Below are 1153433 nucleotides of genomic sequence, written 5' to 3' on the forward strand. Positions count from 1 at the left end.
TTTCTTGTTACTGTTTTGCTCAAATATAGCAAAACATAAAGTGTTTATCAACTTGGTTGCTTCAGACGAAATGTTCCTCGGCTTATTTCACTTCAAATAGATTATAAAAAAGAAAGTCTGTACTGTTTTAAGTGACAGTTTATAATAAAAAATTAGCAAAAATATACTTTTTTCACATTTAGACTAAGCAAAACATATGACGGACACACTTTAGTAACCAAAAGATTATCTCTTTTATTTGAAAAGTTATGGCTAGTTTTTCTGAAAAATATTACTTATTTTTTAAATTCAATTAAATTCTTTAAACAGAAAAAGTTTTTACAGTTTTTTTTTACCAAAAATGAAGAAAAACGATGTTTCCAATGAAATTAAATGTTTGAAAATCAGTATGCTCCATTTTGTGATATTGACAATTGAAAAGAAACATTTTTTCTAATCAAAAAAGATAGTAACCTAGTTTCTTGAGTATTCATCAAAAGCGTCATCAAAAGTTCTAAATGTAATCAGAACAATTATTAACGAGAAATTAACACAAAAAAAGATATTCAAAGAAAACCGATTTTAGTGGCCACCCTAACCTGCTTGTTTAAAAAAATCATAAATCATGAACGTTGTGTCTTCAACAAAGTTGCTTTGAATTAATTGTTTTACAACTGTTTAGAACACTGCTTTGGTCTATCTCAAATAATAAAAAAAGTTTGTTTGGTTTGGTGAATTAAAAACCAATTTTATGGACCACCCTAATTTTACGAACATAAAAAGATTTAACAAAAAATATGAAGCAACTTTCCCTAAAAAACCAACTGACGGTTTGGGCGCAAACATTTTTGTCTTCCTAAATACAGCTTTGGGAGCATTGTGCATTGGTTTTGGTTCTACTATACTCCTTTTTGTTACGCCTTGATTGTCAAGTTATCTTCGTACAGCTAAAAAACATCTATTTGAACTGTTTTTTTTTGCATATGTGCAACAATTTTGAGGTTTTGGCCAACTTTTGTTCTAAGGTGAACCACTGTGCAGTGGTGTCACTCACACAACATAGCCAATTGCTTCCATTGAACAGTAATAACCATAATGCGTGGTCACGAGGAGAATCGTGGAAAAGTGTGCATGTTGTGCTTTAAAAAGGCAATACAGCCGAAATCCATTCATCAAACCCTGAAGTCAGTGATCGTTGCCAATTTTTTACCAGATTACAGTGAAAATAATGAGATTTATCCTAAACTTCTTTGCGGAAGATGTTATATTGCTGTGTATAGATGTTCAAAAGGTAATAGGTAATTGTCTGTCAATAATTGTAATCTAATAGTTATCTGCTTTGAAGGTGTGGCCTTCAAACAAGTTGTTGTCCATGATTTTTCAAAGGACCACATGGTGAGAATCCGTACAGATACGAACCACGATTCCTGCCATCTTTGTCAGGTTACCAGAGAGACGTTGAACTCACTGAAACCCCTGAGCAGTAAAGAACCTGAACGGAAAAAGAAAACTAATGTGTTGAAAGTATGTTCATCGTGCCTCACCAGTGCTGAGATTTGTCATTGTCATTGACAGACTTTCGCGCGATATTGACAAAATTGTTCGTCACATAGTCACTGACAGACTTGATCCTCAAAAAAACCTTCGTCAAAATCTCATACATTTTTTCGTCAATGACAAAGATTCACCTGGTAACAAATCGTGTAATTTAGTACATTCTGTGTCACATTGTTGTTATCCAAGTAGTTCAGGACGTAGATGCTTGTTCACTAAAATAGCTCCATGTAATTGTTTTGCTCAAGTCATATAATTTCGTTACAAATTTAGTTAATATAAAAATCTACACATGTTCCTCACTGACAGCATTGTCATTGACAATTGACATGGTTTGCCTTGACTATGACTGTTAGCTCAAATGAGTGACCAAAGCAGAATTGTCAATATCACCGTGTACTGTCGAGATTTTGCAGCACTGTGCCTCACTGAAATCTCTCCTGGAAAAAGACATGCTTGTTCAAAGGTCACCAAAATTCAAAACCTTTTGAATATTTCCGGAGATGTCAAATAGCAATTTTTTGCTAGTGCAATTCGAAACACGAACTCTATTTCAAAAAAATGCTGTACAGCTGTCAAATTGTCACGGAAGAAAAACAAGCGCATCAGTGGGAAATAAGCCTTCGACTACAGATAATAGGATCTCCCATCAAGACATCATGAAATGGAAAGCAGATTTGAATCTGAGTCTTACTAAGGTTTGGGATGTTATTATGAATTCGAAAACTTGAATTGGCTCTCTATTAGACATTACGATTAGCGAATAACATACGACGAGGAAAACGTTCAATCATTCAGCCACGGTTACAGTCAGTGCTTCAAACTATGGTGCACGAATTGGACGATTTCTTTGAGGTGATAGCACTGGATGTTACCTTATCATCTGGATCAAACAAATTGTATCCAATAGTTGTTTGTAAAAACTGTGAATGAATTGATTCACTATCTAAAAGCCAGACGAAACGTGGACGATTGCCGATTCAAAATCGGCATAGATGGAGGCCAAGGATCATTCAAAATATGCTAAAATATTGAAGAAAGTAATGATCAATCCACTGACTTCAAGGATTCAGGAGTACGACGATCGATTATTCTGGCACTTGCCCTTAACGTGACCGAAAATTATGATAATGTTTCGAAGATCTGGACACATCTTCAGCTTCAATCCCTGGAAGCCGTTGTAGCTGGTAACATCATACAACCCATTTTTGTTTATAATCATGTTTTATTTATCAGATTTTATTACAGGTGATCTCAAAATTATAAATATTTTCGCTGGTGTCATGGCAAATAGTGCTACCTATCCTTGTGCATGTTGCACGTCACGCAAACCTAGCTTGGGAAGTAACAAGGGAGCATCACGCACAATCGGTTCGATAAGAAGAAATGCTGAGCTATGGAATAAAAGTGGTGAACACAAGAAGAACGCCAAAATTTATTTCAATTATGTACATAACCCTCTTCTAAAAGGAGACGATGATGAAACAATTCTGAGCAATTGTCCGCCTCCTTATTTCTAGGATTAATTAACCGTATTTTTGACGCTGTTGCGAAGGATTTTGCGGAAGAATCAGGAGATTTGGCATCCGCGACCAATGCAACCCGCCACGCGCAATTCGGCTTTGCTGGACGTCACTGCCAAAATCTGCTGGCCAAAAGGCAAATTTTGAAAGGAGGAAAAGGAGATGAATATTTTATCGTGTTGAAAAATCTACAACGCGTTGTTGAGTAATGTTTTGGTGTAACTCTGTTGGACTACTACCCAGACAACCAGTAGTCGTATAACAATGTGCAGACAGTATCGTAAATTGCTACAGTTAAAGTCAAAATCGCATATAAGAATGGCATACATCGCATTATGTTTAAGTTAAATCGTATAGAATGCAAATTTCCGACCTATATGCGATGATTCATTTTTCCGTCGTACGGTATCATAAATCAAATCGGGTTACATCGTAAGACTTTTCAAAGTGAATTTGTTATTACAGATTAAATCGTATATGATGTTAAATCAACTCGTTTAAAATTAAATTTAAATTTGCACGTATATGGCCTCCACTTTTGTACGTATAAGCCATTTCTTTGTATTTTATACAATTTGTTGGCTTGTATATATGTTTGTATATCACGAAAATATACGTGCATTCTGGTTGTCTGGGTACTCAGAAGCCATTGGAACATTTTGTGACAGTTGGGCGGCCGGTTTATCTATCACTCCAAAATTCCACATTTTGATTTTTTTTAATTCTTTATTTAAGAGATTTTTAGCCATAGGCTAGTTCATCTCTCACATTTTGAAATTTCATGTCCTGTAATTCACGAACACTATGCAAGTAAAATGTATTCAGCTGTTGTAGCATACAACAATAGTCACATAATGTAAGGGGTCAATCAATTTAATTTATTGATTGCGCTGATGCATCGATATTATAGTTTCTCAACAGCTTGAAACTATCGTAGTTGATGTAGAATAAAAGAGCTCCAGTAAAAGAAAAGATATTTTTAATTATTAACTGAAAAGTACGTCACAATATCTACCAATACAACTTAGATTTGCCGTAGTAATATAGGGATAAAGGTTGATTTTTTAGGTTTTTTAGTCCAACTTTTTGCGATGACGACACAGAATAAATGTTTTTACACGTAAATTTTTCTTAAAATTAGAGGAAAAAACTGTTGTTTTTAGATTAACGATATTTCGTTTGAATATTTTTTTTTTTCAAATCAAAACGATTTTTTTGCGATAAAAAAAAAACAAATGAAACTAGAGGTCCCAAACTATCATCTTATGAAATAAAATTTTAGGTACATTCACTTTGAATAAAAGTCGCCTTTAAACATAGCGTGGCTCCAGGATACTTCGCACCAGGGTTGAAAGTTCTCTGAGGAGAATCACCCAGGTGCGAGAGATATCATTCTCTGGGGTGAATCTCTGCTTGCCTCCTCGGAGATTTTTCCTGGCACCACTGAAGAGATTGTTAGACACAGCACGAGAGAGTGAGAGAATTAACAGTTCACTTCACTGCTTGTCTGTTTATACACTCACTTCCGTGAGATGCAGCGCAAATGAGTTATTGTGTCTCCAATAATTTCGGCAGAGATTGACGTGAGTGAGTGAAAACATCAGTAAAAATGGCTGAAAACGCATACAAGAGGACAAAGCGTGAAGTTTTTACACGATAAAAAAACGCGGTTTGACGACGGTACTGTTTCTATGCACCATGTATAGGTACAGAAAGAGGTGAAGTAGATCGTGAAATATGGTTTTATTAGTAATCCAAACAGCTCATTGGAGTGCGCTAGGGGACCGTTTGTGTACATCAAAATTACTTATTAACTACAAATTAACACATATTAAAATTCTACTTCTGAATTTAAACAAGAGTTGAAACAGATAAGAATAAAACGATCAAACATTTAAGACAAATGTTTTGAACTATCTGAATTTTTTAAATTGGTTTTCATAGAACTTTGAAAGAATTAGTCATTGAATTATGGATGCAAAGTCTGTTCATGTCGAGGTTCATGTACTGCTACCAGTATCAGAAGGTCATCATATCATCGTTATGGCAATACTCTAGGCATTGCAACTATGCCACCAGCACGAAAACTGGTTCACTTACTCTACCTGAAATCAGGGTTACTTCCACTCACTTGCTGTAAAAAGTTGTTTTTAGCCATATGAAAACAATGGAGAAAACAAGAACAAGAAAAAGTAACCTTTCAAAAATCTTTGTATGCCACAAACTAACAACCAAAGTCTTCACTGGGGTGATTCTCCCTGATGAAGCAAACGAACTCTCTACGGTGCTCCCTAGTGATCACTCATACGCTCCGGTGTGTTGGATTGGTGGAGGTGCGAACGACAGAAACTGTGTTTGTTTGCGAAGTGCACACTTAGATTTTTCTACCGAGATCGGCTGTGCAAATCTCGGCAAAAAAAGTTTTACTGAGATATCAGCAAACATTTCATTTGTTTGCTGAGATCCAGCTAAAGCATTATCCGAGACTCAACAATCAAATGTCACTTTTGCTGAGATCTCAGTGAAACTTATTTTGCCGAGATTTGCACAGCCGAGCTCGGTAGAAAAAACTAAGTGTGTGGGAGAAACGGTAGAAAGTGAAAACAAAATAAAGATCTCTGGGGTGAGTTAGTTTTTGGCATAGTGCGAGGTGTATTTTCAGCTCATCACCCTGCTTACACTGGAGAGAATGGCATCCCTGCAGTTCGCACTAACGAACAGTATAATGTTTTGATGGCGTAAACATAGGAAGTAAAATCTGAAGCATGTCGACGAATAAATCCGAGTGAAGAAAATGCTTTGGCAGTTGAAACAAGCTAGGTAGGGTGGGTGAGCCAGTTGTGGAGGTACTAAGCTAATTTATCAATTTAAAAATAAATATACGATGCACACAATTGTTATACGTCAATCTATAGCTTTCAACCTCTATTTTGATAGAAAAATATTACATTGTAATAAAATTGCATAAAATTTTAGAAAGATCGTCCTCCATTAATAGGAACACTGTTCCAGTAGTTGTGGTAGTTGCTAACTTTGGTTCCTATAATAGTGGAATGCGTTGGTTTCTTATGGGTTCCACTATTATAGCAACACTACAGCAACTATAGGTGCAAAGGAGTGAAAATCTTAAGGAAAATGAATTATTTTCCGTTTTAAGTTTGAAATATGCAAATATGCTTTATTTTAGGAGAGCTACCGATGAAAAATAATTTTATCCGGATCCTCCTCACTATTCCAGCACAACTTCCATACCGCAACTATAGGTACACCGCTATTACTGGAACACCTACCCTAAATGTTCGTTGAACCTAAATTTTGATTCAATTGAAGTCAGTTGAATTCAGTAGGCTTGAAATATTGAGCCTGGTTCAAATTTTTTCAATTCAAGTGAGTCGATCAAGTCAGTTCAATGGCATAGTTTACACGTTCAATTCGCGTGCAAATCAGTTGAATTCAACTGACTTGATCAATTGACTTGCCCTGTCTAAACCCAGCTTTATCTTTCGGCTCGTTGATCGCTTATCACTTTGTCATTTAGAGATATTTTCGATTCCTCGAGCATAACGTTTATGTCCTCTTGCAATGCCATGCAATCTTCTGTGATGACACGAGAAATCTTTGAGTTGTCGGCAAAAGAGAGTTTAAATGAAGAGAGCATTATACACAAGTCTTTCACGAAGATATTTAACAATAGCGGCCCGAGATTAGAAGCATTAGGTTCCTATAGCTGTGTATGAAGACTCCGTACACAACTATAAGAACCTAACACTTCTAACGTACCGCGACTATAGGAGCGTTTACCCTACAGTGTCGAAGGCCTTAGCGAAATCGATATAAATCGAATCAACTTTCCGTCCATGTTCGGCTTCGCGAGACAGAGTGTTGACATAACACATCAGATTTGTAGTCGTGTAACATTGTTTCATGAAACCATGTTGGCTGTCGGAGATTAATGAAAATGCGAAGGCAGAAGTAAACCAGGCTTGCTGAAACTCTTCAAACTCACTGGAGGTTTTAAAACACTCTTGTCCTGCGAGTTTAGCCAGTCATCACCTCGAGTGAGTGGTGGCAGGAATATGGAAGAAGTAAACAAAAACTCCTCGTGAGAGAGGGAGATGACTTTTTTGTTCGACGCAAGAAGTTCAGAGTTCACCCAGAGTGAGAGTAAAGGCCCACGCACATTATATCCGGATCGGACGCGTTGCGGCAAAGTGACAGCTAAATCTATTGCCTAACTGTCAAATTTACGTCAACGCAACGCAAACGCAACCCCCCCCCCCCCCCCCCTCGAAGCTCGAGGTGGAAGGACTGTCTCCATTCAGGACCTCTTGTAATTTTGTACATCTTTAACACCTCGTACCGTACAATAAAACGGTCGCATACACGGCTCGGCTTGGAAGTCAAGATGGCTTTCGAGCCTAATCGCTAATGATCCTTGATCGTCCATCAGCTCAATTGCCAAGAAGGGCCCCGTCTCGGCTCGACCAAGGTGGCCATGCCGCGGTCAGCCGATGTCGTCAACGACGGAAGACGCCCGCCAGCCAAACGAGCCAGCAACGCCTGCTGAGCCGTATATCGCTGATGAACGCCACCAGATCCGCTGTTTGCAGCCCGCGCCGCAAGTTTCAGGCCACACGGTAGTGCAGAAGCAGCCGTGTTGGCCAAAGCCAGCGTCGTGACGCCGTAGGAGATACCGCTGCAGCAGTGAGCACAGTGCCAATTTTAATCCCTCCCATACACGCCACATACATGGAAAACCCACACCCACACGCCACATAAAAGGGCAATAAATGTTTTAGAAAATGTGAATGTTCCTGTGTTTTCATACTTTGTCCGCGTAGCCCCTCCGAATACCCAGTAACATGCCGGCCCTGCGACACAGTTCAGGGGTCTCATGCTACTGAGCTAGCTATCCGGGAGTGTTTGGTCACAACAGAACGTTACGCACCAGTTTTTCGAAAATTTTGCACAAGCAATCCCAAGACAGAAACACCACGATAGTTCGTGACTTGATTGCAGTTGCCGGATTTGTAGATCGGACTGATAGAAGCTGATTTCGCAGCCACTTGGAACATCCTGTCAGCGAACTAACGATTGAATAAAGATATTATGGGAGATACAAGTGCGGTGGAGTTAAATGGGTGGTATACCGTCCATTCCAGGGCCTTTATCAAGGTCTAGTTCTTCGATGGCTTTCAGTACTTCGGTGACGGAAAACTGAACGTCGGGAAGATTTATGTCATGTGAAGCAACATGGTCAAAGCGGTTGAAACGAGGAACAGGCGAAAAGGCTTGCCGCTTCCGAATTAGAGCTAGCGGTGGTATCGTCGTATTTTACGTTTGTTGGAATGCGAGATGCCGATTTTTGGTTTCCTACAAAATTTCAGAAACATGAAGGATTTTGCTTAACATCTGATTCAATCTTAGCCATGTAATCCAAGCAACACCATTTGTTGCTCAGCGAGTAACAACAACATTAGTGTGACTAAATGAAGGTCCAAATTATGGATAACACATCGAATACAAAACTTCATTGTACCTTAAAAAGCGCAGAAGGTGGAGTCTCTTTGCAACTTATGATTGTTGCAAAAGATTTTGCAATTCAGTTGCAAGTAACATGATATTTTGATGACAAAAGTTGCAAATGAGGTTTTGACTGACTTAACTGTAATGTTCTACTGAAGTGTTTAAAACAGTACAGTGATGTTTTAGAATACTTGTGATCGACATTCCTGTTTACCAAATAAATGCATATTTTTGAGTGGAAATACGGAAAAGGAATACGAGTGTTTTTATCTGGACTGAAAAATCGTCCACAGAGTTGTCACTCATAAAAACTGCATCAGTTTCTGAGATGCATTATTGCCGATGTCGCGATTACTACGGATTCCACAAGACCTCGATTATCCATAATCGCATAACAGGCCCATATGGATAGGAGATCCAGCAAAGATGGTACTGATTCATCATCGCTTCTGTCTGGTAATGAGCCGTTCGTTGAAACAGAACTTCCATCCACTTAACCTACACACATTCAATATTACGCGTCTTTGCTTTGGACACGCTTTGATTAGTACCTTCAAGCTTCACTGGTGGGACATATCGGAAGCATGGATGGCTCCGGCGAGACTAACCTCAACATATTTTTGATGATCATGAAAATATGCTAAAAGGCTGAAGCTGACGCGTCGTCTCGCCTTCCCTTTTTTTTCCATAATTCGCTGGGTGCACGTTCATGCGGAAGCCAAGTTCATCCGCTTGTCGCAAAATGTAGCACGTTTGATCGATTACCTATTACATTGGTTTTCTCTTTCAAAAATGATTGTGTTTTAGATTTTGCTTTCGTTTAATTTAAACATAAGTATTCATATCGTTCCATAGAAGTATTGAAACGAAAAAGTGTTTCAAGTTCAACGCAGTGCCCTACTGCACTTGATTACAGCAGTATTCGATACACAACAACACTGGATCAAGCCTTCGAACATTGCCAGCAAGCGATTGGATTGTAAACAAGCAAGAGCAAGACTTTGGTTTTCTTTGTTATGCAGATGACTTTTAAGCGCAGGTAAAAAAAAAATTATGCCTTTCGATGACGCACCCGGATTGTTATGTAAATGTTAAACTTCCCTGGTAAGGGCACTGGCTTGTGAGATTGGTGGTTCCTTGCACTGAAAAAATCAACGATCAGTTGGGCGCTGTCCACGAAACAGGTGGACAATTTTTGAGAGATTTTAGAACCACACCCCTCCCCCTTGCACTCCGCGTTCACGATCATCCATACAAATTTGCAAATAAATGTATGTGTCGTCGATATTCGCCGAGCCCCTCAGTTTTACACGTTGTACATGGATGGCCCCTTGGTTATTTCGAATGATACTTCCACCGGCAAAACATCCAGATAGGATGAAAGGGAATGGCTTATGACGGTACATTCGGTATTTGTGGTGTAAGGTATGATAGTTTTTGCAGCTTTGTGTGAATATCTTTTCCCAGGCATATTACGGCTCTACTGGAATATCTTCTACTTCATTATGGTTGTTACATCCCTGCTGGAACTTAGCGGTTATCGGACTCGGAAGATGACTGTATTAACTCAATTTTTTTGTGTGCGATACGTGACATGAATTCCGAATATATTCAAATTTTATACAGACCGTTTCTGAAATATTTCACTTGATAAGAAGATAGGGCTATTATGCCACCCAGGTCAAATCGCCAAAAACAGGAGCACGTGATGTGATCTCTATCCAAATGATTGCTGAAATACTGAATTGCTGTGGATTGACAAATCGAAATGGTTTATATGTCATATTAAAAAAAATTGTCTAATATTAAATTTTAAGGAGCACATTTTTCGAAATTGTAATCCAAACGGCATGGCAATCTCGGTTGTTTAGTTACTACTCTTAATGTAATTTCCAGAATTGTTGAAATTTGTGCGATCGTTCATGGATTAAAATGCTTATGTATTATTCACCAATATGTGATAATATAGATCCCTCACTAAAGTTGTGGTTTCTTTTCTTGATGATGATGCATTTGCACAAAAAATTAGCAATGTATTAACCAACGAACGAACATAACAAAGTTTGATAGAAATTTGTTCATGAAAATAAATTAATTGATTAATTGATAATTGCTTGATAAATGAATAAATAAATAAATAAATAAATAAATAAATAAATAAATAAATAAATAAATAAATAAATAAATAAATAAATAAATAAATAAATAAATAAATAAATAAATAAATAAATAAATAAATAAATAAATAAATAAATAAATAAATAAATAAATAAATAAATAAATAAATAAATAAATAAATAAATAAATAAATAAATAAATAAATAAATAAATAAATAAATAAATAAATAAATAAATAAATAAATAAATAAATAAATAAATAAATAAATAAATAAATAAATAAATAAATAAATAAATAAATAAATAAATAAATAAATAAATAAATAAATAAATAAATAAATAAATAAATAAATAAATAAATAAATAAATAAATAAATAAATAAATAAATAAATAAATAAATAAATAAATAAATAAATAAATAAATAAATAAATAAATAAATAAATAAATAAATAAATAAATAAATAAATAAATAAATAAATAAATAAATAAATAAATAAATAAATAAATAAATAAATAAATAAATAAATAAATAAATAAATAAATAAATAAATAAATAAATAAATAAATAAATAAATAAATAAATAAATAAATAAATAAATAAATAAATAAATAAATAAATAAATAAATAAATAAATAAATAAATAAATAAATAAATAAATAAATAAATAAATAAATAAATAAATAAATAAATAAATAAATAAATAAATAAATAAATAAATAAATAAATAAATAAATAAATAAATAAATAAATAAATAAATAAATAAATAAATAAATAAATAAATAAATAAATAAATAAATAAATAAATAAATAAATAAATAAATAAATAAATAAATAAATAAATAAATAAATAAATAAATAAATAAATAAATAAATAAATAAATAAATAAATAAATAAATAAATAAATAAATAAATAAATAAATAAATAAATAAATAAATAAATAAATAAATAAATAAATAAATAAATAAATAAATAAATAAATAAATAAATAAATAAATAAATAAATACATAAATAAATAAATAAATAAATAAATAAATAAATAAATAAATAAATAAATAAATAAATAAATAAATAAATAAATAAATAAATAAATAAATAAATAAATAAATAAATAAATAAATAAATAAATAAATAAATAAATAAATAAACTTGCCACACAGTATACAGTCATTTCTTCTTTTTTTTTCTACAGTCATTTCTTATATTTCTTCCTATCTCGATGATTTGAGCAGTCCATACAGAATGTAACAATTTTGGATGCCAAGCGGGGAAGGAATAGGTAGTGTAATAAACTCTACAACACTACCGTGAGTCGGTCTTCATTTTCCTCTTGATTCCCACCGACGACGTGCTCTTTTCGTAGTAGTATCAGCAATATATAAGTCAGCAGCATGCACGCAAATTACAATTTCAAATGCAACCGTCACAGCACCACGTACGAATTCATTAAAGGAAAATTACTGTTGCTAACATTCAAAATCGATTCCAATACAGTGATTCGTGCCCGTAGCTATTGTACGCACCAGAAATAAGTGTTGACCGAGTGCCTGGTGGACAATTATCGACACAATATGCCTCAACGAGCATCCATCGTTGCGGTCGAGATTCGATGTATGATGCGTGCGGGAACTAATTGCTGTTGTTTTAGCTATGGGAGTGGGGAGTGGAATGAACCAGAGTGTTGTGATGGTTGTAGTTTGGTTATTGGGTTGATTCGAACTGGTTTGTGATTCATTTGAAATTAGACTCGTTCAGTTGGTTCATTCAGTAGAATTTGCATTCAGCAAGACATATTCATCTCATGACGAAGGCCTTCAATCTTTTGAAAGATGCTAACGGTAATACGTGCACCTCAACTTTTAATCAATGGACTGACGGACAGATTTTTTGAACCCAGTCTTGTTTTCAGAAATGAGCAGTATAGGGTTACGGTATGTAATGTGGGTCTAGTCCTTTCATTCGGCCTATCACGCAAATAAATAATTAATTAAGGAATATTACACAAAAAATAAGGAAAATATTGATCACTGATGGTTGATAAATGTGTACCACACACAAATCAATTTATATCACAACATTTCAATACATTTTCAGCTCTCGTAAGTAATAAAACTGGTTGAGAATATCACAATGTTCGGAGTTTTTAGCCGCCATGACTTATAAGGTTAAGATGGGAAGGTTGACTGACGATCATCAAATGGCCTGATTATGGCATTTATTGATTGGAATTACCTGATAATACACACTAGACGTAAAACTTACAGTTGCTGTTTGAATATTTTATGTTTATTTTAATTGTTTAACAACGTTTTCACAAGTAAAACATGGACCCAACTTTAGGGACACATTTCTTTTCTATGTTCCTAACTATGGCCCATGAAATTCATTTGACAGCATATAGCAATAAGAGTAACGTCAACAATGTTGTTTTGCATTTGGATGATAAGGAACGAACAGGAAGGGAGATTTTTTCTGTCAAACCTGTATAATGAACATCACAATGTTCTGATTTAGATATTCTGCGGTCAAAAGACGATAAGCGAAATTTTTAATTTTTAATTTTTAAATTGAGTGATTTAATGTAGTTTTCGTAAAATTTTCTCTAAGAAATGTTTTGAGGAATGAAGAGCATTAAGTTAACAGTGATAGTGATAAAAAAAAATACATCAGAAAACGTTACCAAGAGCGTTTTTTTGAGGATCAAACAAGATAGGACGAAGTTGCATCCATAAATAGACCCAATTTGGGGACAATAGACCCATATTACATACATTTCCCTCGTGAGTTATTGTCTTAAAAAAAGTAAGTTTTTCAACTTTTCGTGGTTTCTGATAGCAAACGACATGATAAGCATATCTAAGCATACCATTTAGCAGTAGAATATCGTTTGCAGGTAAATTCATTGATGAGTTATGATTAAAAACGTAATCGATGGCTGCATATTAGACCGAGGTTAGGGACGTATACCCTATCTTCAAACTCTTCAAGGAATTTTAAAGCTCTTCAATTAGCTTGCATTCGATCGTTCTCTACTACCAATCAGGCGCCCTTATGAGGGGAATACTGTATTTCGCGGTTCCCAATGAATTCCATCCAACACAGCTTCGCTACCCACAATTGCACCTTGCTCAAAAGTTCATTTCAAGTTGTTTACAATTTTCCCTTCACGTCCATGTCTATCCGCGCAATATGTGTTCACCGCCGCCAATGTTCAACTGAACCGAGGTTGGTTAGCGCGCGCGGTCGCGTCGTTGTTGTTTTGTGCTGCGACGGATCGTGGCTTTCCACACGGCGGGATCCAATTCAGTCGCCATTCAAACGCCAGTCAGTTCGAACGTGTTTCTCTCAACACCCACTATAAGTCGCGTCGCCTTTTTCCACTATAGTTCACCCCGTGGGAAAATCCACAGTCTATCTAAGTGCTATTGTTTTGAACGCGTGTACGCATTTGCGATTCAAATTTTGGCCAGCGTGTCTATCAAAAATTGCGCCAGTTCGGAAACTTTGGAAAGAACCGTGAAAGTTGTCACCGTGAAGCTGCTCAGAGTGCGAATGTGAATGTTTTGAATTTCCGTTCAAAACAAAATATTCAAAAATAGTCTGCTCTCGAGAGTGCACCATCTATAACAGTCGATTGACTCTGCTAGCGTAAAAGTGAAGCCAAAAAAGATTGGCCAATCATATTATCTTCGTGGATCTGGTTTGGAATTCAGTGACACCGTTTGAAGATCTGTGCATTTGTTTTATTGTTTTCAAGTGACGCGTAAATCCAGCAAAGAAGTATTCAACGATGGCCAAGTACGGAATCCTGCTATTCGCGTCGGCGTTCCTGCTGGCTGCTACATTCCAACAAGGTAGGAGTAATGGCATTCGAGGGAGTGCGCCTAGGGTCATTTATGTTGTGCAGTAAATTACTCATTTGCGAATGACAGTTTTGGAGGGCATGGTCGTTAATTTTTGCTTCGGGTATGGAAATGGCGAACATGATGATGATGTCTACTGTGTGTCTGTGGTGGAGATTGAGCAGTTTCAGTGTGGAAAGGTGATGAAGATGCATGAATATTTAGTTACGGTTAACGACTTCTCAGACAATATTAATTGTTTATGAGAAACTTAGAAGATGCTGAGAGATAAGCACATATCCTCGGTAAGAGACATGTGTGTGAGAAAATTTGCAAAAAAGTCTAAGGGCTCCGGTGCTCTTAGATTTTTTCGCAAAATTTTCATACACGCGTCTCTTACCGATGATATGTGCTTACCTCTCAGTATCTTCTAGCTTGCTCATAAACATGAATATTTAAGATATCTAGATGGGAATTGGATTTCTTGTTTGAATTAGTAGCTGAAGTTGACCTTTGTTGCACCAGTAAATTGGAATAAAGGGACTTAGTCCGTTGAAGTTGTGTGGATTTAACTTAGCAGCAGTACAGACATTGCAGAACATACCAATTCATGTGTTGTTAAGGTGATATTCTAAGGATGCCCTAGGGTGAAACTTCAAAAACACAAATATTATCTTCCACAAAATATACAAATATAAAATTGCTACTCCTTATTTGCAGCGCTACTACAAGTGCAGAATACCAGTTTAATAATTCTAGATAGAGTTGGAATTAGGGCCTAACAGCTTTTGAAAACAATGACTTCTCTTACTGATTTCTAGAAATTCAAGGCTCGCTCACGGAAACCAACATCCTCATCGGGTAGGGAAAGACTTCCCCTATCCGATGATTAGGTTGGTCTGCGTGGACGTGACTTGATTCCTAGAAATCATCGATAGAAGTCATTGTTTACAAAAGTTGTCACGCCCTAATTCCAGCTCTATCTAGAATTGTTTGTTTTGTGGAAGCTGAAATTCGTGTTTTTGAAGTTTCACGCTCATTAGAGTATCGTAGTTAACGTAGGTATTTAAAAAAGAGGAAATAACGTTTATCAGGTTCATGGATTTCACGAGTTAAGCGATTTTCGTGGATTTGCAGCTGTGCAGTAATGCCAATTAGTCTGAATTCTTTTAATTTTAACATGGACGATATGTAATATATATGCCCCTTCTGGTGTACAAAACTACTCTACACGTGAATCTTTGTTCAAAAACTCTCTTCCCTTTTACCTACAGAACTCAACCGAACACCTGATCATAGATGGCGACTTTAATTTCGTCGTGTACAATAAAGATGCAACTGTCGCAAACAGCAATAGCAACAATCAATAAGAAACTTACGATTTGAAATTGGCTCAGTACTTGACTGGCCTATTGCTCCCAAGGAAATTGATTACGTACCCCATTCTAGTAAAAATTCTAGTACTACACTATGTTTGTTTTGATTCGCTATGAAAGTTTGACAGATAAAACGAGGGGTTCGTGGATGTTCATATGTTTTGAGGGGTGAATCGATTAGCTTGGGACCAAAGATAGTACCAGAGCTGAGCCAAAAAGTTGAGCTCGTTTCTTCGGGACCTACTAGTCTTAGAGTTACCTCTATGGCAATAGCTTGTATCTCAAAAGTTTTGTTTATGGTATGTTTCTCATTGATTCCTGGGATGTTCTGCATGCTAATCAAAATGAGTTTAGTTTTAATCGTCCTAATTCCGCTTCTCGACTTGATAGAGTGTACGTCTCGTCGGTCCTTGTTCCGCATTTCCGTTCGTCAGAATATCTGGTTACGTCCTTCTCTGATCACAAAGCTTTCAAAACAAGGTGTTGCTTGCCTGATTTGGGAAAACCGTTTGGAAACGGTTATTGGTCTATTCGTGCACATGTACTCACAGAAGAGGTCTTGGAGGAGTTTTCAAGCAAATGGAATCGATGGTTGCGCGAAAGAAGGAACTATGACAGCTGGGTGACGTGGTGGATTTACTTTGCAAAGCCGAAAATACGGGGCTTTTTTCGCTGGAAAACTAACGAAAATTTTCGTGAGTTTCATGCAACAAAGGAGCAACTATATTGTCAATTGAAAGTTGCTTATGACAATTGTCTTCAAAATCCAAACGGAAGAATCGAGGTAAACCAGGTGAATGCAAAAATGTTGCAGCTGCAAAGTCAATTTTCAAAGGCGTTTGAGCGGTTAAATGAAAAGTTTATTGCTGGCGAAAAAGTTTCAACCTTTAAACTTAGTGACAGAATTCAAAAAAAGAAGAAAATCACCATTAGTCTATCCTACATCAAGACCAATTGCTGACTTATTCATCTAATGTGGAGAATCATGTTATTGAATATTTCAAGAACCTCTAATCCGCAGTGATTATACAGCCTTATACGGATTTCCCATGCAATCGGAAAATTCCTGCTGACTCGGAATCGAACAACCATTTGATGGATGAAATTACAACATCCGACATATTCTTTGCCATCAAGTCAAGCGCATCGAAGAAATCGCTTGGAAGTGTCGGCCTGCCAAAGGAGTTTTACCTCAAGGCCTTCCACATCATACACCTTCAATTGAACTTGATTTTGAATGAATCATTACAAGAGAACGTGCACGAAAAATTCGTGCAAGGAGTCGTGGTTCTTTTTAAGAAAAAAAAAAATACCGAGGAGTCAATCAAAGCGTATCGCCCAAGGATCTTGAAACATAGATTAAGTAAAGTAATGGAGGATAAAAGGTTGTTAAACCTTAAAAGGTTAAAGGTTGGAAAACTTTGCAAGCGTATTTGACGAACATATGGTGGACGAAGATCAAATAAGAATTGCTCTTTCGGATGTTCCAGCGATTCAGTTCACATCTAGCTGCCTTCTAAGTATGCACGATGGCCATCAAATGGATTCCATTTATACGGACTTAAAAGCCGCATTTGATCGTGTCAATCACCGAATCCTGCTCGTAAAACTCGAACGCTTAGGAGTTGAAACTCGGTTTATCAAATGGATGGAATCTTACCTTGTGAACCGTCGTCTTTGCGTGAAACTTGGCACTTTTGAGTCGCACACTTTTAGCAACAGCTCAGGAGTTCCACAAGGAACCAATCTTGGACCACTGTTATTTTCCCTGTTTTTCAACGATGTCTGCTCTCTCCTACCAGACGGGTGTAAAATCTTGTATGCAGATGATCTAATATTGTACTTGATAATACGATCTATAGAAGACTGCCAGAAGCTTCAACAGTATATTGGTCTCTTCGAAGGCTGGTGTGACAGGAATCATCTCGTTATAAGTGTGAAAAAATGTGCCGTGATATCTTTCACCCGCAAGAAATCTCCAATCTGCTGGCCATACACGATTCGTGGAGAAGCATTGGAAAGAGTCACAAGCATCAGGGATCTTGGAGTGGAGCTTGATTGCAAAATGACGTTTCGGGATCATTACTCCAACATCACCGCTAAGGCTAACAGAAATCTGGGATTCATCTTCCGCGACCCGTACTGCTTACGATCACTGTACTACTCCCTTGTACGTTCCGGGTTAGAATCTGCTTCTGTCGTGTGGAGTCCTCACCACGAGGTTTGGATAAAAAGGATAGAGGCAGTTCAATCACGATTCGTAAGATACGCGCTCCGGTTCCTGCCTTGGAATAATCCAAACGATTTACCACCGTACGAGAGTCGCTGTCGCCTGCTAGGAATGACAACTCTGGAAAGCAGGCGAAGCCAACAGAAAGCAGTATTTGTTGCGAAGCTGCTGTTAGGAGAAATTGACGCTCCCTACATACTCTCTCGAATAAACCTTGGTATTACACCCAGACAACTCCGTCAACGGCAGATCTTGAGGCTTAACTTTCAGAGGACCGATTATGCTCAGAATGAACCTATTAGGGCAATGTGTGTTGAATTCAACCAAGTTTTTTTTATCTATTTGATTTCAATGTTAGTATTAATGTTTTCATTCAACGACTTCGATCAATGCTATAGTGTGAAGGGTGCCTAGTGTAATTTAATTCATGTAGACCGTGGTTTGTCAGATGAATAATAATAATAATAATAATAATAATAATAATAATAATAATAATAATAATAAAAAAAATCAGGCAAGTTAATATCCTTTGATCTAGACCGTTCTTTTGATCGTGTTGATCACGGTTTTATCTTGGTTGTGATGTGAAGCATGTGTTTAAAACCCTCATTGATTTCACTTCTCGGGAAGATTATGTCCACCTCGTGTTCAAGTTTACTTATTAACGGAAATCTCTCTCCCTATCCTTAAATCCGTACGCCAAGTTGACCCCTTTAGTATGTACCTTTTTGTACTATTCCTACATCCCCTCCTGGAAAAACTATCTTCTATCTGCAATGACCCTATGGAGCTTGTAGTCGCCTATGCGGACGACATTTCGATTATCATCGCCGATGATAACAAATTGGATCGTGTTAAACAAGCTTTTTTGGATTTCGTTGCCTGCTCAGGAGCAGTTTAAACGCCAGCAAGACGGTAGCAGTAAATATTGAAAGACAACGAGGAGAACATCAACCAGCGTGGCCGGTCAGCAAGGAATCAGTTAAGGTTCTTGGTGTTACCTACTTTAACTCGTTAAAGAAAACTATCGATTTCAACTAGGGAAAAGCTATTCGAAAAACATCGCATCTTATGTGGTTGTTCAAATCAAGAAACCTGACTCTTGCACCAGAAGGCAATTGTTTTAAACACGTATATTACGTCACGTTTGTGGTATTTGGCTTCAGTTCTTAGTATGCCTAACTCTGCAATTGCGAGAATATCATCGCAAATAGGATACTTCTTATAGAGTCATTTCCCTACAAGAGTTCCTATGGAGCAACTTACATTGCCTCTCAATTGTGGTGGCTTAAATCTTGATCTGTCCATGCACAAAAGCAAATCACTTCTGGTGAACAGATTCTGCTCTAGTCTTGAACACACACCGTTCGCACGAGATCTTTCAGTACACATAGCAAATCCACCAAAAACTGCGGCCATACCAGCGCTCTATTTCTGTTTAAAATATTTAGGGAAAATAGTGCCCTATATACCAGAGCAGATCATAAGAAACCCATCATCTGATTGACTACATAATTTCTACCGCTACAAGATGAAGCGCCCTAAAATTGTTGAAGAAAACCCAAGCATCGCATGGAGCAAAGTATGGAATAATATCAACAACATCGGCTAAAAGATCAACATTCTTCCTGTTGGTCAACCTGAGAATACCTCATGCAGACTTACTGCACCGTACTAACCGACAAGACAGTCCTATGTGCCAGTTCTGTCCAAACGTTCCTGAAGATTTAGAACATAAGTTTTCCATTTGTTTTCGTGTTCGAGATTTATGGATCTTTCTTCGTCTGAAATTGGAGACAATCTTAGATAAAAAAGTAGGGTTTAGGGACTTTTTGATTCTGGAATTAATTAATGTTCGAAGAAGTAGTAGGAGAAAGGCTCTAAAATTGTTTATATGTAACGTAGACTTTGTGTTAGATGCCGAAAATGTTTTTTTTCTGTTCAAGCTCTAGACTTTGTTTCAAATTGTGAAAATGTAAGCGTGTAAAAAAGTGTTTCAAAAAAGTCTAATAAATGTGTTAAAAAATAAATAAATAAATTACCAACTGTTCTGTTCAAATACATGCAAAGGATGGAAGGAAACTACATTAATTTATTTATTGTAAGGAGCAGAAAATTGAGTATGCACTATGTGACAGAATATATTTTTCACGGTGTGGTTGAAATGATTTTGTAAACGGACGGTTCGTTAATCCAGACATTTAATTTTTATTTAATATTATATTCACTGTGATGAACAATAATATATTTCCTCTTAAGGTAAGTGTGCAAATGTTGGCATTGGTGCTCCAGATTTAAGCTTTTAAATAAATTTTCAATTTTAATTTTGTTTGCCTAGATAGGTGGCAAAATATATGTTGTAACTCTTGTACCGAAATAAATTTAGTAAAGAATGAAAAAAGTGAGATTTAAGATAGGGGCAAATAGAGGACAGCTAGGGTTAACCATTGGCACACTTACCCTACGATCTTAACATGAATTCAAGTGGAATGCAACTTGTTTAAAAAAAATCAGAAAGTATCGGTTTTGGCATGGCATCATTAATGGTACAATTCCATATGCGATTCCAGTTGAATCACTTAGGCCATGGCTACCCTTATAGAAAACAGCCTTACGAAGTGATTAACAACTTACTATGGTTATCATTACAATCATACAGGGGTTGGGCAAAATATTAGGGACTAGCAAAATTATATCCAGCTTTAAAGTTCCACAATTCCATGAATAATTGACCGATTTGGATGAACCTGGAATCATTCGACGGAAAAATTATATAAGTTTTCGTATTGACATTTCAGGAAAAAAAAAACATTAAAGTAACTGACAACCGCAACATGCTATTGAAACAGCGGTTGTCAAATATTCTGTCTCCAAATCCTAACTTTTTCTCTGTAATGGAGATATATTGCGCCATACATGGCACTGACTACCGGACATGTCCCGGATGTCCCGAATGTTTTGAGGTTATACCAAACGTGCCTTTTTCATGTTCCGATCTTTTTTCAGGGATTCCCTGGGGGCACCCGCAACAACTTGGAATATGTCCGGCTGTGACCAAATGTACCTTAAGATTTTAAATGACCATGAATGGATGTTGATTTTATAGCTGATATTGTTTGCTGTGTCGTATGACCGGTTTAGGTATTTCGACGTAGGACTACGTCTGTGATTTCTATATGGGGGTACACTTTGTGAAAACCGAAAATGGAACATTTAACAACATTATGAAAGATTTTGAACGTTAATAACTCAGCTACCCCTGGACCAATTTCAATGATTCTATCCCTAATCGATCAGAAATATTCCTAAGCATCTGTTAAATTTAAGACTTAATCATTTTTCTATATGTCATTATTGAAAATTGCACGAATGTGCAATTGTTGCTTTGTAAATTAAAATTATCACCGATTGCCTGCGAAAAGCGATTTCCCTAGCACAGAACTCAAAGTTGAATTCCATCCGGTCTCACCAAACGATGTTTATTCAATCACCGCGTGGTGAGTGGTGGTGTTCTCCAGTACACAACGAAAGGCTCCCCGCAAGCAGCTAGCTATCAAGGCTGGCCTGAACCGCTGATTGGATTCAGTTCCAATCACTGTGTGTGGTGGTGTCCGGTCATCGGCATCAACAGCAGTACTTTCGGCGCGTGGCGTTGAACTTTGTTCTCCAGTACACAACGAAAGGCTGCCTGCACGCAGCGAGCTGCAGCCCACATGAGCATTCATAGAAGGATGAATAAGCCGCACCGCTATTGATCGGAATCAATAGCTCTTCGTGAGTTGCTGTGGGCAATCTATGTCGAGCGCGTCATACTGAAGTACTCTTCAAACAGAGAGAACCCCGCTCAAATTCCTATTCCTACACAAAACACAAGCTCCTGCTGCAGTTAACAAATAAGATTTATTATAAAAGACCACGTAGTCCTACGTCACCATTGCGTACAACCCCATGGGCTGCCCTTGTAGTTTTTTTTTTAAATTCTAGCCACTTTCCCGAGGATATCCGGCATAGAGTGACTAAAGCAATAACACCTTACACACCTTAAACATAATCAAGAAGTTTGAAATTTAGAAAGAGGGCTTTGGGAAAAAACCGATACGGACAACTTTGCTAGAACAAATTCTAGGATAATTTTTATGAACCGATTTTACAACTTCAACCTGCTGTAGACTTGAAGTAGAACCCAATTTTTTAGAAAAGTATAATATTTCAGATTTTCAACCTACATTCCCAAATTATCAGCGGAAAAAAATTGCACGATTAATATAACCTCAAAGCATCCAGAACATTCCGGTATCCACTAACCGCTGCAATGTTTGTCCAATTTCTGAAAACTAAAATTATTTTCGCGATGAATGCTTCCAGGTTCTTCAAGATCGGTTAATTATTCATGGAAATAGGGCATTTTCGGCTTCGTTCATGAATGGTACTCGTTTATTAGGGCGGTACATGCCAACACAATTTGCACCATTATTGCACCAGCTGCTGGGAGAACCACCACTATGCTGGGCTGAGCACGTCATAAGAATGTCGGACGATGGGTGACGAAAATGGTTCTTGAAAGTAACTCGACCGGAACAAGATGAAGAGGTGCGCAGCGGGCAAGGTGGATCTAGCAGGTGGAAGGTAACCTGCGGATCCTCTCAATCACGTTTCAATGTGGTTGGACGGAATTGAAACTCGTAAGATGGAAATGGAATCATTGAACAGTGTTAGATATTTAACAATATCTCATCAATTTGTGATTCTCTATCAAATCTAACGGCTCGTATGGAAAGGTAAATAAATTTGCAAGTCGTCTTTGATAGAAACACACTATTTTTGGCTTAATTCAGTGTTCCTGAATTAAAGTGTGGGTTGTGCTTCTTTTCATACTCCTCTGTCTTCTTCTTCTTCTCGTTCTTCTTCTTCGTATTTCAAGCTCATTGCTTATCGCATATTAACTTAGTGTTCTAGATGCATTTCCTCAGCTTTCGATGCTTATACCGTTTTTGAATTAGTATAATTGTGTGGCAAGTACAATGATACTTCTATGTTCAGGGTTATACTAGGTGCTATTGAGGCCATTACCACTTGTTAGAAAACCTCTAGTGTTACATGCATTCCACATTCAATATATACAATTCCTGTACATGTAATAAGAGTAATTACAGATTATCGAAAATAAGCGTACTTGTTGCATAACATTGGAAATGGATGTAATGTCGGCCTAAATGGCCCTAATTTGGGCCCATACATAAATTCAGCAATCGACTAAATTTTCAATTGCGACCAAAAATAGCCATTAGCACCGTCTCAATGACGCGTTCAGTTAGATACAATTGATAAATAGCAGATTTTTAGCCATGGGCCCAATCTTAGATCCATTAAACCAACATTAGAGCCATTTCCCCTATTTGAATTCATAAACCGGAAAAAGTCATCTTGGATTCCAAAATGACGTCAACCATCGATTTACGGCTTCTAAACGCCGCTCCCGTTCCGAAAATACTTATACTCCGCCTTCTTTCCAATTGATTAAACTTCATTGTCATGCACTTTTTATGTTTTTCCCTGAAATTCACCCTTTTGGATCACTGTGCAATGGTGGAAGGAGGGATTGACATTTTCTTAAATAAAATTTAATAGTTAGAAAAAATATTTTAACAAATTCGTTTTTAAACCAAAAAAATGAACCTAAATTTTTTGAAATCTTACATCTTAGGGGGGAGAGGGGTTAACTGAAATTTTTGCAGTGTATTACAATGGGAGGAGGGGGTCTGATAATCTCTCTAAAACCCTTACATAATTTGTGCATGACTCATTAGTTCAACTTTGGCAGAATGCATAAAATACAATTGCTTCTTATCAAAATAGGGGAAATGGATGTAATGTCGGCCTAACTGCCCTTAATTTGGGCCCATACATAAATTCAGCAATCGACTGAATTTTCTATAGCGACCAAAAATATCCATCAGTACCGACCCAATGACGCGTTCATCTAGATAAAATTGATAAATAGGCCCAATCTTAGATCCATAGGCCAACATTAGAGCCATTTCCCCTATAACTCAAATTTTCGAGCAATTAATCGATTCCAAAAGTTTCCCCGTTAAATTTTTAATGTGCATTTGTATTAGGGGCGGAACATATCGATTTGGCAGAAAATTAGTTCTCAATTTGTGACTAAAATTAATCTCAGCTGAAATTTCATAAGCGGCTTCACATGCCATTTCAAAAGTTGGTAAATGTACCATATTGCGCTTCGGCTTCACATACTATGGTTGGAAAATCGAACACGAACAATTAATCTCGGTACAATTGATTTTTCGGTGTCATGTGGCGCTAATGGAATGCGACTTTTAATAGCAATGCGGGTGTTATCCTGCTTCGATCACTACCACTGGGCGAGGAGAACAGCAGTTACTATCCCATAGGCAGTATATTTAATATCGTTGTCACCATTGTTAATGTACTTGTGTTTGCTCCAATGCCGCGGTGTCGGACACTATCAACTTTAATCGACTCTTTCGTGACCTGGGTGGGGAGGTGTGCCTGCATGTTGCTTACGAATATGAACATACATTCCGCCCTCGCTTTTCCCTGTTCTGTGGAACTACGACGCAACAGTGGCACTGGTGGGTGCTCGGATTCGAATAATTAAAGGGCAACCAGTATACATGTGTATTAGGGTGGTTCGAAATATCGAATTTGCGAATATGAATCGATTCTAAATCAGGTACTGATCATTCTCCCTAAATTTGAGCTCGTTATACTGCCCTCCCAAGTAACATTGCAAGCTTTACCGAAGTTTTAAAGCAATCTACAAGTCTACATCAGAATGCTCATAAAACCAAAATTGTTACTTGAGCTGGCTCGTTGAAGTTTATATGGGATTTACTTTGAGAAAAGTAAACTTTTTGTTCTCATCGCCCTAGCTTTTACCCCCACTGATTTACGGGTAAGTTTTCTATACGTTCTTATGTGAAATTTAATCAACTACAACTTTGCTCTAGACCACTTTGGATTGAACTTCATGATAATTAGTTATTAATCGATTTCGACACCGATAACTTTCTGGGATTATTAATCGACTGCTTTCAGGGCAATATTGCTTCTGGTAGTAGGACATAGTAGCCGGGATTTTTCCCTATGCTTCACGCCATTTACACCAATGTTGCCAGCTGAACAGTTGATGGATCATTTCCGAAGAAAATCATCTTCCTATTAAAATAACTATCCTGACGTTAAATTAAAAAGTGGTGTTCAGCAAAGCTGTAGCTGAAAAAATCGTATCATTATGGTGATAGGCTAGGACGTTTACTTTGCCCATAGTAATTCCCAGGTAAACTTCGAAGGGCCAGTGCAGTATGACATCGCTACCAACTGAACTCAAATTTTGGGAGCATGATCAGGATCTGATTTGGAAACGATTGAGAAGGCAGCCCTAAGTTTGCACCTTTAGAATTGATAAAACGATCCATAAAATATTGAAAAACGTTCCATTAAAAACATCCAAATGATCCATAAAACATCGGAGAAAATCCCTAAAAAAGTGTGGATGATCCATAAAAAATATCAATATTATCAATATTTTATGTGAAATTTAGCAACACAATTGTAAAAATATACCACTAAATTTCTAAATAATGAGCATTGGAATTGTACGAATTACCCATAAACATATTGCAATTGATCCATAAAACATTCAGCAATGAACCTTAAACTAAAAAAAGTGATCCATAAAAAATCAAGTTTGCACACTTAAAAATATAGGCATGATCCATAAATTAGACGTATATTATTCATGTTTAGGACACTATTTTTTTTTAAATTATGATCCATAAACCTTGAAAAATTGCTCCACTGCTTATCTACTTAGATTTACTGTCCTACCCGTGTATTTAAGGTAGATGTGCGAAGTGACGGGCAAGCGTCTAGAATTACCTTTCAAAAGAAGATTCTATAATAATATTCTTAAGACGTTTCCTATGGAAGCTTCATTTAGAAACCTTTTAAGAAGCTTATTCTAGACGCTCGCTCATCGTTCTGCTCTTCTGACAAAAAAAAAAAAACACGGGCAGAACAGTAAATCTGAGTAGCTACGCAGTTATGTAGCAAATTTCCAAGGTTTATTTTGATCAAATTAAAAAACATATGTATATAGACCGAGATATAGACTATAATTGGGACACACCAAAATAAGCACGTCTACCAACAACTGGAACACCTACCCTAGGTATGATCCATAAAATTAACATTTTTTTTCATTTTTTCTTAAGAAGATTATTATAGAATCTTCTTTTGGAAGCTAATTCTAGACGCTTGACCATCGCTCCGCACATCTACCTAAAAACACGGCAGGACAGTAAATCTAAGCAGTTAAGTAGTAATGGAGCAATTTTTCATGGTTTATGGATCAAAATTAATAAAACAGTGTCCAAAACGTGAATAATATACGTCTAATTTATGGATCATGGCTGTTCGGAATATCGGGATATCCCTGTACCGCCAAGCCCAGTGACAACCCTGTGGAGGATTCAGAGAGCTACGGTAACGGTCGCTGTCAGAAATGACAGACATCAGGTTTGGTTCAACGGAACTGTGAACTCACAGTTCCGTTGAACCAAACCTTAGATAGGTCGGAGTATGAACGAGAAAAAAAGAGGAAAACAAGATACAATTCCAAACCATCTAAAAAACGTTTTACAGCTAAATTATTTTAATTGCCTAAATTTATTATTATACCTATCGTTTAATTAAATTGTAGTTATTTGTAGTGAACTAGCTACCAACAATCAATACGAAACTAACGATTTTAAATTGGCTCACTACTTGACTTGCCTATTGGTCCCAAGCAAATCGATTAACGTACCCCATTCTAGTCAAAATTCTAGTACTACACAATGTTTGTTTTGATTCGCTATGAAAGTTTGACAGGTAAAATGAGGGGCTCGTGGATTTTCTCGTGTTTTTTAGGGGTGCATCGATAAGCTTGGGACCGAAGATAGTACCAGAGCTTAGCCAAAAAGTTGAGCACATTTCTTCGGGACCTTCTGGTCTTAAAGTTACCTCTATGTAGCTACTGAAGTAGGTTAGTTGGAGGTGGAATTCGTGCAAATATTGAATTTAATAACCCTATATTTGCTTAATCTAGATACTACAATTTGATCCTAAAATCTGGTAACCTACAATTTGTTCCTAAACGCTATATACATAATTTACCCTAAGTAACTAGTAAGTAGCTCATTCTACATCGTTTGCGTGCTTAACTAAAATAATAATTGAATCCCTAAATGCTAAATCTAGCCAAATCTTTGTTGAAAGAGTGACGGAAGATAACTCTCGGTTTTAAAATCTCCCGTTCAGCCTCCTATCGCTTTTCATGGAGGAATTTCTCTTCCTCCAGCGCTTTCTTATTTGCGCTTTTCTCCTGCAGCAACTGGTCTAAGGATTCTTCCAGGCTGACCTCATTGGTACTTCCTTTTCCAGATTCGGTTGCGGCATCACTCCTCACTCTATTATTTCTGCTAGATGGTTTCTTTGGGACAGACTTCTTGGTTCCTTTTGCCACCTTATAAGCATTAAGATTGGTTTTGATTTTATATTAGTTTAATAAAACCTATTTCAGCTTAAAGCTGTCCAAAACGAGACTGCTCTGAGGAAGTTGCTTTCATTAATACGAACATGGCTATATTTTTAAGTGCGCAAACATGATTTTCTATGGATCACTTTCTTTAGTTTAAGGTTCACTGCTGAATGTATTATGGATCAATTGCAATATGTTTATGGGAAATTCGTACAATTTCAATGCTCATTCCTTAGAAATTTAGCGGTACATTTTTACAATTGTGTTGCTAAATTTTACATTAAATATGGATCATATTGATATTTTTTATGGATCATTCACACTTTTTTAAGGATTTTCTCCGAAGTTTTATGGATCATTTGTATGTTTTTTATGGAACGTTTTCCAATATTGTATGGATCATTTATTGGATTTTATGTTCAAAAGTATGTTTGCCGATTGAGGAGGGTGGAGAAACATCAATATTTTGAACCACCCTAATGTATATACACAGCCTGTGCATGTAGAACAAGGGGGACATAATTTATTTATTAAACAAATTATCACCTCGTTCGTATCGCTGCGCTGGAGGGTTTTGTTTTTCTACCATGTTGACATGATTGACGGCTGCTGTTGTTCGGAAACCCAAAATCTCATTTGTTGAATGCGAAAACTGATTAATTTGACTTATTGAGCTGTATTTGAAACCACTCCAAACATAATTAATACAGATTATATATTAACTTCTTCTGGTGTTATTCAATTTAAAAATACTGAAAAAGCTTTCAAACGATTAGAACGATATTTAAAACCAAAAACATGTGTTTGCATTTGAATTCAACCGAGGGCTTTTCGTAAAATGACATAAGCCCAAGTCCAAGCAAGGTTAATGGGTTAGGCGTAACGCCGTTTGCTACACCATCACAATGCACGTTCACCTAATTGTCTTTCAGACTATTAATATTCACGTCAATGATTCATGCTGCATTGAGTTTTCTCGTACCTACTCATCTCACGGAGGCTGGTGGCAAGGGAGTGGAAGGGGCTCGGCATACCCGAACCATTTAACCAACCTTGTTGCACCCGCCGTCGTCGTCACCACTATCCACCAAGCCACGACAACATACGCGTATGAAAATTGTACGTTTCAACTGTCCATCCATTCACATCATCCCCTTAATGACCACTTGTATTATTGTGAGTCTGCCCGCTGCTGTCCGTAACCGTCAGCCTTTCGGTAGAGTTGATCTTTTGATCTTGAATTCTAAGCTAATTCAATTCAGTAGTCAGCTTCATCAATAAACATGCCAGTCGGTGGCATTATTTCTGTGACGTGGCAGTAATTTTTATGGATTAATCGCTGTTGAAACGTGACTACTAACGAGGTTTTTTTTTGAAATTTTCTTTTTATAAAGGACAGGAATGCAATACTGGTGTGATACCATTCATATCAAAATTCTCATAATTCAGAATTAAACAATAAATTCTCCCTGATAAAATGGAAAGCTCGACAGCTCCATCTAAACGTACTCGATAAACAAGGTTGCAAATTCTCATTTCGTATATACTATGTTTTTTTGGAATTATGAAATCATTAGCTGTTGTGATCACTTGTTTTACTTGTACAGGGTGATTCGGAACAACTGTCACTTTTAAAAAATGGTCATAACGCTTGAACGCAGATATACTACATATATAGCCTTCAACTTAGCATACTTTATTTCAAATCTCTCTCCCTTTACCGGCCACATTTGTCACGAACATTAACTACAGCTGGCACGCACGCTTTAGTCCCGTCGTTAAAACACTACTGCCATCTGTTGAGTAAACTATGATGGGTAGTACGCTGAACAGATGGCGGTAGTGTGTAAACGTCAAACACAAAGGTTATAGACTATACTACCAACTAGAAGCATTAAAATAGACCATTAAATGCGTGTTCGATGAACAAATTGCCAGTGTTATGTCTGTTTGCCTGTGATCCTACTATCAATACAAGCTGATATTTGTATAGGCTTTAAAACTAAAATACTTGAACATATACCGATTTTACCCATTGAGAATTGCAAATTTGTGAAATCGGTGACAGTTATTCTGAATCACCCTGTAAGTTAAACGAATACGTTGCAAAGTATGTGTTTGACACATCAAATCAGTATTTTTTGCTTCCTGAGAGTCGTATTCAACGATTTTATAATTTTTCATTCGCGCACTCATTCAGTAATAAAAAAAGAAAAATTTACAGGTTTTATGTGTCAAACACAAACCACAGAGAACAGACGTCCAAGCTCGGTCAGAAACTTATGTAAAGTTAAGTGGAAACGTCGCCGTTACGTAGCGCTAGCAACTCCTGACTTCCTCAATAAATTTATCACTTTCGACCAATTTGGCGCTAGTATTGATAAATTATCAGCTGAAAATTGCCACTTGGCGCTACCAGCACTTAGTGTCTAGTGTAAGTTTTGCAACGCCAGCGCCATCATGTTGTCAAAGAGGGTTTTTAAGTGGGGATATCACCGTTAGTGGCGCTTAAGTCGAATAGGAATCTTTACACAAAGTTTTTAGAGAAATTTTGTTCGAGCCTCAACGTCTGTTCTCTGTGCACATACTGTGCAACAACTTTTTTGTTACTTACTACTAAATCATGTGTTCATAACACCTGACTTCATTATAAAAAAAAAAACATTTTTTATACGAAATGAGTATTTGCAACCTTAATTGATTCTTGAAATTACCTCGGTAACTTCCCAAACACGATGATTTCTTCAATATTGAGTTAAGGGAAGTTTACTGCACCAACATTTTCAACTAACGAATCGTTAAATGTAGAAGAGAAGCGGACGAACAGCGGCAGAACAGATTCAATTTACCATTAATTAATGTCACACATTCTCTTGACACAAATTACTACAATCCGGTTATGCTTCTTTTCCAGCTACATATGAGCAGCCTATGATGTTCGCTAGAATTAATTGCCGTTCAAGTGCTGGAGTGTGCGATCTGGAATGTGTTTCGTTTTCGTTTGTCAGCGCCCTATCTGTATTGTAGTTCTTGGTTATCGAAAGTGACAAATCGTTCTCTTATTTTAAGAGATACTTTCACTCTGTATATGATGCATTATTTGGTGTCTCTCGATAGATTGATCGGCATACCATGCTGGAGGCGGTAGGATTGATTCCAGTGTGGTCTAGGATTTGAATTGGATTGGATTTTTAATTTGTTCCGTATTTTCTCGAGAAAGTGGCTCAAAATTGCATGTCATTTCCGGACGTCAAATGGAAAGGCCTGATAGACCTGATATCGAGAAATACCTCACCAAATGCAGGGTGATCAGTGAACCGCAAAATCAGGAAAACCGAATTCTCAATCAGGGATTTTAGAATGAAATCAGTAGATAGCATTAATGTTAACGGTGTCCCACATCAAATTGCATCACGGAAAAAACGCTGTGGAAAATTACCTACCTTATTACCGTTCAACTTCAATACCATAACCGTACGCTCGCACCTTACGCTTAACTCCACTCATTAGATTCTGTACAACATCTGGCTGCAGCTTCTTCTGTACGGAAACCCACTTTTTCTTCATGTCTTCCTCAGATTTGACCTCCTTGGGATGCTTTCCAAGGATTTTTTCGAGTATTTTTCGATGGGTCTTAGTTCCGGTACGTGGGGGGGAGGGGTTCTTGTCATTGGGTACGAAAGTGACCCCCTTGGCTTCATACCACTCCAGGACAACATTTGAATAGTGGCACGAAACTAGATCCGGCCAGAAGATCGTAGGGCCCTCGTGTTGCTTCAACAGAGGAAGCAGACGCTTTTGTAGACACTCCTTGAGGTACATCTCCCCGTTTACAGTCCCGGTACCCTAGCAAAGTTAGAGATCAAATTGAAATCAGAATTTGCTGTTATGATGTAACTTATTTTGAATACTTAATTTGATTTCATTTTGGTTGACTTAACCGTTAAGTCAACCAAAATGAAATCAAATTAAGTATTCAAAATAAGTTACATCATAACAGCAAATTCTGATTTCAATTTGATCTCTAACTTTGCTAGGGTACCGGGACTGTAAACGGGGAGATGTACCTCAAGGAGTGTCTACCTCAAGGAGTGTGAGAGCAACATTTTACACTGTTGAATCAAACGGAAAACTAATCCTGCTTTCAATGAAATCAATTTAATTGCTGATTTTGCATTCATAATGTTTAACTGAATACGGTCCTGGCGTAAATCGTAAGCATCCATGCTTTTCACGCTGAAAGACTTGAGCTCAAATCTCATCCCGGGCAAGTAATGAATGATTTAAAATGTATTAAACAATACAAATAAACAATAAGCGTTAGTTCAACGACAGATGAGCTTAAATTAAATATTAAACAGACGTAACAGCAGAACTTCAAGTTAAGTTGCTTTCATTTAAAAAGTCTTGACTGCATAATGAAAGCACAATCTGATATCAGAATAATGTCGTGACAATTGAAATCACAATGAGTTTTTATTATGATAGGAACAGCAAACTTTAATATCGATTTGTTTTCATTTTGTTAACCGACTTTGCTCGGGTAGTCACGAACGGCGCACTCCGTTTGCCACATGAGCAGATCGCTTACCTTGTGCTGGGCGGTGAAGAACAGTAGCCCCGGAGGCTGCCGGAAGTCCGCCTTGACGTAAGTCTCATCATCCATGATGAGACAATGAGGCTTCGTCAGCATCTGGGTGTAAAGTTTCGAGGCCCGTGACTTTCCCACCATATTTTGCCGTTCGTCACGATTTGAAGCCTTCTGCACTTTGTACGTATCCAGTCCCTCCTGGTCCTTGGCTCTCTGAACGAAAGGCTTGGCCATATTCAACTTTTTGGCCACATCCCTGACCGAAACATTGAGGAGATCGAAGTAGGTCGCGCTGGAAAGTTGACACGTTTTTAATTCTGCTGCTGATTTTCATTTGGTGATCTTAACCATTTTAATCATGTTAACAAACTTCCGATTGTTCAATTGTTCAAAATCTCATGGACGGGATCGAAATAGATCAGACCATGGCGCATGATAAGTGAAAAAGGAAGATCCAGGAGCGGTGTTTGTTGGGAGCTGTCTTAGCTGATGGGCAACGAAGATCCCAAGATGATTATTTATTTTATTTTAACTTTATTAAGGAGGCTTTCAGCCTTGGGCTGGTTCGCCTCCACCTTCCCAAGATGATCACGATGGTGTGAATCCAGCAGGCTTATAGTGATACCGAGAGATACTGGACTGTTGCATTTGATGCATCTCTTCCCGAGGACTGGCAACGAGTAGCGGTTTTCCAAAATCAAGATCCAAGAAACTTTTCTGAACTTTATTCGGGAGCTTCAAGGATTATTTGGGTGAGATCCTTAATTTTTATTTATTTAGCTCGTAACATTATGTTCCATATAAATTTCACTAATACAGTACTAAGAAAACAAATTGAGGAACTTGGCTAGCTTACCGGCTGCTGGGTTTGCTTACTGTGCATTAGATCGTGGGTTTATTATCATATTCCTAAAAAACAATCATATGCTTTTGGTTGTATCGCCTGGTTGAGGCGTATCCTGACCTAATACCGTACCCCAACTCCGTAGTACTTATGAGGGTGTCACTAATAAGTACTACATCAACATTTCCTTTCCTAACCCTAGCTACGGTCAATATAGGCACACAAAAGGAAAAGTTCGTGAGTCATTGTGAGTTTTACCGAACTTTTCCTGTAGATTGATTAGAGACCCGTTTTTTTTAGTTTATACACATTTTCTTTTCGAAAGCGAAGTAATGGCGCTATAACCATAAGCCATGTAGGACTAAGACAAGAGCTAGTGCTCATGTCCCAACGAATCGAGGAAAATGGAGCATCATTTAACTTTTTTTAGATTAGATGCTCCCAACGACCAATCATTTATAACAACGGAACGTACGGTACGAGATGTTCACGTTTCATCCATTTATTGGATTCTGAAGCATCGTGTTTAAATCTTTGATTTAAACAGGCCCGATATTTCTGAATCATCTTGCCCCTTAAATGCTGTACAGTATGCTTGGCCGTTTTGATATATGTTGCGCATCTCTGATGTATAAAATATACCAAATAGACAAGAAAAAGGATGGAGGTATATCTATCATTTTCCAGGATGCTTTCATGAACTGGCTGTGTTGGTGTTAGATTAGATTAGATTAGACATCCCTGACCGAAACATTGGGATTCCGCTTAAAAGCTTTCACGACACGTTTGTGATCCTCATCACTAATAGAACATCCATGCTGACTGCATTTCTCTTTCCGTTCGATGCTCATAGTTTCGTAGGAACGTTTAATCACACGAATCACCGTTGACTGCACGATTCCGAGATGTTTTCCGATGTCCCGATTAGAGATTTGAGGATTTTCCAGGTGCTTGCGCAAAATCAATTCGCGACGTTGCTTTTCGGGTGACGCCATTTTTTCCAACTTTTGAAAAACTGACAGCGATTAAAATACAATATAAACAATACACTCTAAAGTACTTCAACCCAAATTTTCAAGAAAAACTACCCAATGGGTAATTTTCTACAGCGTTTTTTCCGTGATGCAATTTGATTTGGGACACCCTTTATTTCATAGAACAATACCAAGAATTTTTTTTAAGAATTATAAGGGAGCCTAGAACTACAAGTTAATAGTGTTCGTTCAGAGTAGAATCTTAAGGTAGTTCTGCGGGAAATTTCAATATAATTATGACCAGGAATCCAATTCTATTGAATATTCCAAATAAGTTTGTGAAGAACTTTAAAAGTCCAAGGAAATTCCGAGAGTATTGAAATGCAAGAAAGTTTGGAAGATAATATAAAGTGAATTCTAAAGAGAGTTTCAAGGAAATCCAGCTACAAATACCAAGAGGCTCAAATTGCAAAGGAATTCTGGGGAGAGTTTTATGTGAATTCCGAACGTAATTCCAAGGGCATCTCGTGAAGAATTTCTAGAAAATTCTAAGGATGGTTTTAGAGAATTTTCATTTAAAAGTTAAGGGAGAGCTCTAGGATAATTATGAGCGAGAATTGTAAGACAATTCTGAGGTGAACTACATGGCAATTTTAAGGAGGAATCAGGCTAATTTTAAACAAAATTATGAAAGGAAGCTTCAGTGAAGTCTTCGTCGGCAGAAATTCCTTGCATATTTTGAAGTGTTCTGAAATGTTACAAATGAATGTTCAAGGTACTCTCAGAGAGAATCTCAAATTAATTTTAGAGAATGTCTGAAAATAATTCTATGGAGGGAAATGATTCTAAAGGAAATTTTAGAACATTTTATTAAACTCCTGTAAAGAGGTCTGAGCGATATTTTATAAGGTATCGTAAGTTAAACATTCACATTTCAGCAAGAAACACAACGTTAAGTATGAGAATATATTTTGAAATTGATTTCTAATTTTACTGAGCATGAGTATGATTGACCGCCCGAGGATGCAACTCCGTTATTACCAGATCAGCTGTAATTACACAAAGAACCAATAGACGTTGCTTGGGACTAGCAATCATCCTCAATGTGTAAATACTGGTGATCTAAAACTAAGCAATACCAGCGCCGGCCACGTCCAAATGCTGGTTAAGAAAGGAATGGGTAGGAATATTTTTTTTATGTAATTACTTTATTTGTACAGGCTCAATCGAATAAACTTTACAGAGCCGAGTTATTCTTTGCGTTATACATTATTACTGTCTTAAATTTAAAGTTAAAGGAACTGGACCGAGTACTCGCGGTTGTATCGAGGTTAGTGGAGATTTACAATTTTTTGGATGGGAACAGGGAAGAAGGAGGTTTGAAATGTGGTTTACGATACAACTATTTAATTAATCCTAAAGCATGAAATTATTTCTATTCATCTTGAAAACAAACATTGAAAAAAAAAAACCCACACGTACAAAATACAAACTAAACACAAGGTTAATCAAACTTACAATCTAAGGTTAATATCCTTAAAGTAAACATTATATGAGTTTCATAGATTACAGATCGCGTCTAGCTAAAATATCCCGAACTGGAACATGAGGATGTCTACCTCGAGCCCGAAGGGAATCATAAAAATGTGATCTGACTCCACGATACTCCGCACAAGACCAAAGGATGTGATCAGCGTCCTGGTAACCTTGTCCACATTCACAGAGATTGCTGTCTCCCAACCCCACACGGAACAAGTGAGCGTTTAGACAATACTGATTGGACATGAGACGAGATATCACGCGTATGAAGTCTCGGCCCAAGTCCAACCCTTCGACACCTTAGGGATAATTGAATGTAGCCATCGTCCCAAGCTCCCTTCACTCCATTGATGTAGCCAGCTAACGAGCGACTGATGAAGATAAATAGAGAAAAATTCACTATAGGCGATTTGTCGATCATAAATGTGGCCTTATCTGTGGGCGCTGTCTTCGCAAGTGAATCCGCCTTCTCATTGCCCAAAATTGAGCAATGCGAAGGGACCCACGCGAAGGTGATGATGAAAGAGCGCACGGATTCTGCACTAAGCAGTGCAGAAGTGCTTTACCGGCCTAATGGAACGGATAGCCTCGACAGAACTGAGACTATCCGTAAAAATAAAGTAGTGGTCTGGAAGAAGTGAAGCAATAGTTTCCAAAGTGTAGTGAATTGCTGCCAGTTCAGCCACATACACAGAACAAGGAGCTTCAAGTTTTCGAGAGGCGCTATGAAATTCATTAAATACACCAAAACCAGCGGACTCCTCTATTAGAGATCCATCTGTGAAAAACGTTCTTGCAGAATCAACATGGCCAAACTTTGCAGCGTATAATGACGGAGCAATCATAGGACGATGATGCTCTGGAATCATCATGCTCCGCGGATTTCCTGCGTCATAGATAAATCAAAATTCACTGAATTGCCGAAATCGGAGAAGACTACACGATTGGGAATATTTCTTGAAGGGCTGACATCCTGTGTTAAATATAGGTAGTACAAAGTCATAAAACATGTTTGAGGATTTAGCTCCAGAAGCTTCTCAAAGTTTTCGATCACCAGTGGGTTCATTACTTCGCAACGGGTGAGGAGCCTCAGAGATAACTATGAAAAAAACGGACGGATAGTGGCAACATGCCCGCCAGCACTTCGAGACTCATAGTATGAGTCGAGTGCATGCATCCTAACGCGATACGAAGACAACGATACTGGATCCGTTATAAGTTGAGTTTTGGAAGCGTTGGGTTGAAATCTTCCAATTGTGTAAATAAGAAGAGATAATATCTAAACTTTTCTGTAGTCTGCTGCAAATAATACGAAGACTTCTTCCAAAAGCGGAAATGCCTGTGTCATCATAGAACAAAGATTTGTGGCAACCCTGAGGCAAATCAGGGAGGTTCGAAGTCCCAATATAGTCCCAAGAATGCTACCCTGAGGAACTCCTGCTCTAACAGGTAGGCGTTCAGATTTGGAATTTTGATAATTTACCTGCAGAGTTCTGTCAGTTAAATAATTTTGAACTAATTTTTGTATTATGAACTTCTTCAATTTAGCAACCAAACCGTCATGCCAAACACGGTCGAGTGCTTTTTCTATGTCTAGAAGAGCAACTGCAGTTGAGTAGCCTTCAGATTTGTTTGAATGAATTAAATTGGTAACTCTTAAGAGTTGATGGGTAGTTGAATGCTCATGGCGGCAGTAGAACGTTTCTCTAAATCTATTTCCAAGTAGAGTACTTTAAGAATCCGAAGGATCGTAAAGGAATTTTAATTTATTGTTAAATTACGGTTTTGAGAATCTACTAAAGTCTCCTTTTTTTGTTGTGTTTGTCAACTTTTTCCCACCAGTGTACCTTTCTAGAATCTGCTTACTGCGGCCAGTAGATTTTAAATTAAGATATTCATAATTGGTTCATTAACCCCATAAATGTAATCCCACGTTTCTGTAATATCACACTGTCGGTCGCATATTTCGAATTCCTTACGTAATAATGTAAATAAATTCGGAACAGAAACTCTTGTGATTGGCATGCGATAATGTAAACTGCTTCAAGAGCATAAGCCAATAACAGTTCCATTGTTTGTCTCTATAAACAACATGTCTATTTGGCACATGTTTTGCCGGGATCTCAGGCGTAAACAACTCATCGCACATTAGCCACCAGCCATATTCAAATTTGATACGCTCCGAGCAGAAACAATTTAACCAACCATAAAAAAAAAACCATGTACCATTTATGCATCCCGCTCGGTTGTTTGTCAGCTCGAATTAAGTAGTGCCTACTCTACGCACCTACATCGAAATTGTTGTGCCTTAGTCTTAACAACCGGGGCATCTTTATAGAATGATGTCATCTTGTCTGCTTCGCACCACTACTGCAAATAGACGACACTGACAGGGGATGTCGTTGGTCCCATCGTTTGTCATCTTGTCAATACCGGTGGAAGAGTATCGTCACTGAACCACTCCCGCACATGTTGGACCGCCAGCCGGGGGCGTTTACTGGTGGGAAGGGTTGGTTTTTTTTAAGGAAGTTGAATGACGTTTTTCTGAGGGAACAATGGGTCAGCGCTGGAGCTCAATTTGGTCTAATGATACTAATCGTATTCATTTGATGCGCTACTGCGTGCGCCGCAGACTTTATTAGACATTAACTCTTTTTTTTCCTCATGTGGACGCCGGGTAATTTTCGAGGAAGTGGGAAGACACTGCAAATCATTGTCACCGAGTGAGCGCAGCGCTGTGAGATTGTAATAGGAAGGCAAATTCTATTGTTTGCCGCTTAATGACAATTGTCACACGTGAGTGTGATTGAATGAAGGGAAAAAAAATGGTCTCGAAGGTTAAATTGAGGAATTGAGTTGGTGTTAATTTTCACCTTCCGATTCAATCGCATCGCGCCATGTATTGTTCAAGTTTATTTTTATAAGAAATGTGGATGTATTTTAGTAATGAGGTAGCGATGAATTCACTTTCGTGTGACCTTCGTACTGGTGGCTGGCGATTCCATCACCGTTTCGTTCGTAAAAATGAATTATCAGTGTTGATTGCTTTGAATTCCGGGGATAGTCGCATGTTTTTATGACTCATTGTATCGAGGGGGTGCTTACGCCATATTGCACGTGTATTGAATCGGAGGCGCACATTCATTCCGTTTGATGTCTCGCTCGGTGCTCTAGGGCGGCAATAGCGCTTAATTGGCACTGATCCGTGTAAATCGGCGATGATCGCCACAATGTCTGAGAAGTTGATCATTGCACTGGTGCGGCGGTTCGATCATTCACTTACTTCTATTACCATCCAGTAGATTGCGGTGAAGTGTAGAAAAATGATATCATAGATACAATCTTACCATTCTGCAGCGCGTGCCAATCGGTAGCTTCGCTCAGGTGTTGATTTCATTGTAAACATGTAATTGATAAACTGTTTTCTTTCTACTTACAGGTAAATGGGATCTAATGGTGCAATTAGATGACTAAACTACATGGCTTCTGAATGAGGTTGGATTCTTGGAGTTGGGATCAATTAAATCTGGAAAGGGATTGGTGAGTTGTCGGTGAGTCGCTAAAAATGAGTAACAATAATATGAAAAAAGCATCCCATAAATCCTATGAAGCCAGTGAACTTTTAAGTTAAGTACACGCGAAAAAATCGACATATACATACATTCAATCTAAATATGGATTCCTTGATTCACAAGACATGATAATTTCATAGGTTCGGTGTATTGGAGGAACTTAATTTGACTCGTAAAATAATCTATCATCAATTTAAAAAAAATAAATTGAAAATCCTTCAGGACATAATTTTACAGAATCTGCATATGCGGTGATTCATTTAATTTATCTTTTTCAAAAAAAAGCTATAGTTTCATTTTACATTTCTCGTTGAGGTGTAAAGATGTTTTGAATATGGATGCTTCTTTTTCGAGTATTATGCTATCTTGAATTTTACTCATGCTTTCAACTAAGCGTTCTTCGGAAAGATCAAACACGTCAGCTTCTTCCTTTTTTTTCCATAAATGATACAAAAAAATTATCCAGTTAGAGCAAATCGATCCGGATAAAGCTACTAGATATACTTTAATAAACAAATAGTGTGAGCTTTGCATCAAACAAGCAGACCATTTTGACCTTTATAATTGTAAATAAACAGGAAACCCATTTTTGTTGACTTCAATTATCCACAAATATCAACTAGCCCAAGGCCTTGTTAGCTTTTAAAATAGGAGAGGGGTATATCTTTTGCATATGGGTCATTACATTGAGAGTCAACGACAATGTCAAATGGGCCACTATTGATGCAATAAAAAAAAACGGTATATAAAATAATGTAAATGCATAATTACCGTGAAGGCAGGTTAATCCACGTGGGTTACAAATTTGATATTATTTGTACAAAGCGGTACCAATATCTCTAATTTGTTGACAGATATACAGCAAACACTGGGGGTTCGGGGGGAGAGTGCCAGTGGTTTTGCTCGTGCTCGTCCTATTGTGGACACTGGAGATTTTGTTTTTCATCAATGACAATCACCTTTTGTCTATTATATTAACTTGACCACTTTGTGCTAAGTAGATTTTTCCAGACTTTTAATTAAGTCATAATATTTGGATAATTTTTTTATATCCACGATGTATTTTCTCTAATATTTTAAAGTTTACTGAGTTACAAAATCAGCCATTAGGTTGAATTTAAAAAGAAAAAAAAATTGGACTTTGAAACTGTTCTAGAAATTTTTAACTTGAATTAATGGAGATCTGGGACCATTTTTTGAGATATTAAATTAAGATTCCACAAAGGGTAAATAATTTGTTTACTTCTTCTTGTTTAAATATTCTTCGATCATCAGTTTCTAAATGTATCGGTAAAATTCATTGGAAGTGCATGTCACCACGCCAACATTGTCCATATTTCATAAATATCAACTGGAATGGTGAGGAAGGCTTAACTATCTCTTTTCTTCCTTCATTTAAATACAACAGAAAATTTGTGATATAGAACTTGTGTCTTTAAAAACAAAATGCTGGGAAGATTAAAATATATTGGATGATCAGCGAGATCAGTGTTGCCAGAATGTTCTAAAGCTTATCGGTATCAAAGGTTTTAAAAAATTGGTATTTGCTATTTTAATTAATTTTATATTTTTGTCGTTTTTGAAAGCGAAAATTTTAACTTTTGGACTATGATCGGAAAATTCCGGAAGAAAACTTCTGTTTGAATTAGCTTCTGGAGGAAGCTGGAAACAACATCCAGCGAAAAAAGAAAGAAGCTCTCCTGGAAGAAAGTTTCTGAGAGAAGTCGGAAAAACATCCGCGGAACTTCCAAGATTGAGAAACTTCTGGCTAAAATTTTTAAGAAACTTTTAGAAAAAAACGGATTTCACATTCAAAGGAAGGCATAATTTTTTCGGAAATCGGAAGTAAATTCCAGAAGTACCCATTTGCAGAGGAAGGCAGAAGAAGCTCGGAAAAACCTTCCAATAGAAGTAAAAAAAAAAACAAATAAGATGAAATTCCAGAACTAGACGAAAGAAATTTCTGGGAGAAGTTTAATTGAACTTCCTGGAGAAGACGGAAGAAACTTCCTGGAGACGCTGGCAGAAACTTCTTAAGGTAGATTAAAAAAAAAACTGGAGAAAGTCGGAAGTCAGAGCGCTTACGAAACAGTCGAAAGAAACAAGGACATAATTCCGGAAGAAAAAGCTCTTGGGGGATGTTCCAATGATCCAGAAATTTTTTCAAATGGTCATAAACATCCCTGAAGAGCCCGCAATGCCCCTGAAGTTTTTGGAACATTCTTGAAATGTACTTAAGAATATTCCATATTGCCTCGGAATTCCTTAAAAGTTCTTGTAATTTTCCTTATGTTAATAGGGCTGTTTAGGGGTACTGTGATCATTTTTGAAATACTTGGAATTTCCCTGATTATAAACTTATTTTCCGTGCTGAGTACCAATGTTAAAGACGCCAGGGAGTTAACGACTACGCCGGGGTCACCTCCAGGGAGGCATCTTCCAAACCTGGACCCTACCTATTGACTCATCAACTCATGAACCGGGGACCAACGGCTTTACTTCCCTTATGCCTCAGAACATCCCGGCGGCGCCGACTGGGTACTTGTGAAGTATCCAACATATTTATGACGTTTCCTTAAGTTGACTGGAGTTCACTGGACTTTCCTGAAATTTCCGGGTTTTAGAATTTTAACAGAAGTTATTGAAAAGTCGGAACTTTTCTGAAGTTTCAGAACTTCTTAAAAGTTCCTGCAGCTAGTGTGGATCCGCAATCAAAATCTTGAAGCATACCTGAATACACTTGTATGATTAACTATGAGCATGAGCATTATTTGTATAATAAATTACGAGCACATCCATGGTCACACTTGAATAGTTTTTAGATTTGCTCATAGTTTATTATACAAATAATGCTTATTTTCAAAGATTGTCTTGCAAGTATATCTGCTTCATTACAATTATACTAAAGCAAAAAAGGTAATCGGATTAGAAATCATAATGAAATCAGTTTCAAGTAGGAGAATTTACGTATTTTCGTCAATCTAAGCAGCGTCCGCACTTCTATTAGCATTTTCTCAGTGTCACGCACATATATGACGTGTCTGTTTGTTTAATTTTTTCAAAACGGTTTGAATGCGTTTTTATAACGCTCCAAACTTCTCAGGTGAGTGTGACTATTGTCGGCAGCCTCTTTTTCTTCGGCAACCTTCCCATTAGAACTGCGTGTTAAACAGCTGTTCTATTATCGGCAACTCGAAATCAACCCCATTTTTTAGTGCGTATGCTTCATTTGAAGAAAAATCCGGCATTACAGGATTGCTCGGTCGTACAAATATAATCAGATTGAAGCTGAAAGACTAAATAATCGTTTGGATACATTCAGGGAAGTGTATATTGAAAACATAGTGAAATTAACGTTTAAATTTTGGTTGCCGAAAACAGTCAATAGTTGCCGAAGCCAACATATACACTACTTAGAAGGAGTAGTCCTACAATTGATATAACTATCCATTAGAGCGATGCAAAATTTGAAATTTTCGCTCCACAATACTTAAACGATTCCAAATCGGATCCTGACTAACCTCTCAAAATTTGAACCCATTTGGTGAGAAACTGAGATGGCACAAACCATTTGAAGTTTGTATGGGAATTACTATGGGAAAACTAAGATTTTTGTTCATGTCGATCTAATAATTCACCATATCGGTCTGCTTCAAAAACTTTCAAAAATTTTCCCAGCTACAACTTTGCTGAAGACCACTTTTTGATTAAATGCAAGGATCGAAAGTTATCAATGGTTCAATGCGCTGATGTCTTATGATCATGCTCCATCAACTGCTCAGCAGGCAACCAGTGATGGGCAACTGAACCAACCGGTGCGCACCGTGTGCTGGTTCCTGTTCAAAAAATACTCCTGTGTTTATGTAAGGGTACCCTGGTTCGGTTGAGTTTTAGTGTACCAGTGTGTTCTAAATCAAAACCGTGTGCCGGTTTTCGAGTTGATGTTCAGAACCGCAGCTTGAAAACCGAAAACCGGTGTGCTAGAATTTTGGTTTTGGTACACGAGATATAAACCGTGTGCAGGGTTCAATTATATGTTACCAAAACCGGGTATATCGTTCTTGGTTCGGAACATTGGCAAGAATTAAATAGCAGTGCTCCCAAAAAGGTGAGTAAAATATTTGTACCAAGCGACAGTTATTAATTCAATTGCCAAATATTTTGATAGACAATATTGGTAGCGAAGAAACTAGAAATCATTTTGAAGTCTGACAAATACCCTTCGATATGGGTATTTTTGGAGTCCGCGTGACGCCTATAGTCTGGAAATCGATAACCGATACCTTCTTGAAATCCAGAAGGCGGCATCCTGTTGCAGATAAACTGAGAAATCCTGTCAAATACCTACCCTTCGATATGGGTATTTCTGGAATCAGGATGACGTATAAATACCGGAAATCAATGTCTGACGCCATTTTGAAATCCAAGATGGCGGCTTACGGTTGTAGGAAAACTGGGAAATACTAGCAAATACCCTTCAATATGGGTATTTTCGGAATCGGGATGACGTATATAGACCGGATATCAATGTCAGACATCATTTTGAAATCCAATATGACGGCTTCTGGGTATAGAAAAACTGGGAAATAATGTCAAATACCCTTCAATATGGGTATTTTCGGAATCGGGGTGATGTCTAGAGACTGGAAATCAATTTCTGACGCCATTTTGAAATCCAAGATGGGGGCTTCTGGTTGTAGAAAAACTGGGAAATACTGTCAAATACCCTTCAATATGGGTATTTTTGGTATCGGGATGACGTATAAAGACCGGAAATCATTGCCAGACACCATCTTGAAATCCAAGATGGCGGCTTCCGGTTGTAGGAAAACTGGAAAATACTAGCAAATACGCTTCAATATGGGTATTTTCGGAATGGGGATGACCAATTTAGACCGGATATCAATGTCAGACACCATCTTGAAATCCAATATGGCAACTATAAAGGGAAGCCGCCATCTTGGATTTAAAAATGGCGTCAGACATTGATTTCTGGAATATATACGTTATCCTGATTCCAAAAACACCCATATTGGAGGATATTTGGCATTATTTCCCAGTTTTTATCCAACCAGAAGCCACAATCTTGGATTTTAAAATGGCGTCAGACCTTGATTTTCGGTATTTATACGTCATCCAGATTCCAAAATTACCCATATTGAAGGATATTTGGCATTATTTCCCAGTTTTTCTTTAAATCGAAGCCACCATCTTGGATTTAAAAATGGCGTCAGACATTGATTTCCGGTATATATACGTAATCCTGATTCCAAAAATACCCATATTGGAGGATATTTGGCATTATTTCCAAGTTTTAATCTAACCAGAAGCCGCCATCTTGGATTTCAAAATGGCGTCAGACATTGATTTCTGGTCTCAAGACGTCATCCTGATTCCAAAATTACCCATATTGAAGGATATTTGGCATTATTTCCCAGTTTTTCTATAAAGCGAAGCCACCATCTTGGATTTAAAAATGGCGTCAGACATTGATTTCCGGTATATATACGTAATCCTGATTCCAAAAATACCCATATTGGAGGATATTTGGCATTATTTCCCAGTTTTAATCTAACCAGAAGCCGCCATCTTGGATTTTAAAATGGCGTCAGACATTGATTTCTGGTCTCAAGACGTCATCCTGATTCCAAAAATACCCATATTGAAGGATATTTGGCATTATTTCCCAGTTTTTCTATAAAGGGAAGCCGCCATCTTGGATTTTAAAATGGCGTAAGACCTTGATTTCCGATATTTATACATCATCCAGATTCCAAAAATACCCATATTGAAGGATATTTGGCATTATTTCCCAGTTTTTATCTAACCAGAAGCCACCATATTGGATTTAAAAATTGCGTCCGACATTGATTTCCGGTATATATGCGTCATCCTGATTCCAAAAACACCCATATTGAATTATATTTGGTATTATTTCCCAGCTTTTAATGTTTTTATATAACCGGAAGCCGCCATCTTGGATTTTAAAATGGCGTCAGACATTGATTTCCGGTATTTATACGTCATCCAGATTCCAAAAATACCCATATTGAAGGATATTTGGCATTATTTCCCAGTTTTTCGATAACCGGAAGCCGCCATCTTGAATTTAAAAATGGCGTCAGACTTTGATATCCGGTATATATACGTCATCCTGATTTCAAAAATATCCATAGTGAAGGATATTTGGCATTATTTCCCAGTTTTAATCTAACCAGAAGACGCCATCTTGGATTTAAAAATGGCGTCAGACATTGATTTCCGGTCTCAAGACATCATCCTGATTCCAAAAATAGACATATTGGAGGATATTTGGCTTTATATCCCAGCTTTCCTACAACCAGAAGCCGCCATCTTGGATTTCAAAATGGCGTCAGACATTGATTTCTGGTATATATACGTCACCCTGATTCCAAAAATATCCATATTGAAGGATATTTGGCATTATTTCCCAGTTTTAATATAACCGGAAGCCACTATCTTGGATTTCAAGGTGGCGTTGGTTGACGATTTCCGATCTCCACGTCACACCGATTCTGGAAATACCCACATTGCCTAATACATCATTTGAATTCACAGTTTTTCTGTATTCAAAAACCGCTATTTCGACTTGACACTGCATAATATTATTCATTAAATACAATTTCTGTTTAGTTATCTGCCATCACTGGCAATTCTGAATAATGCGCACCACGCACATAAACACACACACACATAAACAAACACGACCATTCCTGTTTAAGAAAGTAAGAGCATGAGATATTATTTTTTATAGAATTAATCAAAGGTATTTTTTTCTAAAAAAGAATATTGCTTCCTTGTGTCAACTTTACTTACCAAGCGTTCGAATCACGACTTTTTCCCCGCTGATAAAATTAATGTTGATTCCTAGAACATGCCTTCCATGCCTGGATGCTGAATCAATTTGCACACATATTAACTTTCCACGCACTTTACCTGCCAGCTGCCGTTTTAGGATTTTGGAAACATCGTTGATGTGCGCCATTAGGCTTCTCCTGTTAATCTGGATATTCAATGCTTCGCACATAGGGTCAAGCAACATCCGAAATCCTTTCCACTCCACAGCTTGAAGTGGCAAGTTGTGGACAGTCACTAACTGGGTGAGCGCTTCCATAAATGTGACTTTGTCCATAGGCACCGATATTTTGGGCACCCTGCGTTTTTTCGGAGGTTGTATTGGCTGGTGCTGATCTTTAAATAAACCGCGAGCGACCCGGAAATGTCTAATGAAATTACCTATAAAAAAAAGTTTTCAATTATGTATTTCATATGTAAATTTAACCTTCATCCAGTCAAAATGTCGGCAATTAAATCGACCAATCAAATAAAAAATGTAATGACGCCTTTATTTTTCCGCCAAATGAGCTGAAATCAAAAATGCCTCCTCGTTTTAGTTCACGCATAAAGATTCTCACATGCTTACAGAGATATTACATGCACAGCAACAAATAAATTTTAATATTACAATCAAGAGGATGCATTTCAATCATGTCAAAAATCTCATGAAATGTTTATGGCCACAAAAATAAACAAATGCAGTAAAAGCAGCGTAATGTCCCCATTTGAAATGTTGTATCGATTTTTTGACCAATACGTTGGCTGAATGAAGGTTTGATGCCTCACCTGAATCATATTTCTTCCAGTCCTGATGGTAGCGACAGTTGTAGCCTGGCCCGGCGATGTTGCACACATAATAATGTGCAGTTTCTTTCATGCACTCTAGCGCAATTTCTCTGAATTTTCTTTTCTGCACTTGTGATGCAGTCAGTCCATCCGCTGGTTCGGAGGCTGCTATTTTCGCTGGTCCGGCTTCTACTGATCCCACTGGTCCACTGGTTGACATGAAACCGACTGATCCCGCTGATCCGGATGCTGCTGATCTTGCTGGGTCAAGTGATGCTGATCCTGCTGCCGTTGATGTTGATGCTGTAGCCTCTGCCTCAGTTGTTGTCGGTGCTTCAAATTCACCCGACACTACAGATGCCGGTAGTTCCATTTCCAAAACACTTACTTTTAACCACTTTTATCACACTTACTTTTAATCACTTCTATCACACGGCACTGTGCACGGTAAATAAATAATATAAGAATGAATTTTCAAATAGCCGCATCCGCTTTTATAAACAAAGATTCAAACGTCAATCCGTCCACACTCTTAGCTTGCCCACGCAAACTAACACCACTATAATTATAGGGAATCTTTACCCTACCTGTTGGTGGTGTTAGTTTGCGTGGGTGAGCTAAGAGTTTTGACAAATGGACGTTTGAATCTTTGTTTATAAAAGCAGATACGGCTATTTGAAAATTCACTCTTGAATATTGTGTTTTACCAGATTGACGTTTTGGTCTTGCAACACACGCTTACTAGAAAGTACCCATTAATCAGTAAGATTTAAACCTACTTTGATGTAGAGAGGATTTTATTTTTATCCTCTAAATGAGTATCTGGTATTCATTGTTGATATTTTATGGGTAACAGTAACTTATTAATTGGGGAACAGATACTCATTAAATGGGTAAATAATTCACGTATTGATAAGTTAAGCCTTTTAACTTTAAAATGGGCTAAATTTTTCTCGTTTATGGGTTCTTTGAAGTGAGCGTGCACGCATGCAAACAAAAAACAAAGGTGTGTCTCTTCAATACCAACATTTCATTAGAGCGAATATGATTTTGTGAAAAATAACTTCTACCACCAATTTTTCGCAAATAAAAAGCGCAGTCCTGAGAACCTGCTTTGTTAGCTGGTATAAAACAATATTATGTGTGGTTAGTTTGCATTGTGAGTTTTTATTCGCAAGAAGTCGATGGTAAAAGCTTTTATTTACAAAATACGTTTCACCCCTTTGAAATAATGATAGTGTCTTGTCGTCTTGTGGCTGATGGTGAAAATCTGTGAACATACACCACTAAAGAAATGCAAAAAATATATAACGAAAACCATCGGAGAAAGAGAAGTAATGCGATTGGTTGTGTGTCTGGACCAGGGCGTCACAATATCAGCTTCAATCGACCAAATCGATGCGACGAAGAGACTGCTGGCTTTCTTTTTCTGTTAAAGTCGAACAGCTTCGCAGCATTCTAGAACCTCAGTCGGCGTGCACAAACAAATGTTCAATCGCTTGTCTCTCTTTCTCCCGTCGCTCCATTGGTCTTCCTTTCAAGCTTCGTCGAAATGGATGAGCGAAAGAGCGCTCGACTTTGATAGTTTTCTCTTTCATGAAACACATCAACAGAGGTTTCATGACGTATATGACGGAAAATGAAATAACACATTTAAAGCATTTCTCACGTCAAAACACTTGAAGATTACACGTCATATTTCTAATTTATCTTCCATCGATATATTTATCTAAAAAAAATGATCGAAAACGGGACATAACGCATTTTAAACAAATTGAAAGAGCGGCGATAGAGTGTTCGTGAAAGGGGATTGAAAGCCATAATGAAGTTCGTTTAACTAGAAAATCGACGTTATTTACATTGAAAGCGATGAGCAAAGCAACGACGAGAAGTTCCACAGCCAGCCTTTCCTTCCAAGCGTCCTTCTTTTTTATTTTCGTTTCTTGCTGATAGTCTAGCTAGGCGTTATAGAAATGAAGCGTCGAACACGTATGTATGAGAGAAACAAAACGCGAGTTCATTTTAGAGCTTCGAAATTGTAGAGCCCTGGTCTGGACAGTTCAATGTGATGAAAAAATGTTTTCGAATGTGCGGATGGTTTTGTCGGTGCGGATTTTTTTTTTTTTAATGTCATGACATTTTTTATTGCTGCAGTTTATTATTTTTGTTTGCTCACTATGGTCATAATGGAAAGCGGCAAATGTTACCAAAAAAATGTTAAAATCCAGGACTCGTGCCACCACTGCACACAACAGTACCGGATCGGTTCTTGAATTCAAAACATCATCCTTGTGAACACAGAACACCGGTACTGGAAAATCAGAACCGCACCGTGTGCAGCGAACTGGTGAACACGGTGCGGTGTTACTTGCAACTACCAAACCGAACCGACAGCAGCACCATACACTCGGTACAACAGATCAGCACATTGGTTATGCTTTAGAAAACCGTACAGGTGCTGTACCGGTGTTTTGCCCATCACTGCAGGCAACATTGGTGTTTCTGGGGCGTTGAATAGGACACAAAAATCATGGCTACTATGTCACACTGCAAAATACAGTGTTGCCTACAGAGCAGCTGCTTGATCATGTCATAAGTTTACTAATCTCTTAAATAATTAATAACTTTTTCCTGTCTCGTTCTACATAGAAACAATCTTCAGCAAAGTTGTAGCTATGAAAATTTTCTTGAACAATAGCTATCGAACTGTTTCGCAGCTCAATATGGAAAAATACTAGAAGGCAATGAACAAAAAGTTGAGATTGCCTATAGTAATTTACATGTAACTTCAAATGGCTAGTGCGAAGTCTGTTTCTAACCAAATGAGTTGTAACTTTGGGAGGCTTATCAGGACACGATTTGAAACCATTTAAGCACTGTGGAGCGAATATTTCAAATTTTGCATCAGTCTACTATCCATAAAATGTTGAAAAAACTTTCCTTATAAAACATCCAAATGATCCATAAAACACCAGAGAAAATCCCTTAAAAAATGTAGATGATCTCTTAGACATATTAATATGATCCCTATTTTATGTAAAATTTAGCAACGCAATTGTAAAGATTTACCCTTAATTACCCATTAAACCCCGGTGAAAATATCTAAAAAGCGTGACTGATCTATAAAAAATATTCATATCTATATTTTAAATAAAATTAAGTAACACAATTGTAAACATGTACCGTTAAATTACATATTGTTATTATTACATATTGCAAAAAATTCACACGAAACGAAAATCAATTAATTTATTCATGTGTTTCACTTATACATTTTTGCCAAAACATCAGCCTTATACTTTCCATAAGACAAACCACATAGGTCCTATAAGAATGCATGACCGCTTATACATTTCATTTGACACATGATCTTCATTAACTTTTTGCAAGGTGTCTGCTTATTATATTAGTTGACTTATACATTTTATGAATTAGCAGGAATAGAAATTTGCCAAAAGGTATAAGGAGATTTCTATCCGTGCATTAAACATTCAGCAATGAACCTTAATCTGAAGAAAGTAATCTATAGAAATCCAAGTTTGCGCACTTAAAAATATTAGCATGATCCATTAATAATATATCATTCATGTCTAAACACTATTGTTTTAATTTTGATCCATACGTCTTGAAAAATTGCTCCAGTAGTAGCTACTTAGATTTACTGTCCTGTCAATGTTTTTAGGCAGTGATGCGGAGTGACGGGCAAGCGTTTAGAATTAGCTTCCAAAGAACTTCTATAATAATCTTCTTTAGAAGCTTCATATTGAACAAATTTTCAAGGTTTATGGATCAAAATAAAAAAAAAATAGTTTTCAAAACATGAATAAAATACATCTAATTTATGGAACATGCCTATTTTTTTAAGTGCGCAAACTTGATTTTCTATTGATCACTTTCTTTAGTTGAAGGTTCTTTGCTGATTTTTATGGATCATTTGCAACATGTGTATGGGTAATTTGTACAATTTAAATGCCCATTCTTCAGAAATTTAACGGTACATGTTTACAATTGTGTTACTTAATTTTATTTAAAATATAGATCATATAGATATTTTTTATAGATCATTCACGCTTTTTAGATATTTTAACCGGGGTTTAATGGATCATTTAGGTGTTTTTTTTTAAATATTTTTAATTTATGGATGGATCTTTCATTGCACAGTGGTACAGAATGCAGATTAAGGTGGAATGATATGTTTTGAGCCTGAAATTGAAACTTTAGACTAAAAGTCTCTTGTACAAAGTTGTTCCTTATAGTTAGGCCCTCATTTTTATGACAATGAATTCTAGGGTGGTTCCTATTATCATTAAAATCAAAAATCTTACTTTTTTGTTGGAATAAATTAAGGTATACATTCTTCGGCAAAATTATAGCTGAGCTAATTTCAAGCAACTTTGTTGAAAATAACTTTTTTGTATATTTTAAATTGGCCGATTTAGAGCTATTTTCTTGAATTGAGTTAGGGTGGTAGGTTATTTAAAAATTCTCATGAAAGTTATCTTCTAGAGACTTTTAAAACTCTTTAAGACGAATGTTTTATAGCTGAATTTGTTGCCTGTATCTCTTCTAATAAAAATATATACTCAAATATATTAAAAAATATGAATAAATTCAAATAAATTTTATACGAGTTTAAAAAAATAACATACCTCCAATTTTATCACATTAATGAGAATAACATACCCGCTTTCAAATGCTGCAATAAAACTTTTTTTTTGTTTGCCCCAAACAGAGATATTAACATTTGAAAAGTGCATATTTTTAGTATAAAAACGTCAATAACTCTTGATCGGCGAAAGATATTGACAAGCTTTGTGCAGCAAAAATTTGCGCCTTCTTAAGATCTAAAAGTTATCTCAAGACACCTTTGCTGAGAAATTCGAAATAAGAAAAATAGAGCAAAAAAAAAACTGTTTATTTAAGAGCCACCCTAACTCAATTCAAGAAAATAGCTCTAAATCGGCCAATTTAAGATATACAAAAAAGTTATTTTCAACAAAGTTGCTTGAAATTAGCTCAGCTATAATTTTGCCCAAGAATGTATACCGTAATTTATTTAAACAAAAAAGTTAGATTTTTGATTTTAATGATAATAGGAACCACCCTAGAATTCATTGTCATAAAAATGAGGGCCTTACTATAAGGAACAACTTTGCGCAAGAGACTTTTAGTCTAAAGTTCCAATGTCAGGCTCAAAACATATCATTCCACCTAAATCTGCATTCTGGACCACTGTGCATTGGTTTTTATATTCAAAAGTATTTTTGCCTTTAGAAGGTTTGGATAACTTAATTGTTGGAAATATTGATCCACTATACAGCATTATAATTAAATAATTAAAAATAGCTCAAAACTGTACTGTGTTTACTTCCCATAATTATATAATCAGTCTCATATGGAAAATTGCAGTTCTCTAGACACCTGAATTGTAGAATGGATCGCACAAGAAGCCGAAAAATTTCAATAGATCTAGTTCCTCAGCAAACAGCCTTCAATGGTCAAGATGATTATGTAAGCCAAACTTCCTTACAAAATGCGTAAAAAATGACACTTGTTTGTGAGCTTTGATATGCATCAGGGATTTTAGATTACCATGACACCAAGCTAGAATTTACTGCGAAAGTGACATGTACATAGTCACCACTGACCATAAATGTTTGATTTATTGCAGTGTAGTCAGTAAACTGATGAAAACACAAAAACGTCTTTCCTGCCTATATGATACAACGCGATTTTCAAATACTCATTAAATCTACCACAGTTTTCACAAGCATCAACATTTCTGCATTTGACTAATCAAATTAATGGTTAGCATGCCTCACGAATCGTATCGCTGCCCATAGTAAAACCTCAACCAAAGTTATTCGTTGACACCTTGTACCGTAAATAATAGATGTAGCACCATCACCGCACGAACAATGCGAAATGTAAAACATAAATCAACCGTCTGAGGAACGCGTTTTATTTTCAGGCCCGGTTCTAACAACAAACGCACAGTCAAGTCGGTCGGTGTTGTATCCGAATGTTTGATTCTCCTGATACAAATGGTCTGATGGCCTGTATCGTATCAAACTCATCAAAGAAAGCTTCAATTAACTCGTTGAAGTCGTATCTCACCGGTGATGCTACTCAGATGTAACCAAAGTCAACCGAAGGAACCTTAGAATTCCGTGCACAGCTGTGCGTTCACAAATCTCACAAAACATGGATCATAAAAACGGGCTTGCTGGGAATTGCGATCCAAAACAAATACCTATCCAGGGCAAGCTGCCAAAACAATCAACAGTGCGTGACCGCACCGACGAAAACATCCGTGCGTCCGTCGTCCGATCGGTATAGATATAGGGCTAGGTAGGCAACGAGTACGTAGGTTGTCCGACTTGCAAATGGGTATCATTTCCATCAAATTCAATTAAGTACTCACCGAGGAACCGTATGGTAGGTTGCGCGTTCTATTTCGCTTGGTATTATGTAATTGGAGCATATTATGCGAATTTAGCTGCACTGTACTTGTAATGTGCAATGCGTCAATTAAGATGGCGGAGTTTAAGTTTGTCCAGATTGTTCACGGAGATGTTAAAATTTTGTTGTTAATTGCATTGGAAGTAGCTGGGTCACTAAGTACCAGCAAAAAAGTGGGTGTCCCTCAATGGGTCAAAGAACGAAACCAACCACCGACGGATATTTGTACATCCAAGTCTAATGAATAACATTAAACTATTAAGAGATTTATTCTAACTATCATTGTTTCTTTACGTGTCCATATAGTGTAGTGGTAAGCGTGATTACATCTCACTCCAGCAAGCATGGGTTCAATTCCAGTCGGCGCCGCCGGGATGTTCTGAAGCATAACATCTCTGATCACGCCTTCCTTCGGAAGGGAAGTAAAGCCGTTGGTCCCCGGTTCATGAGTTGATGGGTCGATAGGTAGGATCCAGGTGTGGGAGCTGCCCCCTGGCGTCTGTAGCATTGGTGCTCAGCCCGGAAATTAAGATTGACGTAAAACAAATCAAAGAAAAAAAAATGTTAAAATTTTAAAAAGTTCCTGAAAAATCGAGATTTCTCAATTAATAATTAATATTAATACTAGTATTAGACTCAATTAAACACTATGCGAAATAAGTGTCCCTTACATCCTTAAACAAGCCTCATCAAAACTGACAATCACTGCCCAGGGAACAATTTGATGCATAACAATGGTTCTTTCAATGATTTTAATTCTGCCTTATTTTGAATAATTATTGAACATAGCACGATAACCTTTGTTCAGCTTTTAAACATCAAAATCTGGTGAGTTAATTAGCTGAACGCTGAACAGTAATATACACTGTAAGCTTTTTAAGACATTACATAACAGCCTTTTTCAGAAGACCGCTTCATACCTTATATTTTGTATGGGATTGCTTTACCTTTTTTTTTGCTGAATAATTGGATTAACATATTTATATTGTTGTTATAAGTCTAAAAACTACCCTTGCCTTTCACTTACAGGCGTCAACCATACCTACTGTACCACCAATTGTCTAAAAATCGTAATTGCTTTTGTAAACAATCACTTCAAATATCAAATTGTCGAAACTGCTAGCCCATATACGCAAACTAACTCCATCATTACACACTAAGATTATTTTACCGAAATCTGTGAAATTTTACCGAAATCTCAACAGCTGAACGTTCGGTAAACAGTTCGGTGGTTTTTCACAGGTTTCCTGTAATTTTTCAACGAATATCTGTGAAAAATCACAGAAAATCTGATAAAAATCACCGAACTGTTTACCGAACGTTCAGCTGTTGAGATTTCCGTAAAATATCACAGATTTCGGTAAAATATCACAGATTTCGGTAAAATAACCTTAGTGTGTAGATTGAGCAAAATTTATGAAACCTGATGTTGGTTCAAATTGTCATTTGAAGTGATTAATTTCATTCCTTTGCTCGTTTTAAAATTTTGGGTTTGCTTAACTATTTTGAATTTTAATACTATTTTATCGCTTTAAGCTGTATTGTTTTATGATTATTTTGGTGTTTTCAGCCTTTTTACACGCATGACGTATTTGTTTAGCTGTATCATGAAAAAAAGCTGCTTCATCGAATTTCAAACCACTTTGTATAAAAGTTTTTCCATGCAGAGTCGTTTTTCAAGTCACACTTTGTATTTTCAAAAGCACAAATCTCAAGATTCACGAGGTTTATAGATATGTAAGTTTCAGAAATTACATAGCTTGCTTCTTCACAGAAAACAACCATTTTTAGTTACAAAAATCCAATATACACACTTAGAAATACCTAATTTTACACGTGACGGAATCCATCTTTGACATAAAGGATGAGACGTAAACAAACATGTCATGTAAAATTAAGTACTCCGAGACGGAAAAGTTCGGTACTCGACGAAAAGTACGTTTGATTGAGCTGAGTTTTGCGTCTATTACGACTCAATTTTATGTCAAAAATGACGCTCGCATATGTCAGTCTCAGAGCACCTAAATTTACATGATTTTTTTTAAGTGTGTATTTACTTGTGAAATTGCGATGTTTAATGAGAAAATTGACTTAGAAGGAATCACCTGGAGCTCATCATGGTTTTGTTCTTGCTATTTTGTCGTTTTAAACCTATTTTGAGGGTTTTAGATTTTGCAGTCCACTATGTGTGTTCAAAGGGCATTCAACGCGTTTCTAAGACCATTTTGGCTTTACAATATCTGCTTTCAGCCGTCGTGAATCGCAAGATTATGAAATTTCTCAATATATCGCTTTGTGGAATCTAACCTGAAAAGGGAGAAAGTGAGGTTTGCTGTTGCGTGCACTGATCTATCTGGGTAGCAACAGCTAGAGTCTGTGTATAAGAGTTACGTCAAGAGAAATACAGTGGAACTCGCGTCATGGTTTTTGAAAGATGCCCTTCCCTTTCACTTGGTGACAGAGGATTTCTGCATTAACAATGACTTCTAACGAGAAAACAAATGAGCGGCTGTAGTAAATCATTATATCAGTGATTTTGTCCATTTATCTTAACAACAAATATTTCAAATTAGCATTACTGATCATTACCAAACGTATCCCAAGAAAAATTAAAGCTCCCTGCGTGTTTACGATCATTATATTTAATAATATATTGAAACACCTTTCGAGGAGCTTTCATAGTATCGTAATGTTTGTTTATTGTACACGGTAGGTAACCGGTTTGACAGTTCAATAAGTAGACTTGGCTTCACTCTTGGCGTGACTCATTATACACCGACTCTAACAATAGCAATCAATCAAAGTTTGAGAACCGCTGAAAATAAGGTCTGTCAAATTTCATAAAAGTTTCTACATTCTAGCTCCATTCCATCCATGCTTCCACTCACTTGTTATAAAAAAAGGAGAAGGGTCTGTGCCTAGGAGCACGAACGGAGGATTGACGTAGGACCGCTAGTGGACGGAACGAATATGTTGATTTGTGGAATTGGTGGCCGGTTGATTTTCCAATGGTGGTCACACCAGTGCAAGTCGATGTGGGTGCTTTTGTCGTCGTCTAAGTGATGTCACATATACTGATTTTTCTCTAAATTTTGATACAGATATCTGTATTTACAGATCACAGATTTTGTAATATACAGATTTTTCAGATTTTCAAATAAGTGGGATATATGTTTAGCTCTGGATTGTATTTATTAATATCCATAAATAATTCTTTCTTCCTTTTGAGTAGGTACGAACACTCAACCAATTACCAATTTTTCATTTTTTATTTTATTATCTTCGTTAATTTTGAACGGACTTCTGATGCTCAGATGTTCTGATTTCTGATTGCTCTTTAGATGGGATGAAGGGAGAATGAAAATTTAACTTCTTATCGTTTAATTAACCATATCACATGATGACAGGTACTATGATTAGTTTTTTTTTTAATTTTTCGAGCCGGTAAACCAGCCCTTTTAACACCCCACAAGCTGATTGCAGTTTGTAGTTTATGAGTCGAAGAGTCAACTAGATATGTTGACATTTGACTAGCGTAATATCAGAAATAAAGAATATTCTATGCAATTCTACTAAATATCCAAATAAAAGTTATGTGTTGTGACGAAATACAATAAACTTGATAAAACATATGAACACGATTGCAAATAGAGAAATACAGATGAAACCATCCCAAAGTTTATCACAAAAATACTGAGTACACTTAGGTATATAGGTTCGAGCAACAGCTAGCGAATGCAATATCCTTTTAATCTGTCAAATGAGTAGATAAAGTTGAAATTTTTTTTGATTAGAAGAATTTGAGAAAATGAAACATCGAGCATAACATTTTACAACTAATACTTCATAAAATTATAATGTTGAGTAGATAAAAATAAATGACCGGGCAAAGATATCTCGGATATAAAAAAAAAGTTTTACGAATATGTGACTGTTACTTCATTAATTTTTTTTTCAGTATTATCTCTCATTACTGGGACTTGATTTTTTGTATTTTAAACTTTTAAATAAGATGCAAATTACTCAAAAAAAATCAAGATTAAGGATTTCGAGATCTTTTAAAGGGTGTCCACGATGAAATTGCCACACTATGAAATTGCTCTAACTTTTTAACCGTTGGGTAGAATTTAATGAAAATTTGGGTGAATTTAGTTCATAGTGCATTATTTACATCCTGCAAGTTTTAAAGTCCTGTGATCAAAACTCGCGGAAATGGAGTCGAAAGAACAGCTCGTGCGTGATAAAATCTTGCGCATTCATCACGAGAACAAGGATCTCTCGCATCGTTCCATCGCTAAAACGTTGGGAATCGCGAATTCCACGGTGTCGCGAGTGATTAAGCGGTTCGAGGAACGGTTGACCACCGATCGGAAGCCCAGAAGTGAAGGAAAAAGTATTCCGTACAACACCAAAAATCACAACCGCGTAGTTGGGGCCTTCAACCGAAATCCGAACGCCTCCGTTAGGGATGTGGCTAAGAAGCTGCACCTAAGCCGAAGTTTTGTCCAGAAGGCCAAAACTAAGGCTGGGCTTCGAACGTTCAAGGTACAAAAGGCCCCTAATCGCGACGAGAAGCAGAACAAGTCCGCCAAAACCCGTGCCAGGAAGTTGTACCTCAACATGCTGACGAAAGTTGATTGCTGCATCATGGACGACGAAACATATGTGAAGGCCGGCTTCAAACAGATCCCCGGCAACCAGTTTTTCACGGCCAAGGATAAGTTCAGCGTTCCGGAGCATGTCCGCACTCAGAAGATGTCCAAATTTGCGAAGAAATTCCTGGTTTGGCAAGCCATCTGCACGTGCGGGAAGCAGAGTGCACCTTTCGTGACCCAGGACACGATGAACGGACAGGTGTACATAAAAGAGTGCCTCCAGAAGCGGCTGCTTCCTCTCCTGAAGGCCCACAACGTCCCAACAATCTTCTGGCCGGATTTGGCCTCATGCCACTACTCCAAGGACGTGCTGAAGTGGTATGTGGACAATAAGGTCAATTTCGTGCCGAAAATGTTCAACCCTCCCAACACTCTGGAGCTCCGCCCCATCGAGAAGTACTGGGCGATTATGAAGCAGCACCTTCTTAAACGACCTAAGGTAGTGAAGACAGTCGAGGAACTGAAGAAAGTATGGGTTTACATACAAAAAACGGTTGATTCACAGGTTGTGCAGAATCTTATGGCCGGGGTTAATTCCAAGGTGCGGGCATTTGCGTATGGACTGTAAATAAAATACGAGTAAAATGGTAAAATGAAGTTTAATAGTTATTTCTCAATCCCTGAAAATTTGATGGCAATCGGATGAAAACTCGAATTTTGCGAATCAATTTTGTGTGTGGCAATTTCATCGTGGACAGATTATTTTTTTAGAAAGCAAACTAAGTCATTCTTCAAGATTCTAAACTATAAAAACACTATTTCTGAACTTCAAATGAACTCAAAGTATATTTACTACGATCTGCAATAAGATCCACTATAAAATTTATACAGGTTTTGTCAGCCAGAAACAGATTAAAAAGATTTTTCACGGTGAAAATACAGATTGAAAATGGAAATAATGTGGCAACACTGCGTCGTCTTCGTATTGGTGCGATGCGTGCTGTTCCACTCTTACGTTGTGTCCGACACTTATCCCTCCATTGCTTGTCGGCAAATGACAAAGAAAACGATTTGGCAAGAGTTTTTATTATCGCTTCTTTTCTCCTCCCTTCCTTTCATCGGTGAAATGGTGAGCGATCAACCGAGCATTGAGCTCGCTCAGGTGAGCATGTGCAATGTGTCGTGTGTTCGATTTGCGCTCTATCGTTGCGACCGTGTTTGGGATTTTTCGTTACATGTCTGAATTTTTTTTTTTTTTTTTTTTTAAGTGACCCCCAGTATAGAAATTAAAGACGTAGTCCTACGTCAAAATGTTTTTTTCTCGGAATTATGAAATCAATAGCGGAAGGAATTATGAAATCAAAACCTGTCAATTTCCCTTTGAAAGCGTAATTGCCTCTCACCCCAAAAGGCCTGGGTTCAATCCCAGTCGGCGCTGCCGGGATTTTCTGAGACATAAAATCTCTGATCACGCCTTCCTAAGGGAAGCAAAGCCGTTGGTCCCCGGTCTATGAGTTGATGGGTCGATGGATAACCCGAACTGGTAAGCCGTTTCATCTACTAAACGTTCACGAACTTTGTCGATGTTATTCATTTCGACCGGTTAAACAGAGTAAAGATATGGATACTTGTTTTGATTATAATTCCCCAGCAGACGGTCGTGGACGGAAAAAACTTACCACGATTTGAAAGCTCTTTTAATATAGTTTTAGATGAATTTGACTTCATCTGCAACTTCTTGCACATAAGAAATATACGCAAGTCCAAAATATGAAGAAAATAGAAGAAATTTATCAATAGCTCATCCTATTTAAAATAATGCAGGTATAGTTTGTTCTAGAAAGATGTGTATTTTAGTATACCAATCAACTTTGTTCAACATAGTGAAGACCTAAAATTAATGGAAATATGTGTTTTGATGAAAAAAGTGGTTTTGGGGGTCCGTCCTCAAACAACGGTCTCTATCTCGATTTGAGTGAAATTTACGACTTTTATGTCTTCAGCAAAGATGTTTTCAATCATGTTTGCTTCAACTTTGTTGAAGACGTCTACCATTTATCTCAACATTGTGAAAAATACATTTTTCATTTCACTTTTAGGGGGATTAATAACGAAACCCATGTTTTCAAAAGATGAAGCATGTCACACCCATCTACTTTCCTCAAGACGTCATTGCTCCAAATCCACAGAATCTGAGCCTACCGGACGGTACCTACGTTTATGCTTTTTGATGCAAATTTCAAGTCCCTTCTAATGAGATAATTCTGCAAATATTTGGCATGATTCTATTAATAGGAGGGGCTTAAAATTTGCATCAAAAGGCATAACGATAGGTACCGTCTGGCATGTTCAGTGCTCGGTATCAATATTCGGTGACTATGTTTGGGAAACCACTTTTCCCATCACGGAAATGTCTCGTTTTCTGATGACGCATTTTCGTGCACAAAACGCACGGAATTTTTGGCTTATTCAATAGATAATAAAAAAGCAAAAATTGTTTGGAGGAATTTCTTTGCTAAATTTTTCCCATCGCGAGATATTCGCGATCAACCATATAAATTCGAGATTTTCTTTTGCTTTTTACTAGGGTCCTAGATAAAGCCTAACCTTAATTTGAAGGGTTTCTGGCTAATTGACATTGTCATGTGGTATTCGTTCATTGCGAGAATTTGTATGTACCACTTCAATACTTGACGAATTTGACCACAAACGTTTGGTTGCTGGGTACATTATCAAAGAGATTTGGGCATGATGTGGCTGGCAGCAAGGCGAGCAAACGGTCAATGGAAATTAACTCTTAAACAACAATAATTTATGGTGGTCTTGAAAAGAACCGTTTTGTCGTCATGGTTGAGTAATGCTGAGCTAATAGGGTGTTCAACACGGATGAGGCTGGCGAGCTGTATGTTATTTGAAACGAGGGTGACACACTTGGCATAGATGGCCAACAGCGACACACCATACGAAGAGCTACTGAATCCGATCAGTGGTTGATGGCAGCCTTGATAGCTAACTGTTTGCGGGGCGCCTTTCGTTGTGTACTGGAGAACATCACCGCTCACCACACGTGGTGATTGAACGAAGAATGTTTGGTGAGACCGGATGGAATTAATTTTTGAAATCTATGTTAGGGAAAGCGCTTTTCACAGGCAATCGGTGATAATGTTTGATTTTTGAAATTGCACCCCCAATGTTGCCTTAAAAATACATGGTATGTTAGATTTAAACTTATGGGAACTGACATCCGGTTGATGACCTTGACAAGTCTCGCGTCACTTTTCAACTAGACCAATCTACATTGATCGATTATCTTCGTCGACCCTCTTTTCCGTTGATACCTTGGCTGCATTCATATTTCGGGCTAATTTGTCTACATAGATAATTAACAGAAACTATTATTAAGCGTATTAGACGATAACATAAGCTGAAAATGTTTTTGTAGCCGAGTCATTAACGAAAGAGAGAGTCGATGAAGAGAATCGATCAATGTAGATTAATCTATTTGAAAGTTAACGCAAGAAGTGTCCAGAAAATACTCGTTAACAAATTTATGGTGGTTCTGAAAAGGACCGTTTTGTCGTGATGGTTGAGTAATTCTGACTTATTAAGGGGTTTTACACAAGTAAAGTCGTTCGGTGAGACCGGAGTGAATGCGATTTTGAAATCTTTGTTAGGGAAGTCGCGTTTTTTTCAGTCAATCGGTGATAATTTTCAGTATTATAACAACAGTTGAATATTCGTGCAATTTTCAATAGTGACTTTTTTAAAATTGATAAAGTGTTCATTTTTGCAGATTCGTAGATGATATTCCAATCGATTGACTTGTTTAGAATTAATATCCATCCGCTGTTGACAGAATTATAAGTGGTCAAATCTTGACCACTTTTCGTAACGCGGTCGATTTTGTTTTTTTGAAATTGCACCCCCAATATGTTGCCGAAAGACGTAATTCGAAGTAAAAAAAAAACCTCTTCTTGTAACTTACAACTACTGATTATTATTATAACATCTAATCCCATTCACATTGTTTTATTGAATGACACTTATCCCCCAAAAAAAACACCATAATAGGGGTGTTTAAAAACGAATATGAATTGCATGGAAAATCCTACCGAGAAGGAATGCTAATATTGAAAACTCACTTTAAAATTCAAACGATGAAGTGGTTGTACACGAAACCTCAAGAGCTACATGCAATATATGCAATATATCTTCTGAACACTGCAAATCGATTCGGTTCACCCCTTAAAAGTAAACAAGAATCTCCTGATCGAACTGACGTTATCGTATACGACATCCACTTGAGCAGTTACATTTTACATCAGATTCATAGAAGCTTGCTTTCGTGCATCCGATGCATCCCACCCGGCAGGTTACATCACTCAATTACGCTGCCCGGAGTCTAATTGTAATAAATTTCAGATAGAGACAGTTTTTACTTAACTATAAGGCCACATCAGTCAGGTTCGCGTGAGAATATCTGCGTTTTAGCACAGCAACACGGAAAGTTACAGCAATTTACAAATTGCACCTACCGCCACAGCACAATTTGCGTCCGAGCTGCATCGTTTGAGTGCGAAGCGCTTAGAATTTTCCCGCATGTTAGACATAATGTAAAGTCGCAAGCTCAAGTGTTAGTCAATAGCCAGGATAGGAGAGCGATGATTCACGTGAGAATCGGAAGGGCCGATTTGAGAGCAACAATCTATCCAGAACAGATTTATAGGTTAACCTGAGTTCGGCACTGTGTGGCAACCAGCGTCTTGGTTGTTTTGCACTATTAATATTGAAGAATAGAGTTCTCTGTTTTCTCACACGACGACAGGCAGCTGCCAACCGATTGGATTTGCGCTCGAGCACGTTGATGGAAATCTACGTATGCATCCCACATCCATAAATCAATAGGGTATGAATTGCTGTTATTACTATTATAACACCGGAGACTGGATGCGATGAATGCAGTCCAATATATATTGAAAATGCAGTTAACCGCGAACTTGTTAGGTCACGACGACAGCCATCAGTAAACAGGAGGTTTTAATTCATTCTGTCACATCAGTTCGGAGATGATGCGAAGCGTTGTTATTCTGAGTGCAGTTGCAAGCGTTTAAAAGAGTATTACGAAATCGTGGCATCAATGGGACTGGTTGTTGAGAAAACTAATTCTGACACCTTGAGGTTCGGGAAACGTGATTGGCCTAGAATTTTCACAAATATTTCGAGATCATCTGAGATAAAATTTTATCATATCACCTATATTCATTACACTGAAATGATCCAACGGCGGTAAATATCAAGACATTTCCAGCTTCTGCTCAACCTTAGATCTAGCGATACCTGCTCAGAATATATATCTGCAATTATTCATTGCGTAATTACTGCAAGATCGCGATTTTATCAGCCCCACTCACACAGAAGCGCTGAATTGAAATTGTTCACTGCATCAGCAGCGGTTGCCAATCCAGGAATTCTTAATCGCACTTCTGAACGTGACTGGCGGCATTGGATTACTGCAATACTACTATAATCGCTGCACTGCCACCCAGCCCCTTTTGCAAATAGTTGACACAACTGTCGGTCGGTGGCGTGAATAATTAATGGCAAAGCGATTAAAACGGAATTACTCATAATCTATGATGCGAATGATTAACTACTAGCACAACATTGGCCAACAGTACGACGATGATCCACGCGGCTTTGGAAAATGGGGACGTCTGGTAGTTTCTCAGATGTGTGCTGTTGAAAAATACGGCCTGTTCGTTGTGATTGGAATTCCTAAATCGTAATATTTTCCCGCCATGCAGCGCACGACCATCTGTAACTGAAGAAGAAAACACAAACCCAAACCGCGTTCCGTGAACAGATGATGCCAAAAATATGCGTCAGTACTGTTATTTTTTGTTTGGTTAAAAATACACTTTTTAACAGATGGCGAAGCATAACGACCACGACCATGGGCGGGCGGGCGGTGACGCTGTGTGTGCAAATGATGCAAAGTCAATGTCACGATGCGATGCTACGAATGCTTCGGACGAATCATTGCGGAAAAAAGCAAAAACGATAACGCACTCCAGCCCCACGGTGGCGGGCGCTGCGGAGGTCTTGCAGAGTAGGTACCCGCAGCAGACTGATGGTTCTTTCGAGCTCGGTTCGATTTGGAGTAAGCAGAAGAGTCATGTCTGTATGGGTCGTAAATTTTGCGCTTGAAACTAATGAGGGTTAGTGGCGTACGCAGAGTAGGTCACCTTTTTGACGAGAGAAGGTTAAATTATGATCGATTGCATATTGAGCGGATTCTTGATTTCGGATTTGGGTATGTTACATAAGCTGTAATTTTTTTCCATGGAATTACCGTCGGAATAAGGTTTTTGAGACTTGAAGGACATGTCTCTGGAATATCTGGCGAATATTCTCATATCCACCCAGGACCAGATAGTTTCGAAAGAAAATTTCGGAATAAGTTCGAGGAACTTGGCAAGCGTGAATATTTCGTGAAGACGGTAGTTCGATAGTAAGTAAGACGAATTGAGGCCAGGTTTGAAAGACTTCCAGGCTACATCCTAGGAATTTCTGAAACATGCATCCAATGCCAAATGAACTGTTCGAACCACTCAGAGTCGACTGTAGTAAACCCCCGTCTGATGATGATGATGATGACAGTTTGCGCGGGGCGAATTAGGAAACGTTAGTTCTACTACTACTACTACTACTACTACTACTACTACTACTACTACTACTACTACTACTACTACTACTACTACTACTACTACTACTACTACTACTACTACTACTACTACTACTACTACTACTACTACTACTACCATGGCAAAAACAATAAAATGTCTGACCAAAGCACAGTACTGACATCTGGCGTCGTGTTCGCGGGAAATATTTAGCTAAGCCATGAACCCGCATGCATAAGTTATGAATTGGTTCGGGTCTGATGTATGCTGGACAAATTATTTTTATCTAGATCAAAATATCCTATGGTTTTGACAGTTTGGATCACTTCACATTTAAATCAGCCGTTTACGATTTTCGGGCATAAGTCAGAAATAAGTGTCATGTCGGCTTGTCGGTGCTTAGCTGTCAAGATGAGTACAAAATACTTATTACTACTACTACTACTACTACTTCTACTTCTACTTCTACTTCTACTTCTACTTCTACTTCTACTTCTACTTCTACTTCTACTTCTACTTCTACTTCTACTTCTACTTCTACTTCTACTTCTACTTCTACTTCTACTTCTACTTCTACTTCTACTTCTACTTCTACTTCTACTATTACAATTCTACTCGTTGCTGGTATTTGGTAAGGATTCATATTATCACCACTACTGTTCTTCACTGTAATTGACGTGGTTATGTTACATGGTGCATTGATTTTAGTGACCTCATCGACCTAGCAGATCGCTCTTCTGCGGCGGGTCTCACTATCAACTTCAACTAGACCAAATCGTTGAATGTGAATACTGACAACCCTTCCAACTTTACGGTAGCTGTGGAGAACGTCGATAGTTTACAGTATATTGACAGATGAAAAGGTGAATGAATCGCGAATTACACCAGCTGCTGGGAGAACTACTCTTCGTCCACCCACAGCAAACATCAGATGACTATGGTGGGCTGTGCACGTCGCAAGAATATCGGACGACAAACAGGTGAAAAACGACTCGACTGGAACTAGCCGAAGAGGCGTGCTGCGGGAATAGTGGGTCGACCAGGTGGAAGGTGACCTGCTGAGCCTCCGTAGACAGCGTGACATAAACTTAAAACATATTTAAAACACAGTAATTTTTTCAAGTGTAGATCTCAGGATCTTAGTCAGTATTCCTTTCTCGTTGGATTAATTGTAATCCGTTCAGAAAAAAAAGAGTTACAACCATATGTCGATTTTAGAGTTTTGTTACAATACATCCAAAGCTTATGTGAAACGCGTTCAAAGGGGCTGTTCATTTACCATGTGGACAGTTTTTGGGAGGTTTCAACAAAGCATTTCAAGTTTATATGGAAATTGACATTTGGCTTAAAAACCGAGGGGGGTGTCAATTCTAGATGCGTGAAAAATTTCACACTAGCGAATAAATCTACGAAAAATCTTTTTTTATTTACCGCATCTACTTGCATCGTCATCAATTTTCTTTCTATCTACTCAGCGTGCGCGCAGCTAACCACAGCAAAAGAAAATCTTTCCTGCATCGTAGATAGAGTTAGCCAACTCGTGAAAAACGACCTTTTGCAAAGTTGTACCTGTTAAAATTTCCTCTGAGAATGGCTATACAATCACTTAACAGCAAGGTTGCAAAGACTCATTTCAGCTAAAACAATGTTTTTCTAATTATGAAATAATTAGATGCCATGGGAAGAAGTTCTGTTCTGTTCAAATAAGTTCAGGGAACTTACGAGAAGTTAAAGAAAAATAAACACAGAATTTCAGAGAAGTTGCTGAAATTTCAAAAATGATCGTTCTATACTGAGACATTGAATTCTAGATAACCTTATAGATGTTTTAATATATCTATAGAATTACCAAGCGCTTCAGAGACGCTCACGGAACTTCTAAGGCCTATTCTTCACTAGTGACAACGAGTCACCTCACCTCACTTGCGGCGCAGTATAAGGGGTCTGTAAAGTTTTGAAAAGTTCAAATAATTCTAGAAAAACTTATTAAATTTTTGTGAGATTTATATGAGTTCTCGGACAGTTATAAAAGTTCACTGCACTTCCGAAAAGTTTACGGAACTTCGGAGAAGTTCACGGCGCTTTCGAGAGGTGCATGGAACATCAGTGAAGCTCACAAAATGTACTTCCAAGAAGTGCACGGAACACGGCATATCATGATTCTTCATAGAATTCTAGGCAGCTAATTCTATAGTGCTCTCTTAATTTCCAAAAAAAATTACACATAAGCTCACAGAACTTAAAAAAACTTGAGGACAATGTGTACAGCAAGACATTTAATTGACTCCTCAAGGTGGTGTCGTTGCCCGAAGAGAATGAAGTGCACACAAGCGAGAGGCAGTAAAGTCTGGAAGGCGCAAAAATTGGTCAACTTCAAGTTGGTATATTTCTGTTAAAAATACACCTGAAATACTGCATTTGGAAGTATGGTTGCTATGATGAGTTTTCACCGTTGGCTCTCCAATTTTCAAAATGACGTCCAAGCAAAAGGAGCAGCGTGTCAAAATTTTGCTCGCGCAGCAAGAGAATCTGACGTTCTCATACGCCAAGTTGGCAACATTGCTGGATGTGGCCAAATCGACCGTGACAAACGTTTTAAAAGTGTTCGGAGAGCGTCTGTCAACCGCCAGGAAGCATGGAAGCGGCGGCAATCATAAAGAAGGTAGCGGTGAAATATAAGCGGAATCCTAACCTCTCCATCCGGGACGTTGCTGGCAATCTCAATGTCTCCATTACTACTGTGCAGCGGGCCGAGTTGTCGACGTTTAAGAAGGTGAAGGTGGCGAACCGAGATTACAAACAAATCACTTCGGCAAAGCAGCTGTCCCGAAAGTTGTATACGAATCTTCTCACAAAGTTCGACTGTGTCGTCATGAACGACGAAACTTATGTGAAGGCGGATTTCAAGCAGCTTCCGATACAGGAGTTCTATACCGCATCAGAAAAAGGGTATGTGGCTGAAATTTTAAAAACCATCAAATTATCTAAGTTTTCGGAAAAAATATCTCGTTTGGCAGGCCATATGCACGTGTGGTCTAAAAAGCGACATTTTAATTACTACGGGAACCATCAATCAAGAGATCTACGTCCAGGAGTGCCTGGAAAAGCGACTGTTAGCATTCCTAAAGCTGTGCTGTTCTGGTCGAGTGGTACGATGCGAACAATTTGATTGTGGAACCCAAAACCACAACCCTCCTAACAGCCCAAAACTCCGCCCTATAACGGTATTGGGCCTTGGTCAAACGGAATCTTAAAAAACTAATAAATGCATGGAAAACGAGCAGCAGTTTAAATCTAACTGGCGTTCGGCGGCGAATAAGGTCGATGAGACCACTGTGCAAAATTTAATGGAAGGGGTTAAGCGGAAGACACGGCAGTTCGGATTTGGCAAACCAAAAGAATAAACGAACATTTTTTTCTTTTAATATCTGAATTGAACTACCAAAAGAAAAATAAGATGATTTTTGTGACATGAATTTTGACTAAAAGAAACGATTTTTTGTCGGCCAATTTTTTCGCGTTCCAGTCTTTAATAACATCCTTTTGCCTACGTCGTTAGGAAACCTTATCGAAACTTTGATAAATTAAAAGAAGATTACAAAGTTTCAAGAAGAACACGGAGCTTATCAGAAGTGCATGGACATCCGGAAAGTCACGGATCTTCATGGATTCAGAAAGAACCTTCTGGACTTTTCGAAACTTCCGATCTCAAACTGATCTTATGAGTGGTGCACGTAACTTCTGAGACGAATACGGAATTTTCGGCAAGATCCCACAAAGATTGCTACTGGAATTTCAGGTCAAATTCTTACGATTCTTGATGAGCTTTGATGAGTAGCTCGTCGAAGTTATGGGTATTATTCTGCCACCGTCTTTTCACCTCAGATGACACCGTCTTCTCGCCTTGTTCCCGCGGGTCAGCCTCAGGTTTGTTTGTGGAACGCTAGCAGTGCGGCACTTGATATGGCAAAATCTAAACTTAGCTAATAATCCCGGACGGAAAGCATCTCGATGTTTGTCGAAGAGGTCGAAGCAAATTTATTGCTGGAGCTGAAGCAAAACAAAAATTCTGGAGCAATAATAGAAAAGGGCCCATCAGCATTTGTAAAAAAAAACATTCTAAAGCCCTTTCATCACAAAGCAAAGGGCGCCCACGCAAACCAACAACTTTCCCCTACCCCTGGTGCTGTTGGTTTGCGCGGGTGGCCTTCGATTCGTGAGGAAAGGACGGTTTGTTTACAAATGCCGATGGATACTTTTCTATTGTTGTAGCAGAAATAATTTGAAAAAAATAACGACTATTTTGCCGGCACTGAATACACTCACACATAGACACTCTATAATATGGAAAAGAATGGTTGCGTGCTTCCCGAATGGAGGATTGAGATTTGAGCCAGATTCACGTATTATCCTCGATTGAGCTTACCGCGATTAGTAAAAACTGTTTGTACACATGATAAAATTCATCTTTGACGTAAATCATGAAACGTAAACAAACATGGAATTAGGTGTTCTTAAAGTTGTCTTAAAGTATTCTTAAAGTATTACGCAACCAGAAACAAGGCGTTTGATTGAATTGAATTTCAACCGCATGCATGTGTCGATCATGGGTATCAACATTTACATGACTTTTCATAGTGTGTGTCAAATCCTATTCACGAGTGACCTTTAGGGTGAGAAGCATGGATGCTTATATCTACGCCTGGCCCGTCTCCTGATTAGGTATATGTATTTGCTTCCCATGGTCTTAGCGAAACATTGATGTTTAAATTTTAATTAATTGATAAAGTCGTACACTCGTTCGCTGAATTCAAGAATAATTGACAGTTTTGTAATAGATCTTTAGAGATTCAATAAATCACCGCATATCCAGATTCCGTAATGTAGTCGCTGAAAAACTTGTCACTGAATTACATACAATAATTGATGATAGGGTAAACGCACCAATAGTGGAGGTACGTTAGTGCAATGTGTTCCTATAGTGGCTTATGAAGTCTCCATAAGCCACTATAGGAACACATTACACTAACGTACTTCCACTTTTGGGTGCGTTTACCCTATTACAAATTTTCACCAATGCTTTGATGGACATAATTCATTGTCTTGTGAAGATTTTCTAACGGAAATAATGGTCCAGCATAAAATGGCTTGTTCGTCACAACCTTTTGGGATTACAGTTCTCGTAAAGGTTGAAAGAGGCTCATTCTTACATGTGACGTATTTGCCGTTCGTTATGCAACCATGACTGTTATGAAATTTTTCAATCAACAAGTCAACAGAGGTCATCTTGCCAAAAAAGGCTCTGATGATTCCAAGAAATCACATCTGGTCAACCAAAAACCGTCGAATGAAACCGCACCAACCACAACACCAGCAACTTCAAAACAACAAAAGCAACTTAAGCTATAAATATCGTGTGAGGGGAATGCAGGCAGCCTCCAAACCGGTTTTCCCACTATTGGGCTTGTCTTGCAATGCCCAACCAATATTAAGAGTTTAGCTTCATTGCGAGGGAAGGATTTGATTTCAGTTTGTTGAATTCACGCTAACCTACATACGGATTCGAATGATTCATTTTTGCTTATTCATTTCATCTTCCATCCTGCTCGGAAGCTTCCCCATTCGGGAGTTAATGGCTCACTCGGGCGGTCAGATCTCAATGGAAACGCAATATGACCATGTTGTCATTATCACAGGGCGTGTAAGTTTGAATAATTGAATTAGCACCTCCCGTCTCGGAATTTCAATATCGTAATCATTCTAACCCCGGTAACCTTCACTGGGCGGGTTATGCGTATTCGCCAAGACCTTTACGATGATGATCGCTTGCTCGGGTAGATATCTGTTTTCCTTTCCGCGCCCGCACACGTCGTTTTCCATGAGCGTTCGTCATCGTTCGTTTGGTTGGCTTATGTTTATATCCGCCAACAATGATGTAACCATTAGATCCAGCATAAAAGTGTCGTTCCTCATCCACCCGCAGCACAGTGGATGGGCGTGCGTAGCACCTTCTTGGGTTCGCATGAAATGGAATGTAAACATATGCATATGAGCTCGTTTCAAGAAGTAAATCAACATCAGTAGCGTCATCCGGGAGATACCGCGGAAGGTGGAATATGTATACGGTATAAAACTATAACGTGTTGTTTTTCCTTTTACGACATCGGAATAAGAATGGGATTTGTGCTTAGCAGTTGAAGACGATGGTGGAAATTTCTTTTGACGTTTCGATGATTTTTTTTTTATTATTGTAGTCACTTTAAGACTCTTGGGGCATTGGGCACTAATCTGGGAATAAGATTTGAACTCGTGACTTTGGCGTGAGAAGTATGGATGTGAACCGCTACACCGGGTCCGTCCCCAAAGAAGATAATATGTTTTGTACATACATCATTTCGCAATTTAAAACACTCCTTCAAAGCAATCATTCTATATTTGTTAATTCATTCACGGAAAATATCGTATTGTCGTCCGGTGTTCATATTCATTATAGATGTTTACCTTTTTAATAGTGTGTTTATATTATCAAATAGTAAACAACTGCTAAATGTTGTCATTGTAGAATGCTAACCATCCTGTTTACGTGTTTCATTTTTGCGTTACAGCTATTTGGCGTTCATTATATTAATCGAACTTTTCATATCTATCACATGATTCCAAAACATAGCTGACCGTTGACCTATTTCTTAATTCACATTGACCGTATTGGATTGAAGTTGTTTATAATTCCCGAAGTGAAAGGCAAACCAAAACGGACCAGGGAACTATTTCCGGTGAGTTTCCCTTATATCAAGGTGCCACTCCCGGTCTATTATGGGGCCCCCCTAATGGGGTTCATTCGTCCTGGCTTTCATTTTCTTATAATAGAAAGGGAAGATAAGATTTCACTGCAACAAAAGGTGTGTCGCTGCTGGAGCACTTCCCAGGCAACATTTGCTAGTCTGATAGGAAAGAATGACCCTCTGGATAGCATTCATTATGTGTGATGTGCGTTTATCTACTTAACCGTTTGGAACTTTCTTAATACAAAATGTAATTTTATGGACACGATTTCAGAAATTAATATAATAGTGATATACATCACACTAAATAGGCAATATACCTGTTACAGTGATTTTTGAGTTGCCTAAATTACCTAACTGAACACTTAAGAGAAGCAGCGTGGTTTTTAATATTTCAATCAAATTTATTTGGCATTTGAGCAGTTCCAGGCAAAATAACAAAAAAAAATTGTAATCGACCTTCTCCAAATTGTATGAAACTTTGCTTAATTGGGTTGTTTAGGGGTATTGAGATAAATACATATTCGTTATCTGCATTAAAAATGGAACCGAAATCCAAAATTTCATCAATTTTGGTACACTGGAACTATTTTAAATAAGTACGATTACATTAGCAAAAATCACCATCATAGCGCCCCTTGGTGGGACTTTGTATGGGAACGAGCTGTCAACGAATAGATTTAGTGTCAACGATCAAAAATTTAAATCTTGCTTTAAAAATCGAGATGAATGTCTGCGGGATTGATAAAAATATCGTTGTGCTTAGAAAACGAAGCTCTATCAGATGATGTATAAAAATCTATATATTTTTCTAAGCTAAACAACCCAATTGTTTGTTTTGGCCAATGATTCACCTTTTTCTAAAATTCAGCTTTTTGGATATTGTAAAAGTTCAAAATGGCATCGTTGAATATTATCAAAAAAAAATAAAGGGTTGTGTCCTAGACACGACCGCAGTATGACGTAGAACCACACAAAATTGATGTTTTTCATGCATTTTTGACTATTATACTTTATCTTAAAATTTTCAAGTATTTCAATGTTTCGGTTATGGTTGACTCAAAACAATTTACACATTTTTCTTGACAAATATCCATGTGAAATTCCACATGATTTTCATTTGACCACACATAAACAGAATCCACTCAGAAGTACACACAAAGATTAATACTAAGATGAAACTGTCGGAAGAAAAACTTTCTATTTTAGTGTCCTCTTTCACGGTCCCTTTCATCCAATGAATACCCCCCGTATTCAAGGTAATTTTGCGGTTTTGCTGCCCCTTTGGTAGATATGAAATTTTGCGCTCATTTTTATCAAAACAAACACACCAAAATCAGAGATGTCCCATTTTTTAATTACTCGATTAACAACTAATCGATTATTTTTTGTTCGCTGTACTGCCATTTTTCAACCAATAAGAGTGCAGCACATGTTTGAAACGATCGGTGGTGATGATCCTATGAAGATGTTAATGCTTATATCGGCACGATATAACCGGTTACATATATTTTACTTTTCGGTTCGTTAATCGATTTATCAATTATTCGAATGAAAATCGGCCATCCCTTGATGAATGTGAAACGTCATTTCAAATATAAGGACCGTACATAAATAATGATACAATTTGAAAGGGACCGGGGCTAATCACAAATTACGTCCCCACGGTAACTGAAATAAACACGAGTGTTCACCGGTTGGTACACATGAAATTTATACGCAAATGAATAGTATGTGTGGTCACGCATGGTTTTTATATGTACATTAGACTGATGCAAAATTTTAAATTTTCGCTCCACAGTGTTCAAACGGTTTCAAATCGGGTCCTGATTAGCCTCCGAAAGTTTAAACTTATTTGATAAGAAACTGACTTGGCACAAACCATTTGAAGTTTATATGGAAATCACTATGGGAAAACAAAACTTTTTTTTTCATTGCCTTCTATTCTTTTTACATATTGTACTGTTAACAAATTCTATTGCTATTCTTATGGGAAATTTTATCAGCTACAACTTTGCAGAAAATTACTTTTCAGCCAAACGTCAAATTAAATAGTTATTAATTATTTAAGAGATTGATAATCTTATGGCAAGATTAAGCAACTGTATCGTGGGCAACACTGTATTCTGCAGTGTGACATAGTAGCCATGATTTTTGTCCTCTATTCTACGCGCCATAAACACCAATGTTGCCTGCTGAACAGTTGATTGAGCATAATCATAAGACATCAGTGACTTGAAGCATTAATAATTTTTGTTCCTTACATTTGATCGAAAAGTGGTCTCCAACAAAGTTGTAGCTGAGAAAATTTTCAACAAACTCAGTTATCATTTTTTAAAGTAAAATGAACTGGTGAATTTTGAAATAGATATGAACCAAAATTATGGTTTCTTCATAGTAATTTCCATATAAACTTCAAATGGCTTGTGCCAAGTCAGTTTTTTACTAAATTAGTTCAAATTTTGGGAGGCTAATCAGGGCCCAATTTGGAACCGTTTAAGAACTGTGGAGCGAAAACTTCAAATTTTGCATCAGTCTAACGTACATATATTAAGTATGTGGCCAACACATAGATATTGATTTGTTGATCACGTTGCAACAACTCATGTGTGGGATTTGAGGGGGGGGGGGGTGGTTAGGAGAGGTTTTTGATGAGTGGGGGGGGGGGAGGGTTAAGAAAGTTTGTTGATGAGTGGGGGGGGGGGGGTAGGAGAGGTTGTTGAGGGGTGGGGAGATTGCTGTGAAGGGAAAGGGAGAGAGGTTGTTGTGAAAGGAAGAGGGGGTTTACATCATTACATTTCCTCATTGTGGTCACGCTGTGATCCACCTTTAGCCGCTGACCTAGTCCTGCTTGATGCAGGACCTAGTGCCACGCCGTCCGAAGCGGTAATGAGCAGAGGCATGAGAGCAGCGCTGATTTATATCTTTTCAGGTTCAAGCAGAATGATGTGCAACCAAGTGGTATTCGTTTGTGATGACTGGGTTTGCGAAAAAGTCCTATTTCATGAAATCAGTGATAAAATTATCATTTGTACATTTTCAATTGTTTAATTACAGAAAAATTGGAAAAATATTTATTTCAACAGGTTCGTAATGTAATATCCTATCGATTGGCGTATTTGGATTTTAATTTCATCTATAAATGACAAAGTTACAAGCGTTCAAAACCTAACACTCCTTTACCACACATATTTTTTGATTTGCACCCCAGTATAGTCGACAAAGACGTAGTTCTACGTCAAAAAAAAAGTGCTTGGAAACGGCATTTTTGATCAAAGTGACGTCTGAGACAAAGTTTTAAATATAAAAAAAATCTTTTAGGAAGAAAAATATACAATTTTTTTTAAAGCAAAAACCCAAAATCCCAATCATCTCTAAATATCCTTCCCTGATTTTATTTTTTTTTTCAAGCAAAAGCTTATGAAAAATGTGAAATTTTTAAATGTTCAAAACCATGTACACTTAAAAACATCAAAATTTGATCAACATGAACTTTTCGTGATCGTAATCATACAAAATATTTCAATTTTTTATTAAGGAACATCATGTGTAAGACAATCGCACCATCAGTTAGGTGCAGAAAACATAAATTCTAGTAGACTACATTAGAGTCAAACAGTTTTCATCAATTCACTCCCTCTCCTACTAGACATAGAATTAAGTGAATTTTGTTACAATCAAAGAACAATGAATTATCGGCTCCGTAAAGCTAACGCGATTGAGCCTTACAAATAAACGAACTAGATAAAAAATCAATTCACTCCCCAAGTAACCAAAAGTTCCGCATTCAACGCTTAAAATCACTTGCAAGTTCCATAAAGTTCGAATAAAGTCCCGGCAGAACTTTCAAGTCACATGAAGCAATCCGCACAAGTCTTTATTAGTAACAACATTTAATGTACGTAAATATAAAATGATCAGTGGCCCGAAAAAATCATAATTCTCATATTTATGCAGTGCATCAACATTCTATCCACACATAAAAAATCAATAAAGAGTAATTTCCTGGAAATCGAACCCGTGTATACTGGCATGCGATCTACGATTGCTAACCACTACGCCACAAGTGTGTTGGAATACCTTGCGGGCAAACACCAATTTAAAGTTCATCAAGGTGTTGTGTTTCGTATTCAAGTCAGTCAGCTGGCACTGAAAACTCCAACAGTAGGCGGGACAACAGCTCACTTTAATATATCTCACGCAGAAGGACTGGGTTTAATTCTTCATAAAGCTCAAATTCTACTAATAATGCTGATAAATCAATACACATTAAAGGGTGATACGGTCAAAATTTGGTCAAGGGAAAACGCGTGTAAATCGGTGAAATCGTTTATTTAAAAAATCAAATTAAATTTCTTTTTCAAGTTCAATTAGTATAAAATTCAGGAAAAATATTCAGTTAGGCTTCCGCTTTTCCAAATCCGAATTGCCGAAATTACGCTTGACCCCTGCCATCAGATTTTGTACAGCCACCTTGTCCACCTTCTTCGCCGCAGAAAGCCAGTATGCCTTGAACTGCTGCTCGCCCTTAGCAGTTTTTTTGGTCTTCTTTAGGTTCCGCTTGACAATAGCCCAGTATTTCTCAATTGGGCGGAGCTCTGGCGTGTTGGGAGGGTTCTTGTCCTTGGGAACCACCTGCACGTTGTTGGCGGCGTACCACTCCATGGCCTTTTTACCGTAATGGCAAGATGCCAAATCCGACCAAAACAGTACGGAACAACCGTGTTTCTTCAGGAAAGGCAGCAGACGTTTATTCAAACACTCTTTCACGTAAATTTCTTGGTTGACAGTCCCGGAAGCTATGAAAATGCTGCTTTTCAAGCCACAGGTACAGATGGCTTGCCAAACCAGATATTTCTTTGCGAACTTTGACAGTTTCATGTGCTTGAAAACATCTGCTACCTTTCCCCTTCCTTTTGCCGTATAAAACTCCTGTCCCGGAAGCTGCTTGTAGTCGGCTTTGACGTAGGTTTCGTCGTCCATTACCACGCAGTCAAACTTCGTCAGCATCGTCGTGTACAGCCTCCGGGATCGCGCTTTGGCCGTCGTATTTTGTTTATCATCGCGATTTGGAGTCACTACCTTCTTGTAAGTCGATAGTCCGGCTCGTTTTTTGGCTCGATGCACGGTTGTAGACGGTACACCCAGCTTATTTGCGGCATCTCGGAGAGAGAGGTTAGGGTTTCGCTTGAAACTACCAGCAACTCTCTTTGTCGTCTCAGCGGCTTCCGGTTTTCGATTTCCCCCCGATCCAGACTTCCTGGCTGTCGACAAACGTTCCCCAAACACTTTAATTACATTTGTAACGGTTGATTTGGCAACTTTTAGCGATTTTGCCAACTTTGCGTGCGAGTAGCTCGGATTTTCGCGATGCGCGAGCAAAATTTTGAAACACTGCTCTTCTTGCTTGGACGGCATTTTGACAACTGAAGAGTGAATTCCAAAATCAAAATAGGAGCAACATTCTACACACACACACCTTCAAAATGAGGGGTGTTCAGGTTTTTTAAATGCAAAATTGAAAGAAATACGTCAAATTGATATTGACCAAATTTTGACCGTATCACCCTTTAATATCTGCCTTTAGAAATAAATTTCATAAATGTTCGAACTTCAATATATAATTGGTGTATTCTTAACTTCAATATATAATTGTTTTATTCTCTTAAAGTTCCGCTAAGTTCCACCAGAAGCTGCTTAGAATGCTCTTCAACTATGGTACCGGAACTTTCAAGGTCTTATAACGACTTAAAAATGAGGCTGCTTATTCTAATTCTATAGACCACCTTCAACCAAGCTGCTTAAGCCACAAATAGCCTTTTATCAGAACTTTTGGTTACTTGGGTCAACTCCCTACTTTAGTAAAGAGAGCATCGAATTGTCGTTCTGACCGAGGGGGGCGACACATCTAAAGCTCACTTCTAGATACTCGAAAAATCTTGTACAAGCGAATGAATCTTCGAACAATCTTCTACCATTTTTCGCATCTACTTGCATCGCGTATCATTTTTTTGCAGGAAATCTTCAGAATCGTCATAAATCTGCTTTCTATCTACTCCTTCCTATTTTTCCTACATCGTAGATAGAGTCGCTTCCTCGGTTCTGACTCAAATTCCAGTCAGTTTCAAATTATCGAACATTCATCTTTGAGTTAACTTTTATAGTTATAGTTTTAACACTTTCCTCATCTTCTGATAATTTTACTGAACTAAGGCTAGTTGACTTGAGTTCCGTCTGGTTACGATAAGTCACCCAATATCACAGTGTTTTTGGCCTGTATAAAGTAACGTGATTTTCCGGAAGCCTTGATCGGGTTGTGTTGGAGATTATGATACGGAAGAGTAACTCATGGTCACAGCGGTCTGGAGAATTTTAGAAAATCCGTATTGAAAAATAATTGACCTCGGTTGGGGCCGGTTAAAAGTCATCGTCGGCACCGAATTTCATTTGGAGATAATCTCACGATCAAGTGATCGTAGCACGGGGGCACCAATCACAAATTTCGGCGGAGCTCACATCAATGTGATGAATATAGTGAGTGAAGATGACTGCAACCTACTACCATAGAGGTCACTCTAAGACTAGAAGGTCCCGAAGAAACGTGCTCAACTTTTTGGCTCAGCTCTGGTACTCTTCTCGGTTCCAAGCTAATCGATGCACCCTTCGAAACATAGGAAAATCCACTAGCCCCTCAATTTTTTCTGTCAAACTTTCATAGCGAATCAAAACAAACATAGTGTAGTACTAGAATCTCGACTAGTATAGAGTATGTTAATCGATTTGCTTGGGACCAATAGGCTAGTCAAGTAGTGAGCCAATTTAAAATCGTTAGTTGCCACCGGTTGATACAACTCTTTTTTAGCTACCACACTGCTAACTAAAAAATACAAAGTTTTGTGCCAATCGGCCAACCCCTTGGCTTTTGCCAATTTTTATTTAACACCAATTTTAATTTTTGCAGATCTCTGAAACCATACAACAAACGACATTGGGTGTCCTTTTTTTAAAGCATTTCAAAAGTGCAATCAAATTTTTTGATTTATTTTTAGATAGGATAGAAATCTCCTTATACCTTTTGGCAAATTTCTATTGTTGATTATTCATAAATTTATACAATCAATAAATAAGCAGACGCTTCGCAAAAATTTAATGCAGATCATGTGTCAAATGAAATGTATAAGCGGTCACACATACCTTTTATGCATTCTTATAGGACCTATGCGGTTTGTCTAATGGAATCTATAAGTCTGAAGTTTTGACAAAAATGTATAAGTGAAACAGTGTTGCCAAATCTCCGATTTTTTATTTCAAAACTTTAAATGAAAATATCTCAAAGTTTATGATCCTGCAGGAGATCTACAGTTGTGGCTGCAAAACCCATAGTTATGTGACGAATAAGACGATAAACTACAGTGAACCCGTGATTTCATAGTGATGTTTTTGTGAACTGATCCATCACAGCCAACTGTCCACAATTCTTTCCGATTGAACAGTATTGGGCGATTGTCATGCGAAAGGTCAAGAGGACCGGTAAAGTGACGCGGTATGCTGTCATGGTAAGGTGCTGGAATAAACTGGATAAACTGGTCGCTGAGGACGATCAGGCTTTTGTGCTGCGGATGATGGCGTTCATCAATAAGAATGCTTGTTGGTAACAGCCGAAATGAATCAAATTCTATAAACTTTATTCACCAACCAATGTATTTCAGCGAATGAAAGTTATAAAATTCCTGTGGAATACTCAGTTAAGTTAGGCTAATTTAGGATAATTTTCATGTAATGCTTACATTTAGTGATTCTCGCTGTATGGCAATATAATCGCTTGAGAGATCCAACAACTCTCGTAGGTTTAGGAAATCTGTAGGTTTAAGTTTAGTTTACTAATGTGTGCCTTGGCTCTAGATATAAAGTCTCACCTATCAACGGTAACAGAGCAGCCGAATTTGCTGGTAGTTATAAGTAATCGTTTAGCCGTAGGTACCTAGTTAGATGTTTGTGTTTAGGATCATGTTTTAGGTTTAAATTCTTTTTACCTCACCTTTTTCCGGGCCACATATAACTTATTCAGAAGGCAAGTAGAAGTTCTAGTGGTTCATCGATACCTTAATAATAGCACATAATAGGTTAAGAATCTTCCTGTCATACTATTTCATATTCTCACCTCTAGATTAAGAATCAATAATTTGCAACTAATATTTAGCACTCAAGTTCACTAGGTTTAGTTCACTAGGTTTAGTTCACTAGGTTTAAGCAGTAGATTTAGTGTATATAATAAGTATATATATAAGTAGTTTTAATTTTCGCAATTGGCAGGGCAATTTCACTTTTGTTTTGTCTTCTTTCCATAGTTTGATTTGTTTACATCCTGACCACTTTTTCCTCTCACCGCGTGACAATCCCTCGTATAGCGATGGGTGTGGTTGCACTCACTCGTCAGTGGCGTAGATCAGCGGTGGGAGTACACACATCTGGAGCGGGCGTAACCAACAATGCTTGTGCTTTCATTAGAAACCCATCGGAATAATTATTGAATATTTGGTGCATTAATTATGCTTCATTTTGATTCCTTAAAATTTTTCAAACCAATCCCGAGATAGAGCTGGTTGGTTGCTTACTTCCGGATTCTAACTGAAGCACACTTTATTCAAGTAGCTGACATTATTTTCTGATCTCAGACGTAGACGCGTTTCCAATACCATGGGGGAAGGATTTTAAAATTGTTTTCTTAATCTGTAGCTTGAATAAATTGTTACGACCGTAGACTTGGAAGAATATTCATTCAAGTTCCTTGGCACTTTGTTTTTAAAACTCGTGATGCGTATTACTCATTGAGTAATACTCAATGAGTATACTACTACCTACTGTATTTTCATTTCATGCATCGTGATAAAAAAAATACATCTTTTTTCTTCAGATATAAATAAGCGTCCCGAGCGTTGTGATTCCCATCTGCGTGCAGGAATTTGAAGAGCGGACAAAATTTTTAACGCACTCCGGTTCAAAGCAAATAAACACACTGATACAAAGTGCGGCTTCACCAGAATTCTTACTTTTGTGTCTGCTTCATTCACGATCGATGACCTAGTTCTGTAATTTTAATATGTTTCAAAACGATCGATATTTATGCGTTCTGTGCGAATCACATATCAATGTATCATTTTCTGGTAAATTATTTTTAGCCGGTAGCTTATTTGATGGTTTTCCTCGCAACATTATCTTCGGTCCGCAATTTCCTCACGTATTATTATTATTATCTGGAGCTGGTCGGAAATCATGTTGTACTGTAAACAAAGAAGCAAGCATGCATGCTACATCGTCATCATTTCACTTCCCGTCTATTCAAACGACTTTGATTCCTTTTTTTCTTTCTTGTTGGTAGGTAGGGGATTGTGGGGCAAGATGGCAGTTCGTGTGTTTCTGGGGTGTTTTTTGATAATATTTTCGTGTTCCTAAGGTGGTCTGTGGGATTGTTAGTGATTTGCATTGTTATGAATCATCCCTTATACTAGGAATATATTATGTAAAGCGGATTGATGTCCATATATCAGGATGACTGTCTTGCCGCACTTTACCCTACCCACGTTACGCGATTTACATTTCAGTCCAAAGTCGTTGCAAGAGCAGTAGCAACAGCTGTAGATTGATATTTATAACCTTTTACTACCGGTTAGGTGTGTGTGGCCCTCTTCCGTCGAGCGACGAACGGTGGGAAAATTTCACACCTTTTTCCGAAACGCGACCGTGCTGTCGTGGTACGTGGGAGGTGAGATTTTTATTGCCTTCCAAGTTCAGTTACGATTGGGGGTGTTTTGATTCTTGCAAGAAAACGAACGTCAGTGAATGGAATTTGATGATTAACTCTGGCGGTTGTCGAATTCGATGCAGAGCTTTTCGCATTAAATATGTTTTAGAGTTTTAGAAATGGAATGCCGTAAACACTTTTACAAAATTGAACACCGCTTTGCCTGGATCTTTTCGTGAACATTGATTTCTTCTTTCGCTTACTGCACTTGCAATCTTGCAACCAAGTAGACTTGCCGTCTGTCACCCGCTGAGATTGAACATCCGATATAAATAGATAGAACGTAGGGAAGAAAATGTTGAAAATTGAACCCTCATCTGATCCCTGCACCTTCACCCACCAACAGATTGTCAACCAGAGTGGCAAATTTGAATCCCTTTGTTATGCTCTTCCGTCTCTGCTGATGTGTCTCAGAATTTACGTCTGGTGCTTTGTCTCCGCTCAATTGCTTTCCCTTTCTTCCAACATTAGCGTCATCGTCTGCCTAGTTAAACACGGTCCGTTGTTCTGCCCAGTGATTGAATCCAATCTAATTAAATTTAGAATTTTCGACCGGCGGCGCACACTTAATCAATGAAACTAATTTTTGTCTTTCCTTTGTTATCTCATTGCAGCCGATGCTCTGCGATGCTGGCGGTGTTCGTCGGATGCTTCGACGGCGGCCTTCTGCGATGACCCATTCACCCAGGACATCATCACCGAACAGCAGCGGCGTTGGAGCTTCGTCGACTGCAGCTATCCACCCGGAACGGGATCGTATCCGTTCAACCAGCAGCAGTCCCAGACGCGTGCCGTGTGCAAGAAGATGAAGCAGATCAGTAAGTAGAACAACGTACCTGTGGATATATGATATTTTAATGCCATGCTGGCGAAAGCAAAACAGCGAAATCGCAGCGAAGATTATCGTGGAATGTAATTAAAACATAATCTACCTTCCGCGCAACCTTCACCCTTCATGGTGTGACGAGCGCATAAAAGGTAGCGTGGCAAAATCAATTAGCTAATGATACCATTATCACTTTCATAGGAACCGTGAAAATGGGATTGTGCATGATATCGGACTCATTACATTATGGAACCTTTCGAAGGGTGCTACGATGGTCAGCCATTAGTGCACTGCGTTGATTAATTAGATTTCACGTGGTACATACCAAATTTTGTGTGTGCTTTGAATGAGCACGGGTCTGAAATTTGATTTTCCTTGAATGAGTGACAAATACTACTGAAAAGTTGGCAAAAAATCAGGCCAAAGTCGAACCATCACGCTACAAAAATTAACCTTGTTTAAACTCATGACATGCAAATCTACGCATTTCTACGCCAAACGCTATGCATGAAGTAGGCTTGTGGTACCCGTAGTGCGAAAACAAGTTTTACCAATATAACCGGGTGATTTTCGAGTGCCGAAATACCGGGACTAGCAAGTGAAACCACCGGTATATGCAGTATTAGTCATTTAATAAAATGTATGTCATTTTATAAATCAAATTGCTAATTTTAAAGCTTAAGATATATTAAGGATGGTGACGACTGAGACAGAATTGCTTGGTTTAACGACTTGCTCAGTCTTTAATACTCGAACGACTACGATGTGATATGCCCAACGTTTCGGCCATGGGTTGTGGTCTTTTTTAAGGGAAAATATTGTCTGTCGTTATTGTCAATAATTTAGTCGTTGGTGTGGTCGGTTTCACATATTTTGGTTTAATTTAATGATGCGCTTACTCAAGTTTTTTTTCACACGGTTTTTTAGACGCTATTTTTAAGATGATTTTCGAAATAAATCGTTTTTTTTAAACAGTTTTTTTTAAGAACATGGACTTTTTACACGTTTTTTTCAATAGGGTTCAAGAGCCATCATATTCTAAGTGTTTTCTGAGAAATTGACTTGGCCAAAAACAAACTTCGAAGTGCAATTCGAGTGGGCTCTCCGGACAATATGGGGACATATTTTCGAAACGGGGACGACGTGTAGAGGCCGGAACTCCATTATTGACGCCATTTTGCAATCCAAGACATCGATTTCCGGTTTACTTACTTACCTTACCAGTCGTCTCCACTCTACTCGATCCATGGCCACAGCTCGCCAGCCTCGTAGTCTGCGAAGGGTCCGCATGTCACCTTTTACTTGGTCGATCCACCTTGCCCGCTGCGCGCCTCTTCTTCTTGTTCCTGTTGGGTCGCTTTCTAGAACCATTTTCACTGGGTCGTCGTGCGGCATTCTGACAACGTGACCAGCCCACCGTAGTCGCTAAATTTTTGCAATGTGGACGATGGATGGTTCTCCCAGCAGCTGGTGCAATTCGTGGTTCATTCGCCTCCTCCACGTTCCGTCATCCATCTGCACTCCACCGTAGATGGTACGCAACACCTTCCGTTCGAAAACACCAAGGGTGCGTTGGTCCTCCACGAGCATAGTCCAGGTCTCGTGACCGTAGAGGACCACCGGTCTAATCAGCGTCTTGTAGACAGTCAACTTCGTGCGGCGGCGAATTTTATTCGACCGGAGCGTCCTCCGAAGTCCAAAGAAGGCACGATTCCCTGCCGTAATGCGTCTTTGAATTTCTCTGCTGGTATCATTTTCGGCGGTCACCAGTGAGCCCAAATACAGGAACTCATCGACCACCTCGATTTCATCACCGTCAATCTGAACTCGGGGTGGGAGGCTAACATTGTCTTCTCTAGAACCTCTTCCTTTCATGTATTTTGTCTTTGATCCGTTGATGGCAAGTCCAATCCGTCTAGCTTCAGCCTTCAGTCTGATGTACGTTTCCGCCAACATCTCAAAGTTCCGTGCCATAATGTCAATGTCGGCGAAGCCAAGGAGCTGGATGGATTTCCTGAATATCGTGCCACTCGTGTCTATCCCAGCTCTTCTGATCACACCTTCTAACGCTATGTTGAACAGCAGACACGAAAGTCCATCACCTTGCCGTAACGCCCTTCGAGATTCAAAGGGATTCGAGAGTGTCCCCGATACTTGAACAACGCACATCACTCGATCCATCGTCACCTTGACCAATCGCGGCAGTTTATCCGGAAATCCGTACCCGTGCATAATCTGCCATAGCTGATCTCGATCGATTGTGTCGTATGCGGATTTGAAATCGATTAACAAATGATGTGTGGGCACGTTGTATTCGCGACATTTCTGCAGAACCTGCCGAATCGCGAAAATTTGGTCCGTGGTAGCGCGGGCACCCATGAATCCCGCCTGGTATTGCCCCACGAACTCTCTTGCAAATGGTGACAGGCGGCGGCATAGAATTTGGGAGAGTACCTTGTAGGCGGCGCTCAGCAGTGTGATCGCGCGGTAGTTGCAGCAATCCAACTTGTCGCCCTTTTTGTAGATTGGGCATACGACACCTTCCATGCACTCCTCCGGTAATATCCCCTCGTCCCAAATCTTGGCAATTACCCAGTGCAGCGCTCTAGCCTGTGCTTCACCACCGTATTTTAAAAGCTCACTTGGTTGTTGATCTACACCAGATGCTTTGTTGTTCTTCAAACGACCGATCTCCTCCTCAACTTCTTGAAGATCAGAGGCCGGTAGCCTGTCGTCTTCTGCGCGTGCTCCAAGGTCTGTTGCTGTGCCACCTTCGTTTTCTGCTGCTTCACCGTTGAGGTGCACGTCATAGTACTGCTTCCACTTCTTAATCACCTCACACTCGTTCGTAAAAAGGTTACCGTTTTTAAATGACGTTTATTTTCGATAATCTGTCAATCTTTTAGAGGACTGACTTCTGAAGCAACGTGAGGATTCTACTTGGAAAAACAAAGCTCGGTCATATCTCAAGCTTACTCGTCTTTGTATCGAGGAAAATTATTTCATTTTTAGAGGAACAAACTAAAGGTAGTCCTATGGACAATCCACTTGCTCCATTTTTATTTAAATTGTTCATGGTTATCCTAGGATAGGAAGTGTTGGTACGTGGATGACATTTTTAGCATTGTCAAAAGGGAAGATTCATCAACAATTTTGGAGGCCATAAGCAACGTTTAAAAGAACATCAAAATTACTCACGAAGAAAGACGGCAAACTCCCCTTCTTAGATCTTCTAATCAAAAGGGAAACGTCTTCGTTAAATTTCAAAATCTAGAAGAAACCAACAAATAGGGGAAATGGATGTAATTTTAGCCTAAATGTTCCTAATTTGGGCCCATACATGAATTCAGCAATCGACTAAATTTTCAATAGTGACCTAAAATATCCATTAGTACCGGCCCAATGACGCGTTAATCTAGATGAAATTGATAAATAGCAGATTTTTAGCGATGGGCCCTATCTTAGATCCATAGGCCAACATTAGAGCCATTTCCTCTACAAATAGAGTAATACCAAGCTCTTCAAACCATTCTCACCAACACTAAATAGCCTTTTCACAACATGGCTCACATGATTTTAGTAGTAAAATTACGTTTATTTCTGTTAATTATAATTTTACATTGTTTTAACATTTTAATTGATTAGCCTATCAGGCTCTTCATTTTTGTTTAATTTGTTATTGTAATTTAATATTTGCGTTTTTCAACTAGTTAACAGAATACCCCTTTGGGGTGTGTTTTGATTGAATTGGAAAAAAATAGTGAAAGCCTACCTAACTACGAGTATAACTTAACCTAACGTGCTAGATCACGTATGATCTGATGATTTGATCTTAGATAGGTGTCTCTGAATCTTTCCAGGATAAAAACTCTCCTTTCTTCTAATGTCTGAATTCCAGCCAGGATCTCAGAATTTCTAGTTTGCGGGGGACTGTTTAGGATTATCCTAAGGATCTTGTTCTGGATCCTTTGTAGTTTAAGGTGATGGCATTTGGCGCAACTCTCTTAGATTGGCATGCCGTACTAGTCCAGGAGATTTAGAGTGTGGAAAGCTGATGACCTGGGTCTTTGCCGCGTTAATACGGATCTTCCAGCTGTTGAAATATCCAGACAGGTCGTCCAGGCCTCTCTGAAGTTTGGCAGTCAGAGCTCCGATGACCCTACCCTTGTAGACGATGGATGTGTCATATGCGAACAGAGACAACGATCCACCAACAGGGAGAGCCAGCACATCGGAGGTGAACAGGTTGAATAGGATGGGGCCAAGGATGCTTCCTTGTGGAACCCCGGCACCGATATTGAAAGCATCCGATGTGATGCCATTCAGAGATACTCGGAACGTCCTGTTCGATAGATAGTTGTTAAAAAGTTGACCGTAGTGCTGCAATTTGAACACCAGGCCATCATGCCAGACATTGTCGAACGCTATTTCAACGTCCAACAACGCCATGGCAGATGTTTTCGAAACAGATTTGTTCCGTCTGAGAATGTTTGTTACTCGGGTCAGCTGGTGGACGGTTGAACGACCTTTCCGAAAACCAAACTGTTCCTCGAGTAACAAGTTGTTTTCATCGGCAGATTTCAGGAGCCGGTGCGGTAGTAGACTGCTCTTTCGAACAGTTTTGATAACCCTAAGAGAAGGCTGATTGGTCGATAACTTGAAGGAGAGGACGGATCCTTCCCAGGTTTCCGGATGGGTATGACTTTAGCTGACTTCAACACGAGGGGAAGTAGCCAAGTTGGAGGCACAGATTGAAAATTAGTGCCAGATGGTTGTAGAATGAGGAACTCAAGTGAATCTGAATCCACTGACAGGCAAATCAAAGGAAATTGCTCAGATTTTTGAAACCGCAAGACTTAATGGGTATCAAGAAAAAACAAATTCAGGCAGTACTCGATAAAAGAACAAGGGTTCATTTTAGGCGTAATTGTACAACTCTTACACGAGTAACTGAGAGGGTTTAAAACGGGTAGCCATTGAGTTCGTAGATAAGAAGTTTTGGCTTAGATTTAGTATTCAGCAGCAGGATAAATCAACTGAAGTCATTGTTAGGATCAACAAAAGATTCAATAAATGTCTTGGAAAAGCCGGTGTCAACAAAATCTCTAAAAAATCTAAAATGAATTCTACATTAAGAAAAATACTTTGGAAACAAGGTTTAAGGAACACATCGCAGAGATAAAAAAGGCTAACAAAGAGATGGATAAAGGACTTCATTGCGAATTAAAAACCAAGGTTGCAGAACCTATCTTTACAAAGGGGCACACACAATTTGACAAAGGATAATATGTATATCCTACGGAGTGTTTCTTTGCCTTGGAAACTAGACGAAGCAGAAAGTTTAGAAATATGTAAACATAATCTATCCACATTGCTTAGTGGAGATTAAGGAAACGGATAGTAGAGACTCTTTAACATGCTACCTTAAACCACACATCATACTAAATTTATGTACCGTAAAGCGGGGTATCTTTGATAATGCGAGTAACTTTGATAGTAGAATATAATTATTAAATTTACCTTCTGCACTATTTCCCAATTGGAATCATTGGTTCCATATTTTAGCTTAGATAACGTAATACAATTTTTATATAGTATGTGTTACCTATTTTCGAAATATCAGAAAAAGAATAAATTTTTTTGATTTTCGCCGTTTGAAAAGTCACTCAAACAATCACTTATCAATTTTATTCCTCAACGGCGCCGGTGGTGTAGTGGGAAGCGTGATTACCTCTCACCCCAGCAGGCCTGGGTTCAATCCCAGTCGGCGCCGCCGGGATGTTCTGAGGCATAACATCTCTGATCACGCCTTCCTTCGGATGGGAAGTAAAGCCGTTGGTCCCCGGTTCATGAGTTGATGGGTCGATAGGTAGGGTCCAGGTGTGGAAGCTGCCTTCCTGGCACGTCAGTAGCATTGGTGCTCAGCACGGAAAACAAGATCGACGGAAAAAACAAACCAAAGGAAAAAAAAAAATTATTCCTGATATGGCCATTCCAAATTCAATGTCGTTTTTTTTTTTTTTTTTTTTTCTTTATTATAGAGATTTTTAGCCTGAGGCTAGTTCATCTCTTAATTCAATGTTGTTTTTATTGCTAATGATGGTTTTGATTAAATACTCTTTCAAAGATTCATATTTCTTGACCTAAATTGTTTCAGTTTCACGTAAATTTCTACAACATTAATCGAGTATTATCAAAACAACCCCGAAACAAAAAACTGATGTTCAGTCACAAAAAAAAAAAAAAAAATGCAAATGCTATAATTTCCGTTCAACATTACTAACGAATTGCCTCTAGGATCCTTAGTACTTGTTTGAAAAAAAAAAAATGAAATTTGAAAAACATTCATTGTTTTAAAAAATATTTAGAATATACTCGAGGGAGGCGACTCTATCTGGGATGCAGGAAATTTTTTGCTTTGCTGTTGTGATAACTCGCGCTTAATAGATAGAAACGCGATTGATTATGATTTTTAAGATTTCCTGCAAAAAGGTGGAGAGCGATGCGAGTAGATGGGTTTAGATCCAAGAGATGAAAAAAGATTTTTCGTAGATTGATTCGCTAGTGTGAGATTTTTCGAACATTTAAAATCGAGATTTAGATGTGTCGCACCCCACGAATATACTTAATAAAACTTTTAAAGTTACCCCATTTTACGTTACCAACCATGACATGGCAGTTGGATACCTGCTGATTTATGGTACCTATTGGTTAGTATATAAGTCGTCGGTAAAAGATGGAGGATTCTTCAGTGGTGTTGAGTACTTGGCACTGATGAGGTTTGCAAGTAGTAGACGAAATACGCGTATCTGTCAAAATATAAGCAATTATAACGGAATTAAATGGAAATAAATCAACACACTCAAAAAGCTCTAGATAATCTGTTATTAATCTTATTACATTTACAGGAATTGTATAGGGTAAACGGTCCTATAGTTGCGGTACGTTAGAAACATTAGGTTCCTATAGTTGTGTATTGAGTCTCAATGCACAACTCTAGGAACCAAACACTTCTAACGTACCAAAAATATAGGAGCGTTTCCCCTACATTGAATTCTGAAAAACATGTAGTACCAGCGACTTGGTTGTGGAATTCATGTAGCACTAGAGGTTTTCTAACAAGTGGTAATGGCCTTACTAGTACATGCATTCCACAACCAAGTCACTGGTTTCATATGTTGTTAAACATTCACTGTATGATATGATACTCCATGGTAAAATGTAGCAAATATTAATATTTATTGGACTGAGCGACTACAATTCTGATGAATTATTTTCAGCGCAGGTCATCCCACTGCGTCCTAGCAAGAAGTACGGTCGACTTGTTTCGCGCTCCGTTGTTTTGGAAGTTTTTCGGTATTCGCTTGATATAATTTATCAGTTTTTTCTCACTAAGTGACTCCTGGCATAGTTCCCGGTAAATTGATCGAAAAGTGAGTTTTTTTTAGTAGAAAGTGTCATTTTCGGAAAGATTAATCCGTGCTATTGGAAATTCGCAAACAAATTTGGGCATCATCGTTGCGTGGTCACGCATACGCGCTTACGCATACCCGCTCACGTATCATCATCATCGAGTGTGAGCACCCGTTTCTACATCTATATCGTTCATCATTCATCGTGCGCCTGTGTGCGCTGAGTGCCGCGCCTCGATCAAGTGCACCACAGCGAAGGTCATCCACGCTGCGCGTCGCTTCCCAGCCATCGGTGTAAACGCCTACACATATAACGCTCGGTGGTAGTAGTATAGGATTATCAGATAAGTTTTTGTTTTTTTCTTGTTTCTTTTACTCCCCCATTAGTTAAATTTTCATTTTGTATTTCTGTGTTTGTAGTGTTTTCTGTGTATTGTGTCTGTGCGTTCAGTGGGAGAGCGTTTTGCGCTCCCACTAGTTGAACAAAATGGATGTTTTGTCAGAAGACGACATGGATGACCATTCATCTCAGAATAATGATGATGTCATCCCTGGTTCGTCGTCTCAGTCTGTCAATGGGCAGGATGAGAAAAGCACCAGATTGCGGGCCTACCCGAATGACTCGACTGGCCCATGGGTTGTCTATTTTCAGCCCAAAAACAAACCCTTGAATGTTGTTCAGATATCTGATGATCTGACAAAGCGATTCTCTGCCGTGACCGAAATAACGAAGGTTAGGCACAACAAGCTTCGTGTGACCGTCGCTAACCTGAAACAGGCCAATGAAATTGCTGTTTCCCAATTTTTCACACTGGAATATAGGGTGTACATTCCAGCCTCTGATGTGGAGATCGAAGGCGTGGTCACTGAGGCGAGTCTGAACCCCGAGATACTGGAGAAGCAAGCGGTTGGCCGATTCAAGAACCCCTTGCTTCCTCCGGTAAAGATACTGGCCGTTCATAGAATGAAGTCAGTATCGCTCAGCGAGGGTAAAAAGAGTTTTACCCCCACAGACTCGTTTCGGGTGACCTTTTCTGGATCTGCCCTTCCTCAATACATCGAGCTGGGAAAACTTCGTCTTCCTGTGCGGTTGTTTGTACCTCGGGTCATGAACTGCCAGCATTGTAAGCGGTTGGGACATACGGCCTCCCACTGCGGCAACAAGGCACGCTGCTCCAAATGCGGGGAGAAGCATGAGGATGGCACCTGCGCAGCTACTGCACCAAAATGCGTGTACTGCAATGGAACTCCTCCTCATGCTCTCTCGTCGTGCCCGGCGTACAAACAGCTCGGGGACAAAATGAAACGCTCCCTTAAGGAACGTTCCAGGCGGTCTTTTGCAGAAATGCTTAAGACAGCCACGCCATCGACCAATGACAAAAATCCCTTTTCTCTTTTGTCAGATGACGAGACTGACTCTGACTTGGCTGAGGAGGGAACTTCTTTCAGTTTTCCGGAAGGTTCTGCACGGAAACGAAAGCGCATCCGTTCGCGGATTGTTGCAAATAAAGAACCCCAAATCAGCTTGCCTAAATCAAGGAGTGGTGGAAAAAAGGAGACTTCTACTCCTCCTGGATTCCGCAGAACTGACTATACCCAGGATTTTCCACCTCTTCCGGGGACATCCAAAACCCCTGATGCCCCAATTTTAAGAACAGAAACCCCTTCTTCATCTGGGTTGTTCTCATTTGATGACATTGTGGACGGTATTCTCAAATACCTCAACATTTCTGATCCTCTGAAAAGCATTGTCCTCACATTGCTTCCCACTGTGAAATCCTTCTTGAAGCAATTGACTTCAAAATGGCCCCTTCTTGCAGCTATCATCTCCTTCGATGGATAATTTTCCAAACGAGGTCGGGGATTTGATCACTGTTCTACAGTGGAATTGTCGAAGTCTTATTCCGAAATTAGATTCGTTCAAGTATTTAGTCCATAACAATAATTGCGATGCATTTGCCCTCTGTGAAACATGGCTCTCTTCAGAAATTGATCTCCCTTTTTTTGATTTTAACATTATTCGATTGGATCGTGAGGATTCACGTGGAGGAGGGGTACTTTTGGGGATCAAAAAGTGCCATTCCTTCTATAGAGTGAATCTTCCCGAATTCCCCGGTATTGAAGTTGTCGCATGTCAGGCTACCATTAAAGGTAAGAGCCTTTGTATTGCTTCTGTATATATTGCTCCTAGAGTCTCTATTAATCGCAAACAACTTTTCGACATATGTGCGGTACTTCCCGCTCCATGGTTGATCATGGGAGATTTTAACTCCCACGGTACAGGCTGGGGGGAGCTGTACGATGATAACCGTTCTACTTTGATTTATGATCTCTGTGACAACTTCAACATGACAATCCTTAACAATGGAGAAGTAACACGTTTGGCTGGTCCATCCTCGAATGGTAGCAGATTAGACCTCACCTTTTGCTCCAATTCACTATCGTTGGATTGCACTTGGCATGTAATCCAGGATCCGCACGGTAGTGATCATTTGCCGATCAAAATTTCGATTGCCAGTGGGTTCAACTCGTCAGAATCCGTTAACGTCGCGTATGATCTAACCCGTAACATCGATTGGACTAAGTTCCAATCCGCGATAGACGATACAGTATCGTCAGTGGAAGAGCTTCCGCCGTTGGAGGAATATAATTTCCTCTCTAATCTCATCGTCGACAGCGCACTTCAAGCTCAAACACGACCGGTGCCGCGATCGTCTATTCGTAAGAAAACACCATCGCTCTGGTGGGATCAACAATGCACGGAGGTTTACCGTAAAAAGTCCGACGCGTTTAAACTTTTTCGGAAACGCGGAACACGCGAGCATTTCAACGCATACACATCTCTTGAACGCGAACTCAAGAGCCTCATCAAGGCCAAAAAACGGGGTTACTGGCGGCAGTTTGTAGACGGATTGTCGCGCGAAACGTCTATGAATACGCTTTGGAGTACGGCGCGAAGAATGCGTAACCGGTCTACTAACAACGAAAGCGAGGAATGCTCGGATCAATGGATTCTTAAATTCGCGCGAAAAGTGTGTCCGGATTCCGTGCCGTCGCAGTTGATTCCTCGCGAAACCGCGAATTCGGTAGACGAAATCAGTCAGCCTTTTTCAATGGTGGAACTTTCACTCGCTCTCCTTTCGTGTGGCAATTCTGCCCCAGGATCTGATAGAATCAAGTTCAACTTGCTGAAAAACCTCCCAGACGTCGCTAAGAGGCGCATGTTGAACTTGTACAATCAGTTCTTGGAGCTCAATATTGTTCCCGACGATTGGAGACGAGTGAGGGTGATAGCCATTAAAAAGCCTGATAAACCCGCGTCGGATCACAATTCGTATCGGCCCATCGCGATGCTGTCGTGTATTCGGAAATTGATGGAGAAAATGATCCTTTTTCGCCTCGACAAATGGGTTGAGACGAACCACCTTCTTTCAGATACTCAATTTGGTTTCCGTAGGGGTAAGGGAACGAACGACTGTCTCGCGTTGCTTTCCTCGGAAATTCAGTTAGCTTTTGCTAAGAAAGAGCAAATGGCTTCTGTGTTCTTGGATATCAAGGGGGCTTTTGATTCAGTATCCGTTGAAGTTCTTTCAGAGAAACTCCACGTTTGTGGATTGTCTCCATTAATTAATAATTTTTTGTACAATTTGCTGTCAGAAAAACATATGAGCTTTTCTCATGGAAACTCTACAGCTTTTCGATTTAGCTACATGGGTCTCCCCCAAGGCTCATGTTTAAGCCCCCTTTTGTACAATTTCTACGTTAGAGAAATTGACAATTGTCTTAGTGACAATTGCACGTTGAGACAACTTGCAGATGATGGCGTAGTGTCTATCACAGGGCCAAAAGAGGTTGACCTGCAAGGACCCTTACAGGATACCTTGGACAATTTGTCTACTTGGGCTATTCAGCTAGGTATCGAATTCTCCACGGAGAAAACTGAGTTGGTAGTTTTTTTTTGGAAGCATAGCCCAGCACAACCGAAGCTTCAACTTTTGGGTAAACCGATCACTCATTCCATGTCTTTTAAATATCTCGGGGTCTGGTTCGATTCCAAATGCACCTGGAGATCCCACATTGAGTATCTGAGAAGAAAATGCCAACTAAGGATCAATTTCCTTCGATCAATTACCGGAACGTGGTGGGGAGCCCATCCACAAGATCTTCTGACGTTGTACCGGACAACGATTTTATCGGTTCTAGAATATGGTAGTTTTTGCTTCCAGTCGGCAGCTAAAACGCACATCATCAAGCTGGAACGGATCCAGTATCGTTGTCTTCGTATCGCGTTAGGATGCATGCACTCGACTCATACTATGAGTCTCGAAGTGCTGGCGGGCATGTTGCCACTATCCGTCCGTTTTTCAGAGTTATCTCTGAGGCTTCTCACCCGTTGCGAAGTAATGAACCCACTGGTGATTGCAAATTTTGAGAAGCTTCTGGAGCTAAATCCTCAAACATGTTTTATGACTTTGTACTACCTATATTTAACACAGGATGTCAGCCCTTCAAGAAATATTCCCAATCGTGTAGTCTTCTCCGATTTCGGCAATTCAGTGAATTTTGATTTATCTATGACGCAGGAAATCCGCGGAATTCCAGAGCATCATCGTCCTATGATTGCTCCGTCATTATACGCTGCAAAGTTTGGCCATGTTGATTCTGCAAGAACGTTTTTCACAGATGGATCTCTAATAGAGGAGTCCGCTGGTTTTGGTGTATTTAATGAATTTCATAGCGCCTCTCGAAAACTTGAAGCTCCTTGTTCTGTGTATGTGGCTGAACTGGCAGCAATTCACTACACTTTGGAAACTATTGCTTCACTTCTTCCAGACCACTATTTTATTTTTACGGATAGTCTCAGTTCTGTCGAGGCTATCCGTTCCATTAGGCCGGTAAAGCACTTCTCGTATTTTCTCTTGAAAATACGAGAACTGCTTAGTGCTTTATCCGTGCGCTCTTTCATCATCACCTTCGCGTGGGTCCCTTCGCATTGCTCAATTTTGGGCAATGAGAAGGCGGATTCACTTGCGAAGGTGGGCGCTATGGAAGGCGACATTTATGATCGACAGATCGCCTATAGTGAATTTTTCTCTATTTATCGTCAGCAGTCGCTCGTTAGCTGGCAACATCAATGGAGTGAAGGGAGCTTGGGACGATGGCTACATTCAATTATCCCTAAGGTGTCGAAGTTTGCATGGTTCAAAGGGTTGAACTTGAGTCGAGACTTCATACGCGTGATGTCTCGTCTCATGTCCAATCACTATTGTCTAAACGCTCACTTGTTCCGTGTGGGGTTGGGAGACAGCAATCTCTGTGAATGTGGACAAGGTTACCAGGACGCTGATCACATCCTTTGGTCTTGTGTGGAGTATCGTGGAGTCAGATCACATTTTTATGATTCCCTTCGGGCTCGAGGTAGACAACCTAATGTTCCAGTTCGGGATATTTTGGCTAGACGCGATCTGGAGTTTATGAAACTCATATATGTTTACTTTAAGGATATTAACCTTAGATTGTAAGTTTGATTAACCTTGTGTTTAGTTTGTGTTTTGTACGTCTGTGGGGTTTTTTTTTCAATGTTTGTTTTCAAGATGAATAGAAATAATTTCATGCTTTAGGATTAATTAAATAGTTATATCGTAAACCACATTTAAAACCTTCTTCTTCCCTTTTCCCATCCAAAAAATTGTAAATCTCCACTAACCTCGAGACGACCGCGAGTACTCGGTCCAGTTCCTTTAACTTTAAATATAAGACAGTAACAATGTATAACGCAAAGGATAACTCGGCTCTGTAAAGTTTATTCAATTGAGCCTGTACAAATAAAGTAATTACAAAAAAAAAAAAAAATTTCAGCGCAGGAGTCTACTTTGGTGTAGAATGCGCAACACAGATTATCTAAAATAATCGTTATTTAAAAACTTAAAATTTTCTGAAGTCTTGACGTTTTTTGGTTTCAGCAGTTAATTTTAATCCTGCTCAAAAATAATAGGCTGCTCAGTTTTTTTTAACGATTTAGAAGCGACGCTTTCACTGCGTGCATATTTTTTGAAACAACGCAGTTTTTTTTAAATTTAATTTTTCTTTTAAACGGTTTTTAACACGATATTTTTTTACACACTGTGGAATGGTACGAAGCAAACTTGGCACGCGTTTGTCTAGGCTTGCTGATTTGTACTATAGGCCGGACGTGTTATTGAACTCGATGGTGAAGTCTTGAATTCGTTGCCGTTGGTCCCCGGTTCATGAGTTGATGGGTCGATAGGTAGGGTTCAGATGTGGGAGCTGCCTCCCTGGCGTCGGTAGCATTGGTGCTCAAGATCGATGGAAAACAAATCAAGGAAAAAAAAAATACCGGTACTGAACCTGTTAGTACCGAAGTACCGGTAATTGCAAACCCTAGTCTGCAAGTTGTTTTTAATTCTGTTTTCTTTCACAGAAAGTTGGTATTAGTCATAATAATCAAATCTGTGAAGGTTTCAACATATATAATCTTGGGTTTTTTTTGTTGAGAAAAATGTTTTGAAGCTTGCTATGATTTTGGTATTCACAATGTCGCTTGACGATTATTTTTGGGTCCCAAGTGACAACCACATCTATTATGTTCGCTTTACGCAACACAAAATTATAGGGAATTTGATTTTGGTGCGAAAATTTGCAAAACTTTTTTTATGCATAAAAACTTCTTCAAATGAAACGCTCCCGCCCCTGTTTGTCCTAAAATCATTATAATTCTATAATTATAGAGTTTTTTTTGTCAAATAGAGGTGGTTTAATATTGTTTAGCTAGTTAGAATATAAAAATACCCCACTGTGTGTCGCTTAGGGGTAGGGTTGGCAATACTGGAGGCTTATATCTAAAATCGGTTTTCTGGTATTGAACAATCTAATACCGGTAAAATCGATATTAAGAGGAACTATAAAAAAAACTGCATAATTGTAAGAAAATGTGTTTATTGGTAAATGATTCAGTTAAAAATGCGCTCATCAAAGCTAGGCTTGTTCGTTAAAGTAAAATTTAAGAATGCAAAGATCGATTATCGTATTATCTTCCAAACGAGAACGGATCTTACTTTCGAAGTAAGTAGGACGTACAATACAAAGGGCATCGTAAATCATCTTCATATATTTGCCTTAATAACCCTCAGCATCGTTGTAGGCAAACTCTTGTTTAATGACTTTTTTCAAACAGTCAAACCATCGTTCTCTACATCAGCTGTATCATCCAGTCGATTCAGCTCATCTCTTCGCTCGGCTTATGCATGTTTTCTGTTGCATTCCAAATCAATCAAACGAGGTGAATTCTAGCAACACTTCCAATGCAATCAAGATTGGCGCTGCTCGATTGGCTCTGGCTTTGACAGTTCGTTTGGCTCAAAACCAGCCAGTCCGCTCCTCTCTTATACTAAACCCTCTCTACTCCAAAGTAATTTGTCATTGTGTGTCTATTATATTATTCTTTTGTTTTTTTTTTTTTTTTAATATTACAAACATGCATTTATTTATATTTCAGCCACTATGGTAAACATGTAACAAAATTTGAAATGTGCTGGAAAAAATCCAACAAAAATACCAAAAATACCGTTTTTTTTTATCGTACAAACCGGTATTTCGTACAAACCGTTATCGGTGAAACCGGTTTCGGTAAAATCGGTTAATCAACCCTGCTTAGGGGCAACTCCCATCATATTGATTGTATATGATGTACAACAGACCATTTAGTGCGACATAAAACGGTCTTATGTCAATCATGCACTGTCGCTAGAATAAACAAGTTTTGAGCATAGGATAGGTACATTGAAATAATGCAGTCAGAATTAGAAGCATAGGCCGCGAACAACCAGACGGTGCAACTTCCGCAAACTGTTGCTGGGCTGTGCAACAGGCGGACACATTCGGCCGTTGCCTATCATAATCTTGGGCATGGTTCCATTCTATAAAAGCCCGTCAGGTGCAGTAGAATGGCACTTCCGTATAATGTGTCGTTCGCCGTTACGCGCGTTTTGCTGGAAAACCTCTATTTTGTGCGGGTAATCATTGCACTGCGGTCTGTTTATGCAAATTAGCATTTGTAACGTGGATGGGAGGCAATTTGCTGCAATTAGGCGTATTTTGCTTTTGTATGAAAATCGTTACAGGCGGGTGTAATTATGGCAGAACTGCTGATACATTTTCTTTGGAGGATTTTTATTGATAAGTCAAATTTAGGACACACATATCTTTTGATAAAAAAAACACCTAAATGTATCACAAACAAAAATACACAACATTTGCAGTTGAAATTAATTTATCAATTCTAATTAGACTTCGTGGTCACCCTATGGGATTGCAATTATTATGATTCATATGACGTTGTCGTCATTATTCCCATACCATACGACACAAATATGACGATGTTGATGAGTTTACAACGGTTATGATGATGATGATGATTATAATGGATTAAGTAATCGTCAGTAATGGTTTAAAGTGGTGACCTTGAAAAACTGTAATTTACTCTACTACATTTTTTAAGGTCAATGCGGGAACTAACACTTCTCGCGGGTAAGATACTTCCATTTCAACTGTTCAGAATTCAGATCACGCTTACAGCTGTTCGTTCATAGGAACACATTACACCCCAGCGTAAAACCGTAACACGATGCAAATGGGTTGCAACTAGAATCAAACTCTATTAAAGCAATTAATCAATGGGTATAACGACACTGACTGCAAAGCCGGGTTCTTTGTTATACATCCAAGAAACAACAAGCGGACCGACAATAAATGGTGATTTATGGATGTGATATTGTTTTATCGGTTTGATTGCTAACGAAGTAGGTAATTCAACTCTGCCGGGTGATGGACTTTTAAACACTTTTTTTTTGCCAGTTACGTTGTTCACGTGGCGCCGCGAACTGACAGATCCCTGGACAGATCTAACAAAAGTTAACTGATGATTATGGTATAGTGCGCCCATAAATAAATGTACGTTAACTTTTGCAAAAGTAACCAACATGAGGTTATTTTAAATGTTATATTTGCGCTATCATGTGATGAAACTACCTATCATGAGATATCGTCTCATTTATCATTTAATGATGGGGAAGATGGCAGGACCAGTGCTGCAAAATCTCGGCTATATGCGGCGATATTGACTAAATAGCTTTCGTCACTCACTCTTATAATGATAAAGTATTCATTGACGAAGATGCGCAGTTTTTTTTTAATTCATTTATTTTTCAATGCTCAATTGCCTTTGCTTTGCGGAGCCGTAATTCGATGTACATATATTAACAATATTGATTATGACTAAATTTAGTAGAACGCGGCCCGAATTCTCGCGACTTACTCGAGTTTAAGGACTACCATTTTTAAACAGTTTGGACGTGGACTTGGGACAAAGTACATCGGGGTGAATTCTGGATCAAAAATAGAAAAGGGCCCAACAGCATTTGTAAATAAACCGTTCCAAAGCCCTTTACTCACAAAGCGAAGGCTACCCACGCAAACCATCACCATTATCGGACAGGGGAAACTTCTACCTACACGATGATGGTTTTGGTTTGTGTGAGCGGCCTTCGATTTGTGAGGAATGAGCTTTGGAACGGTTTGCTTACAAATGCTGACGGGTTTTTTTTCTTCTATTGTTGATCCAGAATTGTCGTTTTAGTCTCCATCGCCGTTGCATTGGTTAATGAACGTGGAAGAAGCATTGCAGTGGCAGGCAAGTGCACTGAATCTCGAAAGGCGAACGAATGATTAATGTGAGAACTGAAACTAAATTATGTGCAGTTTTTGTTATTAGCTAAATTTGTAACTAAATGAAATTAATTCAGGAAAATAAAACCATGAAGCCGTCAAAGTGAGCACCGAAGTCCTTAACTACCTACATAACAATAATGTTAAAAATAAGGCACGCCATTACAATTTTTGGAACCAGGTCAGAATCTTTGCCATTGACCTAAAAAGAATGAGATGTTGACGAAGCTTTATGCACAGACAAACATACGTAACTTTTTCGAATGAGTTTCTCTTGAAAACATGGTTCCTCAATAAATAAGAAATCAGTAACACGAGATCTCTCGAGCGTCTCGCGGAAAGCAAGTTAGTTAGCTAAGTCACAAATAATGTTGCATCTAAGGTAAACAGGACATATAGAAACGTCAAAGTAATCCAATGCCAGCGAAGCGGTGAGTAGTTCGCGGAAATGATAATATTCAAATCAATCATCAAATGCGTGGGCGATGATTCAGAATGAATTCTAACGTCTGTTTGTCTGTTATTTTTTCCAGTGACAATGTCAACAATGATTTTGTCAATATCGTGTAAAATCTGAAATGGAAAAAAAAAAGTTTCCGAAGATCCAGAATTCACATTTGTTTTCAAAGATTCTTCAAGATTTCCAAAGATATTTTAAATTTTATGTTTAGATTTTCTTCAAGATAAAAGACTGAGAAAAACCTTCAAAATTATGGGACTTGAAAGAATTTTTTACAAAATGAGACTTACACAAAGTTTTGAGATATTAAGACTATGGCATTTTAGATCTTAGTTTTTTTTTATTTATTCAAAGGGGGGATGTTTTTCGAGTCTTAAACTATGTTAATTATCGATCGAGTTTCCACTTGCTGCAATTACGGCCTTCACACGCTTCCGGAATGCACGACAGCTTCTAATAATGTAGTCTGGATCCATTTATCTCCAGGTACGGGTCAATGTTTGTCTGAGGCTTGCTGTACTCGGGTGGCGTTTAGAACAGGCCTTGACCTTCACGACGTGCCATATTGAGTAATCCAGAGGATTAAGATCGGGGCGGGATGGTGGCCACATATCCTTCGCCCAGAACGGAAGATGTTCCTGCAACCACTTCTGAGCGCGGTTCTAGGTGTGGCACGGAGCCACATCTTGTTGAAATACAACATTTGGCTTTGGACCGTACTGTTCTTTGATTCACGGAAGAACATACTTACTTAAAATGCCGATGTAGACCTCCGTGTTGACCTTGTCGCCTTCTGGAATGAACACCGGGTTCATTTTTTTGCCATCGGAAGCCACCAATCCAAACACCATAACGCTAGCAGGATGCTTGGTCAGATACACGTTCTTGTGCTCGTCGGCCACGTCTTTTACCGGAAGAGAACTAATATACGGGTCGGTTCTGGAATTTGATATGTGATCGACGGTAAACATGCTCTCGTCGGTGAACAGGATTACCGGATATATTCGTTTGAGGAAGTTCAAAATTTTCTTATATCGTTCGACTTGTAGCTCCCGGATGCGGTTAGTAATCATGTGAGTTTTTTTCCGTGCCCTCGACTTCGCCCCGCAATCTTCCTTTACGATCTTCCGTGCCGTAAAGTCACTGATCCCGTGTTCCTTTACCATTTTCCTTATTGAATGCACTGGATTCACCCGAATCTTCCTTTTGATAACAACGATAACCCTCGGACGACCTGTGGCCACCTTCGCGAATAGTTGTCCTATCTTTTCTCGGTCTAAAACCCTTTTGACGGTCCACCAGGACACTCCCACGACGATTGAAATGTCTTTTTACGAAATTTGCGCGTGGAACAAATCATGAATACGCTGCCATTTTGTCATGGTGCAACTGTCAAACTAAGTAAATCATTTTCATTTATACACAGCTATAGGTTACGTGCATGCAAAGAAAACCAAGGCATTGTATGTACAGGTGAAACGGCAACCTTATTTGTACGATGGTGCAAACCTTATCACGCAAACGGTAGTGGAAAGTAGCAATTGAAAATTAAGTTGACATAGCAAATATCATTGTCCCCGTAAATCCGCAAAACAAGCAACAAGAAATTGAAAAGCGGCATCAGAAAATTTAAAAGTGGCAATAGAAAACATTTGTTTGAGTAAATAATAATAAATCTGGAATGTTTTGAACAATTGGCAATTAAAGTTCTTAACGTAGCAACAGAAAAATAAAAATGAGCACCTAATAAATTGCCAATAAAAATCTAAATAAACTCAGTGGTCAATTTGGAGCTGGGTACTCAATGATTTTTCATATGTGCGCCACTTTAAGTAGCGATCGTATTTATAATTTCGGAATGTACACACAATTTAGTTCGCTCTAATTAAAACTAGGGCACGAGTAAACTTGCCTTTTTGGATATTGGCTTTTCGGTTTAACGGTGGACCAAAACGGCAGTATATTTTATGTCTAACGTTTCGGTCTTTGGGCCGAATCTTGGCCTTCTCGAGAGTATATAAAGTTGTACCGTCTTTCGTACAGCTCAACTAAATTACCGTCTTAAACTAAAACTAGCCCTGTTGAAGATCCCTGATCGAAATGTTGACAATGATAAAAGGGTAAAACTTTGCCTTGAAGACTGAAAGCGTGACCTGTAAACTTCTCCGATTGTCTAGACTTTTCTAATGTTTTCGAAGCTTTCCTGACATATTTGGAATTGCCCTAAAGATCTCTGAACTTCAACAATGTTATATAGACCAGAATTTATCAGAAGTTTTTAAAGGTAGACGCAATTTTCCTGAAAATAATTGAACTGCCCTGAACTTCTTTGATCTATCCTATTGCTATTTCCGTTTCTCTTACGATTCCCAATTTTAAAAGTAGTTCTCGGAATTTGTCTAGCATCCATATCCATGGAATTTTCCTGAATACCCCACATATTTACAGAAATTTTGAGACCACTCCTGAAATTCTAGGAATATTGCATAATTCCTCGAAACTTCTTGAAAGTTCCTGAAATTATTTAATGGAATTGTGCTGAAGATCTCTGATCTTCTTTGAAATACTTGAAAAATCTGTGAAAATTAAATATTAAACTACTCTGAAGATCTTTGATATCTATCCGATATCTAGGAACTTTGCTGAAGTATTCGGAAATTCATTGAATATCTTGGAACTTCTGTAAACTTCCTGTAATTTATTTAAAGTTAGTTGAACTATCCTGACGTTCTCGAAGTCATCCTGAAGTTTTTGCAATTCTCCTGAAGTTTTTTGTAACTGCCCTGAAATAAATGAAACAGTCATACAAATCTTTAAACTTCCCTGAAAATCTCTGACCTTCTGTGAAATTCACAAAATATACCTTATTACGTTCCCATGATGAATCCTGATGAATTCGGGCATCTTAGTGGAATACCTGTATATCGAGAGAGAGAGAGAGAAGGATTCGCAATTGCCATTTAATTCCACTACCTTATTAAGGTAGTGGAATTAAATGGAAGTAGTGGAATTAAATGGAAATTACTAATCCTTCTCTCTCTATCTCATTATACCTTATTACGTTGTTTTTCCTTTTAATTCTAATACTACTATAGTATACAATTATTATACTTAAACGCTCATCAATCAATTTAGATCAAAAAATATGTCTAGAGATTTCTAAAATTTTCAGGACTTTTTTAGACTTCGATGAAATTCGTTGAATTTCTTAAAGTTTCTCAAAATTTTCCTAACGTTCATGGTGCTTTCCTCAGTTCATTGAAACTAACGTCCAAGGTTTTTAAACTTGCCCGAAAGTCTGGATGTGAAAACCTTAAGATCAATAAGCTACCCTGATCCCTAGACCTAACTTCCTTCCAGTTTTCCTCAAATTTTCAGAACTTCTCTGAAGTTTTCTTGACTTTCCTGATGCGCTCTGGATATCTCTGATCTTTAAAGCTCCTTTAGTATAACTGAATCCGATGCAACCACCATAAAGTTCTCGAAGCTTGTTTGAAGTGCCTAACATTTTACAGAAGTTTCCTTACTATACCGCAGTCTGTTCACGCAGTATGTTCTATATCAATATCCTTGGTATTTTATTTCATTCCTCAGAACTTCTTTAAAGTTTTTATAAGTTTTGTTGACTGCCCTGAAATTCTTTTATCTTTCCTGGAGTTCACACTACTCTTCTGATGATGTTCTTGGAATTTCCCTGAAATTAATAAAACTGCCCTAAAGACCTCTAAACTTCGCGACGTTTTCTGCAGTAAATAGTAAATAGCAAGTAGTTCTCGGAGCTTTTTTAGCATACCATATTCATGGTGCTTTCCTAAAGACCCCACATATTTACAGAATTTTTCATATCATTCCTGAAATTCTCGGAATTTTGCATAATGCTTCGAAATTTCTTGAAATACTCGCAGCAACAAATTAATGTTGATATCACATTAAAGTGGATGCACTTCAATCGTGTCAAAAATATGGTGAAATATTACTTGCCAAAATGGACAAAATTATCGTTAATACTGTACATGAACTGACATTACGTTGCTCTTACTGCATTTGTTTATTTTTGTGGCCATAAAAATTACTTGAGATTTTCGACACGATTGCTTTTGGAGGTATTAAAATTTATATTTTGCTGTGCTGAAGTGCCTGAAATTTTACAGAAGTTTCCTTCCCATCCCGCGTTTTGTTCATGGAACTTCTTCAATTTTCTCGGTATTTTCTTTCATTCCTCAGAACTTCTTCAAAGTTCTTATAATTTTTGTTAACTACCCTGAAATTCTTTTATCTTTCCAGGAGTTTACACTACTCTTCTTATATTCTTCTTCTTCTTCGAATTTCTAGCTTATTGCATTTCGCATATTAGCTAATTCCGTGCTCTCAATTTAGTATTCTAGATGCACTTCCACAGTTATTAATTGACAGGTTTCGATGCCTGTACTATTTTTGCATTAGTATAATTATGTGGCAAGTACAATCATACTCTATACCCAAGGAAGTCATGAAATTTTGCAACCCGAAAAATTCCTGGACCGGACCGGAAATTGAATCCAGTCACCTCCAGCATGGTCTTGGTTTGTAACTGCGCCTTCACCGACTGAGCTAACGGAGGCCCGATGATGCTCCTGGAATTTTCCTGAAATTAATAAAACTGCTCTAAAGACCTCTAAACTTCGCGATTGTTTTTTTAATTATTTCTGTGATATTCTCGGAATCTTTATTGTTCTCTTAACTTCCTAATGTTCTCTAAGCTGTCATTTAGTTTTGGAACTTTTTGGAGGTTCTCGTTATTTTCCAGAATTTAATGGAACTGCCCAAAGAATTCAAAATTCCCCTTAAGCTCTCGGATCTCCTATGAAGTTAGCATGATTTTCCCGATAAACTGCTCTAGATTATCAGAACTGCCCGAAATAACGCAACTTGCCGTAAGATATTCAAACTCAACTTAAGTTCTTGCAACGGAAGCTGCTGAAGTTCCTGCAATTTTCCTGAATTTAATAGAACTGCTTTGAAGCTCCTGGATCTTCACTGAAGTTCTCGACATTTTCCTGACATCTATGGAAGTGCCTTGGAGCTAGCAGAACCTACGATAAAGATCTTAAAACCTCCATGTTGTTCTGAACGTTTTGGACGTTCATGATGTTTTCGGAATTTCCTTTAAAATGTTGGAATTTCCATGAAATCCTTAGATCTTCTTGAAGTATCTCGCAATTTTTCTGATGTTAATGGATCTGACATAAAGTTTTCAGAAATTTCCAAAAGTTATTGGAACTTCATTTAAGTTTTCGCTATTTTTATGACGTTCATGGGACTCATAACTTTTATGAAGTGTTCTGTACTTTGCTTCTGGGACATGTGTAAGGTTCCTGCAATTATTATGAAGTTAATCGAACGCACTGGCATGAAACTGCCGTGAATTTCTCAGAACTTTCCAAAAGCTCTCTGTATTTTCCTCAAGAACTATGATCGTTCTGAAGTTTTCTGAAGTTAAGCTTCTAGAATTTTCTTGAAATTAATGGAAGTGTCACAAAGTTCTTTGATCTTCATCTAAGTTCATGGAAAAACCCTGCAGTTCATAGATCTAAACTGAATTTCTCGGATCCAACCCATTAAAATTTAAATCTGAAGATTTTTCAACTTAAAAATAATAAAAAATAAATGTTTTAATTTCTTCTTCAAGTCAGAGTCTGAGAGAAAGACCTCAGATAGGACAACGATTCAAAGTAAATCTGGACGCACGGTTTAATACACCACCGCGCTCCTGGTGGTTGGAACAAAAAAACGTTTGACAGGCATTTGTTGATGTCTCATTGACGAAGATATTGGTGAAAAGTTTTTCTTGATTGATGGACGCATCCCGAAATTACGGATCATGAAACTTGAGAAAAGAAAATTAATTGTGCACAAACATCTAGAGAACCCTTCGTGGTCTGCCTCAAAAATAGCAAAAGTAAACATCTGAATCGCAGTCCGCATCGTGCTCTCTTGCCGTGCGGATCTATTTGCTTTTTGCTGAAGGAAGTGTTACTACTACCTAAAGCTACAACAAATTTAAACAGCACTTTTCAGTGCTCAACCTGTAAAATTTCTACCTTGTTCAACTTTATTCCTCTTCGATCCTTGTTTGGACCCTACCCGAGGTAATCCTTCTTGGATATCGATTTGGAAAATTCCTCTTCGATCCTTCAGATTCTTATAGTAATCTGCTTGGAAGTCGATTTGGGTAAAAATTTACTGCCGCCATGGCGCCTAAACGTCAAAGAAAGGGGCAAACTCTTGACCCCCCTTCTGATGAAATTGATTTGAGTAATCAATTTGATTTGCTCACGGATGATGAGAATGATCCATCATCCAAGAAAAATTCTAGTAAACTTTCCCGGCTTAATGCCAAGAAGGAAAAGATTCCCCTATTGTGATAACCACTTCCGATTTCCATGCTCTTCGCATGGAACTTTTGAACTTCGTGAAAGTTAAGTTTTCTCTACAAATTGGACGTCGGGGTGAATGCCGTGTATTGGCTGAAACCTTGGACGGATTCAAATGTCTTCTCAAGTATCTTACTGAGAAGAAGCACAAATTTTTTACTTACGACACCAAAACTGAACGTGTGTTCAAGGTTGTCATGAAAGAACTGCCCAGTGGTGAATCCCTGGATCAGATCAAAGATGAACTGGCAAAATTACTTGGAGTTGTGCCACTCCAAGTAATCAAAATGAAAATGAAATCCCGTCCTGGCGATTCACGCAACGGGATTTCTAATGATTTTTATTTAGTTCACTTCAAGTCTAGTGAACTAAACAACCTTAAGGCCTTGGAAAAAGCTAGCCTTATGCTCCATGTCCGAGTGAAGTGGGAACACTTCAGGAAGACTGGAGGAAATTTCCAAAACCTCACTCAGTGCCGTAAGTGCCAGGGATGGGGTCACGGAACTAAAAAAATTGCTACATGCCAGCTAAATGCATGAATTGTGGTGATTCCTCTCACGCAAAGGACGACTGTCCTGTGAAGGAAGATCCTAAGAAATTTAAATGTTCAAATTGTGGTGAAAACCACAAATCCAATTTTTGGGAATGTAAGACTCGCAAAGCGATCTTACAATCTCGTTCTAACCGACAGGTAAGAAACGCTCCACGTTTCCGACCAGGTACAAATTCCTCTGCTGTTAACAACGGTCAGCGAGGAACAAATTCTACATTCGTACCCGTAGGTACAAATATCACCCCTGCTTCAAATTTTTCATCTGTACCTACTCCCCTTGCTGCTAACAATGTTCAACGAGTTAATGGAGCTACCTATGCTGCTATTGCAGCGGGTAGAAATCAAAATACTAACCAAAGTAATTCTAACGGAAATTTTGACAATTTTAACTTAGGAAGCATTACTGCCCCTAAAATGGAATTTTTACAGAAATCATTAATTGACATGATTTCTGATATGCTTAAATCTAACTCCATGTTTGATGCTATTCAAACTGGAGTAAAATTTGCAAATAATATTGTCATGACTTTAAAATTCAGTAATGGATTTTAAAGCATTAAACATTTTGAATTGGAATGCTCGATCTCTTAAAGATAATGAAGACGAGCTATTTAACTTTTTGGGAGTTCATAACGTGCATATTGCCGTTATAACTGAAACGTTCCTTAAACCTGACCATAAGGTTAAAAAGGACGCAAATTACTTGATTTATAGAAATGATCGTCTTGATGGACCCTGTGGTGGCGTTGCCATCATTATTCAAAGACGAATCAGTCCGCATCGTGCTCTCTTGCCGTGCGGATCTATTTGCTTTTTGCTGAAGGAAGTGTTACTACTACCTAAAGCTACAACAAATTTAAACAGCACTTTTCAGTGCTCAACCTGTAAAATTTCTACCTTGTTCAACTTTATTCCTCTTCGATCCTTGTTTGGACCCTACCCGAGGTAATCCTTCTTGGATATCGATTTGGAAAATTCCTCTTCGATCCTTCAGATTCTTATAGTAATCTGCTTGGAAGTCGATTTGGATAATCGCATAATCGCACTTTTCAGTGCTCAACCTGTAAAATTTTTCTACCTTGTTCAACTCCTCTTATTCCTCTTCGATCCTTGTTTGGACCCTACCCGAGGTAATCCTTCTTGGATATCGATTTGGAAAATTCCTCTTCGATCCTTCAGATTCTTATAGTAATCTGCTTGGAAGTCGATTTGGATAAAAATTTACTGCCGCCATGGCGCCTAAACGCAAAAGAAAGGGGCAAACTCTTGACCCCCCTTCTGAAGAAATTAATTTGAGTAATCAATTTGATTTGCTCACGGATGATGAGAATGATCCATCATCCAAGAAAAATTCTAGTAAACTTTCCCGGCTTAATGCCAAGAAAGAAAAGATTCCCCCTATTGTGATAACCACTTCCGATTTCCATGCTCTTCGCATGGAACTTTTGAATTTCGTGAAAGTTGAGTTTTCACTACAAATTGGACGTCGGGGTGAATGCCGTGTATTGGCTGAAACCTTGGACGGATTTAAATGTCTTCTCAAGTATCTTACTGAGAAGAAGCACAAATTTTTTACTTACGACACCAAAACTGAACGTGTGTTCAAGGTTGTCATGAAAGGACTGCCCAGTGGTGAATCCCTGGATCAGATCAAAGATGAACTGGCAAAATTACTTGGAGTTGTGCCACTCCAAGTAATCAAAATGAAAATGAAATCCCGTCCTGGCGATTCGCGCAACGGGATTTCTAATGATTTTTATTTAGTTCACTTCAAGTCTAGTGAACTAAACAACCTTAAGGCCTTAGAAAAAGCTAGCCTTATGCTCCATGTCCGAGTGAAGTGGGAACACTTCAGGAAGACTGGAGGAAATTTCCAAAACCTCACCCAGTGCCGTAAATGCCAGGGATGGGGTCACGGAACTAAAAATTGCTACATGCCAGCTAAATGCATGAATTGTGGTGATTCCTCTCACGCAAAGGACGACTGTCCTGTGAAGGAAGATCCTAAGAAATTTAAATGTACAAATTGTGGTGAAAACCACAAATCCAATTTCTGGGAATGTAAGACTCGCAAAGCGATCCTACAATCTCGTTCTAACCGACAGGTAAGAAACGCTCCACGTTTCCGACCAGGTACAAATTCCTCTGCTGTTAACAACGGTCAGCGAGGAACAAATTCTACATTCGTACCCGTAGGTACAAATATCACCCCTGCTTCAAATGTTTCATCTGTACCTACTCCCCTCGCTGCTAACAATGTTCAGCAAGTTAATGGAGCTACCTATGCTGCTATTGCAGCGGGTAGAAATCAAAATACTAGCCAAAGTAATTCTAACGGAAATTTTGACAATTTTGATTTAGGAAGCATTACTGCCCCTAAAATGGAATTTTTACAGAAATCATTAATTGACATGATTTCTGATATGCTTAAATCTAACTCCATGTTTGATGCTATTCAAACTGGAGTAAAATTTGCAAATAATATTGTCATGACTTTAAAATTCAGTAATGGATTTTAAAGCATTAAATATTGTAAATTGGAATGCTCGATCTCTTAAAGATAATGAAGACGAGCTATTTAACTTTTTGCGAGTTCATAACGTGCATATTGCCGTTATAACTGAAACGTTCCTTAAACCTGACCATAAGGTTAAGAAGGACGCAAATTACTTGATTTATAGAAATGATCGTCTTGATGGACCCTGTGGTGGCGTTGCCATCATTATTCATAGACGAATCAAACATAAAATTCTTTCTTCATTTGAAACCAAAGTTTTTGAAACTTTGGGAGTTTCTGTTGAAACAAAATTTGGACAACTTACGTTTATAGCTGCCTATTTGCCATTCCAATGCGTAGGCCAGAAAAAGAATTTTCTCAAGGGCGACCTCCAGAAACTTACCCGTCATAGGTCTAAATTCTTTATTATTGGTGATTTTAATGCAAAACACCGCTCATGGAATAATGCTCAAAGCAATTCTAATGGTAATATTCTGTTTGATGATTGTTCTGCAGGTTATTACACTATTCAATATCCAAACAGCCCAACATGCTTTTCTTCTGCAAGAAATCCCTCCACTATTGATTTGGTCTTAACTGATTCATGTCAACTTTGTAGCCAATTGGTTACCCATGCTGACTTCGGTTCTGATCACCTTCCAGTAACTTTTGAAATATCCCAAGAAATAATTTGTAATCCCAACAGCTCTACTTTCAATTACCATAGAGCTAATTGGGAGCAATATCGAACATTTATGGAATATAACTTCGATCCAAACATTCCTTTGCAAACCAAAGATGAAATTAATTATGCTCTTGAATCTCTGACTACTTCTATAGTTGCAGCAAGAGCTGCCTCAGTACCAAAATGCGAGGTTAAATTCGATTCAATTATAATAGACGACGATCTTCAGCTCTTGATCCGTCTTAAAAATGTTCGTAGGAGACAATATCAAAGAACACGCGATCCTGCCATGAAGGTTATCTGGCGGGATTTGCAAAAACAAATTAAAAAGCGATTCTCTGCCCTGAGGAACAAAACTTTTGAAAATAATATTTCTAAATTAGACCCGAGTTCCAAACCTTTTTGGAAACTCACAAAAATTTTGAAAAAACCTCAAAAGCCTATTCCAGCGCTTAAAGAAGGTGGTAAAATTTTGATCACAAATTTGGAAAAAGCTCAGAAACTTGCTAAGCAATTCGAGAGTTCCCATAATTTCAGTTTGGGTCTTACTAGTCCTATTGAGAATCAGGTTGCTCGGGATTTTCTGAATATTTTCTCTCGGGAAAATATTTTTGATGATTCCTGGGGGACTGATTTGGACGAAGTAAGGTCTATAACTAAAAAGTTTCAAAATATGAAAGCTCCAGGTGATGATGGAATTTTCTATATCCTCATCAAAAAACTCCCAGAGAGTACCTTGTCTTTCCTGGTAAAATTATTTAACAGATGTTTCCATTTGGCATACTTTCCTGATAAATGGAAAAATGCAAAAGTTGTTCCAATTTTGAAGCCGGATAAAAATCCAGCTGAAGCTTCTAGCTACCGCCCAATAAGTTTGCTTTCTTCAATAAGTAAACTTTTTGAAAAGATAATTTTGAATAGAATGATGCTTCACATCAATACGAACTCAATTTTTGCAGATGAGCAGTTTGGATTTCGCCATGGGCATTCAACTACTCATCAACTCTTAAAAGTTACCAATTTAATTCGTTCAAACAAATCGGAAGGCCACTCAACTGGAGTTGCTCTTCTAGACATAGAAAAAGCATTCGACAGTGTTTGGCATGAAGGTTTGATTGCTAAATTGAAAAAGTTTAATTTTCCACTTTATATTATGAAATTAGTTCAAAATTATTTAACTGAAAGAACTCTGCAGGTAAATTATCAAAATTCCAAATCTAATCGACTACCTGTTAGAGCAGGAGTTCCTCAGGGTAGCATTCTTGGGCCTATATTGTATAACATTTTCACTTCGGACCTCCCTGATTTGCCTCAGGGTTGCCACAAATCTTTGTTCGCTGATGACACAGGCATTTCCGCTGAAGGAAAAAGTCTTCGTGTTATTTGCAGCAGACTGCAGAAAAGTTTAGATATTTTCTCTTCTTATTTACAAAAATGGAAGATTTCTCCCAACGCTTCCAAAACTCAACTTATAATATTTCCACACAAGCCTAGAGCTTCGTTTTTGAAACCTAGTAGTAGTCACATAGTCACTATGAACGGAGTTCCAATTTCCTGGTCAAACCAAGTGAAATATCTTGGATTAATACTTGACCAAAAATTAACTTTTAAAGATCACATTGAGGGCATTCAAGCCAAATGTAACAAATATATTAAATGTTTGTATCCTCTTATAAACAGGAAATCCAAACTTTGCCTGACGAATAAACTTCTAATATTTAAACAAGTTTTTAGACCGGCCATGCTTTACGCTGTGCCAATATGGTCTAGTTGTTGCACTACCAGGAAAAAAGCACTTCAAAGGATTCAGAACAAAGTTCTGAAAATGATTTTGAAGTTGCCTCCCTGGTACAGTACTACTGAGGTACATAGAATTTCGAATGTTGAGACTTTAGAACAAATGTCCAACAAAATAATTAATAATTTCAGGCAAAAATCGTTGCAATCCTCAATTGCAACGATTAATTCCCTTTATACTTAGATAAGATTTAGTTTTAGTTTTTAGTTTTAAGATTTCAATTGTTATACTGACATGCAGGTTTAAAAAACCTGTTTAAAATACTTAATTGCCAAGACATGAACAATGTAAAAACACTTAGATATATATCATAACAATTAAGGCTGGTACGTTACTGCAGTAACTGGAGCACCTAGGTTAAAAATGAAATGTAATTTATTTTGAATTTAGAACAAATAAAGAGTTAAAAAAAAAAAAAAAAAAAAAAAAAAAAAAAAAAAAAAAAAAAAAAAAAATTCAAAGACGAATCAAACATAAAATTCTTTCTTCATTTGAAACCAAAGTTTTTGAAACTTTGGGAGTTTCTGTTGAAACAAAATTTGGACAACTTACGTTTATAGCTGCCTATTTGCCATTCCAATGCGTAGGCAAGCAAAAGAATTTTCTCAAGGGTGACCTCCAGAAACTTACCCGTCATAGGTCTAAATTCTTCATTATTGGTGATTTTAATGCAAAACACCGCTCATGGAATAATGCTCAAAGCAATTCCAATGGTAATATTCTGTTTGATGATTGTTCTGCAGGTTATTACACTATTCAATATCCAAACAGCCCAACATGCTTTTCTTCTGCAAGAAATCCCTCAACTATTGATTTGGTCTTAACTGATTCATGTCAACTTTGTAGCCAATTGGTTACCCATGCTGACTTCGGTTCTGATCACCTTCCAGTAACTTTTGAAATATCCCAAGAAATAATTTCTAATCCCAACAGCTCTACTTTCAATTACCATAGGGCTGATTGGGAGCAATATCGAACATTTATGGAATATAACTTCGATCCAAACATTTCTTTGCAAACCAAAGATGAAATTAATTATGCTCATGAAACTCTGACTACTTCTATACTTGCAGCAAGAGCTGCCTCAGTACCAAAATGCGAGGTTAAATTCAATTCAATTATAATACACGACGATCTTCAGCTCTCGATCCGTCTTAAAATGTCCGTAGGAGACAATATCAAAGAACACGCGATCCTGCCATGAAGGTTATCTGGCGGAATTTGCAAAAACAAATTAAAAAGCGATTCTCTGCCCTGAGGAACAAAAGTTTTGAAAATAATATTTCTAAATTAGACCCGAGTTCCAAACCCTTTTGGAAACTCACAAAAATTTTGAAAAAACCTCAAAAGCCTATTCCAGCGCTTAAAGAAGGTGGTAAAATTTTGATCACAAATTTGGAAAAAGCTCAGAAACTTGCTAAGCAATTTGAGAGTTCCCATAATTTCAGTTTGGGTCTTACTAGTCCTATTGAGAATCAGGTTGCTCGGGATTTTCTGAATATTTTCTCTCGGGAAAATATTTTTGATGATTCCTGGGGGACTGATTTGGACGAAGTAAGGCCTATAACTAAAAAGTTTCAAAATATGAAAGCTCCAGGTGATGATGGAATTTTCTATATCCTCATCAAAAAACTCCCAGAGAGTACCTTGTCTTTCTTGGTAAAATTATTTAACAGATGTTTCCATTTGGCATACTTTCCTGATAAATGGAAAAATGCAAAAGTTGTTCCAATTTTGAAGCCGGATAAAAATCCAGCTGAAGCTTCTAGCTACCGCCCAATAAGTTTGCTTTCTTCAATAAGTAAACTTTTTGAAAAGATAATTTTGAATAGAATGATGCTTCACATCAATACGAACTCAATTTTTGCAGATGAGCAGTTTGGATTTCGCCATGGGCATTCAACTACTCATCAACTCTTAAGAGTTAACAATTTAATTCGTTCAAACAAATCTGAAGGCCACTCAACTGGAGTTGCTCTTCTAGACATAGAAAAAGCATTCGACAGTGTTTGGCATGAAGGTTTGATTGCTAAATTGAAAAAGTTTAATTTTCCACTTTATATTATGAAATTAGTTCAAAATTATTTAACTGACAGAACTCTGCAGGTAAATTATCAAAATTCCAAATCTAATCGACTACCTGTTAGAGCAGGAGTTCCTCAGGGTAGCATTCTTGGGCCTATATTGTATAACATTTTCACTTCGGACCTCCCTGATTTGCCTCAGGGTTGCCACAAATCTTTGTTCGCTGATGACACAGGCATTTTCGCTAAAGGAAGAAGTCTTCGTGTTATTTGCAGCAGACTGCAGAAAAGTTTAGATATTTTCTCTTCTTATTTACAAAAATGGAAGATTTCTCCCAACGCTTCCAAAACTCAACTTATAATATTTCCACATAAGCCTAGAGCTTCGTTTTTGAAACCTAGTAGTAGTCACATAGTCACTATGAACGGAGTTCCAATTTCCTGGTCAAACCAAGTGAAATATCTTGGATTAATACTTGACCAAAAATTAACTTTTAAAGATCACATTGAGGGCATTCAAGCCAAATGTAACAAATATATTAAATGTTTGTATCCTCTTTTAAACAGGAAATCCAAACTTTGCCTGACGAATAAACTTCTAATATTTAAACAAGTTTTTAGACCGGCCATGCTTTACGCTGTGCCAATATGGTCTAGTTGCTGCACTACCAGGAAAAAAGCACTTCAAAGGATTCAGAACAAAATTCTGAAAATGATTTTGAAGTTGCCTCCCTGGTACAGTACAACCGAAGTACATAGAATTTCGAATGTTGAGACTTTAGCACAAATGTCCAACAAAATAATTAATAATTTCAGGCAAAAATCGTTGCAATCCTCAATTGCAACGATTAATTCCCTTTATACTTAGATAAGATTTAGTTTTAGTTTTTAGTTTTAAGATATCAATTGTTATACTGACATGCAGGTTAAAAAACCTGTTTAAAATACTGAATTGCCAAGACATGAACAATGTAAAAACACTTAGATATATATCATAACAATTAAGGCTGGTACGTTACTGCAGTAACTGGAGCACCTAGGTTAAAATGAAATGTAATTTATTTTGAATTTGGAACAAATAAAGAGTTAAAAAAAAAAAAAAAAAAAAAAAAAATTCTATTCGATTCGAAAGCTATCTTTTGATGTATAAATATCCCGCTGGATATCGGCATTTTGAGATATTGAATTAAATGTCTTTAAAAAAAACCATTGTGCAGTGTTTTCAGTCTGTCAAGCATTCTTTCCACTATTTGGCATCTGGTTAAGTGGTCTTCGTCTTCACAACCAAGTTTACCACCATTCGGTCTTTTGTCCCTTTTTGAGTCATTCGCTATTTTTTTTCATTCAAATATTGTCCCCCTTTGCATATTTCGAACTGCTGTCCTGCTTTCATTCGAGCATTAGTATATTCGACCTGTTATCATCTGACGTTTTTGCCATTCGACCTTTTTATTTTGTTCCTTTTTTGAATCATTCGACCTTTTGCTCATTCGTTTTTGTACTTTTTCATTGTTAAAAAAGTAGTAGTAGTGCGAGAACCGATAATATGCTCTATGGACGAATGAAACTTCAAGCTATCATTAAAATATTCATGTCATGGCTAATGTGATGACCATGTAAACAACGGGTACCATTTCGCAAATGGATCGTATTCCATTACTGGTTCACATATTTCAAGCGTTTTCTAATGGAAATCTTCCAATACTTAGAGAAATTATTAAACGGAGATCTGTAATTCTCATCTATGGTTTCTACGGTTTTAGTTAAACACATGATTTTCAAAAACAAGGAAATTATTGTCCAGGAAATCGGTGGAAAACCTGTAATTTAAGAATGAAAATGTATTTTTCCAATAGGATTCCATTGCAGCAGTTGCTTTCATGTGAACTCTAACTCATGCATCACCAATGCACTTTGATGCACCGAAGAGACGCCCCTAAGTAAGCACTGTATTTGTCACTCTGATCTCTCTTCAATTGTCGAATAAATCTTTCGCCTTTTACTAAAGATTTCCGTGGAGAGGGATACTCTAATGAGTCTGAAGTGAATTTTTGTACAGACTCGATCCTTAGTTGGATCGAGCATTATGATTCCGAAAGCGATATGCCCTTGGCTTTGTGAATGCACATTCCACGTTAGCATCACTGACCCAGAGACTAATCAGCGCAAACCATTTAATAGCGGTGCACCATTTGCTATATCACCTCGCGGTGCACAAGTTTAGTATTTCATGCGCATCATCCGAGCTATTCGCATTCAAGAAGTGCATTCAACGACCCTATGCAGGGGAATTACGTTACGCTATTGGATACGCTTGTACGTTCTGTACGCATACCGGTTCGATTTTACGTTGTTCTATTCAAATTCCCCTGGCCTAGCCGGGCGGGCGAGGTTGTATGCACAATCAAGTTCACTGCTAAAATCATTGGACACGGCTCATTGGAGGCCGATGACAGATTGTTCTACCCATGCATGCTGTCTTAATAGACTAAGCATCTTTAGTATCAGCCACTAATATTCCACTTTTGTATCATTACAGTTAACGACCGAGTAGTGGTTTCCCGCTCGTGTGCCTGGGAAGACGTCAATGCTACACCGAACAGCTGTGTCAACGCCCAAACGCCGTCCTACATCCGAACTGATTTCTGCGAAACCTGTACGACCGATGGTTGCAACGGAGCGTCCCAGTATGGCCCTGCCGTGGCCATGGTGCTACTGATGGCCCTGGTAGCAAAGCTGCTTGCCTGGTAAACGCAGAACCCGGCCCGATACCCCAACCAATTTTACCCTTTGTCCATAAGCTTTAAATATAGATCAGATCGGAAGACGCACGTTATGAATCAAATCAAACCGATACCATCGTTGCCTTAATTGTTTTTCGAAAGACTTTTTATGAATAGTAACTATTTATTGCATCTCGATCCCATTTGAAACTGAACAGAACAACCTTCCCCGTAATTAAACATGACGCACTATGAAAACGATCAAACTAACCCGGTCTCGTAGTTTCAATAGAGCTTTCCAAACAGCAATTACCAGCTGTGAATGCGCTTACACCATAGACATACCAAATACGAATAAAAATGTACAAATGTAACGTTTACATCACTTACGATTTCATAAACGGTTAAATTAGTTGCACCTGCTTGCAGCAACAAGAAAAGGCAGCAGAGTTGGAGATGAAAAGAATCTGTTATTTGTTGTTACTACATACTAGAAGTGCTCGGCGCACATTTGGATATCTACTATCATCCATCTTAAACAATGAAGCACCAGTTTTCGGGATAACTGTAAACGTAATCAAAAAGTTTTACACTACACTGTTTTTTTTTCTTGATCGTCCACTGGTTATCTAGGATAAGGCCTTTCCATGTACATAATAATTATAATTGATAACGGTAAATCAAATAAAGCGAATCTGTTTCTAAAAGACCAACTGGAAGTGGTGTTCTTATTGGAGAAAGAAAATTCTTGCTACCTGTATTATTCCAGTATTATCCCCTAATGCAGGTAAGTGCAATGGGCTTTGAAGATGTGGTCATCGCTAAGAAAACGATTCATAGTCCAGAGACCTCCCCAGAGCATCACCGTGTTCGTCACTCTGATCTCTCTTCAATTGTCGAATAAATCTTTCGCCTTTTACTAAAGATTTCCGTGGAGAGGGATACTCTAATGAGTCTATAGAGAATTTTTGTCGTGACTCGATCCTTAGTTGGATCGAGCATAATCCATTAAAAAAAATAGCTTCGCTTTGCGATTATAAGCGCTTTTCTAAATTAGAACAACGCATTTAATTTGATCTTCTAACGTACTGTATTTAAGAAATTCCATGAAAAAAAGTTCCACCGAAAACAAAAATTTGCTTCCAAATCTTGTATATTTGTTCCTCATGCTTTAACATATTGTTCGACTTGTATGTAGGAAGATTCATTTTTATAGCTTTCTCAGTCTAGGGTAATCAAAACGATAAGTTATGCATTGCCCGACGTTTTCGGCCGTTTATTGTGGCTTTTTCAAGGGTAAAATTGTCTACCTGCTTCCTCAAAATAACCGTTGTATAGTGTAGTGTCGTATAGTGTCCAATTTTAATTGAAATCAAACTAAATGAACCATATAGTAAGCTCCTCCAAGCTAAACACGCTTATCGTGGCAACATACACAATTTAACGACAAGTCGTAGACAGTTTTACCATTGAAAAAGACCACAATGAGCGGCTGAAATGTCTTCTTCTTCGTCGCATTTCAAGCTTATTGCTTATCGCATATTAGCTTATTGCGTGATCTTAACGTGATCCAGAGCTTTCGATGCCTGTTCGATTTTTGCATTAGTATAATTGTGTGGCAAGTACAATCATACTCTATGCCCAGGGAAGTCGAGAAATTTTCCAACCCGAACAATTCCTAGATCAGACCGGGAATCGAACCCAGGTGGCTCCAGTATGGTCTTGCTTTGTAACTGCGCCTTTTTACTGACTGACTAAGGGAGGCCCCGAACGTCGGGCAATACATAACTGACCGTTTGGATTACCCTTGGCTGATAAAGTCAGAAAAAAAAAACTTTGTTCCTTATCAAAAAAAATGTAGACCCGTATTTTTCATTTCGCCCTTAGAGTGCACCTTCCTGAGTTAGGGAGGTCTAAAAAAAATCGACATTTTTGCCTCTATTCTCAACTGTTAGAATTCATAACTTTTGAACTACTGGACCGATTTTGGATCTTTTTTCAGCAAATAAATGATATTTGAAAATGATCTCTAGAAAAAACAAAAACAAAACAAAAATGATCAAAAATTGTGTTTATGGATTTTATACTGCAATGACCAAAGACACCCTAGGGTTATATATAATAGAGTGGGTCATCGTTATATGGAAAAACGCAAACTTTACCTCATCAATCGAGAACAACCTTTTTTTGGTTCCATTTGGAGCTCCAAACAGCTGTGCAAAATTTGAGGACGATTGGTTGTAATTCGGCTTTCCGCATTGCGATTGAAATTTGTATGGGAAAAACAACTTTTTTGCATTTTTATCCCTAGAGACCACAATTTAGCATGAACAGTGCAACTAAGTATGTAGTATTAAACTGATGCAAAATTTGACTTTTTCGCTCCACAGTGCTTAAATGGTTACAAATCGGGTCCTGATTAGCCTTCCAAAGTTACAACTCATTTGGTTAGAAACAGACTTCGCACAAGCCATTTGAAGTTTACATGTAAATTTGTCTTTTTCCATATTAAGCAGCGAAACAGTTTGATAGCCATTCTTAGAGAAAATTTTCTCAGCTACAACTTTGCTCAAGATCGTTTCTATGTAAAACGAGACAGGAAAATGTTTTTAATTATTTAAGAGATTGGTAAACTTACGACATGATCAAGCAGCTGCTCTGTAGGCAACACTGTATTTTGCAGTGTGACATAGTAGCCATGATTTTTGTGCTCTATTCTAAGCACCAGAAAAACCAATGCTGCCTGCTGAGCAGTTGAATGAGCATGATCATAAGACATCAGCGCATTGAACCATTGATAACTTTCGACCCTTGCATTTAATCAAAAACTGAGCAAAGTTGTAGCTGGGAAAATTTCTTACAAGTAAAGTTGAAAGTTTTTGAGGCATACCGATATGGTGAATTATTAGATAGGCAAGAACAACAATCTTGGTTATACCATAGTAATTCCCATACAAACTTCAAATGGTTTGTGCCATCACAGTTTCTCACCAAATGGGTTCAAATTTTGAGAGGTTAGTCAGGATCCGATTTGGAATCGTTTAAGTACTGTGGAGCGAAAATTTCAAATTGTGCATCACTCTCTTGTAGTATATATATATTCGAGGAAGTGTCTAACACTTTTGCCAAAGAAAGTATGGTGCTAGAATGTATCTAAAAAAAGTTATAACAATTCAAATATTTATGGTTTGAATTAAACACCAAAAATCCCTTTTTTCTGCCAACACTGTGCCAACATATGTGTAGTTGGAGAGGGGGGGGGGGGTAATAATATACCCCGTCCCCCTCACTCATATCAATAGTTTCAAACTGAAATAACTTCGGAGTTTCTTATCTTAACGATTTGGAATTATTCAAAAACATTTGCGTAGTTAGAGAGCGGGGGAAGGGGGCAAACTATATGCAGTTTTTAAAACAAAAAATGTTGTTTATTTATTTTCATCAACCGATGTAGACTAGTACAAATACATATACAAATTTGTTTTTCTTAAGAACATATAAAAAAATTGTCTGCTATTCTATTTAAACTTCTTACGGGTTATGATTCCGTATGGAGTTAAAATATTGTTTTAGTTTATGCCGAGACATTGAAAAGTCAATGGTTTCGCAGTTGATTGTAAGACGCCATCACGTTGTAGTGTAAATATTTAATATCCACTTGTCCGTTCATTTGTTAGTGAGGAGATCCAGGGATGAACTAGCCTTCGGATAAAAATCTCTATAATAAAGATTAAAAAAAAAAGTGAGGAGATGTATTTTTGGATTATTAGCAGTTGGAAAATTTTAAATTTCTATATAAAGCTTTTATTTGAAATACTAAACTGCCATTAGGGCCACCCGCACCCAATACAGAAGTAGTCGTACCTACATCAGAAATCAAAAAAAAAAAAACAGGAGAAAACGAAAACTGTCTTTACCAGTTTCGTCTCAGACACAGGTACAGTTGGATTTCGCTTGTTGGGCTATCTTTAAGTGAGCTACGTTTCAGTTGGGCTACCAAGTCAAACGTCATTTCTAACAGTGCTGATTCCTTTTCGAAATTTCGACCGTCTTCATGCAAAAACCGGCAAACGAGTGGAGTAATGATACAGATTATGTCAATGCGATACAACGGGTTACTTCCTTGATGGTCGTCAACGATATGACTGAATGAGGGGTGAAGCTAATTTTTGACTTATCAAGAAATCCACCAGAGACCTAGTTCAACAGCAATATTTGCTTCAGGGGATAGAAAAGCATCGAAAAAAGTACCCTGAGAAATGGTAGAATATATTAAAATGAAATATAACCGTTACAATCCAATGACATTTGTGTGAATATATCTGACGTTGTACATTGCACCAAAAGAGTAGGGAAGGAACTGGGGGTACTCGCTTTACAACTACTCTTATGAGATTGAGCAAATGTTTTTGAATAACCCATCCAATTCGAGAGATGTTTTTCTCCTTTAGCTTACTTAAATCTTTGGTTTTAATTAGTTAGGTAGGTTCCGATTCAACACATTGTAGTTTCATTTATATACCTGTGATCTTGACTTTTATACCTAGGGGATGAGTACTTAAGGGGGTTAGATTCTGATAAGTTCTTTAGTGGGAATGACACTGATGAAGACTGCACATTGTAGTCGAAATACGTATCTGTCATGGATACCAAAATTAATTAAGTGGAATTAAATGGAAGATAACCTTTTTTGCTGTTTTATTAAAGCATTCCGCTAACAACCCAATTTCATTACTTCATTATGATGGCTACCAAGCCTTTGGGATTTTCCTTATTAGAGAGTTGAATAAATTTTTCTCCTTTAGCTTACTTAAATCTTTGGTTTTAATTAGTTAGGTAGGTTCCGATTCAACACATTGTAGTTTCATTTATATACCTGTGATCTTGACTTTTATACCTAGGGGATGAGTACTTAAGGGGGTTAGATTCTGATAAGTTCTTTAGTGGGAATGACACTGATGAAGACTGCACATTGTAGTCGAAATACGTATGGATACCAAAATTAATTAAGTGGAATTAAATGGAAGATAACCTTTTTTGCTGTTTTATTAAAGCATTCCGCTAACAACCCAATTTCATTACTTCATTATGATGGCTACCAAGCCTTTGGGATTTTCCTTATTAGAGAGTTGAATAAATTTTTCTCCTTTAGCTTACTTAAATCTTTGGTTTTAATTAGTTAGGTAGGTTCCGATTCAACACATTGTAGTTTCATTTATATACCTGTGATCTTGACTTTTATACCTAGGGGATGAGTACTTAAGGGGGTTAGATTCTGATAAGTTCTTTAGTGGGAATGACACTGATGAAGACTGCACATTGTAGTCGAAATACGTATGGATACCAAAATTAATTAAGTGGAATTAAATGGAAGATAACCTTTTTTGCTGTTTTATTAAAGCATTCCGCTAACAACCCAATTTCATTACTTCATTATGATGGCTACCAAGCCTTTGGGATTTTCCTTATTAGAGAGTTGAATAAATTTTTCTCCTTTAGCTTACTTAAATCTTTGGTTTTAATTAGTTAGGTAGGTTCCGATTCAACACATTGTAGTTTCATTTATATACCTGTGATCTTGACTTTTATACCTAGGGAATGAGTACTTAAGGGGGTTAGATTCTGATAAGTTCTTTAGTGGGAATGACACTGATGAAGACTGCACATTGTAGTCGAAATACGTATCTGTCATGGATACCAAAATTAATTAAGTGGAATTAAATGGAAGATAACATTTTTTGCTGTGTTTTTGAATAATTCATCTCAGCATACCAAATCGATAAGATAAGAAGCTCCGAATTTATTTCAGTTTGAAGTCTGACTTTCATTGGTACACCGGCAGTGTTGGCAGAAAAAGGGATTTTTGGCATATAATTCGGAACATTGATCTTTGAACAGCTACAACTTTTTTTTAGATACATTCTAGCACCATACATCCTTTAGCAAAGTTATTAGGCACTTTCTGGGCTATACTTTAACGTATTTTGAGTATTATTAAGATGCGTGGTGTGTACAAAATTGTGGTCCCTAGTTATAAAGATGCAAAAAAGTAGGTTTTCCAATACTAATTTCCATACAAATTTCAAACGCAATGCGGAAGCCGGGTCACAACCAATCGTCCCCAAATTTTGCACAGTTGTTTGAGACCCCAAATGGAACCAATGCAGCAATGGACGCAAAACATGGTCAGCACTCACACACTCATCACGAAAAGGTTGCTTTCCAAAGTCAATGACGCATCGACCGAAAGAACTGCTGATGAAGAACAATATAAATAATGTTAAATATCCCAAGTAACAATTCAGTAACCATTTAGCATCCACTCTGATTTATGATGGTTTTATAACGACAATGAACAATCCATTTAGTTTAAATATAACATTTTAAAGTGTAAAACATTCCTGCTTAGTAATTCAGCTTTTTGCTGTTTTAAAAACCTTTTATAGTCTGGCAAGAAGGTCAAAAACTGTCTTGTTTAAAAAATAAATTTAAAACAGTTATCAATCCTTCCTTAAAACTGTTCTGTAATTCAAGCATAAACGTCATTAGCAACTGTTTATTAATGTCATGATAAAATACTTTATAAACGTGTTCTATCATTATAAAAGCAACCATAAAACAATTAGGTTTTGCATTAGAGAAAAAAGCATTTATTGTTGCTTTTTAGCCTTTTTAAAGTGCATCATTACTTTGTTTACAAATTGAGCTTAAAAGATGGTTCCTCATAGTTAATAAATGCCAAATTTATGACAAAGAAATCTCGAAGGATAGACGGAGTAGGATGAAAAATTCAAGTCAATTTCAGATAAATTTACTTTTTTAGAAGAACCAGCACAGCACCAACGACTGACCATCTGTCGGAGAAGAGTAAAGTGAGCGAGGCCCTCAAACTAATAAAACATTGTCTAAAGTTGAAAAATATACCAGCCTTCTCCAGATCTTACGATGACAATCGAAATAACAACCGACAGCAAACCACTGAAACTGTTAGTTAGCGGAGATTAGCTGGTTTCCTATCCAAAGCAGCGATTTTATTCGGCGAAAGACTCTTCGAAAATTTCATTCAACCGTACATCTCTGCATCATTGGATGGTGCACTTCTGTCACCATCCGGAAGAAGGGGATCTTTTTCGGGAACGATTGCGCTTCCAGCTGTTCGAAATGCGAAATGTTGTAAAACAGTATCGCAAACTATCTGAGTAACTGCTCCCAATCCATCGGGAGAAAACCGCCTGGAAGAATCCTGGATCTCACAGCGCAACTATCGAAAGATAAACAAACTTTGACGTTTAACTTTTTGCAGGCAACTTCGCCTCCATAAATGCTGCCATAAATCTGAGCGGGTTAGGATCAAGCAAAATGGCTTTAGATAAATACAATTCAGCCTGCAAGTTTTCTTCACAAAAGCCATTTTAAAACCTTATTAATTTGTTAAGGAGTTCTTGAAAGCAAAACAACTTTTTCACAAATGACCCATGAAAATCAACTTTTATGCCACCGCCATGTTACAATTAGTTTGCTTGTTTTTAACAATCTTCGATTTTCAATCAATATTTCCTTAGATATAACTATATTTTGGTAAATTTAGCAATGAGCAAACATTTAAATGCGAAAATAATAATAAAAAATCTCGGCCAAGCTCGATCTGAAGAATATATATTTTTTTTCATTCTTAAATAATTAGTCAAATCGACATTTTACGAGGGTGGGCTTAATTTTTTCGATATTTTCACGTACATTTCACATAAAATTTGATATGGCACTTAAAACTAGACCACTTAATGAGAACTATTGTAATACATTTGGATATTCAACAAGATTTTTATACCATCAGTTTCTATTTTAATTATTTTGATAAGATCGGATTCATAAATCCTTTTCTATCTTGATTGATGCTTTCCTACTGGATTTAGCATTCAGCTAGGGGAAATAATTCGGAAAGGGTTTTTATTGTTGCTAAATAGCTTTTATTGTAGCTTTCAAATGGTTCTCAATTCGTTCGTCATACAACCTTTTGCAGTAAATCAATCTTGAAGAGCTTCGAGAATACACCCTTCATAACCTTCTTCAGGTTGGGCCATCTAGACATATTCTAGTCTAAATGAGGTTTTGGTGGATGCATTGATGACAAAATAGCCTTTATCAGGGTTTTATGAATGTTGTTTTATAGTTGCTTTGTAGTATTTCATAAAACTTAAAATGTTACTTGGGATGATCATACAAAAATTAAAAAAATCTGGAATGCTAGCGCCCCTGGTAAACCATTTTAGGTAAAATTTATAAAAATCTTCAAATTTGCAGTGGCTATTGGCAGACAAAAGTTGGCGCTACTTAGTGACGTAAGATAGAAATTTCGACATGATGATGCTTTCAACATTATTTCACGGTGAGCAGTGTTCGGAAAATCATTCTCAAATCTCATTCATTGCGCCTTCCTGCGAGAATAAACTCGCGTGCGAATGCGGCAAACAAAATTCACGCTTGAGATTCTCATGCATATTCACGCACTCACACTCACAACGCCGAAAAATTATTCCAGCTTTAAACTCATAAAAACCACTCAAACGTCAATTTATATCATGTCTATGCATGTTGTGTTAGTTTTCCAACCCCTGATGCACAAACAATAGTAATAATAATGAATAACGCAAAAATATAAAGCAATGAATTTTTGAACCTGAAAAATCATCGGTGATTTTTGCAAGGCAAAACTCATAGGCGGTTAAACTCATGCATGAGATTTGAGTTTTTGAGTTTTTCCGAACACCGACGGTTAGGTATAGGAGAGAAGTTTGGAATCATATAAAAAAGCTCGAAATCACTTCGAGAACGAGAATTATTCGGAATCACTTTGAAAAGTAGTTAATCACTTCATAAAAGTTCGGAATCACTTCGAAAAGAACTGAATCACTTCAGACAAATACGGAATCACTCCAGAAAGTACTGAATCACTTCAGGAATGTTGTTTGGAATCAGTCCGAAAAGTACTAATGACCGCTCGCGGTTGCTAATCCGTTACTACCAGATCACATGTATTATACAGATTAGCAACAGACGATGCGTGGGACTAGCATCTGCAATGTGTAAAAAATGGTGATCTCATACTTTACGATGGGCAATAACAGCGCCGGCCGCGTCCATATGTAGGTCAATTAAGGAATGGATAGGAATGTGTTGACGTCATTCTAGCTTTGTTGGAAACCGAGAAATCCTCCTCACTTCCACGAATTTTTCAATAGTTTTCAACAAGATTCACTTAAGGGAGTTTTGATTCTTATCGCTAAGCCATATTAGTACTCAATTGTGACGCAAAAAGGTAGATGAAGTATAGTCAACTCTCCATAACGCGATGTCCACTAACTCGATAGGGGTTTTGATCTAATTTCCGTTCTACTAAGCACAACCCGCGCTTTAACTCTCTTTTATGAACGAGAACTAAAACTGAATATTTCTGTCAAAGATGGCTTCTAAATTTATTCACTTCTTGATTCTAAATTCGTTCTACGAGTTTCAATTCCGTCCAAATGCATTGAAACGCCATTAGATTTTCTTCGTCCTAGGGATAAACGTAGAAAAAGGGGATTCGCTAGGAGCGCTTCTTTTGTTTTGAGAACAATGAGCGTAAATATTGATACTATGCGCACTAACAGGATTTATCTTGTAGCTAATGAACTAACGCATGGGAACAAACCTATTATTGATTTGTGCACGGTGAAATCATTGATATTATTGATCTTTTCTGATCGATAGAACGGAAATGGGCGATTACGACGAAGTAGCGCTCTACCCTATCTAGTTATAGAACCATAGTAAAAATGAATGTCATGGCTACTGCGATAGCTTGAGTTCAGTAGGGGAAATGTTGAATCGCTCAAGGATGGCTAACTTCCGAAAGTGTTAAATTTTCTTTACTGATTTAACACTTTCGGCTGTAATACCAAGAGCTCTTGGGAACGTTTGAAGCAAGAACCAGATATAAACGTAAAAACCTGGTGACTACTCAAGATATCACAAATTCACCACATCCAGAATAAATTGAACAGCAACGTAGAAACCAAATTGATAATGATTTGTAAATCGCCAGAGGTATTCTGAGGGCGACCGAGTGCCTCGGAAAAACACAAGTGCTTTGCGCCATTGATTTAGTTAGCGTAGTAAGGGTTTCATACTGTGGAGGTTTTGATTTGGTAACTTATTGGTAGTTTTGGGAACTTTGTTTTGCCAGAGTTTCGCCCACGAATGTTAAGGAAAATTTCTAGAAATTGTTCAAGGGTTTTCCTGAAATGTAGTGAAAGCTGAGTAGGATAAGCGATAAAAAAAAATACAAATTAACCAAAAAAACCTCATTTTGTATTGAACACCCGTTACTTAGCTCAAATTTTAGGAACACAGCACTGAACATAATTGAATGTCTTGTTCAGTTGAAAATAGTGATACAGAACCAAATTACAGGTACCTTTAAAACTATGAAGTCTAAGTTTTAATTTAGTAGCCATAAAATAGTGTTACAAACAACCTGACGGCCTGATTGTATGACAACCACACAAAACCGTTATACAACCACAAACTGCAAGGGATGCTATTATAAAACAATGATAAAATAATAATAAATCTTCCAAGCATTTAGATTGTTACTTGGGATATAAATATGTTTGATTTTCCCCATTATGCTAGTGTTTTTAAAAGTCGTAGTTATTTGATTTTTCCTTAATTTCTCGTGCCATCTCTGAATGGATGTTCTCATTGAAGTGATTTTTTCAGTAGGGTAGAACAGGCCAAAATGCACCCCGGGGCAAAATCTCCCATGCGGTTTTTCATAGCTTTTCCATTCCTAATTGTCCTGAATTAGAAACGGGAAGGCTTTAAAAAGCATTTCGGGCATTTTGCCCCGTGTGCATTTTGGGCTGTCTTCCCCTACAATAGATTATATTCTAGTGCAATAAGAAAGCACCGTACATTCATATAAGAATATGAACGAATAATATGTATGCAGATCCTTACCTTATGTACCTATTCAAGGTAGGAGCTTACGTGTAAGAGCAGGTAAATCTTCTTATGCGATCATCGCTATAAGAACATTTGATTGCTGGGGGACCTCTCTGAGCATATAATAGTTCATCACTCTGATCTATCTTCAACTGTCGAATAAATCTTTCGCCTTTTACTAAAGATTTCCGTGGAGAGGGATACTCTAATGAGTCTGAAGTGATTTTTGTCCAGACTCGATCCTTAGTTGGGTCGAGCATACACTACAATATTAAATGATGGCTTCTCCTTAGCCTATAGCTATAGCCAGTAGATGCACTCCTAGACCATGATGGTGGAGGAAACACTAATTGCCGATACGGTTGTGAATTTTAAATGGGATAGGAAATTTCTCAACTTCCCTGGATATAGAGTAGCATTGCGCTTGCCAAGCTCTCAATTGACAAGGAGCATCCTCAAAAAATACTTATTTGTGGTTGGGGCATAAGAAACATAATATGGACATTAGACTGATTTTTTTTCTCTCTGTTCGGATCATAATCACTGAACGGCGCCGGTGGTGTATTGGTAAGCGTGATTACCTCTCACCCCAGCAGGCCTGGGTTCAATCCCAGTCGGCGCCGCCGGGATGTTCTGAGGCATAACATCTCTGATCACGCCTTCCTTCGAATGGGAAGTAAAGCCGTTGGTCCCCGGTTCATGAGTTGGTGGGTCGATAGGTATGGTCCAGGTGTGGGAGCTGCCTTCCTGGCGCGTCGGTAGCATTGGTGCTCAGCACGGAAAACAAGATCAACGGAAAACAAACCAAAGGAAAAAAAAAGAAAAAATCATAATCACTGTGACCAATACATTGATATTTTGTGATGTGTCCGTGTCCTTTGTTTAGTGCATGTCGTAGTAGTTCATTACTATGGAAAAGTAATGAGGTATTCGCTTTTGATACAGTTAAATCATACATACTTGATCTTCTCACAAGAATCATTCTAGGACCTTTCCAAAGACGCGCTTTCTCATCAATCAAAATGTGTCTTACAAGAATCCTCATTCAATTGTGATGTTCGGTATCATTTGAAAAATTCTGGGATCTCTTCAAATATTCATCTTCTCAGCAATCAAAATAGGTCTTCTTAGTGAGAAAATCCAGCGATGATACTGATATTTGACAATGCATCGGAACCCTGGTCCGAACTTTTTCTTCTATCCAATTACCAGACCTCAACGGCGCCGGTGGTATAGTGGTAAGCGTGATTACCTCTCACCCCAGCAGGCCTGGGTTCAATCCCAGTCGCCGCCACCGGGATGTTCTGAGGCATAACATCTCTGATCACGCCTTCCTTCGGATGGGAAGTAAAGCCGTTGGTCCCCGGTTCATGAGTTGATGGGTCGATAGGTATGGTCCAGGTGTGGGAGCTGCCTTCCTGGCGCGTCGGTAGCATTGGTGCTCAGCACGGAAAACAAGATCAACGGAAAACAAACCAAAGGAAAAAAAAAGAAAAAATCATAATCACTGTGACCAATACATTGATATTTTGTGATGTGTCCGTGTCCTTTGTTTAGTGCATGTCGTAGTAGTTCATTACTATGGAAAAGAGAGAGAAGCTCATTCGTTTCTCGGACAACAAATTAAACAGGAAATTGTTGATAATCGGAGAAAGCCCACTCGCATTGAGTTTTTCCGAAAGGATGTCGATGCAAACAGAATCAAACGCCCCTTTAATGTCCAAGAAAACTGAACCCATCTGCTGTTTTTCAGCATAGGCTAATTGGATTTCAGTTGAAAGCAACGCAAGGCAGTCGTTCGTCCCTTTGCCCCTACGGAATCCAAATTGCGTATCTGAGAGTAAGCCATTCGCCTCGACCCACTTGTCCAGACGAAGAAGAATCATTTTTTCTAACAGCTTCCGAATACACGACAGCATCGCGATGGGACGGTACGAATTATGATCTGAAGCGGGTTTACCGGGCTTCTGGATGGCGATAACTCTCACTTGTCTCCAATCATCCGGAACAACGTTGAGCTCAAGGAATCGATTGAACAAGTTCAACAATCGCCTCTTTGTGACTTCTGGGAGGTTCTTGAGCAGGTTGAACTTGATTCGATCAATTCCCGGAGCTGAGTTATTGCATGAAAGAAGAGCAATTGAGAATTCTACCATCGAAAACGGGGAGTCCATGTCATCGTTTTCCAGCGGCGGATCGCGAGTGTTGCATCGGACCGGAACCGAATCGGGACAAACCTTACGCGCGAAGTCGAAAATCCACTTGTTAGAGTACTCCTTGCCCTCGTTGACCGACGATGCCGCGTTACGCATTCTCCTGCCGACATTCCAGAGCGTTTGCATGGAAGTCTCTCGCGATAGCCCTTCGACGAACCGACGCCAGTAACCGCGTTTTTTGGCCCTGACCAAGCTCTTAAACTTTTCCTCTAGCTCCGTATACCGCTCAAAGTATTCGCGGGAACCGTATTTACGAAACTGTTTAAACGCGGTAGACTTCTCTTTATTCACGTCGGTGCATTCCTGGTCCCACCACACAGTGGGAGGACGTTTGCGAATGGTAGTGCCAGGAACAGGCTTCGTTTGTGCTTGAAGCGCGCAATCCACTATGAGCCGCGATAGGAAGGAGTACTCATCCAATGGAGAGAGAACGTCGACCGATTCTGAACCGTCACGGACCGCGTTCGCGTATTCTTCCCAATTGATGTTTCTCGTGAGATCGTACGCGATGTTGATTGGACACTGTGAAGATGAACCGTTGGAAATCGAAATTTTGATGGGCAAATGATCACTACCATAGGGGTCTTGGATTACCTCCCACATGCAATCCAATGATAGTGAGTTCGAACAGAGTGACAAGTCTAGTCTGCTCTCTCTTGCTGGAGGTTTGGCTATTCGAGTTACTTCACCGGTGTTTAGAATGGTCATATTGAAATCGTCGCATACGTCATAGATGATGGTTGAACGGTTGTCATCGTACAGCTCTCCCCAGCCTGTACCGTGGGAATTAAAATCCCCTAAGATCAACCGCGGCTCAGGTAGCACTGAGCAGATGTCAGATAGCGCTCGCCGAGAAACAGCCGTTCTCGGAGGGATGTATAACGAGGCAATACTGAAGGTTTTACCTCTAATATTCACCTGACATGCGACAATTTCAATACCTGACACTGGAGGAAGGTCGATTCTGTAGAATGAGTGTTGTTTGTTGACCCCTAGGAGCACCCCACCGTACGAATCTGCACGATCGAGACGGATAATGTTGCAGTCGTGAAGAGAAAGGTTAACATCTGGAGAGAGCCATGTTTCGCAGAGAGCAAACGCATCACAGTGTATGTTATGCAGTAAAAATTTGAATATGTCTAGTTTTGGTAAAATGCTTCTACAATTCGATTGAAGGAGAGATACCGTATCATTTTTTGGAAAATTATCCATCGAAGGATACGAATGAAGCAAGGAGGGGCCACTTGGAAGCAAATTGCTTCAGAAAAGGTTTCACGATTGGAAGCATCATGTTAATGATGCTCCGAAGAGGGTCAGTGATGTTGAACAGATCGAGAATGCTGTCCACAATTCCAGAAAGCGTGAACATGGCGTTCTGCTGTTCTGGTTGCAAAACTGGGACATCTGGGGTTTTAGATGTTCCCGGAAGCCCCGGAAATTCTTTGTCATAATCGACAGGCTTAAAACCCGGTGGATTGGGTTTCGGTTTATTTCCGTGACCTCTTGATTTATCCAAGGGGGCTTGAGAGTCAGTTTTTTTAGTTTTCTGCGAGTCATTCTTGGATCGCTTCCTTGAAGGACCTTTGAAAACAAAAGGACTTCCGTCATTGCCCTCTGAGTCAGTGTCGTCCTCGTCAACTGGGAGAAGATTGAACGGATTATTGTTTTCTTTTTCCGGAGTGATTTTGGGAGGAGGATTGAAAGTCTTCAAGATCTCCGCAAAGGAACGCTGAGAGCGCGCCTTCAGAGACCGTTCAAGTTTTTTTCCTTGCTGTTTATACTTCGGGCAATCTGCGAGAGGATGCGGAGGTGCCAAACAATAAACACATTTAGGAGGAGCACCACAAGCACCCTCCGCATGCTTCTCGCCGCACTGATCGCATCGTGGCTTGTTGCCGCAGAAGGCGGCGGTGTGGCCTAATTGTTTGCACTTGGTGCAGTTCATCACCCTTGGTATAAACAACCGCACAGGAAGTCGAATCCTCCCAATTCGGACGTAATCCGGCAGAGTCGATCCGGAGAAAGTCACTCGAAACGAGTCAGTCAGCGAGTAGATTTTTTTTGTCCCGTCGAGGGATGCTGACTGCATTTGGGTGCAGTCAAGAATCTTGACTTCTGGAAGAACGGCGTTCTTGAAGACACCAACCCCCCTCTTCAAGAAGTCATCGCAGGTCAAACTCGCTTCGGTGACCACTCCTTCGATTTCCACGTCACGACTGGGAATGTAAACGCGGTACTCTAACGTAAAAAGCTCGCAGGCAACAATCTCATTCGCCTGCTTGCGGTTACCAACAGTGACGCGCAGTTTGTCTGGCCTCACCTTCAAAATGTCGGTCACTGACGAGAAACGTTTGAATAGATCTTTTTCGATCTGGTTAACGTTAAGCGGTTTTTGTTTGGGTCGGAAAAAAACAACCCATGGGCCTGTCGAGGCGTCTGGGTATGACTTATGGCGGGGGGCAGTTTTTGTTTTCTTGGCGGGGTTAGGCGGAGTACTTGGCGGGGAGACGGTTTTGTCGGTGTGGGGGGAGAGGGATTAGGCGGGGTAGGGGGAAACGGGTTTGGTGGTGCGGGGGGTGACGGTGCTGGTGGTGTTGGTGGCGATGGATTAGGCGGGGTAGGAGGAGATGGGGTAGGCGGTACGGGATGGTTCCGGTGTACTTCTTCACCGTGGCTGTCGTTTCCACGTCGGACAGTTCGTCTTCAGTGGGAAGGGCAGGAAGGGTATTCCCCCCGCCATCACTATTACCATCCATTGCGGGGCAACTGCCACCGCAATAGATACAAAACAACTACACACAGGGAACACACAGGGACAAGAGAAAAAGAAGAAGAAGAAGAAAATATTTGCGTGGGATGGGAGAAAGGGGAAACTAAAACAAAGGGGCAATAAATAAAACTTATTCGCTACTTAACTACACCGGCACAAAGCGTGTGTGTGGAAACGCTGCTATCACGTGGTGCGTTGGTGTTGGTCCACGCTGCTATCCGGTGGTGATGGTTGGTGTTGGTGGGTCGGCAAGCTGGTGATACGACACGCTTCACTATCACTTGCACACCCTCGCGACGGCGTGAAAAAATGATGGACTTGACGACGCCGTTAACTCCGGTGATGGATTACCGGGATAAATTAAAGCTGGATGGTAACTCCAAGGGGCTCGGCCGATGGAATTCCACTTCCTCTGTTGGACACTGGTCACTTGGGGCACCCAATGGGGGGGTGAAAAAAACCGCTCGGGCGGAAAAAATACCGAAAAAAACTAGATGCCGCGCAACTGAAACCGGGACGATATTAACCGACTGAATGCTCAACTAGGAATGTCCATGGAAGTTGGAAACAGATAGATCTGAAGAACTTCAGAGAAATCCGTAGACCTTAAGAGATGTTTTTAGAACTTCAGAACGACAACTTTCAGAATTTTATGGAAGTCCAAGAAATTTACAGAACTTTAGAGAAGTTCGGAGATCTACTGAGAAATTTATTGAACTTCAGGGCAGTTCGTAGATCTTCAGAGCAGAAATACAACTTTACATAATTTTTAAGACATTTAAGGAACTTAAGAAAAGTTTAGAAGGATGATGGCAAAACTACTGAAAAATGTGCAGATGTTTAAATAAATTTTCAGAATTTTATTGAGGTTCTTGGATTTTAAGAGAAATTTACAGAACTTGAGGGAAATTCGCTAACCATTAGATTTTATTTTCTTCCTTTATTTAGGAGATTTTAAGCCGTAGGCTAGTTAATTTCCGGCTGATCTTTAGAGATATTTGCACAACTTCAGAAAAAAATATTGATCTTCAGAGAACTTCCTTGCAGATATTTATTAAATCATGAAAATCTACGGAGAAAATTACGGAACTCTGAAGGAGTTCGTAGATTATTAGAAATTAAGTGAAGATCAGAGATATTTAAAGATCTTAAATCTGCATGGCGTCAGGAACTTTGTAGATTTTTAGAGAATTTTACAGAACTTCTGAAGAACACACAGGACTTCTAAGAAATCTGCAGAACTACCGAGAAATTTGCAGATCTTCAGGAAGGTTTTTTGATCTTCAAAGATATTTTTCCAGAGAACAGAAACAAAACTTCAGTAACGTCCGAAGGTCTTCAGAGAAATATGTAGAATGGAGATCTTAACATAAATTTTCAGAACTCAAGGAACCATGTGGATTTATAGAGAACTTTTCCCACTAGTTTGTCGAAAGTTGGTATCCACATCCTGGCGAAGTTTTGAAATCCTTTTTCGTCTTCAAATCGCAATTCTTGAAGGACAAGATGAGCCAGATCCCTGCCGGTGTTCCCCCTGAGCAACCATTTCCTACTCCACAAAGTTTACCTTCTCCTTCTCATTTTATTTAAAATAATAAAAGCAAATGCGCCTTTGCGGAAGTATTTACTTTTGATTTCTGATACAATTTTGTTTTGAAATTTAAATTAACAGTTCTTTCGACATGTGCAAGCAGTGTGAACGCCAACAAACAAGGAGGTTCGACAAAGTGTGTCGAAAGTAAAATCGAGCAGATTTTTCATTATGGCGGCGATCAAAATCAGACCAAGAAATCAGACAGTCTAAACGGACCTTTACAATTGTTAGCATAATCTTATTCTATGGCTACGAGTCGAGTTGGAGGTGGCTACAATGATTCTAATTTTTTTGTGATGCACCCTAAAAGCACACCAACTCAACCGTTTCTTGCAGTTCGATCATAAAGGGCCTTTTCCAGAATTTTGCACCCTAGACGTAAACCTCTACCCGAGGGGTCAGCAAAAGAAACAACAAATCAAACTGGAACCCACCTACCTGTTGCATATTAGTGGATGGGTGCGGTTTCAGTATTGAACACAAACAAACAAACTTTGAAGCGGGTTTGACGTTTTGTTTATGGCATTCGTCTGATGCCTCGCATGAAGCTTAATGGCTTAATGGATATGATCATTAATACATCCAAAGACAAGAAGTGGAAGCACGGTAGAAGCAGCGTTCGTCGCTTCTTCTTAGATGTAAAGTTTGATTTGTGCATAGTTTTACATTAAATAATCGAACTCAAATATCGCTTATTGATAAATAGTGTAATTGGTGTCGAAAAGTTACACAAAACGTGAGAAAATGGCAATAAAATCAACGTATTTGATCACTTTTGGAATAGTGTTTATCACCGTCGCTGTACAAATGGGTGTGTATGCTGCGATGATCAATTGATCATGTCCTGTTCCGAAGCGGTTAGCAAAAGATGGCTCATACAAAATATTCTACCTATAACGATTAGGCCGCAAAAAATGTTTCATTTTTATTTTCCGTTACCAATCGTAGGATTGTCTTCAAGTTATTTTAACACTTCCTTATTTTGTGAATGATCAGTTAGGTTATATTGATACTGTAGCAGGCAGCCACATAATGAAGCATTGATCGAGGCAATTGTCACAATGGGCTGAATAATGATCGTGTGTTTCCACAATTTCAGGCTACAGCATAAAATGTTGGGAATGTCGTTCGGATTCCGATCCGAAATGTGCCGACCCATTCGACAACAGCACCCTCTCGATCACGGACTGCAGGCAGGTCGAATCGAAGGAACATCTTCCCGGAGTGAGGGCAACCATGTGCCGAAAGATCCGGCAAAAAGGTGCGGCGTTTGATCGGTCGGTTTGTGATAGTTCAAGTCTAATTCTGTTTGATTTTCTAGTCCATGGAGAATGGCGTTACTTCCGCAGTTGTGCTTTCATGGGTGAGCCTGGCATCGAAGGAGACGAACGCTTCTGTCTGATGCGGAGTGGAACCTACAATATCTTCATGGAATATTGCACCTGCAACAGCAAGGATGGATGTAACAGTGCTCCAATGTTTGCCCCAAAGCAGTGGAGTTTGGCGGCGCTTGCGGTGCTGAGTATTTTTTTGTATCGTTTGATTTAGTACCTCTCCTCAACAGTACTGTCCGAGCACCTTTTTATAGATTTTGAGCAAAAAAGCATTCTATTTTTAAATACCTCTTAATTTTATTTTTTAGATTCTTATGATCTGTTTACGATCGTTAGCCATTTTTCGAAACTATTCTAGTATTTTCTAGGTATCGTTTCAATCGTTTAAAGATATTCTCAAAAGTTACGAATCCGTCCAGAAGTGAACTTAAGAACGTTTCTTATACACAAAAAAAAAAAATCGACATAGATTTATACATATTAAAAAAATAGAAGCTAAATTTTTAGGTCCAGCAGCAAGTGTAAATATTAAAAGTATTGTGCATTTACAGTAGTGCCTAATAAATCGAGTATTTTCGTAGTTGACAAATGTTAATTGAAACATGTAGGAAAAGAAATTCCAGTTCACCATGCTTTCATTTTCGAATCTGTTTACAAACAGGAATAGCTCCTATAAACACACTTGTTGCTCTTTGTAGAAAAAGGGGGTTGGATTATGGTGGTTTAATTTATTGAAACAGATCTGACATTCCGTTTATAGCATTTACTTGCAGAAAATCTATTTGTTTGGAACAAAGTGGTTTTCAAGTGATACAGAAATGCTTTATTTGGTAATATTTACATTGATGTTGAATATTTAACTCATTAGTGAACGTTTAAAATGTTCCTGGTGCTTAGAATAGCTCTTGGAGTATTTTTTATCAGCATATTTATCCATACAGGTGCGTATACTTGTCGAATTACATATTTTATTTAATGTATAGAACAAGACTAATCTCTTGTATGAAATGCACTTTATTTCTAACAATTTCTATACACAGTCCAAGCTAGAAATAAGGCGAAGAAATCATATAATTGATTGGGAATTGACTTGCAGCGTTAAAAAATAAGTGATTCATTCTGCAACTCAGCATTTCAAACGTAGCCGGCGATAAAGGGCTCTAGCAAAATCAGAACGAGAGCTGAGCACGCAGTGGAACAATATTTCTCTTTCAAAGCAATACATGGTAAGAAGTCTAAACTAGAACTACATGCACAGTAGAGGTTCTTCAACGCATAAACATGTCAGAAGCCCTAAGAGTTGCGTTGGATAACTCCAAGGACAGCAAATACCTTGGTAGAATTCATATAGACGAATTGGTCGAATCCAAGTATCTGATGTACAAAGTGCGCTCCCGACCAGTTGAATAATCTGCTAAAAGTTATTCTCTTTACCCTTACTCGTGTTACCTCCATGTCATTTGGGTGGCTGACACCAGTTAAGTACTGCTGTCGGGATGCACAATCGAACAGGGAAGAATCAATTCTAAATTGATACTTTGTTTGCACCGGTGTTCAGATTGTCATATTGATTTGGCTAAGATGTTGTTGTAAGAGGTGACGCAATGTTTCTAAAATTCATTTGGTAGATTTCATTTGAGATTGCTTCTAAGATTTCTCTTGAGAAAGTTAAGTTGGGTCCATCGGTAAGAAATTTGCATCGTAGTTAATATTTTAGATCGTAGATGTGGTTCATTCTTTTAATTCTTGATTTTGTTTTCCGCCGATCTTGTTTTCCGTATTGAGTACTAATGCTACCGACGCCAGGGAGGCAGATCCCCCACACCTGGAGCCTACCTATCGACCCATCAACTCATGAACCGGGGATCAATGGCTTTACTTCCCTTCCGAAGGAAGGCGTGATCAGAGGTTTTATGCCTCAGAACATCCCGGCGGCGCCGACTGGGATTGAACCCAGGCCTTTTGGGGGTGAGAGGCAAACACGCTTACCACTACACCACCGGCGCCGCAGATGTGCATCATAACACACGTTGTTATATGCAAACTTTCCGTATATTGACTGACAATAACTCTTATCCTGAAAATTTCTCGCCACTGGCGATGGGATTTCAATTCTGGAAAAGGCGCTTTCAAATAAAGGGTTTTATGATCAAAATTAGGTCAAACAAGAATGCGTGTACCTAGACAATCTCTCCTTCTGGGGCAGAAATTTAAGGATCGAGATATCAGCGCAAAAAACTACAAGGGACAGCCCTATGGGGTTGTGCGCAATGGTAACGTAGGACTACGTGGTCTTATATAATAAATCTTATTTGTTAACTGCAGCAGGAGCTTGTGTAGGAATAGGAATTTGAGCGGGGTTCTTTCTGTTTATACTCTTTAGTATGACCACAGCGCTTCACAAAGAGCTACTGATTCCGATCAATAGCGGTTCGGTTTCTTCCTCCTTCTATGGATGCTAATGTGGGCCGCAGCTCGCTGTTTGCAGGCAGCCTTTCGTTGTGTACTGGAGAATAATGTTCTACGCCACGCGCCGAAAGCACTGCTGCTGCTGACGCCGGCGACCAGACACCACCACACACGGTGATTGGAACTGAATCCGATCAGCGGTTGAGGTTAGCCTGGATAGCTATCTGCTTGCGGGGAGCCTTTCGTCGTGTACTGGAGAACACCGCCACTCACCACGCGATGATTGAATAAACACCGTTTGGTGAGACTGGATGGAATTTCACTTTGAAATCTGTGTTAGGGAAATCGCTTTTCGCAGGCAATTGGTGATAATTAATAATTATCATGGCTGGGTTCGATTCCCGGTCCGGTCTAGGAATTTTTCGGGTTGGAAAATTTCTCGACTTCCCTGGGCATAGAAGTATGATTGGACTTGCCACACAATTATACTAATGCAAAAATGGTACAGGCATCGAAAGCTCTCAATTAATAACTGTGGAAGTGCATCTAGAACACTAAGTTGAGAGCACGCGATAAGCTAATATGCGATATGCAATAAGCTTGAAATGCGAAGAAGAAGAAGAAGAAGATCATCAATTTTCAATAGTGATATTTTGAAAAATGGTAAAGTCTTAAATCTAGCAGATACGTAGAAATTTTTTTGATCGATTGGTGATAAAAAATTATTGAAACTGGTCCAGGGGCAGCTAAGTTATTAACGTTCGAAATCTTTCATAATTTTGTTACATGTTCCAATTTCGGTTTTCACAAAGTGTACCCCCATATAGAAATCATAGACGTAGCCCTACGTCAAAACTGAACTGGTAGTGTTTACAAGAAAGCGGTTTCCAGCCCAACTGTGACTAAATCTTTTGGGTAGAGACATTACCCAATCTTTGCCCTTCAAATACCTTGGAGTCTGGTTTGATTCAAAAACAAAACAAAAGTGTCAACAAAGGATCAACTTTCTACGATTAATTTCCGGGACATGGTGAGGTGATTACCCAAGACCTTACTAAACTATATAAAACAACTATTTCTTCAGTTCTTGAGTATGCCTCGCGGCAAGAAAAAGCCACCTAATCAAATTGGAACGTATTCAATATCGTTGTTTACATAATGCCCTTGGCTGTATGCATTAAACACACAATATGAGGCTAGACGTTCTAATGGGCATAAAACTCCTGCAGAACCGTATCTGGGAGCTCTCATTAAGACTATTGATCAAATGTAGTGTCAGTAACAACCTTGTGATTGAAAACTTCGAAGCAATGCTCGGATTGAGCACCCAGTCTAGATTCGTGCGAATCTACCTTAATTATATGTCATCGGACAATAGCCTTCCGTGCTCTATAGCCCCCCTCGTGTACGCTTTACTAGCTACAGTTCCGCCTTTGACTATGATCTCTCCATGAAACAGACTAGATGGATCCACTGGCTTCGGTGTCTTTAATGAATACTCAATCGCCTTCCGGAAACTTCAGGAACCTTGTTCCGTTTATGTTGCTGAGCTAGCAGCAATCAACTTCGCATTGGGGATGATTTCCGACATGCCCACAGACCACTGGACAGACTGGAACATTAGGTTGTCTACCTCGAGCCCGAAGGGAATCATATAGCTCAGACCTGACTCCACGATGCTCAGCACAAGACCAAATAATGTGATCTGCGTCTTGGTAACCTTGTCCACATTCACAGAGATTGCCGTCCCCCAGCCCAACACGGAACAAGTGAGCATTTAACGAATAGTGATTGGACATGAGGCGAGACATCACACGAATGAAGTCTCAACCCACCTCCAATCCTTTGAACCAAGAACTCTTCGACACCTTAGGGATGATCAAATATAGCCATTAGAGTGATGCAAAATTTAAAATTTTCGCTCCACACTACTTAAACGATTCCAAATCGGATTCTGACTTACCTCTCAACATTTGAACCCATTTGGTGAGAAACTGAGATGGCACAAACCATTTGAAGTTTGTATGAGAATTACTATGGTAAACTCAAGATTTTTGTTTATGTCTATCTAATAATTCACCATATCGATCTGCTTCAAAAACTCTCAACTGTACTTGTAGGAAATTTTCCAGCTACAACTTTGCTGAAGACCACTTTCTGATTAAATGCAAGGATCGAAAGTTATCAATGGTTCAATGCGCTAATGTCTTATGATTATGCTCAATCAACTGCTCAGCAGGCAACATTGGTGTTTCTGGGGCATTGAATAGGACACACAAATCATGGCTACTATGTCACACTGCAAAATACAGTGTTGCCTACAGAGCAGCTGCTTGATCATGTCATAAGTTTACCAATCGCTTAAATAATTAATAACTTTTTCATGTCTCATTTTACATAGAAACGATCTTGGGCAAAGTTGTAGCTGAGAAAATTTTCTATAAGAATGGCTATCAAACTGTTTCGCAGCTCAATATGGAAAAAGACTAGAAGGCAATGAACAAAAAGTTGAGATTTCCCATAGTAATTTACATGTAAACTTCAAATGGCTTGTGCGAAGTCTGTTTCCAACCAAATGAGTTGTAACTTTGGGAGGCTAATCAGGACCCGATTTGAAACCATTTGAGCACTGTGGAGCGAAAAACTCAAATTTTGCATCAGTCTAATAGCCATCGTCCCAAACTCCCTTCACTCCATTTATTTTGCCAGCTGGCGAGTGACTGTTGACGATAAATGAGGAAAAATTCGTTATTGGCGATTTGTTGATGTAAATATCGCCTTCCATAGCGCCCACCTTTGCAAGCGAGTCCGCCTTCTCATTACCCGGAATCGAAAAATGAGATGGGACCCATGCAAAGGTGATGACAAAGGATCTTAAAGATAAAGCAGTTAGAAGCTCTCGTATTTTCATGAGAAAATACGAGGAGTGCTTCACCAGCCTTATGGAGCGAATAGCCTCGACAGAACTGAGACTATCCGTAAAAATAAAATAATGATCTGGTGCAAGTGAGGCGATTCGTGTAGTGGTAAGCGTGATTACCTCTCACCCCAGCAGGCCTGGGTTCAATCCCAGTAGGCGCCGCCGGGATGTTCTGAGGCATAACATCTCTGATCACGCCTTCCTTCGGATGGGAAGTTAAGCCGTTGGTCCCCGGTTCATGAGTTGATGGGTCGATAGGTAGGGTCCAGGTGTGGGAGCTGCCTTCCTGGCACGTCGGTAGCATTGGTGCTCAGCACGGAAAACAAGATCGACGGAAAACAAATCAAAGGAAAAAAAAAGTGAGGCGATAGTTTCTAGCTTAGATTTGCCAACGATTAATTCCCACGAAATCTTCATTTTCATTCCAGTTTTCGGCATTAAATGCTGGGAATGTCGCTCGGATTTGGATCCAAAATGTAGCGATCCATTCGACAATAAATCAGTTCCATTATCGGACTGCAGCAGGAAATCGTTGGACCATTTACCCGGTGTGAAGGCCTCACTGTGTCGTAAGGTTCGGCAGAAAGGTACACTGTATTTTACATTTTATGTATTTTTTTAATTTGTTGCTTACTTATTTACACAGTTAAAATTATTTTGTAATTTTACACGAATTTCAATGCACATAAAACGAGCATGCATATTCATGTAAAATTAAATTGGTTTTTACATTTACACGACTTGAAATGTACATGTATGTAAAATTAAACGTCTCTTGAATTTTACATGGATCGCTTTAGATGGGCTCACTTTGTAATTCTACAGGACATTTAGAATTACACGCATTTGGGTTATTGAACGAATTTGCATAAAATCGAACTGATTGTCAAGTACGCGGAATTATCACCCACGTAGAATAACCCGCCTTTACGGCACAGTACATACCCTACACTTCCACCGCTGCATCAAAACGATCAGTCAGGAGAAAAAAAGAACCACGAGCGCATTGTTGAATGTTATTCTATTTTTCCATATCCAAATGTTTGATTTTCTGCACGAACTAAAAGTGCTCTCTGTATAAAACCGCTGTAATCACTATTTTGTCTGTCATCCATTTTCTATTTGTGGATGCGCGTATGCACGATAAATCGTTCCACATAACCAAAATATAGCGCACAAAACAAAACAAACCGAGTGGAGAAAAAACTGATGGAATAATCGGTCCGTCCGCCATATTAGCTTTCTCAATGTTTGTTGATTTAAATTTACACGAGCATGTAAATTTATAGGTTTTATCGTTGAAAATCCGATGTTCTCCGATAAGTTTTTACATCGCGTGGTGATATTACACTGCAAGAGAAAATTAATCGAATAAACGTGTAATTTTATGAGTTTCATCATGTTTTTATTATGTGCATGATTTTTAATGTAAAATTAAACTAAAACATAGTTTGAAGCGATGTAATTTTAAAATGGTTTTGGTTTACACGTCATGTAATATTCATTATTTTTTGCTGTGTATAGTTTATGGTTTATTTCAATAGATTTTGAGTATTCATTCGGTAATTCTGTAAGTTTTTCATAATTCCCAACGTTGTGCTACGATTTAGTCTAACGTTTATAATTGATTGCAGTTCACGGTGAATGGCGCTACATTCGCAGTTGTGCCTTTATCGGAGAGCCGGGCATCGGAGGAGACGAACGCTATTGTTTAATGCGTAGTGGAACGTACAACATCTTTGTGGAGTACTGCACCTGCAACAGTAAGGATGGCTGCAATGGTGGCTGGGAACATGTGCCTTCGGTAGTTCTAGTGCCCAGCATGGTAGCTTTACTGCTTTTGCTGATTTCAATAAAATCAAAAGTTATTTTAAATAAGAAATAAACAATCATAATTGCCCGGATCGATGCCTACCACGGGTTAAAACCAGGCTTGCTGGAGCAAGCTTGAAATCAGGCGAGCGTAGCATTTTTCTGAGGAGTATAATTCCTACTCACACTCACTCCACCGAGCCTCACAGCTTGTGAGCGAAGGGGGATATAAACGGGAGTGAGGTTTGCTGCCATTAATTTCCATGTTTTCTTTCACACGCTCTCATCCTGAGTGAACTCTGAGCTCCTTGTTTTGAACAAACAAGTAATCCAGAGCCTCGAAAGTAATCCGGAGCCTCATCATCTCTCTTTCGGAGAGTTTTCGTTTACTTCTTCCATATTCCTGCCGCCACTCACTCAAGGCAAGGACAGCCTTAACTCGCAGGGCGAGAGTATTTTAAAACCTCCTCTGAGTTTGAGGAGTTTCATCAAGCCTGGTTATTACTCAACTCAATCCCTTCACTATTAGCTAAACCTTTAAACAAACAAACTAATGCATATCACTATCATAATAGAATACATTTGTATCATGAAAAACTAAATCGTTTCTAGTTGATTTATTTTATTTGCTTCTAGCAAGAATACGCTTAGGTATACAATGATTGCGGTATAAAAATACACTTTAAAAGCGGAATAAAGTAACGGCCATCCGAACTGCTATAATAACAGTAGGCCAATCGGTCGAATAAGAAGCTAATATTTGCACTGGATAGGCCTTTTCCTCTGCCCATAATTATGGCAATCGATGACATAGCCGTCAGTTGATCTTTGTTTGACATTTTACTTCAGTACGACTACAAACATTCATGGCGACGCATTGCATTTTGTTTTGATCCTGCTGGAGCATTCCAAATTCCTTAAGAATCTCACCGTCCTTATAATATTAATGTTTCGAAAATGAACCCTTTGCTATCATTCGTTACTCTGACTGCGTTATTCAGCTCAGGTAAGTAATATATTGTCATCGAAAAACTGGGAAATTAGTCATCGCGGGCACCTTAATGACAATGGCAAACAGGTAGCGTCAACCGTAAATAGTATCACTAACATCAACAATCGCAGCGTAGGTGCCACTCCCATCATACTTGCACTGAAGGAGTGCAAGTTTCAATTTCCTGGGTTTCCAGTTAATTTAAATTCATTCGGCTAAATTGAACCTGTTTTTGTTTTCCTATACATTCAGCGCTCGCCATACGTTGCTATCAGTGTTCCTCGCAGACGGATCCCAAGGGGGTGGACAACTGCGGTGCCTACAAAGCGTTCAACCGAACGCAGAACATTGCCATCGAGTGCAACAGCGATGAATCGCATATGCCCGGATCGTTCTGCATGAAGGTGGTCCAGCAGAGTCCGCGAGGGTTTATTTGTGAGTATAATTGTTTTGTTGTTGTTCGGGTACCGTTATTTGCGAGTAAATTGTTCACTTACTATTATTTTAAAGGCTCAATCGCTTCAGCTTAACGGGCCGATAATTAAATATTACAGATCTTACATAAATCAAAATTAGCAGGGAGGAAATATGGTAAAACATTTCATCATAAGGAAGATTAGGAGTATGTTCGTTGTCGCTTATTTAGAGCTTTATGAAATTTTCGATTCCTCAAAACTGGAAATGTTGCTTTGATAAACTAAATTTACTAATTAAGTTTGGACGCAGATGCAAATGCCCAAGAAGAGTAAAATCTCTATACATTAAAACAAAGATTAAGTTTAAACTACTTGAATCTAGATGCTGAAGTCCTTGTCGAAGGACTTTGAGTAAACATTTAAAAAAAGCTATTCTTCTGTTTGACAAGGAAGCATTAAAATCAGTTCAACTTTTGGTAAACACATTTATTCCATAAAATGCTAATATTAGCTAGTACAATGAATCGCTAAAGTCCAGCGATCGTCTGTTTATTTATACTATTCAAAACAATTAAAAAAAATAGACAAGACTAGCTATCAATAACCATTTCTTAAAGAAATGCTTTGAAAATTTTAGTTATTTGATCGCTGAAAATGTTTATATGTGGCAGCAAAAAACGCGTCACACAACCATCAAATTTACCCGAATCTGCTGCACATCATCCCAGCAAAGTCACACTGTTAATTGGTCAATTAAGAAAAATTAAACTGTTTGATTAGTGAGAATTCTACCTTGTACATATGAGAGACAAAAGGAGATTGTTTTCTAGGTTTCCCATATAATTGTGGAATTTTCTGAATATAATAAGATATCAAAGATACATGAAACGTCGAGGGCTGATGCTATCTCGATTTGTTTTTGCCAGGAATCGACTTTCTGGGATTTTTTTTTCGTGACTGGGATACGTATATGGAACCAAGCTGGCAAATGCTCATTACAGCTAAACTGCTATTTTTCGGATTTATGAAGCTATGAAATATTTTAATGATAATTCTTATTGGCAAGATGCATGAAGAGAAGGTAAAGTATTTATAAGATACATAAAACTTGTTAATTTAGTTTTCAGAGGACCACAATAGTGATTAGCTGTAACGATGAGCAACGCAATGAGCGAGCAATTAGAGATCATAAAATCGCTAGTTGTGACCTTCTGAAAGCAAAATTGATAAATTGTGTATGTCATACACAAACTTTACCACCCATGCTTGCTTCTTGCAAATAAAAATTATCATTAAAGTATCTCATAGTTCCATCATTCCGAAAAATAGGATTTTAGCTGTAATGAGCAATTGCAAGCCTGTATGGAACATTGATGAATTGGATTCTAAAACTGTTCACAACTATCTCCAATCTACTTGTATATAATTTTAAACCACCACTTGCATCTTGCTGCTTCACTACGGTATTTTTTACCTTAATTTGTTTTCCGTCGATATTGTTTTCTGTACTGGGGCTGGGGATCAACGGCTTTACTTCCTGATCAGAGATCTTATGCCTCACAAAATCCCGGCGGCACCGACTGGGATTGAACTTTGGTGTTCTGCGATTTGAGTCAATTACGCCCTACCGCTACACCACCGGTGCCACTGGGCTAGGGTGGTTCAATTATATTTCATTAGCGTGATCCTTTTATATTAAAATTTTCAAAATACACGCAAAAATTATAAGTTTCCACTGAATGCATCTATAATAGCCCAGAAAATGAAATATTCACTCTTCATACGAGTATTTAACACTGAAACGTTATATACATTCATCACTGGATTACGTTGTGAAATACTTCTATTGCACAGTGTTGCTTTTTGCCGTTTTCGTGCGCTTTTTTAATAGCTTCTCAAACATTGATTTTAGGGGTATAGTTTGTTTAAAGATGTTTTTGCATATGTTAATCCGCTTCTTTTGATGTAGACGGTTTGTTGATTAATCTACCTAAAAGTGTGATCAAAAAATTATTTTTTTTATCTGATTCAGATAGATACTTAACGTTTTCAATAAAGTTGTAGCAAATGTTGTTTTAAGCAACTTTGCTGAACACCCAAAATTTCTAGCTCTTATAAATTGCGAGATATGTATAATTTTTCGTGAAAGGCCCCTTTACATCAGGTTTTTTTTAGTATAACTGATTTTTTAGGCATCCTACAATTTTGGTTCCTTGTACAACTATATTTTGCATGTTTAAACACATGCTTTTGCTGAACATTGTAACTAAAGGGCGAACACGAAATTATTGCGACACATTCAACAGGACATAACTTTTTTACCATTGGGTAAAAATCAACCAAATTTTGCACACTTTCTCATTGATGTGTATTGTGTACATGCTGTCAAACTCGAAGTCGTGTTTTTCGATTCAACGAAAAAGGAAGTGAACCAACGCGAGTTGAGAGAACAAATTCTTTCCAAACACCTGGAATTTCCTGACCTGTCGCACCGGCAGTTGGGAAAAATGTTGAACATTCACCATTCAACCGTCTCCAGAGTGTTGAAGCGGTTCCAGGAGCGGTTGACGTAGGACCACGGCAAAGGAGCTGGAAGAAAACCGGGACCGTAGAACAAAAAGACGGAGGGAAAGGTGAAGCGGATGATTAAAACAAATCCCAACGGCTCAAGCCGTGATTTGGCTAAAAAGATCGGCATGTCGCAGAGCTACGTCCAGAATGCAAAGAAGAGAGCTGGACTACATACATACAAGGTACAGAACTTCAAAAACCGCGATGAGTGGCAACAATCGACGGCTAAAACTCGGGCTCGGAAGCTCTACGAGAAGATGCTGACAAAATATGGCTGCTGTGTGATGGACGACGAAACGTATATAAAAGCCGATTTTAAGCAAATTCCGGGGTTGGAGTTTTTCACCGGCAAGAGCAAGTTCGATGTGGACGACAAATTAAAGAAAAAGAAAATGTCGAAGTTCGCCTCCAAATATCTCATTTGGCAGGCCATCTGCTCTTGCGGACTGAGGAGTGAGCCTTTCGTGACAAAGGGCACAGTAAATGGCGAGATCTACAAATCTGAGTGCCTCGAGAAGCGCCTTTTGCCGTTCTTGCAGCAGCACGACAAAGCTCCGCTATTTTGGCCAGATTTGGCATCATGCCTCTATTCTAAAAGTGTCCTGGAGTGGTATGAGGCCAATTCTGTCCATTTTGTTCCAAAGGACATGAATCCGCCAAACTGTCCGGAGCTGTGCCCGGTGGAGCAGTATTGGGCAATAATGAAGCGGGAACTTCGGAAGAGCAAGAAGACAGTCAAAGACGAGAAGGACATGTTAAGAAAATGGAAAAAAAACTGAGAAACTAGTACCGGATGACACTGTAAAGACTTTGATGGAGGGCATCAAGCGAAAATGCGTTCAATTTTACACTCAAGGCTCCATCGATTAACTTTTCTTTTGATTTTTGAAGTAAATATATGTATAAAACTACCCTAAAATTTTGGTTTGATTCTAAACATTATAAGAAAATTGGCATGACATTTTCGGTGTCGCAATAATTTCGTGTTCGCCCTTTAGTTATCTCTTGAAACAAAAAAGTTATTCTTAAATAATCGATATTTTTAGGGGTATTTGCTCCTCAAATAACTATTTCTGGCGCAAATTGGCGCAAAATTTTAGGAAGGATTCAGAATCTTTACTTAGTTTACTGCCGAAGAGTTATAAAAACATGTGGCAGCACGCGATCTTTTAGGTGTTTTTAATAACTAAAAAACTCCTGCAAATGTCTAATTTTTTAATATATATTTTAATTTTAAGAGATAGCATGTTACAATGTTCAGCAAAAATATGTATTTTTGTACGGCAAACAACTTTGTACAAATATCGAAAATCTAGGAAAAAAGTTATACTTAAAACAATGATTTGAAGGAGTATACTCTCTGATTTTTTCCAAGAATCGCTGATTCTGGTTGCTCGTGAAGGTTTTATTTGAGTAACTTTTTTTAATTATTTCTGTCGCATCCTTTTGCTTTGCCTCTCGAAGCTTTATTTGCGTTGCAAATGCCAGCTGATTCGGTTGGTATCGATTTCTAATACAAGCTGATTATTTCCTTTTCGTTGCATTGCAATCTTCGAAAGGAACTGCTCTTCGACCGATGCTTACATCTATCGGAGCTGATAAAACATTTGAAAGGTTTTTTGAAGTATTCGGAGCAACGTCCTAAAACCCCCTGCTTTGAGCGTCCATGTGCATTCCATTTTTATTTTTTCAAGTAGATACAAAGATTTCCAGCATGTTTTTTTTATATATTTTACAAGGAACTACCAGAGACATCGGAATTGATTGCGTACACTTCGATAACGTGCTTGTGAACATTTTGAAATTTCACCGTTGGCATGCCCTTCAATTCAAAGCGAGAAGAGACCAAGTTTATCAAATTCCATGGTAAAGAACAAGAGGCAACCAAAACATTATTATCAGCATATTAATTTAACAAAAGGAAATCACTTCTTTGCATTCCGGTTCTTGAAATAATCACATACGCCTACCTGAAGTTGATGATTTCACCATTTTTCAACGGTTTGCTGCAGTTCACCTCTTCCGTTTCTACTCTTATAGAATTTGACAGCTTACTACCAATAAAACGCATACATTTGTTTACTCAAGATAAAGTAAAATTTAATACTCCTTCAAATAATTGTTTTGAGTGTAACTTTTTTTCGTAGATTTTGAATATATTTAACATATTCTACAAAGTTGTTAGCCGTACAGAAAATACATATTTTTGCTGAACACTGTAACATGCTATCTCTTAAAATTAAAACATATATTCAAAAAATAGACATTTGCAGGAGTTTTTTAGTGATTAAAAACACCTAAAAGATCGCGTGCTGCCACATGTTTTTATAATTTTTCGGCAGTAAAATAAGTATAGATCTAGAATCTTTCCTAGAATTTTGCACCAATTTGCGCAGGAAATAGTTATTTGAGGTGCAAATACCCCTAAAAATATTGATTTTATAAGAATAACTTTTTTGTTTCAAGAGATAATTAGCTACAATGTTCAGAAAAAGCATGTGTTTAAACATACAAAATATAGTTGTAGAAGAAACCAAAATTATAGGATGCCTAAAAAATCAGTTATACTATGAACATGATGTAAAGGGGCCTTTTACAAAAAATGGTACATTTCTCGCAATTTATAAGAGCTAGAAATTTTGAATGAGATAAAAAATTATTTTTTTGATCTCACTTTTAGGTAGATTAATCAACAAACCGTCTACATCAAAAGAAGCGGATTAACATATGCAAAAACATCTTTAAACAAACTATACCCCTAAAATCAATGTTTGAGAAGCTATTAAAAAAGCACACGAAAACGGCAAAAAGCAACACTGTGCATTGGCTGGTTTATTTATTTTTAATTGTGCAGTTATAGTTAATAAATACTTCGAAAAAATCGTACAAATAGTTATGTTTGTAAAGTAGATAAGAGATAGCTGTGAGCGGTTATAGAAGCCAATTCAACAATGTTCCTTATCCCGCTTCCCACTCTTAAACAAATCTAAGTCCAAGAAAGTCGATTAGTAATTCTTTTTCCGAGATAGGGTTAACGCACCAATAGTGGAGGTACGTTAGTTTGATGTGTTCCTATAGTGGCTTATGGAGACTATATATTCCACTATATGAACACATTGCATTAACGTATCTCCATTATTGGTGCGTTTGCCCTAACACAATATCTCGATGTTTTATGCATTTTCAAGTCATTTGACTTAATTTTTTTATTTGACTACCTGTATTTCATGTACCCCTCCTCTCTCCCTTTGGTGAATTATAGGATTTCAAAAAATTAAGAATTTGACGATATTGTGCCACCCTAAATCTTGGCCGATTGTCCCCAAATTTTGCGTAAGGTTTTTCTAAGACAATACACATTTTTCACCAGGCTTGCTTCCACTCAAATGCTATAAAAAAAATATTTTCGGAATTTTGAAATCATTAAATATTATAATGATATTTTGTACTTGCTAAATACAAGAAGGTGTTGAAAAGTAAGTGTTTGACACATAAAACCTGTCAAATTCGCTTTCAGATAGTCTTCTTCTTCTTCTTATTCGCATTTCAAGCTTATTGTATATCGCATATTAGCTTATTGCGTGCTCTCAGCTTAGTGTTCTAGATGCACTTCCACAGTTATTAATTGAGAGCTTTCAATGCCTGTACCATATTTGCATTGGTAAAATTGTGTGGCAAGTCCACTCATACTTCTAGGCCCAGATTAGAGATCAACTAGCCTAAGGCTAAAAATCTCTTTAATAAAAAATTAAAAAAAAAAACTTATATGCCCAGGGAAGTCGAGAAATTTTCCAACCCGAAAAATACCTAGGCCAGACCGGGAATTGAACCCAGCCACCTCCAGTATGGTCTTGCTTTGTAGCTGCGGCTTTACCGACTGAGCTAAGGGAGGCCCCATAGATAGTCACAATCTGCGATTTTACGACTCGCGAGTGCTCACTCTGAGCACATAACGGACCTTATTACGGGTGTCACTACACGGTGATAAGGAAGTGATGCTCAGAATAAGAACTGTGATTGCCGTACAAGTTAAATGGGAATCATTTCACCGTGACGACAAGTGACAAGTTTTCACCGTGAAGTGACATCCGTAATGATCCCCAACATATGTGGAACTCGATCAAATCAAAAATCGACCCTACTTCAGCAAGCATGGGAAAAGTCGTTTCATTTTGCAATTTACTACTCACGCACACGCATACAATATCAGAAACAAACAGCAGCTTGTGCAAAAACTCACCCGTCATAGGTCTAAATTTTTCATTATTGGTGATTTTAATGCAAAACACCGCTAATAGAATAACGCTCAAAGCAATTCCAATGGTAATATTCTGTTTGATGATTGTTCTGCAGGTTATTACACTATTCAATATCCAAACAGCCCAACATGCTTTTCTTCTGCAAGAAATCCCTCAACTATTGATTTTGCCTTAACTGATTCATGTCAACTTTGTATAAAATTGGTTACCCATGTTGACTTCGGTTCTGATCAGCTTCCAGTAACTTTGAAATATCCCAAGAAATAATTTCTAATCCCAACAGCTCTACTTTCAATTACCATAGAACTGATTGGGAGCAATATCGAACATTTATGGAATATAACTTTGATCCAAACATTCCTTTGCAAACCAAAGACGAAATTAATTATGTTCTTGAATCTATGACTTCTTATATAGTTAAAGCAAGAGCAGCCTCAGTACCAAAATGCGAGGTTAAATTCGATTCAATTATAATAGACGACGATCTTCAGCTCTTGATCCGTCTTAAAAATGTCCATAGGAGACAATATCAAAGAACACGCGATCCTGCCATGAATGTTATCTGGCGGGATTTGCAAAAACAAATTAAAAAGCGATTCTCTGCCCTGAGGAACAAAACTTTTGAAAATAATGGTTCTAAATTAGACCCGAGTTCCAAACCCTTTTGGAAACTCACAAAAATTTTGAAAAAACCTCAAAAGCCTATTCCAGCGCTTAAAGAAGGTGGTAAAATTTTGATCACAAATTTGGAAAAAGCTCAGAAACTTGCTAAGCAATTCGAGAGTTCTCACAATTTCAGTTTGGGTCTTACTAGTCCTATTGAGAATCAGGTTGCTCGGGATTATCTGAATATTTTCTCTCGGGAAAATATTTTTGATGATTCTTGGGGGACTGATTTGGATGAAGTAAGGTCTATAACTAAAAAGTTTCAAAATGTGAAAGCTCCAGGTGATGATGGAATTTTCTATATCCTCATCAAAAAACTCCCACCGAGTACCTTGTCTTTCCTGGTAAAATTATTTAACAGATGTTTCCATTTGGCATACTTTCCTGATAAATGGAAAAATGCAAAAGTTGTTCCAATTTTGAAGCCGGATAAAAATCCAGCTGAAGCTTCTAGCTACCGTCCAATAAGTTTGCTTTCTTCAATAAGTAAACTTTTTGAAAAGATAATTTTAAATAGAATGATGCTTCACATCAATACGAACTCAATTTTTGCAGATGAGCAGTTTGGATTTCGCCATGGGCATTCAACTACTCATCAACTCTTAAGAGTTACCAATTTAATTCGTTCAAACAAATCTGAAGGCCACTCAACTGGAGTTGCTCTTCTAGACATAGAAAAAGCATTCGACAGTGTTTGGCATGAAGGTTTGATTGCTAAATTGAAAAAGTTTAATTTTCCACTTTATATTATGAAATTAGTTCAAAATTATTTAACTGACAGAAGTCTGCAGGTACATTATCAAAATTCCAAATCTAATCGACTACCAATTACAGCAGGCGTTCCTCAGGGTAGCATTCTAGGGCTTATATTGTATAACATTTTCACTTCGGACCTCCCTGATTTGCCTCAGGGTTGCCACTTACCTTTGTTCGCCGATGACACAGGCATTTCCGCTAAAGGAAGAAGTCTTCGTGTTATTTGCAGTAGACTGCAAAAAAGTTTAGATATTTCCTCTTCTTATTTACAAAAATGGAAGATTTCTCCCAACGCTTCCAAAACTCAACTTATAATATTTCCACATAAGCTAGAGCTTCCTTTTTGAAACCTAGTAGTAGTCACATAGTCACTATGAACGGAGTTCCAATTTCCTGGTCAAACCAAGTGAAATATCTTGGATTAATACTTGACCAAAAATTAACTTTTAAAGATCACATTGAGGGCATTCAAGCCAAATGTAACAAATATATAAAATGTTTGTATCCTCTTATAAACAGGAAATCCAAACTTTGCCTGACGAATAAACTTCTAATATTTAAACAAGTTTTTAGATCGGCCATGCTTCACGCTGTGCCAATATGGTCTAATTGTTGCACAACCAGGAAAAAAGCACTTCAAAGGATTCAGAACAAAGTTCTGAAGATGATTTTGAAGACATTTAGGTCGAAATTAGTAAGTTCGTTAGTGTCAACATTTGAGTCACCTCCAGGAAGATTTGAAGAACTTTTAATACTTCGTTTCTTCTGCACAGGTCTTTCGTATTGATATATGCTTTTCCGACACACCAAAACAAGATTTAGGCTCATTCAGGCAAACATCGAAAAACTTATCGATGTTATATTTGAATCGCCCCTAAGCCTCCAATCCCCGATTATTTCGTACAATATGGGGACGATTGCACCCATAAGTATACATCCTAAATACCCCAGACAACCAGAATGCAGGTATATTCAACGTTGTTTTCGTGACATACAAACATATATACAAACAAACAACTCGTGTAAAATGTAAAGAAATTGCTTATACATACAAAAGTGGAGGCCATATACGTGCATATTTTAATTTAATTTTGAACGAGTTTATTTAACATCATACGCGGTTCAATCTGTAATAACAAATATATTTGAAAAGTCTTACGATGTAATCCAATTTAATTTGTGATACAGCACGACGGAAAAATGAGTAATCGCATATAAGTCGGAAATCTGCATTCTATGCGATTTAACTTCAACATAAGGCGAGGTATGCCATTCTTATATGCGATTTTGCCTTAAACTGTAGCAATTTACGATACTGTCTGTACATTGTTATACGACTTCTGGTTGTCTGGGACGTAGCCTCATCCGTTCGTGGTGCCCGATTTCCGCAATTTCATAAAGCGCACAACGGAGAAATGAAGGGAAACGTGCTAGATTTTGCGATCTCTTGCTGCATGCTACGAAGTTCTACTTGGAAGCATTTGTGATGCTAGACGAGAACAGGCGATGGGGAAGAATCGGAAGAATACAAATTTATTCGTGGCACTCGAGAGGATCGTTTTTGTCAGTTTTAATGTTGTGGTTTATGTACTACGTGCTGAACAGTGTGCCATGCTGTGTTTCGGCACAGTGTGCAGAGTTGATTACCCCTTGTGAAAAGGTGTACTTTTCGACACTGTTGTTTTAGTTATGAAAAGGAGCTCATTATGTTATTCAAAACAGTGTCGAAAGGTGTCACTTTTCAGTAATGAATGCTATATCTCCAATCACCAACTTAAATATTCATTTATTTTTTTTTACAAGGGGACGGCAGGTGGCGTCAGGTGATCAGACAGTGCGCTTCAGTGTCGGAGACTGGTGTCACCGGTGTCTGCAACTGGGGCGTCTACGAAAATGGCGTCTACTGGGAGGAGTGCTACTGCGCGGAGGATGGCTGCAACCATGCGGCAAGGTCTGTCTCCGTTTCCACTGTCAGCTTGATGTGCCTTCTAGGTTTAAGTTTGATGTACAAGCGGTTCTGCAATTAGGAGAATCTCGTTTACTCGTTTCGAATATTGTCGGAGCCTTTTTAAAGCAACATACATCATTCCATTTTAGTGAGTAGAAGAAAAACTGTAGAATCCGTCCAGATTGATTGTTTTTTTTTATGGGTAGAAGAGACTATTTTTTACTGTATATTTCCGACTCCAGGTAGGAATAAAAGACTTTACTAAGAAAATCTTGTGTTGTTTCGGATGAAAGAAAATCTTCCCGTTTTATTGTGTTTTCAGGTATTTTATTGTACAAATATATCTTCGCACAGTTTCCATGAATTAAACACTTGTACATTTATTCTACCACCGCTATTGGTAGCTTAACAGGGTTTTAGAGGTTTTTTTCCTTGTTTATTATTTTACCAACGAGTTGCTTTTTACTTCGAGTTAGATTAGTCTTATCCTAGATGTTTGCGTTTACCTCTGTCCTAAGGTCTATACGTTAATATGCATACGATAACAGATGAGTTGTATTGAACTATATGCATTCTTCAATTTTCTAACACGTCAATAAAATCTATCTTTCCAATGCATGAGAAAAACGCGTGAGGCTTCATTAAACTGATATTTATATCCATTCAATATATAATGATTCACAGATAATCTATCAACACACCTTTCAGGCATTAGAAGATTGTTAAAACATGAAACACATTTTTGCTCTTTGCTCCAGCTTAAATATTATTATCGGAATTAGTTTCATATCCATTGCCCCCTCCACAGTCTGTTCTTTCGTGATCTTTTCTGCTGCCTCTCTCTCTCTCTCTCTCTCTGTTCTTCTCAAGGCATTTGTCACTTGCTTTGATCTACTTCGGCTTCTCCCGTGGGAGGGGTGAGACAAATCGCAAGCGGGGAGACGGATTACTTTGGCGAAATACTTGATAGCTTCATAAAAGTTGTCACGGATTAATGTGTTTTGGGTGCAAAAATAAAAGAAAGTGGACGAAAAGTTGAGAAATTTGCTTTTGGTGACTGGTGGAGTAAATGGTCTTTTGCGGTTGGTAGAGTTCAGTGAGATCAGTGGGATTTGTCATAATTTACAATTCAAATTTTCAGAAACATGAGCCAATCGAACGAAAAGAAACTTTTTGGTTGCTAGAATAATAAAGTTTGACGGTTCTGGACGACTAGCAATGTGTATCAATTTTTGTTTGGCAGCATTAGGTTGAGTATAGTTGAATATCATAATTTCAAATTAGAAGATCTCACCATTTCATTATTATACAAATGTTAAGGACGGTTCCAAATTGGGTTCTGATTATCCTCCCAAAATTTGAACTCATTTGGTAAGAAACTGACTTGGCACAAACCATTTGAAATTAATATGGAAATTACTGTAGAAAAACCATTTTTTTCATTACCTTCTATGAAAAGCTTTGAGTGTGTTGGTTTATTTCTTATAAATTCCTTTGTAATTGCTTATCTTTTGACAGATGAGCGTATTTCGTCTACTACTTACAGACTTCATCAGTTCCAAGTACTTCATAAAGGGATTCCGTTAAGAGGTTCGACAAATTTAAAATATTGCCTTCTAGCGAAGACAAGAAATCAAGGAGACTGGCAACTCTTCCATTTTCTTATACGAACGCTATGAGACAGGTACAATCGCGTCATCTGCCGTTCAAAGGTAAATGCTTCGAACGAATTTGATAGCAAAGATTACATCCTCAGAAGAAAGGTTTGTGTATTTGCTCATTTTTCTATACGTTGCTTCCACCTTCACTCAAGCGCAGCGCTATTGTATCTGTTGCTTGAATTCTGGCAAAGTTGACAGTCTTCTTGATATGATGTCTTCGCTTCTAGCCTATTTCAATATTGCACTGTTATTAGTTCTATAGCTATTCTTATTGGACATTTTCTCAGTTACAGCTTTGCTGAAGATTGTTAACCAGCCAAACTTTAAATTAAACAGTAGTATCAATTCTTTAGGAGATTGATAATCTTATGGCATGATCAAGCAGCTTTTTGTGGGCAACACTGTATACATAGTAGCCATGATTTTTGTGCTCTATTCTACGCGCTAGAAACATCAATGTTGCCTACTGAACTGCCGATTGAGCATAATTATACTACATCAGCGATTTGAATAATTAATAACTGTTGTTCCTTATATTTAACGGAAGGTGGTCTTCAACAAGAATGCAAAGCTATTATTTTTAAAGCAGAGCGATATGGTGAATTGTTAAATAGATATGGTTTAAAAAAATTGGTTTCTAATAGTAATTTCCATATAAACGTCAAACGATTTGTGTCAAGTCAGTTTCATACTAAATAAGTTCAAATTTTGGGAGTCAGGCTTATTTTTCATGCAGTGTGGTGTATTACATCAAACACATTCGATCATGCAGCGTTTGAGCATGCCCGAGTAAAAATTTAAGCTGAACAGTAAGAACAGATGCGGATTATTGGTTGATTTAAGGTGTACAATGCTGATTAACATCAGGCTGAATATGTAGCTGATTAGTAGTGCATACAGCTAATTATATACCCATAATTCAACCTCAATAAGCTAGCTGATCTAAAGATTGAACAAGCCTTATTTTAGCTTAACAGTACTCCACAAATCAGCAATGCACTACAAATATTTTGATAGCCTGATTTGTTAAATGTAGTCACTCGTTGCATTTCTGAAATTTTAGTTCGGCTAAATTCACGACCTACCTTTCGAAGAGACAAAGTAGATGAGCTTTTTAGAAATAGCTACAGGTAGAAGTGGACTGCGACGTCGTCGGAAGTATTTCTGTGTTTTGACTGCTATATTGCATTGAATTTTCAGACAGAATTCCAAAAATATAGGTCAATTATGGCACTAAAATAGCTTCCACATGACCATTGAAATAAATCGCGTACTTGTGTTGACTATTCTTGAATTTCGGGTACTGTTTCATCTCCGTGTAGGTAGCTTAAAGGTTACCGTTTCTACTTACTGTGCAGAAGGTCGGGAGTTTAATCCCCATAATTCACTCCCCTTCCTTGCAATTTTTCAGTATGGCTTATCCTCTATCCCCACTAGATTTGAAATAAAAACAGTCTGATGCTAAGTGATCGCAGTGACCACAGTGAATCCTGATTAAAAAATAACCGGATCCACTGGCACAACTATCCTTCCCGCACCAATTGGCGAATCACAGAAAAGCCAAAACTGGTCATGGAACACCTAGTTTAAGATCCGCAATTACAAAAATGATTCGGAGTGATTTGAGATTTGGGCGTAATTGATTTTGTAAACAAACGCTTCAATTGACGATTTTTCGCGAATAAAAGCTCAGCCTAGAAAATTAGCAACACCAACAGGTGGAGGAATAATTCATCTAGCATGTGGTATTATTTGATCCCGAGATTGAGCATTTATTCGTGAGAAACCGGCGATTCACGTGTTTGTTTACAAAAGCAATTACGCCCAAATCTCGAAATTCTCCGAAGATATCAAAACGTCTTTACCATTTTCACCCACTAGCCATCTTTGATTCTTCAATTGTCGAGATGCTCACTCTAGTAGCAACGATTGTCAAACTAATAATCCTTCCCCTCCCCAAAGTTCGTGAGGACGTGGCCGACATCGGTATTGATCAATAGCGAACCCCTGACATATCAATATATTGAAGCGTTATGTGAATACGATTATTGTCAATAAAAGCAATCGTGTAGGTCTTATAAATAGAATTAATCAGTGACCTCTTCCGAAACATTGAAGATAGAAATCTAATCCCATGCTCCATCTATGTGGAAACATGTGCAATTTTATTGGTTCTGATAAGTAACGGAGTAGCAACTGGAATTCGCACCTGGACATCGATTATAGTTTAGTGAGTTTATTCCGATCCGAAAAATGATATTGATTCCCGTTTACTATCACCAGCAAACTGAAATTATAATTTGATTTCAGTTTACGCAATTGACAAATTTTACAACCAATTTTGTTTTCATTTTGCCACAGACAAACAGACATAACACATTGAATATTTCTCAATGGAAAACATCGTCGCTATAACATTATCGCCATCTGTTGAGTACACTGTGGTGGGTAGTACGCTGAAAAGATGGCGGTAGTGTGTAAAACGTCAGACGCAAGGAAATTGACTATGTGCGCCACAAGTGGCGGTACTACCAACTACGATACTTTTAAATTGACCGTTAAATGCTTGTTCGATGATCAACTTGCGACTGTTATGTCTGTTTGTCTGTGATTTTGCTGTACATTTGCTCTTCAAAAATATGTTGTTGCGGTTTTGTTATCGGTGTCATCTCCAGTACGAAGACAATCTCTAGTGAAATAGCACTTGGTCGAAACAGTGCGATTTATCGGCCAAATATGACGTATGGTTGATACCTGAAATTGATAGGACATCATTTCATTTGAATATTTTCATGTCACCGGGAATGAACAATCGTCGTTGGTAATGTAATGTAATACAATATATTGGGGAAATGAATGTGATGTCGGCCTAAATGTCCCTAATTTAGGCCCATACATAAATTCAGCAATCGACACAATTTTCAATAGCTAACAAAAATATCCATTAGTACCGTCGCAATGACGTGTTCATCTGGATAACATTGATAAATATCAGATTTTTAGCGATGGGCCCAATCTTAGATCCATAGGCCAACATTGGAGTCATTTACCCTATTATTCGTGTTTACAAATACATTCTTCGAACAGTTAAACACTGGAATAACCCACTAGCGAAAATCGATTTTACTCTCGTTCTATACGTTATACATAATATCGCAAGTAGTGCGCTGTGATCGCACAATGATGCGCTATACAGCGCACTACTTCCGTCACAATCTTCCTTATTCTGCGTCGCGAATGAGGTGAGGTGACTCGCTGTCACTAGTGAGGTGACAGAAGTCACCACGAGTGATGTGACTCTTCGTACAAATCAAATCGAGAGTAATCTCACTCGCGAGTTTGGTCACTCACTAGTGACAGCTAGTCAGCTCACCTCACTCGCTGCGTAGAATAAGGGGGAATGTATGACGTATAGAACGAGAGTAAAATCGATTTTCGCTAATGGGTTATTCCAGTTTTCAGCTTTAGCAGCAAATTCAAAACTATCGCATCACTTATCAAGGTAAATTCAGATCCAGCGAATCCAACCTACTAAACAAATTTCCTCTCCTGTGACTTTTGTGGGGACGCAGAGGTAAATATGGTCCCCAAAACAAAAAGGCCACTCCAATATTCTTTTCCTACTTCCTCCTGATTGCAAGGACGTGGCCAATGCCGTTATTGATTTTAAATATGGAGTCACTGAAACTTGTACATTGAGTATGGATGGTCACTCCCAGACCCATTCTGTTGATTCAGTGGCAATTTAACTGATTCTGATCAATCAGCCGGGGGATCAATCCCAGGACTCCTTGAGGAGTTTCAGAATAACATAGTCACATGCTTATCGTGAGAAACTCGTCGTCGTTGTCGGTACTGGTTTGAATGGTTACAACAGCAGTTCGATCATAAGTGGTGGTGTGATATGAGAAGCTTGATGACGTTAGAGCGACCGTTTTTGCTTACAGAGCAGAACATTATGTGATTAATCTCATGCCCCTTCACAGTCAAGATTCGTTTAGTCGCTTTTTTTTTCCTGAACTCAAACAAGTAGAATATCTCCAGTTTTTACACATTGAGGATGATAGCTAGCCCCAAGCACCATCTGTTCGTTCTCTGTGTGATCACAGTTAATCTTAATCTATAACTATGTAGCAACTACGGTTGGTTAATCATGCTCCTGCTCATCTGTGACCTGTCTGGGGATGAGACGGTGGTCCGGACCTTAGATGAGATGGAACAGCTAGCTTCGGGCCTTATTACGGGAGTCACTACACGGTGATAAGGAAGTAATATTCGCAATAAGACCCGTGATTGCCGTACAAATCAAATGGGAATCCCTTCATCGTGACGGCAAGTGACAAGTTTTCACCGTGAAGTGACATCCATAATAAGCCTTCTTGTTCTTAATTCACTTCCGTATTGAAAGTAATCATACTGAAATCAAAGCTATTTGATGGTAATTTTGCACATACTCGTAAATTTCAAAATCATCCAATCAGCGACTGGATCACAAATTGGAACCAAATGAATGCCCTGTTGTCTGCGTTTCAGAAAGGAAAGTCTCTGGCTAAACGAGCCCAAGTTGCTTCGCCTTCCGGTTCAACGATGGTCTCAAAAGACTGCGGACGAACAGGAGGGGCAGTTGTTTCTTCTTACCCAGGACAGCTACGTACATGTGTAGAGCAAGACAGTTCAAGCAGAACGGTAATATCCGGAGAAAGCTGTCTACGGAAGAATTTGGTGAAGCGGAGAACTTATTGTGGTGACATGTGCAGATGATGGTCCTTACTACGGGTGTCACTTCACGTGGAATACGAAGTTAAGTGACAACTTTTTACTCACGATGAAGTGATTTCAATCTGAATTACCCGTAAATCACTTCACCGTTAATGGCAACTTGTCACTTCACTTCTTTTTCACCGTGAAGTGACTCACTTCACGGTGAAAAAGAAGTGAAGTGACAAGTTGTCATTAACGGTGAAGTGATTCGCGGGTAGGATTGGGCGATTTTCAGAGAAAGATCGATATTGATGGATCGATCTTATATTTGGCTCTAGAATCGATCCACTGATTAAATCGGTACCAAAGAGTCGATCTTTGGTAGATCGTTCTTTTGATTTTTTTTTTTTAATTCGCATGTTTAGGTTGGTACGTTGGAAATTATATCCTTTATAATATTCAATTAAATCACCGGCTAGAAATTTTTCTTTTAATAAAATGCGCGCAAAGCAACGAGCAAACGAGAACAAAGGAAAAATGAACGTCACACTTGCTCACTGTCAATGTGTGTGTCAATTCAGCTCGATAATAAATTTTTACCATTTTTGGGAAGTTTTCAATCAATAATGGTTAATCAATCAAAATATAGCATTCTGTTTCTCCGTGTTGACAAAATGTGTCGGTAAGGAGCAATGAAAAACCTTTCAAATGTTGCTGTATTCGTCAATATTGGAAATGCAAATAGTGACGTCATTGTAATCCAGCTAATAACATATGAAGTGACGTTGACGTTATGTCCGTTAAATTTACCACGCAGGCTGAGATGAGATGAGTTAATCATTTTTTCGATGTAAATACACTTAAAAAATTTAACACCTATTTTTTTTTGAAAAAATCGGGATGAAAAAGATCGATCTTCCAAAGATCGATCCAAGATCGCCCAATCCTAGAAGTGACACTCGACACTCAGAATAGGGTGCGGTACCATCTCACATCAGTTCGGCACACTCCTCTCAAATCAGCTTTTAGACTGCCCTATACAATTTTTGTTTTACAACATTCGAAATTTACCTCTTCAGCAAAGAATTCATTGCATAAATGTTGGATGTAGCTGTTTTTCTTCATTTTTTTTTGACGCGTATAACGGAAATGGGTCCCATATGCCGAAGTAGTGCCATACTCTATTTTATACTAAAACCCAAATGGCGCGAAGAAGCCATTGCATTGTGCAGAACAATCCTGCTTAGTACTGATGTCAGCCTAAACTCAAAAAGTTCCCCACGTCATCATCATGTGTCTCGCACTTAATCTAGCACTTAGGGGCGATCCATTTATTATGTCACGCTAAATTGTGGAAAATTTAACCCCTTTCCCGCATTTCGTTACGTTTTTCCTATACCTAATGCATTACTTGTCACAAAATCATAAACCCCCACTCCCCCTTAAAGTGTGACATAATATATGCATTACATATGTGAAACACATCCATTTCATGTGTGAATCTAATGCTGTGAACCATGCCTCACCTCAACACTATTGGTTCGAATTGTGACACACTTGGAGTCGTCTATGGGCCTCACATGGTGATATCAATAGCTTTGCACATCATACTTCTATGTTGTACAATATTCTACTTATCGACTTCTAATTTACCGACTCCAAAATTGAATCGACAAATAGGTATATAAACAAATCTGCCATTAAGTCTGATTTGGGAATTGATCCTGCACTTTTGGGTGTGCTACTGCCGTTGTCTTCGTTCGATCTTACTGGGCCACAATTCTTCTCATATATGAGGTTGGTTGATAAGGATGACGTCACAACTCATGTTTTCGATGTTTACCTTGCAGAACAAGCAATTCACATCGCATTGAAATGCAAAACACTTTAAATCTGTTTTGAACAGTAGTGTGATTCAATGTGCAGTACAATTGATAGAGAAAGATTATCACGCAAAACACTTTAAATCTGTTTTGTACAGCAGTGTGATTCAATGTGCAATACAATTGATAGAGAAAGATTTTCAGAATTTAAAAAGTTTCAAACACTAGAAATCATCGTGTAGAATACAACCAAGAGAGGGTCTGGTATAAAAGAGGTGCGGGACTGGCTAGTTCTGAACCAAATGAACTGTCAAAGCCAGAGCCAATCGAGCAACGCCTTCAACGGCTACAAAACCTTCACAAGAGCATTTTCTTGCTCTTTGTATTGATGAGAATCAAATCATTCCAGTGATTTATCGCAAAACTGTAATCTGATTGAGCGTCAAATGTGACAGACAACACCTAAATAGCTTCGAGGCACAGCACGGCCATTGTTCAAACAACGGTGTTCAAGTATGTTTCTACTTTGACCACGAAGCATCTGCCCACCAATGTTCAAAAGCGGTTGATCCTAAACAAAATCCATCTCCGGCGAATCTTTCCAACCGTATCGCCAACAAAAGCACCCTCCAAAATCTGACATCAACAACGGTTAGCGGACCTTTGTTCGTTCCTTTTTAATAAAGTTAAAACTTCCAAACCCACATCATCGCGCACCCCTTTCGATGAATTGTGGGGTGATTGGGTGCCATCAGTCGCGAACGAAATATGTTTCCGAATTTTCACACTTTTCGCCGAATCCTGGACGACGGTCTCACGGAAGAAGCCGTTTCATTCCACCCTGCTGCACCACGTGCCTGTCACAGAGCTCGCACGTGCCTGCTCTCCTGCTTACAATATTGGTTAAATAGAGATATAGATAGAGTTTAGTTAAATTTACGTTGCTACTGAGCTGAAAGCATGCTGTGAGGGAGGAGAGCCCGGCCGTGCGAGGGTGGTGGAGCAGAGGATCTTTTGAGAACTGAAATAGCTTCGTCCACGCCAATTTCTCCACCTTCAGCCCGTTTTGCGGTCACCGAATCGGTTCGGTTTGGTGTATCTTCTGTACAGCCGGATGGGAACGGTTGTGGGTTTTTTTTTTGGGGACGGATACTGGCTTATGCCGGCATCCGAAAGAGTTCATGGAAAAAATGGGGAGAAAACGAGGTGAACATGAGAAATTGCTCATTTGATACTCTTTGTGTCGAGCGGAGCCTGTCGAAAGTTAGCAAGTTTGATGTCGAGCTGAACTTTTCCGTAGGACAATCGGGGGAGTGAAAAGTGATTAAAATTTAAAAACTTGAGCCCGTTGATGTTTCGCTGGTGGTGGCACGTCCAGTGGAGATAGCGACGATGCCATGGCCGGGTGCAGTTTTGTGCCCGAAAGTTCGCTGTTGTTTTGTCAGTTGGTGCTGTTGCCGCAAGGGGATTGGAGTGAGCTTCGTTCGGAAAAAGTTGGATCTCGTTTCAGGATCAGTTTGTGCTCCTACTCTCCGGGGGTGACAATTTGTCATTTTTAGAAGGTTTGATAAAACTTTGCTGGCCGAGATTGAAACTATGCAGGGAGAATGGTGATGTTTGGCAAATAATTAATTGGTTCGTGATTGGGTGTTGGAAAAGTGGAATGATATGGCACTGAATATTTCAGACAATGCTGACGCTCAGGAAGAGTGGTTCTTATCATTGAGGACTTGTCACTTGCCAAATTTTAAAAGTTCTGCGTATCCTTGAGTGGCTGCAACAGTCCCTGAGACTTAGGTGTTATAGATTGTGTTAATGTCCTAAAGTCCACTACACTTTTTCATGACTGCCTAAGCAAGTGGTAAATTATGAACGATTTTTCAATTATTTGTTGTTCTGTCATACTAAAAACCGTTTATATTATCCATAGAAATTAAAATCTGAATCAAATAATGTAATTAGTGTTTCCATTTCCCGACCTATTTTGGTTTCCCGGGAAACGGGAAAAAGCTGATGACTCTACTTGGAAATTCCCGGGAATCAGGTTCGAAGTCCAGAAAGGTGAATAAGACTTCATGCCCGTCCTTCATCAGAATGTTTAGTTTTTAGCTTCTGTAGAGAATAGTTCAATAGCTGCTCACGATTTTTTTTTCCAACTTCTAGATTTTATTTCCCGACTACCAACGGGAGTATTTTATTTTGTCCCAGAAGATATTACCGAATCATCTCAGATGTCTTTTCTTAGCCTTCGGTGGCTTCTTCCAGAAGTCCTTCAGGCTTCTACGATAGCTTCTTTTGCCTTCCGCTTGGAGGTTCATCCATCTTCTACAGCAAGCTTCTTAAAATTTTCGTTTTTAACTGCTCCATCTGCGGAAGTTTTTCCCGAATTTAATAAGCCTTTTTGGCTTCGCATGGAAATGAAATTCTGATTTTCTCAGAAGTTTTTCCTGAATTCCCGAGAAGTTTCTTCTAGCTTCCCTCAGTAAATACTTCTGACTTCTCCTCAAGCATGCTTGGCATGCACAGGTCTCAAACTGCTCATTTGCTAATAACTTTGCACACAGTTAACAATTAAACCTGTCAAATTCGTTTTCAGATAGTCACAATCAGCAATTTTACGACTCGCGAGCGCTCACTCTGAGTGAACGCTCACGAATCATAAAATCGCTTATTGTAACACTCTGGTAGCGAAATTGACATGTTTTATGAGTCAAACACTTGCCTTCCATCCGCTTCTTGTATCTAACAAGTACAAAATATCATTATAACATCGAATGATTTCAAAATTCAGAAAATCATTTTTTTATTCTGTAACTATTGAGGGGGGCGACACATCTTAATCTCAATTCTAGATGCTCAGCAAATCTCACTCTAGCGAATCAAACTTCGAAAAATATTCTTTAATTTCTCTCATCTACTTGCATCGCGCATCATCTTTTTGCAGGAAACCTTCATAATCGACATCAATCTTCTTTCTATCTACTCAGCGTGCGCGCAGCTAACCACAGCAAAACACATTTTTCCTGCATCGTAGATAGTGTCGGCCCCCTCCGTCACTATCATCGTATGAGAAAACGATCTCATCGATATTTTTGTCATGACAGAACGTGACAGTGTTGATAACATCGCAATTACTAGCTCATTTATTGATATTACTGTTACTTGTACCATGGAAATATTAAACATATATTCACTCCACCGATCACAAACTGTTGCTTGCCTAAATTTATCTAAATCAGTTGAAAATGTTGATGTCAAAACCGTATGACAATTATACTCATGAATTGATAGGTAGTTTCATCTCGTGATAGTGAGAGAACCTATTTTCTCATTGTCACATGACAGCTGGGATATTTACCAGCTCTGACATCAGTATTATCAGAAAGACATATCATACTGGAAACATAAACTGGACAAACGTGATAAAACAAGTTATCCAGATCATCTTGAAAATTTTATCTTGAAGTTCTGAAGGTTCAAAAAAATAATATACGATTTGCATAAGTAGTACACAATATCCCGACCGAATTTCGGATCCCATAGAGCTACATGAAGCCTAAAAGCAGTCTGTAGAATACAAAGGTATGTTGACACAATATCTCTGGTTCTACAAATCATCCTGAAGTTTAGATTTTCAAGTTCTACAGGCTGAGCAGTGATTTGTACGATGTACCAACAGACTTTTTGAACCTAACCCGCATTATAGAGCCCCATCACACCATGTGAGGCATATAACAGTGTTAACACAAAATATTCAATTCTCCAAATCATCCTGGCGCTCATATCTTGATGTTTTAAAGATGCTACGAGGTATTGTATGATGTCTTGACTAAATTTGTGAACCCAAAAAGCGTTGTGGAGCCCCAATACATCATGCGGAATATGTAGTGGTAACGTAGGTAGATCACCTTTTCGTGGTACGTTACGGGATGTAAGATCTACCACCGATTCCTAGTCCTGACTAATTCAAACTAGAGGCACAGGATTTTTAAGTAATCAAAGGAACACATCTTAGTCCTTGTTACTTTTTATGCCTTGTTGATAGTGACAAAACTCGGCTTTGTCCACCGAGGATGATCTTGAAACAAGGAAAAAATTAGTTAGTTAGTCTTCATCTATGTGATTCCTGATCTTCTATACGTTGTTCCCTAGTTTGAAGTGGTTAAGACTAGGGTTCTGATGCATGGTCATTATCGATGTCATTCCTTAACTTTGTTGCTAAGGAATCCAATTTTGACTGACAAAGGGGCGCGCCTTTTGAAGGGTGTTCCAACACTCCGAAGGGTATACATAGCGGGATTTCAATTAGAATCGATTTCCTGCGATGAAGGCAAGAATGACTGTATCAAAACCGAATACTTTATCATTGTTTAATAGTGATGGAGTAATACGACATGCACTAAACTAAGGACACGGGATATACTACAAAAGATCAAATTACTGGTCGCAGTGGTGTTATGTCCCGAATGGAGGAAAATAAATGTAGTGGTAATGACAAAATATGTTGGGGTCTCAAAGTTATTCTGATGATGTATTATACAAATCCATGAGGCTCCGTGGGACTTCTCCAAATCAAGTGATACATGAAGTTGTATGTAGTTGTAATGACAAAACATTTTGGGTTCTCTAAATTATCCTGAAGGTTGGGTCTTGATGTTCTACAGGATAAACAAAATGATGTATGATGTCCAGATTTATTATACGAATCCATTAAGCTCCGTGAGACTTCATCACATCAAGGGAGATAAAAAGATGTATTAACAGAATATGTTCCGTTATCCAAATTGTCCTGAAGATCAGATATTGATGTTCCTCAGATTCAACGTCGTGACTATATTTGTGAGCTCGAAAAGCTTCGTGGATTCCCATTACATCATGTGGAATATGTAGTTATTAACACAACATATATTGAGGTTTCCAAGGTATGAGGTCTTGATGATTCCATGATAGTTTAGAATATCATTCGAATGTTAGTAGTCTGTCTTAACAACAATATGTCATACATGATGTAATAAGTTCTCACATTGCTCTACAAACTCAAAAGGTCCGTTGAAACGGCATACAAGACTTCGATGAACCTGTAGAACATTAAGATCGTACAAGAATCCCCCAAATAGCGCGGTGGGTGGTACCGTCCATCGACCGCAATATCTCGGCTGTCCTCCATCCGATTGAACTGATGTGTGCTGTATGTGATGTGGACTAACCATAAACTTGTAATCTTCAGAAAATCAGCTAATTTGCTTGGAAAACAGCCGAGAAATAACGATGGGTGGACGGCACAACCCACCGCGCTATTCGGGGGATTCCTGTATATTACGATTTGGATACTATTTTTTTTAATACAACTATTATAATGATGGAATAAAATTTGAAATAATGTTTTTAAATCTTCCAGTAAATCGTCGTACTTCAGTAGGACTGTAGAGCTTCTTGATATGAAATTGGATTTGTATAATAAATTATGATAATTTACAAGAATTAATTAAACGTATAGAACATAAATATCTACGCTTCATTACAACCATAAATCATACATGATATATATGAGCTCTACGAGGCTCTAGGACTGCAACAAATTAGTCGGAACATTGTGCAATATCTCGTTGAGTCTATAGAATCTCAAAATCTGAACTACAAGATGAATCTTTGATATTTTTATAACACATCTATTATAAGACTTACAGAACATTGGGTGGATCTTGCGGCACATAAATCGATGGAGAAGAACAGGTGGTTGGAAGAGAAGATAAATAGAGTGACGAAAAAACCTAGATGTTAATTGTATTGATAAAAAAATATGAGTCCCAAGGCTCCATTTAGCTCCAAGAGGCAGGCTCATTACTAAATAATTATTATGGAAAAAAAGGCTCACATAATGCGATGATGTTCTAGTAAAAATTCAAAAAATTGTAAATGATTGAGCCTGTAGATCTTCAGGATGATTTGGTGGACTTGAGTTATTTTGTCTTTTTAACTATATATTCTACATGATATAAGGGGGCTCCTCGAGACTCTATGAATGCAAAAAGTTAGTCGGAATATCGTACACCTATTTTGGCGGAATTCTGAAATAAAACAGCAAAAGGTTGTCTTCCATTAATTCCACGTAATTAATATTGGTAGCCATAACAGATACGCATACGTATTACGCACTCATTCCCTAAGAATAAATCTACGGTCCTTATTCCGAGTGTCACTTCACGGATGATCAACCAATAATTTGTGTGATGTTAGAGAGTTTCTACCGGTTGGATCTGCATATAACTTTTCAGAAATAAAGTTTTGCGATTATTCGAACTAACTGTTTGAATATTTTGGTGCCACAATTATTGTTGACATGCTAAATAATGTTTCGAAAATGACCAATTTCCCATACATTTCCCATACAATTTATTTCTCCTACTTACATGATGCAATTGGTTCTTTCTTAGGCTCATGTTGTAGCATGATAATGTGGCTTCAAAACACACATGATATAGAATTCCTCTGATTCTTAGATTTGGGAGGAGCCATGGTTTTTAAAGTGTCCTTCTATTAATTTCCACTAGTGTAGAACGCTGACGATGCATCTTTGACTGAATCGATGGCTTTCAGTTTCCTCAGATGATGCACGCTCGCTCCGTCTACTTACCACCGTCACCAGTGGTTCATCCGAGTCCTCATCATACTCAAATCCAGTAGAAGTTGTTGTTCTGTCGGAAATTGAAAATGCCTCCTCCGGAGAACGTTCTCGCTCGGAGCTTCGATTCAGTAGCCGAGGCTGTTGCTTATTAGGTTAAGTGTAGTCTTTTTCCGAGAGAATTTGGGAGCAACGAACCGAGAATCTCAGATGCCAGATTTTTTTCTATGCAATTGCGTAGACTTATTCAAATCTACCGATTTCTACGGATTTTTTTTTAGTCGAAGGTGATATATATTTTTTAGTTCTAAGGTGATATCTTACGTAAAATGATAAATCGATGAAAGAACTTTTGAAAAACTACTAGGGACAGTCCGCTGGGGTTATACGCAATGGTGCCGTCGGATTACGTTATCTTATATAATAAATGATATTTCTTAACTGTAGCAGGACTTGTGTTTTGTGTAGGAATAGGAATTTGAGCGGGGTTCTCTCTGTTTATACTCTTTAGTATGACTATGATTGCCATTAAAAGAAGCTATTGATATAAATTTTAGTTGGGCCATGTTCAGAAATTTAACTCTATTTTTCAAAAAATCTTGGTGGACCTGAAAAGGGCCGATGGTAGTACAGGCATGAATACCAAGATACTGTTGCACCTGTAGTTTTTGGCATACTTTCACTGATTGCTTCCCGGGGATCCTTGTTCAGCCATAGCAAGATGTGCGCGTGAGAACTTCCACGGTGCTGAGATTCAGTCGTGTCAACCAGCTTGTTGAAGTACACACAGCACGTGACTGGATCATGATTGACCAGAGTTGCTCTTTGTAGTGCAGTCAATTCCTGGATAGGATCTGTTAAGTCATTGCCATTGTGTCCTTCTGACAATCGATAAGATTCAACAAATGGGGCCACTTCATCTCATTTGCATTGAGTGTGACGAACATCGTAAGCTTTCCCAATTGTCGCATTATGGTGAACGCATTTCTCTTCCTTTGTTGCCAATACTGTACTGTATTCGGTATTGATTTGAGGAAGGATATATTTCGCTCAATGCACTGCTCCATGAATAAGGCGGTCCTTAAGGTTGACCCGTGTAATGTTTGCGGTCCCCGTGCACTTAAAAGTGCATTGCAAGCCTTCGGAAACTGTAAGGCGATGAACTTTCATTGTCATTGTACAACAAATGTTGTGGTTTGGCCCAGTGTTGGGAAAATATCAAAAAATCAAATCTCACCAACGCCCAAGATCACGCTTGATTTTCGTAGACAAAAATTAACAAGCAAATAACTGCGGTTGATTTTGCAAGCTGTGATATCGCAGCTCTGAATATCAAGCTAACAAAACTCACCAGTTGCAAATCTCAACAAACTGTGGTGAGATTGAGTTTCATGATTTTTGTTTTACACCCGAATGCAACTGAAACTTCCATAACGGCTGGCAGCAGTCACTTCGTGTCTGCCATGGGTGAAGAGTAAAAAGAGATAGCAAACTATACTTTCTCTTTCTAAGAAAACGATGTGCAACGGTATCATTTTTGTGTTGAGTCAACTCTCAGCTTGATTTTTGCACGTTGTGAGTAGTCTCGCAATATCAAAGGAGCTTGTAAAATCAATATTAAGTATGTTGTAATCTAATAATAAAGCCACGCTTTAACCGTACTTTCTTATGGATTACGTGCTTTTTGATGAAAACGTTGAAGGCCTGATCATCATCGAGTTGACGGGGAAGAGAGCGTCGTCTCTCTTACACAACGCAAACGGTAGAACTAGAGTCGGTGTATAATGAGTCACGCCAAGAGTGAAGCCAAGTCTACCTATTGAACTGTCAAACCGGCTACCTATCGTGCAAAGTAAATAAGCATTACGATGCTATGAAAGGTCCACGAAAGGTATTGCAATTAAATATAAAATATAATCGAACAAATGATCATAAACACACAGTGAGCATTACATTTTTCATGCGATACGTTTTGTAATGGTCAGTAGTGAGAATTTCTACTATTTTTCGTTAAGATAAATTGACAAAATCACTAATTTAATGATTTACTACAGCCGTTACTTTTTTTCCTCGCTAGAAGTCATTTGAAGTTGATGTAGAAGTCCTCTGTTGCCAAGTGAAAAGAAAGGGAATCTTTCGAAAACCGTGATGCGAGTTCAACTGTTTTTCTCTTGGCGTGACTCATTATACACCGACTCTAAGTAGAACAACATACGAGAAAAAAGAAAATTATCAAATAACTATAATATGACATATGTGATTTCGTTCTAATTCCTCAATTTGGTGTAAATTAAACCATTTCTGATCAGAAATGTTATTACTAAGACATCGTTGCTTGCTATTTTCAGAATTCACACAAGCACAACATCAGCAGCTCTTATTATGAGAAAAAATAAAATACATACATTCGTGACGGCTTTCGGCAACAGTGTCGTATGACAGAGCCTGTCGTATGACATTTTAGTTTGGTACTGTAATTGGAAAGCTTGTTTTGCAAGTTTCGCAAGCAAGGGCAGTCGATTATAACAGAAAATGTGTCGACTACGGTGACCGCTTACAAGACTGGTCTCGACACGACTTTTATTCGCCTTCACATGGCACCGTCAAAAATTTTTCTCTTCAAGCAAAGATTGACAGTATATTATGGTAACTTTCGGCGGAGTGAAGAGATAGTACGAAGGCCACCATGTTTCACGCACAGTCTGATGTTTGCTTAGGGAGCATCCATAAATGACGTAGCATATTTTTGATCAATTTTAGACCCCTCCTCCCCCCTCGTAGCGTATTTGGCTATATCCAATACATGGCCGGTCACAAATTCTGAAACCCCCACCTCCCCCCTCAAATGCTACGTCATTTATGCATGTTCCCTTACGGGATATTTCATATGAGGGAAGAGCTATAGAGTCACCGCCAACGCCAATTCTATCAAAAAGCGGATAAGTGAGCAAGAAAACGGTTGAAAAGCAGCAGTGTATTTTACTTTATGCTTCTTTGCCTTCAGAATCAGATTATACTTGTAAAATTCGATTCTGAAGGGAGACGTACACTGAAGAAAAAATCCGTAGATACTGTACCGAATTCCGTAGATTTTGCCTACGGATCTGTAAAAAATCACGGATCTGTAATTGCCTACGGATCTGTAATGACACACGTGAGGCACACTGCGAAAAAAGTTGACGCAAAATAAAAGTGGCCAAAACCATTTGTGACGAAGGAGACGATGAGCACTGAAATTTACGTTTGGGAGTGTTTGACTCGGCGTCTGCGGCCCATAATCCGCACTATTTTGGTCAGATTTGGTGTCAATGCACTACCCGAAAGACACGGTAGCTTGGTACAAAGCAAGCAATGTATAATACGTGCCAAAAGAGATGAATCCTGCGAATTGTCCGGAGCCCCTGTCAATCAAAACTTTTAGGGCCCTTTCCTAGAACCGGAAAAACTTTAAGACTGTGAATTCAATCGAAGAAATTGAAAAAGCCTGGACAAAAGTGATCAAAATAATCGCTAAAGCTCATGGGCAGCGTCAGATCAAAAGTTCGCTCCTTGGAATACGATTAAAGGAACTGCGGATTATTTTCATCCAATTGAAAAAAAAAATTGTATAGAGAACATATAGGGTGGGTGAGCCAGTAGTGGAGGTACTAAGCCAATTTATGAATTAAAAAAAAAAAAAAATTGATGTACACACAATTGTTATACGTCAATCAATAGCTTTCAACCTCTATTTTGATTGAAAAATATTGCATTGTAATAAAATTGCATAAAATTTTAGAAAGATCGTCCTCCATTAATAGGAACACTGTTCCAGTAGTTGTGGTAGGGGAAACAGCCCTATTGTTGCGGTACGTTAGCAGCGTTAGAAGCCTATTGTTGTGTATGGAGGCTTCTAACGCTGCTAACGTACCGCAACAATAGGGCTCTTTCCCCTAGTTGCTAACTTTAGTTTCTTTAATAGTGGAATGCGTTGGTTTCTTATGGGTTCCACTATTTTAGGAACACTACCGCAACTATAGGTGCAAAGGAGTGAAATTTTTAAGGAAAATTAATTATTTTCCGTCACTTTTGGGCATATTTTAAGTTTGAAATATGCAAATATGCTTTATTTTAGGTGAGCTACCGATGAAAAATAATATTATCCGGATCCTCTTCACTATTCCGGCACAACCTCCATATCGCAACTATAGGTACACTACTATTACTGGAACACCTACCCTTTATGAAATAAAAATTTGAGTTCATTAACAGAACGTTGTTTTATTCCAATAAAAAAGGGCTTATACTATCTGGGACACCCTATACTCATATGAAAATGCGTTTACTGATCATGAGAATGGTTTCAATAATTAAATTCAAAATCTTCCAGAATATCAGTTATCTTGCAAAATAGGATGGTTGCCTTTTTCTCTAGATGATGATATAAGCTGTTGCATATACATCTGATTACATGACATCCCTGGGAGCACTTGACATTAAAGCCCTTAATCAAACGATTGGGAGTGTGCCAAGAGCAGTTCCAATCGAACTGTCAATAAGCATTGCTTTGCTAGATTGGAACAACATTTCTCAGTTCTCTGAAGACTGTCGTTCACACGTTTTCTAGAGGGCTTTACTCAACACAACTCACTCTGACTCTGACGGGACATGAACATATCAACATTAGAACCTTGGGCTGAATCCGTCTCAATCTCAAAACAAATTTGTCTACCTATGAAGAAAATAATCGCTTTATCAAAACCCAAGTACACTGATCCCACCCAAAGCTATAGTCATATATAATGCTCAATCATCTTTTGTAAGCTTTATATCGTCAGCTCCCGCTCACTACGTCATGCAACCTTCCACCATTTGACACCTTCGAGCAGTTCCATACCAAATGACGAATCGATCAAACTTTACCTTCTCCGATTTGCATGAAACTTTGATTGAACAATTTTTTTTTATGGGCAATCATACAAATTTGTGCTAAAATTGGCCACTTCGAACCTTTCAATTTTCTTTTCTAAATGGCGTAGTGGAAATGTCAGCCCATACATAAATTCAGCAATCGGCTTAATTTTCAATAGCGACCAAAATATCCATGAGTTCATCTAGATGAAATTGATAAATAGCAGATTTTTAGCGATGGACCCAATTTTAGATCCATAGGCCAACATTAGAGCCATTTACCCTATCTCACAAATTGACGAGCACCGTAAAACAAAAACTTTTGGTAAAATATTTGAACTTCTTTTCTATGCAATATTTGTGTTAATTTTGCTCAGAAAACGATTAATAAGGTTTGAAATATTGTTTCCTGTGCAAAACTAACAAAAAAAAAACTTACGAACAAAAATTTTAAACATTTTACAGGGGATTTTTCTTATGATTTTGGTTAATTTTTATGCGTTCAAAGATATAAATATTTCAAAAGTTTGTATTTTGTACAAGCAATTTTAAAAGTATACAAATGTGTTTTCTTGTTATAACACTTTTAAAATTTTATTTTTCCAAAAAATTACTAAGAAAAATTAACCGTGTATATGTGTCCCAACAACTTTGTCTCACAACGTGAATTCAATTGGAAATAATGTTTTCATGCTATAATTTATTTAAAAATTATAAAAATGCAATTCTGAAAAAAAAAACTTTCAAATTAACCGAATTTTAACACATATGCGAATGATTGCTCATAACAAACAATTATACAAAGTTTCATGCAAATCGGAGAAGGTCGAGTCAAACATATTTTTGTTTTGTACTTTGCCCTGGAACTACTCCTTTCACCTTCACCCTCCACCCCTCGGAAACCCACTCATCTCGTTTACTATCGCTTCTTGTTTCAGCTTTTCGCAATCGGCTTACAGAGAGTGATAATAGCTGCCAAAAGTAAATGTGTTTACGTTACAACTTACCATCCGCTGGCCCTTGATGAGGCCAAAAGAGTTTTGCTATCCTTCCTATTTCTGCGACGAAGTGAAAGTTTTGTGTCAATTTTTATCACTGAAAGACTTACCTAGGCGTGCTCTTGCTTCAGGACTTCCGTGAAAAATAAATCTTTTGAGGGTATAAAAAAGTTTGATCCTTTCGAGGAAGAAGCATTCATATCGAAAGTAGACCAAAGCACAGTGCTTATGCCTGGTTATCACATCAATTTGCTTCATTTCGTGTTTTTTTTTTTACTTATTGTGCTCCTTTGATATAGGCAATGTCTTGTTTGCTTTTTCTGCTTTTTACCATCTTTTGTTTAAGGCTACACATATGAGATTCTGTTAATGTTAAATTAAAAAAAAAGGATTTGATTCTATCGAGTCTTCTGTTTCGCTATAACACTTTGTTTTCAATCGTTTTTGTGAATTTAAACATTTGTTATGCCTATTTTTTTCAGTGACATCGAACATCATTTTGTGCTAACATTTTCTTAGTCTTGTTTTTAGTATTTATACAATTAGTTTAATTTATCTATTTAGTTAGTAGATCGTCATCTTGATAGCGTTTTTTTCTCTCAGGGTGGGTTTAATTTGACTGTTTTTGTTTGGCTAGGATATTAATAAGTTTTAAATTGTTATGTGATTGATTGATTCGTTCTTGTGGATTTATTTTGATAAATTAAACGAATGTGTGCTTGAAAATTTGTACGAATGATAGAAAAGTTTGGCATACTGATTTGTCGTTTGATTGATTATTGTTAAAGCTAAATGGCAACACTTTTCATTTGGTTCAGTAACCATTTTGTAATTTAAAAAAGCGGCCTCTCTCAATCGTTCGTAATTACTGCTCGAATTGCTGGCGAATAAGCTTCATGATTTCTGGCTGCCAATCTCCGTGATAACCAATACAATCTTGATTATTCCAGGGGGTGCCTTTCTTGAATGCATTACGGGGGTTATCCGCAACATCAATACCTACAAAATGCTGAATTTCCTGATGTCCTGATGTCAGTATCAATTCACACAATTAGAATACCAATATCATTCGCCTTGACATTGACATCGTAAAGGGACCACTGATATTCAAAGTTCTGCCGCAAATGCTTCTTATATACACCAGCTAATCGAGTACCGATCTTTAGAAAATTCCTCCGTAATATTAAAACAATGCATCGGTTATACAAAAAAGTTAATTTATTGAAACAAATGTAAGATTTCCAACTTTTCCTTAGTGATATTAATATGGATAGCAATAGCTTGACCGCCTGATATTATGCTTACCAAGAATATCAGTGTAGAAAGTGAAATGCAATGTTAGACCAATATCTTACGTCAATTGACATTGTTGGCAGCACGCAGCACTGCATATGACAGCTCATGAACCATTTGTTAAAAAATTAAAGTTTGTTTAGGGTGTCTTATGAAGTTGTTTGTTTCGGTATCGATAATTGGTCCCCTCCATACCCCTACGGAGGTGGCCAATACTGTTTATGTCATATCTAGCACAACTACAAAGCCTGTCAGATGAGGTATTCCTTGCTTTGAATATTGTATTACATAGCCTTATCGAAGATCGTTTCCATCAATCGTACAAACTTACAAGATCTTCCGATTCAAAAAATTACTCAACCATAACCAAATTAACAAAAGTTCAGTTTTCCTACTTCATCACTGGATCATCTACCAACTGATTTGTATCATGTTCGCTACTTTCTTCTTATTTATGTTTTACGAATCTACCCTACAGATCTCTACCACACAAACAATTTGAATTTATGTTCTCACTTTTCGTTTCAAATGTTGACATTAGCCTTTTTCTTCTCGTAAAGAATGACCCGTTCTTTCCAACTTTGCTGTATCTTCCGATATCTCCGATGTCTCATGCGTGGTTTCATGAAACAGTGTGTGATTTCATTTGGTGCACATTTTTATTGTCATCACACCAAGTCAGCGTCCATCAATGATTACCTGTTCATACATTCCGATCGGCAACCAAGGTGAACTTTCCGCTCTTCAAAAGAATCACTACGGCCACCAATTCTGTCCGTTACGATTTTTAATTCGCATAGCCATTAGCCAGTAATGGATGACACATCGACTCCGCCGACGCCACATCGATTTAAATTAATTAAATTGGCAAAAGGTATAATGGTAAAAAAATGTTTCCCAATAATTAGTACACATAGAACACTCATGTGGCGCCCTCTCTCGAGTGGTTACCGGTATAACGCAGAAAAATCCGGTGATGAAAGCTTCATTGTCTTGCTTCCGCTCGTGTAGAGTGATTTTGCGTTGCTGGTGGTTCTGGTTGGGCTGTCGGTAAAATATAATTCAATTTCAATTTTATTTAATTACCGCCAGGGTAAATGTTGAGCTGTATGGGTTCATTGTTGACACTTTTGGGCTTGTTCCGGGGGATGGATGGCTGCACTCGGGTTAAACGCTGGGGATGGCAAAGAAAGAGATAAAGCTGATGCTATTCATTTCCGGCACATGATTTATTTTCTACTGGCATGGGCTTGATTAATGATATTGGCTTTCGAGTGACGAGTGGTGCGAGCGGCGTTATAATAATTAAATTTTGATAAAGTAAATCAATATTTCACGCTGATGATAGCGCTATTCAATTATATATTTTCATATTCCCAAATCATATCGAATTGGAAGAGTCTGCTAGAGGACATATGTATAAAGGGCTTATGGATAGAGTCAACAAATGACCGTCATTACGTTGGTCGATTTTGCACCACCCAGCTCAGATCAGGTCCTGATAATTCTCCCAAATTTTTGAGCTCATTTGCAGCTCAGATATAAAACTGAACTGGCCATGTGAACTTTATGTAAATTAAAATTACTATGAAAAACTGCCCCCTCGTCCTAGCATTTCGCCATAATTGGTGTTAAAATACAATCTGGGGCATCACGGGAAATTTGACACATATTTCATTTCCCGATTCTCTGGTATCGGCGTTAGTTTCCCGGAAAATATGTATTTGTTTACAAACGGTTTGCGGATTATCTAATCTAATCTAATACAAACGCAGCCTAGGTTGGATAAAGGCTAATACATTTTCTTTTGAATATTGATGTTTGCAGCATATCTGAGATATGACGCTGTTGAATCGCGTCATCGGACCACAGTGTCAAATACCAATTAGAATGTTATAAAGAGAGAGAGAGAGAGAGAGAGAGGGGAGGATTAGTAATTTCCATTTAATCCCACTACCTTATTTGATAATCCTTGGCAGATATGCGTATTTCGTCTAAAATGTGCAGACTTCTTCAGTGTCTTGTACTAATACAGTGTCTTGTACTAATACGAGTCGAGACGTAGTCAATTCGAAATATCGCGAATTTTTTAAAAAAATTTCATTTTCAGGCAGGTTCCCGGAAAAAAAGCTTTATCTGACCACAACACGGAGTGATGAACTCAGTAAATACAAGTTTGTTCTCGTCGATACATTCTTCCGGAAACTGATGACCTACCAAAGAACCACCAACAAAACGATGAAATTGAAGTTGTATAAGCAAGAGTGCCTGAAGAAATGAATACTACCTCTCATTAAGGCTCACAAAGGATCAGTGAAGTTCTGGCTAGATTTGACAAGTGGCCACTACAGTCGGCAGAAGCTACAGTGGTACCGCAACATTAACGTGGATTTCGTCGACAAGAATATCAATCCACTCAACTGCCCGTAATTCCGTCTAATCGAAAAGTATTGTGTAACTATCAAGCGGAAGATAAAGAAAACTGAAAAAACGACTCGGCACGCTGCACAGATGGCTCGATGTTGAAAAAAAAAAAAAAAAAATGGCAGCTGAGGTTGACCAGTCCAGTGTGCGGCAGATGATGGCGGGAATTCTTAAGAAAACCGTCGGAGTAATTTTGCAATATTTGTTTTATGAGAGTACAATAAAATACCTTCATTTTGACTAAACTAAATTTTTCTTACGTCAAATCAATCCCGAGAAACACCTGGTTTTATGTGTCCGGATTCTAAGTGGACCGGACTTTATAATGAACTCATTTGTTCGTTTCAGTTGTATGTGACAGCAAAAATTAAAAAAAAAAAGTTATTCTGCTACACTGGTTTGAAGCGATAGTTATTGCGTGTGAGGGTAAATGGTAAAAACAGACCCTGTCACGAATAGTGTGATTTATTTCGACATTACAAGAAAAAAGTTGAGGTTTGTGTCCAAAGCACGACCGCATTGTTGACGTAGAACTACGAGATTATTTTGCTGTTCCGTTCAATAATATTTACATGACAAAATAAATGGTTTAGAAATTTATAATAAAATTCGAAACCCTTGATATTTTTCACGGATGTCCCTTGGAACTTTCATTAGAATTCTTTTTTAATTATCTTTCTAATTCACTCAGAATTCAATACTCTCGGAATTTCTTTAAAGTTCTCATAAGAAATCTGTTTACATTCTTCTCGGAATTTCTATAGATTATTCATTAGAATTTAAGCTGTAATCCTCTTGAGAATCGTCATGCTATTTCACACAGAACCACCTAATAATTCTACTTTGAACTTAAACAATTGACTTGGCGTTGTAGTCAAAACTTTATAAAAATAACTTCCAAAAACTCCATTGGAATTTGTATTTTACATACAATTTCCTCCAAATTTCTTTGGAATTTTCATCAAAATTATAGAAAAAGTTCTTCAAAGTGATTGTATCCGGAAAATCTAGTAGTTGAGAAGATTATTATTTTCCAAAGAGAGGACGATGTATATTTTCCCGGTTCATCATCGAAATTCACGGACTTCTCTCGGTGATTTAGAATTTCCGGATTTTTCCCGATTTCCCAGTTCACTGGTCATCCTGTGTCCAGTATACCGTATGCGTGATAATGTTTTTACCATTGAGCAATGTAAAAATTAAAAAAATTCTCAAGAATTTCGTTTGCGAGTTTTTTTTTATTTATTTAAAGGGGGATGTTTCTCAGAGATTACGGCCTCCACACGCTTCCGGAATGCACGGCAGGTTCTAATAATGTAGTCTGGATCCATTTCTCTCCAGGTACGGGTCAATGTTTGTCTGAGGCTTGCTGTACTCGGGTGGCGTTTAGAACAGGCTGATTGATGTTGAACTAAATTTAAGCTAAATTAATCCTAACTGAACTTAAACCTACTTAACCGAAATGAACTAACTAAATCCTAAACCTAAACTTAAAGTTAAATCATAATTCTATAAATTGAAACGAATCTAAAACTAAAACGGTATCACCCTAATCCTAAACCAGAGATGATAAGAGAAGAGAGTTGGAAACTGCGCGCATGCGCTACACACTGATGCCCACTTGTAGTGGTCACTAAGTACATTGCAAATAGGTAGGATAGAGGAGACAATTGTAAATATAGATATTACAAAATATACCGTCGGAAGCGATACATCCATTTTTCTGTCCGGTTGTCCGGTCGTGGAAGAAAAGGAAACAAGTGCAGTATTGCATTCAATTAAGTGGAACTGTGTTTTAAGCACAGCTTGCAATTCACTTATCTCCGATATCTCCCGAAAAAAATTAGTGCAATACAAGTGCATAAGGCACGACTTGTGGAAACACTGTTTCGACATACATCGACCAAATCTACGTTGGTGTTTTCAGCACAACAATCTTCTGGGCCATCGATATTTCACGACGGTGGAAAATCCTTCGAAAAGGAACGGGTAAGCCCCATCACAGGCCTTGGCCTTCATGACGCACCATATTGAGTAATCCAGCGGATTAAGATCGGGGCTGGATGGCGGCCACATATTCTTCGCCCAAAACGGAAGATATTTCTGCAACCACTTCTGAGTGCGGTTCGAGGTGTGGCACGGAGCTACATTGTTGTTGAAATACAACGACCGTACTGTTATTTGATCCACGGAAGAACATACTTACTTAAAATCCCGATGTAGACCTTCGTGTTGACCTTGTCGCCTTCGGGAATGAACACCGGGTCCATTTTTTTTTGCAATCGGAAGCCACCAATCCAAACACCATAACGCTAGCAGGATCAGGGCTCTACATTTTCGAAGCTCTAAAATGAACTCGTGTTTTTTTTCTCATTTTCGTGTTTTCACGTGAGAAATGTTTTAAATGTGTTATTTCATTTTCCGTCATATACGTCATGAAACCTCTGTTGATGTGTTTCATGAAAGAGAAAACTATCAAAGTCGAGCGCTCTTTCGCTCATCCGTTTCACCGAAGCTTGAAAGGAAGACCAATGGAGCGACGGGAGAAAGAGAGACAAGCGATTGAACATTTGTTTGTGCACGCCGACTGAGGTTCTAGAATGCTGCGAAGCTGTTCGACTTTAACAGAAAAAGAAAGCCAGCAGTCTCTTCGTCGCATCGATTTGGTCGATTGAAGCTGATATTGTGACACCCTGAGCAGGATGCTTGGTCAGATACACGTTCTTGAGCTCGTCGGCCACGTCTTTTACAGGAAAAGAACTAATATACCGGTAGGTTCTGGAATTTGATACGGGATCGACGGTAAACATGCTCTCGTCGGTGAACAGGATTACCGGATTTTTTCGCTTAAGGAAGTTCAAGATTTTCTTGCATCGTTCGACTCGTAGCTCCTGGATGCGATTGGTAATCATGTGAGTTTTTTTTCCGTGCCCTCGACTTCGCCCCGCAATCTTCCTTTACAATCTTCCGTGCCATAAAGTCACTGAATCTTCCTTTTGATAGCAGCGATAACCCTCGGAACCCGAGCTGACCTCGGATGACCTGTGGCCACCTTCGCGGATAGTTGTCCTTTCTTTTTTCGGTCTAAAACCCTTTTGACGGTCCACCGGGACACTTCCATGGCGATTGAAATGTCTTTTTGCGACATTTGAGCGTGGGACAAATCACGAATTCGCTGCCACTTTGTCCTGGTGCAACTGTCAAACTAAGTAAATCATTTTCTTTTATACACAGCCTACTACGGTATGAGCTATAGGTTACGTGCATGCAAAGAAAACCAAGGCATTGTATGCACAGGTGAAACGGGAACCTTATTTGTACGATGGTGCAAATATTATCACGAATACGGTACAATAGGTCTTATCCATTTAAATAACAATACTATAGATAGCAATCTCCTAGTCGAAAACGAAACTAGCTCAACGAGTAAGTAACTTTTTCTCATTCGTAAGGATACATTCCTCAAAGCGTTGGTAACTCAGCGCATGAGTAACCTACGTAAAAGCGACTCACTCTCTGAATAAGATTCGTTTACAGTGAATGTAGACTGCTTGAGCAAGCCTTTTGAATCAAATGTTACTAGCGCTGCATGGTAAGTGAATTCTGAACTAAGAGGCCAATCATGCGATTGTCAATCCGAATAATTTCACTTAAAACAGAAACCTGCTTTCTGGCCGTGCCAATATCCAATTTCGAGCTGAGATGGAAAGCTAAATACATTGAAAACGAAATTTACTTCGTTTGGAGATTTTTTTTTTAAATGGAGGTTACTCATGCGTTGAATGACCTACACTCAAAGAAAAAAAATCATACGAATGAGTAAAAGTGACACACACGTGAGTACAAGTTATTCACTCTCTGAGTTAGTTTCGTTTTCAGTGTGCAACGCAACGAACACCCCTGTTTTTCACTCGGCAGCCAAACGATGACTGCAGTCAAACTTTTTTTTTCAATAGTAAAATTTACGTTTATTTTCTAGGTTTTTATGTTTCAACATTTGATTTAACATTTCAATTGGTTAGCCTTTGGCTCTTCATCTTTGTTCTAGTTAATTGGTAATTCTAATATGATGATTGTGTTTAGCGCTAATTTACAAGATACCCTTTGTGGGATTGTTTTGGTTTGAATTTAAAAATTTGATAACCTACCTAATTGAGCAACTAACTACTTAAACTAGGTTGCCAAATCACGAATGATCTGGAGGTTTGATCGCAGACAGGTGACCCTGAACCTTTCGAGCGTGGAAGTCTTTCAGTCCTCGAGTGTTTGAAGACCGGCCAGGTGGTGAATCTCAGAATTACGAGTTCGCGGTGGACTGTTAAGGATCATTCTGAGGATCTTGTTTTGGATCCTCTGAAGCTTTAAGTGGTGGCACTTAGCACAACTCTCCCAGATTGGCATACCATACTCAATAGCCGGCAGAATGATCTGCTTGTGGACAGCAAGCTTGTTTTTGAGGGACAGGGTGGACTTCCTTTTTATCAGAGGGTAGAGCGACCTGATCAAGATGTTACACTTGGTGGATGTCTTGTCTACATGGGATCGGAATAGCAATTTGCTATCGAGGGTGATACCAAGGTAGACTACTTCACTCGACCATTCAATGGGAGTGCTATCAAGATGGATCTTGACGTTAGCAGGCGGAACAAGCCGAGGTGAATACGAATGTGGAAACAGAATGGTTTGTGTTTTAGCTGCATTGATACAAATCTTCCAGCTCTTAAAATAGTCGGACAAAACATCCAGGCCAGATTGTAGTTTACTCGCCAGAGCACGGATCACTCGACCCTTATAGATGATGGAGGTGTCATCTGCGAACATAGACAGGATACCACCACCCGGCAGGGGAGGAACGTCTGACGTGAAAATGTTGAATAGGATAGGCCCAAGCAGGCTGCCTTGAGGGACCCCTGCATCTACGTTGAACGTATCAGAGGGGACATTGTTCAAGTAGACCCGGAATGATCTGCCCGACAAGAAGTTTTTTATGATCTTCACGAGGTATATCGGAAAGTTGTATCGATGCTGCTTGTACTCTAGACCATCATGCCAGACATTGTCGAACGCCTTCTCGACGTCCAACAATGCCATGGCAGATGTTTTGGAAACGGACTTATTCCGTTTGATGATGTTAGTAACCCGTGCGAGTTGGTGGATGGTAGAGTGGCCTTTCCTAAACCCGAATTGCCCTTTAAGAAAGATGTTGTTGTCATTTGAAAACACCAGTAAACGGCTGAGTATCAACTTTTCGAATAGCTTCGAGGTGGAGGACAAGAGGCTGATGGGGCGATAGCTTTTGGCACTGGTAGGATCTTTGCCAGGCTTGTGTATTGGAATCACTTTGGCTAACTTCCAGCATGCAGGGAAGTAGTCAAGCTCTAAACATTTGTTGAAGATAACGGTAAGATGGTTGAAGAAGTCAATACTCAAGTTTTTCAACTCGAGGTTGACTACCATTTTCTTCCGGGAGTTGCCATTTTCTTCCGGGAGTACTGCATACTGGCTGGCTTGCAGTACTCGTTTTACGGCGTCATCCTGCGACGCGCTGGGCTTGATTAGCACCTTCTTTGAAGGGCCCGCTGCTGACTCATTGGCACGTTTACGCACCATTTGTTTCGTGTTTGCAAGTTCAAGTAATCTTGCCAGAACGTGAGAAGGTGGCGACACTTCCACGGCGCAACGCGACAGCACAAAACGAAACAAAATCGAAACGAGATCTCGAGCGAAAAATACGGACTGAACAGCTCAAAAGTCGAGCAAAGAATGACACACCTGCAATCAAACTTTCTACGTTTCCCTTACTTAAGCACTTGGATTATCATTCTATGCCACTCCTTTTTTTCTGTATTCAGTTGATGTAGGTGAATGAATAGAAAAAACTCTACGATGTCCACGCGAACAAGTTCTAGGTCTACCCGTCCAACGTGCAACGCTGAATGATTATGCGGCTTCGGCTTGTGTTTTTTCCTTGCTTTGTTATCCGGCGATCTTGTTTTCCGTGCTGAGCACAAATGCTACCGACGCCAGGGAGGCAGCTACCACACCTGGGCCACATAACATATGTGGAACTCGATCATCAAAAATCGACCCCATTTCAGTGATTTTAAGTGGTATAGAAGGACATCAATCTGTCAAATTGATTATACCAGCTTCAAAATGAGTAAGGGGATCAAGGGGGCAGTCAATTTTATTAAAATAATTCTAACGTTGTTAAACATGATATGTCTTCTTAGAACTCCTGAACTCATGTTAGTATTAGTATTTCCTTAACTATTTACGTTCTTTATTTATAATTATATAGCTAGCTTTAACAAACTTAACATTTTTACATCACCTTGCTTCACACAGCAGACATTATTTGCCGATTTTTTATGCGATGACCTGCCATCGAATTATTTTCAACACCATTTTGATACCAAAACGTGCAATTTTCTGTAATTATGGTCAAAAAAGGGGGGAAACTCTAAATTTGCGCGGATTAATTTATTCAATCTTTTCTCTTTGGTAAACTAGTGAAAATATCCTTCGAAAAGCCCCCTTTAGAGTTAGTCGAAAAAAATAATGGCCGCATTATCAAATGAGCTGTAAACAGCAAGCTCCGTCAACAATTTAAACAGCGGAGTAACAAAAGAGACGATGAATTCTCTGGGCCTCACCTTTTTACACTCATTGCGCATTACCTTGACAATTGTCAATTCGCCTTTCGTTAACTCTGTAACTCTTTACTCCTATGGTAAAATCCGTAAAATCAAATTAGCAAACTTCAGTCTGTGCGTGAAACATGGTGAACATATTTTTCTTACCCTTTTACTCCTATGAAAATCCCATGAGATCATTGTCACTCTTCCCGTGAAAAGACGGTGGCTTGCTGGTACCATGGTGGAATGAAGAGATACAACAAAGGCCGTTAGATCAGTCCGCATCGTGCTCTCTTGCCGTGCAGATCTATTTGCTTTTTGCTGAAGGAAGTGTTAGTACTACCTAAAGCTACAACAAATTTAAACAGCACTTTTCAGTGCTCAACCTGTAAAAATTTTCTACCTTGTTCAACTCTTATTCCTCTTCGATCCTTGTTTGGACCCTACCCGAGGTAATCCTTCTTGGATATCGATTTGGAAAATTCCTCTTCGATCCTTCAGATTCTTATAGTAATCTGCTTGGAAGTCGATTTGGATAAAAATTTACTGCCGCCATGGCGCCTAAACGCAAAAGAAAGGGGCAAACTCTTGACCCCCCTTCTGAAGAAATTAATTTGAGTAATCAATTTGATTTGCTCACGGATGATGAGAATGATCCATCATCCAAGAAAAATTCTAGTAAACTTTCCCGGCTTAATGCCAAGAAGGAAAAGATTCCCCCTATTGTGATAACCACTACCGATTTCCATGCTCTTCGCATGGAACTTTTGAATTTCGTGAAAGTTAAGTTTTCACTACAAATTGGACGTCGGGGTGAATGCCGTGTATTGGCTGAAACCTTGGACGGATTTAAATGTCTTCTCAAGTATCTTACTGAGAAGAAGCACAAATTTTTTACTTACGACACCAAAACTGAACGTGTGTTCAAGGTTGTCATGAAAGGACTGCCCAGTGGTGAATCCCTGGATCAGATCAAAGATGAACTGGCAAAATTACTTGGAGTTGTGCCACTCCAAGTAATCAAAATGAAAATGAAATCCCGTCCTGGCGATTCGCGCAACGGGATTTCTAATGATTTTTATTTAGTTCACTTCAAGTCTAGTGAACTAAACAACCTTAAGGCCTTAGAAAAAGCTAGCCTTATGCTCCATGTCCGAGTGAAGTGGGAACACTTCAGGAAGACTGGAGGAAATTTCCAAAACCTCACCCAGTGCCGTAAGTGCCAGGGATGGGGTCACGGAACTAAAAATTGCTACATGCCAGCTAAATGCATGAATTGTGGTGATTCCTCTCACGCAAAGGACGACTGTCCTGTGAAGGAAGATCCTAAGAAATTTAAATGTTCAAATTGTGGTGAAAACCACAAATCCAATTTTTGGGAATGTAAGACTCGCAAAGCGATCCTACAATCTCGTTCTAACCGTCAGGTAGGAAACGCTCCACGTTTCCGACCAGGTACAAATTCCTCTGCTGTTAACAACAGTCAGCGAGGAACAAATTCTACATTCGTACCCGTAGGTACAAATATCTCCCCTGCTTCAAATGTTTCATCTGTACCTACTCCCCTCACTGCTAACAATGTTCAGCGAGTTAATGGAGCTACCTATGCTGCTATTGCAGCGGGTAGAAATCAAAATACTAACCAACGTTCTAACGGAAATTTTGACTTAGGAAGCATTACTGCCCCTAAAATGGAATTTTTACAGAATTCATTAATTGACATGATTTCTGATATGCTTAAATCTAACTCCATGTTTGATGCTATTCAAACTGGAGTAAAATTTGCAAATAATATTGTCATGACTTTAAAATTCAGTAATGGATTTTAAAGCATTAAATATTGTAAATTGGAATGCTCGATCTCTTAAAGATAATGAAGACGAGCTATTTAACTTTTTGAGAGTTCATAACGTGCATATTGCCGTTATAACTGAAACGTTCCTTAAACCTGCCCATAAGGTTAAGAAGGACGCAAATTACTTGATTTATAGAAATGATCGTCTTGATGGACCCTGTGGTGGCGTTGCCATCATTATTCATAGACGAATCAAACCTAAAATTCTTTTTTCATTTGAAACCAAAGTTTTTGAAACTTTGGGAGTTTCTGTTGAAACAAAATTTGGACAACTTACGTTTATAGCTGCCTATTTGCCATTCCAATGCGTAGGCCAGCAAAAGAATTTTCTCAAGGGTGACCTCCAGAAACTTACCCGTCATAGGTCTAAATTCTTCATTATTGGTGATTTTAATGCAAAACACCGCTCATGGAATAATGCTCAAAGCAATTCCAATGGTAATATTCTGTTTGATGATTGTTCTGCACTATTCAATATCCAAACAGCCCAACATGCTTTTCTTCTGCAAGAAATCCCTCCACTATTGATTTGGTCTTAACTGATTCATGTCAACTTTGTAGCCAATTGGTTACCCATGCTGACTTCGGTTCTGATCACCTTCCAGTAACTTTTGAAATATCCCAAGAAATAATTTGTAATCCCAACAGCTCTACTTTCAATTACCATAGAGCTGATTGGGAGCACTATCGAACATTTATGGAATATAACTTCGATCCAAACATTCCTTTGCAAACCAAAGATGAAATTAATTATGCTCTTGAATCTCTGACTACTTCTATAGTTGAAGCAAGAGCTGCCTCAGTACCAAAATGCGAGGTTAAATTCGATTCAATTATAATAGACGATGATCTTCAGCTCTTGATCCGTCTTAAAAATGTCCGTAGGAGACAATATCAAAGAACACGCGATCCTGCCATGAAAGTTATCTGGCGGGATTTGCAAAAACAAATTAAAAAGCGATTCTCTGCCCTGAGGAACAAAACTTTTGAAAATAATATTTCTAAATTAGACCCGAGTTCCAAACCCTTTGGAAACTCAAAAAAATTTTGAAAAAACCTCAAAAGCCTATTCCAGCGCTTAAAGAAGGTGGTAAAATTTTGATCACAAATTTGGAAAAAGCTCAGAAACTTGCTAAGCAATTCGAGAGTTCCCATAATTTCAGTTTGGGTCTTACTAGTCCTATTGAGAATCAGGTTGCTCGGGATTATCTGAATATTTTCTCTCGAAAAAGTATTTTTGATGATTCCTGGGGTACTGACTTGACATAACTAAAAAGTTTCATAATGTGAAAGCTCCAAGTGATGATGGAATTTTCTATATCCTCATCAAAAAACTCCCAGAGAGTACCTTGTCTTTCTTGGTAAAATTATTTAACAGATGTTTCCATTTGGCATACTTTCCTGATAAATGGAAAAATGCAAAAGTTGTTCCAATTTTGAAGCCGGATAAAAATCCAGCTGAAGCTTCTAGCTACCGTCCAATAAGTTTGCTTTCTTCAATAAGTAAACTTTTTGAAAAGATAATTTTGAATAGAATGATGCTTCACATCAATACGAACTCAATTTTTGCAGATGAGCAGTTTGGATTTCGCCATGGGCATTCAACTACTCATCAACTCTTAAGAGTTACCAATTTAATTCGTTCAAACAAATCTGAAGGCCACTCAACTGGAGTTGCTCTTCTAGACATAGAAAAAGCATTCGACAGTGTTTGGCATGAAGGTTTGATTGCTAAATTGAAAAAGTTTAATTTTCCACTTTATATTATGAAATTAGTTCAAAATTATTTAACTGACAGAACTCTTCAAGTAAATTATCAAAATTCCAAATCTAATCGACTACCTGTTAGGGCAGGAGTTCCTCAGGGTAGCATTCGTGGGCCTATATTGTATAACATTTTCACTTCGGACCTCCCTGATTTGCCTCAGGGTTGCCACAAATCTTTGTTCGCTGATGACACAGGCATTTCCGCTAAAGGAAGAAGTCTTCGTGTTATTTGCAGCAGACTGCAGAAAAGTTTAGATATTTTCTCTTCTTATTTACAAAACTGGAAGATTTCTCCCAACGCTTCCAAAACTCAACTTATAATATTTCCACACAAGCCTAGAGCTTCGTTTTTGAAACCTAGTAGTAGTCACATAGTCACTATGAACGGAGTTCCAATTTCCTGGTCAAACCAAGTGAAATATCTTGGATTAATACTTGACCAAAAATTAACTTTTAAAGATCACATTGAGGGCATTCAAGCCAAATGTAACAAATATATACCTTGTTTGTATCCTCTTATAAACAGGAAATCCAAACTTTGCCTGACGAATAAACTTCTAATATTTAAACAAGTTTTTAGACCGGCCATGCTTTACGCTGTGCCAATATGGTCTAGTTGCTGCACTACCAGGAAAAAAGCACTTCAAAGGATTCAGAACAAAATTCTGAAAATGATTTTGAAGTTGCCTCCCTGGTACAGTACAACCGAAGTACATAGAATTTCGAATGTTGAGACTTTAGCACAAATGTCCAACAAAATAATTAATAATTTCAGGCAAAAATCGTTGCAATCCTCAATTGCAACGATTAATTCCCTTTATACTTAGATAAGATTTAGTTTTAGTTTTTAGTTTTAAGATATCAATTGTTATACTGACATGCAGGTTTAAAAAATCTGTTTAAAATACTGAATTGCCAAGACAGGAACAATGTAAAAACACTTAGATATATATCATAACAATTAAGGCTGGTAAGTTACTGTAGTAACTGGAGCACCTAGGTTAAAATGAAATGTAATTTATTTTGAATTTGGAACAAATAAAGAGTTAAAAAAAAAAAAAAAAAAAAGGCCGTTAGATTTCAAGCATAGATTGTCAGATGCTTATGAGATTTTACCATAGGAGTAAAGAGTTGCAGAGTCGCCGTCAATATCAATGCTTATTGAGCATGCAACCATATATCTGCCATATATATTACTTTTTCGGCGAATTTCTCGAGAATGAAAACTCACTCAAGTAAACCACAACGATGATTGTGTAAAGCGAGAGTCCTCCTATCCGATGGAATTGGTGGCTTACATTGATTGACTTTGAATTACGAGAAATTTACGAAAGAAGACATTTTTTACGTTTTTGACATTGGTCCTTTAAACGCTCAGTGTCGATATCACGAATATTTTGGTTTGACACATCGATGTCCAACTATGTCAGTTATACCACTGAGGTAACACAAAAAAGGTGTCAACTTTTAGTCAGTTATTTTGCATGAAGTTCCACATATGTTATGTGCCTGGACCCTACCTATCGACCCATCAACTCATGAACCGGGGACCAACGGCTTTACTTCCCTTCCGAAGGAAGGCGTGAACAGAGATGTTATGCCTAAGAACATCCCGGCAGCGCCGGCTGAGATTGAAGCCAGGTCTGCTGGGGTGAGAGATAATCACGCTTACCACTACACCACCGGTGCCGCTTCTTCGGTTTGTGTTGTTAGGGACCAACTTTCTGATGGCTGTGTTAGGGGTGAGCACCTTGCCGTCGAAGAAAATGTATAAGAAATTTAAATGATTCCATGTTTCTTAATTCTTTTACTATTTAAATATTTTTACATTTATAATGTGTAACATACTACACAAATGCTATGAGACTTTTGAATGGATCGACTCACAAATCATCAAAATTGTGTGTGTGTGTGTGAGTACAATCCATCGCCCTCTGTACCGGCAGAGTTTTTATGGAAGAAACTTATCTGCATTTTCTGTATGTCGAATGTGCAAATATTTTTAGCCCTGGAGATGGAAGGTGACAGCTCTATCGTACATCAAACGACCCATTTCAAGAATGCCTGTTTCTGCACGTACATTCTGAGGTCATTTTCTGATACAATAAGCCCCGCAAAAATACGCAAGTGTATTCTCACTTTCAGAAAAAAAAACTTTTTATTCTGGCACGTATTTAGTTATAAAATGATTGGGATATATGTGTAGAATAAAATAAAAAGCAAGTGTACTTATCTGGTTGTTCCAATGTGATGAGTGAGTCTCCATCGTACCTTGATGTTCACGTCTCCTTTCCCGTTTCCTTGTTTCTTGTGCTTAAATGTAAATTTGTTTTATGCATCTAAATTACCTTTGTTGTGATACATCCTTCAACGAAAACAAATTTTATTGTATTTCCCTGCTTTTCTGGGAGGACATTCGCGTCCCATGTCACTGGTCATCTTTAGGTCACCCAGCACTTGGAATGTGCACTCCGTCGGTGTTATATGCAAATTGCAAAAGAAAGAAAGAAAGAAATACATACAACCGGGATTAGTTTCAAGAAGTGATTATTTTCATCGGATTCCCCAACTAACCATATTATCGCAAAGTGAGTATATACAAAGCTTTATTGCGACTATATGGTTACTTGGGTACCCATAGGCCATCAGAATGGTTCATCGGTTGCAAATTCAGGCATTAAAAAAAAAAATATGCGTTATGTTTCTCAATGTTTTGACTGTATCCTATTTTAGTTCAAAATTATACCTTCACTACCCAAACAGCATTGTACACCTTATGAAAGTTTCAAAACCTTCTATAAGTTTAAATACTGGTGTAAACAACTCTTACAAAGTCAAAGTTGCTGCTTGGGTATTGCAACTACGGGTAATCATTGAAAGTACTTGCATTTTGCTCAGGCACTTTTGAGCAAACTGTAACCACCTTCTCATACTCGAAATGTGCCTCGACCAATCTGGCACAACGATGCCCTATACGCTCTCTGACCAAAGCGCAGGGACTCAAAAATCATTAAAATTCATTGATTATTGGCCATGCTATTAGCATTTAAAGTCTAACCAATTTTCGTTGCATTTCTCTGGATTGGCACTCTTCCCGAAAGACGTAGTCCTACGTAAATAAAAAATAATTGACACATTGTCTTCAACCAGATGTTACACAGACTGAACACTTAACACTAGACAATGGACAACACACAACCCAAGTAGACCACCAAGGAAATTTCCGGGTTACGACAAGCTCCACCGACTGGAGCGGGAATCGAACCCTCACTTCGGTTACGCTGCTATTTTCATATCCTGGAAATGTGAACCCCTCGACCTGAGAAAATGTGAGTTCTATTCTATCAATCTATGTTTTGACTATAAATGAGCAAACATTCAGCTGGACAGTTGGAGAGTTCGGTGATTCAGTACGCCAAGTATCTTCCCACCGAAAAAAAGATCATGCGTTCGATCCCCCTTACCTTGGCTTACCTTCCCTACTTAGCAAATTCTGCCCATCCAGTGACACTCATGAGGAATTGTAACAGTTATCTGCATTTTTATTGAGTATGTTTCCAACTCCACCAGCTGAAAAGGCATGACCACCCAAGCAGGAGAAAATAACTAATGAATACCTTATTTTGATCTGATATCAACATTTGATGTTGATCAGCATGACATAAGAGGTAAAATACCAAAGAATAATACCAAAAAATTGCATGCATATTTGGATTGCAAAAGAATACCTGTGTGATATTGTTATGGTATTGCATTTGCAAAATTTGGTATTGGAATGATATGTATTGTGGGAATTTTTGTTGTTGGTATTTTACTTCTAATGTCAGGCCAATACCAAGTTAAGGTATCGAGATATTCGTTCCTGCTCGGGCAGATTAGTACTATAAGAAACAACTATTTTAATTTTTTACCTGGTACTGTATCTGTACAGCATGTGGTATGAAACATCTTGCTTGTGCTTAGATAGGATAAGTCTTATGCAAATTAAGCAGCTCATTGTGCCTCGCCATTCATCACAGCCATTATTGAATACCGCTGAGAGAAGCTTGCATTGACATTGCATTGCCACCAACAGGCACTTTATCGTCGTTTGGTTTCAACCATCACGATATTTTCCATTCTCATCCATCCTGTATCCTTCACCAATGGTACATGAATGTAGGGGGAAATGGTCCAAAATACATCTTTGGGGTAAAATGGTTCAACGGTGTCCTTCGCTGTCTACAATTTTACTTCACGGCAAAATGCACATTTTGGAATGTCTCCCCCCATACCTACATTAGCTCCCATGAAGACAAATGAGTAGTTCCACGATAAATGACGAATCGATCAGACTCGACCTTCGTCGATATGTATGAAACTTTGCTTAATTGTTTGCTATGGACAGTAATTCATATTTTTGCTAAAATTCGGCCATTTTGAATCTTGAATTTTTTTTTAAAAAATGGCGTCTGTATTTTTCAATAAATTATAGAACGAAACCGCCGCTTCTGATCGAAATATTGTGTGACACAAAGTTGATGAGAAAAATTATACCCGGTATCATTAACTCGACCGTCGATAAGTTCGGACGTACTTTTATTTGGCTCCGCGTTTTTAATTGGCGCGATTTTTTTTTTTACCTTCTGTGATTCAGTTATTTTTACTTGCATACATCATGGTTTGCGAAATTTGTGCTTGCGACACTTCTGTCGACTCGGTCATGTGAACGTGTGCAGGTTGCCCAAGAATGTTCCACGCTACCTGCATTGGGGTAACTGTACAACGGAACTCACTTCGCAGGAAGGACAGGAAGGTATCGGACTTTACATCTTACATACTACCATGATGCGAGTCCTGTCAAGATTTTTTTTTTTAAATTCTTTATTAAAGAGATTTTTAGCCTTAGGCTAGTTCATCTCTAGTCCTGTCAAGAGCTTTTACAGGCAAAACTCGATTTTAAAAGCATTGCTGAACAGCAAAAATCGATCGAAAAGCAACTGAATGGCAATGCGGAGGTGATGCACCGGCTCACGTTTCAACAAGAAAAAACGTGAGCCGGTGCATCACAAGAAAAACCGAACCTCGTTCATGAAGCGATCGATGGCATAGAAATTTTGCTGACTGGTATGAAAAATGAGTTGGTCGCAATTAATAAAAGTAACAGTTTAGCTGGCAGTGTCGTTGCCATAAAAAACCACATTACCTTGCTACTTGATACTGCAACGATGTCAACAAAGGAGAATGTTAATGTGGCGGTCAAATCAGTGTCGTCAGAGCTATCAACTGACCTACGTAACTTAAATGATGAGGTTAGCCATCTCACCCAGCTCTCTTTAGATACCGCGGCAAGTTGCACAATGCAAACAAATTCAATGTTGGAGCTTGAAATACTCGATGAGGTGAAGGCGCTGTCTGCCAACATAGCACACCATACTGCATGGCTACCATCTTCTCCCGACTTACACCCCAGTTTGGAGGTAGAATTGAACAAGGAAAAGGACGCTGATAGCTCCGGGTGGCGTCTTATAGGTACAAGGAGAGTATGGAAGGCCGATTGGTCTGAATACGATGCGCGGAAATTAAGACGTTCGAATCAGCAAAAACAGGCTGATAATGCAAAAAGGCGACGCAAGCGACAAAGCAGAAGGTATCAAAACATCAACAACTTTAGCTTGCGAAATCACCGCAACAATCACAACAACAATAACAACAACAGTAACAACAACAATCGGAGGACAATTTTCGGCTTCAACAATAACCACGGCGACAATAATTACAATAGATCCAATTTGCTCCCCACTGATCGAGAGCTTCTAACTGTGGCAAAGGATCGCTTCTCCAAACCTCCGGTTAACTTTACACCGTCGATGCGATTTGAAAAAGGTGAAATATTAAACCCTTACCCGGTCAGCGGTACTGCGAATTCACATTGGCTGGCTAACCCCTCTACATCGACCGAAGCGTGTCTATGTAGACATTCGTGTTTTCGTCGAAATTGACGCTCTCTCCAGAGGAAGTAGATGACAACAGTGTTGCAGAACCGACCGATTTTCAAGATTTGACGACCTCTCAGGACCAAGAAGAAGAGGTAATTAATTTTAATAGTTTTAAGTGTTCAGGGAATACAACATCGCAATGTACAAATGAAAGCAAGGAGCTACTCGTCTATTGCCAAAATTTTAACAGAATGAAAAGTGCTTTCAAAGTGAACGAAATTTATAAACAAGTATCAGCATGCAATTTTCATGCAATTTTAGCAACGGAAACCAGCTGGGATGCTGGAGTAAAGAACGAAGAAGTTTTCGGTGATCGATTCAATGTTTCTAGGGATGATCGTGATAAAACGTTATCCAACAAAAAAAGTGGTGGTAGTGTCATAGTAGCAGTTAGTGTTGACTATGAATCTGAACAAATATCATCTTGTAAGTGTAAGGAGTTTGATCACGTTTGGGTCAAATGTTTCATTGGAGATCAAGTTCATATTTTTGCGACAGTATATTTTCCTCCAGGATATGCAAAGCAAGATTCATACGAAATTTTTTTTAAACTAGCTGAAAATATTATTTCGAAATGTGAGGCGGAAGCAAATGTTCACATATACGGAGATTTTAACCAACGCTCAGTGAATTTTATTGTTGATGACGACAACGAATCTTTGTTGATACCGATTATAGGAGAAAATGAAACACTTCGTACTCTGTTCGACAAAAGTGCAGAAATTGGACTCAACCAAATAAATCACACAAAATAACTGCTACTTAGATTTGTTATTCACTAATATGACTGATGATTTCTGGGTATCAGAGTCACCCACCCCTCTTTGGAAAAACGAAGTGTTCCACACTGCTATTGAATACTCCATATTCATACATGAAAAAACGGTAACGTTGGATAGCAATTTATCTGAAACATACTTCGACTTTCATAAAGCAAACTATGTACTTCTCAAAGAAAAATTAGCCTGTATTGACTGGCAAACTACAATACGTAATCTTGACATAGAACAGGCAGTGGACACATTTTATCAAATTATTTATAAAATTCTGCAACAGACGGTACCCTTGAAGCAGAGGAAACCCACAAAGTCCAAGACACCAGTTTGGTACAATAAAAAGGTTATCAATCTTAAAAATAGGAAACAGAAAGCACATAAGATTTATAAAAGAAATCATAGTGAAGAAAATCTTACATTTTATCTAGAAGTCTGCGATCAACTGAATGAAGAAATGAAAAATGCATATGAAGAACATAATACCAAGGTAGAAAATAATATTAAAACAGATCCAAAATCATTTTTTAACTATGTTAAAGAGATACAAAAATCGAAGAACTTTCCTTCTAAAATACAGTTAGATAACAGAACCGGGAACACATCTGGTGAGATCAGTAATTTATTTGCGGACTTTTTTCAGAACATTTACACAACTCATGACGAGAATGATTGCGATTATGAATATTTTTCATACCTTCCGGAGCCAATGACGGATATTACAGTTAACAATTTATCCCTCAAAGAAATCTTGCATGCTCTTGAGTCCTTGGATACGTCAAAAGGCGCTGGTCCAGATGGTTTACCACCTATTCTTCTAAAAACACTTTCAAATGAATTAGTAAAGCCTTTATTTTGGTTGTTTAATTCATCGTTAAACGCCAGTATGCTGCCTCCAATTTGGAAGGAATCTTTCTTAATCCCTATTTTTAAAAACGGGAAAAAATCGGATATCACAAACTATCGCGGGATTGCTATATTATCTACTATTCCTAAACTTTTCGAGTCCATCATTAATGCCAACATATTTTCCCAAGTTAAATCTCTCATTACTAGTAAACAACATGGATTTGTTAAAGGTCGATCTACAGCCACTAATTTGATACATTTTGTAACATATGCTTTAAATGTAATGGATAAGGGAAATTACGTAGAAACATTATATACTGATTTTAGTAAAGCATTCGATAGAGTGGATATACCACTGTTGATTTTCAAGTTGTCCAAGTTAGGTTTTAATACCAGGCTACTGCAATGGATCGAGTCATACTTGTCAAGGAGAACGCAAAGAGTAAGATTTGAAGCTGCTTCATGTTTCAATATATGCAGACGACATGAAACTTTTCATGGAAATATCTAAAGCATCTGATATGCAGCTATTTCAGCAAGAAGTTGACATTTTTTACACTTGGTGTAAGAAGAATTTGTTAGAGATTAACGTTAGTAAATGTAATTCTATATCGTTTACAAGAAAGCATGCTATAGTAAATGACACAATTTCCCTTGGTGAGAAAACAGTTGAAAGGTGTAATCAAGTAAGGGACTTAGACATTATTCTCGACTCTAAGTTGTCATTTGTTGATCACTACAATAACATTATATATAAAGCAAGTAACATGCTAGGGTTTATCAAAAGATTTAGTCTGCACTTCAATGATCCTTACACTATTAAAACATTGTATGTGGCCTATGTGAGACCTCTTCTTGAATACTGTAGCGTAGTGTGGGCTCCGTATCAGGATACATATATAAACCGCATTGAGTCTGTTCAAAAACAGTTTTTGTTGTTTGCCCTTCGAAAATTAGGTTGGACGAGATTACCACTTCCATCTTATGAATCGCGATGTTTGTTAATAAGTTTAGATGGACTGAAAAAACGAAGAGACTTTGCCATGGTAACATTTATAAACGATGTTATTGCTCAAAGAGTTAATGTTCCGGAAATTTTAGAAAATATAAATTTTTATGCTCCCACTCGCTCTCTGAGGATTAGGAATTTGTTTTACATTAACAATCAAAGAACAAACTATGCTAAAAATGGGCCTTTGAATAGAATTATTACCTGCTATAATGCATATTCCCAATCAATTGATGTAACAATGAATAAAATAACACTAAAAAAAGCATTCTTTTCAAGGTAAGCCAGGCAATAATATTTAAGACATTGTTAATAAGCATTCATTGTAATTGGTCTACGATTGATTGACGACATAAATAAATTTGTTTTGATTTTCTAAGTAAAATACAGGTATACCTCGATACACCGTAACTGTCACGTCGATCATTCAAAAAAGCAAAGTAACAACACCATCGGACAGCTGAGATAATACCTCATCTATTGGTAATCTTAATATGTATGATTCAATTGTTATTAGGGAGATATTGACGATGGAAGTCAAAAGTGACAGTTACGTTATATCGAGGTACCTCAAAATGTCACTGTCAAACATTTTTACTGTTTTATTTTAAAATGAAAAATGCAAAAAAATTAAATATTGAATTCATGGACACTTGAAAATATCCCAACAAACAATTTGAGCTTATTGAAAGCTGAATAAGCCATTTTTTAGCGGAAGAAGCAAATATTTACCTGTATAAGCTCTTATTCAGCTTTAAATGTTTGTTGGGATACTTGTCGATAGCTAAAACCTAACTAGATCTCAGAGACTTGAAAATTGACAATAATCATTAGAACAAGAACTTTCGTTCAAATTTTCGAACTTTTATAAGTGCGATTTTTTTGAGGACACAATATCTAAGATGCTATCATTTTCTGTGCAAAAACTACATAAAAAGTGTAGTAACAAAAAGGTTTGAAAATTTGACCAAAAGTTGTTGTTCTGTCTGAGATCAAGTTCGCTCTTAGCTGTTGACACAAGCAGCTGTGCGGTGCAAGTCACTATATTGTCGATTCGTTGCCCCGTTGGAAATAAACAACAGGGGATGTCCGTTGAAATAAAGCTGACGATTAGGGTTAGCTTCGCACATGGCTCGGCGATACCATCTATGGATGAAATTACAAATTTCGTTAAAGCGCTGGACGCGAATCTCGTGCAGATGATCGCTACATATCACATAGCGGAGGAAAAAAATGTTTATCAAGTTCAAATCAGAAGATGCCATGGCTCATTGCTTGCTGAACAATCGTGAACAATTAACTTTTCATTATGCCGATGGGAAGTCAGTCGAGATACGCATATCAATTACTGGTGAAGTTCCGGATAGCGATCTTGCATTGCAATGCATTGGTGCTAGGGAAATACGATGATGTAAAGCGAGTAGTTGCGAGAAATTTCCAGCTGCCTGGGGCCTCGATATGCATACAGGTGTGCGGGGTCTATTTATTGATGTTAAAAAAGAGCTGCACTTCCTCAATCGAAAGGGGAACATAGGTATTAGCAACAATCAATACGAAACTATCGATTTTAAATTGGCTCACTACTTGACTAGCCTATTGGTCCCAAGCAAATCGATTAACGTACCCCATTCTAGTCGAAATTATAGTACTACACAATGTTTGTTTTGATTTGCTATGAAAGTTTGACAGATAAAATGAGGGGTTCGTGGATTTTCCTATGTTTCGAGGGATTCATCGATTAGCTTGGGACCAAAGACAGTACCAGAGCTGAGCCAAAAAGTTGAGCACGTTTCTTCGGGACCTACTAGTCTTAGAGTTACCTCTATGGTATTAGCAACAATCAATACGAAACTAACGATTTTAGATTGGCTCACTACTTGACTAGCCTATTGGTACCAAGCAAACGATTAGCGTACCCCATTCTAGTCGAAATTCTAGTACTACGCAATGTTTGTTTTGATTCGTTATGAAAGTTTGACAGATAAAATGAGGGGTTATTGGTTTTTCTAATGTTTAGAGGGGTGAATCGATTAGCTTGGGACCGAAGAGAGTACCAGAGCTGAGCCAAAAAGTTGAGCACGTTATTTCGGGACCTTCTAGTCTTAGAGTTACCTCTATGGTATTAGCATCTCTAAGACTAGAAGCTCCCGAAGAAACGTGCTTAACTTTGCTCAGCTCTGGTACTCTCTTCGGTTCCAAGCTAATCGATGCACCTCTCGAAACATAGGAAAATCCACGAACCTCTCGTTTTATCTGTCAAACTTTCATACCGAATCTAACATAGTGTAGTACTAGAATTCCGACTAGAATGGGATACCTTAATCGATTTGCTTGGGACCAATAGGCTAGTCAAGAAGTTAGCCTATTTAAAATCGTTAGTTTCCACCGGTTGATATTAGGGCGGATAAAAGACGAAGAGAAGGCCAAGCGGTGGATGCTGCTGAAGTAAATACAATTGGAAGAAGCAAGGGAGTAAAGAGCACGGATGAAAGTGGGAGCTAAACTCAAATCGCCTCCATGGAAGAGTAAAAAAACTCATAAACTATGTCTCTCTTAATATTTTCATGTTATTATTCAATTATTTAGTGGTTATCGCCTCCGTCGAGTCTTTTTGGATCTTCGATCCTAACAAATACACTATAGGAAAAAAAGAGTTTTGTCAACCACTTTCTCTCAGACGTCATTTCGATCAGAAGTGACTTTTCATGCTACATTGAAAAATGTCAAAGGCGCCATTTTGAAACAAATTACATGATACAAAATGGCAACATTTAAGCAAAAATTGGATTGATTGCCCATAGCAAACAATTATGCCAAATTTCATGCAAATCAGGCAAGGTCAAGCCAACTTTTTTTTTTTGCTTTTTGGTCTGGAATTGCTCAATTGACAAACTGAAAAGGGAGGTATATGGTGGATCATGTTTGATGAGATTTTAGTCAAAGTGATCCTTGATGAAAATCCCATCGCTGTATTACTCGCACCACCATTTTCTCGCCGCCATTAGTATATGTAAATTAGGGCGGTTCAAATTATTTTGCTCATATTGTACTCAGTATCAGATTGCAAACAAGTAATTTCAAATTTTGGAAAGATGATCAAGAATTTGTTTGACATCAATGGCCCTGTGTGTAGCTATATGGATAATTTGAACCACCCTTGTGTAATGTATGGGACTGGTAATTTGAGTTTTAATTGCATTGATGAATGATAGGACTAAGTACTTACCAGGCTGTAGAGCGACAGTAAATAGTAGCAGCGGATGATGACAGGGGGACAAAAATACTGTATGGTTTTCATCATCAAAACGAGACTGGGTAACTTCCGACCGTGCGTTGACAAATTGTTTTTCAGCTTTCTTCCACCCACGGATCGGGCGAACCGGCGGGATAGTATCTGAAATTGGAACGATGTGCCTTTTAGAGTGGTTCATTTTCTCTTATCTATTATTACTTGTTTTTCGATTGCGTTTGCATAAATATCTTGCAGGTATGTTCTTGGATATTGTGATTTGTAAAGACACGCACAAATACATTAAGAGCTACAAGTACAGAACAAAGAGTCACAGAATTTACGTTCCGTCTATGATACTATTTATTAAAGGCAATTTTCGCCTGCCTTTTCGTATTCTTGAAAACTTGGCTTTGTATATAGGGCAAACTCAGAAGCGTAGACTGAAATTGCAGCTCCTTACCCTATTCACCAGAGAATATCCTTGGAAAAGCAGAGTCATGTTTTATGTTCAATATCATACTTCAAATCCCATTGGATGCCATTATAGGCGAGTATGACTTCAATAACCGAGCTGAGAAAAGATGATGGCATCGACCGACACCGATAAGTTGAACGCTATCTACCAAAGTAGAGGGCGGCACAGATGTTGACCTTTCCTCAATCTGGTTCTATATGGTTCCCTATTCTCGCCAGTGGAGAAGTGTGAGATTTGTTAAATCCCAATCCAACAGAATTGTACACGTGTTTTATGACGTTATGTTTGATTGGATTCCTGTGAAGATTCGATTTCCATTGGGAATGATGTTGGTGCGAGTAGGAAGTTATCGTTAGTGGAAGCCATAAATGGTCTGCTGTAACAACGGTTTTGCATTTCTGCAGAAGAACCATGATTCTCTATTTTTTTAAACTGAGCTGGTTGAATTAAATGTAAAAGTTTAAAGTGTATGATTTAGCAAGTCTTCAGCCTCAGTAGTGTGGCCTGGTCGCAACGAATGGGGTGGCCTCATAGAATGAAAATATCCCAAAGAATAAATTGTGCCTGTTTCTCATTTGATGAATTAGCAACTTTATATTAGGCCATTTTGATTTTTGCAAAAATCTGAATTTGCATAAGATTTAATTAGAAAAGGTGTAAAATTACTATTAATTTTGATCTGCGCTGGTCATATATCCACTGCGACCAGTTATTTGATCTATTGTGGTATATCCCGTGACCTTAGTTTAGTGTGTGCCGTATTACTACATCACTATTGAAAAAAAATGATGAAGTATTCGGTTTTGATACAGTTGTCATTCTAGCCTTCTTTGCAAGGAACCGATTCTAATTGAAATGTTTACTATTTACACCCTCCGAAGAGTTTGGATTCCTTGGCTACATAATCGAGCAGCGGCACTAATATTAAGCCATTTATCAGAACCCTAATCAAAGCCACTCCAAACTAGAAAACAACGAATAGAAGATTAGGAATCCTATAGAAGACTAGACCAATTTTCATTGCTTCAAGATCATCCTCGGAATCGACGGAAAAACAATTCAAGGAAAAAAAATTCCAAAATTTGGATTTATCTTTAAAAAAAAAGAAAGAAAAATCGTTCAAACACACTATGGGATTTTAAAATATTTTTTACATAAATTAATTAAAAATAAACTATTTCTGTTCATTTTTCCCAGAGAGATATAATTTTTCTCTACAACTCAGCCTCAGTCGTCATTTCGATCAGAAATGCCTTTTCCATGTAATCATTTTTTTATTTTAAAGGCGTGATTTTGAAAATATTTCTTGATCCAAAATGGCCGAATTAAAGCAAAAATATGAATCATTCCTTGCAAACAATTTCTCAAAATCCCATACAAATCCGAGAAGGTCGATACGAAATTTTTTTCACCATTTTGCCTATCGCAACAATATCTATACTCATGGATCATATAGAAAAGTTATTTCTGATCATGTTTGCTCAAGACAGTACTTCAATTGAGTCTAAAATAAGATAGTTAAACTATTCTGAAGTCCCTGTTATTAATTATGGATGATTTCTTTTATATTGATTTCGGAACACTGAATTTACCTAGTGGTGAAATTCAATAACTTCACCATCCCCCAAGCCGATATATGCAAGGACTTCTCACGAACGAGTGTGAGGTGATTGAGAATTGGAAGCAGTACTATATTACGAGCACCTCAATGGTGAAGCAGCAGAAAACGAAGGTGGCACGGCAACAGACCTTGGAGCACGCGCAGAAGATGACAGGCTGCCGGCCCCGATCTTCAAGAAGTTGAGGAGGAGATCGGTCGGCTGAAGAATAACAAAGCAACTGGTGTAGATCAACTACCAAGTGAGCTATTCAAATACGGTGGTGAAGCACTGGCTAGAGCGCTGCACTGGGTAATTGCCATGATTTGGGAGGAGGAGATATTACCGGAGGAGTGGATGGAAGGTGTCGTATGCCCAATCTACAAAAAGGGCGACAAGTTGGATTGCTGCAACTACCGCGCGATCACACTACTGAGCGCTGCCTACAAGGTACTCTCTCAAATTCTATGCCGCCGCCTGTCACCATTTGCAAGAGAATTTGTGGGGCAATACCAGGCGGGATTCATGGGTGTCCGCGCTACCACGGACCAAATTTTCACGGTTCGGCAGGTTCTGCAGAAATGCCGCGAATACAACGTGCCCACACATCATTTGTTCATCGATTTCCGCATACGACACAATCGATCGATATATGCACGAGTACGGATTTCCGGATAAACTGCCGCGATTGGTCAAGGCGACGATGGATCGAGTGATGTGCGTTGTTCGAGTATCGGGGACACTCTCAAGTCCCTTTGAATCTCGAAGGGGGTTACGGCAAGGTGATGGACTTTCGTGTCTGCTATTCAACATCGCGTTAGAAGGTGTGATAAGAAGAGCTGGGATAGACACAAGTGGCACGTTCTTCAGAAAGTCCATCCAGCTTCTTGGCTTCGCCGATGACATTGACATCATGGCACGGAACTTTGAGACGATGGCGGAAACGTACATCAGACTGAAGGCTGAAGCTAGACGGATTGGACTTGCCATCAACGCATCAAAGACAAAATACATGAAAGGAAGAGGTTCTAGGGAAAACAATGTTAGCCTCCCACCCCGAGTTCAGATTGACGGTGACGAGGTGGTAGAGGAGTTCGTGTATTTGGGCTCACTGGTGACCGTCGAAAATGATACCAGCAGAGAAATTCAAAGACGCATTATGGCAGGGAATTGTGCCTACTTTGGACGCCGGAGAACGCTTCGGTCGAATAAAATTCGCCGTCGCACGAAGTTGACTGTCTACAAGACGCTGATTAGACCGGTGATCCTCTACGGTCACGAGACCTGGACTTTGCTCGTTGAGGACCAGCGTGCCCTTGGTGTTTTCGGACGGAAGGTGTTGCGAACCATCTACGGTGGAGTGCAGATGGATGACGGAACGTGGAGGAGGCAAATGAACCACGAATCGCCCCAGCTACTGGGAGAACCATCCATCGTCCACACTGCAAAAACTGGGCGACTACGGTGGGCTGGGCACGTCGTAAGAATGCCGCACGACGATCCACTGAAAATGGTTCACGTAGCGAGCCAACAGGAACAAGAAGAAGAGGCGCGCAGTGGGCAAGGTGGATCGACCAAGTAGGAGGCGACCTGCGGACCCTTCGCAGATTACGAGGCTCGAGTAAAGTGGAGACGACTTCTTCGGACGGCAGAGGTGGTAAGGTAAGTACCCATATAAACTTAATGTTCCCCGATGAGCAGCTGCGAAATCCTACAGCTATGGGGCTGTTCATAAACTACGTAGACAGTTTGGGGGGGGGGGGGGGGGTTGAGAATTATCCACAGCCCATACAAATTTTAAAAAATTTGTACGGACAATTGTCTACGCAGGGGAGGGGGGGGGGTCAAGAATCCCAAAAAACTGTCTACGTAGTTTATGAACAGACCCTATCCCCGACGAACGTTACCCACTGATTTCTACCCACAACTTTTTCTCGGTGGGTATCCAACCAGTCGGTCTCATTTTTTTGCATGTGAGTAGTTGCAATGGAGAAACCAAACCTAACCTAACCTAAATAGTCACAAAAAATCAAAGCGCAGAAAATCAAAGCGATTGGTTGAAAACCCGCATATAAACGCATTTTTATTCGGGCGGTAATCTTCCCGTTAAATGCATTCAGCGAAGAGTTCTGTTGGGAAAATACAGTGGATTTTTTTTAATTGTGGTTGTCGAAATAGTCTAATCGTCCGAAGCCCATGTAATTAAAGTTACATAATCAGGACAATGGAATATCTTCTTCTTCTTCTTCGCATTTCAAGCTTATTGCATATCGCATATTAGCTTATTGCGTGCTCTCAACTTAGTGTTCTAGATGCACTTCCACAGTTATTAATTGAGAGCTTTCGATGCCTGTTCCATTTTTGCATTGGTATAATTGTGTGGCAAGTCCAATCATACTTCTATGCCCAGGGAAGTCGAGAAATTTTCCAACCCGAAAAATTCCTAGACCGGACCGGGAATCGAACCCAGCCACCTTCAGCATGGTCTTGCTTTGTAGCTGCGCCTTTACCGACTGAGCTAAGGGAGGCCCCGGACAATGGAATATATCGTTGCCTATATACATATATACATTAGAGTGGTTCAACCTATCGATTTTACTCCACCAAGATCAATCGACTTCAGGCCTATTAGTGTCCTGCCTGCAGGGTTACTTCCACTCACTTGCTATAAAAAATGTTTTTCAGAATTATGAAATCATGAGATGGTATAGTGACAATTAGAACTTGTAAGCTACAAGAAGAGGTCGTGAAGTATGTGTTTGACACACAAAATCTGTCAATATTGCTTTCAGTGCGCCACAATCAGCAATTTTACGATTCGTGAGCGCTCACTCTGAGTGAACGCTCACTCTGAGTGAACGATCACAAATCATAAGATCGCTTATTGTGACGCTCTGAAAGCGAAATAGACGGGTTTTATGAGTCGAACACATACTTTACACCCTCTTCTCGATACTTACAAGTACAACATATCATTATATGATCTAATGATTGCATAATTCCAAACAATATGTTTTTATAGCAAGTGAGTGGAAGCAACCCTGCCTGCCTGCTGTGTCTAAGGTCTTGAAGAAGGTTCTGCTGTCGCAAATAACAGATCATCTCGATACATCCACACCCTCTTATCTTGCCCACCAACAGCCAACAGTACCACGACGGCGCTAGTCAAGATTGCTCACGATATCCTCAACAACTTTGATGAGAACGGGTGAACAGTAATGGTCCTTGTCGAATTTTCGTTGACATTATACTGTGTCAGACATGGTTTATTGGAAGCGAAATTGAGGAGAGAATTTGTGTTATTTGATATCATCTTTCTTGGAGCAGCGAAGCCAGGTTGTTGACCTGGGTGGTACTCCCTCGAATCCCCGGAATCTCATCGACGGTACGCCACAAGGATCTTGTTTAAGTGCCCTGTTGTTTAGCTTATGCATCAACAGCCTACCCAGTGTGTTAAAATGTGGATGACCGCCAAATCTACATATCTGGCCCTGTAAACGAAATTATCAAGCTCGTCGATACAATCAACGGTGATCTCCTCGCTATTGAACACTGGACTAATGAAAATCGTATATTTCCTAAACCAAAGATGGCGCAAGCTATAGTATTTTGTAAAAATGGGACCATAATCCCTTTAAATGACATCCGTTTCTGTGGTCAGACTATTGCTTTGTCGAACAAAATAACCACCCAAGTAACAAGCTCGACCGAATTACGTATCACTTCTGCGTAAGCTCCATAGACGTAGGCGCGTTGAATCCGACAGCCACGAAAAGTTAAACATGCATCAATACCACATAAGACGGATTTCACGCCAACTCATCCAGTGGTTGGCAGCACCCTCTCAGAACCTTATGGAACTTTGTGGGTGTGGAGACTTAGCAATTTTAAGCAACTTTGCGTACTTATTTTTTTCAAAATTTATCTCGCCTAACATTTGATAAGGGTCAAAGTTTTTTGTCGATTTTTTTTTTCAAATCGATATAGCTTAAAAATGACAAGCCCTACAAAAAAGTGATGTATGGCGAACTTTTAGCAAATAATCTGAAATTTTATAAAAAAATTTAAATAAAATAAAAAATCGGTTTCTACACTCTAAAAAAATATATTTAAAAATTAAAAGTCATTTTCCCAAAAATTGTACCCCTCAGATTTGCTTGATATTTTTTCTCATGAAAGGCAATATAATTACCTAACTTTTCTTCATACATCGCAAAGTGGGCGCTTTTAAGGAAAAATAGTTGTTCGAACAACAACTTTTTCATGTTAATTTTTTTTTAGCGTGTTTCACTCAAAGTCGAATAGTAATACGCGCACAACCTTATTAAAATTCGATTAAACTTTATGGGTATACTTTTCGATAATCTGGGCGAAATCTAGCCTAACATTTGAAAAGGGTACAGAGAAGTTACCTGCAAATCGTCCAATAAGAGTTCAGAACAAAACGTTCTAATGAGGAACAGCCATCTCAGCATGGTTTGCACTTTCCTGTGATGGATTGTATTATAATATATGCATACACTCTATCCAACTTCTATAAAACCACCCTCAAATTGTTCCAAATCAACAGGTAAACTAAGTAAAAATCACTTAGTATGTTTTATTCATGAAAAGATTTCAATTCATGTATTTGTGATTAATTTAATTAGAAAAATAATCATTCATTTATTTTTATGTATTAGGTGTGTCCATTAGTAAGCAATATGCATATATGTTTATACCTCATCTCTCAAGTGAATACATATAATAGCGCAGGTAACTTAACGATTATTTAAGGCATGCCTAAAATAATCGTTAAGTTACCTGCTATAATAGCAGTTATATAACAACGCAGGTAGTCACATGAGAGATATAAGGTATAAACTTAAAGCACCGCAGTCTGTTTCTACCGACATAATCTAATATTTAAGTTTGGTGATATCACAACAATGCTCATAGTTGCTGTAGTGCATAGTTGTTGAAAGTGTAGTGCTGCATAGTTGTTGAAACGAAAAAGTGTTTATATATACAACAATGGAAAAATCTGCTGAATTGATTATTAAAAGGGTGCAGATGTAGTGCCAACATAAACAATCCCAATTGCAGCCGCAATAATTTACGTAATTTATCATCAAGTCTCATAGAGAAAATACATTCATGGGGCTTTGATCATCAATTGGATGTAACAATGCGTATTTGTGAATCGTGTCGTGGAATTTTAGTGCACAATAGGACACCTCTCCCGAAAAAGAGGCGATCGGATGGAAAAGAATCAAGCCATGCTCGGAAGTTTGAAGAGCCGCAACCATCAACAAGTCATCAGCAGTCAGAACATCAGGAATTTGATGATACACTAGGTAAATAATAATAACTTTAACTGTTTCAGCTGTGTGGTTTAAAGATTGTACATCGAAGATACAACTTCATTTTCAACATTTTTTTAGAGCACGAGCTGGATGAACCGCTTATCGTACAAATTTGATCGATTGGTAGGCCAACCTCGGTGAACAATCTATCAAATTTTCACGACTGTACGATATGCGGTTTATGCAGCTCGTGCTCCACAAACATGGGGAAAATTCAGATGCGGCTTCGATGTACCGTAAACGGGGATGTCTTTGATAATGGAGGTAACTTTGATAATGCAGCTAATCCAAAAAGTTATGACTTAATGCTTCATATCAAATGATCAATACACAAAGATGTCCGATGAACTCAAGGAGCTGTTCAGTCATGTAAAAACTATACCTGGTACACAAAAATTTCATTGTTTTGTACCTATTTCTCAAAACATAATTTCTACTAAGCGATTTTCACATTCAAAGGAAACTCCGAAAAATTTCACTCTGTTTCCGATAGACTAATAATCAATGAAAAACTCAAATTATGTATGGTGAATTATAGGAAAATAAATTATGCACTAAACAAAAACACTAGAGTTTTCATTTATTAAAACACCATTCGAAATGCAGGAAAATCCTCTGTATTAGGCCCTTTCAAATGTTAGGCTAGATTTTTGTTTTAAGCACGCCCAGATTATAAAAAAGGTCAAAATCTTTATGCTCATTAAGTTTCAACGGATTTTAATAAGGTTGTGCGCGTATTACTATTCGACTTTGAGTGAAACACGCTAAAAAAAATTAACATGAAAAAGTTGTTGTTCGAACAACTTTTTTTCCTTAAAAGCGCCCACTTTGCGATGTATGAAGAAAAGTTAGGTAATTATATTGCCTTTCATGAGAAAAATATCAAGCAAATCTGAGGGGTACCATTTTTGGGAAAATGACTTTTAATTTTTAAATATATTTTTTTAGAGTGTAGAAACCAATTTTTTAATTTATTTAAATTTTTTTATAAAATTTCAGATTATTTGCTAAAAGTTCGCCATACATCACTATTTTGTAGGGCTTGTCATTTTTAAGCTATATCGATTTGAAAAAAAAAAAATCGACAAAAAACTTTGACCCTTATCAAATGTTAGGCGAGATAAATTTTGAAAAAAATAAGTACTCAAAGTTGCTTAAAATTGCTAAGTCTCCACACCCACAAAGTTTCATAAGGTTCTGAGAGGGTGCTGCCAACTCCGAAGACGAGTTGGCGTGAAATCCGTCATAAGGAAAGATCAATTTTACGTAGGGTTTAGTTCATAGATTAACATTGACTGCTGTTTACAAATGTAAGTACTTGAACACTAAGAAATAAGTTAACTCAAATGTTTTAACCCCATATATCAGAGCTTTCGCGTATTGAGAGAATAATATAATAATCGAGATCAATAAACTCAGGGGAAAACAATACCTTCAAAAGATTAAAAGTTATTAATTGTCACATACCTCTAATTTTACATATTTTCTAAACTTTTCCTCTCTTTGTTAATCTGCTTAATGCTATTAATCTGCTTGCGTTTTCTTATTGAAGTTCAAAACTAAATAAGAAGATTTTTTCAGCAAATTTAAAGGTTAGTTGTTAATCTACTTAATGTTATTAGACTTTCTGAATTTTCTTGTATAAGTTCATTTGATGATTATGATTAGTCATTAGTCTAATTTAATAAATCATTGAAATCTCTAATTCACCTAATCAATCATAACCCATGCTTTATAAAGTACCTGCACTTGTGCTTGTAATCTCAAATTAAACGTGTTTCAATTACTTATGACTTTGAACTATATTTATTATATCTTAGTTCGACCCAGGTGACACCTTCAAGTGACTAAAATGCTTCACTTTGAACTTAGTTTCCTTGCTGATTTTTAAATTTTATAGGGTTTATGCACCAGCTATGCTCACAACCTTAGACTATGTTGCACCACAAAAATATGTATGGGTATATCACAATAGAAGCACGCCACAGTGAAAATCCCGAGCCATACTTCAAACACTTTTTTTTCCTTGATTTGTTTTCCATCGATCTTGTTTTTCGTGCTGAGCACCAATGCTACTGACGCCAGGGAGGCAGCTCCCACACCTGGACCCTATCCTATCGACCCATCAACTCATGAACCGGGGATCAACGGTTTTACTTACCTTCCGAAGTAAGGCGTGATCAGAGATGTTATGCCTCAGAACATCCCGGCAGCGCCGACTGGGATTGAACCCAGGCCTGCTGGGGTGAGAGGTAATCACGCTTACAACTACACCACCGGCGCCGCTATAGTTCAAACACTTATCCCAAATCAAAATGAAGCACACATAATATTAGTTACAATACCATGTACAAAAATGGTGTTTAACATTGTTCGCTGAGCAATGATTCAATGAAAACTACAATGAAAGCTTGTCAAGCAAATAGAAAGAGTACTGTTGGGCACTTTCTGAAATATTTCAATAGTATAATTCGCTTGCAAACCCAAATAAATCTATCTGTGTAAAAATAAATAAAATACGAGTGATTTGCGGTAGTATCGCCACCCAACATCAGTGCCTATACGTAAGCGTACTACGACACGGCTCTCAAACAAAGGAGTAACAAGTGTGATACTATCACTGCTGGACTAGATCTTTGGTTCTCTCATGCAGTGGTTCATCGGAGAGGGGTAGCTTAGTAATCCCCAGAGTAGAAAGCGAGCAAGGACAACTTTTATGAAGGTACAAATCAATTTAATCATCTCTCTTTACCAAAATCCCCCATTGGAGAGGGATGTTTGGTAATGAGAGATGAAAAAACCGATTTGTACCTTCCTTAAAAGTTGTCCTTGCTCGCTTTCTACTCTCTATATATTTATACTATTTCACACTGCCGTACTCTAACGGAACTATCAACTCTATACTTTCATCTCCTCATCTATTGTATACAAATTACCACTCTAGTCTGTTCTTTGAAATAAGCCTGTTCAACTATGTAAATCGTTAACTTCACGCAGAAGTAATATAAAACAAATAGTTAAAGTTAAAGTAGTTAAAGTTAAACTGATTATTGTTTCCTTGGTCTGATGTATGGTCCTGTAACAGAAAGGTTTTCGTTATAGTAACAATAAATTACAAACTAGAAATCGATATCAAATCAGATCCTGATAATTCTCTCAAAATTTGAGCAAATTTTAATATTGAACCATGACGCACTGGCCTTTTGAAGTTTATATGGGAATTACTATGGAAAAATTGAACTTTATGTTCTCATCGTTCTAGCCCGTCACTGTAATGATCTACGAAAAAATTTGCTAACTGTACTAATGAGAAATTTTCCCAGCTACAATTTGACCGCAGTCAGTTAGTGATTAATTTATTACGAAGATGATGTTCTTCTGACATGCTCCGTCAACTGCTCAGCAGGCAACATTGGTGTGCTTGGCGCAATTAATAGGGCAAAAATCCAGGCTACTATGGCTGCAAGATGCAATGTTGCCCTGACAGCGTTTGATTAATCATATCAGAAATTTATCGGCTTCGAAATCAATTAATAACTAACTACCGTGAAGTCAAATAAAAAATTGTAGCTGATAAACTTTTACAAAAGAGCAGATAGTAAGGTAGATAGATAAAAGATAGAAGGGCTTGGACCTAGGCGGGTAATACAAAGGTGACAAAGTAGGAAGAAGTGTTATTTTTTTTTTTTATTAAAATGAACTGTGCCCATTTTGTTATGGCAAGTTTTGCTATAAGAAATGCTCCTCGTGTTTATTAGCGAAATTCACATCAAAGGTTGATGAATTGCGTGGGAAATCAGTTTGGCACGGCAATTGTGACCAGCATACACCTTCCGGTCGTATGAAGAAGGTCTAAAACTGTCCAAATCAGCCGATAATTTTTTATTTGAATTTCTGTACATACATATGGCAAAATAGTGAACTTTTCGGGAACGTTAACGGCAAAGAACTCACCAACACTGGGAGACCGTAAGCTCTTGCCCACCTGTGATATTACCCGCCTAGGTCTAGGACGTTGAGAACAAAAAGTTCACTTTCGCATATAAACTTCAAAAGACCAGTGCAGTATAAGTTCATATCCAAATAAATTAAAATGTTGGGAAAATTATCAGAATCTGCTTTGAGTGGGTTGGTTTATTTCCTTTAAATTCCGTTTTAATTGCTTATCTTTTGACAGATACGCGTATTTCGTCTACTACTTGCAGACTTCATCAGTGCCAAGTACTCAACACAACTGAGTACTTGGCACTGATGAAGTCTGCAAGTAGTAGACGAAATACGCGTATCTGTCAAAAGATAAGCAATTATAACGGAATTTAAAGGAAATAAACCAACCCACTCAAAGCTCTTCATAAAGGGATTCCGTTAAGAGGTTCGACAAATTTAAAAGATTGATCCGAACCTGATTAAGAATCGATGGAGCTTGGTTGCACCACGATATTTTGGACCACTCTAATATACATGTATCATTTTAATTAACAAATAATTCAATCAATCATGAACCGTTCATCTCTGGGTGCACGAAAAACACTAACGGTTGGAAGGTTAATTGATGACCACGCAGCAGTTTGTCCCAATGAAAGGGACAGATGAGGGTGAAACCCATTTTATTAAAATTGACAGCTTTCCAGGGCTGAAAGACCGCTTCTTCAGAGAGCTGTCTCCTATACGCTTCATCAACCGCAACTGGGTGAGCTATAATGATGATAATAATAATAACCATCATCATCATCATCATCATCAGCACTGTCACCATCCCTGCAGTAGAACCAACCTTATTACAAGGCTCCGTGTAACGTCGAAGACAAGTATCTAGCTGCTACACATGTTTAAGGGTGACCACCGACTATGAAGGGGAGCGGTAAGGATATGTAACGCTGATGCTATTGTTGAGTCGAGCGGTCCCGGCAGAACGAGCGTGTTGATAAAGTAATTCCCCTCTGCTACCGTCGTCAATCGATGTGCACGATACATTTTGTGTATATATTTTTTCATTATCACGCAAAATGGTTGCCACCCACCACTAGAACGGTACACAACTGGAAGGTCGTCCGACCGTGGAAAGGAAAGGAATGATTTTTTATGCGTTACATTACTTGCTGAGTTTTCAAGTAAGTGCGTTAACAAATGTGTTCGGTCACTGAGATTAATTTATGATTGATTGAAGTTAGCGCGTTAGCATCACTGTTTAACTCAGACTATTTTCTCGACTTCTCTTGACAAAAGGGGTAATGGTACAACCTAGAAAAACGCGTAATTAACAACTGTGCAAGTGGTCGAATAACTCTTGTATGATGATGAACTTAAAGTTCCAGCTGCTTTATAAAATCCAAGATTAGGATTAGACGAAGCTTACATCAGCAATGCATTTGAATCAATAGTATTGTCAAAGTTTTAAAATTAAAATGTCCAACCGTATGTCAGAATGGAAAGCTTTTACCTTTGTCCTTTAAGATAAGAAATTTTTAGAAATTTGTCTCTTTCGTTTTTTAGCATGTTTCAGGATCTCGCCATCGGGGTTTCTTCCACTCACATGCTTTACAAAATACATATCATTATAACATGCAATGATTTCATCATTCTGAAAAACATTTTTTTATAGCAAGTGAGTGGCAGCAAGCATGCTCGCCATAATGTTAAACAAAAAGGGAAATTGAAAAAAAAAACTCACCTATTTTTCTTCATGGTGCATCATTTGAATGATTTAACTTGCAGTGAAAGAGGATCTGAAGTGATTGAAGTTATCTTAATAATCGCAACCAAAATTCTCCACCTCAATCAAGCTGCGATAACAAAAATCAGATGGCTCACGAGCCATAAAAAAACGCACATCGCTATCATTGGTTAGTGATCTCCCGCTGCCGGTTTTTATGGCTCATGAAAGCACACTGCCGATGATGGGTAGTGATGAGAGTCAGGTCAAAGAATTGTGCTCTTAACGGGGGTCAGCCTCGAGCTCGATCGGGAAGAGGGCTGAACCATCCACTGCGAAATCTTGCTATCATACATAAACCGGGATTCTGGTGTCGACGGTTTTGCTGGGTGATTCATTGCTACTGTCGGCCGTTGGGGTGTCGGTCGGATTCGGGATGGAATTAGGTTCTGAACCATCACCTGCCACCGTTGCCGTCGAAGTACTTGGTTCGTATTCGTCTAACCCGGTGGCTTCATCAATTACATGGTTGTTGTTGATCCGGTTATAATGCTGCTCCTGTGGGTCGGCTGTACGTGAGGATGCTGAATATTCCTGTTCGGATTGGTTATTGTTACTGCTACTGCTACTGCTGCTCTGGATGTCGGTGCCAAGGGGGGCATTTCCGCTGCTGCGCCGACGAAGGTTGTAATTCATGTTGACGCTATCGTTATGGTTGGTGCTGTCAGTCGCTGTGTACGTTTGGGAAGATGACGACGGGCAGGAGGGGGAACCACCGTTGGCCGGTGGTTCTTTGCGGGGGATGGTGCTGGGTGGGGTTGTGATTATGACGACGACGGGTGCAGCTGGGCAATCTCGTTCACCTCGGTAGCCATGTCATACCCTTTCGGTTCCGTTAGATTGTTGTTGCTGGGACTGTTGCTGTAGCTGCTGCTGTTGGCCGGTGTGGGTTGTTGATGAATAGCTGAATGTAGGACGACATGCGGAATGGAAACAAAATGGTACATTTTAGTGGGAGGTAGAACGGAAATCACAATTAATTGCTGGGGTTTTCTCGTTATCGAGATTGATGCCTACAATAACTTAATCACCGGGGGATGGACCATAAAGATGTGTGGTTATATGTGTAGGTATGTTCACGATTTTGCTGCCATGGTGTAGAAGAGCTTTGAGCTTTGATACTGAAATTATATTTAAATATAGGATCCAGAGACAAAAAAATATGTTTTATCTAGAAGAAATATGTTTTCCGTTTTAATTAATTGATGTGGAATAAAGCTTTTGAAGTAACATTTCAATCAAATTAATTAATTAAATAAGAAATGCAGCACCAGTTCCATATTACATGGGTCCAATCTGGGATGCTAAATACTCTGAACTACAGCACTCTGGGGAGCGATTCATTTTCACTGCAGCGATTATCATTGAAGAGATCTTAGAAACTAGGGTGGGTCAACTTTACAATTTTTTGCTCCCCATTTCTCTTTCGATATGTATAGAGGTCTCCAAAAATGGTGCCAAAATTGAACGAACCAAAATCGTAGAACATCAACTATTAGTACACATTATTAATTTTTTCCGCAAAGAATTGATTATTGATTTTTATGCAGAAAACATATTTTTAGTAAAAAAAAAAACACACATAAATATAGCGTAGATTTTCTAAGAAGAAAATCTTATGTGACAATGTCTCAGACGTCATTTCGATTAGATGAGCCACTTTTGGGCTAAGATTTATAAGTCAAAATGGCCAAAGTACGTTTCAAAATTGTTCCACTGCCACTAGCGACCAATTACGCATGGGATTCTGTGGGATTTTTCATGGGTTTCATGGGATTCTGTGGGAAAATCTATAATTTGTTTTTTTTTTGCTATTTGGACTGGAACTGCTCAGGAGTAGAAACAGAGGCTGATTCAGAAAAGAAATGAGTTGCGAGCACTGGAGAAAGCCGTAATCAAGTCGCCTCACAGACAGAAAAAAAAACTAATAAGAAGTTTTTTTTTTCTGATTTTCAAATTTATGATACATATTTATTATTCGGCTCCGTTAAGTTGCTTATGAAATTTGAGCCTCAAAACGCCTAAATGAAGTGAAAAAAAAAACACACTTCTCTTCAGTAGAGCTCTTCAATGATAATTGATGCCATCATTAGGAGCTGATGTGGTGAGTATGCTTCACTAAGCGCTTGTCTAACTTTTCCAGTGAGGAAGCTGTTTACTAGACTGATGCAAAATCTGAAATTTCCGCTCCACAGTGCTCAAACGGTTCCAAATTGGGCCCTGATTAGTCTCTCAAAATTTGAACTCATTTAGTGAGAAACTGACTTGGCACAAACCATTTGAAGTTTATATGGGAATTACTATGAAGAAACCATAATTTCGGTTCATATCTATCTCAAAATTCACCAGTTCACTCTACTTTAGAAAATGATAGCTGAACTTGTTAAATATTTTTCGAGCTACAACTTTGTTCAAGACTACTTTTCGATCAAATGTAAGGAACAAAAATTATTAATGATTCAAGTCACTGACGTCTTATGATTATGCTCAATCAACTGCAGGCAACATTGGTGTTTATAGCGCGTAGAATAGAAGACAAAAATCATGGCTACTATGTTACACTGCAGAATACAGTGTTGCCCACCACACAGTTGCTTAATTATGCCATTAGATTATCAATCTCTTAGACAATTAATAACTATTTAATTTTACGTTTTGCTGAAAAACGATGTTCTGCAAAGTTTTAGCTGATTAAAATTCTCATATCAATAGCAAGAGAATTTGTTAACAGTACAATATGAAGACAATGAATAAAAGTTTTGTTTCCTCATAGTAATTTCCATATAAACTTCAAATGGTTTGTGCCAAGTCAGTTTCTTATCAAATGAGTTTAAACTTTCGGAGGCTTATCAGGACACGATTTGAAACCGTTTGAACAATGTGGAGCAAAAATTTCAAATTTTGCATCAGTCTACCGTTTACGCTAGTGCAAAGCATTTCTAATCTGTCTACTTTGCATACACTAAAGATAATAACAACTCTCAAATCTTGAATGCATATTTGTTGGATATGCAACAAGTAGTGGGTGGATTGAACCACCCACTGTGCTCTTTGAGAGATTCCTATACCTGAGTTAAGCTTCAGTTAAAGCTCAACTGAACATAAATTCCAGGTAGCCATTACAGATAATGGTTAGCTGTGAATTTGAAACAATGTTCCAATAACTACGCATCTGCCTGGAGATCTAAAGATCTACTATCCAACCAACAAATTCTACAGCAATTTATATGGATTCTTCGAAAACTGCAGAAGCAAATCCAAACTTCTTGGAATTAAATCATAATTTAGCAGATCATCAGTCAAGTTAAAAGCTGACCATTTTACTTATCGTACGGTCTATCTGTTTTCCATTTCCGCGAACCACCTTGATGGGCCATCAGCAGCCGTAAACATATTTTATGTCCATTTCATGGCTTATTTTTACCCACGCCGATTAAATGGTAAAGTTTCTCGTCAAATTGCGAACGGAGGTATAGCAATTCTTCGCTTGCAAAGCTTTGCTCCTTGCGTTTCGCTTGTTTATTACGAAACGTAATAAAATTTCATGCGACAGTCAAATGTCGCTTAGCAGATTTGAAGAATGATTTTGCCAGGGCGGATGCGGAGGAAAATTGACCATTTATTTTTTGATTAAATTTCAGGTTATAATTTTGTGTGCTATTGGTGGTAGGGATCAGAACAATTGCAAAGCCCTAATGATTGATGGTCTGTTGATTTGTTCATGTACCCTTCCCTTTGTGCTGGCGCACAAACGAGACAATCAATTAAATTCCAAGTTTGTTATGATCGTTTCATTGTCGTTTAATGTCTGTCAAACGAACCATTTCCTTTAAAAATATATGTGCGAAAACATGAAGCCAATTTGACGATGTCCTTGACATGGTGAATCGTTTCGAAGGAAACTCAGCTAGTTCATGATTTACATTGTATGAGGATCATAACGTTCATCGTTTCGTCAGAAGGGCACAAGCTGCTACTTTGTTTTTACGCAGGATTACGTATTTCGGGAAGGGTTCCAAGCCAGGGAAATGCAACGAAAATTTGTTGAGAAGGTCACAAATTATAAATGTAAGATATTTAAATAGCTAAAAATTAAGAAATATGGAAACATTCAAAATTCTCAAAGATATTTTTCGACCGCTAGGTGCTCACCCCTAACACAGCCATCAGAAAGTTGGTCACTAACAACACAAGCCGAAGCCACATAATCATTCAGTGTTGCCCTTTGGACGGGTTGACCTGGAACTTGTTCGCTGCAGCGTGGACATTGTAGCCTTTTTTCTATTCATTCACCTACTTCAGCTAAATACAGAAAAAAAAGGAGGGACATAGAATGATAATCCAAATGCTTGAGTAAGCGAAACGTAGAAAGTTTGACTGCAGACATTGTTTAGCTGCCGAGTGATAAACAGGGGTGTTCGTTGCGTTGCACACTAAAAACGAATCTTACTTAGAGACTTTTCCTCAGTTGTGTGTCACTTTTACTCATACGTATGAAATTTTTTCTTTAAGCGTAGGTCATTCAGCGCATGAGTACGAATCAGTAAAAGAGACTCATTCTCTGAGTAATATTCGTTTTCAATGCATTTAGCTTGCCATCTAGACTAGAAATTGGATATTGGAAAGCTTAGTGTGCATTGTGCATCAAATTCCACGGCCAGAAAGCAGGTTTATGTGTTCAGTGAAGTTATACAGATGGAAAATACCTATCGCATGTTTAGCCTCTTAGTTCAAAATTCACTCACCATGCAGCGCTAGTAACATTTGATTCAAAAGGCTTGCTTAAGCAGTCTACATTCACTAAAAACGAATCTTATTCAGAGAGTGAGTAACTTTTACGTAGGTTACTCATGCGCTGAGTGACCAACGCTTTTAGAAATGTATCCTTACGAAAGAGCAAAAGTTAACCCAAGTAATCACCAAGCCCGCTAACTACCCGATAATCGCCTGTTGGTTACTTGAGAATCACTTTCTGAGTTAGTTTAGTTTTTTGTTTTACGACTAGTTAATGTGGGCCATACATAAATCAGCAATCAATTAAATTTTCAATAGCGACCAAAAATATCCCTTAGTACCATCCTAATGAGGTATTCATCTAGGTAAAATTGATAAATAGAAGATTTTTAGCGATGGGCCCAATCCTAGATCCAAAGGCCAACATTAGAGCCATTTCCCCTACCTCATTTTTAAATATTTTTAGGCAACCAAAAAGTAGAAAAATGTAAAATTGCAAGGGACTTAGGCGTAATCCTAGACTCCAAACTCACTTTTGTAGAACATTATAATACCATCATAACGGAATCAAATAGTATGTTGGGCTTCATTAAAAGGATCAGCTATAATGGTCAAGACCCATGCACTATTATACATTACATAGGAGAAATGTCGGCTTCGGAAATACCTCAACCTATTATCGTCGGGGGGTACACAAAGTCCTAGAGCACTCAAATTTGGCCCATAGATGCTCTGAAGCACAATGTATCCACCTATCAAAATTGAGCTCTCAAGGACGTTGTTTACCCTCCTGATGGTAATAAAATAAGGTATTGCCGAAGCCGTCATTTACCTTACGTAAGGCCTATTCTGGAATACTGTGTTACCTAGTATGGTATCCGTACATTCCCATACACGTGGAATGGGAAGAATCCGTCCAAAAACAATTCCGTTTATATGCTCTTCGCAAATTGAATTCGACCACATTTCCTATTCCATCATCTGAAACACACTGCATGTTCATCAACTTACATACACTCAAAGAACGCCGCGAATTTGCAATGCTTTTCTTCAACAATGACATTATTTTACATCGCATAGAATCATCAGAATTACTGATGATGATGATGATGATGATGATGGTCCCACCTCTTACCCCTACAAAGGTTTGAGCTGGACGATTTATCTTTAAGATAATTAAATATGACATTTTAACCAGGTTGGCAAACAAAATCGAACTGGTTTCAGTTACAGATATAAATTCCCTCTAGAGTTTACAGTTGCTTCACAGCGATATAAATGTGGAAAAGCTCAGGCGTCCACCTTTTTGTCCACCTTAAATATTCATAAGCATTACAAGCAATCAAGAGTTAATGAACAATCAACAAAGCATCCTATTACACTAGTAACCCCGCAATCTGATGCTATCATAATTTTCGGCAATGTCAGGAATGCTCACGAACCCCCAAAATTTGCCAGAAAACTTACTACTAACTCAAGTTATCTTCCAAATAAGCTTCAAAATTGCTTTTTTTTATCAAATGTTAAATTCAGTCCTCTATATCCATAATACGCGCGCGAGGCTCAAAACCTTTGTAGACTACATTTTTTTTAATTAATCTACTATTAAATCAAATACTAAAAATCCATCATCACCATCGTGGCGAACAAAATAGTTTTGGCAGTGCTACAATAATTATTAAAAAGTCGTTATAACAGCTATCCATACAAAATAATCCGTTAAAAATAACTTCGTCAAGATACATAATTTGTCAATTCATAAAAAAAATCACTGGATAACCGTTCAAAAGACAGTTTTAACGTGTGAAATGCAATGTCTCTTAAATTCTGCTAATGTTGTTGAACGTTTAATGTGTCTAGGCATCGAATTGAAAACATTTATTCCTTTAAAAAATGATGAATTCTGTGAAGCGCAAGTCAAGAAATGTGGTGTTCTTATTTCATCCGCGTTTCTTGTATTATATCTATGATAGTCACTTCCTTTTTCAATTCGATCACACAAATATCGAGGCAGCAAACCGTTAACTACTTTAAAAATGGACACCATAGTCAAATATACAATTCTTAGCTTCACCGACAACCATTGTAAGGCGTCTAGCTTCAAAGTTGAGGAAGTGAATCTATTACATCTCAAAATCAAACGCATTATTTTACTCTGCAAGCGCTGTTATCTCGATATTTGTGTTGCATTGGCCAGAAATAAAATGGAAGGGCAAAAGTCAAGATGAGGAGAGATGATTGATTTGTATAGCTGTATTTTACTGGCAATAGTTAAATCGTTTTTCAATCGACATAGAATTCCATACTTCTTGGCAATTTTCTTGATGACATTGTCAATGTGAGAGTTGAACTTAAGTTTGTCATCAATAATCACGCCAAGATATTTAATCTCCTGAACGCGATCAATAGTCTCATCATCAATTACAACAGAGACGTTCTCATTTAATCGATTCCGCGAAATCACCATAAATTTAGTTTTACTTGTATTCAATTTTAACTGCTTACACTTCAACCATCTACTTAGATACTGCAAATTTTCATTCAAGTGTGAGACGGCAACTTCTAAATCCTTAGCTACAATGAATAACACAGTATCATCTGCAAAAAGATTAATGTCGCAAAACCGTAAAACACGTCGCAAGTCATTAATATACATAATAAATAAAAGGGGCCCAAATACACTTCCCTGGGGCACTCCAAGGTTGTTCCCCACGGGACTGGAAACAGAATCATTAAAAACAGTCCGTTGAGTTCTGTCAGACAAATAGCTTTCAAACCATTTATATGCAGTACTCGTAATTCCAAAGCGCTTGATTGTACTTAACAGTAAGGGCCTAGAAATTGTTTCAAAAGCGCGTTTCAGATCAAAAAAAAAAACTGCAACAATCGTATCTTCACGCTCCAAGTTGTCTTTCCACTTTGCTAACACCAAATTCAATGCAGTTTCACAAGAACGACCTTCCCGATATCCCGATTGTTCTGGTATCAACAAAGAGTTGCTATTCAAATACTCCAACAGCTGGCATTTAACAACAAGTTCTAAGATTTTCTCTAATGTGTGCAACATGTTGATGGGACGAAACTCTTCGGCTTTAATCGTTCCAGCAACTTTTTGAATAGGAACCACTAAGGATTCCTTCCAAATTTGTGGAACAAGTCCTGTTTGTAATGATTCATTAATAAGGTCCAGCAAGATGTGGCCAATGACATGAAAGCAATCTTGAATAACTCTAGCATTAACATTATCTACTTCAGCCGATTTTCCTAATGAAAAACAAAGTTCATCTAATGTAATTTGGTAAAAAACTTCAAATCTGCAACTACTATTAACTGGCTATTTTATTTCGTCAGGTTCATCGACCAATTCAATAGATTGATTAATCAATGAAACACTGTCTACGAAATAATCATTAAACTTAGATGCAATTACTTGTTCTGACTGTTCTAATGTGCCATTAAAAGGTATGGACCGCGGTTTGCAATTACTAGGTTTTAATAAAGATTTCAAAATTTTCCATAACTCCTTGCTGTTGTTTTGATGCTGATCAATCTTCCTTTGAACATATTCACAACGAGTTTTCTTTATCGATTGTGAATACTTATTACGCGCGATTGTGTACCTAGTCCAATGATTGTCATTATTAGATCTACAAAACTTTTTGTACCATTTGTCCCTTTTCCGTTTAAGACGCAAAAGATCCAAATTGTACCAGCTGTTCGAGTTTTTCAAAGAAACAAACTTTTGCTCAACTAGTTGATTGGTACACGTTTTCAAAGCGTTATTAAGAACAGCTGTAGATTCATCTAAGTTACCGTCCGCGAATGGAAAATCCAGGCTTCTCTCAACAAGATTCGAAACAGCTTGCTTCGAATATTTCCTCCAGCACTTCAATTTTACAAAATTATCGTTATCGTTAACATGGTCTAAGACATTAATCACTAAAGTCTCATGATCGGTTATTTTCAAATCAGTATCCGTAACTGAACAAATGGAATCAAAATTGGAATAAACGTGGTCAATTAAAGTTCTACTGTGCCTGGAAATACGCGTATATTCATTTACCGTTTGCTTTAAATTAAAAAACTCAGCTAAACGCTTCAAATGATTCGAATTATGGTTATCATGCCAATTAAAATTAAAATCACCAGCCAACATATTTAATTTACTAGAATCAAGGAATGTCTCGAGCCAGTTCTCTAAAACTTCAACAAAACGCTGGTCACTAGAACTGGGAGAATGATACAAAACACCATAATTACCCATCTTCATGCCACGTACAAATGTAATGCCCAAGAACCAGTTGCCATCAATAACTTTGTTGGTACGAAGGTTGAATTGAACTGATTCTTTGACATAAATAGCAACACCGCCAGTGTGTCTAGAATGTGATAAACAAGCAGCAACAATATATCCCGGAATACTATACTGATCAAAAGCTTCAGTTTCTACAATATGAGTTTCAGATAATAAAACTAAAAGAGGACGTTTTTCCTCAACAATCTGACGTAATGCCGCGTAGTTTGTTGACAACCCCGCAATATTCAAGTATAAAAAATCGAATTGATTCACATTCCTGGAACTTGGCTGCTATTTATTGAAACGCAAGCTGCTTTTCTTCTGATCAAAAAGTCTTTTATAGAGCAAACATTCCGAGCTAAATGCGGCATGGTTGACGTCCAAGTTCATTTTTCGTTCTTTATTCATTTTCAAACAATTAATACATTTCAATACAGTTGACGTACACTCCGACGTTTTGTGTTGTTGGCTGCACCTAGAGCATCTATCACAATTTTTTCAATCCATGCTTTTGTGCCCAAATTCTCCACATTTGAAGCATCTCAACACATTAATCGCGGGAACTATCGAGCACCGATCAAACCCTACATTTACTTTTTTCGCACATAACAAACATTTATAAGTATCGACATCGACTTCAATTACAACACTAAACTTGTTATAAGTGAAGCGTGGATTTTCAAACATGTTCACTACTTTTACATCATTAATAGCGATGTCTTCATTTTGACTTTTTAAGTAGTCAATAAAGACATCGGAGGAAAACTGATCGCTCATGCCCACTATTTTCAATGTTGGCACCGAAGTGGGAACAAAAGCACTATATTTTTCACCCAGATTGCTTTCAATACCATTTTTTACATCACTTACGTTTGCTCCTGTTGCACACTCAACAATAATGGAGCGATCTTTACCATTCCTAAAATTACTGATTTTGTGTGTTTTTGGATCCAACTGAGTTTTCAAAAACTTACGAGTATCTTCGCAAGGTTGTTTGGACTCTTTCGGTTTAATCACAATGACCGGACGAGTTTTACGATTATCTGGTTTGTTACTTTTACTGTTACTATTAGTTTTACTTTGACTAGCACGACTATGTCTTTTTACAACATCCGCAAAACTCGCATTTTCTTGAAAAACAACATCATCATCATGATCACTATTACTAATTACTAATTTACGTGTTTTGGTCCGATTCTGACTGAATCGTCTTAGATGAACTGCGATGATCATTCTTTACAGCTAATTGGTTTTCCGCATCAATTTAAAAAAATTAACTTTTCATATTATCCAATTTCTTACAAATTAAATTTTCAATCCCATTTACATTTATTCTACCATCCCGCTTTTAACCGCGATGTCCACCTGAGCAGCAATGTGATCTCGCATGTCAGTGATCGAGTCCGAGAGTTGAAAAACCTTTTTCATCTCTTCCTCTATCCTTTTGACGCGCGAGATCAGATCATTCTGCTCGTCACAACTCTGATCTGATAGACAACTATCACACTTGAACAGAACATTTGCATTATCTGCTATAAGCCTCGCCGCAGTCTTAGTGAGTGCCGCACAAGTGAAATGGAACGTTCCATTGCACGGACCTACACATGTAACTGGGAGCCCACTAATAGCAATAGACTGCTCGCATACATTACACACATCCATTTTACCAAATTAAACGCTAACACTGTTAGCAGCAGACATATACAGGGGAGGAGAACACAACATAAAATTTTACCGCCACAGCTCACTACACAAAAGCAATAGCGCGCCGGGGGGAAAATACAAAATTAAACAAAAACTAGTTGCTAGGCAACCTTTCCTCTACTTATCTTGTTAGAAAAATACCACGGGCACGCGTTGGAATAATCCTTTTGCGGCACACGCCACTATTTCACACGAAATTATTAATTTATTTTCACAGCACAACTCAACAAAAACACTACTTTGTACGCCATACTACGCAGAAGGTTTACTCTCACATTTAAACTTGTACACACATTATTCTCAGAAAAATCTCACTGAACAAATTACGCAAAAATTGGCCCCATCAATCGAATGATGCCTTAGATTAAACAAACTAGGGGAAATGGATGTAATGTAGGCCTAAATGTCCCTAATTTGGGCCCATACATAAATTCAGCAATCGACTAAATTTTCAATAGCAACCAAAAATACCCATTTGTACCGTCCCAATGACGCGTTCATCTAGATAAAATTGATAAATAGCGGATTTTTAGCGATGGGCCCAATCTTAGATCCATAGGCCAACATTAGAGTAATGTCCCCTATGTAGAATAACTTTGAAACCAGCCACGACGAACTTTAGGGACATTTTACATACTGAATCGTTAATGGGGTCACACAAGTTTTATTGATAATTATCAACAAACAATCATTTTTCACTGGGGTTGTTTTTTTACGCAGGGTTATACGTGCCAAGTAGAAATAAACCACGTGAATAAACCACATAAATGCTTACATCCGCGTAAAAAATCCTCGAAAATAAAATCAAACGCGTTTCTGATCCAATCTAAGCGAATAAAGACAACCGCGTAAATTCCAAAAACCGTGTAAACCGTGCTTGAAATTCACTCACCCTATCGAATTGGCCGTGCCGGAATAACAGCTGTTGGTACCACCACTATGGCCGTCCTCGGTGATGCCGCTGGTCTCCTTGAGCGAGTCCTCTTTCGGATGTTTGTGCTTGTGCGACGAATGCAGCCCACTGCCTCCGATGCACTTACCGAGTGGACTCTTCAGCGTGAAATAGCTCCCCGGTTTCGGCTTCAGGTGCCGATTGTTCATCTCCATGTGAACAATCTTCATGAATTCAATTTGAGCAGCGAGTTTCTGAATTTCTTCCTTGGGAGAAAAATTGCGATAGAGAGGGGATCAAAAGTGTTTCAATGGTTTGATTTGAATGTCTCCGGAAACCTACCTTAAGTTCTTCGTTTTCCTGGTACAGGTCTGCGGTTTCCTCCGGAACCAGCCCAATGCCATTGAGGGAGAACGACGCGGTTATGCCTCGTTTCCGGGCTCGTTGGTCCCACTGGTCACCCTGACCACGCAGTATTCGCAGAATTTTCGGTCCGAAAACCAGTGCTATCGTCACGGATGTGCTCAGCTGTGTCCGGATAAAGCCTAGCAGATATTTTATATCCGGACCGGCTTGGGGGAAGAAGAATAAACTGCACGGGTGGGAGAGAAGATTTAAGCGGTGATTAGTTAGCCACATGGTGCCGAAAGGAAGTGGGTGTAAATTTGGTCTGTATTTCCTGAGACTAGACGGCATTAAACGGAAGTGATCAAATTTAACTTTTAATGGCGACATTTTTGGAAAGATCAACTTGAATTTACTCTAACTTACTTTGGAGAATCTGAGCCGTGAGCTGGAACTTAATTAGTCTAGCAGTTGTTGAACGACCTTTTACCAGAAATTTTACGAAAATGAGGAAATAAATTCGTGAAAATCATCAGTGGCAAAGTTCAAGTGGCAGAAATCGTGATTTTAAACTGCTCGAATAATACGATCCATTCAAAGTAGAAAAGATTTTCGACGAATGAAGCGCGTGATGGTAATTCAAACTGATTTAATGAAATTTACATTGTTCCTGGCGTGTAAAGGACTACATACAAAGCGAATAGATTAGCAAACCAAATATACTCACTGGAACGCAACCATCGTGGTGTTGACGAGCGCTATGTTGTAAATGGCGTACGAGATGAGTCGGGCCTCGTTGTACAGCGACTCGGCATTTCGGACGTTGTAGCAAACACGGATGCCCCATGCCAGGAATAGCACCTCGCCGATGGCCAGACTGTGATCCCACCAGTTGTAGGAGCACTGTTTGAATATTAGTCCGTTCTGATCGACTATCTGTGGGCGGAGAAAATAGCACAACATCGGACGGTGGTTAGATCTGCTTGGAATTGTGTACCGAGTAGAAACATAATTAGTTGAACGTTTGCGCGTTTTCCATGGATTCATGTTATGTGCCACCCGCACAGATATCCCTCTTGCCACAAGGCAGCTATTTCTTTCATCCGGAGATTGTGTATTTGTGGTTAATCTTGATGGGGTATTCACAGAGGAGTTAATTAAGCTGTGTTTGTACTGAGATTGATTAAAATCGAGAAAATGTTATTTGCATTCGTGTCACAAATTGGAGAGCTAGAAGCAGTCAGCCAGCTCAAAATATCGATTTTATTCCCTTCCTGATGTTTTTCGAATCGGTTGCGCTCGTACCGACAGGTATTGTCGGTACAGTTGGAAACCGAAAAACTCCGCTAGCGACAATCGATTTTACTTTCGTTCTGTACATTATGCAAAGTGTCGGAAAAAGTGCGCTGTATAGCGCATAATTGTGAGAATACAATGTACACTATCTATAACGCATAGAACGAGAGTAATATCGATTGTCGCTGGTGAGGTTTTCCGTGTATATATAATAATGAGTTTTCACCGTTTGATCTCCAGTTTTCAAAATGACGTCCAAGCTAGAAGAGCAGCGTGTCAAAATTTTGCTCGCGCAGCAAGATAATCCGACGTTCTCACACGCCAAGTTGGCAAAATTGCTGGATGTGGCCAAATCGACCGTGACAAACGTTTTAAAAGTGTTCGAGGAGCGTCTGTCGACTGCCAGGAAGCCTGGAAGCGGCGGCAATCGTAATCCGGACGTGACAGCAACGACGAAGAAGGTGGTGGTGAAATATAAGCGGAATCCTAACCTCCCCATCCGGGACGTCGCTGGCAAACTCAATGTATCCCATACTACTGTGCAGCGGGTCAAGAAACGAGCCGGGTTGTTGACGTTTAAGAAGGTGAAGGTGGCGAACCGAGATTACAACCAAAACACGTCGGCAAAGCAGCGGTCCTGAAAGCTGTATACGAATCTGCTCACAAAGTTCGACTGTGTCGTCATGGACGACGAAACTTTGAAACAAAAGGATTTTCTACTCCGCTCTGACCTGCGGTCAAACACCACAGCTAGCTTTCTCAGGGCAAACTAGGGCAAAAAACGATATATCGGCACTTACCTTATCCAAATACACCTCACAGTATTCGGGTTCTTAACGATAAGCGAAACAAATGATTTACGAGTTCATGAATGTATTAAGGAAAAAAAAAACGTGGTGGAATTCAACTATTCATTATTTGTATAGCGTTAGCGTTGTTATGATATACTTCGTAGATTGGATACTAGCGACACTCACGTCTCTTCTGAAATTCTCAGTTAGACTACTTTCAGGAATAATGCTGAGGAGTAAACATTGGTTCCAATCTAAACAAGAGTAACAGAAGCATGACTGTCGCTATTCCCGGCCACGCCCATCTTTACCATAACTAGGGATAGGTAAGGAAATGTTGATGTAGTACTTACTTAACGAGAGGCCACCGACTTAGCGACACCCTCATAAGTGCTACGGAGTTGGAGGGTTGGGTAGGGTATTCGGTTAGGATTCACCTCAAGTTGGCGATGCAACCAAAAGTATGCATTGTTTATTTGTTGTTTATTTAATCTCTCGATAGCCGGCTATCGAAAGAACATATTAATTTTGTTTAGTGATAATGAATTTCAACAGTCATGATGGAGAGCTTGGGATTAAACCCATGATTTTCTGCTCAGTAAACAAAAACGATCCCTCCAGGGTCATCGAGCATCTCAGAACCATAACGCTTCGCGACAATACAGGACTACGTTTTCGCTTGATATGCAAATAGTTTCCGAGGTTAATGTTCAATATCAAATATACAAATGATGGTGGCGATTTATTGTGCTGTGGAAGAGCTTGGGGTTAAATCCATGATTTTCTGCTCAGTAAGCAAAATCGATCCCTCGAGGGTCATCGAGCATCTTATAATCCACAGCGCTTTGAATAACTATTATTTACGATAATTACATGAAAGAAATAACATATAAACTACAAACAAAACGTGACTACTAAAATCTCAAAAAGATATTCTCACAAGTATATTTCACGCAACCAGGAATCTCAAAACCATTAGACGCTATAATGATACTCTGCACATGTTAGACACAAGAAAAGGCCAAAAAGCAAGCGTCCGACACACAAAACCCGCCAAATCCACTGGCAGTCACAATCAACGATTCTACGAATCGCGAGCGCTCACGAATCATAAAACCGCTGACTGCGACACTCTGAAAGCGAAATTGACAGGCTCTATGCGCCAAACACCCGCCCTCCAATCTCCTCCCGCATCCAACAGCACAAATCTCCATTACAACATCTAACGAATTCAAAACTCCGAAAATCACTTATCTATAGCAAGTGAGTGGAAGCAACCCTGCATGCAACCATTCTTCATGATACACTTTTTCTGCCTATCTTTTTATTAGCCCTGTGGACATGCGTTAGCTTCGAAACTTCTAACCAAACTGGGTAAATTTTCAGATCACAAAAAAAAAAACTTTCAAAGGTAATTACAAGTAAAATAAATATTGATTATTTTACGCAAAAACGAGCAAGTAATATTAAATCTCTTGTATCATATGCTAATGCAAATTGACTGTAACAAAAATAATATGCTTAAATAAAATAAAATATTAATAAAATTATATGCAAAATTAACTAGAAGATCATTACTTTATTGGTGAGAAGTTCTCCCAGTTCCTCTGTATACAGAACAAATCTGATACTATAATTAGAATTGCTCAGTCTGCATGAAGCAGCCGATTTCATCAAGGAAGTTCAATTAACAACCAAGAATTAATCGTTTGAGGTATACTGAAGCATTAAGAAGGTGATATGTGTCACTATGGGAAATCATCATCGTTGTAAATATAAAGAAATTAAACATAACCCTTTGCTTCAGTACCGTCAACCTCCATGTCCATGGGGAGGGTCAACTATTCATTATTTGTATAATTTCACATACTGTTACGATGTGCGCAAATATATTTTCGTTGGCTAGCATTCGTTGCGGCCGTCGGACGGGTGGGCGCCTTGAAGATCTCGGTCGGACTGATGGACCGTGCGTTAGACATGGGTGGACATACCTTAGCGTGTGACTCGCCGGTCACGATCAGAGATGCCAGGCTTATTTTGAAAAAATCTGGCAAAAGCCGAAAAAATGTCTGGCAAAAATCTGGCACAGCAAATTAACATAGGAAGCTGCCAGATTTCTCAAAAAAATTGTCTGGCAGAGCTTAAATTTCTCTGGCTGTGCCAGATAAATCTGGCAACCTGGCAACGCTGGTCACGATGGTGGTGGTACAGCTGCTTCGAACTTGATCATCTCGTGGTTACGGTGGTAGTGAGCGATGAACTTACGAGTACGATTCGCCGATCGCACCTGTACTGGTGAGCGGTCTCGTGAACGCTGGGGTGGTGGTGGCTTCGGGGCGGATCCGGTGGGGAATTGCCGGTGGTGGAGAGCACTGGAACGTCTGGACTTTATCACTCTTCGTCGATGATAGCACGTCCGACGAGGTATCGTCACCCCCGTGGGATGATCGACGACAGGGTAGCGGGACCGTATGTTGACGGACGGTCGTGGCGGACTCAAGCGGACACTAGTTTTTTGTATCACTGGTGCACAAGGAGTGGGTTTTTACGAGGGGAAGTCGCACACAAACTGAATCGGGCATGCGTCACGCTACCGGACCTCTAACGGTACCAGACAATCACTGCCGGTCCAAGTAGCCGCACTTTTGGTCCAAAGGACACCACTCCGCGAGCTTGCGCCTCACCAATTCGCTATCAGCGGATTCTGATACACTTCACTTTTTTTCGCCCGATTGTAACTTATCGGTTTATAAAAATACTTTTAATAAACCTCGCTCGAGTTTAACCGCGTATCCGTCACACTAGTGTCTTTTCTATGTTTGGTAGTTCCCAAAAGAGACCTCCCCACATGTGTGGCACTCCTTTTATATCCGCGACTCTCCCACTCACATCCAGCCAATCTCTCTCACCATACAACGCATCTAGTCCATTTCCTCGAAATCGGGTATTCAGCAAACGCACGGTCCCGTTGGTAGCGATCAACCTCGTACGTATTCAGCGGTGAATTTCGTAGTGACGGGTATTCTACCCTAGCTAGTTTCTTTTCTTGAGAGTGATTTTTGTATGGCGCGTTAGGATTACCTAGTTGTTTTCCTAGCTATAAGGAACAGAAATTAAAAGTAAATTTACTTGTGGCATCCACCGCCGTCTTTTATCACAAATTATTTTAATTTCTGTTGGGGTTTTTAGTAGTAAAATAAATCTGTGTATATAATTCAAATAGTTTAATAATTCAGTTTGCCCAATAAATTTTTTTTTCATCATCGATTGTGCAAACGGTTACAGTCATCAGGACCCGAGAATCCAGCCGTGCTACATCACTAGCATTGGAAACGCGTCCTGTTGTCGGTCGGCGACAACATTCGCCTGTATTGTACAATCGACCATGGGATTCCATTGGAATGGTTGCTTGAAAGGAGAAAAGGAGCGAAACAAAACATGTTTCTTTTTTATGTCTTCGGGTCTATCTGGAAAGGATTGGAACCCGTTGGTTACAACTTATGTGAAGGCGGATTTCAAGCAGTTTCCGGGACAGGAGTTTTATACCGCATCAGGAAAAGGGAAGGTGGCTGAAATTTTCAAAACCATCAAACTATCGAAGCTCCCGAAAAAAATATCTCGTCTGGCAGGCCATATGCACGTTTGTTCAAAAAAGAGGCAATTTCCTTACTACGGGAATCATCAATCAAGAGATTTACGTCCAGAAGTGTCTGGAAAAGCGGCTGCTACTGTGCTGTTCTGGCCGAGCTTAGCAAGCTGCCACTATGGGAAAAAGGCAATCGAGTGCTACGATGCGAACAACGTGGTAGTTGTAGACCACAACCCTCCCAACAGCCCAGAACTCCGCCCTATCGAACGGTATTGGGCCTTGGTCAAACGGAATCTAAAAAAAACGAATAAATCCATGGTAAACGAGCAGCAGTTTAAACCCAACTGGCGTTCTGCGGCGAATAAGGTCTATGATACCACTGTGCAAAATTTAATGAAAGGAGTTAAGCGAAAGGCAAGGCAGTTCGGATTAAGCAAACCAAAAGAATAAACGAACATTTTTAACGTAGGACTACGTCTGTGATTTCTATATGGGAGTACATTTTGTAAAAATCGAAAATGGAAGATGTAACAAAATTACGAAAGATTTTGAATGTTAATAACTTAGCTGCCTCTGGACCAATTTCAATAATTTTAACAACAATCGATCAGAAATACTAATATGCATCTGTTTAATTTAAGACTTCATCATTTTTCAAAATTTCAGAATTGACAATTGTACGAATGTGTAACTGTTGCTATGATAATTAAAATTATCACCGATTGCCTGTAAAAAGTGATTTCCCTAACACAGATTTCAAAGTTGAATTCCGTCCGGTCTCACCATACGGTGTTTTTTTTTTTCAATCACCGCGGTGTGAGTGGTGGTCTTCTCTAGTACGCAACGAAAGGCTGCCTGCAAGCAGGTAGCTATCAAGGCTGCCCACAACCGCTGGTCGAATTCAGTTTCAATCACCTTTGTGGTGGTGTCTGGTCGTCGCCATCAGCAGCAGCAGCAGTGCTTCCGGCACGTGGCGTTGACATTTTTCTCCAGTACACAACGAAAGGCTGCAGACCACATGAGCATCCATAGAAGGAGAAAGAAGCCGCACCGCTATTGATCGGGAACAGTAGCTCTTCGTGAGTCGCTGTGGGTCATCTATGGGGGTTATTCCGAGAGTCGAAGTGACTTTTGTCACTAGTGAAGTGAGAAAAGTCACGTCGTGGTGACGTGACTCTCTGTGCAAATCAAATGAAGAGTCACGTCACCACGACGTGACTTTTCTCACTTCACTAGTGAGGTTTATTATATAAGACCACGTAGTCCAACGGCACCATTGCGTACAACCCCATAGGGCTGTCCCTTGTAGTTTTTCCTTTAAATATATGAATTGAACTACCAAAAGAAAAATAAGAAGATTTTTGTGATATGAATTTTGACTGAAAGAGACGATTTTTTTACCGACCAATTTTTACGCGTTCCAGTCTTTAAGTAGTAGGTGATACAGCAAAATACGTGTTCAAACAGCAACCTTTTAAAGATTGAATGTTTCCAGTTTAACTAAACTGTCATCAGACTTGATGATTTTAGTGTCTAACCCTGAGAAAAGATCCCATGACAGGGCCAAAACTTAGGCGATGTACTAATGGTAGGTAATTAAAGCCAGACAATTTGTTGACTTCTCGACACCGTTGTTGTCGCTCAAAGCAGTAACTTGTATTCGATTTTTTGCACATATTCTCAGTGGTCCATTTCTATTATGTTGCATGGAATTTCGAGAGATTTTATTAATTTTCACTAGGGTTGCTTCTACTCACTTGCTATAAAACAATGACTTTCGTTACTATGAAATCGTTAGATATGATATGATGTACTTGTGAGTTCGAAGAAGAGGTTGTAAAATATGTGTTTAACTCATAAAACCTGCCATTTTCGCTTTCAGAGCGTCACAATCAGCAATTTTTTGACGTAGGACTACGTCTTTGCTTTCTATATGGGGGTACACTTTGTGAAAACCGAAAATGGAACATGTAACAAATTAAGAAAGATTTTGAACGTTAATAACTCAGCTGCCCCTGGTCCAATTTTAATAATTTTATCACCAATCGATCAGAAATATGGCTACGCATCGATAACAATGCTTTTGAATGTTGATTTTCAACAAGAAACTATTGAAAAACTGGTAAATGTCCAGCATTGTCCAAAAGCGTCGAATTAACTAACAAATCCATCAATTACCTACATGCATATGCTGCTTCCCAAGCACAGTCGTCAGAGAGTAGTAAGTAGACGAAACAAGTCGAAGTGGCATTCGCCTCCGATCCTCGGGCGCGTGCGAATAGGGAGGATGGAATTGCGTAATATTTTGCACACTCATCGCCATATTCAGAACCAAACGCAAATTCTTCGAGATAACCACCATCCGTCGTCTGGCTCGCCGTGGCGGTGTCTGACGTATCTCCGGTCTGATTTACGAGGTGTGCTGAAGGTGTTCCTGAAAAATGAGATCCGTGATGCTGTCACCTACACTAAACACGCCAAGCGTAAGCGGCCATCGTTGTCATCTACGTTTTGAAGTGACAGAGACGCACTCTGTTTGGTTTCGGAGGTTAAATCATCACCAACTTTGGCAACAAAACGACTTTTTCCAGGGCCACCAAGCTATTTACAGTAAAGAGTAGGAATAGAATTCATCTGCCTGTTTGTCCATATTCAGAACCAACGATCACACAAAATTCACATGTAATCAAACTGGAAGCAGGGGTACAAATTATTTTGATCAACCTTGATCAACATTGAATCGCCACGGCCGGATATTTTCGATGGAAGAAGCAACAATCTAGCATCTAATTCGACGAAGACGGCAGGAAACATTTGTGAAGCCGAGTTATTTACGAAAGAGAGTGTCGATGAAAAGAATCGATCAATGTAGATAGGACCTATTGAAAAGTGACGCGTAATTTGTTTTCCGTACTGAGCTCCAATGCTACCGACACCAGGGAGGCAGCTCCCACACCTGGACCCTACCAATCGACCCATCAACTCAACCAGGGACCAACGGCTTTACTTCCCGAAGGAAGGCGTGATCAGAGATGTTATGCCTTAGAACATGCCGGTGGCGCCGACTGAGATTGGACTCAGGCCTGCTGGGGTGAGAGGTAATCACGCTAACCACCAGCGCCGATATCTTTCAAGGTGATATCACGGCGAATGAGATCGACCCAAATTTGTGTTTAGTTATCTCAGAAATAAGAAATAAAGTGCAGGAACTCAGCGATGAGTAAATTCACCTCATGTTTTCCCAGGTTTTTCCAGGATTTTCCAGGGAAAAATTCCCGAATTTGAGAAAAGTAAAGATCGGATTCACTCAGTCAATTGGTACTACTCCGAGACTGAATAAAATTTTCGTCAATTTCCTCATTTTCTTTCACATGAAACCATGAGACAAATTTACTCATCGCTGAGTTCCTGCAGTTTTGGCGATTACGAGTGAACTAAACTAAAATTTGGGTCGTTCTCATTCGCCGTGTACGCAAAAGGAAAAGAGCCAGTGTCGCTACTTGATAGCAAACTACTCATAATGGGAGGAGTCTTTGTAGCTTTTTTACCACTTGTGCACATCATTCTGCTTTAACCTGAAAAGATATAAAAGAGCGCTGCTGTATGGCATTAGCTTTTTTTTTTTTTTTAACTCTTTATTTGTTCCAAATTCAAAATAAATTACTTTTCATTTTTAACCTAGGTGCTCCAGTTACTACAGTAACTTACCAGCCTTAATTGTTATGATATATATCTAAGTGTTTTTACATTGTTCCTGTCTTGGCAATTCAGTATTTTAAACAGGTTTTTTAAACCTGCATGTCAGTATAACAATTGATAGCTTAAAACTAAATAACTAAAACTAAATCTTATCTAAGTATAAAGGGAATTAATCGTTGCAATTGAGGATTGTAACGATTTTTTCCGGAAATTATTAATTATTTTGTTGGACATTTGTGCTAAATTCTCAACATTCGAAATTCTATGTACTTCGGTAGTACTGTACCAGGGAGGCAACTTCAAAATCATCTTCAGAATTTTGTTCTGAATCCTTTGAAGTGCTTTTTTCCTGGTAGTGCAACAACTAGACCATATTGGCACAGCGTAAAGCATGGCCGGTCTAAAAACTTGTTTAAATATTAGAAGTTTATTCGTCAGGCAAAGTTTGGATTTCCTGTTTATAAGAGGATACAAACATTTTATATATTTGTTACATTTGGCTTGAATGCCCTCAATGTGATCTTTAAAAGTTAATTTTTGGTCAAGTATTAATCCAAGATATTTCACTTGGTTTGACCAGGAAATTGGAACTCCGTTCATAGTGACTATGTGACTACTACTAGGTTTCAAAAACGAAGCTCTAGGCTTATGTGGAAATATTATAAGTTGAGTTTTGGAAGCGTTGGGAGAAATCTTCCATTTTTGTAAATAAGAAGAGAAAATATCTAAACTTTTCTGAAGTCTGCTGCAAATAACACGAAGACTTCTTCCTTTAGCGGAAATGCCTGTGTCATCAGCGAACAAAGATTTGTGGCAACCCTGAGGCAAATCAGGGAGGTCCGAAGTGAAAATGTTATACAATATAGGCCCAAGAATGCTACCCTGAGGAACTCCTGCTCTAACAGGTAGTCGATTAGATTTGGAATTTTGATAATTTACCTGCAGAGTTCTGTCAGTTAAATAATTTTGAACTAATTTCATAATGTAAAGTGGAAAATTAAACTTTTTCAATTTAGCAATCAAACCTTCATGCCAAACACTGTCGAATGCTTTTTCTATGTCTAGAAGAGCAACTCCTGTTGAGTGGCCTTCAGATTTGTTTGAACGAATTAAATTGGTAACTCTCAAGAGTTGATGAGTAGTTGAATGCCCATGGCGAAATCCAAACTGCTCATCTGCAAAAATTGAGTTCGTATTGATGTGAAGCATCATTCTATTCAAAATTATTTTTTCAAAAAGTTTACTTATTGAAGAAAGCAAACTTATTGGACGGTAGCTAGAAGCTTCAGCTGGATTTTTATCCGGCTTCAAAATTGGAACAACTTTTGCATTTTTCCATTTATCAGGAAAGTATGCCAAATGGAAACATCTGTTAAATAATTTTACCAGGAAAGACAAGGTACTCTCTGGGAGTTTTTTGATGAGGATATAGAAAATTCCATCATCACCTGGAGCTTTCATATTTTGAAATTTTTTAGTTATAGACCTTACTTCGTCCAAATCAGTCCCCCAGGAATCATCAAAAATATTTTCCCGAGAGAAAATATTACGAAAATCCCGAGCAACCTGATTCTCAATAGGACTAGTAAGACCCAAACTGAAATTATGGGAACTCTCGAATTGCTTAGCAAGTTTCTGAGCTTTTTCCAAATTTGTGATCAAAATTTTACCACCTTCTTTAAGCGCTGGAATTGGCTTTTGAGGTTTTTTCAAAATTTTTGTGAGTTTCCAAAAGGGTTTGGAACTCGGGTCTAATTTAGAAACATTATTTTCAAAAGTTTTGTTCCTCAGGGCAGAGAATCGCTTTTTAATTTGTTTTTGCAAATCCCGCCAGATAACTTTCATGGCAGGATCGCGTGTTCTTTGAAATTGTCTCCTACGGACATTTTTAAGACGGATCAAGAGCTGAAGATCATCGTCTATTATAATTGAATCGAATTTAACCTCGCATTTTGGTACTGAGGCAGCTCTTGCTTCAACTATGGAAGTAGTCAGAGATTCAAGAGCATAATTAATTTCATCTTTGGTTTGCAAAGGAATGTTTGGATCGAAGTTATATTCCATAAATGTTCGATATTGCTCCCAATCAGCCCTATGGTAATTGAAAGTAAAGCTGTTGGGATTGGAAATTATTTCTTGGGATATTTCAAAAGTTACTGGAAGGTGATCAGAACCGAAGTCAGCATGGGTAACCAATTGGCTACAAAGATGACATGAATCAGTTAAGACCAAATCAATAGTTGAGGGATTTCTTGCAGAAGAAAAGCATGTTGGGCTGTTTGGATATTGAATAGTGTAATAACCTGCAGAACAATCATCAAACAGAATATTACCATTGGAATTGCTTTGAGCATTATTCCATGAGCGGTGTTTTGCATTAAAATCACCAATAATGAAGAATTTAGACCTATGACGGGTAAGTTTCTGGAGGTCACCCTTGAGAAAATTCTTTTGCTGGCCTACGCATTGGAATGGCAAATAGGCAGCTATAAACGTAAGTTGTCCAAATTTTGTTTCAACAGAAACTCCCAAAGTTTCAAAAACTTTGGTTTCAAATGAAGAAAGAATTTTATGTTTGATTCGTCTTTGAATAATGATGGCAACGCCACCACAGGGTCCATCAAGACGATCATTTCTATAAATCAAGTAATTTGCGTCCTTCTTAACCTTATGGTCAGGTTTAAGGAACGTTTCAGTTATACCGGCAATATGCACGTTATGAACTCTCAAAAAATTAAATAGCTCGTCTTCATTATCTTTAAGAGATCGAGCATTCCAATTCAAAATGTTTAATGCTTTAAAATCCATTACTGAATTTTAAAGTCATGACAATATTATTAGCAAATTTTACTCCAGTTTGAATAGCATCAAACATGGAGTTAGATTTAAGCATATCAGAAATCATGTCAATTAATGAATTCTGTAAAAATTCCATTTTAGGGGCAGTAATGCTTCCTAAGTCAAAATTGTCAAAATTTCCGTTAGAACGTTGGTTAGTATTTTGATTTCTACCCGCTGCAATAGCAGCATAGGTAGCTCCATTAACTCGCTGAACATTGTTAGCAGCGAGGGGAGTAGGTACAGATGAAACATTTGAAGCAGGGGTGATATTTGTACCTACGGGTACGAATGTAGAATTTGTTCCTCGCTGACCGTTGTTAACAGCAGAGGAATTTGTACCTGGTCGGAAACGTGGAGCGTTTCCTACCTGTCGGTTAGAACGAGATTGTAGGATCGCTTTGCGAGTCTTACATTCCCAAAAATTGGATTTGTGGTTTTCACCACAATTTGAACATTTAAATTTCTTAGGATCTTCCTTCACAGGACAGTCGTCCTTTGCGTGAGAGGAATCACCACAATTCATGCATTTAGCTGGCATGCAGCAAATTTTTTGTTCCGTGACCCCATCCCTGGCACTTACGGCACTGAGTGAGGTTTTGGAAATTTCCTCCAGTCTTCCTGAAGTGTTCCCACTTCACTCGGACATGGAGCATAAGGCTAGCTTTTTCCTAGGCCTTAAGGTTGTTTAGTTTACTAGACTTGAAGTGAACTAAATAAAATTCATTAGAAATCCCGTTGCGTGAATCGCCAGGCCGGGATTTCATTTTCATTTTGATTACTTGGAGTGGCACAACTCCAAGTAATTTTGCCAGTTCATCTTTGATCTGATCCAGGCATTCACCACTGGGCAGTCCTTTCATGACAACCTTGAACACACGTTCAGTTTTGGTGTCGTAAGTAAAAAATTTGTGCTTCTTCTCAGTAAGATACTTGAGAAGACATTTAAATCCGTCCAAGGTTTCAGCCAATACACGGCATTCACCCCGACGTCCAATTTGTAGTGAAAACTTAACTTTCACGAAATTCAAAAGTTCCATGCGAAGAGCATGGAAATCGGTAGTGGTTATCACAATAGGGGGAATCTTTTCCTTCTTGGCATTAAGCCGGGAAAGTTTACTAGAATTTTTCTTGGATGATGGATCATTCTCATCATCCGTGAGCAAATCAAATTGATTACTCAAATTAATTTCTTCAGAAGGGAGGTCAAGAGTTTGCCCCTTTCTTTTGCGTTTAGGCGCCATGGCGGCAGTAAATTTTTTATCCAAATCGACTTCCAAGCAGATTACTATAAGAATCTGAAGGATCGAAGAGGAATTTTCCAAATCGATATCCAAGAAGGATTACCTCGGGTAGGGTCCAAACAAGGATCGAAGAGGAATAAGAGGAGTTGAACAAGGTAGAAAATTTGTACAGGTTGAGCACTGAAAAGTGCTGTTTAAATTTGTTGTAGCTTTAGGTAGTAGTAACACTTCCTTAAGCAAAAAGCAAATAGATCCGCACGGCAAGAGAGCACGATGCGGACTGTATGGCATTAGCTCATTTTCGCTTCGCACGGCGTGGTGAACAGCAATAGCAGCAGTAGAAAGGTGGTGGCTAGTCCACTCCTTCATACCTAACAAGCAACAATTGACTGGTCGCGGCAAAGGAGGAAAAGGTCTGGTAAAGGAGGCGCCAAGCGTCATCGCAAAGTTCTTCGAGATAACCGCCATCGATCGTCTGGCTCACCGTGGTGGTGTCAAACGTATCTCCGGTCTGATCTACGAGGTGTGCTGAAGGTGTTCCTGGAAAATGAGGTCCGTGATGCTGTCACCTACACTAAACACGCCAAGCGTAAGTGGCCATAGATGTCTTCTTCAATAAAACGGCCCTTTTCAGGGCCATCAAGCTTACATCAGTAAAGAGTTGGAATAGAATTTATCTGTGCTTGTTTGTCCATATTCAGAACCACAAGCCCCCAACGACCAAACAAAATGCTCTCCAGAGTTGTAATCTTGTAACCAAACTTGGAAGCAGGGGTGCAAGTGATTTTGATTGATTATCTTAATCAACTTTCTCTTTGAAAAAAATTACTACAAATTTGGTACGCCTACAATTCAAAAAAGGAAAGAGTTGAGATAATAGACAATCGATCAATTAAAAGAACTAAATGCTCTTCACATTTATTCCGTCCACTAGCGGTTCTACGTAAAGCTTCCGTTCGTGCCCCTAGGCACAGACCCTTCTACTTTTTTTTACCGAATCGTTCGGTTCGGCTGTATTACATATCATCAGACACATCTGTTCTCTGCTCAGCGTTGAAAAATTGGGGCCCGGGAAGTGTACTGGTATCCAATTTGACGTACGTCTCGTCGTCCATCAAAAGTCACCGGTTCGGCTTTTGAAGGAGAACGTCGTACAAGTTCCGTGACCGTAATTTTGAAGAAGATTTCTGTGAATCTGTCCTTTTGGGTGCTTTTTGTTTCTTGAAGGTTTTGATACAGTTACGTTTTATGATATTCTGCACAGTTCCGACGCTAAAATCCAATTTTTTTAGCCATTTCACGAACGGAACACGGGTAATGCGATTTCAAAAGGCGTAATGCTGCCAGTTCCTTTTTCTGGTCCGATTCCTCCTTTTTGCGCCCAGATTTCGGTAAATTTTCAAGAGAACACGTTTCTCTAAACTTCTTAACAATTTTGAACAATAGATTTACTGCACTTCACGCTCTTTGCCAATTTTCGAAACGACAACTTTTCGGAAAACCATTTGTGCAGAATCAATCTGCGAGTTTATAAGCTAATCCGATCCATCGTTCGAAATTTCTCACGTTTTATTTTTTGTTATATTTCAGTTGTGTTGCCAAAATAAACAATATTTTACACACTGAGTGAAAATGCACAATTTTTCGATACATTTTAACCCTAAACCATTGATAAACAGGTGTCCACTTTCTTTAATGAATAGTCCTTAGTAGTATGTACAAAGCATACGTGTAGTAACTGCTCAAACGATTCTACACTAGGGATACGGTGGTATATAGAAACCTACGTCCAAATTTACTTGTAACCAGATTTTCCAACCAGATTTACCAAGCCACTGAAAAAGTTTGCACATTGTCCATGAAATACGCGTATCTGCCAATGTAGGTAGTGGAATGAAAAGCAAATTACTAATACTTCTCTCTTTATTAGTACAAGTCTCCAACATTCATCAGCAGGCATAAAGTAGATTGACCGTGGTTCCGTGCCAACCAATGGATAATTATTGTATCTTAGGAAAAACATTCATATCGCTCCAGAACACTTGTGATACTCTTTTATGAACTCTTAAGTGCTTTAATATTCATATGTTCGCAAAGTATGAGCTATGAAATGAAATAAATTTACAACCTCAATCCTTTTTCCGCCTGAAAATAAACTCCATGTGTCGACTTTCGCTAAAGTTTACGATTCATGACCTACATGGTTATTTTCTTCTTCCTCATCCTCTTTATTCATCTCACTGAAAGTGAACTCCCACACTCGATTGCCATGGAAAGTTTTTGCTCGTGAAATTGCTAAGAGTTGCTGGCACCCACCCGCAGAGCCGTACTCAGGATTATTTTATTAGATGGCCTACTCTAATTTTTGTGCCCTTCTTCCTTGCTCTTTCATTTTAACGAGCGTAAAAGAGAAAGAAATATCGCAACAAATTCTCATAACCATTCATGTTTTCTTGAAGATGGAGTGGAAGTTGTTCAGCCTCTAATGGTGGTAAGTTCCAACTGGTATTATCCTCGGATTTAATTCCGATCTCGAATGTCGGGTTGCTTTGATGTCGATGTTAATCAGTACGATCCAAAACAAGCATTTGGCAGGTCCTCCAACCAGAGCCAGTACAAGGAGTAAGACAACTTAGATACATTTGAAAATATCATAAATATCAACGCAAATATTTAATTATTTTCAAAAAATTGAGAGATAGATAGAGCTTGTTGTGCTGAGCAATGTCTGTTCTACTACTTTATAAGTAAAAAAAAATAAAATCATTAAAAAATATTTTAATATATTCAGCTAAGGTGTCCCGCCTCCTGGGCCAGTATTAAAAGTTAAGCTGAAATGGAGCTTATCGCTATCACTGTACCAAAACATCATACTCTATTCGAATGAAAGCTCAGACCTTCTAAATTGAAACATCGAAATAGCTTTTTCGAATGATAGCTGCATCTGGATGGTGGTTGTTTTGTTATCAAATGATGCTCCTCTCGAATACAGGATTGAATTTCAGTATACAGAATATCAGGCATTCTAGTGCCCAATATTTTAATTAGATAAATTGAGAAAACGTTGAGATGGTTATCAGGCGGATAGTAACTATCCGGATATCCGGATAGTGAAATTTCAAATTTATTCTCTCTATAACAGTTTTATTTTTCCTGTTCTAAATATTTGTCAAAAATTTGATTTTGAGCTATCCATGTGACCTGATGTGAAATGACAGATCTGTTGATTGCCAAAATTTAAAAAAAAAATTAAAAATATCCGGATAATCCGAGTCCCAGCACTTATTTCAACGCGGTTGCAGTTTGCACGTGACGCAAATAAGAAAGGTGAGATCCAGTTCGTCTATTGCCCATCCGAGCAAATGATTACTGATCTGCTGACGAAACCGATAGGAGGGATCCAGATGGCCTAGCTTCGGGTAATGAGCGGATTGGAAGTCCAGTGTTGAGAAAAAGTGTTGGCGGATCGTAGTAGACCTAAACTAGATCGAATCAATCCATTTGTTTCTTTGTAACTTTCAAACTTCATTCTCAATCAAATCGTTCGCAACTAAAGACGTGTTTCCTTCAAGTTTCCAAAATTACCATCAGTAAAGACATTGCCAGGTATTTTCAGTACACAGATCGATAAAATAAGATTCTATTTAACAAATAATACGACAAAAACAACACACTTAGAAATAGCTACTTTTACACGAGACGTAATCCATATTGAACGTAAATCATGGAACGTAAACCGTCATTTCATGTAAAATTAAGTGTTATCAAACCGAAACATACGGAAGTCGACGAAGAGAACGTTTGATTGAATTGATTTTCTCGTTTCTTTCAACTGATTCTTATGTCAAAAAGGCCGCTTACATGTGTCGGTCTCAGGGAACCAAAATTTACATGAAATTTTCGCAGTGTGAATAAGAAACGGCTATGTGCTCAAGTTATTTACTAAAGAGAAAGTCGACGGAGAGAATCGATTAATTTTACTTAGGATCTACTGCAATGTTCAGCTTGATTTGAATGCCAGTATAATAAATAATTGTACTCAGTTGTGTATGAAAAGTCAATGATTTGAAATAAACTATCAGTTAACTTTCGAATATCCGAGCAGGAATGCTGCCTCTCGGAGTGCAGTAAATTAAATTTATTATTTTCCTAGACCCATCCAGAAAAAGTATTCTCGTTCGCTGTCGTCATTCCACTGGTGGTACTTTATAAGCCAAGAAAGCACAACGTAGGGCTCTAGTCACGCCCTGGGCGCTTTTGCGTAGCGACTTGTTCTTAGAAGTTTATTGAACTATTGTTAGATCTTCTACAAAATACCCTAAGCTTTTTCAAAATCCCTTACACTCATATGAAGTTTTGCTCAGCTCCACAATATACTACAAAATTTGCAAAACTTCTACAAAGGGGTGATTTTTGCACATTGGATGTTTCTCGTTGATTTTCCGCGAAGTTCCACAAACGAAATTTTTTGAATTAGTACGTAATTTCTAAAATTATCCCAAGTCAATGAAGTTTCAAAAAAGTACCTTGAAATTTTATGGAGGATTCCGATCAATAATGAGCTTTTTTCAAAATATTGGTTCCTTAAATTCTACGAAGTTCCTCAAACTTTTTTTTTTAGTGATCACAGTGGCAGCATACACTTGCTTAAACTCTACACTGGACCCCTTATATTGATTAATTTTGCTTCTATGAGCCTTTATTTTAAATCAACACACATACGTTCCTAGGCTATGGTGCCCGTTTGGTCACCGTTGTTTTTTTTAAACTACTACTACTACTACTACTACTACTACTACTACTACTACTACTACTACTACTACTACTACTACTACTACTACTACTACTACTACTACTACTACTACTACTACTACTACTACTACTACTACTACTACTACTACTACTACTACTACTACTACTACTACTACTACTACTACTACTACTACTACTACTACTACTACTACTACTACTACTACTACTACTACTAACTACGAGTATTCCTCAAAAAACTTGTTTTGATCTAAACAAGCTAAACTTTGATTATAGTCAACACATAAAAAATGCGGACAATAGGGAAAACTGTTACCACACTACGTGGGATTTGACTTAATTGATAACAACATGGAATATATCGAGATCCTCTATACATGTGAAATTCTCGCATGTGATATATATCGAGATCCTGACCAGATAGAAAGTAACTGTTTTTCACAAAGTTTTTCAGGAGGTGCTCAATATTTCAGGATTTGCTCACTACGCAACGCTAGTATACACGTGAAATTCTCATATAAAATATCTCGAGTTCCCTTCCAGATAGAATGGTACTATCTTCGGCATAGTTGTTCAGGAGGTCAAGGCTTTTTCGCAGGTGGACAGTAGTTCAGAGTTTTCTCACTTTGCATCGCTATTATATATGTGAAACTCTTTCATATAAAATATCTCTAGATCCTGACCAGATAGAATGTTAATGTTTTCGGCAAAGTTTTTCAGGAAGTCAAGATCTTTTTGTTGCCTGACAATAGTTCAGAATTTTCTCACTATGCGGTGCTAGTATATACGTGCCTTTCTCGCATATTCAATAGCTCGATATCTTGATCAGCTAGAAAGTTGCTGTCTTCGGCAAAGTTGCTTAGGAGGTCAAGACTTTTTGGCTGGTAAACAGTAGTTAATAATTTTCTCACCACGTGGCGTTGGTATACATGTACACTTCTCGCATATGCTATATCTCGAGATCCTGATCAGATAGAAAGTTTCTGTCTACGACAAAGTTGTTCAGGAGGTCAAGGTTTTTTGGCTGGTGGACAGTATTTCAGAATTTTCTCACTTCATGGTGCTAGTATACATGTGAAATTCTCGCATATAAAATATCTCACGTTCTTGACCAGATAGAAAATTACTGTCGCCGGCAAAGTTGTTAAGGATATCACAAAATTTTTGCTCGTGGACAGTTGTTCAAAATTTTCTCACTAAGTAGTGCAAGTGAAATGCGAAATTCTCGCCTGTGATATATCTCGAGATCCTGACCGAATAGAAAGTTATTGTCTTTAACAAAGTTGTTCTGGAGGTTAAGATATCGGGTTAAGATGGTCAGGATCTCGAAACTAACCACAAGCGAGAATTTCACGTGTATTCTAGCGCTACGTAGTGAGAAAATTTTGAACTACTGTCCACTAGTGAAATCTATCTGATCCGAATCTCGAGATATTTTACATGCGAGAATTTCGCGTATATACTAACGCAACGTAGTGTGAAAATTCTGAACTATTGTGCACCAAGCAATATGCATTGACCTCATGAACAACTTTTTCGAAGCCAGTAATTTTTTACCTGTTTAGAATCTCGAGCTTAGCATACGCGAGAATTGTACACGTTTACTAGCGCCATGTGGTGAAAAATTCCTAGGCTACTGTCCACCAGCCAAAAAGTCTTGACCCCCTGAACAAGTTTGCCTCAAACAGTAACTTTCTATCTGCTCAGGATCTCGAGATGCGATGTATATGTGAGAGTTGCATGTGTATACTAGCACCGAGTAGGGAGAAAATTCTGAACAACTGTCCACTAACGAAAAGATCTTGACTTCCTGAAAAACTTTGCCAAAGACATTTACTCTTTATCTGGTCAGGATCTACTGATGTATTACATGCGAGAACTTAACATGTATACGAGCACTACCTAGTAAGAAGATTCTTAACTACTGTTAATCAGCAAAAAGGCTATGATCTCCTGAACAGCTTTGCCTAAGACAGTAACTTTCTATCTGGTCAGGATCTAGAGATATTTTAGATGAGAATTTCACATTTATACTAGCGCCGTGTAGTGAGAAAATTCTGAACTACTGTCCACCAGCCAAAAATACTTGACACCCTGAACAAGTTTGCCGAAGACAGTAGCTATCTGCTCAGGATCTCGAGCTATTGTATATGCGAAAATTGCCCGTGTATACTAGCGCCACGTAGTCAGAATTTCCTGAACTGCTCCACCAACGAAAAGATCTTGACTTCCTGAAAAACTTTGCCGAAGACAGTAACTTTTTATATGGTAAGGATCTAGAGATATTTTATATATGCGAGAATTTTACATGTATACTAGCGCCACGAAGAAAAAAAAACTCTGAACTACTGTCCACCAGACTTGGAAAAACACCCACCGGCACTGCGAGCCGTGCAATAATATTGCTCCCCGTTCAAAGCTAACACGCACTCGGTTTCGGTACCTCTTGTCGGCTCGCCACCGATACGAACAAGAAACCTGAACGCGGAGCCGTTTTATTCGGCTTGGTGCCGTGCTATGGTTATTCGGTGCGCTCCGTGCGGCTCCGAGCCAGGGTCCGGTGCCAGACAGAATACCGTGCTTCTTCTTTTTCTTTGTTTCCATTATCGCAGTCTACCTGTAGCTAATTTTTTTTTCGTTCCTTTTCTGATTGACCTTTCCGGCGATACTGTACCTCTTTACTCCTATGGGAAAACCCCACAAACAACTGTCATTCTGTGCGTGAAGCATGGCGGGCTGTTCCGTACTCTGTCGCTCAAATGAAAAATCTCAAAGGGGCTGTTCATTAACTACGTATACAGTTTTTTGGGATTCTTGACCACCCCTAAAATTTTAAAATTTGTATGGACCGTGGACAATTGCCAACCCCCCCCCCCTCCAACCTGTCTACGTAGTTTATGAACAGCACCTAAGAAACTATCACACTATGAAGAGCCAATGCCGTCAATGCGAATTAATGCAACAGCGATTTCCACCATGTAACATTAATGTGGCAAATATAATTGCCTTAAAACCATAGTTTTTTTTTTCCGCAAAGATCAATTACAAGTTAATTGTTTTGTTCTTATTTTCACCGGCGAATACAATTTGCTTCACTATAACGTTAGGGGCTGTTCATTAACTACGTAGACAGTTTTTTGGGATTCTTGACCCCCCTCCCCCTGCGTAGACAATTGTCCATACAAAAAATTTAAAATTTGTATGTGCCGTGGATAATTACCAGGGGGGGGGCCTCTAAACTGTCTACGTAGTTTATGAACAGCCTCTTATTTAGAAAATTTTCTTTAGTTAACGCAGCGCGGCACAACATGTACCAAACATAATCGTAGACGAGAATGATGAGTGGTAAAATTAGCACCAGAGCACCAAAGAAGTTCTGTATTAACAATAGAAAAGGGCCCTTCAGCATTTGTAAACAAACCGTTCTAAAGACCTTTCCTCACTAAGCGAAGGCCACCCACGCAAACCAACGCCATATCATGTAGGGGAAACTTTCCCTTATCCGATGATGGTGTTGGTTTGCGTAGGCGGCCTTTGCTATGTTAGAGGGCTTTAGAACGATTTGTTTACAAATGCTGATGGGTCCTTTCCTATGGTTGATCTAGACATTTTGCTTCACCCGGTTATTCAAAATTTTCAACATTTCGAAAATGGCCAACACATCCGTATCCGAACGGACCCTGTTCCTGTCGAGAGAAATGACGGACGCAATTAAGAACGCGTTTTAAGTTTGCTTCGCACCATGGATTTTTATGTAAAGGGAAAACCTACTTGCCCATTTTTCTAAACTATTTCAGAACAAATTTCTTGAGTTCATCGAGTATAATTAAACTATGAGCTACTTGCTACCACTTCCATTGAAAAACTCAGTTTTGACAAAAACGCAAATGGGACCGAGTATAGCGCATCACCAACAACGAACGATACGAAATCATGAGCGGTTCGTTGGCTCCGTGCCGCACGGTAGCAAGCCGAAGCCCGTAGCACCGCGTTCGGGTTTCTCTTTTGGTTCGGTGGCGTGCCAACATGTTGCACCGACACCGGGTGCTTTATCGAAGAAACCCAGTGCTGTGCATACATGAGTAGGTTGCCACCGAGCCGCACCGAGCGGTGTTTTTACCAAGTCTGCTGTCCACCAACGAAAAGGCCTTGACCTTCTCAACAACTTTGTCGACGACAGTAACTTACTATCTACCGTGCCGATTCAAATTTCGGACACTTAAACTCGAATTTCGGACACTTTTAAAAGTTGATTATCTCGGTCGAATATGATCCACATGTCTTGTAAATTTTAATTTTTTTGACTAGTGCCCTCCACGATCATCTAACATTATTACTTTGTTTCTAACTGGATGTAATATTTAATTAAAAATGAAAGTGTCCGAAATTTGAATCGTCCGAAATTTGAATCGGAACGGTATTCATGATCTCGAGATATATCACATGCGATAATTTCACATGTATTCTAGCGCTACGTAGTGAGAAAATTCTGAATTACTCTCCACCAGCAAAAAGATTATGATCTGTAGAATAACTTTGTCAGAGACAGTAACTTTCTATCTGGTCAGGATCTCGATAGATTCCATGTTGTAACCAATTAAGTCAAATCCCACGTAGTACGGACACCGTTTACACGGTTTCCATTCACATTTTCTCTATTATCCGCATTTTTTGGGGGTTAACTGTGATAAAAGCTTTAGCTTGTTTAGTTAAAAACAAGTTTTTAAATAATTACCCGTTGGTTTCATATCGATTGGTAGCTCGGCTGCAAAATGGCAATGGAAAACTAACACTGTTGTACAAAGAACAACGCGAGAGTACTCGTGTTACAAAAGTTGGCGCGAGTAACGAATGGTTAATAAATCTAGATAGAGCTGGAATTAGGGCGTAACAGCTTTTGTAAACAATGACTTCAAACGATGATTTCTAGAAATTCAAGGCACGCCCACGCATACCAACATAACCATCGGATAGGGAAAGTGTTTCCCTACTCGACGAGCAGGTTGGTTTGCGTGGGCGAGCCTTGAATTTCTAGAAATCATCGATAGAAGTCATTGTTTACAAAAGCTGTTAGGCCCTAATTCCAGCTCTATCTAGAAATAACTGAAATCTCGAATCTACACACTTAGAAAAAATCACCGACTTCGGTAATTCATTTACCGAATTCTCAACAGCTGAACGGTCGGTAATGTTTTCGGTAATCGAGAACATTACCGAAAAATCTGTAAACTGGATCAGCAAAATTAGCTGTCAAATTTACCGAACGATCGGTAACGTTTACCGATGTGCATTGCTTGATTTGTAGTCGACTTTACCGGAGAACTGTAATTTTGAGGACGATATGCGAATCGAAAATTACCGAGAGATCTGTAATTTTTAAAAAAGGTAACCGACTCAACTGTAATTTGCTTTAATATTGTTTCAAGGTGGCGGTCACTGCAACCCATGTAAACATTTGGCTGCTGTCGTGATCAATAAGTTAGTGTTGCAAATTGCACCACCAATGAACAAAACCGTTTTTAACGGAAGGATTCGGCGCTACACTGAAAACAAGGAAGCTTTGGAAGAATATTCCAAATGCTGTTTTCAGATCGTCGCCAACGGGAATGGAACTTGGACCGACAGAAAAAAACAAGCAACAACATCGGCCATCTGTAATCGGTATTTATTTAGATAACGAAAATGAATTATTTACGGAAAATATCTACGATTCACTCATTTTGGTGTTGTATAACAGCCTCCATAATTTCACCATTTTATTTTTCACAAGCACGAACGCTTTTAAAGTTGATCGAAAATAACAATATGGTGGATTTGACGTTTACCTAGACCATTACCGAACTCAGAAATGGAACGCTTTGTTTACCGAAACTTCAGTAAAATATTTCACCGAAGTCAGTGATGAAGCTGATTTACAGACCTGCCGGTAAAAATGTTTACCGTTTTCGGTAAATTAAAATTAAATTACCGAAATTCGGTCATTTCATTTACAGTTTTCAGCAATAAAGCGAGAAAATACCGAAACATCTGTAATTTTTAGCATTACCGATCTAAGACGGCAATTTTTTTTACCGAACTCAGGGTCTCTGTTTAAGTGTGTACCCACACAATCATAACCCATGCTTGTAAACTAAAATTTAACGTGTTTCAAGTACTTCTGGCTTTGACCTATATTTATTTCACACTGGAACCTCCATTTACGAACCAAAACGGGGGTTCGTAAATCGAATTAGTGCGTAAAAAAAACCTCGTTTTTTGGGATTTACTTCTTAAAAAGAAAACTCGTTATTTGGGATTTACTTCGTAAAAAGAGGTTTTTGAAAATATTGTCAAATGCCCCACAAAATGGGTATTTTTGGAATCAGGGTGACGTGTAGGGAGTGGAAATCGATGTCTGACGCCATTTTGAAATCCAAGATGGCGGCTTCCGGTTACAGAAAAACTTGAAAATTCTGCCAAATACCCCACAGTATTGGTATTGGGGGTATTTGGCAGAATTTCCAAGTTTTTATGTAACCCGAAGTTGCCATCTTGGATTTAAAAATGGCGTCAGACATTGATTTTCGGTTCCTAAACCTCACTCCGATTCCAAAAATACTCATATTGTGGGGTATTTGGCAGAATGAGCAAGTTTTTCTGTAACTGGAAGCCGCCATCTTGGATTTCAAAACGGCGACAGACATCGATTTCTGGTCCTTAAACGTCACTCCGATTCCAAAAATACCCATATTGTGGGGGTATTTGGCAGAATTTCCAAGTTTGTCTGTAACCGGAAGTCGCCATCTTGGATTTCAAAATAGCGTCAGACATTGATTTCCGGTCCCTACACGTCACTCCGATTCCAAAAATACCCATATTGTGGGGTATTTGGCAGAATGACTAAGTTTTTCTGTAACTGAAAGCCGCCATCTTGGATTTCAAAATGGCGACAGACATCGATTTCTGGTCCCTAAACGTCACTCCGATTCCAAAAATACCCATATTGTGGGGTATATGACAAAATTTCCAGGTTTTTATGTAACTTGAAGCCACCATCTTGGATTTCAAAACGGCGTCAGACATAGATTTTCGGTCCCTACACGTCACTCCGATTTCAAAAATACCCGTATTGTGGGGTATTTCACAGTAGGGGAATTTACGTATTCTCGGCAACCTAAGCAGCGACCTTCGTTCTATAGCCTTTTTCTCTATGGAACGCACACATATGCAGTATTGGTTTGTTTAAAATCTTTTGCTGCCAGCTGCTCTAACAATTTCAGTCGAAAGAATTGTCAAAAACTGTTTTGAAACGCTTTTACAAAGCTCCAATCTTCTCTAGTGAGAGCGAGTATTGTCGGCAATCAGTTTTTCTTCGGCAACCGTTCCATTTGAACTGCATGTAAATCTGCTGTTCTATTATCGGCAACTCGAAATCAGCTACAATTTGTAGTGCGTGTGTTTCATTTCAAGAAAACCCTGCTAGATTGCTTTTTCTCAGTGGTAAAAATATAGCCAAATTGAAGCTGAAAGCATAAAGAATCGTTTGCATGCATTCAGCGAAGTGTTTTCGTAAGAAAATCCAGTGAAAATAGTGTTTCAATTTGGGTTGCCGAAAATAGTCTATCATGCCGAAGCCGTCATTTCCCCTATATCCCAGTTCACAAATCACAAAAAATAAGCTCGTTATTTAGAATTCACTTCGTAAAAAGAAAACTCGTTATTTAGGATTTACTTCGTAAAAAAAACTTCGTTATTTGGGATTTAATTCGTAAAAAGAGGGACGTAAATAGAATACTGCGTAAAAAAAGACTTCGTAAACGTAAGGTTTCAGTGTATCTTTATTCGTCCCAGGTGACACCTTCAAGTGACTAAAATGCTTGACTTTGAAGTTAGTTTCCTAGCTGATTTTAAATTGAATATTGTATAGCGCTCTCACGTTTCCACTATGTCGCACCACAAAAATACATATGGGTATATCACAATAGAAACACACCACAGTGGAAATCCCGAGTCAAAGTTCAAACACTTATCCCAAATCAAAATTAGTTACAATTACAATAGTTACATTAGTTACAATACCATGTACAAAAATGGTGTTTAACATTGTTCCCTGAGTAATACCTCAATGAAAACAACAATGAAAGCTTGTCACGCAAATAGAAGGAGCACTGTTGGGCACATTCTGAAATATTTCAATACTATAATTCCCTTGCAAACCCAAATTTATCTGCAAATAAAATAAGAGTGATTTGCGGCAAAACCCGCCAGTATCGCACCCAACGTCAGTGCCTATACGTAAGCGTACTACGACGCGGCTCTCAATCAAAGGAGTAACAAGTGTGATACTATCACTGCTAGACTAGATCTTTGGTTCTCTCATGCAGTGGTTTATCAGAGAGGGGAAGCTTAGTTATCCCCATTGCCTGCCCATGGCGCCATTCTATCGCGGCATGAGCCAGCAACGCCGGCCGTAAACCCACCGTCTCCAACACTCAACTAAAAAGCATGAAATTAAGCCCGCCCACCAGCAACAAGGTGCAAAAACTAGCCAAGGGGAGGGCTTCTACGAACTTCCTCAAACTTAAATAAATATTCCACTTCTACGCAGTTTTATAACTTTTCCATGTTCCTTGTTTCTACCATTTGTAAATGAAGATCTAAGAAGTTCCCAGAATTTAATCTAAGTTTTCTCAATTTCTACGATGTTCCCTGAACATCTTAGAAATCTTTGAAGTTTTACGAAGTTCCCATAAGTTAAAAAAAAATTTCTGGTCTCATGGCCAATTTGTAGAGCCTGAAGACCTCTTATTATGCTATTGATTAAATAACGATACAATATAATTTCTCAAAATTGCTTCTTCTCGTCTAGAACGTATGAAAAGTAGTCAACATAAAGGACTTTGAAAAAAATCGTTGTTTGTTATCCAACTTTATTCATCACTGACAAGCTTGACAAAATACCAGTGAGTCAAAAAAAGAAGACTATAATCTCTGGAGGGCCTAGAGAATTATGGCAGCCTAATTAACAACGCCAATGCCTGGACGTTGCCCTCACAAACATTGCATTTATTTTAAATAGGTTAGCTAACAGGTTGACGTACAAGTCTAAGAGCAGATTGGATTGTGCGAAAGCTTTTGCTCGGTTGAAAGGTGATCCGACCGGAAACCCATTTTTGTGGAAACACATTTCGCGGAAACCCATTTCGCAGAAACCTATTTCGCAGAAACAAATTTCACGGAAGTACATTTCACGGAATCCCAATTTCGCGCCAATTTCGTAGAGTGCTCCATTTCGCACAAAATCCTGAATTAAATTTTAATATCGTACTTACTTTTTCGTCAGCTGACAATTTTCCAAAATTTCAGAATGTACATGCAGGATACCTCAGAAGAACTGGCCATGTTTAAAAAAAGGAAAACACTCCTAGGATTATGCATTGAATTCAGATTTCGCATTTATCATTCTAAGCCAGAAACTCACAAGTTTACCAAAGTTTAGAATTACAGGAAAGTTAAAAAGAGCTACTCATGATTAAAAGAAGTAAAATTCCCCTAAAATTTTATTAATTAAAACATTCCGCCAAATGGGATTCTGCGAAAAAGGTTATTTCGCCAAATGGAACTCCGCGAAATTTACTTACACCGAATGGGTCTTTCCGCGAAATAGATTTCCGTGCAATTGGTTATTCTGCGAAATGTACTGCCGCAAAATGGGTTTCCACGAAATGGGCTTCCACGAAATGTCGTATAACCCCGACAACCATTCGAAGAACCAAGTTTACAACCAGATTGCAGTGTGCAAGTGGCACATCAAGCGATTTTCGATCAAAAAGTGGTTGCCAGCATTTATTTTCGATCTCGCCATCAAATAAAAAAACTCTACTTCGTTTCGCAAACTCCAAGCAATTTTTGCGCCCCTCGGAAAGTTTTTTACCGCAAATAAGCCACCATTGCCACCTGCTGAGTACGGTGCTGAAAAATTTATGGCATACAATTTCTGCTAACTAGTTAGTTGCCAACACCCCCCAAAGCTACCTAGTTCCAATTTGTCGGATTCCGAAAAAAAGTGTTATTCATTTGAATAATTTGTCCCTCCGGCGTACCGTCACCGTGCTAGTAGCAGTGGCAATAGTAAACTTTAACACCTTCTCTGGTGCCCTGATGACGACGACGACGACGGTAGAAACGGTTGTTGGGAAAAAGCTCACGTGCAACCTGAAATGGTACAATGATTGTCGCTCTGGGCAACTTTTATTGTCCTCTGTTCATCGACCATCCCGGAAATTTGTTACAACTACGGACCTGTTGGTGCTGTGATTCTCGTTTGAAGCAATCAAATCAAATGCCATCATAAAATATTTATAAGCTTCTGCCACCCTTCAATGGCGGTGGGAAGACCGTTGAAAACATGATTCCATCAGACGAAGTTAATTTTCCCCTGGGGAACACATTTAAGCTTAGCAAACAATTTTGCTCGGTTGAATTTTGAATGGGCTTTTGATAGGTGGTGCTTACCTTTTCGGCCGTCGGTGGTGCTGACAGTGTCCACGTTCCCAAGTAGATGAACATTACCAGCAGTATCGGCACCATCCACTGCAGAAGCTGTTTGTCGGTAAGTTTGACCTTGTGTGCCGATTTGACTCGGTAGGTCAGCGAAACGCGCCACGTTTTCATCAGCAGGGCCGTGTAGGTGACGCAGAAACCCATGTGGCGGGTCCACTTGGTGGCTATGCAGGAGTAGGTGTCCAGGATCGGGAAGATGGCGGCCATCTCCAGATACATGAAGGCACAACCCAGCAGGGTAATGGTGAGAAAGATCGGGCTGGCCACCTTGAAGACCTTTATCTTGCGGTGCTGGTACATGTACAGTGCAAGAACAATGGTGAATCCGGCGCACATTACCGAAAATGTGAGAAGAGTTGTTCTTTAAGGGAGGTATAGGAGAATGGACAGAGTCATTAATGTTCATGATTTTGTATAAATGGTTAGAAAGACTTACCGAAACACCCAGTTGTAGCTGGCCAGGCACGGTTCCGGCCCGGTACAGGTCGCACAGCCAGGAGCACACCGTATACACACAAACACATCCATGTAATAGGTGCTAATGTTATCCCTGTACTCCTGGTAGGCGACTTCCATGATGCTTCCGTTGAACCCCCGAGGATGCGGTCCCGAGTAGAATCCATCTCTACATTTGCACTCGTACGCACCTCGGGTCCATCCGTTGATAACCCTTAGGTTCTTGCTGATGATTGCCAAACTCCCACTACTGCTAGCATTGGTGAAACTACTTGTATTACTGTAGTGATTGTAGTTCAAATTGACTGCCGTTGCCACGTTCGTCGCCACCGGTCGGTAAACGCAACGCATGCTGTGAACGTGACATTTGTGTGACCCGTGGAATGCTTCGATCTGGCTGTATTGCTCCTCTTCGGAGAGCTTGATGTTCCGCACGAAGGGGTAGTATTGTCTCAGGTGGTGATGGTAGCTTATGACATCCAGTTTGTTTGGATTGTCGCACTGGTTGACCTGCAGATCCGAGATGTCGATGTCGATGCTTAGGAAACCACGCAGTCTGTGGAAAACATTTTCAATCAAGGCAAATTGGTTTGAAGAATATTTGGGACATTTATTACCCATGCCGTCCCATAGGAGGTATGGCAACACTGTAGGACAAGATCCACCGTTTATGGTTACAGGAATAGTACGGATACGTCCACCAGCCTTTGAAGGATATGTTTAGCGGGGAGGGAGCGAACTTGGGTGATCGTAGTCCCGGTGAGGATGATTCGTCTTCGAACCTATGCAAAAACAGTTGAATGTGTATTTGTTAATTTTCTTTTAAGACAATTCTGGAACTTACCATGGATAGCCGGGGTCGGGAGTCTTCCCAACGGCAACTCCAGCCTCTTCTATCCGAACTGGTCCGGCCATGCCGGAGGTGGGTTTATTCCACCAAACCGAATTGGTGACCATTCCGTCGGAGATGTTTATCGACAGAATGCGTGCACTCGTAACGTGTACGTCCGAGAGTAATCCCTTCGCAAGGGCATCCAGCAGACCTGTTGATGTTATGAATTCGTGGTTAATCGATATGCTCATGATTGAATGTTATGATGTTAACTTAGATTATATCCCTGGAACCTTCAAGCAATCGTTCGATTAACCCGATCAAAATCCCTAAATTGCGAAGCGACACTTCGCCATGGCAATATTGCTCCATCATCTCTCTGATAATCATATTTGGCTAATCCCCTCTAGAGCACATATTTAGGGGTGATTTGAGCCTCTCGACTTTGCTGTCAGACTCCATCCATAAATTGACACGACGTATAAATGGCACGTATCAGTCGGCTTATGGCAGATGTGCGTATACGAGCAAATCGATATTCTCTCACAATTAATTTACTTGCGACATTCTTCGACTCGTACGACGGCAAATGCTGGTGATGATGCTGCTGCTGATGATGATGATGATGAATATGAGGTCGACGGTATTTGAGCACGGTACGAGGGTGTAAGCCCATGGCTTAGGATTGGCCATTCCCAACCCCTTTGTCACATTGATGAGAGATTTTCCTTATCATTGTAGTGAAATACTCTCAATGTTTTAATGAATTCTCGCATGAGTGGTTCTGAACTGTACGCATTGATACGGCATTTGCACTGATTGTGTGTTAATTATTTGCTTGCTGAAAACTTTCACATACTAATAAACACCTCACAATTAACGGTTGGGATGATGAAATATGATCAAATTGATTGATAGCTTCTGTTAATGATGCACAGATTGTTTAATTGCCTTCCCGGCATTTTGGGTTATTTTCGACACAGCGTTCGATTAGAGGAGCTATTTTCAAACAATTAATATGACAACCACGACAGAAGACGTTTTTGTAACCGTGTTAATAAAAAAAAAGATAAAAATTAAAGCTTCGTCATTTGTGCACCAATTTTAGATCTTGACGTGGTTTTGAGGTTATTCTTAGTTGAAAAAGTGTATATTTTATCCGGAGGTTAAGAATAATAGCCAATCAAATCTAATAACTTTTGAATAAAATTACAAGATAACCTATCTTAAAAGCATATGTTTACAGATCTGCCCTGAAGTTATGAGTACTTATAAAAAAAACCCTAAGGTTCACAATACTTCCCTGAAGTTCATAATCAAAGTTCCCTGTTCGACAAAAAGTGTAGAGATCTTCCAACAAGAAGTTCAGAGAACTTCTGATGAGAAGTACAGAGATCTTCCGACGAGAAACTCAGAGAACTTCCGACGAAAAGCTCAAAGAACTTCCAACGAGAAGTTCAGAGGTTTTACGAAGATCAGTTCCGAGAAGTTCACAGTTCTCTGAACTTCCGACGGGCCTCACTTAGCTCAGTTGGTAAAGGCACAGCTACAAAGCAAGAACATGCTGGAGGTGGCTGGGTTGGATTCAGGGTCTGGTCTAGTAACTGTTCGGGTTGAAAAATTTCTCGACTTCCATGGGCATATAGTATGATTGTATTTGCCACACAATTATACTAGTGCATACATGGTACAGGCATCGAAAGTTCTCAATTAATAACTGTGGAAGTGCATCTAGGAAACTAAGTTGAGAGCTGACAATAAGCTAATATGCGATAAGCAATAAGCTTGAAATGCGAAGAAAAAGCTCCGACGAGAAGTTCAGAGAGCATTTGACGAGAAGTTTAGAGAACTTCCGAAAAGACGCTCAGATGCTCAGAAGATGTTCATAGTACGCCCGACGAAAAGTTCAGAGAACTTCCGAGAAGAAGTTCAGAGAACTTCCGAGAAGAAGTTCAGAGAATTTCCGAAAAGAAGTGCAGAGAACTACCGAGAAGAAGTTCACAAATCTTCCGAGAAGAGAAGTTCACAGAATTTTGGACAAGCAGTTCAGAGAACTTCCGAGGAGGAGTCCAAACTATCAAGGAGAGGTTCAGAGAACTTCCGGCGAGAAGTTCAAATATCTTCCTGCTTTCGGGTGTTATGACGTTCCTTTCGAGTGTTATGACGTCATCACCATCGTCTCCCGCAATGTTTGAATTTTTCCCTCTACATACTTGAGGACTAGATCTCCACACATTGTATAGATTGGGGCCAAGCTGTAACTAATTTTCTGATAGCTACAGTCGGAACTGTAGCAGTTAATCGGATTCCACAAACATAAACAGAAAAATGTCATTTGATGCTGTGTGTGTGAGCAGATTTTGATTTGGATGCGTTCTTTTTGGAAAATCCGTATTAGAGTTTTTTCCTTTATTTGTTTTCCGTACTGAGTACTAATGCTAGGCAGATCCGACACTTGAACCCTACCTATCGACCCATCAACTCATGGACCGGGGACCAACGGCTTTACTTCTCCTCCCCTTCCAAAGAAAGGCATAATCTGAGATTTTATGCTTCAGAAAATCTCGGCGCCGGCCGAATTTGATTGAACCCAGGCCCTTTGGGGTGATAAGCAATCACGCTTACCACAACACCAACGGCACCGCTAACTTTCATTTCTCTTTTGTTGGCGGATATTTTTTCAACCGATTATTTTCTGAATTTGATTAAATCTGATTTAAAATTTAATATTTCTCATGATCTTTTCATAAATGCAATTTTACTCATATAAACGCTTATTAATCTGTATAAGCAACCAAACATTTCCTCATGCATTTTTATGTCTAACTTTGATCAGAAGAGCGCGTGAAGATCGAAATGTCTACGCCCACTTAGTGTTGATTTGCTTTCGGAACTGGTTACTCATGGTGTTGTGTTGCAAACGTAAACTAGCGGTAATCGCTAACGAAAATGTTAGCTCAGCTAATTAGCTGTTAGTGGATGAGAAGAATGGTGCCCAGCTCTGCTATTTGGTAAATTCACAAGTACGCTAGACTAATATGTCAACCATTTGGGATACTTTGGCCATCTGAACAAATTTGCTGATTATTCGAAAAAGAGCATCAATACAGATAGGACCTTTTGAAATTTTTGTCTAGATTTACCGCACAGTATAACATCATATGCGAATGTCACCTTCTACCTAAGCTGTCGAATTTCTCACGCCCAGTCGAATGTCAACGCGTAGCATCATGAAATCAAAAAAATAAAGATTTAGTATGATTTCGATTCAATATTCGGAACTATCCTTGCAGTAGAATAGACAATGAAAAGCAATACTATCCACATCAGTTCTAATTTCAATGTGCCTTCTGATTACACTGTAAATCATAGTAATTTCAGGATAAATGAGATTAATTCCAACAGCTAATTATCACTACGTTTGGAATCGATTTCATACTGCTGCCAATTTCAAAAGAACTTATTTGCACTCAAATGCGTTGTTAACTTCAGCAACTCCTACCTTCCCATGCTCTCTGTCCTGAATTACAAATGGAATGAAACCACACAGGCTGCCATCTACGCTCTCATTTGCATTACACATTCGAGCCACGTTTTGTATGACATCGCATTTGAACGCGACAAAGGAGTTGGAAAAATTCAATTACAGTTCTCATTTCAAATTCCACCTGACAATGGTGGTGTTTGCATTTCCGGTCACCGCTGCTGGTGGAATTGTACGGGCTATCGAATAGTCATCTGAGTCTGACGGTATCATTTAACTTAAACGCGGTTCATTCTCAAACCGAAACAGTGTGGGCGTATTCCGGTAGATCAGAAAAGTTTATCTGCTTCGTCTTATCACCTGTGCAACGACACCACCGGCTGCCATCCGGTCGATGGTTTAATTCGAAAGGAGAATTTCCACTTCGTTGCAGTTGAAATTATCATATGCCCGGCAGTTACTTCCTGGAAATACAGCTGCCAGGAATGGCTAGTCGGTTTCTGCGTAGTTCCTTCCAGGAAAAAAATTCAACCTTCACCACTCCCACGCACGCACAGTAATGAACTTACCGTTGTGACGGGCAACTCCGACATCCTGAAGCACAACGGCTGCCAGGTCCGCTTTCTGTCGTGCACCCGAGTAGCGTTCCGGGTTCAAGGTTATCTGTAGGGGCCGAAATCGCTTGGTGAGGCAGAGCGTGCCCAAATTTTCCGTCGCAATGTCATGGATCGTCTGCAGCGAGTCGTCGATGGCTTCCTGAGGGGGAGAATGTTATGAGAGGAATTAGAATTTCAGTGCATTATAATCGTGATGGAAATACTTGTTTGTGGTAGATGTACAACATATATTTTTTAAATCTTTTTTTGGTATGTTCTTATTATCTTAGATTTAAAAAAAAATACATTATTAGAATATATTGAAAACCATTGTAGCAGTTAACTTTTGGCAAGAATATAAATGATGCCTGAAATATTTGCATCTTGCACTTAAAATGTTTATAATTACCAATAAATCTACTTGGTCAGGACCAATAAACAATTGAAAATGAGCAAAAGGCAAGTGGAAAGTAGTAACAAAAAATCAGTTATAGGAAAATAAAAAAAAATTTGAGCAATAAAAAAGCTTAAATGAACCATAAATAACTGATGAGTTTCCAATTTTAAATCTAGAAGTAGCCATAAAAAACCGAAAATGAGTACTAAAAAAGTGCCTACAAAATATCAACAATCATAAAAATTAAAAAATGAGCATCAATAAATTGAGAGAGATCAATAAAACCTAACAATAAAAAAAACAATGAAAATAAAAAGCAAAATTACCTATTGAGGAATCATTCGAGGATTTATATTGCTCAAACATATGAATTTTATTGCTATTTCTGTTGCAACTTTTTAATTTTATCTACTGCTACCTTTCACATGTTGCACGAAAAAATCCGGACTTGAAAATCCAATGTTACCGACGCCAGGGAGGCAGCTCCTACACCTGGATTATCGACCCATCAACTCATGAACCGGGCACCAACGGCTTTACTTCCCGGTGGTGAAAACTGGGATTGAACCCATGCCTGCTGGGGTGAGACGCAATCACGCTTACCACACCACCGGAACCACTATGACTCGAAAATTTTGTTGGGGTTTAAAAATGCGTTTTATTTTTCATAGTTCAATGTTAAAGCTATACATTAGTAGGTATTATGCTTATTGTAAGATCATTGTTTCAGTCTTCCTTCTTACCATACACTGAACTAATGTCGAAAATCTCATGTAATTGTTATGGCTACAACAATAAAAAAATGCAGTGGGTGATATTTTTTTTTTTCATTTTGGCAAGTAATATTACACCATATTTTCGACACGATTGAAGTGCATCCACTTTGATAGGATATTAAAATTATTTTTTTGCTGTGTAGGCCATTGCTCAAACTTTTCTTCGTGCACGGCCAATCATCTTTTGCACGAGCCCTGGTCCCACTTGTTTGGCTGCCAAATTCCATTTCCGCTTGAAATCTTTCCCAACACCCTTTTTATTCAGTATGTGCTTCACAATTGACCAGTATTCCTCAATTGACCTTAGCTCCGGAGTATTGGCCGAATTCATCTAGTTGGGAACCACTGTGACGCCATTTTCGCTGTACCACTGTTTGGTGAAATTTGAGTAGTGGCAACTTGTCAAGTCCAGCCAGAATAGGCAATCCACCTCATGCTGCTCCAGAAAAGGCAGAAGTCTCTTCCGTAGGCACTTCTCCCCGTAAATTTGCTGGTTCATGGTTCCAGAAGCAGGGTTGCGTCCATTCACTAAATGATTTTCTGAATTTTACTTACTACTTTGTACTAGTTAGATACAAGAAGAGGTTGAAAGGCAAGTGTTTGACACATAAAATCTGTCGGTTTCACTTCCAGAGTGGTACAATCAGCGATTTTATGATTCGTGAGCGCTCGCGAGTTGTAAAATCGCTAATTGTGACTGTCGGAAAGGGAATTTGACAGGTTTTATGTGTCAAACACTTGCCTTTCAATCTCTTCTTGTATGTAACAAGTACAGAATATCATTATAACATCTAATGATTTCAAAAATCAGAAAACCATTTTTTATAATAGCAAGTGCGTGGAAGCAAGCCTAGAAGTAACGAAAGTTTCGCTTTTCATCCCACAACTGCAGACTGCTTGCCAGGCAAGGAACTTTTTGGGGAATTTCGACTTCTTTTTGATTTTACATTCTTCCGGGCACTCTTACGGTCTACCGAGGTGTAACATTTCTGCCCAGGAATTTGATCGAAAACTGCCAGGAGCGTATAGACCGGGATTTTCGTTTTAGATCGTGCAGGGTCGAACCGCGACGTGCTTGCTCCGGTGAAGCCATGATGTAAACTCATGAACTTATCCTGACAACCAATGCCTACTGTGATGCTATACACTCTTAGCTTAATTCAGAGAAGAAAAAAAAATGCTCTAATGGCAGTGTTTTTAATGTTTCCGGATTCTTTCATGTTCAACCTTTAACAAAAATTACATAATAAAGCTATTTAACAAGAGGTTTAAAAAAATGACCAAATATTTAAGTTCTTCGATTTTGGTCAATTTTTAAGTGTCCATGATTTTAGATGCCTCAAAAGTGGATTTTTTTTCTCAAAATGACTATGAAAAAAATTAACCGTTTATATTTTTCCCAGAAAGACTTCGATTAGAAATTATGGTTTTATGCTACAATTTATTGAAAAATGTCAATAATGCCATTTTGGAAAAAGTTACAACACCAATGGTCGAGCTTCTGCAAACATGTGAACAATTGCCTATAACACACAATTATGCAAAAATCGCCTGCAACTGCTCGATATAATATGATTTGTAATATACTTGGGAACAACTACTTTATATATAAAAAAAAAATACAGACTCTTCAAGATGACTTTTATGCGTCCTGGGAGTTCGCATTTATTTTTATCTTCTACCATTTCTTTCACCAAATTTCAATGACTTTATGCCTTTCTTTCAAAGTTTTTAGTTGTTTGAAAAAAGGAAAGATAATTCCTTTCGACAAAAGTTTTGTATTTCAATACGGATCATTTAAGCATAAAAAACATGTGTGAATTAGCTAGAATGTTTGAGAAATTTGACTTGAAAGTTGCAAAATATTCATACAAATTTACATCAATTCCTAAACTGGGAGACAATGCTTGTGATAATCCTTTGACATTTTCTCTGAGTAGAAGAGAGAATGGACCCTATACCACAGTCGAGCAAATCCTGTGTTCCTAGGGGAATGCTATGTTAATTTTTTTTTTATCTTTTTGATGATCCACAATTATACTCTAAATGCAGCAGCATCAGAATCTTTTCGAGTTTGTGATCAATAAACAAAATACACTCAAAAACATTTTATCGAACCATTTTGGAAAAAAATATATATATATATATATATGTTAATGAGAAAGTTTAAATAAATATAATCCCTCGGTTACATATTACTGCCAAAGGCGCATACATAAATCAACATCCAATACGAATTGGCAACTTGAAGTAGGGAACAACTATTTATGCGGTGCGTTTAGTACTGCAGAAAACACAAGGAGAAAATTGCTCGATTTTTTATTTCTAAGATACATAGCAAGTGTCGGTATTTTTTGCATTTAAATGATCTTTATTTCTTGTGATTGTGTGGTTTACATGTATGAATTTGTTAAGTGACACAGATTCGTCTTTTCAACTTTGGTACATTTGAGATTTTAATTATTATTTACAGTTCCTAGTCCTATCAGGCCTATTTTAAAGTATGACCACCTTGGTGGGATTGGTTTGATTTGAATTGGAAAAAGGAGACTACTTATAACTACTATTTACAACTACAACTAACCTACAACTACTATGTACACCTAACCTACTATATACAAATTGCTTATCAAAGCATGTTCTGATAAATTACATTTTTGTGTAAATTTAGTCTTAATTTCGTTAATTTTGGAATCTATTTTGGCAATGCCTGCCTCTTCATGTAAATTTGTTATTCTAGTGTCGAAAGGACGATCAAGAACCATCCTCAGCACTCTATTCTGAGCGACATGAATTTTGTTCCTGTGAGTCTGTGCACATGATTCCCACACCGGAGCTGCGTAGAGGATCGCAGGTGCTACGATTTGTTTGTAGACGGCCAGTTTGTTCACCCTTGAGAGGCGGGATCTGCGGCAAATCAGCGGGTACAGACTCCTAACCAAGGCGGAACACTTGACTACGGTTTTCTCCACATGCGAGCGGAATAGGAGCTTTTCGTCAAACAACATCCCGAGATATGTTACTTCGGCGGACCACTCAACCCTTGTGCCATCCATGATTACAGTACAAGAGGGAGCCGGTTTTAGTTTGGGTGATTGCCGATGGAGGAACATGATTGTTTGTGTTTTGGAAGCATTGATTTTGATTTTCCACGTGGTGGCATAATCAGCAAAGGCGTTAAGGCATCGTTGAAGTTTGTTCGTTATTTCGCGAGGCATCCTTCCTTTGACGGCTATTGCGGTATCATCTGCGAACAGGAAAAACACGCAACCGTCTCCAAGGGGAGGAATGTCGGAAGTGTAAATGCTGTAAAGCAAGGGTCCCAGCAGACTGCCTTGCGGGACTCCTGCTGGGATGGAAAACGTGTCTGAAAGACAACCATTCAACGATACCCTAAACGACCTTTGCTGAAGGTAGTTACGGGTGATTTTAACAAGATGCAAAGGGAAATTGAAGTTAAAAAGCTTGTATACAAGCCCATTGTGCCAGACATTGTCAAACGCTTTCTCAACGTCTAACAATGCCATGGCCGTGGACTTGGATACAGCCTTGTTACTTCGGATGTTATTCATCACCTGTACTAGCTGATGATTTGTGGAGTGCCCCTTCCTGAACCCGAGCTGTTCCGGTAGGAGAATGTTTTGCTCCTCGAAAAACTTGAGCAAACGATTGATAATAAGTTTCTCGAACAATTTGCTCAGCGCTGAAAGGAGGCTGATTGGTCTGTAGCTTGAAGCTAGCGTTGGGTCCTTCCCGGGTTTGCGGATAGGTATAATTTTCGCTGTCTTCCAGATACTTGGAAAGTAGTGCTGTTCCAAGCATCTGTTGAAGACAGCAGCCAGCAGAGAGTGAACCTTCATGCTGAGATTTTTCAACACTAGGTTGAATATTCCGTCAAACCCGGGGCCTTCATGTTTTTGGTGCATTTCAGCGATGAGCAAATCTGTTCCCCTGTGATTCTATCCTCCGGAGGGATGGCACAAGGGGAGGAATCAAGGTTGAGTACGCATTGCTCAACCTGAGCTTCGAGCGGACTTTGGATGTTGGAGCCAAGCAAGTGCGATTTGGAAATATAACACCAATCGCATTTGCTTTTTCCTGAGGGGTGATAATGAGCCGATCGTCATCATTTTCATCTTTGAGTGGTGGAATAGGTTTAGGGTGCGTCTTTAAGACCTTGGCAACTTTCCAGAATGATCTGGAGCGGTCGTCCAGATTCTGGACAAGCCGTTCGAAACTTTCGTTCTGGAGTTAGACCATTCTGGAAGCAATCTCCTTGTTCAGATCGGCCATTTCACGTTTCCTCGCTAGATCTCCAGTCCTCTGAAACTGGCGTTTACGAACATTTCTCAGGCGAATTAAGAGTTGGGTGTGGGAATCAATGGCAATAAACTTACCCCTCACAGAAACTCGACGGACGCACGCCTCGTCAGCCACGGTTATGGCTTGGTGGAGTCCCTCCAACGCTCGGTCGATGTCCTCCACGGTGTCAAGCGGCGGGTTGTCGATGATGTGCCTGTCTACCACGCGTCCAAACTGGGCCCAGTTTACGCGATGGTAGTCCTTGCGCAGGCTTGAAGCAGGAGCCACGTTGCAGCCCAGTTCAGCCACCACCGGTTGGTGGTCGGAGCTGAGTTCGTTCAAGGCTACCGGCTTGGACAAGCCGATATTTGTCAGGAACAGGTCTAGCGTCGATGGGTTGCCCGCCGGTGAGATAAATGTTGGCTCATCCGAAAACCAAATGAAGTACAGCCCATGCTGCGAGTGGTCGAACAGCAGACGACCGTTCTGGTTCTGCTGGTAGTTCCGCCAGGCCTCATGGCGAGCTTTTAGATCTCCTCCGACTACGAAGCGGGAACCGGTACGGGTGATGGTGGTTGCACCCGCGAATTCGCTTGCCTTTGCTGGGGAGCACGAAGAGGCGGAAAATCCTCGATCCTGAATGCTGGGGTTTTGTCCTTCTTGCATCCTGGTTGATTGTTGCTTGACGCCTGCTTTCGGATGCGCTTGAAGTCCTCGCGTTTGGAGCACTGTCTGTCGGAACCTTGATGTGCACCACCACAGTTAGCGCATTTTATCGCCACGGCTCCATCCGCAGGGCAGTTGGAAGTGGCGTGTTCTTGAGCGCAGTTGCTGCAGCGTGGCCTGATGTTGCAGTTGCGGGTACCGTGTCCAAAATTGAGGCGCCGCTGACACTGCGTTACGTCACGATGGCCGCCACGGTATGGCTCCCACCGTACGATGATGGAGAAGATCGATCGGATGGCTTGCAGCGCATTGAGCGTCACCGTCCCTTTCTGGAAGTGCACCAGGAAAAGACAATCAGCGATTGGGGCTAGCTTGTACCGGTTGATTTCAGCTTCGACCATCTTGGGGTCGAAGTTTCTTAGACCCCTGATGACTACCTTGAAGGGCTTCTCACCGGGGATGTCGTGCGTGAAGAATTCCGCCTTGGTATCCTTCAGATATTTCACGGCCATTTCGTACTCCGCTTTCGTTCGCAGCCTCACCTTGGTGTCGATCCTGCCGAGCATAAACTCAGCTGCAACGCCCAGCGATGAGAGATCGCCAATCAGCGTGTTGAGTGGGACTTGCTTCACCACCAGTGGAGGAAGCTTCATTTTTGCTGCACTCGGGCTGGCAGCAGTTTCGTTGTCGACGGCGTCGCCGAAATCACCAATGACGCTGACGTTCGTCGCGGTGGCATCGTCCCGTCCACTCGCACCATCGGACTGGCCTTGATTTTTCTTCCTCTTCTTAGACCGCTTCACCGTGGCTGAGGTGGGATTCCCTACATCGGTGGGAAGAGTAGCGTACCTATTCGAAATAGGTACACTCAAGCTACCCTCACTGCTGTTCTTCTTCTCCGTTTTCTCTCGGAGCCTGCTCCGGGAGCGCTGTCTTCCCATCACACGAAGCGACCGACACTACTGACGACGCGATTAAACTGCGAATGTAGGTCGTATGATTAGTTTTGACTCAAACAAGATTTTTATCACGTCCTCGAAGGCACTGGGAACATGTCGGATGAGGTCATTGTGATCTCGGCTTTCCCAATCTCTCTTTGAATATAATTATTTTAATGGTTGACTATTTTACCATTATATTGGCAACACTTCCAGTGCTTCCAGACTCTCTGAAAGAGGAAACACGTGGTTATTCAACGAATAAACGTGGTAATTTTGAATTAAATCGTTGGAAACTTGACCTCAGACCTTAACTACAACTTTTTAAGCTCAAAATCTTCACCTAACTCCTTAAACCTAAACATTAAAACAAAAGTTCTAGGACTACTCTCGTGCTAAATTCCCAACTTGACTGGTTTACACCAATTATTGTCATCAGCATTATCAACCAGCTCTAGTGTAAACCGCGCATAAACCAAATTCTGCAAAAAAAAATATGCGTGCTTTTAGGTTGGTAAACACCCACTCTTCTCCCTTGTACGCGATTCCACTTCAAGATTTCGTTACCGCTCTCCTTCCAGAGATCTGCCTCATCTTTTCTTTACAGATTTGTCGGAGTGTGATTGGGCTTGTTAGTCGGCGATACTCCGATAATGGAGGGAGCGTGCTTGTTGTTAGCTGCTTTTCCTTTTTCGTTTTCACGCAAAAATAATAATCCTTTTAGCTTTCTTCTCACTGCTGTTGAATGGATCGTGTGGAATTTTGCTGTTGTGTGTGGCTGCCACTTTCTAACTTTCTAGCGTGTTTTTTCTTCTTCATGCTATCAGGCGGCCAATGCGATTGCCGATTGACTGCTTCGTGATGAGGGTTGACAGCAAACAAGATTATGATTTACCAAAGAAGCAGTAAACAATGGAGGTGACTTTAAGAAAATTTAGATACGCTGCAGGCTGGCAGGCGACTGAACATTCTTTTAACGCGGAAGTTAAATATGGACAAACATTGACATTTGTGTTTTCTGTAAAGATTTTGATCCACGGGGTGTATAATAAACTTTCGAGAAATCATCGAGAGAAGTAATTGTTTACAAAAACTGTTACGCCCTAATTCCAGCTCTATCTAGAAATTTCCGACCAACTAAGCACAACCCACAATCCCCGGATGTCCATCGTCCAGTAGCCTGGACCCTATCCTTCAAATTGGTACCAATTGTTTCTGTAAATATATGCCAACGCAATAAGCAGAATAATTTTAATAATGCATACTTTTTGGGCCTCCCTTAGCTCAATCGGTAAAGGCGCAGTTATAAAGCAAGACTATTCTGGAGGTGGCTGGGTTTGATTCCCGGTGCGTTATAGGAATTTTTCTGGTTGGAAAATTTCTCGACTTCCCTGGGCATTAGAGTGATGCAAAATTTGAAATTTTTGCTCCACAATACTTAAACGATTCCAAATCGGATCCTGACTAACCTCTCAAAATTTGAACCCATTTGGTGAGAAACTGAGATGGCACAAACCATTTGAAGTTTGTATGGGAATTACTATGGTAAAACCAAGATTTTTGTTCATGTCTATATAATAATTCACCATATCGGTCTGCTTCAAAAACTTTCAACTGTTCTTGTAGGAAATTTTCCCAGCTAGGGGAAACGCTCCTATACTTGCGGTACGTTAGAAGCGTTAGGTTCCTATAGTTGTGCATGGAGACTCAATACACAACTATAGGAACCTAACGCTTCTAACGTACCGCAACTATAGGAGCGTTTACCCTACAACTTTGCTGAAGACTACTTTTTGATTAAATGCAAGGATCGAAAGTTATCAATGGTTCAATGCGCTGATGTCTTATGATCATGCACAATCAACTGCTCAGCAGGCAACATTGGTGTTTCTGGGGCGTTGAATGGCAAAATACAGTGTTGCCTACAGAGCAGCTGCTTGATCATGTGATAAGTTTACCAATCTCTTAAATAATTGATAACTTTTTCCTGTCTCGTTTTACATAGAAACAATCTTGAGCAAAGTTGTAGCTGAGAAAATTTTCTATAAGAATGGTTATCGAACTGTTTCGCAGCTCAATATGGAAAAAGACTAGAAGGCAATGAACAAAAAGTTGAGATTTCCCATAGTAATTTACATGTAAACTTCAAATGGCTTGTGCGAAGTCTGTTTCTAACCAAATGAGTTTTAACTTTGCGAGGCTAATCAGGACCCGATTTGAAACCATTTAGGCACTGTGGAGCAAAAAAGTCAAATTTTGCATCAGTCTACTGGGCATATAGAGTATGATTGCCACACAATTGTACTAATGCAAAAATGGAATAGGCATCGAAGGCTCTCAATTAATAACTGTGGAAGTTCATCTAAATCACCAAGTTGAGAGCATGCAATTAGCTAATATGCGATAAGCTTTAAATGCGAAGAAGAAGCAGAAGAAGAGATGAAGCTCATAGCTTGTTGCTCTTGCTTTACCGTTGAAAACTGTTGTTTAAGATCGAGGAAAATTAAAAAAATATCATTACGTAATTCTGCTAGTGCTTCATCATCATCATACATCGCCGAGAAATTAACATCAACCATTAGAAATCTGAAGATTGTAATACCATCGCTGTCGATCTGAGGATTCCATTGTCATTGAATCAAAAAATACCGTGCAAAAAGTGCTCTCATCCCATGGACGCAAAAAACGATATATTCACTGTCTGTCAAGGAAGATGCAGTAAAGCTTTTCACGCACACTGCGTAGGTCTCACAACAGATACAGTACGTGCTCTTTGCAGAAACGTCATTTGCCTTTGCGATGATTGTTTGGTAGAATTTGGATCGGTCGAGATACAAATTAATGTATGCAACAACAGCAACCACTGCAGATTATCAAGGAGGTGACGGAATTGAAGGCTCAAGTTGCTGAAATGATCCAAATGTTGTCTGGAGGTAATCAGATGCTGGCCACAGAAAAATCATTCTTGATGCAACATTCAACGCCAGTGTCGTCGTCTAAGCCTTCAGATTCTACGAACATGTCCAGCCATGGTTTCATTGGTGCTCTCAAATATCGATAACCGAGTAAAAGAGCATGACATCGACCTGCTGGTGCCTCAATTTCTTGGTATAAAATAAGCGGATAGTGTTAGAGTGGCCAAACTTGTGTCTAGATGGAAGGTTTGTGAAGATATGGACTACATTTCGTTTAAAGTTGTTCTTGATAAAAAGTGGAAGCACGCAGCTTTGAGAACTTCTACATGGCCTCATCAAATTAAATATCGTGAATTTGTCAATCGACGTGCCGTCGCGTTGTACCCTATCGAGTAACATGTATATGTTTGTATGACATTGTTTCTCATTATTGTACTCAACTAATTTTAAGTCATCTTTGGGGCTATATCAAGCCTTTTGATGTAACAAACAAATAAATAAATATGTGAATAGCAGCTCCTATAAAATCTTTAAATTTCCCTAAAGCTCCCAAAAATTTCAAAAAGTTCTTGGAACTTTTCTTATGTTCACAGATTTTCCTGAACTTTCCTGAAGACCCACAAATTTCTAGAAATGTTTGGAATATTCATGAAACTCTTGGAGTATTCCATGATTTCTCCGATTAAACTAACGATATTCATGAAACTCTCGGAATATTCCATGATTCTCTTGATAGTTTCTGAAACTATTTAATGGAATTGTTCGGAAGTTCTCTGATATTCTTCGAAATATTAGGAATATCCCTGAAAATAAGGAAACTGCTTAAAAATCATTAAACTTCTTTGTAGTTTTATGGACTATCCTGAAGATCTCAGAACATTGCTAAAGCTTTTGTAGATTCCCAGAGAATCTTGGAGCTTGGTTAGAGTTCCTTCAATTTTCTTGAAGTAATTGAACTGCTCTGAGAAATAGGGGCGACCACGGCGTTGTGGTTAGCATCCATACCACTCACGCTAAAGTCACGAGTTCAAATCTCACCCTCGGACAAGTCACGAATGACCCAAGAACATTAATGTGACTATAAAAAAAAACAGCTCTGAGGTTGATTGATCATCTCTGATGTTCTCGAACCTATCCTAAAGTTCTCACAAGTCTCCTAAAGTCCCTGAAATTAATTGAACTGTTCAAAAAATCTTCAAACATCCGGACATTACAGATGATGTTCCTATAAAATGTGTTAAGTTTTCTGAAATTTTCAAACGTTCCTATAATACTTGGAACTTCTTAAAATTTCTCAAAAATCTGCTAGCGTTCATGGTGCTGTCCTGAATTTATCGGAACTAACCTTCAAATATATATGATCGTGTCCGATAGTCACAACGTTTCTGGAGTTATTGTGACTGCCCTGAAGATCTCTGAGCCTAGCGGAAGCATTCTAGACCTAGTTTCTCTGAGGTTCAGGGATCTTCTTGAAAGTTATCACCTTTTTTTTTCCTAGTTCTCTGGATTTATCTGAAGTTTTCTTGACTTCGTTGAAGTTCTCTGGATATCGATGAAGTTCCTAGAACTTCTCAAAAGTTTCTGAAGTTTCCCTGAAGCAAATGCTGAATGCTGAAGTATATAAGGGAGAACAGACCATAATGCACTACAGGGGTAAAATGCCCTCTTATAGAAAAACAACGATAACTTTTCCTCATATGCATTTTCCGGGTAATTAATTGTGTTTGTTTTCAACTGAAGTTTTCACAAATAATTCCTGATCATAAAATCATCTGACTAACTGATTCCTTAAAAAAATTGTATTTTGTGCTAAACATGACGCAGTTCTTAAAATCATCGACTACAAAATAAGCACATATCACAAAAGAATGGAAACAATTCACTTTTCGTATATTTTGATAGATGTTTTACTTCATGAATCACAGTTGAACTGTGTTGAGGAGTAATAATTTGAAATACCTCATGCCTTTGCATTCTTTACTTGCAAGGTGTAATTTACTCCAATGTTGTCGTGCACCATGAATCAGGCGTTTTGCCCCGCTATTAGTTTGGAATCGATTTAAAAAATGCCTTGAAAATCATGAAAAATCATTGTTTTGTAGTCCGAAAACACTCGATCTTCGTAGAAAACATGGTAATGAATCATACACCATTACTTTCTCCTTGATTTATAAACGGTGCGTTTTGCACCATCCTACCTTACATATTCAATTTCATCAGAGTTTAGAGATGAACCAGCCTAAGGCTGAAAGTCTCGTTAAAAAGGAAAAATTTTTTTATCAGAAGCCAATATGAACCAAAATTCGAGAACGTAAGTGAAAGTAGATTGTCCACGCACTACGAAGTGGCAGAAACGAAATCTGTGTTAGAACCTAGAAGGACATCGCAGCAGTGGTAGCTCATCAAATAAATCAAGAAAGTCGGCGGATTTCTTTCTCGTTGGTCCGATGTATCCCTGGAGGTGGTCAGGATACTTTAATATTTCAGTTGAAATTGTAATTTTGATTCTAGCAAAGATGCTATCTTCTGTTCTTCTTAAAGTCTATCCCGCTACGCCCCAAATAAAACTCATCGCCAACTCTCATCTTGATGTTCTATAAGCATTTTCACAGTCGAATTAAGAGCTAAGCCAGTGCCACAGTTGCATTCGAATTTTGTGTGGCAAACACAATGCTACCCTATGCCCAAGGAACCATCCGGCATATGTTGCTGGAAAGGAATTAGTTCAAATCCCATAAGGTGAAACATTTCTTACCATCATGATTTTCACTCCACACAATCACAAGCAGTCCGAGAACCACAAAACCTATGTTTGGTAGTTCTGCTTCATCCGGACATCACCATTCGAGGGCATTGTTTTTCGTCATACAAGAAAAACTCCGTTTCTTTTTCGCCGGTCCTAGGGTAAATGCTGGCTTCGGCACCCGTTGACTGTTTTCGACAACCAAAATTTGAACATCATCCTCGCTGTATTTTCTCACCAAAACACTTCACTGAATGTATTAAACGATTCCTTATTCTTTCCACTTAAATCTGATACATGCTAACGACTGAGCAAACCTGTTTTGCCAGGTTTTTCTTCAAATGAAACATACGCACTACAAAATGCGGCTGATTTCGAGTTGCCGATAATAGAACAGTTGGTCAACATGCAGTTCAAATGGAAAGGTTGCCGACAACAGTCACACTCACCTGAGAAGTTTGGAGCGTTGCGGACGCTGCTTAGATTGACGAGAATACGCAAATTCCCCTAAATCACTTCCATGTAAAACAACCGTATAACAATCACCACCGCACTATGGGGAAAGTGGTGGCCAAAAATCGAAAAATTGACTTGCTTTGAATGACGTATCTTGTAAACCATTTGATAGCCAGATAGTTCAAACCTAGATGCCCAAAATTTCAGCCTCTGTGATGAAAACTCATTGCGCCACAGACATCAGACTTAGGAAAATTTTGAAAATTGTAGAAAAAATGCATTTGAAACAAATGCAATTTTCTCAGTGAATAACGGTCTAAACAATGAATTTAATACACCGTTGGAAAGCTAATTGTCTAAACTTTAAAATGGGTATGTTGATAAAGTTACACGGTTAATTAAAATTGGTTAAAAATGGGCAATTATTGAAAAAAAAATGTTTTTTTTGCCTAAGTTGGACTATATCTAACGAGCAGGGCCGAGCAGTCTCAAGAAACCACCACTACGTTTTAGTTTAGGGTCTATACTATCTGTGGAACAAGGATCCTGCTGCGTATAGCTGCGTATGGGCGTCATTTTGGCACAAAGTCGTAAAAATGATTTTTTAAATGTTTTTTTTTGTTAATTACATATATCGATTATACGAGCATTAACCAAAAAAATCGTACAAATTAAACACTGGTTGAAAAGTGGAACTGTTAAATGTCAACTTTGGTCTTAAAAATGTTACACACTTAATTATTATAGTTGTTAAAAAATGGGTAAAAACAGACCGAAAATTATCATTACATATAGAAACCGTATCTACCCAACTGGACTAAAAAGTTTTCAATGTTTTCACGATAACCTTTTGATATTTTCAATACATAATAACCAACGGAAAAAGAAAGACCACTACCAGGCATGGAAAATCATTTGCATTCATTTCGTGCATTCATTTACATTCATTTGTCCCTAACTTTTTTCAACAACAGAATTCCGCAAAAGAATGTATGGAGTTTTTGTAGGCTTCGTTATTAACTACAACTTGTTGCATAAGAGATACAGATTTGAGTTATGAACAAAAGTTGTAGCTAATAACAAAACCTACAAAAGCTCCATACATCATTTTGTGGAATGCTGTTGATGAAAAAAGTTAGAGGCAAATGAATGTAAATGAATGCATGAAATGAATGTAAATTATTTTCCATGCCTGACCACTACCAAAAGGAAATTACCTGTTCGAGTGCCATTTTACAATTTCTACCCACTAAACTTAGGTAAAACTATTATTGATGTTACCTACTTGCATTTAAAAGACGAGGACAATATTTTCAAATCATGAGTTTGTTTTCGGCTTTAACGCTAACAACGTGTGTGTGCTAACAACAATATTGTGCAGTAGTTTAATCGAAAATCTGAAAACAATTGTTTGTGATAATATGGATCATAGGAGCATCGTGTTACTTTTTGATCCAAAAGTATCTCAAGTAGTCAATGCAACAAAAGCATTTGAATATATCAAGAAAAAATATAATATTGATCTTGCCAAAGAAGAACAACTTCTTAAAAAGTTGAAGTACGTAGCACAACATTTTTACAATGCGTGGCAAAAGGCTCACCGCCTACAAGAGCGCTTTGAGAAATACAATAAGGATTGGCTCGATAGTCATTTGGAACTTGCAGAGTACATCGCAAGTACGTCAACTGGCCATGATGGACGCGGACGTCCACAAAAACAGTTTGATGAGCTTAGTGATAGAAGTAAGCGAAGGAAAACCGATGAAATATTTGGCGGTAATGTTGGTACTATAGAAAGGGCTCTTTTACTCACAAGACAAATTGCGTATAGACATGGGGATTCAAATATGGTGAATTTGATTGGCCATGTTCTCAAAAATCGAGAAAGTGCATTTAAAATGTTTACGACTCTCAAAGATTCGCATGGAATGATGTCACCTGAAGAGGCGTTCGAATATTTTTTAGACTGCGATTTTTCTAAATATGCATATGAGCAAACAGTGAAAAAGAACCCATCAAGATTTCCGAGCTACAATGTAATTAAGAGTATGAAAAAAGTATGCTCACCTTCAGCCGAGTCAATCGAAGAGTCATCATCAAAAATTCATGTAGACATAAATATCCACATATTTTTCCAGTACACCAACTTTAAATGTTTCTTTCTTTTCAGGTCAAATTACAGGCACTCATGAATTATACAACAGAAAGAATCATTCAAATCATCGATGCGGAAATCGTCCAACAAATGAATATGAACGATGACACAGAGCTAGTGCTTTTAAGCAGCTGGGGTATGGATGGCTCAACAGGCTATTCACAATACAACCAAGCGCTATCAACGCCAAATCAAAAAGATGACAGTGACGTCTTTTCAGTGACAACTACTCCTATACAACTTTATTATAAGAACAACAAGAAAAACATTTTGTGGCATAATTTAACACCCCAAAGCATTCGGTTCTGTAGGCCAATTATGCTGGAATTTATCAAAGAGTCAAAAGAGATGGTGCTTAACACCAAGAGATGTATTGAAAATCAAATAAGTCAGCTTGTTCCAGTAAAAATCCAATTATCGAATGGTGAATATGTTTTGGTTGATTTTATTTACTCATATGATCGACGGCAAAGTTCTTAATTATGTAACTGATACTTCTTCCATGTCCAATTGTCCAATTTGTGGAGCTACTCTGAATGCAATGAGTGATATAGAGGTAATATTTTTTTTTCAAATTTTAAGGGCCATAAAAATAACAATGTTTTTTTTTTTACTTTACAGAAGTTTGAAGCAGGATACGATTCGAACGAAGATGCTCTGCATTACGGCATATCTCCACTGCACGCTTGGATGCGATTTTTTGAGTGTTTATTACATATTTCCCATAGGATGGAAATTAAAACGTGGAAGATCACGAAGGATTTAAAGGCCAAATATCTTGAACGGAAAAAACTCGTTACTCAAAAAATGTACGAAGCGTTCGGAGTACGAGTTGATCAACCCAGGGCAGGCGGAGCTGGGACCAGTACAACAGGAAATATGTGTCGAAAAGCATTTTCAACTCCTGAATTACTTTCCAAAGTTTTGGATATCGACGAAGAGCTTATTATTAGATTTCGTAATATTTTAATAGTAATCAATTGCCAAGACCCGATCAATCCTAAAAAAATGGATGACTATTGTAAGGAAATATATCGGCGGTATCTTAATTTGTATGATTGGTATAAAATTCCAGCAACAGTGCATAAAGTACTCGCTCACGCTGGAAGCATAATAATTCATTCACCTGCTCCTCTTGGCATGTTAGCTGAGGAAGCAGCAGAGTGCCAACATAAACTACTAAAAAAATGTCGTACCCATCATGCCACGAGTTGATAATCTACATGACGTCTTTATTCGAGCTATGAACTCATCTGATCCTTTGATAAGTTCAATAAATCTAGGTAATAGAATCCGAAAGCAGGTATCACTTGAATATCCAGATGTTGTGAAATCACTTTTAGTATTCGAAGATCTTGACAGCTCTGAAAATATAAACACTGAAGGCAATGCACTAGATGCATTAATGGATGATGTTGAACAACTGGATGATGATTTTGGTCTTGATGAAAATGTAGAAAATGAGTAGAATTGCTTGTGAATTTAATTTAGTTTTAAGAAAAAGTTATTGAATAAATTTTATTATGACAATTAGTCAAAGAAAATTATGTTTTATTTTGTAGTATATTCATCCCTGCAGTATAAAAAATGTAGTTCAACTTAGTTAACGATGTTGATATGTGTTCAGTAAAAATAATGGAAACATAGTAAAAAAAAATAATCCTTTCGACTAGCTTTAATGATTTATTTCTCGCCTTGAGTATCATAACGGCATAACTGCATTGATCGATTTGTCTTCATCGATTTTCTCTTTTGTTAATAACTTGACCAAATTGAAGCCGATCGACGTGATTTTTTTACTGACGGAAAAGGATCATAACCAGTGTTGCAAAATTTCGACATTAAAAACTGATAATAACAAAACAACCCTGGTCTCTCATTTCAGCAGAGAGTCACCATCAGTAGCAATCAATATCAATTGTCAGTGATATTACTATCTAGTTTTGATTTGCATTTGAACTGTCCCTAAAATTAAAAACAAACTTTCAAGTTTATTGTTCAGGAATAAGTAGCTCATTACTGGGTTTAATACTAGTTACACCTTCCGGATGCGATGAAAGGACATAAATATGACTAATTTTATGCTTAACTTACTATAATACCATCAAAAAGTGCGGAAAAACCAATAAAATATTTTTGGCCACCACTTTGTATGGAGCCGCCCCATAGTGCACCGGGCAGGCTCAACAGTGCAAACACGAAAAGAAAAAGAAGCGCAGCACAAGGCTGACGTTTGCTGAGTCGGTATTGCGAATGCCCCGAGAAGGGAAAACATGATTTGCAATCTAATTTACACCCCTTTTTGCAGCCTTCTTATTAGATCAGCCTCTCCCATCCCCTGCTCCATCAGTTTGATGATTTGTGTGAATTTGAACGAGATCGGAGAAAACAGAGTCGGAGATTTGATTATTGATTAACTTTGGAAAGATTGACTTCTCGGCTTGTTTTCTGGCTGTATGTTGGCGAGAATCTTGTGGTTAAGGGGTAATTTGTGGTTGTCTTTTACCATATTATAGAAGGATGTGATGAACGTCGACTGCTACTGACTATCTTTTAGCATCTGTCGTCTTTACTATTATGATGTTAGTTGAAGTCCAGATATGATCTACAGGACGTTTGACTGCAAATACTTACACTTTTTATATGGGAAAAGTTCAGCAGCTATAAGTAGCGATATTATTTACAATTTTTTTGCTGCGTGACATCATTTAATGTTACTAATAAAGGAAAATCATAATAATTTAAAACACGTTTAAAATGTGATACGATTTTTAGAAAGTTCGTACAGCTTCACCGTTCACATTGATATCATGGCACGGAATATTAAGACACTGGCGGCAGAGCATCAGACTAAAGGCTGATGCCAAACGGATTATGCTTGTTATTAATACATTGAAGACGAAATACATAAAGAGGTTTAAGAGAAGAAATAGTTAGGCTTCCACTACAAGTTCGGATTGACGTTGATGAAATAGAGGCGATCGATGAGTTCATGTATTTAACCGCCGATAATGATACCTATACAGTCAGTTTTCGCTCGTTGGGCTATGTTTAGGTGGGCTTCGTTTTAGTTGGGCTCCCGTTAGTTGGGCTGTAGCCCACTTAAATCGAAGTCAAACGTCATTTTTGACAGCTTGAAAGCTCAGCCCAACTAACGAAAGTCTTTCATTAAGTGGGCTACAGGTTTAGCCCAATGAGCGAAAGTTGACTGTATATGGTTAATGACTTATGTTCACCTAACTATTTTTGTATTTCCTGATACCTGCAGATATATGCTTGCATGAAGAGATGTGTTGCGTGTTGGAGAACCACCCATCGCTAAGTGGGTAATTCCCAACTAAATAAGCTTTATAAGCCAACTTTTCCAGCGTTGTACTGTAAAGTAGCTGAAAAGAAGCTGCAGATACAGCTACAAGCAGAAGCTAGCAAAATAGTTTTGGAGAGCGTTTACTCAACTTTTTCACAACCATTATTCTCTAATGTCTCTTTTATACACATACTAATCAACTTTCAACTTGTTACACTGCAAAACAAAGCTAATAAAGTGAATATATTATTTGATGGCTTCTACACAACCAACCACTCTTGCTGAATAACATAAAAATCAAAAGTGCTTTTTCAACAACTAAACATCTTGTACTCAGCTAATAAACTGTGTTAGAGCTACGTTGGAAGCATTTCCACAGTCAACTAGGTTTATTTTTAGACGTGTGCAGTTTTACAACTTTTACTCTGCTCCTTTACAAAGCTGAAGTAACTAGTCGAGAAAAATGATTCATGTGCACTATTATAAAGCCTACCCAAGTAACATTGCAGGTTTTATCGCGGTTTTATAGCATTCTACTAGTGTAAATCATGGCCTACAGAACCCTCATAAAACCAAAATTGTTGCTTGGGTATACTTAGCGATTTTGTTGTAGAAGGGCATGTTGAATTGTTTACAGCAGTTCAAAGTGTTGGCGTAGCACAGTTGGTAGTATCAAGGTTTGCCAATGCGGTCGTCTCGAGTTCGAATGCAGGTTCCGGTGCAGGATAAATAATTTGGTGATGACTTGTAACTAATTTCGATTAATATGATTCACAGCAAAATAAACTCAATAAATTCGTCCATAAAAAAGCGTAAACAGTATTTAACCCGGCTTTAAGAGAAAGCTGTGTAGTGATTATTGGATAACCGGGAAAAGGTTGAATAAGCGACTTTCAAGTTGACACACAACTAAACAGCAGGATAACAGCTGTATAGAAGCGTTAATGAATACGCAATAAGAGCTTGTCCCAACAACCATAATTAGCTGACTAAGTTCGCCAGATTTGCTTGTATAGAGGTTGAGTAAAGGTTTCCTCATATCGTATAACGTTTGAATACAGGTTGAGGCTGTATAAATGAAATGAGTAAAGCGTTTACATTGTGAAAATTGTTACTTGGGTTGTTACATTCTAGCTGGCCAAAAATTTTAATCGACCCCAACTTGTCAAAAACGCTCTTTTATTATTTAGTTATAATCAGAGTTGATAACAGAGAAGTTACGCAGACTGAAACCAAAATCTACTTATCGAACTGTCATATCGTCTACCTATCGAGCACACCGAAGTAACATTTTAAGTTTTATGAAATACTACAAAGCAACTATGAAACAACATTCATAAAACTCTGGTCAAGGCTATTTGGTCATTAATTCATCTTCCAAAACCCCATTAAGACTAGAATATTTCTAGTTGGCCCACCCTGGAGAAGGTTCTGAAGGGTGTATTCTCGAAGCTCTTCAAGATTGATTTACTGAAAAAGGTTGTATGACGAACGCATTGATAACCATTTGAAAGCTACAATAAAAGCTATTTAGCAACAATAAAACCCTTTTTTGTAGTGAGCGCTCAACTTCCGAGCTGAACAGATGTATTTTTGCTACAGTTCTGTGGAAGTCGAACACAAGCTAATTACCAGTGCCAACTGTGTTTTTTTTCTCTTTCTGCGCATCGCTGAGCCGTTACGTGTCGCTGCGCGTCCAAACGACTTCGCGATGGGCCGTCGAGAAAACACCTTTCACATAGATTTTGCGAACGTGCCGAAGAAACCGGACAATGCCAAAGTTCACAAATTCTGTGCGACCATATTGGGTCTGAAGCAAGGTGAAGTGCTACGGATTCAGAACAGCAGAACCTTCGGAGTTTCTTTAGTGAAAGTCGTCGACCTAGCGTTGGCGCAACGAATCTGTGAGGAACATGACAACAAACACGAAATTACGGTCGACGGGAAAAAATATCCGTTGAAAATCACACTGGAGGAGGGAGCAGTGGAGGTGAGGCTCTACGATTTATCCGAGGACGTGTCGGATCAAAAAATCACTGATTTTCTAGGAAGATACGGTGACGTAATCGCAATACGAGAACAACGATGCGGAACCGATATCGATTTCCCTTGCATTTCGACCGGCGTTCTTGTAGCAAAAATGACGGTGAAACGAAACATCGAGTCGTGGGTCACGATCGACGGCGAAGTGACGAATGTATCGTATTTCGGGCAGCTACAAACATGCCGACACTGCCGCGAATACATGCACATCGGGGCTACTTGCGTGCAAAATAAAAAACTGCTCGTGCAAAAATCATACGCCGATGCCGCAAAGCAGACGCCGTCGCAAAAAACGAGTCCAGTCGACTATAGTGCGAACCAAACCAACACAAACTCAAATCAAACCGCTCCCAATGCGAACCTAACTAAAACGACCACGAACCAAGCTTCCCGGCCTCGGTTCGAACCAATCTCGGCCAAAGCTGTTACCATGCCACCACCGAAACAAATTCCCCAACGTCAACAACAGAAGCTGTTACCACCAGTTCTGACCGAACAGAATTCCCCCACGTTAGCCCCTACCTCGGCTTCGATTCTCCTATCGGACAGCGGGTCGTTAACTCCCTATACAAGTCAACAACCCCCCGCTAGCGGCGGAGTGGATCGCAAAACTGCTAGTGGTAAGTCCGATGGAAACGAAACAGATTCGTCTGTAGGGTCATCCAGCTCCAGAAGACACCTCCGCACTCGACCACCAGGCAAGAAGCCTCGCGTGGATGACGACTGCGACGACAAGCGAGATGGGAGTAACCAACCGTCCTAATGGCTGAGTTCTCCAGTTACAACCTCACCACCATCAACATCAACAATATTACGAACGCAACGAAGATTGACGCTCTTCGAACCTTTGTACGAACACTGGAACTGGATATCGTTTTCCTCCAGGAGGTGGAGAATGAGCAACTCTCTATCCCTGGCTTCAACGTTATCTGCAATGTGGACCGAGCAAGGCGGGGAACGGCAATCGCGCTGAAAGACCACATACAATTCTCGCATGTGGAGAAGAGCCTGGATGGTCGTCTCATCGCTTTGAGGGTGCAAAACACGACGCTCTGCAACGTATATGCGCCATCGGGGACAGTTGTTCGTGCGGAAAGAGAAAGATTTTTCAACGGCACGATCGCGTACTACCTTCGGTACAACACTCAAAACGTCATCCTCGCTGGAGATTTTAACTGCGTGCTACGTCCGAGCGACTCAACGAGTTCCAACACAAGCCCAGCTCTCCAAGCGACCGTACGGCAGCTACAGCTTCACGATCTGTGGCTGAAATTGTACCCCACAACCCCCGCACCCACGTACATCACACACAATGCGGCAACCAGGCTCGACTGCATGTATATCAGCGCTGGGCTTTGCGAGCATCTGCGGAGTGCTGCCACGCACGTATGCTTATTCACGGATCACAAAGCGCTAACAGCGCGCATTTGCCTTCCCCACCTTGGCCGCGAACAAGGACGCGGTTACTGGTCCCTCCGCCCTCACCTCTTAACCGCCGAGAACTTAGAGGAATTCCAAGTGCGATGGCAGTTTTGGACCCGCCAACGGAGAAATTTCCCCAGCTGGATGACATGGTGGCTCTCATGCACGAAGCCAAAAATAAAATCTTTTTTTTCCGATGGAAGTCAAGTGAAGTTTTCAGGACTTTCAACGCAGAACAACAACGACTCTACGAGCAATTACGACTCGCATATGATGGCTATTACCAGAATCCCACCATGCTGGTGACCATCAACCGCGTAAAAGCACAAATGCTCACGTTGCAGCGGCAGTTTGCGCAAAACTTCATCTGCATCAACGAGACGTTTATAGCCGGCGAGAGCATATCCTTCCAGTCAGTGCTGAGATTTGTCATTGTCATTGACAGACTTTCGCGCGATATTGACAAAATTGTTCGTCACATAGTCACTGACAGACTTGATCCTCAAATAAACCTTCGTCAAAATCTCATTCATTTTTTCGTCAATGACAAAGATTCACCTGGTAACAAAAAGTGTAATTTCATACATTCTGTGTCACATTATTGTTAACCAAGTAGTTCAGAAGGTAGATGCTTGTTCACATTAACGGCTTCATGTAATTGTGTTGCTCAAGTCAGTAAATTTCGTTACAAATTTAGTTAATATAAAAATCTACACATGTTCGTCACTGACAGCATTGTCATTGACAATTGACATGGTTTGCCTTGACTATGACTGTTGGCTCAAATGAGTGACCAAAGTAGAATTGTCAATATCACCGTGTATTGTCGAGATTTTGCAGCACTGCTTCCAGTTGGTGATAGACGACATAAAAAAACAACCATAACAGGACTGCAGAACGAACGAGGAGAGCAAATACAAGGCTCTCTGGAGATCGAGCAACACATGTTTCGATACTTCAGGGACCTGTATGCGGCGGAAGAGACGAGGCAGGTGGGGGAAGAAATGTTCGAAACTGAGAGAGCTGTACCCGAGAACGACGAAGCCAACGCAGCTCTAAAGTGGACCCTACACGTTTGTTTTTATTGACTATAATTGTATTGTCAATACATTCTATATTGACGTCAATACATCGTTATTGACAATATTTCTGTGTTCACATCATCAATATTATTGTCAATAATTCCCCTTCTCGTCAATATATTGATACGTGTGGGGTTTGCTTAATGGCAGAGATCAGCATTGACGAGTTGAAAAACTCCATCCGAACGTCGCAAAAACGTAAATCACCGGGGATCGATGGTTTGCCGGTAGAGTTCTACCTACGAACTTTCGACGTCATCTATCGAGAGCTCTACTTCGTTATTAAAGGTGTATTCATATCTGAGCGTACATTAGCGGAGTGGAGCAAAATGAAATGAGAGAGACAACAAGTACTTTTCTCCCTCTCGTACCTTCGCAAAATCTCGCTCCGCGCGTGAAATATCGCTTAGATCTGAATACACCTTAATGAAGCTATGACGAATGAGCTCCCATCTGAATTCGCCGATGGCACTATTGTGTTGGTTAAAAAGCGAGGTGGGGATGGGACAGCAAGAGCATACCGTCCGATCAGCCTGCTCAACGTCGATTTTAAAATCCTCTCCCGCGTGATAAAGGCCCGCCTGGAACGAGTACTGCGGATCCATCGAGTCCTGAGCGACTCTCAAAAATGCGCAAATACCGACCGTTCTATTTTCCAAGCTACACTCTCGCTCAAAGATCGTATTGCGCAGCTAATCGCGAGGAAGCAGAAGGGGAAGTTGACCTCGTTCGATCTTGACCACGCGTTCGATCGGGTCTCTCATGAGTTCCTGCATCGGACCTTGCTCTCTCTGGGCTTCGACCAGGGTTTCGTCTGTTGGCTCTCTCGAGTCGCTGCTGCCTCTTCATCACGGCTGCTAGTGAATGGGTGCCTCTCAGAGCCGTTCCGTATAGAACTTCGGAAGCTTCGAGATCGTATCCGAGGCAAAGCTAAATCCGCTGAAAACAGTGGCGATCAATGTTGGTTTCATCAATGGAGATCCACTGACGATACCAGGGCTGCAGACAAAGGAGAATGTCAAGGTACTGGGCGTTATTTTCACCAACTCAGTGTGATGGTTAAACTAAACTGGGACGCTTTAGTATCGAGGATCTCGCAACTCATATGGCTGCATAACATGCGCTCCCTTTCCCTGCAGCAGAAAGTGCTACTGCTGAACATCTTCATTACAGCGAAGGTGTGGTACCTCTCGTCTGTTATTCCACCGCAATGTGCTCACACGGCGAAGCTGACATCAACGATGGGGACTTTCCTTTTTCGTGGGCTACCCGCACGAGTCCCAATGCAGCAGTTGGCGCGCAGCAGAGAGCAGGGTGGATTGAAACTGCAACTGCCGATGATCAAATGCAAAGCACTTCTAGTCAATCGTCACCTGCAGGAGATCGTTTCCCTTCCCTATTATCAGTCCCTTCTCGCCCAAAATATTCCTCCCCCCGCCGATCTTCCTTGCCTAAAACTTCTCTCACAGCAAATTCCCTTATTTCCACACCACATCCAACAAAACCCCTCCAGCGATCAAATCCATCGTTTCTACTTGGAACAAACTGAGCTACCCAGAGTGGAACGAAACCATCCAGGCATCAATTGGAAAAAGATCTGGATGAACATATCATCGAGAAGGCTATCGTCGAGCCAGCGTACTGATCTCTACCTGCTAGTGAACGAGAAAATGGAGCACCGTAGACTGATGAACGTCATCGGCCGTGCAAACGACCCAAACTGTCAGCACTGCGCGGTAGGAATCGAGACTTTGCAACATAAGTTTTGCGAATGCCCTCGAGTTGCTGCAGCTTGGGCACACATCCAGCGAAAATTGACGACGACGCTCGGCGGCTGGCAGAGGCTGAGCTTCGACGATCTTGTACGGCCAATCTTGGGTAACATGACAACAGCGAGAAGAAATCATATTTTAAAAACGTTCATTAAGTACATCAACTTTGTCAATGTGAATATTATTAATAGAATAGATGTAGGCGAGCTAGATTTCATTTTGACTCTAGAAGATTGATATATTTTTTTAAATATCTTGAATATGTTATTTAAGACCTAAATAAACAATATTTTACAAAAAAAAAAAAAAAAAAAAAAAATCATAGTGAATAATGAGACCAGTGTGGACGCATGAAAATGGTGCAATTCAAGGCAAGACTCGAAACAAAGTTGCGGGACAAGGTGATTCTGTCCTGCAATATTTAATGCAACAATGTGTGCTGGCCTTTAATTGCCAAGGGTAATCATAGTTATGACCTAAATGGCCGACAGTCCCAGCCAGGTGACAATATTATCAACTGAACTGTTCACGACCACGGTCGTTGAATCTGATTCATATTTGAGTTCCGAGCACTCAAAATCACAAAACTTAGGTCACTAATAGATTGAGTAAAATTTTCGTCGATTTTCCTCATATTCGAGCAAATATTTGAGGAAAGCCGAGAAATTTTTTACTCGGTCTATGGTTTTATGTTTTTGCGATTTTGAGTGAAAAACATCTTAATTTTGAGTCAATCTCATTGGCCCTGTTGAAATTGGTTTTGAACAACTATGTCGAAGACAGCATCCTTCTATCTAGTTTTACCCCTCCGTGCTGTTCAATTCAAACATGAACATAAAAGTCAAGTGACGTACAATCGCCACGACACCTGATGATGGAGCTCTGACCTGAGCTGTCTTATTCATCTGATCAACGTTGCCAAAGACAGCAACCATTAATATTCTCGGAATCGCAATTTTGGACATTTTGGTGTCTACCATCACATCGATAAATCAACTGCAACAAAAAAAAAATGATTTATTTTACATAAAATAGACTTCATTTTCATTCGATTTGAAGAAAATTGCTTCTAAAAACCTCCCATCTACGAACTCTAGTAGCACGGATTTCCGAGGTCGGTAACGGATAATAATTTGTGCCATCGTGCTTTAAAATCCTTCACTGAAGAAACTTCCCCTTGCTTCATGAATTTTTAAGCACCTCATTTCAATGAAAATCCATCATCATCTCCTCGAGCAAAGGTGATTGAAAAGTCCTGGAGCCCCAGGTGTGCTACTTTAGATCCAGTATGTTGGTTCGGCAGTCACGATTCATGCCATCAATAGGACACGTTTTCACTTTAATGATGGTTTTCCGACGCTATTCATCGCACGATGTCAGTTCACATGGTGTGGATTGGGGAACTTAATCAACGACCCCAACGTCATGCATATTTTTCAAGCTCGCTCCTCAATGCCGCAATTGCTGTCAAATATTTCCACAGACGTACACATACACATACATATACTCCAGAGTGTTTAATAATTCATAAAGAGTGACGATTTACCACTTGGGTCTCTGTGGCTGCGATTGTCGTGTGTATCCACATAAATGCCGTAGCCAGTAGTTGTTTTATTTTTCGATGAACCGAGAACGAGAAAAAGTCAACGTACTCTGGAATCATATTTCATTCGCAAACAAGTCGGTATGTTTAGCGCCATACGAGCTAGCTTCCATTTGATAAATGATACATTCAACGGTACAAATGTGCACAGTCGGTTTATTTACCCTGAGCAATGGAAATCTTGATTAACTTTCATACGACATTGACGATGCCCTCAGATCAAAATAAAACGAGACCTTCACAGACTGAGGAATCATTTCGCCATTTCGTGAATTGCCTCTGCAGATCTATTGAAAGAATGTTCTCACATTATCAGTATTTGAAGCAACTTTCCTGACACCATCCATGTTATCCCTTTTCTGAATATGTGCATATTTCCATCAACTCGAAACCGGTGCTGATCCACTTTCCAGTTACAGTCAACCCACAGCAATTTACCTCAAATTTGAATACAGCTACATTTCGAGTATAGCCATAATCTTTATGCAGTAGTACACTGATGGAGAGAACGAGCGAGCTTATCCTACTATATCACACTTTACGTACAAACCAGAAAGCATGCAATCAAGCGGTGAAGTGGATCGAATTTGCCAGAATGCGTTTCCCGATAATCCTGGCGTGCGGAACTATGGATCCCTCCGATCCCTCAGACGCTCGTGGTTTCCATTGATGCAGGTGTGTAAAGAGAATGGAATTTTCCCTATTGAGCGTGTGCACGAGCAGGAAGATTAATCATGAGGATATGCTTCGCCACAGAATCTCATTATAACAACTTGATTACGGCAGTACCTGTACTCAACACATTGCAAACATTTGGGGCCCTCCGATAGTCTGCATAGATTTACTTCATTATTTGTGATGCAAACTTTCATTAGATATTTGAAAAAGGGGAAATGAATGTAATGTCGGCCTATTTACCCCTAATTCGGGCCCATACATAAATTTAGCAATCAACTAAATTTTCAATAGCGACCAAAAATATCCATTACTACCGTCTCAATGGAGCGTTCATCTAGATAAAATTGATAAATAGTATATTTTTAGCGATGGGCCCAATCTTAGATCCATAGGCCAGCATTAGAGCCATTTCCCCTATTTCATGAAATTTCTTATATATGTTAATTGTGACTTTCTGTTATGTGTGGTTCAGTAATAATCCGTAAGCAGATCCAACACTCTGCTTACGGATTATTACTGAACCACACATATAGATAGAACTAAAACAGATAGACTGACCCTACCGTAAGCCTACCACACAATACCTTACACATAGGCGAGAGAGTAGGTAACAAGAGAGCGCATGCGCAAATAGCATCTGTCCAACACTCGCATATAACCAATCGTGGACTGAACAGAAGATCCCACTCAAACCCCCCAGTGTACATATTGTAAATAACCCCAAACAATAGTTGATAATAACAATTTCTACGAAACGGACGTGCGGTCGGGATCTCTGTGTCAATCATATCACCGTCTCCTTGGTGTACTATCTCTTAAGTGAGAATAGTACAAGTTCCCCGCGACAAAGGGACTTGGTCGTGAACGTTGCCGTGCGGTGGCATTAAAAGGCATTTTTCGGTGGCTGCCTAACAGCAGTGAAGAAAGCCCTTCGGTGGCCAGCAATAGTTCGTTATGCGAACATTTGGTACTTCGAGCCGGATCAAGAGTTGAAACTGCTGGCTCATCTTGTAGGTCGTGTAGAGGTTTAAGCGCCACATCTTCCGGTGGAACGTCCTGGAGAACCTCAGGAGTATTTGATGTCCACTTCTTGATTGGAAATCCAGCAGCACTGAGCATCTCTGTTACCCGGTTTGCGAAGCTGGATGGCAGATTCTACATCGTCGGCACCAGATAGAAAATCGTCGACGTAGAAATCGTCGATGACCGCTTCTACAGCAGCTGGCAATTGGTCTCCATTATCTAGAGCGATTTGTTGAAGAGTCCTCGTGGCCAAGAACGGAGCAGACGCAGTACCGTAGGTGACTGTCTGAAGTTCGTAGGTGGAAATCGGATCGGTGGGGCTCTTCCTGAAGCGGATTCGTAGGAATCTTCGGTCGCTGGCGAAATGAAGCATTTGGCGATACATTTTCTCCACGTCGGCAGCCATAGCAACGAAGCGAATGCGAAACCTCAGCACCAATGCTTGAAGATCTTCCTGAACGACTGGACCAACCAATAACGTGTCGTTCAGTGAATATCCCGACGACTTCTTGTACGACGCGTCGAATACGACCCTGACCTTCGTTGTTGTACTCGACTCCTTGAAGACAGCGTGTTCGTCAAGCTTCTTCAAGTGTCCTAATTCGAGGTACTCGTCAATGAAGCCGTGGTATGCATCCTTGGTAGCAGGATCACGTTCGAGTCGCTGCTCGATGCTTTGAAGACGACGATTTGCGATTTCCCGGGAGCTTCCTAGGACAACTTCGGGATTGTCGGTTCGAGGAAGACTGACGATGTACCTCCCAGGTGGATCACGAGTAGTGGTCGCTGCGTAGTGTTGCTCACAGCGATTTTCTGCCACAGATAGTGGTGAACCATCGGAGATGGTTTCGATTTCCCAGAACTTCAGGAGTTCGGTTTTTAGAGGATCATCCTTTGTCGAAAGATTGCAGATCCGAGGAATGCATTTTGACTGACTGAATGCAGTTCCAGTGACAGCCATTCCAAATGGTGTTTCAGTCAACCATGCAGGCATGGAAAATCATTTGCATTCATTTCGTGCATTCATTTCCATTCATTTGCCTCTAACTTTTTTCATCAACAAAATTCTTCAAAATGATGTATGGAACTTTTGTAGGTTTTGCTATTACCTACAACTTTTGTCAAAAACTTAAATCCGTTTTTCTTACGCATGACGAACCAGAGCGAACAGAAGCCACTATTGTTTTTCAGTGAATGTATTTTACATTCACTGAAGAATAGGAACAAGTTCTGCGCGCTCTTATTCATGAGGTATAAGAGATACAGATTCGAGTTGTGGAAAAAAGTTGTAGCTAATCAAAAAACCTACAAAAGCTCTATACATCATTTTGCGGAATGCTGTTGATGAAAAAAGTTAGAGGCAAATGAATGTAAATGAATGCATGAAATGAATGTAAATGATTTTCCATGCCTGCAGCCATGGAAGATCATTTCCTAATGACATCTTCCGACCAGTATGGAGTTCCCAGAAGGCTTCACTGCCGATGACGAGTTCTATCCTTCCTGGGACGTAGAACTGTGGATCTGTAAGTGCAACTTCCAGCAAATTCCACGACGAAATGCTGATCGGCATTGTCAGTAGCTCCGCTGACGGATTCTTGAGGACTATGAGAAGCTTCGTGGAGAATTCCTCGATTGAACCGTTGCGGTGATAGCACTTTTTACGTTCTGCGACCGATTCCTGCTATCGATATGTCCACCTTCGACCGAGGGTTGAATACCAGCTTCGTCAGTGGTTTCGAAATGAAGTTGGACATTGACGCTGAGTCCAGTAAGGCCCTTGCCTGATGCCTGCGACCCTGATTATCGATGACGTTCAGAACAACCGTTTCCAGCAAAACCATGTTACATGCAGTTTGAACTGCCATGCTAACGTTCGGTGGACCGGAGCTCGCACTGGAAGAACCTACACTTGTGGATGGAATCGATTGCTGTACAGAAGAGGATAAAGATCATGTAGAACTCGACGATATCTTGGATGGACCAGAACCATGCAGCAGAGAATGATGCCGTTCGTGACACGTTCGACACGTGAACTTTGAGTCACACTTCTTTGACTGATGTCCGCTTCCCAGACAGTTCCAGCACAACCGTTTCTGCGTCAAAAATTTTCGGCGATGGTGTACATCCATCCCGAGGAATACTGGGCAGTTGCGTAGGACGTGGTTGTCAGAACAGGAAAGCGGACAAGAAGCATTCGAGCTGGAGGATGCAGTGGCGTTTGCTGCGAACTTGAACTTGGTGGGCTTCGGAACGTTGCCGGCCACCTTTGAAGATGCCGGTTGCTGCTGTTGATCGTAGCCACCGGAGTTTAACACTCGAACACGCTGTTAAAGCAACTCTACCAATTTGTCATACCTGACGTCATCCTTCTCACTAGTCTTCTCTTCCCATGAGCTCAAAGTGGATTGCTCCAGCTTGTATGACAACATGTTTACCAACGGAGTAGCTCAATGTTCCACAGGCTCGTTCAATTTCGCGAGTGCCCGTGCATGGCGCTGGAAATCGCCGACCAGGCTGTGGATGCGCTTAACAGCCTCCTGCCTCACCGCTGGCAAATCATAGAGTGCCCGGAACAGCTGACGTTTAAGGAAACGGCGATTATCGTACCTCTTGATGAGAGCGTCCCATGTAGAGGCGTAATTATCGGCTCCGACATCGACAGACTCGAAGGGCTTTTTTTGCATCCCCTTCGAGTGACTGCAAAAGGTATTGCAGCTTGGCGACCGTTGGTATGTCAGCATTGGAGTCAACCATGGACGAGAAGGCGTCTCGGAATGACAACCAACGTGAGAAGTCACCATTAAAACGTGGCATGTCGATCTGCGGTAAACGTAGGTGGAAGGTGGTTGGAGGAGCGGCAAATGAGTTGTTCAGCTGTGTCTGATTAGCATCAACCGGACGTTTCGACAGGAGGCCCTCGCCTGATGCCTGCGTGGACATTTTATAGCAACGGGTCGAAATAGTGAAAGTGAATAGTGAAAGTGAATAGTGAAAGTGAATAATGAAAGTGAATAGTGAAAGTGAATAGTGAAAGTGAATAGTGAAAGTGAATAGTGAAAGTGAATAGTGAAAGTGAATAGTGAAAGTGAATAGTGAAAGTAAATAGTGAAAGTGAATAGTGAAAGCGAATAGTGAAAGTGAATAGTGGAAGGTAATAGTGAAAGTGAATAGTGAAAGTTAATAGTGAAAGTGAATAGTGAATAGTGAAAGTGAATAGTAAAAGTGAATAATGAAAGTGAATAGTGAAAGTGAATAGTGAAAGTGATGTTCAGGGAATTTGATAAAACATTTAAAATTGGAAATGGCAAACATTAAAATAAAATGCTAGCACCCCTGGTAGACATGTTCAGGGGGGAAATAAATAAATTTGAAATTAATTGCGCCCCTGGTAAATCTTTTCAGGTTAAAATTGATAAACATTTTTTTAATTTTAAGTGCTTAGCTAACGGCACGTTGCATTTTCGCATTTTTTTTTTAACATTTGGGTGTGCTAAGCAAATTCAGAGAATATTTAAAAATATGTTAAATTTGAAAAGGCTTGCACTACTGGCAAACATGGACAGGTAAAAATTGATCGTTAAATTGGAAATGGCTAGTGCCTTTGATGTGTTCAGGGAAACGTTGAAAAAATGTTAAATTTTAAATGGCTGCGCCCATGATAAACATGTCAAGAAAAAAAAATTAATCAAAAATGGTAAGTATCTCCTGATCAGGGAAAAAAAAATTAAATAGTACCACTAAACTGTAAAAAAGTTTATCCGAGTAAAGTTAACCTCTAAATTTTGACATAATAATGCTTTCAAAATTCTTTCAGCTATGGGTGAGAAGTTTAGAATCATAAAATACTGTATTACTTGAGAATAGTTCAGAACAACTTCGAAAAGTACTGAATCGCGTAAGAACATAACTAACTAATTTCGAAAAGCAGTTAATCTCTGCTGAAAAGTTTGGTATCACTTCGAAACATACTGAATCACTTCAGCAATGTTCGGCATTACTTCGAAATAGACTGCATCATCAATAGACTGAACAACTTATAAAAATTCGAAATCACTTCAGAAAGTACTGAATTACTTCAGAAAAGTTTGGACTCACCACGGAAAGTACTGAGTCACTCCAGAAACGTTTTCAATCACTTCGGAAAATACTGAATAACTTCAGGAAAGATCGGTAACTCTTCAGAAACATTTGAAATCACTTTGGGAAGTACTTAATCATTGCGGAAAGTCCACTTCGGGTAAAGAGCTAGAAATCTTGCTAATGAAGTCTTAAAAATAAAAAAAATAAATTTCGGCAATAATTGAATTACGTAGGAATGCGCTGAATCACTTCGGAAGTACTAATCGTTTCAGAAAGTTCATAATCACTTCAGAAAAATTCGAAACTCCAGAAAGTTCTGAATCATTTCAAGAAAGAACGGAATCACTTTTGAAAAGTTTGAAATCACTTCTGTGGGAACTCAATCACTTCAGAAAAAGCTCGGAAATTCTTCGGATAGTATTGAATGCCTTGATAAAATTTCTGAATCTCTTTGGAAAATACTTAATCTTTCCAGAAAGTTTGAAATCGCTTCCGTAAGAACTTAATAATGTCGGATAATGCAGAAAAGCTTAAACTCACTTCCGAAGGTACTGAGTAACTTCGGATAGTACAGACATAATTGAGCATGAAGATGATCAACCGCTCGCGATGATTATTACCGGATCACCTGTATTGCACAGAGAAGCAATAAACGATGCATGGGACTAGCATGCATCTAAAATGTGTAAAAACTGGTGATCGTCCAAATGCAGGTCAAATAGGGAATAGATAGGAATATTTTGACGTGATTCTCGCTTTGTTGGAAATCAAGAAATCCTTCTCACTTCCACGAATTTTTCAATAGTTTTTTTTTTAATAGGATTCACTTAAGAGAGTTTTGATTCTTATCGCTAAGCCATATTAGCACTCAATTGTGACACATCGAAAAAGGTCAACGCTCCACAACTAGATATCCGCTAACTCGATATCGAGTTATAGATCCATAGTAAAAATGAATGTCATGGCTACTGCGATAGCGAATTTGTATGAAATTGTTATTCTATAACTCGACGGTCGCGGAAATATCGAGTTGTAGAGAGTGCACTGTAGTTATGTTTCCAAAACCGAGATCTATCTGTACTGACATTACATTACATTTGGAAAGTTTGGAATCACGTTGAAAAAGTTCAGAATCACTTCATAAAGTACTAAATAAATTGATAACAGCTTCGGATTACTTTGGAAAGTAATGAACTATTTCAGAAAAGCTTAGCACGTACAGAATCTCTTCGAACAGTACTGAACTTTACAAAAGTTTTAAATCATTTCGAAAAAGCTCAAAAAATACTTAAGAAATTTAGAAAAGCTTGAATTCAGTAGAGAAAATGTTAATTCGCTCAACGATAGACTCAGTCCTGAATGTGTTAAATTTTAAATTTTGTAGACTGGCACTGAAATAGTAAACGTATTAAGAGTTGGTTGGAAATGCTAACATGAAGCTTTAGTGTGATAATTTATTAGCTAGAGAATGATCTTTAGAAGAGGGTACAGACTAAGAAAAATTCATGTAAATTTAGTGACATATATGACATATATGAGACATAAATTTGAGTCATAACAGACGCGAAATATAGCTTAATCAAACGTAATTTTCGTCGAGCAACGAACTTTTCAGGCTCGGAGCACTTAAAATTACATGAAATGTTTGTTTACGTATCATCTTTTATGTCAATGATGGATTCCGTCACGTGTAAAATTAGTTATTTCTAAGTGTGTAGGTCTCTTTTTCTAAAGATCATTCTCTAGCTAATAAATTATCACACTAAAGCTTCATGTTAGCATTTCCAACCAACTCTGAAAATCGCTATCTTCGCGTATGAAGCAACATAAAAAAACACTTTGAAAGTAAACGTATTGTTTATTAAGGTTTCCAACTGGTTGTCATTTTAAAAATTTGGCTAGCGACAATTGCGTTATTGATACGCACACATGCTTGAGGAGTTTGGCATTCCACTTTTACTAAAAGTAGCAAAAGGTGGGTTCACGAGGTTTCCTAGATAAAAGTTTCCTTTGCGAAAATACGGTTCTTGTACCAGAGCCACATGGGATGGGTCATTTCGCATTACAATGATTTATCGTAGCTGTTCTTTTATGCAGTAGATTGATTTATGCTATCTTAACAGTAGTCATAACTCATAACAAATCCACCACCTCCAGCATAAATTAAAATGATTTGTAAAACGCCAGAGGTATTCTGAGTAAAATTCATCATATCCATAATCCCGCCCTTATTTAGCCTCGTACTTCCCTAATAAAAATAACCATAAAAGAGAGTTTAACGACTTGCTTCAAACCATTTGTGGGATAGTTTACCCATCCGGGATACAGTTTGTTTATGGTATTTTTTATTAGGGTTGAGACTTAAGAAGGGCGACCGAGTGCCTCGGAGAAACAGCTTTGGCTAGCGCAGTAATCCCAGATAACCAAAAGTTCCGCATTCTTAAATCACTTCCAAGTTCCATAAAGTTCAAATAAAGTGCTGACAGAACTTTCAAGTTCCATAAAGTTCAAATAAAGTTCCGACAGAACTTTCAAGTTCCATTAAGTTCAAATAAAGTTCCGACAGAACTTTCAAGCCACGTGGAGCGATCCCGCACAAGTCTTTATTAGTAACACAATTTAATGTACGTAAATATGAAATGATCAGTGGCCCGAATAAATCATAATTCTTATATTTATGCAGTGCATCAACATTCTAACCAAAATTTCTTGGATTCGAACCCGTGTATTCGGCATGCGATCTACGATTGCTAACCACTGCGCCACAAGTGTGTTGGAATACCATGCGGGCAAACACCAATTTAAATTCATCAAGGTGTTGTGTTTCGTATTCAAGTCAGTCAGCTGGCACTGAAAACTCCAACAGTAGGCGGGACAACAGCTCACTTTATTATATCTCAGATGAGTTTAGAATCCACCGCTCATATCATTGACAGACACGTTCCGAAAAAGATTCATCATCATACGACCCATCCACCATGGCATACGAGCGATATTCGTCGACTGAAATCCAGAAAGAGAGCCGCTCTTAGGAAGTTCACCAAGCACCGCACACTATCCCTTCAACGTCACTATGTCAGGATCAATCACGCATACAAACGAGTTGCGAAACGGTGCTTTCTTCAGTATCGACGTGGATTGCAGAGAAAGCTTAAGTCACGTCCCAAGCAGTTTTCGAAGTTTGTCAACGAACAACGTCATGAAGCTGGTCTGCCGTCGTCTATGACACATAATGGTAACGTGGCCTCATCTACGCAAGATATCTGTCAGCTGTTATCTGAAAAATTTGCTAGTGTCTTCACGGACGAGAGACTGAGTGACGACCATGTCCGACTGGCTGCCAAACCATGAGCAGAATTGACATCAATCCCGAGATGTTTTTCAGGGCTTCCTCGAAACTCAAGTCGTCGTACAATCCGGGTCCTGACGGAATTCCATCGGCGTTCCTCAAAACGCACTTGGACAGTTTGTTGTCTCCACTGCTGCACGTTTTTCAACGGTCTGTGGACGTCGGTGTTTTCCCATCCTGTTGGAAGCTAGTGCACATGTTTCCAGTACATAAAAAAGGCAACAAACAGGACGTTGGCAACTACCGTGGCATCACTTCGCTTAGCGCTGTTGCTAAATTGTTCGAACTCGTTGTTATGGAACCGTTACTCGCTCACTGTAAGCCGTATATTAGCATCGACCAGCATGGTTTCATGGCTGGTCGCTCCACTGCCACTAACTTGCTGTGCCTTACTTCCTACATCTCTAACAGTATGTCGGATCGTGCTCAGACGGATGTCATTTATTCTGACTTATCTGCTGCCTTCGATAAATTGCTTCACCGCATATCAATCGCTAAACTGGACAGGCTTGGTATCCACAGCTGCCTTTTGCAATGGTTTCAGTCGTACCTCACCGATCGCTATCTTACTGTTGTCATTGGTGATCACCAGTCCCGTACGTTCACTGCCACATCCGGCATACCCCAGGGTAGTCACCTGGGACCGCTGAATTTCCTGATTTATTTCAACGACGTGAATCTGGTAATTGAGGGACCACGATTATCTTACGCAGATGACCTTAAACTCTACCTACCTACCCTAAATGACCTTCACTCAATTGAAGACTGTTGCTTCCTTCAACGTCAGCTGAATGCTTTTGCTGATTGGTGTATTCTGAATCGTATGGAGGTTAATCCGTCCAAATGCTCGGTTATCTCTTTTTCGCGCAAGAAAGAGACTATTATGTTCCAGTATGTTTTGTTAGGCACTGAAATTGAGCGCGTCAGCCAAATTAAGGACCTAGGCGTGATTCTGGATACAAAACTCTCTTTCAAGCAGCACATCTCGCACGCCGTCGACAAAGCTTCCAGAATTCTAGGGTTTATCTTCAGGATTGCCAAAGACTTCACGGATATCTACTGCCTTAAATCGTTGTACTGCTCTTTGTCTCGCTCCATATTAAAATACTGCTCGGTTGTCTGGACTCCTCACTACAACAACGGTGTCGAAAGAGTTGAGTCTGTTCAGCGACGGTTCCTGAGATATGCGCTACGTAAACTGCCGTGGACGGATCCCTTCCGATTGCCTAGCTACGAAAGTCGTTTGCAACTGATCCATCTGGAGCGCCTGTCGGTCCGAAGAGATACAGCAAGGGCATTGCTAATTGCGGATATTTTGCAAGGACGCACCGATTGCCCTGTCCTCCTTGAGCAAATTGACATCAATGTTCAACCCCGAGCCCTACGGAATAATTCAATGCTGCGCCTGCCCATACAGCGAACTAATTATAGCATGTTCGGTGCAATCGGTGGTTTACAGAGACTCTTCAATAGGGTCTCCGCACTGTTTGATTTTGACCTGACTCGCCAGCTGCTTCGCCGGAGGTTTAGTTCGTTTTTTTTTCTAGATCAGTTTAGTTTTTTTTAGTAATGTTCCTTTTTTTTATGAGATGACTATCTATGTACTTATTGATGTTTTGTTTTAGCACTTTTCATGTTTAGTTTAAGTAACATCATTGGAGCAAATAACGCCTGTTGATGTTCAGCCATATAAATAAACAAATAAATAAATAAATGACGTAGCGGTTCATGCTGGAGCTCTCACGAAGAAGGATTCGGTTGAATTCTTCAAACAGCTCCAATTCTATTAATAATGATGATAAATCAATACACATTAATAACTTGCATAAAAGTGCGGTGTAGAGGACAAAAACCTCAGCTACTACTTAGAATGCTCTTCAATTATCGTACCGGAACTTTCAAGTTTCTACACAGAACAAAATATATTTTGATATCACATCAAAGTGGATGCACTTCAATCGTGTCAAATATATGGTGTAATATTACTTACCAAAAAGGACAAAATTATCATTAATACAGTGCATGAACTGATATTTTGCTGCTTTCACTGCATTTGTTTATATTTGTGGCCATAAAAATAACATGAGATTTTCGACATGATTAAAGTGCATCCTCTTGGATGTAATATTAAAATTAATTTTTTGCTGTGTACGTACACCCAACCGGAAGGGATGTAAGATTCGCTTACACTTATGTGGGATTTCATCATCAGAGGATGTTAGTGGAGACCGCATGGACCGCGAGGTTGCGATATACCTAGCTGCGGTCCAATGCAAGAAAATTGGAGAGCGAAAAATGTAGAGTGCATTAGTGAGATAAATTAGTTATGTCGAAAAAAATAGGAAACAGATTACCAACTGAACCACGAACGTTGCGATTATCAGACCTGTGCTTTCTCCACTGCTTTCTCCATGCTTCTGAATATGGATAGCCTAAAAGCAAACATGAAGCGCTCATTTTCTCGCATACTCGACTTCGTATGCTTTTTCTGCTGGAAAGATTCGAGGCAAGTGTGTGCGTCGTTCTACAATGTTCTACAATGTGCGTCGTTCTACAAGCTTACTGGTATGGTCGAAAGAGTAGATAGAACACGAAATAAAAAAGAAAAAGAAAAAAACATTACATCGCCTGCATGGTCAATTTCTAACATTCGTTGCGATGTTCATGAACAGAGGATGGTAGGAAACGGAACTAACATTCATTGTAATAGATTTTTGGTTTGCGTGTATAACGACTTAAAAATGAGGCTGCTTAGAATTCTATAGACAACCTTCAACCAAGCTGCTTAAGCCACAAATAGCATTTTATCATAACTTTTGGTTTCTTTGGAGGGCTTCGTACTGTGAAGGTTTTAATTTTGTAACTTACTGGTAGTCTTGGAAACTTTGGTTTACCCGAGGTTTTGCCTACAAATGTTTAGGAAATTTTTTAGAAATTGTTCAAATTTTTTCCTGAAATTTGGAGAAAATCAAGTATGATACCTTAAATGATACATAAAAAAGAAAAAAAAAATTCTGGTGTTTGGAAAATTTTGACGGAACATTAGAGCGATTTTTCACCCCTCGTGTTTTGTTGTGTGGCAAATGCCTCCTTCGCCACCTGTACACAGATAAAAATTCTGAATTTTAATAGTGATGTAAACATTCATTCACGTAAACTTGAATTTCAAAAACGCAACCGAGTAACTTGAAAACAATGTTGTTAACAACAATGGGCTTTTGTATACAATATTTGCTAGATTGCATGAAATCTCTCAAAACTTTACATGATATATAATGTAAACTTATATGATATGTGACGCTCCATTTATGTGCATCATACTGAACAGAAACTTACACTACTTTTTCGAACTGTGTAGAGTACGGCGTTGCTCATCATGCAGCAGCGATAAAGTGCAAATGTTATGCAACGTACCATATCAACTAGATAATACACTGTTTTAAACAACGCCATAAACGTCAGGGGCGGACGCATCGTTATGTTAGGCAGATTTACATTTTAAGGGTGCAGGTCAATATTGGGTGCGACTACTTAGCTCAAATTTTAAGAACACACCACTGTCTATAGTTGAAAAATAAAGGTGTAAAATGTTGGTTGACTTTATTGTGGAAATCGAAAGAGAAATTCGATGGAGAGAATCGACCACCGCAGTTAAAATAGGTCCTTTTGATTCTGAACGCAAGAACTATTTTCGTCGCAAATTTCCATTCTTCCGATGAGTATTTGTCAGTGCCAACTTCGCTTAAAATGAAATCCAAACTAAATTGTACGACACGTAGCACATTCCATTGTTGTCGTAATAAACTTTCAAACCAATTAAGTAAATTTTCTCTAGTAGCTGCGGTGATTCTATTGCCTTCGAAAGACACCGCGCACTTCATCATCGCCATACTCGCTCCGAGTGACAATGGATGGAATGTTCACAGAATGTGATTGTCCTTCAAACAAACACCCCCACAAATTGTGAAGGAAATTCCGCTCCGTCGCCCGGGATTGAAATTGATAACAACTATCTTTAGCTGCCAGCATACCGAGCCCCAGAGAGTTAGTTGCCAGAATTCCTCTCACGTCCGTTGCATACGTATGGTCCTATCTCACCACGTCACTACCAGTCACTACTACTTACCATGCTGAACTTGCTTGCTCCAAGAGAGAAACTGCTTCCACTTCCACTCGGTACCACGTTGCCTCCTGTGCCTCCGGTTCCGGTGCTAGTTCCAGGATTTCCATCGTTTGTTCTTAAACCACTTAACTGAGCGGGACTGACGCAACAGATTTGCAACAACAGGGTCCATGCTATGGCTAACCAGGGCCATAATGGAATTTTACACATTGCGAACGGTCATGTGACCTGTCGGGGAAACGGAAGAGAGAAAAATACAGGCAAATTAGCTATGAGATGGTGAGGTGACAACATTAAACAACTTAATAGCTGACAAACGGAAACGGCACCCACTGCTGACTTACAACAACCGTAACACGTATAAAAACAAACTGCGACTGGTACGTGGCTACAAAACCGGGAAAAGAAAGGCAGAAAAGTTTAATCAAAATTTATGGTTCTGGCCTCCGTCCGAGTAATCGGAACGAGAGATTGTGGCGAGAGAAAATATTAATTAAAAACATTACTCATTATGCAATCAGACAGGAAGCGACAGCCGCGGGACAGCCCTATGAGCGCCGTTTGTTTTTATGAACTATGCTGGATGGGATATGAAAAGTTTATTACCCTGCGGAAGTGTGACCAAAACCAGACGATGAATATATTTAGTGTAGGTACCTACTAACATTTATGTGGTGGAACAATTTTTTATCACAAACACGAGAAGGCATAAACTGCTAACATAAAATATATGCCCTTTGTTTAAGATGCAATTAATAAAAACAATTATGAAACACCGCATTGAAACACACGGTTTTTCTGGTGTCAACATGATCGCGCATAGACTGACATGACATTTATACATTGTGTTGGATAAATAAAATACACGACCGATTGTTTTGCCAACCTGCCATGGCATGTGGACTTCGATATTATCGTCGTAATACGAGTCATACTATTGTATATGTACAGTGAGTAGGGTAGTTACACACAGTGGTGTAAGCGTTCACCGCAGTCGACCCATTTTCTATGATAATCGCTGATAATGATTGCTTCCCACACTTGCAAAACAAGCTATCAAAGTACAGCACCAAACTAAAATATCATATGACATCATATCATCTGTCATACGACAGACCATCACGTATTTACGTTTTTTTTTCTTACAATGCTGCTAATGTTGTGCTTGTGTGAATTCTAAAAATAGCATGCAGTGATGTGCTAATAATAAATTTTCTGATCAAAAATGGTTTGATTAACACAAAATTGAGGAATTTGAACGGGATCACACATTGTCATATGATAGTTATTTATTTGAAAAAAAAAAAAAAAAATCTGCTCGAATGTTCTTCTACCGTTTGTGTTGTGTGAGAAAGACGACGGTAGAGCATGAGTGTACGAATACAAACAGACTGTTTCTCATAAGAACGAAGCGAGCCGGCGCCGGTGGTGTAGTGGTAAGCGTGACTGCTTTCTCATCCCAATGGGTCCATGCTCAATCCCAGCCGAGGTTGGTGGGATTTTTCTGAGGCAGAAAAATCTCTGATCACGTCTTCCTTCGGAAGGGAAGTAATGCCGTTGGTCCTGGCCCATGTGTGTTGTTGAATGGGTGCGATATACTACGCAGGTATGGAAGCTGCCGTCTGAACATTCGATGGCAATTGCACAATGGATGGCAATCGATGTCTGTCGGTGATTGGCACTAGATTGCGGAACAGAGACGTTAAATAAAGGAATGAAGAAGAAGAAGAGAACGAAGCGAGTGTAGTAAAACGTCAACCGTTTAAGCCCTTGGTAACACATATAAACAGCGATGCACAAAAAGATCAATAATAAAAAAAAAAATCAGAATCGCTGAAACACCCACCAAACGAAATCATCTTTCATTTGATGTTAGTTTGAAAATGTCACATCGGGGGTCATTTTTCCATGGTTCCATGTTCTACACACTTAGAAAAAATCACCGACTTCGGTAATTCATTTACCGAATTCTCAACAGCTGAACGGTCGGTAATGTTTTCGGAATCGAGAACATTACCGAAAAATCTGTAAACTGGATCAGCAAAATTAGCTGTCAAATTTACCGAACGATCGGTAACGATTACCGATGTGCATTGCTTGATTTGTAGTCGACTTTACCGGAGAACTGTAATTTTGAGGACGATATGCAAATCGAAAATTACTTAACTTTAACTTAACTTTAACTTAACTTTAACTGAACTTTAACTTAATTTTAACTTAACTTAAACTTAACTTTAACTTCCCTGCGCTTTGGTCAGAGAGCGTATAGGGCATCGTTGTGCCAGATTGGTCGAGGCACATTTCGAGTATGAGAAGGTGGTTACAGTTTGCTCAAAAGTGCCTGAGTAAAATGCAAGTACTTTCAATGATTACCCGTAGTTGCAATACCCAAGCAGCAACTTTGACTTTGTAAGAGTTGTTTACACCAGTATTTAAACTTAAAGAAGGTTTTGAAACTTTCATAAGGTGTACAATGCTGTTTGGGTAGTGAAGGTATAATTTTGAACTAAAATAGGATACAGTCAAAACATTGAGAAACATAACGCATAATTAAAAAAAAAAAAATGCCTAAATTTGCAACTGATGAACCATTCTGATGGCCTATGGGTACCCAAGTAACCATATAGTCGCAATAAAGCTTTGTATATACTCACTTTGCGATAATATGGTTAGTTGGGGAATCCGATGAAAATAATCACTTCTTGAAACTAATCCCGGTTGTATGTATTTCTTTCTTTCTTTCTTTGCAATTTGCATATAACACCGACGGAGTGCACATTCCAAGTGCTGGGTGACCTAAAGATGACCAGTGACATGGGACGCGAATGTCCTCCCAGAAAAGCAGGGGAATACAATAAAATTTGTTTTCGTTGAAGGATGTATCACAACAAAGGTAATTTAGATGCATAAAACAAATTTACGAGTTGCGGAGCGATGGAGACTCACTCATCACATTAGAACAACCAGATAAGTACACTTGCTTTTTATTTTATTCTACACATATATCCCAATCATTTTATAACTAAATACGTGCCAGAATAAAAAGTTTTTTTTCTGGAAGTGAGAATACACTTGTGTATTTTTGCGGGGCTTATTGTATCAGAAAATGACCTCAGAATGTACGTGCAGAAACAGACATTCTTGAAATGGGTCGTTTGATGTACGATAGAGCTGTCACCTTCCATCTCCAGGGCTAAAAATATTTGCATATTCGACATACAGAAAATGCAGATAAGTTTCTTCCATAAAAACTCTGCCGGTGCAGAGGGCGATGGATTGTACTCACACACACACACACACACACACGATATGCAAATCGAAAATTACCGAGAGATCTGATTTTTTTTAAAAAGGTCATCGACTCAACTGTAATTTGCTTTAATATTGTTTCAAGGTGGCGTTCACTGCAACTTATGCAAACATTTGGCTGCTGTCGTGATCAATAAGTTTGTGTTGCAAATCGTACCACCAATGTACAAAACTGTTGGCGACGATCTGAAAACTTAAGAGAAGGATTAGTATTTTCCAAATGGAAAATACTAATCCTTCTCTCTCTCATTTTACAGGTATTCCACTAAGACGCTCAAATTCATCAGGATTAAAAACTTATGTTTTTGTCGGAAAGATTTGGCGCTACACTGAAAACAAGGAAGCATTGGAAGAAGATTCCAAATGTTGTTTTCAGATCGTTGCCAACGGGAATGGAACTTGGACCGACAGAAAAAAACAAGCCTCAACATCGGCCATCTTTTTTTTTTTTTAATTACTTTATTTGTACAGGCTCAATCGAATAAACTTTACAGAGCCGAGTTATCCTTTGCGTTATACATTATTACTGTCTTAAATTTAAAGTTAAAGGAACTGGACCGAGTACTCGCGGTTGTCTCGAGGTTAGTGGAGATTTACAATTTTTTGGATGGGAAAAGGGAAGAAGGAGGTTTGAAATGTGGTTTACGATACAACTATTTAATTAATCCTAAAGCATGAAATTATTTCTATTCATGTTGAAAACAAACATTGAAAAAAAAACCCACACGTACAAAATACAAACTAAACACAAGGTTAATCAAACTTACAATCTAAGGTTAATATCCTTAAAGTAAACATATATGAGTTTCATAAACTCCAGATCGCGTCTAGCCAAAATATCCCGAACTGGAACATTAGGTTGTCTACCTCGAGCCCGAAGGGAATCATAAAAATGTGATCTGACTTCACGATACTCCGCACAAGACCAAAGGATGTGATCAGCGTCCTGGTAACCTTGTCCACATTCACAGAGATTGCTGTCTCCCAACCCCACACGGAACAAGTGAGCGTTTAGACAATAGTGATTGGACATGAGACGAGACATCACGCGTATGAAGTCTCGACTCAAGTTCAACCCTTTGAACCATGCAAACTTCGACACCTTAGGGATAATTGAATGTAGCCATCGTCCCAAGCTCCCTTCACTCCATTGATGTTGCCAGCTAACGAGCGACTGCTGACGATAAATAGAGAAAAATTCACTATAGGCGATTTGTCGATCATAAATGTCGCCTTCCATAGCGCCCACCTTCGCAAGTGAATCCGCCTTCTCATTGCCCAAAATTGAGCAATGCGAAGGGACCCACGCGAAGGTGATGATGAAAGAGCGCACGGATAAAGTACTAAGCAGTTCTCGTATTTTCAAGAGAAAATACGAGAAGTGCTTTACCGGCCAAATGGAACGGATAGCCTCGACAGAACTGAGACTATCCGTAAAAATAAAGTAGTGGTCTGGAAGAAGTGAAGCAATAGTTTCCAAAGTGTAGTGAATTGCTGCCAGTTCAGCCACATACACAGAACAAGGAGCTTCAAGTTTTCGAGAGGCGCTATGAAATTCATTAAATACACCAAAACCAGCGGACTCCTCTATTAGAGATCCATCTGTGAAAAACGTTCTTGCAGAATCAACATGGCCAAACTTTGCAGCGTATAATGACGGAGCAATCATAGGACGATGATGCTCTGGAATTCCGCGGATTTCCTGCGTCATAGATAAATCAAAATTCACTGAATTGCCGAAATCGGAGAAGACTACACGATTGGGAATATTTCTTGAAGGGCTGACATCCTGTGTTAAATATAGGTAGTACAAAGTCATAAAACATGTTTGAGGATTTAGCTCCAAAAGCTTCTCAAAGTTTTCGATCACCAGTGGATTCATTACTTCGCAACGGGTGAGGAGCCTCAGAGATAACTCTGAAAAACGGACGGATAGTGGCAACATGCCCGCCAGCACTTCGAGACTCATAGTATGAGTCGAGTGCATGCATCCTAACGCGATACGAAGACAACGATACTGGATCCGTTCCAGCTTGATGATGTGCGTTTTAGCTGCCGACTGGAAGCAAAAACTACCGTACTCTAAAACCGATAAAATCGTTGTCCGGTACAACATCAGAAGATCTTGTGGATGGGCTCCCCACCAAGTTCCGGTAATTGATCGAAGGAAATTGATCCTTAGTTGGCATTTTCGTCTCAGATACTCAATGTGGGATCTCCAGGTGCATTTGGAATCGAACCAGACCCCGAGATATTTAAAAGACATGGAATGAGTGACCGGTTTACCCAAAAGTTGAAGCTTCGGTTGTGCTGGGCTATGCTTCCTAGAAAAAACGACCAACTCAGTTTTCTCCGTGGAGAATTCGATACCTAGCTGAATAGCCCAAGTAGACAAATTGTCCAAGGTATCCTGTAAGGGTCCTTGCAGGTCAACCTCTTTTGGCACTGTGATAGACACTACGCCGTCATCTGCAAGTTGTCTCAACGTGCAATTGTCACTAAGACAATTGTCAATTTCTCTAACGTAGAAATTGTACAAAAGGGGGCTTAAACATGAGCCTTGGGGTAGACCCATGTAGCTAAATCGAAAAGCTGTAGAGTTTCCATGAGAAAAGCTCATATGTTTTTCTGACAGCAAATTGTACAAAAAATTATTCATTAATGGAGACAATCCACAAGCGTGGAGTTTCTCTGAAAGAACTTCAACGGATACTGAATCAAAAGCCCCCTTGATATCCAAGAACACAGAAGCCATTTGCTCTTTCTTAGCAAATGCTAACTGAATTTCCGAGGAAAGCAACGCGAGACAGTCGTTCGTTCCCTTACCCCTACGGAAACCAAATTGAGTATCTGAAAGAAGGTGGTTGGTCTCAACCCATTTGTCGAGGCGAAAAAGGATAATTTTCTCCATCAATTTCCAAATACACGACAGCATCGCGATGGGCCGATACGAATTGTGATCCGACACGGGTTTATCAGGTTTTTTAATGGCTATCACCCTTACTCGTCTCCAAACGTCGGGAACAATATTGAGCTCCAAGAACTGATTGTACAAGTTCAACATGCGCCTCTTAGCGACGTCTGGGAGGTTTTTCAGCAAGTTGAACTTGATTCTATCAGATCCCGGGGCAGAATTGCCACACGAAAGGAGAGCGAGTGAAAGTTCCACCATTGAAAAAGGCTGACTGATTTCGTCTACCGAATTCGCGGTTTCGCGAGGAATCAACTGCGACGGCACGGAATCCGGACACACTTTTCGCGCGAATTTAAGAATCCATTGATCCGAGCATTCCTCGCTTTCGTTGTTAGTAGACCGGTTACGCATTCTTCGCGCCGTACTCCAAAGCGTATTCATAGACGTTTTGCGCGACAATCCGTCTACAAACTGCCGCCAGTAACCTCGTTTTTTGGCCTTGATGAGGCTCTTGAGTTCGCGTTCAAGAGATGTGTATGCGGCGAAATGCTTGCGTGTTCCGCGTTTCCGAAAAAGTTTAAACGCGTCGGACTTTTTACGGTAAACCTCCGTGCATTGTTGATCCCACCAGAGCGATGGTGTTTTCTTACGGATTGACGATCCCGGCACCGGTCGTGTTTGAGCTTGAAGTGCGCTGTCGACGATGAGATTAGAGAGGAAATTATATTCCTCCAACGGCGGAAGCTCTTCCACTGACGATACTGTATCGCCTATCGCGGATTGGAACTTAGTCCAATCGATGTTACGGGTTAGATCATACGCGACGTTAACGGATTCTGACGTTTTGAACCCACTGGCAATCGAAATTTTGATCGGCAAATGATCACTACCGTGCGGATCCTGGATTACATGCCAAGTGCAATCCAATGATAGTGAATTGGAGCAAAAGGTGAGGTCTAATCTGCTACCATTCGAGGATGGACCAGCCAAACGTGTTACTTCTCCATTGTTAAGTATTGTCATGTTAAAGTTGTCGCAGAGATCATAAATCAAAGTAGAACGGTTATCATCGTACAGCTCCCCCCCGCCTGTACCGTGGGAGTTAAAATCTCCCATGATCAACCATGGAGCGGGAAGTACCGCAAATATGTCGAAAAGTTGTTTGCGATTAACAGAGACTCTAGGAGCAATATATACAGAAGCAGTACAAAGGCTCTTACCTTTAATGGTAGCCTGACATGCGACAACTTCAATACCGGGGAATTCGGGAAGATTCACTCTATAGAAGGAATGGCACTTTTTGATCCCCAAAAGTACCCCTTCTCCACGTGAATCCTCACGATCCAATCGAATAATGTTAAAATCATAAAAAGGGAGATCAATTTCTGAAGAGAGCCATGTTTCACAGAGGGCAAATGCATCGCAATTATTGTTATGGACTAAATACTTGAACGAATCTAATTTCGGAATAAGACTTCGACAATTCCACTGTAGAACAGTGATCAAATCCCCGACCTCGTTTGGAAAATTATCCATCGAAGGAGATGATAGCTGCAAGAAGGGGCCATTTTGAAGTCAATTGCTTCAAGAAGGATTTCACATTGGGAAGCAATGTAAGGACAATGCTTTTCAGAGGATCCATTTCTGCAAAAGACCGCCTGGAACGTTCCTTAAGGTAGCGTTTCATTTTGTCCCCGAGCTGTTTGTACGCCGGGCACGACGAGAGAGCATGAGGAGGAGTTCCGTTGCAGTACACGCATTTTGGTGCAGTAGCTGCGCAGGCGCCATCCTCATGCTTCTCCCCGCATGTGGAGCAGCGTGCCTTGTTGCCGCAGTGGGAGGCCGTATGTCCCAACCGCTTACAATTCTGGCAGTTCATGACCCGAGGTACAAACAACCGCACAGGAAGACGAAGTTTTCCCAGCTCGATGTATTGAGGAAGGGCAGATCCAGAAAAGGTCACGAAACGAGTCTGTGGGGGTAAAACTCTTTTTACCCTCGCTGAGCGATACTGACTTCATTCTATGAACGGCCAGTATCTTTACCGGAGGAAGCAAGGGGTTCTTGAATCGGCCAACCGCTTGCTTCTTCAGTATCTCGGGGTTCAGGCTCGCCTCAGTGACCACGCCTTCGATCTCCACATCAGAGGCTGGAATGTACACCCTATATTCCAGTGTGAAAAACTGGGAAACAGCAATCTCATTGGCCTGTTTCAGGTTAGCGACGGTCACACGAAGTTTGTTGTGCCTAACCTTCGTTATTTCGGTCACGGCAGAGAATCGCTTTGTCAGATCATCAGATATCTGAACAACATTCAAGGGTTTGTTTTTGGGCTGAAAATAGACAACCCATGGGCCAGTCGAGTCATTCGGGTAGGCCCGCAATCTGGAGCTTTTCTCAGCCTGCCCATTGACAGACTGAGACGACGAACCATGGATGACATCATCATTTTTCTGAGATGAATGGTCATCCATGTCGTCTTCTGACAAAACATCCATTTTGTTCAACTAGTGGGAGCGCAAAACGCTCTCCCACTGAACGCACAGACACAATACACAGAAAACACTACAAACACAGAAATACAAAATGAAAATTTAACTAATGGGGGAGGAAAAGAAACAAAAAAAAAAAACAAAAACTTATCTGATAATTCTATACTACTACCACCGAGCGTTATATGTGTAGGCGTTTACACAGATGGCTGGAAGAGACGCGCTGCGTGGATGACCTTCGTTGTGGTGCACTTGATCGAGGCTCGGTACTCAGCGCACACAGGCGCACGATGATTGATGAACGATGAAGATGTAGAAACGGGTGCTCACACTCGATGATGATGATACGTAAGCGGGTATGCGTGAGCGCGTATGCGTGACCACGCAACGATGATGCCCAAATTGGTTTGCGAATTACCAATAGCACGGATTAATCGTTCCGAAAATGACACTTTCTACTTAAAAAAAAACTCACTTTTCGATCAATTTACCGGGAACTATGCCAGGAGTCACTTAGTGAGAAAAAAACTGATAATTTATATCAAGCGAATACCGAGAAAACTTCCAAAACAACGGAGCGCGAAACAAGTCGACCGTACTTCTTGCTAGGACGCAGTGAGATGTCATCGGCCATCTGTAATCGGTATTTATTTAGATAACGAAAATATCTACGATTCGGTCCAATCGAATGCGCAGAAGGCAGCTTCCACACCTGCGTAGGATATCGCACCCATTCATCAACACACATAGGCCGGGACCAACGGCTTTACTTCCCTTCCGAAGGAAGACGTGACCAGAGATTTTTATGCCTCAGAAAAATCCCACCAACCTCGGCTGGGATTGAACCCAGACCCATTGGGGTGAGAAAGCAGTTATTCTTACCACTACACCACCGGCGCCGGACCCCAATACTCCCCACGCTTTTCTTCGTGAAACGCTCGTGTTTATTTACGTTGCTCGATTGGAACCGCATTTGACGGTTCGATTGGAACTTTTGGTTTCAGTCTTCGCACGTCTCTCAGCAGAACAAAAACACGCCACGGAGAAATAACAAGCGAAGCACAAAGAAGACTCTATTATTTCAACGTTTGGTTTGCAAAGTCTAAGCCCATTGCCATAGGGAAGCACCAAATCGAGTGTAAAGAATAATATCAATAGCAAAAATTCTTTTGCAAGCGCGACGCAACACTTCGCTTTCCGCGTCAGTATGGCATCGGCCCAAGATACATGGTTTGAACTGCCATCGGCTTTTTTGGACAGCCCCTTTGTGTGTGTTTGATAAACGTCAGCAAAGTCTGTAAGCGCAGCTTAAATGGCAGATCAATTAAGTAAAGCTCAACAATTTATCTTTGCCAATTTGTGGAAAACCCACCCTTCCATTTAATCGTAAATCAGGTGTTTGGTCGGATAATCAAAACATGAAATCGCTTTCCTTTTCAAAATGTTTCACTGAAAGGTGGAATCCATTCAGATAACAAAAGGTAGCTGATGCTTTCGCTTGCTTACCATCCTCTCTCCCATCGCTGTTCGCACGGGAAATGGCTGAAAAGCGGTAAAATTATAGGGTGGATGAGCCAGTAGTCGATGAACTAAGACAATCTATTTATTAAAAGCATACAATTCAATTTGTATACGTCAATCCATATCTTTTCACCTCTATTTTGCTGGAAAATATTACATTGTGTATAAATTGCATAGCTTTTTGGAACACTGTTCTAGTAGTTGGGGCCTCCCTTAGCTCAGTCGGTAAAGGCGCAGCTACAAAGCAAGACCATGCTGGAGGTGGCTGGGTTCAATTCCCGGGCCGGTCTAGGAATTTTTCGGGTTGGAAAATTTCTCGACTTCCCTGGGCATAGAAGTATGATTGGACTTGCCACACAATTATACCAATGCAAAAATGGTACAGGCATCGAAAGCTCTCAATTAATAACTGTGGAAGTGCATCTAGAACACTAAGTTGAGAGAGAGTACGCAATAAGCTAATATGCGATATGCAATAAGCTTGAAATGCGAAAAAGAAGAAGAAGTCTAGTAGTTGTGGTATTAGCGCCTACCTTTGATTTCTATAATAGTTGAACGCATTGGTTTCTAATGGATTCCATATTTATAGGAATGCTACCGTACACATTGCACAAAGTGCAGGTACTCTGCGATGAGTAAATTTACCTCATGTTTTCCTGTGGAAAACCTCAAAAATCTGCCGGAAAATAAGGAAAATTTACGAAAATTTTACTCAGTCTAGGAGTAGTACCAATGAATTCAGTATTTACTTTACTCATATTCGGAATTATTTTCCTAGACAAACCTGGAAAATCATGGAAGAACATGAGGCAAATTTACTCATCGCTGAGTTCCTGCACTTTATACGATTTATGAGTAAACTAAACTCAAATTTGGGTCGTTTACATTGTCATAGGTGGAAGTCAAGATCTTAAGGAAAACTATTTGTGTTCCGTCATTTTTGAGCACGTTTTAAATTTGAAACATGCAAACCTATGTACGTTATTTTAGGAGAGTGCACCTAAAGATACACCACCATTACTGGAACACCTACCCTATACTGAATCCGGGAGTTTATGAATTTCTTTTTCATCCGCTTCTTTACTTTCCTACTATCAGACAGATGGCTTCCACCCACGCATGTGGAATGGAAGGAAGCTTCTTTCCGAGGCTGTTGTTTAGTTTTGTGTGTTTGCATGCGTCCTTGGGAGATATTTGCGTTCTTCCATTTCCGCAAGGGTGGTTTCGGTCCATATTTTCATCGCTTGCCGTAGGGCGGAAGAAAACTGTTGACGACAGCGGAATTCGCATCGTTTCCGATCATCTTTGGCCATATCCTCTGCCTGATGCTCACATGCGAATCTTGCGGCTGCTCTTGTTGTTAACGCTGCCATTGGTTTGGGTAAGACTAAAAGTTGAAAAACGAATTCACCGACGCAGATTTTCGGTTTGTGTTGCTACATTATGCATTCAACCGACGTTTCCAAGCTTAGGGAAATTTGAGGGAAATGTGATTTCACTGATTTGGTTGTGTTATATGAGCATTATGGAAGATAAGTGTGCTGAAGCACATCGGATTTTGAACGCAAATTTGTGCTTGACTGTTCTTGAAAAAAGAGATCCGTATGAAAATTTCACAAATTTCTCTCAAAGCCTTAAAAAGCTGTGAACAACAAAACTTCGTATGGATTGAATGTATTGCATGTTTCTATAAATTCAAACCACTTCAATGACAAGCTTTTTGAATGTTGAATGAAATTTAAATTTTCTCAGAAAATTCCACGGCTGAATCCAGACCATGATTCGATAGTCTATGGTGAATGTGCCCCACTTGAATGCTGCGACATCGGTAAGCATCAATGCCAATGAAACGAACGAAGCCGGAGTTGGCAAATCCTTTTACCAACAACAAATCACTTTCTTGTTGGAGCGGATTCCATTCCTTCGTTTTCTCCATCCCGTGATGTTCGAGTGGAATGTTTGCTCTTTATTCACCAGTAGGAAGACCTTGGTGCAGTGTGGTTAGAAATCCGTAGTTTGTTCACGAAACAAGTGGACACCTGGTTTAGCTTTATCAATACGACATGAAAACAGATTTTGTTCAGACTTGATGCAAACAATAGCTAATTTTTCAAGTCTTTGTTTAACTGAGCAACTCGTAAAAAGTGATATTATTATCAAAGTTACAAGGAAATCTTCAAGCGGGAGTAAATTTTTTTCATATCCAATAGTCCGTAGAGTTAACAACACTGCTTCGGTGTGGCAGTACGGGACCTTGATTTTGTTCGGATAGTGAAGAACGAGAGTGCATTCCGGGAGCAACGTGCGCAAAAGTGCCAGCCATATTCTGCTATCTCATCGCTTAGTAGATATGAGATTGTCCATGTGCAAGGTTGTCGACAATCGGTACACAAATCAATCTTGTTATGTGACCTGTTTGCCGCTCTGCTGGTGCTAGTGTGTCACATTTCCGCTACTTTCTTTGATCTTAAAGATCATTATGGATTGTGACAATAGCGTCTCTCAAGAAGCTATTCAATCACGATTCCAAATTGATGACTTTGTGCACCTCCCGATAGCCTAGTCTGCAAAACAAACAGGAGGTGGCTGGTTTGATTTTAGGTTCCAACTAGGATTTTTTCAAGTTGCTGAGCAGGTGTACTTGTTTCCCAATTAAATCGACAAATTTTATTTTCTATCATTAAATGGGGTGAATAGAAATAAGTCTGTACACGTTCGGAATAAATTTTATCATGTTATCACAGATTTTTAAACTTTTACCGAACAATTCCGAAATTCAAAATCCCAGTAAAACCATACTGACTGGATTAGTGTGTACCATTGTGAAAATGGAACAAATTTAGAAAGCTCTCAATTAATAACGGTGGCAGTGCTCAAGCCACGCTAGGTTGAGAGCAGGCGTTAGGTTGCAGTTGGGATGTAGCTTATTGGAAGAAGAGAAATATTGTGCATCATTGGGGTTTGACCATTTTTTTTAAATACGGAAATAGCCATAGTTCACAGTCACAAACGTTGGATAACTGTCCTCAAACATCCCCTGCGAATGAAAAACAAATTTTAAAATTTTCGTCTTGCTTGGTCGATATTACTTTTCTAACTTTTGAGGTGTCTAATGGATCACCTTATCGGAACGGTGCATCGTTGGAAAGCTTAGACTACCATTGAATATAACTCAATCACTCAACAGAAAAGTTTGGACTCCCTAAGGAAGGCATTGAACCACTTCAAAAAAGGTTGGACTCCGTTTGGAAAATTTAAGCTCAAAAAAGTGTCGGTTCACTTCGGACAACTTTCTACACTTTTAGGAAAGCTAGATGACCTAAACAAGATTATGTTCTTGCCAAAACTTAGGAAAATGTCAAACCCTTTCTGAACTTTTGAATGGACAACCTTGAGATTTGTTCCGACCTTATCAGTACAAAATAACGCCTCGTTAAATATACTTACTTCAGAATAATTCTTCTTTTATCTTCAGAGAATCTCTCCAGCGCTAGATCCTCAAATCTTGAACGATCATTTTTTATCGTCTGGCGATAAGCAAGGGATCATTCGAAGACATTCTGGACCTCAGCCAGGTTTTCACCCGACGCAATGTGCTGAACGAACGTTCGATGGTGCATGTTGTGTATGGTTGGGCCGTTGATTGCTTTCGCAGTGGCAGAGAAGAATGGGTGGGCTTCAGCAAGAGGATCTATAAGATCAAGCTCTTCGATATTTTTTCCTTCTGAGTTCATGCTGCTACAATGCTAGTACCATAACTCCGCCTCTCTTGGTTTCACGCCAAATGTCATTTTCAACATGTTTGCAGGATGCAACAGTGTCAATGAATAAGCAGGAGTATTATCTTCGCCAAACCGTGTTTCCAATGATATTATAAGGGTATCGAGGTAAGGAATCGTCAATGCCCGGTTCGAATATTCATTGTCTGAGGATGCAGGTGGGTTTGCCCTGTGTTTTTGTTGCTGCGTGGTTCTTGGTTGAGTCCGCTTTCTCAGCTTTTCCAGAGCTTCAATTCTGGCATCGATATGCAGGTTGAAAGCCGAAATGTTTTCATATTTTGCGACCAGCGAATCTCGCAGAGGCTGGGAATGTTCGGATTGTATTTCCTGCGAATCTTTGAAAAAAAAACTTGATGACATTTGGTTCAACTCATTGGCTACATTGAGTAAGTTTATGACTGGCACAGTGCACGAAGATAGCTTTCGGAAATTGTTCTCTCAAACGTTTTTGTACGTCATTGTGTTGTCCAGCTATTGTTGAACACCCGTCATAACCCTGGCCCACACTTTTCACAGAGTCCAGACCAGTTCCTTCGATGAATTTGGCAATGCTGGTAGTAATCGTATGAGCGTCCATTGCATCTAGCTCAACGAATCCCAAAAATTCTTCACGGATTTAATTTTTTTTCATATCAAGAAAACAAACCCCAATCAATAGCTGATCTTTCCCAGAAATATCGGAAGATTTATCAGCCAGAATGCTGTATGCCACAGCCTGTAGTACATCTGTGATTAGCTCATCACGAACGACGTCACCACAGATGGAAATGAGCTGGTTTGGGTGTGTGGCGAGAGATATGTAACGTTCTGTTCTTTAAAGCAAACCGTTAACTCCGTTCAAATACCCGGCATGAGACTACTTCAGTTGGTTCTCACGTAATAATCTTGGTGATGCAGCATTGGATACTCCGAGATCTACAAACTAAGCGGCTTGGTTGTCAACGACAATCGAATTGACCGTTGGACTACGAGGTGCTTTCTCAGCCATCTGTCTCAGGTACCTTTGAATATACCCCTCTATCTCCAATACATGAAGAAACTCATCATTTCCCATTCTCCCAGTCAAATTCGGTCGAGTCACGGGAGTGAAGGCTGTGTCCGATTGACGTACGTCCTCCCTCGATATGCTATCTGGAGATCCTCGAGCTAACGAAAGCTGTGGCCACCCTGGCGGATGATCCTGTGTCTCCAACGGATTGGTCTTATGCTGACTTGATACAAAAGGTCTATAGTGTCCGCATACTGCGCCGAACGACGGATCGTGTCCAACACTGGAACGCGGATCACGTGGCATACTACTGAACCTGTTGTTTTGTTGGTCCAACGAATCCTTGTGGACCTCGGAACTACGATGACGTTGATTTTCTACCGAACTTCGGTACAGTGGTGTTCCCAGAACGTAGCTCTCATTAGCGTATGTCTGACCGTTTGGTGACGGCATCGGAGGCAGGAATAACTGCTTCAGTGGAAACGGATTCTCAAAACTGATGTGCCTGGACCGGATACGTTTGAGGACGTGCTTCTATCTTCTCTGCATCAGCTGGTACTGGAGAAAACATTAGCAGGTCCTCGCTCATGGTCCTTTGCTTGACACCGAAGTACCTCTTCGAAATCCGATTCATCGCATCCAACAACATCTTCTGGCGAAAACCGCGTAAAAAAACCGTGTAAAAAAAGACTTCAGTGTATTTAGCTTATTGCGTGCTCTCAACTTAGTGTTCTAGATGCACTTCCACAGTTATTAATTGAAAGCTTTCGATGCCTGTACCATGTTTGCATTGGTATAATTGTGTGGCAAGTCCAATCATACTTTTATACCCAGGGAAGTCGAGAAATTTTCCAACCCGAAAAATTCCTAGACCGGACCGGGAATTGAACCTAGCCACCTCCAGCATGGTTTTGCTTTGTAGCTGCGCCTTTACCGACTGAGCTAAGGGAGGCCCCAACCAAACATGTTAAAAGAATAAAATAAAGCATCAGACTGGAATCGATCCAAGAAACCTTGAGATCATTAAGTCCATACTTTGACCAACAGACTATCAGTACTCGTATAAGATGGAAGACAAAAGGCGCATAAGAGATACCTATGTAGTGTGGTTTATGAACATGGTTTGCCAAGTACGTGTAACGCTTGTAGCGGTCTTGATTCCGCTGCATTATGAAATCATGAATTTCCATGACAAAATCATGAATCATTGTTACGATTTCATGGGATGGCAAGTTTTTTTTCTTTTCATGATTTTTTATTCATGAAAATCGAATCGAATTTGTTTCCGTGTACTCTCCGTAATGTTTTTAAGCCGCGATTTCAACGATCTACTGACCGGATATTCACGAATACTCAGTTCACAATTTACTTCCTCTTCATCAAGTGTATTTGCGTTAATATGATAAAATGCCATTTTGAATTTTTTCAAAGAAACACGATTCGCGAAATTATATGATTATTTTGGTTAACTACTCAATGCACGATTGACAGTTGACTTATATTAAGAAAAAAAAAATTCAAAATTTAAGAGTGATAAAACACAAAATATACAAATTTCAAAATCAAATAAACACATAACTGAAAATCTAATAAGGCAGTTACAAGCACTAAACAACTTCAGAACTTTCCAACTCATACTAAACCCAAAAATTCCTAATCCTACCGAACCTAAGACTAAACCCATTTTAATTCTAACTTATGAGTATTTCCAATAAAAATATTAAAATTCAAAATCCAATTCATTTTAGTGCTTAAACTAAAGAAACGTAATGCTGTTGAAATACGGAGACTAATTCAAATTCTATTCAAATATATTATCCTGTTTTTTTCGGGACCCACGTTGAGCGTCGAAATGTAACGTTCTGTTCTGTTCCTTAAAACAAACGGCTTCCCAAAAGAAGGACCATTAACTCCGTTCAAATACCCGTCATGAGACTACTCCTTCAGGGCAGGCCAAACAGTAATCTCAGAACTGATGTTTCACTTGAACCCAACCGATACGAGCAAACTAACAAAACTATTGACGGATTTCACGTCAACTCGTCTTCGAAGTTGGCAGCACCCTCTCAGAACCTTATGAAACTTTGTGGGTGTGGAGACTTAGCAATTTTAAGCAACTTTGAGTACTTATTTTTTTCAAAATTTATCTCGCCTAACATTTGATAAGGGTCAAAGTTTTTTGTCGATTTTTTTTTCAAATCGATATAGCTTAAAAATGACAAGCCCTACAAAATAGTGATGTATGGCGAACTTTTAGCAAATAATCTGAAATTTATAAAAAAATTTAAATAAATTAAAAAATTGGTTTCTACACTCTAAAAAAATATATTTAAAAATTAAAAGTCATTTTCCCAAAAATGGTACCCCTCAGATTTGCTTGATATTTTTTCTCATGAAAGGCAATATAATTACCTAACTTTTCTTCATACATCGCAAAGTGGGTGCTTTTAAGGAAAAAAAGTTGTTCGAACAACAACTTTTTCATGTTAATTTTTTTTTAGCGTGTTTCACTCAAAGTCGAATAGTAATACGCGCACAACCTTATTAAAATCCGTTGAAACTTAATGAGCATAAAGATTTTGACCTTTTGATAATCTGGGCGTGCTTAAAACAAAAATCTAGCCTAACATTTGAAAGGGCCTAATACAGAGGATTTTCCTGCATTTCGAATGGTGTTTTAATAAATGAAAACTCTAGTGTTTTTGTTTAGTGCATAATTTATTTTCCTATAATTCTCCATACATAATTTGAGTTTTTCATTGATTATTAGTCTATCGGAAACAGAGTGAAATTTTTCGGAGTTTCCTTTGAATGTGAAAATCGCTAGTAGAAATTATGTTTTGAGAAATAGGTACAAAACAATGAAATTTTTGTGTACCAGGTATAGTTTTTACATGACTGAACAGCTCCTTGAGTTCATCGAACATCTTTGTGTATTGATCATTTGATATGAAGCAGAAGTTCAATTTTGTTATGCTTGTATCTGTTTGTTTAACTGCCCAGTCATACAGTTCTTGTGGAGTTGTGATTGTGTTTCCATAATCTCGAGCAAGACTTGCTCTCTTTGCCATTCGTTTGAGAGTTCCTCCAATTGCGTCACATGGGCCTTTCCCATGAGACGTTGCGAAGAAATGCCATTCTGCTTCCAATCCATACTTGGACTTGAAGTTGCACAAACTGGCAAAATTCTTTTTATTTTTGTAATGAGCCGCTGCTCCATCTGACATGAAAGTAATTTTTGTGAAACTAATAGATTGTTTAATGAAATCTAACAATTTTGATATAAATAATTGAACTGCTATTGTATCATGGGTCAATACTTCTGAAATAATAATAAAGCTTAAATTTTCCAACTTGTTTTCTTTTATTCCAAAATAATGAATACGAAGAGCATTAAGTCATAACTTTTTGGATTAGCTGCATTATCAAAGTTACCTCCATTATCAAAGACATCCCCGTTTACGGTACATCGAAGCCGCATCTGAATTTTCCCCATGTTTGTGGAGCACGAGCTGCATAAACCGCATATCGTACAGTCGTGAAAATTTGATAGATTGTTCACCGAGGTTGGCCTACCAATCGATCAAATTTGTACGATAAGCGGTTCATCCAGCTCGTGCTCTAAAAAAATGTTGAAAATGAAGTTGTATCTTCGATGTACAATCCTTAAACCACACAGTTGAAACAGTTAAAGTTATTATTATTTACCTAGTGTATCATCAAATTCCTGATGTTCTGATTGCTGATGACTTGTTGATGGTTGCGGCTCTTCAAACTTCCGAGCATGGCTTGATTCTTTTCCATCCGATCGCCTCTTTTTCGGGAGAGGTGTCCTATTGTGCACTAAAATTCCACGACACGATTCACAAATACGCATTGTTACATCCAATTGATGATCAAAGCCCCATGAATGTATTTTCTCTATGAGACTTGATGATAAATTACGTAAATTATTGCGGCTGCAATTGGGATTGTTTATGTTGGCACTACATTGCACCCTTTTAATAATCAATTCAGCAGATTTTTCCATTGTTGTATATATAAACACTTTTTCGTTTCAACAACTATGCAGCACTACACTTTCAACAACTATGCACTACAGCAACTATGAGCATTGTTGTGATATCACCAAACTTAAATATTAGATTATGTCGGTAGAAACAGACTGCGGTGCTTTAAGTTTATACCTTATATCTCTCATGTGACTACCTGCGTTGTTATATAACTGCTATATAGCAGGTAACTTAACGATTATTTTAGGCATGCCTTAAATAATCGTTAAGTTACCTGCGCTATTATATGTATTCACTTGAGAGATGAGGTATAAACATATATGCATATTGCTTACTAATGGACACACCTAATACATAAAAATAAATGAATGATTATTTTTCTAATTAAATTAATCACAAATACATGAATTGAAATCTTTTCATGAATAAAACATACTAAGTGATTTTTACTTAGTTTACCTGTTGATTTGGAACAATTTGAGGGTGGTTTTATAGAAGTTGGATAGAGTGTATGCATATATTATAATACAATCCATCACAGGAAAGTGCAAACCATGCTGAGATGGCTGTTCCTCATTAGAACGTTTTGTTCTGAACTCTTATTGGACGATTTGCAGGTAACTTCTCTGTACCCTTTTCAAATGTTAGGCTAGATTTCGCCCAGATTATCGAAAAGTATACCCATAAAGTTTAATCGAATTTTAATAAGGTTGTGCGCGTATTACTATTCGACTTTGAGTGAAACACGCTAAAAAAAAATTAACATGAAAAAGTTGTTGTTCGAACAACTTTTTTTCCTTAAAAACGCCCACTTTGCGATGTATGAAGAAAAGTTAGGTAATTATATTGCCTTTCATGAGAAAAAATATCAAGCAAATCTGAGGGGTACCATTTTTGGGAAAATGACTTTTAATTTTTAAATATATTTTTTTAGAGTGTAGAAACCGATTTTTTATTTTATTTAAATTTTTTTAAAAAATTTCAGATTATTTGCTAAAAGTTCGCCATACATCACTTTTTTGTAGGGCTTGTCATTTTTAAGCTATATCGATTTGAAAAAAAAATCGACAAAAAACTTTGACCCTTATCAAATGTTAGGCGAGATAAATTTTGAAAAAAATAAGTACGCAAAGTTGCTTAAAATTGCTAAGTCTCCACACCCACAAAGTTCCATAAGGTTCTGAGAGGGTGCTGCCAACCACTGGATGAGTTGGCGTGAAATCCGTCTATTGTAAAGGCAAACTAACTCCAAAATTGTTCAGCATTTGACGACCACGATCTGGTAAAGCCAAAACTAAACTGGAAATATTAAAAAGGTTCAAAAAACTTATTCACAACAAAAGAAATCGATGAAAAAGTTGAATTTAAGGAGTTGCACAAAGGCCTAATAATTAAAAATTCATTCAAAGTTTGATTCCTAATTTTATTGATCAGGGCAAACCTAGCTTTTGAATTTAGCTAATTGAGCTACAATTGTCCTAAGGACTTTAACAAACAAGGACCAATAACTTCTGACATTATTCTTCCAGGCGTTGGTCCAACGGCGGTTGTTCGCGGGCGTCCTTCCAGCGTTGGAAGATGTTCCTCGACGAACAGACAGGCTTCAGGCAGCGAAATCGGTATCATCGTCATCGATATTATGTCCCAACGGTAACACTACCATCTCCTCCCTCTCTAAAATTAATCAAAACAAAGTTTCGATTAATTTTCCCAATGTTAAATTCATTTAAATCAACCCAGGGTTGAGTCGCACTTTTCATGCTTTCGACTTCAGGCGAAAATCAACATAGATTGCGTCAAAACAACAAATTTGTATCTCAAACACATTTGAGAATTATTTGCTAACGTAGCTAAATCCACAAAATGGTTACTCAATCTTATCTTCTTCCCAACTCCGAAACAGTGTATTGTTTCGAGAAAGAGTAAAATTGCTCTTCTTAATCAAAACGAATTCATCATGATGATCTGGTAATCGAATGTTGTTTTTGTCGAATCAATTAATGGTTTTAAGTTAAGCGGACGAACGATAATTGCACATATTATTAAATTTTTGTGGGTTCTATGATTGTTTCTATAATCAAAATCTGGAAACGTAGGGCAAAAAACTGGATCCATAGCTACTGCTCATCGCGAGTTAGAAATTTTTCATTTGTTGTTGTTTTTCGTTGATCGGTCAAATTTCCCTGTCGCTTCTACTTTAACAGACAATGATAGACTACTGGGCAATCAAGTTCAATTTATGAAAAAAGGGGACAGCTAACGATAAACAATTAAATCGGCATAACATTCGCAAATTAAGATTCGTTTGCTCACTCTAACAATATTTGCTATACGACTCACAAAAGACGATGAGTATCTATTTCACAAAAGACGCGTACGCTACTTGACTTACAAAGGCTCTACAAAGTTGGACAAATTCCAGTGAATTCTAGATAATTTCATCTTAGAAGTTCCACCCGACATACGACGAAGCTGGAGGAACTCAATTCTCATCAGGACACCAGGCTTAAGGTCCGCGGACGAGAATATTCCGAGATTTTTACCTCGCTCATCAACAAGCTCGTAGGAGCTAGTACCTCGACGTGAAACAATAATGCACGGAGTATATGCTGGACCTAATTTTGCATTATAGAATTCCCCAGCTGAAGATAGTGTGAAATTTCGCTTATATACCTTCTGTCCCACTTGGTATACTGGAGCAGGTTTCCGAAACCGAAGGTTATAAGCTTTGGCACTCTTCTCGTGTGCTTTTTCTAAGTTTTTGTTAACTATGTTTAGAATTTTCTGGTCCATTTTAATTTTCGTTCTGCTCTTCCAGTTTCGGATACATCAGAAGTGTCGGGATCACGATGATGCTCTTCACCGTTGGCAACGATCTCGTGGCCAAATAAAATCATGTAAGGCGTAAGGCCAGTTGACGTATGCGAAGTGTTATTAAGAGTGATCCTCGAGATCCTCGTATCCCTAAACTTTGGTCAGTCTTGACATACGTTCGAATACATGCGTTTATGCTTCGGTTCAAACGCTCGACCGGATTAGCCTGGCTGTGGTGTCGGGAGTTAGCCCAGTGTTTCACCTGATACCGGCTCAAGAAATCTTTGAAAGCCTTACTGAGGAAACTCGTCGCATTATCGCTAATCAAGATCTCAGGAACGGAAAAACGACGAAACCATTGTTCCTGCAGAATATTTATAATAAGATCTGTTGAGATCTTCCTCACTGGAACTAAAATGGTCCATTTTGAATAGACGTCCAGGAGTACAAGGAAGTGGACATGGCCAGATTTTGATCGAGGCAACGATTGAATGAAATCGATCGCCAGAATTTGGAAAGGCTTCGTGGGAACTCGTGGGTTACCCATTGTGGGATGCTGTGAGATAGTGGATGGCTTACACTCTTTGCAGGTTCGGCACCGTTCAACGTATCTCCGAATTGAGGTGGCCATCTTCGGCCAGAAGTACCTCGTTCGTATTTCGTCCAGTGGCTTCTCATACCCCATATGGAATGCTTCATCGTGCTCTTTTCGGAGAACCTCATCGCGAGACTTCTCCGGTACACAAAGTTTCCATTCGAAACGAAAGTCGAGTACTTCGGTTTTACTCGGTACAAATTTGTATAATTTACCCTCTTCTACTTTATAGTCGACGTAATCATCGGGTGATGAAAGTACATTGTTGTACTGATTAGAGTACCATGCGTCTCCCTCATCTAGTGCTGCTGTCACCATAGAACGCGATAGTGCATCCGGGATTATATTATCCCTCCCTCTACGGTGTCGAATCTCAAAGTCGTAAACCTGTAATTCTATACTCCATCGACTGAGTCTAGATGAAGTACGCCACTTTCCTTTCATTATATGGGTAAGTGCAGAGGCATCGGTTATGACCATGAACCTTGTACCTTCTATGTATGGACGATATATGTCTATGGCAGTCAGCACGGCTAATCCTCCCTTTTCTGAGGCTGCATAAGCTTGTTGGGCTGAAGAGAGCTTTTGGAGAAATATGCTACAATCTTCTCTCTCAATCTTGCATTTCAGGGGACGTTGGATAGGGGTTGATCCTAACAGCTGGTGAATTTTGGAACTCCTCTTTGAGTTCGATTTTGTGAGAGAGAAGAAGAGTGACATCTAGGACTTCTCCCTCTATTGCTACTTTGAAAAGCTTTTTCATCTCTTCCAGTTTAGTTTTCTGTTCTACTATGAGAATTTCCCTGGCCTTATCACCCTCGCCTACTTGAAATTCTTCAACCCCTGTTCCTTCGTTATGCATCTATTCAATCAATTCACTGTGCTCGAATTGTGCAGTGGGTTCAATGCTAAGTTTTCTCCAAAAATCATATCCTAAAATCAATCTCCGTTTCAGATTGGGAGCAACCAGAGCTGGGATGAGCTTATTTTCATTAATGAAGGTCACTGGTAGATTCACGTAACTTTCAACTTCCATAGGTGATCCTGAAGCCGCTTTCAGCGAAACATCTGTAGGGAAAATTTTCAATTATAGCGACTTTATTAATTTTCTGCATCCAATCCCAAGAACTGTCCTCTGAGCTCCACTATCTAGTAAACCAATTATTTCTGTTCCCATTATATAAATTTTTGCGAACGGTCGGTTATCTCCTTTGATCTTCACAAAAAGCTCATCAACTTCCATATCGGAGACATAATCGTCATCCGAGAATGGCTCGAAACCATTCGTCAAAAGGTCGGTGTGTAATCTATCTTCTGAGAGAGGTTTTGTAGGTGACGATTCAGCTTGCCTCCTCAAGCTGAATTCTGCTCGTTTTTTTTTTGACAGATAGGACATCCAGGAGTTATGACGTCTGAAAAGCCACACAGTCTTCAGAACTTTCGCCTCTTATCTGAACAATCACCATAATGGTGCCCTCTGTTCCTGCAGTTATAGCAAGTGCCAATCGGTGGACGATCATACTGCTGAGCTAAAGTTTTCAAAGTTCCCTTTGCTGAACCTTCCATCGGTCCTCCATCTTTTTTTTCCTCCTTGATATTCATGTTGCTTGTTTTGATCATTCTCATATTTAATTTTAGGTTGGCTCTTGGAGAAAGTTTGCGAATTCTCGAAACTTGGTTTTGATTTCGAATCATTGGCCGGTAAAATTTCATTTATCTTGGTTCTCATTATTTTCATCGATAATGTGACCATATTTCTTTAACTTGGACACATATTTAATCCCCGCCCCAGTCAAAGCGTTTTTATAGTCATGTTTCATCAGATGATTTCAAACTTCCGATGCTCCGAAATTGGTTTAATCATCGACTGAAAAAACTTCTGCATGTCATGCAGGTAATCGACAAACTTCTCTCCGCGAGTTCCTTTTTTAATTCTGACCAGCTACGGATGTCTCGATTTTCAAAACCTTCCATAAACCAGTCCTTGGCACGCCCAGAAAATAAATGGATCGCACTACGAAAAAGTTCTCTGTCGGAAATATCTTCCGATTTACACCGCATCTTGGCTTCTTTAATAAATTCCGCCAACCGTCGTCCCTGATCTTTACCGTCATATTTTAATTTCCACTCAGAAACTGGAATTCTCTTCAAACTGCTCCTAGTTTTTCTCTCAATTCCATGTTTTCTCCTACTACGTTTTTCAGCTACACTCGAACTCGACGAGCTTTCCGAGTTTGAAAAGCTTGAGCTTTCGGACCTACTACTTGTGAGTGAGCTACTCGTAGAAACTGACGAAAAACTTACCTTCCGGTGACGCTTTTTCCTATGTTTTTTTGAAGACAAACGTTCGAATTTCTCCCTTTTCCCCTCCTTCCTTTTCTTCTTTTCCATATTTTTCAACAATTTTCGCTTCTCTGACTCGTCTTCTATACTCTCAGTAGAGCTTTCCTCTGACAACTGCTTTTTCAGTTTACCCCTTTGTGAGTCTTCGTTCTCTGAATTTGAATCTACTTTCCCATCATCTTTTTTAACTGGGTTGGATAAATCAACCCTTATCCCTTGTTCCTGTTTAAGTTTTTGCTCCAGCTCGGCTTCGATTCTCTCCTGATTTTCCTTCAATTGATCAATCAGATTGGTCAAAAGTTTCTCCAACTTCCTTTTTCGCTCAATGTTTTCCTCTGCCTCTTTTATCCTATTCTCCTTTATAGCTATTTCCTTTTCCCTCATAAATTTTTGCTGTGCTGAAGATTGCAGCACAAACGTCTTGAAATGCTTGATTACCTACTTTACATCCTCATATCCTGTTAAAACCTCCAATATCTCATCATTTCGCTTCATTGATGCTTCCAAGTCCTGCTTTTTGGATGTCAATGACTTCCTCTTTACACCTCCACTTGCTTCATCTTGTAAGGTTGCCTCATTAAGCTCATTTCCTGTAGCTGTTACATTTAGGATTTCAATCTCACTTCTAACTTCCTCCAAAACCTTTTCAATTTCCGATCCTAGTTGTGTGGGTTCCATTGGGAGGTCATTGTTTGTCTCCATTTCAGGAAAATAAATTTGAAACAGCTGTCTAGCATGCTTTCCTAGATCTGAAATTTCACCTTAATGTTTTTCTGAACCTTTAGCTTTACCGAGCATGAAAATTCGCTCACGATAGTGCACTAGTCGAGTACTAAGATTTTCTCTCTGACGAGCATCAGCTTTCGAATTGTTGAGCTTGGCAACTATGATGTCAGTCTCTTCGGAAACAGCTCTCCAACTGGGTGAAACAACAAAAGTGTTGGTTTCCCGCTCAATTTTCATCTGATCCTTCAACTTTCTCCGCTTAATGCTTTCGTGTTCGTCCTGTCCGAACAGAATGTTTCTTATGAGAAGCTCGTGTTCAACCTCATAAATTGATAGATGAGATACGTTCATCCCTCTGTAGAGCATTTGTAAATCCATTACGAATGAAAATCCTAATAAAGAAATCAAAATCCGAAATTTTACTCTTGACGAAAACCATTCATCCAATCAAACACAATAAATCTTTTGATCCGAAACAAAACTCTGCTCAGGTCTATTAGTCGAATCAAGACCCAATAACCATCAAATTCACTCAATTTAACGCACCATTACTCCCGCTATTTGGTGTAGAAACGACAAAAAATGCAGACTTTCGAAAGTGTACACGCACTAGTAAGATGATTTAATGAATTTCAGAACTCCCTAGAGATTGATTAAACGATCGCGTTACCATTGAAACATTCTATCCTTTTTGCTTGTCAGAACCTAACCTCCCTTGCTTCCCTTGCACACTCTTGGATTGGTAGATCTATCGGTTTCTTGAACTCTTGATAAGCTTTGATTTTTAGTTGGGCGCCAATTGTTAATAGGGGATCAGACGGACCCTCCTACAATGCCTTCGATCCCTGGTCTAGCCACGGGGACCATTGAAGGTGGGCTTTCAAGGCCTCTTTTGATTGCTCCCGGCAAGCTCGAGCTTGAGGCACTTTTGCGCTCAGGGTCGGCTTTTATCAAGGGAATCTGCTTAATAAGAGTCGAGTCACCAGATAAAAAAAACTATACAACGCAAACTAAAGTTAAACACATTTTTATTCTAACTTACATCAATGGTATGTGTGTTTGTGGGTATGATGGGTTGGCCGGCTGCTGCTGCGGAAGAGCGTGGTGGGACGTCGTAGGTTCGCGATCGGTTGTTGATCATGCGGACCGAAAAGCACCTGATCGGCTGCGTTCAGTAATCTGCTGGCTGGATACGACGGCGTCGGTACTCCTGGCCTAACCTCTGCGGACGGCGGCCAGGTGGGCTGTGGGTCTATCCGTGAACCTGCGATCACAATGGACCTTTGGCTGGTCGAGGTTGGGGTTTGGTTATGGACCTCGCACGGGACTTTTATTCCAGGTCAGCTGCCTTAGCTAACCGGTAACGGAACGACTTCAACCGGAATACAGTATGACCCATAAAAAAATGCGACATGGGACATTTTTTCCAATTTAATGTGATTCCTTCTAAACTGCTGATTGAAACAAATATATGTTTGCTTTCCCATGTTTATTTGACATGTTTTGAATACATTTATTCAATGTGTCCTCCCTGGTTCTCGATCACCTGCTCCAGGCGGGGTCGAAATCTGGAACACACGGTCGTAATATATGACGCTGGCATCGAGTTCCATGCCTTGCGAATGGATGACTTGAGCGAATCCACACTGGGATGGGGGGTTTCACAGGCCTTAGCCTGAACATAGGCCCATATTGAATAATCCAATGGATTCAAGTCCGGGCTGCTGGGGGGCCAAAGCTCCTTCGACCAAAAATTCAGGTTCTCGGTGAGCCAAGCTTGGGTCCTGTTAGAAGTATGGCAGGGCGCTCCATCCTGCTGGAAAACGACTAATTGGTCTTCTCCAAAGTTGACCTTAATCCATGGCATCAGATGGTCCTTCAAAATGCCGATGTAGACCTCCGTATTCACTTTTAGACCCTCTTTGATGAATACCGGAGGCATTTTCAAGCCGTTGGACGCGACTGCTCCGAAAACCATAACTCCTGCAGGATGCTTGGTGGTAAACTTAAATTTTATGTTCTCAGGAACCTCCTCGATCTTCTTCGGCGAAATAAACCGGTCAGTGCGCGTGTTGGACACCGGATCGATGTTGAAAAGTTTTTCGTCAGAGAACACGATTTTTTCTTCTTCAAGATGGAGAGAAGCCGCTTAGATCTCTCAAGCCGCAGTCCCTTAATCCGGTTCGTTATCAGGTGGCGCTTCACTCTAGCCCTAGACGAAGCCTTCAAGTCATCTTTGACCAACCGTTGCATCGAGGTGTTGGAGATATTGGCTTGTTTTGCCAATTTCCGGATCGATCTTACCGGATTCACCGTTATTTTTCTTTTGACCGATCTGATGACCCCTGGAGTGCGTGCCGATCGCGGACGTCCACTTCCTGGCTTCCGTGGATGTGGTCCAGCAAGGAGAGAACGTTTAATTCGATGAACAGTGGACCGGTGGCATCCTACGATCTTTGTTATCTCTTTCACTGACTTTTGGGCGAGAAGCAAACTGGTAACAATTTCTTTTGCGTACATTTTTGCAAACTTTTAAAACGAAAATCACTGTTTTGTTTACATCACTTGACAGTAGAGATTCTAACGAATACACGCATATAAAATAGTGGTAAAAACAGTTTTAAAATAAACCCAAAAATAAGCTGTAATCAATGTCGCATTTTTTTATGGGTCATACTGTACAATGGGTCCTGGTTCGACTGTCTCCAATTTAACAATATAAATTGAGATTATAGTCACTTTTCCACTTACAACTGGTCTAGTTTCGAGATGTTTCTCACTTCAGGTGTTACTTGGAAAAGAACATTCCCTTTCAGATATACCATATTTCATCGTAGTCCTTTGTCTCCTTTGTGGTAATGCATTTAGCTCTGCATCAGCTTTTTCCAAGGGTATCGGTTTTCGTGTAGTGTAGTGTAACAAATTGTGTTCTTAGGTTATCAATTTGAATTTGTTTCTTGAGTGTGCATGCATTTAATTTAATCCTAGCTAGGCTTTTATTTATGAATTATTTAATAAAGTTGCATATAATATTCAATATGTAAATAAATAAACAATAAACTTTTAGCAACAATAAAAGTTTTACAATTGAACTACTTTTTGACTGACTCACAAGGGATATTATGTCCCAACGGTAACAAATTTTAAAAGATTCTAAGGATTACTCCAAGATATATTAGAGAAGAATACCAAAGTACAGACTACGAAAGTCTCATTTAAAATTAAGTGCTCTGAGGACCGATTTCTTCATCTCCGCTTAAATCTTAAGCCAGGTTTACCTATATAGTTTAACTTGGCTTAACACATACGAGCGTTGCTTTTGATTGTTGCTTAAATTATTAGAGTTGCAAAATTCAGCGCCGAAACAATTTTGGAAATAATTCCATTCTAATTGAGAGTGCATTTTAACGAGAGTTCTGAGAAGAATTCTATGATGATTGGATGAGGATTCTAAGTCCAATTCTACTAACAATTCAAAATTAGTTCAGAAATTTTTCTTAAGGGAGCTTTGACGAAAATCCCGTCAACTCCAAAGATAGTCTCTGCGGATAGTTCTAAAAGAATTCTGGGTGATGTCTGAAGATACTTCCAAGAGAATTTTAAAGAGTTCGAAATAAATTCCGAGAAGAATTTCAATAGAATCGAATTTTGAGGGTTCTATCTCAAAGGAATTCTGAGAAGAGTTTCAAAGTTATTCTGTGATGGATTTTTGCTTCATTCTCAGGAAATATTATGAGAATTCTAAGGGGAATACGAATTGAATTTTCAATTGAATGCAGGGAAGAAATCCATAATTATTCTAGGCAGAAATTTATGAAATTTCTAAGGTTAATAGGAAATTCTAAGGAGAATTCAAATAAATTTAAAATGGAGCCTTCAGAAAGTTCCCAGAAGAATCAATAAAAAATCGAAAATACTTCATGCGTGAATTTAACGATTACATAATTTATAATTAACATAGTCGGAGATGCTTAACGTCAAATATCGGATTTAAAGTGGAAGTTTTCTACGATAGATGAGGAGATTAAATTATAGAGTTGATAGTTCCGTTATAGTACGGCAGTGTGAAAACTGTATATACACAACGTTGACAGCGAGCAAAGGACAACCCAAGCAGCACATATCTGTCAAACAAAGCTGCAGCAACTTGATTGTGACTTAAATGTGTCGTATCACAACCGGTTTGTGACAAGTGTGCTACTCGGGAATTTTGAGGAAGGTACGAATCGGGTAGTTGTTTACGTCAGATGGCGACTTGAGTGTGAAACAATCGATAGAACTGTTTCCGCACATCGGAGGTACATGAGCAAATCGGGGATCATTCCTTTTGACGGTGGCGGGGGGAAACACCCCTCACCATCCCTCATTAACAGATGAGCTTGGTAAAGGAGATGCTCTACCCGATTCGTAGCTTCCTCAAAATAGTCCTTTGTTCGCTTTCTACTCTCTATACACAAATTTCACACTGCCGTACTTCATCTATCGTAGAAAATGTCCACTTTAATTCTGATATTTTATGTCAAGCATTTCCAACTATGAAAATAATCTATTTCCAAGAATTATGTTGATTGTTCTGCAGAGAATTTCAAGAATGCAATATTATATTTGTAAAAGCTTATATTCCTCAAAGGGGAAGAGGGAGAAGGGGAATTATTCTTAAAAAGTTCCCAGTCCGCATCGTGCTCTCTTGCCGTGCGGATCTATTTGCTTTTTGCTGAAGGAAGTGTTACTACTACCTAAAGCTACAACAAATTTAAACAGCACTTTTCAGTGCTCAACCTGTAAAAATTTTTCTACCTTGTTCCAACTCTTATTCCTCTTCGATCCTTGTTTGGACCCTACCCGAGGTAATCCTTCTTGGATATCGATTTGGAAAATTCCTCTTCGATCCTTCAGATTCTTATAGTAATCTGCTTGGAAGTCGAATTGGATAAAAATTTACTGCCGCCATGGCGCCTAAACGCAAAAGAAAGGGGCAAACTCTTGACGCCCCTTCTGATGAAATTAATTTGAGTAATCAATTTGATTTGCTCACGGATGATGAGAATGATCCATCATCCAAGAAAAATTCTAGTAAACTTTCCCGGCTTAATGCCAAGAAGGAAAAGATTCCCCCTATTGTGATAACCACTACCGATTTCCATGCTCTTCGCATGGAACTTTTGAATTTCGTGAAAGTTAAGTTTTCACTACAAATTGGACGTCGGGGTGAATGCCGTGTATTGGCTGAAACCTTGGACGGATTTAAATGTCTTCTCAAGTATCTTACTGAGAAGAAGCACAAATTTTTTACTTACGACACCAAAACTGAACGTGTGTTCAAGGTTGTCATGAAAGGACTGCCCAGTGGTGAATCCCTGGATCAGATCAAAGATGAACTGGCAAAATTACTTGGAGTTGTGCCACTCCAAGTAATCAAAATGAAAATGAAATCCCGTCCTGGCGATTCGCGCAACGGGATTTCTAATGATTTTTATTTAGTTCACTTCAAGTCTAGTGAACTAAACAACCTTAAGGCCTTAGAAAAAGCTAGCCTTATGCTCCATGTCCGAGTGAAGTGGGAACACTTCAGGAAGACTGGAGGAAATTTCCAAAACCTCACCCAGTGCCGTAAGTGCCAGGGATGGGGTCACGGAACTAAAAATTGCTACATGCCAGCTAAATGCATGAATTGTGGTGATTCCTCTCACGCAAAGGACGACTGTCCTGTGAAGGAAGATCCTAAGAAATTTAAATGTTCAAATTGTGGTGAAAACCACAAATCCAATTTTTGGGAATGTAAGACTCGCAAAGCGATCCTACAATCTCGTTCTAACCGTCAGGTAGGAAACGCTCCACGTTTCCGACCAGGTACAAATTCTTCTGCTGTTAACAACGGTCAGCGAGGAACAAATTCTACATTCGTACCCGTAGGTACAAATATCTCCCCTGCTTCAAATGTTTCATCTGTACCTACTCCCCTCGCTGCTAACAATGTTCAGCGAGTTAATGGAGCTACCTATGCTGCTATTGCAGCGGGTAGAAATCAAAATACTCACCAACGTTCTAACGGAAATTTTGACAATTTTGACTTAGGAAGCATTACTGCCCCCAAAATGGAATTTTTACAGAATTCATTAATTGACATGATTTCTGATATGCTTAAATCTAACTCCATGTTTGATGCTATTCAAACTGGAGTAAAATTTGCAAATAATATTGTCATGACTTTAAAATTCAGTAATGGATTTTAAAGCATTAAATATTGTAAATTGGAATGCTCGATCTCTTAAAGATAATGAAGATGAGCTATTTAACTTTTTAAGAGTTCATAACGTGCATATTGCCGTTATAACTGAAACGTTCCTTAAACCTGCCCATAAGGTTAAGAAGGACGCAAACTACTTGATTTATAGAAATGATCGTCTTGATGGACCCTGTGGTGGCGTTGCCATCATTATTCATAGACGAATCAAACACAAAATTCTTTCTTCATTTGAAACCAAAGTTTTTGAAACTTTGGGAGTTTCTGTTGAAACAAAATTTGGACAACTTACGTTTATAGCTGCCTATTTGCCATTCCAATGCGTAGGCCAGCAAAAGAATTTTCTCAAGGGTGACCTCCAGAAACTTACCCGTCATAGGTCTAAATTCTTCATTATTGGTGATTTTAATGCAAAACACCGCTCATGGAATAATGCTCAAAGCAATTCCAATGGTAATATTCTGTTTGATGATTGTTCTGCAGGTTATTACACTATTCAATATCCAAACAGCCCAACATGCTTTTCTTCTATAAGAAATCCCTCCACTATTGATTTGGTCTTAACTGATTCATGTCATCTTTGTAGCCAATTGGTTACCCATGCTGACTTCGGTTCTGATCACCTTCCAGTAACTTTTGAAATATCCCAAGAAATAATTTGTAATCCCAACAGCTCTACTTTCAATTACCATAGAGCTGATTGGGAGCAGTATCGAACATTTATGGAATATAACTTCGATCCAAACATTCCTTTGCAAACCAAAGATGAAATTAATTATGCTCTTGAATCTCTGACTACTTCTATAGTTGAAGCAAGAGCTGCCTCAGTACCAAAATGCGAGGTTAAATTCGATTCAATTATAATAGACGATGATCTTCAGCTCTTGATCCGTCTTAAAAATGTCCGTAGGAGACAATATCAAAGAACACGCGATCCTGCCATGAAAGTTATCTGGCGGGATTTGCAAAAACAAATTAAAAAGCGATTCTCTGCCCTGAGGAACAAAACTTTTGAAAATAATATTTCTAAATTAGACCCGAGTTCCAAACCCTTTTGGAAACTCACAAAAATTTTGAAAAAACCTCAAAAGCCTATTCCAGCGCTTAAAGAAGGTGGTAAAATTTTGATCACAAATTTGGAAAAAGCTCAGAAACTTGCTAAGCAATTCGAGAGTTCCCATAATTTCAGTTTGGGTCTTACTAGTCCTATTGAGAATCAGGTTGCTCGGGATTTTCTGAATATTTTCTCTCGGGAAAATATTTTTGATGATTCCTGGGGGACTGATTTGGACGAAGTAAGGTCTATAACTAAAAATTTTCAAAATATGAAAGCTCCAGGTGATGATGGAATTTTCTATATCCTCATCAAAAAACTCCCAGAGAGTACCTTGTCTTTCTTGGTAAAATTATTTAACAGATGTTTCCATTTGGCATACTTTCCTGATAAATGGAAAAATGCAAAAGTTGTTCCAATTTTGAAGCCGGATAAAAATCCAGCTGAAGCTTCTAGCTACCGCCCAATAAGTTTGCTTTCTTCAATAAGTAAACTTTTTGAAAAGATAATTTTGAATAGAATGATGCTTCACATCAATACGAACTCAATTTTTGCAGATGAGCAGTTTGGATTTCGCCATGGGCATTCAACTACTCATCAACTCTTAAGAGTTAACAATTTTATTCGTTCAAACAAATCTGAAGGCCACTCAACTGGAGTTGCTCTTCTAGACATAGAAAAAGCATTCGACAGTGTTTGGCATGAAGGTTTGATTGCTAAATTGAAAAAGTTTAATTTTCCACTTTATATTATGAAATTAGTTCAAAATTATTTAACTGACAGAACTCTTCAAGTAAATTATCAAAATTCCAAATCTAATCGACTACCTGTTAGGGCAGGAGTTCCTCAGGGTAGCATTCTTGGGCCTATATTGTATAACATTTTCACTTCGGACCTCCCTGATTTGCCTCAGGGTTGCCACAAATCTTTGTTCGCTGATGACACAGGCATTTCCGCTAAAGGAAGAAGTCTTCGTGTTATTTGCAGCAGACTGCAGAAAAGTTTAGATATTTTCTCTTCTTATTTACAAAAATGGAAGATTTCTCCCAACGCTTCCAAAACTCAACTTATAATATTTCCACATAAGCCTAGAGCTTCGTTTTTGAAACCTAGTAGTAGTCACATAGTCACTATGAACGGAGTTCCAATTTCCTGGTCAAACCAAGTGAAATATCTTGGATTAATACTTGACCAAAAATTAACTTTTAAAGATCACATTGAGGGCATTCAAGCCAAATGTAACAAATATATAAAATGTTTGTATCCTCTTATAAACAGGAAATCCAAACTTTGCCTGACGAATAAACTTCTAATATTTAAACAAGTTTTTAGACCGGCCATGCTTTACGCTGTGCCAATATGGTCTAGTTGCTGCACTACCAGGAAAAAAGCACTTCAAAGGATTCAGAACAAAATTCTAAAAATGATTTTGAAGTTGCCTCCCTGGTACAGTACAACCGAAGTACATAGAATTTCGAATGTTGAGACTTTAGCACAAATATCCAACAAAATAATTAATAATTTCAGGCAAAAATCGTTGCAATCCTCAATTGCAACGATAAATTCCCTTTATACTTAGATAAGATTTAGTTTTAGTATTTAGTTTTAAGATATCAATTGTTATACTGACATGCAGGTTAAAAAACCTGTTTAAAATACTGAATTGCCAAGACATGAACAATGTAAAAACACTTAGATATATATCATAACAATTAAGGCTGGTACGTTACTGCAGTAACTGGAGCACCTAGGTTAAAATGAAATGTAATTTATTTTGAATTTGGAACAAATAAAGAGTTAAAAAAAAAAAAAAAAAAAAAATTCTTAAAAAGTTCTTGAGATCATTCTGAAGAAATTCTGTGAAAAGTTCTCAGCGAATTATCAAAGTTTTCTACCTCGATGTATCCAAATTTTAAAGATTTCGAACTCAGTATCAAATTCAAGATTAAAAAAAAAGGAAATTACTATTACTATCATGTATAACGTAAGCAAAAGTAAGTTATACAAATCACTTCAAATGCTCTTCACAGGAGACTCCGTTGTGAAATTCGATTAAATTAGAGGAATTCATGAAATTTGATTCTAAGTTCAATGACATAAAAAGTTTATTTCAATATCAAACCGTATTTCAATTTTTTAGTTACCATATAAATGGTTACTTATTTAGTATTAACAAGTCACTATTTGGTCACTATTTCCGTAATTTTAGTCACTAAAGTCACTACAATTACATCGCATCAGCACTACCAATCCTGTAGTCAAGTGTTGAGCCAATTTAAAATCGTTAGTTTCCACCGGTTGCCATAACCTTTTTGCAGTAGCAGCGCATTCTGGCAGTACATATCAAAGTTTGAGATCTACAAGTTTTCTTTGTATCCTAAAACTTCACACTCGGGAAAAAAATCTTCAAGAATCATGCGAATTGCTTGAAGACTGAGATTTCTAAGGAATTTGAGTTCTTGCGTTTGAATCAATTAATGAAGGGAAAAAAAGCTTAGCTAACTGATATAACGTGTGAGGAAAAAAATCCTAACAAAGCTATAAGCGCTATATTTTTAATGCTGCAATATTTATTCATACATAACTGTGCAACTGTGCAGAGGTTGAAAGGCAAGTATTTGACACATTAAACCTGTCAAATTCGCTTTCAGATAGTCACAATCAGCGATTTTACGACTCACGAGCGCTCACTCTGAGTGAACGCTCACGAATCATAAAACCGCTTATTGTAACACTCTGGTAGCGAAATTGACAGGTTTTATGAGTCAAACACATGCCTTTCATCCTTTTCTTGTATCTAACAAGTACAAATATCATTATAACTTCGAATGATTTCAAAATTCAGAAAATCATTTTTTTAAAGCAAGTGAGTGGAAGCAACCCTGCCAGCAAAACATTATTTTTCTCTACAACTTTGTCTCAGACGTCATTTTTATCAGAAGTGCCGTTTTCATGCTACAATTTATTGAAAAATATTAAAATCGCTATTCGAATATTTTACAAGATCTTAAATGGACAAGTTTTAGCAAAAATTTGAATGGTTGCCCATAACAAACAATCGTAGATGGTCGAGTTTTCCGATTCTTCATTTGTCGTGGAACTGCTCTGATGGAGGAATTTGATTTTGATGGTTCTAGTAATTTTGTTTTGAAGCTTTTTGGCTGCGAAGATATTTCTTAAGACAGTTGAGTCTTGCCAAATAATCAAATAACAAAAATGGAAATTAATCTTCCCACCTTTCTTCAGTGTTGGAACTTTTCAAATGCCATGCGTTGTGCTCAACGGAATAAAAAAAAATTCCACCGACGTTGATTTCTGTTTTTAAAATACCTTCATCAAACCTAATCAATTCATTTCCAGCGATATGCAATGGTACATCAAAACGATGGAAGCTTCCATGAAATCCATTGTATTATTTCTTATCTGTGAGGCTTAACGAACGCTTGATTTCACCACAAAGTTCGCCATTGTATTGGCAGGGCTTAACAGCGCCAGGAAAATGGATAAAAGTCAAAACAATATCCTTGAGCATCTCATTCACGCTTCAAGAAGCCGGAATTAATTAGCTTCCATTTGATGTCTGACATTTGAAACACGTGCTTCAATCGTTTTACGTGCAACCAGCATCATCTTTTCCTTGCAATGGCTGTAGTGCTCAGCAGCTTCCCGCCAGGACTGGCAGATTGTGAGAAATTCTTGGAAATCGTTAAATTCCAAGAGAAAAACGCTAGTTTCTGGCATTTCTCTGTTTCTGCCGCGGGAAACCCCCTCGTATCACAGGGTGGCAGAATATTTTCTCGCGAGAATCCGATGCAAAGAACATTTTAGTATTTGTGTGTTCGTGGGTCTTTATAATGCATCTAGATCTTAAACCCACTCTCAACTTGATATTCCTTGATTGGAGGCAAACCAGCCCAAGGCTGAAAGCCTCCCTAATAAAGATAAATTAATTAATTAATATTCCTTGACCACTTCCGCAGAGCCCAGGGAAGTCGAGAAAAAGTCCAACCCAAAAAGCAGTCGAACCCGCCATCCCCAGTATGGTACACTGACTTATTTTCTGTGCTACTGGGAGGCCCTAAACTAACTGAATAAATTAAATTTGCGTTCGTTTGCAAATTACTCCCGTTTACACGGAATAAAAGGTTTATGCTCTTCTACTGCAAACATTCCGACAGAGATGTCAGCAATTATTTCTTCCTTTTCTGACGCAGGAAATTTAAATTTCAACGCTTTTCGTGCAAGTTGATGCAATTACAGTCAGTAGCCGACGTGCACGGAGAAGCTTTGGGATGCAAAGAATATAGCCCCAACAAAATCGTGTGCTGATTACGTGACAAAATGAAAGATAATCCGCTTTTTGGGAAATGTTTTATTTTTTTCCGCCCATAGAGTGATGTTTTGCTTGAAATAGGTTATTGGTTTGCTTCACGATAATCTGTTGTGCCGATTTCTCAGTGATTTAAAATCGAAAGCTCGGGATTTAAAGCAGGGCATTATGTATATCTTCCCGATACATACATAGGTATATACTAATACTGTATTCACTTTGAGAGGTAACTTCAATTAAATTATTGGCACAGTGCATGCAATCATTTCTTTGCTTTTATTGTTAGTTGATAGTTATATAGTTGATATTAGGTTATTGTTGAATAAAGATTGCGAATATTTTCGATTATAATAAAATACAAAATATTAATGGGATGCTGACACAAATTAAATTGATCTGAAAACAAATATTTTTTACCATCTCAAAGGAAACACTAGAAAATAGTGATGTTGTGCAACATGTAAAACCCATCAAAATATTGATTATGATTTGTTGTAACGACACCACCGTATATTCTGAACGTGTAGCGAGATGCACTTTTCCCGCTCAAGAACAGGATGTTCGTCCTCTATCCGGGTTGTAATTCCCTGTTGAAATTTTATATATCAACTCTAGGTACTAGTAGGGGAACATGGGGTTAAATTTATTTGTTTATTTATTTATTTATTTATTATAATTATAGTCTGACTTGGGAGTGTCAATGAAACACTTAAATCTAAATGTAGTCTCTCATCAAAAAATTAAAATTGGTCGACAGCAAACGATGACGAAATCTGGAGGCATTTATGTCAAAGACAAATAAAGGGTGATACGGTCAAAATTTGGTCAAGGGAAAACGCGTGTAAATCGGTGAAATCGTTTATTTAAAAAATCAAATTAAATTTCTTTTTCAAGTTCAATTAGTATAAAATTCAGGAAAAATATTCAGTTAGGCTTCCGCTTTTCCAAATCCGAATTGCCGGGCCTTACGCTTGACCCCTGCCATCAGATTTTGTACAGCCACCTTGTCCACCTTCTTTGCCGCAGAAAGCCAGTTTGCCTTGAACTGCTGCTCGCCCTTAGCAGTTTTTTTGGTCTTCTTTAGGTTCCGCTTGACAATAGCCCAGTATTTCTCAATTGGGCGGAGCTCTGGCGTGTTGGGAGGGTTCTTGTCCTTGGGAACCACCTGCACGTTGTTGGCGGCGTACCACTCCATGGCCTTTTTACCGTAATGGCAAGATGCCAAATCCGGCCAAAACAGTACGGAACAACCGTGTTTCTTCAGGAAAGGCAGCAGACGTTTATTCAAACACTCTTTCACGTAAATTTCTTGGTTGACAGTCCCGGAAGCTATGAAAATGCTGCTTTTCAAGCCACAGGTACAGATGGCTTGCCAAACCAGATATTTCTTTGCGAACTTTGACAGTTTCATGTGCTTGAAAACATCTGCTACCTTTCCCCTTCCTTTTGCCGTATAAAACTCCTGTCACGGAAGCTGCTTGTAGTCGGCTTTGACGTAGGTTTCGTCGTCCATTACCACGCAGTCAAACTTCGTCAGCATCGTCGTGTTTATCATCGCGATTTGGAGTCAGTACCTTCTTGTAAGTCGATAGTCCGGCTCGTTTTTTGGCTCGATGCACGGTTGTAGACGATACACCCAGCTTATTTGCGGCATCTCGGAGAGAGAGGTTAGGGTTTCGCTTGAAACTACCGGCAACTCTCTTTGTCGTCTCAGCGGCTTCCGGTTTTCGATTTCCCACCGATCCAGACTTCCTGGCTGTCGACAAACGTTCCCCAAACACTTTAATTACATTTGTAACGGTTGATTTGGCAACTTTTAGCGATTTTGCCAACTTTGCGTGCGAGTAGCTCGGATTTTCGCGATGCGCGAGCAAAATTTTGATACGCAGCTCTTCTTGCTTGGACGGCATTTTGACAACTGAAGAGTGAATTCCAAAATCAAAATAGGAGCAACATTCTACACACACACACACACACCTTCAAAATGAGGGGTGTTCAGGTTTTTTAAATGCAAAATTGAAAGAAATACGTCAAGTTGATATTGACCCAATTTTGACCGTATCACCCTTTAGGTCAGATACTTCGTTGAATTGATGAATCATGGCGGCAAAGGAACTGATTGCAGAATAGTTGGTTGCATGTACTACTTCATGTAACAAGGTTTTCGGACGGAGTGTTCGGGCAGGAGCATACAGATTAATTTTGGTCAGTAGCTCAGGAACATCATATTCAGCGAGTAAGACTTTAGCAAGGACGACGGCCTGCGGTACATTTCGTCGTCCAGCAAGAGTATCCAAACCCAGCATACGACAGCGGTCAGCATACGGTGGTAAATTCAGCGGGTCACTCCCAGAAAGATAGCGCAGTGCGAACCTGACGAATTTGCGTTGAACAGCTTCGAATCGTCCACTCCATACTGCTTGGTAGGGATTCTACACACACACACACACACGCACACACACACACACACACACACACACACACACACACACACACACACACACACACACACACACACACACACACACACACACACACACAAAAACACACACACACACACACACACACACACACACACATACACACACACACACACACACACGCACACACACACACACACACACACACACACACAGACACACACACACACACACACACACACACACACACACACACACACACACACACACACACACACACACACACACACACACACAAACACACACACACACAAACACATACACACACACACACACACACACACACACACACACACTGAGCTTTTCATCCAACACACTGGCGTGCACAGGGTGGGGCAAAGGTGGGGGCAAATGCCCCTCCTTTTATATATAAGATGCTTATTTCCCCATTTCCAAATTATGATATAACTTGATTTCTTCATAACTTGATTTGAAGGTAAATAACTTCATTTCATAATATAATGGCACTGAAAACCTTTTATTGAGTCAATTCCTTTGAGATGGTGTCTGAAAATTGCACCACAAAGGTGCATGAATGGACAAACTTCAATAAAATTTGTTGGTCAAAAAATTGCACCACAGTATAAAAAAATTCTGGTGTAATTTGTTTTTTCAAAGTGGTTCATGGAGAGTTAAAAGAAGAGGGTAAATTTAAGGTTGAAAAAAATTCACCTTCGTGGTGGTAAATTGTAGAAAAAGCTTTTTATTGAATAATTCTGGTTTAAAAATATCATCAATGAATAATTCTGGTGGAAAAATTGAATCACGCAAAAAATTTGGAGGTGTACATTTAACTGAAAATTTCTGGTGGAACGTTCGCAACACTGTGGTGAATGTAGAAGCAAGGGTTATTCATGTTTCTGGTGCATAATTTGCATCGTTCTGATGAATGCAAGCTTCATTGAAAATTTATGGTGGAAAATTTGCACCATTCTGGTGCATGAAGAGACAAAGCCTGAAAATTGCACCACAAAGGTGCATGGTGAAACAAACTTAACTGACAATTTTTGGTGCACCGTTCTGGTGAATGGAGGAACATGCTTTATTGAAAATTTCTGGTGCAAAATTTGTAACGCACTGATAAATGAAATGAACAGAAAATTTCTGGTGGAAAACTTGCACTGGTCTGGTAAATGAAGGCACAAGCTTTATTTAAATTAAGCTATATTGAAAACTACTGGAAGAAAATCTGCACCGTTCTGGTGAACGGATGTGCAAGCCCTTCGGAAAATGTTTGGTCTCAAATTTACATCCTTTTGCTCAATAGAGGAACAAACTTTAATAATAATTTCTGGTGTAAAATTTGCACCATTCTGATGATTGGAGGGAAGCTGCTTTACTGAAAATTTATGCTGAAAAATCTGAAAATAGGAGCAAGCTTTATTTGGTGGAAAACCTGCAACATTCTGATGATAGGAGAAGCAAGCTATATTGAAAATGTTTGGTGGAAAATGGAAAAAGGATATCTACACCAATAAGAAGATTGGAGAACAATTTTTATTGAACATTAACGGTGGAAAATTTGCATCGTTCTGGTCAATTGAAATTTTCTGGTGTAGAATTTTCTGGGGGCAAGTTGTATTGAAAATTTCTGGTGCAAGATTTGCAACTATCTGCTGCATGGAGGCGATAGTTGAATTGAAAATTCCTGATGTAAACATTGCACAGTTCTGGTGAATGGAGGGGCAAGCTTTATTGAACATTTCTGGTAGAAAAAACTACAACGTTTTGGTGAATGGACGGACAACTTAAACTTGACTTCCGAGACGAACCTCAAGGGTATTGAATTCTGAAGATAAGTTCCAAAAAAATGATTTCTGAGGATGATTCCATGAAAATTTTGCGAATAATTACTAGTTTATAATTCAGATAGTCCCAAGATAATTTCGAAAAGAATACCGAGAGAATCCAAATTTCAAGTAAATTCCGAGGATAATTTTTTGCTCATTTTGGGAAGAATTTCAGGAGAATACAGAGGAAATTCTTCTGAAAATTAAGGGGAGTTTCAGTTCCAAGGTGTTCTGAGAAAAAAAGTTCTAAAATATTCCGAGAAGAACCTTAATGATATTGAATTCTTAGGACAGTTCCAAAATATTTCTGGAGAAAATTCAAAGAGTATTCTGCGGATAATTTCCAGTACATCCTGCAGATAGTTCCAAGATAATTTCGAAAAGAAAAACGCAAAAATCAAATTTTGAGTGAAATTCCAAAGGGATTTTAAGCAAAATTTCAAGCGAATCCGAGGAAAATTTCTAGCGCATTCAGTTCTATAGTGTTCTGAGAAAAAATCATAAAGAGTTCTAAATATAATTCCAGTGGACTTCTGAGAAGAATTTCAAAAGAGCTCTTAGGAGAGTTCTAAAAAGATCCGAGAAGATCCTCAAGGATATTGAATTCTGAGGACAGTCCCAAAGAATTTCTGGGGAATATTCCAAAAAAAATCTGCGAATAATTTCTAGTGAATCCTGTTTTATTTCCAAGATAATTCCGAAAAGAATAACGAGAAAATTAAATTTTGAGTGAAATTCCAAAGAGATTTTGTTTGTTTGTTCACTGCTATGTGCATTGTTTGAACCTTGTACTTGTCGACGCAGTGTGCATGCGAAAGGGGAATGCGATTCTTATTGGTCATTCATCTCGGTTTGTCGATGCTATCACCACCAACTGACGTGACTTCAGCTGAATTCAACCACCAAGGCAACAACATTGCAGCAAATGTAAAATTTCGGATAGAGCCCTACTATCGCAACCATTTCACGGACTGATCATCATCGACATCTCGATGGAATTAAATTGCCAATTTCCATTGGCTGTCTGAAAGCAGTTAGCATTGAAGAAGATGAACCACCACCGGAGCAAAAAATAAGTAAAATTAGCTAAATTGAACAGTATGGAAAAAGTGGGAGGAGGACAGCACCATCTACGACGTACTTTGGAGTACTCCCCATCCCCAGATTAAATGAACCAAAGAAAAAAAATGCCCCTTCTTAACAAGATTCCTGTGCACGCTAGTGATCCAACATGACACCGAGGTCTTTAACGTGATCGACACGTTAAAGTGCAGTCCCAGAAACGTAATAATCAAACAAAACGTCAGTTCTAGTTCGACGGAAACTAATTACGCATAAAATTACGTTCACACCAATCATTAAAGATTTACGGAAGGTTTTGTAGTTCTAAACAGTCAGCTTAGCCTCGAACAACTAGGTAAATCTTCAAGTCATCGGCGAAAAACAATTAACCTCCACGTAGTAGAATAAACGTTACATCGTTCACAAATAAAGAGAAGAGCATTGGTCCCAAAGTGCTACCCTGTGGAACTCCTGATCTGTTCGAGAAACAGTACGATGAGTAGTTTCCAATGCATATTTTTTTATTTTTTATTATTTTATGTAAGAGGATTTAAATTTTAACAAATTCAATCGCCCCTAATGGATAGGACATATAAAAGGTACTACGTTCAGTTCGAGGTCGAATATCGAATATAAAAGGTACTACGTTCAGTTCGAGGTCGCCAGAGGCTCGACGTATGTCCAACTCAATCGGGATGAGATCCTTTGTTCTTTCCGCTTTTTTCTGTCGTTACATTTCTCTATGTTTCCTTTCACTTTTCTCAAAAAATAGTTCGGTTTCGTTTGACCACGTAATGTTCCAGGTATATTTTATAGATGACACTATGTGTTTTCGAGTATCGCCGTCGGGAACATTAGTCCTTTGTCGCTGACTGGTTCTACCGTAAGCTGCAAGTTTATCGGCTTCTTCGTTGCCGGTTATTCCCTTGTGCCCAGGAATCCAGCAGAATGTTACGTTAGGGTTATTATGCATATCTATAGACTGTATCTAAGGGAGCTGCGATTTTCCACTTTCAATAGATTTCAGAGCACTAGCGGAATCGGTGGAAATCACTGCGGTGGTATTCAACGGGGATATTGATTCTAGCGCTATTTTCAATGCGGCTGTTTCTGCAGAGAAAACAGTACATCGGTTGGGTAGTCGGAGTGATATGCTTATGTCTGGACCATGTAGGCCAAAAACCCACTCTGTTTCCGGCTATTGAGCCATCTGTATATATTTTAATGTGGGATCCGTAGTTTCTCGCAACAAGTGAATTAAATTCAGCTTGTATTTTCGATGGGGGATCAGCCGTTGAAAGTATGTGCTTAAGTCGTCAATCAATTTGGGGGATTGGGTCATTCCATCTGCTATCACTTACTCGCATCAATGGTAAGACTGTTGCGAGTTGATTTCCAGTAAGAGTGTGGAACAGATTTTTAACTACCGTAATTAAAAGGTTTTTTGAAGGTTCGGAATTTCGCTTATTGTAGAATATTAATGACGAGTGTAACCAGATAATCGAATGGCAGGACTCCTGCATCGGCGCACGCTGATCTTGATAGTAATGATGGAAGAAAACCAGAGGCTTCACGAACCATTTTGTTGTAAAATGGTGCAAGCGACTTAATCAATTGGGTGGAATTTCGGCATGTGATACACCATAGAAGATTTTTGCCAAAATTAAGCTACTTCTGGTGGACTGGCATCTACCAATAGCTTGCAGTAAGCAAGTTCTCTTTTTTAAATCGGCTCTTAGCTGTTCAAAGTGATTAAGCGAAAGATGTCGATCGAGATACACGCCAAGTATTTTAACGACTTTTCGGTACGGGATGCGCACGTTGTCCACCGTGACTACACGTTACCAAGGGATATGTCTATGGTTACATGTATGGGAGATTGAGCATTTCTCTGCTGCCATTTCGAATCCGCTAGCCCAGAGTTAGCCCATCTAGCAACTGCTCTAATAGCTGCTTGCAGTTTAATACGGACTCGGGTAGCATTTGTCCCCACAATGACTAAGACTATGTCGTATGCATATACGAATATCTGAACATCTTTGGGAAGACATTTGAAGAGGGGCTCAAGAAACAGTGATACGGCCAAAACCGATCCTTGAGGGACTTCATTTTCCTCTATATAAGAGCACGATGTCTGATTTCCGACAGCAACTTGGAAAGTACGATCGGACAAAAAGAATTGGATGAACTTAGGTAAGCTACCATTGAATCCCCATTCCTTAAGCTGGCGGAGAACGCCTTCACGCCACACCCGATTGTAAGCTTTTGAAAGATCGAGAGTCGCTATGTCGATGTGCATGTTTTCACTCATAAAGGGTGATACGGTCAAAATTTGGTCAATATCAACTTGACGTATTTCTTTCAATTTTGCATTTAAAAAACCTGAACACCCCTCATTTTGAAGGTGTGTGTGTGTAGAATGTTGTTCCTATTTTGATTTTGGAATTCACTCTTCAGTTGTCAAAATGCCGTCCAAGCAAGAAGAGCAGCGTATCAAAATTTTGCTCGCGCATCGCGAAAATCCGAGCTACTCGCACGCAAAGTTGGCAAAATCGCTAAAAGTTGCCAAATCAACCGTTACAAATGTAATTAAAGTGTTTGGGGAACGTTTGTCGACAGCCAGGAAGTCTGGATCGGGGGGAAATCGAAAACCGGAAGCCGCTGAGACGACAAAGAGAGTTGCCGGTAGTTTCAAGCGAAACCCTAACCTCTCTCTCCGAGATGCCGCAAATAAGCTGGGTGTATCGTCTACAACCGTGCATCGAGCCAAAAAACGAGCCGGACTATCGACTTACAAGAAGGTAGTGACTCCAAATCGCGATGATAAACAAAATACGACGGCCAAAGCGCGATTCCGGAGGCTGTACACGACGATGCTGACGAAGTTTGACTGCGTGGTAATGGACGACGAAACCTACGTCAAAGCCAACTACAAGCAGCTTCCGGGACAGGAGTTTTATACGGCAAAAGGAAGGGGAAAGGTAGCAGATGTTTTCAAGCACATGAAACTGTCAAAGTTCGCAAAGAAATATCTGGTTTGGCAAGCCATCTGTACCTGTGGCTTGAAAAGCAGCATTTTCATAGCTTCCGGGACTGTCAACCAAGAAATTTACGTGAAAGAGTGTTTGAATAAACGTCTGCTGCCTTTCCTGAAGAAACACGGTTGTTCCGTACTGTTTTGGCCGGATTTGGCATCTTGCCATTACGGTAAAAAGGCCATGGAGTGGTACGCCGCCAACAACGTGCAGGTGGTTCCTAAGGACAAGAACCCTCCCAACACGCCAGAGCTCCGCCCAATTGAGAAATACTGGGCTATTGTCAAGCGGAACCTAAAGAAGACCAAAAAAACTGCTAAGGGCGAGCAGCAGTTCAAGGCAAACTGGCTTTCTGCGGCGAAGAAGGTGGACAAGGTGGCTGTACAAAATCTGATGGCAGGGGTCAAGCGTAAGGCCCGGCAATTCGGATTTGGAAAAGCGGAAGCCTTACTGAACATTTTTCCTGAATTTTATACTAATTGAACTTGAAAAAGAAATTTAATTTGATTTTTTAAATAAACGATTTCACCGATTTACACGCGTTTTCCCTTGACCAAATTTTGACCGTATCACCCTTTAGCTTGGTCGAGTGCACTTCCTAGGTTCGCCAAGTATGATGATAGTGACGACCTCGGCGAAAAGCATGCTGACCGGGATTTAGGAGGTTTTTAACTTCAAGGTATGTTATCAAACAACGATTCACCATTCGTTCCATAATTTTTCCGTTGCAGCTAGTTAAGCTGATTGGTCGAAAATCACGTGGTTCTTTGCACCTTGCTCCAGCTTTTGGAATTGGGATAGCGGTACTATGTTTCCATTCTTCCGGGAAGAGTCCGGTGACCCAAAGCTGATTATAGCTGTTAAGAAGTTTTCGTTTCACATGAACAGGAAGTCTCTTTAGCATTGGGTATGCAACCAGGTCTGGGCCACAGGATTTTCCTGTGGCGTGGTCTAGAGCCCACAGTAGTTCTGGCATAGAGAATGTCGTGTTGTATGATTCATTAGTGGTCGATGAGGTGAGCGAAAAGTTTGTTGGATGTTGTTCTACTTTTGCTTTTTTGATCAAACAGTATTCAGAAGGCTGATGACGAAATAGAGCTGAAATATTTTCCAAGTTAATTGGCAATAAGCTCAGGGTCATAAGTTTGATTTGATCCAAGTGTAAGTTGAAATCCGGAGAGGCGTCATTTTCCTCTTAGTGCATTCAATCGCTGCCAGACTTCTCGAGTGGTTGACTGTGGCCTAATGCCATCGACGAATTGCTGCCACGAGGTCTGCCGTATTGTTGATCTACATTCTCTTATTGCTGCTCGCCATTGTTCCATTTTTGATTTCCGATTCGGGTCATCTGGTGTTGTACGCTTCCACGCTCGTAAAGCCTTCCGCCGTGATTTTATTGCTTTTTTAACCTCATCGTTCCACCACGAGACAGCTAGCTGCCCTGGTGTGCTTGAAGTTCTTGGTATATGTTGCGGTAATGATCTTTCCCAACTCCACGGCTGTGTATTCACAATCGATAAATAGGCGACTGTCGATATCTGCCTCGAAAGCTGACCAATTTGCACGATCGAATAACCAGCGTCGTCTTTGTCCTGTCCTTGGAGGGCTGTCATTTCCTAGAATAGCGATAGGATAATGATCGCTAGCAGCTGGGTCGCGATGAACATGCCAACGGAGTTGATCGATAATACTACTCGAACATAGTGACAAATCTATAGCTGTGTTCCTCTGCCCACTGGTTTAGGTGTCGCTCCCATCGTTCAGAACTATGAGATCGTATTTTGCGCAAATACGAATGATAACCGTACCTCTCGAGTCATCACGGGGTGACCCCTAAGCAACATGATGTGCATTGAAGTCGCCTAGAATCATGAAAGGTGGTTCTAACTAGGAGATTAAATGATCGATGTCATGTTCCAGATTTGGGTAGGGTTGTACTGGAATATGAAGCCTGACGACTGTTCACCGAATTTGTTGCTCAAGCCTAGTTGCCAGTGCAAGCATTGGTGTGTCTAGCGGTACGTCAACATGCTGTGCATCTACTTGTACAGCGAGGACCGATCCTTGGTATTTGTTGCTACCGGTCAGCGTACGCCGGAGCAAAAAAGCCAGATTACGTGTAGCGTGCTGTCGAAGGTGGTGTTCTTGTATGGTCAAGAATGTTGGTGCATTAACGCCGTTGATCATGATGTCCAAGTCACTCAGGTTTCGGTATAAGCCATTGATATTCCACTGAAAAGAAATTCGGCGGCGATTTTCTGGTATTCCATCGGAAGTATTGTGCGTATATACTGGAGATAATGATAATGGAGGTCTTCTATCTTGTGGAAAGATGTCACATGTTCGGGACGCGTTCTTGTGAGGACTTGCCATGTCGGAGTTTCGGAAAGTTTAGATTTTTTCCGGGGAGGAGTTGTCTCGGTAAGATAGGTTTAGATTGGTATCTGTAAGGTGGAATTTTCGAGTAGGTTGCAATTGATAACAGCTTATTACATGTAGAGAAATACTTGCCCTTGGTAAGGGGTGATCCACGTCGACTGCCGCCAGAGGCTCGTCGAGCAGTCTCGAAACATCCCTTGTCAGGGTCGACGTGGAAGGCCTTGCGCTTGGCGAAGCAGATGTTTCGGCAACGGTTCCGTTTGATAACGGTTGAGCTTTGTGGTGGTATTTTGATCGTAAGTGGTTGAATAAGCTACAACTGCTATCAGCGGTACAGTTTTTGCCCTTAATGAGGGGCTGTCCACGTCGACTGCCGCCAGAGGCTCGACGTAGAGAGCCTCGCTCTTGGCGAATCCGGTGTTTCAGTGACTGTTCCTTTTGACGACGTATCAGGTTCCACTTGTTGATTATTCAGTTGATCATAGAAGGTAGAATAAGTCAATGCTGCGATTGGTAAAGATTTCCTTGAGAAAGAATCGGAAGAATTTTTTTCTATCCAGTCCTGCTTCCTTTTCTGAGGGTTGACATCGATGATCGATACTCCGAGGATGAGTAATTGCTGGTGCTGAGATGCTTTGATGGGGCTCCAAATCATTTTGCACTCTTTGGTTCATTGTAGAGCGAGTTCTGTTTAGCCTGGCGTAGCTACGGTTTCGTTGGGTGTCCATTGTCTTGTCCGTGTGCATTGCAGGGTCAGCCATGTTGAAATACCTTTTGAAGGAAGGTATACAATTGGTCAAAGGTTGGGCAGGTCAATTGGTCACTCGTCCCAATCAATCGTATGTGTTTCAGCATCGGGTGGCAAAGAAGGACGTTTGACATGACTATGACTGGAATCTGTTAAAGATATTTCCATCGCGTGTTTCCTGTTTTTGCTGCGCGTTCGCATATCGTACTCGTTGAATGAATTGTTCGCATTTTTCATCATGTTGCTACGTGTTACTTATGGGACATTGCTGGTTCGGTCTTTCCGCGACAGTCGTTGTGAATTCTGGCATGATCCTGACGAGTTTTCTGTTGGAGTCACTGGTTTCAACGGTCTTTCCTGCTGAGCTTTCCTTTGAGAATCGCTATGAGTCTGCAATCCTTTAATCCTGACTGTTCACCGACGAGAGCATGTTTACCGTCGATCCCATATCAAATTCCAGAACCAACCGGTATATTAGTTATCTTCCGGTAAAATACGTGGCCGACGAGCACAAGAACGTGTATCTGACCAAGCATCCTGCTAGCGTTATGGTATTTGGATTGGTGGCTTCCGATGGTAAAAAAAATGGACCCGGTGTTCATTCCAGAAGGCGACAAGGTCAACACGGAGGTCTACATCGGGATTTTAAGTAAGTATATTCTTCCGTGGATCAAAGAACAGTACGGTCCGAAGCCAAATGTTGTATTTCAACAAGATGGGGCTCCGTGCCACACCTCGAACCGCACTCAGAAGTGTTTGCAGGAACATCTTCCGTTCTGGGCGAAGGACATGTGGCCGCCATCCAGCCCTGATCTTAAACGGTATTCTTCGAGTGGCTGTATGTTTGGAACTATAATAAACTATTTTTGCCATGATTTCGCTACCTGGTCATTTTGCACCCAGTTCTCCTAATACATTTTTCACTACATCCAAGGAAGCTCTGCACTCGACGTCTAACCAGGAACGTGATCAATTTAAATTCTGTATGCTTCAAAGATGTGATTCAATACGAACGTGAATTGAATATTGGGAACGTGTCGGCTAAAGCTCATGGTACTATTTATTATACATTTTATTAATTTTTACACCCCCTTGTACATTTGACGGTGAAGAAAAATCCACCACAAAGCTCACCGATACGAACCTGTTTACTTATTGGTAGCACGGATCATCATAAAATTTACATATCGCTGATAAAGCAACCTTCCTACGCAACGTTGACACTTTGTCTTCTGTGTTCCCAACCCAGATCCCCCCGGTAAAATGAGTTTCTTGTTATCAAGGTCCCTCATGCCGCCCTTCTGTATCTATCAACAACTTTCTTCGACAGGGAGTCTACTTGTTCCTTACACTAAATAATTGTGGGCAGAATATAAAGCATAACCATGAAAGTCATCCCTTGACGATGACAAAAAAAAAAAGACTAGCATCGCAAAGTTGTGCAACTTTTCAAGCGTAGGTAAAAAAAGCAAACAGCAGAAATCTTTTTTGACCCAGCCTTTTTGCTTCATACCTGTACGACGGTAAACTTTACGCACTGGTGAATAACATAAAAGGTAAGGTTCCTGCAAGCCAGTAAGGCTGAAAAGGTCTTCACCCGATAAAGAGCTGACGGAAGTACATACGAGTAGAATCTTTGATGACACTAAAAAGGTGAAAAATAAACAATGTAAAAATCAGTGTCGACACTGGAGTTTCTTTCAGTGACGCCAGCAGGTGTAACTCTACAAAAACATGATTTAAAGAATCTGAGCAGTACGTTGGCCGAAAATTGCACTTTGTCAGGAACCCTAGGGGCTCACCCTGCACATGATAGCTAAGGTTATTAGAAACAATATTTTGTATGACGACAGCTTAGGAAAATGTTGTTTAGAGGTCGCACCTAAGAGATTTTTGAAAAAAAGCCCATTTTTCGAAAAAATATTTTGAATTATTGATCAAGCCTTGAAAGGAAATCTCCTTTGCAGTTATGGCTGTCGTTTGGCGATGACAGAGTTATCCTTTACGAATTAGGCACGGAAACCATTCCTGGTTTCACGGGCCGAGCCGTGTGCCCGCGGCTGACTGCTTAGGCCAAAAACAAAGAGGTCCTATTGGACTAATGCGTAATTAAATTACAATTTGAGGTGCAGGGTGGGGTAATTAATTACCTGAACGATAATTATCCCTTGCTGCCCACCCACTTGCTCCTGCTGAGGGGTCACGTTCAACTTTCCCCACTGCACTAGTTAATTAAAATACGTCGTAGCACACCGACGCCTGATATTCGAGGAGGCCGAATTTAGGCGATGGCCGTTCATTTTTCAAACCTCCTTCATTCCGTCATCTTAGTTTAGCCATAATGTATTTTGCTTATGCTGCTACGGTGGACATCACGTAACGGCACAACATTTTTTTTTTGCACAAGAAACGTGAAGGTTCTGAATATAAAACATAAACGACAAAAACCTATTTATGTATAGTCTAGTGGATAGAATTTCTAGAAAAAAGCAGAACCAATTCAATATATTGTCGACGAACAATTGAAAAGGTACTATCAACATTTATAAACAGAACATTAATTGTTATTTTCTCACCAACCGAACGCATATCAACAGCATCATCGGATGGGGAAAACTTTTTTCAAACCAATGTTGCTTAGCGGCGCCGGTTGTGTAGTGGTAAGCGTGATTGCGTCTCACTCCAAAGGGCCTGAGTTTAATTCCAGTCGGCGCCGCCGGGGCATGAGTTGATGATGGGTCGATAGGTAGGGTCCAGGTGGTTTGAGCTGCCTTCCTGGCATCGGTACCATTAGTATAGCACGGAAAATAAGATCGACGGAAAACAAGAAAAAAAAAGTAAGAGGTTGTATCCAAGACACGACCGTAGATTTGACGTAGGATTACGAAAGGTAGTTATGATGTCACAGCAAAAGTATTGTAAATATTAAATTGATTTCTTAACTCTTTATCAGTGAAAAATTTTGATAGGTTGAAATTCGAAAACAATTTGAGAGTTCTGTTTGTGAGGTGCTTTGTCGATGTTCATGCAGTACAAGCCAATCCTGAACGATGTGTCTTGGATTCAAGCTCTCTTACTCTTTAGTTTACTCTTTTATTAGTCATTTGTGGTCCTGAAAAGGACCGTTGAGTTGAAAGCTTAGAGAAAAATTTATAATAGAGAGCTCACTTAATCATTTCCCGAACAAAATAATTTAAACATTGTCATGAGCGCAATCTATTGATAAACGGGTGAAGCTTTTTGATCCTGCCCTGTTAATTTTGTGTTCGTACCGTGCACAAGCATATTAATTACCGGCGCATTTTCTTTGACAATGAAAAGCGAGATGACAGCTTGATCAGCTGGAAGTTAAACTCGATTGATTTTAGAATAGGTGTTATCTTCATTTATCGATCCGATTATTTGATCCGATGATACCGATGTCACTTCACGGTGAAGTGACAAAGATGTCACTCACGGTGAAGTGATTCCCATTTGATTTACACGACAATCACTTCACCGTGAGTGACAACTGATCACTTCACTTCGTTTTCATCGTGAAGTGACACCCATAATAAGGGCCTTTATTCACCTTCTACCGCGATCCGAGCGATGGAATTGCAATACTGATACATGCAATCAACAGTTCAAGGCTTGAGCTTTTGATTGCGTTAGTCAATATTGCATTGATGGCTCATCGCGGACCTATTTTAAAATCATTCTAGCTATCACGTCCATACAGCTTTTTGCACTAATGCACTATTTAAACTGAAGGAGTGTGAGCAAGAGAGAAACAGATTGGTGGGAAAACAAACCAACCGTTCATCCCTGTGTGCTGGATAGAGAAAGACGATTAAACGTCAAAAAGGTCTATACAACAATAATAAAAACAACCTCAATTTTTTATGCTTTACTCATTTTTGATTAATTCTAGATAACCATTTCAAAGGGTGCTATCTGCATTAATCGTTTCTCTTCATCGACTCCCTCTTTCATTAATAGCTCAGATGCAAAACTTTTCCCTGTTGTTTTTGACGTTTTGAACGTTAGTAAGAACCTTCTTTGTCAAATTATGTGGAGAGTTGAAGCAATATAAGGTTTTTGCTGCACTAAAAAGACTGAAAGAGCCGTAAAACCTTTTAATCAATATGTGGTAAAATTAGCTCAAAATCTGTTTGCAGAGCAATGTTTATAGAAAGTCGATGACGAGAATCGATCAAAGCAGATAGGACCATTTAAAATGTTGATCGAGAATTATGTGGAAATTATTTTGATACAAAAAGATCTTTGCTTCTACGGAAAAAAAGTGTGTTTGAATGCATTTTTTAGCATTTTTTAAATTAAGATTTTTAAGCTATATCCTGGTACTTTCATTCCTTCGGTGTTGAACAGCTCAGTGGCAGGCGCGTAGGCAACATGTCATACAGTGACAGCGGGCCCAGCACAGCAAAATAAATTATTTGAGCCCGGGACATACTGCCTACTGTGAAACGCTGCTGTTAGTATAGGCCTTGTCACTAGCCTGGTGTTGAACCAGCTTCGAACGGATTTTGGAATTCTTCGTCACTGTGCACTGAAATTGAATCACAATGTTTAGTATTCAATTAAGAACTAAGGCGATACAATACGGTCTTCTTTTTACGATCTATTTTAATTGACGACGAGGGTTCATTCCTCATCAGGTCTGAGAGTCTGGAGATGTTAAGTTTCTTAGCTGTATCAGATTTTCTGCATTTTTCCTTCTCGTCGCTTAAATGATGGAATTCACTATTCATTGGAGCCAGCCAGGGTTGCTTCCACTCACTTGCTATAAAAAAATGATTTTCTGAATTTTGAAATCATTAGATGTTATAATGATATTTTGTGCTTGTTAGATACAAGAAGATGTTGAAAGGCAAGTATCTGACGCATAAAACTTGTCAATTTCACTTCCAGAGTGTTACAATCAGCAATTTTATGATTCGTGAGCGTTCACTCAGAGTGAGCACTCACGAGTCGTAAAATTGCTGATTGTGACGCACTGGAAGCAATATTGACAGATTTTATGTATCAAACACATACTTCACGTCCTCATCTAGTAACTTACAAGTTGTAACGCTTAAACGTGGAGAGATACGCATGCTTCTGGGACACATTTTCGCTACCAGAGGTCCGTTGCAGACACGCTTCGTGTTTTATTTTGCTGCACGTCCATGCGGTACACGGTAACCGCGAAATACCCAATAATGACTACAAAGTAAGAATTTTCGAGGGAAACTTGGACTACCCATTAAATGAGTAAAATTTTACCCATTTATGAGTAAATATAACTACAAAAACAAATGGTAAGTATGCATCTTTGAGTAACAAATACTCATAAATGGGTAATATTTTTACTCATTTAATGGGTAGTCCCAGTCTCCCTCGAAAATGCTTACTTTGTAGTCATTATTGGGTGTTTTGCGGCTACCGTGTAGTTCAATGTACACTCGATATCTGACTTTCGTCGAATGTATAATCTTCACAAGTTTCCTCAGGCCTTTCAATCTTGAAGCGTATATCAATAAATAATCACTTGTTTGGTAAGTTGACAGCTGGTAGTTCACGTACAATGCACACGCTTGCTGTGAATTAGTTCACCCGTTGGCTGTTATAATTGAAAGAGGCGCTGTTTCAGTGATGCGAAGTTTCTTTCGAAATGAGCTCTCTATTATAATTATTTCTCTAAGTTGAAAGCTAGTTACGAACGATACTGTGGAAATTTTCCCTCGGTGTTTTTGGAAATGGTAGCGGTGCGGATGTAATGTTGGCCTAAATGGCCCTAATTTGGGCTTCTACATAAATTCAGCAATCGACTAAATTTTCAATGACGACCAAAAATATCCATAAGTACCGTCCCAATGACGCGTTCATCTAAAAATTTATAAAAAGCAGATTTTTGCGGTGGGCCCAATCTTAGATCCATAGGCCAACATTAGAGCCATTTCCCCTATTAGGGAAAACTCATCAATCACAGAATCTGAGCCTACCGGACGGTACCTACGTTTATACTTTTTGATGCAAATTTTAAGCCCCTTCTATTTAGAGAATTTGGCAAGGTTTTTTTTTTGCATAATACTCTTAAAAGGAGGGGCTTAAAATTTACACCAAAAGGTATAAAGATCGGTACCGTCTGGCATGCTCAGTGCATGGTATCAATATTCGGCGACTGTGTTAGGGAAACCACTTTTCCCATCATGGAAACGCCTCGTTTTCTGATGACAAAATTACGCATTTGCGTGTACAAAACGCACGGATTTTTGTTTATTGATTGGAGGAATTTCTTGCTCAATTTTTTCCAATCGCGATCAATTAGTGTAAATTATGGCTTCGGCACCCATTGACTGTTTTCGGCAACCGAAATTGAAACGTTAATTTCGCAGTATTTTCCCATCAAAACTCTTCGCTGAATGTATTAAGCCGATTCCTTAACTTTTCAGCTTCAGTCAGATTACATTTTTACGACTGTGCAATCCTGTTATGCCATATTTTTCTTTAAATTACATATACACACTACAAAATACGGCTGATTTCGAGTTGCCGATAATAGAACAGCTGGTTACCACGCAGTTCAAATGGAAAGGGTGCCGAAGAAAAAGAGACTGCCGACAATAGTCACACTCACCTGAGAAGTTTGGAGCGTTGTAAAAACATGTTCAACCCGTTTTTAACAATTCTGTCGATTGGAATGGGTAGAACAGCAAGCAGCAGATAAATGTCAACAAACAAACCTGTCATGTATGTATGTGACGCTGAGAAATCGCTAATAGAAGTTCGGACGCTGCTTAGACTGACGAGAATACGAAAATTCCCCTATATAAATTCGAGATTTTTTTGATTTTTCTAGCGTCCTGGAGAAAACCTTAAGAAATGTCTCTGGTTAATTGACATGGTCATGTGGTATTCGATCATTGCGAGAATTTGTATGTACCACTTCAATACTGGCATTTTACGCATTTGGCGACAAACGTTTGATTGTTGGGTACATTATCAAAGAGCTTTGGGCGTGATGTGGCTGGCAGAGTGCTGAGCGAACGTTCAATGAAAATGAACTCTTAAACAACAATAATTTATGGTGATCCTAAAAAGGACCGTTTTGTCGTGATGGTTGAGTAATGCTGAGCTATTGGGGTGTTCGAGGCTGGCTGAGGGAGGCTGGCAAGATGTACGTTGTTTGAAGCAAGATGTATGTTGTTTGGAGCAAGGGTGACGCGCTTGGCATAGATGAGCCGCAGCGACTCACGAAGAAACTGATTCCGATCCATAGCGGTGCGGCTTCTTCCTACTTCTATGGATGCTCATATGGGTATGCTTGGCATAAACAGTTTTGGTCACGAACTGCTCATGTGCTTATAACTTTGCACACAGTTGACGAAAGATAGTTCTTTTTGAAGCAGTAGTTAAGATAGAGTTTAAGCGTTTTATAGATACGTTACAAAAGTGGGTTTTAATTATACTAATAAACTGTATTTGTTTTTGCGTAGTAAAAATGAAGTGAGAAAAGCTCGCTGCACACCTGGGACTTTGAGTGTAAAAATTCATTGGTACTCTTTGAATATCTGTAGTAAACTATGATCCTAATCTATCAATTACATTAAAGAAAAACAAATTTAAACAACTGAGTGAAAAGTTATTAACAAATGAGCAGTTTGTGTGTACGACTGTGCATGCCAAGAATGCATGTGGGCTCTGCAGCTCGCTGCTTGCAGGCTGCCTTTAGTTGTGTACTGGAGAACAATGTTCAACGCCATTCGCTGAAAGCACTGCTACTGCTGCTGCTGACACCGATGACCGGACACAACCACACACGGTGATTGAAATGAGACAGGATCGAATTCGATTTTTAAATCTGTGTTAGGGAATGCGCTGTTTGCAGGCAAACGGTGATAATTTTGATCACCATTGCAATAGTTGGACGTTTGTGTATTTTTCAAAAGTGACCTATCGAAAATTAATAAAGTGTTTATTTTAGCAGATTGGTGGATAAATTTCCAATCGTTTGGCTTGTTCAGAATTAAAATCCATCTGCTATTGACATAGTTATATGTGGTCAAAACCTGACCTCTTTTCGTAACGCTGTCGATTTTGGATTTTTGAAATTGCACCCCCAATTTGTTGCCGAAAGACATAATCCTACGTCAAAAACCCCGATGATGGCGTTGGTTTGCGTATGCGAGCCTTGAGTCATGAAAAAAGGATTTTTGAAATTTTGTACGCAAAATCTGTTGTGCTCTTTTCTGTTGTGGTCGCGATATGCTCGATTGGTTCCAATATTTGACAATTCAATTGATTCCCAATAATATATCCAGAGTATACAAATAGCGACTATAGTGCTGCCAATATGTCTTGCCAATGTGAACAACCTGACCGAATACAGCAACCTTTTATCTCCTCGGCTATCATGTTAAGGTGAATCGGTACGTCAAGCAACAATGGCTGTCCTCACAATCGTTAAAAAAACATATATCACACATGCGTAAGAAAGATATCTTCCTACAAACATAGTAAATTACCGATTACATACAAGATTTGGATACATATTCTAACATTTGTCCACCGTCAATTTGTCAATTTATTCACGCATTCGTAATGTTTGCATAACATAATCGATCAGTCCATTTTGTTCTGCTCAGGGCATCATCTTTCAATACATGTTTTCACTAGTTTTAACTTCTCGGAACTGCAGTTAAAACTATAATGACACATGCTTCTAGATAGACTTTAAAACTTATTCACTTTTAAAAATGATATATTCCTAGTTAATATCATTTCCATAGTTAAAAACGCGAGCCGCGAGATAAAATGGTTATGCTTACCTTTTTTCTACACACACATGATGAAAGTGTGAGTACGAATCATCAATCATCGAACCCAATGTTTCCGATTTAATTGCAACAGATTGTGTAAAAATAATGTTTTAATTGATTTTAAAGGTGCTCTCACCATAAAGGTAACTCTAAGACCAGAAGGTCCCGAAGAAACGTGCTCAACTTTTTGGCTCAGCTCTGGTACTCTTTTCGGTCCCAAGCTAATCGATGCACCCCTCGAAACATAGGAATCAACGAACCCCTCATTTTATCTGTCAAACTACCATAGCGAATCAAAACAAACATGGGGTAGTACTAGAATTTCGACTAGAATGGGGTACATTCATCGGTGTACTTGGGATGGGACCGATAGGCTAGTCCAGTGTGAACCAATTTAAAATCGTTAGTTTTCACCGGTTGCTTGTTCTGTGTTCAACTTAGAAACTAAATATCAATCATAAATGGTATAAACAATTCTTATTTTGCTTTTCAAAAATAAAAATTTAAAGTCAATTAACGTTCAAATCTTTTATATAAAACAAATGCATAGTTCTAGTTGCACTGGTCGAAACCATCAGCTGATACGAAAAAGCAGCAAAAGGATGATTAGAAAACTTTTGAAGATGAAGCGACTGAAGACTCCAGCAAACCATGAATTAGTTGCTAAGAGCGTGTTTAATTGGTTTCAATAATTGTTTCATTCTGTTCTAGACCGTCGATGAAACAAGTTCATTTCATTCTTCGGTCCGACCTACGGCATATTCCCATAGGTTATGGGCCTTTGTAAAGAAAATTCAAGAAGCTGTTCAAGCGAAAGTATTTTCCACCGTATAATCAAGATTTGTTCACGTTTCCGGTAGGGACGGAAGCAAGTTCGGTCTGCAAAAGAGTGGCGGATACGAATGTTGGCAATTCAAGGTGGAAATTCTTTTTTTTTTTTTTTCCTTTGGTTTGTTTTTTCCGTCGATCTTGTTTTCCGTGCTGAGCACCAATGCTACCGACGTGCCAGGAAGGCAGCTCCCACACCTGGACCCTACCTATCGACCCATCAACTCATGAACCGGGGACCAACGGCTTTACTTCCCATCCGAAGGAAGGCGTGATCAGAGATGTTATGCCTCAGAACATCCCGGCGGCGCCGACTGGGATTGAACCCAGGCCTGCTGGGGTGAGAGGTAATCACGCTTACCACTACACCACCGGCGCCGTTTAAGGTGGAAATTCTGTTGGCAAGAAAAAATCTCTGGAAGCACGTTACGGAGGCCGCCCCTGAACCTCTAACGAACGCGTGGAAAGAAGGAGATGCCAAAGCACGGGCCACCATCGTTTTGCTCATAGACGACAGTCAGCACCCGCTGATCCGGAACTGCAAGACCGCCATGGAGACCTGGGACGAGTTGAAGAAGCATCATGTGCTGCAACCGTTTGTTTTTCGATGAGCTGAAGCCAAGCTCGGGGATTTCCATCATGCTGGCCGATGGAAACGAGACGTTGGTGAAAGGCATCGGATCTGGCCGCTTGTTTTGCCAAAATGAGGAAGGAGAACAGCAAGAAGTTATCCTGTCCGACGTGTACTACGTTCCAAATTTGCGTGCGTGAGCATTTGGCGACAGGCGTGCCCATCCACAAGTGTGAAGTGCTCAAGACATGTGAGTGCTGTGTCGCAGGCAAGCTAACTCGACTACCGTTCCCAAAAAAACTCGATCGGCAATCAGCAAGGATCCTGGATATAGTGCACAGGGATATCTGCGGTAAAATGAACACGCTATCGCCTGGCGGTGCATGATATTTCCTTACGATGATCTACGATTTCAGTCGATATCCCATGGTGTATTTCCTCAATAGAAATTGGGAAGCTGCGGAAATAATAGAGGATTACGTGAGTATGGTGCACAATCGATTTGGAAGAAATCCAACGGTTATTTGCTCGGATCAGGGAGGCAAATATAAATCGAAGCGTTTGGGACGATTCTACAGGGAGAATGGAATACCGCCCCAGTATACACCGGGATATGCACCGGAGAAAACGAGGGTTCAATGTCACCGAGTATTGTGGAATACTAGTCCGAAGTACCGCAGCCCTTGACTCCAGAAGAGGAAGAAGAATCGGATGATGACGAGTCGGTTCAGGAGGAGTGTGAGTCAGATACCTCGTACTATGACTCAACATGCGACGGCATCGATGAGGGCAACGAATATGAAAGCGATACTGCAGCTGTGGAAACGCCACTCCGGCGTTCGACCAGAAATACGAGGGGACATATACCGGTTCGTTATCCAGAAGGAACATGGTACCTGGAAGCTAGCGAAACTGCCCGCAGACCGCAAAACAGGCGGCAGTAAATGAATATTCAAGCACAAACTCGATGAGGACGGCAACATTGTGCGGTACAAGGCGCGTCTGGTTGCGCAAGGATTTTCCCATAAGTGTGAAACGGACTTCGACAAAGTGTTCGCCCCGGTGGTGCAGCAGGTAACATTTAGGACACTGCTGACGATTGCCAGTGAACGGAACATGCTGGTGAAACATGCGGACGTGAAGATTGCCTGTCCCCACGGCGATCTGAACGAAATGATTTTCATGCGGCAACCGCCAGGCTACGAAGCTGGTGGTGTGGATGTGGTATGTCTTTTGCAGAAAATCTTGTACGGCCTCAAACAAGCGGGACATGTTTGGAACAAGAGACTGGACGGCGTATTAAAGCATCTTGGTTTCACACAGTCAGCAAATGATCCATCGCTTGCCACACCGAAGAGGACTACAACGAGTTCAAGAGCCCTTAACCGTAGCTTTACGGTAACACCGTTGGGAGACATCCGCCATTTACTCCACCAGCGGGCTTACATCCAGAAGTTGTTGGAGCGTTTTGGGTTGACTGACGCAAAGTCATCGAAGATTCCTTTGGACCCTGGTAAGTTCATTCCATTCTTCGGTCCGACCTACGGCATATTCCCATAAAAACAAAAGCTTTAATTGCTTTTGTAAACTGACACTTCAATCGATGATTTCTATAGCCCTCTTTTTGCACTCTTTTGCCTGTGGATTTGAAGAAATAATTTAAGTTAAGTATGCGTGTGTTTGACTAGTACTGTCGCATTGATGCCCTTTACTCAATTTCTACTTCTATTCAATTTTGACACTGCCGTACTCTAACAAAACTATCAGCCTGTCCTCTTCTGAACTTTCTCTGGTTAATAAATTATCACACTAAAAAAACATGTTTATATTAGTATAGCATTTCCAACCAAATCTGAAAATGTAAACATACTTTGATATATATGGTTACAATTAAGACTGGTGAGTTACTGTAGGTACTGGAGCACCTAGATTAAAACGAAATGTAATTTAATTTAGAACAAATAAAATATGTTCTACAAAGCCCTCATAAAACCAAAATTTTGATTTGTTATGACTCATAATCCTCACTGTATTCGTTGGCACGCCTTTAATTTGCATTAAAGGCGTTTTCGAAGATGAAGACGCTAACAACCCTCTTTCCAATCATGCATGTTCCATCCGTACTTATTTCGATGGAGAAGACTATTTCAAAACGATTTCCTTTGCCGGGTTCAATCAAAATCTCCCTTCAATTGAAGCTCGATGAAATGCGATAATCGAATTCGGTTGCCATTCAAAGGAACCATCGATCGGGATCATTTCTCTGTAAGAAAGAAAAAGCAAAGACCGCCAATTGAGTGTACGGCTTGTGCGATATTGATTCACCAGCTAATTGACTGTTAGCTTGATTGCTTCGAATGGAATTTGATATGAGATAAATCGGTTAGTGATTGTCTTCATATTTAAGGGATACTTCAGTACTGGTGAGTTGATTTCTTTGATTTTGTTGTTGTTTAGAGTTCTGAATATAGCTCGAATTTATGAGCTAAAGAAGTATGTAAAATTACTAATCTACATTTATATCTAAGATTTTTGTTCAAGTCAGCAGTAGTACCATCAATTTATGTTTGCAAAACGACCTGAATGAGATCTGAATGAGGAATAACCATGATCCGCCGTAGCCTAAAAGTTGAACAAAGGAGCTACGTAAAATTTGCATTCCTTCGCATCCACCTCGACATTGACTTTTAATTGCGCTAAGAGGATTTCGTTTTTAACGCATGAGCCTGCTATTGAGATGATATTTTGTGGAAACGAAAACCAATACAACCGTACCAGAAATGGTTGGTACGTGATGAGGAGGTGGGGGGTGGGGGTGGCTGAGGATTTGCGATGTCCATTAGAGTGGGAAAATGCTCAATCAAAAATTGATGGGCTTATAGGTGGACCATCGTAGCAATTCCACCATGCGTGGGAGGAATCAACGTGATGGGAAGGAAGTGTATTGTTTAGAATGGTCCTGAATTGAAATACTACGTAGATTGTATCAGCGCTGGTAAATTAGATTTTTTTTACTCATTTGTTTTATTTTATCTAATTAGCTACGTATATCATTTGCTACTGTGTGTAGGGTAGTCAGTCGAGGTAAATAAACCTCGTGAAGAAATATAAGGGTCATTTCCTTAGCTGGAAATTAGGATTTTTTGATTTATGAATTCATAAATTACTGTATTCTCTTGCTACGCGTTACTGCTAAGCTTCTTTACATCGGAGATATTTCACCTATTCTTGTATTTATGTTTGACATCGGCAACGCGGCAAGCGGAAGAGAGTCTTCAATTTTTCTTCCAAGAAACGGATTGATTCTCTCTCATGTGACAAACTTACTGACACTTGATAGAAATTCTTTCCATTTCCTCACTCAGGGAACTAAAGAAAACGTGGGAGCATGAACACTTACCATTTCATTCAACGCAGAATTTCGCATCGATTTTCCAGGAATCGAGGGATAAGAAAAGCAATCATAATGCCCTCCGACATTCCCGGAATGATGCTGGACTTCAACTCAAATCAGATGAAAGTTCGTATCCCTTTCCACTCGGACTATTCAACTGTTTGGTAAAGTTCCCAGCTCTAGTCACTGGCCCCGTTTCTGATCTGGAGTGTTTATCAGGACCAAAAATACTGAACCCACTCCTTCATAAGCTGATTCGCAGGGCTCAACGTAGGGTTGTCCAAGTTCGTGTAATAATCCTACTCTGTTATCTGATGTTCAAGAATGCCAACTGAACCATCAAGAGAATCTCTGAGTCAATTCACCTATCGGTTTTTGTGGCTATGTTCAGAAAGCTGATACTAACTATTATTGGGATGAGGCAAATACCCTTCTTTTCCAGAAGAGTAAAAAAATAAATTTATGACGCCTGGTCAGTTTGGTCTGCTGATAGCCAGGTGGGGGAATTTTCCAGGAAGTTATTTCAATTTTCCATCACTGTGAGTTTCTGAAAAGAAGAAAACCTTATCTTAGTTTGGCGTTGCTTTGAGAGTTTTACTTTTTGCTTGCTCTCCGATGAAAACAAAAGCAAAGGAAGTCAAACGGTGGTGGGGGAGGGGGCGGTCTGCTTTGGTGAAGAATGAGGATGGAATATTGCCGATTGATTGCTACAAATCATCGACGATGTCTGCGTGTGGAGGCGTAAGGGGTCATACACAAATGATGTATTGGGGTAGGGAAACCCAGGGGATTTTCCATATTCCTTACAGTTTTTTACGATAGGGGGAAATTTTATTACATAATATATAATGGTTAGAAAAAAATAATTTGTTCGATTTCACCTAATGCCAAAAGACCTGAACATAAATTAAATGAATATGTGAATAATATAATAAGTTTTTATAAAAAATATTCAACGGCATCCGTGGCAACGAAGAAGCAGATCGACTCGCCGGCGAAGCACGTAACAGTCCGTCACTCAACGTCGACATCCCGAGGAAGGATGCCATCAAGGTATTGAACCATGCCATTCGTCTGCTATGGGAAGAACGCTGGGCGCAATTAACGGAAGTCAAGTTCAAGGAGGTTAAGCGCGAAACCAAAAAGTAAACTGACCAGCAAAGTTCCACCTACCAGCGAGTGCCCACTCGACTGCGCATCGGCCAAACAAGGCTTAAACACGAGTTTTTGCTGAAAAAATCATCACCACCGGTTTGCGAATGCTGTGGGACTGTCGTGAATGTCCGCCACGCGATTTTACACTGAGAATACGATGAAGAGAAAACAAAAGACGGAACGGATGAAACGTGGTGAAGAAGACGAAAGAAGACGGAAGAAGATATAAAGGAAAACAGGATGGAAGCTGACAAAGAAGATAGCCAGAGAAAATGTAGAAACTGAGAAGATGATGGAGAGGAAACATAAGAAGACCGAGCAGAAGAAGATTACTGTGCATGTAACTGAGCAAAAATCAATGAAAAAAGGCAAAGATGCGGATAAAGAAGGCGAACCAGAAGAATGTCTGCAGAAGACAAGAAGAAGACACGGATTCAAAGCGAAGCAAGAAAATTACGCAGAAGGTGTTAAGAAGAGAGAAGAAATTGAAGAAAAACAAGCAAAAGAAGACGAGAAGAGGATTATAAGAATGCAGACGAAGCGAAGCGGAACCGCAATTGGAGCAAACCGAAAACATGGCGGTTAGTAAGAAACACATGAAGGCTATGGAGAAAACAAAGATGATGAAAAAAGAAGATGATGAAAAGATAGAAGAAGTAAAGGTGAAATTAATAGAGAAAAAGACGTGTAAACAAGAGATGAAGTGTAATTATCAAGCAGACGATGAACCAGAACCATAAGGAGAGGAAACGAGCGAAGGAGACAAAAGCAAGGCAATATTTGAACTATATTATAAACACTTACACTCACACACACACACTATTACATTCAAACACTGAAACATACACGAATGCATCCGCTGGGTGTAAAATGTCTTAAATAAAGAACAACAACAACAAATCATTTAAGATTCCATCTGATTCAATTAGCAGGAAAACTTATGAATATTTCCTGAACAACCTACAGTCTTGAAGGAACATTGAATTTTTAAGCAGTTGGAGATCCTCAGAACTTGATCAACCTAAAGTTTTGAAAATATATCCAAAAAATTTTACTTATATATTAGCCTGTATGAAATTTTTTGAATATTTTCTGCTGTCTAGAACGAATGTCTGAAAGAATATCCTGTAACTTGTGCAACGTTTCCTGAACAGCTACAAAACTCCCTTAAGTTTTACAAAATTTCCTCGACTTTTTCAAAAAAGTTCTCTGACTTTATTCCATCTTCCATATTTTTTTCAATCTCTCTTAATTTTACGAAGATCTCTGAACATCTTTGCACTTTTGGAAAGACACCTATCATCTACAATTATGAACATCTGGAATGTTCCTTAAATTTAAACGCAGTTCCAAAACCTCCAAGAAGTTTATTGAGCTTTTTTGGAGTAAAATTGTTAACACACTGCAGCGAAGTTCCCTAAGCTGAACCAAGGATCCCTGAAGTTCTTAAAAGTTTATTGATCCATTTTTAGATCTTTTTTAAATTTCCCTGGACTTTTTCAAAATTCCTCACACTTATATGAAGTTTTACGCAACTCCTCAAAATGCTACTTAATTCGTTAAACTTCTGCAAAATTTGCTAAGCTTCTACGTTTCTCGTTGATTTTCCGCGAAGTTCCACTGACGAAATTTCTTGAATTTGTCCGTACATAGATATGAGTGCATGATATTTAAAATACGTCGTAGTAATTTAAATACTGTCTGTATTAATTTGAATTTAAATATTTTAAGTGGTATTGAAAGTAATTTAAAAATAATTAATGATGATTTATGTCAAGGCAAATAATTTAACTTTATTGAAAATAGCGGCGCCGGTGGTGTAGTGGTAAGCGTGATTACCTCTCACCCCAGAAGGCCTGGGTTCAATCCCAGTCGGCGCCGCCGGGATGTTCTGAGGCATAACATCTCTGATCACGCCTTCCTTCGGAAGGGAAGTAAAGCCGTTGGTCCCCGGTTCATGAGTTGATGGATCGATAGGTAGGATCCAGGCGTGGTAGCTGCCTCCCTGGCGTCGGTAGCATTGGTGCTCAGCACGGAAAACAAGATCGACGCAATCAAGGAAAAAAAAAAACTTTATTGAAAATAATTGAGATATGAAAATTTGTGAGTAATTAAAGTATTTATTGAAATTAAGAGTGTCGTTAAAGTATTTAATGCAGTAATGGCAAGATTTTAAATATTTGGTCAGCAGACTGAAAGACTAGTGCTTGCCTCTCGATTCCAAGTTCATGAGGCTTAGAAAAATGCCCTGAAATTATACAGAGGCTCTCGATTAACCAGGGGCTTCCTTGAAATAAAAAAAATGTGCCCTGAACTTCTAAGAAGCTCATCAAACTTAAATAAATTTTCAATTTCTTCGCAGTTTCCAGTACAGTCCCAGTTCCTTGTTTCTACGAATTTTTCTGAAGATCTTTAAAGTTCCCAATTTCTAAGATGCTCCCTAAACTTTTTGAAAGTCCTTGAAGTTTAACGAAGTTCCCAGAAGTAAAAGAAAAATACCTCGGCTGCTGGCCAATTTGTAGAGCCTGAATACATCTTATTATGTTATCGATTACATATCGATATAATATAATCTCTCAAAATTGCTTCTTCTATTCCAGAACATTAGAAAAGTAATCAACATAAATTAAAAAAAAAAAGGTTTTTTGTAGTAACATCGAACTTGACTAGCTTGACAAAATACCGATAGGGTTGCTAGATTATTCTCGAGAGGGCCTGGTTCCCTTGGCACCCCTATTAGCCACGCCAGTGTATGTAATATAAACTTAAATTTCCTGGTTGGGTGTAGTGGGGATAGAATACCCAACCAGGAGAAATAAGCTTATGAATACCAAATTCTGCTATGATAACTGGCAACCTAAATATAGTATTGACGAGCCTGACATGAAAAATACCAGGTCTGAAGAAAAATACCAAGAATAATTCATCAAAAAAGATGAACCAGCCGATGGCTGAAAGTCTCTTTAATAAAGAAAGATAAAGATAAGATACATCAAAAATGTTCAACGAATAATTAACTAATAAATAATTTAGTTACTGATTACTGATAGATATAATCGTCGATTTTTTATGCAAGATATCATAATTAGTTATTTTAAAGGTCTTCTCATAGCAAACCAATAACTTTTTTAGATTTTTTTTCCTTTGGTTTATTTGCCGTGCTGAGCACCAATGGAAAGATCTGAAGTTTTGTTATTTTGATATTCATTTTTTATTTTACTAAATATTTCGATAACTGCATATTAGCAAAACAAAGTTTTATTTAATTATTTATTTATTTACTCGTATTTGTATAAACAACGAACAACGCACAGACAGCTTAATTCCATTATATAGAGCTAATCTAATACTATAAAATCGTAGTTGTCACGAGACTCGTTAAATCGTGGCAACAATCATCAAGCGAATTATTTCACCCGTAGAGTGTTCGTTCCTAGAACGCCATATTCCAGTATGCTTCACACCAGAGAAAAATACAATGATTTAAGGCAATAGACATCCTCGAACTGTTGCGTGTTGCGTTTGATAAATCTAAGTATCGCGAGGCTTTGGCGGTTGTTGCTGCTATGTGACCGGCAAATGTCAGCTTGCTGTCAAGAATTACATCCAGATCCTTGATTGATGACACTCGTTTAACATAACATCGTTTATTAAAAAATTGCAGTTGCCCTCGATCAGTTGAATGAAATAACGTTAGGTGATTATACGAAAGAATTTCAGGTCATCAGGGAACATTCGGTGATTTGATGAGTACGCAAAGATCGTTCACAAGCCTCCCTTGAAGCACTCCGGAAGTAATAGAGAACATTTCAGAGCAGGATCCACCAAGGCGCACAAAAGCACTGCGGTCAGATAAGTATGATTCACTCCACCGAGTAAGCCGCTCCGGGAGTCCCATACGTTTGAGTTTTTCCTCAGCCAATGCGTGTGGAACTTTGTCGAATGCTTTGGAGATGTCAACATATACTGCATCGACCTGTTGACACTTTTCCAAACTATTCACGAGCGAATTGACGTAGCACATCAAGTTGGTTGTTGGGGACCGCTTCCTTACGAACTCGTGTTGACTCTCTGATATCACATGATGGACGTTACGGTACAGCGAATCATGGAGTCTGCAGTATTCCATACACTAGGAAAAATGCCCTCCCTCTGAAAAGCATACTTGCAGGTGAAGCAACTGACTCACTCCGCAGATAGTTTAATAAAGATTGAAGGTAAACGATCTGCTCCCTTCGAAGTGCCTATGGACTCAAGTTTAGTGCGAACATCGTGAGGAGATAAGTTGTAAACTGTCATGTTCAACTCGTAATGCGGCAAACTGGTGAAGTACGATTCAGTCGAAGGTGATCGGTTATTACTTTGCACAATCCGAAAGAACGACGGGAACAGGTTTGCAGAGTATGATGGTGATTCAGCTGTTTCTCCCTGGTAAAGAAAATGTTGAGGAAGACCACTGGTCCGCTTCCGATTTTTCACATAAGCCCAAAACAGATTCGGGACCTGTTTCAGACTTGCAGCATTTCGCATGCATATAGTTATTTGCTCTCTAAAGCACGCAGCTCAGCCTTGTGCTGTTCATTTGTCGACCGAAAGTAACGTTTCCTTGCCCTGCGTAAGTGATTACGGAGCCTTTGGAGCTCATTGTTAAACCAAGGTTGCCTTTTTCTGTGGACGTCGACCCACTGCTTCAAAGGCACGACTTCACTGATGAACCCATACAGCTTGTTGTAGAAGATCGAAACGGCTTCATCAATACTGCAATCAACTGGAAGGTTCTTTGAATTCAAAATAGCTCACGTCGATTGAAGTCAAAGTCGAATGGATCCGCTACACCTAATTAAGATATTCATATGTCATCGGTTAGTTATCAACTCGAGTAGGCAAAGACACAAATTTAATAGAAGGGGCCGGGCCTGGGATTGACCACTCACTCTCCTTAGCATTAGCATTAGCATTATTGAACGCCCACGGTTGCTACTCTGTTATTGCCAGATCAGCTGCAATTACACAGAGAACCAACAGATGATGTTTGGGACTAACATTCATCCTCAATGTGTAAAAACTGAAGATCTAATATTTAGCAATACCAGCGCCGGCCGTGTCCGAATGCAGGTCCAATAGGGAATGGGAAGGAATGTGTTGACGTGATACTCGCTGTGAAGGAAACCGAGAAATCCTCTGCGCTTCCACGAGAAATCACTGGGATGTTGGATGTGGGGAAAGGTTTGCAGCAGCAGGGATCGTTTTTGGTAAACTAATGCTGATTGTAGTGATTAATGATAGGTACACAAACACAAAAACACACACACGCACACACGCACTCGTGAGTATAAACAGAATATAAAATGATATTTAACTGAACTTTAACTTAACTTTAATTTTAACTTAACTTTAACTTAACTTTAACTTACCCTTAACTTAACTTTAACTTAACTTTAACTTAACTTTAACTTAACTTTAATTTAACTTTAACTTTACTTTACTTAACTTTAACTTAACTTTAACTTAACATTAACTTAACTTTAACTTAACTTTAACTTAACGTTATCTTAACTTTAACTTAACTTAACTTTAACTTAACTTAACTTTAACTTAACTTTAACTTAACTTTAACTTGACTTTAACTTAACTTTAACTTAACTTTAACTTAACTTTAACTTAACTTTAACTTAACTTTTAATTAACTTTAACTTAACTTTAACTTAACTTTAACATAACTTTAACTTAACTTTAACTTAACTTTAACTTAACTTTAACTTAACTTTAACTTAACTTTAACTTAACTTTAACTTAACTTTAACTTAACTTTAACTTAACTTTAACTTAACTTTAACTTAACTTTTACTTAACTTTAACTTAACTTTAACTTAACTTTAACTTAACTTTAACTTAACTTTAACTTAACTTTAACTTAACTTTAACTTAACTTTAACTTAACTTTAACTTAACTTTAACTTAGCTTTAATTTTAGTGTAACTTTAAGTTCTGAAAGCTAGTTCATCTCTAAGCTGAAAAAGTTAATATTTATAATATAAAATAAATGCAAAGTTCAATAATATAAATGAATTATTATAATATAATCCTAGAGGTGTTTCATCATCGAAGAGCTGAAAGCAAGCATAGATAATTAAAATCCATACATCCCGCATGAATGAAAACTGAAAAAAATGTATTATTATTATGTAAATCTAATGATGTCACATATTCAAATATTCAACGAGCTGAAAATAAACTTAAGTTTATTAAAAAATGGATCTAACTTGAGTGAAGGCTATGAAAAAATAATCATTACGTTATAAATCCAAAGATGTGCCGTCATCAACGAACTCAAAAGATGTTTCATAATTGAAGAGCTATTTTTTAAATAATAATATTTCTTCAAGTGTTCGTCGAGTGGTTGCATACGCAACAAAGCTATGCAAATAAAACGGCGTCCCCGAAAGCTGTTTATAATTTGAGGTCATCTTGGTTTGAACGGTCATACTCCCCCATCACGTTGCGCTTCGACTGACTGCACATATCAATGGTTGCTACTCCGTGATTGATCAGAATCAGTGAAATTGTACAATGAATCAGCTGAATGGGGCTGGGAGTGACCGTCCATTCTCATTGTACAAGTTTCAGTGACTCCATATTTTGTAAATCAATAACGGCGCCGGCCACGTCCTTGCAATCAGGTGGGAGTAGGGAAGGAATATTAGAGTGACCTTTGTTTTTTGTGGGCCGTGTTTACCTCTGCACCCCAACAAACACACAGGAAAGGAGATTTTGTTAGTAAGTTGGATTCGTTGGGTCAGGATTCACCTTGATAAGTTATGAGACCATGGTTTTAAATGAATCAGTGTTTTCATGCATTTGGATTGGATTTGCCTGAAGCCTAAACAAAATGGTGGATCATCGTTTTAATATAAATCTGAAGACTCCATCATCGAAAAGCTGAAAATAAACTTAGAGCATGAGCATCAGCAAAATTGACCGCCCGTGACTGCCAACACCAAGGAGCTGAAAACCAATTCAAACAAATCAAATCAACATACAAAACCAGGGTGAAAGCTGTAATAGTGAATCATTACAGTATAAATCTAATGATGTTCCGTTATCGAAGAGCTGGAAGAAAACTCAAAAAATTTAAATCAATAGATCCAGTCTAAATGAAGGCTGAAAAAAGAGAATAATTATACAGCAATGACCAGCTAGCAAAATATGTGTATCTTAAACATCCATCTTGAAGGAGGAAGTGAATCAAAAATAACATTGAACTTTAAGTGCTATCATGCATTAGAATATTCTTGAATTAACCTGAAAGAATGCTGAAAAAAGAATGAATCATTACACTGCCAATCTAAAGATGTTTCTCCTTTGAAGAGCTGAAAGAAGTTGAAAAAGCTGAAAAAAAGCTAAAAGTTTGGTTAACGTAAAGCTAGATTTGGGTAATCCGCTTTTAGCGTGTACGGAGGACATCCGCACATCTATCATATAAGTTTTTATCATGAACTACTCTTCAAAATTAATAGCACCATCATCAAAAGTGCAAATTGAACACCGACGCAGCGAGACAGCACCGATGCGCGGTAGATACTAAGAGGTGAGGAGAAAGGAAACCAGCGGACTCCCCCATCCCGACAGTGTTCTTATGCAGCAGCAGACGTGACGTCACGTCTATTGTTGCGCAAGTAACCGCGAGAACGAAATAGCCCACCAGTCCCCCCCCCCCCCCCCACCACCAAGCACCGCGCATCGAGACAGTACAACTGCATCGTTGCCTATAAACTTACTCGTTTTCAGCATCGACCCATAGCCCATAGGGGAAGTGCACCAGAATTGGCCACTCTCTCACTTCGGCCACTTCTGAACGACACTTCACGTTCCACTACTTCGAGATGTTAAGCTGCGTTCATTTTGTGGGCACAAACAATACCCGCCAGTGTATACAAACATTTCGATCACAAAACGCACGAACACTGCGATTCTATCGGTTTTCTAAGGGCCATGTAGGATTTATGAAATACATTAATTAGCGTTCAAATCCTCTTACCTTATCACTCAGGTCGATACCTGATTTACCTGATCTCCCTTCCTCCGCCTTTCACTTGCTTTGTTTTGTTGTTTTTTTTTGTTTCCGCCCCTCACTTATACGTGGGACAACAACGCGACGATCACTCGCAGGTTGACAGCTGTCGAGCCATCCGCACACACATTCATCATTCGAACCCCTCACTTGGGGGAGCTCACAAAACCATCTTACTCTCTCGCTTAAAGTGCACCCCACACGACAGAAGTTTTGTCAATGTTTCCATCAATAATTTCATGTCAATATTTTCTACAAGATTTTCGGGGGTTCATCAATACAGGGTCGCTCCTCACTAACATTTATGTATCCGATGGAATATTGCGAGTCAAATCACAACCACCTTGACAAAAGTTGCCAAGAAACAGGCACCATCTGCTGCTGTATTCAAACAGAAGGAGAAAATGAGGGGATACTTTTGAGTATTGACAATATTTTTGCCCGTGTGGTGCTTGCTTAACACATTTTCTCCTTTATCCTACAAATTCACCACCGTTTACCACCTCGATCCAACACAAACACAAACATAGGCTAGATATTTATTTTGGTTGAATGAACCATCTCGCGCGTGTGTGTTCGTTGCACTACGGCTAATACATCGCACTCGGGTATCGCGAACTAGAAACATCGCCATATCAATGACGCAGCATTATGCAAATAATAACTAATAAAACAACGATAAAACATTCGACTTTCAGGCATCCTCGGTAATATTTCGGACTACCGTACAGAAATTCACACCTATCACTCGCGAATTTCACCTCTAGAGATCTATTTTCAATAAAAAATCGATAAAAATATAAGCACCGATTTACACACGACACGACGCGTGGCCAGGGTTGCCAGCATTTTTTTCCCTGGGATTGACCACTCACTCTCCTGATCAGTAAGTAAAAACGGTAACCAATAAGGTAACGAAACTCGTCATGGCCTGATCTCGTGACTAATCATTTCGGTAAAGTTACGTGAAAATTATATAAATCCAACAACGTTTTAGTTGCAGCCAGAAACTAGAACCCATCAAGATCATCATATTGCGGCTATTAAAAAAAATTAACAACAATGACCGAAAGGAAGGGTCCAGAATAATGTGGTACTATAAATAAAATCAAAACAAAATGGCGTTCATTCCCAAGTAACATAGCAAATTTTATCAAGGTTTTAAAGCATGCTACAAGTCTAAATCGTAGTCTGCAGAACCCTCATGACAGTGTTCACTCGGCTGTCAACAGAAGCAGACCACTCTCAATGTGTGTCACGCGATCGTCTGTTTACTCGGCAGCAACCATTGTGTGGTCCTCCTCATTGTTCTACATCAGCAGTTCTTTCAGTCGATGCATCGTCGACTTTGCAAAGCAACCGTTTTGTGATGAATGTCTGAGTGCTGACCACGTTTTGCGTCCATTGCTACAATGGAAGTGCTCTGACCCTCGTTGGCGAATCTGCCATACAAGTAAACCACTGGAAGCGGCTCCCGTACCCTCATGGATTCATTATTGTTACTTGGGTTGCCAAATGTAATTGAACATTGCAATAGGATTTGGTTAGAAATGCTAGCTAACATGAAGCTTTAGTGTGATAATTTATTAGCTAGAGAATGGTCTTAGAAGAGGGTAGGTAGATAGTTCTCCGGAATAGAATTTGAAAATAAGTGAAGGACCTTTAATGCGACAGTACTAGTCAAACGCACACTTCTTTGCATAACCCGTACGATGTACGCGGAGATTTGAAATATCTCTACCCTTACAATTGATCAATGTAATGTTCTTAGAACCTTAATAACATTGCATGTTTTATTGAGATTTTAAAGCAATCTAAATAAATCATGGTCCACAGAACCCTCATAAAATCAATATTGTTACTTGGGAAGGCAATCCATGGCATTTGCTCGAGAGGAGTGGGTCATTTCTGATTATGTTTCTCTATGTTACCCCGTCTCTAAAATGTTGCCTCGTTAGCTTTAATAACCCAGCACGTGCCCCCACATCCAGCTAAATGTCAAATGAACAGAGTGATAACAGTTATTCCACTGCACTTCAAGTGATCCTTGATTAAACTTCCGGCACCTTTATTATCCGGAAAATGCACTCATCTAAAGTCATGGCATTTATCTTTTGTGTTCAACCGTAAAGAGCACAACAACACAAACACTGCACATTCGTCATAATGAAAACAATGAAACCACTCGCAACGGTGAAAAGAAAAACTTAATGCAATTCAACCGAACCTTCAGCCACTTCTCGACAAGTGGCGAGTGCACATAACAGTTTCATTCTTTCTAGTTTCCCCAACCCCCATCCAACTATATGCCACCTACAATCGCATACAGGTCACACAGTGCAAGAATCTACACTGCCGTTTCCGGCTGAATTTCAAAACATGGCAAAAGAAAATAAAAACATCACCCATCCCCCCATGGACCATTTCAACTCTTCCATCCAAGTTTGAGCACTCTCGAGCAAGGGCTTTACAGTTGCAGGATCTTTGTTCTGCCACTTCACGTTGTCGTCGTTGTCATCGTCATCGCAAACGGGTTCTTCCACCGAATTCCACCACACAGGTGGCTTGCTTTACAGCCCTTTCCGTCCTTCAGGGGATTCCTGTTTTCGCTTCCAGTTAAAGATTTAATCGTGCCAAAATAATCTTAACAGGATTTGCTTGTCGTTCTCGATTTCATAATTTGTTCACACCACGCGTTTTTGTACACCGTTTGAAATATTCATACACATTTCCGCAATGTATAGCGCACATGTTACTTTATGTTATGTTCACGGAAGTGTTGTTTTGTAATGTTTGTACTGTGTTGTTAAAATACATGTGGTTTTTATGGCAGCTAAAGTGGCTTTTCCTCATCACATTATTTAACCAAAAAGTCAAATGAATAACGATGATAAATAAATATTAAAAAAATTATAATGTATATTTAAGCGTATTTTGCTTAAGTCAGTTTCGTTGTTTATGCCAACCATAGCGCCAATTAAACAAGAGGAAATTTTACGTGATGGGTGTAATTCAGTTTTTGTTTTCAGTGTACAAGGCAGCCCACCCCGCCCTCACCCCGAAAAATAAACCATTTCTACACATGTCTATACCCACGTAGAACAACTCCACAAGTTGACGTTGGGGTTTGTGACATTTACACCTACCGTTTGGCCCAGACAGATTCACAACCAGCAAGAGAAAAACGGTTTATGGTCGCGTGGTACTGTTACGTAGGTATGTAGGTAGGCACTTGTGATACGAACCCAGACTGGGTCTTACCGAGAAAAAGGGTTTTAATCAATTTGTACCGGTATTCGTTGTGTTGACAGGTAGAGTGCGCGGCTCTCGAGTGTGATGTGTGGCGGCGTTCTGTGCCGACCCGGGGCGTGCCACAGTGATTTCAGCACTTTTACCTTGCATGATGACAGCTTCCTCCAGGGCTAAAGAGCATACTTGATAGAGGACGAAGCGCTTTGACGTGCTCGCGTATGATGGATGGAGTATTGGTTTACCACTGATATGGGACGATATAATATATGTAATATGTAATATATTACAACACTAGTGTAGATTTAGTGTCATCAACGGATGTTTTGATGTCTGGTAAACTTCAATCATACAATAAAAGTACAAACCGGCATAATTAGAAACTATTAATGGAGTAGTAGTTATTATACAAATGAATTAAACCGTTCCGTTACTATTTGAGTTTTTTTTTCATTTTTACTAGTATCGTACACTCTCATTGATCATGGATGATAAAAAATTTTGAGCTAATTATATTTCGTATTATTAAAATATGGTATTATATTTCATATTATTAAAATATGGTATAAAGGGTGTATTCGATAAAATTGGCACACCGAAAATCTTCTGTAACTTTTGAATCGTATGAGTGAAAAATCTGAAAATTTGGGTAAATTTTATTCATCGTGTTTATTTACATCTGTTCATGCAGTAGTTCCAGTCATGTCGTCGAAACATGAAATTGCCCGTGAAAAAAATGTGTGCACTTACAATAAAAATCCAGAGGCGTCCCACCGATAGATTGTTTGGAATTGCAAATACAACTGTGTCTCGTGTGATAAGAACCTTCAAGGGGATCTGAGTGCTTTCTATCAAAAATGACTTTAGACGAAAAAGTAGGAAATAGTTCAGAAGATATATGTAATCTTTTTGCAACATTTTTTCAAGAGACGTACTCCAATTTCTCGGATAATGATCGTGATTATGAATATTTTTCATACTTTCCTGACTTTTCGAGTAATGTTAGTGTTAGAAATATTTATGTTCACGATATTTTGACTGGTCTAAAAGATTTGGACGCCACTAAAGGCTCAGGACCAGATGAAATCCCACCAGCCTTCATGAAAAATTTAGCAATTGAGCTCACAACCCCTTTAAACTGGCTGTTTAATATGTCACTTGACTCTGGTACATTCCCGCAGGAATGGAAAAAATCTTTTTTAATACCCATTTATTAATCTGGTAAAAAATCTGATATCCGAAATTATCGTGGGATTGCCATCATCTCGTGCATTCCTAAACCATTCGAATCAATCATAAACAAAAATATCTTTAACCAAATAAAACATAGAATAACACATGCACAACACGGCTTTTTTAAAGGTCGTTCTACCACAACAAACCTCCTGGAATTTGTTGATTACTCATTAACTGCAATGGACAAGGGAAACCAAATAGAAGCTCTTTACACTGACTTCAGTAAAGCGTTCGATAGACTTGACATTCCAATGTTGATTTTTAAATTAGAAAAAATGGGAATTGAGATAAAACTCCTCACCTGGATTAAGTCATATTTAACGGGCCGTCGGCAAATTGTAAGATTCAGCGAGAAAAAATCCAACCCAATTCAAGTCACGTCAGGAGTTCCACAGGGCTCGCACATGGGACCTCTTCTTTTCATTTTGTACGTTAACGATATCTTCTTTATTTTGAAAAATCTCAGAGTGCTTATTTATGCTGATGACATGAAACTATTTTTAGAGATAAGAAATGATGATGATATGAATAGGTTTCAGAATGAAGTTCATGTTTTTTATACGTGGTGTTGTAAAAGTTTGTTGGAACTAAATGTTAAAAAATGTAATCTTATAACTTTCAGTAGAAAACTAATAAAGCCAGATATTCGTATTACATTAGGTAATCAAATTGTTCAAAGTTGTGATAAAATAAGAGATTTAGGAGTTATTCTAGTCTAGTCTAGTCTAGTCTACACATACACAGCCAGTACTTGAAAGAATCCTGGAAAATGATACATCTATCATTTTTCTTGTCATTATTAATGCTTGCTGCACATCAAGGATGTGAAACAAACAATAAAGCGGCCAGGCCTACTGTGTAGCGTTAAGTTAATTTTTGTGGAAGTGAATGTTTACCATGTCTACTTAATAAGTATAGACAGTGGTTAACATTTAATCCACAGGTAATCAAAGAGCGGGGACATACCGTACCAACCGCTCCGTATGCAGGATTTGAAAATAGGCTATATAAATCGTTGGGAGTGACAGAGCTAAGAAAGTTAATGTACACTCCTTGATTGTCCGATCTCCTGGGATGGAACACAGGTATTTACCCCTTGTGTTCGAGCGTACAGTCCTCCCTCCGTACAAGCGTGGACGGCACCGCCAACCCACTGCCATCCCTCAATCGATCCAGCCGACCTCAGTCGAAGGACAACAGAGAGCGGTGTGCGGACGTAACCTATACGGAGGGAATGCTGTATTCGCCTAGGTTATAGCGCCCTTGCTCGCTACCATTTTCTTCTAGCGGTTGGGACCTGAGCACTAACTCTTGTCCTAGCCCTATATGGCATATGGTTATAGCGCCATTACTCGCTTTCTGAAAAGAGAAGAAGGGAAGGGAAGGAGAGGAAAAGGACTTGGGAAAAGGAAATGCGGAATTCCTTTCCTCATTAGTATTTGTATCGTCAACTTTTATGAAAACTATATAAATCATTCTTCCTTGGTCAGAGGTATTATTACGACATTTGAATAAGATTGTCTTATCATTTCCCTAATAAAAATAACCATAAAAGAGAGCTTAACGACGTGTTCGGGGTATCATCCAAACCCTATGTGGGATGGTTTACCTATCCGAGATACAGTTCGTTTATGGTATTTGTTTATTAGGGTTGTTATTCAAAATTTAATGTTATAATGATCAACATAGCTTTGGATTATCCAATATAAATCGGTAACACTGTCCTGCAACCGATGTAGGAAGCACCAAAGAATATATATAGACAAATCTCAAAAACACAGTTTTAACTGATAGTACTTTATAAACATCAAACTGTCCAATATTGGATCCTGCCAATTATAAGCACCAGAATAAATTGCAACGGACTCACCAAATTGATCCATGAACGATGTCCTGTTACAGTGATCTCCATACTCAAGGGTTGGTTGACTGGGCTCGAAAATAGGTTTTCCTATTCTTAGTATCGGACAAGCGAACCAAAAATCCTGTATGGCCAATCAGTTGATTAGTCAGATGATGAAAGCACAATTGTGGCTGAATGGATTCAGGCTGCTAAACGGAGAATCTGACCCACTTGTAAGGAACACAAAGAGCCACAAAGAACAACCAATGGTGCTAGGTTCCGAGATGATCAGTGGTTTAAGAACTCTGGGGTGGCAAATAGTTGAAGGAACACTAATTACAACTTCACAAAAGTCTAGAAAAAACGGAGCAAAAATTGACGGCTGAAAATTTTCTAAGTCTCTCTTCGAGCACAGCTCACTACGATCTTTTCACACAATGTAAGAGATTTAGGAGTTATTCTAGATTCTAAACTAACATAATTTTATAAAGCGTTTTGGTTTACACTTTAATGATCCTTACACAATTAAAACACTATATGTAGCCTATGTGAGGCCAATATTAGAATTGTTTGGTCACCTTATATGAAAAGGCATGAAGAACGAATAGAGTCAACCCAAAGGCAATGTTTATTATATGCACTACATAAATTGGGATGGACAGAATTTCCTCTCCCATCTTATGAAGCTCGTTGCTTGTTAATCAACATTCAGCAAGAGCGTCGAGATTATGCTATGGTCTCTTCCGTGACGAATATTACTTCGCAACGCATTGACTCAGCTTATTTATTAACAAGACTTAATTTTTATGTACCTTCTTCGTCAATTGCGTAATCGACACTTGTTCGCGGTAGATCGTCACCGCACTAACTACGCGAAATATGGACCGATAAATCGGATGATGTCTGTTTATAATCTACACTGTGAAATGATAGACCTAAATATATCGCCTCTAAAACTGAAAAAAATATTTCCAAACACTGCGAAATCATAGATCATAAGTTATAATGTTACTATGTAGTCTACGTTTTTGATTGTAAATTAATAAGAAAGGAAGAGAGTGGTCATAATAGTGGTCCAATGGACAGTAAAATATTCAGGAAAGTTGTGCAACAGAACCGTCCAAACATGTCAATTCAAGATGTCGCTAAAAAGTCCAAGGTGTCAGACGGTTTTGTGCAGAAAACCATGAAGCCCCAAACCGGAATAAAAAGCAAAACATCACTGCGAAAACCCGCGCCCGGAAACTTTACACGAAGCTGCTCTCCAAATCGTGTTGCATCGTAATGGATGACGAAACTTACGTAAAATCCGACTTCCGTCAACTTCCTGGGCAAGAATATTTCGTTTCCAAGTCTAAGTTCCATGTTCTGGAGGATGTTCGAAAGAAGAAATTATCAAAATTTGCAAAGAAGTTCCTGATCTGGCAGGCGATTTGAGGATGTGGTGAAGTAAGCGCTTCCTTCATCACTTCCGGAGCAATTAACAGTTAGATTTACACGGAAGAGTGCCTTAAGAAGCGTCTCTTGCCATTCATAAGAAAGCACAAAGGATCAACTCTGTTTTGACCTGATCTAGCATTCTGCCACTACGCTCGAAACGTGTTGGAGTGGTATTTTTTTTTTCCTTTGGTTTGTTTTTTTCCGTCGATCTTGTTTTCCGTGCTGAGCACCAATGCTACCGATGTGCCAGGAAGGCAGCTCCCACACCTGGACCCTACCTATCGACCCATCAACTCATGAACCGGGGACCAACGGCTTTACTTCCCATCCGAAGGAAGGCGTGATCAGAGATGTTATGCCTCAGAACATCCCGGCGGCGCCGACTGGGATTGAACCTAGGCCTGCTGGGGTGAGAGGTAATCACGCTTACCACTACACCACCGGCGCCGTTGTGTTGGAGTGGTACCGACTGTGCCAAAAAATATGAACCCACCAACTTCACAGGAACTTCGCCCAATTGAAAAATTCTGGGCAATTGTGAAGACAAAAACACTGGGAAAATCGGTTGTACAAAATTTGATGGGTGGAGTGAAAAGGAAGGTGCAGGCATTCGGTATGGGAGACGAAATTGAATAAAACAAATTTTGTAAATCATAACTCATTACATAGTAGTTTTTCATTGCCTGAAAATTTCAAGTAAATCCGATAGTCGGTTTGATTTTGGTTACTAAATATGTGTGTGCAATTTTTATCGAATACACCCTTTATCATCCTATGATAATTCTTTATTTTCCCTTCGAGGAAATCCTTTTTCAAAAAATACTAAAATTCCCTTCCTGTACCTTTATACATGTGATTATAATATGGCAAATAATCCATATAAAGGGTGATACGGTCAAAATTTGGTCAAGGGAAAACGCGTGTAAATCGGTGAAATCGTTTATTTAAAAAATCAAATTAAATTTCTTTTTCAAGTTCAATTAGTATAAAATTCAGGAAAAATATTCAGTTAGGCTTCCGCTTTTCCAAATCCGAATTGCCGGGCCTTACGCTTGACCCCTGCCATCAGATTTTGTACAGCCACCTTGTCCACCTTCTTCGCCGCAGAAAGCCAGTTTGCCTTGAACTGCTGCTCGCCCTTAGCAGTTTTTTTGGTCTTCTTTAGGTTCCGCTTGACAATAGCCCAGTATTTCTCAATTGGGCGGAGCTCTGGCGTGTTGGGAGGGTTCTTGTCCTTGGGAACCACCTGCACGTTGTTGCCGGCGTACCACTCCATGGCCTTTTTACCGTAATGGCAAGATGCCAAATCCGGCCAAAACAGTACAGTACGGATTGGTTGACAGTCCCGGAAGCTATGAAAATGCTGCTTTTCAAGCCACAGGTACAGATTGCTTGCCAAACCAGATATTTTTTGCGAACTTTGACAGTTTCATGTGCTTGAAAACATCTGCTACGTTTCCCCTTCCTTTTGCCGTATAAAACTCCTGTCCCGGAAGCTGCTTGTAGTCGGCTTTGACGTAGGTTTCGTCGTCCATTACCACGCAGTCAAACTTCGTCAGCATCGTCGTGTACAGCCTCCGGGATCGCGCTTTGGCCGTCGTATTTTGTTTATCATCGCGATTTGGAGTCACTACCTTCTTGTAAGTCGATAGTCCGGCTCGTTTTTTGGCTCGATGCACGGTTGTAGACGATACACCCAGCTTATTTGCGGCATCTCGGAGAGAGAGGTTAGGGTTTCGCTTGAAACTACCGGCAACTCTCTTTGTCGTCTCAGCGGCTTCCGGTTTTCGATTTCCCCCCGATCCAGACTTCCTGGCTGTCGACAAACGTTCCCCAAACACTTTAATTACATTTGTAACGGTTGATTTGGCAACTTTTAGCGATTTTGCCAACTTTGCGTGCGAGTAGCTCGGATTTTCGCGATGCGCGAGCAAAATTTTGATACGCTGCTCTTCTTGCTTGGACGGCATTTTGAAAACTGAAGAGTGAATTCCAAAATCAAAATAGGAGCAACATTCTACACACACACACACACACCTTCAAAATGAGGGGTGTTCAGGTTTTTTAAATGCAAAATTGAAAGAAATACGTCAAGTTGATATTGACCAAATTTTGACCGTATCACCCTTTATAGTCTGTTGTTGTCTTCCACCGAACAAAGCAGATCAAGATTACATGCATACTTTGATCTATTGAATCCTAGTGTGATGATAGGATGATAAGTGGAATAATTTGCGTGCATCATTAAGGTCTGAGGTCACGATCCACCATTTTTGATGGTTTTTTCGAAAAACTGGTGTTTAAACCCAATTATCTCGAATATGGTAAAGATTATCGCAAAATCCAACTGACAATCGTTTCTAATTATGCCAAAGAATATTCTGTGGAATTTTCAAAGTTCTGGGAGTTCTCAAATTTAAACTTTGATAACTTTTTGTTACCATTTCTGGAACCGTTTTTTAGTGACTTTATGCCTTTCTCTCAAAGTTTTTAGTTGTTAGAGAAATAGGATCGATAATTCCTCCTGACAAAAGTTTTGTTTTTCCCTACGGATCATTTTAGAACAAAAAAAAATGTGTGCACTCGCTATAATTTTTGAGAAACTCGGCTTCAAAGTTGCAAAATATTCATTGAAATTTACTTGAATTCCTAAATTGGGAGAGAATCCTTGAGATAATCCTCTGCCATTCTCTCTGAGCAGAAGAGAGAATGGAGCATATACCATAGTCGAGCAAGTACTGTGTTGCCAGTGGAAGGCTTTGTTTCTTTTTCACACTTTGATGACCCGCAATAATGCTGTAAATGCAGCAGCATTAGAATCGTTTCGAGTATGTGATCAATGCATAATATGCAATTTATCAAACCATTTTATTAAATTGCGTTTATGTGAAAGTAAAATAGATATTATCCCTCGGTCATTTATTACTGCCAAAAGCAGATACATAAATAAACATCCTATACGAGTTGGCCACATGGCTGAGCCTGATCCTTGAACCAGAGAGAATCTAAATAGAAAAGAATGGGAAATCTATGCGGCGCGTTTAGTACTGTAAAAAAAGCAAGGAAAAAACTACTCGAATTTTTATTCCAAAGTTACGTAGCAAGTGTTTGGTCTCGGGTCATTTAATTTTTTTGCAAAATGGTTTTTTTTAAGAAAAAATCTGCTGTCCGTCAAGTGAAAAGGTATCAACGAGAATGCCAAGATACACAGCCAGTAGAAACGCCGTCACCAAAGCGTCAGAGACAGACATCTTCGGATGGTGAAATAAGGTAAGGTATACTGATAAATTAAACTATTCCCATTTTGCTTGAAATTTCATCAATTTGTCATTAAACTCAGATTAATCATATCGAATGATTAAACAATAATACTCTCTATCTAAAAAATAAGCATCTGATATTAATCCCAGTTTAATCATGGTTGATTAGATTGTAGATTATCTTTTTTTGAATAAATTAATCATTTTAGATTCTATTTTAATATTTTTTGATTTAATTTTAATCTTTTTTGATTATATATCAGTATTGAAAAAGAATAAAATTTAATACTGGAAAAAATATTTCGATTTTAATTATGCATAACTACTGCCGAAGTAATCATGGCTCGGACTCAATAAGGTGAAGCGGGAATCTGCTTACTTTTTAAGCTTTTTTGATTTAATTTATCTTTGAGTGTAGTATGATGATAATTCAACCAAGGTATGTCCAATTTCTTCAGTAACGCGACTCTGCTATCTCTAATAAAGTGTGTATGGTTATTTTGCTTAACGTCATGTTCTGGGTATCATCCAAACGATTTGTGGAATAGTTAAATTAGTTGAGTTATCGTTCGGGTATGGTATTTTTTTAATTGGGGATGTTGGTTTATGCAACGATTTATATTTTTCCAAGACAATAGGTCTATGACCTGATTTGGAGTCTATTTTTATTTACACAAGATGATCAAATCGTCTTAGAGTTTTTTTTTACTATTGTCACATGGGTGACAGGCTAAAGCCACGGGTGGTCCATCTCGTCTAATCGTTAAGATCACTCGATCTACTTGATCAACCACGACTGAGATAATTGCCATATCAGTGAAGCATGTTCAAGGAGTCATTCTATAATTTCGTAAGAAGTTAGGAGGAAGGCAGTGTTGGAAATTAGCTTGCGTTGTCTTACATGGGAGGGAAAGGGTCTCAGAAATATCTTACACATTTATTTTTTTGCCGAGATTGGCACCACCGAGTAGGTCGTCATTTTATTTTGCTGGATCTCAGTAAAAATAAATGCCGAGGTTGCTCAGCAGTGCCAATCTCGGGAAAAAAGCTAAGTGTGTAGACTTTCATGTTCCAAGGTATTTTTTTAAAAAAGTTATGCTATTTTAATTATTTTCGCGATCTCCCAGCTTTTCCATTTCTGACTGAAATAATAATATGTTAAATGGAATTTTAATTCTCATGATTTGTTCCAAATTATCGAATAGTTTTGTTAATATTTCAGGAGAACAAACTAAACAACTTATTTTTTTCACTTTGGCAACCACCCAGCTTTGCAATTTTAAATATTTATGAGTTAAAGTGAACACCAATTCTCATGAAATGTTCAAAAAGTATTTGAGGTTATTCTGTGAAGATTTCAGCACGTTTAAACCAACAACATCATCGGATAGGGGCAACTATCAACTTTCTGAAAGTGGTATTGGTTTGCGTGAACGTACTTTGGTTCACGTGTAAAGGGCCTTAGAATGTTTGTTTACAAATGCTTTTGTGCCGGTATCAAATGTTATGCCTGAAATGTTAATTTTTTATTTGTATTTAGTTTATTAGTAATTAGTTCCCCTTTGTGTCATAAATTGTATCATGCTGTCATTTCTATTATGCGTATTGTAATGTACATAGTAGAATTGACTGCGTAGTTAAAATTATTTTTATTATGTTGTTCAAACCAGATATACCATGGCAAATGTTTTACGAGTATACAATTTTTACTAATGTGACTGTACTTGGTCAGCGCAACCATGAAAATTGTAACGTTCAATTGAATGCTTGCTGTTGAAATAATAACAGTAATTGATCAATTGGGCTATTGGATTTTTGATATGAGCATGGTAATTTTAAAAACATTACGTTGAGGGTTGCATAGTTTTCTTCTCAGACCTACAAGATATTTATTTTCAATGTTTGCACAGTCTTGTAAAGATTGCTTCTGATTCAATTAAAATTGCGTTAACATGTTACTGAGATTATGCTCAAAATAACCAAATATATGAAATTTCTGATTTTTATGTTTTCACTATTTTGTTCTGGATACTCTGTGATCAAACATGATCTTCTTTTGAAGTCTTATAGGTCATATGATTAGTTTTGACTCAAACAACATTCTGACCACGTCCTCGAAGGCACTTGGAACATGTCGGATGAGGTCATTGGGATCTTGGCTTTCCCAATCTCTCTTTGAATGTAATTATTATAATGGTTGATCTTTTTACCATCATATTGGCAACACTGCCAGCGCTATCTCGCAACATGCTTTGTTACTCTCTGAGAGAGGCAACACGTGGTTCTTAAACAATTAAACGTGGCTATTTTGTATTAAACCGTTGGAAGCTTGACCTCAGACCTTAATAGAGATAGCTAAAGTGTGATTGTGTCAGTGATTTGTTTAAATCAGGAAAAATTTTCGCTATGAAGTTTTTTTTCCTGATGAAAACATTTTGGGTATACGTTTACGTGACGTAGTGTGCGTACGATAAACGTTAGCAATTTCTATGAATTCGCACCCTAATACGAACACAAGTAACAAAGTACAAAGTGGGTGTGACCGGCATGTACCAGTGTAGTAAGGAACGAATAAATGGTTTAAAATGGATTAGAAGTAAGTGTGCTAAACCAGATTAATAAAGTTTCTATGAATGTAGCAAATGTTTTTTTTTTACGTTGGACTTCGTCTGTGATTTCTATATGGAGGTACCCTTTGTGGAAACCGAAAATGAAACATGTAACGGAATTATGAAAGATTTTGAACGTTAATAACTCAGCTGCCCCTGGACTAACTTCAATAATTTTATCACCAGTCGATCGGAAATATTTCTACGCATCGATAGCAATGCTTCCGACTGTTGATTTTTTTTAACAAGATTAAAATGTGGTAAATGCATTGTTCAAAAGCGTCGAAATAACTAACAAATCAACCAATTACGTACATGCATATACTGCTTTCCCAGCACAGTCATCAGAGAATCGTTAGTAGATGAAACCAAGGTTGCAAAGACTCATTTCAGCTAAAATAATGTTTTTCGGAATAATAAAACCAAAAGATGGTATGATGGCATGTTTTACTTGTAACTTACAAGAAGATGTTACAAAGTATGCGTTGGAATCATAAAACCTGTAAATTTTGCTTTCTATGAGTCACAATCAGCGATTTTCTGATCGCTGAGTGAGTGAGTGAGTGAGTGAGTGAGTTTGTGAAAAATCGCTGATTGTGACTCTCATGAAGTGAAATAAACAGGTTTAATATGTCAAACACATTCTTTGCAACCTCTTCTTGTATCCTACTAATTCAAAATTTGATCATGACATCTAATTATTTCATAATTTAGAAAAACATTGTTTTAGCTGAAATGAGTCTTTGCAACCTTGGATGAAACAAATCGACTTGTCGACACTCATCACCACATTCAAAACCACACACCCCCCACGACCACACAACATGCTCTTCAGAGTTGTAACCAAACTTGGAAGCAGGGGTTCAAGTGATTTTGATCGATTCTTTTCCTCGACTTTCTGTTTCGTTAATAATTCGACGGCAAACACATTCATTGATACGTTTGTTGTTCTGGATGGTAGAAGAGCATAGCAGAAATAGTGCGAAATAGGTTAGTGAAGCCATGGTCATCAAAAGAGGAAATCGATGAAGAGAATTGACTTTCACCCCTCTGCTTCTAAGCCCCTTAATTCAGTCGTCGGCGTAGCAATGAAAACTAGCATCGCACCACTTTTGGTTCTTGGGTTACACTTGCTGGTTGCAATTCTTTTTTTTTTTCCTTTATTTTTAACGTCGGTCTCTGTTCCGCAATCTAGTGCCAATCACCGACGGACATCGATTGCCATCTATTGACGGCAATCGAATGTGCATGAAGGCAACTTCCACACCTGCATAGGAAATCGCACCCATTCACAACACACATGGGCCGGGACCAACGGCTTTACTTCCCTTCCGAAGGAAGACGTGACCAGAGATTTTTGTGCCTCAGAAAAATCCCACCGACCTCGGCTGGGGATTGAACCCAGACCCAATGGGGTGTTAGAAAGCAGTCACGCTTACCACTACACCACCGGCGCCGGCGGTTGCAATTCTGCTGTTCGACATTTTCGAAGGACCTCCAAAAAACATGAAATAACACTTTTTTCTAGGGATGCTCAAAAGTCCAATTATTCGATTAACGATTAATCGTTAAGATGTTTTCAGCTTTTCGATTAAATATTTATCGAATTTTTAATTATTCGAAGGCGTAACCGACATCCCTTCTAATTTCTACTCGTTTGATTTAGCGCATTAGAGAAAATAAATAAAAGTACTAATTTATCTGAACAGGCATAGAGAATAACCATGGTGTGAAAAAGGATCTTAAATTTTCCAAAAAAGTGTTAAGCGTCTTTATTCCAAAGGCAAAGATTTACCAACTTGTTGAGAGGAGGAATTTAATGAGAAAAACTAAAAAGGGGAGGAGCTTTAGAAGAATATGGGATGTCCGGTCCGATTTGCTGATCCAGCTGCCTACACGTCATCTTCAAAAGGCTTTAGGTTTGTACTACCATCGGCCCTTTTTAGGGCCACCAAGATTTTCCAGAAGAGTTAAATTTCTGAACATATCCCAACTAAAATCCATATCAAAAGGTTCTATTCAGTCATACTGAAGAGTATAAACAGATAGAACACCGCTCAAATTCCTATTCTACACAAAAACACAAGCTCCTGATGTAGTTAACATATACCATTTATTGTATAAGACCACGCAGTCCTACGTCACCATTGCGTGCAACCCCATAGGGCTGTGCCTTGTAGTTTTTCATATTTGAAGTTACCCAGCTATTCTTTGAATATCAAAACAATAAGGGGTACAGTACAGCGTTCGAATATTTTTTGTCGTTTAACCATATATGGAAATTGAAGCATACAGTTTTACCTGCAACAAGTGGATTAAAACCAACCCGAATAATCAAAAACTATGTGCAGTATAATAGAAACTATATTGACGACATATTCAGTATCGTGATGATTCGGCTAATCTTCGTTTTATACTAAAATTATAAACATTCACTTAAAACGCATTATAAACAATTTAATTGGGATGACATATCAAACAATGTTCATGTTGCTTATCATTGCAAAATCATATTTTGTTGATATATATAATTTTAAAAAATAAACAAAATTAGACGATCAGACAAGTAGTAATGATCTTATATAGTCAGGGATGGAAAATCATTTATATTCATTTCGTGCATTTATTTACATTCTTTTGCCTCTAAGTTTTATCATCAACAGAATACCGTTAAATGATACATGAAGCATTTGTAGCTTTTGATATTAACTACAACTTTTGTTTATAACTAAAATCTGAATCTCTTGAATCTTACATTCACTGAAAAACAATGGTGGGTTCTTATCGCTCTGGTTCATCATGCATAAGAGATACAGTTTTTAATTTTTTTTTTACAAAAGATGTAGCCAATATTAAAAGCTACACATGCTTCATACATCATTTTACGGTATTCTGTTGATGAAAAAAGTTACAGACAAATGAATGTAAATGATTTTCTATCCCTGCTCCTAGTAAAGGTATTTATTCTCCATTTTTAATAAAACATAGAGCAAGATGACACACAAACACTAACATTTGGTGTCTCCGGTTCTGGGTCATTCGACCGAATACCGTTTGACTGAATGCCGCTTGCCCGAATGCCGTTTGGCAAAATACCATTAGACCAAATGGGTCGTTTGAACAAATACCGTTTGGCCGAATGCCGTTTGGCCGAATACTGAGTGGTTTAAATCGATAATTGATTTGACGATTGTTAAACGAAGATTTATGCTCAGCGAATCCAAACACATAGAGCAACCAACGATACAGGCAAAATAGTTGCTACGACTACCATGACAAACTCGCTCTGTAACATAGCTCGATCGGACTGGTGGAAGGATAATGATATATTTCTTGCCTGCTTTGTTGCAATATACACGGATAAGGACATAGCATGATCTGAATCGAGAAAAGACATAAAAAAAATCCCCATTAACACACGTGTGTCATCTTCGGCTTTACTACGTGAAACAGCTGGCCAACAATTTGCTCGTTTCCTTCACACCCTTTACCGCCCAGAGTTAGCTGTGTTGCACGGGCTGCTTGTCATGAAAAAAAGGAAGAAGATTATATACAATCCTCTGCCAAGAAGGAGGGTTGCTAAAGCCACCACCATTGGTGGTGTCAGCACTGTAGCCTACATTAATGAAGCTTGAATTTTTCATGATAAGCTTGCCTAATAAAAAAATAATACAATACATATTTAATTCCTTCAAGTATGCGCTTGTGAACAATTAGCACGATTATTTTGCCGTGCAACAAATCAAACATATATGTGAACGGAGCATAATTTATCAATGTTTGTATCAGCTGTCTTAGATTGGCAGATAATCGTGCCAAAGAACCAACAACTTTGGCTTCAAGCAAAATGTTCGTGGATGACGTTTCTGCCACCGGAGTGATTATATCATTATTGCTTTCCACTTCTGACATTATGTGACTTTATTTCGTCACATCCTTAGTGCCTTGAGTAACTGGTATTATCCTCAGATTATATCCCGATCAAGAATATCCGGCTGCTTTGATGTCAACATCAGAGTTTGTCAATGCAACTCTAAACAAACTTTTAACAGATCATCCAAACAGGAACGGGATTCAATGAAGGATTTTTTATTATTTTTTTTTAAATTCTGATCTGTTTTAATTTTATGGCAAGTTGCATTTACTGTGCAAAAAATAACAATAACATCAAAACTTTGGGCTACACAATGGTAAGTTGAGCTGCTGAAACATGGACACAGATCGGTGGAGTAGCCTGGGCAATGTTGCCAGTCCGGCAATAGCAAAGTGAAGAGGTGCGACGCGAACACTGGCACGGTAACCATAGTACGGTGATAGAGGAAATGCTTCACCCAACCCGTCTGTTCACCATGGAGGTGCGGCTCAAAACGGCGTCTGTTCTCCATGTTAGGAGCGGCTGATCACCGTCCTAGTGCCAGCGTAGGACTCTAAACAGAGCTGTGCACGATGGTCCACCGGTGAGACAGGGGGTTGGGGCAGGCCCAACAAGCCGCCCTGGAAAAAAACATAAAGTTGCAAATACTGAAGAAAGAAATACGGATCGGAACAATCGGACTACGCGATGAAATAAGGACTACGATTGGAAACTCGGAACATGGAACTGCAAATCGATCGGCTTCCCGGGCTGCGATAAGTTAATCTATGACGAACTTCAACCACGCAGCTTCGAAGTCGGTAGCACTGCAGGATCTTTGCTGGACGGGACAAAAGGTATGGAAAAGCGGGCATCGAGCGGCTACTTTCTACCAGAGCTGTGGCACCAACGAGCTGGGAACCGACTTTGTAGTGCTGGGTAAGATGCGACAACGCGTGATTGGTTGGCAGCCAATCAACGCGGGGATGTGCAAGTTGAGGATTAAGGGCCGTTTTTTCAACTACAGCATCATCAACGTGCACTGCCCACACAAAGGGAGACCCGACAACGAGAAAGAAGCGTTCTATGCGCAGCTAGAGCAGGTGTACGGCGGCTGTTCGCAACGGGACGTCAAAATCGTTATCGGCGACATGAACGCTCAGGCCTCTCGGGGTATGGTGGTTCAAAGTACCTTTTTCCCCCCCCCCACAAGGATATCCACAAAGCCACCTGGTGATCATCTGACCAACATACAGAAAACCAAATCGATCACGTTCTAATCGACGGGAAATTCATCTTTGACATTATTATCGTCCGCACGTACCGCAGTGCGAACATAGATCCGGACCACTACCTAGTTGCAGTATGCATGCGCTCAAAACTCTCGACGGTGCATAACACACGTCGAAGTCGAACGCCGCGACCCAACATTGAGCAACTACGGGACGCCGGAGTTGCCCAGGACTACACGCAGCAGATGGAAGTTGCACTACCCACGGAAGAGCAGCTTGGCGCAGCTTGGCTCAATCATGGCTGGAGGAACATCCGTTCCGCCATAGGTAGTACTGCCATAGAGGTAACTCTAAGACCAGAAGGTCCCGAAGAAACGAGCTCAACTTTTTGGCTCAGGTCTGGTACTCTCTTCGGTCCCAAGCTAATCCATTCAACCCTCGAAACATAGGAAAATCCACTAACCCCTCATTTTATCTGTCAAACTTTCATAGCGAATCAAAACAAATATTGTGTAGTACTAGAATTTCGACTAGAATGGGGTACGTTAATCGTTTGCTTGGGACCAATAGGCTAGTCAAGTAGTGAGCCAATTTAAAATCGTTAGTTTCGAATTGATTGTTGGTACTGCTGCAGCGGCACTTGGTACTGCAATCCCGGACCGAAGACGACGGCGAATGCAAACTGTTAGCAGAGGAGAAGAATGCAGAACGGGCGAGAATGCTGCAATACCGCACGAGATTGAATGTGGAGCGATACAGACATGCGCGGAACAGACAAAACTCGGTTTTCCGAAGGAAGAAGCGTCAGCAGGAAGACCGAGATCGTGAGGCGATGGAAAATCTGTACCGCGTAAACGACACACGGTAGTTCTACGAGAAGCTTAATAGTTCGCGCAAAGGCTACGTGCCGCAAGCCGATATGTGCAAGGACTTGGACGGTAACCTTCTCACGAACGAGTGTGAGGTGATTTTTTTTTTTTTTTTTTGTTGAAAAAGTTTAAAATTAAAATTACAAACAATTTTCCGTTATTTCTTCTTCAGGTACCTGCAGTCCGTTTTCCTGTACCGGCATTTCTTTTTTTTTCATTTTTTTTCCTTTCACGTTTCTTAAACTAACTTAAAACCTACGTTAAACTTGGGAAACCGATTACCCGCGGCGTACTCGGGGTTAACACATTCACTCATGTACACTCATTCATATTCACTCACTCTATTTCATCCATACATATATAACCGAACACACGACCACAAGGGAAGGGAAACTTAGCCTAACTTAACCTATCTAAACCTAACATTTTGTTCATTGCTTTCTTTACTTTCTTCACTGTTTTCATTGATTTTCCTAGCAAATATTTACACAATTTCCGAAATGTCGTCTAAAGAAATCTTTATGTTTCCACCTCATTTCTCTTATTTCTTTTTTGAAAACATACAGACTGGGATTAGGGTAACATTTCAAACAGAAGGAAATTCCTCGTATAGCTAACCATAATGCTGCTTTTTCACGGTGGCTCTTGGTATCAATTTCAAATGCTAGCATATCTTCCAAGCTGTTTAAAACTATTTTACATTTGGTTTGAATAACATTTTTTGTCCAATTTGAAATTATTCTGGCCGACGGACACTCTTCGATTCTGTGTTTATTATTATCCGGTCGTGAGCATGTGTCGCAATTGCTATCATTTAGCCTTCCAATATTATAAGCTAAATACTAGCTTTTCTTTATTAGCTATTATATTGTTACAAAATGCAAATATCCTCGATCTATCCTCAGATGCTATGAAATTGTAGTTGAAGTTTTTCCAGATTATATCCCACTCAATTTGAGGGAAATCGATTTTAACTTTAGGAATAATGTTTTTCTGTGATATTAAAAATCTGTAAATAGATGCTGTTGAATGTAAATCAGTTTCTTCTTCAATGTTAATGGCAACACCAATCCAGTTCTTGAAATTGAATGGTAGACTTTGCGTTCTGCAATATTCCAATAGATAAATCTCTGAAGAGTTGCCATTGTCATTACTCAAAATGTTTTTAATGAAGAGCGCCTTCATTTTGGATTCCGGGTCAACTAATTGAATTCCTCCCTTATCGTAATCTAAGTAAAGCTGTTCACGGTTTGTTTTGAAAATATATTTGGCCCATAAAAACTGTCCTACAGCAGATTTGATTTCACCTAGCTGTTTATGATTTGGTGGAACTATCTGCGCTAGATACCTAAATTTTTATAAAATAAAAGCATTTATCAACCAGCTTCTTTCTATCAAATTTAGGTTCCTCATACTATGCATTTTTAACACCTGTTTGGCGTTGCGAATTATCCTGTCGGAGTTTAAACTTACTATTGAAGAAACTTTGCTTGTTATTTCAATTCCCAATATTTTTGTAGCGTCAACCTCATGAATTAGTTGTGGTCCTAAAGTACACCTATTCAGCCTGATAAAAACCGATTTGTTGAAATTTAATTTAATTTTACCCCACTTTTCAAAGGAATGTAAGATTTGCATGAGCAAATCAAATTCCTCATCGTTTTTAACAAATACATTAATGTCATCAGCATAAGCAATAGTTTTGATAAACTTATCGTAGATAAGTACACCTGAAATGCTATTATTAATTTTTTTAATCAATGGCTCTATGTACAATACGAACAGGATCATGCTTAAAGGGCATCCTTGGCGAACCGAGCAGCCAATTTCAAACTCGTTAGTGAAAAATCCGTTAAAAAGCACGCGAGAAGTGGCAACACTGTAAAGATTCCTAATACACTGGATTAAACTATCTGGAAACCTAAAATGCCTAAGTAATTTCCACAGGTACTCATGATCAACTTTGTCGAAAGCTTTCTGGAGGTCTAAGCTAACGAGAGCTCCTTTAAATCTTACTGATTCTTTAGCACGCAAAATTACTCTTCGAATGTCTTTAAGGTTGTCTATGCAAGAATGCTTGGGTTTACAAGCGGTTTGTTCCGGTCCTAACAGATTTCCTAAGACCGCTTGGATGCGGAGAGCTATGATTTTAGTAAAAAGTTTGTAGTCGCAATTCAAGAGACTGATTGGCCTGTATTGATCTAGTTCATGTCTGCTGCCTTGTTTGTGAATTAAAGTTATTATTCCTGAGGAAAACTCTTTGGGGGGACAATTGTTACCGGATAAATAACTATTGAAAATTAAAACTAAATCTTCTTTTATAAGCTCAAAATGTTTCAAATAAAATTCGTAATTTAGTCCATCAGGACCCGGACATTTCTTTTTAGTGAACAGTTTAAGTGTATCAAAAATTTCATCGATCGTTATAGGTTCTATTAATACTCTTTGCTGCTCAGAGGTTAAAAACTTCGTTAGGTGATTAATTGGATTGTCATTTGCGTTATGTACCAAAAAGTTGTTAGTCGCTTGAAATTGAGTAGAATAAAAATCAAAGATGATGTCTTTCAATCTTGCTGTTTCTCCTGTAACTACATTTCCATCTAATAGCTTTAAATTGTTTGATTTTGAGTGCCTTTGTATTTGCGCAGATACTTGGAAAATACTGATTGTTTCCTCTTGAGCAAATGAAAAGCTGTTCAATTTGCTGCAGTAGTATTTTAATCTATCATTTTCTATTTCCATCAAACGTGATTTTACTATACCGATGTCTTTGTGAACGTCTTCTCCTGAGCGCAATCTGATGTGTAAGTTAATCAATACTGAATGAAAATAACTTTTCTCTTGAGCTATTCTAAGATTGTTAGACCAACTTTCTGCTTTATAGAACTGTTTTGTTTTATTTTTAGCCAGATAGTTCCACCAACTGCTGCGATTTGTGCAATACATGGATCGAGATTTCCAAGAAATATAACTGTTAGCAAAATCTTCTACAACGCGTTCATTTTCTAAAATTGTGGAGTTTATTTTCCAATAGCCACGACCTTTGGTAGGTAAGCAATCTGGATCAATCTTAACCTTCAACACTACAGCACAATGATCTGAGAATGGAACTGGAACTGTTTCAACTAACAGAACTGAGTTTGAAAATTCTTTTGGTCCATAGAAACGATCCAGACGGGACGCTGAACCTAATCTAAAAAAAGTGAACTCATTCTTTTTGAGCTCCCACAAGATATCTTTCCATTGGAAAGATTCAACAACTCGCTGAAGACCGGATGACATATTTTTAGAATTCCCAAGAGTGTCCGATGAATTTAAAATACAATTGAAATCTCCTCCTAGTACAGAGTACTTAATTACTGGCTTGTTTATATGAACAGAAAGGTTATTCAAAAACAAATCCTCCCTTTCTTTCTTCTTATTTGTTCCTGAAAATGCATAAATATTTATGTAATTAATATCATTCACAATAATCGAAATTATTCGGCCATTGGGATAAAGAATAACATCCCTGTACTCAAACATTTTCCTCAACAACATACCAGTACCCATTCCTTTGTCGTTCAGATTCACAAATGCATGATGAGATGGGATAAAGGCGAAGTTTTCGTAACATAGTTCTTGCAAGAAAACCAAATCAATCTCATGATTCCATACGAAATCCCTGAGTAAATTTTGATTAAGTACCGTCTTAGTACTGTTCAAGTTCACCGTCGCGATTTTCATTACATGATTATTTTTTAAAAATTAAATGCTATTACATAGATTGAACTATCTGAAAAAAAACTAAGAGGCTCCATAAAGAAAACATCAGAGTTGAACGTGTTACTTATCTTTCGAATTCGCTTCAATATTTTTGATATCCGATGTGGCTCCGTCGTTGTTGAGAACGATCAGTTTAGACCTACCTCGAGTAAGCACGCTTTGTGATTCTCCAATACCTTTAGTCACTCCGGTAACCACCTTTACGCGCTCGGATTCGATGGAGCCATCAGATGACGATTCAGCATTAGCTTTACGCGATCGACGTGCTCGTTTACGGTCCTTGACCGTTTGAAACTCTTCCTCCCTGTCTTCCTCCAATGCTTCTGATCCCGATGAAAGATCATCATCGACTTTTGCTTTAGACAACGATCCAGAAAGTTGATCACCCGTTGGGATGTCCTTCAGCTGCTCTGCTTCGCCAACAGCCTTGGCGTCTACCTCCATAGAATTCTCACCTGTCTCTGCAATGGCGGTCGAGCCACCATCTTCCTTAACATTCTTCTCTTTTTCCGGTATGGTTTTGTTCAACACAACCATTCCATTGTTTTCCACGACTTTAGGTTTCGGAGTGGGTCTTCCCGATCAACGGCCGGCTGCCATATCACTGAACAATGGATTGGATGAACCTGAACCTGATGCCCCTGGTTTCGTTTTGTTTGCCCCACTTGGCCCCGCTTGCCCCGATGTGTCTGGTTTCGGTGAACCAGCCGTGTCCGTTTCATCGTTCTGCACTAGGCGCTGATTGATGTTGCTACGTTTAGGGCAGTTAACCTTCAAATGCTCCATGCTTCCACAAACAAAGCATTTATTCTGTAGACCCTCATAAAACACCCGTGCTTGAAAATTCCGTACATGGATCATCGCAGGAATGTCATATTTGATTTCCATATGGACTCCGCGGACCGATGTCCAAATAGGGTATCCTGTCTCTGCGCCGTACTTTTCACGTACCATCCTTTGAATGATACCGTACTTCGAAAGCACGGTGGATATTTCTTTGTCCTCAATCTCTGGTGGGAGATTGAAGATCCGGACATACCTGAACACCGCAGAAGCAGCGGAGAACGTAACCTTGGTCGACTCATACTTGCTGTAGTCAAAATCCATTGACGAGGGAAGACGTAGCAGTGCTCCCTTCAATTGTTCTTCCGTCTTAAACTTGATGATAATACAATGTTCCCTGGGATCTTTGTACATGGACAGGAGACCTGCTGCGTTCAGCCCCATCTTCACCCTCATGAATTGGAATATTTCATGATCCGTTGGCTCCTTTTTTCCAAGTCCGAAGTGAACTCGCATCGAGTTGGCACGAGCTTCCGCCATTTTTCTCCTTTGTTTCCACAACGGTTCCGATTTATATATTATTCTATTGTCCCACGAGGAACAATAGACCTAACACGCTAACAGTAGCCTCAGCTACAAACCGCAAACGAACTAATATTGCTCCGCAATAGACAAACACGACCGGTCGGTTGAAAGTCTAGAGATGAACTCGATTGAGATGTGGAAGCAGTACTATGACGAGCACCTCAACGGTGAAGCAACAGAAAACGAAGGTGGCACGGCAATAGACCTTGGAGCACGCGTAGAAGATGACAGGCTACCGGCCCCTGATCTTCAAGAAATTCAGGAAGAGATCGGTCGGCTGAAGAACAACAAAGCAACTGGTGTAGATAAACTACCAAGTGAGCTATTAAAATACGATAGTGAAGCACTGGTTAGAGTGCTGCACTGGGTAATTTCCAGGATTTGGGAGGAGGAGATATTACCGGAGGAGTGGATGGAAGGTGTCGTCAACTATCGTTAACCATCGTTAACTTCACGTATGGAGTAATACAAACATAATTAATCAAAGTACTTTAAGATCTTAAGATCTTTTTAACCCTTAGTCCAGATATTAACACTTGTGTTTACAAACATTTTTTTGGTCTATGACGCGTTTTGCATAAGGGCTCCCTCTAACCATAACTTTGAAAACAAAAAAACATAGTTACTTTTTCTAAATTTGGTCCAATCTGATACTCAAGATGTCCGATCATATGTTACCAACCTGAAATGAGACAAATTGGAAAAAATTACTGATAAAATAGTACGCATGCTGGATGAAAGGAAGTGGCGAATGAGTCTTTAGTATACAGGTGAATCTCCTTCGCAAACTATAAATGCTGCAAAGATGTCAACTCAGCAGCTCGGTTTATAACGGAAAAAAGTACCTGTATATGGGGGAACTCGATGTAAAAGGACGAGGTAGCATAATCCCGGAAAAAATAGTTAAATTTTAATCCAAATCAACTGACACTCTTTTCGAAGAGTATTTCAAACTCTTTAAAACATCATGTATCAGTAGCTGTTAAATTTTTATGAAATGTAAATAAAAATAAATGGATGCGCTCGACTCTAATTGTGATACTAATTTCTGCACGCAGTGCATAAGCTTTTCAGGGATGATATATCAAAATGCAATAAAGTCAATCCATTAGTAATTAATAATACGTCGTATTGCTGAGGATTTTTCCAATATTCCAAGTATTTTCAATAATGATTCGATTTAAAATAAGCGTTTGAAAACAATTGATGCTTTGGGGTTAAATTAGCAGCTCACAAAAGGGGTAAAATGAACAGTGTGTATAGAGTTCTTCTGATTCCCAGCTTCGTTTCAAACAAACCCCACTGTAACATCATTTTGCCCCCAGTGTTTGGTTTAATTACTCCCATTGTATGTTAATTTTCAACATGTTCATTTTACTCGCATGCATAAAATAAATCTTGTATTGTCCCGTAACGTGGTTAGATCACCTTTTCGTGGTACGTTACGGAATGTAAGATCTACTACTGAGACTGGATACAAGAAATCTTTTGTACCAGCGTATCAGCATCATCGCTTGTTTTTTTCGCTAAGAATACCTATTTTGATTGCTGAGAAGGCGCATATGTGAAGAGTTCCCAGAATTTTCCAAAGATACTGAACATCAGAATTGAGTGAGGCTAATGTGAGACAAATTTTGATTGATGAGAGTGCGCTTTTTGAAAAAGTTCTCAGAATGCTTCGAATGATGTGGAACATCACAATTGAATGAGGCTTTTTGTGAGAAGAGCAATGCTTAAACTGTATTGAATTCGATACTAATGCTATTGCTGTTGTCTACTGAATATGAATGGAAGCTTTGCTTTATGTGTAACGTTCAACATTTAATTGGATTATGAAAGACAAAACGGTGAAATTTCTTAGGATGTTCATTTTACCCCCAGTACAAGGGTAAGCCCCGGATGCATGTCGTTCACGTCTTTTACAATGAAATATGTACATTTCTTGGAAAACGTTCGTAAGGAGAGCAACAAACAAAAGATAATAGGTAGGTACATAATGTATATGACACAAGCACCCCATTCGATGTGAATATTATCGTTGCGTATGCATTTCTTTATTTGTTTATACCCCACACCACCCCTGGAGTTTTCGGAGATGGTAGCCATAATGGGTGTAGTTAGCAGGTGAATTCCTCACAATTATGAATCGTCGTTTGATTTTGATACATTTTTGAAAGCGATGAAAACATGTAAAGGGAATTTGAACACTAGCGTGCATTAGGGGGGACTCTAGATTACTTTTAGACTTATAAATAAAACCCATGAATATCAATTTATGGTGCTCCAAGGCCCAAAACAGCTATCGAATGATTGAAATAACTAACGGAATCAGTATGGCAGTTGTTTGCCACCCCTGCGGCACAAGGTGGTAGATTTTTCTAAAGTTAATTTAAGTAATCAATTCAATTATATCATAGTCATTTCAAGTTGAAAATATTACGAAAGAATTGAGGAAGTTCAAAGTCGCAGCGTGCAACTGTTCAAATTGATAAGCTTTGTTTCAATATTTGCTTTAATTCATATAGTCATACTTCAAACGATTCCTGTGTAGGCTCCCTCAGGGCAGGGCCGCTCACTCGTTCTGAGCAACGACCATTGCACTGAATATAAGCTCACAAGACAGTGCGCTTCAGTTGAAGTAAATTTGTTGGCAATCGGTGATCAAAGAGAGTGCAGAAACAAGTTCGACATTTGAGAGGAGTGTTTTTATTTTGGCGACAAGAACAACGCATTGTGATTGAGAAAAAAGATGAAGCAGCAAACAGTTTGTATTTTGTTGGCAATGATCTTAGTTTCCGCGACGTATGCGGATGCCCTGGTGTTTGTTTATGTAAGGAATGGTTGCATGTGTTATTTATTTTTCACCAATATATAGTATAAAATAATCGATGCAGCGTGATTAAAAAAAAAAGACTATTTTGGTTATTGAATTATCAACCATTTTAGATTTTGTCTCGATTGGCTGAGTAATGTTCTTTTTCTAATGTGGTTAACCGAAAGCCTTGGCAATAAAAGCTAAGCATAATTGGTCGAAGAGAGTGAGTTTGATCTCCAGACTGACAAAGAATTTTTTGGGCTTAAAATACCATTGCGTTTGACTTTTTTTTTTTACTTAATACGATATACCGAGCTGCAGTCCAGTTTTTTTTTTTTTTCTCGATTTCGTATACTATCTTTTGCTGAACGGGAATTGTAGAGCTTTAAATGACTCGATCATTTTTGACTAGGGGCATCCCACTCTAAACTTTGAATTTCTCGCATTGTACACAGAAAGTCCTTACTAATATCTAAGATACCTGGAAATACTTAAAAAAAACTTAAGAAATATTTAACGTTGGTTTATTGCCACCTAGACTACCACCGTTGCTATACAAATTAAATTTGTTTGCTTATCTAATATCGTCTAGCATTTTTCAGTGAATATTTTTAGAGTACCTAGCAAGAAATTCAATCATTATAATGCCTTAGATGAAGTGACGGAATATTATTCCGATTATGGCTTCTATTTTGAGAACAAATTAAATGATGCCGCGCTACAAGCACTCAAGCATTTCACGTTATGGTATAAACCTAACTCTGTCTAGCTGATAGTCGAGGGAATCTTCCACCCGTTCCCCATTGATTTGAATTCCATCATTGTGTAGCTATTGACAGTGTGACACTAACTTAAATAATTTAGGCTGATCGGAGCTGAATCAGAAGTTGAAGAGGATTCCCACACCATTACCTTGCTTTCTGCATCCTGAGAATCACATCTCATAGCTTCCCGCTGAATGTGTTTATCTGAAAGTGGACAATAATTTCTCGTATTTGGAACCTTCGACGCTCTTATTCTAAACCATCGATCTTCAACCCGGGTTTCGCGAACCCCCATGGAACGAAGAGGACACAAAAGGAATTAAGCAATGTAGGCCAAGCTGATCGGTAGAGCAACGTTGGGAATCGATGTTCTAAACGTTGGAAAACGATTATCAAGTCTGGACAAGATTGAAATGGCATATCCCCTTTTGATAATGTTGGAATAGTTTAATCACTACTTCTATAAGCCCTAGGTTTTCAAATCGTGTACCGCGTATATTTATTGTGAGAATTGCACAAATTATTATTTCACAATATTGACAAGCTTGGCAGACATCTTTTTCATTTCATCGTGTCGCACGAGTCATCTGGTTGCCTCTATAGAACATAAAGGTAACAAAGCGAGTGTATTGCAATCCTCAATCATCAGCTTGTCATTATCGGTTCCGAAACCTAAAACCACGAAATCTATGTAGAATTTTTAAGTAGGATACTATCTTAACTTTCTCGCCTGTACGGTGTAATCCAGCAATGTATGCTCCTCAAACTGTGGGACTGTGGGGAGGTCCATTCAGGCTTACTTGCAAATGAGCAGCATAGCTTTGAGAAGAACTTATACAATGCTCAGCATAAATAATATGAAGTAAACTCTTGGCCTAAGACCTAGATGATTTGATTGGACAGGTCAGAATAATGCCAGTTTGGCGTCCTTTAATGCCTCCGGAATCTGAATGTTTGGAAGCACATGGAACAGTCAGTTAGAATAAATCAGTAATTATAATAGGATGAATGAAAACAGTCCAATGAATATTGTGCCTGCTCCAAATGGTTTGCTGAAAAATGGTTTGCTTTGTTACACTATTTCATAAATAAATTTAAAATACTTACCCATTAACATGATTACACATATAATTTCAATTAAAAGAGACGAAAAGTCATAAATCGTTCAAGCTACAACAAAAATCAACTACACAAGCAACGGTCACTATGATGAACATTATCCAGGATTGAAAATACTTTAAAATACTTAAGAATACTTACGACAGCGGATTAGAAACTCAGAAACGACGTGTTCCAAGTGCATGCCTCAAAAGAAGACCCACCACCCCTGTATGGGATGACGAATGCACAAAGTTGTATCTTGAGAAATCCGATGTCTTTAAAGATTATCGTAGACATGAATGATCTGAGCTTTTTGAAAAGTATCTAAAGCTTGAAAAAAAGCTTAAAAACTTACTAAAAGCAAAGAAACGAAATTACTGGTGTACTTTTATCGAGGGACTTTCTAGAGAAACCTCGATGACAACGCTTTGGAAAAAGGCTCGCTATATGCGAAACCGCTCATCTTTCAATGATAGTGAAGAATAGTCCTCACAATGGATATTCGAATTCGCTAAAAAGGTTTGTCCAGATTCTGTTCCAGCACAACCAACTTTACGGGATACAGCCCAAAGTAACGGTTCTCTGGATGAACCATTCACAATACTGGAATTCTCAATGGCACTTCTTTCATCGAATAACTCTGCTCCGGGAAGCGATATGATCAAATTCTACCTTCTAAAAAGCCTCCCCGATATCGCTAAAAGACGATTACTTAACCTATATAATTCATTTATGGAATTCAATATAGTTCCACCAGCATGGTGACAGGTTAAAGTAACAGATATTCTAAAGCCTGGGAAACCAGCGTCTGATCACAATTCTTACCGTCCGATCTCTATGTTATCATGCCTAAGGAAATGATAAGAAACAATGATCCTATCAAGACTTGACCATTGGGTTGAATCAAACAACCTACTTTCAAATACGCAGTTTGGTTTCCGAAAGAGTAAAGGAACAAACGATTGTCTAGCGATGCTTTCATCTGATATTCAACTGGCCTTTGCGCACAAGGAGCAATTGGCTTCAGTCTTTCTGGATATTACGGGCGCATTTGATTCGGTTTCCATAGACATACTGTCAGACAATTTGCACAGTAGTGGATTACCCGGTATTTTGAATAATTTCTTGTATAATTTGCTGTCAGAAAAACAAAAGACAAACAACTTCTAGAATTAGCTACATGGGCTTACCACAAGGTTCATGTTTAAGTCCCTTACTTTATAATTTCTATGTCAAAGATATTGATAACTGCTTAGATAATCTATGCACGCTTAGACAGCTTGCAGAAGGAAGGACCTCATTAAACTATATAAAAGACTATTCTTTCAGTTCTTGAGTATGGCTCTTTTTGCTTCCTCTCGGGAAGAAAAACCCACCTTATTAAATTGGAACGCATTCAATATCGTTGTTTACGTATTGCCCTTGGCTGTATGCATTCAACACACAGTATGAGCCTAAAGGTCCTAGCGGGCGTAAAACCCCTGCAGAACCGTTTCTGGGAGCTCTCATTAAGAATATTGATTAAATGTAGTGTCAGTAACAACCTTGTGATTGAAAACTTCGAAGAAATGCTCGAATTGAGCATCCAGTCTAGATTCGTGCGAGTCTATCTTAATTATATGTCATCGGATATTAGCCTTCCTTGCTACAACCCCTCTCGTGTATGCTTTACTAACTACAGTTCCCCCATTGACTATGATCTCTCCATGAAACAGGCTATTCAAGGAGTTCCAGATCAACTTCGACCTATTTCAATTCCCCTCATTTTTGCTGAAAAGTACCAACAAATCAATTGCAATAGAAAATTTTTCACTGATGGATCACGAATTGATGGATCCACTGGCTTCGGCGTCTTCAATGAATACTCAACCGCCTTTCGGAAAATTCAGAATCCTTGTTTCGTTTATGTTGCTGAGCTAGCAGCAATCAACTTCGTATTGGGGATGATTTCCGATATGCCCATAGACCATTACTTCATCTTCTCGGATAGTCTCAGTTCTATTGAGGCTATTCGGTCGATGAAACAAGGTAGGCACTCATCTTATTTCCTTTCAAAGGTAAGGGAGCAGATGAGTGTGCTGGTCGAAAGATCATATATGATTACCTTTGTATGGGTCCCTTCACATTGCTCAATCCCAGGCAATGAGAAGGCAGACTCTCTCGCAAAGGTGGGCGTACAACAAAACGAGATTTATGATAGAAGAATTTCACATGATGAATTTTTCCCATTAGTACGTCAGAGTTCTCTTTTAAGTTGGTAAAACGATTGGACAAGTAATTCTCTTGGGCGGTGGTTAAATTCCAATATTCCAAATGTTTCTTCGAGAGCGTGGTTCAAAGGTCTGGATGTAAGTCGGGGATTCATTCAAGTGATGTCAAGACTTATGTCCAACCACTACTCGCTAGACGCACATCTCTTTAGAATAAACCTCGTTGACAGCAATGTATGTAGGTGCAGAACCGGTTATGATGACATCGATCACGCAGTTTGGTATTTCCCGAGTAATGACGCCTCCAGAGCACGACTATTGGATACTAGAGTGATGCAAAATTTGAAATTTTCACTCCACAATACTTAAACGATTCCAAATCGGATCCTGACTAACCTCTCAAAATTTGAGCCCATTTGGTGAGAAACTGAGATGGCACAAACCATTTGAAGTTTGTATGGGAATTACTATGGTAAAACCAAGATTTTTGTTCATGTCTATCTAATAATTCACCATATCAGTCTGCTTCAAAAGCTTTCAACTGCAAGAATCGAAAGTTATCAATGGTTCAATGCGCTGATGTCTTATGATCATGCTCAATCAACTGCTCAGCAGGCAACATTGGTGTTTCTGGGGCGTTGAATAGGAAACAAAAATCATGGCTACTATGTAATACAGTGTTGCCTACATAGCAGCTGCTTGATCATGTCATAAGTTTACCAATCTCTTAAATAATTAATAACTTTTTCCTGTCTCGTTTTACATAGAAACGATCTTGAGCAAAGTTGTAGCTGAGAAAATTTTCTATAAGAATGGCTATCGAACTGTTTCGCATCTTAATATGGAAAAAGACTAGCAGGCAATGAACAAAAAGTTGAGATTTCCCATAGTAATTTACATGTAAACTTTAAATGGCTTGTGCGAAGTCTGTTTCTAACCAAATGAGTTGTAACTTTGGGAGGCTAATCAGGACCCGATTTGAAGCCATTTAAGCACTGTGGAGCGAAAAAGTCAAAATTTGCATCAGTCTATTGGATACCCTAGTGGCCCGAGGTAGACAACCCTTCCGTGAAGTAAGAGATGTAGTGGGAACACGTGATCTTCTCTACATGCAAGCGATCTACGAATTCCTTTGTTTGTCTGATGTTAGAGTTTGATGTGACCCTCCCCTCCTTTCCAAACAATTTCCCGCCATTATGTCCCAGTGTTATTATCTTCCTGTTCCTGTGCTACTTGCCCCTGCCCAGCCAGGATTTGGTCAACCGTCCGAGAGTAGTATCTGAAGGAGGCTTCAAAATCCAGTTTCCTACCTAGCTCCTTCCAATCGAAATTGTTACCCATTAACCTCGAGCCCGCCACGAGTAATTGGTACCCAATACTAGCCTAGAATTACTGCTATTTCAAATGTAAATTCAATCATTACTGATTTTGGCTCCGCAAAGTGTCACACACGACTGAGCCTAGTAAATAAACGAACTAGTAAAAAAAAAACTTACGACGGCTTTAAAAACATTTAATTGATATTAGAACTTAAGTTTAATATGGGTTGCCTGGGTTGTTTTTGATGATATTAAACTGGATGCAATTTCCACATTTTTTTCGGGCGGCTTTCGGTAAATGGTCAAAACCTTTCATGAACCAGAACCTTTCATGAGACAAATTGAATTTCAAGAATTCGCAGTCTTATTGCATACTTTTGTTCATATTGGGAAAAAATATTATGGCTTAACTTCTCAGAATTTGCGTAAATGAATTCTTGAACAATTTTGCGAATTCAAATCAGCGAATAAGGCAAATATTACAGTCGATAGAAAATTTCAAAAATTAGTTATTTTAAAATTATGGACGAACAATTTTATTTTAAAGTATGGGTCAAAAATTACACAACTTGATTGTACCTTCAATATCGAGTATTTAAATAAACTATACAAATAAGTTCAAAATGTTCTTACTGCGCAATGCTACCCAACAAATTATATGAGCTGATTAAAGACTGAGTAAACAATTGTTTAACTGTTGAAGAAGCATATGTTTGCCTGAATAAACTCTTATTAGTTAATGTTTTTTGGGTAGGCTGTATATGAATTTAAATTTGTGCTATGTCACGAGATCCTAATCATCTTAGAAATAGTTGTCTTAGATAAAGTTGTTCAGATGCCCAAATCCTTCATGATGGTGTATACTAGGGTGCCAACGAAAACGATCATCTTGATTTACCCAAATCGACCATATACAACATTATTATTGCTTTTATGGGGATGAGAAAGTTAATTGTAGCTAGCGGAACTGGCATCTGGCATATTCAGGTTAGATCAAATGAAGAAAGAAACCATAAATGGGCCTCAGTAAGGTATTGATTTCTCTTTGTTAATGACGTATCGGCCCTGTGGCAAAGCCTGAATTCATTTGGCATTGAGCCCTTGTGGCCAATCGTGTCAAAACCGGTTTGGTATACCAAAACTCTACGTTCAGACTCTGACAAACAATTTAGCTATAAAACATGTAGATCTGATTGCGAAAACCTTATCAAGAAGCATTTATGTACCCCTTCAGAAACGTCAAAATAAAATGATTTCGATGTAAAAATGTAAGGCTTCAGAAAGTAGGAAAAGTCAAGAAATTCAGATCTTTAGATACTCACCGTAAAAAGTTATTCCGTTTTTAAACTTCATTTTGTGTCATATTGACTCCAACACCTAAATAAGGTTAAAGTAAAAGTAGAAATAAACCAATTTTGTAAAGCTGTTCACACTGAAATTATAAGTGATACAAATGTATTTACTAAACCAATTCATATCAAGTGATTTTCGATTAACATTCGTTAATATTCTTTTAAATTTGTCGAACCTCTTAACGGAATCCCTTTATTAAGTGAGAGTGTGCTCAAAGCTCTTCATATTCGTTAATAGTTTGATAGAACGCTTGGGAATTTGCAAAACTGTTTCGATAGAAAATTTAATCTTTCCTTATTATTGACCACTTTGTTAGGGTTTCTCTTCAAAAGCTGATCTCTGGTTACAGGAACTAATGAAAACCTACGGCATAATGTTTCACTTACTATCTGATCCCTTTGCATAGTTCATAGCTCATTTCATTCCACACCATACCACGCGGCTGCATCCAAATAGCAACCCTTTCCACTGAACTGTCTTGGGGTTAATTGGAAAATAACTGAATCCATACTAATATCCCATACCACTGATTCGGCACATGGGTTGTAACTAATGCTTTTCCTTTTTCCCATCTGGTGTTCACCATCAACCACACCAATAACCATCTGCAGGCAAAGACCTGCTCCTCCTGCAAGGCTTACGGAGCCAAGTCCTGCGGTTATGGCTACATCCACTCCAAGGGTTATGTTTCCTGTGACGGAGTAGTAAGTACCACACATATGAAGGCTGTGGATGATCACGGGAGAAGCTTTGTACCCATACGAGTGTTCCCGTTATGATTCCGTTTTTCCGACCTACTTCTTTCACAGACTGCAATAAGAAGCTGTTCCGACTGTCAGAGACGTTTGGGAAGATGTCGTTCCAGTGCCATTACCGAATGCTACATCGGCTGAGATATGGTGCCGGAGGTGACGGTGCTAGCTAGAAGCAATTATCCACAGGAATAGATTCATACCTATTGATTGGTGGTCACAAAATGTGTAGTGTTCATGAGACTCGTTGAAGCATAAATCCGATTGCCTGCAGGCAGCAATAGAAGTGGTTTATTTATTGAGCTAGGAAATAGTTCTGAGAAATCCTATCATCTTGTCATTTATTGGGAATGTTAATTGATGAAAAGTGGTAGTTATAGTCCCTATTTTAATAGTCAGGTGGAGATAAAAACCAAAAAAAAAAAATGGTGACGTAAGTTTTCAAACCAAAAACAAAATGCACCCTGCTTATAGAGATAGCAGATATACAGAAATTATGGCTGAATTAAAATAATAAGACTGCAAAATTCAGCACTGCTTAATTGGTTCTGCACTTTGCCAGCTAAAATTGGTTCCCGAAATACTAACCGCCAGACTATAAATAAAGCGACTACAGGAACTTGTTCGGGCGGCAAATATTTTGTTTTATCTTGACTCTAAATACAAATACTTCTATACGTTTTCATGGCATTGAAAAAACTAAATTATAGAATCAAATTAAACCTTCCTGGAAATGTATACCTTAATTATTATCACAGAGTCGAATTTAAGCATTTTTCATACAGAGGCAGCAAAAAATAACACCACCGTTTCCTCAGTTCCGAAAATGTAGGTCTTCATAAAAATTTCCTGGGATTTTTTTCACCAATTCCATTCATTTTTCCGTTCACTCGCTATCTTGAATAAAGTCGAACCTGTATAAAGCACCTAACAAAAATAAGCCACTACCCCAAATTCCAGAGAGGTTAGTACGTAGAATCACTAGGATTCTTCTTCCGAAAGCATCGCTGAAAATACCTCTGGTAACTAAAAAAGAGGACAAATTAGAGAAATCCAGCAACAAATTCCACCCAACCTTAAACAGCGATGTAGCTCTCGTAGTCCGCTCGTTTCGAGAGTCTGTTTTGTCAATGAATTCTTTGCTCTCACAATAACAGTAATCTGGCTTGAACCTGGGTGGCGTCTGCTCATGTTAAATTTTAAGACCAATTTAATGTCAAACGGAGACCGCTTTCTGATTGGCTGAACATAACACAAGCCAGCCTCGATGAAATTACTACAGAGTTTTTTGTAATCGTTTTGGCCGTGTTGCTGGTATGATACACATCTGGATCAACAATAGAAAAGGGCCCATCAGCATTTGTAAACAAACCGTTCCAAAGCGCATTCACTGTACACAAACATCATCCTCTGATCGAATGAAACCTCAGACCATTCAAAACAAAAGACCGAAATCGCTTTTTCGAATGATAGCTGCAACCGGATGACGGTTGTTTTGAAATCAGATGATTTTCCTCTCGAATACTGGATGAAACTTGTTATGAGAAGGATAGGACCTTCAGTTGAAATGCGTAATGCTCTCTGCAAAATGGCTGTCATACTAAATGGAAATGCATATGGTATTGGTTCAGCCCCATAACGCAAATCATTCAAAACGATGATGTAAATAATTCTATCGAACGTCATTTGCTGATCTGAGCTGACAAACGAGGTGGAAGCATATGCATCGCTATCAGAGCTATTACGAACAAAGGTAAAGGATGAAAACCAATGTTTGGCTAATTCGTGGTGGAGGAGGTTTTCTCCACCCCGAAATTTTTTTGTATCCATGATGGAATGGCTTATTATGGCTATTCAGTATGGAATTGTACATAATAAAATTATAATCTAATTAAAAGCACTTGCATGTCACACTATTCTTAAATGTTTGTCCTCTGAGTGCCGTATGTTTTATAGCTAATTTTCAAACGAAAATCATCCTGTATTTGGATGACAGTCATATGGATGTTCATCATCTGACGACGAATTCAACCATAAGAAAATCATCCGAAATTCGAATGCATATTGTTAAAGGGCTCGAGCAATGCAATAATCATTCGGAGTATTGCGGATGTTTTGGTACAGTGTTCCTGACAAATCGAAAACAACCAACACAAACCAACACCATCATCGTGTAGGGGGAAGTTTCCCCTATCCGATGATGGTGTTGGCTTGCGTGGGCAACCTTCGCTTTGTGAGTAAAGGGCTTTGGAACGGTTTGTTTACAAATGCTGATGGGCCGTTTTCTATTGTTGATCAAGACATAATTGGCATAGCAACAATAGTGGTTCCATTCAGTCATTTTCATTTTGTTCAAATCTGCTCTATTTTGTTTCGGTAATCGGATGTAGAAGAAACGATAAAGCGAATCCAGGGCTTAATTTCTACCGTTTTTCAAAGGACCCAATTACCGCCGGCAATGGATACGTGCGTGCGTTTTTAACCCTCCGTTACTTGCACCAACTTTTGCAACACGAGTACTCGCGCGTTGTACTTTGTACAACAGTGTGAGTTTTCCATTGCCATTTTGCAGCCGAGCTACCAATCAATATGAAACCAACGGGTATTCCTTAAAGAACTTTTTTCTAACTAAACAAGCTAAACTTTTATCACAGTTAACCCCAAAAAATGCGCATAATTGGGAAAATGTGAATGGAAACCGCGTAAACGGTGTCTGTCCAACGTGGGATTTGACTTAATTGGTTACAACATAGAAAATCTCGAGATCCTGACCAGATAGAAAGTTACTGTCTTCGGCAAAGTTTTTCAGGATCTTTTCGTTGGTGGAGTGGTTCAGAAAATTTTCACTACGTGGCGCTAGTATATACGTGCAATTTTCGCATATACAATAGCTCGAGATCCTTAGCAGATAGAAAGCTACTGTCTTCGGCAAAGCTGTTCAGGAGATCGGAGATAACCTTTTCGCTGGTGAACAGTAGTTCAGAATCTTCTCACTAGGTAGTGCTCGTATGCATGTTAAGTTCTCGCATGTGATGCATCACTAGATCCTGACCATTAGAGTGATGCAAAATTTGAAGTTTTCGCTCCACAATACTTAAACGATTCCAAATCGGATCCTGACTAACCTCTCAAAATTTGAGCTCATTTGGTGAGAACTGAGATGGCACAAACCATTTGAAGTTTGTATGGGAATTACTAAACAAGATTTTTGTTCATGTCGATCTAATAACTCACCATATCGGTCTGATTCAAAAACTTTCAACTGTACTTGTAAGAAATTTTCTCAGCTACAACTTTGCTGAAGACCACTTTTTGATTAAATGCAAGGATCGAAAGTTATCAATGGTTTAATGCGCTGATGTCTTTTGATCATGCTCAATCAACTGCTCAGCAGGCAACATTGGTGTTTCTAGGGCGTTGAATAGGACACAAAAATCATGGCTACTATGTCACACTGCAAAATACAGTGTTGCCTACAGAGCAGCTGCTTGATCATGTCATAAGTTTACTTATCTCTTAAATAATTAATAACTTTTTCCTGTCTTGTTTTACACAGAAACGATCTTGAGCAAAGTTGTAGCTGAGAAAATTTTCTATAAGAATGGCTATAGAACTGTTTCGCAGCTCAATATGGAAAAAGACTAGAAGGCAATGAACAAAAAGTTGAGATTTCCCACACTAGTTTACATGTAAACTTCAAATGGCTTGTGCGAAGCGTGAACATTTCTAACCAAATGAGTTGTAACTTTGGGAGGCTAATCAGGACCCGATTTGAAACCATTTAAGCACTGTGGAGCGAAAAAGTCAAATTTTGCATCAGTCTACTGACCATATATAGAGTAAATGTCTTTGGCAAAGTTGGTCAGAAAGTCAAGATCTTTTCGTTTGTAGACAGTTGTTCAGAATTTTCTCACTACGTGGTGCTAGTATACACATGCAATTTTCGCATATACAATAGCTCCAGATCCAGAGCAAATAGAAAGTAACTGTTTTCGGCAAACTTGTTCAGGGGGTCAAGACTTTTTGGCTGGTGGACAGTAGCCCAGAATTTTCTCGCGGGCTCCCGTGTGTGGGTGTGTGTCCCGCGGGCGCTGCAGTCATCACCAAACAGTCAATTCAGAACTGGCACGGCTGAGGGAATCCGACTGTCTAATTAAAACAAAGCATTGTGATGGCCTCAACCCGTACTCGAGATTTCTGATCAGATAGAAAGTTACTGTCGTCGACAAAGTTGTTCAAGAGGTCATAACTTTGTCGCTAGTGGAGAGTAATTCAAATTTGTTTCACTACGTAGCGCAAGTATACACGTGAAATTTTCGCATGTTGTTTGTTTCGAGATCTTGACCAGATAGAAAGTTACTGTCTTCAACAAAGTTGTTTAGGCGGTCAAAGCCTATTGCTTGGTGTACAATAGTTGAAAATTTCCTAAGCGGCGCTTGTACACCCGTGAAATTTTCACATATAAAATATCACGAGATTCTGACAAAATAGAATATTACTGTCTTCGGCAAAGTTGTTCAGGGGGCCAAGGTCTTTTGGCTGGTGGACAAACATTCATTTTTTTACATCATACACGTGTAATTCTCTCCTTAGATATATTTCGAGACCTGCTAAACTGTCATCGGCAAAGTTGTCCAGGAAATCAAAACTTTTTCGTTGGTCAACAGTACAGAATTTTCTCACTACGCGGCGCAAGGATATACGTGAAATCTTCGCATATACAATATCTCGAGATCCTGAACAGCTAGAAATTTACTGTATTTGGCAAAGCTGTTAAGGAGATAAAGCTCCTTTGGCTGATGAACAGTAGTTCAGAAATTTTTCATAACTTGGCGGGCAATTCTCGCATATCAAATATCATAAAATAAAAATACAATTTACATCAGCCTAAGTGGGATATTTAAGACAAATATATTCTGGATTTTTTTTACTGGTGAAGGGTTTCATGCAGATTTGTGGATACATAAATTGGGGTGAGTCGTTCCACTTGTATACCTCTGATAAATTAGTGGTAACACGTACCTCAGATATAAAACATTAGCTTAAAAGATCAATATCGCTGAAGCTTCCACCAAATGAATGTTTAAAGTCTCCTTTTCTTTTTAGGATAATTTCAAAATGTCTTTTATATTCCATGTTGTAATCAATTAAGTCAAATCCCACGTAGTATAGTCAAAGTCTACGCGGTTTTCGTTTACATTTTCCCTATTATCCGCATTGTTAAGGTGTTTACTGTAATCAAAGTTTACCTTGTTTAAATCAAAACAAGTTTTTTGAGGAATACTCGTTGATTTCAGATCGATTGGTAACTCAGCAAAAAAAAAAACGACAATGGAAAACTTATGTGTGTTGTACAAAGTACAACAGCGCGAGTAACGGAGGGTAAATGAGAAAGAAGTGCGGTTGTTCGAAGATCGTCCCCACATTAGACTATGCAGCGTAAGTAAATACTAAAAAATAAAGAAATAAATACAATATTGTTAAAGTGTAGCCAATAATTTTAGATCAATTTCTCGAATAGAAAAATAAATCCGGATAAAACGTGGAGTACCCCGGTGATTGTTGAATAAATAGACGAAGAGTGTAAGCGCAATGACGGCTGAAGCGGAACGGCAGCGGCAGCGTAAAAGCTCGATCTGAGTAAGCTTACTTTTCGGATTGAACACTAGTTAGAATCAAATCGACTTCGGTAAGGCATCTTTGTGTCATTTGTGACAACTGTCAAACTTTTCGTTTCCGTTCCGCCTCCGCCCACATTGCGTTTGGGCCTTGAGTAGCTCACGTTGCTCAAAATCATATACACATATCAACCTGACTGTTGTGTTGAAGCTTGTCAAGCAAAGCAAAGTTACGTATTTTAAACGGTGCGCTTTCAATGCTTAAGCGTGATCGCGAACATCTGTGAGGCTCCCTGAGACGCAAAGCAGTCCCGGATAAAATCGGCAACCCCATCGAAGCACAGTACGAGGTTTTCACAAGTAGAGTCCTGCATAACGGAGCCTTGTCCGACCCTAAACGGGTAGTCGCAGGTGTGGGGCAGTGGTGTACACACTACGATTATTTTACCGAAATCTGTGAAATTTTACCGAAATCTCAACAGCTGAACGTTCGGTAAACAGTTCGGTGATTTTTCACAGTTTTCCTGTAATTTTTCAACGAATATCTGTGAAAAATCACAGAAAATCTATGAAAAATCACCGAACTGTTTCCCGAACGTTCAGCTGTTGAGATTTCGGTAAAATTTTACAGATTTCGGTAAAATAATCTCAGTGTGTATACTATCAATCAACAGTAGCGGTGTTCCCCATCATAATCGACGCGGTAGGTCAATAAAGGGTGATACGGTCAAAATTTGGTCAATATCAACTTGACGTATTTCTTTCAATTTTGCATTTAAAAAACCTGAACACCCCTCATTTTGAAGGTGTGTGTGTGTAGAATGTTGCTCCTATTTTGATTTTGGAATTCACTCTTCAGTTGTCAAAATGCCGTCCAAGCAAGAAGAGCAGCGTATCAAAATTTTGCTCGCGCATCGCGAAAATCCGAGCTACTCGCACGCAAAGTTGGCAAAATCGCTAAAAGTTGCCAAATCAACCGTTACAAATGTAATTAAAGTGTTTGGGGAACGTTTGTCGACAGCCAGGAAGTCTGGATCGGGGGGAAATCGAAAACCGGAAGCCGCTGAGACGACAATGAGAGTTGCTGGTAGTTTCAAGCGAAACCCGAACCTCTCTCTCCGAGATGCCGCAAATAAGCTGGGTGTATCGTCTACAACCGTGCATCGAGCCAAAAAACGAGCCGGACTATCGACTTACAAGAAGGTAGTGACTCCAAATCGCGATGATAAACAAAATACGACGGCCAAAGCGCGATCCCGGAGGCTGTACACGACGATGCTGACGAAGTTTGACTGCGTGGTAATGGACGACGAAACCTACGTCAAAGCCGACTACAAGCAGCTTCCGGGACAGGAGTTTTATACGGCAAAAGGAAGGGGAAAGGTAGCAGATGTTTTCAAAAACATGAAACTGTCAAAGTTCGCAAAGAAATACCTGGTTTGGCAAGCCATCTGTACCTGTGGCTTGAAAAGCAGCATTTTCATAGCTTCCGGGACTGTCAACCAAGAAATTTACGTGAAAGAGTGTTTGAATAAACGTCTGCTGCCTTTCCTGAAGAAACACGGTTGTTCCGTACTGTTTTGGCCGGATTTGGCATCTTGCCATTACGGTAAAAAGGCCATGGAGTGGTACGCCGCCAACAACGTGCAGGTGGTTCCCAAGGACAAGAACCCTCCCAACACGCCAGAGCTCCGCCCAATTGAGAAATACTGGGCTATTGTCAAGCGGAACCTAAAGAAGACCAAAAAAACTGCTAAGGGCGAGCAGCAGTTCAAGGCAAACTGGCTTTCTGCGGCGAAGAAGGTGGACAAGGTGGCTGTTCAAAATCTGATGGCAGGGGTCAAGCGTAAGGCCCGGCAATTCGGATTTGGAAAAGCGGAAGCCTAACTGAATATTTTTCCTGAATTTTATACTAATTGAACTTGAAAAAGAAATTTAATTTGATTTTTTAAATAAACGATTTCACCGATTTACACGCGTTTTCCCTTGACCAAATTTTGACCGTATCACCCTTTAGACCGTGTACCAAACCGTGGGCTGTTTTGGCACCAAAACGACTTCGATTTGGCTGATAATGTTGCGCTATTTGCTCAACGGCCATCTGATATGCAGAGTAAGCTCAAAAACCTAGCCAAACGCTCCGGTGACGGGTCTCACCATTAACATAAATGAAACCAAATTGTTCAACACGGACTACTTTGCGGTAGCGGGGCAAGCAATGGAGAAAGTCGAAACTTTCCAATATCTTGGCAGCCAGATAGCGTCACACGGTGGGACCAAAAGAAACATAGATGCACGAATCAAGAAGACTAGGGCTGCTTTTGCGAGTTTTACGAAAATCGTGAAAAATGAGTTACATTGTAGGTGGCAATCTTGTCAAGGTTTACACTACATACAATTGCCGGAAAATTGATTTGCTTGGAGAAATTAAATGGCTTATGTGCAATAAAGGGTGTCCCACATCAAATTGAATCACGGAAAAAAACGCTGTAGAAAATTTGCCCATTGGGTATTTTCTCTTGAAAATTTGGATAGAAGTTGTTTAGAGTGTTTTGTTTACACTGTTTTTTATCGCTGTCAGTTGGAAAAAATGGCGTCACCCGAAAAACAACGTCGCGAATTGATTTTACGCAAGCACCTGGAAAATCCTCAACTCTCTCATCGGGACATCAGAAAACAACTCGGAATAGTGTAGTCAACGGTGAGTCGTGTGATTAAACGTTACTACGAAACTCTGAGTATCGAACGGAAGGAGAAATGCGGTCGGAATTGATATTCTATTAGTGATCAGGATCACAAACGTGTCGTGAAAGCGTTGAATCGGAATCTCAATGCTTCGGTCAGAGATATGGTCAAAAAGTTGAATCTGTCTAAGTATTGCGTTCAGAGAGCCAAGGACCGGGAGAGACTGCATACTTACAAAGTGCAGAAAGATTTAAATCGAGACAAACGGCAAATTACGGCGGGAAAATCACGGGCCCGGAAACTGTATACCCAGATGCTGACGAAGCCCCATTGTCTCATCATGGACGATGAGACTTACTTCAAGAAGGACTTCCGGCAATTCCGGGGCTACTGTTCTTCACTGCCCAGCACAAGTTCGATGTTCCGGAGGAAGTAAGGAAGCAGACACTTTCAAAGTTTGCCAAGAAATACATGATTTGGCAAGCGATCTGCTGATGTGACAAATGGAGTGCGCCGTTCGTGACTACCGGGTCTGTAAACGGGGAGATCTACCCCAAGGAATGTCTACAGAAGCGTCTGCTGCGTCTGTTGAAGCAACACGAGGGCCCTACGGTCTTCTGGCCAGACAATTCAAATGTTGTCCTGGAGTGGTACGAAGCCAACGGGGTCACTTTCGTACCCAAGGACATGAACCCACCCCCCTTTCCCACCAACGCACTGGAACTAAGGCCCATCGAAACATACTGGGCTATTATAAAGCAGGCACTACGGAAGCATCCCAAGGTTAAAATCTGAGAAAGGCATGAAGAAAAAGTGGGTTTCCGTACAGAAGAAGCTGCATCCTGTACAGAACCTAATGAGTGGAGTTAAGCGTAAGGTGTGAGCGTATGGTTATGGTATTGAAGTTGAATGAAGGCACATTAGCCATATTCTCATTTCTTCCATTCCTTAATAAAGCATTTAAAAAAATCCTCATTTATGGGCAGATAAGTCATCGCACCACAATCGGAATTTTCATCTCAAACATGAAAACTGTTTTGTTATAACCCTGCGCAACGTGGTGTTTATCAGCGGAGAACACGCAAAAGCTGCAGGTCTTGATCAACTGATGCCTGCGGTAAATAATTCTTGCCTGGTGCTTTCCAAGAACGTAATTGTTGGTGGGTCGGCCACACACTACGATCAAATAAGCTGAGCTCTTGGTCGATTTGGAAAATCTAAAACATATTTTTATTATTCTTCTTCGCATATCAAGCTTATTGCATATCGCTCATATTAGTTTGTTGCGTGCTCTCAACTTGGTGTTCAAGATGCACTTCCACAGTTATTATTTGAAAACTTTCGATGCCTGTACCATTTTTGCATTAGTAAAATTGTGTGACAAGTACAATAATACCCTATGGCAAGGGAACTCGAGAAATTTTCCAACCCGACAAATTCCTAGACCAGATCGGGAATCGAAACCAGCCACCTCCAGCATGGTCTTGCTATGTAGCTGCGCATCTGCGGACTAAGCTAAGGGAGGCCCCACCTAGAAAATCTTATACACATGAAATTTAATCCAAAATGATGTGTATAATCTCTATAAACGTATTGGAGTAATTTCGTAACTAAGAGTATTGTATCAGTCATTTTTGATCTGGTAGCTAATTCGATCTGAACTCCAGGATAATTTGGAGAATCATGAGCATCTTATGAACATCAGAATAGATTATAAGTGATGCACAAAAACTCTATGGACATGCTTGGGCAGGTTTCGTCACTGAGGGAATCGTGCAGGCCTTGGTTGATCCAGTAGATCAAATAGTTTGAACTCCAGGACAATTTGGCGAACCGAGAATATCTTAAACACATGGAGTATGCTAATGATGAGCATAATCTCAATGAACCTGTTTGGAGTTGTTTCGTTACTAAAGGTCTTGTATCAGTTATAGTTGATCTGGTAGATCATTTGATCTGAACTTCAGGGTAATTTGAAGATCATTTAGCATCTTACATACTTCAAAATATATAATAAGTGATGTGCAAAAACTCTAAGCACGTGTTTGGGTAGTGTTGTGGAAGTTAATTTTTAAAATATGAATTGAATTTTTGTGAGCCCTATTGGCAGATTTGAATGTTGAATTAATCACTGCAGGCGTAATGTAGCTGTCGATTGGCAAGCAATATTAAGAACTGCAGGAAATGTTGAATGTGCAGTTGACGTATTCTACAATGTGTTGCTTGAAATAATACTTGAAGAAGTACCAACTAAAAGAAGAAGACGCCAGAGTCATGCAAAACATCCAGTTTGGTACAACAGGGAACTGAAAAATTTAAAAAATCGAAAGCAAAAAGCGCACAAATTTTATAAAAAATATGATAGTGAAGAAACTTTGGCATACTATTTAGACATTTGCGATCAGTTAAATTTGGCATTTGAGGAGTTTAATTTAAAAACTGAACTTGAAATAAAATCTTGTCCTAGAAACTTCTTTAATTATGTGAAAACCAAATTAAAATCTGATAATTTTCCCTCAAAGATGCATTTGGACGATAGGATAAGTGAGAACACGGATGATATATGCAATTTGTTTGCAAATTTCTTCCAAGAAATGTATACTACGTTTTCAGAAAAGGACCGTGACCATGAATATTTTGAATCTTATCCAGAATTTTCAAGTGACTTCAGCGTAAGTCAAATCAAGGTTCATGATATCTTAAAGGGTTTAAACAATTTAGATGCATCTAAAGGTCCTGGCCCTGACGGTGTTCTGCCAGTTTTTATGAAAACTTTAGCAATTGAACTTACTGCTCCATTATATTGGATTTTCAATATGTCACTGGAATCCGGAAACTTCCCTAAAATATGGAAAAACTCGTTTTTAGTGCCTATCTTTAAATCGGGTACAAAATCCGACATACGTAATTATCGTGGTATAGCTATTATCTCTTGCATTCCGAAACTTTTCGAGGCGATTGTAAATGAAAAACTCTTTCTTCAAATTAAAACAGAATAACTATGCAACATGGCTTCTTTAAAGGCCGTTCAACAACTACGAATTTGCTCGAATTAATTAATCATTCCTTGAATGCAATGGATAACGGAAACCATGTAGAAGTGTTGTATACAGATTTCAGCAAAGCCTTTGATCGAATTGACATACCCATGCTTCTTTATAAACTTCCAAAAATGGGAGTTCATTACGCACTCCTCAAGTGGCTTGAATCATATTTAACTGACCGTCATCAAATAGTAAAAAACAAAGGAAAGATATCAAATCCCGTTGATGTCATTTCAGGAGTTCCTCAAGGTTCCCATTTATGACCACTTTTATTTATTCTCTTCGTCAATGACATATCTTTCATTATTAAGAAATTGAAAGTTTTAATATATGCTGACGACATTAAACTTTTTTTGGAAATAAAAGATGCCAAAGACATCATCACATTCAAAGAGGAAATTCAAATATTCTATACTTGGTTCAAAAAAGCCAGCTACAATTAAATATAAAAAAAATGTAACTCCATTACCATTAGTAGAAAACAAAAGCTACCTGATATAACAGTCACTTTAGGAAACCAGATCGTAGAAAAGTGTGATAGAGTCAGGGATCTAGGTGTTATTTTGGACTCAAAACTTACTTTCACCGATCATTATAACACAATTATTAACAGAGCTAACAACATGCTTGGTTTCATAAAACGTTTCTGCTATAACTTTCACGATCCGTATACGATAAAGACATTGTACATTGCTTATGTAAGATCGATATTAGAATATTGCAGCACAGTTTGGTCACCTTTTTCAATCACACACGATGAAAGAATAGAGTCCGTTCAAAAGCAGTTTCTATTGTATGCACTCCGCAAGTTAGGTTGGACTGTATTTCCTCTGCCATCTTACACAGCTCGGTGTATGCTCATAAATATCCAAACATTAAAAAAGCGTCGTGAATTTGCTATGATTTCTTTCGTAAACGATATCGTATCACAACGAATTGATTCAATAAAACTATTGTCATCCTTAAATTTATATACACCATCTAGGCATTTACGAAATAGAAATATATTTGCTACAAATCGTCATCGTACGATTTATGCCAAATTTGGACCCTTGAACCAAATGATGGATACATATAATAAGCACTGCGATAACATTGACTTTACAATGACAAAAACCAAATTAAAGCAATATTTTAATTTGTCGCATAACGTCAACTAGAAGTAATGTTTTAACTTGTTCTTAAGACATATTATAAAAAATATAAACAAAGACAAAATTGTAAAAATAGCACTTAAGACAACAATTGTAAAACGGTCTACAGTGGTTGACGACAAATAAATAAATAAATAAAATTAGACAATTAGCGAAGACGGCATATCAAGAAGACTGGCAACTTTGTCTGAATCCAAACTACAGACACAGTAGCGCTGCGCTCGAGCAAAGGTGGAAGCAACGCACAGAAAAATGAGCAACTAAACAAACCTTTATTATGAGGATGGAACCTTTGCTATCCAATTCGTTCGGAGTATTTACCTTTGAGCGGCAGATGACGCGGTACTGCCTGTCTCATACCGGACGTATGAGAAAATGGAAGAGTTGCCAGTCTTCTTGATAAGTTGTCTATTAGGTACCCATTCTCTTTACTCTATTTCAATCGTAGGTAGGAAATGCGTGTTACTCAACCAAATGATAATGATTATGCGGCAGAAGATCGTCTGTAGTTTGGTGTCAGTATCAGTCTAATAAATCCTAGTAGTGTAGCCACAAGTGCACTCGAAGAGGCCCTCGTTTATTTTCTTTGGATGTGGTTGAGGTGTTTTTTTAGTTTTTACCCTTTGTCACCTACGGTACACAGGATCTTGGTGCATGGACCGACCATCATAAGCCATTGTGATATTCCGATTGGTTTATTATCCGAAGAGGAACAAGAGCGACGAAACAAATCCATCAGAACATATCGGGAGCACCATTCTCGACATCTTGCATCTTATCTTATCTTATCTTTCTTTATTAAAGAGACTTTCAGAGTCATCTTGTAAACATCGAGGACGTATTCCATCGACTTTAGCTGACCTCTGACCCGGTGATGAAAGTGCAGAAACAGTTTCCTCAAAGCAAGAAAAAGCAATTTCCAGAACCCGTGCAAATGCTGTTGCAATAATCGACTATGAAAGATAACAGGTAGTTTTAAGAATTAAATAAAAATATATTGAATCTAGATATCTCATCACACAAGCACACATGTTCGAGAATATACATGAAGAAGCTTTGTGCATACATTAGTACAACGTTCGCGAACGTGCAGCTAGCGAAGCATATTCCATCGTTTCCATCGCATGCAGACAGCAAGCCGCACGTTGGCGAACGCTGCTTGAATAAATATTGTAGTCTATGAATTCAGATATCACAAATATATAAAATTATATGTCCGGCAAACTTTTACCTTTGATTGATGATAAATGGTACATTTCAGAAAATAAATTACTTTTTGCTAATACTTGCTACTTTTCGAAAAACTGGATTATGAAAATCATGGTAATTTTCACTCACCCAAAACATTGGGAACTCTTCCTTAAAAGTTGCAAATTATCCAACTTAAAAGATACACGGCGTTGAAAATGAAGGATTTGTCGTTTGTATGGAAAATAGTACAATAGCTAAATTTTACAATATTCACTTTATCTTTGTTATTTGAAGACCTAGAACTTTGCGTCCTTCGGCATTTTTTTTATAAATTTTTATGTTCTACAACTTTGCTAAAAACATAAAACGTTTATCATGTGAAATAAGAAAATTAGCAGCACCATCTATGCGGAGAAAATTTGAACTAATTTCCACAACCAGATGAAGTCGCATGTTAAACCGAGAAACTTTGCCAAAGACACCATTTCAATATAATGCAAACCCAATGCGCTAGAGGTTTTGTCTGGCTAATTTCGGTTCCTGGCCCAGTGTGCACTGTGTAGTAACTGAACGGACCAGACCCGCTCAGTAAGATGAGCTACTATATCCACACCTAGTGTTTATTGGCTCAGCACTCGATTTCAAGTGTATGTATGAGTCGATATTTAATTATGTCAAGAAATTTTGTTGTCTTAATTCATTATGATGCCTTATTTAGTCGATTTTCTACAGAATTTGATTGAGTGAATTAATTGATTTGTTAATGGTCTCACAAATAAAGATGTTTGCTTATTTTGATAACTGTCCGCCGCACTGAATAGCTTTTATATATTTCATCAAACCCTCTCAGAGCTAGAAAGTGTTCTAAATGGATTTTCAATGTTAACTCAGCCATGCATAGCCTGGGTGTTAGGGGTGGCAATGTCGCTCTAGGTTACTCTCAGATTAATTTAAGTCGTGTGTATCCACTCAAGGAACAACAATTCATTTAAGGTGTCCCAAAATCTCATAAACAGCTCTCATATGGACAAAACGACTGATGGTATCAGTTTGCGACTTGTTTGCAACCCCTTTCGCATGTAAGTGAATGTTTGATAAATAAATGATGCTTAATTCATTGGCCATTTCCACGAGATCATGTATCGTATCATTTCAAATGAAATTCGATGTAATCGTGAAGCCTATAAAAATTCATTCAATGCCCTCGCCTAACACAACGTTCCACCTACATTATAGCCTCGACACACCCCACACAAATACAATGCTGCCAAATGCTGCCCTCCATCAATCACCCCCTCCCAAGCACGCATCATAGAGAGAGAGAGAGACAGAAAAACGTTTGTTTTCCTATTATCTAGCATCCCCACCGCGGTCGACAGAAGCCCCGTTGTAGGGGGGCAGGCTGGGTCGTCCCGGAGATAAATACTTGCACAAATATTGATTGGCTTCGTTCTTGTTACTCCTCACTCTCTTTATCCATAGTTATTTTTTTGTCCTCGATAAAGAACCGTCGCTTGTTGCCTCACTGCTGGCTGTTGCTACAGGAAATGAGGGCTACCGAAGCTAATAAAATGGTCATCTTTATGAACGAAGATGTCACAAAACCATCTTCGCCAGCCAACCGCGCGCGAGGTGAAGAGAGCCGTTTCTGTCAAGTACACACGCGACCGGAATAACATTTTCCGGCCCGGGAGGCATTATTGGAAGCTTTCCACCCACAAACTGTACACCAACCATCAGCGAAAGTAATTAAAAATTTATAATGAAGAGCTGGGTACACAGTTGCGAGCCCGACGTCCGGAATGGATAGGTATAGCAACGAAACAAAAAAGGTCACACTGATATCCTTGTTGACGGAGTGACACTGATCCGGATTTAGAATTCAACGGAGACGCTTGGTTGTTTTTGGAGTTACAGGTACAGGAATGTCCCGAATAGCGCGGTGGGTGGTGCTGTCCACCCTTCGCTCGGAAGTCCTCCAACAAAGTGAACTGATTATTTGTACAGTCAGGAATCCTTATTGCCGGAATCCTTAATGCCGGTATCTCTTATTGCCGGATCCTGATTGCCGGGCTATCCACAAATAAGGATACCCACGGAAATACCCATATTGTAGGGTATTTGACAGTTTTTATTGAACCAATGGCCGTCATCTTGAATTTCAAAATGGCACCTGGCATCGATTTTCGGCCTCTACACGTCGTTTTCTTTCCGGAAATACTCATATTGTAGAGTATTTGACAATTTTTCTTGACCCGATGGTCGCCATCTTGGATTCCAAAATGGCGTCTGGCATCGATTTATGGCTTCTACACGTCGTTCTCTATCCGGAAATACCCATATGGTAGGGTATTTGACAGTTCTTCTTGACCCGATGGTCGCCATCTTGGATTCCTAAATGGCGTCTGGCATCGATTTCTGGCCTCTACACGTCGTTCCCTTTCCGGAAATACCCGTATTATAGGGTATTTGACAGTTTTTCTTGACCCGATGGCCGCCATATTGGATTCCAAAATGACGTCTGGCAACGATTTCCGGCCTCTACACGTCATCCTTTTTCCGGTTCCTGTTCTCACATTGCACAGGACAATATATATAATATATATGGACAAGCTTTGAAGTCATAACATATTAAGAAAGTTCATGTGCACACTAGCGCCGCGTAGTGTGAGGTTTCTGAAATAATATGACCATCATCCGAAAGGACTTAGTGACCTGAACAACTTTTCTCAAGACAGTAACCTTCTATATGGCCAGGTTCTCGAGATACACACACTCAGAAATTTTGACCGTACTCGGTAATTTTTTACCGAACTTTCAACAGCTGAACGTTCGGTAATCAGTTCGGTAAACGAAATGCCTACCGAACGTTCGGTTAACCAATTTTTTGAAGAGCTGTCAAAATTACCGAACGATTCGGTACTTTTTTGCGAAGCGAATCGGTAATTTTTTACCGAACTGTTCTGTTAAACTGATTTTCCCACTATTTTTTTTAATTTTACTACCGTTTTCAGTTAATTTGAATTAAAAAGTCTTGAAATAATATTTATCAGTTTTTATTTAATTTTAAAACCGTCACTGCACTTGTGATACCTGCAATAAAAAATGTATTTGACGCCGAAATGTGTTAAAGCCCGATGTTATGCGATGCAGTCCTGATAAATAACCTGCAATCAAATCATGCTATCGCTGAAAATGCCTGGAAAATAATTGGATTTGCTAAATAAACAGTTAATCACGAAATATGTCGGTGATCCATCGATCGTGGTCAAGAATTTTTATCCTTACCTGTTGCACTTGATTCCGGATGCACTATTTACCATTCACTAGTAAATAAAGCCTCTCCAGATTTGACAGTTTGATAGTACAAAATTTCGATAAAATTACTTGTGATTTACGGTTTGTTCGGTAATTTTTTACCGAATTAGGCGTTTTGGCTTATTTTACAGATCGTTCGGTATTTTTTACAGAGTTCATCAAATTTATAATCAAACTACCGAAACTTCGTTAAAATTTTACCGAATATTGGTGAAATTATTTTTGTTTACCGAAAAATCTGTAATAAAGGGTGATACGGTCAAAATTTGGTCAATATCAACTTGACGTATTTCTTTCAATTTTGCATTTAAAAAACCTGAACACCCCTCATTTTGAAGGTGTGTGTGTGTAGAATGTTGCTCCTATTTTGATTTCGGAATTCACTCTTCAGTTGTCAAAATGCCGTCCAAGCAAGAAGAGCAGCGTATCAAAATTTTGCTCGCGCATCGCGAAAATCCGAGCTACTCGCACGCAAAGTTGGCAAAATCGCTAAAAGTTGCCAAATCAACCGTTACAAATGTAATTAAAGTGTTTGGGGAACGTTTGTCGACAGCCAGGAAGTCTGGATCGGGGGGAAATCGAAAACCGGAAGCCGCTGAGACGACAAAGAGAGTTGCCGGTAGTTTCAAGCGAAACCCTAACCTCTCTCTCCGAGATGCCGCAAATAAGCTGGGTGTATCGTCTACAACCGTGCATCGAGCCAAAAAACGAGCCGGACTATCGACTAACAAGAAGGTAGTGACTCCAAATCGCGATGATAAACAAAATACGACGGCCAAAGCGCGATCCCGGAGGCTGTACACGACGATGCTGACGAAGTTTGACTGCGTGGTAATGGACGACGAAACCTACGTCAAAGCCGACTACAAGCAGCTTCCGGGACAGGAGTTTTATACGGCAAAAGGAAGGGGAAAGGTAGCAGATGTTTTCAAGCACATGAAACTGTCAAAGTTCGCAAAGAAATATCTGGTTTGGCAAGCCATCTGTACCTGTGGCTTGAAAAGCAGCATTTTCATAGCTTCCGGGACTGTCAACCAAGAAATTTACGTGAAAGAGTGTTTGAATAAACGTCTGCTGCCTTTCCTGAAGAAACACGGTTGTTCCGTACTGTTTTGGCCGGATTTGGCATCTTGCCATTACGGTAAAAAGGCCATGGAGTGGTACGCCGCCAACAACGTGCAGGTGGTTCCCAAAGACAAGAACCCTCCCAACACGCCAGAGCTCCGCCCAATTGAGAAATACTGGGCTATTGTCAAGCGGAACCTAAAGAAGACCAAAAAAAACTGCTAAGGGCGAGCAGCAGTTCAAGGCAAACTGGCTTTCTGCGGCGAAGAAGGTGGACAAGGTGGCTGTACAAAATCTGATGGCAGGGGTCAAGCGTAAGGCCCGGCAATTCGGATTTGGAAAAGCGGAAGCCTAACTGAATATTTTTCCTGAATTTTATACTAATTGAACTTGAAAAAGAAATTTAATTTGATTTTTTAAATAAACGATTTCACCGATTTACACGCGTTTTCCCTTGACCAAATTTTGACCGTATCACCCTTTATACTAAATTTACCGATTATTTCCGGTAAAAAATTACCGAACAAGCAAAACGTAGCTGAGTGTAGCTGCAGCTTATACAGGAAATTCACTTGCACACTAGCGCTGCGTAGTGAGCGTGTTCTGAACTAATATGAACATCATCCGAAAGGACTTGATCACCTGCACAACTTTGCTGAAAACAGCAACTTTCTATATGGCCAGGCTCTCGAGATACAGTTTATATAGGAATTGCACATGCACACTAGCGCCACGTAGTGTGAGGGTTCTGAAATAATATGACCATCATCCGAAAGGACTTAGTGACCTGCACAACTTTGCTGAAAACAGCAACTTTCTATATGGCCATGCTCTCGAGATACCGTTTATATAGGAATTGCACATGCACACTAGCGCTGCGTAGTGAGAGAGTTCTGAACTAATATGGCCACCATCCGAAAGGACTTGGTCACCTGAACAACTTTGCTCAAGACAGTAACTTTCTATATGGTCAGGATCACGAAATATTCTATGTTGGAAATATGATCCATATATTATAGCGCCCGTCATAAGTAACATAAAAGTGAAGCGCCTCTAGTGGCGTAGTTCTCAATTTAACCCGAATCCAATGGCACAGGCTTGTTGGTCTAACCCAGTACAGCAACTTTGTCCAAGACAGTATAGCTTTATGTATTGAAACAAATGAGATAATCCACTACAGCCCCCATTAGTGAAAATCCCATAAGCTGTGGGTATCCTTATTCGCGGTTCCTTATTCACGCCCCCGTTACCCCGGCAATAAGGATTCCTGACTGTATGTGATTAGTTTCAATCATATACTAGTCACCTGGAGAAAATCAGCTCGATTGGTTGGATTACTGCACCACCCACCGCCGCAATCCGGGGGATTCCTGTACATGGTAATAGCTTGTGTTTTTGTTTTCATTATTTGATTGGAGAAATCCATCGATCAGCATAAGCAGATTATCCTGACACTTCAAATGAAATTACGATGATCAACGTTCAGTAAAAACAAAAAAGAAGACGTAATTTGACGAAATTTAATTAATGCTAGCCCACCATCATCGCACTTTTGTGTCGGAAGTCAACAACCGAACGCGAGCGTAACTTGACGAGGATGATTCATGGATTTTTCCTCTTTAGTGGTACAAACATCTCCGCCGAGGCCGAATCAAGACAACACTCAATTTTGTACGCCTCCAACCATTATAATCCACCACACAATCTCATCTTGGCTACACATTCCATCGAGTGAACGTCTGTAATTATGAGTGATGATTTTGATGAAGTCTAACGGCAACTGTACCCTACTTTGTACCTCGTTAGGCGGATGCTACGGAAAACCGAACAAAGCGAAGTCGTTTCCGTTTCATTTTCCTTTTTTTTTTCTTCCTATCGCGATAGGAAATGGAGTGGGTGCTCATTCGTGACATGTTCTCGTTGACCAAGAAAATGTTTCCGAAAGAGTGAGTCCAGAAGTTTCCGTCGTTAAAGCTGCCGGAGGGAGGGTGATCTACTTGTTGATCGATAACGTACAATGGCATATATTGTAGCCAGTGAGGAATGGGTGGTGTTGTTCCAAAATAGACTTTCAGCTGTCGAAGCATGCGTTCATTAAATATGTATTTGAAGCGTTGAAAGCGATGAAGGTTTGAGGAAAATGGGTGAGGATGTGAATGAAATGCGGTACGGTCTGCCAACGAACAGAGTTCACTTCGAAATTTATCGTAAAACGGGGTCAATTCGATCACGGATTTTTCTCGTTATTAATGTTAAAATGCAATATGTTTGTTGTTTCAGGGCATAAGTGTCATGTATGGCGAACAAAGTAGCGTATTTGTTGAGTTGTGCTGTGATAATTAATACATAATTTCGTGTGGAATAGTGCCGTGTGCCGCGAAAGGATTATTAAAACGCGTACCGTTGTGTTTATTAACAGGCTAAGTAGAAGAAAGGTCGCCCTAGCAGTTTGTTCTCGTTTTTTTTTTAACTCTTTAGTTGTTCTTAATTCAAAATAAATTGAATTTCATTTTAACCTAGGTGCTCCAGTTACTGCAGTAACGTACCAGCCTTAATTGTTATGATATATATCTAAGTGTTTTTACATTGTTCATGTCTTGGCAATTCAGTATTTTAAACAGGTTTTTTGACCTGCATGTCAGTATAACAATTGATATCTTAAAACTAAAAACTAAAACTAAATCTTAGCTAAGTATAAAGGGAATTAATCGTTGCAATTGAGGATTGCAACGATTTTTGCCTGAAATTATTAAATATTTTGTTCGACATTTGTTCTTAAGTCTCAACATTCGAAATTCTATGTACTTCGGTAGTACTGTACCAGGGAGGCAACTTCAAAATCGTCTTCAAAATTTTGTTCTGAATCCTTTGAAGTGCTTTTTTCCTGGTAGTGCAACAACAAGACCATATTGGCACAGCGTAAAGCATGGCCGGTCTAAAAACTTGTTTAAATATTAGAAGTTTATTCGTCAGGCAAAGTTTGGATTTCCTGTTTATAAGAGGATACAAACATTTTATATATTTGTTACATTTGGCTTGAATGCCCTCAATGTGATCTTTAAGAGTTAATTTTTGGTCAAGTATTAATCCAAGATATTTCACTTGGTTTGACCAGGAAATTGGAACTCCGTTCATAGTGACTATGTGACTACTACTAGGTTTCAATAAGGAAGCTCTAGGCTTGTGTGGAAATATTATAAGTTGAGTTTTGGAAGCGTTGGGAGAAATCTTCCATTTTTGTAAATAAGAAGAGAAAATATCTAAACTTTTCTGCAGTCTGCTGCAAATAACACGAAGACTTCTTCCTTTAGCGGAAATGCGAACAAAGATTTGTGGCAACCCTGAGGCAAATCGACCTCCCTGAAGTGAAAATGTTATATAATATAGGCCCAAGAATGCTACCCTGAGGAACTCCTGCTCTAACAGGTAGTCGATTAGATTTGGAATTTATAATTTTGAACTTATTTCATAATGTAAAGTGGAAAATTAAACTTTTTCAATTTAGCAATCAAACCTTCATGCCAAACACTGTCGAATGCTTTTTCTGTGTCTAGAAGAGCAACTCCAGTTGAGTGGCCTTCAGATTTGTTTGAACGAATTAAATTGTACATCGTACGGGCTAGGCAAAAATGTGCGTCTATCTTGTAAACTGTCGCTTTAATGGCCCTTCGCTCATTTTCAACTTCTATTCAATTTTCATACTGCCGTACTCTAACGGAACTATCCACCTACCCTCTTCTAAAGATCATTCTCTAGCTAATAAATCATCACACTAAAGCTTCATGTTAGCATTTCCAACCAACTCTGAAAATCGTTAACTTCGCGTATGAAGTAACATAAAAAACACTTAGAATGTAACAACTCAAGGCGGGAGTAGCCGTCAACAATGCTGATGATGGTACAGCACGCAACAACCACCCTACTGCTTTCTCTCTGAGATGATCACGTTGGTCATGACGAGAGGAGCAACACAATAGTTGGGTAAAGAAGAACTGCATTATAACACACCATCGACTGGAAATGCTCTCGCAACGTGGGGCTTTAGGTAGTGATGAAAACGCCGCTAGAGCTATTCCACAGCCGCAGTCAGTTTATGAGCAAAAAGAGGGACGCACATTTTTGCCTGTGGACTTGGAGACATACTTCAAGTCCCCGCGTACATCGTACGGGCTAGGCAAAAATGTGCGTCTATCTTGTAAACTGTCGCTTTAATGGCCCTTCGCTCATTTTCAACTTCTATTCAATTTTCATACTGCCGTACTCTAACGGAACTATCCACCTACCCTCTTCTAAAGATCATTCTCTAGCTAATAAATCATCACACTAAAGCTTCATGTTAGCATTTCCAACCAACTCTGAATTAAATTGGTAACTCTCAAGAGTTGATGAGTAGTTGAATGCCCATGGCGAAATCCAAACTGCTCATCTGCAAAAATTGAGTTCGTATTGATGTGAAGCATCATTCTATTCAAAATTATTTTTTTCAAAAAGTTTACTTATTGAAGAAAGCAAACTTATTGGACGGTAGCTAGAAGCTTCAGCTGGATTTTTATCCGGCTTCAAAATTGGAACAACTTTTGCATTTTTCCATTTATCAGGAAAGTATGCCAAATGGAAACATCTGTTAAATAATTTTACCAGGAAAGACAAGGTACTCTCTGGGAGTTTTTTGATGAGGATATAGAAAATTCCATCATCACCTGGAGCTTTCATATTTTGAAATTTTTTAGTTATAGACCTTACTTCGTCCAAATCAGTCCCCCAGGAATCATCAAAAATATTTTCCCGAGAGAAAATATTCAGAAAATCCCGAGCAACCTGATTCTCAATAGGACTAGTAAGACCCAAACTGAAATTATGGGAACTCTCGAATTGCTTAGCAAGTTTCTGAGCTTTTTCCAAATTTGTGATCAAAATTTTACCACCTTCTTTAAGCGCTGGAATTGGCTTTTGAGGTTTTTTCAAAAGTTTTGTGAGTTTCCAAAAGGGTTTGGAACTCGGGTCTAATTTAGAAACATTATTTTCAAAAGTTTTGTTCCTCAGGGCAGAGAATCGCTTTTTAATTTGTTTTTGCAAATCCCGCCAGATAACTTTCATGGCAGGATCGCGTGTTCTTTGATATTGTCTCCTACGGACATTTTTAAGACGGATCAAGAGCTGAAGATCATCGTCTATTATAATTGAATCGAATTTAACTTCGCATTTTGGTACTGAGGCAGATCTTGCTTCAACTATAGAAGTAGTCAGAGATTCAAGAGCATAATTAATTTCATCTTTGGTTTGCAAAGGAATGTTTGGATCGAAGTTATATTCCATAAATGTTCGATATTGCTCCCAATCAGCCCTATGGTAATTGAAAGTAAAGCTGTTGGGATTAGAAATTATTTCTTGGGATATTTCAAAAGTTACTGGAAGGTGATCAGAACCGAAGTCAGCATGGGTAACCAATTGGCTACAAAGTTGACATGAATCAGTTAAGACCAAATCAATAGTTGAGGGATTTCTTGCAGAAGAAAAGCATGTTGGGCTGTTTGGATATTGAATAGTGTAATAACCTGTAGAACAATCATCAAACAGAATATTACCATTGGAATTGCTTTGAGCATTATTCCATGAGCGGTGTTTTGCATTAAAATCACCAATAATGAAGAATTTAGACCTATGACGGGTAAGTTTCTGGAGGTCACCCTTGAGAAAATTCTTTTGCTGGCCTACGCATTGGAATGGCAAATAGGCAGCTATAAACGTAAGTTGTCCAAATTTTGTTTCAAAAGAAACTCCCAAAGTTTCAAAAACTTTGGTTTCAAATGAAGAAAGTATTTTGTGTTTGATTCGTCTATGAATAATGATGGCAACGCCACCACAGGGTCCATAAAGAAGATCATTTTTATAAATGAAATAATTTGCGTCCTTCTTAACCTTATGGTCAGGTTTAAGGAACGTTTCAGTTATAACGGCAATATGCACGTTATGAACTCTCAAAAAGTTGAATAGCTCGTCTTTATTATCTTTAAGAGATCGAGCATTCCAATTTAAAATATTTAATGCTTTAAAATCCATTACTGAATTTTAAAGTCATGACAATATTGTTTGCCAGTTTTACTCCAGTTTGAATAGCATCAAACATGGAGTTAGATTTAAGCATATCAGAAATCATATCAATTAATGATTTCTGTAAAAAATCCATTTTAGGGGCAGTAATGCTTCCTAAGTCAAAATTGTCAAAATTTCCGTTAGAATTACTTTGGTTAGTATTTTGATTTCTACCCGCTGCAATAGCAGCATAGGTAGCTCCATTAACTCGCTGAACATTGTTAGCAGCGAGAGGAGTAGGTACAGATGAAAAATTTGAAGCAGGGGTGATATTTGTACCTACGGGTACGAATGTAGAATTTGTTCCTCGCTGACGGTTGTTAACAGCAGAGGAATTTGTACCTGGTCGGAAACGTGGAGCGTTTTCTACCTGTCGCTTAGAACGAGATTGTAGGATCACTTTGCGAGTCTTACATTCCCAAAAATTGGATTTGTGGTCAGGGGTTGAAACAGTTGACGTTTTTTACTACACTCGCTCCGTTGTCGTGAGCGACAGTCTGTTTGTATTCGAACACTCATGCTCTACCGTCGTCTCTCTCACACAACACGAGCGGTAGAATAACATTCGAGCTAAAAGAAAATTATCAAAATAGCTATCATATGACATGTGTGATTTCGTTGTAATTCCTCAATTTGGTGTAAATCAAACCATTTCTGATCAGAAATATTATTACTAGGACATCATTGCTTGCTATTTTCAGAATTCACACAAGCACACCATCAGCAGCCCTAATTATGAGGAAAACTAAAATACATACATTCGTGACGGTCTTCGGCGACGGTGTCGTATGACAGAGCCTGTCATACGACATTTTAGTTTGGTACTGTACTATGATAGCTTGTTTTGCAAGTGTCGGAGGCAAAGGCAGTCAATTATCACAGAAAATGTGTCGACTACCGTGACCGCTTACAAGACTATTTGTGGTTTTCACCACAATTTGAACATTTAAATTTCTTAGGATCTTCCTTCACAGGACAGTCGTCCTTTGCGTGAGAGGAATCACCACAATTCATGCATTTAGCTGGCATGTAGCAATTTTTAGTTCCGTGACCCCATCTCTGGCACTTACGGCACTGAGTGAGGTTTTGGAAATTTCCTCCAGTCTTCCTGAAGTGTTCCCACTTCACTCGGACATGGAGCATAAGGCTAGCTTTTTCTAAGGCCTTAAGGTTGTTTAGTTCACTAGACTTGAAGTGAACTAAATAAAAATCATTAGAAATCCTGTTGCGCGAATCGCCAGGACGGGATTTCATTTTCAGCAGTGGCACAACTCCAAGTAATTTTGCCAATTTTTGGCATTAAGCCGGGAAAGTTTACTAGAATTTTTCTTGGATGATGGATCATTCTCATCATCCGTAAGCAAATCAAATTGATTACTCAAATTAATTTCATCAGAAGGGGTCAAGAGGTGGCCCCTTTCTTTTGCGTTTAGGCGCCATGGCGGCAGTAAATTTTTATCCAAATCGACTTCCAAGCAGATTACTATAAGAATCAGAAGGATCGAAGAGGAATTTTCCAAATCGATATCCAAGAAGGATTACCTCGGGTAGGGTCCAAACAAGGATCGAAGTGGAATAAGAGTTGAACAAGGTAGAAAATTTTTACAGTTGAGCACTGAAAAGTGCTGTTTAAATTTGTTGTTGCTTTAGGTAGTAGTAACACTTCCTTCAGCAAAAAGCAAATAGATCCGCACGGCAAGATAGCATGATGCGGACTGAGTTTGTTCTCGTTTAATTTTGCATTTTCCCCTCGCCGTGCTATTGATTTAGTAGAAACTGAAGCTTTTGATCAGTATAGTTTTCCGGGATATATTGATGCCACTTGCCACAGTGTTGATATTTATTTTAAAGAATCTTTAATTCTTTAATTACGTGAAACACAAATTAAAATCTGACAATTTTCCTTCAATAATGAAAAAAAAAAAACTGCACTCTATTTGCAAATTTTTTTCAAGAAATCTATACGACATTTTCTGAAGAAGATCGTGACCGCGATTATTTTGCATTTTTCCAGAATTTTCAAGGGACTTTGGCCTCAATCAACTTCAAGTGCAGGATATTTTACAGGCTTTAACAAATTTAGATGCCTCAAAAGGTCCTAGACCTGACAGAATTCCTCCAGTATTCATTAAATGTCTAGCAATGGAACTCACTGCTCCATTGTTTTGGCTTTTTAATATGTCCCTGGAATCTGGAACCTTCCCAAAAATTTGGAAAATCTCATTCCTAGTGCCTATCTTTAAATCTGGCCGAAAATCTGACGTACGTAATTATCGTGGTATAGCCATTATCTCTTGCATTCCTAATCTTTTCGAGGCAAATTAAAAATAGAATTACTGACATGCAACACGGCTTTTCAAGGGTCGCTCGACCTCGACAAATTTACTTGAATTTATAGACTACTAGCTGAGTGTGCCCGGTCTTGCTCTGGATTCAATATTAGCTTGAGTTTATGCGCCGATTTAAACAAAAGCATGCTATGTTGTACGTAACCCCCCCCCCCCTATTATCTAAGGGGCTACCCCCTATAATTATCTCCTTATACCTCCACACTCGCCCCCACATGCCTAATTTGGTTCCATTTGCTTGATTAGTTCTCGAGTTATGCAGAAATTTCTGTTTCATTTGTATGGGAGCCCCCCTTACAGAAGGGGGAGGGGTCTCGAACCATCATAAGAACCTTCCACGGCCCCAAAAACTCCTGTATACACATTTTCACGCCAATCGGTTCTGTAGTTTCCGAGTCTATAAGGGTCAGACAGACAGACAGACAGACAGACAGACAGACAGACAGAAATTCATTTTTATAAATATAGATAGATAGATTAATTGATTGCAATGGATAATGGAAACCACGTAGAAGCTCTCTATACAGAATTTAGCAAGGCATTTGACCGCATAGACATACCAATGCTACTTTTTAAATCGCAAGAAATTGGAATTATGTCAGGGCTCCTAAAATGGCTTTAATCATATTCAACTAACCGCAAACAAATAATTAAATTCAACGGAAAGAAATCGAGTCCAATTCACGTCACTTCAGGCGTCCCCCAAGGCTCTCATTTGGGACCTCTTCTTCTTATTATATACGTAAACGACATATCTTTCTCAAAAAACTTAAATTGCTTATTTATGCCGACGACATGAAGCTTGGGAATAAGAAATAAAGAAGACATCAATATATTCCGGAATGAAATACACATGTTCTACATATGGTGCAAAAAAGTTTACTAGAATTTAATGTAAAAAAATGCAACTTAATATCATTTAGCAGGAAAAGAACAACTTCAAATATTTCAATTGCACTAGGAAATCAAAATGAAGAAAAATGTGAAAGAGTTAGGGATTTAGAAATTATCTTAGACTCTAAACTAACTTTCATAGACCATTACAACACAATTATTCACAGGGCAAATAACATGCTAGGCTTTATCAAACGCTTTTGTTATAACTTTCAGGACCCATACACAATTAAAACACTATATATCGCCTATGTGAGGTCAATACTGGAATATTGCAGCATTGTATGGTCACCTTTTTCAATCACGCACGAAGAAAGATTAGAATCCGTACAAAAACAATTTCTATTATACGCTTTTCGTGAATTAGGTTGGACATCCTTTCCTCTTCCATCATATGAAGCACGCTGCATGCTTATAAACATGCAAACATTAAAAGAGCGTCGTGAATATGCAATGGTTTCATTTGTAAACGATATCGTTTTGCAGCGCATCTGACTCAACTGAACTTTTATCAAAATTAAATTTCCATGCTCCTACTCGGCAACTCCGAAATCAAAATTATTCAAAATATGGACCATTAAACCGCATGATGGCCTCTTACAATCAATACTGCGAAACCAGTGACTTTACAATGTCTCGGCGTAAACTAAAACAATATTTTTACTCCATAAGGCATTGTAACTCATTAAAAAATAGGAAAGCTGACACTGCTTAATTTTTATTAAAGACAAAATTATACTTTTAACCTCTTTTCCAAAGTTGACGAAATGAATAAATAAATAAATTAAAAAAAAACAAAACTGTATTCGAATATGTACTAGTCTACGTTGGTTGATGAAATAAATAAATAAAATAAATAGAATCAATTCAATTCGACCTTCTCATCAACAAAGTTATTGATAGTAACTTGGGCATTACAGTTGTCCGTGGCATGAAGATGGGTAATTGTGGTGTTTTGTTTCATTCTCCCAGTTTATTAGCTGGTGATTTTAATATTAAGTGGCGTGACCACTATAATTCGAATCATGTTGCGGCGTTCAGTTGATTTCTTCAATTTAAAACAAACGGTAGATAAATAAACGCGTATTTTCAGGCACAGTAAAACTTTAATTGACCATGTTTATTCCAATCAGTTACTGATTCAAAAATAACCGAACATGTCAGTGGCCTCTAAGTAAGTACTAGGCATCAACATTTCCTTCTCTATCCCTAGTTATGGTAAAGATGGGCGTGGCCGGGAAAAGCGACAGTCATGCTTCTGATACTCTTGTTTAGATTGGAACCAATGTTTACTCCCCAGCATTATTCCTGAAAGTAGTCCAACTGAGGATTTCAGAACAGACGTGAGTGTCGCTAGTATCCAATCTACGAAGTATATTATAACAACGCTAACGCTAATGCAAAAATAACCGATCATGAAACATTAGTGATTAATGTATTAGATTACCGTATTCGTGATAATATTTGCACCATCGTACAAATAAGGTTCCCGTTTCACCTGTGCATACAATGCCTTGGTTTTCTTTGCATGCACGTAATCTATAGCTCATACCGTAGTAGGCTGTGTATAAAAGAAAATGATGTACTTAGTTTGACAGTTGAACCATAACGAAGTGGCAGCGTATTTGTGATTTGTCCCACGCGCAAATGTCTCAAAAAGTGAAATCGCCGTGGAAGTGTCCCTGTGGACCGTTAAAGGGGTTTTAGACAGAGAAAAGAAAGGACAACTATCCGCAAAGGTGGCCATAGGTCGTCCGAGGTCAGCTCGGGTTCCGAGGGTTATCGCTGCTATCAAAATGAAGATTCGGGTGAATCCAGTGCGTTCAATAAGGAAAATGGCATAGGAACACGGGGTCAATTACTTTACGGGACGGAAGATCGTAAAAGAAGATTGCGGGGCGAAGTCGAGGGTACGGAAAAAAAAAATCACATGATTACCAACCGCATCCGGGAGCTACGAGAAAATCTTGAACTTCCTTAAGCGAAAAAATCCGGTAATCCTGTTCACCGAAAAGAGCATGTTTACCGTCGATCCCGTATAAAATTCCAGAACCGACCGGTATATTAGTTCTCTTCCGGTAAAAGACGTGGCCGACGAGCACAAGAACGTGTATCTGACCAAGCATCCTGCTAGCGTTATGGTGTTTGGATTGGTGACTTCCGACGGCAAAAAAATAGACCCGGTGTTCATTCCAGAAGGCGACAAAGTCAACACGGAGGTCTACATCGGGATTTTATGTAAGTATGTTCTTCCGTGGATCAAAGAACAGTACGGTCCGAAGCCAAATGTTGTATTTCAACAAGATGGGGCTCCGTGCCACACCTCGAACCACACTCAGAAGTGGTTGCAGGAGCATCTTCCGTTTTGGGCGAAGGATATGTGGCCGCAATCCAGCCCCGATCTTAATCCGCTGGATTACTCAATATGGCGCTTCATGAAGGCCAAGGCCTGTTCTAAACGCCACCCGAGTACAGCAAGCCTCAGACAAACATTGACCCATACCTGGAGAGAAATGGATCCAGACTACATTATTAGAACCTGCCGTGCATTCCGGAAGCGTGTGGAGGCCGTTATTGCAGCAAGTGGAAACTCGATCGATGATTAACATAGTTTAAGACTCCGAGAAACATCCCTTCTTTGAATAAATAAAAAAAAGACTCGAAAACGAAACCTTTGAGATTTTTTTTAATTTTGACATTGCTTAATGGTGCAAACATAATCACGCATACGGTATATCTTAAATAACGATTACATAGTATAATTTAAGTGCTGGAGAAAATAATCTAAACAGGCTGTTTCGAATCTTGTTTAGAGAAGCGTAGATTTTCCATTTGCGACCGGTAATTTAGATGAATCTACAGCTATTCTTAATAACGGTTTGAAAACGTCTACCAATCAATAAGTTGAGCAAAATTTTGTTTCTTTAGGAAACTCGAACAGCTGGTACAGCTACTTGAATCTTCTGCGTCTTAAACGTAAGAGGTAATGGTACCAAAATATGTGTTGATCAAATTGTGATAATCATTGGAATAGGTACACAATCGCGCGTAATAAGTATTCACAATTGATAAAGAAAACTCGTTGTGAAGGTTGATCAGCATCAAAACAACAAAGAGTTAAGGTAAATTTTGAAATCTTTATTAAAACCTTGTAATTGCAAACCGCGGTCCTAATCTTTTAAAAGCACATTAGAACAGTCAGGACAAGTAATTGCATCTAACTTTAATGATTATTTTGTAGACAGTGTTTCATTGATTAATCAATCCATTGAATTGGTCGATGAACCTGACGAAATAAAACAACCAGTTAATAGTAGTTGTAGATTGGAAGATTTTCACCCAATTACGTTAGATGAACTAAGAGTTATTTGCTTTTCATTAGGAAAATCAGCTGGAGTAGATAATGTTAATGTTTGAGTTATTCAAGATTGCTTTCGTGTCATTGGCCACATCTTGCTGGACCTTATTAACGAATCATTGCAAACTGGACATGTGCCACAAATTTGGAAGGAATCCTTAGTGATTCCTATTCAAAAAGTTTCTGGAACGATTAAAGCCGAAGAGTTTCGTCCCATTAACATGTTGCATACATTAGAGAAAATTTTAGAACTTGTTGTTAAAAACCAGCTGTTGGAGTATTTAAATAGTAATAGTTTGTTGATACCAGAACAATCGGGATATCGAGAAGGTCATTCTTGTGAGACTGCGTTGAATTTGGTGATAGCGAAGTGGAAAGACAACTTGTAGCGTAAAGATACGACTGCTGTTGTTTTTTTTGGATCTGAAACAGTTCGGCTTTAGACTTCGTGCGAATAACACGTATAAATTGAGAGTGCTACAACTGATAGTATTGAAAGCAAGTGTATGGGTTTCGGCCCAGTTGAATTTTTTTGTGAAGTAGTGTGACGGTATTTATACCGCGGAAAAATGTCGGAAACAGAACTGAGAAAGAACTCGCTCCGGGTTCGTTTCGAACGAGGAAGTCCAGAACCAACGGATGCGGAAATATTCAGATTTATGACGACAAAGATGATGCTGAAATGTGAGAAATTGGTGTCTATGTACAAGGACAGAAGTGAACGCTCTGTGATCATAAAGTTCAAAATGGAGGAAGACTTGAAACTGAGGAATTTGCCTGGTGCAGTTGAATTCCAGTACAACAAATACGAAAGCACCACAGTTAAGTTGTCTGCGGCGAATGCTGTTGTGAAGCACGTGCGGTTGTTTAATCTGCCACCCGAAATAGCGAATCAGGAGATATCTGCTGTGATGGATGGGTTTGGAAAAATCCAAAGGGTAAGGGAAAAATATGCGGAAAATACGGGTTTCCCAATTTGGAATTCTGTTAGAGGAATCTACATCGAGGTCAAGGAAGGAGTCGAAATACCCGCCATGCTGCAAGTGCGTAATTTGCGTTCGCGGGTGTTTTATGAAGGGCTAATCAACAAGTGTTTCATTTGTGGAAGCGTCGAACATCTCAAGGCGGCGTGCCCTCAGAAAAAGTCGGTCAACGAGAGGTTGCAGCCATCCGAGCAGGAATTTGGGGAGTCGTCCGAGCAGTCGTCCGAGCAGTCGTCCGAGCAGTCGTCCGAGCAGTCGTCCGGGCAGTCGTCCGGGAAATCGTCCGGGCAGTCAACGTACAGCGGTATGCTGAAAACAGATGGGTCAAGCAACAAAGATCGAATGTGGAAAAATCAACGGAAAATAAAGCTATGGAAACGGATAAGAATAAGGGGCAGTAAGGAGAAGGGAGCGGAATGGTTAATCTGAACCTTTGGTTCCCAAGGGCACCACCGCTACAAAAACCAATCGTTTCTGGAGAAGAGGGTCACAAGGATGGGGAAACAAGTTGGGAAATTGTGGTTGTGGAGCATACAACTACAGTTGCAGATCAACCTCAAACTTCGGAGATCGCTAAGCTAACCACAACGGATGAAACGCAACTCACCGATTCGGTGGCTCTCACTCAAGATACAAGCGGGGAAGGGGTGAGTTCTGGTAAACAACCAGAGGTGCTGTTCACTAAGGTCACGACGAAAAGAGGGAGAAAGCAGACAAAGCAGAGGGGCGATAAACCGAATGAGCGCTCGGATTCGGAGCAATCGACTACAGAGTCTGACCACCAAGACATCCGTACCTTGGTGGTACCATCGTTTAAAGAGCCGATTAGTGATGCACTGGATCGGTTCACTAGAAGCAAGACGAAACACATCAAGTTGAGCCAATCAGGTGAGTCCAAACCAACTACCGATGCAGACATAGAGATGCCAGACCATGACAATGATCCGAAGCAGCAGACTATTGATTTGAAATAAGATAATTTAAAATGAACTATGTTTTGAAAATTGGTAGTGTGAATCTTAACAGTAGCATAACAACAGTCAACAAGTTTTTATTGAGGGATTTTATTACTAACAATGATATTGATATACTTTTCTTACAAGAATTATGCTATACCAACTTCTCGTTTATTCCATCTCATAATGCTCTGATAAATATAGCTGACTATGGCTCTGGGACCGCCATTTTGATAAGGAATACCTTTACTGTATCTGAGCCGTTATTTGATGCGAATGGTGGAATTTCTTCAGCCGTCGTAAACAGTATCAACTACGTTAACGTGTATGCGTATTCGGGTTCGAACAAAAGAAAAGAGAGAGATAATTTGTTTTTGAATGATCTGTCTATACATCTCAGTAAACCATGCATCTCCACTAATATAGTGGGAGGAGATTTACACTGTATTTTGAATTCATTTGATTGTATTAGTGAAAATAAGAACGATAGTGCAGGGTTCCAGCAGATCGTGAATCTGATGAAATGGAAAGATGTAGCTTTGTTTCGGAAACAGAATGTTTTAACCTTTTTCAGGGCAGGCAGTGCTTCTAGACTTGACAGGTTTTATGTACCAGCTACTTTTATCGGTAGTGTGCTCGATTTCAATACCGTTGCGGTTCCCTTTTCGGATCACTGTGGGATTTTGATGAAGATTCAAGTTTCAAAAGATGACGTCACAGGTAGGGGTAGAGGGTATTGGAAAATAAATACAACGATACTTGCAGATGAAGATGTTTCTATCCAATACACATTCGCGTATTAATCGTGGAAGGCTAGGCATGTCTATGTGGCCGATGTTAATAAATGGTGGAATGGGGTTTTTAAACTTAAAAGTCGCCAGTTTTACAAAAATAAAAGCTGGGAGCTTAATTCACAAATTTCGAGTGAAAAAAGTTATTTCTACTCTAAATGTATCGAATGAATGGAAAAAACTTTATTGGATATTCGTGTAATTAAATCAAGATTAATTGAAGTGGAAACAAACAGGCTCAGACACTTGAGTAATCAGATAAGCGATAGTAATATTTTAACAGGTGAATTGATAATTATGTATCAAGTAGCCGCACAGGTAAAAAAAAAGTCTAAAACAAACATGCTCAAAGTTCATCATGAAGGTTCAGATGTTACTGATCCCAATCAACTTAAATCGAAAGTACATAATTATTTCTCAGCCTGTTTCTGTCCTATAGATCAAATTAATAATGCTAACGAAGAAGAGGATCCAATTAAATATTTGTCAAAAAAATTAAGTCATGATGAAGGTGCCAGACTAGTACAGCCCATTACTATTGAAGAGTTCAAAACAGTCCTGGAAGAATGTTCCAAAAAGAAGTCTCCAGGTCGGGATGGATTGACATATTAATTTTATATGAAACATTTTGAAGTGATAAAAGATGACTTGCTGAAATTGTATAATTCATATCTTTCCGGTGCCTTTAGGCCAAGCAAAGATTTTGCGGATGGGATAATTACATTAGTTTCCAAAAAAGGAACTTCTTCAACTTCTTTGGATGATTTTCGACCAATTTCGCAGTTAAATTGTGATCATAAAATATTTACGAAAATCATTGCCAATAGGATCATGAATTGCCTTAGTAGTTTATTAGGGAGCGGCCAAACAGCCTGTTTAGCTAATGCATCTTGCGTTAATAATTTGAAAGATTTAAGGAAAATTCTAACGAGAGCATGCGAGACCATAAGATTTAAAGCTTGTTTGGTAAGCATTGATCTCAATAAAGCGTTTGATCGTGTTAATCATGCATATTTGTGGAAAGTTCTGAGAAGTTTCAATTTTCCTCAGCAGTTAATTGATTGTATAAGAAATTTATATGAAATAGCTTACTCTCGAGTATTAGTAAACGGTTTTCTTACAGATGAAATTAAAATAATCTGTTCGACAGGGTTGCCCTCTAAGTATGGCACTGTTTGTACTCTATATTGAACCATTGATTAGAGAACTAAATGAAAATATTTCAGGATTTTTTATTTATGATAGATTAATAAAAGTGATTGTTTACGCCGATGATTTTAATATTGTTATCCGTACGGATCAGGAGTTTGACTTAATGCTTACCATTTTTAAAAACTTCTCAAAGTATGCAAAAATCAAAATTTATTTGGTTAAATCAGGATGCATGAGATTAAACAACGTAAAACTTGGACCACAGCTGATAAAAGAGGTTGATTATTTGAAAATATTGGGTATCCAAATACATAAAGCTTGCTTCATTTAGAATTGGAACAAACTTTTGCTCATATTGTGGTGCTCCTGGTGGCCGGATTTGGAAGTTCTTGATGCCCACGTGTCGAGAATTTTGTCAGCTTCACGTATGTATTTTTGACATTCCGCAAATCGACTGTACTTTGTAAACAATCAAGATGGAAGCCGAAAGAAGGGAAAAAATTGTGCACAGTTATTTGGAAAATCCATCGTGGTCTGCATCTAGGCTAGGCTGCACGAAAATTTATGATTTGGCAGGGCATTTGCAGCTGTGGCAAAAAAACGAATGTTTTCGTTACAAATAAGGGCCTGTTCATAAACTACGTAGACAGTTTTTTTTTTGGATTCTTGACCCCCCCTCCCCCTGTGTAGACAATTATCCATACAAAATTTTTTAAATTTGTATGGGCCGTGGATAATTGTCAACCCCCCCCCCCCCCTAAACTGTCTACGTAGTTGATGGACAGCCCCTAAGACAATGACGTCGGAACTATACCAAAAAGAGTGTCTCCAAAAACGAATTTTGCCGTTCATTCAATCCCACGACCATCCCGTAATGTTTTGGCCAGATTTGGCAAGCTGTCATTACAGCAAAGTCGTTCAAGAATGATATGCAGAGAAAGGGGTCCAGTTTGTTCCGAAAAACCTTAACCCACCCAATTGCCCCCAGTTCCGCCCTATTGAGAAATACTGGGCAATCATGAAGAGGAGACTCAAGGCAAAGAGAAAGGTTGTCAAAGACATCAATCAGATGAAGACCTGGTGGAATAAGATAGCTAAAACGATGGACAAAGAAGGTGTGCGCTGCCTAATGAGCCGTGTTACAGGAAAAATTCGAAAATTCGAAACCGTGACGAATAATTTTATCCGTATTTTTTCTTAAAAGTATGAAGAAAACGCTACATTTGTATAAAAAAGGTCTTGAATTCAATAATAAATAACTGAAATACAGACAATTGTTTTTGCTCCAATTCTATTTGAAGCAAGCTTTAGAAGTTGGTACATTACTGTAAATACCAATTACAATGCAATTATTAATGATATTAAACGCACTCTTCAAATGCATTCAGGTAGAAATTTAAATATATATGAAAGATGCAGAGTGCTGAATGATTCTCTGCTTGATCGTCAAGCAGTTCAGTTCGGTGTTAGCTCGCTCTCTCGAGTTGTTTGAAAAGTTCATTGCGATAGTGTTCGTGTTCTCTCTTTCGCGGTTTGTCGTGCGTGTGTGTGTGCCCCGTAATGGGGAAGCATCGGTCGCGAAGCCCGGCGAAGGTCCAGAACCCCGGCGAAGGAAGCTCCGGTGTGCCTACCTCGAACAGGTTTGCTGTTCTCCCCATGGATGGGAATATCCAGCCAGCTGTGTTGGAAAAACGCAGTAAGAAGAGGAAGAAGAATCGAGGCCAGTCCGATGTCACTGCGACGAACAACAGCTTGTTCGTCGTTGGAGATTTCGGTGACGCTGCCGAAACCGTGAATACTGCCGAAATGAGCACGGCAAAAGTGAAGCTACCTCCATTGGTAGTGAAAAATGCCCATCTTAATGTGCTCATTGCGGATCTAGCGACGCTGGGTGTTAAAGCCGAATACAAGTTGGGCAGAGTCGGCACTAAAGTAATGCTCCGTACCAAAACGGAGTTTGACGTGGTCGTCGCCCACCTGAGGACTTCCAAGGTGGAATTCTTTACCCACGACATTCCCGGTGAGAAGCCGTTCAAGGTCGTCATCAGGGGCCTACCAAACTTCGACCCGAAGTTTATCGAATCAGAAATCAGGGACCGGTACAAGCTGGCCCCAAGTGCCGTGTATCGAATGACAAGAAGAGACGAGAATGTGAAGGCGTATCCGGATAGCCTTTTCCTGTTACACTTCCAGAAGGGAACGGTGACGCTCAACGCGCTGAAAGCCATCCGCTCCATCAATTCCATCATCGTCCGCTGGGAGCCATACCGTGGCGGCCATCGTGATGTGACTCAGTGCCAACGGTGTCTGAACTTCGGACACGGTACCCGCAACTGCAACATTAAACCACGCTGCGGAAATTGCGCTCAAGACCATGCCACCTCCGAATGTGCTGCGGATGAAGCTGTGGCGTCCAAATGCGCCAACTGTGGTGGTGCTCACCAAGGATCCAACAAGCAGTGCCCTAAACGCGAGGATTTCAAGCGCATCCGAAATCAAGCGTCCACCAACAATCAACCAGCACGAAGGAAGGATAAGGCCCCGGCTTTCAGGACAGAGGACTTTCCACCTCTTCGTGGACAAGCGAATCCCAGGGTGCGATCCGCGCCCCCTCAAGAAACGTCTGGATCTTTTGCTGGACAAAGCTCTCCATCCCCCCCTGGATTCTGGAGGCAACCAACAGCTCAAACAAACAATCCCGATCTGTTCTCAGCAGACGAACTGATGGAGATTTTTATCAACATGACCGGTGCTCTACGTAAGTGCCGCAATAAGCCCGAACAGATCCAAGTGCTCGGTAAGTTCATCATCCAATATGGTGTCTAAACCGCTAACCATCGCTACCTGGAACGCTTGCTCTGTAAGAGCTAAACAGATTGAGCTTGCCGACTTCCTCCGCAAGCATAGCATCGACGTGGGTCTTCTAACCGAAACCCACCTAAAGTTCGGTGACAGCTTCTGGTTGCCTGACCACAACATTATCCGGCTTGATCGCACCAGCTCCAGGGGGGGTGGTGTAGCGGTCATCGTCAGAAAGGGAATCAAGTTTTGCACTCTGCCCCACATCCGCACTTCTATCATCGAGGCCATTAGTGTGGAGGTGGAATCACCAACTGGAAACGTCCGGTTCATCGCTGTTTACTGCCCACGCCAGTGTACCGCAAGCAACGGATTAGGAATCCAATTCAAGAAGGACCTGACCGCCATCACCCGTACTAGCTCCCGATTCATCGTTGGGGGCGACCTGAACGCCCGCCATGAAGCTTGGAGGAACTATCAGAGGAACCGGAACGGATGTCTATTGTTCGACCACGCACAACATGGTCTGTACACTGTGCAATTTCCGGACGAACCAACTTTCATCTCTCCGGCGGGAAATCCCTCCACGCTGGACTTTTTCCTGTCAAACATCGGACTATCCAAGCCGGAGGCGCACAACGATCTCAGCTTCGACCACCAACCGGTGGTGACTGAAGTCGGTGTCAATGTGGTTCCTGCTAGAAGCTGCCTGCGTAAAGACTACCACCATGTCAACTGGGTGCAGTACGGACGAATGGTGGACAGCAACATCGATGAAAATCCACTACTCAACACCGTAGATGACATCGACCGGACGTTGGAAGGGCTCCAACAGGCCATATCCATGGCTGACGAGGCATACGTTCGACAAGTTCCTGTGAGGGGTAAGTTTGTTGCTATTGATTCCCACACCCAATTACTGATTCGGTTGAGAAATGTTCGTAGACGCCAGTTTCAGAGGACTGGAGATCTGGGCAAAAAACGTGAAATGGCCGATCTGAATAGGCAGATTGCTTCCAGAATGGACTCACTCCGAAATGAAAGTTTCGGGCGTGTTGTCCAGAATCTGGATGACCGCTCCAGACCATTCTGGAAGGTAGCCAAGGTCCTGAAAAATCATCCCAAACCCGTTCCACCTCTCAAAGTCGAAAATGATGACGATCGGCTTTTAATCACCCCACAGGAGAAAGCAAATGCGATCGGCAAGCATGTCGCTTCATCGCATTTGCTTGGCTCGACTATCCAAAGTCCGCTCGATGATCAGGTTGCGCAATGCGTTCAAACCCTAGATACCTCCCCTTGTGTCGTGCCTCCGGCGAATATGATTACAGTACAACAAATTTACTCAGCGCTGAAATGCACCAAGAACATGAAGGCTCCCGGGTTTGACGGTATATTCAACTTGATCTTGAAGAGACTCAGCATGAAAGTGCAGTCTCTTCTAACCGCTATCTTCAACAGATGTTTGGAACTGCACTACTTTCCAAGCATCTGGAAAGTAGCAAAAATCATACCGATCCGCAAACCCGGTAAGGATCCAACATTGTCTTCAAACTACAGACCCATCAGCCTCCTTTCAGCGCTGAGCAAATTGTTCGAGAAACTCATTCTCAATCGTTTGCTCAAGTTTGTCGAGGAAAGCAACATTCTCCTTCCGGAACAGTTTGGATTCAGAAAGGGGCACTCCACCAATCATCAGCTAGTACGGGTGATGAATAACATCCGAAGTAACAAAGCTGTATCCAAGTCCACAGCCATGGCCTTGTTAGACGTTGAAAAGGCGTTTGACAATGTTTGGCATGATGGACTTGTGTACAAGCTTTGTAACTTCAACTTTCCTTTACATCTTATTAAAATCACCCGTAACTACCTCCAGCAAAGGTCGTTTAAGGTATCGTTGAATGGTTGTCTCTCAGACACGTTTTCGATCCCAGCAGGAGTCCCGCAAGGTAGTCTGCTGGGCCCCTTGCTTTACAGCATTTACACTTCCGACATTCCTCCCCTTGGAGACGGTTGCGTGTTTTTCCTGTTCGCAGATGATACCGCAATAGCCGTCAAAGGAAGGATGCCTCGCGAAATAACGAACAAACTTCAACGATGCCTTAACGCCTTTGCTGATTATGCCACCACGTGGAAAATCAAAATCAATGCCACCAAAACACAAGCGATCATGTTCCTCCATCGGCAATCGCCCAAACTGAAACCGGCTCCATCTTGTACTGTAATCATGGATGGCACAAGGGTTGAGTGGTCTACCGAAGTTACCTATCTCGGGATGTTGTTCGATGAAAAGCTCCTCTTCCGTTCGCATGTAGAGAAAACTGTAGTCAAGTGTTCTACCTTGGTTAGGTGTCTGTATCCGCTGATTTGCCGCAGATCCCGCCTCTCAAGGGTGAACAAACTGGCCGTCTACAAACAAATCATAGCACCTGCGATCCTCTACGCAGCTCCGGTGTGGGAATCATGTGCACAGACTCACAGGAACAAAATCCAGGTCGCTCAGAATAGAGTGCTGAGGATGGTTCTTGATCGTCCTTTCGACACTAGAATAACAAATTTACATGAAGAGGCAGGCATTGCCAAAATAGATTCCAAAATTAACGAAATTAAGACTAAATTTGCACAAAAATGTAATTTATCAGAACATGCTTTGATAAGCAATTTGTATATAGTTGGTTAGGTGTACATAGTAGTTGTAGGTTAGTTGTAGTTGTAAATAGTAGTTATAAGTAGTCTCCTTTTTCAAATTTTCAAACAAACCAATCCCACCAAGGTGGTCATTCTCTAAAACAGGCCTGATAGGACTAGGAACTGTAATTAATAATAATTGAAATTTCACAGGAACTAAAGTTGAAAAGACGCATCTGTGTCACTTGATAAGTTATACATGTAAACCACACAAATTCAAGAAATATAGATCATTTAAGTCAAAAGTCAGAGTGCTGAATACATTCATTCTATCAAAGCTCTGGTATCTTGGTCAAGTTTTTCCTCCATTGAACCGTCATATAGCATAGATAAAATCCGCTTGTGGTAAATTTATTTGACATGGATACATTTTTAAAGTAGAGCGTAACCAACTGTACTTGGATTTTTCGAAAGCTTTAGACAAGAACAATATATACTCGAACTCAAAACACCGATGAAAATTACCAAAAATGCAAGAGAATGGATTGTTGAGGCAAAAGAACAGTGGCATGTCGGTTCGTCGGTGGCTCAGTTTTAATTAAAATAGAACTGATTGAGAGCAATGTAAAACATTGATGGAAAATAAATTTGATCCAAATCAGGGTTGTTAATCGATAACTCGATAACGTCTTTTCGTTAACGTCTGCAATTGGAAATTCTCATTGCAGGCGTTATCTAACAGACGTTATCGACCCTGATCCAAATATACCTTTGCAAACTAAAAATGATTTTAATTACCCAACAAACAATTTAAGCTGCAGCTCAGCTTATACAGGCAAAAACTAACTGGTATAAGGTAATCTTTGGCTGTATAAGCTAGTCTTCAGCTAAAATTGTTAGTTGGGTATGCTCTTGAATCGCTGACTACTTCTATAGTGGAAGCTAGATCTGCCTTAGTATCAAAATAAATGCTATGTTAAATTCGATTCAATTATAACAGACGACGATCTTCAGCTCTTGATCCATCTGAAAAATGTCCGCAGGCGGCAATATCAAAGAACACGCAAAATTGGACCCGAGCTCCAAACCGTTTTGGAAGCTCACAAAAATTTTGAAAAGCCTATTCAAGCGCCTAATGAAGGTAGTAAATTTTGATCACAAATTGACCACTTTGTCAAGCAGTTTTGGCGTGACTTTCTACCAGCGATTTCACAAAACTGGACCAACTAATTTCTATTTTTTTGTGAAACGCACAAATGTTGGCTATTTTTTTCGAGGTTCTATAAGAAAAAATCTCAAAATAATGTTTCATTTCAAAGTTCGAGTGGTAGTAAACGTCATTTTATCTGCTCGAATGAAGTGGTTAATTCGCAAAAAGCTCATAAACTTGCTAGGAAATCCATGAGTCTCAATAATTTCAGTTTGGATGTTACTAGTCTTATTGATAATCAGGTTGCTCGGGATTATCTGAATATTTTCTCTTGGGAAAATATGTTTGATCATTCCTGAACGAAGTAAGATCTAAAACTAATAAGTTTCAATATATGAAAGCTGCAGGTGACGATGCAATTTTCTATATCCTCATAAAAACATTCCCGGAGGCTAAATTGCGAAGCGATCAGGACCTAATCCAAGTTCGGTTTAATATATTTTACCAGTTTTTTATACGGCAAGCACCTTTCATCCATTGCTTCCTGTGCATCCTTTAATCTTTCGTGAAAGGTTCTTTTTTTTTGTGAAAAACACGCATCCGGGGCTGATGGCGATACGAAATACCCATGTTTTTCCTTTCTGTCACATACCAGCGTTCGTCCAATTACGTGCCCTTTAAGAGGACCGTATCCGGGACCGATGGTTGCCGTATTTATCTTCTCTGACGCTAAAACAAACGTGAAGCGAAAGGGAGGGGGAGGGGCAGACGTGTCACGGCAGAAATTTCAAAGTTGGTCCATAACTGAAAAGTACACGCAGACTCGACCGATCCAAGGGTTAGCAAACGGCAGCAGCATCGGAGCAGACTACATAGCATGAACGACAACAATTTTCTACACACTACCAACAATATGCGCGACCAGTTGGAAACTAAACTGCTAAGGACGGGATAGCATTCAAATGGATGTAAATTGACTGCGACGGAAAGGTCAATAGAAGGACAGCACACTAAATATCTACTTGAATTGGGCGTCTCACATCGAAACCGATAAATGTATTTAGGTTCACCATGTGAATGAGGACACAGGATAACACCACTTGGGTACAATCAAAACGGAAGTAATTTAGTTTCTGCGTCTCTGTAGGACGTGTTTGCGTTTTAGTGAGTAGTTTTGTAGCCGACGTTGTATTGGTAAATTTCATACAAAATTATGAATTTTCCAAAATTTTCTTCAATATCGATATTTATTGTAAGAAACTACCATTTAGTGGAATTTGATCCCGTTCGAAGCAGCAACTAACCATTCCTGTAAGCCAATTTGTAGTTCACTCCACCATCCATTAGCGACAATTGCAAGCAAAAATCTTCAAAATTGGATTTATTGTTCTCGAAACAAAAAGCGCAGCCGTTTGCCACCGTAATAGTTACAATAGCGACTAGGACAAGAATAACAGCAAGCACGAAGACCAACCAGTTCTCCAAGGACCAGTGAAGCGTCATCGTCAAATGAGAGGAATCAAACTGAAAATGTTGACAATCTACCTATTTAGGTAGTCCTATTCATTGCTGACTCATCTCTACGCTCATCATTCTCATTTTTGTCATCATCGTCAGTCATTGAAAAGAGCTTTTGCTCTTCCTCATTGGCTGTTACGTCCTTGCTGGGACATATTTTTTTTTTGCTTGCCCTCATTTTAGTGTTCTTTGAGTACTTCCATAGTTCTAAACCTGTTTACATTTTTTGCATGTTCGTATATATTGAGTGGCAAGCACCGAACCGACTAGGCTATCGGAACACCTCTCGAAAGGAGCTATTACCAGGATTGAAAAAGCAACCGCTTCATTGTTTCTGACGTTAGCCGGAATTGCAATTGTGTACTACCTAGTAGGAATAGGAGGAAAAGCACTTCGCTTGTCCCGGTTTGATTCCATCAGCCAGAGTCGTGTTACATCAAAAAGGTACAAGCCGTCATCATCAGGAACCATCAGCTCCTGCTGGGGTGGTGCATCCTGGCGAGGAAATCTATTTGCTATCACCCAACATCATGGCAGTGCCTGGATGGGTGCAGTGACATGATACAAGCCGATAGTTTGCCCATTGTGTACGGGTGCGCACTAGGGTGGTTCGATAATCAGTTTTGCTCCACTAAACTAAATCAAGTCCATACATTTCTTCCAAAATTTGAGCTCATTTGGTGAAGTGTGTTGCTCACAGAGTACTGACTCTTTGAAGTTTAAATGGGAATTACTAACGGAAATGTACACTTCTTGTTTTCCTCGTCCTATTCGTCCGCCATATGATTATGTAGTGTTTACATCTGTGCTTTTTTGCTAGCGCTAGTACTTGTTACTTCTGTAGGAGCAGAGCACGGCAATGCCCCAGGTCCCTGGTCTAGAGCCACGGGGACCAACGGGTTGGGCTATCCACCAGCCTCTTTTGTTGGCTTAGCTCACGACTCTTCCCCAGGTCGACTCTCGACAAAGGGTTGGATGGTGAGGCTGATCAGGGCGCAAATAACACTCTACTCGGTCTTCTTCTATACGAATTTGGTTATGTGTGTGGGTGTGTAACGGCGTAATGGATCATTGGGCGGATGACCTGGCGAATGCTCTGCTGCTGGCTTCGTCACTCAGGATGATGAATGTCATGGAATGACCGTACAGAACCTCGTGCTGGTCACTGGGTATCACCAGTATTGAGGGTTGACCGCTCCGACGGTCTAGACAGCGATCGGTGGCTCGACACTGAACAGCGAAGACTTAAATTAAGGACAATGGGGCCTATAGTTTAACTTACTAGTCACTATGACTGTTGATGACACTTGTGTAAACCATTTATTTATCTTCTATGATCTGATCCTGTTTGTGGTGTCTGTATGTGTAAATAAATAGAAAAATAAAGCGAATAATTTCAATAGCATATTGATAGCCACAGACGGCCTTGCTCGTTCATAATGAGCCAGCAGTATGAATTGCCGATACCTACACTCAATGACTTTTATATAAGGTCTGGGCCAAAGGGCTTATTGATGTTAGTGAAATGTGCAAATGGCTAGTGGTGTTCGTATTATATTGCAATGTTTATCTTTTTACACGAAACAGCTGTTGGCAGTGACGTATTTCTATCTGTTCTCAGTATGTTGGCAGTGACGTATATCTATCTGTTCGCAGATGTTCAGCAATGTTTACAACATTTTTGCTTCTAACACCAGCAAGCTGCCTGTTGGCCCAGACCTTATATAAATGTCATTGACCTACACTCACTCTCATCGTTCAGTGCTGGTGATATCAGGGGTGGACTGTGCTGTCAAATCTGCCTACTGAACATCTATCAATCAGATGTAAATATCTTAATAGAGCTGGAATTAAGGCGTAACAGCTTTTGTAAACAATGACTTCTAACGATGATTTCTAGGAACTCAAGGCACGCCCACACAGACCAACCTAACCTTCGGAAGTCTTTCCCTACCCGATGAGGATGTTGGTTTCCGTGGGCGAGCCTTGAATTTCTAGAAATCATCGATAGAAGTAATTGTTTACAAAAGCTGTTAGGCCCTAATTCCAGCTCTATCTAGATATGTAAGGCTAAGTGAATTTGTCATCTCTTTCATTCTCCCGCTGTTTAAACGGTTGAAGGAGTGTGACATCAAACTCCGGCATTCATTTAATCAGCCATGACGGCATTAATGGTGGCAAAGTTGCCTGGAAAAACTTAAACGTCAAAATTTGTTAATCTTTCGATAGTTTAGTTGTGCGATCATTGCAACGATTATGATTAGGGGATCTTCAGAGAAAGATCGATCTTGACGGATCGATCTTATATTTGGCTCTAGAATCGATTCACTGATTAAATTGGTACTGAAGAATCGATCTTTAGCAGATCGATCTTTTGATTTTTTAATAAGCTTGTCTACGTTGGTACCACAAGAAATTCTTTCCTTTATAATATTCAGTTAAATGTTATCGTTTTAAATGATATAACAAAAATAACATATTTTATTTTTATGTTCTGGGCTTGAACAAAAGATTTTATTGTATTTCCAAAGAAGTATTTGAGAACTACTGGTGCAACATTAAAACCTTTAGAAAAAATCTGTATTATTGCAAAGAGTACTGGACAAATCGAAATTAAATGTAGTACGAAATATTGAAAATGTATGGAATCGAACGAAATTGCATAATCAAACAAACAATCAACAACTGGTACTTGCCAAAACTCGAAACTGATTAATCATTATGAATCATTAATAAACTACACAAAAATGGTTAAAATTTATTCTTCATTAAGAGTTGTTCCGTTTTTCTTGAAAAAGATTCAACTTGACTCATAAATGTATCATTATAGGGTATACGTCCCTAACCTCGGTCTAATATGCAGCCATAGATTACGTTTTTAATCATAACTCATCAATTAATTTACCTGCAAACGATATTCTACTGCTAAATGGTATGCTTAGATATGCTTATCATGTCGTTTGCTATCAGGAACCGCAAAAAGTTGAAAAACTTACTTTTTTTAAGACAAAAACTCACCAGGGAAATGTATGTAATATCGGTCTATTGTCCCCAAATTGGGTCTATTTATGGATGCAACTTCGTCCTATCCTGTTTGATTCTCAAAAAAAACGCTCTTGGTAACGTTTTCTTATGTATTTTTTTTTATCACTATCACTGTTAACTTAATACTCTTCATTCCTCAAAACATTTCTTAGAGAAAATTTTAAGAAAACTACATTAAATCACTCAAGTTAAAAATTAAAAATTAAAAATTTCGCTTATCGTCTTTCGACCGCAGAATATCTAAATCAAAACATTGTGATGTTCATTATACAGATTTGGCAGAAAAAATCTCCCTTCCTGTTCGTTCCTTATCATCCAAATGCAAACCACATTGTTGACGTTACTCTTATTGCTATATGCTGTCAAATGAATTTCATGGGCCAAAGTTAGGAACATAGAAAAGAAATGTGTCCCTAAAGTTGGGTCCATGATTTACTTGTGAAAACGTTGTTAAACAATTAAAATAAACATAAAATATTCAAACAGTAACTGTGAGTTTTACGTCTAGTGTGTATTATCAGGTAATTCCATTCAATAAATGCCATAATCAGGCCATTTGATGATCGTCAGTGCAACCTTCCCATCTTAACCTTAGAAGTCATGGCGGCTAAAAACTCCGAACAGAGTGATATTCTCAACCAGTTTTATTACTTACGAGAGCTGAAAATGTATTGAAATGTTGTGATATAAATTGATTTGTGTGTGGTACACATTTATCAATCATCAGTGATCAATATTTTCCTTATTTTTTGTGTAATATTCCTTAATTAATTATTTATTTGCGTGATAGGCCGAATGAAAGGACTAGACCCACATTACATACCGTAACCCTATTTCTCTGTTCAGACAAAATGTGACGGCAAGCAGCAATGAGCACAGGAGGGAGGTTGTGCAAACCTTCAAATGTGGCTGTATTCTTAAATATCGGAAACGCAAATAGTAACATCTATTTTTTTAGAAGATCGAAAAGATCGAGAGAAAAGATCGATTTTTTCGATCTTTTCGTGGACAAAGAATCGATCCGAAAAATCGGAAATCGGGATGAAAAAGATCGATCTTCCAAAGATCGATCCAAGATCGCCCAATCCTAGCAACGATGTTCTACTCCAGTGTTGGATCAACAAGTTGCGTGACATCCTTGATAAGGGCAATTCTCGATGAACATTTCAAATGGTCCTATCTGCTTTGATCGATTCTCTTCATCGACTTTCTCTTTTCATAACCACTGCTATGCAAACAGATTTCGCGCTAATTCTACCACATAGTTTGATAAAGGAGGTTCTTATCTAGCGTCCAAAACGTCAAATACAACAGGGAAAGGTTTTGCAGCTGAGTTATTAACGAAAGAGAAAGTCGATGAAGAGAATCGATCAAAGCAGATAGGATCATTTGAAATGTTCATCGAATGTTCATCTATTGGAAGCAGTTACATCAGGAAGTTTTCATTCTTCCGTATGATGCGATGAAGTTTATATGCGCTTGCTTGGAATTTTTGGAACAGTTAACCCTTTCGCCGAACGAAATCGGTGCTATGGTTCGGGAGGCAGCCAATTTCCAGCTGAAGGACAGCTTCTGAAGTTTCCTGTCAGCAGTTTGCCATAGTCCCAGTTTGGCACTGATGCTATACGGATTATCATCGCAACGTTATTTCCGAAGAAGGCTGCTATTGAAAATGAGCTGTGTATTCTCATCAATTTTAAGCGTCTAATTTGACGGCTTCCAGTGTTTGTAAACCGCATTCACTTCGCTCCTCTCAGTTGGCTGCTCTGTTGTGTCGGAGCTGCGGAGCCTCCCAGAAAGTACTGGAATTGGATTCCTTTTCTCTTCCGTCGACAGCATTGGTACAATTATCACTCGAATATCCTTGGGCATTTCCTTGTGATTCTGCGTTTGAAAGCCCCACTCGATTATGTTTTTCTCTGTCTCTAGGCGGATTCATCTTTTAAGTTTTATTTGTAGACAGTGGGAGGTTTTATGATATACTTCAGTGACACCAAAACGCATAAATATTTGCTTTTTGATCCTGTTTGAAACCGAACGGTTTTATACTTGCTTTTTTAATGCTAAAAAACCTTGATGGAGTAATTTGTTTCGTGACATCACTAAAACAAATACCGATCCATTTACAGAACAGTTTTATAAAGGGATAGAATGCTGCATTAAATTCATTTTTAAAACCAGACACTTTCTGATTTTCTCGTCAGGCTTTAAAAGGTTTTTAAAACAGCATAAAGCAGAACTACTAATCAAGAATGTTTTGCACTTTTAAATGCTGTATTTAAACTAAAAATATTGCTCATTGCCGTTATAAAACCACAATAAATCAGACTGAAAGCCAAAAGGCTGTTGAATTGTTACTTGGGATGTACCCTCCATTAAGTATCTTCCTCAAGATTATATATTATCGTACCTGCCTGGCATATTGGCTAGTATCCAGACTTCTCTCGCTAAAGGTCGCAAGTTCAAAGCTCATCCACGGACAAATCACGAATTACCTACAATGTGTTAAAGTGACTAGGGTGGATGTTCCAGCTATGGCTATATGCTCCTATTATGGTGTGTTCCAGTTATGGCCTATATAATTCCCATAGACCATAATTGACGAATTTCACGCTAACTCGACAAATGGTTGGCAGCACCATCTCAGATGTCAATGAAACTTTGTAAGAGTATAGATTTTGTTTACTTAAGCAACTTTGCATACATATTTAAAAAAAATAGACCAACATTTAGAAAGGGCAGAACTTTTTTGTCATCATATTTTTCAAAAAATTATAACTCAATGATGTCAAGTGCTACAAAAATGTTGCCAGAGGATGATTTGTAAAGCAGACAAATTAAAGTCTTTTTCTGCACTGAAAAAAAAAATAATTTTTTAAACTTAAAAATGAGATTTCTCAAAAACACCATTTATTTTTTTAATCTGAAACTTTTTCTAAAGATAGACGTATCTTTATCTACAACTCGTTGATATATCCCAATATGAGTGCTTTTAAAGGAAAAAAGTCATTCAACATAATTTTTTTCGTGTTCGCACTGAAAAAAATCTTTGATTTTTTTTCAAGGTGAGAACGACAAATTTAAAAATTTTGAAAGACGTGTTTCACGTCTACCACTAAATAAGATTGAGTTAAACTCCAATTGAAAAATAAAATTATCCTTCATAAAGCTTTTGAATATTAAGGAAGGGTCAACTAGTTTCGGAGATATGGACGGAACATGTTATGGTTAATATGGGTGTCGATATATCAAATCACATAAATCGCAAACAAGATATTTTTAACGAGTGAGAAAACCAGTTTCAATGTCACAAAATGTACCTAGAAAATATATATTATTTCCCGTTTAAGATGTAGGTACAAAAAAGGTACGATGTAGGTACGACCACAAACCTGTCTGTAGGTATACATTATTTGCTATTTAAGTGAAGATTTAGATACGAACCTATTCAACTTAGTGTAGAAACAGTGACAGTGAGAAAGTAAATTACTGTACCGTTTGATAACAATTATTCTGTGTTTTAAAATGCAGTGCTGCTATTTCGAATCCCAAGTGCAACCGAAACAAACTACGTTACTTAACACCAGCATCAATTCAAAAAATGCAACCTATGGGATATACTCACCAACTGAATGTACAGATGCGCATTTGTGAGTCATGCCGTGCATTGATTCAGCACAATAGATATAAATCCAGAAAACCGCACTCGGATCTGTGCGATCCACAATCATCCACAAGTGAGTATGAACCACCAACAAGTGATGAACAACCATCAACAAGTGGCCACCAACCTGATGATATACCATTTGCACCATATTTGTAGGTGTAAAATTTGGAATTTTGGAACCACGCCGTGGCTAAGGCGGTGAGTTTGATTACTGGTCCAGTCGAGGAAATATTTTAGGCTGGATATTGTTGCGAGTCGAGACTCTCGACTTCCTTGGGCATAGAGTATCATTGTGCTTGGCACACAATATACAAATCCATGCTTTGGTTGGCATAAAAAGCTCGTACACGGTAGGACCCTAACTTGTGGGTGATTATATGGAACGAATAAAAACACGGGATGTGGCACGGGATGTGGAATGGAACCATCAGCCAATGGCGGTGGCTGAAGTCGAAGTGGTGTTTATTGATGTTCATACATTCAAAATAATTACATTACATTCTAAACAAGTGACAATCACATATAGATACAAATGGTAGCATCTATTGATGAATGTAGAAACTATGTGAGTACTAAGGTAAATACAGTAAATGTCGCTTACAAGCGACCCACCAAAACCAACGGTTTTGATTCAATTTAGTGACTTCCAAGAATAATTTGCTGCTGATTATCTCTATTGCATGTGTCCCACAAACTGTAGAGTGGTTTGACAAATAACTAGCTAGTAATTTTTCATTGTCCTTTGGACGACTGGACTTATGGGCTTCCGATATAAACACTTGTCCGTTGTAACTGGGTATCCACTTCTAGCTAAATACTGAGCCGTTTACCGCAGCATCGAAGGTTGAGCTGGGACTCGAGTGGAATGCCCTGCTAGATGGCTACTCTAAAAGTCACATCATCGTAGCTGGTAGTGCTATGGATTCCTCAATAGTGTTTTTTTATAATTACTTTATTTGTACAGGCTCAATTGAATAAAATTTAAAGAGCCGAGTTATCCTTTCCGTTATACATTATTACTGTCTTATATATAAAGTTAGAGGAACTGGACCGAGTACACGCGGTTGTCTCGAGGTTAGTGGATATTTACAATTTTTTGGATGGGAAAAGGGAGAAGGAGGTTGGAAATGTGGTTTACGATACAACTATTTAATTAATCCTAAAGCATGAAATTATTTCTATTCATCTTGAAAACAAACATTGAAAAAAAACCCCAGACGTACAAAACACAAACTAAACACAAGGTTAATCAAACTTACAATCTAAGGTTAATATTCTTAAGGTAAGCATATATGAGTTTCATAAACTCTAGATCGCGTCTAGCCAAAATATCCCGAACTGGAACATTAGGTTGTCTACCTCGAGCCCGAAGGGAATCATAAAAATGTGATCTGACTCCACGATACTCCGCACAAGACCAAAGGATGTGATCAGCGTCCTGGTAACCTTGTCCACATTCACAGAGATTGCTGTCTCCCAACCCCACACGGAACAAGTGAGCGTTTAGACAATAGTGATTGGACATGAGACGAGACATCACGCGTATGAAGTCTCGACCCAAGTCCAACCCTTTGAACCATGTAAACTTCGACACCTTAGGGATAATTGAATGTAGCCATCGTCCCAAGCTCCTTTCACTCCATTGATGTTGCCAGCTAACGAGCGACTTCTGCCGATAAATAGAGAAAAAAATCACTATAGGCCATTTGTCGATCATAAATGTCACCTTCCATAGCGCTCACCTTCACAAGTGAATCCACCTTCTCATTGCCCAATGTTAAGCAATGCGAAGGGACCCACCCGAAGGTGATGATGAAAGAGCGCACGGATAAAGCACTAAGCAGCTGTCGTATTTTCAAGAGAAAGTGCTTCACCGGCCTAAAGGAACGGATAGCCTCGACAGAACTATGAAGTAGTGGTCTGGAAGAAGTGAAGCAATAGTTTCCAAAGTGTAGTGAAATGCTGCCAGTTCAGCCACATACACAGAACAAGGAGCTTCAAGTTTTCGAGAGGCGCTATGAAATTCATTAAATACACCAAAACCAGCGGACTCCTCTATTAGAGATCCATCTGTGGAAAACGTTCTTGCAGAATCTACATGGCCAAACTTTGCAGAGTATAATGGCGGAGCAATCATAGGACGATGATGTTCTGGAATTCCGCGAATTTCCTGCGTCATAGATAAATCAAAATTCACTGAATTGCCGAAATCGGAGAAGACTACACGATTGGGAATATTTCTTGAAGGGCTGACATCCTATGTTAAATATAGGTAGTACAAAGTCATAAAACATGTTTGAGGATTTAGCTCCAGAAGCTTCTCAAAGTTTTCGATCACCAGTGGGTTCATTACTTCGCAACGGGTGAGGAGCCTCAGAGATAACTCTGAAAAACGGACGGATAGTGGCAACATGCCCGCCAGCACTTCGAGACTCATAAATAGTATGAGTCGAGTGCATGCATCCTAACGCGATACGAAGACAACGATACTGGATCCGTTCTAGCTTGATGATGTGCGTTTTAGCTGGAAACAAAAACTACCATATTTTAGAACCGATAAAATCGTTGTCCGGTACAACGTCAGAAGCTCTTGTGGATAGGCTCCCCACCACGTTCCGGTAATTGATCGAAGGAAATTGGTCCTTAGTTGGCATTTTCGTCTCAAATACTCAATGTTGGATCTCCAGCAGCACTTGGAATCGAGCCAGACCCCAAGATATTTAAAACATTTCGTTTGTGCTGGGCTACGCTTCCTAGAAAATACGACCAACTAAGTTTTCTCCGTGGAGAATAGCCCAAGTAGACAAATTGTCCAAGGTATCCTGTAATAGACACTAAGCCATCATCTGCAAGTTGTCTCAACGTGCAATTGTCACTAAGACAGTCATCAATTTCTCTAACGTAGAAATTGTACAAAAGGGGGCTTTAATATGAGCCTTGGGGGAGCCCCAGTGCTGAGTTGCATCACGGTACTGAAAGCCTTTAGATTAGCAAATGAGATTCCTACGGTTAATAATCAAAACAACTGAGAACCCTCTCTCCGTAAAACTTCTCCCCAGTATGATACAACAACCGTGAGATATCGTTGTTTTGCTTTTCTCACTCATTCGCAATATCACTATCATCTGCCATGTGTTACCATCATATCACCGAGGAAAAATAAACAGACATATACATTGACGGTCATCTCATTTCGAGCATACATACGGTTATGACGGTCATTCCCCTTCCAAAATCACGGCGATAGCTGTGATGTATCAAGGAAAAAGTCTTATCCTGCGTTATACAATCGTATCATAACCAGTAATTATTATTGTGATAATTCATATCTGCATGAACACGTATTACCTGCAGTCACGAATGCTTATTCATGGATGGCGATTTTGTAGCTATTCATTTTTTTGGATACCGTGACGCTTGAGCTCAAAGAATAAGGATGCTGACCGCATAGCGTATCCACATTACCGAAGCCCAAGTATCAAGGGATCCGTAAAAAGCAAAACCAATAAAAAAAAATCCTTGCGTAAATAGGAATTCCCCTCTAAATATTGGAATTGTGGCTAGGAATCAAAGCAACCATTGGTATCCATCAACAAAACAACTTCAATTCGTTACTTTGAAGTCCGTAAGGAAACGCAATGTATTTCAATATATCTTCGCTAAAATTAACAGCAAATTTATTTATTATTCAGTTCCAACCTGGATCGGGTGTCAAGATTGGATCTGCATGTTTTCGGACAAACGTCAGTTTGATCGTTTGCTTTTAAAACCCAGCTCAGGTTGATGTTTACACTTACAAAAAGTTCGGGTTCGCACTGATTTGTCGAAGCTCCACCTGTTGGTTCCATGATGGTCCTTGCAATTTTTCGAAGCAATTCAAAAATTTAAGATTTTACGTTTCACTTTTCGCATTAAACGTAATAACGTTGAAAAGATATTTGTTTTGACAGTAAAATTCTCGTGAGCTTATCAATTGTGAGTTGTGCCAGTTTTGAGATTTATTAAGCATCGTAAACAATGACGCGTACGTAAAAGAAAATTGATATAAGGTGATCTAAGAGACGTTTCTCAGTGGAACTGACAGCTAGAAATCTAGAGTGTGTGCGTGATCTGGTGTTAATGGTGCTGAATGTAATCATAAACAAAGCAGAAATTCATATGAGAATAAACTGCCAGTTCTACTGTGATGTGTCAAAAGGGAACAGGGAAGGTAAACAAAAAAGTCAGCTGATCGCAAGTGTCTCGTGGACAGCCTTATTGCCGATGGATCATAAAAAAAAAGTGAAAGTGGCCTTAATTTCATGTTAAAAAATGGAATTTTTGAAGATAAACGGATATTTTTCGACATTGTAACGTAATAGCACCCACATATTTATTTGTTGCAAGGGAAATTAAAATCTAACGTTTTCTTCAAAATGTTTCGTATGTTCTAAACTCAACAACTTTTAGCAAGAACAGGAAAATGAGGGAGCATTATTCTCACTTCCCACTTATAAATGCCCAACAGAGATGATCAGTGAGCGAATTATTTTGCTACTCTCTCCTTGTCATTTAATCTCACTGTCATGGATGGCTTTTATGAAGACGGTCTAGTGAGGTAGAGGTGTTTCTAAGTGATGTGCTAGTTGACCGTCATTTCTGAGATGTGACGGTTATGCGAGGATGACCGTCAAGGAACAATAACCGTTATGATAATGCACAGCGCTGGGATACACAGGTAGCTAAATCGAAAAGCTGTAGAGTTTCCATGAGAAGAAGCTCATATGTTTTTCTGACAGCAAATTGTACAAAAAATTATTCATTCATGGAGACAATCCACAAGCGTGGAGTTTCTCTGAAAGAACTTCAACGGATACTGAATCAAAAGCCCCCTTGATATCCAAGAGCACAGAAGCCATTTGCTCTTTCTTAGCAAAAGCCAACTGAATTTCCGAGGAAAGCAACGCGAGACAGTCGTTCGTTCCCTTACCCCTACGGAAACCAAATTGAGTATCTGAAAGAAGGTGGTTCGTCTCAACCCATTTGTCGAGGCGAAAAAGGATCATTTTCTCCATCAATTTCCAAATGCACGATAGCACGAGCTCCAAGAACTGATTGTACAAGTTCAACATGCGCCTCTTAGCGACGTCTGGGAGGTTTTTCAGCAAGTTGAACTTGATTCTATCAGATCCCGGGGCAGAATTCCCTCACGAAAGGAGAGCGAGTGAAAGTTCGACCATTGAAAAAGGCTGACTGATTTTGTCTACCGAATTCGTGGTTTCGCGAGGAATCAACTGCGACGGCACGGAATCCGGACACACTTTTCGCGCAAATTTAAGAATCCATCCATCCGAGTATTCCTTGCTTTCGTTGTTAGTAGACCGGTTACGCATTCTTCGCACCGTACTCCAAAGCGCATTCATAGACGTTTCGCGCGACAATCCGTCTACAAACTGCCGCCAGTAACCCCGTTTGTTTGGCCTTGATGAGGCTCTTGAGTTCGCGTTCAAGAGATGTGTATGCGTCGAAATGCTCGCGTGTTCCGCGTTTCCGAAAAAGTTTAAACGCGTCGGACTTTTTACGGTAAACCTCCGTGCATTGTTGATCCCACCAGAGCGATGGTGTTTGCTTACGAATTAATCATTTTGTCAAGCTTCTGCATTCATGTTCCATCAGATGTCACTGCTGTTGTTTGCGGTGACATCTATCGGAAACTAGACACAATCTGTTTTCCTATAATTGTTCACAGAGGACACGGCAGTGCAAAACATGTCTGGTACCTCTATACATGCATTTAGATTAACATTCGAAGTCCCTCCTTGTTTACATATTCTGCACTCAAAATAGCTCACCCCTCACAGAATTTCCCGCTGAATTTTATGTATCGGGCGGGGCATAAAGTATCTTTTGTGCAGAATATGTAAAAAAGGAGGGGCTTCAAATGTTAAAGCAAATGCATATATAGAGGTACCAGACATGTTTTGCAGTATCAGGTACTTTTTTTTGTAATCTGTGAAAGGGAAATCACAAATCGAGTGTCAACAAAATACATGGCATGTTGAGAGATTGAGCTCGTGAGAGAGAATTTCTCTCTCAAATTTGAATTTTTTGGTTCTCTGGGGACTGGTAGTAAAGCCGGTAAAATTGTATAGGGAAAATCATTTTTATTTAATTGTAGCTTGTTTAGCATTGATTTCCGGGAAAAAACTGAACGACAAAGCCCCTGAATAATTTGTTTAGGTTGTCGTTCACTTTTTTTGACCTGAATATGCACCGAAAGCAAATTATTCCCACTTCTCTCAATTTCTATATGGGGATTTTTATCACTTCCTACCAGCGGAACAGCGCCATCTCTGTGGAAAATGGTCGAACAAAATGATTAATTGACGATCGCGGCACCAGTCGTGTTTGAGCTTGAAGTGCGCTGTCGACGATGAGATTAGAGAGAGAGAGAGTGTTTTGAAACCGTAGCAAGCTGATAATGACATCACAACGATTTGTGACGATTTGGATGAACTTACATCCAGCTCTCATCCGTCACCGTTTCCCTACGTCGTGTTTTCAGGTGTAAAGCAGCATGCTGTGTGTTGCGTTATTTCTATATCGCCAGTATCTATTAAGGTGAATCGCTGTGACATACTTATTCTCGGAACCACTTCGAAACTTTAAGTGCACAAATATCAGTTTCTACAACACGTGCAATATTTAAATTGTTACTCCACGTTTGCTGCACTGCAATTTCAGGTAAAATGGGGCACCGATTTCCGAGATTTGTGTAAAAAATTCTTTGTGAAAGTGCATGTATAGCCTAGGAGCGTGGCGGCCATTTGTGGACTCTACAAGAAATCACCTTAATAATTGTGAAAGTGCAACACTAAGCTGGGAGCCGGCAGAACGCTCGTTCTGAAGCATAAAAATCCTAGAAGAATAAGAAGATTGTAAACATGCTTTATTTATCTAGGAAAATTTTAAATCCATACTCAAGTAAAAATTCAAGATGAACAGTAAGAACAGAAGCTGATTATTGGTTGCTTTAATGTGTACAAAGCTGATTAACGCCAGGCTGAATATTTACCGTGGACACCCGTTAATCTGAACGCCGTTTCTAATCTGAACTGCTAGTAGCCCTACGACCATCAGAAAAGCGAGTTTCTCGTAGCCCTATTTGCTGTTTTGTTTTGATCCTGCGTTCCGTTTCACATCGTTCCATTTCACTTTACTGTATTCAGGCATGGAAAATCATTTGCATTCATTTCGTGCATTCATTTACATTCATTTGCCTTTTTCTTCAACAACATTCCGAGAAATGATGTATGAAGCTTTTGTAGGTTTTGTTATTAGCTACAACTTTTGTTAACAAGTCAAATCCGTATCTCTTATGCATGACGAAGCAGAGCGAACAGAAGCCACTACTGTTTTTCAGTGAATGAATTTTACATTCGGTTATCAAATCTTGATAACCGGGTAGCAGAACTTCTTATCAATCTGGTATAATCCTTTACTCGGGTATATACCCAAGTAACATTTCAAGTTTTATGGAGGTTTTAAAGCATGCTACTAGTCTAAATCATGGTCTACAGAACCCTTATAAAACCGAAATTGTTACTTGGGATAGTTCACTGCATACCTTTCAAATTCCACGCAGCGCCTGCAGTAGAGACAAGGAAGAGGAGCTTTTTAGGAATAGCACCAGGTAGAAGTGGACTGCGACGACGTTGGAAGTATGAACATTTGTATTCCTGTGTTTTGACCAGTGATGGAAAAGTTCGCGAAAACTCACTATGACTTGCGAAGTTTTCCCTTGGTGAACTTCGTGAAATATCGCGAACTTTTCCAACACTGGTTTTGACTATTCACCACTTTGTGATACACTCAATGCACTGAATTTTTAAACCGCATTCGAAAAATATGTTAATATATAGGGTAGAGCACTACTTCGTTCTATCTATCAGAAAAGATTAATAATATAAATGATTTTACCGCGCACAAATCAATAATAGGTTTGTTCCGATGCGTTAGTTAATTATCTACAACATAAATCCTGTTAGAGCACATTGTATTAATATTTACGCCCATTGTTATCAAAACAAGATAAGCGCTCATAGCGAATCACCTTTTTTACGTTTATCCGTAGGACGAAGAAAATCTAATGGCGTTTCAATACGTTTGGACGGAATTTAGAATCAAGCAGCAGTATTAGATTTTAAACAATATCTCAACAATTTGTGAATCCTTATCAAATCCAACGGTACGTATGGAAAGATGTCATCTTTGACATAAATATTCCATTTTTTGTTTAAACTCGTTCAAAGAAGAGAGGTAAAGCACGGGTTGTTCTTAGTAGGACGGAAATTAGATCAAAAACCCTATTCAAATTATGGCTCCAAATGATAATAGAAATAAATCGCACACTTGTAACATACTTGTACTTGAAATCGAGAAACAAACGATAGATTTTGGCTTGAATTCCAAAAAAGGTGTGACTGATAATTTTGACAATTTGCAAGCAACGGGGAATTATGGAAGCGTCGAGGAGGAGCATACCACGGAATCAGTTCCAGGAGTTCGGGACAGTCCACGTTGCCTGTTATGAGGTGGAAGATAAACAGTCGTTGCAATTTAAGACGCATGGCAGAGAGGGATTCTAAATCAATCAGCTTGCATCGGTCGGGAAAACTTGGAAGATTGATTGGATCATTCCAGGGGAGATGACGCAAGGCAAACCTTATAAAACTTTTCCGAATCCTTTCAACCGCAAGGATATGCGTAACGTAAAATGGAGACCAAACCGGGGAAGCATATTCTAAAATGCTGCAAACCAGCGAGAAGAATAGCGTCTTGTGACAATAAACATCGAATATGTTTGCTCAAATGATTTGTTCTATAAACGAAAATCTATTGTAGACCAAATGATAGCTCTGATTTATGATCAACCAACGAGGTTAAATATTTATAGGGCAAAAATGTAAAAAAAAAGAATAATCTCAACGGTGAAAAATATCAAAATCCAGTTTGCAGTTTACAGTGCAATTTTGACGATTCAGATGTTGGTTTAAATAACATGGCGGCGTATAAGCCACCTGTTAAAATGGCTCGAATGTTATCCTACCAAGGTATGAATTTGATGCTTAAAAAGTGTCCTGTTGACAAACTATAAGCTGTCAGTGTAGTCCAGTTACTTATTTGCTACGTTAATCAACCTACTAACTACTCCACGCTAATTTATCGCAGCAAAGCAGTCATGTTTCAACATCAATGATTAGCTTCCAATAGCACCAGACACGCGATTGACACTTGTTGTTGTTGAGGTGGTTTGTTTTTTAGAAATTCTGGAAATTCTATCCACCATAGTTCACCATCTAGATGGAATTAAGGTAAACGCTCCTATAGTTGCGGTAGGCTAGAACCGTTAGGTTCCTATTATTGCTTCTTAACGTATCGCAACTACAGGAGCGTTTACCCTAATTTGCATGAACAGCTTAGTGCAGGTTCATCCGGTGCTCAATATTTGAATGTTTCCATCGAGTGTTACCTCAAGGTGGTGATGGTGGTGGTGGTGGTGTTCAAACAGGAAACCGGACAAGGGAACTAATTTAACAGCTTTTTCCACAAGACATGGCAGACAAGGAGGGTCATCAATAATTCAGTGCGGTAGCATTAGCAAACGAAACGAATTATTGCCTTATTTTGAAGAAATGGAATCGACCTACCTTCAACAAGTCATAGAGTCAAATTGTTTCGTTAAAGCTTGATCTTGCGTTGAAATACCTACTAGACAGCGCGCACAGGCATGTACATTGCAAATGAATTAGGTACACGCATTGGAATAGGGCACCACTTTTGCACGATGAGTAGGAGCTTATGCATTATTAAGCGCTTAATTGCCGGGACAATAGTGGGTGCTCTCATTGTTCCAATTGAGCTCTGAATCCCCAAGCAATCGGACTTGTGTGGGTGGAGATCCATCACCAGCTTGGGACTAAAGTGCGTGGATGTTTCATTGAAACTGGCAAAATAATGAGCTTTTCCGGTGCAGGTAAACTGGCTGTGACGGTTGCCAAGAGACTGGCGTTTGAATAATTAAATTGAGTGAATAGTTTAAATGGTGGCTGGTGGTTTGGAATTGTTTGCATAATTAATGCGTGGCTTAAGGACGATGAATGGACGTTTATTTTTGGAGGAATTGAAATGAAAAAGAGTGGATCGGTGCGTTTAGTAGAAAGTTCTTCGCTGATAAACAAAAGACATTAACAATTATGCATCAATCGTCTCAACTTGAGGTTGCTTTTCTAAAAACCTTGAAATGTTTATCGGTCTCCAAATCTCATATAAATAGGAGATATTCAAAATAAACGAGACAGGAAAAATTGTGTCCAACTTTGAAGGGGCCCAGTTCCGTGAATAATTAACCGATTTATATGTGCCTGAATGCAGAGCCGTATGCGGCAAGAGCTTTTTTTTAAAGTTGATACCGCGATATCACCTTATATGACGCAGTTAAGGAAGGAATAAAAATGTAATAAATTCAATAATCTATGATGTATTGTTGATGATTCCGTTAAATACGTAGCGGGTACATAGCCTTATAGTATATTAATGAATTTGGCCTTCCAGGAACATATTTAGACCATGTCGTAGACATACATTTATCAACAAAGCTAAACTGAAGAGCTTTGAGTGTGTTGGTTTATTTCCTTTAAATTCCGTTATAATTGCTTATCTTTTGACAGATACGCGTATATCGTCTTCTACTTGCAGACTTCATCAGTGCCAAGTACTCAACATCACTAAATAATGCATATTTTATCTAAGAGTTATATACTAATCAATAGGTACTAAGCGGGTATGGTGATGTTGAGTACTTAGCACTGATGAAGTCTGCAAGTAGTAGACGATATACTCGTAGAGTGCTGGAAAATATCCCTGGGTATTTTAAATAGCAATATTGAAAAACGTGGGTACAAAACGAAACAGCGACACCGCCGAAAATTCCGCTCTGTCGAGTGTACACAGACACAGGGAAGCAAGAAATGTTTACCGCAAACCATCGATAATTTTGTAGTAAATTTCTCATCTACGCAATTCTCTCAGGCAGAGCTCGATCTGCTCAACAAAGGGTTAAATTTTGCTGTTGCCCCCCAGTGTGCTCCCCTTTCCGACATTGTGAACAATATTGAAAGTGCCATTCAATATGATCAACATGCCTAGAAATCGGCAACCCGTCACAATGTCAAGCAATGTATTTTGCGAACGGTCAGCAAACAATACCAAACAGTACGCCCCAATTTCAATACTTGGTGTACGATCCGACTATTGAAAACCCGTGACGTGATCTACTCTCGAGCGGATAAGAGAAACGCCGTGGTTATCATGGACAGGGAGGACTATGACACACGTATCCGTGATATGATTAGCATCGGCCCGTACGAAGAATGCAAATTCAAGAATGGCAAGTCTAAAGATCCTCTCAATGCAATGATCGAGGAAGCAAATTTTGCACGGCACAATGTAGCGCGTCTGATGGAACAAGATAAGTTTGTCAGAATGTTCAACGTCCCCAATCCGATGGGGGCATCGCTATACTGTCTACCGAAGATCCATAAATATCCGGCTGGAATGAGACCCATTTCGTCAAATATCTGCACACCCACCGAGAAAATGGCAGCTTGCCTAGTGGATGAAATGAAGAACTACCCCGTAACGCATGGAAAAAGCGTTAAAAATTCGGTAGATCTGGTTGAGCAGCTAGAAGGGTTCAAGTTGAGACGAGGTGTGATATTGGTATCGTTTGATGTTGCAGCACTATTCCCAAGCGTACCAATCACCGATGCTTTAAGTAGCCTGCGTCGACATCTGGAACATCGTCGAGCGCCACACAATCACATTGAGGTTTATTTGCTTGTGGCTGAGGTATGCATGAATCAGAGTTTTTTTCACTTTTAGAGGGAAATTTTATAAGCAAACGTTTGGTCGAAGCATGGGCAGCAAATTTTCGCCTCTCCTGGCTCTTCATGAGCGACTTTGAAGTCGATGCTGAAAAACAAAAGTTTTTCTCACGTGTGTGGAGGCGCTATGTAGACGATGTTTTTGCACTAGTTAATGAACGCTACCTATAACAAACCCTTAACCTGCTTAACTCCCGGCACAGTTCAATAAAATTCAAGGTAGAAAAAGAAGTGGATGGGAAATTTGCCTTTCTGGATCTAATGATCACCAGACAATTCGATATTTATCGGAAACCTACGTACACCGATCGCTACATTTTTTTCGATTCCAACCACTTTGGCGCTCAAAAGCAAGCTGCTTTTCACTCCATGGCACACCGTCTTTACAACGTACCCATGGAGGATGACGAGTTTGCAGACGAAAGAAACCGTATCTTCAAAGCGGTGGGTACAAAAAGGAGTTCGTGAACGAAATTCCCCGAAAACACAAACGGAAGAAGCACCGACAAAACATAACCACACTAGAACCGATGGGAGAAGAAGTAAAAAGAATCAGTCTGTCCTTCTATACCAAAATCACAATCCCAATCAAATCCACACTCAAGCGACAAGGACTTCAGGTAGTACACAAGAACGACAACAACTGTAACCTGAAAGATAAGGTTCCGCTGGATGAACAGTCTGGAATTTATCAAGGACTGTCTTTCGGTCTATATCGGACAAACGCGCCGCAAAGTAAAAGTTCGCCTAAAAGAACATAAACATGTTGTAGACAACAAAAAACCCAATGAATCAGCCGTTGCGGTACACACAATTAGCTTAGACCATAACATTGACTGGAAAGGTGCAAAATTCATCAAAACCGTCAGAAAAGCTTCAAATCTAAATGCATTTTTTTTTCCTTTGGTTTCTTTTTTCCGTCGATCTTGTTTTCCGTGCTGAGCAGCAATGCTACCGACGTGCCAGGAAGACAGCTCCCACACCTGGACCCTACCTATCGACCCATCAACTCATGAACCGGGGACCAACGGCTTTACTTCCCATCCGAAGGAAGGCGTGATCAGAGATGTTATGCCTCAGAACATCCAGGCGGCGCCGACAGGGATTGAACCCAGACCTGCTGAGGTGAGAGGTAATCACGCTTACCACTACACCACCGGCGCCGTTGAATCTAAATGCATGGGAATCATCATTTATCACCAAGTAGGAAGTATTACAAAGGTGCAAGGTTGCAAATTTTCATTTCAGCTAAAACAATGTTTTTTTTTTAATTATGAAATAATTAGATGCCATGATCATATTTGAATTGGTAGGATACAAGAAGAGGTTGCAAAGAATGTGTTGGGCATATTAAACCTGTTTATCTCACTTCATGAGAGTCACAATCAGCGATTTTTCAATCACTCACTCACTCATTCACTTACTCACTCACTCACTCACTCACTCACTCACTCACTAACTCACTCACTCACTCACTCACTCACTCAGCGATCAGAAAATCGCTGATTGTGACTCATAGAAAGCAAAATTTACAGGTTTTATGTTTCAAACGCATACTTTGTAACCTCTTCTTGTAGGTTGCAAGTAAAACATGCCATCATACCATCTTCTGGTTTTATTATTCCGAAAAACATTATTTTAGCTGAAATCAGTATTTGCAATCTTGATGCAAAGCTTAGAGCAAATCAAAATTACGGAACTCATGGATTGGAGGATCAAATTGACATGGTGAGACCAGTCCAAATACATTTAACAATTTAAAAAAAAAACATAAACTAAATACTTGCCAGGTTTAAAAAGAATATTTTCGAACCTGGAAGCGTGTAGGTAAGACCAATATCCATTTGATAACGGTGATGCATACCTACATGCGGGGATTATTGTAAGTGAAAGTAACCTCGGAATGGGCGTGACTCTCCAGACATTCTGAAATGGGTTGCTGGATCTGCAATAGAGCTTTCACTTTCTAACTCCCGGACTAAAGCCGTCTACAATGACCATAAATGCGACATTGTAGAGAAAGTTGTTCCATAATACCACTGCCGGCCAGGGGGGGTTAAAGGGAATATACACACACACCCGCTTTACCTAAAACATTAACTGGGTATTTAGTGGATCCTGGTGAAAACTAAATCTAATCTGAATTGTTTTAACTGTAATCTTAGCTTACAAGTAATATCTTGATCAAATGGAACGGACACTCGTTTCAAGGGTTCAGGTGCTACGGTGAGGGTTGTTAATAATCTCATTACCTGGATTGTGGTCTCCTTGCATCCGTTGAGTCTCGCTGTTTCGAAGATGTACTGTAATTCCTTAACCTTTTCTGTATATCTGAGTGGAAGAGTCTGCATCCGATGAATCATGTGGTGGAAGGCGACCATTTTCTGCTGGAACGAATGGTTGGAAGTATGGGGGATAACTTTTTTGGTGCTTGTTGGTTTCCTGTAAATTTTGATGACGATTTCCTGATGACTAAAAGATCGAGAAATGCGAGTTTCCCGTCTTTTTCTACCTCGTGAGTGAATTGGATATCCTAGTGAATTCTGTTGATCTCATCTAAAATTTGTGGAACTACACTACACTGCACTGAAGATATCGTCAAAAAACCTCCACCAACGGTTTGGTAATAGCCCTTTTTCCTTCAGGATTGTCTCCAAGTTGGCCATGAAAAGTTCACACAGGAAGGAGAATAGGGGGTTTCCCATTGGGGCTCCTTTCGTCTGCTTGTAGAAGTTACCTCGGAAAGAGAAGTAGTTCTCCTCCATACAAAGGCGGGTCAGCTTAAGGTACGTCCGAACCATGTTTCTCCATGCTGCATCCTCTCGTTGTATTAATAGCCAGTCCTGAAATATTGCATTTGGAATTTGAGTGTATAAACAATGGTTGAGTTTTCACCGTTTGCTCTCCAGTTTTCAAAATGACGTCCAAGCAAGAGGAGCAGCGTGTCAAAATTTTGCTCGCGCAGCAAGAGAATCCGACGTTCTCACACGCCAAATTGTCAAAATTGCTGGATGTAGTCAAATCGACCGTGACGTTTTAAAAGTGTTTGGGGAGCGTCTGTCGACCGCCAGGAAGCCTGGAAGAGGCGGCAATCGTAATCCGGACGTGGCAGCGACGACAAAGAAGGTGGTGGTGAAATATAAGCTGAATCCTAACCTCTCCATCCGGAACGTCGCTGGCAAGCTCAATGCCTTCCATACTACTGTGCAGCGGTCCAAGAAACGAGCCGCGTTGTTGACGTGCAGGTGAAGGTGGCGAACCGAGATTACAAACAAAACACGTCGGCAAAGCAGCGGTCCCGAAAGCTGTATACGCTGCTCACAAAATTCGACTGTGTCGTCATGGACGACGAAACTTATGTGAATGCGGATTTGAAGCAGCTTCCGGGACATGATTATTATACCGCATCAGGAAAAGGGAAGGTGGCTGAAATTTGCAAAAACTATCAAACTATCGAAGTTCCCGAAAAAATCTAAAAAGCGGCATTTTCATTACAACGGGAACCACAAATTAAGAGATCTACGTCCAGGAGTGCCTGGAAAAGCGGCTGCTACAATTCGTAAAGCAACAAAATTAATTAATTTAGCTTTATTTAGGAGGCTTTCAGAAAAAGCAACATAATAGACCTGTGCTGTTCCGGCCGGACTTGGCGAGCTGCCACTATGGGAAAGAGGCAATCGAGTGGTACGATGCGAACAACGTGGTTGTGGTACAAAAAGCCCACAACCCTCCCAACCGCTCAGAACTCCGCCCTATTGAACGGTATTGGACCTTGGTCAAACGGAATAAAAAAAAAACTAATAAATGCATGAAAACGAGCAGCAATTTAAATCTAACTGGCGTTCGGTGGCGTATAAGGTCGATGAGACCACTGTGCAAAATGTAACGGAAGGGGTTAGGCGGAAGGCATGGCAGCTCGGATTTGGCAAACCAAAAGAATAAACGAACATTTTTTCCTTTAAATATATGAATTGAACTACCATAAGAAAAGTAAAAGATTTTTGTGTTATGGATTTTGGTGCGTTCCAGTCTTTAAACGGTCCGTTGTTAGTCTTCGTTGTCATCTGATTGTCGTACTCGTCCCTGCCCATGATAACAACCGCGTTGCCCTTGCCTGCTTTCACATAGTAAACTGCTTTACTTTTCAGCTCCTTTACAATCCGAATTTCCTTTTCGTTGGTACGACTTTGTTCCTGTTCGATATGATAGTCCGGACCGTATTCTGTGATGATATTGGAAGTGTCTTGGTAATCGCTGTCTTTACGTCAATGATGATCTGCTCCACGTCTAGCCCCTTGTTGAGGTGTGTCAATTGTTCTTCCGTGAATGCGGTCGTCGATCGGGTGACAACCAACTCATCAATGGAGTGAACCCTCAGCGTCGTGGTGATGGTGGATGGGATCTGCTCACCCGTTCGGTGTATCGTCCGTCTCCGTTGAGACTCGTGTCGTAGTCTGTTTAGCTTCCGTTTTCTATTCGATACACATTCCTCCAGGAAACTCCAGGAATTTAATTGCATACTCCTTGCCCAATTTAAGATGCAGAGAATAACATTCCAAAATCTTCATGCCCAGTTTGCTACATAGTCGTCTGATGCTATCCTTGATGAACTCTGCTTCCATCCTCTTTACTACGCTGGGTGGGGTGGGTGTCCGGACCGTAATCCCATGACATTTCTTCAGAAATGCTACGTCCTTACGAAGCGATGCGATGGTTTTCTTCAATCCGATGAAAACGGAAAAATGAATCAAAATGCATTAACTATTGTTCACGCTGAAGGAACTCAATCGAATATACTCGCTCTTACAGTAAAAGAAAATGCTAGGAATCGATTGGAACTGGTTTCGTCTTGGGCAGAATAGTAGAAGTTGAAGGTGAAGGTGATTTTCACAGAAAACCCCAAATTTTGTATAACTCTCATCATTTTTATTCTTGATGATAAAAATGATCATTATTTGGGTTTCAATAGAAACAAATCTCAAGAATCCAATAAAAATAGTTTCAATTTGAGCAGATATTAGCTAGCTGCCATTTTGACTTGTTTTGCCCGAATTTTCGTATTCTCTATTAAATAAGAATTTAAAGTCTTGTTTTCAATGAGAGAATATTATAAAATAAAGTTATTCTTGAGGAACAATTCTAGTATGTATAGGAAAGAACCGTATAAGGTATAACGATTAAAAAAATAGTATATTTTTTTTCATAATCCAGGATTCTTGAACCTAAGCCCCGACTATATTTGATCAATTTCCTTCAGTGCGAACAGGAGTTATTGAATGATGATACATGTTTATGTGTTTGTCCCCAGTGTGCACTGTTTCCTGCCTCGACTAGTCATTAGTGATTTTTCGACGAGCTCTTGATCGAAGGATCATTCTTCAGCTCGATCGCCTTGCTGAGGTGTGCCTCAAAACATTCTACTCTAGTTCCTTAAATGGAGGCGAACCAGCCCAAGGCTGAAAGCCTCCCTAATAAAGATAAATAATAATAATAGTTCCTTAAGCTTCGGATCATTTCTCACCTTCCGAAGGAGTGCGGTTTATGTGTACATAGGGGAAATGACGGCTTCGGCATGACAGACTATTTTCGGCAACCCAAATTGAAACACTGTTTTCACTGGATTTTCTTACGAAAACACTTCGCTGAATGCATGCAAACGATTCTTTATGCTTTCAGCTTTTTTTTTTTCCTTTGGTTTGTTTTTTCCGTCGATCTTGTTTTCCGTGCTGAGCACCAATGCTACCGACGTGCCAGGAAGGCAGCTCCCACACCTGGACCCTACCTATCGACCCATCAACTCATGAACCGGGGACCAACGGCTTTACTTCCCATCCGAAGGAAGGCGTGATCAGAGATGTTAAGCCTCAGAACATTCCGGCGGCACCGACTGGGATTGAACCCAGGCCTGCTGGGGTGAGAGGTAATCACGCTTACCACTGCACCACCGGCGCCGTTATGCTTTCAGCTTCAATTTGACTATATTTTTACCACTGGGAAAAGCAATCTAGCAGGGTTTTCTTGAAATGAAACACACGCACTACAAATTGTAGCTGATTTCGAGTTGCCGATAATAGAACAGCAGATTTACATGCAGTTCAAATGGAACGGTTGCCGAAGAAAAACTGGTTGCCGACAATACTCGCTCTCACTAGAGAAGATTGGAGCTTTGTAAAAGCATTTCAAAACAGTTTTTGACAATTCTTTTGATTGAAATTGTTAGAGCAGCTGGCAGCAAAAGATTGTAAACAAACCAATACTGCATATGTGTGCGTTCCATAGAGAAAAAGGCTATAGAAAGAAGGTCGCTGCTTAGGTTGCCGAGAATACGTACATTCCCCTATCAACTTCTAAGTTGTGACCACAGAACAGATAGGTAACATGGGAATCAGAAACGGAGCCATTTAAATTTCAATTGGTAGTGACACCTAGCGGTGGAGAGAACGCTTTTTACACTCAAAATTTATTTAAACTTATACCACTTTTTACCATTTATACCAAACATACCCAATATTCATATATTGAAAGGTATGTACACTTCTGTTGGTGCTTATGTATAGAGTGTCTTTAGGAAAGATGAGAAAATCTTATTTATTTTTTAGATTATATGATTGTTTTGAATTCTTCTTCTTCTTCTTCTTCGAATTTAAACTTATTGCTTATTGCATATAAGCTTATTGCATGCTCTGAGCTTATGTCGTTTTCGTTTTTGCGGTGCAGCACTGGTGTAGTGTAAGCAGGAATAAGCACGAGTCTTTGACAGCTCAGATCACTTCCTACCCACAGATTTCATCAATGCTTCCTGCAAAAGCAAAGGGTAAGTAAAATGCGATCACATAAAAGAAAAACTGTATTTATGATTGTTTTGCTAATTCTAGTACGATTATCATAATTCCGTACACTTTGATATTCAAAAACACAATTAGAATAAGACATATCCAAAGTTTAACGATAGGAAATATTATCATCAGCGGGTATTTATTTGCATCATGTTCCAATGTATTGTTCTGCAAACAATTAACACTCTAAGACTTCATTTAACCCCGTTGCGATAAAGGGGAAAGAAGTGCCGAAGCTGACATTCCCCCTAATTAAAAAATATCCAATCTTTCTTTCATCCTGAATTCTCAAAACTATATTCAATACACATGCAGATCGCTCTACCTATAGGATTAGAAAATATCTTGGGTTGTGAGGGGATATGTCGAAGGAATGGCAGGGAAACTCTCTTTACTCCAATGGCATTTCTCATGGCCGTGTGCGTTTGTGTTAAAAAGCAAAACATCTTCCGTCTTTCACTTTTTATGCGTAAAAACCGTCGTCCAGAAAAAGTGAAATCTAGTGTAACATTTGAAATGGGCCTATGTCCAAAACGTAAACAAACCAGAAAATGAATTTTAAATTTTGGCCGCCTCTATTCAATTCATATTTAAGAAAATTGAAGTATTTTAGGCATTTATATTGTTCACAATAACAATAGTAACTGTATCTCAGTATACAACATCCAAAATATGCGAAAACCTTTCAAAAATATATGAAAATCGATAACAATACAATTTCATAAATTAATAACCCTTTTTTGTAAATCTTTCAATGGATTGGCCCTTTTTGTTAAGCCGTTGTGCTTGTCATCAGAAATGGTAGGCCCTTTGCTAAGCCTTTTCGCAACGTCAAATAAATTCAAAACAAATCATCGGCCCTGCCTCAAGCAGTAGGGCCTAGCTTTGGTTTAAAATTTTTCAATCATCGGCCTTTCTACGTCACTAGGCTTAACAATGAAATGAAATAAATGAATGGTTGGCCGTTTTAGCGTGCGGGCCTATAAATGAATCGAAAAATTTCGTTGATCGGCCGTTTCGAAAATCGAGTTATTTTTAATGATTTTTCTCGATTAGGCGGAACTTTCTTACACGATTAGTAGCTATCAAGCGGTGTTAAAGAATGGTATCAAAACCCGATTTGTTTACGTTTTGGACATAGGCCCATTTCAAATGTTACTCTAGAAATCATAATGCATTTCGTCGTAGAAAAAAATCGTTACATTCACGACGGATGACCCCATTGTTTAGGATTTATGAGAGGGAAAGCGAATACGAGCCTATCAGTCATGTAGCATACACGGAGAAAAAATACTACCCAAAATTTGAGTTCTTTTTACTTAATATTGACTTCAGCCTCTCACTTGCACTCGTTATTGTTGTCAAAAAAGGAACGAGAGATTCGACCCAACGATATAGTTCAGCCCAATAAGTTACTTGAGAATTGCATATTCTTAAATTTGCGTGAATTAAACTTAATTTTGGGTAGAATATACTTAAGAGTAGGTAATTTTTTTGCTGGTGTTAAATAGAAAATACTACATGCGATTTACTCAAATTTGGGTTATTGGGCTGAACCCCGGAATTGAGGGAAAAGTACTTAATTTTGGGTTGTTTTTCATCTCCGTGTATAGTAACATGCCGTCTCTTTTGTTCTTTCAGTCCTCCTGGTAGCAGTTAGTGGGACACTACACTCGATATAGGCAACTCAGTGGCCCCTTGTTGCTAGTTTTCCCAGACTTTTCGATTCGTTGCGTGTGTAATAATATTTTTTGCATTCCTTTGCTTAACGCCTTTGATGTTTTGATCGAATAATTCAATGAAATAATTAAATAAATGTTGTCATGTTTCTTTTACATGTAACATTTGAATGCTCATCAGTACATAGTGGCTTTAGCATTTTTGAATCCAAGGTTAGTTGTGTACTAGAATTTAATGTTTTTCTTTCAATCTGGCATTGCTGGTACTAGTATAATGGACAACAAGAATCGTACAGTACTATCCTAATATTTTGATCGTGTGAATTAAATGAAAACTTTACCGTTTTATTAAAGTACGTTAAATTATTTTTTTACTAAAGATTGCTAGTAGGGGAAACGCTCCTATAGTTGCGGTACGTTAGAAGCGTTAGGTTCCTATAGTTGTGTATGGAGTCTCCATACACAACTATAGGAACCTAACGCTTCTAACGTACCGCAACTATAGGAGCGTTTACCCTATTGAAAAGCAAAATGCAACGGATTATAATTATATTATGCATGGACAGCTTATTTGACACATGATCTTTATTAGCATATTTGTATAGCTTTAGCTTATTAGTGGACATAAAACATTTGTTTCATGCGAAATTAATGGAACGCACCCTAATTACACGCAACAGAACAACGGCTCTCTAAACAAATCTTTACACTTTTAACATTGAAATCAGTGGTTATGTAAGGAAATTGGTTTAGTTTTGTTGCTATTGATTCGTGGAGCTTTGCTTATTTCTTAGACAAATATTGCATTTTTTTAATGTGCTATGAAACTTTCAGAAATTTTGGTTGCGAAATAAGAAAGTTATTTAATTTTTTGAGTTTGTGGTTGAAGCAAAATAAACCGTTGAGAATTGTCTCCGAAAAAAGTGCACACACAATAACAGTTGTAACTTTTTAATCATCGTTTTCAGAGAAGATTATTGTGTACATAGTGCAATTTTTTGACGATCTAGAAGGTTTTATACCAAATTACAATGGAGTGAACACACTTCTATTAGAAAAAAAAACGTGCAAACTATTCCAGGCCTCCGCTGTTCGGTAAATTTTTGAACTACGGTTTGTTTAGTAAAAGTTTAAAAATCAGTGAAAAATTCAAAAAATAATAAATTTATACGGAACATATACAAACATACAGACTTCGTTTAGTTAACCCCATTTAATAATAAAAAATAAAAATAAAACTTGTCAATTTGACTGATTACTCACCTGTAACGGAAATTTGAATATTTTATCGACTTATTTAGATGTTCAAAAATTCAGTAAAATTCTACCGGTCTCATATATAAAATCAGCGGTTGCAAGAAAATTAGTGGATCATTGATGCTTTTGATTTGGGTCTTACCTATTTTTGCAGGTGAATGAGATGTAATTCAAAATATTGTGCAGTTTCTTTTATGTTTTATAGTTTTATAATCTGTTACTTGAACAAAGAACATACCGAATTAATAAAACATAGTAAAATGTACTATTTTGCACTTGTAATGGGAATGTGTTATGGTCAAAATCTAGGGGTGAAAATTATCTCAGAAATTCATAAAAATATAATTTGAAAAATATTTTCCATGAAAATTGAGAAAAGTTGCAAAGAAAACCGAAAGAACCATTTTCTAAGTAATCAATTTTTTTCAATATTTTTTCGAAGGATAAGTGTGACAGTTTTTAACCCTAGTTGTCATCTAATTGGCCCTATTTTGAATTTCAGATTTTTTCATTCATTATATTATTTATTTCGCTACAATGTTAGAGCACAAAACTGGAGCATTAGTTTTAAAACTGACACACTTACCCTACTTGAAGATTTCTTATCTTTCACTGGTGAAAACTTCAGGATGGATTCTCTTATTTTTTTGTGTTAAGATCAAAAATCTAACTAATTGAAAATTTGAATATAAAACATTATTTTTACAATGCCACCCTCAAGGCAAAATTGCAAAGCAAGTGACGAATGTAAACATCCGAAAACTTGTGGGCAAAGTTTCTAAAAAAAAATCTGAGACTCCTCTTTGGCACAAACCTGCAGACAGATCTTTTGAACCATATCATTTTGTCCGCGCACGGACTTTAAACTTTTACGTTGCGTTTTCGTTGTTGTGTAGTTGAATTGAACAAATAATACACCAATTGTTTGACCATACCTTGACCGAACCTTATTATTATTATCATACAGAGTCAGAACAGTAAGTAGCATAGTTGTACATACATACATAGTTGTTACACAAACACATTTGCAATCACCTTAATTAAAAACGAGACATTTCACCAACATCCCATCAAATATGTTTTTAATTGGTTCAAACAAATTGTGATACTAATAGTAATTTTATGCAAAGCAATGTAATACCCTATTCACGTATTCCAACAAAACCGCTAGAATTGCGTCAATAAAGATTATTTTTGCCAAGCATTGATAAAAAGAAAATTTAATTTTTGCATGTTCAAACAATTAGGAGCGTACTGTAAGCAAAATGTTTTAACGGTAATTAAACCAATTTATACAAGATTTGAAATCATCATGTGCACTGCGAAATGAAAATAGAAAGGAATAGCAAAAATTACATGAAAAGCATGAGCTCAGTTTCAGATGAAACCGTTTGCTCTGAGTTACCTATCTGTTCTGTGTTGTGACCCTTGATTGCAAAACAAAAATCAGCTCAAATTTTGGAAGAATAATCAGGAATCCAAGCCGATATTGCAAATCACTCTAATATCAATCATCGCTTTCCATCAGTGACAAATCCTGGCTCATGTATTCATCCCAGCAAACCAGCATTGATATAAACATTTCAATTTCAACCACATCATACTTTATCCCCTAAGGGCATCATTCTAAATCATTAATTATTAATGGAGGGTAACGCACGTTTCAAAAATAATCCCAACTCCAACCAGGTTTTTCACACCACCTCGAACGATATAAATATAAAGGGCAGACGGCAAGAAGACCAGAGGAATGAGAAATAATCAACTTTGAAGACGACAAGCTAGGGACCCATGGGACGAAAGGTGATTCTCTTCCATTTCCTTTGGGGACGGAGGAGCGCGAGGCGTAGAAAATGGGTCTATTTCCACTTCCTTTCTGTCATCTGTCGTTGTGGTGCCACCATCATCATTATCTACGCTTTCCAGTCACACGGAGTAGAGTTTCCCATTAGTCTCCATGTTGCGTAGAAGCTCTTTTATTATTATTTTTTGCTTTGCTGAGCTTTACAGAAGGTTTATCATGGATCGAAAATGTCTATAGCCGTGTCAGTCAGAGATATCGTGTTGTTTTTTATCTTGCTGCAGTGACTAGAAATCATAAAACTTCACTGTACCCGCTGTGAAATTGAAATTTTCTGTTGTGTAATAAAATTTCAAATTTTAATTTTTCGGATTATATGGGGATGTTATTCATGTTGTTATGTAATTCAGGGAAAAAATGATGACCAAATGATACTGGTTCTAGAGTGCCAGTAGGAAGAGTGAAAACATCTCTGCCATTTGACAGGTCTTCTGCTCGATAGAAATGGCGTCTTCTGAGCCGTTGATAGATAATCGGCTGTCCCAAATTTAACATGCCTTCACTATAAAGTGCAGGCACGCTAACTGGTTCAGTTACTGCAAACATTATATCTTTTGCCAGCAGCATTGTTTACTCCAAAACAACTTTTTATGTGCTAGCGATATATATTTAAATTAAAATAAAAGCTAAAACATTGACCCTCATTGCTAGTTTCAAAGTATCTGTTACCAATGCTACAATTTCAGCCTTTTCTTTTTGACAATTGCTTTTATTTATGCGAAAACGGGTTGTTTTAGACATACTGTTTTTTAGGAGGAGTTTGTGTACATGATTAGCGCGGTCTTTTAAACTTGTTAAGAAATTTTCTGCATCTCTCGCTTCACCTGTGTCGATTATCTTCAATCGTTCGCTAGTTAGTGGTGTTTTCCCCACAATGTGGAAGGTTGCGTCCATCACACCTATTCACAAAGCTGGAAACATCCACAACGTTGAAAATTATCGCGGAATTTCGATTCTAAGCTGCCTCCCAAAAGCTCTGGAGAAGATCGTATATGAGGTCGTATATCAAGCGGTTAGGCCAATAATTACCGAACATCAGCACGGCTTCGTGAGGAAACGCTCTACAACAACCAACTTAATGGTGTTTGTCAACTCGCTGATCAACTCCATTGAAAAACGACGACAAGTTGATGCGATCTACGTGGACTTCAGTAAGGAATTCGATAGGGTTCCACATGTGCTTGCAGTGGACAAAATGAGGTGTATGGGATTACCTAATTAGGCCACGAAGTGGCTACAGTGTTACTCAACTGACCGCTCAGACTATGTGAGCATTAACGGTGTTAATTCGCCTAGTTTCGAGATACCGTCTGGTGTTCCCCAAGGTAGCCATTTGGGGCCTTTAATTTTCATCCTGTTCGTGAACGATCTGTGTAGTCGACTGTGTTCTTCGAAACTTATGTTCGCCGATGACTTAAAGATCTTTCGTACAATTAAGTCAAGACTTGACTGTTGCACACTCCAAATGGATATTGATTCCCTTTTGCGCTGGTGTACATTGAACGGTATGCAGGTTAATGTCACAAAATGCTGCGCAATATCTTTTAGCCGTTCACGCGAGCCCTTACGACATGACTATAGGATAGGACTCAGTAGTTTGCTCTTCGTTTCTTCAGTTAAGGATTTGGGTGTTATCATCGACTCTAAAGTCAGATTCAATGAGCACATCTCCATGATAACTGCTAAAGCATTCGCCACATTAGGTTTCTTGAAACGAAACGCGAACGCATTCCAGGACATCTACGCGCTGAAATCACTATACTGTGCTCTCGTCCGCAGTCTTCTAGAGTATGCTGTTGTTGTGTGGGCACCCTTTCACGCTATTCAAGCTAACAGAATCGAAGCCATTCAGCGAAACTTGGTAAGATACGCTTTACGTGTTCTGCCCTGGAACGATTCTTAACGGTGACGTGGATTGCAACTCTCTTGTGAGCCAAATCTACATCAATGCTCCTCAAAGAGTTCTACGTAGTTACACGCTTCTGTGGCAACCTACCCATCGGACCAACTATGGATTCAACGAACCGTGGACTTTGTGCTGTCGTGTGTTTAATGAAACATTTGATGTATATGATTTTAACATTAGTAAGTCTACTTTTAGACATAGAATTCGACACCTAGCCTAGAAAATATCTGTGCAACATTATGTTGAAGAATTAATTAAATACATTAAATTAAAATTAAAATTAAATTATACTTTTCGCAATTAATGAAAGATGGAAAACTTTTTTTTTAATTGTATATCGAGATAGCCAAATAGTGTCTTCGGCAAAATTTTAGATGATATTAAAACAAGCATTTTTGCAAAAGGTTCTATCTCAATTTTTTTAGAAACATTGCATTTTTGTATGGACAATTCTAAAATCAATTTTTTGCCAATAGCTTTTCTGGTACCAATTTCACGTCACCGACATGTTCGTTTTGTGGTAAACCCCGATAAATTGGTAAAAATCTTCTAGATGGTACTGTTGCCACATATCTGTAAGAATTGTCTTGATATGATTGTGTGATTATGACAGACTTCAATTCATTCCTTTTCGTTAGCAAGCCACGCTACCCAACCTTAAAAAATACTTATGTCGGGCTTAGGTAATTCAATTTAGCGTTCAACTCACTTGAACTAAAAAATGAACATGCAGAAATTTAGCCGATGTCAGACGGTAGCGGGAAATTTTGCCGATGGTCATTTCGCCGAATGGGTCATTTCGCCGAATGGGTCATTTCGCCGAATGGGTCATTTCGCCGAATGGATCATTTCGCCGAATGGGTCATTTCACCGAATGGATCATTTCGCCGAATGGGTCATTTCGCCGAATGGGTCATTTCGCCGAATGTGTCATTTCGCCGAAGAGCAAACTATTTTCTACGGATTTGATCTTTTTTCGTAGCTCAGTAAATGTTGAAATCAGTCTCGAAAAAAGAGCGCTTCGCCACACTGGCTGGCACATCCTAGAATCCGCTGAAGATATTGATATTACTGTAGAGTACTTCACCAGTGCACACTGGGCCAGAAATGCAATCTAGCGGAGCAAAATTAATCACTCTGAAACGAAGCATTTCAGCGACTTGGTGTTCTGGGTAAAGTTTCTCCTCATAATAAGGACCATCTATTGGCATAAACAAATAGTTCAAAACTCTTCCGCAAAGATGGCGCCACAATCTAACTTCTTTCACTGACGTTTTTTTTTTTTTATTGTAGTCACTTTAACACTCTTGGGTCATTCGTGACTTGTCCGGAGGTGAGATTTGATCTCGTGACTTTGGCGTGAGAGGTATGGATGTTAACCACTACGCCGAGGTCACCCTCCTTTCTCTGACGTTTTGGAGATTTGATGTCTTGCGCAAAGTCGTTTGCCTTGACAAAATAAACAACTCTTTTGAAAACGTAAAATTTTCACAGCCTACTGGTTCCGAGTTATATGGAGTTAAAGAAAAACATGTCAAAAACATGTTTTTTTCTTTCTGTTTCGGTTTTTTTTCTGACAACCATAAAATGTTATATTTTTCTCTTATGCAAATGCATTAAAAAAATAACATTTGTAAGAAACATACTGGTTTAAGTTCAAATTTTAAAGACATTGTTGAAAAACCGAAAAAAACAACAATTTTTGAATTTTAATGTTTCCCAAAGCGCAAAAAATCGCAACCTGAAATTTTCAGCAAAAATTAAGCAATACTCGATAAACAAAAAATCAAAATTTGAGAGAGGTATATTTTGCCGTTTTAGAGATTTCATCAGTTTGGTGGAGCATGTATTTTTTTTTTCTATAACTTTTTCAATGCATTGAAATAGCGTTTTGAAAACTTGATGACTTCGGCAAAGTTGTTTATCTTGATTTGAAAAAAACAACTCTTTTAAAGAAGTCAAAACTCTACAGCCTTTTGTTTTCGAGTTATATGAAATTACAGAAAAAAAATGTGAAAATAAGTGTTTTAATTTTAAATATATTGTTTCAATGCATATAACTCAAAAACAGTAGGCTGTGCAGTTTTGACTTCTTTAGAAGTGTTGTTTTTTTTTTTAAATCAAGATAAACAACTTTGCCGAAGTCATCAAGTTTTCAAAACGCTATTTCAATGCATTGAAAAAGTTATAGAAAAAAAATACATGCTCCACTAAAATGATGAAATCTCAAAAATACCAAAATATACCTCTCTCAAATTTTGATATTTTGTTTATCGAGTATTGCTTAATTTTTGCTGAAAATGTCAGGTTGCGATTTTTTTTGCGATTTGGGAGATATTAAAATTTAAAAATTGTTGTTTTTTTCGGTTTTTCAACAATATCTTTAAAATTTGAAGCTTAAACCAGTATGTTTCTTGACAATAGATATTTATTTAATGCATTTGCATAAGAAAAAAACATAACATTATATGGTTGTCAGCAAAAAACCAAAACAGAAAAAAAAACATATTTTCGACATTTTTTTTCTTCTTTAACTCCATATAACTCGGAACCAGTAGGCTGTGGAAATTTTACGTCTTGAAAAGAGTTGTTTATTTTGTCAAGACAAACAACTCTGCGCAAGACATCAAGTCTCCAAAACGTCAGAGAAAGAAGTTAGATTGTGGCGCCATCTTTGCGGAAGAGTTTTGAACAATTTGTTTATGTCAATGGATGGTCCTTATTATGAGGAGAAACTTTATCCAAGACACCAAATCGTGGAAATGGTTCATTTCGGAGTTATTAATTTTGCTTCGCTAGATTGCATTTCTGGCCCAGTGTGCAGTGTGTTGAAGAGTTACTTGGTTGATTTTGTTCCACTGCTTAGCTCAGGGCCTCTTTGAAACCACCTTGGGGAACTACACATTTACGACGACTCAAACGTCTAGCATCCAAAGCACTCAGAACTGCCAGTCTCGTTGTCCTTTTGCCAAGCAACATTTCGCACGTGCTAGTAACAATTATCGCACGTAGGGGAAATGACGGCTTCGGCATGACAGACTATTTTCGGCAACACAAATTGAAACACTATTTTCACTGGATTTTCTTACGAAAACACTTCACTGAATGCATGCAAACGATTCTTTAGGCTTTCAGCTTCAATTTGACTATATTTTTACTACTGAGAAAAAGCAATCTAGCAATTTTTTCTTGAAATGAAACACACGCACTACAAATTGTAGCTGATTTCGAGTTGCCGATAATAGAACAGCAGATTTACATGCAGTTCAAATGGAACGGTTGCCGAAGAAAAACTGGTTGCCGACAATACTCGCTCTCACTAGAGAAGATTGGAGCTTTGTAAAAGCGTTTCAAAACAGTTTTTCACAATTCTTTCGACTGAAATTGTTAGAGCAGCTGGCAGCAAAAGATTGTAAACAAACCAATACTGCATATGTGTGCGTTCCTTAGAGAAAAAGGCTATAGAAAGAAGGTCGCTGCTTAGGTTGCCGAGAATACGTAAATTCCCCTATAACCCTTATCTGTTCAAACGCTACTGCAAACGAACTCATTAAAATCTACGTAGACATCCCCAACATTATTGGAAATTTGTCAACTATAAATGGACGGAGAATGGGTTACCCGTTGAGAAGTTTCTGGGCAATTTGTTTGCCACTCACTTTAGAAGGGCATTCAATGAGTCTACGTTATATGCACGTAAAATCACAGAAGCTTGTAAAGATACACCTTGTGGTGTCTGTTCACTGAGAAGCTTTACGATCACGTCGAATCAGGTGGACTCCGCAATAAACAAATTGAAATACTCTGTGTCCAGTCCAGATATGGCATACCGTCATGCAGTATGAAATAATGCGACGAAGAGTTGATTTTCCCTCTTATGACCATTACGGAAGCGTAGTTTTCCCACAAGCTGGAAAACGTCATTCATGTTCCCCGTGAATTACATTTCTACGGATCTGCACGGTTTCTACCCCAAAAGATCAACATCTACATATCTCGTCCAATTTGCTGGGATTTGAATCTTCGGAACCATTTTCAAACTTATCTGGTGTTCCACAAGGTAGCAACCTGGATCCTTTGTTATTCTCACTCTTCGTCAACGAGTTTTCCCTCGTACTACCATCTGGCAGCAGTGTGTTTTACGCTGATGACGTCAAAATATACATGATCATCAAAAGTATCGGGCACTGCTATGCTCTACAACTGTTGCTGAGTAATTTTGCTGATTGGTGCACCCGGAACATGCTGACGTTGAGCATCCACAAATGTCACATTATTTAATTTCATGAGCTTGCGATTACGTACGATTATTCAATTAATGGTCAGTCCATTGAGCGTGATCTTCAAGTTCGTGATCTTGGTGTCATCCTAGATTCAGCGCTAACCTTCTAATCGCACTACAACGGTATTGTGCGCACCTCCGAGCACTATGGACACATCTTGCGACGTACTCTACCAGAACCTCAAACGACGTTGATACGAAACGTCAGTGAAGGATCGAGCGGAAACTAACCAACTGTGCGGGTGTGTGAGAATGGTCAGAATACGTATGAAACGGAGAAGAACGATAATTAATTGAATGTAAACAAAGGCATTGGAGCAAAAGTGTAGTTGCATCGTTGCATTAAAGTGAAATTTAGTGAATATTAGCATATTAGGAGTTTAAATACTTATTCCAAAGCGGAACTTAGTGGGAATTTTTATAAAGTACAATCGGATTCAGTCGTAAGTGAAATTTAGTAAATTTATCATGAATTATATTGTAAATTTATTCAACTATTGTAGTGTTGGAAAACTTCCCAGAAAAAACGTAACCTGTAAGAGAAAGAAGCGGATTAGATAAACCATAAATGTAAGTTGAAATGAATATTGTTAAAATTATTGATAGCTAACGCAAATATACTTAGTTTTAAGCTGTTCACAACACAAAAGTGAAGTGCTGCTGTGGAAATTCGGTTTTCATTAGGCTGGTCCGAACAGGTATTATCTGTAGAGCCAACCGACAGCTGGGATTTATGTTCAAAATATCCTGCGAAATTACAGATCCTCTCTGCCCAACTAACAATTTTAGCTGCAACTCAGCTTATACAGCCAAAAATTAGCTGCATAAGGCAAATTTTGGCAGTATAAGCTAATCTGCAGCTAAAATTGTTTGTTGGGTGCCTCCGATCTCTGTACTGCGCTCTGATGTGATCGATTCTGCAATCCAACTCTATGGTATGGTGCCCGTACCAGTCCAGCTGGGCAGGTAGGATCGAAGAAATTCGGAGAAAATTTGTGAGATATGCCCTACGGCGCCTTCCGTGGCGAGATCCGATGACCTTACCACAATATGGAGATTGATGCAGATTATTGGAACTGCAGACGATTGAACGGAGACGTAATGATGCCCAAGCGAAGCTTATTGCTAAAATTTTCACAGGAGAAACGGACGCACCAGAAATACTGGGTCAACTTAACCTTTATGTTCCTGACCGATAGCTTCGCCAACGAAACTTGTTGCTGCTTGAGTCCAGGAACTCCTTGTAAGGCCTTCATGATCCTGTCCCCTTCATGTCGGCTAGATTCAACGAAGTGTACATCCTCTTCGACTCAATATCAATCATTTTTTTTTTATTTTAGGAATGCTTCCTTCATGTTTAAATGAACAGTTCAATGGAGTTGAACGGATTTCGGAAATTTTTAAACAATCAATATTTTAGAAATGACCCATTCGGTGAAATGTTCTTCGGCAAAACGTCCTTCGGCGCAATGACACAGCCCTATGTCAGACCACAGACGGTATAGTAAACACAGACTGGCGAAGACAAGCCCAGCGAAGCCAAACAGACTGTCAAAAAGTGGAGCCAAGCGATCAAACGTTTCGATTGTGAAGAGTATTAAGACCATTAAACATTATTCTAGTTTGAAAAAATAGAGATTTGTATATTATGTTTTCAGGAGGGCTATTCAATAAATAAATAATTCAAAGGCAATCTGTTGATTAACACGTATTTCTAAACTAAATGGAGAATCGATTTAAGTTTGTCTTATTTTTCAAAAGCATAATCATATGACAGGCCGTTGCAGGTAATGAATGTTAAAATATCAGTGTTGCTGTTCCGTTTTTGTCGCTGAGCTGGCAGCAATCAACTTCGTATTGGGGATTATTTTCCACCACATCTTCAAGGATAGTATCAGTTCGATAGAGGCTATTCGGTCGAAGAAACTAGGTAGGTACTCATCTTAATTCCTTTCAAAGGTAAAGGAGCAGATGAGTGTGCTAATCGGAAGATCAAATATGATTACCTTTGTATGGGTCCGCTTACATTGCTCAATCCCAAGCAATGTGCAGGCGGACGCAAAAATGGGCGAGCAAGAAGGCGAATGGTATGACAGGCAAATTGCACACGATGCATTTTACCATTTAGTGCGTCAGAGTACCATTTCGATTTGCCGAACCGATTGGGATACTGGAAATCTTGAACGGTGGTTACATTCTATTATTCCTAATGATTCTTCAAGAGCGTGGTCTAAAGGCTTGGATTTAAGTCGTGACTTCATTCGCGTGATGAGTAGACTTATGTCCAACCACTACTCGCTAGATGCGCATCTCAATATAATAAATCTCGTGGACAGCAACATCTGTCGGTGTAGAAACAGTTACGATAACTTCGATCACGCAGGTTGGCAATGTACGGATAATGACGCCGCCAGAGAGAGAGAGACTTTTGAATATCCTCAAGGCCCAAGGAAGACAACCCTATATCCCTTTAAGAGCCGTGTTGGGAATCTGCGATATCTGTTATATGCAGTCGATTTATGTGTTTCTGCAAATGTCTAGTATAATAATTTAATTCCTTTGTCTTTTGTCTATCTTTATTGGCTTTTGTTTGTCTTGTTTCCCCGTCTCGATGAGTCTCATCGTCGCTCACATGTCACCAAAGCCGGTCGAACTCAAGAGTAATCTAGAACCGCACTTCTGTTCATACTGGCGACAACGCTCTTATGAGACAACGAAACCCCACCCCCAAGCTCCGCCCCTGATGCTTGGACAATGTACACCTCTAACCTCGGGTAAGCCGCGAGTATTCGGCCCAACTTTTACTAGACAAAGAATTAAGTGAATTTTGTTACAAACAAAGCTCCGTAAAGCTACTGCGATTGAGCCTTCCAAATAACCGAACTAGATAAACAAAATCAGTGCTGCTAGTTTCACGGAATTTCTATTCGCCAGACTGTGCTTACTATACCGTCTGTATGTCAGACTTGCTCTATTCGATATCAACTCACTTGAACGCCGACCACCATATCTGGGTGAGTTGAATTTAACCCAGACAACCAGAAGTCGTACAGTAATGTACAGATAGTATCGTAAAATGCTACAGTTTATGTCAAAATCGCATATAATAATGACGTACATCGCATAATGTTTAGGTTAAATAGTATAGAATGTAAATTAACGACTTATAAACGGTGAAACATTTTTCCATCGTACTGTATCAAAAATTAAATCGGATTACATCGTAAGGTAAGACTTTTCCAAATGAATTTGTTACAGATTAAGTCGTACACTACCGATCATAAGTTTAAGGACACCCCCAAAAAACCATGCAAATATGTTTTGTTCAATGATCTCTCATTTTACGTTCAATTTTCGATCTCCAAAGGTTATTTGAATGGTATGAATGGTATAGCATAAGTTTTCTACTACTTCTTTGATTTCAAAATTTGGCCAACCCAGTTCTGAGAAAATCAGTCACGATTCTTCGGAGTAAATTTTGAAAAATATTGTGATTTTAGGTGAACTTTTAGCACACAAAATATGAAAATTATATTGAATTGCCTGCGAGAAAAGTTCCATTCAATACCTTTCAAATGATCTAAAGAGAACGAAAATTTGACGTAACATGACAGAGATATGAACATAACAAATTTGTCATGTTTTTTTGGGAGTGTCCTTAAATTTATGACCGGGAGTGTATATACTGTCAAATCAACTCGTTTAAAAAGAAATTAAAATATGCACGTATATGGCCTCCAGTTTTGTACGTATAAGCCATTTTTTTTTTTGCATTCTATACGATTTGTTTGTTTGTATATACGTTTGTAAATCACAGAAACAACTTTGAATATACGTACATTGTGGTTGTCTGGGAACTCACTTGCCTCATCTAAACCCAGCATTAAGGAAAGCTGAGGTTGTATTCAGATTTTCTGCAAACAGTAGATATGCTTTGCAAAGCTGAATGATGAGGAACCAAAGTTCATTTCAGCTATACTATTAATTTTAAAGCCTAAAAAGTGAACATTGATGGACAGACGGTATAGCAAATACATACTGGTGAACAGAAATTCCACGAAACTGGCAGCACAGGCAAATAGACATAACTCTCAGCAGAAAATTCTTCAAAAAATACCGTCAAGCGTATTTCGCATGCACACTAGCACTCTCTATCATGCACATTCCCAACCTTTTTTTTGGAAGTGGAGCATCCCTCGTTAAAGCAATTTTACCACTAGTTGATTTTCCCTCGTTCTGTCAACGTGTCAGCTGTGTTGAATAAAACAAAACAGGTGGAAGTCAGTGATGTCGGTTCAACGAGTTTTTCCGTAGATGTAGAGACTTGATTGAATTTTGCAGAAATACGGATTCGTAGAAGAAGTTCACAGAAGATCACTTATTTTTAGGGATTCATTTTGATTGTTTAGTGTGATTTTTCATTTGCTGGAAACAAGTTTTTAAACGTGGAAATGCATCACTAATGAGCAAGGAATCAAAAATATCTCCAAATGACAAAATGATAAGCGATCAACGAACCGAATAAAAACGCTGTGTCAGAAGTGGAAAGCAATAATGATATAATCTTCATCCTTTTTTTTCTCATGACAAGCAGCCCGTGCGATACTGCTCACTCGGGGCGGTCGAAGGAAACGAGCAAATTGTTGGCAAGCTGCTTCACGTAGTAAAGCCGAAGATGATACATGTGTTTCAATAAGATTTTTTTGATTATGTCTTTTCTCGATTCAGATCAAGCTATGTCCTCATCCGTGTATATTGCAACAAAGCAGGCAAGCAATATATCTTATCTATATCTTTATCCTTCTTCCACTCCGATCGAGCTATGTTACAGAGCGAGTTTGTCATGGTAGTCGTAGCTACCGTTTTGTCTGTATCGTTGGTTGCATTATGTGTTTGGATTCACTGCTAATGAGTGCCCTTTCTATCACCGCTCATCACTTTAATGTGAACATAGCAAACAATTTATATCAATCATTGTGATTCATGATGTATTGAATACCATTAACTAAAAGTGGATACAATATTACACTCATTAAATGATTTGTTAACAAATTCTGTGTACATCGTACAGCGTAATATTACAGCGGAATGACCAATCAACTGTTCGGGTGTAACATTGAACAACTTTTGACGTAAGACTACGTCTTTGATTTCTATATGGGGGTACACTATGCGAAAACCGAAAATTCAACATGTAGCAAAATTATGAAAGATTTTGAACGTTAATAACTCAGCTGCCCCTAGACCAATTTCAATAATTTTATCACCAATCGATCAGAAATATTTCTACGCATCGATTATAATTAAGACTTCATCATTTTTTAAAAATGTCACTTTTGAAAAATGCATGAATGTGCAACTGTTGCTATGATAACTAAGATTATCACCGATTGCCTGCGAAAAGCGATTTCCCTAACACAGATTTCAAAATTGAATTCCATCCGGTCTCACCAAACAATGTTTATTCAATCACCGCGTGGTGAGTGGTGGTGTTCTCCGGTTCACAACGAAAGGCTTCCCGCAAGCAGCTAGCGATCAAGGCTGACCTCAACCGTTGATCGGATTCAGTTCCAATTATCGTGTGTGGTGACGTCCAGTCGTCGGCATCAGCAGCAGCAGTAGCAGCAGTGCTTTCGGCGTGTGGCGTTGAAAATTGTTCTCAAGTAACAACGAAAGGCTGCCTGCAAGCAGTGAGCTGCAGCCCACATGAGCATCCATAGACGGAAGAAGAAGCCGCACCTCTATTGATCGGAATCAGTAGCTCGTTGTGAGTCTCTGTGGGCCATCTTTGTCATACTAAAGAGTAGAAACAGAGAGAACCCTGCTCAAACTTCTATTCCTACGCAAAACACAAGCTCCTGCTGCAGTTAAAAAATAAGATTTATTATATAAGACCAGTGTTGTGAAAATATCAAAAAATCAAATCTCATTAAAGAACAAGATCACGCTTGATTTTCGTAGACAAATATCAACAAACAAACAACTGCAAATCTCACCAAACCAAACACCAATTTTATCATTAAATAATGTCATAAAATCATAACTCCAAATCATTCTCATGCACCTTCACTTCAAGATGGGTGGTTAAGGTATATTTCGTAAAACTTTAGAAAAGATTTTCAAAAAGGGGGCTGACAAAATCGGGTTATAACTGTACATGTCTCTAGTAAGATGCCTTCACGGAGAAAAAATACTACCCAAAATTTTAGTTTTTTTTTACTTATTATTGAGTTCAGCCTCTCACTTTCACTCTTTATTGTTGTCAAAAAAAGTTACTTTGAGTTAATAGAATATTCTCAAATTTACGTGAATGAAACTTAATTTTGGGTAGAATATACTTAAGAGTAGGTATTTTTTTTTTCTGTTGTTAAAAGGAAAGTACTATATGCGATTTACTTAAATTTAGGTTATTGGGCTGAACCCCGGAGTTGCGGGAAAAGTACTTGATTTTGGGTAGTTTTTGGTCTCCGTGTTGGTCCCTTTACCATTCTCAAGAGCTGACATCTAATAAATTGACCTGAAAAAGAACTGGCATCACTGATAAGTACGAAATGTAGGGGCTTCCCGAGCAAAGTCTGAGATCAAATTGAAATCTAAATTTGATGTTTTGATTCCGCTGATAATGATTACTCAGGTTGCTGTTGTTTTGGTCGTTTTAACAGTTAAAATATCAAAATTTGAGAGCAACAAAAATCCAACGGTACGTATGGAAAGGTGAAAAACTTAAAAGTCATCTTTGGAAGAAATACTCCATTTTTTATTAAACTCTTTCAGAAAAGAGAGGTAAAGCGCGGATTGTGCTTAGTAGGACGGACATTAGATCAAAAACCCTACCTCTTGAATTCCTAGGGTCTGTAGATTATTTCGATTTAAAAAAGTTTTAAAATAGGGTCGTCTACGTTTTTAAACATAGAAAAGAGACGTTACACGTTTTTTTACAGGTGATTTTGAAGAGTTTTGCAACTGGCTTAAGATCTAGGCAATTGTCAACCCTCCCCCTCCCATAAACTGGCTACGTAGTTAATGAACAGCCTCCTAGAGCTCCACATTTTTTTCGAAAACATTTGGAACTGTGGTCGTGACATAATCATGGATCTGGGTGGCCATGGGATCGTCCTCCGAAAGATCCTGGAACATCGGTAAAAGAGGTCAATCCACTGATCCGTGGTTTTTTTTTCAAAAACACTTGGAACTGTGATGATAGAATAAACTTGGGGACGTGACATAAACATGGACTCTGATGACCATGGAATTGTCTTCTGGAAGATCCAGAACATCCGTAAAAATGGTTGATCCACAAAACTGGTTGATCCACAAAACTGATCCTAGAGCTCCGTTTTTTTTTTTTTTTTTTTTTTTGCAAACATTAGGAACTGTGATATAAGAAATAATGTGGGGTCGTGACATAAACATGGTCCCGGATGGATAATGAGATGATAATTAGTACTTGTAAGTTACATGAAGAGGTCGTGAAGTATGTGTTTGATACATAAAATCTGTCAATATTGCTTTCAGAGGGTCACAATCAGTAATTTTACGACTCGTGAGCGCTCACTCTGACTGAACACTCACGAATCATAAGATCGCTGATTGTGTAGCTCTGAAAGCGAAATTGCCCCTTATATCACAGTTCCAAATTTTTTCGAAAAAACTGTAGTAGTCTAGGATCAGTTTCATGGATTGACCACTATTACGGTTGTTCTGGATCTTCCGACAGACGGTCCCATGGCCATTCAGGTCCATGTTTTCGTCACAAACCCTATTTCTTTCTTATAACACATTTCCTAATGTTTTCGAAAAACTGCGGAGCTCTAGGATCAGTTTCGTGAAATGACTTTTATGGATGTTCCGGATCGTCCGGGGGACCGTTCCGTTGTCTCTAGGATTCAGTATGTATTGTTGCTAATTTTGAACATTTGCATCCATTAATCCAAATTATAGACCTCAAGCCACTTGTTGATTTATCGCAATGGCATATTGTGACAGCGAATCAACTTGAGGCTACTACCCGAGCAGAGAATTTTTGATGTAAGCGTTTGTGATACGAAATTTTGCCTACCGTGTAGTCGAGTTAACAGTAATCACAACAAACAATAGATTTTAATGGTATATGAAGGATATTAAAAAGAAAACAAATCATGTTTTATTGAAAACAAAACCATGTATACGTTTTGATATCAGTAATTTCATTAATAATAAACCAAATAAGTAATAAATATGCCATAAAAAAATAAAATAAACTTAATTAGTTATAACTGTGATATCATGATACCAAATTTAATAATCTGAATGTTTTGAAATCTATTGGTTGATATCAAGATTCAAAATCTAAAAATATTATCAATAGGTTTTCATCTATTCAAAATAAAATCAAACCTATATTTCAATCAGTTCTACCGATATCTATCAGTGATTTTTTTTTTTTTTTTAGTGCGTTTATTTTTCCAGGCTCATTTGCTATAGCTTGCGGAGCCAATATTCATTGATTAGATTACAAAATTACTTAAAACTAACGTTAGTAAAGCGGGGGCCGATTACTCGCGGCTATCTCGAGGTTAGGGGTAACAAATTGTAACAAATGGATGGCAGGGTAGGGATTGTGAACACAAGGTTTGGAGAGCAATGTGCTCTTGATCTCGAACTAGGCGACACTCTGATGAAAAAAACAAACATGGGGGTACACCGATGGGTAGCTAACAACTTGGGAGAACACAAGATGACACTAACTTCTAAATCCTCAAATCTATCCGTTTTAAAAACACATAAATTAAATTCAAATAGTCGAGATCTCGGCTCGCCAAGACATCTCTAACGGGTATCGCGGGTTGTTTTCCTCGGGCCCTGAGGGATGTGGATAAATCAGATCTGGCAACACGGTGTAGGGTACACGACCAAACAACATGCTCGATATCGTGATAATAATGATTGCTGTCTGAGAGCCCAATTCGATAGAAGTGCGAGTCTAACGAGCAGTGATTGGACATAAGCCTTGATATAACGCGTATAAAGTCGCGGCTCATGTCCAACCCTTTGAACCATGGTTTGTTCGACACCTGTGGGAGAATAGAATGTAACCATCTTCCCAATTCACCATCATTCCATTTGTGTTGCCAACTGATGAGGACTTGCTGACGAGCAATGGAGAAAAATTCGTTGAAGGCGATTTGTCGCTCAAAAATATCGCCTTCCATAGCGCCCACCTTAGCCAACGAGTCCGCTTTCTCATTACCCGGAATTGAGCAATGAGATGGGACCCAAGCTAAGGTGATAGTATAGGAGCAGTTAGATAAAGGACTCAGTTTAGATCGTATTTCAGGCAGGAAATACGAGGAGTGCTTCATCGGCCTCATTGAACAAATAGCCTCCAATGAGCTATCCGTAAAAATGAAATAATAGTCAGAAGGTAGTGAGGTAATTCGTTCTACTGCGTAAAATATAACTGCGAGTTCCGCAACGTATACTGAGCATGGTTTCTGCAGTTTAAAAGAGGTGCTATGAAATTGATTAAATACACCAAATCCAGTGGAAGCATTTATGGTTGACCCATCTGTGAAAAATCTTTTATCGTTACTTACATGGTGGTACTTGATTGCAAAAATTGAGGGAACAACCATGGACCGATGGTGATCTGGTATTCCATGGATTTCTTGCATCATGGTCAGATCAAAATTTACAGAGGAACTATAGAAGGCTTGAAAGCAATCACGATTGGAGATTAATGAAGAAGGGCCAACCTCCAGCATCATGTACTCATAGTACAAACTCATGAATCTTGTTTGAGGATTTTGGTCGAGCAGCTTCTCAAAGTGTTCTATTACCAAAGGATTCAATACTTCACAACGGATGAGGAACCGGAAATACAGCTCAGCGAAACGATCTGTCAGTGGGAGAACACCCGCGAGTACTTCGAGGCTCATCGTATGCGTCGAGTGCATACAGCCAAGCGCGATTCGGAGGCAACGGTATTGAACCCGTTGTAGCTTCAGGATGTGTGTTTTTGCCGCGGATTGAAAGCAGAAGCTACCGTACTCTAGGACCGACAAGATGGTTGTTCGATACAACCTGATCAGATCTTCCGGGTGTGCTCCCCACCAAGTTGCAGTAATTGTACGAAGAAAATTGATTCTTTGTTGGCATTTTTGTTTCACATACGCAATATGTTTTCCCCACGTGCTTTTGGAATCGAACCAGACACCTAAATACTTGAAAGATATACTTTGAGTGATTGTTCTACCCTTTAGTTGAAGCTGTAACTGTGCAGGATGATGCTTCCTAGAAAAAACAACCAACTCAGTTTTCTCCGGAGAGAATTCGATACCCAGCTTCATAGCCCAAGTAGACAAATTGTCTAAGGTATCTTGCAATGGTCCTTGCAGGTCCGGTGCACTTGGCCCTATAACGGACACAACGCCGTCATCTGCAAGCTGCCTTAGCGAGCAATTTTCATCAAGACAACCATCAATGTCTTTTACATAAAAATTATAAAGAAGGGGGCTTAAACATGAGCCCTGGGGGAGACCCATGTAACTAATTCGTGAAGTTGTCGAGTTTCCATGAGAAAAGCTCATATATTTCTCAGACAACAAGTTGCTCAAATAGTTGTTCATAATTGGTGAAAGCCCACTATCGTGGAGTTTATCCGAAAGGACATCGATACAAACAGAATCAAAAGCCCCCTTAATATCCAAGAAAACTGAACCAATTTGCTGTTTTTGCGCATAGGCCAGTTGAATTTCAGTTGAAAGCAACGCAAGACAGTCGCTCGTTCCTTTGCCTCTTCGAAATCCAAATTGCGTATCTGAAAGTAAACCATTCGACTCGACCCATTGGTCTAGACGAAAATGAATCATTTTCTCCAACAATTTCCGTATACAGGACAGCATCGCGATGGGACGGTACGAGTTATAATCCGATGCGGGTTTACCGGGTTTTTGAATGGCGATAACTCTTACTTGCCTCCAGTCATCCGGAACAATGTTGTGCTCCAGAAATTGATTGAATAAGTTCAACAAGCGTCTCTTCGCGACGTCTGGGAGATTTTTAAGCAAGTTGAACTTGATTCTATCCATTCCTGGAGCTGAGTTGTTACATGAGAGGAGAGCAAGTGAGAATTCCACCATCGAAAACGGGGAATCTCTTTCGTTACTACCCGACGGACGATCACGAACGTTGGTTTGAACCGACACCGAATCCGGGCAAACTTTCCGCGCGAAGCTGAATATCCAACTGTCTGAGTACTCCTTGTCTTCGTTGACCGGTGATGACGCGTTTCGCATTCTCCTGCCGACATTCCAGAGCGTTCTCATGGAAGTCTCGCGCGACAAACCATCGACGAACCGACGCCAGTAACCGCGTTTTTTTGGCTTTAATCAAGCCCTTAAAAGTGTTCTCGAGGTCGGTGTACCGCTCGAAATCCTCGACCTTACCGTGTTTGCGGAAGCGTTTAAACGCGGCGGACTTCTCGCTGTTCGCGTCGGTGCAATCCTTATCCCACCACGGAGTGAGAGTTTGTTTGCGAACGAAAACACCCGGAACGCGTTTCGTCTGTGCTTGAAGAGCACAGTCAACGATAAGTCGCGATAAAAAGGAGTACTCATCCAGCGGAGGGAGTATCTCAACCGAATCAGTACCACCGAGAACCGCGGACGCAAATTTTTGCCAGTCGATGTTTTTCGTGAGGTCGTACGCGATGTCAACCGAGCGAGTGGAAGATGAACCATTGGTAATAGAAATTTTGATTGGCAAGTGGTCACTACCGTAGGGATCTTGAATTACTTTCCACGAGCAATCCAACGATAGTGAACTCGAACTGAGGGAGAGGTCTAATCTACTTTCTCTTGCTGGAGGTTTGGCCACTCGTGTTACTTCCCCAGTGTTTAGAATTGTCATATTGAAGTTATCGCAAAGGTCGTATATCAGGGTTGAGCGGTTGTCGTCGTACAGTTCCCCCCAGCCTGTACCGTGGGAGTTAAAATCTCCTAAGATCAACCGAGGCTCAGATAAAGCTGAGCAGATATCAGAGAAACCTTGGCGAGAAATCGCAGTTCTTGGAGGAAGATATACTGAGGCAATACTGAGGCTTTTACCTCGAATATTTACCTGACATGCGACAACTTCAATGCCTGTCACGGAAGGCAGATCGATTCTATAAAAGGAATGGAGCTTATTAATCCCGAGAAGCACCCCTCCATACGAATCTGCTCGATCAAGGCGAATAATGTTAATATCAGTGATATCGATTTGTAAATTCAATTCTTATGTAGATTAATATCAATAAATGTTGTAAACTATATCTGTAAAATTCATAATTGTATTTGTGATCTTTCGTAAAGAAAACAGCAAGCATCCTGATTGACTTTGTTTTTAAATATATTTTTTAGAAATATCGAAATATGAATTCAACCGAAATTAAAAATTAGCATATCAAAATATGTTATCAACATGATTTCAAAAACATAATTTGATATCATTTTGATAGTATTTTGATATTCGGCTTTGCTCGGGTAGAGTATCCTATTTAGAAATATATCTGAAAAATTCAAATTTGGCCAACGCCCACCAAGCTTCTGTTAAGAGCTTTTAATTAGTATTAGAAAAACTCAATACCTTTGACCAAGTTGTCTGAATTCCTGCGACTACCTAAGGACAGCTCACGATCCATAGATTTAGAAACGCTGCTGTAGAACAACCCCTACCGGGAAGATGTCTCTTGTAATGAAACATGTTCAATTAGCTTTATTAAGTCGATGCTCATTTTTTACGACCGATTTCCATGTTACAGGTTTTGAAAATCGTCTATGAGTTCAGCTTAAATGACTTACTTGATCAACAACGGCTGGGATAATTTTCTAAACTACCGAATCATATCCAAACAAGGCGTCTTTGCGGATCATTAACGTTAACGCTGATTTTGCACCTGATTAGACTCCTGCGCTAAATATGCGTGCATAGTATTATTTTCGCACTGGAAAGATTCTTAAAGTTTTCTAGAGCTCGAATGCATTAGTGTAACTTTCCAGTACCGTTCTAAACTTGCAGCTGCTTTCAAATAAGTCGATTTTTAAATTTTCTGGCCTTTCACAAATATTACTGTGCAATTATTGTTCCCACAGTAGTCGAAAATGCGTGATACATGTATGTTTAAATGTGCCTTTTTCTCGGAAATGGTTGGCCAAATTAATTTCCTCTTCTATCATCAAACAACAACTCGAACCAAATACCTATCATCATCATCATATCAATCCTTCTGAAGTATCATTCCACTGCTACAGAACGCAACAAAGAAAACTCAATTTCATTCAATGGATCTAAGTCGTCCTCACTCGTAAGGAGACGAGTAATGGCCTAAACACTTGAACAAAACAATTTTTCCAAACTCCAATAAAAATCCTAGCCCAAATTTACGATCCAGGGGAGCACAGTCGCATCTGTGAACGAAATCTTTCGCTTTGATTCATTTGAACTCATTCCGCCATACCACCCCAACGCAACGAGAGTGGATCTGAGAAAAGTATCAAGGTCTCGCAATTAATCACACCATTGTTATTCCTGATCACGTAACTCGTGACGAGCTGTGATCCAACTGTTTACCTACCTTTCCACGGATGGAAGTCCACGGGTTTCCTGGCCCGTTTCTAGTTAGTTGGACTGTCTCGGTGGGTGGACCAAGCGCTTCAACGTCTTGCACCACTGTTAGATAATCCTTGCTTCGTCATCCCGGTTTGTTCCAGCTCCCAAAGGCAACCCAACATTCACCACTAGCACTTATTGCACTTTTGCCTTTTACATCTATCCAAAACAACGCACTCACACAAACCTAGCAACTCCCGTCGAGGAGAAGCAGCAATAGGGAGGTGGGTTGGGCGAATGTTACACAATTTATCTGCCCAATTGATTACTCTTTTTATCGGCTAGCTTTCTACCTTTTCTTTTTGTAAACGTACCCTTTTTTTTAGTATCACCTGCCAAAAAAACTAGATCCTTTTTTATGCGACTCCCCCATTCACTTTCTGATTAACGCAGACATCCTGCCTTTTCTAGGGCCAATCTATGTGCCTAAGGGAAATTCGAAACGCTTCTTCTCGGCCTGCCTGCGCCTCTATAAATAGCACTTGAACGCTGTTGCACTGTTGCACTGGTTTTCATAAACAGTAGCTTCTCCGTTGGTTCCTGTTGCAGCATTGGCAACGACGACGATGACGACGCTCGGTGCCTGAATCACCATCGCACCACCACCCAATCACAGGAAAAACTGAGGCTAGCCAACCAAGCACACGTGGGAAGGCATGTGGAGTGGAAGCTGGGTGTTTCTGTGGGTCCTGACACCAAACTCACTCTCCGCCTTACGCGACCAATGTACGCACACTCACGGACCCACTCTCGCACACACGGCTTGTTCGGCACACGGAACGGACAGGAGACCTGTAAATGCTTCTTCCTTCTGTAACCAGTTAGGTAGGCAGCGCCAGGTGCTGTGCAGAGACTCTATGTAGAACAACCGGGGACGGTTGACCAAACAGCCAACGCTCGGGATGGTCCAAACTCGACTGAATCCATGTCACGGCGAATCCTTGTCGGGATGTTTGGAATGCGATTGTTTGCAGAGCGCGGATAGAGAGCGGGAGAAAAATTCCTAAAGCAGAGCAGATTTTACATGAACAGAGCGACAGATAACGTAGGAAGGAGGAAGGAAGTGAGGGAAGCTTCCTTGGCTCGGTGTTTGAATGCAAGATGCTTGAGACGGATGTGGGCGAACGAAAACGTATTCCCCACAGTTGAAACAGAAGTCGCACTGTGGGTTGCGTGTTCTACCTAATGGCTGGTTATGTATGCTTAATGTCTACCTAACCTGAACAAACAATTAAATGGTTGTATGTTTAGGACATTTTGTAAATATGGGAAATTAAAAATACCTAGGATTGAAATTCTGATGCAATTTGATTCATTTGGATCATTTCAAGGTCAAATAATTGTTTCCTACGATTAAACATTTTGTGCAACAGATTGGTCATTTCAACCATGCAAAACAATTATTCAAAAAGTCGTCTTTTTTTCAATAAATCATAACTCGAAAACGCCACTTTCAATCAAAATGATGTCTGAGTCAAAGCTGTAAGAAATAATAATTCCTTTAAATCGTATAGGAGTATTAAGCGTATTAAACTTGGAAACTTCAAAAAATATAACTAAAAAACAAAAAAAAAAACATCGCTGATTTTTTTAATGATTCATGGAAAAAATTAATCTTGTTTTCCGTGCTGAGCACCAACCTATCGACCCATCAACTTATGATCCGGGGACCAACGGCTTTACTCGAAGGAAGGGTTAATCAGAGATTGTATACGTCATAATATCCCGGTGGCGCCGACTGGGATTGAACACAGAACTGCTGAGGTGAGAAGCAATCACGCTTACCACTACACCACCGGTGCCGCTAGTCTAAGAACCATGAAAACCTTGAAAAAAAAATCAATGTTTTCAATACAGATTTCCAATTTTTTAATATCATTATATTATCACTAAAAAGTATTTTTAACAACCTTTCATTTGATATTTTGATCTTTGAAATCGGCCAGTGGTTCAAAAGTTATAAACTAAAAAAAGACACCCTAACTTGCAAACGGTCACCCTAATGACAAAATAAAAAAAATTCGGCAAAAAAAGAAGTGGATCTCGTGTAGAAAACCAGTTCTTCCTACTTTCACGAACAGTAGCGACGCATGGCGGTAGCGGGCAAACTTTTTACAAGGAAATATATATAATGTTTGTTAGTTTTACACAAACCAACTCGTATAATTTATGCGTCGACTTTTAAACAGAGATGCCAAGAATTATTTCCGAATATCACTACAACAAATCGGCCATACCGATAAGCGAAATATTCAGTACTATTGGGTAATACTTTCCTCCATCAAATTCGAAAGATGTGGATAAACAACACTCTGAAAATTTGACACATTATATCCGTGTAAAATTCTACAAACTTCAAATCATTTTCGCGACTTCTAATTCTTTATCAATATTTACCATTTTTTGCACAGGCTTTTGCTTTGGGATTATGAATTGAACTGGAGGGTGGAATATAAGAAATCCATCACTTTTTTTGCAAATAGATGCACAACGAGAGAATCCAAAAACGCTTTGTCTAAATTGCATGTCAGCGGCTGAAAACTTACCTCCACACGAACAAAGATGCGCGCTTATCGGACGTCAAACCTCAAACTTCAAACTTAAAACTTTCCGTTGTTTTTATCGTGTGGGGTGCACTTATCGATTGCAGTAGCAGGGCTGAAAAAAATCACTAAAATTCATCAATGTTCACTATGGATGAAACATTCATTTCATAGTGACTGCTAGTGATATTTTCAACCCTGATTATAACACCATTATCCATACTCCAATCCATCATTTCCGCAAATCTTAACTTTCTGTTGGCACCACATTGCTTACATAACAATCATTTGAATACATTTTGGTTATTGATGACGTGTATGGGAATATCGATTTTTTCATCAGAACACTAGTTTTTAAGAATATAATGAACAATGTTTAAACAGTCTAAATGCAGCCATTCCATAGCCAAACGATAAAGTGGTTCTCAGAATTTCCTAAAAATCAGTAGTTTTGTTCCTTATTGCAAAATATTAGACCTGTATTTTTATTTTGTCATTAGGGTGATCATTTCCATGTTAGGGTGGTCCAAAAAATCATATTTTTTCAAAAATGACTTCGTGATCATGTTACAGTCGCTATAAATCATTGGAGACGCATGATGGACTAGTCGCATAGGAGTATCGAGCGAAAACCCAAAACTTAATAACTTCAGAAAAATATAACTCAAAATCGAATAATTTGCAATAAAGAACAGAAGTACCAATTTTTACGAAATTCTGAGAACCACTATATCGTTTTGCTATGGAATGCACCGCCACTTATCTTACAATTCATCCGAGATAGGTTCGTCCCAGTCGGTACCGGATCTCCAGATCTGCTGCATTAAGATTTTCCCGTGCACGACGAAATGCGAAACCAGTCCCAGTGGGTCAAATAACGACATCACAGTGCGCAGAACCTGCCGTTTGGTTGGGACCGTTGAGCCGATGATCAACGTTTTGATCTCTTCCTTGAGACTGCTCATATCAAAGGTGAAGACGTCCTCTTTTGGCCTCCAGACCAGACCCAGTATACGCTCTGAGTCTGTCGATTTATCCAAGTTCATGGATACTTCCTGTGGTGTTCCGCATTCCCCGATGCTTGCCAGCACTTCGGCCGAATTGGAGCAGAAGTTTCGGATTTCAAACCCCGCTTGAGAGTGGATGTGTTTCACCTCGTTGATCAACGTCACGGCTTCCTCTTCCGTGTCCACGCTATCCAAGAAATCTTCAACGTAGTGGTTATCCGTTATTGCATTCGCCGCCCTGGGAAATGTCTCGGCGAATTCCTTCGCGTTCACGTTCTTCACGAATTGTGCCAGACTAGGCGAGCAGGTCGCACCGAAAGTGGCGACATCCATTACGTAGATTTGTGGACTCGATCCTGGTTCGAGGCAGAATAGGAAACGCTGTGATTGTTTGTCTTCGTCCCGGATGCGGAGCTGGTGAAACATCTCCTTTATGTCGCCGACGATAGCAATGTCCCTCTGCCTGAAACGCAACAGTACTACTACCAGCGCCACCAAAAGATCCGGACCCTTCATCAACATATCGTTGAAAGACACTCCTCCAGCTCGAGCCTTGGCATCCCAGATCAGCCGTAACTTGGCCGGTTTCTTCGGGTTCTGCACAATACCCAGAGGTAGATACCAGACCTTGCTGGGATCCGTAGACTGCAGCTCGTCTGTCGTGATACGATGTGCATACCCTTTCGCTTCATACTCTGTAATCTGCTCCCTCACCTTCGCTTCGAGGATTGGGTCCTTTCGCAATCGCTTGTCCAGTGCGTTCAGCCGACTTAGCGCCATTGGGTAGCTATCAGGAAAGCAGATGTGATCGTACTTCCATAAAAGTCCCGTCTCGAAAGCGCCATTCACCCTTCGGGTTGTAGCTTCCATTATCTTCCGCGCTCGCTTATCTTCTTCAGCTTCCGGTTTTATGGTGACGCTGGACTCTTTGACTGCTAAGAATTGCTTCATCCACAGATGTAGTTCACGATTATCGGGATCACCATCAGGTGCAGATTCAATTGTTCCAGCACGGAATCATTGCCGGAGTTCTTTCCGAAAATGCACCATCCGAGGCGCGTCTTCGTCGCCACAGGTTCGTTGTCTTTACCTTCTCTTACTCGCAACGAAGTTAGAAGTCGAACGTGTTCTAGTCCGATAATGCGTAGCTTCCGTATAGCTGCGAACTGGCAGACCCTTCAGGTGCGGGTAGGTCTGCTGCAACTCTTCATACTGCATTGTTTGACTTGGAAGTTGTAGCTCTTGCACTGTCCGAACGTTGCTGAGTTTGAACTTCTCTCTAACGCCAGAAATAACCACGGTCACACGTTGAGATCCTTTCTCCTCCCTCGAAATATTTCCGATCCAACTCAAACAAAAGTTGTCGGTTGGCCCCGTGATACCCAGCACCGATGCAATACTGGATTCAAGGAGGGTAGACGACGAACCATCATCCAGAAAAGCATAGGTGTTGATTTGCTGACCGTTACCATGGATAGTCACGGGTAAATATCGAAACAAAGAGTATGCAACCGAAGAGTGGAGATTTTGGTGCACAACGTTATTCGTAGACCGCGACGAGCTTCCTGCTTCCACTCTGTTTTGCGAGGGATTCCTAGTTGAATGCAGTAGCTTGTGATGATGAACTCTGCATCCATCGACGCCGCACTCCTTGTTGGAACGGCAGGGCCACTTCCGATGTGGTATGAGACAGCTTCTGCACAAATTCTTTTGTTTGATCGCCTTCCATCTCTCATCCAGATCGAGTCCCTTAAACTGTACGCAGTTCACGATTTCATGATTCGCACAGGCACAGTACGTGCAGGTCTTCTTCATCGACTCCACTGACGGCTTCTTGTCGTAGTCCACTGCTTGTCCAGTTTTCGTTTCCTCGGAGTGTACGTACAGCTTCGGTTTTCCCTTCCCCGGTTTGATGGATCTCGCGTTCATGGTGAGAGCGTCTATTGGAAGCGTAACGTCCGAAGCCATCACCACTAGTTCGGACATGAAAGCGCTGAAGGTCGCGCATCTGCTCTTGTAATAGGACCACTGCATTTTGAGCTGAGATGGCAGTTTCTCTATTAGCTCATGAAGCAGTGTCGGATTCCACAGATGGTCATGAAGATTGGCGATAGACATATGGTCCACAACGTTTTGCACCACGAGACCGAAGGTTATCTGTGACTGCAAGTTATCGGTCTTCGGAGAGGGAACTGAACGCAATTTTTGGAGGAGAGAATGTATCAGAATTTCCGGTCGACCATACAACCTCCGTAATATATCAACTACAGAGGGCACCGACTGTGGCATCAGCAATCGGCTTTTAACTGCTTCCAATGCATTCCCCTTCAAACAGCGCTGCAATCGCGCCAAGTTTTCGGAGTCAGTGTACCCGCATGTTTCCGTAGAGTTACAAAACGAGCTATAGAACAGCGGCCAATCTTGAGGATCTCCTGAAAAGTTCGGCAACTCTCGTGGCATCACCTGTCTCGCTGCCAGTTGTCCACTAGATGGCCCACTTCTAGCTGGATCGACAGGATGCTGATGTTGTGGATGTTGCGGTTGAGATGGTGGTTGTTGGCTAAACCAGGGAATGCGGGAATCTCTTGAGCCCGCCGCTGATTGCGTCACCGGAATCTCGAACTGAAGTGGATCAACGATGTATGCAGGTGGCACCGTCCCATTAGAAGTTACTGGGGCCCCCTCATTGTTGACAAACATTCTTTCACGCTGCGATGGAACTGGGATGTGACTTACATTTCCCGATTGTATCCCACCGACATCCGTACTGACCAGATTGTTATTAATCCACGTTGATTGACAACCGGAACTTAACACTGGTCGGGAGTGTACCAGTGGTACTGATGATACGGGATTCTGGGATGACCCTTGACCCCCGGTGACTAATGGATTAGTACCAACGTTTTGAAAGGCGACGCTACGACTATAGTTTTGTGCCGGAATGCTTGTAGCGCACGGTTGACTCTGCCCTGAAACTGCGGTCGGAAATGCGGAATTGTAGCTAACAATTGGCGTACACCCATAGTTTATGGAAGAGACTTGTGGTACGCTTGTAATTACTATGCTATCCTGCAATATTGGCCTACTACTTGAGGGAAATGTGACGGCATAATCACCACATCCCGATGCCCTACTCCCACTAATTGGTACTTTATTAACTCGTGGGTAATGACTACTGGACATAGGGTGAATTTCTATATTCGGAGGCGGAGCACTACTGTTGACTTTCCGCGGACCATCCATCGTAGCTGAAGTGTCGATCCCGACAGTAGAATTGCATCTCGTAAGCAAGAAGGAACTTACCAGAGGCCGTTGGGGAACGTCGAATGTGATTTCGGTGCGTGATACGAAGCTGCCGTCTGACTTCACTGGAATCGGAATTTGAGGTACCATCGTTGCCAATGAACGCTTCACGCTTCTGGAACCATCCACTGAATTTGGCGTGGAAGTTGACGCTGGATCCGAAGTTACTATGGCGGGAACGTTTGACGTGATCGGATTTGATCTGATGGAAGCTGGAATTGTAGACTGTTGAACTGCTTCTGTGGCTACGACCGTTGACTTCATGCTACTGGGGGGCACTACTGTCACTTGCTGTGCTGTGCTGCCTTCCTGTCTGCTAAGCCACGACCGAACCTTCTCTCGACTAGTTCGACTGCTCAGTCTTGTTTTCCTACTGGCTCCTTCTTCCGCATCATCCGCTTCGGTCATGAGCAGATCGTACTTCTGCCTCAAAAACCGCAACGCTTTCTGCTCTTCAATCATCTGCAGGCTTAGCTCTACTCGGGTCGAGCGTTTATTCATAGACGAGCGACTGACGGACGTCCTCGAATAGTAAACAACATCATCTTCCAGCGATCGGCATCGATCACACTTCCAAGTGCGATCCGGATCGGCGATGGAGTCCGTAACACCCGCGCAGTTGAAGTGCACCCACGTCTCACACATATCGCATCCAACGAGATGGTTTGCTGTGTCCAGCCGATCGCATTTGGCACAGTGTTTTGCATTACTGTCGCTCATTTTTCGGTTCGACTAGAACCTCCAGAAAATCTTTGAAGATTGTTCGGATAGATTTTCGGGCAGACGTAAACACGTTTTGATTGCAGCATAAGCAGCTTCAAAGCTGTAATTGTATATTTGTTTGAGTTTTAATGGAATTTAAATAAAGGTTTTCACTTACATTTTCGTGTTGTTCTTCCTGTTCAAACCCGAAACTCTATGTGAACGTGAATTATCGCTAGCAACAAATTGCCCTAGGTTTTATAAATTAATCAATATTTTTTTTTTGCCCTAGGTTTTACAAATTTCGCATGTTAGGATAAGTTTAATTAAGTACTTACTCTAAGGTTTGTAATATTAAGCAATTGGTATAACTCCAGCCGTACTAATAGTAGAACTAGTTATCTATAATAAATTTAGGGTTAGGATTTTCTTTGCGCCTAAATAGGCAATAAATGTATATAATTTTACCTAGGTTGATGATTTCATTAAATTCACTTGACAATAGCTCACAAAATCTAGATTTAGAAGCTTTAGGTAGGATTTACTTATTATTATATTCAATTTTATTGACCTTTAATTTACTCTCGAATTTACTCCACTTTCACGATCACATTGTTGTTTTTTGCTGTAAGTGACGTTTGAGTGACACGTCACCGGCTATGCTCTGTTTGACGTTTGCTGGTTGCCAGATCTTGGGTGGTACGGAACTCACCTCGCTACCAATGAGCCTGCCCTGTGGTATCGTAACAATATATCGTAACAGGCGTGATCAGAGATGTTATGCCTCAGAACATCCCGGCGGCGTCGACTGGGATTGAACCCAGGCCTGCTGGGGTGAGAGGTAATCACGCTTACCACTACACTACCGGCACCGCTATTAATTGAATGATTGTAATGATTCACCTTCAATCGAATGATATGAAAATTAACAGCACTGGTTAATGAACATTCACCCGAAGCCTCAGCCCACAGGCACGGAGTCATGTGATCATGCTCTTATGCTAATGGTCCAAAAGGAACACGTGAACCGCAAGTAACAATGAGCCGAAAACCTGCGTAGGCGTGCAGTCGTTTTCTCCCACTGCTACTCTCTTAAAGGGTCGCCTACTCCTGGCTGCAGGAGATGAACGTCCTTGATTCGTGAGAGCGTCCGGATGCGAACTGCTCTGAGCGCAATCAAACAAACTCTTCGGTTAACTTTTCCGGAGAGCAGAGAAAGCGGGAGGATATTTAGCAACTCAACAAACAAACTGCAACTAATATTTGAATAGATCGGGAGGGGGTCAGTGGAGGAGCTTCCGTTCACGAGTCACATGAGATGCAGGCGGCAGTGCCATGACGATTCAATCAACAAGTTAGAAACCTGATGATAATGGAATATTGGTGAGCATGCGTAGTGTGTGTGTGTGTGGGGGGGGGGGGGGGGTTTGGTTTGGCAGCTCCTTACGGCGAATGGTGAAACGAGACAAGACACTTACACGGATGATGAGATCGACTCAAAATTTAACGGAATTCGAATCTATTTAGTCGAAAATGGATTGTCTCACAAAATGAATAAATATTTCCGAACTATTACTCCTGGATTGAGACAAAATGTAATCGATTTTCCTCATATTCAAGAAGTTTTTCCTGGAAAATATCGAAACATTTTGCTCACTTTTGACAAAATTGAGTCGAATTCAATTCAATTTCTAGTCGTAAGTGTACACGGCCGCTGAATCTGACTCATATTTTTTTTTCCGTTTACTCAAATTCGCAAAAAGCAGGTCCCTCATAGTCTGAGTAAATTTTTACTCAAATAAGTGTAAATATAACTCATATGTGAGTAAATGTCACCCAAATGTTCGTGACATTTACTCAGATTTGACCACAACTTTACTCAGTCTATGAGCCTACATTTTTGCGAATTTGAATGAATGGAACTCAAATATGAGTTAGTTTCAACGGGCGTGTAGGAATGAGCTTTGGTGGTGGAATTTGGGTGCCAAAGCTTTGAGTCAACAAACAGCAAATTTTATACACATGGAGACGCATGGTCAATTGATTGTTTATGGAATGTTCTTTTGTCGTTCCTGTTGGGAAAACACGATGCTTCAAATATAGGAAATATTTAATTTAGGACTGATCATCTCTTGCGTTCATGCTACACAAATCTTATCACTCTACAAGAAAGGAATCAGAAGTTAAACTACCTCAAGTAACGTTGATCAACATCTCCATATAATATATTAACGTAATAATATAAGTTGATTCATGATTCTGGTTCTTGCTTTTTATTGTTTTCGTTTCGCTTTAGCCATTCAAGCCACTCGACGTCTACACTTTCGGTCACTCAAGCACACACGCAGCCGGGACTCGTTCCTACACTTTCAATAATTAACCTAGTTTTTACTCTATGAAACTACGAAAGGACTTATAAATTAAGATTATTAATCTGCTGACTAGTGCTGCTTCTTTTGATATTTTATATTCTTCACAATAAGCATCGGTGCAAACTTACACCGACTGATGTCCATCTTCGAGTTGAAAATTGATCAAATTCCAAGATGTTTGTTCCCAAATAAGCTACAGCTAATTTATGTACGTAAGTTAGTTGTAGGATGCCGGTGGCATTCGCCTATAGAGCCGTAGCGTTTCAGGATGGGATGGACGATTAATTCTGCTCAAAACAGAGTGACAATTTTGAAACCGATAGTATTTCTTGATGCGCATGCAGTAAAAGAAATCATCCGCACGTAAATGGAAACCAGCTTCCATTAGTGTAATAACAGTACACAGGAAAAAGAGAGCATTATGGCATTAGAATAAAACTACTGTATTTTAATTTAAAAAAAGTCGAATCACTACATAAGTAAAACTGAAAACTATCCTTACGAGTCACACCACATAGGAAGTTGGTAGTACTAGTAAATCGTCCAAAGGATAAATTCGTATGTATGTGGCTGAATACTTGTTGCACGATCAGTATAAGGGGGTATATTTGTAGCCCTTTGTTTTGTTTTTGGTTTATTGGTCCAGTAGAAGTTACTCACTGTCAGTGGTTTTACCTTCCACGGATGATAACCGGAGAAGTCGTAGTTTTTCGCTCCCGGGACTGACCCAGCCGTTTTCCTTCTTGCCTATCAGGTAGGATGGAACCTCCGAGAAGGCAGTCGTCGTTGACGTCAAATCCACCCCGAGCCGGCCAACGATCTTTTCCGCAATGTTAGTGCTGGTATTGCTGGTTTCGTTAGTACCTATACTATGGTTATCATTATCAGTGTCAACCGTACTGTTTGCATTACTACATTGGACATTACTTGTGGGTGATCCTAATGTAGGTCGTAGGTTGTTGTCACTGGACTCTTCTTCCTTCTCCTCCTCCTCCGCCTCCTCCTGCACATCCTCTTCCTCCTCGCCATCCTCGGTAATCGTGTTGGTGCTGCTGTTCTTGTTTTGACTGCACATGTTATTGTTATTGTTGGCAAATTTCTCTTTGGAACTCTGCGCCACATCAAGCCAATGGTTCTTGTTATCCTTGACACCGTCAACCAGAGGAACCAACGTGTCGGAAAGAGAGGCGAATGCCTGGAACGAAATGCCATAAAATCATACATAAAAAATACGGTTGGAGTTAGATGTTGACATCTGAATCAATCTTAGAGTTCACTTTAATCTGGAGCAAATTTGTATTCGTTGCAAGCCTCACGCACGATAAGTTCTCGACTAACAATAGAAAGGGCCTATGAGCTTTTGTAAACCAAATTATTAATGCACTTCCCGAAGGTACCGACGTTCGCCTACGCAAATCAACAACACTATTAGGATGGAGAAATTTCCTCTATCCGATGGAGTTGTTGGTTTGCATAAGGGTCATTCCAGATCAAGTATATATACTATATCTGCCATTCCATAGCAAACCGATGTATAGTAGTGTTACTCCTAATTGTAAAATATTTGATTCGTATTTTTATTTCGTCTACAGGGTAACCATTTCTATGTTAGGGTGATCCATAAAATCAATTTTCATCAAAAATGTACATGGGTTCATTTCATACAATACACTCGGGCGTATCGATGTGCACAAGTGTATTCGCAGATGTTTGCACACGGGTACATTGCACATGGGTTTGTGCACGGAACAAAATTATAAAATAACGAAAACAAAAACGCTGTAGATCGGGACTTGAATCATGAATTTTATAATCATCAGGCCTGAGTCTTGACCACTCGTCTATTTTAATGCGCGAGTAATGTTAAGGTTAAAGACATATAAGAAGTGCTCATAGTAGGTAAGGGAACTATTTATTCTGCCCTTTGTGCAAGCCGGCTCCCATATGAGCACAAGCATGACTTTGCACTCGAGTACAAACGTGTGTTCAAATGGGCTTGTACACATTCGAACATAGCAAGCGGAGAACAAGTGAGTGCATAACATTCGTGTACTTTAAAACACATGTTGTACCGTGAAGACTTTTTTCCCTTGATTTGTTTTTCCTCGATCTTGTTTTCCGTGCTGACCACCAATGCTACCGACGCCAGGGAAACAGCTCCCACACCTGGACCCTACCTATCGACCCATCAACTCATGAACCGGGGACCAACAGCTTTTACTTCCCTTTCGAAGGAAGGCGTGATCAGAGATGTTATGCCTCAGAACATCCCAGCGGCGCCGACTGGTATTGAACCCAGGCCTACTGGGGTGAGAGGTAATCACGTTTACCCCTACACCACCGGCGCTGCTACCGTGAAGACTGAAATTGACTTATATAAAAAAAAAATAGCTTTTGAACCGATTTCCAAGATCAAAATAGAAGAGCAATAGTTTGTATCGAGTAACTCGATTTGCTAACATTTGCTACGTAGGACTTTTTGAAAAGTTACGCGAAAATTATATATTGGCGTTGACGGCACCGTCGAAAAATCGCCTCTTCTAGCAAAGATAGACAGTTTCGTATGGGAACTTTCGGTGGAGTGAAAGGATAGTACAAAGCCCGCCATGTTTTACGTACAGTCTGACGATTGCTTATGAATCTTACCATAGGAGTAAAGACCGATAGAGTCACCGTCAACGCCAATTGCTTGTCTTCTTTGTTCATGGGGCAACAATTAAGAATTTCATCGTAGCTCACATCAATGTTGCTCTGCGATGCAAGTGTGAAGGAGTAAGATGTTTTGTTCTGTCATAACTCGGTCAGTTGTATCGCTGTCAGTTTTAGCGTTGCCAGATTGTTTTCATCATTATCGGTATCGAATGATTAAAAAATCGGTGTTTATTGGTATTCACTATTTTAATTACTTTTAATTTTTTCTTTAAAACTTTTGGACTAAAATCGAAGGATGTACTTTCCATGTAAGTCGGAAGAAATTTCTGGGAAATATTTGAATTAGTCTCTTAATGGTACCGACAAAATTCCAGAGGAAAAATAAAGAAGATCTCGTGGAGGAAGTTTGAAGGAAGTTCTAAAAGATGTCGAAAAAACATCTGATGGGGATCTTCCAAGACAAATATTGAGAATCTTCTGGTAATATTTTTTTTAAACTTTCGGAAAAAATCTAGGAGCCAGAAAGTTTGGAAATCGGAAGCCAAAGCCGGAGGCGCTATTTCCAGGGGAAGTTAGGAGAAGCTAAAAAACCCACAATAAGTCGGAAAAACCTACGGAGAGTGACTTATGGAGAAACTTCCAGAGGAAGACAAAAGAATCTTCTAGGGGAACTCGATAGATACATCCGGTAGAACTTTAATTGAACTTCCTGGAGAAGACGGAAGAAACTTCCAGGAGACACTGGGACATAAAGGGCGAACACGAATTTATTGCGACACATTCAACAGGGCATAACTTTTTTACCATTGGGTAAAAAACAACCAAATTTTGCACACTTTCTCATTGATGTGTATTGTGTACATACTGTCAAACTCGAAGTCGTGTTTTTCAATTCAACGAAAATGGAGGTGAACCAACGCGAGTTGAGAGAACAAATTCTTTCCAAACACCTGGAATTTCCTGACCTGTCGCACCGGCAGTTGGGAAAAATGTTGAACGTTGGACCACGGCAAAGGAGCTGGAAGAAAACCGGGACCGGAAAACAAAAAGACGGAGGGAAAGGTGAAGCGGATGATTAAAGCAAATCCCAACGTCTCAAGCCGTGATTTGGCTAAAAAGATCGGCATGTCGCAGAGCTACGTCCAGAATGCAAAGAAGAGAGCTGGACTAAAGGGTGATACGGTCAAAATTTGGTCAAGGGAAAACGCGTGTAAATCGGTGAAATCGTTTATTTAAAAAATCAAATTAAATTTCTTTTTCAAGTTCAATTAGTATAAAATTCAGGAAAAATATTCAGTTAGGCTTCCGCTTTTCCAAATCCGAATTGCCGGGCCTTACGCTTGACCCCTGCCATCAGATTTTGTACAGCCACCTTTTCCACCTTCTTCGCCGCAGAAAGCCAGTTTGCCTTGAACTGCTGCTCGCTCTTAGCAGTTTTTTTTTTAATCTTCTTTAGGTTCCGCTTGACAATAGCCCAGTATTTCTCAATTGGGCGGAGCTCTGGCGTGTTGGGAGGGTTCTTGTCCTTGGGAACCACCTGCACGTTGTTGGCGGCGTACCACTCCATGGCCTTTTTACCGTAATGGCAAGATGCCAAATCCGGCCAAAACAGTACGGAACAACCGTGTTTCTTCAGGAAAGGCAGCAGACGTTTATTCAAACACTCTTTCACGTAAATTTCTTGGTTGACAGTCCCGGAAGATATGAAAATGCTGCTTTTCAAGCCACAGGTACAGATGGCTTGCCAAACCAGATATTTCTTTGCGAACTTTGACAGTTTCATGTGCTTGAAAACATCTGCTACCTTTCCCCTTCCTTTTGCCTGTCCCGGAAGCTGCTTGTAGTCGGCTTTGACGTAGGTTTCGTCGTCCATTACCACGCAGTCAAACTTCGTCAGCATCGTCGTGTACAGCCTCCGGGATCGCGCTTTGGCCGTCGTATTTTGTTTATCATCGCGATTTGGAGTCACTACCTTCTTGTAAGTCGATAGTCCGGCTCGTTTTTTGGCTCGATGCACGGTTGTAGACGATACACCCAGCTTATTTGCGGCATCTCTGAGAGAGAAGTTAGGGTTTCGCTTGAAACTACCGGCAACTCTCTTTGTCGTCTCAGCGGCTTCCGGTTTTCAATTTGCCCTCGATCCAGACTTCCTGGCTGTCGAAAAACGCTCCCCAAACACTTTAATTACATTTGTAACGGTTGATTTGGCAACTTTTAGCGATTTTGCCAACTTTGCGTGCGAGTAGCTCGGATTTTCGCGATGCGCGAGCAAAATTTTGATACGCTGCTCTTCTTGCTTGGACGGCATTTTGACAACTGAAGAGTGAATTCCAAAATCAAAATAGGAGCAACATTCTACACACACACACCTTCAAAATGAGGGGTGTTCAGGTTTTTTAAATGCAAAATTGAAAGAAATACGTCAAGTTGATATTGACCAAATTTTGACCGTATCACCCTTTACATACATACAAGGTACAGAACTTCCCAAACCGCGATGAGCGGCAACAATCGACGGCTAAAACTCGGGCACGGAAGCTCTACGAGAAGATGCTGACAAAATATGGCTGCTGTGTGATGGACGACGAAACGTATATAAAAGCCGATTTTAAGCAAATTCCGGGGTTGGAGTTTTTCACCGGCAAGAGCAAGTTCGATGTGGACGACAAATTTAAGAAGAAGAAAATGTCGAAGTTCGCCTCCAAATATCTCATTTGGCAGGCCATCTGCTCTTGCGGACTGAGGAGTGAGCCTTTCGTGACAAAGGGCACAGTAAATGGCGAGATCTACAAATCTGAGTGCCTCGAGAAGCGCCTTTTGCCGTTCTTGCAGCAGCAGCTCCGCTATTTTGGCCAGATTTGGCATCATGCCACTATTCTAAAAGTGTCCTGGAGTGGTATGAGGCCAATTATGTCCATTTTGTTCCAAAGGACATGAATCCGCCAAACTGTCCGGAGCTGCGCTCGGTGGAGCAGTACTGGGCAATAATGAAGCGGGAACTTCGGAAGAGCAAGAAGGCAGTCAAAGACGAGAAGGACATGTTAAGAAAATGGAAAAAAAAAACTGAGAAACTGGTACCGGATGACACTGTAAAGACTTTGATGGAGGGCATCAAGTGAAAATGCGTTCAATTTTACACTCAAGGCTCCATCGATTAACTTTTCTTTTAATTTTTGAAGTAAATATATGTATAAAACTACCCTAAAATTTTGGTTTGATTCTAAACATTATAAGAAAATTGGCATGACATTTTCGGTGTCGCAATAATTTCGTGTTCGCCCTTTACTTCCTACGGTAGATTGGAAGACACTTCTGGAAAAATTCGGACGCCAGAGGGCTTACGTAACAGTCGAAAGATACTTCAAAGAGAAGATGGGATAATATCTGGACGAAATAGATTCCTGAGTTCGCTGAACTTCCGATTTTTTATTTTTTTTAAAGTTCTCGAAACTGCCGATAGAAAATACAGAGCTTCCACAATTCTCACACTTTTCTAATGTTCATGTAACTTCCCTTACGTTCAAAAATTTACGTTTTTATGGGCCTATTTTCCACAGAATAAAAGTGTTTCCCGATTTGCAGGAATTATTTGGATAAAACATCAGCTGTTTATCGACTCCTTGGTAACCAAAAACGCGAGGAAATGTAAGCATTAGTCGAAAGATTATCAAGCATAAGATATTTTTGAAGAGGTTTTTTTTAGAGCAGGCTCAAAAATTTTAATTATTCAAGAGATAAAATTCTCGCACAAAAGTTTCCTCCGACAATTCAGTGCGGCCAGACAGTAATCATTTTGACTATTAATAAAAAAAATCGGTACAAATCGGTATTAAAACTCAAAAATCGGTATTCTGAGAAACCTTATCTGTATTGATGAATCTACGCGAAACTGCACCAGTGCATGCGACACTTAGGTTTGAAATCCAAAACCACAAAAGGGATGATGTACTAAAAAATATTTCATACGATTTGACAGGTAACAAAACGTGATTTTATTTTTCTCATCATTTCCATCTGCTGGTCGACCGTAGTGTAGATTCATCAATATCGGTATCAAGTTTGAAAATCGGTATATCTGGTAACGCTGGTCAGTTTGTCCAAAAATGTCAAAATCATGTGAACTAAGGTGCATCTATATGCGGTTGATAGAGATAGAGTCCCCCTGGCTCTGTTGCAATACACTAAGGGTTACCATATGGTATCCTAAAGGAGGACATGTCCTCCTTTTTCAATTTTTTTCTTCATCCTCCTTTTGCCCGAAAATGTCATACTTTTTAATCCTTGCATTTTTTCCAGTAACATATTCATAAAATTGTTTTCAAAGAGGGTTGTTTGAAGAGCTTATTTGTTTAATTATGTCACAACCTCATCTTATCCAGCAAATGCCATTCGATGGTGGGACTAGGAGTATACTACAGATGTCAACCCCAGATGGAACATTTTCAAATAAACCTGCTATTCTAACAGACTTATTTCAGGCAAACCAGAAATCAATTTTGAAAAACAATTCCTCGAAAATCGGACGATCAACAACAGAGGGATTATCGAACATTATAATTTATTTTCGAAGTGTCAGTGAAAATTCATCAATTTTTCTGAATTTTTACATAAATTTGACATTTTGAAAATAAATTATATTGTTCGAAAATCTCTCTGTTGTTGATCGTGTGATTTTCGAGGTGTTTGTCAAAATTGATTTCTGGGCTGCCAGAAATAAGACTGTACAATAACAGATTTATTTGGAAATTTTCTAACTGTAAAATTTAAGTTAAAATTCACCCAATGGAACACAGCCACACAGATTCAATCCAACATTTGTTCGATTTTGACATTCTGGTTATTTTTTTTTTTAATTTTGTCTAGGCCGCTACCATACTGAGAGCGAAGAGGCACGCGAATTATGAGATCGAATGTGGAAGCGGCCTTAGAGTCCTATGTTGAATCAAGTGTAAAATTAACAGGTTGCTCAGATGTTCCATTTTGGTTTCAATCAGCGATGACATTTATCCTGATTTATGAGCATGGTAAAAGTTGGGATGGTTTTAAGGCTGTAAAGCTGTAATTTTCATGCAAATCAGCTAGACTAGATCATTTCCAAGTATCAAAAATGACTTATGAAGACTAGTTTGATGCATTTTTTAGAAGTATAACGAGAAGATGAACTGAATTGGTAACAATTACAAGGAGAGAGAGAAGGATTAGTAATTTCCATTTAATTCCCCTATATTATTTTCTTATCCTTGACAGATACGCGTATTTCGTCTACAATGTGCAGACTTCTTCAGTGTCTTGTACTAATACTCGAGTATTCCACTAAGACGCCCATTTTCATCAGGAACCATTACAAGTTATGAACAATCTCAATTGAATCTTTGCAAATCATGAATTTTGTTATTGATGAATTTACACGAAACTGCACCAGTGCATGCGACACCTAGGTTTGAATTTCAAAACCATAAAAGTGATGATGTACTAAAAAATATGCCATACAATTCGACAGGTAGCAAAACATCATTATCATTTTCACATCATTTCCATTTGCCGGTCGACCATAACGTAAATTCATCAATAGCGCACATATTATTAAAACGTTTGATAAATACTCATTGTCCTCCTTTAATGTTAAGAAAGGGAATCATTGTCCTCCTTAATCTTCAAAATGAAATGTCCTCCTTTTCAAGTTTTTGATATGGTAACCCTAAAAACACATGGTTCACGGCTTACATATACCAGGCTAGCTACTCCACTCCTTTCCTGTGTGTGACGTCATCAGAATCGGTGAAATGAACAAAAAAGTTTTCATTGTCAATATACATAAATTTTCATACTTTTCTAATGAAAATTATGCATCTGTGATCTAAACATCAGATAGAATTCATGATAACCAAATTAAATGCAATGGAAAATGCAACAATAATGTCGTCGGTTTAAAAAGCTGTTCCGGTATCCACCGTATACCGTATGCTGGCTTCCATGGCAGTAATCCGGAAGAGTGGTAGCGGCTGTCTAACGAAGATAATGAATAAGAAGACGCTCCGCTCGCTACACAACATGTTCAACAACAAGGATTCGGTGAGTCAATAGGAAGCGGCCAGAAAGTACCGTTGTTCGAAGTCACATTTGCAATTAGAGTCTTGCAGAAAGAGGGAATAGTGTGTAGAAAGAAAACAATATCCCTAGAGTACACTGACGGGCAAATCCAAACCGCGCGATCCCAATGCCGCTGAATGACCCTGGTGATGATGATGATGATGGTCCCACCTCTTACCCCTTCAAAGGTTTGAGCTGGACGATTTATCTTTAAGATAATTATATATGAAATTTTACCCAGGTTAACAAACAAAATCGAACTGGTTTCAGTTACAGATATAAATTTCCTCTAGAGTTTACAGTTGCTTCACAGCGATATAAATGTGGGAAAACGCAGGCGTCCACCTCTTAGTTCAACTTTGTGTCCACCTAAAATATTCATAAGTATTACAAGCAATCAAGAGTTAATGAACAATCATCAAAGCATCCTATTACACTAGCAACCCCGCAATCTAATGCGATCATAATTGTCAGCAATGTCAGGAATGCTTACGAACCCCCAACATTTGCCAGAAAACTTACTACTAACTCAAGGTATCTTCCAAATAAGCTTCAAAATTTTATTTTTTTTAATCAAATTCTAAATTTAGTCCTCTATATCCGTAATACGAGCGCGAGGCTCAAACCTTTGTAGACAACTTTTTTTAAATTAATATACTACTATTGAATCAAATATTAAAAATCCATCATCACCAAGTACGGCGGAAAGCCAAAATATACCATATGTGCCAAAAGACCGGAATCCGACAAATCTGCCTATCGAGGATTTTTTGGTCTATTGAGCTCCATGGTATACAAGGATAATTAGAAGGCCAAGAACACCAAGCAACTCACAAACAGGATCAAAAGCTACATCCGGAAAATCGATGAGGCAGCCGTCCAACGGTCGTCTTCCAATATCATGACTAAGCGGCGACGCACGGCGGATCACGAACCCAAAATGCCATAATCCGCTAAGCTTAGTTTGAAGACTAAAGTTAACCCTTTGTATAAAATAAATCAGTTTAAACTTAACTTCACGGATGTTTTTTTCTTGACCCATTCTTTTCATTCTCATTTTTTAGTGCACACTTGTTATAAAACAGTTGTATAAGTGGGGTCTATCCGGTCACAATGTACGTTTGCTCCAGTACTTCTTTAGGCACCCAATGCTTTTAATTTACTACGATCAGAGTTTTTGAGGTCATTCTTAAAAATATATAGGAGATCTTCGTTTTTTTACGAACGACATTGTGCTCTTTGCTGTTGGGCATAGACCAGTCTCACTTCGCAGAATACTTCAGGTGGCTACCAACACCGTAAACGCATGGGTCAAATAAGTATGGTGGGGTAGGATATGCTTGGCCCCGTAACGTGGGTAGATCACCTTTTCGTGGTACGTTACGGGATGTAAGATCTACCACCGATTCCTAGTCCTGACTACTTCAAACTAGGCGAACAGGATTTTTCAGTAATCCAATGAACACATCTTAATCCTTGTTACTTTTTATGCCTTGTTGATAGTGAAAAGACTCGGCTTTGTCCACCGAGGATGATCGTGAAACAAGGAAAAACAGTCTTCATCTATTTGGTCCTAATCTTCTATTCGTTGTTCTCTAGTTAGTGGCTAAGACTACCCGAGCAAAGTCCAGCATCAAAATGACAGCAAATTGAAATCAAGTTTTGATATCAACATCAAACTGAAATTATAATTTAATTTCAGTTTACGCAATTGACAAATTTGATAACAAATTTTGTTTTCATTTTGCTGTACATTTGCTCTTCAAAAATATGTTGTTGCGGGTTTGTTTTCATTGCCTTAGCATAACATCAAATTGAATACATGTTTTGTTATCAACAGAAAAATTGATATCAAATTAAGTTTTCAGTTTGCTTTCACTGATAGCTGAAATAGTTTTCGATGTGATGTCACAGGAAGATTTGTTTGCTCTCAATTTTGATATTTTAACCGTTAAAACGACCACAACGACAGCATCCTGAGTAATCATTATCAGCGAAATCACAACATCAAATTTAGATTTCAATTTGATCTCAGACTTTGCTCGGGTAGGGTTCTGATGCATGGTCATTATCGGTGTCATACCTTGATTTTGATGCTAAGGAATCCAGGAATCCAATTTTGACTAACAAAGGGGCGCGCCTTTGGAGGGTGTTTCAACACTCCGAAGGGTATAAATAGCGAGACCTTTCAATTAGAGTCGGATCCTTGCGATAAACGCAAGAGTGGCAACTGTAAAAAAAAATCGAATACTTCATCATTTCTCAATAGTGATGGAGTAATACGACACGAGATATACTACAATAGATCAATTTTCTGTTCGCAGTAGTGTTAGGTTCCGAACAGAGGAAAAAAAATGGATGTGCCTGTAAATAGCAACTTCTGACATATTAGCAATAGCTGAAAATCGGGTCCTGATTAACCTTCCAAATTTTAAACACATTTGGTAAGAAACTGACTTGGCATAACCATTTGCAGTTTATATGGAAATTACTATGGGAAAGTCAAACTTTTTGTTCATTGCATTTTTGTACAGCGCTGTTAAAAAGTTTAATAGCTATTCTTATGAAAAAAAAAAATCAGCTACAACTTCACAGAAAATCATTTTTCAGCCAGACGTCAAATTAAATAGTTATTAGTTGTTTAAGAGATTGATAATCTAATGGCATGATCATGCAGCTGTTTTGTGGGCAACACTGTATTCTGCAGTGTGACATAGTAACCATGATTGTTGTGCTCTATTCTACATGTCATAAGACATGAGCGACATGAATCATTATTAACTTTTGTTCCTTACATTCAATCGAAAAGTAATATTTGTCAAAGTTGTAGCTTAGAAGCACAGTTATTAAGAGCAGAGTGAACTGGTGTATTTTGAGATAGATATGAACAAAACAGTTGGTTTTCCGATATTAATTTCCGTATAAACTTCATAACGTTTGTGACAAGGCTGTTTCGTAATGAATTAGTTCAACGAATGGGAGACAAATCATGACCCAATTTGGAACCGTTTGAACATCGTTCAAATTTTGCATCAGTCTACTGGTTCACCCTGGTGCCCATCATGTCTGTACAATACTAGTTTTTTTTTTTTAAAAAGAAATCAATAAAGCTATTAAATTGGGTCAGTTGATTAAATTTAATAAGAAACAAACAACGAGCATAAATCATATTGTTCTTTGTTCCGAGCATATTTTTTAAAACCACAGGACTTTCAGCACCAACTACTGATTGAAATGACTCACCTCATAGATTGGTAGGCAAATTGAATCGATAAATCCCACTTGCATAATTGGTAATTGGTCCTCTTTCTCGCGGTTCATAATGTCCTAAAAACCAAGAGAAAAAACATCCATTAGAGACCCAAATACAGCCACTTCTCCACCTCAGCAGAACTTACGATTGGAGTGATGTTCAGCTCCTGTCGTTCCATGTCGCCCTGTTCGAAAAACTCCGAACTCACCAGTTCGGCGACCCGTTTCTCGATTTCCCATGGCTTGGTGATGGCCGCCAGGTCACAAACGGTCATACTCATCGCTCGCAGCAGCGAGCGAGGTACCTCCGCTTGCCACACTTCAATCTGCGTATTTGGTTTCACTAGACTCAAAAATGGGCCACGTTTCCTGAGAGGTAAATACAAATTTGTTAACCTACACTTCGAACATGAGTTTAGTGCTGTTTGTGTCACCTAAAGTACACCGCCAGGTCGGTGGATAGGATCGCATCCTCTAATACTTTTATCACCCGGCTGTAGTCCTCGGAGGACATGTTCGATAGGATCTGGTTTCCGGGGCTGTTGATGATCATCAAGCACTGATCGAAGTGGTGATGCTCCATCGTCGATGTGGAGTACAGTTGAGCTAGGGGTGCTGAGGCTCTGTGGGAAGAGGAATTTCTCCGATTAGGATCAATCAAACTCGAGCCGGTAGCTGGCACAAACTTGATCTGGAAGGAATTGTTGGTCCCACGGTGGTCCAGATCATGGCACAGACAAGCGATGATCAACGCAAGGCACTCAATCTCGCCGAAGATCTTCCACCACTGCGTGGACGTCAGGATGGCAAACATCATCTGCGTAACGTTGAACGCGTGCCGCCAGTTGTGATAGGTGACGTTGCGATAGTTCTTCTTCACCGAACACAACCACCGGCAGAGAACTTCGTAGTCGATGTGAAACCTCTCGACCAGATCCAGATCCAGGAACATCCGCAGGCAAGCCTTCAACGTATCGTCGTCCTCCATGAAAAGGTCGTCGAATTTGAAATCATGCAGCTGGTAGAACGCTGCGGATGGAACTTTGAGTTGCTGAAGAATTAAAATAGTGGCAATTTGTGTTGGATTGGAAGGAACCGAGCAGGATGACTGATCTTACCCGTAACCGGCACGCGTCATCGATGGTGGCCGAGGCATGATAGCTGAGCACCTCCAGTGTGACGCTCTGCTTGGCCATTGCCACGATTGCTTTTTCGTACATATGGGTATTGTGGATGCCCATGCCGCAGAAGATGGCGAATGCTTCCACGAAGTTTTCGTCGTTTTTGGTAAAGGTCTGGAAAAATCTACGCTACAGTTTGATGAGAACTTACAACATTTCATGGGTACTTACAAGTTCGTCAAACTTGTTGATCAACTGTATTACTCCTATAATTTGACCTAGAGAATTCTTGATCGCCATACAGAGGATGGTTTTGTGCTGGAAGCTCTGCCCCTCGTCTACGCTGGGATCAAATCGATCGTCCTCGTAGGCGTTGCCGATATTCACCGTCTGGAACCAAGTGCATTGTTCTCATTCAGATTGACACGCAACATACATGTGGATGAACATCAGTTACCTCTCCGGTTGTGGCCACATAGCCGGTGATGCCTATGTTGATGGGAAAACGGGACTCGAACGGACTGGTCCGCGCATCACCCTCGTCCTCGCTGAGATCATTTGCTTCAAAATCGAACACACGCGAGAAGCTTCCCTTGGATGCCTCGTGCACTAGTAGGATCTAAATCGTCGGAAATTACTCAAATAAGCTGGAGTGAAATTTTTCTAAGCGAGTTCTGCAGATACTCACTTGAACTCTTTGGCATTGAATTAAGCTCTGCATGTGGGTCAATATTCGGAACACCATATGCTCGATTGTGCTCTGCTCCTCGAAAATCATTCGCGCCAAATCCAGCAGAACCTGGTTCCGTTTTACTTCCAGCTGGGACTTTTCGTACAGTTGAGCGTTTCGCAGCCCGATGCCACAGAACTGCAGATAGGACGCAAATACCTAGAATCGGAGAAAATTGAAAAATGAAATCATAATAATATCCTGGTAACTCAATATCCTCCGGATAATTCAAACTGCACGGTATCGCTCCCGGTCGGGATGCTGCATTGCTTTTACGAGTTGGATGCTCTCCATCTCCATCATACCGATATTGCATCAATTTTACCATAAAAGCAAACAATGTTTGCATTGTGCTAAAAATAGTAACAAGCCACCCCCGAAACACTCTCACCCTATTCTATGCTGCTACACATTACAGATTCAATTTTCAACCTTTTTTGAATCCATTCTCGTGTGATGTCCCATGGATCGAATGAGCAAACGAAATTTCGTTCGACATTTCTGAAATATTAAAAGTAGATCAAATGGTGGCATCTGCGGACACACAGTGGACGGATTTTTTTTCTGGTGCTGACCCTTTTCCACTCACGTAGTTCGAAAGGTGACGGGTGTTATTAAAATTGGATTCGTCATATTTTTGTGCGTATCGCGAAGCGGTAAATAGCGTTAAAAGATTTTCGGTGTTCGATTAAAAATGCAACATATACGCAGAGCCGACCAGTTACATGCTGTTTTATTCATGCAAGTGGCAAGCAGTTTTGATGTTTTATTTTTAATTAAGACCAATTGGCTTGTGGAAATGCATTCACGGTGCTGTGGCTACCATAAAACATGAATAAAATAGGCGGAATGTGATTGGCTGGTATGAACATTTCGCACTTTCATTCCGTACGTCACATTTAAAGGGACGCTTTGTTAATGTTGGTTGGTATTGCAAAATTAAACAGAAATACATTGAATTGGTTTATGACCAGAATTTAAGTACTGCCTTTGTAACTTTGATTCAAAAGCTTCACCGTCTGGTTTTCATCAGTTTCAATATCAATGCAATTGATAAAAATATCTCAGTCATACAAAATATTGATCTTGATAGCACAAAATGATATGCATTTGCACGATATTTAAGAGGCAAAATATCAAGAAATAATATCTGAAATTTGTATCATCTCTATTGGTTCTCTGTGTTATTACAGTTGATCTGGCTATTACGGAGTAGCATTCGCAGGCGGTCAATCATGCTCGTGCTCATGCTCACGCAATTATGGCTTTAAAATCGGTATTTCTTCGGCATTGTTTTCATTTGAGTTTTAAATTGCATTGTGTACAATCTTCAGCAAAGTTGCGTTAATTTATGCAATTAAAAACTTGTCCAAACATATAATGTTATTACAATCTCGAATGAAAGTGTTGTTGAAGAAATACCGATTTAAAAGCCATAATTAAACTGAAAATCTTGATGTTTTTAACTCCTATGCAATACTCCACAACTTCCCTTCGAGTATTTTTACTTCAAAATGTTCATCGCGGTATTAGTTTTTGAAAATATTTGCCACATTTTGAGATTTGACTTATGTAAAATATCATGTTTTTAACGCGGAGAGCGACACATCTAAATCTCAATTATAGATGCTCAAAAAATCTTACACTAACGAATCAATCTTCGAACAATCTTCTTTCATTTATCGCATCTTCTCGCATCTACTTGCAGAAAATCTTCAGAATCGTCATCAATCTTCTTTCTGTCTACTCAGCATGCGCGCAGTTAGCGGTTCCTGTGGTGTAGTGGTAAGCGTGATGACCTCTCACCCCAGCAGGCCTGGGTTCAATCCCAGTCGGCGCCGACGGGATGTTCTGAGGCAAAACATCTCTGATCACGCCTTCCTTCGGAGTAACCGGAAGGAAGTAAAGCCGTTGGTCCCCGGTTCATGAGTTGATGGGTCGATAGGTAGGGTCCAGGTGTGGGAGCTGCCTTCCTGGCGTCGCACACTGGGGCACATCAGTGATTTTCTCGGAAAAAATTAATAACTTTTGAACAAAGCATCCAATCAGAATACTGTCTTGAGTAAAGTTGTTTGTTTTAGTTAAGCGCTTCTTTTGAATAAATTAATTAGTTCGCAACTTGGTCGTAGAGATGGCGCGCGAATCTAACTTTTGAATAAAGCATCCTAGACGTATGGTGTTTTCAACAAAGTTTTTTATCTATTAAAATGAAGACATAAAACTTCCATAATCTTTAGTTTCGGAGATATAGGGTGTATTGAAAAATATGATGCCAACATTCTTATTTGTAATTTTTTTGTATATTTTCATATGTTTGCTCTGGTTTCTGCATTTATTCCAACGAAAACAAACTAGGTGCAAATTTTCATTGCACTATTTGTGGAATTTATAGTGGTTTTAGTGAAATATTCTCGAAAAACATTATATTTTGCCTCTATTTTAGGTGGGTGGGATTCTCGTAGGGGCAGCTAAGGGCAGCTGGACTTTGTCTCTTTTGCTAGCTCATGTCATTGTCTAACATATACCAGAAAAGTGAAGACATGATATTCGATGATTTTTTTTAATTTCACCTTTTGTAAGCCGTTACAAATATCTCTACTAATAAGGAAACCTGTCAGTTATGTATACTTTTTATTCGTTTGCAAAAGCAGTAATGGTTTAAAGATTAAACTATCTCTTAAGTTGAAGTATTTAAAAATCAGTTGTCCTTAATTGTCACTATTTGTCAAATGAATCCGGTGGTTGTAATAATGCCAATACCTCGCTAATTTTTTTTTTATTAATTGGGCTGAATTTTTCTTTGGTCTTTTTCGCAGACTTGTTATTAATGGATCTGGTTGTAAAAATAGTTTGATGTGCTTGTGTGATCTATTATCTTTACTAAAATTAATTTTGAGACATGCATGTTGAGCATATGGCATAGAATAAACAACTGTTGAAAATTTACATTGAAGGTGAATCCATTATTGCTCAACACCGGAAATTGATCACTGAACTGAGACGAGAAAAAAATTCACGCATATGGATACCAACTACTGAAACATTGACGCACATTAATTATTGCTCAACACCGGTCTCTTCGAAAAAGTAATCGATAATTGTACGTTGTACACGATCACGTTGGCACGGCAGCACACAGCTTGTACGATGATGTCACATATACAACTTTACCTGGATAATGCAGCTGATTGAGCTGACGTATACATGGTGGAAAGGGACGGATAATCGTGTGGTAAGCAGAGAGTCAAAAGCAGATGATAGCATCAAAAACATGGCCGCCAGCCAGGCCCCTGGTTCGCTGGCAGCTCATAATAAGTAAACAATCTCAATATTCAGCACAGCATTTAAAAATGGTGACATGTCAAAAATTTATATAATGTTTTTCATTATGTGAAACAGTTCATTTCAATGTAAAGGATGTTTTTATCGGTATATATAAAGTGAAATTTAAAAAAATCATCGAATATCATATCTTCAGTTTTCTGGTATATGTTAGACAATGACATGAGCTAGCAAAAGAGACAAAGTCCAGTTGCCCTTAGCTGCCCTTTCGAGAATCCCACCCACCTAAAATAGAGGCAAAATATCATGTTTTTCGAGAATATTTCACTAAAACCACTATAAATTCCACAAATAGTTCAATGAAAATTCGCACCTAGTTTGTTTTCGTTGGAATAAATGCGGAAACCAGAGCAAACATATGAAAATATACAAAAAAAATTACAAATAAGAATTTTGGCATCATATTTTTCAATACACCCTATATCTCCGAAACTAAAGATTATGAAAGTTTTATGTCTTCTGCAACTTTCCTTCATTTTAATAGATAAAAAACTTTGTTGAAAACACCATACGTCTAGGATGCTTTATTCAAAAGTTAGATTCGCGCGCCATCTCTACGACCAAGTTGCGAACTAATTGATTTATTCAGAAGAAGCGCTTCACTAATACAAACAACTTTACCCAAGACAGTATTCTGATTGGATGCTTTGTTCAAAAGTTATTATTTTTTCCGAGAAAATCACTGATCTACCCCAGTGTGCGTCGCTTCGTCGTGACTGTAAGCAGTTCGTCACACAGTGTATCCCCTGCCAAAAATCAAAAACACAGCGATATAACAAGACGCCATTTTCCAGGATCCCAACACCTGAAAGCCGATTCGCTCACATCCACATGGATCTGATCGGCCCGCTCCCACCGTCGGAAGGTAATATGTATTGCTTGACCATCATCGACAAATTCACCCGATGGCCTGAAGTCTTCCCACTACCGAACATGACGGCACTCACCTTAGCTCGTACCTTCATCAACGGCTGGATCGCACGGTTCGGGGTGTCTACAAACGTGACAACAGATTGTGGTAGGCAGTTCGAATCTGAACTGTTTGGCACACTGACAAGACTGCTCGGAATCACACACTTGCGTACAACCCCGTATCACCCCCAAGCCAACGGTCAGATCGAGCGAACACATCGTCAGCTCAAAACAGCGATCAGCTGCCATCAACACTCTCGTTGGACCGAAGTTCTTCCCATCGTGCTCCTCGGAATACGCTCGTCATTGAAAGAGGATCTACAAGCAACCGCAGCTGAGCTTACCTTCGGTCACAGGAGTGGAACTTTGGATCAGAAAGTGGCTCCACTTGTCATTTGCGAACACTAGCGCACCTAGCGGTAGAAGGCATCTTCTGCCTGCAGTTAAGATAGGCAGCATGCTATGATAGTGTGAGTGCACATAGAAAGCCCTGTGGAACGCTACCACAACACATCGCTTGTTGAGCAGAAAAACGAACACTTTTTGATTCACCGATTTGTTTGCACTTCTCCTTCTGTTCTGTGCTTCGGTACATCGCTTCGGTTGCCCGGCGAATTTTTCATCTCGGGTGATAGTAACAAGCCGACACCCGAATTCGTAACTGATTTGTAAGCCACCATGTCAACGTTGCGACCAACACCAACCAGCAATCACTCTACAAGGAAAACTACCTTCGTGCAGAAACACTTGTCCACGTGCAGCCATGCTTTGTGAAGGTAGGAACAATCAAACCACCTCTTTCGCAGCCGTACGATGAACCATACCCAGTGATCCGTTGGAAAAAAAAGGTTTTCGTTGTGGATATAAAGGGTAAACCCACGGCGATTTCAATCGATCGTCTGAAGGCTGATTTCAAGCAGGCAGATCAACCGACCACCGATACCGACGCACAACAGCAAACAGTTACTATGACGGAGCCAACTACCTACCGAACACGATCTGGACGCCGCGTGAAGATCCCTTGCCGCTATTGGTAAATCTATGGGGGTGTAGTGTGGCGTATCAAATCAGTTATGTAACTTGTATTTCCACAAACACTACATCATACACTATCCATTCGTCTCACGACACCCGATCTTTGTTAATATAATTTTAGTATAGTATAGACAACCAAACGCGATAGTTTACTATCTGTCCGAAAGAACCCCCACTAAAACCGTCGGCCTACGTTCCTACAGTATCTTACTCCCAGTCGTTGGGGATAATGAAACATTGCAGTTCATTTTCGACAAAACTGCAAATTTAGGATTGAACCAAATCAATCACATTAAGAACCAACTAAATTGCTATTTAGACTTCTTGCTTACGAAGATTTCTGTGTGACCGAACCATTAAACCCATTGTGAAAAAACGAAGCGTTTCACTTAGCAATTGAATATTCTTTATTTGTGCACGAATACATCAATGAATACAAATTAGCAGACTACGAAAAAATCAAACATAAATTAAACACCGTCAATTGGCAAATAATTCTAAGGAATGAAGGAAATGTCGAAACTGCTGTAGACATATTTTATCAAATTTTATCAGGATTAATTTCGGAAGAAATACCTTTAAAGAAAAAAAGACGCTTCAGAAGCACTATAAATCCAGTCTAGTATAACAGAGAAATAAAACAAATTAAAAAAATCGAAAACAGAAAATACATAAACATTACAAAAAAAAACACAATAATAGTGAAAATTTGGCTATCTATTTGGACATATGCGATCAACTGGATTAAGCCATCAGTAATGCATTTGAAGAATTTAATCCAAAACTGAACTTGAAATAAAGTCCAGTCCAAAGAACTTCTTCGATTGCGTAAAAACCAAATTAAAATCTGACAATTTTCCATCAATAATGCATCTTGATGAACGTGTCGGGGATAGCTCGGAAAATATTGTAATCTTTTTGCAATTTTTTTGACGTAGGACTACGTCTGTGATTTCTATATGGGGGTACACTTTGTGAAAACTGAAAATGGAACATGTAACAAAATGATGAAAGATTTTGAACGTTAATAACTCAGCTGCCCCTGGACCAATTTCAATAATTTTACCACCCATTACCTGCGACAAGCGATTTCCCCAAAACAGATTTCAAAGTTGAATTCCATCCGGTCTTACCAAACGGTGTTTACCCGAGCAAAGTCTGAGATCAAATTGAAATCTAAATTTGATGTTGTGATTTCGCTGATAATGATTGCTCAAGTTGCTGTCGTTTTGACCGTTTTAACGGTTAAAATATCAAAATTGAGAGCAAACAAATCTTCCTGTGACATCACATTGAAAACTATTTCTGCTATCAGTGAAAGCAAACTGAAAATTAAATTTGTTATCAATTTTTCCGGTTGATAACAAAACACGTAATCAATTTTATTATGCTAAGGCAATGAAAACAAACCCGCAACAACATATTTTTGAAGAAAAAATGTACAGCAACATGAAAACAAAATTTGATATCAAATTTGTCAATTGCGTAAACTGAAATCAAATCATGATCTCAGTTTGATGTTGATATCAAAACTTGATTTCAATTTGCTGTCATTTTGATGCTGGACTTTGCTCGAGTAGTGAGTGGTGGTGTTCTCCAGGACACAACAGAAAGCTCCCCGCAAGCAGCTAGCTATCAAGACTGGCCTCAACCGCTGATCGGATTCAGTTCCATTCACCGTGTGTGGTGGTGTGTTGTCGTCGGCATCAGCAGCAGTGCTTCCGGCGCGTGGCGTTGAACATTGTTCTCCAGTACACAACGAAAGACTGCTAGCAAGCAGTGAGCTGCAGCCCACATGTGCATGCATAGAAGGAGGAAGAAACCGCAACCGTCATTGATCGGAATCAGTAGCTCTTCGTGAGTCACTGTGGGCCATCTATGCCAAGCGTGAAACCATCATTCCAAACAACATACAGCTCACCAGACTCATATGTGTTTAACACCCTAATAGCTAAGCATTACTCAACCATCACGACAAAACGACCACCATAAATTTGTAAAAGAGTATTTTTGGACGTTTGTCAAGGTCATCAATCGTATGACAGTTCCTAAATCAAGATAGAACTGGAATTAGGGCGTAAAAGCTTTCGTAAACAATGACTTCTTTCGATGATGTCTTGAAAGTTATGTCTCGCCCACGCAAATCAACATCACCATCAGGTAGAGTAAGACTTCCCCTACCCGACGGTAATGTCGACGTACGTGGGTGTTCCTTGAGTTCCTAAAAATCATCGAGAGAAGTCATTGTTTACAAAAGCTGATACGCCTATTTCCAGCTCTATCTAGATATGTTTAAATCTAACAAACCATGTTCTTGAAGGCAAAATTGGGGTCGCGGCCTGAAAGTGGTCTGTACGCCAATCGAATAGATTTTTTCTACGATTCTGTTAAAATTAAGACTTTATCATTTTTCAAAATGTCACTATTGAAAATTGCACGAATGTGCAACTGTTGCTATGATAATTAAAATTATCACCGATTGCCTGCGAAAAGCGATTTCCCTAACACAGATTTCAAAGTTGAATTCCATCCGGTCTCACCAAACGGTGTTTATTCAATCACCGCGTGGTGAGTTGTGGTGTTCTCCAGTACACAACGAAAGGCTGCCTGCAAGCAGCGAACTGCAGCCCACATGAGCATCCATAGAAGGAGGAAGAAGCCGCACCGCTTTTGATCGCAATCAGTAGCTCTTCGTGAGTCACTGTGGGCCATCTATGTCAAGCGCGTCATACTAAAGAGTATATACAGAGAGAACCCCGCTCAAATTCCTATTCCTACACAAAACACAAACTCCTGCTGCAGTTAACAAAAAAGATTTTTTTTTTTATATCTTTATTAAGGAGACGTCACCATTATGTACAACCCCATAAGGCTGTCCCTTGTAGTTTTTCAAGAAATCAAGACCGCGATTATTTTGCATTTTATCCAGAATTTTCAAGACACATTGGTGTCAATCAACTTCAATAATTTGGCAGGCTTCAAAGAATTTAGACACCTCAAAAAGTCCTGGACCGGACGGAATTCCTCCAGTATTTTTAAAGAGTCTAGCAATGGAACTCACTACTACATTGTTTTGGCTTTTAAATATGTCACTGGAATCCGGAACCTTTCCAAAAATATGGAAAAGCTCATTTTAGAACCTATTTTCAAATCTGGTCGGAAGCTGACGTACGTAATTATCGTGGAATAGCCATTATCTCTTGAATTCCAAAGCTTTTCGAGGCAATTGTAAATGAAAAGTTATTCCTTCAAAAAAAAAAAAAAAAAAAAATACTGACATGGCTTCATTAAAGGACGTTCGACCTCGACAAATTATAGACAATACATTAAATGCAATGGATAATGAAAACCACGTAGAAGTCCTCTATACGGCCTTTAGCAAGGCATTTAACCGAATTGACATATCAATGCTACTCCTCAAATTGAAAAAAAAAAAATGAATCGAGCCAGGACTCCTGAAATGGCTTGAATCATATTAAACTAACCGCCAACAAATAATTAAATTCAATGGAAAGAAATCGACCTCAATTCAAGTCACCTCAGGAGTCCCTCAAGGCTCTCATTTGGGACCTCTTCTTTATATTCTGTATGTAAAAGACATTTCCTTCATTCTCAAAAAAAAAAATGCTTATCTATGCCGATGAATTCTGTAAAAATTCCATTTTAGTAGCAGTAATGCTACCTAAGTCGAAATTTCCGTTAGAACTATTTTTACTAGTATTTTGATTTTTACTCGCACCATTTACTCGCTGAACATTGTTTGCAGCGAGGTGAGCAGGTATAGATGAAGAATTAGTAGCAGGGGTGATATTTGTACCTGTAGAATTTGTTCGTCGCTGACCGTTGTTAAAAGCAGAGGAATTTGTACCAGGTCGGGAACGTGGAGTGTTTCCTACCTGTCGCTTAGAACGAGATTGTAGGATCGCTTTGCGAGTCGTGACCCCATCCCTGGCACTTACGGCACTGGATGAGGTTTTGGAAATGTCCTCAAGTGTTCCCACTTTACTCGGACATGGAGCATAAGGCTACATAGCTTTTTCCAAGGCCTTAAGGTTGTTTAGTTCACTAGACTTGAAGTGAACTAAATTAAAATCATTAGAAATCCCGTTGCATGAATCGCCAGGACGGGATTTAATTTTCATTTTGATTACTTGGAGTGGCACAACTCCAAGTAATTTTTCCAGTTCAACTTTGATCTGATCCAGGGATTCACCACTGGGCAGACCTTTCATGACAACCTTGAACATTCGTTCAGTTTTGGTGTCGTAAGTAAACAATTTGTGCTGCTTCTCAGTAAGATACTTGAGAAGACGTTTGAATCCGTCCAAGGTTTCAGCCAATACACGGCATTCACCCCGGCCGCCAATTTACAGGGAAAACTTGAATTTCAAGAAGTTCAAAAGTTCCGTGCGAAGAGCACGGAAATCGGAAGTGGTTATCACAATAGGGGGAATCTTTTCATTTTTGGCATTAAGCCGGGAAAGTTAACTAGATTTTTTCCTGAATGATGGATCATTCTCATCATCCATGACCAAATCAAATTGATTGCTCAAATTAATTTCGTCAGAAGGGAGATCAAGAGATTGCCCTTTCCTTTTGCGCTTAGGCGCCATAGTGGCAGTAAAACATTTATCCAAATCGACTTCCAAGCGGATTACTATAAGAATCCGATAGATCAAAGAAGAAATTAATCGATTTCCAAGCAGGATCACCTTGAGTAGGGTCCAAACAAGGATCGAAGCGAGGATCGAAGAGGAATAAGAGTCGAACAAGGTAGAAAATGTACAGGTATATTGAGCTGTCAAAAATATCAAGATTCAACATGACCGAATTTTAGCACAAACGTGAATGATTGCCCGTATCAATTATGCAAAGCTTCATGAAAATCGTATATAGTCGTGTCATAAATTCTATTTTTTTGCCTGGAACTGCTCACCGATTAACCAAACAGACGAACCAGCCTACGGCTGAAAGTCTCTAGAATAAAGGCAAAACAAAAAAAAAAATACCACCACTCAACTTACCTTCTCATCGGCCACGGAAAAGCGCTGGTCTCCGTGCTTGTTGATAACCTGGGCAACCCCGACCACATCGCCGGACGCGTCCTTGATGGGCATGCAGAGCAGTGCCTTTGTACGGTAACCAGTTTGAACGTCGATTTCCCGGTTGAACCGTCCATCCTGGTCGTCATTGATCCGACGGGAGCGCATATGAAATGAAATTAATACTTTTTTTTTAATGGATTATTCGATTGACGGCGAGTAAAAATGTTATTAAATTTTGGTAGGTTCAATTTTGATCAATTCAAGTATTAACCGCCTATTTAGAGAATATTAGCGTTTGGTGTCAGATTATTTGACAACCGCAGCTTTAATAGCATGCTACGGCTGTCAGTTTCTTTTAAAAAGTTTCCCTGAAATGGTAATATTTCTTACTAATGGGTCGGACGGCGGATGGGTGTTTTCATGTTAGCGCCTTCTAATTGAATGCACGACGCCATCGAAATTTTCCCGGAGCTATGACAAGACAAATGATCGACGTCTAATTTGGCAATGAAATATTCCGTCCGAAGTGGGAAGGGACAGACTGCGAACTGCGACGCAACAGGCTTGTTTTTGTTTGTCTTGGGAAGGATAAGCCATAGTAGCTTTCACTAGGATGATTTTGCATTCTGCTACGCTTGGTTGAACAAATGATGCCGCATATATCAATTTTTGTTAAATTGGTTTCACGAGAGGGGCTGTTAGCAGTTTAGAAGCGCATTGAAAAAAAAACAAAAGGTTTTGTATTTGTGGTGCAATATCTATGAAGCAACGAAAAATGGATCCCCAGTGGGAGTGTTGAAGAAGTGCGATGAATTTTACATGAAATTTCATTTCGTCTGTCCCCACATAAAAAATATATAGCATGTTTCAGTGTCACAGTAGTACAGGAAAATGACAGCTGAAGCTTACATGATAAATTATGCAGCTAGTTGCTGATAGTTGTAGGCAAGTTTAGTGCTAATGGGAGCTGTTTTCGTCTAACTAACACCGTAACAGAATAGATGAGAGAGAGAGAGAAAGCTGAGTCAGGTGCCCTTTCCGAAATACAACCATCAGAACCATGTTATGAAGTTGGGAAAGCCGGCTTATAATTCAACTTTTTAATCTCGTTAAATATAACGTTTTCCGTTCCCTTTCGGCACCGACAAAGCTCACCAAGCTTGCACCCACTGTTTCGGAACAAAAGTACTCGGCTATCATCCTTTCCATTGGGTGCGTTTTCAGTCGGTAGGGCGTTGTAAGTTAATAAACAGTTTATAAAATTAAGAAATTCTGCTTTCCGCAACAAGATACGCTTCTGAACAAATTGTCGTCGCAGGGAAATCGGATCCAGAACGTAGTGAAGCGCAGCAAGATGAGCTGCTTTTAATTTTTGACTGGAAACACAACTCACCCCCTACCACCCTCATTATCTCCATCGGTGGCTAATCTTCAGTCAACTGCTGACAACATCGAAGAGCAGGTTCGGGTTCCAGCCTGTCTCTTGGCCCAGACTAATTACTTTTATTGTCTTCGCTCAAAGTGGCGTAGCTGCTGATTATACCTTCAACGCCGGTTTCCTGGGCTGTGTTTGCAAAATGAGGCGATTGTTTTAATTTTTCACGGAAGGTGGCGGAGGCCTTTGAAAAATGATCCAATTAGCAAAAAAGTTGGCGCTTAGAGAAAATTCCGGGAAAATCTCTTCATCAATTTTGCACAAAATAATAACACTGCTACATTTCGTTGAAAATACTAGAATATTCAACAGCACATAAACCGAGCACAAATGAACTTCTTCTACCGACATTGCTTTCTTTACAAGCATGGTGTTTTATGAGCACTCGAAAAAAAAAAACTGAAAAACTCCTCGCATGTACTCACCTGGTAAGCATCCGGTATGTTGACGGGTTCTCCGCTTTCGGCCACGTGGCCCGCGATTCCCATTCCCCACGCCACCTTCACCTCGTCCTGCTGTTCCATCTCCTCCAGCGTGCTGCTCGAGCAGACGTCGAATAATTTAGATACTAAACATCTGTGGGTGGAGGAAAACAAAGAGCGGGATTTATAAAAGGAACATAATCACATTCAAGCACAGTAACAATAGCAACAGTGTTCAAAGTTCAACACACATCAAAGACAAAGCAAAAAGTGTCCAAGGCACGACCGCATTGTTGACGTAGAACTACGGCTGTCCATAAACTACGTATACAGTTAAGGGGGGGTTGAGAATTATCCACGGCCCATACAAATTTTAAAAAAATGTTTGGACAATTGTCTACGCAATGGGGGGGGGGGGCAAGAATAAAAAAAAGCTGTCTACGTAGTTAATGAAATGAACAATTCATTTTAATTTGGTATTCGAATAAATCCTCAAATTAAGGTTCCAAATATACTTTTGCCTATATAAATTAATAAATGATCCATAAAAATTATAAAATTATCAAATAAAAAAAAACCTTACCCATAAACACATTACGAATGATCCATAGAAAGTTCAAAAATGAACATAAATTAATTAAATTGATCCATAGATTTTCAATTTTGCGCACTTAAAAATAAAGGAATGATCCAAAAAAAAAAAATGGGATTGAATCCACAATATTATGCTCAGTAAGCAAAATCGGCAGCTGCTAGGCCATCGAGCTTCTTTCATCACAGTGACTCACGATCGCTAAAGCCTGGTAACATAAAGCTATTCAAATGGAATCAATATTTCCCGGGTGCTCATCACGTTTTTATTTGGATTTATATAAACAGCAAAATTTGATAAAGCATGATTGATTTCAGCAATACATGTTGTTGTAAAAAAGGAGCGTCATTTTTTCTAAAGATACACAACTGGAAAACATCTCAGATGAAGAAAATAGATTGTGATTTAGATAAATTTTTGAAGCCCGAAATTTTAAATATTTTTATTGTCGCATTCCTAATTTTGAATATTGCAAGGCGAATGGGTAATTGGACAGAATATTATACAATGAATGAATAAACTCAGAAATTTTTATAATAAGAAAACAATAGGACTCTTCTGAAATCCTCTTCCACATAGGACTTTTGAGATCCAGGACAAAGATTGCTTTAATCATTTGAAAAATTTTACCGCCTTGCGATAGAAAACTTATCAAAACTCTAGGGCATTGCTATTTTTTTGGATCTAAATTTTATGTTTTGGATCTAACTTTTATGAAAAATTTGAAACAATTTTACCAAAACTTGTTTCATGCAGTTTGTTGTCTCGATTTTTTCTGCCACCTACTCGTATTGTTTATTTTCTGTCCTTGATAATCTTGCCTTGAATTCCGAATCTGTTCTACTGGATTAACGAACTGGACGCCTCAACACAAATGATAATTTGATAAACACTTGAAAGTAAATTAACAAATTTAAAGCAAACAAATCAGTGTCAATATTTCAACGGGGCGTAATTGCTTTGGTAAACAATGGCTTAGCCGTCGATTTCTCGCGAATAAAATCTCACACATGAAAATTAATGAAACCAAAAAATAGAAGAATGTTTCCTCTACCAGCTAGCATTGTTAATTTGGAGGGATGAGCTTTAATTTGCGAGAAATTGACGGTTATAGCCACTGTTTACAAAAGCAATAACGTCCAGGTTTGCAATTGCTCGTTACAGCTAAAATGTTATTTTTCGTAATTATGAAACAATGAAATACTATAATGATAATTTTTATTTGAAAGATGCAAGAAGAGGTGGTAAAGTTTGTGTATGACATATAAAATTTGTCAATTTTGCTTTCAGAAGGTCACAACTTGGGAGCTGCCTTCCTGGCACGTCGGTAGCATTGGTGGTCAGCACGGAAAACAAGATCGACGGAAAAAACAAACCAAAGGAAAAAAAAAACAAAAAAAAATTGAATACAATTTGACAAGCGCGTAAGTGGAAAATAATCAAAACAAATAAAAAAAAAACCCAAATTTATCCACCTATGGTGTGATCAGACCCTTCTTACTTATTCAAGTTTATTTATTTTATTGTCATTATCAGTGACCAAGCCCCCCAGCCCCGTGTCATCCAGTGACGTTACGCCACTGTCTGGGGGTACCCGGAATATATCCGGGTGTAGTCTATTTGGTGAGGCTACCAATCACCTTATCATCGTATTTTAATGTGATTTAATGGGTTTTAATTCAATTCATTTTCAAGCAACTTCTCCGGGGTACCCGGAACAAGTCCAAGTGTGTCCAATGTGGTCTGGAACACTTAACACGACTTGCATTGATCTTATTTTTGAATTCTGTAGTAATTTGATGTGTCGCATGATGGTGTTGATACGTTTTCCGTTAAATCCAGCGTGAAGACCCATATTCACCGGATCTTATTCCGGCCATATCTCCGGAACCGGTTCACCGATTCCAAAACCGTTCAATAGCGTTCAATGGGACCCCAAGACCTATCATTTGGCGCCGAGTTTGTCCAAATCGGTTGAGCGGTTGCTGAGAAACGTGAGCGCATTCACTTCGTTACATACACACACACATACACACATACACACGTACACACACACACACACACACATACATACATGTTCCGATCTCGTCGAGCTGAGTCGAATGGTATATGACACTCGGCCCTCCGGGCCTCGGATCGATAGTCGGGTTTTCAAGTGATATCTATACCCTTCTTTGTAAGAAGGGTAAAAACGATCAAAGCATGCACGCCTGTGGGTGAGATGAGGGATCGTGACTGAGAAAATAATTTCAACTCAGGAGTCTACTAAGGTGCAAAATGCGCAGTACAATGTTTTAGAATTTTGATCAAACATGTAGGGTTGCTCCATTTCTGGCCTATTAAGCACAACCCGCACTTAGTCTTCCTTTATCTCCCGCAGCTTAGCACCAAACGGAATGTTATTACACTGGAACCTCCATTTACGAACCAAAACGGGGGTTCGTAAATCGAATTAGTTCGTAAAAAAAAACCACGTTATTTGGGATTTACTTCGTAAAAAGAAAACTCGTTAACTTCGTAAAATGAGGTTTTTGCCAATATTGTCAAATACCCCACATATGGGTATTTTTGGAATCAGGGTGACGTATAGGGACCGGAAATCGATGTCTGAAGCCATTTTGAAATCCAAGATGGTGGCTTCCGGTTACAGAAAAACTTGGAAATTCTGTTAAATACCCCACAATATGGGTATTTTTGGAATCGGAGTGACGTGTAGGGATCGGAAATCGATGTCTGACGCCATTTTGAAATCCAAAATGGCGGCTTCCGGTTACAGGAAAACAGAAAAATACCGTTAAATACACGACAATATGGATATTTTTGGAATCGAGGTGACCTGTGAGAACCGGGAAACCATGACCGACGCCATTTCGAAATCCAAGATGGTGACATCCGGTTACAGAAACACTGGAAAATACTGTCAAATACTCCACAATATGGGTTTTTTGGAATCGGGGTGACTTATTAGGACTGAAAACCCATGTCTCACGCCATTTTTAAATTCAATATGGCGACTTCCCATTAAATAAAATATAAAAAGTAAATTTAAATAACCTGCAATATGGGTATTTTAAGAATCGGGGTGATGTGGTGGTATTCGCCAATTTTTCTGTAACTGAAAGCCACCATCTTGGATTTCGAAATGGCGTCAGACATAAATTTCCGGTTCTTACACGGCACTCCAATTTAAAAAAAAAACACATATTGTGGGGTATGTGACAGAATTTCCAAGCTTTTCTCTTACCGGAAGCCGCCATCTTGGATTTAAAAATGGTGTCAGACATCGATTTCCGGCCCCTAAACGTTACTCCGATTCCAAAAATACCCATATTCTGGGGTATTGGGCAGAATTTCCAAGTTCTTATGTAACCGGAAGTTACCATCTTGGATTTAAAAATGGCATCAGACATTGATTTCCGGTCTCTACACGTCACTCCGATTCCAAAAATACCCATATTGTGGGGTATTTCACAGTATATCCCAGTTTCTCAAAATCAAAAAAAAAACTCGTTATTTGGGATTTACTTCGTAAAAAGAGGGACGTAAATTGAATACTGCGTAAAAAAGACTTCGTAAACGAAGGTTTCAGTGTATTACTAATGGCTTTCAAATTTATTTAACTTACCGTACGTACCATAAGATTTGATAAAGAGAAACCAATCGTTGAGATATTGCCAAAAGTCCAACAGTCTTCTTGACGCCAAACTCGGCCTACGGATTCTAAACTTGGCCTAACGCATTGAAACGCCAATGAATTCACTTCGGTCTATCGGATGAAGATAAGAATTGATTCGGTCGGAGCGCTTCTTTTGTTTTTGGGAATAATAGGTGCAAACCTTCATATCACGCGTTCTCATTGACTTCGTTCGGTAGCTTATTAACTAAAGTATCGGACCAAACGCATAATTGACTTGTTAACTCTGAAATCATGGATTTATTTGAAGTTTTCTGCTCGATAGGCCCAAAATGGGCGATTAGGTCGAAGTAGTTCTCTACCCTACATACGAACTAAAGATTTCGTTAAGAGGGTATTCCCAATCTTTTGCCTTTTTTCGGCCTGTTTTTCAATTAATTTTTTTTAAAGGAAAATGAATAGTAATGCGCCTAACTCTTTGGGATTCTTGTCTATTGAACATTAAAGTTTACAAATAAATTTTTTTCGACATAAAAAAAAAAAAATTATTGACGTCACAAAATGGCGACAAACAGACCCATGTTCGCCGCAAACGCCTGGACGGGCGAAGACTTTTCTCTGGAACGGCTTCATCTGAAACAGATTTCGTGATGAAATTAATAATCTGCATAAGATTCTCTGGAGCTTCTCCCGTTGGCAGCAAAAAATCTTGCAAATTAACAAAATGGCGGCAATATGAAAAAACAGGCGATTTTTAGCCCGCTTTTTTGCAACTTTAAGGTGCTTCAAACAATGTTAAATGTTAATATTTTTGGCTGAAAGTGGGAGAAAATCCAAAGAATTTAATAAGGAACAAAATGCGCAAAGATTCAAGTCAATATCTCTTATAGTTTCTGAGAAAAATCTTCGCCCGATAAAAAAAATGTGGTTTCGAGAAAAACGCGTTTAAAGTTTTGACTTTAGTTAAAACCATTTGGGGGTTCTTACCATTAGTCAGCTATGCCTGGACACCGAATTCGCTGATCGGAAAACGGCTTGGGGGGATGAAAGTATATAGTCTAAAGTACAAAAAAACGTGAAAAAAAAATTTTGATTTTTTGAAAAAAAAGATCGGGAATACCCCCTTAAAATAAATTTCATCCTTGGACATGTCATGACAGCTTCACTTGTATTCACAATGAAAACATATTTATGTGTGCCTTATGCATTCAATGATATTTATATAAGGTCTGGGCCAACAGGCAGCTTGCTGGTGTTAGAAGCAAAAATGTTGTAAAGATTGCTGAACATCTGCGAACAGACAGAAATACGTCTCTGCCAACATACTGAGAACAGATAGAAATACGTCACTGCCAACAGCTCCCAACAAACATTGGAAGCATAATAAGAGCTTATTCAGTCAAAAATATGCTTTTTCACCTAAAAAATGGCTTATTCAGCTTTCAACCAGCTCAAATTGTTTGTTGGGCTGTTTCGTGTAAAAAGATAAACATTGCAATAAAATACGAACACCACTAAACATTTGCACATTTCACTAACACCAATAAGCCCTTTGGCCCAGACCTTATATAAACGTCATTGTTATGAATTGGCTTGGACACGGTAATAATCAATCAATTATGATCGGAAATGTGGCAGCGATAACGATAAATTATAAAATGAAAAGAGCCAACTCGTATGGCGCTCGACACATTTTTTTTTGCACGTCTACATACATGAAGTAAAACATCACTTGTAACATAAAGACTCCTCACTGACGAATTGAACTTGAAAAAAATTCAATTAGTTGTTAACATTTCAGATAGTGTTAAATTTTCGGTGATAATTTATCGATTATTACTTTGTTTTTTTTTTTTTTCATTCCTTGTCGGGTATTTTCATAACTGCGACCATTTTTCTGAGCTTTTGTGATAGAGAAAATGGATGTAATGTCGACCTAAATGTCCCTAATTTAGGCCCATACATAAATTCGACAATCGACTAAATAATACTAGATAATATTGATATATAGCATATTTTTAGCGATGGGTCCAATCTTAGACCCAAAGGCCAACATAAGAGCCATTTCCCCTATATACCCCATTTTTTTCCAACTATACCAAGATGCCGTGTCACTATTATTTGGAATGATCACCATTGTTTGACTAATAGCATTTTCCCAGTACAGCATTACATTTCGAATAAAGTGCACTGCCGTACTGGGAGGTTCCCGTTTCACCTGTGCATACAATGCCTTGGTTTTCTTTGCAGACACGTAGCCTGTAGCTCATACCATAGTAGGCTGTGAATAAAAGAAAACGATTTACTTAGTTTGACAGTTGCACCATGACGAAGTGGCAGCGTAATCGTGAATTGTTCCACGCGCAAATGTCGCAAAAAGACATTTCAATCGCCGTGGGAATGTCCCGGTGGACCTTTGACGGTCAGCTCGGGTTCCGAAGGTTATCGCTGCTATCAAAAGGAAGATTCGGGTAAATCCAGTGCGTTCAATAAGGAAAATCGCAAAGGAACACGGGATCAGTGACTTTACGGCACGGAAGATCGTAAAGGATTGCGGGGCGAAGTCGAGGGCACGGAAAAAACTCACATGATTACCAACCGCTTCCGGGAGATACGAGTCGAACGATGCAAGAAAATCTTCAACTTCCTTAAGCGAACAAATCCGGTAATCCTGTTCACCGACGAGAGCATGTTTACCGTCGATCCCGTATCAAATTCCAGAACCGACCGGTATATTAGTTCTCTTCCGATAAAAGACGTGGCCGACGAGCACAAGAACGTGTATCTGACCAAGCATTATGGTGTTTGGATTGGCGGCTTCCGATGGCAAAAAAATGGACCCGGTGTTCATTCCAGAAGACGACAAGGTCAACACGGAGGTCTACATCGGGATTTTAAGTAAGTATGTTCTTCCGTGGATCAAATATCCGAAGCCAAATGTTGTAATTCAACAAGATAGGGCTCCACGCAACACCTCAAACTGCACTCAGAAGTGGTTGCAGGAACATCTTCCGTTCTGGGCGAAGGATATGTGGCCGCCATCCAGCCCCGATCTTTATATTACTCAATATGGCGCGTCATAAAGGCCAAGACCTGTTCTAAATGCCACCCGAGTACAGCAAGCCTCAGACAAACATTGACCCGTACCTGGAGAGAAATGGATCCAGACTACATTATTAGAACCTGCCGTGCATTCCAGAAGCGTGCGGAGGCCGTAATTGCAGCAAGTGGAAACTCGATCAATGATTAACATAGTTTAAGACTCTGAGAAGCATCTCCCTTTTTGGAAAAATAAAACAAGACTCGAAAACGAAATTTTTGAGATTTTTTTTTTTTAATTTTGACATTACTTAATGGTGCAAACATTATCACGCATACGGTACATTTCAAAATTATTAATTTGAAGGTATGCGAGCTCCCTGCTATTTTAAAAGCATCTTCAGCACCGGTTTTGTAAAATCCTCTCAGAAGCGGTTCTTGCACGATGCCTATTATTATTTCACTCATTCTTAATTTATAGCCTCATAATCTGCCCCCACTGCGTCCCAGCTGAGATCCTCGGTGCGTGTTTCGTGAGTTACTTCGAGAGATTAATAAGTAGAAAATGAATGATGGGTCGAGTCGAAAAGTGGACTTACGAAATCAATTGCCAGCCCCAGTAATTTGCAAAAATAATAATAAAATTCGGGGAAACCAACCTCGAGCTGATCAAGAATTTTCTGCTTTGTGCTTTTTCTTGGATATTTTTGCAGCTAACTGTGAACGGTACTCAATGGTTTCCCTTGCATTAATTGGCAAAAATATTATATACCTTTCAGACTAGATATTTCCCACTGGACGCTGTTTTTTTTTTATTAATTCCCATTTAAAATCATTTCTTTCGAATTTCTTGCAAGCTCGACGGTGCTGACCTTAGATTGGAACCTTGTTCTGAATATCAGTAAAACAAGAGTTGATTGGTCCATGAATGAGCTTTGCGAATAGATTTCTTTGTACTGTAAATAGGTTCCGAGAAATGTTTCTCACAAAATTCATTCCTTAACTTCCCACGCGCAGTGCCAAGAGATTGTAACAGATTGGAATTATTCATCCAATTCTTCGAAAAATATGGAACAAAAAACTGCTGCAATTCCCGCTGAGTAAAAACGCTAATCCAACTCAATTTGGCTAATGAAAATTTATTCATTTCGTCGCCAGTTTTCCCTGGTTTGTCTTTTCTCCATCGAACCATATTTTCGATGACTCCCACTACCTCGGATGGCTGCTATCACGTCAGGATAGTTTTTGTTCGACCTCCGCCGAGTGCCACAACGACAATCAGCACAAAAAATCTCCATATACGACTAGAAACATTTGCGGTGACTCCGTCGTCATCCTCTTCGTTGTCCAATTTGTATGCGAAGGTTCTCGCGAGGACGACGCATGCCATCTCACCCACTCCCAGCCCAACTGAGGTCATTCCTATGTACTCTGCTGTGTACAAACTTTCCCTAAACTAAAATGTCCCTCAAGGGCACTTTGTTCAAAGTTTCGCTGTACAAAGTGTTGTTCCCCATCGAATTCAATGGAGCAGCAGTGCCCATTCGAACGAGTGGTTGGTGCGCGTACACACACTCACATAGTCGAAAGAAACCTGGAAGCGATGTTGGCATCAACATGTACATTATCTGGCCGAGATGGGTCGGACGGACGGTACATTACTTTGTAGCCCCAGTCCAGCCTCGTCATGTTCTGTCGGTGGCGATGGTATCATCAATTTCCATTAAAGGTACCATACACACACAGACACATTTCCCGGAAAATTCCTACACCATATGCGTGTGCAACGGCGGCGGAAAACGGATCGCTTCGGGATGCGAAAGTGACGGATGTCATGTGATAATTCGATTGAGGTGCCGTCTGGTCTAGTCATGTGACTGATAACGGCGGAGGGACTGTTTTCTTCTGCGATAGTTGGTGCCCTTATTTATCAGTCATAGATTCTACCAGTGCCGAAAATAAAATTGAGTGGAGGAGGCGAAGGAAGAGGATTTCCCCGAGAGTTACTCATTAAATAGTGGGCGGGCATGTAAGGCACGATCGACATAATTCATAATAGAATACAAAATCTCAAAATGTTGCATTATTTGTCCCATGAACTGTTCTTTGAGAATAATACAACAAATCTAGATATAAATTTCAAAAGGTCCTATCTGCATTGTTAGATTCTCTTCATCGACTTTATCTTTCCTCAATAACTCACCTGAAAAACCTTTTCCTGTTGTATTTGAAGTTTTGAACGCTAGATAAGAACCTCCTTTATCAAACTATGTGGTAGAATTAGCGCGAAATCTGTTTGCATAGCAGTGGTTATGAAAAGAGAAAGTCGATGAAGAGAATCGATCAAAGCAGATAGGACCATTTAAAATTTTCATCAAGAAATATGTACAAACGATGATACGTTAAGATCAAGGAATCAAAAATATCTCCAAATGACAAAATGACAAGCGATCAACGAACCGAATGATAACGCTATGTCAGAAGTGGAAAGCAATAATGATATAATCTTCTTCCTTTTGTCATGACACGAAGCCCGTGCGACACAGCTCTCTCGGGGCGGTAGAAGGGAACGAGTAAATTGTTGGCAAGCTGCTTCACGAAGTAAAGCCAAAGATGATACACGTATGGTAATGGGAATTTTTTTTGTTATGGCTTTTCTCGATTCAGATCAAGCTATGTCCTCATCCATGTATATTCCAACAAAGTAGGCGAGCAATATGTCATTATCCTTCTACCTCTCCGATCGAGCTATGTTGCAGAAACAGTTTGTCGTGGTAGTCGTAGCAAGAGTTTTGTCTGTATCGTTGGTTGTTTTATGTGTTTGGATTCGCTGGTTAAGATACAGTCGAATCCCAAGTAACAATGTAACAGCCTTTGGCTTTCATGCTGATTTATTGTGGTTTTATGACGGCAAACGCAATCTTTTTGGTTTAAATAAAGCATTCAATAGTGCAACATATTCTTGTTAAGCAGTTCAGAATTTTGGTGTTTTGAAAACCTTTTTAAGTCTGACGATAAAGTCAAAACGGGTCTGGTTTTAAAAATGAATTTAATGCATCACTCTATCCCTTTATAAAACTATGAAGTTAGTCAATCATAAACCTACTGGGTATTTTTTTTTTATTGATGTCATGACAAAATGCTCCATAAAGGTGCTTTATCATTATAAAAGCAATTATAAAACCGTTCGGTTTAAAACGAGAACAAAAAGCATACATTGTTGCTCTTTGATGTTAATAAAGTGTATCACAAAATCCACCAATGTTTACAAATTAATATATATTTATTTATATAGATCCATCTAGAGACAGAGAAAAAATAAATAGAGTGGGGCTTATAAATGCTGAATCACAAGTAAATGCCGATCGATAGTCGAGTACTAGCGATAGAAGGAAGAATAATTCTAGCGATACTGTCGACGGAAGGGAAAAATAATCCAGTCCCAGAACTTCCAGCATGTCCAGCAGCTCCGTCAAAACCGGTCAAAAACAACAAAGCAGCCGACTGAGAAGAGTGAAGTGAATGCGGTTCACGAAGCACTGGTTGCCGGCTTCCAGTGACACTTAATATTGATGGGAATACACAAAATATTGTCAATGGCGTTTGTGTCGCGTTCTGAATAAAAACAGACCAGCCTTCTCCAGAAATTGCGTTGCCGAAGTGTAAAACTGGGACTGCGGAAAACCAACAATCAATACGAAACTAACGATTTTAAATTGGCTCACTACTTGACTAGCCTATTGGTCCCAAGCAAACGATTAACGTACCCCATTCTAGTCGAAATTCTAGTACTACGCAATGTTTGTTTTGATTCGCTATGAAAGTTTGACAGATAAAATTAGGGGTTATTGGTTTTTCTTATGTTTCGAGGGGTGAATCGATTAGCTTGGGACCGAAGAGAGTACCAGAGCTTAGCCAAAAAGTTGAGTACGTTATTTCTAGTCTTAGAGTTACCTCTATAGACTTTTTTGACGTTTAATCATCTTTCTCTATCTAGCACCCATGGATGAATGGACGGTTTGTTTTCCCACTAATCTGTTTCCCTCTTGCTCGCACTCGTTCGCTTTAAATGGTACAGTAGTGTGCGCCGATTAAACGTCAAAAAGCTCTATGGGAAAACTGCCAACGGAAACTTCAGAATCTGTCAGTTAGCTAGAAATTGATCGCCTTCCGAACCTAACCAGCAGTTTCATTCGGCGAAAGAGTTGACCCATCGAAAAAACCCAAGCAAGCACACATAAAATTCTTCGCAATATCCGGAGAAGGGAAACTTTTCGGGAACGATTGAGGTTTCACCTGTTCCAAGTTACGTCGATACACTTCCTGATTTACTGCTTCCGATGGATGATATTTGCCCTTATCGAGGATGCACAAGTTTATCAGGAAGCAGTTTATCAGGAAGTGTATCGACGTAACTCCAATGCTGGAGAAGAAGCTAGTTGCAATGATCGCACAAAAAACTATCGAAAAATAAGCAAATTTTGACGTTTAAGTTTTTCCAGGCAACTTTGCCATCATTAATGCCGTCATTAAACTAAACGGAATAGGATCAAGCAAAATGTCTTCAGATAAAAACAATTCAGTCTGCAAATTAGCGTCACAAAAGCAATATTAAAATATTTTGCATTTGTTAGGGATTTCATCAAAGAAAAACAGCTTTTTCACAAATCAAGAGCCACATCTGAAAAGGGCATACAAGCTTTTTGTAAACAATACTTTGTAGGCCCTTTTTTCGCCAACCGAGTGTCACCCACGCAAACCAACAACATCATCAGGAATGGTAAAGTTTCCCCTACCCTGTGATGATGATGGTTTACGTTGGTGTCATATGGGTGGCGAGAAAAGGGCAGAAGAAGGTTTGTTTACAAAAAGCTCGTATGCCCTTTTCGTATGTTGTTCTTGAAAAGGATTATGGAAAATCAATGCTTATGCAATCGCCATGTTGTTATTATTCCATTTGTTTGTTTACTATCTTCATTTTTCAAGATGGTTTTCCTTAAAAATAACTTTATTCTCATCAATTTCATCAATGAGCAGTAATAGAGATTAAAAAAAAACATCAAATTATCTCGACTGGGCGTAATGATTAACATAAAAAATAACTATATTCTGTTTCCTAAATTAAAAATAATTAGTCAAATCAACGTTTTTCGAAGGCGGACTTATATTTTTCGATCCTCCGAAGCTCATTTCACATTAGATTTAATTTGTAAAGTAAAAATAGTCCATGATATGAGTTTCGATAATTTTGGTAATTATTTCAATTTAATGATGAGCGGATGATATTAATGTATCCCATTTTATCTTGATTGATGCTTTATTTTTAGTGCGCTTATCAAACGTCAATGGCAAATGGTACGAGTATTGATGCCAAATGGCTTTTATCGTAGTTTTAATAAAGATTTCAAATGGTTCTCATTCGTGGTATAACCTTTTTGCAGCAAATCAATCTTGAAGTGCCTCGATAATATGCCCTTCAAAACCTTCTCCAGGGTGGGCCAACTAGACTAGTCTTAATGAGGTTTTGGGGGATGTTATAAAAGCAAAGCTGTCTTGACCAGGGTTTTAAGAATGTTGTTTTATAGTAGCCTTGTAGTTCTGCATAAAACGTAAAATGTTACTTGGGATGCTTCTTTCCTTCACCAATTGAACAATTATTTTTTTAGTTATAGTCACTTTAACGCTCTTGGGTCATTGGTGATTTGTCCGGGGATGAGAGTTGATTTCGTGACTTTAGCGTGTATGGATGCTAACCACTACGCCGGTTTCGCCCCCAATTGAACAAATTGAAATTATCATAATTTACAAGAATCTTGAAAAATGGTCTCAGTATGCAATCGAGTATTTGTGTTGTAGCCTGAGATTAAAACTGTTTGCTCAAGTTTCGGAATGTAAATAATTTTACTGAGCAAGAGATTAAAAAAAACACATTTAATAATTTTAAAGTTAGCTAAGGAACGTCTGTCTTGAAAGTTGTCTGAACTGAACACCTTCAGTTGTGCTTAGGGCCAACTAAAAAGATTTCCATCCTGAGAAGCTGCTTGCTTTTGCCTTGACCTTGGGCCTGGTTGTTAAATGGCAAAACCCTAAGGCTGCAATCAGCGAGTCGATGCATGCAGACATGGCTGGTTCTCGGCAATGCGATGATAAATTGATTCAGTCACCACTCGAAAGGTCTATCTACTTTTATTTGGAACAGGTAGAAACTCGAACGGAACAAACAACGGTTTGAAGTGGTTGACCAACCGGAACGGAATATCCCAGGAAAGTCCAGAGCATACTGCATGTCAATTCATGTTGACATGACTGATTGCCAAATTTTAAGATTGTGCCATGACAATTTATTTTCGAACAGAACAGACAGGGAACCGATTGGACCTGTGGAAGAATTATGCAAAAAAATCGTCGGTCTTCAGGTCTACTTTCAGAAATTTCCCTGGTGATTCCAGATATGTATCCACAGGACAGTTTTATGGTCGCCCGGTAGCAGAATCAATATGGTCATGACATAATACCTCTAATACGTGGATTTCTAGGTCTTCTTTCAGGAATTGACCATTTTCGCGGTTGATCTGAATGTTAGCAGAGCCACCTCTCATGGACTTTCTCGTTCCGACAGGCCAAATTTCGGTCCAATCGGTTCCCTGTTTGTTCCGTTCGAAAATAGATAGTCATACCTTTCAAAAAATGGTTCATTCTTAAAATTTGGCAACCAAATTACTGGCAACCAGTAATGTTAATATGAATCTACACGCATTTTGCTCGAGACTTTTCCGGGTTATTCCGTTTCTGTTCGTCAACCACAAGTCCAATCGTACCTGTTCGAAATAAAAGTAGATAGCCATACCTTTCGAGTGGTGGCTGAATCATAATGATTGATAATCGTATTGTCGAGAACCAGCCATGAATCGACACGATGTTTGCAGCCTTGGTACTTTGAGAAAGTTTTGATGGCTCGGTGGCTAAAGGCTCCATTAGATCATGGATGTACCTCTGTTGCGATGTTCTGCCAGGTTCCAATCCAGAGCTTGAATGCAGATTAAGTTTTCGCCCCTCCGTAGTGTGTAGCCGATGCACATTCACTTACATTCCAGAATTTCCGTGGTTGCGGGTCAAATGGTCGAAAGACAGAAGGTCGAACGTACAAAAGGTTTAATGTACAAAAGGCAAGGGGTAAGTCACTCAGCACATTGTGTCGGAATCATATTCTACACAGCTTGGGCACATCTATCGGCACATTTTCAGCATACCTTCGGCACAATCTCGTAGGCGTTAGATTGGTGTAAATAAAATGGGAGCACTGTTGGACAACTGTCATTGAAGTTGTTCAGAACATTACGTGCTGATTGACTGTATGTTCAGGAACATCTTCTAATTCAATATACCAGAGAAACTCAGACCAGCAGTTCACTTATAGATCTAAATACGAGATGTAGGTTCTAGGCAGTTAATCAGACCTCATTAGTACCCTTAATTCAAATACTGCTGCAACTCACACAAAACAAACTAAAGAAGTCTATTACCCTCTATAGTCCCCACCAGTTCCAACTCTTTCCGGCCGAAAGGCTAGGTTTCTGGTCTACCTTTGAGGGCATTATAAAACACTAAAACACACACACTTAGATTTTTCTTACGAGATCGGCTGTGCAAATCTCGGCAAAAAAAGTTTTACTGAGATATCAGCAAACATTTCATTTGTTTGCTGAGATTCAGCTAAGCATTATCCGAGACTCAGCAATCAAATGTCACCTTTGCTGAGATCTCAGTGAAACTTATTTTGCCGAGATTTGCACAGCCGAGCTCGGTAGAAAAAACTAAGTGTGCAGGACTTTTATTACCCTATGGAACACAAAACACCGAAATGTCGCACACCTGCCACTTCCCGCGTGATCCTCAATCCGATTTATCCTTGCGATTTCAAACCAAAACATTCAAGGTGTCAGAAATACCGGGTTGCCGGGATGGGTATTTTACAAACAATCGCAGCTTGCTCTAATACCGGCACAATCAGCATACTTGCGACACACTGACAAAAAATATTACCCAAAATGGATGTGTGGAGTAACCTACCCCTTGACAAAAGGTTTAATGTACAAAAGGTTGAATGTACGAAAGGTTTAATGTTCAAAAGGTCGAAATGATAAAAGATCGAAAGTACAAAAGGTCGACGGAACAAAAAATCGAACGGACAAAGGGTCGAATGATGAGAAGGGGTCAAAAAGTTAAATGATGCGAAGGGGGACAAAAAGTCGAATGGTCAGAAGGTCGGATGATTCAAAGGGGGACTAAAGTTCTAATGTTTCAAAAAGGGACAAAACCGTTCAAACTTTTGTCCCCCTTTTCATCATTCAAGCTTTAGTCCCCCTTCTCACCATTCGAACTTTTGTCCACCTTCTCATAATTCATTCAACCTTTTGTCCCTCTTCTTAGACCTTTTTCCATTCGACCGTTTGACACGCTTCTCATAATTCTACTGTTTCGCAGTGGTGCGAAAGGCCAAAACCATGAACTCTTTCATTAGCACCTTTTACAGTGGTTTTTTAAATAGGGTGTCTACGGAATAGTTTTTGTAAATGACAAGACCCATTGAATGAAGTTAAGTTTAAGTTCAAAACTTCACCACAGGTAGCGCTACAAAATCTAACTTTTTAGTTTGGCCAGATAGAGATATAGAGCATTCCGCAAAATTGTAGGCTGCTTCATTACTAAAAACTTTGTAGAAGACGCTATGCCTCTATCTGCTTGTGATTTTGAATTATGAAACGATTTTTTTATAGAAGGACCTTAAAAATCAGATTTTTGTAACACCCTGAAAACTTCAAACATTTCAATTGCATTAGGAAATCAAACTGTAGACAAATGTGAAAGAGTTAGGGATTTAGGAATTATGTTAGACTCTTAGCTAACTTTCATAGACCATTACAATACAATTATTCACAGGGAAAATAACATGCTACGCTTTATCAAGCGCTTTTGCTATAACTTTCAGGACCCTTACACAATTACAACACTATATATTGCCTATGTGAGGTCAATACTGGAATATTGCAGCATTGTATGGTCTCCATTTTCAATCACGCACGAAGAAAGATTAGAATCAGTACAAAAACAATTTCTATTATACGCTCTTCGTAAATTAGGTTGGACTTCATTTCCTCTTCCATCATATGAAGCACGCTGCATGCTTATAAATATACAAACATTAAAAGAGCGTCGTGAATATGCAATGGTTTCATTTGTAAATGATATCGTTTCGCAGCGAATTGACTCAACAGAACTTTTATCAAAATTAAATTTCCATGCACCCACTCGGCAACTCCGAAATCGAAATTTATTTGCCATAAAACATCATCGCACAAATTATGCAAATATGGGCCATTAAACCGCATGATGGCCTCTTACAATAAACACTGCGAAACCATTGACTTTACAATGTCTCGGCATAAACTAAAGCAATATTTTTATTCCATAAGAAATAACAACTCATAAATGAAAAAACAAGAAAGCTGACACTACTTTTTTTATATAAATATATATTTAAGAAAACAAAACTGTATTAGTTGTACTAGTCTACGTTGGTTGACGAAATAAATAAAAATAACACTCATGCGAAAAAAAATATATTTAAGATTTTTTTAAATCAAATTACATTGGAAGTCACAATTCAATTGAATATTCCTTTTGAATTTGTCTCAGTTTTTTTATAAATTTTCTTCAAAAACTTCGATTTAATTATTTCTTGAATTACGTTCGATTTCTGCTAAGAAATTCTTCAAAATCTTCCACATAATTCTCAAGGAATTTTGCTTTGAGTTCTACTATGTACCTCAGTGCTCGCCTTTTTTTTCATTGGAATTCTCCTCAGTATTCCTTACAATTTTATAGGAACAATCCCTCATATTTCAAACGAGTTCTTCTCATAATTATTCTGAATTTCTACTCCGCACTATCTTCGAATTCTACTTGGAACATTGTTAGGGTTTCATAGTCAAAACTTTCTTGGCAATTCAAAATTTCCTCATAATTTCCATTCCACTTTTCCTAGCATTTCCTGTTTCTCATCAGAATTAATTAAGATTTATCCTTATAATTCACTTACGAAATTCTAATTGAATTTATTGTTGATAAAGCCACGGATAAAGTTTCTATCTTCCTTGATTTTGTTTTAAATCATTTTGATGTTTGTTTTCAAATCGTGTGTCATGGAAAATTCTCAAAATTGAACATCAGAATCTCTTGTTTCAGAATCTTTTAAATTTCACCGAGCTTAGATTATTATTTTTTTCAAGGCCCTGTTTTCAAATACAAATTCAAACATTTCAAAGTGTTTTAGAATGTGGAATAATTTAACTTCGGATTTGATTTTTCAAGATTAATCTAAGTTGGAATCTAAGGTCCGAAATCCTTTCGTGATCTTAATTTATTTCAGTTTACCATTTCTGAAATAATTCCACATGGTTAAACAAAAATTACCGATGTAGTAGACGCATGGTTTGCTTCCATATCTCTCACGATAAATGTCATGAATTTAAATCACTTCTCCGGATATGAATACGAATACGAATACGAATGACCTGAAATGTGTTAAAGTGACTATAATGAAATTAAAAAAAAAAAACTGATTCCTAAGTACAATTTTTTCTGAACTCAGTCAGTTTGTTTTGCACAAAAATAGACTTTTGCGCTAAAAATAATAGCTTAAAATTTCAAAATTCTATGCACGTTAGTATATGTCGATATGCTATTCTATTCTCAAACGTGGCACTAGGTTTGAATCACAACGATATATTTTTATTACGAGAGTTGCTCGATAAATTTTGAGATATAGCAACACTTTTTTCAATACGTCAAATCCTAAATGAGCATCGTTTCAATAAGTGTTTTTAATTGTATGCGTGCTCAGAAACTTTGTCATTCGAGTCTACTTGTGCTATTTATAGTGAGTTACAAAATTCAGTTCGGCGGAAAATGGAATCATCTCGAGAAAATGTTCGTGCTCGATTCAACTTTTGGTGATGGGCCACCGTGTTTCGATGGTTTTCCGAATTCAATCGTGGTCATCGTGCGCTCCAGGACGAATTTCGTGAGGGACGTCCAAAATCAGCTGTTGTGCTGTGCGTGACCTGATTTCAAAAGATCGGCATGTGACTTACCCTGATATTGAGGCATTCCTGGGCATTAGTTCCACTTCCATACATTTAATACTGCATGAAAATTTGCCCGCCAAAAAGATTTGTTCTCGTTAGATACCGCATAATTTGACAAATTTAGATAGAGCTGGAATTAGGGCGTAACAGCTTTTGTAAACAATGACTTCTATCGACGATTTCTAGGAACTCAAGGCACGCCCTCGCAAACCAACATACCCGTCGGCTAGGGGAAGTCTTCCTCTACCCGATGGTGTTGTTGATATGCGTTGGCGAGCCTAAACTTTCTAGAAATCATCGAAAGAAGTCATTGTTTACAAAAGCTGTAACGCCCTAATTCCAGCTCTATCTAGAAATGATCAAAAAAGGCAAGTGTCGATTGGTCCACGGAAATGTTGAGAAAATTCGATCGCGGTGCTTCAAAAGACGTATTAAGATCGTGACGGGCGACGAATCATGGATCTATGCATATGAGCCTTATACAAAACAACAGTCGACTGTATGGGTGTTTCAAGAAAAGCCAAATCCAACAAAAGTATTCCGCGCACGGAGCACTTCGTAGAACGTAGAACCGTCAACTCTGAATGGTACATAACAATTTATTTACCAGAAGTTTTCGGAAAAATGAGGAAAACGAACCGCTCAAGAAGAATCATTCTCCATCACGACTGCGACAAATTGCGTGGTTAACGTTTTTAATTGTTTATCTCAAAGGTTATCTAGCACCCTTTTTGTTTGATTGTATTTTTTACCCAACTGGGTATTTTTCATTTTTAGTTATATGATTCTTATTGAAATTTGAGCATATTGAAGCTATAACTTCTCGAATTTCCGATTCAATATTACACCAAATAACGAAACAACAGTCATATCTAATGTTTAATCCGATTGACAGATATTGCTAACTACTGGCCAACATATAAATATTTACATTCCCTTTGTTCATGACATAATTTTCGAAGGAACGACAATTTCAAAAACTTTCCATAAATACTAAAAATTGAACAAGTCATCTGAAAAATAATTTAGACAAAGAAAACTAATTGTTTCTTTAGTGAACAGCAAACCACATCCGTCCTTTAAGCGTCCAATGTTCAACCAATGAACCAAAGAAACCAACATATTTCCAATGGAGTGTGTGCTTTCCCCCCGCAGCATCCGGGAAACAGAGGTAAACCTGAATAGTGAGCAGATTGTGTGCTCTATTGTGCTTTCTCCGTTCCTACTTCCGAAGAATCCTTCACTGTGGACATGAACGTCAAACAGACGGACCGGATGACAGTGCGGGCTCGCGAGTTTGACTATTTCATTCGTCAATCAATCAAGCCACACCGTCGACATCAGCACCTATCAACAACGCAATCGTAGTTTGGATGAAGGTAGAGTGTCCTTCACATAAATTTTCCACTGTCCATATGGCAACGGCTGACGCTAAAAGGGTCCTCATATATTAGTCCACGTCCATCCCTAGTGGTTTTTGATGAAATATTACACTGCCATCTAATTAAATCCGCTCGATCAGCCGGATCCTGACAGGTGCGACATTGATGCGAGGTCTCATTGTTTATCATCATTAGCTGTGCAATCACTGACTGCTGGCTAGTTTATGGCACAGATTGTGTACTTACTTTTTGGTATTATCACTGCCACAGGTACTTTTGCCTTGCACCAGAAATAGTGATCCCCGGTCGGCATTCAGTAGAATTGACACGTTTTGCAGAATTTTGTGGCACAACGACCGCACGTCCAGATCGTTGCAGATGTCCTTCACCTGCGGAAATCATAAAATTGAATTATTGAACGACTCATAAATCATAATTGCTGTGCTGCTCCATACCAGTTCAAATATCAGCTCCCGCTCGTCCAGCTGTCGAAGTTCATTCCGAGATAACCGCTGAGGACGTTGGCTTCCGCTTGGTCCACCCCACGCTCCTCCGTTCTGATGGCTTTGATGGCCTCCGCCGGACAGCAAACACTCGTTCTGCAGCCCAATACTGAGAAAGGTGGGTGTCCCGTCGATGGTATTCACGATAGGCTTCAGCAGACCGCCGCGCTCGAACTCGTGGGCGGAAATTTTCCTGGAATCAATGCAATAGAAATATATAACAATTAGATACGGTTGGCAATACCCATGGAACGGGGGGGGGGGGGGGGGGGGGGGGTGACACGTGAAAGACTGAAGGGTTTGGAGTGACGTTAGATTGCCGCAATAGGATAAGTAGCGAATCTGTGGAAACCACGCTTAATTTGAATTGAAGTGTATACCCGTTCGCATGCAGGATTAATGCGGAGAGCCAATTTGGAATTCGTCAGGCGGTGGCAAAATCCTGTAATCTGGTATCAACATCAGAGTGATGGCGGATGGCTTGCAGCACGCGCCTATGTCGTCAAATATTTAAATGGAGCGGAGTTAGAGTGTGTGATATAGCGACCGGCGAGGAATGAAAGCCTGTTAGATTAACTTAACTACAGCTGTACGTCCGTTGAATCAATTTATCATGGGTGGCTTTAAATTTCAGTTGTTGGCAGACTATTATCAATAATGCATTAATAAGAGCGGTTTGGGGTGATTTATTTAATAGATAATTGAATCCAGATTTTCAAAAGCACATTCTGAATTCATGTACAGATTTGAATTTAAGTTCTCAATTGCATCACAGTGATATAAGTGCGGTCATGTAATGATTAATTAAGCATTTAGGGTGAGGGTCAAATATATAAATCAAATGCAGAGTGATTGATAAAAAAAAACCACACGCTAATATTAGAAGAAAAAAAACCATAGGTATATACAATAAGTTTACTTTTTACGCCCAAAGGGGACAAACAAAACAAAGGGTAGATTTAAGACAAGTTTGCATAAAACTAACTCATATATGGACCAATTTGGGATAAGAATTTTTTTTTCATATTTTGGTTTGTCCGCTATACACCCGATCTCGTCAATCACTTAAGGCAACTGATCTTAGCGTGTACAGTAGACTGATGCAAAATTTAAAATTTTCACTCCACGGTTCACAAACGGTTCCAAATCAGTTAAAATTGTGGGAGGCTAATCAGGACCTGATTTGAATCCGTTTGAGCATTGTGGAGCGATTATTTCAAATTTTTCCTCAGTCTAGTGTACAGATGCACTGTGATACAAAATGGAAAAATGCGGATATTTTTTTCCTAGAGCCTGACCTTTTTTTTTTTGTTTTAGCCTCCAGAAGATTTGTTTGTATGAACATCTTCCACAATTTGAACGATACAAAAATTATTCATGATTATGTTTATGATGAACATAGAAAAACTAACTTTTGTCTTTGAAAATAAAGAGTAATGATGTCTTCAGCAAAGCTCCAGAAAATGTCAAAACAAGCAACTTTTCTCAAGAAATCAACATTCTAAGACCAGTAGCGATCTAGCTGGATGGATTTCCTGGATTCAATCGGCGAATCCCAATCGTCGAGTGAATTGTAGAATCGCGTCAACGCTCTGAGTGGCAAGCGCGTCAAACCTTTCACAAGCAGCATTCGCGACTTGCGAATTCCACCCGATGTTCCTGCTCTCCAGATCAACGAAGCTCTTACCTTCCGGGAGCTTCAATATGCCCTCGGCAGCAGTAGTGGTAAATCTGCCGGGCCGGACGAGATTGGATACTCACTTCCTCGACAGAAAAAAAAACCAGGCTACTCGCCCTCTTCAACGATCTATGGCTCACTGACTCATATCCGGACCTTTAGAAACAAAGCTTGGTTGTGCTCATTCCGAAGAACAACACGGCGAGTGATGAAGCCTCCTCCTTTAGGCCGATTGCGCTCACTTGCTGCGCGGCAAAAGTGATGGAGAGAATGGTAAATCGTCGTCTTAAGCAGTTCCTGGAGTCAAACGGCATCCTTGACGAACGGCAGCATGCGTTCCGGCAAGGACACGGCTCTTTCACTTATTTTGCAGCCCTCAGGAAAGTACACACTTGGAAATACCTAATTTTACACGTGACGGAATCCATCTTTGACATAAATGATGAGACGTAAACAAACATGCCATGTAAAATTAGGTGCTCCGAGACTGAAAAGTTTGTTACTCGACGAAAAGTACGTTTGATTGAGCTGAATTTCACTTCAATTATGACTCAATTTTATGTCAAAATTGACGCTCGTATATGTCAGTCTCAGAGCACCTAAATTTACGTGGATTTTTCTAAGTGTGTACTTAAGGAAGCCCTGGACAAAGGTCACCATGCGGAGTTAGTCTCCCTTGATATTTCAAAGGCGTTCAACAGGACATGGACACCAAGTGTCATCAGGCAGCTCATCGGCTGAGGGCTGGAAGGTCACATCACACATTTTGTACGGAATTTCCTCCTTGATCGTACCTTCCAGGTGACTGTCGGGAATACTCGCTCGAATCCGTTACCCGAGGAAACAGGAGTGCCCCAGGCATCCGTCATAGCGTGCACGTAATCATTAATGCCGACGACATACTCATCGTCGTAACGGGACGAACGACTAAGCGGATCAGGAACAGTCTCCGCCGTCAGCAGGTGGGCGCTTTCGGTTGGTTTCCAGCTCTCAGCGCTGAAGAGTGTACGGTGCCATTTCTGTCACTCGGGCCATCTGATTCGAGGGCCACCGATCACCATCCAAGATCAACCGATTCCGCTCAAGAAAACAGTGCGTGTTCTGAGGGTAGTACTGGATCGCACCCTAAGCTTCAACCAGCACTTCAGGATGGTGAAAGAAAACTCTCGTAACCGCATCGACATAGTCAGGACAATCTCCCGCCCGTATCGCTCCAGCAACCGCGCTCGGGCTGTTATCGACAGTCGACTTTTCTACGGCCTCGAAATAACCTGCTTAGCCACCGAGAAGCTCAACTACATCTTCGCTCCGGTATACAATATCTACGTACGCATCGTATCCGGCCTTCTCCCTTCCACGCCTGCAGAAGCCACATGTGTGGAAATCGGAATCCTCCCATTCCGCTATCGATCTGCTGCAGTCATTGCTACGAAAGCCGCTGCCCTCGCTGCTAAGACATCCGGGAACGAAAGGGTCTTTCTCCTCAACGAGGGCAACAGAGCCCTCCACACGGCAGCCAACCGTGACCAGAGTCCACTAGCATGGAGAAAAGAGTTGGCGATCAAACGTCGTCAAAATAGATAAGCGGATTAAGAGTGGATTCCAAGCCGGAGATAACTCTGTGGTTTTAAGACGCACTGTTGCAGAGCTTCTCGGGTCGGTTTATCCGGGGCACTTTCATCGCTTTACGGATGGATCGCGGTCGCGGGCTGGAGTTGGACTCGGAGTGGCAGGACCGAACACTGCAACGAGTCAAAGTCTACCGGAGGAGTGTTCCGTCTTCTCCACTGAAGCCACAGCTATTCTAGACGCAGCCATCACTCCGGCAGATCAACCGATCCTCGTGTTAACTGACTCATACAGCGTCAGCCCCGAGCCACCCCATAATACAAGCCATTACACGGTACGCCCTACTTTCAACCGTTTTTACGTGGATCCCCGGACACTGCGGTGTTCCCGAAAACGAGGCTGTGGACAGACTGGCGGGATCTGGTACATCCCGTCCCGCTACACCAGGAACGTACCCCTCCTAGACGTCAGGCGTTAGATTGTGAATACTATTATGGAAGCCTGGCAGCAGGAATGGTTTCAGTCGCAGACCACTTTCCTGAAGAAGATCAAGGAAACCTGGACAGCCAAAAGTACAAGGACCAGCGGATCATCTTAAGACTCCGGACCGGCCATGCGAGGATTTCCTGTAATTTCGGTGGGACACCTTTCCACAAGGTTTGTTCAATTTGCAGCATCCCCGTCTCGGTGGAACACGTACTGTGTGTCTGTCTGGAGTTCCAGAAGCTACGCGAACAACATGGACTCCCGGAGAACGTCAGTAATCTGCTTGGTTACGATCCCTCGACGTTGGCTGCGCTGATCGCCTTTCTGAAGGACGCCCACTTGTATGATCAAATCTAGCCCCGCGTCGGTGGCTGCACTGATCGTGTGTTCCTCATTGTTTCTCTTTTTCTGCCACCGGGCTTTCTCTGCCAGACCGAGCACTGTCTCCTACGGTGGAGCTCTACCTTGTTCGCGCATCCAGTGCTCACCACAGCCCCGATCTAATCCTCATTTGACATTAAGATTTTAAAATGTTGTCTGTCTCATTCGTTGGGTAATCAGAGCCAGTTAAACGGGACGGACTTGCCATGAGCGGCAGTATAATGCTATGAAGGTTTGATTTTTCGCCTTCAAACCATAATTGAGATTGATGCTGAGAAGTATCAAAATTTTGACTGTATTCGTAAACACAATATTATTGTATAGTTATAATAATTGTACTACTGGAATGACAACTTCAATTCAAAGATTCCAAGTTCAGGAAAGTCCTGTTAATGCTCAGGGAAGTCTTGCCGTAGTTCAGTGTTGAACTTCAGCGAAGTCCTGATGAAGTTCAGGGAAGCCCTGCCGAAAGTTCTTCCAAAGTTCAGGAAAGTCCTACCGAAGTTCAGGGAAGTCTTACCGAAATTCAGGAAAGTACTGCTGAAGTTCAGGGAAGTTCTGCCGAAGTTCAGGAAAGTTTTTCAGAACTTCAGGGAAGGGCTACTGAAGTTCAGGGAAGTCCTTTCATTTCAATTCTTGGAAATCAGGGAAGTCCTTATGAAGTTCAGAGAACCCATGCCGAAGTTCAGCGAAGGCCAGCCGAACCTCAGGAAAGTCCTGCCGTAGTTCAGGAAAGGCCTGTCAAAGTTCAGGGAACTTCTGCTGAAGTTCAGTGAAGTCCTGCCGAAGTTCAGGGAAGTTCTGACGGGTTTAAAAATAGGTCAAATCTGCGTAACATAATGGACCTTCCCCTATCTGTATTCAAACCAAAATCTATAAAATAGCGATACCTTTAATTCAATAAGTTTAACGTCCATTAAATTGTTTTTGTTAGTTTGAACCTGATCTATCTTTGTTTACACTAGGCATAGGGCTGTATATAAATTTGCAAACATATTCTTCTTCTTCTTCTCTTTCGCATCGCAAGATTATTGCTTATCGCATATTAGCTTATTGCGTGCGCTCAACTTAGTGTTCTAGATGCACTTCCACAGTTATTAATTAAGAGCTTTCGATGCCTGTACCATTTTTGCATTGGTATAATTGTGTGGCAAGTCCAATCATACTTCTATGCCCAGGGAAGTCGAGACATTTTCCAACCCGAAAAATTCCTAGACCGGACCGGGAATCGAACCCAACCACCTCCAGCATGGTCTTGCTTTGTAGCTGCGCCTTTACCGACTGAGCTAAGGGAGGCCCCTAACAATGATGGTACCATTTTGATAAGTCTTTGCCTGGCTTTGTTTCGCTGATGTATGCCATGAAAGCTGCATATCTTATACTGACAAATCAATACGTTCAATTCAAAATCAATTCGTGTAATCTCCATTTCACAAGTAACAACGGCAGTCTCAAAAGAGCAGATGAAATGACAGTTGAAGACAAAAGCAAAGTTCCAGTTGGGACGTAATAACTATGAAGAATAAGAAGAAATAGTCAAAATTTCTATTTAAAGAATTATTATTTCAAAGGCACCTTTACATCCCTGGCGAAAGAATTCTGAACTAAACTGTGCACCATCCAACTCGGCCAAAGATAGTAAGTCAGTTCGTACACTGATGAAGAAATTTTCAACTAAACTGCCCACCATACAACAGGTCTTTCAGATCAACTTTGTCAAAAACAGCAACCATCTATCTAGTTGAAATTTCAAGATAAAGCAAGTATTTATAAGTCAAATCGTATACTCGCCGGGCCTGGTGTGAAAATTGATAACTGATCTGTCTACTATACAATATGTCGTGTTGACAGTAACCTTCTATCTAGTCGAGATGTCGACATAAGCAAGCCATTGGTATCAAATGGCACTAGTGGTTCGTTATTTTTTCGAGTGAGATACGATAGGTCTTGTCATTAAGAACTGAAGACTGTAAACTTCTGTCTAGCCGTACTGTCAAGTTAAGGCAAGCAATAAGATATCAAATTGCACACTAGCGTCACATGGTGAGTGATTTCGGAACTGAGGCCTTATTCATTCAGATCAACTTTGTTCAAGACCGCTACCTTCTATCTAGTGAAGTGGCAAGTTAAAGCAATAAGAAGTAAAATGGTATTCTAGCAATAAGAAGTTATAAAGCATACTAAATAGTGCGATGTACACTATCCAATAAGTCGCTTTGACTTGAAAAACTTGTCCAAACACAGACCTTCTATCTATTCAAGATGTCAAGCTAAGCAAATAATGTATTAGTGCCATCTGGAAGACGAATTCTGAACTCAACTGTTCACTTTAAAATAAGCATTATGCATCTGAGCAACTTTTATTAAGACCGCAACCCAGTGATGTCATGATAAATTTGGAACTGGTTATTTATTTAGAATTACCCTTTGCGCCATTGTAGAAAAAATAGATATATTTTTTTGAATAACTGGTTATCCTGGAGGGTCACCAGTTCTTACCATCATGATATCACTGAACATTTCTCTTTAAATCGCGAAAGTGGGGTTAAGCACTGAGTGGATTAAATTTTCCTCAAAACTCTGCTCGAATATGACAAAAATCGAGAAAAAATTTACCCCGATAAAAGTAATACCTGAGTCGAATTCTACTTGCAATTGCATTGCACAATAGCGCCCGTTAAAAAAATCGAAGGGAGTGCCGTTTAAATGCAATTTTAGTTATTCAACGGGGTTCTACGGTATTCAAGATTTTTTTTTAGAAAATCGTTGAAAAATTTACTCATTCACTAAGTAACGTTTTTTTGCAAATTTGGAGTCAAATTCCACTCAATTTAGAGGTAAGCTCATTGGCCATGTACTAGTTTACTCATAGACTAAAAATACGTTATTGTTTTTTTTTTATTTTCAAACCGGTTTTTTTTTTTAATTTTAACTTACTTTCCACTATTTTGAGAAAAAATCTTACTCAATTTTGAGTTAGTTTCATCAACCGTGCATGGCATCTAACGATCCCCAGACTATCTTAAGCAAAACGTACAGGTAAGCTCTTTTATACCCTCGCAATCGATCGTCTCTCTTTGTCTCTCGCTAGTCACGTGATTGGATGATTGCGGCCTCAAAGTTTGATCAATGTTCAATAGTTTACTAGTGATAGTTAAATTACTATAATCTTTATTTCAAACAAATTTTACATCAATTCTTAATCAAAGAATCTGAAAAGAATTTAAATCCATCAATATATGGCCAAGTTATAAGCGTTTAAAACCTAACACTATTTCGTTACTCGTTTATTAGCACCTCAGTATAGTTCAAAAAAACGTTAAAATGTCTGCAACAAGAATACAAAGTCTGCACATCCGCAGGCATGTCTGCAAATCAGGCATCTCTGCTTCCGTGCTTCCGTCTATTAACGTCTCTTTAAACTGTTCCCCTGGTAGAGGAGAATTAAGTTCTAGGCGAGTAAGAGAGGTGACACAGTCGGAAGAAGTGTTAGTTTGTTTACTAAAATGAATCGCCCATATTGTTATGGCAAGTTTTGCTATAAGAAATGCTCCTCGTGTTTATTAGCGAAATTCACATCATTGTTTAATTGCGTGGGAAATCAATATGGCACGGCATTTGTGACCAGCATAAACCTTCCGGTCGTATGAAACAGGTCATAAAACTGTCCAAATCCGCAGATAAAAATTTTTGTTTTGAATTTCTGTATGGCGAAATAGTGAACTTTTCGTGGACATTAACGGCAAAGAACTCACCAACACTGGGAGACCGTGAGTTCCTGCCCACCTGACAGATCCCATCTCGAATTTAGTTCATTTAGGCATCTCTGGTTGTAACCACAACAAGAAATCAAAAGTACGGAAACATAGGAGCAATTCCCTATGAATTTGCAAATCTGTTTATTTTTGTATTTTTTTTAATTGGTTGAAAATTTTTCAGAAACGTTTCTTTATGCCATTTAACATCTTCATATCGCCATTTTGAATTCAGCCTTATTTTTGAAAAGTACATTTAGAAAAATATCAAGCTTATCTTCAGAAAATTTATACTCGAAAACTGTTAGCCCGATTGGTTAGGTGTCTTTGGCAATATTTCAGATAATGGATGAGACATTTTATTTCAGATAAAATCTTTAAAACTTTTTTTTCTCAAAAAAGGTTTTTTATATTTTTATTTTTATTTTTTAATGTTTTAGAGGACAAAAAATGCCATCTATTGCACTATAGTCCATCTTGAACTATGATGGAAATTATGAAAAAAAAGTTGGAGGGTGGTGTACATGACACAACCGCATTGTTGACGTAGGACTACGAAATTTTTGTTCGATTTTCTAGTTTGTTGCTTCGGATATTGTTTTGGAATTAAGAGAATTTCATAACTCAACTCTTTTGTAGAAAGTTGTGGTGGCCCTGAAAAGGGCCGATTGTTTTTGGGTGGTTTTGTATAACCAGTTGATGGTTGATGAAATGCCTTCCGAGATTGATGTTGTCCTCGGAGTGTTAGGCCTTGGGCAATATGGAGGCCCTGCAATACGGTCGAGAACATGACACGATATTGGTTTAATGATTCACCTTAGGCATGGTGGATGGCGTCGATGATACAGCAGTAAATAATCAAGATGCTCTTTGATTATGATGTCTGTGTTTGGGAAACAATCAAAAAATGAAATTTTGATTGCCTTTCTTTTTTAACACGCCGGTAAAGTACACAGACTCCTCCCATCATGAGTAGTTTGCTATCAATTAGCGACACTGGCTCCTCTCCTTTTGTACTCACTGTTATCTGTAGTTATTTACGGTTCGGACGTTTTCGAAGATGTCACGCAGCAGGAAAATGCATACAATGAGAATTTCTCAGTTGATGAAAGTGAAACGAAAAAAAAAAACTAATGCACCGATATGAACATAATTTATTTCCCGAACAAATTATTTGATTTTTGAATCATACATGAATTGATGTATTTAGTGACAATTGGGTTCTTAAATTTTGAAAAAATTATCGGTTTTTATGTATCATCTGAAAAAGCTCCGTTTTCTGAGCACAGCGATATTTGTTCGAACCCCCACACTTTCATCACGATTTTTAAATCAAGATTTAAAGCAAAATAATAACTTCGCTGTTTGAAACTGACAGCTCGCTCCCATACAAAGTGACACCGAGGGGTGCTAATAAGGTGATTTTTGCGAATGTAATCGTTCTTATTTAAAATAGTTACAGTGTACCAAAATTGATGAAATGATGATTTTAATGCAGATTACGAATATGCATTTCCTCAATACCCTTAAAGAACCCAATGGGTGAATTATGGGTTACTCTATATATATTATATTCTAACTCTTTACTGAAATGAACTTGGTGGCCCTGAAAAGGGCCGTTTTTTTACGTTGGTGAAAAGTTTTAACCTCTGAACCCGTTGACGACATCCATGGCCGGTTTTGCGCTTGGCGTGTTCAGTGTATTTTCAGCACATGTCGGGTTTCCTCGAAGATCAGACAGGAGACGCTTGACATAACCACGTCGAGCCAGACGACAAATGGCGGGCTTGGCAGTACCCTTGATTTCCACCTAGAACCTTCCGATGACGCTTGGCCTTGGTGCCTCCTTTACTGAGCCTAAAGCATTTTTTTTTTTTTTCGCCATTTAAATGATTTTTATTTCTTGTGATTGTGTGGTTTACATGTATGAATTTTCAAATGACACAGATGCGTCTTTTCAACTTTAGTACATTTGAGATTTTAATTATTATTTACAGTTTCTAGTCCTATCAGGCCTATTTTAAAGTATGACCACCTTGGTGGGATTGGTTTGATTTGAATTGGAAAAATGAGACTACTTATAACTACTATTTACAACTACAACTTACCTACAACTACTATGTACACCTAACCTACTATATACAAATTGCTTATCAAAGCATGTTCTGATAAATTACATTTTTGTTCAAATTTAGTCTTAATTTCGTTAATTTTGGAATCTATTTTGGCAATGCCTGCCTCTTCATGTAAATTTGTTATTCTAGTGTCGAATGGACGATCAAGAACCATCCTCAGCACTCTATTTTGTGTGACCTGAATTTTGTTCCTGTGGGTCTGTGCACATGATTCCCACACCGGAGCAGCGTAGAGGATCGCAGGTGCTATGATTTGTTTGTAGACGGCCAGTTTGTTCACCCTTGAGAGGCGGGATCTGCGGCAAATCAGCGGATACAGACACCTAACCAAGACAGAACACTTGACTACTGTTTTCTCTACATGCGAACGGAAGAGGAGCTTTTCATCGAACAGCATCCCGAGATAGGTTACTTCGGCGGACCACTCAACCCTTGTGCCATCCATGATTACAGTACAAGATGGAGCCGGTTTCAGTTTGGGCGATTGCCGATGTAGGAACATGATCGCTTGTGTTTTGGAGGCATCGATTTTGATTTTCCATGTGGTGGCATAATCAGCAAAGGCGTTAAGGCATCGTTGAAGTTTGTTCGTTATTTCGCGAGGCATCCTTCCTTTGACGGCTATTGCGGTATCATCTGCGAACAGGAAAAACACGCAACCGTCTCCAAGGGGAGGAATGTCGGAAGTGTAAATGCTGTAAAGCAAGGGGCCCAGCAGACTGCCTTGCGGGACTCCTGCTGGGATGGAAAACGTGTCTGAAAGACAGCCATTCAACGATACCTTAAACGACCTTTGCTGGAGGTAGCTACGGGTGATTTTAACCAGATGTAATGGAAAGTTGAAGTTACAAAGCTTGTATACAAGCCCATTGTGCCAGACATTATCAAACGCTTTCTCAACGTCTAACAAGGCCATGGCTGTGGACTTGGATACAGCTTTGTTACTTCGGATGTTATTCATCACCCGTACTAGCTGGTGATTGGTGGAGTGCCCCTTTCTGAACCCAAACTGTTCCAGAAGGAGAATGTTATTTTCCTCGACAAACTTGAGCAAACGATTGAGAATGAGTTTCTCGAACAATTTGCTCAGCGCTGAAAGGAGGCTGATTGGTCTGTAGCTTGAAGCTAGCGTTGGGTCCTTCCCGGGTTTGCGGATAGGTATGATTTTCGCTGTCTTCCAGATGCTTGGAAAGTAGTGCAGTTCCAAGCATCTGTTGAACACAGCAGCCAGCAGAGAATGAACCTTCATGCTGAGATTTTTCAACACTAGGTTGAATATTCCGTCAAACCCGGGGGCCTTCATGTTTTTGGTGCATTTCAGCGCTGAGCAAATCTGTTCCACTGTGATTCTATCCTCCGGAGGGATGGCACAAGGGGAGGAATCAAGGTTGAGTACGCATTGCTCAACCTGAACTTCGAGCGGACTTTGGATGTTGGAGCCAAGCATGTGCGATTTGGCAATATGCTCACCAATCGCATTTGCTTTCTCCTGAGGGGTGATTATGAGCCGATCGTCATCATTTTCATCTTTTAGTGGCGGAATGGGTTTAGGGTGCGTCTTTAAGACCTTGGCAACTTTCCAGAATGGTCTGGAGCGGTCGTCCAGATTCTGGACAAGCCACCCGAAACTTTCGTTCCGGAGTGAGACCATTCTGGAAGCAATCTCCTTGTTCAGATCGGCCATTTCACGTTTCCTCGCTTGATCTCAAGTCCTCTGAAACTGGCGTCTACGAACATTTCTCAGGCGAATTAAGAGTTGGGTGTGGGAATCAATAGCAATAAACTTACCCCTCACAGGAACTCGTCGGACGCACGTCTCGTCAGCCACGGTTATGGCTTGGTGGAGTCCCTCCAACGCTCGGTCGATGTCCTCCACGGTGTCGAGCGGCGGGTTGTCGATGATGTGCCTGTCTACCACGCGTCCAAACTGGGCCCAGTTTACGTGATGATAGTCCTTGCGCAGGCTTGAAGCAGGAGCCACGTTGCAGCCCAGCTCAGACACCACCGGTTGGTGGTCGGAGCTGAGTTCGTTCAAGGCTACCGGCTTGGACAAGCCGATATTTGCCAGGAACAGGTCTAGCGTCGATGGGTTGCCCGCCGGTGAGATGAATGTTGGTTCATCCGAAAACCAAACGGAGTACAGCCCATGCTGTGAGTGGTCGACCGTTCTGGTTCTGCTGGTAGTTCCGCCAGGCCTCATGGCGAGCATTCAGATCTCCTCCAACTACGAAGCGGGAACCGGTACGGGTGATGGTGGACAGGTCCTTCTTAAATTTAGCCGCTAGTCCACTGCTGGCGGCACACTGTCGAGGGCAGTAGACGGCGATGAACTGGACGTATCCAGTCGACGACTCCACCTCCACACCAAGGGCCTCGATGATAGAGGTGCGGATATGGGACAGAGTGTGGTATTTTATTCCTTTCTTGACGACGACAGCAACACCACCCCCCCTGGAGCTGGTGCGATCAAGCCGGATAATGTTGTGGTCAGGCAACCAGAAGCTGTCGCCGGACTTTAGATGGGTCTCGGTTAGAAGGCCCACGTCGATGCTGTGCTTGCGGAGGAAGTCGGCAAGCTCAATCCTTTTTGCTCTTACGGAGCAAGCATTCCAGGTGACGATAGTTAGCGGTTTAGACGCCATACTGGATGATGAACTTACCGAGCACTTGGATCTGTTCGGGCTTATTGCGGCACTTACGAAGAGCACCGGACATCTTGACGAAAATTTCCATCAGTTCATCCGCTGAGAACAGATCGGGGTTGTTGTTTTGTGTTGTTGGTTGTCTCCAGAATCCAGGGGGGATGGAGAGCTTTGGCCAGCAGAATCACCGGAAGCTTCTTGAGGAGGGGCGGGTTGCACCCGCGAATTCGCTTGCCTTTGCTGGGGAGCACGAAGAGGCGGAAAATCCTCCGTCCTGAATGCTGGGGTTTTGTCCTTCTTGCGTCCTGGTTGATTGTTGCTTGACGCCTGCTTTCGGATGCGTTTGAAGTCCTCGCGTTTGGAGCACTGTCTGTCGGAACCTTGATGTGCACCACCACAGTTGGCACATTTTAACGCCACGGCTCCATCCGCAGGGCAGTTGGAAGTGGCCTGTTCTTGAGCGCAGTTGCTGCAGCGTGGCTTGATGTTGCAGTTGCGGGTACCGTGACCAAAATTGAGGCACCGCTGGCACTGCGTTACGTCACGATGGCCGCCACGGTATGGCTCCCATCGTACGATGATGGAGTAGATCGATCGGATGGCTTGCAGCGCATTGAGAGTCACCGTCCCTTTCTGGAAGTGCACCAGGAAGAGGCAATCCGGGTACGTCTTCACGTTTTCGTCTCTCCTTGTCATTCGGAATACAGCGATTGGGGCTAGCTTGTACCGGTTGATTTCAGCTTCGACCATCTTGGGGTCGAAATTTGGTAGACCCCTGATGACTACCTTGAAGGGCTTCTCACCGGGGATGTCGTGCGTGAAGAATTCCGCCTTGGAATCCTTCAGATATTTCACGGCCACTTCGTACTCTGCTTTTGTTCGCAGCATCACCTTGGTGCCGATCCTGCCGAGCTTAAACTCAGCGGCAACGCCCAGCGATGAGAGATCGCCAATCAGCGTGTTGAGTGGTACTTGCTTCACCACCAGTGGAGGAAGCTTGATTTTCACCGCACTCGGGCCGGCAGAATTCTCGGTTTCGACGGCGTCGCCGAAATCACCGATGTCGCTGGCGTTCGTCGCGGTAACATCGTCGCGTCCGCTCGTACCATCGGACTGTCCTTGATTCTTCTTCCTCTTTTTCGTCCGCTTCACCGGGACTGGGTTGGTATTTCCAACATCGGTGGGCAGAGTAGCGTACCTATTTGAGGTAGGTACCGAGCTACCCTCACCACTGTTCTTCTTCCCCGCTTGGTCACTGCTTGGTCTGCTCCGAGAGCGCTGTCTTCCCATCACGCTATGCGACCGACACTACTGACGACGCGACGTGCAGTATATCTGCGAACGTTTGTAACAAACTATAGGTTAATCGAACAACTGGACAGAGCGAGCACACATAGCAATCTGTTATATAGACAACCAGCTCTGCCGGTACCATATTTTCTCGCTTCCAATTGGCTATATAATATAGCCAATGGGAAGTGAGAATATATGGTACCGGCAGAGCTGGTTGTCTATATAAGAGGTTGCTATCTACGCTTTAGGCTCAGTTTCGATTCACCCGTCCAACGAGAAACAAGTGTTAAGTGCTCGGAAAAGGAGGCACCAAGCGTCATCGGAAGTTTCTAGGTGAAAAATCAAGGGTACTGCTAAGCCTGTCATTCGTCGTCTGGCTCGACGTGGTTATGTCAAGCGTCTCCGGTCTGATCTTCGAGGAAACCCGAGATGTGCTGACAATATGCGCGATGCCGTCACCTATACTGAACACGCCAAGCACAAAACCGTCACGGCCATGGATGTCGTCTACGCTCTGAAGCGACAGGGACGTTTTCTGTACGGTTTCGGAGGTGAAAACATATCACCAATGCAACAAAACGGCCCTTTTCAGGGCTACCAAGTACATTTCAGAAAAGAGTTAGAGTTAGAGTTTTCTGTACGGTTTCGGAGGAGAAAACTTATCACCAATGCAACAAAACGGCCCTTTTCAGGGCCACCAAGTACATTTCAGAAAAGAGAATAGAATTTATATAGACTATCCCCTGCTTCCATGTTTGGTTACCAGATGACAACTCTGAGAGCAGCGGCGCCCGTGGTGTAGTGGCAAGCGTCCCAGCAGGCGTGGGTTCAATCCCAGTCTATATGTATGCCGGGAAGTTCTGAGGCATAACATCTCTGATCACGCCTTCCTTCGGGGTTCCCGGTTCATGAGTTGATGGGTCGATAGGTAGGGTCCAGGTGTGGGCATGCACAGTTGAATACACCCAACTGCTCATTTGGTAATAATAACTTTCCACTCAAATGTTGAAATTTATTTTTCTTTAAAGTAATTGATAGATTAGGCTCATAGTTTACTATAGATATGCGAAGATTAAACATTAAAGCCAATCAACACTTATCAATTTAACACTTAAATTCCGAGATGTGTAGTGAGCATTTCTCACCTCATTTTTACAACGCAAAAACAAATACAGTTTACTACTAGCATTAAAATCTACTTTATTTTACATATCTTCAACAAGCTTACACTCTATTCTATCTACTGCTTCAAAAAGAACTATATTCCGTCAACTGTGTGCAAAGTTATTAGCAAATGAGCAGTTCGTGACCAAAACTGTGTATGCCAAGCATGGGTGTGGGTAGCATTGGTGCTCAGCACGGAAAACAAATCCTAGGAAAAAAACCGCATTTTGTGTGGTCGTTGCGGGCGTGTGGTTCTGAATTGGCAACAAAATGCTCCGCAATTGTATCCTCCCTATTCGTACACACCCGAAGATCGGAGGCGAATGTCACTTCGACTTGTTTCATCTAGGAACCATTATCTGATGACTGTGTTGAGGAAGCAGCACATGCATGTACGTAAATGGTGGATTTGTTAGTTATTTTGACGCTTTTGGACAATGTTTGACATATACCACTTTTTCAATAGTTTCAATTTGAAAATCAACAGTCAGTTATCGATGCGTAGAAATGTTTCTGATCGATTGGTGATAAAATAATTGAAATTGGTCCAGGGGCAGCTAAGTTATTAACGTTCAAAATCTTTCATAATTTCATTTTTCGCTTTTCATAAATTGTACCCCCATCTTCCCGAAAGACGTAGTCCTACGTCAGATTTCTCCGTGGAGAATTCGATACCTAGCTGGATAGCCCAAGTAGAAAAATTTTCTAAGGTATCCTGTAAGGGTCCCCATTTGGACGCTGTGACAGATACTACGCCCGTCATCTGCAAGTTGTCTCAACGTGTAGTTGTCACTAAGACGATCTGAAGTAGCAATTGATAGAATTTTCCAAAGCTGTTTCAAAACTTTTTTACAACGCTCCAAACTTCTAAGGTAAGTGAGAATATTGTCTGCAACCTCTTTTTCTTCGGCAACCTTGCCATTTGAACTGCATGTTTTTTTTTTCCTTTGGTTTGTTTTTTCCGTCGATCTTGTTTTCCGTGCTGAGCACCAATGCTACCGACGTGCCAGGAAGGCAGCTCCCATACCTGGACCCTACCTATCGACCCATCAACTCATGAACCGGGGACCAACGGCTTTACTTCCCATCCGAAGGAAGGCGTGATCAGAGATGTTATGCCTCAGAACATCCCGGCGGCGCCGACTGGTATTGAACCCAGGCCTGCTGGGGTGAGAGGTAATCACGCTTACCACTACACCACCGGCGCCGTTGAACTGCGTGTTAACCAGCTTTTCTATTGTCGGCAACTTGAAATCAATAACATTTTGTAGTGCGTATGTTGGCAAATGCGTTTGCTCAGTCGTAAAAACTAATCAGATTGAAGCTGAAAGACTAAAGAATTACCGTTTAAATTGTTGTTGTTGAAAACAGTCAATGGGTAACGACAGTAACCCTACCTCGTATGAATTGAATAATTAAAAAAAACTTGGAAAAAATCAATAATTCATATTTGAAAAAGTAGGGGAAATAGCTCTAATCTTGGCCTATGGATCTAAGATTGGGCCCATCGATAAAAATCTGCTATTTATCAATTTTATCTAGATGAACGGCTTCAATGGGACGGTACAAATGGATATTTTGGGTCGCTATTGAAAATTTATGTATGGCCGACATTACATCCATTTCCCCTATCATCTTTTCGTTCCCACTTCAACTTTAGCGCATTTCCTTCCCAAATCTCATCATTATGCCTGACATGATCGCACGCAGCAATAGCATGTCCACTTTCATTGAATCCAAATGAAATGAATTCAACCGGAATGAGAACGAAGTCTCTTTATTAACTCGACGGATTAATTGCCACCATTACAGGATTGACTCATCCGAGCTCATTCTAGACTCAATCCGCTATTTACCTTTATTGCAATGAATATTAGAACTTTCATCAGGCGGGGTACGAACATAGTTACTGTGGGTGGTGCCTTTTTCTGAGGATGGTCCAGAAGATTACATGCTACAACGATAACAACTCTCTGGGCTCTGGGCTCGGGCTCGACGGGTCGGGACGATAGTCATTAAGGTGGAAATAATTGGCAAATAAAATAGAAAATGAAGTCCCTCTCTTTCCGATCGCCTTAGCAATGCCGCCAAAAGCCCCGAAGGATGATGCTCAGGGAGAATGGAACGGCAATCTAATGTTGAATGTCGTCGTTTGGTTCTGGATGATATAGAACGTGGCACATATTGTGATCATCAGCAAAGCGCATATATTCGACTCCCAGACGAAAAGAAACCTCGTTCCAAACATGCAATGAATGTTAAGCGTGGCAGGGTTGTTATTTGGGAAAATCCCCGAGTGGCGACTCCGAGTGGTCGTGTAAATGGAATTGGATACAGCTTGATGCACACAATGGGACTTTCCTCGTTCTGTCCATCGTTTAGGAGGAATGATTATCGCGTCGAAGGGTAATGAATATTCATTTCACACATGACCGTCGGCCTGTCTGACGACGATGACGACGATGGGTCTCGAGTGGCCCGGCATCGGACCATAACAGAAGATTACTGACACGTGAGCCATTGGGTCAAGGTTAAATTGAGTGGAGTGTGTCGTTAAGTGTCTTAAGGGGATACATACCTCACTGGTGTGGTCGCTCCGGAGCCTGCCCGCGAGGAACTAGCCTGAGCTCCTACGCCATGAGTCGGTGAGTCCATGTTACTCCCGCTGCCCGTCGTCACCGGTGTGGCATGCGAAACCATCCACCCGTCGACCATGTTTCTGGTGGCCTTCCGGATGAAGTAGTCCTGCATGAACTCCGGATTCTCATCAAGCCAGGACTCCATCCGTGCGAATTCGGCATCATAGCTGGCGGTAGATCCAGAGCTACCCGCTCCACCGGTGGTGACACTGCTGCTTCCGCTGCCCACATGATGCTGGTGCAGCGGATGGTGATGGTGATGATGATGCGGGTGATGGTGATTGTTCAGGGCCAGCTGGTGATGATTCTGACCCGAGGTACTGTTCGGAGCGGATTGCGAAGCTGGCTGTAGCTGAAGCGGCAGGGGGACACCAGAACGAGAGCCCAACGAAGTATCGAGCCCCACTGTGCCCCCCTGCTCGGCGGGCATTCTGCTCTGAGGCTCCTCTATACTGCGCAAGTGCAGGCCTATAATTAGAAGCAGGATAAAAAGTGAGAACATTAATTAAATTTCGATTCGAATCGACAGCGGGCAACTACTGGAGGATTTATTGGGTGGTTGCGGTTTGTCGCCGGACACGTGCCTCGGCAGTATTTTGAAATGGGTTTTTGAATTAGAGAGGCGAGATGAATGCGAAAAATGAATTTAATTTAATTTACATTTTGATAAACAAGTATTGCAAAGCAGACTGCTGCAATGTGAATGAAAATCTGTTATGTCCATGCCTATAGAGCGTGGAATTTTATTTTCGTCATCATGGGTTGAACTTTCAGTTGGACCAATCAATATTTAATCATAAAGGTATAACAATAGAATTCAATTAGATGTCGTTTGCCTTTCTGTACACGTGGATTCTGAACACTGTTGTTGAATAAAATCTACTTTGTTATCATGCTGAAAGGAGCCAACTTTGGATTTAGGTCTAGACAGATCGGAGAATTCTATTGAAAAATTCTACCCATTTTTGGATAGGATTAGTTTTGGCCAAACTTCATAGTTCTCAAACAGAGTGCAAGGAGCCTCATCCCAACCATCTCCCAATTACCTTGCTTGTTTTTCTTGTAACGGCAACCATTGAAGCGGCACATGCTAGCGCTCTGGCCCATCAGGGTCCAACGGTAACGTTGCTAGTGTAAAAGTCCACTTCCTTCCGTCGAGTTCCGGCTTTGATTTATTTCATTCAAACTGGTTACACTTGTTTCACTGCTACAACTACTGCTGCTGCTACTACTACAACTATAAGTTCCATTTCTTGTACCGTCCCTCCATATCCGGCGTTTGCCTACCAGAAGTAGTAGCTGGTTCAACGACAACGACGACGATGACCAGTCGGTGAAAGGTTGGTCGCTACAACGCTTCATATCGTAAAATTCACATCGCCTACCACAATAAAGTCACAATGTTCAACACATCCGGTTCCGGTACGTTCGGACGACGGTGGAGGTGGCTCATTTTTTCCACCAGCTGTTCGCCGCTCAGCTGCTCATTTTTCTCCCGTTGAAAGTCCAATCGTCAGCATCGTAGTATTCTTTTACCATTTGAGCACTTTTTCTCAGTTCTGTCTTCTGTGTTGGATGACACTATTTTTTATCACGAGTTGCACCTGACATTAGATGGCACATTATTCGATTGTGATGTTTCTAGGGAAAAGTACTGTTTTTATAAGCCATTCTTTTATTTTAGACCGTGAACAATGGATTCAGAAGTTTGCGCTTGGTAGTTACTTAGTCAGCTTGTTGGATTCCTTCAATTTCCTTCACTGTTAATTAACATCAACCCCAACAAGAGAGCGGGAAGACAATCAAGTTGTTGAAGGGAAAATAATACTAATTAACGCATAAGACCTTTAAGTGTATCACATTTCAATGAAGCAGCCCACACGCTTCAATACTGTGAAGAGTGAGATTCCATAAAGTAGAACGTATCCGATATTTGCTGACCTAGCCAATTTATCGTGAAAAAGGATTTCTTAAAGCAATACGCTCCCGACCGCAGAACACTCATCTGTTTATGCAGTCCACACTATCTTTCCCTTGTGGTTTGTATTTGTATTTATTATGTCATATTATTTGGCATCTAGGACTTTGCGAAGTAGTTGCAATTCTAAGTAAAAAGAGTCCATGGAACTTCAACGTTGTCGAAATGTTCAATTTGAGAAATTAAAATCAAACGCATCATATGCTTCATGAAATCTTCTACAAACAGAATTAATGGATCCTGATGAATGTGGGCGTCTTAGTGGAATACCTGTATAATGAAAGAGAGAAGGATTAGTATTTTCCATTTAATTCCACTACTTTATTTGCTTATCCTTGACAGATACGCGTATTTCGTCTACAATGTGCAGACTTCTTCAGTGTCTTGTACTAATACTCGACTGAAGAAAAACATCGCATTTACCGAATATATATTAACAAAGGTACATTTTCACTTAGAAACTAGGTAAACTTAAATTTAATTTTCTATAGGAACAAGTACTCCGCTGCTTACTCGTTGATGTGTCCTAGGTAGTAACTTGAAAAGCCATGTGTGTCCGTTTCCTTGATCCCTGTTGAGTAAAGTTGAATTACGTTGTTTGTTGATCTCGAGGCTTTCTGCAACATCCAATTTCCATGGTGTAGATACGGTTCGTAAAATCGTGATGTCCTCCGTCGATAGTTGGTGGTCCTCTGTGAAGATGTGTTCTGCAACCTTTGATTTGAAATCATATGTTAGGCCTTTTTCCTTTTGCTTTTTGGCCTTATTAACCTCCGCTATATGTTCTTGAAATCTAGTTGCTACAGTTCTCTTGGTTTGTCCTACATATATTTTGTTACAATGATTACAGCTTATTTAATATACACCTGCTTTACCTACAACATTAACTGGGTCTTTAGTGGATCCTAACAATGATTTCAACTGGTTATGTCTACTGGTGAAAACTAAATCTAATCCGAATTGTTTTAACTGTGGTCTTAGTTTACAAGTAATATCTTGATCAAATGGAACGGACACTCGTTTCAATGTTTCAGGTGCTGTGTATTTACAACCCTCACCACAGCACCTGAACCATTGAAACGAGTGTCCGTTCCATTTGATCAAGATATTACTTGTAAACTAAGACCACAGTTAAAACAATTCGGATTAGATTTAGTTTTCACCAATAGACATAACCGGTTGAAATCATTGTTAGGATCCACTAAAGACCCAGTTAATGTTTAAGGTAAAGCAAGTATATATAAAATAAGCTGTAATCATTGTAACAAAGTATATGTAGGACAAACCAAGAGAATTTTAGCAACTAGATTTAAAGAACATATAGCGGAGGTTAATAAGGCCAAAAACCAAGAGGAAAAAGGCCTAACATATGATTTCAAATCAAAGGTTGCAGAACACATCTTCACAGAGGACCACCAACTATCGACGGAGGACATCACGATTTTACGAACCGTATATACACCATGGAAATTGGAAGTTGCAGAAAGGCTCGTGATCAACAAACAACGTAATTCAACTTTACTCAACAGGAATCAAGGAAACGGACACACATGGCTTTTCAAGTTACTACCTAGGACACATCAACGAGTAAGCAGCGGAGTACCTGTTCCTATAGAAAATTAAATTTAAGTTTACCTAGTTTCTAAGTGAAAATGTACCTGTGTTAATATATATTCGGTAAATGCGATGTTTTTCTTCAGTCGAGTATTAGTACAAGACACTGAAGAAGTCTGCACATTGTAGACGAAATACGCGTATCTGTCAAGGATAAGCAAATAAAGTAGTGAAATTAAATGGAAAATACTAATTCTTCTCTCTCTCTAGAATTAATGGGCCATATATGGGGTTGAATTAATTGCCTAGACTACAAAACTTATTCGGGGACATAAATCCGCATACGTCCCAGCAACTGTCAATTTCAGCGCGGAGTATCATCGATCTAAATGCAGCATGATTAATTACACACCGAATTTGAAGTGGTTCGATGTGCTTGAGATGAGTAAGAACTTTCAAAGAGTGGATAGTTTAGTTCCAAAATGCCTTACTAAGTGGCACTAATAAGCTAAACGTCGACGTATACGATACAATAAAATTTAAACTGTACAAATAAAGTAATTATAAAAAAAAAAATTTAAATCACTTTAAAATTCTCGTGTTTGACAAAGCTATTCAGGTGAGTATGGACTATCTGGTGATATAACAGTGTATCTCAAAATTGAAACACTGCGAATAGGTAGATTTTTGAAATCTTGGCTGGTCAGCCTACAAATGTTTATTGATTTATCAATATAATTTTTGATTTTATTGGAAGAGCCTGTATGAATATTGAGTAATTTTGGTAAAACGCTTGATTTTCATCTGTTTGACGTAGACCACCACAAAAAGGTGTTAGGTTTTATTGGCTTATAAGTTTTTCATTGATAGATGAAATTGAAATCCAAATATACCAATCGATATAAAATTATTTTAAAAATCTATTGAAATCAAAACTTTTTTAGTTTTCCATAAAAACTATTGAAAAATGTAAAAATAAAAGTTATCATACCACTGTTTTCTTGTTAAAATAACGTTTTCTCTAACCCAGTCGTCTTAATCGAGTACAACTTGTTTGCACATCGTTGTGCTTGAACCTGTCGGGCTTTCGCTTTTTTTTCGCATCGAGTGATATAACAGTGCAATAAAAAAAATAACAGTGTATCTCAAAATAGAACGAACACCTCATTCTCTGCTTGACCATCAAGCAGTTCAGTTCGGTTTTTGCTCGCTAAACGCTAACTCTAGAGTACCCATTAAATGAGCATCTTGTACTAATTTTTAGAACTATTTCTAAAATGTCAAAAAATGAGTATTTTCGTAATATTGAAAAATGGGTACTTTTCCCCTTCTTTGAAAACCTGTACTGGAATAAAAATGACTAAAAGAGATTAATTGTGGAGTCAGTGCGAAAGTGACGGTATTTTTAAAACCGTAGAAGCAAGCGCAGCGAAGTGCAAATCAGTTATATGATTGGTGCATGTGCCTGCGAATATGATTTATTTTCTGACGATCGAGAAAATAGAAGCCCTAAAAGACCAACTAAACCCAGAAGAGTATGGAAAACTGAAAGGTAGAATATTTTTCGTTTATTTGGATTTTTCTGTAATACTTTCAGCAATATCTTGTTTTGTTTCCGGATGCACTGTGTTAGTTTCAGGTTATCTGACTCCTGTTCAATTACGGTGCTGGTGTGGCTCAATACAGCTTTCATTTAAAGCTTTGAGGGCCCACATCCTGTATTGTCACCCCCAGAAAGCTGGACCATTCACCGGATGTTAAGCCGATGAAAGTAGAGCAAGTGCAGGAGGCGGATAGGGTGGACGAGTATCCCATAAAAAAAATCCCTTCTATTACCGCAGCAAACTGACAAAAGCAGAGCTTGGGGAACTTGCATCGACAGCTATTTATCTAGATAGAGCTGGAATTAAGGCCTAACAGCTTTTGTAAACAATGACTTCTTTTGATGATTTCTTGAAATCCAAGGCTCGCTCACGCAAACCAACATCCTCATCGGGTAGGGAAAGACTTTCCCTATGCGATGGTTTTGTTGGTCTGTGTGGACGTGCCTTGAATTCCTAGAAATCATCGATAGAATTTATTGTTTACAAAAGCTGTTACGCCCTAATTCCAGCTCTATCTAGTTATGATCTATAGATCAAATATTTCATTGATTTTTACTTGATTTGTACAAATAAAGAAAGTGATTTGTTTGATGATTTTAAGTTGAGCTTTGTGTGATGGTTTTAAGATGAATTTTGACGATTTTATTAGTGATGGTAATGAGCCCTATAAAGGCTTGTTTTTTTTCTAAAAAATGGGTACTTTTTCCCCATTATCAAAAACCATCATATTTGAAGTACTCAAATACTCATTAATGAGTAAAGTTGGTTTTACTCATTTCATGATTAAATGGGTACTTTTTTACTCATTAATGGGTGGGGTTAGCGTGTATCTCGAGTTATTCGCATAGTTCGTTGCGATTGTGTTCACGTTTTTCTTTCGTGGAGCTTAGTGCAGCATCGTGCGAACCAAGCATGGGGAAGCCGCCGCGTGGTGACGCTGCTGCCATTCCGATCGGAAAACGGACAGTTGGCATCGAAGAAGCTGCTGGCGGACAACCGCTACGCCGTCCTGGAAAAATGGCGATGAACCGCCGGTGGAAAAGAAAGAGAAGTTTCCGCTTCGTGCAGGGGTTCCCGCCCGGATTGATGGAGAAAATAGAGCATTACATCGGTAAAGGTCTCAAATGGGCCATCCACCTTTGCACTGAAGGCTTAAAGCTGATGGTTCTTTAAATGAAACACTACAAGCATAGAGGTAATTCTAAAACCAGAAGGTCCCGAAGAAACGTGCTAAACTTTTTGGCTCAGCTCTGGTACTCTCTTCGCTAATCGATGCACCCCTCGAAACATAGGAAAATCCACGAACCCCTCATTTTATCCGTCAAACTTTCATAGCGAATCAAATCAAATATAGTGTAGTACTAGAATTTCGACTAGAAGGCGGTACGCTTATAGATGTACTTGGGACCAATAGGCTAGTCAAGTAGTGAGCCAATTTAAAATCGTCAGTTACAACCCGTTGCTACAAGGCCGTTGATAAGCTGCTGAAGAAAGAAAACGTGGAGTACTTCTCCCACGATATTGAGGCCGTTCAAGGTTCACTTCCTACATGGACTTCCGGATATGACAACCGACTTACTGTCGGATGAATTGAAGGTGAACGTACTCAAGCCAGTCCATGTTTTCAAGATGAATCGACATGAAAACACTCGCAAGTATCGTGACCAGCTGTATCTGGTCCACCTTGAGAAAAATTCAACGTGCCTCAAGGATCTGCAGAATATTCGAGCCCTGTTCCACAGCGTGGTGAAATGGAATGAGTACAACAATGCACGAACTGACTCCTGTTCGATCATGGCACAAAAAATTGTCCTACCGATGCAACGATGCCTATGAGATGATGGAGAACGCCGACCCAACATGCGTCAATCGCAAGTCGTCCCCAAAACGTGCGGAGTTCATTGCAATCTGCAAAAGGGCCTGCACGCAGAGCCAACCAGGCCGCAAAAGGTTACCGGAAAACAATGGGCAGAACTTTCCTGCCATCCACCAACGGCGTTAAATTCCGGTGCATCCGCCGCTTCCAATCAACAACCGCCTTGCTGTTGTCAAACGTATGCGGCAACCATTGCATCCCATTTCGGGACTATCCAGGCGTCAGGATGATGCACCATTATCGAACGAAAACACAGATGCTCTGTTCACAGTAGAGCAACTGATTCCCGGGGCTTACTGCCCCAAACAAATCAACATCAGGGACGGATCGGCAGCAGACCTGCGACAAAATATTGTCAAGCTAACACGACGGCGGGAAAATGTCATCGTCACTGGTGACCTTAACGCCAAACATCAAGCTTGAGGCCACAGTCGGCGCAATCAAAACAGCACCATCCTGAACAACGACATACAAGAAGCGCAGTACAACAACTTGAGTCCGAACACTACCACCCGGTTGATTCGGTCTGGTGCTCACGCCACCATCGACATCTACATCAGCAACATGGCCCACATCTCACAACCGGTTGTCTACCAAGAACTCAGCTTGGTCACAATCCGGTGATGGCCGAAGTAGGTTCCTCCGTGAACAGATTCGAAGCTTCCTGGCGCACTACCATCGTGTCAACTGGGCTCAATAGCAACACTGCATTGACACAACCATCGACTACGATGTCCAACCGGAGACGTCCGAAGATGTTGACCGGTGTCTACATACTATCGAGGAGGCGATTTCCCGGGCCAGGGAACAATACACTGGCATCCAGACAGGTGAGTAACATTCTGAACCTTGACAGCTCTACTAAAGACCTCATTAGACCACGTAACACAGCTCTTGAAGATAAATTGTAATCGATTAACAAAGATTATTCAGGGCCAATAGGATCCGGTCTCTCCCAGATTGTGCAAAGCCTTACTGATGATGATGATGATGGTGATGATGATGATGATTATGATGATGATGATCTAATAACTCCTATTGAGAAGGCTAGTGAGATTAGTCCACATGAGGCTACTGTTGCTGAAAACGCAGCCAACCTCCATTTGGTTCCTAACAACTTCCCCGAAGATTCAGAGATTTCAGCTAACGAGCTGTTGACCTATACCGGATCTTCCAAAACAAGAAGGCCCCAGGTTTCGATAACATCTTGCCAACATATCAGCCTTCTCTCAGGGTTATCAAAGCTTATTGAGAAAAGTATTTTATCGGCGTCTTTCAACATCTGCCGACAAAAATAACGTCTTACTCGAGGAGCAGTTTGGTTTTCGAGAAGGCCGGTCGACTACTCCCCAACTGACTTGAGTAAGCAATATTCTTAGGCGGAACAAGTCGGTATCTAACACATCTGCCATGGCATTGTTATGGTCTTAAATCTTCCTCGTGAAGGTCATTCAAAATTACCTCTCAGACAGGTCTCTCTCAATGTAGGCTTGATGGAGTCTTACCGTAGCCTTTTTCTGAGGAGTAGAATGCCTACTGCCAAATCATTCCACTGAGCTTCAGAACTTGTGAGCGAAGGGGAAAAAATGAGAGTGAGGTTTGCTGCCATTTATGTTCATGTTTTCTATTACACATTCTTACTCTCATTCTGGGTAAACTCTGAGCTTCTTGCGTCGTGTAAAAAGTCATCCGGAGTCTCGAAAAGCGTCAAATCATCCCCTCGCTGAAGTTCACTCTCTCTCTTTCTCTCGAGGAGTTTTTGTTTACTTCTTCCATATTCCTACCGCCACTCACTCGAGGTGAGGGCTGGCTTAACTCACAGAACAAGTGTGTTTTAAAACCTCCAGAGAGTTTGAGGAGTTTCACTAAGCCTGTCTGAATGGGATCACTGCTGATGCTTTAATCATTGGTGCGGACGTTCCGCAAGGAAGTATCTTTGGGCCCATCTTCAGCTTGTTCACCTCCGACATTCTGGCTCTCCCAGATGGTGGAACGTTGTCTCTGTTTGCAGATGCCGCATCCATCGTCTACAAGGGAAATGCCATCGGAGCTCTTACTGCCAAACTTCAGAGAAGCTTGGATGTCTTGCTGAGTATTTTAATAATTAGAAGATCTGTATCAACGTGGAAATAATAAGATCGGCTTGAACGGCTCAGTAGTGGACAACTAATCCTACATGTCAGGGACGGCATAATCATTAGCAAATTGATATTTTTCCACTCTCATACGCTCTCAATATCACGCGTGATATTGGAGCAAAATATCATGTTGGATATTGATTTTACATAGCCGGCGCCGGTGGTGTAGAGGTAAGCGTGACTGCTTTCTAACACCCCGATGGGTCTGGGTTCAATCCCAGCCGAGGTCGGTGGGATTTTTCTGAGGCATAAAAATCTCTGGTCACGTCTTCCTTCGGAAGGGAAGTAAAGCCGTTGGTTCCGGCCCATGTGTGTTGAATGGGTGCGATATCCTACGCAGGTGTGGAAGCTGCCTTCCTGCACATTCGATTGCCGTCAATGGATGGCAATCGATGTCCGTCGGTGATTGGTACTAGATTGCGGAACAGAGACCGACGTTAAATAAAGGAAAGAATTGATTTTACATGCTCTTTTGATATTGCGAGACTATTCACAACGTATAAAGTTGAAGCTGCGAGTTGAATCGACGCAAAAATGATTCCGTTGCGCCTCGTTTTCTTAGAAAAGAGAAGGTATAATAATGCTATCTTTTTTCTCTTCATCGATGGCAACGAAGAGACTGCTGCCATCTGTTATGGAAGTTTCGGTTATGTTCGGGTGTAAAGCAAAAATCACAGTTTGGTGAGATTTGCAGCTGGTGAACAGGGTTGCCAGGTCATTTTCAGAAAAATCTGGACCAGTTAAAATATAAAATCTGGAAAAATCTGGAATGCTCCAAAATATCCTGTTTTTAACATAATGCTAATGAAATCAAAGTGATGTGCCAATCTCCCGTAAAAATTGGTCAGTATGATCATCTGGAGTGAGCATGAACATGGTCAGTATGATCATCTGGAGTTTATTTAAAGTACTAAGGCCTGTACTCGAAAATAATGCACCAGACAAAAGTGTTCGCCAAAATTTATTTTGAGTCGGATTTTCTTGAAACTTTCAGGAAATGAACTAATACATATGGATTATGTTTCGGCATAATTACTTTATTCAATTTCATTTCCATCGCTGAAAGCCCGCACCTTTCCCTTAAGACCCCTCATTACATTTTGTGCAATGGTGGAGCCGACCTTTTTTGATCACTTTCATCCATTCTTTCTTCAACTCCAGCTCGTTCTTAAACACCTTGGACAATTTTCAAACTTTGGCCTTCATTATGGCCCAAAATATTTCCACCGGACGAATCTCTGGTGAATTTGGGGGGTTGGCGGTTTTTGGTACAAAAACAACTTTATTGTCTCTGTACCAATCCAACGTCGATCGCGTGTAATGGCATGATGCCAGGTCCGGCCAAAATAATGTCTCGCATCCGTGGGACCGCAGGAAGGGCAACAGACGCTTCTGGAGGCACTCGGTGCGGTAAATTTCGCTGTTGATGGTACCCATTGTGATGTGCGGTTTACTCAGTTTACCGCATTGGCATATGGCCTGCCAGAGCAAGTATTTTTTGGCGAATTTGTGCATTTTCTACTTCCTTATGTCTTCCGGAACATCAAACCGTGATTTGGCAACGTAGAACTCAAGCCCCGGTATCTGCTTTGCGTCTGCCTTGATGTAGATTTCGTCATCCATAACCACACAAATCGGTTTCGTTAACCACTCTCGATACAGCTTCCTTGCGCGGGATTTGGCCGCCGTGTTTTAATGATCAGGCCGGTTTGGTGCCTTCCGGACCTTGAATACACGAAGCCCAGATCGTTTCATGGTTTGCTGAACGAACCAGGCGGAACACTTTGCCTTCAGAGCCGCGTCGCGAATCGAAAGGTTCGGATTACGCTTGAAATAATCCTACACCTTCCGGGCCTTCACAGGGTAAGCTGTCTTCGATTTTCTTCCACTTCCAGCCCGCCGCTCGGTCGTCTGGGACTCCTTAAACGATTTTACCACCCGATACACAGTTGTATGGGTGATTCCCAGTTGTCTTCCGATCCATCTCATAATCGCAGTCAGATTTTCCATGACGGCGCGCAAAATTCTCCGGCGATTTTCTTCTTGTTTCGATGACATCTCAATAACCACGGAACCGATTGTTATAAAATGTTGCACATATAAACAATTCACTCCAAACCAGTTATACCCAGATTTTCATCAATTTTTACCCACAGATAAAAAAGTTACACACGGATAAAAATGGTGCATTTTTTTCGAGTACAAGCCTAAGAATGATTATGAGTAACTAGTTGAAATAAATTATATGAAGCAAATAACTTGTTACCATTGCTAAATCATCCAGAAGTTTAAAAGTATTGACACAGTGTGCCCAAAAAGTTTAAATATTCAATACGCAGCAGTTCAAAAATTGAATCAAATATGGGTAAAATACTGCGAAAATATTTTTAGTATTGTTTTTTTAAAGATATAACTTTTTTAAAAAGAATTAGAAGCAAATAATTTGATGGGTTGAATTTTTTAAGACTTATAGTCGATGTAGTCCTTACTATTTGATGCAGTACCAGAATAAACAGATTTTATTAGTTCTAAATAATTCAAATATTACCCTGATATTGATCAGATTTACAATTGATGTAGACCAATAGGCAATTTTATTTTGAAGCAAAATTCACCTGGCTGAAGTGAGAATCAAAGCCAAGCATCGTGGTATTCACACAAAGTTTACCTAAACTACGGGTAATTTGACAGTGAGCATTCATAAGGGCGAATACGCGATGATCGATTCCCTTCATCGATTTCCTCTTTGCATTGCTACAGCTAGGCGAAACAATGTTCTAGAATTTGTTCAATGCAGAGTAGTAACAGGTTGTATTGGCTATCAAAAGCAACAGCAAACGCATCGAGGAACGTTAAATCTAGCAACTTATTAACAAAAGAGAAAATCGACGAATAGAATCGATCATCGCGTATAGGCCCTTATGCATGCTCACTGTCGAATTGCACTTTTTGCGCATGACCATTGCGAATAATTTTATGCCAAAGAATAATTTTATTATATTACTAAAATGAAAGTCTGATAGCGTAATTTTTGAAGTCTCAGGATCTTGAAATGATTATACATTCCGGAATTTCTATTTTCCTTGGTCTCAGATCATGAATTTTTTTGTTGGTCTGAATTTACTTGGAACTCTTCACATGATACCTTCGCCCTATTTTTTTAGTTCAATTTGAATGATCCTAAAATTTTTGTTAGTCTGAATTTACTTGGAACTCTTCACAGGATATCTTCGCCCTTTTTTCAAGTAACATTCATAGCAGAATTCAAAGCATTACCTCTTTTAATCTCTTATACTCCCTGTGTTCAGTTTTCTCTATGGAATTCTTAAAATAGTCTTAATAATTTCCTTGATGCACTCTTCAGAATGACCGTCACACTCTTCTCAGGCCTATTAGATAATTCCATTTGAACTGCTTTGTAGGTAAGGTCAGAATTATGTTGAAATCCTCTTCATTATTTCCTAAGTACTCAAGTACTTTGCCAAAATGGCCTTGAAAGTTTCCCAGAAATTACGCATAATTCCGTTAAAATGTCTTAAAATTTTATTAAAATGAATCTTCATAGAAACATTGGACAGAATTCCATTGAAATTATTCTTACGATTCGTATCAGCATACTCCTTAAGTTTCATCATAAGAATTTTCTATGATTTCTCTTCCGGATTGTATTTCCTATATTCACACAATCTCCACGCAATTTTCATCAGAGTTGACAAGCCAATTGACACCGTCTTCAACCAGAGGTTGCACAGACTGAGTATTTAACACTAAACAACGGACAACACACCACACCCAGTAGATCAGTAGGGAAATTTTCAGGTTGTCAAATTTTGCACCGGCTGGAGCGGGAATCGAACCCTTACTTTGTGGCACTCACAATACACCTGAACGACGGGTGACGCCGCACGAACACGAAGGCCAAAAAGATGGATGGAACTCTACTCAGAATCAGCTTGAAGTTCTCCTTTGATTACACAAGGCATTCGGCTCACACTTCACTGTGAACTATTTTCAGAATTACCTTAAAATTCCAATAATGTCCAACGTTGATGGCCTTTAATAATTAAAGTAGCAAATTTGGATTTATATTTTTTTTTATTAGAGGGCAAAAATCAGGGAAAATCTGAAACATATTTAAAAAATCTGGAAACATACGTGGTCTGTCTGTGTAGCTGGCAAGACGACTAAGAATCTGGAAAATCCAGTTAAATCTGGAATACTGGCAACGCTGCTGGTGAGTTTTGTTAGCTTGATACTTTGAGCTGCGATATCAGAGCTTGCAATATCATCCGCAGTTGTTTGCATTTTGATTTTTGTTTACGATAATCAAGCGTGATCTTGCTCTTTGTTGAGATTTTATGATTTGATATTTTCTAAACACTGCTACCTGTTACTGAGTATGGTATGCCAATTAGGGAGAGTTGTTCCAAATGCCATCCCCTTAAACTGCGAAGGATCCGGAACAAGATCCTTAGAATGATCCTAAACACTCCACCGCAGACTCGCATTTCTGAGATCCACCCTAGCTGAAATTCAAACATTAGAAGAACGGAGAGTATTCATCCTGGTAAAGGTTCAAAGACACCTGTTTGAGATCATATCATCAGATCATACGTGATCTAGCATGTTAAGTTAAGTCATACTCGTAGTTATCACATTTTGCAATTTAAACAAAACACACCCCTCAAAGGGGTATTTTGTAAAATACTTGAAAAACGCAAATATTAAATTAGAATATCCAATGAAACATAGCTGAAGTTAAACAGGTAGGCTAATTAATTAAAATGTTAAATCAATGTACAATCATAATCAAGAGAAATAAACGTAATTTTACTACTAAATCAATAAATCAGTCTTGTTCTAGTTAGCCAAATTCCTCTTTTATTGGGCCCCTCGGGCTACACGACAACAAGAAATACTCTTGCCTTTGCGCCTTTGACTTAGCCAGAATTACGATCTCCCTTATAGACTTGGCCATGCGCCTCTGATCCGTCAGAGCTACGCTTGCGTCTGGACTTAATTTATTGGCAAAAGAACGTCGGCGTCGTGATGATTTCCTCCTCGTTATCATTGAAGAGTAAGCGGCGGCGGTGGTGTAGTGGTAAGCGTGATTACCTCTCACCCCAGCAGGTCTGGGTTCAATACCAGTCGGCGCCACCGGGATGTTCTTAGGCATAACATCTCTGATCACGCCTTCCTTCGGAAGGGAAGTAAAGCCGTTGGTCCCCGGTTCATGAGTTGATGGGTCGATAGGTAGGGTCCAGGTGTGGGAGCTGCCTTCCATTGGTGGTCAGCACGGAAAACAAGATCGACGGAAAAAACAAACCAAAGGAAAAAAAAAGGTAGGGTCCAGGTGTGGTAGCTGCCTCTCTGGCGTCGGTAGCATTGGTGCTCAGCACGGAAAACAAGATCGACGGAAAACAAATCAAAGAAAAAAAAATCATTGAAGAGTCCGCGCTGAGACTTAGTATGAAATGACCAAGCAAGTAAAAGGTAATAGAGTTGATTGCGTAGTGCTTTATAAATAATTGGATATAATTATCCAATAATGTTAGCTGTTAATCCCAATAATTTATATGATGCCCTTATTGAACGAAACGGGAGGCATAAAAATACGCCCCCAAGGAGCAGGGACATGGAAGCGACAGCACCGATGCCTTTGAGTGTAGGTTGGGAACATGGGAAAGACGTAGCTCATTACCATTTAGTTAAAGTTCTACAGGCTGAGGCAAATTAGTAAAAGGTTTTGATTGGTTATTAGTTCCTCTGCTTTCATGGGTGTTTTAACAGCACAACTGAAATGTAGAGCAACATGTGAAAGTGGCCTATGTGCCAAATTCCTCTACCAGAAGTTGCTGTTGATTTTCCTGAATGAGTATTAGTCCGCGAGACATCGATGTTGAAAGTCATTTTATAGATCTGGTTCATAGGTCCATTTCAAATGATGCTCTCGAAAAACTCAAGACTTTCAAAATTGTTCCACTTACAATCTGTTTATCGTTAAACATATTCATAGCGAATCAGCTCCATCGATGTGCTTTCAACCCCATAAAAAGAACTTCTCAACAACAACAGACATAACTTCAATGCGGAATAGGCTGCTACGGAGCTCCGAATGTTCCGTTCTTTCATCGCCTGCATCTGCTACTCCACATTCATCCACCGAGCGTGAATTGGAAAACTTTTGTTCTTCCTTCCGATTCTCCCAAAACTTCCCAAATTCTGCCTGTTGTCTCGTGCTATATAAATTCATAAATTTCCACAAGATTTAGCAATCTATATTCAATGAAATATCCTTTCAACTTTTACTCTATTACACTCTCATGTGCTCATCTGCCATGCCATTGAGCCCATAAAGTGTCAGTGTCGGGCAAAACTTTCCCTGCTCCCAGCTCCAAGACGAGACGAGATACCGCATGTGGCCATTTCACTGCCACAGCGAGGACAACGACGTGCACGCCGGGGCTCTCCGGAATGAAGCTTTGGGAAACTTTTTCAATCAACGAGAATATGTGGAATCTCTGCTACTGCTGGCTGGTGGTGACTCGTGCTTGTCTCGCGATCGGATTGAATTTTCGGTCCCAGTTCGAACTTTTCATCGACGACATCATCCTCATCATCATCATCATCATCATCGATGTCGTCAATTTCAGTATCATCGCCAATGGCAATCTTTTCAAATGGGAGCTGAACATTTTCCGATCGAAGGAGTTTGCTTCTGATATCGATAAAGCGCTTGTACCTACCATACAGAATACGCTAATATCCTCTATCGGTTTAACAACTCATTGTTCGCTCGCATCACGTTTAACGTTCTGTACGAGCAAAATCGTATGTATCGACGTGATGCAGAGATACATTAGGAAATAATTTTCATAATGTGTTTTTTTACGATGTCGATCATCAAAGCATGGAAATCTGCCTTTCTCAAAGAAAAACTAATGCTTGTTTCCATAATAATTTCACCAGAAAACCAATCCCATTCCTCTTCAGTGAAACCACTGATGTTTCCTGCCATAGAAGTTCAGTAGTTCAGAAGTTCTGAAAATTGTGGTTTGTGGTTTCTGGTTCTACCGAACTCCACTAACCGGAGATGGTAACGATGATGATAGTGCTAATGATACCAATGCCTGTGGTCATCGTTGATCTGTTGGCGATGACTATGATGATGATAATAATGATGATGATGATAATGATGATGATGATGATGAGAAACAGCGGTATAAAATTTCAAAGCCGATTGCTTAAGTATCCTACTGGGGTGGGATAACGCTATAATTTATCATTCTTTCCGTGACTACCGACTCGTGGCTTTACGCGCGTTCTAACCTTATCTTGAATCCCTTTGGCATTAGCGTAATGTAGAATTAGTTGTGTGGTAACGAATTAAATGGAGGACGAGTGGCGCTGTCGTCAATTTGAAATAAATTACACAATGGCAAACGCTATTATTCCATCAACGATAGAGATTAGTGGGTGGCTTACAGTACAGCAATAATAACGCTAACAAATTAATGTAATTCAAAGCTGTCAGTGGCACGTTGCTGAATCTTCAATATATGACAAAAAAAACTTTTTCGATTGGACTCATTAAACATTCCGCGGATTAACGACGGAACCGCAAACGATTATTCCAACCTTGCAAATTTTATCAACATTACACAAGCAACCCACAAACAAAACAATTAAATCAATTTTTGGCAATCGTCAAACTTGTACCCGGCAGAAACGGACGGCTGCCATAAAGTCAGGTAGGCGAGCATGTAGAGTACACCCGAAACTGCTACCAGTGAGTGGTCGTAAATGTCGTTCCACCTGCAGTCATTCCTAAATGGGGCTCCAGAAAATGTGACGAGACCCGTGTCGTAAACCAAAAAGCGATAAAATTGGACAATTAATTTTTCATAACAACGACCAGATAATTGAAATCAAAAATATACGCACAGTGCATGAATGGTCACACCATATCGATACGTATGCGAGTGGTGACGTTTGGTGGGCATGACGCTGGGAATTTTATAGTATTCTGGTTTTTCCAAAAAGATATAGCGAAATGTAAATCAAGGTCTGTGACGGTCGATAAAGTTTGAAGGTGAATGATGTTGTGAAATTATTCCTTTTTTATTGCACTGTCATAAAATTGTAACATAATTATTCCATTGGTTTCACGAACGTTTCATGAAATTCCCACCATTATTTTTTGTACACTCTGCTGGTCAACCTCAACAAGCCTCAGCGGAGAGTTTTGTATTAAATATGGTCACCTCTGCATGATCCCGAGTCACCTTGCCAGTCTTCTTCAATTTCCACTTGAATTTTTCAATCGGACGGATTTGGAGCCAATTGGATGAATTAATGGCCTTTTCGATGAAATCCACTCCGTAGTCATGGTACCACTAAATTACCTCCTAGCCATAGTGACAGCCAAATCTTCTCAGCCCCTCCCAACTAACAATTATCATAATGTAAACGCTTTACTCATTTCATTTATACAGCTTCAAGCGTTATAGGATATGAAGCAACCTTTACTCAACCTCTATACAAGCAAATCTGGCTAACTTAGTCAGCTACTTATGGCTGTCGGGACGGTTGAAACAAGCTCTTATTGCATTTCCATTTACGCTTTCTAAACAGCTGTTATCCTGCTGGTTAGTTGTGTGCGAACTTGAAAGCGCTTATTTAACTTTTCCCTGGTTATCCAATAATCACTACACAGTTGTCTTTTGAAGCCTGGTTAAATTAATTTACGCTTTTTTGTTGGAGGAATCGATTGAGTTTATTTTGCTGTGAGAATCCAATTAATCAAAATTAGTTATAAGCACAACACCCTGCAATCGAACTCGAGACGACCGCATTGGTGAACCTGGATACTACCAACTTCGCTACGCCAACACTTTGAAATTACGTAAACAAATTTACATGCCCTTCTACAATAATGCCGTGTAGTATAAGCTTTATAATAGTGCACATGAGTCACTCGTAGTTCCTTCAGCTTTGTAAAGGAGCAGAGTAAAAGCTATAAAACTGCACACGTCTAAAAATAAACCTAGTTGACTGTAAAAATGCTTCCAAAGTAGCGCTAACACAGTGTATTAGCTGAATAGAGGTTGTTTAGTTGTTGAAAAAGCACTTTTGATGTTTATGTTATTCAGCAAGAGTGGTTGGTTGTATTGAAGCCATCAAATGAACAATATATTCACATTATTAGCAGTGTTTTGCAACTACAAGCTGAAAGTTGATTAATATTTGCATAGAAGTGACATTAGCGTTAATTGGCTGCTGTTATTCAGTGCGACTGACAAATTGAATAATGGTTGTGAAAAAGTTTAGTAAACGCTCTCCAAAACTATTTTGGTAGCCTCTGCTTAAAGCTGTATCTACAGCTTTTTTCAGCTTCTTTACAGCACAACGCTGAAAAAGTTAGCTTATAAAGCTGAAAATGTTAGTTGGGAAATGTGTGTCTTAATAAATAGTAGAAACCACTAATAGTCTATCATCTTCATTGATGTTCAAAAAAAGTTAAATTTCAACGTGTTCTCGATTTATGGAGCTGACCAAGTCAGATTTTCAATCAATTCTCTCAACATACATTTTTTAAATCGGTGCAAACAGTGATAAAGCATTCCGCACTTCATGAGGAACACTTTCAAAATAAACTGCTACCAACAATCCTGAACTGATTACTAGGGGCTCTGCTACAAAATAAAATCCGTGCCCATGTTTTAGCTGGACCAAGCGAAAAGGTGATCACATCAATGTTTCTGGTCATTTGTAATCTCAAAAAAGGAAAGGGCGAGCCCTACGAACGATGGCATATCTCGGGGATAGAAGTGCGCGTTTATGTGATTAAAAATGTATTTTCCTTCTTAATCATTTTATGACAGCGTCAACAGTCAGTCAATAACGCCTGCTCAAGTAGAGATAGCCATTAGAGTGATGCAAAATTTGAAATTTTCGCTCCACAATACTTAAACGATTCCAAATCCGATCCTGAATAACCTCTCAAAATTTGAACCCATTTGGTGAGAAACTGAGATGGCACAAACCATTTGAAGTTTGTATGGGAATTACTATGGTAAAACCAAGATTTTTGTTCATGTCGTTCTAATAATTCACCATATCGGTCTGCTTCAAAAGCTTTCAACTGTACTTGTAGGAAAATTTCCCAGCTACAACTTTGCTCAACACACTTTTTGATTAAATGCAAGGATCGAAAGTTATCAATGGTTTAATGCGCTGATGTCTTATGATCATGCTCAATCAACTGCTCAGCAGGCAACATTGGTGTTTCTGGGGCGTTGAATAGAACACAAAAATCATGGCTACTATGTCACACTGCAAAATACAGTGATGCCTACAGAGCAGCTGCTTGATCATGTCATAAGTTTACCAATCTCTTAAATAATTAATAACTTTTTCCTGTCTCGTTTTACATAGAAACAATCTTCAGCAAAGTTGTAGCTGAAAAAAATTTCTATAAGAATGGCTAGCGAACTGTTTCGCAGCTAAATATGGAAAAAGACTAGAAGGCAATGAATAAAAAGTTGGGATTTCCTATAGTAATTTACATGTAAACTTCAAATGGCTTGTGCGAAGTCTGTTTCTAACCAAATGAGTTGTTACTTTGAGAGGCTAATCAGGACCCGATTTGAAACCATTTAAGCACTATGGAGCGAAAAAGTCAAATTTTGCATCAGTCTAATAGCCATGCAAAGGACACCAAGAAATTTTTTGATCATCGTCTATTCCAAGTAACTGAAAGTTTTGTTGTTGTTGCATGCGGTAAACTGAAATTCTCTTCAGCTGTTGGACCGGACCAGGTGGCTGATACGCTACCATGAAACGTTATAATTCCAGTGTGAACTAAATGAAAACAAAGAAAGGAATAGCTGCTTCGAAAAGAGAAAAAAAAAACTATGTACTTCAGAGCGCCACCTAGCTGTGGAAAGTACGCTTTTTACACAGAAAATATTAGTAGCATTATACCAGTTATAATGACAGGTACAAGTACAACTTAACTGCTTTAAAGCGGTTTTATAAAAAATGAAACATTTTTCTACTAATACAATTCATTCGTATAGTAACGTATATGGTAAAATAGAATACCGAAAATTCCGGCACGAGCCAGTTGATTTTACTCTCGATCGAACATATCGTCGGACAAAATGCGCTGTATTCGCACAACGCACAATTCGCACAACGTTGCAACGTTGTAAAGGGATTTCCTAACTTTGACAGTTCATTGCGGCCATATTGTGGAAGCTTCAAGTGTCAAATAAACTGTTATTTATTTAGTGTGTCTTGCCATATTACCATGGAAAGTTATAGTTTCCAAAAGCACGTGCAAATGTTTTTTGACGTAGGACTGCGTCTGTGATTTCTATATGGGGGTACACTTTGTGAAAACCGAAAATGGAACATGTAACAAATTAAGAAAGATTTTGAACGTTAATAACTCAGCTGACCCTGGTTCAATTTCAATAATTTTACCACCAATCGATCAGAAATATGGCTACGCATTGATAAAAATGCTTCCGAATGTTGATTTTCAACAAGAAACTATTGAAAAACTGTTAAAAAAATCCACCAATTACCTACATGCACATGCTGCTTCCCCAGCACAGTCGTCAGAGAGTAGTAAGTAGACGAAACAAGTCGAAGTGGCATTCTTCTCCAATCCTCGGGCGCATGCGAATAGGGAGGATGGAATTGCGTAATATTTTGCACACTCATCACCATATTCAGAACCAAACGCAAATTCTTCGAGATAACCACCATCCGTCATCTGGCTATCCGTGGCGGTGTCTGACGTATCTCCGGTCTGATTTACGAGGTGTGCTGAAGGTGTTCCTGAAAAATGAGATCCGTGATGCTGTCACCTACACTATAAACACGCCAAGCGTAAGCGGCCATGGATGTCATCTACGTTTTGAAGTGACAGAGACGCACTCTGTTTGGATTCGGAGGTTAAATCATCACCAACTTTGGCAACAAAACGGCTCTTTTCAGGGCCACCAAGCTTATTACAGTAAAGAGTAGGAATAGAATTCATCTGCCAGTTTGTCCATATTCAGAACCAACGATCACACAAAATGCTCATGTAATCAAACTGGAAGCAGGGGTACAAATTATCTTGATCAACCTTGATCAACTTTGAATCGCCACGGCCGGATATTTTCGATGGAAGAAGCAATAATCTAGCATCTAATTCGACGAAGACGGCAGGAAACATGTGTGAAGCCGAGTTATTTACGAAAGAGAGTGTCGATGAAGCTAATCGATCAATGTAGATAGGACCTATTGAAAAGTGACGCGAGATTTGTTTTCCGTACTGAGCTCCAATGCTACCGACGCCAGGGAGGCAGCTCCCACACCTGGACCCTACCAATCGACCCATCAACTCAACCGGGGACCAACGGCTTTACTTCCCGAAGGAAGGCGTGATCAGAGATGTTATGCCTTGGAACATGCCGGTGGCGCCGACTGAGATTGGACCCAGGCCTGCTGGAGTGAGAGGTAATCACGCTAACCTCACGCTAATTTGAGTTTAGTTATCTCAGAAATAAGAAATAAAGTGCAGGAACTCAGCGATGAATAAATTTGCCTCATGTTTTCCCAGGTTTTTCCAGGATTTTCCAGGGAAAAATTCCCGAATTTGAGAAAATTAAAGATTGGATTCACTCAGTCTACTGGTACTACTCCGAGACTGAATAAAATTTTCGTCAATTTCCTCATTTTCTGGCAGATTTTTTAGGTTTTCCACAGGAAACCACGAGACAAATTTTACTCATTGCTGAGTTCCTGCACTTTTGGCGATTATGAGTGAACTAAACTCAAATTTGGGTCGTTCTCATTTGCCGTATACGCAAAAGGAAAAGAGCCAGTGTCTACGTTACAGATCGTGTAGATGTATGAGACATTTCATAAAATATTCCAAATCTTGTATGCAACCGTCTATCTTTCTAAGCAATTCATACAAGTGACTAATTTACGTGAAAAGGATATTTAGATGCATGAATGTTTGCATGCATAGATGTTTACATCACCCTTAAATATTTTTTCCTGCGTACGTATATCAGTTGTTTGAAGATGTACAGATTGTATGACTTCAGCAACTCCTCATAAAATGTTGCGTTCTTAAGGGGTTAGGCCCCTGTATCGGGTTCAAACATGACTTCCGGTATAAAATTTAAATCCAAGGTTGCAGAACATATCTTTACAAAGGGGCATAATTTGACAAAGGATAATATTAATATTCTGTGGCGTATATCTTCGCCTTGGAAACTGGACGCACCGATAAGTTTAGAAATATTTAAACATAACCGTGATAAAAAATACTGTTCACGCCGAACGTGAACTGCTTAAGATTATACTTATTTTGGCCACCATGGGCACCCACCCATAGCCCATAGTGCAGAAAGGCAGATTCTCTCCTTGCTACCTTACTTGAGATTCCACTGTTATTGTATCATGTACAATAGTTTTTTGACTATTTTGAGCTTCTCCACTATTCTTCACAGATCTCATATGATCATACGGGCAGACTGGAGGCTATTGTCCTATCTATACCCACAGGATCGATGGAAATATATACAGATAGTGTAAACTTCCAACTGCTCTCCACCCCCCCCCCCCCCCCCTTCCTGAACAGCAACAGCAGCACCTCAGTAGTAGTAGCAAATCAAACCAGCAGTTAGTTTGTTGACCGCCGAAGCAAACGGTCCTCTTCTGCACGGACAAACTCCGTGCATCGCGCGCGCTCGCTCGACCTGTCGCACCTCTCGCCCACAGACTGGGAAGGGTGTAGTAAGAATTTTATAAAATTGACTCCGCTGGCTCCGTGCCACTCCAACACGTTTCGAGCGTAGTGGCAGGATCAGGTCAAAACAGAGTTGATCCTTTGTGCTTCCTTATAAATGAACGTGTAAATCGCACCGTTGATTATTCTAGAAGTGATTAAGGGAGCGCTTATTTCACCTTATTTCGCCAGATCAGGAACTTCTATGCAAATTTCGATAGTTTCTTCTATAGAACCTCCTCCGGACCATCGAACTTAGACTTGGCAACGAAATATTATTGCCCAGGAAGTTGACGGAAGTTGGCCTTGTCTACCTTCGTGTAAAGTTTCCGGGCGCGGGTTTTCGCAGTGATTTTTTGCTTTTCCTTCCGGTTTGGGGCTCTTTGCACCTTGTAAACATGTAAAACAATAGATTCATGGTTTTCTGCACAAAACCGACTGACACCTTGGAATTTTTAGCGACATCTCGAATTGACATGTTTGGACGGTTCTTGAACTGTTGCACCACTTTCCTGGCCATTTTACTGCCATTGGACCACTTTTACGAACACTCCCTTCCTTTTTTCCGGCACTCAGACGCTCTTTGAAGGTTCTTATCACACGAGATACAGTTATTCCAAGCTTTTTAGCGATCCATCGGTGGGACACCTCTGGATTTTGATGATAAGTGCACAACATTTGTTCACGGACAATTTCTTGTTTTGATGCCATGACTGAAACCACTGTATGAATAACAATACACTATGAAAAAGATTTACTCAAATTTTCAGGTTTTTTCCTCATACGGTTCATAAGTTACAGAAGATTTTCGGTATGCAATTTTTATCGAACACACTCTTTAGTAGACGAAATGCGCATATCTGTCAAAAGCTAAGCAATTTTAACGAAATTATAAGGAAATAAATCAACTCAGTTTTTATCTTTATCTTTAAAAGTTTTTTTTTTATATAATTAACGATTATATTTGATATTTTCACCTGAAAATTAGACCACTTTTTTCAAACGCGCGCCATTTTGTCTACCTAAAATCAATATTTTTACAATTGTCCAGGTACTTCACTAGTTTAACCATTCTTGTTTATGAAACTTTTATACATTTTTTTCTAGAACTACCTCCGGCTCCAAATCGTATCAGGCCGCAAACCACTTCAAGCCGGAGATGTCATCACTTAGACGACTGCAGCGCCACCTCACTGCACATTTCAGAAACCAAAATTTGGGAATACATATGTTATTTAAAATATTTTCAATAAAATGCTGAAAACCGCATTCTCAGTGTTTCTGTTTGCCAAAAAAAAAAATCACGAAATTGACCCTTTTTTTGGATTTTTCTATCGCTGCGTCATCTTTGCGACAAAAACTTGAACTACTTTATGCACCAAATTGAAGGCCTATCTAAACCAAGCAGTGCTGAAAAATCTCGACAATACACGGTGATATTGACAATTCTGTTTTGGTCACTCATTTGAGCTAACAGTCCCAGTCAAGGCAAACCATGTCAATTGTCAATTGCATTGCTGTCAGTGACGAATATGTGTATATTTTTTAATTAATTTAATATGTAACGAAATTAAAACACTTGACCAACACAGTTATATGGAGCCGTTAATGTGAACAAGCTTCTACATTTTAAACTGCTTGAATAACAATAATGTGACACAGAATGCACGAAATTATACTTTTTGTTACCAGTTGAATCTTTTTCATTTACGAAAAAATTAATGAGATTTTGACGAAAGTGTTTTTTAGGATCAAGCCTGTCAGTGACTATGTGAAGAACAATTTGTTCAATATTGCGCGTAAGTCTGTCAATGACAATGACAAATCTCAGCACTGAAACCAAGAGACTTTGCTGAAGATCGCAGTTAAATTAGCCGCAATCCCGCGTTTTTATTTTTTTTTCCTGCTAGAGTTTATTCCTAACCCACTGCACACTGGGGACAAAATCGAAACAATGTGTTAAAATTTAATATCTTCGGTGCTCGCTGGAACAAGAGGCTAAAAAATAGTCATTCTTTTAGAAAAAGTCTCAGAAATCGATTGGAGTGGGTTTCATCTTGGGCACGATAGGGTAAGTTGGGGTTTTCCACAGTTTTGCCCTAAAATCTCCTATTTTGCATGATTTGAATGCTGTATCTCAAGATACCGAAGATATAGACGGATGATTTCTTCGGCAAAGTTGATCAGGAGGTCAAGAACTGTTGGATGATGGACAGAACATTTCGGAATTCTTCCGCTAGGCGGCGCTAGTGAGCATTCGAAGTGTATATGTTTGTGCTGCTGTATGTCAAGATCCTGACTATTTAGACGGATGATTTCTTCGGCAATGTTGATCAGGAGACCAAGGACTGTTGGATCATGGACAGAACGGTTAAGAATTCCTCCACTAGGTGGCGCTAGTGATTATTGCAAGTGAATATATTTGTGCTGCTGTATGTCAAGATCCTGACTATTTAGACGGATGATTTCTTCGGCAAAGTTGATCAGGAGGTCAAGGACTGTTGGATGATGGACAGAAAAATTCGGAATTCTTTTGCTAGGCGGCGCTAGTGAGCATTCTATGTGTATATGTTTGTGCTGCTGTATCTCAAGATCCTGACTATTTAGACGGATGATTTCTTCGACAAAGTTGATCAGGAGGTCAAGGACTGTTGGATGATGGACAGAACAATTCGGAATTCTTCCGCTAGGCGGCACTAGTGATTATTGAAAGTGAATAAATTTGTGCTGCTGTATGTCAAGATCCTGACTATTCTCAAGATTCCTGACTAGATCCTGATCTTCTCTGGCTATTACGTCCCAACTGTAACTTAACGCCTGCTCTCAACTTAGTGCTCTAGATGCACTTCCACAGTTGTTAATTGAAAGCTTTCCAAGCCTGTTCGATTTTACATGTGTATATTGTGTGGCAAGTACAATAATATACTATGCCCAAGGATGTCGAGAAATTTTCCAATCTGAAATCCTAGACCAACCGGGATTCGAACCCAGCCACCTGCAGCATGGTTTGCTTTATAGTCACAGGCTCTACCGACCGAGCTTATGGAAGCCCCCTGATCTATGAATGTAATCAAACTAAAATGCGAGATGGTAGCCTAATTAACAAGTTTTGAGGACAATTTGGTGAACCTAGAACGTCTTAAACATATCAAATTCAAACGTAAATAAAGTGCATGATATGTTTAACCCTGTTTGGAGATGTTTTAATACAAAGGGCTTTGAATCAGTGAACCTGGATGAGAATTTGATCTGAACTCAAGGACAATTTGGAGAACCGTGAGTATCTTATACACCTCAAAATCAACTATAAACGAACAGCAGAAACTGTATAAACGTGTTTCGGAAGTTTTGTCGGTGAGATCATCGTGCAGATTTTAGTTGATCCAGTAGATCAAATAATCTGACCTCTAGAACAATTTGAAGAACCTAGAACTTCTAATATACCTTAAATTGATGTTGTTTGGAGGTGTTTAGTTGCTTAGGACCTTGTATCAGTTATGATTGATCAGGTAAATCATTTGATCTGAGCTCAAGACAATTTGGAGAACCTTGATTATAAATCAAAATAAATCAAAAACGATCCGCAGAAACTTTATGAACATGTCTTTGTAGGTTTTGTCGCTGAGGACATCGTGCAGTTCATGGTTGAGCCAGTAGATCAAATAATCTGAACTCCAAAGCAACTTGGAGAACCTAGAACATCTCATACGCCATCAATTACAACGAAAATGATGTCCATATAGTCATGGACCTGGGTGCATAAACAGGCAATAATTATAAAAATTTGCCAAAAAAAAATTTCATTCTGTTAAAAAATGTCAAAATTAAGCGGAAAATATGAACCTTACTGCTTAAAATTTCTTTTGAATTTTCAACATTCTTATATGGTGGACGTCACTTATCCGTAGAAAGAGTGAAAACATATTACTCTTTCTCCGAAAATGTATGGTTACGTCACTTTGTCTCCAGGCTTCCAAAACACATTTTTATCACGAAGAGACTGTTTTCTGATGTATCTTAGGGTATAGATTATGAATATGATGAAAAGTGAAAATTGACCATGGTGGCGTTTACGTCACTTTGTCATTTAACGGCAGTAAGGGCCATGTACCGGTTATGACTGACCTGGTACATTGTTTGTTCTGAGATCAAGGACAATTTGGTAACCTTGAGCATCATATATACATCAAACTGATCATGAGCGATGTACAGATGTTTCGACGCTGAGGACATTGTGCAGGCCTTGGTTGTCAAATGTTCTTAACTACAGAATGCTTTGGATGACCAAGAACGTCACTTGAGCTTCTTATATACATCCAAATAGAGCAAGAACGATGCGCAGTAACTCCTTGAACATGTTTGGGAAGGTTTCGCAGCTGAGGTATTTTGAAGGACATTATCAAAAAGTGATGACCGGGTCATAGAACTTGTTATCAATTTGATATTTTACTTTGCTCGGGATTATGATTACATAGATCGCTACGGAATAGTTTCAAAATTGGTCATACAATTCCGGAGATACGGCCAGAACAAGTTCTTAGTGTTTCAGGGAAAATAACCAGCTTATGAGTAAGTTCAAACCCCATCAAAACCCATTGATCGATGTTTACGGTAAACTTTGGTGCAATAAAACCATTGAAATAGCGCATGGGTTTCGTAGAAAATTAAAAAATATTTTCAAAAAGTAGGCTGATAAAATCGGGTCATTATTGTATATATTATATCTTTATAAAAAATTCCACCGGCTGGAGCGGGAATCAAACCCTCACTCCATGGCACACGCAAAATAGCTGTTAGACGGGTGACGCCGCTAACCACTCGACCACGAAGACCACTTTGACGCGAAAATTTAAAATGTCGTCATCGAAACCCAATCCAAAAGAATTATTTGTTTACTCTTGTTTCTTGCGTGACAGTAGCTCAGTGTAGTGCAGTTCTTACGTGGTGTTAAGTGTGTTCCACTGAATTTCATTAAGCAAAATTCTGTCAAATAAAATTATCGTTGAGGAATATTTTGCGTCTGGTCGAGATAAAAACCGTTTACTTGACTTTGTGTCTAGAGCACTGTCGAAAGCACCTGCGGCTGTTGCGCAAGGTGTTAAAAACTGGATTGGTCAATTTAATCGGCGATGGTTCAAAACGTACAGTAAGGATCGATTCTTTAAGAAGAATGCCGAGTGGCTTGAAAGCATATTCGAGGTAAGAATCCCTGGGCGTGCCTAATTTTTGAAAACAGCATAAATTAACGAAGAAACGTTAAAGCAATATTTTTATCTAAAGCAATATTTTTATTCCATAAGAAATAACAACTCATAAAAGAAAAGACAAGAAAGCTGACACTACTTTTTTATATAAATATATATTTAAGAAATCAAAACTGTATTAGTTGTACTAGTCTACGTTGGTTGACGAAATAAATAAACGATAAACGATAAACGAAACGTAAACGAATACGATACCGTCGAACATTAAAAAAAATTACCAGTTCGGAAAAATTGTACCTGTTGAGCGAAGTGCTAAATTTTCAAAAAACCAGCGGATTCCAAACCAATTTAAATTGAACTTGAATGAAAATTAGTAAAAGCGTGGAAATGCGTTAATAAAAAGCAAGACATACTACTGATGAAATCTGTTTTTGTTCATGTTACTAAATAGTAAATAGCATCAACCGCGATTAGAAGAAGATTTGGCTTTGATATTTGTATGAATAATTTTAAAAAATCTTAAACAAAAACTACCGACAGCAGCGCAAACATATTCACTTCGAATGCTCACAAGCGCCACCTAGCGGAAGAATTCCGAATTGTTCTGTCCATCATCCAACAGTCCTTGACCTCCTGATCAACATTGCCGAAGAAATCATCCGTCTAAATAGTCAGGATCTTGAGATACAGCAGCACAAATATATTCACTTGCAATAATCACTAGCGCCACCTAGTGGAGGAATTCTTAATTGTTCTGTCCATCATCCAACAGTCCTTGACCTCCTGATCAACTTTGCCGAAGAAATAATCCGTCTAAATAGTCAGGATCTTGAGATACAGCAGCACAAACATATACACATCGAATGCTCACTAGCGCCGCCTAGCAAAAGAATTCCGAATTTTTCTGTCCATCATCGAACAGTCCTTGACCTCCTGATCAACTTTGCCGAAGAAATCATCCGTCTAAATAGTCAGGATCTTGACATACAGCAGCACAAACATATACGCTTTGAATGCTCATAAGCGCCGCCTAGCGGAAGAATTCCGAATTTTTCTGTCCATGATCCAACAGTCCTTGACCTCCTGATCAACATTGCCGAAGAAATCATCCGTCTAAATAGTCAGGATCTTGAGATACAGCAGCACAAATATATTCACTTGCAATAATCACTAGCGCCACCTAGTGGAGGAATTCTTAATTGTTCTGTCCATCATCCAACAGTCCTTGACCTCCTGATCAACTTTGCCGAAGAAATCATCCGTCTAAATAGTCAGGATCTTGAGATACAGCAGCACAAACATATACACATCGAATGCTCACTAGCGCTGCCTAGCAAAAGAATTCCGAATTTTTCTGTCCATCATCCAACAGTCCTTGACCTCCTGATCAACTTTGCCGAAGAAATCATCCGTCTAAATAGTCAGGATCTTGACATACAGCAGCACAAACATATACGCTTTGAATGCTCACAAGCGCCGCCTAGCGGAAGAATTCCGAATTTTTCTGTCCATGATCCAACAGTCCTGGACCTCCTGATCAACATTGCCGAAGAAATCATCCGTCTAAATAGTCAGGATCTTGAGATACAGCAGCACAAATATATTCACTTGCAATAATCACTAGTGCCACCTAGTGGAGGAATTCTTAATCGTTCTGTCCATCATCCAACAGTCCTTGACCTCCTGATCAAGTTTGCCCAAGAAATCATCCGTCTAAATAGACAGGATCTTGAGATACAGCAGCACAAACATATACACTTCGAATGCTCACTAGCGCCGCCTAGCGGAAGAATTCCGAATTGTTCTGTCCATCATCGAACAGTTCTTGACCTCCTGATTAACTTTGCCGAAGAAATCATCCGTCTATATCATCGGTACAGCATTCAAATCATGCAAAATAGGAGATTTTAGGGCAAAACTGTGGAAAACCCCAACTTACCCTATCGTGCCCAAGATGAAACCCACTCCAATCGATTCCTGAGACTTTTTTCTATAAGAATGACTATTCTTTAGTCTCTTGTTCCAGCGAGCACCGAAGTTATTGAATTTTAACACATTGTTTCGATTTTGTCCCCATTTTGTTGCGATGGAGTTCACACATTCCTTAATGCTATTTCTGAGATTTCTAACGCACATGTAGCTATTATGCTATGTTTCACACATTTAAATGAGATGATTTATGTTAAGGGAATTTACTCTTTAATAGACAATATTTTTACAAACTGGCTAACACTTGAGTTGTTTTTGCTAAGTATGGCTCAATGATACCCAAGGGATAATTTACACAACAATTACAATAAAACAGCAAAAAAGGTTATCTTCCATTTAATTCCACTAAATTAATTTTGGTATCCATGACAGATACGTATTTCGACTACAATGTGCAGTCTTCATCAGTGTCATTCCCACTAAAGAACTTATCAAAATCTAACCCCCTTAAGTACTCATCCCCTGTAAAAAAAAGTCAAGATCAAAGGTATAAAAATGAAACTACAATGTGTTGAATCGGAACCTACCTAACTAATAAAAACCAAAGATTTAAGTAAGCTAAAGGAGAAAAATCTGTGGGAATGACACTGATGAAGACTGCACATAGTAGTCGAAATACGTATCTGTCATGGATACCAAAATTAATTAAGTGGAATTAAATGGAAGATAACCTTTTTTGCTGTTTTATTTAGCATTCCGCTAACAACCCAATTTCATTACTTCACAACAATTACAGTTCATGTACTGTTTCTGCGTAGAAAATCCATAACAACTAAAAAATATACAAGCTGTGGGCAGTGCTATAACTGTCTACGATTTTGTACTGCCTCTTAATTGCACAGATGAATCGGCACAACAGCTTCAGGGCAAAAACACAATTCTTATCGCAACACAAAGTTGTTTTTTTTTACCAGCGAAGAATTCAACATCTACAGTAATTGACATTGAAAAGTTTTCCTTGGCTGCCGTAGAGAATAGAGAAACAGCAACTTTTCCCGCAAGGCATGATTATTCATGCCAACGCGGTTCAACTTTTCCGGGCAAACTTACCACTTCTGCCCTTGCTCACTGAGAGTGGTCGCATCTTCCGTCACGATAAACCACAAAAAAAAAATAACAAAAACGCTCCGTCGTTGGTCTGCATGTCAGTTAACTTCTGAAAGCTAAGATGCCAAAGTGACTTTACCCATCATCACCCAGCGGCAGTCGTCAGGCTTCGTCATCGTTGCTTCGGTTCGCAAAAGTCGGGCAGCCAACGAGAATGGATTTAGGCAAATGAGTTTCCACTTTGAAACTTGGCGCATGGCAGGGCAGGAAGAAGCTTCTGGGAAAGCGCGATTGGTGACCTAACAGTAGGTGGTTGAGAGAGGAAGTTTTCTCCTCACGCTGGTAGCTGGTAAACAGCGCACTCTTTTGCAGAGGATATAATGTTCGATGCAAGACAGGACCATAAACAAGCTTGCCTTATCGTCGTTGGCCCTGACGGTGGGTAGCGCTCGACAGGATGCTTCTCCGGAAAAGTTTCTCCTCCTAAGCCGAAGTGTTGCTCGGTAGATGTAGGACTTTTCAAATATCAACCCGATTTGCATAACATTATGAAAAGTCGTTTTATCTGGCGGTAATTTCCCGAAACAGGGCAAGTTATTGAGAGTTAAGCTGTGATGGGTATATGCGAGAACAGGTAATATCGTCGGTAAGTTTGTGCATCGGATATCAATCCTACTCTAACTGGAACAGGATTTCAAGAGCATTATTTTCATCATAGTTGTTGTCAAGGGTGTGAGAGAGCACGTGCCATTTCTAGCAGGAACATGGGCTACTACGAATCAGACAAACATCGTTATCCGTAAATTGAAGCTTGAGTGTCGACAGGCGATGCCAGTTGATGGTGACGATGCTAACGGTTGTACCGAGAAGCAATGATTCGGATTTGAAGGGTGTTTGTGAGGCTATGATGATTATGATGATGTGGCGACGAAAACAATATCACATCCGGAAAAACAAAACAAATCTTTGCATATCTGTAAGCATACCCTTTCAATTTCTTCAATATGGTTTCATACGTTTCCCTACCAGCTTGAGGTTGTTGTGGCCAATAATGTGAATTGCAATTTTCGCAAAAAATCTGTCGAGAATAAGCACATTGATTTTTTCGTAAAGCGTTTTGCTTTTGGGAGTACAATATGTGTTTTGCAAAAAAACATGAGCAAACTCGACAATATTCAACCCTGAACGCTTGTTTCTTCAGTACATTTTCTTCATAGCTCACACTGAAAAACTGAAAATCTCCATAAAAACGCTGCAGGCAAAGCAAATCTCCGCTCTATTCTGAATGTTCTTTACAATAAAGAGAAGCTGAAGAAAAAAATGTAGCTCTTCTAAAAAAAACCTAAATTGAAATCCGTCCTCCGTGTACACCCAAGTCGCTGAAACTGACGGGAGCAAAAAGGTCCTGCATACCGAAGAAAAGTGGAAAAAATGCTACCAATCTCCAGAGTGACAGTGCAAAGTGAGTTGCAAAAATCGACTCACTACAACCCACCGACACACTATGGGGATTCAGGTGGCCAATAAGAAGAAGACCAAGTCAATTTGGATTCTCAAATCTGATATAGAAAGAAGATAAATAGATGCATTAAATCCCCTTAAAAGAATTTTAAAAACCTACTCTATTACTGCAATACAAGGAATAGAGTTGGTCACCCGCCATTTTTTGTGAAAAACAGTCATATATTTGAAACTTGATTTCTCTAAGCTGCAACAACCTAGTGCTTAGAAATAAGATGTAACTGAAAGCTGAAATCTTAAGATTTCAAATGGTATATATTTTTTTCTAAACGATTAGAAAATGCATGCTATACAGGGTGTTTGGTTCCGGGTTTTACATATTTTCAGGGTAGATAGGGCTCCTAAAGTTATGCAAAAATCCCCCTGAAACAAAGGGTCGGAAATGACTGCGAAGTGAGTTATTCAACATTTTATGTTTTTTTTGTATTGCCAAATTTGGGTAGCTATATTTTTTTAATCTTAATGTGGTTTTCTGATTTCAACATACCAAATGAAAGATTAAAGTCTTAGCTATCAATGCTTTCTAGAAAATAACTCGATTAAAGTTAATTATCATACATTAAAATTGAAAAGTATGTTGAAAGTACCGAAAAAACTGGTGAAGTTTCATACATTTTAGTGTTTTTAAGTCGAAAATTTTCATTTCTGTTTATTTAGTTGTTCTACAAAACATTTTCCATGCAGTTCCCTAGATTTGTGTCTTTGGTAGTAACCTTGTAGGCTTTATGGTTTCTTCGTAATTATTGATTTAAAACAGCCATAAAAACTTGTCTGGCTATAGTCACCCTATTCGTTCGTACGTTCGGCTGTTGCAGTGGACTACGCACATGAAAATTTGGTAGAATGTTATTGTAAATGTTTAGCAACATTCTTAACTTTTGATTACCGCACATCTCCTGCGCCGAAAGAAAACATAACTGCGGAGATGTTTCGCGGTATCGAATATTGCTCAGTCTCAGCAGAAAACAACGAGAGACACCGAATCGGCGAATTCTGAGAGCGGAAGGGAGAGAAGTAGGTAGTGGCAGTGATGCCACATATACAGATTTATCTGTAATCATACAGATTTTTTACAATATTTTGATACAGATATCTGTATACACAGATTACACATTTTTTGGAAACCTACAGATTTTTCAGAATTTTAACATCAGCTGAATGTATTTTTAACTCTTTATTATATTTATTCATTCCGATAAATAATCGTTTCTTCCTTTTCTGTAGCAACGAGCACCAAACCCAAATAGCAATTGTGCAGTAAATAAAATATTATTTTAATATCTTCGTTAATTTTGAACTGACTACTGATGTTCAGAAGTTCTGATTTCGGATTGCTCAGTAGAAGCAATGTTAGTATTTCTTTCTTATTGTTTAATCAACCGTATCACATAGTGACAAGTACTATGGTTAATTCAATTTTTGGATTTGTCGAATCGGTAAACAAGCCGATTTAACAACCCATAAGCTGATTGATTACAGTTTGTGACTCAAAGGGTCTACTGTCTATTTCGCCATTTGAATAGGGTAATATCAGAAATAAATAATATTCCATGCAATTCGACTGAACATCTAATAAAAGTTTTGTTTTGTGACAAAATACAAGAAAGTTGATAAAGCAGATGAACACGATTACCCATCTAGAAATACAGATTGGTTAATTGGTTGTCTTTATTAAGTAGATTTTCAGCCAGACGCTGGTTCATCTCCGGAACAAATACAGATGGAACTATCTCAAACTTTATTAACTGACAAAATAATACTGAGTAATTTAGGTTCGAGCAACAACAAGTGAATTCAATATCCATTCAATCTTCCAAAAGCTTAATAAAGTTGAAATTTGGTTTGATTAGAAGTATGTGAGAAAATGAATCATCGAACAATAAAATTTAATCAGTAATACTTCATAAATTATTAATTTTCTCAAATGACCAGACAAAGATTTTTGTTATCTCGGACATAAAAAAATTAAATTCTAGCAAAATCTGATTGTTACTTCATTAAAGAAATTTTTAGGTTTATCTCTCACTACTGGTACATGATTTATTTATTTGTATTTTAAGACTTGTAGAAAGATAGAAATCACCACATAAATTCATGGTCCAGGATTTCACGATATTTTAAATAGTTTAATTCTTTATAAAGCATACTTAAATCTTTTTTCAACATTCTGAACTTTGGACAGACTGTTTCTGAAGTTCAATGAACTCAAAGGAGATTTGGAAAGATCCGCACTATGATCATAGTAAAGAAATTATACAGATTTTTTTTTTACAGATTTTTGACAGTCAGATACAGATTAAAAAGATTTTTTTACGGTGAAAATACAGATTGAAATTGGAAAAATGCGGCAACACTGGGTAGTGGTAATAAGTCGATGTCCTTATTATTTCATAGCACTCGCAGCTCAGCTGCGGTGCTGTTTCGATGGAGGAGTGTGGAGCTCCGCTGCTTCTGTATACACACTCAGATTTTTTTACAAGAGTTAGTATTTTTACTGGATTTTTGGATTACTGACTCGGTTAAAATTCAAATGACTGTTATTCGTAAAGATTGGATAAAATCGTTTTTTTTTTATATTTCATCATTACACGAGGTTAACAGAAGTTAGTCTGTAAATTTTGGTAACACATTTCTCAACTTTGAATTTTTCACAGATTTTTTAAATTTTACCGAAGAGTTCCGCAATTCAAAAACTCGGTAAAAATTACTGACTCGATAAGAGTGTACTGATGTATGGTTGGTGAAGAGGCTAGCATGTGGAGGGTATTCTCCGGATAGTGAATGCCACCCATCCCCACTTATACTGGTTGCCGACAATACTCGGTCTCGCTAGAGAAGATTGAAGCTTTGTAAAGGCGTTTCAATACTAGACACATATTGCAAAGAAACGTATTTTCTATATCTACAATTATATAGTTGGTATAAAATTCCAGCTACAGTGCATAAAGTACTCGCTCATGCAGGAGATATAGTGATCCATTCTCTAGCACCACTTGGAATACAAGCCGAAGAAGCAGCCGAATGATAGCAAAAACACTTGAAAAAAGTTCAACCTAGCATGCTAAGAAAAGACCAAGAGTGGAAAATTTACATGATGTTTTCATAAGAGCCATGAATGCCTTTCATAAGTTCGCTTTATTTTAGTAATCGATTGCATAAAAAATCAATTCATGCATGTCCCACAGTTGTACATACATTTATTGTACTTAAGAATAATAACATTTCAACAGAAACAACTTCAGAGATATCAGCATTAGAAGAATTATTGAGTGACGTTGATGAAATTGACGATGACTTTGTTGAAGATGCAAATGTAGAAAATGCGTGAATAAATATAACAGCTAACAATACATTAAACACTTTACTAAGAAAGAAAAGCTTTAATAAGATTCAACTGTGATTGATTAACATTAAAACAATGACTTTAATCAATTAAAAAATATTGTGGATCTTTTTCAAAGATAGTCAACATATTTACCCCAATTCAACGTATCGCATCGTTTCTCTTTCACTTACGAGACAGTAAAAGTCACTTTGTGAGGTGACTCTCCATGCAAATCAAATGTAGAGTCTTCTCACAAGGCGTGACTTTCATTGCCTCACAAATGACAGAAGGTTAACCCGATGTACAGAATAGGGGTGATTGTTTAAGGCCTTGATCTTGACTTGTAAAGTTCCATCATCTTTTTGCTCCAGAATAGTGAGGATAACCAGAACTTCTTGAACTGATAAATATTTTCGGGACATTGTTTACGACATTATTTAACCTTACTCAATGAACATAACTCCAGAATAGTTTGGAAGCAATTAATATTTGATACGGGGCTGCTCAGAAGCCACGTGGTCCTTTTTTATTGATTTGAACATATCTTCACAACGTGGTCAAACGTCCATAAAAATATCTGAAAATTTGTATGGATCGTGGTCTTTCGTCCCTCTACCCCCTAAATTGACTACGTGGTTTCTTCATGGCCCCTAGGATGCATATTGCGTTAAACATAATATTTTTTTATTTTTATTTTTTCCGTGTTGGGTCTTTTGACCACTGCGACCAGTACTTAGATCTATTGTGATATATTCCCCGTTTTAATATTACTTTATCAGCATGTCGTAACACCATTTTATGAGGCGACCGACATAGACTGACCGAAAGTATTTTCCCAGTCAGGTATTACATTTCGAATGAATTGCACTACTTGGCTGGGAACTGAATTCCAAATATCAAAGGGTTCTGTCAGCCCCTTATCCAGAAAAATACGCCTCTTATTGAAGATTGCTGTACACGAGCATAGCAGGTGTTTAGAGTCTTCTTTTTCTATGCCACATAATCGACACATGTCATCTTGAAGTTTTCATATTAGCTTCAAGTGATATTTACATGGACAGTGCCCTGTTATTAAACCAGTGTACATACTGAGATCTTTCTTCGATAGTAAAAGAATTTTGCTAGTCATTGAAATGTTCGGATTAATAAACCTTTTCGACTGCCTAGCAATGAGAGTGTTGTTCCAATTGGTCTCCACTTTCATTTTTTCCCACTTCTTGAACTCCATTCTAAGAGAGCAAGCAGAAACTCCACAGAATGGTTCTGGTCCTATAAATTGTTGAGATGATCCAAGTCTAGCTAGTGTGTTGGTTTTCTCATTCCCTTGAATTCCACAGTGACCAGGAACCCAAAATAGGATCACTTGGTTTTGGCAAGCCAATTTTTGGAGTGACATTGCACATTCCCATACAAGTTTAGAATTACATGTTGCTGATTTCAAAGCATTTAGTGCTGCTTGGCTATCAGACATAATGCAGATATTCGAATGTCTATAATTTCTACGCAAGCAAATTTTAGAACATTAAAGAACTGCTTGGACTTCTGCATGGAACACGGTAGGCCAGTAGCCCATAGATATTGAGATATTTATACCAGGACCTGTTACTGCTTACGATTATCCAATCTAGAGCCGTCTGTATAAAAGACAATTGATCCTGAACGAATGTTTGGTCCCCCATTGTCCCACAAATCGCGATCCTCATCTGCTACACTGTAAAGACGATCGAAGTGATATTTTTTTTTCATCCAATCCTCATTTTGTAACACAATAGAATCAATATTGAACATTTTTAGGATGCTCATATGTCCTCTAAGATCACCTTCAAGGAAATGCTGTGACCGTCGGATCCTTAATGCACTCCTTTCGGCTTCTAATTGAATAAATTGATGCAACGGAAGCAGATAAAGTAGAGCATCTAGTGCCATACTTGGTGTGCTACCCATTGCACCAGTTATTGAAAGAGTAGCTAGTCTTTGCAGCCTCCCCAGCTTTTTCTGAGCTGATTTTTCCTTGGTGTTAGGCCACCAAACCAATGATGCATAGGTTATTCTGGGTCTCACAATCGTCAAATAAATCCAGTGGATCATTTTAGGTTTTAATCTCCATTTCCTACCAAAAGTTTTTACTTATCCAAAGAGCATTTGTTGCTTTACTAATGACTTGCTCTAGATGCGAATTCCAATTAAGTTTGCTGTCAAGAGTAACTCCCAGATACTTGACTGTGTTTGAAAGTTCTAAAATTATTCATCACTAGTAGGTTCCTGATGGCATGTCAAATACGTCGAAAATTTACGATCTAGATCTCAACTTGATAACGTTTTGTGGACCTTATAACCTTGACTTCAAAAACATCTTGAAGCTAATAATTCATACCCATACCCATCATAAATCAAGACAAAAATGCATAAAAAGCACGACAATATTTTTGGCCACCTTCTTGTATGGAGATTCCCCACTGTGCGAGAGTGGCCGACGCGGGCTGCGTGGAAACGAGACCAGGAGTCAATTCTTTGTTGGTGCTACCTAACAGCAGCGGAAGTCTTGCGTCGAGTAGCAAAAGGTTGCCGATCCTTTAGACCTACTCCCCCCTCTCCAGCCGTTTACATGAGAAGGGAAAGGATCAAATTTCCTTCCATTTCATCAGCTGGAGATTAAACGAATTTTTCACTGGAAAACGAGCGCTTAGGAGATTTGTTTTTGCCGGAGTTGAAACGTTCTGATGTGCTGGCTGGTGCCGGGGCTGGTGGATTAGTGTCGTTTGTAAAGATGAGTTTTGGAACGGTTCGCTGTTGCTGTTGGGGGGTGGTCTGATGTTTCGGTGTGTATGTATTTAAATTATACACACTTAGAAATAACTAGTTCTACACGTGACGTCTTTGACACAAATCATGGAACGTAAATGAACAGGTCATGTAAAATCAAGAAGTGTTCCGAAATCGAAACGGCTCGCCGAAAAATGTGATTGATTGAATTGGACTGCTTGCATGTGGCCGCAGTCAGTTTATGAGCAAAAGAAGGATGCACATTTTTTGCCTGTAGACTTGGAGACATACTTCAAGTCTCCGCGTACATCGTACGGGTTAGGCAATAGATGTGCGTCTAACTTTAAAAACTGTCGCATTAATGGCCCTTCGCTCATTTTCAACTTCTATTCAATTTTCATACTGCCGTACTCTAACGGAACTATCCACCTACCCTCTTCTAAAGATCATTCTCTAGCTAATAAATTATCACACTAAAGCTTCATGTTACCATTTCCAACCAACTCTGATGTCATTTAATATTAAGTGCTCCGAGGCTGAAAAGTTCGTTGCTCGACAAAAAGTCCGTTTGATTGAGCTATATTTCACGTCTGTTATGAATCAAATTTATGTCAAAATTGACGCTCGTATATGGGTCATTCCAGCTCAAGTGGGTACACCACCTGTGATCGATGTCACCGATTTGAGTCAAATTTGGCCAAAACGCTTATTTTGGCATTTTGAACAAATACCTTTTTTATTTTGCTCTGAAGTGCCTAGATCTCTCTCGGCTACAACCCTGGATTTTCAAATTAAAAAAAATCATCTTTCAGAAGACATTACTCCACAACCAAATAAGCTATTCGTGATATTAGAACGTAAATTTGAAGTTTTTTTTTTATGTAGATTCTTATAGGTGTACTCACATTTTATTTTTGTTATAGTAACTACAGTAAACAGGTATCCAAATTGTCAAAAAATGGCCTATTTTTACCATGGCGAGATTTTTAATTTATTAATATTTTGGGTTAAAAATTTCACCACACTTTGAAAAACTCTTCTACTTGATATGATTCCAAGGGCAAATGATTTGGGCAAATGGTGAGATGGTAGTTTTGAGATGAGTGAGTGGTAGTTTTGAGCTTTTCTGGTGGAAAATCAATGCCATTTAGTTTTTTTTTTATTTTTCTTGAATTCCTTCACACCGATGGCACAATAATATTTTTATGATATTTTTCACGTGTTCTGGGCAGGATTCTCATTATATGAAATCATAACTAGCTCATTTATTTACCTCTGTCCATAATTTAATTGAGGTCCTAAAAGTGAAAAATACGTTCCTATGGGATACAGCCAAAACTATGTGCTTTAGAAGTACGATGAAATCAGATAGATTAGCAGGTACATATATAAAATTTCAGTTGTGGATGACAGCTGCTACTTGAATAATACCCTTCAATTTATTTAATTAGATACAATCTCACGAGCAAGAATGCTTTTTTATTATAGTAATATAGAAAAATAAACGTTGAACCTTTATTTTTCATTTGTTGAAAAAACACTTTCCATTCATGAAAATAACTGTCACGTTCTTCTTCTACGCATTTGAAGCTACGCACAGGAAACAGTTGCAGACTTATATTTATGCCTGAGTATTAGTAAAGATTTTTACGCTTGCACGCACACAAGTGGACAGTTAACTCATGCATTGATGTTGGCATCGAAAGCGATGACAGAGCTGAAAGTCTCCTTAATAAAGATATAAAAAAAATATGGCATAAGCAATAAGCTTCAAATGTGTAGCCTAGAATAAAAAAAAATACAAAATCCCGCCCATGATGAAAATTGGCAATTTTTTACAATTTTGATACACGCTGGTAATCAGTCTGTTTACTGTAGTTAATATAACAAAAACAAAATGTGGGTACACCTATAGGAATCTACATTAAAAAAAAAGTTCAAATTGACGTTCTAAGACGAATGGCTTATTTGGTTGTGGAGTAATCTCTTCTGAAAGTTGAAATTTTTAAAAATCTCGAAAATCCAGCCCAGAAAGATCTAGGCCCTTTAGAGTAAAATAAAAAAAGGTGTTTGTTCAGAATGCCAAAATAAGCGTTTTGGCCAAGGTTGGCTCAAGTCGGTGACATCGATCACAACTTTTTTTTAAATTCTGTACCCACTTTAGCTGGAATGACCCATATGCCACCTAAATTTATTTGATTTTTTCTATGTGTCTAGTGTGTAGGTCTTCAAGCGTTGATTCAATTTTTCTTTCTTAAATAGAAAAGGTATACACACCACTTGAAAAACCGGATGGCCGAGTGTCATACACCAATCGAATCAGCTCGACTAGATTGGAAAATGCCTGTGGTGTGTGTGTGGGCAACGAAATGTTGTGACTCAGTTTTCTCAACAACCACTGCACTGAATTGAACGCAACAAGAGCTAAATGAAAGGTACAATGGTTCCATCCGTTGCTAGATGCATGACTGGAACCCAGCTGGATCATTGCCTACCGATCATGCGACACATCAAATTAGATTAGAATTCAGAAACAAGACAAATTTTAGTCAAATACAGTGGCCCCAGGGAAGAGGCCAGGTACGAACTTGGTCCAAAGCCCATCATGCGACACTTAAAATCTCATTTGAATTTGAAAACTAGGCCAATAAAGTATCATCAAATATGGGTGATAAACCAAACCATCCTAATTTTATTGTTCTTGACCCAAGATTCAATCTGATAGGTAGTTTTTGTGTCTCCACTTATCCCAATAATTAAAAATACATAAAATGTGCTATAACTCTAAAAGCGACTTACATTCTTCGACAAAAACGTGTGAGCTGAACAAATGAATGACTATAAAATTAAAATCGAAAATTATGTTTAATAGACTTACCCAGAAAACAATTTGATGCTTAACAAGTGTTTTTCAACGATTTTAATTCAGCATTTGTTGAATAATTGATGTGCATTGACCACGTTAACCTTTCTTCAGCTTTTAAACATCTAAAATTGGTGATTTTAAGCAGCCGAAAGCTTAACATTAATATAAATTATAAGCTGTTTAAGGCATTAAATAACAGTCTTTTCCAACCCTTGTTCAGCCTTCTAGTTTTATTAAAAAAGAGAAGACCGCTTCATATCTTTGAATCCTTTGTTTTTTGCTATCGCCAAAACTTTAACAATTTAATAATGCACAGTGTTAGCATGGAATCCCAGTAAAAAGCACACGTGAACAAAAATACCCTAGTAGCACGCTTGTCACAAATCAATTGTAGAAACTTATTTCAGTCATAAACAAGTTGCTGTAACTAATTGTGATGAAAGTGTGCTACTCGGGCAACTTACAAGAATTCAAATTATCATCCATGATCGTCATCCGCATCACCTATCTAAAAGAGTGTGCTGTATATGTCCGTCTCCGATCGCAAAAAGTACTCCCTCAGCCGTCAAATTCTCATGCTCGAGATCCTGGCTCAAACCAGTTAAGCCCTCTCAAATCCATCCCAAACGCATTCCAGTCGCAATCAAGCCCTGAAAACCCAGCCGGGCATGCTCCTTTCTAAGAAATCTCTGGTTCTAAATTTCGCAAAGAATATGAACTTTTTTGTGAGCAGCAGTTAGTAGGACGAATTTCTTTGATTTGGTATTGTGTATATGGAATGACTACCAAATTAGATAGAAATATCTCTCTTCAGCTATCAGTCAACAATTGACGTGATAATTATTATCCGCTTCTTCATTCATACACAGTTGCAGCTAGTTCTAGAGGCTCAATTGTCTGTTTTTTCAATGTCCCAATTGTTACTTCCATGTCCCGACCTGTTTTCTGTGGAATCTTCGGTGGAATCCTATCGATTGCTGAAGGGAGATGTCTCCTTCAGAAAAAAAAATCAACAAAAACAAAAAGGACACCAAACGAATGTAAACATTCTTGGCTCTAGGCAGTGCTGCCAGAAAAGATCGATAAATTGGTTCTCATGGTGGTTGAAGGGTGTTTCAGTGTGCCGAAGAGTGTTTTTGATGTGTTTAACACAAGGTGGCAGAGTGACTTACCCCTGACTTTAGCATACAGCTGTGTTCGATAAAATAGCAGCGCATGCCGATTTTCATACAAAATGATCAACTTTAATATGATGTAACTTTGTTAACTTATGATCAATTAGGCTGAAACGTTCGCCAAAGAACTACAAATATGTTCAATTTTACGATTACAAAATATTTAAGTTTTGGAAGCACCTGCCGGAAAGTGAGACGCCAGGTAAAATTGTTCGTAAAATCGATTCTCGTTTAAAATTACGCATCCAGCTTTTGATGCTCGGTAATGGCGGCCTGTTTGTATGAATAAATGTATCCTTCACTGTGCTTTTTGCTTTTTGTTGTTCCATTTTCTTCTGTTCCTGGGAGAGGGAAAGGAAGGGGTCAAAATCCGAACATCCAGATAGTGTGAAAAAGCACTGTGAAGGATACATTTATTCATACAAACAGGCCACCGTTACCGAGCATGGAAATCTGGATAGTTGGCATAAACATAGTATTGTATATCACAGTGCTGATGCGATATTGCTCTTAAAGTTGCATGAAATATCGTGTACATTTATGCCAAATCTAGCAAATCAATTCGTTTTTATTTTTCTAAAAATAGGGGAAATGGATGCCTTAATGCCCCTAATTTGGGCCCATACATAAATTCAGCAATCGACTAAAATTTCAACGGCGAGCAACAATATCCATTAGTACCAAATGACGCGTTCATCTACATAAAATTGATAAATAGCTGATTTATAGCGATCGGCTCCATCGGCCGACAACGCATCTGTTGCAGTTAGCGCTGTAAACGTAGTTCATCTCCTGCGCATATTCTACCAGAATGTTCGAGGACTACGGACCAAGGTAGATTCGTTCTTTTTGTCCGCTAGCGAGTGCGATTATGATGTCATTGTATTGACGGAAACATGGCTCGATGACCGTTTATACAGTGCTCAACTGTTCGGAAATCCCTTTACGGTTTATCGAACAGACCGCAATGCCTCCAACAGTGCAAAAACCCAGGGTGGAGGTGTCCTAATCGCTGTTTCATCTCGTTGGAACAGTTATATTGATCCGACACCTGTTTCCGATGCTCTATAACAGCTGTGAGTTAGAATCACTACGCCAAGTCGAGTTATTATTGTAGGCGTGATCTATTTACCTCCTGACCGCCGCAACGATGTCATTGGTATTCATTCATGGCCTCACGCAGATCAATGGTGTATTGAATAGGAACGCTCGCTTTCTAGACCTTGTTCTGTCTAACGAAGCTGCAACTCTGGCATGCACCGTTTCGGATCTTTCTTGATGCAGACCACCCTGCTTAAGTCGTCCTGATGAACCTCCCAGCGCAAATAGTTTTTCAGGAGTGTTCCGAAAATAAACGTACACTGGATTTTTCGAATAGTGCTGCTATTTTCGGTATCGATTGGCGACCATTAAAATTAACTGGATGTGTTGACTGCCGTTGAATATTTCATTCAAATGATTTGGGATATCATGGCTGAATTTGTACATATTGCCCGCCCCGCACCAAAGCCACCGTGGTCTAACGGTCACTTGCGTCGACTGAAACGGTATAGGGCTAAATCGCTACGAAGATACTGCCAAAATCGTTCGTACATTACGAAGCAGGAGTTCAACCGCACAAGGAAATGCAACAAATTTCTGTATAGACTATATGTCTTCCGTACGCAATCATCTCTTCGCAGAAATCCCAAGCGATTCTGGTCGTTTGTAAACTCTAAAAAGAACGAAGTCGGTTTGCCATTGTCAGTTCATCTCGGTGAGCAAACCGCTGAATCTGAACCGGAGAAATGCCGCCTTTTTGCTCAACAGTTCATGAGTTCGTTCAATGAATCTTCGGTCTCACCAAATCAAGTCACGATTGCTAGAGCGCTGTTGGAGAATAGATGCATTTGAGCTCCGTCCGTTTCACATCAGTGAACATACCGTCAATCTAGCTCTTGAGAGGTTGAAATTCTCGTTTGCTACCGGGGCAGACGACATTCCTGCGTCCGTTTTGAAGCTGTGTTCAAACCGTTGCGCACTCCATTGGTGAAATTATTTAATCTCTCACTACAGGAGAGTAAATTTCCTGAGGTGTGGAAATTTTCGTATATGTTCCCCGTCCACAAGAAAGGTGATAAAAGGAATGTCCAGAATTACAGAGGAATCACATCCAGTGCTGTAAATTCTCAAAATCATTTGAACATTTTTGATGAAAATGAGAAAAGTAGCTATTCGCTATCAAAGGGGACCTCCTCCGAATGGGTGATATCAGTTGCTTAGTCATTTGACAAAGGCATGGATCATTCTCATTTGAGAAACGCTATATATCATTCGATTGAGTGTAACCTACACACAAACGGAGCTCTGGTCGACATTCCGGCGAAAAAGCTAAGCCAACCCGACACCAACCTGACTTCTATCAAACCCCAACCCGATGTTGACCCGACATTGACCCGACATTGACCCGACATTGACCCGAGATTGACCCGACATCAACTCGACATTGACCCGACATAAACCCAAAATTGACCCGACGTTAACACGACATTGGGTCGACATCGACCTTAAATTAGCCTTACATTGATCCGACATCGGGGCGACTTGTCTGTTCGGGACCATTTTCCTGGATTTCTTCCATACTCCACTGTCGTATATCAAATGATGCTGAGTGACTCAATTGACAGTGACAATGAGCTTCGAATGAGAGAGGGGCTCTTCAAATTATGGTCATGTGTTATCGTTGACTGTGCTCTTCAAGCACAGACGAAACGCGTTCCGGGTGTTTTCGTTCGCAAACGACCTCTCACTCCGTGGTGGGATAAGGATTGCACCGACGCGAACAGCGAGAAGTCCGCCGCGTTTAAACGCTTCCGCAAACACGGTAAGGTCGAGGATTTCGAGCGGTACACCGACCTCGAGAACACTTTTAAGGGCTTGATTAAAGCCAAAAAACGCGGTTACTGGCGTCGGTTCGTCGATGGTTTGTCGCGCGAGACTTCCATGAGAACGCTCTGGAATGTCGGCAGGAGAATGCGAAACGCGTCATCACCGGTCAACGAAGACAAGGAGTACTCAGACAGTTGGATATTCAGCTTCGCGCGGAAAGTTTGCCCGGATTCGGTGTCGGTTCAAACCAACGTTCGTGATCGTCCGTCGGGTAGTAACGAAATAGATTCCCCGTTTTCGATGGTGGAATTCTCACTTGCTCTCCTCTCATGTAACAACTCAGCTCCAGGAATGGATAGAATCAAGTTCAACTTGCTTAAAAATCTCCCAGACGTCGCGAAGAGACGCTTGTTGAACTTATTCAATCAATTTCTGGAGCACAACATTGTTCCGGATGACTGGAGGCAAGTAAGAGTTATCGCCATTCGAAAACCCGGTAAACCCGCATCGGATTATAACTCGTACCGTCCCATCGCGATGCTGTCCTGTATACGGAAATTGTTGGAGAAAATGATTCATTTTCGTCTAGACAAATGGGTCGAGTCGAATGGTTTACTTTCAGATACGCAATTTGGATTTCGAAGAGGCAAAGGAACGAGCGACTGTCTTGCGTTGCTTTCAACTGAAATTCAACTGGCCTATGCGCAAAAACAGCAAATGGGTTCAGTTTTCTTGGATATTAAGGGGGCTTTTGATTCTGTTTGTATCGATGTCCTTTCGGATAAACTCCACGATAGTGGGCTTTCACCAATTATGAACAACTATTTGAGCAACTTGTTGTCTGAGAAATATATGAGCTTTTCTCATGGAAACTCGACAACTTCACGAATTAGTTACATGGGTCTCCCCCAGGGCTCATGTTTAAGCCCCCTTCTTTATAATTTTTATGTAAAAGACATTGATGGTTGTCTTGATGAAAATTGCTCGCTAAGGCAGCTTGCAGATGACGGCGTTGTGTCCGTTATAGGGCCAAGTGCACCGGACCTGCAAGGACCATTGCAAGATACCTTAGACAATTTGTCTACTTGGGCTATGAAGCTGGGTATCGAATTCTCTCCGGAGAAAACTGAGTTGGTTGTTTTTTCTAGGAAGCATCATCCTGCACAGTTACAGCTTCAACTAAAGGGTAGAACAATCACTCAAAGTATATCTTTCAAGTATTTAGGTGTCTGGTTCGATTCCAAAAGCACGTGGGGAAAACATATTGCGTATGTGAAACAAAAATGCCAACAAAGAATCAATTTTCTTCGTACAATTACTGGAACTTGGTGGGGAGCACACCCGGAAGATCTGATCAGGTTGTATCGAACAACCATCTTGTCGGTCCTAGAGTACGGTAGCTTCTGCTTTCAATCCGCGGCAAAAACACACATCCTGAAGCTACAACGGGTTCAATACCGTTGCCTCCGAATCGCGCTTGGCTGTATGCACTCGACGCATACGATGAGCCTCGAAGTACTCGCGGGTGTTCTCCCACTGACAGATCGTTTCACGGAACTGTCCTTCCGGTTTCTTATCCGTTGTGAGGTAATGAACCCATTGGTAATAGAAAATTTTGAGAAGCTGCTCGACAGAAATCCTCAAACAAGATTCATGAGTTTGTACTATGAGTACATGACGCTGGAGGTTGGTCCTTCTTCATTAATCTCCAATCGTGATTGCTTTCAAGCCTTCTATAGTTCCTCTGTAAATTTTGATCTGACCATGATGCAAGAAATCCATGGAATACCAGATCACCATCGGTCGATGGTTGTTCCCTCAATTTTTGCAATCAAGTACCACCATGTAAGTAACGATAAAAGATTTTTCACAGATGGGTCAACCATAAATGCTTCCACTGGATTTGGTGTATTTAATCAATTTCATAGCGCCTCTTTTAAACTGCAGAAACCATGCTCAGTATACGTTGCGGAACTCGCAGCTATATTTTACGCAGTAGAGCGAATTGCCTCACTACCTTCTGACCATTATTTCATTTTTACGGATAGCCTTAGCTCATTGGAGGCTATTCGTTCAATGAGGCCGATGAAGCACTCCTCGTATTTCCTGCCTGAAATACGATCTAAACTGAGTGCTTTATCTAACTGCTCCTATACTATCACCTTAGCTTGGGTCCCATCTCATTGCTCAATTCCGGGTAATGAGAAAGCGGACTCGTTGGCTAAGGTGGGCGCTATGGAAGGCGATATTTTTGAGCGACAAATCGCCTTCAACGAATTTTTCTCCATTGCTCGTCAGCAAGTCCTCATCAGTTGGCAACACAAATGGAATGATGGTGAATTGGGAAGATGGTTACATTCTATTCTCCCACAGGTGTCGAACAAACCATGGTTCAAAGGGTTGGACATGAGCCGCGACTTTATAAGCGTTATATCAAGGCTTATGTCCAATCACTGCTCGTTAGACTCGCACTTCTATCGAATTGGGCTCTCAGGCAGCAATTTATGTGCGTGTGGCAGTGGTTATCTGATATCGAGCATGTTGTTTGGTCGTGTACCTTACACCGTGTTGCCAGATCTGAGTTATCCACATCCCTCAGGGCCCGAGGAAAACAACCCGCGATACCCGTTAGAGATGTCTTGGCGAGCCGAGACCTTGACTATTTGAATTTAATTTATGTGTTTTTAAAGCGGATAGATTTGAGGATTTAGAAGTTAGTGTCATCTTGTGTTCTCCCAAGTTGTTAGCTACCCATCGGTGTACCCCCATGTTTGTCTTTTTCATCAGAGTGTCGCTTAGTTCGAGATCAAGAGCACATTGCTCTCCAAACCTTGTGTTCACAATCCTTACCCTGCCATCCATTTGTTACAATTTGTCACCCTTAACCTCGAGATAGCCGCGAGTAATCGGCCCCCGCTTTACTAACGTTAGTTTTAAGTAATTTTGTAATCTAATCAATGAATATTGGCTCCGCAAAGCTATAGCAAATGAGCCTGGAAAAATAAACGCATTATAAAAAAAAAAAAAAAAAAAATTATGGTCATGTGAGAATTCGTTTACACAGAATTTATTGAATGGTTGTAGTGGTTCATCTTCAATCGAATGATATGAAAATTTACAGCACTGATCACATCACTATGTTGCTGCTCCAAAGTATTCGAGATCATCATCAATGCTCTTGTAAAAATTACACCACGGCTCAGCATGAATTCTACCCAAAACGGTCAGTTACAACCAATTCGTGTCGCTCTGCGTTCGGACAATGGACTCTGGCGGACAAATCGACGCGGTTTACACTGATCTGAACATTTGACCGAGTAGACCTCAACATTCTTTTGAGCAAGCTTGAGAAACTAGGAGTGTCTGGATCCTTCATCTCGTGGTCCATATCTTACCTTACGAACCATTCGCTTTGCGTTAAAATTGGAGCTTCACGTTCTGAAGTATACACCAACGTTTCAGGCGTTCCAAAAAGAAGTAATCTGGGACCCCTTCTGTTTTCGCTTTTCGTCAACGAGCTTTCGTGTCTACTGCCACCTGGGTTCCGGCTATTCTACGCTGACGATGTCAAAATGTATGTGGTTACCAATTGCATCGCTGATTGTGAGGAGTTGCAGCTGATTGTGGACTGTATGCAGAGTTGGTGCTTCCGTAATTTCTTGACGCTCAGCATCAACAAGTCAAAGCTAACAGGCAGCTTGGCTTTATGTTCAAAATATCTGAATACTTTCGCGATCCGCTTTGCCTGTGGGCGCTGTATTGTTCATTAGTACGCTCAATCTTAGACTATAGTGCTGTCGTCTGGTGCCCGTACCAAGCATGCTGGATAGCCAAATTTGAGAGTGTTCAGAGAAAGTTTGTTCGCTACGCGCTTCGTCATCTGCCTTGGCGTGACACGGCTAACTTGCTGTCTTACGTGGATCGCTGTCGTCTGCTTGGAATTGACACCTTGGAACAAAGAAGACGGAACGCTCAAGCTGTGTTTGCTGCTAAAATCATTACCAACGAGAGTGATTCCCCCGAATTACTTCGGCAGCTTATCTTTTACGCACCTGAGAGACTGATTAGACAGCGTAATTTTGTACATCTCGCAGCTCGTAATCAGCAATATGGGTTGAATGAACCTATCCGAGCCGTCGCTAATGCGTTTAATGACGTCTATGCATTGTTTGACTTGAATGTGCCGTTAACTGTTTTATTATAAGACTGTCCTGAATTATACCGTGCCCTGCTTTTGTTTTAATTATACTTTTTTAATTCATTAAGACAACCATATTATGTCAAAACATAAAATAAACAAAAAATAAATAAATTAGAGCCATTTCCCAAACATGGAAGAGATAAAATTTGAACAAAATCCACAGACTCCAAAATCTATAAAAAAAATCGACCTTTCGCTTTTGAAGAGAGTCAAATTTTTTCACGATGTGGTAGAAAAAATATAAATAAATAGGGGAAATGGATGTAATGTCGGTCTAAATGCCCCTAATTTGGGCCCATACATAAATTTAGCAATCGACTAAATTCTCAATAGCGACCAAAAATATCCATTAGTACCGTACCAATGAAGCGTTCATCTAGATAACATTGATAAATAGCAGATTTTTAACGATAGGCGCAATCTTACATCCATAGGCCAACATTAGAACCATTTCCCCTACAGTGAAATATTTTCAGGAATGTTAGGAAAAAACGGATGTTCTTGCATTTTTTATAGAATTGAATGATCATAGATGATACTACCACCATCATAATATTTACGTGCTATTCTGAGTTTTAAAAGTATCCTGAATTGAGATCTAAGTGTCCGGACTTCGATGCTTTACGGTAACAGCATCGTTCCAATATTCTTTAAGTTTTAAGGCCATAATTGGCCTATTTCGACATTTTTAACGCTCCTACACAGCGCAGGATTTTTAAATTTATACTGTCGCGAAAGTAATCCTCTCGTTTAATTAAAAGCTACCAGGTATAGTTAGCACAAACAACGAAAATGTGCTTAAATTTACCTGAAACATTTTGTAAATTTACGCCAAATCTAGCGTTAATAATGTGTGCAGAATTTTACACGGTTTCTTCGTACGGTGTAGGTGGGTTAGTTTTTGCAATGTTTTAGTTATTATCGCGTTTTAAAACTATTTCAATGCTCGAAGTTTCAGATCACTATGTATTTTGAAGACTTTGTGGCGTTCTCAGGCCCCTTTAGCTTTTTTAAAAAAAATCTTTTTTGGGGCTTCTGGGCTAGTTCATCACCAGGCCATTTTTGCGGTTTTGAGATTAGCTTGATCTTTCAATAACTTTCGTCAATACCCGAGCAGGAGAAAATAACTAACGAATACCTAATTCTGATCTTGATACAAAAATTTGGTATTGACCAGCATGACATAAGAGGTAAAATACCAAAGAATAATACCAAAAAAATACATGGAAAATACTTTGTAACTACCAAAAATTGATATTTGGATACCACAAGAATACCAGGGTGGTATTGTTTTGGTATTGCATTATCATAATTTGGTATTGGAATGTTATTGTGGGAACATTTTTTTGGTATTATTTTTTGGTATTTTACCTCTTATGTCAGGCTCATCCATACCAATTTAAGGTATCGAGATATTCGTTCCTGCTCGGGTAATGGACGCTCGCGAGTTTATAGAAATTTACCAAAATGTCGAACCACTACCGTTCCATTGTCCTTTTTGAATTCCGGAAAAACTTCTCAGTGTCACCTCCTCTTCACCGGGGAATCATAAACCCAATCCACCGTACACGTTAAACGTAATGTAGGTTTTTCTTCCAACCCGTTAGAGTGCCTTCGGAAATGTGATTTTCATGCAATTTACTTGTCATTCTCCATTGCTTGGAAAACAATAAATTTTTATTGTTTTAGACCAACCGCTGCACTGACAGTTGTCAGCCGAGACGACCAACCAACCGACCGACCTCGTCTGAATGCGACTGAGAGCATTTCCGTGCATCCGTCCGTCCTCTCGCCGTCATAAAGTTTACGGTTTTAAATTTTATGTGTATGCCACATACATAACTGCACATTTGCAAACGCGCTTTCTGCCTTTACTGGGCGTTGGATTATTGGAACGATGTACGTACTCCAGGGAAAATGTTTTACAAAACCTCGACTCGAAGCCAGATTGAATCACTCCGCTCACTCACCCGGAACGCACACGGGGTTGGAATTCTTTCGGTAGGTGGCTGTTTGGAATTCGATAGGTATACGGGAGTTCCCCGAATAGCGCGGTGAGTGATGCAAACCACCCACCGTTATTTCTCGGATTTCTTGAAGGTGCCTAATATATGATTGACACTAACAAGATACAAAGAAAAACCAGCTCAATTGATTGGAGGACATCCGATTGTACCACCCACCACGCTATTCGGAGGGTTCCTGTACGAGTGTCTGTAATGTGCGATGATGTGATGGACTGCTGGGGGAGAGGAAGGAGCTGACCAAGTTACTGTGGGAATATTTCCCATCGATGATTTATGCGGCGAAGGGTGATTTATGATCTCCACCAGCAAATGGGACACACGTGGCGGCAGCAGCTGCCGAAAGGGATGGAGTTTTATTTTTATTTTGCTGTGATTTTTCGTGATCGATTGGGAGTACTTCCACAATTTATGGGATGCACTTTGGAGGGTTACGAAATGATATCACAGCCGGGTGCTAAGTGTGGTTGCTGACAAGCAGTGGATGTTCTATAAATAATTCTAATCTGATTATCTCCAACAATCTCAGGTCCAGAGATGAACGGAAAGTTTCCAACACATTTTCCACAATAAATAACTACTCACACAGCACACACAAACAACGGCAGGCACCCCGAGATAAATAATCAGCGTCGTCATTTTCGACGACGTTGGCTGAATAACGACAACGAGCCAGCGATGCGATGGTCCCCTGCCGTTAGAAAATTTTCCACAATTGACTTGATAGAGAGATATAAAAAGAGCAGCAGGATTGGCGATGCTTGAATAATTTCTCCATTCCGATTTAGACAGATCAGTTCGGTTCGGTTCATGTCGATAATAAGGGTTCAAGGCTCGTTGTTTGCTTTCTGGAAGTACCTTTTTCATTATCTCTGTTTAGGTTGATTGATCACGGAAGGCACGAAAGAACGCATTCCCAGAAGTGATCCGTCTGATGTCTAGGGTGGAAAAATGTTTTCTTTTGCTGGGCTCAAACGGAAGACCTGCTGGATTCGTGCTTAGAATATTATGATGTTCAAAGACCCTCAGGGGCCGTGATTGTTTGTCTCTCCATAAAAGTTCAAAGAGCTGTTACTTTTCGGTATGCGTGTCAAAATTTCGGATATGTTGGCTGCTGGTTGAAATAATATTCAAAGCACATCGGTAAACCAAAGCAACACACAATAGTTCAATATCAGTTTATATAACCGTCATATGACTGGTTTTGGTCGTAAAGAAGTTTTCTCAACATAGTTTGTGATTTGATTGAATGATTCAGTTGGAGTAATTCTTGTTAATCGCTGATTGGACTGTTCAGTACATTGTCCTTTTCAGCAAAGTTGATTCGTTAAAACAGCAAGCATAGATAAACGCTGTTGAACATTATTTTTTTCCCGATGAACTCAACATAGTTCATTGGTATTTTTGCAATAGTTCATAAACAATGTAGGAAGTTAGATGGTACTTAACAATCGATTCCAATGTATAACTCATTTTCACCAAAGTGAGACTGTTATGCCGCACAGGGCAGAAAAAATGTGTGTGTAGTGTATCTTAGGAATCTTCTGGTTTTCAGGAAAGTTTTAAATATGTACACTATAATAGGAGTACTGTACTACCGAGCTGTACGCCGCAAAAATAAAAAAATAAATAAACGAGGCGACTTAATTGCAAATGTATCCATTTTTAATGCATGATGAATTAAACATCAAATCGTTGTAAATGTTTTTGTCGTTGATGGATTTTAATAAATTTGATAATAAATGTTTTGAATACAGTAATGACCCGATTGTGACATTTATCTTTCAATAATTTCACATAACCGTAATTCCAAATCCTTCTCATTCATCTTCAAGATGGATGTTTAAGGTATTCTTTGGTGCAATAAGACCACTTAAAAAACTCATGGGTTTCGTAAAACATTAGAAAATATTGTCAAATAGGGGGCTGACAAAATTGGTTTATGACTGTATAAATAAAATCGGATCATTTGGTTCATTGTACTTCAACAAATAACAGTTTGAAAAAATACAGTCGTATAAGAAGCAATTTATTAAAACTGCTCAAACGTCATAAAGACTCAACCAACATGCAAACTAAACCGAAAAACCGTGAATATTTGCTTAACCAGCAGCCAACAGTTCAGAAGGTTTGTTGCGCATGCTGAAAAGTAACAGCTCTTTTTCCTTTTACGGAGAGATAATAAAACCCCGGTGTAAACTTGTTATGACCAGTACTGTAGTGACTTATTCACTGTGTCAAAATCTTATGTTAGCATCAGTGTTGTGAAAATCACTTGCATTACACATTTCACGCCAACCAAATATCAGCACTGATTAAAACTTATTTGATATTATTAAATACGCCACTCATTCGAGTTATTGACAACCCAAGCAATGCAAGTTTACAACTCAGCACTCACTTATTCTTGTCTTCTTTCACTCTCAAAGGATTATAGGGGAAACGCTCCGATAGTTGCGATACGTTAAAAGCGTTAGGTTCCTATAGTTGTGTACGGAGTCTTCATACACAACTATAGGAACCTAACGCTTCTATCGTACCGCAACTATAGGAACGTTTACCCTACCCATGTACTTTCCATTCAATGAAACGTAATACACAAACGTTTCCTTTTGAGTGGTATCTTCGATGGTATCACTGTGCGCCAGCTACCACTTAGCCAATAGTCCATTCTATATGTTTATTGACTTATGGACTAGAAATAAATAAATAAATAAACTTATATGCGCTAGTATTGATGTTCAGAAAGTGAGGATAACAATAACAAACCAATATTTTTGGCTGCAGCGAAAGTGAGGATAACAAACTTCTCACTTGAAAATAGGATTACTAAAGTGTGCGTATTATAAACGTCAGAAAGATCAATGAAAAACAAACTGTCAAAACGACCAGCTGCAAGCATCTTTAAAGCGCCTAGCGCAGGGCTGGTAGTGGATATGTAAAATAATAGTAGTGACTTAAAAAAGTGACTAATAGTGACATTTATTGATCGGAAAAAATGGTTACAATATTTCGTTAGCCCACTGCAACCCACTTTTAGAAATTTTATAATTTCACAATCACAACCCATCCTGAGCATTTTTCATGCTCCTTTAAAATAAAACAAATAATGGTTAACCAATCCCATAATTTGTCCCGAAAAATTAATATTTATTTGTTTTACAGTGAACCAGCAAAACAGGAAAACCGGGAAAAAGGCGCGAATTCGAAATCGCCGGGAAAAAATCGAGAAATGCCCGTGGATTTCGATGACAAACCGGGAAAAATAAGATTCTTGACCCTTAAACAATTAACCACTTCATTCGAGCACTTGAAATGACGTTTACTACCACTCGAACTTTGAAATAAAACATTATTTTGAGATTTTTTCTTCTAGAACCTCGAGAAAAGTAGCCAAAATTTGTGCGTTTCATAAAAAAATAAAAATTATTTGGTCCAGTTTTGTGAAATCGCTGGTAGAAAGTCACGCCAAAACTGCTTGACAAAGTGGTCAATTGCAAGACCCCTGGACTGGAAAATGTTTTCAGGATACAATCACTTTAAAGAACTAAATAGGGGAAATGTAGGTAATGTCGGCTTACATGTCCCTAATTTGGGCCCATCGCTAAAAATCTGCTATTTATCAATTTTATCTAGATGAACGCGTTATTGGGATGTTACTAATGGATATTTTTGGTTGCTATTGAAAAGATTTTAGGATGAATTCTGCAGATAACAACAATGTTTTTTTTTTTTTAGAGAAAAATACCAACAGATCTTTTTTCAAGAACTCTAAGAGAGATTTAACTAGAACTCCCAGTTATTTGTTGGACTTCAGACGTTCAGAGTAGAATCTTCTGGTAGTTCATGACGATTGTGAAGCGTATTCCAGGTCCATTTCAATGAATATTCAAAATAAGTTCTTAGAAAAATTGTGATGACAATTCGAAGGAAATTCTTAGCAGAATTGAATGACAATTCTAAGGAGAATTGCATGAAAATTATAAGGAATATTCAGACTTATTCTAAAAAAAATGCAAGGAGTATGTAAGGAAGTTTCAGTAGGTTTTTTCAAAACGAATCTTAGGATGAATTCTTCGATCTCAAAACAACCGGAAAAACCACTAAAATTAGGGGAAAACTCCGGGAAATTACAAATTGGGATTTGCTGGTCACCATGATTATGGCTAATGAAAATTTGATTTTTGTTTAATGCCACCCAAAATTTGAAAATTGAGTTCTTTTCAAAATCGATTTCCACTCGACGCTTTATCCTAAAAGTACATAAAATATTGTTTACATTATTAATTTATGAATTTATCTTTAAATGAGTTGCTTATACGTAAATTTCTTTCTTCTTTGTAATTTAATATTTGCCCCTCCTCGACCTATTTGAGTGATGTCGGACATAAAATGAATATATTATTTGCATCATCTTTTTGCCTTATGATTACCCAATAAAATCAAATAATATTAACAAGACTAATATTGACAATTTTCAGACAATCAATTTTAAGCCCTCGGATATATAAACTTTTGAAACACTTCAAATTTTCATGACTTTAGGACCTGCACAATTTTTCTAGATAGGGCTTCTAGAACGATGAAAATTTTCCAAGATGGAAAGATCGTGAATACACCGAGGAATGCACACGGCAAGTTAATCTTACTAATATTTGAGTCAAGTTCACTTAAATTTGCAAAAACGCATGTCACAAGAATGAGTCAATTTTTACTCAAAGATGCGTAAATGTCACTCATATATACAGGGTGCGTGACGAATGTTTGCAGTAAATGACATATTTTAGAAAAATTACACCAGTTAGCTATTCTAGCAATGAATGTTATGTGATTTATTTTCTTTCGCAAAATATGGAAGTTGTAACTAATTTTATTGAAAAAAATCGCCTTCCCTTTCGACGACTGTAGCTAGACGCTTCCGGAAACTGCCATATGCACGTTTGACAATGTTTTAATCCATAGATGTCATCACTACCTTGATTTTAGCTTTTAGGGACTTAAGTGTGGTGTTAGGGGTTCTATTGGTATTCCGTTCGACGATGCCCCGTACAAAATAATCCAACGGATTGATATCGGGACTGCTTGGGGCCAAATTTCTTTCTCCCAAAATTCCGAAATATTTTCCGCAAGCCATTTCTGTGTTTTATTAGCAGTATGAGCAGGTTCTCCATTTTATCACTTTCCCAGGCCTTTTTTTATATTATACACTGTTCTTTCAGACACATTTATCCACCGAATTATTTCTATTACGCTTACTCCGGCGCGCAACAAAGCGACAGCGGCTGACCGATTGCTCTTTTGTTTCGACATCTTTGCGTTTACTCACCACTGTTTGTTTACATCTTACACCTAACAGTATGAGCAATTCAGTGCTGCCAAATATATCTAAATCATGATCCGCAAGCATGAGAAATTACTATTTGAAATTTACTGCAAAAATTCGTCACGCCCCTGTAGATAAATGTCATTCAAATATGAGTGACATTTGCTCACATTTGGGTAAAAATGTACTCAAATTCGACTTTTAGTGAACGGGACTCACATATGAGCCAGATTTATTTGTCGTGTAGAATATTTTCCATGCGTCTCGGACTTAACCTCTGGAAATCGAAAAAAAAAATTGAAAGATTCCGGGATACATTTTAGAGATTTTCGACCCATTTTTCAATTCTGGGGCTTAAACATTCGAAATCTTTAAGACCAACACAGGGCTTGAAGAGGGAACGCATTCTGCCTGTGACTGCATGAACTTGTACATTTTCCGCATTCATCATTCGCAGTGATCGGCATTCACTGAACCTGATGAAAAAACAGTCGCACTGAATGGGATCTAAAAACAGTCAGATTTCCTTTCTACGCTGCATTGTGCTTTATGCAGTTGCTTTGCAGATGCCGATTTTTAAATTCATTCCTTCTGCTCTGGTCAAGTTGATTGCCAACTGCGGGAGCTGTAAATTCAGACGGATTACCTATCGGCTACCGCACGGAAGCATTTCGCACACACATTATTTTCCTTTCCAGTGTGAGATAGGAGCGCTTGGAATATATACGTATGATACGATTCATCTCGATGATATCTTTTTTTATATATCGGCAGTCATATTAAGCGGGTTAAGCGTTGGAAAACAGCGATCCGCGACGCGGATTTCGCGTAAATGAAGGACTCCCGCACGATTAGGCAAACAATTAAACTTGTCAAATACCACACAATATGAGTATTTTTTGAACCGGTGTGACATGTAGATGCAGGAAATGGAAGTTTGACGCCATTTTGGAATCCAAGATGGCGACCTATGTTTGCTATAAAACTGTGAAAACTCGTCAAACATTATGCAATATGGGTATTTCCGGAACTGGTGCGGAATGTAGATGCCAGAAATGTATGTTCGACGCCATTTTGGAATTCAAGATGGCGACTTCCGATATTCTAGAATACTATGAATACTGGATAAATACCATACAATATGGATATTTCCGGAACCGGTGCGGAATTTAGATGCCAGAAATGGGTGTTTGACGCCATTTTGGAATCCAAGATGGCGACTTCAGGTATGCTAGAATACTATAAATACTCGTCAAAAACCTTACAATATGGATATTTCCGGAACCGGTGTGGAATGTAGATGCCAGAAATGGATTTTTTTTTTCTTTGGTTTATTTTTTCCGTCGATCTTGTTTTCCGTGCTGAGCACCAATGCTACCGACGTGCCAGGAAGGCAGCTCCCACACCTGAACCCTACCTATCGACCCATCAACTCATGAACCGGGGACCAACGGCTTTACTTCCCATCCGAAGGAAGGCGTGATCAGAGATGTTATGCCTCAGAACATCCCGACGGTGCCGACTGGGATTGAACCCAGGCCTGCTGGGGTGAGAGGTAATTACGCTTACCACTACACCACCGGCGCCGTTTGCCAGAAATGGATGTTCGATGCCATTTTGAAATCCAAGATGGTGACCTCCGATATGCTAGAACACTATGAATACTCGTCAAATACCATACAATATGGATATTTTCGGAACCGGTGCAGAATGTAGATGCTAGAAATGGATCTTTGACGCCATTTTGGAATACAAGATAACGACTTCCGATGTACTAGAACACTATGAATCTGCAAATACCATACAATATGGATATTTCCGGAAACAGCGTAACTTGTAGAAGTCGGAAATGGATGTTTGATACCATTTTAGAACTCAGGAAATCTATTAAAATATTAATATTTACGGAGCTAACGTGACTAAACTCGTCAAATGTCATACGATGAAGATATATAAGAACTCGGCATGACATTAATAAGTCAAAAAATATACAAACATCTACTCTTCTTCTTCTTCGCATTTCAAGCTTATTACTTATCGCATATTAGCTTATTGCGTGCTCTCAACTTAGTGTTCTAGATGCACTTCCACAGTTATTAATTGAGCGCTTCCGATGCTTGTACCATTTTTGCAGTAGTATAATTGTGTGGCAAGTCTAATCATACTCTATGCCCAGGGAAGTCGAGAAATTTTCCAACCCGAATAATTCCTAGACCACCAGACCGGGAATCGAACCCAGCCACCTCCAGCATGATCTTGCTTTGTAGCTGCTCCTTTACCGACTGAGCTAAGGGAGGCCCCAAACATCTACTCTACTACTTGTTTCAAATAACAGAAGTAATGGAAGGGTGATGATTTAATGAACTTCAAGGCAACGTGCAATCATTTTTAACAAGCAGAGAAATAAAAACCTAAGTAGAGTAGACTTAGGTTTTTATTTCTCTGCTTGTTAAAAAATCATTGCACGTTGCCTTGAAGTTCATTAAATCATCACCCTTCCATTAATTCTATTATTTGAGTCAACAACAATATCTTGTCAAGAACTGGTTGGTTTATTTTGATAGTGAGCAAATCTTCTAGGGTGTTTTCACCCAAGGATGTGCGCTGATCTAAAATCGTTAACGCCAGAGCAATGAAAGCACGTTCCACTGATACTTGCGTCGATGGAACGGCGTAAATTACAGCAGCTGTACCCAGTACTCCCAAACGTTGACATGGTGTGGTTGTCGCAATCCAACATCCAACACACTTAACTGTTCTGGAAGCGTTTTGTTTGGGATACATTTCAGGTCTCCGCTTGAACCTGCTAGACAGCCTCCAAACATGTCCGCTAAAAAACTGTCCAATTCATCCTGTTGAACAGCTGGCTCAGTAAACGTGGCATGCTGAGTGAAAGGTCTGAAATCCGTGCAAATGTATTTATGATGAATTTCTAAAAGGTAGAAGTTAATAGGTTGACAATTTAATAAAAAAAATATATTATACAATCCTATATGAAAATGCACTATAGATTCATTCAAATACTCTCATTCTGATAAACAAAAATCATATTGATTCTTGAATGTTGTTATTCAAAAACCAAACATTGTTCTTTCAAACCAACATATGTGCTCCTGTCATCGTCGACTTGTCCCCTCGAGATCGTCAAGTCGACGATGACAGGAGCACATATCGTGGTAGGGGTAAACAATAGTTGCAATTTCCAAACCTACGACTGGATGCCTTCCTTCAAATAACAACTGAAGTGCGGTAAAAAATCGGTAGAATTGTTTCAAACACACAGTTGGTACTTGAGCGGGTCGGTTTTCATCTCTTTTTGCCAGTGGTGGCGGGGGGGACACCCCTCACCATCCCTCTCCAAAGGGGGAGTTTGGTAAAGAGAGATGAAAAAACCGATTTGTACCTTCCTTAAAAGTTGTTCTAGCTCGCTATTCTAATATCTAGGGGAATTTACGTATTCTCGGCAACCTAAGCAGCGACCTTCTTTCTATAGCCTTTTTCTCTAAGGAACGCACACATATGCAGTATTGGTTTGTTTACAATCTTTTGCTGCCAGCTGCTCTAACAATTTCAGTTGAAAGAATTGTCAAAAACTGTTTTGAAACGCTTTAACAAAGCTTCAATCTTCTCTAGTGAGAGCGAGTATTGTCGGCAACCAGTTTTTCTTCGGCAACCGTTCCATTTGAACTGCATGTAAATCTGCTTTTCTATTATCGGCAACTCGAAATCAGCTACAATTTGTAGTGCGTGTGTTGCATTTCAAGAAAACCTTGCTAGATTGCTTGTTCTCAGTGGTAAACATATAGTCAAATTGAAGCTGAAAGCATAAAGAATCGTTTGCATGCATTCAGCGAAGTGTTTTCGTAAGAAAATCCATTGAAAATAGTGTTTCAATTTGTGTTGCCGAAAATAGTCTGTCATGCCGAAGCCGTCATTTCCCCTATATGCAATCTTCACACTGCCGTACTCTAACGGAACTATCAACTCTATGCTTTCATCTACTCCATCTATCGTATAAAAATTACCACTACAGTCTGTTATTTGAAATTAGCATCTTCAACTATGTAAATCGTTGACTTCACGTAGAAGTAATACTAAAAACATATAGTCAAAGACGGTAAAATTGTTTAAGAAATTTAAATTCTTGCTCTCAGAAAACACCAAGGTTGAACTTTAAATACTAACAACAACTGTATAGCGGTTAAAACCCTTAACCTAAATACAAACAAAAGCAAGTTGACAAATAATAAGAGGTTCGATGGCCTAGTGGCGACTGTTTTTGAAAACAGAGCAGAAGATCATGGGTTTAAACTTTAGCGTGCTCCCACGCTGGAATCATATAACTTCGATATCGACGCAAGTTGTCTCTTTTCCATACATTTTGGTTGACTGCTGCGTCGTTTGAGCTGAAGCTACATGATTGCTGAAAGACGCGTCGAAGTTACATGATTGCTAACATGAACGACGCGCGTCTGACTTTAAGTTTACATTTATGATATATATATGAGATGACTAAATAGAACATTGCACAGTCCCTGCCCTGTGGTTCAGTTAGAGTTAGGCCGCGTTCTGCCAGGTTGGTCGAGGTAGATTTCATGAGTGAGTAAGTGATTACACTGGACATTGTTCACACTTCGAAAGGTGCTTTTCATATTTCATCAAATGTAGTTCCAAAGAGCCTGAACGAAATGTGGCGCTTGCGAAGATCACTTGAAGATACGATATGACGCAACATTGATACTAATTGTATAAAACACAAGTAAATTCTTCCAGAAATAAGTTAAGACAACATATAGAAAAATGTGTTAATTGTTATGTTAATGTGTTAAATTTAAACGTTCTCTCATTTCACGTCCATTGAACCATTCTGAACGGCCTTCGCGTTGTGTTTATATCACATCATTGCTAATAATATATACATCTATATCTTTTTCGGTACCATGGAGTCAACAAAGTAAAAGTAAAAGAAGAGCTGCAAATTGGAGCACATGCGATACGACAATGGAGTGATGCTCGTTAAGAAAATTCCCGGAGACACTGTCCATTTTCTGCATTGGTGTTACGGTGTTATAAGACGCAACTAGGAACTCAACATCATCATACAAAGATAATGGACGTCGAAATGTCGTAGAACACATCATAAATAACAAGGGAGACTTTCGGGAGACTAGCAGCGACTAGCAGTGATGTAGAGTAGAGCAATGAGTTCACAAATACGCACAAACATTGGACAGAAGGGTGCAGAAACAGCGAAAGTTAGTGAAATCATTTTAAATTTTTAATTTTCATTATTGCTCTCTAATACAAAACAATGCTGGGATTGGGAGGGATCATTAGGGCACCCGATTGAAACGATTTGGATGGGGAGAGTGAAGCAGTCAACATTGTTAACTTTTGTTAACACCTCGTGGAAAATGGGCGGACTCTTCTCCACACTCATTGGGGTATCCTTCTGTCGGACGGCTCGTTTTTTTACCAATTGTATGAACATGTGGCTGGAAGGAGATTCTCCATCATACCGTGGAGGCGTATAGGTGAATTTACCTATCGATCCACTAAAAGCGTTTTTGGCCCTTCATACAGTGACATGTTGAGGACAGTCAGAGCTTTTTAAGCTAGATCAAATCAAGCAGTCAGGAGAGCCCAGTTCTATCGGACTTGGTTTCCGTGCTACAATGAGTGGTAGACAATTAGATATAACATTGCGCAGTGGCCCAGGAATTAAATCTAGTAGGAAACAAATTATAACTCCGAAGAACTTCGAGATAAGGGCGTAGTTCGCGCGAAAAAATTTATGAAAAGTTGCTGAAGGCATAAGAGCTGCATATTTTCAAATAACAGATGAACGATATTTTGTAAAATTTGTCTGAAATTCCCTTTTTCAGTATTAAGTTTTACAAATTTATACTTTTTTTTTATCCTAAGTCGATCGCTTTTGAAACCGCCAATCTTTTCCAAAATAATAGTTTTATTTTTGAGTACCAAAAAAGTGCAGGGGAACGCAAAATGTTAGCTGCTATTCAAAATTAATATCAAACCGACTATCATTCTTGAAAAAACCCGGAGGTATATTGAGATATACTACCCATAATCGCACATCAGTCCCATCTTTGCTTGATTCCCTATCCATATGGGACTGATTTGCGATTATGAGCAGTATATTTGAGATATTTGGATTTGAATCAAAGAATATATTTTATGTAAAAAATCATATTATTCTATTATCTTAATTTTTCCACTGTTTATTCGATGTGTATTGAGATCACAACTGTGACAAATCTTAACAAATTTGGTTACGATCTAGAGCTGTAGGAGAACTTTAAAATTTGAATGGAAAAATGTATGCGAAAAGAAACAAAACTATTCATTTGCATGTCAAAAATTCAAAACTTGATAATTTTTATCAAACCTATAGGGTGGAACGGTGATAAATTGGTCGATTAAAATTTGGTGTATTTTTTTAAGTGCATTTAAAAAACTTGAACACCTCTCATGTTGTGGGTGTGTGCATACGAAAGGTTGGCTCTGTTTTGTTTTAGTAATTTTTCAAGCAAGAAGAACAGCGTATAAAATTTGGCTCGCACATAAGCAACATCCAAATTATTCACACGCAGACTTGGAAAAATAGCTGAGAGTGGCCAAAACGACCAAGAATTTTCCACGACTACGGAAAAAGGAAAGATTAAAGATAAATTTAAACAGAAAAAGTTGTCTGAATTTCCGAACAAAAAAAAATTGACTGGACCGCCACATCGACTTAGAAAATATAAGAGAATTAATTTCAACGAATTTATAAAACTTAATGTAAACCACATGAATTTCAGACAAATTTTACAATATTCCATCTTCAGCAACTTTTCATAAAGATTTATATCCTACAACTTTGCCAGCAAATCTATAGCATGCGAAAAAACGAATCTAGTATCGCTGCACCATCTGTGCGGCAAAAACTTGAACTATTTTTATCCCCCAAATTAAAGTCCTTACTAATTTAGGAAACTTTGATGCAGATGTCAACTCAATTGAATGCAATCCCAGAGCGTTATTAATTTTTCCTGCTGGATTTCATTCCTGACCCACTGTGCACGGGAATGAGCTAGGGGAAATGTCGGCTTCGGCAATACCTAAACCTATTATCGTCAGGGGATAAAAAAGTCCTTGAGCACTCAAATATGGCAAATAGATGCTCTCAAACACAATGTATCCAAATGCCAAAATTGAGCTCTCAAGGACATTGTTTACCCTGAAGATATTAGGTTAAGGTATTACCGGAGTCGTCATTTACCCTACCAAGTTTTCAGTTAAACTATTACTTATCTTTTGATTACATAAATAAGCCAAATTCCACCACTGGGTTTCGCTAGTGTTGCTAAAACACAAGCACAAGCAAACGACGCAGCAGGAAATGCTTTTATCTTAGAAATATGGCGCGATAGAATCCTGGAATGTACTACAAAGTAAAACTAAATAGTTTTCAGATGTTCTAAGAAGTGCACGCATCTTTTAAGAATCTGTCGGAAACTCTGGGAAGTTGCCAAAAATTGTGCGTAGTTATCGTAACTTTTGAGAATTTCTAGTAAGTTCTCGGATCTTCTGGGAAATTCACAAATCTTCTAAGAGGTTCTCGGTGTTTTTGGCAAGTTTTCTAAAATTCTGGAAAGCTTTCGGAACTTATGGGAAGTTTTCAAAATCTTTGGGTAGTTCTCACAACTTCTGGGGAAGTTCTTGGAAACTCTGGGAAGATCCCGAAATTTCTGCCGATTTCTTGCATCTTCTGAAAATTTTTCGGAACTTTTGGAAACCTTACGGAATATTCGAGAAGTTTTCGGGATTTGTTGTAATTGCATGGTTTTTTTTTTGGGAAATTCTCAGATCTTTTGAGAAATTCTCGGAACTTATGGGAGGTTCTCGAAAATTCTGGATCGCTCGTAGAATTTATGGCAAGCACTCGAATCTTCTAGGAAGTTCTCGGAACATATGGGAAGCTCTCTAAAATTCTGGATCTCTCTCATAATTTCCGGCAAGTACTCGGATCTTCTAGGAAGTTTATAGAATTTCTGAGAAATTCTGAGATCTTCTGGGAAATTCTAGGATTTTTTGGAAAGTTGTATTAATTTCTGGGAAGTTCTCGGATCTACTAGAAAGATCAAGGGTCTTCTGGAAATTTCTGGGACGTTCCAAGATCTGAAAGATCTAGGTCTAGTAGTACTCGAATTTTTTGAGAATTACACAGAAGTTCTAGAAAGTTGAAGTATCTTCTGTGGAGTTTTCAAAATTTATGCGAAGACCCCGGTACTGCCGTGCAGTTCACAGAACTTCTGAATGGTTACCGGAACTTCTGGAAAATTCTGTGAATTATCATTTTGAAATTCCCGGGTTTTTCTCGGTTTTCCCGGTTTATATCTTTAAAAATTCCCGGTTTTTAATATTCAACAAAAACGTAATTGAACCCAATTTTAAGAACGGCCTGGAAGGAGTTCACTGAAAGGATAAAAAAAGGGTTTTAAGAAAATTCTCAAAATTCTGGGGCTTTAAAATTTGTGGAGTCTGAAACTAGAACTTTTTTTTTAAAATTTGTGATTAATTACAATGTTCGTGATGCAAAATTTGAAGTAAAAATAATTAAAATGTGAGATTTTGAAAAAAATTTCAAGATCACAGAGTTGAAAAAATATCACACTTATGAGTCGTGGAGTCATAATTGTCACGCTCTGAGACTTGGAAGCTTTTTAATGGTTATAACAAATTACATAACAATCTATAGAATCTAGCGGACAAAACCTGGCATTTTTAGAAATTTTTTAAAGAATAACAAATATTGAGAATGATACCCACACAGTTTTCGAAGGAAACGTTCTGACCAGATTTCCAGAATAATTCTGACATGAAATCCTCTGAAATTGTTAGATTAATTTGGATGGATTTCTGTGGAGAAGAATGCAAGTTCTAAATTAAATTGTTAGGTAATTTTAGAAGATTTAAAAAGGAGTTGTGAAAAACAAAACTTTGCGGACAATTCCTACGTGATTCTGAGACGATTTGCATGGGGATCGCGAGGAAAATGACAGATGAATTTTAAGAAGAATTTTCAGAGAATTATGATCAGAATCCAACAAGAAACAGAGTGCTTAGAGTGTTCTGGCAATAATTTCAATCCTAGTGCGAAAGATTCATTACAGAACTCCTACAAAATTGATTGCAAAAAATTTGCTGATAATTATAAAAAAAATCTTTAAAATACTCCAAGGAGTTTCTTAATAACATTTCGAAAGATTTCTGCTGTTTTAAATAGAGTTAAAAGAAATTTTCGAAAATATTTTCAAATGAATCAAAGTCTCCGGATAGGTTCAAAGGAATTCTAAGAAGGATTCCAATTAAATTCTTAGAAGGGGTTGCAAAAAAATTCCAAAAAGAATTCAACGTTAATTATTACGCGGAGTGTTTTCTGGTTTATTTCAGAACAATTTCAAGATAATTCTGAACAGAATTTAAAGTTCATTCTGGAATTTATTTCATGAGAATTTTGAACAACGTAAAATTTAAACCCCGGAAAAGATTAATTCATTTTCATTTTTTACAAATATTTGTTTTCAAAGTCCAGCATATTTTCGTGTAAGGACTATGCACTGTACATCTGAAATTGAGACGACTAAAATCAATTTGCAATATTGCTGAGTGATTAAGTTCTAAAACAGTATGACGGGAAATAGTGCAAGACATTATTTTTTTGTTTATTCTGAAATTCCGGTATATAAATTTGTTCCTATGGTATGGTTAATTTATTTTTCCCGTTTCTCACGCTGAATTCCCGGGTTTTCCCGGTTACTTTCCGAATTCCCGGATATTTCCCGGTATTCCCGATTTTCCCGGTTTGCTGGCCACCCTGACTGTAATGTTTTTGGAATTTTTGAGAAGTTTTTGGAATTTCTGATAAGTTGAAGTTCCCGGAAATTGTGGAGTTCCTATGAATTTTCAGAAAATGTTCGGAATTTCATGTAATTTCACGGAATGTTTTGAGAAATTCTCGGATATTTTGAAAACCTGAAATTTCTAGATGGGTTCTGGGATGGTCCGAGAATTCTTTAATTATTCTTAGATTTTCAGGGAAGTTCTGAGAGTTTTTCTTAGATTTCTAAATTTTCCACGAAGTTTCGGGAATTGCCTAGAGTTTTAGGGCAGCGTCAAGAAAGTTCCGTATATTTGAGGAATGTTATGGAAACATTCCTGTGACATAAAATTGCAAATTTATTCTGCTATTAGTGAGAGCACACTAAAAACTTAATTTGATGTACATTTTTCCAACACGAGTCTTCAATTTTATGTTCTGCCAAGGCTACAACCTTTTCAGATCAGAGGGTTCTTAACCCATTCCTTCTCCTGGTAGTTAACAATTACAAACATAAAGAATAGTGATTTGGATGCTTGACTACAAGTGGCTGATGATTCTGAAAGATGCTTACTCACACGCATACAACATCAGTAATGAGCAGTAGCTTGTGCGAGCCGCACTGATTTCGTTCGTATTCTCAAAAAAGACAGCTGAGCGTAACTTGAATGATTTTGAGTATAGTTGTGTGCAGTGTAGAAAAATATCAAAAAAGCAAATCTCACCAAAGCCCAAGATCACGCTTGATTTTTGTAGACAAAAATCAACAAGCACACAACTGTGGTTGATATTGCAAGCTGTGATGTCGCAGCTCGGAATATCAAGCTAACAAAACTCACCAGCTGCAAATCTCTCCAAACTTTGGTAAGATTAAGTTTCATGATTTTTGCTTTACGCCCGAACGCTACCGAAGCTTCCAAAACGGCTAGCAGCAGTCGCTCGTGTCTGCCATCGTGAAGATAAAAAAGAGATAGCATTATTATGCCTTCTCTTTCAAAGAAAACGAGATGCAATGAAATCATTTTTGCTTCGATTCAACTCTCTGCTTCAATCGAGGCTTCAACTTAACAAATAGTGAATAGTTTCGCAATATCAAAGGAGCTTGTAAAATCTATATCAAGCATTATATTTTGCTCCAATATCACGTGTGATACTGAGAGCGTATCAGAGCGGAAAAATATCAATTTGCTAATGATCGTGCCAGCACTGGTTGTGTGCATGATTCCTCACTTACTATTTTTGCATGCTAAGCCATTTACGATTGCATTCTGCTGAGTGAGCTGTGGGAGAATTTTGCAGAAAGAATTACTTTTTCTAGCTTTAAACATACAATGACACATTTTCTTCATGTCTTCCTCAAATTTGACCTCCTTGGGATGCTTCCGTAGTGCCTGCTTCATAATAGCCCAGTATTTTTCGATGGGCCTTAGTTCTGGTGCGTTGAAGAGGTTCATGTCATTGGGTACGAAAGTGACCCCGTTGGCTTTCTACCACTCGAGGACAATATTTGAAGAGTGACACGAAGCTAGATCCGGCCAGAAGATCGTTGGGCCCTCGTGTTGCTTCAACAGAGGAAGCAGACGTTTCTGTAGACACGCCTTGAGGTAGATCTCCCCGTTTACAGTCACGAACGGCGCTCTCCGTTTGCCACATGAGCAGATCGCTTGCCATCATGTATTTCTTGGCAAACATTGAAAGTGTCTGCTTCCTTACTTCCTCCGGAACATCAAACTTGTGCTGGGCGGCGAAGAACAGTAGTCCCGGAAGCTGACGTAAGTCTCATCATCCATGATGAGACAATGAGGCTTCGTCAGCATCTGGGTGTACAGTTTCCGGGCCCGTGACTTTCCCACCGTTCGTCACGATTTGGAGTCTTCCGCACTTTGTACGTATGCAGTCCCTCACGGTCCTTGGCTCTCTGAACGAAAGACTTGGACAGATTCAACTTTTTGGCCACATCCCTGACCGAAGCATAGGATTCCGTTTAAACGCTTTCACGACAGACTTGTGATCCTGATCACTAATAGAACGTACATTCTGACCGCATATCTCCTTCCATTCGATGCTCAGAATTTCGTAAGAACGTTTCATCACATGACTCACCGTTGACTGCATGCTTCCGAGTTGTTTTCCGATGTCCCGATGAGAGATTTGAGGATTTTCCAGGTGCTTACGCAAAATCAATTCGCGACGTTGCTTTTCGGGTGACGCCAATTTTTCCAACTTTTGAAAAACTGACAACGATAAAAATACAGTGTAAACAATGCACTCTTAACTACTTCTACCCAAATTTTCAAGAGAAAATACCAAATGGGTAATTTTCTGCAGCGTTTTTTTTTTCGTGATCAATTTGATGCGGGACACCCTTTACTGTAACACATACACATAAAGGGTGATACGGTCAAAATTTGGTCAATATCAACTTGACGTATTTCTTTCAATTTTGGATTTAAAAAACCTGAACACCCCTCATTTTGAAGGTGTGTGTGTGTAGAATGTTGCTCCTATTTTGATTTTGGAATTCACTCTTCAGTTGTCAAAATGCCGTCCAAGCAAGAAGAGCAGCGTATCAAAATTTGTACAGCCACCTTGTCCACCTTCTTCGCCGCAGAAAGCCAGTTTGCCTTGAACTGCTGCTCGCCCTTAGCAGTTTTTTTGGTCTTCTTTAGGTTCCGCTTGACAATAGCCCAGTATTTCTCAATTGGGCGGAGCTCTGGCATGTTGGGAGGGTTCTTGTCCTTGGGAACCACCTGCACGTTGTTGGCGGAGTACCACTCCATGGCCTTTTTACCGTAATGGCAAGATGCCAAATCCGGCCAAAACAGTACGGAACAACCGTGTTTCTTCAGGAAAGGCAGCAGACGTTTATTCAAACACTCTTTCACGTAAATTTCTTGGTTGACAACAGATGGCTTGCCAAACCAGATATTTCTTTGCGAACTTTGACAGTTTCATGTGCTTGAAAACATCTGCTACCTTTCCCCTTCCTTTTGCCGTATAAAACTCCTGTCCCGGAAGCTGCTTGTAGTCGGCTTTGACGTAGGTTTCGTCGTCCATTACCACGCAGTCAAACTTCGTCAGCATCGTCGTGTACAGCCTCCGGGATCGCGCTTTGGCCGTCGTATTTTGTTTATCATCGCGATTTGGAGTCACTACCTTCTTGTAAGTCGATAGTCCGGCTCGTTTTTTGGCTCGATGCACGGTTGTAGACGATACACCCAGCTTATTTGCGGCATCTCGGAGAGAGAGGTTAGGGTTTCGCTTGAAACTACCGGCAACTCTCTTTGTCGTCTCAGCGGCTTCCGGTTTTCGATTTCCCCCCGATCCAGACTTCCTGACTGTCGACAGACGTTCCCCAAACACTTTAATTACATTTGTAACGGTTGATTTGGCAACTTTTAGCGATTTTGCCAACTTTGCGTGCGAGTAGCTCGGATTTTCGCGATGCGCGAGCAAAATTTTGATACGCTGCTCTTCTTGCTTGGACGGCATTTTGACAACTGAAGAGTGAATTCCAAAATCAAAATAGGAGCAACATTCTACACACACACACTTTCAAAATGAGGAGTGTTCAGGTTTTTTAAATGCAAAATTGAAAGAAATACGTCAAGTTGATATTGACCAAATTTTGACCGTATCACCCTTTAAGCGTCATGCAAATACTGTAAAACATCTGTGGCCGATTCAACTTTTAAATCTGTTCACTGATCCAAAAAACATCTCATTCGGCTATTTAAATCGTTAGCGTTTGGGTTTTACGCATTCAATCGGGCTCTTCCTCGGTACACTTGTTCGGTAATCTGTTTGTAGGTGAGGATGGCAATTTTGTTTCTGTGGTACTCGTGTGAGTGAATGAATTTTCCCATGCTTGCTCATGGTCACACCGAATGTAGGATTTTCTTCGAAGTCCTAATAGATAAACTAATTAAAACAAAACTCTACATTCTTCATTCAATCCTGTAGATAATTTCAAATGAACAATAAAGTCAATTTTCATTAAAAAAATTAAAACCAATGCCCTGATGAATCTAATGAAAAAATAAAAAGAAGAAGAAACAACTTTCCGTTGAAAATGCATTAAAGTTTAGTGATCAATTTCTAATTTATAATAGTTTCCGATGAAACTTCGAAACAAAGATCTTCTCCGCTGCTGTACCTCCTAACCTCCTCTCATGATAAACTTCGACATATACTATGCGAAAAGCTGCATTCCAATGCATTCTGCATTTTTCTTTAAACTTTATTGCACCTAATGCTGTTCCGATGCCATGGCGACTTTTACCTCCGGGGCCGATTCAAAGAATACCTGAAGAATGTTTCTTACCGACAAAACTTCACCATCCGTCCAACAACAAAGACTCCGTGAGACTTGGACAGTGATACCTCCCTTCCGCTTCCGCCCGAACACAACTCAGAAGTTTTTTTTTTTGTTATCCTATTTCCACTTCTAACAACAAATGCCACCAACACCGGCGAGTCCGAAAGGCATATGAATGCTCCTGTTGCAAGACAGCTGCAGCATCGTCATCATCATCATCATCATGTAGAAGAGAGACTTTTGCAGAGCCCGCTATTGTTTGCCAACTTGAACAGCAAAAGTTTCCCCTTTTCACCTCAGTGCACGCAATCCCCGGTCATATACAAACCCTGGGTGATGCGAAGATGGACCTTAAAATCAAGCTGTCAAATTTTTTCTCTCCTGGTATGAAGAAACGAATATACAAATATTGCAGTCCATCAATATAAAAATATTCTAATTCACCTCGAATCATTCTGCATTTTCAATTGGCCGTATCTTTTTTTTATAAACAAATATTCAAACGTCAATTTTTCGAAACTCTTATCGCACCTGACCTCACTCAAACTACCCAACAAACAATTTGTGATGATTAAAGGCTGAATAAGCTTATTTTTGCCTGAATAAGCTCTTATTCAGCTTTCAATGTTTGTTGGATAACCCCAGCATAATGTTGGGAAAAGTTTACCGTACCTCAATGTTTTTTTTTTTTTTTTACAAAAGCAGTTACGACTATATGAGAATTCACTCGTGATTTATAAACGGATGCAGTAGGAATTTAAGCCTCACTATAAACATGTTCATCAAAAAAATGTTCATTATGATTCTACCTTCTGTTTCCTGAGTTTACGCATGTAAACTAAAAATGGTGATGAATCGATTATTTCAGCGCTACCAACATTGAAGCAAAAACCACTCCGCATCACCCAGTACAGAACATATTTTGCTTTCCACCTGTGTACTCGGTGCTTTCCAAACAGGGAAAGGAAATGGCGCGAAAAGCATAAAGTTTCCATCCGCCTGTAAAGTGTGCACCACCGCATCCTGTCCGTCACTACCGCGCACCGTGGCAAATATGACGGAATGCGGGTTGTAAAGTAGAAAGTGAAGAATAAGTACCCTGCGTGAAGAAGGCGGAAAAGCTGAACTGCTGGTTTCGGTGTGCTTGCGGAAAGTTTTATGACTCTTAACAGGTTGCTACAGAAAGGTAATTACTCACGCTGGCTGACACTGAAGATACTGCTGAAGTTGGGAAGCTGCTGTGCGGGTAACGATTTGCAAATAGATAACAATGTACGGTGAAATTTCTTTGATGGGCGGTAATTTTTTAAAACAAGTACTACATTTTATTCTAAGTTTGACCTGCAACGTGTTCACGGATAATGCTCGTGAGATGTGATAATAATTGTTCGCACCCTTTCATGGCTTGGAAGCGGAATCGATCGTTACGCATTCGCACCACGAGGTACTCGTTAAATGACTACTTGACCAACAATTGAAATAGGCGGAACAACCAAACTTAAACAATGACTTTAAACGCAAATTTCTCGAGAATCTTAACACATCTACGCACACTAACAATGCCATTAGATAAAGGGAGTTTGCTTTTTGAGATGCTGGTATTAGATTGCCGATTAATTTTCGAGAAATTTGCATTTAAATCCATTTTTTACGTTTGGTTGTTCCGCCTACTGCAATTGTTGGTCTAGACTATATCGGCTCCAAGAATCGGGTTCAATCGAACACATTTTCCCTACTCAATAACAATACCATATAAAAGTCCCTGAAGCAATAAGCCATCAAATAAAACGATTCAATGCCCACCCACAGTTCACCTCCCCTGAGAAGCTTGGGATCATAAAATGTAAGCGAAAGTTTTGTCAAAAATGTTTCTTCACTTTTATATTTCCTTTCACGCGTCAAGTGAACGGCAACTCAAGTTCAGTTGGTACCCCAACTCGTCCCTGTCCAAGTGACACAAAGCTTTGACTCCATTACTTCTGCCATTAACATTAATATATCACACACTAATCTCGCAAAACGGTTCGTCTAGTCCAGCCCTGGAGGTGAACCGCCCTACCATAAAGAAGACGAGGTTTTTGTAACCGTTTGGTGGAGCTAATCTTTTGGATGGAATCGAAAATGGTCGAGTTTTAGTCAGATCGAAAAGAGAAAAAAAAACCGAATGCCACCAAGTGGGCATTTATAACGTTTTTTCTGACAGAGGATGGAATAGCCCCATGATGAATATCTAAACATTGTAGCTTCGGCGCCATCCTAGACTTGCGTGGGCAGGGAGAACTGATTCTTGGATAGGTTAGCATTGAAAGCTTTCAATTATTAACTGAGCAAGAAATCAAAGAACACTAAGTAAAGAGCAGACACAACCTCGTGTGAAGTGTGAAAGTCAGGTTGAAGACTCTGCCTTTAACACTTCACTCTGTTTTAATTTTTTTATTACTCTTGTTGATCGAGTTAACAAAACAACTTTCTAAAATTAGAATGTTTGGCTCTTTGGGAAGTGGTAATAAAACGGGTAAAAATGTACGTAATGTAATCATTTGTATTTAATTGTAGCTTGTTTAACAATAATTTCCAGGAAATAAGTGAACGACAATGTCCATGAATTATTTCTTTAGACTGCCGTTCACTGTTTTGACCTGAATATGCATCGAAAGCGAATTATTCCCGCTTCTCTCAATTATATATGCAGATTTTCATTACTTCCTACCAGCGGAACAGCGCCACCTCTGTGGAAAATGGCCAGACGATATGATTAACTAATCGATTAGTGACATCCTTATAAATAGGGGAAATGGCTCTAATGTTGGCCTATGGATCTAAGATTGGGCCCATCGCTAAAAATCTGCTGTTTATCAATTTAATCTACCGGTGCCGTCATTGGGACGATACTAATGGATATTTTTGGTCGCTTTCGAAAATTTAGTCGATTGCTGAATTTAAGTATGGACCCAAATTAGGGGCATTTGGGCCACCATTACATCCATTTCCCCTATTAAAAAAAAATACTACTGGTCGTAATTTGATCCAGCCCCATACAACTAGAGGGATGACTGTTTTTAATATTATATTTCGATTGAGGTATGAAATTTTAATCAAACCGGACCATTATTCACAATGTAAACTTTTCATTGATCCTAAGCATACACGTTTTAATCAGCAGCCAGAGTATTCATCTCACAAGGGAACATCCATAAATGACGTAGGTTTTTTAACCAAATTTGGACCCCCTCCCCCTTTCACCCTTAAATGCTTCGTCATTTTTGCATGTCCCCTAAGGAGAGCATTGGTAACTAAATATAGCATCACCAATTTTTTTTTTTTTTTTTTATATAATTACTTTATTTGTACAGGCTCAATCGAATAAACTTTACAGAGCCGAGTTATCCTTTGCGTTATACATTATTACTGTCTTAAATTTAAAGTTAAAGGAACTGGACCGAGTACTCGCGGTTGTCTCGAGGTTAGTAGAGATTTACAATTTTTTGGATGGGAAAAGGGAAGAAGGAGGTTTGAAATATGGTTTACGATACAACTATTTAATTAATCCTAAAGCATGAAATTATTTCTATTCATCTTGAAAACAAACATTGAAAAAAAACCCCACATTTACAAAATACAAACTAAACACAAGGTTAATCAAACTTACAATCTAAGGTTAATATCCTTAAAGTAAACATATATGAGTTTCATAAACTCCAGATCGCGTCTAGCCAAAATATCCCGAACTGGAACATTAGGTTGTCTACCTCGAGCCCGAAGGGAATCATAAAAATGTGATCTGACTCCACGATACTCCGCACAAGACCAAAGGATGTGATCAGCGTCCTGGTAACCTTGTCCACATTCACAGAGATTGCTGTCTCCCAACCCCACACGGAACAAGTGAGCGTTTAGACAATAGTGATTGGACATGAGACGAGACATCACGCGTATGAAGTCTCGACCCAAGTCCAACCCTTTGAACCATGCAAACTTCGACACCTTAGGGATAATTGAATGTAGCCATCGTCCCATGCTCCCTTCACTCCATTGATGTTGCCAGCTAACGAGCGACTGCTGACGATAAATAGAGAAAAATTCACTATAGGCGATTTGTCGACCATTAATGTCGCCTTCCATAGCGCAGCATCACCAATTTACAGCTGTTGCTTTTCGATTAGACAACGTATAATCTTCAAAGAACGTGCTACGAAGGCAATTAGCGTGCGCACCTAATCCTCGGATTCATTAGGATTCATTTCATGTGCACGTGAGCGGATACTCACAAAAATCGACATCGAAATACCTCACTTTTCGTATCCAAGCACTGAGCAGAATAAATCCTATAGTCCATGATCCATATTTCGCTGGGTAAATCACAACAATCCACTATAGCTTATCTAATTAGCGCCAATTTGTTGTCTAATCCATCAGATGTTGAGGGGGCGCCAATTGTGTGCGAAAATGTCTGCCGGATAGAAATGAACATTTGTGATGCTGCAAGCATTTAATCAGCAAACAGTTCGTTGAGAATTATCTTCTTCAGAAAAAAAAAAACGGAGCAAAATCTTTAGTCATCTTTCGAGCCACCCAACCGGGCGTTGATTGATCAAGATTGACGCCTTTTTTGACAGGCAGAAGTCGACCAAGGGGAAAGAGACCAACTTTCCTCTCAGTTATATTGCGGTCGTATCTTCGCATCGCAGCGTTCTGATTTCCGGCCCTTCCTTGATCGAAATTGAAAAATGATGCTGCATTAATGGGTCACTAATCCTGAGTTGGGAAATGACGTAAGCTTCGTCGGGGAAGAGACAAAATTCTGGGCAGCTTTCTAATTAAATGTCAACAAGCTTGATGAGCTTCAACACTCTACACTGCTGACCTTGGAATTGTTGCGTCAACTGAACAGCGCTGGCTCAGTTAGTTAATTTTGAAGTAGCACTTTCTTAAAATTTTAATAAAGTTTCACTGCACCTCAGATTACACAACGCAACTGTTTTTACTAGAACCACATTCATTCTCCAAACATGACCGAAAATGTTTGCCATCCGAACGCAACAGTGCGCCTATCGCACGTTCCACTCGTTTGTCTTATTTTCTATTGTCTTTAGCAAGGTTTAAATACGGTCTCCCGCATCGGCACTCACTCAGTTCCCGTATTCACCTTTCCCCCGAACAGAACCTGCACAGTAGTCGAGTGTCGTCATCATGCGAACCTTCGCAACCATCCTAGCCCTCACTCTGTGTGCCATATCGACATCGTACGTCACAGGCACATTTACTCACTACGCCTTATTCAAGAGCTTCGACACTGCTTACCGGGAGTGTGCCGTATACTATGAAGTACCCAACTGCACCGTCGAGGAATACATTGTCAACGCATACCCAAACGATCCCGAAAACCAAAAACTGATGCACTGTGCCTGTATCAACATAGCTGCTTGGCGGGATGAATCAGGGGTCGTCGAAAGTGTAATGGGTAATTTCTTTAACCCTGCTCCCGAGGACACGTGCTACGCCGATCGAACCCGTGATTGCATTGCAGACTCCCGAACGCCATGCAGTGACAACCAAACGCTTGCCTACAATGCCTTCCAATGCTATTACCGCCAGTACGGGAATTTGAACCAAAGTGAGCAATTCATTGCCTACTCCGAACTGGAACAGCAACAACTTGTCCGGGATTCTTTCGCTATCGTGAACGTTCCCCAAAATGAACTGATCAACTTCAGCAATGGACTCATTTTGGATCAACAACACATTACTGAACTTATCTACGTGCTCTTTGTACGCGGTTACTTCTACAGTCCCGAACAGGGGATCCGACTGGATATTCTATACACCCAGTTCGGCAACCCGGAGCTGTTGACTCCAGAAACACAGCAGTGCATCGATGCAGCGAAAGCTGCATGGGACGGAAAAAGGCAGAAGGATCTGGTGTTGGCCATCTTTAAAAACTGTCTGCAAAAAATCACTCCTTGGCTGGACCTGATCCAGAGTGTCGCCACCGCAGTGCTGACCGTTCCACCACCACCGTGTCCGGAACCACCGACCACTACTACGACTACGACGACGACCACCACAACGACTCCTGCGCCTCCCAGTACGGCTCAACCGTGCTACAATTTGAAGAACTAGTATCCAGCGATTGAGTCGGGAACTCTTATACGTAAATCGTGTCCGTATGTTGTTTTAATTGACTTTATCGAAATAAAGGTGAAATGTGCAAAACAGGTTGCTTTGGAAGGTGAAGTATAAATGTGGATGTGTCTAGATCAGCGCATCTCAATCCATAGGTCGTGGGTTGCCGAAATTCACGCAACTTGACAATGTCATTTTGAAAGTAAAGGGGCTATTTTTAATATTTTTTTTTTTCTTATTTTTTAGCATTCTGTTTTATTAAAAGGGAAATGGGGGTAAAATGACAAAGCGGGCAAAATACGCCCTCTGAACGCTACCAATTTTAACGATTGGCGTTGTTGGTGATTCCCTTTAGCGTACTTTTTCGTGTTACACTTCGCAATTTCACATGTAAAAATAATAAGGTTTCTGTGAATGCACGTAGCTGAAACTACTATGTACTTGTTGTTTGGTGCGGAGAAGCAAGCAATGTCTGAAATTTGCAGATGTTTGAACCTCGTAGATCTTGAGTTGTGTGCTCTTAAAATTGCGAGGTGTGATGGCAAAATGATCGCAGAGATTCGTGATTATTTTTTTTCCACAATACCTAGCCATGAAGACTGAATATTGTAGGTTAAGATCCAACTAAAGACCAAGTGGCTTAAGAAACTGTCCTCCGGAAGATCCAAAACATCCGCAAAGGTTGTCAATTCGTGAAAAAGATCCTATAGCCCAACGATTTTTTTTTTAAACTCACTTGTTGTGATGCTACATGAATGTATTTGAAGCTGGGACCAGAATGTATACACTGATGGTCATAGAATGGTTCTCTGGAAGATCCGCAATATCCGTAAAAGTGTTCAATTCGTAAAAATGATTCTAGAGCACCGTTATTAAATCGCTTGTTGTGAAGCTACATGAATTAATTTGGATTTAAGACCAACATGTGCACTCCGCTGGTCACGGAACGGTCCTTCTGAAGATCTGGAATATTTGTAAAAGTGGTCAATTCGTTTAAAAGATTTTAGAACTCTGTTGCCTTATATGGTACTTTTTGTCATGCTGCATGAATAATTTGGGATCTGAAACCAGCAAAAAAAATTGTAAGGGGCGGAAGAACCAAAATGTTACAAACCATATTTTGCAACAAAACGAGAGAAAAATTCACAATTTACTCGAATAAACGCGAAGAAGTAGAAGAAAACATCATTGAAAATTATCAAAACCGGTTCCTTTTACATGGCGTATTTCCAATTTTCAACTCTATGATGCATCTGGTTGTTACGGCTTACACCAAAACTACGAATTATATTGTTTTAATATGCAAAACGAACTGATTCTGAAGTATCTAGTCACTCCCGATTCATTTGGAATATATACAATTGAACAAAAAGAAGACCGAAAAAATCTCCGGGCGTAATTCCACTCTCGCCAAATTTGTTGATGATAAATCTTTTAAAAACAAATTTACTCAAACATTTAACAAAGAACTGATCAGTGCTCAATAGACATTATTTTGGCCACCTCATGAATGATCAAGCGCATCTATGAAGATAGTTCACCTCCAAATTAATTATGTAATTTATGGTTTTCAATAGGAACCTTTAGGTAAATACGGCTCCATCTCTTGTGATAAATATAATCAAACTTTAGAAAAAATGAGTAAATTACACGAGAAAACATAATATAATCCATAATTAAGCCAGTGAGTGTATCAATTTGGTCGGGTTTAATACGGTAGATCCATTAATATCAGAAAAAAATGTTGGAACCTTTAATAAGATCTGATTGCTAGAGCTTTGAGGAAGTTAGAAGATCGCTAAGAGTAAGTTTTGACAGCTTCAGGATAATCTCATAAAATTTCAGGAAAACTTATTGCAGTGAAGATCAAAGAGCATTAGAGCAGTTCCATTAAATCCAGGAAAATTACAATAAATTAACAATAGTTGCCAAAACTTCAGTTAAGTTTAAAGATTTATAGGTAAGTTACGTGAAATTCAGGTAAATTCTCAAAATGACAGATACGTATTTCGACTACAATGTGCAGTCTTTATCAGTGTCATTCCCACTAAAGAATTTATCAAAATCTATCCCCCTTAAGTGCTCATCCCCTAGGTATAAGAGTCAAGAATTTGATAAGTTTTTTAGTGGGAATGACACTGATAAAGACTGCAAATTGTAGTCGAAATACGTATCTGTCATGGATACCAAAATTAATTAATTGGAATTAAATGGAAGATAACCTTTTTTGCTGTTTTAATCAAGTAGTTCCAAAAATATAATGAGAGTCCAAAAAATTGCTGGAAAATTTAATAAACGTAAACAAATAATAAAGGCACACAGAAGTTTTAAGAACTTCACGGTAATTCAGGGAAGTTCAAAAAGTTGCTGGGCAGCTCCATTGATTTCTGGACAATTCCAGGAACGTCATCAGAAGAACAGCGAGAACATTAGTTAGTTCCGTGAACCTCAGGAAACATTAGACATCTCCAGGAGAGGCTGAGGAATGAAAATAAATACTAAGAATTTCAGTGCAGTTTACTAAGCAGACTCCGGGAACATAAGGGAAGTTCCGAAAACTTTTCAAAATGTTTGTGTTTCAGGAAAGCTTCAGGAATTTAAAAGTGGTTCCAATAGTTTTAGGAAATATTCAGGAACATTAAAGAAAGTCTGATAAATTTAGGGATCCTGAGAACTTTACCGTACCGTACGTGTACTGTTTAAAATTCGCACACACTCAAATTGCTCTAACTTTTTATCCGTTGGGTAGAATTAATTGAAATTTGTTTGTTGTGGACTTAGTTTAATGTGAATTGTTCTCTGTGAGTTGATTTCATCAGGTGCGCAAAAGTTTTCAAAATAGCGACGAAAGAACAGTGCGTGCGCGAAAAAGTTTTGCACGTGTACTTTGAGAACAAGGATCTATCGCATAGTGCCATCGGAAAAAGTTTGGAATCGTGAATTCCACGGTGTCTGGTATCATAACACGGTTCGAAGAACGTCTGACTGTTGATCAGAAGAGAAGATCCGGAAAAAACGCAGTCAGGTCAACGAGAACGATCACATCACATCACATGCGTGATTGGGGCCTTTAAACGGAAACCGAACGCCTCAGTTCGAGATGTGACTAAAAAGTTGCATGTGAGCAAGACTTTCGTGCATAATACCGAAACTCGAGCTGGACTACGTACGTTTGAGGTTCATAAGTTCCCAAACCGCGACGAGAAACAGAATACGGTCGCAAAAAGCCGTGCCCGGAAGTTGTACAACCAGAATTTAACGAAACCACACTGCTGCGTAATGGATGACGAGACATATGTGAAGGCGGACTTCAAACAAATTCCAGGAAACCTGTATGTGACTGCCAAGCATAAGTGTTATGTTCCCGAGAACCTCCGGACACAGAAGATGACACGAAGTTTGTCAAGAAGTCCTAATTTGGCAAGCGATTTGTACTTGCGGAAAGCGGAGTACACCTTTCGTTGCCGCAAGCACCATAAATGGACAAGTGTATTTGGAAGAGTGTCTCCGAAATCAGCTTCTCACTCCTGAAGGCTCACGACGGTCCGACGATCTTCTGGCCGGATTTGGCATCATGCCACTACACGAAGGACGTGCTAGACTGGTATAAGGCGACTGATGTCGATTTCGTGCCGAAATATCTGAACCCCCCAAACACTCCGGAACTGCGCCCAATAGAAAAATACTGGGCCATTATGAAGGAGCACCTCCAAAAACGACCTAAAGTGGTGAAGAATGTAGAAGAAATGAAGAAAGCATGGGTGAATATGAAAAAAAACTGTCGATTCTGAGGTCGTGCAGAACCTTATGGCTAGGGTTAAGGCCAAGGTTCGCGCATTCGGATATAAAGGCGAAATAAATTAAATGAATGATGCCAAAACTGACTTTGTAAAGAAGATCCAAGTATCTCAAAGAAGCTAGGCCTAAACAGTGCAGTTCCGAGAACTTCAAGGAAGGCCAGGCTTTCAGGGAAGCTTGAAGATCTGTAAGAGTAAGTCCGATAAATTCAGGTGAAATCCATAAACTTCATAAAAGCCTCGAGAGCTCTTAAGAAGATCTGAAAATTTCAGGGATCCGAGGGAAGTTCAGAGAGCTCCATAGAACTTAAGAAAACTTCATAAATATTTCGGTAAATTCAAAGAAATTTAAAGGTTAAAGGAAGTTTCGAGAAACTCAGGGAATTTCCGAAACTTTATCAAAGTACCGGACTGTCATTTTAAATAAGTAAACGTAAGGGGAACTACAAAAGCATAACGAATATGTGAGAACATTTAAATGGTGTTCCATGATTTTCATGGCAGTTTAGGGATCTGCAAATAATTACAGCAACTTCTGCGAAGATCAGAGTAGTTCCATTATGTTCAAGAAAATTGCGAGATCTTTTAAAATGATCAGAATTTTTTTAAGACGTCTAGAGACCTTCAGATGAGTATTTAGAATTTTGACAACCACATATTTAAAGATTGTCAAGATCTCCAGAAAACTTATCTCTTGCCAATGTGAATATCTCGGCAACTGCTTAGACTTAGTATGTAGGTCACCACTTCAAAATTAATTAAAAATCTCCTTTTCAAATCTTATCAAAAAACCCATGGAGCATTTGGATCAGTTTTTACGAATTTGCCATTTTTTCAAATGTATTGGATCTTCCGCAAAACTTATGCCTTGTTCAGACTTCAAAGTAATAACATATTGCAAGGGTGTTATAATAATTATCAATAAGAAAAACCTCATCTAGATAGCCTTCTAATATGTTATGGCTCTGTAGTGCGAAGATAGCATTAGACTAGGGTTCAATCATGTAGCTTCACAATATGTGATTTCAAACAAATCGTGAAGAGCAAGGATTTTTGGGGGCCTCCCTTAGCTCAGTCGGTAAAAGCGCGGCTACGAAGCAAATCCATGCTGGAGGTGGCTAAGTTAGATTCCCGGTCCGGTCTAGGAATTTTAGGGTTGGAAAATATCTCGACTTCCCTGTGCATAGAGTATGATTTTACTTGCCACACAATTATACTAATGTAAAAATGGTACAGGCATCAAAAACTCTCAATTAATAATGAAGAAGTGCATCTAGAACACTAAGAGCATTCTTCTTTTTCATATATGCATTTCAAGTTTATTGCTTAGCGCATATTAGCTTATTGCGTGCTCTAAACTTAGTGTTCAACTAAATGCACTTCCACAGTTATTAATTGAGAGCTTTCAATGCCAATACCAATGCATGAATTTGTATATTGTGTGGCAAGCACAATGATACTTTATGCCCAGAAAAGCCTATAAAAATCCAACCAGAAAGATTCCCTCGACGGGACAGGGAATCGCATCCGCTGCCTCGGTAATACACTGACTAGGCTATGAGGCCCCTGCGCTAAGAGCATGCAATAAGTTAATATGTGATAAGCAATAAACTTGATATGCGAGGAGGAAGAAGAAAAGAAGGATCTCGAATCACTTTTACGTACGTTTCATTGTCCACGTATGATCAAAATTCATTCATTAAGCTTCACAACAACTGATTTAGAAAAAGATCGCATCTCTAGGATCTGTTATGCGAATTGACTACTTTTGTGGATGTTCCAGATCTTCTGGAGGACCACTCCGTGGCTACCTGATTGCACTTGTTGGTCCTAGATGGTAATTCATACATGAAGCATCAGAACATCCGCGGAACTCTTGGATCTTCTTTATGAATTAATCAGTTTTACGGATAGTCAGGAGCCGGTGCCTGTAATGGGTCTGGGTTCAATCCCAGCCGAGGTCGGTAGGATTTTTCTGAGGCATAAAAATCTCTGGTCACGTCTTCCTTCGGAAGGGAAGTAAAGCCGTTGGTCCCGGCCCATGTGTGTTTGAATATGTGCGATATCCTATGCAGGTGTGGAAGCTACCTTCCTGCACATTCGATTGCCGTCAATGGATGGCAATCGATGTCCGTCGGCACTAGATTGCGGAACAGAGACCGACGTTAAATAAAGGAATGAAAGATGGTCCGGACCTCTCGAAGGTCGGCTGTCGACTCAATGAAGAAAACAAAACTCCATGATATTCCCAGATTTTCCAAAAAATTTCAAAAAAATTCCATGTGCAGTGTCCACCCGATTTTGGCAACACAACCCCATCAGCTAACCCAGCACTGCAACTATCTAAAATATAAATATACAAAAAGGCTTGCTTGATCGCTTAAAGTTTTCATCAAGGTCATCAAAGGTTTCCTACCTCGATTTACTCACTGATACGAGAAGAGTTCCTTCGCATGGCAATTTTCTCACCATTAGAAATTATTTTCTGATTGCTTCCGAACTCAACCCAGGGGTTGAAATTCATCCAGATCTCCTCCATCTTCATGGTGACCAGTAAATCTGGATTAGCAATTTCCCGTTTTTTCCCGTTTTTGGAAATTTTCCCGGCCTAACGATATACATTTGAATTAAGCATACAACTGAATGCGATTGAGCAGAAGGTTCAGTGAGTCATTTTTAAGACAGTCACGTTCAAAGTCTTCGCTCAAAACTTTACAGGCTTTTATTTGATTAATAGTTCTGTCCAGAATTCTTCTAAAACAAATTTGAAATTCTCACTGGAAGTCCTTTGAAAATGTTTTCATATGTCTATACAAAAATTGTAAGTAGAAAACTCAAAAAAGTTTTTAAAATTCATCCTTAGATTCTCTTCGAATTTTAAACTCTTTCTAAAAATGCACAGAAGCTTCCATTTTTTTTAAAGATTTGCTTGAAATTCTCCGTAGAGATCCCATGCCATTCACATCAGATTCTCGACCAACAATTGAAAAGGGCCTATTAGCTTTTATGAGCAAAACTTGTAATCTCCCTTCCCTGCCAATACCATTGGCAGAGGAAATTTTCCCACTGAGAATTGTCTTCAAATTTTGCTTAGAATTATCTTGGAGTTCTGATTTAAATTCACCTGGAAATTGCATGGAATTCTTGTTAAAATTCGTTTGAAATCCCATTAGAAATGTGCTTGGAATTCTTCTCCTTATCGATATTTGCAGAATAATTTTGGAATTTTACTCCCAACATTCAATTCCCTTGATATTCTTCACAACTCATAGAATCCTCTTTACTCTTGGGAGGTCTAGTAAAAACTCTCTTAGACATTTTACTTAAGCTCCATAGAAAATATTGTCTTGAATACCTTGGTGTTTTCTCTAGAATTAATTCTAATCCCTGCTCGAATTTGTATTGAAAAAATAAATCTACATTCCTTTAATACTCTTCAAAGTGACTGTATTCTGAAAATTTAGGTCAGTCTAAGGGTTTTGAAATCTGTATGTTTTCGAAAAGATGACAAGGTATTTATATTTTTTTTTTCAGATTAGTCATCTTTCGGTTTTTTCCCGGTGACTTCAATTTCCCAGCTTTTATCCGGTTTCCGCGGTACACTGGTCACTCTGCATTTTACATACGAAACACTTGTTTTTAATCCCGTTATATTTGTTTTGCCTCCAGTGGGAAATTGTAAAACAGCGCTTTCACCTCCAAAATTGTGTCATTTGATTCCATCTTACTTGCAATAGCAGCAACTTTACAATACTAAAACTTCATTGAGTAGCTAATTTTACGAGTTAACCAGGATTTCAATGAAGACATAGAATACTCAATAAAGCCACTCTATGCTGTCAAGGCACCGCTTGTTTACGTATATTTGAATTATTCTTCAATCATAAATGTCTTCTCTTAAAGCCGACAAGGCAATTGATCAACTCAATGGAAACCATGCCATAAAACTTTTTTTAATGAACTCACTCGAATTGAAATAAGTTGAACCAGGTTCAACACTTCAAGCCAATTGAATTCAACTGAGTTGATCAATGACTAGCCTTGTCTAAGCCCAGCTTAACTCTTTACCATTCTTGCATTTACCATCAAAGGCGCTCCAATACGCTCAAGGGATTGATTTGTGTTGAACACAACTGGATCGAGCAGACTCACCAATCTACTCGAAGGCTAAATTTTGCAATTAGTTGTAACATCTATTAAGAGAAACACATACCCATTACCAGCATAAATGTTGCAACAACTAACAGCGTCTAGCGTCTAAGGTAATGGATTTTTATCTCAGTTCAACTCAGGAATGTTAAAACATTTAGTGGGAACTGAAATAATAATAGATAATCATTGAAATACCCTTTAATTTGAGTAAATTTGGCTCGACTGGAAGCAATCCATCAGCAAGCACAACCACAAGTTTGCAACTCTATTTAAAATTTGAAATTTTAAATTAAACACCATCCTTAATCGACACTGATTAATTAAATTGTTTGAAACTAGGGAAGTAAATCATACTTATTAATCAGTTTCTTTTTTTTTTTTTTGTTTATTAAGAGGGGAGTACACTTTGATTTTTCAAAAAAAATGCATTTTTTTTGGCTTAAAATGTTTCTTGGGATGTATACTTTATATTCCTTACCGCTTTACGAAGCGATTTCCTAAAACATGTACCGGCGCGCTGAGAGAGCAATTTTATCTTTTAACGCGTTTATCTCGAAACGGGGTTTTTCAAACTGGCGTAACCAGTTATCATCAAATTTGGATATCGCCTAGGTTTTCTTGTTCAGAATTAAATTCTGCTTAGAAATACGTAAGCATTTTTAGGGTGAAAAAATGGACTTTTTTTTTCCTACAACTCTTGAAAAAATTAATTTAAAAAAATCGGAATACGTATTTCTAACCCAAATTTCATTTCTAATCAGGATTTTTGTTCGATTTAAGTTCCAGGATCACATGGAAAGGAGTATTTTCCCACGCCGTTTTCCGACTTCCATGCGACCTGGTGCAACAAATTAACGAAAATGCCTTACTTTTTGGACGTTCAAAGTGTACTACCCCCTTAATTTATTTGATAAGGCTCAACCGAATGAACTTTACTGAGCCGAGGATTCTTGTTCAGTATAAAATACATCTTAAAACTATAGTCAAAAGATACAACATAATAAACATTTTATCTTCCGCTGTCCAATAAGCCTCTTCCACCAGAACGGGAGCCGCTTCCAGTGGTTTCATTCTATGGCAGATTCGCCAACGAGGTTCAGAGCGCTTCCATTGCAGCTATGCACAGTGGTCCAGAATGCAGATTTAGGTGGAATGATATGTTTTGAGCCTGAAATTGAAACATTAGACTAAAAGTCTCTTCTACAAAGTTGTTCCTTATAGTTAGGCCCTCATTTTTATGACACTGAATTCTAGGGTGGTTCCTATTATCATTAAAATCAAAAATCTAACTCTTTTGTTTGAATAAATTAAGGTATACATTCTTCAGCAAAGTTATAGCTGAGCTAATTTCAAGCAACTTTAATGAAAATAACTTTTTTGTATCTCTTAAATTGGCCGATTTAGAGCTATTTTCTTGAATTGAGTTAGGGTGGCTCTTAAAAAAACAGTTTTTTTGCTCTAGTTTTCTTATTTAGAATTTCTCAGCAAAGGTGTCTTTAGATAACTTTTAGATCTTAAAAAGACTTTTTTATTTGAAATTTATCATAAAAGTCATCTCATAGAGACTTTTAAAACTCTTTAAGACGAATGTTTTAAAGCTGAATTTGTTGAATGTATCTCTTCTAATAAAAAAGATATACCCAAATATTGTAAAAAATATGCATAAATTCAAATTGATTTTATACGAGTTTAAAAAATAATATACCTCCAATTTTGTCATATTATTGAGAATAACATACGCCCTTTCAAATGCCGTAAAAAAACTTTTTTTTTGTTTGCCCCAACCAGAGATATTAACATTTGAAAAGTGCATATTTTTAGTATAAAAACGTCAATAACTCTTGATCGACGAAAGATATTGACAAACTTTGTGCGCCTTTTTAAGATCTAAAAGTTATCTAAAGACACCTTTGCTGAGAAATTCTAAATAAGAAAACTAGAGCAAAAAAAACTGTTTTTTTAAGAGCCACCCTAACTCAATTCAAGAAAATAGCTCTAAATCGGCCAATTTAAGAGATACAAAAAAGTTATTTTCATTAAAGTTGCTTGAAATTAGCTCAGCTATAACTTTGCTGAAGAATGTATACCTTAATTTATTCAAACAAAAAAGTTAGATTTTTGATTTTAATGATAATAGGAACCACCCTAGAATTCATTGTCATAAAAATGAGGGCCTAACTATAAGGAACAACTTTGTAGAAGAGACTTTTAGTCTAATGTTTCAATTTCAGGCTCAAAACATATCATTCCACCTAAATCTGCATTCTGGACCACTGTGCAATGGACGCAAAACGTGGTCAGTACTCACACATTCATCACGAAACGGTTGCTTTTCAAAGTCGACGACACATCGACTGTAAGAACTGCTGATGAAGAACAATGAGGAGGACCACACAATAGTTACTGCCGAGTAAACAGCCGATCGCGTAATACACATCGAGAGTGGTCTGCTTCTGTCGACAGCCGAATGAACACTGATTAATAAGTTTCTGTTGTAAAGAAATATTTCCCTGAATTGAATAAATTTCCCTGAGGCTCCCTGATTGTCCAAGTTCAAACATAAATTCCCTGGTAGTCCCTGATTTTCCAAGTTTTTTTCTTCAGGTTTGTCCAGGTAGTCTACACCCTGCCAGCGTAGCGGTTAGCGGTTTTGTTGAAGTGACTATAAATACAAAAAAATAACATGTTCAGCATAGGGGAAATGCCACTAATTTGGGCCCATTCATAAATTCAGCAATCGACTATATTTTCAATAATGACCAAAAATATCCATCAGTACCGTCCCAATGACGCGTTCATGTAGATAAAATTGATAAATAGAAAATTTTTAGCGATGGGCCCAATCTAAGATCCATGGTCAACATTGGAGCCATTTCCGCTACAATCTGAATTATCTAGACATTTTTACAGGACCCAGCACTGACAAATTGCCAACAACTCGTTTTCTAGGCTTTCAGTATCTGATTAAGCCGATCACTACCTTATTTAATTATAAATGAGTCGCAAATATGTGAAATTTCACAGAGTGGGTCACAATCATCAAAAGTTTGAGAGCCACTTTTTTAACTCATAAATAACAAGTGCAAGATTGGTCAGACGAAAAAAAACTAATCAAAATGTGACATTTTCCACCAAAGAACACATCTTTCTAACAAATAAATGCAGCTTGGAAGCAATAAAAAAACGTTACCTTTCCACATGTAGAACGTTACATTCAAATATAGTCTAACTGGTTTTCGGTTGTTGCAGCACGAATTGCTTACCAACATCCATCGCAGACATGGCGTCATAATAATGCTCCAAAATATTATGACTCTTATTTCCACATCGAGCGATCACATTTCCTGCTCTCCGCACGCTTAAATATACCGGTTCGGGAGTGCAACTCTTCAGTGCAGTCATATTCCAACGTTGCAATGCAAGCTTTTATCGCTACCTTACTGCTTACGTTGTATACCGTTTCGGCAGGAGACGTCCCCACAAACTATCCTCAGTATGCAGTGTACAAGAGCTTCCCCACGGCACTGGCCGAGTGTGCCGAGTACTACGAAGTATCCAACTGTTCCTTGGACCGCATAGTCCGGACTTCCTTCCCAAATGAACGAGAAGTGAAGCAAGTAGTTCGCTGTGCTTTCCTCTGTTTGCGCTGCTGGAACGATACCACCGGGGTGCAGGAGCAGGTCATGCACTATTTCTTCAATCCGACTCCGGAGGATTCCTGCTTTCTTAATCGAACCCGAGAATGTATCAACAAGTCTCAGTTGCGGCCCGAAAGCAGTAGCGACGTTGAAACGCAAGCTTACAATGCATTCATATGCTACTATCGTCAGTATGGTAATTTGAACGACAAAAATCAATTCTTGCCGCTCTCACCGAAGGAACTGGACCAGCTGGTCCTGACATCGCTTTCCCTTGCAAGTGTGTCCAACGAAGTGCTGAAGCAGTTTTGCCGAGGAAACATTCTGAACAATCCCAAATTTCCCGACCTTCTATTGATCATCTTCATCCGAGGAGGCTTGTTCCAAAATGGTTTGCTGCGAGAACATCTCTACATCCAGTTCGGTAATCCTGAAATTCTGACCCCACAAACGGAGCAGTGTGTTGATGCGACTTACAACATGCTGCCGTGTCACGCCGATGAGAAAGAACAGCTGTATAGGATTTTCCGAAACTGTCTTCAGGACATTACGGACACGCTAAGTTTGGTGCAGCGATTGGCCAAGCAATTACTAGGGAGTGATACCTGTTGCAGTGAAGACAGTTCCGGGAGTTCAACTACTACGCCCAGTACAACCAACAGTCAAGCTCCCTGTTACAACGTTGGTCCAAGATGAGGAGGTTTGCCACAAGTTGCTGGTGACAATTCAAAAGACTCTCAGTTTGCTATTTTCTGGAGATGATTAATGCAGTGAAATAAAGTCCAGGAACGTAAAGAATCCTTCCCTATATCCAGACGGGTAACTGTAATTTCCTACCGCCAGCCATCCACCCATTCTTGTTGCGGTAAATTCAATTTCCAACTGGCGTAAATTGTCCGCACCACTGCACTGCCCTCTGAAATTCCAACATGAACATGAAGCAAATGGAACAGCACTAAACTTGGCCCGTAGCTGTCATTTGGCGCAACGTTCGGTTGGCAGTCGAATTATGTTACACCATCTAAAATTGTAGATGAAAATTGCTTTCTTGGAAATGTGCCCACTTGTTTAAATTGTACGCTCTTGTTCTCCCCTCATATGCGGTGCATTTGAAGTGTATTTAGAGCAAAGATCTCCTGGAGTCGATGAACCGTTTTTTCCCTATTACTATCCGTGGGAACTGTCAAGCAGCAGTCTCTAATGTAGGTATTCCCCATTGCATGATGGTCAAAGTTTGAAGCGGAAAAGCTAACAGGAAAAAGAAATGTACCAAGGTCGGGGGGAACCATTGTCGATGGCCAGTACTGAAAAAGACGGGGGAAATTATTTTCCTGCTTTTCGCTCACCAGTCATAAGAATAGATTATTTACTCAGCTCTAGCAGCGCAGAATGATGCTGGTGAAATAATTTTGACCGTACTTGCACGTTTTTCATGGTTCCATTCTTTGATGTGGTTGAGCACTTAATTCTTCCTCTAGCTTTGATTGCTTAAGCAACTAAAGAGAAATTATAATGGTCTGAATCTTTTTTTTTGTTTTGTTCGTGTCAATGATGGTTGTGAGACATTTTTCTTCCCTTATTACGTTCGGTCTGAAATGTTGTGCCTACCCTCAACCAAGGTCTTTGAGCACTTCTACAGTTACAGTGTGTGACAAGCTGGAATTTTTATTTGACGACAGAAAAATGTTACCATATCTGACTTTATTGTGTTCTTTGAAATACCAGATGTCCCTATACGACACATTTTTAGGTACCATCCTCTTTATGAATTAGGATACCGTAGGGGCAGTTCATATGCTACGTAGACCGATTTTGAGAGGTTTTAGACCTTCACCGTAGACAATCCTCCATACAAATGTTGAACCGGAATCATGGATTTTTTTTTGAGCCGTAGACACTCGCCCAACCCCCACGTCACAGTGCACACTGGGCAAAAATTGACAAAACTACGACTAAATTGATCTCGGCAGCCAAACGGTTTCAGTCAACATGTTATACATATTCTCAAAGGAAAACACTCTGCTGAATCGATTGGTGGTGGTCTCATTGGCCGGAGACTTATGCGTACCGAGATAAAGGGCCAGGATCAACCCGAGTTCCCGGTAAAGTAGGAAATGCCACTATCTATCGACATAATTTTACACTTTACTTAACGTATGTTACTGAAAATTGATAGTACTAAGTATGTATGGCGTAAAGATACCATAGACGCCCTCAGAAAAACTCCACTGGCCTAAATGTGGATCCGGAACGACCGATAAAGTGGTTAAATTATAAAAAAATGCACTAGTACCTTGTGATGTTTTTCTATGTTGTTCAGAATCAAGAGATCAAAGCGTATTGAATATGGAAACTATATTTTGGGGTATAGTGGCTATGGTCATTTGTTCCCAAACTATAAATTCCATATTCAATACGCTTTCATCTCGTGATTCTGAACAAACAACAGTTCAAGAACAATTTTTATAATGTTGCTACTTTATCCGTCAATCCAGATTATCCGGAGAACCAGGATATGGCCACTTTACCCCAAAATTTAAATTATTTATTAAATTCGCTTTGATCTCATAATTATGATAAAACAAAGAAAAATCGCAAGGTTCTATGACAATTTTTAGAATGTGGCCACTTTATCGGTCAATCCAGATTATCCGGAGAACCCACTTTCATAAAGTGCATATAAAGTTCCAACACAACTTTCTGGCAACTTTAGAAGCTATTGAAAGCACACGAGGAACTTCAGGCTCCAAAAAGTTCCGATGTGTACTCCTAGCAACTGAAGTTCAAAAAAAGTTCCAAAAAGCATCCCTAAACACTTCTTAGGAACTTCAGGGAAGGCTGAAAACATTGTCGCAACAAAGTTCCGAACAAGTTCCCAGTGGAACTTTCTAGCAACTTTAAAGTATCTTAGAAGTTTCCTGCAAGACTTCGTAACAACTTGTAAGTTTCTTAAGAGGTCCGTTATAGCTCATATAACAACATTTAATGTAAGTAAATATTAAATGATCAGTGGCTCAAATAAATTCATAATTCTTATTCATCAAGCCATTTCCTGGATTCGAACCCGTGTATTTGGATTTGAATCTGCAAACGCTACCCACTGTGCTACAAGTGTGTTGGAATGCCATGCGGGATAACACCAATTTGAAATTCATCATGGTGTTGTATTTCGTGTTCAAGTAAGCCAGCCTTCACTGAAAACTCCAACAGTACGCGGGACAACCGCTCACTTTAATATATCTCAGATGACGTAGTTCAAGTTCCGCCAGAAGCACCTTAGAATGCTCTTCCATTATGGTATCGGAACTTTCAAGTTCTTATAACGACTTAAAAATGAGGCTGCTTAAAATTATATTGACCACCTTCGTCTAAGCTGCTTAAGCCTCACTTACCTTACCAATCAGGCTAAGGCCTTGTTGTCCTCTGCTGTCCGAAGAAGTCGTCTCCACTCGAATCGATCTATGGCCACACTTCGCCAGCCTCGTAGTCTGCGAAGGGTCCACAGGTCGCCTTCTACTTGGTCGATCCACCTTGCCCGCTGCTCGCTTCTTCTTCTTGTTGCTGTTGGAACAATTTTCACTGGGTCGTCGTGCGGCATTCTAACGACGTGCCCAGCCCACCGTAGTCGCCCAATTTTTGCAATGTGGACGATGGATGGTTCTCCCAGCAGCTGGTGCAATTCGTGGTTCATTCGCCTCCTCCACGTTCCGTCGTTCATCTGCACTCCACCGTAGATGGTACGTAACACCTTCCGTTCGAAAACACCAAGGGCGCGTTGGTCCTACATGAGCATAGTCTAGGTCTCGTGGCCGTAGCGGACCACCGGTCTAATCAGCGTCTTGTAGACAGTCAATTTCGTTTTATTCGACCGAAGCGTCCTCCGGAGTCCAAAGCAGGCACGGTTCCCTGCCATAATGCGTCTTTGAATTTCTCTGCTGGTATCATTTTTGGTGGTCACCAGTGAGTCCACATACACGAACTCATCGCCCACCTCGATTTCGTCACCGTCAATCTGAACTCGAGGTGGGAGGCTAACATTGTCTTCCCTAGAACCTCTTCCTTTCATGTATTTTGTCTTTGATGCGTTGATGGCAAGTCCAATCCGCCTAGTTTCAGCCTTCAATCTGATGTACGTTTTCGCCATCGTCGCAAAGTTCCGTGCCATGATGTCAATGTCATCGGGGAAGGCAAGAAGCTGGATGGACTTCCTGAAGATCGTGCTAATCGTGTCTATCCCTGCTCTTCTGATCACACCTTCTAACACGATGTTGAATAGCAGGCACGAAAGTCCATCACCTTGCCGCAACCCCCTTCGAGATTCAAAGGGACTCGAGAGTGTCCCCGATACTCGAACAACGCACATCACTCGATCCATCGTCACCTTGACCAATCGCGTCAGTTTATCCGGAAATCCGTACTCGTGCATAATCTGCCATAGCTGATCTTGAACAAATGATGTGTGGGCACGTTGTATTCGCGGCATTTCTGCTGAACCTGCCGAATCGCGAAAATTTGGTCCGCGGGCACCCATGAATCCCACCTGGTATTGACCCACGAACTCTCTTGCAAATGGTGACAGGCGGCGGCATAGAATTTATGAGAGTACCTTGTAGGTGGCGCTCAGCAGTGTGATCGCGCGGTAGTTGCAGCAATCCAACTTGTCGCCCTTTTTGTAGATTGGGCATACGATACCTTCCATCCACTCCTCCGGTAATTTCTCCTCCTCCCAAGTCCTGGCAATTACCCAGTGCAGCGCTATAGCCAGTGCTTCACCACCGTATTTTAATAGCTCACTTGGTAGTTGATCTACACCAGTTGCTTTGTTGTTCTTCAGCCGGGCGATATCCTCCTCAACTTCTTGAAGATCAGGGGCCGGTAGCCTGTCGTCTTCTGCGCGTGCTCCAAGGTCTGTTGCCGTGCCACCTTCGTTTTCTGCTGCTTCACCGTTGAGGTGCTCGTCATAGTACTGCTTCCACCTCTCAATCACCACACACTCGTTCGTGAGAAGGATACCGTCCAAGTTCTTGCACATATCGGCTTGCGGCACGTAACCTTTGCTCGAACTATTTAGCTTCTCGTAGAACTTCCGTGTGTCGTTTACGCGGTACAGATTTTCCATCGTCTCTGCTGCTTAAGCCACAAATAGCCTTTTATCAGAAATTTTGGTTACTTGGGTAGTATCCGTTATTATTCTGGACGCTGAAGTGGGGCTTAGTATACACAGAAAAAAAAAAGTTTTGAATATTACATCCCAACTGCTGGAACCAGGTCAATCCATCGGTTGTGCAATATAACGTTGTACGATGTACATCGTTTTTGCGAACAAAATTACATCCATTGATGTAATATTGTATGTGCTTTTTGCTATTACATAATTATTTCATACATCAGCTTGAATTACATTGATCGATATTACATTTTTTTTTTGCTGTGTACATGGAATAAATATTTTTTATGGCACTATTTGGGTAAAACTAATATGTTCATTACTTGCAGCATGTAAAAGCGCCTTCCATTCATTTTGGCTAAGAAAATGTTTTATGAAATTATGGAATAATAAGATTATATGATAATATTTTGTTTGTGTAAGCAACAAGAAAATATTGTGAAGTTTGTGTCTGACGCATAATACCTGCCAATTTGGCTACATTAGCGTCGTTACAGGGACTTTAGGTACAAAAACAAAGTTATACTTAGTAAGGTAACCTTATCTTTTTTTGTATTGTAAGCAAATCATAAAAGGACAACTAAATTAAATTCAAGAATTGTGCTAAAATTTAAAAACATAAAATAATGAAGATTGGAAAACAAATTATTGCGAAAACGCTTGACAAATACCTTTTCTCATATGGTTTGTTTAAAAACTTCGCAAATTGTTTGGGCTCACATCTAGAAATCTTCTTGATGTATGAAGGTAAAAATACAGTTCAGTGTTACTACAGAGAAGCATGCAACAAATTCCATGAACATCAAACAATAAATATTCCATTATTAAATAATGGAAATGGTCACCAAACTACCAATTTTAAAGAAATTCTGAGAACCACTAAATAGTTTTGTTTTAAATAAATATGGCTCTTTTTACTCAAACGGTCACCCTTTGAAATATTTAAAGAGTTTTAAGTTTATAGATTTCAAACAACTAAAAGAACCAAGCACGAAAAAATTGTAGCGGCCAATCGCGGTCCTACATCAACCTTCCGTTCGTGCCCCTAGGCACAGACTCTTCAACTTTGTTTGCAACTTTATCTAGAAAGACGACCAAATGTAACCATCTTCAACCCTATAATTCAGAAGCAAACTGACGTAAATAAACTTTAAAAAAGAGATGAACGCAATCGAACAATTTACACGCTTTTCGGAAATCATCCAATTTGGCGATGACGTCCCATCATTGAAAAAGTTCGATCCAATTAACAATCCTCCCCCGTCCCAACCGTGCGTTCAATCCAATCGCACCGAACCACCCAACGGAATCCCGCTGCAATTTGAACCTCCGGTTTTACCTAGTTTTTGAGCAACCTTCCAATTGGTCCTGAGCTGTGAGACCGCGTCATTCGTCCTCCAGAGCCGGTGCTGCTGGAGACTGTGATAGTAAAAGTGATGCTGTCGGTACGCCGCCGACTGGTAAAGACCCTGGTCAGCACCAGGAGGGCGGTCCTGGTCGAGCGGGCGCGGGTGGCCTCTGCCGCCCGGCTGCTGGCGTTGTGAATCTAGAAATACACAAACAGAGACGGAAGACGGGGAAAATCGGGTGTGTCTCGCTCTTATTTGCGGCTCGAAAGCTCGGAAAAATCTAATTATAAAATAGTCGTTGGTCAACCACCACACTCAGTCAGTTTGCAAGGAGAGACGGAGTTAAAAAAAAAAATATGTTTGAAAGGACACAGGAAACGTTTTCCATCAAGTGCCACGACCGGGAAAGTTCACACTAGCTCGGTGGTGGTGCCGTCGTCGGTGAGGAACATGAAACGAACAAGGATGCGATGCGTTATGAATGCGGCTGTGAATGAACCAACGTCAACCAAATAGACGGACAGGCTTTGAACCGGGCTACGAACGGATGGTGGTGGGTGGCACGTATTAGAAGCAAATGTGTGAATGGTCACCGTGGTGAGCATGACGACGGAAGCACTAAACCAACACGGAACATGTGATGTTTATTAACGAGAAGGGGTTTTCATGCACAGAGAGCAGCGTGGGATGTGTGTGTGTGTTTGTGTGTGGGTGTGAGAGAGTGTATGTTCATTGTTCATGGTATGATGGTGTTAGGAATAATTCTGATGATTATCATACGCTCCTTTACGCACGAACTTCAGGTCAAATCATAAGGGAATAACATAACATTTTGCATAGTTATTGCGTAAAGACAAAGAACTGTCATGCTCTGCCACCAACATCCATATGAATGCAGAACATGTGGGACGTAATTAATCAATTTCTCATCCATATCCTGTTTTCAATAATAGTATACGCGGATCTATCCGGCTGTGGTGTGCTCACTGGAAAATTTCATCCCTGCCAGATGGTATGCATCCATATCTTGCGTGCATGTGCTGCATGCTATGCTCGATCCACAGCCAGAACATCAAAGCAAAAACCCATCTTCTGTGTCCTAGTGCTATTGGAATGTGAGAGATTCTACCATTGGAACTACGCCAACGAGATTACTACATCATGCAGAGGATATTGAAAATGCATATTGCACTAGAGAATACTTTAGAATAGTACTTGTTTTGTTCATTACCAAAGAATGTGCACCGCAAAAGTAGGCCGATGTTAAACTCGATTGAACAAAATAATTGTTCAAGCTCTTCTGAAACTGTATTTCCATTCGCAATTACGAACATTTTATATTGGTCTTCCGATTCGTGGAGTGCTTGGTGCACCATCAAACCTTTGCTAGTGTGCCTTGAAGGTTTTATAAGGCATGTGAATTATTTTAGTGAAATAAAGATTTCTATCAATAATGTACCTGCTTATGATTATAACATTTATGGTGCATTACTGAATTAATGTGACCAAGCTAAACATTTTTCCCCAGTTACTAGATATATTTACGTACAACGGTTTTCTGGCTCTGGCAGTCTTAATAACAGCTAAAATGGTTTCGTTTCTATATCCGACGGGTTTAGATTATATACAACAAAATGTAGGGTATTGGATCAAATTATCGATAAAACTTGCCTCTAATCCTTTTGGAAGGACGAATATAAAACCGAAACCGTCGGATGTAGAAGCGGAACCGTTTTAGCTGTTATTAAATCTGCCAGAGCCGAAAAACCGGTGTACCCAAAAATTCGAACCCCGTCGTTAAACAACCACCGTAAATATATTTCCTATTTACTCCTCAACCGTCGTTACGTCTTCCACCTTGATTGATAGCAAAAATTAAGCTGTCAAGCCATAAAAAAAAAACAACGTAAAACAAATTGTTGCGTCCAGAAAAACATGGGAATTTCAGACATTCCCGACCAAGGGGCATCCCACCGTAAACTTTAGTACTCTAGTACATTTTTTAATCTTGCATAATTTCCATCGTAGTTACCGGTTGCTAGTGTTGTTGTTTGTCGTTGTAAGCTCTGCCAATTTTATAGTTTTCGTAACTTATTAAATGAAATTATTTCTTGTTTTAATCTATTTTAATTGCACTTAAATCGTGCTAATTGGTATATGTATTTCAAGTATGCTTATCTAAAAGTGTAAAAAATCGTGTGTTATTCGAATTACTGATGAATTAGAGTAGAGAGGTTCTAGAACCTCTCTAGTTTTGAGCAGATTTTCCAGTGCGGTATCATGAATTTGGACTCCTTTACAGAGCTGTTCCAGATTCCCAAGAAAATAATGAACCGTTGATTGACATGGCGGACCCAAGAATGAAACCAAGAGTGTTAACCAAATATATCATATTAACAATATGATCCATTCATGGCTTTTCCAAATGTTGCAAGCGTTTAAAAAGGTCAGCAACAATCATTCAATTACAACCGAGGGGTGCAAATATAGCACTTATTACAAAAGTAAGCGTCAAATTATTTTCATTAATTACATTGTGTATATTGCTTTAAAATTTGTCTGACATGTCTTTGTTGTCATCAAATAAAATAAAATGCTGAAATACATACTTTTGAAATATTAATCAAATTTTCATTTGACTTACCCCTCGTGACAATAAACAAATACATTGGTAGCATTTTTGGCCACAGAGGTGCTTTCATCGCTGAAAATTCGGGTCGCCAGCTAAGCGAAAGAGTGGATCATATTGTTAATAGCACAAGCTGTGCAAGTATGAAGAAGAATAAGTTCTTGGCTATGCATATACAGGTCAAGGATACCAAGGTTACGCTGCGCATTTGCCTGTCGAACTACGAGGATGAAGCGAACCTTTTACAGTAGGAAATTGTACTGATTGCAATACGCTTTTCGGGGAACAAAAATCGGAAAACATAAATTTCCCTGTTTTACTAATTGGAACCACCAACGACAAGGTGTTGGTGATTGAGGATTTCAAAACCACTAGCATCGTTATCATTCTGATCCGTAGTGGCAAATAGATTATCCCGGTGTAATCGAAGCGTTTCATGCAAGACTTATATAGCTCGATCGTTCCAAAACGCGACACGTGAAAGAAGTTGATTGGTTGGTTGTTTTTAATTTAAAAGTTTGAACAATCGATACTTATTTATTCACATGTCATATGTTAAAATAAATTGATGAAATTTAAGTTTAACAATCGTTGCCGTTAGCTGATAGAATCAATGAAAAAATGGATTCGACATCAACACATAGCAGATATGGCTTTTCAATGATGTCCAGCTCTAATAATGGTTCAACAGATGATAATTGACGATTCCAAATCAGAAGAAATATAGTTCATATTTACAACATGTTCACTTTGTACGGCAAAGGGGCATAATTGTGCGCAGCACTAATTCCGTGTACTTCGTTAAATTTTGCAGTATTTAACAGTTTTATCTAAATTTTTTACCATGCACAAGTAGTTAATACCTGCCATCATGTTCAATTCAATTCAACTGCGCAGAATTATGGCACTTTACGGCAGAATAAACACGTTCGGTGGGAAGCTACAAGATGCGACTCTCCAGATGCCACAAGCTCGACAACAAGTACAATGCGAATGGTGTGGTAAACCTTCACAACTTCTTGTTGAGATTCGATACTCCTAAGAGTCTTAAGTTAGTGTTACATGGCCAAGTCATAACAGTCGAATGGTACCTAATCTTATAACGCAACTATCGATAAAACCATACGAACAACGGGGGGAAGGGTTTTATGATTGTCAACCTGACTTCTTCCAGTAACATGTCGAATGGATCATGCAAAATTCGCATCAAAGTGTGACATATTTGATAATGCAGGTATAATGCGGAAATGATGCAATTGGTTTCTAAATTGGCGAAACAATCAGCCACTGTTTGTTCCACCGTTGACGATTCTTCTCCACTTTGCTATAATTTATAGTTGAATAATTTTTGCAACGTTCTTCTCTTATTCGAAGACCATATCTTGATGCAAATAAAACAAAAAGAAACATTTAAAATAGCTGTTAAAGCTTAAAATATTAACACTGAAGTTTTCAAATATTCACACAAAATCCTGGACGACATCCGATAAATAAACAACTAAAATGTGTTTAGCAACGGTGGCAACAGCCTAATACAAACTATAGGTTAAGTTTTTCCAGGTACCTTAGGTATTCGTAAGAACATTCTGAGTATAACGCGAGAAATATAGAGTTTAGAGTGGGATGCCCCTAGTTCCCGACGAATATTCCAGACGCCAATTTCAGACTTCGTAGACAAAGTAACCAGACATTCTCGAAACACAACCCGAGCAAATTCTGAAATCAAATTGAAAACTAATTTTGATGTTGTGGTGCCGCTGATAATGATTACTTAGGTTGCTGTCGCTTTGGTCGTTTTAACGCATCAAATATCAAAGTTGAGAGCAAACAAATCTTACTGTGACATAACACTGAAAACAAATTCTGCTGCCAGTGAGAGCAAACTGAAAACTCATCAAATTGGCACAGGTACAAAACAATAAACACCTTATCTTTCGCTATCCAATAAACCACCTTTACCAGGACGGGAGTCGCTTCCAGTGGTTTCATTGTATGGCAGTAGCGCCAACGGGCGTTTCCATTGCAGCAAAGGACGTAAAACGTGGTCAGCACTCACACACTCATCACCAAATGGTTGCTTTCCAAAGTCGACGACGAGATTCCGCATCGAACGTTCGACTGTTTCGGTCTAGTGTTGCTTGCACTCCGTTATCAGTACTAGTTTTTTTTTCCCTATTGAGGTTTTTTTTCAATCCGCTTTCACACTAAGTGGTGTTATAGTATACACAAGTGTAGTGAGCATCGCGGAATTGCATCTGCCGCACAACCGTTCGAGAAAGGAAGCAGTCATTTCCGGCCGAGTCCGGCAGATGAGCTGTTCATCTTTAGCCAACAAATTTCATCGCATCACGCCACTGCAACATCAAGGTCATCGAGTTCACCAGCCGGCGAGCCAGCCGGTGCTTTGTTGCAAACACTCGAGGGCAACAATAGAACGATCATCACCATCATCCTCACATCAGTAGATCATCGTCATCAGCCGCACTCCGTGCGCTTGTGTGGAGAATTAAGTAACAAACGGTTATCTTCCGTTCTCCGCAACCTGATTAATCTCCATACAGCGTTGATTAACTTTTCTGACACCTTTTTGTTTTTCCTGAAAAAGTTTTCATTTTTTTTTTCTTTTTTTTGCACTTACTGTTTTTTTTTGCAGTCTGATTAATCTCCCTATAGTGTTGATTAACTTTCCTGGCCCTTTTTTTTTTTTTTTTGCTTTGTTGGATTAAGTATTATTTTTACCGTATATTTCTGGATAAGTTTTTTTTCTCATATATATATATTTTTTTTATTATTATTTTATTTTATTTTTTTTTTGTTTTCCTTACGCATTTTTTTTTTCTTCTTGTTTATGTCGAAATCTGTTGCGGAGGTACTTAAGACCCCGCAATGGATGAAACAAATGATGGCGGGGGTATTTCGCTAGCAGATATCTCCGATGATGAGTCTGTTGAATCTCCATCATTCGAAAATCTGCTTCTCACTGAAGAGAAAATGGATACCTCAGGGGACTCTACTTCGGACCCCAAAACGAGCACTGGAGCTTACCCAAAGGTGATGTCTAAACAACAACCTCCTTCACCCCCTGCCCCCCCTTCTCCACCATCGCCCCTTCGTCCACTTGTTCCCCCTACTCCAACCGTTCCCTTAAAAATTTCTGCGACCCCCCGCCATAAAGCTTACCCAAGCGACTCAAAAGGTCCGTGGGTTGTTTTTTTCCGGCCCAAACAAAAACCTTTGAATATTTCTCGGATTTCGAAGGATCTGACAAAACATTTTTCGGCCGTAACCGATATATTTAAGGTGACGCCAAACAAACTGCGCGTTACCGTTGATGACCTGAAACAGGCAAACCGGATTGTTGCCTATGAGCTTTTTACGATGGAATATCGAGTCTACATCCCCAGTTGCGACGTAGAAATCGAAGGAGTGGTCACCGAAGCGAGTCTAACTTGCGAAGATTTCCTTCATGCCGAATCCTTCGGTATTTTTAAAAACCGTGCCCTTCCGAAAGTGAAGATTCTGGATTGCATCCAAATGCAATCAGTGTCTCTCATTGGCACGAACAAAAACGTACTCTCTGTCAGACTCGTTCCGTGTGACCTTTTCAGGATCGGCGCTACCTGACTACGTCGTAATTGGGAAGGTTCGACTGCCTGTACGCTTGTTTGTACCGCGGGTAATGAACTGCTCAAAATGCAAGCAACTTGGTCACACCGCTGACTTCTGCTCCAACAAACCGAGCTGTGATCAATGTGGCGAGCTGCATGCAGATGGTCCTTGCCGGGCTACCCCAAAATGTGTTTACTGCAAGGATACTCTGCATGCTTTGGTTGATTGCCCGAAGTACAAACAGCAGGGAGAAAAACTTAAGCGGTCTTTGCAAGCTCGCTCCAAGAGGTCACTTGCAGAACTCTTAAAAAACACCGCTTCATCTTCCCAAACCACCCCAAAAACCAAAAACACATACTCCATTTTGCCAGATGATGATCAGGGCTCTGACTCAGAGGTTGGTGAAGGTAGTCCCTTTGTCTTTAATGGCAACACGAGAAAGCGATTAAAAAAAAACGTCACTCAAAATCCGCGTAAGACCTCTCGTATGGACTACCAACCTACCTTGACAAATTTAAGAGGTAGCGGAAATGTACCGAAACCCCCTCCACCGGAATTTAAATCTTGTAATTTTAACAAGGACTTTCCGCCACTTCCGGGATCATCTAAAACCCCAGATATCCCAGTTTTTCAGCCAGAAAAACAGCTGAATAATCAGCAAGAACATGATGCCATGTTCACGTTTTCTGGAATTGTGGAGAGCATCTTCAATATATCCAACGTCTCTGACTCAACTAGGAACATTATTAATTTAGTGCTTCCATTTGTGAAAACTCTTTTGAAGCAACTAGCTTCTAGGTGGTCCTTCCTTGCATCGATCATATCCTTTGATGGATAATTTTCCGAATGAGGTCGGGGATATGATCTCTGTTCTTCAGTGGAACTGTAGAAGTCTTATACCGAAACTTGACACATTCAAATTTTTAGTTCACAACTCACTTTGTGATGCATTTGCTCTTTGTGAAACATGGCTTTCTTCAGACACCGATCTCCCTTTCCACGATTTAAACATTATTCGCCTTGATCGAGCAGATTCGTATGGAGGGGTGCTTCTCGGGATTAATAAGCTCCATTCCTTTCATAGAATCGATCTGCCTTCCGTGACAGGCATTGAAGTTGTCGCATGTCAGGTAAATATTCGAGGTAAAAGCCTCAGTATTGCCTCAGTATATCTTCCTCCAAGAACTGCGATTTCTCGCCAAGGTCTCTCAGATATCTGCTCAGCTTTATCTGAGCCTCGGTTGATATTAGGAGATTTTAACTCCCACGGTACAGGCTGGGGGGAACTGTACGATGACAACCGCTCAACCCTGATATACGACCTTTGCGATAACTTCAATATGACAATTCTAAACACTGGGGAAGTAACACGAGTGGCCAAACCTCCAGCAAGAGAAAGTAGATTAGACCTCTCCCTCAGTTCGAGTTCACTATCGTTGGATTGCTCGTGGAAAGTAATTCAAGATCCCTACGGTAGTGACCACTTGCCAATCAAAATTTCTATTACCAATGGTTCATCTTCCACTCGCTCGGTTGACATCGCGTACGACCTCACGAAAAACATCGACTGGCAAAAATTTGCGTCCGCGGTTCTCGGTGGTACTGATTCGGTTGAGATACTCCCTCCGCTGGATGAGTACTCCTTTTTATCGCGACTTATCGTTGACTGCGCTCTTCAAGCACAGACGAAACGCGTTCCGGGTGTTTTCGTTCGCAAACGACCTCTCACTCCGTGGTGGGATAAGGATTGCACCGACGCGAACAGCGAGAAGTCCGCCGCGTTTAAACGCTTCCGCAAACACGGTAAGGTCGAGGATTTCGAGCGGTACACCGACCTCGAGAAAACTTTTAAGAGCTTGATTAAAGCCAAAAAACGCGGTTACTGGCGTCGGTTCGTCGATGGTTTGTCGCGCGAGACTTCCATGAGAACACTCTGGAATGTCGGCAGGAGAATGCGCAACGCGTCATCACCGGTCAACGAAGACAAGGAGTACTCAGACAGTTGGATATTCAGCTTCGCGCAGAAAGTTTGCCCGGATTCGGTGTCGGTTCAAACCAACGTTCGTGATAGTCCGTCGGGTAGTAACGAAATAGATTCTCCGTTTTCGATGGTGGAATTCTCACTTGCTCTCCTCTCATGTAACAACTCAGCTCCAGGAATGGATAGAATCAAGTTCAACTTGCTCAAAAATCTCCCAGACGTCGCGAAGAGACGCTTGTTGAACTTATTCAATCAATTTCTGGAGCACAACATTGTTCCGGATGATTGGAGGCAAGTAAGAGTTATCGCCATTCGAAAACCCGGTAAACCCGCGTCGGATTATAACTCGTACCGTCCCATCGCGATGATGTCCTGTATACGGAAATTGTTGGAGAAAATGATTCTTTTTCGTCTAGACAAATGGGTCGAGTCGAATGGTTTACTTTCAGATACGCAATTTGGATTTCGGAGAGGCAAAGGAACGAGCGACTGTCTTGCGTAGCTTTCAACTGAAATTCAACTGGCCTATGCGCAAAAACAGCAAATGGGTTCAGTTTTCTTGGATATTAAGGGGGCTTTTGATTCTGTTTGTATCGATGTCCTTTCGGATAAAATCCACGATAGTGGGCTTTCACCAATTATGAACAACTATTTGAGCAACTTGTTGTCTGAGAAATATATGACCTTTTCTCATGGAAACTCGACAACTTCACGAATTAGTTACATGGGTCTCCCCCAGGGCTCATGTTTAAGCCCCCTTTTTTATAATTTTTGTCTTGAGAGTCAAAATTCCTGAAGTGGACCACTGATTTTTCACAAATCATTGGATTCTGTTCAAAATACGTCTATATATTGCTCTTACCACGACAAACATTAACCCAAAATATTTCGGCAAAATGCGCATTTAAACAAAAGTTATAAACAATTAAGTTTTTTGGACCCTTTTTCGAAAAAAAAATCTTATCTCTAGATCGGGCCAATGAATTTATCTCCAGTTTTGATATAATCACAAGAAGACATGTTTCTTCCAAAATCACTAAAATTTATTCATCAAAAATGTAATTTGTTTATAATAATTACAATTTTTTATAAACAAATGCAATTTTTTTGGTGTTCCCCGCGCGATTTAAGATTGTTTTTTTTTTAGAATTGTTCCCTGACTTTTTTCCCATACAGAACCGTTTCAACATTTTTGTCACCAGTATTGGGAGCCGAGTTATAGCAATTTTTGTAACGCGCTGCACCAAGCGCACGGCGCCGCGTCGCGCCGCTCGCGCGTTCACGCATCGGGAAAGACACGGGAAAGACGAAACGAGGAAACGACCTAGTAATATACGCTTGTCTCAAAGGTTAAGCCATGCATGTCTAAGTACAAACAGATTTAATGTGAAACCGCATAAGGCTCAGTATAACAGCTATAATTTACAAGATCATTTACCTAGTTAAGTTAACGGTGACGACCTGACGTGGCTGACCTAGATTAGATATATTCCACATGGAGATTCTAGAACTAGAATGAATTTAATGGTAAATCTAAATGTATCTTAGTTGATAAAACCACCACCTGTGACACGCATGCACAAATGGATTTGAGTTCATTCACTCTAGAAAAGTGGTACCAGCTGCTTACAATGTTTACTAATCATGAACACTAAATGTTACAACTAATCAAACATTGGTCAAATAATGTTTAAAACATAGAGAAAATAGGTTGAATTGACCTATTATGGACCCTGTTGAAGCTGTTTTAGCCTTTTACGCTATATTCATTACCTTTTAATTATTGTTTCTGCAATTTTTTTCAATAAGGTGCAAATTTATCCATTACTTAGTGTGATTGATATGTAAAATACATTGTTTCAGTCTGTATCTTTACTTTCATTGATATAATTGAGGGGGTCAAACGGATACTATCTAAGCAAATATTTTTGAATAACACATCATAACATACCAACTCGACAAGATAAGAAACACCGAGGTTATTTCAGTTGTAAACTTCACTTCTATTGATATGAGTGAGAAGGGTGTGGAGGATATAGTAAGCCCCCTCCCCACCTGTGCATATGAGATAGAGTTATTGTTTTTTTTTTTTTTATAATTCATCTAAACATACTAAATCGATAAGATAAAAAACTCCGAAGTTATTTCTGCTTGGAATCTGACTTCGATTGGTACCCCGGCAGTGTTGGCAGAAAAAGTGATTTTTGGCATTTAATTAAATCCATAAATATTTAAATCCATCAATATTCCAGGAGTTTTACTTAAATTACTCGAAATGATTGGGTAACAAATAACAGAGATACAATGTTTTTAATGACAATCAGATTTAAAGTGGCTCAATTGTTCTCACACGCCTCGTCCCTAACCGAAATTGGCTTGAAGGTATGTCTCGGCGATGCCTAATTTACTCCTTCATTTCACGTTTTCAGAAGCACAAATCTCATCATCCGAACAAACCGAACCAATTGGAAAAATCAACTCAAAGCTTGCTTCTCTACACCATATTCTGCGTGACAATTTCAGTTTAATTCACTAGCTTGATCGCCCGAAAAAATGTTATGTGCTGGAACAAATTGATTGAACAATGGTTTCCGTACTGTTAACCAACTTTGAGCAAATATTTGAATGACCCAAGAGTGTTAAAGTGACTATAATAAAAAAAAAGTGTGTTAGTAATTTCTCCAAGTTTGATCAATTTGATCCTTCCAAATCGCATTAAATCGTCATATATATTAGGATGTGTCATCATGATCATTTTTTCAGAACAATGTTTTTTTTTGGTTCCATTTGGCCACCAAACAACTGTGCAAAATTTGGGGACGATTGGTTGTAGCCCGGTTTTCCGCATTGCGTTTGAAATTTGTATGGAAATTAGTATTGGAAAACCAACTTTTTTGCATCTTTATTACTAGGAATTTTGCACAAACCACGCATCTAAATACGTTTAAGCATAGCCCAAAAAGTGCCTGAAAACTTTGCTGAAGGATGTATTGTGCTACAATAGCCCTTAAAAAAGTTATAGCTGTTCAAAAATCAATGTTTCGAATTTAATGCCAAAAATCCCTTTTTCTGCCAACACTGCCGGTGTACCAATGAAAGTTAGACTCCAAACTGAAATAATTTCGAAGTTGATTATTTTTATCGGTATGTCGGTATGGTATGTTCAGATGAAATTTTCAACAACAATAGATCTAACTCATATGCGTAGTCAGAGGGGGGGGGGGGGAGGGGGGTTACTCATATCAATAGAAGTAAAGTTTCAAACTGAAATAACTTCGGAGTTTATTATCTTATCGATTTGGTATGTTTAGATGAATTTTTCAAAAACAATTTTTCAATCTCCTAGGCATATTAAGAAATGATGGGGGGCTAACTATTCCCCACCCCCTCACTAATATAAATGGAAGTAATGCTTCAAACTGCAATAACTTCGGTGTTTCTGTTCTTGTCAAGTTGGTATGTTCAGATGTTTTCAAAAACATGTGCTCCATTTAATAGGTGTAGTTAGCGGTGGGGGGGCTTCTTTCCGCCCCTCACTTATATCAATGAAATTATTGCTCAATACTATAAGAGCGAGTAGAGATATATTGACACAAATGTCATTGGATTGTAATGATTATATTTCATTTTAATATAGGTATTCTACGATTTCTCATGGTACTTTTTTCAATGCTGTTCTATCCCCTGAAGCAAATATTGCTGTTGAACTCGGTCTCGGGTGGATCTCTTGGTAAGTCAGAAATAAGCTTCACCTCTCATATCGCTGGCAACTATCGAGGAAGCAACTCGTTGTATCGCATTGAAATAATCTGTATCATTACTCCACTCGTTTTCCGGTTTTGCATGAAGCCGGTCGAAATTTCGAAAAGGAATCAGCACTCTTAGAAATGACGTTTGACTTGGAAGCCTAACTGAAACGTAGCCCACTTAAAGTTAGCCCAACAAGCCAAATCCGTCTGTACCTGTGTCTGAGACGAAACTGGTGAAGCCAGTTTTCGTTTTCTCCTGTTTTTGGTGTTTGGCGAACGACTACTTCTGTGTTTTCTTTATGCGGGTGGCCCAAATGGCAGTTTAATATTTCAAATAAAAGCTTTGTATAGAATTTTAAAATTTTTCAACTGCTAATAATTCAAACAACATCTGCTCCTGAATAATTCATCCTGAACATACCAAATAGATAAGATAAGAAACTCTGAACTTATTTCAGTTTGAAACTTCACTTCTATGAGTGAAGGGGCGGGGTATATTGTTACATCCCTCCTATACGACTACACATATGAGATAGAGCAATGGTTTTGACGTTGGATAACGTCTTTCGGCCACATACGGGGGTACAAAATTGAAAACAGTCATTTTGAATGCGTTACGAAAAATTAAAATATTTTGAACGATAATAACTCAACCGTCTCTCTATAGATTTACGAGATAATGGCATCAATCGATTGGAAATATTTCTAGCAATTTGCTGAATGCTTCAAAACTATTGATTTCATTCTGTAAACTATTGAAAAATGGTTAAAAGTAAACCATTGTCTAAAGATGGTGAAAATCGATTGATTTTTTTATATTCTCATACTTTCTCCAACCGAGACCTCAGATGCGAGGATCTGACACCTCTGATATTTTCTGTTCTACTATATAAGCGTCCAACAAGGTCGCCCGTTCCATCATTGTAAACAACATAACGGCCCTTTTCAGGGCCACCAAACTTTCGCAAAAGAGTTATTAAGGAATATTCCTAAGATATAATATACACAATTAAGTACAACACATAACAGACGTTATCCAATGCCAACCCTGCGGTCGTATCTAGTATACAACCCTTCCAAGATCCGGCAAGATAAGAAGCTCCGAGAATATTTCAGTTTGGAATCTGACTCCGATTGGTACACCGGCAGTGTTGGCAGAAAAGGGGATTTTCAATATTTAATTCAAACCATAAATATTTGAATAGTTATAATTTTTTTTAGATACAATGGTAATTCTAGCACCGAACTTTTTTTAGGTTAGTTGTTAGGCACTTCCTGGACTATATTTGTACATACTTAGTTGCATTGTTCATGCAATATTGTGGTCTCTAGGGATAAAAATGCAAAAAAAGTTGGTTTTCCCACTCTAATTTCCATACAAATTCCAAACGCAATGCGGAAAGCCGAGTTAAAACCAACCGCCCCCAAATTTTGCGCAGTTTTTTGGGACTCCAAATGGAACCAAAAAAGGGTTGTTCTCGATTGGTGAGGTAATGTTTGCATTTTTCCATATAACGATGACCCACTCTAATATATATAGTCACGAATGACACTGTTTCAACTGACTGAAGCGTTTCAGTAAGAAATCCAAAACGCCACATGCTTAGGTGATAATAACCCTTAATGCACCCCTGGGGTAAATGCCCACTTGCAGAAAAATATCGATCACTTTTCTTCAGATGCTTTTTCCAGGTAACGGATTGGGCTTGTTTTCTCTAGAGGCTTGACAAAAAATTCCTGATCATGAAATCATATATTAGCCATCCGATTCTTTTAAAAAAATGTATTGCCGTTATCTCCTCTGCTTGCAGGTTATGGTTTGTCTCTATCAAGTGGTGCAATATGCACCCCAAATCAGGTGTTTTACCTCGCTATCATTTTGGAATCGATTTAAAAAATGCCTTGAAAATCATGAAAAATCATCGTTTTGAAGTTTGAAATCTCTCGATCTTCGTGGAAAACATTGTAATGATCAAAACTTAATTGCTTTCTTTTTGATTTTAGCTTCCATATGTAAGCAATTGACGATTTTGCTTAAACGGAGCGTTTTTCACCATCCTACCCTACTCTCTCTTATTCTCCTCTCTAGTTTCCATACAGCATTTGACACAGTAATTGGCTCTAAAGCCACATGCACTCTCAGTGAAAGCGCTGCTGGCATGTTCGTAGATCGTCTGTAAACGGTCTGTGTCCGTTTACTCTAATTTTCAAAAACGTAGATCACACATAGATTGAGTAAATTTATACTCAAATATGAATAACTGTTCCTCATAGGGTTTTTGATCTAATTTCCGTCCTACTAAGCACAACCCGCGCTTTACCTCTCTTTTCTAAACGAGTTTAAACAAAAAATGGAATATTTCTTTCACAGATGACTTCCAAATTCATTGACCTTTCCATACGTACCGTTGGATTTGATAAAGAGTCACAAATTGTTGAGATATTGTCTAAAATCTAACACTGCTTCTTGATTCTAAATCCGTTCTACGAGTTTCAATTCCGTTCTAACGCATTGAAACGCCATTAGATTTTCTTCGTCCTACGGATAAACGTAGAAAAAGGGGATTCGCTAGGAGCGCTTCTTTTGTTTTGAGAACAATGAGCGTAAATATTCATATAATGCGCTCTAACAGGATTTATGTTGTAGGTAATGAACTTACGCATCAGAACAAACCTATTATTGATTTGTGCACCGTGAAATCATTGATATATTTGATCTTTTCTGATCGATAGAACGGAAATGGGCGATTACGACGAAGTAGTGCTCTACCCTACATGAGCAAATGTCACTCAAATGTGAGTCATATTTGAATAAAATTTTACTCAGACTATGTCCTTAAAAAATAAATAGGTATTGTAACCAGACAACAGAATTAACCCTTGAATTATTATTTACACAATAGAATCTATGGTAAAGGGAGAAATCTGCAATAAAACAAAGGGATTTTTATGTATTTAACCTACTTCTCTTTTTTGTCAAACAATCTGGAGTCATTTGCCATTAATTGTGTTGTTTTTCTGTTGTCGAAAATTCTTCATATTTGGGACGTTTTCGACCGCTCATTGCAAGTCGGTCCCGATTTCGTTTTTGTCAAAACTGTGATTTTCAAAGGAAACGGTAGGTTATCACCGATATTTTCATAATACTGGATGAACACAGCAACTTTGTTCTGAAAAAGTTTGAAAAAACAGCCAAACTGGTCGTCCCATCACATAAGAAGCAATGGTGCGAAGCAAACTTGAAACGCGTTTTCCTCGGCTTGCTGATTTGTGCTATGGGACGGCCCTGCCATGAGCATACTACCGCGTAGATCTATTGTAATAACAATATGCTAATTTTACATGTATGATAAACGTGCAATAAGATCGATTGTTGACAATAGATTTTGTAGTAGGTAGTTATAGTTAATTCTATCGTTATTGTATGGTTATTTTGTCCGGGTAGGTGGCCTACGTTCATGCGAATTTTAGAAAACGGATCCCAAATATGAGTCAGATTCAACGGCCGTGTAGGCACATGACTCACGATTTTCGCAACGTTTCCTCTGGCTTTTGACTGACGATCTCGGTCGTAATGGTCTAGCTTGAGTTACAAATTTTTGTTCCCATCCAATTCAGCGAAGGCAAGTGGATACAATGTTATATTTTTATATTCCCTCAGAAAGTATTTGTTTGTTCTGGTGATTACGTTCGCAACACTGCATCCATTCCCACAAATGTGTATTTTCATTCAATTTATTTCAGACCGAAATAAAAGTACATCATCGGAAAAAGTTTCACATTTCCCATCCGGAACGTGTTTCTGCCCTGCCCTGCACACTCGTATTTTCATTTCTACTCGAATTCGTTCGAATAAATCTCTTCTCAACCACGTCAGGAAAAGCCATCCGTACGGCGGCTTGATGGCCTAGCTAGCGTTATGACGATGATGATGCTGATGGACAGAGACTGCTGTCGGAATCGGAAAGCAGCCAGCACCACAGCAGCAAAGCACGGATGAGAAGGATAAACAAACGCTGCCGGCAATTTTGTCGGTGGAAAAGTATTGCCCTGTACTATACCTCCGCTCAACCGCTTCCCGTTTGCATCGAATGAAATGCCATTCGAGATTGGCTGAACGAATTAGGGTTTTTTTTTTGTCATTAGATAGATATTCTTATGTTTCATTCGTTGAACGACATGTGGAATCAAAGAAGAATTTGCTTCCATTTGCATACTGAAACCAGTGAATGTCTGAATTTAGATCGGCTATGATAAGCTTGATGTGCTGTGGCACTTTTCTATGCAAACTCTCCACTCATTTGAAATACGTTTTTTTTTTTTATTTCTTCATCTGCATTCGGAGTGTAGTGCAGTGCATTTCATGTACGATTCTAATAAGAACATTCAAGGTGGGAATATTTAGATTTTAATTATAACATATCATGTCATTTCCAACCAATTCAAACATTATTCCACAGACAAACAGACGTAACTCTTTGAAAAAGTTTTTCTTGAAAACATAGTATCTCAAAACATAGGACCTCAGTAGCGACATCTTTCAGGCTTCTCGCGGAAAACAAACTTGCCCGCTAACTCGCAAACAATATTGCATAAAAGTTCTACAGAATGTATAGAAACGTCAAAGTGATCCGATGCCAGCGCTGCGGCGAGTAGTTCGCGGAACTGATAATATTCAAATCAACCGTTAAATGCGTGAACGAAGATACACAATGAAGAGTTACGTCTGTTTGTCTGTGATTATTCCCTAAGCTCAGTCGGTAAAGATACACCTGGAGGCTGCTTGGTTCGATTCCCTGTCCGGTCTAAGCATTTTTATATACTTCGCACGTACAATATATAGTAAGTACTATAGTTACATGCAAGTATTTTATAAATTAAGTTTTGTTCTTATGCGTTCTCATGTGATTGCAGAAATTTTAAAAATTTGGTAAATCGGATTATCCGGAATATACTGAGCCCCATTGTTACATACGGCTGAAAAGTGTCAAGCACATCCTCAGTTAGAATCATTAAGCAATTCGACTTTCTGTTATAATTTAAGATAGAAACCTGTTTTTTTTCTTGCTTGGAACCGATTCAAAGTAGACTAGTTTAGCTTTCATCTGCAACTAGCTCATTAAGTTTAGTTAAGAATTTAATTTTTGACAGGCAAAACAAAACAGGTGTCACCTATGGGTGCTGGAGAGTTAAAATTCATCAAAAATGCTCAATATAATTTTCATTAAGATTTTCGTAGTATTTCTTGAGCATTTATCAATTTCCCAAAAATTCATCCTTCAACTTCCATGGAATTTCTTTCTAAGAATTCCCATGGAATTCACATAGCATTCTTTCCAGGATTCTTCTGGGATTCTCCTAAGAATTAATTTGATGTTCTCCTCGCAATTTCCTTAAAATTGTCCTCAGGTTTCACCCAGAATTAGGAGCTTCTAAATCTACATAAGATTTTAGTAGAATCTCTCCTCGAAACAACATTTGAGTAACCCTCAGAATTGCTTTAGATTTAATCAGATTTAATTTAATTCATCAGATCTCCCTTCCCCTCTCGTATCATATTTTGCTATACTTTTTTTTTCCTTGGATTTCGATCTTGTTTTCCGTGCTGAGCACCAATGCTACCGACGCCAGCAAGGCAACTCTCACACCTGGACCCTACCTTTCGATCCATCAACTCATGAACCGGGGACCAACGGCTTTACTTCCCTTCCGAAGGAAGGCGTAAGCAGAGATGTTATGCCTCAGAACATCCCGGTGGCACCGACTGGGATTGAACCCAGGCCTGCTGGGGTGAGAGGTAATCACGCTTACCACTACACCACCGGCGCCGCTGAATTTTGCTATACTTAATACATGGTTTGTCACAAAATAAAAAAAAAACTCCTCTTCTCTCAAACGCATGATTCCCTATGTGGGTCTAAACATGTTTTAGAATTTTCCATCGAAATTCTTTTCCAAACCGAAAAATTTCTAGACCAAACAGGAAATCAAACCCAGCCACTTCCAGCATGGTCCTGTTTTATCTTGAATCTCGAATTTTGACGTAGAATTACGTCTTTCGGCAACATATTGGGAGTGCAATTTAAAAAAAAAAAAAAACAAATAAAATTGACCGCGTTGCGAAAAGTGGTCAGGTTTTGATATCTTATAACTCTGTCAATAGCGGATGGATTTAAATTCTAAAGCCAATCGGATAAATTGAACACTTTATCAATTTACATTAGGTCACTATTGAAAATTACACGAATGTCCAACTGTTGCAATGGTGATCAAAATTATCACCGATTTCCAAAATCGAATTCCATCCAGTCTCGCCGAACGGTGCTTATTCAATTACCGTGGGTGGTGCCCGCTCGATCGTCATCAGCAGCAGCAGCAGTGCTTTTGACGCGTAGTGTTGAACATTGTTCTCCAGTACACAATGAAAGGCTGCCCGCAAGCAGCGAGCTGCAGGCCACATGAGCGTCCATTCACCGAAGAAGGAGGAAAAAGCCGCACCGCTACTGATCGGATTCAGTAGCATTTTGTGACTCGCTGTGGAACATAAATGTCAGTCTCGTTCCAAGCAACATACTGCTCGCCGGCCTCATCTGGGTTGAACACCCTAATAGCTCAACTTTACTCAACCTTCACGACAAAACGGTTCTTTTCAGTATCACCATAAATTTGTTAAAGAGTGTTTTCTGGACATTTGTCAAGCTTATCGGATGCCAGTTCCCATAAGTTTAAATCTAACAAACCATGTATTTTTCAGGCAACATTGGGGGTGCAATTTAAAAAAAACGAAAGTCGTTCGCGGCATGAAAGTGGTCTGATTTGGATCCAGAGATGATGGATTTCAATTCTTAATAGATCAATACATAGGAATTTTTTTAAAAAATCTATTAAAACTAAGTCGTTCGCAATTTTCAAAAGATCACTGTAACTGTTGCTATGATAATTAAAACTATCACCGATTTCCTGCGAAAAGCGCTTTCCCTAACACAGATTTTAAAATCTAATTCCATCCGGTTCGCCGAACGGTGTTTATTCAATCACCGCGTGTGGTGAGTGGTAGTGTGTGGTGGTCATCAGCAGCAGCAGCTGTGCTTTCGGCGTGTGACGCTGTACATTTTTCTACAGTACACAACGAAAGGCTCCCCGCAAGCAGCAAGCTATCATTGGGGCATGAAGTAGTTTGCCTTCTCGTGGTGTGCCCTGGAAACGTTAATTATCGCACCCAAGGGAGAGATATTGCGGCTAAACGAACTACAGCAGAGCAAGGACGCTGGAGTCCCACCCAGCTCGTCCCAGGAGTTCGATAAACCCTGCACAAACCCTCGTTGTGCAAAGGCAGGAGTGACACCGGGTTCTTAGAGTGTAGACGACTCTGACCAAGTCGCAGCACACGCAGCTGGTAAGCGATCACATTTGTCCTGTCCTGCCGTGAACAGTTAGCTGGCTATCACGTCTGCTCTAGAACTCAGGCGAACAATAAGAGGAAGGCCCTGCACAGCTGCTCACTGTGCAGTAGTGAGTGTCACGTCTGTGACACACCACAAGTGTGATGCGCCATAGCGCAACCGGCCCCCTCCCATGATGTAATGCTTTCTGGCGGCTCCGGGGAGGGCAAAGGCCAAGAGCACAGGGTAAGGTTTAGTGGGTCGGGAGCGCTACTTCTCCCATCCCCACACCCTGAGTTATCTTCTCAGGTGTCTGGGAGCAGATTCCCCCTTGTTAAAAAAAAGCAGCAACGACCTAGACCAGACCAGGCCTAGATCAGAAATATTCCTACGCATCTGCTTAAATTAAGACTTCAAAATGTTACTATTGAAAATTGAACGAATGTGCAACTGTTGGTATGATAATTAAAATTATCACCGATTGCCTGCGAAAAGCATTTTCTCAAACACAAATTTCAAAGTAAAAATTCCATCCGGTCTAACCAAACGGTGTTTATTCAATCACCGCGTGGTGAGTGGTGGTGTTCTCCAGTACACAACGAAAGGCTGCCTGCAAGCAGCAAGCTGCAGCCCACATGAGCATCCATAGAAGGAGAAAGAAGCCGCACCGCTATTGATCGGAATCAGTAGCTCTTCTAGAGTCGCTGTGGGTCATCTATACCAAGCGCATCACCCTCATTCCAAACAACATGCAGCTCACCAGCCTCATCTGTGTTTAACACCCTAATAGCTCAGCATTACTCAACCATCACGACAAAACGGGCCTTTTCAGGACCACCATAAATTTGTAAAAGAGTATTTTTTGGACATTTGTCAAGGTCACCAATCGCTGGAATTAGGGCGTAACAGCTTTTGTAAACAATGACTTCGTTCGATGATGTCTTGAAAGTCAAGGCTCGCCCAAGCAGATCAATATCACCATCAGGTAGGGTAAGATTTCCCCTACCCGACGGTAATGTTGGTTTGCGTGGGCGTACCTTGAATTCCTAAAAATCATCGAGAGACATTGTTTACAAAAGCTTAGATGTGATAACTTCTTACCGTGCAGTTTTTTTTTTCGCTAATAATTCGAACGTGTTAGGTACATGTGTTTTGGAGGAAATTCTTGTTTTACCTTAGGAAATCTTTATCTTTATCTTTATCTTTCTTTATTAAAGAGACTTTCAGCCATCGGCTGGTTTGGGGTGCCTTAGGAAATCACATGGATTTCAATTCAATCAAAAGCTTCTTTTGGTGCTGCTCTAGACAACAAATCAAAACAGATATTCTCTACCTTTTAGCTATTTCCCCCACTGCGGCAAATAAACTTAAGAATTTCATAAGGCTCAACTTATGAACGACACATATGAATATCAGAAGCGTGACTAATGAATTTATTTCTATCTAACATGGGGGAGCTCTTATACGCCTTTCCATTTCATTTTCCCAGGAGTTGAAAATTGAAAAGTGGTCAGCATACGGGCCCCGAAATCTCAACGTCCATGGTTTGGTTCCAGTCTGCTTCGTTTTATTATGTTTTGTCAACATTATTTTTCATAAGGCAAATCAGTGAATTCAATACCGATTTATTGTGGCTAAAGTTCATAAGTGGATCTTATGGAATTCCTACGTCCATTTGACTCAGTACCATCATCGAAAACAATCCAATGAAGTTTGAACCAAATGGAAATTCCTTCACGGAGCCAATACACACTGCAATCTCTGGTTGTACACCACTATGCACAGTGGTTCCTGGCTGGCCAAAACCTCAAACATTAAAGTTGATATTTTTTTAATTCAATATTTTTTTATCATTTTTACATGTTAAGAATATCTTAAATTGAATGATTTGTGCAGTTCTGTTGATAACATATTTTTTTTATGGTTGTTATAGTGTAGCGATATCACAAATTTTTTAAAAATTCGTAATGTTTCTTGTTACTGTTTTGCTCAAATATAGCAAAAAATAATGTGTTAATCAACTTGGTTGCTTCAGAAGAAATGTTCTTCGGCTTATTTCACATCAAATGGATGGTAAAAAAGAGTGTCTGCGCTGTTTTAAGTGACAGTTTCTCATAAAAAATTTGCAAAAATATACTTTTTTCACATTTAGACTAAGCAAAACATATGACGGACACATCCGCCCACTATCTTTTAGTAATCAAAAGATAGCTAGAAAAATTAGCTTTCAGATAGGCTTTTATGTGTTTTGCGATTTTTTGCGAAAAGTGTTGAAATTAGGAATAACAAGTTAAGTGTTCTTTGGAAAATATCCGTTTCTAAGTTATATAATCTGCGGTGTATACAAGCAAGCTTCACAATGCCTTTTTCTAAGCACGTCAACCCGCACACACATACACACACGCACCATATATCTATCTCTTATGGTTCATGAGTTATATTTTTTTAACAAGCTGGTTAGGGTGCCCCTAGACATTCGGCATTCTTTAAATATATTTTTATACGTTCATTTCTCGTGAAATTTTTATGCTAGACACTTCAAGAACTTTTTATGACGCATATTTTTGTTAAGTTGATATCTATTTGACTAGAAAAGTTATGGCTAGTTTTTGCTGAAAAATTTTACTTCTTTTAAATTAAATTAAATGCTTTAAACAGAAAAATCTCTTGCTGTTTATTTTTACCAAAAATGAAGAAAAAACGATGTTTCCAATAAAGAGATGAACTAGCCATATAGCTAAAAATCTCAATAATAAAGAAAAAAAAAGATGTTTCCAATGAAATTAAATGTTTGAAAATTGGTTTGCTCCATTTTGAGATATTGCCAATTGAAAAGAGCCATTTTTTCGAAGAAAATAGCCTTTATCTTTCTAATCAAAAAAGATACTAACCTAGTTTCTTGAGCAAAAATATGCGTCATCAAAAGTTCTAAATGTAATCATAACAATGTTTTTACAAAAAATTAACGCATGAAAAGATATTCAAAGAAAACCGATTTTAGTAGCCACCCTAACCTGTTTGTTTAAAAAAATCATAACTCATGAACCATAAGAGATAAAAAGAATGTGTCTTGAACAAAGTTGCTTTGAATTGATTGTTCTACAACTGTTTAGAACACTGCTTTGGTCTATCTCAAATAATAAAAAAGTTTGTATACTTAATTCACCAATTTTATGGACCACCCTAATTTTACGAACATAAAAAGATTGAACAAAAAATATGAAGCAACTTTTCTTAAGAAACCATATTCCTAAAACTGACGGTTTGGGCGCAAACATTTTTGTCTTCCTAAATACGGCTTTGGGACCATTGTGCATTGGTTTTTGTTCTACTATACTCCTTTTTGTGACGTCTTGATTGTCAAGATTTCTTCGTACAGCTAAAAAACATCTATTTCAACTGTTTTTGTCTATTTACAGCAATTTTGAGGTTTTGGCCAACTTTTGTTCTAAGGGGAACCACTGTGCTATGGTTTTTCCATACAGTGTGTGTTGGCCCCATTATCCACTGCGACCGAATTGACTGACATCCTTCCTGCAATATATTCCATTTCCCGATGAACTGGTTCAAGGTCCTGTCGTCACCCTACGTACGTAGGCTAGGCGTAGATATTCAGTGATTATAGACAACAAAGAATCGAGCGGTATCGAACCCAGCTTCAAATGTGTGTTGTGTATATTAGACTCGAAAGGCATCGGTATGCCAGAAAGAAGAGATCCTGTGCCGACACAGAACAAAGCAGCAAGATACGTACCTATCGGAAAAGGATTCCAGTCCCAACAAGCGGCCGAAACGAAAAACGTAGCCGAGGGGTCAGTGGACGCATAAATTTTCCCCGACTAAATCGAGCTTTTATTGTGCTTATACTCTACACAACAACGGTCGTGTGTCTTGTCTGTCGCCCTTTGGCTCGGTTCAGTGCGGTCTGTAGCAGCGCCAGTCCAGAAATAACTTTGAATCGAAGCCAGGTTGATGTTTCCTTTTTTTTCCTCCAACCCAAATTCGATGCCAAGGAAAGCAGCACAACGAATGATTATGTTCGTCTGTTGTTGGATACTCTCCAGAATGTGCCAGCAGAGAAAGCAACTATTTGTATGGGTATATTTTGATCAATCGATCTGTGTAAACCTTATAGAACAGAAAAGCACTGTGTATGCTTTCGTTGAGATTGATCTGTAGCAAATAGGGAGCAAGAGGTAGGTATGCAAGCCTCTTCAGGAACAATAATGCAAAATGCAAAATTGAGGCGGTTGTCGGTTGCCTTCAATGGCAGAAACCGATTTGGTTTGGGTTTAAAATTGGAAAAATGGTTGGTCGAATCAAGCACAATTATACCATCAAAGTTCAAAAGACGCAATGCCGAATTTGGTCGGTAATTGCTGCCCGGATGATTTGATTCAATCCGCGTAAATTGGCTAATAAGCGTTTCGCATCATCTGCTGGCCAAATCTGTGGCGAAACGGGGGCTGTCGGGTGGTTTCTCTTCCCCCTCATTCGTGTTCCTTTTGCTGGCGAGGAGGGTTCGATCGGCTCGTAATTGAGCGGAATTGTGATGATAACAATCGAAACCGGCAATCAATAACGATAACAAGCTTCGTGTGAAACAAGTGGGAGATCGATTTTTGATTTCGTATAAATCAAAACGAAAACAAACGGTTTAATAGAACTATTATGGAATAGTGTTGAATAGATGCCACAATATTGTTGTGTAGTGTTAAATTGAGCCATTGTGTGCCGTTCAACAAACAATTAAACATTTGAAATTAAGGTATAGGAAAGTCTCGGATTATCGATTGATTATTGTTTTTGCAAGATATTATGAAAGCTTCCCCGAGCAAAGTCAAGCAAGTTAATCCATGCAAAATTAGATCAACTGCACTGCCCATCAAAGCATATCAGTCCCATCTGGAAAAAAATAGCAAGCAGAGAAAAACGGGTACACGACGTTAGGTATACGGACGTTAGGCATAATGTACGATAGGCATAATGGACGTTAGGCATAAAGGACGTTAGACATAATGGACGTTAGGCATAATCTACACGATGAATTCCAGAAGAATGATAATGGGGACCTTCTATTGATGGCTGAAATCGGTGACAATAATGAAAGAGCCTTAATTATTGGGACTCATGAAAACTTGCGACCTCTTGGTCAGGCAAAGTATTGGGTTGCAGATAGTACGTTTGCCACAGTTCCTTGTTTGCTTCGGCAACTCGTCACTGTTAATGGAAGTATCGCTTCCTCACATCAGCAGACGGTTCCACTAGTTTTCATTCTGATGACAACAAAATCAGAATGTATCGAAAAGTACGGCAGGAAATCCTGGAAGCAGCAGGTATGTTTTTCGTTATTGAATGAAAAACCAAAGAATTCACCATTCCTCATTTCATGAGCCGTTCTTTGGCATCATATTTTATTCAACCTTAGCTGTTGTTTTGTTATGGAATGAAAAATCATATAATCCACCATTCTTTATTTCATGAGCTGTTCTTTGAGGAAAACCTTTTCTTCTTTGACAATTGCAATATGTGTGTAAGAATATATTGCAACAAATGTGTGATTGTTTTATTTTTAGATGCGATTGATTTCAAGATATAGTTCAAAACAATGCTGAGTTTTCATAGCCAGATTACTGATCCGCTATCGCTACTAATCTTGGATTCAAGTAAATATGTTGCTACGATACACTTATGAAATGAAAATAATGTAAAATTATGTTTGTATAACTTGTATCAGATTTTATTCAACGCTTAGCCTAATTTAGGCATTGTTTACGTCAATTATGTCTAATGACTTTATGCCTAACGTCCGTATGCCTAACGTATTTATGCTTAATGGGGTACACTCGTCAGTAAAGGCGCATCTACAAAGCAAGACCATGTTGGAGGTGGCTGGGTTCGATTCACGGTCCAGTCTAGGAATTTTTCGGGTTGGAAAATGTCTCGACTTCCCTGGGCATAGAGTATGATTGTACTTGCCACACATTTATACCAATGCAAAAATGGTACAGGCATCGAAAGCTCTCAATTAATATATCTGTGGAAGTGCATCTAGAACACTATGTTGAGAGCACGCAATAAGCTAAAATGCGATAAGCATTAAGCTTGAAATGCAAAGAAGAAGAAGAAGAAGAAGTTATGGATGAAATAGTGTTTCCTACCCGGAACACCAAAAAATCACCTTTCCCGACTACTGGGAATCTGAATCACGGGAAGAAATTTTCTTCAGAGGACGACTAGAGTGTGAAACAATCGATAGAGCTGTTTCCACACATCGAAGGTACGTGAGCGAATCGGCGATCATCTCTTTTTGCCAATGGTGGCGGGGGTGATACCCCACACCATCCCTCCCCAACAGGGGAGTTTGGTAAAGGAGATGATCAACCCGATTCATACCTTCCTCAAAATTGACCTTTGCTCGCTTTTTACTCTCTATATACAATTTTAACACTGCAGCGGACGAACTATTGAGTGTAGCATTTTGATGTCCTCTGTTTCTTCAATTTTTAAATGCTGCATTGCAGTGTTTTTTTTTGCCTAAGGGGGATATACACTAAGATAAGAAAAATAATATGTCTTGTTGAAATTTATGAGCATCTATGGAAAAATTGAAGATGAAGTCATTTTAAGGAACTTTGTCTAACACGTCAATTTTGCGTCGCACAAGAGGGCGAAGTTACAGGGTGAAAATGGAGTGCAAACGGTAATACCCCCTTAAAACCGTTTTTTATCATAACTTTTTAGTTTGAATTTTACAATTTGTTCAGTGTTCTACAAAGTTGTAAATGTTCAAAAACTGCACATTTTTGCTGCAAAAAAAAAAAAATCGCTGCCTCTTTGTTTTAAGGATTTAAGTCCTTTTTTATATTTTTTAACGCTATCTTGCAGGCTAGCAGGTATTAGCAGCTTATCTTAACGTTGTTTTGTCCTCATCTTCTAGTCCACTGTGACATATACAATTCATAGGAAGAGCCATGGGGATCCATAATGAATTTTCTAAAAAGCACTTAAATGTTTTGTTACGTTTTGCTGTTTTCATTACCATTTTTCCAAGTGTTTATATTAGAGTGGGGTTCCCACGGCTCTTTCAATGCTTATTCTAGGCCCCAACAACTGGGCAAAGTTTGAAGTAATTTGGTGATAATCTCGATTTGCAGAAGAATTTTAAATTTTGCATGGCAAACGGAACGATCCTATTCATTTGCTCACCAATAATCCAAATATTGCTCAAATTTCATCAAAACTTGGAGTTAGATTGAGAATACTATACCAAATAACTTTGTCGAAGCTACAACCCACTCTAATGTACATACAGGGTGCGTGACGTATTTTTGCAGTAAATTTCAAATATTAATTTCTCATGCTTGTGGATCTTGATTTAGATATATTTGGCAGCACTGGATAGCTTATACCGTTAGGTGTAAGATGTAAACAAACAGTGTTGAGTAAACGTAAAGATGTCGATACAAGAGAGCAATCGGTGAGCCGTTGTCACTTTGTTGCGCGCCGGAGTAAGCATAAAAGAAATAATTCGGTCGATAAATGTGTCTGAAAGAACAAAGTATAATATAAAGAAGGCTTGGGAAAGTGATAAGACGGAGCACCTGCTCATACTGCTAATAAAACACAGAAATGGCTTGCGGAAAATATTTCGGAATTTTGGGAGAAAGGAATTTGGCCCCCAAGCAGTCCCGATATCAATCCGTTGGATTATTTTATATATGGCGTCGTCCAACGGGATACCAATAGAACCCCTCACACCACGCGTCTAACTACAGTCGTCGAAAGAGAAGGCGATTTTTTTTTTGAATAAAATTAGTTACAACTTCCATATGTTGCGAAAGAATATAAATCACATAACATTCATTGCTAGACTAACTGGTGTAATTTTTCTCAAATATGTAAATTACTGCAAAAAATCGTCACGCACCCTGTACTTGGAAAAATGGTCATGAAAACAGAACGAAATTACGTCGAGTTTAGCTGCTAATACCTGCTAACCGGCAAGGTATACCAGTTAAAAGTTAGTGTAGAAAAATTATACATACGTATGTAAATCTTTTACATGAAGAGATAGCGATTTGCTTGAAGAAGCAAAAATGTGCATTTTTAGAGAACTTACAACTTTGTAGAACATTGAAAAAAAAAAATGAAAAATTCAAAATCCATTTCACCCTTTAACTTCGTCCACTTGAGAGATAGAAAATTGAAGTATTAGACTAAGCTTCTTAAAATGACTTCATCTATAATGTTTCCATATTCCTTCAACAAGACATAAAAAAGTTATTTTTTTAGTGTATACCCCCCCTAATCAAAAAATGATGAAACATTCTAGAAGACATCAAAATGCTACACTAAATAGTTTCGTCACAAATAGCCATGTCCAGGCATGGAAAATCATTTACATTCATTAACATTCATTTGCCTCTAACTTTTTTTATCAACAGCATTCCACAAAATGATGTATAGAGCTTTTGTAGGTTTTGTTATTAGCTACTATTTTTGCCCAAAACTTAAATCTGTATCTCTTATGCATCACTAACTAAAGCGGGCAGAACTTGTTACTGTTTTTCAGTGAATGTAAAATACAAAAACAGTAGTAACTTCTGTTCGCTCTGGTTCGTCTTGCATAAGAGAAACGGATTTGAGTTGTTAACAAAAGTTGTAGTTAATAATAAAACCTACAAAAACTCCAAACATTATTTTGCGAAATTCTGTTGTAGAAAAAAGTTAGGGACAAATGAATGTAAATGAATGCACGAAGTGAATGCAAATGATTTTCCATGCTTGGCCATGTCCCACTATTTTTGATTTCGTCCCACTGTGTGCCGTACTCTAACGGAACTATCGGAAGAAATTCGCTGGAAGAGCCATCAGCTGACGATATTTTCTAAACAGAACATGTAACTTTTAGTGCACAGTGTAAAATGCCGGTAGTTTACAATCGATGCTAATGGATAATCCATTTCTGACAAAAATCCATATTGAACTGTTATTTATGCATTTATGACCAGTGGAGTCATCAGGCTGGGCTACAAAATGGTGAGTTGACAACCTGGAAGGACTGAAATACCTAGCTCTGGTCATCACAAGTTCCTACCTCACACCTCCTCGAGTCATATGATAACAAAAGACTACCAGCTGAAACATTGACACAGCTGGGTGGCGTAGCCAGGGCAATGTTGATCTTATATGTTAATCTATGAGGAACTTCAACCACGCAACTTCGAAGTCGTAGCACTGCAGGAACTTTGCTGGACGGGACAAAAGGTATGGAAAAGCGGGCATCGAGCGGCTACTTTCTACCAGAGCTGTGGCACCACCAACGAGCTGGGAACCGGTTTTTTGTAGTGCTGGATAATATGCGCCAACGCGTGATTCGTTGGCAGTCAACGCGAGGATGTGCAAGCTGAGGATTAAGGGCCGTTTCTTCAACTACAGCATCATCAACGTGCACTACCCACATGAAAAGAGACCCAACGACGACAAAGAAGCGTTCTATACGCAGCTGGAGCAGGCGTACGACGGTCGTTCGCAACGGGACGTCAAAATCGTCATCGGCGACATAAACGCCCAGGTAGGACGGGAGGCAATTTACTGACCGGAAATCGGGCCAAACAGCCTGCATGCCGTATCGATCGACAACGGCCAATGATGCGTGAACTTTGCAGCATCCCGTGGTATGGTTTTCCAGAAGTACATTTTTCCCCCGCAAGGATATTCACAAAACCAAATCGATCACGTTCTAATCGACGGGAAATTCTTCTCCGACATTATCAACGTCCGCAAGTACTACTTAGTTGCAGTACACCCCTCGAAGTCGAACGCCGGGACCCAAAACTGAGCAATTACGAGACGCCGGAGTTTCCCAGGAATACGCGCAGCAGCTGGAATCTGCACTATTCATGAGAAGCTAAATAGTTCGCGCATTGCACGCATTGAGTAGTGGAAGCAGTACTATGACGAGCACCTCAATGGTGATGCAGCAGAAAACGAAGGTGGCACGACAACAGACCTTGGAGCACGCGCAGAAGACGACAGGCTACCGGTCCCTGATCTTCAAGAAGTTGAGGAGGAGATCATCCGGCTGAAGAACAACAAAGCATCTGATGTAGATCAACCGCCGCCTTTCACCATTTGAAAGAGAGTTCGTGGGGCAATACCAGGCTGGATTCATGGCTGCCCGCGCTACTACGGACCAAGTTTTCACTATTTGGCAAGTTTTGCAGAAATGGCCCGAATACAACGAGCCCACACATCATTTGTTCATCGATTTCAAATCCGCATACGACACAATCGATTGATATCAGCTATGGCAGATTATGCACGAGTACGGATTTCCGGATAAACTTACGTGATTGGTCAAGGCGACGATGGATCTAGTTATGTGCGTTGTTCGAGTATCGGGGACACTCTCGAGTCCCTTTGAATCTCGAAGGGGGTTACGGCAAGGTGATGGACTTTCGTGTCTGCTATTCAACATCGCGTTAGAAGGTGTGATCTGAAGAGCAGGGATAGACACGAGTGGCACGATCTTCAGGAAGACCATCCAGCTTCTTGGCTTCGCCGATGACATCGACATCATGGCACGGAACTTTGAGACAATGGCGGAAACGTACATCAGACTGAAGGCTGAAGCTAGGCGGATTGGACTTGCCATCAACGCATCGAAGACAAAATACATGAGAGGAAGAGGTTCTAGGGAAGACAATTTTAGCCTCCCACCCAAATTCAAATTGACGGTGACGAAGTCGAGGTGGTCGATGAGTTCGTATATTTGGGCTCACTGGTGACCGCCGAAAATGATACCAGCAGAGAAATTCAAAGACGCATTATGACAGGGAATCGTGCCTACTTTGGACTCCGGAGGATGCTACGGTCGAATAAAATTCGCCACCGCACGAAGTTGACTGTCTACAAGAGCTAATTAGACCGGTGGTCCTCTACGGCCACGAGACCTGGACTATGCTCGTGGAGGACCAACGCGCCCTTGGTGTTTTCGAACGGAAGATGTTGCGTACTATCTACGATTGAGTGCAGATGGATGACGGAACGTGTAGGAGGCGAATGAACCACGAATTGCACTAGCTGAGAGAACCACATTGCAAAAATTGCGTAACTACGGTGGACTGGGCATGTCGTAGGAATGCCGCGTGAAGACCCATTGAAAATGGTTCACGAAAGCGACCCTACAGGTACAGGAAGAAGATGCGCGCCTCAAGGTGGCAAGGTGGATCGATCAAGTAGAAGGCGACCTGCGGACCCTTCGCAGACTACTAGGCTGGCGACGTGTGGCCATGGATCAAGTAGAAATGAGACGACTTCTTCGGACAGCAGAGAACAACAAGGCCTTAGCCTGATTGGTAAGGTAAGTAAGGAGTCATCAGAAAAAGTTACGGAAAATTTAGTTTTCAATATGTCCTCCAGCTTTAATTGGGTCAGAGCATAAACTATATTAAAATCGTTCCTTGTCAGTTGAAGAATCCAAAACACGTTTCTTATTAGTTACAGAATCAGAAACTTGTTTCTTAATAGTTGCTGAAGTCGAAATGAAGTTGTTGCAGATGTAAATACAGATCGAAAGAGCAGGCGTTTCTTGGAATTTTATCAATAAGATACAGCGAAATGAGCTGATCTTGTGCTAATTTTGAGCACTCTTAAACATATTAAGCTCTGGGACAGTGCTGTAAATTATCAAATCCAATTGAACATTTTTGATTAAAATGAGAAAAGCAGCTATCCGCTATCAAAAAGACCTCTTTCGAATGGGTGATATCAGTTTGCTTAATCATTTGATGAAGGCATGGATTATGCTCATTTGAGAAACCAATTGAGTGTAACCTACACACAAACGGAGCTCTGGTCGACATTCCAGCGAAAAAGCTAAGCCAACCCGACATCAACCTGCCTTTTAACCAAACTATAACCCGATGTTGACCCGACATAAACCCATCATTGACATGACACCAACCTGACATTTGGTCGACATCAACCTTAAATTAACCTTATATTGATCCGACATCGGGTCAAATGTCTGTTCGAGACCATTTTGCTGGGTATCTTCCATACTTCACTGGCGTATATCAAATGATAGTGAGTGACTCAATTGACAGTGACGATGAGGTTCGATTGAGAAAGGGGCTCTTTAAATGAAGGGCATGAGAGAATTCGTTTTCACATAATTGATTGAATGGATGTATTGGTTCATCTTCAATCAAATGATATGAAAATTAACAGCACTCTGGGATTGCATCCAATTGAGTTGACGTCTTCCGTGAAGTCTCTTGGATTAATTAGGACTACAATTTAGTGAACAATATTAGTTCAAGTTATCTTTGGCAAAATTGTAGAACGTAAAATTTTACGTAAAGTGGCCGGAGAAATAAAAGCCGTACATCATCAAACAACTGAAATCCCGATATTAATATTATATGGTAAAATGGTGCAAGAGAATACTTTTATATATTTTTTTTCTTTGATCTTATCATTTTTTTTTTCCAGGTCAATGCTATTATTTTTAAAGTATGGAAAATTATATATCATTTGAATTTTGAAAAAAATACACGCACTCTGAGTAAATGTTCTAAAAACTGCGCAAAATGTCATCAATTATTCAAAATTTACATCCAAAAGACTTTAATTCTTAAAATATTTCAGAGGTATTTTGAGATGTATTTGAGTTATTTGGATTTGTATCAAACAATATATTTTATATAAACACACAAATTATTGTTAATAACACTTCTTACAACAATTTATTAACATTATTTTTCTACACTTAATTTTGTAAGACTACTTTTTGCTTGTTCCACCCTTTAGCTAGATGTGATCATAAAGATTAAAGATTATCACGAATGAATTAGTCGATGAATGATGTTGCAATGTTAAGTTTTGCATGACCGGTTTTGGTACTTTTCAAATTCTCCGGGGTTTCCGGAACATGTCCGGAACACATTCAACACAACATTCCTTAAAGTTCCTAACGGGTTCAAAAAAGATCCAACGATTTTTCTGATACTCATAGAAGACCCCGAAATTTCCCTGAAGTTTTCATCCTCGAAGCATTTGGAAACTCCCTGATTATAATCAAACTACTAGCACATTTTTAAGCTTCTTTTAAGGTTTCTGGACTTGAAGATTTCAGAACTTCTGAAGTAATCTCTCAATTTTCAATAAATGAAACATCAACACTGATCTCTCCGATTTTTTACTTTATTTTTTTTTAAATTCTCGATGTTGCCATTAAAAAGCACAGACCTTTCCTTGAATTGATCTCACTATTTTGTAATGTTCATTTTGTTTCCGAAATTGTCATGAAATTCTCGGAACTTTGTTAAAGATTTGGAAATACCCTGAGTTTGTCAGAGCTCCTTTAAAATTCCAGCAATTTTATAAAATTTATTTGATCTGTTCAGATGTTTTCATAGCTTCCCTAAAGCTTTCTAAATTCTCCTGGTACAAACGGAACTATCCCGAAAAAAAAATTTAATTTCCGGTAAGTTCTTTGTACTTGTTAACAAACTATTTCTTATGTTTCCTTAGGTTCATTTGAGTCCTCTGAACTTTCTTGAAATTAACAGAATTCAATGAATCTACTTTTAATTTATTGGAACATACCCTTACAGATCTTTAAACTTACCCTAAATTTTAAACTTTTCTGAAATTTCAGCTCTTCCTAAAAGTTCCTGCAATTTTCTTGAAGCTAATGCAACCGCAATAACACCCAGGGAGGCCATACCTACCGATTTATCGGTAGTCCTACCGATTTTCGGGATGCCTACCGATCCAAAGACGAAAGGTTGAAAACTACCGATTTATCACCTTTCCTACCGAGATTCACAGCTTTTAAGTAATCTTGAAAAATGTTCAATACCTATGTTTTGTTTTCCGTGTAGTCAATTTGTTTTTTGAGTTTTTTTTTACGTTTAATCGACTTTCTCTGTCTGCCTCCTAGCGGAGATGCTATTTTCTGTTTCTCCCTTTTTTGGTTCCGTATTCCGTTCGTCCTACTCACACTTAGTTGTTATGATTAGACTAGAGTCGGTGTATAATGAGACACGCCAAAAAAACCGTTGAACTCGCATCACGGTTTTCGAACGATTTCCTTTCTGTTGCCAAAGAGGATTTTTACACGAAGGGTTTCTCTAGGGGCTTTTACCAGCGTTAATTAACGGTCAGTGACAGTCAGATTACCGAAAATTACTCAGATTACTTTTCAATTAATTAAATAGATTACTCTCGATTACCGAAATTACTACTTGAATAATTCCAGGAATTACTTTGGAATTACTCAATTATTCAATGATTAACAATGTTTCCAACGATGGAATTTTTAGATTAATACAACGACTTTCAAGCTCGATTAATAAAAATGAGCTGCACAGCATAAACCAAAACTGGAATCATGTTAAACTCATATTTCAAACTGAGTTTAAAAAAAAAGATTCATTGAAAAATCGGAAATTGAAAGCTACCGATAACTACAGATAAAAGTTTTGAGAAGCTACCGATAATGAAAAAAAAATAACCCTGATAACACCCTAGAAGCATCCCTGAAGTTCCGGGGAAGTTGAAAATCAAACTGGTGGGAGAAGACGGAAGGAACTTTTAAGCTAAGGGAAGTAGACATAACTTTCTAGTAGGAATCGGAAAATAACTTACTGGATATGGTGGATGAAACTTTCAGGGGAAAATTGTAAGAAGTTTCTACGGGAATATTTAGTAAACTACGGATATATGGATATCAAGTTCAAAAATCGGTATAATACTAATACATCGGTATATCTGGCAACGCTGCAGTTAAAGTCAAACAAAGCGCGAATCCAAAAAAATCACAACAGAGCAAGTGAAGCCCATGTGAAACAGATTGAAGCGAAACAGTCAAATGTTTCGATTCCTTTATGCTGATCTCACGTAGTCTTTAGAGATGTTATTCCTTGATATGCTTATACCAAATTATTTGAAAACCGAGTATGATCCTTCTGGACCGTTCTCACCCTTAATACCTTGGGATTTACTTTCCCAAGCACTGCAAAGCACTCCTACATACATTTTCAACCGTCCATCAACAGGACCTTAGCTTCTTGGTTTTCATTGTCTTAGTAAACACCTCGAAGAAGAACTGCTCTCGCATTTTCTCACACAACCGACGGCCAACTGATGGGCATCTTGGAAAGTTTATCAAAATGAATGTAAACACTAATGGTATAATTAACATGCCCCGTCTGTCATATCGCTGACTGCCGCTGCCTGCAGCACAAGACACGATTAGTATCTACTCTAAGACCGGAGCGTTGGTTTGGTGCAACAACAACAACAGCAACAAGTCGGTTGGTTGGCAGGCAACTCATGAGATTAGTGCAATACACCTTCATCTGGTGCTTCCAAGCGGCACCTCGCACCAAATGCAGCAGTTGAACTCTGGTGCTGTGCACTTGTAAAGTGCGCATTTTTCATGTGTGTAAAGCCATTGAAAACTGATGTCGATCCGAACGCGAACGACGCCCGGTGCCGGTGGGGTTGATGGTGCTGGGTGGGTTGTTGCATTTTGCTTTTACACATCACACACCGGTATGGCGCACGAGGGATGGCTCTGCTAATCACCGCGTGTGTTGCACTTTCTTCGGTTGGTAAATATTGGCCCTACACCGATGCGATGCAATGTGATGCACACACGGTAGACAGAGTGGGGACGTAAGGGTGACACCGAGGGGCGGAGACAGTGCGATGTACTGCTCAGTTATTTATTGGCTTTAATCTCGTAAAGCTATACAGGCAACGAGTAATCCAATTAGCGATATAAATTATAAATGATAATAAACGAACACACACATACACACACCGTTGGCATACTGACACAGTGATAGATGACATGGGAACCACTGGAGTTTTGTAATCATTTGAATGATATTGGGCATTGCATTCGACCTTCAAGAAGTTTCAAGAAGGCAAATGAAGACTCATAACCTTTTCCAGTCTCATGAGCTTTCCTGTAGAACATAGCAGTTTTTCTTTCTAACCCCCTCGATTACAGTTGATGGTTGATCTTGACAAACAAATGACTAACCATTATTGATATCAGTAAGAGGCAGTCTTCTATAATGGGACAATTTTTGATCCGAGATTTTTGATAGTTAAATATGGTAACGATCATGATGATTTATCTGAATCAGTGTATAGTCAGATCTTGAATTAGCCAACATGTGGTGTTTGGCTTTTTTAAATTCCACAATTGGTTTAATGCAGAAAACATATTTTAAAGAAAACATAAATATGCTTCCTATGCACAAATCATATAAATATTGCGTGAAAAAAAAAACGTTCAAAAATGTTGCTAAAAAAGTTTGCTGTACGGTTCTGGTTGATTTTGATGTGTCCATTGTCCATTGCAAATTTAGTATTTTTGATGAGTTTTAAAATCTCTTAAATGTGCTTTTCTTTTGCTATTGATATTTCTGTAATTCATTGACGATTTTTTTTCTGTGAAGGCAATCCCGTTTCCTATAATTTTTCCTCAGAAGTTATTTCGATTAGATGAGCCGTTTTCGTGCTATGATTAATTGAAAAATATCGAATACACCATTTTGAAAAATCATACATGTGTCAAAATGGCAGAATTCCAGCACAAACTTGGTTCATTTCCCCTAGCGGTACGAAGTTTTAATTCTGCATTAATGAACCATTTAGTCAAGCTTCAGAATTCATGTCCCATCAGATGTTACGGCTGTTGTATGCGGTGAAATATACTGTAAATTACACACAATATGCTTAACGTTAGGACAGTGCAGTCAAAAAGCCTATAAACCCTTTCGACAGACCTCAAAATAGAGTACCTGACACTGCAAAACATGTTTGTATTCATGTTTATTCAATTTGTTGAAAGATAATTGTGCCAAAAATTTACAGTTTTTGGACGAATTTTCATCTTTACCCCTATGTTCAATTCTTGTTGGATTGTCCCAATATTTTTTGAAAATCTATCTATGCATCTGAAAAAAATATTATAAAACTAAAAATCTAAGAAATAAATTTTTCTCAAATTCACCCACCGTGCATCAGGTTCTTCTTAATGCATGAAATTCAGAATGTAAGTTTGCTGTAGACGCATTTCGCGCCAAATCGAATCGAAGCTGGCAGCACCCTCTCAGATTTCAATAAAATTTTCTGGATGTGCAGACTTTGACTAAATAAGCACTTTTGCATACTCAGTTTTTCCAAAATTTATCTAGACTAACATTTCAGAAGGGCCAAACTTTTCCAGCAATTTTTTTTCAAAAAAATATTATGGAAAAATGACAACTCCAACAAATATATGTTGTATTGATGACTTTTAGGAAATTGACCAAATTATCGAAAAAAAAACTCAAAAAAATATCATTTGAGACCTACACTGAAAAAAATCAATTTTTAAAATTTAAAGTCGATTTTAAAAAATTGCCATGTTTGATTTGGATGAAACTTTCCCTCAAAATAGGTAATTATGTTAACTACCATCCGTCCATACTTTGCGAGATGGGCACTTTTAAGAAAAAAAAAGTTTATCTTACAAAAACTTTTTCATGTCTGAACTGATTTTTTTAACGTACCATTTTTAAACAAAACTAAACAAGTAAAGCTCAAAATCAACTCAGAACCCAATGAAGCTCCATTTGTGATTCAATTTTGTCTAATCAGCAATTAATCACTTGAATTAATTTAGAATTCCATATGAAAAGGGCTTATATCATTAGAAAATAATATAATTGATTATATTGTCTACTACTGCGGCAAAATCCGATACTCCTATAGCAACTTAGAATTCTTAGCTCAAATTATCCATAAAGAATTAGGTATGAATAAATTTAAATTGAGATCTTCTTTCGAATCAACAACGATTTGGGAAGTCAACGTATTGCATCATAATTCTATATGCCCTTCTGTTATTTATACCTAAACCATTAACATTATATACCTATCACTTCATTCTACCTATGAGCACTATAAAACTAGGGTTGATTTCATGCAAGCAGCAGTCAATCTGATAACGAAAGTTGTGAAGACAAGTTGTAGTAAAATTATTATCATGGATCAAAGTAGTAAATTAAGGCCAAAGGATTACTGGCATACATAATGTATGTATTTGTACAATTCATGAAAATGTAAAATTAATGATCAACAGTTTAAGAATTATGTCACAAGATGCAATAATAGAAAAAAATGCTTTGTAATATTTCTACTAGAACAACTGATTGCTTTTTCCGTGCTTGCGGAAAGTGTGCTTCCAACGAACATATTGAAGAGGAACTTACTTTGCTTTTAGAATCAAATGACAAACAAGATGTTGTGTTTCAACAGTGGCTGAATACTGATCGTTGTAGGTTGGAAACGATTATCAAGCCTGTTGATGAATTTGATCCGTATCTCATTGATAAAATTAACAAACTTATAACTCATGACTTTATTTACAAACAACAGTCATCTTTTCTAAGAAATAAAAAAAAATCATTAAAAGAAGGCGAAATTCTAGCAATTTGTGATTTTTCTGAAAATTATTCATTCATTATCCAAAACGCTGCTCAAGGATATCACTGGAATAATTCTCAAGCAGCAATACATCAATTTGAAGTTTATTAAATGAAAGATAATAAACTTGAAAATGTTAGCTTCATTATCATTTCAGAAGTAATGACTCACGATACAGTTGCAGTTCAGTTGTTCATCTCAAAAATGATGGATTTTATTAAACAATCGTTAGATTTTTCTAAAATTACTTTAATGTCAGATTGGGCAGCATCACAATACAAAAATAAAAAAAAATAAACTTTGCTAGTCTGTGTAGATTTCAGTCAAAGCATGGATTAGAAGCAGAATGGCATTTTTTTGCAACGTCTCATGGAAAAGGTCCCTGTGATGCCATTGGTGGCACTCTCAAGCGAATGGCAAAGAGATCTAGTCTTGCTCGAGATCATGGAAACACTATATCAACTCCACGAGAATTTTATAACTGGGCAGTTGAACAAACAGATAAAAATATCACAAAACTACGTTTCGAGTACATATCAGTACATCGAAATGTCAGAAGAACTCGAAGAACTATATAACAGCACAAAGACAATATCTGGAACACAGAAATTCCACAGTTTTGTGCCTATAACTGGTGACAAAATAACGGCAAAAAGGTATTCTAATTTAGAAGATGAATCAAAAATATTTAACTTGATTGGAAAAAGGAAAAAATAGCATGTATGAAAATAGGTTTAAAACATTGAAAATATATAAATAAATCATATATGAAAAATCTTGTTTTTTTTCTCTCACATATTATCAAATTTTGCATCAGTAGTAGACAACAGAATAAGGGAATGATATTTTTATTGACAAGGTCTACATGTCCAAATAGTTTTATTGAACTCTGAAAGGGTGCTGTCAATTCCAAATACGATTTGGCGAGAAATGCATCATGAGCCCTTTTCATATGAGATTCTCGATTAATCAAAGTTAACTTAAGTGCTGATTAGACAAAATTGAATCGCAAATTGAGCTTCATTGGATTCTGAGATGATTTTGAGCTTCACTGGTTTAGTTTTGTGTGAAAATGGCAAATAAAAAAAAATCAATTTAGAAATGAAAAAAGTTTTGTAAGAAAAACTTTTTTTCCTTAAAAGTGCCCATCTCGCGATGTATGGACGGTTGGTAGTAAACATAATTACCTTGTTTCATTCAAATCACAAAGTTTCATCCAAATCAAACATGGCCATTTTTTTTTAATCGACATTAAATTTTAAAGTTCGTTTTTTTTTCAGTGTAGGTCTCAAATCGATTTTTTCCAGTATTTTTTTTTCCGATAACTTGGACAATTTCCTAAAAGTCATCTATACAACACATTTTTGTAGGAGTTGTCATTTTTCCATAATATATTTTTGAAAAAGATCGGCAGAAAAAGTTTGGCCCTTCTCTAATGTTAGTCTAGATAAATTTTGGAAAAAATAATTATGCAAAGTGGCATATTTAGTCAAGGTCCACACATCCAGAAAGTTTCATTGAAATCTGAGAGGTTGCTGCGTCTGTAGGGAAGCAAGCACTGTACTTAATTGTAAGTTAATGAAAAAGCGAAGTGGGAGGATTTCGTCAATGTTGTCCTAAAACTGTCAATAAATATCAATTCATAACAGCAAACTCTTGTTTACACGCACATACCGTTACACGCACATGCCTGCGAAAAAAATTCCATCTTTCTCTCCATCAAAACAAATCGAAACACCATCGAAAAGCGTCCGTTCCGTCTCACTTGCTGTCGACTAAACATGTTGCTTAGCGTGAAATTTGTTTCACTCAAATCCGGTGAGGGAAAATTTTACGCCGAACCGCTTTGTTTACGTCTCGACAAATTGTTGCCGCTTCTCCTCCGAGATAATCGCTTACAGTATCGGCTTGAGCCTGCTCCCGCATCATCATCGTCAATGTCTAAGAATTCATCGATCTTCTTCGTTGAGTTGTGATGACCGTCACTGGCACTACCACCACCGGCGATGGCAAATTGGTTGATAGGGTAAAAATTTTCTTTGGCCTAAACGCCCATTGTCGTCCTATTGATCAGAAATCATCTAATAAATCTATGATTTCGGCGTCAACAATAAGCTCCGATCCGTTTTATACGATAGGTAGGTTCAACAGATACTTCACAAAGTATGAATGTTTACACTCTTTGTTCTCAAAAACAAAAGAAGCACTTAGAGCGAATCATTCCATTTTTGCATTCATCCGTATGACGAAGTAAATCCAATGACTTTCCTTTGTATTTGTACGAAATTGAAACTCGTAGGCCGAATTCGGAATCACGAAGCAGTGTTGTATTTTAAACAAAATAAAAACAATTTGCGACTCTTTACCAAATCCAACGGTACATATGGAAAGGTGTTTACCTTAAATTTAGAAGCCATCTGTAGTAGAAACATCTAATTTTGTGTAAAAATCTGTTCGAAAACTAGCAGACCGAAATTTAGACCTAAACCCTAGTGGTGTAGCTGCTAAGATATGCGTTCCTGCCGGTGGAAGATTGTTGTTTTTGTTCACATCGTGCGAGAATTTTTGTGCTCAGGGTTTCCGCCGTATAAGATAATCCAACTTATGTTCGCTTCGGTGGCAGCAAGGTCAGAATGGATGTTATGAATTTGTGTTTTATATGACTACGCACACTGCACCGGTTATCTTTAGAGATGGTTACACGGGTAATGCCCAGTAATCGGAGATTTGTTATTATTTTGGTGGTATTATGGGATGATTAATCTTCTTTAGGCTGACGGAATCACTTTGTTTGGCTTTTAGATGATGTAGGAAAAATTATGTTGGCTATTTAGAGGACGGCAGCAGAGGACTCCGGAACCTTTGTATTGTACCTTTTTGGGAACCTTTGAGAAATTATGCACCGAAGTATAATATTGATCCTTCTAGACAATCAAATGCTGTGCTTTGTGAAACTGTTTGATTTATTATCTGAGTGATGTTTTAGTTAACCTCTATTCAATTTTCGAAAAGAAGTAGATTTCCACGTTGTGGAAAGTTTTTCATTCTTCATCAAGGTTTATTAAAAAAAAAAGTGCGTTGTACTCAAGCCAAAAATGCCAACCCATCACCATTATTTCAGGGAATCATCAGCACCATTGTCTGTTTTTATCATTTACTATCACAAGCAAGGAGTAGCGCTTCAACCCAGTGTAGATGAATTGCGTTTGTTTTGAAAATCTTCGCTGTAGCGTACGAGCGAAATGAACAAATGAGTTCATTATACATCAACGAATATGCGTTGTGTTTGATTATCCAACGCAAAATTGTCAAAATCAGAAGCGATTCTCAAAAGCAAAATAATCGAATTCAAGTTGAGCAAAATGATTATTTTGAATATTGGTGACCCCAGAGCCTGAATCATCGATATTATCATCAATTCAGCATGAGGCAATAATTTGTCATCGATCTGTGTATAAAAACCAACACGGCACGTTCTTCAGCGCTATATTTGTGTAAAATGAAAATAATCATTTCGGATTTCATCCTCAAAATCATCCCCACTAAGATGAAGACGAATATTAATATTGTCAACAACAGAGGCGATAATGAACATTCAGCCACTTAAGAAGAAAACGAATGTGGACGATACTTGATCAAGAAAATGTTGTTATGTCAAATTTCAAATTCATGCAGGTAGTTGGTCCATCTGTTAAAGTTGTCTCCATTTTCGGCTAATTTGACTATAGAATAAATGATTGTTATAAGCACTGATCAACACATTTTATTTTTGCTAAACCTCAAATACCATTCAACTTTACCTAACCTTTATTTACAGAGAGAAACTTCCCGGAATCAATTATCTGCCGTCAAATTCGTTAATTAATTTGCACGCTATTTCTCCATATCCATCCATCCATCCGTGCGGAGTAAATGAACCATTAATTTCCATTAGAACTGATTCTTAAGCGGCGAAAACTTTTCCACTCTCTGTCTCGAGCAAACTCAAAATACTAAAAATAGCAGTCCTTTTATCGTTCCACCAGGCAAAGCTCCCAGATTCCAGCAGTATCCGTCTGCAACCTCAGCAGCCGCCGGGTGAAGTTTCCATCATTGATCAAACAGCATCCGAAACCGCAAAGCTACCGCAAACTGCCGCAGCTCTTTTCCGATCCGAGTATCAGTCTGTTGCAATACTGTCGATAGCGCTCTGCTTCTTTATGTCATTACCTACTACCTGCATCATTCGAGCAACAAACACGTGCTGCTGGCTTGTCACCTACCACCCAGTTACTCTTCTGCTGAGCACTACACCTGGTTGCACACACGTGCAGTCGTTGGCAATTGACGGCAACCGAGAATCAGTGATGCCAGGTTACTCAGAGATCAATTCTGTAAATTAGTAGATTAGAATTTAACATTTTTGCCCAGATACCTTGGGGGTATCCTAGGAAGTATTCGAAAGCACCATCCATTTTTGGTAGTCTGAGTCATAAACTTAGAGAATTTCTGAAACCACCAGCACAGACTCTTGAAAGTTTAAAGTTCCTACAAAATTTGTTCAAATCTTAGATCTTTCAAAAGAAGTATAACTGGGAGGTGTGGGTTCGATTTCCACGAGTAGGCAGTGGATTTTTTCACCATTTTCGCAACATATCTCATCCCCCAAACACAAGTTCTTGCCTTCAAGTATCGTTTCAAACAGTAGAAAAATAGTTTGACTCAACATTAGTTATTTGCCCTTTCAATAAAACGTATAATGTTTAGAAACGTCAAACCATTCGAAAAATATCTTTTCTCCATTGCATGTATGTTGAAAATTCCGAATCGAACATTTGTTTTTACTGTCCTAAATTTCAAATTTAGATATTGGCCTGCATGGCCTAGGATCTCGAGTAACAATTCAGTAACCATTTGGCATCTACTCTGATTTATGATGGTTTTATAACGGCAATGAACAATCCATTGAGTTTAAATGCAGCATTTTAAAGTGTAAAACATTCTTGCTTAGTAATTCAGCTTTATGCTGTTTTAAAAATCTTTTATAATCTGACAAGAAAGTCAAAAACTGTTGTAACGATAGCTTTAAAACCTAATAGCATTTAATAAACATTTCGCCTTTAATTATACTTATAAGACTGCACCCGGCTTAAGCTTCTCGATACCCTACCAACACAGTACCATCCCAAACTGCTCGAATTGATCTTCCAGTGTATAGGCGATCGAGAGAAAAGTTTTTATTTAATTTTCCCACGACGCAATAAAATGAATTTGCCTCACTCAAACGCTATAACGTTTTGTCTTATGGGTTTGATTTAAACGACGCAAATAAATTTGATTGGTTAATCCAAGGTCATGGGACTTGAAAGGATTAACCCAGAACACGTTCAAATCACTTTTGTTGGAGTGCTTAGATTGTTCGGTTCGATTTTTATAAAGCGGAATAAGTTTTGAAATAGTAAAGAAAAGTTTGAATTGGTTAAAGAGTAGACTATACCCGTGAACACTACACGTGGTCCTCAAGACCGAACAATACGTTACCCTGCACTCCCCTTATACGGAGACGCATTTCCTCCGTCCACCTCGTAACAACACCCACCGCATCCTTCGGAAAATTTTAGTACCAAACCGCCGGCAGATTCTAACCTCTCGCCGTCAAGTTCGAGAGAAGGTAAGTCATCAGGCGTTACGCGCGCGGGGTCCCCGCTTAGCCTGGACAACCATCCGTAGTAGATGTAGAGTTTGTCTCGTCGTAGAGGAGCCACTCCGACAGCACCAGCACCGCCGATGAATGGTAAAGGGTTATGAAAACAGGTCAGTGATCACTGCTTAGGACATCTTTGAGCTCATTGATTAGATTAGACTGGTTCAAATAAACCCCGGGTCAGAATTCCAAATGATCGATTAAATTAATTCAAACGTTTGAAATCGCGTTTCGAATAAATGTTCTGGATGAACAATTTGGTTGTGCGCTTCCATGAGAGTAGTTTGCGTTCGTTTTTAATTAAAAATAAAGCTTCTCGTAATTGATTTTGAGTGATTTTGAGTTAGATTATTGGTTGTATGACGTTTCGATTGACTCGCCCGCAGATTGGGAGTTTCAGGCCGGGCAACCCTGAAATAATTTCCGCTTTCGACCTCTGGTAAGGAGTGGCGCTTAAGTCGCTTGCAGGTTTGAAAAGAAACTGAGTATTTCCGGTATTTCGGGGACGGAGCAAGGTAACGCTTGGTTGTTCGTTCGTTGAGAAAAGTTTCGCGTTACACTGTCTTGTTTTAAAAATAAATTTAAAACAGTTTTCAATCCATCCTTAAAAATGTTCTATGATTCAAGCATAAACGTCATTAGCAATTGTTTATTAATGTATTGATAAAATACTTTATAAACGCGTTCTATCATTATAAAAGCAACCATAAAACCATTCGGTTTTTCATTAGATCAAAAAGCATTTATTGTTGCTTTTAAGGCATTTTAAAGTACATCATAAATTCCCCAGTCTCTCTCTTACAAATTGAGCTTAAAAGATGGTTCCTCATAGTTAATAAAAGCCAAATTTATGACAAGGAAATCTCGAAGGATTCGTCTAGGATGTAAAATTCAAGTCGATTTCAGCAAAATTTACTTCTTTAGAAGAACCAGCGTCAACGACTGACCATCTGGCGGAGAAGCGTAAAGTGAACGTGGCTCTTGAATTCATAAAACATTGTCGAAAGTTTAAAAACATACCAGCCTTCTCCAGATCTTGCAAATAGATGACAATCGAAATAACAACCGACAACAAACCACTGAAACTGTTAGTTAGCGGAGATTAGCTGCTTTCCGATCCATAGCAGCGATTTTATTCGGCGAAATAATCAACTCATCAAAAATTTCATTCAAGCGTATATCCCTGCATCGTTCGATGGTGCACTTCTGTAACCATCCGGAAGAAGGGGATCTTTTTTGGGAACAATTGCGCTTCCAGCTGTTCGAAATCCGAAATGTTGTAGAACAGTATCGCAAACTTTCTGAGTAACTGCTCCCAATCCATCGGGAGAAAACCGCCTGGAAGAATCCTGGATCTCACAGCGTAACTATCGAAAGATAAACAAACTTTGACGTTTAACTTTTTGCAGGCTACTTTGCCTCCATAAATGCTGCCATAAATCTGAACGGGTTAGGGTCAAGCATAATGGCCTGTTGTTTTATAGTTGCTTTGTAGTCAATCCTCTGCCAAGAAGGAGGGTTGCTGAAGTCACCACCATCGGTGGTGTCAGCACTGTAGCCTGCAGTTTTTATGCTATGTTTATAGGGTAAATGATGGCTTCGGCAGCCATCGACTGTTTTCGGCAACGACAATTTAAACGTTAATTTCGATGTATTTTCTCACTAAAACACTTCGCTGAATGTATTTAAACGATTCCTTAGTCTTTCAACTTCCATCCTAATACATTTTTACGACTGAGCAAACCTGTTATGCCAGGTGTTTCTGCAAAAGAAACATAAGCACATCAAAATGCTGCTGATTTCGAGTTGCCGATAATAGAACAGCTGGTTTACACGCAGTTTAAACGGAAAGGTTGCCGAAGTAAAAGAGGCTGCCGACTATAGTCACACTCACCTGAGAAGTTTGGAACGCCTTAATAACGTTTTCAAACCGTTTTGGACAGTTTTGTTGATTGGAATGGATAGAATAGCTAGCAGCAGATGAATGTAAACAAACAGACACGTCATATGTGTGCGTGACACTGAGAAAATGCTAATAGAAGTGGGGAAGCTACTTAGATTGACGAGAATACGTAAATTCCCCTATGTGCATTGACGACACGTATGCGTTAAAAAATCTTGTGTGAATAATCATTAATTTAACTTGAATTGTTCATGATTAGCTTGTCTAGTTTAAAAAAAATAATATAATAAATATTTAATTCCTACAAGTACGCGCTTGTTCAACATTTATCACGATTATTTTGCCACGCAACAAATCAAACATCTATGTAAATGGAGCATAATGTCTCAATGTTTGCATCAGCTGTCTTAGATTGGCAGATAATCGAGCCAAAGAACCAACAACTTTGGCTTCAAGCCAAATGTTCGTGGATGACATTTCTGCCACCAGAGTTGATAGTATTTTATAAAACTTAAAATGTTACTTGGGATAGCTTCTGTTGCTATCTTGAGGAGTGATATGCAATCCATGAAAATTTACGAATCCAACCGCCTTTGTTTTGAGCAGAAATCCTGTTTTAAAACCATCGATTTGAAACTCACTACTGTTTGACCCCGGGTAATTCTGCGCCGTCCCAGAAGGGGACATGCCTAAACCCCTGACTGCTAGTCTAAGCCGGTCGGCAGTCGTTGAGGTGCACCAAAGGCCTATTTTGCTCCCAGGTTTCCGGGCGTTGGTGAGGTAGGGAGAGTTTTCGAAATTATTAGACGCCTTACAAAAAGGGTTAATTTAGCCTTCAATTGAATGGTTTTATTGATCCAATGGTGGGCGGTGGGTGACACACTTACTCTTTTTTCGACTTCGGTAACTGAGGTTACACAAGGTTGCCGGGAACTGTCCATCTAGCGCGTGATCGATTGTGGTCGATGCTGGGAGCCAAAGGGAGCTATAGGCAAGCTATAGGTGATCGGGATTACGGGTGGATGTAGCGTGGCCGGGAACGATGGCGGTCTCGAAATGCCAGGCATTGTCGGTGGTAGCTTACTAGGGTTAATAGGCGTCAGCGGCTTAGGCGATGTCGTGATGCTGGGTTACAGGATGGCAGTTTAGAATTCTCTCTGGTTTCACCGCAATAGAGAAACCGGCCGTAGTCGATGTCAAGATACCAATCCTCGTGCCTATCGGCGGCGGTAGTGTGGACTGACGTAGGGGTTCCAGAGCCCAGAACACCACGGACGTTAGCTGTCCCAGAGATTCTAATATAGGACTCCGAATGACACAACTTGGTGGTTGTTTATTCCTTTAAATTTGTCGAAAATCTTAACGGAATCCCTTTATGAAGAACTTTGAGTGGGTTGGTAATAAATTCCGTTATAATTGCTTATCTTTTGATAAGATACCCGTATTTCGTCTACTACTTGCAGACTTCATCAGTGCCAAGCACTCAACACCACTTGTTGTTTATTAATTTATTTGATAAGGCTCGAAAGAATTAACTTTACAGAGCCGAGGATTCTTGATAACTATACAATACATCTTAAAATTATAATCAAAAGGTACAACACAATAAACACTTTATCTTCCGCTATCCAAAAAGCCTCCTCCTCCATCAGAACTGGAGCCACTTCCAGTGGTTTCATTGTATGGCGGGGGTCAGAACGCTTCCATTGCTACAATGGACGCAAAACATGGTCAGCACTCACACACTCATCACTAAACGGTTGCTTTCCAAAGTCGACGACGCATCGACCGAAAGAACTGCTGATGAAGAACAATGAGGAGGACCACACAATGGTTGCTGCCGAGAAAACAGATGATCGCGTGGCACACATCTAGAGTTGCCTGCTTTTGTCGACAGCCGAGTGAGCACTGACAACTTGGTGGTGGCCGTGTTAAAAAATAAAGCCCAGTATCACCGCCTCATAGGCTCTTCCCACACTATTCCCCAAAAGTGCACGTCTTTGAATACGAACCAAACTAGCTCATCCACCATCCAGCAACTTTCTTTCGTCATGCGTTTTACTCCATCCGTTGCTCCATCGTAGCCACTTCATTATGGGAGTCCAATCACGACCCGTAACCCATTCCTTGCGTTTGACGTTTAGACACTACCGCCATCTGTTGAGTGAACTGCCCGTGACACAGTACACAACAGATGGCAGTGGTGTTTAAGTTACTATTTTTTTTTCAGTGAAACCACAGACAAACAGACATAACACATTTAATATCGCTCACTGTAAAACATCGTCGCTAAAACATTACCGCCATCTGTTGGGTACACTGTGGTGGGTAATACGCTGAACAGATGGTGGTAGTGTGTAAACGTCAAACGCAAGGGAATTGACTATGCGCGCCACAGGTGGCGGTACTACCAACTACGATACTTTTAAATTGACCGTTCAATTCTTGTTCGATGAAAAACTTGCGAGTGTTATGTCTGTTTGTCTGTGGTGAAACATACAAGGGACTTCTGAATAATTTTCATATAGAATTTCAAGAATGGTAATTGAGCGAACTTGTAGATCCTGCCGGTCTGTGGGAGATTATGAGTGTGAATTGAATTGGAAGAACTTTCACTTCACTTCGCATTTCAAGCCTACTGCATATCGCACATTAGTTTATTGCGTGCTCTCAACTTAGTGTTCTAGTTGCACTTCCACAGTTATTAATTGAGAGCTTTCGATGCCTGTACCATTTTTGCATTGGTATAATTGTGTGGCAAGTCCAATCATACTTCTATGCCCAGGGAAGTCGAGAAATTTTCCAACCCGAAAAATTCCTAGACCGGACCGGGAATTGGACCCAGCCACCTCCAGCATGGTCTTGCTTTATAGCTGCGCCTTTACCGACTGAGCTAAGGGAGGCCCCACTTATCTACATCTGGTATATTTCTCAAAACAATAGAAACCAAAATTTATTTAAGAAATTGCTTTGTCTTTCTAAACTGCTGCAGATTTCCATGAGCATTTGGAAAATTACAAAAGAAGAAGATCTTTTCACGAGTGAAATCAATATTATTGTCGATGCAGGATTCGATGAGCTGGTCACCCTGTCAACCGACGTTTCCAAAGGCTGTTAAAGCGCCACTGCAATAATATTGACAGACGTCAACGCTGGTGGCTCGAGCTGTCAACGGCAGCGACAGGGAAACGGGGAAGAATATTTCTTTTTGGATAAAAGTTCGCGGCGTGGTCGGTAGTGTTTCTTACCGCTAAAGTTAAAATTATGTTGCTATTATATTACTTATATTAGGGAGTGCTGGAGTCTATTACAATCTAGTAAAAGAGGACCTAGAAGCTAACCTAAAACTTAAAGCGCAGGGAGAGGCCCTACGCTGCAAAGAATCACCAAATTTTGAAGCAAACGTTAAAGCAAAAGGCTTTCAGAAAAGATTCTCTGACCTTTCCCCCACAATTATCGTGGTGTTCTTAGATACTCGAATAAACGTTGTTAAATATTAAAAACCGAGAATTCCAACATGAAAATTTAGGAGCCACCCTAGAAATATTTGGTAGGTTGAAATGCAACACCAAGGCGTTTAAGGTGTCTTTAGATATTTAAGGATTTTTTGGATGCAGTAGCAGGAGGGCGCAAAGGATGACTATTGAATGGACTGGCCATCAAAAATAAAAGTTCTAATTTTCCACGGGCCAACCTCTAGATTTGTGCCTTTATATGAGAAAACCATTCTCTAAAAGTTTTAGCTGATTTGGTTGTAGGATGAGCTGGCGCTTGTATTTTAATTTTGTATAGAGATTTTGGATAAAATACATGAAAAAACTACACTCCAACACAACTCTATCGATCATAAAAAAAAGTTTGCTTATTCAGATTTTCAAAACATGTAGCAACTTTGCTGAAGACAGAGATCTTCAATTTGGCTCGATCCCTACTAATCACAAGAAGAACTTTATTTTTACTCTGGCATCACCCTTGCATTCAATTCCCAACGAAATTGTTCACTACTGAACAACTTTACTGAAGGCAGAAAACTTCTATCTGGTATCGATCTAGAGTTATTACATGGAGATCTTTATTTGCACTGTTCACTACTGAACGGTTCCCATCCGTTTGAACAACATTGCTAGAAACAGGAAGCTTATATCTGGTCTTGATCCTGAGTTATCACAAGAAGATCTTTTTTTGTACTCTGACGCCACCTAGTGAGTCAATTCTTAGATAAAAAAAAAATCACTGTTGAACCCGGTTTATTCATTTTATCAACTTTGCTGAAGACAGAAAACTTCTATCTGGTCTCAAACCTGAGTTATCACAAGAAGAACTTTATGTGTACTTAGGGGCTGCTTTGCGAGCTGCTTTGTGAAGAGCTTTGCTGAAGAAAGGAAGCTTTCTATCTGGGTTTGATCATGATGTATTTCAAGAATAACTCTATTTGCACTCTGGCGCCACCCAGTGTTCACTACTGAACGGGTCTCATCCATTTTATCAACTTTGCTCAAGACAGAAAACTTCTATCTGGTCTTGATTTTGATTTACCTCAAGAAGAACTCTATTTATACTCTTATGCCACCCAGTGAGTCAATTCCCAACTTAACTGTTCACTACTGAACGAGTCTCGATAATTTGAACAACTTTGCTCAAGATGGAAATCTTCTATCTGGTCTTGATCTCTAGTTATCACTAGAATAACTTTATGTATACTCTGGCGCTGCCTTTAAGGTCAATTTTCAACTAAATCTCTCATTACTGAAGGTTTCTTGTTCATTTTAACAACTTTTCTGAAGAAAGGAAACTTCTATCTGGCCTATCCAGAGCTACTAATGGAAGAATATTATTTGTACTGTGGCGCCACTTAGCGAATCAATTCTGAACTAAACTATCTACTGCCAGACTGGTATTCAAGAACTAACTGAAATTGAACACCATGTCGCGACTACTCGTGCAATTTTCTTTTTTTTTACGCGTCTGCTGGAAGGTTAACTAGGGTTACGGGATGTAATGTTAGCGTAGCCCCTTACTTCCGGCTATCATGCAAATAGCTCATTCATTCAGCAATAACAAATTTAGAACCAGTGATGGGAAAAATCAAAAAAATCCAAAATCAGAAGCGGCCGAAAATCACTGCTGATCTTGAGATCAGCAAAATCGACAACAGAAATCACAAAGCAGAAAATCAAGACTGATTTTAAACTTAGCTGATTTTGAGGTAACAAAATCACCGTATGGAAAATCAATACCTTGGCATTACAGTCGAAGTAAAAAACAGCGCCATTTTGGAATCAAAGATGGCGGAACAAAATCCAATATGGCGGCCTCCGGACAGCGAATATTCATTTCAATCCATGCAATATCACTCTTATTGTAAATTTAGAAGATATAACGCTATTTGCGCTTTATAACTATGGACCGAACATTAGGGACGTAATTTTTAGACGTGTTCCTAATTATGACCTACGAACTTTATTTAATATTTTTGTTTTGGTATTGCTCAAATCATTCAAATTGCCAAATGCCAGTTTGGTTAAACATAGCGGATCGTTTCTTATCCTTTCACCCCACTGAAAAATCCTGTAGGCAAATGGTTAATCTTTGTGTGACAGGACGGGTCGTCACGGTACACACGCTATTTCTAAAAAAAAAACCCAAATTTGATTAAGATCTACTCATATCCGTCAAAAGTAGGGTACTCCAAATTGAGTAAACAAAGTTGGGACTGAAAAAATGACAAATGGAAAACATTGACCTGAATCTGCACGATGTTGTTCATTTGTCATCTTGTCAGTTCCAAATTTGTTTGCTCAATTTAGGGTAGCCCTATTTTTCATGGATATGAGTAGCTTCTTGGAACATTTGAGTTGTTTAGAAATAGCGTGCAATCAATATTGGCACCAAATTCAAACTTCACGGCAAATGAAACTGACTCATATTTGAGTACCGTTCACTAAAATTCGCAAAAGTTTAGGTCACTCATAGAATGAGTAAATCAGTGTTCACTCGGCTGTTGACAAAAGCAGGCCACTCTCGATGTGTGCCACGCGATCGTCTGTTTTCTCGGCAGCAACCATTGTGTGGTCCTCCTCATTGTTCTTCATCAGCAGTTCTTTCGGTCGATGCGTCGTCGACTTTGGAAAGCAACCGTTTAGTGATGAGTGTGTGAGTGCTGACCACGTTTTGCGTCCATTGCTGCAATGGAAGCGTTCTGACCCCCGTTGGCGTGACTGTCATACAATGAAACCACTGGAAGCGGCTCCAGTTCTGATGGAGGAGGAGGCTTTTTGGATAGCGGAAGATAAAGTGTTTATTGTGTTGTACCTTTTGACTATAATTTTAAGATGTATTGTATAGTGATCAAGAATCCTCGGCTCTGTAAAGTTAATTCGTTTGAGCCTTATCAAATAAATTAATAAACAAAAAAAAAATAGAATTAGTAAATGTTTATCAATGTGACATTTACTCATATTTGTGTAAAAATTTATGTAAGGGAAATGGATCTTATGTCGGCCTAAATGCCCCTATTTTGGGCACATACATAAATTCAGCAATCGACTAATAGCGACCAAAAATATGCATTACTACCGTCCAATGACGCGTTCATCTAGATAAAATTGATAAATAGCAGATTTGTAGAGATGGTCCCAATATTAGATCCATAGGCCAAAATTTGAGCCATTTCCCCTATGAGTCAGATTCCTTTACCGTGTAGGCCCTTCGAAACACTATCAAGCCGTACAATGCATTAGATCCTAAGTAACAATTATCGATTCTCTGCTTCAACTTTCCCTTTCGTTTATAACATCACTACAAACCCGTTTCTTGCCGTGTCTGCCGTACGAGATGCTAGATAAAAGCTTCTTTTATCGAACTATGTGTTGAAAATAACTGGAAGTGTCTATATAAAGATAAAATCTACGAAGAAAATCTGTAAATGTTGCTTGCTATCACTTGACATGACAATTCGGTACAGGTGTGGTCGTGCGTGAGATGATCTATTTGGCTTTTATTTTGATTCTAAAAGCATCGTGATTTATGTTATCTGGATCGACCGGAATTAAACCATATGTCTTTCATCTTCATCAGTTCTCACGCGAGACGTGAAAGTGACGTCAACAATGTGATATGAATGATAAGGAGTGAAAAAGAAGTATGATTTTACATGCCGAACCTTTGTAGATTGAGGTTTATCATCGATAGTAAAATCGATGCATCAATTTGTTAATTAAATTTGAGTACAGTAGACCGAAATTACATCCACGCACATGGAAAGTTTTCTTGTTAAAATGGTGAGTTTTACATAATATCTAAATAATAAGAATTTCTGAACTTGCATGTTGACAGTGAAATATCGACTGCAGCACAATTATTAGATAAGATACGGCATAAAATTTAATTGTAGGCTTCATATTAGACCGGGGTTAGGGACATATACCCTATATCGGTAAACCTGGTTTAAGATTTAAGCGGATGTGAATAACGGCATCCGCTAACTGAAATGCATTTAAAATGCATCAATGTTCATCCTCGTGTTAATGCCCTGGGTCGTGCGCAAATTTGACAGATAAATGTCCTTTAAAGAAAACTTCTTTCAGTTAGTGGACTTTCAGTTATATTGTTTTCTATATCAAAAATTTATTCAATATTGAGTCAATAAGTGCCGTTTCCGTTTACAGTAGCAATTGGAAAAGATGTTATCGTCGTTATAATTGTTTCACTTCTTCTAAATTTTATCGTTTTCTCCCAAGTTACACCAAGGATGCATTCTTGCAGAGCTTGCCCCGTATCTCCCCCCCCCCCTTCCTTTCCACCCACTGTAATGGTAAAGTTACACAATTTCCATTAATGAGTTCCTACCAGCGCAACTTCCAATATCCGTTGTTCGACGCAAAATCAATAGCTTAATTTACCGCTTGAAGGGATTCGGTCTGCAGCTCCGCTGAACCGAGCCAAGACAAATCGATCGCCGACGCCACCATCAACCATTAATTTATTTATCCACTATCGCACACTTACAGGAATGACAAAAAAAAACTGAAACACTGTAACTGGTTGGACGAGATGTCACATCATCCGTGCCCGCCTAGCTTCGTTTTTGTAGCTGACTGCTATCTACACTCAAACGCTGACTGGTGGAATGAGACGCGGGGACGTCGCGTCACGATACCATTTCCATATTATCTCCTAGCGCGGTTATCCGTCATGAACTTTTCCTCCTTTCTTCGACACCCGTACGTCAAACACTCTCACTTCACCACTTCGGGCTATTTTGCTGATAACAACAGAAACACACAAAACATCCCCCTTCCTCGTTTTGCAAGGATGTAACCCCACCGATATTACTCTTCTTATTATTATTCTTCTTCGTCTGCTTCTGCTAACTTTTCCGACACCGACAGAGGGCGCCAATCCACTTTTCCGTTTTCCTCTTTACTTTTTGATCTCACTACCAGAGCGGACGGTAATGTCAACGGTTGCTTCCTGACGTTCGGTTCACTGTCTTCTTTTTATTGATGGGATTCTTCCGATCTGGACAGTCCGTATTCCATTATTACTATCCAAATTCTCAACACCGCCCGCACCGGCAACGACGACACCGGGTGTTGAATGATTTGTTACTGTGTGTAGGTGTGTATCTGTGTGCGGGAGCAAAGTAAACAGCAGGAAAATGAAGGAAACTCAACTTTTGACGTCACGGCAGCGACGCGACGCTGTGAACGGGAGGAATTTTCCTAAACTTGAAATTGATGGTTATATTAATACGAGCTTTAAGGGGTCTGGCAGTGACATTTGGTTGAGGCGGTGCGTTTAAAGCTTTTACTTTGACATTTATTTATAGAATGTGGCTATTGTTTTTCACGGAAGTCATCGTAGCTTGATGGTTCATGTTTCGGAGACCAAAAGTGAAACAATTTATTTTGTTTTCTCGCAACTCAGTGTTTGAACTTTCTGGCTCAGAACGCAATTTAATTTGATTATCCCGTTGCCATTAATAGCTGCACACCAAAATAGCTCACTAAATGTGAAAACACGACCACCAACGAACGAACGAAACTTGAAACAAATTGATCTATTTTGAAAGAAATATGATTCATATTTTAATTTTATCGAGAACTTTCAAGGTTTTCGTGGAATTTTACATAAGAGAAACAATTCCAATAAACTAATCACATTTCACCATGGTGTTTATTTTTATTTTTGCCTTCATAATCATAAGGACCTAACTGCGAGGATCGATTCTCTTCATCGATTTTTATTTCCTCTCTGAATTACTGCAGTTTAGAGAAGGCTAGCAAAAGCAATAACGATTATGGCTTCATGGTAAAGTATGGGAACGCAGTACACGAAGAATTTACCCACACATTCAACATCGACGATCTCTAAGTTGATTCTGACCTGGATACTGCGCACTCAATCGGTCATATTTTGTAAAACTGCTTGAAAATTTTCTCAATTCTTTCTCTTTTTGAAACGTTCCTTATGACCGACAGTGCCATTTTGCATCTTCATATCGCCATTTTGAATCCAGCCTTATTTTTGAAAAGGGCATACAGAAAAATATCAAGCTTATCTTCAGAAAATTTTTACTCGAAAACTGTTTGCCTGATCGGTTTGGTGTCTTCGGCAATATAGGAGATAATGGGTGAGACTATTTGAACAAAATATGCACTCTTAAAAAATTACCCAACTTTTTTTCAATTTCAAATAAAATCTTAAAACAATTTTTCTCAAAAAAAGATTTTTGATATTTTTTATTTGTTGATATGTTTTAGGGGACGAAAAATGCCATATATTGCACTATAGGTCAAGATGGAGAAATGATGGACAAAAAAGTTATGATTTAAAAAAAACTCAAGTTTTTGAAAAAAAAAAAATATCTAAAACTTGGTCTAATTACTTTTTTGACTTTACATAATGAAAGTAAAACCGAATTTACAATAAAAAAGCACCTGGGTAAAATGTAGCCAAGTCACACCGTTTTCGAGATGTAGCGCTTTGAAAGTAGAAAATTTAGTCGATTGTTGAATTTCTTTATGGGCCCAAATTAGAGGCTTTAGGCCAACATTACATCCATTTCCCCTACTTCTTCTTCAGTTGAATCTCGCCGCATAGCATAAGTGAATCAGTTTTTGGCCCATGAGGTTCCCTACTCGAGCAAATTTTCGGAAGGCCTGGCCAATCAAAAATGTGTGGGCCCTACGGGAACACTTTAGAGCAGTGATTTCAATCGAAAGATTTGAAGAAGACTGGACAAAAGTGGCATGAATTATCGCCAAGGAATCTGTGCTGAAGCTCATAGGCAGCGTCAGATCAAAAGTTCACTGCTTGGCTAAAGATTAAAGGAACTGTGGACCTGTGAATTATTTTTAAATTTATACAGTGATGTTTTAAATTAATTAATTCAGTCACTTCTTATGTCGATTAGCACGTTGTGAATTTTTATAATTTGGAGCTGTTCATGTAAGCACTTTAAGAGAGAAGGGGGGGGGGGGCAAGTGAGTTCAGAATGAATCCAAATGCTTGTCAAAAAGCAGCCAAGTGAAACTGTCAAAGTGCACTCGGCATAAAAATATGCCATCAAAAATTCGAAGTGGCAAGGCAAAACAACCATAATAACGGACATTTGTGGATTCTATCAACCTTGGCCATAAACATTAGGAAGCAGGGTAAATTTTTATATACGACGTGGGAAACTGTCATAATACATTTTCGTTTGAGAAACTTGGATCGTAAAAGTGGGTAATTTCGGAAGTCAACAGTTCTTACGTGAGTCATGCATTTTCTAGACCGTTTGCTTTTATTGCGACTGATTTCTATGTCACACTGGTTTGGAAGAAAGGGCAACAATCATGAAAATTTTAATTTTCAAGCAAGTAGGCTCCCAAAGTTGGCAAGTGATTCCAAACAATGCATCATGATTGTCTATGCAGGAGGAATATGGGTTTAACATATCTCAAAAGAACTCCTCACGTAGTTTATGAACAGCCCTAGTACATTGATAGTATGATGACAGTTAATTAAGCCTTTTAATGGAATGCACTAAAAAGAGCCTTATGTTCTGATATACTTGAATGCTAAACAATGACTGATGCACAAATTTCATCCATCTCTTGCAGACCTCCATAGGGCTTGACATTGGGGAAGTCTGCGATCTAGGTGGAATTGTTTTCTCGTGAATGTTAACGATGACTATGAAAACATAAAATGGAACATAGTTGAAGATGCTAATTTCAAATAACAGACTGTAGTGGTAATTTTTATACGATAGATGGAGTAGATGAAAGCATAGAGTTGATAGTTCCGTTAGAGTACGGCAGTGTGAAGATTGTATATAGATATTAGAATAGCGAACTAGGACAACTTTTAAGGAAGGTACAAATCGGTTTTTTCATCTCTCTTTACCAAACTCCCCCTTTGGAGAGGGATGGTGAGGGGTGTCCCCCCCCCGCCACCGCTGGCAAAAAGAGATGAAAACCGACCCGTTCAAGTACCAACTGTGTGTTTGAAACAGTTCTACCGATTTTTACCGCACTTCAATTGTTATTTGAAGGAAGGCATCCAGTCGTAGGTTTGGTAGGCAACACCTACCCCACCCGTGTCCCCTCGAGATCGTCAAGTCGACGATGACAGGAGCACATATCGTGGTAGGGGTAAACAATAGTTGCAATTTCCAAACCTACGACTGGATGCCTTCCTTCAAATAACAATTGAAGTGCGGTAAAAATCGGTAGAACTGTTTCAAACACACAGTTGGTACTTGAACGGGTCGGTTTTCATCTCTTTTTGCCAGTGGTGGCGGGGGGGGACACCCCTCACCATCCCTCTCCAAAGGGGGAGTTTGGTAAAGAGAGATGAAAAAACCGATTTGTACCTTCCTTAAAAGTTGTCCTAGTTCGCTATTCTAATATCTATATACAATCTTCACACTGCCGTACTCTAACGGAACTATCAACTCTATGCTTTCATCTACTCCATCTATCGTATAAAAATTACCACTACAGTCTGTTATTTGAAATTAGCATCTTCAACTATGTAAATCGTTGACTTCACGTAGAAGTAATACTAAAAACATATAGTCAAAGTATAAAATGGAATTTAAATAAATTTCTCCTTTTAGTCCAATTGCTCAATTTATATGTTATGTTTATAAATTTATTTTCAAGACAAAAATCTAGATCTTTGAAATATGTTGTGGATTTTTCACTACTTTAGACTCCTGTGTAAAAAATGATTGCACAGTAATATTTTCGCACAGGCCAAAAAAATTGTATAAATCAACAGCAGCAGCAGCTTTAGAACAGTACTGGACAGATGTACTAATGAATTCGAGCACAAGAAAACATTAGATGCTCAATTTTTTTTAAATTTTTCGACCAGTGCGAAAATACTACTATGTACTAATGGGTAGGTCACTCGGCAAAACAATCTTGGGTCAACATTTTTCTCAGTGTGCCTCAGGTGTGCCGATTGTGCCGGTCATAGAGCAAGATGCGATTTTCGGTAAAATACGAATATTATGGTATATTTGGCAACCCGGTATTTCTGACAGCTTGAATGTTTCGGTTTGCAATCGCAAGGATAACATCGGTCTAGCGACAACCAAGGAGGAATGCTGACGAGATGGACAATGAGCGGTCTCAGTCGTCCAACAGGACATAACAAAGAAAAAAAACCCGGGGAGCAGCTGGAAGTGTCTTCGCATCGAAAACCATTGGATGCGATAATTGAGCGGTCCGGAAAATGTCGAATATCGTGCTCGAAAAGGATTCCTTCTACCGACGAATAAAACGCCTCTGCGCCAACTGAAGGAACCAGAGTTTTCCCATGATGATTCGCTGCAGAAGGTGGATTGCATTCTGACGGCGGTTGGCGTAGACGAGGAAATCATCTACAGCAAATCCACCTCGCTGCAGACCTGGCTACATGGGATACAAGCTGACCAATACGATTACGGTGCTGTGCGAAAAGTACATCTTTTTCCTGACCAACAAGAAGAAGATCGACTTCTTGAAGCAGATCGAGAAGGACGGTGAGGAGGGCATTCCGAAGCTGTTGGTTCGGGATAAGAAAGACGAGGACAAGACCAATTTTGAAAAGCTGCTGGAGACAATCAAGGGATCCAAGTTGGGCGTTTTCTCCAAGGACAACCTCCCGGGTGAATTCTGTGAATCGTGGCGAGCCTTCGTCAAGGATAAGAGCTTCGACATGGTGGACATCAACGTCCCAATTAAAAGGTACGTCTCCGGTGTGGATACGAACAAGGTGGACATGTGCTACCCGGTGATTATCCAGTCGGGTGACAATTACAGCTTGAAATGCATTCAACGACAAGAACTATCTGCACTTCGGATCGATCATCTGTGCTCTGGGTGCGCGTTACAAGTCCTATTGCTTCAATGACCGAACGTTGCTGGTCAATCCAACGAAAACGATTCAGAAGCACTGCATCTTTCTGTTAAAAACAATTTTATGTTGAGGCAACGGCTTGGGAGTGGTAGGATGTGGCAGCAAATCACCAGCACTCGGTCGATTGGTCATCTACCAAACCAAATTCACTTGAACAATACCGAACTACTTTTCACGACACAATCTCACAGAATTTGTAGTGCTTCCACTCAACCTAATTAAAATCGAAAAATTCTAATTTAAACAGAAATCTCACTTCAAATTTACATACAGCGCATCGGTGGTAAGGCCACAGTTGTTACCCTTCACCGCCATCAAAGCATATCCATCGTTGCCCCAGTAGTTGGACCAGGAGTTCTTGATTAGCCAGTAATCTTCTCCTTTGAGTTTTCCGTATCTAACCGCCACCACTGCCCGATCCAATCCATCCCAATTGTTCTTGCATTCCAATTCATAGTACACTCTATTTGCTTAGTAGCTGAAAGACTCGATAGCAATCGACAGCCCTCGAAAGCCTACATTTCAAATTTAAATGTGAATCGAGAAGTGAATCGCTGGTCTGAGTTCCGAGTTCCTCTAGTATATTCAATTAGAATATGTTTCTGAAATACACAGTCAAACAGCACATAATGCTGTGAACAACTTCAATGACAGCTATCCAGCAGTGCTCCCATTTTGTCTAAAGAACAATCCAATGCCTACGAGATTGTGCCGGTGGATGTGCCCAAGCTGTGCCGAATCTACTTTCGGAACTCTGTGCAGAGTGATTTACCCCTTGCTATGTACTTATTTTTAGCGTGGGTTTATCAGGTGCAAAATCTGCAATATCTTAATCGGAAATAAATAAGTGACAAAAGGGTCAATTGATCCGTATGTATGATGGTACGACATTTACTTAATTGGCTCGAAATGTTTCCATGGACTGTATGTAACTGAAATCTCATTGGATATTTGAAAGATATTATGAGCTTATTTCTTATATCGAAGAGTATTTTTTACTATTGGAAGCTTCTCGATATGTTTTTATTTTTTTTTTTAATGAAGTAACGTTACCACATCTCTGTTTTATTTTAGACAAGCAAAGAGAAGATTTTGACCTACGCTTGTATACACACCAGACTAATTCTCGTTCGATTTGTCAAATTATCAACACCATCAACACGATCTACGAAGCATGGCGGGCAGTAATCATTCGTTGAATTCCTCTTTACAAAGTTGTGCAAAATGACATAAGCTTTCACAATTTTGTCAACCGAGTCTGGAAGCATACACACATAGAAATTATCACCGACTTCGGTAATTTTTACTGAAATCTGAACAGCTGAACTTTTCGGTAAAATTTATGCAATTCAATTCAATTGCTTTGCAGCTACTTTGAAACTAAATCTCCGCAAAAATAACAAGATTTGATCATTTAAACAAGGTTGAACATGTTTTGATATTATTTTCAAATTCAATAGCCTGTAAAACTAAGGTCAAAATTTTACCGAACGTTAAGCTGTTCTGATTTCGGTAAAATTTACCGAACACGGAAACAAAATCTTAGTGTGTAACTAACGTGTTCTTCAAAATTCTCCACCTCGCCACTAGAATTCCAAAGCTGTTTTCAATGGTCCTTCAGGCTCTGCACAGTCGTTGATTGAAGTTGTCTTGAATTGGAGGTAGGTCAACACCTGGATATGACCGGATAAAGTTATTCTTAAGAGGAAATGCTGCATCCCCAACAATGAAATACAGCATCACTTCATTTGAGCCTGGCAACTTGCCCGGTGGTGGCAAATCCAACTCGCCATTTACCAATCGCCTCCCAAATTCAGAATGTTTGGACTTTTTTAAATACTAAATCTTCTACAAAAACAAATAATCAAAACGAGATTATGCTACTGTCAAAACGCAGCGTGTGACGCATGATTGTGCGCAAGCGTTGCGTCAATGTGTCCGTCAGAATTTTTAGTACATGACGGATGCGTTGACGCTGACGGTGACGGTGACGGTGACGGACTATTCTGAGTGGCCCTTAAGATTTGAGTTTCAGAGTGCCATGATTTTTCGTATGTCAACAAACAAAGATATTGGCATTTGAATGCAATGGCCATTTCGTAGTATTCGGAGATGTGAAAGCGGACAATACGATGTTGACAATTTGACGTTCATGAAGGTACTAACCGATGTGGACGAAGAGCTGCAATAGCATGAATCCACAGGAATAACAAATTCTCTAGTATTAAGTTAGGAGTGGTGTGTTCATGGGAGACATCATTTTTTTACAAACAAAATAAAATGTCACGAAACTCTATTGAGTTTAAGAGACACTATTGATGTGCGAAATAACCAATAAGATTGACAATCAAATAATGTCATGTTCGTCCGTGAGATTGAGCTATTGGAAAATTATTCAGAATTCGCTAACCTGACAGCACTTTTTACACACATCAAAACTGTTTTCAACATTCTGTTCAAGGAATTTAATCTTAGTTCTTTGGGGGCGACCCCGGCGTAGTGGTTAGCATCCATACCTCTCACGCCAAAGACACGAGTTCAAATCTCACCCCCGGACAAGTCACGAATGACCCAAGAGCGTTAAAGTGACTATAATTAAAAAAAAAAAAGATCTTAGTTCTTTAGTTTTGACATTCCGATGTGCAGTTAGGTATGCCAGTAAGGATAATTAAATGATTTCACTTTTCGAAAGACAACTAGTTCAAAATTCTACATTTGTTATGTGCTAATAGCTTTCTCTTTAAATAAATTTCTCACTGAAAATGATATTTTCAGAGCTTCAAATTATTGACTGCCTAGGCTGAGTGCACTGCACTATTCAATCCATTGCTCTGTGCAGACCGTTTGTACCAAACGGTAAAGGACGAGGCAATGAAAGAGCCAACAAAAACATTCAGTCGCTCACGAGCAGGCGATGCACACCGCTTGCTTTCGCTCACACAGCATGTAATTGAGGCATTTTCCCATAGAAAATGTACGCTCAGTCATTCAAAACAAATATTGGGTACCATCACGGCAGAATAAACGTGTTGACTGAGCTACTGACTGAGTGCTCGGCTGTCAGTGACTCGTTTACCTCTCAATCATTCAGACTCTCACGAGGCAGTGAATGATGAGGCAGATGGCAGTTCATGTTCATATCAAAATGACCCAATGAACCTGACTGTTTTGCGCACTGGATATTTTTACTAGCATGGAACGAAGCGGCGCCGTTGGTGTAGTGGTAAGCGTGACTACCTCTCACTCCAAAGGGCCTTGGTTCAATCTCAGTCGGTGCCGTCAAGATTTACTAAGAAATAAATTCTCTGGTCACGGAAGTAAAGCCGTTGGACCCCGTCGATAGGTAGGGTCCAGGTGTGCTCTGGTAGGTAGAAGCCTGCGTCCTGCGATTTGCTTTTAACCAGGCTTTACCACATCAACTGCATTTCTTGAGTGGTTCAAATGACGGATAATTAAATACAAGCAACCGCCCAACCTGTATAGAACCTTTTAAGAGAAGAAGTGCTAGACGCTACGCTTTGCACAAACCGAATCAGCTATGAGCTGACCATCTGACAAATTTCAGAGAATTCCCCTTGTATAAAGTTAGAGTCATTTTATATATGGACGCACTGTTTATTTTGTTGCAGTGCTCCTAGTGGTCACATCTGGTTTTGAAAGCAGTTTGTTTTGAAAAGTTTCCTCTTTCAGTGCTGAAAAGTTTGTCACGATTCATTTTGTTTAAAAGAAGTTATACTTGATGGAGCCGGGAACCGAAAATTAAATCGATCGTATACAGTGATATCAAACGTTTCCGTGAGTGAAATACTATCAATCAGCAGGATCATAGCAAGCGTCGTACAGGAACTAAGAATCGAAAGCTGGATTTGAAGGTGTTGAGAACGGTAAGAGGAAACCCAGGGCTGTTGGATTATGATATCACAAAGAAATTCATTGCCAGCCGAATCACCGTCAGAAGGATTCATCAGCGAGAAGGATTTCGATTTTTTCGGGCCATCGAGCAACCAAACAGGACTTTGAAACAGAATATAGTCGAAAAATAAACCTGCCCGGAAGGTGTACAATAAGGTTCTTACAAAGTACGAAGGATGCATCCTCATGGACGACAAAACGTACGTGAAAATGGATTATTGGCAGCTTCCCGGACAAAAGTTCTATCGAGGTCGAGGTGATTTCTCTAGCGAATTCGTTTTCTCGATAAATTTGCAAGAAAGCTTATGATCTGGCAAGGTATTTTCAGCTGCGGACCCCACATTATTGTGACACACAAGACTAAGGATTCCAAAATGTATAAGCAGGAGTGCCTGAAAAAATGTATTCTTCCGTTCATTAAGGCTCTCAATTGGCCTGATTTGGCAAGCTGCCACTACAGCGGAGAAGTTCTACAGTGGTATCGAGACAACGGGATAGATTTCTTCAAAGAGGACATAAATCCACCCATCTGCCCTCATTTTCACTCAATTGAGAAATATTGGGCAATTGTCAAACAGAAGTTGAAGAAGAGTGGTAAGGTGACTCGGGATGCGACAGAGCCCAAGTAACAATTATGGTTTTATGAGGGTTCTGTAGACCATGATTTAGACTTGCAGAATGTTTTAAAACCACGGTAAAACTAGCAATGTAACTTGGGAGATGAAGAGATGGTGGAGTAAAACGGTCACTCAGGATAGCCAACAGCGTGTCCAAAATGTTCGACGAAAAGTTCGAGATTTCATTACAACCAAATCGGAATAATTAAAGTTTTCCTTTAAAGAGCAATAAATGACCTTCATTTTAAGTACTCAACATTTTTATTTCATTAAGATGGTTCCGAAATACATCCGTTTTGTTTGCGTCCATGACTCAAGCTTTAAGAACCTCGAATTGGATTATACCGGTGATATCACAACATCCTTCATTTTTTATGCTTACGAAAAAGCTTAGCCTTTTTCAAAACACCAAGAGCTTAACCCAGGAGGAATTCTGATCTTACGAAGCTCAGGAACCAGTGTAGAAGGTCTTGGTACAGACGTCGTACAGTCAGTGTACGAATGTTCACAATTTGAGTGAAGCTAGTCTGTTGAACACACACATCGCTAATTGAAAAGATTTTCAATCGATACAAATTCAAAAACCAAATCAAGAGGCAAGACAGCTGTACTCAGAGTAAATATATCAGCCATAACATTTGATAACGGCACAAAAGCATTTGTAAACAAACTTTCTGAGGCCCTTTACACGCGAACCAAAGTACGCCCACGCAAACCAATACCACTTTCGGAAAGGTGATAGTTGCCCCTATGCGATGATGTTGTTGGTTTGCGTAGGTGTATTTTGGTTCGCGTGTAAAGGGCCTTAGAAAGTTTGTTTACAAATGCTTTTGTGCCGTTATCAAATGTTATGCCTGATATTTGCTGCGAGTAAATATGAGTTGCTCATATTTACTCAAAAATGAACAAAGTAGTTCCGTATTTTTCATCATAAGAAGTTCTGGAAACAACCACCGTCTGACAGAATGTTTTGTTTAAATATTTTCAATTAAGAGAATATTTAGCATTTGGCGTCACATTATCATTTTTAATATAGCATGATGTCAATGAAACGGAAATATTAAGTTGTCATTATTAAAGGATCCAAGTTACATTGATTTTGTCCAGGCCACGGGCCTCTTTTACTTTCTAGGGATTGATCATCTTCCAAGTTTTTCGTGATATAGTGGTGTGGTTTTAAGTCCGAAGAAGTTGGAATTCGACCTAATATTATTAGAAGATTATTTTAGTTCATGAAAATTAATACTGAAACTCTCAAAATCGATTTAAGAGGCTTCTTTTTTAGAGGAATTAGTTTCTGGCATGAGGAAACTCAACATTACTAATTATTTATAATTTAGGTGTACAGGGTGACCAGCAAAATTAAATTTATAAGCTTCCATAATGGAAGATAGATATAAATCTCCGGAAAAAATTTCGCTAGAAAAAAGTCAGAGTAATGGTCAACTGTCATTAGAAACTTCCGTTGATTTCCCTGATACTCTTAGAAAAAGACAGGGGAAAATTGTGATCAGAAACGGGATAAATTTCCATCGCCTGGTGTTGTTGTGATGATCCACATTTAGCACAAATGGAACATTGACGAATGCGGTCTTTTATGTAGCTGTTCATCCTATGTCACAATAGATTAGTTTTGGCCAACTTCATAGTTGATTCAATTCCGACACTTACATGAGCGATCTTCGAAGGGATGCAGGAATTCCTTCATATTTTTTTGTTATGTTACTTAGAATTGTTCAGAATCCTCCATTTGGGATGACTGTAGTCCTCCCTGAGATTGTCTGGAATCTCCCTGGAATTGTACGGAATCCTTTCTGAGATTGTTTGGGATCCTCTCTGGACTGTCATGACTGCCCTTCAAATTTACTGAAATAGTCCTTTTGACTGTCCAGAATCCCTGTTGGGTTTGCCCGAAGCTGAGAGTGTATGAAATCTTTTCTGATAATTGTCTGGAATCACCTCTAGGCTTGTTCAGAGTCCTTGCGTCATAAATCCCCTTTTCGATTGACTGGAATCCTTCCAGAGATTGTCCGAAGTCTTCTAGGGATTGTCTAAAATCCCTCTGGGACTGTCCTGAATCCTTCTTGTGATTGTACATCAGAATCCATATTATGTGGTTGCTAATGTTTCGCAGCGTGCGATTGCCTTTCCATTGCCGAAATATCTTGTCGGTTAAGCTTTAGTTTGAAAGGGCACCGCTTAAAATGTTGGAATATGTATTACAAATTTACAGATGCAATAACGCCCCTTTGAAATGTTGTCACTGAATTATCTTTGCTTGACAGCATCGGTTTCAACCAAACAACCAGGTTGCTATGTGTAAATGTTGTTGAGCGATGCAAGTTACTCAGAGTTACTCAAAATTAACTCCGATTATACTCATGATCGAAAGCTGTCTTGCCCCAAGAACCAAATTATGGATTATTGCATCAGTTTTTTGTAGAACTCTTCCTAGGGCGTGTTAAATTGACATCCTCTGATGAAGTTAATGCGTTTTCAGGCAGTTATAAAACTTTGACCATGACTCGCAGCAAACAGCGTTGCTTCCCACAATTCTATTGGTGCAGATGGAAAGGAACAGCGCACAGTTTTTGGCCCTAGTGGTCCTCTATTTGACCCTTTCTTAAAGTTCACATGTATTTCGATACAAGGTTAGGACATATATTTAGTCATGTATCTACGAAAATAAAACCAGGATTAATAATTTCAAATTTGATTAAGGCATTATGGCCAAAATACTGGAGCACTTGTGCCAAAACTGGTACACTTACCCTGTACCATTTTACTCCGACATGGATATCACTCATGTATTGAAAATTTAATGATTAGCAGTTTTGCTACAGGAAATATTTACGCATTCTGGTGTGACCTTACAGTGATGTTTATCCCGGAACAACGGCTGTCGTTTGAAAAAGCTAAGAGCAGAGCTTCAAATGTATAAGGGCACGCGCACGATTCATCGTGGTAGTAGTACACACTTAGAAAAAAAAAACTAATTTTACACGTGACGGAATCCATCTATGATATAAAATATGAAACGTAAACAAACGTGTCTTGTTATTTTAAGTGCTCCGAGACTGAAAAGTTCATTGCTCGATAAAAAGGACGTTTGATTAAGCTGTATTTCGCGTCTGTTATGACTCAAATTTATGTCAAAATTTATGCTCGTATATGTTAGTCTTAGAGCACCTAAATTTACATGATTTTTTCTAAGAGTGTAGTAGTTCTATCCATCTCAAATATTCCCATACTGGCTATGGGACAGCTGCCCAGCACCAGCGCAATTACACTTTTGAAAATTTTTGATGTATCGATATGATGCTACTAAAATGAAAAAAAGCTTTTAGAACGATTAAAAAAAAAAACATTTGTCAACTAAAACACCAATCACGAAGTTCCAGAAAGCGCGTATAAATAGCATCCCCATAATGACTCGATTTTCGATTCGCGGAAATAATCGGAGCTATCTGGCGGCTTGTTCCCGGAGCAGACGTGTCAATATCATCACCACAACAAATGATAAGGGTTGAAATAATCTTCAAAGGCTAGATAAAGCGTAACACCGACGTTCGTCTCTGCACCGTTTTTGCGAACAAACCGTAGAAGTGCTAATCAGACGTGAATCAACTCCACTGCCACCAGGCAGCTGGCTATAGTTATCTATCACGAGTGAATATAATTCGTTAGCACACGTTTCGCATTCCAGCTTTCACAACTGCAAAGGAACTCGAATTTCCTTGCAGCAGCTAGGATCGCCGGCCGCAGAAGGAATATAAATGTTCCCCACTCTCTACTAGCGCGAATGTGGGGCTGCCGTTCAACTGCAGCACACTGTGCCGTATCATTTAATTTTATCACAACCACACAAATTCACCGCCAGACCGTCGTATTCTTCTCGGAAATGGGACGATGAAAAAAGAAATATTTCACTTAATATCACACTCACTAGAAGACTTGTGCCCCTAGGAATGAAACGAATACTGTTTCACTTGCTTCTCCAACGAAAGCCGAACGGCGAGCTACAGCTATTCGGTGTTCAGCTATTAGCTAATTTTTGATTGTTTCACTTTGCTGCGGTTCAAACAATTCCACTCATTTACACTTCGGAACGATGGTTCGAAGAATTGCTCAGTCTCCGTCTCAGCTGTTCTGGTGAGCTACAAATTTTGTCACCACACTCCCACACCGACACACTGCTGTCTACGAGTGCGTCGCTCCCCCACAAGCAATAGATGCAAATTTTAAAATCCAACAACACCGAACGAACGGACGGACGGACGGATGAAAAGCCGCAGAGCTGCACGCGAAGACCGACCGAATTCGCGACCAGACGTTCGCAAAATAAGCGCCTTTTCTGTTGACGACCGGACCGCACCGCTGCTCCCGAGCACCGAATGAACCAGACTGAATTTTCGCATCGGACGGAACATCCAAAGGGATGGATGCCGGCGCGGCCCGGTCCGGTTCGCGTTTTGCGAGAGGCAGCAAAATATAGATATAGGCCACCGAGTGGAGACATGCAGATTCGAAAGATACTACACGCGATGCAGACAGCAACGGCGACTTATCGTTCATTTGTGCGAAAAGGTGCTACTAGCTCGCTCTCTACTACTGCCTCTCCGAGTTTAGATTTCGAGGGTTCATTTTCGTTCTCCTCCAAGTGGGGCTGATTCATGGGGGCTCTCTCTGTTTATGTTCGGCAAAACATATGATCGGCATTAGGAGGCAATGTTTCAGTTTCAGCGGCATTCCCTGTAGTGGCTAGCAGCGAAGGATCCAAAAAGGGTTGAGAGAGAAGTTCATTCTTTTATTACCAGCTTGTGGGAAGGTGGGTTGGTGGGTGGCTGCATTTCCACATGTTTTCCATTGCTCTTTGTCTCTTGGCAGCTTTGTGGCTCCGTAGCAGAAGTTTCAGGCAACCATGCGTTTCCATGGTTTGACACGTAGGTACATAGAGTTGTATTTATGAATAAAAAGTAATAAACTCAAGCTTTTGTTCCGTCTACTCGAGAGTGAAGCAAGCAGCAGTTTGATTGTTGCTTACGGGATATTCAAATGTTTTCGAAGAAGAACAATACTGGGCTTATTTTTTGATATCAAAAGAATATTTCGAAATACATTTTGTGGAAAGACTTAACCTGTACTGTAGCAACGTACGAATCATGACATACATTTTTTTTTTATTATCGGACAAAATGGGCGAAGCATTTCATAATGCTATGAATTTTTTCCCTAAGAACAAAAGTTCATAACAATTTGTGTTGGCCGGGAAAACTTTAGTTTATGTTTTGAAGGCAGTATTCTTCAATCGAAGTAGGCAACGCTGCGAAAATGACGTGTTTTTGTTTTGCTGTGTCGTTTTTGTTCTAGTGAAAATGTTATAAATTTACAATTTCATTTTTTTTAAGTGTTAATTTGAACGTACAGAAGTGATGCTGAAAAGTGCATTGAGTGAAAATTTTCAAATTCCTATCCGTTGCATGTAGTGCTGACTGTTCTAACATACGCTCAGCTAAGTTTATTTTTCCTCTGTCCTCGATAGGAAATATCGATCTAATTCAAGAAGATTATTTCAAAACTTACTCAATACGTGTCAATCAAGTATTGTACTACTGCTTGATTGAAAGTTTCAGTACATTATCAATGGTGTATATCTGCATCGATAATGTATTTGAGCGGGGCTTATCATGTGAGAATATAGCTTCGGAATGCTTGAGTTCTCGAAATGGGCTATTGTAGCTGCGGTAGAGCTGTCTCCTGCTAACTCCCGGGTTCAAGTTTCTTTGCATTCATAAGAAATGATTGCAGGCAGATTTTATCCATTATACCACTGCCAAGACAGTGGGAGTTAGGCCAAGGGTGAATCTTCAGTCTAATCTACGATTCGACATACTATTAATAACCTTTTACACAGAATGAATTGTGCATATGCTTATGACCAACAAACATTTTCAGGCGCAAAGGAGCAACATGATCGAGCTGATAACGCTTCTTAATTCCAAAATCTGAAGACTGTTTTGAATAATATGTTTAGGTAATGGGCAGCGACAACGGACAGATAAACTACTTACAGCTTCTATTTATTAAACGATTGATATAACGATTGCCGGCAACGCCGGCTGGGCGTATCCTATGGCTTACCCTCTCTACTAACAAAAATCCACCGTTCCCGTGACACTTATGAGGGGTCGTAGAGTCTCTCTTAAGTAAGTGTCGTACTAACATTCCTCCCCTTTCCCCCACCAGATGCAAGGACGTGGCCAGGACAGCTCTGGTCTGTTGGAGGGAGACACATCCTTTATCTAAGAGGTAGCAATTAATCACAAATTACTATCTAACCGCAACGGATGAAGGTGGGTCTCCTTCTTAAGAACAGTTTGAAGCTCGCACCACCTACGACATTATGCAACCTGGTTTATGCTATGCTATGCTATGCCAATTTTTCGGGAAAACTTTAGTTTATGTTTTTGAAGTTTGCCGGACATTACGCACTTTAAAAAATAGTAATTCATGAACTGATCATCGTAAAACAATTCTTTTAAAGTTAAATGATGAGAAAATTATCTCAGCAACCCATAAAACACATTTTTCATACACATTTTTTTCCTTGATTTGTTTTTCGTCGATCTTGTTTTCCGTGCTGAGCACCAATGCTACCGACACCAGGAAGGCAGCTCCCAAACTTGGACCCTACCTAACGACCGTGACGTGATCAGAGATGTTATGTCTCAGAACATCCTGGCGGCGCCAACTGGGATTGAACCCAGACCTTTTAGGGTGAGAGGCAATCACGCTTACCAGTACACCACCGCTGATCCATTAACATTTTAACGATGGAGGAAAATCAAAAAGAATAGCAAGGAAAGGAAAACCCAGTTTTGGTGTAATGACAATTTTTTCAAAATTTTTTTTATATATTTTAAAAATACATTTCACTGGTGAACATTCAAAGTGGTATCCAGGGCTGGAAAGCACCTCAGAGCGTTAGCAAAGCAACTTTGTGCATGCATCTTACAACACTCGACAAAGAGTGTGTGGTTCTTCCATTTACTTCACACACTCTTTTCCAACTAATCTGTGAGAAAGCGATCCACACAATGAGCGGTACATTACGTGAGGCGCAGGGAGCGAATATAATACAACAAGCGCTATTGTCTTCTTTGAATTATTGAATTATTTGGCTCGGTAGCATAGGAGATTGAAGAAGAGCATAACGAAGAATACTTTTGTCTTTTTGCTGGGTTTCCCATTTGCAACCCTACACTGAGTGGCGCTCTTTGCATCGGAGTCGTCAGAGCGATGGCTACACATTGAGCATTCGTTATTTCTGGGTCAGTGTCTTTCTTCTCTTCTCCGCTGCTCTACACTTGCGCAAGGTGAAATATGAGCAAACTGTGTGATTGCTTGATTCTCACTTAAGAAATTCAGTACATTGCGCACGTTGAGTGATCAGATAACAGCCCTGGTGAGATCTGATGCTGTTTCAGAGCTATGAACAAAAAATAACTGCCAGGAATTTTTTATTTCAGCTGTTTAGATTTTTCCGATCATCAAATAGGGTAGGTGTTCCAGTAATAGTGGTGTACCTATAGTTGCGGTTTGGGAGTGCGTGCCGGAATAGTGAGGAAAACCCGGATAAGATTATTTTTCCTCAGTAGCTCTCCAAAAATAAAGCATATGTGCAGATTTCAAAACTAAAATTTGCCCAAAAATTACGGAAAACAATGAGTTTTCTTTCATATTATCACACTTTTGCACCAACAGTTGGTTGTGTTCCTATAATAGTGGATTCCATAAGAAAGCAATGCATTCCACTATTTATAGGATCCAAAGTTAGCAACTACCACAACTACTGGAACAGTGTTCCTATTAATGGAGGACGAGTTCTCTAAAAATGTATTCAATTTAATTACAATGTAATATTTTTCTAGCAAAATAGAGATTGAAGGCTATAGATCGACGTATACAAATTGTAAGTATCGTAAAACGGAGTATCTATGATAGTGCGGGTAACTTTGATAGTAAAATATAATGATTAAATTTACTCTCTGCATTATTTCACAATTGGAAAAATTGGTTCCATTTTGTAGCTTAGGGTACTTTTTATATCGTATGGAGTTTATATTTCAATTTTCTTGTTTCTCGACTGACAATCCCTTGTATTTCCGACATATTCATCACAAATTTAAATTATTGCTTATGATATGTCTGATTATAAAGCGGAAATGGATGTAATGTCTATCTAAATGCCCCTAATTTGGGCCCATACCTTGTAACGTTACGTTTTTTGTTAATAGTTTTTCGATGAAATCTAATTGAATTAACAATTAAAAACATTTTTATGGCAAAGTTGTAGCCTAGACACAGTTAATATGGCAAAGTTATAAAATCGACACAACAATGGTCTGATTTTTACATGGTTGAAATATTTCATTTCTAAGCACACTTGACATAAAAAAGATTTAATGTGTCATCAAGGCTACAACATTGCCATAAAAAATGATTTAATTGTTAATGAAATTAGATTTCATTAAAAAAATAATTGACAGAAAACGACTGAATTTTCAACAGCGACCAAAAATATCCATCAATACCGTCCCAATGATGCTTACAGGGTTGCTTCCACTCACTTGTGTTTTTCGGAATTATGCAATCATTAGATGTTATAACGCTGTGTTGAACTTGTAAGTAACAAGAAGAGGGTGCAGAGTATGTGTTTGACTCATAAAACCTGCCAATTTCGCTTTGAGCGCGTCACAATTAGTGATTTTATGATTCGTGAGCGTTCACTCAGAGTGAGCGCTCACGAGTCGTAAAATCGCTGATTGTGACGCACTGAAAGCAATTTTGACAGATTTTGTGTATCAAACATCTACTTCATGACCTCTTCTTGTAACTTACAAGTACTAATTAGCATTATAATATTTCATGATTACATAATTCCGAAAAACATTTTTTTATAGCAAGTGAGTGAAAGTAACCCTGGATGCTTATTCCAGATAAAATTGATAAATAGCAAATTTTTAGCGATGGGCCCAATCTTAGATCCATAGGCCAACTTAAGAGCAATTTCTCCTACCCACTCAAAGCTTCATATTTTTTAAACAATTTGTTTCGAGATTCACGCATGTTTTTCTATATTCATCGAGTATTATCAAAGACCCCAAAACAAAACGAAAAAAATGATGTTTGGACACAAGACAAAAAAATAGTGCAAACGCTATAATTTTTGATAAAAATATTGCTAAAGAACTCACTTTAGGATCCTCAGCACTTGTTTTAAAAAAAAATATTTGAAAAAAAAACATTCATTCAAAATATTCAGACTATACTTCAAAAAACTATCAAAGTTACTGTACCGTAAAACGTCGTATATTTAATTTTTAATAAATAAATTGCCTTAGTTCCTTCACAACTGGCTCACCCACCCTATTTTGAAAATCCATAACTCAAAAATGGTAAGAGACACCACCCTGAAATGTTCAACAGTGAAAAAAAAAACAAACTTTCGAGCAGGAAATTTTAGCTTTGGGAATATTTTTGCATCTCGGATAGGATTTGCTATTTTCTCAAACCGTGCATTTATTTTTAGAAACCATTTTTCAAAGTATATTTTTCATAGATGTCACTGAAAAAACTTTGTTATACGAAACTTGGTTTTTTTTTTAACTAGTTCGTTTATTTACTAGGCTAAACCGTGTGTGACACTTTGCAGAGTCAAAAATCCATAATTTTTGAATTAATATTTTAAACAGCAGTAATCTAGGCTAGTATTGGGTACCAATTACTCGTGGTGGGCTCGGTGTTAATCGGTAAAAATTTCGATTGGAAGGAGATAGGTAGGAAACTGGTTTCTGAAACCTCCTTCAGATACTACTCTCGGATGGCTGACCAAATCCTGGCTGGGCAGGGGCAAGTAGCACAGAAACGGGAGGATATTAAGACTGGAACGCAATGGCTGGAAGTTGTTTGGAAAGGAAGGGATGGTCACATCAGACTCTAACATCAGACAAACAAAGGAATTCGACTCGGACCACTAGGGTATCCAGCAGTCGTGCTCTGAAGGCGTCATTAACCGGACAATGCCAAACTGCATGATCGATGTCATCATAACCGGTTCTGCACCTACATACATTGCTGTCAACGAGATTTATTATGTAGAGATGTGCGTCTAGCGAGTAGTGGTTGGACATAAGTCTTGACATCACGCGACATCGGGGCTTCAACTTACATCCAGATCTTTGAACCACGCTCTCGAAGAAACATTTGGAATAATGAAATGTAACCACCGCTCAAGAGAATTACTTGTCCAATCGTTTTGCCAACTTAAAAGAGAACTCTGAAGTACTAATGAGAAAAATTCATCATGTGAAATTCTTATATCATAAATCTCGCCTTGTTGTGCACCCACCTTTGCGAGAGAGTCTGCCTTCTCATTGCCTGGGATTAAGGTAATCATATATGATCTTTCGACCAGCAAACTCATCTGCTTCCTTACCTTTGAAAGGAAATAAGATGAGTGCCTATTTTGTTTGATCGACCGAATAGCCTCATTCGAACTGAGACTAGATGAGATGAAGTAATGGTCTGTGGGCATGTCGGAAATCATCCCCAATGCGAAGTTGATTGCTGCTAGCTCAGCAACATAAACGAAGCAAGGTTCGTGAGGTTTCCGGAAGGCGGTTGAGTATTCATTGAAAACACCGAAGCCAGTGGATCCATCAGTGACAAATCTTCTATTACTTGTTGGTACCTTTCAGCAAAAGTACGGGGAATTGAGATAGGTCGAAGATAATCTAGAACTCCATGCCATAACCTGTTTCATGGAGAGATCATAGCCAATGAGGGAACTGTAGTTAGGTAAGCTTACACGAGGGGGGTTATAACACGGAAGGCTAATATCCAATGACATATAATTAAGATAGATTCACAAGAATCTAGATTGGATGATCAATTCGAGCATTTCTTTGAAGTTTGCAATCACAAGGTTGCTAGTGACAAATCATTTAATCAATATTCTTAATGAAAGCTCCCAGAAATGGTTCTGCAGGGGTTTTACTCCCGCTTGAACCTCTAGACTTATTTTGTGTGTTGAATGCATACAACCAAGGGCAATAAGTAAACAACGATATTGAATGCGTTCCAATTTAATTAGTTGGATTTTTCTTGCCGAGAGGAAGCAAAAAGAGCCATACTTAAAAACTGAAAGAATAGCCGTTTTATACAGTTTAATAGGTCTTCCGGGTGAGCACCCCACCATGTCCCGGAAATTGGTCGTAGAAAATTGATCCTTTGTTGATACTTTTGTTCCAAATACTTAGTGTGGGTACCCCAAGTGCATTTTGAATCAAACCAGTCTCTGCCCAAAAGATGTAGACGCAGTTGGGCTGGAAACCGCTTCCTTGTAAACACTACCAATTCAGTTTTTTGCGGTGAAAGCTCGATCCCTAAATTTCTGCCAGAAAGACAGATTATTCAGGGAATTTTGCAATGGTCTTGCAAGATTTCGGCACGTGAATCTGAAGAATTGTGATCAGACGCTGATTTCCCAGGCTTTTGAATAGCTATTACTTTAACCTGTCTCCATGCTGGTGGAACTATATTGAATTCCATAAATGAATTATATAGGTTAAGTAATCGTCTTTTAGCGATATCGGGGAGGTTTTTTAGAACGTCCAAATTGATCATATCGCTTCCCGGAGCAGAGTTATTCGATGAAAGAAGTGCCATTGAGAATTCCAGTATTGTGAATGGTTCATCCAGAGAACCGTTCTTCGGGCTGTATCCCGTAAAGTTGGTTGTACTGGGGCAGAGTTTGGACATACCTTTTTAGCGAAGTCGAATATCCATTCGAGTATTCTTCACTCTCATTGGAAGATGAGCGGTTTCGCATAGAAAGTCCCGCGATAAAAGTACACCAGTAATTTCGTTTTTTTGCTTTTAGTAGGTTTTTAAGCTGTTTTTCGAGCTTTACATACTTTACAAAAAGCTCAGATCTTACATGTCTACGATAATATTTAAAGGCATCGGATTTCTCATGATACAACTTTGTGCATTCGTCATTCCATCCAGGGGTGGCGGGTCTTCTTTTGAAGGATGCACTTGGAACACGTCGTGTCTGAGCTTCTAATGCGCTTTTGTAGATCAGTTTGGAAAAGAAACTATACTCTTCTAATGAATTGTGACAGAGAATCGGTAGAGTCAATACCAAGAGCTACCGCCGATGCACATTTTTTCCAATCAATATTCCTCGTGAAGTCAAAAGGAACTTGTATTGACTGATCTGATTTTGACGACCACATTTGATTGAAATAATAATTGGTTAGTGATCACTACCATGGGGATCAATGATTAACTTCCACAGACAATGTAATGATAGTGAGTTAGAGCCAGAGTAAATATCACGGCCGTCATGTGACGATGAGAAAACAGGTAGCTTTCTTGTCATTTTTCATTGATCAAGCACTCATGAGAATTATTCTTATGCGGTTTTGACATCAACATTTCTAACTGATTAAGATGAATTTAAGCAAACAACCGTATGTTATCAGTAGAGTGAATATATTATTAAGATTTTCTCGGTACAATTAACTTTAATAGCATTAAAGTAAATTAGTAATAACGATGAGATTTTGAAGAAAATCTCTATCATCGTTTTCTCATCCAATGATAGTGACAAAAGTATCTCTGTAAACATCGCGTGAGATCTTTCATTGAAAACATCATTTGCCAGCCCTGGTTAGAGATTACGGTATATCAAAACGGCTCTCCCGAGCAGAAGGTTTTGCTATTCGTGTTGTTTCACCAGTGTTCAAGATAGTCAAGTTGAAATCGTCGCACAAATCATAGAAAATACCCGCTCTATTGTCATCGTATGATTCGCCCCAGCTAGTACCGTGTGAGGAGTTAAATTCAAAGGGCATTATGAAATGAATTCATTCAAAGTTAAAGGGTGTCCACGATGAAATTGCCACACACAAAATTGATTCGCAAAATTCAAGTTTTCATCCGATTGCCATCAAATTTTCAGGGATTGAGAAATAACTATTAAACTTCATTTTACCATTTTACTCGTATTTTATTTACAGTCCATACGCAAATGCCCGCACCTTGGCCTTAACCCCGGCCATATGATTCTGCACAACCTGTGAATCAACCGTTTTTTGCATGTAAACCCATACTTTCTTCAGTTCCTCGACTGTCTTCACTACCTTAGGTCGTTTAAGAAGGTGCTGCTTCATAATCGCCCAGTACTTCTCGATGGGGCGGAGCTCCGGAGTGTTGGGAGGGTTGAACATTTTCGGCACGAAATTGACCTTATTGTCCGCATACCACTTCAGCACGTCCTTGGAGTAGTGGCATGAGGCCAAATCCGGCCAGAAGATTGTTGGGACGTTGTGGGCCTTCAGGAGAGGAAGCAGCCGCTTGTGGACGCACTTTTTTATGTACACCTGTCCGTTCATCGTGTCCTGGGTCACGAAAGGTGCACTCCGCTTCCCGCACGTGCAGATGGCTTGCCAAACCAGGAATTTCTTCGCAAATTTGGACATCTTCTGAGTGCGGACATGCTCCGGAACGCTGAACTTATCCTTGGCCGTGAAAAACAGGTTGCCGGGGATCTGTTTGAAGTCGGCCTTCACATATGTTTCGTCGTCCATGATGCAGCATTCAACTTTCGTCAGCATGTTGAGGTACAACTTCCTGGCACGGGGTTTGGTGGACTTGTTCTGCTTCTCGTCGCGATTAGGGGCCTTTTGTACCTTGAACGTTCGAAGCCCAGCCTTAGTTTTGGCCTTCTGGACAAAACATCGGCTTAGGTGCAGCTTCTTAGCCACATCCCTAACGGAGGCGTTCGGATTTCGGTTGAAGGCCCCAACTACGCGGTTGTGATTTTTGGTGTTGTACGGAATACTTTTTCCTTCACTTCTGGGCTTCCGATCGGTGGTCAACCGTTCCTCGAACCGCTTAATCACTCGCGACACCGTGGAATTCGCGATTCCCAACGTTTTAGCGATGGAACGATGCGAGAGATCCTTGTTCTCGTGATGAATGCGCAAGATTTTGTCACGCACGAGCTGTTCTTTCGACTCCATTTCCGCGAGTTTTGATCACAGGACTTTAAAACTTGCAGGATGTTAATAATGCACTATGAACTAAATCCACCCAAATTCTCATTAAATTCTACCCAACGGTTAAAAAGTTAGAGCAATTTCATAGTGTGGCAATTTCATCGTGGACACCCTTTATGAGAATAATTCTAAAGGATTTGTTACTGAGGAGCATTTCAGGGTAGTTCCGAGGCAAATTCCGTGGGAATTAAAATCCGAGGATGACTTCAACGAAATTTCAAGACACATTTCAAGGGAATTGGAATCATGGAACCGGTGATATTTTTTTGAGATTTTGAAGGAGAGTTCCAAGGAAATTGGTAGGAGCATTTCAAATAATTTATGGGATCCTGAGGAAAACTAAAAAGAATTTTTTGAAAAAAAATCATAGGAATTTCCAGATAATACAAAGTGAATGCTGAGGAAAAGTCCTAGCGCTGTTTCCACCGAAATCTCCGAGGAGCTCCAAGGTAATACTGCATACATTATTAATAATTTGTAGAGCATTGCAAATTGAATTCAAAGAGTGTTCTGCAGAAGGATTTTAAGAGTGTGATGAAACAAATTATAAGAAAATATCAGAAAGAGGTATCAGATGAAATCAGAGAGTATTCTGAGATGAGCTAAAATCTCGCTAATAAAACTTAAAAAAAATAAAAAATCATCTAGAGATTTCGAAGGGTATCAGGATGAATCCTAAGAATGATGGATTTGGAAAAAAAATAATAGATTAATAAATTTTTAGATTTCATGTTTGGTAAATTTTATGATCCTGGATGAAAACAAATCTTCCAGACTCCGGTAGTTTTATTTTAAAATTTTCCGTACATGAAACAAATTTCCAAGATTCTTGAACGTCCAAATAGTCAGAACGAATATCTAAGTGCTTAAATCTAAAAAAAAACGTAAATGTGTAAGGAAGCTCGTAAAAATTCATTTAAGTCTGGGCTATTGACCATGCGGCCTAATAGCCGTACACTCGCAGGGCGATAACGCCACATCCAGAAATGACCAGAACCTTTGATAACATAACAAATTAAATGTCAAGAACTATCAGCCCTATTGCGTGTTTTGTTTATGTTGGCTTAATATACTCAGAATTTCCAAAAATAGATTCTGGAACCATTTTTCGAATTGATATGAGTAAATAAGGCCAGATATTCCAATACATGGAGTATTTCGGTATTATTCTTGAAATTGCAGACGATAAAAAAATGTTTATTCTATAAATCGATAATTCTACAACTCGGTGGTTCCTTCAATATCGAGTTATGGAGAGCTGACTGTGTATAGTAATTTTTGATTGCTCAACCGGTAGATAAAAATGTTCTCAAAATTGATAGGAAGGATTTATAAATTTCGCATAAAATAGGTGCAAAATTGTGCACCCCATTCTTTTTTTGCTTTTTCTAGCGTCCTGAGTAAAGTTCTACCTTAAAGCTCAAAGGGCAAAGCCTTCACCTGCTACTACAAAGCAGAAGAACTGGAGTGGCTTCCACAAAAAAACGAGCAAAAATCTCCAGCATCACGCGTTCCTATTCAACCTCTTCCTACAACGTCCAAAACAATAAAACGACATGACCACCCCCAGACCACAGAAAAACGATACCCAACCCAAATCGCTTTTATACAGAATTCAAAACACTGCTTGCTCCCCCCTAATGCCTTTCTCTGACCTGTTAGTGAGCTGTTTGCGTACAACGTTGACCTTTCGTGGCTTGTAAGCTTCCCTCTCCCACGCTTGCCCTAATCAAACCCAATATGGTCGTAAACTGATAATTGAGAAAAAGACAAAAGGGATCTTGGAAAGATTCACAACCCCATGGAGATAGGTTTTGATGTTTTTATCACAATGCGACCTTCCCCCCCATTCTACCGAACTCGGGATCGTTTTACAAGCATTTTTCGATGAATAAACAAAACCCGGTTCAATGCATTCCTTTTGTTGTGCTTCCATGGTTTAATTATTCAGATTGTCGAATTGAGTTGTCGGTTGAATTGCGTCAGAATTATTCTATAATTTAGTTGATTAAGCAACAAATTTAAACCTTTGGCCCCAACCGCCCGATGAGCCCCGTTTGATTTCACTTCCCATGCGTTGGAATTGTGTATGTTCATGTTCAATCAGATAAGCCTTGTCCTGCTGCTGTTGTGATTGTCCCAACAACCTGCCAGCTGATGCTAATTGGATGCAAATTCCTGTCCAGCTGGGAAAATCCTCCCACACCGATGGTGACCGGTTGCCGATCGCTGGATGTCCCTGGATGAGACCGAACATCAACAATAACAACATGGACAGTTCTCGAGCAATATATGAAAAGGGCCTATATGGAAAAGGAAAACAAAGGCTTCAAACATCGATTGCTCACGAATTGCTACACGCTCACACCAAATAACTACACCATCCGATAGAGCAAACTGCTTCCACCAGATGCTGCTGTTGGTTTGATTTAATGAGTCTTAATCGGCGATAAATCGACATTTGACACATAAGCTCTTTTCGCACGTTGCTCTAGCAGTTGTGATTACACACTCGCACAGCCTGCTTGGTACATGCGTACATTTTAGACTGGTTCATAACGGTTTACTTTACAGCAAGATTTCGTCCTTCCGGAATCGGTCTAGTACACGTGGACATAAAAGATTAAGCTGGTTTTTTTTTTCTGAGTCTCATTCAAACGAAATGCAGTGTCCTGATTCTGCTGTACGTAAATGTCAGTGCGTAGGTTCATGGGTGTGTATTCATGTGGGATGTCGAATGCAAACCACAGATTACCTTCTTTTTGTCGGTGTTCAATGTTCATTCATCGAATCGAAATTAAAGCGTAGAAAACATGGAACATTTCCGTACGGACGGAAAACAGTTCTGCCGGAATAATTCATTTCAACAAGACCGACTTCACACCGATACAAAACGTAATGGCAGGAGCATATGCAATGCTGTATGGTTTTCGGTGCATCATATGAATGAATATAGGTTGGCGAATAAACCCAGAAACCAAATAAACCCAAAATAAAACTATATGGATACTGAGAACGGTAATGATCGGAAGCGGCACTTGTACAAGCGGATGACTGTACAAGCGAATGGTAACTACTAGGAGAATTAGGGGGTTGGGGTGTATGTAAGTACGTTGTACAAGCAGTTGGGTTTCCTGGTATTTGAAAGGGTAGTCTACATACAGGAAAACTGGCTGGGAACATGTAAGTCTATCTGTTTTACCACTGAACAACGGAGAACATCGAACATCGAACATGGGAGCTTACCTGAAAAGAAAGAAGAAAGGATCAAAATTCAATTAGTTTGTGGGGATGTGGTATGTTTTGTGTGTAATTGGAAATCCATAGCCGGAGCAGATTGTTGTTCGATATTAAAGATCAAGCTATATGCTTGAAGATTATATGCAAATTAGGCAATCAGAGTAGGATCTGAATCAAAAGTTATACTGCATTGTTAAATGCATGAGCATGATTGACCGCTAGTCAGCGGTTGTTACTCTGTTATTGCCAGATTTTCCGTAATTACACAGAGAACCAATAGATGACAGTTACGACTAGCAATCAGCTTCAATGTTTAAAACTGGCAATTTTATGCTTAACACAAAGCAATACCAGTACTATCTACATCATAATGCAGATCAATTGGGAGATGAGTAGCGTTGAACACCTGTTGCCATGATTACCATGAGACGAGACTTCCCCGAAAGATTTTTTTGCCTTGGTTTGTTTTCCGTCGATCTTGTTTTCCGTATTGAGTACCAATACTACCGACATCAAGGAGGTAGCTCCCAGACATGGATCCTACCTATTTACCCATCAACTCATGGACCGGGACCAACGGCTTTACTTCCCTTCGAAAGGAAGGCGTGGTCAGAGATGTTATGCCTCAGAAAATCCCGGTGGCGCCAACTGGGATTGAAACCAGATCTTTTTGGGTCAGAAGTAATCATGCTTACCACTACACCACCGGCGCTACTAGTAAAATAGCACTGTAATACGAAAAAAAAAAACTTTAAACTGCATGATTGCTTGAATCCCAAAAACCGAATGGCATTGAAACAGCTTAAAAATGTGAGACTAGCATCAACGAAAATGCCAAAACAAAGTGTAAAAACTAAAAACCGACTAAAAATGTTGCAGTTCATAAACAGCCTTAAATGTGCGATAACTATCTAAAAATACTAAAATAATCATGGAAAGACATGCGCAGTATCATGTATGAGAAGTATGAAAGTATGAAAATTATTAAACCGCTATAACTGCAAAAACAAATACCAAAAGGGCCTTTAATAGCTTAAAAAAATCAAAAGTCGTCCTAAAATCAATAATACGGCCATACAGTTCTTATAATAATCTTGTAAATGAGATTTCTCATTGAAACCCAATTGGTCGATGACAAAATAGCCTGGACTTTCATACTAATTTTAAATTGCCTAATGGGCCTTAAAATTGCCGAAATTGCCTGGTTTTCCTATCTGGTTTAAATTTTTCACATTCCGAAATGGACATGTAATCGTCAAACTGAAAACGCTTTAAAAAATTTTAAATAAAAATGTAAGCAAATCATTGAGAACGGTATATTAACTTATGAATCATAAAAAAAAATGCAATGAAATTCTTAAATTAATTTGAAATGTCAAAATTTTAAGAAAATAAGATCCTGGTAAGAAAAATTAGAAGAAGAAAATTTTAACTATTCTATAAACTTTGTTGAACCTTTGTTTAAATATTTAACATTCTATAACTAAATTTTTAGTTCAAGTAATCGTCAAAAGAAATCTTGTAAAAAGTTAATTGAGGGTAATTTAACTATTGGTGATCTTCATTTCAAAAATCATTTTGAATATACCTGCTTAATAATATTTTGGGAGACTTCACAGATATATGCCCATTTCAAACCAATTATCCTATTTGCCTCATGGCATTGTATTCGCTACATCCTGTTCCAGGATTCAGTGAATCCTGCTCCAGGATACAGTGAATCCTAGAGCAGGAATCGGTTAATCCTGCTCCATGAATCGGTGAATTCCAGTAATCGGTGAATTCCAGTAATCGGTAAATCCTGCTCCAGGATTCGGTGAATTCTGCTCATTTGATAATATTTTTCTACTAAATTTTTCCTTACAGTTAAGCCCTCATTTAAGTGTCAAATAATGCAAACAAATAAAGTTTTATATTTGCACAAATAAACGTATACATTATCTGTCAAATTTGTAGCTCACCTGATTTCAAGCAACTTTGTTTAAAAAACTTTTTTTGTACCGTGGACCCCCTGTAATCTGAGCAACACTTCCTGCATATAACCGGGGTTTCTGGTAGCCTTATTTGATGTTTTGTTTTGATTTTGCGTTCCGATTTGCATCGTTCCATTTCGCTTTACCCTATTCTATGTGTTAAATAACGTTTGAGCAACTTTTAGTTTGCAGTGCGTGCAGGTTAGTGGGTTTCAAAATAAAAAGTGTTCATATAAGGAACGGTTAGATTACCAGGGGTCCGCGGTATCTGTTGAATTTACTCATATATAGTATTTTTCCTCAATTGACTCTGGGTTTTTTTGCTATATATTTATATTTCAATTTTCTCAGCAAAGTTGACTCATGATAAATTTTAAATTTTTGAAGCAGCAATTTTTGCCGTGCCTAACTTGTCGATGTATTTGTTTTCCTTGTTTTTTTTCTGGCGATCTTATTTTCCGTGCTAAGCACCAATGCTACCGACCCATCAACTCATGAACCCGGGACCACCGACTTTACTTTCCTTCCGAAGGAAGCCGTGATCAGAGATGTTATGCCATAACGGCTACCAGCAGTCGCTTCGTGTCTGCGATCGGTGAAGAGAAAAAAGAGATGGCATTATTATGCCTTCTCTTTCTAAGAAAACGAAGTGCAACAGAATTATTACTGCAACTTTACACGTTGTGAATAGTCTCGCAATATCAATATCAATATCAAGCATGATATTTTGCTCCAATGTCACACGTGATATTGAGAGTGTATGAGAGCGGAAAAATATGATTTGATTGATGATTTCGCCAACACTGATTCCAGATCCGGTCTAAGAATTTTTCGGTTTGGAAAATTTCTCGACTTCCCTGGCCACAGAGTATGATTGTACTTGCCACAAAATCATACTAATGCAAAAATGGTACAGGCATCGAAAGCTCTCCATTAATAACTGTGGAAGTGTATCTTGAATACTTAGTTGAGAGAACGCAATAAGCAATAAGCTTAAAATGCGAATAGAAGAAGAAGAAGAATAAAAAGAAGAAAACATTAAGCTTGTTGATCACTGTCATGACAACTACAAATTTTTTTAACGTTTGGACAACTACAACCAAACTTAGAGCAACATAAGCGATAAACCATAATTTCCCATTCTAATTCACCGAAATCTCTATACAAAATATAAATCATTGGCGTGACCTGACATGCTCATATTTTGGAATTATGAATCGAACTGAAGGGTGGCTTACCAGAAATTCATCACTTTTTTTTTAAATGAAGCACCCTAATGCAGATACGATCTTTTTAAATGTTCATCGAGTTTTTCAGTGTGGGAATCATCTATTCTCAATCTACTATATTAATGGGTTTTCACGTTTAATTCATTATTATAACAGTTCAGATATTGATTGTTTAAATGATTTCATGTACAGACCAAGATTTTAAGCGCCACCTACAATTATCATGATTAAAATAGGGGAAATATTTATGATATAGGGGAGATGGTAATGTCGGCCTAAATGCCCCTTATTTGGGCCCATACATAAATTCAGCAATCGACTTAATTTTCAATAGCGACCAAAAATATCCACCGATGAGCCCAATCTTAGATCCATAGGCCCACGTAAGAGCTAATTCCTTCATACATTTTCAATATTTAGGGGAAATGGCTCTAATGTTGGCCTATGAATCTAATGGATATTTTCGGTCGCTATTGAAAATTTAGTAGATTGCTGAATTTATGTATGGACCCAAATTAGGGGCATTTAGGCCGACATTACCATCTCCCCTTTATCATTAATATTTCCCCTATTTGTTTATGCAGCTAAAATTGTTTATCTGGGGTTTCTGTTTCTTAAACAAAACGAATTTCATCGCATGCAAACTATTTCCAGAGCAATACAAGATTTTAAAAATTTGATCTCAAAAGAAATCCGCGTCTTCCAATACTAATCCTGTCTACTGTTTTCATTGATTAAAAATACCATTTTCATTACTACTACATGACATTTCAAACTTATTGCTAATAGCATATCAGTTTTTTTCTGCTCTAACTTAGTGTTCCTTGAAGCATATCCACATTTAAATTGAGAACTTTCTATGCCTGCATCATCCTATAACCAAAGAAATAGAAAAATTGTTCAAACCGAAAAATAAAAAAAAAAAACATGACGGGAATTGAAACCAGTTGGCTCCAGTATGGACTTGGTTCGTAGCTGCGCCTTTAACGACTGAGCTCAGAGAGTATTGTTTGCACCCTTTGAAAAAAAAAATAGAAAACTAACAATATATCATTTTCAGTTATTTATGTTCTTGGTAATTTGAATTCTGATGCTTCTGAACATAATTAATCACGCTTACATATGATATTCTTTAAAAAAAACTAATACAATTTCATTTGAAAGGCAAATTACCTTGAAAGTTTATCTTTGCGTCCATGACGTATTGTGCTGTCCTATTTTTTTGTTTTTTTTTTTTCATTTGGCTCTAGCTGTTAAAATTTTTACCGATTCAAACCAAACACCATGCAAATAGGGTGGAATGCTACTTCGTCGTAATCGCCCATTTCCGTTCTATCGATCAGAAAAGTTCATTTTTTCAATGATTTCACCGTACACAAATCAATAATGGGTTTGTTCCGATCCGTTAGCTCATTAGCTACAACATAAATCCCATAAGAGCGCATTGTATGAATATTTACGCTCATTGTTCTCAAAACAAAAGAAGCTCTGCTAGCGTTGTGGACTTTACGTTTATCCGTAGGACGAAGAAAATCTAATGCCGCTTCAATGCTTTTGCACGGAATCAAAAAACAGTATTAAATTTTAAACAATATCTTAACAATTGGTGACTCTTTATCAAATATAGAAGTCATCTTTGACAGAAATATTCCTATTTTTTCAAACCCGTTCAAAAAAGAGAGGTAAACGCGGGTTGTGCTTGGTAGGACGGAAATAAGATCAGAAATCCTAATCTAGAAATTATCAGAGACACACTTGTTGGTCACGTCCAATTAACGGTTCCGGATTTACACGGAAAATCCTTGAGGTCGGTCAAATGGCCATATGAGACATTTTCATGTTATTTTTATATAGGGGAAATGGCTCTAATGTTGGCCTATGGATCTAATATTTGGCCCATCGCTAAAAATCAACTATTTATCAATTTTATGTAGATGAACGCGTCATTGGGACGGTACTTATGGATCTTTTTGGTCGCTATTGAAAATTTAGTCGATTGCTGAATTTATGTATGGGCCCAAATTAAGGGGATTTAGGCCGACATTACATTCATTTCTCCTAAATAGTATTTTTCGATGTCAAACCAAAAACGAACCGTATATAGGGTAAACGCTCCTATAGTTGCGGTACGTTAGAAGCGTTAGGTTCCTATAGTTGTGTATGAAGACTCCGTACACAACTATAGGAACCTAACGCTTCTAACGTACCGCAACTATAGGAGCGTTTCCCCTATGTGACTTTGTGGATCATGCACGAATTATTGCCATAAATACCGGAAATTCAAGGTTATCCAAATCGTGCAGGACAAGTTGATTTGGTCTACTAGATCAACCAAGACTGGAATAATGTCTGTAGTATAGAAATATTCCCAATCAGATTCAAAGTGTCTATGTGGATCATGCATGATCTATTTCCGAGTAATACAGATGTTCTAGGTTCTCCAAATGGTCTTGGAGGTCGGTTGATTTGTTCTGCTAGATCAAACAACACAGGGACAATATCTGTAGTATCGAAATATGTCCAAACAGATTCATAGTGACTATATGGATCATGCAAGACCTATTTACAAGTATTCCAGATGTTCTAGGTTTTCCAGATTGTCCTGGAGTTCAAATAATTTGATCTACTACAGGGTGCGTGACGAATTTTTGCAGTAAATTTCAAATAGTAATTTCTCATGCTTGTGCATCATGATTTAGATATATTTGGCAGCACTGGATAGCTTATACTGTTTGGTGTAAGATTTAAACAAACAATGTTGAGTAAACGTAAAGATGTCGAAACAAGAGAGCAATCTGTCAGCCGTTGTCGCTTTGTTGCGCGCTGGAGTATGCATGAAAGAAATAATTCGGTCGGTAAATGTGTCTGAAAGAACAGTGTATAATATTAAAAAAGGCTTGGGAAAGTGATAAGACGGAGCATCTGCTCATACTGCTAATAAAGCACAGAAATGGCTTACGGAAAATATTTCGTAAATTTGGGAGGAAGAAATTTGGCCCCCAAGCAGTCCCGATATCAATCCGTTAGATTATTTTGTATAGGGCGTCGTCCAACGGGATACCAATAGAACCCCTCACACCACACTTAAGTCGCTAAAAGCTAAAATCAAGGCAGTGATGACGTCTATGGATCGAAACATTTTAAAACGTGAATAAATCGCACAAAAATCATTGCTAGAATAACTAACTGGTGTATTTTTCTCAAATATGCCATTTACTGCAAAAATTCGTCACGCACCCTGTAGATCAACCAAGACTAAAATAATGTCTGTAGTAGCGAAATATTTTCAAACAGATTCACAGTGTCTATTACCATGTATTACCATGTATACCAGATGCTCTAGGTTATTCAAAACGTCCTAGAGTTCAGATGATTTATTCTACTCGATCAACTATGACTGGGATAATGTCTGTAGCATCGAAATATGTCTACAGTTTCATAGTGCCTATGTGTATAATGTGTGATTTATTTCCATATATGCCAGATGTTCTAGGTTCTCCAAATCATCCTGCAGTTCAGATAGTTTGTTCTACTAGATCAACAAAGACTGGGATAATATCTGTAGTATCAAAATATAGATTTTGAATTCCTAGAACATCTGGCATACACGGAAATAGGTTGATATGACCCACATAGAAACTGCAAATCTTTTTGGACATATTCGATACTACAGATATTGAATTAGTCTACGATGATTTAGTAGAACAAATAGTCTGATCTACAGAATGATTTCAGAACCTATAACGTCTTGCAGTGTTGGCAAAATCAGCTATCAAATTATATTTTTCCGCTCTCACACACTCCCAATATCACGCGTGATATTGGAACAAAATATCATGCTTGATATTGATTTTACAAGCTCCTTTGATATTGCAAGACTATTCACAACGTGCAAAAGTTAAGCGTAGAGTTGACTAGACACAAAAATGATTCCGTAGCACATCGTTTTCTTGGAAAGAGAAAGTATAGCTTGCTATCTCTTTTTACCGTTCACCGATGGCAGACACGAAGTGACTGCTGCCAGCCGTTATGGAAGTTTCGGTTGCGTTCGGATGTAAAGCAGAAACCATTAAACTCAATCTCACCACAGTTTGTTGAGATTTGCAGCTGGTGAGTTTTGTTAGCTTAATGTTCTGAGCTGCGGTATCACAGCTTGCAAAATCAACCGCAGCTGTATTCTTGTTGATATTTGTCTACGAAAATCAAACGTGATCATGGGTATTGGTGACATTTGTTTTTTTTTTTGACATTTTCCCAACACTGACGTCTTGTTTACATAGGAATAGGTCGGGCATGGTCCACATGAACACTATGAAACTGCTTGGACATATTTTGATACTACAGACATTATTCCAGGCTTGGTTGATCTAGTAGAACAAATCAACTGAGCTCCAGGACGATTTGCAGTACCTAAAATATCCGGTATACATGTCAATTTGTCGCTTATATGCGACTCGTTTATGATTTGGCAACAAAAAATACATTACCATTCGACAGACCCCAAGGAATTTCCGTGTAAGCCCGGAACCGTTAATCCGACGTGACCAACAAGTGCGAATTATGAAGCCCCGATAATTTCTCGTTTAATTTTGGTTCGGTAAAAAGTTGAGAAAACTACAGCCAAATGAATAATCAAATTTATGACAGCAAAATAATCTGGGACGCAAAGGTTAAAATGAATTCCGCAATGTTTGTGTTAGCACATCAGTCCCTTCGCGATTTTCTCCCTCCCCATGGACATGGAGGTTGACGGTACTGAAGCAAAGGGTTATCTTCAATTTCTTTATATTTGCAACCAGGGTTGCTTCCACTCACTTGCTATAAAAAAAAAGATTTTCTGAATTTTGAAATCATTCGATGTTATAATGATATTTTGTACTTGTTAGATACAAGAAGCGGTTGAAAGGCAAGTGTTTGACTCATGAAACCTGTCAATTTCGCTACGAGAGTGTTACTATAAGCGATTTTATGATTCGTAAGCGTTCACTCAGAGTGAGTGCTCGCGAGTCGTAAAATCGCTGATTGTGAATTGGACAGGTTTCATGTGTCAAACACTTGCCTTTCAACCTCTTCTTGTATCTAACAAGTACAAAATATGATTATAACATCTTATGATTTCAAAATTCAGAAAATCATGTTTTTTAGCAAGTGAGTGGAAGCAAGCCTGTTTGCAACGATGATGATTTCCTATAGTGACACATATCACCTTCTTAATGCTTCAGTATGCCTCAAACGATTAGCTCTTGGTTGTAAATAGAACTTCCTTGATGAAATCGGCTGCTTCATGCAGACTGAGCAATTCTAATTTTAGTATCAGATTTGTTCTATATACAGATGAACTGAGAGAAACTTCTCACGAATAAAGTAATGATCTTCTAGTAAATTTTGCATATAAATTTTTAATATTTTATTTTATTTAAGCATATTATTTTTGTAACAGTCAATTAGCATTAGCATACGATACAATAGGTTTATTATTACTTGCTCGTTTTTGTGTAAAATAATCAATATTTATTGTACTTGTAATTACCTTTGAAAGTTTTTTTCATGTTTTTTTGTGATTTGAAAATTTTCCCAGTTTGGTTACAAGTTTCGAAGCTAACGCATGTCCACAGGCCTAATAGAAAAATAGGCAGAAAAAGTGTATCATGAAGAATGGTTGCATGCAGGGTTGCTTCCACTCACTTGATATAGATGATTGATTTTCGGAGTTTTGAATTCGTTAGATGCTCTAATGGAGATTTGTGTTGTTGGATGCAGGAGAAGAATGGAGGGCGGGTGTTTGACGCATAGAGTCTGTCAATTTCGCTTTCAGAGTGTCGCACTCAGCGGTTTGCGAATACCCTACCCAACCCTCCAACTCCGTAGCACTTATGAGGGTGTCGCTAAGTCGGTGGCCTCTCGTTAAGTAAGTACTACATCAACATTTCCTTCCCTATCCCTAGTTATGGTAAAGATGGGCGTGGCTGAGAATAGCGACAGTCATGCTTCTGTTACTCTTGTTTAGATTGGAACCAATTTTTACTCCCCAGCATTATTCCTGAAAGAAGTCTAACTGAGAATTTCAGAAGAGACGTGAGTGTCGCTAGTATCCAATCTACGAAGTATATCATAACAACGCTAACGCTAACGCTAACATCAGTCCCTTCGCGATTTTCTCGACATCATTAAATGATTCCGCTGTTTTCGCTACTGAAAGTTCAAATCCACAAAATCCGCGAAATTGTAGCAGCCCTGTATTTCTGACCAACCGTTAGTTACCTTATTATCACTGCTTACATTCAGTTTTTTTTTGTTGGTTTTAAAAAACCATCAACATTGCAAATCTTCGACCATCGCCACCATCGGACACCATGGTTTTACTTGTGCCTGCACAATCATCATACCGATTCGCTGGAACTCCACCAACCTCTGTGTGGCATCGGCGGCGGCTACGGAGAATTTGAGTAAACGCGGCAGTAAGTTGAACCTTTCTCCTCGCATGGGAAGCGGCGCTGCTATGCTGCTGTATCGCTCGTCGTTGTTGCTTTAATTGATGACGCAAGATTTACTTTTCCGATTGAATGGAGCGATTCGGTGGGAACGGTGCATTTTTATGCAAGGTTGACTTCAATCATCTCTGGGGTGCCGTTATACGATGTTATAACGCAGAAAGGTGAAGAACCGAAGGCGTATTGGATTTTATGAATGAAATTCACGTTTCAATCGATGGAACTTTGCTTGTGACGTAGGTTGTCGGTTTATGGAAATGTATCAAAGTTATGCATCGATTTTTGTTGTGCTGAGTTGTTCTATTTACGACCATTCAAAGCAAATGTCATATCCACAATTATACATTGTGAACGTCTGAAACTGATGATCATCTGGGTATAAAGCATAAACGTGATTTTCGTAACAGATTCAGGACGGTTGTGAATATAATGCGTGTGGGATTTTACATGTAATCGAGCTTTATACTTATGACAGAGTGGACTGCAGTTAAAAACGAACACAAGAAACATTTCGAGTTGATGAAACAAATGATACTTTGATTCTTGATCTTCAAAAAACAGAAATATCAAATTTACATTGAAGTAATCAATCCTGAAATTGAGTCTAAATTGTATGTTTCATTTATTCCATCACCTGAAAATCCTACCCGGTAAAGCTTGAGGAATCAAGCTAACGGAAAATCTCCAATATTCAAATCTAATTTTAGACCCCTTTCTGGAGGCATTGTGGTATTATTTTACGACACAGGCTACGATAGAAGCACCGATTCGCCTGCTTGGATGCGAATAGCACCGTTATATAAAATATGAAACGCACAAAGTGCCATAAAAGACCAATCGCCATCCAACGACCTCGCAAAGTGCGGCAAATGGGGATGCGTGACCTACGCATCCCTCTTAGGGTAATTAGTGTATTTTTGTCAGGCGATTTCAACTTTCATTGCATTTTCATGAAGCCAGCAATACATAAAGACCAATGTGTTAGGATAAATGTAATCATTAGAACCAGTTCATTAACATTCATCATTAACTAGTTAGTGTCCAAAATGTATTCGTGGCGTCCAAACTATAAAGACAATTCACAAATCAAATGCCCTGCAATATTCTGAGCACTTCACATGGTTAAATGCCCTAGCCTCTTCGGTCTGAAATATGTCACTTACCCCACCGGTCGCTCTCGAAGCAAACCAGCGTTCTCCTCCTTTGATCCCAAGCAAGGAAAAGCAAGAAAATAAGCATCTTCACCGTTGCCAGGCGATTTCCTTTCAACTTTTATGTATGTTGTCAGGTCTGCATTGGGAAGACGGTAATAAGTTTACTCGGGTTCGGGATGTTCGTCGGTTCCTCTTGTGGTGCTTCTGTTTCAGCGTGATAGGTTGTGAGCTTTGTTGGACGATGGAAATTTTTGCTTTCAATTAGGTTGGTACCTGAAGATGAGCTCGCTTGATGGGTTGGGCGTGTGTGCTTAAAAGGAAGCAATTTATGACATTTATTTTTGGATGACATGTTCAACGAGTTTAACCCATTAACGCCCAAGGTTTCACTGTTGAGAAATAGCAATCTTTTCAGTGTGGGCTTGTATAGTAAGGCAAATTAAACAATAGTTGCAATTTCCAAACCTACGACTGGATGCCTTCCTTCAAATAACAACTGTAGTGCGGTAAAAAATCGGTAGAACTGTTTCAAACACACAGTTGGTACTTGAGCGGGTCGGTTTTCATCTCTTTTTGCCAGCGGTGGCGGGGGGGGGGGGACACCCCTCACCATCCCTCTCCAAAGGGGGAGTTTGGTAAAGAGAGATGAAAAAACCGATTTGTACCTTCCTTAAAAGTTGTCCTAGCTCTCTATTCTAATATCTATATGCAATCTTCACACTGCCGTACTCTAACGGAACTATCAACTCTATGCTTTCATCTACTCCATCTATCGTATAAAAATTACCACTACAGTCTGTTATTTGGAATTAGCATCTTCAACTAAATAATTCATGAAAAATTAAAAATGCTATGCTAACCGTTCCAAAATATGTTTTTCAATATGTTTCTGTTTATTTTTTATTAAGTCTTTGAATTAAAAAAAATGGCCCAGTAAGACCCAAATCGGTTTTGGCTACAACTTTGATGAAAACACCCTTTGTAGCGATCAATGCTGTCAAAAATAGTGTTGTTGAACAAATAATTGGTCACTTAACTTATAGTTGTAAAAAAAGTGACTAAAAAGTGACCTGAGGGTAGAAAATTTGTTGTAAAACCGGTAATTCTTAGGAAATTTTATTTTTCCTGAAAAAATCTTTGAAGTCTGAGGAAGTCTTAGCATTATTCAGGAAATTTAATAATGTTCTTACTAAGAATGCATTTTAAATTAAAAAAAAAATATTCATAATTATTTTCATTCACTTATTGAACTTTATAGATCCAGAATGGATTAATCTTCAGTAACAAATACATTTTTGAAATTTAAACCTTCAAATGATTTTTTTTTTTTGGTTCTAGATTATGCATATTTCTCACAAATTTAATAAATTCTTAACTGAAAACTTATAACACTTTTTTTTTAAGAATCTGGAGTCAAATTCCTTGCACGGGTTTAAGGCTCATGGAATTTTATTATTTTATTTCTAAGGACCTCATTTTACGGGAGTTCTGGGGAAAAAATCGATGAGAAAAACATCAACTGCAATCTACTTCCATGGCAGTTCTGAGGAATTTTAGACTTCATGTGAAGCCTAAGCCTAAGATAATTAACTACATGCAAATTTCTACAAGAATGGACTATTTTGAGGTCTTCAGAACAGCGTGAATGTTCCCAAAATATTCCTGAAGTTAATTAAATTGCCATGAAGTTATTTTGTAGTTTGAGAAACTAGCCTGATGCTCGCAATACTTCTCATCATTTTTTTTTTAATTTCTCTAAACTTTTTTGGTTTCCTAGAGCTTCCACAATTTTTCTAACGATCATAAATCTTCTCTAAAGTTTAAAAAATTCATTGAATTTCTCGTAACTTTTTTAAAATGTACGAAATTTCCCTGCTTTGAAATACCTCTGCTCTGAGGATATCTGTTCTTTCTTGAAGTTTTTTTGTTTTTGTTTAGAGCTTTATTAGCGAGATCAATATCTTTCTCGAAGTTCTTAAAACTTCTCTTAAGTGTTACCAGTTCTCATTAAGCTTGTTGTACTACCATGAATGTAATTGAACCGTGTTCTAAAATGTTTAAGCTTGCGTGAACTTTTGGACTTTTGTAAAAACTTCAATACTTTTCTTAACATCTCTAAAGTTCTCTGAAAATCTGGGAACTTCTTTAAATTTCCAGCTAATTTAGTGAAACTAATGGAACTGAACTTGAATGTCCATACCAGTTCCTAAAGTTCTCAGATCTTTCCTTAAGTTCCATAGACTTTTATGAAGTTCTCGAAATGTTTCTGAAGATCTCTGTACTTCTGTGAAGTTTTCGAAGGTATTCTGAAATTTCAGGAACTTCTCTAATCTCTGTTTCTCAATTTGCTTAAAATTCTGTATTTTTTTTTTTCCTTTGGTTTGTTTTTTTCCGTCGATCTTGTTTTCCGTGCTTAGCACCAATGCTACCGACGTGCCAGGAAGGCAGCTCCCACACCTGGACCCTACCTATCGACCCATCAACTCATGAACCGGGGACCAACGGCTTTACTTCCCATCCGAAGGAAGGCGTGATCAGAGATGTTATGCCTCAGAACATCCCGACGGCGCCGACTGGGATTGAACCCAGGCCTGCTGGGGTGAGAAGTAATCCCGCTTACCACTACACCACCGGCGCCGTTAAAAATTCTGTAGACTGACCTGAATATCTTGGTATTTTTTAAAAAAAGAATCCACCATTTTACTGGAATTGATTTAATTGCCTTTAAATTCTTCAATTTTCCATAAGTTTTATAAAGTTTATAAACGCTCACGGAACTTTGCCTTAAATCATTAATTTTTCCTGGAAAGCCTGTACATCTCAGAAGTTTCCTATGCTTACCTCAATTTTTCTAAATTGATCAAATGTTCGGGTAAATTTTCTAACACATATTTATAATTCCCTGAATCTTCTAAAGTTTTCGGATCAATAATAGAATTTTCGAAATATCCCATTATTCTAAGAAACTTCTTGAAAGTCACTGCAAATTTCCTTAAGTTAATGTGATTTTTCTGATGTTATCTGATCTTCCTATCAATTCCTAACAATCTAAAAATATCTAAATTTCTTAGAAGTTCTCTGGAATTTTTTGAGAATATCGGTGCTTGCTAAAAGTTCTCGCTTCTTTTATAAATGGAACCTCGTTGATGTTCTCTAATCAACTAAGATAAATTTTTGATTTTGTTAGATCTTGAAATTTCCATGATATAGCACCCTTGAAATACTCTTACATTTTCCGGATGTTCCTATAATTTTTGTTGCGTGTCAGAAATTTTCTCTGAGCAATCCGAAGTTTGAGGAAATTCCAGTTTCTGAAATTTCCTTGAATTTTTTAGAACTGCCTTTTCATTCTCTGATCTGCCTTGATGTTCTGGAAGCTTCCCTATAATCCTCAACTCTAATGACAGGGCGGCCAGTGAATTTTCATTTTGAAATTCCCGGTTTTTCCTGGTTTTCCCGGTTACAATCTTTAAAAAATCCCAGTTGTAAATATTCAACAAAACGAAATTGAACCTCGAATTGAACGCATTTTTGAGAACGTGCTGAAAGGAATTTACTCATTCCCAAGGTTCTGGGGCTTTAAAATTTGTGTAGAGTCTGAAACAAGAACTTTTTTTTTTAAATGTGTAATTATAACAATCTTTGAGATGCAAGATTGGGAGAAAAAATAATTAAAATGTGAGATTTTGAATTTTTTTCAAGATCACAGATTTGAAAAAAACATACTTTTGAGTCATGGACTCATAATTGTCACGCTCTGAGACTTGGAAGCATTTTAAGGGTTGTAACAAATTACAGAACAATATATAGAATCCAGCGGGCAAATTCTGGAATTTTTAGTAAAATTTAAAAGAATTCAAAGTGTTAATTTCAAACAAATATTGAGAAGGATTCCCACACAGTTTTCGAAGGAGAAGTTCTGAGCAGAATTCCAGAATTATTCTGACATAGAAATACTTAGAAATTGTTAAATGAATTTGGGGGATTTCTGTGGAGAAGAATGCAAGTTCTAAATTATATTGTTAGATAATTTAAGAAGATTTAAGAATGAGTTGCGAAAACAAAAGGTTGCGGAAATTCTTACGTGATTCTGATAAGATTTGTATGGGGATCTTGAGAAAAATGACAGAAGAATTTCAAGAGAAATATGATCAGAATTTAACAAAAAACAGAGTTCTAAGAGCATTCTGGCAATAATTTCAACCCTAGTGCAAAAGATTCATCACAGAACTCCAACAAAATTGTTTAAAAAAAATGGTGATAATTAATCATTTTGTTTCCGCAGAGATGGCGCTGTTCCGCTGGTAGGAAGTGATAAAAATCCCCATATAGAAATTGAGAGAAGTGGGAATAATTCGCTTTCGGTGCATACTCAGGTGAAAAAAAAAATGAACGGCAACCTAAAGAAATTAATCAGGGACTTTGTCGTTCAGTTTTTTCTCGGAAATTATTGTTATACAAGCTACAATTAAATAAAAATGATTTTCCCCATACAATTTTACCTGCTTTACTACCAGTCCCTAGAGAGCTAAAAAAGTTCAAATTTGAGAGAGAAATTCTCGCTCACGACCTCAATCTCTCAACATGCCATGTATTTTGTTGCCACTCGATTTGTGATTTCCCTTTCACAGATTACAAAATAGAGTACCTGACACTACAAAACATGTCTGGTACCTCTATACATGCATTTGCTTTAACATTTGAAGTCCCTCCTTTTTTACATATTCTGCGCAAAAGATACTTTATGCCCATACATAAAATTCAGCGGGAAATTATGTGAGGGGTGAGCTATTTTGTGTGCAGAATGTGTAAAATAGGAGGGACTTCGAATAATAATCTAAATGCATATATAGAAGTACCAGACATGTTTTGCACTGCAGTGTCCTCTGTGAACAATTATAAGAAAACAGATTGTGTGTAGTTTCCGATAGATGTCACCGCAAACAACAGCAGTGACATCTGATGGAACATGAATGCAGAAGCTTGACAAAATGATCAATTAGAAAGAAATTCTTTAAAATACTCCAAGGGGTTTCTAAATAAAATTTTGAAACATTTCTGCTGGTTTGAATAGAGTTAAAAGAAATTTTTGAAAAGATTTTCAAAAGAATCAAATCTCTGGATAGGCTCTTAAATTCTTAAAAGGGGTTGCAAAGAAATTCCAAAAAGGAATTCGACGGTAATTATTACGCAGAGTGTTTTCTGGTTTAAAGGGTGATACGGTCAAAATTTGGTCAAGGGAAAACGCGTGTAAATCGGTGAAATCGTTTATTTAAAAAATCAAATTAAATTTCTTTTTCAAGTTCAATTAGTATAAAATTCAGGAAAATATTCAGTTGGGCTTCCGCTTTTCCAAATCCGAATTGCCGGGCCTTACGCTTGACCCCTGCATCAGATTTTGTACAGCCACCTTGTCCACCTTCTTCGCCGCCGAAAGCCAGTTTGGCTTGAACTGCTGCTCGCCCTTAGCAGTTTTTTTGGTCTTCTTTAGGTTCCGCTTGACAATAGCCCAGTATTTCTCAATTGGGCGGAGCTCTGGCGTGTTGGGAGGGTTCTTGTCCTTGGGAACCACCTGCACGTTGTTGGCGGCGTACCACTCCATGGCCTTTTTACCGTAATGGCAAGATGCCAAATCCGGCCAAAACAGTACGGAACAACCGTGTTTCTTCAGGAAAGGCAGCAGACGTTTATTCAAACACTCTTTCACGTAAATTTCTTGGTTGACAGTCCCGGAAGCTATGAAAATGCTGCTTTTCAAGCCACAGGTACAGATGGCTTGCCAAACCAGATATTTCTTTGCGAACTTTGACAGTTTCATGTGCTTGAAAACATCTGCCACCTTTCCCCTTCCTTTTGCCGTATAAAACTCCTGTCCCGGAAGCTGCTTGTAGTCGGCTTTGACGTAGGTTTCGTCGTCCATTACCACGCAGTCAAACTTCGTCAGCATCGTCGTGTACAGCCTCCGGGATCGCGCTTTGGCCGTCGTATTTTGTTTATCATCGCGATTTGGAGTCACTACACGATGCACGGTTGTATACGATACACCCAGCTTATTTGCGGCATCTCGGAGAGAGAGGTTAGGGTTTCGCTTGAAACTACCGGCAACTCTCTTTGTCGTCTCAGCGGCTTCCGGTTTTCGATTTCCCCCCGATCCAGACTTCCTGGCTGTCGACAAACGTTCCCCAAACACTTTAATTACATTTGTAACGGTTGATTTGGCAACTTTTAGCGATTTTGCTAACTTTTCGTGCGAGTAGCTCGGATTTTTGCGATGCGCGAGCAAAATTTTGATACGCTGCTCTTCTTGCTTGGACGGCATTTTGACAACTGAAGAGTGAATTCCAAAATCAAAATAGGAGCAACATTCTACACACACACACCTTCAAAATGAGGGGTGTTCAGGTTTTTTAAATGCAAAATTGAAAGAAATACGTCAAGTTGATATTGACCAAATTTTGACCGTATCACCCTTTATTTCAGAACAATTTCAAGATAATTCAGAGCAGAATTGCAAATTTATTTTAGAATTCATATCATGAGAATTTTGAACAACGAAACTTAAAACCACGGATAAGTATTTATTATGTTTCCAAAGTCCAGCATCTTCAATATTTTCTTTTAAGGACTTGCACTTGCATCTTCTTTCATTTCTCACATCTACTTGCATCACAAATCATCTTTTTGCAGGAAATCTTCAGAATCGTCATGAATCTTCTTTCTAACTACTCAGCATACGTGCAGCTAACCCCAGCAAAACACAATTTTTCCTGCATTGTAGATAGAGTCGCCCCCCTCGATGTGAAACATATATCAAATAGACAAGAAAAATGATGTAGGTATATATATCATTTTCCAGGATGCTTTCAAGAACTGGCTGTGTTGGTGTTTGATTAGATTAGAGTAGATAGGTAGGGTCCTGGTTTGGGAGATATCTCCCTGGCGTCGGTAGCATTGGTGCTCAGCACCTTCCTTGATTTTTTCCGCCGATCTTAGAAAAGAAATCAAGGAAAAAAAAATATAATAATCGAGTTTTATGAAAGACTTGTTGATCAAAAATCTGAAACAAATCCTTCTGAAAAGTAGTTTTTATCGTAGTAACAGCAAGTTGATCAGGAATTGGTCGTAATTGTTCTATGAAATAAGGACTTCAGTGACCTTTTGGCGACAAATTTTGCTTACTGAGCAGAAAATCATGGGTTCAATCCCAAGCTCCTTTACATTACTGAGTTATACTTTAAATCTGCATTCTATCATAATATGATGTAAAGCGTAACGAAATTCGGTTGGAGGGCGGGTACGTAAAGGAAGTATTATTTGAGTTTTAGGAAAGACGCGTTGATTGGGAATTCAAATGAAATCCTTGTCAAGAGCAGTTGTTGTTGTCGTCGGTGAGGTCACCGCCGGGATAACAAGTTGAACGGAAACTTGATCGTAATTGTTTTGCGATATAAGGAGCTCGGTGACCTAATGGCGACTGATTTTGCTTACTGAGAAATTTATTGTAGCATATAAGCTTGATTAAGTATTTTAAGTCTTCATTGTAAACCTGGGTAGCTCGGAAAATTAGATTCCCATTGATGTTTTAGTATTGTGATAATGCTGTTATTTCAATTCCCAAGTAACCATAGACACATTATTTCGCTTTTTTGACTAGAGGTTTTGATCTAATTTCCGTCCTACTAAGCACAACCCGCGTTTTGCCTCTCTTTCTTGAACGAGTTTGAATGAAAAATTGAATATTTATGTCAAACATGACTTCTAAATTTATTCACCTTTTCAAACGCACCGTTGGATTTGATAAAGAGTCTCAAATGGTTGAGATATTGATTAAAATCTAATACTGCTTCTTGATTCTAAATTCGTCCTAAGAGTTTCAATTTCGTCTTAACTCATTGAAACGCCATTAGATTTTCTTCGTTCTACGGATAAACGTATAAAAAGGAGATTCGCTAGGAGCGCTTTTGTTTTTTGTTTTGAGAACAATGTACGTAAATATTCATACAATGCACTTTAATAGGATTTATATTGCAGCTTATGAGCTAACTCATCGGAACAAACCGGATTTGTGCACGGTAAAATCATTGATATTATTGATCTTTTATGATCTATAGAACGTAAATGGGCGATTACGACGAAATAGCACTCTACCCTATATACAGCAGTGTTTAAAGTTCTGATGAGGCTCGTATTGGCCAGAAAGATCCACTTATTCGGTTTATTGGTTACTTGGTTTGAGATAGAATAAACTTACAATATTTCGCAGGTGAAAGCGCTGTTTTTACGATTTCCCACCGGAGGAATCCGCCCAAAAATTGTGTACTCTATAAAATGTATCGAAACCTTTTTGATTGTAGTTGTAGATTGTACTTGACCACTCTTTATAGGTAAGGAGTCCATGTGGTATTTCATGAAAAAATGTCCAGAAAGCACTAGTACATAAAGCTGATGAGGGCATGTTGCCAAAAATGGGTAGGAACCAGGGGTTGAAACAGTTGACGTTTTTTACTACACTCGCTTCGTTGTCGTGCGCGACAGTCTGGTTGTATTCATACACTTATGATCTACCGTCATCTCTCTCACACAACACAACCGGTAGAATAACATTCGGGCAAAAATAAAATTATCTAATAACTATCATATGACATGAGTGATTTCGTTCTAATTCCTAAATTTGGTGTAAATTAAACCATTTATGATCAAAAATGATATTCCTAGGACATCATTGCTTGCTATTTTCCGAATTCACACAAGCACAACATCAGTAGCTCTTATTATGAGAAAAACTAAAATACATATTTTCGTGACGGTCTTCGGCGGCAGTGTCGTATGACAGAGCCTGTCGTATGACATTTGAGTTTGGTACTGTACTATGATAGCTTGTTTTGCAAGTGTCGGAAGCAAAGGCAGTCGATTATCACAGAAAATGTGTCGACTACCGTGACCGCTTACAAGACTGGTAGGAACGGCATCTGAATGTGATTTGCCGTTGACATACGGTTTCGAAAATGAAGAGAAACTAAGGTATTCCATTGTTAGTGGTGTTCGCGCCACGAAATTGCAGATTGATGGAACTGATATTTGGCTACCGTCACTCGGATCCAGCAATCGAATACAGCCGATTATATTTTATCTCAAGCCAGAGGATCATATGTATTGTATATGTAAACAATGGCTTTAGCCGTCGATTTCTCGCGAATAAAAGCTCACTCATGAAACATAATGATACCAGCGGGTAGAGGAACGTTTTCGCCCCTTTGAAATGTTGGCACTGAATTGGACACTTCAAACTGGTTCTACATAGGACGGGACAAGCGAACCGTCTTTGATTGGAACAACAATGCAACAATAACACGGATGCTTCCTGTGGATTCATTTGGACTAACTCGGTGAGATCGTATCTGATTTTATCTATTTAAAATAAATTTTCATGATTCTCATAAATTTGACAAATTCTTAACGGAGTTTTCTCCATGCATCCCATTTTTTGTGTCTTTAAAATCATCATTGAACGCCAAATGGATTGTCTGCACATTTTTTACCATGTGATGGAACATTACTGTAAATCATATATGTTAAAACATTATGTTAAATACTGGGTTGGGGGGGGGGGGCAGCCGAGGGGAATCAAAGGATTTGTTGACTGGAAGAGGGTTCGTGGATTTTCCAGTCCCTTTTCACGTGATTACAGATGGCCATCTGGTCGTTTTGGCCAAAGGTCTTCAATGAAGCTGATTCACCCTGCTGCAACAAACCATCAGGCATAACTTTACAACCGGTAAAGTATCTACACACATTGGTAATCATTGCACTGATGGTGGGCTCCATTCACATCACATCACTTACTTTCACAGGTTTTTAATGTGTCCGAACGTCAGTTCTCTAAATATAGTTTCTCTGAGGTTCTTGGTTCTTCTTTAAAGTTTTCACATTGTTTTCCAGTTCTCTGGATTTATCTGAAGGTTTCTTGATTTTCTTGAAGTTCGCTGGGTAACCCTGAAAGTTCGCTGGATAACCCAGCTGTTCCTAAGAATACTTAAAAGTTCCTACCGTTTCCCTGAAGCAGATGGAACCATAAGTTTCCCTGAAGTGCTCACAATTTTACAGAACCGTACTATCTCGCAGTATGTTCAACAAACTTCTCCTTCTTATTTCATTCGTAGGAACTTGTTTAAAGTTCCTATGATTTTTGTGGACTGCTCCTTAAGGAACTTCCCCAAAGTTCTTGCTTCTCTTCTGCTGATATTCCTGAAGTTGCTCTGAAATCAATAAAATGTCTCATAAGATTTCTTAACTTCCCGACATTTTCTGTATTTCCGTGAATATCTCGGGACTTCTGTGAAATTTCTTGATATGACTAAAGGGTGTCCACGATGAAATTGCCACACACAAAATTGATTCGCAAAATTCGAGTTTTCATCCGATTGCCATCAAATTTTCAGGGATTGAGAAATAACTATTAAACTTCATTTTACCATTTTACTCGTATTTTATTTACAGTCCATACGGTAGCTGGTGGCCGCGTATGGTTCCTGGGGAAACGCGAACCTCCTCCCAGATGGCCATGAAAATGCAAGAACATATGTTTTCGTTGAAGGAAATATTGCGACAGAGGTAATTGCCATTAGATATTTTTGCAAACAGTGACAGATACGGACATGAAGATCCAGTGGACGTGCCGGGCAAAGGTGTTATATCTAGATAGAGCTGGAATTAGGGCGTAACAGTTTTTTTTTCAGCTCTATCCAGATATCCTAGACAATTGGTAAGTTTCAAATTCGCTGTTGTCGTCTTTGTAAGCGACGTCGTATTCGCTGTAGTATTCGCCGTCGTAGTCGCCATCGTATTCGTGGGAATACGCAAATGCCCGCACCTTGACCTTAACCCCGGCCATAAGATTCTGCACAACCTGTGAATCAACCGTTTTTTGCATGTAAACCCATACTTTCTTCAGTTTCTCGACTGTCTTCACTACCTTAGGTCGTTTAAGAAGGTGCTGCTTCATAATCGCCCAGTACTTCTCGATGGGGCGGAGCTCCGGAGTGTTGGGAGGGTTGAACATTTTCGGCACGAAATTGACTTTATTGTCCGCATACCACTTCAGCACGTCCTTGGAGTAGTGGCATGAGGCCAAACCCGGCCAGAAGATTGTTGGTACGTTGTGGGCCTTCAGGAGAGGAAGCAGCCGCTTCTGGAGGCACTCTTTTATGTACACCTGTCCGTTCATCGTGTCCTGGGTCACGAAAGGTGCACTCCGCTTCCCGCACGTGCAGATGGCTTGCCAAACCAGGAATTTCTTCGCAAATTTGGACATCTTCTGAGTGCGGACATGCTCCGGAACGCTGAACTTATCCTTGGCCGTGAAAAACAGGTTTCCGGGGATCTGTTTGAAGTCGGCCTTCACATATGTTTCTTCGTCCATGATGCAGCATTCAACTTTCGTCAGCATGTTGAGGTACAACTTCCTGGCACGGGTTTTGGCGGACTTGTTCTGCTTCTCGTCGCGATTAGGGGCCTTTTGTACCTTGAACGTTCGAAGCCCAGCCTTAGTTTTGGCCTTCTGGACAAAACTTTGGCTTAGGTGCAGCTTCTTAGCCACATCCCTAACGGAGGCGTTCGGATTTCGGTTGAAGGCCCCAACTACGCGGTTGTGATTTTTGGTGTTGTACGGAATACTTTTTCCTTCACTTCTGGGCTTCCGATCGGTGGTCAACCGTTCCTCGAACCGCTTAATCACTCGCGACACCGTGGAATTCGCGATTCCCAACGTTTTAGCGATGGAACGATGCGAGATATCCTTGTTCTCGTGATGAATGCGCAAGATTTTATCACGCACGAGCTGTTCTTTCGACTCCATTTCCGCGAGTTTTGATCACAGGACTTTAAAACTTGCAGGATGTAAATAATGCACTATGAACTAAATCCACCCAAATTTTCATTAAATTCTACCCAACGGTTAAAAAGTAAGAGCAATTTCATAGTGTGGCAATTTCATCGTGGACACCCTTTATTGTCAATTTTCGGAACTTTTTGAAGAGTCTCGTTATTTTTTTCTAAATTGAATGGAACTGCCCTTAAGCACTCGAAATTTACATGACATTCTCGAAAGTTCGCTGAAGTTCCTGCAGTTTTCCTGATAACCATGGATCATCCCTGAGGTCTCAGAACTGATTGAATTTGCATAACTTTCCTAATGAACTTAAATCTCAACACAGCAAAAGCTTTGTTAATTTACGTATGGCACATTGATTTATTTTCTGGCCTGAGTCGAAACATACAGCAACAAAACATTAATTTGACATAACAGTATATTAATAATCCATTCATTTGCATTGATTTTATATGTGTGTATAAACATCAAAGGTAAAAGATCAATTGAAATTGATTTGATTTCCAATGAACAACGATATAAACACACATGAACGAGTCAATTTCCGCTTTAATAAATTGAATTTCCGATAATTAAACGTATTATTTTATACTAAAATATGATTGATTGAAAAAACAATCTAAAAAATATGCACGGTTAAAAGGGCCGGTTTTGGCACGAATGTGAATGTTTCCTATAATTAGCGATTATTCAAAATGTCGTGCAAATCGGAGAAGGTCGATTGGCGTTAAACTATTTATATGGTTGTTACAAACTTCGATCTTGGAAATTACCTATATTACATACACTTAGTGAACCTTCAATGCAAGCCAAACGTTTCATCTTGACCATGGTGAGTTAATTTGCTCGTCCAGAAGACTCTGAACATCCAGTCATTATGGCATAATTTCTACTGCCCACCAGAACCTTACAAAGGCAAATGTTCTTCATTTTTAAGCGTCGTTTAATCTCTTAAATCGGCTGCCAAAAATGGCAGTTCCTATCAGGGAAACACTCAAGTCCTCTGCCGGTTTAATTCCGGGAAAGCTCAGCTGCTTCATTATGGCTGCCATCACTGCCAGAAGCTGCAATCAACGTCGTCGTCATCGCTTTAGTAATTTCGTTTGACATTCGCAGTAATCTAGCAGCGTTAAATCTGACACCGAAAATGGAAAATCAGATATCTCTCGAAAGCTTCATCACGATGCTATCCAAGCTGCAACTCGATGGCTACACAGAGAAAAAAGAAGCGAATAAATGACTATGAAAAAAAAAGACAAACGGTACGGTATGAATGGGAATCACCCTCTGCCTCTACTCTCGGAACAGTCAGCGGGATGTCGTTTTATCTAAGCACACTTCAATTCACAGCATGTGTCAGGAAGGCTATATAAATAGGAGGAAAAAGGGAGCAATGAAAGGCAGGAAAGGCGGGAGACTTCCACGGTGATGATAATCAAATAAAATCCATTGGATCATTACACACAAGCGTCAGGTCGATTGCAGGGGAACTCCGACCCACATTGCCTCTCCGGAATAGGTGACAAGATGAGGGAGTAAATTGACGTGAAGCTGTTCGAATTTCCAGACGCCCGAAATCACGCACCGTGTAAGAGTAAGCAAAGCACGCAGCACGTGTCTTCTCCTCCCGGAGTGGAAAATCCCGCGTTTATTTTTAGACTTATCGATTGGAAGTCGACCGACCGACCGACCGTGGCCAGTACAGAGTAGTTGGCAGACCTCAACAAAAAGACGTGTCTCCGAGGAAAAGGTCAAGAAAAAAATTTCATTTCAAGGTTCACTTCAAGGCAAGTGGTGCTGCCGGTGGTCAGAGACTAGGCCAGGATCAAGCAGCTCCATCACCACACCATCCAAAACTATGATGTGTCCATTTGTTTGAGCAATGGAGAGGGTGTGTAGTAGGTGCCAGAGATCGGCGCAGGATCCAGAAAGGAAGCAAAGGCAACTCGATATCGCGTCTCACACCGGTTGCTCCCCTGGCGACTCTTACCTTCAGCGAGTGACGATACTCGACACTCGGCACTCGAGAGGATAAAAAGATCCATTAACTTTATTATTGCAGGAGCATTTAGAGCATATTAGCACTGCAAACTCGTGGCGCTGCGTTTAAACGCTGAACGACCAGAGCACAGGGGCGTCGACCTTGGAGCTCAATGGAAAACATGTGGCTTTTTGCCGTGATGGAGTGGGAGTCTTTACTCTATTGATTACATTTTTCGCATCACCGACACACCGACCGACGTGCTTCAACACCGTGCGCTCACTCAAGGACATTAGGAGGATTCACAGTGCTAGAAACAAGGTTTCAACTTGCTGAAGGTAGGATTCCTCGAACCATGCATGCATTGAACTGTGAAGATGGTACTTACCGGCTTTTCGTCGTGCACGCCACAAAACGGGCGGAACGGTATTACCCGGGGATGCCAGCGTGATAGCCTGTGGTGGTCCTGGAAAAAGAGGATTGAATAGAAAATTAGTTAAAATGCTTTAATGTGAAATGCCTATTCATTTTGTTGAATAACTGGCCAATGAATTTCCTATGAAGAGTGGACCCTCCTTAATGACACCATTTGGTAAAGCATCGATTGTCAACTAAATGTATCCCTCTAATGTTATAACCGTCCTTTAAGCGGGGAAAATTTATTTAGTCAGGATAAAGATCGACATTTATTTTTTGATCGCTACGCTTGAAATCTGACGTGCTTATTTTTTCTGCGTGTTTTTCTTCAGCGGATTTGAATTTTTTTTGGCGTAAACATCATTTGTTTGTGCCGTAATTGAGTTGTAAGTGTTCATGGAATTGTGTTATAGTGGATTGCCTCCCAGGAGCCCGGTTCTCCGAGTTCGGATGTCACACTTTCGGCGTGTAGTTCTATCGAGAGTCTCGTGACCGCGGGCGAGTTTGAGCCCGGTGGAGATTCAGTGGCTGACGTTGCCGTGAACCAGCAAGTTTTCCGCTTACAAAAGTGCTCGGCTGCTGGTCTCTCATCGGTGTCGGAGATTACGAGTAATCTGAAGGATGCCTTGCTTTAATACACCCAAGACTGTACGGTAGCTGGTGGCCGCGTATGGTTCCTGGGGAAACGCGAACCTCCTCCCAGATGACCATGAAAATGCAAGAACATATGTTTTCGTTGAAGGAAATATTGCGACAGAGGTAATTGCCATTAGATATTTTTGCAACCAGTGACAGATACGGACATGAAGATCCAGTGGACGTGCCGGGCAAAGGTGTTATATCTAGATAGAGCTGGAATTAGGGCGTAACAGTTTTTTTTTCAGCTCTATCCAGATATCCTAGACAATTGGTAAGTTCCAAATTCGCTGTTGTCGTCTTTGTAAGCGACGTCGTATTCGCTGTAGTATTCGCCGTCGTAGTCGCCATCGTAGTCACCGTAGGCAGTACCATTCACATATTTAAAATTGTTGTTCAGTACCATGCTAAACATAATTATATTTTGGCGTGAAGTGTTGTGGTTTTTAGAAGCTCAATTACCCTGGAGGAATCGTTTTTGGTTAGTGAGTAAAATGTCATGGGTTTAATCCCAAGCTCTTTCACAACCAAACAACCGCCATCATTTGAATAGCTTTTTTTTGAATCGGTCGTTGATTGTGGTAATGTAAGGGGCACGGTGGCTATAGAGCTACCGTTTTTGCTTATTGAGTAGAAGATCATGGGTTATCCGGGGTTGGATTTGAGTAAGTAAAAACAAGAAGATTAGTGTAAATACAACAACTATTGATGCATTTTAACCATTTTGAGCCAATTTGTGCTTGGTGGAGATAAACAAAGTGATATAGAAAGGTAGGATGACGAAGGAATCTTAAGGTGACCTTACCACACCATCCTGAGCTGTGAGCGATCATACCATTTTAATAACAAAACTTAATCATCCAGAAGCCTAGAAAACAAAGACTTCTGATCACCTGATGGTCTTTGGAATATATTCAGAGCCATCGTGCATCATGAGAGAATATCAGAGTGATGTGATTTGAATTGATAAACAGTTCCAGCATGCATCATTAATTAACTTTTGTATATTTCACGGCGTAAATTGAACAATTTATTGATTATTGGATTATCACACTGTACGCCCCGAAAAAGCAAACTGCTGTGAATTTTTGCCCGTTTTCAAGAAAGGAGTTATCATAATAATACAAAACGCCAGCTGATATTTCCCGGAGACTTTACAAAATGATCCAATCAAGTGCAGTCATCATGCAAACATAGCTAGGATTTGCTGTAGTTCATATTTCGCAAATTTGCTTTCGAGTGTTATGACGTCGTGACCATCCTCTTCCGCAATGTTAACCTTTTTTCCTCTACCAAAACATACGTGAGGGCGAGATCTCCGCACCTTGTTAGTACTCGGTGGCTTCCTGTACTAGAAATTAGTATATGCTGGATGGTATGGTGCTGGATAATTTCATTGACATACGACTTATAGAGATCTTAAAACACATGAAGGACTTTGGAATAATTTCCAAGCGGTTGTTTTTCATATGAGATATGGATTATGGAATACTTGGAAATATCTTTGGAATCTTGAAAAATCCTGAAATTCTCAATGTGATCTCTTATCACTTGTTGTTATTTTAAATAATTTCTGAGCAACCTGGAATCTTGAGGATATCTTAGATATTAGATTTGAATTGTTGGGTAGTTGAAAATCGTCAGAATGATACCTGATCAAACTGAAGTCTTAAACAAATATTTGAGGACTTTTGGAGATGTCTGATCACCTGGAGGTCTTTGACATAATTTCTGCAACCTGCTATTGGAAAGCATTTTTGAGAGATGTGATATGAAATGTTGGGCAGATTAAGATCTTTAAAATCATACATGATCAAGCTGAAGTCTTGAACAAATATCCTGAGAACTTTTAGGAAACCTTTAATCACTTGGAAGTCTTTGAACTAATTTATGAGCAATCTGGTATCTTCAGCATGATCAAACTGTACAAGCTGAAGTCTCGAACAAATACTTATGAGGAATTTTTGGAGATGACCTGGGGATCTTTGGAATAATTTCTGAGCAACCTGGTGTTTGAGAGGATAACTGGGAAATGTGATTTGAATTGTTGGACAATTGAAGATCTTCAGCATAAAATATGATCAAGCTTACATCTTGAACAAATAACCTGGTTGGTGGTAAGAGACATCATAATCAGCGATACGCTAGGCTTGGGTGATTTATTCGAGGTCATGAGTCGATCAGAACTGTTTGAGGATGTTGTTTCTACGGTGGGCCGCCTGGTCGAGTTCTGGGTTTAATTTTGTCGGGAGCATATTACTGGCAGCTGGTGAAAATTTCGTCTACCACCGATCAGGTTACACCTTCGTTTCTGCACACGTTTTATGTGTACGGGTAGTATAGGTTGGATTGTTTCCAGTTCCTCTTCCACTGCCCACTCCACTCACGTTTAAATGAGAATGAAGCTTAATGTTGGCCATGAACCATGGCCATGAGATAGTGAAATTGAAAATGTAATCACAATCACAAAAGTCTAGCTTCAGAGTTGCCAAGCTCATGGAATATTGACACCTTGATTGATACAGTTCGGCCTACTCTGAAACAATTAGCATAACGCTTGGCACAGCTTTCGGCACTGCCAAATTTCTTGGCACAGATTAAGGTGTGCAGAGTTGAATGCCCCTTGATGATGGATCAAATTTCGCAATCTTTTATTATTTGAATTCTAAGAATTTATACTTCATCAGAGATATATTTCTTAACCGAAGTTACAATTCTGCAATCATTTGGTATCCACTCTGATTTATGATGGTTTTATAATGGCAATGAATAATCCATTTAGTTTAAATACAGCATTTCACGGCGTAAAACGTTCCTGCTTAGTAGTTCACCTTTTTGTTGTTTTAGAAACCTTTTACAGTCTGGCGAGAAGTCAAAAACTGTCTTGTTTTAAAATTAAATTTAAAGCAGTTCTCAATCCCACCATAAAACTGTTCAAAAAATCAATCATGAACTTCATAAGCAATTTTTTATTATTGTATTGATAAAATACTCTACAAACCTGTTCTATCATTACAAAAGCAATCATAAAACCATTCGGTTTAAAATGAGAGTAAAATGCATATATTGTTGCCTTTTAGGCTTTTAAAAGTGTATCATAAAATCTCCTCTGTTTACAAATTGAACTTTAAGGATGGATCCTCATAGTGAATAAAAACCAAATTTATGACAAGCCCAACAAACAATTTTAGCCACAGACTAGCTTATACAGGCAAAAATTAGCTGTATAAGCCAATTTTTGGTTGTATAAGCTGATCTACAGCTAAAATTGTTTGTTGGGAGGATATCTCGAAGGATAAACGAAGTTGGAGGAAAAATTCAAGCGATGCTAACGACCGAAGGGAAGTCGATTTCAGTAAAATTTAGTTCTTTAGAAGAACCAGCACGTCCGGTGGAGCGGGTACCATCAACTACTGAGCATCTGGTGGAGAAGAGTGAAGTGAGCGTGGTCCTTAAATTCATAGAACATTGTCAAAACAGTCTGAAAACAGACCAGCCTTCTCCAGACCTTGCGAATAGTTGAAGATCGGAATAACTTGCATATGTACCGACAGCAAATCACTGAAACTGTAAGCGGACACTAGTTGGTTTCCGATCCATAGCTGCGATTTAATTCGGTGAAAGGGTCATCACTTGGAAAAAAATTCATTCCACCATATACATTCCTGCATCGTTTGATGGTGCACTTCCAGAACCATCCGGAAGAAGGGGATCTTTTCGGGAATGATCGAGGTTACAGCTGGGCGAAATGCGAAATGTTGTGAACACTTTCTGAGTAACTGCTTCCAAGCCATCGGGAGAGAATCGCCTGGAAGAACGCTGAATCGCACAGCGCAACTATCGAAAGATAAACAAACTTTGACGTGTAACATTTTGTAGGCAACATTGCCGCCATAAATGCTGCCATAAATCTGAACGGGTTGGGATCAAGCAAAATGGCTTTAGATAAATACAATTCAGTCTACAAGTTTTCTTCATAAAAGCCATTTCAAAACCTTTTGAATTTGTTAAGCATTTCTTGAAAGCGAAATAACTTTTTCACAAATGGCCCATGAAAATCAACTTTTATGCCTCCACCATATTACAATTATTTTGTTTGTTTTTTACTATCTTATAACTTTATTTTAGTTAATTTAGCAATGAGAAATATTTAGAATGCAAAAATCATGAGAAATAAAAATCTCGGCTAAGCTTAATGATCGATCTGAAGAATATGTATATTTTTTTTCTTAATGTTAAGTAATTAGTAAAATCAATGTTTTCCGTGGGCGGACTCAAGTTTTTCGATGTTTTCACGTACATTTCACATCCAATTTTATATGGCACCTAAAACTAGACCACTTCATGGGAACTATTTTATAATTTTTGAAATTCGGCATGATTTTTATACGATCAGTTCTTATTTTAATTATTTTGATAAGATCGGATGGTATTAATGAATTCTTTTATCTTGATTGTTGTTTTTCTAGTGAACTTAGCAAGCAGCTAGGGTAAATGGCTCGGATGATGGTTTTAATTGTTGCCAAATAGCTTTTATTGTAGCTTAAATACGGTTTATAAATGGATCTCAATGCGTTTATCGTACAACCATTTTACAGTAAATCAATCTTGAAGAGCTTCGAAAATACACCCTTCAGAACCTTTTCCAGAGTGGGGCAACTAGACAGATTCTAGCATCAATTAGGTTTTGGTGGATGCATCAATAGCAAAGCAGTCTTAACCAGGGTTTTATGAATGTTGTTTTATAGTAGCTTTGTAGTGTTTCATATAACTTAAAATGGTACTTGGGAAGTTACAAAATCTTAAAAAAAACATATGGGTTTGGGATCCCAAAACTATTTTTGTTTTCAGAATTATAAAAATTCTATGTGCACAATGCCATATTTCAAAACCAAAAAATTTAAAAATTATGAATCATAAGTCCTATAAATCTGAAAAGTATGTAACACGAGAATTTTTTTAAGTCTGAGATCCTTAAAATCCTTCTGAGATCCGGACAATATGAAATTTCATTACAAAAAAGAATGAACAAACGATCATTGCTTTTTCAAAATAAGTATGCTTTTATTTAAGGCTCCCTCTTAGTGTTGTTATGAGATTAATACAATAAAATTTAATGTTTCATCATTAAAATTATAGAAAGCTTCACCACAATAGGTCGTACTAATGGACGAAGTGGAAATGCATCCAACAGGAAAATAAAATAACGAATAGCTTTGACGCCTTTTGATTGAATGGTAGTTCCAGAGTTTCTATTAAACCTTAGTTTAACCAAACAAAAAATGTCACAGGCCCTCCCTAGGTACCTTTCAGTAAAAGTTTCTAGCTACGCCAATGATCGACCAAAAGTTGTTTAATCTAAATCGGTCAAGAAATGACAAAATGGTATCAATTATCTCACTGTACAGGGTGATTCAGAGTAACTTTCACCGATTTCACATGTATGCAATTCTCAATGGGTAAATTTATTATACGTTCAAGTATTTTGGTTTAAAAGTGTGTTCAAATGTCAACTTTTATCGTAAGTAGGATCAAGAATATCATTCGTTTTCGATTTCAAGAAGTCTTGGACGGGAAACTGGAGAATGTTTTAAATCTGAATAAATTCGTGTTTTATCGTTTTATCGCACCAATATAGAGGTACAAAAGAACTCTGCTTTAAAAATTTGGTTTAATGTCAGGGCTTAAACGCATCGCCAGGACTCCAGAAGTGCTGGAACTAATACATGTGTGCCAGCTGTGATTTATTTTCGTGACACATGTGGGTGGTAATTAAGGTAAAGGGGGGGGGGAGAGATTTTAAATTAAGTATAATAGCGTATGTTGAAGGTTATAGTAGTATATCTGAAATATAGTAAGTGGTTCTCAAAATTTCGAAAACATTTGTAGTTTTGTTCCTTATCGCAAAAAATTAGGCCCTTATTTTTTTTATTTTTACATTAGGGTGACCATTCCAAGTTTGTTCCAAATATTATTTTTTAAATGACTTTTTTCAAAAAATTAGAACTTTGGATCGACTGGGCCAATTTCAAAGATCAAAATATCAAATTAAAGGTAACCAAAAGTACTTTTTGGGAAAATAAAATGTTAAAAAAATCTAGATTTTGCATTGAAACACATTGATTTTATTGGTTTCTTTATGTTTTTTAAAAATATGTTTCCTTGAAAATTTAGGTTTTTTTCACAACATATGAAAAAAATCAGCGATTTTTCCTTAAAAGTATTTTCAAATACTTGTTATTTGTTTATTTTATTCTTGGAAATCGGTGGTTCAATAGTTATAATTTAAAATATATGAATTTTTTTTAATTAATTTTTTGAAAAAATAGAGTTTTTGGAAATAGTTACCCTAATTATAAAATAAAAAAGTATGAGTCTAATATTTTGAGATAAGGAACAAAACTACCAATTATAACGAAATTCTGAGAAACACTATATCGTTTTTGGAAAAATTTAAAAAATTCATGCAAGCTTTCAAACGTTAAGATCATTGTTTTAAAGTGACAATTACTCCGAATCACCCTGTATAGGCGAAAAGCTGAGCTACGCATTGTTTAATTTTTATTTAGCGACTTATTTTATTTTTCTATTGAATTAAAGGCCCTGCCTCTCTGCCCCTGCATAAATCTTCCAGTAGCAAATATGCCTCATAGGGGCCTGATAGCCTAGTCAGTAAAGGCATTGTTTTATCAAGCTGTAGGTGGCGGGTTTGATTCCCAGCCCGGTCGAGGAAGTCTTTCGGGTTATAAATTTTATAATTGTGCTTGCCACACTTAATATACAAATTCATGAATTGATATCGGCATCAAAAGCTCTCAATTAATAACTGTGAAAGTGCATTTAGAACATTAAGTTGAGAGCACGCGATAAGCTAATATGCGATCAGCAGTAAGCTTGAAACGCAAAGAAGAAGAAGAAGAAGAAGAAGAAGAAGAAGAAGAAGAAGAATAAAAGTTCTAAGAAGAAGAATAAGCAAATATGTCGTCGTGTTGATGAAGCTAGGCTCTCAAAAGAGACACTACTTGCCATTTAGCGTACAATTTGCAGTTACACTACAGCAAACAAACGGACCATACCATATTGATAAACATATACCAAACTCTTAATTTCCTCTAATCGACGCTTAAAATCTATCATCACCCGAAAGCAACCATCTCTGGAGCGTCTAACTCGAGAAAAATATTGACGCTTTATTTTGGCACCACCAGCTGCTATTCGACATCGTTGGTTGTTGTTAGCGCACCATCTGATGAAACGATATCACGCACATTTTAGCACTATTACATACGACGTAAACTGACGGACATGAAAATATAAGATGTAGTGTTAGTGTCCCTTATAATGGGCCGATACATAAATTTTGTTGGGAAAGCATTTTTAGGCAAAATTTTCAATGGTAACCAAAAATATAAGTACGTATTGTCCAGATCAGCGGTCCTCATCAACAGATCAATCAACAGATCAATCAACAGAAGGATTGCGACCCACTTTAAGAAATTCCATAAGCTCATGATCCACCAATATTAAATGCAAATTTACAACATTTGGCCAAATAAAAAGTAAGAGGCTGTATCCAAGACACGACCGTATATTTGACGAAGGATTACGTGCTCGGTAAACATATTTGGCAACTGTATTAGAGAAAACACTTTGCCATCACGGAAACGCCTCGTTTTCTAATGAAAAAATTAAATACGCATATTCGTGCACAAAAAGCACGGAATTTTTGATTTTTTATCAATAGATACTAAAAATCCGAAAATTGATTGGAGGAATTTTACCACTTTAATAATGTTACGCATTGGACCACAGTGATGTGATGTGTGGGGTAGCAAGGCGAGCGAACGTTTAAAGTAAATTAACTCTTAAACACCAATAATTTATGGAGGTCATGAAAAGAACCGTTTTGTCGTGATGGTTGAATAATGCTGAGCTATTAGGGTGCTCAACACGGATGAGGCTGGCGAGCTGTATGTTGTTTGGAACGAGGGTAACCCTTTTGGCATAGATGAACAACAGCGGCTCACGATGAGCAACTGAATCAACCCTTCTTCGGCAAATGAACGCTGACATGGGCTGCAGCTCGCTGTTTAAGGGCAGCCTTTCGTTGTGTACTGTAGAACAACTTTCAACGTCACGCGCCAAAAACACTGCTGCTGCTGCTGCTGATAGTGACCGACCGGACACCACCACACACGGATGGAACTCGACTTTGAAATCTGAGTTAAGGCAAAAAGCTTTTTGCAGGCAATCGGTGATGATTTTGATCACCATTGAAACAGTGGGACATTTGTGTAATATTCAATCGTGACCTATTTAAAATTGATTGAACGTGTTCATTTTAGCAGATTTGTAGAAAAAATTTCCAATCGATTGTCTTGTTTAGAATTAAAATCCATCCTCTAATGACAGAGTTTTAAGTGGTCAAAACCTGACTACTTTTCGTTACGCGGTCGATTTTGGTTTTTTTTTTTTTAAATTGAATCCCCAATATGTTGCCAAGAGATGTAATCCTACGTCAAAGCTCCAATACGGGTTTTAAATGCCAGAAAAAGTAATGATGATAGTTGCGACAAAATAGCGCTAGAACGCCAAATCGGTTCAAAAGCGGCTTAAAATGATCAAAAATGGTAGAAAAATAAGAGTAGCCATATAACAATAGAGAAGTTTTAAAACTAAAAATGGTATAAACAAAAAAATGGCACCATAATCGGTCTTAAAAACGTTAGATCGTCCTGAATACTCACAAAATAGTATGAAAAACATCAAACTAACCTCAAAAGCGAAAAACTGGCCTCACAATCATTAAATCAGTCTAGAATTACCAAAATGGCTTTGTCTCGCTCATATAAACTATAATAGGCTAAAAAACACCCTAAAGTTTAAAATTACTTTAAAACCTCTAAACCGACAACTCTGATAATAATATTAAAACAAGATAATAGTCCAAAAGAAAATTAAAAATGACCCAATAAAGTTATATATAAGCTATCCAAATTTACTTAAAATACCAAAATGGTATTTAAATCTCTAAAAAACTCAGGGATCCTCCTTCTGAGGAGTTTTTTTTGTATTCAGAGATGAACTAGCCCGTGGCTAAAAATCTCCTAAAAAAAAAAAAAAATGGCTTGAAATTGCCAAAATAGTCGTAGATAAATTGAAGAATGGTCTTTAAAGTGTTCAAAAAGAAAACCTTTTAATCTGAAAATGGTATTTTGATTCTAAAATAAGTTGAAAGCGCCAATAAATTTAAAGGAGTTCGATCCCGTTAAGAGATTTAAATAAGCCTAAGAAAATTGGAGTTATTGGAGTCCACCCCATTTCCGGCCTATTAAGCACAACCCGCATTTAGTCTTTCTTAGTTCTGCGTAGTTTAGCACCAAACGGAAGTTTATTTTTACTGATGGCTTCCAAATTTATTTACTTTTCCGTACGTACCGTAAGATTTGAAAAAGAGGAACAAATTGTTGAGATATTGTTAAGAGTCTAATACTGCTTCTTGACGCCAAACTCAGCCTACGGATTCTAAACTCGGCCTAACGCATTGAAACGCCAATGAATTTACTTCGGCCTATCGGATGAAGATAATGATTGATTCGGTTGAAGCGCTTCATTGATTTTTGAGAATATTGGGTTCAAACATTCATATCACGCGTTCTTATCGACTTCGTTCGGTAGCATTTGAACTAAAGTATCGTACCAAACGCATAATTTACCTGTTGACGCTGAAATCATGGATTTATTTGATGTTTTCTGCTTGATAGGCCCAAAATGAGCGCTTAGGCCGAAGTAGTTCTCTACCCTATGTTGTCGAATGTCATAATATGTTGTCTCCTTATGTCATTGGAAAAATATGAATTATCCGAAAATACTGTTCAAACACAGACGTTTATAAAAATGTCGTCTTAAGGTGATCGTTACAATATCTCCTAGCTTACAGAGCCGTCTTACGAAATTCTGTAAGATTTGCCAATCTAATCAAATTACAAATCAGCAAAAAAAGTTATCTTCCATTTAATTTCACTTAATTAATTTTGGTATATATGACAGATACGTATTTCGACTACAATGTGCATTCTTAATCAGTGTCTTTCCCACTAAAGACTTATAGAAATGTAACCCCCTTAAGTACTCATCCACTAGTTAAGGACGTCAAGATCACAGCTATAAAAATGAAACTACAATGTGTAGACTCAGAACCTACCTAACTAACCAAAAAAAAAACAAAGATTTAAGTTAAGTAAATTTAAATTAGTGGAATTAAATGGAAGATAACCTTTTTTTGCTGTTTTATTTAAGCATTCTATTAACAACCCAATTTCATACCTTTTTAATCAAATTATAGCGTGCAGTGACGAACTTCCTAAGCAGTAAGCAGAATATATTTCATGTAGGAGGTAAACAATTCGTCATCTTGACACGTCTTAAATTAGCTTTTGGCTACGTTTTCCACTAATTTTTTGAGAAATCGCCGTGCTTGGTCACCCTATTAATTTAGCAAAACGTCTCCATTGTCATCATCATAACAAACAACAGTAAAGTTTTGAACGCACGTTCCGAATGTTGTTTAAATTACCTTGCTTGTTTGGAAAGCATTTCAGTTCAGTTTTGTCATTTGTCAACGCTTAACTTAACTCAACCAGTCATGCAGAGCATTCCTACACTACTAGCACTGGCAGTGATAGCCATGTCATCAGCTGAGCTACTATCGTACTCCACTACCAATAAGAGTTGTTTGAAAGATGTTGTTCCGCCAGTTTTGCAGCTAGTACAAGACGTGGATAAAACATTGAATGGTGCTACTAAAGAACCGACCACAACGTCTTGTGTGGGGTTGAATCCTAGTACGCGCATTCCATTTTATAACCGAGCGTGTGAAAACTGAAGAAGATTAAATATGTTTCTGATAACAAATCATCCAGATTATGTGAATACCATTTTGATTTTTATCAATCCGTAACGTAACATAAATTGTTCTCCATCCGAAATGTGCCTTAATTATTCAGTATCTACAGATTATCGTTATTGCGTCTGTAGATCAATTATCGACTAACAGCACGCACAAGCTCCATTAGGAACAAAACAAAGCCAAGAAGATGATGAAAACGAACTGAGAATGGAGCCAAGATCATATGAAAATTCATATGTCATCAGCACAGTCAATAAAACCTGATTGTTAATGTATCGATATACTGAACAACTGCCTGGACGGTCTCACATTTTCACCCCCAAAACGTCGCATCAAAGTGTGTAAACCGATAATCGTATGTACACAAATTGTTTGACCACCATCCGTCGACCACCACCAGGCAGGGCAGGTCAGCAGCAGCGCAGTAGCCGAGACGTTGGCGCAACTTTGATGACCGTACCGAACTTCGAGGAATACTAATTCAATTCCATTTACAGTGCCCGTGCATACCTACCCCATCGAGAGGGCACGCACAGTAGCCATTCGGGTGGCTTGACCATATAGCGTATGCCGAGGTCGTTCGGGACAATGAATGGGTTAATCTTAATGGTGATGGCAATCTCCCGATTTAGTCGGAACTGTCGTGGACGTGGTCGTCGACTACCTTGGGTGGTCTTTCACTACAATAGCATGTACGTATGTGAGAATTAAGTGGTTAACGATTCCGCGAAAATGATCACCATCAAAGGACCGTTGTAGTCGTTCGGAAATCTCAACATCGAGCAATCCACTTGCCCAGCTAAACGATTAACACTTAATTTAGGTGCCCACATTTCTGCATTGAATTTCTCCTTCAATTTAGTTACATTAGCCTATATTTTCTATCCTCCTGTCGACTACACGTGCCCAGCGCAGCCGAGATGATAAATCATAGACAGGAATTTGCATTTTCTGCATTCCAACTGCATCGGTTGACTCGGAGACTTCGACGGCATCGTGCCGTTGATACTGGCGATAAGCCTAGCGCCATCACCCGGAGAGACAGAGAGCGAAAGAGAATCAATCTGTCATCATATCACGCGGGACAGGTAGAAAAATGTTGATCATGATGTGATTAGACAGCCACCGACCGGCTTCGAGCCTCTCAATCTGTTTTCGGTTCAGCAGCAGCAGCTGAACAGCAGTGCGATACGGTTATAAGATATACGGCGGACACCGCGGCGACAATTCGCTATCGTAAATTCCCATGACTGATGAATGAAGCGTGGAAAATTTACGGTCGAGTGACAATAGTGAGTAATTTTAATTGATCACATTAAATTGTAATTAGATGCCAACTGCGCTGGGTAGCTGAGATGCGGGAGATTGTAAACACACTGCCGGCTAGCACGCGGAACCGGTATGTTCTAACAAGCTACAAGTGGCACGTCACGAACGGAACGATTTTGAAATCAGCATGTGTTAGGAGATGTGAACAAGTGTAAACAAACCGGAGCCAACTGCCTTGGTTGGAGATGAACGATATTTTGTGTTTTAATTTTGTCGAACCTCTGAACGGAATTTCTTAACGAAAAGCTTTTTGAGTGTGTTGATTTAATTGCTTTTAATTCCGTTATAACTGTGCGCGTTCACTGACTTCATTATGAATTTAAATCCAATGTTGCAGAACATATCTGTACAAAGGATAGGGGAAATGGCTCTAATGTTGGCCTATGGATCTAAGATTGGGCCCATGGCTAAAAATCTGTTATTTATCAATGTTATCTAGATGAACGCTTCATTGGGACGGTACTAATAGATATTTTTGGTCGCTATTGAAAATTTAGTCAATTGCTGAATTTATGTATGGGGCATTTAGACCGACATTACATCAATTTCCCCTCATTTTAATATCCTGTTCCTGTGGAGTGTATTGTAAAGAAAATGAACTCTCCGCCGAATCGCTTCATTTAGAGTAATATCATTTTCATGTAAGTGATTGTGTTTCTTGTTATCGAGTTACGATGAACATTACTGCTATCAAACATGACTTGACTATCGCTTGTTTTGTTCGTCAAGAGCTTCAGTTCATTTCATTTGAAGCAAACACTTGTTTCAATTGACGCAATGAATAACTTGAAAACTGCTTCCTTTGTTTATTCGATTTTCACTTCAATTCGGGCTCATTCGACTTGTCACGCTTTGCGTCGTCAAGCATCAACATATGGTATCCGCACAATATCGGTTACCGATAGGGATGGCATCCGGTTTATATATAGTAATAATATATTATTTTATTTTTGCGGCGTCGGTGGTGTAGCGGTAAGCGTGATTGCTTCTTACCCCTGCAGGCCTGGGTTCAATCCCAGTCGGCGCGACCGGGATGTTCTGCGGCATAACATCTCTGATGACGCCCCCTCTGATCGGAAGGGAAGTAAAGCCGTTCCCAGACAACCAGAATGCACGTATATTCAAAGTTCTTTTCGTACAAACATATATACAAGCAAACAATTCGTATATAATGCAAAGAAATGGCTTATACGTACAAAAGCGGAGGCCATATATGTGTATATTTTAACTTAATTTTAAACGAGTTGATTTAACATCATATACGATCTAATCTGTAATATAACAAATTCATTTTGAAAAGTCTTACGATGTAATCCGATTTAATTTGAGATACAGTACGATGGAAAAATGAGTCATCGCATATCGGTCGGAAATTCGCATTCTAAATCGTATAGATATTAAATATAACGCGAGGTATGCCATTCTTATGTGCGATTTTGATTTAAACTGTAGCAATTTACGATACTGTCTGTACATCATTATACGACTTCTGGTTGTCTGGGTTGGTCCCCGGTTCATGAGTTGATGGGTCGATAGGTAGAGTCCAGGTGTGGGAGCTGCCTCCCTGGCGTCGGTAGCATTGGTGCTCAGCACGGAAAACAAGATCGACGGAAAACAAATCAAGAAAAATATATATATATATATATATTATTTTATGAACGATAATTAAACTAGGCCATTCTGGAGTCCAATATGGCGGCCTTCGGGTTTCAAAAAAAGTTTCAAATACCCTACAATATGGTTATTCTTGGAATGGGGACAACGCGTAGACACCGAAAATCGGTATCAGATCCATTTTGGAATCCAATATGGCGGGCATCAGGGTTCAGAAAGCGTCAAATACCCTACAATATGGGTATTTTCAGAACGGGGACAACGTGTAGATGCAGAAAATCTATATCCAATGCCATTGTGGAATCCAATATGGTATCCATAAAGTGTCAAATACCCTAACATCAGGGTATTTTTCGGAACAGGGACCTTTCCGATTCTCACGACGCGTAGATGCTGAAAATCGATATTCGATGCCATTTGCAGGCCATTCTGAAATCGGAAGCCACCATCTTGAATTTTTTAAACCTAGATGTAACCCCGATTCCAAAAACAAAAACCCGCATTGATCGGTATTTGACAGTATTTCACAGTTTTTCTGAACCAAAGCCGCCATCTTGGATTTAAAGACGACGTGACATCAATTTTCGGCATCTACGTCTCATCTCCATTTTGAAAATAACCATACACCATACGGTGTTTGACACTATTCCGCCAAGGTTGCAAATACTCATTTCAGCTAAAACAATGTTTTTTTTTTTTTATTATGAAATAACTAGATGCTATGATCATATTTTTAATTGGTAAGATACAAGAAGGGTTTACAAAGAATGTGTTTGACATAAACCTGTTTATTTCACTTTATGAGAGTCACAATCAGCGATTTTTCGCACACTCACTCAGCGATCAGCAAATCGCTGATTGTGACTCATAGAAAGCAAAATTTACAGGTTTTATGTTTCAAATGCATACTTTGTAATCTCTTCTTGTAAGTTACAAGTTAAACATGTCATCATACCATATTTTGGTTTTATTATTTCGAAAAACATTAGCTGAAATGAGTATTTGCTACCTTGTTTTCCGTAAATCAGAAGTCGCCGCCTTGGATTTCAAAATGGCGTTGGACATCGATTTCCGACCTCTAGACGCCATCCCGATTCCAAAAATACCTATATTTATGGGTATTTGACAATATGCACGTGGGGATATGCCGGGAAGATTCAAGTTCGTGTTTGCCGACAAGTTTGCGAAGAAGGCCATGATTTGGCAAGCGATTTACAGTTGTGGCCTGAAAACGGAACCATTCGTCACATCTTCGACGATGACTTTCCAAGTTTACATCGAAAAATGCCTGAAAAAGCGTGTATTGACGTTCATCCGCAAGCATAGTGTCATAGTCATCTTTTAGGCCGATTTGGCGAGCTACCTCTACTCCAAGGTGGTTCTGGAGTGGTATGCTTCCAACAAGTTCGATTTTGTCCCCAAGCTAAGGAATCCTCCGAATTGCCCGGAATTTCGACCAGTCGAAAAATACTGGGCAATTTCAAAGCAGCAACTTCGACTAAGCGGCGGGACAGTCAAGGACATCCAGCAAATGCGGGCAAAATGGAAGAAATGTGCTGATTTCGTGTCCGTTTCCACTGTGCGGGCGCTGATGGGCTCCATCAAGAGGAAGGTTCGAGATTTCGTTCGAACAGGAGAAATGTAACCGTCTAATGCTGTAACTTTGAAGTTTTCATAAAAGTACTGTAAAGCACCATTAATGAACTTTTTAAGCTTATTGAATCACGAATTACAGGTCTTTTTGTGCGTATCAATTTACTTTTAGTCAGCCTTTACTGTTGAACCAAAGACTATTCGAAGACTTTTCCGACCTATTTCCAAACTTAGTTAAAAAAAACTCATCAGGCACATCATGCCCACAAAAAAGGAAACTTTCAAATTCAAAAATATCACTGAAGACGTCAAACGTACAAAACCAGAAACAAAAGCACCAGGACGACTCTCTTGCCGAATGAACCAATGGGTTAGTTTTTGCTGGAACTTGCCATTCCCATTCGTTACAAGCCTTTAGAAACAGCGCGCTCGATATTTCTCAAAAAATTACAGCATTGGCTCTTTCTATATAAAACATAGAAAAACTGTTAAAACGTTCCGAAGCAGGTGAATAAATAAATAGGAACAAACTCATTAAATGAACGATGGTTTGCCCGTGTAGCTGAATCTTGAAAGACTCTTCACAGCAAAAAAAAAATTTTAATATTACATCCAAGAGGATGCACTTCAATCATGTCGAAAATCTCATGGCCACATCAATAAATAAATGCAGTAAAAGCAGCGTAATGTCAGTTCATGCCCTGTATTCATGATAATTTTGCTCTTTTTGGCAAGTAATATTACATCATATTTTTGACACGATTTAAGTGCATCCACTTTGATGTGATATCAAAATTAATATTTAGCTGTGTTGTATATTATAGCTCAATATTTCACATCATTCCATCGGATTTTCAATTGACAATTCACCTCCAATCAGAATCAGCCAGACTGCCAATCGCCTAATAACAGTTCTGACGAAAAGGATGCAGATCCCTTGCACTTGCTTTGCACTAAAGTTCTTCTAGAAGGCAGCCCTAAGTATGCACCTCTAGAATTGATAAAACGATCCATAAAATATTGAAAAACATTCCATTAAAAATATCCAAATGATCCATAAAACATCGGAGAAAATCCCTGAAAAAGTGTGGATGATCCATAAAAAAATTTAAAAATTTTCAATATTTTATGTAAAATTTAGCAATACAATTTAAAAATTTACTGCTAAATTTCTAAAGAATGAGCATTGAAATTGTACGAATTACCCATAAACATATTGCAATTGATCCATAAAACATTCAGCAATGAACCTTAAACTAAAGAAAGAGATCCATAAAAAATCAAGTTTGCGCACTTAAAAATATAGGCTTAATCCATAAATTAGACGTATACACTGAAACCTCCGTTTACAAAGTATTACGAAGCAGTATTCAATTTACGTCCCTCTTTTTACGAAGTAAATCCCAAATAACGAGCTTTTTTTACGAAGTAAATCCCAAGTAACGAGTTTTCTTTTTACGAAGTAAATTCCAAATAACAAGTTTTTTTTTGTGATTTTGGGAAACTGGGATATACTGTGAAATACCTCACAATATGGGTATTGTTGGAATCGGAGTGACGCGTAGGGACCGGAAATCGATGTCTGACAACATTTTAAAATCCAAGAAGCAACTTCCGGTTACATAAAAACATGGAAATTCTGCCAAATACCCCACAATATGGGTATTTTTGAAATCGGAGTGACGTTTAGGGACCGAAAATCGATGTCTGATGCCATTTTTAAATCCAAGATGGCGACTTCCGGTTACAGAAAAACTAGGAAATTCTGCCAAATACCCCCACAATATGGGTATTTTTGGAATCGGAGTGATGTGTAGGGACCGGAAATCAATGTCTGACGCCATTTTGAAATCCTAGATGGCAACTTCCGGTTACATAAAACATGGAAATTCTGCCAAATACCAAACAATATGGATATTTTTGAAATCGGAGTGACGTTTAGGGACCGGAAATCGATGTCTGACGCCATTTTGAAATCCAATATGGCAGCTTCCGGTAACAGAAAAGCTTGGAAATTCTGTCATACACCCCACAATATGGGTATTTTTGGAAATGGAGTGACGTCTAAGAACCGGAAATCGATGTCTGAAGTCATTTCGAAATCCAAGATGGCGGCTTCCGGTTACAGAAAAATTGGCAAATACCACCATATTGTACCCATTATTGTACAGATACCCATATTGTAGGTTATGTAATATTACTTTTATGTTTTTATGTAACCGGAAGTTGCGGTATTAAATTTCAAAATGGCGTCAGACATGGGTTTTCAGTCCTAATAGGTCACCCCGATTCCAAACAACCCATATTGTTGAGTATTTGACAGTATTTCCCAGTGTTTCTGTAACCGGATGTCCCCATCTTGGATTTAGAAATGGCGTCAGACATGGATTCTCGGTTCTCACTGGTCACCCCGATTCCAAATATATCCATATTGTTGTGTATTTTACGGTATTTTTTTGTTTTCCTGTGACCGGAAGCCGCCATGTTGGGTTTCAAAATGGCGTCAGACATCGATTTATGGTCCCTGCATGTCACCCCGATTCCAAAAATACCCATATTGTGGGGTATTTGACAATATTTTCAAAAACCTTTTTTTTACGAAGTAAATCCCAAATAACGAGTTTTCTTTTTACGATGTAAATCCCAAATAACGAGGTTTTTTTTACGCACTAATTCGATTTACGAACCCCCGTTTTGGTTTGTAAATGGAGGTTCCAGTGTATTATGCATATTAAGGACACTATTTTTTTTTTTAAATTATGATTCATAAACCTTGAAAAATTGCTCCACTGCATATCTACTTAGATTTACTGCCCTGCCCGTGTATTATAGGTAGAGGTGCGAAGCGACGGGCAAGCGTCTAGAATTAGCTTCCAAAAGAATATTCTATAATAAGCTAATTCTAGACGCTTGACCATCGCTCGCACCTCTACCTAAAAAAACATGGCAGGGCAGTAAATCTATGTAGTTACGCAGTAATGGAGCAATTCTTCATGGTTTATGTCCAAAACATGCATAAAATACGTCTAATTTAAGGATCATGGCTGTTCGTAATATCTGGATAACCCTGTACCGCCCAGCCTAGCGACAACCCTGTGGGAGATTTGGAGAGCTACGATAACGGTCGCTGTCAGAAATGGAACTGTGAGTTTAGATAGTTCGGAGTAAGAACGAGAAAAAAAGAGGATAAGAAAGTACAATTCCAAACCATCTACAGCTAAAACCAAACCATTTACAGCTAAATTAAGTTAATTGCCTAAATTTGTTACTATAACTATCGTTTAATTAAATTTTAGTGGTTTGTAGTGAACTAGCTACTGAAGTAGGTTAGTTGGAGGGGAAATTCGTGAAAATATTGAATTTAACAACCCTATATTTGCTTAATCTAGATACTTCAATTTGATTCTAAAATCTGGTAACCTACAATTTGTTCCTAAACACGCTATATTTTACTTGATTTACCCTAAGTAACTTCTAAGTAGCTCATTCTACATCGTTTGCGAGCCTAACTAAAATAATAATTGAATTCATCTAAATCTAGCAAAATCTTAGTTGAAAGAGTTACGGAAGATAACTCTCGGTTTGAAAAATCTCCCGCTCAACTTCCTATCACTTTTCATGGAGCATTCTCTTCCTTCAGCGCTTTCTCCTTTGCGCTTTTCTCCTGCTGCAACTGGTCTAGGGATACCTCCAGGCTGACCTCATTGGTACTGCCTTTTCCAGATTCGGATCTGCTAGGTATTTTCTTTGGGACCAGGGCTGGTAGCGATCACTGATGTCAAAAATAGTGATTTTAGTTACCATGTTGAAGAAATAAGTGACCAAATAGTGACTTATAGTTTTAAAAATAGTGACTAAAAAGTGACCTAAGAGAAAATAAACGTTTGATGTTTTAGACTTATTCAACAATACAAACACTTATGTACGATATGAACCTTCAAAACGAAAGATTCAATAGAAAGTTTATGGCCAAACCCACGGTTTAAGTCAGGGTGTCTACTAACTGCAAAAACCTGGAAAACCGGGAATCCTCAGGAAATTTTATTTTTCCTTAAAATACCTGGAAGGCTTAGAGAATTAAATTATTTTCTTACTAAGGATTTTAGAAAAGAATAAATTTGAAAATACAAGCATTTAGTTTTTCTCGTTATTTTCATTCACACTTTGACCTTTACAGATCCACAGTGGACTAATATTAAGTACCGTAAAACGGGGTACTGATATTGATAATACGGGTAACTTTGATAGTATAATCTAGAGATTAAATTTACTCGCTACGCTTTTTCCAAATGAGAAACATTGGTTCCATATTGTAGCTTAGGGTATTTCCGTTGATATCATATATAGTTTTTATATAGTATGTCTTACATATTTTACAAACATATTAAAAAACAATTTTCGTGTTTTTCGCCTGTTTGAAAAACCACTCTAACCATCACTTATAAAATGTATTTCAAATATAGCCTTCACAAATTCAATGTTGTATTCTTATTGCTTATGATGTTTTCTGATTATATACTCATTCAAAGTTTCATATTTAAAGAACTAAATTATTTGAGTTTCACCCATTTTTTCTACATTCATCGAGCATTATCAAAGTAGCCCCAAATCAAAAAACTGAAGCTCGGTCACAAAGCTTAAAAAAAAATAGTGCGAATGCTTTAATTTCGGTTAAACATATTACTAAGGAATTGACTCTTGGATCCTCAGTACTTGTTTTAAAAATATAAAATTTGAAAAAAAAATCATTGCTGTAAAAAATATTTGGAATATACTTTGTTACTCAATGTTACCCTGTTGTCTTACCAGCACAACTATAATGGGTCCAGAAATCGCAGACATCACACTGGACCATATCATCTACGTGGTCATGGCCTTCACAAAGCGTACAGTTTCAATCGCTGCTCTGTTCTTCACTCAACGGTGGTGTTGATCCCTCTGACATTTTGAGGTCATATAGCAACAACATGTATATCCCATTTTGTTCTTCAAGAATGTTCGAATTAATGAAAGCAACTTCCTCAGAGCAGTCTCGTTTTGGACAGCTTGAAGCTGAAATAGGTTTTATTATAGGCATTAAGATTGGTTTACATTTTATATTAGTTTAATAAAACCTATTTCAGCTTCAAGCTGTCCAAAACGAGGCTGCTCTGAGGAAGTTGCTTTCATTAATTCGAAGCCACTACTACAGGCAAGTATGTATTCAATATCGAAAATGATATACCTGATACTTCCGACGTTTCCAGTCAACCACTTCACGATCGTTTTTCACCATCTGTATCAATTGTTCCGGCTCCGGGATGCACGCCTGCAATCCTCATGGAAGCCCCTAATCCCCTCATTACAGTCGAGCCACTTCTGCCAGCGTTCAGCAGTCATCCCGGTCCTGTGTATGAGAATGGAGAAGGGGTCTTCCAAACCGTCCACAGTGGCCGGAGGCCGGACGAAACCCAAAATTTTTTTTTTTTGTTATTTTGAGTATTTTATAATTTTCCAAGCTTTCTTACACTTTGAATAACGTTGTCGCAAAGTTTCATGACTATTGGATGTTATTTTGAATTTTGACAGCACTTTGAAGGCTGCGGTGTCAACAAATTTTAATGATTTTTGATTCAAAAACTACATTTTTAAGGCTCACTTCAAATGGCTGTTACTCTTCCAATTTTAAACCGATTTGAGCACAACAAGTTTCATTTTGAAGTTTGATGGATAAACTTATTGTTCCATTCAAACCCATCCGTTTAGATTACTCTAAACTATGGAAAATGTTGATAATGTATGGTTAGTGGTATGATGAAACCTTATTTTTTTTGCAAATTCGTACTGTACAATCTTCTGAAACAGTCCGAAAAGGTCACATGATATACATTCTATAGGAAATTTCCTCAACTTTTTGAATTTATGCATCCCGACTTGCCCCTAGTTGCCCCAAGGGGTTAAAAACATATTTTAACCCTGTAACACCCAAGCCTGCTTTTTGGCAAGGTACGCTTAAACTGCTGGGACCAAACATATTGAATTTTCTACCAAATGGTTACATGGTTAGAAAGATACATTGTTTATCTATCATTTCCATGAACATTTCAAGATAATCCGATGCAAAACCTTTCTGCTAAGTTATGATGAAAACAAATATTCGATGATTTTCTGAAAAATTATTATTTTTCAGATTTTGTCTGTAAAAAGTAAATTTTAATTTACCAGAATTCGCTCATTAATTCTAGACGCAACTGGCAAAATTTGGTGAAAACCTGTGCTATAGTATGCAAGAAATTAAAAAAAACAAATCTTTTTTTACGAAAACTGCTCTAGACCAGCCGAATTGATCTAGATCAAAAAAAATATGTCAATTGTTCATATTTTCATGAAGGCCTATCGAAAGAAATTATATAGAATCAAATAAAAAATTTGGACATACGAGAGTTAATATAAAATGACCGGTATGGAGGACCATGGTGATTAGAAATTCAGAAGTAAATAGACATGTTACAAAAGGATTGGGAAGGGTATCCATTCAGTTTATATGTTTTTTATCGATTTTTTTTTCAAAAGTGGTTCATTTTGGTTTCAGTTAAGCTAATTTTATTAAGAAAAATAATGGTGTCTTAAAAATACTACTTTCACTCTTAGTCTTTTATAACACTAGCATTATCCTTACTACTTAATCGTCATCTTCATCAAAGATCAACAAATCTTGCACTTCCTTTGGGAAATCACTTTTCGGTTTCGGCTTGTTGTGTCGGAAACTGGATACAACTGGATCTGATGCAACCAACAATCCATGAAAGATGTCAATTATTGTCCGTTCACGGGATCCTTTCCAAGAATGGCTTTCACGCATTCGACGAATCTCCTTGTTCATGCTTTCTTGGGCCTCTTCAGAGAGCATACCGATTGGAATTGAAGATTGGTCGATAATTTCACTTCCATGAATCAGTAATTTATGAACTGTTGTTGGCATGTGATACCAACTATACAGTTTTACGTAGTGGTGAGCTGTTTCCGTCGCGTATGACTTGAATTTTGAAACATCAATGCTCTCACCACTAGAAATCGCTGTTAGTAAAGTCCGAAATCGCAGTATCAAATCCAAATCAATTCCTGTAATCTCCGAAGATACTTGTGCATTGGCGAAGAATCGTCTAGCCGTATTACCATTGTTGCTGGTGCCAAATCCTGAACGCGGTTTGTCGATGTGTAAACCCAGTCTATTGAAGAATTCATCTTGTATGCGCTTTTTGGCACGGTTGAATTGTTCGATATGAGAAGTTTTCACCCATTTGCAGAAACTGAGCCGATAAGCGATATGCAACAGGCACTCAAAACATCTTATCCAGCAATGTAGACTGCTTAGACCCAGATCTAAGAATTGAGTAACAGGCTTTTTCAACATTTTGTCAATTTCGTTGAATTCCGCTGACGTTGATTTACACAAGTAGCATCTTTGGGCGGATGTTGTGTGTGTTACGGCATTGATGGTTTTACCATCTACCATACTCATGATAAGCTCGAATGTGACACTGAATTCTGTGTCGTTAATTGTTAAAACAAACGGGTGCAACGTTGCGATTTCGGTATTCATCCGATCATATTCTTGACGGGTTGTGTCACTAGTTTCCTTAGCTAATTGTATTGAAACTGGTCGACAGTATCGGGTTGACGATGGATAACAGTTTTCCCAAATTACATTTACCCCTTCAACCAATTTCAATGGAACAAGAGATGTCAAGATAACATTAGCGTCTGAGCTACCAGCTTTTTCAAATTTTTGATTGTACTCAGTTAAAGTTGTACCATCCATTCCCCATTTTAGGATAAGACGTAAATCTTTATGACTCCAATTCATATAGTCTGACTCTACAAGATTGATTAATCTTGATGTAGTGTGGTTCAGAAGCTCTTGCAAGCACAAGAAAATCTTCGAGCCATTCAGCGTTTGCTTTTAAGAAGCGTTCCTTCATCCGTTTTGCGTTGTTCCATCGACGCAAGAACTCTCGATAGAAGATTGAAATATGTTCCTTACATTCTTCATCAATATTTCCAGCATATGTTGCAATGTAGTTAGTAATTGCAGTACGCTTTTCTTCCGAATCCGGTATAGCATAGACCGCTTCCAGTATGTTTTTTTCTTTTTAAGAACATTTCTAATTTAATAAAAAACAATCATTAAATGTAAATAATACATTTTTTCAATATAAGATCAATTACCTTTTGGTTTAGAACACATTTTACGACTGCTTGTTTTACTATTTTTTTTTCAATTCCTGCCGGATAAAGTTCACCGGAAACTTCCAGTATCAAAGTCAACACATTTAAACTTTTTAAACTACTCTGGTATTCGGTTGACGTTTGAACAAGCTTCTAGGAACATCCGCATTTTACATAAGAGCAGCACAGTACTTTCTTATGAAATATTTCAGTGTCATACTGAATACCCGAGTAAAACATCTGAAAGAATGTAAATTTTAGTTTATATTGAATATGGAAACAAAGTCCAAATATCGTGTAACGCGAAACATTTAATTTGGTATGGGACGATCCACAAATGACGTAGCATTTTAGAGGGGAGGGGGTTTCAGAAGTTGTGACCAGCCGTGTATTAGGTATGGAAAAATACGCTACGAGGGGGGACCTAAAATTGATCAAAAATATGCAACGTCATTTGTGTATCTTCCCTATGGAAACTGAAATGTTTCGCTTTACGTAATGTTTAAACGGCCCCTATATTTGATTATTTAAATTATTACCGGATTCGATGACAAGATAAAATGAACTTAAAAATATCATGTGTTGAAATAACTCAATAAATTATCAGTCATTAAATTTATTCTGATCCGAAAGATTATTTCGCACTTTAGGGGGATTAGTTTGCATTTTTATTGGTTGTTGACTTCAAAAATGAACTCAGCACCCAAAAATTAACATAATATGTCATTTTCAGCCAGTTTCATTGACATTTTAGGTTTCGTCCGACTTTTGTTCGCAGTGCCGCCACTGTGGTCATCGCAGGCAAGTATACACACATTTGGAATACTTCTCCTCCAGTAATGTCCATCGCTTCTAGCTGCCACACCCCAACCGAAGCTATTGAAATTGTTGAAATATCTCTGACCAAAGCTGTTGCAACAAGCGTCGTTTCACCCAGCATGCCAACATACCATCTAGCGTCGCATCTCGAAGTGCCCATCGCAACGAAGCGTGTTTCAGATCGCATGTTTTCTGTGTACTACCAGAATGTCAGGGGTTTGCGCACAAAAATTGCTCAGCTGCGTTTGCTGTTGTCCAGTTGTGATTATGACGTACTTGTCTTTACGGAAACATGGCTCCGTGCAGATATTGATAGCTGTGAAATCTCGTCTGATTACGTTTTTTTTCCGTTGTGATCGCAATGAGTTGACCAGTTGCCATTTGCGGGGTGGTGGAGTGCTGATTGCGGTTAAGAACACAATGGAGTGTGAATCTGTTTCGATGGCTAACTGTAATGAACTAGAACAAATCGCAGTTTGCATAAAGTCACAACTTCGTTCGCTTTACGTAGTTGCTATCTATCTCCCACCTAATTCGAGTACCGAGTTATATACTGCTCATGCTAATGCAGTGCAACTTGTTGCAGATCGTCTATCGGAGTCTGACATAATCTTGTCGGTTGGCGATTTCAACCTTCCTAATTTGCGATGGCATCTTGACGAGGACATTAATGGATTCATTCCTTCGAATGTATCTACTGATACTGAGTTGAACTTTACAGAAGCAATGTTTGCCAACGGGTTGAGACAGATTAATAGTTTCGTCAACACAAATGGCAAACTGCTGGACCTTGTTTTTACCAATCTACCGGAATATCTTGACCTGATTGCACCATCTTCTCCGCTGTTGCCTATAGATAACCATCACACACCAGTTATTCTACTACTTGACGAGAGTGACGCACCAACACTACTTGACGATCATGACCATTGTTTCAAATTTGACTATTCGGCATGCGACTTTGACTTGTTGAACTCTACTTTTATGGATATTGAGTGGGAACGATTATCGAATAATGGTACGGTAGATCAGATGCTATCAGCTTTTTACGATTCTCTCTCAGAAGTTATCAACCGTCATGTACCTCGAAAAAGACAAAAATCGATATCTGTTTTCAACCAACCGTGGTGGACTCCTGAGTTACGTAACCTTCGTAACAATGTACGTAAGATGCGCAATCGATATTTCCTTACAAAAACTGGGTCTGACAAAGCTAGACTCCGTGAGCTTGAGTTGGAGTACAAAGTCATTCTTTCTGCAACAAATGAAAACTATTTGCTCAGTATTCACTCAACCGTCAAGCAAAATCCTTCACGCTTCTGGGACTTCATCAAGAAACGGAAAGCTGGAAATGGAATCCCTGGCTCAGTCAACTTCGATGGAACTACTTCTCGGTCAAGCTCAGAAGCAGCCAATCTTTTTGCTACTTTCTTCGAGAGCGTGTTTAGTAAAGCATCACCCGTGCAACGTCAAAACTGTTTTGAACAGATACCGTCCCATAACATTAATCTACCGTGTATACAGTTTTCTCCAGACGAAGTACAGAAAGTTCTCGATGAGCTTGATTCAAAGAAAGGACCCGGAACAGACAGCTTGCCTCCTGTGTTTTTGAAGAACTGCGCCGCTACGCTGGCGACGCCCATCGCTGCTGTTTTCAACCGGTCGCTCCAAGACAGAACGTTCCCAAATTCATGGAAAATGGCGTCCATAGTACCGATCCATAAATCCGGAAGCTACAAGTGTGTCACCAATTATCGAGGTGTATCCATACTTTGTAGTCTCAGTAAGGTATTTGAGAAACTGATCCACACCGTTTTGTACAGAGCTGCTGCACCGATCATCTCCAACAGTCAGCACGGCTTTATGAAGCATCGTTCAACAACATCGAACTTAATGTGTTATGTATCAGCGATATCCCGTAGCTTAGAATCGAAGCAACAAGTGGATTCGGTTTATGTTGATTTTGCGAAAGCGTTTGATACAGTACCGCACAATCTCATCGCTGCCAAAATGAACCACATTGGATTTCCGACATGGATCACTGAATGGCTCTATTCATACCTGTCTAATCGCAATGCTTTCGTGATGGTGAATTCCGCACGTTCCGGACGAAGTTGTGGTTCAAAATGAATTCATTCAATCTTTTTCGGATGGAATTGTTCAAAGTGTGGGCGGAGAAGATTCACGGAAACCGTCATGTTAAATATTATCGAAGATAGTCAGGTAAGGAGTAATTAAAACATATTTTTTTCAATATTGGCATACTCAAAATATCAAAGCTCAGAATATACAGTTGATGAACAAACCCATTGATTATATTTCAAGATAATGTATTTTTTATATAGTTGTAAATATTATCATGAGTAAGTAGCACACTCGTAGCACACATTGGTTTATAACTTGTACTATATATATATAAACGAGAGTTGACTAGGTACCCCTCGGTACCCAACGCTCAAATTTTCAGGAGTACTATTTTATAAGGTGATCTTCCAAATACAATCAGTTTTCGAATACATCAGGGCCCGCCAACCCTATTTTTGAGCCATTGAATATGACGTCACAAAAACGCATGATGGGGTACATATAACATTGACTATTTCGACTCGAGATTTGACTAGATACCCCTGGAAACCCAGCACTGAACTTTTCAGGAGCACTATTTTATAATGTAATCTTCGATAAAGGGTGATACGGTCAAAATTTGGTCAAGGGAAAACGCGTGTAAATCGGTGAAATCGTTTATTTAAAAAATCAAATTAAATTTCTTTTTCAAGTTCAATTAGTATAAAATTCAGGAAAAATATTCAGTTAGGCTTCCGCTTTTCCAAATCCGAATTGCCGGGCCTTACGCTTGACCCCTGCCATCAGATTTTGTACAGCCACCTTGTCCACCTTCTTCGCCGCAGAAAGCCAGTTTGCCTTGAACTGCTGCTCGCCCTTAGCAGTTTTTTTGGTCTTCTTTAGGTTCCGCTTGACAATAGCCCAGTATTTCTCAATTGGGCGGAGCTCTGGCGTGTTGGGAGGGTTCTTGTCCTTGGGAACCACCTGCACGTTGTTGGCGGCGTACCACTCCATGGCCTTTTTACCGTAATGGCAAGATGCCAAATCCGGCCAAAACAGTACGGAACAACCGTGTTTCTTCAGGAAAGGCAGCAGACGTTTATTCAAACACTCTTTCACGTAAATTTCTTGGTTGACAGTCCCGGAAGCTGCTTTTCAAGCCACAGGTACAGATGGCTTGCCAAACCAGATATTTCTTTGCGAACTTTGACAGTTTCATGTGCTTGAAAACATCTGCTACCTTTCTCCTTCCTTTTGCCGTATAAAACTCCTGTCCCGGAAGCTGCTTGTAGTCGGCTTTGACGTAGGTTTCGTCGTCCATTACCACGCAGTCAAACTTCGTCAGCATCGTCGTGTACAGCCTCCGGGATCGCGCTTTGGCCGTCGTATTTTGTTTATCATCGCGATTTGGAGTCACTACCTTCTTGTAAGTCGATAGTCCGGCTCGTTTTTTGGCTCGATGCACGGTTGTAGACGATACACCCAGCTTATTTGCGGCATCTCGGAGAGAGAGGTTAGGATTTCGCTTGAAACTACCGGCAACTCTCTTTGTCGTCTCAGCGGCTTCCGGTTTTCGATTTCCCCCCGATCCAGACTTCCTGGCTGTCGACAAACGTTCCCCAAACACTTTAATTACATTTGTAACGGTTGATTTGGCAACTTTTAGCGATTTTGCCAACTTTGCGTGCGAGTAGCTCGGATTTTCGCGATGCGCGAGCAAAATTTTGATACGCTGCTCTTCTTGCTTGGACGGCATTTTGACAACTGAAGAGTGAATTCCAAAATCAAAATAGGAGCAACATTCTACACACACACACCTTCAAAATGAGGGGTGTTCAGGTTTTTTTAAATGCAAAATTGAAAGAAATACGTCAAGTTGATATTGACCAAATTTTGACCGTATCACCCTTTATTCAATCGGTTTTAATCCCTGCCAGGGGCCACCTCCCATCTTTTCGGGCCGTCCAATACGGCGTCACAAAACCGTCCGATGGGATGTATATAATATTGACATTTTCGAATCGAGATTTGACTAGGTACCCCTCAGTACCCAACGCTGAAATTTTCAGAAGTACTATTTTATAAGGTAATCTTCAAAATACAACCAGTTTTAGAACCCGGCAAAGCCCGCCCACCCTCTTTTCGAGCCGTTGAATATGACGTCACAAAAACGCTTGATGGGCTGTATATCACATTGATGTCAATGAAAAGCATTGGTGTATTCAGCAAAGTTGTATATTTTAATGATGCCAACAATTTTTTAGAACATGATAAATTGATCAAATTTGAATAAAGCACTAATTAACTCAAAAAACCAATATTAAGGTAGTCTTAAAGGAAATCTATTATAGCTCTACAGAGTTATGATGTAGAAATTTGGTGTCTTTAGCAAATGTTCATAAAATCAACTGCTCTGCAATTTTGTTCAAGACATGGAACCATTATCTCGTAACTGGAAAAAGTTAGAATTTGGATGTGTAATACTAGCTTAAAGATTATTCAGGTGTGTATTTCAAAAGATGCGAGATATAATTTTGAGCAACTTCTCCCAAGACAGCCAGTCTCTAAAACGTCGAAAAAGGGTAGAAAATATTTTTGACCGTCTTTATTCATATTCGTGCCACTGTGCGACGTAGTCGAAGATGGTGATCAAATAATCAAATTATCAAACATGGCTATATTTCTAAGGGGGGAAGTACAATTAGAATTTTATTTTTTCGAAAAAAATTTTGTTGGCTTAATTTACTCTATATGTATCTGGGAATGAGCCTTTAAAAGCATAAAGCCGTCCGGAACTTATTTAAAAAGTTATACGCAATTCAGTGAGTGCATGTCAAATGGCTGAACATGTCAAAGTTGAACTTTAAATGCTTCTACTGAAAAGTAGTGTTTTCAAAATCGCCGTGCAATGTACAAGTCAGAGTTTTCATTCAAATCGATTCCGGTTTTCTGTTTTATGTTCATAACTAAATTCTCTTCTTTCTTCTTCTTCGCATTTCAAGCTTATTGCATATCGCATATTAGCTTATAGCGTGCTCTCAACTTAGTGTTCTAGATGCACTTCCACAGTTATTAATTGAGAGCTTTCGATGCCTGTACCATTTTTGCATTGGTATAATTGTGTGGCAAGTCCAATCATACTTCTATGCCCAGGGAAGTCGAGAAGTTTTCCAACCCGAAAAATTCCTAGACCGGACCGGGAATTGAACCCAGCCACCTCCAGCATGGTCTTGCTTTGTAGCTGCGCCTTTACCGACTGAGCTAAGGAAGGCCCAACTAAATTCTCCACAACATGAATAGAAAGATTTTTTAGATTTGTTTGTTATAACATGTTTTTTTTTTATAAACAAAGTCGAAAAAAATAAGGTTTTTTAATTTTTTTTTCAACTTCAAATTTTTTTGTGAAAAAAACATTATTTTTACATACGAATTAATTCATGTTGGGCGCTGTACCTTCAAATTTAATGTCCTGTTTTTTTTTGTTTCAGACGTGATCATGGACGTAGGGACTGCACGGCGCGAAGTGCTGCTTTAAAAAATTGACTTCACATTATTTATAATAATATGGCTAAATTGCAAAATTTTAAAAAAATGTCACTGATAATTAATTTTCATTAAATCCTTAATAACATACATAAAGAATCGCTAACATTCATTTATTTCCCTACTCGCAATCCACTCTCAAAGATAGGCCTCATTTTAGGCCTTCTAATTGTACTTCCCCCCTTAAGTGCGCAAACTTGATTTTCAATGGATCACCTTCTTTAGTTTAAGTTTCGCTGCTGTTTATGGGTAATTCGTCAATTTCAATGCTCATTCTTTAGAAATTCAACGGTATATTTTTACAATTGTGTTGCTAAATTTTACATAAAATTAGATTCATATTGATATTTTTTATGGTTCATTCACACTTTTTAAAGGATTTTCTCCGATGTTTTATGGACCATTTGGATGTTTTTATGGAACGTTTTCCAATATTTTATGAATCATTTATTGGTTTTTATATTCAAAAATATGTTTGCTCTTCTAAAATGCTTATAGAAATGTCTATAAAAGCTTCTAAAGAAGGGTACGTCATAGTGGATGGCATCCATACTTCTCACGCTAAGGTCACGAGTTCAGATATCATCCCGGGACAAGTCACGAAGGACGATTAGAGTAACTTGCAACATAGATTAGTCCTATTGGCCATCAGTTTTGCAATTCTTGATTTGTAGAAATTCAAATGGGGCGTTTTATATATACCTAATACCCTACTATTGTTGTTTGCATTATTTAACGATCGCATTTTTGAGCGGGTGATTTCAAATTGCAACCAAATTTAGCGTAACGTGTGTTAAACTAATTACAAAAAATCAATCTCCAAAAATGAGCGGTTTTTTTGCAAGCGAATAAAACAAAACACTTCACTCTAATAGATTCGGGTTTTAATTGGTATTTCAAGGTCCTCTTTCCCGTAATGTATTAATATTTTAAAAATATCCCGGAAATTGTTGACCAAAATCAGTTTTCTATAGTGTGTTTATTGCACGTGCACTCAGAGCACCAGCGTGAGTACTGGAAGGTTAAAAATAAGATGGTTTTGAAATGTTTGTACTCTACCTGAATAACGACAAAATTTAAAAAAAAAACCGCGTTTGAACAGATTTCACAGACAATTCAAATAGGACTGACTACTTATCAATTTGAATAATAGTCCTTTTATCAAACACTTCACACACGAAAGCTTTCCCACACGGTAACCGAAAAAAGGAACAAACTGCAAACAAAATAAGCAACCATTGCGTATGAATTTCAGCACCAACAGCAGAAATCAAAGACTAAACAAATATTGTCAACAAGTGGCAATAAACCGCCAACAGCTGACACGACGACCTGAATACAAACTGCTCGCTAAAACAAATGACCACTGGACCGACCGCGATATGCGATATGGGATATGCGATGGGAGCGCGAGGGTACCCGCCCCGCAGTCTATGCGGTATGATCGCAAATATCAAACATTACAAACATTTCGTAAGCAAATCAGCCGGCTGCGACTTCGATCGTCATCGGTTCGAAGGCATCATATTTTTGCGACTCAGCAAAATTGCCAATTGATCGAAGGTCGAATCGATTGCGAAGCAATCCACGCCGGCCAGTGGACATCAACGGGGGAAAATGCAAACCAATTAAACATTGATATTCATCAAACGAACTTACATATTCGAGAAGGTCGTGTTTACTCCGGGGACAACGATGTAGTCAGACGACGAGGAACCTTCAAGTTTGACTTAGCCGACACACCAAAATAGATGTTTCCACACAACCTTGGCTCCTTTTCTACCTTAGAGATTTCAATATCGATTCACAAAGGCACTTAGCGGCTATTAAGATTGCAGGCAGCATTTTCTTCGCACTCAAAACAAAAAACTGTTACTCTTTATTCTTCATTTGACACATTTTTCCTCGAATTTGATTCCACTATTTATGATGACACCAACACTCGCTTTCGGCGAAGCAGTAATTTTACAGCAGCATCCACCCTCGCAATAAATTTCTTCCTCTACTATAGCTCCATAACACACAACACTTTCGAGATTTCTTCCGATTCCACACGTTCTGCTTCACATCCGTCGCGTGTTTTTCATTTCGTTTTCTTTACGCTAAAAATATCTGCTTATCATCATTAACATCACCATCATCATCATCATCTTCTTCGGCGGCAGCACAGAAGCACCGTCATCATTTTATCTTTCATTTCCACACATTAGCAAGATGACGATCACATTAGGTATTCTGCCTGGTGATGGTGATGTTGTTGTTGTTGTTGTTGTTGATTGAGATCGACACTTGCTGAAAGCAGGAATATCCGGGTTAAATCAGATCCGAATCCAATCGGTTATAAAATTTCCACGATCTCGCACCAAACGAAAACAAGCAGCTGGGGATAAGGGCGCACCTTTTTCATGAATTGGGCCCGACCAAACCACATTCATTCAAAAGACTTTAAAATATGATTTTGGTCCATAAACTGCGGAGACAGTCTTTGTGCTTCCTCTGCGTAGACTTTATTTGCATTAAACTCTCCCCCACCATCAACCGCACCGTCGGCGAAACTTATGGACAGTCTCAAAGTAGATTCTTGAAATTTAAAAATGCCATAATGGACGTTAGCCATAATATTATTTCCGAATGTGGACGTTCAGCAGCAATTTAAAAATTGTGTTATCTGCAGGGAATCAAAATCAACGATTCAGATAGAGATAATGGCAATCTCATTTTGGTTACACTCATGATTAGTACAAGTCCATAAATCACAATGGACAGTTCTGGAAACGATAATGCGATTATCATTTGTGTAACAGCTCCTGATCATATGAAATAGCGAAAATCTCTGATCATCATCATCAGCTGTCGTCACTGAAAATTTCCCATTTTTCGGAATGGGGGACTTATGGAGATCGGAAATTTATGTTTGCCGCCATTTTGAAATCGAATGTGGGGGCCTTCTATTTAAAAAACAAAACTGTCGAAAATTGATGTCCGGCGCCATTGGAAAATCCAAGATGATGGTCATCGATTTCAGAAAAACTGTCAATTACCCTGCAATATTGGTATCTTCGGAACAGTAGATGTAGAAAATTAATATATGCCGCTATTTGGGAATCCAAGATGGCGTCTATTGGTTTAAGAAACAACTGTTCCTTACGATATGGGTATTTTTTAAACCGAGATGACGTGTAGACCAAGGTGACTACATATAGGTGGTCTAATGTGTCAAATTAATGATTCAGCCATGTTGAATTTTCGTATGGGACAGCGACCGAGTTTGTTTTTTTTCAAATTGTACTAACCCCCCCCCCCCCCGCGATCTCCTCGCCCATATAGTGACAAAGCTGTATCACCCATAATGGTGTAGATGTCGAAAATCGATATCGGCTGCCATTTTGACTAGTTTATTTCACAATTTTATCTAAAACCAAAAACCGCCAAATTGGATTCTAAAATGGTGGTGGACATCGATTTCGACATCTACACGTTATTCCAGTTCCGGCAATACCCATATTGTAGGGTATTGGACAGTTTTTTTCCGAAACCAACGCGGCTGACATGACGGATTTCAAAATGACGCCCTACATTGATTTTCAATATATATGTGTCATCCCGATTCCAAAAATATCCATTTTGTAGGGTATTTGACCTCTAGAACAACTGAAATTTCTCATGAAAGTCATCTTCTAGAGACTTTAGAAACTCTTTAAGACAAATGTTTTTAGTGAAATTTGTTTTCTGTATCTCTTCTAATAAAAAAGATATACCCGAATATAGTAAAAAATATGAATAAATTCAAATTGATTTTATACGAGTTTAAAAAATAACATAACTCAATTTTTTCCATATTATTGAGAATAACATACGCCTTTTCAAATGCCGCAGAAAAACTTTTTTTTTTGTTTGACCCAACCAGAGATATTAACATTTGAAAAGTGCATATTTTTAGTATAAAAACGTCAATAACTCTTGATCGGCGAAAATATTGACAAGCTTTGTGCGGCAAAAATTTGCGCCTTCTTAAGACCTAAAAGATCACCTTTGCTGAGAAATTCGAAATAAGAAAACTAGAGCAAAACAACTGTTTTTTTAGAGCCACCCTAACTCAATTCAAGAAAATAGCCTTAAATCGGCCAATTTAAGAAATACAAAAAAGTTGTTTTCTACAAAGTTGCTTAAAATTAGCTCAACTATAACTTTGCCGAAAAATGTATACCTTAATTTATTCAAACAAATAAGTTAGATTTTTGATTTTAATGATAATAGGAACCACCCTAGAATTCATTGTCATAAAAATGAGGGCATAACTATAAGGAACAACTTTGTAGAAGACTAAAGTCTAAAGTTTCAATTTCCGGCTCAAAACATATGCATTCTGGACCACTGTGCACTGATCATAATCCGTTTACTAGTACAAACGGATTATGATCAGCAACAATTTTATGTATTGAGAAGCTGCTAAAGCTCAACTAGCCCTAGTGAAACCATCATAAGTCAACTTATGCAGCGTTGTGCTATAAAGTAGCTGAAACAAAGTTGCTGATACATCTACAAGCAGAAGCAAACAAAATAGCTTTGGAAAGCGTTTACCAGTGGCGTCGCGTCCACATGTGCAACCTGTGCACGACACAGGTGTAAATAATTTAAAAAAATGCGTTTGGATTTTAATAGATTTTAATGGTCACATTATAGCTGTACTGACCACAAGTGACCATGAATACACTATTTTATAGTGTGGTTCAATTAAATCTTCGACCTTGGTTTGCTTCAAAAAGGGTTAAATTCAGTTCGGATGGTCTGCCTAATCCCTAATGCATTGATTTCTAAGCATGTCAATAACACTACCATGACAAATAGTGCACCTAAAAACGAGCTTTTTTAGGTGGCGGGTGGCAAGTTTGTGAATGGCTCAAATGCCTGATGTAAGCCAAGCAGACCTTCTATCACCTCTTGAAACATACCACAAATTTTAAAGAATACATGGCGGTTTGCACCACTGGCTGTAATCCCAAGTAACATTGCAAGTTTAATCGTGGTTTTATAGCATTCCACAAGTCTAAATCATGGTCTACAGGACCCTCATAAAACCCAAATTGTTACTTGAAGCTTTCAGCAGTTACGCGTCAAACGGGAGCAACACAGAAACAGCAGTCTGGTACGCTTTGGACGTTATCATACTTGCAGACCGGTTTGAATGTGTGAGTTTAAATTAGAAGAACATTGGGTGCCCACAGTGTGCATTTCTCGCTGTGCACTTGGATATCTGATTGTATACAAAGAGCGTAATGGAGAAAGAGAGTAATGGAGAAAGAGAGCGCAAAAGCCGCTCTCACTATCTTGTCAGTTGTGAATCTCTCAATTACCGATAGTTGCACCAGTGCGCCTGTCAAAACTTATGAACTTCCCCTGGTTTATTCTGATAGTGTTGTTCTGATGAATAAAGAGTTGATAAATTCAAGTTTGCTACCCAGGGGACTATGAATTTTCTCTAGATTTTGACACTGTTTTGTATCAAAAAATGTTTTCGGAACTGTTTGACGGATATTCTTTATTAAACTTCAATCGAAAGAGTTAGCCTTGTGGTAAAAACGAGAATTGAAGCTGAACATTGCATTAGGTCCTAAGTAACATTGACAGATTATCTCCGGCGACTTTCTCTTTGTATCTCCACGGCCATGTAAAGACATTCCCAGGTATTTTCAGCACACCGATCGATAAAAGAAGCTTTTACCTAGCATCAAATACGACAAACACAACAAGAAATGGTTATGTGCTCAAGTTATTAACGAAATAGAAAGACGAAAACGAAGAGAATCGGTCAATATTACTTAGAACCTAATGCAATGTTCAGCTGGAATTAGTTAAGTTTTGCAATTCTTCCTACTTCGGTTAGCGCGAAAAGGGCCATTCAAGTTTTCTTTATACAAGATGATAGGCCATTCAAATGTTACGTTAGGTAGTGATTACTCAAGTAACATTGCAAGCTTTAAAGAGGTTTTATAGCATTCTAAAAACCTAAATCGTAGTTTATAGAACCCTCATAAAACCGAAATTGTTACCTGGGTAATATAGTAATGGAGAATATGTCCCTTGAATTCATGGAGCATTGAAAAATAAAACAAAAACTAATATGTGGTGGAATACTATAACGAACAAAGCTTGGTGCACAGGTAAACAAATGAGGCACGCGACGCCTCTGGCGTTAACTCAACTTTTTCACAACCATTATTCAATTTGTCAGTCGCACTGAATAACGTCAGCCAATAAACGCTAATGTCACTTATATGCGAATATTAATCATTTTTCAACTTGTAGCTGCAAAACAAAGCTGATAAAGGGAATATATTACTCATTTGATGACACAACCATCCACTCTTACTGAATAACATAAACATCAAAAGCGCTTTTCAACAACTAAACAACCTGTACTCAAATAATAAACTATGTTAGCGCTACTTTGGAAGCTATTTTACAGTCAACTAGGTTTATTTTTAGACTTGTGCAGTTTTACAGCTTTTACTCTGCTTCTTTACAAAGCTGAATTAACTAGTCGAGAAAAGTGATACATGTGCACTATTATAAAGCCTCTACTCAGCTATCTTGTTGTAGAAGGGCATGTAAATTTGTTTACGTCAGTTCAAAATGTTGGCGTAGCGAAGTTGGTAGTATCAAGGTTCGCCAATGCGGTCGTCTCGAGTTCGATTCCAGGTTCCGGTAACGTGTAAATTATTTGGTGGTGTGCTTATAACTAATTTCGATTAATTTGATTCGCAGTAAAATAAACTTGATAAATTCCTCCAAAACAAACAAAAAAAGCGTAAACAATACAGCAGTTCCATTTCAAATAACGATTTTTTTGTAAATTTTTTGTTCGACCTTCTACGATTATGTTGAAACTTTGCACAGTTGTTTGTTATTGACCAACATGCCATTTTACATATTTGGTTCCCTAATTTTGTACACGACTAACACTTGAAAAGGGCTTATGCAAAAATGATACGCATCAATAGAAAAACATATATCTTGCGAACGATTTGTTTAATTGAGATGGTGTCTTAGAAGAAGTTGCGTACAAGTATTGTGCCTTTCAAGAAAAAATATACACGGTAAAAATTAATTTTTTTTTTACAAAAAAATCAAAATTATCAAATAAAATTAAAATTACTAAAATTGCATATTTTTTTTAAACATTTTTTAATATTTATTTTGTAGTTTAGGTAAATTATTACCTACTGACACTGTGCATTTGCTGAAAAAATCATAAACAAAAAAGTAATGAATTATTGAAAAAATAAGTACTTTCCATAATACTACTAATAGTTATCTAATATCTTTGAAATAGTGTTAATATTAAAAACCATTAAATTTACAACAAAAAAGCCCATAATGCTTAAATTGCCCAAAGTTGTTATTTTCGAGATACTCGTAGGTTAAAATTCACTTTTCACATAATTTGAGCAATTTTCGCTCTTTTGAGATGTTATTCGTGAGTGTCCAATCTTGAATGTATTTTCAACAAAAAGCCCAATTAATTTCTTTAAACTTTGCTGCTCACAGTTTTTTAATCATACGCATGAATTGAGATATAATTAATTATGAGTAAGAGACGGTATGGGAAAAGCGTATTTTTCTGTTTGGCCCCATATACGGCTAGCTAGTTTAGCTTATTAAGGATTATGAGCTTTTTTGTTGTTAATTTAATGTGTTTTTATATTAACACTATTTTAAAGATATTTGAAAAATTGTAGGTGGTATTTTGGAAAATACTTATTTTTTCAATAATTCATAACCTTCGAAGGCACTATACTTGTCCTCAACTTCTTTTACGACACCATCTCGATCAAACAAATCGTTCACGAGATACATATTTTTTCTATTGATGCGTATCATTTTTGCATAAGCCTTTTTCAAGTGTTAGTCGTGTGCAAAACTAGGGAACCAAACATGTAAAATGGCATGTTGGGCAATAACAAACAACTGTGCAAAGTTTCATCATAATCGTAGAAGGTCGATCCGAAACGATTTGTGAATCTGTGCGGAACTGCTCAATATTTAACTTGACGTCTAGAGAAAACTGTGTAGTGTTTATTGAATAATCGGGTAAAGGTTGAATAAGCGCCTTTCAAGTTCACACACAACAGCAGGATAACAGCTGTATAGAAGGGTAAATAGATATGCAATAAGGGCTTGTCCCAACTGCCACAACAGCCATAAGTAACTAACTAAGTTTGCTAGATTTGCTTGTATAGAGGATGAGTAAAGGTTTCCTCATATCGTATAACATTTGAATACAGCTTGAGGCTGTATAAATGAAATGAGTAGAGCGTTTACATTGCGAAAATTGTTAGTTGGCTTGTAGGAAATAGTGAAAAGTGATCTTTAATTTGAATCAAAAATACAGAAACAAACAATGGTTTTTCGTGCAAAATTTAGCTTTATATATGTAAAATTATTTTAAATTTTCACGAGTGTTAGAGTGAAAGAATTCAGTGTACATTGTTTTCGTTTTTTTTTTTCTTTTTACAGTATACACCGTTCTCAACAACTTAATCCAAACATTAAGGGCTGCACACAATGACAGCGACATTGCGAAATTGCGGTACAGCGGCAAACGCACAATGTACTAACCGTTGACCGCAGCCGCTTTGCCGCATTCCTTTGAATGCGCGCAAAATCTATTTATTTTTCCTCTCCCGCTGCATGCTGTACGTAAACAAACCACGTAATTGGGATTATTTTGATTGCAGTTTTGAGTTATTTGTATTTTGAATAATTTTTTTTCCATGATTTGTTTTTCCGTCGATTTTGTTTTCCGTGCTGAGCACCAATGCTACCGACGCCAGAAAGGCAGCTCCCACACCTGGACCCTACCTATCGACTCATCAACTCATGAACCGGGGACCAATACTTCCCTTCCGAAGGAAGGCGTGATCAGAGATGTTATAGCTCAGAACATCCCGGCGGCGCCGACTGGGATTGAACCCAGGCTTACTGGGGTGAGAGGTTATCACGCTTACCACTACACCACCGGCGCCGCTATTTTGAATAATCTCTGAATGATCAGTAGAAGGTGTTCTAAATAATTAATCAATCTGAAATATTGTAAAAATATCCAAAGGGCTTTGAAGTTCTCCAAAGTTCAGTGATCGTCTCTGAATTTACATTAACTTAAAAAAATGTGGGAGCACTTTGAAGAAGTACCTTGAACTGTGGGGAAATATTAAAGAAAGTTTAAAGATCTTCAAGATAATAGTAGTTTTTAGGAGAACTTCAGAGTACTTCTGACAAGAACTTCAGAGTAGTTCTGAGGAGAATTTCAAAAAAAAATTGAAGAGAGCTTCAGTGTAGTTCTGAGGAGCAGTTCAAAATAATTCTGAAAAGAGCTTCAGAGTAGTTATGAGGAGAAGTTCAAAGTAGTTCTGACGAGAACTTCAAAGTAGTTCTGAGGAGAACTTCAGAGAAATTTTGAGGAGAATTTTAGAGTAGTTCTGATGAGAACTTCAGAGTATTTCTGTGGAGAATTTCAGAATAGTTCTGAGGAAACCGTCACAGTAGTTCTGAGTAGAACTTCAGAGTAGTTTTTAAGAGAATTTCAAAGAAGTTCCGAGAACTTCAGAGAAGTTCCATTGGCCTCAGGAAAATTTCGGGAAAGTTATGAAACTCCCCGGGAGCACCCGGAACATGTATGGCCAGTGTGGTCCTGAATACTTATTATGGTCACCAATGTTCTTATTTTTGAATTCTCATATAGTTTGGTGTGTCAGATGAGGATGTAGGTTCAAGTTTCAGTTCTCCAGAACATGTTCAGATGTGGTCTTCAGTACTTAATATGGCCACCAATGATCATATTTTTAAATTATCATGTAATTTGATGTGTCGCATGTGGCCAGTTCCCCGGGGGTACCCGAATCCGGATGCATGGTTCTGATTACAAACTACGACCTTGGATGATTATTTGGTTCACGTATTGAAGGTTCTGGTTAACTCAAAATTACAAAAAAAAAAATACAACTCAACCGCACCGCGTTTTTCCAAAATGTTGAAAAAAGTTTTAGTACATGCCACTTTTGCCGCAACGCGCTCATTGTGAGTTGTCAAACGGATTTCAGTGTATTGGAAAATTTGCCGCTATACCGCTATCCGTGGTCATTGTGTTTAGCCCTTTTCAATGAACAAATTTTCGAAAAAAATACATCTTCAAAAAGAGATCCTCCCACCGAAAACATGACCCAGACCAAATTGTTATTACTTTATAATAAAAGAGCGTTTTTGACAAGTTAGGGTGGTTTAATATTTTTGGCCAGCTAGAATGGAAAAATACCCCACTTAACGTAAATCAAGAGCAACATTTTATTATGTCGAAAGTAACAAAGGTAAACAAAGTCGAGCTATGAGTGTCAATCGAAGCTCCTGCTATTACACTATATACTGTCCAAATATAGGATCACATCCCATTTTTAACTTTTTCACCAGTCAAATTGCTTTTTGACGTAATCACGTTCCGATCAAAATATTTTACAATGTTATTTAAGTCACATGATTTCTATGGAGATGCCGTTTATCTTAAGTAACAGCTCAGAGAAACCCTTGAAAAGTGTACGTTGCTAAGATGATTTCGGTTGTCCCAAAATGATGAACGTGCAGGAGAAGGAAGTGTAAGGAGGCGTGATTGATAACTCTCCCGAAAATCCTGGTAAATACACTTTGACTTAAGTAACATTAGGGGGCCACCAAACGACATATAATAACTTTTGACTCAAAAACCAGTATTTTTTAGAACGAAAGCTTGCGATCTGCTTTGTATGGTCAAAACCCTGCTTAATATGTTAAGCATTGCTATCACTATGAGATTATAAGTGTTAAATTGGAAATAGGAATAACTTTCCGGTCATCAAAACTAAACATTATTTTTCTCGGATCGTCGTGATTGTTACTTTCGACATAATGAAAATTTGCTCTTGAAATCATTTAACATCAATGCGTAAAACTTGAATACGAAAAAATCCGGGCACATTAAAAACGCTGCCTTTAAAGCATTTTCTGAGTGTTTTTTTTTTTTAATTTAACTAAATCAAGCTAAGAGTGTATAGAATCACAGTACACAGTAGTGGTTGTCAGGATAAGTTTATTTGTTTACATTATGCCTTCACTGGAGCAAGCACGTCGCGATTCGATCCTGCACGCTCGAAACGATAATCCCGGTCTAGTCACTCTTGGCAGTTTTTGATCAAATTCCAGGGCAGAAATGTATACCTCGGTAGACCGGAAGAGTGCCCCGGAAGAATGTTAGATTAAAAAGAAGTCTAATGTTCTCAAAAAGTTCCTTGTCTGGCAAGCAATCTGCAATTGTGGGCTGAAAAGCGAAACTTTCGTTACTTCTGGGGAAATGAACCAGCAAATTTACCAGAAGGAGTGCCTACGGAAGAGACTACTGCCTTTTCTGGAGCAGCATAAGGTAGATTGCCTATTCTCGACGGACTTGACAAGTTACCGCTATTCAAATTCCACCAAAAAGAGATACAACGAAAATGGCGTCACAGCGGCTCCCTAGGAGATGAATCCGACCAATACTCCGGAATACTGGTGAATTGTGAAGCACATACTGCCGAAAAAGGGTGGAACTGCAATGAACCTGACATATTTCAAGCGGAAATGGGATTTAGCAGCCAAAGGAGTGGAAGCAGGGCTCGTGCAAAAGATGATGGGCTTTGTACGAAAAAAAGGTTCGAGCAATGGCCTATCGTAAGATGAATGACTGATAAAATGGTCTTACAATAAGCATAATACCTACTTATGTAAAACTGTTATATTAAACTTTGAAAAATAAAACGGATTTTTCAACTCCAACATGAATTTAGTGTCCGAATTTTTTCGTGTTCAACGTTCAATATAGCTCAAATGATCCATTAGCCCAGAAGGCTCATTACGCTTAAAGACCCGTTACCATAAATTTCAAAGTGGATTGATCAATACCTTTTATCTGTCAAAAAACAGCTCATGATATAAAGAAGGAGTCACCTCCAAGAGAGGTTGTCCATATTCTACGTGGACAGTTTAGGGGAGAATGGGTTGGCGAGCATCCACTAGACTGATGCAAAATTTGAAATTTTCGCTCCACAGTGCTCAAACGGTTTCAAATCAGGTCCTGATTAGCCTCCCAAAATTTAAACTCATTTGGTAAGAAACTGACTTGGCACAAACTATTCGAAGTTTATATGAAAATTACTAAGGGAAAACCAAACTTTTTGTTCATTGTCTTCTACCCATTTTCCATATTGCTTTTTCGAAAAGTTCTATAACTATTCTTATGGGAATTTTTCTAAGCTACAACTTTGCTGGATATCGTTTTTCAGCCAAATGTCAAATTAAATAGTTATCAATTGTTTAAGAGATTGATAATCTTATGGCATGATCAAGCAGCTGCTCTGTTAGCAACACTGTATTCTGCAGTGTGACATAGTAGCCATGATATTTGTGCTCTATTCTTCTCACCAGAAACACCAATGTTGCCTGCAGAACAGTTGAATGAGCATAATCATAAGACATCAGTAACTTTTGTTCCTTACATTTGATTGAAAAGTGGGTTCCAACAAAGTTGTAGCTGGGAAAATTTTCTACAATCACTGCTATCATTTTTAAAAGCATAGTGATGTGGTGAATTGTTAGATACATAAACAAAAACATAAGTTTTCCCATAGTAATTCCCATATAAACGAAGTCAGTTTCTTACTAAAGTAGTTCAAATTTTGGGAGGCTAAGCAGGACCCAATTTGGAACCGTTTAAGCACTTTGGAGCGAAAATTTCAAATTTTGCATCAGTCTAGTATCCACGGTCCATACATTTGTTTTAATTCATGTTGATGATTGACCACGCAGGGAGAGGAGGTAGTCTCAAACAAATCAAAAACTGTCCACGTGGAATGTGGATAGCAGAGATATAACTTTGAGCATTTTAAGTAGGATTGTTCAAAAGCCTATATTTGTCAAATAACGATGCAGAATGCAAAGGAAGAGTCGACTCCAAGAGAGGAATAATTTATGAGCCAAAGAACAGCTCATGATATAAAGAAGAAGTCAACTCCAAGAGAAAAACAATTAATCATATGCGGCACGGAGGCGAACCAGCCTCAGGCTGAAAGCCTCCTCAATAAAGAAAACATAGCTTAACTTAACTTCATCATATCTTCCGGTCATTTTCCACAGAAATGGCGCTGTTCCGCTGGTAGGAAGTGATTAAAATTCCCATATAAAAATTGAGAGAAGTGGGAATAATTCGCTTTCGGTGCATATTAAGGTAAAAAAAAAAAATGTAAACGGCAACCTAAATAAATCAGTCAGGGACTTTGTCGTTCAGTTTTTCCCGGAAATTATTGTTAAACAAGCTACATATAAATATAAATGATTTTTCCCATACAGTTTTACCTGCATTACTACCAGTCTCCAGAGAGCCAGAAAATTCAAATTAGAGAGAGAAAATTCTCTCTCATGAGCTCAATCTCTCAACATGCCATGTATTTTGATGACACTCGATTTGTGATTTCCCTTTCACAGATTACAAAAGAGAGTACCTGTCACTGCAAAACATGTATGGTACCTCTATATATGCATTTACTATAGTTTATCATTTGAAGTCTCTTTTTTTTACATATTCTGCACCAAAGATTCTTTCTGCCCCGCCCCATACATAAAAATCGGCGGGAATTCTGTAAGGAGTGAGCTGTTTTGTGTTGAATGTGTAAAAAAGGACGGACTTCGAATATTAATCTAAATGCATATATAGAGGTACCAGACATGTTTTGTACTACACTGTCGTCTGTGAACAATTAACGGAAACAGATTATTTATAGTTTCCGATAGATGTCACCGCCAACAACAGCAGTGGCATCTGATGGAACATGAATGCAGATGCTTGACAAAATGATTAATTTGTGATTATTTCAATGAATCATATCGTCAAGTCGTCATCCGCAGAGATGGCGCTGTTCCGTTGGTAGTAAGTAAAAAAATCTCTCGATGCACATTCAGGATAAAAAAAAAGCCTAAAGAAATCATTTGTTGTTCACTTATTTCATGGAAATTATTGTTAAACAAGCTACAATTAAATAAAAATTATTTTCCCCATAAAATTTTACTCGCTTTACTACCAGTCCTATAACTCCATAGTTGAAACCGAGATCCCGCTCGTTGTCCGTGGAAATGTTTTCAAATTTACCAGCTAATTTTTGCCGACCTTTTCCGGAAGTTTCTTCCCGTTTTCCTTGGAAGATTCTTCCGACTTCTCCTGGAACTCAATGTCAATCAACAGGTTGCAAACAAGTTTGCAAATGCTCATTACAGCTAAAATGCTATTTTTCTGACTTATGAAGCTATACGATATTTCAATGATAATTCTATTTACAAGATGCAAGAAAAGCGAGCAATCAGCGATCATAAAATCGCTAGTTGTGACCTTCTGAAAGCAAAATTGACAAATTTTATATGTCATACACAAACTTTACCACCTATTCTTGCTTCTTACAAATAAAAATTATCATGTTTATAGTGTCCCATAGTTTCATAATTACGAAAACTAGCATTTTAGCTGTAAAGGACCTGCCCGGTTGCAAAAAGATAACTAGTTTGCGTGTACATTTCAAACCAAAAATCATAATTCACATTGCCCGGCTCGCCAACACAAACATTGCGTTCAAAACATACGCATCACCGCCGATCGTTTTGTTACTGGTCATTCTCAAACAAAATAATTAAGTTTATTTATTGCCCTCAAGCGGAGAATCTCGAGAAGCATCACCGGACACACACGCACTGCTACTTGCCTAGCGCTCGTGCACCGTCAGCACAAAACGATGATGTTGATGATAAGTTTGAACCAAAACAAATCCTCTTGACGAGTGGCGACTGCGCAGATGCATGTGCGCGTGCGCGCAATCTAGTACTGCAGCATTTCACCGTAGGTATGTTGCTATCATCCAACATATGCTCACCACTCATCATACACCATCGTAGACATAGGTATCAGCCAGTGTTGGTGTGAATCCGTTGCGCACTGGTGGATGTCACGACGGCCTACGAGCGGCAGGCACTCATGCACGTTAGGTTACAACTACAGTCGCGTGACGGAGAGAATCTCTGAATGAATTTTATCACTACTGCTGCTGCGCACACCCACTTTACCGCGCAGTGCCCGTACACTCCGCCGACCCAGCTGATCTGGTTGCAGGGGAATTGACGAAGAATAAGCCCGGCGGGACCGTCACTGGAAGGTACTTTGAGATAAGATGTTTCACATCTTTGTGGAATATACTGAGGTGCAAGTCCAAAAGTGGTGTAAATAAATAGTTCCAGGTTTAAACCTATTTGATTGATAATGTTGCATGGTGTTACAATGATAATTGTTTATCAAAAGAAAATGTATTAAACGTTATCGACAAAATCAACCAGTCATGTGCTTGGTTGCCATGAGTATCGAGCGAAGACATACGAATAGTGAATCCCTAACACGGACGCTAATTTCATTTGCCAAAACACTGCGTTGCGTTGTTGATCGTTGTGATATAAAGAAATAAAACACACCGATTGCTTGACCGTCCTGCCATCATGCTTGGCATACACAGTTTTGCTCACGAACTGCTCATTTGCTAATAAATTTGCACAGAGTTGACGAAACATACTTCTGTTTGAAGCAGTCGATAGAATAGAGTTTAAGCTTTATATAGATATGTAAAAAAAATGATATTTTAATTCTAGCAATAAACTGTATTTGATTTTGTGTTGCAAAAATGAAGTGAGAAATGCTCACTGCACATCTCGGACTTTAAGTGTAAAAATTTATTGGTGTTAATTCAAATGATAAGATTTACCTCATCTTTGCATGTCTACAGTAAACTAAGATCCTAATCTATCAATTACTTTAAAGGAAACTAAATTTCAACAACTGAGTGAAAAGTTATTATCAAATGAGCAGTTGGTGTGTACAACTGTGCATGCCAAGCATGCCTGCCATTACGGAAGTATAAGAGATTGGAATAGCTCACAAAAATAAATGTTAAAGTTTTCCACGGGCCACTAGCAAGATTTGTGCCATTAGGTGAGAAAAACAAAAAACATATGATGAGAAAAAAAATTAACATTCTGGGACTTTGATTTTTTTCTATAAATTTCACAAACAAGTCCCAGAAAGTAAATTTTCGACACATGTTTTTTTTTACAGATAACACTATATCTCGAAGATTCATGAATTTTTAAGTCATTTGGCATCAAACAAAAAATTTTAAATTTCATGTACTTCCTTGGGATATTTTTCAGATGAAGCGGCACTCCTAAATCATGTACGATTGAGCTCAAATTTTACATGGAGTCTTTTTTCGAGGCAAAGAACAATCTTTATATTGGTCGTTTAAAAAATTCGATGGTTTCTTTTTTCCCATACATTTTATTGGCACCCTAATGCTCATAACGTGTCAGTGTTCCTCTATGGGGGGTGAAAATTTAGTTTTCTGGAGTATTTACACTGTCTTAGACTAGGCTAATTTCCCTCTTGTTGGAAATCAGCTTAACTCATACCCATGGGATGAATCCTTCCTTTTTTAGCAATCGATCTATCAGCCCTCTGTCAGGGTTCTACAAACTGGACGAAAAAGTAGTTTAACGCTGGCTTTCAAAATGTGCCGAAGAAAACAATACCTGACTCGATGAGCAGTTTGATTTACTGAAAGGTCGAACAAACGACCAGTAACTGACTCGAGTAGCGAACATTCTCAGGCCGAACAAGTCTGATTTGAAAACTCTAGCATTGTTAGACGATGAAAAAGTTAGAATATCATCCAAAATTATCACTCGGACAGTACTTTTCAGGTCTTCCTAAATGACATCGGTGCGGGTTTCCTAGGGCGGCTCCTGTTCAATTTGTTCACCTCCGATATCGCGGCTCTTGCATGATTGGTGTATGGTGGTACGTAGTGTTTCCTACCCGGTACATCCCGAGAAATTAACCAAAAATCACATTTCCCGATTCCTGGGAATCAGTGACTAGTTTCTGGGAAACACCTCAAATTCTTTTGAAACGATTCATGAAAGTTGAGGTTCACTTATAAATATTTCAATCTTAAATGGCAAGGCTGGGTGATTTCTAAAATAAATTAAATTAGCATTACTATTTTCAAAAATACACCGATGTATGCAAGTCCATGCTGAAATATTCACGGAATATCCTTATATACTTTAGAAGCTCATGGGTATTGAGATTCAATTTGACTTATAAATATTTCAATCTAAATTGGGAAAGCCATATGATTTTGAAATTAAGTTGAATTAGCCTAACTATTTTCGAAAATTCCCCGAAGCCCATGCTTCAAATATACCGATATCATTGCAGAATTTCCTAAAATAAATTTGAATATGCCAATTTAAAATAACACACTAAAGTGGTAAGCTTTATACGCTAGATGAAAGTATAGAGTTGATAGTTCAATTAGAGTACGACAGTGTGAAAATTGTGTATAGAGAGTAGAAAGCGAGCAAGGACAACTTTGAGGAAGGTACAAATCGGGTTGATCATCTCTCTTTACCAAACTCCCCCGTTGGAGAGAGTTGGTGAGGGGTATCCCCCCACCACCACTGGCATAAAGATATGATCACCGACTATGTGTTTGGAACAGTTCTATCAGATTGTACCGCACTCAAGTTGTTATCTGAAGGGAGGCATCCAGTCGTAGGTTTACTTTCATCTCCTCATCTATCGTATAAAAATTACCCCTTAGTCTGTTATTTGATATTAGCATCTTCAACTATGTATATCGTTAACTTCATGCAGAAGTAATACAAACAAATAGTTAAAGTATCCTAAAATAGTTATGGAACTTCTCATGATAATTGAAATTCAATTTGCAATGGAAAAACCGGGTGATTTCTAACTTAAATTAAATTAGCATAACTATTTTCAAAAATTCACAGGTGTATGCAATTTTCTATGCATCAAATATACTGAGATATTCACAGAATATGCTCAAATATATTTTAAACAACTGATAAGAATTGAGGTTCAATTTGAATTATAAATATTTCAAATTGAAATTGCAAAGCTGGGTGGTTTCTAAACAAATTCAATTAGCATAACTATTCAGGAAATTTTGGGTGAAATTAATAAGAAAATTTAAAGGGGGTCATAAGAAACTTCTGATGAGACAGTTTTAAGAAACTTCCATAAGGAATGTCTTCTAAGGTAAATCGGAAGAATATTCCAGGCGAAATTAGAAGAATCTCTGAGAACTATCTCAAATATTGTTGAAATAACTCATGACAATAGAGGTTCAATTTGAAAAATAATCTAGAATCTCAAGGCTGGGTGATTTCCAAAATAAATTAAATTAACAAGACTATTTTCAAAAATACCCGGATACATGCAAGTCTTTGCATTAGATAAGCACAATTAATGTAGATAAATATTGACGTATTTCCTCAAATACTATTGAAACAACTCATGGAAATTGTGGTTCAATTTGACACATAAATATTTCAATCTGAAATGGAAAAGTAGGGTGATTTCGAAAATAAATTAAATCAAAGTGTTTTCATGTTACTTCATACGCAAAGTTCGCGATTTTCGGAGTTGGTTGGAAATGCTATCTAACATGAAGCTTTAGTGTGATAGTTTATCAGCTGGAGAATTGTTTTAGACGAGGGTAGGTAGATAGTTTCGATAGAGTACGGCAGTATGAAAATTGAATAGAAGTTAAAAATGAGCGAAGGGCCATTAATGTGACAGTACAAGTCAAACGCACACTTTTTCGCCTAACCCGTGCGATGTACGCGGAGATTTGAAGTATGTCATCAAATCTGCAGGCGCACCTTTAGATTTGAAGAGGCATACTTCAAATCTCCGCGTACATCGCACGGGTTAGGCAAAAAAGTGTGCGTTTGACTTCTACTGTCGCATTAATGGCCCTTCGCCCAAAGGGGAGACTTTTATGTATTTTTGAAATTCATTAGAGTTGGTTCAAAATGCTATCTAACATGAAGCTTTAGTGTGATAATTTATTAGCTAGCGAAAAGTTTTAGAAGAGGGTAGGTAGATAGTTCCGTTAGAGTACGGCAGTATGACAATTAAAGGGAATTGTCATACTGCCGTACTCTAACGGAACTATCTACCTACCCTCTTCTAAGACTATTCGCTAGCTAATAAATTATCACACTAAAGCTTCATGTTAGATAGCATTTTGAACCAACTCTAATGAATTTCAAAAATACATAAAAGTCTCTGTTTCAAATATGCTTAAATCTTAACAGAATAACCAAAGATACTTTTGAAACAACTCATGAGAATTTAGGTTTAATTTGACGAATAAATATTTCAATCTAAAATGGCAAAGCCGGGTGTTTTCAAAACAAATTCAATAAGCATAACTTTTAAGGAAGTTTTGGGTGAAGTTATAAGAAAACTACAAGAAGGAAGTTTGAAGAAACTTCCAGAGGAAGTCTGAAGATCATCTAAGGTAAATCAAAAGAATGCTGCAGGAGAAATTAGATGAATTTTTCGAAGGGAGCCAGAAGAAATTTCCGAGTGAATTCAGGAGGTTGCTGGGGAAATCAGAAGGCATTTTCATGCGAATCCAGAAGGCTTATGAAGGAATCCAGTAGAAACGGTTGAATAAACTTGCAATTACAGTTTTCAGAGACTTGCAGAAGAAGCTGGATGCTCTTCCCAGCTGTGGAAACTAGAAGGCCTTCTGGAAGAAACTTCCGATTAAATCTGAAGATAATTTCTTGGAAAGTTGAAAGATATTTCTGGGAGAAATTCGTAAAAAAAATTCCAGAAAGTGGTCAAAAAAAACCAGTAGAAGTAGGAAGAAAAACAGTGAGCAACCCGGAAAAAAATCCGATGGAAGATAACATATTATAATTAAGTGGCTATTATTTTCTCGATATTGTAAATCGTTCTACAAAAATAAAAATGTATCATTCTGATGAAAAACTGACCTGTATGCATCTTATTTTCTTTCTGGATGTAAACAAAAATATTTCCCGATTCCCGGGAGTTCCCGGGAAGAGCCATCGTCAGCCATGTCTCCCGTTTCCCGGGAAGCCAAAAATGGCCGAGAAATGGAAACACTAGTGTCTCTGCTTGCAGATAACATATCCATCGTCTACAACGAAAGGGTCATCGGAGCTCCGAATGCCAAACTACATAGAACGGGGTGACATCTACACACTACGAAAAAGTCATGTTAATTTCGGTTCCCTGAGACTGACACATGAGAGCGGCGCTTTTAACAGAAGAATCAGTTGAAAGAAACGAGAAAATAAATTCAATCAAACGTTCTCTTTGTCGAGTTGCTTATGCTTTGGTTTCAGAACACCTAGTTTTACATGAAACGTTTGTTTACGTTCCATGATTTACGTCCAATATTGATTACATCTCGTGTAAAAGTAATTATTTCTAAGTGCTATGTGCTGTAAAATCCGGGATATTCGAAATACCTGTAAAAACCTGAAATTATCAGGGAATTTCGCCGCCAATCATGGAAATTTCATTCAACAAGTTCAGTCAAGTTGCTGAATTCATTTTTAAAGATTTGTGAGTTTCAGAGTCAAAAGTCTAGGATTTTGTATTGAAAAGTCTAGGATTTGTACGGTATTGAAAAGTCTAGGATTTGTATCAGATATCTCAAAGAAGTCCCAGAATTTTCAAAACTTTGTAAGTTGATCTATTGTTTTAAGTCCCAGAATAATTAAACATATTATTATCGTCCACTACTAGAAATGCGTTCTAATGAACTTTTGGCGATTGAAATTGGATCACAACTGTCCTTAATCATTAAAGTCCTTAAACATGCGGGTTGAAAAATTATTTTGAAACTGATTTTAAGAATTTATTGGATCCTTGCTCAGAATCCATCTTTACAAAGGAGGAATGATGTGTCTAATGATTTTAGGTTTTTTTTAAGTAAATTTTATTATGTTTTCACTTTACTTTTAGTAAATTTCTTCGTAGCATCATCCATTTTAAAATTATGTTTCGAAATAATAAAAATTGTATTGTTCAGAAAGCTGATCATATATAATTTATAAAAAAATAACATAAACGAACGATAACCCAAATAATACGATTTGTAATAAATTTAATTAACGTCATATACTTTACAGACAATTTTTAATATCTGAAAGTTATATGTTTTTCCAGTGAAATGTATGAGACAAATTTTTTGAGTGATATGTTATTCATTCCTCAAAATGGCTCTCTAGAAAGATTATAAAGTTTGTAACAAACGCACCACATGGAACAGTCCTCATGGTTTGTTTTGATTTTTATGACCATCGTATTGGTGTTGATAGGCACTTTCCATCATGTTTGTTTTTATTTTTATTTTTGTTTTTTTTTTTTTTCATTGCATTCAAACCCATACTGCTGCCAGAAGTACCGCATATGTCGGGCCCATGCTGCACACCACCTCTCTCTGCTGCTGCTTGTCTTCGTTTGAGTGCGATCGCGCAAAAATAAATAATGGAAAAACTGATCTTTACCAACACCAAGCTTGAGCGCGTGAGGACACACGCTACACACTGAAACTGACTGTGTCACCACTGCACATGTGCGTCGCGATGTCGCTCGCGTACTTAAATATCACCACTACAGCGTCGCGGTGACCGTCTCGAGCGAGCGCCCACCGTCGCTCCACCGTGATCCATCCGCCCGCCGGGTTTGCCCTAAAGCGTTGCACAGCGCGATGACAGATTCACAAGTTCCGTATGGAGCACAAAAAATGAACAATTATTCCACAATGCCGACCAGGAAAAAAATCAGCTCCACGAATGCCAACGAACACCCATCGAAAACCGCGCACTCGGAAGCGTAAATTTCTCCGACCAAAGGTTGTCACTTTTTCTTCACTTTGATTCCAAAATGATTCAATCACTCACTCACAGTTCTTTTGTTTCACGGTACTTTTCCAATGCGAAAAAAAATGTGATCTACTTAAACGCACACAAGCTTTCGGTCAATGTTCTCTTCTCTAGTATGGTTCGCTCAATCAAAACGTTCTTTGTCACTGTTTTTCCCGTATTTTCATTGGGTTACTCCTAGCAAAATTCCACGCAGCTACAGCCAGCTTAAGTCCGAAACTCAAAGCACTTCAAAGCTCGACGAGCTGTGTGCAATGTGCACCTTTCGATGGTCACTTTAGTAGTGAATGCAGCGCACACATTTGAGCACTGCACACAGAGAAACCCAACAGCGAGATTCCCGAGATCTCCCAAAGGAGAATGCATCAAAAACTCGAAACAAGCGCCGCCAGCTGAGTCACTGTTCGAGTCGTAGTAGGTAGATGATAGGCGCACTCGATCGATCGTCATTCACTACTGGATCGAAAACTGTTCCGCTTGATCACTCTCTCACCATATTGCTGAGAATAGATCGAACTCTGACATCGCTCTGCATTGAGCGTAGTAGAGGCTATCACTCTCCGTATACAATGTATCGATCACTTCACTTTGATTGACGACTTCGGCCCGACCAGCTTTTCCTGTACGAACTAAGCCCGACGATCGCGAGGGCGTTAATTTGCAATGCGAATTCCACAATTCCACTGCGAACACGCAAGAGCACACTACTGATTACCAATATCCCGGTTCGACCCGCTCTACCTCGCTGTTGTCATACACCGTTCGATATACACTGCCAAAGAAAAGGCTAGTTGGTGTCCGGTCCCTTTTGCACTCAACTCAAACACAAACGAAACCGACTTCGGTACGGATGGTACTTCACGTCATATCTATACACACCACGCGACTCTCTTCCATGCCGATACCGCACACACGCTGACTAATGGGTGAACTAGCAAAATCTTTTTTGTCAGAGACTCTTCACGATGACACTGCCTGTGCTGCCACTATCGCTCGGTTGACGCGAATGGAAGGTACCGTTGGGGTGGTGAGTTAGGTGTGGAGTGTGTTTGCAGGGTGCCGACTCATTATGCTTAATATAATTCCCTGAGTTTTCCAGGAGTTCAACGTAAAATTTCAAGGATTGTAAAGACACATTTCCTACAAATGATATTTTGGGAAAAGCATCATAAGAATTATTTTAAAATGTCTTCAGAGTTCAGATTAGAACTCTCGCTCTCTCTCTCTCTGATATTCTTTTATAAATTGCTCCATAGCATGAGCATGAGCATGAACATTTACGACCATATATTTCAGTAGTTGCCACTCCGCGATTGACCAGATTTAGCGAAATTTTCACCATACAAATCAAAAGAACCATATGAATGGGGTTTGGAACTAGCAATCCATTCTCAGTGTACAAATACCGCAGAATCCTTATTTGTGATGTCAATAACGACGCAGGCCACGTCCTTACGGTCAACGGGGAGGGAAAGGATTGTTATTTGTTGTTACTAGAGATCGAGTATACCTCTGCATCTCCACGGTTGTTACGGGAAGGACGTTTTTGTTAGTGGGAAGGGTAAGATAGATCTGGATTCACATTGGGAAGTGATGCGATCTTTTAAAGCCTGCTAAGCAACTCAGTAATGTAAAGAAGCTTGGGTTCTAACCCACGATCTTCTGCTCAGTAAGCAAAAACGGTCACTCTAAGGCCACCGTGCCCCTTGCATCACAACAAGCTACGACCGACGATCGTTCATTATCGGTTACAAGAACCTATTACAATTAAATTAAATCCTCCGAATTAGTAAACAATGTCTTCTGAATCGGATCAGGTGTACGTCACATTGGTCTGAATATACTTATTACTTTTATGAATCGTTCCTCCAATTACTGCTATTAACTATTTTCTACAATAGTGGCTTGGATGATCAACTCAGTAATGTAATTAGGTTTGGATTTTAATCCACGATGTTCTACTCATTAAGCAAAAACGGTTGCTCTATAGCCACCGTGCTCCTTACATTACCACAATCTACGACCGACTTACCAAAATGCTATTCAAATGAAGCGACGTCTATGAAAGCAGCCAACAATGTCTTCGAAACTAGATCACGCATACATCCTTTCCGAAACTCATGGTTTAAACAATTCAACTATTGGTTATTAACTGCGCTTCATGCTCTCAAAACCCAACGATGGCGGTTTATTATGTTGTGGGAGAGCTTGGGATTAAACCCATGGTATTCCGCTCATTAAGCAAAACCGATCCTTCTAGGGTTATCGAGCATCTCAAAACCATAACACTCCATGGCAAAACATGATTAAGTTTTCACTTGGTATGTAATGAACAACAGATATACGTGATAGTTCATATAATTTCAGTGGCTGATGGTTAATTTTAAATATACTAACGGTACTGCCTACGGTGACTACGACAGCGATTACGACAGCGACTACGACGGTGAATACGAGGACGCCTACGACGACGACAACAGCGAATTTTTAACTTACGATTTGTCTAGGAAATAACACCTTTGTCCAGCACCTCCACTTGAGCTTCATGTCTGCTATCTGTCACTGTTTGCAAAAATATCTAATAGGGGAAATGGATGTAATGTCGTCCTAAATGCCTCTAATTTGGGCCCATACATAAATTCAGCAATCGACTAAATTTTCAACAGCGACGAAAAACATCCATTAGTACCGACCCAATGACGCGTTCATCTAGATAAAATTGATAAATAGCAGATTTTTAGCGATGGGCCCAATATTAGATCCATAGGCCAACGTTAAAGCTTTTTCCCCTATTGTAAATTTCCGTATTAATGTGTATGGAGTATGGAGTATGGATACACTAATGATGATGATTGAATGATATTTCAAAAACAAGAAGAACACAAATTTACTTAACCTTTGTAGAACCTTAAAGCTACTATTATTTCGAACATTTTTACCCAATATCTCGCAGGTGCTTTTAAAAAAAATCTATTTGGAAATTGTAAGATTAAACATACTTGTAGTTTTTTTTTTCCTTGATTTATTTTCCATCGATCTTGTTTTCCGCGCTGAGCACCAATGCTACCTACGCCAGGGAGGCAGCTCCCACACCTGGATCCTACTTATCGACCTATCAACTCATAGACCGGGGGACCAACGGCTTTACTTCCCTTTCGAAAGAAGGCGTAATCAGAGATTTTAATGCCTCAGAACATCCCGGCGGCGCCGACTGGGATTAAACCCAGGCCTGCTGGGGTGAGAGGCAACCCTCGGAATAACCTTAATCTTGATTATTATGTATTTTTGATCAAAGTATGCCTCTTCAACTATATGAAATGAAGTTAATTGGTGATTTTTTTTTATATATTAGCTGGTCGTTGGCTCCGAGTGGTCATCTGATGACCCGCCAAAATATTCGGAACACCCGTAAAATGGATTGCTGCGTAAATTAGATTAAAGTAGACCTTGATTTTTTTCTTCAGCTATATGATATATGGATTTCCAGCATCACCTTTTTTCTAGACGGCTGGTTTCTTTTCTCCCCCGATGGCCTCTCGGAAACTTGGAATAAAATCGAAACCACTTGGCCGATCTGTTCCAATTTTCAGTAGACCATGATAACGAACACTTTTCTACTTACTGTGAAAATTTAAGCCAATTTCATGGTGAAACAAAAAAGCTAGGCCTCCCCGAAAGTAAGGCAGGTGGTGTTCATTTGCAATGCTAATAACTTTCCGGGGTTAACGTGGATTCACATCCGGTCTTGAGTCAAAACATTCCCAAGACTTCAAAGGTTCTACGTTTTGTACACGAAGAAAATCGAACAACTTAAACTATGTTAATCGTCGATCGAGTTTCCACTGGCTGCAATTACGGCCTCCACACGCTCCCGGAATGCACGGCAGATTCTAATAATGTAGTCTGGATCCATTTCTCTTCATTTACGGGTCAATGTTTGTCTGAAGCTTGCTGTACTCGGGTGGCATTTAGAACAGGCCTTGGTCTTTATGACGCACCATATTGAGTAATCCAGAGGATTGAGATCGGGGCTGGATGGCGGCCACATATCCTTCGCCCAGAACGGAAGATGTTCCTGCAACCACTTCTGAGTGCGGTTCGAGGTATGGCATGGAGCCCCATCTAGTTGAATTACAACATTTGGTTTCGGACCGTACTGTTCTTTGATCAACGGAAGAACAACCTTCCTTAAAATCCCGATGTAGATCTCCGTGTTGACCTTGTCGCCTTCTGGAATGAACACCGGGTCCATTTTTTTTTTGCCATCGGAAGCCACCAATCCAAATGTAGTGTACCTACATGCTCCCATCAAAATTTAACATAGACACATTAAGCAACGCTACTTCAGTGTCTGCTTAAGTCAACATTTTGGCATAACCAGCAAGTATGGGAACGTTTGCCTCCATCGTGTCTCACCGTAAATTGTTCAACTAAAAATGACTCCTCGTCAGCATGTTTCAAGTCAGGTAGCTGGTTACTATGCATAGAAATAAAGACAGCACATTCTAACTCCAACATCGGTTGTGTCCAGTTGTACAAAGATATCACATCCACGTACCGATAAGTTATCGGTGAAGTTTCATCTGGGGCTGACTCGCTGGAAGCCCAATTTTGTCAGCTCCCTTTTTGAAAATCTTTTCTTATATTACACGAAGCCTATGCGATTTATCAGTGGTTTTATTGCACCAAAGTATACCCACAGACAAACAGACGTAACTCTTCATTGTGTATCTTCGTTCATGCATTTAACGGTTGATTTGAATATTATCAGTTCCGCGAACTACTCGCCGCAGCGCTGGCATCGGATCACTTTGACGTTTCTATATATTCTATAGAAATTTTATGCAATATTGTTTACGAGTTAGCGGGCAAGCTTGTTTTCCGCGAGAAGCCAGATAGATGTCGTTACTGAAGTTATATGTTTTGAGATACTATGTTTTCAAGAACAAGTTTTTCAAAGAGTTACGTCTGTTTGTCTGTGGTATACCTTTGAAGATCCGTCTTAAAGATAAATGCTAAATTTTAAATTATTGAAAGATAAAGGTCTGAATCGGGTCATTACTGTTGTTGATGCTATATAATTTTGGTCAATTCCGTAGTGATCATTGTGTCCATTTTAGAAAAGTTGGAATTTTTGATAAGCTTTCCAATAAAAATGTATTTTTTTATTTTTTTTTTTTTATTTATGAGGAACATTTTTGATAAGTTATAAAATGTGCACAAGTAATGGCCCAATCTCATGTATAATGTTGCTTGTTTTGACCTCAACCCATTTGTATGCCAATAGGTCAGAACCGGTGCAAACCAAAACCAATTTTTAAAAAGTGCCATAACTAGTGCACCTCCTCTACACTTAGACTGGAATGCGAGGTTTGAAAGTTCTTGGCTACAAATTATAGGTGTCTAATAATGATTTCACTATACATATACGTAAACAGTTTTTCCCCAAACACGAAACAGACACGGGGCTGGATGTAATGTACCATTACACTACTAACACATTTTCCATTTGAACAGAAAGTCCTACAGCCACGAGCAAAGCAAACATTTTGTCATCACAATCGGGAACGCGTTCGCGATAAGATCAAGCTGCTATTATAGGTTCAAGTTGCCACTGGCACGCCGTCTGTATGTGGGTATGTACAGGTTTAAGCAGGGGTGCCAATGTTCCAGTGCCAACTGGAATCTTCCAGTTGTCTTTTCGATTAAATCAGTCAAACTGATACAGCTCCGACTTTATCCAGTCTTTAGCAGTTTTGTTTGTAAGATTTTTTTCAAATTCAATTGTCAGCACGGAAAAAAATCTGGCAATGTTGACTTTAACCTCTTGTAGTGGGGTTGACATTAACAATAATTTTCATAAAATTGCTTGTCATAGTAATTCTAAAGCACACTTTTTTTTTATTTAAATATGTACCATAAAGAGAGATGATAAAACCGATTTGTACCTTCCAAAAGTTGTCCTAGCTTGCTTTCTTCTCTCTATATGCAATATACAGACTGCCGTACTCTAAACAAAACTATCAATTGTATACTTTCATCTCCTCATTCTATCGTATAAAAATTACCACTTTAGTCTGTTATTTGAAATTAGCATCTTCATCTAAAGTGTTAATTCTTTACCAAACAGTATTATCTAAATTTTCAAACAACAATAGAGTTGTTCCCCTTGCATGAACGCTGGATTCCCGATTAAGTGACAGTTACGAAAAAAAAATGATCTCCATTGAACCTCCAACATCCAATCGTTCGATACAGCCATATCAAGAAGAAGCGACCGAAGGAGTACTCCTTTTGAAGCTCGAAAAAGTTGATGATCACAGTCAAACAGACCAGTTTTGGTGAGATCATTCCAGTTTTATCTATAAATTAGGAATTTGATGAACATTGGAGGCATTTGGTGAGATCCTTCAATTATACTATATTATATAAATCACTAATTACATCACATATAATTGATAAATTCACTCTTACATAACTCGGAGCGTTTGGTACGGTATGAGTTTGATAGGTTTGAATAATTTTTTGAAGATTTTCAAAAACCTACCCGTCTATTCCGCAGGACACCCTAAAACAAGGAATTTGAAAGGTATGGTATGCTATGGTACGCTGTTAGTACACTACGAAAAACATAATTTTACTATAGTTGAAGATGCTAAGTTTCAAATAACAGACTTAGAGTGGTCATTTTATACGATAGATGAGGAGATGAAACTGTAGAGTTGATACTTAGTTCCGGTAGAGTACGGCAGTATGAAAATTGTATATAGAGAGTAGAAAGCGAGCAAGGACAACTTTGAGGAAGGTACGAATCGGGTTGATCATCTCTCTTTATCAAACTCCCCAGTTGGAGAGGAATGGTGAGGGGTATTTTTGCCTATTAAAGCTCTTAATTTCGGTATACAGCGAGAAGATAAGATTTTCCATATGTGGAAAAATGTCAACTTTCGCAAAACATCAAATCCCGCACGGAATGAAAAATAGCGTATTTTATAACATTTGGATAGCTTCCAATAGTCGGTCTGCCTACTGTAGTCACAATAAAATAACTCAAATATCAAGGATGCTGTCAGATTTTAAATTGAAATGCTTGGTCAAGATAAATAAAAGCTTGTTTGGTTGTAAAGTAATCTCTTTTTAAAAATTAAATTCCTGAAAATCTCAAAAATTCAGGGTTGTAGTTCAGCACTTTTGGGCAAAACACATGAAGATGGTTTCTTAGAATATCTTAACGAGCATTTTGGCAAAGTTTGGTGGAAATCGGTTACAGGCCAAAACTTTTAAAATTTTTGTATATATATATATATGTACTTGTGCTGGAATGACTATGAAATGTTTATGTTAAATTAAGTTATTTCTAAGTGTGTAGTACTGAGAAGAACGTCAAAGGAAATATGACTAGAACTCCAAAACAATTTTGGAAATAACTCCAATATAATTGAGAGTAGATCTCCAGGTGCATTTAAGCGAGAGTTCTGAGAAGAATTCTATGACGATTGGAGGAGGCTTCTAGGTTCAATCCTAATCAGTTCTGAGAAGAATTTTAAAAGAGCTTTGATGAGAACTTCAAAGTTATCTCGTTCTAAGATAATAAACTCTGTGGATAGTTAGAAAAGCATTCTGGGGCGATTTCTGAAGATAATTCCTTGAGAACTAAAAGCAATTCAATGGAAATTTTGAGAAGAAATTCGGTGTAATCGAGTTTGTAAGATGTTTCAATGGCATTCTAAGATGGATTGTTTTGAGGATTTCGAGGAAATAGCAGGGGAATTTTGAATAGAATACGAATTGAATTTTCAATTGAACTCAATAGATATGTCCAAATTCTGAGAACATATTTCTAGGGTTAATAACATGAGAGTTCCAAGGAGAATTCAAGTAAATTTAAAATGTAATTATGGAAGTAACCTTCAGCACGTTAATCGAAAATTCGATGATTTATTAAAAATTATATATGATAAATATATTTATTTTAAAATCAACTGGTTAAAGAATGAAAGCACCAACACTAATTTTTGGAGACGAAAAACGAAGTGAAGTTGATCATTGAGATGAAGTTGATCACTACACTTTACAAACATGATTGATTATTTCACATCCATTCAGCGTATCATCGTCATAGCCACGCTTGAATGGAATTTTTGGTATTTATTATCGTCATTTCAACACATTTAGGTAATTTATGACTTTGTGACGGGGATGAGATTTGAACTCGTGACCATTAACGTGTGAAGTATGGATGCTTACCACTACGCTGGGCCGGTCCCACGCTTGAATGCCAATAACTACAACTCGATGATAAGTGGTGTGTTGTAATGTGAAGCTCTTGATGGTCTAATGGTGACCGTTTTTGCTTAGTTTCGTTAGCAGAAGTTCGTGGGTTCTGTCCTAGGCTCCTTCACATAATTCATTAACAAAAGCCCATCAATTCAGTTGAGCGTATCGTTTAAGACAGTTATCGGCATCGAAATCAATCAATAACTACTTTTCATGACGCTCAATCAAACGGTGGTTTTCAGCTAAGTTGTAGCTATAATAAACTTTGCATAAATGATGAAGTATATTTTTGCACAATTTCAAAGCCTCGCATCGTAATCCAATCAGCGAATCGTAACCAAATGTGTACACATTTTGGGAGTAAGATCAGGATTGATTTGAAATCTATTGAACATCCAAACAGATCAATGCACCCCTATAGATTCACGAAATGCATCGCTGTTTAAATATATTTACAAGGGTTGGCAGCTGTACTCAGAGTATGTATATTTGCTGCGAGTAAATTTGAGTTGCTCATATTTACTCAAAAATGAACAAAGTAGTTTCGTATTTTTCATCATAAGAAGTTCTGGAAACAACCACCGTCTGACAGAATGTTTTGTTTAAATATTTTCAATTAAGAGTAAATTTAGCATTTGGTGTCACATTATCAACTTTAATAAAGCATGATGTCAATGAAACGGAAATATTAAGTTTTCATTATTAAAAGATCCAAGTTACATTGATTTTGTCCAGGCCACGGGCCTCTTTTGTTTTCTAAGGATTGATGATCTTCGAAGTTTTTCGTGATATGGTGGTGTGGTTTTAAGTCCGAAGAAGTTGGAATTCGACCTAATATTATTAGAAGATTATTTTAGTTCATGAAAATTAATACTGAACCTCTCAAAATCGATTTAAGAGGCTTCTTTTTTAGAGGAATTAGATTCTGGCATGAGGAAACTCAACATTACTAATTATTTATAATTGAGGTGTACAGTGACCAGCAAAATTTAATTTATTAGCTTTCATAATGAAAGATAGATATAAGTCTCCGGAAAAAGTTTCGCTAGAAAAAGTCAGAGTAATGGTCAACTGTCACTAGAAACTTCTGTTGTTTTCCCTGATACTTTTACAAAAAGACAGGGGAACATTGTGATCAGAATCGGGATAAATTTCCATCGCCTGGTGTTGTTGTGATGATCCACATTTAGCACAAATGGAACATTGATGAATGCGGTCTTTTATGTAGCTGTTCATCCGAAGTCACAATAGATTAGTTTTGGATAACTTCATAGTTGATTCTATTCCGACACTTACATGAGCGATCGTCGAAAGGATGCAGGAATTCCTTCATATTTTTTTTTGTTAAGATACTTAGGATTGTTCAAAATTCTCCATTTGGGATGACTGTAGTCCTCCCTGAGATTGTCTGGAATCTCCCTGGAATTGTACGGAATCCTTTCTGAGATTGTTTGGGATCCTCTCTGAACTGTCATGAATGCCCTTCAAATTTTCTGAAATAGTCCTTTTAACTGTCCAGAATCCCTGTTGGGTTTGCCCGAAGATCCCTCTGATGTTGTCCGGAAGCCTTACTGAGAGTGTATGAAATCTTTTCTGAAAATTGTCCTGAATCACCTCTAGGCTAGTTCAGAGTCCTTCCGTCATAAATCCCCTTTTCGATTGACTGGAATCCTTCCAGAGATTGTCCGAAATCTTCTAGGGATTGTCTAGAATCTTTCTGGGACTGTCCTGAATCCTTCTTGTGATTTTCAATCAGAATCCGTATTATGTGGTTGCTAATGTTTCGCAGCGTGCTATACGAAAATGCAATTGCCTTTCCATTGCCGAAATATCTTGTCGGTTAAGCTTTAGTTTGAAAGGGCACCGCTTAAAATGTTGAAATACGTATTTCAAATTTACACATGCAATTACGCCCCTTTGAAATGTTGTCACTGAATTATCTTTGCTTGACAGCATCGGTTTCAACCAAACAACCATAGGTCATAGGTTGCTATGTGTAAATGTTGATGAGCAATGCAAGTTACTCAGAGTTACTCAAAATTAACTCCGATTATACTCATGATCGAAAGCTGTCTTGCCCCAAATATATTTATTTCAACTCGAATCATTTCACAGAGTCATCTTTGCGACAAATGCAACGCATGATACTGCAAACACCAATTTTGACAAGAAAAATGATCAGGCGTTATCTAACCGTATCATTCTCCAGGATGCTTTCTCGTACTGACTGCGTTAGTATTAGATAAGATTGGACTACAAACAGTATTCTCCACATTTTGATTTCGTGTTTTTTTTTTCAAATATTTTTGGAAACACCGTTGGCAACCCTGGTTGTATGTTAAACCACCTAACAATTATTGCACGCCAGGCACCATTTCCAAATGATAAGAACCTATCGATTGTGGTGGCCAGGGGTGCGTCACACCCTCACGTAAGTGTTTGCCATTACATATTCGTTTCTACTTGTCATCGCTTGGCGTCGAAGGTTGGAGATGATATTGGGGGAAACCATCAGTTACTACTTATCAATTTATCGATTGTGTACTTCATTCACACACGGAGCCACTGCACTGTACGCAGAGTGCCAGCCGAAGCTGTTTGGGTTTGTTTGTTCGTCCCATTTATTTGTTTGCAAACGAACGAATGAACGAACGACTGGAGGTGTTGCCGACTTCGGTGGTGTTCAGTACTTCATCGTGTCGGTGCTCAAGTCTGACTTTGATTTGCTGTTAATTTGTTGAACTTGATTCCTTTTCAATTGTCGATAGGAACCGTAAGTAGCTACACGTTATGAACACGATAAGAAAAGTAAGTGCACAGTATGCGTCTACAGGGAAACGGCATGATGGCCCCCAAGGTTATTTTTTAACAATATTAAAAGTATCATTTTGCTTTCCAAACGAGGCACTTATCCCAACAGCTGTAAAACAGTTTAATAGGTAAAAAATAGCTTATTTAGATAGTTTTTACCAGGAAAGTTCTTTTGCTAGACTGCTTCGTTTTTATTTGCAATCTAATAGGCAAGGCGCCAAGACTTAAGCAATGAATAATGATTAATTGTTAATTATTAGCACTAAGCATGATAGTTTTAGACATTTATGATTAACAATGATTAAAAATGCATATCTAACATGGTCATAAATTGAAATTTCATGAATCCCTTAACGCTCTGCTAGTAGGCAACCCTCCAGTTTGATTCATAACCCTAAATGTAAGTCTGTAAAAAAAACTGGTAAAGATTGATGAAGGCTTAGAGGTCGCGCAAGTCACTAAACCTTCATAAATATTTACCATTTTTTTTGTGCAGGATCATATTTTAGGGTTATCAATCAAACTGGAGGATGGCCTATTAGCAGCGCGTTAAGTGATTACAACTACTTTTATATTTTGTTCTGCAGCTAAAATTGTTTGTTGAGATGTTCATTATAATAACAAATAAAGCACGGACCATATATAAATTGAACAACAACAATAGCGTGTTTTTTATAAGCGACGCCGGTGGTGTGGTAAGCGTGATTGCCTCTCACCCCAGCAGGCCTGGGTTCAATCCCAGTCGGCGCCGCCGGGATGTTCTGAGGCATAAACAGCCGTTGGTACCCGGTTCATAAGTTGATGGGTAGGGTCCAGGTGTGGAAGCTGCCTCCCTGGCGTCGGTAGCATTGGTGCTCAGCACGGAAAATAAGATCGACGGAAAACAAACCAAAGTAAAAAAAATAGTGGGGTTGTGTACAAGACACGACCGCATGGCTGACGTAGACTACGTTAAGCTGGGTAGTGAAATTCTCGTGCGTTTTTCTAGATGTTGATTTAAAATACAGTAGAAGTAACCTATGATTTCGGTCCTATGTACATATTTTGGATTTCCAACTTAGTAAAACTTGGTTAAATTCAGGACCTCATAAAAATGCGAATACATATTCTATTTCATTTGGATCCTAAATTACAATCAGATATGAGTAAGGCTTTCTTCATTGAAGCATCCAACAATGACCGTCATGATGGCTGATAGTCCCTAGCACTTCAAGATTTCTAGGACACAAATCTTGGACGGTTGTGACATCACTCATGAAATTTATACTCCTTGTGTACTGGACTGCAACAGACGTGAAGTTCCAGTTTCATTGTTATGAGTTTTGTGAGAGCTGATATCTGTACTCTTGAAATTTTTATGTGGTAATGAGATTGATCAGAAATAAGGTTTCCTCAGCGATACAACTTCAAAACGCTAAACGTGCACAATTTTGCACCAATGCTATGCAACATTTCATGCTTGATCGGTATATCAATTAGCCATGAATCCCTCCAATAAGTTCTCGGTACATCTTTTATCTACCGATTGAACAAATAAAAACAAAAAAAAAATTACTAAGGCTGTGTTTCACTTGGAAAATTTTCACTTAGATTTGACACTTCGAAAATAAATTAAGATGTTCGAAAATCCCTGTTGTTGATCGGCCGATTTTCGAGAAAGCGTCTGTCAAAATTGATTCCTTGTCTGTCAGAAATAAGTCTGCTGGATAAGCAGGTTTGTTTGAAAATTTTCCTTCTGTCAAATTTAAGTAAACTTTCACCAAATGGAACACAGCCTTAATAACTTGAGCCCAGAATCGTTTCTTGTTGTGTTTGTTGTATTAGATGCGAGATAAAAACTTCTTTTATCGATATGTGTGCTGAAAATACCTGGGCCGAGTGGATTCAAGGAGAAAGTCGACGAAGAGAATCTTGTCAGTGTTACTTAGGACTTAATGCAATGTTCAGATTGAATTGTTTTGCTTAGCTGTAGCAATGTAAACAGAAAATCGATGAAGAGAATCGAAACATTACAAGTAGGCCCTTTTGAACGCTCACTTCCGAATTTCAGAAGCTAGCACTGAAAAAACTCGACGGTACCTTTATTTATGCTAAGAGATATGCATTGCAAGTCTCTCCTACTTGAAGAACTATGCAATCGAACGGCTGGCTATGCCTAGCCCCCCTCAGCAAAAAAAAAACCTGGGTTGTATAAACCGTTCTATAGCATAATTTTCCAAGTAGGAGGGACTTTCATAGCTATTCTAAAAGCATAAATAGAGGTACCGTCTGATAATTTCAGTGCTTGGAACAGAAAACAACAATCTGTGTAGGAAAATCCTTCTTATCACCACAGAAACACCCCGTTCCCATTTACTTATGCAAAATAATGAATGTGCGTTCAAAAAACGCAGGAAATCTTTAAAAAAAACCATATTAAGTATTTTTGTTAATTCAATAAATAGATTAAAAATGTGCCGATAGTTAAATGGAGGGATTTCAAGCTAAAATGTACTGATCGCGAAACATAGATGATCAATACCGAAATTGTCCAACCCGTTTTGTGTGGTGTGCTGCTGATTTTCAGTGTTGCTCAGTGGGAACTTTCATAAATAACGTAGTAGTTGAGGGAGGAGAGGGGTTTCAGAAGTTGGGACCGGCCATGTATTAGGTGTATTGCAAAACACGCTCCAAGGGGGAAGGAGGTTTGATTGGTAAAAAAAATAAACGTAATATATGGATGGCCCTAATTTCACTTCCAAGGCAGTGTCGCAATGGGCGAGTTAAATTTATCTCGTGGTTAAAAGTGACAGATGAGTTATCGAGTAACTCTGCTATACGAGCGTGGTTTTTTTCGGACCGACTAGAAGTTAAATTTTGGTAACCGTGGCTGAGCTCTGTTTGAAAACTGATCAATTTCCGGCATTTTCGAACATTTAAAATAACTTTCGAAGTGTCACGAAAAAAACTCGGCAATTGGTACACAGCCCACGAAGTATTTCTCGATTACTTTTTCCAAGGAACGTATCAGCTTTTGTAAACAACGCATTTGATCGTCGATTTGGCGTAACTGGTAGCTCACCCACGCATGCTAACACTACCATGAGATAGAGGAAATTCTCCCCTACCTGATATAGTGGTGTTAGTATGTGGGGCGAGCTATTAGTTATGCTAAACCGACGATAAAATGCGTTGTTTACAAAAGCTGATATGTCCTTTCGAAAAGTAATCTAGATTTGTAGTTATAATTCAGCCAAGAAGCGCTTGCGCCATCGAGGCGACGCTACTACCAGCAGCCAGTGATCTCGACGGGAACGACGCGCAAAGTTCGAGGTGCAAAACTCGAACGCTGCGCGCTTGACAGGAACCGCCTTCCTACTGCTGTTACTGCTGCTACTGCTGCGGCTGCTGCTGCTGCTGCTACCTGCTTACCCGCCGTCCGAAGCGAAAATGAGTTGAGGCAAATTAGCAGTGCAACCAAATTGTACTTGATTATGAGGACTGGGTTTGGGGAGAACGTTTATTTCATGAAACAGTGATAAAATTATCACTTTTTATGTGTCCATTTTTAAAACAGTTTTGCATGAAAAATTGAAAAAAACGTTTATTGCAACAGCTTACGAAAGGTATTTCCTATCGATTGGTGTATTTGGATTTTAATTTCAACTATAAATGACAAAGTTATAAGCGTTCAAAATCTTACACCTTTTCGTGGCGGTCGCAATTTTAGATTTTCGATTTACCCCCAATACCTTCCCGTAAGACGTAGTCAGGCCAGACCGGGAATCAAACACATCCACCTCCAGCATCTTCTTCTTCATTTTATGCGCATTTCAAGCTTATTGCTTAGCGCATATTAGCTTATTACGTGCTCTCAACTTATTGTTCTAAATGCACTTCCACAGTTATTAATTGAGAGCTTTCGATGCCAATACCAAAGCATGAATTTGTATATTGTGTGGCAAACACAATGATGCTCTATGACCAAGGAAGTCAAGAAAATTTGCAACCCGAAAGATTCCCTCGACCGGACCGAGAATCGAACACAGCCGCCTCCAGCATGGTATTACTTTAAAGCTGCGCCAACTGAGCAAAGGGAGGCCCCAACTGCGAACAAGTAGACGTCAAAGGATTCCAAATACGTTTACCAGAAGCGCTGTAATAATCGAAAATGTTTTTTTCATTTTTCAAAGCTTTACATACAATATTACCCATAAACACATTTGGAGTGTAGTTGCAGTTGTTGTTCATTTGGAGAAATTTTCCATTTAATTGAAACTCAGTTAGAAGAGTAGACATATTGTCACACCCCAGCTCTCTACTAAAGTTGCTTGGATACTACCGCAGTTGCTCGATGTAACAATTACCATTCTGTTTTTAAATCGAAATTCGGCTGACAGAACCTTGAAAAATATTCCATTCAACTTCATTAGAAGATCGCAAACAACACATCCTTTGACTGACGACCGATTGTTTGTTTTAATATATGCTAAACGGTTTGTTTCGGTTTTATTTGCTGCACGTAGATAGGTGAGCAAATAAAGGCAAATAAGTATTAGGATTTCAAAATTTATTCGGTTGGATAGCAATACCATTACCATACCAATAGCATTATCACTGCCTGTTATGCTCAAAATAGCACGTAGTTTATTATTAATCTAACGGGTGGCAACTAAAATTTTGGAATTTCTTTCTCAAGCTGTCAAAAAAAGACAAACATACTTGAAGAAGATCTGATTTATTGAAATTAAAGATATATTGTCCATTGTAGAAAAAAATAGTGAACATTTGAAAACGGTCCGTAACCGGATGTTCGGCGAAGCTTCCGTTTGATGTCGGAACAGGAGCGTTGTACGGCCTTCATGTCAACTTTGCAAATGCATCTCTTGATTCTACCAATCAACTGTTTGCAATTCGTGGCTCTCCAGTTATTTTTGTACACCAAGAAGCTCAAAACCCCGAACAAATCTTCGATTGGGCGACACTGAGGCAGATTTGTCGGGTTGTGATTGTTGGGTACAAATGGGATCGAATGGGTATTCAGGAACGATTGTGTTTTTTTAGCGTAATGCGATGACGCTTTATCCGGCCAAAACACGTATTGTCCATCAGCATGATGTTTTTGTAGAAACGGGATGAAAATTTTCTTCAAACATTCGTTCTGGTACACATATTGATTGATTGCCAAACCAGAGGGCTTGAACCATGACTTAGAAATGCCTTAGAAGTCCTTTTGCGTCCATAATTTTGGCTGGTCTTCCACTATCTTGCTTGCAAGCAGTTGTTGGGGATCTTAGGATATGGTAAACAGTCGAAGCCGCAACATTTTCGCTTTTAAAATGTTGTACCGTATACTTTTTGCCGAGATTTCTGTGCAGTTCGTAGAACTGTACAACGCGCTCACGAAATACTTCTTGTTTCGACGGCATTTTGAGCAAAACTGAGCAAGCATAAACAAAACAAAAAATACTAGCAGAAAGAGGAGAGAGAGAGCTAACACATACCCACTCTTATTTCTCTCTGAGCTCGTTTGTTGTTGAGCATAGATGCCTCGAAAAAATTCAAAAATTTTAGTTGCCACCCGTTATTAGTATCGTTCAGATTCATCACACATACAACATACATCGCTATAAAACCATGTTCATGGAATTAGGTCTGTGGCCTCATTCGCTGCCAGACTGTTGAGCAGTTCAGTCGATTTGAATTCTCTCTAGTTTCGTTCGTTCGTTCGCAAGTCGAATTAGCTCCGCGTTGTGTAGTTACGCTCTCGCTGACCCAGCCATGGGTAAGAAATCGCGCGGTAACGCGAGTGCCGGTTTACCGGGAAAACAGACTCTCCCAGGAGACGGCGCGACCACCGAGCCAGCCCAGAAGAAGCAGAAGAAAACCCCATTGCCCATCCCGACAGGCGTTGCAGACCCGCAGCCGGGGCCTCCCGGAACTAAACGACCCAGACCTGAAGACAGCAGCGCCACCGTATCAGCAGCAAAAAAGCTGCTGAGCAACAATCCGTTCTCCGCCCTGCAGAACGGAGCCCAGCCGCAGTCGGACCCTGAGACGGTGCCGAAAAAAGTTAAGTTGCCACCCTTCTATGTGAAGGGCTTCCCTCCCGGGCTATGGGAGCAGCTGGATTTCTACATTAAGCAGGGCCTTCGCTGCACCATTCAACGGTGCACGGAAGGCTACAAACTGATGGTCCCGGCCGAAAAACACTTCAACGCAGTTCAGGCCCTCTTGGACAGAATGAAGCTGGAGTACTTCTCCCACGACATCGAGGCCACCAAGCCGCTGGAAGTGGTGCTGCGCGGACTCCACGACATGGACACCACCACCTTAATGGACGAGATTAAGGCGAACGGCCTCAAGCCGGTCGAAGTCCACAAGATGACCCGCAGCAAGGCCATCAAGTATCGTGACCAGCTCTACCTGGTCCATCTGGAGAAGAACTCCACAACCGTGAAGGATCTCCAGATGACACGCACACTGTTCCACATCGTAGTGAAGTGGGAGCGGTATAAACCCACCCACCGTGGCGTCACTCAGTGCACGAACTGCCTATTGTTCGGGCACGGCACCAGGAATTGCCGCATGGCCAGCCGCTGCATCAAATGCGGCAAAAACCACAAGATCGACAACTGCGACAGCATCGAGGAAGCCACTCCCACATGCGCCAACTGCGGTGCCGCCCACAAGGCCACAAGTAAGGCCTGTCCGAAGCGGGCCGAATACGCCGAGATCCAGAAGAAGGCCTCGTCCAACAGCCAGCCCGGTCGCAAGAAGGTTCCAGAAAACAACGCGCAGAACTTTCCTCCGTTATCACCGGTCCAATCACGGCCAATTCCAGTGTTGCCGCCGCTCCCGCTCAACCAACAGTTGGCTGCCGCTGCAGTTCCCGGTCAAGCCTCCGGGCCATCGACGGATCCCCCTGCTCCGGGATTGGCCGGTACAACCGGTGAAGCTACAGACGATTCTCCGCTGTCAACGGATGAGATCGTCACACTGTTGGCCCAGGCCATCATCATCAAGCGCACCTGCGCAACAAGAACACAACAGCTCCAAGCTATCATCTCCTTTGTCGCTAATTATGGACCGTGAACCCATAAAGATCGCCAACTGGAACGCTCGCTCCGTAGGGGCGAAAAACATTGAGCTTGCAGACTTCCTCCGCAAGCACGACATCGACGTGGGCCTTCTCACCGAGACCCACCTCAAGACCGGTGACAGCTTCTGGCTGCCCGACCACAGCATTGTCCGGCTTGATCGCACCAGCTCCAGGGGGGGCGGTGTCGCGGTCATCATCAAGAAAGGCATCAAGTACTGCACCCTACCCCACTACCGCACTTCCATCATCGAGGCCGTCGGCGTTGAGGTGGAAACATCGACCGGAAACGTCCGGTTCATCGCCGTCTACTGCCCCCGGCAATGTACCGTTAGCAATGGTACAGCACAGCAGTTCAAGAACGACCTTGCCATCATAACCCACACCAATGCCCGCTTTGTAATCGGAGGGGACCTGAACGCCGGAACTACCAGCAGAACCAGAACGGCCGCCTGCTATTCGACCATTCCCAGCATGGTCTCTATTCCGTCTGGTTTCCGGACGAACCAACCTTCACATCACCGACGGGCAACCCATCGACGCTGGACCTGTTCTTGGTAAACACCAGATTAGCCAAGCCGGTTGCCGTCAACGACCTGAGTTCGGACCACCAACCGGTGCTGACCGAGCTGGGCTACAACGTGGCCCCTGCACCGTGCCAGCGGAAGGACTACCATCGAGTCAACTGGGTCCAGTTTCGACGCGTGGTCGACCGCCACATCGACGACAACCCACCGCTCGACACAGTGGATGACATCGACCGGGCCCTGGAGGGTCTCCATCAAGCCATATCCGTGGCTGACGAAGAGTGCGTTCGACGAGTTCCTGTGAGGGGTAAGTTTCAAGCAATTGATTCCCACACCAAACTCTTGATTCGGCTCAGAAATGTTCGTAGACGCCAGTTTCAGCGGACTGGGGATCTGCAGCGTAAATACGAAATGGTCGATCTGAATCGGCAGATCGCTTCCAGAATGGTCTCAATCCGGAACGAGAGTTTCGGGCGGCTCGTTCAGAACCTGGACGACCGTTCCAGACCATTCTGGAAGGTTGCCAAGGTGCTGAAGTCTCACCCCAAGCCCATTCCACCACTTAGAGTCAATGACGAACGGCTTATCACCAACGAAGAGAAGGCCAATGCGATTGGGGAGCACATTGCCCAGTCGCATTTGCTTGGCTCTAAAATCCCAAGTCCACTCGAGAACCAGGTTGCGCAGTGCGTCCTGACGTTAGATGCCTCCCCTTGTGCCGTCCCTCCAGAAGAACGGATTTTTTTTTTTTTTTTTATTTAATTTATTTGATAAGGCTCAACCGAATTAACTTTACAGAGCCGAGGATTCTTGGTCACTATACAATACATCTTAAAACTATAGTCAAAAGGTACAACACAATAAACACTTTATCTTCCGCTATCCAAAAAGCCTCCTCCATCAGAACTGGAGCCGCTTCCAGTGGTTTCATTGTATGGCAAATTGTTGTACGCCAACGAGGGTCAGAGCGCGTCCATTGCAGCAATGGACGCAAAACGTGGTCAGCACTCACACACTTATCACGCAACGGTTGCTTTCCAAAGTCGACGACGCATCGACCGAAAGAACTGCTGATGAAGAACAATGAGGAGGACCACACAATAGTTGCTGCCGAGAAAACAGACGATCGCGTAGCACACATCGAGAGTGGCCTGCTTTTGTCGACAGCCGAGTGAACACTGAGAAGAACGGATTACAGAGGAACAAATTTGCTCAGCGCTGAAATACAGTAAGAACATGAAGGCTCCCGGGTTTGACGGAATATTCAACCTAGCGTTGAAAAATCTCAGCCCGAGGGTGCACTCGCTGCTAGCTGCCACCTTCAACAGATGCTTGGAGCTGCACTACTTTCCAAGCATCTGGAAGGTGGCAAAAATCATCCCGATCCGCAAACCTGGGAAAGACCCTTCACTACCGTCAAGCTACAGACCGATTAGCCTGCTCTCAGCGCTGAGCAAGCTGTTCGAAAAATTGATCCTCAGCCGACTAAACAAGTTTGTGGAGGAACATGACATTCTTCTTCCGGAACAGTTCGGGTTCCGTAAGGGGCATTCCACCAATCATCAGCTAGTGCGGGTGATGAATAACATCCGGAGTAACAAAGCTGTATCCAAGTCCACAGCCATGGCCTTGTTAGACGTCGAAAAGGCGTTTGACAATGTCTGGCACGACGGACTTATATACAAGCTTTGTAACTCCAACTTTCCACCATACCTTGTGAAAATCACCCGTAACTATCTCCAGCAAAGGTCGTTCAGGGTGTCGTTGAATAGTTCCCTTTCGGGACAATTTCCGATCCCAGCAGGTGTTCCGCAAGGGAGTCTGCTGGGACCACTGCTTTACAGCATCTACACGTCGGACATCCCTCCTCTAAGAGACGGTTGCGTGTTCTTTCTGTTTGCAGATGACACCGCGATAGCCGTCAAGGGTAGGATGCCTCGTGAAATTACGAACAAGCTCCAACGATGCCTTGACACCTTTACTGATTATGCCACCACGTGGAAAATCAAAATCAACGCCTCGAAAACCCAAGCAATCATGTTCCTTCACAGACAATCGCCAAAACTTAAACCGTCTCCCTCCTGTACCGTAATAATGGATGGTACAAGGGTCGAGTGGTCCACTGATGTTACTTATCTCGGGATGTTGTTCGATGAGAAGCTCCTGTTCCGCTCGCACATAGAGAAAACCCTAGTTAAGTGCTCCGCCTTGGTTAGGTGTTTGTATCCGCTCATTTGCCGCAGATCCCGCCTCTCAAGGCAAAACAAACTGGCTGTTTACAAACAGATCATAGCCCCCGCGATCTTCTATGCCGCCCCGGTGTGGGAATCGTGCGCTCAGACCCACAGGAACAAAATCCAGGTTGCACAGAATAGAGTGTTGAGGATGATCCTAGATCGTCCATTCGACACAAGAATAGCAGACCTCCATCAAGAGGCAGAAATTCCCAAAGTAGATTCCAAAATTGATGATATGACAACTAAATTTATTCAAAAATGCAATCTTTCTGAACATGCTTTAATAAGCAATTTGTACATAGTAGGTTAAGTGTATATAGTAGAGTAGGTTAGTTTTAAGCTGTAAATAGTAGTATTAAGTAGTTTCTCTTCAAATTCTAAAAACAAAACAAACCAATCCCACCAAGGTGGTCGACCGTGTACTAAGTCTAGGACTAATTCTGTAAAACAAATTTTGAATTTTGCCCATACCTAAAGATGAAGAAAGCAATTAAATCACTTAGTAAAAATTTATATGGTAATCGCCCAAGTTAAACTAAAATAAAGATCATTTAAACTAAACTTAGGGCTGTGGTTGGTTTTGCTGTAAGTAAGATTTCTGTATTTTGCTGTAAAAAAATATTATACATAGGGGAAATGGCTCTAATGTTGGCCTATGGATCTAGGATTGGGCCCATCGCTAAAAATTGGCTATTTATCAATTTTATCTAGATGAATGCGTCATTCATTGGGACGGTACTAATTGATACTTTAGGTCGCTATTGAAAATTTAGTCGATTGCTGAATTTATGTATTGGCCCAAATTAGGAGCATTTAGGCCGGCATTACATCCATTTCCACTACTTTTGCTTTTTCTGTACAGAATCATACATACAGAACAAACATATTATGAAATCATTGGATGCTACTAGCGATATTTTGTACTTGTAAGTTACAATAACAGGTACGTGTTTACCTGACATTTTGGCTTTTAGAGAGTTACAATTTAAAATTTTATTGTTCGTGAGCGCTGACGAATCATGAAATCGCTGATTGTGACACCCTAAAAGCAAAATTGACTGGTTTAAAATGTCAAAAACATACTATAGTTCAACATACCGTTATAGCATCCAATGATTCTATAATTCAATAAAAATATATAGCAAAGTGAGTGGAAGTAACCCTATAGAAGAAAATGTTTTATATTACATCCAAGAGGATGCACTTCAATTATACCTAAATAAAATCCCATCGACCTTGGCTGGGATTGAACCCAGACCCATTGGGGTGAGAAAGCAGTCACGCTTCACCACCGTCGACGGATGTGAAAGGAAGCTTCAGTTGGAAAAATCGTTACAATATATAAGTAAATTATAGGATGAATTCCACGCTGGAGTGAATCATTTTTATCATTCAGCAATCGTACTACTGTGGGTACAGATCAGGCGTATCCGCGAGACCATAACTTTGAGTTAGGAAAAATACGTCATTAGCCTTTTACTCCTACAACTCCGGATTCAAAACATTGCACAGTGTGGTGCCAAGGGTATCAATACACGCGCTTTTTTTATTTACGCTGAAATGGTTGATTAAAGGTACTAGGTGTCTTCTGAGAAGTTTCTCGAATTACAACACTCCTTCTTATGGTAAAAGAAAATTAAAGATTAATCCACCTTAAAGTGAGATGCAAAACTTATTTTATTAATATGACGAGATACAAAATAATTATGTTCGGCAAAGCTGTAGAAAACATTACTGTGAACAACTTTGTTGGGGACTATAACTTTTTTGCTCTTATAACTGCTGAGATATAAAGGTTTTTTTTTTTGTGGAGACATCGTTAAAATCAGTTTTGTATCTGTAACTTTTTCTACAATATTTCTACATGTTTGGCATGTTGTACGAAGATGTTAAGAATATCAAATTATCTCAGAAGACAAAAAATTGCTATCATTTATATTTGAAAAGTTATTTACATTTTTTGGTTGAAAATTACCCAACTTACAATATCAATAACTTCTAAACGGGCAAAAATGAGCAGGCCATTCTTTAAGCAATTGAAAGTACAAGAAAATGCAATGAAATGGTGAAGAAACCAGACCGCCCCCACGTGACCCTTAACCGAAATACTTGCATTGAAACTTGTCACTTTTCAGAATTTGAAATGGCGATTTTGTGAAACCACGGGACTGTTATCGAGTAGGTGTGAAAAGAGGCATACAAATGGATAACCAAGCAACCTGGGTTATTTCTAGTGACTAACAAAATGACTCGGGATCAAACCACCCCCGTTGCCGTTGACCAACATCTATAACGCGTTTGGCACAATCAAATATGCGGTTGCTATGTGTAGTATTGAAAGAAAGGTGTTGTTTCATTGTCTAAATTGGTAACCGCGTGACACTTAACAGTCGGTAACGCCACTGAATATAAAACGAAGATCTATTCAATTTTAAGCAATCTAAAGGCAGTATGTGAAACACATTTTGATGCGTTTAATTAAGAAAAAAAAAAGTAAGCATAATCGTATGTGGTCGGAAGTGTAGAAGGGATCTTCCAACGAACTCACTATGGCGATTTCTGCCAAACTGTGGGTATCGGACAGGAGTTATGATCTGCGAAGTCATGTATACCAGTTACAGTAATTACCAGAATTTGTCAGCCTCTGTACGCATCAGACTTATCGGTAAATCATTTTAATTTAAGCCGTAATTCCAAATCTTTCTCATGCCTTTCTCTCTGTGCAATAAGACCACTGAAAAGAGCATGGGTTTCAAAGTATATTCTAAAATATTTTTAGTAAGGGAGCCAGGTTCATTACTGCATTACTAATCCAGGGGAATATTAGAAGTGCATTTGCAATGCAAATTTTTTTTCTGGATGTACATGAAGAGTAAATAAATAAAATGTCTTAAGAAACAAGCTTCACAAAATAAGAAATTGAGGAAGATCCCACAGTGCCTCTCAAACTAAAGTCACAAATTAAAATTTCACAAATTACGAATGATCCAAGACTGTTAAATTGACTATATAATAAAATAAAAAATGGGTTCTTTCACAGGTTCCATACCCATTTGTTGATAGAAAAAAAATCGATTAGCTTGATTCGCTTTCACGATGGATGTACAATACAATATCTTCCCGTTTTTGGTAGCGCATAATTTTTGACTTTTTTACTTTTTAGAAAATCCATCGCATGTTAAATTCTTATTCTGATTTCACTAGACCATTGTTTGTGGATCCTTTCTATTTTGTATTTTTATGGTAAATTACCCAGAAAGTACCACCACAAATATAATGAAAAATTTAGCTGATGTGGTGTTGCCAAAAACGGGAAAGCACTGCACTGTATTGATACACGGTGTATTAGTTGGAAAAATCAGCGTTAGGAATTAACCTGGTCGACTCTCCACTAATAGGAACACTTGGCGTGCAAGCCAAGTGCAACATGTGGGAATTTGTGGTGTCGGGGTTTCCGGACTTCAATGTACGTGATTAATAACTCATGATCCAATAATCGTAGAATGAATGTTATGTAAAAAATATAAAGAAGTTATCTCAGCAATCCATAAAAAAATATAATCAGAAAAGTATAGGAAAATAGCAAGAACAATGAGGAAACCCATAGTCAAGGTGATGAAAATTTGTCAAATAATTACTTCTTACCTTTCAATGGTGAAAATTTCAGAGTGGTGTTTTTGACTGTCCATTAGTTTTCGGTAATCACTGAAAAACTTCATCAACTTTTAGGCAAATTACCTTCTGCCAAAATTTTACAGACGCAATTTGCCGCATTATTTTAGTGCCTCTCTGGATGAACAGAGGCAGAGTATTCCGGGAGATTTTCAGACCGCACGCCTTCCACAGAGGCCCCAAAAGCAAATTGGCACCATCCCATTATGGATACCTTATGGGAAGGTTGTGCTCCGTTACCATTTGCATCAGCCCTACCCGAGCAGGAGAAAATAACTAATGAATACCTAATTCTGATCTGATACCAAAATTTGGTATTGACCAGCATGACATAAGAGGTAAAATACCAAAGAATAATACCAAAAAACTACATGTGAAATACTTTGTAAATACCAAAAATTGATACTTGGATACCAAAAGAATACCTGTGTGGTTTTTTTTTTTTTTAACTCTTTATTTGTTCCAAATTCAAAATAAATTACATTTCATTTTAACCTAGGTGCTCCAGTTACTGCAGTAACGTACCAGCCTTAATTGTTATGATATATATCTAAGTGTTTTTACATTGTTCATGTCTTGGCAATTCAGTATTTTAAACAGGTTTTTTAACCTGTATGTCAGTATAACAATTGATATCTTAAAACTAAAAACTAAAATTAAATCTTATCTAAGTATAAAGGGAATTAATCGTTGCAATTGAGGATTGCAACGATTTTTGCCTGAAATTATTAATTATTTTGTTGGACATTTGTGCTAAAGTCTCAACATTCGAAATTCTATGTACTTCGGTTGTACTGTACCAGGGAGGCAACTTCAAAATCATTTTCAGAATTTTGTTCTGAATCCTTTGAAGTGCTTTTTTCCTGGTAGTGCAGCAACTAGACCATATTGGCACAGCGTAAAGCATGGCCGGTCTAAAAACTTGTTTAAATATTAGAAGTTTATTCGTCAGGCAAAGTTTGGATTTCCTGTTTATAAGAGGATACAAACATTTAATATATTTGTTACATTTGGCTTGAATGCCCTCAATGTGATCTTTAAAAGTTAATTTTTGGTCAAGTATTAATCCAAGATATTTCACTTGGTTTGACCAGGAAATTGGAACTCCGTTCATAGTGACTCTGTGACTACTACTAGGTTTCAAAAACGAAGCTCTAGGCTTATGTGGAAATATTATAAGTTGAGTTTTGGAAGCGTTTTGAGAAATCTTCCATTTTTGTAAATAAGAAGAGAAAATATCTAAACTTTTCTGCAGTCTGCTGCAAATAACACGAAGACTTCTTCCTTTAGCGGAAATGCCTGTGTCATCAGCGAACAAAGATTTGTGGCAACCCCGAGAACCAGGTTGCGCAGTGCGTCCTGACGTTAGATGCCTCCCCTTGTGCCGTCCCTCCAGAAGAACGGATTTTTTTTTTTTTTTTTATTTAATTTATTTGATAAGGCTCAACCGAATTAACTTTACAGAGCCGAGGATTCTTGGTCACTATACAATACATCTTAAAACTATAGTCAAAAGGTACAACACAATAAACACTTTATCTTCCGCTATCCAAAAAGCCTCCTCCATCAGAACTGGAGCCGCTTCCAGTGGTTTCATTGTATGGCAAATTGTTGTACGCCAACGAGGGTCAGAGCGCGTCCATTGCAGCAATGGACGCAAAACGTGGTCAGCACTCACACACTTATCACGCAACGGTTGCTTTCCAAAGTCGACGACGCATCGACCGAAAGAACTGCTGATGAAGAACAATGAGGAGGACCACACAATAGTTGCTGCCGAGAAAACAGACGATCGCGTAGCACACATCGAGAGTGGCCTGCTTTTGTCGACAGCCGAGTGAACACTGAGAAGAACGGATTACAGAGGAACAAATTTGCTCAGCGCTGAAATACAGTAAGAACATGAAGGCTCCCGGGTTTGACGGAATATTCAACCTAGCGTTGAAAAATCTCAGCCCGAGGGTGCACTCGCTGCTAGCTGCCACCTTCAACAGATGCTTGGAGCTGCACTACTTTCCAAGCATCTGGAAGGTGGCAAAAATCATCCCGATCCGCAAACCTGGGAAAGACCCTTCACTACCGTCAAGCTACAGACCGATTAGCCTGCTCTCAGCGCTGAGCAAGCTGTTCGAAAAATTGATCCTCAGCCGACTAAACAAGTTTGTGGAGGAACATGACATTCTTCTTCCGGAACAGTTCGGGTTCCGTAAGGGGCATTCCACCAATCATCAGCTAGTGCGGGTGATGAATAACATCCGGAGTAACAAAGCTGTATCCAAGTCCACAGCCATGGCCTTGTTAGACGTCGAAAAGGCGTTTGACAATGTCTGGCACGACGGACTTATATACAAGCTTTGTAACTCCAACTTTCCACCATACCTTGTGAAAATCACCCGTAACTATCTCCAGCAAAGGTCGTTCAGGGTGTCGTTGAATAGTTCCCTTTCGGGACAATTTCCGATCCCAGCAGGTGTTCCGCAAGGGAGTCTGCTGGGACCACTGCTTTACAGCATCTACACGTCGGACATCCCTCCTCTAAGAGACGGTTGCGTGTTCTTTCTGTTTGCAGATGACACCGCGATAGCCGTCAAGGGTAGGATGCCTCGTGAAATTACGAACAAGCTCCAACGATGCCTTGACACCTTTACTGATTATGCCACCACGTGGAAAATCAAAATCAACGCCTCGAAAACCCAAGCAATCATGTTCCTTCACAGACAATCGCCAAAACTTAAACCGTCTCCCTCCTGTACCGTAATAATGGATGGTACAAGGGTCGAGTGGTCCACTGATGTTACTTATCTCGGGATGTTGTTCGATGAGAAGCTCCTGTTCCGCTCGCACATAGAGAAAACCCTAGTTAAGTGCTCCGCCTTGGTTAGGTGTTTGTATCCGCTCATTTGCCGCAGATCCCGCCTCTCAAGGCAAAACAAACTGGCTGTTTACAAACAGATCATAGCCCCCGCGATCTTCTATGCCGCCCCGGTGTGGGAATCGTGCGCTCAGACCCACAGGAACAAAATCCAGGTTGCACAGAATAGAGTGTTGAGGATGATCCTAGATCGTCCATTCGACACAAGAATAGCAGACCTCCATCAAGAGGCAGAAATTCCCAAAGTAGATTCCAAAATTCATGATATGACAACTAAATTTATTCAAAAATGCAATCTTTCTGAACATGCTTTAATAAGCAATTTGTACATAGTAGGTTAAGTGTATATAGTAGAGTAGGTTAGTTTTAAGCTGTAAATAGTAGTATTAAGTAGTTTCTCTTCAAATTCTAAAAACAAAACAAACCAATCCCACCAAGGTGGTCGACCGTGTACTAAGTCTAGGACTAATTCTGTAAAACAAATTTTGAATTTTGCCCATACCTAAAGATGAAGAAAGCAATTAAATCACTTAGTAAAAATTTATATGGTAATCGCCCAAGTTAAACTAAAATAAAGATCATTTAAACTAAACTTAGGGCTGTGGTTGGTTTTGCTGTAAGTAAGATTTCTGTATTTTGCTGTAAAAAAATATTATACATAGGGGAAATGGCTCTAATGTTGGCCTATGGATCTAGGATTGGGCCCATCGCTAAAAATTGGCTATTTATCAATTTTATCTAGATGAATGCGTCATTCATTGGGACGGTACTAATGGATACTTTAGGTCGCTATTGAAAATTTAGTCGATTGCTGAATTTATGTATTGGCCCAAATTAGGAGCATTTAGGCCGGCATTACATCCATTTCCACTACTTTTGCTTTTTCTGTACAGAATCATACATACAGAACAAACATATTATGAAATCATTGGATGCTACTAGCGATATTTTGTACTTGTAAGTTACAATAACAGGTACGTGTTTACCTGACATTTTGGCTTTTAGAGAGTTACAATTTAAAATTTTATTGTTCGTGAGCGCTGACGAATCATGAAATCGCTGATTGTGACACCCTAAAAGCAAAATTGACTGGTTTAAAATGTCAAAAACATACTATAGTTCAACATACCGTTATAGCATCCAATGATTCTATAATTCAATAAAAATATATAGCAAAGTGAGTGGAAGTAACCCTATAGAAGAAAATGTTTTATATTACATCCAAGAGGATGCACTTCAATTATACCTAAATAAAATCCCATCGACCTTGGCTGGGATTGAACCCAGACCCATTGGGGTGAGAAAGCAGTCACGCTTCACCACCGTCGACGGATGTGAAAGGAAGCTTCAGTTGGAAAAATCGTTACAATATATAAGTAAATTATAGGATGAATTCCATGATTTTTGTTAGGAGTGTTGATTATAGAAATTCTGAAGTGTTATACAGAAAATGTCGGGGGAATTCCAGAGACGTTTAAAAACTTATTTTAGAGGAATTATGAAAATAACTCTGTGAAGGGAAATCAATTTGAAGAAAATTCATTGGCAGTTTCACGCCAAATGACGAATCGATCAGACTCGACCTTCTCCGATAACCATGAAACTTTACGTAATTTTTTTATTATAGGCAATCATTAACATGTTTGCTAAATTTGGCCATTATAAATATTATTTTATTTTATTTATTTGTTCAATAAGGCGTTTTAGATATTTTTGAAAAATATGCGTGGTAAATTATGTTGAGTAATTTAGAGAAAACAATCCAACAATGTGGTAAAAAATAATGTTATAATGCTCTTGTTCAACATTTTAGATATTTTCTTTAAAAAAAAACCTTTCGAATATTTAAAACTATGGACACTCAAAACTTGACAACAATTTTAGAACAACCAAATTTGGTAAAATTTTTATACTTATTGTTCGTACGCTGTTTGATATTTTTGCATTAAAAACAAAATTTGTGAGATTCGTTGTCTGTGTAAAATTTACCAAAATACAGCCAAAAAAATTAATAAAATTCAACGAACAGTTTTTGTTCTTTTTTTTTTTTTTAAATGTTCAAGGCAAGGTTGCTGATTCTCACAGCGAAGCAAAATTCGTTATATATTCCTCTCGCTGTTGCTGAAGAAGTGCTGCAGTAGAGCGGCACTCTTCTCGTGCACGAGAATATATCTCCCACGAATGTTGTTAAATAATTCGGTTTTGCGCTTCTTTTACATTCTCTCGTCGTTCGCTGAGTTACGGCTTTAGGCAAAACATCAATCGTCACTCATCCACTTGTTCGTTACTGGACGAGTCTAGCGGGGTCCATTCAATTCGATTGTTATTCGTTTCTGGGTAATCTTCACAAAGAATGCAAGATTCCACTCGCCACGAGAGTTCACGGTGATGCAATGTACTGAGTTGGACGCTTGAGTGGTACCTTGACGCTGCGCTGGAGTGAATCATTTTTATCATTCAGCAATCGTACTACTGTGGGTACAGATCAGGCGTATCCGCGAGACCATAACTTTGAGTTAGGAAAAATACGTCATTAGCCTTTTACTCCTACAACTCCGGATTCAAAACATTGCACAGTGTGGTGCCAAGGGTATCAATACACGCGCTTTTTTTATTTACGCTGAAATGGTTGATTAAAGGTACTAGGTGTCTTCTGAGAAGTTTCTCGAATTACAACACTCCTTCTTATGGTAAAAGAAAATTAAAGATTAATCCACCTTAAAGTGAGATGCAAAACTTATTTTATTAATATGACGAGATACAAAATAATTATGTTCGGCAAAGCTGTAGAAAACATTACTGTGAACAACTTTGTTGGGGACTATAACTTTTTTGCTCTTATAACTGCTGAGATATAAAGGTTTTTTTTTTTGTGGAGACATCGTTAAAATCAGTTTTGTATCTGTAACTTTTTCTACAATATTTCTACATGTTTGGCATGTTGTACGAAGATGTTAAGAATATCAAATTATCTCAGAAGACAAAAAATTGCTATCATTTATATTTGAAAAGTTATTTACATTTTTTGGTTGAAAATTACCCAACTTACAATATCAATAACTTCTAAACGGGCAAAAATGAGCAGGCCATTCTTTAAGCAATTGAAAGTACAAGAAAATGCAATGAAATGGTGAAGAAACCAGACCGCCCCCACGTGACCCTTAACCGAAATACTTGCATTGAAACTTGTCACTTTTCAGAATTTGAAATGGCGATTTTGTGAAACCACGGGACTGTTATCGAGTAGGTGTGAAAAGAGGCATACAAATGGATAACCAAGCAACCTGGGTTATTTCTAGTGACTAACAAAATGACTCGGGATCAAACCACCCCCGTTGCCGTTGACCAACATCTATAACGCGTTTGGCACAATCAAATATGCGGTTGCTATGTGTAGTATTGAAAGAAAGGTGTTGTTTCATTGTCTAAATTGGTAACCGCGTGACACTTAACAGTCGGTAACGCCACTGAATATAAAACGAAGATCTATTCAATTTTAAGCAATCTAAAGGCAGTATGTGAAACACATTTTGATGCGTTTAATTAAGAAAAAAAAAAAGTAAGCATAATCGTATGTGGTCGGAAGTGTAGAAGGGATCTTCCAACGAACTCACTATGGCGATTTCTGCCAAACTGTGGGTATCGGACAGGAGTTATGATCTGCGAAGTCATGTATACCAGTTACAGTAATTACCAGAATTTGTCAGCCTCTGTACGCATCAGACTTATCGGTAAATCATTTTAATTTAAGCCGTAATTCCAAATCTTTCTCATGCCTTTCTCTCTGTGCAATAAGACCACTGAAAAGAGCATGGGTTTCAAAGTATATTCTAAAATATTTTTAGTAAGGGAGCCAGGTTCATTACTGCATTACTAATCCAGGGGAATATTAGAAGTGCATTTGCAATGCAAATTTTTTTTCTGGATGTACATGAAGAGTAAATAAATAAAATGTCTTAAGAAACAAGCTTCACAAAATAAGAAATTGAGGAAGATCCCACAGTGCCTCTCAAACTAAAGTCACAAATTAAAATTTCACAAATTACGAATGATCCAAGACTGTTAAATTGACTATATAATAAAATAAAAAATGGGTTCTTTCACAGGTTCCATACCCATTTGTTGATAGAAAAAAAATCGATTAGCTTGATTCGCTTTCACGATGGATGTACAATACAATATCTTCCCGTTTTTGGTAGCGCATAATTTTTGACTTTTTTACTTTTTAGAAAATCCATCGCATGTTAAATTCTTATTCTGATTTCACTAGACCATTGTTTGTGGATCCTTTCTATTTTGTATTTTTATGGTAAATTACCCAGAAAGTACCACCACAAATATAATGAAAAATTTAGCTGATGTGGTGTTGCCAAAAACGGGAAAGCACTGCACTGTATTGATACACGGTGTATTAGTTGGAAAAATCAGCGTTAGGAATTAACCTGGTCGACTCTCCACTAATAGGAACACTTGGCGTGCAAGCCAAGTGCAACATGTGGGAATTTGTGGTGTCGGGGTTTCCGGACTTCAATGTACGTGATTAATAACTCATGATCCAATAATCGTAGAATGAATGTTATGTAAAAAATATAAAGAAGTTATCTCAGCAATCCATAAAAAAATATAATCAGAAAAGTATAGGAAAATAGCAAGAACAATGAGGAAACCCATAGTCAAGGTGATGAAAATTTGTCAAATAATTACTTCTTACCTTTCAATGGTGAAAATTTCAGAGTGGTGTTTTTGACTGTCCATTAGTTTTCGGTAATCACTGAAAAACTTCATCAACTTTTAGGCAAATTACCTTCTGCCAAAATTTTACAGACGCAATTTGCCGCATTATTTTAGTGCCTCTCTGGATGAACAGAGGCAGAGTATTCCGGGAGATTTTCAGACCGCACGCCTTCCACAGAGGCCCCAAAAGCAAATTGGCACCATCCCATTATGGATACCTTATGGGAAGGTTGTGCTCCGTTACCATTTGCATCAGCCCTACCCGAGCAGGAGAAAATAACTAATGAATACCTAATTCTGATCTGATACCAAAATTTGGTATTGACCAGCATGACATAAGAGGTAAAATACCAAAGAATAATACCAAAAAACTACATGTGAAATACTTTGTAAATACCAAAAATTGATACTTGGATACCAAAAGAATACCTGTGTGGTTTTTTTTTTTTTTTAACTCTTTATTTGTTCCAAATTCAAAATAAATTACATTTCATTTTAACCTAGGTGCTCCAGTTACTGCAGTAACGTACCAGCCTTAATTGTTATGATATATATCTAAGTGTTTTTACATTGTTCATGTCTTGGCAATTCAGTATTTTAAACAGGTTTTTTAACCTGTATGTCAGTATAACAATTGATATCTTAAAACTAAAAACTAAAATTAAATCTTATCTAAGTATAAAGGGAATTAATCGTTGCAATTGAGGATTGCAACGATTTTTGCCTGAAATTATTAATTATTTTGTTGGACATTTGTGCTAAAGTCTCAACATTCGAAATTCTATGTACTTCGGTTGTACTGTACCAGGGAGGCAACTTCAAAATCATTTTCAGAATTTTGTTCTGAATCCTTTGAAGTGCTTTTTTCCTGGTAGTGCAGCAACTAGACCATATTGGCACAGCGTAAAGCATGGCCGGTCTAAAAACTTGTTTAAATATTAGAAGTTTATTCGTCAGGCAAAGTTTGGATTTCCTGTTTATAAGAGGATACAAACATTTAATATATTTGTTACATTTGGCTTGAATGCCCTCAATGTGATCTTTAAAAGTTAATTTTTGGTCAAGTATTAATCCAAGATATTTCACTTGGTTTGACCAGGAAATTGGAACTCCGTTCATAGTGACTCTGTGACTACTACTAGGTTTCAAAAACGAAGCTCTAGGCTTATGTGGAAATATTATAAGTTGAGTTTTGGAAGCGTTTTGAGAAATCTTCCATTTTTGTAAATAAGAAGAGAAAATATCTAAACTTTTCTGCAGTCTGCTGCAAATAACACGAAGACTTCTTCCTTTAGCGGAAATGCCTGTGTCATCAGCGAACAAAGATTTGTGGCAACCCTGAGGCAAATCAGGGAGGTCCGAAGTGAAAATGTTATACAATATAGGCCCAAGAATGCTACCCTGAGGAACTCCTGCTCTAACAGGTAGTCGATTAGATTTGGAATTTTGATAATTTACTTGAAGAGTTCTGTCAGTTAAATAATTTTGAACTAATTTCATAATATAAAGTGGAAAATTAAACTTTTTCAATTTAGCAATCAAACCTTCATGCCAAACACTGTCGAATGCTTTTTCTATGTCTAGAAGAGCAACTCCAGTTGAGTGGCCTTCAGATTTGTTTGAACGAATTAAATTGTTAACTCTTAAGAGTTGATGAGTAGTTGAATGCCCATGGCGAAATCCAAACTGCTCATCTGCAAAAATTGAGTTCCTATTGATGTGAAGCATCATTCTATTCAAAATTATCTTTTCAAAAAGTTTACTTATTGAAGAAAGCAAACTTATTGGACGGTAGCTAGAAGCTTCAGCTGGATTTTTATCCGGTTTCAAAATTGGAACAACTTTTGCATTTTTCCATTTATCAGGAAAGTATGCCAAATGGAAACATCTGTTAAATAATTTTACCAAGAAAGACAAGGTACTCTCGGGGAGTTTTTTGATGAGGATATAGAAAATTCCATCATCACCTGGAGCTTTCATATTTTGAAACTTTTTAGTTATAGACCTTACTTCGTCCAAATCAGTCCCCCAGGAATCATCAAAAATATTTTCCCAAGAGAAAATATTCAGAAAATCCCGAGCAACCTGATTCTCAATAGGACTAGTAAGACCCAAACTGAAATTATGGGAACTCTCGAATTGCTAAGCAAGTTTCTGAGCTTTTTCCAAATTTGTGATCAAATTTTTACCACCTTCTTTAAGCGCTGGAATAGTCTTTTGAGGTTTTTTCAAAATTTTTGTGAGTTTCCAAAAGGGTTTGGAACTCGGGTCTAATTTAGAAATATTATTTTCAAAAGTTTTGTTCCTCAGGGCAGAGAATCGCTTTTAAATTTGTTTTTGCAAATCCCGCCAGATAACTTTCATGGCAGGATCGCGTGTTCTTTGATATTGTCTCCTACGGACATTTTTAAGACGGATCAAGAGCTGAAGATCATCGTCTATTATAATTGAATCGAATTTAACCTCGCATTTTGGTACTGAGGCAGCTCTTGCTTCAACTATAGAAGTAGTCAGAGATTCAAGAGCATAATTAATTTCATCTTTGGTTTGCAAAGGAATGTTTGGATCGAAGTTATATTCCATAAATGTTCGATACTGCTCCCAATCAGCTCTATGGTAATTGAAAGTAGAGCTGTTGGGATTACAAATTATTTCTTGGGATATTTCAAAAGTTACTGGAAGGTGATCAGAACCGAAGTCAGCATGGGTAACCAATTGGCTACAAAGTTGACATGAATCAGTTAAGACCAAATCAATAGTGGAGGGATTTCTTGCAGAAGAAAAGTATGTTGGGCTGTTTGGATATTGAATAGTGTAATAACCTGCAGAACAATCATCAAACAGAATATTACCATTGGAATTGCTTTGAGCATTATTCCATGAGCGGTGTTTTGCATTAAAATCACCAATAATGAAGAATTTAGACCTATGACGGGTAAGTTTCTGGAGGTCACCCTTGAGAAAATTCTTTTTCTGGCCTACGCATTGGAATGGCAAATAGGCAGCTATAAACGTAAGTTGTCCAAATTTTGTTTCAACAGAAACTCCCAAAGTTTCAATAACTTTGGTTTCAAATGAAGAAAGAATTTTATGTTTGATTCGTCTATGAATAATGATGACAACGCCACCACAGGGTCCATCAAGACGATCATTTCTATAAATCAAGTAATTTGCGTCCTTCTTAACCTTATGGTCAGGTTTAAGGAACGTTTCAGTTATAACGGCAATATGCACGTTATGAACTCGCAAAAAGTTAAATAGCTCGTCTTCATTATCTTTAAGAGATCGAGCATTCCAATTTACAATATTTAATGCTTTAAAATCCATTACTGAATTTTAAAGTCATGACAATATTATTTGCAAATTTTACTCCAGTTTGAATAGCATCAAACATGGAGTTAGATTTAAGCATATCAGAAATCATGTCAATTAATGAATTCTGTAAAAATTCCATTTTGGGGGCAGTAATGCTTCCTAAGTCAAAATTGTCAAAATTTCCGTTAGAACGTTGGTTAGTATTTTGATTTCTACCCACTGCAATAGCAGCATAGGTAGCTCCATTAACTCGCTGAACATTGTTAGCAGCGAGGGGAGTAGGTACAGATGAAAAATTTGAAGCAGGGGTGATATTTGTACCTACGGGTACGAATGTAGAATTTGTTCCTCGCTGACCGTTGTTAACAGCAGAGGAATTTGTACCTGGTCGGAAACGTGGAGCGTTTCTTACCTGTCGGTTAGAACGAGATTGTAGGATCGCTTTGCGAGTCTTACATTCCCAAAAATTGGATTTGTGGTTTTCACCACAATTTGAACATTTAAATTTCTTAGGATCTTCCTTCACAGGACAGTCGTCCTTTGCGTGAGAGGAATCACCACAATTCATGCATTTAGCTGGCATGTAGCAATTTTTAGTTCCGTGACACCATCCCTGGCACTTACGGCACTGAGTGAGGTTTTGGAAATTTCCTCCAGTCTTCCTGAAGTGTTCCCACTTCACTCGGACATGGAGCATAAGGCTAGCTTTTTCTAAGGCCTTAAGGTTGTTTAGTTCACTAGACTTGAAGTGAACTAAATAAAAATCATTAGAAATTCCGTTGAGCGAATCGCCAGGACGGGATTTCATTTTCATTTTGATTACTTGGAGTGGCACAACTCCAAGTAATTTTGCCAGTTCATCTTTGATCTGATCCAGGGATTCACCACTGGGCAGTCCTTTCATGACAACCTTGAACACACGTTCAGTTTTGGTGTCGTAAGTAAAAAATTTGTGCTTCTTCTCAGTAAGATACTTGAGAAGACATTTAAATCCGTCCAAGGTTTCAGCCAATACACGGCATTCACCCCGACGTCCAATTTGTAGTGAAAACTTAACTTTCACGAAATTCAAAAGTTCCATGCGAAGAGCATGGAAATCGGTAGTGGTTATCACAATAGGGAGAATCTTTTCCTTCTTGGCATTAAGCCGGGAAAGTTTACTAGAATTTTTCTTGGATGATGGATCATTCTCATCATCCGTGAGCAAATCAAATTGATTACTCAAATTAATTTCATCAGAAGGGGGGGTCAAGAGTTTGCCCCTTTCTTTTGCGTTTAGGCGCCATGGCGGCAGTAAATTTTTATCCAAATCGACTTCCAAGCAGATTACTATAAGAATCTGAAGGATCGAAGAGGAATTTTCCAAATCGATATCCAAGGATTACCTCGGGTAGGGTCCAAACAAGGATCGAAGAGGAATAAGAGTTGAACAAGGTAGAAAATTTTTACAGGTTGAGCACTGAAAAGTGCTGTTTAAATTTGTTGTAGCTTTAGGTAGTAGTAACACTTCCTTCAGCAAAAAGCAAATAGATCCGCACGGCAAGAGAGCACGATGCGGACTCAATACCTGTGTGGTATTTTTTGATATTGCATTATCATAATTTGGTATTGGAATGGTATTGTGGGAACATTTTTTTGGTATTATTTTTTGGTATTTTACCTCAATTTAAGGTATCGAGATATTAGTTCCTGTTCGGGTAGTGGTGATTCGTCTTGCTGACCGTGACTCACCGTGAACGTTCATTGAGGCCTGCACTCTTATCCGATCGCACCAGTTTGTAAAGAACGTTGAGAATAGAACGAGAATGAATGGAAGGCAGCACGAATACTCTTCGCATACAGGTCACTCACGAAGACTCACGTTAATGGAATCGTTCGGTTCGTTCACGAATGTATGCTTTGCTTTCGTTATTGCAAACGCGTTCGGAGCGCTTTTGAGTCGTACGATGCGAGTATCAGTAACCTTGGTTCAAGGTTTGCATTTTTTCATTAGCCGAATGTGAACAAAAATCTAAAATATTGAAGAAGGACATTTGTTATTTGCCTTTATACATTTTTTATTGTTTTTTTTTCTTCTCAAAATTACTACCAAAATTAACCATTTTCAAAAAAAGCTTTTATTTCTCCCTACAACTTTGTTTCAGATGTCAGTTCGATTAGAAGTGATGGTTTCGTGTCGTGAAAAATGTCGCACACACCATTTAAAAAAGATGTAAGATGGTTGAATTTTAGCAGAAATGTGGATGATTGCCCATAACAAACAATTGATCATTTTAGATGGTCAAGTTTTGAAACCACCACAGCATGCTTTTGGCGCTACTGTATATGGACGATCAAATGTAAAATACTGTGGTAGCCACAGCATAGTTCTGTCAAAAACTCAGCATTTTCATTGATCCATTACGCAAAGTTTTAAACAAATCTGACAAGGTTGAGTCCACAATTATGTTTTGTTATTTGGCCTGAAACTGCTCTCATGAGAACAGTCCAAAGAAATCCTGTTGAGAGTTATGGTATAATCGGATTTGCATTTAAATGTATATCGCATCGCGTATATGGGGGAAAATAGGAATCAATAAAGAGAAATAGCTGGTAAAGAACATTGCAAACATGAAAAATACTTATTTTGACAAATCATGTGACCTAGATACCCCTTCCGACGAATAGCGTTTGCACAATCTAATATTTTTATAAGGACTATATTTACCGTCGACCCAAGCCAATTATTCATTTTAAATACCATTTTGCTACCAATGTATGCAGCAAATGAGAGTAAAGATATTTGAAATCAAGTGATAAGAAAATTTCAAGCAGTGTAATGAAAAAAAATATTTTCACGATGAGGAATACAGTCATACTTCTGAAGGCTTAACATTTTCCCGAATCGTAATAAATTCCATTAAAACATATTTGAATTTATGAAGGTGTGTCAGTGGTTATCGTTATTTAAGTTTTTTCATCACCATACTTCTCAGCTTCCTACTACTCCACCCCGTCTTAGAGCGATTTTCTATCAAACATAGTTTTGACTTCAAGTAACGTAAACTTTTTGAAGTGCCACTCAACGGCCGAAGCTTCAGGACGACAAACATCGACGACTATGTGTGAAGTTCAATTATCACGGGATATCGATAAACATCCATTAGCGGACGTTAGCAAAGTTTAGGACGGCTACTCACGAGCTGATGACGATTAGATTCGATGCTTAATACGGTTCCTGTAATGACATTTCGCTCTTCCATGGGTGATCAACTATTTTTCCAGTAACATCAACCATAATGCCAAGAAATAAATCATCTTCCAGAGGTAAATTATCAAACTGTCACCGAACAAAGCAAGACTTTCAACTTACCGTGGATGTATGAAAATCTGCTCTCTTCCAGAGTTTAGATGATAACGAATCTGTAAACAAAGAGAGAGAAAAAAAAACACATTGTATCAACATAGCTCGCAACGTTTACTACGGAACGGAAGAGGAAAACAAAAACAATGCTCGTCACATGGGTAGCTTTCATTCGTGGTCCATATTCAACAACGCTAATGACGTCGATGACGGCTATAACCGGCAAACATAGTGGGAGGTGAAAGCTTGCCTTAGTTGTGTTGCACATGTTTCAAAGGAAGATGTCAGCACCGACGACGACGACGACGACGACGAAGCGTGAGCTTTCACCACCCAGCGCTGTGGGTCAGAAATGAAAGTTATTCGATGGAAAGCGAATGAATGCTTTTCAATAATAGAATCATGAGTGTTCCATTGCTAATCAGATGCTAAATACTGCAACATTTCAAACCAATATAGCCAAATATAATTCTAGATAGAGCAGGAATTAGGGCGTAACTGCTTTTGTTAACAATGACTTCTATCGATGATTTCTAGAAAATTAAGGCTCGCCAACGCAAATGAAGAACACCATCGGGTAGGAGAAGACTTCCCCTACCCGACGGTTATGTTGGTTTGCATGGACGTGCCTTGAGTTCTTAGAAATCATCGATAGAAGTCATTGTTTACAAAGGCTGTTACGCCCTAATTCCAGCTCTATCTAGAATTGTTGTTTGCTGAATCATAGCCTGAGAGGAGCAGAAAATGAAACACTGACCACATGAGATAATTAGTATTTTAAAAATCAGATGTTTTGGCACCAGTGAGCGGTAATTGGAACAAACATGGTACTTTGATTTGAATATGTGATCGTTTATCATGATCACTTCCTCCTTCCAAGAAATATCTGATATACGTGATTAACGACAACCATTTCCTATGCAATTTATTACACGGCTTCCCGCTTTTATGGAGCACACAACTACGTGATGATCTTTACTGGAAACGCATCTCAGCATAAAATCGCTGATTGTGACACTCTGAAAGCGAAATTGACAGGTTATATGCGTCAAAAACTTGCTTTTCAATACCTTCTTGTATCATACCTACATTGATAATTTGATTGTATTGATACACACAATTTAAAAAACAACCTGAACATAACAATAAATATAAGCTTTTAAAAAATAAAAATAAAACTACAAGGGACAACTCTATGGGGGTGTAGAACCACCGACAAACCGACATGAAATTAAAACTTAACTCTTGATCGAGAATCCATAGCGGCCGTTTCAAATGTTCAGTGATCCCATCTGTCAAAACCATAGAAATTTGTTATCTAGATAAAAATAATTTGCCCGGAATAGATTAGACACGAACCAACTCAAACATTTAGTATGTGTGTTTGTGGCTAGGATACACATTTTTCGCGAACAAGACGGCAGATGTCAGTTTTGTGCTTTGATCAGAAATTTGATGATACTTTGTATGATCATTCATGTCGGTTTGTCGGTGGTAGAACTACGTGGTCTTATATAATAAATCTTATTTGTTAACTGCAGCAGGAGCTTGTGTTTTGTGTAGGAATAGGCATTTGAGCGGGGTTCTCTCTGTTTATACTCTTTAGTATGGCGTGCTTCACATAGATGGCCCACACCAACTCACGAAGAGCTACTGATTCCGATGTGGGCTGCAGCTCGCTGCTTGCAGGCAGCTTTTTAATAATAGAATTAGTTGTGTACTGGAGAACATCACCACTCACCTCGCGGTGATTGAATAAACACCGTTTGGTGAGACCGTATGGAATTCAACTTTGAAATTTGTGTTAGGGAAATCACTTTTCCCAAGCAATCGGTGATAATTTTAACTATCATAGCAACAGTTGCACATTCGTGCAATTTTCTATAGTGACATTTTGAAAAATGACAAGGTATTAATTTTAACAGATTCGTAGGAAAAAATCCTATCGATTGGCGTATTAAGAATTAAAATTCATCATCTCTGGATCAAAATCAGACCACGCCGCAACCGACTTTGGTTTTTGAAATTGCACCCTAATGTATGTTATGTTAGATTTAAACATATCTAGATAGAGCTGGAATTAGGCGTAACAGCTTTTGTATCCAATGACTCCTCTCGATGATTTTTAGGAATTCAAGGCACGCCCACGCAAACCAACATTACCATCGGGTAGGGGAAGTCTTACCCTACCTGAAAGTGACAACAAGACATCATCGAAAGAAGTCATTGTTTACAAAAGCTGTTACGCCCTAATTCAAGCTTTATCTTGATATGGGAACTGAAAAATGTCCAAAAAAAAAATACTCTATCACAAATTTATGCTGGTCCTGAAAAGGACTGTTTTGTCGTGATAGTTGAGTAATGCTGAGCTATTAGGGTATTAAACATAGATGAGGCTGGTTAGCTGTATGTTGTTTGGAATGAGGGTGACGCGCTTGGCATATACTAGACACAGCGACTCACGAAGAGCTACTGATTCCGATCAATAGTGGTGCGGTTTCTTCCTCCTTCTATGGATGCTCATGTGGGATTCAGCTCACTGCTTGCAGGCAGCCTTTCATTGTGTACTGGAGAACAATGTTCAACGCCACGCGCCGAAAGCACTGCTGCTGCTGCTGATTCCGACGACCGGACACCACTGAACTGGAAATAAATCCGATCAGCGGTTGAGGCCAGCCTTGATAGCTAGCTGCTTGCGGGGAGCCTTTCGTTGCGTACTGGAGAATACCACCACTCATGTGGTGATTGAATAAACACCGTTTGGTGAGAGCAGATGGAATTCAACTTAGAAATCTGTGAAATTTTGAAACTTTTAGAATTTAGTGATGGTCACCTTTGGGAAAATTATTTTGCTGGCCTATGCATTGGATTGGCAAATAGGCAGCTATAAACGTAAGTTGGCCAAATTTTGTTACAACAGAAACTCCCAAAGTTTCAAAAACTTTGGTTTCAAATGAAGAAAGAATTTTATGTTTGATTCGTCTATGAACAATGATGGCAACGCCACCACAGGCTCCGTCAAGAAGATCATTTCTATAAATGAAATAATTTGCGTCCCTCTTAACCTTATGGTCAGGTTTAAGGAACGGTTCAGTTATAACGGCAATATGCACGTTATGAACTCTCGAAAAGTTAAATACTTCGTCTTCATTATGTTCAAGAGATCGAACATTCCTATTCAAAATATTTAATGATTTAAAATCCATTACTGAATTTCAAATTCATGACGATGTTGTTCGCAAATTTAACTCCAGTTTGAATAGCATCAAACATGGAGTTAGTTTTTCCATATCAGTAATCATGTCGATTAATGATTTCTGTAAAAGATCGAATTTAGGAGCAGTAATGCTGCTTTAGTCAAAATAATCACAATTTCCGTTAGAATAAGATTTCATTTTCATTTTGATTACTTGGACTGGCGCAACGCCAAGTGATTTTGTCAATTCATCTTTGATCTGATCCAGGGATTCACCAATGGGCAGACCTTTCAAGACAATCATGAACAGGCGTTCAGTTATAGCAACAAGTGTCGTAAGAGAAAAATGTGTTGCTTCTCAGTAAGATACTTGAGAAGACGTTAGAATCCGTCCCAGATTTAAGCCAATACACGGCATTCACCCCGACGGCCAATTTTTAGTGAAAACTTGAATTTAACGAAGTTCAAACATTTCGTATGAAGAGCATGAAAATCGGAAGTAGTTATCACAATGGGGGACCCTTTTCCTTGGCATGAAGCCAGGAATGTTTAATGTAATTTTGCCTGGATGATGGATCATTCTCATCATCCCTGAGTATATCAAATTGATTGCTCAATTAAATTTCATCAGAAGAAGAAAAGATATTGCCCTTTTCTCATGCGTTCACTCGCCATGGCGGCTGAAAATAGTTGTTACAAATCGACTTTCAAAGCAGATTACTATAAGAATCCGAACCATCGATGAGGAATTTTCCAAATCGATACGCAAGAATAATTACTCCGGGTAGAGTCCAAACAAGTATCAAAGAGGATCAGATTTGAACAAGATAGAACATTTATAGGTTATTTTTAGCACTGAAAAGTGCTGTTTAAATTTGTTGTAACTTTAGGTACCAGTAAAACTTTCTTAAATAAAAAGCAAATAGATCCGCACGGCAAGAGAGCACAATGCGGACTAAATAGTCGATTACTCCATGTGGTAGAACTAGACCGCTCTATATGGGGTGCGGGGGGACCACAAATCCGCCCAGGATCCGTTGTGGTCTTTGCTGTTGGATCAAATCAAAATGATAAAATGGGAGCTGGTGTTACAGGTCCCGTTGTCAATATTGCAGCCTCTGTGGGTGGATGGCCAATCGTTTTTCAGAATGAAATACAAGCCATAATATAATGCACTACTCTTTGTTTATTGAAAATATATAAACATGCAAATATATGTAGCTTGTTTGCACAAACGTCCACTACGTATGTTCCTACCCTACCAGCTGTATTGTACACTCAAAAAATTTCACACGTTTGATCAAAGTGTTTAAACACTTGGTTTTTTAAATGCACAATCACATGTACTATAAGCTTTTTTCACCTTGATTCAATGTGTTATACACGTTAATTTATAGCGTTTCAAACCTTGAAATGTTGAAAATATTTCACTATCTATTCAAGTTCACCTCGGTGAGCAATCCGCTGAATCTGAACCAGAGAAATGCCGCATTTTTGCTCAACATTTCATGAGTTCGTTCAATGAATCTTCTGCCTCACCAAATCAAGTCGCGATTGCTATAAGCGATTCTCCAATAGATGCATTTGAGCTCCGTCCGTTTCACATCAGTGAACATACCGTCAATCTAGCTCTTTAAAGGTTGAAACTCTCGTTTTCTGGCGGGCCAGACGGCATTCCTGCGTCCGTTCTGAAGTCGTGCTCGGAGTCGTTGCTCACTCCCTTGGTGAATTATTTAATCTGTCACTACAGGAGAGTAAATTTCCTGAGGCGTGGAAGTTTCCCCGTCCACAAGAAAGGTGATAAAAGGAATATCCAGAATTGCAGAGAAATCACATCACTATGTTGCTGCTCTAAAGCATTCGAGATCATCAACAATGAGGCGCTCTTCAGCTCTTGTAAAAATTACATCTCCACGGCTCAGCATGGACTCTACCCAAAACGGTCAATTACAACCAAGTTGACCGAATACGTGTCGCTCTGCGTTCGGACAATGTACTCTAGCGGACAAATCGACGCGGTTTACACTGATCTTAAGGCTGCATTTGACCGAATAGACCTCAACATTCTTTTGAGCAAGCTTGAGAAACGCGGAGTGTCTGGATCCTTCATCTCGTGGTTCATATCTTACCTTACGAACCGTTCGCTTTGCGTTAAGATTGAAGCTTCTCGTTCTGAAGTGTTCACGAACGTTTCCTGCATTCGTCAAGGAAGTAATCTGGGACTCCTTCTGTTTTCGCTTTTCGTTAACGAGCTTTCGTGTCTACTGCCACCTGGATGCCGACTATTATACGCTGACGATGTTAAAATGTATGTGGTTATCAATTGCATCGCTGATTGTGAGGAACAGCAGCTGATTGTGGATCGCATTCAGAATTGGTGCTCCCGTAATTTCTTGACGCTCAGCATCAACAAGTGCAATGTCACCGCAAACAAAACCCGATAATATTTGATTATTCCATTTCCGGGCAAACATTAGAGAGGATTAGCCAGGTCAACGATTTGGGAGTAACACTCGACTGTGAATTGACCGCACTACAATGACATCCTGACTAAAGCTAACAGGCAGCTTGGCTTTATGTCGAAATATCTGAAGACTATCGCGATCCGCTTTACCTGCGAGCGCTGTATTGTTCGTTAGTTCGTTCAATCTTAGAGTATAGTGCTGTCGTCTGGTGCACATACCAAGCATGCTGGATAGCCAGATTTGAGAGTGTACAGAAAAAGTTTGTTCGCTACGCGCTTCGTCATCTGAGCTGGCGTGACTCGGCTAACTTGCCGTCTTACGTGGATTGCTGTCGTCTGCTTGGAATTGACACCATGGAACAAAGAAGACGGAACGCTCAAGCTGTGTTTGCTGCTAAGATCATTACCAGCGAGATTGAAACTCCGAATTACTTCGGCAGCTTTCTTTCACGCACCTGAGAGAGTGATTAGACAGCGTAATTTTGTACATCTCGCAGCTCGTAATCGGCAATATGGGTTGAATGAACCTATCCGAGCCGACGCTAATACGTTTAATGACGGATATGCATTGTTTGACTTTAATGTGGCGTTAACTGTTTTTATTAGAAGACTGTCCTGAATTAGAACGTGTCCTGTTTTTGTTTTAATTATACTTTTTTAATTCATTAAGACAACCATATGGCAGATGAATCATTGGAACAATAAATAAATAAATAAATAAATAAAGTGTATTGCACATTGAATCACACTACTGTTCAAAATAGATGGATTTAAAGTGTTTTGCATTTCAATGCGATGTGAATTGTTTGCTCAGAAAGGTAAACATCAAAAACAAGACTTGTGACTTTATCCTATCAACCCGCCTCATATATGAGGACAACCGTGGCACAGTGTGATCGAACAAAGACTCCAGCAACAGCACACCCCAACAGTCCATGATGGAATCCCAAATCAGACCCATTAAAAATATATGTGAAAGCTCTGGTCTCTGGCAGTTTTGTTTATATATTTGCTGATTCATTTTTAGAGTCGATAAAGTAGAATATTGTAGAATATTGAACTATGATGTAAAAAGCTATTAATATCACCAAATGATGCACATAGAATCCAAGTGTGTCACAATTCAAATCCACTCTCACTTTGAGCAAACGCTCACGAATCATAAAATCGCTTATTGGGACACTCTGAAAGTGAAATTGACAAGTTTTATGTGTCAAACACATTTTTTTTCTCTGTTCCGGACCTAACACCACTGCGACCAGTAATTTGATCTATTGTAGTATATGTCCTTAGTTTAGTGCATGTCGTATTACTCATCACTATTGAGCCTTTCTCTTCACGATTCTGCTGCCGCTTGTTGGACATTGTGCTCGTACCTAGATCGGACGTTTATCTGTAGTACTTTACGTAAAAACCCACAAAAATGGCTTCCTGAACAACTTCCTGGCCGATCACAGCTACGTCGAGGGGTACGTCCCATCGAAGGCCGATCTGTCGGTGTTCGATGCCCTGGGCAAGGCTCCAGCTGGAGACTCTGTCCATGTTCAGCCGGCTATCGTCACATCACCTCATTCAGCAAACAGGAGCATGTTGCTTGGGGAGGGCGGAGGTAGCCGGAGGCAAGCCAACCGTTGCACACTGGGGACACAATCGAAACAATGTGTTAAAATTCAATAACTTCGGTGCTCGCTGGAACAAGAGACTAAACAATAGTCATTCTTATAGAAAAAGTCTCAGAAATTGATTGGAGTGGGTTTCATCTTGGGCACGATAGGGTAATTTGGGGTTTTTCGCAGTTTTGCCCTAAAATCTTCTATTTTGCATGATTTGAATGCTGTATCTGTATGTGTTCCAGATTCAATGAATCAAGCTCTGCAAAAAACTGCTCAAACATGGACTTGGTAAGCGAGTTGGTCTCTTTAGTCCAATTTATAGAGCGTATTCTGCAGAACGAATCTGACTGGGGATTCGGGTTCCGCCAAATATCCTCTCCTCTTTCGGATACTAACAACAGGCTCATAAAATGCTCGGAGAGAAGAGAATCATCCTTTTTTAAAAAGCCACTCTGGTTGTAGTGCGTAAAACCTGTAGCAGAGTGCGGCCATGACATGCAATTTACAAGTCAACACTTTCTGGTTTAACTTTGAAATCCGGTCTGCTACATCATCTAGTTGTAGAATCCGTTGCAAATCGCATATAACCATATCACAGATTGAAACGCTTGATGATAAGTATCCTTTTTCTCGGTTTGGAGTTGAGAACGGTGGAATTATGGCGTTTCTAAATTCAGCTACTTTTTTCCAGGGCTGAAAAATTACAATACCTAAATGGGACAATATGAAGGGACTAATAACTATGCATATCTCTAAAATTGATCAAAGATTTAGAAACTTGACCTATTTTAAGCTGTCATACCTAGATGCTTCTTAGTGGATCGAGCCAGCTCTCCATATTTGGTTTTACTTAACCCAAGTTTTGATTTTATCGCCAAAGATGACTCCTTTGAACACAGAGATGTTCCACGAACAGAGTCAACGGATTCGATGGTCTCTTTTGCCCAAACCTCACCGCCGCTCAACAAGTGCTGTAAGATTTGAGCAGTTGCTGGATTAGCAGCCTTTATGGCAGCAATTTTGGCTGACTACAGCAAGTTATCAAGACCTTGTTCTTTGAAAAGTCTGATACTGCGTCTGTATTTTGAAAATCTTGTCAACTGGCTAAGCTCCTTGCGCTTTCGACCTCGAGGCTTTCGGGTTGACGGTCTTCGCTGACTGCTGGAACTGGTATCCAAATCCAGAGTGGCAAAAGAAGGTGAAATGGGAGATGATTGTGACGAGGGATCTTGGGTTTTCTTGAATGGACCCGCGTATTTTAATACAGATTTCATCAGTAGTATGTCTTGCTTTACATTAACGCATTTCCACGCTTTTACTAATTTTCATTCAAGTTCAATTTAAATTGGTTTGGAATCCGTTGTTTTTTTTTGAAAATTTAGCACTTCGAACTGTTAATTTTTTTAATGTTCGACGGAATCGTATTAAAAACGTTTCTTTGTTAATTTATGCTACTTTCTTACTTTCTTACCTCGAATATGCTTTCAAGCCACTCTGCATTCTTCTTAAAGAATCGATCCTTACTATGGGTTTTTTACCATCACCGAATAAATTGACCAATCCAGTTTTTAACACCTTGCGCTACAGCCGCAGGTGCTTTCGACAGTGCCCTAGACACAAAGTCAAGTAAACGGTTCTCCAAATTGTCCTTGAGTTCAGATCATCATTCTCATCAAATTCACAGATTCAAAGCCCTTTGTATTAAAACATCTCCAAACAGGGCTAAACATATCATGCACATTATTTACGTTTGAATTCGATATGTTTAAGACGTTCTAGGTTCACCAAATTGTCCTCAAAACTTGTTAATTAGGCTACCATCTCGCATTTTAGTTTGATTACATTCATAGATCAGGAGGCCTCCATAAGCTCGGTCGGTAGAGCCTGCGACTATAAAGCAAACCATGCTGTAGGTGGCTGGGTTCGAATCCCGGTTGGTCTAGGATTTCAGATTGGAAAATTTCTCGACTTCCCTGGGCATAGTATATTATTGTACTTGCCACACAATATACACATGTTAAAATCGAACAGGCTTGGAAAGCTTTCAATAAACAACTGTGGAAGTCCATCTAGAGCACTAAGTTGAGAGCAGGCGTTAAGTTACAGTTGGGACGTAATAGCCAGAGAAGATCACAGATAGCTCTAACTAGCGGAGGAATTCCGAATTGTTCTGCCCATCATCCAACAGTCCTTGACCCCTGATCAACTTTGCCGAAGAAATCATTCGTCTAAATAGTCAGGATCTTGAGATACAGCAGCACAAATATATTCACTTTCAATAATCACTAGCACCACCTAGCGGAGGAATTCCGAATTGTTCTGTCCATCATCCAACAATCCTTGACCTCCTGATCAACTTTGCCGAAGAAATCATCCGTCTAAATAGTAAGGATCTTGAGATACAGCAGCGCAAACATATTCACTTCGAATGCTCACTAGCGCCACCTGGCGTAGGGATTCCGAATTGTTCTGTCCATCATCCAACAATCCTTGACCTCCTGATCAACTTTGCCCAAGAAATCATCCGTCTAAATAGTCAGGATCTTGAGATACAGCAGCGCAAACATATTCAATTCGAATGCTCACTAGCGCCACCTAGCGGAGGAATCGCAAATTGTTCTGTCCATCATCCAACGGTCCTTGACCTCCTAATCAACTTTGTCGAAGAAATCATCCGTCTATATCATCGGTATCTTGAGATACAGCATTCAAATCATGCAAAATAGGAGATTTTAGGGCAAAACTGTGAAAAATCCCAACTTACGCTATCGTGCCCAAGATGAAACCTACTCCAATCGATTCCCGAGACTTTTTTTTCTATAAGAATGACTAAATATTGTTTGGTCTCTTGTTCCAGCGAGCACCGAAGTTATTAAATTTTAACACATTGTTTCGATTTTGTCCCCAGTGTGCGTTGCTGCCCCTGCCAAGGCAGCTGCTGCCGACGATGACGATGACGTTGATCTGAGGAAGAGTCCGCCGAAGCCGCTAAGCTGAAGGAGGAACGTCTGGCCGCCTACAATGCCAAGAAATTGAAGAAACCCGCCCTTATTGCCAAGAGTTCTATCATCCTGGACGTCAAGCCATGGGACGATGAAACCGACATGAAGGATATGGAGAAGTCCGTCTGTAACATCGAGATGGACGGTCTCCTGTGGGGTGCCGCCAAGCTGGTCCCAGTTGGTTACGGTATCCTCAAGCTGCAGATCTGCTGCGTTATCGAGGACGAGAAGGTTTCCGTCGATGAGCTGCAGGAGAAGATCCAGGACTTTGAGGACTTTGTCCAGTCGGTCGATATTGCTGCCTTCAACAAGATGTAAGCGGGATGTTGTAGTTTATAATCTTTGACTGTTGCATTAAAGTTTCCTTCGAACATAATATATAGTCTTAACTTAATGCTCATTTGCACGAAAGCCAATTATCAACGGTAAGTTTTCGTATTAAAAAAAATTATGAAGTATTCGATTTTTTAACAGTTGTCATTCTCGCATTTATCGCAAGGATCCGACTCTTATTGAAAGGTCCCGCTATTTATACCCTTCGGAGTGTTGAAACACCCTCCAAAGGTGCGCCCCTTTGTCAGTCAAAATTGAATTTCTTAGCAAAAAAATTAAGAAATGACACCGCTAAATATTTGTGTCCCGTACTCAGCAGGTGGCGAAGGTGGCATTTGCAATCCTGTGCGACAAAACATTTGCTTGTATTTTTTTTTTAATAAATAGACATGTTTGTTTTTTTTTTCTTTGGTTTGTTTTTTCCGTCGATCTTGTTTTCCGTGCTGAGCACCAATGCTACCGACGTGCCAGGAAGGCAGCTCCCACACCTGGACCCTACCTATCGACCCATCAACTCATGAACCGGGAACCAACGGCTTTACTTCCCATCCGAAGGAAGGCGTGATCAGAGATGTTATGCCTCAGAACATCCCAGCGGCCTGCTGAAGTGAGAGGTAATCACACTTACCACTACACTACCGGCGCCGTTAAATAGACATGTTTGACTCAACGGCGAGATTAAAAATAAATCTGGCAACCATGACGAATTTGTTTGAAAATCGTTTAATCGATAACACCGATAAAACAGGAATTGAAGTCATATGAGGTTAGCTACTCTTGCCCAGTGAGTTTAGGTAGCCCTCACCTTGAATTACTACAGAACTGCTGGAGCTTCATTGCAGTTCGCATATTTTCTCTAAGGGAACTTTCAGGAAGGTTCAGCACTTTCTAGGAAATTCTGCGAACTATATGGAACTGTGTGAATTTTAGTAACTTTCAGAGAAGTTTATTGAACTTCAGGGAAGTTCTACAAACTTCAGGAAAATTCTTTAAACTTTAAAGATATGCTTCGATCTTCAGAGAAGTTCTGAGACGTTTAAGAGCTTCAGAAGAGTAAGTTCTACGCACTTCAAGAGAGTTCTGTGAATTATAGCAACATTATATGAATTTCAATGATACTCTGCAAAAAGTTCTTTGAACACCAGTAAATGTTTGTAAACTTTGGGATGGTCTGTGAACCACAGGGAAAATTTAATAACATTAGTGAAATACTGGGAACGTTAAGAAATATCTGACAATTCCAGAAAATGCTAAACTCAGAGACGTTCTGTGAACTTCAAAGAAGTTCTAAGAACATCAGGAAAGTTTGAAAAATTTCATCAAAGTTCAACGAAATCAAGGAAAAACTTATGAACATGGAGTTGAATTTGAATGTAACTTCCATAAGCTGCCTCATTGGGTCGCTGATGGAACAACTTACACTCCATGTCTTAGAAAACAGGTATGATAGAGAGAATTTGTTGTGATATAGCTTTCTCTTTTAAGCTTCTCTTATGAAATGTGATCGACGATAACGCTTCAAATTGGGTGGTTGCTGCAAATGCGACTCAGCATGCGCAATTTGGATTCGTTGGTCGCCATTGTTGGTGCTTGATAAACGTGTAGTTTTAGAAGGAAGCAATTTTGATCATCAGCTAAAGGTTTTGGACAATATGGATGCTACTATCCTACTGACATTTTTTCTGACAACATTTTTGGATTCAGCGCACGATTTTACATGGGAAATGACCATCAGCGACAAAGTTCAAATATGCTGTAAACGAGTGTAATAATAGTAAATTTAGAGACTAACCCATTGTTATCAACTCATTTTATTTATTTAAACATGACAAAGTTACGATATCTTACGGTACCGAAGAGGGAATCTTACTGTTCCAGTGAAACGTAGTATTTTGACAACTTTAAACACCTTTTCAATCATTTTCTGTTGAATTTGTTTCGATCCTTAACAGTTTTGTATCGTCAATAGTCCATATACGCCTTCATAAACGCCTAAGTATACTTCAAAACACTTTTTCTCAAAAAACCCAAGATGAAATATTTTAAAACCTTCACAGATTTGATTGTTAGGATCAATATTAACTTCATGTGATGAAAAAATTGAGGTACATGAAAGTTGCAAAAAAAGTGCCTTTAGACATAGCGTGCGATAGATGGAGGAGATGAAAGTATAGAGTTGATAGTTCCGTTAGAGTACGGCAGTGTGAAAATTGCATATAGATAGTAGATAGTGAGCTAGGACAACTTTTAAGGAAGGTAGAAATCGGTTTTTGTCATCCTCCTGTCCTCCCCGTCGTTGACTTCACGCAGAAGTAATACCAAACATATAGTCAAAGACCAAAAAATATGTATTTATAGCAAGTGAGTGGAAGTCACCCCTCTGGTACCTGTTCCATCTGATCTTGGTTGGTCTTCTCTTATTCCAAATTTTTCGTAAAGCTGAGTCGTTACATGTTGTTTTCTTTGTTCATATAGTTCTTTTAATGGTTCTTCAAATCAATTATGTATGTAAGGCATTCAAAAAATCGTATCCAAGCATGAAACGGAGATATATCGTAATGCAGTGCTTCTTCGTTTGATGTAAATCCTTCTTCAATTTTTTATATATCATTCAATAGCTGAGTGTGCCCGGCCTTGCTCGGGATTCAATGTTAGCTTGAGCTTATGCGCCGATAAAAAAAAGCATGTTATATTGTACGTAGCCCTCTTATCTACAGATGAAACAGAAATTTCTGCATTATTCAAGAACTAATCAAGCAAATGGAACCAAATTTGGCATGTGGAGGTCATAGGGGTTACTATTGGATCCATTTGCTTGATTAGTTCTTGAGTAATGCAGAAATTTCTGTTTCATTTGTATGGGAGTCCCCCCTAGCAGAAGGGGAGGGGTCTCGAACCATCATAAGAAACTTTCTCGGCCCCAAAAACCCCTGCATACAAATTTTCACGTAGAACGGTTCAGTAGTTTCCGAGTCTATAAGGGTCAGACAGACAGGCAGAAATTCATTTATATATACCCTGAAGTCTTTTTTTACGCGGTTTTTTTTTACACGGTTAGTGCCGCTGAGTCGCAATTTACGCGGTACGTTTTTAATGATTTCTAGACAACGATACAACCTATCGACTTGATTCCAATCACATCATCCGTTTCAAGCTATAGGTAATCGAATGACATACTTTTATAAAAATCACAATTTTTGGAGTAAATACAGAAATTTTTAAAATTTGGCATCAAAATCCGATTTATAAAAAATATTTAAGCATGTGAAAAATCAAACTCTCGGTAGTTTTTTTTTTACGCGGCACGTATCCCCCGCGTAAAAAGCAACTCCAGTGTATATATATAGATAGAAGATAGATTATGTTTGGTGTTGCTCCACAGATTGAACAATTCCGCATCGAAGAATTTCCATCTTTAATACTATAAACAAAATCGAAATCAACAAGTTTAAACTTGTCATTCGAAAGTTCAACTTTCACTGGCATTAATTCACTACTTTGACTATATGTTTTTAGTATTACTTCTACGTGAAGTCAACGATTTACATAGTTTTTTTTTTTTTTGTTAATTACTTTATTTGTACAGGCTCATTCGAATAAACTTTACAGAGCCAAGTTATCATTTTCTTTATACATTATAAATGTCTTAAATCTAAAATTAAAGGATTGGAACCGATTACTCGCGGTCTTCTCGAGGTTAGTGGATGACAATTGTTTGGATCGGGAGAGGGAAAAGGAGATTTGGAATATGATTTATGATTCAAAAATTTCACTATTTCTAAAACAAATACTTAATCCTATCGACGTTATATCAACTCTGTAATTATACAATTATTACAGAAACAAATCTACAAAAAAAAAATACACACACACATACAAAACACAAACTAAACACAAGGTTAATCAAACTTACAATCTATGGTTAATATTCTTCAAGAAAACATATATGACTTGCATAAACTCCAGATCGCGTCTAGCCAAAATATCCCGAACTGGAACATTAGGTTGTCTACCTCGAGCCCGAAGGGAATCGTACAACTCGGATCTGACTCCACGGTGCTCAGCACATGACCAAATAATGTGATCTGCGTCCTGGTAACCTTGTCCACATTCACAGAGACTACTGTCCCCCAGCCCAACACGGAACAAGTGAGCGCTTAGTGAATAGTGATTGGACATGAGGCGAGACATCACACGAATGAAGTCTCGACCCACCTCCAAACCTTTGAACCAAGGACACTTCGACACCTTAGGGATAATTGAATACAACCATCGTCCCAAACTCCCTTCACTCCATTTATTTTGCCAGCTGGCGAGTGACTGTTGACGATCGTAAATATCGCCTTCCATAGCGCCCACCTTTGCAAGCGAGTCCGCCTTTTCATTGCCCGCAATCGAGCAATGAGATGGGACCCATGCAAAGGTGATGACAAAAGATCTTAAAGATAAAGCACTTAGAAGCTCTCGTATTTTCATGAGAAAATACGAGGAGTGCTTTACCGGCCTCATGGAGCGAATAGCCTCGACAGAACTGAGACTATCCGTAAAAATAAAATAATGATCTGGTGCAAGTGAGGCGATCGTTTCTAGCGTATAATGTATTGCCGCCAGTTCAGCAACATATACGGAACAAGGAGCATGAAGCATTCGAGAGGCGCTATGAAATTCGTTATAAATACCAAAACCAGCGGACGCCTCTATTAGTGATCCATCTGTGAAGAACGATCTTGAGGAATCAACTTGGCCAAACTTTGCAGCGAAAATTGACGGAGCAATCATGGAACGATGATGCTCTGGGATTCCGCGAATCTCTTGCGTCATTGATAAATCAAAATGAACAGAACTGTCGAAGTCGGAGAAGCAAACACGATAGGGATTATGCTGCGAAGGGCTGACATCCTGTGTTATGTACACGTAGTACAATGACATAAAACGAGTTTGAGGGTTTAGCTCAAGAAGCTTCTCAAAGTTTGCAATCACCAGTGGGTTCATAATTTCACAACGGGTGAGGAGCCTGAGGGATAATTCCGAAAACCGATCAGAGAGTGGCAACATGCCCGCTAACACTTCGAGACTCATCGTATGAGTCGAGTGCATGCATCCTAACGCGATACGAAGACAGCGATACTAAATCCGTTCCAGTTTGATGATGTGAGTTTTAGCCGCCGACTGGAAACAAAAACTACCGTATTCTAAAACCGATAAAATCGTTGTCCGGTACAACGTTAGAAGATCTTGCGGATGGGCTCCCGACCACGTTCCGGTAATTGTTCGGAGAAAATTGATCCTTTGTTGGCATTTCCGCTTCAGATACTCAATGTGGGATCTCCAGGTGCATTTTGAATCGAACCAGACCCCAAGATATTTGAAGGACATAGAATGAGTGATCGGTTTACCCAAAAGTTGAAGCTTTGGTTGTGCTGGGCTATGCTTCCTAGAAAAAACGACCAACTCAGTTTTCTCCGTGGAGAATTCGATACCTAGCTGGATAGCCCAAGTAGACAAATTGTCTAAGGTATCCTGTAAGGGTCCTTGCAGGTCGGCCTCTCTGGGTCCTGTCATAGACACTACTCCGTCATCTGCAAGTTGTCTCAATGTGCAGTTGTCCCTTAGACAATTGTCAATTTCTCTGACGTAGAAATTATACAGAAGGGGGCTTAAACATGAGCCCTGGGGGAGACCCATGTAGCTAAATCGTGAAGCTGTAGAGTTTCCATGAGAAAAGCTCATATGTTTCTCTGACAGCAAATTGTACAAAAAGTTATTAATTAATGGAGAAAGGCCACAAGCGTGGAGTTTGTCTGAAAGGACTTCAACCGATACTGAATCAAAAGCCCCCTTAATATCCAAGAAGACAGAAGCCATTTGCTCTTTATTAGCAAAAGCCAACTGAATTTCAGTGGAAAGCAACGCGAGACAGTCGTTCGTTCCTTTGCCCCTACGGAAACCAAATTGAGTATCTGAGAGTAGGTGGTTCAACTCAACCCATTTGTCCAGGCGAAAAAGGATCATTTTCTCCAACAATTTTCGAATACACGATAACATCGCAATGGGACGATACGAGTTGTGATCTGACGCGGGTTTTCCAGGCTTTTTAATGGCTATAACTCTCACCCGCCTCCAATCATCCGGAACAATATTAAGCTCCAAGAACTGACCAAACAAGTTCAACATGCGCCTCTTAGCGACGTCTGGGAGGTTCTTCAACAAGTTGAACTTGATTCTATCAGCCCCCGGAGCCGAATTGCCACACGAAAGGAGCGCGAGTGAGAGCTCCAGCATTGAAAAAGGCTGGCTGATCTCGTCTACCGAATTCGTCGTTTCGCGAGGAATCATCTGTGCCGGCACAGAATCAGGACATACTTTTCGCGCGAACTTGAGAATCCAACTATCGGAGTACTCCTCGCTCTCGTTGTTTGAAGACCGGTTACGCATCCTTCGCGCCGCATTCCAAAGCGTATTCATCGACGTTTCGCTCGATAATCCGTCCACGAATTGCCGCCAGTATCCGCGTTTCTTGGCTTTGATGAGGCTCTTGAGTTCGCGTTCAAGAGCCGAGTACGCTTCGAAATGTACGGGTGTTCCACGTTTCCGGAAAAGCTTAAACGCGTCGGACTTTTTACGATAAACCTCAGTGCATTGGTGGTCCCACCAAGGGGAAGGAGGTTTCCTACGGAAAGACGTTCCTGGAACCGGCCGAGTTTGAGCTTGAAGCGCGCTGTCCAAGATCAGATTGGAGAGGAAGTTATATTCCTCCAACGGTGGAAGCCCTTCTACCGACGTTAGGGCATCTTCTATCACATTCTTGAACTTTGTCCAATCGATATTACGGGTAAGATCGTACTTAACGGGTTCCGACGGATTGAACCCACTGGCAACTGAAACTTTGATCGGCAAGTGATCACTACCGTGGGGATCTTGGATCACATTCCACGTGCAATCCAACGATAATGAGTTAGAGCAAAGTGTGAGGTCTAATCTACTTCCATTCGAGGATGGGCCAGCCAAACGTGTTACTTCTCCATTGTTAAGAATTGTCATATTAAAGCTGTCGCAGAGGTCATATATCAAAGTAGAACGGTTGTCATCATACAGTTCCCCCCAGCCTGTACCGTGGGAATTCAAATCTCCCATAATCAACCGTGGAGCAGGAAGTACCGAACAGATATCTGAAAGTTGTTTTCGATTAACAACGGCTCTAGGAGGAATATAAACAGAAGCAATACAAAGGCTCTTACCTTTAATAATAGCCTGACATGCAACAACTTCAATACCTGGAAATTGTGGAAGATTCACTCTATAGAAGGAATGGCACTTTTTGATCCCCAAAAGTACCCCTCCTCCACGCGAATCCTCACGATCCAGTCGAATAATGTTAAAATCATAAAAAGGAAGATCGATATCTGAAGAGAGCCAAATTTCACAAACAGCAAATGCATCACAATCATTATTGTGAATTAAAAACTTAAAAGAATCTAATTTAGGAATGAGACTTCGACAATTCCACTGTAGAACAGTGATCAAATCCCCGACCTCGTTTGGAAAATTATCCATCGAAGGAAATGATTGCTGCAATGAGGGGCCACTTCAATGTCAATTGCTTCAAGAGGGTCTTCACAGAAGGAAGCATTGCCAGAACAATGCTTTTGAGAGGATCAGAAATATTGAGGTACTTGAGAATATCGTCCACAATTTTATCAAATGAGAACAACCCGGATGAAGAAGGGGCTTCTGTTCTTAAAAATGGGCCATCAGGGGTTTTTGATGTCCCCGGGAGAGATGGAAAGTTCTGGTTATAGTCAGTTCTGCGGAAACCAGGAGGAGTTGAAACTTCCTTTTTTCCATCACTCCTTGATTTGGGCAAGCTGATTTGGGGTTCCTTATCTGCAACTTTCCGCGAACGGATGCGTTTTCGTTTCCGTGCAGAACCTTCCGGAAAACTGAAAGAAACTCCCTCCTCAGCCAAGTCAGAGTCAGACTCGTCATCAGACAAAACAGCAAAGGGATTTTTGTCGTTGGTTGATGGTGTGGCTGTTTTTAGCATTGCTGCAAAAGACTGCCTGGAACGCTCCTTAAGAGAGCGTTCTAGTTTCTCCCCGCGTTGTTTGTACGCCGGGCACGATGAGAGACCATGAGGAGTTCCCTTACAGTACACGCATTTTGGTGCAGTGACTGTGCAGGCGCCATCCTCGTGCTTCTCCCCGCATTTGGAACAGCGTGCCTTGCTGCCACAGTGAGAGGCCGTATGTCCCAACTGTTTGCAGTTTTGGCAGTTCATGACCCGAGGAACAAACAAACGCACAGGTAGCCGAAGTTTTCCCAACTCGATGTAGTGAGGAAGGGCTGAACCAGAAAAGGTCACTCGAAATGAGTCTGTGGGGGTAAAGCTCTTTTTACCCTCGCTGAAAGATACTGAGTTCAGCTTCTGGACTTCCAGTATCTCAACCGTGGGAAGCAAGGGGTTCTTGAAACGGCCAACCGCTTGCTTCGCCAAGATCTCGGGGGTCAGACTCGCTTCGGTGACCACACCTTCGATCTCCACATTACGAGCTGGGATGTACACTCTATACTCGAGTGTAAAGAGCTGGGAGGCAGCAATCTCGTTAGCTTGTTTCAGGTTAGAGACGACAACGCGAAGTTTATTGTACCTCACCTTCGAGATTTCGGTCACGGCCGAGAACCGCTTCGTCAGATCATTAGTAATTTGCATTACATTCAAAGGTTTCTTTTTGGGCTGAAAGTAAACAACCCATGGGCCAGTCGAGTCTTCTGGGTAGGCTCGCGATCGGGGGCTTATCTGTCCCTGTCCATTACCAGACTGAGATGACGAAGCAGGGATGGCATCATCTGATTTCTGTGATGACAGACGTTTTCGACCCTTCTTGCTATCGCGTGGCAAAGTGGTGTCATCTTCTGACAAAACGTCCATTTCGTCTTCCGACAAAATGTCCATTTTGCCGTACTAGTGGGAGCGAAAAACGCTCTACCACTGCAACGATAATCAAAATTACACGGACACAATACACGAGAAAAAAAAATACAAACACAGAAACACAAACTTAAAATTTAACTGATGGGAGAAAGAAAGAAACAAGAACAAAAACTTATCTGATAATCCTATACTACTACCACCGAGCGTTTACACAGCAGCAGCGAAGCGACGCGCAGCTTTGATGATCTTCGATCCGCGTGTGCGGGCGGTTTTCGTTGGTGTGTGCTTGTATGAAGCTCGGCACTCAGCTGAACACACGAGATGGATGAGCGGTTTGAATGTGGAGGCAGATGCTGACACTCGATGACGATGATCCGTGTGTACAGGTATGCGTGACCACGCACCGATGGTGCGCAAAATGGTTGGCGAATTGGCAATCGCAAAAACAATTTTCCTTCCGATGATGCCGAAAACACACTTTCTTCTCAGAAAAAAACTCACTTTTTGATAAATTTATCGGGAATTATGCCAGGAATCACTAAGCGAGAAAAAACTGATTATTTACGTCAGATAATAGCGAGAAAACTTCCAAATTAACGGAGCGCGAAACAAGTCGACCGTTCTTCTTGCTAGGACGCAGTGAGATGATTTACATAGTTGAAGATGATAATTTCAAATAACAGACTGTAGTGGTAATTTTTATACGATAGATGGAGTAGATGAAAGCATAGAGTTGATAGTTCCGTTAGATGGATGGGAGCATACCATCAATTACTGTCAATGGTCGAAAGGTACAGTAGCAGCACCTACCCCACCCGTGTCCCTTCGAGATCGTCAAATCGACGATGACAGGAGCACATATCGTGGTAGGGGTAAACAATAGTTGCAATTTCCAAACCTACGACTGGATGCCTTCCTTCAAATAACAACTGAAGTGCGGTAAAAAATCGGTAGAACTGTTTCAAACACACAGTTGGTACATGAGCGGGTCGGTTTTCATCTCTTTTTGCCAGTGGTGCCGGGGGGGGGGGGGTACACCCCTCACCATCCCTCTCCAAAGGGGGAGTTTGGTAAAGAGAGATGAAAAAACCGATTTGTACCTTCCTTAAAAGTTGTCCTAGCTCGGTTGTCTAATAAATCTTCACACTGCCGTACTCTAACGGAACTATCAACTCTATGCTTTCATCTACTCCATCTATCGTATAAAAATTACCACTACAGTCTGTTATTTGAAATTAGCATCTTCAACTATATTAATTCACTAATTTCTTTCTGTACTGTTTTGTAGCAAGAATTATCTCTTTACTCTCCCTGATAAATTCAAGTATGAATGGCTTACAAAACCGAATACTTTATGACATAGAATTGTACAAAATTAATTTACTTTCGATCGGTATGCATGAACATCTGAATTGAGGTTAAAGTTAACGAAAAAATGACTGAATCATCCTGACATCCTTGATGCCATTGCGAATATCCAGTTGAACCATACACAGAATAACCAGTTCTGTCGAATCCAGATCGTTGTAATCCATTGAGTTCTGCATCAATTATGTTATCGATTCATTTTACTATATTTTCCATCAGCGCATGGAGTTTTACTTTTATTTCCGATGCGGTTTCATCGATGAATTCCCTAGGAGGGGCACATTTTTTTCTCACTGCCCGATTACGTCGTTAGGCGGAAATCTTGATGGTGATTTCCTATGTATTAATTCGTATTGAAATCCACTCAATCCAGTTTCGATGAGAACACTAAAAGCCTTTTTTTGCTGACATCATTCCGCGTTGACCAGTTAATTAAGCTAGCATTGTTTTATAGCTTTTTTGATTTTTTAAAATGTGCCCGATAACGTTAATTAAATTCAGCTAGTTTCGGTTATAAGCGGTTCGTCTTGCTAATAAAAAAAAAGCCTTCTCAGTGGTGCCGACTTTGGGATCACCTACTTCACTATCGATGATGCGACGTTTTCCTCTTTCGCTCAAGTCCGAGAAAGGTTTTGAAGGTCGTCCACGTTTTATTGCCGATGCCGAGGTTTAAGCAACGTTCTGATCCTGTTCCATGAATTATTCGATGCCAAAATTTCCATCACTTTTTTTGTTGTATTTTTTGGCGATATTATGAATCTTTTCATCGTGGTATATTTGTTTTTCCACCGGGATGTTAAATTTTTCACAAACGAATTTAATGGCTCTTTGAACATATTCACGCGTCAAACAAATGAACAATGGTTCCACACAGGAAAAAAAATCTTTATTTCAACCGTCGCGTAAAATTTCCACTCGTTTAAAATTGCGCTATAGTTGGGATAAACAACGAAATTTTTTACTAGCTTGTGTATAACACCGCTAATTTATGCGATAAAGCGCATGAATTTACATGAAACATCGTGTAAATTTACGCTTAATCTAGCATTAACTACGTGTCCGCTATAAATCACAGAAATATACATGCATTTTTCAAACGGTGAATTATCCATGCTTACACCTGAACTTCACCTTAAATTATATACTTTAACTTATCATGTTTGTATAACTTAATGCGTGAAGTTAACGATTTTCATAGTTGAAGATGCTTAATGTCAAATATCAGACTTAATGTGGTAATTTTATACTATCGATGAGGAGATGAAAGTTGATAGCTCCTGTTTCGTGCCTTAATAAAAATTGACCTTTGCTCGCTTTCTACTCTCTATATACAATTTTCACACTGCCGTAATCTAACGGAACTACCAACTCTATTGTTTGTTTTATTTTGTTAACTCTATACTTTCAGTGTTTACTCGGCTGTAGACAGAAGCAGGCCACTCTCGATGTGTGTCACTCAATCGTCTGTTTACTCGACAGCAACCATTGTCTGGTCCTCTTCATTGTTCTTCATAAGCAGTTCTTTCGGTCAATGCGTTGTCGACTTTGGTGAAGAGTGTGTGAGTGCTGATCACGTTTTGCGTCAATCGCTGCCCTCCGTTGGCAATACTGCCATACAATGAAACCACTGGAAGCATATCCCGTTCTGCTGGAGGAGGCTTATTGGATAGCGGAAGATAAAGTGTTTATTGTGTTGTACCTGTTTACCTGTGTATGATTATAGTTTTACGATTTGTTAAGTTAATAAGTATGCTCGGCTCTGTGAAGTTAATTCGATTGAGCCTTATAAAATAAATTAATAAACCAAAAACTCTATACTTTCATTTTCTCATCTATTGTATAAAATGTTTACTTTAAGTCTGATATTTTACGTTAAGCATCTCTAACTACTTAAATTATGGCTTTTGGATAGAGCTATAGTAATTTAAATATAAGATTATTATGAATAAAACTCAGTCACAGGTATCTAGTATAATCCACATAAATCATGTACTAATTTAAAAATAAAAATTAAACAAAGATAGCTACTACGGTCATAAAACAGTGAACGAATTAATAATTCTAACTGTAACTTTTTTAAAGATTTTATGACATCTTCCATGGAAAAAGCTCGGGAAAAAGTTAAGCTTTTTTTCAAAAACTGATCTTGAAACGTTTATCTTTGGTAGACAAAAATCAACAAGCACACAATTGCGGTTGATATTGCAAGCTGTGATGTTGCAACTCGGCATATCAAGCTAAAAAAACTCACCAGCTGCAAATCTCTCCAAACTATGGTGAGATTGAGTTTTATGAGTTTTGCTTTACACCCGAACGCAACCGAAACTTCCATAACGACTGGTAGTGGTAGCAGTGGTGTTTTTTGACAACATGTTTTGATTATCTTCTTCTTCTTGTTCGCATTTCAAGCTTATTGCTTAGAGCATATTAGCTTATTGTGTGCTCTTAACTTAGAGTTCTAAATGCACTTCCACAGTTATTAATTGAGAGCTTTCGATGCCAATACCAATGCATGAATTTGTATATTGTGTGGCAAGCACAATGATACTCTATGCCCAGGGAAGTCGAGAAAATTTCCAACCCGATAGATTCCCTCGATCGGACTGGGAATCGAACCCGCCGCCTCCGGCTTGGTAATATTTTGATTATACCAACTACATAAAACTCAAAAAGTCGCAAAACAATCGTTGAAAAATCGTTGAATGACTTAAATTTCAAATCGCTTTAATTCCAAATGGGACAGGTTGGGGCAGGATTTTCTTTCAGTACTTGTTAGGATACACTCAAAACTGGACGCAGAGCTAAAAATTAACCTGGAAATGTGCGTTTGTGATCAATAAAGTTAAAATTTCTGTATTTTTTAAAATTTTATATTCTCAGCCATTCTATAGCAAAACGATATAATGCTTTGAAGAATTTTGTAAAAAATCTTTGTTATTATCCTCATCGCAAAATATTAGACGCGATTTTTTTTATGTGGTCATTAGGGTGACCATTTCCAAAAAATCGACTTTTCAGAAATGACGTCAACTTTTCGTTCGTACCCCTAAGTACAGACTCTTGTAATTTATTTTTTATTTTATTTTTTTTTTTATTAAAACAGTATTAGATTGAAGGTTTGGAGTGATCAGATACATTTTTTCTATAATTAAAATTTGTGGAAGACTAAGAAGTCAAAGTAAATATTTTGCTAAAAATGGAACCATACTGTACATAGTTATAGTGTAAATCGGGAATCTTTTTATATATATCTTTATTAAGGAGTCTTTCCACCCTGGGCATCGGAAATCTTTCTTAGGAAAAGCTAAAACGTAAATGTATTCGGTTGGAACAAGTACGCAAAAGAAACAATAATCGCATCTTAAGAAAGACATGTTGATCGAAAATTCATATCAAATCCTTCTCAATAAAAGTTGTTGTTGTCGTCGGTGAGGTCGTTGTCAGGATCGAAATCAAATAACAGCAAGTTGAACCGGGAGCTTAATCGTAATTATTTAGTGACATAAGGAGATCGGTGGCCTAGTGGCGTCCGATTTTGCTTACTGAGCAGAAGAATCTCACGCTCCTTCGCGCTGTTGCATCGTTAGCAATTCAGCATATCGTTTACCAAAACGTATCCTCCTGCAAAAGGGTTGATTCAACATCCCAGTGAGAGCGGCGGTGGTGTAGTGGTAAGCGTGATTGCCTCGCACCCCAGCAGGTCTGGGCTCAATCCCAGTCGGCGCCGCCGGGATGTTCTGAGGCATAATATCGCTGATCAAGCCTTCCTTCGAAAGGGAAGTAAAGCCGTTGGTCCCCGGTTCATGAGTTGATGGGTCGATAGGTAGGGTCCAGGTGTGGGAGCTGCCTTCCTGGCGTCAGTAGCATTGGTGCTCAACACGGAAAACAAGGTCGACGGAAAACAAATCAAGGAAAAAAAGCATCCCAGTGATTTCTCTTGGAAGTGCAGAGGTGTTCTCGGCTTTCATTAAAGCAAGTAATGCAAAATATTCCTACCCATTCCTTTCTTGATCAGCATTCGAACGTGGCTGGCGTTTAAGATCACCAGTCCCAAGTAGCATTTCTTGTTTTATTGCACTCTATTAGTGGTTATTGAGATCAATTTCATAAAACCGCCAATAAAATTAATAGCTCCAGCACAACCTTTTGATAACCGCTATAAGATCGTCATACAGCTTAGTGGACCACTCTTGATAAGGGTTATAAAGCATGTTTGAGAATATCAAAAAAGCTGTCTTAAAACCTTTTGTCAGGAAGCCTCATACTCTACAAAAGGTTCTCATAGCCTCTATAAGAGTAATATTGTATCCAAGCAGTTTTATTACGCTTTGGTGAAAATCAGTTATAAAGCCAATTTAATTTTTATTGGCTTCAAAGCAACCGCCATAAATTAGCTTGTTGTTGTTCTGTTCTGCTGAAACTTTTTTTTTCCAAATGGAAATCTTTAGCGGTAAAAATAGGTTTGAGTGCTGGTGTCAAGATCACCATGCCATCAATTTTGTTTCATGGCGACATTAGTGAAAATTTTAAAGAAAATATATTACTTTTTAGAAGTTCCAAAACATATGTGCTTGAAATGTTATCGTGTATACTGAGATAATATGAGCGTTAAATAAATGCACCTCCAAAATAATTCAAAATAACAAAAAAGATTGTTTCAGAAATCAAATGAATTTGATGGAATCACCTTAATTTTACAGAAAATTGATCTCAATACATAAATTCATACCAATGCACACTGGAAATCATTTCGGATCTCTTATTTAGCCATTATTTTATTGAAATTTCTTGGATTTTATTCCAAGGCTAATGGCATTTTCATAATGACAATATGGCGACAGAGGACAGCAGGCAAGAAAAACACCAAGCGCAATTTCTTAAAATGTCTAATGCTTACTGGGTCAGGAATGCAACCTAGCGGATCAAAATTAATAACTCCGAAACGAAGCATTTCCGCGACTTGGTGTCTTCGGCAAAATTTCTCGTCATAATAAGGACCATCTATTGACATAAACAAATAGTTCAAAACTCTTCCGCAAAGATGGTGCCACAATCTAACTTCTTTCTCTGGCGTTTTGGAGACTTGATGTCTTGGGCAAAGTTGTTTATCTTGACAAAATGAACAGCTCTTTCAAAGACGTTAAATTTCCACTGTCTACTGGTTCCAAGTTATATGGAGTTAAAGAAAAAAAATGTTGAAAATATGGTTTATTTTCTGTTTCGGTTTTTTTGCTTACAGCTTTATAATGTATTATTTTTCTCTTATGCAAATACATTAAATAAATAGCTTTTGTGAAGAAACATACTGGATTAAGCTTCAAATGTCAAAGATATTGTTGAAAAAACGAGGGAAAAAAACACAATTTTTGAACATTAATATCTCCCAAAGCGCAAAAAATCGCAACCTGACATTTTCAGCAAAAATTAAGCAATACTCGATAAACAAAAGAAAAAAATTTGAGAGCTAAAGAAATAGCTTTTTTCAATGCATTGAATTTGTGTTTCGAAGACTTCACGACTTTGTCAAAGTTGGTTATCTTGATAAAATAAACAACTTTTATACGTTAAAACTTCACAGCCTACTTCGAATTATGTGAAATTACAGAAAAAATGTGAATATAAGTGTTTTAATTTTAAATATATTGTTTAAATGAATATACCTCGAAAACAGTAGGCTGTGAAGTTTTAACGTCTTATGAAGAGTTGTTTATTTTACCAAGATAAACAATTTTGCCAAAGTCGTCAAGTCTTCAAAACGCCATTTCAATGCTTAAAAAAAGTTATAGAAAAAAATAATGTTCCATTAAAATGAAGAAATCTACAAAACACCAAAATAAACCTCTCTCAAATTTTGATATTTTGTTTATCGAGTATTGTTTATTTTTTGCAGAAAATGTCAGGTTGCGATTTTCTGCGCTTTAGGAGATATTAATTTTCAAAAATTGTGTTTTTTTTTTCTCGTTTTTTCAACAATATCTTTGAAATTTGAAGCTTAATCCAGTATGTTTTTTCACAAAAGCTATTTATTTAATGTATTTGCATAAGAGAAAAATATAACATTATAAAGCTGTAAGCAAAAAAACCGAAACAGAAAAAAACGATATTTTCGAATCTGTCAATATTACTTAGGACTTAATGCAATGTTCAGCTTGAATTCGTTTTTTTTTAATTTGAGGGCAAATGTATATTCCTATTCTACGGGTGCAACCGATGTATTTTACAAACATTTAGAAAAGTTTTGAATGGTACATTAACCTTTATGAAAAGTTATGCATGATTTCAACCTTTTTGCCCTAGGACTGTCACCATTTCGACCAAGATTCGTCCGTGTCACCCCACGTATATGCGAGCGATAACGGAAGAATCATGGAGATTGCTGACGTTTTTCTTACGCACACTACGTCGCGTATACGTATACACGAAATGTTTTCATGCTCATGCTAACAATTTTGTTGATTTTCTTTGCGCTCCGCTTGGAAGTACCGGAAAGTTTCGATTCTTTTCTATGTTGTAAAAATAAACCACCTATTTACATTTCTGACAAGTCGCAACTGAATGCTTATAATTGTTTTAAAAAAACTGTTTCATGGCCAACTAGTTTTATTGCGCTTACTTATAAAGCAACGAAAGGATTTATTTTTTGGTTTTATAAGGGCAATTCATATTACTTTTTTGTATACTTCAAAGCAATCATAAAACCTTTCATAAGTGAAAATAGCATAAGCATCAGTTGGTTTTTTAATTAGTTTTATAGGGGTTTTGTAGATAGCTATAAGAATGTTTCATGACTTGCATTGTATATGACCGTGATAAAGCTGTAGGTAATGGTTGCAGCTGCAATAAAACCTTTATAAACTTTGAATATAGCCAAGCAGCTCTAGATTTGTTACTTGGGGTATTTACACATTGACGATGATTGCTAGTCCCAAGCAACGTCTATTGGTTCTCTGTGTAATTACAGCTGATCTGGCAATAACAGAGTTGCATCCTCGGGCGTCACTCATGCTCATGCTCATGTTTTCGTCCGCTTGATATCCTATAGTGCAATGTAGAGTGTGCCGAACGAATGCGAGTGGAAACGGCAATGATATCGTTTGTTCTCATCAGAATAAGGATTTTTCACAACGCAAATTAAAGCATTTTTTATTGAACATCTTGTCAATTTCCATCAGTAATTGTCGTATTTTACGATTTTTCACAGATCTGAACTGATTTGCACCGAAGTTATTCACACAAAAGAAATCCGGAAGATCATAAGTAGTATGTATGTAAGGTAGCCACCATCCCTTCAAGACTTGTCTTGTATGCAGCTCCACTTAATAGCAAGATCAATTTGAGCTACCGATCTGAATTCACTATATCGCTGTATGAAGGGCCAAAAACGGAAGGACGGACCCGTAAGCAGAGACACTTACGCGAAATCCACGGGAATTTAAATATCTCCTTCCAACGATACGCTCCAACCATTCGAATAACACAATTCGCAATACTTATTAAGCTTCCTACTGGATGATTTGTTAAGAAGGGCGCGTCAATCGCCCTGAAACTGTTGGAGTAGAATTCACACCACCACAATCGAATCGGTAGGATAAAGAAAACGATAGTGTTTATTCCCTCCTAGACTCCGGCTGTCAATCATACCATCGTCTAGTTTCAGTTTGAATGATATCCTGATGCTCCCTCCCAACCCAGTATTTATTTATATAATGAAAATATATGCAATGGAGAAATGAAACATATCAGAACATAAAAAAATCCGGAAGATCATAACCACTAAAGCACTATTCTAATTTTCCAGAATCATTTCAAAAATGATACAGAATTAAATTTGTTAACTGTAGATAAACTTTTGGAACATCTCAAAGACATCAATTTATCAGGAAAAGTGAAAAATGTCCCGCTTGCTTTGTCTTACGGGGAACATTTCTGCTCATAACACTTTTTTTGACGTTCTCCTATTCATCACCAGAGGTTGAATCGATCGCTTAGTTTCTATTAAAAAGGCGTTAATCGGTACAATGATTTAATTTGTGATCGATTTAATTATCGTCACGAATTCAATACTGCCACCACATTGGTCGATAAAAAAAACAGTAACGCTCGATTGGCTCCCGCAAATTCCAGGTCAAATTGGCTCCTTCATTGTCTCCATCAGACTATGAATATAGTGGCTATACATCAAACTGGTTGGCTCGCGATGACATCTTGTGTTTTGCTCGATCTGACGTTCATATTTTTCTAATCTGGATCTACCTCCCAGGTAACAATGGGCCCATGAAAAGGGATATTTCGATGTTAATACCATGCGATCTTCACCATGTACACACTACGAAAAAGACATGTAAATTTCAGTGCCCTGATACCGACACATGCAAGCGGCCATTTTGACATAAGAATCAGTTGAAAAGGACGAGAAAATCAATTCAATAAAACGCACTTTTTGTCGAGTTGCATACGTTTCAGTTTCAGTTTTACATGGCATGTTTGTTTACGTTCCATGATTTACGTCAAAGCTGAATAACTTCTCGTGTAAAAAGAAGAATTTCTAAGTGTGTAGGATATTACCATAAAGGTCCCGAAGAAACGTGCTTAACTTTTTGGCTCAGCTCTGGTACTCTCTACGGTCCCAAGCTAATCTATACACACTAGACTGATGCAAAATTTGAAATTTTCGCTCCACAGCGCTAAAACGGTTTCAAATCAGGTCCTGATTAGCCTCCCAAAATTTAAACTCATTTGGTAAGAAACTGACTTGGCACAAATCATTCGAAGTTTATATGGAAATTACTATGGGAAAACCAAACTGTTTTGTTCATTGTCGTCTACCCATTGTCCATATTGCTTTTTGGAAAAGTTCTATAACTATTCTTACGGGATTTTTTCTAAGGTACCACTTTGCGCAATTTTGTTTTTCAGCTAAATGTCAAATTAAATAGTTATTAATTGTTTAAGAGATTGATAATCTAATGGTATGATCAAGCAGCTGTTCTGTTGGCAACACTGTATTCTTCAGTGTGACATAGTACCCATTATATTTGTGCTCTATTGATCATTTTGTCAAGCTTCTGCACTAATGTTCCATCATATGTCACTGCTGTTGTTTGCGGTGACATCTATCGGAAACTAGACACATTCTGTTTTCGTATAATTGTTCACAGAGGACATTGCAGTGCAAAACATGTCTGGTACCTCTATATATGCATTTAGATTATTATTCGAAGTCCCTCCTTTTTAACACATTCTACACTAGCTCACCCGTCACAGAATTTCCCGCCAAACTTTATGTATGGGGCGGAGCATAAAATATCTTTTGCGCAGAATATGTAAAAAAGGAGGGACTTCAAATGTTAAACCAAATGCATGTATAGAGATACCAGACATGTTTTGTAGTGTCAGGTACTCTATTTTGTAATCTGTGAAAGGGAAATGACAAATCGAGTGTCAACAAAATACATGGAATGTTGAGAGATTGAGCTCGTGAGAGAGAATTTCTCTCTCAAATTTGAATTTTTTTGGCTCTCTGGGGACTGGTAGTGTAAAGCAGGTAAAATTGTATGGGGAAAAATAATTTTTATTTAATTGTAGCTTGTTTAACAATAATTTTCGCGAAAAAACTGAACGACAAAGTCTTTAGGTTGTCGTTCACTTTTTCGACCTGAATATGCACCGAAAGCGAATTATTCCCACTTCTCTCAATTTCTATATGGGGATTTTTATCACTTCCTACCAGCGGAACAGTGCCATCTCTGTGGAAAATGGACGTACGAAATGATTAATTCTTCGCACCAGAAACACCAATGTTGCCTGCTGAACAGTTGAATGAGCATAATCATAAGACATCAGTGACTTTAATCATTAATAACTTTTGTTCCGTGCATTTGATTGAAATGTGATTTTCAACAAAGTTGTAGCTGACAAGATTTGCTACAATCACTGCTATCATTTTTAAAAGCGCAGTGATGTGGTGAATTGTTAGATAGCTATAAAAAAAAATAAGTTTTCCCATAGTAATTCCCATATAAACTTGAAATGGTTTGTGCCAAGTCAGTTTCTTACTAAAGTAGTTCAATTTTTGGGAGGCTAAGCAGGACCCAATTTGGAACCGTTTGAGCACTGTGGAGCGAAAATTTCAAATTTTGCATCAGTCAAATGCACACTCAAAACAGAGGAAAATCCACGAACCCATCATTTTATCTGTCAAACTTTCATATCGAATCAAAACAAACATAGTGTAGTACTAGAATTTCGATTAGAACACTCAAAAAAATTCAATTCTAAATAGTATAAAAGCTACGCTAAATCGAAACCCTCCTGACCGACCCATAGCTCGGTATAAAGGGAAAGAATACGCACTTAGTATAAAAATGCACACTAAAAAATCTGAATTTTACTGGTGATGTAAACATCCATGCATGCAAACATTCATGCATGTAAACTTCCTTTTCACGTAAACTAGCAGCTTGCAAGAAATTTTGCAAACAAAGGTGGAAAGTTGCATACAATATATGGAATATTGCATGACATGTCTCATAAATTTACACGATTTATAATGTAAATTTGTATGATTTATGACGCTCCATTTATGTGCATCATAGTAACGGAAATTTACAATACTTTTTTTTAGCTGTGTGGTTTATACATTGAATAGTATAAAGTGCGTTTATGCAGTTTTTGTTTATTGTTGGATAATCTAAGGAATGTATACATATTTGACCACTCTCTTTTAAATGTTGTTATTGTTATTATTGAGAATCAATACCAAGAAAAATCCGAGGAAAAATTGTCATGCGATATAACGTTTTTTTTTCCAAATTAATATTGCAGTACATCTTGTGCCGTCGACAAGTTATTCAGCCTGACAAAAAAAAACATCTGGATCACTACACTATACATGACATTCTCTTCGTCGTAACAAACAAACTTTACGATCAGAAAGGTAGGCGTCGTTTGTTTTACGCTTGGAAACTGCAGGATGTCGAAGCTCAAGATCAGTAAAGGGGAGTGGGAAATTCGGCAACTGACTATACGAATGCATTGATGATAACTGCACTGAGCCAACGGAGGCTTGCGGCCAGATTGTGACTGCCGGATATTTGCCAGAATGTCATTGTCAGTGCATCGTATCTGCTGCGATCGCTTCCATACGCATACTACGTCGTCCAGAAGTCGAACACCAGAGCGTTGTTGTTGGCGAATAGTACAGCCAGCTTTACGTTATGTGGATCAAAGATGTTTCTGAAGGAATGAGGGAACCATTATCAGAATTTTATGAAGCTTGAAGTCGAAGTGAAACTGAGCCTATTGACTGAATTTTGGAGTTTTCCTTATAGGGCACGGTTGTATCTCGGGGAGTGTCACACAGCACAGATCATCGGCTTTGTTGTTGGTGTAGCATCCAGAACAAGACCATGACCCAGCTTTTGGTTCGAACTGGTCGCCAAAGCCTGATGGGGTTGGCCCGAAGTTGCCTTGATTGGTTCCTTGGGTTTCCCTCAGCGATGATGACGGCCGGTGTATTCGAGGAGCCTTGGAAGGTGAATCTGTTTTTTAAACAATGAAATTTATACAGTATAAGCTGGACCCGAAGACCACGTACATGCTATTTGGGAGGTCCAGCATTATAAACCAGCTCATACTCACCCAACAAGCCGGAAAGATTTAACGATCATTCTTCCAATATTTCCAAATAAATAAAGACACAAAAAATAATACTGAACGAATGACCGCTATAGAGTTTTACATGACGTGTGAAACTTTGACATTTTTTATATATTTACCTCGTATACACTGAATGCATTCCGCAACATTATTCTAATTAAATATAATTTTAAGCCAAGTTTTAATCCGATCAATGTATAAACATTACTTAACCATAAAATTATTATTTTTTAACCTTTCTTCATTTAGTAATAATTTTGAGTGAATGGACTACGTTCAGCGATGTACTTGGGACCGATAAGTTAGTTCAGTGTGAGCCAATTTAAAATCGTTAGTTTCCACCGGTTGACATTATTTTCTTAGCAACGATGATACAAGACCCCAAGGTACAGGCAAATGGTTAACGATAGCATCGCTTTCCAAAGTGAATCCAGATCCAGTTTACCATTCCCACTAACAAATTCACCTTTCCCATAACAGCCATGGCCATGCAGAGGTGTATTCGGTCTCTAGTAACAACGGAAGTCGAACTTATCATCCTTTTCCCCCAAAATACCGTGGGGACGTGCCCGGCGCCTTTATTGATCTTTATAGATTGAATAAATGAACATGTACGTTGAAGATGGTAAGCTCATCCCAAGCTTCACCTAAGTGGTTCTCTGTAAAATTCCGCTAGTTCTAACCAATCAAGGAGAAGCACATTACTTTAAAAAAAACTCGGAAACTTTTTCCACCAAATCATGAACCAATCTTAAATAAAAAAAAAAAAAAAAGAGCAACGTTATTTGGAAACACGGGGTCAGCACACTTCATAATTTCAGTACTCACATCCCTGTTACCAATTATTATTTACCCAATTCAATATCAGCTGCACATGCTCCTCCTCCCAATCCACCCCCTCCTCATCAACGTTGAGTTATCTTCGACCCAAATAAGACATTTAATTAATTAAACGATACACCATTATTATTCGCAGTCACCACGGCACACGCTTCAACCACAATTAATTGAATTGAATTTCCTTCTTTGTTATCAGCTAACCAGTCAGCCAGTCAGTGGTGAACCTTTTAAAACCAATTTAATTAATGTCGACCCACTGGCTGGCTGACGGAACTGACAAACTGCCACTCCGTCTGGCTTGGTGTCTCCTTCAGTCCGACGGCTATCTCTCTTCACTTGCCAGCTAGTTTTACGGATGCAAAGTGCGGTTTGTTCAACACCGCACGGGAAAAGTAAATATTTTAGATAACAAGAACAACTTGCAACCGGAATTCTCCTGCTCCCCACTCCACCAACACACAAAAAGGGGATTTGCTTCTGGTTGCAATGCATGTGATCCGATTTGAAATTCAGATTAGTTGCGTATTTGCTCACTTTAAACAAGCGTCACGAGCTGAGATAATCCGTATGCCAATCGTCGCATAGAGTTCACTCGGATCGTTGACGCCCGGTGACGATGACGATGACGAGGACGACGTATGGCTGAGATATTAGCACCAACATTCGAACTAGCACTCTACTAGCGAAATGGATATCAAGCGGGAAAGCATGCTGATTCACACACAAACAGACCAAGTTTTCTAGGGGTAAATATTTACCAGATCAACGACGGTGGTGAATGGACTGAGCGACGACTAATCGGCTTAGTCACACCTATCAGTAAGAGTCACACATTGGTAGCTCTTTATAGGTTTTGCTGTAACTGATTGGTCACATCGAGAAATGCGATCATGAGTAGTGCCTATTGAGAGGGTGTTTGCATTGCAGCCCAGAGCTCATACCGATAATTATTCGGTAGGAATATGCGGTATTTGACGGTCCGTTCATATTCCACGTAGACCAAAATTTTATACTTTTTAACCCCTCCCTCCCCCTTGTAGGCTACAGTATGCTTTTCTGGAAGCCCTACTACACCCCCTAAAGTCTACATTGACTGTCATAAGTATGAAATTATTTAAAAATCATTGTATGTTTTTAGATTATAGTGTATCCATAATTTTTAATCGACTTTTGCAGAATATATATTCGATTTGTTCTCCCGGTTTGTTTGTTGGCTTCCAGATCAGTAATAATTTTGGTTTTACATTACTTTTTAAAACATAATGTTGCGTGTGCAATTAAATAAATATACAACTTTTTATTGTGGTAGATAGTATAAGAATAACTTATAAACTCTGGTAGTGGCTTGCTAACATTTCCCTCTTAAGGGAAGTTCACCGCTCCGGTGAAAATAATTATGTTTTGATTTTTGAAAAAAGATATAAAAAATCTAACAAAATCACATTTTTTCTTATTTTCTAAAGAAAATTTAAGTGCAAAACATTTTTTGTAAGTCATCATGGCATTCTACATAAAATCGACCATTCGGCATAAAATCTACAAAAAATCAACCTTTCGGTTTTGCTTAGGGTCCAATTTTTTTCATGATGAGATAGAAAAAAAAAAATATTTTACATAAAAATTTTCTAAGGAATCTAAGGAAAAACTGGTTTTCTAGGATTTTTGAGAATCTTTAATTTCGCTCATGCTCAGGAACGCTGAGATAGTCCTGATGGTTCTGGGACGTATAAAACTGAAGGTGGGCCGGGTGGTGGAAGCTCAGATAGTACTTCTTCTAATGAGCCAGTATCTGCTTTTTCCTCAGAACTGTTCATGCCAAATTCGTCCAACAGCACATGTAGTGGTAAAGTCGGATCGGCTTGAACTTCTGGTTCGTCCGCTGGTATTAGAGCTGGCAATTGGTTTACGTGCGATTGAATAAGCCCTTGGCGACTTGGTTCGTCCTGTAGCACATTGTACACAACGTGAGTACGTTCGATGATGACACCTTTGGTCCAATGTATTGCGTAGTTAGATTTAAGCAAAAACTTCATCTCCAGCTACAAGGATGCGTTTCTTAGCCCCATTTTCCGGCCCCATTTTTTCTGACGCTGGTTGATTACCGTGGTTTAGGTTTTGAATGCTTCATTAGGTAAAAAACTACAAAGAACAGCCCTATGGGTTTGTACGCAATTATGACGTAGGACTACCTTCTGGTCTTATAGTTACCTCTATGGTATAAGAAAGATTTATAAACTTTGACAGAGATAAGTTACATCTTTGCTATGGCTTTCTTATACATATCAACTTTTTAGCTCAGCTCTGGTATTCTCTTCGGTTCCAAGCTAATCGATGCACCCCTCGAAACATAGAAACATCCACGAACCCCTCATTTTATCTGTCAAGCTTTCATAGCGAATCAAAACCTAAGAGAAGAGGTGACAATACGGGGGCGAAAATGAACCACTTTTATGTCAAGCGTGAACCAGCTCCTGATTGGCCGATTTCATGTGTGTATGATAGAGATAGAGATAGATAAAGATAGAGATAGAGATAGAAATAAAAGAGGAAGAAGCCAAATGTCATCTCTTCCTCTTAGATCAAAACAAACATAGTGTAGTACTAGAATTTCAACTAGAATGGGGTACGTTAACCGATGTACTTGGGACCGATAGGCTAGTCCAGTGTGAGCCAATTTAAAATCGTTAGTTTCCACCTTCCGGGACCTTCTGGTCGTAGAGTTACCTCTATGCTATTCGTATCCTGCACTCGACTTTTTCGAGAGCAAGAGACCAGCGAGAGCACGCAAAAATGTATTGAAAGACATGCGAGGTGCGTAAGAGTGCTCAAGTAAAGCACAAAGAGAGCACAAGATAAGCACATTCCGTTTTGGATCTTAGTTCCGTTGCATGGCACAATTTTATTGTCGCTCATGGCAAGACCGTTTCACAGCACGAATCAGCCCCCGAAGCACTGGAGCTGTGCAAAACTTCACCGAAACCTTGAGGAACTTCCACCGACAACGCGGAAATAATCCGTCGAAATTTCCTGGAACCACTGGCAGCATCGGACGCTATTAACTCCTACTGGAACCTCCTCCACCGGAAACGCGAGAAAAGTCCGTCGAAGCGCTCTGGAACCACACGTGAAAACTGCCTGGAAGCTTCGCCGGTAACATAAAAAATCTCCACCGAAATCGTGTGGTATCCTCTTCGCCGTGAACACGCAAAAACTTCGTCGAAACTCCCCTAAACAAACAGTTGCTTTCGACGGAGTTTCCCCGCATTACTGGCAAAGGAGGTTCTGCACGAGACCAGTGAAGAGTTTCTATGCTGCTGATGGAAGTTCCAGGGAATATTGACGGCGTTTTCTCGCGTTCTCGGTGGTCGATGTTCCGCTCAATAACGGTGATTTTGCATGCTGCTAGCGGGAGTTCCTGGAAATTTCAACGAATTTTTCTTGGAGGATGTTCTGCATTATTGAGAAGACGATTTAGATACTGCCAACGAAGGTTCTAGGAAAATTTTTCTTGCCCTGATAAAGGGTTCATCTACCAGGATTACGTTTGACTAAATCAATTAAATTGGCACTATATTGAGTCTGTTGATATTGAAAAATAAATAAATTAAGATTACAAACATTTTGCCACCGGAGATTCCAGGGAGTTTTGAGGAATTTTTATCGCGTTCTCGGTGGGGAAGTTTCCACGCGATTTCGGTGGAGAAACATCTGCAAGATTTCGGTGGAGATTTCGGTGGAGATTTCGGTGGAGATTTCGGATGCTGCCAACGGAGGTTCCATGGTATTTCGACGGAGTTGTCTCGCGTTCTCGACGAAGCTGGTGTTGCGCTGTTGGCAGTGGAAGTTCCGGAGGGAGCTTCTGCATGATTTTTTTTTTTAGATTTTCGTTGCTGCCGGAGGAGGTTGCAGGGAGTTTCTCGTGAATTCTCTTCTTCACGAAAATCGTGCAGAACATTGAGTTTTCTTTTCCTTTTTGGTTTGTTTATCTTCGCCTCGATGCATGTATGTATGTATAGGTGCCAACGAAAAGGTGCATGCTTTGTTTTGATGTTCACATCAGCGTTGCCAGATTGTTTTCAAAGCTTATCGGTATAAAAAAAAAACGATATTTATCGGTGTTTGCTATCATAATTAATTTTGTATTTTTTCCATTTGCAAATGGCAATCTATTGGACTAAGAACGACAAATTTACTTTCCAGGGAAGCCGAGGGAAGCCGAAAAAACAACCAAAGAAAAAATATAGAAAATCTTTTGAAGGAAATTTGAGGATTTAATTTTACGCAGAATTAGCGAATTATCTTATCTTATCGAATAGAATTGCCTCACTGTCTTAGCTATTCGTTCAATGAGGCCGATGAAGCACTCCTCGTATTTCCTGCCTAAAATAAGATCTAAACTGAGTGCTTTATTCAACTGCTCCTATACTATCACTTTAGTTTGGGACCCATCTCATTGCTCAATTCCGGGTAATGAGAAAGCGGACTCGTTGGCTAAGGTGGGCGCTATGGAAGGCGATAGTTTTGAGCGACAAATTGCCTTCAACGAATTGCTCGTCAGCAAGTCCTCATCAGTTGGCAACAAAAATGGAATGATGGTGATTTGGGAAGATGGTTACATTCTATTCTCCCACAGGTGTCGCACAAACCATGGTTCGAAGGGTTGGACATGAGCCACGACTTTATACGCGTTATGTCAATGCTTATGTCCAATCACTGTTCGTTAGACTCGCACTTCCATCGAATTGGGCTATCACGCAGCAATTTATGTGCGTGTGGCTGTAACTGTTCGTTTGTCCCGGCAAGTTCAGTAGCAAGAGACCCCTCGAGCTGGGTCTCAGGATCGGCTTACTACTTTGTAATCACGAGGAACTTCGCGGACAAGATGTGCAGCGTACGGTCACCTGACTAGAGATGCTGTGTATTTTTTTTTTTAACTTTAAATGATCTTTATTTCTTGTGTTTGTGTGGTTTACATGTATAACTTATCAAGTGACACAGATGCGTCTTTTCAACTTTAGTTCATTTGAGATTTTAATTATTATTTACAGTTACTAGTCCTATCAGGCCTATTTTAAAGTATGACCACCTTGGTGGGATTGGTTTGATTTGAATTGGAAAAAAGGAGACTACTTATAACTACTATTTACAACTACAACTAACCTACAACTACTATATACACCTAACCTACTATATACAAATTGCTTATCAAAGCATGTTCTGATAAATTACATTTTTGTGCAAATTGAGTGTTAATTTCGTTAATTTTGGAATCTATTTTGGCAATGCCTGCCTCTTCATGTAAATTTGTTATTCTAGTGTCGAAAGGACGATCAAGAACCATCCTCAGCACTCTATTCTGAGCGACCTGAATTTTTTTCCTGTGAGTCTGTGCACATGATTGCCACACCGGAGCTGCGTAGAGGATCGCAGGTGCTATGATTTGATTGTAGACAGCCAGTTTGTTCACCTTTGAGAGGCGGGATCTGCGGCAAATCAGCGGATACAGACACCTAACCAAGGCAGAACACTTGATTACAGTTTTCTCCACATGCGAACGGAAGAGGAGCTTTTCATCGAACAACATCCCGAGATAGGTAACTTCGGAAGACCACTCAACCCTTGTGCCATCCATGATTACAGTACAAGATGGAGCCGGTTTTAGTTTGGGCGATTGCCGATGGAGGAACATGATCGCTTGTGTTTTGGAAGGATTGATTTTAATTTTCCACGTGGTGGCATAATCAGCAAAGGCGTTAAGGCATCGTTGAAGTTTGTTCGTTATTTCACGAGGCATCCTTCCTTTGACGGCTATTGCGGTATCATCTGCGAACAGGAAGAACACGCAACCGTCACCGAGGGGAGGAATGTCGGAAGTATAAATGCTGTAAAGCAAGGGGCCCAGCAAACTGCCTTGCGGGACTCCTGCTGGGATGGAAAACGTGTCTGAAAGACAACCATTCAACGATACCTTAAACGACCTTTGCTGGAGGTAGTTACGGGTGATTTTAATAAGATGTAAAGGAAAGTTGAAGTTACAAAGTTTGAATACAAGCCCATTGTGCCAGACATTATCAAACGCTTTCTCAACGTCTAACAAGGCCATGGCTGTGGACTTGGATACAGCTTTGTTACTTCGGATGTTATTCATCACCCGTACTAGCTGGTGATTGGTGGAGTGCCCCTTTCTGAATCCAAACTGTTCCGGAAGGAGAATGTTATTTTCCTCGACAAACTTGAGCAAACGATTGAGAATGAGTTTCTCGAACAATTTGCTCATCGCTGAAAGGAGGCTGATGGGTCTGTAGCTTGAAGGCAATGTTGGATCCTTTCCGGGTTTGCGGATTGGTATGATTTTAGCTACTTTCCAGATGCTTGGAAAGTAGTGCAGTTCCAAACATCTGTTGAAGATAGCGGTTAGAAGAGACTGCACTTTCATGCTGAGTCTCTTCAAGATCAAATTGAAAATACCGTCAAACCCGGGAGCCTTCATGTTCTTGGTGCATTTCAGCGCTGAGCAAATTTGTTGTACTGTAATCATATCCGCCGGAGGCACGACACAAGGGGAGACATCTAGGTTTTGAACGCATTGGGCAACCTGGTTTTCGAGTGGACTTTGGATAGTCGAGCCAAGCAAATGCGATGAAGCGACATGCTTGCCGATCGCATTTGCTTTCTCCTGTGGGGTGATTAAAAGCCGATCGTCATCATTTTCGACTTTGAGAGGTGGAATGGGTTTGGGATGATTTTTCAGGACCTTGGCTACCTACCAGAATGGTCTGGAGCGGTCGTCCAGATTATGGACAACACGCCCGAAACTTTCATTTCGGAGTGAGTCCATTCTGGAAGCAATCTGCCTGTTCAGATCGGCCATTTCACGTTTTTTGCCCAGATCTCCAGCCCTCTGAAACTGGCGTCTACGAACATTCCTCAGGCGAATCAAAAGTTGGGTGTGGGATCCAATAGCAATAAACTTACCCCTCACAGGAACAGGTCTAGCGTCGATGGGTTGGCCGCCGGAGAGATGAATGTTGGCTCATTCGAAAACCAAACGGAGTACAGCCCATGCTGCGAGTAGTCGAACAGCAGACGACCGTTCTGGTTCTGCTGGTAGTTCCGCCAGGCCTCATGGCGAGCATTTAGATCTCCTCCGATTACGAAGCGGGAACTGCTACGGGTGATGGTGGTCAGGTCCTTCTTGAATTTAGCGGCACACTGTCGAGGGCAGTAGACGGCAATGAACTGGACGTATCCAGTCGACGACTCCACCTCCACCCCAAGGGCCTCGATGATAGAGGTGCGGATATGGGACAGAGTGTGGTATTTTATTCCTTTCTTGACGACGACCGCAACACCCCCCCCCCCCCCCCTGGAGCTGGTGCGATCAAGCCGGATAATGTTGTTGTCAGGCAACCAGAAGCTGTCGCCAGACTTTAGATGGGTCTCGGTTAGAAGACCCACGTCGATGCTGTGCTTGCGGAGGAAGTCGGCAAGCTCAATCTTTTTTGCTCTTACAGAGCAAGCATTGCAGGTGACGATAGTTAGCGATTTAGACGCCATACTGGATGATGAACTTACCGAGCACTTGGATCTGTTCGGGCTTATTGCGGCACTTACGAAGAGCACCGGACATGTTGACGAAAATTTCCATCAGTTCATCCGCTGAGAACAGATCGGGGTTGTTGTTTTGCGTTGTTGGTTGTCTCCAGAATTCAGGGGGAGATGAAGAGCTTTGGCCAGCAGAATCACCGGAAGTTGCTTGAGCGGGATGCACCCGCGGATTCGCTTGCCTTTGTTGAGGAGCACGAAGAGGCGGGAAATCCTCCGTCCGAAATGCCGGGACTTTATCCTTCTTGCGTCCTGGTTGGTTATTAGTTGCCGCCTGTTTTCGGATGCGTTTGAAGTCCTCGCGTTTGGAGCACTGTCTGTCAGAACCTTGATGTGCACCACCACAGTTGGCGCATTTTAACGCCACGGCTCCATGCGCAGGGCAGTCAGAAGTGGCGTGTTCGTGAGCGCAGTTGCTGCAGCGTGGCTTGATGTTGCAGTTGCGAGTGCCGTGTCCAAAGTTCAGACATCGTTGGCACTGGGTCACATCGCGATGGCCTCCACGGTACGGCTCCCATCGTACGATGATGGAGTACATTGAGCGAATAGCCTGCAGCGCATTCAGCGTCACCGATCCCTTCTGGAAGTGCACCAGGAAAAGACAATCCGGGTACGTCTTCACGTTTTCGTCTCTCCTCGTCATCCGAAAGACAACGGTTGGGGCCAGCTTGTACCGGTCCTTGAGTTCTTCTTCGATCGCCTTGGGATCAACATTCGGTAGACCCCTGATGACTACCTTGTAGGGTTTCTCACCGGGGATGTCGTGCGTGAAGAATTCCGCCTTGGAATCCTTCAGATATTTCACGGCTACCTCGTACTCCACTTTCGTACGGAGCATCACCTTGGTGCCGATCCTGCCGAGCTTAAACTCAGCTGCAACGCCCAGCGATGCGAAATCGCCAATGAGCGTCTTGAGAGGCACTACCTTCACCACCAGTGGAGGAAGCTTGACTTTCGCCGCACTCGGGCCGGCAGAATTCTCGGTTTCGACGGCGTCGCCGAAATCACCAATGTCGCTGGCGTTCGTCGCGGTAACATCGTCGCGTCCGCTCGTACCATCGGACTGTCCTTGATTCTTCTTCCTCTTTTTCGTCCGCTTCACCGGGACTGGGTTGGTATTCCCAACATCGGTGGGAAGAGTAGCGTACCTATTCGAAATAGGTACACTCAAGCTACTCTCATCACTATTCTTCTTCCCATCACACGAAGCGACCGACACTACGCGATTAAACTGCTGTAGTGTGAATTTACTGGTTTAAATATTGACTTTGACTTTGAGGGTTTTTGTTTAACAAATTGGTGTGTTGGTGGGATTGGGTTAGATTTCTGTAGTCTATTTTTCTTTTTGTGGGTGTGGGTAAAATAAACTGTGTTCTTCGGTACGTATCACTGCTTATGCTGGCGATATGGCGACGTCCTGCGAGCGCTCGCTGCTGCTGCTGCTACTGCTGCTAACGACGATCTGGCAAGCTGGTTCAGTGGGTAATTACCGTTTAACCGCACGATGGTTTGGTGGGGTTTGTCGATGGTGTGTGGCTGTGTAAGCCTTTCAGGCGTCCTCCCTCGTTGACGGAGATTGATACGACCCAGGACGGTACAAGAGTGACCGTTTCAAGAGGGGGAATGCTCTTTTACGTTTAGGGGTTTCGCCCCCGAGCTTGAAAAGCCTCCTTACGGGCGGCTGACCCAGAAGTTGGAATTGGTCCTTCGCGGTTAGACGTAGCAAACCAAGGTCTACTACGCCAGGATCATGTGCACCTGGTCAAGCTTCTGACCAGACAAAATGGCGACTTTCAGCCGCATCAACAGAATACAAAAGGTCCTGACGAATCCACCGTCCTCTTCCCTTTTCGCTAGATACTACTCACTTAGCAATGTGAAGGACACTTTATAATATGGCTCTTGTGCACACGAACGCCTGTAACTTTATGAGCAATGGCGCTCCTCCTTATTCTCTTCAACCCCGTTGTAGCTTCTTTGTTGCTGCCTGTGAGGTTGGAAGGGGGGGGGGGGTTTGTTATCACCAACTTTGTAGATTTTGGCCCACTTCGCCTGCTGGTCTACTTTTCTATCATTTAGTTGCTGTACCCACTAGCTTGCATGCGATTCACCCCACTTATTTTGTACAAAATTCAAATTCTGCTAACCTATAACATTTTTTATAAATAATAGGTACACTTAACTCTAGAGACGTGACTGTACACAAAATAAAAGCACAAATAAAAAAAATACTAACAATTTGTAAATTTTGGGGCCGTGGAAGGTTCTTATGATGGTTCGAGACCCCTCCCCCTTCTGTAAGGGGGGGGGCTCCCATACAAATGAAACAGAAATTTCTGCATAACTCGAGAACTAATCAAGCAAATGGAACCAAATTAGGCATGTGGGGGCGAGTGTGGGGGTATAAGGAGATAATCATAGAGGGTAGCCCCTTAGATAATAGGGGGGGGGGCTACGTACAATATAGCATGCTTTTTTTTTAAATCGGCGCGTAAACTCAAGCTAATATTGAATCCCGAGCAAGACCGGGCACACTCAGCTAGTATATATATATATATATATGCTATCCAAAATTTAGTCCAACTAACGAAAGTTTGAGAATATGCAATTTACTCAAATGTAACTGACTGGGCTGAACTTAAAAATTTGGATGGTTCCTATTTTTCCATAAATCAGGAACAGTCGAAATAAACTTCAAGGATATGTTGGGGCTAAAAGTCCGGAACAAAAAGACTTATGCGGAATGTTAGTGCAATATTCCCTAAAATTCCTTACAAGTTCCAATGATCCAGCACTTTTTCTTATGTTCATAAACCATCCTTCAAGACCCCGCAATGTCCTTAACATTTTTGGAACATTCCTAAAATGCACTTCGAAATATTCCAGAATTCCTCTGACCTCCTTGACTTTAATGGGTCTGTTTTTATATTTTCTGATCATCCTCGAAGTGCTCGTAGCTTTCCTGATTATAAAGAAGATACCGGAAAATCTCTAATCTTCTTTGAAGGTCTCTGGATTTTTTTGAGCATTTCGAAACTTGTTAAGTGCTCTTACAATTTTCATAAAATCAATGGATCATCAGGAATAAGGTTCTCCGATCTTCCCGACTGTTTTAGTTATTAAAAGTTCTTGAAACTGCCACGGAACTTTCCATTAAATGTTTCCACAATGTGCCTTGGTTGATCAAGTGCATCATGTGATTTAACCTCCAGGACGATTTGAAGAAACTACATCATCTGGTATACATGACCATAGGTCGGGCCTGATGCACATTAGGGTGGCTCAACGTTATATAGCGGATCACAACCCCCGGCTCCTACAGCTATTTAGATTCGTATTGGGTTCCCCAGAAACTGTGATTTGCGGGAGAGCTTCAAAATGTGTATGCGAAAATGTATGAGAAACGGAACAAAAGTGTTCATTTGCTTGACAAAATTTCAAAACTTGCTCGATTTACACCAAACCTGAGACTTAGATATAGAAAAGTGTACAGAACAACTTTGTCCAAGATCGAAAATCGATGCAAAATCTGTGTAAAAAGTTATTATGAAGGGTTCATTTTCTCATGTTTTAAAGGAACTGATACAGTTAAAACAGTAGCATTGAAATTTATTGGCTTTGTATTGTAAGAAAATAAAAGAATGAACTTTAGTACTCTGTTCGTCACTAATTGTTGAGTTGATTCTGATGGTTGGCATAGTAATAATATCCTTAAACCATCACGATGTAGAACATGTAGAAAAAAAAATCTGTTATTGGATACGTTGATCCTCTGTTGCATTTATTTAAAAATACACAGTGCAAACTTTTATTTCTTTTAACGCAAACTAGCAACTGGTAAGAAATATTGCTTGCAAAGATAAAAGATTGCATACATTGGTGAATCCTGTCGATAATACAAGAATGTTTGAATGTGATTATCGAACTGTCACTTAGAAGCTGCGGCAAATCTGACAGTTAGACATTCGACTTAGCTGTCACTTTGCCGCAACGCAGCGGTGCACTTTACTTCGCATTGCAACTCACTCGCGACTCCAGATTAGTGGTGCGAGGGCAATAGTAAAAACCCGAATTTATCCACCTATGGTGTGATCAGACCCTTCTTACTTATTCAAGTTTATTTATTTTATTGTCATTATCAGTGACCAAGCCCCCCACCCCCGTGTCATCCAGTGACGCTACGCCACTGCCTGGGGGTACCCGGAATATATCCGGGTGTAGTCTATTTGGTGAGGCTACTTATCATCGTATTTTAATGTGATTTAATGGGTTTTAATTCAATTCATATTCAAGCAACTTCCCCGGGGTACCCGGAACATGTCCAAGTGTGTCCAATGTGGTCTGGAACATTTAACACGACTTGCATTGATCTTATTTTTGAATTCTGTAGTAATTTGATGTGTCGCATGATGGTTTTAATACGTTTTCCGTTAAATCCAGCGTGAAGGCCCATATTCACCAGATCTTATTCCGGCCATATCTCCGGAACCGGTTCACCGTTCAATAGCGTTCAATGGGACCCCAATACCTATCATTTGGCGCTGAGTTTGTCCAAATCGGTTGAGCGGTTGCTGAGAAACGTGAGCGCATTCATTTCGTTACATACACACACACATACACACATACACACACACACACATACAGACATGTTCCGATCTCGTCGAGCTGAGTCGAATGGTATATGACACTCGGCCCTCCGGGCCTCGGATCGATAGTCGGTTTTTCAAGTGATATCTATACCCTTCTTTGTAAGAAGGGTAAAATGTGTTTCTCTTTCTCGTTTACACTATGAGTGACGATTTTGGTTTTATCATAGTTTTGTAGACCATAATTTGACCTTGAATAATGCTTTAAACCTGTATAAACCATGCAATGCAACAATGCAAAAATAAGAGGTTGGCACCTAGCAATATATCCTGAGTATGGCTCTGACAATGGGTAACAGAAATTTACAGTACTTTTTCTAACTGTGTAGAAAGCGCAAACCGAGCGTTGTAAATCTCTGGAAAAGACATATGTCATTCAACCCCACATATGCAGAAGCTTTTATCGTCAAGCTTTCTGTTCATATCGGATAAGCGGTCTGTGATGATATTACACCCCTTTGACCCGTTGGATCCCGATGCTGTCAACTGCGGATCTGTTCCTCCGATTGTGGATGTCTCAATACTTATTTTTCTGACAACAAAACGATGGAAATACAAAAAAAAATCAGTCGCCGTATTATCCCACGTGCAATCACGTGACCCACATCACTCAAGCAGCGACGGAATGGTGACCTTCCGAGAGCAACATTCGAATCCGGGGGAAACGGACCCTTCGCAGTTCAAACCTTCCAGGGTCGATGGTGACGACAACGACAACGACGATGACGACGACGACGCGACAACAGTTCTCCACATCGATTATCAACAGCACATGGATACCGGTTCAGCGATTCTGCCAAAAAACGCTCCAAAAACTGGTTTCAGGCGCCTCGTATTTTAGTAGATCTCATTCGGGGGGCTACCGTTTATCGCAGTGTTAATCCTCCAGTTATACAACAAGTCATATGAAGCCGTGAGTTGCTGCATCAGTTCAGGAAAGTGTTCCATCTTGCGGTAAGTTATGTTTTTGGTAAAGCTTATTGTACAACTCCTACGTTTGCGCCGCGACGCAACCACAAGGCGTTGGTTGGTTCGGTGACATTGGGAGATATCAATTCGCTGCTCTTGCACCGGTTTTTTTTTTTATTTTATACAGCGAGAAGTTTTATTGCACGTATTTAAATGATTATTTAATATTTCTGACCACGTTGCACCCGGTGCCGGTCGATCGCTCGATTAACCGGCTGGTTCGAAGGCGTTGTATGTCTTCGTGATTTTTGCCAGTGCCAACGAATCGAAGCGCAAAACACGTTTCCCATTCGGTACCGACTGGCGGTGCTGCTTGGTGAGTAAGGGATAGCCAGATAACTAACACTAGACATATTAGCTTTTAAATAGTATCTTTTATGTGCTGAAAATTCAGGATTCATTTCACGTTTTCTAATAAATTGGTAACCCTTAATAAACACATGCAAGGTGAAACGAATTAATGCAATTGCTGTAGTAATTAAAATGAATTTACATTGCAAGTGATTTAGCCAAAAGATTTCAGCTATGTGCACTAGAGTGATGCAAAATTTGAAATTTTCGCTCCACAATACTTAAACGATTCCAAATCGGACCCTGACTAACCTTTCAAAATTTGAACCCATTTGGTGGGAAACTGAGATGGCACAAACCATTTGAAGTTTGTATGGGAATTACTATGGGAAAACCAAGATTTTTGTTCATGTCGCTCTAATAATTCACCATATCGGTCTGCTTCAAAAGCTTTCAACTGTGCTTGTAGGAAATTTTCCCAGCTACAACTTTGCTCAAGACTACTTTTTGATCAAATGCAAGAATCGAAAGTTATCAATGGTTCAATGCGCTGATGTCTTATGATCATGCTCAATCAACTGCTCAGCAGGCAACATTGGTGTTTCTGGGGCGTTGAATAGGACACAAAAATCATGGCTACTATGTCACACTGCAAAATACAGTGTTGCCTACAGAGCAGCTGCATGATCATGTCATAAGTTTACCAATCTCTTAAATAATTAATAACTTTTTCCTGTCTCGTTTTACATAGAAACGATTTTGAGCAAAGTTGTAGCTGAGAACATTTTCTAAAAGAATGGCTATCGAACTGTTTCGCAGCTCAATATGGAAAAAGACTAGAAGGCAATGAACAAAAAGTTGAGATTTCCCATAGTAATTTACATGTAAACTTCAAATGGCTTGTGCGAAGCCTGTTTCTAACCCAATGAGTTGTAACTTTGGGAGGCTAATCAGGACCCGATTTGAAACCATTTAAGCACTGTGGAGCGAAAAAGTCAAATTTTGCATCAGTCTAATGTGCACCTTTGACATGCAATAACAGTAATCCTTTGCGTCATTACTGCATTGTTTACATACATAATCTTGATTTGATTAAATTGCATCTTTACAATGGATGGTTCCTCTCCGTCACTGTGGAAAAAAAAATGCAATTTAATGCAACACAGCTGCTATCCTAGGATCCTGTTGCATCGCCTGCGCATTAGATAGAGATACTAGTCTTGTTCTTTTGTAACCCCTGTGAACTGCGTGACAATCCACTGCAAATGGCAAACCAGGAAATGTGATATCCACGGGTTTTCTTTCCCTTTCCTTTCACTTCCAAGGATGATATCTGGGCGTGCTGTTGGATGAACGACTGTACCTATACATATATAGCAGTTTTATCTTGGAAAAGCGGAAAAACACCAGCAGCAATCTCATTTCTCTTCGTTATTTTTTGTTGCTGCAATTTCCGACTCGGGAACGTAAATAAAGAATCATGCAAACAAACATTTCCTTTGGTTGAACGTTCGTGTGCATGACACTTCCTTTGAGTCCATGCAAAAAGACGTTTGTGTGGGTGTCGCTAGTTTACATTCGTATTTTAATTGTCATTTTGGTTTAATGAAGAAAATCCCCTACAATATGTGTGAGCTCCTATTAATTAGGATAAACTTGAATCTTGATTCTTGACCTACTTATTGCGACCATTAACGCACCTACCCCGAACAGTACGAGTTCACACTACTCAACAAATTTTATATGACTCAGCCAAGGTCAACCGATTTATGTTCTTGGAAAGAAAAGGACAACAAAAAAAACAATCATAACGAAGGTGCTAATTGGAAAGACATTCAACGTACGACCCGTCCAAACCAGTTTTACATCGTCAAATGGGATCGTTAAAAGCCAAATTCCAAACCTTTTATCACGTTGATGCATGGGCTGAACCACGAGCGAAATAATGCTCATAGGAGTGTTAGATCATTCCTGTCGAGTGGTGAATGAGGAAGTAGAAAGCCCATCGCAGCGAATCGTTATATCAAATCACGTGGATTTTCTCGCGTCAGGAAAAAAAACCATGGCAGAAATTGGAGCAGTCCGATTAAATAGACGACAATTTTGCTCGTGGCAAGAGCTATAACAGCGAGTAATTGTTATTTCCAGGAAAATATTGAAGGAGAAGATGTTTTCTCAGGCAGGCAATGAAACTAACCTAAGATCTGCTCCGTGGCGGCGCACAGCAACAGATGGCAGACTAAAATAAAACCGATTGAAGTGCTGGCGTTGGCGTGATGGTTGGTGCTACATCGTAATTTCTAGCTAAATAAACTTACCATTAGTCGCTTCATGCGGAATTGTACTCCAATCTCATCCATCAACTCGGCTCTTAGGCTTTTCAATGGTAGCAGCTGTTATCGAGGGTTGAAATAAGTATTAACTCAACTCTAAATGTATGAATCTGTCGCAAATCGTTTCATGATAGATATTTTTTTATTACGAAGCTTGATATGTGAGTGAACTCTCAAAGACTTGGGAATCTTGGAGTTTTTGAACTGGAATTGTGCATGGTGACTTCTTAAATTTGGAAGTTGTGCTGGGCTCAAATCTTTCAGTGTAAGAAGCATGGATGCTAACCATCTACGAACCATTATTTGTGTTTTCTTATTTATCTCATACTTGACTTTCTTCTAATTTCAGGAAAAACCATGAAATATTTCTAGAATTTTCCTAAACATTCGTGGGAAAAACAAAGTTCCCAAAACTACCAGTATATTATCAAATCAAAACCTCCGCAGTATGAAGCCCCTACTGCGCTAACCGAAGCAATTGCGCAACGGACTTTTGTTTTTTTCGAGGCCCCCTTATTAAGTCACAAGCATTAGGCTGAATCAGGGGAAGATTATGGATATGATGATAGTTAAAATCAAAAACAAAAAATACAGATAATGAGTCCGCATCGTGCTCTCTTGCCATGCGGATCTATTTGATTTTTGCTGAAGGAAGTATTAATACTACCTAAAGCTACAACAAATTTAAACAGCACTTTTCAGTGCTCAACCTCTAAAATTTCTACCTTGTTCAACTCTTATTCCTCTTCGATCCTTGTTTGGACCCTACCCGAGATAATCCTTCTTGGATATCGATTTGGAAAGTTCCTTTTCGATCCTTCAGATTTTTATAGTAATCTGCTTGGAAGTCGATTTGGATAAAGATTTACTGCCGCCATGGCGCCTAAACGCAAAAGAAAGGGGCAAATGAAATTAATTTGAGTAATCAATTTGATTTGCTTACGGATGATGAGAATGATCCATGATCCAAGAAAAATTCCAGTAAACTTTCCCGGCTTAATGCCAAGAAGGAAAAGATTCCCCCTATTGTGATAACCACTTCCGATTTCCATGCTCTTCGCATGGAGCTTTTGAACTTCGTGAAAGTTAAGTTTTCACTACAAATTGGACTTCGGGGTGAATGCCGTGTATTGGCTGAAACCTTGGACGGATTTAAATGTCTTCTCAAGTATCTTACTGAGAAGAAGCACAAATTTTTTACTTACGACACCAAAACTGAACGTGTGTTCAAGGTTGTCATGAAAGGACTGCCCAGTGGTGAATCCCTGGATCAGATCAAAGATGAACTGGCAAAATTACTTGGAGTTGTGCCACTCCAAGTAATCAAAATGAAAATGAAATCCCGTCCTGCAGATTCGCGCAACGGGATTTCTAATGATTTTTATTTAGTTCACTTCAAGTCTAATGAACTAAACAACCTTAAGGCCTTAGAAAAAGCTAGCCTTATGCTCCATGTCCGAGTGAAGTGGGAACACTTCAGGAAGACTGGAGGAAATTTCCAAAACCTCACCCAGTGCCGTAAGTGTCAGGGGTGGGGTCACGAAACTAAAAATTGCTACATGCCAGCTAAATGCATGAATTGTGGTGATTCCTCTCATGCAAAGGACGACTGTCCTGTGAAAGAAGATCCTAAGAAATTTAAATGTTCAAATCCAATTTTTGGGAATGTAAGCAAGCCAGTGACAAGGCCTATACCAACAGCAGCGTTTGACAGTTGGCAGCATGTCCCGGGCTCATATCATTTATTTTGCTGTGCTGGGCCCGCTGTCACTGTATAACATGTTGCCTACGCGCCTGACACTGGGCTCAATGTAAGCCTCGCAAAGCGATCCTACAATCTCGTTCAAAGGGTCAGGTAGGAAACGCTCCACGTTTCCGAACAGGTACAAATTCCTATGCTGTTAACAACGGTCAGCGAGGAACAAATTCTACATTCGTACCCGTAGGTACAAATATCACCCCTGCTTCAAATTTGTCATCTGTACCTACTCCCCTCGCTGCTAACAATGTTCAGCAAGTTAATGGAGCTACCTCTGCTGCTATTTCACCGGGTAGAAATCAAAATACTAACCAACGTAATTCTAACGGAAATTTTGACAATTTTGACTTAGGAAGCATTAGTGCCCCTAAAATGGAATTTTTACAGAATTCATTAATTGACATGATTTGTGATATGCTTAAATCTAACTCCATGTTTGATGCTATTCAAACTGGAGTAAAATTTGCAAACACTATTGTTATGACTTTAAAATTCAGCAATGGATTTTAAAGCATTAAATATTTTAAATTGGAATGCTCGATCTCTTAAAGATAATGAAGACGAGCTATTTAACTTTTTGAGAGTTCATAACGTGCATATTGCCGTTATAACTGAAACGTTCCTTAAACCTGACCATAAGGTTAAGAAGGACGTCTTGATGGACCCTGTGGTGGCATTGCCATCATTGTTCATAGACGAATCAAACATAAAATTCTTTCTTCATTTGAAACCAAAGTTTTTGAAACTTTGGGAGTTTCTGTTGAAACAAAATTTGGACAACTTACGTTTATAGCTGCCTATTTGCCATTCCAATGCGTAGGCCAGCAAAAGAATTTACTCAAGGGTGACCTCCAGAAACTTACCCATCATAGGTCTAAATTCTTCATTATTGGTGATTTTAATGCAAAACACCGCTCATGGAATAATTCTCAAAGCAATTCTAATGGTAGTATTCTGTTTGATGATTGTTCTGCAGGTTATTACACTATTCAATATCCAAACAGCCCAAGATGCTTTTCTTCTGCAAAAAATCCCTGAACTATTGATTTGGTCTTAACTGATTCATGTCAACTCTGTAGCCAATTGGTTACTCATGCTGACTTCGGTTCTGATCACCTTCCAGTAACTTTTGAAATATCCCAAGAATTAATTTGTAATCCCAACAGCTCTACTTTCAATTACCATAGAGCTGATTGGGAGCAATATCGAATATTTATGGAATATAACTTCGATCCAAACATTCCTTTGCAAACCAAAGATGAAATTAATTATGCTCTTGAATCTCTGACTACTTCTATAGTTGAAGCAAGAGCTGCCTCAGTTCCAAAATGCGAGGTTAAATTCGATTCAATTATAATAGACGACGATCTTTAGCTCTTGATCCGTCTTAAAAATGTCCGTAGGAGACAATATCAAAGAACACGCGATCCTGCCATGAAAGTTATCTGGCGCGATTTGCAAAAACAAATTAAAAAGCGATTCTCTGCCCTGAGGAACAAAACTTTTGAAAATAATGTTTCTAATTTAGACCCGAGTTCCAAACCCTTTTGGAAACTCACAAAAATTTTGAAAAAACCTCAAAAGCCTATTCCAGCGCTTAAAGAAGGTGGTAAAATTTTGATCACAAATTTGGAAAAAGCTCAGAAACTTGCTAAGCAATTCGAGAGTTCCCATAATTTCAGTTTGGGTCGTACTAGTTCTATTAAGAATCAGGTTGCTCGGGATTATCTGAATATTTTCTCTCGGGAAAATATTTTTGATGATTCCTGGGGGACTGATTTGGACGAAGTAAGGTCTATAACTAAAAAGTTTCAAAATATGAAAGCTCCAGGTGATGATGGAATTTTCTATATCCTCATTAAAAAACTCCCAGAGAGTACCTTGTCTTTCTTGGTAAAATTATTTAACAGATGTTTCCATTTGGCATACTTTCCTGATAAATGGAAAAATGCAAAAGTTGTTCCAATTTTGAAGCCGGATAAAAATCCAGCTGAAGCTTCTAGCTACCGTCCAATAAGTCTGCTTTCTTCAATAAGTAAACTTTTTAAAAAGATAATTTTAAATAGAATGATGCTTCACATCAATACGAACTCAATTTTTGCAGATGAGCAGTTTGGATTTTGCCATGGGCATTCAATTACTCATCAACTCTTAAGAGTTATCAATTCAATTCGTTCAAACAAATCTGAAGGCCACCCAACTGGAGTTGCTCTTCTAGACATAGAAAAAGCATTCGACAGTGTTTGGCATGAAGGTTTGATTGCTAAATTGAAAAAGCTTAATTTTCCGCTCTATATTATGAAATTAGTTCAAAATTATTTAACTGACAGAACTCTGCAGGTAAATTATCAAAATTCCAAATCTGAACGACTATCTTTTAGAGCAAGAGTTCCGCAGGGTAGCATTCTTGGGCCTATATTGTATAACATTTTCACTTCGGACCTCCCTGATTTGCCTCAGGGTTGCCACAAATCTTTGTTCGCTGATGATACAGGCATTTATCCTAAAGGAAGAAGTCTTCGTGTTATTTGCAGCAGTTATTTCCACATAAGCCTAGAGCTTCCTTTTTGAAACCTAGTAGTAGTCACATAGTCACTATGAACGGAGTTCCAATTTCCTGGTCAAACCAAGTGAAATATCTTGGATTAATACTTGACCAAAATTTAACTTTTAAAGATCACATTTAGGGCATTCAAGACAAATGTAACAAATATATAAAATGTTTGTATCCTCTTATAAACAGGAAATCCAAACTTAACCTGACGAATAAACTTCTAATATTTAAACAAGTTTTTAGACCGGCCATGCTTTACACTGTGGCTGCTAAGGCTGGTAAGTTACTTTTGTTAAGTTCAGTACTGTTCGAAGTTATTCTGTACGTGCTATTTTTTCTGAAATAGTCCAGTACTTTCCAATGTGATCCTAAGCTTTTCTCAAGTTATTCAGTACTTTCTGAAGTGATTCTGAACTTTTCCAAAGTGATTCCAAACTTTACTAATGTAATGTAATGTCAGAATAGACAGATCTCGTTTTTGGAAACGTAACTACAGTGCACTCTTTACAACTCGAATTATAGAATTATCGAGGTATCGAGTTTATAACTCGATATCGAGCTAGTTTACATCGAGTTGTGGAGAGTTTACTGTGCTTCATCTATGTTGCCAAAATTGAGACCTTTTACGATGTGTCACAATTGAGTGGCTTAGCGATAAGAATCAATACTCCCTCAAGTTAATGCTGTTGAAAACTCAGCGGCGCCGGTGGTGTAGTGGTAAGCGTGATTGCCTCTCACCCCAGCAGGCCTGGGTTCAATCCCAGTCGGCGCCGCCGGGATGTTCTGAGGCATAACATCTCTGATCACGCCTTCCATCGGATGGGAAGTAAAGCCGTTGGTCCCCGGTTCATGAGTTGATGGGTCGATAGGTAGGGTCCAGGTGTGGGAGCTGCCTTCCTGGCGTCATTGGTGCTCAGCACGAAAAACAACATCGACGGAAAATAAATCAAGGAAAAAAAAATGCTGTTGAAAACTTCGTGAAAGTGAGGAGGATCTCTCGGTTTTTGACGGTCTAATTGACCTACATTTTTAAGTGGTCTGCGCTGTTATTGCTTATCGTAAAATATGAGGTCACCAGTTTTTACACATTGCAGATGCATGCTAGCCCAACACATCGTTTGTTACTTTTCTGTCAGGTGATCTGGTAAGAACGGAGTAGCAACCGCGAGTGGTTAGTCATTCTCATGCTCAATTTTGTCTGTACTGTCTGAAGTGATTCAGTACGTTCTGAAGTTTTTCTGCAGTAATTCAGGACTTTTCAAACTGATTCTGAGATTTTCTAAAGTGTGTTAGTACTTTCAGAAGAGATTTTGAACTTTTCTTTTAAAATGATTCTGTGCTCTCCGTGATTCCGATTTTTTAAAAGTGATTAAATATTTCCTAAAGGGAATTCCGGAATTATTTAGCTACGTCATTCAATACTATCCGAAGAATTTCAGAGCTTTTCTTTAGTGATTAATTACTTTCAGAATTGTTTTCAAATGTGATTCAATTCTTTCTGAAGTGATTCAGTACTTTTGGAAGTGATTACAAACTATCTGGAATTATTCAGTACTTTTTGGAGTGTTTCCAAACATTTCTGAAATGATTCAGTACTTTCAGGAATGATTCCTAATTTTTATGAAGTGATTCAGTAGTATCTGAAATGATTTAGTGCTTTCCAAAGTGATAATGGATATTCTGAAGCGATTCAGTATTTCCAAAGTGATTCTAAACGTTCCTGAAGTGTTTCAGTGCATTCCTTACTGATTGAATTATTTTCGAAGTGATTCCGGTTTTGCGGAAATGATTACAAACTTTCTGGGATGATTCAGTGCTTTCCAATATGAATCCAAAATTTTCTGAAGTGATTCAATATTATCCGATGAGATTTTGAGCTTAAAGTGATTCAATACTTTCCTAAGTGATTCAGTGATTTCTGAAATAATTCAGTACTTTCCGAAGTGATCATGAACTTTTCCAAACTGATTGAAACATTTCTGAAGTGATTCAGCACTACCGAAGTGAGTCCAAACGTTTCTGAAGTTCTTTCTGAAGTGATTTCGAACTTTTCATATGTTATGAAGTGCTCTCTGAGATGATTCAGTATTTTCTGAAGTGATTCCTATTTTGTGATTCAATACTTTTCGAAGTGATTCCAAGCTATTCTCAAGTGATTCAATACTTTCCGAAGTGATGTCGTTCTTTTTTATATGATTCCAAGCTTCCCTCTCAAACCTCACCGTGAAAGAATTGTCATGTCAAAATTTCTATCTTACGCCACTAAGTAGCGCCAACTTTTGTTCGCCAATCAGGATTTGCACCGTTAGTGGTTAACCTCAATCAGATGAACTTTTTAACAGTTCAGTGGTATTTTTTTTTTAATATTTCCTTGATCAGGGCTGCCCCTGGCCACTTCAATTTTACAATTTTTAATTTATTGTTTTCGTAACATGTTTATCAAGGGCGCAAGCCATTTCAAATTTAACGATTTTGTATCCCTGATCATGTATATCAGTGGCACATACTTTTTCAAATTTCAACCTGAACATCCCAAGTAACAATTCAGTAACCATTTGGCATCCACTCTGATTTATGATGGTTTTATAACGGCAATGAACAAACCATTTAGCATACATACAGCATTTCAAAGTGTAAAACATTCCTGCTTAGTAAATCAGCTTTTTGGTGTTTTAAAAACCTTTTATAGTCTGGCAAAAAAGTCAAAAACTGTCTTGTTTTAAAAATAAATTTAAACCAGTTCTCAATCCCTCCTTAAAACTGCTCCCTAATTCAAGAATAAATGTCATTAGCAGTTGTTTATTAATGTCTTGATAAAATACTTTATAAACGTGCTCTATCATTATAAAAGCAACCATAAAACTAATAGGTTTTGCATTAGAGCAAAAAGCATTTATTGTTGCTTTTTAGGCTTTTTAAAGTGCATCATAAACTCCCCAATTACTCTGTTTACAAATTGAGCTTAAAAGATGGTTCCTCATAGTTAATAAAAGCCAAATTTATGACAAAGAAATCTCGAAGGATAGACGAAGTAGGATGAAAAATTCAAGTCGATTTCAGCAAAATTTACTTCTTTAGAAGAACCAGCACGTCATCAACGACTGACCATCTGGCGGAAAAGAGTAAAGTGAGCGGGCCCTCGCATTCATAAAACATTGTCGAAAGTTAAAAATCATACCAGCCTTCTCCAGATCTTGCAAATAGATGCCAAGCGAAATAACAACCGACAGCGAACCATTGAAACTGTTAGTTAGCGGAGAATGGCTTCCGATCCATAGCAGCGATTTTATTCGGCGAAAGAATAAACTCTTTGAAAATTTCATTCAAGCTTACATCCCTGCATCGGTGGATGGTGCACAGGGGATCTTTTTCAGTTCGAAATGCGAAATGTTGCAAAACAGTATCGCATACTATCTGAGTAACTGCTCCCAATCCATCGGGAGAAAACTGCCTAGAAGAACCCTGGATCGCACAGCGCAACTAAATATCGAAAGATAAACAAACTTTGACGTTTAACTTTTCGCAGGCAACTTTGCCTCCATAAATGCTGCCATAAATCTGAACGGGTTAGGATCAAGCAAAATGGCTTTAGATAAATACAATTCAGGCTGCAAGTTTTCTTCATAAAAGCCATTTTAAAACCTTATGAATTTGTTAAGGATTTCTTGAAAGTTAAACAACTTTTTCACAAATGACCGATGAAAATCAACTCTTATGCCACCGCCATGTTACAATTAGTTTGCTTGTTTTTTACAATCTTCGATTTTCGATGTATAGATAGAACTATATTTTTGGTAAATTTAGCAATGAGCAAACCTTTTAATGCGAAAATCATTAAAAAAAAATCTCGGCCTACCTCGATCTGAAGTATTTTTTTTTTTCAATGTAAATAATTTGTCAAATCGACGTTTTACGAGGGTGGACGTATTTTTTTTCGATGTTTTCACGTACATTTTACATGAGAACTATTGTAATAAATTTGAATATTCAGCAAGATTTGATGGTTTCTATTTTAATTATTTTGATAAGATCGGATTCATAAATCCCTTTCTATCGTGATTAATGCTTTCCTAGTGGATTTAGCAAGTGGCTAGGAGAAATGGCTCGGAAAGGGTTTTTATTGTTGCTCGATAGCTTTTGTTGTAGCTTTCAATGCGTACAACCTTTTGCAGTAAATTAATCTTGAAGAGCTTCGAGAATACACCCTTCAGAACCTTCTCCAGATTGGACTAACCAGACATATTCTAGTCTTAATGAGGTTTTGGTGGATGCATTAATGACAAAATAGCCTTGACCAGAGTTTTATGAATGTTGTTTTATAGTTGCTTTGTAGTATTTCATAAAACTTAAAATGTTACTTGGGACGTTTACTAGGTGCACTAGCTATTCCTAATTTTCACCCGAACTTGTCTACCAGGGGCGCAAGCTAATTGAAATTTGACATTTTTATTCAACTTTTACCGCAACTTTTATTTTATATTTTTTAAGATTTTCCAGATCTAACATTTTTTTTTAATTTCCCTGAACATGTATATTAGGGGCGCTATCCACTTTAACTTGAACGATTTTAATTATTTTAAACATACATACCAGGGACGCAAGTTATTTCAAACATATCCTTTTAAAATGTTTTCCAGAACGCGCAAAACGTTTAAATTTTTTACGATTTGGATAATTTTTCTCTGAACTTGTCTACCAGGGGCACTTGCCATTTCAAATTTACTGATTTTTAAATTTACCTGAACATGTATATTAGACGATAGTTATTTCCATTTAAATATTGTTTAAACTTTTCGTCGAACTTGTTGATTGGGGGCGCAAGTGTTCGAGGGGACTGACTTGGGTGCAGTGTATTTCTAATATTTAATATTTGCGGTGAGATTTTACTCTCGTTGGATTGCTGTATTTTATCTATTTTGTAAACACATTTTCGGTTTGCAGCTAAGTAGTCTCCGACTACCCGCGACTACCCACAACCACAGCACAGGACTCCTAACATCTTTAATTTGTCTTTAATGATCGACTTTGCAATGATTCGTTTTTTTTTCATCTCTTTGAACTTTTGTACCTTTTAAGCTTTGAAACGGCCACCTTCAATAATTTCGGATTACATTTGACTAGAATTACAAATAAAAACAGAGAGCACAGGGGGAGCTATGCAGTAGGCTTTGTTCTGTTATCAAAACTGCTAATCTCTAAAGCTCATGAACATTCTCAGTGAAACATCCACTCTCTCAATTCCGGTAGTCAATCAATATTTACAACAATCACAACCTATCACAACTTATCAACAATGAACAGTCAAACAAACATACGAATCAATAAATCAACTACAAACACCTCCGACAATATTCAACCAGTCAATTCATTCTGGATTGATAACACCGCTTGGTATGAAATGCTTACACAGATGGAAACTCCTATCACCCACCACCACAGATCGGTTCTATCTTTCGGAAGGTGGTGCATCGAGATTGTTTGCTCTCCACGCGTCGAGCATCGCTAAATACAGGAGTCCTCCGAATAGCGCGGTGGTTGGTGCTGTCCACCTTCCTAAATTTCTCGTCTGTCCTCCATTCAATTAGGATGATTTTTTTGGTGTAAAGACAAGGGGAAGAAAATGCGGTGGGTGAACGGCACCACTCACCGCGATATTTGGGCGATTCCTGTACTCTAATCAGAGCCAACAAGAAACGCTCGTACGGACAATGTGTGAAGGTATCTGTTTGCGACATCAACAACAACGGTGTCATAATTACGGTCGTTATGGCCCTAAACTCGGACGAACGTTATATAGTAGTTACCCGACAGGTGATTATCCTCTCGTCACAAAAATTCCACAATAAAGCTGGAAACAAACAATGTCGTTACCTAAATGTGGAAGAGAATATATTTTGATAAAATCAATTTCATCTGAAATTACTTTCAGGCAAATAGGGTGAAATTGACCGACACATGGTTTAGTGGTTCTCAATCGCTGATTTGCAAGAAAGGCAGGAATTGCGATGACCTCCTTGAATAATGTTTCACATTTTTGTCGTTCACTTGATGATTATATTATGCAAATCGTTACTTCGAATTCACAATTTGTTGTCCGCTTTCCCCAATTTGCTCGATAAATGTAAATTTGTGTCATTCAAATTTGTTCTTGTATCATGGTGTACGATCGATAGTCCTAAATGCGTAGAGCAATTTCTGGGTATATCTCGAAATAATGCTATGTAAATTTCACGGCCAAATATAACCCATGTAGGTAGGCCCATATTGATACAAATCCCATCAACACCAGAACGATAACGAGCGCACATTCAAATACAGCACCTGGACACTCCTTACCCTGGGTGGTGTGCTCTAGTTATTTGATCTGACCCGAAACAAATGTTACCATACAAACAACCCATACAACTTTATATCTTCATCGTAGCATTCATTATACCTGCGTCACAGCTGATGAAAATGGCTAGCCTGTGTGGAATGATAACAGATAGACACCCACCACTTGCTCTGAAGCGCTATACGGCACATTTGCACTGCATGTTAGAATAGTTAAAATGTAGTTATTTACAGTAACGATGTCTGTTGCCTGCCAGATGTAACACATATCTGTTTTTATTGAAATGAACTAGCGTATCGTTGATTGGATATGTAGTAGTTATATTCAAGCAGTGAAAGGCTTAACATTTGCGCAGCTTTCCAATTATGTTTACCCTGGGAAGAAACCACCCTAACGCAACTTCACATTGATAAAAATTCAAAAATAGGATTTCAATTAGTAAGGCTTCTAGGAGTTGCCGTTTGAATCTATTAAAAACTACTGCACGTGCGGAGACACGATAAAGGCGGCGACGACGACGACGTCAAGGTTTGTTCCCAATGTACATCAGCTGATTTATAATTCCAGCGTCGTAATAGAATTGTTACACGAGCGAGCACAAGCGGTTTTTTGCAAATGGATTGATTAATGATAGACTAAGTCGTGGGACGTGGATGGGTTTCGTACGGTTTACGAAGAGGTTGTATATAATATAATTATGGCGATAGATTAGAAAGTTCTCAACTGAAAAATTGCTGATTACTCATGAGGTATAAAGTTGAGCGCAGGTGTGAAATTTTCCGATGGGATGTAAATAGCACAATAAAATTTTCTAAGATGTCACTGCTCCAAACATCTGCAAGAGGAGCAACTGTGCCCAAGATTGCAAATTGGTTGGAATCGAAACAAAAATAAATAGGGTAGAGCGCTACTTCGTCGTAATCACCCATGCGTTAGTTCATAAGTTATAACACAAAGCTTATTAGAGGCCATTGTATGAATATTTACACTCATTGTTCTGAAAAATATACAGTGCTGTCATGGTAAATTAAGAGCTAGTTACTCACTGATTTTTCATGAGCGCCCACATCAAATCCATGCGCCCATTATTGTAAAGAATGTATAACTGCATGTACATACAATTTAGTTCCTTCTGATTGACACTGGGATATGGATAAAAGTTATCTGCAAATAGCTAGCCATAAAACTTAAAAATACTAACTACTAAAATATTAAGATTGACATTTTATTGGCTATCGATACATGAAATGTAAACTACTTTCATCAACGGGTTTGACCAGACCCTCACCATTGGCATTTCCCTGAAGTCTTCAATATTTTCTTAAAGTTAATGGAACTGCCATAAAGTTCATTAATCTTTTCGGAGGATCCCGAAATTTTCGTGAATTTGATGCTCACTTGATGCTCACGGAACTTCCATAAACATCTCTGAACCTCCCCGAAGACTACCAAATATTCCTAATGCATATTTAATTATGTAGGGTATACGTCCCTAACCTCGGTCTAATATGCAGCCATCGATTACGTTTTTAATCATAACTCATCAATGAATTTACCTGCAAACGATATTCTACTGCTAAATGGTATGCTTAGATATGCTTATCATGTCGTTTGCTATCAGGAACCGCAAAAAGTTGAAAAACTTACTTTTTTTAAGACAATAACTCACGAGGGAAATGTATGTAATATGGGTCTATTGTCCCCAAATTGGGTCTATTTATGGATGCAACTTCGTCCTATCTTGTTTGATCCTCAAAAAAACGCTCTTGGTAACGTTTTCTGATGTATTTTTTTTTATCACTATCACTGTTAACTTAATGCTCTTCATTCCTCAAAACATTTCTTAGAGAAAATTTTACGAAAACTACATTAAATCACTCAATTTAAAAATTAAAAATTAAAAATTTCGCTTATCGTCTTTTGACCGCAGAATATCTAAATCAGAACATTGTGATGTTCATTATACAGGTTTGGCAGAAAAAATCTCCCTTCCTGTTCGTTCCTTATCATCCAAATGCAAAACAACATTGTTGACGTTACTCTTATTGCTATATGCTGTCAAATGAATTTCATGGGCCATAGTTAGGAACATAGAAAAGAAATGTGTCCCTAAAGTTGGGTCCATGTTTTACTTGTGAAAACGTTGTTAAACAATTAAAATAAACATAAAATATTCAAACAGCAACTGTAAGTTTTACGTCTAGTGTGTATTATCAGGTAATTCCAATCAATAAATGCCATAATCAGGCCATTTGATGATCGTCAGTCAACCTTCCCATCTTAACCTTATAAGTCATGGCGGCTAAAAACTCCGAACATTGTGATATTCTCAACCAGTTTTATTACTTACGAGAGCTGAAAATGTATTGAAATGTTGTGATATAAATTGATTTGTGTGTGGTACACATTTATCAACCATCAGTGATCAATATTTTCCTTATTTTTTGTGTAATATTCCTTAATTAATTATTTATTTGCGTGATAGGCCGAATGAAAGGACTAGACCCACATTACATACCGTAACCCTATTTCTTTCTTTCTTTGGAGGAAGAAGCCCACAAAAGTGGGCGCTTAACCTCATCATTTGAGTAAAAACAGATAACATGGAATCCTACTGATAAATTTGCTTGAATTAAGTCCAAACATATAAAACGATATTAATGATAACATAATTAACTTAATTTAAATAGGCGAAATGTTCCTATGTTAGCCATGTATTGACGACATTTAACGTTTTATTTACATGTTTGAAGTCTTGAGTTCAGTTAAGATTGTTGATTCAAGCCATAGGGGAAATGGATATAATGTCGGCCTAAATGCCCCTAATTTGGGCCCACAACTATTGAAGCCAAATCTAAAACTTGCTCTGCAAAATTATATTTAATTAGCTCTACTGATGTAAATAGATTTGTTGGATTTATATTGCCTTTAAGGAAACCAAATTGTAAGTTGGATTATTTAAATGCATTTGTTGAACTAAAATAAAATGAATTCGTTACAGCTTTAAGTTACGGAAAGCTAACCTAGCTTTTGACGTCTCTCTGAGGAGATCCGAAAGAGGAAAATCCAACAAGCTTAAAGAATTTGCATGGTAATTCGCCGTTGGAACAGCGAATCAATGCCAGAGACGGAGAGAACCGACTGTAAGGTTTGCTCCCAATAGAACAATGTCGATGATATGCCCTCCCCTTGGCTAGTTTTTTCACCTGGCTCATGCCGCGATAGAATGGCGTCATGGGCGGGCAATGGGGATTACTAAGCTTCCCCTCTCTGATAATCCACTGCATGAGAGAACCAAAGATCTAGTCTAGCAGTGATAGTATCACACTTGTTACTCCTTTAATTGAGAGCCGCATCGTAGTACGCTTACACTCAGTAAATCACTCTTATTTTATTTATTTTTACGCAGATACATTTATTTGGGGTTGCAAGGGAATTATACTATTGAAATATTTCAGAAAGTGCCCAACGGTGCTCCTTCTATTTGCGTGACAAGCTTTCATTGTTGTGTTCATTGAAGTATTACTCAGGAAACAATATTAAACATCATTTTTGTACATGGTATTGTAACTAATCTTATATGTGCTTCATTTTGATTTCGGATAAGTGTTTGAACTATGGCTCGGGATTTCCACTGTGGCGTGCTTCTATTGTGACATACCCATACGTATTTCTGTGGTGCGACATAGTGGAAGCGTGTGAGCATAATTGGAGCATATACCCTATATAATTTAAAAATCAGCTAGGAAACTAACTTCAAAATGAAGCATTTTAATCACACGAAGGTGTTATCTGGGTCGAACTAATATATAATAAATAGGTATAGGCTTAAATCAAAAGTACTTGAAACACGTTTAATTTTAGATTACAAGCACGAGTGCAGGTACTTAATAAAGCATGGTTGCATATGAATTGATTGATTAGGTGAATTAGAGCTTTTAATAATTTATTAAATTAGAAACTTCAGAAAGTCTAATGACATTAACTAGATTAACAAAAGAATTAGGATGCGGGGGGTCCGCTTAGGGAGGCAACTAACCTTTAAAGTTGTAGAATAAATCTTCTTAATAAGTCTTGAACTTTAAAAAAACGCAGGCAGACCAATAGCATTAAGCAGATTAACAAGGAGAGGAATAGTTTAGGAATAAGTAAAAGCAGAGGTATGTGACAATTAATAGCTTTTAAACTTTTGGAGGTATTGTATTCCCCTGAGTTTGTTGTACTCGATTTCTAAATTATTCTCTCAATACGAATCTCTTATATATGCGGTTAAAGCATTTGAGTTAACATATTTATTAGTGTTCAAGTACTTACATCTTTACACAGCAGTCAATGTTAATCTATGAACTAAACCATACGTAAAATCGATCTTTCCTTATGTGGTATTGATGCATGTTTAACTTTTCGCGGCTGTCGGAATCAACGCGCCTACGTCTACGGAGCTTACGCAGAAGTGATTCGCAATGCAGTAGAGCTCACCAAAAGTTTTTTTGAGCTTCTGTAGTATAGAATTTGTTCGGTGCGGTCGCGAAATCTTGAAATGATTGATACGTGCGGTAAAATAACTAAATTGAAACAAAGCTCAACAGTAAAATAAGTAGAATATTTAGGGAGGGAACCAAAATTATTCAACTTGCCAACATAGGCTATCACATTTATTTTGGTGGCACTCTTTAAGTGATAATAAGCTGTTTTTTTCTCTACGGTTGTTTCGCGTGGCGTTCATAATTTGCGCGATTTTCGTATCTTACGTAATTTAGATGTTTAGGTCTAAACGGTTTTATTGACTCGAGGTCGTTCCTTAAGCGGTGTTGGTACAGGTTAAACCTTTGTCGACTGTCGGATTCAACGCGCCTATGTCTACGGAGCCTACGCAGAAGTGATACGCAATTCGGTAGAGCTTGTCAAACGCTTTTGAGCTTATGTAGTATAGAATTTGTTCGGTGCGGTCGTGAAATCTTGATATGATTGATACGTTCTATAAATTAACTAATTTGATACAAAGCTCAGTAGTAAATAAGTAGAATATCTAGGGAGAAAACCAAAATTAATCAACTTGCCAACATAGGCTATCACATTTATTTTGGTGGCACTCTTTAAATGATTTTTTTCCTTTGGTTTGTTTTTTCCGTCGATCTTGTTTTCCGTGCTGAGCATCAATGCTACCGACGCCAGGAAGGCAGCTTCCACACCTATCGACCCATCAACTCATGAACCGGGGACCAACGGCTTTACTTCCCATCCGAAGGAAGGCCTGATCAGAGATGTTATGCCTCAGAACATCCCGGCGGTGCCGACTGGTATTGAACCCAGGCCTGCTGGGGTGAGAGGTAATCACCACCGGCGCCGTTGCTCTTTAAATGATAATAAGCCTTTTTTCGCGCTTCGGTTGTATCGCACGGCTTTCGGAATTCGCGCGGTTTTCGTAACTTATATAATTTAGATATTTCGTTCGAAACAGATTAACATATTCAATCGGTTTACTACGCGGATTTTTCTATGCGGATGTATCTACGCGCACACGTCACAGCATTTTTTCTATAACTATCTTGAAACAATACATACGGAATCCAGTGTTCAAGCGGCCAACATAGGCTAGTTTTTCTGCTGTATTGTCAAATATAGAAGCAAAATTTATTCAAATGGGTCAAGTCTTGAAAACTAAGCTGTCACGCAGCTCCAGCTTGATACTCAAAAAAAAAATAGAACAATGTCGATGATATGGTGGGTTGCGACCACTGTCGAGACTGGTACCACTTTGGATACGTCAACGTGGACGCCAGCGTCATCAGACAGGAATGGATTTGTGCTGAGTGTGAGAAAATTGTTGGAGCAACGGCTACGACGGTCAATTCTACGGTTTTGCCAATTCCTGCCACATCTACGATCATTAAGTCGTCGAATGGAAATGCAGTCAATACGCGGGAAGCGCAGATGAAGATTCTCTACGAGCAGCAGGATCTTCTTGAACGAGAACTGATGATGCAGCACGATCAGGAGTTGGCGAAGAAGAAGATGCAGCTTGAAAAACTGATGCTGAAAGCGAAGTTGGAGATTCTGGGAGGACTCGTTGCTATTAACGCTATCAAAGGGGACCTCCTCCGAATGGGTGATATCCGTTGCTTAGTCATTTGACGAAGGCATGGATCATTATCATTTGAGAAACGCTATATATCATTCAATTGAGTGTAACCTACACACAAACGGAGCTGTGGTCGACATTCCGGCGAAAAAGCGAAGCCAACCCGACACCAACCTGACTTCTATCAAACCCCAATCCGATGTTGACCCGACATTGACCCGACAGAAACTCAAAATTGTGAGAATTCGTTTACACATAATTGATTGAATGGTTGTATTGGTTCACCTTCAATCGAATGATATGAAAATTTACAGCACTAAGCCTAGGTGAAAGTCACTCCGTTGAAGGCGTTATCGGTACCACGTTTGGAGCTGCAAGGAGCATTGCTGGGAACGAGATTGACGAAAAACATCCGTGAAAGTAACTCCGTTACTATAACGCGGAGATTCATGTGGACTGACTCAACAACGGTCCTAGCGTGGATCAAGTCCGACCACCGGAGGTATTGGCAGTTCGTCACCCTTAGAGTTGTCCAGATACTTTCAAAAACTGAGGCGGCCGAGTGGAAGTACGTACCGTCGAAGAAGAATGCTGCGGACGAAGTGGGGCAAGGGTCTCTGCTTGGAAATGAATAGCTCGTGGTTCCGTGCTCCGGATTTTCGTTATCTTCCGGAAGAAAAGTGCCCAAGAGAGTCATCGAAGCAGACAGACAAAAGCGCCGAAGAACAACGCCCAAGTATGGTACACCGAGCAGTCGTCGGTAAGCAATTGGTGGACTTTAACAGATTTTCGAAGTGAGATCGAGCGCCTGTTAAGATGCATGGGGTATGTTAAACGCTTCATCGCTAATGTAGCATCCAATGTTTGAATCAGCCAAAGAAGTTGGATAAACGTCTTTGTCGAGAAGATATACAGTGGGCTGAAAACTACTTGTGGTCTTTGGTACAAGCGGAAGTTTACCCTGCTGAAGTAGCGGTCATGAAGACTGGAGACAACAGGTCGAAGCAAGCGATGGAGAAAACCCGTTCCTGGACGAGCACGATGCACGACCTATAGCTTCAAGTACCCTATAATTCTTCCACGGGATCACCGTATGACAGCGTTGCTATTAGATGCCTACCATCGCAAGTTTTTACATGGCAACCAAGAAACGGTAGTGAACGAGCTTCGGCAGCAGTCCCACATATCTAAGCTGCGTGCATTCGTTAACCGGGTCATTAAAGATTGTCAGTAATGCAAGATTAAGAAGGCGAAGCCGGTAGTCCCGAGAATGGCCCCCTGCCTACAGCTCGTCTCAATCCGTGGATACGCCCGTTCACATTCGTTGGGATCGACTACATTGGACCAATACAAGTTCGGATTGAACGAAGTGTCGTGAAAAGGTGGATTGCTTGAGTTAACTGTTTATCAATACGCGCCATTCACCTGGAGGTCGCCTATTAGTTGCCGTCGGAGTCCTGCAAACAAGCCATTCGTCGGTTTATTGCTCTTAGAGATGCGCCTTGCGAAATCTACACCGATAACGGAACGAACTTCCAAGGTGTCAGCCGTGAGCTCCGGTCAGAAATTGAGGATATTCACAAAGATTTGGCCAAAGTGTCCACCAACACTAGTACTAAGTGGATTTTCAACCCGCCTTCAGCTCCACATTTTGAATCTATCAGAATCTATCGTTGATTCACGTCCTTTGACGTTCGTTCCAGTACAAGCTGGCGATCAAGAGGCGCTCACTCCTAACCACTTCATTCACCTGAGTTCCAGTGGAGTTGTTCAATCTCTGAAGACATTAGCCGAAGACGACCGAGTAACTAGGAACAACTGGAATTTGGCGAAACAGCTGATCGACCAGTTCTGGACTAGATGGATCCGGGAGTATTTGCCTACCATCGCTTACCGTACGAAATGGCACAACGAATCGGAACCGCTAAAGATAGGGGATCCGTTGTTGTGGGATGCGATGGAAGAACGCGGCAAACTGTTGTACAGACCTCGAATGGATTGTTACGGCGACCAGTTTCGAAGCTAGCTGTGTTGGCTGTGGAGACAGCAGGTAAAACGGAACCGGAAGTTCAGCGTTACGGGTCGGGGGATGTTGCAGACGCAGCCATCGATGCAGTAGCCCCTCGGTCGACATAGCTACCAGATCTACGAATGTCATCAGTGACGGAACGATCAATAATGTGACATCTAGCAGGGTAAAGGGAATCATTCATCAGTAGTGACAGTGAGAGAAAAAGCTATTGAAGCCAAATCTAAAACTGGCTCTGCAAAATTAAATTTAATTACCTTCTCTACTGATGTTAATAGATTTGTTGGATTTATATTGCCTTTAAGGAAACCAAATTGTAAGTTGTATTATTTAAATGTACTTGTTGAACTAAAATAAAATGAATTCCTTACAGCTTTAAGTTACGGAAAGCTAACCTAGCTTTAGACGTCTCTCTGGGGAGATCCGAAAGAGGAAAAACCAACATGATATATCAAGCTAACCTCACCAGCTGCAAATCTCACCAAACTGTGGTGAGATTGAATTACATGATTTTGGCTTTACACCCGAATGCAACCGAAACTTCCATAACGGCTGGCAGCAGTCACTTCCAGTGATGCCACATATACAGATTTATCTGTAATCATACAGATTTTTTTCAATATTTTGATACAGATATGTGTATATACAGATTACAGATTTTTGAAAAATATACAGATTTTTCAGATTTTTCAAATAAATGGAATATATTTTGTATTGTTTTTTTATATTTATTGATTCCGGTAATTAATCGTTTCTTCCTTTTGAGCAGCTTGAATTCAATCTGAGCATCAAACCGAGGGGGGCGACTCTATCTACGATGCAGGAAATATTGTGTTTTGCTGTGGCTAGCTGCGCGTACGCTGAGTAGATAGAAATTAGATTTATCACGATTTTGAAGATTTCCTGCAAAAAAATGATGCGCGATGCAAGTAGATGCGAGAAATGAAAGAAGATTTTTCGAAGATTTATTCGCTAGTGTGAGATTTATTGAGCATCTAAAATTGACATCACATCACATCAAACCCAAATAGTATTTTTTACTACATAAATTATTATTGTTTTAGCTTCGAATGGACTTGGAATCTTTCGAATGGACTTCTGATGTACAGATGTTCGTTGGAAGGAATATCAGTTTTCCTTTCTATTTGTTTAATTACCTTTGTCACATGGTGACAGATACGAAGGTTAATGAAATATATTTTTGCCAACCCGGTAAACAAGCCATTTTAGAAAACCCACAACGTGGTTGATTACAGTTTGTGAGTCGAAGAATCAACTGGATATTTTTATATTTAAAAAGCGTAATTACAGAAATAAAGAATATTGTATGCAATTGGACTAAACTTCATGAGAGATTTACGGAAATCCGCACTGAGACCATAATGTAGAAATTATACAGATTTTTTTACAGATTTTTGTCAGCCAGATACAGATTAAAAAGATTTTTTGCGATGAAAATACAGATTGAACTTCGAAAAAATGTGGCATCACTGGTCACTTCGTGTCTGCCATCGGTGAACGTGGACGTCAATTTTGAATCAACCCTTCTGTGCTGTGCTGTTGATGTCATCGGTGTCGCTGGACGGACCTCCTGCAGATCATACAGCTCGTGTCTATCACCGCTCTAGTGATCACACTTTCCATAGCGATTATAAACTGCTAATCAGAAACCTCAATCCGTTTGTGGCACATGCCTGTCATCAACATAAATTTCAATACAACAGAGACAGGCCACTTTCCTATTGTCATTGCTACTACAAATTCCAGCATTTGAAAGCAGTTTGGAAACTAGAATCAACTTGAATAGAGCAACTGGCTAGTGCGATTTAAAAATCAAAGTAATTCTTCGACAAAACTTCTAGTTAAACTCAAAATCTCCTGTTTGACCACTAACCAATGTTAACAGTCAAGCTTGCAGCTGCCTGTCGTGTGGGCCTCGTTCAACATTTGCATAGTTATAAACAATATTGTTTATGCATCTGTGAATCAGCGTTGTATGTTTTGAAACACCTGAATTCAAGGTGGTACGGTCATAAGGGGTGCGCGATATTGATGGTGTCAAGTTGAGGAACCTTGAGGAACATTTGTCAACAAAACTCTAACTTCTAAAGTACTCTTCTAGTATAAATGTAACATTTACCTCCGCTGTCCACTATCAATGACACTTACCGTAGCTTTGTGCGTGCGAATTCGTAAGCAACAAACGCTGCTCTTCCAAGATCGGAATTCCAAGCGATGAAATACTGCTCTGACTGAATCTCCAAACAAACAAACGCGGGTACACTTCACAAAAAGACGATAATATTTTGCCTAACACTTGTCAGAAAGTTATCTCTCCAGCTCTTTTCACGTAAACAAGCACCACCGGTTACACATGCTACTTTGAAGCAATATTTACCGCCTACACTCTTGAAACTATAACATCGGCAAACTGCGAATCCAAATCACCTAACTTGCTTCTTTCTTCGGCAAAGGAATCGCAGTTTTGCTTTTTTCTTCGTCGCAATTTTCCTTCAATTCAACACTAATTACTGAACTTACTCCTTCTCAGTTTCTTACTTTCCCGTTGGATGTTGGATGTTTAGCCAACCACGAACCACCGAGAGACAACCTTCAAAGACTCACTTTCACAATCACTGCTAGCATCATCAGCCTTCTCTCGCGGGCTCAGAATGACGACGGCTTCCGTTAGTGTAATATTTATTAGACTTTTATTTTTTGCTTACTTGCTACACTGCACCTACACCAATCTATTGCTTCAGCACACAGCAACACTGCCGCCACGATAGGGTGTCTCGATTTTCTATTCAGCTGTAGCGAGACACATGCACTCCGCTGTTTCGGAGTGAGGAAACAATTTCAATCGCTCTGAAAAAAAAACAGGAAACCTGGAAAAAGATAAATATGACGTTAATAGAGTGAGTGCTGTGGTGAAAAATAAATTATGGGGTATAACAAAATAGATATTTGACGAAAAAAAAAGACGAGTCCTTGCCGAATATCTCGACTTTGAAAAGCTTCTCTACAATAATGGTTAAAACAAATCACCTGTGAAGCCCTCCTTCTTGTTTTGCTTTTTTTTTCAAACGCACGTAAATGAGAACAGCGTTGGAGTGAAGATAGTTTCTCGGCTCAGAGACAGTCGTCAACGCCAATGTTCCATCAAGTCAAGATTATTGTTCACACTGATGGCGCTGTTCCATTGGTAGGAAGTAATAAAAATCCCTATACACATATTTTTAAAAGTGAAAATAATACGCGCTTTCCATGCCTATTCAGGTCATAAAAAGTTAACAAGAAAATAAAGAACCGATTACCTTTCATTTGATATTTCGATCTTAAAAATCGGCCCAGTGCTTTGCAGTGGTTCAAAAGCTATGCATTTTTGAAAAAAAAAATCGATTTTTTGACCACTCTCACAAGGAAATGGCCACCCTAATGCTTAAATAAAAAATACGGGTCTAATATTTTGCAATAAGGAACAAAACTACCTAGTTTTACGAAATTCTGAGAACCACTATATCGTTTTCTGTGAAATGGATGTATAGGGTAGAGCGCTACTTCGTCGTAATCGCCCATTTCCGTTCTATCAATCAGAAAAGATCAATAATATCAATGATTTCACCGTGCAGAAGTCAATAATAGGTTTGTTCCGATACGTTAGTTCATTAGCTACAACATAAACCCTGTTAGAGCGCATTGTATGAATATTTACGCTCATTGTTCTCAAAACAAAAGAATCGCTCCTAGCTAATCCCCTTTTTCTACGTTTATCCGTAGGACGAAGAAAATTTGATGGCGTTTCAATGCGTTAGAACGGAATTGAAACTCGTAGCACGAATTTAGAATCAAGAAGCAGTATTAGATTTCAAACAATATCTCAACAATTTGTGACTCTTTATCAAATCCAACCGTACGTATGGAAAGGTGAATAAATTTAGAAGTCATCTTTGACAGAAATATTCCATTTTTTGTTTAAACTCGTTCAGAAAAGAGAGGTAAAGCGCGAGTTGTGCTTAGTAGGACGGAAATTATATCAAAAACCCTATATGTAAAACAGAGCGGCATACATAAGACCTCGAATGTCTGATAAAAAAATAAGGGTGGGATCGTGAATGGTCGAAATTATTTAAAACGAAAGTTCAATTTTTAGGCGGGTGTGCTAGAATTTTGTTAATATATCCTCCAAATTTCCACAAAAGAAACCCGTTGTGTACATAATAATGGTTCTACTGTTACTTTCATTTCAAAATTTTACCAATGATTCTTCAGAGTAAATTTTGTAACTTTGAGTTAATTTTTTAGAATAAATTGTCAAGGATATGAACACAACAAATTTGGATTTCTTTTTGGGGGTAGCCCCAAACTTATGATCGGGAGTGTATAGAAGAGGTACCAGACATGTTTTGCAGTGACAGGTACTCTATTTGTAGTCTGTGATAGGGATTTAAAGGTTTTTTTCTTTTTTTCTTTCTTTCCTTTATTTAACGTCGGTCTCTGTTCCGCAATCTAGTGCCAATCACCGACGGACATCGATTGCCATCCATTGACGACAACCAAATGTGCAGAAAGGCAGCTTCCACACCTGCGTAGGATATTGCACCCATTCACAAACACACATGGGCCGGGACCAACGGCTTTACTTGCCTTCCGAAGGAAGACGTGACCAGAGATTTTTATGCCTCAGAAAAATCCCACCGACCTCGGCTGGGATTGAACCCAGACCCATTGGGGTGTTAGAAAGCAGTCACGCTTACCACTACACCACCGGCGCCGGCTTCAAGGTTTTTTGACTGCACTGTTATCTGGGAACAACTAACGGAAAACATATTATGCGTAATTTCCGATAGACGTCACCGCAAACAACAGCAGTGACATCTCATGGAAAATAAATGCAGAAGCTCATCTAAATGGTTAATTGAATCCCAATAAATGAGCTGTATTATCTTTTACCTGAAACCAGAGTTCAAGTAAACAAATAGTGTTTGTCTGATGTGCGCATAAAAAGAAAGGGCTACGTGAAGGACCTCGATGCAGGGTGACCAGCGAACCGTTAGATCAGAATAAAAAAAAACTGGGAAAAGGTCGGGAATGAATCATATCGTCAGGCCATTTTCTAGAGAGATGGCGCTGTTCCGCTGATAGGAAGTAATTCAAATCCCCATATAAAAATTGAGGGAACTGCAGGGCTGCTACAATAGGCGTGAATTTCGCAGATTTTGCGATTTTTGCGGAATTGTAGCGGATTTGAACTTTGAATCGCGGAAACATTAAATGATTTCGCGAAAATCGTGAAGGGACTGATGTGCTATCACAAAATTGGTAGAATTGTTTATGATAATTTTAAGGAAAGATTATCACGATTTTAATCGTGTATTATAATGTGCCGAGCAGTGATGCCCGAGGTGATGCCAACATTCCAGTTTAAACTGGATTCTTCCATTTGTTGGACACATTCAATTCGGAAGCAGTTTGAAATCTTCAAGTTTTCCATTACTAACTGCAACATATTATGAAGTATGATTACCAGTACAGAATGATTGAGGTGCTTACACTTTAAACTTTTATATTGGACTTGAAATACATATATATAAAAGGGAAGGGACGGTCCAACAGGGCACCCGATTGAAGCGATTTGGACGGGGAGAGTGGGAATGCCAACTCCCTTTTGATAACATTTCGTGGATAAAGAGTGGGCTCTTCTCCCCACTCATTGGAGCATCTTCCTGTTTGGAGGCTTGTCTTTTTGACCAATTGGCTGATCAAGTTGCTGGAAAGAGATTCTTTATTGTTCCGTAGATGCGTATAGGCGACTTTGCCTATCGATCTACACAATCCGTTTTTGGCCCTTCATACAGCGACATGTTGAGGACAATCAGAGGTTATTAAGCTTGATCAAGACAAACAGAGAAGAGGGCCCACTGCTGTTGGACTTAGTTTCCGTGCTACAATGGGTGGTAAACCGCTATCATCATTATCATCTAAAATGATAATTTTCGGTCATAGGGTCAGAGTCAAGGCAAACCATGTCAATTGTCAATGAAATTACACTTTCTGTTACCAAGTGAATCTTTGTCATTGACGAAAAAATTAATAAGATTTTGAAAAAGAATTTTTTGAGGATCAAGTCTATCAGTGACTATGTGAAAAACAATTTTTTCAATATCGCGCGAAAGACTGTCAATGACAATGACAAATCTCAGCACTGGTGGTCCTTATTCAAATTGAAATCATGAATCAAACTATTTTTATTTTAAGTTATGGGTGGTTACAGTCAGCAAAGCTGTACACCCAACCTGAGGAAGTAAGTTTGGCTTACAAATATGTGGGATTCATCATCAGAGGAAACGGCGCCGGTGGTGTAGTGGTAAGCGTGATTGCCTCTCACCTCAGCAGGCCTGGGTTCAATCCCAGTCGGCGCTGCCGGGATGTTCTGAGGCATAACATCTCTGATCACACCTTCCTTCGGAAGGGAAGTAAAGCCGTTAGTCCCCGGTTCATGAGTTGATGGGTCGATAGGTAGGGTCCAGGTGTGGGAGCGGCCTTCCTGGCACGTCGGTAGCATTGGTGCTCAGCACTGAAAACAAGATCGACGGAAAAAACAAACCAAAGGAAAAAAAAAATGAAAATAAAAGCAACAACTTTCAACGAAATTAATCACAACTTTTTTTTAACGATACTTGGAGGCAAAAACATCTGTTTGGATGGTGAGATGTGCTCAAAAATGCGTCCGACTCCGACTCCACGAGGCCGAAAACCAGTGAATTTTGTATTACCCCCTAAAAATCTAGAATTCATGGAAATTCCCTGTAAAAAAAACATAGTATGTGCTGGTATGTTGAGATTTACTTAAAGTAATTACACTCTAAACCCAATGATCTTAATCATACTTTATTGTTATTTTATTCATTTTAATAATGTTACCGGTGTTGCCTGATTATAAGAATAACACGACTTTCTAGGCCTGAGAAAATTGACCATATTTTACTTTTTTGCCGTCTTCTGATTTAAAGTCTAGAACATACTTATATCCTAAAACGACTTAATTTTTTGGTACCACCCTCTATATGAATCTTGGAGACCGATTTGTTCCAGGTCAATTATGAATCACATCTTTAACGCATCTCTAGGCAACTTGTTCCTTTGGCAAAATATTGTTTTTGAAGACTGTACTCTTCTCTAGCTTCCTGATATCCGGGCCATTAAGGATTCCTGCCGAACGAATAAAATTAAGATTATTCTATCATAGGGTAGAGCACTACTTCGTCGTAATCGCCCATTTCCGTTCTATCGATCAGAAAAGATCAATAATATCAATGATTTCACCGTGCACTAATCAATAATAGGTTTTTTTCGATGCGTTAGTGCATTTCCTACAACATAAATCCTGTTAGAACGAATTGTATGAATATTTTCGCTCATTGTTCTCAAAACAGAAGAAGCGCTCCTAGCGAACTCCCCTTTTCTACCTTCATCCGGAGGACGAAGAAAATCCAATGGCTTTTCAATGCGTTTGGACGGAATTGAAACTCGTAGGAGGAATTTGGAATCAAGAAGCAGTGTTATATTTTTAAAAATATCTCAACAATGTGTGGCTCTTTATCAAATTCAACAGTACTTATGTAAAGGGGAATAAATTTAGATGTCATCTTTGATAGATAGATTTCATTTATTGTTGAAACTCATTCAGAAAAGAGAGGTAAAACGCGGGTTGTGCTTAGTAGGACGGAAATTAGATCAAAAACCCTATAGATATCTACTTGCTACCTTCTTTAAGTTAAGCTGGTCTTAGTTTCTGAAACACGTTACGCATCCTTAGAAACGCTGGCATTTTCTTGTCCAATGACTTAATAAAGTTTTTAACTATCCCTAGCTGACATGAAGGGGAAGAAGCAATATTGAGTCTCTGGGAACGAGTGGTGGGTAGATTACATTAGATTTCCTTAGCTGGTGTTGTCCACGCATTTCCCAATCAGTTTTCAGTATACGACCATCATCGGGACAACCAAAGTTCATAAAGATGGCGGTGCCAAATAATAAGGGCGTGTTAGGATATAAGTATTTTCAAGACTTTTACTCAGAGGACAACAAGAAAGTCAAATATGGTAAATTTTCTCAGTCCTAGAAGGTTGTGTTTTTCTTAAAATCCGGAAAGGCCAATAATATTTTTAAATTGAATAAAATAACAATAAATTATGATTAAAGTCATCGGATTTAGAGTGTTTTCATTCTTTTGGGTTGTTAAAATGATTACTTTGTGGAATTCTCCACATACCACCCCATTCTATGGGTTTTACAGTAATTTCACATGAATTCTAGATTTTTAGGGGGGAACTTAATTTAAAAAAAAATCACCCAAACGAGGGATAAGACAACGAGATATCGTTCTCAAATGTAGTAGAACAATGTTTCTCAAGTAATTTTCTACAGAAAACTCTTGGACGGCAATGTCGTAACATGCTTTAGTTAGGTAGTATACGACCGACATCGGGACAACATACCGAACTTTATAGATAGGGCGGTACCACAAAATTAGGACGTGTTGGGATATAGGTTTGTTCAGGACTTTTACTCAGAAGTTTACAAGAAAGTCAAATATGGTCAATTTTCTCCGGTCCTAGAAAAAAAAGTTCCGATTTGTTGCACAGTAAACAATATTAACGAGGGACAATGTTTACGATTTCCTTTTACTCTTCCTGGAAGGCGACTTGAGCTTAGCTTCAATTTTCAGTCGTGCCCTCTATTCCCTTGCTTGTTCCAATTATTTTTCCTTCAGTAGCGGTCGCCTCTTAGGTCGACAACATAGTAGAAGCGATTCGAAGCGATTCGATTCGTTGGCAATAAGCGGAGCGCTTGCGTGAAAGCACCCTCTATGAGCGTTCTATGGGAATCGCCCAAACCAGCCATAGTGAAAGCGATGCGAAGAGGTGTAAAGCGTTCAGCAAAGCGACAGAGCTGTTCGTGTTGTGTTTTGACGCATTCGAACGCAAGTGGACTGATTCTAGTGAGGAAAAATGGACACCGAAAATTTGAACAAATATTTTGCACTGCGCGCGCGACTGTAATGTTTTCAAAAACGCTTTCACTATGTCATAGGTTGCTTCGCTTGCCGCTGCATTTCGCTTTGCCAATTGCTATCGCATCGAATCGCTTCTACTATGTTGTCGGCCTTAGGCCGACAACATAGTAGAAGCGATTCGATTCGTTGGCAATAAGCGGAGCGCTTGCGTGAAAGCACCCTCTATGAGCGTTCTATGGCAATCGCCCAAACCAGCCATAGTGAAAGCGATGCGAAGAGGTGTAAAGCGTTCAGCAAAGCGACAGAGCTGTTCGTGTTGTGTTTTGACGCCTTCGAACGCAAGTGGACTGATTCTAGTGAGGAAAAATGGACACCGAAATCGATTCGGAAAATCTGATTGCTCTCGTTTTTACGAGAAAAGCGCTGTGGGACAAAACATTGAAACAGTACCGGAACCGGTTGATGGTCCCCATCTCGCCTTCTATTTCGATTGATCGGGTGAACTGCAAACTCTCTTTCGTTGTTGATTATGAAATTAATCGTGCTTGAGGAAGCGAAATATTCCTCATCGGATGAATCCATGCTGAATAACAAATTTGAACAAATATTTTGCACTGCGCGCGCGACTGTAATGTTTTCAAAAACGCTTTCACTATGTCATAGGTTGCTTCGCTTGCCGCTGCATTTCGCTTTGCCAATTGCTATCGCATCGAATCGCTTCGAATCGCTTCTACTATGTTGTCGGCCTTAGCCTCCGCTTCTTCTCGGTATAGTCCACTATCCCGATTATGTAGCAGTAGGGCTTTTTGGGCCTAATGGATGCAGATGACTTCTAAATGTATTTTTTCCCGGGAGTACCGTAAGATTTGATGAAGAGTAACTAATTGTTGAAATAGGGAAAATGGATGTAATGTCAGCCTAAATGCCCCTAATATGGGCCCATACATAAATTCAGCAATCGACTAAATTTTCAATAGCGACCAAAAATATCCATTAGTACCGCCCCAATGACGCGTTCATCTAGATAAAATGGATAAATAGCAGATTTTTAGCGATGGGCCCAATCTTAGATCCATAGACCAACATTAGAGCCATTTCCCCTACTGTGTAAAATATAACACTGCTTCTTGACCCCAAACTCGGCCTAAGGAATTGAATCGCCATTGAATTCACTTCGGCCTATCAGAAGAAGATAAAAATTAACTATTCCGGAGCGCTTCTTTTGTTTTCGAGAATAATGGGTACAAACATTCATATCACGCGTTTTTATTCACTTCGTTCGGTAGCTTTTGAACTAATGAATCGTACCAAACGCATAATTGACTTGTTAACGCCGAAATCATTTGATGTTTTCTACTCGATAGGCCCAAAATGGGCGATAAGGCTGAAATAGTTCTCTACCCTAATACGCGTCATTTCGATTTTTGAAAGCAGACAGAGCTACTCAAATTTACACACACTTGCTCCCGGGATGAGTGAAAATAATAATATTCAAATGTATATCATAAAAAGGGAATCAAGTTTCCCCTAATTATTAAAACTGTGTTTTCTGGTAAATTTCAGAAAAACGTAGGGGAAGTGCGGGTAAGCTCGTTAATGTGGATATGCCAAAAGCCCCATCACTTTCACGAGAAACACACATCTATTAATTATTTTGAATATTTCGAGGCAAATTTAGGATTTAGGTTGAGATCTTAAATTGCATCAGGTTTTCAAATATAAAGGGAAACGGATAGAAAATATCCATTTGCGTATCACAAATTCACATTTTTCTCAACATCGGATGTGTTTGAGAATTAGCTTCGGTAATTCATACAGAAAAACTGTGTTGAACACTGTAAATCAATTAAACTACTGTGCAAGAAGTAAACTAACCAAATAAGTTGAATAAATATCAATAAAGTTCTATGCACACACCGACATGCGAATATTAGGTTGGCGAGTCAGAAACAACCACGCCGGAGGTGGCGGGTTCGATTACCAGTCCGGTCGAGGGAATCTTTCGGATTGGAAATTTCCTCGACTTCCCTGGGCATAGAGTATAATTGTGCTTGTCACACAATAGGTATACAAATTCATGCATTGGTATTGGCATCGAAAGCTCTCAATTAATAACTGGGGAAGAGCATTTAGAACACTAAGTTGAGAACACGCAATAATCTAATATGCACTAAGCAATAAGCTTGAAATGAGAATAATAATAAGAAGAAGTCAGAAACAGTGCTGATTTTCACTAACCCTCTGATGTCAGTATCAGCCCACACAGTTTCATTATCAATGTCACTCGCCTCAATTTCAGTGCCTAAATGACATTGACATCTTATGGGATGTACTGATATTCAAAGTTCGGCGGCAAATTTTTTTTTTCATATATGCCAGCTAATCGAGTACTGATCTTTAGAAAACTCATTGTTACTATTAAAACACTGCAACGGTTTCACCAAATAGTTTATTTGTTGAGATAACCGTAAGATTTTCAACTTTTTCCTAGTGATATTCATATGGACCGTAATATCAAAACAGTGCTGCCTGATATCGTCTTCTTCTTCTTCTTCTTCTTCTTCTTCTTCGCATTTCAAGCTTATTGCATATCGCCTATTAGCTTATTGCGTGCTCTCAACTTAGTGTTCTAGATCCACTTCCACAGGTATTAATTGAAAGCTTTCGATGCCTTTACCATTTTTGCATGGTTATAATTGTGTGGCAAGTCCAATCATACTTCTATGCCCAGGGAAGTCGAGAAATTTTCCAACCCGACAAATTCTTAGACCGGACCGGGAGAATTGAACCAAGCCACCTCCAGCATGGTCTTGCTTTGTAGCTGCGCCTTTACCGACTGAGCTAAGAAAGGCCCCGTGCTTGCTACGAATATCAGTGTCAGAAGTGAAATGCAGTGCTGGAGCAATATCTAAAGTCAATTGACATTGTTGACGGCACGCAGTACTGCACAGTGGTCCAGAAGCAACCTGGTCTATACAAGGTGTGGAATTGTAGGCCTGAATGAATTGGTATACTTCGTTTTTCACTCGGCTTTCTTTCCGCTTCACACGATTCGTTTCTTTCGTTCACTCAGTCACCCTTGTAGTGACGTCATAACGTTTGTTTCGATCGGTGCTTACATAGGAAATTTAATATGGATTTAAAAATTTATATATGCTACCAACATTTATGACTGATCTGCCACTAAATGTTAAGATTATTTATTGATTATGGAATTACCACACTGTATACCATGAAAAGCAGCCTGTTTGTGAGTTTTTGCCTGCTTTCAAGTAAGGTGTTTTCTAAAAAAAACCAAATCGCCAGCTGAAATTTCCCGACGACTTTACAATAGAATTCAAGCAAGCAAAATCATCATGCAAAAATAGATAGGATTTCTTCTTTCCTTTATTTAACGTCGGTCTCTGTTCAGCAATCTAGTGCCAATCACCGAAGGACATCGATTGCAATCCATTGACGGCAATCGAATGTGCAGGAAGGCAGCTTCCACACCTGCGTAGGATATCGCACCCATTCAACACACATGGGCCGGGACCAACGGCTTTATACTTCCCTTCCGAAGGAAGACGTGACCAGAGATTTTCATGCCCCAGAAAAATCCCACCGACCTCGGCTGGGATTGAACCCAGACCCATTGGGGTGTTAGAAAGCAGTCACGCTTACCACTACACCACCGGCGCCGGCATAGATAGGATTTGTTTTCCTTCTTATTTCGCAAAATTGCTTTCGAGTGTTAAGACATCGTCACCATCGTCTCCCACAAAGTTTACATTGTTTCCTCTACACAACACACACCTTGTATAGACCAGGTTGGTCCAGAAGGGCGTTTTTCAGGTAAAAAATAAAAAAGTGCATGAGGATGCAGTTTAATCAAGTTGGTGTCTTAAGAAAAGTTTCGATTTGAAAACAAGGCGCAGTAAGTTTGTAAGCCTATTTCTTCAACTTTTCATGCGAAACTCGTCTACCTACCAGAAGCAGTAAACCGGCACTAACAATGCGAGCACAGCTGTTCTCTTCCTCCGCAGAAATGCACCATCACTCCCCCGAAAACAAACCGCAACAATCACTCTTGTCTCCCAAAGGGAGCGTAGATGAATGCACCAATTTATTTTCCTCCTTTTCTTTCTGTTCCTCTTGAAGCTGCTCTTCAGGCCGAAATCTTCTATGCCTCAAACAACGACGACGACGGTGACAACATCTCGCGCGCGCGGTCACGTTTTGCGAGCTTTGTTTTCTACCACAGCTAGGCCCCGAACACGACTTCGACCACGATGACGACGACGACGACGACGACAACGTGTGCGAATCTAGGTTTGTATGGTCAGGCCAAAGTGGACCAGACTTTTCACCGTTGCACTTCACTGCACTCAGCACAGCTCAGAGGTCACTAGTTCAATTCACTGAATCTAATTTCAAACTTCGATCGGAAAACTTCCAAACTAAATCCAACGATGTTCTCAAACAGGATCGTACCTCAGTGAACCGTAGACCAACGAAGGTCATACCGGCGAATTTCTCCAGCAGATGAAACGCGACGCGATTACACCTCCTGCGCTATAATTGTTGCTGTTTGTTGTTGTAGATAAATAGATAGATGGTAGTGCTGACGCTGAGTGGAACGCGAATATAAAAAATACGGCAACAAGCGATGCGTCGCGAGCGATATTATAATAACAATAATAACGTCGAAGACGACGACGAAGACGAAGAGCACCCACTTGGAGAAACAACATTCGCTCACTCACGGTGAAGAAGGTTCTTTTCGCACACGACCACGAATTTTACATTGGACACAAAGTCCTACACTGACTGACTGGCAGAGCGCGCTCACACACGTCCGAACGGGCGGCTATACGATCGGTATCTGCTGGCTGTTGGTTAAAGATTGGAGCTTTGGGGCGTTGGATTGGAGCTCGCGTGCTCTGAGCAGGCAAACAACACCGCGTCGTCGTGTCGGAGAGAACGAAAAACGGCGGCGGCGGCAAATTTTTTTGTTATTATTTTTGTAGGTGTTGTCTTTTGCAATACCGAACATGCTACCGTCCGGACTGAAGAGCCACTCTACTATCTTACCGTTCTCGCAGTGATGCCACATTTTTCATCTGTAGGTATCTCAATTTCTACGAGTAATTTTTCGATATTCAGCTTCAAAAATCTGTAGAGTAAAGTGGGGCAAGAGGGCGCACTTGACACTCATGTTTCGAGTCGAGTCGATTGTAATTTGAAAAATCATGACGATTTGCTTAAATTGTTGATTGAGTAAAAGGGTTCCGAGGACGTACTTTTGCAACACTGATGGGGCAAGAGAGCGCATTGTATTAAATGTTTCACAATCGCCAATCACAAATCACAAAAAAACGTCATCTAGGCGCACATATTATTTGTATGCACTCGTGTTTTTTTTTTTATTTTTTTTTTCAAATGTTAAAAGTGGGTAATTTTTATTATTGCACTAAAGCACATACTAATTAAAGATTAAAAACAGGTTCTATCAACATTTTTCAAAATCTAAACGATTTGACCACCATTCTTAGGCTCTGAACTTATTACTTTTGGTTAAAATTTGACAGAAGGAAATTTATCGATTAACTCTGCTATCCGAGCATGGTTATTTCTGACAGACAAGAAGTTAAATTCACAGGGATTTTCGAACAAAGAAAATAACTTTCGAAATGTCACTTTTAACCACGAGTTAAATTTAACTCGGCAAACGGTTCCCAGCCTTACCCTAGCCCCACTTATGCAATTCGTACTCTTACTCCACTTGAAGTCAATAATGAAAAGGGTATCCCATTTACGTCTTTCCTATATTGGTATATATTTTCTGCTGACATATAAAATACTTATCATATAGACCAATCATAAATACAAGAATACTTAGGTTATAATCCTCATGTATGATATCATAACACCGCTACAAAAAATTTCATCAAAATGCAAAAATCGAACAAATTTCTAACTTTTAGTGATAACTTTGAGGTGGTTTATTCAAAATACCTACATAATATTTTTCTATTAAGCTTGTATTCAGAAGAGATTTCCATCCTACTCATAATCAATGGACCTCCATTTTGTTAACCTACCTTTCAGACCAGTGCACCACCATCTGCGTACTCTTGCCCCACTTGACTCTATAAATCTATAGATGTATATTTTAAATAAAAATCAGTGATACAGATATTTCTGTGTTGATAATCGTCTAAAACAACGGCGCCGGTGGTGTAGTGGTAAGCGTGATTACCTCTCACCCCAGTAGGCCTGGGTTCAATCCCAGTCGGCGCCGCCGGGATGTTCTGAGGCATAACATCTCTGCTCACGCCTTCTTTCGGATGGGAAGTAAAGCCGTTGGTCCCCGGTTCATGAGTTGATGGGTCGATAGGTAGGGTCCAGGTGTGGGAGCTGCCTTCCTGGCACGTCGGTAGCATTGGTGCTAAGCACGGAAAACAAGATCGACGGAAAAAAACAAACCAAAAGAAAAATCGTCTAAAACTTTGTCCCATTACAGAATAATCTGTATATGTGGCAACACTGACTGTTCGTTGTTCGAATCTTGCGCCTTGCGTGGCTCGGAAGTGGCACTGACAATGTTACAAAATGTCCCACTGAGGTTCATCGTTTCCTTTATTTGTGGAGATGAATTTCGCATTATGAAATTGTCGTAGTCCCTTTATTTGTAATCTAATATTTAAACACGTAACGCTGCTGCTGCTGCTGCTTCTTCTTTTGCATTTAGGAGAGTAAATCCGGACAGATTCGTGATTAAGGCGTACATGCTTTTTTAAACAAACACGTCAATCGCTGATTTCTTCCGAATAAAAGCTCAATCTTGGAGAGTAACAACGCAAACAGATAGAGAAATGATTATTTCTACCATTCGGTATTGGTTTGATTGCGATATTGAGCCTTTATTCCAACGAAACCGACGATTGATGTGCTGGTTTAAAAAAGCATGTACGTCCTAATCACGAATAAATCCAGAAATAGTACATGGTAAACTGAAATGGAATGTACTGTATTTTAGAGTACTGTAGTATTAGTACTATTAGTGTAATGTGGTGTACGATTGTGGCTTCCGGCCTTTAAAAATCCGATATTTAATCAATAAAATTGCTATTTTCGGAGCGGAAACGACAGGAAATCGATGCCTTTTGCCGTACAGTACGAATACAAGAATCCTCCAAATAGTGTGGTCTCGCACGATTTCCCCGTTCCGACAATTCAGGAACCCACAGCAACCCACCCATCGCTATTTCTCGGCTTTTCTCCAACCAATTGAGCTGGAGTATGTGTGATTAGTGTCAACCATATGCTAGTCACCTACAGAGAATCAGCTCAAAATATTGTCTAATACCCCACAATTAGGGTATTTATGGAATCGGAGTGACGTGTACGAACTGTAAATCTATGTTTCACGCCATTTTGAAACCCAAGATGATAGCATCCGGTTCATGAAAAACTGGAAAATATTTTCAATACCCCACAATATTTTAAGTATTTTTGGAATCGGAGTGTCAGGCTGGAACCAGAAATCCATTGACGTAGTTTTGATCCAGTATTATAACAGTATTTCCCAGTTTTTCGGTAACCGGAAGCCATGTGATGTGAGCCGCCATCTTGCATATAAGAATTATGTCAGACATGGATTTCTAGTTCCTACACGCCACCCTGATTCCAAAAATACCCATATTGTGGGGTATTTAAAGTATTTTCCAGTTTTTCATGAACCGTATGCCACCATCTTTGGTTTCATAATGGTGTCAAACATAGACTTACAGTTCGTACATGTAACCCTGATTCCAAAAATACCATATTGTGGGGTATTCGACATTATTTTCCAGGTTTTTTTGTAACCGGATTCCACCATCTTTGATTTCAAAATGGCGTCAGACATAGATTTCCATTTCCTACACGTCACCCTGATTCCAAAAATTCACACATTGTGGGGTATTGACAGTATTTTCCAAGAGCTTTGAGTGGGTTGGTTTATTTCCTTTAAATTCCGTTATAATTGCTTATCTTTTGACAGATACGCGTATTTCGTCTACTACTTGCAGACTTCATCAGTGCCAAGTACTCAACACCACTGAGTACTTGGGACTGATGAAGTCTGCAAGTAGTAGACGAAATACGCGTATCTGTCAAAAGATAAGCAATTATAACGGAATTTAAAGGAAATAAACCAACCCACTCAAAGCTCTTCATAAAGGGATTCTATTAAGAGGTTCGACAAATTTAAAGGTTTAGTATTTTCCAGTTTTTCTGAAACTGGATGCCACCATCTTGGATTTCAACATGGCGTCGGACATAGATTTCCAGTTCCTACACGTCACCCTGATTCCAAAAATACCCATATTGTGGGGTATAGAAAGTATTTTCCAGTTTTTCATGAACCGGATGCCGCCATCTTGGGTTTCAAAATGGCGTCAGATATAGATTTCCAGTTCGTACACTGATTCCAAAAATACCCATATTGTGGGGTATTTGACATTATTTTCCAGGTTTTTTGTAACCGTATTCCGCTATCTTTGATTTCAAAATGGCGTCAGATATAGATTTCCAGTTCCTACACGGCACCCTGATTCCAAAAATACCCATATTATGGGGTATTGAAAGTATTTTCCATTTTTTCATGAACCAGATGCCATGAAATCCAAAATGGCGTCAGGCATATATTTCCAGTTCTCAACGTCACCCTGATTCCAAGAATACCCACATTGTGGGGTATTGACAGTATTTGCCAGTTTTTTCTGAAACCGGACGCCGCCATCTTGAATTTCAACATGGCGTTGGACATAGATTTCCAGTTCCTGCACAACACCCTGATTCCAAAAACACCCATATTGTGCGGTATTGAACGTACTTTCCATTTTTGTCATGAATCGGATGCCGCCATTTTGGATTTTAAAATGGCGTCAGATATATATTTCCAGTTCCTACACGACACTCCGATTCCAAAAATATCCATATTGTGGGGTATTGAAAGTATTTTCCAGTTTTCCATGAACCGGATGCCGCCATCTTGGGTTTCAAAATGGCGTCAAATATAGATTTCCAGCTCGTAGACGTCACCCTGATTTCAAAAATACACATAATGTGTGGTATTCGACATTATTTTCCAGATTTTTTGTAACCGGATGCCACCATCTTGGATTTCAAAATGTCGTCAGACATAGATTTCCAGTTCCTACACGTCACCTTGATTCCAAAAATACCCATATTGCGGGGTATTGAAAGTACTTTCCATTTTTTCATGAACCGGATGCCGCCATCTTGGATTTCAAAATGGCGTCAGGCATATATTTCCAGTTCCTACACGTCACTCCGATTCCAAAAATACCCATATTGTGGGGTATTGAAGGTATTTTCCAGTTTTTCATGAACGCATGGAGTTCCTACACGTCACCTGATTCCAAAAATTGCCAAATTGTGGGGTATTGAAAATATTTTCAAAAACCTCATTTGACGAAGTAAATCCAAAATAACGAGGTTTTTCAGACACTAATTCGGTTTACGAACCCCCTGGTTTGGTTCTTAAATGGAGTTTCCAGTGTACCGTAATAGGAAATGATATGCTCAACAATTTTGTCAAAGTCCAAAAGACGATCCGAGTTGATCCTGAAAAGTTAATAGCATTTTATCGAAGCAATGACTGCCTGATTTAAAAAAAATAACAAGAACTAAAAATCAGTCAAACATTGCTTCAATAAAACGCCAATAATTGTTCAGGATCAACTCAGATCGTCTTCCGGTCTAGGAAAAAAAATTGTTTAGCATATTTTTTTTATGGTACTAAGTTGAGTGATGTTTGGGACATTTGCAAGCCACCAAGCGACAAAACTTTGAAAATGTTGTTTCTTTATTCATTTTAAACTTCAACCCCGAAAAAATAGCTTAAACTGACTACATGTTGATCGATTTGCCTCAAATTTTGAACAAAGTCTCAGAATTGCATAAAAAACAAGTGGTTTAGTCACCTTAATTTGTTATACTTAATTTGGATTTTTTGTTTTCCTAAACCTTTTAAAAATCAAAAATTTGGTTGAGAAGTGATTGAGTTACTCACGATAGTTTGTAATAACTATGCTAAAATTGCTTTTTTAATAATAACTTTAAATGTTGGGGATGTTAGAACAATTTTAAATATGATTTAATGGTGTACTCGACTGGACTAACAACCTTTTTGTAGGTAATTTGGAAAGTTGATTGATTTTTTTTATTTGTAACACTGTGCACTTAATGCAAACAAATTAATCTATCTACGGATCGTACTCCATAAAAAGTTAACAATACTGCTTTTAACGACTTTACCTTGGCCTCAAGTAATCATGAGATTAATTTAAAAAGATATCAAGCTCAGGTAATATGATATATTGGTCGTAATTTCTATGAAACAAAATTGGTCCGATAAACAAAATAAATTGACCACAACTTTGAATGAAATTCATTACTCATTCACAAATAAAAAAAAATAAATTGGTGCAAGTTCTAACGGATAATTTTCACCACATTTGACCATTTTTAACGAAAACAAACACAATTTTGAAAAAAAAACTTGGGATAATTTGCAAATTAAATCATTATATTCTTTAGAAGAAACAAAATTGGTCCCAACTGCCTCAAAACCGAACGGAACTGAAAGTTTTAAAACTGTGGCCAAAAGCAGCTTACAATGAACACAGAATGGAAATAATCTGTAAATTTTGATGTGTAAAATTAACTATGTTATTATATAATTCAATCTACTGAAAATTTGGGATAAGCAGTTCATTTTAGTGTTCATGACCAGGCATGGAAAATCATTTGCATTCATTTTATACATTCATTTACATTCATTTGCCTCTAACTTTTTTCATCAACAGCATTCCGCAAAATGATGTACAGAGCTTTTGTAGGTTTTATTATTAGCTACAAGTTTTGGTCATAACTCAAATATGTATCTCTTATGCATCACGAACTAGAGCGGGCAGAACTTTTTACTGTTTTTCAGTGAATGTAAAATACATTGACTGAAAAACAGTTGTGGCTTCTGTTCGCTCTGCTTCGTCATGCATAAGAGATACGAATTTGACTTGTTAACAAAAGTTGTAGCTAATAACAAAACCTACAAAAGCTTTGCACATTATTTTGCAAAATGCTGTTGATGAAAAAAGTTAGAGGCAAATGAATGTAAATGAATGCACGAAATGAATGCAAATGATTTTCCACGCCTGTTCATGACACTAATTAAATTTCAAATTAAAGTAATCATGGGCCAAAAACGGTGCTCATAACCAACTTGTGGGGCGTTCTAGTTCAAAATTGTGTTTCTCTAAAGTCGGAATCGCCGATATTTTTTTCAACTCCTACTCCGACTCCTCATGTTCAAAAATACGTCCGATTCCATGACTCCGACTCCTACTCTACAGCCCTGGTTCTGGCCTAATGGCTGTCTAAACCATAGATAAAGAAAATATGTTGAATATTTTGAGATCAAAATAATTTACTTTTTTCGATTTTGAGAGAGCTTTTTTTTCCTTGGTTTGTTTTCCGTCGATCTTGTTTTCCGTGCTGAGCACCAATGCTACCGACGCCAGGAACGCAGCTCCCACACCTGGACCCTACTACTTATCGACCCATCAACTCATGAACCGGTGACCAACGACTTTACTTCCCTTCCCTTGATCAGAGATGTTATGCCTCAGAACATCCCGGTGGTGCCGACTGGGATCGAACCCAGGCCTGTTAGGGCGAGAGGTAATCACGCTTACCACTACACCATGGGCACCGCTATTTTGAGAGACCTATTTGGCCTTGTAAAATTAATTTTCTTCATCAGCTGATGGATCCATATGGAATATCTCATCCATGGTCCATTCCATAATGGATAAAGAAACATTTTCTCTAGACGATGATGATGCCACTTGAACCACCTTCTTTATGACGGTACATGATGGGTGCCTTTATACACACAATACATGGACTGCGATATGCACGACGGCAAACCCCAGAGAAATTAAATATAGGCCTTCCTATTACGCCGCCAGCGATGGGCGACCACTAGCCAAACTCTTTCGCCGAAATGGTCATGTATTTGTTTGCGTCAAAGAAAGCATCCCCATAGCGGGTAAGAAACAAAGCCAAACTACATAAAACGGACACCGATGATGGTTGATTCCGTAGAAGAGGAGCTCTTTTGAACGCACGGCACGAGCTGCAGATTGACCCACAGGAAAATGCTTCATTCATGAGTCACCATGTGCATTGGACAAATTTGAATGAAGACCACGCGAGGGGTGTTGATGAGCCCAGCTGGTTGTGACGCACTCTGCTGGATGATCCCTTCGGGAGTGAGCGTTAATCATACTCTTCTTTTGGTGACCGACCATAGTTGAACGCGTTCAGCTAACTAGTCGAATCCATTAACGCTCGAATCATCTCGCATTTATAATAAGCATGTGGTTCTTGTTTAGAACAGTGTCAAGCAAAAGGTTTGATATAGCGGTGCCGGTAGTGTAGTGATAAGCGTGATTATCTCTCACCCCAGCAGGCCTGGGTTCAATACCAGTCGGCGCCGCCGGGATGTTCTGAGGCATAAGGGAAGTAAAGCCGTTAGTCCCCGGTTCATGAGTTTGATGGGTCGATAGGTAGGGTCCAGGTGTGGGAGCTGCCTCCCTGGTGTCAGTAGCATTGGTGCTCAGCAAGGAAAACAAGATCGACGGAAAACAAATCAAGGAAGAAAAAAAAGGTTTGATATGATTTTTTATCGATCGGATTTGTTACAATTTTTTAAATTCTCGTGAAAATGCTATTAATTAAAATGGCGATAAGGCAACTTGTTATTTTATATTACATTTTCGCTGTTGCCAATAATATGACATATTGTGGTGAGGCTTACTACACTAGTTTAAAAATTATAAGAAAAAAAATGAACTTCAATGTTTGACTGAATTCAAAAATGAAGTCAAACAAAATCTCAGTAAGATAGTTTTCTAGATACAGGTAAAAAATGAAATGTCACTTAAAAAAAGTTTGTTTAATAAAACACAAATATTTGCGGCTTACGTTAATTCAATTATTTGAACGCCAACTGAGCATCATTTGTCAGAGATATTAGAGGTATTGCTGTTAATTAATAGTTTATTATTATTTTTTTAAGATTTTGCATATTTCCAAGAAAAATTGGATTTCAGTAATGTTTTTTAAGCAAGGTAAATACAAATGTTTGTAGTGGTTGTGCCAACAATACAGCTTATCTCACTGAAAAATAACATCCAGTTGATCGGAAGCAAATTTTCTCACTTTTAATTTGGCATTAAAATAATTGATACAGCTTCATTGCAGCCGGAGATACTTGCATTTTAATAAACAAACTTTTATTAGGTGAAATTTAATTGTTTAGCTGTATCTTGAAATCTGCCTTACTGAGATATTTTCTTACTACATTTTTGGATTCAGCGAACGATTTAGCATGGGAAATAACCATGACCACAAAGTTCAAATATGCTGTAAACTAGTGCTTTTATTTTAATGGTGCAACATTAAATTCGTTTATATTTTTTGGCTCTTTATTTGTTCCAAATTCAAATTGAATTAAATTTAATTTTAATCTAGAAGCTCCAGCTACTACTTACTACTACTATTACTACTTTCCAGCCTTAATTTTTGTGATATATATCTAAGTGTTTATACATTGTTCCTGCTTTGGCTATTCAGTATTTTAAATGGGTTTTTTGACTACAACTATCATCTTAAAACTAAAAACTAAATCCAAATCTTACCCAAATATAAAAGGAATTAATCGTTACAATTCAGGATTGAAACGATTTTTACCTGAAATTATTCATTATTTTGTTGGACATTTGTTCTAAAGCCTCAACATTCGAAATTCTATGTACCTCAGTAGTACTGTACCAGCTAGCCAAATTCAAAATCATCTTCAGAACTTTGAAGTGCTTTTTACCTGGTAGTTCAACAACTAGACCATATTGGCGCAGCGTAAAGCATGGCATTACAGACATTTTATATATTTGTAACATTTGGCTTAAATGTCCTCAATGTGATCTTTAAAAGTAAATTTTTAGTCAAGTACTAATCCAAGATATTTCACTTGGTTTGACCAAGAAATCTTGCACCCGAGAAGCGATTATATCGGAAACTTCATAAGCTGTGTGACTACGTGATCGTCCTTTACCAGAGTAGCTTGCAGAGATTTTCAGACATCATGTTAGCTTGCGATGCAGAATCCAGAAGTGCCCTTGCGAGATGAATCCTTCCCCAAATATCCTTGACGTTCAGCAGAAACACGTGCGATTTTGGCTGTCCCATCGCCAGATTAATTGCAATTGATGCCGCCGAACTAGTAACCGAACCACCAGAGTTCGAAGCACAACCCGATGTAGATGGAACAGGTGAATCCTCGTTGTCATTCACTGCTGGGGTAGGAGCAGAACCAGAACCAGGAAAACCAGGGTGGAGCAGTGAATGATGTTTCTTTGAGCAAGTCTTGCACCGAAATTTGGAAGGACAATCTCGAGCCAAATGATTTCTTCCTAGACAGTTACTGCAGAGCCGCTTGGAGTTGGCAAGCTGCAACCTTTTGTCAATCGGAAGTTTAGCAAAAGTTGGGCACGAGTGATCCAGTGTTTCCGATGGAACCCTTTCGGTCGCCGAGTTGACCAAAACCTTCGATGGACGAGATTTGAAACTATTGTTGGTCGATGAACCAATGGGACCGAAGATATGTTGATCCACAAAAACTGCATCCAAAACACGAGTTTGCTTCTTGAGAAACAAGACCAGCGACGAAAATGATGGCTCCTCTTCAGACGTAACATTCTCCTCCCAGTGCTTCTGAGTCACCTCGTCGAGCTTCGAGACCATTAAGTGAACTAGCATCATCGCTCCCCAACCGTTCGACTTCTCTCCTAGTTGGTCCAGAATTTTAGTGTTCCGTTTGAAACAATCGATGAGATCGTGCAATGTTGCCGCTGATTCCTTTTTCATTCTTGGACACTCAAACAACGTATTCAAATGCCGCTTCCTGAGAAGGTAGTTGTTGGAGAACCGTGAGACCAAACCATCCCAAGAAACCCTATAGTTAGCCTCGCTCATCGATTAGGAATCAATCAGCTTCAAAGCATCACCCTTGAGTGAAGCGTGCAAGTAGTGGAACTTCTGTATGTTGTTCAACTATGTAGAGAAATCGATCAAGGCAACAAACGTATCGTGGAATGGAAGCCAGTTTTGGAAATTACCATCGAACTCAGGTAGATTGATTTGAGGAAGTCGCACGGAAGCTTGCATATGAGAGGTGTTAATAGGAACTATGTTTTGTGTTGCATGCTTTTGTGGTAATTTACTCGCCAACCCTGCCCTTACCTCAAAGTACTTGTCCTCGAATTCTGCCCTCAGCTGCTGGTGCTCCTTTATGTTCTCTTCGTTTTCCTCTATGCCCTCAATATCGTTCTGAAGTTCCTCGAATCCAGTCCACTTCGCTTCAAGTTTCTCCACGGCTTTACTTCCCGGCGTGATCAGATATGTTATGTCTCAGAAAATCCCGGCGGTGCCGACTGGGATTGAACCCAGGCCTGATGGTGTGAGAGGTTAAAATCCAAATGTAGGCACGTTCTGAAAAGTCGACAAGAGCAGCACCATATACAGGGGTTACTCAAAATAACTAGGATAGGCAAATTTTTGGTCAACTTTGGAGTGTTGTAACTTCGTCAAATATGATCCGATTTTAAATCTTCTAAAAGCATTTGCCTGGAAAACTAATATTGTTCAACGGTGTAGCCACGAAAATAATTCTGGTCACCGGATACCGGAGATATTCCGGATTTCCGGAGGGCTTGCCTAACGTGCAAAATTTTTGGAGAAATTTTATATATGATGCTGGTTAAATATATATATATATATTTAGTAAATACAACAAAAGAATAACCATTTTTTTAAGCGAATCATATGCTAAAAACTGAAATTGGCCTATAATCAACCGAGACATGGCCATTTCCCAGGAATCGGTTCTGGTGAAGGGTTCTGAATGCGGGCAGATCATTTAATCACTCAAAAAATGCCGTGCGACAGCTCTTTCTTCAGGGTTTCTCGACAAAAGACTTTCGATAAACTTTGCATCATTGACCACATTGGCCACTCTCGGAACATCCAGTATTCCCCCGGGGGAACCTGGAGCAGGGGACAATTGCATTTTTACACCAAAACATGCCGTGCGACAGCTCATTCTTCATGTTTTTTTCAAGAATAGGCTTTCCATAAACTTCAAATGAATCATTGACCACATTGGCCGCTCTTTGAATCACGGGATACCCCCGAGGGATCCTGTAGCAGGGGTCAATTGCGTTTTTACACCAATACATGCCGTGCGACAGTTTTTCTGCAAGCTATATTTGATGCTAAATTTGATATTTTTGCTCCACAGTGTTCAAACGGTTTCAAATCGGTTCCTGATTAGCCTCCAAAAGTTTGATAAGAATCTGACTTGGCGATTGCACATTGTTCTGCTTGTTCTCATTACCGTTTCGGACGGCGTGGCACTAGGTCCTGCAGCAAGCTGGACCAAGTCAGCGGATAAAGGTGGATCACGGCGTGATCACCTGTCACATAATGAGGAATGCGATTTGAATATGCAAAATATCCCCCTATAACGTCAACTCCAAAAATACATGGATTTGAAGATCACTTTTTTCCGGGAAATAAATTTTAAGCAAACTACAATTATAAGTAAAAACAAAAGCCAAAATTTTCAAAACAGTTGCTTAAGAGGAGACATACATCCAATGATATTATGTTGGTAAATTACCAACAACTGACTGTAAAACATATCTGGTACCTCTATATATGCAATTAGATTAACATCAAAATTCCATCAGCGACGCCGGTGATGTAGTGGTAATCGTGATTACCTCTCACCCCAGCAGGCCTGGGTTCAATCCCAGTCGGCGCCGCCGGGATGTTCTGAGGCATAACATCTCTGATCACGCCTTCCTTTGGAAGGGAAGCAAAGCCGTTGGTCCCCGGTTCATGAGTTGATGGGTCGATAGGTAGGGTTCAGGTGTGGGAGCTGCCTCCCTGGCATCGGTAGCATTGGTGCTCAGCACGCAAAACAAGATCGACGAAAAACAAATCAAGCAAAAAAAAAATCCAAAGTCCATCCTTGTTTACACCTTCTGCACAAAAAATACATTCTGCCCCGCCCCATTCATAATAATAAGTATAATAGTCAAAAATGCATGACAAACATCAATTTTGCCTGGTTCTACGTCAAACTGCGGTCGTGTCTAGGACACAACCCTTTATTTATTTTTTGTAGACATAAAACATGTTTAAAGATACTTTCAAAGTTTTTACAGAATATTCTTCTTCTGAGAACGAGAATCGTTTCACAGTAATATAACTTTCATTTTCTGGCCTAAAACTATGATATTACTGTGTTCCAGAAACTTGTTTGACACGATTATAACGGGTTTTAATTTTTCTTTCCATCGCTTTATGATCTGCGTCTGAAAAAAGCCATAGTTTATTTTTGAATCGATTTTAGACATTGCCCATGTATAAAGCTCTTTAGCAGTTGTAATGAGATGCCCCTGCAAACTGGCTTTAGCAGCATTTCGTTTCAAGACTCCTCCCAAAGCATCACATGGACCTTTACCGTTGCATGTGGCGAAAAAGTTCCACTCCGCATCTATACCAAAATCCTTTTTCAAATGGCACAAATTAAAAGCTGTCATCTTATTTTTGTACTGACTGCCTGATCCATCTGAGAAAAAGTGAATTTTCTTGAGGCTGGGTATCTTACTCTTGATGAAATTTATACAATTAACTACGAATAATCGAACTGAAACATGGTTGTGCTTGGTAAACTCCGCGATTGCAGTGAAACTAGTAAACATTAAATCTTTGGTATGATCATCTCTATAATAAATAACAAATGGATGTACAGTGCACTGTGCGTTTGCCCAATGAAATCCTTGTGCAGCGTCTAGTACAACAAATGTAAGGTTTTCCGAAAAATCACATATTATTAAGCATTCCGTTACTTTCAAGTTACTTATGACATATTTCAAGTATTTAGCTTGTTGTTCAGCTATGAAATTATGTGGTGATAAATCGGATAACTTTTCCAAAAACATGTCTATAAACTCTTGAGTTTCCAACTCCACTAAATCCATGATACAACGGTCAGCTTGACGCCATTGTTTAAATTTTAATTTCCACATTTCCATCGGTCAGTAACCATTTCTGAAGTCAAATTTTGTATACCTGGGCAATGTTCACACATTTTTAACCAACACTGTTCTGTGGGGTTGGTGCAAATAATTTTAAAAAACAAGTCATTGTATGATTACTGGAAGTGACTTTCTATCTTGAAGAGTTTTAAAAATTAATTTAACATTTTGGTGGTAAACACACACACACAAACAGTATGTGTGCCACTCGTTCCTGCCAGAATGCAATGCTTAGAGCGGTTACTTGCAAACATTGAAAACCCTTTTTAGTTGCGGGATCTTGATCCTTGAAAATGGCATAAACTTCTTGCAAATTACACAATACTAATCTTCATTGTATATAAACATGACCATCAACATTTTTTTTAATAACATAGTCGCGTTTTCCTGGACAGGCTCGGCTTATTTCGTCACTGGTATAGAAATCACGCACGAGTGATAAAGTTTCTTCTGCTAAAGACGCCCTGCTCAGCTTTCTTCCTGGTGTCGTCATTATCCCCTTGTCCTCCTGTAGTGCTTTGGTCCGATCCGCCATATATTGAGAAACACCGAATTCCTTCGTTATTTTATATGCTGACCAGCATCTAGGTAAAGTCGTGAGAATGCGATACTTCTCATTATTATCATGAGTTTCTAGAAACTTTTCCTTGAGTTGCTGAATGATTTCATCATCATTTGTAGTAGGCACACTGTCAGTACTTCTGATCGATTGTAAACTGGGTGCTTCTAGTGACTCTGAAAATGAAGTTAAAAAACATATTTGACATTACTGTAAACACTACACTACATTCGAGCCTGACTTTACAAAGTTTTCAGAATGCTATAATGTGACGTCATGCTCATTTGACTCATGGCTACCAATGTAAATACATTTTTTAAATACAATATTCACCTTGGCTGTTGACAGCAGGAACTCCGGATGGTCCAGCGGTGGGCTCTTCGGGTGCGGGTTTATATAGTTTGAGGGAGCAATTTCTGCATATGAAGGAACTGCCATCTAATTTCACTTTTTTCTTCACCGCATGAACTTGAAGAGCTTGGGTAAGATTCTTCTTTAAAGCATTTGAAATCCACAAACAACAACAAGAACACTTAAAATTCATCGTCTATAAAACACTGGCTGTACAGAATATCTTTGGATTAACAGAGCTTTTGTTTCCTTACTGATTATTTCACTTCTAAGTTCATCCTTAAATATACCACCATGCATTGTACCTACGAACGAACACCTTACCTACCAAGTTTTCCGTATGATTTTAGCATGTGCTCTGTCTAGGTAGCTATTTACTTGGTGAAGTATTCACTTTGAATAAACAAGCCTATGAAAGCAGAAGCAGAAAATTGATATGGATTATGTGACTATGTCAGCTATTTACCAATGGAGACGCAGGGTAATCTAGTCGTATTGGAGTAATGAGCGAAATTTTTAATCATTATAATTTCAAAAAATCGTAACTCTAAAACGAAGACAAATACATTTTGATTGATATGTTGTGTAGAAAAGCCTAAATTAAAAAAAAAATATATGAATAACGTGTTACGCCCATTGTCTACAAACCATGAAAACCATAAAAAACAAATACAATCAAAGATCTTCTATACAAAACTCCTATTTCAAAAAAAATATATTTTTTCTAAAAAGTATTTTTATTAACCTCTCATTTGATATTTTGGTCATTCAAATCGGTTTAATGGTTCAAAAGTTATGATTTTTAAAAAAAATGCCATTTTTAGAAGAAATAGAAAAAAATCGTTTTTTTGACCACCCTAACAGGAAAATGGTCACCCTAATGAGAAAATAAAAAATACGGGTCTAATACTTTTCGATAAGGAACAAAAATGCCAATTGTTACGAAATTCTTAGAACCACTATATCGTTTTGCTTTGGAATGGCTGTATATATATACCTAAGTGTTTTTAAATTGTTCCTGCTGTGGAAATTCAGTATTTATGCTAGAAACTTAATCCAAATCTTACCTAAATATAAAAGGAATTAATCGTTGCAATTCAGGATTGAAACGATTCTTACCTGAAATTATTAATTATTTTGTTCGACATTTGTTCTAAAGCCTCAACATTCGAAATTCTATGTACCTCGGTAGTACTGTACCAGGGAGCCAACTTCAAAATCATCTTCAGAACTTTGAAGTACATGTTAGTTCAACAACTAGACCATATTGGCACAGCGTAAAGCATGGCCGGTCTAAAAATATGTTTAAATATAAGAAGTTTATTCGTCAGGCAAAGTTTGGATTTCCTGTTTATAAGACGATACAAACATTTTATATATTTGTAACATTTGGCTTGAATGTCCTCAATGTGATCTTTAAAAGTTAATTTTTGGTCAAGTACTAATCCAAGATATTTCTTTTGGTTTGACCAGGAAATTTGAACTCCGTTCATAGTGACTATGTAACTACTACTAGGTTTCAAAAAGGAAGCTCTAGGCTTATGTGGAAATATTATAAGTTGAGTTTTGGAAGCGTTGGGAAAAATCTTCCATTTTTGTAAGTAGAAGATAAAATAGGGTATATGTCCCTATCCTCGGTATAATATGAATGCTTCAATTACATTTTATACCGTATCTTATTTAATAATTGAGCTGCAGTCAATATTTTACTGTCAACATGCAAGTTTAGATATTCTTATTATTTGAATATTGATTAAAAGGACTGAATATTGTTAAACTCACAATTTTAACATGAAAACTTTCTAGGTACGTAGATGTAATGTCGGTCTACTGTACTCAAATTGGATCTATAAATGGATGCAACTTCGTCCTATCGAAGATGAACCTCGATCTGTAGATCGGGAGTTCGGCATGTGAAATTGCGCTCCTTTTTCACTCATTATTAAACATGAAATAAAATAAAACTGTACACTATCGGTCTGTCACGAGACTACGTAATTTATCAAAGTGGGTTCCAATCAAACCAAACCGTTGCAAGGCGTACAATTGAGCTAGGAGTTTTAACTTCTTAGATCTGATGTTGAGCAATGCAGGTCTTTGAAAAATTGAAACCAGCAAAGCATAATTAACGAGCAGTTTTACCGCAACTGTCTAAGTTCAACCACCGAAATAAAAATTACCTCAACACAAAAAAAAAAATTAAAAAAATGTAGTATATCCCATGCCCTTAGTTTAGTGCATGTCGTATTACTCTATCACTATTGAGAAATGATGAAGTATAGTTAGTCTTGAAGTCGTGTTTTAATCAAGAAAAGTTGAAATATCACAGCTGCAAGTTTAGTGCTCTTCCAACCCGACTATCATTCGTCTATTGAATTATTTAATCTAAAGCAGCCACATACCTCACTAGAGGTCCAGTGATTCAGGTTTGTCTAATGCAATCAAATGTTAGTTGTGCGACACCATTTATCCTACCCAGTAAACTGCTTTCCAGTTTTAATGTTCATCTTTTAATTTATTATTTATCCAGACAGGCAACGGAAGAAAAGCTATGTGCGTAAAAATATTCCCTATTTAAAGTAATCCTACAGGAATATGACACCTACACATGTTCAATACCGATAGCGGTTGAAAGTATAGGTACCGCTCCATATATGCGGTGGGTGGTACCGTCCACCCACCGCTGTTCCTCGACTATCCTTCATCCAATTACGCTGAATTTTTTTCTATGTGATTAGTGTCAACCATTATCTAGTTATCTACAAAAAATCAGCTCAATTGGTTGAAGGACAGCCGAGAAATAGTGGTGGGTGAATTGTATTATGTTAAATGGAGGGGTTACTGTATATACAACCTCTAGCAACAGGAGAACAAGAGCAGCTTTTGTGCTAAATGTTCCACTGTACTCACCACCTCAATGCAAAAGCTCTCCCGCTATAATATTATAGCGAAAGCTTTGAGTGAGAGCCTATTCATTATGTTGATCTGCAAAAAGTTAGTAGGGTAGAGCACTACTTCGTCGTAATCGCCCATTTCCGTTCTATCAATCAGAAAAGATAAATAATATCAATGATTTCACCATGCACAAATCAATAAAAGGTTTGTTCCGATGCATTAGTTCATTAGCTACAACATAAATCCTGTAAGAGCGCATTGTATGAATGTTTACGCTCATTGTTCTCAAAACAAAAGAAGCGCTCCTAGCGAATCCCCTTTTTCTACATTTATCCGTAGGACGAAGAAAATCTAATGGCGTTTCAATGCGTTAGAACGGAATTGAAACCCGTAGAACGAATTTAGAATCAAGAAGTGGTATTGGATTTTAAACAATATCTCAACAATTTGTGACTCTTTATCAAATCTAACGGTACGTATGGAAAGATGAATAAATTTAGAAGTCATCTTTGACAGAAATATTCCATTCCATGAACGAGTTTAAGAAAAGCGAGGTAAAGCGCGGGTTGTGCTTAGTAGGACGGAAATTAGATCAAAAACCCTATCTATATCTAAGTTTAAGTTTATTTTTGATTTACATAGTATGAGGGTAATAAGTATAAAAGGTTAATCCTTGATTAAATAGCTCAAAATAATTCGAAGAATGTTTTTTTCTCTCATATGGATGATTATTTTCTGACGATTGAATAATGTTGAGAAAAAAAAAAATCTTGTAATGATTAGCATATGATTTATATTTATTACGAGTTTCAAATAATTGTGAAACCAAAAAAGAAGCAAATGCTCCAATCAGTACATATGGAGGTCTTCACGTACATACGTTGTGACTCCATGCGGAATTCAACAAAATGACTACCATGTGTTATAAGACGACTAATTTGATCGTCTCCTGATTGTATTATGCATACAATGAAGCTCCGTAATACGCATCGTTCAAGACATAGAGCCCTGGTGAACGGAATCTACACCGTAGATACCTACAGCTGGAAAATCCTTTTCTTTCTTTGAACAACATCAACGCTACCCCCTTCTCTTAGTCTCCCTACACAGCAAAAAATTAATTTTTATTTCACATCAAAGTGGATGCACTTCAATCGTGTCAAAAATATGGTGTATTATTACTTGCCAAAAAGGACAAAATTATCATGAACAGACATTACGCTATTTTTACTGCATTTGTTTACATTAGATTTTCGGCATGATTGACTCTTGGATGTAATATTATAATTTATTTTTTTGTTGTGTACAAAACGCAACGCACGTGGAGAAGCGCCCATCCCCTTGTTCCCCTGTACCTGTAAGCGTTAAGCATGATGTCATAAAGCACATCATGGTGCGTTCCATTCTCGTAGGGTAGGGTGAAGGTTCAGTTATTTATATTCATATTTTGAATGGGAAAATTTCCGACTACTTGACTCGAGATCATTTAAAAACATGTTGAGGGTAGGCATTTGTCACCATTGAGACGTAACGAGCCGGGAACAAGAAACACTTGCGGAATTGATAACATGCCACGAGGTAGATGGGTTGAAAAAATATATACCATCGGTAGAAGAATGCTGCTCATTACGCGTACACCTAGAATTCATTTTTCATGCAGAAAATTTTGCTCTGTACCTTTACCTTCAGGAACCACTTGTTTGTTTCACGAGCATAGAACATGGGAGACTTAAGAGCCATGAAAAATGTGGCTGCTTGATGTTTCGTAAAATAATAGCAATACAGCAGTAAAAATTATGCCAGATGATGCTAGGGTAGGTGTTCCAGTAATTGTGGTGTCCCTATGCTAAAGGTATGGCCATTTTGTCAAGCAATTTTTCTCATAAAATATGTTAGAGTCACATATTTAACCCTCCAAGTAAGCCCAACAATGATGAAAATAAATAATTTTCTTTTTATTTTGACTCGCGACATCTATAGTAGCGGAGCCGTTGTATTTATTTAAATTATAGTAGTTTGGAATATTATCTCGAATAAATTGAAAGGCACTTCTTATAGTCATTTATAACATTTCAGTCGTTAAAAAGCTACTTACAGAAATTCAGTAAAATAGAGAAGCGAAGTACTTTAGTGTAACACCTGCATCATATTCTGAACGCTTGATTATTTTAAAAGAAATACAATTTTTTAGTTCCTCTTTTACTGGGTCACCCACCCTATGTAGAAATCCTGAAAAGAGTTATGAAACTTGATTCTTTATCGCGCAATCAAATTACGATGACAACAGTACTGAAGACGGAAACTATCCAAGGGATTTGTAGCGTTATATAATGTGAATATAAGATGGTGCAAATTGATCATTCTCTACTTGATCGTCAAGCAGTTCAGTTCGGTGTTAGCTCGCTCTCTCGAGTTGTTCGAAAAGTTCGTGGCGATAGTGTTCGCGCTCTCTCTTTCGCGGTTTTTTGCGTGTGCGTGCCTCGAAATGGGGAAGCATCCCTCGCGAACCCCGGTGAAGGAAGCTCCGAGTGTACCTACATCCAACAGGTTTGCTGTTCTTCCCATGGATATGAATATCCAGCCAGCTGTGACGGAAAAACGCAGAAAGAAGAGGAAGAAGAATCGGGGCCAGTCCGATGGCATGATTGGTCGCGACGATGCCTCTGCGACGAACGGAGATTTCGGAGATGCTGCCGAGAAAGAAAATGCTGCCGACGTGAGCGCGGCAAGAGTGAAGCTACCTCCGCTGGTAGTGAAAAATGTCCATCTTAACGAGCTCATCGCGGATTTCGCGTCGCTGGACGTCAAAGCCGAATTCAAGCTGGGCAAAGTCGGCACCAAGGTGGTGCTCCGAACGAAAGTGGAGTATGATGGTCATCGCCCACCTGAGGACTTCCAAGGTGGCATTCTGCACCCACGACATCCCCGGTGAAAAACCGTTCAAGGTCGTCATCAGGGGCCTACCAAATTTCGATCCGAAGTTTATCGAACATGAAATCAGGGACCGGTACAAGCGCAGTCTATCGGATGACAAGGAAGGATGAAAATGTGAAGGCATATCCGGATTGCCTTTTCCTGGTACACTTCCAGAAGGGAGCGGTGACGCTCAACGCGCTGAAAGCCATCCGCTCCATCAATTCGATCATCATCCGCTGGGAGCCATACCGTGGCGGCCATCGCGATGTGACTCAGTGCCAACGGTGTCTGAACTTTGGACACGGCACCCGTAACTGCAACATTAAGCCACGCTGTGGCAATTGCGCTCAAAACCACGCCACCTCCGAATGTGCTGCGAATGAAGCTGTGGCGTCCAAATGTGCCAGCTGCGGTGCTGCTCACGAAGGCCTGTGGTGTGCACCGGTTGGTGGTCGGAGCTGAGATCGTTGTGCGCCTCTGGCTTGGAGAGTCCGATGTTTGACAGGAAAAAGTCCAGGGTGGAGGGATTTCCTGCCGGAGCGATGAAAGTTGGTTCGTCCGAAAATTACACAGTGTACAGTCCATGTTGTGCGTGATCAAACAATAGACAGCCGTTCCGGTTTCTCTGGTAGTTCCATCAAGCTTCATGGCGGGCGTTCAGGTCGCCCCCAATGATGAATCGGGAGCTAGTACGAGTGGTGGCGGTCAGGTCCATCTTGAATTGGATTCCTAGTCCATTGCTTGCGGTGGGCAGTACACAGCGATAAACCGGACGTTTCCAGTTGGTGATTCCACCTCCACACTAACGGCCTCGATGATAGAAGTGGGGCAGAGTGCAAAACTTGATTCCCTTTCTGACGACGACCGCTACACCACCCCCCCTGGACCTGGTGCGATCAAGCCGGATAATGTTGTGGTCAGGTAACCAGAAGCTGTCGCCGAACTTTAGATGGGTCTCTGTTAGAAGGCCCACGTCGATGCTGTGCTTGCGGAGGCAGTCGGCAAACTCAATCTGTTTTGCTCTTACAGAGCTAGCCTTCCAGGTAGCGATGGTTAGAGGTTTAGACACCATACTGGGTGATGAACTTACCGAGCACTTGGATCTGTTCGGGCTTATTGCGGCACTTACGTAGAGCACCGCTCGTGTTGATGAAAATTTATATCAGTTCATCTGCTGAGAACACATCGGAATTATTTTTTTTTTGAACTGTTGGTTGTCTCCAGAATCCAGGGGAGGATGGAGAGCTTTGTCCAGCAGAAGATTCAGACGTTTATTGAGGGAGGTAGATCGCACCCTAGGATTCGCTTGTCCATGAAGAGGCGGAAAGTCCGCTGCCGTGAAAGTCGGGGCCTTATCTCTCCTTCGTCCTGATTGATTGTTGGTGGACGTTAGTTTTCGGATGCGCTTGAAATCCTCGCGTTTTGGGCACTGCTTGTTGGATCCTTGGCGGTGGTGACTGAAGTCGGTGTCAACGTGGTTTCTGCTAGATGCTACCTGTGTAAAGATTACCACCATGTCAACTGGGTGCAGTACGGACAAATGGTGGACAGCAACATCGATGAAAATCCACCGCTTGACACCGTAGATGATATCGACCGGGCGTTGGAAGGACTCCAACAGGCCATATCCATGGCCGACGAGGCATACGTTCGAAAAGTTCCTGTGAGGGGTAAGTTTGTTGAGAAATGTTCGTAGACGCCAGTTTCAAAGGACTGGAGATCTTGGCAAAAAACGTGAAATGGCCGATCTGAAGAGGCAGATTGCTTCCAGAATGGACTCACTCCGAAATGAAAGTTTCGGGCGTGTTGTCCAGAATCTGTACGACCGCTCCAGACCATTCTGGAAGGTAGCCAAGGTCCTGAAAACTCATCCCAATCCCGTTCTACCTCTCAGAGTCGAAAATGATGACGATCGAATTTTAATCACCCCACAGGAGACAGCAAATGCGATCGGCGAGCATGTCGTTTCATCGCATTTGCTTGGCTCGACTATCCAAAGTCCGCTCGAAGATCAGGTTGCGCAATGCGTTCAAAACCTAGATGTCTCCCCTTGTGTGTGCCTCCGGCGGATATGATTACAGTACAACAGATTTGCTCAGCGCTGAAATGCACCAAGAACATGAAGGCTCCCTGGTTTGAATATAATTTCAACTTGATCTTGAAGAGACTCAGCATGAAAGTGCAGTCTCTTCTAACCGCTATCTTCAACAGATGTTTGGAACTGCACTACTTTCCAAGCATCTGGAAAGTAGCAAAAATCATACCAATCCGCAAGCCCGGTAAGGATCCAACATTGCCTTCAAGCTACATACCAATCAGCCACCTTTCAGCGCTTAGCAAATTGGTCGAGAAACTCATTCTCAATCGTTTGCTCAAGTTTGTCGAGGAAAATAACATTCTCCTTTCGGAACAGTTTGGATTCAGAAAGGGGCACACCACCAAACACCATCGGATGAATAACATCCGAAGCAACAAAGCTGTATCCAAGTCCACAGCCATGGCCTTGCTAGACGTTGAGAAGGCGTTTTACAATGTTTGGCATGATGGACTTGTGTACAAGCTTTGTAACTTCAACTTCCCATTACATCTGGCTAAAATCACCCATAACTACCTCCAGCAAAGGTCGTTTAAGGTTCGTTGAATGGTTGTCTTTCAGACACGTTTTCCATCCCAGCAGGAGTCCCGCAAGGCAGTCTGCTGGGCCCCTTGCTTCACAGCATTTACACTTCTGACATTCCTCCCCTCGGAGACGGTTGCGTGTTTCCTGCGTGTCAAAGGAACGATGCCTCCCGAAATAACGAACAAACTTCAACGGTGCCTAAACGCCTTTACTGATTATGCCACCACGTGGAAAATCAAAATCAATTCCTCCAAAACACAAGCGATCATGTTCCTCCATCGGCAATCACCCAAACTGAAACCGGCTCCATCTTGTACTGTAATCATGGATGGTACAAGGGTTGAGTGGTCTGTCGAAGTAACCTATCTCGGGATGTTGTTCGATGAAAAGCTCCTCTTCCGTTCGCATGTAGAGAAAACTGTAGTCAAGTGTTCTACCTTGGTTAGGTGTCTGTATCCGCTGATTTGCCGTAGATCACAAAGCACCTGCGATCCTCTACGCAGCTCCGGTGTGGGAATCATGTGCACAGACTCACAGGAACAAAATTCAGGTCACTCAGAATAGAGTGCTGAGAATGGTTCTTGATCGTCCTTTCGACACTAGAATAACAAATTTACACGAAGAGTCAGGCATTTCCAAAATAGATTCCAGAATTAACGAAATGAAGACTTAATTTGCACAAAAAATGTAATTTATCAGAACATGCTTTGATAAGCAATTTGTATATAGTAGATTAGGTGTATATAGTAATTGTAGGTTAGTTTTAGTTGTAAATAGTAGTCACCCACCCTAGTAATAAGTAGTTTCTTTTTTTCAATTTAAAACAAACCAATACCACCAAGGTGGTCATTCTCTAAAACAGGCCTGATAGGACTAGGAACTGTAACTAATAATAATTGAAATTCAAAAGAACTAAAGTTGAAAAGACGCATCTGTGTCACTTGATAAGCAATACATGTAAACCACACAAATACAAGAAATAAAAAATCATTTTCGTTTTAGCGCCATATAGTGAGCAAATACCGTCATACACTATCACTATATTTTAAAAATTACCGCTCCCCCAAGAGAACCTCATACAAAAAAATTTGAAAATTTAAAAAGAAAGTCCATTAAATTTATTTAACAAATCATTTGAATTTTCAGAAAACTATTTAAATCTCGTGAAAAAGCGGCTAATTGAATTTGGGGTCCAATTGACCCTTGGAAAGTATTTGATTTTTTTTTCAATCATTATATTTTCAAGTTTTTGGAGAAGATTTCATATTATATTACAGAGCGTCTGTGGATGCACTTAGTAATGAAAGAATTATTCAAATCCATTGACAAATAAAAAAGATACAACTTTTTAAAGTGACCTCAGGTCAAATTGACCCCAAGGTTCAGACAAAGGGTTAATTAAGGCGATTTGACGGGTGATTTGGGATTCAAAATCGTTAATCGCGTTTATCTTCTTAATTAAGGCCATTATTGCGGATTTTTGATCGTGTCGATGAAGGGTGGAAGAAGATCGTCTGTTTAAGACGTGTTAATAGGAAATGCATAGCAAATCCTTCTCAAGAGCAGTTGTTATTGCCGTATTTGAGGTCGCCGCGGCGTGCCGTCGGAACCGAAATTTAGTAACAACAAATTGAACTTGCTCGTAATTGTTTTGTGATATGAAGAGGTCGGTGGTCTAGGGGTGAACGATTTTGCTTATTGAGCAAAAAAATATTAATTCAATCTCAAACTCCATCACATTATATAGTTTTAGGGTAAATTGGATTTATTCTAACATGAGATAAAGCTTACAATACGCTTTGGTTGGATTGGAAATCTATAACAAATCCTTCTCAAAAGCAGTTGTTTTCGAAGTAACAACCAGTTAACTGGAAACTTGAGCATAATTGTTTTGTGATATAAGGAGCTCAGTGGCCTGGTGCGACCGTTTTGCTTACTGAGCAGAAGACCGTGGGTTCAAACCCTGCTGCAATCCCAACCCAGCGAGTATTTCGTAAACATATTCCTACCCGTTCCTTTCTTGATCAGTATTCGGTCGTGGCCGGCGCTGGAATTGCCATGTTTTAGATTACTAGTTTTTACACATTGATGATGCATGTTAGTCCCATGCAAAGTTTATTGGCTCTCTGTGCAATTACAGCTGATCAGGCAATAACGGTGGTGCATCCTCGGGCGGTCAATCATGCTCATGCTCTTTTGTTTTTATTTTCTTTGATTTGTTTTCCGTCGATCTTGATTTTTCCTTACTGAGTACCTATGCTACCGACGCCAGGAAGGCAGCTCCCACACATGGACTCTACCTATCGAACCATCAACTCCTGAACCGGGAATCAACGGCTTTACTTCCGAAGGAAGACGTTATCAGAAATTTTTTGCCTCAGAAAATCCCGGCGGACTGGGATTAAACCCAGGCTTTTTGGGGTGAGAAGCAATCACGCTTACCAACTCATGCTCTACAACACCTGGTAACAACTGACTTAGCTATACTCAATTATGGTCCTATCGATATTTGATGTTATTTTTGATATTTTAACTATTATATCAAACTAATAGCAATTCTTGATGATATGTTTCTAATTTAAATAGTAAAACTTGTTATTTATTTGATATTCTCGTCCTTTCGGGTTAATAGTGATTGTCATAGCAGCCACATACTAATTTTTACAGCGTTTGGACTACTTAAACCAAAGTTAGAGCTATATCTGAGAAATGTAAACTTTGTCCTTAGTAATTCCCATACAAACTTCAAACCATTTGCGCCAAATCTATACATTCATCAATCTTTACCATTGATTGCAAATTTTATCTTAATCAAATAATATCTTAAGTTTACTCCGCAAGAAACGTACACCTTCGTAAAACTTTTATAAACACGTTCATCAATCGACGGGAAATGTCAATGCCATTCGATTAATTATTAAACGTGTTTGGATCGAAATTGAATCAAATCACAAATAGTAGGCATGTGCCATGTGGGACACACACACATTTTTTCCCCGTTAGCGTGGAAAAAGCATCACACATGCTCTCACCCGCAGCGCCCTGGAAAATGCGTCTAATCCATTAATCTTTCTATCAAACCAATTTCGGAGAAAAATCACACCACAACCTTGAGTGGTGGGCTTAAAACCTAACAGAAATGCAAAAAAAAAGTCTTTCAGGCCAGAATTCAAACTTCCCACAACCACAGCTTGCAAATGAACCCGGCTGCGAGGGTGAGTTCCAGCTCCGCCACTCACCGTCGGAAAAGCGCAACAGGACAAACCACCATCTGGACGCTCTGGTGCTGCTGGTCACATCAGTAAGGCTCCGGAGTTGTACCTCGGTAGATGTGTCGCACTTTCATCCTTCCGTGACCTCGGTTACTACCGACCGACTTACTTGCTGCTGCTAGTTGACGACGACGGTCTGGTCTGGAAGCTGCAACACAGTGCTCGGTTAACGATCGTTCATGTGTACAAAGAAAAATATTGATTTTTCCATCCCACCCCTCCCTAGGTCTCGGGTGTGCGCCAGTGACGACAACGACGTTAGTGAAAGTTGCAAATTTTCCGGATGGTACAATGGTACAGTCATAACCGTTTCGGTCAGCAGCACCGGGTTCCGTTAATGTTTTGACACTAATTAAATGGGTGAAATTGGAGCATCAGATCGGGCTAGTGCGTGTCGTGTCATGTGGTGTGGATCCTTATTGTTTGCCACAGGATAGAGTGAGGCTTAATGTGTGTAAAATTTTGGCTACATTTGTACGCCTGCCATAACGGGTGGTAGATTTACAACAACGTATCGGTTGAGTGTGTTCGGTCACGCCAATTGCTCGGAGACGGAGTACATGTGACAAATTGTGGGTGTGGATACCGGGAATCGGAAGGAGCTGACCATCTGTTGCCATCGTTGCAGCAGGATCGAGTGGATACATCGGAACCGTTTTATGAAGGTAAACATATTTGTGGCAGCAGTTGATTAGTTGGACGATTTCGGTTACCGTGCTGCTTGTTGCTTAGTAATGAGGTGTTTACACTTTAATTCACGTGCTGGAAACAATTCTTCGGTGCTGATTAACCTTGGCGCAAACTACACCAATTTAGGTAAATCAGCACATATGAACCAGCACATATGTAAATAGGGCATAAGGGTATCCCTGCTGAGATTTTCACGATACAGTGTTCTCAGAAGAGCATATTTTGAGGTTTCTGCTAGTGAATCTTAGAAGCCATCAGTCCGGGGATTAACACAGCACCATCCGGTATTTCTGAGAATTTTACTTGTTTGGCAGATCTTCGTTATGATGGGATTTTGAAGCAGTCAATTGCGTGCGCATCATTTTGATTTTGAAGCGTCACTACTGGCACATACTTATTTAAGAATAAAAAAAAAGGATTATTTTCTAAGTTCAATGTTCCACAATCCATCAATAATTGTACGAGCTATGTTATCCTGAATCGTATACAGTAGAAAATCACCGGTAATATCCGACGGCTGCTTGCAGGTTGACAAATTCTAAGCGTATTTGTATTTGATATTCATTGACCACGAAGAAGCTATCAACCGGCCCAATCTCGAGAATCTGTGGGGCACCCTGAAATTTTCTATAGGCACACCCAACCAGGGGATGTAAATATTGCTTATAGAAATGAAGGATTCATCATCGCAAGATGTTAGTGGAGACCGCATAAATGAAGGAAAAGATATAGGGCAGAGAACTATTTCGGCCTAAGTGCCCATTTTGGGCCTATCAAGCAGAAAACATCAAATAAATCCATGTTTTCGGTGTTCACAGGTAGATTATGCGTTTGGTACGATACTTTAGTTCAAAAGCTACCGAACAAAGTCAATGAAAACGCGTGATATGAACGTTTGCACCCAAAATTCCCAAAAACAAAAGCTCCGACCGAATCAATTTTCATCTTCATCCGATAGGCCGAAGTGAATTCATTGGCGTTTCAATGCGTTAGGCCGAGTTTAGAATCCGTAGGCCGAGTTTGGCGTCAAGAAGAAGTGTTATACTTTTAACAATATCTCAACAATTTGTTTCTCTTTATCAAATCTTAAGGTATGTACGGAAAGGTAAATAATTTTGGAAGCCATCAGTAACAATAACATTCCGTTTGGTGATAAACTGCGATATATTAAGAAAGACTAAGCGCGGGTTGTGCTTAATAGGCCGAAAATGTGGTAGTTAACCCTACCAAGCTGTGGTCCAATGCAAGAAAATAGAGAGAAAAAGAAAAATGTGGAGTGTATTAGCGAGTGAAATGAATCATGTTAATAAAAATAGAAAACAGTTTGCCGACTGGACTAGAACCACGAGCGTTTCGATTATCAGACCTGTCCTTTATCCACAGATGATGCTTCAGAAAATGGATAGGCTAAAATCGAATGAGAAGTGCTTAGTTCCCCTCATACTCGATTTCGTCTGCTTTTTCTGCTGAACGGGAATTGAAGAGAATCGAGGCAAGTGTGTGCGCCGTTCTACAATGTTATAAATAAAATATTTGGTTTAAAGTCTGGAACGCGCAAAAAATGGTCAACTTCAAATTGGTGTATTTCTGTTAAAAATGCATAAAAAAACCTGAAATGCTGCATTTGGAAGTTGAGTGTATATACAATGGTTGCTATGATGAGTTTTCACCGTTTGCTCTCCAGTTTTCAAAATGACGTTAATGTTTATTGTTGCCATACATCAACAGGCTGGCTGTAGCCCAAATGATGTTAATAATACTACGTGACGTCCAAGCAAGAGGAGCAGCGTGTCAAAATTTTGCTCGCGCAGCAAGAGAATCTGACGTTCTCACACGCCAAGTTGGCAAAATTGATGGATGTGGCCAAATCGAACGTGACAAACGTTTTAAAAGTGTTTAGAGAGCGTCTATCAACCACCAGGAAACCTGGAAGCGGCGCCAATCGTAATCCGGACGTGGCAGCGACGACGAAGAATGTGGCGGTGAAATATAACGGATTCCTAACCTCTCCATCCGGGACGTCGCTGGCAAGCTCAATGTCTCCCATACTACTGTACTAACCGAGACTACAAACAAAACACGTCGGCAAAGCAGCGGTCCCGAAAGCTGTATACGAATCTGCTCACAAAGTTCGACTGTGTCGTCATGGACGACGAAACTTATGTGAAGGCGGATTTTAAGCAGCTTCCGGGACAGGAGTTTTATACCGCATCAGGAAAAGGGAAGGTGGCTGAAATTTTCAAAACCATCAAACTATCGAAGTTACCGTAAAAATATCACGTCTGGCAGGCCATATGCACGTGTGGTCTAAAAAGCGGCATTTTCATTACTACGGGAACCATCAATCAAGAGATCTACGTCCAGGAGTGCCTGGAAAAGTGGCTGATACCATTCGTAAAGCAACATAATAGACCTGTGTTGGTCTGGCCGGACTTGGCGAGCTGCCACTATGGGAAAAAGGCAATCGAGTGGTACGATGCGAACAACGTGGATGTGGTACCCAAATACCACAACCCTCCCAACAGCCCAGAACTCCACCCTATCGACCTATTGGGCCTTGGTCAAACGGAATCTAAAAAAAAAAATCTTTGGAAAATGAGCAGCAGTTTAAATCTAACTGGTGTTCGGCGGCGAATAAGGTCGATGAGACCACTGTGCAAAATTTAATGGAAGGGGTGAAGCGGAAGGCACGGCAGTTCGGATTTGGCAAGCCAAAAGAATAAACGAACATTTTTTTCCTTTAAAAAGGGGAAATGACGGCTTCGGCATGACAGACTATTTTCGGCAACCCAAATTGAAACGCCCATTTCACTGGATTTTCTTACGAAAACACTTCGCTGAATGCGTTCAAACGATTCTTTAGGCTTTCAGCTTCAATTTGATAATTTTTTTTACCACTGAGAAAAAGTAATCGAGCAGGGTTTTCTTGAAATGAAACACGCACTACAAAATGCTACTGATTTCGAGTTGCCGATGAAAGCACAGCTGTTTAACACGCAGCTCAAATAGAAAGGTTGCCGAATAAAAAGATGTTGCCCACAATAGTCGCTCTCACTGGAGAAGATTGGAGCTTTGTGAAAGTGTTTCAAAACAGTTTTTGACAATTCTTTCGACTGGAATTGTTAGAGCAGTTGGCAGCAAAATATTGTAAGAAAACAAATAATGCATATGTTTGTGTTCCTTAGAGAGAAAGACTATAGAAAGTTGATCGCTGCTTAGGTTGCCGAGAAAACGTAAATTCTCTTATATGAATTGAACTTCCAAAAGAAAAATAAGAAGATTTTTGAGGAATGAATTTAGACTGAAAGAAACGATTTTTTGTCGACCAATTTTTGCGCGTTCCAGTCTTTAGTCGAAAACGTAGACAGAACACGAATAAAAAAAAATAAAAAAAATCATCGTCTGCAAGGTATGTATATATATCATTCACTGCGGAGGATGATAGTCAATGCAACTTACATTCAATGTAATATATTTTTAGTTTGCATGTAGAACTAACGATAAATTAAAATGAATTTCCAGTGGAAGATGGTGGAAACTTTTTGAGAGCTTGGAAGGAAGTTCCAGAGCTTCCGGGTGAAGTTGAAAAAAAAGCTTCAGGGGAATTCTGGAAGAAACTTACTGATGAAGCTGTCAGAATCTAAAGAGAAAATGCTTTCTGAATAAAGCCATGAACATTTATTTGAAATCTGAATTAGACCCTAGGGCCAAAAACTGGAATCCAGTGCCATAATTGGCTCAGTTACCCTAGCTTCCCTGAGGTTTTTAACTCAAGTTTTACGACTCTGAAGTCCTTAAAACTTCTTAAACGTTCCTACAGTTTTCTTGAAGCGTTGAAGTTCTTGAAGCTTCTCTGAAGTGCCCGAAAATATATAGAAATGCTCAGAACTTCCCTTATTATCCCGCAGTCCGTTCAATTCCTCGGAACTCCTTTAAAGTTCCTAAAAAGTTGGTGAACCGTCCTGAAGTTATCTTATTTTTCCTGAAGTTCATGAAAGGCCATTCTTCTAAGAATGTTCATGGAATTGCCCTGAATGTTTCTTAACATTCCAACGTTTTCTACACCTCCGTGAATATTTTGGATAGAAGTTTCCGAAGTTTTTCATAAGTTCTTACAACATCCCTGATATTCTCTGCACACTTAGAAATAATTAATTTTACACGTGACGGAATCCATCTTTGACATAAAAGATTAGACGTAAACAAACATGCCATGGAATATTAAGTGAGCTATATTTCACGTTTGATATGACTTAAATTTATGTCAAAATTGACGCTCGTATATGTCACTCTCAAAGCACTTACATTTACATGAATTTTTCTAAGTGTGTGGAGTGTCTGTAATTTTATGAAAATATTGAAAGATACCTCTATTTTCCTAAATTGAATGCCTTAAAGTTCTCGAAATATACACACTTAAAAATAACTATTTTTACACGAGACGTAATCCATCTTTGACGTAAATTATGAAACGTAAACAAACATGTCATGTAAAATTAAGTGTTCCCAAACCGAAACACACGCAACTCGACGAAAAGTACGATTGATTGAATTTATTTTCTCGTTTCTTTCAACTGGTTCTTATGTCATTTGGGCCGCTTGCATGTGTCGGTCTCAGGGCAAGGAAATTTACATGACTTTTTGGTAATGTGTACTTGAAGCTAATATACTAGACGTGCGCTGAACTTCCCTTAAGATTTTTAAACTCTATTGGAGTTTTGGAAACTCCTTTAAAGTTCATTTTTTCAATAATGGAACTGCCCTGAAACTCCTTGATCTACTCTAATCTAATCGAACACAAACACAGCCAGTTCTTGAAAGCATCCGGGAAAATGATATATATAGGGGAAATGCAGGTAATTTCGGCCTAAGTGTCCCTAATTTGGGCCCATACATAAATTCAGCAATCAACTAAATTTTCAATAGCAACCAAAAATATCCATTAGTAACGTCCCAATAACGCGTTCATCTAGATAAAATTGATAAATAGCAGACTTTTAGCGATGGGCCCAAATTAGGGACATGTAGGCCGACATTACCTACATTTCCTCTACCTACATCATTTTTCTTGTCTATTTGATATATGTTTCACATCGAAGATGCGTCACACATATCAAAACGGCCAGGCCTACTATGCAGAATTTAAGGGGCAAGATGATGCTTTAGAATCCAATAAATGGATGAAACGTGGACATCTCGTACCGTACGTTATGATTTTGGTAATTATATGATTGGTTGGTCGTTGGAAGCATCAAAGCTAGAAACGTTAAGTGATGCTCCATTTTCTTCGGACGGTTGGGGCATTAGTCCAAACTCTTGTCCTAGCCTTTTATGACTTATGGCTATAGCCAAATATATTATATTAACAATATGATCCACTCTTTCGCTTAGCTGGCGAACCAAATTTTTAGCGATGAAAGCACCTATGTGGCCAAAAAGGCTACCAAAGTATTTGTTTATCGTCACGAGGGGTAAACCAAATGAAAATTTGTTTTATATTTCAAATGAATGTATTTCAGCATATTATTTAATTTGATGACAACAGTGACATGTCAGACAAATTTTGAAGTAATAAACACAATGTAATTAATGAAAATAATTTGACTCTTACTTTTGTAATAAGTGCTATATTCGCACCAATCGATTGTAATTGAATGATTGTTGCTGACCTTTTTTAACGCTAGATGGTGCGTGAAGCAATATTTTGAGGGTCGCCATTGCAATATTTGGAAAAGGCATGAATGGATCATATTGTTAATATGATATATTTGCTATAGCGCTATTACTCGCTTTCTGAAAAGAGAAGAGAGAAAGGAAAAGGAGAAGGACAAAGGGAAAATGATTATGTGAAATCTATGAACATAAACAATATTTTTGATTTGAAATAGGGGAAATGACGGCTTTGGCATGACAGACTATTTTCGGCAACCCAAATTAAAACGCTAATTTCACTGGATTTTCTTACACTTTGTTGAATGTATTCGAACGATCCTTTAGGCGTTCAGCTTCAATTTGATTATATTTTGACCACTGAGAAACAGCAACCAGCAGGGTTTTCTTGAAACGAAACACACGCACTACAAAATGCTGCTGATTTCGAGTTTCCGATAAAAGCACAACTGTTAAACACGCAGCTCAAATAGAAAGGTTGCCGAATAAAAAGATGTTGCCCACAATTGACGAATCCAACCTAAACTAATGCGCGCCTGGTGACAGGAATAAGCACTATCCGACGGTGATCAGTTAGTGACAGCCCTTCGAAATTTCATTATTTTTTTTTCGAAAATTGTAAAATCATAGTGCTAGTTCGTGAAAATATGCTATTAAAATGACTGAAACTTGTACAAAACCTAAAAACCTATTGTGATATGTGTCGATCTTAAAATAAAAATAAGTAGTTTTCAAATAAAATTTAAAAAACCTGCTATGGTTATGGACATGGTTATGTGAACAGGCATACCACATCGATTCATGTTTATATGGAGACGTGACCAGTGTTGGGAAAATATCAAAAGATCAAATCTCACCAATGAGAATAGTCTCATTTGAGTATCGTAAACAAAAATCAACAAGCAGACAACAGAAGATGATATTAAAAGCTGTGATACGGTTGCTCTGATATCATGCTAACAAAACTCACCAGCTACAATTCTCACCGAACTGTGGTGAGTTTGAGCTTCAAGATTTTTGATGTACAACCGAACACAAACCGAAACTTCCATCACTACTGGTAGCAGTAACTTCGTGTCTGCCATCTGTGAAGAGTAAAGAGAGATAGCAAGCTATGATTTTTCTTTCTAATAATACGATGTGCTACGGAATCATTGTTGTTGTAAGTCAACTCGTAGCTACAATTTTACATGTTCTAAATAATCTCGCAATATCAAAGGAGTTTGTAAAATCAATATCATGCTTGACATTTTATTCCAATATCTCGCGTGATATTGGAAGCCCTTGAGAGCGAAACAAAATCATTTGAGTGAGGATTATGCCATCACTGGACGTGACCAACCAAATTTAAGAAAAATAGAAGAGCCCATTGTAAAATGTATTCCAATGCAGGCACCCGATGCTGGTTGTTGGTTTAATCCGGTAGGATTGTATTAGGATACGATTTGCTACCATCGATTAAAACATGGAGGAATTTTGTTGGTTTTATCATGTTTGTTCATCGATTATTTAGCAATAAAAATATCTAATTGTACTCACCGGAGAGATTCTACTAATCGGTTATATTCCAAGTGATCAGGCTAACTATCCAATGCCGTCTTCGACACAGGCATTTTTGGTCTGCCTTTGTTGTCCCACTCGTCTCAATCTACCAAACCAGGCGTGATTTCTTCCTAATGGTTTCGCAGTGGGTTCAGCTATTGGGAAGATGATCCTCCGGCGGACGTACAATATATTGTTTTGATTCTTCAACATGTAAAATTGTTCTAACAACTCACCTCAAACTGTAAAATTATTTGATTTAATTCAATCTCCGATAGGATGATCCTGTAGGATTGCACTTTAAGTTTGAATCCTGTAAAAACTTTGTTAAAATTATTTGTTGTTGTTTTGCTGGGAGCAACAAATTTTTCTTTTTGAAGAAATCTCAATAATTTTGGATTTAAAAATTAGGTTTTACCTACCATTCTTACCGGCGCCACTTTTCTGTTCAAATTTGCTATCTATTACTGAACAAAGCAGTTACAATAACACGTAAAAAATGGTTTTCATATCTCAAACTTCAAAATATATGCAATTTGACAGATGATCTCAAGTTCATCACCGCTACGATTACAGCGCCAAGGTGGCCGGCATTAACTTGGATTTGTCAATAGTCGGTCTCACTAGATAAGATTAGAGCATTGTAAAAGCGTTTCAACACAGTTTTTGACAACTCTTTCGACTGTATTTCCGGAGAACGTTGAGATTTGGGCGTAATTGCATTTGTAAACAAACATATCAATCGCTGATTTCTCGCGAATAAAAGAACAGTCTCGTGAACAAACTATACCGAATGATAGAAGAACCATTCATCTACCTCCTTGTCGTATTAGTTTTTGAGATTGATCTTTAATTCGCGAGAAATCGTCAAATGAAGTGTTTGTTTACAAAAGCAATTACGCCCTAATCTCGAAGTTCTCCGGATTTGTTAGAGCAGCTGGCATCAGAAGATTGTAAACAACCCAATACTGCATATGTATGCGTTCTTAGAGAAAAAGACTATAGAAAGATGATCGCTGCTTAGGTTGCCGAGAATATGTAAATTCTAGATAGGGCTGGAATTAGGGCGTAACAGCTTTTGTAAACAATGACTTCTTTCGATGATTTCTCGAAAGACATGACCCTCCCTGGCAAATCAACATTACCATCGAATAGGGGAAGGCTTCCCCTACCCGATGGATATGTTGGTTTGTGTAGGTGTACCTTGAGTTGCTAGAAATCAACGAGAGAAGTCATTGTTTACAAAAGCTGTTACGCCCTAATTCCAGCTCTATCTAGAATTCCCCTATACAATATAGAAATACAGAACGTCGCGGTGTTCACTACCCGAGTCTTGTCACTATTATCAAGTCATAAACAGTAACAAGGACTAAAATGTGATCCTTTGATTACTGGACAATCCTGATTCCCAAGTTTGAAGTTGTCATGACTAGAGTTCGGTGGTAGATCTTATAACAGTAATGCATCACAAAAAGGTAATCTCCCAACGTTACTGGTTCAAAAAGATAAAAATTTACAAAATGGAACGAACTCACCAAATTAAGCCATTTGAACCTGAAGGCTGCCTAACATGTGTTGATGTAGAAGTCCAAATTGTAGATGAAGGTTGACGAAGATCACCATGAACTAGTCCGGTTTATGGTAGTTGCGCGGAATTTCTTCCTTCGATTTGAGATAAACAAATGTTCGGATGTATGTAGTCGATTTTTGATGTACTTTGGCAAGCGTTTTCGTGGCCAATAGTCAGGTTAAACTCTGCGACTCAACCAATGATGGAACTAATGATGGGACGAATGATGGGATTGAGGTTTTACTTGGCTTCGGAACAGCTTTTCAGTGGCAAATAATAGGGACCTAGAATGAGGAACTAGTAATTGTCTCCTGGGCCTGGTTATGGCCTGATCAGCAACCGATTATAGATATTAAAAAAAATCCATGGAAAAAAACAAACGTCAGGATCGAACACACGCACAGCCTCCTGCCATGAAACTCCTTGATCTTCTCTAAAATTCTTGAAACTTTCGAGGAATTTATGGAACTGCTCTGAAAATATCGGAACCTAACATTGAAGATTTTAAAACTTCTCCGTAGTTCTGAACGTTTATGAACTCGGAATTACCCTGACGGTTTCGGATTTTCCATGAACATTTCAGAACTTCATGAAGGTTCCCACATTTTTTCGGATGTTAATGGAAATAACTAGAAATTTTTCAAGCTTTCGGTTTCATGAAAGTTCCCACAATTTTATTGGAAAATCGAAGCTTCTTTGAAGTAATTTGAATTTTGTCTTTGAAACATTTGTTAAGTTCCTGTAACTCTTTAGAAGCTGATCGAATGATAATTCTCAGAATTATCCTGAATTTTTCAGAATTTTCTTGCACTTAAGTCCTTAGAACTCTCTAACGGTTCCGAACGATATTTAAACTTACCGGAGTTCTTTGTAGAGTTTTTGAAATGATTTTGAAGTTAATGGAACTGTCGTGACGTTCTCATCTGAACTCATGAATTTTTGTTTATGTTAATGAAACTGCCTTAAAGTTCTCGGAACTTATCCTTAAATATTTTAAGCTTCCCCAATGTTCTGGACCTGTAGTAATCGGAACTTCCCTACAGGTCGGATATTCCCTACAGTTCTAGAAACATTCCAGAGATATTAGAAATTGCTCCAATAATCTCAGAGTTTTTCTGATTGTTTGTTTTCATCCTACGGGCAATAAGGCTCGTTAACACTTTACGGGGGGAGGTTGGCTAGTGTCTACGGTTCATACATCCAAAAATATGTATGACGATTGCCTACTGAGGGAGGGAGGGAAGGGTCATAAGCCTTTCAAAACGGTGGGTTGTGCCGTTCACCGGGGTTTGTGTACAATTGTATGAGAAATTGTTTTCAAAAGTTTTTTTTATCACAATGGGCGAAGCAATATTTGTTCACCTTCAAGAGCACATATGCCTACCCGAACAAAATCTTAGAAGAAATTGAAATATAAAATTGATGTTTTTTTTTTTTATAATGCGTTTATTTTTCCAGGCTCATTTGCTATAACTTTGCGGAGCCGATATTCATTGATTAGATTACAAAATTACTTAAAACTAACGTTAGTAAAGCGGGGCTGATTACTCGCGGCTATCGTGAGGTTAGGGGTAACAAATTGTAACAAACGGGTGGCAGGGTAGGGATTGTGAGCAAAAGGTTTGGAGAGCAATGTGCTCTTGATCTTGAACTAAACGACACTCTGATGAAAAAGACAAACATGGGGGTACACCGATGGGCATCTAACAACTTGGGAGAACACAAGATGATACTTAAATTTGATGTTGTGATGTCATTGATAGTGATTACTCAGTTTTCTGTCGTTTTAGTCGTTGAGAGTAAAACTGCTATCAGTGAGAGCAAACTGAAAACTCGATTTGATAAATATTTTTCTTGTGGATAACAAAACATAATTTGATGTTTTGCTAAGGCAATGGAAACAAAACTTCAATAATTCAACCACGATTGTGAGAAAATGTCCTGAATAATTTCAAAGAATCTTTAAGAAGAATTTAAAGAGAATTCAGAGGATAATACCCCAAAACATTAAATTCTGACAAAACCAAGCAAGTGCTGACAAGGAATTAAGGAATTCTGTCAAGGAGAGGTTAATTAGCAGTAGTTTTGAGCTTAATTTAATGTAAGTTCAAACTCACAACATCTGAGGATAGTGCCATGGGAGTTTTGATGATGGTTCAACAGAATAGAAAAAAAAATTTAAAGGGAATTCTGAAAATAAAATGACAAGGTCAAAGTAGGACTGCTTTTGATTTGCCACGTTGTTTTTGTTGCTTGGAAAAATTGGAAATAATTCAATTTAGATCTTGCAAAAAATTAATTGAAAGCCCAGAAGTTGCATTAAAAAGTGTTTCAAGAGATAAGTATCAAATTACACGTGCCCCTAGTGTTTATCGCAGTGATCAGTTATATGAGTTTAATGTAGAATCAAATCCTTCCCGTTCCATGGTATGAGGACCTTGCCGATTAGAAGATAACGATCCGACACGATTTTAGCGCTGCTGGAACCTCGGCTGGAACTTGGGAAAACTTTGAAGGTTGTTTTTTTTTCTCAATTTCAATCAGTTATTACTAGGGTTGACAATACCGGAGGTTTATTTCTTAAACCGGTTTTCCGGTATTAGTTTTGCAAGCAGCAAACTTTGACTGCTGCAACCGTCTTTCAAATTTTTCCTTCGTGGTCAAACCATCGTCCTCTACATCAGCTGTATTATCCAGTTGATTCAGCTCCTCTCTTCGCTCGGCTTATGCATGTTGTCTTCCAAATCAATCAAATGACGAAGAATTTCAAGCGAATGCTCTATCGAAGTAGACCGCGATGTCTTGAACAATACTCCAAAGTAAAGAGGGTATAGTATAAGAGAGGAGCGGATTCAAAACAAACTGCCTTGGTCAAACTGCCTGTGAGTTTTAGAAACACTGCCAATGCAATCAAGATAGGCACTGCTCGATTGGCTCTGGCTTTGACAGTTCATTGGACTCAAAACCAGCCAGTCCACTCCTCTCTTTTACTAAATGCAATCTACTCCAAAGTCATTTGTCATTGAATTATATTATTCTTTAGTTTTTATTTTATTTTTTAATATTACAAACATTCATTTATTTATATTTCAGTCACTATGGTAAACATGTAAAAAACAATGATATATGCAGGAAAAATCCAACAAAAATACCGAAAATACCGGTTTCTTTTTAGTTTTTGGTACAAAACCGGTATTTCGGTATTGTAAAATAGCACGGTAATACCGGTATAACCGGTTAATCAACCCTAGCCGTTACTGATCCACGTACTTTTAATTATCTTCATTAAGTTTAAGAATCAGGTGAATGGGTTGATAAATAAATTGAATTAATAAAAGTCCTCGATTCAATACATAAAATAAATCTAAGGGCAGTAGATAGTAAGGATGGAAGAGAAGAAATACTAGTCCTCATTAGTTTTGTCTTCAGAGGACGCGAGGATGATAAAATCCTCTTCAATAAAACTATTCAACCAACCATTATTTTTGTCTTGCTTTAAGGTGATACTCTAAGGAAGCCTTAGCGTAAAACTTTAAAGGCACAAATGTCAGCTTCCACAAAACATACAAATTTGAAATTGCTACTCCTTGTTTGCTGTGCTACTACAAACAGAGAGTAGCAATTTCAAATTTGTTTGTTTTGTGGAAGCTGACATTTGTGCCTTTGAAGTTTCACGCTAAGGCTTCTTTAGAGTATCACCTTAATAATGGCTTAATCAGCATTCTTTAATGCTCTTCAAGCACTCAACCTCAGCATGTTGCTGGCCAATTAAATCGACTTAACGATGTTTCATGTTTCTGGAACATCTTCCACCCATCTCAATGTATTCTATGGTACTGCTCAGAGGGAATTATTTAAAGAGACAAAAACCAGCTTAGCATGAAAAGAATCAATAGAAAGTTTCTTTGAGGGCTTGTTTTGTTGGAAATTGTTGACGATCCTACCGTGGAGGGGGAAAAACTGCTGCAGACCAAGGTTTTTTTTTTTTGTTCATTAATTTATTTGATAAGGCTCAACCGAATTAACTTTACAGAGCCGAGGATTCTTGGTCACTATACAATACATCTTAAAACTATAGTCAAAAGGTACAACACAATAAACACTTTATCTTCCGCTATCCAAAAAGCCTCCTCCATCAGAACTGGAGCCGCTTCCAGTGGTTTCATTGTATGGCAAATTGTTGTACGCCAACGAGGGTCAGAGCGCGTCCATTGCAGCAATGGACGCAAAACGTGGTCAGCACTCACACACTCATCACGAAACGGTTGCTTTCCAAAGTCGACGACGCATCGACCGAAAGAACTGCTGATGAAGAACAATGAGGAGGACCACACAATGGTTGCTGCCGAGAAAACAGACGATCGCGTAGCACACATCGAGAGTGGCCTGCTTTTGTCGACAGCCGAGTGAACACTGCAGACCAAGGTTGCAAATACTCATTATAGATAAAAAAAAATGATTTTCGGAATAATTTGTACATTAGATGAATGCATGTTTTATTTGAAATTTATAAGAAGAGGTTTCAAAGTATTTATTCGACGCATAAAACCTGTCAATGTAGTCGTATTCAGTGTTTTTATAAAATTTTACTAACTCAATCATCAAATCGCTGATTGTTACTCTTGGCAAGTACTTTGCAACCTTGTCTTGTAACTTACAAATAAAAATTGCATTCATCTTTTGATTTCAACATTCCGAAAAACATGTTTTTATGCTAAATGAGCATTGGCAACCTTGCTACAGAAACAATTAAAAAAGTTTTATCCACAACTTCAGCTTATCTTAACAGTCAACGACTAAAGCCTGTTTGATTTGACCAATCATCATTAAAATTTTATACCTAAATGTACTCCTGAGCACTGAGTACAATTAAAGCGTAAAGTTTTATTTCACTTGCAGAGATGATTTATGCTTTGCTTCTTCCATGGCTCTACTAAATGATTCCAGTTGTAGCTGTTAATATTATTTTCCGTGTGTTATTTCCGCCTACACCAAACGATAGCATCAGCTTTTCTCAGCCATCCTCTCGCCAAGTGCAAAGAGTAATCCAGTTGAAAAATTCCACTCAATGTATTTGAATTATGTCGGAGGCGAGATGCATAGTGCCACGTAACATTGGATTTAACTGCACGTCACTTCATATTTCTGCAAAGCAGTGCGTTCGTTGTTAGCAATGAGCAACACCCCCACAATACAGCCATATTGGCCTGTTAAAATTTGACAAAAGCATGCAAATTTTCATTTCTCAAATTTTCGGCTTATTAAGGATACCAGAACTCTGTCACTAGCATCGTCCATTACCACATTTTCACTCAAACTGACGCTTCAGTTTTGCTTCAATGATCATCATGGCAAAGAGATCCCTCTCTCTCTCTGTTTTCCAATGCCGGCCATTGCGTTACTGTCATCCTAATGTATGTCTTATCTGTTTGTTCAATCGATATCCAGGGCTTGTTAGGGGCAGGAAGACTGAATTTTCATCGTCTGGCATAGAAGCAACCGGAATCATAGGCGAATCCCAGTAAATACCAATTAAGATAATTGGTTGACTTTCCGTCAGGTTATGCGATGGTGACGCTAGGGTGTTATGGTGGTGGTTATCTAGGTATGCATTTACTTTGATCTACCAGATACATTGATAATCCATCAAGAGGAATGTGATTGCGTATGGAGAACGAAAAATACATAACCGAAACAAAACAAGTGAAGCATTGCGCTACTGCTCAGTGATATGTGGAGGGAAGAGACCGTTACAGCCATCGAGGATTATGTCGATCTCTGATATTCAATTACAATGAGTTTGTTTTGGGGATAAAAGCCTACGGTGTCCCTAATTGGATTCGTAGGCTAAAAATGCATGCCGTAACCCTATGTTACAGTCGGACAATTGTAGACTGTTTCAGAAATTATGAACACAGCTAAGCCCAGATATCGACAGATCGCATAAGAATGTACACACAATATCGCACTTATGATAGCTTCAAGTTGAAATCATATAAAACTAAAAGTGGAATTGATCCCATCTTGATCCAATTTAAATTGTAATTGTTGCAAAACTGCGATCAAACCGCTACTTTCTCAACTGTTTTCTGATAATTCGTGAGTGGTTTTTTTTCACTTTATTGCGTCAAATCGCAGAAAGTGACTAATTGTTCATATATACAAATAAATGTCAATCAATATTTTAATGGAGTTGCATTGGTATTTAAACTGAGTCAAGATTCAATCGTTAGCCAGTGTCTTAAAAATTTCATCAACACCGATATATTTTCAAGTCCATATTTCATTTATAAGATAGGTAACAGAATGAGTGAAAAATGGGAGGATTAATATTAACTTTTGCGAGGACGACTCCGGCGTAGTGGTTAACATCCGTACCTCTCACGCCAAAGTTATGAGCTCAAATCTCACCCGGACAAGTCACGAATGACCCAACAGTGTTTAAGTGATTATAATAAAACAAATTTACTGGGAGAAAAGCTATACATTTTATTTCGATCTTTTTTTGATTGTTTTCTCGATATTGTACTTTTTTATTATTATTCGGCACTGCTATCATCACTAGCAAAATCTTCTTCAATTTCGTCGACAGCTTCCATAAGTTCTTCCAATGCATTGCAGTTATCATCACCGACAGTTGAGCAGTTTTCAGAATCTTCGAATATCATAAAACTTTTGACAATATCGGGATAGCTCAGTGCTTTTTTCTATTGTCTTCTTTTCTCCATCCAAATGGTACTAATGAATGGATCTGATTCATTCATTGCCCGAATGAAGACATCATGTAAATTTTCAACTCTGGATCGTTTTCTAGCATGATGAGTTTGATATTTTTTCAGCTGTTTATGCTGACTTTCTGCTGCTTCTTCTGCTAATATTACAAGAGGAGCCGGCTAATGAATTGTTATTTCTCCAGCATGAGCAAGTACTTTATGCACGGTTGCAGGAATTTTATACGAATCACATAAAGAAAGCTCAAGTCGGTATGTATCATTTTTTTTTCTGGTTTAATTGGCTACTGACTGTTGATAGTAATTTATATGTTTCGAAACCTCACAATTAATTCTTCGTCGATTTTTAAAACGTTGCTTAAAAGATGAGGATTTTTCGAATCTTCATCGACAAACGCTACCTGTAGTGTTCGTGCCTGCTCCTCCCGATCTTCGTTGCCATACGGTACTGTTCTGGCTGTAAAACTTACCATTGCTTTGAAGTGGATATATACCATAAACTAGGGTATCTACGTTGGATAGAAATCCTTCTTTTTATCGGAGATGAACCAGCCTACGGCTGAAAATTTCCTAAATAAAGAAACAAAAAAAAAAAAAATCCTTCTTTTGATTGGCCTTTGTTGTTCATTACGTATGAAGTTGCCCACATATAGGACAGTTCTGCATTGATGATCTACCACAAATATATGTTAACACCTTACCGTCAATCATAAAATCAACTAAGATTGTGCTTCCGTTGAATAGATCAAATTTCACTGCTTCGGTCTGGTTTTGTTCGGATTATTCGCCACATATAACCGTATTGGAGAGAGTGATGATGAGAATACATCAGAATCATCTTGACATTTGTCTGGCAGTGTTTGATGATACTGGGAATAACCGGTTGAACCATACATGTCCCAACTACTCAATAGAATCAATTCTGCATATTCCAGGTTATTTGATGCCATAAACTCGTCGAGTTCCTCTTAATAACTTTGATGATTCGTTGGATTGTATGCTCCAACAGAGCCTGTAGTTTCACTTTTATTTTGGCCGCGGTTCCCTCAATGGATTGAGTTGGAGGGGCACAAACTTTTTTAAATGTCCCGATACGGTGTATGGTGGAAATCTTGATGGTGCCACTCGATGTGTTACTTCGTATTGACTTTTGCTTAAGCCAGCTTCAATGAACATACTAAATGCTTCTTCAGGTGACATCATTCCACGTTCATCTGTTAACTGCGCGTATATTTTCTTATAATGTTCTTGGTTTTTAATAAGGTATCCAATGACCTTAACCAGATTAACGTCCCGTCGATTATAGGTAGTCCATCGCGCAATCCATAAAGCCTTCTCGATGCTGTCCACCTTTGGATTTACTTCCTCGTTGTCAACGAGTCGACGCTTGCTTCTTTCGCTCAGCTCATCAAACTGCTTTAAATGTCTCCCTCGTTTTGATGTTGAAGGAACGTTCTGCTCTTCTTCGGGGAATTCCTTGATGGCAAAACTAGATTCGAGCCAACTCCGATGAGCTGAATCAAATCTCTCTTTTTTTTCGTTGAGATTGACTCCGATTCTCCTTGTATACTGACAAGTTTGTAAATTTTATCCTGCAGTCGTGTTTGCTTTTCCACGTGAGTATGGTATTTTTCACAAATATAATTTAAGACTTTTTAAACGTTTTCGCTATGCGTTAGCTTTACGTCAAAAAGTGGAATAATAGTTTTATTATCCATGTGTACACTTGGATTTAACCGTTTTCAAAGAAACTAGAAACAGCCCATAACAATTTATATACGATTCTGAATTCAATGAGAAAAATAGGTAGCTAAAACAAGTCTTGAAAGATTGGTAGGAAAACTGGGTAGCAGATGCTTTATTCTACCTTTGATGCATAACAAAGCCCACAACTAACAGGTATAAATATAAATGATCATATAAGCACCATCACAATACATTTTTAATGCGTCATGTTGTTTTGCTTTTTATATCAAAAGTCACTATCTCTCACCCCAGGAGGCCTGGGTTCAATCCCAGTCGGCGCCACCGGGATGTTCTGAGGCATAACATCTCTGATCACGCCTCCTTCGGAAGCGAAGTAAAGCCGTTGGTCCCCAGTTCCATGAGTTGTGATGGGTCGATAGGTAGGGTCCAGGTGTTGGAGCTGCTTCCCTGGCGTCGGTAGCATTGGTGCTCAGCACGGAAAACAAGATCGACCAAAAACAAATCAATGGAAAAAAAAATAAGTCCGTTATTCAACAACATATTTCAATATAACAAAACAGTTTCATCGTGAAAATTTTAAATAGAGTAAATGTTGGCTTCGGCATCTACGATTATTCTCGGCAACCAATTTTCAAGCGGTAATTGCACAGCAGAAAATCTAGTCAGATGTATTCAAACGATTCCTTGGCTAATCAACTACAAACTGATTTTGATGTCTGAACAAATTTGTCATAACAGATTTTTACATAATGCAGCTAATTTAGAGACACCGATAGTAGGACAACCGGTTAACACGTAAATCAAATGGAAAGGCTGCCGAAGAAAAAGAAGCTGCCAATAATTGTCACACTCACCTGGGAAGTTTGTAGCGTTGTAAAAACGATTATAGACAATTTTGGACAATTAGGTCGATTGGAATACATAAATCAGCAGGCAGCAAAATAATGTAAACAAATAAGGTCTTCAGTTGTGTGCATGAGACCGAGACAATGTAAAAAGGAGCATGCACGTTGCATAGACTGTAAATTCCCCTATTGCGCGAAAATAATGTTATTACACGAAAATCAGCTAATCTAATCAAATTTTTGAAAACGCTCTATTTCCATATGATGTAAATTTGCGCAAGATTTTTCAATAAAATACACATAAAACTCGATTATGGAGCATAAAACTACCTGGGAATGTTTGAGAAAAGAAAAATGGCTGACCAACAAAAAAATAAATTTTGATGTGTTTCTTGTTGAAAATCATCATTTTTTGTTTAATTTTATATTTTTTTTAATATTATTCCATCATATTTTATTGCATTCTCATAAAAAGCTCTCTTCATAAGCTTTCTAATGGTATGTAAAAACATAGGAGTAACTGTTAAATACATTATAAAATGATATTTTAATGTGGGCTTGTTTTTAAAGCAAAAAGTGTATGATTTCAGCATTTTTTCAACTTTCAAGTTGAGTATCTCTGAAACTACAAATCGCAGACACCCGAAATTTTGGGAACTTCTTAGTCAAGGTGTTTAATATTGGCAGAGTATTCTAGAATCTGAGTAAGAAAGAGTAAATTTTCTCATTTTTGTCCGCCTGATTTCCTATAGTGCCAGGGCGGGATTCTTCTTAATATTCTGGGCTCAAATACTTTGGAAAACCCTTCTATTTTATGTGTTTTCAAAGGGTAAATTATTTGAGCATATAGTTTTTAACATATGACCAGATTAGTGAATGGTAGTTCGATTATAGTTAATAATAATATGTGTCGTGCTCGACGTAGCATCGACGCTTCCAAAGGTTGTTTTCCAACATACACCTCAAGGTTGGCTGTAAAAATTGTCTTGGCAACACACTTGGAATATATTGTACCCAAGAACAGCGTCCCCGAAAAGAATGTAGCATTTTGTCAATAGTAACTTCTTCGGTGCAGGTCTAAGTACTTTTCATAATCCCAACAAATTTGTTAAAAATTGAGCTATTTTGTCTTGTTTTTTCTGATCCGCACGAGAGCCTTTATCATCGAACCTAATTTTCGACAAGAGGAAGAGAAATCAGTTGTAGCCCATTACTGCAGAATATGTATGCCCGATCCATCCGATGCCAAAGAACTCCCTGACAATTACATGATGACCTTTTTTGATTCCGATAAGAAAAATACACTTGGGATACACTAAACCTTGAAAATTCTTCTCCCAACGGTTGTACTGTGAAAATATTTTGTCGGTATTTCTTGTGTTTGTTTTTCCGGAGAATTGTGCTCGCGAACTTCTTTCGTATCTTCTTCGTATCTTCTGCCGCTTTGAAGATAGAGGTTTCTTTCTTCTACAAAGTTGTCATCTGGTCTGGTCTACTTGGCGTTGTAATCTACGTTTTCTAGAATTAAATTGTCAGTCTGAGCAACCTCTGATTAAAGACAGTATCAAAACTTTAGAATTATTTAGAACTAATCAAATCTTTAAGACATCATCATCATGGATGCATCAAATAGTAAATAGTAAATTAGTTATAAACTCATTATTCTTTAAAAAATGCATCCATTCGTGCTTGCTCGATTGCTTCTTATTATTTTAAAACAGGTTGCACGTAAAAAAAAAACATTCCAACAAATATTTTTTTTAAGTATTTCTTTAACACTAGACTAACCATGATTTTTTAAATGCTTCACAATGGATATTCAATCTTTTTGGACGCAACAATACGTTCCAATATTGTTCATACCAATTTTATGGTTTTTTATCTATGTAGACAATTTTTGTACTTCAATTAATTTATTTTAACTTGCAATTATGATGGAAATCAGTTTCAGGTACTTTAACCTATTTCCAGAGGATAATACTAATCGTTTTTTAAGGGTGATTCTTGCATCAACTAGATTTTAAAATCATTATTTTAAAAATGGATTTTTAAGTATTTTAGATTTTTCAGAGCACTCCAGATTTTACAGATTTTATATTTTAACTGGACCACATTTTCCTGAAAATTACCAGGCAACGCTGCTCATGAAGACGTTGGCCAGAAGGGGCGGAACTTTACTAACCCATGCTTAGACCAAACGTTTGCTTGTAAAATTTTCCTCTAAAACGGAACAAAATCTGGGGCATGCATACCTCAGCCACAAGTAGATAAGCCTCAATATGATTAGTGAAATAACGATAGCGTTTGTGGCGAATTTTAGATCTAGAAAAGTAATGATGTTTTCAAAATTTTGCATGGCAAGGTATGGGAGAGAAATTATAAAAAGCATTAAATATTCGAAAAAAATATTTGTTATTCTTTTTATTGATGCCGATGATGCTATTAATGATGGAAGAATGTTTCTTAGTTTTCGGTTAGATCTATGGATTTCAACTTTCTCATTCTCCGTGGAATTTTGTGATGTAACATTTGTAACATTTCTGCAATCCTCGTTTCCATCACTAAACTTCCGAGAAAAGTATAGCTGTATGGGCAAACGCAATCCCCGTAATCTTCCTGGAATTGAATGAATTGCATTAGTCATAGCTTTCCATCAACTACCGAGTGATGCTGAAGGAAGAGAAAGAACGAATGATGGAAGGCATCATTGGATTCATTTCAAATGAGAATGAGAAGCTATTATGCCAACAGGTCCACCGAACAGCAACGAAGCAACGCAAGCAGAAGCAAAATGGTTCTGGCAATCATTGTCACTCCGAGCACCATACTTGGAGTGTCACATAAATTTATTGTGAGGGAAAATAATCGCTTTCCCTTTATGTTTCGCAATCTCTGTGGTTTGACGCTGGAGTGTCTGTTGAAACAAAACCGGATCATAAAGCACGTCACAGCATTATTGTTGCGGAGTACCTTTAGGGAGTGATTTCAAATCTCTAGACTCAGGGAACGGTGGAAAAGTTAAGGTATCCTTTTTGGGATCGACCGAAAAAGTTGGTGGTAGAGTTAGGAGAACTATAATGAACCTTGATAAAAAAAGTGCTGTCCAACTTGATCCCAATGGATAAATCATGCACAGCAAAAAATAAATTTTAATATAACATCCAAGAGGATGCACCTAAATCATGTCGAAAATCTCATGTAATTTCCATGGCCACAACAATACACAAATGCAGTAAAAGAAGCGTAATGTCAGTTCATGCCCTGTATTAATGATAATTTTGTCCTTTTTGGCAAGTAATATTACACCATATTTTCACACTTTTATTTATTTCCATTTCGTCAAGCCAGTGTAGACTACATATAATGATTATTACAATGTTTACTTACATACTATGCATTAATTCTATTCTGTTTTAGCTTAGTTTTTATTTGCTGCTTGGACATAGTGATGTCAATAGTTCCGCAATGCAAATTATATAGGCGCATCATTCGATTGATTGGGCTATTTTTTGCATAGTTTGTTCTGTACGATGTTTCTGAAAATAAATTCCGTGTTCTAAGATATCGACAAGGTGTGTAAAAGTTTAATTGTGCGAGAATTTCTGCCGAATCTATGCGCATTGAAAAAATGTCGTTGATGAAGAAAAGCATTGCAAATTGGCAGCGCTCCTTAAGTGTTTGTATATTGATGAGCATGCAGCGCGCTTCATAAGATGGTAATGGAAATGCAGTCCAATTCAATTTACGTTAAGCATATAAAAGGAATTGTTTTTGGACAGATTCTATGCGTTCTTCGTGTATGGAAATGTATGGATTCCATAGTAGGTGGCAGTATTCCAGAATTGGCCTTACATATGTGGTATATAAAAGCTTAATAGTGTATGGGTCTTCGAAATTATGACTGAACCTTTTGATGAAGCCTAGCATTCTGTTTGCTTTACTAATGATAGTATTATAATGTTCTATAAAACTTAGTTTGGAGTCTAGGATTACACCTAGATCTCTTACAATTTTGCTTTTTTCTACTATTTGGTTGCCTAATGATATTTCAATATGCGGTGTTTCAATTTTTCTGCTAAATGCTATTGCAGTTCATTTTTTTACGTTTAGTTGAAGTAGACTTTTACTACACCAGGTGTGAAATATATTGATTTCATTATGGAATTCTTCTGCATCGCTAGAATTACTTATTTCCATAAAGAGCTTCATGTCGTCTGCATATACAAGCAATTTTATTTTTTAAAGCATGTAGGAAATGTCGCTTATGTACAAAATAAAAAGAAGTGGGCCTAAATGAGAACCCTGGGGTACCCCAGAGGTGACTGAAATTGGTTCTGAAGGTTTATTTTGAAAGCGGACTATTTGTTTACGATGTGTTAGGTATGATTGAAGCCAATTCAAAAGTCCAGGCTCCATTCCAGGATTAATAATGGTATGTCGATGCGGTCAAATGCTTTACTGAAGTCGGTGTATAGCGCTTTAACGTGCTTGCCACCAGGCTTGCCAAAAGCTCCATCAAGAGTCATCAATAAGCTGAGCTCCAGCATATTTTGATGATGAAATATTTTGCTCTCACGGAGCTATACTTGATGCTCAAGCTGGGCTCTTGCCAACCCGCATCTTTGTGAGGGATGCGGAGCTCGTTCTCGGGTGTACATCGACTCTGCCTGCCGAGCAGAAATTTTGATGCGCTCGCGCAAAGCAGTAAACTTGGAGCTTCGTGATGTATTCGTAGAGAGCATGGCTCTTGATGGCATCTCCCAGAGCGCATGAATGAGTGATTTTGTATTGTATTCGAGAAAGAAGTGCACAACCAAGAAATGAAAAAAAAACATTATGGAACGTATGCATACATTCCGTCACGCAAAAGTGGGAAATGGATTCATAGGGTAACTGTCTATATTCTATTCTATACAGGGTGTTTGGTTCCGGGTTTTACATATTTTCAGGGTAGATAGAGCTCCTAAAGTTATGAAAAAATCCCCATGAAACATAGGGTCGGAAATGACTGCTAAGTGAGTTATTCAACATTTTATGTTTTTTTGTATTGCCAACTTTGGTTAGCTATATTTTTTTAATCTTAATGTAGTTTTCTGATTTCAACATACCAAATGAAAGATTTAAGCCTTAACTATCAATGCTCTTTTGTAAAGAACTCGATTAAAGCTAATTATCATACATTAAAATTGAAAAGTATGTTGAAAGTACCAAAAAAGCTGGTGAAATTTCATACATTTTAGTGTTTTTAAGTTGAAAATTTTCATTACTGTTAATTTAGTTGTTCTACAAAACATTCTTCATGCAGTTACCTAGACTTGTGCCCTTGGTAGCAACCTTGTAGGCTTTATGGTTCCTTCGTAATTAGTGATTTAAAACAGCCATAAAAACTTGTGACGTTTTCTTAAAATGCACTATGGCCACCCTATTCGTTCGTACATTCGGCTGTTGCAGTGGACAACGCACATGAAAATTTGGTAGAATGTTATTGTAAATGTTTAGCTACATTCTTAACTTTCGATTACCGCACATCTCCTGCGCCGAAAGAAAACATAACTGCGGAGATGTTTCGCGGTATCGAATATTGCTCAGTCTCAGCAGAAAACACAACGAGAGACACCGAATCGACGAATTCTGAGAACGGAAGGGAGAGAAGTAGGTAGTGGTAATAAGTCGATGTCCCTTTTATTTCATAGCACTCGCAGCTCAGCTGCGGTGCTGATTCGATGGAGGAGTTTGCATCTCCGCTGCTTCTGTATACACACTTAGATTTTTTTTACAGGAGTCAGTATTTTTACTGGGTTTTTGGATTACTGACTTGGTTAAAATTCAAATGACTGTTATTCGTAAAGATTGGATAAAATCGAAAATTTTTATTTTTCATCATTACACGGGGTAACAGAAGTTAGTCTGTAAATTTTCGTTACACATTTTCTCAACTTTGAATTTTCCCAGATTTTTTAAATTTTACCGAAGAGTTCCGTAATTCAAAAACTCGATAAAAATACTGACTCGATAAGTGTGTACTGGTGAAGAGGCTAGCATGTGGAGGGTATTCTCGGGCTAGTGAATGCCACCCATCCCCACTTATAATTCAGTAATAAACTATTTATTCATTTGACCGGCCATGTATTGGGTATAGCAAAATACGCTACGAAGGGGGAGGAGGGGTCTAAAATTGATCAAAAATGTGCTACGTCATTTATGGATACTCCCTAAAAGGCAACAGGAGAATACGAAGACAGCACCAAGGGATAATCCATAAACGGAGTAATTAGTGCTTTTACTAGTTTTTCCCTCGTACATTCTAGGTCAGAAATATAATTTCGTTTATGCACTCATAAAGCACTTAGCGGAAAAAATGATCAAAGATTTTTGTGACTGAGTTTGAGTAATCCAAAAAGTGGTCCGCGAGTTAAAAAAAACATCAATCTCTCAAAACGTTACGTTCTCTGGGAATGATCCTATAGTATTAGTATAGTATTGTTGTGTATCATAATATTGAATGGAAAAACCGTACATAAATCAAAGGCCGTGCGTGCTCTCTCCGAATGCATAACGAAGCTCTATATTTACAGTTTCACCGAGTTCATCCCGAAGTTCAAAATGTTGTTTGGTGAGCAGAGCCGATGTAAATCACGCCTCACTCAAGAACGAACCCCACATCACTCATCGTGATGCGTGTTTGTGGAAGTCCAGCTTGAGCATCAATCTGAGCTCGAGCTCTTTTGCGCTCTTTGGATTTGACACCTTGGCTCTTTATATGTGAGGGATGAACTAGCTCACGATGAATGAGCATCTCTACGGCATAATCTGAGTTCGAGGAGTTTAGGCAAGCCTGCTTGCCACTGTCCAACGCTTTAATAATGAAAGATACATATTCTAGAAGATTAGAGGTAGTTGAGCGACGTTTAAAAAAGCCGTGCTGTTTACTTGTAATTAGATTTTTCAACTGCTGAAAAATATTGCCGTTTACGATTGATTCAAAAAGTTTTGGAATGCAAGAAATAATAGTAATTCCACGATAATTTCGAATGTCTGATTTTGCACCTGATTTGAAAATAGGTACCAAATAAGATGATTTCCAAATTTCAGGGAATTTTCCATTTTTCAGAGACATGTTGAAAAGACGCTCTAGAGGAAATGCGAGTTCTTCAGAAAGGTTTTTCAAAAATATGGGTGCGATGCCGTCAGGTCCAGACCCTTTCGACGCGTTTAAGTTTTTTAGTACATTGAGGACTTCATGTATAGAAAGTTGGTTGACAGAGATGTTTTTAGAAATTTCAGGGATGAATGAAAAGAAATCTTGGTCACGATCTTCTTCGGAAAATGTGGTGTATACTTCTTGGAAGAAATTTGCAAAGAGATTGCAAATTTCAGAAGAATTCTCACCTACATTTGCATCCAAATTCATTCGCGAAGGAAAATTGCTGCTTTTTAATTTCGTGTTTACATAATTAAAAAAGTTCTTAGGACATGATTTGACTTCTTTTTCGACTTTGCGGTTATAGTCCTCATATGCAGAGTTGATGGCTGTATTTAATTGGTTGCATAAGTTGTGATAGTTTCGCAAATTGGTTTCAGTTTTTTCTTTTTTGTATAGTTTATGAGCTTTCTGTTTTTTATTCTTCAAATTTTTCAGTTGTGGATTGACCCATGCGGGTAGTTTATTGTTTTGTGTTCGTCTTCTTTTTTTGATGGTACAGTTTCTAAAATTAGGCTTTGAAGAATTGAGTGAAATTTTTCTACTTCAGTATCGACATTTCCTTCAATACTTATTAAATTTTGCCAATTTATTGTACATAGTCTACGTTTGGCTTCTTCGTAATTTGCTTTATGGTATTCCGGCACTTCCTCGTATTCCCAGTCGCTGGAGGAGGAAGAATTTTGTACGAAGATTGAGTATTCAATTGCTATGTGAAACACTTCATTTTTCCATAAAGGTGCTAATGATGTATCCACAGAGAAGTCTTCTGTACAATTTGTAAATATGAGTTTTGTTGATTTTTTACATGGTTTATTTGATTAAGACCAGAATAAGATATTTTGTCGTATAATAATTGTAAAGTTTCGTCTTCACCTACGACCGGGAGTAAAAATGATTCATTTTCAATGTCTGTAATAAAGTCTGCGTTTCGTTGATTGAAGTCGCCATAAATATGCAGTTTTACTTCTGGTTCCATATTTGACATTAAAGTTTCAACAATTTGAAAAAATAGTTCAAAAGACTGCTTGTGGGCATGTTAAGGTGGAAAATATACAAATGCAAAAAAATGATGTGATATTAAAATTAATGTTTTGCTGTGTGGAAGGAAATTTGATATACAAAGCAAATCAAACACAGATCTGTAAAGATCTTAAAATGTAATTCAAACTTATCTTTTCTTTTACCCATAGCACCATTAGATGATTATTTTTTGCGATAAATCAAGCATGAATGTATGATTGGACAGTGGAATTTCGTTTCTTTTAAACGAAATTCCACTGTCCAATCAAAAGATTGTGCTGGTATGATGAAATAGCAAGCGCATGGCGTAGATGGAAAATCGGAGCCCAATTCCAAAGAGATAGGGGAAATGGATGTAATGTCGGCCTAAATTCTTCTAATTCGGTCCCATACATAAATTCAGAAATCGACTAAATTTTCAATAACGACCAAAAACATCCATTAGTACCGCCTAATGACGCGTTCATCTGGATAAAATTGATAAGTAGCAGATTTTTAGCGATGGGCCTTATCTTAGGTCCATAGGCCAACATTAGAGCCATTTCCCCTACTTACAGCATCGATTTTTTTTTTTCAAATGCCATAAATGTGCATATGTTTGTTTATTACTTGATTGGTTTTCCGTCGATCTTGTTTTCCGAATTGACTACCAATGCTACTGACGCCAGGAGGACCCTATCTATCACCCATCAACTAACTCATGGACTGGGGACCAACGGCTTTACTTCCCTACCGAAGGAAGGCGTGATCAGCGATTTTATGCCTCAGAAAATCCCGGGTGCCCTGACTGGGATTGAACACAGGCCCTTTTGAGCGAGAGGCAATTACGTTTACCACTACACCACAAGCGCTGCTTTTCCATATGTTTCATAATAGTGTTTGGAAAATATTTAATGAAGTGCATGATGGTCTAAAGTAAGATAGATACAAAAAATTATAGCCTTCCCAATGATGAATTGATAAACCTGAATTTATACATCTATGGTGAGATCTGACCCTCCTGTAAAAAAACTGTACACTCAAAAAATTCTACACGTCATCATCATTTGTCTCACACTTAATGTTGCGCTTATTGTGAAACACATCCATTTCATGTGTGAATCTTGCCTGAACACTATGGATTTGAATTGTGACACATTTGAATTGTGACACAAAAACTGCCAGGGGCCACAGTTATCACATAATGGGTTTGATTTGGGATTCGATCATGGACTGTTGGGGTGTGCTGCTGCTGCCAGGGTCTTCGTTCGATCCCACTGCGCCACGGTTGTTCTCATATATGAGGCGAATTGATAGGATAAAGTCACAACTCTTGTTTTCGATGTTTACCTTTCTGAGCAAGGAATTCACATCGCATTGAAATGCAAAACACTTTAAATCAATCTGCTTTGAACAGTAGTGTGATTCAATGTGCAATACACTTGAATAAATAGTTTTCATCATTTCAAAATTTGAAACTTTAGAAATAAACGGGTAGAACACATTGAACCATGGTGAAATACACTTAGAGTAAATTGTGCATTTAAAAAAATCAAGTGTTTAAACACTTCGATGAAACGTGTGGAATTTTTTGAGAGTAGCTTCTCTTGACATAATTCAGCTTGAAATTTCTGATGATGCCTTGAACAAGGGGTTGAATCAAAGACGTGGTCTTTGGTGGCATGTATAGAAGCTTATTGTTGGGATTGCTCATAGTGGATGGATGCTACGGAGCGTTATCCAGGAGCAGCAAATCCTGGAAGCTAATTTTCTTGGCTGCGCAAAACTCATCCAACTGTGGTAAAAAGTAATCGTTTATCCAGTCCTCGAGTAATTCTCGTTTCATCCAAGCTTTCTTCTTGCAACGATAATAAACAGGGAGATTCGCTTTCTGTGAATTAATCATGTGATGCTGTTTTTGACTTCATCCACATCCAGAGGGCCAGTCACGTTCGAATGTATGGGAATGGTAGGAAACCATTTGGAAATGCATGAAAATGTTCAGTTTTTATTCATTATCGTCTTTATGGGCAGTTTTAGATGCACAAAAATTGCACGAGTACATTACTATGGTGATAATGTAAACACTCGTTTACTTGTTTTCTTTTGTGAAAGCATGTTTAGTCACAAATTGTGGATTTTCTGATATTCTCCATACTGCAAAAATGATTTTCCTACCACTGAAGGGGCGACATCTCTCGGATCTTCAGTATAGCTACTACTCAAATCATATAATTAATCTGTAATGGCCCTTCGATTCCTGAAATTGTTCATAACCAACGGCTTCATCAGGTACCCTTTCGATTTAAAGCAAAAAATGATTGAGAACCCTTTTTGTCCTCTTTAGATCCCGGCATTGTTTTCAGATGCTTTTTTTTTGTGTATTAATTTATTTGTACAGACTCAATCAAATAAACGTTACAGAGCCAAGTTATCATTTGCGTTTTACACAACTAATGTTCTTACTTAAATCTAGAGTTAAAGGCATTGAACCGATTGCTCGCTGCCGTCTCAAAGTTAGTAGAGATTTACAGTTGTATGCATGGGGAGAGGGAGAAGGAGGTTTGAAATATGATTTACGATACAAATATTTTATTATTCCTTAATCATGAACTTATTCCTATTCAATTTGGTATCAGCAGTGTAATTGAAAATTTTTTACAGAAACAAACATTAAAAACAACACGAACAAAGTACAAACTAAACACAAGGTTAGTCAAACTTACAATCTAAGGTTAATATTCTTCAAGAGATCATATATGAGTTTCATAAACTCCAGATCGTGTCCAGCCAAAACATCCCGAACTGGAACATTAGGTTGTCTATCTTGAGCCCCGAAAGGAATCACATAGCTCAGATCTGACTCCACGATGCTCAGCACAAGACCAAATAATGTGATCTGCGTCTCGGTAACCTTGTCAACATTCACAGAGATTGCTGTCCCCCAGCCCAACTCGGAACAAGTGAGCGTTTAACGAACAATGATAGGACATTAAGCGAGACATCACACGAATGAAGTCTCGACCCACCTCCAACCCGTTGAACCAAGGAACTCCGACACCTCAGGAATGATCGAAAATAGCCATCGTCCCAAAACACCCTTCACTTCATTTATTTTGCCAGCTGGCGAGCAAATGTTGACGATAAATGAAGAAAAATTCGTTGAAGGCGATTTTTCGATCGTAAATATCGCCTCCCATAGCGCCCACCTTTGCAAGCGAGTCCGCCTTCTCATTGCCCGGAATCGAGCAATGAGATGGGACCCATGCAAAGGTGATGACAAAAGATATTTCCCGGCTTCATGGAGGGAATAGCCTCGACAGAACTGAGACTATCAGAAAATAATAAATTAGTGATCTGGTGCAAGTGAGGCGATAGTTTCTACCGTATAATGTATTGCCGCCAGCTCAGAGACGCTATGAAATTCGTTATAAATACCAAAACCAGCGGACGCCTCATTCCAATCGTAGTTAATGAGAATCGTTGTTTGAAAAGGTCGTTGAATTATTTCGGTAATTGACGCACTTCCACCCACGAAGCCGTGAAACCACACCTATCTGAGGGTTTTTAGGAACTTCTACTCTTCCATTTTGATCTGGACCGTGGAAGAGGCGATCGCGTTAAGTGTTTAGTGTCACGGTGTGTTTTTGAATGTGAGTTAATAATGTGAGAAGTATTTCAGACTGAATTAAATGTTTTCCCATAGCCACATTCCAAACTCTAGTTCAAAGTTTACGTATAGTCAAACTCTGTGTGTGCGTTTGTGGATTAAAAACGTGATTCATATTAATCTGTTTTGTTTGAAAGTTAACGGCTTTTTTTTTTGTACTGAATCGCTTCTAGCGAAATACACTTAGATTTTTGCCGAGATTGGCACCACCAAGCAGGCTCGGCCTTTATTTTTACTGAAATCTCAGCAAAATTTATGTTTGTAAGCCGAGATCTTGACAAAATTCCCGTTTGTTAACTGAATCTCGGCAATTTCCGAGCAAGAACGAATATCTAGATACCTTAAATTGGTATGGATGAGCCTGACATAAGAGGTAAATTACCAAAAAATAATGCTCCCACAATATCATTCCAATACCAAATTATGATAATGCAATACCAAAACAGTACCACCCAGGTATTCTTTTGGTATCCAAATATTAATTTTTGGTATTTACAAAGTATTTTCCATGTAATTTTTTGGTATTATTCTTTGGTATTTTACCTCTTATGTCATGCTGGTCAATACCACTTCTTGGTATCAGATCAGAATTAGGTATTCATTAGTTATTTTCTCGTGCTCGGGTTTTCACTGAGATCCAGTAAAATAGATTGCCGAGCTGCTCGGTGGTGCCCATCTCGGCAAAAAAAAATCTAAGTGTGTTTGTAATGCTGGTCAATACCAAATTTTGGTATCAGATCAGAATTAGGTATTCATTAGTTATTTTCTCCTGCTCGGGTGAGCTTTCCCAGTAACTTTTTTTTGGTCTTGGAGATTTCTCGCGTTACGCGTCGTTCTTACTGTTTTTTTTTGTGCGCAAGGTTGGATTGCTTCCCGAGCAAGAACCGATAATATGTGAACATCTTAATGCATGCTCGTGGTATAAAACCATGTTTTGATATTACTCAGTTATCGAAATATTTTGTAAAATAACAAATAAGTACCAAAATAACAAAAAGCGATCTTTCAGTTTTGAGACAATAACACATAAAAGAGTTATCAGATTGGTATTAAAGGGTGATACGGTCAAAATTTGGTCAATATCAACTTGACGTATTTCTTTCAATTTTGCATTTAAAAAACCTGAACACACCTCATTTTGAAGGTGTGTGTGTGTAGAATGTTGCTCCTATTTTGATTTTGGAATTCACTCTTCAGTTGTCCAAGCAAGAAGAGCAGCGTATCAAAATTTTGCTCGCGCATCGCGAAAATCCGAGCTCGCAAAGTTGGCAAAATCGCTAAAAGTTGCCAAATCAACCGTTACAAATGTAATTAAAGTGTTTGGGGAACGTTTGTCGACAGCCAGGAAGTCTGGATCGGGGGGAAATCGAAAACCGGAAGCCGCTGAGACGACAAAGAGAGTTGCCGGTAGTTTCAAGCGAAACCCTAACCTCTCTCTCCGAGATGCCGCAAATAAGCTGGGTGTATCGTCTACAACCGTGCATCGAGCCAAAAAACGAGCCGGACTATCGACTTACAAGAAGGTAGTGACTCCAAATCGCGATGATAAACAAAATACGACGGCCAAAGCGCGATCCCGGAGGCTGTACACGACGATGCTGACGAAGTTTGACTGCGTGGTAATGGACGACGAAACCTACGTCAAAGCCGACTACAAGCAGCTTCCGTGACAGGAGTTTTATACGGCAAAAGGAAGGGGTAAGGTAGCAGATGTTTTCAAGCACATGAAACTGTCAAAGTTCGCAAAGAAATATCTGGTTTGGCAAGCCATCTGTACCTGTGGCTTGAAAAGCAGCATTTTCATAGCTTCCGGGACTGTCAACCAAGAAATTTACGTGAAAGAGTGTTTGAATAAACGTCTGCTGCCTTTCCTGAAGAAACACGGTTGTTCCGTACTGTTTTGGCCGGATTTGGCCTCTTGCCATTACGGTAAAAAGGCCATGGAGTGGTACGCCGCCAACAACGTGCAGGTGGTTCCCAAGGACAAGAACCCTCCCAACACGCCAGAGCTCCGCCCAATTGAGAAATACTGGGCTATTGTCAAGCGGAACCTAAAGAAGACCAAAAAAACTGCTAAGGGCGAACAGCAGTTCAAGGCAAACTGGCTTTCTGCGGCGAAGAAGGTGGACAAGGTGGCTGTACAAAATCTGATGGCAGGGGTCAAGCGTAAGGCCCGGCAATTCGGATTTGGAAAAGCGGAATCCTAACTGAATATTTTTCCTGAATTTTATACTAATTGAACTTGAAAAAGAAATTTAATTTGATTTTTTAAATAAACGATTTCACCGATTTACACGCGTTTTCCCTTGACCAAATTTTGACCGTATCACCCTTTAGAAGACCTTTTAAATAAAAAAAATATGGTATTCTGATATTAAAAAAAAGCTTTGAGTATCCATCAGTTGTTATAACAATTAATTTTTGTATAAGTTCGTTATTCGTAGAACATTTTTGAGATATTATATTTGGTATTTTCCCTCTTATGTCAGCCTCGTCAATACCATATTTAGGTTGCCATCCGCATACACGTGAATCATAAATTGACGATACCGAAAATGGTTAAACATTGTTTATAATCCCTGCTAAACTTGAACTGAAATAGCTATGGAACTTTACAGGAACGTTTGTATGACAAAGTTTTAACCTTATGTATTATGGTTTTTTAGAAGTGAACCTTACAAATAATGGGTTGTTAAGAACCATTACCATTCCAAATTCTTGTTTTATCCATACATTTTCGGAAAGCGAACTATATTAGAACCTATTAACTTATAGTTTGAGAACTTTAATGATAATGGTTATGGTAGTCAGTACGGTCCATGAATGGTTTTGTAACATCGATCAACTTTATGTGGAATATATCACGAATTGGTTGCCTGTAAATCACTGATTACCAATTCACGATATATTGCACGTAAAGTTGACCGATAATTCAAAACCTTTCATGGACCCTACTGACTACCATAACCATTATTATTAAAGTTCTCAAACCATAAGTAAAATGGTTCTAATATAGTTCTCTTTCCGAAAATGTATGGAGAACACAAGAATTTAGAATGGTAATGGTTCTTAACAACCCATTATTCGTAAGATCCACTTCCAAAAATCCATAATACATAAGGTTAAAACTTTATCATACAAACGTTCATGTAAAGTTCCATAACCATTTCAGTTAAAGTTTAGGAGGGATTATAAACAATTTATAACCATTATCGGTAAGGTCAAGTGATGGTTCGCGTTTATGCGGGCAGTTATGCTGTTTTCATACCTGATTTTGGTAATAATAAGTTATTTTCTCCTGTACGGGTTGGGAAATCTGTCCCTCCGCTCACGTTTCCGAATCGACCGGAGATATTTGAATGAGTGAGTTCCTCCGGTGATGATACTCGTGAGTGGTATTTTCGTGGGTAGGTAGAACGACTATTTTTAGAAATCGCTCAGGGTGACATCTATATTTGAGAAATCTCATTCGTCCGTTCAGTTTGAGTTTCCTAAATCGTTCTCCAAACCGCTAGTTCAAACAAAACCGCCCTGAGGTTGGGTTTCTTGGGACTCGCACTCGCAATCGCTTGCAGGTTGTCTGACCAATCTTTGTACCACCTTAGTGACTTTAGGTATCAAATGGATAGGCTTAGAATGCTTTCATTAAACAACTGTGGAAGTGCTCAAAAAACCGCAACTTGAGAGCCGGTATAAAGTCTCTGTGGGGACGTAAAATAGCCAAAAGAATAGGAATTAGTATAATTTCGGTCTATGTCTGAATTATTATGCGATACGAAAATAATCATGTACAGGAATTATAATGTGATTTGAAGTGACTTTAGTATACATCAGATTTCGGCCACTTTCTTGGTGGTACCTAGAGCATATGTTGCAAATTGGGTACTCACTTTTATAGCTATTGAACTTTTATGCGGTATTATACGTCGCAAGATAAGTTTTGGCTCATCTCGAATTTTGGTCGTGCAAAAATAATGATGGGCATCGGTCTTCGGTGCGCCGCCTCCATCTCACCCGGCGGTGGTGGTGCACAGATTTATTCCATAGGCCCCGCAATGGAGAGGTCAAAATATAGCATTTGGTATTGCCATCTAAACTTTGAACGTATTTTAACAATCTATTTATTTATTTAATCATATATTCTCTTACCGCCTTTATGAAATATTGAATGATGAAGAAAACTATGTTAATTAAATAATTACAAATATTAAGATTTCATACCGAACGGTCATCAATGAAAAAATAGCCTTCACTGTGGCACGTGTATTACAACTTGCTGTGAAAAATCTATTTCAATCATTATCGATCAACTATTTTCATTTCATAAAGCTTTGTTTCAAAATTATAGATGCGAATCGTATAAAAAATTTATTCCAACAAACTTACAAAACTTATTTCATCCACAATGAGCCTTGTATTTCAAATTCATCTCAGTAACTTTCGTTTATTTATCATATCGCATCTCCTATCGTTGTCGCCGGAGGGTCATCAGGACAGGGAGGACTCCCTGTTATAAAGATAACCTAACCTAAACACTCGAATAATAATTGTTTTATGTTTGTTTCTCACCAATCCACCTCCTGCTGCAGTACGTCAAAATGAAAAGTGGTTCCATGTATTGGACACAATAGAACAACGTATATTATTGTGAAAATATTCCCTTTCAATCCACAGCGACCACATTATGCAAGCACAGATTGGAATGCCACTCGGCACCACCCGATCCGTTCAGCAAACAATGACAACACAATCCGCAAGCTACTGGTGGCACCAGCACGCGTTCCTGCTGTTGTTCCGGGCCCAGGCGACGAATTTCGTAACCCGTGCATAAACACCAGGATAGTTACGTTGGGCACACTCCTTACCCCAGGACACGACTCCGACAATCTCGTGCCGTCCGGTCGAAGGATTTACCAGCTGCAAAGGTCCACCGCTGTCTCCCTGGAAAGGAAACAAGAAATGAAGAAAAGCACCCGTCATAAGCTCTACTAACAAAAGATGAACTTGAAAGTTCATGGATGTTATTTTATTTTCGGATCGAATTCTTCCAAGAAATTGGACTGGGGAAATTACTGGTACGTGGAGTGGATTATAGCAAAATAGTACCTACTCTCTTTCAGTATAATGGATTTTTCGTAAAAATAATCTATTTGTGTTGGTTAACCATTTTGGTGCGCTTCAGATTTGTTGAGCTTATCAAATTGGCCTGTCATATATAACCTTTATATGTATCCACCTATATTGATTCCAGACATTTCTCACTAATTCAAACAACCAAACAAGACAAAGTGGACAACTACGGAATGTTATGTGGGTCTGTGTGTAGACTAATATAGTTTAAAGGACCGTATTTCAGTTGACCAGGGATGGCCAATTTGGTCACCAAAGATCAAGGCCATAAATATTCATGAGATTTTATAAAATTTTTGTTCATGTCAGATGCTGGCCTTTTCCCCGTTGGCAGAATATGTCCGAAATTTGATACACGATTTTCTCAGATTTCAGAGTTGAAAGCAAAACAGGGGAAGTCAACCATTTATAATATTTTAGATAACAAATAACATTTGTTCTAATATGCTCGGATGAGTTATGAATTTTCAAAGTATGTGATGCCCAGAAAATTAAAAAAAAACTTCAGCTAAACTTATCCGGTAAAAAATGGCTACCTTAAATTTTATGAATTTTTGTTTCGTTCATTTGATCATAAATTCTAACTGTAGGCAAAATTTAATAGCATTCTGATAACTGATAGTATGCTTTGTTGTGTATTTTTTCACAGAAAATTATTCAGAATGTCTCATGCATAGTTTCTTAAGTATAAATTACATAAAACACGTTTTAACAAAAAGCTCAAAAAATTTACAAAAAAATCTTGTTTAACGAGTTTTGTCAATTTTAAGGTGTCTATTATAATAAACATTTAAAAATTTGCACTTTTCAAAAAAATCAACATCGGACTAGGACTTATTTTTTTTAAGGTTTTACTTGAAATCGCAAAACGTATTTCTTTGTATATTTTTCCCTAAAAAACAATATTTTTCTCTACAAGTTTGACTCGGACGTCATTTTGATTAGAAGTGTCGTTTCCACGCTACATTTTTTTTTTAATTTAAAGGACGCCATTTTGGAAATTTGAAAATATACAATATGGCCGAATTTTTGCAAAAACATTTAGCCAAAGTTTAATGCAAATCGGAGATGGTGGAGTTTTTCCGAATCATCATTTGGCGAGGAACTGCTCAAATACACTGAACATATGAAACTGAAATTTAAACCCCTTTAATTGAACCGTACATCTCAATTCATGGAAAACATAAATGCACTGCGAGCTCATTGAGCTGCTAGAATTTGGCGGGATAGTCACCACTGACATCATTATGGTCAGCATCCTCAGACATCGTACCTAAATGGCCATCATAAATTTATTCCGACCAGCACTGACATTTACTTATCCCACTCACCTGACACGAATCTCGTCCGCCATCCAAATATCCAGCGCACATCATTCGATTGGTAATCTGAAACCGAAAATATCCGGAACGTTTGCATTCCTGATTGGACATGATGGGTACGGTCAGTTGCTGCAACGTATCCGACAATTCTCCATTGGCTGTAGTTCCCCAACCAATCAACATAGCCTACAATTGGTACAAATGCGGTTATCGTCGATGGCCAGTCCGGAATGCATGGTTTTAAATTACCGTTCTGCCCACATAACTATCCATTCCATCGGGTAGGCAAATTGGCACCAAATCTGGTTCGATTGGAACGGATTCCGCAAGCCGCAGTAGTGCAACATCGTTATTAATCCTGGCTCCCTGATAACGGTTTAGAGTGATGGTTTCAACCCGCCTTTGTATCATTTCTGGAAACAAAACAGTCATTTTCCGATGGTTCAAAGTTCCATAGCAATTTCAGCTCAATCATACCGGGATTACCCATCCCAATATTTGGTCTCCGTAGAAACACATCAAACTGTTTGGCATCCGATCTCGCGACACAGTGCGCTGCTGTTAGAATGTAGCGATCGTTAATCAGGCTTCCACCGCATGTAAACAGTCGCCTGTAGTAGAGTGCCGCCATCCATGGATATGCGCTTATGTCGCTTTGGTTTCCTCCGATAATGCGAGAATTCACGTTCAGGCCACCGCACGCTTTAGGAAAACGAAGTTGAAATTTCCATTATAATGCTAAATCCATTCAATTCCGAAATTCCCCAGAAGTAAAATCCTCTAAATTTTACCCTATCGCGAATCAATAGTCAACATCACACGATTCCTCACCGCAACTCGGGCAACTCTTCCCGGTAGTTTCAGCTTTCCGTTCAGGAATTTCCAATTGCAGCGAGGATAATGCAATTGGAAGATAACACAGCAAACTTAATATTAAACACGATAAAACTTGGCCGGGCATTTTCCAACTTTTAATGCAAATAGCTTCTCTCGGCGCTCTGGAAAACTTTTTAATCACCCGTCGCTCGCACCTGAACTGTGCCAACACTGAGCGGCAACTGGTGCTGGATGCCGTGTCTAGTCTTAATGAAACGCTGGAACATTGAGAGAAAGTCTTCTCCGTCAACTTGTGGTGCATGGACTCCGATGAAGACAGAGGGAAGAAGATGAAAGTGTACCAGAGAAAGGGCCAAAGGTGCAGCAAATGAATTTCATGCATCATTAAGCAGCTGAGTGAAATGTATCTGATATTGGTGGTTTAGTAGCGCAGTGACATGCTAATTATTCAAAACGATGACGATGAATAAATGAACAGGCTTGGCGTAGTAATCATTTAATTGGATAGTACATGTAACGAGGAATTGACAGCGCTGTGATTTAATAATGACTCAACTTTGGTGTTTGATGCACGTATCAACTATTTTCCATTGGGTCCATGCAAAAATCTAACAATCGACAATTATCAACGGAGACTTGTGATAAAAATTCAAATTTCATTGACGGCAATCGTATGTGCAGGAAGCTTCCACACCTGCGTAGGATATCGCACCCATTCAACACACACGCTTACCACTACTCCACAGGCGCCGGCTATGACTCAAAGTTGAGAGCTGACAGAACGCTCGCTAAAGAAACATAGATAGTGTAGTAGAAGAAGAACCAATAATTTCAGGAGATTTGAAAGAACTTGAAGGAAGCTTCTAGAAAATCAGGACATATCGGAGAACTTTAGGGAAGTTCAATTAATTCAATGGAAATCGTTGGATCTTTAAAGGAAAACATCAGCAAAACTCCGAGTACATTTAAGGGGAAATTCCGTGTTCTTAATGGCAGATTCGAGTACTTAATAAATGCGGGCGCTTCAGCAAAGATCAGAAAACATCGAAGACAGTTCCAATTTCAATAAAATTTCTATAGCTTTTAGGAAGTTCTGTAATCTCTGAAATAAATGTGGTTTCATTTGTTTAAGAAGTTCCGAGTACTTTGAGAATGATCAGAGACCTTCAGAGCAGCTCCATGCACTCCAGGAAAATTGCAGAAACTTTCATGAAGTTCCGAAGAATTATCGAATATTTCGGGAATTTTAAGAATGTTTCGAAAACTTCAAGGACATTACGAGATCTTCAGGGAAGCTTGAACACTAAAAAATCCGGACACGAAAATCTTGTTGGGGTTTAAAAATGCGTTTTACTGTCCATAGTTCAATGTAACACCTAAACATTAATAGGTATTATGTTTATTGTAAGCTCATTGTTTCAGTCTTCCTTATTACCATCCCAAGTAACATTTCAAGTTTTATTGTGGTTTTAAAGTATTCTTCAAGTCTAAATCATGGTCTACAGAACCCTCATAAAACCAAAATTGTTGCTTGGGATAGGCCATTGCAGATTTAGGTGGAAGGATATGTTTTGAGCCTGAAATTGAAACTTTAGATTAAAAGTCTCTTCTACAAAGTGTTTTCTTATAGTTAGGCCCTCATTTTTATGACAATAAATTCTAGGGTAGTTTTTATTATCATTAAAATAATAAAATTAAAGGGTTGTGTCCTAGACACGACCGCAGTATGACGTAGAACTACGCAAAATTGATGTATGTCATGCATTTTTGATTATTATACTTTATCCTAAATTTTTGAAGTATTTCAATGTTTCGGTTATGGTTCAAAACTCGCGACAATTCATGTTAGCATATTCAGACCACGGTTCATCTTACGCATGAGATAACGTATTTAAATTTAATGTAATGGTTAAGAATTGACAGAATTTCCCCTACATATCTACCTTGGGTTGATAAATGTTGAGTTATTTTGCTGTGATCAATGTGCACTAAATTTGACATCGACATCGAATACAATAGGATCTGACACTATTTCGTCACAAATTTTTTGTTGATTTGCACCTCAGTATAGAGCTTTTTGACGTTTAATCGGTGCACACTAATGCAGCATTTAAATTGAAGGAGTGCGAGCAAGAGGGAAACAGATTAGTGGGAAAACAAACGCGGGCTCGTAATCACACAAGCATTCCTGAGTAATTGCGCCAATTAGGTTCTTTAATTTTATAAAAGTGTGTCGATTTTTATACACCATCTGAAAAAGCTCCGTTTTTTGAGCACAACGATATTTTTTTCGAAGCCGTAGACTTTCATCTCGATTTTTAAATCAAAGTTTAAAGCAAAATATTAACTCCACTGTTTGACACTAAACTAACAAATTGACAGCTCGCTCCCATACAAAGTCCCATTGAGGGGCGCTAAGATGGTGATATTTGCTAATGTAATCGCACTTATTTAAAAAAAAGTTCATGTGCTCTAATATTGATCAAATTTTGGTTTCGATTCCATGTTTAATGTAGATTACGAATATGCCTTTACGTCAATACCCTTAGAGAGGGGTATTTCTATAACTAACTTTTCCGCGTTTCGTATTAGAGGATGTTCATTAACTACGTAGACATTTTTTTTGGGATTCTTGCCCCCCTCGTAGTTAATGAACAGCCCCTTAGTTGAACGGGACCCAAGTCACCTTTAACCACTGACTTGCTCCTGCTTACTGCAGGACCAAGCACCACGCCGTCCGAAGCGGTAATGAGCAGAAGCGCGACAGCAGTGCTGTTTTATATCTTTTCAGAACAATGTGCAACTCGATTGTGATGACTGGGTTTGGGAAAAAACGCTTATTTCATGAAAACAGTAATAAAATTATCATTTATACATTTTTCAATGTTTTATTACAGAAAAATTGGAAAAATATTTATTTCAGCAGGTTCGTAATGTTATATCCTATCGATTGGCGTATTTGGATTTTAATTTCATCTATAAATGACAAAGTTACAAGCGTTCAAAACCTAACACTACTTCACCACACATATTTTTTGATTTGCACCCCAGTATAGTCGACAAAGACGTAGTTATACGTCAAAAATCTAACTATTTTGTTTGAAGAAATTAAGGTATACATTTTTCAGCAAAGTTATAGCACAGCTAATTTCAAGCAACTTTGTAAAAAACAATATTTTATGTATCTTAAACTGACCGATTTAAAGCTATTTTCTAGAAATGAGTTAGGGTGTCCCTAAGAAAAAGTTGTTTTGCTCTAGTTTTCTTATTTCAAATTTCTCAGCAAACGTGCTTCCAAATAACTTTTAGATCTTTAGAAGGCAAACATTTTTGCTGCACAGAGCTTGTCGATATCTTTCGCCGTTCAAGAGTTATTGATGTTTTGCTACTAAAAATATTCCCTTTTCAAATGTTAATATCTCTGGTTGGAACAAACAAAATATTATCTCAATAATGTGAAAAAATAAGAAGTTTATTATTTTTTAAACTCGAATAAAATCAATTTTATTGATTGATTGATTGATTTATCTTTATTAATGAGGCTTTCAGCCTGAGGCTGGTTCACCTCCAATGAAAATCAATTTGAATTTTATGATATATTTTACTACAATTGAGTATATCTTATTAATTAGAAAAGATACAGCTAACATCTTCCGCTATAAAACATGCGTCTTGATGAGTTTTAAACTATGCCTCAGAAAATCCTGGTGGCACGGACTGGAATTGAACCCAGGCCTTTTGCGGTGAGAGATAATTATGCTGACCACTACACCACCGCTTTTAAAAATTTCTAACAAGTTTTTAAAAACTTCAGGAACTTCGAGGAAGATCTAGGCATATCATGGCAAATCAAATGACTTCAGAAGAATAGTGGAAACTTTTATAAAATAACAACTAAATAGCAACTCTAGACAGGAACATTTTAGAGAGCTTCATTGAAAATCTAAGACCTTCATACATTATTCAGACATAATTTCAGAAAAATCAAAGGAGCCTTGAAGATGTTCTGTAAATTTGAGGGAAAATCAAAGAATTCCAGTGAAGTTATGTATTTCAGGCACTCTTCGAGAACACAGAGGCCCAGAGAATTTCGGGAACTTCATAGAAGTCCAGAAAATTTTAAGGAAACTCCGAGAACTTCAGGGATTGACGGCACCGGTGGTGTAGTGGTAAGTGCTATTGCCTCTCAATCCAAAGGGCTTGGGTTCAATCCCAGTCGGTGCCGTCGGAATTTTCTGAGGCATCAGATCACGCCTTCCTTCGGGGAAGTACGTTGAACCATCATGAACGGCCATCCCGTAGTGGTTATATCACAGCATTGCTAATAATGTACACTGGAGTCGCTTTTTACGCGGGTGATACGTCCCGCGTAAAAAAAAACCGCGTAAAAAAAAACCGCGTAAATTCCGGAATCCGCGTAAAAAAAAACCGCGTAAATTCCGAAATCCGCGTAAAAAAAAACCGAGTAAAAAAAAAACCGTGGAAGAAAAAACCGCGTAAAAAGCGATATACCGCGTAAATTCTGAAATCCGCGTAAAAAAAAACCAAAATCCGCGTAAAAAAAAACCGCGTAAATTCCGGAATCCGCGTAAAAAAAAACCGCGTAAATTCCGAAATCCGCGTAAAAAAAAACCGCGTAAAAAAAAACCGTGTAAAAAAAAACCGCGTAAAAAGCGACTCCAGTGTATATAGCTATATCTTTTCCGGTACCATGGAAAATAGTCGACAATATTAAAGTATAAGGAGAGCCGCAAAAAGAAGCATATGCGATTCGAAAATGGAATAATGCTCGTGTTACGGTTTTATAGGAACTCAAGATCATCATACTAAAAATGTGGACATCAATATATCGTGGATCACATCAGAAATGACATGGGGGACTTTTCAGGAACTAGCGGTGAAGGACAACGAGCTCACAAATAGACACGACAAGCGGACAGAAGAGTGAAGAAACAGCGAAAGTTGGAGAGATCGTTTTAAATTATTATTCATATGTATACAAACATTGCTTATAATGAAGACGCGCCAAAATAAAAATTAATTTTTTTTTTTATTCTGGAAGTGTGAATGCATTACATGTATTCAATTGATATATCGATGTGTTAATGTGGGGCTTATTGTATATAAAGGCAACCTCAGAATGTACGTGTATGAACAGGTATTTTTGAAATGGGTCGTTGAATGTACAGTAGAGCTATCACCTTCCATCGCCAGGGGTAAAACTGTTTGCATCTATGTATAAAAATAGGTGCAAACAATTTTCTTTCAAAAAATGTGGGAAATGGATTGTAGACACAGACAGACACACACACATTTCAAAAACTTGGTGCAAACAGGGTTGCTTCGACTCACTTCGCTATACAATATACAGTCAAGATTCCTTTTTTCCTTTTTGTGATGATTCAGTTTCTGGTAGGACACAAGTCTGATCCTGTGGAAGATCCGGAATATCCGGTAGAGTGGCCAATTCATGAAACTGATCCTAGAGCTCCGCGGATTTTTCGAAACCACTCATAATCGTCTTATCAGAATGTATTCGGAGTTGTGACCGGAATATGGGCCGTGGGGACTACGAGATGGTCCACCGAAAGATCCGGAACATCCGTAAAAGTGGTCAGTTCATGAAACTGATCCCAGAGCTCCGCGGATTTCTCGAAACCACTTGTCTTATCAGAATGAATTCGGAGTTGTGACCAGTATATGGGCCCTGGGGACCACGGGATAGTTCACCGGAAGATTCGCAACATCCGTAAAAGTGGTCAATTCATGAAACTAATCCTAGAGCTCCGTGGATTTTTCGAAACCACTCATATACGTCTCATCAGAATGTATTCGGAGTTGTGACCAGAATATGGACCCTGCGGATTACGAGATGGTTCACCGGAAGATCCGGAAGATCAGAAAAAGTGGTCAATTCATGAAACTGATCCTAGAGCTCCGTGGATTTTTCAAACCAGTTATAGACGTCTTATCAGAATGAATTCGGAGTTATGACCTTAATTTTAACTCTGGGGACTACAGGATGGTCCACCGGAAGATCCGAAACATCCGTAAAAGTGGTCAATTCATGAAACTGATCCTAGAAATCTACGGATTTTTCGGAACCACTCAATTCAGAGTTGTGACCGAAAAATTGACCCTGGGGCTACGGAATGGTCCACTATAATATCCGGAACATCCGTAAAAGTCTTCAATTCATGAAACAGATCCTAGAACTCCACGGATTTTTTGAAACCACTCATAAACGTCTTATCAGAATGAATTTGGAGTTGTGACCGGAATATGGACCCTGGAGACTACAGGATGGTTCAATAGAAGATCCGGAACATCCGTAAAAGTGGCCAATTCATGAAACTGATTTTAGAGCTCCGCGGGTTTTTAGAAACCACTCATACACACCAAATTTCTTAAATCTCGTTCGGTACTTGTTTTGCTGGATTTGTTCGGTGAAATATCATTTTTACCGAATGCTTTGTAAACAATATTATATAACCAATTTTCCGCAATCATAACTGCTGAATTTCCGTAATTTGCAGAAATTTGCCGAAAACTGTAAATCAAATTTGCTGATTGAAAATGTAAATGGCTGCGATTTCGTAATTCTGTAAAAATTGTAACGAATGTACTCTAAAAATAATCTTTTACAAAAACAAACAGCAATAAAGTACAGCATTTCCGTAAAATTTACTGATCAGATTTGTAAACTTTGTACAATAAAACTCAACCTTTGTTGCCTTTTCGATGTTGAGTGTTCTTCGGTTCTGTTGTGAAACTTAAGTACTGTAATTTTGCTAGATTCTGTTCAATTTACACTGAAAATTTAATTAGTTTTCATTAATGGGTTAATTTATTCCAGACGCCATGGACGTTAGGCAACTCAATGTCCACCTCAAAAGTGAATTTTAGCACGGTTTGCTGAGTCCGGCTTCACTGCTGATTTTTTTATGATGTTGTACGAACGCAATATGGAAATGTCTATTAAAAATATATATGGTTAAATAGTCGAATGAATTTTTGGTTTGGTGAATGAAAGAAACAAATAATTAATCAATAAAAATTCTAATTTTCATGATTTATTCTGAAAAAAAGTACAGTAGATTCGGCAAAACATGTACTGAGCGCTATGGTAAATTTTAATGATCGTTAAGTAAAATTTACAGTCCGTAGGTCAGTAAATTTTGACAGCCCACAAGCGAAGAAAATTTACCGAACGGATGGTAAATTGAAAAATTACCGAATGGATAACCGAATGTTCAGCTGTTCCATATTCGGTAAAAATTTACAGCATACTGTAAAAAAATCTTTGTGTGTAGACCTCTTATCACAATCAAATCGAAGTTTTGACCAGACAGTTTATACTGGGGACCACGGGATGGTCTATTAAAAGATCCGGAAGATCATTGAAAGTGATTAATTCATGGAACTGATCGTAGAGCTACAAGGTTGTTTTTTTTTTCAAAACCACTCATAAATTAATATTAATAATAACTTAATAAGACAATGTTTTCAAATGGCCTATTGATTAAATTTTGATGTGATGAATTAAAAATATAAACATTGAAGCTAGTCCCTCGTTTACTTGTTACTCCAATGAAACAACTCCAAGAAGTCATTTCCCTTGAAGTTCATGAAATCCAAGGAACAATATTCAAAAATTCCGTTAAAAGTGTCTAGAATTATTAAATACCTAAATACCACCTAGAAATCACCCATGATAATAAATAAAAAATGTGTCTATGAGCAGTTCTAAAAAAAACCACAGAGTGCTTAGATCAGTTTTCTTGACCTATCCACTTTAATGGATGTTCCGAATATTCCGGAGGACCATCCAATGGACCCTGTGGTCCATTTTCCAGTCACAACTCTGAGTTCATTCTGATGAGTTGTCTTTTATTTTCCAGAGGAGCGTTTATGATCTCCAGGGTCTATTTTCCGAACATAACTCCGAATTCATAATTATAAGACGTCTATGAGAGTTTACGAAAAAAAAACGGAGTTCTTCGATCAGTTCCATGAATTGAGCCTTTTTACGGATGTTTCGGATCTTTCGGAGGACCATCCACTGCACAATGGTCCCAAAGCCGTATTTAGGAAGACATAAATGTTTGCGCCCAAACCCTCAGTTTTAGGTATATAGTGTATTTGGGGAAGTTTCTTCATATTGTTTGGCCGATCTTTTTATGTTGGTGAAATTAGGGTAGTCCACAAAATTGGAGATTTGAAAATACAAACTTTTTTTTTATTATTTGGGATAGACCAATGCAATGTTCTAAAAGTTGTAGAACAATAAATTTGAAGCAATTTTGCTCAAGACACCAAATTTCTATCCTTTATGGTGCATGAGTTATGATTTTTTTAAACAAGCAGGTTAGAATGGCCCCTAAAAAACAGATTTCTTCGAATATCTTTTCATAAGTTCATTTCTCGTAAAAATCTTGCTGTGGTTACATTTAGAACTTATGATGACGCATATTTTTGCTGAAGCAACCGGGTTGCTATCTTTTTTTTTATTATTAGAAAATAAATGGAGATTTTCTTCGAAAAATGGTTCTATTAAATTTCCAAACTTTTGATTTCATTTAAAAGATCGAGTTTTTTTTTCATTATTGGTGGAAAAAACGGTGAGAGCGTTTTTGGTTTAAAATATTAAGTTTAATTTAAAAAAATCTTTTTTTTTTATCAAAAACTAGCATGATGCTAACCTCTACGCCGGGGTCGCCTCCTTTTGGTCCCAGGGTAAATTTTCTGGTCATAGCTCCAAATGAGTGCTTTCGAAAAAAGCGGACCTCTAAGCTCAGTTTCAAGAACTGAATTTTTTATGGATGTTCAGGATCTTTCTGGTGAACCATCTCGTGGTCCCAAAGGTCAATTTTCCGTCTAAGCGTTCATATTCCAGTCACAACTCCAAATTCATTTTGATAAAACGTTTACGAGTGGTTTCGCAAACTCATGTAGCTCTAGGATCAGTCTCATGAATTGACAACTTTTGCGTCCCCAGAGTCCAAATTCTAGTCAAAACTCCGAATTAATTGTAATAAGACGTCTATGAAAGGTTTCGAAAAAAATGGAGCTCTAGGATCAGTTACATGAATTGACCACTTTTACGCATGTTCCGGATTTTCTATTGAACCGTGACGAGGCTCGGTAGCTCAGTGGTTACCGTTTCTGCTTACTGAGCAGAAGGTCGGGAGTTCAATCCCCAGGCCCGTCCCCTTCCTTGCAATTTTTCACTTTGCCTTATTCTATACCCACTAGATTTTAATGAAAAACAAATTCTTCTTTAACACCGATCGCATCACTTACCACACACTACGATTTTTTTACAGGAGTCAGTATTTTTTTACTGGGTTTTTGAATTGCTGAAAAAGTCGGTAAAAATTCAAATGACCGTTATCCGTAAGGAATCAATGAAATCGACCAATTTTATTTTCTATCATTAAATGGGGTTCAGAACAAATTTTATCATTAATAAATTTTCCACAGATTTTTAAACTTTTACCGAACAGTTCCGCAATTCAAAAACTCGGTAAAACCGTACTGACTCGATTAGTGTGCACAGTGTGGGTCCTGATGTAAAAATAGAAATTGGATGAGTGCACGCGCGTGTGTGTGTGTGTGTGTGTGTGTGTGTGTTTGTGTATTATAATCGCTCTACCAAAAACGATCCCTGCGTGTGCGTGCAACCTTTCCCCACATCCAACATCCCAGTGATTTCTCGTGGAAGCGCAGAGGATTTCTCGGTTTCCTTCACAGCGAGTACCACGTCAACACATTCCTTCCCATTCCCTAGTTGACCTGCATTCGGACACGGCCGGAGCTGGTATAAAAGATTGAAAAAGTATACTTTTGACACATAAAACTTGTCAATTTCGCTTGCAGTGTATCAAAATCAGCGATTTTATGATTCGTGAGCGTAAAGCGATCCGAAGCAACCCTGTGTGCAAATAAGAAAGAAAGAATCCAAGCTTTATAAAAATGGATGATCTACCAGTTTGAACTACATTTACCAGCAACACTGACTGGGTGTATCCTATCGCTTACCTTCCCTACTAGCATTATTCCTAAATTCCCGAGACATTTATGAGGGGTCGTAGAGTTCTCTGAATCGCTCTTAAGTTAATGTTGAACTCCCGAGCAAAGGATTATACCAAATTGATAACAAGTTCTGATACCCGGTTATCAAGATTTGATAACTGATGATGTTATCATTGTGGTTGAATAAGCAGCCAACATAACACAAATTATAACAAAAAATTGCTCCGTGGATATCAAAAAAATAACTGATTTAGTTATACTTGAAAACATCTTAATAACAAATCCTGTGATCCAGGCAAATATTTTCAAAAAATTTAAAATTATTTTATCGATTTGGTTTTAAAGCGTTACGCAGATAACTGAAACATGATTGGCAATGTGTGTTTTTCTTACCATGCGGATAATATTTGATGTTTTAATGTAACCTTGTATCATTTCATATTCTTTCATGATAACAACTGATAAAAAAATTATTCGATGTTGATAACTAAATTAGTTATGCGATAACAACTGAAAACAATATGGGTCACTCCAGCCTAAACTGGTGACAGAATTTAAAAAAAAAAATGTGGTCGATGTCACCGATTTGAGCCAAATTGCTAAAACGCTTATTTTGGAATTCGGAATAAACGCCTTTTTTATTTTGCTCTAAAGTACCTAGATCCTTCTGGGCTACAACCCTGGATTTTCGAGATTTTTAAAAATTTCAATTTTCAGAAGAGATTACTCCACAAACAAATAAGCTATTCGTGATCTTAGAACGTCAACTTGTCAACAAACATTTTGTTTTTGTTAAAGTACTTACAGTAAACAGACTGATTACCGGCAGGTATCCAAATTGTCAAAAATGGCCTATTTTCACCATGGGCTGAATTTTTTGTTTCTTAATATTTTGGGCTCAAATTTTCACCACACTTTGGAAAACTCTTCTACTTTATGTGATTGCAAATGGCAAATACGGGTATTATTCAAGTAGCAGCTGTCATCCACGACTGTAATTATATATACCTGCTAATCTATCTGATTTCATCGTACTTCACGTTTTGGCTGTATCCCTTAGGAACGTATTTTTCACTTTTAGGACCACAATTAAATTATGGACAGAAGTAAATAAATGAGGTAGTTATTATTTCATAGAATGAGAATCCAGCCCAGAATATGTGAAAAATAACATAAAAATATTATAGTGCCATCAGCGTGAAGGAATTCTAGAAAAAATAAAAATATATAAAATAGCATTGATTTTTCACCAGAAAAGCTCAAAACTACCTCTCACTCGTCTGGCCATATCTCAAAAACTACTTATTCAAATCATTTGCCCTTACACACACATAAAGTAGAAGAATTTTCCAAAGTGTGGTGAAAATTTGAGCCCAAAATATTAAGAAACAAAAAATCCCGCCCATGGTGAAAATAGGTCATTTTTTGAAAATTTGGATACCTGCCGGTAATCAGTCTGTTTACTGCAAGTACTACAAAAAAACAAAATGTTTGTACACATATATGAATCCACATTAAAAAATATTCAAGTTGATGTTCTAAGATCACGAATAGCTTATTTGGCTATGGAGTAATCTCTTCTGAAAGTTGAAATTTTTAAAAATCTCGAAAATCCAGGGTTGTAGCCCAGAAAGATCTAGGTACTTAATAGCAAAATCAAAAAAGGCTTTTGTTCAGAATTCCAAAATAAGCATTTTGGCCAAGTTTGGGTCAAATCGGTGACATCGACCCCAGGTGGTGTACCCACTTGAGCTGGAATGACCCATATGATATCTGGAATAACAAGACTTGTTTTCAAGGTGATATCAGGTTGTTATTTTACTTTGCTTGGACTAATATACCTTTCCTATCCCTACCAGTTGTAAGGACGTGGCCATGACAATCCTTAACTGTTGGAGCGGGATATGTCTTTATCTGGCAGTAATAGATATCCGTCTTGCTCTTAATAGTTTTGAATTCGCACCACCTACGATATCGTGCAACTTGTTCGATGCGAATGCGAATGCTAATGCTAATCGAGCAGGAAACAACAAATAAATCCATGATTTCAGCGCAAACAAGTCAATTATGCGTTTGGTGCAATACTTTAGTTCAAAACTACGGAACGAAGTAAAAAAGAACGCGAAATATGAATATTTGCACCCTCATCCGATAGGTCGAAGTGAATTCATGCGTAAATGCAATGCGTTAGGCCGAATTTCGAATCCGTATGCTGAGATTGGGGTCAAGAAGCAGTGTTAGATTTGTAACGATATCTCAACAATTTGTTGTTTTCTGTCAAATCTTACGGTACGTTCGGAAGGGTAAGTACATTTAGAAGACATCTGCAGTGAAAACATTTCATATTGTGAAAAAAAAATCCTCTCGAGAAATAGAGGCAAACGACAGATTGTGCTTAGTAGGCAGCCCAACAGCTTCTATGCCGCTGCCAATGAAATGACAATTGAATTGGTCGATGAACCTGATGAAATAAATCATCCAGTTAATAGTAGTTGTAGATTTGAAGGTTATCACCCAATTACATTAGATGAACTTAGATTTATTTGCTTTTCATTAGGAAAATCGGCTGGAGGAGATAATGTTAATGCTGGAGTTATTCAAATTGCTTTCATGTCATTGACCACATCTTTCTGGACCTTATTAATAAATCATTGCAGAATGGACATGTGCCACAAATTTGGAAGGAATTATTAGTGGTTTCTATTCAAAAAGTTGTTGGAACGATTAAAGCCGAAGAATTTCGTCCCATCAACATGTTGCACACATTAGAGAAAATCTTAGAACCTGTTTTGTTAAAGGCCAGCTGTTGGAGTATTTAAAGAGCAACTCTTTGTCGATTGCAGAACAATCAGGATATTGGGAAGGTCATTCTTGTGAAACTGCATTGAATTTGGTGTTAGCAAAGTGGGAAGACAACTTGGCGCGTAAAAATAGGATTGTCGCTGTTTTTTTTTTTTTTTTTTTTTTTTATCTGAAGCGCACTTTTGAAACATTTACTAGGCCCTTACTGTTAAGTACAATCAAGCACTATGGAATTACGAGTACTGCATATAAATGGTTTGAAAACTATTTGTCTGACAGAACTCAACGGACTGTTTTTAATGATTCTGTTTCCAGTCCTGTGGGGAATAACCTTGGAGTGCCCCAGGGAAGTGTATTAGGGCCTCTGTTATTTATTATGTATATTAATGACTTGCGACGTGTTTTACGGTTTTGCGACATTAATCTTTTTGCAGATGATACTGTGTTATTCATTGCTGCTAAGGATTTAGAAGTTGCCATCTCACACTTGAATGAAGATTTGCGTTCTCTATGTAGATGGTTGAAGTATAAGCAGTTAAAATTGAATACAAGTAAAACTAAATTTATGGTAATTTCGCGGAATCGATTAAATGAGAACGTCTCTGTTGTGATTGATGATGAGACTATTGATCGCGTTCAGGAGATTAAATATCTTGGCGTGATTATTGATGACAAACTCTCATAATGTAAATGTTATCAAGAAAAATGCCAAGAAGTATGGAATTCTATGTCGACTGAAAAACGATTTAACTATTGCCAGTAAAATACAGCTAAATCAATCATCTCTCCTCATCTAGACTATTGCCCTTCCATTTTATTTCTGGCCAATGAAACACAAATATCTAGATTACAGTGCTTGCAGAAAAAAAAAAACACGTTTAATATTGAAATTCACTTCCTCATCTCTTATGCTAGAGGCCTTACAATGGTTGTCGGTGAAGCAAAGAATAGTATATTTGACGATGGTGTTCATTTTTAGGGTAGTTAACGGTTTGCTGCATCGATATTTTTGTGATCGAATTGAAATAGGAAGTGATTATCATAGATATAATACTAGAAACGCGGATAAAATAAGAACACCACATTTCTTGACTTGTGCTTCACAGAATTCATTATATTTTAAAGGAATAAATGTTTTCAACTAAATGTTTAAACACATAAAACAACAGCAGAATTTAAGAAATTTTGCATTTCACACGTTAAAACTTTCTTTTGAACGTTTATCCAGTGATTTTTTATGAATCGACAAATTATGTATCTTGACGAAGTTATTTTTAACGAATTAAGCTGTTATAACGACTTTTTGATAATTATAGTAGCACTGCAAAAACTATTTATGTTCGCCACGATGGTGATGATGAATTTTTAATATTTGATTTAATAGAAGTAGATTAAAAAACAGAAGTCTACAAAGGTTTGAGCCTCGCGCGTGTATTACGGATATAGAGGACTGAATTTAAAATTTGATAAAAAAAAATGCAATTTTGAAGCTTATTTGGAAGATACCTTGAGTTAGTAGTAAGTTATCTGGCAAATGTTGGGGGTTCATGAGCATTCCTGACATTGCTGAAAATTATGATAGCATCAGATTGCGGGTTTGCTAGTGTAATAGGATGCATTGTTGATTGTTCATTTACTCTTGATTGCTTGTTATACTTATGAATATTTTAGGTGGACAAAAAGGCGAACTAAGGGGTGGACGCCTGAGCTTTTCCACATTTATATCGCTGTGAAGCAACTGTTAACTCTAGAGGGAATTTATATCTGTAACTGAAACCAGTTCAATTTTGTAAAAATGTCATATTTAATTATCTTAAAGATAAATTGTCCAGCTCAAACCTTTGTAGGGGTAAGAGGTGGGACGATCTTCATCATCAGCACCAGCGCACAGGTCTACTTTGGAAATCCATGTAGGAGAAAAAATAACTTTAGAGTAAAATGATAAGAAAATTATCTCAGCAATCCCAAATCAATCACGATGGGTAAGGACACTAGAACTAGAGTTCAACGATTTCCAAATAAAAGCTTTCAAGAATTGTCTATCAATTTTACTATGCCTAAAATTTGTCCAGGTATATAAAAAATGTTCCACAGTTTATCGCATAAATGATGAAGCATTTTTCTTTTTCGGTAAAATTCAGAAAAAAAAATGCTTTTCATGGCGTCTGGCTTGATGTTATGCGGACCGGAAACTGCCGGCATGAGTACATAATAAAAATGGCGAACGTGCGCAGGATCCTGATTATCTCGCAATTCACAGCCACATTCCTAATATACATAGGTAGGTATCTGTCAGATATACGTTATCCCTTAGCAGCTACGTGACTAAACTGGAGACATGGTGAAAATTAATTCACCCTCAAGCAAAATTTGTCCGATTCAGAAGTCAAACGTAATAAAATGTATTCAAATTCAGCAGCATCGCCGGCCTATCTGAGCTTGGATAACCATTCATTTAAATTAGCACAACATCATTGCTCTCAAATTAACGCTACGGGAAGGATAGCGCTAAATCATGCTTTGGTACCATACTGTCGTAGGCGTGCAGGTACATTTAAAGCTACATAGTAGAACGGAATAGTACTGGATGTGGGAAAATTATCTTCACTATCTCATCTGTATCACAGAAACTCCTTGCTTAATTCCATCTGGCCTACAACCCAGTCTTCTCGCAGGGTGGTCTGTCTTAAGCAACAGTAACCATGACGCTGCGGTAAGAAGACATCAATCAAATGAAGTTTGTTTTGTTGAGCTCTCCTGATGTCGTGCTATCATTAATCGCAAAGTAAACCAACCCTGAGAGCTCAACCATCTGAGGCATGGCTTGGCAGAAGTGGGGAATCGTTATGGTTCCCGGCGGGTGTATTTGATATGAGTTTGTGCAAGTTCATTAAAATAACATAATCGATACTCCTTCAAGACTGATAAATATGCACAGTTCGAAAAAGTAGTGTAAATTTCTGTTCTGCGTCATATATCATACAAGATTACATTATAGATCGTGTAAATTTATGAGATATGTCATGCGATTGCCCATATATTGTATTCAACCGTGCATCTTTGTAAGCATCATTTCTTATAAGTTGCTGGTTTTCGTGAAAAAAAAGTTTACAAGAAAGAATGTTTGCATGCATGGATATTTAATCACCAGTATATTCACTTTTTTTTTCTATGTGTGTATGTGTAATATACCGAAGCCAATTAAATATGTTAATTAAGCTTCACAATTGAAACTCCTGTAGAGTCATTAGAAAATTTTCCAAGTGACTAACTACCTCACCACAGCTGCGCCGGTGGTGTAGTGGTAAGCGTGATTGCTTATCACCCCAAAGGGCCTGGGTTCAATCTAAGTCGGCGCCACCGGGATTTTCTGAGGCATAACATCTCTGATCACGCCTTCCTTCGTGAGGGAAGTAAATCCGTTGGTCCCCGGTTCATGAGCTGATGGGTCGATAGGTAGGATCCAGGTGTGGGAGCTGCCTTCCTGGCATCGGTAGCATTGGTGCTCAGCACGGAAATCAAGATCGACGGAAAAAAAACCACCTCACCACACTATTGAGATATTCGTTGCATGAAAAATTTTCCCAAATGAGACGTGCTTCCATTTCTTCTCTGCGGGAATCCACCACTGCCATTTCCAACTAAATAAAGGCAACAAAACCTTGATGGATGTAAATTTCCCACCTCATCGCTCTGCTGCGTCAAATTAAACGTCTGCAATGGTTGTGCATATAGTTTAGTAGCCACGTGCGTGAGTCTGCACCATAATCATGAGGTAGCAACGGATCGATGAAAATCAACTTAACACCCTATCTTTGCACAAATGGTCGCAAGGGCATAGTCAGGTTTGAATCTAAGGGGGGGGGGGGGGAATTTAGTATGGAGAATTTGGCCGAATGTCAATAGGTCGAACGCCATTTGGCCAAACGGTTTACTGTTGCTGAGTCAAAGAGACGGTCATCATCCCCCCGTTCTCCCTCTAGCTACGCCTACGGGTGGTTGGAAAGTACTAGATCGAGAACTTGACCTACAGTAGGATAGCAATTTCATGCTAAACAAACTTTCTTTCAACGATGCAATTCAGCCTAATTGCCTAATAAAGTACTGATGTACTCCCCGTAATATTTTATTCAGCTCGCAATCATCTGGTTTAGGTGATTTTTACAACCTAGCAACAGTCTCAAAGTTAACCGTTTTTTGCCATTAAATAACAGACTATCGAAGCTGTTGTTTAGTCTTTTAGATTTTTTATAAGTAATTGCATTAGGACCCCATTTCATTTTCATTATTTATTTATAGACCTGCTAACTAACCAAATCATTCACATAGCCTGCGTACCTTCAGTGATCATATAGCCAACGTGAAAGATTCTCATCCTGGGAGGTGGCTTTTTTTCGCCTCAATTCAGATTTCTGTCGACTTACTTGATCTCCTAGATGAGGCTCCACCGCCATGAGCCCCTAAATCTGCCGGGGTTTCAATTTAGTGCATGCTTGCAGATTTCGTTTACACCCCGTTCGTAGTGTGTGGTCGATCCTTCTCCACTTACGTTTGTGAATTTTTGTTGATATTGAGTTTAGTTTAGGTTTTAGAGTACGGTAGTTTTTGCTTCCAGTCGGCAGCTAAAACGCACATCATCAAGCTGGAACGGATCCAGTATCGTTGTCTTCGTATCGCGTTAGGATGCATGCACTCGACTTATACTATGAGTCTCGAAGTGCTGGCGGGCATGTTGCCACTATCCCTTCGTTTTTCAGAGTTATCTCTGAGGCTCCTCACCCGTTGCGAAGTAATGAACCCACTGGTGATCGAAAATTTTGAGAAGCTTCTGGAGCTAAATCCTCAAACATGTTTTATGACTTTGTACTACCTATATTTAACACAGGATGTCAGCCCTTCAAGAAATATTCCCAATCGTGTAGTCTTCTCCGATTTCGGCAATTCAGTGAATTTTGATTTATCCATGACTCAGGAAATCCGCGGAATTCCAGAGCATCATCGTCCTATGATTGCTCCGTCATTATACTCTGCAAAGTTTGGCCATGTTGATTCTGCAAGAACGTTTTTCACAGATGGATCTCTAATAGAGGAGTCCGCTGGTTTTGGTGTATTTAATGAATTTCATAGCGCCTCTCGAAAACTTGAAGCTCCTTGTTCTGTGTATGTGGCTGAACTGGCAGCAATTCACTACACTTTGGAAACTATTGCTTCACTTCTTCCAGACCACTACTTTATTTTTACGGATAGTCTCAGTTCTGTCGAGGCTATCCGTTCCATTAGGCCGGTAAAGCACTTCTCGTATTTTCTCTTGAAAATACGAGAACTGCTTAGTGCTTTATCCGTGCGCTCTTTCATCATCACCTTCGCGTGGGTCCCTTCGCATTGCTCAATTTTGGGCAATGAGAAGGCGGATTCACTTGCGAAGGTGGGCGCTATGGAAGGCGACATTTATGATCGACAGATCGCCTATAGTGAATTTTTCTCTATTTATCGTCAGCAGTCGCTCGTTAGCTGGCAACATCAATGGAGTGAAGGGAGCTTGGGACGATGGCTACATTCAATTATCCCTAAGGTGTCGAAGTTTGCATGGTTCAAAGGGTTGGACTTGTGTCGAGACTTCATACGCGTGATGTCTCGTCTCATGTCCAATCACTATTGTCTAAACGCTCACTTGTTCCGTGTGGGGTTGGGAGACAGCAATCTCTGTGAATGATGACAAGGTTACCAGGACGCTGATCACATCCTTTGGTCTTGTGCGGAGTATCGTGAAGTCAGTTCACATTTTTATGATTCCCTTCGGGCTAGAGGTAGACAACCTAATGTTCCAGTTCGGGATATTTTGGCTAGACGCGATCTGGAGTTTATGAAACTCATATATGTTTACTTTAAGGATATTAACCTTAGATTGTAAGTTTGATTAACCTTGTGTTTAGTTTGTGTTTTGTACATCTGGGGTTTTTTTTTTTCAATGTTTGTTTTCAAGATGAATAGAAATAATTTCATGCTTTTGGATTCATTAAATAGTTGTATCGTAAACCACATTTAAAACCTCCTTCTTCCCTTTTCCCATCCAAAAAATTGTAAATCTCCACTAACCTTGAGACGACCGCGAGTACTCGGTCCAGTTCCTTTAACTTTAAATATAAGACAGTAATAATGTATAACGCAAAGGATAACTCGGCTCTGTAAAGTTTATTCGATTGAGCCTGTACAAATAAAGTAATTACAAAGAAAAAAGAATGTATTGACATGATATTCGCTTTGATGGAAGCTGAGAAATCCTCTGCACTTCCACGAGAAATCACACAAATGTTGCGTATGCACCAAGGTTCGTTTTTGGCAAATAGTATGCTGAATTACAGTGATGAGTTCGAGTTAAGAAAAAAAAGCGACTTACAAATCTCGAATGTAGAGGAGCATGAAATTAAAGTCACACAGCAAAAAATAAATTTTAATATTACATCCAAGAGGACGCACTTCAATCATGTCGAAAATCTCATGTAATTTTAATGGCCACAAAAATAAACAAATGCAGTAAAAGCTGCGTAATGTCAGTTCATGCACTTTATTAATGATAATTTTGTCCTTTTTGACAAGTAATATTACACCATATTTTCGACACGATTGAAGTCCATCCACTTTGATGTGATATCAAAATTATTTTTTTGCTGTGCATGATGTTCTGCTTTGGAAGCAAAAACGGTCGCTCTCAGGACACCGAGTCCCTCATATAACACCACACCACTTATGATCGAGTTGTTGTAGCCTTTCAAATCAGGCACCGACGAAAACGACGACCATTTTTTTCAAAATCCAGTGAACATTGTGCGCGAGGATTTTTTTAACCTTGTTGTACAATTGGAAGCTGAGTACAGTCTCAAACCCATTTCATTTTCTCGAGCAGAAAAAAAAGTAAGAGGTTGTATCCAAGACATGACCGTAGATTTGACGTAGGATTACGAAAGGTAGTTTTGATGTCACAGCAAAAGCATAGTATATATTAAATTGATTTCTTAACTCGTTATCAGAGAAGAAGTTCGATAGGTTGAAATTCGGAAGCAATTTGAAAGTTCTGTTTGTGAGGTGCTCTGACGATGTCGATGTAGTACAAGCCAATCCTGGATGATATGTCTTGGATACAAGCTCTTACTCTTTAGTTAACCCTTTTAACAATCATTTGTGGTCCTAAAAAGGACCGATGGGTTGGAAGCCTGGAAGCTAGTTTAAAACAATGCTGTAGAATGTTTTCCTCGATGTTCTTGGAGATGCGGAAATGAAATATGTATTAGGAAAAACAAATAAATGACAGAATCTGAGCCTGCTGGCAAATTGCGGGTTGTGCTTAGTAGGCCGAGAATTAGATCTAATCCCTGCCAGTAATATTTCCATAAAAATTGTTTTCAAAGGGCGCTTTTTTATTATGACGCAACCTCAACCCATTTTGAAAATGCTACTCGATATGGGGACGGTTTTGAATCTGTCCAACTGTTCTTGTCATGTACTAGATCATTTACAAGTGTCACAAGATCAGTTTTGACCATCAATAATAATTATGAATGCGTTAGAAAGCATAACTGACATTTAATTGGACGAAACCCAATAAACAAACTCTTAATTTGAAAGCACGGCTACGAAAAAAAATAAAGGGTTGTGTCCTATGCACGACCCCAGTATGACGTAGAACCACGCAAAATTGATGTATGTTATGCATTTTTGACTATTATACTTACATTTTTCAAGTATTTCAATGTTTCGGTTATGGTTTACTTTTTTTTTGTTTCCTTGATTTGTTTTCCGTCGATCTTGTTTTCCGTGCTGAGCACCAATGCTACCGAAGCCAGGGAGGCAGCTCCCTCACCTGGACTCTACCTAACGACCCATCAACTTATGAACCGGCTTGGCACATACAACTTTTCCGCGTTTCGGTTTAGTGAAACGGGACCCAAGGCTCATTACTCATTGTAAAAGGTGATCACGCCGTGATCCCCCTTTATCCGCTGACTTGGTCCTGCTTGTTACAGGACCAAGTGCCACGCCGTCCGAAGCGGTAATGAGCAAAAGCAGTAGTAGTTCTTCTTTATTTTGATTTGTTTTGTGGTTTACAATTGCTAATACAGGGCAAGAGGTTAGCCAGAAGGGCTCTTCATCTTTGATGGACTTTTTGATTTTGTGGTGTACTTGTTGTTTTTTATGTTTTGTAATGTTTTCAATTTTCTTCTTGTGAAGTATGTTGTTTGAATGTATTAATTTGTTATTCTACCTACTTAACCTAAATTAACCTAACGTGCCAGATCCCTGAAGATCTGCCTACAGCAATCTCTGAACCTTGCGATGGAGTCAGCTCTCCGTAACTCCAGTGTCTGAAGACGAGCCAAACGGGACCTCAGAATTTCTAGTCCGCGGGGGACTGTTAAGGACCATCCTACCCAAGTAAGAATTTTGGTTTTATGAAGGCTCTGGAGACCATGATTTAAACTTGTAGCATGCTTTAAAACCTCGATAAAACTTGCAATGTTACTTGGGTAAGGATCCTGTTTTGGATCCTTTGGAGTTTGAGGTGATGGCATTTGGCGCAACTCTCCCAGATTGGCATCCCATATTCTATTACGGGAAGGATGATTTGTTTGTAGACAGCAAGCTTATTTTTCAGGGACAGGGTAGACCTCCTGTTGATGAGTGGATACAACGATCTTATCAAGATATTGCACTTGGTATTGGTTTTGTCAATGTGCTCCCTCAAAAGAAGCTTGCTGTCTAGTGTTAGCCGGAGGTACACGACCCTTTTTGGACCATTCCACCAGTGAGCCATTTAAGCAGATCTTATTATTCTCAGACGGAACTAGTCTGGGAGATTTTGAGTGTGGAAAGATGATGACCTGGGTCTTTGCCGCGTTGATACGGATCTTCCAGCTGTTGAAATATTCAGACAGGACGTCCAGGCGTCTCTAAAGTTTGGCAGTCAGAGCTCCAATAGCCCTACCCTTGTAGACGATGGATGTGTCATCTGCGAACAGAGACAACGATCCACCATCTGGAAGAGCCGGCATATTGGAGGTGAACAGGTTGAATAGAATGGGGCCAAGGATGCTTCCTTGTGGAACCCCGGCACCGATGTTGAAAGCATCCGATGAGATGCTATTAAGAGAGACTCGGAACATCCTGTCCGATAGATAGTTGTTTATTATCTTCACTACCTTCTACGAGCTAACATAGCCCGTATTTATACCCTACGTTATTTCTGAGGCAGCGTGGCAGCAATAGTGCTTTTGGTAGTGAAGTGGTGCTAGATGGTGAACAATTTGAGGTAGTGGAAGAATATGTGTATGTTACCCGCGAGGTGAAGAGACGTATTGCAGCTGCAAACAAGGCCTTTTACGGATTACGTAACCAGCTCAAATCCCGTAGCTTGCAAGCGAAAACGAAATTCTCATTGTATAAGACGCTGAATCTGATACTTCCGGTGGCTCTCTACGGCCATGAATCCTGGACGTTAAATAAGACTGACCGGAGAGCATTTGGTGTCTTCGAGCGTAAGGTGCTGCGAACAATACTCGGCGGTAAACAAGAAAATGGCATCTGGCGGCGTCGGTTGGATCACGAGTTGTACCAAGTGTACCGCATGCGTGATAATGTTTGCACCATCGAACAAGTAAGGTTCCCGTTTCACCTGTGAATACAATGCCTTGGTTTTCTTTGCATGCATGCACCTATAGCTCATACCGTAGTAGGCTGTGTTCAAAAGAAAATGATTTACTTAGTTTGACAGTTGCACCATGACGAAGTGGCAACGTATTCGTGATTTGTGCCACGGGCAAATGTCGCAAAAAGACATTTCAATCGCTGTGGGAGTGTCCCGGTGGACCTTCAAAAGGGTTTTAGACCGAGAAAAGAAAGGACAACTATTCGCGAAGGTGGCCACAGGTCTTCCGAGGTCAGCTCGGGTTCCGAGGGTTATCGCTGCTATCAAAAGGAAGATTCGCGTGAATCCAGTGCTTTCAATAAGGAAAATGGCAAAGGAACACGGGATCAGTGACTTTACGGCACGGTAGATCGTAAGGGAAGATTGCGGGGCAAAGTCGAGGGCAGGGAAAAAAACTCACATGATTACCGGATCCCGGATGCGGTTCCGGGAGCTACAAGTCGAACGATGCAAGAAAATCTTGACTTTCCTTAAGCGGAAAAATTCGGTAGTCCTGTTCACCGACGAGAGCATGTTCACCGTCGATCCCGTATCAAATTCCAGAACTGACTGGTATATTAGTTCTCTTCCGGTAAAAGACGTGGCCGACGAGCACAAGAACGTGTATCTGACCAAGCATCATGCTAGCGTTATGGTGTTTGGATTGGTGGCTTCCGATGGCAAAAAAATGGTCTACATCGGGATTTTAAGTAAGTATGTTCTTCCGTGGATCAAAGAACATTGCTCAATGGTGCAAACATACGGTATAACATTACGGATATAGTGAAGTTTATAAAACACGCTACACGCTCGTGGTGACTGGGAACGATTGGCTCAGGACCGAGTCCAGTGGAGAAGACCACTTCGTTTGGCGCAGAATCAACAAGACAATTCGTAGCCAATCTAGTATCAAGTATCATTACTATTACTTATATAGTCCCCCAAGGCTCGCACTAAGGTCATCTTTAGTTTATTTTATTCGTAAACGACATCTCCTTTATTCTTAAAAACAGAAAAGTATTAATCTATGCGGATGACATGAAGTTCTTTCTAGAAATAAGAAGCAAAGAAGATATACAGTTATAGGGTAGAGTACTACTTCGGTCTAATCGCCCATTTTGGGTCTATCGAGCAGAAAACATCAAATAAATCCATTGTTTCATAGTTGACAAGACAATTACGCGTTTGGTACGATACTTTAGTTCAAAAGCTACCGAACGAAGTCAATGAGAACGCGTGATATGAATGTTTACACCAATTTTTCTCAAAAACAAAAGAAGCATTCCGATCAATTCAATCGGTATCTTTATCCGATAGGCCGAAGTGAATTCAATGACGTTTCAATGGCGTTTCAATGTATAGGCCTAATTTACAATCCGTAGGCGGTCAAGAAGCAGTGTTAGATTTGGTGCGTACGCAAAGGCAAATAGATTTAGTGAGTCATCTGCAGTGAAAACATTTCATTTAGTGAAAAAAAAATCCAATCGAAAAATAGAGGCAAAGTGCAGGTTGTGTTTAGTAAGCCCAAAATAAGATCTAAGCCCTACCAGAATAAAATAAGCTTATTCTATGTTTGGTGTAACAAAAGCCTCCTGCAACTAATCGTTCGGAATGGAGTAAAACCGTTGGTCCTGGCGTCGGTAGCATTGATACTCAGTACGGAAAACAGGTCAAGGAAAAACAAATCCTCTTCCATCTTATGAAGCACCCTGCATGCTCATGAACATTCGAACATAAAAAGCGCGTCGTGAATTTATAATGGTTTCGTTTGTGAACGATATCGTATCGCACCGGATTGACTCAGTAGAACTGTTATCAAAACTTAATTTAAACATACTTTCTCGACATCTGCGAACTAGAAATATATTTACTGCAAATCACTATCGCATAAATTATGCCAAATTTGGTCCATTAAATAAAAGTATGACTGCTTACAATAAACATAGTGAAACCATTGACTTGAAAATGATTAAAGCCAGAGTAAAGCAGTACTTTAATTCTATTCGTAATTTTAACACATGACTTGGAACTTGTACAAATGGTCTACATCTGATTGACGACAATAAATTAATAAATTAATTAAAAGAAATTTCCAGTGGAAGCCGAGAGGTTGACGAGATGTTTCAGAAAAGTCGGAAAATCTGTCTGAAAACATTGGAAGACACTGCCGGAGTAAGCTAACAGAATCTGTCGGCAGAGCCAGAGGAAAATTCTGGGTTAAATTAAAATAAAATCCAATGGATGTCTGAAGAACCTTTCAAAAGAAATCAGAAAAATCAAAAAAAGGAAAATAAATGAAACCCTAAGCCCCGTCCTTCGCTGCGCCAGTGGGCCTATTTAATTAAAAACTGCTATTTATTTAATTGTTTGAATTCGCAACAAAAAATCGTAATGCCTCAAACTGTTCTCTCAAGCTAACAACAACATCATCATCATTCATCAAGGATAACAAATTCACCAAGATGTAAGAAACGTTCCACTCATGACCTTCTCTTATTAACCGATTGCCTGCAGCGCATAGTGAGATCCTTTTGACATTGGTTCTAACGCTTGAATATGTTTTTTTCGGCCAAACATTAAAAACAAAACACGCCCGTTGCCTATTCCGGCAGAGGATACTTAGTAACTCTGGATCAAAGAATACGACTCCCCTGAGCTATTGTTTACTTCTACCAAGTAGTAACTCACCGACCTTACCATTATTCCTACTCAGAAGGCATGCGCCCGACGGACGACTGATGGAATGAACTGAGTTATGTGAGTCCTGAGTGCTGCTGCCATAGTGGGCCAAAATTTTCCACCCAGTCATGGAACATGCATAAATGACGTATCATTTTAGGGGCGGGGGGATTAAGAAGTTTTGACTGGCCATATAAGGTATAGCCAAGTACGCTACGAGGGGTGTGTCTAAAAATGGTCCAAAATATACTACGGCATTTATGGATGACCCCTCAGTCGGTGTGTGTCTGAACAAAACGGATTCCTGACGGAGGCAACAAGTGTACGCCTTGGTATGCCAGCCATTCAGTTCACAGAGAACGGTATTTCGAGGCGGACGACGCTCTGGAGGATCGAAAGCACCGCTGTCGGTATCGTCCTTGTTGCCGTCTGCGTCTGTGTCTGCGTCGTCGTTGTCTGACCCCGGGGACAGAATATTAAAATTTAATCAGTAGATTGGATCAGCTTTCAAAACGCGCCATCATCGGCGAACGAATTCAAACATATGACCTGAAGTGATGTGAACTAGAATTGTTTCATCGATTTTGTGCTCAGTCTTACCCTTAAAGTGTTAAATTAATCCACGCTTGGGACCAATAGTTTGTCCGGATAATAAACCAGATTGTGCGATCAGCATGCTGCTGCCGCTGTTGGAATATGTACTGTGCATTAACCCGGAACTAAAATGGACTGCATGACATGACAATTACCAGCTGGAAGCAAGTGTTTTCTAATGCGCAACAGATGAACAAATTAGCACGTACAACTGATTATCATATTGTACAACGGAAGTATGTTATCTAGCACGCGACACATACGTGAGCTCATCGTTTTCAGCTGCTATCTGGAAAACGTTGTAACGAATGCCTAATGGTAATTGCGAACGGATGCCCAAAGATACGACCGACGGTGGCTATAGTCACGGTAGTCGGGAAATCCATTCATAGAAGGTACGTTTTCCCACAATTTCCGCTCAAATGGAGCACGTAAATGCTGGTGCAGTTTTATTGATTAGTAGAACGATCAACGGGCGTAGCTATAAAGCAAAACCATGCTGGGGGCGGCTGGGTTCGATTTCCGGTCCGGTCTAGGAATTTTTCGGGTTGGAAAATTTATCGACTATCCTGGGCATAGAGTATGATTGTACTTGCCACACAATAATACTGATGCAAAAATGATACAGGCTTAGAAAGCTCTAAATTATCAACTGCGGCAGTGCTCAAAGAATACTAAGGTGAGAGCCGGCGTAAAGTCTCAGAAGAGACATATCAAATCCAAAAAGAAAGAGAAGAATGATCATAGAGGATATGAATATGAAACTTGATAGTCATACTCATTTGACGAGGAATTAATTGTGCATATGTGATATGCCAAATTTTAAATTTGGCTACATATATGCATGTATGACGTAGCTGGAGATGTCCCTCTTGAATTTCAAATTTAAGAGATAAACAAGCTATTAGTGCCGCAGAGTGCTTCTGTCCTACATTATTTTTGGACTGTAGAGTACAGCTTTTCCACTTTTCTAAATTGTATTGTAACATTTCACAACTTATAATGGCTGTTATTTTCCCAAAATGATGGATTATAGTCAATATGCAGTTTGGTTTAGTAGCGGTTCTTACTGCAAGTTGAAATGGGGGTAAAATATCCATGGCGTGCGAAATGCGCCCCATTTTATCTCAGCTGCTGGTTGATACGATGGCGAAAATTTGCTGCCATACGTTGAAATTTAAATGTACTATTTGAATGGAAGCAAAAAGTTGTTTAATTAAAGTAATTTGGAATTTATAAAATAGAAAAACAATTTTGCCGAAAATCACACAAGAAAGTTATCTCTTGATACAGATGGTATCTCTGAACACTACCGAAAATAATGATTTGATTGAGGCAAGTTTTAAGCTACATCTTTCATCTATCTACTCGAGCGATTGGTATGTCTATTAGAAAAATATAAGTTATTTTCAATATTTTTTCCCTTGATTTGTTTTCCGTCGATCTTGTTTTCCGTGCTGCGAACCAATGCTACCGACGCCAGGAAGGCAGCTCCCACACCTGGACCCTATCAATCAACCCATCAACTCATGAACCGGTTACCAACGGCTTTACTTCCAAAGGAAGGCGTGATCAGAGATGTTATGCCTCAGAACATCCAGGCGGCGCCGACAGGGATTGAACCCAGGCCTGCTGGGGTGAGAGGTAATCACACTTACCACTACACCACCTGCGCCGCTGTTTTCAATATTACTATTTGTTACTCTAAGTGGGGCATACCCAACAAACAATTTGAGCTGATTAAAAGCTGAATAAGCTATTTTTTACCTGAAGCAGCATATTTTTGCCTGAATAAGCTCTTATTCAGCTTTCAATGTTTGTTGGGTAATGCGCCCCTCGAATTTTAGTGTTGGAATCATAACATCAGGCGTGAACCTTTGAAATTCAATAGAGGAAGAACATTGATAAAGCCTAACTACAGGGTTGGCTCAAATAACTGAATCACGTATTGATTTCAGTGTTTAAAATGGGGTAAAATGGTTAGTATCTACACTAGACTGATGCAAAATATGAAATCTTCACTCCACAGTGCTCAAACGGTTTCAAATCAGGTCCTGATTAGCCTCCCAAAATTTAAACTCATTTGGTAAAAAACTGACTTGGCACATACTATTCGAAGTTTATATGGAAATTACTATGGGAAAAACAAACTTTTTGTTCATTGTCATTCAACTATTACTACGGGAAATTTTCTAAGCTACAACTTTGCGGAATATCGTTTTTGTCAAATGTCAAATTAAATTGTTATTAATTGCTTAAGAGATTGATAATCTTATGGCATGATCAAGCAGCTGTTCTGTGAGCAACACTGTATTCTGCAGTGCGACATAGTAGCCATGATATTTGTGTTCTATTCTTCGCACCAGAAACACCAATGTTGCCTGCTGAACAGTTGATTGAGCATAATCATAAGACATTAGTGAATTGAATCATCAATTACGTTTGCTCCTTACATTTGATCAAAAAGTGGTCTGGAACAAAGTTGTAGCTGAGAAAATTTGCTACAATTACTGCTATTATTTTTAAAAGCATAGTGATGTGGTGAATTGTTAGATAGATATGAACAAAAACATAAGTTTTTTCCCATAGTAATTCCCATATAAACTTGAAATGGTTTGTGACTTGGCAGTTTCTTACTAAAGTAGTTCAAATTTTGGGAGGCTAAGCAGGACCCAATTTGGAACAGTTTAAGCAATGCGGAGCGAAAATTTCAAATTTTGCATCAGTCTAATCTACACAGATCGATCAATACAGACCCAGAAATAGAAAATCCAAGTTATTAGTGACAATTTGAAATATGAATAACATGAATCCATTGAACTCCTGTGAAGTTTTCTTCTTATTCTTAGCATTTCAAGCCTTATAGCATATTAGCAAATGGCGTGCTCTCAAATTAGTGTTCTAGATGCACTTCTACAGTTATTAATTGAGAGCTCTCGATGGCTGTACCATTTTTGCATTAGTAATATTGTGGGGCAAGTAGAGTCATACAGTTGCCCAGGGAAGTCAAGAAATTTTCCAACCAGAAAAATTCTTAGACCGGACCGGGAATCGAACCCAGCCACCTCCAGCATGATCTTGCTTTGTAGCTGTACCTTAACCGACTATGCTAAGGGAGGTCCCCTGTGAAATGTTATGGTTTAAAAATACCAAACCAAAGGGAATTGACAAATTCATGGCAACTTTGTATTAAATACAGAACAAAATTCTTGAATTCATGAGGTACGTGCCACTAGCAATGCTAGCAAAGGCTCAACGCAATAGCTTAAGCTGATAGAACTGAACTGTAAGTGTATCCTGTTATACTTCAATACGTTTGTATCAAATTACAAAAAGAATCAATCAGAAATACTAAAAAATAATTTTAATATCACATCAAAGTAGATGCACCTCAATCGTGTTGAAAATAAGATTTAATATTAATAGCCAAAAAGGACAAAATGTATCGTTAATACAGGGCATAAACTTAAATTACGCTGCTTTTACGGCATTTGTTTATTGTTGAGGCCATAAAAATTACATGAGATTTTCGGCATGATTGAAGTGCATCCTCTTGGATGTAATATTACAATTTATTTTTTTCTGTGTATCTTTCCGGGTCAAAATTATGCCTTATTATTTTTGCATCACTTATTTGGGCATCTCTGCATATGCTACCTTCGAATGCAACCAGTATGCGCATTTTGGCACGCAGTAATTCGAAAAGTGGTTTTTGAGGACTTTTTTAATGTTATCTATTTAAACAAAAAATTTAAAAAATTCGTAAATTTACACCTTTAATGTAAATTTAGGTGCTCTGAGAGTGACATACGAGCGTTTTGACATAAATTTAAGTTATAACAGACGCGAAATATAGCTCAATCAAACGTACTTTTCATCGAGCAACGAACTTTTCAGTATCGGAGCACTTAAAGGCCCCCGTCTGGAAGTATTATTGATATTATTCCCTTGCTGGGATTTTTTAGAACATCTGGGAAAACCCGCAAAAATGAGCTAGAAAAATAAGCTAATTTAAAAATCGAAGCACACTACGCTCTAGCATAACTTTCTGGCAACATGATAGTTGGAAATTTTTTGGGAAAATCCAACCCACAAAAAAACTGGGTTGTTTTTCCGACATGAAGACCACCCAATTCCGGCCACGTGATTGCATAGGTGTAGACACCATGTTCTATCTTTCCCCTCTGATAGCTCGTGATCTTTATTCTAAAGTACCAGATAATTATATACTAGAAGATTCGTGAGAATGTCAGGAATCTTTTGGTGTACTTCAAAGTACAATTTTCCGACTTTCCTCGCATCGTTTTTCCATTTTCATTTCATGCATACCATTTTCCCGATATACCGGTACATGGCGGACAAGGCATGGGAAAGAAAAAAAAACTGTACTAAACACGAATTTCTCGCGAGGAGCTTTCGGCTCACATGATTTTTGCGGACGGCTGACTGAAGCATGCGAATAGTGGTGTCGTATGTTTAGCAAAAAATAATTCAAGTTGTTGATAATGAAAATGGCCAACAAGAAATTTCCCTACATCCTCCATTTCGCCCTGAATGACAATGGGTCCAAATATGCACTGGGAAACCTAGTGTTCTCTGCATGTCGATGAAACTAGCTAGGTTACTAGTGTTTTCTTTGATTGGAGTAAACATATAAATATTGTTTGGGAAGCAATATAAGCAATAAGCAAAATATCCTCCCACTTTGATATTGTATGTATGTATGTAAGGTAGCCACCATCCCTTCGAAGATCTTGTCTTGTATGCAGCTCCACTTAATAGCAAGATCAATTTGAGCTACCGATCTGAATTCACAATATCGCTGTATGAAGGGCCAAAAACGGTGGGGTGGACCCGTAAGCAGAGACACTTACGCGAAATCCACGGGAATTTAAGAATCTCCTTCCAACGATACGATCCAACAAATCGAATAACGCAATTCGCAATACTTATTAAGCTTCCTACAGGATGGTTTGTTAAGAAGGGCGCGTCAATCTCCATGAAACTGTTGGAGTAGAATTCACACCATCACAATCGAATCGGTAGGATAAAGAAAATGATAGTGTTTATTCCCTCCTAGACTCCGGTTGTCATACCACTCCAATCGTCCAGTTCCATGTCAAATGATACCCTGATGCTCCCTCCCAATACAGTATTTATTTATATATGTAGTAAACATATGTAATGGAGAAATGAAATATATCAGAACATTAAAATACGTAATAATGAAAATACATTTATATGGATAAAAAAAAACTGGTATTCCACAATGAAAATAATAATTATTTTACATACAATATGATGCAGCTCTATGCCTCCTCAGCTCCCAATAAGGAAGATGTAACCCTGAAATTTCCAGGTTATATTATGCAAATAAATATTTTTAGCTAGAATGATACTTGATATGTTTGTGTTGTGTTATGTTGTGGGAGAGCTTGGGATTAAACCCATGATGTTCTGCTCATTAAGCAAAACCGATCCCTCTAAGGTTATCGAGCATCTCAAAACCAAAACACTAGATGGCAAAACATGATTAAGCCCTCACCTGGTATGTAATGAACAATAGAAATACGCGATAATTCATATATTTTCAGCATATGATGCAATATCACAACTGTTGATAAAAGGAACGGATCCCATCTTATTTAAGACCTGGATGACCTGAAATGTGTGTAACCGGGTTAATACTTATTTAAATGTAATGTAATATTGAAAATGCGTTATAATGCCATGTAACAAGATACAATAAACACAAGATTTTTACAAAACAGATAATGAACGATTCAGATTTCTTTTCAAGCTGACACTATGCTTCCCTGGAGCCGCTCATAATAGCTAACATTAAGAATTAAGTATAATAAAATGTAATTTACAATAATATTAAATGATGTAAAGTCAATAATGAAAGATATGTAGTACTATAAACACTATACAAATAGGATAACCAATAGCTAGCTTAGCTTAGATTGACTGCACTCCGTGATTGATCAGAATCAGTGAAATTGTACAATGAATCAACTGAATGGGGCTGGGAGTGACCGTCCATTCTCATTGTACAAGTTTCAGTGACTCTATATGTTGTAGATCAATAACGGCGCCGACCACTTCCTTGCAATCAGGTGGGAGTAGGGAAGGAATATTAGAGTGACCTTTGTTGTTTGTGGGCCGTGTTTACCTCTGCACCCCAACAAAAGACACAGAAAAGGAGATTTTGTTAGTAAGTTGGGTTCGTTGGATCAGGATTCACCTTGATAAGTGATGCGACCATGGTTTTAAATGAATCAGTGTTATCATGCATTATACTTGGATTTGCCCGAAGCCAAAACCAAATGGTGTATCATTGGGCCTTATTACGGGTGTCACTACACGGTGATAAGAAAGTGATACTCAGAATAAGAGCCGTGATTACCGTACAAATCAAATGGGAATCACTTCACCGTGACGACAAGTAACAACTTTTCACCGTGATGTGACATCCGTAATAAGCCCCATTATATTATAAATCTGAAGACGTTCCATCATCGAAATGCTGAAAATGAACTTAGAGCATGAGCATGAGCAAAATTGATCGCCCGTGACTGCCAACACCAAAGAGCTGAAAACCAATTCAAACAAATCAAATCAACAGACAAAACCAGGGTGAAAGCTGTAAGAGTGAATCATTACAGTATAAATCTAGTGATGTTCCGTCATCAAAGAGCTGGAAGAAAACTCAAATAATTTAAATCAATAGATCCAGTCTGAATGAAGGCTGCAAAAAGAGAATAATTATACAACAATGACCCCATTTTGTCAGCTAGCAAAGTATGTGTATCTTAAACATTCACCTTGAACGAGGAAGGTATGAAATTACAATTATGTGGAATTATTGAAAAATAACAGTCTGATGCGAGGAGAGATTGACAGGATCGGGTCATAACTGTAATCTGAATATTAGGAAGATTTATCATCATCAAACTATTCTTGAATTGACTTGGAAGAATGCTTGTGAATAATTGTTATACAGATAAATTAAATTGATAAACTAAATGGTTCAAACAACAACTCCAGCCTGTAAAAAAGCTGAAAATAGGGAATCTTTACAATGTGGATCCCCGACGGTCTTCTACTCAGTAAGCAAAAGCGGCAGCCACCAGGCTAGTCGAGCTGCTCAATTTAAATATTGAAACCTTATTTTGTGAAGTTCTTAAGAATACCAATTGAAACACAATGAAAACAAATAAAAGTTAAGAGTCTCATCCGAATCAAATGATTCCAAACGATACGCATTCATAGAAATTAAGTTTAAATAGACAAAAGTAGAAAAATGGAACAATCTCACCAAATCAGTCCAACTGAATCCCTTGCAAGCAGCTATGTCACGCTTGGTGTAGTAGCTCCGATCATAGACCCGCCCTACGGGGATCAATCCTCTGGTCGAATGTAGTCGATTGCTCCATGACGCGAACACGAAGCGACCGCTCACAAAATCATACAACGCGTAAACAAACTGAAATCAAAAACTATCACACGCGACGCCACAAATTTCTGTACCGGGAGCACAAGCGAAGAAAAAAACAAACAACGCAGATAGCGACATCTCTTCTGATGCCTGCAAACATGATGCATCACGTTTTCTTTTTCGATTCCAAAACTTCTCGGAAAGTGAGAAAACCACCAATCACACACGTATAACCGTCCGGGAGGCAGAGTGCCAGCGCTAATCTGGCAAAATCAGCGAACGCACGCACAAAACAGAAATAAACTTATACACAACCGTATCCGAACAGGTTCGAAGCTGAACTGAAATATCCTCCCACTTTGATATTGACTATATAATCTACACAGCAGGTATTATTGATTTCCGTATCTAAGAATTACATTCAAAACTTCATATGGTATAAAAAAAGCTCCGCGATGCGGATAGAGTCCCTATTGACGGTGTGATTTGTTGTAAGATGTAGATCTCACCGAGCTGATTCAATTAATAATTACGATAATACAGCCGATAATGACAAGACTTTGCTATGATGTATTCAGAAAGTTAGTTGCAACATAGGGAATTGCTTTATTCTAAATGACAGTAACATTTATTGATAAAGTGATAACATTTATCAACTGTTGTAAAAATGTAATGCTTCGTTCAGAGTTGGGCATAGTTTAGTTCAGGCATAACATTTGATAACGGCACAAAAGCATTTGTAAAGAAATTTTCTAAGGCCCTTTTCAGGCGAACCAAAGTACGCCCACGCAAACCAATACCACTTTCGGAAAGGTGATAGTTGCCCTTATCCGATGATGTTGTTGGTTTGCGTAGGCGTACTTTGGTTCGCGTGTAAAGGGCCTTAGAAAGTATGTTTACAAATGCTTTTGTGCCGTTATCAAATGTTATGCCTGAGTTAATCCACTAGGAACATTTTCGATAGGGATTATCGCTTCCGCTATTTTTTTAACCGTTATAAAAAATCAGCACAACCTGCATTTCGAGACATTCATGATTATAATTTATAAATTTTACACTAAAAGACTCCTGAAATAAGGTTGGAATGAAACTGGTTAGCAGCTATCGGATATCATTACCTCCCGATAATCACATTACGTAATAGTAATAGTAATAGTTTTTTAGTTTGTTTGACAAACCGCGGTAACTTTATGTAGATAGTGTAACAGTCAATTTCCGGCAGATATTAAAAGCCACAATTACTTGCGACTATGATACATATCATTCTCATTAGATGTGATCATCCCTACTTTCAGAAGAAAGAAATATTTATTTGCTTCGCGAAGAACGTCGTCAGCTTAGCGTACACTACTGTTCATAAATGTGGGGTTCCCTAGATGTTTCACTATCATGTATCTCTCATATCTAACATCAACGAAAAGGTACTTTACAACATTATTCTAGAAAGTTGCAAAGATTATCATCAACATTTATTCATCATATCATTTTATCCTTCATTTCCACTTCAAGGTCAGATAGGCTAGGTGATGTAGAATTTAATTTTTCATTTATGTGTTCGCGAACTTATCCTTGGTAGTGTACGAACAGAAACAGTGCAATGATGTGTACTAAAACCGAATATGAGCAACAGTTGTTCGTATTTTCGATTTTCATAAACCGGACCGACACATCGATCAGTTTCAGTCTACAGCATGATGTGCTCCTCTCTACACATGTCAGTCGGGAGTACGTAGACTTGGAAATATGATGGTCAGCATTCTTATGTTGAACCGGCCTTCCCCGATACTGCGCCTTGAAGGATGTTTCTTATGGTTTCCCAGAACGCCAAGTAACCAAATCCAGTGATATGTAAGAAACTAAAACCTGTGATTTCAGTAACTACATGTGGTGTTCAGCATTTTCGCGGAGAAGCTACCTCCCCGATACTTGAAAAGTGGTTCCTGTGAACATTCCTTAGATTCGGTAATATTTTAACGAGTTTTTGCGAAATGCCAAGTGACCATCTTCATTGATATTTATGTTCAACGGCCGGTGATTTCAGTGAGAGGAAATTAACCTCCATGTGGGTTCAGCATTTTTAACAGAGAACCAGCCTTCCCTGATAGTGTACCTTGAATAATAGGTCCTAAGGTCATTCATGAGATCCTGAAATATTTTCCGAGTTATCAAGGGAGTACTGCATGGGATCATTCAATGATATTTGAGTTCCCACACCACTGTTTCAGTAAAAGGAAATTATCCTAAATGTGGGTAGTTCCTATGGTCATTCCTGAGATCCGGAAATATTTTTACAAGTTTCTTGAAAGGCTAAGGGACCAACTTCATTGATATTTGACTTCAATTACTGGTGATTTTAGTAAGAGGAAATTTACCTAAATGTGGTGATCTATATTTGTATGGAGAATAGGTCTTCTCCTATACTGAACCTTGAAGAAAAGTTCCTATGACCAGTCCTGGGATCCGCAAATATTTTTCCAAGATTTTTGAAATGTCACCAATTGCAATGATACATAAGGTTAAATACCAGCTATTTCTACACAGGGTAATCAACTTAGTAGTGATCATTATTTTTATAAGGTTCCTCCCTTCCCCGATAGTGCAGCTTGAAGTTATATTTCCTGTGACCATTCCTGAGTGCTGGATTTTTTTTTCAAGGTTATTGAAATGCCACTTGAAATCAAATACCACTGATTTCAGTGAGAGGAAGTTAATCTAAATGTGGGTTCTGCATTTTCATGGTGAATAGGTCTTCCCCGATACTGTACTTTGAAGGATAGTTCCTATGGCTATTCCGGAGATCCGGAAATATTTTTCAGAGTTTTTTTTTAAATGTCAAGCGACTAACATCAATGCTAATTATATGAGTTCATACACTGGTGTGTTCCGTAAGATAAAATCAACCTAAATGTGGGTTCTGCTTTTTCATTGAATGCCGGCATTCCCTGATACTGTACCTTGACGAATAGTTCCTGGGATTCAGATATATTTTTTGTGTTTCTTGAAACACCAATTGCAATGATATTTGAGCTCAAACACTGCTATTTGCAATAACAGGAAATCATCCTAAATTTGGGTGCAGCATTTTCATGTAGGCCTCGCTTAACTCAGTCGATAAAGGCGCAGCTACAAAACAAGACCATGCCTGGACGTTACTGGGTTCGATTCTCGGTTTTCAAGTTTTTTTTTTAAGTTGGAAAATATATCGAGTACCCTGAGCATAAAGTATCATTGTACTTCCTACTCTACTTAAACAATGCAAAAATGGTTCCGGCTTCGAAAGCTCTCAACTGTGGAAGTGCATATAGAAATCTAAGTTGAGAGCACGCAATAAGCTTGAAATGCGAACAATAAGAACAAGATTTTCATGGAGAACCGGCCTTTCCTGATACTGGACCTTGTAAAATAGTTTCAAGGTCATTTCTGAGATCCGAAAATATATTGTCGAGTGTTATGAAATGAAACGTGATAATTTTCAATGATATATGATTCAAATAAACACAGAAAAACATTCTGAATTTTACTGGTAATGTAAACATCCATGCATGCAAACATTCATGCATGTAAACTTCCATTTCACGTAAACTAGCAACTTGCAAGAAATGTTATTTACAAATATGGACAGTTGCGTATAACAAATGGAATATTTCATTGCATGTCTCATAAATTTACACGATCTACAATGTAAACCTGTATGATATATGACACTCCATTTATGTGCATCATAGTAACGGTATTTTACGCTGCTTTTTTAAACTGTGAACGCAATTTACATACACGTGGATTTACCGAATTGTAGAGTTTAGTATATTCATGGAGATAAGACTACGGAGCCTTCCTTAGCTCAGTCAATTTTAGCATAGGTCCATTCTGGAGGCGGCTGGGTCCGATTCCTAGTTAAGTTCGGTGGTTATTCATCTATGCAAACATTGTATATATTTACATTATTTGACAAATCTCAGCTAATCATGACATTCACTTATTGCAAACAAAATTAATGAAGAAAACAATAGTACTGCAGTCCTGATTATCAGAGTTTTGTCAAATCAGTCCGCATCGTGCTCTTTTGCCGTGCGGATCTATTTGCTTTTTACTGAAGGAAGTGTTACTACTACCTAAAGCTACAACAAATTTAAACAGCCCTTTTCAGTGCTCAACCTGTAAAAAATTTCTACCTTGTTCAACTCTTATTCCTCTTCGATCCATTTTTGGACCCTACCCGAGGTAATCCTTCTTGGATATCGATTTGAAAAATTCCTCTTCGATCCTTCAGATTCTTATAGTAATCTGCTTGGAAGTCGATTTGGATAAAAATTTACTGCCGCCATGGCGCCTAAACGCAAAAGAAAGGGGCAAACTCTCGATCCCCCTTCTGATGAAATTAATTTGAGTAATGATCCATCATCCAAGAAAAAATCTAGTAAACTTTCCCGGCTTAATGCCAAGAAGGAAAAGATTCCCCCTATTGTGATAACCACTTCAGATTTCCATGCTTTTCGCATGGAACTTTTGAATTTCGTGAAAGTTAAGTTTTCACTACAAATTGGACGTCGGGGTGAATGCCGTGTATTGGCTGAAACCTTGGATGGATTTAAATGTCTTCTCAAGTATCTTACTGAGAAGAAGCACAAATTTTTTACTTACGACACCAAAACTGGACGTGTGTTCAAGATTGTCATGAAAGGACTGCCCAGTGGTGAATCCCTGGATCAGATCAAAGATTAACTGGCAAAATTACTTGGAGTTGTGCCACTCCAAGTAATCAAAATAAAAATGAGATCCCGTCCTGGCGATTCGCGCAACGGGATTTCTAAAGATTTTTATTTAGTTCACTTCAAGTCTAGTGAACTAAACAACCTTTAGGCCTTGGAAAAAGCTAGCCTTATGCTCCATGTCCAAGCGAAGTAGGAACACTTCAGGAAGACTGGAGCAAATTTCCAAAACCTCACTCAGTGCCGTGAGTGCCAGGGATGGGGTCATGGAACTAAAAATTGCTACATGCCAGCTAAATGCTTGAATTGTGGTGATTCCTCTCACGCAAAGGACGACTGTCCTGTGAAGGAAGATCATAAGAAATTGAAATGTTCAAATTGTGGTGAAAACCACAAATCCTTTTTTTTTTAATTTAAGACTCGCAAAGCGATCCTACAATCTCTTTCTAAGCGACAGGTAGGAAACGCCCCACGTTTCCGACCTGGTACAAATTACTCTGCTGATAACAACGGTCAGCGAGGAACAAATTCTACATTCGTACCCGTAGGTACAAATTTCACCCCTGCTTCAAATTTTTCATCTGTACCTACTCCTCTCGCTGCTAACAATGTTCAGCGAGTTAATGGAGCTACCTATGCTGCTATAGCAACGGGTAGAAATCAAAATACTAACCAACGTAATTCTAACGGAAATTTTGACAATTTTGACTTAGGAAGCATTACTGCCCCTAAAATGGATTTTTACAGAAATCATTAATTGACATGATTTCTGATATGCTTGAATCTAACTCCATGTTTGATGCTATTCAAACTAAAGTAAAATTTGCAAACAATATTGTCGTGACTTTAAAATTCAGTAATGGTTTTTAAAGCATTAAATATTTTAAATTGGAATGCTCGATCTCTTAAAGATAATGAAGACGAGCTATTTAACTTTTGGAGAGTTCATAACGTGCTTATCGCCGTTATAACTGAAACGTTCCTTAAACCTGACCATAAGGTTAAGAAGGATTCAAATTATTTAATTTATAGAAATCTTCGTCTTGATGGACCCTGTGGTGGCGTTGCCATCATTGTTCATAGACGAATCAAACATAAAATTCTTTCTTCATTTGAAACCAAAGTTTTTGAAACTTTGGGAGTTTCTGTTGAAAAAAAAATTTGGACAACTTACGTTTATAGCTGCCTATTTGCCATTCCAATGCGTAGGCCAACAAAAGAATTTTCTCAAGGGTGACCTTCAGAAACTTACCCGTCATAGGTCTAAATTCTTTAATATTGGTGATTTTAATGCAAAACACCGCTCATGGAATAATGCTTAAAGCAATTCCAGTGGTAATATTTTGTTTGATAATTGTTCTGCAGGTAATTACACTATTCAATATCCAGATCACCTTCCAGTAACTTTTTAACTATCCCAAGAAATAATTTCTAATCCCAACAGCTCTACTTTCAATTACCATAGAGCTGATTGGGAGCAATATCGAACATTTAAGGAATATAACTTCGATCCAAACATTCCTTTGCAAATCAAAGATGAAATTAATTATGCTCTTGAATCTCTGACTACTTCTATTGTTGAAGCAAGAGCTGCCTCAGTACCAAAATGCGATTCAATTATAATAGACGACGATCTTCAGCTCTTGATCCGTCTTAAAAATGTCCGTAGGAGACAATTTCAAAGAACACGTGATCCTGCCATGAAAGTTATCTGGCGGGATTTGCAAAAACAAATTAAAAAACGATTCTCTGCCCTGAGGAACAAAACTTTTGAAAATAATGTTTCTAAATTAGACCCGAGTTCTAAACCCGTTTGGAAACTCACAAACATTTTGAAAAAAAACCTCAAAAGCCTATTCCAGCGCTAGAAGAAGGTGGTAACATTTTGATCGCAAATTTGGAAAAAGCTCAGTAATGGCTTGCTAAGCAATTCGAGAGCTCCCATAATTTCAGTTTGGGTCTTTTTTTTTTCCTCTGTTCGGGACCTAACACTACAGTGACCAGTAAATTGATCTATTGTAGTATATCCCGTGTCCTTAGTTTAGTGCATGTCGTATTACTCCATCACTATTGAGAAATGATGAAGTATTCGATTTTTTTACAGTTGCCACTCTTGCATTTATCGCAAGGATCCGACTCTAATTGAAAGGTCCCTGGAAAATATTTTTGATGATTCCTGGGGGACTGATTTGGACGAAGTAAGGTCTTTAACTAAAAAGTTTCAAAATATGAAAGCTTCAGGTGATGATGGAATTTTCTATATCCTCATAAAAAAAAACTCCCAGAGAGTACCTTGTCTTTCTTGGTAAAATTATTTAACAGATGTTTCCATTTGGCATACTTTCCTGATAAATGGAAAAATGCAAAAGTTGTTCCAATTTTGAAGCCGGATAAAAATCCAGCTGAAGCTTCTAGCTACCGCCCAATAAGTTTGCTTTCTTCAATAAGTAAACTTTTTGAAAAGATAATTTTGAATAGAATGATGCTTCACATCAATACGAACTCAATTTTTGCAGATGAGCAGTTTGGATTTCGCCATGGGCATTCAACTACTCATCAACTCTTAAGAGTTACCAATTTAATTCATTCAAACAAATCTGAAGGCCACTCAACTGGAGTTGCTCTTCTAGACATAGAAAAAACATTCGACAGCCGGAGGCGGAGGGTTCGATACCCGGTCCGGTCGAGGGAATTTTTTTTATGATTTTTTGCATGTTAGTCAATGCATGTTGTCAATAGAGAACTAGCCAATCGCAGAAAATCAGAGCGGTTGGTTGAAAACCCGCCGAGAAAAAGCGGTGGCAGTCGGCAATGCGTTCTTCGGGGGAAAGCGGTACAATCATACTCAGTTCTTCGATGCACAGGTCAATTATATTTGCATTATTTGACAAAACTCTGATAATCAGGACTGCAGTACTATTGTTTTCTTCATTAATTTTGTTTGCAATAAGTGAATGTCATGATTAGCTGAGATTTGTCAAATAACGTAAATATATACAATGTTTGCATAGATGAATAACCACCGAACTTAACTAGGAATCGGACCCAGCCGCCTCCAGAATGGACCTATGCTAAAATTGACTGAGCTAAGGAAGGCTCCGTAGTCTTATCTCCATGAATATGCTAAACTCTACAATTCGGTAAATCCACGTGTATGTAAATTGCGTTCACAGTTTAAAAAAGCAGCGTAAAATACCGTTACTATGATGCACATAAATGGAGTGTCATATATCATACAGGTTTACATTGTAGATCGTGTAAATTTATGAGACATGCAATGAAATATTCCATTTGTTATACGCAACTGTCCATATTTGTAAATAACATTTCTTGCAAGTTGCTAGTTTACGTGAAATGGAAGTTTACATGCATGAATGTTTGCATGCATGGATGTTTACATTACCAGTAAAATTCAGAATGTTTTTCTGTGTTTATTTGAATCATATATCATTGAAAATTATCACGTTTCATTTCATAACACTCGACAATATATTTTCGGATCTCAGAAATGACCTTGAAACTATTTTACAAGGTCCAGTATCAGGAAAGGCCGGTTCTCCATGAAAATCTTGTTCTTATTGTTCGCATTTCAAGCTTATTGCGTGCTCTCAACTTAGATTTCTATATGCACTTCCACAGTTGAGAGCTTTCGAAGCCGGAACCATTTTTGCATTGTTTAAGTAGAGTAGGAAGTACAATGATACTTTATGCTCAGGGTACTCGATATATTTTCCAACTTAAAAAAAAAACTTGAAAACCGAGAATCGAACCCAGTAACGTCCAGGCATGGTCTTGTTTTGTAGCTGCGCTTTTATCGACTGAGTTAAGCGAGGCCTACATGAAAATGCTGCACCCAAATTTAGGATGATTTCCTGTTATTGCAAATAGCAGTGTTTGAGCTCAAATATCATTGCAATTGGTGTTTCAAGAAACACAAAAAATATATCTGAATCCCAGGAACTATTCGTCAAGGTACAGTATCAGGGAATGCCGGCATTCAATGAAAAAGCAGAACCCACATTTAGGTTGATTTTATCTTACGGAACACACCAGTGTATGAACTCATATAATTAGCATTGATGTTAGTCGCTTGACATTTAAAAAAAAAACTCTGAAAAATATTTCCGGATCTCCGGAATAGCCATAGGAACTATCCTTCAAAGTACAGTATCGGGGAAGACCTATTCACCATGAAAATGCAGAACCCACATTTAGATTAACTTCCTCTCACTGAAATCAGTGGTATTTGATTTCAAGTGGCATTTCAATAACCTTGAAAAAAAAATCCAGCACTCAGGAATGGTCACAGGAAATATAACTTCAAGCTGCACTATCGGGGAAGGGAGGAACCTTATAAAAATAATGATCACTACTAAGTTGATTACCCTGTGTAGAAATAGCTGGTATTTAACCTTATGTATCATTGCAATTGGTGACATTTCAAAAATCTTGGAAAAATATTTGCGGATCCCAGGACTGGTCATAGGAACTTTTCTTCAAGGTTCAGTATAGGAGAAGACCTATTCTCCATACAAATATAGATCACCACATTTAGGTAAATTTCCTCTTACTAAAATCACCAGTAATTGAAGTCAAATATCAATGAAGTTGGTCCCTTAGCCTTTCAAGAAACTTGTAAAAATATTTCCGGATCTCAGGAATGACCATAGGAACTACCCACATTTAGGATAATTTCCTTTTACTGAAACAGTGGTGTGGGAACTCAAATATCATTGAATGATCCCATGCAGTACTCCCTTGATAACTCGGAAAATATTTCAGGATCTCATGAATGACCTTAGGACCTATTATTCAAGGTACACTATCAGGGAAGGCTGGTTCTCTGTTAAAAATGCTGAACCCACATGGAGGTTAATTTCCTCTCACTGAAATCACCGGCCGTTGAACATAAATATCAATGAAGATGGTCACTTGGCATTTCGCAAAAACTCGTAAAAATATTACCGAATCTAAGGAATGTTCACAGGAACCACTTTTCAAGTATCGGGGAGGTAGCTTCTCCGCGAAAATGCTGAACACCACATGTAGTTACTGAAATCACAGGTTTTAGTTTCTTACATATCACTGGATTTGGTTACTTGGCGTTCTGGGAAACCATAAGAAACATCCTTCAAGGCGCAGTATCGGGGAAGGCCGGTTCAACATAAGAATGCTGACCATCATATTTCCAAGTCTACGTACTCCCGACTGACATGTGTAGAGAGGAGCACATCATGCTGTAGACTGAAACTGATCGATGTGTCGGTCCGGTTTATGAAAATCGAAAATACGAACAACTGTTGCTCATATTCGGTTTTAGTACACATCATTGCACTGTTTCTGTTCGTACACTACCAAGGATAAGTTCGCGAACACATAAATGAAAAATTAAATTCTACATCACCTAGCCTATCTGACCTTGAAGTGGAAATGAAGGATAAAATGATATGATGAATAAATGTTGATGATAATCTTTGCAACTTTCTAGAATAATGTTGTAAAGTACCTTTTCGTTGATGTTAGATATGAGAGATACATGATAGTGAAACATCTAGGGAACCCCACATTTATGAACAGTAGTGTACGCTAAGCTGACGACGTTCTTCGCGAAGCAAATAAATATTTCTTTCTTCTGAAAGTAGGGATGATCACATCTAATGAGAATGATATGTATCATAGTCGCAAGTAATTGTGGCTTTTAATATCTGCCGGAAATTGACTGTTACACTATCTACATAAAGTTACCGCGGTTTGTCAAACAAACTAAAAAACTATTACTATTACTATTACGTAATGTGATTATCGGGAGGTAATGATATCCGATAGCTGCTAACCAGTTTCATTCCAACCTTATTTCAGGAGTCTTTTAGTGTAAAATTTATAAATTATAATCATGAATGTCTCGAAATGCAGGTTGTGCTGATTTTTTATAACGGTTAAAAAAATAGCGGAAGCGATAATCCCTATCGAAAATGTTCCTAGTGGATTAACTCAGGCATAACATTTGATAACGGCACAAAAGCATTTGTAAACATACTTTCTAAGGCCCTTTACACGCGAACCAAAGTACGCCTACGCAAACCAACAACATCATCGGATAAGGGCAACTATCACCTTTCCGAAAGTGGTATTGGTTTGCGTGGGCGTACTTTGGTTCGCCTGAAAAGGGCCTTAGAAAATTTCTTTACAAATGCTTTTGTGCCGTTATCAAATGTTATGCCTGAACTAAACTATGCCCAACTCTGAACGAAGCATTACATTTTTACAACAGTTGATAAATGTTATCACTTTATCAATAAATGTTACTGTCATTTAGAATAAAGCAATTCCCTATGTTGCAACTAACTTTCTGAATACATCATAGCAAAGTCTTGTCATTATCGGCTGTATTATCGTAATTATTAATTGAATCAGCTCGGTGAGATCTACATCTTACAACAAATCACACCGTCAATAGGGACTCTATCCGCATCGCGGAGCTTTTTTTATACCAAATGAAGTTTTGAATGTAATTCTTAGATACGGAAATCAATAATACCTGCTGTGTAGATTATATAGTCAATATCAAAGTGGGAGGATATTTTGCTTATTGCTTATATTGCTTCCCAAACAATATTTATATGTTTACTCCAATCAAAGAAAACACTAGTAACCTAGCTAGTTTCATCGACATGCAGAGAACACTAGGTTTCCCAGTGCATATTTGGACCCATTGTCATTCAGGGCGAAATGGAGGATGTAGGGAAATTTCTTGTTGGCCATTTTCATTATCAACAACTTGAATTATTTTTTGCTAAACATACGACACCACTATTCGCATGCTTCAGTCAGCCGTCCGCAAAAATCATGTGAGCCGAAAGCTCCTCGCGAGAAATTCGTGTTTAGTACAGTTTTTTTTTCTTTCCCATGCCTTGTCCGCCATGTACCGGTATATCGGGAAAATGGTATGCATGAAATGAAAATGGAAAAACGATGCGAGGAAAGTCGGAAAATTGTACTTTGAAGTACACCAAAAGATTCCTGACATTCTCACGAATCTTCTAGTATATAATTATCTGGTACTTTAGAATAAAGATCACGAGCTATCAGAGGGGAAAGATAGAACATGGTGTCTACACCTATGCAATCACGTGGCCGGAATTGGGTGGTCTTCATGTCGGAAAAACAACCCAGTTTTTTTGTGGGTTGGATTTTCCCAAAAAATTTCCAACTATCATGTTGCCAGAAAGTTATGCTAGAGCGTAGTGTGCTTCGATTTTTAAATTAGCTTATTTTTCTAGCTCATTTTTGCGGGTTTTCCCAGATGTTCTAAAAAATCCCAGCAAGGGAATAATATCAATAATACTTCCAGACGGGGGCCTTAATATTACATGACATGTTTGTTTACGTCTCATCTTTTAAGTCAAAGATGGATTCCGTCATGTGTAAAATAAGTTATTTTTATGTGTGTATATTGCAATGTCAAATTTGTAATATATTGCCTATAGCCTAATCAAACATATATGGCATTGCATTTAAATATCAATCAGGACCAGTAGCAATTCACTTTTTAGTAACTTGGTCTGTGACGTAAAAATCTCTTTTTTAAGGTCAAATCATTTGACTTCAATTTTTCTCAATCACTACACAGTTCGAAAAAGTAGTGAAAATTTCCGTTACTATGATGCTCATAAATGAAACGTCATATATCATCCATATTGTATGCAATAGTCCACCTTCGTAAGCAACATTACTTGCAAGTTCCTTGTTTACGTTAAAAGAAAGATTACGTGCATGAATGTTTACATCACCAGTAAAATTCAGATGTTTTTCTGTGTGTGTTCATTTTTTTTTTGCGTGAATGTATTCCAAGATTTATCATTCTTCTTGCAGTCTGCAGGATCTGATAGTCCAAACGATGACTAAATTTTTGTATCTAATTTTCTAACAATTCAAAGGTGTTGTGCTTCTATAGAGCCTTTTGATGATTAATCGATTTTCTCTATCTGTAGGGTGCCTACTCATTTGGCTAAATAAAAACACATGAGTTTACCAGGTTTTCTCCAGAACTTCAACGGATAATTTCCAGCTATTATTTAAATCGTTAAATTTATACATTTTTTTTTGGTAAAATAACATCAACAGCAATTAACGCAAACGTTTTTAAGACATGACAATCAGTTTGAAAGAAACAGCTTTACAATAAAATCCATTAAGTGTTGAAGTTTAACACTTACTTATTTTTAGTAAGTCTTATATCTCAAAATATTCAATGCCTTGAACTTCACAACAAGGGACTTTACAGAAGTTCTGAGGAATGAAAGGAAATGCTGAGAATTTCAGTGAATCTTCATAAACAAGCTGCTGGAACATAAGAGAAGATAACGTCCTAAAGTGGAACTGGGGAACTGGAAGCTTTTAGAACCTCAAAGCGGATCTAGTAGCTTCCGAAAAACTGCAGCAACCTTTAAGAAATTCCTAAAATTTCAGAGAACTAATTTCAATCCAGACTTTTGGAGCAGTTTAAAGATCTTTAAGCATTAGTTTAGAAAAATTCAGAAAAGTTCCATGATGTGCTGAAAAAAATCCAGAATCCTTAAGTTATTCGTAGAATTTGAGGGAAGAACGCAACCATCAGAGAATATATAACATCTTCAGAAATATTTCAGGAACTTCACAAAAGTCCAGATAATCTCAGGAAAGTTTAAAGGCGTTTATGAGAATTCCTTTTATTTCGAGATCAACAGAAATTAGAGCTTCAGGAAAGCTCCAAAAACATGAAGACAGGCGAGAGAATCAAAGGGCAATTCAAATAATTTCAAGGAAATTGCCGAAATCTTAAAGAAGCTTCGAGAAACTCAGGGAATTGCCGAAACTTCAGCAAAACTCCAAGAGAATTTCTGAAAAGCGATACAAATTATATGAACATCCGGAAAATGTGACAGTATTTAACATACTTGGGGAAACGGATGTAATGTCGGCCTAAATGTGCCTAATTTACATAAATTCAGCAATCGACTAAATTTTCAATAGCGACCAAAAATATCCATTAGTACCGTCCCAATGACGCGTTCATCTAGATAAAATTGATGAATAGCAGATTTTTAGCGACGGACCCAATCTTAGATCCATATGTCAACATTAGAGCTTTTTCCTATACATCATGGAAATTTCAAAATCTTTAAAAAAAATCGTAAAGTAAATATGTTAATTTGAGATCATCAACGAAGCTCCATTAATTATAAAAAATGCAAGAGCTTTTAGCAGGCACCAATATCTTCAAGAAATTTCTGAGAACATCTAAGGAATTAAGGTTATTTGGATTATCTCATGAAATTCCGTGTAATTCGGGAACGATCAGATAACCTCAGAGTTCCATGAGATTATGGGATAATCTGAGTATACTATAAGTGATCCAAAACCTTCAAACACGTTAAAGGATAAATATATATCAGACTGGTAACGTGACTGCTTCTCACTCCAAGGACCCTGGGATTAATCAGAGTCCCAGTGCCATTGGAATTTTCTGAGGAATAAATTAAGGGAAGTGCGGCTGTTGTTCTCCGGTCCATGAGTGAATAGGTAGGGTCCAGGTGTGTGGGAGCTGTCTCCCTAGCGTTGGTAGCATTGCTACTTAGTACGGAAAACAAGATCGACAGAAAACAAATCAAGGAAAAAAATACATATAATTATATAAAACAAAATCCGGAACATTCAGAGAACATCAGGTAAGCTTAGAAAATTTCAAGGATGTTCAGTTAAGTTCTGGAAAAAAATAGTGATTTAAGTTGAGGGCAGTCTAGAGAACTTTAAGGTAATTCATAAATCGTTTAGGCAGTTTTAATAACACCAGGAAAGTCTCGGCTATTGAAGAAGTTATGAATAAGTGTCGATAATTAAAGGGTAGTTGTATTTACTTCAGAAAAATTTTGAGTACTTCAAAGGAAATCATAGAACTATATTAATTATTTCGTTTTGATTCCAAGAAAATTGTGAGACCTAGAATTACCTGAAATTTCAGAAAACATCAAAAACTTCACAGGCCCTGAGCAGAGATCTTCAGAAATATTTCAAAAACTTCATAGAAGTCTATGCAACTTACGGGAAGATCCGAGAACTTCAGGAACTTTCATGGACATTAGAAAAATTTCGGAGCATTCCAAAGAAGTTTCGTAAGCTCCAAAAATAAGGGAAATTCCAGAGGGCTTTCAGTTCCATTATTTTAAGAAAATTAGCGGGAACTTTAAGAAGTATCCATATTTTCAAAGAACTTCAAAGATTTTTATAAATTATTGAAAACTTCACATAAGTTCAGAAGTTTACGCAAGCTTATGCATTTTTAGGACAGTTGAATTAAATTCAGGGCAGTACATCAAGCTTCACAAACTTTAGAGAAGTTTCGAGAACTTTAGGATAGAACAGAGAACCTTAGAGTAGTTTCGTTAACTTTAGAGAAATTACATAAATTTTATAGAAGTTTCGAGAACTTCAGTGCTTTGTTAAAACTTTTGAGAAGATCTATGATCGTGAGGAAAATTGAGGAAAATTAAGGAAGTCCGAAAAAGTTCAGGGTCATTTAAAAATTTGAGCATTGTAAGCATCAGGCTAGTTTCTCGAACTACAAAAGAACTTCAAGGTAGTTTAATTAACGTCAGAAAATTTTTGGGAACATTCAAGTAGCTCTGAAAACCTCAGAAACCTCTCCATATTCAACTGAGATTTTTCATGAAAATTCACTTGAACCTCTCAACAGCATTCGCATTGTATGCTCCCAAAACTCTGATGGAATTATTTTAGAAATTAACTGGAACGCTCCTTTGAATTCTCTAAAAAATATCACCTGTAGGGAGGAAATAAATCCAAAGATGAAGAAGATGAAGCTGTTTTCACCTGTTTCCAAACCTGATATTTTCACGAAAAATGCCTTTTGATAAGTTAGTCGTGCTACCTCCATGAAAAATGGCATTTGTATATTGCTCCTACACGGCCAATGAGATAAATAAATCTCAAAAAGTGGAGGAGCTCAGCGATCAGTACATTTGTCTCATGTTTTTCCAGGGAAAAATTCTCGAATATGAGAAAAGTAAACATTGGATTCTCTAAGTCTGGTGATACTACTCCTAGACTGAGTGAAACTTTTTGAGGATTTCCACAGAAAAACATGAGGTAATTTTACCCATTGCGATTATGAGTAAACTGAACTCAAATTTGAGTTGATCTCGTTTGCCATGTAGTTTGTGTGAAAAAAATACACGCCTGAATAAACACCAATAATAGCCAGAATTGTGTTCAGTCCACCATCCCAACTTGCCACAAAAACCGCAACGCTACAAATGACAGTAATTTGAGTCAACAAAAACAAAATAAAAAGCCCCCCTGATCCGTTTGTTGTACCGTGGCTTTGTTTATCTTTGCTCCCACCACAGATCCACCTCAGATGCTTTTCAGCTTCCACCATCTGAACTTTGCAGTCGAATGTCAACCATTACAACGCAAATATTGATTTTACTTTTAAGGCTGGGACTGGAACCGTTGTGAAGTTCACAGAAGACTACCTAACCCAGTTCGTGATGTTTCCCTGTGATTGCGTTGGGAAACACACTTTCTCAGTTAGGTATGTATGAAAAGTGTTGTGTTGTTGAAAACTTAATATACCCTTGAGCAAGTCCCCATGCAACAGAGTAATTTTCCTGCTGCTACAAGGTTCCAGGTCCCAGCATAATCACGTTCAGCCGGTAAAATGTTGGAAGCTGGTGCAACCATATGTTCGGGGAAAATTTAGCGCTTTTTTGGCAAATGCTTAGTACCTACATTATTTTTAAAGCCCTTCAAGCTAAGCCCGATTTATGACTCTTTCAGTGGAAAAAACCTGTGAGTGGCCCCCTTTGGAATGTCACAGTTTTTAAATTCGATATAAAGTTGCACTGCCATTGGTTCTTATGTTATGGGACCACATGTTTGACTGTTGTTCCAAACCTTTGTAGAACAATATTGTTGAGCTTATCCAGTATTATGACAATAGCTACTATTTCCATCCAAAATTTGATAATAACGGAATGAAATCGTTTGGGGGATTCCTATAGTTTATTTATTATGGCTCAATTGTATCACAAAAAAACTCCACAGGGACGAGAAACAGCGAACGGTATCGAAAAACATTTTATTTTAAAGAAAAGAAAGTTATGAGTTATTTTTCCTGGAAGGTGATTTGAGTTTTGCTTCTGCTTTCTACCGTGTCCGCTACACTCTTAACTCTTCCAAACGTTTATCCACGTTTTTCCAACGCTTGCCACTCCCATCGTACTTAATTCCCTCCTTCTCCATATAGGGTTTTGACTCATTTTGGGCCTACACAGCAGAACCTCCGTTTGCATATATTTTTCGAGTGGATTTTTTTTTACAAAATGGAATGTTTTCTCTGCAGATGCCTACGGATTCTAAATTAGACCTAACGCATTGAGGCGCAATTGAAACCCCATTGAATTCACTTCGGCCTATCGGATGAAGATAAAAATTGTTTCGATCGGAGCGCTTCTTTTGTGTTTGAGAATAATGGGTGCAAGCATTCATTTCAAGGTTCCGAGTTTATTTACTTCTGTTGCTGATTTCTGACTAACTGCTGCATTTATTTGATGTTAATTGCATGGAATTAAAATATACGAATGAGTACTAATCACTCATAAGCATAGCTGTTATAATTATACGTAAATAACGGAGTTTATAATATACGGTCACATGCAAGCTTGCAGCTAAAATTTTATCATTATAAGCTCTGGATCAACAATAGAAAAGGGCCCATCAGCATTTGTAAACAACCCGTTCCAAACCAACACCATTATCGTGTAGGTGGAAGTTTCCCCTATCCGATGATGGTGTTGGTTTGCGTGGGTGGCCTTCAATTTTTCAGTAAAGGGCTTTGGAACGGTTTGTTTACAAATGTTGATGGGCCCACGCAATGTTGATGTAGGACTACGTGGTCTTATATAATAAATGTTAATTGTTAACTGCTGCAGGAGCTTGTGTTTTATTTAGGAATAGGAATTTGAGCGGGGGTCTCTCTGTTTTTATTCTTTAGTATGGACCCTGAAAGGAACCTTTTTTTTGATTTTAGTTGGGACATGTTCAGAAATTTAACTCTTTTGGAAAATCTTGGTGGCCCCGGAAAAGGCCTTAGGAAGATGATGATGACGTGTAAGCTGCTGGATCAGCAAATCGGACCGGACAATCCCATATCCTTCGGTTCAATGATGGCAAGAGTCTCGGCCCATTAGCTGCTGGCAGGGATTGAACTGGTGTCTGCGACAAGTTGGAAGGCCGCAGAATATCAGTGTCCACCCATCTAAAGCTCCTACCCTTTTGACGTAGGACTACGTCTTTCAGGGCAATGCAACGAAAATTGGTCAGACTTTAAATGCTAATAACTTGGCCAATAACCAATTGATTTTGATGATTTGTATGCACAGCAAAAAAATAATTTTGATATCACATCAAAGTGGATGCACTACAATCATGTCGAAAATTTCATGTAATTTTTATGACCACATAAATAAACAAATGCAGTGAAAGCAGCGTAATGTCAGTTCATGCATTGTATTAATGATAATTTTGTCCTTTTTAGCAAGTAATATTACACCATATTTTCGACATGATTGTAGTGCATCCACTTTGACGTGATATCAAAATTATTTTTTTGCTGTGTGTCGATCAATTCACCAGTGTTATAAAATATGTGTGGTATTCAACACATTATGATTGTTAAATATTTAAATAGTTATCAATGAAGAAATAAGGAAATTTTCAAATTTCTTATTTATTTTCTTCGACTGCAAGGTGCTCACCCCTAACACAGCCCGATGATCCGTCGATGTCAAAAGAATTCGAACATTGCAATCAGTAGGAATTGTTCAATTTATCAGTCACCCATAAAAACGTAGTGAAAACAAACGTCCTTTTTCAAGGCCAGCAATAAATCTTCACATAATAGCTTTAGTTTATTGTAAATAAAACTGAACCGTGATACCGATAAACGATTTTGACAGAATTTACACCTACCTGAAATGTGCTCTAGCCGGAATCAAATTTGTATTTGTGTGAGCGCACGTCCAGTCTTGTGTGAACGCTCCTCAAAAGCACAGTTTTACAGTTCACCTCGCTGCGAGTTACCATGTCACCACACCTAACGATTCTTCGGTGATGATAATTATCGAGAGAACAGAGAGACGAACTGGTACCACTCAATACTCAGTATCATTTTTTGTCTATTTTTTTTCTATCAGCAAAATACAGAAAAAGGAGGGACATAGAATGCTAATCTAAATGCTTAAGTAAGGGAAACGAAAAAAGTTTGACTGCAGTTATCGTTTGATTGCCGAGTGATAAACAGGAGTGTTCATTGCGTTGTACACTGAAAATGAATCTTACTCAAAGAGTGAGTCACTTCTGCTCATTCGTATGAAGAAATTTGTAAAAGCGTAAATTACTTATACGCTTTAAATTTTTTTTATTAGGAATGAGTAAAAGTGACTCACGAATGAGTAAAAGTTTATCACTCTGAGTTAGATTAGTTTTCAGTGTACAACGCTATCGATGCGTAAAATTATTTCTGATCGATTGGTGATAAAGTTATTGAAAATGGTCCAGGGGCAGCTGAGTTATTAACGTTCAAAATCTTTCATAATTTCGTTACATGTTCAATTTTTGGTTTTCACAAAGTGTATCTCCATATATAAATCACAGACGTCCTACAATCCTACGTCAAAAGAATGGGCTGTGACATCTTTTCTATTCTCTATCTACGACATTCGCTTGAAATGTAGGTATACACGACTGCCCGTGTGCTGGCTGTTTTGTGTCGCTCTGGACGATAGTTTTACAAAAAAATGTACATTTGCCACCACTGTTTTTAACGCCGAAACCATGGACTTATTTGATATTTTTTGCTCGATAGACTTGAAATGGGCTATTAGGCTGAAGAAGTTTTCTACCCTAGTGTACATTTACAAAATTTGTAGAAGTAATGTATCTGAGCATCGTTTGCTTCCTTTTCACTGTTCTTTTCGGTCTCCGGGGTCGTCACGTCCATTTCCACCACCTTTTTCTCGTGCATATCAACCTTCCCCACTGGTTCTTTGTCGTTGTTATTCGTCCTGTTATTGTTGTTGTAACGTCCTGTGTTTGCCCATCCTTCGGTTGATACTTGTCTGGCAGCTTTTTGACTGCACACTTAGAAATAACTAATTTTACATGTGACGGAATCCATCTTTGACATAAAATATGAGACTGAAAAGTTCGTTGCTCGACGAAAAGTACGTTTGATTAAGCTATATTTCGTGCCTGTTATGACTCAAATTTATGCCCAAATTGACGCTTGTATATGTCATTCTCAGAGCACCTATATTTACATGATTTTTTCTAAGTGTGTGTGTCTTCTGCTTGCGAAACGGAATTCCTCCGGTGCCCCTCCATCTTGCATACAAATTTCATGTGGCTGATCTCTTCATACCATATGTTTCCCTTCTGACTAAGGAAATTAAGCGATGACGGGATTTCCTTTTTCACGTCCATATACGGCTAAATTTCACAGGGAATTTCTCCCGGAATTAACATTTTCGTATTTCCCCAGCACCAACATTAAAAAAGTGGCTTTTTCTTACAAACTTTCAAGATCTTTTAACGCACCGGAACTAAGGCCCATCGAAAAATACTGGGCTATTATGAAGCAGGCACTACGGAAGCATCCCAAGGATGTCAAATCTGAGGAAGACATGAAGAAAAAATGTGTTTCCGTACAGAAGATGCTGCAGCCAGATGTTGTACAGAACCTAATGAGTGGAGTTAAGCGTAAGGTGCGAGCGTTATGGTATTGAAGTTCAATGAAATAAATATGCAAAAAGCTTACTAATGGGTACCCTTTATTATATGTTTGCCGGTAGCTGCTAATTATACTTCGAAAAATGCAAAGTGACATCAGAGCAAAAAAAATTACAATCGTATAACGGTATAACCTTTGCAGTTTGCTAAATTTCAGTTCGGCGTGGTTTTGAAAAATTATCACATCGATAACAGCCTGGAACAACATTGTTTATGAATGCGACCAACTTCTTTTAAACAACATATTGATTTTATTTAGAAATTGTAACCAGCTTATTCAAAATTCTGATAATTTTCGTTAAAAATTGACAAATTCTGTAAAAAATTTCATTTGAACTTGCACCAATTTATCGCTAATTTGGTATCCTTTTTTATTAGAAGTAACATAAATATTTGTTAAAATATCTACCCATTCACCTATTCTTATTCTTGGGTGTGTGATTCATTCTTCGGACACTTTGTTTTTTTTTATGAATGTTGAAAGTGCGGTAATATTTTTGGCAGCAACGTTATGATGCATTTCCCACCAAACTAGACAAATTAGCGCGTTTTCACTTTTTTTAAAGTGTGATAAAAGTGCACGTTTATGTCAAATCGTTATGTTGTCTTCGGTGCACTTATTCCTTATGGAGCAAAAAATAAGTGCTCCGAAGACAAAAAAAAAAACGATATGACGTAAACGTGCACTTTTATCACACTGTTTGCACTTTTGGAGCAGTCCAGTTTTAGTTGCAACCAACAATACCATTCAGATGTGATATCCATGGGGTCTATTTTGTGTGAACAGAGTATTGCCAACAATCAATACGAAACTAACGATTTTAAAATGGCTCACTACTTGACTAGCCTATTGGTCCCAAGCAAACGATTAACGTACCCCATTCTATTCGAAATTCTAGTACTACACAATGTTTGTTTTGATTCGCTATGAAATTTTGACAGATAAAATGAGGGGTTAGTGGATTTTCCTATGTTTCGAGGGGTGAATCGATTAGCTTGGGACCGAAGAGTATACCAGAGCTGAGCCAAAAAGTTGAACACGTTTCTTCGGGACCTTCTAGTCTTAGAGTTACCTGTATTACGGGAACATTCATAAATGACGTAGCATATTTTTGACCAATTAAACTGCCCCTCCCCTCCGTCGTCGTAGCGTATTTTGCTATACCTAATACATGGCCGGTCACAACTTGAGACTCTCCCTCCCCCCATTAAAAGCTACGTCATTTGTGCCTGTTCCCTCAAACCATTTTTAATTTCGTCGATATCAAACCTGGATTAACAATAAAAAAGGGCTCATGAAAAGGGGTAGGTCACTCTGCACACCAGTCTTGGGTCAATATTTTTTGTCAGTGTGCCTCAAGTGTGCCGATTGTGCCGGTCTTATGCTCTATTATTGCTCAGCTGCGATTGTTTGTAAATATCCATCCCAGCAACCCGGTATTTCTGACACCTAGAATGTTTTTGTTTGAAATCGCAAGGATAAATCGGATTCAGGATGACGCGGGAAGTGGCGGGTGTGCCAAATTTTGGTGTTTTGTGTTCAAAGGATAATAAAAGTTCTGTGTTTTAGGGTTTGATAATGCCCTCAAAGGCAGACCAGAAACCTAGCCTTTCGTGATATGAAATGCAACGGTGTAGCAGCGGCCGGAAAGAGTTGAAACCGGTGGGGAGCATTGTTGGAGACTGACTATAGAAGATGATGAATAGACTTGTGTAGTTTGTTTTGTGTGAGTTGTAGCATTATTTGAATTAAAGGTATTAATGGGGTCTAATTAACTGCCGCTTTCTCTCGAGCCTACTCTAGAACATACATTTCGTATTTAGATCTATAAGTGAACTGCTGATCTGACTTCCTCAGTCAGTCAAACAGCACGTAATGTTGTGAACAATTTCAATGACAGTTGTCCAGCAGCATTGGTTAACTAGCCGTTCTAAAGCGATTTCCTCTCAAACTGAAGGCATAAATTTCGAGTCACTTTTGTGTCACTTGACGACGTCACGTCACTGGAGTGATTATTAGCGTCACTATTTTGTCACTTTTCTGTCATGGTGACAAGAAAGTGAGGTGACGTGACGGTGATAATAGAGCCCCATAAAAAATGGTAGTAAAACCGTGGGCTGCCTAAAGGAACAAGAGTGATATATTTTTAATGTTTATCATAGTTGTATAGGAACTTCAAGATATAATTATAAAATGTCCGAAATATGAATGAGAACGGTATCAAAAATCTAAAAATAACTGTTTTGTCTCTTTTTCTTAAGATTTTTACATATCTGAAAAGACATTTAGGTCATCATGGCGAAAGGTGGACTCAAAAAACATCAAAAATTAACTTTTCGTTTTTGTTTAGAGTACAGTATTTTTTCAAGATGAGATAGAAAAAAAAATGGTTTTCTTAGATTTTTGATATCTTTTTCCAGTAGGGGAAAAATCAAATTCGGCCTAATCGCCCATTCTCGGCCTATCGAGCACAACACATCAAATATAGCCGGCGCCGGTGGTGTAGTGGTAAGCGTGACTGCTTTCTAACACCCCAATGGGTCTGGGTTCAATCCCAGCCGAGGTCGGTGGGATTTTTCTGAGGCATAAAAATCTCTGGTCACGTCTTCCTTCGGAAGGGAAGTAAAGCCGTTGCCCATGTATGTTGTGAATGGGTGCGATATCCTACGCAGGTGTGGAAGCTGCCTACCTGCACATTCGGTTGCCGTCAATGGATGGCAATCGATGTCCGTCGGTGATTGGCACTAGATTGCGGAACAGAGACCGACGTTAAATAAAGTAAAAGAAGAACACATCAAATATATCTATGAATTCGGCGTGAACGAGTCAAACAAACGTTTGGGACGATGCTTATATTCAATAGCTGCAAGACAAAGTGTTGCAGAACGCAAAATAAACAAAAGGCACAATTGAAGTGTAAAAAAGGCACACGCGAATTCACTTTTCTTGCCGTGTGATAGGCCAAAGAGAATCCCAATGCCGATTCAATTGCTAATAGGCCCAAGAAAACCCGTAGGCCAAGTTGAGCCGCCAGAAGCAGTTTTGCATTTTCAACAATAAACGAATATTTCGTGACCCCTTTCAGAACTAACGGTACATATGGAAAGGTAAATTAATTTGGAAGCCATATGTTACAATAACATTCCGTTTGGTGCTAAACTACGCTAGATTAAGAAAGACTAAGTGTTATTGTGCTTAATAGGCCGAGAATGGAGTACTAAACCCTCTTAAACAAAACTCAAAATGTGCAAGGGAAAACATGTTTTTTTGGCGATAAGTTTCCCGTTAAGGGATATGGCGAAGAATTGTTCAAATTTCTACAACTTTAATATTTTTTCTAATTTTGAAGATAGTTCTTCGATTAAAATTTTTGCCATGTTTAAGTACAAAATTTCAAAAACGGCCAAATGGCTGAACAGCCACATAAAAATATGGCGAAAAGATAGCCCGAGGTGAACAAAGCGTTTATTGATCTCTCACGTTCACTTCAAAGGGCCAGTGCTATTTTAGGATGCAACCGAATCGAAACACAAGTTTGCGAGGGTAATTGGAATTGAGTGCACTGGACCATCATGCATTCGAAATGTGTATCGTTGTTCCAGCATCTATCAAAACGGTGCAGCAATTTGCGGAAATATCTAACGCCTACGTGCAAATAACCGATAGAATTCACCAACGATGTTGTTGCTTGTTGACTTTCAAAACAGAATTTCAGTTATTTCTGAATGCACCACTGATGACACTGATGGATAGGATATATGTATATGGAAAGATGAGGCAATACGTTCCAGTTTCTAGATTGTTAGCACAGAATAATGGTAATGAATGTGGCATCATGGCCTTTTCGTTCAAAACATCCGCAGTACGATTACCAACATTTTTTTTTCATTAATTAATTACCCAAGTAGCCATAGGCACGTTATTTCGCCTTTTTGGCTATATACGGGCCTTGTCAGAACTTGCAAACACTGGTATAGCCGTTGTTGAGCTGTATATAGCCAAAAAGGCTAAATAACGTGCCTATGGTTACTTGGGTATAACAAATCAATAATTGCTTGTTTGCTCTTGAAAAAATTTGAGCAGTTAACACATTGTTACGCGAACAACTGGAATAATCTGAGAATGCATCGTTTATGATTCTAGATTGATTCATGTTTTCAGTGCAGGATAGATACAATGGTCATCAAGCCCCATCTTTTCCCAGCTACTCGTTTCAGAATACTTAAAGAACCGTCATTAGGTCCAAAGGTGGAAACGAGGTGGTGAAAAATCTTTGTGGCAGCCATAGTTTATTTTTAGCTTGGCATGCATGTGGGCGGCTCGTGATGAACCGTTACTAGTCGGCCCTCGTCGTAGGTGAATGGAGTGCTTTTCATAAATATCTAAGAGGAAGAGGAGACAACTGGCTTCTTTTTGTCTGTGACGTGTTCTTCTTCTCTCGCGGAAACGACCATGCAAAAACTATTTCATTATGGGCGACGCAGTCGACTGTCAAAATACAAGTAAATAGATCGCCTGTTGTAAAAATTCTCGCGTTTCTATACGTTCACCCGACCAATCAGACGCTGGTTCGCGTTTGACAGAAAATTGGTTCAAAAAAGCCCCCCTATTGTCTCCTCTTCCTCTTAGATAAATATGTAAGCAGCTCTCACAGGCGGACGTGTTAGACCAGAGGCAAGAGCTTGCAGCAAGTTTTAAAAATAGGCGCTTGGATGCTGTGGAACTTACAGAAGATGGCCTCTTTTATGCTAGACAACTGCGTTAGGGCGGGTTATGGTTGCATGAGTGTATCAGAATTATGGCTCGTCACTCGTTAACTTTGTCTTTAAGTATGAAAAAGCTTCATGTATAATTAAATGTATTTGGCAGCAATGCCAACACCATATACGGAACCCTAGTAGCACGCTTGTCACAAATCAATTGTAGAAACTTATATACGATTTGTTTCAGTCATAAACAAGTTGCTGTAACTAATTGTGATGAAAGTGTGCTACTCGGGAAAAGAAGCGAAAAATACATCAAATACAAGTATAGGTTTCTAACCGTCACTGAACATGTATCTTACGAAAAACGTAATGGTAGCACTTACACTAAAAATTGTAAAAGTAATTGTAGCACTCTGGGTTTTTTTCCTGAATAAATATGTTTGTACAAAATCTCATAACCTTTTTTAATATTGGAGATCCATTCAATAATTATTACCTTTACCTTTACATACCTAATTCACTTAAAAATCTACCGACGCCTTCATAACAGAATTTATTTATATGGCGATTGATTATAGATTCTATCGATTTTTTATTCAAAACTGTAAGTAGATGTTACACTTTGATTTAAGAATAGGATGCTGATATGTAAACGTTGACCCACCCTACTGAACAAATATTACGGTTGAATAGTGCGTCAGCTATGACGCTACGGTGTGACAAGCAACATAATGCAATAATCGAATGATATTATGCAAAACAACTACAACTACACCATTCATATAAGGTGCAATATGCATTGCACATGTAGTAAACTCTAGATTTGACGTTAATTTTCACGATAATTACAAATTGACATAATTGTATACAAATTTGTTAACTAGTTCTTTGTTTTTAAATTTAACTTAACCCTCATCATCCCACGGTAGTACAAGTGATCCTCAACTTTTGGTACGTCTCATGATTGTCAGTCATTAAAAGATCAGCATGCTGTGCTCATTATTATCTTAAGCAAATACTTTTTTATTCGAATTCAGAAAATTTAGGATCAATCTTGTGTTGAAGCATTTTTTTTTCAAAAACACATTTTTACATTTCAAAACAATGCAAACCCTTTTAGGCGGGAAAGGGTTAACTCTGGCAGCAACGGAAACGTAAAATTAAAATGATTAAATCATCTTTAAACCTTGGAGAAATGCTCTTTTACTGCGTAGCTACCCAGATTTATTATCCTACCTGTGTTTTTATTTAGTCAGAAAAGCGGAGCGACGGGTAAGCGACTATAATTAGCTTCCAAAAGAGGCAACTCTTTGAATCTTCTTAAAAATCTTCTTCTGGAAGCTTCTTTTAAAAGCTACTTCTAGCATCTTCCTAAAGCGGCGCCGGTGGTGTAGTGGAAAACGTGATTGCCTCTTACCCCAAATGGCCTGTGTTCAATCACAGTCGGCGCCGCCGGGATTTTCGGAGGCATAAAATCTCTGATCACGCTCTAATCGGAAAGGATGGAAAGCCATTGGTCTGCGGTCTTATGAGTTGATGGGTCGATAGGTAGGGAAGGGCCCAGGTGTGAAAGCTGCCTCCTTGGCATCGGTAGCATTGGTACTCAGTACGGAAAACAAGATCGACGGAAAACAAATCAAGTTAAAAAAGCATCTTCCTAAAAAGTTTCATTAAAAGCTTATTTTAGTATCTTCTTTAAAACCTTCCGTAAGAAGCATTTTCTATACAATCTTCTTGTAGAAGCTTATTCCAGTTAAAATAACAAAAAATGTAACAAGAAACTTCTACTTACTATCAAGAATATAACAAGTATTGTTAGGGTTATATCATATTTTTAACAAACCTTGTTACAAAATAATCCATTAGGGTAAAAACTAAAAAGGGTATGAAATGGACTTTTTAACACGGTTTTGGGTAACATATTTTTAGCCTGCTTTACAAACACAAAAAGCGTCTATATAGCTGCCACAGGGATTCGGAGCCAGACGTTTAACAATCTTGGCTAGTGGGAAATCTGGTGCCTTTACCATCTAGTCTAAATCTACTGTTGACGAAGGAGTAGATGCAAGCTAACCTTTTGTGTATGCTAGGCAGAGCCTTCTTAGTTCGCTAGCGCCGACAACTGAGTTAAAAATAAATCGTGTGTTCTCAACACCTTTCACTCTCTGCACTCTTGCTGCACTGACGTAAACGGCTAAATATATTTGTATCAAAATTTGTTATAATTCTCAAATATTGCCGTTCATATTGCACTCGCTAATAAGAAATTTTTATTTTTTTCTGATTATAAAGTAGCATAAGCATTAAACTTAGCTATATGAAAGTGATTAATTTAAGCGTATGTAACAAAACAAAAATAAGATGAAAGCGATTCATTGATTGCATATGCACTATTTGAATTCTAATACAGTGTTAGTTGCACATTTTGTTTGGTTATGCTTTGAGATCTGTCTCCCATACCATTGCAAATTAAAGATATATTCGTGGTTAGTTTTGATTGCTAATGTTCGACGGTTAGTGTTGCAATTTTCCATTGATCATTTTAATTCAAAGAACGCAACTGAACTGATAATTTATGTTTTTGGATTCTGTTCATGATATCATTGGTTGACACTATTATTGCGCAATCGCTACTAGATAGTTAAAATCTAGGTAAGCCTTTTGATCAAAAGCGTCTTGCAGTGACAATTTCCATTTTATAATGCTAGTTGTGCATTCTTAATCACCAACGTAACATTTTCAGGTATTGGCTAGGTAGTTTGATTCGATTTGCGAAATGAGGCCCCTGGATTTCCATCGAGTTAGGGAGAATCAAGTTAAGGAGAGATCGAGTAAGGGAGACTTGACTGTAATTTAATTAATTCTTAGCATCCCAATCAGAAGAGAATGCTGTTAAAAAAATAGGAGAAAAATCACTAACATTGGCTTATGGATCTAATAAAAATATCCCGTTCTTAAATTTTTCGTAGAATAATGCATCAACTGGACAATACAAATGAATATGTTTGATTTTTAGTTCATCATTGTCAAAAAAATGCTTGCCTTCGAAATTTATTCATGGGCCCAATATTAGGGACACTTAGGCTGACATTAGGGACATTAACCCTATTAGCCCAATTCCATGTGAAAATTTTTTTCTGTAGCCCTTAAAAAAATTTAAATTCTTCTACCGGCTCAAGATTAAATCAAAACAAAAATTAAAATAAAACAAACCGTTTCACTTTTCGTGCTACTAATGCTAACAAACTTAGTTAAAATGTTGTTTTACATTTTATTCTAACAAATTATGTAAAAATTTTATATCAAATACCATGATGATTTTTTATTCCTCATTTCACCACAGAGCTCTTCAATAGATTATATCAAAGGTTATTATGTATAACAGAAGTTGATATAATCATGACATAATTTTGTTATAACGTTCGGGTCGGGAATATATTCATGTATTTGTATTATTTGCACACACTGTTTACTGTTGAGCATAATTCGTAGAACCAAGCTTCCCAGCGCTTGATAGTTGTATGGAAATTAATATAGGAAAACCTCGATTTTTCATATTTATTCCTAGGGACCACAATTGCTTGAACCATGCATCTAATCATGTAAAAGTATAATCCAGAAAGTGCTTAACAACTTTGCCCAAGGATGTATGGTGCTAGAATGTCTCTATAAAAAGTTAGCTGTTCAAAGATCAATGTTTCGAAATAAATGCTAAAAATTACTTTTCCTGCCAACACTCATCTGGGACCTCTTCTTTTTATTATGTATGTAAACGCCATTTCCTTTATTCTAAAAAAAAATGCTAATCCATGCCGACGATATGAAGCTCTTTGTGAAAGAGTTAGGGATTCAGGGATAATCTTACTTCAAATTTACTTTCATAGACCATTACAATTCAATAGTTCACCGGGCAAATCATGCTAGGCTTTATCAAACGCTTTTGCTATAACTTTCAGGACCCATACACAATTAAAACGACTAAAATATATACGCACTCTAATTAACAAAGCACAAGCAATAAAAAATCTCAAATTGGCCACTAAATACTACAGGGCAGCACCAATAAACAAAAAAAAAGTTGCAATAGAAATGAAGAAAAAGGCAATAAACAAATAAAAAGCTTCTTTTAATAATTTGAATGTGAGCGGTGAAAATGGCAAAAAGGGCAGCAGTAAATAGAATACGCTAAATTAAATAGAGATGAATCTCCACTAAGTTAGGACATTTGAGCACTAAATAACTCACCTACGTCACCTGCAGTTGAACATATTTTCCCATAAATGTGGCAAAATGAGCAATGTCATATTTAATAACCACGATAAATAAATCTAAAATGTCCCACACAAAGCGCACACACACTTAGAAATACCTATTTTTACACGTGACGGAATCCATCTTTGACATAAATGATGAAACTTAAACAAACATGTCATGTAAAATTAAGTGCTCCGAGACCAAAAATTCGGTACTCGACGAAAAGTACGTGTGGTTGAGTTGAATTTTGCGTCTATTATAACTCAATTTTATGTCAAAATTGACGCTCGTATATGTCAGTCTCAGAGCACCTAAATTTACATTAATTTTTCTAAGTGTGCACACACACAGTTCGAAAAAGTAGAGTAAATTTCTGTTCAATAAGGTGCACATAAATGGAGCGTCACATATCATATACGTTTACATTATATAGGGTTAACTACCCCATTTCCGGCCTATTAAGCATAACCCACACTTAGTCTTTCTTAATCTAGTTCAGTTAAGCTTTCAACGGAATGTTATTATTACTGATGGCTTCCAAATTTATTAACCTTTCCGTACGACCCGTAAGATTTTTAAACGAGAAACCAACCGTTAAGATATTGTCAAAAGTCAAACACTGCTTCTTGACGCCAAACTCGGCCTATGGATTTTAAACTCGGCCTAACGCATTGAAATGCAATTGAAACGCCATTGAATTTACTTCGGCCTATCGGATGAAGATAAAAATTGATTCGGTCGGAGCGCTTCTTTTGTTTTTGGGAATAATGGGTGCAAACCTTCATACCACGCGTTCGCATTGACTTCGTTCGGTAGCTTATTAACTAAAGTATCGTACCAAACGCATAATTGACTTGTTAGCTCTGAAATCATGGATTTATTTGAAGTTTTCTGCTCGATAGGCCCAAAATGGGCGATTAGGCCGAAGTAGTTCTCTACCCTATCATGTAAAATTCTGACATATTTCATGCAATGTAGCAAATATTGTATACAAAAGCCCATCTTGAATGAATGTTTACATCACAATTAAAATTCAGAATTTTTATCTGTGCAGTTCGAAAAGGTAGTGTCTGTTCAATATAATGCACATAAACAGCGTTGGAAAAGATCGCGGTATTTCACGAAGTTCACCAAGGGAAAATTTCACGAGTCATAGTGAGTTTTGGTGAACTTTTCCAACACTGCACATAAATGGAGCGTCACATATCATATATGTTTACATTATATATCATGTAAAGTTCTGAGAAATTTCATGCAATGCAGCAAATATTGCATACAAAAGCCCGTTGTTGTAAACAACATTGAAATACAGGTTTACGTGAATGAATGTTTACATCACTATTAAAATTCAGTATTTTTATCTGTGTAGTTATCACTGTTTAAATCCAAATATGCTGAAAAATCGTGATTTTTTTCCTTGATTTGTTTCCCGTCGATCTTGTTTTCCGTACTGAGCACCAATGCTACCGAGCCAGGGAGACAGCTCCCACACCTGGACCCTACCTATCGACCCATCAACTCATGAACCGGGGACCAACGGCTTTACTTCCCGTCAGAAGGAAGGCGTGATCAGAGATGTTATGCCTCAGAACATTTCGGCGGTGCCGACTGGGATTGAACCCAGGCCTGCTGGGGTGAGAGGCAATCACGCTTACCACTAAACCACCGGCGCCGCTAAAGTCGTGATTATTTCCCCAAAAAGAAAATCAGTACAAAAGCAATTTCTATTATATGCCCTTCGTTAATTAGGTTGGACATCATTTCCTCTTCCATCATATGAAGCACACCGCATGCTTAAAAACATACAAACATTGAAAGAGCGACGTGATTCACGTCACGTGAATATGCAATGGTTTCGTATATAAACGATATCGTTTCACAGCGCATTAACTCAGCAGAACTTTTATCAAAATTAAATTTGCATGCACCTACTCGACAACTCAGAAATCTAATTTTTTTTTTTTTGACATAATCTATCATCGCACAAATTATGCAAAATTTAGGCCATTAAATCGCGTCTTACAATCAAAACAGCGAAACCATTGACTTTTCAATGTCTCGGCATAAACTAAAACAATATTTTAACTCCATACGAAATCATAACTCGTACACGCAAACCAAAAATTTATTACAATGAATGTTAGTTCCATTTCCTATCATCCTCTGTTCATGAACATCGCAGCGAATGTTAGAAGTTGACCTTGCAGGCGATGTAATGGTTTTTTGCCTTTTTTGTTTCGTGTTTTGTCTGTGCTTTCACCTACACAAGCAAGCATTTGCCTTGATTTTTATGTATAACATGGCAGAACGACGCACACACTTGCCTCGAATCTGTCCAGCAGAAAAAGCATACGAAGTCAAGTGTGAGAGGAAATGAGCGCTTCTTGTTTGCTTTTAGGCTATCCATGTTCAGAAGCATGGAGAGAGCAGTGGAGAAAGCATAGGTCTAATAATCACAACGTTCGTGGTTCGAGTCCCGGTCGGCAACCTTATTCCAATTTTTTTCGACATAATTCATTTCACTCACTAATACACTCCACATTTTTCGGTCTCCAATTCTCTTGCATTGGACCGAGCTAGGTATATTGCATCCTCGGTTCATGCGGTCTCCACTTACATCCTCTGATGATGAATCCCACATAATTGTAAGCGAATCTTACACCCACCGGTTTGGTGTAAGAAGTAAAAATATAATTGCAGACTTTTTTTATATTGTTAAGAAAAACAAATTTGTATATGTATTTGTACTAGTCTACATCGGTTGATGAAAATAAAGAAACAATAAACAATAAACGGTCGGTGTACCAATGAAAGTCTAACTCCAAACTAAAATAATTTCTTAGTTGATTATCTTGTCGGTTTGGTACACTCATATAATAAATCACATAACCAGTGGAAAATATCCATGTGCATTTCACATAACTTTCATGTGATCCTATAGTTGGAAATAGCACTAATAAATCACATGAACGTTATGTGTCCAATGAAATCTATAGAAATCATATTTCACAGAATTTCTTATACTATGTGATAATCAGATAACAATCATTATTTTTGTTATTGTATTCCAAAATACTACCTACAGTTATACTATATTCCAAAATACTACCTACAGTTATCGAATATCTTTGAAATGGCGTTATTATTGAAAATCATTAAATTTACAACAAAAAAGCTCTCAGTGCTTAAATTGCCAAAAGTTGTTATTTTCGAGATACTCGTATAGGTTAAAATTCACTTATCGCATAATTTGAACAAATTTCACCCTTTTGAGATGTTATTCGCGAGTGTTCAATCTTGAAATTAAAAATTTTACCAAAAAAAAAACTTTGATGTTCACAGTTTTGCAATCATACGCTAACTCATGCTATAATTAATTATGAGTAAAATACCGTATGGAAATTTTTTTTTTCCTTTTTGGTCCCATATACGGCTAGCTAGTTTCGAAGACCACAGTGGAATAGGAAACAACCATAAGAAGTTTACAGAAAGAGAAAAGAATTAATAATTTCCATTTAATTCCACTATTTTATTCGCTTATCCTTGACAGATGCACGTATTCCGTGCACAATATGCAGACTTCTTCAGTGTCTTTTACTAATACTATAAGTTCAATAAAATAGTGGAATTAAATGGAAATTACTAATCCTTCTCTCTTTCTTTATACAGGTATTCCACTAAGAGCCCCACATTCATCAAGAACCATAAGAAGTGTTTGACAACCTTTTCGGGTCATTGTTAGTGCCGTAGCTACACAATAGGAACGGACAGGCCCCCTCCAGAATTGTCAAGGACCACCCACCTCAGATTTTTTTTAGTTTTTTGCTCATATTACGTTTCTTAGCATAACTAGTTTTGACAATAAACCTCATTTTTCAATATGTCGCAGCAACCCCACCTGGGTTTCTTTTTCAAAAGATATATCTTCTTTTGTAAACAATGTGTTTGATCGTCAATTTGACGTAACTGACTTTTTTGTTGTAAATTTTGTGTGTTTTAATATTAACACTACTTCAAAGATATTCGATAACTGTAGATAGTATTTTGTAAAACAGTACTTTTTTCAATAATTCATAACTTTTTTGTGTATGAATTTCCAAGAAAATACACATTGTCAGTGAGTAGCACTTTATCTAAACCACAACATAAGTATAAAAAATTAATTAAAAAAAATGCAATTTGAGTAGATTTATTTATTTTTTTATAATTTTGATTTTTTTTTTTTTTTTTTGTAAACAATAAAAAATAAATTATTGGTGTATATTTTTCCTTGAAAGGCACAATACTTGTCCGCAACTTCGCCCAAGACACCATCTTGACCAAACAAATCGTTCGCGAGATATATGTTTTTCTATTGATGCGTATCATTTTTACATAAGCCCTTTTCAAGTGTTAATTGTGTACAAAACTAGGGAAACAAAAATGTAAAATGGCATGTTGGACAATAACAAACAACTGTGCAAAGTTCCAACATAATCGTAGAAGGTCGATCAAAACTTTAAAAAAAAATCGTTATTTGAAATGGAACTGCTGCCCCTGAGACCGACACATGTAAGTGACCCTTTTGACATAAGAATCTGTTGAAAGAAACGAGAAAATCAATTCAATCAAACGTTCTCTTCGTCGAGTTGCTTATGTTTCGATTTGAGAACACTTAATTTTACATTAAATGTTTGTTTACGTTCCATGATTTACATCCAGTATGGATTACGTGTGGTGTGAAATTAGTTAGCTGTTTTTTTTTTCCTTGGTTTGTTGTACGTCGATCTTGTTTTCCACCAATGCTATTGACGCCAGGGAGGCCGCTCCCACACCTGGACCCTACCTATTGACCCATCAACTCATGAATCGGGTACCGACGGCTTTACTACTTTCGGCGTGATCAGAGATGTTATGCCTCAGAACATCCCGGCGGCGCCGACTGGGATTGAACCCAGGCCTGCTGGGGTGATAGATAATAACGCTTACCACTATACCACCGGCGCCGCTATCTGATACTATCTGAAACAAGCTTCGTGCAAATGATATAATTTTTCATCTCGAAACAAACTTTACCCTGCAACTTTTCGTAAACATCACCAATTTGTAATTTTTTGAAGAAAATATGTCTCTAAATGATCGTCTTAAATCTTTAAGAAAACAGTTGAGCATTATCAAAATAATGAATTGAAAAAAAAACTTAAGTTCCGTTTTAAACAATTCAAAAGGTCATCAAATATTATTTCAATGATTCCCAGAAAATTGAAAATAAAATGATGGAAAAGTAACTTTTTAGCATTTTCTGTTGGCAAATAGTATCAGACACCCTCTTAGCAATTTAACCAAACAGACAAATCAAAATTTCTGTTTGAGCAACAAAGTTTACTCGTCCGTGCATAGCTTAACTTTTAAGCCAGTAAAAGCAGTCACAGTCAGTTATTGGGTTGGCAACTGGAGTTTAAACAACTTATTTACCACCACAACCCACAGACAAAAAGCTTCTACTCGCAACTATCCATGTTTAACTTTGGTGAACGTCTGCGAAGTGTTCAAAGATGGAAAACTTCTCTCATAACCATTCTCGTTCTATGACTTTACCACCCGTTCGTTTGGGTGTTATTGTCAACCAAAGGCATTATGCATAATAACTGAACAGTAAGGTTTGTAAAACAAATTTGATATAACATAATGGTATAATTTATACATCGTCTTTACAAAGCGTAAGGTCTCAAGCAACAAACTCGAGCCAATCGTTCAACGAATGATTGAACTCAATTAAAACCCAAAAGCTTCAGTCCCTATTAGTGTTCATTTCCTCTAGTTAATTCGTTCAGCCCTAAAACCGATCAAATTTACACATCCACGCTCGATTGGAATGAATGGAGCGATACGATTAAGTGCCAGCAATCAAGTTGCGTGGTTCAGTCGGTTGTTGTCGATTTTGGAATAAAATCATAAGAGTCACTAGAAATGCAATATTTGCGGTGGTCTACACACCGACAAACCGCCATTCATGACCATAGAGGTTACAATTAAATTTCTGCTCAAAGCACACTACTGACATCTGGCTCTATGTTCGTTAAAAACGTTTAGCTAAACCACTAACACGCGTGCAAAATTTATGAGTTGGTGCATGTCTGATCTATTCAGGACAAATTATTTTATATGGATAAAAATCCTTTCCTTTTATTTTCCAAGATTCAGTAACCAAACGCCACATTAGCCGAAATCTCAATACACCCTCTGATTATGTTGCACAAACATTACTTCTTCTTCTTTCATCTTACATACAAAAAATATTATTATTATATCTCATAGTTTCATAATTTCGATAAGTATCATTCTAGCTGTCATGAGCGGGTTCCAGCCTGTTTCGGATCGGATCGCTACAAAAGCTATGTATGTGTTTCAGGTCGGTTTATCGGTGGTCTACACACTTAATTTCGTTTTGCACAGCTGGACTCTTAGCAACAGTGGTGACACGAGTCCTGGAGTTTAACATTTTTTCCTTAACATTTGATACTTTTTGCGATAACCATTGTGACGACACACAAAAACAAACTGGCAAGCGGCAAAAATGTCATGACATTTCTAAACTGTTTTCTGCCAGCGACAGAACATTTTCGCACAAAGAAGCAGACAAGACCGGTGGCGCGCGCGACATAAATTTATGTCGTGTGGAATTTTGCTGATTTCTGGCTAATTACTGCATTTATTTGATGTTTATTGCATGGAATTAAAAGATAAGAATGAAGACTGACCACTCATAAGCATTGATGTTAAAATTATGCGTAAATAAGGGAGTTGGTAATTTACTGTCACACGCAAGCCTGCAGCTAAAATTTCATTACAATAAACTGTTTGGAAAAATCAGGCTGCGAGATTTTATTTACACTGGAGTCGCTTTTTACGCGGGTGATACGTCCCGCATAAAAAAAACCGCGTAAAAAAAACCCGCGTAAATTCCGGAATCCGCGTAAAAAAAAACCGCGTAAATTCCGAAATCCGCGTAAAAAAAAACCGGGTAAAAAAAGACCGTGGAAGAAAAAACCGCGTAAAAAGCGATATACCGCGTCAATTCTGAAATCCGCGTAAAAAAAACCAAAATCCGCGTAAAAAAAAACCGCGTAAATTCCGGAATCCGCGTAAAAAAAACCGCGTAAATTCCGAAATCCGCGTAAAAAAAAACCGCGTAAAAAAAACCGTGTAAAAAAAACCGCGTAAAAAGCGACTCCAGTGTATTCTCTATCTCCGCTGTTCGCTTGGAATGTAGTTATAAACGGCCGCCCGTGTGCTGGATGTTTTGTTTCGCTCTGGACGATGGTTTTTCAAAAAATGTACTGTTGCCACCTCTGCTTAGCAAACAAATTGTACCTAATGCTGAATCTCGGAAAATGATTCACTGAATCGTAATGTTTGCTGAAATCTCAGTAAAATGTGTTGCCAAGCTCTTAGCTGTGAAAATCTCGGCGAAAATTGCAGAACTAAGTGTGAAGAGAAGTATCAATTGTGATGAAATAGCGCACAGACTCCATTTTGACACGTAAAATGTTTCGTCATAGAGAAAGCTTTTCTCTTTGAAATCCTTTTGTAGAATTCCAATTAAAACCGATACTATGTGCCTGTATGGTTTTGCTTCAGGTGTTCAGTGTTTGGTACCAATTTGCTTGAATTTCAGATGTTACGTGGACGCCATTTTCGCTGTGCCAATTAAGAGCACAAACGGGTTGAGACGCACATTTGATGCGCTTTGGTCCTGAAGGTGAAGATAAGTAGAAAAGCCGCTTATTGCTTGCTGTGATGATGTACAGCTTTTGGCACTGCATTGGATTTAAATCGGATAGGAATTCAGATGTCCGTTTAATCGATCGCGCCCGTGTAACGTTCAATTATACAGGAACTAATCAACTGGGATTATGATGCCTGAATCATGAGATTAGTCCTTCCAATAAAATTGGTCTACTTTCTATCGAAGACCTGCACACAAATATGAAACAACACATGGAATCAATCAAGGTTGCAAAGACTCATTTCAGCTAAAATAATGTTTTTCGGAATAATAAAACCAAAAGATGGTATGATGGCATGTTTTACTTGTAACTTACAAGAAGAGGTTACAAAGTATGCGTTGGAAACATAAAACCTGCAAATTTTGCTTTCTATGAGTCACAATCAGCGATTTGCTGATCGCTGAGTGAGTGAGTGAGTGAGTGAGTGAGTTTGTGAAAAATCGCTGATTGTGACTCTCATGAAGTGAAATAAACAGGTTTAATATGTCAAACACATTCTTTGCAACCTCTTCTTGTATCCTACCAATTCAAAATTTGATCATGGCATCTAATTATTTCATAATTTAGAAAAACATTGTTTTAGCTGAAATGAGTCTTTGCAACCTTGGTTGATGGTGCAATATAGTTTTATGTTGTGCTATATTTTTCACAAAGTTAAGTTAAATTTGAAAATCGAGATTAATGTCTTGTGGAAAATTGCAAAGGATTGTTATTCAACATACAGTTTTAGATTCATAGTTGCGTCAACTCACTTTATTATTTAAAATATGTTTCATTATTTTGAAATCATTGGACCATAAAATGATACATTGTACTTGTAAGTTTCAGGAAGAAGTTGAAAAGTATGTGTTTAACACATTAAACCAACAATTTGGCTTTCAGATAGTTACAATCAGTGATTCTATGATTTGTGAACGTTCACTCAGAGTACAGAGTACAACACGACAAACATATTTTTTTTTCTTTAATATAGAGATTTTTAGCCATAGGCTAGTTCATCTCTTAACGACACGACAAACATATGACAAAGGTCCATATCCCGGTCCATGAGATTGATTGGTCGATAGGTAGGGTCCAGGTGTGAGAGCTGCTTTTCTGGTGTTGGTTGCATTGGTACTCAGTACGGAAAAAAAGATGACCGAAAGCAAATAAAGGAAAAAAATGAAAACATAGACTTTCCAATATCCATGAAAATTTGGTATTCTACGAAATTTTTTAATAATGTTGACACTATCTCACCACTATTTTTGGAAGTACTAAGTAACTTCTATTATTGCTAGAAAACATTTAAAAATATTTGTTTTTTTTTCATTAATTTGGATTGAAGATTTTAATCAATTATGTGTTTATTTTATCCACTTTTTTAAAATTCTCTACAGCTCATCCTTAGACCAGTGCTGTTGAAGTAAAATTTGAGCCAAGAAATCGTAGTTTTAATCATTTGGCGCCACATATACAAGATCAAAATCGTGGCGTCAAGAAACACTCGATCATTTATTTTCGCACATTTTACCATTACCAAAAGTATAATGAGTGGCATATCTTAATAGTTCACAATACTTCATAACCATCAACTGGTTAAAGGTGATATGACCGGGTGTCTGCTACATGAAAAAAACCCTGTAAAACCGGAAATTCATGAAGAGTTTTATTTTTCCTAAAAATACCTGGAATTTTCAGGGAATCCCGTCATTGAACACATGACACATTAAAGCATGCAATGCATTTTATAATGCAAAAAATTAATTTTTCTTATTATTTTCATTTAATAATCGAACTTAATAGATCCGAGGTAAAAAATTCTTCACGATCAAAAAGTATTTTGTTTTAAATTCAGAGACTTGAAATGTTTTTTTTTTGTTGGTTCTGGAATATGAATATTTTAGTTCAATTTTAAACTTGAATAATTTTTTTAAAACTCTGAGCTAAAAGTACTTGTTCTTCTAGAAATTTTCTATAACCCGGACTTGAATCCTCTGCATAGTTTAAAAATCTTTTGGAATTTGATTACAATTTCTGAGGATTATTCAAAGGTAGTAGATTTTTTTTAAAGAAAAACACCAAGTGCAATCTGTTTTTAAGATAGTTCTGAAGAATTCCTGATTTCATGAGAAACCTGAGAAAATGTTGAGTAGAAATTCGAGAAAATCCTGAATTGGATTTAAAGTGTATGTGAATGAAAAGCTCATAGAAATTCCTGAGGCCCATTCCATGATAATGGCATAGTCTGAGCAGCACTTCTGGGAACACCAATGGGAAAATCCAAGGGCAATCTGAAAAATAATGTCATGAAACATGTGGAGGAAGATGAATCCGGGGCATAATTTCTTGGAAATTTCAGGAGAAGACTTGAATTTGGAACAGAATTCTAAGATAGTTCCCCAAACACATTTTGAGGAGAAATCTGTGAAATTTGTGACTAACAGGGCTGTGGAGTCGGAGTTTATCTGACAAAATGGGGTCATTGCTGTATAGGGGGAGGTAGCTCATCGATTCTTCCGGTTCGCCTCCTAGCATCGTGCTATAAGGTACCAGGCGATAACCAGGGTAGTTGATCGATAGCTCGATGACGTCATTTCGTTGACGTATGCAATGGGAAATTCTCATAGCAGGCGTTGACGATGGGACGTTGTCGAGTTGTTGAATAGCAACTATCGGGGTAACTCACCGATTACCTGTCGATCTGCCAAATCTGGAAAGACGTCTGCATTGAATTGTCTCATATAATAATATTCCGCCCACTATATCACAAGAAATTGCGAGTAGCTGAGTGGAATGGAGATAAGTTAAGCATTGGGTACAGGACCAAGTCTCCCGTGGTTGGTGCCAAAAGATGAGCGCAATAGAATCATCAAGTTGCCATAAGGCACGGAATGAGACTATTGCATGGCTGGGTAGTCAAAGTCTTTCATTCGTTAGTCATTTCAGGTGGATTAGAACAGGTTTAGGTGGGCGTTGGCCAGATTTGGATTTTTCAGATGTAATCCTGGATAGGACCCTGTCATTGAACGTCGCGTGAAAGTGGAACTTAATGAAGGCCTAAGTACTTTTCCGTAGTTTTTAGTTTTTGGATTTGAAAGATCGTCGATTACAGTGGCCTGCTTACTGAGCAGAAAAACGCTGTCCCAGGTCCTTACATATCAAAGAGATTTATGGTAAAATCGCTTGTGTATCGTGTATTTTGCGAAACTCGTTGTTGTCGTTGGTCCCGGGTTTGAATGGATACACAAATTTGAGCAACGGTATTATGTGATATGAGGGGCTCGGTGGCCTTAGAGCAACCGTTTTTGCTTACTGAGCAGAACATCATGAGTCTAATCTCAGGCCCATCCACATTCAAGATTCGTCAATCGTTTTATTTGTTAATATGACTACATGGTAATAATAGCAACTCGGTGATTAAAAAGGTGCTCGTCTGCCTAGTGGCAAACGTTTTTGCTTACTGAGCAGAAGACCGTGGGCTTAGTCCCAAGCTCCTTCGCGTTATATGATCGTTAGGACATCAATTCAGCTTATCGTTTACCAAAACGAACCCTGCTGCAAACCCAACCCTCTTATCCAACATTCCAGTGATTCCTCGTGGAAGTGCAGAGGTGTTCTCGGCTTCCATCAAAGCGAGTGTCATGTCAACACAATCCTTCCCATTCCTTTCTTGACCTGTGTTCGGGCGCGGCCGGCGCTGGTATTGCCCAATTTAAGATCACCAGTTTTTACACATTGAGGATGATTGCTAGTCCCAAGCATCGTCTATTGGTTCTCTGTGTAATTACAGCTGATCTGGCAGTAACAGAGTAGCAACCGTGGGCGGTCAATCAAGCTCAAGCTCAAGCTCAAAATGGGGTCATTGCTGTATAATTATTCTCTTTTTTCAGCCGTCATTCAGACTTGATCTATTGATTTAAATTATTTAAGTTTTCTTCCAGCTCTTCGATAACGGAACATCATTAGATTTATACTGTAATGATTCACTCTTACAGTTTTCACCCTGGTTTCGTCTGTTGATTTGATTTGTTTGAATTGATTTTCAGCTCTTTGGTGTTGGCAGTCACGGGCGGACAATTTTGCTCATGCTCATGCTCTAAGTTTATTTTCAACTTTTCGATGATGGAACGTCTTCAGATTTATATTATAATGATCCACCATTTTGTTTAGGCTTCAGGCAAATCCAAGTGTAATGCATGATAACACTGATTCATTTGAAACCAGGGTCGCATCACTTATCAAGGTGAATCCTGATCCAACGAACCCAACTTACTAACAAAATCTCCTTTCCTGTGTCTTTTGTTGGGGTGCAGAGGTAAACACGGCCCACAAACAACAAAGGTTACTCTAATATTCCTTCCCTACTCCCATCTGATTGCAAGGACGTGATCGGCGCCGCCGCCAAAATATGGAGTCACTGAAACTTGTACAATGAGAATGGACGGTCACTCGCAGCCCCATTCAGTTGATTCATTGTACAATATCACTGATTCTGATCAATTACGGAGTAATGAAGTGATGAAATTGGGTTGTTAGCGGAATGCTAAATAAAACAGCGATACAGGTTATCTTCCATTTAATTCCACTTAATAAATTTTGGTATCCATGACTACAATGTGCAGTTTTCATCAGTGTCATTCCCACTAAAGAACTTATCAAAATCTAACCCCCTTTAGTACTCATCCCCTAGGTAAAAAAGTCAAGATCATAGGTATACAAATGAAACTACAATGTGTTGAATCGGAACCTACTTACTTACTTACTTAAGGGTCCTGTGCACCACCAGCGGTGCAAAGGGCCAACGTGAAAGACTTCCATCCTGGGCGGCTGCTCGCTTTTGATTTGACCTGGGCACAGGTCAGATTCCTATCGACTTGCTTAATTTCCTTATTGAGACTCCGCCGCCATGAGCCCCTGGGTCTGCCTCTGCTGTGATGTCCTGCCGGATTCCAATCCAGCGCTTGCTTGCAGATTTCGTTTCCGCCCCGTCGAAGTGTGTGGCCGACCCACCTCCACTTTCGCTCTCGAATTTCTGTTGCTATCGGCTTCTGATGACATCGACGATGGAATTATATACCGCAGGCATCGGTTGATGAAGACCTGCAGCTTTTGAGTGTTCTCCGCTGATACACACCACGTCTCGCTGGCGTATAACAACACAGATTTCACGTTCGAGTTGAAAATTCGGATTTTGGTGCGTTGACCTATCTGGTTGGATCTCCATACGTTTCGTTAACTCGCAAAGGCAGCCCTAGCCTTCTTGATTCGTGCACCTATGTCGCTCTTGGTCCCGCCGTCCGACGCTATTTGGCTGCCAAGATATTGGAAACTTTCAACCTTCTCCACTGCTTGCCCCGCTACAGTAGAGTTGGAAGGGTTGCCCGTGTTGACATCCAATGATTTGGTCTTGTTGACGTTGATGGTGAGACCCGCCGCACAGGAGCGTTCGGCTAGGTAATTGAGCTTACTCTGCATATAAAAGCGCCGTTGTGCTAGTAGAGCAACACCATCAGCCAAATCGAAGTCGTTGAGATGCTCCATGGTGATAGGCTGCCAAAGCAGCCCACGGTTCGGTACGCGGTCAATTGTACCTACCATGATCTCGTCGATTACGATGAGAAACAGTAGCGGTGATAGTATACATCCTTGTCTCACACCAGCGACTACCCGGATAGGGTCGGACAAGGCTCCGTTATGCAGAACTCTGCACGTGAAAGCCTCATACTGCGCTTCGATGAGGTTGACGATTTTATCCGGGACTCCCTTGCGTCTCAGGGCGAATTCATTGACCTGCTCCAGGATGATGCGGAGCGTGACAATATGGTCCACACAAAATCATCCGGCACGGAATCCTGCCTGCTGCCATCGGAGAGTCGCGTCGATCTTCTCCTGTATCCGATTTAGGATAACTTTGCACAGAACTTTGAGAACAATACACAGTAACATGATACCTCGCCAATTGTCGCACACAGTCAGATCCCCCTTCTTTGGGACCTTCATTAAGATGCCCTGCATCCAGACGGCCAGCAAAGTCGCGGTGTCCCAGATATTACAGAATAGTTGATGCAACATTTGTGCGGTTAGCATGGGGTCAGCTTTGAGCATCTCCGCTGATATGCGATCGACCCCTGGAGCCTTGTTGGATTTCATGCTTCGGATAGCTGCTTCAATCTCCTGCAGTGATGAAGCCTCGGAATTGACGCGAGTGATGCTCCGCACCCTAGGCGGATCATGCCGAGATGTTGATGGCTGGTTGGCCGTCGAAACTTGAAGAAGTTGTTCGAAGTGCTCAAACCAGCGTTTCAGCTGGTCAGTGGGGTCGGTAAGCAATTTGCCAGTCGTGTCCTTCACTGGCATCCTCGGGTTCATCCTTGCTCCACTCAGGCGTCGTGAGATATCGTAGAGGAGGTGTATATCGCCAGTGTTTGCGGCTTTCTCCCCTTCGTCGGACAGGGAGTTCACCCACGCTCGCTTGTCCCGTCTGCAAGAGCGCTTGACTTCCTTCTCTAGAGCCGAGTACCGTTGACGGACTTCGTTCTTGGATTCTCTGGTTCTCGCCCACTCTATCGCGGCTTTTGCTTCTCTACGCTCCTCAATCTTCCGCCAGGTTTCATCTGTGATCCACTCTTTCCTCTGGGTGCGCAGCTCACCCAAGTTATTCTCGCTTGTTCGGAACCTACCTAACTAATAAAAACCAAAGATTTAAAGGGCGAACACGAAATTATTGCGACACATTCAACAGGGCATAACTTTTTTACCATTGGGTAAAAATCAACCAAATTTTGCACACTTTCTCATTGATGTGTATTGTGTACATGCTGTCAAACTCGAAGTCGTGTTTTTCGATTCAACGAAAATGGAGGTGAACCAACGCGAGTTGAGAGAACAAATTCTTTCCAAACACCTGGAATTTCCTGACCTGTCGCACCGGCAGTTGGGAAAAATGTTGAACATTCACCATTCAACCGTCTCCAGAGTGTTGAAGCTGTTCCACGAGCGGTTGACGTTGGACCACGGCAAAGGAGCTGGAAGAAAACCGGGACCGGGGAACAAAAAGACGGAGGGAAAGGTGAAGCGGATGATTAAAGCAAATCCCAACGTCTCAAGCCGTGATTTGGCTAAAAAGATCGGCATGTCGCAGAGCTACGTCCAGAATGCAAAGAAGAGAGCTGGACTACATACATACAAGGTACAGAACTTCCCAAACCGCGATGAGCGGCAACAATCGACGGCTAAAACTCGGGCACGGAAGCTCTACGAGAAGATGCTGACAAAATATGGCTGCTGTGTGATGGACGACGAAACGTATATAAAAGCCGATTTTAAGCAAATTCCGGGGTTGGAGTTTTTCACCGGCAAGAGCAAGTTCGATGTGGACGACAAATTTAAGAAGAAGAAAATGTCGAAGTTCGCCTCCAAATATCTCATTTGGCAGGCCATCTGCTCTTGCGGACTGAGGAGTGAGCCTTTCGTGACAAAGGGCACAGTAAATGGCGAGATCTACAAATCTGAGTGCCTCGAGAAGCGCCTTTTGCCGTTCTTGCAGCAGCACGACGAAGCTCCGCTATTTTGGCCAGATTTGGCATCATGCCACTATTCTAAAAGTGTCCTGGAGTGGTATGAGGCCAATTCTGTCCATTTTGTTCCAAAGGACATGAATCCGCCAAACTGTCCGGAGCTGCGCCCGGTGGAGCAGTACTGGACAATAATGAAGCGGGAACTTCGGAAGAGCAAGAAGACAGTCAAAGACGAGAAGGACATGTTAAGAAAATGGAAAAAAAAGACTTTGATGGAGGGCATCAAGCGAAAATGCGTTCAATTTTACACTCAAGGCTCCATCGATTAACTTTTCTTTTGATTTTTGAAGTAAATATATGTATAAAACTACCCTAAAATTTTGATTTGATTCTAATCATTATAAGAAAATTGGCATGACATTTTCTGTGTCGCAATAATTTCGTGTTCGCCCTTTAAGTAAGCTAAAGGAGAAAAATCTATACAACTCTCTAATAAGGAAAATCCCCAAAGGCTTGGTAGCCATCATAATGAAGTAATGAAATTGGGTTGTTAGCGGAATGCTAAGTAAAACAGCAACACATTGTAGTTTCATTTTTATACCTATGATCTTGACTTTTTTACCTATGGGATGAGTATTTAAGAGGGTTAGATTTTGATAAGTTCTTTAGTGGGAATGACATTGATGAAGACTGCACATTGTAGTCGAAATACGTATCTGTCGTGGATACCAAAATTAATTAAGTGGAATTAAATGGCAGATAACCTTTTTTGCTGTTTTATTAATCATGGAGTAGCAACCATTGATATGTTCAGTCAGTCTAAGCTAAGCTAAGCTACCAGGACTGTGGAGTCGGAGTCGAGGAGTCGGAGTCGGAGTCGTGGAGTCAGAATCGTGGAGTCAGAGTCGTGGAGTCAGAGTCATAGAGTCGGAGTCGTAGAGTAGGAGTCGTAGAGTCGTAGAGTCGGAGTCGTAGAGTCGGAGTCATAGAGTCGGAGTCGTAGAGTCAGAGTCGTAGAGTCGGAGTCATAAAGTCGCATTCGTAGAACCGCATTCGTAGAGCCGCATGTATTTTTGAGCATAAAGAGTTCTAGTCAGAGTCGAAGAAAAAGTACAGACTCCTACTCCGACTCAGAATGATATGATAATAATAATTTGAAACTAGAACGTAATTTGTTCCACGTGCAACTTATTAGGCTCATGACCGATTCGATTGAATTTGTATGCTCACCATGAAATCTAACATGATCCTTCTATGCCAAGTTTCTTTCATCTTCTTCGCATTTCAAGCTAATTTCTTAACGCATATTAGCTAATTGCGTGCTCCAACTTTAGTGTTCTAGATGCACTTCCACAGTTATCAATTGAGAGGTTTCGATGCTTGCACCATTTTTGCATTATTATAATTGTGTGGTAAGTTGTATTAACTTCATGTAGTAATGAAATTGGATTGTTAGCGGAATGCTTAAATAAAACAGCAAAAAAAGGTTATCTTCCATTTAATTCCACTTAATTAAGGGGGTTAGATTTTGATAAATTCTTTAGTGGGAATGACACTGATGAAGACTGCACATTGTAGTCGACATACGTATCTGTCATGGATACCAAAATTAATTCAGTGGATTTAAATGGAAGATAACCTTTTTTGCTGTTTTATTAACTTCATGAAAATGTGAGACTATTTTATGAAATTTATATGATTATCATGGGAATTTCAAGGACTTAACAATTTGATGAAAATGTAACTAGGTTGAGTAGAGAACTTCAAGACAGATACATTAAATTAAAGTGAATGCGATATCTTCTAGAAATTCCAGAGATCTTCAAAGAAATTTAGAAAGTTTTAGATACCAGATTTTCAAGATGTTTTAAAACTTTCCTTATGTTTCCGCAGCTTGTTTATTAAGCTTCACTTAAATTCTAAGCATTTCCTTTCATTCCTCAGATCTTCTGTCAAGTTCATACAATTGATGTGAAGTTAATGAGACTTCACTGAAAATCTTTCATAAAGTTAAATGCAAACTTGAATAAATCATATTTCTCCATAATCATGGCACTTTGAAAATTTTCAATATCTTGAACTTGTTTGTCGAATATTTTGAGATCTTACTAAAACTAGAACTCACTTAAATTAAATAAATGATAATCTTCGACAATACAAGGATTTGATTGCAGCGTTGTTTCTTTAAAACTGATTGTTATGTCTTAAAAATTATTACGTTGGTTGCCGTTGTTGTTGTTTTAACAAAACTGTTTTATTTTTAACTCATTTATAAAATAGTTATCTTATTGTTTACCTCCGTTTTTAACTCATTTATAAAATAGCTATCTTATTGTTTACCTCCGTTAATGTTCTAGAAAACTCAGAGAATTTTATTTAGCCAAATTAGAAGACACCCTGTATGAAATTATAGACAGTATTTATTAATAGAAAGTGTTCCAGAATATCAAAGAGTACTCAGAATATTAAGTATTAATAAAATTTTACGCATTCCTTAAGAGAATATTAAATATTTAGTAAAACAACCCATGATAGATTGATTTTCCAGGTGATTTCTTCGATTTTTCCCGGTGGAAATATGGCTTCGTTTTTCACAATCTTAAAGCCGTGGCCTTTCCAAGATAAACATATGTTTCATTGGTTTTAGTTCTAAGTAATCAATGACTGCTCGTGACCACTCACAACCATAGCACTACCTTAGACGCCACTGCGGTGCAATAAAAAGTTTTTAGATACATTTTTTTTTTTCATTTGAATCGAAAAGATTCATGTCAGATTTAAGCCTTTTCATGAACGTTTCGCATGGAACTGCTCTGTATATAAGTTAAAATTAGATTCTTAAACTTTTTTCAACATATTTAACAAATCGGAACAAACGTATCAGTGGTAAATTAATTAAAGTGACCATAGAGCATCACTTTAAATTCTATCGTTATTATTATTATTTTTTATTATAACTGTCTTAAAAATACAAAATCTCTTCATGAAAAGAACTGGTTCAAAATTCACCAATCTTACTAAAACATTTCGGCAACCATTATTCCGACCTTCTAAAACCATTTATTAAAAAATACGCATTCCATCACAGTTCCACTCGATGTGAAGTAACGCTTCGTCACTTTTTCCTCTTTAATGTTCCAAATTTTCTGCTTATGATTATCGTCCCTTCTACTGCAGTGGGTCCAAGCGCACGCCAACAGTTTGTGCCGATGCGAAGAAAAAATCCAATTAGGCGATGAAACCCATTTTTTTCCTCACAGCTACGTAGAGCACGTGTTTACAACCATGGCTGGCCAGGCGACTCCGAATATGGCGAAGGATACCTACTTCGAACAGCATGTGGCAAAGGAAATGAACGAACCCCAGCAGGTTTCAGCTCAAATCAACAGTTGCTGTACCGTTCTGATTCGAATACCAGACTTCTTAGCCATTTTTGAGCTTTGATTTTTCATGCTCACACAGCTTAAAATTCTGAATTTTAATTGTGATGTAAAGATACATTCACGTAAAATTGTATTACATTTCGCTCAAACGAGCAACTTGTAAGGAATGTTGTTTACAAAGATGGACATTTGTATACAATAATTGCATCATTTCATGAAATATATGATATGATATGTGACGCTCCATTAATTTTTTTTCGAACTGTGCAGTTTAATGTCAGAATAAAGAAATTGTGCCTCTCTTTGAATTTAGAAATAAATCAACTGTTAGAACCATGATTAGATTTAAACTTTGAACAACTCACTGACATTTAATCTTTGATGCAGTACGGACATCTGATTCAATACTCATAATTTGTGTTAATATTTTTAAGTGACAAGAATACATATGCGATCGAACTCCAGACGAATCTAGAACCACACTACAGTTCATACTGGTGACAACGCGCTGATGAGACAACGAAACTCCACCATCAAGCTCCACCCCTGATCATATCCTTCAACAATAAACCCCTCAAATCTCGAGTAAGCCGCGAGTATTCGGCCCAACTCCTACTAGACATATTTAGAAATAAGATAATTTTGCTACAAACAATGAACAATGAATTATCGGCTCCGTAAAGCTAACATGATTGAGCTGTCCAAATAAACGAACTAGATAAAAAATTAGTTACGAGAATAGCAATTATATTTCCTTTCCTTTTTTTTTTCTTTAACTACTCCTTAAATGGTGTTGTGTCCGGAATATGAATCAGTAGGGTACTATTAAATAAACCATAATATCCGTTGGCCACCACATAACCTACAGGTGGTAATTTTCATCTGGTTTCTGAATACACGAATGAATCATGGTTTCATTTTGGGCGTGCTGCGGAAACGCAAATATGAATAATTCAAAGCCCCGAGACATGAAGCTTGATGATGCTCATCCAAACCGGCAGAAGCGGAAGAAAAGGAAAACCGGAATAGTAGCCATTTAATCAAGCAGAACTTGTGATGTCCGTTTTGCGTTCTTTTATATAATCTGAAAAACTTTTCATTGCGTCAAGGTGCCGGAATTCAACGCGATAATAAGATATAATCATTATTCATTACGAAAGTGGAATTCCAATTAGTAGGGTAGAGCGCTACTTCGTCGTAATCGCCCATTTCCGTTCCTTCGATCAGAAAAGATCAATAATATCAATGATTTCACCGTACACAAATCAATAATAGGTTTGTTCCGATGCGTTAGTTCATTAGCTACAACATAAATCCTGTTAGAGCGCATTGTATGAATATTTACGCTCATTGTTCTCAAAACAAAAGAAGCGCTCCCTGCGAATCTCCTTTTTCTACGTTTATCCGTAGGACGAAGTAAATCTAATGACGTTTCAATGCTTTAGGACGGAATTAAAACTCGTAGAACGAATTTAGAATCAAGAAGCAGTATTAGATTTTAAACAATTTGTGGATCTTTATTAAATCCAACGGTACGTATGGAAAGGTGTATAAATTTAGAAGTCATCTTTGACAGAAATATTCAATTTTTATTTTAAACTAGTTCAGAAAAGAGAGGTTAAGTGCGCGTTGTGCTTAGTAGGACGGAAATTTGATCAAAAACCCTACACGGAAACAAATCCGATTCCATTTTCATGAATAATAAATCATGAAATGAAAAAATTTGACATCCCATGAAATCGTAACAATGATTCATGATTTAGTCATGTAAATTCATGATTTCATAATGTAGTGGAATCAAGATCGCTACAAGCGTTACACATACTTGGCAAACCGTGTTCATAAACCGCACTACATAGGTATCTCTTATACGCCTTTTGTCTTCCATCTTATACAAGTACTGATAGTCTAGTGGTCAATGTATGGGTTTAATGATCTCAAGGTTCTTAGCTCGAATCCAGTCTCCGACGCTTTATTTTATTCTTTTTACATTTTTGGTTAAAAGTTAAACCCATGAATTTAGCTCATGATTTCAACTCGGTGGTTCATGATTTTGGAAATGTTTGCTGCGTTACGCAAAAGTTGCTCATGATGTCATGAATACTATTCATGGTGTATTTTCATAACATGAAAATACGCTGTGTTCATAAAATCATGAGTCATTTTTCTCATTTCGTCGATGGGATTTTTCCCGTGTAGGGGAAATGGCTCTATTGTTGGCCTATGGATCAAGATTGGGCCCATCGCTAAGAATCTGCTATTTATCAATTTTATCTAGATGAACGCGTCATTGGGACCGTACTAATGGATAATTTTGGTCGCTATTTTAAATTTAGTCGATTGTTGAATTTATGTATAGGCCCAAACTAGGGGCATTTAGGCCGACATTACATCCATTTCCCCTATGTCATTGAATTTTTTTCTCATTTTTCTTACTTGACATGATCAAGTCTGAAGGTTGTATTTCATTATCACAAGCTCATATCAGCAACCCTTGGAATTCGGTTTGAAAAAAGTCTTGCTCCTTCCTAGAAACGATTCAATTACTGACTCCAATATTAAGTCTACATTCAAGTTTCTTGTCCTTCCACGTTAATAATGTTCTTTCCTTTCATACATACTCTTTTCAGGCTGAATTCTGCTAAAAAGTACAAACATCCAACACACACCCGGGTAAACTCTAACCAAACTGAATGGTCTCCCGAAGAGTATAACATCCCGCAAGACAACCACGACAGCAAGCCAATATGAAACTGCCCAACATCGGTCAGCATGGTGGCGAAGGGGAGCCCGATCAATCCGTTGCACCCCTGCAGCTGGTAGTATACGTTTCGGTATCGCTGCTGATAGTGTCCCTGCTGGGGCTTCTCATCTACATCACGTGCTCCAAACGGTACCGGCTGAATTGGTTCGAGAAAAACCTACTGGAAACGGCCAAGGAGAGGGAGACGTACGGTCAGAGGTAAGGATTCTATATGCAGAATACATCGTGCTTATCAGTTTATGCGGATGAAAGAGTTTGATTACGCTCACAGTCGGTGCTGAAGTTGGAATGTCGAAAGGTTAAGGTCTGGAAGTTAGTGAAAGGTCCTGGTCACAAAAGATCAAACACATTTTATGTAATCTAGGGACGAAAGGTTAAATCAAAACGTGATTTTTTAAATGGATATTATGCTAGGGGCTTCTAGGGGCTACGCACAAGTTTCTTTCTATGGCATAAACCAACGTTTCTCAATCTTGGTGGGGCGAAGCCGGTCGTAATTTAAAATAATGTTTTCATTAATTATTAATTTTATAATATTTTTTTAGATTCACTGATAGATTTTAGCTTCAAATGCTAAGTGTCAGGATAATCCAACAAGAACTGAATTTTGTACATAGTGGTGAAGATGATTTTTGTGTTAAACTATATATTTTTGATCGTCCAATAAATAAATAGGGGAAATGGATGTACTGTCGACCTAAATGCCCCTAATTTGGACCCATACATAACTTCGACAATCGACTAAATTTACAATAGCGACCAAAATTATCCATTAGTACCGTCCCAATGGCGCGTTCATGTAGATAAAGTTGATAAATAGCAGATTTTTAGCGATGGGTCCAATCTAAGATCCATAAGCCAACATTAGAGCCATTTCCCCTATGAAAAGTTTATTTCAATGGCATCATTTGTTTCATCCTTAATAATAAAAGCTATCGGTTTACACAATAAAATGACTTAATTTCCGTCAAACAACTAAGTTAATATATTACCAAACCACTATTTTAAATTGAAAAAAAGTTTTAGACATAGGGGAAATGGCACTAATGTTGGGTCTGATCGTAGTAGGTCGCGCTGAAGAAGTGACGTGTTTGAATTTTGCTCCCGTGTTTAACAAATTGTGAAGTTTCTTGCGAACATGTGTTTTTGTGTATTGGAATGTTTGAATCTGAGAGTGGAACAGTTAGAGCTGATCGGAACGGGGATCGTGAGCCAACATCTGGAGGTTCACCGACAATGCTGCAATGACGGTGCGTTTATTCCGATGCACTTCTTCCCGAGGCCAGAGCAAGGGGAAACTGATGTTGCTATTATCAGGATCAAGGAGATGGAGCTCGATTTGTGAGAACAAGTGATCTTAAGACTCACGAAGAGGCGGGCTAATTACAGATCATACGGGTGAGATCCTTCCTTTTTATTTCATTTGTTTGTATTATAATTCTATTAGTAGGGGTAATGTCTCTTATGTTGGCCTATGGATCTAAGATTGGGCCCATCGTTAAAATCTGCTATTTATCAATTTTAACTAGATGAACGCGTTATTGGGACGTTACTAATCGATATTTTTGGTTGCTATTTAAACTTTACCAAATTATGTCCCAGGGTCAGGTGAGGAGCTCGGCTAGCTTGGTTGCTGCCGCTTTGGCTTACTGAGTAGAAGATCGTGGGTTTACTCCCAAGCACCTCCAAAATAAAACAATTTCTAAGGTCGCATCACCTGCTTAAGCGAATCTTGACCCAACTCCGTAGCATTTATGGGGGTGTCTATATCGTTAAGTAGAGGGTATACCAACAATATCCTTGCTTTTCCCGTAACGTAGAAGCTGGGGCTGGCCGGCACTGGCTATTGTCATGCTTTTCCTGTTCTGAATTCTGAATGGAAAGCTATTTACTCCTAAATAGTTTTCCATAAAAAATTAGAATAAGAACGTTAAAGTAGATACATGACACTTGCCAGATTCTGAGACTTAAACTGGATCGAATTTCTGGATCTAATCTAATCTAATCTAATCTAATCTAATCCAACATCAACACATCCAGTTCTTGAAAGCATCCTGGAAAATGATACATAAACCTACATCATTTTTATTGTCTATTTGATCTATGTTTCACATCGAAGATGCGTCACACTTATCAAAACGGCCAGGCCTACTGTGCAAAATTTAAGGGGCAAGATGATTCAGAAAACATCGGGCCTGTTTAAATCGAAGATCTAAACACCATGCTTCATAATCCAATAAACGGATGAAACGTGGACATCTCGTACCGTCCGTTCCGATTTTGGTAATTATATGATTGGTTGGTCGTTGGAACCATCAAATCTAGAAAGGTTAAGTGATGTTCCATTTTCTTCTGACGGTTGGGGCATGAGCACTAACTCTTGTCCTAGCCTTTTTATGACTTATGGCTATAGCGCCATTACTCGCTTTCTGAAAAGAGAAGAGGGAAAAGAAAAGGAGAAGGACAAAGGGAAAAGGATTATGTGATATCTATGAACATAAACAATATTTTTGATTTGAAATATACAATAAAGAAATGCAGAATGGTCACTACCCGAGTCTTGTCACTATTATCATGTCATTAAAAGTAACAAGCAGTGTTCACTCGGCTGTCAACAAAAGCAGACCACTCTCGATGTGTGCTACGCGATCGTCTGTTTTCTCGGCAGCAACCATTGTGTGGTCCTCCTCATTGTTCTTCATCAGCAGTTCTTTCGGTCGATGCGTCGTCGACTTTGGAAAGCAACCGTTTCGTGATGAGTGTGTGAGTGCTGACCACGTTTTGCGTCCATTGCTGCAATGGACGCGCTCTGACCCTCGTTGGCGTACAACAATTTGCCATACAATGAAACTACTGAAAGCGGCTCCAGTTCTGATGGAGGAGGCTTTTTGGATAGCGGAAGATAAAGTGTTTGTTGTGTTGTACCTTTTGACTATATTTTTAAGATGTATTGTATAGTGACCAAGAATCCTCGGCTCTGTAAAGTTAATTCGGTTGAGCCTTACCAAATAAATTAATAAACAAAAAAAAAAAAAAAAAGTAACAAGGACTAAAATGTGATCCCGTGCCGACGCTGGTGGTGTAGAAGTAAGCGTGACTGCTTTCTCACCCCAATGGGTCTGGGTTCAATCCCAGCCGAGGTCGGTGGGATTTTTCTGAGGCATAAAAATCTCTGGTCACGTCTTCCTTCGGAAGGGAAGTAAAGCCGTTGGTCCCGCCCCATGTATGTGTGTTGAATGGGTGCAATATCCTACGCAGGTGTGAAAGCTGCCTTCCTGCACATTCGATTGCCGTCAATGGATGGCAATCGATGTCCGTCGGTGATTGGCACTAGATTGCGGAACAGAGACCGACTTTAATTAAAAGTAAAAAAAAAAATAAATAAAATGTAATCCTTTGATTTCTGGAAAATCCTGATTCCCTAGTTTGAAGTTGTCGCGACTAGGGTTTGGTGGTAGATCTTATACCAGTAACGAACCACAAAAAGGTGAACTCCCAACGTTACTGCTTTGGAAAGATAAAAATTTACAAAATGGAACGAACTCACCAAGTTTAGCCAATTGAACATGAAGGCTGCTTGACATGTGTTGATGTAGAAGTCCAAATTGTAGACGAAGCTTGACGAAGATCAACATGAACTAGTCCGGTTTATGGTAGTTGCTCGCAATGCCTTCCTTCGATTTGAGAAAAACAAATGTTCGGATGTATGTAGTCGATTTTTGATGTACTTTGGCAAGCGTTTTCGTGGCCAATAGTCAGGTTAAACTCTGCGACTCAACGAATGATGGATCTAATGATGGCATGAATGATCGAACGCCTCATGGAGGTTCTACTTGTCTTCGGAACAGTTTCTCAGCGGGAAATAACAGGGACGTAGGGCAGGGCTTCTTCTGTCTTACTGAACTCACTGAGGAACTAGAAATTGTCTCCTGCCTGGTTATGGCCAGATCAGCAACCGATTATAGATACAAAAAACTCAACGGAAAAAAACAAACGTTAGGTTCGAACACACGCACAGCCTACTCTCTTCTAAACTAATTCGAATTTCTGGATATAAAAATACTAATAGGGCTACGGGATGTGAAGAGAGACAATCCGCAAAACTACCATAAACCGGACTAGTTCATGTTGATCTTCGTCAAGCTTCGTCTATAATTTGGACTTCTACATCAACACATGTCAGGAAGCCTTCAGGTTCAATTGGATAAACTTGGAGTACGTTCCATTTTGTAAATTTTTATCTTTTCAAACCAGTAACGTTGGGAGATCACCTTTTTGTGGTGCGTTGCTGGTATAATATCTACCAGCAAACCCTAGTCGTGACAACTTCAAACTAGGGAATCAGGATTTTCCAGTAATCAAAGGATCACATTTTAGTCCTTGTTACTGTTTATGACTTGATAATAGTGAAAAGACTCGGGTAGTGGCCACCGCGTTATGCATTTCTATATTGTATATTTCAAATCAAATATATTGTTTATGTTCATAGATTTCACATAATCCTTTTCCCTGTGTCCTTCTCCTTTTCCTTTCCCTCTTCTCTTTTCAGAAAGCGAGTGATGACGCTATAGCCATAAGTCATAAAAGGCTAGGACAAAAGTTAGTGCTCATGCCCCAACCTTCAGAAGAAAATGAAGCATCACTTAAAATTTCTAGCTTTGATGCTTCCAACGACCAACCAATCATATAATTACCAAAATCGGAACGTACGATACGAGATGTCCACGTTTCATCCATTTATTGGATTCTGAAGCATCGTGTTTAAATCTTCGTTTGAAACAGACCCGATGTTTTCTGAATCACACAGGCCGTTATGATATGTGTGACGCATCTTCGGTGTGAAACATATATCAAATAGACAAGAAAATGAAGTAGGTATATATATCATTTTCCAGGATGCTTTCAAGAACTGGCTGTGTTGGTTTTAGATTAGATTAGATTAGATTAGGTGAAATGGCTCTAATATTTACCTCTGGATCTAAGATTGAGCTCATCGCTAAAAATCTGCTATTTATCAATTTTATCTACATGAACGCGTCATTGGAACGGTACTAATGGATATTTTTGGTCGCTATTGAAAATTTAGTCCATTGCTGAATTTATGTATGGGTCCAAATTAGGGGCATTTAGGCAATTTTCATGAAGATCGTTTTTTACGGCATTTAGGAGCCACCCTATAGTGTAAGTAAATGTTGGACTAACATACCTTTCCTATCCCTACCAGTTGTAAGGACGTGGCCAGGACAATCCTTAACTGTTGGACAGGGATATGTCTTTATCTTGGAGATAGTAATTATTTTCTACTTACTATCTGTCAAGTAATGGATATCCATCTTGCTCTTAATAGTTTTGAATTCGTACCACCTACGATATTGTGCAACTTGTTCTATGCTAATGCTAATATTTAGGAGCCACCCTATAGTGTCGATTTTGTTCATGATCTAGAGCACTAAAAATGTGTGCGGATATTAAAACAAACCGACAACGACCTAGAAAAATATACCATTATTGTTTCCAACTTTTCAACTTCAACTAAATTTAAATTTCAGAGCCACCCTATAAAATAAATTTTTTAAATAACTTCTCTTGAACGCAAAATATTGATTCCGAAGCATCAAGTTACTTAAATTACTTACAATTTTAAACACAACATTACTTTACGACCGGGTTTTGTATGGATTCGCCCCACTGTGTACCGGTGAGTCATGGGTTTCCTTCAGGTGGGTCGCAGAAATTTAGTCAACTTGGTGTTACATATGTGTTTATAATGCCTGCATGATTTATGTAAATTTAAATTTATGTTTGGATTATCCAAATTGATGCACTATAACCATTGCACAGTGCTCTAGAATGCAGATTTAGGTGGAATGATATGTTTTGAGTCTGAAAATGAAACTTTAGACTAAAAGTCTTTTTTACAAAGTTGATTCTTATAGCTAGGCCCTCATTTTTATGACAATGAATGCTAGGGTGGTTCTTATTATCATTAAAATCAAAAATCTAACTTTTTTGTTTGAGGTATACATTCTTCGGCAAAGTTATAGCTGAGCTAATTTTAAGCAACTTTATGAAAAAAAAAAATTGTCTCTATTAAATTGACCGATTTAGATCTATTTTCTTGAATTGAGTAGGGTGTCTCTAAAAAAAAACAGTTGTTTTGCTCTAGTTTTCTTATTTCAAATTTCTCAGCAAAGAGGTCTTCAAATAACTTTTAGATCTTTAGAAGGCGCAAATTGTTGCTGAACAAAGCTTGTTAATATCTTTCGCCGATCAAAATATAGATAAAAATATGCCCTTTTCAAATGTTATGGGGATGGGGCAAACAAAATAAAGTTTTTTTTACGGCATTTGAAAGGGCGTATGTTATTCTTAATAATATGAAAAAAATGGAGGTATGTTATTTTTTAAACTCGTATAAAATCAATTTGAATTTATTCATATTTTTTACTATATTTGGTTTATTAGAAGAGATACAGAAAATAAATTTTGCTATAAAACATTCGTCTTAAAGAGTTTTAAAATTCTCTAGAAGACGACTTTCATGAAAAATTTTAAATACATATCATTCCACCTAAACATGCAGTCTGAACCACTGTGCATTGGTTTATTGGAAATTTTCAAGCAACTTGATAAATGCATTGATTTTTTTTTTGGTAATTTTAACCTCTAAGTGGAATTATACTTTTTTATATTTTTTCGATTCAATGGGTTATTGGGTCGTAGGAATGGGTTATTTGGGTATTTCTTAAGATTGTTTTTCTGGTTTCAGGGATGTCAGGACAATTTTGGCAGTTTTAAAGACATTTTGGTGTACTGTAAAATCAAAGCTATTTTGGAATGTATTTTCAGTACCGTATGCGTGATAATGTTTGCACCATTGAGCAATGTCAAAATTAAAAAAAAATCAAAAATTTCTTTTTCGAGTTGTTTTTTTTATTTATTCAAAGGGGGATGTGCTTGTCGAGTTTCCATTTGCTGCAATAACGGCCTCCACACGCTTCCGGAATGCACGGCAGGTTCTAATAATGTAGTCTGGATCAATTTCTCTAGAGGTACGGGTCAATGTTTGTCTTAGGCTTGCTGTACTCGGGTGGCGTTAAGAACAGGCCTTGACCTTCATGACGCACCATATTGAGTAATCCAGCGCATAAAGATCGGGGCTGGATGGCGACCACATATCCTTCGCCCAGAACGGAAGATGTTCCTGCAACCACTTCTGGTTGCGGTTCGAGGTGAGGCACGGAGCCCCATCTTGTTGAAATACAACATTTGGCTTCGGACCGTACTGTTCTTTGATCCACGGAAGAACATACTTACTTAAAATCCCGATGTAGTTAGCCTTGTCGCCTTCTGGAATGAACACCGGGTCCATTTTGTTGCCATCGGAAGCCACCAATCTAAACACCATAACGCTAGCAGGATGCTTGGTCAGATACACGTTCTTGTGCTCGTCGGCAACGTCTTTTACCGAAAGAGAACTTATATACCGGCCGGTTCTGGAATTTGATACGGGATCGACGGTAAACATACTCTCTTCGGTGAACAGGAATACCGGATTTTTTCGCTTAAGGAAGTTCAAGATTTTCTTGCATCGTTCGACTCGTAGCTCCCGGATGCGGTTGGTAATCATGTGAGTTTTTTTTCTTAGCCCTCGACTTCGCTCCACAATCTTCCTTTACGATCTCCCGTGTTCCTTTGCCATTGTCCTTATTGAACGCACTGGATTCGCCCGAATCTTCCTTTTGATAGCAGCGATAACCCTCGGAACCCGGACGACCTCGGACGACCTGTGGCCTCGTTCGCGGATAGTTGTCCTTTCTTTTCTCGGTCTAAAACCCTTTTGACGGTCCACCGGGACACTCCCACGGCGATTGAAATGTCTTTTTGCGACATTTGCGCGTGGGACAATTCACGAATACGCTGCCACTTCGTCATGGTGCAACTGTCAAACTAAGTAAATCATTGTCTTTTATACACAGCCTACTACGGTATGAGCTATAGGTTACATGCATGCAAAGAAAACCAAGTCATTGTATTCACAGGTGAAACGGGAACCTTATTTGTACGATGGTACAAACATTATCACGCATTATTATGAGAGTTGTAGTTTTTAAGATTTTTGTAAGATTCGTCATACTGCGTGATGTGAAGTTCAGCGTTTTTAAACCATGTCTTGACCATTTTAGTGTTTTAAAGCCATTTCGGTAATTATAGGCTAGTTTAGAGGTTTTGAGGCCATTTTTAGTGTTTTTACATTTTGATAGTTATGCCGTAGTATTCAAAAATATTTTTGAAGTTTAGTTTTAGTTTTTAAAAAAAAATTCAGACCGTTGGACAAATTTTGCCATTTTAGTCAATTTTTAGTAGTGTTTTAAGGCTCAATTGTCAATCATTCAAGCGTATTAATTTATTTGTTTTTTCACTTTAATGATATTGGCATTATCGGTTATATCATAAATCATGAAAAACTAGTGCAGCTACATCATACATATTTTTCTTAATTTGTTGGGTGTACATTACTGAAATCATGCTGCCCAATAGGAAAAGTTATTTCAATATATAATTCCTTCTTGCTAAGCAAGATTATCAATTCTTCAATTTTGTTTTCTTTATTTAAGAGACTTTCAGTCGCGTGCTGGTCCATCTCTGACAATTCTTCTGTCAATGAATAAAACAAGTTTACTCTACTTTCCCCTGCTTTTCTTACGGAGCAAGCTAAGTAAAATCATTTATTAATATAACCAAACCATACAATGAGATCATCTTATAACGACGTTCCCGTTTACGTTCTATTGGATTATCTTAAATTTATGATAGGATTATGAGGAATCATTCTTGAGATTATTTATAATCCATGTCTTAGTGAGCTTCTCCAATGTTCTATAATTTTCTAAACTTGCTCTTTAATTCTCCAGAAATACTTTGGGAATTCGCTAGTATCCTCCTTAGAGCATTTCGAAAATTCAATTGCTATTCTAAAAAAAAATTATGGATCCTCCAAAATCTCAATTAAGAGTTATCTCATCATCGGAATTTATTGTTATGTTCTTCATCTCCTGTTAGCATTCGATGGAATTTCTATTGGAATTCTTTATAATCTTCTTTTTGAGAATGACACTTGGGAATGACACTCTATAATTCCATTTGATTTATTACAGAATCGCACTTGAGGTTCTTGGTTATCCCTCTTGGAATTCTCTAGAATTCCTCTTTGGTTCTCCAGACTTATTCTGGTGATTCACCGAACGTCTTCTGATGGATTGATTAGTTCGTTGTGGATATTCGGATATCCCTTTTGTAATCCTCCAGAACTATAATGGATATTCATTCACTAAATTATTATTGAAATACTGAACATTCAAAAATAACGCATCGTGATTTTTTTTTGCTTCTCTGTGGAAGATAATCTGTTACTGTTCAATTTTTGCATCAAAATTTTCCAAATTTCTTGCTGCTGCACGATAAAGTGTTCAAGCATAATTTGTCACCCCAGCAGGCCTGGGTTCAATCCCATTCGGCGCTGCCGGGATGTTCATAACACAGGACGGGCATAACATCTCTGATCACGCCTTCCTTTGGAAGGGAAGTAAAGCCGTTGGTCCCCGGATCCCTGGAAAATCCTGGAAAAACCAGGGAAAACATGAAGCAAATTTACTCATCGCTGAGTTTCTGCACTTTTGGCGATTATGAGTGAACTAAACTCAAATTCGGGTCGTTCTCATTCGCCGTGAAGACATAATTTGTGACTTGATTGGCTTTTTCAGCTTGAAGTTCGAATTATTTTAGTAAACTGTTGCTTATTAGACTACCTTTTTACAATCTATTACTTCTTGAAGTACAATGAACTAAATTAGTTAACAAAATTATCATTCACACACACTTGGAAATTACTAATTTTACACGTGACGGAATCCGTCTTTGACATAAAAGATGAGACATGTCATGTAATATTAAGTGCTACGAGACTGAAAAATTCGTTGCTCGACGAAAATTACGTTTAATTTAAAATTGACGCTCGTATTTGTCACTCTCTGAGCACATAAATTTACATTAATTTTTCTAAGTGTGTAGCATAGAATCTGAACTCAAAATGCTGCATGATATTTACATTCTAGAATTAATCATTTTGTTCGACAATTTTCCACAGAGATGGCCCTGTTCCGCTGGTAGGAAGTGATAAAAATCCCCATATAAAAATTCAGAGAAGTGGGAATAATTCGCTTTCGGTGCATATTCAGGTCAAACAAAGTGAACGACAACCTAAAGAAATGAATCAAGGACTTTGTCGTTCAGTTTTTTCCCGGAAATTATTTTTAAACAAGCTACAATTAAATAAAAATGTTTTTTCCCCATACAGTTTTACCTGATTTACTACCAGCTCCCAGAGAGCCTAAAAATTCAAATTTGAGAGAGAAAATCTGCTCTCACGACCTCAATCTCTCAACATGCCATGTATTTTGTTGACACTCGATTTGTGATTTCCCTTTCACAGATTACAAAATAGAGTACCTGACACTACAAAACATGTCTGGTACCTCTATATATGCATTTGCTTTAACATTTGAAGCCCCTCCTTTTTTACATATTCTGCGCAAAAGATACTTTATGCCCCGCCCCATACATAAAATTCGGCGGGAAATTCTGTGAGGGGTAAGCTATTTTGAGTGCAGAATGTGTAAAAAAGGAGGGACTTCGAATAATAATCTAAATGCATATATAGAGGTACCAGACATGTTTTGCACTGCAGTGTCCTCTGTGAACAATTATAGGAAAACAGATTGTGTGTAGTTTCCGATAGATGTCACCGCAAACAACAGCAGTGACATCTGATGGAACATGAATGCAGAAGCTTGACAAAATTATTAATTGGATTAAAAATGCCAAGAAAAACATAAAATGCCATGAAAAAGTACGTTCTACTCCGGTGTGTTTGTACCATTGTCCCCTTCATCCTACCATTCTGTTCATAAGCCCACCGAAAATTTACCATCCTGAGTGATTAATTAATAAATTCTAACACATTATAACGCACATTAAGATAATTGATCATTTTGTCAAGCTTCTGCATACATGTTCCATCAGATGTCACAGCTCTTGTTTGCGGTGATATCTATCGGAAACTAGACAAAATCTGTTTTCTTATAATTGTTCACAGAGGACACTGCAGTGCAAAACATGTCTGGACCTCTATACATGCATTTAGATTATTATTCGAAGTCCCTCCTTTTTTACACATTCTGCACACAAAATAGCTCACCCCTCACAGAATTTCCCGCCGAATTTTATGTATGGGGCGGGGCATAAAGTATCTTTTGCGCAGAATATGTAAAAAAGGAGGGACTTCAAATGATAAAGCAAATGCATACATAGAGATACCAGACATTTTTTGTAGTGTCAGGTACTCTATTTTGTAATCTGTGAAAGGGAAATCACAAATCGAGTGTCAACAAAATACATGGCATGTTGAGAGATTGAGCTCGTGAGAGAGAATTTCTCTCTCAAATTTGAATTTTTTTTAGCTCTCTGGGGACTGGTAGTAAAGCAGGTAAAATTGTATGGGGAAAAATTATTTTTATTTAATTGTCGCTTGTTTAGCATTAATTTCCGGGAAAAAACTGAACGACAAAGCCCCTGACTAATTTCTTTATGTTGTCGTTCACTTTTTTTGACCTGAATATGCACCGAAAGCAAATTATTCCCACTTCTCTCAATTTCTATATGGGGATTTTTATCACTTCCTACCAGCGGAACAGCGCCATCTCTGTGGAAAATATTCGAACAAAATGATTAATTCTCAACAAACTTCCTTTTTTTTATTTCCCCTCAGAAATCAAGGGCAGGTAAGCTGTCCGATTCCATACAATGTTGATGCCGTGGCAGGCACGTCACGATACCTGAACCGGAACACCGGAAGCCCGCTAGCAAAAACCGACGACCCACCCTTTTGGGCATCCCAAGGGATTTACAAAAACGCCCACTCGTGCGACCAGCTTATTGACTCGTCAGATGGTAACAACTTACACGGATGTTTTATTAGCTTTCCACCGTTTATCACCAGCACACCATCATGTCATTCTATTGTTTTTCTTTTCTTTTTCGCCAGAGGAACCCCCGGACGATAGTGCGGACTCATCGAGCAGCTGTAAATCAGTTATAGCGGTCGGTTCGGTGCCCATCGCTCGCACCGACAAGCACGTTGTCCTGAGCACAACGAGCCCAGCAAAACCCACCACATCGACGGTGAAGGCGAAAAACAATCAGCAAGGATCTGCAAATGCTTCCGCTGCCGAGGATACGCTTGATGCAGCAGCCTCCGGCATCGCCGGCAGCAGCTCTCCCGTGAAACTTGAACCCGGTGAGGACTCTCGGGGAGAAATTCACCTAATGCTCAACTACGACCCCAGTTCGGGAATTTTGAATGTCAAGCTCGTTGAGGTAAGAATGAAACCCTTGTTTAGGTTTTACTTGATGAACTAATTATCAAAATAATCATTCAGGCGCAGGACCTGCAACCGCGTGACTTCAGTGGCACCGCGGATCCATATGCAAAGATAAGACTGCTCCCAGATCGCAATAACATGTGGCAAACTAGGATACACAAGAAAACGCTGAATCCAGGTAAGGGGGTGCTCATAAATGGAGAGTTGCATCGTGCTTTTTCCATTTTTCCCGAGCATCCGGTGCATCGATGATGATGGGGGTGTATGAGTACCGAAGCTGTTGACTAAAGCTGGGCAAAATCCCACAAGCTCAATGGAACAAATCAAGGCAGCACAATGGGGTCACCAGTGCACTCGAAAAGCGGAGCCGGAGAGCGGCGTTACACGGCCGATGAGAATAACTTCAAATTGAGTCGAATACGATGGGATATTTACTAAGCTTACGAGTACACTCATAGACTGAGTAAATTTATATCGATGTTCCTCATATTCGAGCTGATTATCGAGAAAAATCGAAACAAGTTTTGCTCACTCACTGAGTAACACCACATTTTGCAATTCTGAGTCGTTTTCGACTCAATATTGAGCTACTCTCAAGGGCCGTGGAGGAAAGCGGTGTATCTAAACCGTGTCTCCAGTTACACTGAAAACGAATCTTACTCATCGAGTGAGTCACGTTTACTCTTTCGTATGGAGACATTTCTCGAATCGAAGGAGTAAAAGGGACTCACAACTGAGTAAAAGTTTAAAGTTTCGTTTACAGTGTGTTCACACAAAAGAAAGCAAATTATCAATTAGGTTTCATTACCTATTTAAATTTGCACAATAAGCGAAAACTCGGCCATTTCGATCAGGATCGGTTCTGTTCGAAAACTTTGTGTAATAACTTTAATGACTTTAACTGAACTGTTTTTTTTTTTTTTTTTCTATTTCTACGGTGTACTGGAAACTTTAGATAACCAATCGATAATCGAAATGTATAGCCAATTTTATGTTTGCGAGATAGAGGTACGTGGGAACCGTGAGAGCTATACATACATAAAACCGGGGCATCATGATGCTGCAGCAAAGTATGATTGAAATCGATGGCAATAAAACTGAAACTATGTTGCGCTGCTTCATGCTTTGGTTGGAGCATGACAATTTAAGAATTTTGTTGCAAATGATATATTTATCCGCTCGTGTGAAAGTGGTACGTTGTGCCACTATGATGCCTTACCCAGAGACACGTTGCTATAGTAGTGTGTTCGCAAATGGATCTTCGCCAATTTTGTTTATCAATATTAAATTTCAATCATAAAATACCTGAATTAACCCACCTATGGTGAAATTTAATAATAACAATTCCATCAAAAGTGGTCATATGAATCCTCCTGATATGATATTATTTAATAGATTATGTGGTTTAAGGTATCGCATGTTGGATTCTGATCCAAGTCAGAGACTGGCCACTTTCCGGGATTTCCCTTAAACATGGCAGGTGTGCTCCTGTGTACTTCAAATGACTACCATTGAACTGGTTCTATAGGATCTTATCCCTGGGCTTTGGCAAAACCTTGTAGTAGCATTCAAAGTGTTTTTATGTTACTTACGTTACGCAAAGTTTGCGATGTTCAGAGTTGGTTAGAAATGCGATCTAACATGAAGCTTTAGTGTGGTAATTTATTAGCTAGAGAATGGTCTTAGAAGAGGGTAGGTAGATAGCTTCGTTAGAGTACGGCAGTATAAAAATTGAATAGAAGCTGAAAATTAGCGAAGGGCCATTAATGCAATGAGGGGCTTTAAGTAGTGATGAAACGTCGCAAGAACTATTTCACAGCTGCAGACAGTATATGAGCAAGTCAAACGCGCACTTTTTTGCCTGTAGATTTGAAGACATTTGGGAAATGGCTCTAATGTTGGCATATGGATTTAAGATTGGGCCCATCGCTAAAAATCTGCTATTTATCAATTTTTTCTAGATGAACGCGTCATTGGGATGAAACTAATGGATATTTTTGATCGCTATTGAAAATTTAGTCGATTGCTGAATTTATGTATGGGCCCAAATTAGGGGCATTTAGGCCGACATTACATCCATTTTTCCTACTTCAAATCTTCTCGTACATCGTACGAGTTAGGCAAAGAAGTGTGCGTTAGACTCGTACTGTCGCATTAATGGCCTCTAGCTAATAAATTATCACACTAAAGCTGCATGTTGGATAGCATTTCCAACCAACTCCTTGTGGTAGCTTAATCAGGCTACCAGGTCTCATGACTGAGCTTGATCTTTACCACATTGGAAAGATGCACACTAATGTTGCTAGATCAGTGTTGATGTGGACCAAACGTGAATTTGAACCCGCTTGTAAAAGCATATCAACAGATTAATCAACCGAACTAAAAACATGAAGTCTGTAAATGTCAATGTTTTATTCAAAATTATTTCAAGAATATCGGGTAAGACCAAACTATTTTTTTTTAACTTATTTTTGCGTAGTAATGCCACTCCGTAGTAATGAACCGCTCCGGTTTATTAAAATGCTTTTAAGCATTCATCCTCAATTTTATGATACAAAGGTTTACCAGTCTAGATATCGAAAATAGGAAGCGGAGGGTCAGCTGAGGAACACATAATCTCAGTCGTCAAGGAGCTCGTCGAAAAGTCTCTTGGCGAATGGGGCGAGCGTAAGAGCTCTATCCCAGGAGACAGTGGTCGAGTGCAGGGGTCTAAACGAAATCTCTACAGAAGAGAAGCTGAGAAGTGCATTGAAAGTGCACTGTGATCTGGGAGAAGTCCCGATGTCAATCCGCATGAGGAAGGCGTATGGCAGTATGCAAAATTACCAAAATTAACGGAATCTTCATATGCAGTTGCTACGTACCCCCTAGATGAACAATGGAGCAGTTACACGAGATGCTGGATAGACTTATCGAAGAGCTGATCGGACGAAAACCGGTAGTCATCAGAGGAGACTTCAATGCTTGGACAGTGGAGTGGGGAAGCAGATGTTTCAATGCAAGAGGGCACAGTCTGCTGGAAGCTCTGGCAAAGCTGGAAGTTAGGCTGTTAGGCACTAGTAGCACTTTTCGCAGGGATGGCTGGGAATCCATTATCGACGTCACTTTCTGCACTCCGTCGCTGGTGGCAAACATGAATTGGAGAGTGTGCGAAGGATATACCCATATCGACCATCAACTTTCGACAAGGATCTTTTCGTTGAGGCACTCCGTATGGACAGGGACCCCACGAATCTAAACGTAAACGGGCTGACAGAAACGTTAGTAAGAGCATGTGACACAACCATGCCGAGAAAACTGGAGCCAAATAATAGACGCCGTCCAGCTTACTGGTGAAACGAAGCACTTAGCCAGAGATGCCAGATCTACGGAAATCTCCGTAGATCTACGGATTTTACAATTTTTTACGGAAATACGGATCCGTAGGCAAAATCTACGGAATTCGGTACAGTTTCTACGGATTTTTTATTCAGTATCCGTCTTCCTTCAGAATCGAATTTTACAATCTAGAGTATAATCTGATTCTGAAGGGAAAGAAGCATAAAGTAATATACCACCGTTTTCTTGCTCACTTATCCGCTTTTTGATAGAATTGGCGTTGACGGCGACTCTGTAGCTTTTATCTCCTATGAAATATCCGGTAAGCAAACGTCAGACTGTGCGTGAAACTCTTCACTCCGGAGAAAGTTCCCATAATATACTGTAAATCTTTGCTGGAAGAGAAAAATTTTCGACGGTGCCGTGTGAAGGCGAATCAAAGTCGTGTCGGTCGACCGTAGTCGACACATTTTCTGTGATAATCGACTGCTTTTGCTTCCGACACTTGCAAAACAAGCTTTCAAGTAACAGTACCAATGTCGATGTGCGGTATAAGAGGTGAGAAGAAAGGAAACTAGTGGACTCTTTCATTCTGACGGTGTTCTTATGCAACAGCAGACGTGACGTCACGTCTGTTGCTGCATAAGAAGACGCGAGAACGAAAGAGTCCACTAGTTTCCTTTCTCCTCACCTCCACGGTGTACACTATAGGAGGTGAGATATTCCGGAAAATGACATTTGCGCGATGACGTCATTGCTATCCATCTCGTAAACAAGCGCGAGAGAAAGCAGTCTATGAGCGAAGTTAGTGTTTTCAATGCAATTTGCTTTATTTTATTGCTTTTATTGTGGATAATATAGTGGCTTGTGTTTTCTTCATTTAGTTAAAATACTGTACGGCTGGTGTTTATGATGCGTGATGTTAGAAATTAAAACGAGAAGCATTCTGAGCTAACGATTTTCTTTCTAGAGAGCAACACGAGGATGCCTTCTCTGGCTTTAATATTTGATTTGATCTGATGAAAGTCATTCAAATTCATTGGCCAAACCCAGGAACCGCTCCTGGTTTCAGCCTTCGTTTCGACCACTCCGTATTCAACAAAATATCTTTCAGCCTTTAATCTTGCTCGGAGAAATGTTCCGAGCAGATTTTCAAATGTTGTTGCGTATTTAAATTTCTACCGCAGGCTTCCAACCACAAAACTTTCAAACTTTCCTCACGCGGAAACCAAAAATACTTTAATTGTATCGAACACAGTTTATTCCCTTCGTAATTACTGCAGTTAATTACAGCACACTTCACCATTTTCAACAAATTAAACTCGCACTGCACGGCATAAAATCTATAGTGTACACCGTGTCGCACTACACAATTCGCGTTGCTACGGTTCGCGCTGTTGAAAGATAGCAATGACGTCATTTGTTTACATCCGAACCAGATGTTTACTGTCGGTAGTAGCCTGCCTTGTTATGTATGCCGTGCTCACCTCTTTTACCGCACATCGCACCAATGTTATACGACAGGCCCTCTCATACGACACTGTCACCGAAGGCCGTAACGAATGTATGTATTTGTGTTTTTCTCATAATAAGAGCTGCTGATGTGTGCTTGTGTGAATTCTGAAAATAGCAAGCAACGATGTCCTAGTTATAACATTTCTGATCAGAAATGGTTTAATTGACACCAAATTGAGGAATTAGAACGAAATCACATGTGTCATATGAAAGGTATTTGATAATTTTCTTTTTGCTCGAATGTTGTTCTAGGAAACTACGGTTAAAACGTGGCTTTCTTATTAGATTAGGACACCACTATACCGCCGCTACGGGATCACAATTGATCAGATCGCCATAGATGGTCTTGAAATCCCTGCAGTGGATCCTCACATTGAGCTGCAAACCATTGCCGTGCATAGTAAGACAGAATTGCTGCTTGGGCAACAGGAAACGCTCCTTTGGAATAAGAACAAATGCCTGGAGATCACACCCGCGCAAAACAGGGTTCATCTGTTATTAATATATGACGAGCACGGCGAAGAGATAGCTTTTCCTGCCATATGTTGACCATCTACGGAAATTCAAGCCAGGGATTCGGATGACATATTTCATGATGGTATCCAGTGAAACTCGTCGTCAAGACAGGCGTGTGGGCAAACCACAACATTCGTTGTACATGACAATGAAAGCTCTACGCCTTAGAGTTTCCGAAGGCTTGCAATGCACTTTTGAGCGAAATCTATCCTTCCTCAAATCAATACCGAATTTAGTACAGTATTGGTAACAAAGGAAGATAAATTTGTTCACCATGATGCGACAATTGGGAAAGCCTACGATGTTCCTCACACTAAGTGCAAATGAGATGAAGTGGCCCCATTTGTTGAATCTCCTACATTGTCAGAAGGACACAATGGCAATGACTTAACAGATCCTATCCAGGAATTGACTGCACTACAAAGAGCAACTCTGGTCAATGATGATCCAGTCACGTTCTGTGTGTACTTCAACAAGCTGGTTGATACGATTGAGTTTTAAGCACCGTGGAAGTCCTCACGCACACATCTTGCTTTGGCTGAACAAGGATCCCCGGGAAGCAATCAGTGAAAGTATACCAAAAACTACAGGTGCAACAGTATCATGGTATTCATGCCCTTTTCAGGGCCACCAAGCTTTTCCGAAAGAGTTAAATTTCTGAACATGTCCCAACTAAAATTCATATCAAAGCTTCTTTTCAGGGCAATCATAGTCATATTAAAGAGTATAAACAGAGAGAACCCTGCTTAAATTCCTATTCCTACACAAAACACAAGTCCTGCTGTAGTTAACAAATAACATTTATTAAATAAGACCACGTAGTCCGACGTCACCATTGCGTACAACCCCAGAGGGCTGTCCCTAGTAGTTTTTCAAAAGTATTTTCATCGATTTATCATGTAACGTAAAATATCACCATAGAACTAAAAAAAAAAATCTCCTTCGGCTAAAAACAATCCGTAGAAATCCGTAGATTTGTATAAGTCTACGGAATTGCATAGAAAACAATCTGGCATCTCTGCTTAGCACCCTCCGCGCTAGTTGTCTCAGAGTCAGAAGAAATGTTCAGAGAGCAGGAACATAAGAAGATAGAGAGGAACGTGTAGGAGTGTTCCGAATGGTGAGGGCCGCACTTAAACGAGAGATAAAGCAGATCTAGTCAAACTGTTTTAAGGAGCTGTGTCAAGACGCTGCTGCCAACCCCTGGGGCGACGCATACCGTCATGATGGCGAAAATCAGAGGTCCAGAAGCTGAAGGTCATCGTGGAAGGACTTTTTCTGAAGCATGACATGAGGGAAATAACGTCGAGGTCCCGGTCCGGATGGAATCTCCAACATGGCTGCAGAAATGCACTTTCCTGATAGGTGGAAGATACAGAAGCTAGTTTTGCTGCCGAAATCAGGAAAACCGCTGGGATCCAGTATAGTATAGGTCTATACCCAAGTAACATTGCAAGCTTTATAGAGGTTTTATAGGATTCTATAGGTCTAAATGATGGTCTACAGAACCCTCATAAAACCAAAATTGTTACTTGGGTATGTCTGTTGGATACACTTTGAAAACTCTTGGAGAAGATCATCCTAAACAGGCTGACGAAATGCACGAAGAATCAGCACGGATTGTCAGAGAAGCAGTTCGGATTCCAGAAAGGGAGATCAACGGTAGATTCAAATTGGACAGTGGTCGAGAGAGTCGAGAAGGCGTGCAAATAGAAGCGGAGAGGAGATCGATATTGTGCTAGCTGGTAGGCCATCGCCAAAGCGCTGTATAAATGAGGGTCCCTGACTAGCTGTGCAGGATCCTGAAGAGTTACTTCCAGCACCTGGTTCTGGTCTACGAGACAGACATGGGACAGAGATCGATTAAGATCACAGCGGGAGTTCCACAAGGCTCCATCCTTGGTCCAACGCTCTGGAACGGGATGTACAACAGCGTCCTAACGCTGCAGCTGCCCAAAGGAGTTGAGATCGTTGGCTTTGCGGACGACGTCGTCTTGACGTTAACAGGCGAGATGCTGGAAGAGATGGAAATGTTAACGACCGAGACGATCGATGATTGGTAACTGGATGCAAGGAGCGAAGCTGCAGATAGTCCATCACAAAACGGAAGTGATATTTATCAGTAACTGTAAAGCGGTGCCTCCCTTAGCTCAGTCGGTAAAGGGGCAGCTACAAAGCAATACCATGCTGGAGGTGACTGGGTTCGATTCTGGGTCCGTTCTAGGAATTTTTCGGGTTGGAAAATTTCTCGACTTCCTTGGGAATTGAGTATGATTGTACTTTGCAAACAATTATACCAATGCTAAAATGGTACAGGCATTGAAAGCTCTCGATTAATAACTGTGGAAGTACATCAAGAACACTAAGTTAAGAGCTTATTGCGTGCTCTTATGCGATAAGCAATAAAGCTTAAAATGCGCAGAAGAAGAAATGTAAAGCGGTGCAGCGTGCAGAAATCACCGTCGGGGAGCACGCCATAGCCTCGAAGCGTGAGTTGCAATACCTGGGAGTGACGATCGATGATCGGCTAAACTTCAACAGCCACATCGAATATGCCTGTGAGAAGGCGTCAACGCGATAACAACAATAGGTGTCTTCTGGCCAGTGTGTCGTCATCGATACTAAGGTATGGAGGTCAAGCCTGGGTTGCAGCACTGGAAACGGAACAGAACCAAAGGAAACTGAGCAGTACGTTCCGGCTCATGCATTATGCGTTATTGCAGGAATGATCCCTATCGGAATGATCGGCGGAGGACAGTGACTGCTACAGGCGGAGAGAAGCCGGACAAGTACGGAAAGTTGTGAGAGCGGAGTCGTTGGCTAAGAGGCAACAGGAGTAGAACGGTAGATGGACACATAGACTAATACCGATTCTTTCAACCTGGGTGAACAGAAAACACGGAGAAGTCAACTTCCACCTAATATAGTTCCTGTCTGGCCACGGCTGCTTCAAGAAATACCCGCATCGGTTCAGGCACTCAGCGTCACCCTTCTGTTCGGAAAAGGCAACGTCGATGAAACGCCGGAGAATGTGGTCTTCGACAGTCCAAGGTTCGGGCAGTGCGAAGGGAGATGTCCGTCCTTAACATGGAGAATGCCGTCGATGAAATGTGTTGAGAGGAGAGCACTTGGAATGCCGTCAACAGAGCAGTCAGTAAATGGGGAGAGGTGCAGCGATCTAGCAACGCATGTGATTCTATACGTTCTAAGAGAATTGGAAGAAGTTTTTTTTTGCATGCCGCTTTGATAACCGTTCGAGACTTTTAAATCAAAGAAGAATACTAAGATGAAACAGTCGGAAGAAAAACTTTCTATTTTAGAGTCTTCTTTCACGGTCCCTTTCATCCAATGAATACCCCCCGTATGCAAGGTAATTTTGTGGTTTTGCTGCCCCCTCGGTAGAGATGAAATTTTGCGCACTTTTTTTTATCAAAACAATTCCACCAAAATCAGAGATGTCCCATTTTTTAATTACTCGATTAACAACTTATCGATTATTTTTTGTTCGCTGTGCTGTCATTTTTCCACCAATGAGAGTGTAGCATATGCTTGAAACGATGGGTGATAATCCTCTGGAGAAGTGAATGCTTATATCAGCATTATATAACCGATTAGTTACAAATATTTTACTTTTCGGTTCGTTAATCGATTAATCGATTATTCGAATGAAAATCGGCTATCACTAGATGAATGTGAAACGTCATTTCAAATTCAAGGCCGTACATAAATAATGATACAATTTGAAAGGGACCAAAGCTAATCACAAATTACGTCCCCAGGGTAACTGAAATGAACACAAGTGCGGACCGGTTGTTTAAATTGCGTATTTGGTATGGTTTATGTATTTCACGAGAATTTATCTGGATGTATGCTTGTGATCAGGCCTGAACATATTCATTGCAGCTAATATACTACTTTTCGAAATTATCACACTATCATTTGTAAATGATCCGTCCAGAATGTCACCAGGCCTTACACTGAAGGCCTAACGTATAGCATAAGAAATTGTACATGAGAAATCAAATAGATTTCATTGGACACAAAACGTTCATGTGATGCAGTGGTACAATTTCAAATTAAGTGATCACATGAAAGTTATGTTAAATCCACATGGATATTTTCCACTGCCCAAGAAACAATCGTCTATTGAAGAAACGACTTCTTGGCCATTTTATTCAACTGCATGCTTAATAGTACTTGTACTATTTTTAATAATAGCTTCTGTTCAGGCTTTGTTCACACAAATCTGGAGAATTTATTCAACCCCCACATTGAACTACTTGGTGTTGTATTAAGGTATGTCGAGAAGCTTTTATTCGACTTATATGAGTTGTAACAGAGTTCATACGATAATTTTTTTGATTACTCAGCGTTTATTAGACATCACTGCTTCCTTAAAACAGTGATGCTCTGTATAACGCTTGATTCTCATGTGAAGTAACGTTTAATTAGACATTATTATACATTTATTGAACGATTATTCAACTGTGGGAAAATTAATCCAAAAATAAGAGGGACGGGGACAGGGAAGGGTGTTTTTCTTAAGTGTTGTTTATCCGTTATTTCTGACGTGGCTCGCACCACACAGAATTAGATAATTTATTAAATACTTATACATGTCGTTGTATGGAGTATGGGATTCGAACCATGTACCTTCCGATCACCAGCCGCTTGCCTTGTCATCTGAGCTATCCTAGAATTCATCATATGGGCAATTAAATAATCAATCAAAGCTTGCATGAAAGTAAATACCTATCAGCACTACCGATCGCAACTCTAGCTCCTTGAAGGCCCTGTGGGAATGATTAATTCATTCATCGTTGTTTTGAATGAGAACAATGTTGCCTCTTCACATCTCCAAGTCGAAAGAAAGGATGCTCGGTTATATTTTAAACTAGATCAATGCATTCATTATCGTGAGTCATGTGATGATTACTACTTTACTTTAACTTTAAATTAATTAGGTGTAGAAAAAGAAATAAAAAAAGGGTTAAGCTTGGGATTGAACTCACGACCTTCTAATTGGAAAGCGGAAACGGTAACCACTACTCTTTGAATTGTTTGTTGGGCGGCTATGTGATTTATTTTATGAGTGTACGTTGCATTTAATTTTCAGGATTCTTGATGATATCAAACTCGAGATTAAACTAGCCAACTGACAAAATATTCAGCGAATCACTTCCTTCCTCGGTGCAGCATGAAAAGACTCGTCAATGATACTTTTCTTAGCCATTTATTACCTTCGTCAAGTATAAGGCCTGGCCGTAGATCGAAACGATATTTATAATTAAGTACAGTAAAATTTCATCTTAAATACTATACGAAAACAATAAAAAACTAATCACAAAATAACTTCCAGTTAAAAAAAAACACAGGAAGACAAAACAAAACAAACATTGAATAACAAATCAATCTCTCCTATTAATAGACTTCTCAGACGTTTGTGAATTGCAGAAGCATTAGTGCAGAACTCTGGGAAAATTAAAAGGTTTTCTTGCACTAAACTTATAATTCACCCTAAGTTCTGCACTAATACTTGTGCATTTCACAAACGTCAGAGAAGTCTATAGCAGGAATGAAGAAGAAGAAGTAGAAGAAGAAGAAGAAGAAAAAGGATCGCATCGGCAGTGCATAAACAAGGGTCATTTGTTTTCACGCAATAAGAATTTAAAATTTAGCAGGGTCCGGCGGTTAAGACATAGAGGTAACTCTAAGACCAGAAGGTCCCGGAGAAACGTGTTCAACTAATGAGTCAAGTCAAGTCAAGTCTAGTCAAGTAATGAGCCAATTTTAAATCGTTAGTTTCCACCGCGATGCACCGGTTGGTTAAACAGTATGTCTGTTGAAAATATTTTATTCTGTTAAGCCCTGCACCATTGTAGCAACAATCAATACGAAACTAACGATTTTAAATTGGCTCACTACTTGACTAGCCTATTGGTCACAAGCAAACGATTAACGTATTCCATTCTAGTCGAAATTTTAGTAGTACGCAATGTTTGTTTTGATTCGCTATGAAAGTTTGACAGATAAAATGAGGGGTTATTGGTTTTTCCTATGTTTCGAGGAGTGAATCGATTAGCTTGGGACCGAAGAGAGTACCAGAGCTGAGCCAAAAAGTTGAGCACATTATTTCGGGTCCTTCTAGTCTTAGAGTTACCTCTATGATTGTAGTAAGCATTGATTTCTTTTTTATATAGGGGGCGAACCCGGCGTAGTGGTTAACATCCATACCTCTCACGCCAAAGTCACGAGTTCAAATCTCACCCCCGGACAAGTCACGAATGACCCAAGAGTGTTAAATTGACTATAATAGAAAAAAAAAAAAAAATAAAAAAAAAATAAAAAAAAAATAAATTTTATATAGGGAAAATGGACGCTTATGTGTCGGCCTAAATGCTCCTAATTTGGGCCCATACATAAATTCAGCAATCGACTAAATTTTCAATAGTGACCAAAAATATCCATTAGTACGGTCCCAATGACGCGTTCATCTAGATAAAATTGATAAATAGTTGATTTTTTGCAATGGGCCCAATCTTAGATCCATAGGCCAACATTAGAGCCATTTCCCCTACATTATTTTAATTATGAACAAATTGATGCCATTGGAGTTTTGTAAGCAATTCCCTCGAAGTACGATCAAAATTGCCTTGAAATTATCCTAAGATTTTTTACGGAATTTCATTTGAATCGTCCTCAAAGTTCTGATATTATTTCCCACGAAAGTCCCGTGTAGTTTTCCTCTTTATTCCCATGGAATTTTTCTCAAAACTCGCAGACATTTAAATCAAAATTCTGATAAACTTTTTCATAAAATTCTCTTTAAGTTCATTTCAAAAACTTCCTGAAATTCTCCTCGCATGATCCATGGCATTCTTCTCAGAAGTTCTGGGTCAGTCCTTTCTTGGAATTCTACTCAGAACTACTATTAATACACACTAAGATTATTTTACAGATTTCTATAAAATTTTACCGAAATCTCAACAGCTGAACGTCCGGTAAACAATTTTACAGTTTTCCTGTAATTATTTACAGATATCTGTGAAAAGTTCACAGATATTTGTGGAAAATTATAGGAAATTTTCTAAACTGTTTACCGAACGTTCAGCTGTTGAGATTTCGGTAAAATTTTACAGATTTCTGTAAAAAATTGTTAGTGTGATCCTCGGAATTCTCCTCAGTGATCTCACCTTCGAATCATGTTTACAGTTGTTAACTTTTTCAAACATTCGTTACAGTGTTCGACGAAGATTTCGTATTCGAAGTCCGACCGGCCACCATAGGCCGTCGCACACTCGAGGTGCTTCTGTTCGACTTTGACGCCTATTCCCGCCACGTGGTCATCGGTGGAGCACAACTTGCGCTGGCGCACGTTGACCTCTCCGATCGGTTGGACGTCTGGCAACCCCTTGGACCCTGCACTGAAACTGTAAGAGTGCCTTCTTTCCTTTCCTCGCCAACTTATTCATTATCTCTTACCGTTGCAGGATATAAAACAAGACCTCGGTGACGTTATGGTTTCCCTGTCATATCTTCCCTCGGTCGAGAAATTGACCGTAGTTATAATCAAAGCTAGGAACCTTCGAATCATTGATGAAACCCGAAGCTCCTCGGACCCCTACGTTAAGGTATCGCTTCACAACTTGGACGGGAAGCGACTCAAAAAACGCAAAACGACCGTAGCGCGGAATACGGTTGCTCCGGTTTACAATGAGGCACTTTCGTTTGACATAGCCAGAGACTCGCTGAAGAATTGCTCCATCGAACTGCAGGTCCTGCACGACAGTCTGCTGGGAAAGAACGAAGTACTCGGCCGGGCTACCATCGGAAGTGGACCGGATGTTAGGCCTGAAGATCGAGCGTTCTTTGACGAACTATTCCGCAATCGGTCGGCCACTGCTCAATGGATAGCACTCTCAGATTGGAAGGCTGCAAAACCAGTAGCGGCAAGCAAATGAAGGGTTTCCCTCGGTGGTGACTTGTATTTTTACTCAGTAGAGCAGATACATTTTTAAGCAAACGTCCAATGTACCTTAATCTATTGCTGATTGTTAACCAGAGGGCAACCGTCAGAAATTTATCGCATTGTTGAATGTTTTAAGCGTTGCTATAAGTATATATATATATATATATATATAGATGTGGCGATTCTTACAAGCATTGAGAGAAGCCCCGCCATGAATTATGTTATGTACACACTTAGTAACGATTTACTGTAGCCTAGACATTCTAAACTTATACACCATCATGATCGTATACTGTAGGCTTGTTTAGTATTCTAAATACGTATCCTTTTACCTCTAGTTGCGTTTCTGACCTGTTATGACACATTTTAAAATATATCTTACATGTCTAAAACCACGATAAAATACACTCACACCAAAGATGGAAAAGGACAGACAAAGGGAAGGGTTTGTAGAGTTCTAGGGTTATAATCTATATAAAAGACAAAAGTAGCTGCTTCTGTGGAACAGGAAGCAGAAGCAGAATATCAAAAATACATATACAAATCAGTATGATAACTCTGAATATTTATTTAGTGTTAATAAAACGCAAATATATACCATAAAGATGGGTATGATTGGAAAATTGTTAAGCTTTGTTTGAGAATCCCTCATCACTAGATAGAACAAAATAAATCTCTGGTCACGTCTTCCTTCGGAAGGGAAGTAAAGCCGTTGGTCCCGGCCCATGTATGTTGTGAATGTGTGCGATATTCTACGCAGGTGTGGAAGCTGCCTTCCTGTACATTCGGTTGTCGTCAATGGATGGCAATCGATGTCCGTCGGTGATTGGCACTAGATTGCGGAACAGAGACCGACGTTAAATAAAGGAAAAGAAAAAGAAGATAGAACAAAATCTTTATCATTTGAATCTTTCCGAGTCAAAGTGGTTCATACGCCATTCCAGCCATTTTCGAGTGTTTCGCATAAAAATGTGTAGCGGCAAATTGGCAATATTTGAATCAATAGCTCAGCCATTTATTGACGGATTTCAAATCTACAGACTTTAAAGATTTATTTGGCATCAATTAGTTTAAAATTTATCGATTTCAAACATTTCTAATTTGCCGTTACTCATTATACCGGAGGCATCGTGTTCGGGATGTTAATGGTATCAAAATGGAATAAAACACTATCTAAATTCGATTTGATTCGTTATTTGGGCCAACTGCCAGAAGGCTAAAATTTGTTTGGGCAGTGCGAATCCTTTGTTGTGGACGAGATTTCACAAAAAAAAACGAATTGAATCACATCGGATTAAAGCAAATTGTTGGAAGGTGAGTGGAAAAAGCAAATCATATAATGTGCACAATTTTTTTTTTTTTTTTTTTTTTTTTAATTTTTTATTTGTTTCAATTTCAAAATAAATTACATTTCATTTTAACCTAGGTGCTCCAGTTACTGCAGTAACGTACCAGCCTTAATTGTTATGATATATATCTAAGTGTTTTTACATTGTTCATGTCTTGGCAATTCAGTATTTTAAACAGGTTTTTTAAACCTGCATGTCAGTATAACAATTGATATCTTAAAACTAAAAACTAAAACTAAATCTTATCTAATTATAAAGGGAATTAATCGTTGCAATTGAGGATTGCAACGATTTTTGCCTGAAATTATTCATTATTTTGTTGGACATTTGTTCTAAAGTCTCAACATTCGAAATTCTATGTACCTCAGTAGTACTGTACCAGGGAGGCAACTTCAAAATCATTTTCAGAACTTTGTTCTGAATCCTTTGAAGTGCTTTTTTCCTGGTAGTGCAACAACAAGACCATATTGGCACAGCGTAAAGCATGGCCGGTCTAAAAACTTGTTTAAATATTAGAAGTTTATTCGTCAGGCAAAGTTTGGATTTCCTGTTAATAAGAGGATACAAACATTTTATATATTTGTTACATTTGGCTTGAATGCCCTCAATGTGATCTTTAAAAGTTAATTTTTGGTCAAGTATTAATCCAAGATATTTCACTTGGTTTGACCAGGAAATTGGAACTCCGTTCATAGTGACTATGTGACTACTACTAGGTTTCAAAAACGAAGCTCTAGGCTTATGTGGAAATATTATAAGTTGAGTTTTGGAAGCGTTGGGAGAAATCTTCCATTTTTGTAAATAAGAAGAGAAAATATCTAAACTTTTCTGCAGTCTGCTGCAAATAACACGAAGACTTCTTCCTTTAGCGGAAATGCCTGTGTCATCAGCGAACAAAGATTTGTGGCAACCCTGAGGCAAATCAGGGAGGTCCAAAGTGAAAATGTTATACAATATAGGGCCAAGAATGCTATCCTGAGGAACTCTTACTCTAAAAGACAGTCGTTCAGATTTGGAATTTTGATAATTTACCTGCAGAGTTCTGTCAGTTAAATAATTTTGAACTAATTTCATAACATAGAGCGGAAAATTAAACTTTTTCAATCTAGCAATCAAACCTTCATGTCAAACACTGTCGAATGCTTTTTATATGTCTAGAAGAGCAACTCCAGTTGAGTGGCCTTCAGATTTGTTTGAACGAATTAAATTGGTAACTCTTAAGAGTTGATGAGTAGTTGAATGCCCATGGCGAAATCCAAACTGCTCATGTGCAAAAATTGAGTTCGTATTGATGTGAAGCATCATTCTATTTAAAATTATCTTTTCAAAAAGTTTACTTATTGAAGAAAGCAAACTTATTGGACGGTAGCTAGAAGCTTCAGCTGGATTTTTATCCGGCTTCAAAATTGGAACAACTTTTGCATTTTTCCATTTATCAGGAAAGTATGCCAAATGGAAACATCTGTTAAATAATTTTACCAAGAAAGACAAGGTACTCTCAGGGAGTTTTTTGATGATGATATAGAAAATTCCATCATCACCTGGAGCTTTCATATTATGAAACTTTTTAGTTATAGACCTTACTTCGTCCAAATCAGTCCCCCAGAAATCATCAAAAATATTTTCCCGAGAGAAAATATTCAGAAAATCCCCAGCAACCTGATTCTCAATAGGACTAGTAAGACCCAAACTGAAATTATGGGAACTCTCGAATTGCTTAGCAAGTTTCTGAGCTTTTTCCAAATTTGTGATCAAAATTTTACCACCTTCTTTAAGCGCTGGAATAGGCTTTTGAGGTTTTTTCAAAAATTTTGTGAGTTTCCAAAAGGGTTTGGAACTCGGGTCTAATTTAGAAATATTATTTTCAAAAGTTTTGTTCCTCAGGGCAGAGAATCGCTTTTTAATTTGTTTTTGCAAATCCCGCCAGATAACTTTCATGGCAGGATCGCGTGTTCTTTGATATTGTCTCCTACGGACATTTTTAAGACGGATCAAGAGCTGAAGATCATCGTCTATTATAATTGAATCGAATTTAACCTCGCATTTTGGTACTGAGGCAGCTCTTGCTTCAACTATAGAAGTAGTCAGAGATTCAAGAGCATAATTAATTTCATCTTTGGTTTGCAAAGGAATGTTTGGATCGAAGTTATATTCCATAAATGTTGGATATTGCTCCCAATCAGCTCTATGGTAATTGAAAGTAGAGCTGTTGGGATTACAAATTATTTCTTGGGATATTTCAAAAGTTACTGGAAGGTGATCAGAACCGAAGTCAGCATGGGTAACCAGTTGGCTACAAAGTTGACATGAATCAGTTAAGACCAAATCAATAGTGGAGGGATTTCTTGCAGAAGAAAAGCATGTTGGGCTGTTTGGATATTGAATAGTGTAATAACCTGCAGAACAATCATCAAACAGAATATTACCATTGGAATTGCTTTGAGCATTATTCCATGAGCGGTGTTTTGCATTAAAATCACCAATAATGAAGAATTTAGACCTATGACGGGTAAGTTTCTGGAGGTCACCCTTGAGGAAATTCTTTTGCTGGCCTACGCATTGGAATGGCAAATAGGCAGCTATAAACGTAAGTTGTCCAAATTTTGTTTCAACAGAAACTCCCAAAGTTTCAAAAACTTTGGTTTCAAATGAAGAAAGAATTTTATGTTTGATTCGTCTATGAATAATGATGGCAACGCCACCACAGGGTCCATCAAGACGATCATTTCTATAAATCAAGTCATTTGCGTCCTTCTTAACCTTATGGTCAGGTTTAAGGAACGTTTCAGTTATAACGGCAATATGCACGTTATGAACTCTCAAAAAGTTAAATAGCTCGTCTTCATTATCTTTAAGAGATCGAGCATTCCAATTTACAATATTTAATGCTTTAAAATCCATTACTGAATTTTAAAGTCATGACAATATTATTTGCAAATTTTACTCCAGTTTGAATAGCATCAAACATGGAGCTAGATTTAAGCATATCAGAAATCATGTCAATTAATGATTTCTGTAAAAATTCCATTTTAGGGGCAGTAATGCTTCCTAAGTCAAAATTGTCAAAATTTCCGTTAGAACGTTGGTTAGTATTTTGATTTCTACCCACTGCAATAGCAGCATAGGTAGCTCCATTAACTCGCTGAACATTGTTAGCAGCGAGGGGAGTAGGTACAGATGAAACATTTGAAGCAGGGGAGATATTTGTACCTACGGGTACGAATGTAGAATTTATTCCTCGCTGACCGTTGTTAACAGCAGAGGAATTTGTACCTGGTCGGAAACGTGGAGCGTTTCCTGCCTGACGGTTAGAACGAGATTGTAGGATCGCTTTGCGAGTCTTACATTCCCAAAAATTGGATTTGTTGTTTTCACCACAATTTGAACATTTAAATTTCTTAGGATCTTCCTTCACAGGACAGTCTCCTTTGCGTGAGAGGAATCACCACAATTCATGCATTTAGCTGGCATGTAGCAATTTTTAGTTCCGTGACCCCATCCCTGGCACTTACGGCACTGGGTGAGGTTTTGGAAACTTCCTCCAGTCTTCCTGAAGTGTTCCCACTTCACTCGGACATGGAGCATAAGGCTAGCTTTTTCTAAGGCCTTAAGGTTGTTCAGTTCACTAGACTTGAAGTGAACTAAATAAAAATCATTAGAAATCCCGTTGCGCGAATCGCCAGGACGGGATTTCATTTTCATTTTGATTACTTGGAGTGGCACAACTCCAAGTAATTTTGCCAGTTCATCTTTGATCTGATCCAGGGATTCACCACTGGGCAATCCTTTCATGACAACCTTGAACACACGTTCAGTTTTGGTGTCGTAAGTAAAAAATTTGTGCTTCTTCTCAGTAAGATACTTGAGAAGACATTTAAATCCGTCCAAGGTTTCAGCCAATACACGGCATTCACCCCGACGTCCAATTTGTAGTGAAAACTTAACTTTCACGAAATTCAAAAGTTCCATGCGAAGAGCATGGAAATCGGTAGTGGTTATCACAATAGGGGGAATCTTTTCCTTCTTGGCATTAAGCCGGGAAAGTTTACTAGAATTTTTCTTGGATGATGGATCATTCTCATCATCCGTGAGCAAATCAAATTGATTGCTCAAATTAATTTCATCAGAAGGGGAGTCAAGAGTTTGCCCCTTTCTTTTGCGTTTAGGCGCCATGGCGTCAGTAAATTTTTATCCAAATCGACTTCCAAGCAGATTACTATAAGAATCTGAAGGATCGAAGAGGAATTTTCCAAATCGATATCCAAGAAGGATTACCTCGGGTAGGGTCCAAACAAGGATCGAAGAGGAATAAGAGTTGAACAAGGTAGAAAATTTTTACAGGTTGAACACTGAAAAGTGCTGTTTAAATTTGTTGTAGCTTTAGGTAGTAGTAACACTTCCTTCAGCAAAAAGCAAATAGATCCGCACGGCAAGAGAGCACGATGCGGACTGATGTGCACAATTTTGTTTGTTTGTTTGTTTGACACTATCAAACGTTTACATTTATTACATTTGACGTGTAGCTCTAAACGCATATTATGTTCATCACCTGGAAGAATTTATGTTTGATTGTCATCTCCAATTTGATATGAGATTTTGACATTCAGTTACCTTTGAATTGGATCGTGGCCCAACCAACACAGCTGAAAAGAAAACGGAAAAGTAATGTTTGAGGATTATTCCAAAAACTAAATTTGACAGCTATTGAAGAATTAAAATGGCGATTGACTCACAGAAGGCGAATGGGTGAAAATGGTAATGACGTTTTGATATCTGTAAAACTGCATGATTTTTTTTTAGTACATCATAATTTTTGTAAATGCGGATCTTAAAACTAGGTGTCGCATGACCAGTGTGGCTTTGCTTTGATTCGCCAACTGATGAATTTAAGTGACGGTCGACCAGCAGATGGAAATGATGTGAAAAATGATAATAACGTTTTGCTACCTGTCACATCGTATGGATTTTTTGTAGTACATCATCATTTTTGTAATTGCAAATCTGTAAACTAGGCCAGTTTTACCTTTCCTTAAATTCATATCGAAATTCATCAATAAATCATGTTTTGTTGTTTTTGACATCATCCACATCCAGAAGGCCATGCAGTCACTCTCGAATGTATGGGAATGGTAGGAAACCATTTGGAAATGCATGAATATTTTCAGTTTTTATTCACTATCGTCTTTATGAGCAGATATAGATGCACAAAAATTGCACGATGTTACCAACAATCAATACGAAACTAACGATTTTAAACTGACTCACTACTTGACTAGTTTATTGGTCCCAAGCAAATCGATTAACGTTCCCCATTCTAGTATAAATTCCAGTACTACACTATGTTTGTTGTGATTCGCTATGAAAGTTTGACAGATAAAATGAGGGGTTGGTGGATTTTCCTGTGTTTCGAGGGGTGCATCGATTGGCTTGGGACCAAAGAGAGTACCAGAGCTGAGCCAAAAAGTTGAGCGCATTTCTTCGGGACCTTCTGGTCTTAGAGTTACCTCTATGATGTTACCGTTTGGTAACATTTAATTTATTTGTGTAGGTGTATAGGGCCCTTAATGTAGATATAGCCACAAACGAAGTGACAGACGGAGCGGCTCGAAAACTTTGGTGACTAACCTGCTATTTCAATTTTTCAGTGTACCACATGGCAACACCACTACTACTGGATTGTACCACATGGCAACACTACTATTAGATTGAACTAGCATTTTCACCAAATGTACTACAATGTTTTGGTTCTATCTCATTCACTCTACTCAAAACTGAAATGCATAAAAAATGACAAAATGATACGCACTCTTTGCACACTGTCAAAGAATCATTGTACACAAAATCAACTTTGTTCAAATCAAAACAAAAAAACTAACCCATCTGGTGGATGATGGCACAAGCTTCCAAGAAAATTCTATTACAGTGAACCACATTATTTAAATGGATTTCTTCGCCAGTAAGTCGTCTGTCACTTCGTTTGTGATATAGCTAAATAGAATATAAAGTTTAAACGACAAATGAGGAATGTTCACACTTAGAAAAAATCACCGACTTCGGTAATTCATTCACCGAATTCTCAACAGCTGAACGGTCGGTTATGTTTTCGGTAATCGAGAACATTACCGAAACATCTGTAAACTGGATCAACAAAATTAGCTGTCAAATTTACCGAACGATCGGTAACGTTTACCGATGTGCATTGCTTGATTTGTAGTCGACTTTACCGGAGAACTGTAATTTTGAGGACGATATGCAAATCTAAAATTACCGAGAGATCTGTAATTTTTTAAAAAGGTCACCGACTTAACTGTAATTTGCTTTAATATTGTTTCAAGGTGGCGGTCACTGCAACCCATGCAAAAATTTGGCTGCAGTCGTGATCAATAAGTTAGTATTGCAAATTGCACCACCAATGAACAAAACTTAAGTTTTTGTCGGAAAGATTCGGCGCTACACTGAAAACAAGGAAGCATTGAAAGAAGATTCCAAATGCTGTTTTCAGATCATCGCCAACGGGAATGGAACTTGGACCGACAGAAAAAAACAAGCAACAACATCGGCCATCTGTAATCGGTATTTATTTAGATAACGAACATTAATTATTTACGGAAAATATCTACGTTTCGATCATCGCTCGGTTGCATAACAGCCTCCATAATTTCACCTTTTTTTTTATTTTTCACAAGCACGAACGCTTTTAATGTGTGTGTGTGTGTGTGTGTGTGTGTACAATCTAACCCCCACTGTCCGGCAGTGTTATTATGGAAGAAAACTGCTTTTTATTACCCTTCAATTAAAGCAGGTTTAGTCCGGGAGTTAGAAGGTGTTAGCTCTATTGCAGCTCCAGTGACCCATTTCAGAATGCCTGGTAATTCACGACCACTCCGAGGTCACTTTTACTTACAATAAGCCCCGCATGTTCACTCTACCTTTATCAAATGGATAATGGTATCATAAACACACTTCCAGATTCAAAAAATATTATTTCCAAATCTGGCACGTATATAGTTTTGAAATTTGTTTAACTGTAATAAAACGATTTGAATGGACATTTCTTACCAATTTTGTTTCGAATACCTCTTGATTCATCTGCTGACAGCACTTACTGGACCTTACCGGCGACCAACTCGTCTGCCCGGAAAATCAACAACGCCTAAATCTCAAGGCTCTCTGGACGTCCCCTCGAAAATGCAATCGAGATATGTATAAGAACATGCCCGTCGTCGTCAAACGGCAAAAAAAGGGAACTCGGATTTCACCACTCCCAACTGCGAAACACGTTCAGAAGCACTTTTGGAACACTTTCGATCAATTTCTTTCGAACACACAAAAAAAAGTTTCAAGCAGCGAGCCAACATCAACACCGATTGTGCCGAACTCTTTCACGCACCTTGCAGCGCGTAAATAAACTGAAATTAAAAATTATCACTCGCGATGCCACTAATTTCTGGTCCGGGAGAAAATCAAATAACGCAGATTGCGACATTTCTTCTGATGCTTGCAAACATGTTGAATCACGTTTTCTTTCTCTATTCTAAAACTTCCCGGAAAGCGAGAAAACTACCAATTACACACGTATAAACGTCCGGGAGGCAGAGCGCCAGCGCTAATCCGGCAAATGCAGCCGAAAACTAGCACGAACGCTTTTAATGTCGATCGAAAATAACAATATGGTGGATTTGACGTTTACCTAGACCGTTACCGAACTCAGTAATGGAACGCTTTGTTTACCGAAACTTCAGCAAAATATTTCACCGAAGTCACTGATGAAGCTGATTTAGAGACCTGCCGGTGAAAATGTTTACCGTTTTCGGTAAATTAAAATAAAACTACCGAAATTCGGTCATTTCATTTACAGTTTTCAGCAATAAAGCGAGAAAATACCGAAACATCTGCAATTTCCAGCATTACCGATCTAAGACGGTACTTTTTTTTACCGAACTCAGGGTCTCTGTTTAAGTGTGTTGGTAGGTTAGTAACGGAGAGGATTTGCTTCATGGGTTAGAAGTGGTGATAAACCACAACGCACTGAACTCAAAATTTATGAGCGGCAGAAAGAGAGATCTGGGCAAACGAAGAGCGAGGGAGTACGAACACGTTCAGGGTGTGAAGTGATGGAGAAGACGAGTGTGAGTAGAGCACGACAGTGAGTAGAGGACTGTTGAGTGGGTGGTTCATGGAGTTGATTCGGGCGGTGTGTCGTCGCCTGGCTGCGAATTTCTAACGTGGACCTCGTGGTGTGGAATCGCTTTACCGATATCATGCCGTCCATCTCCTCGGCCTGAGCACCCGATTGGCCAGACGGGACCTTCCAGATGTTGCCATCCGGCCGACGCTATCTGGCCGATGCTATCCAGCCAACGCTATCCGGCCAACGCTATCCGGCCAACGCTATCCGACCAAAGCTATCTGGCCAACGCTTTCCGGAGGTCACCATCCGATGCACGCCATCCAGTCATTGCCACTCGCAGACACTATCCAACCGACACTATCCAGCCATTGCCATGCGGCCATCACCCTCCGGGCATAGTCATCCGGCCGCCGCCATCCGGCCGCCGCCATCCGGCCACCGCCATCCGGCCGCCGCCATCCGGCCGCCGCCATCCGGCCTCCGCCATCCGGCCGCCGCCATCCGGCCGCCGCCATCCGGCCACTGCCATCCGGCCACTGCCATCCGGCCACTGCCATCCGGCCACTGCCATCCGGCCACTGCCATCCGGCCGCCACCATCCGGCCGCCACCATCCGGCCGCCACCATCCGGCCACCGCCATCCAGCCGCTACCATTTGGCTGTTGCATTCCACCGTCGTGACTGCCAAAGTCACCTAGCACCCCAGACCAGGTTGGTTCGTCCAATAAATTAAATCAAGGTAAATCTTTAGTTTAGAACACCTACATCCGAAAACCTCCCCAACGCCTGAAAATAAAACCAACCGGTGAACACTCGTGTTTATTTCAGTTACCTTGGGGACGTAATTTGTGATTAGCACCGGTCTCTTTCAAATCGTATTATTATTTATGTACGGTCCTTATATTTTAAATGCCGTTTCACATTCATCTAGTGATGACCGATTTTCATTCGAATAATAGATTAATCGATTAACGAACCTAAAAGTAAAATATTTGTAATCGGTTATATCATGCTGATATAAGCATTAACATCTCCAGAGGATCATCACCGATCGTTTCAAACATGTGCTGCACTCTCATTGGTGGAAAAATGGCAGCAGAGCGAACAAAAAAAATAATTGATTAGTTGTTAATCGAGTAATTAAAAAATGGGACATCTCTGATTTTGGTGTGATTGTTTTGATAAAAATAAGCGCAAAATTTCATCTCTACCGAGGGGCCAGCAAAACCACAAAATTACCTTGAATACGGAGGGTATTACATAATTGGATGAAAGGGACCGTGAAAGAGGACACTAAAATAGAAAGTTTTTCTTCCGACAGTTTCATCTTAGTATTCATCTGTGAGAAAACCCTGGGACCCGAGAATAAAAGAGGCCTTTGAAGCCCACCCCAGTGGCTGCCGACAGGCTTAGACCAGCAGCTAGGGGCTTAGGCACGTCCCCTTCTGGGACGGCGGAGAATTTGCCGGGCTTAAACAGTTATGAGTTTCAACGAGTACATTACTATGGTGATAAGGTAAACACTCGTATATTTGTTTCCTTCTGTGAAAGCATGTTTAGTCACAAATCGTGGATTTTCTGATATTCTCCATACTGCAAAATGATTTTCCTACCACTGAAGGGGTGACATCTCTCGGATCTTCAGTATAGCTACTTTTCAAATCATATAATTAATGGATCACATCATTCGAGCAGTTTAAAATGACGTTTCCTACCACTCGAACTTTAACATGGAACAATATTTTGATATGTTTTCTTCTACAAGCTCGGGAAAATAGGGTCCTATATGTAATATGCTTGAAAAATCTGGAATTTATTGTTTTATTTCCGTAAAATCGCTGGTAGAAGATCATCCCAAAACTGCTCGACAATTTGATTAATTCAGTGCCAACATTTCAAAGGGGCGTAATTGCTTTTGTAAACAATGACTTTAGCCATCAATTTCTCGCGAATGAAATCTTACCTCTTCAAAATAACAATGCTAGCTGGTAGAGGAAACATTCCTCTACCTAATGGTGTCATTATTTTTCATGAGTGAGCTTTTATTCGCGAGAAATCGATGGCTAAAGCCATTGTTTACAAATGCAATTACGCCCCTTTGAAATGTTGGCACTGAATTGGTGAATTTACGCGAAACTGCATCAGTGCATGCGCGTCCGAGGTTTGAAATTCAAAACCACAAAAGTACTAAAAAATATCCTATACGATTTGACAGGTAGCAAAACGTCATTATCATTTACACATCATGTCCATCTGCTGGTCGACCGTAACTTAAATTCACCAATAGGGAGGTGCCGTTTGTTAAATTTTGAGATCATAGCGAAGTGTCGTCAAATTTCAAAATAATAAATATTAGATTTGTGCATCCAAAACATCAGTTTTTAAACAATCGCCAACATTACCTAACGCTATTATGAATTATAAATACATAAATTCGGAAAAATACAAAATACGCCTTTTCAATTCGGGTACAAGCTATCAGTAACTGCAGTTTATTCCAAATCTGAATAAATTTCGTATGGAAAGAAAATTCTCTGAGTCAATTAATCTCAGCCGCTGAGTTGGTATGATTGGCCGTGTAGATAAATCGAAAATACTCAAATGGACAGCCTCTCGCACGCTAACTTCAGTTTACTCACCGGGTGAGTCGATCATACTCACTTTCGTCCCATGTATCGAGTTGTCAAAAACTGCGTAAACGAGAAATGTCAAACTGAGTAAAAGCCACTCAGTCAGCAAAATCCTGGACTTAAAAAAAAATGTCAACCATGTTGGAGGAAACGTCCTAGAAAACGGGTGAATGTTTCACTCAAAACGGGCGGAAATTCCTTCAGGTAAGTAGAAATTGCTTAGGGCAATTGACAAATCAAAGTTGGCACTCGTGGAGAATAGAAGAACTACACAGCAAAAAAAAATGTAATATCGATCAACGTAATTCAAGCTGATGCATGAAATAATCATGTAATAGCAAAACGCAGATACAATATTACATCAATGGATGTAATTTTGTTCGCAAAATCGATGTACATCGTACAATGTGATTTTACACAACCGATGGATTGACCTGGTTGCAGCAGTTTCGATGTAATATTCAACAACTTTTTTTGCTGTGTACGAGAGTGATGATGGTTTCAAAATTTTCCACGGGGAGGTATACGAGTGCAATCTTAAAATGCTTTTATTTTGCAAATGGAGCATTTTATTTAAATCTGGTTGCTGCTACAGTTGAAGAAAAGCTGAAATCTATGTCATAAATATCTGAAAAGAAGATATTTTTTCTATCTTATATGTCTATTAGGTAGTCCTTAAGTTATCTACTAGCGTAGCATTAACCAGATTAAAATAAAATGCTCCAATTGCAAAATAAAAGCATTTTAAGATTACACTCGTATACCTCCCCGTGTAACGGTGCCGGTGGTGTAGTGGTAAGCGTGATTACCTCTCACCCCAGCAGGCCTGGGTTCAATCCCAGTCGGCGCCGCCGGGATGTTCTGAGGCATAACATCTCTGATCACGCCTTCCTTCGGATGGGAAGTAAAGCCGTTGGTCCCCGGTTCATGAGTTGATGGGTCGATAGGTAGGGTCCAGGTGTGGGAGCTGCCTTCCTGGCACGTCGGTAGCATTGGTGCTCAGCACGGAAAACAAGATCGACGGAAAAAAGTAGAAGGGTCTGTGCCTAGGGGCACAAACGGAAGCTTGACGTAGGACCGCTAGTGGACGGAATAAATGTGAAGAGCATTAAGTTCTTTTAATTGATCAAATCAGGCATAACATTTGATAACGGCACAAAAGCATTTGTAAACAAACATTCTAAGGCCCTTTACACGCGAACTAAAGTACGCCCACACAAACCAATACCACTTACAGAAAGGTGATAGTTGCCCCTATGCGATGATGTTGTTGGTTTGCGTGGGCGTACTTTGGTTCGCGTGTAAAGGGCCTAAGAAGGTTTGTTTACAAATGCTTTTGTGCCGTTATCAAATGTTATGCCTGAAATATCTATTATCTCAACTCTTTCCGGTTTTGAATTGTAGGCGATCCAAATTTGTAGTAATCTTTTTCAAAAAGAAAGTTGATTACGAGAATCATTTTGAAAATCCCGGTTTTTTCCGGTTTTCCCGGTTCAAATCTTAAAAATTCCCGGTTGTTAATATGCAACAAAAAAAAAAACAAAATTTACTGATAGGATAAAAAAAATGTGATTTAAGAAGATTCCCAAGATTCTGCAGCAGTTCTGCAGAACTTTTCTTCAAAATTTGTGATTAATAACATGCTTCGTTATGCAAGATTTGGAGAAACAATAATTAAAATGTGAAATTTTGAATTTTTTTCAAGATCACAGATTTATAAAAAAAAAACTTCATAATTATGAGTCGTGGAGTCATAATTGTCACGCTCTGAGACTTGGAAGCATTTTAAGAGTAATAACAAATTACATAGCAATCTGTAGAATCTGGCGGACAAACCCTGGAATTTTTAGTAAAATTTAAAAGAATTCAAAGTGTTGATTAAAAACAAATATTGAGAAGGATTCCCACACAGTTTTCGAAGGAGAAGAGCAAATTTCCAGAATTATTCTTACATGAAATCCATAGAAATTGTTAGATGAATTTGGAAGGATTTCTTTGGAGAAGAATGCAAGTTCTAAATTAAACTGTTAGGTTATTTTAGTAGATTTAAAAAAGAATTGTGAAAATAAAAATAAAACATTGCAGAAAATTCCTACGTGGTTCTGATGAGATTTGTATGGGCATCGTGAGGAACATGACAGATGAATTTTAAGAAGAATTCCAAGAGAATTATGATCGGAATTCAACAAGAAACAGAGTTCTTAAAATGTTCTGGCAATAATTTCAACCCTAGTGCGAATGATTCATCACATAACCCAAACAAAATTGATTCCAAAAAATTTGCTGATAATTAGAAAGAAATTGTTTAAAATACTCCAAGGGGTTTATAAATCAATTTTCGAAAGATTTTTTAAGGAATTAAAGTCTCCGGATAGGCGGGAACGGGAATTATATGAAGGATTCCAATAAATTCTTAGAAGGGGTTGGAAGAAAATTCCTAAAATAATTCAACGGTAATTATTACGCGGAGTGTTTTCTGGTTTATTTCAGAACAATTTCAAGATAATTCAGAGCAGAATTCCAAGTTAATTCTGGAATTCATCATGAGAATTTTGAACAACGAAAAATTAAAACCCCGGAAAAGAATAATTCAGTTTCGGTTTTTACAAATATTTGTTTCCAAACTCCAGCATCTTCAATATTTTCTTTAGAGGACCATGCACTTAACATCTGAAATTGAAACGACAAAAATCAATTTGCAATATTGCTGAGTGATTAAATTCTAAAAACAATAAGACGGTATATACTGAAGAAAATTATGCAACAAATAGAGCAAGACATTCATTTGCTAAAGGATCACTGTTTTAATGGTTTATTCTGAAATTCTGATGTAACAATTTGTTCCTATGATATGGTTAATTTATTTTCCCGGTTCTCTTGCAGAATTCACGGGTTTTTCCCGGTTACTTTCCAAATTCCCGGATATTTCCCGGTATGCTGGCCACCCTGAATCAATCAAAATCACTTGCACCCCTGCTTCCAAGTTTGTGTGGTCGTTGGGGGCTTGTGGTTCTGAATATGGATAAACAAGCATAGATAAATTCTATTCCAACTCTTTACTGATGTAAGCTTTATGGCCCTGAAAAGGGCCGTTTTATTGAAGAGGACATCCATGGCCACTTACGCTTGGCGTGTTTGGTGTAGGTGACAGCATCACGGACCTCATTTTCCACGAACACCTTCAGTACACCTCGTAGATCAGACCGGAGATACGTTAGACACTGCGACGGTGAGCCAGACGACGGATGGTGGTTATCTCGAAAAATTTGCTATGACGATTGGCACCTCCTTTGCCACGACTTACTGCAACTTTTGCTCGCCACGCCGTCCGAAGCGAAAATGAGCTGATACTAGACAGCAGCGCTGCTTTATATATTTTTAGGTTAAAGCAGAATGATGTGCAACCAAGTGGTATAAAAGCTACAAAGACTCCTCCCATTATGAGTAGTTTGCTATCAAGTAGCGACACTGGCTATTTTCTTTTTGCGTACACGGCGAATGAGAACGCTCCAAATTTGAGTTTAGTTCACTCATAATCGCCAAAAGTGTAGGAACTCAGCGATGAGTAAATTTGTCTCATGATTTCCTGTGGAAAACCTAAAAAATCTGCCAGAAATGAGGAAATTGACGAAAATTTTATTCAGTCTCGGAGTAGTACCAATAGACTGAGTGAATCCAATCTTTACTTTTCTCAAATTCGGGAATTTTTCCCTGGAAAATCATGGAAAAACCTGGGAAAACATGAGGAATATTTACTCATCGCTGAGTTCCTGCATTTATTTCTGAGATAACTAAACTCAAATTTGGGTCGTTCTCATTCGCCGTGATAGATATCGGCGCCGGTAGTTAGCGTAATTACCTCTCACCCCAGCAGGCCTGGGTCCAATCTCAGTCGGCGCCATCGGCATGTTCTAAGGCATAACATCTCTGGGAGCTGCCTCCCTGGCGTCGGTAGCATTTTACCTCAGTACGGAAAACAAATCTCGCGTCACTTTTCAATAGGTCCTATCTACATTGATCGATTCTCTTCATAGACACTCTCTTTCGTAAATAACTCGGCTTCACAAATCTGGATCAACAATAGAAAAGAGCCCATCAGCATTTGTAAACAAACCGTTCCAAAGCCCTTTACTCACAAAGCGAAGACCACCCACACAAACCAACACCATCATCGGATAGGGGAAACTTCTACCTACAAGATGTTGGTGTTGGTTTGTGTGAGCGGCCTTCGATTTGTGAGGCTTTGGAACGGTTTGTTTACAAATGCTGATGGGCCCTATTCTATTGTTGATCCAGAAATGTTTCCTGCCGTCTTCGTCGAATTAGATGCTAGATTGTTGCTTCTTCCATCGAAAATATCCGGCCGTGGCGATTCAAAGTTGATCAAGGTTGATCAAAACAATTTGTATCCCTGCTTCCAGTTTGATCACATGAGCATTTTGTGTGGTCGGTGGTTCTGAATATGGACAAACAGGCAGATGAATTCTATTCCTACTCTTTACTGTAATAAGCTTGGTGGCCCTGAAAAGAGCCGTTTTGTTTCCAATGTTGGTGATGATTTAACCTCTGAAACCAAACAGAGTGCGTCTCTGTCACTTCGAAAACGTAGATGACATCCATGGCCGCTTACGCTTGGCGTGTTTAGTGTAGGTGACAGCATCACAGATCTCATTTTTCAGGAACACCTTCAGCACACCTCGTAAATCAAACCGGAGATACGTCAGACACCGCCACGGCGAGCCAGACGACGGATGGTGGTTATCTCGAAGAATTTGCGTTTGGTTCTGAACATGGCGATGAGTGTGTAAAATATTACGCAATTCCATCCTCCCTATTCACACGCGCCCGAGGATAGGAGGCGAATGCCACTTTGACTTGTTTCGTCTACTTACTACTCTCTGACGACTGTGCTGGGGAAGCAGCATATGCATGTAGGTAATTGGTGGATTTGTTAGTTAATTGGACGCTTTTGGACAATGCTGAACATTTACCAGTTTTTCAATAGTTTCTTGTTGAAAATCAACATTTGGAAGCATTGTTATCAATGCGTTGCCATATTTCTGATCGATTGGTGGTAACATTATTGAAATTGGACCAGGGGTAGCTGAGTTATTAACGTTCAAAATCTTTCTTAATTTGTTACATGTTCCATTTTCGGTTTTCACAAAGTGTACCCCCATATAGAAATCAAAGACGTAGTCCTACGTCAAAAACAAACCAAAAGGATACCTCCCCGTGTAAAATTTTGAAACCATCATCACTCTCATAGTTCTTCTATTCTCCACGAGTGCCATTTTTGATTTGCCAATGGTGTTGAACCATTTTCTGCTCCGGTAGAATGAATCCGGAGTAGACAATTTTCATTTCCTTAAATAAAATCAAAACAAAAGCCCCCCGCAACTGAAAATATCGCTGAGTGGATTTGAATCAGTCTACGCGAGAACGTCGTTTACTCAAAAGTGAGTCAACATAAGGCTACTCAATTTTGAGTAGCCCTACTTGCCGCTGAGATGAGTACATTCGACTCAATTTTGAGTTAACCAGAATAAGCGTGCGTGATGTTATCGATATTCGAAAAATAATTCTCGCAACTCAGTCCACCGTGCAGCATTGGAGTACGCTCACGACGTTTAGTACTCCACTCAGACGTCAGAAAGTCTTCTTTGCCGACATTAAACTGTCACTTGCGTGCCAGCTGATTTCTGTGTGAGTTCTGTCAATCTGCTCTCGCCGAAGTGTCTGAAAACAGCAGCTTCGCAGGTTTGAGAATCACAATCTTGGTCAGGATTCCCTTCTGATATTCGATTGATTCCAGCAAAATGGCTCGCTTCGTAGGATTGGATAAACTGGTCAAGCTAATGGGCTATATCCGCGACAACGGCGGTATCCGTGCCAGTTTGTACAAGATGTACAGGTGAGTTGCTGGTGAGAGCGAGTTTTGTTGGCTTATGTAACTTGGCTGGGGTGCCTTCGGGACAGAATGATGCGAAATTTGCTTTTTCCAGGATGGATGAAATGAAAGCCGGTCGCCTGGTTGGGCAGGATAAATACGGCAACAAATACTTTGAAGATCGTTCGCAGTTCTACGGTAGGAATCGCTGGGTCGAGTATGCGCCTCATTTCAACCTGGAGTACGATGGTTCTCAGATTCCGGCTGAATGGTTCGGATGGATGCATTACAAGGTGAAATTGAGGGATTGTTAGAATATTTTGTTTTTACTGAATGGAGTGTTTAATATTTCAGACCGATCTGCCTCCAAATCGTGACGGAATGCGCCCCCATTACGCGTGGATGGTTGATCATAGTGAGAACCATTCCGGAACTAAGGGTACGATAAAATGGTGTTGGATGGAAGCTTAACGAGTAATCAAATTTACTGATCTTTTTAGAAGCCTACATGCCCTACTCGACTACCCGCCCTAAGGTTGAGGCATGGGATCCCAAGAAGCCAGCCGACAAATTGGAATAGATGTGAAGCGTTGATTTTTAGCATTAAATATCCGTTGCTTTAGAGGAGAACTTATGTTTAAAAAAGTAAGTAAGCCTTTTATTTCTTATTTGCCGAAATCGTCCTTGCTTCTCAGGCAAGTAGAAATACTTAGATTTATTGACATCTCGGAATATTAAAACAGATCTTAATAAGGCCACAAGAGAAACTGAGATGTTCATCTTTTTTTGAGATACTTGGTAAGAGTTTCTCTGAGCTTCGGTTTTTTCGCCGCCGATTTGGACGACGATGCAGAAGAGCTGGATTTGCGCTTGCCACTGGGTGCTTCAGGATCTTTATCTCCCTTCATTATCCCTTCCTTGACGGCTTTGTTCTTGCGGTAGGCTTCCGTCATCTTTTGGATGTTTTGCTTGTGCACTTCTTCGTGAATTACGATCCGCTTCGGATAGTCCTTCCCAATAATGCAACCGAGTTTCTTTTGTACGTCCAAACTGGCCTTCCACGGTTCGTAGATGATTCCAGAAGGATACTTTGCCAGTTCGGGAACATACTTTTTGATATATTTTCCTTCTGGATCGGTCTTCTTGCCAAATGCCACCGGGCTATAAACCCGAAAATACTGATGGAAGAATGCGGACGCCGATAGCCAAAGCCAGTTTCCAGCATTTAAGGCCCAATCTGCATCCAGCAGGAGTTCCTCGAACACTCGCTGACCCTCTTCCCAGGAAATCCAAAGATCCCCACGCGTTAGGAAACATGCGACGGCATGCCGAGCGAGATGATGAATCCATCCTTCCTGCCGTAGCTGACGCATGATCGCATCGATGAATGGATAACCCGTTTGACCATGGGTCCAAGCTTCCAGGTGCTCCTCGTTGGTAGTCCAAGGAACCTGCAGACACACACTATTACCGACCATCTTGTCGAAATTCGGCTCTGCAGTCGCAGCGCAATAATAAAACTCTCGCCACATCAGTTGTCCTATCAAGGATACAGGTGGCTGAGAATGCTTCTGGCCTTTTATCACTGCCTGCACTTCTCGCATAAACAGTCTCGAACTGAGGCAACCAAATTTTACATAAGGACTAAGCACCGTTGTGCTCGGTTCCAGCGAGTTTGGTGATGTATTGGGCTTTTCAAAAGAACAAACCCACGACTTTCGTTTCATCGTCTCATGCAGGCGTCGAAGCGCTTCCGTTTCGCCACCTGGAAATTTACAATCACCCACATCATCCGGCTTGACTTCGAGTTCTTCAAGCGTGGGGGGGTCGTAGCAGTTGGCTTTCTTCCGTTCATTTGCATCCGGTTTTGGAACACTGTCCGAAGACACTTTCTCCGGAACATCTACGGGTTGCGGAATCTTTAAAGTTGCGGCTAGAGAGCTATACTTCTGATAGGTCAACGGAGGCCGTCCCCCGTTCTTCTTTAGGATTTCATCTGGATCATAAATGGTAAGAGATTTCTCAATGTGTACTTTAACGCCGTGTTTCTTGGCTATTTCTTGAACGGTAACATCACGCTTCAATGAATAAGGTTCAATGTCATGCTCAAAGGTTAATAAGGATACATTCCACTCCTGGAACAGCTTCGGAAACACTTCCAATGGGTTTCCTCTGACAACGTACAATCTAAAAAGCATCAAATTACATTTACCGTTACAAATATAAAAAAAAATAACAATATACCTGGTATTGATCTTCCGGAGATTCTGATCCAAATCGACGAGTGTTTGCTGAAGGAAGCGCCATCGGTTGGGCCCAACACGGAGCCACTTCAGGATGGCCGGATCGAGAATGAAGATGGGACGCAAAACGTGTTGCTTCGGTGCATCTAGAACGCGACGTACGGCAGTGACCAGGGCGGGGTTATCATGCACTCGAAGACCTTTGCGGAACCAATGGACAACAGTTTGTTGTGAAGACATGATGGCTGGAGTGGGATGTTATTTTATCAAGGATGCGTTGTTGCAAATCGTGGGGTCGACGCAAATTTGAAGTTATTGCTTGCTGTTGTGAAATTTGTTTTGCTTGTGAATCTATCGACTTCACGAGCTTTTGATTTGACGTTAAACTTTGTGTCATTATTTTAGTACATGCTCGGTGCACTCTTATTTATTTATAAACTCATTGAAAATAAAATATAAAGTGTGAACGTGTTCTCAATAGATCCATAGTTTCAAAAAATTTACTCATTTTAATGTGATAAAGCCTGCACTCAAAAAATTTCACAAGTCATCATCATGTGCCTCACACTTAATTTTGCACTTATTGTGAAACACATCCATTTCATGTGTGAATCTTATGCTTTGAACCACGCCTCATAACTATTGGTTCGAATTGTGACGCACTTGGATTCTATGTGCCTCACATGCTGATATCAATAGCTTTGCACATCATAGTTCAATTTTCTACAATATTCTACTTTATCGACTTCTACTTTACTGACTCAAAAATTAAATCGACAAATATATAAACAAAGCTGAGGGCAGAGCATACACATGCCTTTTAATTAATGGGTCTGATTTGGGAATTGATCCTGGGCTGTTGGGGTGGTGCTGCTGCAGTTGCCTTCGTTCGATCTCACTGGCCCATGGTTGTTCTCATATATGAGGCTGGTTGATAAGTATGAAGTCACAACTCATGTTTTCAATGATTACCTTGCAGAACAAGCATTTCACATCGCATTGAAATGCAAAACACTGTTTTGCCATCTGTTTTGAACAGTAGTGCGATTCAATGTGCAATACACTTGAATTGATAGAGAAAGATCATCAACATTTCATAGTTTGAAACACAAGAAATCAACGTGTAGAACACATTGAACCATGGTGAAATACACTTAAAATAAATGTGATTGTGCATATGAAATATCAAGTGTTCAAACACATCGATCAGACGTGAGAAGTTTTTTGAGTGTGGGATAAAGCCGTTTGATTATTTTGACGCAATTGGGTTCTTTAATTTTGAAAAAATGTATCGGTTTTTATATATCATCTGAAAGAGCTTCGTTTTCTGAGCACAACGATATTTTTTTCGAACCCACACACTTTCATCTTGATTTTTAAATAAAGATTGAAAAAAAAATAATAATTTCACTGTTTGACACTTAACTAACAAACTGACAGCTCGATCCCATATAAAGTGACACCGAGGGGCACTAATAAGGTGATTTTTACAAATGTAATCGTACTTATTTAAAATAGTTCCAGTGTACCAAAATTGATGAAATTTTGGGTTTAGGTTCCACTTTTAATGCAGATTACGAATATGCATTTACCTCAATACCCTTAAAGAACCCACGGTATCCGCGCATAAACAATTACCATAAGAAGCGCCTAACCACCAATTCGGGATATCATCCCAACTTTATGTGATATGGGCGTTCCAACTATGATATCGCTAGTGTATGGTACCCGTTTATTAGGGATTGAGGTAAATGCATATTCTTCCTCTTCGCATTTCAAGATTATGGTTTATCGCATAATATCTTATTGCGTGCTCTCAACTTATAGTACGTTCAGACAGGTTACAACATGTTATAGCGCTACCTTGATGGTGGTTTCTGTGCTGCAATTATTTGACAACCGTTATAACATGGTATACCCATAGAGGTAACTCTAAGATACTGGGTCCCGAAGAAAATCATTATTATTTTTGGCTCACTCAGTACCAGAACAACGGTCCCAAGCAGTCCCAAGCTATTTCACTCACCCCTGCATGTTCTGCATGAATCCACACACCCGTGATGTTATCTGTCAAACTTTCATAGCGAATCAAAACAAACATAGTGTAGTAATAGAATTTCAGCTAGAATAGGGTACGTTAATCGTTTGCTTGGGACCAATAGGCTACTAAAGTGGTGGACCAATTTAAAATCGTTAGTTTCGTATTGATTGTTGGTATAGCTCTCCAGTCTGGACAGCGTTTTAGTGTTTTAGATGCACTTCTACAGTTGTTAATTGAGAGTTTTCGATGCCTGTACCATTTTTGTATTGCCATATTGGTGTGGCAAAGTTCAATTATACACGCAATTCCCACAGGTCACCCTTAATCGCACCCAAAAAAAGAGCAGGAATTTAGATGCCCTGCCCGAAGATCTTATTTTATTATTTCTTAGCAAACCGTTTTATTTTGCTTTACCCTGCACTCAAATACTTAAATAATTTCAAAATATATATGTTTATTTTAAACATGAGAAGCATACGGTGAGTTTTTTTGAACTTAATTGTGAGTATTTTTTTCTTACCGTGTAGAGTTTTCAATATGTAAATTTTTTTTTGCGCCGATGAGTGGAATCTAGAGAGGGCTACCCTTAATTTTGGGTAAATGTTTCTAATTTAAATTTTTCCTAAGTTCAAATAATAAAAATTACCATAAACGACCGATAACCCATTTAATAGAACTATTCCATAAATGGTTTGGATGATCACTCGAACACGTCGTTAAGAAAATTAACCAAAACAATTTTATTAGGAAAATGACGCAGTTTGAAGTAGTCAAAAGGTGATTTTTGCGCAGTGAGTCTAAAATTAGTGAAGTGAAAAAGTTCTAATAGAGCAGCTACGTAATAGCCTGGATGTCGAAAGCTATCAGTAGCTAGTTGGTGAGGTATGCAACACCTCGTACAACTCTAACAAATAGTTCGTTGGTATAAATAAATACAGAATTATCATATTCATAATGTTTTTTTATATTCTTTCTGGACGAAATCAGTAAATTTTACATATAAAGCATTCATGGGGCATTTATTCGTTTCTATAGAAATGGGTAAGATTTACTCAGTTGACAAATGTCATCATCTGAGTAACCATTACCCAATTTCTGCCATTGGCACGTTTACTCAAATTAGAGTACAATCATGTTTACCCATTTTTGGGTAACTTCCCGTTTGGCTGAACTGAGTGGTTTTCAACTCAAAAATATGTAGCCTCGAAATAGCGTGTATATACACTCAAAAAATTCCACACGCCATCATCATGTGTCTCACACTTAATTTTGCGCTTATTGTGAAACACATCCATTTCATGTGTGAATCTTATGCTATGAACCATGCCTGAACACTATGGATTTAAATTGTGACACACTTGGATTATATGTGCCTCATATGGTGATATCAATAGCTTTGCACACCATAGTTCAATATTCTACAATATTCTACTTTATCGACTTCTACTTTACCGACTCTAAAAATGAATCGACAAATATAAAAACAAAACTGCCAGAGGCCAGAGCTTTCACATATCTTTTTAATGGGTCTGATTTTGGATTCGATCATGAACTGTTGGGGTGTGCTGCTGCCAGAGTCTTCGTTCGATCTCACTGTGCCACGGTTGTTCTCATATATGAGGCGGGTTGATAGGAAAAAGTCACAACTCTTGTTTTCGATGTTTACCTTTCTGAGCAAGCAATTCACACCGTATTGAAATGCAAAACACTTTAAATCCATCTGTTTTGAACAGTAGCGATATTCAATGTGCAATACACTTGAGTAGATAGTGAAAAAATTTCAACATTTCAAAGTTTGAAACACTATAAATTAACGTGTATAACACATTGAACCAAGGTGAAATCCACTTAAAGTAAATGTGATTCTGTATTTAAAAAATCAAGTGTTTAAACACTTCGATCAAACGTGTGAAATTTTTTGAGTGTACTTCTCTGATGTTTGCGATGTGCGACATCACACACTATTTAAAAATACCCAAATTTGGGTAAAATCTACACAGACCGGTTAAAACTGAACTTACCCAAAAATGGGTAAACTATGTTGGAAGTGACAACTTTACAAATGGACATCATCAACATGAATCCAATCGACTCTGTTCATTTGTTAACTTGTCACTCCGAACACAGTTTACCCAGTTTTGGGTAAGTTCAGTTTTGACCGATCTGGGTGGATTCTACCCAAATTTTGGTAATTTTGAAATAGCGTGCATGACGTAGGGGGAATGTCATGTCTCTAATGTTAGCCTATGGATCTATGATTGGGCCCATCGCTAAAAACCTGCTATTTATCAATTTTATCTAGATGAACGTGCTATTGGGACGTTACTAATGGATATTTTTGGTTGCTATTAAAAATTTAGTCGATTGCTGAATTTATGTATGGGCCCAAATCAGGGACACTTAGGTCGACATTACCTGAATTTCCCCTATTTTGCAATAATTGGCGTTGACGGCACCGTCGAAAAATCGTCTCTTCTAGAAAAGATTGACAGTTTCTTATGGGATTTCTCGGTGAAGTGAAAGGATAGTACGAAGTTCGCCGTGTTTCACGCACAGTCTGACGTTTGCTTATGGATTTTACTAGAGTCGGTGTATAATGAGTCACGCCAAGAGTGAAGCCAAGTCTACCTATTGAACTGTCAAACCGGCTACCTATCGTGCAAAGTAAATAAGCATTACGATGCTATGAAAGTTCCACGAAAGGTATTGCGATTAAATATAAAATATAATCAAAGAAATGATCATATACACGCAGTGAGCATTACATTTGTCATGCGATACGTTTTGAAATGATCAGTAATGACAATTTCTACTATTTTTATTTAAGATAATTTGACAAAATTACTGATATAATGATTTACTACAGCCGTTAATTTTTTTTCCTCGCTAGAAGCCATTTGAAGTTGATGCAGAAGTCCTCTGTTGCCAAGTTAAAAGAAAGGGAATCTTTCAAAAACCGTTCAACTGTTTTTCTCTTGGCGTGACTCATTATACACCGACTCTAGATTTTACCATAGGCTAAGAGAAGAGGTGACAATACGGGGGCGAAAATGAACCACTTTTCTGTAAAACGTGAACCAGCTCCTGATTGGCCGATTTCATGTGCGTAAGATAAAGATAGAGATAGATAATGATAGAGATAGATATATGAAGCGCCCCTAAGTAAATCCAATCGCTCCACCGCGAAAATAAAGACAGAAGAAAACAACAAACGTCAGCAACAGAACATTAGCCCATAGGTTAATGTTCTGATCGAAAATTAAACGCGCGGTTCCCCGCGACGGCAGCGAATGAATTACGAGAGAGAGAGGATTATTGACAAGTGCGAGAATGAGTGTCGTAGGGTATTATTTAAAGAAAATGACGAATAAAATTGGGAACTGTTCTGTTCTAGACTTAAGCAAAGGAGTGTGTTATTTTCATTCCCTTTCATTGTGGTGACAGCGGAAAAAGCTTTTAACAAAATAAAAGCGAGGAACGCTAATTTCTGACAAGTGCTAGAAACCAGTGGCAAAAAGTAAAATAATAGCCAAGACTTTTGAACCAAGCCAATGTAAAAAACGAAAAAATACTGAAGTGAAAAAAAAAATCATCAGTAAGCCCGTGAAGAAGCTAAAGTGAAAATCTTTCTCCACTTTTTGTTGAGAAACCAGCAAACTAATCAGTGAATTATATCCGGAAACTAGTTCTAAAAGGTGCGCCAAGTGAAAAACGTGAAGAACAGTTGACCACTTTGTCAAGCAGTTTTGGTGTGACTTGTAACGCAGTGTGACGCTGTAAACGCCAATGGGGTAAGTTCCTTGGACACAATGACGTCAAATGGGAAACGTCAAAGAAGTCGGCATGGAGGATAGCCCAATACTGTATTTTAGTACAGTATCCGTGAACGCGCTCATGCAGTGTTTATTTTTGAGGTGTTGTTTTGAGTGCATTTTGTGTTGTCGTTGCCGAACAAATTTTTTCTCTGATAAAAAGTTGACTAAAGCAATTAAACTATTTTAATAGGTAAAGTACTAGCCGTATTCTGCTATAAAAAAACAAGCATAATTGTTCAGATATGGCTAATTCAGGTCAGTGTAGTATTTTTATCCTTAAATTCCGCAAATAAATTATCAATTTCCTTCAGCAGAAGCTCCGGCTAAGTTCGAGTACAAGATACCGGAAAAACTAATCAAAAATGCAATGGATATGGCCATCTGGGAAAAGTCCGAGGCTTATTACGATGTGTTTGGTTTCATCAGTAGTATGTGCGTTGCTCTTCAGGGAACCAAACAAAGCCAGCCCATCGAATTTAGTCCGATAATTCATAAGTTGATTGACACCATCAAGCGATTGGAACAACTGGCAATCGAAACGCCACCCGTTGACCAACCGGCTCGTTTCGGCAATGTCGCATTCAAGGCCTGGTTCCAAAAGATGCAGAACGAAAGTGCGACATTGATAACGAACGCTATTCCCGAGAATCTAAAAGATGCGGTACCGGAGTTGAACGTTTACTTTGTGGAGTCTTTTGGTAATGCAACTAGAATCGATTACGGGACGGGCCACGAACTTTCGTTCATCATGTTCCTAATGTGCCTGTTTAAGATCGGGGCCATCGAGAGGAAAGATGAGGTTGCTGTCGGATTGAGGCTTTTCTATCAGTACTTAAATTTTGTACGGAAGCTGCAAGTGACCTACAGGATGGAACCGGCCGGCAGTCATGGAGTGTGGAGCTTGGATGATTTTCAGTTTGTACCATTTATCTGGGGCAGTGCACAGCTTGCCGTCAGAAGTCCCATTGAACCAGCGCAATTTGTGGAGGACAATATTATCGACGTATACAGGAAGGAGTACCTGTTTGTTGGATGCATCGACTACATTCGGCAGGTGAAAACTGGTCACTTTGCAGAACACTCTAATCAACTGTGGAGTATTAGCGCCGTGCCATCGTGGGCAAAGATAAGCACCGGGCTGATTAAGATGTACCAGAAAGAAGTAATGTCCAAGTTTCCCGTTATCCAACATGTGTATTTTGGATCTATTCTAACGCTGAATCCCGTCAAGCAAGGCAAGATGTTGCCGAGTCCACGTTTGGGAATCCTGCCAAGGACGAATTTGGCTACGGTGGTTTCTCCACCTAAGTTTGATGCCGAACCAAGCAAATAGAGCGATTCGAAGTTCATTATTGTTCAATAAGTTGATAATTGTCTTTCTTGAATAAATACAATACTACAATGCTGGTGAGTGTGCGGCTTTTAATATACGTAGGTTGATTTGCCAATTATTATTCACCAGCCATTTGTTGCCCATCTATTCCTGTTCATTGAGCAGCATAGACCTGACTTCACCGATCAAGGCGGTCAATCAATTATTATACAATTACCTATGTAGATAGGAGGAAGAGGGGCAAGATGGCCAACCTAACCAAACTATAAAAAAAAATCCACAATTTTCACCAGAAAATAATTCACTTTATAATTCTACAGACTCTTCAAGGGTTGACGTTTATTCCTCTGCTTGATGAACAATCATACAAACTTGTTTAAATTCGAATAAAATACTAAAAGTTATTTATTTATTTTTAGACTATTTTCCAGCTATGGGGTAAGATGGCCCCTGCTCAGTCCTGTGGGGCAAAAAAAAAACAATCGTAGGCATGTTGTCAAAAAATAGGTTACTACTGAAAATTCCTCTTTGGTAAAGTTATATTTTTTAAGGTTCATTAAAATCACACAATCTTAAGTTTTATGACATTAGGCTTTAACTGTTCTTTATGTTTATAGCATGACCAACTTGATCAATTTCGTTGTTCATCTTACCCCATCCGATATAAAAAATTTGAGTCTCCACACAATATCGAGCAAAGGTAACATTATGATATTGTATAGGTAACCAGAAAAAAGGTCATTAGACGTTATTTTTTAAATCAAAATATTATATTGTTTTGCTAGTTTTGCCGACACGTGATAAAGGCTGTCTTGCAATGAGCACTCATACATCTAGTTTTCACTGGAAATCCTATGAATGAGTGCTCATTGCAAGACAGCTTATGCTACGTGATATAGGCTGTAATGTGAACGGGGTATTACATAAATTACCCACTAAAGAAAGCATGGCCCACTTAGTAATGGAACAATATCATTTGGGTGTATTTCGGATTTGAAAACGGTTTTCACAAAATGCTTTGGCAGCCTATGCCTACATTGCTAGCGAATGAGCAACATCAGGGCCTATTGTCTCGTCACATGACATAGCTTTAAAAGTGTTTTTCACCGAAAAGTTTTTTTCTTTCTGAAAGCAGTTTTTGTGCCTCAGGTGACCACACGGACGGTGTGTACCACTGGAACCAATAACCACCAGAAAGCAGTGAGCCACCGCACGGACGGTGTGTACGACCGGCATCTATTGTGGCAGAGCAGCAACAGTATAAGCAGTAGAAACGGTAAGGGTAAATAGTAGCACGTATCTGTTTTTTGTATACCCATTCCTCCACTCAAATAGTTTGACACATAAATTTCACTGGAAAAAAACACGTAACCTTCAGATATTAAAAATTGTCTGTAAAGTAAATGACGTTAATACAATTTATTACAAATCGTATTAAAAGCAATGTAATACGCTTTGAAACTTAGATAAATATATATATGTAAGTTACAAATGAATTTCATGTAAGATAATTTCACTTAGATTCTACATGAATTTATAGCGTGAAAATTTCTGAGTGGTGATGGCACAAAAAAACCTAACATGGCGTCCAAACGGTGCATTGCTAACGAGTTGTTGCTGCATTCACAAATACCATTGGTTTTGTTGAATTTTCTGATAAGTATGGTGTTTTATTTTTGTCATGATACACCATTTATTTACATTAGGGGTATTCACAAAGCGCATCGTAAACGTATACACCTTCGTAAATGTGTAAACTTCCATTACACTCCAATTGACCCTAGTATTTTTACGATAGTGTATATGTTTACAATGCGCATAGTGAATACCCCTATTATGTTTTTAGAACGAGGAATGGTCGGACGAGGAATGATCTCACCCGAAAGATTGGCAGAGGAAGTGCAGCTGGCCGGAAGATGTTGGAACACATAAGATATCCCTAATAAACTTGTTATGGTTATTTTGCTTAACGACGTGTTTGGGTATCATCCAAACCAGTTGTGGAATAGTTCTATTATTTTGGTTATCGTTCGTTTATGGTATTTTAATAGGAATATATTATCAGCTTTCTTTCTTTTTTTTTATAATGCATTTATTTTTCCAGGCTCATTTGCTATAGCTTTGCGGAGCCAATATTCATTGATTACTTAAAACTAACGTTAGTAAAGCGGGGGCCGATTACTCGCGGCTATCTCGAGGTTAGGGGTGACAAATTGTAACAAATGGATGGCAGGGTAGGGATTGTGAACACAAGGTTTGGAGAGCAATGTGCTCTTGATCTCGAACTAAGCGACACTCTGATGAAAAAGACAAACATGGGGGTACACCGATGGGCAGCTAACAACTTGAGAGAACACAAGATGACACTAACTACTAAATCCTCAGATCTATCCGTTTTAAAAACACATAAATTAAATTCAAATAGTCGAGATCTCGGCTCGTCAAGACATCTCTAACGGGTATCGCGGGTTGTTTTCCTCGGGCCCTGAGGGATGTGGATAAATCAGATCTGGCAACACGGTGTAGGATACACGACCAAACAACATGCTCGATATCGTGATAACCACTGCCACACGCACATAAATTGCTGCCTGAGAGCCCAATTCGATAGAAATGCGAGTCTAACGAGCAGTGATTGGACATAAGCCTTGATATAACGCGTATAAAGTCGCGGCTCATGTCCAACCCTTTGAACCATGGTTTGTTCGACACCTGTGGGAGAATAGAATGTAACCATCTTCCCAATTCACCATCATTCCATTTGTGTTGCCAACTGATCAGGACTTGCTGACGAGCAATGGAGAAAAATTCGTTGAAGGCGATTTGTCGCTCAAAACTATCGCCTTCCATAGCGCCCACCTTAGCCAACGAGTCCGCTTTCTCATTACCCGGAATTGAGCAATGAGATGGGACCCAAGCTAAGGTGATAGTATAGGAGCAGTTAGATAAAGCACTCAGTGTATGTCGTATTTCAGGCAGGAAATACGAGGAGTGCTTCATCGGCCTCATTGAACGAATAGCCTCCAATGAGTTAAGACTATCCGTAAAAATGAAATATTGGTCAGAAGGTAGTGAGGCAATTCGCTCTACTGCGTAAAATATAGCTGCGAGTTCCGCAACGTATACTGAGCATGGTTTCTGCAGTTTAAAAGAGGCGCTATGAAATTGATTAAATACACCAAATCCAGTGGAAGCATTTATGGTTGACCCATCTGTGAAAAATCTTTTATCGTTACTTACATGGTGGTACTTAATTGCAAAAATTGAGGGAACAACCATCGACCGATGGTGATCTGGTATTCCATGGATTTCTTGCATCATGGACAGATCAAAATTTACAGAGGAACTATAGAAGGCTTGGAAGCAATCACGATTGGAGATTAATGAAGAAGGGCCAACCTCCAGCGTCATGTACTCATAGTACAAACTCATGAATCTTGTTTGAGGATTTCGGTCGAGCAGCTTCTCAAAGTTTTCTATTATCAATGGGTTCATTACTTCACAACGGATAAGAAACCGGAAGGACAGTTCCGCGAAACGATCTGTCAGTGGGAGAACACCCGCGAGTACTTCGAGGCTCATCGTATGCGTCGAGTGCATACAGCCAAGCGCGATTCGGAGGCAACGGTATTGAACCCGTTGCAGCTTCAGGATATGTGTTTTCGCCGCGGATTGAAAACAGAAGCTACCGTACTCTAGGACCGACAAGATGGTTGTTCGATACAACTTGATCAGATCTTCCGGGTGTGCTCCCCACCAATTTCCAGTAATTGTACGAAGAAAATTGATTCTTTGTTGGCATTTTTGTTTCACATACGCAATATGTTTTCCCCACGTGCTTTTGGAATCGAACCAGACACCTAAATACTTGAAAGATATAGGGGAATTTACGTATTCTCGGCAACCTAAGCAGCGACCTTCTTTCTATAGCCTTTTTCTCTAACAAACGCACACATATGCAGTATTGGTTTGTTTACAATCTTTTGCTGCCAGCTGCTCTAACAATTTCAGTCGAAAGAATTGTCAACAACTGTTTTGAAATGCTTTTACAAAGCTCCAATCTTCTCTAGTGAGAGCGAGTATTGTCGGCAACCAGTTTTTCTTCGGCAACCGTTCCATTTGAACTGCATGTAAATCTGATGTTCTATTATCGGCAACTCGAAATCAGCTACAATTTGTAGTGCGTGTGTTTCATTTCAAGAAAACCTTGCTAGATTGCTTTTGGTCAGTGGTAAAAATATAGTCAAATTGAAGCTGAAAGCATAAATAATCGTTTGCATGCATTCAGCGAAGTGTTTTCGTAAGAAAATCCAGTGAAAATAGTGTTTCAATTTGCGTTGCCGAAAATAGTCTGGCATGCCGAAGCCGTCATTTCCCCTACTTTGAGTTATTGTTC

At 39.0% G+C, this 1153433-nt stretch overlaps 12 protein-coding genes, 3 non-coding genes and 1 pseudogene across 26 annotated transcripts; 12 read left to right on the top strand and 4 right to left on the bottom strand.

Moving 5' to 3' along the window:
* The first annotated feature begins 14009 nt into the window (after positions 1–14009).
* LOC135710612 (UPAR/Ly6 domain-containing protein twit-like) lies at positions 14010–117056 on the top strand. The gene is made up of 3 exons (XM_065233236.1): positions 14010–14558; positions 81823–82026; positions 116160–117056. The coding sequence occupies exons 1-3, from the start codon at positions 14495–14497 to the stop codon at positions 116369–116371; spliced, it is 480 nt and encodes a 159-aa protein (XP_065089308.1). The 5' UTR covers positions 14010–14494; the 3' UTR covers positions 116372–117056.
* On the bottom strand, positions 98546–499779 carry LOC135710599 (probable G-protein coupled receptor CG31760). Of its 4 annotated transcripts, XM_065233213.1 has the most exons (14): positions 498851–499779; positions 299581–299805; positions 259718–259904; positions 255677–255875; positions 255450–255614; positions 254813–255388; positions 254329–254737; positions 226335–226543; positions 225605–225854; positions 225263–225528; positions 213594–214539; positions 200499–200666; positions 175686–177153; positions 98546–98567 (listed from the first exon to the last, which is right to left on the bottom strand). In XM_065233213.1, the coding sequence occupies exons 2-11, from the start codon at positions 299785–299787 to the stop codon at positions 214452–214454; spliced, it is 2556 nt and encodes an 851-aa protein (XP_065089285.1). In that variant the 5' UTR covers positions 299788–299805; positions 498851–499779; the 3' UTR covers positions 98546–98567; positions 175686–177153; positions 200499–200666; positions 213594–214451. The 4 variants fall into 4 exon arrangements, with proteins under 4 accessions (XP_065089285.1, XP_065089286.1, XP_065089284.1 ...); XM_065233214.1 differs by lacking the exon at positions 98546–98567 and having other exon boundaries at positions 172744–177153; positions 254813–255370; XM_065233212.1 differs by lacking the exon at positions 98546–98567 and having other exon boundaries at positions 172744–177153.
* LOC135710616 (U5 spliceosomal RNA) lies at positions 115577–115701 on the top strand. The gene has a single exon (XR_010518432.1). It is a non-coding gene; the product is annotated as a U5 spliceosomal RNA (small nuclear RNA).
* Positions 117217–117336, top strand: LOC135710615 (U5 spliceosomal RNA). The gene has a single exon (XR_010518431.1). It is a non-coding gene; the product is annotated as a U5 spliceosomal RNA (small nuclear RNA).
* LOC135710617 (U5 spliceosomal RNA) lies at positions 127462–127584 on the top strand. The gene has a single exon (XR_010518433.1). It is a non-coding gene; the product is annotated as a U5 spliceosomal RNA (small nuclear RNA).
* On the top strand, positions 134489–135820 carry crok (crooked). The gene is made up of 3 exons (XM_065233187.1): positions 134489–134720; positions 135009–135170; positions 135231–135820. The coding sequence occupies exons 1-3, from the start codon at positions 134654–134656 to the stop codon at positions 135455–135457; spliced, it is 456 nt and encodes a 151-aa protein (XP_065089259.1). The 5' UTR covers positions 134489–134653; the 3' UTR covers positions 135458–135820.
* LOC135710596 (uncharacterized) lies at positions 143221–154261 on the top strand. Its single transcript, XM_065233205.1, has 3 exons — positions 143221–143390; positions 143628–143810; positions 153847–154261. The coding sequence occupies exons 1-3, from the start codon at positions 143342–143344 to the stop codon at positions 154068–154070; spliced, it is 456 nt and encodes a 151-aa protein (XP_065089277.1). The 5' UTR covers positions 143221–143341; the 3' UTR covers positions 154071–154261.
* Positions 398332–406973, top strand: LOC135710580 (uncharacterized). The gene is made up of 3 exons (XM_065233188.1): positions 398332–398570; positions 405914–406006; positions 406112–406973. Exons 1-3 carry the CDS (start codon positions 398490–398492, stop codon positions 406193–406195), a joined length of 258 nt encoding a protein of 85 aa, XP_065089260.1. The 5' UTR covers positions 398332–398489; the 3' UTR covers positions 406196–406973.
* Positions 499780–508532: 8753 nt separating the features above from the next.
* On the bottom strand, positions 508533–947779 carry Pde11 (Phosphodiesterase 11). Of its 6 annotated transcripts, XM_065233208.1 has the most exons (19): positions 946902–947779; positions 936083–936801; positions 865915–865964; positions 774408–774485; positions 668562–668768; positions 572827–573355; positions 555098–555338; positions 554889–555031; positions 534852–535002; positions 532971–533126; positions 522616–522816; positions 522385–522546; positions 522159–522317; positions 521925–522101; positions 521493–521857; positions 521241–521429; positions 520953–521175; positions 520798–520881; positions 508533–510007 (listed from the first exon to the last, which is right to left on the bottom strand). In XM_065233208.1, exons 6-19 carry the CDS (start codon positions 573315–573317, stop codon positions 509465–509467), a joined length of 3285 nt encoding a protein of 1094 aa, XP_065089280.1. In that variant the 5' UTR covers positions 573318–573355; positions 668562–668768; positions 774408–774485; positions 865915–865964; positions 936083–936801; positions 946902–947779; the 3' UTR covers positions 508533–509464. The 6 variants fall into 6 exon arrangements, with proteins under 6 accessions (XP_065089280.1, XP_065089282.1, XP_065089281.1 ...); XM_065233210.1 differs by lacking the exon at positions 668562–668768; XM_065233209.1 differs by lacking the exons at positions 865915–865964; positions 936083–936801; positions 946902–947779 and adding exons at positions 806811–807443; positions 826662–827744.
* On the top strand, positions 648689–651769 carry LOC135710581 (general odorant-binding protein 69-like). The gene has a single exon (XM_065233189.1). The coding sequence runs from the start codon at positions 649536–649538 to the stop codon at positions 650463–650465; it is 930 nt and encodes a 309-aa protein (XP_065089261.1). The 5' UTR covers positions 648689–649535; the 3' UTR covers positions 650466–651769.
* On the top strand, positions 871408–876543 carry LOC135710590 (probable elongation factor 1-beta; annotated as a pseudogene).
* Positions 947780–973819: 26040 nt separating the features above from the next.
* Positions 973820–1122043, top strand: Sytalpha (Synaptotagmin alpha). 3 transcript variants are annotated; one of them, XM_065233227.1, is made up of 8 exons: positions 973820–973931; positions 973993–974431; positions 1095714–1096045; positions 1107675–1107856; positions 1107951–1108282; positions 1108345–1108465; positions 1120878–1121068; positions 1121127–1122043. In XM_065233227.1, the coding sequence occupies exons 3-8, from the start codon at positions 1095831–1095833 to the stop codon at positions 1121595–1121597; spliced, it is 1512 nt and encodes a 503-aa protein (XP_065089299.1). In that variant the 5' UTR covers positions 973820–973931; positions 973993–974431; positions 1095714–1095830; the 3' UTR covers positions 1121598–1122043. The 3 variants fall into 3 exon arrangements, with proteins under 3 accessions (XP_065089299.1, XP_065089298.1, XP_065089300.1); XM_065233226.1 differs by having other exon boundaries at positions 973820–974431; XM_065233228.1 differs by lacking the exons at positions 973820–973931; positions 973993–974431 and adding an exon at positions 1037294–1037867.
* Positions 1009120–1011880, bottom strand: LOC135710582 (trypsin-like). Its single transcript, XM_065233190.1, has 5 exons — positions 1011678–1011880; positions 1011324–1011548; positions 1011096–1011259; positions 1010856–1011032; positions 1009120–1009335 (listed from the first exon to the last, which is right to left on the bottom strand). Exons 1-5 carry the CDS (start codon positions 1011805–1011807, stop codon positions 1009153–1009155), a joined length of 879 nt encoding a protein of 292 aa, XP_065089262.1. The 5' UTR covers positions 1011808–1011880; the 3' UTR covers positions 1009120–1009152.
* Positions 1122044–1139457: 17414 nt separating the features above from the next.
* On the top strand, positions 1139458–1140259 carry ND-B17.2 (NADH dehydrogenase (ubiquinone) B17.2 subunit). The gene is made up of 5 exons (XM_065233192.1): positions 1139458–1139475; positions 1139531–1139629; positions 1139721–1139898; positions 1139960–1140044; positions 1140106–1140259. Exons 2-5 carry the CDS (start codon positions 1139535–1139537, stop codon positions 1140183–1140185), a joined length of 438 nt encoding a protein of 145 aa, XP_065089264.1. The 5' UTR covers positions 1139458–1139475; positions 1139531–1139534; the 3' UTR covers positions 1140186–1140259.
* On the bottom strand, positions 1140260–1142189 carry phr6-4 ((6-4)-photolyase). The gene is made up of 2 exons (XM_065233191.1): positions 1141850–1142189; positions 1140260–1141792 (listed from the first exon to the last, which is right to left on the bottom strand). The coding sequence occupies exons 1-2, from the start codon at positions 1142086–1142088 to the stop codon at positions 1140382–1140384; spliced, it is 1650 nt and encodes a 549-aa protein (XP_065089263.1). The 5' UTR covers positions 1142089–1142189; the 3' UTR covers positions 1140260–1140381.
* Positions 1142190–1147833: 5644 nt separating this feature from the next.
* Positions 1147834–1149118, top strand: LOC135710586 (serine/threonine-protein phosphatase 2A activator-like). Of its 2 annotated transcripts, none has more exons than XM_065233193.1 (2): positions 1147834–1147959; positions 1148016–1149118. In XM_065233193.1, the coding sequence occupies exons 1-2, from the start codon at positions 1147947–1147949 to the stop codon at positions 1149035–1149037; spliced, it is 1035 nt and encodes a 344-aa protein (XP_065089265.1). In that variant the 5' UTR covers positions 1147834–1147946; the 3' UTR covers positions 1149038–1149118. The 2 variants fall into 2 exon arrangements, with proteins under 2 accessions (XP_065089265.1, XP_065089266.1); XM_065233194.1 differs by having other exon boundaries at positions 1148019–1149118.
* Positions 1149119–1153433: the final 4315 nt, after the last annotated feature.

The sequence above is a fragment of the Ochlerotatus camptorhynchus genome, unplaced genomic scaffold (assembly GCF_037179485.1).
Source record: "Ochlerotatus camptorhynchus isolate MF236.1 unplaced genomic scaffold, CSIRO-AGI_Acam_v1.1 ptg000392l, whole genome shotgun sequence".
In the NCBI taxonomy this organism is placed as follows: Eukaryota; Metazoa; Arthropoda; class Insecta; order Diptera; family Culicidae; genus Ochlerotatus; species Ochlerotatus camptorhynchus.

What these genes read in the sequence shown, in the direction of transcription:
- LOC135710612 (XM_065233236.1), top strand. Translation starts at nt 14,495, where the DNA reads ATGGCCAAGTACGGAATCCTGCTATTCGCGTCGGCGTTCCTGCTGGCT. An exon ending in GGCTGCTACATTCCAACAAG is followed by an intron (nt 14,559 to 81,822) that starts GTAGGAGTAATG and finishes ATCTCATTGCAG; the next exon opens with CCGATGCTCTGCGATGCTGG. An exon ending in CAAGAAGATGAAGCAGATCA is followed by an intron (nt 82,027 to 116,159) that starts GTAAGTAGAACA and finishes GTATCATTACAG; the next exon opens with TTAACGACCGAGTAGTGGTT.
- crok (XM_065233187.1), top strand. Translation starts at nt 134,654, where the DNA reads ATGGCAATAAAATCAACGTATTTGATCACTTTTGGAATAGTGTTTATC. An exon ending in CACCGTCGCTGTACAAATGG is followed by an intron (nt 134,721 to 135,008) that starts GTGTGTATGCTG and finishes CCACAATTTCAG; the next exon opens with GCTACAGCATAAAATGTTGG. An exon ending in CCGAAAGATCCGGCAAAAAG is followed by an intron (nt 135,171 to 135,230) that starts GTGCGGCGTTTG and finishes TTGATTTTCTAG; the next exon opens with TCCATGGAGAATGGCGTTAC.
- LOC135710596 (XM_065233205.1), top strand. Translation starts at nt 143,342, where the DNA reads ATGAACCCTTTGCTATCATTCGTTACTCTGACTGCGTTATTCAGCTCA. An exon ending in GACTGCGTTATTCAGCTCAG is followed by an intron (nt 143,391 to 143,627) that starts GTAAGTAATATA and finishes CTATACATTCAG; the next exon opens with CGCTCGCCATACGTTGCTAT. An exon ending in GAGTCCGCGAGGGTTTATTT is followed by an intron (nt 143,811 to 153,846) that starts GTGAGTATAATT and finishes TTTTTTTACAAG; the next exon opens with GGGACGGCAGGTGGCGTCAG.
- LOC135710599 (XM_065233213.1), bottom strand. Translation starts at nt 299,787, where the DNA reads ATGTGTAAAATTCCATTATGGCCCTGGTTAGCCATAGCATGGACCCTG. An exon ending in CCTCCTATGGGACGGCATGG is followed by an intron (nt 255,389 to 255,449) that starts GTAATAAATGTC and finishes TGTTTTCCACAG; the next exon opens with ACTGCGTGGTTTCCTAAGCA. An exon ending in AGCTACAACTGGGTGTTTCG is followed by an intron (nt 254,738 to 254,812) that starts GTAAGTCTTTCT and finishes CCTCCCTTAAAG; the next exon opens with AACAACTCTTCTCACATTTT.
- LOC135710580 (XM_065233188.1), top strand. Translation starts at nt 398,490, where the DNA reads ATGAAGCAGCAAACAGTTTGTATTTTGTTGGCAATGATCTTAGTTTCC. An exon ending in ATGCCCTGGTGTTTGTTTAT is followed by an intron (nt 398,571 to 405,913) that starts GTAAGGAATGGT and finishes AACCATCTGCAG; the next exon opens with GCAAAGACCTGCTCCTCCTG. An exon ending in ATGTTTCCTGTGACGGAGTA is followed by an intron (nt 406,007 to 406,111) that starts GTAAGTACCACA and finishes CTTCTTTCACAG; the next exon opens with ACTGCAATAAGAAGCTGTTC.
- Pde11 (XM_065233206.1), bottom strand. Translation starts at nt 573,994, where the DNA reads ATGGGCCAGAGCGCTAGCATGTGCCGCTTCAATGGTTGCCGTTACAAG. An exon ending in GGGAGCTGATATTTGAACTG is followed by an intron (nt 555,032 to 555,097) that starts GTATGGAGCAGC and finishes TGATTTCCGCAG; the next exon opens with GTGAAGGACATCTGCAACGA. An exon ending in ACATACCGGATGCTTACCAG is followed by an intron (nt 533,127 to 534,851) that starts GTGAGTACATGC and finishes AATGACGACCAG; the next exon opens with GATGGACGGTTCAACCGGGA.
- LOC135710581 (XM_065233189.1), top strand. Translation starts at nt 649,536, where the DNA reads ATGCGAACCTTCGCAACCATCCTAGCCCTCACTCTGTGTGCCATATCG.
- LOC135710582 (XM_065233190.1), bottom strand. Translation starts at nt 1,011,807, where the DNA reads ATGCCCGGCCAAGTTTTATCGTGTTTAATATTAAGTTTGCTGTGTTAT. An exon ending in GAAGAGTTGCCCGAGTTGCG is followed by an intron (nt 1,011,549 to 1,011,677) that starts GTGAGGAATCGT and finishes GTTTTCCTAAAG; the next exon opens with CGTGCGGTGGCCTGAACGTG. An exon ending in GCGGACGAGATTCGTGTCAG is followed by an intron (nt 1,009,336 to 1,010,855) that starts GTGAGTGGGATA and finishes TTTCCTTTCCAG; the next exon opens with GGAGACAGCGGTGGACCTTT.
- Sytalpha (XM_065233226.1), top strand. Translation starts at nt 1,095,831, where the DNA reads ATGAAACTGCCCAACATCGGTCAGCATGGTGGCGAAGGGGAGCCCGAT. An exon ending in AGGGAGACGTACGGTCAGAG is followed by an intron (nt 1,096,046 to 1,107,674) that starts GTAAGGATTCTA and finishes ATTTCCCCTCAG; the next exon opens with AAATCAAGGGCAGGTAAGCT. An exon ending in CAAGAAAACGCTGAATCCAG is followed by an intron (nt 1,108,466 to 1,120,877) that starts GTAAGGGGGTGC and finishes CATTCGTTACAG; the next exon opens with TGTTCGACGAAGATTTCGTA.
- ND-B17.2 (XM_065233192.1), top strand. Translation starts at nt 1,139,535, where the DNA reads ATGGCTCGCTTCGTAGGATTGGATAAACTGGTCAAGCTAATGGGCTAT. An exon ending in AGTTTGTACAAGATGTACAG is followed by an intron (nt 1,139,630 to 1,139,720) that starts GTGAGTTGCTGG and finishes TGCTTTTTCCAG; the next exon opens with GATGGATGAAATGAAAGCCG. An exon ending in TCGGATGGATGCATTACAAG is followed by an intron (nt 1,139,899 to 1,139,959) that starts GTGAAATTGAGG and finishes TTAATATTTCAG; the next exon opens with ACCGATCTGCCTCCAAATCG.
- phr6-4 (XM_065233191.1), bottom strand. Translation starts at nt 1,142,088, where the DNA reads ATGTCTTCACAACAAACTGTTGTCCATTGGTTCCGCAAAGGTCTTCGA. An exon ending in CTCCGGAAGATCAATACCAG is followed by an intron (nt 1,141,793 to 1,141,849) that starts GTATATTGTTAT and finishes GATGCTTTTTAG; the next exon opens with ATTGTACGTTGTCAGAGGAA.